The sequence below is a fragment of the Schistocerca nitens genome, chromosome 3 (genome assembly GCF_023898315.1).
Source record: "Schistocerca nitens isolate TAMUIC-IGC-003100 chromosome 3, iqSchNite1.1, whole genome shotgun sequence".
Taxonomy (NCBI): Eukaryota; Metazoa; Arthropoda; class Insecta; order Orthoptera; family Acrididae; genus Schistocerca; species Schistocerca nitens.
In genome coordinates, this window is record NC_064616.1 from 70,483,994 (window position 1) to 71,637,426 (window position 1,153,433).

Consider the following 1,153,433-nt stretch of genomic DNA (forward strand, 5'->3'; position numbering starts at 1 on the left):
AGCAGAACATCGCTAATTTCTGTGGTATACATGTGCATTGCTGACTGTGGTGAGGCACTACAATCTATGGACAATACCACAGTTGTGGAGGATAATATTTTAGTTACTTGGCACATAATAGCTAAACTACTAACACATTTATGTTGCTAACCTGGTAGTTATACTGACAACTTCTATCTTTGTGAAACTCCTTTAAGTGAGTCTGTGGTAGTCATTCAAATCATTATCTTGTAGCTCTGGAATCTCTGTCAGTCAGCAACAGATATACAAAAAGTGAACAAATCATTGTTGTTTATTTTGCTAATATCAAACAGTCACTGTAAATGAACTTAACTTCATGTTACATTTCCATCACAATTGGATAGTGAAATTTTACTTAAAATATGTTGCCACTGTCAAATCCTTCATCATGCAATGGAAGTGCTGTGATGAATATACTGTACAAATTATCGTATATAAACTGATCATTGTAATATTATGGGGTTTCAATAAATGTGAAAAGGTGTCAAGCTAACTACTGCAGTGTTGTATTCATCCTTTAAAAACTAGCCATTAAAACTAATTACAGCAAGACAGCAGAAAGCAGCAGTACTACCAATGAGGCAAATCCAGGTTAGTCACATTCAAAGTTGTCTCATATATTATTAGAGTCTCCATTTGATATGAGATTCATTAAATAATACTGTTTAAATGGCACTTCAGATTTTTTGATGAATAAGCAGCTACAGTCCACTTCCAGTTAATGTGCCACATTGCACATATATTACAAGTGACAAGTGCAATAGGAACATCAGCAGAATAATAGCAGACGAATGATCTGCTTGGGAAAACTGAATACCGACCAAAATGCATCACTGATCTACTGCCATACTGATTAATGCTCCAGCTACAAGAGTACAGCCTCTCCCAACACAACTCCAAGTATTGTTGCACATAAAATGGAATAAGAACATGGAAACTGCATTGTCCACAATAAGTAGCATTTGCCATTCACTGTAATTCCCTATGGATGTTTTTGTATTGAACTAATGAAAGAGAGTATAAAATCACAAAATTACACCTTGGGATACTCAAGTGACATTTACTTCCTCATCCTCGAACAGACCAGCACCTACCCTACCAATCATTCCTGTAAATCATGTTGCCAAGAAATTTCACTGTCTTTACAAGTATCAAAGTGAACACCAGTGCTAAGCACCAGCACGTCCTGGAACTTCAACATTTGTCCAATGCCCCACATGTTACAAACATATATAGCTAATACATTTTTGCATGAGGGGTGGCATTTTACCTCTTCTGTAATAATAATGAGCAGTTGTACTCCATATATATATATATATAGTGGACATAATAGTTGTCCCATTATGAATGAGTGTGAGTTGCAAAGTAATACACAAACTGTTTTCCCCACTATTATTACCACCAGGAAGGACTGAGTTGGCAAACAATCAACCCCAGTAACATATGACAGAACAAACCATTTCCTGGTGGCAGCACTGTGTAATAATGAGCAAAGATGGTACTTGTGGTACAGCCATCTATGTGTAAGAAGCAAAGATCTTAAGTTTCTTTTTTGTGGGTGAAAGGACTCAGTTCAGTTGGAATGTGTAGGATGTATGAGGAAAAATGCATGGGCCTTACCAAAGTTTCAAGCCAATGCCCATTCTTTGTTGTCAGTCATGTCAGGCTTGCTAATGCATCACATTACATGTGACCATTAATTGCAATATCATACAGCAGCCAAGACAGTAATCAGGCAATACTGAAGCCCACAAGATTCAATTACAAACCTTGAGAGGTAACCCACATTTTGTATGGTTGGTTGATTGGATGATTAAAGAGGCCAATCAGTCCCTTTTTCCTCGAATAGACAAGTCTATGTGACTGTGCATCAGAGATGGCCTACCATGCAGAACCCTGGGGAAGAAAACCCCCAAGGTCTATCAAAGGTCAACAAAGGCTAGATAAGGGACAAAAAAGAATAAAAGGAGACATAGGAAGAAAAGTGGGTGAGGTGTCCCATCTAGGGAGCAGCTGGAAATCCCTGAAGGCAGAGTGCAATGAGGGGCCATTTATCAACCACTGTCCGCCACTTGCCAGAGGCATCCCTCTCAGAAATTGCCTTGGTAAGATTAGCAACAAGGACAGGGCAAGAAAAGCACAGATAGACAAAAGATGAACAAGTTGAACAGACCATGGAGATGGGGAAGGAAGAGTAAAAGGACAGGTAGAGTGAGGGCTGGAGTGGACCACCAAGTCTCGACAGTTGCAGCCGAGTCTTGGCAGAGGAGACAACAGAGTGTTCTGCCAACCCTTCAATGGCCCAATAAGGTTAAGTGGCCCTCCCTTAAATACCATGGTACAAGCCCCCTTCATGAAGAAAATGTAAAACTAAGTCATCCACTGAGGCATCGTCTCCCAATATCAGGGGTAGTAAGTCAGGGAGAGTAAGAGTCTGCCACAGGGCAGCTAGATTGGGACAGTTCAGCACAATGTGGACCTCACATCAGAGGAGATGACCATGAGTCAGCCAAAAATGGCCAATGTGGAGCCAGCAAAGCATGGTACAGTCCTTGTGAGAGGCCCATATGGAGGGCCTCCATGGATTTACAGTCTCATTTATCACCCATAGTTTGTTTGGTGAAGTCAGAGTGAGCCATTCCATATTCCAGATCCCTAAAACTTGACACTGTAATGTGAATCATATACCAGACCCCCATAATCAAGACAGTATTATATCAGGGCTTTGTAAAGCTGCAGAAGGGTAGTGCGATCTGCACCCCAGCTGGTGTTACTCAGGCAGCGAAATGTATTAAGGTGCAGCCAGCACTTTCACTTAAGCAGATGGAGTTGGGAAATCCATGTCAACAAAAAATTAAAGACCAGTCCTGAAAATGGCGCATTGCGTATTTGGTTGTTAAGGTAAAGTTCTGGTTGTGGGTGAATGGTACGATGTTGACAGAAGTGCACAACATGAGTCTTGGTGGCTGAAACCTGAAAGCTGTGGGTGAGGACCTGTGATTGCACCTTTCATATGGCACCTGAGCAGTAGAAGAGGCAAATGTCATCAGCATACAAAGAGGGCAAGACTGAACTGAGGATCCCACTACTGCTGCTTGACCATTGATGGCTACTGGGAAGAGAGGGACCCTCAGTACAGAGCCCAGCATGATCCCATTCTCTTGGATACGGGGAGAGCTGTGGGAGTCACCAACTTGAATGAACACACACACACACACACACACACACACACACACACACACACACACACACACACACACAAAACAATGAGACAAGATGTTGCGGATAAAAAATTGATAGCAGACCCCAGAGATCTCACTCGTGAAAAACTGTTTGAATGGCAGACTCCAGGTAAACCAGATTATCAGTAATGGAACAGCCTTGGGATGGAGCCAGAAGACTGCAAGGCTCAAGAAGCAAATATAGCCACCAGCTCACCATGTCATCAAGTAACTTACAGAGAACATTGGTGAGAATAATTGAGTGATAACTGTCCATCTCTAGAGGGTGCTTACCCATTTTCAGTACTGGGATGATGATGCTTTCTTGCCACTGCAATGGGAACTCAGCCTCCCTCCAGATGTTCTTAAGGAAAGAACATGGTATGATGCTGACAGTTCACTGACAGGTGCTTAAGGATTTGGTTGTGGGTGCGGTCTGGCCCTGGGGCTGTATCGGGGCAGGGGCTATGACAGTGACAAATTCACAGTCAATGAACGGAGCATTATATGGCTCCAGGTGACATGTACTAGAAGATAATTGCTTTCACTCCACCTGCTGTTTTAGGACATGAAAGGCAGGTTGATAACGCTGCCACAGAGACTAGAGTATAATGCAGAGCAAAATGTTTGGTTTAGTGTCTGGGTCAGTGTAGACAGTGCCATTTGAGGTAATACCGGGTACACCTGCAGGTGTCTGGTACCCATACAGACATCTGATCATTGTCCAAGCTTGTGAAGGAGAGGTACATGGTCCAATGACTCAAACATACCATTCCCAGTACTCCTACTTCCATCATTTTATTAAGTGAGTTGCTTAAAGGCAATGAGGTGCTCCTTAGATGGGTGCTGCTTATAGCATAGGAGAGCCTGCCTATGATCTCTAATGGCCTCCGCGATTTCTGATGATCACAAAGGTACTGTCTTTCACTGGGGCAGTCCTGAGGAACAGGGGATCATTAAAGTAGCTGCTGAAAGAATGACTGTAGTTACATTCTTGACTACTTCATAGATGTCTCCGTGCAGGGGGGAGCCAAGGGTGACAGAGGAGGCAAAAGTACCCCAGTCAATTCTATTGAGAGTCCATCTGAGTTGGTGTCCATGGTTGTGATGCTGAGGGAGGAACAGGATGATTGGGAAGTGGCCACTAGTGCACAGGTCATCATGGGCTCTCCAGTGGATGGGTGAGGGAAGACAAGAGCTGCAGATGGAAAGGTCAGTGGCATAGAAAGTTTCGTGCACCACACTGAAGAGTGTGGGGGTACCAGTATTTAAGAAGCAAAGGTCAAGTTGTGCCGGTGAGTTTTTGTGGTCTTTACTGTGGCCAGTGATAATCGTTCCACCCCACAAAGGGTTATGGGCATTGCAATCAGCCACAATTAGGAAAGGTGGGGACAGCTGAGAAACCAATGCAAACAATATGTTCTGAGACACTTCACCATCATGAGGGAGGTAAACATTGCAGATGGTAATATCCTGAAATGCCCTTACCCAAGCCAGAGCCTTCAATGGGATATTAAGAGTCAAGAGTTTGCTATATAGAGTGTCTACAATGTATGTGAAAACTCCGCCTGACACTCTATCATTACAGAGTATCCATGAAGAGCTGGAGTCTGCTTTACTGGAAACTAAGTCTCCTGAGGGGTGGTGCAGAAGGCAGGGGAAGTGCTTCAAAGATATCATAGCTCAGCCGAGACATGGGGAAAACCACTACAAATCCACTGCAGAACAATTCTGTTGTTGAACTGAGAGACCACGAAGCAACCAATGAGGCAGGTTATTCTCTAGGGTCACCTGTTGCCACTGGTTGAGTGGATATCGTGTCAACACACATCAGTGCTAGGTTCAGTTGTGTGGTGCAATATGGGACCTCATAAACTGCTGGAATCTCTGCCTCAGCCCCAGGAGTGAAACAGGCAGGATCTGGTGACGTGGGGGCCAGTGGAATTTCCTTCTTCTTGGAGGACTTCTTCTTACGTTATCTCTTCTTAGAGGATTTGCATGATTGCAAGGGCTTCTCTGAATTAGTTTCAGGTAATGATGATGATCACAAAGGCCTGTGCCCAGCAGCCTGCAGCTCCTTCAGCCAGTGTCTGGTGTCTGGTTGTAGACTGGCAGAAACCTCAGAAGGAAATATCCCAAGGGACCCCTTCCTGGTGTGAGAAGCTGGAGGAAGGTGATTTGTCTCCAGCTGGGAGGTGGGAAACCAATTATCTCAAAGTAGGTATGGAGGAAGCAGCAAGAGGAGAGCCCCCAACTATCAAGGGGGCAGGCATGCTTGAGCAACCCTGAGGGCTCACTGTAGGAGACACAATGGGCAGGAGTACTGTTGCCAAAAGGGGCAACATCATTGTAGCTGTAGCATATGACACTGTTATACATGATGGGTGCAACTGCTCACAATTCTTCTTGGCCTCTTCATTAGTTAGTTTGTCCAGAGTCTTATATTCTTGCATTTTCTTCTCTCTCTGGAAAATGGTGCAATCTGGTAAGCAGGGAGCATGGTGATTTCCACAGTTGACACAGATTTGGGGGGGGGGGGGGGGGGGCACAAGAAACATTCGAATGCAGTGGTCATCCACAATCTCTACAAATGGGGCTAGCATTGCAATGTGAAGACATGTGCCCAAATTTCAAACACTTGAAGCACTGCATAGGGAAGCCAGTGGGTGGAGAACATGTGGTTTGACATCACATCAGTATACCATCACCTTGACCTTTTCAGGCAATGAATTGCCCTCAAAGGCCAAGATGAAGGCAGCAGTAGTAACCCTATTGTCCTATGGACACAACAAACAAAGTGTACACCCTGTCACTCCAAGTTGGTGCCTAGTTCATCATCAGATTGCAAGAGTAGGTCTCGGTGGAAAATTATGCCTTGAATCATATCCAGATTACAATAGGGAGTGACAGTCACCAGAAAGTCAGCCAGATTGTTGTAAGTGAGTAGTGAATGTGGATGGGCAAGGGATGCTGTTTTGATCAAAACTGACCCACTTTTTGCTTTAGAGATGGCTACCATTTCCTCAAACTTGTCTTCTGTGTTCCCCACAAAGAATAAGGGCTTTGTGACCAAGAAGGAATCCCCCAACAGTTCCTGTGCAAACTAATTATTGGGGGGGGGGGGGGGGGGAGTATTTTTCTTCTTGTCAATTAGCCCTACATTCCTCCCATGGGTGCCACCCAATTTCAGTAATGGCTACCTAGCCAATAATCCACTGCTCTGAGTCCCCATGCCCCACTCATGACTGGCACATACTTCTTGGCTTACATGGGGAGTTTCCAGCTCAGGCACCAACAGTGCAATCCCGGCACTACCACTGTGCAAGTACTTGACAACCCCCCCTCCCCAACAACAGGATGGCTACTGTGCTGGGTTTTTGAATACTACCTTATTAAAGAGAAGGGTACAAAGACAGAAAGGCACAAAGGTGGAGCATACACCGCACTGGGTGACCCTCCCTGCATGATCTGCACTTCTGGAAAATTTTGAAAATTGGTGGCAGGTCAAACCCAACAATGGGAACTATGTGTTTATTAAATAAAAAGTCGTAGAAAATGCCAGAAGCAGAAATTCAAGTCCCAAATCATAAAGCAGGTTCAAGCAGGCTGTACACAATGAAAACCATCTGATGGAGAGGCAGGGGGGGGGGAGGGGGTAAAGGGATAGTGGACGTATAAGACTGTAGCACAAAAAGGAAGTAAAGCTGAAAAAGCTTGAGCCCCATGGTAGTCAAGCACATCTTGTATGTACAGTGTTTTTTTAACAAAAAAGCTGTAGTTTTCAGTGCCTATGGCAAGCTAGAGTTATAGTATAGGAGAGAGAGGCAGGAAGAGGGGTTGGGGCTGGACGGCTAGTGGCTCAGAGGGAGGCAACCAGTTTGCCAGCTAGGAATGTTTGAGGGAGGATGGCAGGTGCACAGGCTAGGCATGTGATGCACGGGTGTCAGAGTTCGCACAGAATGGTGCCCACTGAATGTGATGTGGGGACATGAATTTGGAGGGTATACAGGATGGAGGACAGGGAAATTGTAGAGTGGAGGTGGTGGTGACAATGGGTTACCAGAAACTGAGGCCAGGACTGTCATGGGAATGAAGGAAGTGTTGCAAGGAAAACTCACAACTGTGTGGCTCAGGGAAGATGGTAGAGGAGGGAAGGATACAGATAGCCTGGACTGTGAAGCAGCCACTGAAATTTAGAATGTTATGCTTAGCTGCATGTTGCGCCACCAGGTGGTGAACTTTGTTCTTGGAAAGTTTGGTGATGGATCCTGGTGGATAGCTGTTTGGTAGTCATAAAATGGTTCAAATGGCTCTGAGCACTACGGGACTTAACATCTGAGGTCATCAGTCCCCTAGAACATAGAACTACTTAAACGTAACTAACCTAAAGACATCACACACATCCCTGCTCAAGGCAGGATTCAAACCTGCGACCGTAGCAGTCGCGCGGTTGTGACTGAAGCGCCTAGAGCTGCTAGGCCACAGCGGCCAGCTTGGTAGTCATACTGACATAACAAGCTGTGCAATGTTTGCAGCAGAGTTGACATATGAAATGGCTGATTTCACTGGTGGCTTGGCCTCTCATGAGGCAGAATAAGCCTGTGACAGGACTGGGTAGGTGGGTTGGGCAGGTCTTGCACATGGGTCTTCCACATGGTTATGATCCCTGTGGCAAAGGGTTGGTAATGGGAGCAGCACAGGGATGGACAAGGATGTGTTGCAGGTTAGGTGGGCAGTGGGAAACCACTTTAGGGGGATGGGAAGGATCTGGCATTTAGGCCTACTTTACTTTTTTTTCAACTCATAAATAACAAAAAATAGTGTAGTATAAAATGTGTTAAATGATTTAGCTATATTTTTAAGTGTTCTATCTGTGTTGCAATGAGTGATAGTGTGGATGTTGCTTTAGGGAGTTGTATGAAAAGATTGTGGGTTGGCTCACTGGGGCTCTCATCTGGAAATAATGGCTGTGCAAAAAAGATACAAGAATCACTGTACAGGAGGCAAAGATTTGTGCCCATCAGGCTGAATTAAATTATGCAAAATTTGAACTAGACCATGAGAACTGGGTAAAGGTAACAAGTAATTGGTGAAAGGAGAACAAATCTTCAACTACATTTCAGATAGCAGGATCCAATAAGTTTATCTTGTTACCTCAAGTTGGAGAGGAAGGGCCTCGTCTAGCTGTAGGTCACAGTAGGGTGCAGCAGACTTCTAGCAAAGAAGCAAAGTGTAGACTGATAACAAAAGAGATTAGGAAGATAAGATAAGTCTTGTTGTCAGGTTATAGCCATGATAGGAGTGTAGGCCAGACAGTACAGGATACCATGTCACAAGTACTGTGAAACCAAGTGCTAACCTTTGTCATGTTAGAGGACATAGGGATTTTGTGTCAGGATTCTGACAAACAGGATCAGGCTATCATAACAGGTGGAGCATGGCTGAAGACACAAATTACACAAGTTAAAAACCATGGAAACAAGTAGATTTTGTGGTGATCAGCTTGTAGAGTTGCGTGCTTGTGACCTGAGTGGAATACTAACAGCAACTTCACACACAAGTGTGAGTTTTGTGGAAGTCCTACAGCATCATGACAAGCCTGGGTCAACACCCCTGTGAGCCATGTGAATACAGAGTTGAGCAGACTGCTGTTTACTGAAATGAAATCTCATATAATTGCTGTGCCTTTTGCTTACAAATGCAAGATGAGGATATATTAGACAAGGCCTACAACTGAATAAGAAATGGAAATATGGGTTGGCTGAGTTTCTTGAAGAATATTTATGGGGGCCACTGTCACACAAAGTGTAATCCCTGTGGTTACTGGAGCCAGAGGGGTACCTATTATTAGGTTAGAATCAGGATTCAGGTACCCTATTGTGAGAGAAGTTAGAATGACAGAATGCTTAATAATGAACTGAAAAGTAAGGTTAGCTTATTTCATCAGAGTATTTGAGGACTGAGTAATATAGTAGAAGAGATTCTGGTCTGCAAAATTTAGAGGGCTCTGAATAGATAGATAGTCTGTGCCTATCTGAGCACCACATACACTCAGGGATAGAGAAGTAAAACATAAAAAAGTACACTCTAGTGTCTTACTCATGTATAACTAATATGGGGAAATTAGGAGTTGTTACATATATTAAAACAGAACACAAGCGAAAAATCATGTGAACAAATAGATTTTGTAGTGTTGTGTGCTTGGGAATAAACACTGGAAAGCAGTTCACTTTTAATCAAAAGCTGTATATAGATTCCCAATGGCAAATTTTGAACTGTTTATGAGGCATATGGATTCCTTACTATGATAACTGTTAGACAGCAGCAAGCAGTTAATACTCTGTGGTAATTTCATTGTAGATTTTCTGAAGAATTCTGATAGAAAAAATAATCTGGAAATCTTATATGGATCCCAATATTTGATCTCAGTAATTAAATTTCCAAAACAATTGGATAAAGACAGTAACACTGTAACTGATGATTATGTTTTCTTTGATAATGCTCAAAGCAAGCGAATATCTGTATGCCCAGTAACAAACACACACTCTGATTTTGTTTCACAGTTACTTAGGTACATAATATACTATCTTAAAGTATACATAATCCTTATTGTAAATCAGAATAAATAATGACTCCAGGACAAACATTTTTAAGAGTAGTTTACAAGAGATAACTTGGGATAAACCTTATAGTGAACCAAATGTTGACATAAAATTTAATATACTCCATGACAGGCGCAACTCGTAATTAAAGGCTCTGAGGCGGAGCCGACCCAAAATATATGTTAACGTAAATTTTGCAAGAACATATTACATAATTTAAATTATCAGGACGAATTTCGCATATTTCCCATTCTGATTAGAATAACGACGGTCAATGTTTTTGGAACTATTTATATTGATAGATGTTTTCTGAACGCTTAGTAGTGAAAATCTCATTCTGGAAACATCCCCTAGGCTGTGGCTAAGCCATGTCTCCGCAATATCCTTTCTTTCGGGAGTGCTAGTTCTGCAAGGTTCACAGGAGAGGTTCTGTAAAGTTTGGAAGGTAGGAGACGATGTACTGGCAGAAGTAAAGCTGTGAGGACAGGGCGTGAGTCATGCTTGGGTAGCTCAGTTGGTAGAGCATTTGCCCGCGAAAGGCATAGGTCCCGAGTTTGAGTCTCGGTCCGGCACACAGTTTTAAACTGCCAGGGAATTTCATGGAAAAAACATGTTTTGAATCTTCAGAAACAACTTAGTTCATTGTATTTGCATCATTAAATCATTACAAATCTTGGGGGGGGGGGGGGGAGACAATTTAGTTTGTTGTCATATTCAGCATATTTTCGTTATTATGGAACAATGTTCTGCAGTAACTCATCTTTAAGAAATAACATCTTCATTGCTAAAAATTGTGCCGTAAAAATTATATGTAGTGCTTACCCATGATCACTTTGTAGACATAAGTTGAAGCAGTTCAGACATTCAACTACTGCTTCACAGTAATTTATTCTCTCATGTAGTTTATTGAAAACAATCCACTGCAGTTAAAGAGGAACAATGATGTACATAATTACAATACTAGAATAAATTTTGATCACTTATGCAATGATACAAAATGTCTGCCAGACAGCAAAGTTGATTTTGAAAACAAACTCAGACTCCTTGATGACTCCTCCTATTCTGTACAAGAATTTCTATGTGAACAGAGTGTAAAAGGTGGTGGGTAGAGGCTATCAGCTCACATGTGTATCTTTTTAAATAAAATAAAATGAAACCTAACTAACTGTGCCCAGACAACAGAGTTCCACAACCAAAATATTTTGAAACTTTCGAATAGTGGCATGTTGCTCAAAGATTTTTTAAGTACTGGAACTCAGTAGATTGCCTTTGATAGAGGCAAGATGGTCCACAGCTGTTGCAACTGGTCTTCAATATCCTGGATACTAGCACTGGAACGGAGTTCACCTCAGTGTTGGTCCCATACATGTTCTATAGGAGACAGATTTGGGGATCTTGCTGATCAGCATAATGTTGACAGTTTGTAGACAGACGTGCCACATGTGGATGAGCATTGTCCAATTGAAAAATGGCAGCACAATACTGTGCTTGAGAACCCAATTTGGAACCAGCTCTGACCTGAAGTCATACCTCTGGCTCCACACACCATGACACCAGGAATAACACCACTGTACCTCTCAAAACTATTGGAAGAATGGGTCCTGTGCCCAGGTCACTACCATACTCACTGACTATGGTCATCCAGAGCAGTGCAGAACAGTGCTTCATTGCTGAGCACAATGTGATGTCAGTCATCAGCAATCTATGCTTACCAGACATAGCACGTCTCCTAATGCAGCTGATAGTGTTGTGGTGTTAATGACGGCCTATGCGTGGGGCAGTAATTCCTTAGTCCAGCTGTTGTCACTCTCCAACCACTGGGGTCGGATGATGTAGAATGTTGCAGGGAGTCCATAACTTGTGTTCAGATGGGAGGTGCAGATGTGAAGAAGTTATGAGGTGCTTGATGCCCAATATAGAGATCCTCTCTCTTTCGTAGTTGGCTGTAACCTTGATGATGAGTGTACCTACACTCTCATTCCCATGCAGTACAACATCAAGTCACTATCATACCTGAATGCCCCGCAGATCTGGATATTGCACAATTCGATAAGCTAGCCAAATGGAGACCCACAATAAGGTCTCATTCAAACACCATTGGGTGCTGATAATACGATCTCACATGAGTGTATGGCATCTCCATGTCCTTCACAGTGATCACTCAACATATGATGCCATGTATGCCTCTTGTGTACCCTACCAGAGATGGTAAAAATAGAGGTTGGTTGTTCATGAATGAATGGGCCAAAAGGAATAGTTCAGTAAAGTGAACAAAAAGACTAAGGAACAACTTCTAAGGAATGGTCATTTAAAATTCACTTTGACCGGTCTCATTCCCACCTTGGTCTAGTTCCTCCATTTCTCATTCCCAAATCAGTCTCACTCGGCCAGTTTCATTCTATTGTTGTGTAGACACCCACTTCAATTTTTTTATAATAATATACAAATTAAGTTTTATGCAATACATGTGTTTTTTTTTTCAGGCAACAAAAAGGTAAATCTGCTTATTTCTTCATTCTTTTGATCAACTGTAGACCACACACTTATCACAAGGCAAGTTGTTTCTTTGTTTGACTAAACAAGCAGCCATTGCTTTTTTTGGTTCATAGATTATGTTTTTACCTGCTCAATTTAATGACTAGTTTTTAGATAATTTTTACTATTTTTTTAAATTGAAGAGTAATAAAGTTTACACAAATGTTGCAATTTCCATATTTCTTCCAAAAATAAAACATGACACCTAGGGAGGCTCTTATTTTTCACATACTTTTTTTTTTCTTTGTGATACTTCTTAGTTTGGTTTCTTTGCAGAGAGAAAAAAAAGAGTTGTGCATGATTTCAGCAGAGTGGAGAAATGGAAAACTGTACATGTAAAAAAATTGTAGAATGGCATGAAATCATGTTTACTGTTCTTTATCTATTCTCCCAGTGTTATCCAGAGTATCTGAAAAAATACCTGCAGTCCAGATAACAAATTTTATCATGAAACATGATGTTATTCACAAAAACCAATATGGATTCCAAAAAGGGGAAATGCACCATGAGCATAATTAATGAATTCATTGCAAAAAATCAACTCATCACTGGTAAAAGCAATAAAGTGGCAGGTATTTTCTGTGACCTTACAAAGGCATTTGATTCAGTGAATCACTCCATACTGCTTCATAGTGTTACAGCACCAGACAAAATGTTTTGCAATGGCTCAGGTCTTGTCTGACAAACAGGAAGAAAAGAGTAATCAGATGCATCTCAGTGGGATACAATTTCACAAGGAGTCCCTCAAGGCTCAATCTTAAGGCCAATCTTGTTTCTCTTTTACGTAAATGATTTGTCTCTCAATATCAGTGCCCAAGCAGTCATGTTTGGCAATGACACTTGAGTACTTATTGAAACAGAAAATGTGAGGGAAATTCTGGATAGTGTAACAAAGACATTAAACTTCCTAGATACATCGCTTCAACAAAATGGTGTTCAACTTAACATTTCAAAAACTGTTTATACAATTTCAAATCAAAAATCAGTGCCACCACTATCATACATAAAAATCAAGTTATGGAAGAAGCTGAGGCCATCAAACTTTTACAAAAATCTAAGCTCGCAAGCACACACAGGTTATTTAGCTACTAAATTGAACAGCCTTACTGTTGTAGTGGACATGCTATCTGGTGTAAGAAACAAACAGCATGAAAGTGGAGTACCACAGTTACTTTGAATATATAATTAGATGGTTCAATTTTGTTGGGGGGGGGGATTTGTGTCACATGCCATGAATCCTACTACTTCCAAAACACTGCTTAAATGCTTAAAACTCTACCAACTGATACCCCAGTAAATGCAAACGAAAGTCTACTGTAAACCTAAGGATGGGGATGTACTGAGCATGAAGATAGGTTCACTGAAGATAAAATTACATGATCCAATGGTAAAAATCTATTATTCAGTTGAGGAATTTATGTATGGTGAGATGATCATTTGAACAGTGTTGTGTATAATGTATACAGTAATGTATGAAAAATTGAAACACTAAGTAATCTTACATCATAAGAAAAGCAATTCAATAATATTGTTGCATTCAACATAAACCTGTGTTAGTAAAAATAGTGTTTGAGAATTATGAAACTATACGTACTGTATGGCAAAAATTTACATGTCTCCTTACAATACAATCAGATTTTATGTAAAATACACTCCTGGAAATTGAAATAAGAACACCGTGAATTCATTGTCCCAGGAAGGGGAAACTTTATTGACACATTCCTGGGCTCAGATACATCACATGATCACACTGACAGAACCACAGGCACATAGACACAGGCAACAGAGCATGCACAATGTCGGCACTAGTACAGTGTATATCCACCTTTCGCAGCAATGCAGGCTGCTATTCTCCCATGGAGACGATCGTAGAGATGCTGGATGTAGTCCTGTGGAACGGCTTGCCATGCCATTTCCACCTGGCGCCTCAGTTGGACCAGCGTTCGTGCTGGACGTGCAGACCGCGTGAGACGACGCTTCATCCAGTCCCAAACATGCTCAATGGGGGACAGATCCGGAGATCTTGCTGGCCAGGGTAGTTGACTTACACCTTCTAGAGCACGTTGGGTGGCACGGGATACATGCGGACGTGCATTGTCCTGTTGGAACAGCAAGTTCCCTTGCCGGTCTAGGAATGGTAGAACGATGGGTTCGATGACGGTTTGGATGTACCGTGCACTATTCAGTGTCCCCTCGACGATCACCAGTGGTGTACGGCCAGTGTAGGAGATCACTCCCCACACCATGATGCCGGGTGTTGGCCCTGTGTGCCTCGGTCGTATGCAGTCCTGATTGTGGCGCTCACCTGCACGGCGCCAAACACGCATACGACCATCATTGGCACCAAGGCAGAAGCGACTCTCATCGCTGAAGACGACACGTCTCCATTCGTCCCTCCATTCACGCCTGTCGCGACACCACTGGAGGCGGGCTGCACGATGTTGGGGCGTGAGTGGAAGACGGCCTAACGGTGTGCGGGACCGTAGCCCAGCTTCATGGAGACGGTTGCGAATGGTCCTCGCCGATACCCCAGGAGCAACAGTGTCCCTAATTTGCTGGGAAGTGGCGATGCGGTCCCCTACGGCACTGCGTAGGATCCTACGGTCTTGGCGTGCATCCGTGCGTCGCTGCGGTCCGGTCCCAGGTCGACGGGCACGTGCACCTTCCGCCGACCACTGGCGACAACATCGATGTACTGTGGAGACCTCACGCCCCACGTGTTGAGCAATTCGGCGGTACGTCCACCCGGCCTCCCGCATGCCCACTATACGCCCTCGCTCAAAGTCCGTCAACTGCACATACAGTTCACGTCCACGCTGTCGCGGCATGCTACCAGTGTTAAAGACTGCGATGGAGCTCCGTATGCCACGGCAAACTGGCTGACACTGACGGTGGTGGTGCACAAATGCTGCGCAGCTAGCGCCATTCGACGGCCAACACCGCGGTTCCTGGTGTGTCCGCTGTGCCGTGCGTGTGATCATTGCTTGTACAGCCCTCTCGCAGTGTCCGGAGCAAGTATGGTGGGTCTGACACACCGGTGTCAATGTGTTCTTTTTTCCATTTCCAGGAGTGTATATGTTATGAGGTGAATAAAATACAAATATTTTTAATGCCAAAAATTACGTTCAGAGGTACCTTTTTAATAATTTTTTTTTACTTTAAACTTAATTATTAATACCATATCGCTGCATTAACTTTAATATTACACCCTATAAACCTAGTACTGTTTACTAACTGTATGAGGCAAATATGATGAGAAAAATCATATTTTACATTATGCATACTTATTCTTCAATAAAGGGTTTTTTATCAAGAAAATTTACAACCATTAGTCTAATAACTAGGTGCCAAGTGTTTAGAATATCTTCATTTTCATGCCACTGTGAAGAATCTCTCTTCAAGATCTGTTTAAAGATACTCTTATTTTACTACAAAGGAACTGTTCAGTCACATTAGTCATCTTTTGGAATTTGAACAATTCCTACTTGAATCCTTATATTTTTTGTCTGTTGGTTCCGCTTAATGATTCAGTGTAGTGACTTTTCATTTTTGGTTAAGAAGATTAATGTGAGAGAACAGAAGACCGAAACAAATGATTTTTCAGTTTTTGTAACTCCACATTGTTGGACAGATAAGGTAAAAAATGAGGTGCTTCTGAGCAGAATCAGAGAGGAAAATGATATGTGGAAGAGACTGACAAGGAGGAGGGACAGGATGATAGGACATCTGTTAAAAACTCCGGGAATGACTTCTATGGTACTAGAGAGAGATGTAGAGGGCTAAAACTGTAGATGAAGACAGAGAGTGGAATACATTCAGCAAGTAATTGAGGACATAGGTTGCAAGTGCTGGTAGCTTTAATGATGATCTGACATACACAGATAAAGTTTTGAAGGAATTCTGAAACCCAAATATGGTACTTTGGCGTCTGAGGTGGCACAAGTTGATGCTTTTACTTACATAATGGTAAGCAAAAGCATAAACAGAACAAACTATGCTCTCTTCTTGTGGTCATAGTTCAACTTCATCATGGAACAAATGTTTTCAGTACATATATTGGGTCTGCCATCCACCCTGCATGATGGATCCCCTTGGAGCACAGAAAGATAATGCACAAGACAGTTCTTCAAGAGGAGAGTTTGCAGCTAATTCATAACTATCAATATAATCTTCTCATACATCTTATACCTGCAAGGTATACCTTTTTCCAAGATGTTTTTCCATTGAAAACACATGCCACAAGCCATTCAACTTGAGTTTCAAGGACAACTTTTCCCTGCCTTTTCCATAGGAAGTTAAATGACCAGAACATGTGTAAAATTATCAGCATTGAACTAATAGTGAACTTTAATTTTGCTTTATTTTGAAATTCATTTTTGTGTAAAATACATATATCTTTTAAGTACATTAATAGGTACTGGTATTTAATGAATTGTTGAACTTCGTAGTCATTTCACTATCGTCTGTTAATGACTGCCTGTGGTTGCTCAGATGTTGTCTTTCTCATATAACTGATGATTGATTCCATGCAAGGAGCTTGGTGCCCCTTTTGACTGGTGACTGAACTAAAACTGGTTATCGTTTTTCACTGTAAAGATCTTTGAAGTAATAATGCTTGCTGTGCCATCTAGGGTTTAAAAAATGTTTCTATCCACTTAAGAAGTTTCAATGATCTCCGAGCATATTTATGTAATTGCTTCTGTTACTGAAACAAAACTACTAATTTGTCTTTACCTCTGTGTTGGGAGTCATGATTTTTCCACAGAAATCTTCACTTCCCCCTCTGGTAGTATGGCACTTTGATGTGTAATTAGTTTACACACCCACACATTGAAAAAAAGAAAACTGTTAATGTTGGACTGACAGATGACATTTACTATCTGTTATTTCACACTGGTAAAGCAGAGATGAGTATATACTATTTTCTGTAAATGAATGGAAAATAGAGACACTGTATGTGCTACGATTACGAGCTTGCCTCAAAAGTAAATGACGGCTGTGGTGGTGCATGCTGGGTCTCAAACAGGTTCCGTGATCTGTACTTCCATTCAGCCTGCTCTGTTCTCTCTACTTGGCTTGCAGTCACTGGCCTATGTTCAGCTACAATATTAGTGGTGTGCTGCTTGACACAGTTATTTCTAATAGATATCTAGCCATAACACTGCAAATTGACATGAAATGGAATGAGCACACAAGGTCAATTGTAGGGAGGGTAAATGGTTGACTTCATTTATTGGGAGAATTCTAGGAAAGTGTAGTTCAACTACAAAGGAGACTGTGCACAAAATACTTCTGTGACCCACTCTTGAGTACTGCTCAAATGTTTGGGATCCCCACCCAATTGGATCAAAGGAAGATACTGAAGCAATTCAGAGGATTGCTGCTAGATTTGTTACCAGTAGGTTTTATCAGCTTGCGAGTAATACGAAAATGCTCTGTGAAATCAAATAGGGATCTCTGGAGCGAAGAAGACATTCATTTTTTGAAACACTAATGAGAAAGTTTAGAGAACTGGCATTTGCGGAAGACTAGAGGACACTGTTATTTCCACCAAAATACATCCGTGTATGGACTCTCAGGATAAATCAGTATTCATACAGAAGCATACAGGCATTCCATTTGCAAATGGTACAGGAAAGTAAAAGAATGAAAGTGGCAGAGGGTACCCTCCACCATACACCATTTGGTGGTTTGCAGAATGTGTATGTAAATCTAGATGTAAAATTTGCGAAATATTGTGATAACCTACATCATCAGTCACTACAGTGTTACATGCACTATACAAATGGTAGGTAAACAACTTGTCATCTGCTTACGTCTTAACCTCAGCGTAGTCATAAACAACATTTCAGCAATCACATCATTTAGGGCAAACCTATAACTAGCTAGCAAAGTGATGAGTACATCAACACAAATATTAGTTGGTATAACAGATGCAGACACATAGGCCGATAGGTATACTACTCACCTTTGAATGCATTAGTTGAGGTATTGCAAGTGAAAGGATCTATTGCTGTGTTCTGATTTTACCATTCCAAGAGATCAGTCAGCATTAAAGCCATGAATATGCAAAAACTGTTGAAACTTTGGCATACAAATTAGTTTTGGCAACATATACTAACACAAACACAGTTTGATATTTTACTGAGCAAAGTGGCCTGAAAAGATAACTCCGCCCTGTAGTGGAAATGTTATCAATAAGTAGATGACTGCATAAACACACTCATGTGGTTCTCACATAACGTTGCAATGCCAAGTGATGGTGGTGGCGGTGTCGTCTTCAGTCCATAGACTAGTGTGATACAGCTCCCTATACCAGTATATCCTGAGCAAGCCTCTTCATCTCTCCATAACTATTGTAACCCACATCCAACTGAGCCCTTATTTTAGTCAAGTTCTGAAATAAATTTCTTCTCTCCTCAATCTAGTTCAGTATCTGCTTGTTAGTTATTTGATGTAACCATCTAATCTTCAGCATGTTCCTGTGGCACCATATTTCAAGAGCTTCCATTATCTTCTTGTCTGAACTGCTGTGGTTCTGCAGGTTTTTACCATGTCAAAAACCATTTGCATATAGTGTTGTGGTCCTCCTTTATTGTTGACACAGGGTCACTGCTTGAATGCTGCTATCTTATTGCAGTATGTCCAATTTGGCACACAGAGTAATAACTTCTGTGGCCTTTTACTGGAGACTGTTCTCTCTGGAAGATGAAAAAGATCAGGAAGTGGTCACTTGAGTGTAGACTCTGTTATACAGAGCCAGCAAGAGGTAAGGAACAGACTGAAAGTTCAGTAACAGAGAAAGATCCCATGTAGCGCTAATGTGTTTCACTCCCCTTCTATTAAGGAAGCATATATATTTTCACAGTAAGAGAGTAATATCTTTGTTACTGGGAAAGTAGAGTTTGAGACCCAAAATCGTTTCATCTTTTCACTTTCCTCACTCAGGTCATCCTTCCTGTGATCATCACAACCCATTAGCACAGGTACAATAAACAGTTAAAATGTGTCTCCTGATGATACAAGTTCAGTAGACTTGTCTTTTTTTATGTGTGTACTAAATCCATCAGTGTTGCATGTTGATGTATGGAAAGCATCTAATAGTAAGGTATGTCTTTGCCCTTTTCTCTCTGTCTCAGTAGTCTTAATGGAGTCAGTAGCACTTACTAATTACTGGTGCCACTTTGGCACTACCGAGAGAGATATTAGCAATTACGTTGTTGCAAACAGACTCTCAATTAAAATCTTTCATATTAGCATCATGACCTCACTCTGTGTTGAGATCATACCAGTAACCTAACACCCTGATCACTTGCTTTCTAAGCCAAACAGTAGGTTAAATATCTTAGACTGCATGGCTTTAAATGTTTCTTGGCTCTGAATAATAAACTCACCTCATAACTTTTATTTATTAGTTCTTTCCTTGTTCCACAAATACTAGGCAGACCCAACTGCAGAGCAGGTGGTTTTTGGGAATCCTGATGCCCATTTGCAATGGGGAAAAAGCAGATACTGAATCATGTGCAGCTTTTCTACATTTACCTTATATAATGTAAATTTTCCACAGAATATTTTTGTGCCAGTACTATGCATATCTGAAGTCCCAAATTCGATTAGATTCATAAAATTGCATTTTTAAGTGAATAAAATATGCTTGGGAACTGTGGGTTTGATGAAGGGAACTATTAATAATGGTTTTAACTTGGTCACTGCAAACCTTTACAAAAATATTGTAACACTATGAGAAATGCATGCTTTAATATAAATGCAGATGGCAGCCAAGCCTGCAGATGGTGGTGCTGCTGTATCTGAACATGAGTGGCACCTATACAATGCCCTCAATATGTTGCAAGTGTCAATCATGCTCACAATTGTTCTGTGTAGTTGTGAGTGCATTACGTTGGAGCTAAGTGAACCTGAATGTGGGCAAATTGTTAGTGATGCTTCTGTAACCAAAGTAGCTGAAGCGTTTGGTGTTTCAAGAGGAACCGAATCTATGATTTATGCCACATATAGGGAAAGCAGAAAATCATTATCCACTAAGCCGAATTGGAGATGAAAGTGTGTTTTAAGTAATCATGATAGATGGGCATTGAAAAGTATTGTGACAAAAAATAAGAGGACGACAAGCTGCAAAAGTTACTGCAGAACTGAATGTCACACTTGTGAATCCTGTCAGCACCAAAACAACGTGAAGGGAGCTCTGTACGATGAGAATCATAGCGAGAGCTGGAATTCCAAAATCACACATCAGTGATGCAAATACTGGTAACAATACCAGACAAGAAAAGTTGCTACTCACCATATAGCGGAGATGCTGAGTCACGATAGGCACATTAAAAAGAGTCACACAATAATAGCTTTTGGCCATTAAGGCCTTTGTCAGCAGTAGACGCGCGCGCGCGCCCACACGCGCGCGCGCGCCCACACACACACGCACACACACACACACACACACAAAAACGCAACTTGCACGCACGTCTGTGGTTTGAGTTCTCTGAGACTGCAGATGTGCATGCAAGTTGTGTTTGCATGAGTGTGTGTGTGCGCGTGTGTGTACGTGTGTCTACTGCTGAAAAAGGATTTAGTGGCCGAAAGGTATAATTGTGTGAATCTTTTTGTTGTGCCTATCGTGACTCGGCATCTCCACTATATGGTGAGTAGCAACTTTCCTTCTCTGGTATTGTTACATTCCATCCTGGATTTTCCATTGTCTGAAATACTGGTAACAAGGAAACATGGTGATGGAGCCATGAAACCTGGACTGTGGAGCAATGGAAGAAAGTCATATGGTCAGATAAGTCTTGTTTCACAATGTCTCCAGCTTCTGGCTGAGTTTACATCTGATGTACACTATCCCAAGCTTATGATTCAGACTGCTTGCTGCCAAGAAACATGTTGGGAATTTAGTGATTATTTGGGCAGCTACATAGCAGTATTCCATGGGCCCTGTGGTTACTCTGCAATATTGCATCACTGCCAAGGACTGTCTGACAATTTTGGCTGATCAGGTCCATACCATAGTACAATGCTCATTCCCCAATTGATGATGCTATGTTCCAAGACGACAGTGTGCCCATTCACACAACTCACATTATATAGGACTGGTTTAATGAGTAAACGATGAATTGTCTCATCTCACCTGGCCACTGCAGTCACCAGATCTCAATGTTACTGAGCCTTTCTGGTCTACTTTGAAGAGATGGGTGCACGATTGCCATCCACCTCCATCATTGTTACCTGAACTGTGCACTATTTTGCAGGAATAATGGTACGAAATTGCCCTGAAAACCACACAAGACATGTATTTATGAAGTCTGAGATGACTGAAAGCTGTTTGGAATGCCAATGGTTTTCTTACACTGTATTAGCTGTGGTACTGTGTTGTCTTTACTTTGTTTCCATATTTTTGTCCACTCCCTGTAGATCAGCACAACATACAAGTAATTGTTTTAAACGTAATTTTTGTCATTTTGCTTGAGATGATATCAGTGAATATTCAGATGTTTCTGATGTCTGGGCAAGTTGCACAGTCTCATAGGTCATTTTGTTATTCTTCTTCACCAATAAATAAGTTGTGGTTTAAATCTTTTAAATTCCTCAGTTATACACTTTGACAATTAAATAACTGAAATAAAACTGAGACTCACAGATTCTCTCACAGCAACAAAATATTTATTATGATGCTTTGTTCTGTGTCACTGAAGTACAATAAAAACAACAACACATAAATTCAATGTTAAATAAACAGTTAATGATGAGAAACATTTATTTCTCACAATGTAAGAACACAAATTCATATTACAGCTTTTATTTAATATACTATACACAAACAAATATAACAGACACATTGGCATACGCAACTGACATCAGGCATGTCCCTGAAGAAATACTGGTTCTTTTATCACAGGTATAATGTGATCTAGGCCATAGTTTTCTTTAGGAAATTTTTGTTCCTTTATCTTCATTTGTCATCTTAACGGAATTACTTATGGCATATGAAAATATCTTTTCAACTGTATAATGCATTATGGCAAGAAAAATTTCAAGTAGCATACTTATCTCACATACATCAATCAATCCTATTTCTAATCACACAATCCTTTTAACAAATTATTGTCAGTCAGATAATTGAATAAGCAACAGTTATAATTATTATTATGCAGAATATATGGGAAATAGACTACAAAGAAAGAAATCCAGTCTGAGCATTAGCATCACACAAAGACAAGCACTGTGATCACATGAAGATGATTGATATCCATCCACTTCTTGAGATTCATCTAACAGTTCTGTAAACTGAAAATAAATATAAGACTACTGACACAACTGCACCTAGGCAGTTCCCCTGACACACAAAAATTGCGAATGAAATACAGAAAGAGATAGAAAAACATAAATGTAATGACTTACACACAGTACATCAGATAACAAAAACAATAAAACACAAATTGAAACGACATGCAGAGCACATAAAGATTGTGCTCATAGCAGAATATTCAGAATCATCTTCTGATTAAGTAGATTCATCCAATTGTGAGTAGAGTAACTATGCATCTTGGCAGTTCTTGGATAATGAGAAATGTCTAAAAACATGTATGAGGTTAGATTAAAAAGAAGTTAAATAATGTCCACATATGTACTGCAACTCATCTTCAGCAGATGCATATCTACCTTGCTACATGAAAGCACTAAATGTATCCCGTATCCCCTGTTTTACCTGAACAAGACACAGCAACAACATTGGAACTCTGGACAAGTAAACTATTGAAGAGATGTGGGAAAATTATTTGATTGTTGTGGAAGAAAGGACCAAGCCACACAGAACATCCTTCAGGAATTAAAAAAATTGAAAGGTTACGCAAACTACTGCTTAAAAGCAATGCTGAGTGAGTTATGGGGCACCTGACATAAGTAATGAGCATATCTGTATATTGTACAAGCATTTAAATAGCACACCATTTTTAACAGATGGATTCCCTGGTTATACAGATGGAATACAAATATTGAAATGAGTAAAAGTAACAGCCCACCATTTAAATGAAGGATTGTGTGGTAGATATGCACATAAACGCAGAATATACATACTGGAAATATTGCTAAGCTTTCGACCATGTAGCTGTGTGTGTGTGTGTGTGTGTGTGTGTGTGTGTGTGTGTGTGTTTTTCTGGCTAGGGAAAAGGGGGGGGGGGGCAGTGTGAGCACATCTGCCTATCAACTTCTCAACTATATGGGGCATTGTACTCTTTACTCCTTCCATTACTTGCTCAGTCACGTGTCACACAAACAATGGAGCTAATGACCACACTGTGTGTGTGTGTGTGTGTGTGTGTGTGTGTGTGTGTGTGTGTGTGTGTGAGAGAGAGAGAGAGAGAGAGAGAGAGAGAGAGAGAGAGAGAGGGGGGGGGGTGGCTGTATGAAAAGTATGGAAGTACAAACACACAATTTTCTGACTTCTCGATGTAAGACTGAAGTAGATCATTTGTTGTTTAACAACGTAACTAGATACTTCAACTTGTGTGAAGAGTAACTATTTCACTGCAAGATAAAATGGAAGAATGATCATGAAATATTTTGTCAAAAATATTAAAAATTCTAAAACATTAACAATATTTAAATAAACAAAAACATTCTTTAAAACAATTTCTTCAAGACAATAAAGTGTTCAACAACTGGATCACAGCATTAAGCATGTAAAAAAAATTGGAATGTATATATCTTACCCAGTACAAAAACCAGTAATGACAAAATAGTTTTCATGTCTTTTGAGATCAAAAACCCCAGAGATTACATTTACTGAAGTTAGAAAGAAAATAGTGTTTTACTGGTTTGGTCAAGGTAATTGCACACATTTTTAGAAACATAAATTTGTCATCAACTACTGACTAGAAAGTTCTGAAGTAGTCTCATCTGATAATTTCCTCGTGTTCAACTCAGACTGGAAAGAATGTATCTTGAAATGAAGGCGTGACTCCAGAGAATACCCAGTATAGTTCTTCCTACAAACATTAGAAGTCATTAACAAGAGAGTGGGCCACTCAGACTCACTTTTTGTGAGTAAAAAAGAAATTCATACACTTTTACATTAACAACTTTTGAAATGCATCTGACATATTCTGTAACTTACTTTGCATCTTCCAATAATTGGGCTGCTCTAGAGAGATCATTTTGACTCCTGTATAGTAGTGCCAGTTCAACCATAGCATATGGTACAAGATAAAGATCTTCTTTTATTTTTTTCTCCAATGAAAGCACAATATTTAGGGATTCCTCTGCTTGAAGTGGGGTATTCATCAGTCGCAAACATGTTCCTTTCAACAATAAAACTAATGCTTTGTTGTCTGCATGATATTCGCCTTCTTCTGAAATTGAAAATGCCACACCAGTTAGCATCAGTATTTGTTCAATAGAGGCATCAGTATAAACACTGAAATCAGCTGTACAGGGTCGTCTTCATGAGCAACAAATAATACTCTACACGAACAATAAATTCAACTTTGTTTAATCACAGAGTACATTCAATGCAACAAAAACTGACGTTTACTGTTTTGTGACATATCAAAGCATAATTACAGTGAATACAAAAATAGGATACAGGATTACATTCTAAAAAAAAAAAAATCTTACAACCTTGTCACTTACAGAGTGAACATGAAATACTATTGACTGGAGGAGAGGATGGGTGGTGTAGTAGCAGGAGAAGGAAAAGGGGAGAGGGAGGAAAGGTAGTTATTGCAAAAGTATGGCCTCAATTATTGATCATATGGTATATGAGCAAATGCAATTACTTGTACTGAAAGTCAAAGGTGGCCTCACACTCAATCATATGGACATTGCCAAGAATGAAAGAATCTTGCATCGCCGTTCTGGCCGAGATTCTGACAGAATTTGTTTGGCATTATTTTCTTCTGAAATGTCAAGCATTTATCTTTAGTATGTATATTACAGTTATGAGTGAGTGTGCAGTGTAGTGTTGTACTTGTAATTTTACAGATTAGCATGGAATGGAAGAATGAGACAAGATTAAACCAACTGCTGACACAAACCCTATTCTTTATGGATAGCAGTAAATGGTCCATCAAGCATAACACTCTCATCCGAATGTGGCACACTGTCAATAATGTCATATGCTCTCACTGCATAAAATCTTCTGAGAGGTTTGGCACCTACACTACGATTTTGGTACACAGCCTTCTGATCACAAACTTTACACCTTCATTCCTAGTTAGGTTAAATATCAATGACAAAATTTACTCCCCCACCAGCATTTGAACTGGCTACCTCTGATTCAAATTCTGTGGCACTACAATGCATTAGTGACCACAGCTACTGATGTGCACGATTTTACTTAAAACAGCAGGTATATGCTTATATTTTTATATCATGCTGAGTACCAACATACATTACAGGTTTTGCTCAATGTGACACACATCTTCATTCACTAAAATGTGGCCTATGGGTTATGACTAGGGCTCAGTGCAACGAAAAGTGTGCTTCTGCATGTGAAATTGCATAAGAAAATTATTGTGTCAGAAATTCTTCTTTTAGTGCATCTGGACTGGATTATGACACCTGAATCATCGGCACAGAAAACTATTTCTCATGTGCCAGTGAAAGATGACAGCTTGTTTGCATATATCAGGAGCAGGAGCAGATTCAAGATCAGATTCTGTGGAATACCAGTATTTATTTGTTCCTATTTAGCATTAACACTGAGCTATCTATGAATAAAATATGTAGTGCAACAATTACTTTGAGAACTCTGACAGACATAAGTTCAATATTTTTCCAAGCAGATGCACAAATGAATGTGTGAGGATTTGCAGTCAAATGCTCTAGACAGATCACAGAAGTACCTGTAGGTGAAAATCTGTCATTTAAACATTTAATATGCATTGCCTGACACAAAAAGGAAATTCAGTCAATTGACAATCCCTTTTCATCATCCTTGAAGAACAAAGACTTTAAACAAAACCCCTAAATCTCATAAAATGCTTAACAAAACACCCAAAGTAAAATTAATGGGTGAAGTGTTAGAACCATTTCTGATCTAAACCAGTGTTCAGCAGGGTGACAATCCATGTCCTCTTCTCTCCTCTCCCCTTTAATCAGGTTTTGAACAAAGTCATCCAAGAGTGGGAAAAGAAAAACTATTGGACCCCTGTGTCACCTGGAAGATCTAAAAAAATACACCCAAATTTCTTTCCAATCTTTCACAGCTGATCTGGCAATACTAGCAGACTATGAGAAAACAGCAGTTAAAGAGATAGAAACTCTCATGTAATGTGTTGAAGGAAAGAGTTTGCCTTGAAATATCCTTCCAAAAAACGAAGTACATCTGCCTTCTCAAGACATTTCTACCATTGTGGCACCAGTTTCAATACACCCTGTTCATAGAGGTCCATTTGGTTGGAGTACAGCCATTTGCAGACTGTGGGTTTCACTTCCGCATCTGTCACAAAGTGTTTGGCCGGCCAGGAATTTCTTTATGGGACAATACTGATGAAAGTCCAATGGTTGCATGGTCTGGACCGTATGATGGATGCTGGAGCACCTCCCACCCAAATATGGAGATTTTCTCATGAATAAGACCAGCAACAAGGGGCAACTATTGCCATGAAGAAGTTTGACACAGTCAGAATTAATGTTGAGGCATTTGTCACAGAGGGCATGACAAAATTTAACCAAAGTTTTAATGTATGCTGCAGCATTCACAGTGGTCCCATGTTCAGCGCAGTCCAGAACACTGTCACAAGCACTTTCCTATCAGACTGAGTCATTTTGAATTTTTTTCATACTGAAGAATCAGCATATTTCCACTCCATAGAGGCCTGCTTGATTTTGGATGTGTAGCAGTAGGCCTGTGACTCATCACAAGTGGCGATTCCTTCCAGAAAGTCATGCCCTTCTGTGACATAATGCGTTAAGTGATCCAAGCTTGTCATCATTCGCTGGCCCTTATGGTTGCCTGTCAAGGTTTTAGGCACCAAGTGAGCACTAATTTTATGTAATTTCAATGTGACATGAACAATATCGTACACGTGATAAGGTTTGCAGTTGCCCACATCGGTCATTCAAAATTACTGACATTCTGTGAGGTTGCAGCTGTTAACTGCTGCCCAGAGTGTGGCAAATCACAAAGGGTCACACAAACCTCTTGGAAGAATGCACACAACCTGGAGACATTGCTACAGTCCACACAGTCATCCCCATACCTGCCATGCATGTTCCTATGAATTTCACTCAGTTTATGGCCTTTGGCCCACAAATGCTGAACAACACTTCATTGCTCTTCACAAGTCGATGACAGTAACATGCACTTCAAGTTTGTTTTTCGGTTCAGGCTTCTCTCGGTAGAGAAGCATGTGACAACAAAATACTATCTGTAGTGCAAACATGAAACTATCAAACAATATTGTCATGAAATTTCAACATTCTGGCTGCAATACCATGGGAAAAGCAAAATTGCTGTGCATTACTTTCCGATATTCCCTCATATGTATAAAAAGCTACAAATACAAAATCTTACAGTGTTATGTCTATATGATAGCTTTGATGCTACTGATGTTCAGAGATGGCATTCAAACTGCTCTGTGAGGAATACTGTTTTAGAGACATTGCTGCCCATTTACATTAATGCACAACTGGCACCTGTATGCTAATGACTGTCTAGCACACTCAAAACAAGCAGGTGTTTCACAAATAATGGCTGCAGCTCTAGCCATATAGGTAACCAGTGCTTCCAGAGTATCTGGGTCTTGTAACCAAATGCTTCATCCCCCCCCCCCCCAAATAAATAAATAAATAAATAAATAAATAAATAAATCTATGAGGCAGTATGCAACTTCTGCAAAAACAATGTTCATCACACAACAGTTTGTATGCCATCTCTGAACATCACTAGCAACAAAACCTTCTTGGACTCTTAGCATGAGAATGGTGCTTTTGTGACATTTTTATCAGATAAAAAGGAGTGTGCACTGAGAAAACAGTAAAGGAAACCAAAGAAAAATTTTGAACAGGAGATAAAGTTCAGGGAAAAGAAATAAAAAGTTTGAGGTTTGCCAATGACATTCTAATTCTGTCAGAGACAGCAAAGGACTTGGAAGGGCAGTTGATCAGAATGGCCAGTGTCTTGAAAGGAGGAAATAAGATGATGATCAACAAAAGCCACACAAAGATAATGGAAAGTAATCCAGTTAAATCAGGTGATGCTGAGGGAATTAGATTAGGAGATGAGACACTTGTAGTAGTAGTAGTAGCAGTAGTAGTAGTAGTAGTAGTTGTTGTTGTTGTTGCTGTTGTTATTCAGGCAACATAATAACTGATGATGACCAAAGTAGGGTGGATATAAAATGTAGACTTCCAATGGCAGGAAAGGATTTCTGAAGAAGAGAAATTTTTTAAAATTGAATACAGATGTAAGTGTTAGGAAGTCTTTTCGAAAAGTATTTGTATGGAGTGTATCCATGTACGGAAGTGAAACATGGATGATAAATAGTTAGGCAAGAAGAGAATAGAAGCTTTTGAAACGTGATGTCACAGAAGAATGCTGAAGATTAGATGGGTAGATCATGTGACTAATGAGGAGGTACTGAACAGAATTTGGGAGAAAAGAAATTTGTGGCAAAACCTGACAAGAAGAAGGGATTGGTTGATAGGACGCATTCCGAGACATCAAGGGATAACCACTTTAGTACTGTAGGGAAGTGTGTGTGTGGGAGGAGGGGGGGGGGGGGCTGCAAATCACAGAGGAAGACCAAGAGATGAATACAGTAAGCAGATTCAGACACATGTAGGTTGCAGAAGTTATTCACAGATGATGAGGCTTGCACAGCATGGAGTAGCATGGATAGATGCACCAAACCAGTCTTCACATTGAAGGCCACAAAAACTACACCTACAACAAAGAGAGAGTTTCTTTTTGTCTTCTCTAAAGCTCTAAAATATTGTATAAATAGTCATTTTTGCACCCTATACATCTTGGATACATAATAACATATATAAATACCCATTCTTAATTTACAGTAGTATAGTTACTCCAGTCCTCATGGGCCCTTTCAGATGAAGGGAATGGAACTGTCCACAACAGCATGGGGGCAAAACGTTTTTGATAAGCTGTTGTTGCTACCCTATTTCAACAGTGGCTGAAATAGTTGCTTTTGCAGCTGTTGGTGCTCTGGCTGCCTCTGTTAATATTCCAAATTTCAAAATGGACTGTTCCATAATGAAGGTGAATTCAACCTAATTTCAGTTTCACACAAATAACAATGCTGGTCAGTTCCCAAAACCTTATTGACAAACTGTTCTAAAATAAGAATCAGAAATTGGTTCTGTGAAATTTAAAATCAATGAATGCGGATGCTGTGAAACGACACAGTTCAGTTAGTTCCAGTATGACAATTGGCTTTGGCACTTTTGATGAGAAATGGCTCATACAAAGACTGAGTAGGAAATAGTTTCCACAAATACAAAGCATATATGTGTAACCTTCTTGTCCAGTGATCTTTTTTATTTCAAAGTCCACGAATACTATAATGACTGAATAATGAAATAGTTCCTGTTGAGGATAAACATTTGTGAGCAGATACAATTGTGTGCTGGACTGGGATTTGAGTCTAGGTCTGTACCTTTTGTGAGCAAAATACTACCCAGTGTACTTCCAAGCATGCCAGCTCAAAGATTCAACACTTGACTATCTAGTTCCATAATTGCCAAGATTCACACAGAATTTCCTGCTAGGCTAACAGAATAGTTCCTCCCAAAGAAAAGATACTGACAAGAGTCTAGAGGAATATACACATTCCCATCTCTGTAATCCAAAACACATCCAGAATGAGAAACTTGAGAGAAATTTAAACAACGGAAGGAATATTAGGGATTAATATGGTTCAAATGGCTCTGAGCACTATGGGACTTAACATCTATGGTCATCAGTCCCCTAGAACTTAGAACTACTTAAACCTGACTAACCTAAGGACATCATACACATCCATGCCCGAGGCAGGATTTGAACCTGCGACCGTAGCGGTCACGCGGTTCCAGACTGAAGCGCCTAGAACCGCACGGCCACACAAGCCGGCTAGGGATTAATATCCTGTTGATTATAATGTCATCAGGGATGGTGCACAAGTTCAGACTAGATAAGGATGGGGCAGGAAACTATGACTATGACTAAGAGTATGACTATTTCAAAAGGAACATCTGGCACCCATCTTATGTGATTTAATTATAAATAATTTAAATTTATAGAAACAAATGGAAATGGCAAACAGCTCATCCTGAAAAACAATCCCGTGCCATGACTGCCATCTCACTGTGTTTCAAAAACTGCCAACAGACCTGCTCAGTGTATAAAAAAACAGACTTAAAGAATTAATCTTGCTGAAAATGAATCTTTCATTCTGCAGCAGAATGTGCACCATTTTGAAACTTCCTCGTAAATTAAAATTTAATGCTGGACCAGGACGCAATACCAAACATCTTGTTTTTCATTAAGAATGATCTTACTGACAGTATCCAAGCACAATTCATAACCTGTCATTACAGATTTACTTCTGCCAGTATACAGCAGCTATTTCCCAAAGACTTGCTTGCTGAAAAACCTTATAAAACATAAGTAGCTTAAATCAATAACTATGCAACAGAAATTATAGTATAAAAATTAAATAATTTATTGCAAAATGTCTATGTCTTTATACATGTCACTATGGTAACATTTCTTCAGATAGAACATTTGGGATAAATGTAGTTGTGAGTCTTCTAATGTATGCAACTAGTAAACATGAAAACAGTCAAAAGGATATGCAAGGTGACAAAATTGTGAATGACATCAGTGGCAAGTATTTCAATAATACACTTACTTTGTTTTGCTGCATGCCTTATTCTAATACCTGGCCAACAGATCTTTATATCTTAAAATTACAAATAAATGTGGACCTAGCATTTACATACTAAAGCCATAAAATGCATTTGTAGAGATAAGGTTTAGATTTTGAATAATTTTATGAAGACTTTATAAAATTTTTGAACATGATACATACTGTTACAATTTTAATGGTTTGCCATTTTCAAGCATATATACTGAATGTCATGGCACACATTACCAACACTACAGGAGGACAGCAGAAACAATAATTATCAACGAAAGAAAATACACATTTTGATTAAAGGTGCAGGAACTGGAAGGAAAATAAACACATATTCAATGAAGGTTTGTAACTGCTAGTATGAGGAAGCTGTAAGCTATGGTATCTAAATCTGAAAACCTTCCAGAAGAAAGGAAAAGTCACATAAAATTTTAACAAATGTTATTAACTTACCACGTGTTGATTCCAACTTTCTGAGTACTTTTTCAACTCGTTTATACACTGAATCTAACATTTCCCATTTTTTCCCAATTTGTTTGAACAGGTTCCACACATACATTAGTTCATAACCTGGAAGAACCAAGCTTTTCCCTTGAGAAAAATAGCGTTCCGACTTTTTGACTGCAAACTTCTCCATTGGCAATGATTTTCCAGCTATCCTCTGCTTCCATTGAGGTGCATGCCTTTATTACAAATATAAAATGGCAGGTAGTGCTTTAGTTTATCAAATTTTATGGCTATTCGGTAGCTTTTCCAATTATCATCTTTCAAATACAAGCACTACGAGTTAGAAATAGAAGGCACCATTGACATTCTTACCTCATAAGATATTCAATTTCAGTCTGTTCATCATCAGTGAGGTCATCACCTAGCATACACAACATTGCAGCTTTTTGATAAGCATAAATAGTTTTTGACCATCTACTTTCTTCAAACAATCGTCCAGCAAAGTCGCTAGCTTCATGCCAGTTCTGTTTAACACTTAAAAAAATAAAAACACTGGTCATATATTTGAAAACTGAGAGGTTGCTAAAAATGTTGTGTTATCTAAATGAGGATTACATATGAAATACATATATTAGTGTCTATCGTAATCTTGAGCTCAAAAGTCTCACTTTTTGTACATACTAAAAAAACAATAAAAGTTAGTAAATTTAAGTTTGGGGTGTAAATTTCTATCATAAACTGAAACTTTTAGCACAGCAAACAGGGAAATATCTGTTTCATTATCTCTCTTTCCAGCATAACTAATTTGAGCTTTTCCCCTTATGTTCTGTAAATATGTACCTTAGTAGGTCTAAATTTTAATTGTATTGGTAAAGCAAATTTTCCCAAGTCCTACTTTGATTGTGTATAGCCATATGCTGAACAAATATTATGAAACAGTTTCTCTTGTTTAATAAATTTACCAAATATGAAAAGTGCTTCACTTGGCATAGAATATTTAGTTCCAGGCTTCTGAGTGATGGTGGCAGTTTTTTCCATTGGGGTGAAGATAGTGGCATGGTATAATGAAAACTAATCATTTACTTCAATGATTATGTAAACTACACAGTAGAGGTATGGAGACTGTGGAGCAGGATAGGAAGATCACTGCCCTTCAGGTTGAATTACATAAGGCAACCAAAGACCTGAACATGTTGTGGAGGAAGTTGTGTAAAGAAAGGTGTGAAATGGTAATGGGAAATTGAGAAAATAAGCAAAGAATTTTTCAGTTTTGACAGAAATGTCAAAAATAAATTTGAACTCTTGCTTCAATTTGGAAAGGATGAGCCTGAGTCCAATAGTGTAGACAGGATACAAAAAAACTTCGGTATAGATTTGAAAAGGAAGACTATAGGAAAGTCAATAAAGAGAAGAAGTTTTTTTCTTAGAAAGATCTCAAGTTGTACGTGTACAGCAACTATTTCAGAATGAACTATGCTCCAGATACCAGGACATAACTTTTTACAACCTATTGCCAGTGTGGGTCAGGTGAAAGAGCATATACAGTGATCAGGTAAAGATTTAATGAAGAAAGAAGCTATGATTGTAGTGGATGGGTTGGGCAACAGTACTGACATTGATCCTATACATTCTATAAGGTGTGATCTGGTAAACATTGTGTAAGCAGCCAGCTATTCTTATTGCATTAGAGTATTCAAGGACTGGAGAATAGATATAACTAACTACTTACAGTAAAACCCCATATTAAAGAACCCGATTTTAAGGAAATCCCGCTTTTAAGGAACACTTTTGTTTGTCCCAGCGATAACGCCATAAAAACAGTGTTCCTTAAATTCGGTTTTAACAAATCGTGCTTTCTTTTAAATCCCACTTTTAAGGAATATGTATGTTACAATTCACAAATTAAAATACGGTCTGCAGCTGCACTTCTTGTTTTTGGACATTAAATCGTAACGTTAGGCTTTGATCATTTGCATTCTTAGAATCGATGTCTGCGTCCACGTTCACATTCGCATTCAGATATTGGTCTCGTATCAATAGTTGTGAAGTTATCGAGATTAGTGAATGTTAAACTGATCATTTGAAAACACAATTCTTCCACACTACCACGCTTCAGCTGTCGTGTCTGACGCTATAAAGTGAAAGCGTTAAGTGTATACAGTAGCTGTGTAGTCTACTTACAATAGTGTTTTTGTACGTGTAATATGGCCAGCAAACAAAGAAAACTGATGATACAGCAGAAGCTAACAATTATTCGGGATTTTGAAGAGAATCGCAATACCTGTATGAAATTATACGACATTGCAAAGAAGTACAATTTGGCGCCATCATCTTTGTGTGGAATAATGAAAAATAAGGAGGCGTTATTAAATTTAGAAGCACTTGGTTCATGTTCATCAAAAAGGAAGAATATTCATGAATTGTCTTTCAAAGCCGTAGAAAACTGCTCTTTTAGACTGGTTTCAGGGAATAAGAGCTGCAAATATTCTCACAGGTGGCAATGTGTTGCGTGAGAAGGCGCGAGAATTGCACTGAGGATGGGATATGAGAACTTCATTGCATCTAATGGCTGGCTAGATCATTTTAAAAAATGTCACAATCTCTCAACCTAAAATTTAAGTGGAGAAAGTGCATCAGTGGACAATGAAAGTGTGGAAAAAGTTATACTTTGCCACGTCTGATTCAAGGGTATGATTCCAAAAATATTTTTAATGCCAATGAGACTGGTGTATTTTATAACCTCCTTCCATCTAATACACTTTCAATTAAGGGTGAAAAATGTCATGGTGGACAAAAAAGTAGAGAGAGAATGACAACATTATTGTGCGTGAACAATGACGGAAGTGAAAAGTTGCCACCTTTAATTATTGGTAAATTTAAAACTCTGAGGTGTTTTAAGAACATAGAGACACTTCTGTGCAAATATGAGTTTAACAAAAATGCCTGGATGACAACAGATATTTTTATTAGGTTTCTGAGGAGCTTGGACTCGAAGATGGGTACAGCAGGAAGAAAGATTGTACTTATCCTAGATAGATGCCTGCTCATCCCAAAAATACCTCATTTTCAAGAAATATAAATGTTGTGTACCTTCCTGCTAACTGCACAAGTCACTTGCAACCACTGGACTTAGACTGGACTTAAGCATAATCCATTCAGTTAAAGCTAAATATAGAATGGCTCTAGTGCAAAAATCAATTTCATTCTTGCAGAGGAAGCAAGCTATGAAATTGAATACTTTACAGGACATGAATATGTTTGTTGCCGCCTGGAATGCAGTCACACAGCAGACTGTCATAAACTGCTTTGGAAATGCTGGCTGTGGTGCAACATTGTCTGTGGAGGACAATATCGCTGAAGAAGATTGGAATGTTATAGATGTTCCTGAGACTGTGAAGTTCCAAGATTTTATTTCGTGTGATGATAATGTACTTACTTCTACACCCACTAGGGACATGAGTGAGCTATTTGCTACTGATATTGGTGAATAAACTGAAATTGGTGGTGACGAAGATGATGATGATGATGTGGACTCACCAACACCAAGTTTTTCTGCAGCTGTGGAAGGACTTTAGACTGTTAGAAGGTATTTTTCATCCTTCATTGTGGATGAGGCAGTTCTTAACAGTGTTAACCAGCTGGAACGACAACTTATAGGAGTACGCTGTGCTGGAAGGAAGCAGCAGACTACTCTTCTAGATTTTTTTTTTTTAGAAACAAAAGACAGTATAGCAGTTTTATTCATTATTGTGATATCTAATTCATTGAGTGTCATTAGCTAAATAAAATTTTCTCCTTTTGAATCAAGATACCAGTTGATGACTTTTGATGTGACCTAACATCCAAAATATATTGAAATTAAAAAATAAATAAATAATAAAAGTATTATAAATATATCGAATAGTTTTAAATTTGCCAAAAAAACATTTTCATGTTCACTGCATTTTTTTATGCAACTCAAGGTGAGTTTGTGATTATGGAGTATTTATATGGCCTAAATAGCTTACACTTCAGTTTTGATTCTGGAACACTTATTTAGTGCATTTTGACCTAAACCCTTATTTAAGGAAAACCCTCTTTTAAGGGACAAATTTTTTGGTCCCGTGAGATTCGTTAAGAGGTTTTACTGTACTTGCACTGATGAATTAGTAACTGAGCCCAGCTGACATATTTTGTCTCTCTGAACATAATTTGGCCACTATCAGGGAGCTATTAAGTATTACAGGGTTTTGAGCTAGGCAGATTTGGAGAAAGGAGGTGCCACATTCACCAGAAACCACCAATGTATTAAAAATGAATTCAAGAGTGTAGTTAATACACCAAAAATTGAGAATTTTAGCAAACTGTTCAAATACTGAAAGCCATTAACTGCACTTGACAAAAATGTAATGCATTGATTAATGTAGTTCTTGTCACATATTAAAACTGTGTTTTCTCCCCCAAAATTAGTCACATTAGATCAAAGTCTACCATAAAATCATGGCTTACTAACAGAATGATTTTTTTGAACAAGAAACAAAACTCAGTTCATTAATCAGGAATACATCTGCTGTTGATATTGTAGCTCATTACAACGTATTCTGGCAAATATTGAAGGATGTAACTGACACATTGAAGGAGATGCATTACGAGAAGAAAATAGCAACCTCAGACTACAAAATAAAGATAATATGGAATAGAAATGGTGGAGAAGACATGTCAAACCATAACTGAAGAGGAATAGATAGTTTTATGAACAAATGATACATTGATAACAAATATGCGTAGTGTGGCAAACACTTTGAAGAAGCACTTTATAAATGTTACTGATAAGACAGGGTTGTTAGGCTCAATAAATTCATACCTGGAATACTTGACACCAACCTTCACAAATAACTGAGATAACATCTATATTATCTCCATTATACCAGAAGAGATCTTGCTATTGCAAAATCTTTAAAATTTTCTGCTTGTTATCACAAACATCAACAAATAATAATAATAATAATAATAATAATAATAATAATAATAATAATATTTTTCTGAGTGTAGTTAACTCCAAAGTTATTTGTTCAACTAGTCACTTTCCACTGGGCTATTTCCTGATCAGAAAAAAAGGCATCAAACTTCTGAGTTCCACTTTAGCCAGAATTTTCAAATTTAAAAAATAATTGTGAAGGGTATTCAAACATACTGCAAGAATGTAATTATTTCATTACAATAAATTACAGGTCATGAGAATATTCTGTGATTTGTCAAGGAATTTTGAATGCGTAAGTCCCCTTTAGTTTTTACTGCGCATATTAAATGCATTATCATCATTAACAATAGCAGGTAATACAGATGATACTAACATTACAGTAAATAGCAAATCAAGTATAATTTTAGTTACAGTGGTTTATAAATCTGTCAAGACATCAGTAAATGATTTCTAGCCAATTTGTCATCATTAAACTTTGAAGATATATGCAGTTCAGAACCTGTAAGGGGATTTCTAACCAACATGCAAATAGGAGAGGTTGATAGTGTTAACTCATAATAATGTTTTAATCCCAAGAATTTAAGTTGGAAGGAGCATGAAACAGAACTAATAAAACATCTAAGCAAGGCTCTGTTTGTACTAGCCCCGTGTTGTCACACACAGGTTATTTAAAAATAAAAAGTTGGCATAATTAATTTTCTTTCATTCTATGTTGTCATACGGTAATAACATTTTTGTGTAACTCATCCAACCATGCTCAATTTATACAAGTCCAAAAGCATGTGATGTGGTGTGAATTCAAAAATGTTCTACAAAATCCTGTTTAAAGAAATCTGCACGCAAACTACTGCTTCTTGGAATAGTTATTCCTTAATGAAATTTATCATAAACAATATAGCTTTCAGACCATTTGCTCAATTCTCTGAGTCTATATTAGGGCAGAGAACAATCTACAATAAGACAGTAACTTACTTGAGTCTACAGGGTCTACAAAGGCGTAAAATATACAGGAATATAAGTTTTCAGTAACTTGCCAGTAACCAAAGTAAGCCTTCTTACCAATAATGTATAGTTTAAGAAGAGCTTACATGATTTATAGAAGCAATTACATATTATTAACAATATCACACAAAATTGTACCATGTAATATAGGCCTTCTGTGCATCTTCAGGCCAGTACTAAACTCTGTGTAAGGAACCACTGTACCTTTGTTTTTCTTTATTTTTATTATGCTTACTTACATCAAGTCTACGAATTATTTTTTTTTTTTGATACATTTTGTATTAGTTTGTAAATAATTATTACTTATTCCACACCCTTGGGGACCATTTCACTTAGGATCTATTCAAAGAATAATAATATGTATAAGTGTTTTTTTGTTAAAGTGCATTTTTTATATGTTCCACATGCTTGAGGATTTCCTTACTATGGGGAACTATGCAAGATTCATTGTAGTCACCCTAATAAGGAAACAGCCTCATGAATAGCATTAGTTTTATCAGTTACATTTTTCTCACTTCTCTTATAACTATAAGAAATCAGTACATACAGATAACTGTGTAATGGATGTAAAAGTAAATCTACTCTCAAAGAAGTTCAGTAGACAGTGATGTGTCTCAAATTCGTGAATGGGACAGTGCCACTTATGTCTGTTCAGTTTGTCAATATGCCTCGAAGGGTCATTTAAAGCCTATGTGGCAAGAAAGCTGTCAGCATGGGAAATTTTCTGCTGAATTAGTGTATATCACAGCAACTTAATTTGAACTACCAACACCTACAGTGAGACACAAAACACTGAAGATCTGTCTTGTAGTGTTTGTTCATGATCAACAACACTAGTTGTACCAACATATTATGGCTCGTAGATATACCGAGGAGAATGCAACAAAACTGTAATCTGTCCTTTGGATGTGTGTTGTCCCAGGAAGTATGCAAATGTTCCCACACAATTTATCTGACATGTACAGATCCATTACAGACAACACAACAAATATTCTAGCACCATTAAGTGTGAAGGCAAGAGAACACCTGTAATGAGACCTGGATCAATGGCATTGGGTTCTCTTCACTGATGAGTGCAAGACTGGTCTGGCACCGGAAGATTGTCACAAAAGAATGTCAAGGCAGACAGGTACCAGTATGTGCCTCTTGCATGCAGTTCCATGGGTTCAGCAGAGAGGTGACTTTGGGCCAGGATTATGTATTAATGTCTGACAACTCTCATCATTATAGAGGGCAATTGGAGCACTGTGCACTATCAATAAAGGATCCAGTGATACAGTCAATAGTTCAGCAATACTTCATCTTTGAGGATGATAATCCATTAGTACACTGCACTCATCATTTTAATCGCTTCCTCCAGGAGGCAGGAAACAGCTGAATGGATGATAGATATATGGTATCTGCTAAAATGAACCCAACTGAGCAAGCTTCAGATCAGTTGAAACTTGCAGTGTGTCGTAATTGGAGCCCTCACACAATGGATGACCTCAGGAAGGCTGCTTCCTCAGAGTAGCACATGCTTGAGCAGCAATGTGGACAGTGTGCCAAGGAGGATCAAAACATGTTACAAGATACCAGGAGGAGCAACAAGGTATTGAATGTTACCCAGCAGTACATTTTGATTTTACAGATGTGAAAAGTAGTCCACTTTTGAATAACCTTCTTTCATTTTAGTTATAGTTTTTCTGAAAGTGCAACCATTTTTAGCCTCACACCAGCCTCTTCTATCTCCTCTTCAAGAAGTTAAAATATCTAACTGCTCCATCACAACATGTATAGTGTGCCCCAGGACGAGTGCTCAACATCCAGGGATATGACAGGAGTGCTCATCTGAAGCAAAAAAAAAATTCATATGGACATATGTCCTATTCCAAATGGTTTCTGTGATAGAACACATTTAATGTAGATTTGTTTTTGACTAGTGATTAGCATTCATGTGTCCTATGTACCTAACCTCTTTGAAGTTTTATTCTAGCCCAATCTACCTTGTTGCTTTCAACCTCTTTGCTAGGGATGTCTTTCTTATAAACTAGCCCGTTGGACACACAGTTGTTCATTGTTGTGAGTAAAGAAATCTGAGTGACAGAGTGTATCACAGAAAAGCATCAGTTAGCTGTGTTTTTGCACATGCAAGCTAAAATGCCACACATCTACACTAATGAGGAGAGTATGAAGATCTGGTGTATGTTTATGGCTTCTTTGATATGAGTGCTCTTGCTGCTTTCGAAGAATACTGTCAACACTTTCTGACACATCAAGTTCCTGATCATAGAATGTTTACCAGATTTTTCAGCACAGTGCATGTAGTAACCAAAACCAACCGCGGGAACGCCTTGGGCTGTGGATTGGAGCCGCCAGGCGGGGAAGCCGCCGGTGGTGGAGCACGCACCACCGGGTAAACACAAGGACGAGTCGGACGACAGACCAACGACAACCGACAACGACCAACTATGACCGACACAACAAGGAAGAGATAAACAATAGAGGCTTGTAGAAACCACAACACCAAACACCAACAGTAAATCCAATCGGAACCAGAGCCAGGCAAATGTCAACAATGAGCAATGACCAGAACGCAGTACCGCTGAGATAGAGACGCAATCCAGAGCGAGTACCAGACTGACTTGACTAGGGCAGAGCGGGTCCCTATATACGAAACTGGAGGGAGCGGCTATTGGCCGCGGTCTGCACATGGTGTAGCGGTGGCGCCCTCGCTGCGTGAGAGCCGCTGCGCAGAAGAGCCGCCGCGGACGCGGAGCCCTCTATGGGCTGGCCACGTCCATTTGTTCTGGCGCGTGTTTGACTTCCGCAGCGGAAGGTACTAGAGTGCATGAAGCAGGTATTCTTCCAGAGTTCCCATTCCTCTTCTGAATGTGTAGTTCAACAATCTGTGCAGGAACAGCAACACATTGTTGAAATGGTGGAGTGGAGTCCTACCACCAGCACACGGACTTTCTGTGTTATTAACACCACACAAAGATGTGTAAAGCGAACACTACATGTGGAAAACTTTTACCCATTTCACATACACCGTGTCCATAATCTTCATATTGGCAACAATACGTCAAATTTTGAATCTTATCATTGGTTAAAAGAAAATAATCATTTTCTTCCATTAATACTATTTACAGGTGAAATCACATTTACACTGAATAAAATCAAGAATACACACAATAATCATCAATGGTCACAGAACAATCCACACCCAACAGAGGAAACCAATGTTGAAGTTCATTTTCTGATCAATGTTCGATAAGGCATTATCGGTAACATGTTGATAGGTCCAGTAATTTTAGAAGAGCAAATGGCAGAACAGAATTACTTGCATTATTTGAAAAATTTGTTTGGTGAACACCTTGTCGACATTCCTTTGGCCACGTGGACTGCAACATACTTCCTGTTTGATGGGGTTGCTCCACATTTCACCAGATGTGGGAGGGAACGTCTCAACTGCATTTACCCTCATCTATGGATTGGTCATTGTAGTGCAATGAACTGGCCACCAAGAGTGCAAGACCTTCCATCATTAGATTTTTGTTTATGGGGGCTGGATGCAGTCGGAGGTGGGCAAACAAAAGGTGAATATGCAAGAGGAACTGCTTGGTAACAGCATGGATGCTGCTGCCCTCATTAGGGAACACACAGAAGTGCTGAGACAAGCAACACATGTTCTGCCAAGAGTGCACAAGTGCAGTAAAGTTGATGGTGGGACATTTGAAAATTTATTGTGAATTGCACAACAGCTATAATGTGATGTGTATAATAATGCTTAGAGGAGAATCTGTTAAAAATCTGTGTTTTTCAATTGATACTTTGTAAAACAAATGTTGAAATGTTTATTAACTGTTGTACATGTGTAAACCTGACAATGTACTGAATAATACAGAAAATGAATAACAGTTATATTAAATATGTTCTATCTCTGAAACCATTTGCAATATGGCATATGTCCATATGAAGTTTTTTGCTTCTAATGATAATTCCTGTCATATTCCTGAATACTGACTATTCCTCCTAGGACATCCTATAAATTCCACTAATGAAATTCATCATAAACAACCCATCATAATTTGAAAGGAACAGTGATATCCACATCCACTACATGAAGAAAAAATGACCTTCATTTTCCATTATTAAAGCTGTCAGTGGCTCAGAAAGAAGTTCAATATCCAGCAACAAAAATTTTTCATTATTTGCCCATTGATGTAAAGTGGGTGACAAGCAGCAAAGGCAATTTTAAATCTAACCAAAATTACTTCTAGATTACTCTTCCTCTATGGACAAACTTCTGTTTAAAATCTGGTAGCTTATAATCTAAAAACACCTTTTTTCGTGTAGTTGCATGAATAGGAATGTTGAAACCAATAATGGGAAAAAAAACAACTGTGAAGTGTCTGGTTCCTCACTACTTTTATAAAACAATCATTCCAATCATATATGAAACATGTAGCTAACTAACCAAAAAAACTACCTACCTACCTACCTACCTAACTTACTAACTGACAAAGGCACCACCTCTTATCCAATGAATCACAGTAATTTCCTGGAAGGTCATCACCAATTGGCGACATCACTACCTACAACCTTGCTATGTGGATTTCATTTCAGAAAAGGTCCAAAAGCGCTTTCAGTGCCTGCTTAAATCAGTCACCTACCCTAGAAACAGTTACCTGACTGCATATCCTTCATCTACATCTACATCATTAATCTGCAGTTCACAATCCAGTTCCTGGCAGAGAATTTATTGTGCCACCTTCAAGCTATTTCTCTAACATTTCACACTCTGACAGTGCACAGGAAAAATTAACACTTAAATCTTTCCAGGGAGGCTCTGATTTCTCCAATTTTATGATGACCATCATTTCTCCTGCTGTAGGTGGCTGCCAAAATACTATTTTTGCATTCGGAGGAGAAAGTCATGGATCGAAATTTCACAAGGAGATCATGGGGCAATGAAAAACACATTTGTTTTAATGATTCCCACCCCAACCCTTCCTTACTCTTACAACCTCACACAACCTTCTTTTATATGGTTGGAAAATATGCAAACTCAACTAACCTGGACATTGTATCATTGCCCGTTCTACATAAACACTCCACAAGCCAGTACACGGTGCATGGAGTAGGGTACCTTACACCACTACTAGCTTTTTCCTTTGACTCACAAACAGAGTTAGGGAAAAATGACCATTTATATGCCTCTATACAAGTCAACCTCAAATGCCAGTTCTCTAAATTTTGTCAATAGTGCCTCACAAAAAGAATGTCATCTTCCCACCGGGGATTCCCATTTGAGTTCACAAAGTGTGAGGTCTCCCAGAGATCGATATCCAACGTCAAAGTAGGTACCAACCACAAGAAAGGATGAGCACTGCAACAAATGAGGGACGTTGGTGTACACACACCCTCCAGAAGTTTCATATGCCACCAATGCTGGAAGATTACCTATGTCAGAGTGCAGTGCCACTCAGCTGCTCCTACAACAGCAGCATCGTGTTACTTCAGATCTGGCTGCAACCTAACAAAACCATTAGTCAGAACTGTATGTCAAAGTTCGTAGTCAATTGTATACTGAGATGAGACCATCGTTCTGTATTGGTATCACATTGTAAGTGATAATGTTCTGTAAAAATAACAAATACATAGGGACTTCCCTGTGGACGTGGCCTGTTTCCAATTTAAGTATTTGATATTTTTCAAACTTTAGTAAAATGATCTAATATTCAGCTGCCTGCAGAAGTAAATCTAGGCTAGCTACACTGCCGACGAGGTGGTCTGAAGTGTATTTTTTTGCTTGTCACTATACAAAGCATCTTCATAATACTCGCGTCCTGACTGAACCTACCAGTAACAAACCATACAGCACACACTTGAACTGCTTTTATGTCTACTTGTAATATCTAGCCACTCACCTGGCAAATATCACCACGGAACACTCCACATTAGGTGTCCTGTGCTCAGCCAGACACATGCAGCAATCCCGGTTCCAATCATACACACCACGTGTTTACAAACAGTGACAGATAACGACAGCAACATGTCAGTCTGTGTACACACCAAACTCCAGCGAGTTCCACAAGAGGCAACCACATCACCCCAAAGCAGCACACACAACCACACTGTGAACACAGAACTGTGTTTTGTCCACATACCGTGTGACTCGTGTCCGCATGTTGGGTGACCCTCATGGAAATCCTACTATCAGATTATTTAAGATGCTGCACAACCACTAGCTGACAGCACTTGTGCTCCAGGTTCAATGCTGGCGGTTCCCTACACTCATCTGTTGGTAGGTCTTCTGCAGCTGTCTTCAGTGCCACCAAGACCACCAGTCCAGGGAGGCACAAGACTCCTGCCGAGACATTGACCAGCCTGCATCTGACTGAGCTAGACACCAGGCAGACCACCGTCTAGGATGTCAACTGAATACCAACCAGACACCAACCAAAGACACAGAGCTGGACAACAGTGTGACATTTTATCATTCTACCAGAAGTGGATATTATTTCTTGTTTCAGCTCTGAACTTTGAAATGTTCATTTGTATGTTTACTACTAAAGTGTTTTTTTCATTGCAAGCTGTGGACCAACATTATTGTGTTTGTCCCTGCCTCCTTGTAAGACCAAATGCATAAGAATGGTAGTGGTAATTGTTCGGCCTTACAGTGAATGCACCCCTCTGCTGGAACTCTCATTCCCGCAGCTTTGCTAATTATGGAGACAGCAGTTGCACCATTTAAACCAGGACACCACTCAGTATATTCAGCAGTGTTTGGTGACAATGCCCCCAACACGCAACACGCAGGATGGCACAGCTTCTGCAACACGAACAGCACTTGCTGTGCACCTCTGAGCTTCTTCGACGGGAACTCTGCCATCACTGTGCACTCCCTGCTCAGGACTCCACACCAGCAACTGGGTTTTATTTGTTTGATACATTTGACTATCTCCTTCCCTGTGTTTTTCACCTGGTTGCCTCTCATCCCTCTGCCTATGGCACCTGACTCCTCAGTCCCTGTTGGCCTCTCTCACTCTATTGCATCCTTGGACTCAGATGCTCTCTGCCTCTGATACCATCTCCAGTTCTGAGGCATCATCCAGCTCCACTGCCCTCTCTGGCCCTACTGTCACCTCTGGCTCTGCCACCTCCTCTGCACCGCCTACTCCTGCACTGCCCTCCATGCTAGCCCTGGCACCAGTGCCCTTGCCGCTGGCCCAGGTCTCTCTTCCATTTCCAGTGCTGCCTGCCACTTGACACTCCCCTAGGGCTTTTTGTGCCTTCACCTCCTGTTCTCTTTGTGACTACGCCTCCAGTCCAACAGTGGCATCACTGCTCACTTCCACCTGCGATAATCTGGGCCTGTCACCCTCTGACACCTCTCCCACTGTTCCACCTGTTGCCAAAGCTCCATGTCCACCTCCGGTTCCCTTCTTCCCCTTCCAGACCTCCTCTCTTCTCAGTAGGGATCTCACCTGTCTCGTGTTGCTGCCTTTTTCTCTGACAAGCACTCCTGTGTTAAACTGCCCAGTGCCACCCCAAGCTGATTGCTGCCATTTCCTATCTTTTATTGTGGTGATCAGATGCGGCCTCACAGGCTTTCCTGCAAGACCTGTCTGTGCCAGGATTCGCCACTCTCAGAAACAAGGTTGCCCTTTCCTGATGATGGCTCTGCCTGCTATTGCTTCCCAGGTCTGCATCTCAGCCTTTCTGTTCCACCGTTCTGCCTGGTGGCTGCCCTCCACCATCTGAGCCTGATGCTATTATGCTGCTTCATCCAGACGATGCAGCCAGGTTCAGCTCTCTTCTCGAGGGTGCGTCCCACTTGGATCTTCACTGCAGCCTCATGACGAGGTGTTGGTCAACATTTCCAGGGCACTCATTGCTGCAGCCCACCTCATCAGCCACCCGTTCTCCCTATCTCCCGTCGATCGTGAGCCTGACATAGCATCCGTCCTCCTCTCCCTTCACTGCGAGGATCCGGCCGTGGCTGACCTCACAAGAGTGGTGAACCATATCAGTGAGCACCACAGTCCTCACCTATGTTCCTTCTGCTGCACCCACTGCTGTTCCCATGCCCCAGCTTTGCCACGACGCCACAGCCGCAGCTGGCCCTCTACACACAGCACCACACCGGGGGCCTGCCGCACCCTCGCCACGGGACCGCACTGGGGGCCTGCCGTCCTCTTGCCACAGGACTGTGCAAGAGCCAAGAGGTAAGGCTTCCTCTAATCCAATCTGGTGGGGATACTACACACTCTAGCGGTAATCGAGAAGGGATGCACTAGTGTTCTATACCCTATCTCTTTTATACAATAGTTACACTTCTCCAAAATTCTCCCACTAAGGCGAAGTTGACCATCCACCTTCCCTACTATCATCCTTACACACTTGTTCTATTTCATAATGCTGTATTCGAACATTACTGGATTGTTTTTCCTACTCATCTGTATTAACTTACATGCTTCTACACATAGAGCAAGCTGCGATTCATTACAGCAACTAGAAATTTTGACTGTGTCATCGCCGGCCGCGGTGGCCATGCGGTTCTAGGCGCTCCAGTCCGGAGCCGCGCTGCTGCTACGGTCGCAGGTTCGAATCCTGCCTCGGGCATGGGTGTGTTTCATGTCCTTAGGTTAGTTAGGTTTAAGTAGTTCTAAGTTCTAGGGGACTAATGACCACAGCAGTTGAGTCCCATAGTGCTCAGAGCCATTTGAACCATTTTTGACTGTGTCATCCTATAACGTTCTACAGTCACTGAACAATCGTACCTTCCCATACACCACAGCATCAGTGGCAAACAGTCACTCAGTCTGTAAGATAATTTACGTATATAGAGAATTAGAATGGTCTTACCGCAGTTCTCGGGAGCGTACCTGATGATACCCTTGTCTCTGGCAAATAGGATTCTATTACTTGAGAAATTCTGGATTCTATTGCTTGAGAAATCTCAGAGCCGCTCACAGAATGGGTTATCTGGGAATATAGGATCTACCTGTTGTCCCTCATCCGAGGTTCACGGAAAGCGAGGACAAGGCAAGCTGAGGTTTGCGTGAGAGATGCTTTTTAATTTGGGGACAAAAGTGTTTTGGTCTCAAAGAAATTTATTATATTCAAATTCAGAAAATGTTCTAGGTTTCTGCAGCAAACCAATGTTAAGAATATTGGTCTGTAATTATATGGGTCCGCTCTCCTACACTTCTCACGAATGGGAGTCACCTGTGCTTTCTTTCAGTTGCCTGGGACTTTGCGCAGGGTGAGAAATTCGTGATATATGCAGGCTCAGTATGGGACGACTGTCGTAGTGCGCACTCTGTAAAACCAAACTCGTATTCCATCCAGGCCTGCTGACTTATTTGTTTGCAACTCTTTCAGTTGCTTCTCTAGGCCAGGGATGCCTATAACTACATTCTCCATACAGGAGTCTGTGTGATATGTTTGTACGATCCTCCTGCATGAATGATTTCTTAAACACAAAATTTAAAACTTTTATGTACAACCACAATTTTCTCAGGTTCTTGGAAAGATCTTTTCCTAAAGTACAAAGATGGAAGCAGTTGTATGCTACACACATAAATCTCGTTACAGACACACAAATTTCTATTAACTTTTGCCTGTCGATATTTGTGAATTCTTTTTTGAACCAAGAGTGCAACAGTGTCTGCTTCCTCAGCATTTTCCAAATTTTATTATTAATGTGCTTCCACAGAGATTATCTGACTTTTTCAGTTTGCACCTTCTGTCAGTTGCCCTAGCCTCCCATTCTAAAGACATAAGTGTGATACCTCCATAGACACTCACTTAACACGCGCATTTGCCACATTGTTGCTAGTGGAATCCTGATACGCAAATCATAAAGTCCTTGTTTAGTTCATATTCATGGGCAATAGTTTTATGGACCATGCTCAAGAAATGCTGTTTCTATTCCTCCACAACCCCAACACCAAACCCATCTGGCATTTTAGTTTCACAGGATTCTTTTAGCTCAATGAGACATTTCTGGAAGTCCTACTCCAGTTTTCAAATGGCTTATGAGAATGTGTGTTTTGCACTAAACAAAGACTTCTGATTGAATAGCTGCCACTCTTTCCAGATCAAATTTGCTTCATTCACTTTTAGCCTACTCAGTTTACTGAGTTTGCTAGTCCATCCTTACAGCACTCTTACTTTCAAATGGGCTACATCCACAAAAAAGAAAGAAGGATGATTAACAATGATGTGGTCATTAGGGACAGAGAACAGGCTCAGACTGGGGGAAGGAAACTGGATATGCCATTCCAAAGGAACCATCATGCCATTTGCAACATAAGCAATTTAGGTTTGTGCCACATCTGTGTGGAAGACTCAGCTGCAAGACCAGTTCTATACAGCATCCTCCTCTTGAAGCAGACATGTCATGTGAGCACAATCACCAATCAGTTGGCCATGTACATGAATGGCCCAGCTACAAAGGATGCTGCATGGCACAACATGGTCAACTGCAATTGCTGTGTAACAGTGTACATGACAACTCACTGTACAGCTTTAGTTCTCAAAATGTATGCATTGTATGTACTCACTACCTAAAAGAAGTAATGTGGCCTTCATATGCAGATACCAATGCTATTACTCACTGTTTAGTACAAAGTCAAAAAGGAGATAAAGTAAGAAATAACCAAAGGGCACTAATTCTAGGTAAAATACCAATCTCATGAGTGAAAAAAAGTAATGAATTACGTAAGTAAATATAAGAAATGTTTTGGTTTCGTAAGTGTCAGACATACTGCGTCTACAGCAGTAGGATTTACAACAGTTCTACTTGATACAGTGAACAAAGGGACAACATAACAACAGTGAAATTAACAGGAAATTTGTTATAGGGGACCAATGTTTTGCACACAGCTTACTAGGAACAGAATTAAATACATTATAATGATAATGATCTTTGTTTCACTGGATGAATAAATGAAATGAAATGAAATGAAACGAAATGATCAGAATGCATCAAATGTACTGTCCAGACACTGTCAGTATGAACAACTGTTTAAAGGGCTGTTTACAATAGTGTCTAGGCTGGGCACTGAGCGTTGTCCTTTTTATACACATCTGTGCACGACACATTTTCCTCAATGATAAGTTACTGCAGACGGTGATGTCATAAGAAATTAGTGAATGAAAATAGGAGAAGTAAGGCAACTTTTGACATTTGTATCTCTGAAATCTGATATCTGTGATGTGAAAGTTTTAAGTTAAGAAGATCTGAAACTTCACACAAGATATTATAAAAATACAAAAATTGATACCTGTTTGTCCACATCAGTTCCCAGAAACACATATGATGAAACTGCACCCATATATTTTGGGATTTCCATGAAGAAATGTACCATTTTATTGCATCATCAATATTTGCCTTCATAAACTCAAGTCGACCTTTGAAGAAGAGGAACCAAGCTCCTTCAGGATACATCTAAATCACAATACTGTTAATTACACAATGATGTCACTGTTAACACATGTAAGTGGGAATAACTGGGATGCAACCAACCTTGAGTTGTGTACTCAGAATCTCATCACAAAAATCGAGGTCTCCATCAGTATGGCTCAGTACATAGAGTACAATTAGGTGATATCCTAAGAGTGTCATGACACACAAAACTTGGCGAATACTGTTATGCAGCTGGTACCCAGCCTGCAGTTCCCTGAGGCCTACTTCCTGATAAATGAATCAAAAACATTAAAATATTACACCACTAATAATTCATCTTATAAATTTTTCATATATTTAATCATGCAAACAAGTTGCAGTATGCCTTGACACACATTATTACCCACAATGAATGGTAGAGATACTCACTAAACAACAAACAAGTAAACAACAATTAAAGAAATAACAAATAACAATAAAACATTAATTCTAATAAAGATGCAACAATTTTGCAATCAACAGTTATTAATGAAAATAATTGTGATATATTTCTCATCAGTGAAAAGATGACAAACATTTCAGATTGCACTTTAAAATTCCTCATATATGACAGTCTGTTCCTCTCATGGTAAAAATATTAGTGTTTCAATTCGGCAGTTATAATTATTTTTGTGTACTTATTGGTCCAATCTGATTAGCTGCATTTACTATATGTTTCACCCAAGCATCTCAGATGATGGCAATACTTCACAATAGATGACCCCCTTATAACTTCACCACACCTACACATATACTTCAAAAGTCACTCTAAACTATGTGATGAAGTGTACATGGTGTACTAACATCTCTGGACAATTCTTTGTAATGCTCAATGATTGTGTACAAGAGGATTGATCACCTTAATGATATGTCCTTATGCCACTATCATCTTAGATAACTTCTCAATGGATAATTCTGTTCTTGTTCCATCCCTATCGAGAATTCTTTTAAAAAAAAAAAAAAAAAAAAAAAAAAAAAAAAAAAAAAAAAAAAAAAAAAAAAAAAAAGAAAGAAAGAAAGAAAGAAAGAAAGAAAGAAAAGTGAATAATTACATTAATTAATACTTAACATTTCTTTAAATTTTGCTGCATTTCTATCCATTCAAAAATTGTTCAAATACACTATGTGATCAACAGTATATGGACATCCCAAAAACATATTTTTTTCATATTAGGTGCATTGTGCTACCACCTACTGCCAGGTACTCCACATCAGAAACCTCAGCAGTCATTAGACATCATGAGAGAGCAGAATGGGGCACTCCGCAGAACTCACAGACTTTGAACATGATCGGGTGATTGGGTGTCACTTGTGTTATACGTCTGTACGCAAGATTTCCACACTCCTAAACATCCCTAGGTCCACTGTTTCTGATGTGATAGTGAAGTAGAAACGTGAAGGAACATGTACAGCATGAAAGCACACAGGCCAACCTCATGTGTTGACTGACAGAGACTGACGACAGTTGAAGAGGGCGGTAACGTGTAATAGGCAGACATCTATCCAGACCATCACACAGGAACTCCAAACTGCATCTGCATCCACTACAAGTACTATGACAGTTAGGGAGGTAAGAAAACTTGTATTTCATGGTCGAGCAGCTGCTCATGAACCACACATTACGCCGGTAAATGCCAAATGACACCTCACTTGGTGTAAGGAGCGTAAACATTGGACGACTGAACAGCGGAAAAACATTGTGTGGAGTGACAAATCATGGTACACAACGTGGTAATCTGATGTCAGGGTGTGGGTATGGCAAATGCCTGGTGAACGTCATCTGCCAGTGTGTGTAGTGCCAACAGTAAAATTCAGAGGCAGTGGTGTTATGATGTGGTCATGTTTTTCATGGAGGGGGGCTTGCACCCCTTGTTGTTTTGTGCCACAAAATTGCAGAAAACTGATCTTTTAAGCGCCTTCTTGCTTCCCACTGTTGAAGAGCAAAATTCGGGGATAGCGATTGCATCTTTCAACACTATCAAGCACCTGTTCATAATGCATGGCCTGTGGTGGAGTGGTTACATGACAATAACATCCCTGTAATGGACTGGCCTGCACAGCGTCCTGACCTGAATCCTATAGAACACCTTTGGGATGCTGACTTAGTGCCAGGCCTTATCAACCAACAGTGATACCTCTCCTCAGTGCAGCACTCCATGAAGAATGGGTTGCCATTCCCCAAGAAACATTCTAGCACCTGACTGGACGTACGCCTGCGAGAGTGGAAGCTGTCATCAAGGCTAAGGGTGTGCCAACACCATATTGAATTCCAGCATTACCAATGGAGGGTGCCACGAACTTTTAAGTCATTTTCAGCCAAGTGTCAGGGATACTTTTGATCACATAGTCTAACTCATTGTGATCTGCTTGTCGACAGACACATTTCCTTCTGAACTCCATTGTTTACTACTTAAGGAATAAAAATTTCAGCCCTTTGTTTGTGCTGTTGGTACATTTTTAAGTTTTACCCATTGTGTGTCATTTTTCAGATGGATTTCTGAGAATGGTACATCATTTACTTTTGAACAACAGAATTTCCTGTCTCTCAAAACTGCCTGTACACTGTTTGAGCACCTCCTCTATTTGGTAATTAGTGTTTTATTCTCTTAATTTATTATCTTCTATCGTGGATTTTATACTATTCCATAAATTAGGAGAAGACATATTTCAATAGTTCTTAATTGCACAGTAAAACATAGACATTATAAAACACACAAATAGTGGGAAACACAACTACGATGATAATGAAATTGCAATAGAAGTACCTACCTTGTTACCTGAAAATCCGATGAACTCTAGGAGCTTAATTACACGAGCAGGCAGTAGAGATATCATCTGGAAAGACAGTAATATTCAATGAAACAGAGTCTGAATGCCAGCTGGTCTTTTAACACTTAACTGAAGTCACAGTAAAACCTCCTAACAATGATATTCAAAAAATTAAGTTTCATAGAAAAAGCCGCATGATTATGACTGTAGTTTTAATACTGAAAGAACAAGCAATAAGAAAGTTGACTTTTAGATCACTGTAAGGAAACAAATAAATCAATAACAGAGAGCTACATAAAACATATATCTGGACGCCTGGATGTGACTGAACCCTGGATCCACGTCAATTAACCTAAAACATTATGTAAGTCCTGAACAACTGCAATAAGTTCTCACCTTTTCATGTTCTGTTATCATTAAAAATAGAATCAAACAATTTGTAACTGCCTTGATTTGCAACACAGCAATGATAATTTATTTTATGACATTACAGTGACCATATTTACTACTTCATTGTCAAAATGCCACAGCACATTTCTTTTGACAATTCCTAGTTTTCATATCCTCAGTTCTGTAAATACATTTGACTTATGTAATTATGAATGTCTGATACTTACTCAGTTCTCTTTTCACACCTTTATCCTAAACTTTATCCCACTGCCTGTAAGACTCTGTAGTAGAAAACTTACTTCCTTGGTTTTGAATATCGAAAAGGTCATTTTGATGTTTTAAGAAATTCTTTTTCCACTCTATACAGAAGCTCTTTTGTAATGCTTATAGGGCACTGAAGGAGCTGGAAATCTGATGGCTTCTCAGTTGCTCCACTGCCTTTTGCAGTGTGCAGGGATATGGAGACACAATGAGAAACACACCATACATCACACTAAGCTGAAGCAGATATGTCTGCTGAGAACAGCCAAATGCAGTGAGTATGAAAGCTCATATCACAGGAGAGCGGAGCAATCCAAAGCCCCAGGCTCTGTTTAAAGCTGCAATGAACAGCAACAGAGAGGCTTGTGATGACAAAAATATATAGGATGGAATCTGTAAGCAGAAAATGTGTTTATAGCTGTCTACAATGCTATCAGAATAGGAACCATTGATGATGCACTTAAATTGGATCAACTGTTGACAAGGATGATGACAGATCTACAACAAGCAAGTATAACACATGCTGATACCAAGTTTCATATATTGATGTAAAAGGTGCTAGAGAATTAATACAGATATTATTAACACCACCATTCACAGAGATTTTAGCAAGTGAAGATCTGTGCTGAATTTTGCTGCACAGCTTTACTGATGAGCAAAGGCAACATGGATGAAAACTACTATAGATTTCACCAACATATTTGGCGGATGTGGAATTCAAGAATTCAATGTTTTTTCCTTGGTCTCTTTAACAATGTGCCCCACTTTTGCTCTCAAAATTCAAAGGGATGTAACATTTTCTGCTGATGGGCTACACATAAATTTGTATGTAACCAGATGCCTGTCTCTCAATACCCAGAAGCATTCTCAACTCCATTACAGGACAGTCTGTCTTCTAGTGTGATGACAAGATTTTCGTATGGCGTTTTTACAACTTTGGTAAATTATAATGCTAATTATAAAGCAAATCCTGGTCAGCACTTTGTTGCTCAAACGGAGCCATCAGGCTGTACAACGTCCTGAATGCCTGAGTAATTTCTGTTGCTGCCTTTTGATGATTACTCTGTTCTATGGATTGGTCCCAATGGAAAGAGGTCACTGAAATGGAAATCTATGACTACTTCCCATCAAACATTATCTGCAAGAACTAGAGGAGAGATGATGATGATGATGATGACGATTGGTTTGCACGGTGCTCAAAGCACGGTTATCAGTGCCCATACAAAGTGCCAATGTTTACACAGTCCAATCTTGCCACGTTCATGAATAATGATGATGAAATGATCAGGACATTACAAACACCCAGTCCGCAAGCAGAGAAAATCCCCAACCCGACCAGGATAGAGGAGATATAAGTAGCAGAGTATAGCTCTTGAGTGTCATCTGGTCAAAATCCTGTGAAGTCTCTTACAAGGAGAAAGGGGTGAAGATAGCCTTGAGAAGATCTTGCTGTACTTCTTTACATGGGGGATAATATGGAGGCAGGTATAAAAAACATATTGTTGTGTGAGAACTGTGATTACTGGGATCTCTGTGCCATGTGGTATTTGGCAAGAAGTATGTAGCAATGACAAACACAGCCACCCTCCCCAACTCTGACAACCTTTCCCGTCGATGGCCAACCATCATGTAGATGTTGTAGCACCTTTGCACAAGTATATCAATAGATACAACATCTTCACTGCAGACACAATTGTGTCCCGCAGAGGGATCATTATCATAAATTCCGAGGTTATGTACCCAGAACTGTTGCTTATAATAACCTACCCCTGTTGTTAACCCTGAGGCAGATAAACTTTTCTGCAAGTCAAACACAAATGCTTGCTCAATAAAGCTCCTGGACATCTCTTGGCCCTAGACTTTTCCCCCTCCTTTCTCCTCCTTGCTGCAAGCGGACACCACACTGCCTTTTCAATTCTTGTTTTATTCGTAACTTCTTGTGTTTGCAATGCAGTTCTACTGGCTCTTCGACAAGTATCTTCTGCCGAGTGATGGAAATGCAGATTAAACTTTGCATTACAAATGTGCTGGGATATATGCAAGTACACGGTCTGAATAGTTTTCTCGCCGGCTGCGGTGGCCAAGCGGTTCTAGGCGCTTCAGTCTGGAACTGCGCGAGTGCTACAGTCACAGGTTCGAATCCTGCCTTGGGCATGGATATGTGTGATGTCCTTAGGTTAAGTTAGGTTTAAGTAGTTCTAAGTTCTAGGGGACTGATGACCTCAGATCTTAAGTCCCATAGTGCTCAGAGCCATTTGAACGATTTTCTCACTTTTATACACAGATTCCTAAACATTTTATATGATTGGTCTGAGGTACTTTTCAGATGTATCTTTATGACAGTAGTGTGATTTGTATGTAGGGAATTACTTTATGAAATTACCAATTATATCTTCTTATTCTGTACTAGTCTTATAATGATGAAGGAGGAGGAGGGGGGGGGGGGGGCGACATTCAGATCTTTAGTCGACATGGTGATCACTTTCATCACATTTTTCATCTTAAAGCTATGGTTATAGCTCCACTCAGAATTTATAATGTGTTCTGAATGTATTTCTTACACACAGCATGGTCAGCCCCATTTTGTCATCTTGAAATAAGGAAGTTCTTGACATATTCGAATGAGATGGATTTTCTCTTAGTATAACATATTTCTGTCCGACTGTTTCATTTGATCAGTTACGAAGATCTTTTTCATTTTCCAAGCCATTTTGCAGAGATATGCTGAACACTACTTAGCTGGAATAAACTTATTAGTCACTCATATATACTTCTCATCTCTCGCACATTTCAATATCCCCACATACTTCACTGTTCTTTTGCATACTTTCTCTTCCTATAGAAGGAATTATTTCTTACTGTTTGAACTGCTGTCCTCTGATGATTCATAATCACTGCCTGCAACCACTACTGCTACCACTTGAGTTCATTTCTGAATCTGAAAATCCAACACACAACAGTAAACAAGACCGCACCACATATGCTTATCCCATATGTTAGTTTATTTGGTTACATGATAAACTGTTTGGGGCTAGCAAATCTACTTTTAAATATTCAACATTTTGTGAAGTTTGGACTTAGTTTCTCTCAAATTTCAACATGTCTTTCATAGAAAATCCAACTTCAGTCAGCATTCTCTTGCCTACTACCTGTCTGCTTCCACTGAGGGTTAAGGCCTTGACGTGTGCACAGGTATCTACATTACACTGAAAGTGCATATTTTGTAGTAGTTTCAGTACTACCTTATGGTGGCAGACCTATACAATACCATGTGCACATGGCAGAACAAATTCAAAATTTTTAATTTTGGACATTGGGCACTTACGGCTGTTATCCATCGAACTGTTCACACATAAACAAATGAAACGTAAGAGGTGGGGGACATTCGAGTATGTGCATGAACATTTTCCAGTCCATTGATATGCAAGCTGTTTGTCTGCAGAGCACATAACATAATGAATTACCAATCCAGTTATCAACTGCTGCAAAAAGCCACACAATTCTTTAACATCAATGCTGTATTAAATTTTGCTCAGGCATGGTGGCAACCTAGTGGAAATCATTCACAAAATTCAACAGACTTCCAGGGTTGCATTGATGAGCATATTACTGTAGTACTGATTCTTGAGAATCCAGAATCACAGTGCTATTGAACCAGTGTGAACTCTGATCAAACCAGACAGTCATACAACAACTTCTTGTATGTTCATCCTTATGATTGATGCTCTGCAGGACTTCAGCTGTTCACTTAAGTAAGAAAATGAAACAAACACCTGTAGCCATCATTTCAATATTATTTTATTATATTGCAACCAGTTCTGGTGACTCAATACACCATCTTCAGCCCTTAATTGGTGCTGAGGGGATGAACTCATACACTAGATCCCATCAGTGGCAAACAACTATGAACTAGCTGCCATAGAATACTGTGGAAGTGGTGATGTGTCTGTTGGTTGTAGGCACAACATTGCTTTTACTGTATTCTGGGGGAGCAATTTAATAGACATCGGCCACTGATGGGATCGTGTGTATGGTTGAAATGCTCCCCCTCAGTGTCATTTAAGGCATGAAGGTGGTGCATCGAGTCACCAAAGGTAGTTGCAATATAATAAAATAGCATCAACATGACTGCAGGTGTTTTAATTTTATTACATATAATACAACAGTCTTATAACTTGTGAACAAGGTGGGGGTAAGCAGTGAATTGGTTTCTTCAATTTTGGCTGAGCATATGCACTTGTGAAGAATGAATGTGAAATTTTTACCATGGCTGTCAACAATGGTGCAACCAAAACCAAACGTCCACCTGCAAACTGCTCGAGAGGACAAACACAGGCACCAAATACCTGATTCTGGTGTTGCAGCTGGACACTGATTTAGACAGTCTGGCTGTTAATACAGTGCTGCCACCAAGGTACAGTGGCATCTGGTGGGCCTTTCCACTCTCAGCTACGTACAAGGCATATGACCACAACACAACACTTCTCACGTGTTTATGCCTGAGTGCTTCACTTAACTTTCATACCTGTACTTTGCTGTAACAATTCTGATTAAATTTCTCAACTGTTTTATTCTTTCTGGACATTGTTCTGGTTGTGATCAACTCACTCACTGTAGACCTGTTTGTACAGTAAACATTTACTGGCTATGAGACACTTTACCTAACACTGTTACTAGCTATTGCTAGTTATATTGCTGTGTGTGCTGTTATCAACATTCAAAGTTACACTTTGTTCAGTAAAACTGTATTCATATAGGAACAAAAAAGTAGTAATGGAGACGTTTGTATTCCTTACATTGTAATAAATCAAGACTGATCAAGATGTACTAAACTTTTTTGAGGAGGAATTCCATTAATAAGAATTGCATTGCCAGTTACTGATGCAATTGAACCATACACAAACACCACAGCTACAGCAGGAGAACCTGCTGCTTCTACCAAGGTTTTCTTCATTTAATGAGACCAACAAAGTCTGAGACTTACAGACACTCTTTTTGATAGTATTTTGCAGTGTTCAAGTATTAAGTTCTGAGCTACCACATGCCTTTTTCTTGGCTGTGATTGACTCATGGAGCTATCACCTCTTAAGGATTTGTTTTTGCGATATAAACTGACACAATCAAGTCAGATAACTGTGATGAAGCAAGCATCATGTAGAAACCAAGACTGATGCCAAGTCGAGGGCCAAAAATGTAGTAGGAAGCAGATGTTATGACTGCAAGTAATGTGAACCAGTACTAATAGCATAGTGAGATTACCTGCTGTATTTGAGGGTCTGTGTAGACAGGCTTCAGTAACAAGATACAAACATCTGATCCACCTGCTGGGTCAGATAAGTATTTCCTGCACATATGCCAACAGGTGTCTCCATGTAACATGTTTGCTGCAATCCATGAAGCTGAATTAGCTAGTACACATACACTATTGCAATAACACACTGAGTAGGTTTCCTATAAAGCTGGAGGGGTGGGATATTCAATTTCTCCTACTCTGTTCAACCAGCCCATTTGGGTGATAGTGACTGGTGAGCACCAGGTCGGGGGGGGAGATAGGGACGGGACAGATGTGTATCTGTCCCAACAGCTGGTGGGGAATGGGGCATCAATCAGGGACTTTATTTCATGTAGTGATGGGATTTCCAAAGCTAGAGGCATCCATTTTGCCTTGTTATGTTCCATGTAGTGGTCTATGCATGGCAGGCATACTGTGGAGGTGCTCTTCTCTGGCCATGCTTCTCTAACTCCCCTTCCAACTCATGAACAGTGACAACCCCCTTGAGTCCACAGCCTGGACTACAGACACTGTACAGTTGTAAGGGCACGGCTACCATGATGGAGCTCACATGGTCGTGTAAAAAAGATCAAAATTGGCATGGTGCTTGTGCTCATGCTGCAGCTTGGTTGGACTTCTGCCATACATGAGGGTGGATTGACATGTATCAGGGTAGCATGTCAGGATTTCCTCAGAGGTCACAATTTTTATACTGTTCATTTGAGTTTTAAAAGTTCTGACCAACCTCTCTGCTTCTGACATAAATGCAGGGTGAAAGGAGCAGTGGTCAAATGTTTTATACTATTCTATTTGGAAAAAGGAGTGGAATTCAGTCTATGATATTATCAATGCCACTTTTTTTACATTTTGATGAAGAAGTGAGATATTAGATATGTCACTACTGGTAGAGCCTTAAGTTGTCATTCTAATTCTTTAGAAACCCATTAAACACAGAAATTTTGCTAAACGCTTTCTCCGAAAATTATTTTGAGCAGTTAGTTCAGGAGCCTACATCAAGTGTAAATGGTTGCAGTAACATACGAGACCTCTTGACAACAAACAATCCTGAACTAGTAGTGTGTGTCATGATGGATAAAAGGATTAGTGACAAAAAGGTCATTGTAGTGGGACTGAATACCACAACATCCATATCCATTAAAAATAATTGCGAAATGCTCCCTTTGTCAGAAAAGTTCCAGGATGGTTTTTTTATTTTTTTATTTCTGAGTATGCAAGACTAAAAAGGAATTTTTTTTTAATGTTACCAGGTATATGTGTGTCTTTGAAATGACCTTCGCCGTGCTTCCACACAAACTCACTAGGTGGCAGGGCTGGGCTTAACAATACACTTTTTTGGGTTCTTGGTGCATTACTTACAGTGACACGATGGATTGGATGATGATTGTGAGCAATGAGTGAACATAGAGTTTTGTATTAAGTTCAGGAAAACCCCTTGTGAAACATGGGCAATGACTAGGCAAGACTATGGGGGTGAGGCATTTTCAAGAGGTCATTTTTTTGAGTGGCACAAAAGATTTTGTGAATGCAGAAATTCAGTGCAAGAGGATCCCAGAGCTGGCCGCCCATCTACAGCACATACTGATGTGAATGTTGATTGTGTAAGGCACTTACAGCAAGAAGACGATCACGCAGCTGTGTGTGCAACATGGGAAGAACTTAATATGAATCATGATGTGTGTCATGAGATTTCATGCATAGATTTAGGGAAATGGAAACTTAATTCAAAACTCATCCTTCACACACTAACAGACAAACAGAACCACTGGATAGAGCCAGAAGTAATCACACATTTCAGTCAAAGATTATTGCTACAAGTATGGCCCTCACATGAGGCATCAAAGTGCTGAATGGCACAGCCCTGGATCACCAGTCTTGAAAAAAAGTCAGACGGCAATGTTCGAGAACAAGATGATTTGTGGCATTCTCAGGACTGGGACTTACTGCATGCCACTGCAAGACCCCATACTGCTTTATCTGTTATTGAGTATCTGGCCAGACATTTTGTTATTGCCATCCCACGCCCATCATATTCACCTGACCTCTCGCCTTGTGATTTTTTCTTGTTTCCATGAGTGAAAAGGCAACTGAAAGGAAAGCTTCATCAGGATATCACAGACATCCAACAGGCTGTGACAAATAATCTTATAAACATTGCAGCTGAAAATTTCTTTGCTTGTTTCCAATAACTTCAGAAACATTGGCAACTGTGTATAGATAGTCAAGGGGACTACTTTGATAGGAGCTAGGATCATTATTTGTGGTAAGTGCAACTTTCTATTTTTAAAAAACCTGTCCTGGAACTTTTCTGACAACTAGATTATATGTATTTAAAAAAAGCAGATAAAATTTATTTGACATCTTCCTAAGAGAGAGTCTTCATTATTTCCAAACTAACTATGTACGTTTAGATCAGACGTGGCTTAAATTCAAAGAATTAATATTGTTGGCAATTAAAGGATTCACAGCAAATAAATTAATAAGAAAAAGAACAGATCCTCTATAGCACACACACACACACACACACACACACACACACACACACACACACACACACACACACACACACACACACACACACAAAAAAACAGGTCAGGACGCTATTGCAGAAGCAACGAAAAAAGAATGCGAAATATCAATTAATGACATATCAATTGATGATGCTTTACAGAAGCTCAAAATTTACTAATGGACTTCAATGTATGATGTCTTTAATAGGGTCAATAATGAAACACTGCCAAAATCAGGTAGAAAATCCAAAGAGATTCTGATCATATGTAAAGTACACCAGTGACAAGTCACAATCAATACCTTGACTGCACAGCAGCAGTGGGAACTACAGAATCATTAAAGCAGTTTTTTTTTTTTTTTGGGGGGGGGGGGGGTTTAAGGGCGCTCAACTACTGAGGTCATTAGCGCCCAGTCACAATTGTTAGAGCACATAGAATCTAGTAAAACTCAAGGGGGGGGACACCAGAAAGTTCTTACAAAGATGCAGATAAAATAAGTGAAAGAGTTAGATGTCTTTGGACAATCCAGTCAAAGTAATGAAACGAAGAACACAAGCAGCTGTTTGAGCGTCATCCGCTAAAATATCCTGTAAAGTAGATGGCAGAGACAGGACAACACGAGATTGACTAAAACGGGGACACGACAATAAAACATGGTGCACTGTTAATGCATGACCACAAGGGCACTGCGGGGCTGGGTCACCAGAGAGCAGGTAGCGGTGGCTAAACCGGCAATGCCCAATCCGCAACCTGGTCAGAAGGACCTCTTCTCGCCGAGATGGTCGGGAGGAGGTTGTCCAAGCAGTTGGGAATGGTTTTACTGCCCGGAGCTTGTTTCCTTGAAGTGAGGACCAAGTATCCCACCACAAGGACACAAGCCTCTTACAAACAACCCCACTAACGTCAGATGACGGGACACAATGGGAGGCTGGCCGAGGCAGGAGGACTGCAGCCTTGGCTGCAGCATCAGCAGCCTCATTCCCAGGCACTCCTACATGGCCGGGAACCCACAGAAAGCTGACAGGAGAGCCACCCTCAGCGAAAGAATGGAGGGACTGCTGGATCCGTTGCACCAAGGGATGGACCGGATATGGAGCTCCAAGGCTCTGAAGAGCATTGAGTGAATCAGAGCAGAGTACATACGATGAATGGCGGTGGCGGCGGGCATACTGAACGGCCTGATGGAGAGCAAAAAGCTCGGCCATAAAGCTGGAACACTGGTCGAGGAGCCGGTATTTAAAGGTGACGGCCCCGACGACAAAAGCACAGCCGACACCATCGTCAGTTTTGGAGCCATCAGTGTAAATAAAGGTGTGACTGGCAAGACGCGCACGAAGTTCGACAAACCGTGAGCAATACACTGCAGCCGGAGTACCCTCCTTCGGGAGCGAGCTGAGGTCGAGATAAACATGAACCGGAGCCTGGAGCCAAGGTGGTGTTGGGCTCTCACCCTCTCTGAAGGTGGTAGGGAGGGCAAAATCCAATTGTCGAAGCAGGTGACAAAAGCGGACTCCAGGGGGCAGCAGGGCAGACACATACAACCCATACTGATGGTCGAGAGAATCGGCGAAGAAGGACTGATAAGAGGGGTGGTCGGGCATTGTCAACAGCCGGCAGGCGTACCGACAAAGCAGTACGTCGCGCCGGTAGGTCAATGGTAATTCGGCAGCTTCAGCATAAAGACTCTCGACGGGACTAGTGTAGAAAGCTCCGGTCGCAAGACGTAACCCCCTATGGTGGATGGAGTTGAGACGGCGTAAGAGGGATGGCCGAGCAGACGAGTAGACGAGGCTCCCATAATCCAGCTTTGATCGGACTATGGACCGATACAAGCGAAGCAGGACAGTGCGATCCGCTCCCCAAGATGAACCACTAAGAACTCTGAGGACATTAAGGGAACGTGTACAACGGGCAGCCAAATAAGAGACGTGCGGAGACCAACAAAGTTTTCTGTCCAGTGTGAGCCCTAGAAACTTAGTTGTTTCCACGAATGGGAGAACAATGGGACCGAGATGTAAGGATGACGGAAGGAACGCTTTATATCACCAAAAGTTGATGCAAACCGTCTTCTCTTCAGAGAACCGGAAGCCATTTACCACACTCCATGAGTATAGGCTGTCTAGACAACGCTGAAGGCAGCGCTCCAGGAGGCATGTTCGCTGGGCACTGCAGTAGATCGCGAAGTCATTGACAAAAAGAGAGCCTGAGACATTAGGTGGAATGCAATCCATAATTGGATTGATCGCTATGGCAAAAAGTGCTACACTCAAGATGGAGTTCTGAGGCACTCCATTCTCCTGGAGGAAGACGTCGGACAATACGGAACCCACACGTACCCTAAACTGTCGATCTGTTAAAAAGGAATCAATAAAAAGGGGCAGGCGACCGCGTAGACCCCACCTGTACATAGTGCGGAGGATACCTCCTCTCCAACAGGTATCATAAGCCTTTTCCAAATCGAAGAACACGGCGACCGTTAGGCGCTTTCGCAAAAAGTTGTTCATGATGAATGTCGACAAGGTCACAAGGTGGTCAACAGCGGAGCGGCGGCGATGAAAGCCGCATTGAACATTGGTAAGTAGCCGTCGAGATTCAAGAACCCAAACTAATCGAGCGTTAACCATGCGCTCCATCACCTTACAGACACAGCTTGTAAGAGAAATGGGGCGGTAACTAGAAGGAAGGTGTCTATCCTTCCCGGGTTTGGGTATAGGAACGACGACGGCATCACGCCAACGCATTGGGACTTGATCCTTCGGTCCAGACGCGATTGTAGGTACGAAGAAGGAAGCTTTTGCCTGCGGGAGAAAGGTGTGCCAGCATCTGAACGTGAATGGCATCTGGCCCCGGAGCAGAGGACCGGGACAGTGCAAGTGCACGTTCGAGTTCCCGCATAGTAAAGGGGGCATTATAATTTTCCAGATTCAGCGAGTGGAAAGAAGGTCGCCGAGCCTCTTCTGCCTCTTTCCTGGGAAGGAAGGCAGGGTGGTAATGGACGGAGCTTGAAACCTCCACGAAAAAGCGGCCGAAGGCGTTGGAGATATCCACAGGATCAACAAGGACCTCATCACCTGAAATCAGGCCAGGTACCGAGGAGTGGGCCTTAATGCCCGACAGCCGGCGAAGGCCACCCCAGACGACAGAAGAGGGAGTAAAACTGTTAAAGGAGCTGGTGAAAGAGGCCCAACAAGCTTTTTTGCTGTCTTTGATGACTCTACGGCATTGCGCTCGGAGTCGTTTGTATCCAATACAAGTCGCCAACGTAGGATGACGGCGAAAGGTGTGTAAAGCACGTCGTCGAGCACGGATAGCGTCTCGACAAGCCTCATTCCACCAGGGGACGGAAACGCGACGTGAAGAAGAGGCAGTAGGAGGAATGGAACGTTTGGCAGCATTGATGATAACAGCCGTGAGGTATTCGACCTGACTGTCACAACTGAGAAAATCGTGGTCCAGAAAGGTCGCCAGGGAGGAATAAAGTCCCCAGTCAGCTTTCGGTATGTTCCAGCTCGAAGGACGTGGGGATGGGGTGTGGTGCAGGAGACGAACGACACAGGGGAAGTGGTCGCTCGAATAGGTGTCAGAAAGGACATACCACTCAAACCGACGGGCAAGAGTGGTAGAATAGATCGAGAGGTCCAAGTGGGAGTAGGTATGAGTAGAGTCTGAGAGGAAAGTCGGGGCGCCAGTATTGAGGCAGACAAGATTGAGATGGTTGAAGACATCCGCCAAGAGGGAGCCTCTCTGACAGGATGCAGGAGAGCCCCAAAGGGGATGATGGGCATTGAAGTCGCCAAACAATAAAAACGGCGGAGGAAGCTGAACAATCAGGTGCATCATGTCAGCCCGACTAACTGCGGATGACGATGGAGTGTAGACGGTACAAACAGAAAAAGTAAAGGCAGAAAGAGTAATACAGACAGCTATTGCTTGGAGTGGGGTGGTCAATGGAAGGGGATGGTAATAGACATCATCCCGAACGAGCAACATGACCCCATCATGAGCTGGAATACCGTCCACAGGGGGGAGGTCAGACCGCTCCGAGGTATAGTGGGTAAAAGCAATACAGTCAGTTGGGCGCAACTTGGTTTCCTGGAGACCAAGGACGAGCGGACAGTGCAGGCGGAGGAGCAGTTGTAATTCCTCCCGATTAGATCGAATACCTCTTATGTTCCAATGTAACAAAGCCATCGCTAGTCAGAAAAGAGGGGGAACGAAACGGGTGAAGAGCTGGTCACCTCGACGGCTGCGGAGGGCCAGGTGTCGAGGGAACAATGCTACAACCGGCGGGAGGCTGATCCTGTTCCATCGAGTCATCGCCAGCGGCAGCCGCTTTCCCGGGTTGCTAGGAGGGGCAGCATCATTCGCCGACGAGAGGCCAGCTGAGCGCCGGCGAAACTGAGGACGGCCGGGAGCAGCGACTCACGGATGGAGCGTCAGACGAAACACGCCGGGGTGCAGAGGGGGATAAAGATTTCTTCTTGGAGGCCTTCTTGGAAGTCCGATGAGGTACGGGGATGGTGGGCTGGACCCGAAGAAGGTCCTCACGCGCGGGGTCTGTGTTGGAACACCGGACCTCGGAAGCCGGGGTCCGGAAGGTTTCCCCGATGGACGCCTGAGAAGAGGAACGCTTCTCAGGCGGCAGAGGGGGAGGAGGAGGAAGGGTGGACCCCAGGGCAGAGGGGGCAGGGGCCGCGAGGGAGGAGGATTTGGAAGGGAGGGATTTGGGAGGCAGAGGCATAGACCCCGGATGGGGTGAGGAGGTGGAGGGGGGACAGGAGAGGGGTGAGGATACTGTGGAAGGAGTGGACACAACCGAGGCAAACGAAGTTGTCAACGTCACGGGATGGAGGCGGTCATTCTTCTTCCTGGCCTCGGAATAAGAGAGATGATTCAAAGTTTTTAATTCTTGAATCTTCTTCTCCTTCTGATACGCGGGGCAGTCTAAAGATCTAGGCGAGTGGATGCCAGGACAATTGACGCACCGAGGTGGTGGGGTGCATGTGTGTTCCTCACGAAGAGGACGTCCGCAATCGCCACGAAGGGGCTCAGCCTCACACCGTGACGACATGTGCCCAAAGCGCAAACACCGAAAGCAGCGCATAGGAGGTGGGAAGTAAGGTCGCACGTCGCACCGGTAGCACATCACCTCTACCTTCTCCGGGAGAATGTCCCCCTCGAAGGCGAGGATAAAGGTTCCGGTGTCGATGCGACGGTCTTTGGGGCCGCGCTGAACTCGCTGGATGAAATGCACGCCTCGGCACTCCAGGTTGGCCCTGAGCTCCTCATCAGATTGCAGCAGGAGGTCCCGATGAAAAATAACCCCCTGCGTCCTATTCAGTGCCAGATGCGGGACAATAGACACTGGGATGTCCCCTAGTCGGTCGCACGCCTGGAGCGCCGCCGACTGTGTGGCGGAGGTGGTCTTTATAAGAACGGACCCCGAACGCATTTTACTGAGAGCCTCGATTTCCCCGAAGATGTCCTCGATGTGGTGGACAAAGAACATGGGCTTGGAGGTGGCGAACGTCCCCCCATCGGTCCGAGAACAGACTAAATAGCGGGGGAAGTACTTCGCCCCAAGCCGGCGGGCCTGTCCTTCCTCCCAGGGAGTGGCCAAGGGGGAAAGGGCAGGAGAACCAGAACCAGAGACAGTACCTTTCTTTTTAAAAGACTCGGCCGCAGAGCGACCTGATACATGTTGACGTTTCATCTATGAAACGTCCGCCCCGATACCACCCACTCCGACCAGGGGCTCTCCCCACGGGCGCCACCCAGCCTCAGCAAGGGCCACCTGGCAGGATGACCATTGCCGGGAGTCCCGATGCCCCAAGGAGACGGGCATCTACTCCTTGGTCGACGTGGGGAGGGTGCAGCTCAGGTATCGGCAGTACAATCCCTGTGTTGTCAGGGGGCTACAACCTAGAGGGTACATGATGACCCCACCACAACGGGCTGGCTACCGTGCTGGATTTCGGGTGCCATGGAAGGTCCATCATGATCGTAGGTGCAGATGGGGACACACTATGGGCATAACTTGTGCAACCCATCAGGCGTTTGACCCAATTTGAGGAATAGTGGGTGTGGTTACAACGCCGTGACAATGCTGAGTGCCAAGGTCTTAGTGCACTGAGGACCAGTGATACACCACGTAAGGCATCCTTCCCCAAAAGGCTCGTACTTCTGTAGAATTTTGAAAAATGGAGGTCAAACCCCAAGGGGGACCATCACATGGAAGGCCGAAACGGTTGAAACTCCTTTTAGTCGCCTCTTACGACAGGCAGGAATACCTCGGGCCTATTCTTACCCCGGACCCACAGGGGGGATTAAAGCAGTTACCAAACAAGATTTTCTGAAATTCTTTTATCAAAGATGATGCTGTAAATACTTCAGAATTCAAATCAAGAACAACAGTCAACACAAATAACTTGGATGTAGATACCCTTCGTGTAGCAAAACAACTGAAGTCAATAAAGGCAAGTCCTTTGGTCCAGACTGAATAATAATTAGGTTCCTTTCGAAGTATGCTGATGTAATAGTTCCATATTTAACTATCTTATCCAATCACCCGCTTGAGGAACGATCCATGCCTAAGGACTGGCAACATGTACGGATCACACCAAAGAGAAGTAATCCACTGAATTATAAATCCATATCACTGACATCAATTTGCAGTAAGATTTTGGGACATAAAAAATAATACAAAATAAAAAAAATTTTAAAAATCTTTTCACACGTAGTCTGCATGGATTCAGAAAAATATCATTCTTGTGGCAATAAAAGAAAGAAACTGGCCCTTTATTCACATAAAGTGATTGGTGCTATTGACAGAGGAACTCAAGTTGATTCCATATTTTTAGATTTCCAGAAGACTTTTGACATTGTTCGTCACAGTGAATTCTAGTCAAATTGTGCACTCATGAAGTATCATCTCAGTTGTGATACTGGATACATGATTTCCCATTAGAAAGGACATAATTCACAGCTATTGATGGGAAGTCACTGAGTAACACAGAAGTGATAACTGGCATTCTCAAGAAAGTGTTGTAGGTGCCCCTGCTGTTTCTAATCTACATAAACTATCCGGAAGACACTGTGAACAGTCCTCAGATTGTTTGAAAGTGATGCTGTTGTTTACCTCTAGCAAAGTCAGAATATCAGTAAGAAATACAAAATGATTTAGACAAGATATATGTACGGTATGTGAAGTGGCAGTTGATCCTAAACAATAAAAAGTGTTAAGTCCTCCACATGACTATTGAAAAGAATCTGTTAAATTTCAGTTACATGATAAATAGTACAAATTTAAATGTTGTTGAATCAACTAAATACCTAGGGATTACAATTATGAACAATTTAAATTGGAACTATCACAAAGAAAATGTTGCAGGGGAAGGCAAACCAAAGACTGTGTTTTACTGGCAGAACACTTGGAAGATGCAGCAGATCTACTAAAGTGACTGCCTACATTACATTTTTCCTTCCTCTTCAGGAGTATTGCTGCATGGTGAGTGTTGCTGCATGGTGTAGGATCCTTGCCACATAGGATTGACAGTGGACATCAAAAAAGTTCAATGAAGGGCAGCCCATTTTGTAACATTGTGAAATAGTGGAGAGGGTCATGGATACAATATGTGAGCTAGGGTTATTCATTGCAGCAAGATCTTTTCACAAAACTTAAATCACAAACTTTCTCCACCGAATGTGAAAATATTTTGTTGACTCCCACCTACATAAGAAAATGATCGTAATAAAATAAGAGAAATCTGAGCTCACAGAGAAAGATTTAGACATTCTTCTTTTCCCCCCATTTGCTATCTGAGAGTGGAATGGTTGAGAAATAGCCCGAAAGTGGTTCTGTAAACCCTCATGAAACACTTAGACGTGAATTGTAAAGCAACAATGTAGATTCTTTCATGCCCTGATCTCCAAAGGAGATTGTAAAAATGGAGCTCCACATGTTACACGTTCTAAGAGTGGTAGTACACATTCCATCGAATCAGAGAACAGCCCCAGTAACGTAAATAGAAAATGACACACCATGTGTGTGGCAATGTACATTCAACTGAATCCAAACCATCGCCATTTGTGACTTCAATGGCATCAAGTGAGAGCTCATTGGAGGGCTGGATGGAGGTCTGTTGTGTTTTCTGATGAAACTTGTCCTGCCTCGGTGCCAGTGATGGCAGTGTGTTGGTTAGGGGGAGGCCAATTTAGGGCTTGCAACCAACCTTCATGTGTGCTAAGTAAGACACACACTAGACCTATCCCTGGAGCTATGGTCTGGGGCACAATTTCTTATGAAAGCAGGAGCACTCTTGAGGTTATCCCAAGCACCCAGACTGCAAGTTTGTATGTCAATCTGGTGATTCAACCTGTTGTGCTAACATCCATCAACAGCATTCCAGGGGGTGCTTTCCAACAGGACAATGCTTACCCACATACTGCTGCTGTAAACTAACATGGCTCCACAGTGTGCCAACATGCTGCCTTGGCCTGCTTGATCACCAGATCTGTCTCCAGTTGAGCACATATGGGACATCATTGGACAACAACTCCAGCGTCATCCACAAATAGCATTAACCATCCCTGTATTGACCAAGTGCAACAAGCACGTTTACAATGGCCTATCTCGTGCTTACATTAACCTGTGATCTTGCAATGTTACTCACTTAAATATGTTACCTAGAGAGATGCAGTCCCAAAATTTTGTTTCTCTATGTTACTTATTTTTCCCCCCTAAGTGAACCTCAATAAAAAAGTTTTATCACTAAAAGAATCAAACAGAATATAAGGCATATGGAGTAAACATCAATTGGGACAAAAAAGTGAAGACTGATGGCTGGAAGGAAGATATGACAACAATATTTTCATTTGGCTTGAGTATTGGTATTAATTTAGGACATAAAACAAGACAGAGAAAACAAAAGGTTTAAAATACATCAGAATATGAATCCTGTGCTTGCCGCTATGCTTTCACTCAGTGAAAGCTGTAATTAATTTGACTGGAAAAACCAAGAGACTGCCAATGGCAACACTAAATGTCAATTATAACGGCAACACTGTCAATTACAATGAGAAAAATTCAGGAGTTGACAAAGCTCTATTCTTTGATATACACAGCTGTCTCTCAGTTTTAGAATAAGTTTGTTCTCAACCTGATGCAAAACTAGTCTTTCAGTTCTGTCCAGTTCTCCCCTGAAGGTAACCCTACATTTGATTTATATTACAAAATGAACTGTCAGTTGATTTAGTCATGGAAAACATCTTAAAACAATATTTGAGACATTCTTTAAATTTGAGTACAAACTAATGGCATATTTCCTGAATGCATATTTAATTTATGATGACAAACTTGATGCTATGTTGCTTGCTGTTATATCATGTTTCAGTTCAAAGAAGTTACAAATATAAAGCACAGTTTATGGTTAATGCACTATATCTCAAGGTTTTTGGAGGCTAAAAGTAATAATGTACCAGAAAGCTCTGGTTACATTCCCACAAAGTAGCAAAATGGAATTGTGTCCTGAAATAACTCATTTCCCAAGGAAAAGTGTCTAGATTCACCTATTTTATGCCACGCATTAAAATGTTCAGGTGGTCACTGTCTGAAGAAAATTGGAAATAGCGGATTACAAAATTTTTGGTTCAGAAGATTTTTTCCCTCTGCTTGGTGGGAGACTGCTCCCACAGCAAGTCGCTCAGTACAGGCCTAAATTGCTGCTTCTTCTTCTTCTTCTTCTTCTTCTTCTTCTCCTCCTCCTCCTCCTCCTCCTCTCTTCAGTAGCGCTACAGCCCTTGGTTATCCTTGGCTTCTTCAACCATCTTCCTAAACATTTATTGGTTATTTGCTGCTCTTTTCCACCCCGGACTCCCATACTGATGAGATCCACTATTATGTCATCAATCCATCTTCTTCTAAGTCTCCCTTTCTGTCTAGCTGAATGGATCCCACCTTTCATCATTTTCTTTGGAATTCTATCCTCTGCCATTCTTCTCATGAGTCTTAGCCATCATATTCGCCATTATTTCACAAATTTTATTATGTCTCTACCTTGTATTAACACTTGTAATTCGGCATTGTAGCATATTCTCCAGCCTTCTTCCTCCCTTATTGGACCATAGATTTTGCATAGTATTTTCCGCTCAAAGGTTCATAGTGCATTTTTATCGTGTTCTGTCACTGTCCGTTCTTCTAACCTGTATGTGACAGCTGGGTGGGCTAGGGAGTTACCTGCATACATCAGCAGTTTTGTTTTTCTTGTAACAAGGCTATTTCTGAACTGTTGCATATTCACAAAGCAAGCTCTGCTTCCTGCTTGTATTCTTCCCATTATAGCCTTTCCAATACTGTTGTCATTTGTTATTAGGTCTCTCAAGTAGTTAAAAGGGAACACTCCTTTGAAGCATTTCCCATTGATGTTTAGGTCTTTAGGGGTTCTTCTGGCCACAGATTGTGAGATTATCATATATTTTGTTTTGTTTTTATTTATTATGAGGTCAGTTTTTAAGGATTCTGTTTCCATTGCCAAGTATGTTTCTTTGAGTGTATTGATATTGCTTCCTACTATAGGAATGTCATCAGCGTATGCACGTATCAGGCTAGTTTACAAAAATAAGGTGCCTCTTTTGTTGATTTTATTTACTACACAATGCAAGGTTATACTGAATAGGACAATGGAGAGACTATGACCTTGCTTCAAGCCTTTATTACAGTCAAAGCTTTCACTTGCTCTTGTCTCTGTCATTGTCATTATGATTACTCTTGTTAGTTTAGCACATATACCAACTTCTTCCAGTACTCTGTATAGGCCTTGCCAGTTTATGCTGTCAAAGGCTTGTTTGAAGTCAATGAATAAGAAATGCAGATCTATATCATATTCATAGAACTTTTCCATCATTCGTCTTTTCACAAATATTTGATCAGCTACTCCTCTGTTTGGCCAAAAGCCACACTAGTGTTCCCCTAGCATGTCTTCTGCATACTTCTGTATCCTTTCACTTAATATAGCTATGAAGATCTTATAAGCTGTGCTTAGGAGTGTTATACTCTATAGTTTTCACATGCTGTTCTGTCCCGTCTTATAAATGGGGATTATTCCAGTTTTCTACTTATCTGGCATAGTTTCTGTTTCCCATATATCTTATATTAATGTGTGCAGTTTCTTTATTACAGCCCCACAGCCAATTTTTATTAATTCAGGGATTATGCTGTTTTCCCCAGGGGCTCGATTGTTTTTTGACTCATGCAAAGCCTGTGAGATCTCTTGTAGAGTTGGCTTTCTTGCCTCATTGGCATCATTGTCTACTTCCAGCTCCACTCTTTCCTCCTGTGCAGCTGTCTCTTCGTACTCTAGGTTGATGCTTATTGTATCTTTGAAATACTCTGCCCTTCTTCTCACTATCTGTTCTTCCTCTCTTATCATTTTCCCATCTTTACTGGTCTGGTACCACGTGCCAGGGAATTTGAATCCGCGCCAGACGTCACGGACGTCTAAGACCCGTAGAGGTATCTGCACCATCTGTAAGCTGTGGCGGCGCACGCCTCCTGGCCCGCTTTTAGTGTGAGGGCACCACAGTGGAACACGTGGTCCCGGCGGCCAATAGCGGCACCCCCGATAGCATACTTGAGCGCTGGCCTCGCGCTCAGCCAGCAGTCTGAGATTGCGTTGCATCTCGGGACATATAGTCTCAGATAGCGTATTGACTTCGTGTTTCTATTCCAGTGGACGTGGTTGTCTTGTTTGGTTCGTTACTCTGTCATCTGTTCTTGTTGTGTTGTAAGGTCCTCTGTTGGTCGTGTCCGTCCTCTCCTGTTGTGTTGTTGTTCGCGGGCCACTCCGCGGGTCCCGCCACATTTCTGTCACTACTACCTACTACCCCGCGACCCTTCCAGTCGCCGTTACAACAACTGGAATACGCCATTATTCTTGGCTAGAATCTATTCTTTATTTTGCCTACAGCATGATAGAACCATCTTATTTCACTTTCTTCCTTTAACTCTTCTTGAAATTTCTTCTTAGTGCACTCTCGTTTCTTTCTCTTGCACAGTCTGTTAGCTCTTCCCTTTAATTCTCTATATTGTTCCACATTATTTCTGGTTTCTCTCTGCAGCACTTTTGTTCTTGCCCTATTCTTTTCCTCTATTGCTGACTTGCAATATTTGTCAAACCATTCCTGGGTACTTCTGTTCCTTCTTATGCCTATTATTTCTTCTGCAGCATCTTTAATGGTTTTTTTTCAATCCTGCTCCAACTTCTGCCTACTCTTACTGTGGTCTCTTAATTGCTCAACTTTCTGCTTCATGTTACTTGGTATTTTTCAACTTCATCAGGGATTTTCAGTGTGTCAGTATTCCATTTCATCATCTTTCCTATTCTGTTGCCATTTGTTAGGCCTAAGTCGATGGCCTGGGAGATTTCCCACAGTGGAGAACTGCTGAGGAACAGGTGCCTAGCAAAGGTTCACCTACAGACCTCGACCAGTGGGAGTGTAGGAGGATGATCACTTGATGCCTCAGAGGATGGAAGTACTGTGACAGGCTGGGACAGAGTATCTCTCTCTCTCTCTCTCTCTCTCTCTCTCTCAGGCAAAGACAGAGAGAGGAATCATTGGTGGCTTGTTGAAGAGCCCATCTTGAGCTCCATCTTGAGCCATAGGGAGATTGATAAACAGCAGAAAACCCTCAATTTGAGACTAACCCCCATCAACCACTTGTCACCTCACACAGTAGGTTTCCAGAAGAGATAACTATTTGTAACTTTTGAAGTCAGCAATCAAATGCTGTGCATTGTATAGGAGGCACTGATGAGCAGATCAGTGGCATACACTGTTAATTTTAATGTTGTGCAGTACTTACCAAATTAAAGGCTCCAATTCCCATACGAACACCACTCTCAAAATGAACTTTATAGGATTCATTATTCCACTTTCTAGTATGCAGAATGTTTGCACACTCTCTGAAAACAAAGAAAGAATTTTAAAAAATTAAAATGTAATGACATAATAAATATAGAGAACGGATTATGGCAATTAGTAATTTCCTCATAAGCACATAAACTTTTTGGGCATGCTACAGAGAAATGTGACGGAACAATTACTGTTCATATTGTTCATTTAGGACCCAATGGAAAATAACTGTGTGATGATGCTGTTGAGCATGAGGAAGCAACAACCGAGAAACAGTTGTACAAATATAACATCAGATACATAATACACTGGCTCATTTTTCAAGACTGTAGGAAAGTGTTCGCGTAAAATTCTTGCATCATCAATACTGGAACTCTGTTCCAGAGTGTGGGGTTGCTTACCAGGTTGGTGTAACTAGAGACACTGTGTGTACATCAATAAGGGCAATGCACATGATCACAGGATTTTTTGGTTTATGGGAGTGTGTTTTCAAATTGACAAAAAATTTGAATTATTTGACACTCAAAGGCAGATACTAAGAAGCAGTTTAGCTGATACTATTACACTAGAATAGCTCACATGAAGATAAATAAACAGTCATTTCTCACACATACCATAAATGAATAAAACAGAAAGAAATCATGACATACACCAGGTGATCAAAAGTATCCGGACACATGGCTGAAAATAACTTACAAGTTCCTGGCACCCTCCATTGGTAATGCTGGAATTCAGTATGATGTCGGCCCATGCTTAGCCTTAATGACAGCTTCCACTCTCGCAGGCACACATTCAATCAGGTGCTGGAAGATTTCTTGGGGAATGGCAGCCCATTCTTCACGGAGTGCTGCACTGAGGAGAGGTATCAATGTTGGTTGGTGAGGCCTGGCATGAAGTCAGTGTTCCAAAACATCCCAAAGGTGTTCTATAGGATTCAGGTCAGGACTCTGTACAGGCCAGTCCATCACAGGGATGTTATTGTCACGTAACCACTCCGCCTCAAACCGTGTTTTGTGAACAGGTGCTCGATCATGTTGAAAGATGCAACTGCCATCCCCGAATTGCTCTTCAACAGTGGGAAGCAAGAAGGTGCTTAAAACATTGTGTAGGCCTGTGCTGTAATATTGCCACACAAAACAACAAGGGGTACAAGCCCCCTCCATGAAGAACATGACCACACCATAACACCACCTCCTCCGAATTTTTCTGTTGGCTCTACGCTCGCTGGCAGATGACGTTCACCGGGCATTCGCCATACCCACACCCTATCATCAGATCACCACATTGAGACTGGCCAATCATCCAATGTTTATGCTCCTTACACCAAGTGATGTGTGGTTTGGCATTTACCGGTTGTGTGACATATGAGTAGGCACTCAACCATGAAATACAAGTTTTCTCACCTCCTGACTGACTGTCATAGTACTTGCAGTGGATCCTGATGCAATTTGGAATGCCTATGTTATGGTCTGGATAGATGCCTGCCTATTACACATTACAACCCTCTTCAACTGTTGGCGGTCTCTGTCAGTCAACAGACGAGGTTGACCTGTATGCTTTTGTGCTGTACGTGTCCCTTCATGTTTCCACTTCACTATCACATCAGAAACAGTGGACCTAGGGATGTTTAGCAGTGTGGAAATCTTGTGTACATGTGTATGACACAAGTGACACCAAATCACCTGACCATGTTCGAAGTCCATGTCTTGGTACTTTTGATCACATAGTGTATATGATACATGCTGTGAACGAGTTAAAATTATTAATTATGAGTAAGAGGTTAGAATGTTCCAGTTACAGCCAGTTAACAGGTTCCAGAAACATTTAAAAGGTTCCACGTAGCCTGGAAGTATACTACCAGAATAATGTTTGCATTAGTGTAGTAGCATTTTGTCCGTGAACTGAGAAAATTGTTGTTGGATGGCTTTGCTCCAGATTTTTCTCAGGTTACACACAGTTGTTTCGCAATATAATGTTTCACCATAAATATTGCTCTGTTGATTCATGTTACTTTTACCTCGCACGGAAATATTTTGCCACATATAACTACATTTCTATCTTTTATTCATTGTTGAGAACCACACGTAACTACGTACTTAATACATCTTGAATGTACAATTTTTATGCTTCACTATCCTATATATCACGTTAGCGTTATGTGAGAGTACAACACTGCAGTGAAGGATGTACAACACACTTGGAGCTTTAAATGTCAAAGTTCCCACATTGGAAAGGTGTGGTACTGGTTGTGACGTAGAACAATTCTACACTCAGTATCCCCAATACCAACACCACCACCACCACATTAACGTTTCTCATTCTAGCCCCAAGTCACACCTTGCCTGGGTGGAGGTATTACCGAGTCATGGCTGCTGCACACAATGGCTGTAAAGGAATGTTCCAAAGGAATGAAGGCTTGCAGGTGCATGAAAAACATCTAGCCTGAGTTTTGTAACCCCACCTGAAGATGATAGCAATATGAGTAACAAAATTTATGTGAAGGTACAGATTCACTCTACACTCTACTGCCATATAACCTTCCCATGGGGCCATGTAATGCAGTTACTGAATCAGAAGTTCACCTAGGTTTTTTTCCTTTTTTCTTACGGTATGAGAACAACTGAGGTCATAAGTGCCCATGTCAGGACCTTACAACATTAATAAGAAAAAGAAGTTAAAAGTGACTATACATTAAGCCCAACTAATAGAAGGAAAGAAAGCTAAAAACAAGGACTTCCTCTCGGAGAAACGTCCACAAAAAAATGCCACACACACAACGGAGATTCCAAATCAAGGATTAAATGTTCTTCGCCATATTGCGACAATGGATAAAAAGTAAAACACGGTCAACAGCCAGCATGTTGTTTGTTCAAATGGCTGATAACTCAGACTGCAAACATACACTAGAACGTAAGCGGTTTAGAAAAGGGCATTCGGTCAGGAAATGGCAAACTGTTTAAGGTTCATGACAATGAGCACAAAGGGGTGGGGGATCACTGTTTCAAAAAAGGTGATGGCTAAAAGACAGTGCCCAGTACGCAACCCAACTAAAATGATCTCCTCGGGGCGAGGAGGCTGAGAGGAGGCTGGCCAAGGAACTGGGAGAGGTTTAATTTCCTGGAGCTTATTCCTGTGAAGATAAGACCTGTGGTGATTCCTAAGTGACACCATCTGCTGACAGAAGGCAACACAAACATCCAAAGGAATGGGAGAGCAGGCAGGCCAAGGTAGAAGGACTGCAGCCTTGGCAGCAGCTTCATTTACCGTCAGACTGATGTGACCAGGAATGTCAGAATGGTTCCCTCAACAGCAACCAAGTGGAAGCTTTTTGGACCCCTCGCATTAAGGAATGGACTGAGTACAGCACACTCAGGCTAAAAAGTGCACTGAGAAAACCAGAGCAAAGACAATTAAAAATCCTGTGCCACTGGATGGACTGTGTGGCCTGATGGAGGGCGAAGAGCTATGCTGTAAATACTGAGCAACGTTCTGGAAGCCAATATCAAAAATGCTCAGTGTCAATGACAAAGGCGAGCCCGACACCATCATCAGTATTAGAGCCATCAGAGTACATGGAGGTGCTATAGCTATGTTGTGTGTGAAGTTGAGAAACTTACAGAGATAAATTGAATCCAAAGAAGTTTCCTAGGGAAGAGAATGAAGGCCAAGATGAACACAGGCTGCTGCACGAAGCCAAAACAGTGAAGGGTTCACACCCATCAGGAACATGGCATGAAGCGTAAAGTTAAGCTGCCAGAGCACTAGCTGAAAGCGAACTCTTGGAGGTAACAGAGAAGAATGACACACCCCGTACTGGTGGTCAATGGAGTAATCAGAAAAGAAAGCACAGAATAGGTGGCTGGGCATGGCAGGCAAATGGAATATGTATCCACTGAGGAGAACATCGTGCTGGTATGACAGTGGTAGTTCGGCAGCTTCTGCAAAGAGACTCTCAACCTGGCTAGTTTAAACGCGGCCAGTGACCAAACATATTCCACAATGGTGGATTGTATTAAGATGGCGTGAGGTGGACGGATATGCAGATGAATAAAGGAAACACCCATAGTCTAGTTTCATGTAGACAATGGATTCATACATACAGAAGAGCACGATCTGATCCGCTTCCCACGAAGTACTGCTTAGGACACACAGGACAATGAGGGACCTGGTACAGCGTGTGGCCAGGTAAGACATGTAGGAGGGCCAAGAAAGTTTTCTATCAAGCATGAGCCCCAGAAGTTTTTCAGTTCCAGCAAATGGAAGAGCAACAGATCCTAGATGTAAAGACAGTGGAAGAAACCCACTGTGCTGCCAGAAATTCATACAAACAGTTTTGTCAGTGGAAAAGCGGAAGCCACTGTTGATGCCCCAGGAATAACAATTATCAAGACATCACTGAAGATGCCGCTAAAGGAGACAAGTCTGTGGAGAACTGCAACAGATCGCAAAGTTGTTGGTGAAAAGGGAGCCAGAGATGCCTAGTAGGAGACAGGCCATAATAGGGTTAATGGCTATAGCTAAGATGACACTCAGGATGGAGCCTTTAGGCACTCAATTCTCCTGGATACAGGTATCTGACAAGTCCGAACCCACACACACCGTGAAAACTCTGTCTTTTAAAAATTCCTGAAGGAAATGGGGCAGGTGGCATCGGAAGCCCCACATGTATAGACTACGGAGGATATCAGTCCTTCAGCATGTGCCATAGGCTTTCTCCAAATCAAAACACATGGCCACTGTCTGGTGTTTTGCAGAAAACTGTTCATGACATGGGTTGACAAAGAGATGAGATGATTAACTGCAGAGCGACATGTTCGAAATCCACACTGTGCAGTGGTCAGTAGACTGCGAGACTCAAGCCACCATACCAGCTGGCCGTGAATCATATGTTCCATCAACTCTCAAACACAGTTGGTGAGAGAAATGGGGCAGTAGCTAGAATGAAGGTGTTTGTCCTTACTGCGCTTAGGTGTGGGTATGACAGTGGCTTCACACCAGCATCTGAGATACATGCCATCTGCCCAAATGCAACTGTACATATGAAGGAAAGATTTGGTGGCTGTAGGAGTAGGAGACTGGGATGCTACTGTGATACTCGGCAATTTTACAACTGCAGCACTGAATTAGAGGTAACAAGTATGCATGGCCATGTCGTTCATGGAGCGAGGTGTAGCAAGAATGGTACTGTACATGCTGGATGGGAAAATGCAGGCTTTTCGACAAGCCGACAACTTGTGAGTGACACAGTGGGGTATTTTTTACTTGACCCGGATCTCCTGGATGGCCTGCTCACTGAGATACTTGGGACATTCATGACACGAGGTGGCACGGTCACCGTTACAATTGATACAGTGGGGAGGAGGTGGGAAATCGTCCTCACGAGCATCCCTACCACAAATAACACATTTGGCCATGTTTTGACAGGGCATGTGAGTGTGGCTGTAATGTTGGCACCAGTAAAAAATACATTGGGTTTGGAATATAAGGTCAGACCGTGATGACTTCGTGGCCTGTTTTGATTTTCAAGGAACACATTACTCAATCAAACATCAGAAAAAGAGCAGATGTAGGCACTGAGGTTGCATCAACCTCTTTCATTATCCTACAGACAGCAGTAATGCCCTAATCAGAGAGAGAGATAAGTTTGGATTTCTCCCTCGGTCAGACCATCAAGCAGCTGAGTGTAAATAACACCGTGCAGAGAATTCAGCATTCGATGGACATCGATACAGATAGGACAGCTGTGGAGGAGCGAAGCTGTAAGCAGTTGTTGGGCTTAAAAATCACAATTGGGCTTCAGAAGAAAAATCTTATTACGTAAGTGAGAGGAGGATTTCGCAGGGCCTGCAATTGTATCAACACCTTTCTGAATAATAAATGGATAACCGTAGCAAGGGATTGACGTCCTTCAGTATGAAATACCGTGAGGACCCAAGGTGCAGCTGGGAGAGTCTTTGAATCTTTCACCTCATTCTGTTTACATTTAGTAAACATGGGCTGAGATGGTGATTGGCTCATTGTGAAAAAGTCCATCACGATTGCCAGCATCTCTGATGGCATGCTCCTTCCAAGGGCCCCTCCCCCTTTCAGAGGGGACTCGCCCACCTTAGTTGTACACAACTCCTGACATGCAGACCAACCGGCAACTGGGAAGGTAATACCTCTGGCAGTCACCCCTCCCCGGGCCTGGCCCGAACCAGGGGGTATGTGCAAACCCTACCTGTTGACCTGGGGCTGGGAATTACATGTTACCCATTCACCTGTTATGTGTCAAATGAATGGGGTGGCCTTTGGGAGTGCACAGGAAGAAAGAAAAAACAAAGAGAAACCTCAAAAACTGAAGCAGACAAAGGGGAGGAGATGGAAGGTGAGGACAGAAGGGAAAACACGAGGGACTGTTCCGATGCTGGGCTATCGAAACTGCAACAGGCATTGCTGAAAATATCCAAGATATGTTATCCGAGGGAGGGGAAAAAGAATAGCAGGAGGATGGGCATGCAGAACTCACCACAGAGTGGTGAGGCCCCTGGAAGTGCTCACCTAGCTGATACCCTCTATTTGAGTATTTGTCATACACAATAGTCTGATGGTTATGGTTCTATACTGTTTTGGTCACACTTTGGACTGTTTATGCTTTGCACATGACAACTTTGGCTTTTGACTTTGGATTTGATTACACTCAAAACTTGTACAATGCACTTGCTTGCTCCCTCTATTAGATGCCCTATGGAATCTACACCACAAGCTACACATTATACTCTTATGTATTCAGCTGAACTCTGTTGTTTCTTTAATGTTGATTTAGAACAGTTGTAGATCCAAGTCCAGAAATTCTGTTTATAGCTAGCATCAGTACTTTACCTGATACTACAGATATTGGCTGGATATTTTGACTGCTTTACAATACCCCACCCTTCTGAATTACAATTTTCCCCACATTTCACCAATGTAATATCCAATAATTTGTTTGTTTAAATAAATAGGCTGGGACTGGTGTTGATAACAGTTTTTGACACAATGTGAAGACCAACAGTCTGTCTGTATAATAAGGACATCCATGCTAAAATGAACCACTCCTGAAAGATGTTACTAAAGAATCTTTTTCCATGGAAATAATCAACCTCTTTATTCATCTGTTAACAATATACACTGTATGGATGTAGTCAAGTACAATATAGTTTCTTATCTTTAATTTGTTTCAAAAACTTGGATAATAAATACAAATATTTTATATCATTATATATAAATAATATTACTTTTCCATATTCTGATATTCTTCAATGCTATAAATATGTGTTAGTAAAAATTGTTTAAGATCTACCTTGAATTTATGAAATTCTTTAATCTTCTTTATTGTAGAAGACAATGCACTAAAAAGTATTCTGGGCTGGTAGTTTACACTTTTTTGGTAGAGTGCTCCTTTGTGGGTGTGTCTGTGAAAATCATCCCTGTTCCTTGTTTCATGGTTATGAACGTGATTATTTAATGTTGAAAATTCCTGGTGAATTTTCAGAAAGCAAACACATTCATCGATGTATAAGCTAGGAAGAGTTATTATTTTAAATTCTTTAAATATTTCACTGCATGGCACTCTGCAGGGAAGCCCTTTCATTAGTCTAATAGCCCTTTTTTGAAGTTTGAAAGCTTGTTTTGCCGCACCTGTATTTCCCCAGAAGTTCACACCATATCTAAGCAAACTGTTCATGTAAGCATAATAGGCACACAGCAATGATTCAGTGTTGCAGTATTCCCAAAGTATTCTTAGCACATAGCAGCATTTACTTAATTTTTTTACTCAAAACTTCTAGATGCTTTTTCCATCTCAAGTGCTCATCCATCCATATACCGAGGAATTTTGTGTATGGAGCTTGTGCAATAACATAGTTCCCTAACTAAGCTTTTACTCTTCTTCTAGTGTCATCAGCGAACATCACCGTTTCTGCAACTGTCAGATGGTTTGGCAAATTGTTTATGTACACCAAGAACAACAAAGGGCCTAACACACAACCCTGGGGCACTCCATAGCTAGTTTTTTTATTTTTTTTATTTTTTTGAAATCTGAAAGATACTCTTTGCCTTCATGACATATTTGTACTTTATGTTGTCTATCAGAGAGATCAAACTTGAACCATTTGACGGCAAGTCCCCGGACCTCATAACATTCTAGTTTCATAAGCACTAAGTCATGGCTGATTAAATCAAATACTTTAGATAAATCTAAGAATATTCCACAGCTTAATTTGTTCTTGTCCAAGGCATTTAGAACTATTTTCACGAATTGGAAGACTGCCGTTTCTGTGGATCTGTTCTTTGTAAACCCATTTTGAGCATTAGTCAATATTTTACTTTAGAGAAACCTGACAATAAAGACACTGGCCTATAATTATTTATGTCAGCTATACTATCCTTTTTGTGAAATGGCTTTATTATGGAGAGTTTTAGTTTTGATGGGAACACCCCTGTCCTGAAAGAAGTATTAATAATGTCAGTTAGGTGAGTATCTATACTGGTAGAACTATGTTCGATTACCTTGTCTGGAATTCCGTCAATACCACAAGACATTTTATTTTTTAGTTTATTAATAGCATTTGTAACTTCACATTCTGTTACTGGGTACAGAAACATTGTCTTTTCACAAGTTGATACTTTTATGTTTTTATTTTTTGAATTGCACAGACGTTTAATTAGGTTCGGTGCTATGTTCACATAATGTTCATTGAATATATTGACTACCTGTTTAGCATCTTCTATCACTTTACCCTCACTTTTAATTTTGAAATTATGGGTCTTTGTTTTACATTTTCCTATGCTATTGTTTATAACCTTTCAAATCAATTTTGATTTATTGCTTCCATTATTAATGTATGGATCATTTTTGCCTTTTTGCTGCCTGTAAAACTTTCCTATAGACCCTTCTATATTTCCTATGGTACGGTTTTATTGTTGTATTTATTTTAGCACGTTTGTTTACGTTTCTAAGGGTGGTTGCTGAGTTTTTAATCCCTTGTGTTACCCATGTGTTTGTCTTCTCACTGACTTTAATTCTTTTTAACGCGAATGCTATATTGTAGCAATATTTATAATCAGTGAGAAAACTGTCATATTTTTTGTCTGCATCATCAGTTTGTTCTATGCCCCACTGCACTCTTTTTAGTGTACTATTAAATACCCTTATGTTGTTTGCATTAATAAGTCTTCTTTGTACATATTTTTCAGTGACTGTATTTCTTATTGTTCTAATTCCTTATCATCATTTTTAAAGCCATATGGTCAGAAAAGCCTGTATCTGTTGCTTCAACACTGTACTCACAGCTTTGTTTGTTGGTAAATATCTGATGAAGTGTTGTTTCAGACCCATCCCCATATCTGGTAATTTCCTGCACTGTAGGTTGCATGTTGTATGTGTTAAACAGATTTAATAATTGTACCTTGTTCTTATTACTTTTGTTAAAATTAATGTTAAAGTCACCAAGAACTAGTGTGCATTTTGACCTGCCTCTCAATTCATTTAAAAGATCATCTATATAATATAAGAATTGGGTAAAGTCACCTGATGGGGACCTATAGATGCAAGCACTGATAGTTTGACAGTCTGTACGTTCACAAATACAACATTCAAAATCTTTTTCTGTGCACTTCACCCTAAGTTTTACCTCCTTAGATTTAACATTACTTCTAACATAGATGCATACACCTCCACATTTATAAGTTTCCCTGCAAAAGCTACTTACTAAATCAAAATCTGGTATATTTTCTGCACAGATCTGAGTGTCCTGAAGCCAGTGCTCACTGATACACAGCACAGAAGCCTCCTTAAGGTTACAGTTTAAAATTAATTTGAGCTCACACATTTTGTTGCCTAGTCCTTGTACATTCTGATACAGCAAAGTCAAGCCACCTAGATTTGGTGCACAGCTCACTTTAGTGTTCCCTTCAGGTTTTGACCAAGTCTGACACATTTCAGGTTTGGTCAGCCTTATTTGTTTCCCTGAACTAGTTCTGGAATTTTGAGACATAAGTTCCAAATTGCTGATACAAGATAATTTGTTATTTACCATGCTAAGTATTTTCTGGGTCAGCAATGTCTTTCCTATTCCACTTAGGCCTTGACCATGTCTTGTATGACACGTTCTCGAGCAGTTACAATTGTCAGAGGGTTCATGGTTACAACTGATACATTCCTTAATATCTAAAAGCATTACATTTTTAAACTGTTTGCAAATTGTTTCAAAATATTTGTTAGCTTTGGTTATTTCTCTGTTTACACATGATGCTTCAATTAAATCGTAATGATGAGGTATTTTAAATAATATAACATTTGTGTTTGTTAACCTGCCCAGTGTAGTCTTCAGAGCTGTTGTTGCTGCAGCTGTTTTATTATGGGATACATAATTGGAACCACCTATAAGAACTGCAAAGTCACTCCTTGACAAATTACTGCAATCTTCAGTGTTGGTGAGGATCTGATTGAATCTTGCTCCAGGTTTCACCATGCCTTCAATTTTAATGTTTTTTGGGTTGTCAGGGTCTTCATTTTTGTAGCCATCCCTCTTCCGAAACCATCAGAGTAGATTCTGATGTGTGTTGTTTCTTCTCTTCGTATTTATTGACTCTGTGCTCCATCTTGTTCTTTGTATGTTGCATCTGATACATTGTTTGTTTTATTCAATTTCAAAACAGGTACCATCAAATCTGCATTGCTGCAAGATTTTTTGCTGTGTTTCTTTTTTGGCGATTTAAATACATCTGCGCTTTTTGTGCCACAGTCCATGTTTTTCTGCTTTGTGTGTTTGGCTTCAGATGTGATTTTGTGGACTTCATTATCTCCAGGTCCATTATAATCAGGTATGTTACATACTTCAGGCCTAATAGTTTTCAACCTACAATCATCAAAGGTCCAGTTTTTTATGATTACCTCCTGTCCCTTTAGTGAGGGATCTACTTTTCCACATCTAAAATGAAATATGTTTCCACATTCCGTGCATTCAACACCACTTCTCACAGTTTTCTGGCATTTTCGACAATGGTTACTGGTCCTGTCGCCTGTATTTTTACTAGTCAAATTTTCTGTTACCACATCACTGTACAATGGAGATTTGCACTGTTGTTTAAGTTCATCATTTTTTAGTTTTAACCCACGAATTTCATCTAATAGAAATGCAATAATATCGTCTTTAGTGTCTTTGCTGTTTACATTTTTATGCGTTTCGTCTTTGCAGCAATTCAAACCGTACTAAGTCTTTTGTTTTGAACTTACATTTGCACATTTATAGTGGTAAACTGTTTCACATTTTAGACACATTATTCCTTTGTTGGCGCGTTTTACACAATAGCAGTGGGAAGACGTCCCATTTTCTTGCAGATGTTCCGTGTTGGTCGTTCATCTTCGAATTTTCAGGTGTTCACGCTTCTTCTTTTGTTTAACTTTTTAAATAATATAGCACGCCAGACAAGTGTATGTAATGACTAAGGCAACTGACTTATTTTACATAAAAATAAGATTCCAAGAATGTAATTCATGTTATGTGCAACTACATAGTTAAGAAACATAGCAAAAGGCAGAAAGATCTTGGTTGCAATGTGGATGGTGAGGACTAAGGATTCTACAATGATTGTGACTTACTGGCACTAATCCTCGTGATGTGATTTTGCATAGTTAGTAGTACTATATATATATATATATATATATATATATATATATATATATATATTATTTTTTTTATTTATTTTTTTTTTTTTTGTGAAACCTAGAGTTAAAAACTAAGTAATTATAAGCTTCTTTATTGTGGAACCTGCAGCATATAATGTCACACTAGGACATTATGCAGAGAAATAGTGAACAGTATGCTACCTGATATTTTATTTTTGTATGTAAGCTTATTTTGGCTTTATTGCCTTCACCAGTACTTCTCCAAACAATCACATGGATTTATATTGTACATAATATATAATTTATAATTGTTTTTTACATTGGATGTTGAACCCACATCCTGACATTGTAAATGGACATATGTCAACTTTGAGTAAACTATTACTGCTGTCCGTAGCTGTTGGATGTAATATTTTTTCAGTAACATTTTGAATGAATATCCGATTATTTGATGTTGTATATATATACCTTATAATATGTTTTTTTATTACTTTGACAGTTGTAGAAATTCAAGTTTGTGATTAATTGTTTACTCAAAGATATTTATGTTGTTGCAAGTCATTTATCTATAGAACTGTTACTGATGTGTTTACATCTCTGGTGTTTTGGTTATCCGTTATCCCTACATAAAATTTCCATAAAAATTTTAAAAATTTTGAAATATACATAGACACTAAGCATTATCCTCATGACACACTAAGTGAACAAATCTATTTCAAGCACACACAATTTTTTACAAAATGATACTGAAATTTTATAGATGGATAATGGATAACCAAAATGCCAGAGATTACAAACACATCATACCAGTTGCATAGATACATGAACTGCAACAACATAAATATCTTTGAGTAAACAACTAACTGTCAAACTTGAATTTCTACAACTGTCAAAATAATAAACATATTATATGTACAACATCAAATCACTGGATAGCTTTACAACATTACTGAAAAATTACTACAGAGAACAATTATGGACAGCAGCAATAGTTTACTCAAAGCTGACTTAAGTCCACTTACGAAGTCAGGACATGATTATAGCATCCACGGTAAAAAAAAAAAAAAGAAAAAAAAAAGAAAAGAACATGATATATTATGTAAAATATAAATAAATGTGATTGTTTGCATAAGTACTGATGAAGGCAATAAAGACAAAATAAGCTTATATACAAAACTAAAACATCAAGCAGCATACTGTTCACTTATTCTCTGTGTAAGTACTTATAGTTTGAAAAACATCTATATTTTTTAATATATTGTTAAGTAATTTAAATGCCTTTTTGGTAAATTTAGCTACAGTTTTATGAAGACTACACACAGTAAGGCAAGTTGCCTGCCACTGAGAGTGAACACCTATGTCAGAATTTTTAAATATAAAGACTTTGTTCTAATTTAGTGCAGACTGTAAATATTGTATGAAGAAGTACAAGTAGCATTAGTCTGAAACAAAATATATAATCTTTGCAATCATTGTACTTAGTCTTTCATACTGGACAATAATTTCCATATTCCTAGTTTTTATTCTGAGAAGGGTATGAGCTACAACACAGAAGCATTTTATGAGTGTATGCATGCCAACAGAAACTTAAGAACATTTTTCAGGTGAGTTATGAATATAAAAAAAGAGGTAAGTGCATGAACAGCTGGATGCTAATGCTCAATGCAGATTGAAATAACCACAGAATACCACCCACGACTTATGACTGCAACACAGAACCAAGCCAAAAACATTGTTGAGGACCTTTGATTATTTCCATGCTATTAAAGTAATTTTAATTCTCCATGACACTGTTACTCTAGAAAACTAAAGAAGTTTGGCAGCTGGCACTTCAGTACCTTCATAAGTTTTGAAAACCCAAAGAAATATATTTTTGTAGAAATCCTTTGCAGTGGACAAGGACAGATCCAGTTGGGTAAAATGATGGTTCTGTCATAGACTTAAGGAATTTCCTGAAAAGAAGGCATTTTGTCCCTCCAGTAGTATAAATGCGTTGGAAGATTGGTGAAATAATAAATCTACAATAGAATTCTTAAATGACTGGTCACTTTCACCTAAGTGCACTTAATACATGCTAACGGTTTCTGCCATTTTTCAGATAATCACTGAAAATTTAGAATACAATAGCTTCTTTGCCACTTTATAACGGTAATCACTTTTTAGAACTGTTGGTATCTTCGACTAGCCACTTTTTATTTGGCCTGCTGATAAGTGTTAAGTAATTACGCTTTTCTGCAGTATGTACTATTTTATTACTGTAAAGTTGCATCACATAATGCCTGTACCACACGCACTTGTTCATTATAGCACATCGACACAAATCAAAACTTTAAACTTCCACCCACCAAGCACTCTTTTTAAATAAAAGTGAAAGCTCGTATCACAGTGATAGCTTCATTACCAGACGAAAGCTACGGAAATCATGATATATCACTCAATTGTAAATAAAGAAAGAAATAATATGTGCAGTCAACACCCACACATTTCTCGCAAGCATATTGCCATCTGCACAACACTGTTCAAGCTCGTATGCCCATGGTGGAGTGCACCCGGCACTACAGGTGGACAGGGGCAGACAACAACAGAGGCACGGGCAGTGAGGCAAGCGAGTCACAGCGTATTTAATCCTACTGCACTGGCCGAGTGCATCCAGACAAGCACACCCACACACCTCGTGCACGTGCAGAATGTGCACAACTGGGTTCACGTGGTGAGTAGCGTATACTAACGCCTGCTCTAGGGTGAACCGAGAGGTGCTCGAGAGTGCCTGTGCTCTGACCTACACAGAGAAGACTACGATTATGCAGTTCTCGCAATAAACTGAGGAAAGGATTGACATCAACATGTATTTCTTAACTGCACATTTCATCCACTGATAAGTAACTGGCATAATCTATAAAATCATAGTGTAACAACAGCACTTCTTGAGGCAGCACCAATAGATTTCCCCAGGATGTAGCCCAAATATTGAAAGACCAATACATTGAACTATAATCTTAGTCTGTGGACAATAAAATATGGCATTAAGTAAGTCTAGGGAGCAGAGGTAACACCTTTTTCAGAAGAATATGCTAGAAATGCTATTGCCCAGTGAGTTGGAGTACCATATGTGAAGAAGTAATTAATTGTTTAGTGTTTTCCTTTTGGGCAACACCTAGTGAGAGGCATTGATGATGAATGCTGAAGTGAGCTCCAAGCCACTGGCCATTCAAGTTAGGAATTTATCAATGAAGAATGGGTGAGGGTGCAGGAGGGGAGAGGGAGGAGATAAATTTTCAATTTCCGTGAGCACAAAAAATTAAATTTGTTTGTTTTTCTCTAATAATTCTGATAAATCCTGACAATGTATCTTATTGTTAATCAGATCTACCTTTTACTAGCCTCAAAGTCAGATAATGATCAACATTTATCTGTTACATTAATTCTGAAATGAATTTCTTCTGATGAGCAGAGGCTGCAAACATTCATTTCACTTTTGGACTAATTATATCCCTTCAGCATCTAGGCAAGTGATGGAAAGTTGGTATCATAGGTAGGTCCCTTAACTGCATAGACTCGGGCTGCATTTCATTTTGGCAGATATAGATCTTACTGTACGTGTCTGCTCCATATTGTGACATGACACTTACAGTTCATTCGTGAAGCATTGTATCAATGCCAAATTGTGAATAAGTTTAACCTTCTAAATGATGTACACTGTGTCATAGACAGAAGCACTATATTGGTTAAAAGGAAATCGCTATCATTCTATAACTGTGAGAGGGTATTTGGCTATACCACCAGTGATAATATATGCACTGCCTGACAAAAAGAGTGAAGCATCCAGAAGGGGAGGAAGAAATGAAATGAAACTTCACTCACTGAGAGAGTATGTGACATTATTTCAGTGCTCACAAAATCTGAGTCAAATTTAAAAAGAAAACGGCAGTATAAGCCCACTTATTAGTATGATGATGCACTCCCTCTTGTCTAGAGACATACACCGATTTGATTGAAAGAGTGTCACGAAGCTATAGCATCCCACAACTGTTGTACTGATCCTCAATATCCACAATACAGTGACTCTGGGATGGAGCTGACCTCCATGACGGTGCCACACACATTCTATGATGGTCCCACACATATTCTATCAGGCACAGATTTGTGGACCCTGCCGGTCACAGGACTACCTCGACATCAGGTGGCCAGTTCATAGACACATATGCCACGTGTGGATGAACACTGTCCTCTTGAAAAATGGCACCACAAAACCGTCACACAATAGGTAACACACGAGGATGCCGATTGTCCGTGACATACTGTTGTGCTGTCAGAGTTCCCTCAATCGTTACCACCCCTGACCTGAGGTCCTATCCCAGGGCTCCCCACACCATGACACCACGAATAACACAACTGTGCCTCACTAAAATATTGGAAGAAAGGGACCTCTCCTCAGGTTGTGGACATACTTACAGATGACGAGCATACAGGATAGTGCAGAGCTGTGTTTCATCGCTGAATACAATGTGACACCATTCCTCAGCAGTACATGCTTCCCATTACATTAACACTCCAAATGTAGCAATTTGTGTTGAGGTGTCAACAGCAGCCTTGGCATGGGTCAGTTATTCCCTAGTCCGATTGCTGTAATGCTGTAACGTTTGGATACAGTATTACTAGTGTCCTGCTTGACACAGTCATATCTGGGCGTAATGCTGCAAAGCAATATGAGGTGGAACAAGCATGTAAGAATTGCGGTCGGGAAGGCAAATGGCTGACTTCGGTTTACTGGGAGAATTTTAGGAAAGAATGATTCACCTGTAAAGGAGACTGCATATAGGACACTGCTGCGACCTATTCTTGAGTACTGCTCAAGTGTTTGGGATCCACACCAGACTGGACGGAGATGTTTTAGGAGCTCAAATTGGAATCCCTGGAGGGAAGGCAATGTTCTTCTCAATAAGGACTATTGAGAAAATTTAGAGAACCGGCATTTGAAGCTGGCTCCCGTAAAATTCTATTGCCACCAGCATACATTGTGCATAAGGATCACGAAGGCAAGATACAAGAAATTAGGGCTCTTACGGAGGTATATAGACAGTTGCTCTATTTGTGAGTGGAATGGGAAATAAAACGACAAGTAGTGGTACAGAGTACCCTCTGCCACACACCATACAGTGACTTGCAGAGTACTGATGTAGATATAGATGCTGCTTGTCTCTGACCAATGGTGCAGGATGACACAGAATGTTGCAGGGAGTCATTTACTTGTTCTTGGAGGGTAGGCATAGGCATGAAGGAGTTACAATATTCTTGGTGCACAATATAGTGTTGCCCTTATACTCACTGAAACAAATAAATGTGGATAAAATCTCTAAAATTGTTGCATACTCATACACTCAAACTGACCACTCAATCATTATCTTACATAAGCCAAAACAATGGGGCAAAAGTAAAAGTAGCTATACATGAGACTAAAACACAAGTAAAATAACAAAGGAGCTAAAAGAAATGCACAGGGAAGTTTCATTGGCTGGCCACTTGTAAAAAAAGGGTGAGCCAGTCACCCTGTTACTGAATTAAAACCATTTCCCTAAAATTCACAAAACTTTAAAACTTGAACCATATTCATTTTAACATTACCTAAAATAGAGGACAGATCAATCAGCAAATCCTCTGTGGCCCACTAGTCTGAAAATAAAACACAGTCCAATAAAACGTGGCGCACAGTGATCTGTACACTGAAAGCACCACTCATTGAAAGGTCCTCTCGGCAGAGAAAGAAAACACACATGGTAGGGCTGTGGTCTATGATAAGATGAGTAAGGATGACCTCATCCTGTCAATGTGACTAGAAGGAGGTATGCCGTGGCCATGTTGTGGGCTTTACTAGAAAGAGCTTATTGTCTGTCTCTTCCAGCCACCCATCCTCCCACCAATGCCTGCATCTCAACAGCAAGGCTATAGCATGCAGAGGGATAACACACTGAAATAACTGAGGATCACAACACACCACCTTGGCTGCTAGACCTGCCCTTTCATTCCCTGCAATACCCATGTGCCCTGGTACCCAGCAGAAAGATAGCCTCAGCACAGAGGCTGGGTATGGGCTGGTCCTGTAAACACCTACAGTTAGCCTAAGCCCCTCATGATGGATAGCATCAATAATCTTCAGGCAAGATGGCCTTGCTGACCCATACACTGTGCAGTCATAGTCTAGCAATAGATGCACAAAAGCCCTATAAAACTGGAGCAGACATGCCCTGTCTGCTCCCCAAGGCCTGTGGCTAAGGCACTTGACGTTATTCAGTGCCTTCAAGGTTCTAGCTAATGTCCAGCAGGTGGTAACCACAAGAGTTTGGAGTAGAATGGTGTCTCTCACATGCAACTCAGGTACATTAAAAATATGATGAGAATGATTAAAATGAAAACACACACACACACACACACACACACACACACACACACACACACACCTCTCTCTCTCTCTCTCTCTCTCTCTCTTTTTCTCTGCAGAAAACCGAAAACCTGTCTTTGTCTTTGCAGCCCACTCTGCCACATTGTAGGTTGCAACTGACAGGACACTGTTGCAGCACTGGAGGAGGAACAAGAAACAGCAAAATTGTCCACAATTAAAGAGCAATGTAGAGGACTCCTTACCATTGACATGGTAATGTTTATGGCTATGGAAAAGAGGGTAACACTTAAAACACCGCTCTGAGGTACATCATTCTCCCGCTCAAAATGATCTGACAGAGTGTCACCAACTCAGGTCCTACAAAATCACTGAGACAGGAAAGCAGATGGGGAGGTGGTCATGAAAGCCCCACTGATGGAGTTGCATGAGATTACTTTGTCTCAAAGTTGTGTTATATGCCTTGCTGATATCTAAGAATATGCCAATACAGTGATGTTTATGTAGGAAAGCCTGCTGAACAGCCAATTCTAGCAGGGTCTGATTGTTGACAGTGGAATGAAATCTCTGGAATCCACACTGAGACCGGCTAAGGAGATGCCTGGTCTCTAACAACCAGACCACATGACGGATAACCACTTACTTTACGGTCTTTCCTACACAACTCGTTAATGTGATACTCCAATAACTACTAGGACACATGCAGTCCTTTCCTAGTTTGAGAAGATGTATCAAAATTGCATCTCCACGAGTTGTGGAAGTGACCTTCCTGCCATGTCAAATTAAAACATTTGAGAAGAATTTCCTTTGACACTGTAGGCAAATGTCGAAGCACGAAGTGCCAGATAAAGTCGTGACTGAGTGCAGTGTCACGTGTCTCAGACAGGGCAGATTCCAGCTCCCACATGGAGAAACGGGAGTTGTAGAACTCAGAAGTGTTGGATCCCAATTCCAGCTTTTCCCTCTCTACAGTCACACGGTAGCAGCAAAATGTCAGTAGTTTTTGCAAAATACTCTGCCAGTGTCTCAGCGATGTCTCTGGGCATTGTTGGGAGACACCCTCGTTTCAGCACTGCTGCTATTGGTAAACAACTGTTTACCAGAAATCCTCTGGATGGCTTCCCATACATTTGCAGAACAGGTGGAACCATTGATACTGTCGAGGAACGCTTACCATGACCTTTTCTTGCTCTCCAAATTACACGTTGAGCCTCGGATCTCACGACTCGAAAGGCTATGAGGTTGTCTGCTGTTGGGCAGCATTTAAAACATCGAAGTGCCTGTCCCAGATTGCTGAATGGCAATCATATGTCCACCAAGGTACAGGTTGCCTCATAAGATGACCTGAGGACTTTGGGATGGAGAAGTCATGGGCATGATGGATCGCTTGTGTGATGTGGTCCACCCGTTCCTGGACACTTTCATGATGTTCAAACACAGCCAGCTGGCTGAACAGAGTCCATTTAGTACTGCTGACCGTCCATTTCGGTGGCTTCTGTTGAATCAATCCTCCATTAAGTAGGCAGATCCACAGTGGGAAGTTGTCACTGGAATGAAGGTCGTCAGTTGCTTCCCACTGTGCTGAGCCTGCAAGGGCTCGAGTGCAGAAAGAGAGGTCAATGCTGAGGATGACACAGTAGCAACTGAGAAATAAGTGGGACTGCCTGTGTTGAGGACGCACAGCTCCTGAGGCATCGTGAAGTTCTCCAAGACTCAACCCCACGGAAAAGTATAGTTTGACCCTCATAATACATTATGGAAATTGAAATCACCCAGTAGGAGAAATGGGCTGGGAAGTTGCTTAATAACGCCTCTGAAAGCCTCACAGTCTATCGCATCCTGTAGAGGTAAGTAAACTGAGCAGATAGTGATCTTCTGACCCACATGAACTGTGCAGCTATTGCTTGTAGTCCAGCAACCAAGGAACAGCAGAGGAGTGGTGTGTGTTATTGACAAGCATAGCAACTCCTCCCTTGGCTCTTTCCCCAGTCAAGTCATCCTTTCAGTGGAGGATATAGTCCCTTAGCACAGGGGCATCAGTCGCCTTGAAATGTGTTTCCTGTAAACACAAGCACAGGGGTTGTTCCTGTGCCAGAAGTTGCAGTTCCTCCACACGATTCCTGAAATCATTCATGTTCCACTGTAGTATGGGAGCCATTTATCACAGGGGTTGAACTTTCACCCTGTCCTTCCACCGCGGCAGTGACCCCACAGTGGGTGGAGTTTGAGGTTTGGGGCAAGATGGGTGCCCCAGGTAGACTTCGTAGTCCATTTGCTCTGAAGCACTGCAACAATAGTGGAGGCAGTGCTGGATTTTTTTACCAGGCTCTGCCTTTGGACATACTGAAAAGTCCACAGTGGTGGCAACTGTTGCTTTATCTGATATTCTCAGGAGAACTATGGGCTCTGAAACAACTGCAGCTTCACATGTGCACTGACAAACACAGTCATTAGTGAAGATACAAGCAACCTACATTTGCATAGGTGCACTGGCTGTTGAAAGATACTTTTTAAGGGCTGAAGCAAATGATGTAGTGAATGTGGGAGGCTGCATGGCCTTCTATTTCTTCTTGGCCTCACCATATGGGATGCATTTTAATGTCTTTATCTCCTGTATCTTTCTTTCTTCAAGGGAAACACTGCAATCCCTTCTCCAGACAGGGTGCTCCCCAGATCAATTTACACACTTCAGAGGGGAGAAGCAACTAATTCCATCACTGGCGGCCTTGCCACATTTCCCCACAAGTGGCTTCACCCTTACATTCTATGGGGGTGCACCCAAAGTGCTGGCATCGAAAACAGCACATTGGGTTGGGGAATATGGCCATACACTTAGACAAAGGAAATCTGCCTTGATATGCTCTGGGAGTTTCATGCTACTGATGGTACAGTTGAAGGAGTCATATTTTATGAGATCCCCATCCACACTTTTCAATATATTGTGTTGCACATAAACAATCCCTCCCTGAGCCCACTCATCCTTCAATTCATCCTTAGGAATGTTGACCAGATCTCTTATAGGTCACAACCCCTTTGCTATGTTTCAAGGTGATGTGGAGCTCTGTTCCTACAGCACACTCTCCAAAGCACTTAGCTTTCTGAAGGCTGGTGACTAGTTGGGAACTAGCAGTTTCAACCAGAAGTGTTCTCACTTAACTGATTTCAGAGTACCTGCAATGCTCTACAAACCTTCACAAATATAAAAAGGTAAAACCTTATCAAAGCTGCCCTCTTTTCACTTCACAATCAAAAACACATTCTGACCAGCAACATGCATTCTGTTACTGTGTACTGAAGAACTCTGTACAATCCCTGAATCAGGATGATTGGCTATATGAGTCCTCTCCTTAGACTGGGTGTTAGTACCTACCAGCAGCCCACCCTTTCTGCTCAGAGGAGAAGTAGTTAATTTCGAGGGTTCCATCTCAGTCCCACAAGCAGCTAGGGAAATGAGGGTCCATTCAGACAGAGCCTCATGTGCCTGTGTAAGGCTTATACAACTGAGGTGTGGCAATGTTCCCAGAGGTTGCCCACTATGACTGTTCCACCTCAACAGCCACGCATCTCATTGGTCCACAGCACAACTCAAGATTCAGGTTTTTTTTTAAGAGAGGTTTTTACCATTCTCGCGATCCAGGCGGTCAAGCCAAGATCCCCATCACCTGTGCCATACAACATTCCACTGATATGCTGCACAGTGGTCACTGAAGCAGGCCCAGAGCTTGTGGTGACAGTGGACTGGCGGCGCTTACCAGTCCTGAGCTCAGGAACCCGAGGGACATCGAGCCTGTATCCAGAAAATGAATGCCGAGTCCCTGAGGGACCTCGTGCGATTTTCAGACGTGGTTGATCACACATTGACAACAAGTATATTTGTCCTCAAGTCCCCATACAGTCCCACATGGGCAAATGGAGACCCATAATGAAGACCCTTTCGAACCCTGTCACTTGCTTATAATGCTGTCTCACATGTGTACGTGACATGTATGTCCTTCACGGTCATCACTCACCATCCGATGCCATTCGTGCCTTTACATATCCTGTCATACTTTTTAGCAACATGAAGGTAACATTGCCACTGTTCTATTTATCACACAGAATTTCAACTCTAATCATTTACATACACACCAATGGTGTGTTAGCATAAGAAGCTGCATTGAAATCTGACCATGTCTTCAGGGTGTTTCACTTTTTTTCCCAGGCAATGTGTTAAGTAACTGATGATGACTTGAATGAAAAAAAAATTAATAATTCATCTGTAAAACACTGTTATTTTGATATGTTAATATGATTTGAAAATATGATAATGTGGTGGGACATAACTGGTTAATTATGGCTTCTACTTTCTCTACACAGAGCAGATTCTAGTGCTATGTAAAACATATCCATTCAGCAAAATCAAGAACCATATTAAAAAGCTGTTATGTTACCAAAGATTAAGACTTACTTGTATGAGTTATAACAGGATCTTATTTTAATGCCTGCTTTGATAAAACTAACTAATGTTTCATCTTCTACAAATGTAAGCAATGACTTCAGCAGTAAAGCTTCTGCGTAACATAATTCAGCATGGACCTCTTCTGAAAATACCACAAAAGGCAGAAAATTAGTATTACAGTTTAAAATTATACACTAAAATCAAACAACACTGCTAAGAACTAATTTACTATATGAAAAATTAAGCAAAGACACACACCTGCTGTGTATAAATCATAATTAGGTTTCTTCACCATTTTACCAATTGATTCAGTTATAGTATTCTTCCTGCGATACCTATTACACACTGCCATACACTGTTTCAACGCTTCTGATGCTTTCTCAATGTGTTGCTAGAAACAGAAAACCAATATTATTTCCACAAATCATCTACATTAACATGCCAGGTGTTATGTTTGTGGACAAAAGTGAAGGGGAATAAACTGTTCAAGATGCTGTTTGTTGAACAGTGAATGAAAGGAAACTTATATTTAGCTAATAGAAGCGACAGTAATGGAGAAGTGACAGAAACAAGTAAATAAAAAAATTAATTAGCTATAAATACAGTCACAAAGACACCATTATACTACAGCACTCTCTAAATATTGTAGCGGAACATTCAGTTTTTCTAACTTTGGCTGAACAATCAAATTCATACTTTATTTTTTATCCATCACTAGTTTTATTTGGAGTAAAGCTATGCATGACATTGCCTGCATCCACACATGACAATGGGTCTGCTATTGCAAATGATGTTTATGAGGAGTAAGAATGGATGAAGAGTTACACTAACTTGGAGATATTGAAAATGTCTTTCATTATTTCTAAAATCTGGACATTACATAAGAAAATAAAAATGTTAGTACAGAATGAAATGTATAATTCAAAGGAAGAAAGAGCCATGTGGTATTATTGGCTGAGAGAACCTGAAGGGTTCTTCACCCACATAATTGAAAACTATTTTCTAGTTCTGCTCACAATGGTCTTGTTCCACATGGTGTATGAGAATTGTGTCTTAAATCTATATGATGAGGGTAGGTGACTAACTGGTGTGCGTGTATAGTGTGGTGGTGTGTTTGTTTCGTATGATAAGTGAAGAATTAAAGAGTGTGTGACACTGAATTTAATTCTCTGTAATTGACTTACATTCTAGTTTGTGGATGTTGTGCATCAGAAGCATAGTATCCTTCAATGGTCAGGATACAAATGGTTTTAATTTATAAGATTTGTTTATACAAATGATCAGTTTCAATACCATAGCCTATTGTAGTTTTAGTAGCCCCTTGAATGTACCAAGAATATTTGGTGACAGCTGGCAGGAAGCAGACATTGTTCACACTTTGTCAGTCTGGAGTATACAGTGGTTTTATCATGACATTCTGGGAAAAAAGTCAAGAAGTGCAATTTGTCACGAACAGGTTGTCCGAGTTAAGTGAGCTGTGGTAAAGAGCCAAGTAAAAAACTTCTGCAGACAACACAATTACACCTTAATTCCACATGGAAATTACAATTTTGAGGAGAAAGTGCACTTTCCATAAGCAATACTTTGCGTCACGCTATATTGCAACTCCATAAAAATTCTCAACATTTACTATTTTATTTTTAGTTCAGATGGAATAAATGTAATCCTAGCTACATCACTCATGCAAATTTTACCTATATGTAATACAAATGCAATAATTTCCTGAATAATCAGCCTTAGAAAGTAAGTTTTAAATAATGCTAATGGCTAATTGGTTTGCACCTACACTTCAAATTGATGACGTTCCTTACAAGATAACTCAGTTGTCCAAAAATGTCACTTGTTGCCTTGAATGCTGTAAATGACTGCTACAGTGCACTACATTTGTAGAAGTACCTCAGTGTACCACAAGATATCTGTCTTGCAATAGCATTAGTGGTTTCATGTGAAAGACATTGGTACTTCAAAATAAAATTAATAAAATGCTGATTCGAGGCAGAAACCACTGGTGCTCAAAAGATTAATTTGTATCAGCTGTCCACTGAATTCAGTCTAGTAAGCCCATATAAAATAATTGCATATATGTTATGAGAAGAATAAATTGTTACTCACCGTATTGCAGAGATGTTGAGAGTCACAGACAGGCACAACAAAAAGAGTACTAAACATGTAAGGTTTTTGCCAGAAGGCCTTCTTCTGACATAAACAACATTCTCTCTCTCTCTCTCTCTCTCTCTCTCTCTCTCTCTCTCTCTCTCTCTCTCTCACACACACACACACACACACACACACACACACACACACACACAGATATATAGTGCAGTTCACAAACTTGTGATCACTTTGTCTGGCTATCGAGACCAGACTGCGCAACTGTGAATGATGGGAGAAGCAATCTGGGTGGTGGGGGTTAAGAGGAGGCTGGAGAGCAGGGAACAGCTGGGAGATGGTAAAGTGCTGTATGCTGGGATGAAGTGGACAGAGGGTAGGGCAGTTAGGTGCAGATGAAGGGTGGAGGGAGAGGGGGTGGTTGTTCAGCAGAGTGTGGAGTGAAAAGTAGAGAAGTAAAAAGAAAGTGGGTGCACTTGTGGAAAAGAAGGGGATAGGTGGGTGAAGGACAATAACTAATGATGGTTGAGGCCAGGAGGGTTACAGGAACACAGAATATAATGCAGGGCAGGTTTCCACTTGTGCAATTCAGAAAAGCTGGTGTTGGTAGAAAGGATCCATATGGCACAGGCTGTGAAGCAGTCATTAAAATGAAGAATGTTGCATCGGACAGTATGGACAGCAACTCGGTGGTTCCGCTGTTTCTTGGCCACAGTTTCTGGGCGACCATTCATGTGGACAGACAGCTTACTGCTTGTCACCCCATGTAGAAAGAATCACAGTGGTTGCAGCTTAATTTGTAGATCACATGAATAGTTTCACACGTATCCCTGCCTTTGATGAGAGTTGTGACCAAACTAGAATAGGTATTGGTGGGAGGATCTATGGAGCAGTCTTGGATCTCTCTCTATTACAGGGATACGATCGATGAGGTAAGGAGCTGGGAAAGGGGGTTGTGTAGGGATGCACGAGGATATTGTGTAGGTTCAGTGGGAGGGGGGGGGGGTGGAATAACACTGTGGGAAGGTGGGGAGGGTAGTGGGGAGGACATTCTTCATTTCAGGGCAAAACAAGAGGTAGTCTAAACCCTGGCAGATAATGTGATCCAATTGCTCCAGTACTGGGTGGTATTCAGTGATGAGGGGAATGCTTCTCTGTGGCCATATGGTGGGACTTTGGGAGGTAGTGGGTGACTGGAAAGATAAGGCACAGGAAATCTGTTTCTGTACAAGCCTGGGAGGGTAATTACGATTTGTGACGGCCTCAGTGACACCCTTGATATATTTCGAGAGGGACTGCTCATCACTACATCTGCAACAGCCACAGGTGGCTAGGCTGTATGGAAGGGACTTCTTGGTATGAAATGGATGGCAGCAGTTGAAGTTGAGGTATTGTTGGTAGTTGTTTGGTTTTATATGGACAAAAGTACTGATGTGGCCATCTTTGAGGCGAAGATCATCATCGAGGAATGTGGTGAAGTGAATTGGGGAGAAGGTGTTGAGGTTCTGGAGGAAAGTGGATAGAGTGTCCTCACCTTCAATCCAGATCATGAAGATGTCACGAATGAATCTGAACCAGGTGAGAGATTTGGGATTCAGGGTGGTTAAGAAGGATTCCTCTAGATGGTCCATCAATAGCTTGACATAGGATGGTGCCATGCAGGTGCCCACTGCCGCACCCTGGATATGCGTGTAGGTGATGCCTTCACAGGTGAAGTAATTGAGATGAGGATGTTGCTGGTCATGGTGACCAAGAAGGAGGTTCTAGGTTCGGAATCAATCAGGCATTAGGAAAGGTAATGTTCAATAGTGGCTAGGCCATGGGCATTGGGGATGCTAGTGTAAAGGGAGGTGGCATCAACAGTGACAAGCAGGACACCACATGATAAAGAGACAGGAACTGTGGAGAGTCAGTGGTGAAAATGGATGGTATCTTTTACGTAGGAGGGCTGGGTGTGGGTAATAGGCTAAAGGTGTTGGTCTACAAGAGCAGAGATTCTTTCAGTGGGGGCACAGTAACTGGCCACAACAGGGTGTCCTGGGAGGTTGGGTTTATGGCCTTGAGGAAGCATGTAGAATGTAGGAACAAGGATAGAGATAGACTCTGTGGAGAAGTTTAGGGATGGGGTTAAGGATTTGAGGAGAGACTGGAGATCCTGCTGGATTTCTGGAATGGGTTTCTGGAAGGGTTTTAAGTGGATGAATCTGACAGCTGGTGAAGTCCTTCAGCCAGGCAATCCTTAAGGCTCAAAACCACAGTTGTGGAGCCTTTGTCAGCAGATAGGATAATAAGTTCAGGATCAGATTTTAGGTGGTGGAGTGCAGTCCTTTCAGCAGATGTAAGGTTAGCTTGCAGTTTGAGGGATTTGGGGAATAATGATTAAACAAGATTCAAGGTTAAGAAATTCTGGGAAGTTAAAAGGGGGTGATTTGGGGACAGTGGGGGGGGGGGGGGTGGATCACAGTTGACAGTTGGAAGGAGGAGTGCACTGAGTCAGGCAGGGTTCAACATTGGTCTTAGGTTGGGTCTATTTGGTAGGGTTGGTGGTTAAAAAGTTTTTGCACTCTAGGGACCAGGAAAAAGAGAGATGGCCTTTAATAAACCCACCACGACTGATTTTGGGAGTGGGGCAAAAGGTAAGGCCTTTGCAAAAGGACTTTTACTTCTGTGGGGTTAAGGCTTGGGCAAAAGGTTCACGATTGAGTTTCGGGTCTGTTTAGGTTCTGGTTTCTTTATGTTGGTGAGAGTTATGGACTGCCCGAATCTGAACAGGTGGAGGTCATTGTTGAAGGAGGGATTGCAGCCAGAGAGAGGTAATTTGGTGGCAAGGCCATTTGGGGCGACTATGAGCCAAACAACAACATAGGAACAGTATATGGAACTGAGTGCTGGCTAGGGATAAGAAAACTTTTCGGTATTTGTGCAAATGGAAGGAGCAAGGAGCCATGGTTGAGGACAAAAACGTGTAAAAATACATAAATAATGTAAAAATACATAAGGAAAAAATGTACAAAAATATGTGGGGAAAAAAAACGGCAGAACAGATGAAATATGGGGACACAAGATAAACCTGTGGGAGTAGAAGTATAGGGAAAGGCAAAAATGAACTGAAATCGACGTGATAACACAATGAGGTCAAAGACTAAATAAAAAGATTGTAATGTGGACTGCACGTATGTGGGTGGATATGAATGAAGAAGAGGGACAGCAGAAGTGTCTACATCAGGTTAGATTAACCCTCTATTGCACTGTGTATATTTAAATATACATATTTTCAGAACTCTGTACTGGCTCATGTGATGTAACTGTGCCACTGACGTGCACTGTATACTCAGATATGCTGCGAAAAAATTTATCAAAAATACCAATTGAAGAACACATTGCAGTGGACGAACAAACTGTGCCATTCAAAGGTCACAGTAGCTTCAAACAGTATAATCCCAAGAAACCAAAAAAGTGGGGCTACAAAATATATTGCATAGCAGGTGCCAGTGGTATTATTTATGATTTCGAAATCTATTCTGGACCCGTCAATCAACCCAGTCATCTTCCTAATGTAAACGCCAGTGGAAATGTAGTGCTCAGATTGGCTGAAAGAATACCAAAGTACAAAAATCATAAACTGTTCTATGATAACTGGTTCTGCAGTCCAGAGCTTCAAGTTGAGCTGGTAAAATGTGGTATTCACTGTCTGGGAACAGTACAGTTGAATAGAGTGAGAAACACTAAGATGCCATCTGATGCTGAAATGAAAAAGCAGGGAAGAGGCACATCTGTTGAATCCACTGCATCTGTTTCTGGATATGACCTGATTCTTGTGAAATGGCAAGACAACAGGTGTGTCAGCCTTCTGGGCACCTATTCAGGCACTCACCCAGAAAGCCAGGTTGCAAGATATGACAAAAAAACAAAGCAACATATCGAAATAAAATGCCCAAAGATTGTGAAGGAGTACAACAAGTTTATGGGAGGTGTTGACACTATTGACTCCTTATTAGCTCTGTACAGAACGAAAATCAGGTCAAAGAAATATTACATGAGACTGTTCTTCCATTTATTGGACATGAGTTGTGTTGTTGCTTGGCTACTTTACAAGAGAGCCTGTCATGAAAATAGTATTGAAGAGAAAACCCAGATGGCTTTGTTTGATTTCAAGCTTGATATTGCTGAATCCTTATGCTGGTCAGGAAAACCATCCAAGAGACAATCGCTGGATAGCTCACCAGGCAGTGGCACCAAAAAGAGAAGGCAGCCAAATACAGCAAATGCTGACATCAGGAAGGACAGAATCGATCACTGGCCTAACTACTGTGAAAAATCTGCCAGATGTAAATATAATAAATGTCAAAAAATAACAAAAGTAATGTGTACCAAATGTAACACCTATTTGTGTTTTGTACCAGATAGAAATTGTTTCTACAATATTCACAATGTATAAATTCCGGAAATATGTAACTGCATAGTAGTGACATTTTGCTAACTGATGTATACCCAACTTTTATAATGTTTTTAATTTTCGTTTTTTAAATAAAATTTAATTTAAAGTCTTAATTTGTCGATGTACCATAAATTTTGAACTCTGTTCTCCAAAAATGTAGTACCTTATACGAACTAATATGTACGTACTCATTACATCCGTATTTGCGCAGTGTATATTTGAACATACAGAGTGATATTTTCCAAAATATATATACTAGAAAGTTTATCATCATCTATTTTTCATTCATGGGCACTATGAAGTATAAATCCAAAGTTGTTATTGGAAAATTCTTAGTTTTACTGTTCTTGTGCAATAGAGGGTTAATGTGTTTGAACTGAAATAAAACAGGATGTAGAATGGTGGTGTGGGGAGGGGTTGGTAGCCATCTTCCTCAATGTTAACATCTACCTCAAAAATGGCAATATCAGTACCTTTGTCCATAAGAAACCTACAAAATACCAGCAATACCTCCACTCTGACAGCTGCCACCCATTCCATACCCAGACGTCCCTTCCATACAGCCTAGCCACCTATGGCATCACATCTGTAGTGATGAGCAGCCCCTCTCAAAATATACCAAGAGTCACATTGAGGCCTTTGCAGTCCATAATTACCCTCCCAGAAAGAGATCTCCCATGTCTTAACTCTCCAGCCACCCACCACCTCCCAAGGTCCCACCATCCAGCCACAGAGGAGCATTCCCCTCATGACTCAGTACCACCAAAGACAGAAGCAACTGAATCACATTCTCTGCCAGGCTTTTGACTACATTTCATCATACCCTGAAATGAGGAATGTCCTACACACTATCCTGCCCCCCCCCCCCCCCCTCCTACAGTGGTATTCTGCCACCCACCGAATCTATAAAATTCTCTCATCCATCCCTACACAACCCCTGCTCCCAACACCTTACCTCATGACTAATATCTCTGTAATAGACAAAGATGCAAGAGCTGTCCCATACATTCTCCCATGACCTCCTACTCCAGTCCAGTCACAATCATCACCTATCCCATCAAAGGCAGAGCTACCTGTGAAACCAGTCATGTGATCTACACTCATGCCCTGAAAGAAACAACACCTTGAATGACTAGAGAGAAGCTGTTCATATTTACGGGACATGTACATTAGTATGTTCTACAGAAATGATTAGCATTTCAGTCACCTTGATTCAGCATGTGTCCTGTTGCTGAGTACGCACTGGGTCCCCCATGGGCCCTGATAACTTGTTCTGTGCATGATGGCATTGACGAGTATAGGGTGTGAATGGCATCCTGTGGTATAGCCATCCATGCTGCATTACATGGTTACAAAGTTCATCTGTGGTGGTTGGCATTGGGTTACAGTGCTGCACTGATCATTTCACCATATCCCAAACATTTCTGATTCGTGACAAGTCTGGTGATCTGGCAGGCCAGGGCAAAAGGCTGACACCCTGTGACACCAAGAAGGCACGCGTTTGTGCACCAAATATGGCCATGCACTGTATTGTTGAAAAATTGTGTCTGTGGTGTTGTGCATAAATAGTCTGGCTAAGGGTTGCAAGATGTCATTCACTTAAACCATACTGGTCATAGTACCCTGGACATGCACCAACTGTGATTTGTGATTGTGCCCAACAGTACCCCACATCAAAAGGCCTTTAGTTGGCACTGTATGTCTTGTGTGAATGCAGTCACTATGATGCTGTTCCCTGTCTGTGGTGAACCAAAATGTGGCCATCAGTGGTGAACCAAAATGTGGCAATCATTTTCACACAAACATAACTTGGATTTCTCCTATTTGATGCCATTCCTGTGCCCAGCAATATCATTCCATCCACCACTGCTGTCTAGCACATTTCTCCATATTCGTCAAAGGTAGATGGAGAAGTGGAGAATGCGCATGTAACTCGTGCTATAATAGACGGCAACAGACTGTCACCCCAGATAGTGTATGATGTATTACACTGTTCCACTGTTACACCAGAGCTGGGGAGGATGCAGATCTGTCTTGCAATGCCATTCAGATGAGATGTTGATCTTGTCAGTGGGTGGTGCGACCTGACCCATCCCCGTCACGTTTTACAGTCTTCCGTCAGCCTCGAGCATGCGGCCCGATGCGGTTCAAATGCTAATCATTTCTGCAGAATATACTAATGTACATGACCTGTGAATACGAACATCCTATCTCTAGTCATTCAAGGTGTTCTGTTTTTTCTTAACTTAAGTGTACATGCTAAGCTGCAACCACTGTGCTTCGTTCTATGTGGGCATAACAACCAACAAACTGTCTGTCCCCATGAATGGCCACTGACAAACTGGCTACTAAACAGCAGGATCATTCAGTTGCTGGGCATACTGCCCAATACAATGTTCTTCATTTTAATGAATGCCGCACAGCCTGTGCCATACAGATTCTTTCTACCGATGCCAGTTCTTCTGAATTGTGCAATATATCCTATATTTCCATAACCCTCCTGGCCTCAACCTTCGTTAGTCATTGTCCTTCACCCACCTACCCCCTTCCCCATTCCCATTCCACAGCCTGCTATTCCATAAGTGCACCCACAATCCATTTACTTCTCTCATTTTCTACTCCCCCCAACACCCACTCTCCATCTAACCTACTGACTGCACCTAGCTGCCCTACCCTCTCTCCACCTCATCCCTGCATACAGCACTTTACTGTCCCCCACCCATACCCTGCTCTTCCTCTCCGTCCCCTCCCCCTTCCTGCCCCAACCTCCTCTTTACCCCCACCACCCATATTGATTCTCCCATAATGCGCAGTTGCTCGCAGTCTGCACTTGGCAGTCAGACACAGAGGTCATGTGTGTGAGAGCTGTGTTTGCATGAATGTGTGACTATACATTGTCTACTTCAGAAGAAGGCCTTCTGGCCGAAAGATAACATTTTTAGTACTCTTTTTGTTGTGCCCGTCTGTGACTCAACACCTTCGCTTTATGGCGAGTAGCAATCTATCATTTTCATACTATTGTCATTATTCCATCTTGTATTTTCTATTGTTGATTTTGCTTATATGTTATTAATAATAATAAGGGATCTTGTACCACGGCATTAAAACAAAGACTGTTTTATTTTAAATTTTGTGGTGTGGGTCCTTAGGCTGCAGCCTAGATAGCTCGCGCATGAATGTGGGCCTGGGTATCACCCTCGTGACTCATTTACCTTCTATATCTACATTTACATCTACAGCTATTTGGATCCTATACAAATCACACTTCAGTGGCTGGCAGAGGGTTCATCGAACCACCTTCACAATAATTATCTATTATTCCAATCTCAAACGGTGTGCAGAGAAAATTAACACCTATATATTTCTGTGCGAGCTCTGATTTACCTTATTTTGTTATGATCATCATTTCTCCTTATGTAGACCAGTATCAACAAAGTATTTTCGTATACAGAGCAGAAAGTTGGAGAGATTGAAATTTCACGAGAAGATTCCACCGCAACAAAAAACGCCTTTGTTTTAATGATCTCCACACAAATCCTGTATCATGTCCGTGACACTCTCTCCCCTATTTCTCAATAATACAAAATGTGCTGCTCTTCTTTGAACTTTCTCAAAGTATTCTGTTAATTCCATCTGGTAAGGACCCCACACCGCACAGTAGTACTCCAAAAAGAGGACAGACAAGTGTAGTGTAGGCAGTCTCTTTAGTAGATCTGTTGCACCTTTAAGTGTTCTGACAATAAAACACACTCTTTGGTTTGCCTTCCCCATAACATTTCCTGTGTGTTCTTTCCAATTTAAGTTGTTCGTAATTGTAATTCTGACATATTTAGCTGAACTTATGATCTATAGATATGACTGATTTTTCATGTAACTGTAGTTTAATGGATTCCTTTTAGCACCCATGTGGATGACCTCAGGCTTTTCATTATTTATGGTAAACTGCCAATTTTCGCACCATACACATACCTTTTCTAAATTGTTTTGCAATTTGTTTACATCCCGTAATGACTTTACAAGACGATTAATGACAGCAATACCTACAAACAACTTAAGACAGCTACTCAGATTGTTTCCTAAATCATTTATATAGATAAGGAACAGCAAAGGGCCTATAAGACTGCCTTGGGGAACACCAGAAATCACTTCTGTCTTACTCAATGACTTTCTGTCAGTTACTACGAACTGTGACCTCTCTGACAGGAAATCATGAATCCAGTCACATAACTGAGACAATATTCCATAAGCACGCAATTTTACTACAAGCCACTTGTGAGGTACAGTGCCAAAAACCTTCTGGAAATCTAGAAATATGGAATCAATTTGAAATTCCTTGTCAATAGTACTCAACACTCCATGTGAGTAAAGTGCTAGGTGTGTTCACAAGAACAATATTTTCTAAATCAGTGTTGACTGTGTGTCAATGGGCCATTCTCTTTGAGGTAATTCATACTCTTCGAACACAATATATGTTCCAGAATCCTGTTGCATATCAATGTTAATTATATGGACCTGTAATTTAGTGGATTACTCCTACTGCCTTTCTTGAATATTGGAGTGACCTGTGCACCTTTCCAGTCTTTGGGTACAGATCTTTTATCGAGCGTGCGGTTGTTAAGTATCGAGCTATTGCATCAACATACTCTGAAAGGAACCTGGTTGGTATACAGTCTGGACTGGAAGACTTGCTTTTATTAAGTGATTTAAGTTGTTTCACTACTCCGAGTATATTTACTTCTAAGTTGCTCATGTTGGCAGCTGTTCTTGATTTGAATTCTGGAATATTTACTTTGTCTTCTTTGGTGAAGGAATTTTGGAAGGCTGTCATTTAGTAACGCTGCTTTAACAACACTGTCATCAATAGTATTTCCATTGCTATCATACAGAGAAGGCATTGATTGTGTCTTGCCTCTATTATACTTTATGTATGAACAGAATCTCTCGGGATTTTCTGCCAGGTTTTTAGACAAAGTTTTGTTGTGCAAGCTATTATAAGCTTCTTGTATTGAAATCTGTGCTACATTCTGAGCTTCTGGGGAAGATCACCAATCATGGGCATTTTGTGTTCATTCAAACTTGGCATGCTTTTTTACTGTTTCTGCAACAGTGTTCTGACCCACTTTGTGTACTAAAAGGGATCAGCTCCACTGTTTGTTAATTCATTTGTTATTAATCTCTCAACTGCTGTTGATACTATTTCTTTGAATTCAAGCCACATTTGGTCTACACATACTGGTACATTGTTGATTTTGAAGAACTAGAGATTGTCCCTCAAGATGGCTCCAAGTGAATTTTTATCTGCTTTTTCTGAATAGGCATATTTTTCCTTTATTTTTGGAGGATTTGAGAGTTAAAATATTCAGTCTCGCTAAGGTAACCCTGTGTTCACTAATCCCTGTATCCATTTTGATGCTCGTTATTAGCTCAGGATTATTTGTTGCTAAGAGATCAAGTGTGTTTTCACAACCATTTACTATTCCGGTGGGTTCATGCAGTAACTGCTGGGAATAATTTTCAGGGAATGCATTTAGCACAATAATTTTCCAGATGGCAACTCTTGATACATATGCACAGAAAAGAAGATTATGCCCATTTCACTGAGTACTATGGCTATAGTAGTCTACTAAATCCTTTAACTAGGAAAGTACTTAGGTTAATCTGAGAACAAATTTGGAGATTTATAAAATAACTATGTCATCAATCTACAACAAGAGATGCATACATGGAAACTAAGATTTACTTAATTTATTGTATTACTATGGAAATTTGAGCATGCATTGCTCCAACTAATCAATGATTACTGAACTTAGCTTTAATAATTTCCACTCATTTAAAATTAAAAGCAGTTCTGACGATTGCAAAAAGAGCATATAAGCCAGTGTATTAAGGTTGTCATCAAATCTTTATTAATCCTGCAACACCCAGGAATTATAAATGAAATTAATCCAAACATGAATTATAAATCAAATTAATCCAAACATTAAGGACATTTAGAACAATATATCAGCAATAAGTTGGGTTGGGTTTTTTGGGGAAGGAGACCAGACAGCGAGGTCATCGGTCTCATCGGATTAGGGAAGGATGGGGAAGGGAGTCGGCCGTGCCCTTTCAGAGGAACCATCCCGGCATTTGCCTGGAGCGATTTAGGGAAATCACGGAAAACCTAAATCAGGATGGCCGGACGCGGGATTGAACCGTCGTCCTCCCGAATGCGAGTCCAGTGTCTAACCACTGTGCCACATCGCTCAGTGTCAGCAATAAGTGATTACGACCGTAAAGACAGAGCACTATGTGCAAGCCCAGCAGAACCTTTTACTAAAGTGTCCCTCAAGTAAGTGGAAATGTGAAAGCAACAGTCAGGATTCCTTATGATTGTGAAAAATTCAGATATCAGCAGGTGAGTAAGCTTGAATCAGGTAGAATATGTCTTCTAGGAAACAGGTTTGTCATACTGTGATATTTCAGTTTCTACAATGATGACCACACAAGTTACATGCACCAGTGGTGATCACAATCTGGCAACCTACAATGATGAGTAGTGTAACAGAAACACATCAAGTGTATTGATTTCAGGTATCACCAGATACAACAAATGGTATCAACACCAGTGTACTGAGGACAAGTTGAAAGCCGGCCGCAGTGGCCGTGCGGTTCTGGCGCTGCAGTCCGGAACCGCGGAACTGCTACGGTCGCAGGTTCGAATCCTGCCTCGGGCATGGGTGTGTGTGATGTCCTTAGTTAGGTTTAAGTAGTTCTAAGTTCTAGGGGACTTTTGACCTAAGATGTTAAGTCCCATAGTACTCAGAGCCATTTGAACCATTTGACAAGTTGAACAACAACCACTAAACAGGAAAGTTGTAGAGGCCAAGGTACTGTCCTGCTTAAGACAATACCACGCATCATATTTTATCATGACAAGCCAGGCTAATTGTGGTGAGACATGTCCAAGTCATCTTTGGAGAGTAAATGGTACCATCACTTCTCTGACATGCACTTTCACCTAAAACATTACACATCAATGATTCCTGGTTCATGGTTAGTCAGTAGCTTGTTTGTCACAATCTACCAGCAACCACTGTTGTCAATTTGAAGACTTTAATACCAAATGCATGTAAGGAGGTTTCCCAGGAACAAATCCAGGCCTTCTTTGATTCTGTAGCATGTCATTTAGAAGCTCTGATTGCAGCATGTAAGGGCTTCACACTACAATGAATTTGCAGAAGCAAAGATATGTATAGTACTGTAATCCTACACTTTTCTTCATGCACCTAATCTAGTACAAACTCCATTTCAGTTACATCAAGTTTTTTGGTGCTGCAGTTTTCATAAATGTTAAGTGCAGATACAATTGACTTACCTGATAAAGAAAAGTAACTGTTATGATCGGCTTGAACATTACATTAAAGGATATAGGTATCTGACAGCATCATTATAATCTTGTCACAGTTTGCCATTCTTTTTTTTTTTTTTTTAACCACATGCTTTAGAAGACAAAGACAATATTGCTGATTATCAAAGTTGATGCTTCTTGAGCCCTACTCCCTATGGTTCACATCTCTGCTGATGCTATAAATGTGAAATTTTTCCTATTTAAAACTGACAACTCACTCATACTATGCTGTTGATCATAAGTTTTCTTTTTTTACCCTCTAGTAATATGATGTTCACATCTGTCAGTGTGGGGAAAAGGGGGAAGGTAGAGTTTTCAAGCTACACCATGGATTATATTCCACATTAAACTCTAAATTCTCATATGACTAGTAAGATTGGCCATTTCCCAGACTGGAAGAAAGCACGACTATATCATCTTCAGAAACACCATGTACGATGAAGCACTGCTGTGTTCAAACCAGCCATCAGGTTGAGAACAGCTTTATGTTTATTTCCACCAGACCACTATCAACATCTTCCTTGCATACTGAAGAAATGCCTTTGTAAGAGGTCAATCGAAATGGTGTTGCACTTTCTGCTCTACATTATACATACATCAGATTAGAAAAGAAAATTTTCGAAGTCAGAAGTAATGACATTTCTAGCAGTTGCACAGTTAAGGTGTTTTACTGTTGTAACCTTTTGGCTTCTTCCCTTAGAAACAAATCTTTGTGTGTGTCATATATATGCTTTACGTTACAAGTGACTGTACATCTTAAGAAGACATTTAGACAATGATGACATGTAAGTGCATACAGAATTTATTGTTTGGAGTAAAATTTAGATCAAAAAAGTTACACTATGCTTTACAATATGAATCACAAAGAATATGGAGTACTAAAACCTTATGTAAAACAGTGTGACAGCAATGATCAGAGCATACTGTTTCAAGTAATCTGCAGGACAGTACTTGACAAAAAGTACAGATAAAATCTGGGCCCCAAGGAAATTTAATGAGCAGAAATAGAAAATATTTGTATTATAACAGAAGCAAATGCCAGAAAAGGAAATTCTGTTTTGCCTTTTCTTTCTAATTTATCAAATAGATGAGCAATAACATAGCCAAAAAGACAGATACCATGAGTCAAAATTAATGGTACCTAAATTTGATGTACATAATTTCTAGATTATATAGCAGTAGCTCAGAACCTTTGATCAAGGGACGCAGAGTAGGAAAGTATTAAGTTTCATCTCATCTTGTTCTGTTGTCTCCACTAATCCAGAGACGCATTTGATTTTCCAGTTTGATTTTGCATTATCTCATTTCTAACAAGTATCTTTTCTTTTTTACCTCCCATAATGATATACTTAGTTTCTAAACCTAACATTTAATGCTTTTTTAATTTTACCATAGTCTGCCGCTGCTGCTGCTTTATGAGCAGAAGCAATTTTTCTGTCTTTATTTGATTGTAGTTTTCAGTTTGAAAATTATTTCCCTCAAAGAATTATGTCAATATTGTAACCAAGAAGAAATGTCTCTGAAGACAACAGTTACAGAGAAGGTTAATGAGGACTTAACAGTATGTGACAGTAGGATGTTTAGTGAAGACCAGTTAAAGAAGAATATGTAAAAGAAATAACTGGACAGCTGCCCAAACATTAGCACTTTCAGTGACAATTGGGTGATGGCTTACTCGATCCCGCATCACCCATGCTACATTACTAAACCACAAATTTATTTTATTTAAGTATAGATATTTAACAGTGAAATTTTAACTCACGTGTTCAAAGGTCAGCATAGCCTCCAAAAATGTGAACACACTGTGCCCAACAGCATGATACATGCTGCTGTTTGCCCTGCACACATGAGCACAAATCTATTAGAAAAGATCATAACTGGCAGTTCATCAATGAATATTTTACTTTCTCTCTCTCTCTCTCTCTCTCTCTCTCTCTCTCTCTCTCTCTCTCTCTCTCTCTCACACACACACACACACACACACACAGGGTGTCTCTCCTAAGAATCACCAGGTGCAATTTCTTTGGTGTTTCAGCAGGTATTTGCAATTTTGTTGTGTAGCTGGAGTCAGCCCAAACAAACAGTGCTCATCGTATCTTTCAAGTGACATCCAGCGTCGACAGAAAACAAAGGTTTGTTTCTCGTTACAAACAAAATGATTTTTAAAGTGAAATTTTACCTGCCCATTGAATAGAGCACTACCAGATTAGTCTAGTGTGATATCTGTTTTATCAATATGTATTAACCAGTGGACAGGAATACACAATCCATAAATGTAAACAAACATCACTTTCGACACATAGTTATGTGTTTTTAAATGGCACATGTATGTTTTTTCTACTGAAATGAAAACTAGAGGCACAATTAGTGATGGCAGGATTTGTTTCACTGCTCTAAACCCCATACCTTCTGGAACACTTTTAGACTTCAAATAATGGAAATGGTGCCACAGTTTCTGCCGTAGCCTATAACACCTTAAGTCAGGTTGCCTGCACTGTCCTGAAGCCAGCTGTAGGCAACCCTTGCTCTGCACATTTTGGCAGAAACTGTGGTGCCATTGCCATCATTTAAAGTCTATGGATTTCAGAAGGTATGAGGTTTAGAATAGTGAAAACAAGTCGGCCATCACTAATTGTACCTCTAGTATTCACTTCAGTAGAAAAAACATATATCTGACATTAGTAGTTAACTTTGTGTTGAAAGTGATTTTTGTTTACATTTATAGAGTGTGCATTCCTGCCCACTGTGCAAGCCTCTGACATAGGCGCATACATGGTCAATTGCTTTTTTCACATTTTGTTTTGTTTTGTTTTGCAAATATATGTGAGGTGGCAGAGTTATGTAGGACACCCTGTATATATACACACATACAGGGTGAGCCAGGAGGAAAGGCGCATGCTTTGAGGGGTGATATTATTTGTGATTCTGAGCAAAAAATTGACTTATGAACTATTCCGAATGGTTTCGAGATGGAACACCTTTAATGTCAGTTTTGTATGTCTTTCTTGAATACTCAAAAATGGCAGCCCATAGTGAAAATGTGTTACAGTACAAAACTGAACTACATTAAATTTCCAATAAGCAACTTGCATGAAGATAGTGGGAGAATACTGAAAATCTTGCGCGATGTGCACGCACTGTAGCTCAGGTAGTGCTTGCAGGTCAATCTGAGGTAGATTCCGACTTGACAGACCACAATTGTCCTATATCAGATTGTTCATCTCAAAACCTTGAAAACTATGACAATGTAATGAATAATGTAGAAAATTAGTAATGATGTACAGTCTTAGACATAAAAACTGACCGCCGGCCGGCATAGGGACTAAGTCCGAATCGTTCTCTAAAGGTGGCCAATAAAACTGACCGCCAATGACAATGCTAAGTCTGCCCATCTGCACAATCTGCCAACACAGTAAGATGTGGAGGTGTCAGGAGGAAGTGTTCGCTACTTCCGAGATGTTGCCGTGTTGTTTGAGCCCGTGGTCTAGGGGTAATGCTCATGCATTCTAAACTTAAGAGTCGCGTGTTCGCACCCAAGTGTATTTGTTTTTTTAAACAACATTTTGGCCCTCGTCTAAAGTCCGATAGAACATCTAACATAATTCGCTTAACATTCTACGCACCAGTAATAACAAATACTTCCAGAAACAATTCCGCACGACAGCTCATGGCTGTGTCATGATCAGAACAGCTTACGCTCGAGCGTTTCCTCGCGGTGCACTGGCTACCGGTCACCGGCCAGCTGCCACACGACGCCTGAAATCGGGCGCCACCCAGGTGAACGCGGCGCAATGCTGTCAGTGTGTGTATCAGCTGTCATTTTAGAATTTGGTGTTCTAATTATCATCATGCAGTTACAGATAGGAGATCACATACTTTAAAACCATGAACTATGGTTAAGCGTTGTAAAAGAAAGGTGTAACACCTGCAAGATAATATTTACTTTTGGTATAATAGAAGGGTAAATGCAGAGGAGGCAGCTCGAAAGATTTGAACTGTGTGTAACGCAAGTGCTTTTGGGATAAAATACGCCAAGAAAAGATAGTCTTGTTTTAACAAATTAATAATTTTCCACATTAAGGAAGTCTCAACTACTGATATAAGTGATGGATTACCATTTAACTATCATGCGACATTTGCATTCAACACACAACTTTCAGAAGTCAGGTGTAGGAGTTCCGCACACTCTAATTCGAAACAACAAAAATCAAGAGTGATTATTATTGCTCATTGAGCATTCCTATGCAATACTGTTGCTGGTGCCGAGTTATGATGCCTTTATTGTTAATTTCCTAAGAAGAGCTACGGTCGCAGGTACGAATCCTGCCTCGCGCATCGATGTGTGTGATGTCCTTAGGTTAGTTAGGTTTAAGTAGTTTCAAGTTCTAGGGGACTGATGACCTCAGATGTTAAGTCCCATAGTGCTCAGAGCCATTAGAACCATTTTTTCCTAAGAAGAAATGATGGTCTGAGTGCTATCAACAGACTAAACTCCACCAAAGAGTAGTGTGAACATAATATTTTCCAACTGATAGCTCCAAAAGTGTGTTTTGCACTAAGAATCCTTCCCCAAGGATGTGTCCATCACAGCTGGAATTTGATGCCAACAATTGAGACACCTTTCGGGTGCAGTGCAAGAAAATCGACCGGCAAAACTACATCACGTGTGCTACTGCATGATAACGCAATCTGTTGATTTGAGAAACAAAAGTATCCAGAAGATTGATAGGGAAGTCATCTCTCAGGCATTTGTTCCTCATATCGTATACTCATAAAATTTTACCTTTCCTGCTACTGATCGATCAACCACCAAGGCAACTCATTTCTAGACGAAATTGCTCTTCAAACTACAGTGGTTTAATGAGATCGTTAGACCCAGTAGGTTTCTACAGGTGTAGAATTTGTAAACTACTTTAGCATTGTTAGATTGTTTTAGATATTGTGAAAGAATATACTGTTGCTGATCAATTTCTTTCTAATAATTACTATTGTATTCAATAAACTAATGGAAAATGCAATTAAAATATTCACTGCACTAATACAAATTAAATTCAATTTACTATAGAAACATTATGACGGCAGTCTATCTTAATAAAGCATTAAGTGTCTGTAAGACGATTGTGCCTATTTTAACACGAATTAGTAGGATTACTGGCTTCTGACTTCGAGAAGGTCTGTATTTACTTCATGTCCTGTATCACACTCAAGTATTATGAAAATGTAGCAGTTCATAGATAAAATTATGCATTCACAAGAATGAAAAATATGTCAGCAGAAAACAAAAGTGGCATTATGAATTTTGCAGTACCATTGGGTTTTTGTTCTGACATTATGGGGTACTGAAAGCAGCAAGACAAATTTTGCTCGAGCGTTGTCTTGCTATTCCCTTATTGAATGTTTATCTGCCTGCTTGTAGCTGTGCTACAAAAGAATTAAAAACCTGATGTTCAGCGAGTCTCGAATTGCGAATGGAAGCAGCTTGTAGCTGGTAGGCTGACACATTACCTCCGGGCTAGCGAAGAGGTGCAGGATATGGGGCTTACTTATTGACACAATGGCCAGTATGGCAGATAAATCGGCACATAAGAGACAAGTTGTATTTCCCGTGTCGGACGACTTTCGTGGATTCAAAAGCGTTAACTGATATCCTTATATCACATCTCGAGAGAAAATCCTCACATTATTCAATTGAAATAACGCAATATCATCAAGCGAATTTAGTAGTGAAATGATAATTAAATGGACACCCTAGCTGCAAACAGGCGTTGATGTACTTCATTGGGGACATGTTGAAAATGTGTGCCCCGACCGGGACTCGAACCCGGGATCTCCTGCTTACATGGCAGACGCTCTATCCATCTGAGCCACCGTGGGCACAGAGGATAGTGCGTCTGCAGGGACTTATCCCTTGCACGCTCCCCGTGAGATCTACATTCCCAACATGTCCACACCACTACATTCGTAGTGCGCCTAATAGATGTTTGCCCATCATACTCATTACTCGTGGCAGATTAATCTACCAAGTCCCGTACGAGTTTGGGCATAGCGTGTGCGTTCGCACAAGAAGGTCAATGGCCGGGAAGCCATATTTTAACTATATATGACGGTAGTATCTGTTCCCGAAAGAACAGTTACCGTTGATGACCATGCAGTTTTGCTAGAAATGAAATGATAATTAAATGGACACCCTAGCTGCAAACAGGCGTTGATGTACTTCATTGGGGACATGTTGAAAATGTGTGCCCTGACCTGCAGACGCACTATCCTCTGTGCCCACGGTGGCTCAGATGGATAGAGCGTCTGCCATGTAAGCAGGAGATCCCCTGCTGATTTGTTGCTGTTGTATTTTTGGAAGGCGAGTCAGCGATTGATGATAGCTTGATCATAGTTTGAGTCCCACCATGAGTGTTTTGCCTTTTTATAAGTGGGATTAATTCTTTGGCTTTTCTGGTAATTTTACTGTAGAAGTCAGTCCAGTTGTTCGTCGGTCCTTTTTCCCATTCTTCTGTGATATTGGTTTCTTCAATTTTAGATGTGTCGATTTTTTGGATGCTGAGATTTTTAGGTGAACTCTTTTCAGAGAGAATTTCACTTGAACTCGTGTGAGGTAGTGGTCTGAGTCAATGTTCGCACCTCGTCGGACTTCAGTATCGTGGATGACTCTGTAGTGGGCGTAGAAGATGGCAATGTGATGGATCTGGTATTCACCAAGACGCTGAATCGGGGATCGCCACGTTTTCTGTTTTTTTAAGTGGGTAGACACTGTTTTGAGATTGAATTGTTGGCAAATATCTATAAGACGTATGCCATTGGTGTTAGTGTTTTGGTGTGCTGAGTTTTTAGCGATGATTTTCCTACACTTTTTTTTCCTCAAATTGAGCGGTGAAGTATCCCATTGGGTTTTTCACGTCATCTTGGTGAATTTTATTCATGATTCTTTCGAGAGTGTTCCAGAATTTTTTGACATTTTCGGAGTTTTTCTTATTTTCGATGTTGGTGAGGGGAATGTGCATTGATGAGTGTATATTTTTTATTGGCGCTCTGAATGCTCATAGCCATAAGTCGATTGTTGATGGGTGTGATTTCTTTGACAGAGCTGATGATGGATCTGTGTACAAGACATGTCATGCTGAAGATTGGTGCGCCTTTCACTTCCTTTTGTTGTGTTTTGCTCTTTATGATTCAATAGTTTTCACAATGCAAGGATTCATTGTCAGTCATGTTTCTTGAAGAGCAAGGATGAGAATTTTTTGTCGGTCGATTTCTGATGTGAGATTATGTAGTTTTCCTGTTTGGATTAATGTACTGATATTTAGTGTTCCATTTAATGTTTTCTGCTTGTAGGGAAGTTTACCAGAGATCTCCTATATTCTCTGCTGTGCGAGCCTGGGCTCCCCAGAATCCAGAAGTCCAGTTGCCGTTTTCATGTTCACGCTCAATCTGAATCAATACTATTAACATTAGAGAGACATGCAACAATAAATATTGCATCAAATATAGTGTAACGTATTTTAATGCAATGGCTAGTTACTACAAACTGAATATTTACCCACCCCACGTCCTGCATATTGTGTTAAGTAAGTAAGATGATTAACTCCTTAATGTCATTAGCAGAGACAATGCGTTCTTGTTGTCGCGGCTTGCGACAAGTGCAGCAATTAGCTGTGACTATTGCCACCGCGGTTTGTTTATGTTGGCTGAGTGTGTACACTACAGCAGATGCTTTGCCATAAACAGGAAGAAATCACCTTGCCTCTGACTGCAGTGAGTGGACATTACTGCCTGCATGTTCTTGTAGTAACCAATGCCGGCCATGGTGGCCGACCAGTTCTAAGTGCTTCAGTCTGCAACCACGCGACCGCTACAGTTGCAGGTTCGAATCCTGCCTCGGGCATGGATGTGTGTCTGAAGTCCTTAGGTTAGTTAGGTTCAAGTAGTTCTAAGTTCTAGGGGACTGATGACCTCAGATGTTAAGTCCCATAGTGCTCAGAGCAATTTGTACCAATTTTGAGTAAGCAACGTGAGACTCAACTCATAGGTGCTATGGAGGAATTGGAACGAGTATCAGAATATTAACCAGTGATAAAATGTCCATTCCATTTGAATCCCAAGAAAACAGGAACCTTCTCACAAAGTAATGTGAAGTGATATCAAAATTTATCCAACACACAAAAATTAACTGCAAAGCTTCCATGCTCGTATTACTAGCACACAAGGAAATAATACATCTTGGAAGCGTGTACTTCATTTCCTCCTCTCATATCAACACCCTTGTTTTAGTATGAAGTGAGAAAATAAGCACAAAAAACTAAAGTTTCTAAGAAGCATATAAGTCATTTCCTCTTCTCATATCATAGCTTGTGTTTTAGTATGAAGTGAAAAAATAAACAGTTTAGAGTTATGAAGCATAATATGTCACCAGATTCTTATCGTAGGACCTATCGAAAACACAAAAACCAGGGAGCTCTCCATTCTTTTGTCCAACAGTCCGTTTCCTTTCATGCATTATTACCGCTTGCAGATTCTTATTTAAGGGCTTGCGGGCATCAAGTTCTTCAGCAGAATGAGCCTTATGTTATTGTGCTAATTACGGTATGGAAAAAATGGAACAAAGACGAGTTTCCCTACAGCAGTGAAGATATTTGCACATGTCTGTATTCAGCAATGGCTGCCAGCTGCCCTGACACTTTACGGAATTGATGCGGCAGGCAACACAACTGCGAGTGCACTTCAGACTTCATTCGGTAAGTCGTCAGGAGACGGACGGAAACATCAAATTAACGTCGCTTTCCGAGTCATATTCAATCCAAAATGAGGTGTTGTTAAAGTATCTGAGTGTTCTAGCAATTACACTTTGATAATTCCCATGTGAGTATTCCGATAGCCAAAAGAACCCATTAGTGTTAAATCATCGGAAACTACATTAATATTAAACTGAAAGAACTCTAGACAGTACATGGCCTCTTCCCTTCATTGGGTAACCTCTTACTGTTATTTAGGATTCTCTCTGTCCTAGGCGTAATGCAAACGGAACTTGACATTCATGAGGCGATTTACACTATTCTTGACAAACATCAGCAGCTTGTATTCACCGCGTGTATGATGATAATGGTACAGGTTGTCAGTGGATGTTGTGGTGTTATGCAGTCAAACTGCTTACAGTAACGGTAATGGTGGCGCACATAATCTAGCGTTGACTACCTAAGTAAAGATACTGTGGTGGCGTCGTCGCTTCTCTTTATTTGGCATCAGCTTCACTACTCTGAATTAATGAACATAGTATTCCATTCACGAGCTGCTAATGATACAGTATGACTACAGAGATAATCATGCGGGTATTAAATTAATTCTGCAGTGAACTGCTTGACAAATATTATTGTCAGCTACGCAGCTGAAATGACTCTCTACACAGGTACTCTACATTGCACTTGGTTAAGTGATCAGCTCGCTGCAATTCTGCTTCTACTGTTCGTAAATACTTGTATACTGACACTGACCATTCGTTATTTGAATAAATATGCTCTACAATCTGATATGCATGCATATGACAGGGGATAGCGCCATCACAAAAGAATGACTAAGGAATGGACGCCGTTGAAGCCCCGTTACGTTGATGGCAAGACAAATGTTCGCATATCACCTCTATTGCCTCAAAAAACAATTGTATCTTAAATAACAAAGGACAGATGTCCACACTGTCACAGGGTGTTGAAACACAGCAATGGCAGCACATTAAAATTTGAGCCTGACCAGGGTTCGAACCTGGACCTTCTCCTTACTCTCCTCGTCAGACGCAAATTCCCATGTTTGCCGCATACCACATACACTGTACTCCTCTGTCCATTATTCCACTCGCTCGCAGCCACACTGTATTCCCACGAGGGTTTGGACATGACGCGCATCTAGCACTAAAAAGTTTCGATGGCCCGTCAAGACCTGAATAATTACACACGATGTTTCAGGAGGAATAGTAAATGATGTAGGAGGTGGTAGTATAGACAAACTGCAGAAAAAATTCCATATAACATGTGTCCAATTTTTATTGAGTACATACAGCTGGGTTCAATGCATTTTCGTTTCGTTTGTTGGTCCTTACCAGACCCCATTGTCTACACTTCCCTGAAAATGAGCTTCCAGCATTATTGGATGAGGTTCCTTTGTCTACAAGAATGTGTATGCTCCTCCAGCATGATTGAGGCTCCTGCATATTCTAGCCATCAGGTGACACATCTTCCAAACATAACATTTCCCGGATGATGAATCAGTAGATATGGGCACTTTTCTTGGCTACCAAGGTCCCTCAACCTTATCCCTTTGGATTTTTGCCTGTGGAGATGGTTGAAAGACGAAGTCTACAAAGAAAAAATAAACCCAATGCCGATTTGATCGTTTGTATTACGAATAGTGCAGCAGTCATAAAAGAATTCAAAGACAACCTCAGAAGAGCTACACTTGGTGTTATCAAGAGAAGTCAAAAGTGCATTGAAGTTGGTGGGGGAATTTTTGAAAATCATCTTTGAACGTACTCATTTTCCTTAGCTTTGAGTTTGTTAGGGTTACGTACTGACAGCTGTATCTCTGTACTCAATAAAAAGTACACACACTTATATGCATTTTTTTAATGTAATTCGTCTATACTACCACCTGCAAAAATATCTACTGTTCCTCCTGAAACACCCTGTATATGCATATACAGCCTGGTTAGGCACAAGTTTTCTTCTGCCACCATAGCTAAGTTTTCTTCTGCCGCCATAGCTGTGTTTTAACGCCCTGTGACAGCCAGGACATCCGTCCTTTGATATTTAATTGATTAACAAGGCTCTCTGTTTCGAACCTTAGCGTCTGTTCTTTCCGACATGTCTGAAAGACCAGACACCGCCTGCGCGTTCTCTCTCTCTCTCTCTCTCTCTCTCTCTCTCTCTCACACACACACACACACACACACACACACACACACACTCACACACGAGATTCTACTTTAAGTCCTACTCGAAAAATGTTTGGCAGCTCAGTAATAGTGAAGGACTGAGCTGAATTAACCTACTCATTTCATAGTTGTAATTTTCTGAGCAATTCATGCTTAATTAGTCACAGCAATTTGGAAATTTTACGTTTTTGAGATGGTTACTTTAGGCGTTAATTACAGTGTATCTCATCGTTTACTTTGTGGGAAACCTGCTTCTTTGTGCCCTAGCCTATATTACAGGAATGAGTGAATGGTCACATTCTTGACAGCTCACTGGATGTGCTACTGCAACTGTAGCCAAAGATTCAAATCCGCTGGAAAATTATATTTCATGTCAGCTGGCTTTGCTCCTCCCCTACTGTCACTGAAAATGAACACAACGAAATTAAGTATAGGAATCCTACGAAACCCTTGAGTTCTTCATACTGTGGTGCAGCGCAGATAAAAAAACGTAGTTTTTAACAACTATCAGACGAGATATGGAGATTATCAATTTCTACTAATTATGACTGCATTATTAACTGTTGTGTCACATCAGCTTTTATGCTGTTTATTGTAACTAATTTTTGAATGTTGGACCGGGAACAATAGAAACATCAGATTTTTGCCATATGGAATATTTGAATTCACCGTAAGTCTTCACATTTCGAGCAACGGCAGAACAGACATCAGAAAAGCTGACAACAACAAGCCAGGTCATGCATCTTCTTGCAGATGTGACAATAACAGTGATCTCAGTAGCAATATTGTATAGCAAAGGTAAATTGCCAAATCACCCACCACTGGAGAAGCTCCAAAATTGTGAATCGCATCTGGTGAATACACTTTCAAGGTTTCAGTCCGATTAAGACAGTAAAACACAAATAATTGTCGCAGGTATTAATTTCTGATGTTTCGCTTGCACTCAGTACATCGATGTACTGCAAGTAATTACACTCTAGCCCTTCAACCTAGTTACAGATATCCGAATAAGACTCATTGACATGAGTGTGCGATTTGTGCTTTTACCAGTGGGGGGGATGTCGTAGGGGGTTAGTATAATTATATATGTTACTAGCTTGGACTGTGGGGCCTTACCCATGGTTAAACAGTTATTTATAAATAGATGTTAATGCCGAAACTCACTATTCACGCGTATGCGAGATTTTTTATTTCATCAGAAAATAAGTTTATCGGTTGCATCTGTAACCAATTTTGCACCGCAGCAATAACACCTTCATCACTTTCAAATCTTCTTCCCTGTAGTGCAGGGCTTCACAACATACGTGCTCGCGGAGCAAGCTGTGAGCAGCAAGGCACGAGCACGGAGCAGCGCGAGCACGCTACCCCCTCTACCGGACCAGAGCGGAGAGTGGGGAGAGTCACGTGGGGCACACAACAGCTGCCGCCAGTCAATGTAAATCCACGGCCACCTGCAGGGATATCACTCACGAATTATTACTGCGACAAATGAAACAAATAAAGGAGAATCTACAAGTGCCACATAATTTTATTAGCTTAGTGTATGCCTCTACCTTCTGTAGATACTGAAACTAAAGAATTCCACGACAATCCTATATTTTTAACACTTTCTTCAACACTACTTAAAATATCACCTCCGGTTGTAGTGTTCTTCATGGCTACTACATCGAGGAGCTCCTCCCTCACCTGAAGATCTCTATTAACACCTCTAATAAATATGGCAAGCTGCGCTGTTCCAGTGATATCAACACTTTCGTCCAGAGCTAGAGAATACGCCATAAAATCTTTACAGATATTTGCAAGCTGGCTCTGGACGTCGTCTGCCATGTCCTGTATGCGACGCATAATGGTCATGTTAGATAATGGCACAATCCGAAACTGTTCAACTTGAGATGGACACAAATGTTCCGCTGCAACTACCAAAAATTCCTTTATTAAATCGCCATCAGTTAAGGGGCGCAGGGATTTTGCTAAAAGCAAAGCAATTTTGTAACCCACTCTGAGAGCTGCCTCAGTTGATTTTTCTTCGTCGTCCAGATCTTCTTCGGATAGCTTCCTTTTAAGTTTAATAACTTCCTGTGCACGATCTGGTCAATCACATTTTCCATGTCCGTAGTCTTTCGCATGGTACGACATATAATGTCGCTGCAAATTAAATTTCGTAAAAGAATTCAGCGTTTTGTGACATACTAAACATTTTGCAACACCATCTTTTCCTGTAAACAGATACAATTCCCCCCAATGGGGGTTGAACTGCGAAAGCATGGTTGGGGTTACTCAAGGGCGACTTCTCATGATTCTTAACCAGCGAAGTGACTGTTAAGAGCTGATCGTAGTACTTTAAACGTTACACAGTCGGCGCAAATTCAATAGGCACGCTGCGGCCCTATTCAAACGTGCGCGCGCATTTCCCCTCCCTCCCTATTCCGCGACCTTGCAGCTGCTCGCGAGCACGTGCCTGAGCAGACGCGAGTACTCGCGCTCAAAACCGGCCAGTTGTTAAGCCCTGCTGTAGTGCTTCCGTTAAGGGCCCAAACATGTGAAAATCGCTTGGAGCCAGGTCTGAACTGTATGATGGATGTTCCAGAACCTCAAATCTCAACTCCTTTATTCCGTAGGTTGCCCGTTTGGAAGAATGTGGGCGAGCATTATCTTGTTGCAGGATGACACCTCTTCACAGTTTTCCACGACGTTTGGATCTGATTTCAGGTTTTAGTTTCGTACGCAACACATCACATCCACCATAAAATACAGACCTGGCTCTAAAGCCTCGTTTACGCTGGGTCGACGTCTTGCAACAATGTGGCATGCTACGGAAATGTGGCGTGCATCATCTTGTCATTTAGTTCTAAATGTTTTCAAATGCTTAACTACTACATAACACTTTTTCAAAATTAATAAGCAAACATATTAATCGTAAACTTTCAGTGTTCGGATCCACAAATTTAAATTATATGTAAAGTTTTACTCCAGTGCTTGGGAAATAAACATCCCAGGTTGGGATGCATAAACTAAAACCAGAGGAGGGGATGGTCTGATGCAGATGGGGGGAAATACCCCCCCCCCCCCATTCCCCCCTGCAAATCGCACACTGATTGACATATAATTAGGACATTCCAGCCCTTGCCACCCACAACTTTGAGATGAAGTTATAGTCACTTCCGAGGTCACTCACAGAACATATCAGCTACCAGCTAGTATCCTTCCTGGTAGTATAACTGAAACTTGGCAACAACGCAGAATATGTTTGGCAACTCTGTGACCAACGAGTTACTTCCTTGATGGCACAGAACTATCCTACTAAATTTGCTTGATATTATCGTGTTATTTCAATTGAATAATGTGAGGATTTTCTCTCGAGATGTGATATAAGGATATCAGTTAACGCTTTTGAATCTACGAAAGTCGTCCCACATGGGAAATACAACTTGTCTCTTATGTGGCGATGTATCTGCAGCTACAAGCAGGCAGATAAAATCTCAATAAGGGAATAGTAAGACAACGCTCGAGCAAAATTCGTCTTGCTGCTTTCAGTACCCCATAATGTCAGAACGAAAACCTAATGGTACTGCAAAATTAATAATGCCACTTTTGTTTTCTGCTGACACATTTTTCATTGTTGTGAATACATAATTTTATGTATGAACTGCCACATTTTCATAATACTTGATTAAATACAGACCTTCTCGAAGTCAGAAGTCGGTAATATCCTACTGTGTGTGTGTGTGGGTTGGGGTTTATGGGCGCTCAACATCAAGGTCATCAGCGCCCTGACACACATGAAAAGGAACGAATGTGGAGAGACCTAATAAAACTGAAAAAACACACTCAAAGAAGGCAGAAAAAGAGGGAAAAGACTACATAAGAATGTAAAACCAAAGGAAAGGGAAAACATAGCAACAAGAACGACACAGGAAATTGTCATTGGCTGGCCACTTACATAAAATATGGGCGAGCTTGTCACACAGTGAGCAAATTAAAATCCTCTCCCTAAAATCTTTGTAAAAACATTTGACATGGCACAGAACTTTAAAACTTGAACCACATTCGTCCGAGTGTTGCCTAAAAGAGTTGGCAGGTCCGCTGGCAAGTCAGCCGCGGCCCGCTGGTCAGAAAATAAAATGCAATCCAATAAAACGTGGCGCACAGTGACCTGGACGCCGCAAGCACCACACATTGGAGGGTCCTCTCGCCGGAGCAGGAAGCCGTGCGTCATAGGGCTGTGGCCTATTCGAAGCCGAGTGAGGAGAACCTCGTCCCGTCGATGGGGCTGAAAGGAAGTACACCACACACGCGTTGTGGGCTTGACTAGATGGAGCTTATTGTCAGTCACTTCCAGCCACTCGTCCTCCCACCGACACATGACTCGGGAGCTCAACAGCGAGGTGAGTGCGTGCACGGGGATAGCACACTGAGATACGTGTGGATCAAGACACGCCTCCTTGGCTGCGAGATCTGCCCTTTCATTCCCAGCAATGCCAACATGCCCCGGAACCCAGCAGAAAGCTACAACCTTCCCCAGTCGCTGTAGTCGGAGGAGGGCATCCTGGATGGTTTGGACTACTTTAACTGCCGGATACAAATGGTGCAATGATTGAAGGGCACTGAGGGAATCGGAACAGACAAGAAATTTAGGAGAGGAAGAACGTCTCATCTGCTCCAGCGCCCGCAAGATCGCAGACAATTCTGCATCAAAGACCGTAAAAGTCTGAGGCAGTCGGACCTTAAGGACACGATCCGGAAAAACAACTGAGCAACCAACGGAATCCCCTTGTTTCGACCCATCCGTAAAAACCGCTACATAGTCGTGGTGCTCAGATAAAACAGCAGAAAATGCTGCATGAAAAACGATGGCAGGAGTGCAACCTCTCTTGTACTGCAATAAATCTAAAATCACTCTGGGCCTCTTCAGTAACCAGGGTGGCAGGCGGTGAAAACCCTGGAGTTGGGGTTGTACAGACTCCACACCGAGCGACTCTAGAACACGTTGCACACGGATCCCAAATGGCAACGTAGCCCAGGGACGGTGGGAAAAAAGGCGGTCCAGAGGTGGATGGGCAACAAGGCGGTGAGCAGGCGAGCTGGGAGCCGCAAGAAACTTACATGCTTGGCGCACCAGCAGGAGCTGCCGCCGGATGGTAAGTGGCGGTTCACCAGCCTCAGCACAGAGGCTGGGTACGGGACTGGTCCGATAAGCACCCGTGGCCAGTCGAATCCCAGCATGGTGAACAGCGTCAAGGATCCGCAAATAAGACGGCCTCGCTGACCCATATACTGTGCACCCATAGTCCAGCCGTGAGTGCACGAAAGCTCGATAAAACTGAAGGAGACGCGCCCTGTCCGCTCCCCAAGACCTGTGGCTGAGGCACTTCAGGATGTTCAGTGCCTTCAGCATTCTGGCTTTCAAGTCGCGTAGGTGTGGCAACCATGACAACTTGGAGTCAAAAATGAGGCCCACAAACCGCACTGTGTCTCCAAAATGTAGGACAGTATCCCCCATATGCAAGGCAGGCAACGTAAAAAGACGACGAGAACGATTAAAGTGAACACAAACACACTTATCGGCAGAAAACCGAAAACCCGTCTTTGCAGCCCACTCCTCTAACCGCCGCACTGTTAGTTGCAATTGACGGCTCGCGGATGCAACACTAGAGGAGGAACAGAAAACAGCAAAGTCGTCCACAAACAAGGAGCACCGTACTGGACTCCTCACTGTAGACGTTATACTGTTGATTGCTATGGCAAAGAGAGTAACGCTTAAAACACTGCCCTGGGGGACACCGTTCTCTTGCTCAAAGCGGTCAGAGAGTGCGTTACCAACGCGGGTCCGAAAAAACCGCTGAGACAGGAAAGACCGAATGAAAATGGGGAGGCGGCCACGAAAGCCCCATTGATGCAGTTGTGCAAGAATACAGTGTCTCCAAGTAGTATCATATGCCTTACTGATATCGAAGAAGATACCGATACAGTGATGCTGACGGAGGAAAGCCTGCTGAATAGCCGCCTCGAGGAGGGTCAGGTTGTCGACTGTGGACCGAAATTTTCGGAATCCACACTGAAAGGGGCTAAGGAGCTGTCTGGTCTCTAGCAGCCAGACCAGACGACGGTTAACCATCCGTTCCAGGGTCTTTCCGACACAGCTTGTCAAGGCGATACTACGATAACTACTGGGACATGTGCGGTCCTTTCCTGGTTTGAGGAGAGGGATGAGGATTGCCTCCCTCCACGAGGTGGGGAACACTCCTGTCTGCCATATGAGATTAAAACATTCGAGGAGGATTTCCTTTGACACCGCTGGCAGATGGCGAAGCATGGAGTACCGGATGCGGTCGTAACCTGGTGCAGTGTCAGAAGTCGCAGTAAGTGCCGATTCAAGTTCCCACATGGAGAAAGGGGAGTTGTAGGCCTCAGAACTGTTCGACCGAAAGTCCAACTTCGCTCGTTCGACAGTCGCACGGTAGCGACGAAATGCTGGATCCTGGGTTGCAGTGGCAGTACTTTGTGCAAAACGCTCTGCCAGCGTCTGAGCAATGGCTCTGGGTGTTGTTTGGAGGCATCCCTGGTTCAGGACTGCAGCTATTGGTAGACGGCTGGGTTTACCGGAAATCCTCCGGATGGCTTCCCATACTTTTGTGGAACAAGTGGAACGGTTTATGGAGTCCAGGAACTCCTGCCATGACCTTTTCTTGCTCTCTTTAATGACACGGCGTGCCCTGGCTCTCGCGATGCGAAAGGCGGTAAGATTGACTGCTGTTGGGCGGCGTTTAAATCGGCGAAGAGCCGCACGCCTGTCCCGGATGGCTGAACGGCACTCTTCCATCCACCAAGGCACAAGGCGCCGCTGAGGAGGGCCAGAAGACTGTGGTATGGACAGGTCAGCAGCATGATGGATCACAAGTGTGATGTGATCCACCCATTCCTGTACGCTGTTGTGGCGTTCAAAGACAGCCAATCGAGTGAACAGAGGCCAGTTAGCCCTGCCAATCATCCACGATGGCGGCCTCTGCTCCAGCAATACAACATCCAGGAGATGAATGCGGATGGGGAAGTGATCGCTGGAATGAAGGTCGTCAATGACCTCCCAGTGAACAGAGTCGGTGAGGGCGGGAGAGCAGAAAGAGAGGTCAATGGCTGACAATGACCCAGTAGCGGTAGAGAAATGAGTTGGAGTACCTGTGTTGAGGATGCACAACACTTGAGAGGTTAGGAGGCTCTCCAAAATTCGACCTCGAGTGCAAAGAGAAGTGGAGCCCCACAGCACATGATGGGCATTGAAGTCTCCCAGGAGGAGAAAGGGGCGGGGGAGTTGGTCGATAAGATCTGTGAGAGCGTCTAAGGTCATTGCAGCCAGAGGGGGTAAATAAAGGGAGCAAACAGTAAGCCTTCGACGGGAATGAATTTCAACTGCAACTGCTTGCAGGTCAGTATCCAGGGGGAGAGCAGAGGAGTGGTGGTCATTATTGACAAACACGGCGACTCCGCCTTTGGCTCTGTCTCCAGTCAGGTCATCTTTGCGATACATCGTATAGCCCCTGAGTACAGGAGCATCAGATGGTTTTAGATGTGTTTCCTGTAAACACAAGCACAGGGGGCGTTGCCGTGCTAGGAGGTGCAGTTCCTCCACATGTGCCCGGAATCCATTCATGTTCCACTGTATAATGGGAGCCATTGATCAGGGTGGGAGTACCTTCATTCTCATTTTCTGTCGGGGAGGAGAGCCCACAACAGGTGGAGGCTCAGTTTTGGGGCGAGATGATTGCCCCAGTCTGACATCAACCTCCATCGCCTCTGAAGAGGAGTCGAGAGAGACGTCAGAAAGAATGATATCATCATCAGCAGACTGTAGAACTTCAGTCTCCTTTAGCGGTCGAGTCTTCACCTTTGGTTTGGGCTTCGATTTTCTGGCCTGAGGTGGCAGTGGAGCCAAAACCTCAGAAGCAGTAGGGGGTGTAGCAGCGCTGGGCATTGCACAAGACTGGACCTGGGAAGGGGCAGGAAGTTCCATGACGTCAGCTACCACAGCCTGGTCAGAAGGCCGGGGAGGAGCAGCAGGCTTCACAGGAACAGCAGCAGCACACGTACATTGACAAACGCAGGTGCTAGTGCTGACAGTAGCAACCTCCGTTTGTGTAGCGGCATCAGTTTTCAAGACTGGCTGTTTCAGAACGGAAGAAAAGGAAGCAGCGAACGTGGGCGGCTGCAGGGACTTGTAAATTTTCTTTGCCTCACCGTACGGGATGCGTTTGGTGGTTTTAAGTTCCTGGATCTTCCGTTCCTCAAGGAAAACTCTACATTCCCTACTCCACACAGGGTGATCCCCAGAGCAGTTGACACACTTGGGAGGAGAGGAGCAACCAACTCCCTCATGGGCGGCTGTACCACAGTTCCCGCAAGTGGCTTCGCCTTTACAGCCGAGAGTAGTGTGTCCAAAGCGTTAGCATTTAAAACACCGCATGGGGTTGGGGTAATAAGGCCGTACACTGAGACGGAGGAAACCTGCCTTCACATGCTCGGGCAATTTGGTGCTGTTAAACGTAAGGATGAACGAGTCAGATTTCAGGAGAGCACCATCCACCCGTTTCATAACGTGTTGCACGTCGACAATTCCTTCCCGCGACCATTCAGCCTTCAGTTCGTCGAGGGGAATATCAACGAGATCTCGGCAAGTCACAACACCCTTGCTGTAGTTCAAGGTGTTGTGAAATTCAGTCTCAATCGCAAACTCCCCAAGAAATTGTGCCTTCTGAAGGTTCTGGACTTGCTGGAAGCTAGATGTTTCAACCAGCAAGGTGCCATTGCGCAAGCGCTTTACAGACTTTAACGTGCCAGCAATACCCTCTAAGCCCTTCTGTATATAAAATGGCGAAACTTTTTCAAAACTCCCATCTTTTCTTTTAATTATGAGAAACACATTCTGGGAAGCAGCATGCGTTCTGTTACTAGTACCGAAATCAGGAGGACTGGCTACACGAGCCCTCTTGTTAGATTGGGTGTTAGAACCTACCAGCGGCCCACCCTTTCCGCTGGGAGGAGGAGAAGAAAACTTCGAGGGTTCCATCTCGATCCCACGAGCAGCTAGGGAACTACAAGTCCACCTAGACAGAGCCCCGCGTGCCTAGGTAAGCCTTATACAACTGAGGTGCGGCAGGTTCCCCAGAGGTTGCCCGCTAACGACTGTTCCACCTCAACAGCCATGCATCTCATCGGCGCGCAGCACACCTTGAGATTGAGGGTTTTTTTATAGAGGTTTATTCCATCCTCGCGATCCGGGCGGTCAAGCCAAGATCCCCATTCCCTGAGACACACAACGTTCCACCGCCGCGCCGCACGGTGGTCGCTGAAGGATGCTCAGAGCTTACGGTGACAGGGGACTGGCGGCGCTTACCAGTCCCCAGCTCAGGAACCCCGGGGTCGCCAAGCCCGTACCCAGCAAATGAATGCTGAGCCCCTGGGGGCGGTAATATCCTACTAATTCGTGTTAAAATAGGCACAATCATCTTACAGACACTTAGTGCTTTATTATGCTAGATTGCAGTTGTAATGCTTCTATAGTAAATTGAATTTAATTTGTATCAGTACAGTGAATATTTTAATTGCATCTTCCATTAGTTTATTGAATACAATAGTAATTATTAGAAAGAAATTAATCAGCTACAGTGTATTCTTTCACAATATCTAAAACAATCTGACAATGCTAAAAGTAGTTTACAAATGCCGGCCGGTGTGGCCGAGCTGTTCCAGGCACTTCTGTCTGGAACTGAGCAACCACTATGGTCGCAGGTTCGAATCCTGCCTCCGGCATGGATGTTTGTGGTGTCCTTATGTTGGTTAGGTTTAAGTAGTTATAAGTTCTAGGGGACTGATGACTTCAAATGTTGAGTCCCATAGTGCTCAGAGCCATTTTTAATTTACAAATTCTACGCCTGTAGAAACCTACAGGGTCAAACGATGTCATTAAACCAGTGTAATTTGAAGAGCATTTTCGTGTAGAAATGAATTGCCTTGGTGATTGATCGATCAGGAGCAGGAAAGGTAAAATTTTATGAGTATGCGTTCAGAGGAACAAATGCCTGAGAGATGACTTCCCTATCAATCTCCTGGATAGTTTTGTTTCTCAAATCAACAGAGTGCGTTATCATGCAGTAGCACACGTGATGAAGTTTTGTCAGTTAATTTTCTTGCGCTGCGACCAAACAGTGTCTAAGTTGTTGGAATTAAATTTCCAGATGTGAGGGACACATTCCTGGTGAAGAATTCTTAATGAAAAATATTGCAGCTATCAGATGGAAAATATTATGTTCACACTACTCTTTGCTCGCATTTACGTCTTTTTGTAGGACTCAGCCTTTCATTTCTTGTTAGGAAATTAACAATAAAGGCATCATAACTCGGCACCAGCAACAGTATTGCATAGGAATGCTCAATGAGCAATAATAATCACTCTGTTGATTTTTGTTGTTTCGAATTAGAGTGTGCGGTACTCCTACCCCTGACTTCTGAAAGTTGCGTGTTGAATGCAAATGTCGCATGATAGTTAAATGGTAATCCACCACTTATATCAGTAGTCGAGACTTCCTTAATGTGGAAAATCATTCATGACAGAACTATCTTTGTTAAAACAAGAATATCCTTTCTTGCCGTATTTTTCCCAAAAGTACTCGCGCTATACACATTCATATTTTGCGATCTGTCACCTCTGCATTTACCCCTCTATTATACCAAAAGCAAATATTGTGTTGCAGATGTTACACTTTTCTTCACTTGCGAGCCAATTTTAACACACTTAACCATAGTTCATGATTTTAAAGTATGTGATCTCCAATCTTTAACTGTGAGATGATAATTAGAAGTTCAAATTCGAAAATGACAGCTGATACACACACTGACAGCATCGCGCTGTGTTCACCTGGGCGGCACCAGATTTCAGGCGGTGGGTGGCGTCTGGCCAGTGCCCGGTAGCCGGTGCACCACGAGGAAACGCTCGAGTGTAAGCTGTTCTGATCATGATGCAGCCACGAGCTGTCCTGCGGAATTCTTTCTGGAAGTTTTTATTATTTCTGGTGCGTAGAATGTAAAGCACGAATTATGTTAGACATTCTATCGGACTTTAGACGAGGGCCGAAATGTGGTTAAAAAAAAAAACCACACTCGGATGCGAACACGCGACTCTTAAGTTTAGAATGCACGAGCATTGCCCCTAGACCACGGGCTCAAACAACACGGCAACATCTCGGAAGTAGCGAACACTTCCTCCTTACACCTCCCCACTTACCGTGTTGCCAGATTGTGCAGATGGGCGGACAGCATTGGCAGTGGCAGTCGGTTTTATTGGCCACCTTAAGAGAATGATTCGGACTTAGTCTCTGTGCCGGCCAGCAGTCAGTTTTTATGTCTAAGACTGTACATTAAGAATGTTATGCCTTGGAAAATCATTCAGAACAGGGCATATGTTGATACGAAGTTTTTTGTTCAGAATCACCAGTACTATCATCCTCCACAGTATATACTGTTAACTCATCCTGTATATGCTTAAAAAAAAAAGAAGAAGAAGAAGAAGAGATGCAAAGAATGGAAGACTAAGTCATGGCCTATGACATTACACACAAAGATACAAGCAAGTATGTGAGCCATAATCACATTCTCATATGGATAGAAACAGGAAATGCCGCTCACAGACATGGGGAAAGGACTTGTAATTTCTATTACAGCCCTGTTAACAATATCTGGATGCTAAGCAGAAAGAACAGAAAATTAATGTGAATACAATGAAACAATAATTTTAGGATTAAAAAGGCACGAGTTACACAGTTTGATTATAAAATCAGTTTTACCCATTATATACAATCATCATCAGATTACTGTTGCTCTAGTGGCAACAGTATAGGGCAGGCTGTTCCACCTAGAGTACCTGCCACAGACAAAGGTGGGCAGGTGGAAGACAAGGGGGTGGACAAACAGCTGACGCACGGACATCTTGCAGCAAGGCCGTAACCGAGGTGATTGTACTCCACTGGCCAAGTGCACGTCAGCAGGGATGGCCGAGAGGCCTGCATGTGCACAGAATTTGTGCAACATGACAGTCTGGCAGGTAGCCTATGCTACCTCTACCTGCCTGTGGCAGTGCTGAGTGGTGTCAGGTGGGTGCCCTTCCTTGATGGTATCACACTGGAACAGCCTGCTTTAAAGGGTTTAAAGTACCATTGGTCACCACAATGAAACAAAGTGGCATGTGTATGATCCAATGCACACAAACTGGGGTACATTGGATCCAACATGTGTCACTTTGTGCCTGACTGTGGAACTTATATTTTCAACCCCATCCTGTAACTCGTTGCCACTACTGAAATGATAACCTAATGATGATTGTGTCTGATGGGCAAAACCAGTTACAAAATCAAATTGATTGTGACTATTTTATCTGAATATTATTCACAATGGTCACTGTGTCCCCAGTAAGCCATGTCTGCATTTAGTTAACACGATAAGATTAAAAATTAGTCTTAAGACCTTGTACAAAAGTATGTTCCTACAGAAGAGAGGGGACTCCATTGCAGTGGTGGCAGCAGCAGCAGCAGCAGCAGGTCAAATAAAAACAGCAGCAGGTCAAATAAAAAAGATATTCAAATAAAAAAAAGGAAGTAAAGAAAAATGACAAAAGATTATAATATTGACAGATAATACTGAGCAGGCAGTGAGCTGAGTAAATTTGTGCAGTCTAGTACTTGATGTAGTAACAAAGTTATGAATTAAAAGTGATACAACAATAATGAAAATGTGAAGTTGCATGACAAGTATAATAAACAATGAGCAAGAGAAACCATCAAAACAAGACATGAAAGGAATGAGGGAGGCAAAAAAACATGGTTTAACAGTAGAGACAGAAGGGTGGCTAGAGAAACTGTCTGAGAAGGTAGGCAAAGTTAGCAATACATAAGAGGAGAAGGAAGTGGAGGTGTAGTAAGAGAGAGGTTGACGACAGAGTGGATGGGGAAACAATTAGTGAAGGTTGACATCTGGTGGGTTGAAGCAGGAAAACAATATTAACTGGTTCAAAATGGCTCTAAGCACTATTGGACTTAACATCTGAGGTCATCAGTCCCCTAGACTTACAACTACTTAAACCTAACTAACCTAACGACATCACACACATCTATGCCCGAGACAGGATTCGAACCTGTGACCGTAGCAGCTGCGTGGTTCCGGACTGAAGTGCCTAGAACAGCTCAGCCACAGCGGCCGGCTATTAACTGGTAAGTTCTACTTTTTTTTGTAGAGAAATGGGCTGGGATACAGCAGCAATGCTCTGATCACAGCAGATTTTCTACCACTAGTTTTCTGAGAATTATCCACATAGAGATTTTTCCTGTGGCCTAGCAATGAAGTGAACAATTATGCTGTGATCACCCATACAAAGAAAACTATACATTAATCACCTGTAAGTGAATTGCATTTATTATTTGCAGAAATATTTTTAGTTTTCTCCAGAAAGGTCAAGAATACCAGCAGGACAATTTTTGCATAATATATCAAGTACATTTCCTCTTCAGGATGTCACCAATGTGAACTGACAAAATGACATTGTGTTTTATTTCTGTCAGCATTGAACAGGATTTGAAGGCTGGCTGCTGTGATTTCAACCACCAATGTGTGTGTGTGTGTGTGTGTGTGTGTGTGTGTGTGTGTGTGTGTGGTTTTTTTTTTTTTTTTTTTTTTTTTTTCCTCCCAATACAGCAATCAATTACCCCTGTACTTTTTGACAGTGATATTAAAAGTTGCGTTTATATTGAGAGAGCAAATATCACTATCTTTTGACCCACATGGGTGCTGTCAGTTTTAATGTGTCCTTCAAATGTGTGTGAACAACATTTTGGAATTAGATAAAATCACCTTTGGTAACACTATAATAATTTGCTAAGACCAATTTGTAGATGTTCTCTCACTGCCTATTATTATTTACATTTAAAAATTAATTTTTTTGGCAGGGTTAACATTTTATCTATTATGTGCCATTCTTATATCAGTTTTTGCCAATGCCATCTATAAGGTGTCATAATATCTACATTGTCTAGCCCAAAGAAATTATTTCAGGACAGCAAACTGAAAAAAAAAAAAAAAAAAAAAAACTTTACAAATATTATGAATTTGTTTAATCAATTGTTAAGCATGATAACATTGCACTGTTTTCTGTTATTTATTTACACGTTTCTTAACATGTGGTTATCCCTTGATAAAGACACTGCACAACATACCAAGGTTCCAGAGTTCTTCGTGCCTCATCAAACTTGTTATTGAAAAAATAATTTACAGCTATTCTAGCTTCATTTAGGGCAGACTCCAAGTCCATGCTACTGGACCTAGAACAAAAATGAAACATGAGGCGCTGAATTGTAATTTCGTTTCAGTACTATGCTATAACTTATTGCTTATCATTGTATGCTAGAAAATTCAATAACTTTGTGATATATGTCAAAATAACAGTGGCAATACCTAGAGCTACAGTCTGAAGGCAATTTTCATGCAACATTTGACTATTGCTCAATCTCTTTGTGACTGCTTTAATTTTACAGATGAGTCCAGATAAATAGTTATTTAGTCATACAGCTATAACTCTAAAATAAGGAATCTTTTTTCAATTGAATATTGCCCAGTAACTCAAAAGCCATTTGGTCCCCTGTCAACAAATCTTGCTGTAAGATGTTAAGCAATAGCACAAAAATGTATGCCCAGTTACAAAGAGTGTAAAATATATCCTAATAACGAACCAGTTTGTGATAATGAGACTCCACTCTGTTGTGTCAAAAAATAAAGGCTTTAAGAATAAAATTCAGACCAGCTTATACAAATTCTTTGAACAAAGCTATCACAGCTATAGTTTAAAACTTATAAAAGTGTCTTTGACTGAAATTTTCTTTTAATTTTATGACTGGTTTTAAATGATATGATCATCAGAAATGTCTGTCATTCTAAACTATTACTTAAAACATAAAAAACTTGTAGCCAATATAGGTATCACAGAGAAATGTAAAGGCATAATAAAAGTCTGCTAGAACCCCCAATGCAGGTGTCGAGAGTGTCCAAGCTATTGTGGCGCATCCACTGAAGGTGCAACTACACCAGGATGTAACAAAGGGCTGCTAGGGCATGTTGAGTATGAAAAAACTTCTTTTAGTGTCTTGCTTTTGGACACACAGACACTAATGATAAACTGATGGTCTGCCACTGCAATACCAGGAAGCACTGCCCTCTGACCAAGACCTCAATCACTGTATGAAAGGGTCAACAAGTTCTTTACTAGACAATGCCAGGGCTCCGTATGCCGATTAGAAGTGACGCTTTATCAAATTCCGTATGTATTCTCCTCATGGTCTAGAAGTTGGCAAGGATGTTTGCTATTCAGGAGCAGCCAGATTTCATTGTTACAGTTAATAGGCCTTAACAACACATTCCAGAAATTTTAATTACTTTCCACATGGGAAGATCAAGGAGCTACCTGTTACATAATTCCATTCATAGTCCAATAATAGTGCAGAATGGACAATGGATTTTTCAAGTACCTCATGATCACAGCACAACGCCAGTCAACAGCAGCATCCCTGTAGAGCTCTTACATAACACCATATGACCTACACCTTCCACATCCAGAGGACCACCATCAGGCTGCTGCCTGAATACCTTTTTCTTTCTCTGGAAAGATGATGCTTCCATTTCAGCCAACATACAACTCTATCTGATATTCATTTATATCAATGAGATGCACATAAGATATCTTTTAGCAGTCAAAATTGCAATAAAGTGGCTACGAATTGTCGTATGGGTACCAAACGTTATAGGAATGATGTCAGACTGTGCACTGCAGGACTTGCATTTTTAGTGGTGTTAATATCATGACTTTCCATTAGGCACTGGTATCAGTATGGTGACATAGGTTTGAAACACGGGCAGCAGTGTGAATTACAGTCACAGTCAGTCAACATAAGTCTGGGCAACGTGCGCAGGGCTTTACTTGTAAAGCTGTTTTATCGGAACAACAGCAATAGTGCCATCGCTCTTTGCAAGGATTGACACATTAAAGGAACACAGAGAGAATTTCTTTCTGCACCAGGTTTGAAGAACATGACTCAGATGTTCCAATTAACAAGTGATTTGGGAATTCTCCTTGGAGAGACTGACAGCCAATTGCACCATAAATTGTTGAAGCTAATGTTGGCACGACTGAGAATGCTGGATGCATTGTGTGATCCTCAAGCAGTGGATGAGTTGTGTCACAACAGCTGAAAATTCCATGGTTCATCATTCAAAAAGTCCCATGAACAATCATGAAATAGTATCTCTGGTGCAGGTCCAGGTTGTCATGGACGCAGATGGTTCTTACACTGAGCAATTTTTGTAACCTGGAATGTAAGCATGGTGTGCAGTTAACAAGTATTACCCTCTCATGTGTAAACTAAAATATGTTCCTTTGAATGATTTAGTCATTATTTCTCTTCCGCACTTCCTTACAAATGTTCCCACAAATTTTCATTTTCCTATGATCACTCATTTTTCATGGGGTTCCTCTCAAGTAATGAAAGTTTAATTATAACCACCCTGAAATAATGCATGGCATGTCTTTATCAGCATACATTATTTCTTGTTTTAATCTTTATTAAATATGTATATGGCTTACATTTACTTAATATACCATATACTTCAAAAAGGATGGAAGGAAGGAGATATCAAAGTTTAACATACCCCTGATTACAGGATCACTAGAGACAGAGTACAAACTTGGATTAGAGATGGATCGAGAATGAATTGCGAGAAAATAAAACACCTACAGCCTACTCATGTTTTTACTTTATTTTATTTTATTTTGTTTTGCTTTCTTGGAACCAGTTTCGGTGCTTCAATGCGCCATCTTCAGATTGTAATTGATGCAAAATGGGCTGATACGATCCCTATATGTATTGCATCAGTTGCCAGCATAACTGGATATGCTGATAATCTGAAAAATTGTGTGTCAGCACTTCAACCATCGACAGGAATTGATGGAGTGCTGACACGTAAGTTTTCAGGTTATCTGCACATCCACTTATGTTGGCAAGTAATGCTATATATATATATAATCTTATCATGTTAACTAAATGCAGACATGGCTTACTGGGGACACAGTGACCATTGTGAATCATATATATATATATATATATATATATATATATATATATATATATATATATAGTTTGTATCAACCCGTTCCGCATCAATTACAACCTAAAGATGGTGCATTGAAGTGCCGAAACTGGTTCTAACAAAATAAAATAAAATTATAAGCACAGCTGTAGGTGCTTTATTTTCTCACAATAGTAAACAGCCATCATCCCAAAGACCTGCCAAAAGGATGGGCATACAGACACAAAAATGAATTGATCATGTCTTTTTTAAAGGAAACATCCCACCATTAGCTGTAGGTGATTTAGGGAAACCAAGTGCAACTTAAATCTGATGGCAAGTCAGGGATTTGAAATGCCTGAGTCCAATGCACCACTTTCATTTTGGAGATTCGGATGGAATATTGGGGTTTAAATTGTGTAAGACACCAGTTTAGTTGTGTGTATGCTCGTAAATGGTTTCCTCAATTGAACATTAGAAAATGCCAAAGGAAAAGATAGGAATTCCCAAAACGAAAGGTTTCCAAGTTTTTCAGTTCATAAAGTATGCATCTGTACTTAAATTTCACTGTGTGTTCCTTATTGAGTTTGATTGTGATCACCTGAGTGATGATGTCACTTTGAAAGCAATCACTTAGGGACTGATGACCTTAGCAGTTCAGTCCCATAAGATTTCACACACATTTGAACACAAAGCAATCACTGTCTTCGTAAAACAAAGAGTATGGGGGTAACCAAGAGTGTCTGAACTGAACATTGAACATGTAGGTGTCTTTTGTATATACTAATAATATATCTGTTTAAACAGATAACTGTCAATTAACAGTGTCAACGATTTATCGGTACTAAGTTTCAAGGAAATGCTAGTGACGTTGGTATCATTTAGAGTTGCTCCAAAGCCCACAGTCCCGGACTTGCACAAGAACAAAAACAAAATGTTGGTGCACAGAGGAAATTTCGTCATATTCAGTGATGAATCAGTGTTTTATAAAGATGGAAGATGAAAGATCTGAGGTCATAAAATCCACAACAAAATACTGTGTGCAATAGTGACTCTTCAAAATTCATTGTTTCTATACCCTATATGAAGGATAAACTTACGGTCTGTTGAAGTATCTGATCAGACTTGTTTATGCTGATATGCTACAGCTAAGGCTATTGTTGTTTTCTCAATTATAAGATCGATCAGAGAATTTAATTTGGCAATAAGGCAGAATACTTTCACACCAGCAGAACACTGCACATTGCCCACAACTGGATTGGTCTCTGGAGAATGAATGACAGGGTTGGTTTGTCATGACTTCCACATTCACCCAATCTGATACCATGTTGTTTCTTTCGTTTAGTGTTTGTTGAGGGTATTTGACTACTACCACCAGATGACATATTTAACTTGAGAAACTGAATGGAAGCATCTGTTTTATCAACTGCTCTAGACATACTGTTCTAGACATTCTGCTCAAGGTAAGGGAAAAAAAAAAAAACTCTCCCACAAACTGGATGTGCGCCATTTTCGAATGATAGTTACATTGCACACTTTTGGGGTAACATAGAAAAGCTTTAAAACCCTAGTTTCCTTTTTGAAAGAGACTGTAGTTTGCAAAAGTTCATCTCTGTTTTATGCAAGTTTTGTGATCTATGAACAGAAGTAGGCAAGAAAAACTTCTGTTACTAAATTATTTTACTGCCAAGTTATTTTTTCTGTCTATAATTTTGATGTTTGAATTCATGGAATAACAGTTTGAATGCACCATTGACTGAACTTCACAATTACATGTGACATGACTCTGCTTTGTATTAACGAACATATTTTACAATGCCCTCTTTCAGATCCCAATAATCTATCTAGCAATGCCTCTGATGTCATTAACATGTTTATAGTGAAATCTGCTGGAGAAAAGAAATGCTTGTCTTTTAAAACCACACTCATATTACATTTCTGAGTTACAAGGGAAACAGTAGACACCTAAATACACACAACACATTGATGCCACATCATCTTTTTAGTTTTTATTTAATGTTTCATTGGCTGATATCTCAAAGGAGTCAACATATCCTCCATCCTACTTGTTGCTGGTACATAGCAAGCAGTTAAACTATTTGTAGCACTAAAAAGAATTTTATGCTTACTACAGAATCCATGTATGTAACAATATTATTAACTTTACTTTTCAATGGCGAATCAACATTAAGATAATTGAAGTTGCGTGCCTGGTTAGAATATACTGAGACACTCATAGTATGTAGTTAAAAACAGTTCATTTTACCACCACACTTGGAATCATGCAGACTGAGTTGCAGCACTGGCAATTTCATCGAGTCTCTAGACTGGGTAATTATTACTTAGATTGAGAGGTACAATTACAATTAACAAAGCTCCCAAGCTGACTGCTAGTCCCAAGAATCAGCTTCTTGTTTCAACAACACGATACCTGTTGTTATTTTGTATCATTTTGCTCAAATAAAAATAAATACTTACCTTGATGCATTTGATTTCTCAAATGTAGGCAGTATGGAATATATCTTGTGTATTGTTGTCTCCAGTGCCATTTCCATTTTTCTCCGAGACAGCTGCAGACCTAATTAACTAACAGTCTCAACACTTATGATCTTTACAATTCCTAAACAGCTCAGTTTAAACAAGATATCAAAACAAAATAGTATATAATATAAGTAAGATGTGCTTCACTTCTGAATTTTGGAAAATTTAAAGTGTTCTGGACTGCAGTATTGTTGATACTGATTACCAACACATTTAAAGCTGATGTAGTGATGTTGCTTGATGTTCTAATATCACCAAAAACACAGCCTGTATCAATACTGCAACATCTGCTAACAGATTCGTTAATGTGATGTAAAATAAAATATGTAGCAGTGTTACTGAAACAACTGAACAGCAAACTAATATTGTAAAAACCAGTAAATTAATCCATGATCACCGAAGATCAATTAGCCACATTATAAATACAACACACACTAAGTTGAGGTAAATTTCCCTGACTGAATGCAGATAACTACAAACCACAATATGGTATCAATAACAGAAAAATCGCTAAACATGTGCTAAAACAGCTCGGAAAAAAATGGCACAGCATTGGTAAAAATATCAATGGGAGTATTAAGATTAGATTAGATTAGATTAGATTATTTTCTCCTAAGGTATGTACACGAATCTAAAACGTTCATACGCAGTTTGGCTTGGTGATAACAACTGAGATAAGATTATGTAACAACTTTTAAAGTTAACTAGGTTATTCCACTCTAAAACTGATAGCAGACCAATATATTTTATTCACCTGGTTTGTACATTACAGTTCATTAACAAGCACTGAAATGCACAAGAAGTTTCTGCTTGCACATAAACATAATTACAGAATTATTTTGTATTTCTAAATTCACAGATTTTGACAATCAAAATAGGCAGTATCTTGTTTGAATCCACTTACAAATCAATTTTGCAGTATTATATATTCTCTTTCTCAATCACACATCCATAATGGTGACATTCTTTTGCAGCATTTGCAGACATTCCAACATTTACAGCAATAGTTAGTTGGCTACATTCCACTCAGAGATGCAATGCTGTCAAATTATGTAGTTTCTGAAGTATCTTTGTAAATCATAACACAATATTTTATACTTAATATTAGAAGTATGTACTTTATTAAAACAGATCTAGGTGACCTAAAAATATACTATTCGACCAAAAGTGTCCAGACATCCCATCAAATATGTACATGTCGTTATGCATATCTTGGGTATATGACGACAAATGTTATACACTATCATTGTACATGTATTTTATATCAGACTATGACAATGTAAAGAACTGAATATGTTTCAATGGGGCATTGCTGTAGGGATCTATAAGTTTGTAGATTCTGACAGAATTTTCACATTTGCTGACAATGCTCCTGTAGTACTTTCTGGATGTTTCTTCTTCAAATCTAATTTATTTATTTATTTATTTATTGTATTTTTTTTTTTTTTTTTTTTTTTGCATGGAGACACCAACTGGTGTCTTTTGCAAACGTCATAGCATTTTTTTACAAGTTTAGTACAGTCATATATACATATGTGATTACATATACATGATACAAATGTACCATTGTACCTAATAAGGCACAACATTGGGTGTTACATCGTACCTATTACAAATATTCAGATTTTACACAACTATATATATATATATATATATATATATATATATATATATATATATATATATATATATATATATATATATGCCAGCACTTTCGATCGGTAAGTCACATCATCTTTGTTTTTAGATATATTTTTCCCACGTGGAATGTTTCCCTCTATAGAGGGAAACATTCCACGTGGGAAAAATATATCTAAAAACAAAGATGATGTGACTTACCGAACGAAAGTGCTGGCAGGTCGATAGACACACAAACAAACACAAACACACACACAAAATTCAAGCTTTCGCAACAAACTGTTGCCTCATCAGGAAAGAGGGAAGGAGAGGGAAAGACGAGAGGATGTGGCTTTTAAGGGAGAGGGTAAGGAGTCATTCCAATCCCGGGAGCGGAAAGACTTACCTTAGGGGGAAAAAAGGACGGGTATACACTCAGCACTTTCGTTCGGTAAGTCACATCATCTTTGTTTTTTAGTTTAATATTAATATTCACTTAAAGAATATAAACACTTGTCAACCAAGAAATATTTCAGTTTCACTTTGAATAAGTTCCCTTTGTGGCACCTTATAGAGCTCGGTAATCTGTTGTACCATATTTGACCACTAATGCATGGACTATGGTCTGTTGTTTTTAATTTTGTTCTTTGTCTGTAGTAGCAGTCTTTATTTCTTGTATTATAGGCATGCATATCAGAGCACTTTGTTGCTTTGTTTTGATGTGTCACAAAAAATATAATTAATTTGTAAAGATACAGTGAGTAGACTGTTGTTCTGGTAGTCACAAGAAATTTCCTCACAAGGACACCAAGACTAGAGCATAATGTTGGAATCTTTGAACATGTATCATTGTCAAGGACGTGGTCCAGTCACATTAATGGAACCACCACCTATGTTCGATGTCAATGTGCAATAACCACTCACAGTTGGCAAGTGGCAGCACTGCCACTGGACGGTACAATTTTGTGGAGTGAGGAGGTGGGGGGGGGGGGGGGGGGGAGAAGAAGTAATGTGGAAAACAGTGCAGTCATTGTCATAATGTGGAAATAAAGCAATTTATCTGATGCTCAAAAGGTTATGATCACTGGCTTTTGGGCGACTGCAAAGTTTGTAAACTGTGCTGCTGCAGTTAAAGTATACCATGCGTAGCAAAATGGTGCTACACTGGTCATAGGGTTGAATCACAGTTGCAGAGATGTCTATGGATGAGTATACATGCAACTGTTGAACAACGTATTGCCCAGATGAACAAGGTACTGCCAACAGTGTCTCCTCACCAACCGTTCAGCAAACATTGGTGCGTATGGGCCTCCACAGCAGGCACCTAGTTCATACACCGATGCTCACTGCCATTCAGTGGCGATGACGGCTGAAAACTGCAACCCAGTACTGAAATTGGTCATTGAAGTCATGACAGGTGGCCTTTTCGGATGGCGAATGGTCATTGGAGTGTACGACGTAGAACATCTGAAAGCAAACACACTGCAACAATTGCTGGAAAAGCTGAGGCCAGAGGAGGGAGCATAATTGCCTGGAAAATGTTTTCATGGCACTCCCTGGGCACTCACCATTCTCGAAGGCACACTGGATCAATAAGAGTACATGTCTATCCTCGGGGACCGTGTCCACCCCCACATGCAGTTCGTTTTTCTTCGGCACAGTGGCATCTACCAGCAGGACAATGCAATGTGTCACACAGCTCGCACTTCGTGTGCATGGTTCACAGAACACCAGTATAAGTTTACCAAACTCCCTCGGTCATCGGACTCACTGGATTTAAACCCAATCGAGAAACTGTGAGACCCCCCTCTATCGGGCTGTTTGCACCGTGGATCCTCAACTGAGAAACCTAGTGCAGCTGGCCACAGCAATGGAGTCAGCACGGCCCCACATTTCTGTCGGTACCTTCGAGGACCTCACTGACTCTCTTCCTGCATGTCTTGCAGCAGTACAGACTGCAAAATGTGGTTAGTCAGGCTTTTGATAGGTGATCACATTAATGTGACTGGACACTGTATTTCAAATGACAGCTGCCTCAGGTCAGTTACCGAAGTCAGTGGTGGAACAATCTCTTAATATAGCACTATACTTTCATGGTTGTCAAGCTGCCCAGCTGCATCACAAGAAAGAATTGTAAAATCACTTAAAATGGTGCAAAGTAATCATATTATTGAGCTGTGATGCAGTAGAAGTAGTTTTATGAAGTAGTGAGTTATAGTATGGGATTTAACATTAAGATGGACATGTTCAGACTTTGGACAAGCCTGGCTAGTGATATTTCCTTTTTTTAATAGTTTGGCTACTGAGCCTGGCATTTTATGTGTAAGCATGATAATATTTCTATTCACAAAGCAAGGAGAATTACATAATTGTTTGTAGGAAATTGGATTAGATTTGCTGGAATGACTTGTTCAAAGACTTTTTGTAGCAAAAGGACATAAGCTTATATATTATTGATTATACAGGTGGGTCTTTAAGAGGAACAGTAATAGGTGGCATCAACCTACTGATACTGTTTGTTGGTTTCATCCCACAACGTAATGACAACGTGATGTGTGACATCATATGAGTGAAAGCAGAAAGGGAACAATAACAGTAACAATATTTCTTTTGTCTGTATTATTTACTGGAATGTATGTTGTGGTGTCAGTCTGAGTGTAGTCCATCCCAATGTCTACGTTAGGTTAGGAGGGGACAGCCTGGCTCTGAGTTGCAAAGCCAACAAATGTGAACACAGAATCTTAATGTGGTGACATACTGATCTGTAGTGTGGCCCAAGGTCTATGTTAGGATGAACACTGCCAGTTAAGTTGTGAGTTGGTGAAGCAGTATTGAATGCTTCAGTTAATCCAAAAGGTGTGTGCAGAACTATGTCCAAATAGTGTACTTAAACATCACACAACACAATTCGTGCACTGTCTGTCACACACAAATGGTTTATGACATTCAAAATATTTTTCACTTAATGGCAAGTTCAGTGCAGATCAGTGTGAATGCAGCTACTTGGAGGAAAAAACAATGACTTGTCTAGTAACAATGACACACAAAAAGATTGAAAACACTGGCACGAGTTCCGCATAATTTTTTCTACATTGTAGTGCTAATTACACGATTTGCTGGATTAGTATCTTAAGTACTTTATCGGTGAGATACCAGAGTCAGAACTGAATCCTAGATTATCATTAGAATTTTATCCAGCTAGCTTTTCTGATGTTCATCTACCTTGTGTGAGAGATGTGTTATATGGCAGATGCTGCCTGTATTGTGAGAAAAAGCATTGGAAATTAAAATAAAGGGATGTTGAAGTTCATTGCTTCCAAAGCAATGAGTTATTTAAAACATGTATTTAATGGTACAACCTATACAGCTTGTGTCTACATTATTTGCATGCACTTCAAGCAACACTGTATGAGGAAACGAGTCACACTGTGCATCACATTCCACATTAAACTACAGGATGCATCATCACTGGCTGAAAAAGATGGTTTGAAGGCCAGAAGAAGAGCACAGCCTGACAATCACAGTATAAGCAAGTCTAATAAAGCATTTCTGTGTTCATAAAACTACAGTGGATTGATAACTGCTTGTTAACACTATGGTGTCAAAACAGACAGACTAAAAACACTATTTGCATACAATAATTATTCCACCTATATATGAAGACACAATGTGAATTAACTACTTTTGTAGGAACATATTCTCTCTCTCTCTCTCTCTCTCTCTCTCTCTCTCTCTCTCTCAGGACAGGACATCGTTTTTTCATAATATATACAACACCTCAAACTTAGCATGAATTTAATGCATTTTACAATAAATTTGGTCTTCTGTATATAAAATATTGCTTCTTTATAACCAATGCATTTTCTTAACCTGCAAAGTGATTGGGTCTCTGATGTAATATCAAATGAAAAAAAAGAAAAATGTTTTAAATAACTCATTGCTTTGGAAGCAATAAACTTCAACATCCCTTTATTTTAATTTGCAATGCTTTTTCTCACAATACAGGCAGCATCTGCCATATAACAAATCTCTCACACAAGGTAGATGAACATCAGAAAAGTAGTATAGCACTTTCTGCTAGCTACTTTAAACTAGATGACTGCTTAACTCCCACCGACTGTCTCGGTTGCTGTTTATGAGAAGTCTAGCATTCTCCTGTTATGTACATTTCCTACCACCTGTTATTCCTACATATGTTCAAAATACCAATTTGAACACACAGTATCTCTTCAGTAACAGTCCTTGTTTATCAAAAGTTAAGTTGTACATCCGTTTCTCATTAGAGTCCTCTTTTTGAAATGCTACAATCTTATTTATGTTCCCACCCATTATCTAATCACAGTTTTCAAATCAAAAGTGAAACATTTTGTTCATTCTCTCTGAAGGGCATTGTTTAAAGATGAGAGCTCAGTTAAAACATTCACATTAGTATTACTGAGTGGAGCTGACTTCTCCATTATCCTGTTTAACCACAAATGTCATCTGCACACCAATAAACTACAAAATTCACTATCTTGTAAAATATTCTATGTTACTATACTACCAGTTAAACTCAACTACAAGGAACAGTTACCCACAAACGCGGCTAGTGGCTCCGCCCCCACATCAACTGATAATGGTCACAGAAAAAAAAAAAAAGGTTCGCACACATTACATACATTTTTCAGAAATGTTAAAAAACAAAATGTAAACAAAGAACTAAAGCTCGCTACCACATTTATTTACATGTGTGTGTACAGCTGCTTACAACATTAAGCTATTGGGAAATGAAGGCTCTCAAGTTATCTTTTAGAGCAGGCTTCCTGTCACTTCGAATGTTTTCACTTAAATCTGTTGAGAATTATAGAAATTAAAACCACTATTCTAGAAAATTAGTAACCATTTACATGTATAAAGTACTGAAGACTGCGAACACCCAAGTTCTATGGATGCATCTCGGTAACACAATAAAAATGGCTTCAACTTTTTGAGTAGGGTGTTTTTATAGCAGTAAGTTTGAATTTTTAATCCATACCTTTCTGTATCTTTGGAAATTACACAGCAGAACTACTATTTGTGTACTCCTTAAAGACACCTGATGTGGTGGCTGATGGGGGCTAGCTCAACTGATACAAATCAAAGGTACTCATTTGGCACTGACAGCTTTCCCTCACTGTCAACCTAGCCTGACTGGTTAGCAGTGAGAGCTGAGTTGAGTATATTGTCTGCTTTTGTACACTGAAGTGAATATGACACATGGAAATAAAGACAAATAAAAAATGAGGCACCATGAAGACAACACAGAATGGTGACAATAATGCTAGTGTACACTGCATTGTACACTGGGCTAAGGCTGGTAGTGACCTGAAACAAGTGAACCATCAATTTATAAAAATGTAGGTAAGTCACCTCCTTCCTGTGTTTTCAAAAATTGTTGAAAAGGTAGCTTACAACTGAACACCAAACCACTTTTCTAAACACAACCTTTTAACAACCACTGAGTTCGGCTTCCTTCAAGGATTCTCTATGGACAGAGCAATATAACTTCACAAACTCAGTAATGGTAGAAAAAAATTAACCTGTTGGCATTTAATATGATCTTGCTAAAATTCTCATAACATTTTACTAGGAAAACTATAACATTATGGTGCTAAATGCTTTCCTCTTGTGTGGATGGAGTCATGGCCACAGAAAACAAAGGTTCATAGTTAAAACTGACAACTGGATAAAAATTAATTTTGCAGTAAGAGAAAACAAATACTGATAGAGAAAATAGAAAAGATACAAAGATGAGCAGTGTGTTTCATTACAGGTTCATTTTGTAATGGTGAAAGCATCATGCTCACTCCAGTGGCAAATGCTGTAAGACAAGTATTCTGTACGACGTTGTGGTTTATTGTTTAAGTTCCGAAAGAGTACATCCCTGGAAGTGTCAACCAACGTATTGCTCCCTCATACATGTATCTCATGAGTATTTGAGGACTTTTTCAAAAAAGTGTGATGTTTGGTAACTGTACACATTGAAAAAGTGCAGAAAAACATCCATACCAAACACAGTCAGAAAAATGGTGCAATAGGCTTATAACAGGTTCACTTCAAATAACTTGACTCACAGTCTTTTTTTAGAGAGAAAGGGGGGGGGGGGAGGGATGGAGAGAATTGTGCAAATCCAGAAAAAATAAAAATACCTTACATGTCCCAAAAGTAGATAATAGATGGGTGGTATTCCTAGGGATACAGAGGGATAAATTGAGTTAGCACTAGATGGATGCATTAATCAAAAGCTTTGTTCTGCATATTTAGTGTTTAAAAATCACTCTCATTGGACTGACCTAGAGATGGGATTACTAGTATACGTTCCCTTAAATCTGTCCTATGGTACAGTTTTCTGGGGAAATGTAGTTAAGATTAAAAGTTTTCCTTTTTAAAAAAATAAGAAAACATCGCAAAGCCAAGAAAATGAGTGCCAAACATCAAGGCTTCTGAAAAGAACTCTGCTTGAAGTTTATGAAGTGGAAATACTCTCAAGTCATGCTATTGTATATAGATGATTTATTTATTTTAATTTCATTACTTCTGAATTTATCAGACAAATATGTGTCAAAACATTCAAAATGTGTACGTATTCTGTATTTATACGAGTGGCTTTGTAGCTCTGTGTGTAAGTGTGAAACTATTACAAAATTATTTTTCTGTTCTCTCACAAATTTCATTGGTGGGAACAGTCAGTTTAGTTTTACTATGGTTCACATGACACATTAAACTGTAGGTTCCCCCAAATTGACTAAATGTGCTTGTTCACTGGATGAAGGTTTTAGTAAGGCATTGAAGTTCTAACCACACAGGAACTATGATATTTAAACCAATATTTGGCTATACTGTGTAAAGCATCCGGTCATCCACTAAGAGAGTCTTCCTCGTGCAAAGCTAGTTGAATACACAGAAACTTTCTTCTCATTGTTTGTTTCACTTTCTGTCTCCATCTGTTAAAATGTTTTGTCTTTAAGGTCTTTCCTCATTACTTGAAATGAGTTTTATGAGACTCATGGTTATGTTATGGTAATAGTTTATTTGCATGCCAATCGAGTTACTGTACAGGTTGTGTCGTTATCATCAAGTTCATATCTATATTAACCTTTCATGTCACTGACTAATTTTTTATCCAAAGTATCACTTAATTTTCCAGTCAACAGTTTGCTTTGATTAAAAACTGTGTCTCAGGTCCTCTCAACAAGCATACTGTGAAACATACTTAATTGATTTTATACTTATTAGTCAGTTAAGTGTTGACTCATGTTTTTAGACACATGTAAGAAAGGAAGTAATGTTATGCAATTTTGAAAATAAATAAACCTTTTTTAATGTTCTGTGTCATCACAAGCAGTTGAAAAGTCAGAGTAATGCTAATATAAATAATTTATAGCCTGAAGGAAAAAGAAAACATGTTTCAAAAGGAAAAAAAAGAGAGTTAACAATTTGAATGTCTGGCATTGACATGTGCATTCAGTAGTTTATTTTTCCTACACACTATAAATCCTCAGACTCAGTGGATCACAACTGTGCAGGGAACATTGAGTATATACTTATATGAAGGCAGAGGACTTTAACACAGGTTACTACAGATCTCAGAGTCTTAGTCAAATTATATTTTTAAATTAAAATGCTACTGGCAATTTTTTCCAAAGTACTTCAACACTTTCACTTTATTCAGAAGCAAAATGCACACGCACACACACAGATACATGTTATATATAAACAAAAGTACAACAAAACTTTGATTTATGTCTATAAAAATTAAATTTATTGTAAGGACGGACTATTATTTGTATGATTCAAGGAGCACAATAACGAAAAAAAATTAAATGAGCAAAAATATATCTATTAAAGAAATTATATATGTAGTACCAGTAAATACTTACATAGGTGGAGTTTCATAGGCATCTTGGAACTGAAACATAAAATTATTTTCTCCTCTTAGACAAATCTTGAGGTATTTTAAAATTATACAAAAACATTCAAAAATCATGAGCAAAGTATATAACTGTTTAAGATAATTGAACAAGGGGCAAGAGATACACACACATTGCAAGTTATATACTTTTCCCTTAGGTCCATAACAAATACCTGTATTTTAAAATGTAAACTTTCTATCCAATTGTTTTTCAGGATGATTGTTCTGGTAAATTGTTTTCTGATCAAGGTTCCCAGTGGAATTTAGTACTTGGGATGTCAAGCATGATAACTTACTTGAAATACTGTATTTCATGTGTGGTGTAAATCATACATGCCCAAAAGACCCATCTAAAAAACATTCCGTTGCTGCAAATTATGCACTGCGTGTGTTTCATACCATGCAACTTGAAAGAAAGAAGATTTACTTATATAAAATCACAAAAGGCACATATGGGCATTCATTTTATTTCTGTTTTAACATGACACACATTTCAACACAGAATATCACATGCCAAACTGGCCATAAATAAAATGAATTTGTAGTAATGGCTAGAAAAAGTATGAAGGCAACAAAGAAAATATTATATGGACACTTATTTACAGTATATTACTCAATAGAGCAGAAACATGGCACAGTGGCGGGGGAGTCTATGACGATTATCAACTATGGGAAATGATTTTATGAAGGGAAGTTTTAAAATATCTATGCTAAAACAGAAGATTAATGAAATTCTACTGGAGTAGATAACACCTCTAAATTTGTTGAGACAGTGCTGTGGTTCTATAACTGATGTACTCTGCCACATCTTGCAGTGCACAGAACTGTGCCCGACAGACTCAAATATGCTGTTGTGAATCCCCTCTTCAAGAGGGAGGGGGGGGGGGAGGGGGGAAGAACAGACGCTACACACTACAGGCCAGTTCATCTCCCGACTTTTTTTTTCCAAAGAAAGTAGAAAAGCTTGAGCAGACCAGAATTTCAGAACATCCTGATAGATTTAATATTCTCATAAAAAGACAGTTTGGTTTCCAAAAGTTTCAGTCAACTGGACAAGCATTCAATACTTTTACAAATAAAGCTCTAGAGTCTCTAAATGACAAAATGGTGAGAACATGATTATTCTGTGGTTTGTCAAAAGCCTATGAAACACTGTAAAATATCAAATATTATCACAGAAAGCTAACCTTTTAGGGATAAATGATATATCAAATAAGTGGTTACAGTAATGCCTCAAAGATAGGAAGCAGAAACTAGTGTTAGACAGTCTAGACTATTTTTGTGGTGGTCTGATTTCATCAAAAGGGAGAAACATCAAATGTGGAGTGGCACAAGAATCCATTCTTAGAACCTTTGCTGTCTCTGATATTTATAAATGACTTGCCACAATGTACAAAGCTACAGTGCCACTTTACTATTTTAACTAACTATATTCCATTCACAGCAACCGCCAAAACTAAGGAGGAACTAACTGTTAAGTATGCCACACAGACAATAGAAGAGTTGAAACGATGAAGTTCCTGGGTTGACTGCAGAGTAAACTGGTTCCATCATATAATAAACCTTGACAAGAGACTCAGCTCATTGATTTTTGCCATACTTATTACCTCTGAGTGTGGAGACTTAAACACTATGAAAGCAGCATACTCTGGATAGTCCCATTCTCTAATGTCATATGGAATTATATTTTGGGGAAATCAGTCACTGGCAAAGAAAATATCCTTGGTCCAAAAACATATTCTAAGAACAATGAGTGGTGTAGTCTGTAGATGTAGAAACCTATTCCGAACAGCAAAAATTCTTACTACTACTTCTCAATTTACAGTTTCACTTATGTGTTTCATCAGTAAAAATAATGGGTTGTATAAAAGAAATGGTGAATATCATGACTGCAAAACAAGGATAAGACACAATGATTGTAAATGTCTGACAATGATGGAGGAGGATGTGCAGTACACTGGCATAACTTTATAATGCTCTCCATCCACATATGAAATGTATGTCTGATAACAAATCCACATTTAGGGATCCTCTCACCCTGGAATGGTCACTTTACAGCTTGGATACATTTCCTAGTCACAGTGTAAAAACATCTGGAAACTATAAATATACATGCATGACATAATATAAATTAAGATTGAACAATTATGTAGATACCGATATTCTTTTTTCTTTTTTAATTTTTACCTTGCAGTGTGTAATTTATGTAGTAATACAAATGTGATCTAGTATTACTGTCATCTTTTTTGTACCATTACTACCTTTGTGTTGATTGTTTAGAAAGATCGCATAAATTCAGATTGAAAGAGTAAAAAACAAATAAAAAATAATAAATAAAAGAAATAAAAAACATAATAGTATTATAAAAAAAGATACCCTTGAAGCAACAGAGAAGTGTAGGTTGAAATGGCCGCATGGAAAAAATTGGCAAAGATTGATGGCCATGGAAAATATGGTTTGTTTGTTTGTTTTGTTATAGGGCGCAAAAACAATTGTGGTCATATGCGCCCGAGTCCACACCATAGAACACAAAGACAGAGGGGAGTTAAGAAAACGACTATACATCAATCCCAACTGACATAAGAGAAGACAGCTAAAAACAGGGACATGGAGAAAGGGCTACAAAAGACTCCATACAGAAACAGAGGTCCAAAACTAAATGGCCTATGCCATATTGCTTTGACAGACAAAAAGTAAAATGCGGTTGACAGCCCCCACGTAATTTGCTAAAACGGCCAATAACTCGTACGGTAAACCCAAGTGGGGACGTAAACAGTTAAAAAATGGACATTCTGTCAGGAAGTGATGGGCAGTAAAAACTCGGGAGCAATGTGTACGAAGTGGTGGAGGAAGCACCACTTATCAAATGACGATGGCTAAAAAGGCAGTATCCAATACGCAATCTAGTTAAAATTACCTCCACCCGGCAGGAGGGCCGAGAGGAGGTCATCCACGCCACTGGGAGAGGCTTAATAATCCGGAGCATATTCCCATGAAGGGAGGACCAATAGCAATGCCAAAGGGACACCACCTCCCGACAGACAGCAACACAGAGATTATCGGAGAGAATATAGGAACTAGCGGATTGAGGTACAAGGCCTGCAGCCATGGCAGCAGCGTCAGCAGCATCGTTTCCTGGCAGACCCACATGACCAGGAACCAACATAAACATCACAGTGGCTCCACCAAGAGTGAGCAATTGACAGTTTTCCTGGACCCGTTGCACTAAGGGATGGGCGGTGTACAGTGCACATAGACTTTGAAGGGCCCTGAGGGAGTCTCAGCAGAGGACACAACTGAAGAGTCTGTGTTGCCAGATATACTCTGCAGCCTGATACAGGGTGGAGAGCTCGGCTGTAAATACTGAACAGTGGGCCAGAAACCGATATCTAAAGACATGGGAGACAACGACGAAGGCACACCTGTCACCACAGTCGGTCCGAGAGCCATCAGTGTACACAAACATACTATCGCGAAGTTCTACGCGAAGGTTGTGAAACTGAAGGCGATAGAGCAAGGCTGGAGTAGTGTCCTTAGGAAGCAAATGAAGGCAAAGGTTAACACGGGCTGCTTCACGAAGCCAAGGCGGTGAAGGGTTCACACCCACCGGGAAAGTTGCAGGTAGTGTGAAGTTGAGCCGCCGGAGCAAGTGCCGAAAGTGGACTCCAGGAGGTAACAGATAAGAGGAATGCACCCAATACTAGTGATCAAAGGAATCATTGAAGAAGGAGGCATAGGATCGGTGGCCACACACGGCAGACAAACGCCATGCATACCTGCTGAGGAGAAAGTAACGGTAGTAGTTCAGCAACTTCAGCATCGGGCTAGTGTAGAAGGCACCAGTGGCCAAACGTATGCCACGATGGTGGATAGTGTTGAGATGGTGTAAGAGGGACAGACATTAAGATGCATAAACAAAGTACCCATAGTCTAGTTTCAAATGGACAAGGGACCGATACAAACAGAGGATGGTGGTTCAATGTGCACACCAGGAAGTACCATTGAGGACACATAGGACACTGAGGGACTGCATACAGTGGGCTGCCAGGTAAGACACATGAGAGGACCAAGAGCATTTCCTATCGAGCATGAGCCCCAGGAATTTCATAGTTTCAACAAATGGAAGAGCAACAAGCCCAAGATGTAAAGATGGTGGAAGAAACCAATTGCACCGTCAGAAATTCATACAGACTGTTTTGTCAGTGGAAAAATGAAAGCCATTGTCGATGCTCCAGGAGTAAAGACGATCAAGGCATCGCTGAAGATGGTTGGTGGTGCACACAGATGACACAGAGGCTGGACGGGTGACGGTATAATGTGGTGACACTGTCGAAGAGGATCTTCGAGTCCGCAAAGGAGAAGACCATTTGCCTTGGTTGGAATTCTTCGAGCCTATCCAGTTAGCAGAGGAAGACTTAGGTGTTGGTTGGCTGGAGGGACGTAGGAAATTTTCATGGGAGTATTTCTTCTGTCCTTTTCGGCATGTTGGTTTTGCAGCTGGTGACTTTGCGCCTTGAAGCAATAGTTTGATGATTTGTTCCACAGCTGGATGAAGGGACGATGATGTTACCATGACACTGGCCGGCTTCACAACCTCAGAGCTGAATTTGAGGTCGCATGTCTGCTTGGCCATGTCCTTCATGGAACGAGATGTAGCAAGAACAGAACTTTAGGTGCCAGATGGTAGAACACATGGTTTATGACTAGCCAATAACTTGCAAGTGACTGGGTAAGGCACTTTTTCATTTACCCAGATCTCCTGTACAGCCCACTCATCAAGACACGGGACAGTCCCGACAGGAGGCAGTGTGGCCGCCATTGCAGTTGATACAGCAGGGAGAAGGAGGCGGACAATCATTCTCATGCACATCCCTACCACAGGTTACACATTTGGATGGGTGTCGACAAGACATTCTAGTGTGGTTGAAACGATGACACTAACAGCAGAGCATTGGGTTTGGAACGTATGGTCAGACTGTGATAATTTCATAGCCTGCTTTGACCTTGAATGGAAGCACCACTCTATCAAAGGTCAGAAAAAGAGTGCGGGTGTGCAATCAGGAAGAATCTAGCTTTTCATCACCTGATGGATGGCAATGACACCCTGATCAGAGAGGTAAGATTGGATTTCTGCCTCAATCAGACTGTCGAGCAGCCTAGTGTAAATAACACCAAGGGAAGATGGTGGTGGTTAGTGTTTAACGTCCCGTCGACAACGAGGTCATTAGAGACGGAGCGCAAGCTCGGGTTAGGGAAGGATGGGGAAGGAAATCGGCCGTGCCCTTTCAAAGGAACCATCCCGGCATTTGCCTGAAACGATTTAGGGAAATCACGGAAAACCTAAATCAGGATGGCCGGAGACGGGATTGAACCACCAAGGGAAGAATTCAGAGTTCTACGGGCCTCAACACGAACAGGATACCTGTGGAGAAGCGAGGCAGCAAGCAGTTGCTGTGCTTGAGAATCAGAAGAAGTCTCCAAAAGCAAAGTGCCATCCCGTAAATGAGACCAGGATTTCACAGGGCCAGCAATGGCATCAACACCTTTCTGAATAATAAATGGATTTACCATTTCGAAGGACTGACCGTCTTCAGTATGTGAAACCATGAGGAACTGTGGTGCAGCTGGAAGAGTCTTTGAATCGTTAGCCTCATTCCGTTTACATTTTGTATATGTTGAGTGTGAAGGTGATTGGCTCACTGTGAGAAAATCCCCCACGATTGCCAGCATCTCCAATGGTGCACTCCTTCCAACCAGGGGCCCCATTCACAAGGGCGTGCACCCACCTTAGGTGATTGTCCACACCGTAAGTCACACCTCCTGAACACCTGACAGAGTGACCAGTCAGCAATTTCGGAAGGTAGCAGCTCAGGCAATCACCCCTCCCGGGATCTGGCCTGTACCTGGGGGTATGTGCGAGCCCTACCTGTCGACCCGGGGCTGGGAAGTATGCATTACCCAGTCAGATGTTACACGTCAGATGCACAAGCCATCAGGAGTGCACAGGGAGGAAGATGAAAAAGAGGAACCTCAAATGCTGAAGCAGAGGAATGAGAGGAGAAGGGAAACCACGAAAGGAAAAGGGAATGAAAAACAGTGGTGAGACTGTTCTTATGTCAGTGACAGACAATGCGGAACATTCCCAATAACACCCCTGACATGGTCCCCAAAGGAGGAGAAGAAAAATAGCAAGAGCACAGGCAAGCAGCACGGAATGGAAAAGGCTGGGGCCCTGTGGTAGCCAAGCACGAACCCGCCAAAGAGTGGCAACCCTCTGGGGTGATGGAAAATATGGTAAAAATAGGCACAGGAGACGAGGAGGAGACTAACAAGGAGACTAAGAGAGGATTGGAAAAAGCTAGTAATGGAAGGAAGAGAAATATGGGGAGATCTCTGGCAAAACAATGATGGCTGGAGAAAAAAAAGGAGGATGCAAGAAATGACCAATAAGTCTGTAACAAACTAAACCAACTTTCTATTTGAGAAATTTTAAAGCAAATACACATCACAAAAGAAAAATGATATTTTTTTAGCGTTGTAGACTACTAAAGTCTACAGTTCAATGGGCAGTTATTTATATGGGAAGTTAACATGAAATACTCTTGTACTAACATACACATTAGATATGGTGTTAGAGTGGACTTGTTTACAATAAATCTAATCATATCACAATGATTCAGAAGAGAGACCTTGATACTGGTTAACTTTACACCGATATGGGAGTCAGTTCCAGTGGGAATTGGAAAAGCAGTCACCTATGATCTACTCCAAGAAACAACTGCAGCATCCACCTCAAGTTATTTAAAGTAACCACTATAAACATGTAGCTTGATAACTGAACAGGGATTTGAACCATTCTCCCACGAGTTAATCAATATGACACACCACATGTAACTGTAAAACCAAACATATTATACAATAAAATATTTGTATTCACAGGTCAACGGATAGACACAACTGACTACACAACATCCGTCAGTCAATGAAGTACTTTTTCCATAAACCAGTAATTTTTGGGGAAACTGGTTTTTTGAAAAGCTTAAATTCCTATTTATATATTTTCGAAGTAAAGAAGCCCACTCACCAAATAGAAGACGTGTCGAGTAGTCATTAAGCACATAGAGGAGACTGTTGGGTAGAGGCTGGTGATGCAGGGGGTTAATGGAAATTGAAGCCAGGAGGATTACGGGGCAAAGGATATGCTGCAACAGTAACTCCCATCTGCGTAGCTCAGGAACTATTCCAGTCCTGTCACAAGTTTATCCTATCCCATCAGAAGCGGGGACACCTGTTTTTGGTTTGGTTTTGTTTAGCTTTAGGGCACAAGAAACAACTGGAGTCATATGCGCCCAAGTCAAAACTATACAACACGAAGACAGAGATGAGTTAAAAAACGACTATACGTCAGTCCCAACTGACATAAGAGATGACAGCTAAAAACATACATGTGGAGAAAGAGCTAAAAAAAGACACCATACAGAAACGGAGGTCCAAAACTAAAAATTAAATGGACTTCACCATATTGCTTTGGCAGATGAAAAGTAAAATGCGGTCGACAGCTCAAAAGTCATTTGCTAAAACGGCCAATAACTCAGATGGCAAACCCAAGCAGGAACGTAAACGGTTAAAAAATGGGCATTCCATCAGGAAGTGGTGGGCAGTTAGAACTTGGGCGCAATGTGTACAAAGTGATGGGGTTGCGCCACTTATCAAATGACAATGGCTAAAAAGGCAGTGCCCAATATACAGCCTAGTTAAAATGACCTCCTCCTAGTGGGAGGGCCGAGAGGTGGTTATCCGAGCCTCTGAGAGAGGCTTAATAAGCCAGAGTTTATTCCCGTGAAGGGAGGACCATTGGTGATGCCAAAGGGACTCCACTTCCCGACAGACGGCAACACAGAGATCATTGGTAGGAATATAGGAACAAGTGGGCTGAGGTACGAGAACTGCAGCCTTTGAAGCAGCGTCAGCAGCATCGTTTCCTGGCAGACCGATATGACCACAAACCCACATCACACCGGCTCCACCAAGAGTGAGCAAGTGAGTTTTCCTGGACCCACTGCACTCAAGGATGGGCAGAGTACAGTGCACAGAGACTTTGAAGTCACTGAGTGAGTCTGAGCAGAGGACACATTTGAAAAGGCTGTGTCGCTGGATATATTACGTGACCTGATACAGAGCGAAGATCTCAGCTTTAAATACTGAGCAGTGTGCTGGAAGCTAACATTGAAAGACTTGGCTGCCAATGATGAAAGCACACCTGACCCCAAAGTCAGTCCGAGAGCCATCAGTGTATACAGAGGTACTATCGCAAAGGTCGTGAAACTAAAGGCGAAAGAGTGAGGCTGGATTAGTGTCCTTAGGAAGCAAATGAAGGCCAAGGTTAACATGGGCCGCTTCATGAAGTCGAGGCAGTGAAGGGTTCACAGCCACTAGGAAAGTTGCAGGTAGTGTGAAGTTAAACCACCGTAGCAAGTGGTGAAAGTGGACTCCAGGAGGTAACAGAGAAGAAGGACACGTCCCATACTGGTGATGCTTCGAAGAAGGAGGCATAGGATTGGTGGCCACACATGGCAGGCAAATGACATGCATACATGCTGAGGAGAAAGTCACGGCAGTAGGACAGTGGTAGTTCAGCAGCTTCAGCACACAGACTCTCAACCAGGCCAGTGTAAAAGGTGCCAGTGGCTAAATGGATGCCACAATGGTGGATAGTGTTGAGATGGCATAAGAGGGATGAACATGCAGATGCATAAACAAAGCACCCACAGTCTAGATTCAAACTCACAAAGGACCGGTACAAATGGAACAGGGTGGTTAGATCTGCACCCCAGGAAGTACCACTGAGAACATGTAGTACATTGAGGGACCGCATAGAGTGGACTGCCAGGTAAGACACATGAGGGACCAAGAGCATTTCCTATTGAGCATGAGCCCCAGGAATTTTGTAGTTTAAACAAATAGAAGAGCAACATGCCCAAGATGTAAAGGTGTATTGTCAGTGGAAAAACGAAAGCCACTGTCGATGTTCGATGAGTATAAACGAGCGAGACATCGCTGAAGACGTCGCTCATTGAAACAGGTCCATGGTGAAATGCAATAGATGGCAAAATCGTCAACAAAAAGGGAGCTGGAGATGCCTGGTGAGAGACAGGCCATTATATGTTTAATTGCAATAGCAAAGAGGACGACGCTCGGGACGGAACCCTGAGGCACACCGTTTTCCTGAGTAAAGGTGTCCAACACGGCAGAACCCACATGCACCTTGAAAACTTGGTCTTTTAAAAATTCCTGAAAGAAACCGAGCAGGTGGCCACGGAAGCCCCACGTGTAAAGAGTACGGAGGATGCCCGCTCTCCAGCAGGTGTCGTGGGCCTTCTCCAAATCTGAAAACGCGGCCACTGTCTGGGATTTCTGCAGAAACCATTCATGATATGAGTGGACAAAGTAACGAGATGGTAAACTGCAGAACGCTACGTTTGAAATCCACACCGTGCACTCGTCAGTAAATTGTGAGATTTGAGCCACCATACCAGCCGTGCATTAATCATACGTTCCATCACCTTGAAAACGCAACCAGTAAGAGAGATGGGGCAATAGCTAGAAGGAAGGTTTCTATCCTCACCGGGCTTAGGTATGGGTATGACGGTGACTTCATGCCAACGTCAAGAAATGTGCCCTCTGCCCAGATGTGGTTGTACATATTAAGCAGAAAGTGCTCACCCGCAAGAGAAAGGTGCTGCAACATCTGAATGTGGATGGCGTCTGGCCCTGGAGCAGAGGATCAGGATGAACTGAGACCATAATCTAGCTCCTTCATAGTAAAGGCGGCAATGTAGCACTCACGATTTGGAGAAGAGAAGGGTATTGCCTGAGCCTCCTTCACTCGTTTCTGATGGAGGAAAGCAGGCTGATAGTGGGAAGAGCTCAAAATGTCCGAAAAGTGGCGGCCCGAGGTGTTGGAGATAGCAATAGGGTTCACGATAACATCGTCTGTTACTGTCAGGCTGGAAATTGGCAAATGGATCTTGATCCCAGAGAGCTGTCTGAAGTTGGTCCACACAACAGAGGAAGGTGTGGAACTGTTAAAAGAACTAGTGAATGAAATCCAGGTGGCTATTTTGCTATCCTGAAGAATGCAATGACACTTTGCATGCATCTGTTTATAACAAATGCAGTTTGCCATTGTAGAATGACAGTTAAAAACGTGGAGAGCACGTATCCCTGTGCAAATTGTGTTGCAGCATGCCTCAGTCCACCAAGGGACTGGGACACAATGTGGTAAAGAGTAAGTGTGAGGAATGGAATATTATGCAGCAGTAAGGATAACGTTTGTGAGATATTCCACCTGTTCATCACAACTGGGGAAATCTTGTTCTTTGAAGGTCGCCAGGAAGGAGGAAAGCTGCCAGTCGGCCTTAGTAAGCTGCCATTTGGGGATGAACACAAATGGGGTAGGAGTCAGCAAATGGATAGCACTTGGGTAATGGTCGCTCGAGCAGGTGTCAGAAAGACTGGACCACTCAAGACAATGGGCAGTTGTGCAGTGCAAAAGGATAGGTCCAAATGGGAACAGGTGTGTGCGGAGTTGGAAAGAAAAGTGGGTGCACCAGTGTTAAGGCAGAAGAGGTTAAGTTGGTTAAGAAGGTCAGCCAAGAGGCCACCTCTCTGACAAGTCCTGGGAGAACCCGAACGGGGATGATGCACATTGAAGTCACTGAGTAGCAGAAATGGGGGAGGTAGCTGCACAATTAGCTGAAGGAAGTCTGCCCTGGTGACACTGAATGATGGAGGGACATAAATGGTACAGAGGGAAAAAAATCAGGTGGGGAAGGAAAAGGTGAACTGCAACAGCTTAAGGGGGGTGGTCAGGGAGATGGGTTGACTATGAATGTCATCCCGTATGAGCAGTACGATGCTCTCATGAGATGGAAATTCTGACGTCAGGAGGAAGGTCAAAATGAATCGGTAAGAAATGAGTCAAAGCAGTCGAGGGCACAATTTCGTTTCCTGAAGGCAGAGTACAAGGGGACACTGCAATGCTAAAAGCAGCCATAAATCCTCATTGTGGGACCGAAGGCTGCGAACTTTCCATTGGAGGAGAGTCACGATGAGGAAGAGATGTTGGGGTATCACCTCGGCGGCTGCTGAGTGACAGCCTGAGAAGAGTCGCTACTACAGGGCACAGAAGCAGGAGGATCTTGGTCCATGGGGTCCACAGAAACATCGGCTTGCTTGTGCGGTCAGTCTGTGGGGTCCAATGTGGAAAAACGGTTGGTAGTGCGCACGGCGACACTGAGGCCGGCCAGGCTAATGTATCATGTGGCAACACCGTCGATGAGGATCTTTGAGTCACGAAGGAGAAGACCATTTCCCTTGGGGGGACTTCTTCAAGCCTTTCTGGTTAGAGAAACACTCGAATGTTGGCTGGCTGGAGGGATGCAAGAAGTGTTCACGGGAGTATTCCTTCTGTCCTTCCCGGCCAACAGGTTGCGTAGATGGTGGCTTCACCCCTGAGGCGAGAGTTTGATGGCTTGTTGCACAGCTGGACAGGGAGATGGAGATGCTAACTTGGCACTAGGTGACTTCACAACCTCAGAGCTAAACTGGAGGTCACACATCTGCATGGCCATGTCCTTCATAGAGCGAGGGAACACAGGAGAACACAGGGTTTGAGGCTAGCTAATAACTTGTGAGTGACTGGTAAGGTACTTTTTCCTTTACCTGGATCTCTTGGACAGCCTGCTCATCAAGATACATGGGACAATCCTGAGAGCAGGCAGCATGGCTGCCATTGCAGCTGATACAGTGGGGAGGAGGTGTTGGACAATTGCCCTTGTGCGCGTCCCTACCACAGGTGACACATTTGGCTTAATGATGACAAGATGTTCTAGTGTGGTTGAAATGATAACACTGGTAGCAGCACATCAGGTTTGGAATGTACAGCCAGACTGTGATAATTTCATAGCCTGCTTTGATCTTGGACGGAAGCACCACTCTATCAAAGGTCAGAAAAAGAGTGGACACTAATGAGGAATCTACCTTTTGCATTACACGATGGACAGCAATGCCACCCTGATCAGAGAGGTAAGATTGGATTTTGGCCTCAGTTAGACCGTCGAGCAGCCTAGTGTGAATGACACCACGGGAAGTATTCAAAGTTCTATGGGCCACAACACGAACAGGGTAGCTGCAGAGAAGCGAGGTGGCACGCAGTTGTGCTTGAGAATCAGAAGTAGTCTCCAAAAGCAAAGTGCCATTCTGTAAACGAGACCAGGATTTAACAGGGCCAGCAATCGCATCAACACATTTCAGAATAATAAATGGATTTACTGTGGTGAAAGACTGACCAGGGTCTTTGAATCATTAGCCTCATTATGTTTTCATTTTACAGACATTGATTGTGGGAAAATCCTGCATGATTGCCAGTGCCTGCAATGTCACACTCCTTACAACTGGGGCACGCGCCCACCTTAGGTGATTGTTCACACCTCAGGTCACACCTCCCGAACCATGATAGAGGGACCAATCAGCAATTTGGGAAGGTTGCAGTGGTCACTGCCACACTGTGGCCAAAGACAGAGAAAGAGTGTGTGTGTGTGTGTGTGTGTGTGTGTGTGTGTGTGTGTGTGTGTGTGTGTATGTATGTATGTATGTATGTGTGTGCGGGGGGGGGGGGGGGGGGGCTACGATATGGTGAGTGGTTAAACAATTTACATTGTGTCACAACTTTCCTTACTACATTAATTACAGTTTTTCTTCTCCCTGAATTTTAATTCCTTGTACAAATTTCTCCTTGATTTCTACGTGTTCTATGAACAGGCTGAATAACATCTGAAAGAAGCTACAACCCTACCACACTCCCTTCTCGGCCACTGCTTCCCTTTCACATCCTCTGATTCTTATAATTGCAATCTGGTTTCTGTACAAGTTGTAAATGACCTTTTGCTCCTGGTGTTTAATGCATGCTAGCTTCAGAATTTCAGAGGAAGTATTTCAAATGGCTCTGAGCACTATGCGACTTAACTTCTAAGGTCATCAGTCGCCTAGAACTTAGAACTACTTCTTAAACCTAACTAACTTAAGGACATCACACACTTCCATGCCCGAGGCAGGATTCGAACCTGCGACCGTAGTGGTCACACGGTTCCAGACTGAAGCGCCTAGAACCGCACGGCCACACCGGCCGGTGGAAGTATTCCAGTCAACACTGTCCAGACCTCTTTAAATCAAAAAATGCTGTGTATGTAAGAGATTGTGTTTCTTCAGTCCATCTTCTAAGATAAGTCATAGGGTCAATATTGCCTACATTTCTCCAGAACACATATTTCTCTTCCATGAGTTTGGTTTCTACCAGTTTTGCAATTCTTCTGTAGTGTTTTGTGTCAGTCTTTTGCAACCACGGATTTTTGAACTGACAGTTCAGTAATATTCAGACCTGTCAGCACATGGCCTCTTTGGAAATGAAATTATTACAGTCTTCTTGAAGACTGGGGGTATTTTGCCTGTCTCATATCTTGTGCACTAGGTGGAACAGTTTTGTCATGGGCAGCTTGCCCCTGAAGATCTCAGTAATTTTGAGGGAATACCGTCTTCTCCAGGGGCCTCGTTTTGACTTGTGTCTTTAAGTTCTCTGTCAAATTCTTCTCACAGTATCCTGTCTCCCATCTCACATCATTTACTTCCATCTTCATTTACTTCCTCTTCCCCTTCTATAACACCACCATGAAGTTAGTTTCCCTTTTGCATTTTCTGTCAATCTCATTTTTTAGACATTTTGCCTGCTTCATTAGCTACAGTTTTGTTTATTTTCTCCTTTTGTCAATTCAATTCAGTATCTCCTGTGTTATTCAAAGATTTGTACTTGGTCTTGCCTTTCACACATTTGATCCTCTGCTGCCTTTACTATTTCACCTCTTAAAGCTACCCGCTTGTCCTGTATTGCATCCCTTTCTGCTGTTTAAGTCAACTGTTGCCTAATGCTTACCGAGAGTGCATCTTCTACATTTCCTACCTTTCTGCCATATCTCAAGTTTTAATCTGCAATTCATAAACAATAAATTATGGCCAGAGTCCACATCTGCCACTTAAAGTTCAAAATCTGGTTTCAAAATCATTGTCTTATTATAATCATTATATTGGAAATCTTCCGACGTCTCCAGGTCTCTTCCATGTATACAGGAATCTTCTTACCTGGTTCACAAAACTAATATTAGGGATTAAATTACAATCACTACAAAATTCTACCATGTAAGTACCTCCTCTTCATTCCTTTCCGTCTGTCCATTTTCTCCTATTTTCCCTTCTCTTCCTTTTCCTCCTATTGAATTCCAGTCCACAATCACAATGACATTTTCCTCTGCCTTAACTATTAGAATAATTTCTCTTATCTTACCTACACTCTTCCAATCACATCATGATCTATGGAGCTAGTTGGCATATCAACTTTTAAAGCTGTGATGGGCATTGACTTCGCGTCTGTCTTGGCTATGATGAAGTGTTCATTATGGTATTCATATCAGCCTACTGGCATTCATATTTTCTCATTCATTATTAAACCTACTCCTGCATTATCCCTATTTGATTTTGTATTTATAATCCTGTTTTCACCTGATCAGTAGTTTTGTTTTTCCTACTATCGTACTTCACTAATTGCCACTACATCTAAATTTAACCTATTGGTTTTCCTTTTTAAATTACCTACCTTGCCTAAATCTCCCCCACACACCACCACCACCACCACCACCACCACCACCACAGGAAGCATGCAAGGGATAAGTCCCTGCAGTCATGCTATTCATCAGTGTCCTTGGTGGCTCAGATGGACAGTGTGTCTGCCATGTAAGCACGAGATCCTGGGTACGAGTCCCGTTCGGGGCACACATTTTCAGCTGTCACCATCAAGGTATATCAACAACACCTGTCAGCAGCTGAGGGTTTCATTAATTATCATTTATTCTAGAGAAGCTGCACGGTCATCAATGGTATCTGTTCGATCGAGAACAGTTACTATCTTCATATATAGTTAAATGGCTACCCGGCCATTGACCTTCATCTGTGCGAATGCACACAGGTTACTCAAACTCTTACAGGAATCGTCACCCTAGTGTGCGCGAGTAATGAGTGGATGGGCAAATATCTATTAGGTACATTACGTATGTAAATTGTGGACAGTTGGGAGTGTGGGTCTCACGGGAAGCGTGCAAGAGGTAAGTCCCTGCAGTCGCGCTATTCATCTGTGTCCTCAGTGGCTCAGATGGACAGAGTGTCTGCCATGTAAGCAGGAGATCCCGGGTTCGAGTCCCAGTCGGGGCACACATTTTCAGCTGCCCCATCGAGGTCCAGGATCTCTCTCTTCAGATGCACCTGAAGCTCCTTTTACACCTGAGGTTTTCTCTCCATTAAGAATTACATGCTGTGTTCTTAACAAATAGAACTTCTCCGTCTAATCACAAATCTGGTCTGATATTTTATATGCTCATTTTTGTCCATTAGCTGACAGTGCTGAACTGTACAGAACACCTTCTGGAAGTCCATAGACACAATATCAATCTATTCGCCATTATCTACTGGGTTATTCCATCCCAAAGTGATCATGGGCCTCTTGCTCATTGGGCTTCAATTTTCCAGAAGATTGCTGTGGGTGTAGACCTGTCCCAGAAATGAACCTGCGAAAATTTTTAAATCATGAGCTTAAGTGTATGAGAAACAGTGGTCATCTTTTAGGATGGCTTTTCAAGGAATGTGCATGAAAATAAACAAAACCCAATGTTTGAAGCTCTTGTATTACAAGACAAAAGCAAGCAGCAAACGCTTATTTTTAGGTCTTTCATAACTTTTAGCTGTGAATCAGAGAAATAAAGTGTGACAGAATGTTAAGCATTTTGTGAGCCAGTATTATGCATGAAAGTGGCTGAAAAAAACTGCAAAGAAAAAGGCACAGATTTTTTGACCCTTTTTGGGATCAGATATATCAGGAAGAAAAAATGGAAAGGAACTAGAACTTGGCACATTATTCTATTAGCATATCTTCCTGCTTAGCCAATTATTTTCGATTATACTCAATCACAAACACAGCACTGAATTTTAAATTACAATGAGGCAAGTCCATATTTAAATGTTGCAAAAGAGTCCTTTCAGAAATTTCCCTTTCCAGTGCCACTGGAAAGAGCACAATTTTCTGCACTGGAAGCATCCTGTTGGATCTTACAGTCAGCTCAGCAAAGGCGCCACATATGAGGTTGAACTTCAAGAAAAGTCATGTGTAATATGTTAAGATTGCAATACGGTACAGGTTTCTGAACCCATAACTTAAAGACACGCAAGAATGGCATCTGGTAGATTAATGCTGGTGTTACAACTAGCAAAGAAAACCATGGAAATTTGATAACTCAACCAGTTCAAAACCACTAGTTGAGTAAGTTTCTGCACCTATACTGGTAGTGACCATGTATGGTCGCAAAGGCAAGAGGGGTATTATGTTGTTATCAAACATTGCTTATTCTGTTACATGTAGATGGCAGTGTTTGTTGATTTCTTCATCAAGGTTCCAAAGTCTCAGTCAGGTTTTTTGCCATGGTTTCCAAGCTGATATGTGGGTCTCTTCATGTTGGTTCCCAAGCTGGTGCTGTTTAAAACTACTGCTTCATGGGATTAAATTTTTCTTCAGTATGGTGGCTATAATCTTAGCAAGGCTTGGGAACCAGCGATTGGGTTAATCAAGAGTAAATCGAGCAAATGTATAGTTGTGACGACCACGGCGGACAGACGGTTTAACCGTGACTGTGGCTACAATCTTAGCAAGGCTTGGGAACCAGCGATTGGGTTAATCAAGAGTAAATCGAGCAAATATATAGTTGTGAAAACCACGGCGGACAGAGCCATCACACCGACGTCATCTCAGACGCCGTCGCAATCTGTTCCACCGCGCGACCATGGCGCGGGCGCAGACGGCGGAGTGAGCGCAATGCGGGCGGAGGGTATTTAAATCGGCCACCGCCGCGACCGAACCCAGTTCCCCCTGAGCAGCCATAGTATACGGATCTCCATGCCGGCACGTTCACAGGAGCTCAGTCCGTCAGTTCACCTGATGATGGCGACATGTATGATTGCCGAAATATTGTGCCCGTTGGACACTGTAGACCGGCAGTACACCCGTGGATATTTTGATCATACTGAATGTGTTCCAGGTGCTCCAATGGTAATGCACCATTTTGGTTGCAACTCATAAAATTTAGAATACCCAATTTCTTGCTCTGTGTTGTCTTTTCAATATTGAATAAACAACTATTTCAAATGTACAAGCAATAGGAATTTCTGTTTTTGTTCCATTAGGACTTCTAATTAAGATAAAATCCTCCTTTCCTGGACAATATATACAGGGATCATATATGAATTTCACAGTATCAGATTAAACTATTGTCCAGTGGCTTCATAGAGGGACATCTTTCGATGAAAATTGTATAATTTGCCAATCAGCACTGTTGCTTGACCTGGCACTGTGCATTTAACAAGCTGTACCATCTTGCAATGGTAGCACACTGCGAGTGATTTTAGTTTTCAATCTTAATTATCTTCCATTTCGCTGAATCGACTCTGAGATACAGAAAAATGTTTCTAGCAGAGGAAAGTGTGCTCTTTCCATTAGTGCTTCAAAGGAGAATGTCTGAAGTGACACTTCTGCAATATTTGCACCTGGACTTGGCTCACTTTCTACAGTTTTATATTTGACACATTTTGGGGGTACTTTGATGCATTACAACACCGGCTCACAAAGTGTTTTCCACACTACTACATTGTGTTTTTCTGACTCAGGGACAAAAATTGTACAGGATCTGAAAATAAGAGGTTCCTAGTTGCTGTTCCCCTGTATTAAGAAAGGTTCAAACAATTGAGTTTGCCCACTTTCACCGCACCCTTATATATATATATGTCTGCTTGTGTCTGTATATGTGTGGATGGATATGTGTGTGTGTGCGCGAGTGTATACCCGTCCTTTTTTCCCCCTAAGGTAAGTCTTTCCGCTCCCGGGATTGGAATGACTCCTTACCCTCTCCCTTAAAACCCACATCCTTTCGTCTTTCCCTCTCCTTCCCTCTTTCCTGATGAGGCAACAGTTTGTTGCGAAAGCTTGAATTTTGTGTGTATGTTTGTGTTTGTTTGTGTGTCTGTCGACCTGCCAGCACTTTCATTTGGTAAGTCACATCATCTTTGTTTTTAGATATATTTTTCCTACGTGGAATGTTTCCCTCTATTATAACTACACTCCTGGAAATTGAAATAAGAACACCGTGAATTCATTGTCCCAGGAAGGGGAAACTTTAGTGACACATTCCTGGGGTCAGATACATCACATGATCACACTGACAGAACCACAGGCACATAGACACAGGCAACAGAGCATGCACAATGTCGGCACTAGTACAGTGTATATCCACCTTTCACAGCAATTCAGGCTGCTATTCTCCCATGGAGATGATCGTAGAGATGCTGGATGTAGTCCTGTGGAACGGCTTGCCATGCCATTTCCACCTGGCGCCTCAGTTGGACCAGCGTTCGTGCTGGATGTGCAGACCGCGTGAGACGACGCTTCATCCAGTCCCAAACATGCTCAATGGGGGACAGATCCGGAGATCTTGCTGGCCAGGGTAGTTGACTTACACCTTCTAGAGCACGTTGGGTGGCACGGGATACATGCGGACGTGCATTGTCCTGTTGGAACAGCAAGTTCCCTTGCCAGTCTAGGAATGGTAGAACGATGGGTTCGATGACGGTTTGGATGTACCGTGCACTATTCAGTGTCCCCTCGACGATCACCAGTGGTGTACGGCCAGTGTAGGAGATCGCTCCCCACACCATGATGCCGGGTGTTGGCCCTGTGTGCCTCGGTCGTATGCAGTCCTGATTGTGGCGCTCACCTGCACGGCGCCAAACACGCATACGACCATCATTGGCACCAAGGCAGAAGCGACTCTCATCGCTGAAGACGACACGTCTCCATTCGTCCCTCCATTCACGCCTGTCGCAACACCACTGGAGGCGGGCTGCACGATGTTGGGGCGTGAGCGGAAGACAGCCTAACGGTGTGCGGGACCGTAGCCCAGCTTCATGGAGACTGTTGCGAATGGTCCTCGCCGATACCCCAGGAGCAACAGTGTCCCTAATTTGCTGGGAAGTGGCAGTGCGGTCCCCTACGGCACTGCGTAGGATCCTACGGTCTTGGCGTGCATCCGTGCGTCGCTGCGGTCCGTTCCCAGGTCGACGGGCACGTGCACCTTCCGCCGACCACTGGCGACAACATCGATGTACTGTGGAGACCTCACGCCCCACGTGTTGAGCAATTCGGCGGTTCGTCCACCCGGCCTCCCGCATGCCCACTATACGCCCTCGCTCAAAGTCCGTCAACTGCACATACGGTTCACGTCCACGCTGTCGCGGCATGCTACCAGTGTTAAAGACTGCGATGGAGCTCCGTATGCCACGGCAAACTAGCTGACACTGACGGCGGCGGTGCACAAATGCTGCGCAGCTAGCGCCATTCGACGGCCAACACCGCGGTTCCTGGTGTGTCCGCTGTGCCATGCGTGTGATCATTGCTTGTACAGCCCTCTCGCAGTGTCCGGAGCAAGTATGGTGGGTCTGACACACCGGTGTCAATGTGTTCTTTTTTCCATTTCCAGGAGTATATATATATATATATATATATATATATATATATATATATATATATATATATATATATAAAAAGCACTCTGTCTTCAGGCCAGGAGTGGCCTAGCGGGACCATCTGACCGCCGTGTCATCCTCAGTGGAGGATGCGGATAGGAGGGGTGTGGGGTCAGCACACCGCTCTCCCTGTCGTTACGATGGTATTCTTGACCAAAGCTGCTATTATTCGGTTGAGTAGCTCCTCAATTGGTATCACGAGGCTGAGTGCACCCCGAAAAATGGCAACAGCGCATGGTGGCCTGGATGGTCACTCATCCAACTGCCGACCACGCCCGACAGCGCTTAACTTCGGTGATCTCATGGGAACCGGTGTATCCACTGTGGCAAGGCCGTTGCCAGGTTCTCAAATATAGGGCTAAATTTTCCAACATACTGGGTATTACAAGCTCAAATTTTGCACGAGTTAATTTCTATGGTATATCTGTACCCACGGTAAATTTGAACAAAATTTGAAATGGAAGAGTGGGAAACTTTTGAAAAATGTGATCATCTAGGTTGGAATGATCCTCCAGTCTTCTGGGTCTTGTGGGCAAACAAAGTAAGCCAAGTTTCAAAAGATCCATCATTTATGGAATCCACATTAATTTCTACAAAGGAGATTTTCAGTGTGCAGAAAGGTCATTATATGAGAGTAGAAAACATGTTCCAAAATTCTACAACTGAATGACGTTAACGATATAGGCCTAGAAGTGTATGCATCTGTTCGATGAACCCTTCTGAAAATGGGAATGACTTGCACATTTTTTCCAATAGCGGCACAATTATCCAGTGACCTATGACAAACTGCTAATAGAAGGGGAACAAGTTCTTTCACATATTCTATTAAACATCATACCAAAATTCAATCAGGTCCAGTTTCTTTTCTCTGTTGAGCAATATTAGTCGATTTTCTATCCTGTGGTCAATTATCTCGATATGTGATTGTGTGACTTACTCAGAGAAACAATTTTGGAAATATTTAATATATTATTTAAGGCTTTACTCTATCATCCGCTGTTTTGGTGGCAGGATGGTCACTGAGTGACTGTATAGATGGCTTTGATTAACTGACTGACTTAACAGAAGACCAATGTCTCAGGATTTTTTGTCAGATTGGTAGGTAAAATTTTACTTTTGAATCTGTTGAATGCATGTTTCTCCTTAAGATAATTTTGAATTCACTCAGATTTCAATTTCCAACAATGTTTTCGTTATGTTTAAATTTGTAGTGGAGCTCTTTTCATTTCCCAGGCATATTTGCCTGTTGAACCACAGTGAATCTTTCCCAACTTGACACAGAACCTGTATGTCTAACGCATTTTTTTTAACTCTTAGAATGAAGATTTGAGCACAAATAGACAAATGTTTGATATTGGCTGCTCAGATAATCTGAAATCTGTTTCCTGTCATATTTACTATGTGGAAATATCTTCACACCTTTCTTAAAATTCCTACTGACACAAATATTCAGTGTTGTTACAATGGTTTTAGAATCACCGATGTCCTGTTGTATGACAACAGAGTCAAAAAGTTTGGGGGCTGTTTGTAACAAGAAGATCTAAGATGTTAACCTAACTAGTCAGTTCGAGCCACATGTGCTTTCGATATATAATCGAAAGTACAGTTTAGCCTCGCTACCTGTAGCTAAGCAATGTATGGTTTAGTGTCCTGTCAGGAGGGGGTTGGGGGAGGGGCACACACAGTCTGCTGCATTGACTTAATGCCATCCCAGATCAGATCAGCCACAGTCAGTGCCGACCAATAACAGCAGGATGGCCATCCAATGGCAGCAGCTGGCCGTATGGTGGGACATTGGTGCTGCAAGCAACTGCCAGAATTGAAAGTCTGCACTGTCAGCCTGCCAATTTACATGCCTGAAAAACATGACACTCTACTCCGATAGGAGACAGCCTCCGTATTACATCTGCCATTTGGTATCTACAGAAATTGCAGGCAAGGTGGCATGGCTGAGCCACATGAACTTACTTGGTGAGAATCTTGTTATGTAGGCTATGCAAAAAGCTATTAGGAGTTACCTGCAGCGCTGTGGTGTTCTTATACTGTGTATTTTAGGCTTCAGTTAAACCCACTGTTGCCAAGAAGCATTTATCAGTAGTTACACTCATGAATTTTGTTTTAATTCATGTGTATTTCAGCCTTTTGCCTTTGTGATCTGGGGATAATTCGTGATTAGTATGAGTGGTGCCAGTAATGTGTACCAGCAATATATAGAGGCAATTGCAATTTTCCTGTCTTAACCGAAGCCACATGGGACGTTCTGGTTCAAATTATATTTGTACACATTTATTCAAATTTTAAAAAGCAAACTATGTTTGTCACTGAGGGTTTCTGTCTGTTTATGTTACAAATTTTCCAGTTTATTGGGTTTGAGCCCAATCTGTAATTGAGGAGTATTACTCAGGCTGGCTCGGCTTTCGAGCACAGCGTTAAATACATTACAATTAGTTAAAGCTAGCTGGGCATCACTTCTTAAATTTGTTTACACGTCTTTTATCATTGCTCATTTGTTATGTAGTTTTATTTAATAGTGGCTCATTGTCTGGTCTAAGCTGATAACTAAATGTCCACTCATATAGTTTATTGGTATGCAACTCTTCTAATGGAAATGATTTTCTCCCTGTTTTGGTTAGTACCGTGCTTGTTAATCTAAGTTGGAATAGAATCACCAGATCAGGGTGAAGCGTTTTGCTAGCTTCAGTTAAATTGCTCAATTCCAAATTCTAAAAGTTTACTGTTCATTTGTTTGCATTTGTTGAAATTTCTTAGGACTAATAAAGATGTGCTAAGAAATACATTAATATCTGTAGTACCATTTTTGATAAATAAATGGCCTTTTCTTGTGAAAATTTATTTATTTTTTTGGTAACCAGGCACCTTACCACTTTCAGCTCCTCACTAGCTACAGCATTTCATGATTCTCTGAGTAACTGTTCGGATAAGGCATTTAGAACAATAGCATGAATCCCTGTCCCTCCCACCTACCCTAATAACTTGACACTCCCAGTTTGACATGGTAAGATGAAATTTCTCACCAATACTATAATAAGCTTAGGAAGTTTACATGCAATCTACTCCAAATTTTCCCTGAAATGTTTTGCCACTATGGCTCCCTACACTGGGGATCTATAATAGCACCCAATTACTACATTTGATTGACCCTAACTCTTCTCTACAGCCAAATTATTTTGCATTTGTTAATGTTACTAACATCACTAGGTGTAATTATATTATTTGCTACTCTAAACATGTCTCCACCATGTTTGTTCAGCTTACCTTTGCAAAATAAATTATAATGAGCATTTAAAATTTCACTGCTATTCAACTTCTGGTTTCAGTCAGGTTTCCATTCCTAGCACTGTGAGAGATGATTAGCAACACTAGTTCAAATAACTAATAAAAAATCAACATTTTCTTTCTTCAGTCTGCTATGAAGACTGCTGCTCCTTGTGATTAATGGGGCTAATATTCTCCCCTCTCTGAAATCAGTATGCAATTTATTGGGCCTGTGGAAGCGTTTCGATATCCTTAGAATGCCATGTGTGCACATCACACATACCCTCTTAGTTTTAGTAGCTTACTGTGTGTAGTGCACACCTGGCCAATTAAAATTTGTTCTACAATTCTTAACACAGTACCAAACTTCAAGCAATCTGCATCCAAGATAGTTACAGAATTGTGTCAATGATTTAAAACCTCCATTTTGAAACAAACAATAGGATTCGTTTGGACATTTCAGCAAGATCAGCCTCAGCCCCCAATAGAAAAGGTATCCTATGCTGGCTCAGATATAGTCTCAGCAATGGACAAGATCTAAAATCTATTTCTAAGGTGTAAGAAGACAGCCATGAAGCCAATACCCACTTTTGCCTTACATTTAGAAATTGCAAATTTCACTACTGTTCACCATTAAACCTCAGATGAGTGTTAACCAACCAAGTCAGTTCTATCTAAAGGTTCTGCAACATCAATGTTCCCAGGCAATGTCACAGGCACCAGATGTGCTAAAGCTTGTAGCCCTGAGCAGGAGACTGATGCTGCCAACTGCATCCAGCACAGCTTACAACTGTCTCCATCAAGTGGCCAACTCCTCCTGCATTTATAAACAACAAGCACAGTCCCTATCCACCTTAACCTGCAGTCTGGTATAAAACATGAAATATACTAACAACCCAAGCATTCACAATTAGTAATGCTGCTATACTGCTATGAGCTACTGCTACACCACACAGTAACACTAATGTGAGCAAAATGTGTAAACATTTACTAAAAAATCACTCAACACTGATAAATACACACATCAAAAAAAGTTTTGCATCAGCCCGGTTCCCAGAACTCCTGAAGATAGATGTTGACTTTGGATATTGTATCACACACACAGTCCCTTTGACTGTTCAGAGATGTCACTGAACCCGGCCAAAGATGGAAACAACCATGCGTGAGCAGCACCTAATAGACGGAGGGGGTCTGACGGCCGATCAGTTCCAGTGATTCGATCAGGAAGGAGGTAGATGGCTCATGTTGTCTGTATTTCAACCACGGTTCGATCACATCTGCATTGTTACTTTGGGCCAGCAAGGGCTCTCAACAAGGGAAGCATCCAGCCATCTCAGAGTGAACCAAATTGATGTTGTTCAGACACGGAAGAGATACAGAGAGACAGCAACTGTCGATGACATGCCTCGCTCAGGCCCCCGAGGGCTACTACTGCAGTGGATGACCTCTACCTACGGATTATGGCTCGGAGGAATGCTGACAGCAAAGCCACCATGTTGAATAACACTTTTTACGCAGCCACAAGACGTCGTGTTACAACTCAAACTGTGCGCAACAGGCTACACGATGCGCAACTTCACTCCAGATATCCACGGTGAAGTCCGTCTTTGCAACCACGACATCATGCAGCACGGTACAGATGGGCCCACCAACATGCCAAAAGGACCGCTCAGGATTGGCATCACGTTTTCTTCACCGATGAGTGTCGCATATACCTTCAACCAGACAATCGTCAGAGATGTGTTTGGAGGCAACCCGGTCAGGCTGAGCACCTTGGACACACTGTCCAGTGAGTGCGGCAAGGTGGAGGTTCCCTGCTGTCTTGGGGTGGCATTATGTGGGGAAGACATACTCCGCTGGTGGTCATGAGAGGCGTCGTAATGGCTGTACAATACACGAATGTCATCCTCTGACTGATAGTGCAACCATATCGGCAGCATATTGGCAAGGCATTTGTCTTCATGGATGACAATTTGCACCCCCATCGTGCATATCTTGTTAAGGACTTCCTTCACGATAACGACATCACTCGAATAGAGTGGCCAGAATATTCTCCAGACATGAACCCTATCGAACATGCCTGGGATGGACTGAAAAGGGCTGTTTATGGATGAAGTGACTCTCTAAGGGATCTACGCCGAATCGTCGATTGAGATGTGGGAAAATCTGGACCAATAGTGCCTTGATGAACTTGTGGATAGTATGCCACGATGCATACAGGCAGGCATCAATGCAAGAGGTCGTGGGCATTAGAGGTATTGGTGTGTACAGTAATCTGGACCACCATCTCTGAAGGTCACCCAGTATGGTGGTACAACATGCAATGTGCAATTTTCATGAGCAATAAAAAGGGCAGAGATGATGTTTATGTTGGTCTCTATTTCTATTTTCTGTACAGGTTCCGGAACTCTCGGAACCAAGGTGATGCAAAACTTTTTTTGATATGTGTAGATACTTATTGTTCACATAATTTTATTTTTGTTTCAGCCCAACACTGAACATATGAAACTTAATTATAAATCATTTTCAACAAAATAAATAAACCGAATTCATAGCACCTGAAAGTAGAAATTAAATTGTTTGTTGTGAAAGTTCCAGGTTTGAGTGCACAGACAAATTCTCATTAGTTTCAGCTATCACAAAACATGTGATTTGCATTACACAAGGTTTCACATTAAATTTACTTAATTACTTTCTGTTCTGGTAGGTTACTACAACGAAATTTCATAATTTACTACTTGCCTCATCATCTCCATCAATATTTTCCATGTTGTCTTCACTGATGTTATTCAGCCTGTGATGGAAGAATTACACGTATCTACATGGAGAAGTAAACCTGAAACGGAAAAAAATATGATGATGACAAATTTGTAATACATAATATAAAACACCATGGACATTACTAAATTGGTTAATGAATTACTGCCATACATTCATCTGACCAATGAAGGACAGGAACATACATTCAAAACAAATTAATGATAATGCTGAATCGTATATTATGGAGAGATTCGCACAGAAAAAAATCAGTATCCCTCTCAATACTTTTGTCATACTTCAGGGAAAAGGGCCACACCACAACTTCTGGACAATACACAACAATAGCCAAACCTATCAACTATATTCATTATTTTGAGTCAAGTTATATATATCAATTTACGCCTCATTTCAAACATCAGTACTGGCACAATTGCCTTTATAATTAGCACATTTTCATCTCTTGCTCATTCAACAATTCTTGTTATCTTTCATAGGTTTTTCTTTTCATATTTTTTTTGTAGATGCAGACCTTTTGAAGATTTTGCTTGTAAGCAAAGCATGTATCAAACACAATAGTTATATTTGCTGAATTGAAAAACTAGTTTGGTTCTCAATCTTAAATAGCTTCTTTTCTATCTTAAAGAACTTCTCTTTAGCGGTATTGAGGCATTCATCTGGAGATCTCGCAGTGTTTAAGGTATTAGACATAATTTTAAAGAAAAAGAATTCCAATCCCTGCCTTGCCATTCCAATTATAGGTTTTCTGTAATTGTACTAAATCATTCAATGTTAACGTTAGCATCATTTCATCGATATACTAATGGCGAATTTCTGCCCGATTCCCCAGTGGGAGACCCAGCAGTCAGACAGAAGACCTTGCCCAGTATAAGAATGGTAAAAAAGTCACTTCATTATTGGAAACTATATGCAAGACATGCGCAAAATAAAGTTTGAAAGTAGCTCTCAAAAAATTATGATATCTGTCATTTCATTTTTGTGCTTATTTCTAGGGGGAAATGAGTTTTTCTCCATAGTGGGATTGCTGAGTTTATAATGAAAAATGGGCTTCTGACGTTCGGCACACGGCCTTACAAACAGTGTGTCATTCAAATTGAACGGAGCCAAATTAATCAAACAAATACTACCTACAAATGAAATCTGAACAGCATTTTAGGAACATAAAGGTGTGGTTTGATGAACTTCACGGAACAGGGAACACCAATGACATCTGATGTGTACTACTAAACACTTTCAGAAATGACTAATTAACTTTACTTTCCCTGTGGCTCACTGTCTACAGCGAGCTGTTTAGTAGTGTTTTATGGCATCACTCTGCAAGACACTGGAGAAGCTCGGAAATTCTTCCAGGCAGGAAGGAGGAGGATTAGGGTTCAACATCCTTTTGGCAACAAGACTGTTAGAGAAAGAACACGAGTGCAGATCGGGGTACGAGAGACAAGAACTTTGACTACGTTCTTTTCAGAGAAACCTTCCCGGTCTTCTTTTTCCTTACAGAATTTAGGGTAACCACGGAAAGCCAGAATCTTTATGACCAGATGGGGATTTGGATTGCTATTCTCCTGAAAGCACGTCCAGTAGCTTCACTCGATGCCGCTACACTTAGTAAGTTCATAAAACACATTGACACAAATGTCTGATAATCAAGAACTTGCACAAAGGTTCTAAATGGGTACCTCAGAGACGAGGTCCACCACACAAGAATGCAACTTGGGCTATGGAGGCAGATATTTTTGGATTGGAAAACTATGATCTGGAATGGCCTCAGTTCACAACAATGCAGACCTACACCCTGCACCTTACACTGTCCAGCGACTATCTAAGAAATTATTGAACCCACCACAATCCTTTTACTGTCACTATTATCTCACAAAATTACTTTTCTCTTGAGAGTATTTTGATAGTAGTGAAGTGCTGAAAACTTCCATTCTGGTACAGCTAAAACTCTATCCGAATTGTTTACGAGTTGTTTAGCACCGGAAGTGCTAAGGGAATAAAGGTGATCAGGTACCGAGCACCGTGGGTTTCGAATCCGTGCCAGACGACATGGACCACAATTTCGCTAGAGGTCTCTCCAGCCGTCGCGCTCCTGGCGGCCAATAGCGACGTACTCTATCATGTATTTAAGTGCCTGCCTCTCGCTCAGCTGGCAGCCTGACATTTGCGTTAGTGTATCGACATCTCGCCTACAGATAGCGTGTTTACATTACTTTGTTTCCGTGTACGAGCGGACATTGTGGATTCGTTTGGTTTCGCTTGTGACCACGTTGCTACTTGCGTGTTGTTGTTCGTTAGGTCTTGCTCGGTCGTCCGTTGTTCGCGTCTGTCCCTCCCCATTCATTCCGTTTGTTCACGGGCCGCTCCCATTGGGTCCCACTAGGCTTTCATTCTCGGCAACCCCGCGACCGTTTCAGTCGCGGTTACAATAGGTGATTAAGCAGAGAGAGCGAGAGAGAGAGGGAGGGAGAGAGGGAGGGAGAGAGAGAGAGAGAGACTGCACAATAAATTTGTGAGCTGAATACTTATAGAACTTTTCTGGCCAAGACAAGTCTCATAAGCAGATTTATGCTTATAAACAAAACAGCTCTGTACATAATCATGAAACAAGGAATTGCAATAATATTCACCTCTCTCATATCAGAACATCTGTCTCCCAGAAAAGTGTCCTACACAGTGCAACACAATCGTCTAATAACCTTCCATCCAGAATAAAAATGATAAGAACGGAAAGCCTGTTAAAAGAGGCCACCACCACCACCACCACCACCACCACCACCAACAACAACAACAACAACTAGAGCTACTTCTGATGAAACACAATTTCTACTCTTAATGCAGATACCACTTCTGTCTGAGGAACATAAAATTGCAAACAGGTGTAGTAAATGAATAAATGCGATCAAATCTATGCAGTGTCTCACTGTATTGTCTATAGGAATCATTTGTAGGATAACAACTACATATGTAGTAAATGTTACTAAGATTTAATGTGTAATTATGATTAATTTCTGTATATTCTTAATGCATAAATGTGTTCGTATGTATTATTATCTAACTGTATTGTCTCTAGGACTCATTTGTGGGATATCAATTATACATGTAGTAAATGTTATTTAGATTGAATGTGAAATTATGGTTAATTTTTGTATTGTCCTTATGTGAAAAATTTGTAATGTTTATCTCTGCATAACATTTTTACTTGTCCTATATCTACACAAGATGTCAAAGGACCAAATAAAAATAAATAAATAAATAAATTTAAATACACAGTTTGTCTCGATTGATTAGACAGTATCTCGAATTCGTTACATAGATGTTATGCAAAAATTGTACTTCTTGTGATAAAACGTTTCATTCCCTCCAAAAGACAGTTGGCTGGCTGTAAATGGAAGTATAAGCAGTACCAAACATGAACTCGGTGAGTATACGAGGGTGCGATTTGCACTATCATCGGTTTGCGCTGAGCTTCAGATGTCAGCAGACGACAGGAGCAAAAAAGCTGACTCGTCGATGCGTCAAACAACCAGCCACCCGCTGACGAGGAAATTCTGAAGGCCGCGCACAGTGTTATATATGTCAGTGTGGCGACGGCCGTTTGTTGACTAGTGGCATGACTTCCGCTGCAAACAGTGAGCGCGGCACGTTTCAGTCGGCTGGCTACAGCTCACAAAGAACAATTTAGACCTGTTCTGCTATGGAAACGATGGTGAAATGCTCGAGAACCGTATGTTGTACAGTAAAGGCATTCGGCTTATGTGATTAGTATAAGTTCTAAGAGGAAAAAAAAAGGGTCAGCCTAAGATGCATGTTTTATGACAATATATTTCAATGTATGTCATACTAATGACAAACGTAAGAACTCGGTGAAAATGAAAAATTAAGCCTGAAGCTAACTTGCAGCAAACGCACGTCGAAGAACTGACAGGAGAGATGTTCGAGGGCGAAATATAAAAATTCACCGGAAGTAAATGGCGAATCTTTTCGAACTGTTTGAGTGCCTTTAAGATTAAGGACAAAGGCTCTTTATACGTTCATAATATAAGTTTCGCAAACATGCGCGTAACGAACGGTGCTTTGATTTATAAAACTGAGTCGAGGGGTGCCACTGGTCTCAGTAGGCCACTCGAGTGACAATGGCGTCACACGGAGAGTCCCACTCTGTGACAAAGAGGCAGCTTCGTTACCTTTAACAATTCAGAAATAATCGTGGAGAAACTAAACTGTTTTGTGTACCTATTCGAAAGCACTCGGTATTACGTCGGCTATATATGATGTGAATTTGAAAAGATAATCTTTGAAATAACGATAATTATAAAATTATGTCAATAAGGAAGTTTTACTTTGTTTCTCGTAGTCAGATTTAACAGAAATCCTGTAAACGGCAACGGCACAAATTTAGAGACTTCTTCCGACATATATCGATCAGAGCTGGATGACAGCGCATTTGAAACATTACACAGATTGTTTCCTTATACTGATCATGAATTGACGGATATCACACCCTTTGCCTGCTGACAATGACATGTGGCAAGAGATTTACTATTACTGCAAGATTCTAGTCACATTCGAGGGAAGTCTTCTCACCTCATTATTTGCGATTGATAAACGCAAGAGAAATATTATACAGAAATAAGACGCACTATTGGTCACAGAAAGAGAGCAGGATGTGAACCAGACACTCCTCAGACAAGAATATGAATATATTGCCATCCTGCATCATAAAAATTGAATACACAGGCTGCAGCACATCGCGTCCCGACAAGAACAGTGACAAGTGAAAAAAAAATGCAATTTTTGGTTTTTATCACAAAACGTACGTGTGAAGTGCCCTAACGTGCAAGAAAAACGTCAGTCACATATCTATCTCGCAATTTGTCCACTTCAAAGCAGAAATGCCAGTCTTTTAGGCGACTTCACGATGCGCCACGGCAAGAACAATGTCATTTCAGCGTTACTACTGGCAGGTGTCACGAACAGCGGCACATTCTGAGTTGTGAAACTTTTCGTGTATAAGGTAATTTGAATGTACTTGTTAATTTAATTGATTATTGCAATGCCAGTGTTTATACAGTGTCTGTACATTACATTACAATGCTCTTCACAAGCCCGGCTGGTTGGCCGTGCGGCCTAACGCACGGCTGAAGGGCGGGAAGGAGCGCCTGGTCCCCGGCACGAATCCGCCCGGTGGATTTGTGTCGAGGTCCGGTGAACCGGCGGCCAGTCTGTGGATGGTTTTTAGGCGGTTTTCCATCTGCGTCGGCGAATGCTGGCTGGTTCCCCTTATTCCGCCTCAGATACACTATGTCGACGATTACTGCGCAAACAAGTACTCCACGTACACGTACACCACCATTACTCTACCACGCAAACATAGGTGTTACACTCGTCTGGGGTGAGACGTTCCCTGGGGGGGGGGGGGGGTCCACCGGGGGCCGAACCGCACAATAACCCTGGGTTCGGTGTGGGGCGGCGGAGGGGTGAAGTGGACTGCGGTAGTAGTCGTGGGGTTGTGGACCACTGGGGCTGCGGCGGGGACGGAGCCTCTCCGTCGTTTCTAGGTCCCCGGTTAACATACAATACAATACTCTTCACATATGCGTGCTGTCTGAAGGAACAGACACTGTTTTGACGATCACATCAGTTGTAAATCTTACGAAATTTCGTGCGTTGCAGCGCACAAGAGGGGGGAAAAAAAAGGACGCTTCTCCTTTTTCTCGGCATACAATATTTCTGCATTATATAAGTCCATTTATGGTTCTATGTTTTCGTAAATTGTGTTCTTTAAATTGTACCTAATTAATGTTCCTTATTAAGTTGTATTAATTTTCAGAAATTAAAATTTTGCATTTACTATTCTTTCTAATACTACAATTTCAACTTCTTTTTCATTTTTTATTTTAACTTAAGTACCCAGTCTTGCCTGATGGAGATTCGGATGCTATATTATAGAAAGTAATTATATATAAAGTAGAAAAGTGGCAAGTGTCATAACAAAAACAAAATAGTTTTTAGAAAATCAAGAGAAGTGGAACAACTCAAAAAAATCAATTAATAATTACCTGATAACACCTCACCCTACCCCCATGAACCATGGACCTTGCCGTTGGTGGGGAGGCTTGCGTACCTCAGCGATACAGATGGCAGTACCGTAGGTGCAACCACAACGGAGGGGTGTCTGTTGAGAGGCCAGACAAACGTGTGGTTCCTGAAGAGGGGCAGCAGCCTTTTCAGTAGTTGCAGGGGCAACAGTCTGGATGATTGACAAATTTGGCCTTCTAACACTAACCAAAACGGCCTTGCCGTGCTGGTACTGCGAACGGCTGAAACCAAGGGGAAACTACAGCCGTAATTTTTCCCGAGGCCATGCAGCTTTACTGTATGGTTAAATGATGATGGCGTCCTCTTGGGTAAAATATTCCGGAGGTAAAATAGTCCCCCCTTCGGATCTCCGGGCGGGGACTACTCAAGAGGACGTCGTTATCAGGAGAAAGAAAACTGGCGTTCTACGGATCGGAGCGTGGAATGTCAGATCCCTTAATCGGGCAGGTAGGTTAGAAAATTTAAAAAGGGAAATGGATACATTAAAGTTAGATATAGTGGGAATTAGTGAAGTCCGGTGGCAGGAGGAACAAGACTTTTGGTCAGGTGAATACAGGGTTATAAATACAAAATCAAATAGAAGTAATGCAGGTGTAGGTTTAATAATGAATAAAAAAATAGGAGTAGCTACTACAAACAGCATAGTGAACGCATTATTGTGGCCAAGATAGACACGAAGCCCACAACTACTACAGTAGTACAAGTTTATATGCCAATTAGCTCTGCAGATGACGAAGAAATTTATGAAATGTATCATGAGATAAAAGAAATTATTCAGGTAGTGAAGGGAGACGAAAATTTAATAGTCATGAATGACTGGAATTCGTCAGTAGGAAAAGGGAGAGAAGGAAACATAGTAGGTGAATATGGATTGGGGCTAAGAAATGAAAGAGGAAGCCGCCTGGTAGAATTTTGCGCAGAGCATAACTTCATCATAGCTAACACTTGGTTCAAGAATCATGAAAGACGGTTGTATACATGGAAGAATCCTGGAGACACTAGAAGGTATCAGGTAGATCATATAATGGTAAGACAGAGATTTAGGAACCAGGTTTTAAATTGTAAGACATTTCCAGGGGCAGATGTGGACTCTGACCACAATCTATTGGTTATGAACTGTAGATTAAAACTGAAGAAACTGCAAAAAAGGTGTGAATTTAAGGAGATGGGACCTGGATAAACTGACTAAACCAGTGGTTGTACAGAGTTTCAGGGAGAGCATAAGAAAACAATTGACAGGAATGGGGGAAAGAAATACAGTAGAAGAAGAATGGGTAGCTTTGATGGATGAAGTAGTGAAGGCAGCAGAGGATCTAGTAGGTAAAAAGACGAGGGCTAGTAGAAATCCTTGGGTAACAGAAGAAATATTGAATTTAATTGATGAAAGGAGAAAATATAAAAATGCAGTAAATGAAGCAGGCAAAAAGGAATACCAACGTCTCAAAAATGAGATCAACAGGAAGTGCAAAATGGCTAAGCAGGGATGGCTAGAGGATAAATGTAAGGATGTAGAGGCACTAGGGGTAAGATAGATACTGCCTACAGGAAAATTAAAGAGACCTTTGGAGAAAAGAGAACCACTTGTATGAATATCAAGAGCTCAGATGGAAACCCAGTTCTAAGCAAAGAAGGGAAGGCAGAAAGGTGGAAGGAGTATATAGAAGGTCTATACAAGGGCGATGTACTTGAGGACAATAGTATGGAAATGGAAGAGGATGTAGATGAAGATGAAATGGGAGATACGATACTGCGTGAAGAGTTTGACAGAGCACTGAAAGACCTGAGTCGAAACAAGGCCCCGGGAGTAGACAACATTCCATTGGAACTACTGACGGCCTTGGGAGAGCCAGTCCTGACAAAACTCTACCATCTGGTGAGCAAGATGTATGAGACAGGCGAAATACCCTCAGACTTCAAGAAGAATATAATAATTCCAATCCCAAAGAAAGCAGGTGTTGACAGATGTGAAAATTACCGAACTATCAGTTTAATAAGTCACAGCTGCAAAATACTAACGCGAATTCTTTACAGACGAATGGAAAAACTGGTAGAAGCCGACCTCGGCGAAGATCAGTTTGGATTCCGCAGAAATGTTGGAACACGTGAGGCAATACTGACCCCACGACTTATCTTAGAAAATAGATTAAGGAAAGGCAAACGTACATTTCTAGCATTTGTAGACTTAGAGAAAGCTTTTGACAATGTTGACTGGAATACTCTCTTTCAAATTCTAAAGGTGGCAGGGGTAAAATGCCGGGAGCGAAAGGCTATTTACAATATGTACAGAAACCAGATGGCAGTTATAAGAGTGGAGGGGCAAGAAAGGGAAGCAGCGGTTGGGAAGGGAGTGAGACAGGGTTGTAGCCTGTCCCCGATGTTATTTAATCTGTATATTGAGCAAGCAGTAAAGGAAACAAAAGAAAAATTCGGTGTAGGTATTAAAGTCCATGGAAAAGAAATAGAAACTTTGAGGTTCGCCGATGACATTGTAATTCTGTGAGAGACAGCAAAGGACTTGGAAGAGCAGTTGAACGGAATGGACAGTGTCTTGAAAGGAGGATATAAGATGAACATCAACAAAAGCAAAACGAAGATAAAGGAATAGTAAAAGAGTTTTGCTATTTGGGGAGTAAAATAACTGATGATGTCGAAGTAGAGAGGATATAAAATGTAGACTGGCAATGGCAAGGAAAGCGTTTCTGAAGAAGAGAAATTTGTTAACATCGAGTATTGATTTAAGTGTCAGGAAGTCGTTTCTGAAAATATTTGTATGGAGTGTAGCCATGTATGGAAGTGAAACATGGGGGATAAATAGTTTGGACAAGAATAGAATAGAAGCTTTCGAAATGTGGTGCTACAGAAGAATGAGGAGGTATTGAATAGAATTGGGGAGAAGAGGAGTTTGTGGCACAACTTGACAAGAAGAAGGGACCGGTTGGTAGGACATGTTCTGAGGCATCAAGGGATCACAAATTTAGCATTGGAGGGCAGCGTGGAGGGTAAAAATCGTAGAGGGAGACCAGAGATTCAGAGGGATGTAGGCTGCAGTAAGTACTGGGAGACGAAGAAGCTTGCACAGGATAGAGTAGGATGGAGAGCTGCATCAAACCAGTCTCAGGACTGAAGACAACAACAACAACAACAACAACACCTCACATTCGACGAAAACAGAACTGGACGTCCATACTACTGTTGTACAGACTGTAATGAAATTTACTGTACAAATTACTTACTTGACATTTAAAGGGCGCTTATACTATCTCAGTATATGTTTTATAGAATTATTTAAGTCGATTTATCTTAAGTAGTGCTTGAGTTGTCACCGTTCTTGCCGGGTTGCGTTATGACCACTGACACGTTCTGGGGACTAAGTAAACACCCACACCGCTTAAAAAAAAAAAAGGGAAGGGGGCGAAACTGATAAGAAGCGCCAGAAGTTCAAGCTATTCGACCAAAATTGTCTTGAGCTCCGTTATTTTAAAAGTGATGGCTGTAGGAATCGCCTCACACACCCGTGGGCGTGTATACGTATCACAGCCTCGGTGCGTATTCAACCTTGTATACGAAGAAGATCGTATTTTGAGGTACTTTAAATGCTTTTGATCTCTGGAGCCATCCCGCATCACAACAATAAATGGAAACGCAATAAAATGTAGTCCAAACTTTGAGGCATGCTCCAATTTGCGTTTTCCAACCTATACTAAAAATAAACTGTAAAACCGAGGTCCGTCCGTCTGAACGCGCTAATCTCCAAAACTAATACACGAATTTTCATGGTAACTTAAGCGTAGCTTGGGGCAACGTACAGGCTTTATTTCATCAAAATCTAATCACGAAAAAAATGATATTGCAATTTAAAGTTTAACACATACTAATACTATACATGCGAAAGTAACTCTGTTTAGTTTTCACGACTAAACCGCTGAACAAATTTCGATGAAATTTGCTATGGCGATAGCTGGAATCCTGTATACGAATACGGGCTACTTTAGGAAGTGTGTAGTACAAGATATTTATTGTTTCGAAGAAAATTACGCAAATTAGGGGAAAATATTTTCTTTTTAAAAAAGCTATTTACTCTTTGACTTTTAAACTTCTTCATATTTGTGAAAGTGCTTTTACTGGTTAATATGTGGTACGTGATATGATGCTTATATAATCTTCAATGTGTGTAATCCATACTTACATACTTATATTATTGAATGCGAATGTAACTCTATTATATTTTCACGGTTAAACCATGAACTGAATTCGATGAAATTTGGTAAGGCCATTTAAAAATCGACACCTAAGAGGGTGAAGTAGGGAATAGAACTTTTTTTACATCACTGAACATGAAACATGTTAAATAGTTATTAAACCCGTTGCGTGCTGTACACGTTGAACAATGTATAGCCACTCCAACGCACGATGGCTAGACGTGTCTTCGCGCACGGGTCAGCACAGACACTGCGCATGCCGCCGCATCGTACGTTGGGCCATCACAGCTATGCTTACCCTACCTACCATAACGAAACTACTGATACGCGAGCACTGCCGCGGGTAATAGCTAGTAGGTAATACAACTGTAGGTCGATATTTACTATTACAAAAATGTGGAAATATTGGTGATTCAAATTACATTTTGGTAGAAGATTTCTTGAAACGCTTATGTTTCTGACGTTAAATCACATGGTAAAAACGTCGTGTGTAAGTGGTACCACTCTAGAAACGTTTTTAAAAACCCACAAGAATTATTTAGCTATAAAATTAGTAATTACTGTACTAATAAGTTTGAGTAATATAAGAATGCAGCGATTTGACACTTCAGGAATTCTGTCACATGCGGCGGCAGCTATAGCGCTTTAAATTGTTTCATACCTTTGAAGACTAAAGAAGGCCATTACCCACGAAAGTTTTTAATTTGAGTAACAAACCTGTTTGAAGCATCTTTCTCTAAGCCTCCATCGCACTTTCGGGTAAATTCAATTCTAGAATTATTACTGTACTATAGTCATCAACGCAACAGAGATGATGATTATGATGATGATGATGATCATCATCATCATCATAATCATCATCGCTGGCCTCTGTTCTTTTGAACGAGTATGAAATATTTATAGTTGCTCCAAATTATCCCACTTTGGACATGGAATTATTAAAAAAAAAGAAATGTGAACAAGCCTGGTGCGATAACAACGAATTTTTATTGTGGCGTCATCAGCAATAAATCGGCTATGTTTAAGGTTTCATGAAATTGCCAGGAATTTCAAACGGTGGCTTGTAGAAAACACGTTTTCGAAGATAAATTTTCGGGTCTAAAATCGCCAACAACATAAACGATATGAGAGGATTGTAGCTTCATTCATTTACTTCAATTTCTTTATAAAACTACTGATCATCGTATGGCTGTCCAGAATCACACACCAAACCAACAATTATATTACGCGCACCATGATGCCAACATCAAAAACAAGATAACTGCAAATCGTTTCAAGCTACCCTGCTGTTCTATGTAACCCCATTTGACGGTATTGATTTTTACATCGTATTCAAAAGAAGAAAAAAACTATTACACGATTTGATCCTATTACAAAATCTAAAGTCAGTTGTGAATGATCTGCACACTTGCACACGTGACGTCATTGGCTATGCATGTTCACAGATGCAACTTTCACAGCAAATATGGAAAGCACCTAACGTGATTTTCTGAGACTGAGCCAAAGATCAAACACTGAAGAGTATGTATAATATGCAGAAATGTACTCGGGTCATGCAAACAATCGCCTAAAAGGACATTTCGGCGTTGCACCCGTTCTCAGATCTTTTCTTATAACACCTATTCATATTTTCTGAGCCTTCTGGGACAAAACAGTAACGTTAAGTAGCCCTAAAATAGCGCTGATTTTACCGCAATTCGTGAAACAATGCAAAATTTACTTTTGTGCAAAAAAATTGTTAGCTTTGTCGTTTTTCGAAACTATCTTATACCCAAATAATTTTCAACTTGGCCTCTCTTATCTCGTGCGTGCGCTTTTATCTGTACTAACTTTCATCTGCAATCACGCACACGTTTGGCCTGCACACTCTTTAGCACATACACGTTCTTTTTTCTGTCAGGATGTCGGTCGGTTCTGACAGACGATGGGGCGATGTGTTACCCTACGTGAACCGAAGGTTAATCATTTTACCGAAAAATCGCTAAAAAAATTCCTTGTAACTTTATAGTGCCCATTATCTTGGATCGAAACGGACGTCACCCTGGCATCTACAAATATGCCCTTGCTCATTCTTAGAGAAATACCGAGTAAAATATTTCATTCAGCACGAGTAGAAAGCTCATGTCCAAAGGTTACCTGTGTCATACGGGCAACAAGAAGCAGATACTGTAGAAGCAGTTCCAAGTGAATTGTGGGGACAAAGTATACACCGCTCTGCTTGCTTCCTTAAGTCAAGAGCCGGAAGTCACTCGCTTTTAAACAAAAACAGTCATCTGTAATTAAAATTTCACACGCCGTGACTGTGAGAAGCATCAGAATTCTGAGAGATACTGACAATTATCAAATCTATTTCCAGCCCGGAGGCCACCCCCAATTTACGTGTATAACAGTTCTGGCGTTCAGTCGGTCTTCTGCTAACTAACCTATGTGAAAGAGTGAAAAATTTTCGACTATTAAAAAAAGGGTACCTACGCTTACGAAGATACACAAACAGTTCCCTGAGTATGACTTGAATGTTGCAATAACAGTAAATCTCTTTTTACTGTCTGCAGGCAGAGGGTGTGACATCCGTAATTTCGTGACCAGTGTAAGGAAACAATGTGTATATTATTTTAAATGCCCTACCGTCCTGATTCTGTTCGGTAGATGTCGTTCACAGGTTTTCAGTTAAAACTTACTGCGAGAAACAATGCAGAATATAACATTTTCATAATTTTATAATTATCTTTTTTTTAAAACGATATTTTTTCATAATCACATCATATATAGCCTATTTAACAAGTGATTCTGAATGCCGGCCGCGGTGGTCTCGCGGTTCTAGGCGCGCAGTCCGGAACCGCGAGACCGCTACGGTCGCAGGTTCGAATCCTGCCTCGGGCATGGATGTGTGTGATGTCCTTAGGTTAGTTAGGTTTAACTAGTTCTAAGTTCTAGGGGACTGATGACCTAAGATGTTAAGTCCCATAGTGCTCAGAGCCATTTGAACCATTTTTTTGATTCTGAATGCACAAAACAGTTTGGTTTCTTGAGCATGTTATTTTAAACTGAGGACAACCATAGCCAAATTTCCACATTTGGAAAAATAATCCGCACTGGCCGCAGAATACTTTTCATGAAACGTCACGAGCAGTTTCACGTCACTAGAGCACGCATCCTCGGTATCGCCATGCCCTCTGCCGCTCAGCCACCTTCCTGCTTGTGGCACGGTTCTGCTACCCACTTCATTTTAAGCAAGGACTACCGCTTTTAGTGCACTATTTGTTTACAACTCGAGTGAATGGTGGCAAGTGGCTCTAAGGCAGTTACCTTATGGCGATGGCTTGTTAAAAAGAATCTTTATCACCTGAGGATGCGTCTTCTAGTGATGTGAAACCGGTCGGAATTTTAATAGAAAGTATTTTACAACCACTGCGGATTATTCCTTTCACATCAGTTTAATTTATCCACGACTGTTTCTGAATTATTAAATATAGTGAATTCACCTCCGTGACCGAGGTCGAGCATGAAGTGGAAATATATATAGACTATGTGATCAAAAGTACCCGGACACCCCCAAAACATACGTTTTTCGTATTAGGTGCATTGTGTTACCACCTACTGCCAGGTACTCCATATCGGCGACCTCAGTAGTCATCAGACATCGTGAGAGAGCAGAATGGGGCGCTCCGCGGAATTCACGGACTTCGAACGTGGTCAGGTGATTGGGCGTTACTTGTGTCATACGTCTGTACGCGAGATTTCCACACTCAAACATCCCTAGGTCCTCTGTTTCTGATGTGATAGTTAAGTGGAAACGTGAAGGGACACGTACAGCACAAAAGCGTACAGGCCGACCTCGTCTGTTGACTGACAGAGATCGCCGATAGTTGAAGAGGGCCGTAATGTGTAATAGGAAGACATCTATCCACATGATCACACAGGAATTCCAAACTGCATCAGGATACACTGCAAGTGCTCTGACACTTAGGCGGGAGGTGAGAAAACTTGGATTTCATAGTCGAGCGGCTACTCATAAGTTACACATCAAGCCGGTAAATGCCAAACGACGTCTCGCTTGGTGTAAGGAGCGTAAACGTTGGACGATTGAACAGTGGAAAAACGTTGTGTGGAGTGACGAATCGCGGTACACAATGTGGCGGTCCGATGGCAGGGTGTGGGTATGGCGAATGTCCAGTGAACGTCATCTGCCAGCGTGTCTAGTGCCAACAGTAAAATTCGAAGGCTGTGGTGTTACGGTGTGGTCGTGTTATTCATGGAGGGGTCTTGCGCCTGTTGTTATTTTGCGTGGCACTATCACAGTACAGGCCTACATTTATGTTTAATGCACCTTCTTGCTTCCCACTGTTGAAGAGCAATTCGAGGATGGCGATTGCATCTTTCAACACTATCGAGCATCTGCTCATAATGCACGGCCTGTGGCTGAGTGGTTACATGAAAAAAAAAAAAAAAAAGTTCATATGTGTGTGAAATCTTATGGGACTTAACCGCTAAGGTCATCAGTCCCTAAGCTTACACACTACTTAACCTAAATTATCCTAAGGACAAACACACACACCCATGCCCGAGGGAGGACTCGAACCTCCGCCGGGACCAGGGTTACATGACAATAACATCCCTGTAATGGACTGGCCTAATCAGACTCCTGACCTGAATCCTATATAACACCTTTAGGATGTTTTGGAACGCCGACTTCGTGCCAGGCCTCACCGACCGACATCGATACCTCTCCTCAGTGCAGTACTCCGTGTAGAACGGGCTGCCATTCCCCAAGAAAAGTTCCAGCACCTGACTGAACGTATGCCTGCGAGAGTGGAAGCTATCATCAATGCTAAGGGTGGGCCAACACCGTATTGAATTCCAGCATTATCGATGGAGGGCGTCACGAACTTGTAAGTCATTTTCAGCCAGGAGTCCGGATATTTTTGGTCACATAGTTCCTTGCGGGGTGGGGGAGTGGTCATGTACGTAAAAAACAGTTTTCCATTTGAGTCCATAGTTGTATCATGGCACTGCACTGAACAGGTATTTGAATGTAGTGCAGGGGCAGTTGAATTTAGTCAAACTGAACTCTTAATTATTCTTGTTTATAGGTCCCCTAACTCTGACTTCAGAGCATTTCTGCTCAAGCTAAAGTGTGTTCTTAATTAACTTTGTAGGAAGTACCAGAAATTAGTTATATGTGGTGACTTCAATATTAATTTTGTGTATGATGGTACAAGAAAAAGGATGTTGGTAGATCTCCTAAATTGATATGATCTGATGCAGACTATGTTTTTTCCAGATAGTATGCAGGGGGAAAGTAGCACATTCATAGACAATAGTTTTATTCATTCTTCATTACTAGATGGGCATTCTGATAGTAAAAGGGTGAATGGCCTTTCAGACCACGATGCACAAATTTTAACACTAAAAGGCTTTTGCACTCAAACAATGTCACATATAATTACAAACTATGTAGGTAAGTTAATCCAACATCAATAGAGTGTTTTTTAAACCCTGTCAAGGAAAAAGAGTGGCAGGATGTTTATAGTGCCGATAACATAGATGATAAATATAATGCTTTCCTTAACACATTCCTTATGCTCTTTGAGAGTTGTTTTCCATTAGAACCTTCTAAATGGAGTACTAGCAGTAATATGCAGTCTGTGTGGCTGACTAGCAGGATAAGGATATCATGTAGACCAAAGCGGGAATTATATAAAAATGTTAGAAGTAGTCACAATCAAGCTACAGTGGCCCATTACAAACAGTACTGTAAGGTGCTTATAATGTTATTAGGAGGGCAGAGAGTATGTGGTATGCAAATAAGAATAGCTAATTCACAAGATAAAATTAAAACCACATGGACAGTTGTGAAGGAAAGTGTTTGGTCAGCAACACAAGGTCGACGACATAAAGTCAGCTCGTACTGATAAATCACACGTATGTACAGTTTTTAACAATCATTTCCTGAGCATTGCTGTTGAATTAAATAAAAATTTAGTTTCTACAGCGAATCATATAACTTTCCTGGCAAATGCCTTTCCGAGATTGATGTCTGAAATACTCCGCTGTGATACAGACAAGGGGGAGATTGAGTCAATAATTAAATCACTGGTGACTAAGGACTCTCATGATTATGATGGAGCGCCTAGCAGAATATTAAAGTACTGTGATGCACGTGTTAGCCCTGCAATAGCAGCCCTTGGGCGGCCTGAGCGAAGCATGTCATCGACAGTTTCTGTCTCTCTGTATCTCCTCCATGTCCGAACAACATCGCTTTGGTTCACTCCGAGACTCCTGGACACTTCCCTTGTTGAGAGCCCTTCCTGGCACAAAGTAACAATGCAGACGCGATCGAACCGCGGTACTGACCGTCCAGGCATGGTTGAACTACAGGCAACACGAGCCGTGTACCTCCTTTCTGGTGGAATGACGAACTGATCGGCTGTCGGAACCCCTCCGTCTAATAGGCGCTGCTCATGCATGGTTGTTAACATCTTTGGCCGGGTTTAGTGACATCTCTGAACAGTCAATTGGACTGTGTCTGTGATACAATATCCACAGTCAGCATCTATCTTCAGGAGTTCTGGGAACCGGGGTGTTGCCAAACTTTTTTTGATGTGTGTATTTGCAGTAGATCCTGATGCAGTTTGGAATTTTTGTGTGATGGTCTGCATAGATGTTAGCCTATTACACATTGTGACCCTCTTCAACTGTCGGCGGTCTCTGCCAGTTAACAGACGAGGTCGACCTGTATGTTTTTGTGCTGTACGTGTCCCTTCTCGTTTCCACTTCACTACCACACCGGAAACAGCGGACCTAATGACGTTCAGGAGTGTGGAAATCTCGCGTACAGACGTATGACGCAAGTGACACCAAATCACCTGACAACGTTCGAAGTCCGTGAGTTCCGCGGAGCAAACCATTCTGCTCTCACGATGTCTAATGACTACTGACGTCGCTGATATGGAGTACCTAGCACCTAATATGAAAAACTATGTTTTTGGGGGTGTCCGGATACTTTTGATCACATAGTGTACCTCTGTCAGAGAGGAATCCTCACCAAAACACATGGAAAAGTCTCACATCAATTAGGTACAACTTAGCGGTAATATTTGTCCAATGATGGCGCCGAACCTCATTCCGTCTCCCCCATCAGCTGTGTCGAACAGGAGTTACTGTCTCTTTCTCCTGCCTAATATTGACTCTGTTCAAGATGATGATCGACGAGCAGTTACATCTGTTTACATGTATGCCAACTTTCGCAAGGTGTTAGCGTGAACTTGTACCAAAATTTTAACGTTCTTCATTACGGACATAAGAGGTTTCTGAGAGGGTTGTGGCTGTTATGATAAGCTACAATAACTTAAACCGTGAGTGGTGAATTAGTTCTGGGGGCGGTTCACTTGCAACTGGCCAGTGTTCCTCATTTCTTCAAACTGATTATGAATTTATACGTCTAACTGTGTGACGGGACATGGTACGAGAAGGGGGATACGCCCATGCACAGATGTTTTGCATTAACGCTCCGTAATTTGACAGCAGCGTCTAAACTCACTTGCTTCATGTTATGTAAGTTGAAGATGTTGGGTACTTTGACGCTGCAACAGACATATAAAATACTTTTCCACGGTCCAGTTACCACTACCGGTAACCTTAAGTTCTCAGCAAAATCAATATTGCAACGTCCCATAGCTCAAAGTAGCATACATTAATGCTTATGTAAGCATATGTACGAAATTTATTCACAATTACGAATTATTTTGAAATCAACTGTATTAGGTATGGAAATATTGCCTACTGATGACACACAAAATTTGTACCAGATCGGGATCGCAGTTACGAATAAATTTCGTAACAGTAATACAGCTGCAGATCGTCACTACTGTCTGTTCCTTCCTATGTGTGTCTACTCGTATGTCTGAAGGAACAGACAGTGTGAAATTAGTAAGCTATAACTACTTTTATTTGGACCTAATTATGTGTGTCGATCAAAAAGTTTCCGTTGGAAGTCGTTTCTGCAGCGTGTATGCAACGTAGAACGAATCCGACGCGGGTATACAAGCACTCACATGTACGCAAGGGATTAGTGTGCTTGCGGTAAATGCGGGAACGTCAACTATGGCGACGTTATTACCAAATGCGTCCAAACAGTACCGACGTGCAGTTATCCTTTTCTTGGCTGCCGAAGGACAAACAACGGAAATGAAAAATGTGTATGGGGCAGTGATGTCATCAATCATCCCCTCGTCCCAAGAAATTCAAGAGCAAGCCATCTGCTGGAAAGGTGATGCTTACACTGTTCACTGATCACCTCGGCTTATTGATTTTAAGAAACCTGGTGTCTCCATCACTGGGGGACGGTACCCATGCGATTATCACCCTTTCGGTCCCTTAAGAAAGGTTTGAAGTATCGACGATTCCTGTCGCACGAGCTTGTGCAGCAGGCAGTTACGGACTTATTCGCGTAGCAGGACACGGTGTTGCCAAAATGGTATATTCAACCTGGTGCGTCGGTGGGATGATTGCCTCAATGCTGACGGCGATTTTGCCTGATTGGCATACCGATTCTGGAGTGTGTGGTCTTCGAACATGAGCTTTTTGATCGCCCCTTATACCTAGCAATGCCGACATATTTCTTATTTCCCGTATCGCATTACCAAGGTGGGGGGGGGGGGGGGGGGTACTTTATGCCCACCCTAAAAAAAGATAAAAAACAAAGTTCGTCGATTGTTGTTGGCTTATATTACATAATTTCTGTAGAGGTGCTGATGTGTAAGTAGGATCCTCAACCCGAAAATACTGAATATGACATCCACAGTGGAAAGTGACATCACTATTGAATACTTCCATTTTTGGGTTAAGTTTAACTGAAAATTTTAAAACAGTAATGGAATCTGATAGAAGAATTCTTCAAAAACAAATATTATTCTTCAAAAACAAATATTTTTCTTCAAAATTTTAAGATATAAAATTACTGACTAAATTACAATATTTTCAAAAGGTGGGCATAAAGTACCCCCTCCCCCCTGGTACTGCGAGGGTTATACAATATTTTATACGTTTCCCACAGATTCAAAGCATCAAAGACTCTGAACCTAAACAAAATAACGCATGGTAGATGAAATTATCAAACATTATTGCAAAGCAAGACTACGCCAACTGATGGTAGTGGCGTTCTGTTGAACAGCGTCGAACTAATTAAATCAATAAATAGTTACAACTGGACTTGCATTCGGAAAGACGGCGGTTCAGATCCCCGTCCGGCCATCTAGATTTAGGTTTTCATAAATCGCTCAAGGCCAATGCCGTGATTGTTCCTTTGAAAATGGCACGGTCGATTTCCTTCCCCATTCTAACCTAGTCAGAGCTTGTGCTCCATCTCTAAAGACCTAGCTGTCGACGGGACGTTGAACACTAATCCTCTCCTCCCCCAAATAGTTACTGAAATATAGAAATGAGCTTAATTCACTGTACTCTTTCTAAAATGTTACAACAGCACCCAGTCAGTCCAAGACGACACCGAAATATGTCACGGAGAAGCTACACTCTATTACAGTGTGACACGCGGTCAGGGGTAAGCCACACAACAGCATACACATAGGCGCGCCGTCCTGACGTAAGAGATAAGCATGAGAGGGCAAAGGGTCATACGGAAGCATCCGAGAAAGAAGTTATCATGCCTCAATGGTAACTGGGAGCAGCTGCCCAAGGCCGAACACTCGCCTTCACTTGGCAGTTTATTCTGCTTCCTGCTGCATGCTACGCCAATCACCGACCACAGTAAAATTCCACAAAGAGAAGAGACATAATCGAGTCTACCTGCACGCTGCTGCACCCTTCAAGTTGCTTTTTCACGACATCCCACACGACTTCCCAGCGCACCCCGCCGCCTATATCATGTGTGTGTGTGTGTGTGTGTGTGTGTGTGTGTGTGTGTGTGTAGCTACTTTCAGGCATCACCTCTCACCACGGACAGCGCAATGGCTGGCAGCTTTTACTTAACGACAGAGATCAGCGGCGTTCGCGTAGAGTTGCCACTGCTAAAAGACAAGCAACACTGCGTGAAAAACCGCAGAATTCAATGTGGGACGTAAGACGAACGTATCCGTTACGCGAGTTTCTTTGCCAATAGCATGACATCGCCTGCAGCGCCTTTCCTGGGCTCGTGACCATATCGGTTGGACCTTAGACGACTGGTCAGAGTCCGCATTTCAATTGGTAAAAGCTGATGGTAGGGTTCGGGTGTGGTGCATGCCACTCAAGTTGTCAACAAGGCACTGTGCGGTGGGGGCTCGATAATGGTGTGGGCTATGTTTACATGGAATGGACTTGGTCCTCTGGTCCAACTGACACGATCATTGTCTGGAATCGGTTATCTTCGGCTACTTAGAGACCACTCGTAGCGATTCGTGTTCCAAAACAACGATCTCACGTCACTGGGCCACAATTTTTCGCGACTGGTTTGAAGAACATTCTGGAAAATCGAGCAAATGATTTGGTCACCCTGATCGCCCGACATAAATTCCACTGAACATTTATGGGACATAATCGAGAGGTCAGTTCGTGCACAAAATTCTGCACCGGCAACACTTTCGCAGTTATAGACGGCTATAGAGGCAGCATGGCCCAATATTTCTGCAAGGGGCTTTCAACGACTTGTTGAGTCCGTGCCACGTCGAGTTGCTGCACTATATCAGGAGGTATCCCATAACTTTGATATTTTGTTCCTTAAGTAGCTCGAGAAACTCGCCATGCACAAGCTTTAAGAAGTGTAAAACTCGCTTGCAGAAACATAATGCATCTGTCAACCGGTCTAGACTCGTCTTTGTGCACTAAAGAATATGAGCAGGCCTAAACGAAGACTGAAATAACTGTTAGTTATAAATACAGAAAGAAAAAAAAATCCAGTTTACCGCTCTCAATCCCGGGGCCCCCTCGTGCAAGTGATGAGAAAGGAGAAGGCAGAGGAGTAATAAGTGGGCCCCTTGCCGGGGGCCAACAGCGAAGAGCTCAACGGTAGGGAAGGCGGAGAGAATGAATTTCGGTACGGCGGAACAAGCGGAGGAAACATATAGGGTAGCGTTTAACAAAATCCTTTGCGTCATTATGGGAGGAAGGATAATTGGCCCCCATTTTATCGATGGCAATCTAAATGGTGCAATGTATGCTGATGCGTGCGGTATTGAGTAGCATATTTCATGACAGGTGGATTGGTCGTCGAAGCACGTTCACCGGATCTGACGTCTCCGGATTTCTTTCTGTGGGGAAAGTTGAAGGATATTTGCCATTAGTGATCCACCGACAACGCCTGACAACATGCGTCAGCGCATTGTCAATGCATGTGCGAACATTATGGAAGGCGAACTACTCGCTGTTGAGAGGAATGTCGTTACACGTATTGCCAAATGCATTGAGGTTGACGGACATCATTTTGAGCATTTATTGCATTAATGTGGTATTTACAGGTAATCACGCTGTAACAGCATGCGTTCTCAAAAATGATAAGTTCACAAAGGTACAAGTATCACAGTGGAACAACCGAAATAGAATGTTCAAACGTACCCACGTTCTGTGTTTTAATTTAAAAAACCTACCTGTTACCAACTGTTCGTCTAAAATTGTGAGCCATATGTTTGTGACTATTACAGCGCCATCTATCACACAGCGAAAAAAGTGGTCCAACTAAAACATTCATATTTCTTAACGTGCTAAACGAATATGTAGTAAAAACGGCGGTTCCTATTAAAAAAAAAACGCATTTGATATCCGTTTTATCTATGGCAGCGCCATCTAGCGGACCAACCATAGCGCCATCTGGGTTCCCCCTTCAAGCTAGACAAGTTTCGTTCTTCGTAGTTTTTTCGTTTGACGCTTATTTCGTGAGATATTTGGCCCGGTCACTATCAATGGACCATCCATAAAGGTATGACATTGTGAAACCCAGTTGTAATTTTCAATTAATATAACGACCTTGTAATTTGACAAGAAGAAGTAGCATAGTAATCTTCTACGGACATCGGTCGATAAACGAAAAAATAATAATAAATAAATAAAAACAATAATCAAGTTTTGAACACGGATCGCAAAAGTGCGAAGCCGCGACGCTACGCACTGTGCCACCGCCGCAGTTAACTTACTCCCTGCTCGAAGTAACATGAATTCGCTTATTTTGACTCCTCTTCCACACTGAGCGAAGCTTCTGGAAAGTCAGGAGATGGCACTAGCCGTGTTCTTCTCGTGAGTTTTATTTACAAACTCAATCCTGCATTTCCAAGTACAACAATGAAGGGTTTTAATAATCACAAAATTACCTCAGGAGCAACCAAATCCTCCGCCATGGTGGTGTGACTAGACCATCGGATTCTGGAGAGACTTGGTTGAGATGTTGAATCCTAAAATCAGAGGAAATCTGACTCATCTGGACACCTCAGGATCAAAATCAAAACTCTCTTTGGCACAATCAACATAAGTTCATTCCTAAGGCCAGAAGAGCTCTGTAAATTGGCAAAACGCTTCAAGACAAAAAATAAATTTTTAGCTATGCAAAAAACAGGACTGCCAGAAAGAACACCAAGGATTTTGGAAATTACAGACTGTTCTATAGGAAAACAGACAAAAGAATTATCAAAAATACAACATTCGCAGTATCATAAGACATGCTTAGTTCCCTAACAGCAGCAAAGCTGTGAGCAACACATTAATGACAATTTCATTGAAAATTGGAGATTATATTTACACAGTAATCAATGAACATCCGCCGATCAACTTCGGAAATAAAACAAACTAAGAATAAAGTAAGTACGTCATGGATGGTGATAGAAAATACGATCTCTAAAATTCCAAAAATCACTGAAATTTCTAATGGGTGATGTTAATGAACAAACAGGAAAAGACAGAATATTTAGGTAAACAACTACTGATTTCCCTGCACGCAAATGGACCAACTGAAATGGAAACAAACTGGTAAAGCTGTGTAGACATTTCAGTCTTAAAATTATGTCAAACCGTTTTAAGGAAAAAAGACGTGAAGGGGAAAAAATAGCGATAAACCAACAAGAATATAAATGAATACCATAACTAATTATCCACCAATCTCGTATCGACGTCACGGGCAGATTTATACACTACTGGCCATTAAAATTGCTGCACCAAGAAGAAATGCAGGTGATAAACGGGTATTCACTGGACAGATATACTAGAACTGACATGTGATTACATTTTCACGCAATTTGGGTGCATAGATCCTGAGAAATCAGTACCCAAAACAGCCACCTCTGGCCGTAATAACGGCCTTGATACGCCTGGCATTGAGTCAAACAGAGCTTGGTTGGCGTGTACAGGTACAGCTGCCCATGCAGCTTCAACACGATACCACAGTTCATCAAGAGTAGTGACTGGCGTATTGAGACGAGCCAGTTGCTCGGCCACCATTTACCAGACGTTTTCAATTGGTGAGAGATCTGGAAAAAATGCTGGCCAGGGCAGCAGTCGAACATTTTCTGTATCCAGAAAGGCCCGTACAGGACCTGCCACATGCGGTCGTGCATTATCTTGCTGAAATGTAGGGTTTCGCAGGAATCGAATGAAGGGTAGAGCCACGGGTCGTAACACATCTGAAATGTAACGCGCACTGTTCAAAGTGCCGTCAATGCGAACAAGAGGTGACCGAGACGTGTAACCAATGGCACCCCATACCATCACACTGGGTGATACGCCAGTATGGCGATGACGAATACACGCTTCCAATGTGCGTTCACCGCGATATCGCCAAACACGGATGCGACCATCATGATGCTGTAAACAGAACCTGGCTGGATTCATCCGAAAAAATTACGTTTTGACATTCGTGTACCCAGGTTCGTCGTTGAGTACACCATCGCAGGCGCTCCTGTCTGTGATGCAGCGTCAAGGATAACCGCAGCCATGGTTTCCGAGCTGATGGTCCACGCTGCTGTAAACGTCGTCGAACTGTTCGTGCAGATGGTTGTTGTCTTGCAAACGTCCCCATCTGTTGACTCAGGGATCGAGACGTGGCTGCATGATCCGTTACAGCTATGCGGGTAAGATGCCTGTCATCACGACTGCTAGTGATACGAGGCCGTTGGGATCCAGCACGACGTTCCGTATTACCCTCCTGAACCCACCGATTCCATATTCTGCTAACTGTCATTGGATCTCGACCAACGCGAGTAGCAATGTCACGATACGATAAACCGTAATCGCGATAGGCTACAATCCGACCTTTATCAAAGTCGGAAACGTGATGGTACGCATTTCTCCTCCTTACACGAGGCATCACAACAACGTTTCACCAGGCAACGCCGGTCGGCTGCTGTTTGTGTATGAGAAATCGGTTGGAAACTTCCCTGTCAGCACGTTGTAGGTGTCGCCACCGGCGCCAACCTTGTGTGAACACAGCATCTTCTTACTGTCGGTTAAATTTCGCGTCTGTAGCACGTCATATTCGTGGTGTAGCAATTTTAATGGCCAGTAGTGTATATGGATCGGAAGGATGTGATACCTCTACCATTTTAGTAACAGAGTGCAGTTTTCTTGTTTAGTAACAAACAAAAATACTTACAGAGACAGTAACATTTTTAAGACCTGCTTAATTTTAACTGACGTCGGTGAATTTGGCCGTGGGCTAACGAAGGTTGCCCGCTTACCTCGGGGCTGAGGGGAAACTAGCGCGGCTATTGCAGGGTTATTGTATGTGAGGGGGGAATGTTTTTGTTGTTCATCTTCCAGTACCGACAACTCACAGGCGTGTTTGCCTCGTTCCAATCAGCTGCCGTTCAGTATGAATGTAAATGCGCATTATAGTAACGGCCATCTTCAAATGTGGTAGATATTTATAGCAAGTAATATGAAATTACATTAATGGTGAAAATGACATTGAAAACATTTCGTAAACATTTATGAGGCTGTCTGGTATTGCATAAATGCAATTAAATGTAAGCACAAATACTGTTATTAATGAGTTAATCATCTACACACACACAGACAAAAACAACAACACTTCATGAAGCAATTACAGTGTCACAACTTTGGGACCGCCGAGGGTGGCAGCAATCAAACATAATACTAGGTCGAGGGAGGGGGGGGGGGGGGGAGGGCGAGGCGAACTTATCATGCTCTTACTATAGCAAGTCTATTGGGAGATCATAACATATTTTTTTGTAGGTTACCAAGTTATAATAAGATCAGTGCTGCCCCAAAATGTCAGTATTGTCTTTGTTTGGAATGAAAAGTTCGACGAACACTGCTCTACAGGAATCAACATCGACTGCACAAACACATTCAGTGTTACTCAGCTCGCTCTGTTGACATCACGAAATACGAAGAGCCTTGAACAGCGGCGCCCAGCTTACCACTGCGTTGTTTCACTCCCCGAAGGCATTCGAAACAGTTTCACACTCTCGCTTACTCAACAAAACACGATTTTTGCTAAATACATCCTGAGATCTACGTTACGGTTATTTAGAAAATTTATTATCGGTATGCCACGTTTACTTCAATGTCATGTTACTGGAGCAGAACAGTTGTGTTGTTTCAAGCGCGTTGGTACGAACACAGGACGTGGGCTGATCTGGAGGGTGGGTTAAACGAGTACGCAAAGAGATATGCTAAGTGTCATGCAGTAAGGACATCATCATAGAATAGAACCAGTCAATGGTTTGGATTTTTGTCGAGGAACTATCACAAAACACTACGTAACAACAGCCCATACAGCCCCTTACGAGGCAGTAATTGTAGAACATACGGATACATTTTGAATATGTATGTTGATAAGAGCTAGATTTGGAAATTTCATATTACAGGTTTTTTTTACGTGCTCAGGTGAGAAACAGAGCTCAATGTGACGTCGTCGGCGTGGTTACGAGACTTCCCATTCTATCTATCGCATAACAATGGTGGGAGCAAATTGGGCATCGCCTATTCAAAAATAATAATACTTTTATTTTCCTGGAGCGAGTATCTGCTTAAATGCTGTCACTTCCGACGCCATATCGGTAATAGGTGGTGCGTATATTGAATCTTTTGCACAGATTTATTGAACTAATTGGGCTTACCACCCGTGCATGCGTGAAAACGTTTAGGGAGTTCGTTGTTAGCAGTCATAATCTTATTTTTAAAGGACATCAACTCCAGTTTCGGCCTTTGGGCCATTTTCAAGTGGAACTACAAAAGAATTTGCTTCGGCACATGTCAAGACTTTAAAATCATCTATACGTATCGGACGATTTTTTACAGTCTGACATGTGATAAAGTAAAATCTTTTGCAGTACCACTTGGAAATGGTCCAAAGGCCGAAACTGTGATTGTGCAATAAATAATTTCTACAGTCAACGGCGAATATGATGTCCTTTAAAAGAATTCTACATGGCAGTGAATCCCAACCATGAGAAGGTAATCAGACATAATAATATTTTTTTTTTAATTGTGGTCACAAACTTAACACTAGGAGGGAAAACAACATTGGTTCAAATGGCTCTGAGCACTATGGGACTCAACTGCTGTGGTTATCAGTCCCCTAGAACTTAGAACTACTTAAACCTAACTAACCTAAGGACATCACACACATCCATGCCCGAGGCAGGATTCGAACCTGCGACCGCAGCAGTCCCACGGTTCCGGACTGCGCGCCTAGAACCGCGAGACCACCGCGGCCGGCGGAAAACAACATTCAGTGTTCATATTTAACGTGATTCTAATCTACGAAAGAGACAAAATACGGAGGCATGAAAATATTGTAGCCGACCACAGGGGCCGAGCGGTTCTAGGCGCTTCAGTCTAGCACCACGCGACCGCTACGGTCGCACGTTCGAATCCTGCCTCGGGCATGGATGTGCGTGTGATGTCCTTAGTTTAGTTAGGTTTAAGTAGTTCTAAGTTCTAGGGGACTGATGACCTCAGATGTTAAGTCCCATAGTGCTCAGAGCCATGTGAAGCATTTGAAAATATCGTACCATGTTGATTCTGAATAAAAGGTGCAGACTAATAATAAAAGCAATGTTAGAAACAGGTGTACAGTTTATTGATGACGTGTGAAAATTTGTGCTGGACTGGGACTCGAAGTCGGATTTCCCGCTTTAAGCGAGTGATTGTCTTAACTTCGGCTATCCGAGACCACCTCCCGGACCGACCGAAAATAAGATGTCAGCTGCTCGACGAGTGTCTTCGCAGACGGTCCAGTTGTAGTCATAAATGCCGTATTACTAGGAAGCTGCCACGAAGCGAAGAACACCTACATATTGTCGCCGCTTGGTACTATGACTGGCAGTTGGCCAATAAGAGGGAAGGAGAGTTGGGGGGAGATGAAGATACGCTAAAGATTAATAAAAAGAATAAATGCGTTGGTAACTCAGAAGACAGATGCATCTTTCGAAACTCTCCGTGAAAGACGTTTTGCACCAAGCAAAGATTTACTGTTTAAAATTCCGAGAGCATAAACCTACAGAAGATTCAATTTCTCGCAACAAAATCCAAGCGGTGTATGGACAGCCGTTCCTGCTGACCACAGGAGGCGAATGGAATATACAATCTGACTGTGCTGGAGGAATGCGTCATGCTCACCTGTTCCATTGGCGAATTGTGTGCGGGAACAAAGAGTGCCTCTAAGTTTCTACAAAGGCTCGAATTTCTCCAATTTCGTGAAATATGTGAAAGGAAATGTGTTGCTGTGATTCTTATTGGTAAACGCGCACACGAGATTTTAACAATCAGCAACGTCTCTCGAGTAGCGTTTGCTACTGGAGTTGGAGATCGCCTCAGTCAAACTTTACTGCTGGCTAAACGAACACATAACAAAACGCAGACCGAAGCACACAACTATATGAAAATCTCCTGAACGTGGGTTGTGTGAGTTACTTCCTTCGAGGACGGCTAACATTCCCACAGAATGTTGATGTTGAATCTTTCTGGTCATTATTGTTCCTAGACCTAGTTTTAGATGGCCTTTCCTGCACAAATCGCTCCAGACCCATACTCCTATATGTTAAAATGTTCAAATGTGTGTGAAATCATATGGGACTTAACTGCTAAGGTCATCAGTCCCTAAGCTTACACACTACTTAATCTAAATTATCCAAAGGACAAAGACACACACATCCATCCCCGCGGGAGGACTCGAACCTCCGCCGGGACCAGCCGCACAGTCCACTCCTGTATGTTCCATGAGTGTACACTGCTGTGGTTTGTCCATCTATTTACTGCAATATGTTACAGTATTATGTGGCAGGGGTAAACATGCCAGTCCTTGTACCAAGCGACAAACTTCTACAGGTCCTGCATTTTACTTCAGATTAATAGTGTTGCGTAACGTCGTTCACGAACAGCCTTGCTGAGTTCCCTACGTTATATATTATGTAACTGCTAAATACAACTGTCCTACAACAAACTGTATGATTTCAGGAAACCAAAGAACAGGGTGTCAACCTGTCACTGTTATTTAGTATTTGATGTAAATTGTGGACGAAGAGAGCGAGCTGAGTTTACGACTGCACCTTGTGGAATCCATGTTGATTTCAATTGAGATTTTCGGATTCCAGAAGAGCCATAACAGGAGGGCATAAAACATGTTATTCGACCACAGTTTACCTTCCCCTATACAGATCTGTAGTTATGTATGGATGTACGTGTGTTTGTATGACGACCCTTCTTAGAAACAGATGATCTTCGACATTTTTTTTTTTTCTAATCGCATGTTCGCTTCGTTGCCCATGCGACCTACAATTAGCTGCTGCTAGAAGATAATATGTGCGAATATAGAATCTGAAAGGTATACTCACCGTTCCACTCACACTTACCCTTTTGAGTGATTTTAGTTTATTTCTACTCCACGAACTTTTGTCACATTCTTTTGTGATTTCGGTGTTCAAGCAACTATTGAAAGGAAGAATTTTGGTAAGATCTTCTTCATTGAAATAATTAAAGACGGAATTAGTTACTCTCTTAGTCTTCATCCGTTTCGCTGGCAGTGCTTTTAGTGATTGGATAGGTGTCCTTGATAGTTTGCTGACTTCACATAATACCAAAACTTAGAGCGATATTTTGTCAGATCGTTGGCCATTTATTTTCGAATTAACTGAAAGCTTCTCGCAATGACCTCTTTGTGGCACAAATGTGGAATTACGATGGATCGTTTCCCACCATCTGAAACCTTGCTCGGGACCTACTTGTGAAAGCGTATTGTACCATATTTTTGAAATTTATACGTCGGTACTCGAAATTTTCAGCATCATAAATATATGTGTGATGTTTGTTACCATGTCATTAGCAGTCCGTTTCTTGCGGCACCTGCAACACAGAAATATTTTCATACCTTTCGTAACACCCTTCCATACACATACTTTCTTTGACGCTATAACAAACTTATAGTCACTGATTTCCTCGGTTATATTAACTGAATCGAAACGTTGGACTCTGACATCAGATCTAAGAAGTTACTCTCACAAGTCGGTTTCCCGACCAACAGCCTAAGAAAGTCTTCGGATTAGTAGTTTGTTACAATGTCCCAACCACCTGTTCTACGAACGAGAATCTCCCAATTTATACTTGGTGGGTTCTTGTTATCTTCTTATAACAATAGCATAAATTTTGGTGCGATTATCCATTCCCCCCCCCCCCCCTAATGTGTTGTACCACTGTAAGGCACTACAGCTGATAATCTATAAAAGCAGCAGACATCAATGTTTGACCCAAGTTCTCTTTCCTGCTATTCACATGCAAATTCAGTCAGCTTTCTGTACCTCCTGCTACTCTGGTATTATTAGCATCAAGAACTAAAATACAGTTTGGGATATTACTTTAGATGCTCCTTTAGTTTACTAATGCCAAACTAACATATACTTTATCTGATCTACAAGTACAAATGATATTCTCTACCAGCTCACCTCTTCCAGTAAGGCACATAATAGGTTATCGGGAATATGCAGTCTCCAATAACCCACATGTGCACGCAACACGTGCGCTGCTAGCTGAGTAGCCGCATTTTGATTTATTCAAAAGGGACCTACTTTTCCAAGCCGATAGCGGAGATAAAGAAATCCGCATATGCGGCTGCTGCAAAATCGCCAGAACCTCTGATTTAAATCCGACACGTGGCTCCAAGCCACAAAACCACGATTGGTTCTGGGACCGATGCTGCGAATAGTGAGATACGTGTCCAGCCCACGATCGAAACCAGCTGCCCTCGCCACTTCCGGCACTCGTCTGAAGGAAATGAGGCTGCAAGCTTGACTGGTTGTGCCACGAACCGCGACTTTTATATAGCCACGTCTTTTGCTTTTAATAACTGCCGGCATAGCCTCCCTCACATCTTGGCAGAGAACTCATCCCACCTACATCTACATACATACTCCGCAAGGCACCATACGATACAAGGTGGAGGGTCCCTTGTTTCACTGTTAGTCCTTCCGTTTCCTGTTCGACTTGCCGTGGAGTGAGGGGAAAAATAATTATCTGTATGCGCCCGTACGAGCCCTGATTCCTCTGATCCTGTCTTCGTGGTCCTTGCGTGAGATGTACTTTGTATGTTGGTGGCGGTAGGATCATTCTGCAGTCTGTCGCAAGCGCTGGTTCACTAAACTTTCTCAATAGTTTTTAGCGAAAAGAACGTCTTCTCCCTTCGCGAATTTCGATTTGAGTTCACAGAGAATTTCCGTAACATGTGTTGATCGAACCTAGCAGCAACGAATCTAACAGCACGCCTCTGAATTGCTTCGAGGTCTTCCTATAACCCGACCTAGTGGGGTTCTCAAACACTAGAGCAGACTCACGAATTGGTTGTACAAGTGTTCTGCACGCTATCGTCATTGTAGACGAGCTACACTTTGCTAAAATTCTTCCAATAAACCCAACTCTACCGTTCGCGTTCCCTATGACCGACCTTACGTGCTCGTTCCATTTCGTGTCGCTTTCCAACGTTACGTCTAAATATTTAATCGACTTGAATGTGTTAGCACATCAGTAATACTGTATTGGAACATTACAAGATTGTATAGGTTAATTGCTGTCTTTTGCAATTGTAATAAAAGTCTAGTAAGACCATACGGGTTTCAATTTATTTTAAAGCATCTTCGGTGGCCAGGTTTTTTTGTTGTTTACTGCATTCTTCTTCGTCTTTCACTTGCATTTGTTGCGTTTTTGCACACAGTACTTTCACTGCAGCTGAATATATTCGCATTTCTGTTTTGGAAAGTATCACTGTCCTCTTACCGTTTCGCGTGTTTTGCAATAGTAAAACAAGACACACCAAACTGCGAGAGAATAGCGACACTTCTCAACACAAAAATGTGAATATATTACGTGCAATGGAAGTGCTATGTGGAAAAACTCAACACACACACGTGGCAGACAAAGAATGCAGTAAACAACGAAAAACCTGACCACTGAAGATGCTTTAAAATAACGTGAAAAGCATCTTGTCTTAATAAGACTTATTACAGTTGTAAAAGACGGCAATAAACCTATACCACTCGTACATGTGCAACTGCGGAAAAAAAGGACGAAAAGCAAAGAAGAAAATCTGTATTACAAGACTGATTTTCCTATTTCTCTGCAGCAGCTTATTTTTTTCACATTAAAGGACAAGCTGCCAGTCATCACACCAAATAAAAGTTGCATCCAAGACATCTGGTATCATCCTACAGTCACTCAAAGACGACATTTTCCCGTACTATATAGCGTCATTTAGCAAACAGCCACAGACTGCTGCTCACCCGAACCGTCACATGGTCTGTATACAGAAAAACAGCTGTCCTATCACGCTTCCCTGGGACACTCCTGACGATTCCTTTGTCTCCGATGAACAACCACCGTCCGGGTAAAAATACTGGGTTATACTATCTAAAAATTTTGTAGCGACTCACATATTTGATAACCTATTCCGTATGGTCAGACCTTCGTTAACAATCTGCAAAGTGGTACTGTGTTAAAAGCTTTCCGGAAATCTAGGAATATGAAATTTGCCTGTTGCATTTCTTCCACAGTTCTAAGGATATCGTGGGAAACACTTAACACCCAGTTCAAAATAGACTTCCTACCCAACATAGCTGTTGTTTTTCTGGAAGGCTCCACAGTTCACCTAATGTAGGAGTTCTCAACAAGCAGCATCTTTACCATCTGAAATTAAGAAAATCTTTCACAGTTCCGACAGAGAAGACGTTCCGTCACAGTTCAGATATACTTGGCGCAACAGGCAACAACGCTCAACAGTTTTAAAGCGTACACAGAGAGCCGCGTGGCTCCACCAGCAGTTGCCATCTGTGGAGAGATCTGCGATTTTGCCGCTGTCCGACATCAATGCTACGATCAGGACGAATCTGTCACGTCAAGAGCATCGGGCGGTACAAGAGTGTAAGGAATCCCAGATGGCGCACTAGCAACCAATTACGACAGCCGCTCCTAGTGTCCCACATGCCCTATCTCCAATGCACACCAGAGCAATAGCCCGAAGCCTGGCGATTTTGACTGACGCAGTTTCCTGCTATTCGTGAACAGCGCCCAATTACCCCTGCATTCGCACACAACAAGCACAGTGCCAAGCATCTTTTAAGAAGCGAACAACTATACCGGGTTTATCATAATTAACAACGAAAATTGACACGGGTGAATGCATGCAACAATAGAAGCAAAAACATTACTATAAATTTGGATCCGCAAACGAGGCGTTTGCAAGATAAACGCGAATGTATGCTCAAGAGCAGTCAATGTCTTCAGTACCAATTGCTGTCCTACTTGGAATAATATACACTGATGGAAAAAATCACAACATCGAAACTGATTAAAGAAGAGTAATGAAATTTCGGTAATGCATTTGCCTAGGGCCGTCCGCTGTGCCAGAGCGGTTCTAGGGGCTTCAGTCAGGAAGGTTAATGCTGTTGTGGATGTTTCGTGCGATGATGTCCCATATGGGCTCGATTGGAGACAGATTTGGTTATCGGGCACGCCAAGGCAACATGTGGACACATTGTAGATCACATTGAGTTACAACAGCGGTATGTGGGTGAGCGTTATCCTGCTAGAAAACACCCCCGTTCCCCCGGAATTCTGCTCACGAATGCCAGAACAACAGGTCAAATCACCAGACTGACGTACAAATTTGCAGTCAGGGTGCGTGGGATAACCACGAAGGTGCTCCTCCTGCCATACGAAATAGCATGCCAAACCATAGCTGCAGGTGTAAGTGCAGTGCGCCCAGCACGCATACAGGTTGGTTGCACGCTTTCAACTGGCCTCCTCCTAATCAACACACGGCCAGCAATGACACCGAAGCAGCAGCAGCTTTCATCAGAAAACACAACAGACCTCCACCCTGACCTCGCTTGACGCCACTGAAGTCGCAAATGGCAGTGGAATGCACGCTACAGGGCTTCTGGCACCGAGCTGTACTTGCAGTAACCGATTTGAAACAGCTTGTTGTGTCACTGTGGTGCCAGCTGCTGCTGATGCAGTACAATGCACCAGAGCCATACGCCAACATCATCGCAGAAGGAACATCCAGCTTCTCCTAACCCTTTTACACGACATCGTTCAAATTCAGCGAGGTATCGATTATAGCGTCTTTGTAGCCTTGGAGGCATTCTTGACTAACATCAACTCACTACGTCCAATCTCAAAGGTAACTAACGTCCACGACCGTTATAGAATGCGTCAGTCAAACATTAAATCGTACCTAGTTACGCACATTGCAAATGTGTATTCGTCATCACCATACTGGCGTATCAACCGGCATGATGGTATGGAGTGCCATTGGTTACACGTCTCGGTCTCCTCTTGTTCGCACTGACGGCACTTTGAACAGTGGACGTTACATTTCAGATGTGTTACGACCCGTGGCTCTACCCTTCATTCGATCCCTGCGAAACCGTACATTTCAGCAGGATAATGCACGACCGCATGTTGCAGGTCCTGTACGGGCCTTTCTGGATACAGAAATGTTCGACTGCTGCCCTGGCCAGCATATTGTTCAGATCTCTCACCAACTGAAAACGTCTGTCAATGGTGGCCGAGCAACTGGCTCGTCACAATACGCCAGTCACTACTCCTCATGAGCTGTGGTATTGTGTTGAAGCTGCACGAGCAGCTGCACTTGTACATGCCATCCAAGCTCTGTTTGACTTAATGCCCAGGCGTATCAAGGCCGTTATTACGGCCAGAGGCGGTTGTTCTGGGTACTGATTTCTCAGAATCTATGCACCCGAATTGCGTGAAAATGTAATCACATGTCAGTTCCAGTATAATATATTTGTCTAATGAATACCCGTTTATCATCTGCATTTCTTCTTGGTGTAGCAATTTTAATGGCCAGTAGTGTATCTGTTTGTATTCCGATATGTGTAAAGGAAATGACTATGTCCAGTCATAAGGATGGTACAGATACTTCCATTTCCAGAGCCACAGCCTTCAACAGAGTGTATTTCCGATACCTCGCTCATTGTCGAATGTCGTTCAGCTGAGACCGCGATCGTAACATTTAGTTGAAAGTACAGGGATAAAATATACAGGGTGTCCCAGCTATCTTGTCCACCCAAAATATCTCTGGAACAGTAACAGCTATTGGAAAACGACTTTCACCGGTATCAATGTAGGGCTGAGGCCCATGAATGCACATATTTGGAAACATTCTAAAACGAAAGCATATGCGTTTTTTAACACAAACTTATGTTTCTTTAAATGCACTTCCTATATTTTTTTCTTCAGCAATCCATAGCATGACAAAGTACATACACAATGGCGTTGATTGCATCGCAATATTCCCATTACATCCCGAGATATTGAGACGGGAAGTTGACGCTTGAAACACCAGACATGCGCTGCTAGCGCACGTCCTGAGGCTCAGGCGTGAACCCCATGCTGCCCGCAATCGCGATGTGATTGACACGTGTAATCACACCTCCATACTTATCAAGAGGTCCGAAACGAATAATACGGTCTGCTGCCATCAACTCTCATGATCACATAATGGTTTCCCTCTTGCACGTTTTACGTATCTACGTACACAATATGAACCAGTACCGATCGGTGTACACCCGTCAGGTTGTCTTATTTATCTTGCACACCCAAAATAAGGTTTATCTAATGCGTTATATGACCCATTGTGCCTGTCGCGCAGGGCCTGGCTCTACCTAGTCAAGTGTCCAACGTAGTTCCCACTACTGCCACAGTTACCACTTCGCTTTGTTTATGATTTGCGGCCCATGCAAACTCCTGTACTCCACTACCCTCCGAGCATCCCATTTGTTGTTGCTTTGGCGTGCAGTACACCGCTTGCCAGTGTAGTCGTGTATCAGAGTAATCTAGTGACGGCCCGGAGGTAGTACATATTGTGAATAAACGTTGTTTTGTGGAACTTATACTGTACAGTATAATGTACACACATGAAGATATGGTAGAAATGCTGCTGATCTATGGAGAATGTACGTTGACGGGAAATACGTTATGAGATTGCTTGTTTGTTGATAGTACTGTTAGCGAACATTATGATTATTAAGTTAATATGTCTGTTTTCTACCCTACTCTACATACCTGTACTGTACCCTGTTGTAGGTGGACGAAATGCTGTTCAGGCAGAACGACTGTACAGAAGACGATTCCCTGACAAGCCATCGCCTTCGCGCCGGATGTTTGGTCGTCTCACATCTCGTCTACGTGAAACAGGAAGCTTAAATCCAAGACCTCGACATCGTCCTAGAACACGCACAGATGAACGTGCTGAAGTTGCTGTGCTCGCTACCATAGCTGTGAATCCTCAAATCAGCACACGTCAAATTGAACGTGAAGTTGGTGTGTCGAAATCAAGTGCACAGCGTATTCTTAAACGTCATAAATTTCATCCTTACCATGTTCATTTACACCAGGATCTTCATGGAAATGACTTCCGCAATAGGGTAACATTTTGTCGGTGGGCTCAGCAAAAACTTCTGACAAATCCAAATTTTTTTGCAGATGTTCTCTTTACCGACGAGGCATCATTCTCCAACAAAGGAATTGTCAATATGATGAATATGCATTATTGGTCCGCAGACAATCCAAAATGGCTCCGTCAGGTAGAGCATCAACGTCCGTGGAAAGTTAATGTTTGGTGTGGGATTATTGGAGATACAATTGTCGGACCTTTCTTTATAAATGGCATCCAAAATGACAGACAATACTCCAGATTTATACGACACAATCTTCCTGTTCTCTTGGACACCGTACCTCTGAACCGGAGAATGGTCATGTGGTATCAGCATGACGGATGCCCTGCACATAATGCCTTACGAGCACGACGACTTCTGAACCGTAAGTTCCCTGGTAGGTGGACTGGACGAGGTGGCCCAGTTAGGTGGCCTGCCCGATCTCCGGACCTTACACCGCTGGATTATTTTCTTTGGGGAGCAGTGAAGGATGCTGTTTACCAACATGAACCAACAACACCAGACAACATGAAGCAACGCATTATTGATGCTTGTACAGCCATCAAAGAGGAAACAGTAGCACGAAGTAGGGCATCCTTCATCCGCAGAGTGACCCTATGTATGCAAGCCAATGGTCATCACTTTGAGCATGAGATGTGAACGCTATGTTTAGTATGTAGTGCTGGTATCACAGTGGAAGTTTCTACAAAGGGCCATTTTACCCAGTGATGTTAAGAAACATTTGTTTGCAACAATTTGTCATTTAACGCATTAGATAAACATAACATTGATAATTATGTGATAATAAAACTAATTGGTTAAACATGTTTACATTCATCTTCTATGTCCTACCTCAACTTCCCAAATCAAAACATTTTTACCTAAACAACGGTAAAACTTTTAGTCCACTTCCTCGTTTCACTAACACCATCAACATGAATTTTACTATTACGAGTGAATGATCAACTGTCACTTGCGCTAGATCTACAGTAAAGTAAAGTTTTAACGTTGAACGGCATTACCTTTTTAGTGACGGATTAACGATAAGCGAAGTTAACTTTGTGACTAACGTTGCGGTACACAGATATGTTACAGAACCGCATCACTCCTAGCCTATGGGATAAATACCTGCTGGAATGTACGACGTTAATGCAGGATGGCAGCAGACCGTATTATTCGTTTCGGACCCCTTGATAAGTATGGAAGTGTGATTACGCATGTCAATCACATCGCGATTACGGGCAGCATGGGGTTCACGCCTGAGCCTCAGGACGTGCCCTAGCAGCGCATGTCGGGTTTTTCAGGCGTCAACTTCGCGTCTTAATGTCTCGGGATGTAATGGGAATATTGCGATGCAATCAACGCCATTGTGTATGTACTCTGTCATGCTATGGATTGCTGAAGAAAAAATATAGGAAGTCCATTTAAAAAAAACACAAGTTTGTTTTAAAAAACACATATGCTTTCGTTTTAGATTGTTTCCAAATATGTACATTCATGGGCCGCAGCCCTACATCGATACCGGTGAAAGTCGTTTTCCAGTAGCTGTTATTGTTCCAGAGATACTTTGGGTGGACAAGGTAGCTGGGACACCCTGTATATGTGACCGATTTCTTAGGATAAACCTTCTATCTGTACATGCGCCGATGATCTGTGCTGGGGTGATTCACATTTCCCGTTAACGGTAGCAGCTATCAGACTGGAGATGCCTGTTGGAGTGTAGGAATGTTCAGCTGACTGCTTCTGCACATTTCCCGATTTTATTTGGTTGAGAGAAGATCGATTGTGGTGTGTGCATGTAGCGTGTGGAAGACACGTTTGCCAGTTCTCTGGACATGAGAAACACTTTAGTTGACCTTGTAAATTATAGGGGTGATTTGGAATCTACTACATCACCGACATCGGTATTCGAGAGTGGAAATATCAGTTTCCTCTATTTGTTTCGAGCTGCTGAGTAAAGGTCTTCGCAGACGGAATAAGTTTAAAGTTACTCAGTGGTCCAGGGCACGCTCCACATAGTTAAAGTTTCGGGTTTGTAGAGAAACAATTCCCAGTCCGCATCTTCGGAATTATGTTGCCTGAGCGATCGGTAGGATACTGCTGTGCGCAAACCGAGCGAAAATATATTTGTTCTCGTAATCCCCAGAGTCTGGAGATGGGTGTAGGAAAAAGCAAGGAGGGAAGCAGGTCCGGACCAGAAACAGTAAAGCGTTTGTGTCTAGAGGGAAATAGGCCAGTCTTTGCACAACAGTTCTGAGAGTGACTTCGACCCACTGACAGCTTTCTGATGTAAAAGGGATGATTTTGTATGGTGGAGGATATGAATCGTATGTTTACTACATTGACAGGGTACACGGTGATATATTGCTGGGTCGTAGTTGTCGATGCGATATGGCGATCAATGTAAAATAGCTTTTTTTCCACTGAAAGTCACGTCTGTAGAAAGAAAGAAAAGGCGGATGGTGCTTACCTAGGACTGAGGGGAATCTGGACATATAACCGGAGTGAGTGTAGGCATACCATAATTTTTTCGGGTGCTGTGCAGATATAAAAGATAACTGCACTGTTTCTGTAAAATGTGTATATATTGCACTGTAAAGTAACTGTGGCTTGTGTTGTGCAAAATATGTATATATTGCATTGTAAGGTTACTGTGGTTTATGTTGTGGCATGACAAGAGAAGATGACTGTGTGTGCTATCGTGAGGGAAGTATAGATTCAGCACATCGATAACTGCGAGGATACGAGATTTTTTACGTGGAAAATTATATGCACTATAGATACTGAGATTCGTTCCAGAAGCACAGCCGCCAAAAGGAGATATTACCTGCACATCGATCCCTGTCAGACTGTAGCAGCAATCGTAATATTTAGTTGTAGTTACACTGGTAAATATGTTCCTGGCTTCCAATATTCTTCTGAGTCTCGTATGTATTTGATGATCTGTAGACAACTTTGTGGATTTAACTGTCAACGCAATTTAGCAATCTGGGCAAAATAATTTTACCGCTGAATGTCCCGTCTGCAGAAAGAAAGAAAAGGTGGATTGTGCTTCAATATCGACAGCATCAGTAATTCAGCGGATGAATGCGACAAGAGCCAATCGTAATGCTTGATTCATTCACTTCTTTTGTGCTGGGATTTGGAACCTCTACTTAGTGGTGGGAATGTTTGTGTGTGTTGGAAGCAGGAAGGGTTACACGTGATGGACTGGGTACCACGTTAGGTCCTCGAGAAAGACTGCATTCGACCTTATTGTGCGCTATTTTCGTAAACAGGTTGTGTTAGGGCAAGAATTTCCGTGCATACAAGCTGAGACTTCAAGAAAGCGAGCATTACCTATTTCTGGGACACTACAATTTCCGCGAGGTCGAATCGGTTATTATTTTAGATAGTCATGTGGCTTCAGTATAACATTGGGAATGTTGCGCTTGTGAGGGTATGTAGCTACGCTGGGCAGTTAAGTACAGTTACACCCTTCCCTCATGTCGCGCTAGGAACAATGCGCCCTGTGCTACTCTGTCATCAACGGTAAAGACACGTGCTGCCCGGAGGCATCTCGCATATTGGAGCTGCGTGAGCGCACCTTGGAATTCTGTGATGTCAGTATAACACTGACTGTATACCGGAAAACAGAGGCAGCTTTCACCTGCATCCGGTGGCGACTCGCGGTTATGACGGCGGACGCGCGCCCCCTGGAGCATCTGCGCTCCCGTCCAGACGCATCAGCAATGGTGTCTAAGTGAACACGTATTTCGAGAGGAATTTCTCAGGTGTCAAGTATGAAAGGGATGTCGCCGCCTCATGCTTGAAGGCACCTGTGTGTAGTTTGACAGCTGACGGCCTAGTACTTCGCTGGGGCCGCTGCTAACCTCCTGTGCGGTCCAGTGGACAGGGGGTGGCGGAAGGCGCTTGTGCGCGTTGATTGCGTGTCTGTTGTATTACTTTGCGAGGGGTTCGGTAGGCTCTACTATGTGATATTTGGACAGTTTTATACTTGATTTTGTGTCTGCACATCAGTGTACTGCATTATTTACAAGTTTGTATGTCTGTGCAGACATTATTTCGGTAAATTAGGAGTTGTTTTTGTGTCTGGAGAGTGTTATTTAGAAGTAGTTTACAGGTCTGCAGGCTGTGTATTGTGACCCCAAGCACACCAGGGCGAGTGTTTTGTGTCATTGTGATTAATATACTCCACCCCTAAATAAATTGTTCCTAAATAAATAAAGTACACCCCTTCCTCTCTCCAGCAGCCCAGAACAGGCCGAGTCCTTTCCCTGTCAATTACTAGGAAGTGGTGGAGTCAGATGACTTAGGTTAGTGGAAGTAGCCCAAGTTCAAATGGCTCTGAGCACTATGGGACTCAACATCTGTGGTCATAAGTCCCCTAGAACTTAGAACTACTTAAACTTAACTAACCTAAGGACATCACACACATCCATGCCCGAGGCAGGATTCGAACCTGCGACCGTGGCAGTCGGGCGGTTCCTGACTGAGCGCCTAGAACCGCTAGACCACCGCGGCTGGCAGGTAGCCCAAGTGACCTATATTCCTGCCAAAAGTCGAACTTCCCACCAAAATCCGCCATCTTGGATAACGTCATCAGATGTCGTCACAGCCGCATTCTTGGATGACGGTACTTTGGGTGACACGCTCCTAGTCCCACTACTCCCATATACGCTCAATAATGATCCTGGCTGGGGAGCCTGGCGGCCAGGGGATGTGTTTAACTCAGGAAAGTGTTCCTGGAGCCACTCTGTAGCAATTCTGGATGTGTGGGTTGTCGGACTGTCCTGCTGGATTGTCCAACTCCGTCGGAATGCACAATGGACATGAATGGATGCAGGCAATCAGACACGATGCTTACATATGTGTCACCTGTCAGAGTCATATGTAGATGTACCAGGGGTCCCATATTACTCCAACTGCTCAGACCCCACACCATTACAGAGCCTCCACCAGCTTGAATAGTCCTCTCTGCGGAGATGTAGGGTCCATGGATTTATGAGCAACATGTTTTCAGTCATCAACAGTTCAATGTCGGTGTTAACGGGCCCAGGCGAGGAGTAAAGCTTTGTGTCGTGCAGTCATCAAGGGTACACGAGTGGGCCTTTGGCTCCGAAAGCCCATATGGATGGTGTTTCGTCGAACGGTTCGCGCGCTGACACTTGTTGGTGGCCCAGCATTGAAATCTGCAGTAATTTGTGGAGCAGATGCAGTTCTGTCACGTTGAACGATTCTCTTCAGTCGTCATTGGTCCCGGATCTTTTTCCGGCCGCAGCGATGTCGGAGGTTTGATGTTTTACGGGATTCCTGATATCTACATCTACATCTACTTCCATACTCCGCAAGCCACCTGACGGTGTGTGGCGGAGGGTACCCTGAGTACCTCTATCGGTTCTCCCTTCTATTCCAGTCTCGTATTGTTCGTGGAAAGAAGGATTGTCGGTATGCTTCTGTGTGGGCTCTAATCTCTCTGATTTTATCCTCATGGTCTCTTCGCGAGATATACGTTGGAGGGAGCAATATACTGTTTGACTCTTCGGTGAAGGTATGTTCTCGAAACTTTAACAAAAGCCCGTACCGAGCTACTGAGCGTCTCTCCTGCACAGTCTTCCACTGGAGTTTATCTATCATCTCCGTAACGCTTTCGCGATTACTAAATGATCCTGTAACGAAGCGCGCTGCTCTCCGTTGGATCTTCTCTATCTCTTCTATCAACCCTATCTGGTACGGATCCCACACTGTTGAGCAGTATTCAAGCAGTGGGCGAACAAGCGTACTGTAACCTACTTCCTTTGTTTTCGGATTGTATTTCCTTAGGATTCTTCCAATGAATCTCAGTCTGGCATCTGCTTTACCGACGATCAACTTTATATGATCATTCCATTTTAAATCACTCCTAATGCGTACTCCCAGATAATTTATGGAATTAACTGCTACCAGTTGCTGACCTGCTATTTTGTAGCTAAATGATAAGGAAACTATCTTTCTATGTATTCGCAGCACATTACACTTGTCTACATTGAGATTCAATTGCCATTCCCTGCACCATGCGTCAATTCGCTGCAGATCCTCCTGCATTTCAGTACAATTTTCCATTGTTACAACCTCTCGATACACCACAGCATCATCTGCAAAAAGCCTCAGTGAACTTCCTATGTCATCCACAAGGTCATTTATGTATATTGTGAAGAGCAACGGTCCTATGACACTCCCCTGCGGTACACCTGAAATCACTCTTACTTCGGTAGACTTCTCTCCATTGAGAATAACATGCTGCGTTCTGTTATCCAGGAACTCTTTAATCCAATCACACAATTGGTCTGATAGTCCATATGCTCTTACTTTGTTCATTAAACGACTGTGGAGAACTGTATCGAACGCCTTGCGGAAGTCAAGAAACACGGCATCTACCTGTGAACCCTTGTCTATGGCTCTCTGAGTCTCGTGGACGAATAGCGCGAGCTGGGTTTCACACGACCGTCTTTTTCGAAACCCATGCTGATTCCTACAGAGTAGATTTCTAGTCTCCAGAAAAGTCATTATACTCGAACATAATACGTGTTCCAAAATTCTACAACTGATCGAATTTAGAGATATAGGTCTATAGTTCTGCAGATCTGTTCGACGTCCCTTCTTGAAAACGGGGATGACCTGTGCCCTTTTCCAATCCTTTGGAACGCTACGCTTTTCTAGAGACCTACGGTACACCGCTGCAAGAAGAGGGGCAAGTTCCTTCGCGTACTCTGTGTAAAATAGAACTGATATCCCATCAGGTCCAGCGGCCTTTCCTCTTTTGAGCGATTTTAATTGTTTCTCTATCCCTCCGTCGTCTATTTCGATATCTACCATTTTGTCATCTGTGCCACAATCTAGAGAAGGAACCACAGTGCAGTCTTCCTCTGTGAAACAGCTTTGGAAAAAAAACATTTAGTATTTCGGCCTTTAGTCTGTCATCCTCTGTTTCAGTACCATTTTGGTCACAGAGTGTCTGGACATTTTGTTTTGATCCACCTACCGCTTTGACATAAGACCAAAATTTCTTAGGATTTTCTGCCAAGTCAGTACGTAGAACTTTACTTTCGAATTCATTGAACGCCTTTCGCATAGCCCTCCTCACACTACATTTCGCTTCGCGTAATTTTTGTTTGTCTGGAAGGGTTTGGCTATGTTTATGTTTTGCTGTGAAGTTTCCTTTGCTTCCGCAGCAGTTTTCTAACTCGGTTGTTGTACCACGGTGGCTCTTTTCCATCTCTTACGATCTTGCTTGGCACATACTCATCTAACGCATGTTGTACGATGGTTTTGAACTTAGTCCACTGATACTCAACACTGTCTGTACTTGCGACAAAACTTTTGTGTTGAGCCGTCAGGTACTCTGAAATCTGCTTTTTGTCACTTTTGCTAAACAGAAAAATCTTCCTACCTTTTTTAATATTTCTATTTACGGCTGAAATCATCGATGCAGTAACCGCTTTATGATCGCTGATTCCCTGTTCTGCGTTAACTGTTTCAAATAGTTCGGGTCTGTTTGTCACCAGAAGGTCTAATATGTTTTCGCCACAAGTCGGTTCTCTGTTTAACTGCTCAAGATAGTTTTCAGATAAAGCACTTAAAAAAATTTCACTGGATTCTTTGTCCCTGCCACCCATTATGAACATTTGAATCTCCCAGTCTATATCCGGCAAATTAAAATCTCCACCCAGAACTATAACATGGTGGGGAAATCTACTCGAAATATTATCCAAATTATCCTTCAGGTGCTCAGCCACAACTGCTGCTGAGCCAGGGGGCCTATAGAGACATCCAACTGCCATGTCTGAGCCTGCTTTAACCGTGACCTTCACCCAAATTATTTCACATTTCGGATCTCCGTCAATTTCTTTCGATACTATTGCACTTCTTATCGCTATAAACACGCCTCCCCCTTCACTGTCCAGCCTCTCTCTGCGGTATACATTCCAATCTGAGTTTAGGATTTCATTACTGTTTACGTCTGGTTTCAGCCAATTTTCTGTCCCTAGTACTATGAGCGTTGAGACCGTTTATTAATGAGAGCAGTTCTGGGACCTTTCTATAGACGCTCCTGCAGTTTACTATTAGCACATTAATATTGTTATTCCCTGTTGCATTTTGCCTACTCCTACCTTGCCGCGTCTCAGGAGGCGTCTTGTCGGGCCTAGGGAGGGAATTCTCTAACCTAAAAAACCCACATGTCCACTCCACACGTACTCCGCTACCCTTGTAGCCACTTCCGGCGTGTAGTGCACACCTGACCTATTCAGGGGGACCCTACATTTCTGCACCCGATAGCGGGGTCGAGAAATTTGCACCCCAGATTTCCGCAGAATCGTCTGAGCCTCTGGTTTAAGCCTTCCACTCGGCTCCAAACCAGAGGACCGCGATCGGTTCTGAGAACGATACTACAAATAGTTACACTCGTGAAATGGTCGTACGGGAAAATCCCCACTTCATCGATACCTCGGAAATGCTGTCTCACATCGCTCTTGCATCGACTGTAACACCACGTTCAAACTCACTTAAATCTAGATAACCTGTCACTGTAGCAGCAGCAACCGATCTAGTAACTGCGCCAGGCACTTGTTGTCTTGTACAGGGCGTAAATTTTAAGTTGACAAATCAGAATAATTCGAGAAATAAGCTTTACATGAAAAAATGTGTAGAATCCAAAGTTGATTATTTTTAAGGGGGTCATCTGCTGGTGCTAAAATTAGCCTGCCACTCCAGGCCCTTGGGAGTGGGGCGGGAGGCAACTTTAAAATTTCAAATGGGAACCCTCATTTTTATTGCAGAATCAGATTCTACATAAAAAAACTACGTACATTTTGTCTTAAACATTTCTTTTGATTCTTGGTAGTTGGCGCTGTAATTGAAGAAAATCCATGTTCTCATTTTTGCGTGGAAAATGGTTACGGATAAATAAAAAATACTTATTCACTTCGTAAATTTTGATTCACTCTCCCTCTCTCCCCATAGGGTGGGGTTTGAGAGAGAGGAATTAGAGTTTTACAAATATTGACCCAAATATTAATTTTTTCCACATATACGGATAAGTTTTGTTTCTTTCGTGGTCATGAGGCCACACAACTTTTAATTATCAAACAAATCATCTGACTAGCTAACTAACTAACCGAACACCCTATTTATTAACGAGTGAACTTATTAAGTAAAAAACTGACTGACTCACGAACCTAATTTCTTATTAGATTCGGAGTAATCGCTCTTGTTTGTCAAGAAGTCTCACAACTGGGGTGCTTGCTTAATTTGAGTCGTTTAGTTTCGGGTGGAAAAAACGTAGAAAACGACACTGACTTAAATCACATTGTAAACACCTTTATTTTATTTAGGAATATCGCGGCTGTTACGTCGTTTACATTTTTAGAATTATGTACGATAATCGATGCTCTTAGCCAGCCCATGCTGATGAGCGGCGTAAAGTTTTCGAGTGCCGCTGACAGGTAGCGCAGGGACGAGAAATTCGTCCTTTCTCGTAATAAGACTGGGCTTTAGAAATTTTAAGTATTAATGTAATAAACGCACTATATCTTTTACCCGTCTGAGCATTCAGACAGCAAGACATCGTTTATAACGATTGTCTTTTGGGCGACTTATGTTTGATTACCTTGTGTGACTGCGTTCTCGGCTTTTGCTCGCTACCAGTCGCGTTTGACGCGGAGTTAGTATTGCTAGACGGAATTACGCCGAGCGGGCCGCTTCTCGCTCGTACAAATTCTGACCCTGCCTTTCTCGATGCCCCTTATCTTTCCTATCTTGAGATTAATAGGTGGCATATATCATTATGAATTATCTTTCTGTGGAAGAAAAAACTGAGATGGTGTACATTTATGGAGAAAGTGGGAGAAATTTTGACGATGCAGTCGCGCTAAAAGCGCAGCGTTTTCCTGGCCAAGTACGATCACGGTCATCTTTTGTGCGAGTTATTAAACAATTTACTGCGGAAGGTAGTGTGAACCAGAAAAAAGAACCCGTGTAGCTACTGCTTGTGGAGAAAACAACCAAGTGACAGTCCTAGCTGCTGTGGCTCATAACCCACATTCGAGCAGTAGAGAAATATCAATGTTGTTGTTGTTGTGGTCTTCAGTCCTGAGACTGGTTTGATGCAGCTCTCCATGCTACTCTATCCTGTGCAAGCTTCTTCATCTCCCAGTACCTACTGCAACCTACATCCTTCTGAATCTGCTTAGTGTATTGATCTCTTGGTCTCCCTCTACGATTTTTACCCTCCACGCTGCCCTCCAATGCTAAATTTGCGATCCCTTGATGCCTCAAAACATGTCCTACCAACCGATCCCTTCTTCTAGCCAAGTTGTGCCACAAACTTCTCTTCTCCCCAATCCTATTCAATACCTCCTCATTAGTTACTAGTTACGTGATCTACCCACCTTATCTTCAGCATTCTTCTGTACCACCACATTTCGAAAGCTTCTATTCTCTTCTTTTCCAAACTGGTTATCATCCATGTTTCACTTCCATACATGGCTACACTCCATACAAATACTTTCAGAAACGACTTCTTGACACTTAAATCTATACTCGATGTTAACAAATTTCTCTTCTTCAGAAACGATTTCCTTGCCATTGCCAGTCTACATTTTATATCCTCTCTACTTCGACCATCATCAGTTATTTTGCTCCCCAAATAGCAAAACTCCTTTACTACTTTAAGTGTCTCATTTCCTAATCTAATCCCCTCAGCATCACCCGATTTAATTTGACTACATTCCATTATCCTCGTTTTGCTTTTGTTGATGTTCATCTTATATCCTCCTTTCAAGACACTGTCCATTCCGTTCAACTGCTCTTCCAAGTCCTTTGCTGTCTCTGACAGAATTACAATGTCATCGGCGAACTTCAAAGTTTTTACTTCTTCTCCATGAATTTTAATACCTACTCCGAATTTTTCTTTTGTTTCCTTTACTGCTTGCTCAATATACAGATTGAATAACATCGGGGAGAGGCTACAACCCTGTCTCACTCCTTTCCCAACCACTGCTTCCCTTTCATGCCCCTCGACTCGGCAATCAAGAATTTCGCACATGAGTGTTTGGAAAATCCTGAAGCTCCACAAATTTCATCCATACCATGTTTCCATGCGTCAGGAACTACATGGCGATGACTTCCAAAACCGTCTAACGTTTTGTCACAGAGCAGTTCAGCGGATGCGGACAAACCAGAACTTTTTTGCCAGGATACATTTCTCCGATGCGGCAACATTCACAAAACACGGCGAAGTTAATCGCCGTAACATGCATTACTGGAGTGAACAGAACCCACACTGGATTCGAGAAGTCAACCATCAGCGACCTTGGTCAGCTAATGTTTGGTGTTGTATACTTGACGATAAACTGATCGATCCATATTTTGTCGACGGTAATTTGAATGGCAACAAATATCGAAATCTACTTGAAGACCTGAGCATCGAACTTCGACAAAACATGTGGTTTCAACATGATGGTTGTCCAGCGCTTTATTCATTAGTAACGCGCGATGTACGAGATCGACTTTACCATGGTCGCTGTATAGGCAGGGCAGGTCCTGTGAATTGGCCAGCCATATCACCTGACCTTACGTCACCAGATTTTTTTCTTATGGGGTCATATAAAAGATATCGTTTATCAGGAAACTCCTACCACTCGCGAAAACATAATCCAAAGAATAAGAGATGCCTGCGCTGCAATTACACCTGACATGTTATCAAGATGTGTGCAGGGATTTACAGCACGAGTCAATAAACGCATCGAAATTGGAGGTCATCACTTTGAACATTTGATTTCATAAAACGGTGAGATGCAAGGGATTTACGGACAACAAGCCGGCCGAGAGTGAGATTCGAGGGGACTCACTGGAAACAAGCACCCCGAAATTCATTTACTTGCAAGTATTTGCAAATAATCAACAATAAAACGAAATCAATCGTTCCTTTTCAGGACCACCAAATCTTAAACGGGAATACGTTCATCTTTAGTTAGCGAGTGGGTTAGTCTTTTCCTTAGTTAGTCTTTTACTTTGTTTACTCTGTGAGTTAATGAGTTCACTCGTTAGTAAGCAGGATGTTTGGTTAGTTAGTTAGCTAGTCAGATGATTTGTTTGATAAATAAAAGTTGTGTCGCCTCATGAGCACGAAACAAACAAAACTTATCCGAATCTGAGGAAAAAATTAATATTTGGGTCAACATTTGTGAAATTCTAATTCCTCTCTCTCAAACCCCACCCTATGGATTTTCTTCAATTATAGCGCGAACTACCAAGAATCAAAAGAAATGTTTAAGACAAAATGTACGTAGTTTTTTATGTAGAATCTGATTCTGCAATAAAAATGGGGGTTCCCATTTGAAATTTTAAAGTTGCTTCCCGCCCACCACCACGGGGTGGCGAGTTAATTTTAGCACCAGCAAATGTCCCCCTCGAAAATAATCAACTTGGCATTCTACACATTTTTCGTGTGAAGCTTATTTTTCGAGTTATTCTGATTTGTCAACTTAAAATTTACACCCTGTATAGGCGTTTCCGACTGCAGCGCAGTATTCTGCCTGTTTACATACCTCTGTATTTGAATACGCATGCATATACCAGTTTCTTTGGCGCTTCAGTGTAATTCAATTACTTTATTAGCTCGTTTGCCTGCATCGTAGCACTGCGATGTTCTAATCGCGCAACTATGGCGCTAAGGGCATCACATAGCCACATTACTAAAATGTCTGCAGAGAATGGAAACGATTTGTGGAGTCCATTATTCAGTAAAAAACACTAACAAAATCTGACAACGTTAAGTTACGTAAGAAATAATGTGAACTTAGCGCAACTGCAAGTACCCTGGAAACCGGAGGAGAGTAGAGAATACCAGAATGAAAAAATATCAGTGCAGACCCATACTAAAAGTGTACAGAGGAAATACAGGGTGCCCATTAAGGCCGTGCATCATTTAAAAAAAAAAAAAAAGCTGCTGGGAACTGTAGGGGCGATCAAAAAGTGTCCGTCTGAGGGCGTTGCTGCAACGTATATGCAAAGTAGCGAGACTCTGATGAGGGTATGTAAGCACCGACATGTACGAGGGCAGTTCAATAAGTAATGCAACACATTTTTTTTCTGAAACAGGGGTTGTTTTATTCAGCATTGAAATACACCAGGTTATTCCCCAATCTTTTAGCTACACAACACTATTTTTCAACGTAATCTCCATTCAGTGCTACGGCCTTACGCCACCTTGAAATGAGGACCTGTATTCCTGCACGGTACCATTCCACTGGTCGATGTCGGAGCCAACGTCGTACTGCATCAATAACTTCTTCATCATCCGCGTAGTGCCTCCCACGGATTGCATCCTTCATTGGGCCAAACATATGGAAATCCGACGGTGCGAGATCGGGGCTGTAGGGTGCATGAGGAAGAACAGCCCACTGAAGTTTTGTGAGCTCCTCTCGGGTGCGAAGACTTGTGTGAGGTCTTGAGTTGTCATGAAGAAGGAGAAGTTCGTTCAGATTTTTGTGCCTACGAACACGCTGAAGTCGTTTCTTCAATTTCTGAAGAGTAGCACAATACACTTCAGAGTTGATCGTTTGACCATGGGGAAGGACATCGAACAGAATAACCCCTTCAGCGTCCCAGAAGACTGTAACCATGACTTTACCGGCTGAGGGTATGGCTTTAAACTTTTTCTTGGTAGGGGAGTGGGTGTGGCGCCACTCCATTGATTGCCGTTTTGTTTCAGGTTCGAAGTGATGAACCCATGTTTCATCGCCTGTAACAATCTTTGACAAGAAATTGTCACCCTCAGCCACATGACGAGCAAGCAATTCCGCACAGATGGTTCTCCTTTGCTCTTTATGGTGTTCGGTTAGACAACGAGGGACCCAGCGGGAACAAACCTTTGAATATCCCAACTGGTGAACAATTGTGACAGCACTACCAGCAGAGATGTCAAGTCGAGCACTGAGTTGTTTGATGGTGATCCGTCGATCATCTCGAACGAGTGTGTTCGCACGCTTCGCCATTGCAGGAGTCACAGCTGTGCACGGCCGGCCCGCACGCGGGAGATCAGACAGTCTTGCTTGACCTTGCGGCGATGATGACACACGCTTTGCCCAACGACTCACCGTGCTTTTGTCCACTGCCAGATCACCGTAGACATTCTGCAAGCGCCTATGAATATCTGAGATGCCCTGGTTTTCCGCCAAAAGAAACTCGATCACTGCCCGTTGTTTGCAACGCACATCCGTTACAGACGCCATTTTAACAGCTCCGTGCAGCGCTGCCACCTGTCGGAAGTCAATGAAACTATACGAGACGAAGCGGGAATGTTTGAAAATATTCCACAAGAAATTTCCGGTTTTTTCAACCAAAATTGGCCGAGAAAAAAAATGTGTTGCATTACTTATTGAACTGCCCTCGTAGGTAAGGGACGAGTGTGGCACTGGTATCTTTTCGACGTGCTTGCGGTAAATGTGTGAACGTGAACTACGGCGACGTTATTACCAAATGCATCCAATCGGTACCAATGTACGTGTTTTCTTGGCCGCTGAAGGGCAAATACCGGCAGACACCCATCGGAGTATGAAGAATGTGCATGGGACAGCATATCTGGCGAAAACCACCGTTATGGAATGGTGGTGCTACTGCTGCTGCTTCATGACAACGCACGATCCCATTTAGCAAATGTAGTAACGCAGAAGTTACGCCAACTCAACTGGGAGACACTAACACCCGTCCTATAGCACTGACCTTCCTCATTAATTATTCGATTCACGTGTCTAGTTTTCAACATTCTTCAGTAGTTCGCAGTAGATACAGGTTGTACGGCGTTTCCATGAAGTCCCGCTATCATTCAAAAAATTATAACTTGTACACTTTGAGATAAAGCATCGCGTTTTGTTGTAAAACGTTTAGCACCTCTCACAGTTCTTTTTCTGTTGCATCAGAATTTTAATGTGTGCTGTTGATCGTTTCATTGATTCGTGCAGGAGTGGTAGCTATGTCACTGACTAATATAGCGTACACGTGATTCTTGACATAACCCACACAAAGAAGTAGAATGGCGCCACACCTGGAGAGCGCGGGGGCCTTGCGATGGAACCATCATGACCCGTCCACTTGTGAGGAAACTTCAGTCAGCACATCCCGTAGTTCAGACTCCAATGTGGGGTGCACCATCACGATGGACGCCTGCAGCTCTTCGATCTATAGTAACACAACTATTCGAGCATTTGCGGATAAACATACGTGTTATGGCCTTCTCTGAGAAGAAAAATGGGCCTATCAGTATATCGTGCGTTAGTCAAAACCAAAAATTAAGCTTCGGGTTATCACGGACGTATTCACGTATGTTGTGCGAGTTTTCGGAGTTCCAAATCATAATGTTGTCGTGATTCACAAATCCAGAAATATGGAACGTTGCTGCATATGAAAACAGGCACTTTGTCAGTATGTACGGATGCCAGCGCGAAATACGCGAATGCATACCGCAGAGGACGATTGTTTGGATACAATGCATGGGCCATTTGCAGTTTGTATGCAGAAAGGAGTAACCGCTTATTTAACAGTTTGTAGACAGTTGATCTTGCTTCCGGCAATTCACGTGATGCACGACGAATTGATTTCTGGGGGCTGCGCTGAAATGCGACTTGCACACTGTCGACACGTGCTTGAGATACTGCGGGAACTTAAACTCCGAGGAAGGTCTTTGGCACTGCATGTCTCTATAGTTTTTGACCCACCTCATTATCGTTGTTTCTGTCGGTGGTGTCCTCCCACACTGACGCAGGTAATTCCGCAATACCGTTGTCACAGATTTGGACTCCGCATAGCAGATGACAAATTGTACCTTCTGTCGCCATTTTGATGCACTCTAAGCCAAACCGGCAACAAAGGAAGACAAAAAAAAAATTCGAGAGGCCATTTTGATGCACTCTAAGCCAAACCGGCAACAAAGGAAGACAAAAAAAAAATTCGAGAGGTGCTAACGTTTGACAACAAACCACGTTTCTCTAATATAAGGGCCGATTGAAACGTTTCCGCCCGAAGACCGTACAGTCCAGATTCGGTATTTCAATCAGACAAAATCGCTGTGAGCATTGAAACAATCGTCTCACAGACGCACCAAGTCGAAGATACTCGTTTGGTAAAACACCGTGTCTTGCTGCGTGAAGGAGTCCGTAACTGTCCGCTGCACATCCTAGTCGGACAGGACTCGCCGATCCTTCGAGCCCTTTTTTAAGGGACCGAAAGGGCAACAATCGCATGGCAAGAGATCAGCACCATAGGACAGGTGCTTGAAGGCCTCCCACTAGAGTTGGCCTAACTTCTGCGTTATGAGGACGTGCATTATCAGAAAGCAACAGTACGATAACACAACGTTGGTTTTCAACAGACATGCTTCCCCCATACACATTCTTTATTCTCTGATCGGTGTCTACCGGTGTTGTCCTTCGGCCACCAAGGAAAGAAATTTGTGGCACAGTTTGACTAAAAGAAGGGATCGGTTAATAGGACACACCCACAGGCATCAAGGAAACTTCTGCTGGATAATGGAAGGAAGTGTAAGAGGTTTGGGTGGGGGGTTCTAATGGATGCAAGTTGCAGACGACGACGACGACGACTCCTATCAGAAGATAACGTCGCTTTTTGTTGGTGCTCTGAGCACACAGTTTAATAAATAATAATAATAATAATAAACCCCGTGGAGGCCCGGGAAAAGAATAGGCCTCCGGTATGTTCTGCCAGTCGTAAAAGGCGACGAAAAGAACAAACCACTAATAGGGCTAACCCCCCTTTTAGTGTGATTACTTGGTTCAGGACAGAACTAAAGAAGCCTCGGACAAGCGCCGTCATGGTCGGGGACGGCGCTTGAACCCTATGCCTGCCCACAATGGTAATGACACTGCTAGCCAACTGGAAAATGATTTAAATCCAAATAGAGGTGTTTTGCAGGATATGCTTCCTGCAACCACCCTAGAAGGAAAACAAAGACAGAGGATGAGATGGTCAGATGAAGTTAATCGACACCCCATGTTCTGTTATTACCAAGCAACAAACCTAGGAACCAACACAACTGGATACAGATCACAAGTATACACAACATTTATTATCAGATACCCAGAATTAAAATTTTTAACAGAACAACGTCTAGCTGATCAGATTCGTGTAATAATAAAAAATAACAGGATACCCCAGTCAGAATTAGAAAACATCAAACAACAAGTACAACAAATACTGGAACAAAATAATGTGCAATTAGAAGAAGAAGAAAATACAGTAATGGACTCAAACATCCCAGAGCAAACAAACAAAGAACAACACGCATCAATTAAACAATCAGAGGAAAATGAAATTTTAAGACAGCCACCAGCACAAGCACAAATAGAACACGAAGTGACACACATGTTAGATATAGAAGAAAAATTTCAGTTGACATATATAGAATACAAAGACACAAATACAGACATTAGACCGTTCTTGCATAGACCACCAAATAGCCCACAAGTCGAAACAACAATAAAAACTATCAACACAATCATACACAACAAAATAAATGAATACACAACTATGGAAGAGTTACAACTACTGGTTTATGTAGGAGCACTCACTACACTAAATATACACACTAGGCAGATATCAGAACCAACCAACACACAGAAGAAACCCACAAAACCAGCATGGCAACACAGGCTACAGATCAGAATAGAAAAACTGAGAAAAGACATCGGACAGTTAACACAATTTATAAGAAATGAAATATCAGACAAAAAACGAAAAAGGTTAGGTAAAATCTCACAACAAGAAGCAATAGAGCAATTAGATGAAAAGAAGCAAAAATTACAAGCTTTGGCGAAACGACTTAGAAGATACAAAAAAAGTGAAAATAGAAGGAAACAAAACCAAACATTCAACACAAACCAAAAGAAATTTTACCAAACAATAGATAACACACACATAAAAATAGACAATCCACCGAACATAAGAGACATGGAACACTTCTGGAGCAGCATATGGTCAAACCCGGTACAACATAACAGGCATGCACGGTGGATACAAGCAGAAACAGATTCACATCTAACTAAATTATTTAACAGTTACATTGCAGACCCATACATATTCCCTGATACACTTACACATGGAATAACTTATCTGAAACCTAAAGATCAAGCAGACACAGCAAACCCAGCTAAATATCGCCCCATAACATGCCTACCAACAATCTACAAAATATTAACTTCAGTCATTACACAGAAATTAATGACACATACAACACAGAACAAAATTATAAATGAAGAACAAAAAGGCTGCTGCAAAGGAGCGCGAGGATGTAAAGAGCAACTGACAATAGATGCAGAGGTGACATATCAAGCTAAAACTAAACAAAGGTCTCTACACTACGCATACATTGATTACCAAAAAGCTTTTGATAGTGTACCCCACTCATGGTTACTACAAATATTGGAAATATACAAAGTAGATCCTAAATTGATACAGTTCCTAAACATAGTAATGAAAAACTGGAAAACCACACTTAATATCCAAACAAATTCAGATAATATCACATCACAGCCAATACAGATTAAGCGTGGAATATACCAAGGAGACTCATTAAGTCCTTTCTGGTTCTGCCTTGCTCTGAACCCACTATCCAACATGCTAAATAATACAAATTATGGATACAATATTACTGGAACATACCCACACAAAATCACACATTTGCTATACATGGATGATCTAAAACTACTGGCAGCAACAAATCAACAACTCAACCAATTACTAAAGATAACAGAAGTATTCAGCAATGATATAAGTATGGCGTTTGGAACAGACAAATGTAAGAAAAATAGCATAGTCAAGGGAAAACACACTAAACAAGAAGATTACATATTGGATAACCACAGCGACTGCATAGAAGCGATGGAAAAAACGGATGCCTATAAATATCTAGGATACAGACAAAAAATAGGAATAGATAATACAAATATTAAAGAAGAACTAAAAGAAAAATATAGACAAAGACTAACAAAAATACTGAAAACAGAATTGACAGCAAGAAACAAGACCAAAGCTATAAATACTTATGCCATACCAATATTGACCTACTCATTTGGAGTAGTGAAATGGAGTAACACAGACCTAGAAGCACTCAATACACTTACATGATCACAATGCCATAAATATAGAATACATCACATACATTCAGCAACAGAAAGATTCACATTAAGCAGAAAGGAAGGAGGCAGGGGATTTATCGATATAAAAAACCTACATTATGGACAGGTAGACAATTTAAGAAAATTCTTTATAGAACGAGCAGAAACTAGCAAAATACACAAAGCAATCACTCATATAAATACATCGGCTACACCACTACAATTTCATAACCACCTCTACAACCCGTTAGACCACATAACATCAACAGATACGAAGAAAATAAATTGGAAAAAGAAAACACTTCATGGCAAGCACCCGTATCATCTAACACAGCCACACATCGATCAAGACGCATCCAACACATGGCTAAGAAAAGGCAATATATACAGTGAGACAGAAGGATTCATGATTGCAATACAGGATCAAACAATAAACACCAGGTATTACAGCAAGCATATTATTAAAGATCCCAATACCACAACAGATAAATGCAGACTTTGTAAACAACAAATAGAAACAGTAGATCACATCACAAGCGGATGTACAATACTAGCAAATACAGAATACCCCAGAAGACATGACAATGTCGCAAAAATAATACATCAACAGCTTGCCTTACAACATAAACCTTTAAAACAACAAGTTCCTGCATACAAGTATGCACCACAAAATGTACTGGAGAATGATGAATACAAATTATACTGGAACAGAACCATTATAACAGATAAAACAACGCCACATAACAAACCTGACATCATACTTACCAATAAAAAGAAGAAATTAACACAACTAATCGAAATATCCATACCCAATACAACAAATATACAAAAGAAAACAGGAGAAAAAATTGAAAAATACATCCAACTGGCTGAGAAAGTCAAAGACATGTGGCATCAGGATAAAGTTGACATCATACCAATTATACTATCAACTACAGGAGTCATACCACACAATTTCGTGGAACTGTTTCAGCGTCACGATCGGCCTCATCTTAATACAGCCGTCAGGCGTAATAACATGAGACTTGGGGGTGCGCTGATAACAGAAAGCATGGGTCACATTTCAGTGGTGTCGGTGGAGTCTATCAGCAGGACGGGTTTCACTAGACACGGCCTGCACCTCAACAGGTATGGGAAGGGGAGGTTGGCAAAGCTTATAGGTGACAGCATAGGTGGGGTTGGTGGGATCACTCATGGGAAAATTCCTGCAGTAGTGTGTGTTAGAGCTGCACCTTTTTTAGATTGAAGTCAGCTGATAGGTATTCCTGCTTAAGGGAAGTCTCTCTAACAAGGGAATCACTTTTGACAAAGCTTAGGTATCCGAGTAATGAGGGAATTAGTATATTTCATCAAAATATACAAGGTATTAGGGATAAAGTTAGTGAACTGCTTATAGATGTTGACTCTGAAATTATTGGTATATCTGAACACTTCTTAAATAAGGAGATAATTCAGAGGCTTCCTTTACCAGGATACAGGTTGGCTGGCTGCTTTTCGAGGAGCTCTTTGCGGTGTGGGGGAGTAGCCATGTATGTGAAAAACGGCATCGCATTTGAGTCAATTGATGTTTCAAAGTACTGCACTGAAAAGGTGTTTGAATGTTGTGCAGGTGTGGTTCAATTTAACGGAGTTAAACTTGTAACTGTTGTTATTTATAGATCCCCAGACTCCGATTTCACAGCATTTTTGCTAAAGCTAGAGGAGGTTCTTGGTTCACTTTATAGGAAATACAAAAAGTTAGTTATATGTGGTGACTTCAATATTAATTGTATAAGTGATTGTGCAAGGAAGAGGATGCTGGTAGACCTCTTTAATTCATATAATCTTATGCAAACCGTATTCTTTCCAACGAGAGTGCAAGGGAACAGTAGAACAACCATAGACAACATTTTTGTTCATTCCTCATTACTAGAAGGGCATTCTGTTAGAAAAAAGGTGAATGGCCTTTCAGATCATGATGCGCAAATTTTAACTTTAAAAGATTTTTATGCTGCAACTCGTGTTAAATATAGTCATCAGCTGTTCAGGAAAGCTGATCCGGTTGCTGTAGAGACCTTTGTAAACCTTATAAAGGAACAAGAGTGGCAAGATGTTTATAGCGCTGAGACAGTAAACGATAAATATAATGCTTTTCTAAAGACCTTTCTCATGCTCTTTGAAAGTTGCTTTCCGTTACAACGTTTAAAACAGGGTACTAGCACAAACAGGCAGCCTGGGTGGCTGACTAGAGGGATAAGAATATCTTGTAGAACAAAGTGGCAATTATATCAAAACGTTAGAAACAGTCAAAATCTAAATGCAGCAGCCCATTACAAACAGTATTGTAAGGTGCTTAAAAATGTTATTAGGAAGGCAAAAAGTATGTGGTATGCAGATAGAATAGCTAAGTCTCAGGATAAAATTAAAACCATATGGTCAGTCGTAAAGGAAGTTGCTGGTCTGCAGAGACAAGTCGAGGATATAGAATCAGTGCGTAGTGGGAATGTCCGTGTTACTGATAAGTCGCATATATGTACAGTATTTAATAATCACTTTCTGAATATAGCAGGTGAACTAAATAGAAACCTAATTCCAACAGGGAATCATATAGCGCTCTTAGAAAAAAGTGTTCCGAGACTGTTACCTGAAATGCTCCTCCATGATACTGACAAGAGGGAGATTGAGTTAATAATTAAATCACTAAAGACCAAGAACTCTCATGGATATGACGGGGTATCTAGCAGAATACTGAAGTATTGTTCTATGTATGTTAGCCCAGTACTTAGCCATATCTGTAACTTTTCCTTTAGGAGTGGTCGGTTTCCTGATCGATTAAAATACTCGGTAGTGAAGCCACTTTATAAAAAGGGAGACATTGATAATGTTGACAATTTTAGACCTATTTCTATGCCATCGGTGTTTGCTAAAGTTATCGAGAAGGTTGTATATACAAGGTTACTGGAGCATTTAAATTCACATAATTTGCTGTCAAATGTTCAGTTTGGTTTTAGAAATGGTTTAACAACTGAAAATGCTATATTCTCTTTTCTCTGTGAGGTTTTCGACGGATTAAATAAAAGGTTGCGAACGCTAGGTGTTTTCTTTGATTTAACGAAGGCTTTTGACAGTGTTGACCACAAAATATTACTGCAGAAGTTGGACCATTATGGAGTAAGGGGAGTAGCTTACAATTGGTTCGCCTCTTACTTTAAGAACAGAAAGCAGAGGGTAATTCTCCGCAATATTGAGAGTGGTAGTGATGTTCAGTCCCAATGGGGCACTGTTAAGTGGGGCGTTCCCCAAGGGTCGGTGCTGGGGCCACTGCTGTTTCTTATTTATATAAATGATATGCCTTCTAGTATTACAGGTGATTCAAAAATATTTCTGTTTGCTGATGACACCAGCTTGATAGTGAAGGATCTTGTGTGTAATATTGAAACAGTAACAAATAATTTAGTTCATGAAATAAGTTCGTGGCTTGTGGAAAATAATTTGATGCTAAATCACAGTAAGACTCAGTTTTTACAGTTTCTAACTCACAATTCAACAAGAACTGACATTTTAATCAGACAGAATGGGCATGTTATAAGCGAGACGGAACAGTTCAAGTTCCTAGGCGTACGGATAGATAGTAAGCTGTTGTGGAAAGCCCATGTTCAGGATCTTGTTCAGAAACTAAATGCTGCTTTATTTACCATTAGAACAGTATCTGAAATAAGTGACACTTCAACACGAAAAGTAGTCTACTTCGCATATTTTCATACGCTTATGTCGTATGGTATTATTTTTTGGGATAATTCTTCTGATTCAAAAAGGGTATTTTTGGCTCAAAAACGGGCTGTTCGAGCTATATGTGGTGTAAGTTCGAGAACCTCTTGTCGACCCCTATTCAAAAATCTGGGAATTCTGACATTGCCCTCACAGTATATATTTTCTTTAATGTCGTTTGTTGTTAGCAATATTAGCCTATTCCCAAGAGTTAGCAGCTTTCACTCAGTTAATACTAGGCAGAAATCAAATCTGCATGTAGAATGCAGTTCCTTGACTCTTGTGCAGAAAGGAGTGCAGTATTCCGCTGCATCCATTTTCAATAAGCTACCACAAGAACTCAAAAATCTTAGCAGTAGCCCAAACTCTTTTAAGTCTAAACTGAAGAGTTTCCTCATGGCTCACTCCTTCTATTCTGTCGAGGAGCTCCTGGAAGAGCTAAAAAATTAAGCAAATTCCAGTGTTACATTGCTGATTGTCTTCATTTAAACTTATGACTTGTCACCTGAATATGTTTTTTTTTTCTATATTTCATTTTATCTGTTTCTAATATCGTGTTATAATTTCATGTATTGACTCGTTCCATGACCATGGAGATTTCTCCTTAATTTGGTCCCACGGAACAATAAATAAATAAATAAATAAATAAAAATATCCACCAGTACATCAATGCAATAGAGCTACATCCAAACGTATATATACAACTACAGAAATCAGTAATTATTGATACATGTTCAATTACCCGAAAGTTCCTAAATGCAATATAACACATACCATACAGTTAAAAGGAAGTGACGCCTGATCAAGGTCCGCGTCACTTTTCATTTTTAACCAGACTTAACGTCTGAGAAAGTAAAGAATAATAATAATAATAATATCTGGGTAAGCTTTAAACATCGATAGTTTCTGGTGGAACAACAAACATGTGTCATTATACGACATGGTCCAATAATTTAAGGATTTCATATAGTTCATACGTTGGCGATTGTGGGCGGAATGTGAACTAGATGAAATCACGCTTGGACATCACTGTCAGCATGCCTCACCGGTGGCATTAATGTCTAACAAGGCAAATACAAGATGTTCAATCACAAGCAATCTTATGTCATCAGTACTATCATTATTTGTGTACATTCGATGTTACGTGTTAGCCCAAGAGCAAAGGGCAAATGAAAAATATTTAGGACATTGAGAAATTGTCGTAATTTGCGTGTGTTACTAAGGATAAGTAATCGATTACTTCTGCAGTATTACGAAAATCGCGTAAATCCAAGATACACCTTTTATCTTCGAAAATTACAGGCTTTCTTCCAGTAAAACCTCCAATCCCGAAACGAAATTTGTGAGAAGGAACAAATGGTTCAAATGGCTCTGAGCACTATGGGACTTAACATATGAGGTCATCAGTCCCCTAGAACTACTTAACCCTAACCAACCTAAGGACATCACACACATCCATGCCCGAGGCAGGATTCGAACCTGCGATCGTAACAGCCGTGCGGTTCCGGACTGAAGTGCCTAGAACCGCTCGCGAGAAGGAAAGGAATCCTTAAACAGGCAACACACTCGAATTGAAAAGTATATTAAACTACTGTTGTAACAGCAAGAACATTTCGTATCTGTGAGAGCATTTGCTGTATCTGCTGGTACAACTGCTGCCTCTTCGGCGGTGAACGTTGACCAGTACGTCAGCACGTTAGCAGCGCCAGATGGCCCCGTTGGGATGCTGGCTTTCCACGGTAGCCGAATCGCTAATGTCAGCGCAGACGTCGCACACCGTAAATTCCCACACTCACACTTGCGAGGACAAGCACGGCGAGAAAGCCCTTCTCCATTTCTTTATCTGACTTGTCTCGCACGCGAGGTCCGTAACCTAAAGATACTGCATTATCGCAATAAGTCTTGACATTGCAGAATGGAAAGTGTCTGTATGGACGTCACTATTAATACTGGAATTGACAACTTACGTAAAGCTCGTGAAGAAGCTATTGATATTATTTGTTTTTTCAGCTCAGACGTCAACTGTATCCCGTTCTCTGTTCAGAGACGCAATTATCACTTTAGATAACAGTGAAACATTCCTTTCGTCCTCGTGCCCTTGTACGGGTCCTAAATACGGGGCTGCTGCTCCTGCTCAATCATTCCTGCGATAAAAACAATGACAACCTTATGACCATCAGTACTACCATTATCTGTATGCGTTCGGTGTTGGCCCACGGTGTTTTAGATCCCACACAACAGGCCACTGTTCCAATTTAGATCGTATATTTGGTTCTTAGTAATCTCTTCGAAGTTGTGAGATCATTGAGAAAACCAGCCATGACAAAATTATTCCACTTGCTATGTACGATAAATGACAGGGTGGAAATACCCTCAGACTTCAGGAAGAATGCAATAATTACAATTCCAAAGAAGGCAGGAGAGACAGATGTGAATACTATCGAATCATTAGTGTAGTAAGTCACGGTTGAAAAATCACTGACACGAATTATTTACAAAAGAATGGAAAAACTGGTAGCGGCCTACCTCGGGGAAGATCAGTTTGGGTTTCAGAGAAATGTTGGAACATGCGAGGCAGTACTGACCCTACGACTTGCATTAGAAAATAGGCTGAAAAAGTCAAACCTCCATTTATGTCATCTGTAGATTTAGAGATAGCTTTTGACGATATTGACTGGACTACTCTCTCTGAAATTTTGAAGATAACAGGGATGCAATACAGGGAACGAAAGGTTACTAGCTATTTGTACAGAAACCATCTGCAGTTATAAAATTCGAACAACATGAAAGGGAAGCAGTGGCTGAGGAGAGAGAGAGAGAGAGAGAGAGAGAGAGAGAGAGAGAGAGAGAGAGAGAGAGAGAGACGACAGGGTTATAGCCTATCCCCGAAGTTACTCAGTCCGTACATTGAACAAGCTATGAGGGAAACAAAGAAGAAATTTGGAAATAGAATAAAGTTCATGGAGAAGGAATAAAAACTTCGCGGTTCGCAGATGATGATTTAATTTTGTCAGAGACGACTAATGACTTAGAAGAGCGTTTGGACGAAATGGATAGTGTATCGAAAAGAGATAACATTAACATCAGTTCCAGAGTTCAGAAAAGAACAGAATAAAAACTTTCGAAATGTGGTGTTATTGAAGAATGATGAAGATTAGATAGGTAGACTGAATAACAAATGATAATGCGCTGAATCTAATTGGGTAAAAAAGAAATTTACGACACAACTTGACTAAAACGAGGGGTCTATTGTTTGAACACATCCTGAGGCATCAAGGAACTGTTAATTTTGCACGTGAAAGAAGTGGAGAGGGGGTAGGTAGAAGCTGTAGGAGGGAGACCAAGACTTGAATACAATACGCAGGTTCAAATGGGTGTACGTTACGGTAGTTATGCAGCGATGAAGAGGCTTGCACGGACAAGTGCATAAAACCGGTCTTCGGACTGAAGACGACGACGACGAGACTGATGGTGTCGAACCACTGAAAATAAGTCTGGTACTTGCTTTACCCATGAGTGAAATAGCATGTTTACATGAAGCGTTACTTTCTGGTATTTGTATGATTTAACAGATTCCAGTTTTAATTCGGCGAGTGATGTTTCACAATAGCTAAAATATCCATTCGTATATATGAGGAGCAGACTGCAAATACTCGTTCAGCCGTCCTGGTTTCGCTACCTCGTGGTTTTCTTCCATTACTTGAGATGAATGCTAGGAAAGTTCCTACATACGCCGAAGTGACAAAAGTCTTGGGATACCTCCTGATATCGTGTCCGACCGCCTTTTGCCCGGCGTATTGCAGCAACTCGACGTGGCATCGACTCAACGAGTCGTTTGAAGTCCCCTGCAGACATACTGAGCCACGCTGCCTCTATAGCTGTCCATAACTGCGGAACAGTTGCCGGTGCAGGAGTTTGTGCACGAACTGATCTCTCGATTATGTCCAGTAAATTTTTGATAGGATTCAAGTCGGGCCATCGTTCGCTCGAATTGTACAGAATTTTCTCCAAGCCAATCGCGAACAATTGTGACCTGCTAACATGACGCATTGTTATCCATAAAAATTTTATGGTTGTTTGGGAACATGAAGTCCGTGAATGGCTGCAAATGGTCTCCATATAGCCGATCATAACCATATACAGTCAAACGGTACTAATGGCTCTGAGGACTATGGGATTTAACAGCTGAGGTCATCAATCCCCTAGAACTTAGAACTACTTAACCCTAACTAACCTAAGGACATCACACACATCCGTGCACCGTAGCGGTCGCGCGGTTCCAGACTGCAGCGCCTAGAACATTTACAGGCAATTATTGGTTCAGTTGTACCAGAGAGCCCAGTTCATTCCATTTAGACCATTACGGAGCCATCACCAGCTAGCACAGTGCCTCGTTGACAACTTGGGTCCACGGCTTCGTGGGGTCTGCGCCACAATCTAACCCTACCACCAACTCTTACCAACTCATCTGCCCAGATCACATTTTTCCAGTCGTCTAGGGTACAACCGATACAAACACGAGGTCAGGAGATGCGGTGCAGGCGATGTCGGGCTGTTAGGAGAGGCACTCGCGTCGGTCGTCTGCTGCCATAGCGCATTAACGCCAGCTTTCGCTGCACTGTCCTAACGGATACGTCCGTCGTACGTTTCACGTGGATTTCTGCAATTATTTTAAGTAGTATTGTTTGTCTGTTAGCACTGGCAACTTTATGCCAACGCCGCTGCTCTCGGTCGTTAAGCGAATGCCATCGGTCACTGCGTTGTCGGTGGCGAGAGGTAATGCTCAAAATGTGGTGTTCTCGGCACATTCTTGACACTGTGCTTGTAGGAATATTGAATTTCCTAATGATTTCTGAAATGGAATGTCCCATTTTTCTAGCTACAACTAGCATTCTGCGTTCCTCTGTCAATTCCCGACTTTTTAATATGAATCGTCTGAATACTAATGACAGCTCCGCCCTTTTCTACGTTGTGTATGCGAAGCTACCGCCATCTGTACATGTACATATCGCTGTCCCATGGCATGTCACCTCAGCCTTCCCTAATCCAGGCTTTAGTTGTCTCTAATAACACATCGACTCGCCGTTAAAACCTCATCTTTATTAGTTACTAATCTGTCTGTGGTAGTCAGAGTTTAGTCCGTTACTCTGTTTCCTTAAGCACACAATTTTACATTTCCTCGTATGTGCAGCTTGGCACCTATATTTGCACAATGTTGAAATATTAAAAATATCTGGACATTTATGTAACTGTTTCTTTTTTCGTTCGGAGATTCCTCAGCAATGTCTTTTCTTCCGAGAATGCTAATCCTGCATGGTATGTAGGAGAAATTCTGTTAAGTTTGGAAGAGGCCCTGGCGGAACTAAAACTGAGAAGGCGGAGCGTGAGTTGTGGGTGGATATTTCAGTCTGTGGACACTTTTCCGCGTAAGCCAAATGTCACAGGTTCGAGTTCCGGTCCGGCACACAGTTTTGATCTGCCAGGAAGTTTCGTATCAGCGCACACTCCGCTTTGGAGTTAAAATTAATTCTGGAAACACTTCAACAGTCATAACTGGATCACATATGAAAGATGTGAGACAACAGCAAGCATCGCCTGCCAACCCGTTAATATGTAATATGGACAACAGTAGCTCTATTAGATGTCCGAAGGTCTCCCTCTGCTTATTAAATTACTACGTAGCAACTAATGCAAGTTGCAATATCCATGTCGGATGACAATTATTTTGTCCACTCCTTGACCCCTCCCTATTCTAAACAGCACTGTGGAAGTTAACGAGTTTTACGTTGTGTCGTCACCCATGTCATTAGGGACAGGAGACAAGGTAGGTTACGATATACGATACTATACTGCAGCGTCTGTGTTATTCCGGTGATGAAATGTTCCTGCGGGCATGTAAGCATGTCCGAAGCAACACGGCACTGCAGTACCGTATTTAACCGCCGACAGAGGGCAAGCGACTTTCAAGTAAAATGTCTCTCCTGTACAAGAATATAGGTAATGGATGTACGAGTACGGGTTGTAGACACATGGTTGACGTCATATGGAAGTTTGGATGTAGCCGTGAGTCGTGCTCGGATAGCCAAATGGTAAGGCGACTGCTCGCGATAAGTGGGAAATCCGGGTTCGAGTTCCGGTCCGGTACAAATTTTCACTGTCGTCATTCCGTCACACAAATGATGATTGTCCATATTTGCAACTGCGAATATATTTCATGTACAAGGTAGGGTGGATAAAGATTGGGAACGATACGGAAGTCAGTACGGCAGGGAGGGGGGATTTGAACACTGCTCCTCCAGGACACGAGCTTCACGTCTCAACCACTACGTAACTAGACGCTTTCGAAGAACAACAAAAATAAAAAAAATTAAATGGGTACATGCCATGCAGGCTTTCTAAGAAGTGATATTTGTGCTCGCTGTGACCAACTCTAGCCGTTATGACGTATGACCTTACTACAGGTGGTTCATTTTTGATGCACGTTATTTCTCGCTGTGACAATTATTAGCCGTTTGTGAGAAGATCGTATAATAAAACAGGCTGGACAAATCAAGTGAAGAATGCGTTAACATATTGTAGTACATCTTGAGGACAATATATGCGTGGGACAACCTGTAGCGCAACCGGTCAGTAATAATACAGAAGGAGCACAAGCCGGTCCGCTCACCTTGACACGTGGGGCCTTGCTCAAGTGCTGGAGTTCCAGAAGCCTCGGTATTCCGTGTTAAACGTTCGTTTTTATACGATCAACTGTGGTGCAACGTAGCAGTAATAACGTGTACATGGCAACGGAGTGTTTCGAAGTGAAATTTAACGACAATGGACTCGCTTTTACACAGCTGGAGGCATCCGAAGATGATCAGGGCTAGGTCATTCACGAGCAGTTAAAGCTAGATATGATTGCTACTTTATGCTAACACTTCGTTGGAATAAGCAGCTGAATACAACTCGACTGTGAGAAGCCTTGTAAGCAGCAAAAAGGCGCAAATATCAACCCAGAGTTCTCTGGAGTAGTCTTCAGGAGAGCGGCCTTACGTGTGCGAAATCTGTCAATGCATGCGCATCTCTAAAAACATGATCATCCAAAGATAATGGGCAGCGGGTCGTCACGGATAGAGTTTTACACTGAATGAAGCGTCTGTTCCCATATGTCGAGCCACGATTTAGTGTCCAACCTGCCAATCGTCGTGCGAGACTTGGGAGACAGCGTGGAACGCGAAACAAGAAAGTAATTTGTGATACCTTCCACTAAGGTGATGACAAACTGGCAGTGTTGACGGTAACCCACACTCCTAAGCGTATGATCCTCCACATAGGGAACTGTTTCTTTAAACGGCTCGAATTTATAGGCCTTAGATCTCCCCGACATTTTACTCGATATTTTGTTGGTACTATTTGAGGTTCTTTGTTTCAATAGAAGGCAATGTTCATCCCCAAAAAGCTAATTTGCTAGGTGAAAAGTGTGGCTACCTGTCGAATGCAGGAGCTACCTCTCTCCCCGGTATAACTCTATCGAACAAATCTGCGACTCGTTTGGAAGATGTATGAGCGGCAAGTCTAACAAATTTATCGATACTCTCATTAAATCTATACAAATTAATAAATTGAAGGTCCCACCTCCCCCGCTACACCGTCTTTCTGCCTTTTTTTTGTTCCTTGGGGCCTGCAGTGCAAAAATATGCCTTGTGATGACACGATTACGATAATGATAAACCGGTTACACTGCTCTTCATGAGTTTTATTGCGTAAATCACAACGAGCTTATTTCGGCATATTACCATCGCCAGGTGTTCGTACGTGTAGTATCGATGCTGCCATATGCTGACTTTGTTGGAATTTGTATTTAGACGATACCTTGACGTTCGTTGAAGACGTATCGTTATATTTGATTTTTAGATATAGATCAGTCAGTTTTTGTGCGTTCAGAAAAAAAAATTGTCCTCTCGTGTCTTGAGTCGTCTAGGCGTTTACAGCAGCACAAGCTATTGAATTACGGTATATCTGGATATATACACTCCTACCTATCATGCTGCAGTAATAGTATGACCCGATAGCTTAAAATTATCACGCCACCTAATGGTTTGCAACATCATAATTGTACTTCCTGTTCTCCCTTTACTTGTTACTCAGGACTTTCCCGCAATTGAGATTTAATGTAAGTTACAGTACTGGAAGTGTGTAACATTTCTCATAGAGCATATCCATGTACTCAAACGCATAGGAAACGTCGGAAAAGAAGTTTTCTCGGTTAGGAGACACGGAAGTACTAAGAGGCAGATCAGTAGTTCTTTTGAACAAGAACATGAGAACAAATAGTATGTGGACTACTTGATAGAATCGTCCTGGCAGTCTTCCCAAGCGTTCGCTTATGACTGCAACTGAAAACCTGGGCCGCACCAGGATTAGAGCTAGGGTCTACAGCTTATCGCGTGTGGTCAGCTTAACGAATGAAACCACATGCATATATCTCCAGGACAAACATTTAACCTTTTGAATAACATTTCTTTAGAGTGAGAAGAGATTGGAGTACGGTTATTTTATGTAATGTCATCTTCAGGAGTAACAATATGAACAAATTATGTTTGTTCTTCCGGTATTTTGACGTAGAAGCTACAATGATCCAATGGTAATGAAATGAAAGATCAACGTGTATTTTCATTTCTGATTGAATACATATATCTCCAGAAAAGCACTTTGATCGTATTTATGCTTACAAAATTTCACCAGTGTCTCACGCGAGAATCACATCGATCCGCTTACCTGTGATACGGTGTGAAAGTTATTGAACAAAACAATTTGACAGATGGTACGGGGCAATAACATGCAGCAAATTCCCCCTGGTTCTCTGACAACCTATTGTAGGACACACACGTTCCAATGGTAGTAAAAGGGTTAAAGTTATTTATGTTTCCCTTCTCCTAATTTCGACATTTACAAATGGATGTTCTCTCACAGGACACGTAAGGGAAGCTGCAATGGTGAAAAGGAGGGTTGTTAACATCTGTGGGATCATCATCAAAATAAATAAAATTCGTTCACTAACGCAGTTACCGTGAAATTATCCATACAGTAAAAACTGAAAATTGATGAATCTGGTTCGAATATCAAAAGAGATGAAGCACAAGTTCGGATAGGAGGACAGAGAATGAAACATAGGCAATGTTCGTCTCAGAAGAAGCATTCTGACATTTGGGGTTTAGATTTCGAGAAACCGGCGGAAACCTTAAGCTAGAAGGGCGGACGGAAATTTGAACCACCGCCCTCTGAAATGCGAGTCGAGAGTCTTCACCACTAGAACACCTCTCTCGGTTGTTCCAAGACGGGTCTGGCAAAAACTTTCAAGAGTCACAATAGAAGAAGAATATCGCGGCGACTGAGTTAGGGAACTGGTTTTTTGGTTTCCTTCCGCCGAATGATTCCAAAGATCTTTTAAAGTGATTCAGAGAGTCCACGGAAAACCTTAATCAGTCCCACTCCTATCGAACCACATATTAACCATTGTGGTACCGCCGCGCGGGATTAGCCGAGCGGTCTCAGGAGCTGCAGTCATGGACTGTGCGGCTGATTCCGGCGGAGGTTCGAGTCCTCCCTCGGGCATGGGTGTGTGTGTGTGTGTGTTTGTCCTTAGGATAATTTAGGTTAAGTAGTGTGTAAGCTTAGGGACTGATGACCTTAGCAGTTAAGTCCCGTAAGATTTCACACACATTTGAACATCTGAACTGTGGTACCTCGCTCGGTCTCCGTTTTGGAAAATGAGATGACTGAATTAACAAGTAAAAATAAATATTTCGTGAGGAAATAATAAACAGTTAATCAGAGGCAAATTGCAAGGTTTAAATAAACCATTTGGCCATGGTTTCAGTGCTTAGAAAAACACCTTCTTCAGAAGGAAAGTAGTGACAACTGGATTACATGTTGTAGCAGAGGTACGTTAAAATATGGCCGAAAGGTGTCATAAAATATAGAATTTCACCTCCATAATATGAAAAACATACACAACATGGTGGTAGTCATCGAGTAGTACTTCACCAACTTACAGCTAATCAGTCACAACAGCTGTACGTTGGTAAAGTACTACTCAGTGACGTACACCATGTTAAAATATTTTAAGGTACCTCTGCTACAACATGTAACCCAGTTGTCACTGCTTTCCTTCTGAAGAAGTCGTTTTTCTAAACACTGAAACCATGGTCAAGGGGGTTAAATAAACCTATTCTGCAACCGACTGGCTATTTATTATTTCTTCATGGAGATTTTATCCTACGGTTGCTGATTCAACCATACACAAAATTTCATAATAAGTACATAAATAAACTGGCGTGAATACAGTGTAGACGGAGGATAATTTTCGAGGTACTCGACAACAAACTTACAAAGGATGGATGAAGTGTTGTACTAACGACCAGATATAGTCTGTCAACTCATCGGCCAATATGTAAAAATTTCAAAAGATTGTCAAGCTAAGTTTTGTAAAATTAATAATTTGAAGTTTTTAATTATTAGCAGTCACATGACAACAACGGCATAATTTTAATTTTGTAAAGGGCCTTAAATCACATCGTAGTTTCCTTCGTTGTAAAAGTTATTTGAAATGAGTCTTACCAACACGAAAGCTTCTACATCCTTTTGTGCAAACGATTAGTGGGCTATGGAGACAAGAATCACACCTCCGGCTCCTCAGGCTCGAAACTTCAGAGTACCATTACAACTTGTTTCAACATGCCAACTATCCAAGTACGAAGTTAATAGTTGAGTTGTTAACCTCGCACTTACCTTCAGCGAAGTACAGTACTGAGTAATTGAAGTATCTGGAAAAAGGCGCTTTCTCGCGGCCAGACGAACTCTGCACGCTCCCGTACCTTGACGTGTAGCAAGTGAAACGGCCTGGAACTCACCGTCTTCTTACTACGCGCGGCTGGGCATGGAAGGCACGCACACATTTTACGCGCAAGTCCGCTTGCTTCGCGGAAGGATACATTCGTCGCGCGATGATCAAAATACGTGCGTGTGCGCGCAGAGGCGCGTTTCACTGATGTGAGGAAGAGTGGGGGATGTGAGGGGACACGTCAGCCAGCCGGAATGTCTCTAATGGCGAGACTGTCTCCTCACGTCAAGTTCTTTCTAGTACTGGTGTAGTTTTGTCGCTGTCATGTGAGTGAGATTATTTTACACTCCTGTGAGAGTATTATACACTCCCATCATTTTCGCAATCTTTAGTATTCGTACATGCACATAGAATGAGGTGACAAAAGCCAGGGATAGAGATACGCAATATACAGACGGCGGTAGTATCACGTACACAAGGTATAAAAGGGCAGTGCATTGGCGGAGTTGTCATTTGCACTCAGGTGATTCATGTGAAAAGGTTTCCGACGTGGTTGTGACCACACGACGGGAATTAACAAATTCTGAACGCGGAATGGTAGAGCTAGAGGCATGGGACATTCCATTTCGGAAATAATTAGGAAATTCAATATTCCGAGACCCACAGCGTCAAGAGTGTGCCGAGAACACCACATTTCAGGCATTGTCTCTCACCGCGGACAAAGCGTGGACACCGGCCTTCATTTAACGACCGAGAGCAGCGGCGTTTGCATACAGTTGTCACTGCTAACAGACAAGCAACACTGCGTGAAATAATCGCAGGAGTCAGTGTGGGACGTACGGCGAAATCTGTTGTTAATGGGGTATGGCAGCAGACGACCGACGCGAATACCTTTCCTAACAGCACGAAATCGCCCGCAGCACCTCTCCTGTTCTTATGGCCATTTCTGTTTGACCCTAGACGACTAGAAAACCGTGGCCCGAACAGCTGATGCCAGATTTCAGTTAGAGCTGAGGGTAGGGGTCGAGTGTGGCGCAAACCCCACGAAGCCATGGACCCAAGTTGTCAACAAGGCACTGTGCAAACTGATGGTAGCTCCATAATAGTGTCGTCTGTGTATACATGGATCATTGCCTGGAAATGGGTATGTTCGGTTTATATTGAGACCATTTGCAGCCATTCAAAAATGGTTCAAATGGCTCTGAGCACTATGGGACTTAACATCTGAGGTCATCAGTCCCCTAGAACTTAGAACTACTTAAACCTAACTAACCTAAGGACATCACACACATCCATGCCCGAGGCAGGATTCGAACCTGCGACCGTAGCGGTCGCGCAGTTCCAGACTGAAGCGCCTAGAAACGCTCGTCCACACCTGCCGGCCATGCAGCCGTTCATGGACTTCATATTCCCAACGATGGAATTTTTATGGATGACAATGGGCCATGTCAACGGGCCACAATTGTTCCCAATTGGTTTGAAGAACATTTTGGACAATTTGAGCGAACGGTTTGGCCACCCAGATCGCCCGACATGAACCCCATCGAACATTTATGGGTCATAATCGAGAGGTCAGTTCGTACACAAAATCCTGTACCGGCAGCACATTCGCAATTATGGGCAGCATGGTTTAGTATTTCTGCAGGAAGTTTCCAACGTCTCGTTCACTTCAAGCCACGTCGAGTAGCTGTACTACACTGGGCAAAAGGAGATCCGGCACGATATTAGGAGGTATCCCATGAACCTTTCACCTCAGTTCACTTCTTAGCGTTAAATATTTATTGTGAGTGCTAACTAGGTAAAGAATGGGTAAAGAAACGTCCACGGAAGACCCTACCTGGAACGGTCTGGAGGCTTGAGACTTGAATCAAGGGGACTGTACCGCGCGAGCGTGCTGGGAGTCGTCCAAAACAGTTGGACGGAATAACAGCAACGTTAAACAGAAACTACTGGGCATACTCAAGAAGCTGCTGCCATAACTAACAGGGAAAAGGGTTATGGAAAAGCGCTGTAGCGTGCTTACCGCGTATCAGCGTTTCACATGTTAAACGAGCACGATCAAATGACAAGATCTGTGTACTTATATTCCTCAGGAAAGTCTAAATACTTCTCGTAATAGTTGGTTGACACGCAAAGCGTGCTGAAACTCAGAAGATTTAGTCGCTGTTGCTCAGACATCTCAACAGTGATTCCTGACAAAGATGGCAGCGGCAAAGCGGAAACATAAAGCGGACAAAACATTCCGATTTGGGGCGAAACGCTTCGAAAAGTGACAAACCGTTACACGACGATAAGGAATGTCTGCATTTAGAAGAGTCTGATGTTTCGTGTGCGCTATGTGCTAGTGGTCCCTGAACAGTTTCATCTGTTTCGATGCAATTTCATAGCACCTGCTTACGAGTATACAGCAATTTTAATCATAATCATAAATCAACTGACAGGCAAAGAACACACAATTTGCACCATGACCAGATATCTGACACCACATGGGGCCTATCAATTGGGAGAGTCTTTGACACGGTCCGATCGTATTAATGCGACCACCGCCACGTTCGACGTCACCGTGCAGTAAACACTCACAGACGCCAGGTGGCAGAACAAGCAGTGGAGGGTATATAAATCGTGTCGCGGGACGCAGAAAACAGTGCTTCACTATCGTAATGCGGGAACAGAGCGATTTATTTGACGTCCGAGAGGGCACGACCGTCGGCTTGCGGCCCAAGGGTTGAAGCATTTCCGAAACGGCTAAGTTTGTAAACTTTTCGCGTGACGCCGTGGTTAAAGTATACAGTACATGACAAGCTGGCGCTATCCAAAACCGGCGTGCCGGCCGCTGGTGGCCGAGCGGTTCTGGCGCTACACTCTGGAACCGCGCGACCGCTACGGTCGCAGGTTCGAATCCTGCCTCGGGCATGGATGTGTGTGATGTCCTTAGGTTAGTTAGGTTTAAGTAGTTCTAAGTTCTAGGGGACTTATGACCTCAGCAGTTGAGTCCCATAGTGCTCAGAGCCATTTGAACCATTTTGAACCAAAACCGGCGCCTTGGTCACTATTGTGCACCACGGGCCATAATTGGCAGGGTTTTATAAATTTTGTTTTATAATTGCAAAACCAACTAAGGTCAAATTCGCCCGTGTCAGAACCATAGAACACGAAAAATGAGTTAAAAGCGACTACACTAAGTCCAATCGAAGGAAGGAAAGAGAGCTAAGAACAAGGTCTTCCTCTTGGAGAAAGTTCCACAAAATAAGCCGTAGAGAGAACGGAAGCTACCAAACTAAAGATTAAAAGTCCTTCACTATACTGTCACGATGGGTAAAAAGTAAAACGCGGTCATAATTTAGAGGAGTGAACGACGGCTGCGGCAGCTGTTGAGCAAGAGGATGGCAACAGTGTCCCTCGACGACCGTTGCTATGTACGGGCCTCCGCAACAGGAGCCTGGTTCACGCACCCACCTGCTTTTCATCGGCGACGAAAGCTGGAATTTTCACGCCAGTACAGCACCCACACGTCCACTGATTGGCGACAAGTGGAATTTGCAGATGAATTACGTTTTATACTCCATCGGAAGAATCGAACACGCTGCAACAATCGTCGGAAGGGTCCAGGCTAGGGGAAGGAGCGTTTATGTTCTGTGTAATGTTTTCTGACAATCGCTGGGTGATCACGTCATTATTGAAGACACAGTGTATCAACACAAGACTGCATCTATCTTTAGGGACCACGTCCACCGCTACATGCAGTTTGTTTCTCCTAGGTACGCTGGCTTCTACCAGCAGGACAATGCAACGTGTCTCACAGCTCGTGGTCTACGTGCGTGGCTCGAAGAGCAGCGGTTTCACGTTACTGTACTAATAAACCTAATCGAGAATTAGTGGGACAACCTCGCTCGGGCTGTTCACTCCACATTCCTGCCGGTACCCTTTACAACCTCATTCACGTCTCTCAGTGGTCCGTGCTGCGTTTACATCTACATGGATGCTCTGCAAATCACATTTAAAGCCTGGCAGAGGGTTCATCGAACCACCTTAACAATCTACATCTACATCTACATTCATACTCCGCAAGCCACCCAACGGTGTGTGGCGGAGGGCACTTTACGTGCCACTGTCATTACCTCCCTTTCCTGTTCCAGTCGCGTATGGTTCGCGGGAAGAACGACTGTCTGAAAGCCTCCGTGCGCGCTCTAATCTCTCTAATTTTACATTCGTGATCTCCTCGGGAGGTATAAGTAGGGGGAAGCAATATACTCGATACCTCATCCAGAAACGCACCCTCTCGAAACCTGGCGAGCAAGCTACACCGCGATGCAGAGCGCCTCTCTTCCAGAGTCTGCCACTTGAGTTTGCTAAACATCTCCGTAACGCTATCACGGTTACCAAATAACCCTGTGACGAAACGCGCCGCTCTTCTTTGGATCTTCTCTATCTCCTCCGTCAACCCGATCTGGTACGGATCCCACACTGATGAGCAATACTCAAGTATAGGTCGAACGAGTGTTTTGTAAGCCACCTCCTTTGTTGATGGACTACATTTTCTAAGCACTCTCCCAATGAATCTCAACCTGGCACCCGCCTTACCAACAATTAATTTTATATGATCATTCCACTTCAAATCGTTCCGCACGCATACTCCCAGATATTTTACAGAAGTAACTGCTACCAGTGTTTGTTCCGCTATCATATAATCATACAATAAAGGATCCTTCTTTCTATGTATTCGCAATACATTACATTTGTCTATGTTAAGGGACAGTTGCCACTCCCTGCACCAAGTGCCTATCCGCTGCAGATCTTCCTGCATTTCGCTACAATTTTCTAATGCTGCAACTTCTCTGTATACTACAGCATCATCCGCGAAAAGCCGCATGGAACTTCCGACACTATCTACTAGGTCATTTATATATATTGTGAAAAGCAATGGTCCCATAACACTCCCCTGTGGCACGCCAGAGGTTATTTTCACGTCTGTAGATGTCTCTCCATTGATAACAACATGCTGTGTTCTGTTTGCTAAAAATTCCTCAATCCAGCCACACAGCTGGTCTGATATTCCGTAGGCTCTTACTTTGTTTATCAGGCGACAGTGCGGAACTGTATCGAACGCCTTCTGGAAGTCAAGAAAAATAGCATCTACCTGGGAGCCTGTATCTAATATTTTCTGGGCCTCATGAACAAATAACGCGAGTTGGGTCTCACACGATCGCTGTTTCCGGAATCCATGTTGATTCCTACATAGTAGATTCTGGGTTTCCAAAAACGACATGATACTAGAGCAAAAAACATGTTCTAAAATTCTACAACAGATCGACGTCAGAGATATAGGTCTATAGTTTTGCGCATCTGCTCGACGACCCTTCTTGAAGACTGGGACTACCTGTGCTCTTTTCCAATCATTTGGAACCCTCCGTTCCTCTAGAGACTTGCGGTACACGGCTGTTAGAAGGGGGGCAAGTTCTTTCGCGTACTCTGTGTAGAATCGAATTGGTATCCCGTCAGGTCCAGTGAACTTTCCTCTGTTGAGTGATTTCAGTTGCTTTTCTATTCCTTGGACACTTATTTCGATGTCAGCCATTTTTTCGTTTGTGCGAGGATTTAGAGAAGGAACTGCAGTGCGGTCTTCCTCTGTGAAACAGCTTTGGAAAAAGGTGTTTAGTATTTCAGCTTTACGCGTGTCGTCCTCTGTTTCAATGCCATCATCATCCCGGAGTGTCTGGATATGCTGTTTCGAGCCACTTACTGATTTAACGTAAGACCAGAACTTCCTAGGATTTTCTGTCAAGTCTGTACATAGAATTTTACTTTCGAATTCACTGAACGCTTCTCGCATAGCCCTCCTTACGCTAACTTTGACATCGCTTAGCTTCTGTTTGTCTGAGAGGTTTTGGCTGCGTTTAAACTTGGAGTGAAGCTCTCTTTGCTTTCGCAGTAGTTTCCTAACTTTGTTGTTATACCACGGTGGGTTTTTCCCGTCCCTCACAGTTTTACTCGGCACGTACCTGTCTAAAACGCATTTTACGATTGCCTTGAACTTTTTCCATAAACACTCAACATTGTCAGTGTCGGAACAGAAATTTTCGTTTTGATCTGTTAGGTAGTCTGAAATCTGCCTTCTATTACTCTTGCTAAACAGATAAACCTTCCTCCCTTTTTTTATATTCCTATTAACTTCCATATTCATGGATGCTACAACGGCCTTATGATCACTGATTCCCTGTTCTGCACTTACGGAGTCGAAAAGTTCGGGTCTATTTGTTATCAGTAGGTCCAAGATGTTATCTCCACGAGTCGGTTCTCTGTTTAATTGCTCGAGGTAATTTTCGGATAGTGCACTCAGTATAATGTCACTCGATGCTCTGTCCCTACCACCCGTCCTAAACATCTGAGTGTCCCAGTCTATATCTGGTAAATTGAAATCTCCACCTAAGACTATAACATGCTGAGGAAATTTATGTGAAATGTATTCCAAGTTTTCTCTCAGTTGTTCTGCCACTAACGCTGCTGAGTCGGGAGGTCGGTAAAAGGAGTCAATTATTAACCCAGCTCGGTTGTTGAGTGTAACCTCCACCCATAATAATTCACAGGAACTATCCACTTCTACTTCACTACAGGATAAACTACTACTAACAGCGACGAACACTCCACCGCCGGTTGCATGCAATCTATCCTTCCTAAACACCGTCTGTACCTTTGTAAAAATTTCGGCAGAATTTATCTCTGGCTTAAGCCAGCTCTCTGTACCTATAACGATTTCAGCTTCGCTGCTTTCTATCAGCGCTTGAAGTTCCGGTACTTTACCAACGCAACAATAATTCTGTATTATTCCAATCTCGTACAGCGCAATAAAAGAACGAACACCTATATCTTTCCGTGCGAGATCTGATTTCCCTTATTGTATTATGATGATCGTTTCTCCCTATGTAGGTCGGCGTCAACAAAATATTTTCGCATGCGGAGGAGAAAGTTGGTGACTGAAATTTCGTGAGAAGATTCCGCCATAACGAAAAAAGCCTTTGTTTTAATGGTGTCTACCCAGAATCGTGTATCATTTCAGTGATAGACACTTTCTCGATGTACTCCGTTAATCTTATCGAGTAAGGATCCGATATAGAGCACCAGTAATCTGAAATGAGGACGGACAAGTGTAGTGTAGGCAGTCTCTTTAGTAGATCTTTCTAAGTGTCCTGTCTATAAAACGCAGTCTTTGGTTAGCCTTCCCCGCAACATTTTCTATGTGTTTCTTCCAATTTAAGTTGTTCGTAATTGTAATTCCTAGGTAATTAGTTGTGTTTACAGCCTTGAGGTTCGACTGATTTATCGTGTAATCGAAGTTTCACAGAATCCTCTTAGCACTCATTTGGATGAGCTCACACTTTTCGTTATTTACGGTCAACTGCCAATTTTTGCAGCATACATATCTTTTCTAAATCGCTTTGATCTTCTGATGACTTGACTAGTCGATAAGCGATAGCACAATCTGCGTACAACCTAAGAAGGCTGCTCAGATAGTCTCATAAATCGTTTATATAGATATGGAACAGCAAAGGGCCTATAACACTACCTTGGGGATCGCCAGAAATCAGTTCTGTTTTACGCGATGACTTTCCGTCATTTAGTACGAAGTGTGATCTCTCTGACAGGAAATCATGAATCCAGTCACATAACTGAACGATATCCCATAAGCACTCAATTTCAGAATGGAGTTATTCAGGTTTCTAACAGGTGATCACAGTAATGTGACTGGACATATTTTTTCTGTAAATGCATGTGCTCATCATCCAATAACCTAGAACAACGTGTAACTGATACAGCGTTTTTAACACTATTGCCTTACAAAACTTAAGACATTTCGCACGACTAACTCGTTCTATTACAAATACTTAACAAACAAACCTAGAAATCTTACAAAACAACTAGTTGCAAGCTGTGGCGCATCAGTGCTGCGTAATGGTTAGCGTCGCTGGCCGGCGAGTTGCGGGTCGTCTGTTCAGACCTGACCACCAGCAATTATTTGTTATTTAGCATTTATCATTTGTGGACGTTTCCTGAAATATCTGATGTTTGTAACGATCTATATTCTGAAATATTCGGTGTTTTTATAAATAGCTGCACTTTCTGTCCAGGAGGCCAGTCTTGTTCTGTCTGTGCGATGGTGTTAGTAATAAACGTGCTTTCAGTTGTAAGTGTTGTACCTCATTGACAACCCTGGCTTCGGATTATGATTTGATTGTGGTATCGTGAGACATTGATGGACACGCCAGGTACCTCAAAACATTTACATCACCGTGGCTCCAATAAGGAAACGTAAAATCCGTCGCCTACATGGACACGAACTGGAATACAAGCAGCACATCGTTCCCTGATCTGTACGATCGGAACACGGATGCAGAAAGTCAGCTGCACATCAGGCATCAATCAGTGTTTTATGGAGATGCCGGTCAGGAACCGACGAAATGGCTCAAAGGATTCGACCGAGTCGCCAACTACAGCAAGTGGGATGAGATGTGTTTCGTAAATGTGTACTTTTACTTGGACAGCAATGGTTCTACAACTCGATAGCTGGAACAAATTCCAGGCAGAACTGAAGGAAGCATTTGGAAACAATCAACAGCAAGTCTGCTAGCAGAAGAACAACCGAAGAGCACGGCCTAACGTCACGGCGAAACAACATAGGTGTACGTACAGAATGTTTCGTGCCTTGGAACATTTCGAATTCGCATATGACTGAAGCCGAGAAATCTCACATTTGATGTAAGGAGTCGCCGAAGGCACGTACCAAACTTTTCTGGTAAAGGATGACGCAACAACAGAATGCCGGTGCATTGCGGAAATTCAATAGGAAAGAGTCGCACGTAAGAGGTACGATGGACTGCCGAATGTGGTCCCTACGGCAGCTGCAGTAATGGAAGAGGTACAGCAGTTTACGGCAGCCAGTAATTTCACGTAAGGATTACGGCTCATATGGAGGCATACAGTTAGTCGTTTTTCCTTCTCTCTATTTGCGAATATATCAGGAAAGGATATACTACTTTAAGAAATACAGCAACCAGCCATTTTTATGTATTTTTACTTAAGCTAACACGCGTTTCGGGCTTTCACCAATCTTTAGCCAACGTAATATGTATTGGAATTTTCAGTCAGTACATTGACAACATGTTGGCTGCTGCAGCTGCCCTATTGTACACGTGTACCATTCGCGAAGTGTAGTAGATAAATAAAATTGTTATATTGCACACGGTAGCTGTATCATGCAATTTTTTGTAGATGTTGTAATGGTGTACTGATTGAAGAGTCCAAAATGTATTACGCTAACTGAAGGTGGGCGAAAGCCTGAAAAGCGTATTAAAAAAAATACATAAAAACTGACTCGTTGCTGTATTTCTTAACTAATATAATCCACAGCCAAGGAGCTGTACAACCAGTAAAATGATAAATTATTCCCCATCCTCCGGAGGTTCGAGTCCTCCTTTGGGCACGGGTGTGTGTGTTGTTCTTAGCATAAGTTAGTTTCAGTAGTGTGTAAGTCTAGGGACCGATGACCTAAGCAGTTTGGTCCCTTAGGAAATGACACACATTTGAACATTTTTGTGATAAATTATTATTAGGAAATGAATTGAAAAGTGGTGGTACAGAGTACCATTCGCCACACGCTGTACAGCGGCTTGCGGAGCATCTATCTAGATGTACATCTTCCCAGGCGCCGGGTCGTAACAACCTGCTCTTTGTCAAAGTGGTTTACTTCAGTGGATTTCCCCATTTGCGGCAAGCATCGTCGCTAGAATGATTCCTCAAGCGTCCCTGTTCCGCTAATATATTTTATTTGCCGCGTCATATTTCGGCTACTCAGTTATTATGTCAGTAAGTATCGCCACGCAACGTAACTGGTTACTCTCATTACAATGTATTTAATACCACGTTTCATTCTTGCATAACATTACAATTAACATGTTATTTAAACGTTAACATAGATTGAGTACTACTTAAGTAAAAACTTTCTTTTCTGTATGCTCGATTACACCGGTCACGTAGTGTAACGCCTCCTTGACATCATTTGTGGTTGGAGCTAACAAGGAGAAAGAACGAAAACCGCATACGAACAGCATAGTCTTTGAAAGCCGGCAAGCAGTCTTCCAAATACATTGACAGAAAAAAATCGCAATATAAAAAAGTAAATAAGTTATACACAACTGCAACCAGTCACTTTTTTTCAATAATAATGCTTTATTACATGAACCGGTTTTCGAACCCTTTCAGGTTCATCTTCAGATGATTTCGGGAGGATCCGGGAAGTTACATCATTACTGTTCAAAACAGAGATATGGAGGCTTCAAAACGAGAGCGACGAGGTGTAGTGCGTCTTCTGCGGGAGACGGGAATTCATTAAGGAATGGCACGAGAGTACGAAGTACGCTGCACGTCCTTTGCAACGGTCGAGGCGTGGTACACGCGATTCGAGCAAAGACGGATGCCGTTGGCATACGACGCACGAACTGGAACGCCACACTGCATTACCAGTATCATTTCCCAGCAGGTAGATGCCCCCGTTATTGAAGACCGGTGAGTTGCAATGGCAGCCATTGCCCCGGAGGTCGGACTGAGCGTCGGAATTGCAACGGACAGTACTCTCTGTGCACTCGTGCCATTCTTCGATGAATAATCGTTTCCCGCACTCCTTCCACTGTAACGAAACGCACGTCTGTGTTCCCCGTGTCCCTCTAGCGGCGAGTTTGGAGCCTCAGCGTTCTTAAAGCGACATTGCAGCCCCTTCCGTCGGCAATACCGTACGACCCTTTCAGCGGTTTTCATTTTACAGCCTCCGGCTCGTTCCTTTTTGAATGACCCTAATATTTACGTTACCGAAGCACACCTAAAATTATGTGTGTCTGTTCAACGACCTTTCTTGCAAATGTGAATGGCTTCGCCTTTTTTTCCAATTTCTTGGAGCCCTTCACAGTTCCAGCGACTACGATAATTCACTGGTACAAGGAGAGTGGATATTTTCACATCTGTAAAGAATCATAAACGTATCTCATTAAGTCGCGTTGTTATTCGTCTGAGCGATTTTAGCTGATTTTCGATTAAATGATCATTTACCACAGTATCTGTCATTTCGATATTCGTGCAGTATTTCAGAGGAGCAATCATATTACGACCTTACATAGGGAAAATTTCGAAATACTGAATTCACTATTTCGGCCATCCGTCTGTAATCTTCCGTTAACTTCATTTACAACCAGGACGTTTGAGTGAACGTTTCTCGCACTGACCATTTTACTTTTGGCTTAAAGGCTTTTACTTTGCTGAAATGCGTCATTAAACTCTCGACGCTTTTGTAGGAACTTTGTAACAACTATTGAACCACGGCGGGTTGTTCCCATCCATCGTTGCTCGCACATGCATCTCTAAAGCATATTGCACACTATTTCTGATTTTATTCATTGATACTCCATGTCTTCGTCCTCAGAAATGAATGTATGACGTCGACTGCTCAGATAATGTGCAACCTGTTTCTTTTCGCACTTGCTAAACAATTGTTTTCCTGTCTTTCGTAAATTTCTTTTCAGCATCTGTTGTCGTTATTGCTGTATTAGCCTTATAACTGATTCCTTCTTCTATCCTAACTGATTTGAAGAGTTCCATCCTGATTCCCTCCTCTAAGTTAACTAATTCGAAAAGTTCGCACTTGTTGCGAAAAACTAAACCGACCACCAAAAAATATATTTTCTCTGTCTATCATTAAGTACAGTACAATATAGTTTAGATTTTAGCCTCTTCAAAGTATCCACCCTTTGCCTCAGAACAGTTGCACAAATTCTTGGCATTCTGGAAATAAGGTTTTGTTGTGTATTTGCAGATATTGCAGTCCAACAAATATGTAACTTATTCCGTAGATCTCAACATTAGATGACCTCAGTTTTCTTACATCCCTGTCAAGTTCATCCCGTAAGAGTTCAAGGGTATTAAAGCCAGGCGATTGACTTAGCCAGATCTTATTTTTCAGTGTCACATTTCTGTTTTGTACTGACATACCATCTGAACAATTTAGAAGCATGTTTGAGATCATTTTCCTGCTGAAGAGCAAAACCACGACCAATAGGTATGTTGCCAGATGGAACTGCACTGTTAATCAGTATCCTGTAATATCCTTCCTTCGTTAACGTTCCATTAATTCTCAATGGAATACCGACTTTATCACTCACAAAACATCCCCACATCATGACCGATCCTTCACTATGCTTCATCATTGACGTCACACACTGACACTTTATGCGTTCCACGTAGTCAACGAACAAAGGTTGGACCATGGCTTTCAATACTTCAAACTTCAATTCGCCCGTGAATAAAACCTTGGACCACTGCTTCACGCCCCAGGTCTTATGTTGCTGTGCCCACTGCAGTCATTTCACCGTATTTTGTTTTCGTAATAATGCATCTTCTTGGACCATTTTTTATGGAGACGGCGTTACATTGTTGACACAGAGATTGGAGCTGCTCGCATACTATTTACAACCTAGCACAGCTGACTACGTCACTGGAGTCTCGATGGCTCTGTATCTCTGTCGGCACCTTTCGGAACCTCATTGACAGTCTTTCTGAACGTCCTCGTCACAAAATGTGGTTATTCAGGCTGTTGACAGGTGGTCACGTTAATGTGACTGGACCGTGCAGTATCCTCATTCCGATAGACTAGAGAGTATGTGCGGTCAGTAGTGACTTACGCTTCTTTGCAACTCGAATGCTGCGCATAAGCGAGCGGGAATGCATTTGAACTATGAATTCAATATGCACCAGATGGTCAGTAATGTATTGAATTGTACTGGGGACCCAGAATCGACGGAGAGGTTTCGTCCCCGCCGTAGCCCTCAGTGGTTCACAACCCCACAACAGGCTACAGCAGTCCACTCACCCCACCACCGCCCCACACCGAACCCAGGGTTATTGTGCGGTTCGGCCCCCAGTAGTGTTTAAATCTATGCACTCCTTTAACTAGCAAAGCTGCTTGAAGATGCTGCGAGTGATATTAACAAGTTCTATCCCCAATATGAAACATTGTTGGAGGTTTCTGTAGTGCAGAATATATCGCTGTCAACAGCTTCGGGATGGAACCATATCGTGGGACTGGACACACTGGACAACGGCAAGTCGGTGTGCGCATCATGGAAATGGGCGGGATATGCTAGTTCTACCTACAGAACATATCCCTCCCCAGCATCCACAGACACATCATGGATCTTTTCCTTCCATCTGGTGATTTTCCCCTGCGGACATCCATCAGAGCCCTCCAAATGGTAGGCTTTGTTGCATGGCATACACTTAGAGAACGATTACATTCAGGTACAGGATATAACATATATGGTCAGATGGCCTGATTCCTCACTCGTTCAAGTGTTCTTGCACTTAGCGAACCTGTGCGCGCACTGGCAAAGTCCGAAGTCCGCCGCACATTCCGCGTTCGAAACAGAGCAGCATGTCAACATTGATCCGGAGCCTAGATGATAGGGATGAATATTGCTTTGCATCGTCACTCTGACTAGTAATAGAAATTACTCTACAAATGCACTGCTTCCGAGTACTTACAATAGATCTAATGTCTGCAGGAATTATAACTTCAAAGACATATTATTCCCTGTAAAACTCCAGCACCTACCAAAATTCGACAGGCAAAACCCTGATAACTCAGTTAACGTACACACCCTGAACGACGACAACGATGATGATGATGATGATAGCAAGTCAGAGGATGACCATGAGCACACTATGTAGAATAAAGAATCCAAATATCAAGTATAAAGTGGTTGGACCCTTGTACTTTTCAAAATTCGCCTGTCAGGGACCCAAACGCGAAGATTTGTTGCTGTTCTTCGAGGGCAAGAAACGACACTATGTGTGGATCAAAAAAATGGCCCACATACCACCCCCCCCCCCCAACACGAGTAAAAAGGCACTGTACAAGACATTTTTGCTTTACATGTCTCTACGTTTTTACCAAGAGAGAGTATTTTGAAGACACCTCATTGATTGCTTGAGCCAGGAACCAGTACTTGTAGAAACGTCTTCTGAGGATCCAAAGTTCTTAAAGTTTACGAACACTCACCACCAGGAACCATGACCCTTCATTGTATACTCTGGCTTTGAGTGCCTTATAGCTCCTATGGCTCATTGTGAAGATGACCCCACTGTCTCTCAGACTACCTTCACAGAACGACATGTGTTGCATGCGGCAGCGTATCAAATGGTATGCTCCTATCACTCCAGTTGCAACAATTTCGAGTTATACACTGGGGATAATCATGCGAGAGAGTTGTTCGCTAAGCTCTAATACCTTGAATGGGTAGTTGATGGGATTTATCGCAACAACTTTCCATGACTGACTTGCAACAGAATGATGTCTTGTACGTGCAGGCAGCTGATTGTCGTATTTCTAGGCTGCTGTTCGATAGTGAAACGGAAACTCCAAATAGATACCATTGGCATCTAACTCACAATGCATGCAACTTGAGGTAACAACTGCCACGGTACATACTCATCTTCTTTAACAATTTGAGCAGGTATGGTGGGCACTTTGTCATTCAGGTTTTGGACGATGCCAGTTTCAAGGGTGATTAGGTCAGTGCCATTTCTGATACCGCTGCAAAGTACATTTCGTTTTCCAAGAGATTCATGCCAAGAATATCGCCCCGCTTCCTGGATATGCTTTGCTTCATGTGCGCATCTCTTCATAAATTTGCCCCCAGACGATGTGTTAAGGGGATATGCATATCACTCGAGTCATATGTGGCGATGATGCAAGGTTTCAGCTTGAAGAAGGGCGTATTTCCTTATAAATACTCGGATTCGATGGCGAGACTCCATGAAACAACATTGCCCAGCGTAACTGCATCCTCCAGGAAACTAACAGGCTCTGCCATAAGGGATTCGCAGTATGAGCACGTAGTGAATGTTTGGCAGGAGTTTGTCATCGCTGATTTAGGAGAATATGCTAGATTATATGTGAACACCTATGTACACCTGTTTGCGGACATTTTCGAGAACTTGCAATACATGCTCGATCTTGCCTTTTACTTCACCATCCCAGAGTTTTCATGGGACGCAATGTTAAGGAGAAGCCATGTCAGCATTGTACTGCTGAGTGATGTTGACATGCTGCTCTTCTTCGAACGCGGGATTCGTGGGGGACTTTGCCAGTACGTGCACAGATATGCCAATGCAAATAACTCGCGAATGAGTAGTAGTAGTACCGGTCACATGACGCTAAAAGTTACAACCGATACCTGGGTGTAAACAGCCTCTACGGGTACACCTTGCAACAAAGCCTACCATTTGGAGGGTTCCAATGGAAATCGAAGAAGGAACACGCAAGACTGAAAGAAAATATCCATGATGTGGTTACGGATGCTGGTGAGGGATATGTTCGGGAGATATATCTGGCACATCCTGTCCATTTGCATGTTGTGAACAGTGACTTGCCGTTATTTCCGGAGCGCCTAGTCCTGCGAAATGATTGCATCCCGAAGCTGTTGAAAACGCTTCGAAACGAAGAGCGTTATGCAAGTCAAACGAAGAGCGTTATGCAAGTCAAACCAGAAACCACCAGCAATGTCTCAGGTAGGGGATGGAACTTGCTAGTATTACCTGAAGTATTTCCTTCAAGCAGCATGGCACAAGAACTTACATCGATAGGCCAAATTTCAAGCAGGCCACCATCTTCAATGGAGAACTAGCTGCTGTGGAGGTGGCCAAGGTTTCAGTGCAGTCCAGTTTGCGAAGCCAAACTTCGTCCATCCCAAGTGACTTTATATGGATACAGACAGCTTCATCTACTGGGTGAAAGGTCGCAATCCACATAAAGTCATTAAGTACAGTTACGAAGAATTCGACATGTCTGGATGTAAGGCCAATAATGTTTTGGAATAACGCCACAAGACAATAAGATTGTCAGCCTGATGAAAGACTATGAGAATAGTTTGGAGATTGTGGAGTTTCTAGGGTTCAGGGAAAAAAATGTGATCAGAAAGAAATAGTAAATACTGTATATAGAAACAAACTGGGAAACTTAGCATTTAAGTTCCATTAGCTTTAGCGTAATGTACCTGACAGTTTTAAGTCTAGAGAAAAATAAAAAATTACTTTGTAAAGAAACCCGGCTGTGTAAATACACTACAAATAAAATATTGTAAAAAATTATTGTATAAAAAACATTGTGGGTATGGCATCAGAAATAAATTATTTTGTGAACAAAAGAAAAAACTTAAGCAATCAAAACATTATTGTAAAAATATTCATCCCAAAAAAGAAATCGTTAATAATAGTAAACCATTGAATAATTTGTTATATCACTTATTATTTCCAGCCATTACAGAATTATTGTTCGTATTAATTTGTTATAAGAAACCTGAACCTCTCGCCATCATTAACAGATCTCGAAAGAAGAGGCCTACATGACTGATACTTATAAAGGGCCCAAGGGGGTGGAGGGGTTTCCCGCCATTTTAATGTGCTCCTCTTCGTGCAGGGGTTTCCCACCAATTTTATATCATGTGACTGGTGTCGAGTTACTAAGTCATGACCTCACACAACTGTCTAAGGTGCGTGGTTAGTGTGAATGTTCCCCTGGATGGCGTTGATCAGTTCTCTAGGGCGAGGGGAGTGGGATTGGGGGGGGGGGGGTGAAGGTACACTCACGGAAAAAAATCGTATGCCAAGAAGGAGTTGTGCGACACAAACGAAAGCTGGTAGGCGTGTTTCTACATCTGAAAGATGACGTCTATTCAAATTTCTTGCCAGTTGCAAAACAGCGGCAATAGTAGCACCGCTATGGGGCTGCAAATCAGGCTTACTTTAAATACACGCTGCAGAGATCGTGAGCGTTACGTACCTACGAGATTGGACTTGATGAGTTGTATTAGTCAAGAACGCCTTTAAGGCGACATAGACACCATTGTCAACACTGCACTAAGTTTGAACGAGGTCGTGTAATAGGGTTACATGAAGCTAGATGTCCCTTCTGGGATACCGCAGGAAGACTTGGCAGGAATATAGTCACTATACACGATTGCCGGCAGCAGTAGTCACGGGAATGTACGGTCGCAAGAAGACCGGGTTCCAAACGGGCACGTGTCACTACCGAGAGGAAAGACTATCGTGTTCGGCGAATGGCACTGGCGCATCGTACTGCATCTGCAGCATCAATCTGAGCAGCAGTTGGCACCACAGTGACGCAACGTACTGTTACAAATCGATTACTACAAGGACAGCTCAGAGACAGACGCCCTGTAGCGTGCATTCCACTGACACCAAACCACTGCCATTTGCGACTTCAGTGGTGTCAATCGAAAGCTCATTGGAGGGCAAGGTGGAGATCTGCTGTGTTTTCTGACGAAAGCTGGTTCTGCCACGGTACCAGTGATGACCGTGTGTTGCCTACTTGTCTGCGTGCTGGACACACTGCACCTATACTTGGAGCTATGCTCTGGGATGCGATTTCGTATGACAGCAAGAGTACTGTCATGGTTATCCCACGCACCCTGACTGCAAATTTGTATGTCAATCTGGTGATTCGACCGGTTCATGAACAGTATTCCAGGGGATGTTTATCAAAAGGACCGCTCTACAGAGTCTCGCCATGTTGCCTTGGCCTGCTCGATCACAGATCTGTCTCCAGTCGAGCACATATGACAACAACTCCAGTGTCATCCACAACCGACCAAGTGCAACAGGAATGGAACTAAACCCCACAAAATGACAATACAACACAATGCATGCACGTTTGCATGTTTGCATTCAATATTCGGGCAGTTAAACCGGTTATTAACGTACCAGCACTCCATGTCTGCAAGGGGTTATCTCATGCCTACATTAACCTGTGATCTTGGAATGTTCATCACTTAAATACGTTACCTAGACATGTGTATTCCTGAAATAACATTAATTTTTTTCGGTGTTGCAATTTTTTCCATCAGTGTATATAGCTCAATTGTATAAACTGACACCAGAAGCCCTTATCAGTGACCTTGAGGTAAGATCGTTATCTGGCTTGGTACTGGCACTGACAACCTACTGCTTATTACCAGAAGCCTTTCCCTTTAAATTTAGGTACCTGCCCTTTTCAATCCCGTTAAATCTAGAAAGAACCCTGATTGTTAAATCCCTGGACAATCTTACAATAGAACAACGACTTTGTGGCATGTACATCACCAGTACGGTAGGTCATGATTATAGCATGATCCGCTCATTTCTTGAAGCTGTTTTGGTGTTAGGGATCAGCCAACTCGTTGAGCAGCATCGTATTAACCATCATAGGTATGCGTTTCGGGGAGTTTTTCATTTAATACTAGCGAGAAAGTTGTTACTTCAATGGGTCTCTTTAATACTTTCCGTTGAGCAATGTTTGCAATGGCAGAACAGACTGCAATATCCATGGCGTATACGGATCTTGTTGCAGAAGGGGCCTACTGAAGTGCATGACAGTATCCACAATGAGAAAAACTAAGGCTTTGACAAACTTGACGCAAAGAGACGGCAGACTCGGAGGGCCGTAGTACGTCATGTGTGTTAAAACTCCAAGTCTGAATGGGTACGGCGGTTGTGATATTAGATCAGTGAGAACCTCTCTACAGAACTTTGTGAGATAGAAATCAAATGTTACACAGAGTTACTGGAAGAAACACAGAGACCAGTTACTCTTTATATAGCTTTATTATGACTAGACGTGTTTCGGGCTTTCACAATCTTCAGTTGGCGTAATACATTTATATCTTCGCCAATACATCGTTTTTATCGACTGAATTTTGCACAATGAGCTGCTGTTTCATTATATAACTTGCAGCCCCTTTTTCTGTCTTTATATGCATAGCTCAAATACTTAAATTCATTGATGCAGCATAGCAGTCGCTATGTGGCCGACCAATGCGACACACCCCAAATGGCAAATGCTGTGCTGCAAAAGTGAAACTAATCGTTTGTAACCTGCCACAAAAGCGGAAAAGGGGGCTACACATTACAAACCAAAGTGCACCTACCGATTAATTAAACGTAAATACCCACCTCAAGAAATGTGATAACGATATCTAGTAGAGCGCTGCTGCGGCGTTCAAATTGCAGTCGATAAAAACGTTACAATGACGATGATACAATTTATTACGCCAACTGAAGAAGGGTAAAAAGTTCAAAATCAATCATAAATAAAGCTACATAAAAAATGGCTGGTTGCTGTATTTCTTCAAGCAATCCCATGCACAGCCATGGACCTCAAACACCAATAACGCGAATGACCTAATGTTACAGCATAACACCCACCGCAGTTCTTATTTTTACAGCAGTTGCTAGAAGATCTGTTGTGGCCGGAGGTACGGACAGGCATGCGTCATTGAAACAGACGAGCGTTACTCTCATAGCCCTGTCCTGATGCTATCGTATGCGTAGCCAGTCGAACACAGAAGAATCAGCTTACTGGGCACACAACGCGTAAAGCTATTGCCTATGCTAGAGATTCAATTCGTTTCGTGTGTTGTAAATTTACTGACGTGGTACTGGCGCCATTCTGTCACTGCAATTAGAAGTTATCTTTTTCGTAAATGTTGGCACATTGTTTCCTAAAGGTGTTTCTCTCTTTCTCTGGGACGGTACCGTCAATTGTGAGAGCATAGATTCTCTACTATTTGATAGCTGATTTTATGTAGTAGGTTTGCCAGGGAGGGTAATGGTACAAGAATACTAGCATTGCAAGATTTTCTTAAAAAGAGTGTAAACATCCTGTCTATGTAGAGAGATGTTCGTTGTTTCAAGTGACGTCTTCAGAAGAAAAGGGGACGAAAATTACGGTTTAGTGTCCCGTCACCCCAAGTCTGATAGGGAAACAATGAAGATGGAAACGAAACGTCCATTTAAACGCAAGCAACGGACTTCGGGAAACCTAAGCGAGGGCATCTGGGCGGGGATTTCAGTCCTGTTCCTCCCGTACGAGAGTGCAAAGTGACAACCGCTGCATCATCTCGCTCAGCGTTTCTTCATATCTGACACGAGCAATGTCGATAATGTCTGAGGTTGTAGTGCCATTTCCGTGCCTCAACAGAAGATTTTTTGTTACATCCTTCAGCTCCTGGACCCTTTTTTTTTTGCTTCCAGGAATAAATAAAAAAACTTGCGAGATTTCCTAAACAATTCACGCAGCCATGAGGAAACGAGCATGATGTATCAGTGTGGTCATTTTTCCGTTCTCAAAAGTCGCTTGTCCTTTGAAGTATTATACAACAATTCTGGCATTTAAATGCCTCGTTGGATTCAGAATAAATGGTCGTGAATTTTGGTTGGCGAGTCGAGTTCTACCGTATGTATGAAACATACAACACTGAAGGTGGATCATCTCCCCTGGCGCGTGATTAACTGTCGTCGTGCTGCAGGGATTGGACAAACTAATAGGATGACCCACGTAATGCGGTGTAAGGACAACGTTGGCTTCCTCGATGCGAATAAATCCTGAATGTTAGTCATGTGATTTTATACCACTGCTCGCGAAAAATGTAATCCAATTCTTTAAGCGTTTCCTAAGTACGATAACTGACTCCTAATTATTTTCTTCTCTTAATGCAGACAAGAATAGCTCAATAATATTCTTACCCAGCGAAGGCGGAGGTCAACGAATACATTTTCTTTTATCGTCATGGTCACTAAACAGATACTTTGGAGACTGAATAAGAGTGAAAGATCACTTTAATAGCATTTTATTATTACGTGCAATCAACATTGCAATTTTACTGCATAACCTACAGAAAGAACTACTTTCAGTCAGTGTTGGACATCCAGCTTGATGTTGCCGTGTGCAATAGAGGTACCATATTCAGGTGTACTTCAGTATAACACCAAGTCGAATCTAACAATCGCCACGGGCCGAAACTAGATATTTGGGATAGTAATCGAACAATAATTGCGATCTCGACTGTGCATTATAATAAAACCGACAGTCTACGTTGAAATCCGAATGAATAGGCGCATTATGATCTTCGAAGCCAAAATCCCCTGCTGGAAACAATAGCTATGCTGCTGAATATACATGGGCATGGCCACTAAAATACACTCCTGGAAATGGAAAAAAGAACACATTGACACCGGTGTGTCAGACCCACCATACTTGCTCCGGACACTGCGAGAGGGCTGTACAAGCAATGATCACACGCACGGCACAGCGGACACACCAGGAACCGCGGTGTTGGCCGTCGAATGGCGCTAGCTGCGCAGCATTTGTGCACCGCCGCCGTCAGTGTCAGCCAGTTTGCCGTGGCATACGGAGCTCCATCGCAGTCTTTAACACTGGTAGCATGCCGCGACAGCGTGGACGTAAACCGTATGTGCAGTTGACGGACTTTGAGCGAGGGCGTATAGTGGGCATGCGGGAGGCCGGGTGGACGTACGTCCGAATTGCTCAACACGTGGGGCGTGAGGTCTCCACAGTACATCGATGTTGTCGCCAGTGGTCGGCGGAAGGTGCACGTGCCCGTCGACCTGGGACCGAACCGCAGCGACGCACGGATGCACGCCAAGACCGTAGGATCCTACGCAGTGCCGTAGGGGACCGCACCGCCACTTCCCAGCAAATTAGGGACACTGTTGCTCCTGGGGTATCGGCGAGGACCATTCGCAACCGTCTCCATGAAGCTGGGCTACGGTCCCGCACACCGTTAGACCGTCTTCCGCTCACGCCCCAACATCGTGCAGCCCGCCTCCAGTGGTGTCGCGACAGGCGTGAATGGAGGGACGAATGGAGACGTGTCGTCTTCAGCGATGAGAGTCGCTTCTGCCTTGGTGCCAATGATGGTCGTATGCGTGTTTGGCGCCGTGCAGGTGAGCGCCACAATCAGGACTGCATACGACCGAGGCACACAGGGCCAACACCCGGCATCATGGTGTGGGGAGCGATCTCCTACACTGGCCGTACACCACTGGTGATCACTGAATAGTGCACGGTACATCCAAACCGTCATCGAACCCATCGTTCTACCATTCCTAGATCGGCAAGGGAACTTGCTGTTCCAACAGGACAATGCACGTCCGCATGTATCCCGTGCCACCCAACGTGCTCTAGAAGGTGTAAGTCAACTACCCTGGCCAGCAAGATCTCCGGATCTGTCCCCCATTGAGCATGTTTGGGACTGGATGAAGCGTCGTCTCACGCGGTCTGCACGTCCAGCACGAACGCTGGTCCAGCTGAGGCGCCAGGTGGAAATGGCATGGCAAGCCGTTCCACAGGACTACATCCAGCATCTCTACGATCGTCTCCATGGGAGAATAGCAGCCTGCATTGCTGCGAAAGGTGGATATACACTGTACTAGTGCCGACATTGTGTATGCTTTGTTGCCTGTGTCTATTAGCCTGTGGTTCTGTCAGTGTGATCATGTGATGTATCTGACCCCAGGAATGTGTCAATAAAGTTTCCCCTTCCTGGGACAATGAATTCACGGTGTTCTTATTTCAATTTCCAGGAGTGTAGATTTGCAGATTAGAGACCAAACTAGCAACCACTCATTTCCGCGTGCCCACAGAACCTAGCGACAAATAAAATACAAGATACGACTCCTCAAAGTGTTAGAGAATTTACACCATGTTTCACATCACGGTGTTTCCATCGCTTTCGTTGGAAAGCTGTGTTTTATACGGAAATTAAGGCCAGCAGACGGTTTCAAGACAGTTTTCTTATAAAGGAATCCTACCCTCTTGTCTTCATCGACATGTTTATTCTTACATCAACTACTGTGGGCCGGCCGGAGTGGCCGAGCGGTTGTAGGCGCTACAGTCTGGAACCGCGCGACCGCTACGGTCGCAGGTTCGAATCCTGCCTCTGGCATGGATGTGTGTGATGACCTTAGGTTAGTTAGGTTTAAGTAGTTCTAAGTTCTAGGGGACTGATGACGTCAGATGTTGAGTCCCATAGTGCTCAGAGCCATTTGAACCAACTACTGTGGTTAATAGGTGAAATTTCACCTTTGATTTTGTATATAGCTTTGACACTAGATAACCGCATCATAACTGCTCCTCCCGTCGTTGCCCATTTAGATGGTGCATCTGTATTAATGGGTCTTCATTGGAAGTCAGTCTGGTACCACATCGGTGTGAATCAACAGTGTCACGTGTATAACAGACGTATTAGCGGACCACAGTACTTACGCGGGTTTTACACATAGAAAATGCTGTGGGAAAGGCGAAACAAAGACTGCGTTTTATTGGCAGAATACTTAGAAGATGCAACAGCTCTACTAAAGAGACTGCCTACACTATGCTTCTCCGTCCCCTTTTGGAGTAGAGCTGCGCGGTGTGGGTTCCTTACTAGGTAGGATTACCGGAGTACAAATAGAAAGTTCAAAGACAGGCAGTAAGTTCTGTATTATCGACAAATAGGGGAGGGTGTGTCACAGGATGGGCATCACTAAAACAAAGGCGTTTCTGTTGCAGCGGCATCTCTTCAAGAAATTCCAATCACCAACTTTCTCTTCCGAATGTGAAAATATTTTGCTGACGCCGATCTACATAGGGAAAAACTATCATCGTAATGAAATAAGGGAAGTCAGAGATTTTTGGAAATTTGTGGTAAGTTCCTATGGGACCAAACTGCAGAGGTCATCGGTCCCTAGGCTTACACACTACATAATCTAACTTAAACTAACTTACACTAAAGACAACACACAGACACACACCTATGCCCGAGGGAGGACTCGAATCTCCGACCGGGGGAGCCGCGCGAACCGTGGCAAAGCGCCCTAGACCGGGCGGCGGAAATCAGAGGTCGCACAAAAGATATCGGTGCTCTGTTTGAGAGAGGAATAAGAGAGAATTATTTTGAAGGTGGTTCGACGAACACTCTGCCAGGCCCTTGAGTGTGATTTGCAGAGTACCCATGTAGATGTAGAATGTAGGTCACGGAGGTCACGAGATAGCGGTATACACATATACAGATGGCGGTAGTATCGTGTGCAAAACGTACTGGCGAAGCTGCCATTTGTACTCATGCGATTCATGTGAAAATGTTTCCAAAGTGATTATGGCCGGACAATGGGAACTAACAGACTAAACGCGCAATTGCAGTTGGAGATAGCCGCATGGGACATTCCATTTCGGAAATTCAATATTCCGAGACCCACAGTATCAATCGTGTGCCGAGAATACCAAATTTAATGCATTACCTCTCACCACGGACAAGGCGGTGACCGACAGCGTTCACTTAACGACCGAGAGCGGCGGCGTTTGCGTAAAGTTCTCAGTGCTAACAAACAAACAACACCGCGTGAAATAACCGCAGAAATCAGTGTGGGACGTACAACGAACGTATCCGTTACGACAGTGCGGCGAAATTTGGTGTTGATGAGCTATGGCAGCAGACAACTGACTCGAGTGCCTTTGCTAACAACAAGACATCGGTTGCAGCGCCTCTCCTGGGTTCCTGACCATATTGATTCGAACCTAGACGATTGGAACACCGTGGCCTGGTCAGATGATTCCCGATTTCAGATGAAGAGACCTGATGGTAGGGTTCGAGTGTGGCAAAGACTCCACGAAGCCACGGGCCGAAGTTGTCAACCAGACACTGTGCATGCTGGTGCTGGCTTCATAATGGCGCGGGGAGTGTGTAGATGGAATAGACTGGGTCCTCTGGTCCAACCGAACCGATCACTGATGGGAAATGGTTATGTTTGGCTACCTGGAGACCATTTGCAGCCGTTCATCGACTTCATGTTCCCAAAGAACGATGGAAGTTTTATGAACGACAGTGCGCCATGGTACTGGGCCACAGTTGTTGGGGTTTGGTTTGAAGAACGTTCTAGAGAATTAGACGATTGGTCGGTTGGGGGGAGGGGACAAACAGCTAGGTCATCAGTCCCATCGGATTAGGGAAGGATGGGAAAGGAAGTTGGCCGTGCCCTTTCAAAGGACCATCCCGGCATTTGCCTCGAGCGACTTAGGAAAATGCGGAAAACCTAAATCAGGATGGCCGGACGCGGGTTTGAACCGTCGTCCTCCCGAATGCGAGTCCAGTGTGCTAACCACTACGCCACCTCGCTCAGTGGAGAATAGGAGCGAATGATTTGGCCACCCACTGAACATTTATGGAACGCAACTGAGAGGTTAGTTTGTGCACGAAATCCTGCACCGGCAACACTTTAGCAATTATGGACGGCTATAGAGGCAGCTTGGTTCAGTGTTTCTGAGGGGGACTACAACGACTTGTTAGTTCGATGCCACGCCGAGCTGCTGAACTACACCGGGTGGAAGGATATCTGACACATTACGAAGTATTCCATGACCTTTGTCACCTCAGCGTAATAGAGGGAATAATAAAGGATTGCTCCAATGCAGTAAAAATACATCTTAGAACACCCTGTCGGAATGTGATGTAAAAATATGGCATTCGTGTTATTTTGTCCATGTGCTCTATTTTGTCGACACCCTCAAATTCCCATTCTTTCTGTAGGTTTATTGTTGTGATGAGACCGTAAACTCACCGGAAAAAAAAATGTTAGTCACCCCTTAAAAGTCCAGATTAGTGACTTTCTATCACTGTAGATAGTGCAGAACTGGCACGAGGTGGTCATAGGACCTTAAACTGCTGACGCTAGTAATGACAGCGAAGTAGTGTACAACTGTCAGTCGGCTGTACGGCATCAGCGCATTAAGAAGGGCCGACGTAGGAAGGCAGAAACAAGCTATCATATACGGGCGTGCCCATTACACGCCGTGAATGAAGTTGTCCTATTTTTTGGTGAATCAACGCGGACTGTCCAACGTGTCTACAAGGAATGGTGCACCACCCGCAGCCATGTTAACATGGAGTAAGTCCGACGATTGCAAGAAGATCCTAACAGACAGATGCCGGAGACGAGTGTCGCGCCTTGTCAATTACAGTCTGTTTAAAACCCGATAGGAATGCTGTGATGTTTCGTGCGTATTTTTCTACCACGACATGGGTCCACTTATTCAGGTTACCGTGCACATGAAACAGGACATTTATTTTAAAATTCAAGGTGACCAATGTTGCCACGTCTTCGTGATTAGTATGCTGTGGACACTCCCTTCTTCCAAGGTGACGAATAGTTGTGTTCCCAGGGCTGCATGCACGGATATGTGAAAATCGCACCTAGCCGGGAGTTGTCATCCACTGGAAATTATTCCTGTGCGGCACGGCCTACTTGCACTCGGGAAGTCCTCGTCCACTCAAATGACTGACAGCTTGGCTGATCACTATCAGTGTGAGTCTAACCTTTTTATTTTCTCTCCGACGCAATCTCAAAATTTTCACATATGGCCTGTATCGGCCAACGTCCTCCATCTCAAAAAACAATGTAAACCATATACACTCCTGGAAATTGAAATAAGAACACCGTGAATTCATTGTCCCAGGAAGGGGAAACTTTATTGACACATTCCTGGGGTCAGATACATCACATGATCACACTGACAGAACCACAGGCACATAGACACAGGCAACAGAGCATGCTCAATGTCGGCACTAGTACAGTGTATATCCACCTTTCGCAGCAATGCAGGCTGCTATTCTCCCATGGAGACGATCGTAGAGATGCTGGATGTAGTCCTGTGGAACGGCTTGCCATGCCATTTCCACCTGGCGCCTCAGTTGGACCAGCGTTCGTGCTGGAAAAAAATGGTTCAAATGGCTCTGAGCACTATGGGACTCAACTGCTGTGGTCATTAGTCCCCTAGAACTTAGAACTACTTAAACCTAACTAACCTAAGGACATCACACACATCCATGCCCGAGGCAGGATTCGAACCTGCGACCTTAGCAGTCGCGCGGTCGTGCTGGACGTGTAGACCGCGTGAGACGACGCTTCATCCAGTCCCAAACATGCTCAATGGGGGACAGATCCGGAGATCTTGCTGGCCAGGGTAGTTGACTTACACCTTCTAGAGCACGTTGGGTGGCACGGGATACATGCGGACGTGCATTGTCCTGTTGGAACAGCAAGTTCCCTTGCCGGTCTAGGAATGGTAGAACGATGGGTTCGATGACGGTTTGGATGTACCGTGCACTATTCAGTGTCCCCTCGACGATCACCAGTGGTGTACGGCCAGTGTAGGAGATCGCTCCCCACACCATGATGCCGGGTGTTGGCCCTGTGTGCCTCGGTCGTATGCAGTCCTGATTGTGGCGCTCACCTGCACGGCGCCAAACACGCATACGACCATCATTGGCACCAAGGCAGAAGCGACTCTCATCGCTGAAGACGACACGTCTCCATTCGTCCCTCCATTCACGCCTGTCGCGACACCACTGGAGGCGGGCTGCACGATGTTGGGGCGTGAGCGGAAGACGGCCTAACGGTGTGCGGGACCGTAGCCCAGCTTCATGGAGACGGTTGCGAATGGTCCTCGCCGATACCCCAGGAGCAACAGTGTCCCTAATTTGCTGGGAAGTGGCGGTGCGGTCCCCTACGGCACTGCGTAGGATCCTACGGTCTTGGCGTGCATCCGTGCGTCGCTGCGGTCCGGTCCCAGGTCGACGGGCACGTGCACCTTCCGCCGACCACTGGCGACAACATCGATGTACTGTGGAGACCTCACGCCCCACGTGTTGAGCAATTCGGCGGTACGTCCACCCGGCCTCCCGCATGCCCACTATACGCCCTCGCTCAAAGTCCGTCAACTGCACATACGGTTCACGTCCACGCTGTCGCGGCATGCTACCAGTGTTAAAGACTGCGATGGAGCTCCGTATGCCACGGTAAACTGGCTGACACTGACGGCGGCGGTGCACAAATGCTGCGCAGCTAGCGCCATTCGACGGCCAACACCGCGGTTCCTGGTGTGTCCGCTGTGCCGTGCGTGTGATCATTGCTTGTACAGCCCTCTCGCAGTGTCCGGAGCAAGTATGGTGGGTCTGACACACCGGTGTCAATGTGTTCTTTTTTCCATTTCCAGGAGTGTATATATAAATTACAAAAATATAATTTTAAAATCGTATCTCTTCTACTTGTCAAAAGGATATTTTATAATAAACAAAGTATGGCTCATAACTACGGACGGCTGTGGACCATTTTTTACTTTATGTTTATTTTAAAGCATTCTTTGTGAATTAGAAGTGGTTATATGTTTAAATTTTCTGTTTGTAAATTGGTTTATCTGTTTTCGATTGTAGTCTCTGAAGATATAGTACTGAGAAAAAAAATCATCCAACAGGAAAAAATAATCACATCTCATAATAAGTAATGTAGCACTACGAGTCTTATTAGATCACTAGTCCCCTTCACCTGTACACCACGTAAAAGTACGTTTACACGGACTGCTAAAATTTACTGCTGATAATATAGGCCGGCAGTGTTGTCTGGCAATATCACGGCCACACGAATTAAAGCCAAATGTACGGCAACATTGCCGGTCACTGTTGCCCGGCAATGTTTGCGGCAAAACGTTTCCGGGCCAAATGTATTTACGTGAGCCACGCTACAGCCGCGTAATGAACAAAAGCAAGATAGTGGTTGTGAGTGGAGCTCTCCTACATTTGCATTCTACAAGGAAAAATATTGGCAAGAACAAATGAAATAGGGCATCATGGATGCGTTCTTTTTTAAAGCAGAGGAACGGCTTCCGAAACATTAGCTTGTTAACTGATACTGGGAACATACCTTTTCCACAATGCTGAAATCCGATTTCGAATATATCGTTTAAAAGTAATTCGTCCGAGAATTGGTAAAACCGATACCACTATTATCTACTATAGACGAGTTGCAACCGTTCAGTTTTAAGCTAGTGGGGGTTGATACAGAGGTCTGATATTCCTCTTTCAAGAGCTGAAAAAATACATTTTTAAAAGTTTACACCAGAGCTGCTAGTTATTTAGTGTTGGCTGACAAGTTTCGGACTTTGCCTATTTTCAGATGCCACCTGTTACAGAGAATAAAATTTGTAATGAGTCGACGCGTCTAATGTGGATAGTAAATGTAGCTAAATGGCTCTGAGCACTATGGGACTCAACTGCGGAGGTCATAAGTCCCCTAGAACTTAGAACTACTTAAACCTAACTAACCTAACGACATCACACACATCCATGCCCGAGGCAGGTTTCGAACCGGCGACCATAGCGGTGACGCGGTTCCAGACTGTAGCGCCTAGAACCGCTCGGCCACTCCTGCCGGCTTAAATGTAGCCTATCAGTAATAGTATGGTTCAGATGGTAACTACTTACGTATTTTGTATTTAGGATGTTTTTGGTGTGGAAAATTCTATTTATGTAATAACACTTACATGTATCTCAGATCTGCGTTAAAATATCTCTCAATTGTAGTTACATATTACTGTATTACGTTAACACATCTGCACAATACATATTTTCCGCCGCGCGGGATTAGTCGAGCGGTCTATGGCGCTGCAGTCATGGACTGTGCGGCGGGTTCCGGCGGAGGTTCCAGTCCTCCCTCGGGCATGGGTGTGTGTGTTTGTCCTTAGGATAATTTAGGTTAAGTAGTGCGTAAGCTTAGGGACTGATGACCTTAGCAGTTAAGTCCCATAAGATTTCACACACATTTGAACATTTATATTTTCCTTAATTGTTGTGCCTTCATTAGCCAGCATGATGTGATTCACGTGACAATGATATATAGAATGGAGAAGTTCCTCAATGAACTATACTGTGCGTCACGCTGGCTTATTTATCGTAAATACAGGGTGTTTCAAAATGAATATACGGTTTTTAAGGTTTTGTAGCATTTATTACATTCAACTTACAGTTATAAATAATACATCAAGTGAAAGATCAACTCGAACAGTTGTTCTTATGTGTTCAATCTGAGCACCATTCGTCACACATCGAGTTTTCAGGCGTGTTCTTCCCAAATGTTGATCAGTATCTGGAGCAACTATTGCAAGACTGATGTTTCTGAAGTCATGTAGCGGAGGCACATACTCGTACACATGATCCTTTACGACCACTAAAGGTAAATATCGCATGGCGTCAGATCGTGTATGAACGTGAAGAGTAAAAAGTCGTCAAACCAACTACGTGTTGAGGTCCATAAACTTTCCACTGGGATATGGCACAAAAACCATAGTGTAGGGGAGTCTCGTTGCAACTGTACCATCTCGTGAGGATATGCCGAACCCAAGATGCGCACATTATATCTATACCGCTTTCCACTTAGATGAAATGTCGACTAATCGCTGAAGACGACAAGATCCGGAAAATGTTCGTTGCTGTGCACCAACATTTCGTTGTCACGTAAACTGAAGTCTATAGGCTTTAGAGACTAGAACGATGCAGTTGTAAGCGCCTCTTTAAAAGTCTCCACACAGACGTCACTAGAATTGCTAATTAACGACTAGCGTTCCAAACTGATTTTGCGTGAAAACTCTGACTCATTCAACACGTTTTTCAGCCACTCCTGGTATTTCCATATTCTTTCTGTTGCGCACGGGTATACAAAGAAAACAGAGTTGCTCTTTCTGTTGGTGTATTACATATTACTGTAAAGTGAATGTAATAAATGCTACAAAGCCTTAAAACTCGTATATTCATTTTGAAACACCATGTATTATCACAATTTTGACAGATGTTGATGCAACGAATTTTATTATGTCTTATATAATCTTTGATGTATTCAGTTTACTTCGCGATTGTATTATGTTCAATGACTATATCCAGTGTAAGACAGTGTTCCATCACATCACAGTTGTACAATAAATATTTCATTTGTATTGCAATGAAATCTACATACAATAGTATCCTGCTGCTATAATTCTCACTGTATAGATTGCGATTCATTTGCTTGATTAAGGTACTTTTGAAGGTTTCCATGAATCGTTTGTAGTCTCGTATTTGATGATTAGTGCATGGTGGAGTGCGTTTCATGTGCTGATTAAGGTTCTATGGAAATTTTCTATGATTATTCTGCTGCGCGATTCTGCTTGTTTATTTAACATATGTTATGGGAGCTTAGTCTTGTGAATGTAGATTTGTACAGGTGTTTCTTGAAGCACGTCCATTAATTGGCCTCTGAAGACATCTCTAAAGTAGTTAAAATTCTCGCACATTTTCAATGGAATGTGTTTTATTCTGAGGTGCTTGCTGAAATTTGAAAGGCTATTTTCGCTTATGTATCCTGCATATCTCGTTTTAAGGGGACCTGGAGTGTTACTCATGATCAACAATGCGAAGGAAGTTGCGGTTTTGTATCAACACTGAATGACTTTAACTAAAGCTGTACAAGGAAATTTATTTAATTATCTGTTATAGTTTAAGAAACACGGCATTCTGTATAATAGACAATTCAATATTGAGGAATTTGGTGAACAGCTCAAATCATTGTTAAGGTACATGTACCTATTGTCTTGAAGACGTAGTTTCGAGAAAATGAGGAAAGATTGTTCTCAGTGTTTTTGAATCACCGTTCAGAGAATTCCAGCAGCATAATTCTTGCTGGCCAGCTGCTTATTCACCCTCCGTAGACTGTTTCAGGAATCTTTTCCTTACACTGGACCGTTAGTGCTGACATTCGTAACCCTTTCAGCTTCAACTACTTGCTGACAATCAGAGGCATTCAACACAGTTATCATAGTAGTTCCTGCTTGGATGCCTAATTTGTCCTTTAGTTTTGTCTTGCTAATCACACCACCACCATCCCGGTGTAAAGCGGAGTACAATAATTCGAACAAACACTGTTTTTGGTACTCTTTGCCACACGCAGCTGTTGAAACTCTCATTAGGGTTTGGTGTATGGCCATGTAGACATCTGCCAAGTAATTTTGTATCTGCAAGGCCCATGTATATTGGCTTTATTGTTCCCATAGCTGTTGCAGGCAAGAAATATTTATGTTGATATTCCTTGCCTGTCGGATGAGGGTGGCTAGTTCGCAGACATTTGTTCAAAGAGCGCTTAAGACCAAATCAAGAACTGAAAAGTACACACATGAAAAAAGTATTGCATAACCCCAGTCCCCAGAACTCCTGAAGATAGACCATGGATATCGTATCACAGACACAGTCTCTTTGACTGTTCAGAGATGTCACTAAACCTGGCCAAAGATGTTAACAACCATGCATGAGCAGCGCCTGTTAGACGGAGGGGTCCGACAGCCGGTGAGTTCCAGTCATTCCACCAGGAAGGTGGTTCACGGCTCGTGTTGCCTGTAGTTCAACCATGCCTAGACGGTCAGTACCGCGGTTCGTTCGCGTCCGCATTGTTACTTTGTGCCAGGAAGGGCTCTCAACAAGGGAAGTGTCTCGGAGTAAACCAAAGCGATGTTGTTCGGACATGGAGGAGATACAGAGAGACAGGAACTGTCGATGAAATGCCTATGCTCAGGCCGCCCAAGGGATACTACTGCAGTGGATGCCCGCCACCTACGGATTATGGCTCGGAAGAGCCGTGACACCAACGCCATCATGTTGAATAACGCTTTTCGTGTTGCAACTCAAACTGTGCGCAATGGGCTGCATGATGTGCAACTTCACTCCCGACGTCCTTGGCGAGGTCCATCTTTGCAACCACGACACCATGCACCGCGGTACAGACGGGCCCAACAACATGCCGAATGGACCGCTCAGGATTGGCATAACGTTCTCTTCACCGATGAGTGTCGCATGTGCCTTCAACCAGACAATCGTCGAAGACGTGTTTGGAGGCAACCCGGTCAGGCTGAACGCCTTAGGCACACTGTCCAGCTAGAGCAGCTAGGTGGAGGATCCCTGCCGGCTGATGTGGCCGAGCGGTTCTAGGCGCTTCAGTCTGGAACCGCGCGACCGCTCCGGTCGCTGGTTCGAATCCAGCCTCGGGCATGGATGTGTGTGATGTCCTTAGGTTAGTTAGGTTTAAGTAGTTCTAAGTTCTAGGGGACTGATGACGTCATATGTTAAGTCCCATAGTGCTCAGAGCCATTTTTGGAGGTTCCCTGCTGTTTTGGGGTGACATTATCTGCGGCCGACGTACTCCGCTGGTGGTCATGGAAGGCGCCTTAACGGCTGTACGATACGTGAATGCCATCCTCCGACCGATAGTGCCACCATATCGGCAGCATATTGGCAAGGCATTCGTCTTCACGGACGACAATTCGCGCCTCCATCGTGCACATCTTGTGAATGACTTCCTTCAGTATAACGACATCGCTCGACAAGAGTAGCCATTATGTTCTCCAGACATGAACCCCATCGAGCATGCCTGAGATAGATTGAAAAGGGCTATTTATGGACGACATGATCCACCAACCACCCTGAAGGATCTACGCCGAACCGCCGTTGAGGAGTGGGACAATCTGGAGCAACAGTGCCTTGATGAACTTGTGGATAGTATACCACGACGAATACAGGCATGCATCAATGCAAGAGGACGTGCTACTGGGTATCAGAGATACCGGTGTGCACAGCAATCTGGACCACCACCTCTGAAGGTCTCGCTGTATGGTGGTAAAACATGCAATGTGTGGTTTTAATGAGCAATAAAAAGGGCGGAAATGATGTTTATGTTGATCTCTATTCCAATTTTCTCTAAAGGTTGCGGAACTCTCGGAACCGAGGTGATGCAAAACTTTTTTTGATGCATGTAGATAAAAAATAGTTTTTGAAAGGAGAGAAATTTGTCTTTCAGGTGGTGACAAAAATATGTTTTCCAGTTATTTCACGTCCTGGTCCCCTTAAACGTCCGTCGGTCCAACGTAGCTTTTATTACATTCGTTGTATTCGTTTTTTAACTGCCAGAATAGTTATATAGTTATATGAACCGTATTATTTATGATACCTTTATTATCTACAATCAACGCACCCACTCGTAACAGATTTTGTTCTGTGTAAGAAGTGGCTTGTGAAAATGGACGAAGTCCGAAACTAGTCAACCAACACTAAATAATTAATTAGCCACTTTGATGTAAATGTTTTTTTCTACATTTCTGAGCTGCCAGACGCGACGCACTGAAACATTTTACATCTTTAAAGTTCATTTGTCATCCGTATGCTTCTTGGTAGCATGCATTTGCAATGCTTTCGTGGAACGACTCAAAGAATTTATTAAAGCAGTACAGCAGAGTTGAGCAGAATTATAGGGCGTGCAAAGTAATGTATACAATCATCGCAATAAAATAATAACAGTTGGCAAACTGATGCCCATTTAAAACGCGTGATAAAGCTTCAAAAACGTTCAGGCGTCTTAATAACCGATGTAGAATAAATTCCTGTTCAGTACTGCACATCATCTAAAACGATAGCAGTGAGAATGTCCTTTTTGAGAATTCGCTCTTTGTATACATTACTTTCTGCTTCTTTAGCACTAGTTGTATTTAGCACGTTCGTGGATTTCTCATTGGTTGTCTCATTTGCCCAATTTTACATACCTGTAGCTGCTTCTGTATTCTTGGAGCAGTGTTCGTGTAACTCATTAGACGAACCTAATCTCCAAAAACGAAACAATGCTGTTTCACGTGACTTGACACAGCAGCACTGTCGGCTGAGGACGAAGACGCTGAGTGAAAGGTAAACATATACAGACAAGAACTGAGACGGATATGGCCTGGGCATTGACGCGTTGCAGAAATGTTTCTGGCAACACCATTGCAGCCACACATTGTCATAAAATAAGGTCTTCGGCACACCTACCTGCCGAGCGGCGATTCTGCCTCTGGGCGGAGATCGGACGAAGAGCCTTGACCTTTTCTGCGTGCGAATTTCAGGACACCGCAGGCACACGATCCTGGTTTGACGGTCGCTCAGGTGCCCTATCACGCTAAATTAGCCATTCTTCATCCCATATCGTGGCCGAATATTAAACAACTGCCACAACAATTTATAGACCTAATGTAAATGAATTCTCAGCACCTCTAACAACTTTTTCTGCGAACAGTATTTAATGTGAACTGCATAAAACGTTAACGGGAGGCAATCTTCGCGATCGTGAATGTCTTAGCACAACGCAGATGGTGTCGAGAAAGTAAGGACTTAGATGAATGATTATTTAAAGTGAGAGATACTGTAAGATCAATGTTCGTTTTTTTTTTTCCGATACCATAATCTGGTATTTTCCTTAGTGAAATTACGAATTTCCATGATAAAATAAAACGACAAATAAAAGCAACTAGGGGTTTATATACAGAGGAGGCACAAATAACTGAGGACTGGGCTGCCAAACTCCTATCACTGAGTCACTGGTAATGCTATGTGATAGCATTTGGTTATGATATTACAATGCTTTCAATTTTACTCACTGTAGCCGTAACTTCAACTTCACTACAAACGGAACAATGCTAAATTGGGCTAGGATCAGGGGTGCGATAGACCGAAATTTTGGTGAACTATCCCTGTTTTCGGGGAAAATAGTTAATGGGAACCATATACAACGTAAATTAAGATATCCAGACTAAGAAGTACATTGTTTTAATTTCTGTGACAGCTCGCTCGCTGCGCACACTTATGTAAATACTTGAAGTCCGTAAGCAGGCACAATTTTAGGGACATTTTCCTTCTCAGTAAGGAGGGCATCTTTATTACAGCAATGCTCCATTTCACGCTGTTTAGACGCGGCTGGATGAACTTATGAAGCCAGTTTACCCAAGCACGTCTGAACATCGTGAAATGGGGTATTGCTGTAATAAAAAAAGCCATTCGTGATGAGGAAAAACGTACCTAAATTAATGTGTACTTACGGACTTAATGCATTTACATAAACGTCCGCAGCCGATAACTTCAACAGTATCTACCACGTGTGGCTACGTTTGCAGCGCAAAATCCGCAAGAGTGACTTGATGTTTAACGACAGGTACAAAGCCTCTAAATGACAACTGCTGAATTGTGTGCATAATTTCGGCGACGCGTCGAAGCTCTGCAATTAAACTGAGCATAGCTCTGTGCCGTATTATTGAGGTCCGTTCGTGTTTCCATCACTTTGATAACCGAGCCGTCAGAAGCCGCTTCAGTCGGACAGCAGATAGGACTGCTTTTAGTGGTACGTAGCAAGATTTTTCCCATATTCAGCAGCCTGAAGCCTAAGAAAGCAAAGGTGTCAGACCAAATTCTGGTATTTAGCAGAGGTGTAGTAATAATGAGCGCAGCTCTGGGAACGACAACGAATATGTGGAAAATCGTTTCCTAAATACGTCACAGAACTTGCCTGTTGTGCATAATAACGCTCACGAAGAAAGACTCCGGATGCATTCGCTTCAACTTTGCACAGACTGTCGAGGCTGCAACATTTCTACATTGTCTTCCAGTGTTCGCCAGATGAAATCATATTGCGGTGACACACTGTCCAATAACTATCAAAGAAACGGTGTACATAAAAACTTTTGTGAATGGTATTTCCGCAAAGACGTTTCACATTTTTAGGGATACTGAAGGAAAAAAGAACTACATCACCTGAATGTTTTTGCTATAAACTAAAACCGTCTTGGAATACCTATTGAAATAAGGAACCTTACCAAGATCCCAAGTTTTTTGGTAATAAATTTCATTCACGCTGTTAAGATTAAGCTAATAAAACGACTATACCTGCAGAACGACTTGCCTCCTCTTTTCACGCTAGAACGATGACGTTGGCGCCCGGGTTCCCGGGTTCGATTCCCGGCGGGGTCAGGGATTTTCTCTGCCTCGTGATGGCTGGGTGTTGTGTGCTGTCCTTAGGTTAGTTAGGTTTAAGTAGTTCTAAGTTCTAGGGGACTTATGACCACAGCAGTTGAGTCCCATAGTGCTCAGAGCCATTTGAACCATTTTTTTGATGACGTTGGTATATGATCGGTTACTTCCTGGCAAAAATCCCTCTAGCGAAATCACATACTGTTAAAATTCGTGCCAGAAAAGTTTCTTCATTGTTTACTATTCCCACAGAGCAGAATGTTTATGTTACGTAGCAAAAAATAAGACCCAGTTACTGGGTTAAATCTCACCATGTTCACAAGCAACGTACGTAGAATGAGACGGAGGCCAGTTAAAACTGAAGTTTACTGTGCGCAGCTCATGAAGTACATCACGTGATATTCACTAGCGACGTAGAGTTGTCCTCCCCCTCCTTTTCGTGCCCTTATTCTGTATGTAAGTCTGCGGGATTTCGTGGCCGTTGTCATTGAAGTTAAAATCTTCTGGGTTATTAGGACGCGTCATGTTTCTTCTAAAATGTTCGACGTTTCGACCCCTCTGCTGGGATCTTCCTCAGGATCTTTTGGTGTCCACTACTGCTAGAACATTGTCAGAGACGAGTGTCGCATCCACTTATAAATGGGGAGTTTTCTGGCGTTCGTGCTGGAGAAGTGATAGTATTGGTTAAAATTCATGTGGCTACCATTGGTGGGCCATAGTCATAGGCTAATATTCACGCTCTGATGCAGAAGAAGGGACGCTGGTAGCTCATCTCCTGTGGATACCGTTGGCGGTCTATCGTCATTGGATAGAAAGGCACTGTTCCACACTTATGCTGGAGAAGGGTTATTGGTTGAAATGCTTGCTACCGCTATTGGTTGGTCGTCATCAGTGGCTAGATTGAAAACGGGCAGAGAAGAGAGGGGGAATGTTTACCCAAAATATTATTGTAAGCCGAGGTGACTTGCAGCGCGTTGTTTCATGCCGCTCACACACCGCGGCCGCGTATTTACTTCCTTGATGGCGGGGAGCCACGATGCCGGAAGCCTATAGGATTGATGTGGGGGGGGGGGGGGGGAGGGGAGGAGACCAAACTGCGAGGTCATCGGTCTCATCAGATTAGGGAAGGATGGAGAAGAATGTCGGCCGTGCCCTTTCAAAAGAACCATTCCGGCATTTGCCTGGAGCGATTTAGGGAAATCACGGAAAACCTAAATCAGGATGCCCGGACGCGGGATTGAACTGTCGTCCTCCCGAATGCCGGAAGCCTATAGCCGTCCTCTCTATTGAAATTAAATGCATTCTTAGACATTTCAACCGCTTCTCGGACCTTTCTTCTATAACGCACGTTATTAAAATCGATGTGAGAGCCACAGTTCTCACAATGTTCCGTTACTGCAGATTTTGCACTTTGTTTTAGCCGCATGTGCCGTTCGTGTTCCTTAATGCGTTCTTTAACAGTTCTTCCCGTTTCGCCTATATACACTTTGCCGCAGCCACATGACACTTCATAGACGCCTGCATTGTGGAGGTAATCGGGTGCATCCGTTTTCCGTCGGAAAAAGTCTTATTTTGTTTTAAAGAAAGATGTCTTAATACCATTATTCTTTAAAATTCTGCTTATGCGGTCAGTGACCCTAAAAGATCCTGAGGAAGATCCCAGCAGAGGGGTCGAAACGTCGAACATTTGAGAAGAAACATGACGCGGCCTAATAACCCAGAAGATTTTAACTTCATATTCTGTATCTTTGCCCGCATCTCGTGGTCGTGCGGTAGCGTTCTCGCTTCCCACGCCCGGGTTCCCGGGTTCGATTCCCGGCGGGGTCAGGGATTTTCTCTGCCTCGTGATGGCTGGGTGTTGTGTGCTGTCCTTAGGTTAGTTAAGTTTAAGTAGTTCTAAGTTCTAGGGGACTGATGACCTTAGAAGTTAAGTCCCATAGTGCTCAGAGCCATTTGAACCATTTTTTCTGTATCTTTGTGAGACCGTTTTCGAAATGTTTGTGTAGGGTGTATCTGAGGCGGGACATGGGTTCCAGCCCGGTATTCACTAAGTCGTATGTAGGGAAACCGCTTAAAAACCACATCCAGGCTGGCCGGCACACCAGCCCATATTTAGTAGCGCGCGCTACTATCGGTGGGGGGGGGGGGGGGGTAGCGAAGAAGATATATGAGGGAGATGAAAGCTTATCTGTGCGCTGTGTTTGACAGCTGAAATGTATAAAGCAAGTGATTTATCTGGGTCACAAAACAGAGATTATCATAACTTCTGGACAAAGGAAAGAGCATTGCAAAACGGCAAGTGTCTGTGGCGAAAGCGTATCCTGAGTGTGGGAACGCCACCACTGTAAATAACCATAATGGAATTTGCTGAGCGTGATGTAGCATTTATGTTCAGTGTGAATGTAGACTATCATTGTCTCTAGCCGCAAAAGTACAAAGGATTAGGCCGTGTCCTACGTGAGCGACTTCTGGATACGCGACACTCCAGCGACAAGCAGCAGCATTGGGCGACCACGTCGCTTAGCCGACCATCTCTTTCTATAAAACGGCGTCCCTATACTGTAGCTGGAGAGTAAGGCTACAGAATTAGGTTTACTTAGGAAAATAAAGCGAAAAGAAATGCTGTGCATGGAATTTACAAAGGGAGGAATTTCCGTGGAGAATTTCATAAATATCATCAACTACGAAGATCACCAGACAAATTCTTTGAATACATGTGAATGAGCAGAGGAGCATTCGACTATCTCATCAATAAATTACATATGAATGTTTTTTGTTTTTACATGACCAAAAACTTTTAACAGCCAATACATGCAAAGGAATGACTATTACATGACTAACTACACTAAATAGTGATAAGACACAGATTGATGTCAGTTAACAAAGGCTTACTCTGGTGTAGGGGTAGCATATACAGTTTGTAATTATGTATTAGGTAAAGGTCCCGGATTCGATTCTGCGGTAGTGTTATGTTTTTACTTACTCCGTTACAATTCTGTATACCAAATTTTATGTATACTGTTTACACTGCATCACTAAGTATATTTATAAGGTCTTGCCAAAGAACTCGATCTTCACACCTATCCCAGTATATCACACACATTTAATTCCTAATAAATTAGAATGAACCACGAAATTTTACAGATATTTGATGTTGCGAACGGAATTCATCAGCAGTCAATGTTAAGGCCAAGCGTTCCAATTACTCTAAATAGTCTGTAAAAGTAAAGCTTACAAAATTTTTGAAAACAAAGTCAAACGTTTTGTGTAATGATTTGTCTAAAAGTATGAAATAAAAAAATATTTTTGGTACACCTCATTTTCTGTCCATGATTTCGAGCATCATTCAATGGCACATAAAACGTTTCTCTGATCTACTTATTTCTTTGACACAAATTATTTCATAAAATATTTGACGATTTCTTTCATTTTTTAGTTTCAAGTTTTATTCAGAAAGCATGATCTTACTGATTCCTCGTTTGCCTTCCTACCATACTTGATTCGAAGGAAGCCTTTTTGACATTTAAATACCGCACCATTGTATCTTGTTATGTGCAAAATAACTAGGTCTTGAACAGATGAAATTTTTGACACTTTATTTACATAGCTTGGAAGCAGCTTTTCGTGAAATATTTCAATTTTCCTCAACTTATTAATTAAGTTTTCGTTAATTACCCTGATTACTTTCAAGCAGTTAAATATTTTCATGCCAAACTAGACCCCATGCTGGTCACTTTGATACCCCGTTTACCTGTTTCTCTCCCTTTGGCTGTGAAAATTTGGACAAAACCTCATGGTGTAAGTTATAGGGAGTCTTGTTTTGGGTCTGCTCACGCGTTTACAAAAACGTATAGTGTGTTAATCATATGATAAAATAGCCCTTTCTGCGTGCTATCATTTCCAAAATTCATCGTTTCGATATCTTGAACCGTTTATGAGGTACGACGATTTTTACTACCACTTGATTCCCGAAGCGCAGGAAAGGTTCGGACGCGCCGCGAGCGACCCGTCCGCGGATATAACAACCAATATCTCAAGAATGAAAAGAGATATCATACCGGTCTCAACTTTACATACAATTTCGATATATTGGTTACATTTCATACGCAATAATGTATGGCCTCAAATGAGCTATACGGAAAGTCTACGCAATATGATTTTACCTCTGCAAATTCTTAAAAATTTCGTGCAGCCATGTACTCAATTTCGTGCAGCACAGTAACTGTGACGAATAACGAAAATAAATTCATACCTTTATCATTTACTTTAAACTAAGATGCGGAAGAATCAAAAATTTTTCACCAAATAGTTTCCTTAAAATAGGATGTTAAGTAATTCATAGCTGCCGTCGCGTCCGCTCCACTGCTTTGCTGAGAAGACACGTGGATGTCACACTCTGTCGCGCTTGCTGCAGCGAGAAAATTCAAACACGTTTGAATTCAAACGTCGCCAGTTGCAGCTGGAGACAGGCAGCGACAAAGATGTCGCTCACGTAGAACACTTCTGTAATTACACCTGCGGTTGTGTTTTGTCGCCTGAAGCTGTCACTCGGTTCTGTCGCTCACGTAGGACACGGCCTTACTGCCCAAAAAAACCACTGACAAAATAGACTATAGCTTAGGACAACAAAATGGCTCTGAGCACTATGGGACTTAACATCTATGGTCATCAGTCCCCTAGAACTTAGAACTACTTAAACCTAAGGACGTCACACAACACCCAGTCATCACGAGGCAGAGAAAATCCCTGACCCCGCCGGGAATCGAACCCGGGAACCCGGGCGTGGGAAGCGAGAACGCTACCGCACGACCACGAGCTGCGGACGCTTAGGACAACAGTTCAGCGAATCCGGCTCCGCACGACGCTACGTAGAAATCCGAGTATGGATCCACACTAACGGCGTTGTATTTGCAAAAAGACTTTGAAATTGTTTGAAAGTCTCTATAGTGGACTGCAGCAGGTTGGTTCTAGATTAGTCTTCTCCGACGGGTCACGGAGGACGGGTAAAGATCGGTTTAAGCAGTGAGAACTGACAAAATCCAACCATTGCCTGAGGAGCACAAGATGGTGGAGGTAGAGTTTTAGTCTGGGGAATGTTTTATTTCAAAGGACTGTCGACTCCCCGATTTAACATCTGCTGAACCTTCTCTATCGTGTTCGCTATACAGTTACTCCACATCTCCTTTGGACAGCTGTAGGAAACACTGCCGATGACATGACCTGGAGCCCTATAACGACCTCATACGACCCCCCCCCCCTGGTGTGTGTGTGTGTGTGTGTGTGTGTGTGTGTGTGTGTGTGTGTGTGTGTGTACAGTCTCTTATGACCTGTCACGGAAGGGGCTTGAAACCCTAAACTTTCTGCTTCGGCAGTATACAGTGGATTACTGGAATTAATATTACTACTTCAGATACGTTTGCATACGGCATTCGTTCCCTGAAACTTACTTGCTCTTTTATTCTTGAAAACATGTTAATATTCCCAAGGAAACACCACTCTTAACTCTTACTCCACAACTTTTTGTTGGGCTACACTCTTCAGACAGAGCAGTCATAAGAGTGAACTTTACTTTCTCTGTGCGTGATGCAGACAGTGGTGTGCAGGCCTTGTCAAAGGTTCAATGCCGATGCCCCTACCAACTGTCCTCCCCCGCAGTAATTAACTATTTGGATGTTAGGCTGTCAGACGCTTATCGGAGGTTTTCAGACGCCGCTGATTTCCTATCCATCACAAGTACTCATTAATCTTTATTTCTAGTGACATTAATACACAGTTCCAGTCAAAACATTGCCTAGACCAATATATTTCGAGTCTCCTCGATTCATTACGTAAACCCATGCAGATTAGATCGACTGCAACAACGGATTTATTAGCCTTAAAAATTATATATAGCACAAAAAAAAATACTTCGTGCCGCACCTTGAGCGAAATGTACCATCTGGCTCCGACAAGCAGTTCCTCTCATTGGCACGGAATGTTTTGAAATACCTGAATTACATACACTGAAGAGCCGAAACATTATGACCACCTGCTTAATAGCTTGTTTATCCGTATTTGAAACGAAATACATCACTCATTCGGCGTATCAGGGTCCTACAGTTTGTTGGTAGGTTTGTGGAAGTATGTGGCATTATATGTCTGCGAACAGGTCAATTCGCGTCAATAACGGGCCGCTGATTTGCGTACACAGCGATGGCGCCCGGGAGCGACCACAGGATGTACAACATGCGAATTTGGTCGCAGAAATCAGCGTGGTTTCACTCTAATGTTCCTCAAACCACTGCAGGGCGAATCTGGCTGCGAGAAACGGACGGGGAAGACATCGAGCATGAAGAGATGCAGGTGGTTCGCAGCAGTCAGCGTGTTTTCCATTACTGCCAAAGGTCCTAAGCACGCGCACAAGAATGTTTCCCATAGCAGAACGCCGCTGCACGTTTCGAGCCGCCGCCCACCTCGATGACGGCGTTTGTGAAGACGACCATCGACCTAGTGTAGCAAAAATGTGATTCACCCGAAGAGACGACACGTTTCCATCGATCGACGGTCGAATCCCGTGCCCACTGCAATCGTAATTGACGATGTCGTTGCGTCAACATGCGAACACGTACGGAGGTCTGTTGCGGGAGCTCCATATTCGACCATTTACGATGAACGGTGTGCTCTGCAACACTTTTGTGTGCACCTGCATTGTGCCCTTTCGGCAGAGATGCCACAGATCACCATCTATCCTATTTCCAGAGCAGATAAGCCTCCGAACCCCACGTGTTGTGAAGAGTCGTCGACATCCAACGATTTAGCGCCTTTACTGTCTTTCTACCTCTTTCTGTAGACGTTCACGACTGTAGCACGTGCACATTCGACCAGGTTCGCCGTTTTCGGGATACTCTTTCGCAGGCTCTGTGTAATAATAATCTGCCCTTTGCCAAAGTCACTTATCTCAATGGATTTCCCTATTTGCAGTCAATATCTTCGCTAGGGTGACCCACTGTCCGTGTCTGCTCCGCTTACATACTTTTGTTACCGCGTCGCGTGTCCGCAACGCCACCGAGCGGCATCCGACGTCGTCGTGGGCAGCGGTCATAGTGTAAATCTTAGCCGTTCTGGACCAAACAACTTCTGCACAAGTACTCAGAAAGCAACTGTACAGAGGATGCCACAATATAAAGTAATTAGCACCAATATTAGTGACTTAGATAACATCCGCGTATGGTGCAAGAAAAGTGTTTGTTGACTACTTACTGTTTTTCTTACGGTATTTTCACTCCCCCATCCATTTTCCCTCCTAACATTGCTACTTATCATCTTCGTCACACTTTTGGATGAGTTACACTGACCTACACCAATCCCAGCGGCGCGTCTTTGAATTAGTTCGATATTTGCTATTAAGTGTACTTTATATGAGCTCCAAATACTGGAGCAGTGTTCTAGAGTAAGTCTTCCACTCGATTTCCCAACTGATTACACGGGTTAGTTCAATTCCACATCACTTCATAGTATTACCACACTAGTTGCCATTCAAAATTCCAATCAGAAATTCACTGCAACAAGGAATGGCCATCAGTTGTGGGTTACTGTTTTCGATTACATTTCGCACAGATTGTCGGTGATGGGAAAAAATGTGGACTCCAATACCTGCTTTTATCGCGATTTTTAAGGAAATTGACACGGATATTTTCAGCGCCACTAAAGTACTACTATCTACAACCAGTTGGTGAGCTGTTCCGGAGGATCAAAGGTATAAACTTTTAAGTCCACATCTCGAATCTGACGGAACGATTTTTCCAATGTAAAATATAAACTAATGAGCCAAGACATTATGAGTGAATGTCGCTTGGTGGCGTTGTGGGTACGTGACGCGGCAAGGAAAATATATAATTGGAGCAGATACAAGTGGAGAGACAATGGGGAAATCCAATGACATAAACGACTTTGACAAACGGTAGATTATTATGACCTGGTGTTTGGGAGTCAGCGTATCACAACGGTGAAGCTGATCGGCTGCTCGCGTGCTATTGTCATGAACATCTACAGAAAGTCGTTGAAGGACGGTGAAACCACAAGTCGGTGACAAGGTGGTTGTACATAGAAACCACATCACAGAAAGAGCGTGTGTGTGTGTGTGTGTGTGTGTGTGTGTGTGTGTGGTGAGGGGGGGGGGGGGTCGGAAGTTTGCCTGCTCTGTAAAGCAGGAAATGCGGCTGTCTGTGTCAAATCTAAAAGAGGGCAATGCTGGCAGAGATGTTTAGGAAGGAAGGAAGCCGGCCGGAGTGGCCGAGCGGTTCTAGGCGCTACAGCCTGGAACCGCGCGACCGCTATGGTCGCAGGTTCGAATCCTGCCTCGGGCATGGATGTGTGTGATGTCCTTAGGTTAGTTAGGTTTAAGTAGTTCTAAGTTCTAGGGGACTTATGACCTCAGCAGTTGAGTCCCATAGTGCTCAGAGCCATTTGAACCATTTTCAAGGAAGGAAGATTAAGTTTCAACGTTCCGTAGACATCGAAGTCCTTACAGACGGAGCAAAAGTTGGAATGTTCCAAGGATGGAGAAGGAAATCGGCCGTACCCTTGCACGGAAACTATCCCAGCATATGCCTGGAGCGATTTAGTGAACTCAAGGAAAACCTAAATTTGAATGGCCGGACGCGGATTTGAACCGTCGTCCTCCCGAATGCAGCACTAGTCGTGTTTCGAAACACACCGCTCATCGCATTCTGTTCAACAGTATTCCGTTATGGGGAACATCCTTCTGGGCTTCCGTGGGACCAGTGGTAGTAATTGAAAGCATCATGGCAGCTATAGACTACGTGAACATTATTGCAAACGATCATCATCATCATCCCATGCTTGATGTGTCCCCGACGGCGGTGGTACCTTCCAGAAGGATAACTATCTGTGGCACAACGCCAGAATCGCGATACAGTGGTTTGAGAAGCTTGATCGTGAACTCACGTTGATGTGTTGGCCACAAAATTCGCCTGATCAGAATCCGGCGGAACACATCAGAACGCACTCGGGCGCCATCTTCTTGCCCACAAACAACCCTCGCGTAATTTGCGTAAACTGCGGGACCTGTGTGTAGACGTCTGGTCCAACATACCTCTGGAAACCTACCAAGGACTTGCCGAAACCATACAACGCACAATCGATGCTGTACTGCGTTCCAAATGTGGGCCAAATGACGTTAACAAGGCGGTCATAATATTTTAGCGTTTATGACGCGTCTCTCTCCCAAGAGCGGTTAGGCTGTTTCACCAGATATCTGCAATGTTGTTTTTGCAATGTGTATATGGGGTCAAGCCAAGATTAATACTGTTCATCACATGTTTCATGCTAGGTCCAGTGTTAATGCAGAACGTCGGTTTGTAACTCTTAAAAAAAAAAATGTACCTTCTTCTTCTTCTTTCTTTACTTTCTTTCTTTCTTTCTTCGTTTGGGTCATCTAAGGACCACGCACCAATTTCAATGCTTCCTTCTTTGTTGTTCTTTCTTTTTCCTCCAGTATTCTTTCATCTTTTCACTATGTATCTTTTCTCTCACCTCGGACCATTTTGACGCTGTCTTCTTCTCCCTCCTGCCTTGGAATTCGTCCATTTTTAACTTTCCTCTTCAAAATGTACTTTACTATTCAAAAAATTCCGGAATACTCCTAATTTCGCGCCATTGGTGCGTTGGAGCGAAATGCGGTTGGCATCCCTGCACACACCTGTCTTTAGTGTGTACTGCCGGAAGTTTCACTGTTTGCCTGTTAGTTATTCTTCAGCGCTGTATTGAGTAGAACGTCGTGTTGCACAGTTTACAAATTTCGAGATGACAGAGTTAGGGGAGCAACGCATCTGCATTAAATTGTGCGTGCAACTCAAGAAAACCTTTACACAGACACACCAAATGATGCAGGAGGCCTACGGTGATGAGCACTTAAGCCGTACTCGGTGTTATGAATGGTTCACACGGTTTAAAAATGGCCGGACCGAAGTTAAAGACGACTCTCATTCAGGACGTCTTTCGACGTCTACCGACGACGCTCCTGTCAGGAAAATCAACGAAATTCTGCGTGCCAATCGAATACAGACTGTGCGAGACATTGCAGAAGAATATAACATTTCAGTTGGATCGTGTCATGAAATCCTGACACACCATCTTGGAATGCATCGTGTTGCCGCCAAGTTCGTCCAACGGCTCATGAGTCAAGAGCAGAAGTACCTTCGCCGCACAACCTGAAGAGCTTTTGAATCACGCAAATGAGAACGATATGTTCCTTAAGAGAATCATAACTGGTGATGAGACATGGGTCTACAGTTGTGATGTGGAGACCAAGGTTCAGTCTTCATAATAGTTCGGGAAAGGTTCTCGAAGACAAAAATTAAAAGCTCGTCGTGTCAGGTCGAAGCCATGCTGATAGTTTTCTTTGACTTTGAAGGATTAGTTCACCAAGAATTCGTGCCACAGGTGAAACTGCTTATCGATGGTACTATCGGGTCGTGTTGCGACTCCTGCGAGAAAATGTGAGAAGGAACCGGCCTGAAACGTGGCGAGGCAATTAATGGCTCTTGCATCACGATAAAGTACCCGCACATTCATCGCTGTTGGGGCGTGGCTGTTGCACAAAAAATGATATCACTGCGCTGCCTCATCCTCTGTGTTCTCCAGAAATGGCCCCTGCGGACTTGTTTTTATTTCCAAACTTGAAAACCCCATTGAAAGGAGGAAGATTTGCAACGATAGACGAGATAAAAAGAATTCGCAGACGGCTCCTCGCGCGATCCAGCAAGAGGCGTACCAAGACTGCTTACTGAAGTCAAAACGGCGCTGGGAGCGGTGTATCAATTTTGGAGGAGAGTGTTACGAAGGTGACCATGCACAATAAGTATACGTTAAGGGTAGAAAATTTTTTGTGGACAAAGTTCCGGAATCATCTGAACAGACCTCGTAAGTGGTATTTTATGTCCCTGCTTGACAGAACAGTTCCAAATTGATCTTGTGCGATATTCTGTTTACCGATATGTATTAACAAAGGGAGCAAAATGCCAGGAATAAAGAGTACGCAGCGACCGCTACTGGATGGCAGTATCGGGGAGAGCGGCGTGGGACAGCCCATGAGCTGGTGCCATACAGCAGCGTTAGTGGGGGACTGGTTATTCTTGACGTTTTGCTATGCCTGGTAACACGTATCGTTCAAACTAAATGTCGCAATCGTTTGGGGCAGCTCTATCAAATAGCAACATAAAATTCCACTAATTTTGTTTTCCTTTCTTGTAACGTAAAACAAATCTATATTGCACTGGTCGTTACATAAAACAAGTAATTATTTGTTTGGACTAATTACATCCTACAATCTGAAAAACCAACATTGCAAATATCTGAACAAACACCAGACAAAATGCACTCGACTTGTGACAGTCGCCAGAATTTTTTAAAAGCAGTATCAGCATTTCAAAATTATATATTTTTTGTGCATTTGATGTGAAATACCTTCCGAATATTAACAAAATAACCCTTTTCATTGCCGTATTACCCTACAGCTTACTATGTAGTTCACCATTCGTTCACTTTACCTGCTCGTTCTATGTTCGTAGTAATTAGGTCTTGAGCGACAGAATTCTATACAGACTACCTCAAAAACTAGACATTGTCGAGCTGCAATGTGAGATGTGTTTCAATTTTTTATGCCGCACATCTCTGCTGGTTTCATCCGAACAGTGAACCGCAATTGCTTTAGGCCATTCGGAAGTTCTCTACAGCTATTCAACGACAGATTACAAGTAACAACGGCGTCGTCATACATGTAGTCTCATCTGTCAGTTTGAATTAAAAAAGGATATCAAATGTGTTGTGTCTAGACAAGACAGCCTAGACACAATGTGAGGAAGCCGAAAGGCACGCGCTTAAACTCACGCAGGCTGGCGTGAGGTCTGAAACAGGATACGTAATGAATGCTATAAAGAAAAGTACGTAGCTTCTGGAATACTTAACTTTAATCCACATTTGTAGAACATCGCCCTTGATGATACATTAATAGAATCTCAATATCAATTGAATACGGCGCCTTGCTAGGTCGTAGCAAATGTAGCTGGAGGCTATGCTAACTATCGTCTCGGCAAATGAGAGCGTATTTGTCAGTGAACCATTGCTATGAACGTCGGCTGTACAACTGCGGCGAGTGCTAGTACGTCTCTTTAGACCTGCCGTGTGGTGGCGCTCGGTCTGCTATCACTGACAGTGGCGACACGCGTGTCCGACGTATACTAACGGACCGCGGCCGATTTAAAGGCTACCACCTAGCAAGTGTGGTGTCTGGCGGTGACACCACAAAATGCGTGAAGACGAGGGAAGTACTTATGTTCACAAGATCGTTACTCTAGGAATTTGTACACGAATTTTGAACTATTTAGACAGGCCGACGCCCGAAAACTGAGTTGACACATCTCCTGGGAACTTGTTTGTGAAATTTCAAGAACCGATTTTGGGGGATTCCAACGATGCCACGAAATACCATACTTAAAGTTCAATTAGGGTGAATTGATATACGACCGCTTTTGTGAGGTCAAATTTTTTGTCCCGATACAGACAAGGGGTCTATATCAAAAACATTTTAAAAAATGTACATGTTGCGCAGTAGGCTGAGCCACACATCAAATTTATCTGCGGAACAGCTTTGTTCATACAGTTTATGAAAGTGCCGGAAGTCGTAACTGAGTGAAGTGGTGGAGGCGGGAGCGGGTGGAGGGGGAGGAGGGTGTTCAAATAGGCTGGAATACAGTATTATAAAAAAAAAATGGTTCTGTTTGGACTGAAGAAGCTGATAATTCTTGTGGACGGATGTGGTGGGGAGGGGGCCGAGGGGGGAAGGTGGTAAAAGCGTATTCAATGACGACACCGTCGAACTCGTAAAACGCACCTTATTCTGAAGGCGCCAGAAGCAAGTCTATCTCTACGCATCGAGCGAGTTGGCGCAGAGTTAACACATTAGAATCGTATTCGGGAGGACGGCAGTTCAAACGCCCGTCCCGTCATCCAGATAAAGGCAGTGATTTCTGTAAATCGTTTAGGGTGAACACTGGGATGATTTCTTTGAAAGGGCACAGCCGATATCCTTTCTCTTCTTTACCCAATAGGAACTTGATCCCCGTCTCCAAGATCATCGTTGCCGACAGGATGTTAAAACCCCTGCCTACCAAACTATCTGCCTTCCTTCCAACAGTACGACAGACACAACGTCGGTGATGCGTATACAAGGCATCCATAATCCGGCCGAGACAAAACTAGCGACCTATAACAGTGAGAAAGGATTGAGCACTCCGCTCCCATGCTCCGCCCCCCCCCCCCCCCCCTTCCACCATCATCCCTCTGCAGGAATGTCTAACGTGCATGACACGCAGTTTAGTGAGGGACAAGTGAAAGCTATGATAAGAATCCCACGATTTTGCTTTTCGGATGCCTCGCCGAAGTTTATGTTTAGTAGCCACCATGGAATTAGAGCTACAGTAAATATAAAAATTTCAGATGTACAGCCGTGCTCAAAAGTATCCGAACGACCTGACTGCATTTCGCCTGATTCGCATTCGACCCGCATAACGCATCTGTCTAGCAGGTCCGCTAATCGCTTCTCGGTACAGTCGTTTGACTATTGAAAATGGTTCCAACTAGTCTCTGTATTGTAATAACTCAAGATGTAAAGTAATACCACGATACTCCAAATATCAGGGAACACCTTATCATAGATAAGACTGTCCTTAAAAGTTTGTAAGCTCACATTTATTACAATAAATGACATACCTTAAATGTTACCACTCTCATTATTACGTCAGATAGGTAATGCAAGCAGTAAGTTCGTCGTATTCATGATTTTCTCTTCAAAGTAACATACCGTACTTATTATTTAACACAAAAAGACATTAAAAATTTAAGTTATTCACGAGCAGCTAGTTGAGAATATGTATGAACTGCAAATGACACGACGAACCGTCTCGTTCTGCATATGGATTCAAACCCACGTCATGCAGACTAAGTAAAGATTTCGTGACTGACGGAAACTAACAGTCATTCCTGACTAGGCATACAGAGAGTGATAAACCTCCATTTTAGACAGTATCAGTTAGCAAATATCAACTTTAAATTACATAACGTAAACGCTTTTAATGGACGCGAATTCCTACCCAGCATCTATTGTCCCTGTTAACGAATTACGAGAGATGTTACATATTGCTTCTTCACAAGTAACTTACTTGAAATGCCGTGGGGTAAAGCTTTGTGTTGGACAGGGATTCGAACCCAGAACCTAATCGGATTGTTATCGAAGCACAATCAACTGTGACATATCGGATTTTGTCGGCAGTAGCTAGATGTTTTAACTGAAATGACGAGACGAAACATTAATTTTTTTCCTTCCCAGGACTCCAACCCGGCACCTATCGCTGTTATATTCTAGAGAAAACGAACATTAAATATGGTTTTGTTACACCAGCAGCGACATGTGAGCATGTTTGAACTAGAAATAATACGACGAAGAGTTCAGTGCTGGCTGGGAATCGAACCCAACACATATCGTTGTTGACTACACACAAAGTGACGTCAGCTACCGAATTTTTCTGTACCAGCAACTCGGAATAACATCCTTGAACTTACAGTGATCTCGCAAATAGTTCTGTCTCACTGGGAGTCAAAAACGTCAGATATTGTTAGTGTTGACAACAAATGAAAATACATTAAAAATCAAAATTATTATCCACCAGCAGATAGGTGTTTTCATGCAAGAGCTTGATAATACATAATTAAAACTTGAGTCCCGGGGCAGGATTCGAACCCATTCATGCACAATATGTGGAGATGTTGAGGAATCTGCAGTTTTGAACAAACAACAAATTGTTGTCGAGCTGTATTGTCAAGAAGGGATCAAATTCCGCGTTGAGGGCGGTATGAGTTGCATTCCCAGTTCAGAACCAATTTTACGGGCATACGGAAGCTCAAATAAAAGACGGAATAAGTGTCCTGTGACCCTACATAGCGTTTGTTTCGTCACTAGAAATAAATAACTAGTATAAGAAAGGTTACTGGTGATACAGTTTCTACATGTCGCCACTCCTGAGTTTATTGTGGTTCAACCTAACGTCTGCTTGGTAGAGCAGGAATATTATGTTTAATGTGAATTTCAAAAAAATGGTTCAAATGGCTCTGAGCACTATGGGACTCAACTGCTGAGGTCATTAGTCCCCTAGAACTTAGAACTAGTTAAACCTAACTAACCTAAGGACATCACAAACATCCATGCCCGAGGCAGGATTCGAACCTGCGACCGTAGCGGTCTTGCGGTTCCAGACTGCAGCGCCTTTAACCGCACGGCCACTTCGGCCGGCTGTGAATTTCAGACCACAATGCCATTCTTCACTTGGCGTAGCCAGAAGAGAATAGAATCTGTCTCTCCCTATCAAAAATCATTGGCAGAAGTTGTAATCGAACCCAGACCATAAGCATATGAAGCTATCATCAATCCAAAAGACCACCAAACCCTCTTCTCTGTGACTCATTTTTCTATCGTAACGCCGTTGCGCCACACTGGATGAGAATTCTAACACACAGGCTCCCTGTAGTGGTTTGCAGCACGTTCAGTACATTCATTTACTTGGTTGATCGAATCGCCATGAACTAGCTGCCTCGGATACCCAGTGCATACGTTCAACTCTATTTTGTAATCACCGAAATAAAATCACGTAACTGCGTTCTACACAGAACTGCCAACAGTGTAGGATGCAGACGTTTAAATAGGAAGTGCTCCTTTCCACTTGAGCTACCTTATTGCGCTATCAGTTTGTTGAAAACGTCGTGCAGTGCAAAAGAAAAGCTGTAACTGTCTGTCTCTCAGAAGTCTAGATCCGGCCATATGCATTATCTCACAGCACTGTGGAATGCAGAAGTTCTGGAGGAATTATTATTGACTTCTGGAGCCGCTGCAGCTATGTGTGAGCTAGTAATGTAATGGTAAGCGTCGCACACCGTAGGTAAGATGGCGCGAGTTTGAATACATTCACTGCTACATTTTTTAAAACGCAATTCTGCTGTGTGCTGAAGTTATCAATCTAATGGAACTTGGAACATAATCCCCTTCACTTCTCGACCCAAAATTGTCGCATGTGGAAAAAGGGCTAACTACTGCGACATTTGTTCTTTTCAGGTTTAATACACGGCCAGGCAGCAGATGCATCTCGAAACTTTTGTATTATGTATGGGGAGAGCGCATCGTGCCAAAATACGTCAGAAAAGTATTTTCTACGTTAGCTGTCGTGTGGTGATGGCATTTTATTCTTCTTCAAACCTCGTTTGGCAGCTTTAACTCAGAACAAGTTTTCTGCATGCATGTAATCAATAAACTGCATGTGCATTGCCAGACTGTTATAGATAACATCAGAGAATTCGCATATATCGTTGATGATTAATTTCTCTCTTCATGTTTACTATTATTTTAACACCACTAATAGAAACCTTATGAAAATTGTGCACTGTATTATAAGAAATGAAATAAAACTAACCACGATAACCTTACGACGAAAGCCAGTTTTAATAAAACTGAGTATCTGTACGCAAGCGTGCCTCTATCGACACGAATTAGTAAAATACTACTCTTAGATTTCGCTTGGGCCTGTGTTTAATTGGTATGCTGTGTCATAATCAAGAGGTATGCAAATGTGGCATTTCATAAATAAAGTTACGTATTGCTAGAAACCCAAAATTTGCTTGTCAGCAGCGGAAAGAAGCGTTACCTGTTGTGCAGCATTGTAAGATTTTCACCACTGCACTATGAGCCGAAAGTATTTTCTTGCGATTACCTTATCGATGTTTAATCTGACTGCTGGTACAGAAAAATTCGGTAGCTGACGTCACTTTGTGTGTAGTCAACAACGATATGTGTGGGGTTCGATTCCCAGCCAGCACTGAACTCTTCGTCGTATTATTTCTAGTTCAAACATGCTCACATGTCGCTGCTGGTGTAACAAAACCATATTTAATGTTCGTTTTCTCTAGAATATAACAGCGATAGGTGCCGGGTTGGAGTCCTGGGAAGGAAAAAAATTAATGTTTCGTCTCGTCATTTCAGTTAAAACATCTAGCTACTGCCGACAAAATCCGATATGTCACAGTTGATTGTGCTTCGATAACAATCCGATTAGGTTCTGGGTTCGAATCCCTGTCCAACACAAAGCTTTACCCCACGGCATTTCAAGTAAGTTACTTGTGAAGAAGCAATATGTAACATCTCTCGTAATTCGTTAACAGGGACAATAGATGCTGGGTAGGAATTCGCGTCCATTAAAAGCGTTTACGTTATGTAATTTAAAGTTGATATTTGCTAACTGATACTGTCTAAAATGGAGGTTTATCACTCTCTGTATGCCTAGTCAGGAATGACCGTTAGTTTCCGTCAGTCACGAAATCTTTACTTAGTCTGCATGACGTGGGTTTGAATCCATATGCAGAACGAGACGGTTCGTCGTGTCATTTGCAGTTCATACATATTCTCAACTAGCTGCTCGTGAATAACTTAAATTTTTAATGTCTTTTTGTGTTAAATAATAAGTACGGTATGTTACTTTGAAGAGAAAATCATGAATACGACGAACTTACTGCTTGCATTACCTATCTGACGTAATAATGAGAGTGGTAACATTTAAGGTATGTCATTTATTGTAATAAATGTGAGCTTACAAACTTTTAAGGACAGTCTTATCTATGATAAGGTGTTCCCTGATATTTGTAGTATCGTGGTATTACTTTACATCTTGAGTTATTACGATACAGAGCTGTGTTTCCTAGTGGTGATTAGTTGGAACCATTTTCAATAGTCAAACGACTGTACCGAGGAGCGATTAGATGACCTGCTAGACAGATGCGTTATGCGGGACGCATGCGAATTAGGCGAAATGCAATTCAGGTCGTTCTGATACTTTTGAGCATGACTGTACGTGTAATGTGTACTCTTAGCTACAGGTTCCACAGAGTCTAGAGCATCATTAGTTGCGATAAGACACAAAGTCATGCTGACCATGAAGATTGTCATTCACTTAGTTATGTGGTGTGCTCAAGAAAGTACTGCCGCCGGCCGAAGTGGCCGGGCGGTGCCAGACGCTACAGTCTGGACCCGCGCGACTGCTACGGTCGCAGGTTCGAATCCTGCCTCGGGCATGGATGTGTGTGATGTCCTTAGGTTAGTTAGGTTTAAGTAGTTCTAAGTGACTGATGACCTCAGCAGTTAAGTCCCATAGTGCTCAGAGCCATTTGAACCATTTTTGATAGGAATGCCTCGATGTTCTGATGAAAATCGCCGGAGAGCCACGAAAACCACAGTTACGCATCGTAGTTAAAATTTGGTGGTGCCGATAAATGCCATATTGTTAGTATATATAGAAAGCGACAATAAGATGCTGATGCTTTGAGACAGACCTGCAGTAAAATCAGACGGTCAGTAGTGAACCGTCCCTCCTAAAGGCTGCTATGGTTTCTGACTAAAGATCTATTGAACAGAAGACCCAATACAGCTGGTGGTTCACCATTCTCTTGAGTAGCTTGCGCAACATGTTAATGAAATTGATCGGTCTTCAGCTATCAGCATGGATTGTGGACAGGGACGACAACGCTGTCCCTTCACTAATGGAGGGCGCAATAGCCCCAAGCTAAATGCAATTGGAAAATTGGGAGCGAGTGGTGTTCGTGAGCCTGATCTAAATGTTGAAGCATTTCACTGTAAATCGCGTATTGTCCTGGGGTCGTAAGACGGCGTAGTTCCTAATTAAAGGAAAAATGACCACATTCTGTCGTTTGTGCGTCCGAAAGGCGCACACGCACACACGCACGGGGAGGGGGAGGGAGGCAGGCGAGAGAGGGGGGGAGAGAGGGGGGGGGAGAGAGGGGGAGAGAGGGGGAGGGGGAGAGAGAGAGAGAGAGAGAGAGAGAGAGAGAGAGAGAGAGAGAGGTAAAATTCCGTGGTTGACATGTGACGTTTTCCTCAAAATTATTTCCTGTTTTGCATAATCAAGAAGCGAGTTCTAGCGTGAAGCTGTTTGAAGGCTAACAAGTTCGTCGCGGACAGGTACCAATTACCGCTGTTGGAGAGCTTTCCCGCTACACGGTACTGGCCGGATGAAAGAAGAACCGTCGTTTCGGCAGCGCGGGTGATCGCTTCACTGACACCCTATAGAGCGTCGTCTATGGACCGGGGTGAGGGCGTTAAATGCCAAATGTGCCCGCTGATATGGCTGTATGAGATCATTAAGAAGTGGTCACTGCGGCGTAAGTCTTCGTGATGTTCCTCATATCTGAGGAGATAGGCTGGTGGAGGATATCGTGTCTTTAACTGAACACGTCCAGTGTGTTGCAGGGGAGAAGGGTAGGTGTTTGATCGTCAAGAAAACAGATCCAATTCGAAGAGGAGGTGTTTTATTAAACTCTTTTCGATCGCTTAACACTTCCGTATTAGGGGCTGTGGGCGATGAGATTCCCCAGAAGGAGAAACGGTTGACATTCTGTTCCTTGTGCCAATGGCTTCCAATTCGATATGAAGAGAGTACTTCTGACGTCCTTTCGAGGTCAGAACGGAACTTTTGGTACCTCTATCTTTTCCTCCCTTCCCTGCTCCATTCGTGAATGGGAAGAATTAATGCCGGTAAACCTTCGTGTGTGCTCTAATTCTTTGGTTTCTGTCGCTGTGATAATACGGCGAGACGTATGCGGGAGGAGGTAACATGCTGCCCGACTCTTCCCGGAACGTACGCTCTCGGAATTTCGAGATTAAACCTCTTCGTGAGTCACGCATAATGCGTCTCTTGTAGCATCTGCCAAAGGAATTTTTATTTAACATCTCCGTTATGCCTTCGCGCTGGCTAAGGATCTCGCGGCGAAGCGTGTTGCTCTTTTCTATTTCTTCTATTAATCCGGCCTGGTAAAGATCGCAGACAGATGAGGAACAATCGAGAATTGGTCGAACGAGAGTTCTATAAGATTCTTTTTGTGGATAACTTATATATCATTACGATTCTTCTAGTGAATCTCAGCCGGACATCAGCTATTTCTACAGTCCACATTCTACATTCTACATTCCACTTCGCGTCGATCTGAATAATTACTCCTAGGTATTTTACGGTAGTTACAATTCCAGTGAATTGGCGTCAATAGTATAATCGAACAGTGGTGCATTTCTTTACCTATTTCTGCGCAATACAGTACATTTATTTATGTTCGGGGTCAACTGCACCACTCACTGATTCTCTGCAGGTCATCCTGTAAATCGGTAGCCTTCAGGCGCTGCTACATTCCTACAGACAACTTGCGTCGTTTGCGAACAGGTTCACGGAGCAGTATCGCACTTCCTTGAGGTATTCCTGACATTACCCCCACATTTGTGGATTTTGTTTGGTTAAAAACTACGTGTTAAAGTTGTGTCTGCAAGAAAATCCTGAATCCGATCACAATAAGTAAAATCCTATGGCATAAAGGGCTGGTAGACCTCAAAGGGCATGTTCAGTGGCCTAACTGGAAAAGTTTTCCCTATCCTTCGCATCCCCAAGTAACTTACCATCGCGAAGTGTAAGAAAGGTGTGCGCGCAAATGTATGTGTTAAGTGTAGGGGTGTGTGTGTGTGTGGGGGGGGGGGGGGAGTGGAGGAGAAGGGAGGGGATGAACGCCGGTGCCAATACACAGCCTACTCCTATTGAAGAGCACCAAGATTGACTGACTGATTTGATTGACTGAGGGGGGTGGGGTTCTGGGACTAAACAGCGAGATCATCAGTCTTGCAATTCAAATGTTGCATGCGGAAGAGAGAAGCGTCTGCATAAAGTGGGCGGATCGAGTCAGAGGGGTCAAACTATTGGGCAAGGAAGCTAAAAACACACACAGTAAAAGGAATAAAACCGTATATCAAGTCTAAAAACTGTAAAAACAGAAGAATAAAAAGGCGGTCTTAACATCGGGGAATGGTCATGGGTTCCAGACCCAGAAAACACGAAGAGATGCCACAACCCTGTCCCTGTTCCAGGAGGAAAGGAAAGCAAAGCCTTATCTATCCATCTATCAATCGCTTGAGCCTTGTCCCGCAGTGACGCAGGGTCAGCCATCATTAATCGGATCTGGCATGTTAATGTTTAAGGGGTGGCCGGATGTCCTTCCTGCCCGTACCCCCCGGGATGGAATTAGTGTACCCCAACTGTCTGCGTCGAGTGTAATCCCTGGAATAGTGCAAATGTGTTCAAATGTCTGCGAGCCGTGTAACTGAGGCGGTACATGAGGACCAGCCCGGTATTCACCTAGCGGGATGTGGAAAACCGCCTAAAAACCACATCCAGGCTGGCCGGCACATTGGCCTTCGTCGTGAATCCACCTGGCGGATTCGATCCGGGGCCGGCGTGCCTACACAAGAAGCAGCGTGTTACCACTCTTGGCTACCCTGGCGGGTGAAAGTAAAGCCTTATAACTGAAAGTAGAAACCAGTTTCCCGAAGGAAACTGAGAGTATTGGAACAACCTGCGTTCTACCCCAAAGTACCGATATCCAAGATGGCGGCCATGACGTTAATCAAGATGGAGGATTTTCGCGGGAAGTTTGAATTTTAGCGGGAAAGTGTCACGCCCCCCTCGCCCAGAAAAATGGCGCGAAGTACAAATTCCAACATGATATTACACAACACTTATCTCTACTAAGTAAAGAAAATGGCGGGAAAAAAGGATTTATCCTTATTATTTAACCAATTTCAAGCATGTGTGTTCTCCACTGGATCTGGACTCCAACTGGCTTAGTTCATATAGGTGCCCGACATCAGATCATGATGCAAGTACTGGTATTCAAGATGACTGCACCCAGTGTGTCCACCGCGAGCTCCAGAGGTCAACTGACTTATTTCATATCGTGGCCACCAGAGGACACTACCGTGATGTCGGTTGATGACACAAAATCGTCTGTACTCTCTCGCGCCGCGCCACCGGCCCGTGGGCGACCGACCGCTTATGTCACACACCCTCGGGCGCCACCTCCATACACGCGCCGTACATAGTCTTCTGTAAATATGCTAACTAAACTAACATCCACATCGCGCATCTAACCTATCAATTACCTAAGTACTTAATTCCATTCCACTTTTAATCATATTCAATAAGTCAATTTACAAGTTCAATACTCAATGATCAAATGAGAAGTTCCACATTTTCCCACTATCATCGCGTGTTCATTCATGACCTAGCACCCCCCACCCATAGAATGCTGCACTCCTATTGGCTACTGCATTAGTCACGTGATTCGACTTCATAGAACCCAGCACTTGGAATCAATTTTCACCAATGCCACACCCACGTGGACTTGGAATCAAATAGTTAAATTCTCAACGACGATCCTCAATGCAGCACCACGCCCCCGTACTGACCCATGTTGGTGGGCCAACGTGCACTAACCTGTTTTAACGTGCACAGCACATGACGTCATCCAAGATGGTGGGGCGAAATGAACGGGAAACCAGATCTGAACACAAGTCTTTATTTTGCAGGTGCTCCTCCACCACGAGATTTACTGTCCAACTGACATAGTACACATTACTGCCATCAGATCGAACTGTCATCCCTCCTATGACCTAATCGCAGATGGTGGTCTGTAGGGGCGAGAATTATGCTAAAATTACTCAGGCTGCGCTAGGCTGCTGGGGAAAGTAAGGAAGAAGTCCACTCTATTTACTTTCGAACATTTTATTTAGAGATCGAATATATTTATCACACTGAAGCATGAGCTCACAATACACAGTCTGCAGACAGGGAAACAACTCCTAATTTACGCAAATAATTTATTTACAGCCATTCATACTCCTACTAAATAATTCACCACAGGTATGTCCAAATAACTCTTAGCACAGTCTACACACCTCCTCGCAAAATAATTCAATCAACGGCCGCAAGCACCCTCAGCCATCCCATGTACAATAGAGCGCATAGACAAGCCCAACGACGTGGCTCGGCCGTCAGCTGTCTAACCACGCACACGCACCCGCAAGTGGCGACATCTCATTCATCATTTCTGAGAAGTTCCTATCCAAATACGTGTTTACCTACACGCCTATGATGAAGCGATCGGGCGGGAGCGAAGATATATGTACAGAGCGCAAACGTTAGAATCTAGATCTGTGCGCATTTGCAGTTGACACGGCCATCAGCTGTCAAAGCACACACAGACGTCCAGTTAGGGCCGTACAAAGTGAGGTGGCCGGAGCTCGGGTCCCACGCGCAGCGTCACAGTCCCCGCGCCGGTGTCGTCGAAAACCGGTGAAAGTTGCATGCCTCTATACTGTCACCGTTATACTGACACCATAGCATTCCAAAGCGCGTTCTCCCACAAAGAATAAAAAGAAACAATGGAGATACAAGAGACGACACAGGACAAGAAAGACACAGACAGAGACCAGAAAAAAGGAAATTAAATCACATCGAGTGTGACAGGGGTTAGCTGACCACAGAAACGAAAGAGGAGAAGCCTACCACCAAGAAATGCACTAAAAACCCCAGGTTAAAATTATCAGCCAAAGGTCAGACTAAACACAAAAAAGGACAAACACTTAGATCAAGCGATAAAAACCCCCTGCATGAATAAAACTCGAAACTAAATCTGCCATCGCAACATCATCTGATAGAAGTGCAGGAAGCGTATCGGGCAGTGGAAACGTCTGCCTGAGCGGAGTTAAAAGCAGACAGTCCAACAAGATGTGGACCACCGTCACAGCAGACCTGCAGGGACATATAGGTGGGTCCTCGCGGCACAATAAATAGCTGTGTATCATCCACGTGTGGTCAATGTGCAGCCGGCAGAGGACAACAGAGTCCTTGCGAGAGAACCGCAAGGAGGAGCGCCACACACTGGTAGCCTCCTTGATGGCCCTATGGAAGTGTGCACTATTCTTCACCCCAGGTGCGAAGTACCTTCTGCCACAAAACAGACCTGAGGTCACCTCCAAAAGGTTAATCTCCAAGGCTGGTGCACCGACAGCCTATTTGGCCAGCGTGTCAACACGTTCATTTCCCAGGATGCCGACATGACCCGAGATCCACACGAAGGCCACAGAGCTGCTGCAACGGGCAAGAGTATGGAGGGATTCCTGGATAGCCATCACCAGACGAGAGCGAGGGAAACACTGGTCGACAGCTCGTAAACCACTCGGGGAGTCACTACAGATAACGAAGGACTCACCTGAGCAGGAGCGGATATACTCTAGGGCGCAAGAGATGGCTACCAGCTCAGTAGTGGAAACACTGCAGCCAGCCGGCAAAATGAGTGTTGTTCATAATGATCCTCTAGATTAAGAGCATGACCGACACGACCAGCAACCATCGAATCGTCAGTATAGATAATGTCAGAGACTTGAAAAGCAGCCAGGATTGAAAGAAAGCGGCGGCAGAGGACCCCAGGACGGACTGAATCCTTCGGGCCCTGTGCCAAATGGAGCCGAAAGCGTGGGCGGGGCACACACCATGGGGGTATACGCAGAGGGGCATGGAAAAGAGGTGGAAGAGGGAGAACTTCAAGCACAGAGAGAAGAGCTTTGACGCAAACCGCGATCGTACACCCTGACCCGGGCAGCCATTCCGGAAGATGGACGACCGACTGAGGGAACAGGAGACGATAATTGGGATGCCTGGGCAAGCTACAAACATGTGTAGCATAAGCAGCCAGTAATCGTTGGCGCCGGAATCGCAATGGAGGGACACCTGCCTCCACAAGTATGCTGTTGACAGGGCTTGTCCGGAAAGCTCCAGTCGCGAGTCGGATCCCGCTGTGAAGGATGGGGTCCAGCAACTACAATGCAGCAGGCCCACATCTGGTGTAGCTCAAGCAACGAAGAGTAGTAAGATAGCCGCTAGCATGTCTGTTTAAGTTGTTGAATATGAGGGAGCCAAGTCAACCAATCCCAAAAACCGGTGCGTCTCCACCACAGCAAGAGGTTCACCGTGAAGATATAGCCGTGGCTTACGGTGACCAGTGCGTCGCTGGCAGAAATGCATAATGCAGGTCTTGGCAGCCGAAAACTGGAAGCCATGCGCTACAGCCCAAGACTGCACCTTGCGGACAGTGCCCTGCAGCTGCCGTTCAGCAGCTGCAATGCCAGTGGAGCTAAATTATAAGCAGAAGTTGTCAGCATACAAGGAAGCTGAGACAGACGTTCCCATCACCGCAGTGAGCCCATTAATTGCAGTTAAAAAGAGGCAGACACTTAAGACCGGTCCTTGAGGTACCCCATTCTCCTGAACTCGGGAGGAACTATGGGAGGTCGCAACTTGCACACGGAAGGAACGAAGTGACAGAAAATTTTGTATGAAAATCGCGAGCGGACCCCAAAGACTCCAAGCATGAAGCATAGAGAGGATGTGATGTCGACATGTCTTATCGTATGCCTTCCGCATATGAAAAAAAAGACGACGACCAGATGCTGACGGTGGGCAAAGGCCGTATGGATGGCAGACTCCAGGCACACCAGATTATCGGCGGCAGATCGGCCTTTACGGAACCCATGCTGAGACGGAGTCAGAAGGCCCTGAGACTCAAGTAGCCAACTCAACCTTCGGCTCACCATGCATTCGAGCAACTTGCAAGGAAAGTTAATGAGGCTAATGGGGTGGTAGCTGTCCACGTCCAGTGGGTTCTTGCCAGGTTTCAACACAGGGATTACAATGCTTTCCCACCATTGCGACGGGAACTCACCCTCACTCAGATATGACTGAAAAGGTCTAGGAGGCGTTGCTGCCAGTCCACCGAAAGGTGTTTGAGCATCTGACAGTGGATGCGATCTGGCCCAAAAGCCGTACCAGGGCGAGCGGCTAGAGCACTTTGGAATTCCCACTCACTGTGCGATTCAGGGTGGCACATGTGAAATGAAAGGCTCCGATGTTCCAAGCGCTCTTTCAGGGAGCGGAAGGCCAGTGGGTAATTCGCAGAAGTGGAAATCTGAGCAAAATGCTTCGCTAAGTGGTTTGCAATTTGTCGGAGTCAGTACAGACTGCTCCATTCAGTGAAAGCGCAGGTACACTGACGTGGGGTACGACAGCTCTAGAGTCGCCTAATCTTGGCCCAAACCTGTGATGGAGAGGTACATAGGCCAATGGTGGAGACACACCTTTCCCAGCACTCCTGCTTGCGTTGGCGAATGAGGCGGCAGGCTCGCACACGGAGCCGTTTAAAGGTGATGAGGTGCGCCAATGAGGGATGCCGCTTGTGACGCTACAGTGCCCACCTGCTATCTTTAATCGCCTCAGCGATCTCTGGCGACCACCAAGGCACACTCCTCCACCAAGGGGACGCAGAAGAACAGGGACTGGCAGATTCTGCAGCAGTAACGATGCCAGTGGTGACCGAGTACATCACAGCATCAATTGCGTCATTGGAAAGTGGCTCAATAGTGGCAATGGAGGTGAACAAGTCCCAGTCAGCCTTATTCATAGCCCATCTGCAGGGGCGCCCAGAAGAGTGACAGAAAGATCAGAAAGTGGTCACTACCGCACAAGTCGTCATGCACACTCCATTCGACAGATGGTAATAGGCTAGGGCTGCAGATCAAAAGATCGATGACCAAGTACATGCCATGCGCCACACTGAAATGTGTGAAGGCACCAGTATTTAAAATAGAAAGGTCGAGCTGTGCCAATACCTGCTCAACGATGCTGCCCCTGATACACCCCACAACGGGTTATGGGCGTTGAAGTCGGCCGCTAATAGAAAAGATGGAAGCAATTGGCCTATCAGCACGGCCAGGACATGCTGCGGGACATCACCATCTGGTGGAAGATAGAGACTGCAGACAGTAACAGCCTGAGGCGTCCACACCCAAACAGCGACAGTATCTAAAGGTGTTTGTAGATAGACAGACTCGCTGTAAAGAGAGTGAAGGACGTAGATGCAGATGCCACCAGATACCCTCTCATAAGCTGCCCGATAGCCACGGAGGGCAGGGGTTCGCATCACCGGAAACCAAGTTTCCTGAAGAGCAGTGCAGAGGAAAGGGTGAAGGCTGAGAAGTTGTCGGAGTTCAGCAAGATGGTGGAAAAACTGCTGCAGTTCCATTGGACAATGACATTGTCCTTGGCCGAGAAAGGCGTGAAGGGAACAAGGAGGCAGATTACGCCACTGGATCACCTGCTGCCACCGATTGAGTACCGATGGGAGTGACATCCATCATGTCTGAGGGACTAGCGAGATCTAGGTCCTCAGCGGACGCCAGAATCTCCACCGCATCCTCAGATGCAGAGCTTGTAGGTAGTGGTGGAGTGGGTGCCAACGCAATTTCCTTGGTCTTAAGGGTCTTTGATTTCGATTTCTCACGCTGTTCCTTTGGTTGCTCTTGCTGGGAGGGCTTCTTTGATTCAGTCTCCGGGACTGAAGAGGACCGCGAAGCCCTACGAACAGCTACTTGGGGCTTCTTCAGCGCCTGGTGGGTGTCTGCTTTGCCACTGGTAGGAACCTGGGAAGGGAGTGACCCAAGGGACCCCTTCCTAGCGAGAGAAGCCGAAGAAGACTTATGCTTCTCAAGCTTAGAAGTGGGGACTGGTGTTCCCGATGGGATGGCTGGGGGGGGGGGGGGGGTGCTCCCAATGTAAGTGGTGTGGGAGCAACAGGGGTGGAAGTGCCACCCATCATCAAGGGGGCAGGTGTGGTCCTTCGGCTCTGAGAGCTGTATGTGGTGCAACGGATGGAGCTGTAACAGGAGTGGCAGTGGCGGCATAAGATGACATCATGCACACGGGATGAAGACGTTCAAATTTCCGTTTAGTCTCAGTGTAGGTCAGTTGGTCCAGGGTCTTCCATTATGTTCCGTTCCTTCTGTAGTTCTGTAGAATCTTACAGTCCGGCGAGCAAGGGGGATGGCGCTCTTCGCAGTTCAAACAGATGGGAGGTGGGGTACATGGAGTATCGGGATGGGATGCACGACCATAATCGCGACATATGGCTCTGGAAGCACAGCGGGAAGACATATCGCCGCACTTCCAACACTTAAAGCACTGCATCGGGGGAGGGATATATGGCTTGACATCACAGCGTTAGACCATCACCTTCCCGGGTAATTTGTCACCCTCCAAGACCAAGATGAAGGCACCGGTGGCAACCTGATTATCCCTCAGACCCCGGTGGACGCGCTGGACGAAATGGACACCAAGTCGCTCTAAGTTGGCGCGCAGCTCGTCATCGGACTGTAAAAGAAGGTCCCTGTCGAAGATAATGCCCTGGACCATATTTAAGCTTTTATGTGGGTGTGATAGTAACAGAAACATACCCCAGCTCCTTACAAGCGAATAATGCTCGTCACTGGGCAGAGGATGCTGTTTTTATCAAGACTGACCTGGACCATATTTTTGACAAGCCCTCCACCTTCCCGAACTTGTCCTGTAAATGCTCTACAAAGAACTGAGTCTTCATGGACACAAACGATTCCCCATCAGCTCTCGTACAGACTAGATGCTGGGAAGAATATGTCTCGCTGACATTCATAGCCTTTCGTTCCTCCCATGGTGTGGCCAGGGAGGGCCATTGATGGGAGTCCCGATGCCCCATGGAGATAGGCATCTACTCCTTGGCATACGTGGGGAGTTAATGGCACAGCCATCAGCAGAGCGATCCCTTTGTTGTCAGGGGGCTACAACCAACAGGGTACATGGTGGCCCCACCACAATGGACTGGCTACTGTGCTAGATATTAGGTGGCAAGTAGTTCATTGTCGTCATCAGTGCACAAAGCCACAATGCAGAGCACATGGCGGAAATCGCACCCATGAATGTATCCTCGCCCAAGAGATGGAGAGCGAGCGGCACTGCAATGCAACAACGAATAAGCTGGCTAAGGGTCTCAATGCACGATGGACACAATGCACCAAGTAAGGCGCCCTTCCCCAACTGGCTAGCTCTTCCAAATAATTTTGAAATATGGTGGTCAAACCCAAGAGGGGACCTTCGCATAAGGGCTGAAATATTTGAGACTCCTTTTAGTCGCCTCTTACGAAGGCAGGAGTACCATGGGCCTATTCTTACCCCCGAACCCGCAAGGGGGCCACTTGTCTTTACCATTGAAAGCAGAATAGCACAGAGCATGTTGGCACACGCGTTCAGCCGCGCATACCCGCCCCCAGCTTGAATGATTCCGCGCCGTCTAAAACATTCTCATTCCTATTCTGATGTCACAATGCTCTTTGATTAAAAAAAAATCAACCTATTCCAGCTCTTCGTAATTTTATAGTGCCCCAGAAATAGTTAACGCTCGCTTTCTTGTTGTCTCAACTTGTATGCCCGAAAATTCCTACCCTAACACAACCTGTCTACGAAAATATCGCCTAATCCAGTCTTCCTCCCGGATATGACGTGATAGACTTCCTGCTCCCAATATATGCAGATGTTCTCACTGCTTCTACACTCCTGGAAATGGAAAAAAGAACACATTGACACCGGTGTGTCAGACCCACCATACTAGCTCCGGACACTGCGAGAGGGCTGTACAAGCAATGATCACACGCACGGCACAGCGGACACACCAGGAACCGCGGTGTTGGCCGTCGAATGGCGCTAGCTGCGCAGCATTTGTGCACCGCCGCCGTCAGTGTCAGCCAGTTTGCCGTGGCATACGGAGCTCCATCGCAGTCTTTAACACTGGTAGCATGCCGCGACAGCGTGGACGTGAACCGTATGTGCAGTTGACGGAATTTGAGCGAGGGCGTATAGTGGGCATGCGGGAGGCCAGGTGGACGTCCCGCCGAATTGCTCAACACGTGGGGCGTGAGGTCTCCACAGTACATCGATGTTGTCGCCAGTGGTCGGCGGAAGGTGAACGTGCCCGTCGACCTGGGACCGGACCGCAGCGACGCACGGATGCACGCCAAGACCGTAGGATCCTACGCAGTGCCGTAGGGGACCGCACCGCCACTTCCCAGCAAATTAGGGACACTGTTGCTCCTGGGGTATCGGCGAGGACCATTCGCAACCGTCTCCATGAAGCTGGGCTACGGTCCCGCACACCGTTAGGCCGTCTTCCGCTCACGCCCCAACATCGTGCAGCCCGCCTCCAGTGGTGTCGCGACAGGTGTGAACGGAGGGACGAATGGAGACGTGTCGTCTTCAGCGATGAGAGTCGCTTCTGCCTTGGTGTCAATGATGGTCGTATGCGTGTTTGGCGCCGTGCAGGTGAGCGCCACAATCAGGACTGCATACGACCGAGGCACACAGGGCCAACACCCGGCATCATGGTGTGGGGAGCGATCTCCTACACTGGCCGTACACCACTGGTGATCGTCGAGGGGACACTGAATAGTGCACGGTACATCCAAACCGTCATCGAACCCATCGTTCTACCATTCCTAGACCGGCAAGGGAACTTGCTGTTCCAACAGGACAATGCACGTCCGCATGTATCCCGTGCCACCCAACGTGCTCTAGAAGGTGTAAGTCAACTACCCTGGCCAGCAAGATCTCCGGATCTGTCCCCCATTGAGCATGTTTGGTACTGGATGAAGCGTCGTCTCACGCGGTCTGCACGTCCAGCACGAACGCTGGTCCAACTGAGGCGCCAGGTGGAAATGGCATGGCAAGCCGTTCCACAGGACTACATCCAGCATCTCTACGATCGTCTCCATGCATTGCTGCGAAAGGTGGATATACACTGTACTAGTGCCGACATTGTGCACGCTCTGTTGCCTGTGTCTATGTGCCTGTGGTTCTGTCAGCGTGATCATGTGATGCATCTGACCCCAGGAATGTGTCAATAAAGTTTCCCCTTCCTGGGACAATGAATTCACGGTGTTCTTATTTCAATTTCCAGGAGTGTATATCCCACCACAATCAATCTAGCATTCTGATTCGCTCTTATCGAATTTACCAGTCGATTTACTAACGCCGCCGGTATCAAAACACCATGCACCTTTTCTTTCTGGTGCTTTCTTGGTTATTTTCCACAGGTTGCTAAATTTCAGTGACAGTTCCCTCAATCTATACGCCCCCAACTGTTCTTTCTTTCTACAGACGCTACACTCAGCGGTAATAAACTGTGTTCCACTGATCACCATTTTGCACCGACAGTTAAACCAGCAAAGTTGTCCACAGATCATAAAATTCATGCTAGACTCCCAAGAATATTCGAAATCAGGAAGATGTTTACCAGAATAACTACAATTAAATATTACAATTGCTGCTACAGTCTGACACCGATAGGGAAGCATCGTCAGCCTTTTCTGTCATTCTACAGACACGACAAACAGCGGTAACAAACTATTTTACACTGATCACCATATTGCACCAACAACCATACCTCGCAAAGTTGTCTACACATCATCAAATACACACGAGACTCGCAAGGATATTGGACCGTGAAACCGATCTCCATCCCAGCAATATATCACCGAGTACCGTCTAGATCTAGTAAACATGCAATGCATATCCCCCACCATACAAAATCATCCCTTTTACATCAGCGAACCGAAGTCACTCTCAGAACTGATGTGCCAAGACAGGCTCCTTCCCCCATCGATACAAACGCCCTACTGTTTCTAGTCCGGACCTGTCTGCTTGCTTGCCTTTCTACACCCATCTCCAGACTAGTCAGTTACAAGAACACACTTATTTTCACGATAATATTATTTCATTATCGCAGTACTTCTCGATATCAAGCAGGTGCATGGTGTTTTGATACCGGCGGCGTTAGTAAATCGACTGGTAAATTCGATAAGAGCGAATCAGAATGCTAGATTGATTGTGGTGGGATATAGAAGCAGTGAGAACATCTGCATATATTGGGAGCAGGAAGTCTATCACGTCATATCCGGGAGGAAGACTGGATTAGGCGATATTTTCGTAGACAGGTTGTGTTAGGGTAGGAATTTTCGGGCATACAAGCTGAGACAACAAGAAAGCGAGCGTTAACTATTTCTGGGGCACTATAAAATTACGAATAGCTGGAATAGGTTGATTTTTTTAAAATCAAAAAGCATTGTGACATAGGAATAGGAGTGAGAATGTTTTAGATGGCGCGGAGTCATTCAAGCTGGGGGCGGGTATGCGCGGCGGAACGCGTGTGTCAACTCACTCTGTGCTATTCTGCCTTCAATGGTGAAGAGAAGTGGGGTCTGGAGATGCCTCAAATATAAGACTGGCGTGAACGTGCTTTGGAATGCTATGGTGTCAGTATAACGGTGACAGTATAGAGGCACGCAACTTTCACCGGTTTTTGACGACACCGGCTCGGGGACTGTGACGCTGCGCGTGGGACCCGAGCTCCGGCCACCTCACTTTGTGCGGCCCTAACTGGACGTCTGTGTGTGCTTTGACAGCTGATGGCCGTGTCAACTGCAAATGCGCACAGATCTAGATTCTAACGTTTGCGCTCTGTACATATATCTTCGCTCCCGCCCGATCGCTTCATCATAGGCGTGTAGGTAAACACGTATTTGGATAGGAACTTCTCAGAAATGATGAATGAGATGTCGCCACTTGCGGGTGCGGGTGCGTGTGCGTGGTTAGACAGCTGACGGCCGAGCCACGTCGTTGGGCTTGTCTATGCGCTCTATTGTACATGGGATGGCTGAGGGTGCTTGCGGCCGTTGATTGAATTATTTTGCGAGGAGGTGTGTAGACTGTGCTAAGAGTTATTTGGACATACCTGTGGTGAATTATTTAGTAGGAGTATGAATGGCTGTTAATAAATTATTTGCGTAAATTAGGAGTTGTTTCCCTGTCTGCAGACTGTGTATTGTGAGCTCATGCTTCAGTGTGATAAATATATTCGATCTCTAAATAAAATGTTCGAAAGTAAATAGAGTGGACTTCTTCCTTACTTTCCCCAGCAGCCTAGCGCAGCCTGAGTAATTTTAGCATAATTCTCGCCCCTACAGACCACCATCTGCGATTAGGTCATAGGAGGGATGACAGTTCGATCTGATGGCAGTAATGTGTACTATGTCAGTTGGACAGTAAATCTCGTGGTGGAGGAGCGCCTGCAAAATAAAGACTTGTGTTCAGATCTGGTTTCCCGTCATTTCGCCCCACCATCTTGGATGACGTCATGTGCTGTGCACGTTAAAACAGGTTAGTGCACGTTGGCCCACCAACATGGGTCAGTACGGGGGCGTGGTGCTGCATTGAGGATCGTCGTTGAGAATTTAACTATTTGATTCCAAGTCCACGTGGGTGTGGCATTGGTGAAAATTGATTCCAAGTGCTGGGTTCTATGAAGTCGAATCACGTGACTAATGCAGTAGCTAATAGGAGTGCAGCATTCTATGGGTGGGGGGTGCTAGGTCATGAATGAACACGCGATGATAGTGGGAAAATGTGGAACTTCTCATTTGATCATTGAGTATTGAACTTGTAAATTGACTTATTGAATATGATTAAAAGTGGAATGGAATTAAGTACTTAGGTAACTGATAGGTTAGATGCGCGATGTGGATGTTAGTTTAGTTAGCATATTTACAGAAGACTATGTACAGTGGATGTGTGGAGGTGGCAGCTGAGGGTATGTGACGTAAGCGGTCGGACGCCTGCAGGCCCGTGGCGCGGCGCGAGAGAGAACGGACGATCTCGTGTCATCATCTGACATCACGGTAGCGTTCTCTAGTGGTCACGATATGAAATAAGTCAGTTTGGCTCTGAAGCTCGCGGTGAACACACTGGGTGCAGTCATCTTGAATACCTGTTCTTCTGTCATGATCTGACGTCAGGAGAGCGCCCTCTGGTGGCACCGATATGAACTAAGTTGGAGTCTAGATCCAGTGGGGAACACACATGCTTGAAATTGGTTAAATATTAAAGATACGTCCTTTTTCCCGCAATTTTCTTTGCTTAGTACAGGCAGTTGTGGTGTGATGTATTATCATGTTGGAATTTGTACTTCGCGCCATTTTTCTGGGCGTGGGGGTCGTGGCACTTTCCCCCCAAAATGCAAACTTCCCGCCAAAATCCTAAATCTTGATTGACGTCACGGCCGCCATCTTGATTGACGTCACGACCGCCATCTTGGATGACGAGAACGCCGCCATCTTGGATGACTGTACTTTGGGGTAGAATGTAGGTTGTTCCAATACAACTGAGGACCAGGTCAATGATCCATGAATCGTCTGCTAATATTAAAGACCAGGAATTTGGAAGGCTATATTTAGTACGACTGGCCAACACAAGGTGACATTCCACCAATGTATGGGATTAAAAAAACGAGGGCCACCGAGCTTCACATTTCCATCTGATGGACGGATCCCCACCAACAGCGTAGCATGCCCTCACTTCATGAGACACTGCAGAGAGGTATGGAATTTAATCCAGGAAATTTGCGCCAAGACTGATGATCAGGGACTTTACGCCATCACTGTTCCTGTCCCCTCTGCCGTAAAGGCAAAGAGAAAGTTGTCAACAGCGCACAGTGTGCCCCAACCGTCACTCATCCAAAGTCTGGCCCAACGATGCTTTACCCTCGGTGATTGACGGAACCGGCGTATCCAATCTCAAATTTGGTCTGATAGTCGGTAAGCTCGTATTTTGGTCACCAAACGACAGTGCAGAAATGTACAGAATGCCTTTCTGACGTAAAAAAAAAAAAAAACTGCATAAGCCCGGGCGTCGTTGCCTATGTACATTTTTACAGAGACGGTTTTCGTTGTCCAGAAACGATATAATGCGTGATCATAAAACATGTTCCATAATTCTACATGAGACTGACAGGAGCGATAGAAACCTATAATTATGTACCTCTGTACTGCGAGGATTGTTGAAAATGGGAATGATATGCGCTTTTTCTGGGCCATAGTACCCCGTCGTTGATCCAGCGACCTACGATAAAACTACCGCTAGAAGGTGAGCAAGTTGTTTCATGTAATCTCTGTAGGATTTCACACGTATATCACGGGGGTGGGGGGGGGGGGGAGAGGGGGAGTGTGGAAGCAGGTGCCTGAAGGGGATGTGTCTTCGTTTTTTAACTTGCTACCGGCTGAGGAACGATGTCAACATGCCTAGGCTCGATATCAGTTGAGGGAGCGAGGATTTGGCAACTTCTGTCGGCGATACGCTCAGGCTGTAGCTGTTTTTTTGTGCCGGTACTGTATATTGTGAATCTTTATATTATTTGAGTTCTGGACCAGAGCACAACGACACTGAAGGGTATCAGCGGTGGCGTTATGAGCATTTGCCTTGGACACTAATTTGTAGGACACTTCTCAACAAAACATAGCTGATGTGTTAACCACTGCGCCACCACGCTACTGTAGGTATAATACGAGGGGACTTCGAAAAGTAAGTTACGCATGTTGTCCCGCGCTAAGACCGTTGCACAACAAGAGAGGAGGCGCATCGTCAGAAGATAGTAAATGCTCTGCGTTTCCTGCCGACAGTTCGGCTGCAGTATGGATAACAGGTGCGTCAAGTTATGGGAATCAACTGGTGCGGCATCTGGAAATACGCGGGACAGTACCATTGTTGTGGAAACGTCTAAATTTTACACAGATTCACTGTAAAATTATGGCGGGTATTGAAACAAATACAATATCGTACACTATGTGATCAAAAGTATCCGGACACCTGTCTGAAAATGACTTACAAGTTCGTGACGCCCTCCATCGGCAATGCCGTAATTCAATATGGTGTTGGCCAACTCTTAGCCCTGATGACAGCTTCCACTCTCGCAGGCATACGTTCAGTCAGGCGCTGGAAAGTTTCTTGGGGAATGGCAGCCCATTCTTCACAGAGTGCTCCACTGAGGAGAGGTCTCTATGTCGGTCGGTGAGGCCTGGCACGAAGTTGGCGTTCCAAAAGATCCTAAAGCTGTTCTATAGAATACAGGTCACGACTCTGTGCAGGCTAGTCCATTACAGGGATATTATTGTCGTGTAACCATTCCGCCAAAGGCAGTGCATTATAAATAGGTGCTCGATCGTATTGAAAGATGCAATCGCCATCCTCGAATTGCTCTTCAACAGTGGAAAGCAAGAAGGTGCTGTAAACATAAATGTAGGTCTGAGCTGTGATAGCGCCACGCAAAACAACAAGGGGTGCAAGCCCCCTCCATGAAAAACACGACCACACCATAACACCACCACCTCCGAAATTTTAATGTTGGCACTACACACACTGGCAGATGATTTTCAACGGGCATTCGCCAAATCCACACCCTGCCATCGGATCGCCAGATTGTGTACCGTGATACGTCATTCCACACAACGTTTTGCCACTGTTCAATCGTCCAATGTTTACGCTCCTTACACCAAGCGAGGCGACGTTTAGCATTTACCGGCGTGATGTGTGTCTTATGAGCAGCCACTCGACCATGAAATCAAAGTTTTCTCACCTCCCGCCTAACTGTCATAGTACTTGCAGTGGATCCTGATGCAGTCTGGAATTCCTGTGTGATGGTCTGGATAGATGTCTGCCTATTACACATTACGACCCTCTTCAACTGTCGGCGGTCTGTGTCAGTCAACAGACGAGGTCGGCCAGTGCGCTTTTGTGCTGTACATGTCCCTTCAGGTTTCCACTTCACTATCACATAGGAAACAGTGGACCGAGGGATGTTTAGGAGTGTGGAAATCTCGCGTACAGGCATATGACGCAAGTGACACCTAATCACCTGACCACCTTAGAAGTGCGTGAGTTCTGCGGAGTCTCCTACTCTGCCCTCTCGCGATGTCTAATGACTACTGAGGTCGTTGATATGGAGTACCTGGCATTAGGTGGCAGGCAGCACAATGCACCTAATATGAAAAACTTACGTTTTTGGGGGTGTCCGGATACTTATGATCACATAGTGTATGTAGCCATAGTGAAATGGTGCCAACTATGACCGAGGCCGCAAAGACGTGGGTGATGCTCGGCGGAAAGGCAGCCCATCGACACCGAACACGGACGACAATCTCCAGGCAATCGAGGAACTGATTCGCAGCAATTGCTGATTTTTCGACGACGAGGACCTTCAGACGGCGACTCTGGAATGACTCAGAGACCGGGAGGCGATTTCTATCGTAGACGAACTGAACGATTAGTAGGAAGTTCCCATCAGTGCTTACAGAGACTTGGTGCCTACGGTGAAAACAGTCTCACGTATCTGTGTCACTCTGAAGCGTATTGCAGTATTCAATTAATGTTACTTGGCCTGCCACAGTAATGCGTAACTTACTTTGTGAAGTCCCCTCGTACAGTGATAAGTGCACTCCGACACTCACTTGCACAGTGAGCTGTAGAGATCCGATGGAAGTGTAGAAGCTGACAGTGTGGCAGTCTCTGCACAACTCCATGTGGAGGTGGCGCGATTTGTTATATAAGTTATCCTTGTCGGACTGGGCGTGTGCCTCGTGAGCGAGCGAACCCAGCACGCAAGTGTATGCTGTAACAGCGGAGGTTGCCTGGCAGCTCCTTTTCCTACACGACCTTGTTCTCGTTCCAGAACGAATTTTCACTCCGCGGCGGAGTGTGACACTTTCTGGCAGATTAAAACTGTGTGCCAGGCACGAACTCTGGCTCGGAACATTTGCCTATCGCGGCCAAGTATTCCACCGACTGAGCTATCCGAGGACGACTTGCGATCCGCCATCACAAGTTTACTTTCGCCAGTATATCATCTCCTACCTTCAAAACTTCACAGAATTGTCGTTCATATCTTGCCGCTCTAACACTACTGGTAAAAAGGATATTGCGGAGACACTGCTTAGCCACAGCCTACAGGGTGAAAGACAAGGTCCCAGGTTAGAGCCCCCGTTTTAAGCTGCTAGGTAGTTTTCATTACTACTTCTGCTTCTGCTAATCAGCACCGGTAAAATACGTCGCAGTTGGCCCTGAGAACTGTCAAGATGACAGGGAACAAATTATCCCCGGAAGTGTAGCACGATCTGCTATGTAGTTCCCTTGTAGGATATGTAAATGATACACAAGAAAACATAATGTCGTCAAGTGGCAAGAGCATTCGTTGATTATGGACGGAATGTCAGGAAGCAGGCGGACGAGAGCTTTTCTGTCTGTCGCTGTCTGGAAATTCCATAGCTCCGACTGAAAAGGGGTTCGCTGCAAACTAACAGCACAAACTGAAGGCATTCCACCTTTCAGCACTGTACGTCTAGAAGAGATGGACAAAAGTATAGAATACTAAATAAACAGAACATGACCATGCCTAATACGGTGTAGATATACGGCTGGTATTCAAAACAGCTTCCAGTCGTCTCGGAATGGATAAGTACAGGTCCTGTATGATTTTCAGGGGAGTCTTATACCATTCTTCCTACAAAATAGTGATACTTTCAGGCAACGATGGGGATCAATGATCACGCACCCTTCTCTCCAAAGTAGACCACAGATACAGAGGTCTGATGACTGTGCTGGCTGGGGACATGCGACAATCCATCCTCATATTCACAAAACCAGTCCTGGACGATGTGAGCTGTGTAAACAGGGGTCCAGTCGTCTTGAAACACAGCATCACCGTTGGGGAAACAAACATTGTACCCTGGGATGGACGTGGTCAGCCAAACTGGTCACGTAATCCTTGGCAGTAATGCAACTTTGCAGAGCAGCCCTGGGGCCCATGGAATACTATTATATGACTGTCCAAATAACCACCGAACGCGGAACATGTTTCACTCTTGGGACGTAAACCAGGCTAGAAGCCAGAAACTGAAAAACAAGACTCGTGCAACTAAATGACATTCTTCTATTTCTTTACAGTCCAGGTTTTATTGTTTCGGCACCATGTTTTCCTGTTACAAGCATTTTCATCACTAATGTGTGGTTTTGAAATTACAATTCAAACTGAAATTCCCAGCTTATGGAGATCGCATCGTTTTGTTTTGGTGCTGGTAAGGTACAAGAGTACGACATTCAATTTTGCAGTGACTTCTACAGCTGTCGTCGTCTTACTTTTCGGCACAATCCTCTTCTACTTCTACATGGTTACTCTGCAATTCACACTTAAGTGCCTGGCACAGGGTTCATCGAACCGTTTTCATATTACTTCTCTACTATTCCACTCTCAAATGGCGCGTGGGAAAAAGGAAAACCTAAATCTTTCTGTTCGAGCTCTGATTTCTCTTATTTTATTATGATGATCATTTCTCCCTACGTAGGTGGGTGTCAACAAAATATTTTCGCATTCGGAAGAGAAAGTTGGTGATTGAAATTTCGTAAATAGCTCTCGCCGGAAAAGAAAACGCCTTTGTTTCAGTGACTGCTACCCCAACTCGCGTATCATATCAGTGACACTCTCACCCCCTATTGCTCGATAACACGAAACGAGCTGCCGTTCTTTGCACTTTTTCGATGTCCTCAGTCAATCCTACCTGGTAAGGATCCCACACCGCGCAGCAGCATTCCAACAGAAGACGGGCAATGCAATGTAGGCTGTCTCTTTAGTGGGTTTGTCGCATCATCTAAGTGTTCTGCCAACAAAGTGCAATTTTTGTTTCGCCTTCTGCACAATATTATCTATGTGGTCTCCCCAATTTAAGTTGCTCGTAATTGTGATTCCTAGGTATTTAGTGGAATTGAAAGTCCTTAGATTTGTGCGATTTATCGTATACCCAAAATTTATCGGGTTTCTTTTAGTACCTATGTACCTTTTTTTTGTTTAGCGCCAATTGCCACTTTTCGCACCATACAGAAATTCTCTCTAGGTCATTTTGTAATTGGAATTGATCGTCTGATGATTTTAGTAGACGGTAAATTACAGCGTCATCTACATCTACATGATTACTCTGTAATTCACATTTAAGTGCTTGGCAGAGGGTTCATCGAACCACAATCATACTATCTCTCTACCATTCCACTCCCGAACAGCGCGCGGGGAAAACGAACACCTAAACCTTTCTGTTCGAGCTCTGATTTCTCTTATTTTATTTTGATGATCATTCCTACCTATGTAGGTTGGGCTCAACAAAATATTTTCGCGTTCGGAAGAAAAAGTTGTGCCTGAAATTTCGGAGATAGATCTCGCCGCGACGAAAAACGCCTTTGCTTTAATGACTTCCATCCCAACTCGCGTATCATATTTGCCACACTCTCTCCCCTATTATGTGATAATACAAAACGAGCTGCCCATTTTTGCACCCTTTCGATGTCCTCCGTCAATCCCACCTGGTAAGGATCCCACATCGCGCAGCATATTCTAACAGAGGACGAACGAGTGTAGTGTAAGCTGCCTCTTTAGTGGACTTGTTGCATCTTCTAAGTGTCCTGCCAATGAAACGCAACCTTTGGCTCGCCTTCCCCACTATATTATCTATGTGGTCTTTCCAACTGAAGTTGTTCGTAATTTTAACACCCAGGTACTTAGTTGAATTGACAGCCTTGAGAATTTTACTATTTATCGAGTAATCGAATTCCAACGGATTTCTTTTGGAACTCATGTGGATCACCTCACACTTTTCGTTATTTAGCGTCAACTGCCACCTGCCACACCATACGGCAATTTTTTCTAAATCGCTTTGCAACTGATACTGGTCTTCGGATGACCTTACTAGACGGGAAATTACAGCATCATCTGCGAACAACCTAAGAGAACTGCTCAGATTGTCACCCAGGTCATTTATATAGATCAGGAACAGCAGAGGTCCCAGGACGCTTCCCTGGGGAACACCTGATATCACTTCAATCTGCAAACAATCTAAGGGGGCTGCTCAGATTACCACGTAGATCATTTATGTAAATCAGGAACAGCAGAGTGCCTATGACACTACCTTGCGGAACGCCAGATATCACTTCTGTTCTACTCGATGATTTACCGCCCATCACTACGAACTGTGACCTCTCTGAGAGGAAATCACGAATCCAGTCACACAACTGAGACGATACTCCATATGCACGCAATTTGATTAATAGTCGCTTGTGAGGAACGGTATCAAAAGCCTTCCGGAAATCTAGGAATATGGAATCGATCTGAGATCCCTTGTCGACAGCACTCATTACTTCATGGGAATAAAGAGCTAGCTGTGTTGCAAAACAACGATACTTTCTGAATCTGTGTTGGTTATGTATCAATAAATCATTTTCTTCAAGGTGATTCATAATGTTCGAGTACAGTATATGCTCCAAAATCCTACTGCAAATCGAGGTCAGTGATATGGGTCTGTAATTCAATGGGTTACTCCTATTTCCTTTCTTGAATATTGGTGTGACCTGTGCTACTTTCCAGTCTTTAGGAACACACCTTTCGTCAAGTGTGCGTACTCTGAAAGGAACCTGATTGGTATACCATCTGGACCGAAAGATTTGCCTTTCTTAAGCGACCGTCCGTCATTATCAGTCAACATACCCTTCCGTCCGCGTTGTGACTTAGCGGTTGTATTTTCCCGCTTTCCCTGTAGACGCTGTATAAATCTTCGACATGACGCCTAGTGAAACACCAGACACTGCGGCTACCTCGGTTACGGAAGCACCCACCACACGAGCACCAACTTAGTTCCGACACAATGCCCTCACAACTACACACAACACTGTTCTGATCACGACTGACGCTAGCAACATACTCGTATTAAGGACACACAACGTATGCTGTTCTTGGTGGTGAAATAAACAGCGCAACATGTAGGATTGGCTAGCATCTGCATTTATGTTCAAGCACACATTTCTCGCAGTGTTTCCATGTTTGTCTCCAACCCCTATACATCTGTGCGGTGTGTGACGGAGGATGCAGGATGTACCAAATAATTTACCTCTCCTCGCTCCATCCGTGGATGGTGCACGGTAGAAAAGACTGTCGGCACCTCTTTGTATAAACCCCAAGTTATCTAGTATTACGTTCGTGTTGATTACTTGACAAGCCTTGACATCGGCTCTCGGGGTTCTGAAAGTAATGCTGTGTCTGCAGCCCTAGGCAACTAATACACTTTCACTCTGTGCTCCTCTGCGTCGTCGTCCTCGTCGTACGACTTTCAGTTGCCCGAAGTCTCACACCTTCGCACCATCGATACCAACAATGTTGTACGCCTGCGGGCCTATACATCCGACGTGCAATCACATTCCATTATGTTGGAATCTTTAAGCGAAGTCGTACGACCCCTCAGTTACGTGCAATCGAGACGGAAAAGCCGTTTAGCTTCATTTACGAACACAAACTATTATGCCCAAAGTGATTCCAAATATCACTGCCCTGACCAGCAAAGAGCTGAATGGTTGGAAACTTCCTCAGAAATGAACTTGCTCTGTATGTGTTATGAACGTAGCCTCCAAGTAAACAGGAGTATTTTGAAAGTTGATTTTATTACATGGCATTAGACTTATGCTGATTTAGTAAGATGATTATATAAATTATTCGCAGTGTTTTTAGCGTCAACGACACGGAGTATTTACAGTGATAAATTTCAAAATTACATCGTTATTCATGTCACTTTCCGAAAAAGTCTAAAATAGCACTCTTAACAGTTTTGAATTCCAGCAATATGAAAAAAATATTTTAATTTTCTTTTTACAAAAGTAATCTCTAGTATCACAATAAGCAACGAATACAAGATGAAATTTGCAAAAAGTAAATAATCAACTGTTTTAAGGAGGTGGTTCCACTTTGGAACCACCGGGATATACACTTTCCACACGCCCATGATTTAATGTGATATATTTGAAAACAATCCCACATCTCGAAACTTCGATGAAATCATAGCGCCTAAAACAATTACAGGCCTAAATAACAAGTAAAAATTGGTCTAAAATTTAATAAATTTATATCAGAAGTAAATACTGACCCCATGGTTCCATTTCAAAACCAGTAGTAAAAACTCAAATTTATGTTACAACAACTTTAGATATCTATACGTTCACTGTCAGCGATCTCAGTATGATCAATATAAAAAATATGTCAAAATCTCCTACAATCATGTAGCACAATCTCCGCGCCGACCGTTGCCTTGAACACTGTAAATGACTTATAATGCATTACATTCGTAGAAGTACCTCAGTATGCAACTAGATGTCTGTATTGCAATAGCATCGTCAGTTTCCATGTGAAAGACACTGGTACTTCAAACAGAAGATTACTAAAATGGTGGTTTGAGGCAGAAACCAGTGGTACTCAAACCGTTAAATAAGAGACACTGCAACATATCTTCATCAAGACACTTCATCAGGGACTCTTTCACACTCTTGCACTGTTGTTGAACCGAATCAGTTCTCATGAACTACAGTTTTGAGTGTATCTCTCTTAACCTATATCCTAACACCTTGGTTTCCACGTGGGTTGCATAGCTGTCTGACAATAACTAAGGACCCAAACAGGCGGCTGTGTTGTTGTCTGCAAACCCTTCCTTATCAATTATTACGTTATACAGTAAACATATACATTTTATTCTAATATTCGCACGATAAGAGCTTTCTTCAAAAGCCTTCAATAACACCCGCAATTTGCTGGACATTACAGCAAACACATTCTCTTAAAATTTTTTAGCCTCTGACACATGCTTGTTGAACTTCCTAACTTGGAATTACATGCTTGTCAGAATGGAGTCACATTTTTCTATTTTTTTGTTCTAAAGCAGAAAGGGAGAAGAGTTTAACGTCCCGTCGACGACGAGGTCATTCGAGACGGAGCACAAGCCTGGATCGGGGAAGGGTGGGAAAAGAAACTGAACGTACCTTTTCCTAAAAGATAAGCGAATGAAAACGTAAACCTGAATAGCCGGACGGGAGTCTGAGCCAACTTCTTCCTGTATGCGAGTCCAGTGTCTTTCACCACTGCGCCACCTCGCTCGGTCAGTCAAGTTAACTGTAGAACCTATCACGACTGTTATTTACATAATCCCACGTATAGTGTCAATACAGTAAGTTGTCCTCTCCTTTTATGCAGCACATTCGTCCAATACTTCTTCCTTTTTCTGCGCCGCCTTAGTCTTCGTCTAAAAAAAGAGAATTGTAAAGGTAAGGGAACAGGTACAATATGTTGTTTGTCACACATGGGACAGTCTGACGAATACGTGAGAGTAAGTCGTACTACTACGGCCGTACGATATCATAGCTAGTTTACATTCAGCCTTAAAACAAAGACTTTTTCCAGCGATCCCTGTAGTAGTGGCCTCAAATGACTTATTGGGGGGGGGGGGGAGGGGGAGGGCGGAGAATCCCTTTTCGTCTTCGGTGCTTCTACAAGTCACGTTTAAACTCATTCACTCAAAAGTAATCTGCCTTAATTGTTTATGCAGAGTTTCCATGTACTTCATCAAATCTGACAAGCAATTAAGTCCTTAAAAATTAATTACACACATAAAAAAAAGTTTTGCATCACCTCGGTTTCGAGAGCTCCGGAACCTGAACGGACAATTGGATAGAGATCAACATAAACATCATTTCCGCCCTTTTTATTGCTCATGAAAGCCACACATTGCATGTTGTACCACCATATAGCGAGACCTTCAGAGGTGATGGTCCAGATTGCAGTGCACACCGATATCTCTAATACCCAGTAGCACGTCCGCTTGCATTGATGCATGCCTGTATTCGTCGTGGCATATTATCAACAAGTTCATCAAGGCACTGTTGCTCCACATTGTCACACTCCTCAACGGCGATTCGGCGTAGATCCTTCAGAGTGGTTGGTGGATCACGTCGTCCATAAATAGCCCTTTTCAATCTATGTCAGGCATGTTCGATGGGGTTCATGCCTGGAGAACATGCTGGCTATTCTAGTCGAGCGATGTCGTTATCCTGAAGGAAGTCATTCACAAGATGTGCACGATGGAGGCGCGAATTGTCGTCCAAGAAGACGAATGCCTCGCCAATATGCTGCCGATATGGTGGGCACTATCGGTCGGAGGATGGCATTCACGTATCGTACAGCCGTTACGGCGCCTTCCATAACCACCAGCGGCGTACGTCGGCCGCCGATAATGCCACCCCAAAACAGCAGGGAACCTTCACCTTGCTGCACTCGCTGGACAGTGTGTCTAAGGCGTTCAGCCTGACAGGGTTGCCTCCAAACATGTCTCCTGCGATTGTCTGCTTGAATGCATATGCGACACTCATTGGTGAAGAAAACGTTATGCCAATCCTGAGCGGTCAATTCGGCATGTTGTTGGGCCCATCTCTACCGCTCTGCATGGTGTCGTGGTTGCAAAGATGGACCTCGCCATTGACGTCGGGAGTAAAGTTGCGCATCATGCCACCTATTGCGAACAGTTTGAGTCGTAACACGACGTCCTGTGGCTGCACGAAAAGCATTATTCAATATGGTGGCGTTGCTGTCACGGTTCCTGTGAGCCATAATCCTTAGGTAGCGGTCATCCACTGCAGTAGTAGCCCTTGGACGGCCTGAGCTAGGCATGTCATCGGCAGTTCCTGTCTCTCTGTATATCCTCCATGTCGGAACAACATAGCTTTGGTTAACTTCGAGACGCTTGGACACTTCCCTTGTTGAGAGCCCTTCCTGGCACAAAGTAACAAGGTGGACGCGATCGAACCGCGGTACTGACCGTCTAGGCATGGTTGAACTACAGACAACACGAGCCGTTTACCTCCTTCCTGGTGGAACGACTGGAACTGATCGGTTGTCGGACCCCCCTCCATGTAATAGGTGCTGCTCATACATGGTTGTTTACATCTTTGGGCGGGTTTAGTGGCATCTCTGAAGAGTCAAAGGGACTGTGTTGTGATACTATATCCACAGTGAACGTCTATCTTCAGCAGTTCCGGGAACTGTGGTTATGCAAAACTTTTTTTGATGTGTGTACTTAACAGCACGAATCTTTATATACGGAGGGTGTCCCACAATTCATGTTACACACTTCTATAGCTGGCAGAGGGGACTTAGTAGTCGAAGTGTTACATGAGAACCCAAGTCTGGAAACTTCATCCAACGACGGTACAGATCGTCGAAGTTGTAGGTGCCAGCGCCTGTAAATGTATGTACATACAGGGTGATTCCATGATGATATTACAAATTGACAAAGATGATTGAAAGGATAAATGTATCATTTTGAGCTAAGGGTCCCTGTACCGGAAAGGAACGAGTTATAATCGCAACCAAACTGATACTTCTATCAGTGGAATACATGCACCGGTACTGTTTTTGCCAAGATTTTAGGGAAAGCAGCTTTCAGAGGTGACAGTTTGGGCCAAAACAAGGAAAAAACGTCAAATAAACATGGGCTCTAAAATGCTTAGCTGAGGAGCTGTGAGAACTTGCTCATGTTCGCTGGTGTGAAACACATCTCCTTATTAGACAAGTGCTCGTAGCTCATAAGGTGTGCATTTTACAGCCCATGTTTAATGCCTACTCTACAGTTTTATCAACAACAGAACCAGTATATGTATTCCAGTGTCAGAGGTATCAGAATGATTTTCGCCTGCAACTTTCGAATCGTTCGTTTCCGAATCAGGAACCCTCACCTCAAATTGATACATTGATCCTTTATATCCTTGAAAGTCTGTAGTAGTATCATCATCATCATCATCATCATCATTATCATTATTATAGAATCACCCTGTATATACATTTATAGGCGCAGTTTCCGGAAAAGTGTCCTGCGTAAAGCTTGAGCCATTAAGTCCCTTCTACAACCTCTACAAGAGTGTCACCCGAATTGTTAAACACCCTGTGTAATGTTCCGTAGCAGGTGTTATACTAGCCACTTCAGTTAGGAGTTCGCATTTATTTCTCACAACGTGACACATACAGTTCAAACTTCGTTTACGACGGTTAACTGAATCGTTCTTAGACCTATCAATGACAGCGTCTTACGACAAAATTCTCTGTCATTTTACAAACTTACCAAAATTTAACTGGTGCAGTAGTAATACACAGGGTGATTCTTATTAACGTTTAAAAACACCCGAATGAACATAGATGCCGCTGCGACAATTAAAGACACACGAGGCCGCAAATTTCGGGAAATACCTCACAAGTTCGTAACAAATCTTGAACATATGACGTCACTAGCGCTTCGGCTTGTCGATCCTACACGAGCCGGTAGGGGCAGCGCTACACATCGCTGCAAATTTTTGTGATCTGCTGTAAAAGTAGGAGTTACAAAATTATTGTTCTCGCTGTAGCCACGCAAAAGCTGTCCTCATTTTGTGTTTCTTTTCTTTTGTCCTTTTTGTTTACAGACATTTAGCAAAGAACACATAGATCATTTACTGGTGACGACGGAACTCGGAAACTTAAATTCGTTTACTTGTGACTCAACACATTAGGTTTTTGTTGTTCTGTACTTCACAACAAACTAGCGGAGACCCGTAAATAAAACAGGAAATCTTACCTCAATGTAGCCACATAACTGTCTAATGCAGAGAAGGAAAAAATACTGTCTTTCAGAAGCAAGGCTTGAAGCCTGAGCCCCACGCGCTGAAGTAGCGCACGCAGGCCCGGAGCCACACTGACGTGGTGTTGGGATGACCACGTGCGACAGACCGAGAGGCTCAACTGCTGCACTGCGCCGACGTCACATGTCAATCCCGACATTTGAGGCCCATTTTGTCTTAAATCATATGTCTCAGCCGTCCCTTCGGAGTTTTTTAAACGTGAATAAGAATCACCCTCTGTAGAATGCTATCTTAACGTAATTAAATACCGAGCGAAGTGGTGCAATAGTTAACATACTGGACTCGCATTCGGGAGGAAGACGCTCCAAATTCGCATCCGGATTTAGATTTTCCGTGATTTCCCTAAATCGCTTAACGCAAATGCTGGGATGGTTCCTTTGAAAGGGCACTGCCAACTTCCTTCCATCCTTCCCTAATCCAATGGGACCGGTGACCTTGCTGTTCGGTCCGCTCCCCTAGACCAACCAACTAACCAACGTAATTAATTGAAGCCAACTCATGTCACCTGAACTGGAACCGAAATAATAATACTGCATGTAGTGATGCCACAGTAAATGCGCTACATAAAACACGTGCGTGTATTTCACTGTCGACAGTACTCATTTCCGAGTCATACTGTCCATAAAGAATTAAAATCTGGGAGCAATTCCACGATGGATTTCTAGGTAAAACCACCAGTGTGCTGACAACAGGGTTCACTTTCTGCCTCCATTTAAAACGCGTAATCGTCCATAAAAATATGCCTTTGTCAATGTTGGCCACGCTATATAGTTACACTGGAATAAAATATAACTGTGATGTTGCACTGCCCCCCCCCCCCCCCCCCCCAAATGGTAGAAGAAACGAGGCTTCACAGGTTGATAGAGTATGTGATGTTATTCCAGTAATTACAAAATCAAGTGTAATGTCTACAACTTGGCAGTATGAGTTCATTTATCAGCATGACGTCGTACTCCCTCTGGTTCTAATACGTGCAACGATTCAGTTAGGAGAGTGACATAAAGCCGTTCTATTCTGAGGAAACTGGCCAACAACTGTTGTAACTCGTCCTTGATAGCCTATATAAAGGTACTAGGACGATGATATATCTGGAGATCTTGTTGACCATAGGAGCACCTCAACATCAAGCAGATAGTTTACAGACACACATGCCATGTGTGGACGAGTATTGTCCTATTTGTGTCGACCGTGTTCCCTCAATCACTACCAGTTGTGACCTGAAGTCATATCCGATGGCTCCTCCCACCATTGCACCAGGAGTAACACGGCTGTGCCTCTCCGAAACAGTTGAAAACTGGTAAAATAATAAACTCACTGAAAAGTAAAAGCTCTTACGTAATTGATGGCATTTCCAGCAAGGTACATAAATCTTGTTCCCCACAGATAAGTAGGATTCTCAGCCACGTATGTAATAGCTCTATAGAGCAGGGTGTTTTCCCCGATAGACCGAAATATGCCATTGTAAAACCATTGCATAAAAAGGGGGATACGTCGGATGTCAACAACTACCGCCCAATCTCTCTTCTGACAGCTCTATCAAAAATTTTTGAGAAAGTAATGTATTCAAGAGTAGCCTCCCGTATTTGTAAAAATAAAGTACTAACAAAATGTCAGTTTGGTTTTCAGAAAGGCTTTTCACCAGAAAATGCTATATACGCTTTCACCGATCAAATATTAAATGCTCTGAATAACCGGACATCACCCATTGGTATTTTTTGTGATCTCTCAAAGGCCTTTGATTGTGTAAATCATGGAATTCTTTTAGATAAGTTAAATCATTATGGTTTGAGTGGGGCAGTGCACAAATGGTTTAATTCATACTTAACTGGAAGAATGCAGAAAGTTGAAATAAGTGGTTCATGTAATGTTAAAACAAAAGCTGATTCCTCAAACTGGGGGGCTATCAAGTACGGGGTCCCACAGGGTTCGGTCTTAGGTCCTTTACTGTTCTTGATATACATTAATGACTTACCATTCCACATTGATGAAGATGCAAAGTTAGTTCTGTTTGCTGATGATACAAATATAGTAATAACATCCAAAAACTAAGAACTAAGTGATATCTAATTGTAAATGATGTTTTTCACAAAATTATTAAGTGGTTCTCAGCAAACGGACACTCTTTAAATTCTGATAAAACACAGTATATACAGTTCCCTACAGTAGATGGCACAACTCCAGTAATAAATATAGACTTTGAACAGAAGTCTGTAGCTAAGGTAGATTTTTCAAAATTTTTTGGGTGTGTCCATTGATGAGAGGTTAAACTGGAAGCAACACATTGATGGTCTGCTGAAACGTCCGAGTTCAGCTACGTATGCTATTAGGGTTATTGCAAATTTTGGTGATAAGATTGGTTGGTTGGTTGGTTTAGGGATGAAAGGGACCAAACTGCAGAGGTCATCGGTCCCTTGGTGATAAGAATCTTAGTAAATTAGCTTACTATGCCTTCTTTCATTCACTGCTTTCGTATGGCATATTCTGGGGTAATTCATCGTTGAGTAGAAAAGTATTCATTGCTCAAAAACGTGTAATCAGAATCATTGGTGGAGCCCACCCACGGTCATCCTGCAGACATCTATTTAAGGATCTAGGGATCCTCACAGTAACCTCACAGTATATATATTCACTTATGAAATTTGTTGTTAATAATCCAACCCAGTTCAAAAGTAATAGCAGTGTGCATAGCTATAACACCAGGAGAAAGGATGATCTTCACTATGCAGGGTTAAATCTGACTTTGGCACAGAAAGGGGTAAATTATGCTGCCACAAGAGTCTTTGGTCACCTACCAAACAGCATCAAAAGTCTGACAGATAGCCAACAAACATTTAAAAATAAATTAAAAGAATTTCTAGATGACAACTCCTCCTACTCATTGGCTGAATTTTTAGATATAAATTAAGGGAAAAAAACTGCTGCTAGTCTCCGATCAATGGTGCGGAATAACAAGGTTGCAAGTGGCCTATTTCTTGTACTCGGATAGCAGGCGCAGGTATGAGATGATGATGTGCGTGGTACTCAGTAATGCGATCCTCCCTTTTAGCGGTCAGACGTCATCGCCCGGAACACTGACGACATGCAGTCTAACATCGCGACACTATTACAAACGAATGTCCTACAAATCTGAATACTGCACGTTTCGACCAGCGGCCAAATGAGACCCACAATGGGGACACTTTCAAACTCTCGCTGGTACACGGCATCTCCGTGTCATTTATAGTGATCACTCAATATCTGACGCTGTTCAAATCACTTATACAAGGTCTGTTCAAAAAAAAAAAATCCCGAACTTTGTCCACAAAAAATTTTTCTACACTTACCTTTTACTTGTTTTGCATAATCGTCTTATAATTACTCTCCTCCACACCGCTCCCAACGCCGTTTTCACACCCGGAAGCAGTCTCTGTACGCCTTTTGCTGGATCGCGCGAAGCGCAGTTTGCGAATTTTCTTTTATCTCGTCTGTCGTTGCAAATCTTTGCCCTTTCAACGTATCAACATCATGACTGCAGACCCACGTCTCATCAACAGTTACGATTTTAAGAAATCTCTCTCTCATTCGCGTGATCCTAAAGCTGTTCACAGAACGCGAGGCGAAGGTCTTTCTGGTCTTGACTCGTGAGCTGTGGGACGAACTTGGCGGCAACACGATGCGTTAGATGACGTGTCAAGATTTCATGACATGATCCAACTGAAATGATACATTCTTTTGCAATCTCTCGGACAGGCAGCTTCGATTGGCACACACAATTTCATCGACGTTCCTGACATGAGCGTCGTCGGTAGACGTCAAAGGATGTCCTAAGAAATGGTCATCTTTAACTTCCTTCCGGCCATTTTAAAACCGTGCAAACCGTTCCTCACACCGAGTACGGCTTAAGCACTCATCTCCGTAGGCTTTCTGCAACATTTCGTGCGTCCCTGTAAAGGTTTTCTCGAGTTTCACGCAAAATTTAGTGCAGACGCGTTGTTCCACTGACTCTGACATCTCGAAACGCGCAAACTGTGCGATACAACGTCCTACTCAATACACCACTGAATAACAACTAACAGACATACAACAATGAAACTCCCGCCAGTTACAAATTGAAAGCAGGCGTGTGCAGGGATGCCAATCGCATTTCGCTCCAACATACCATGGGGCGAAATTAAGAACGTTCCGGAATTTTTGAATAAACCTCCTATACGAGGGCGTGCTGAAAAGCAGGGCCTCCGAATTTCTAAGTGAAATCAAACAAACGTTACTAGCATTCTACAGCTTTTTCTTCGTGTGTACACATTAGCAGCTCCATGCTGCTAGAAGGCTCCAAACTGTAGCTTGTGACATATCGGTGTGTAACGTAACGATGTTGGTAAGCGAGAAACAGCGCGCTGTAATCGAGTTTCCTATTGGAAGAGTTCGTCCACACATCACCTTCAGCATGACAATGCGAGACCACACACGATCGCTGCAACATATGTAACAATGCGACGTCTTGGGTTCACTGTTGTCGAGAATCCTGCATACAGTCTCTACGTGGCCGCATCTGATTTTCATCTGTTTCCAAAACTCAAAGAACGCCTCCGAGGACTTCACCTTGATAGTGATGAAGCGGTGCAAGCAGAGGTGAGGTTGTGGCTCCGTCAACAAAGTCAAACCTTCTACAGTGACAGTATCAACAAACTGGTCTCTCGTTGGGAGAAATGTGTTCGTCGCCAGGATGATTATGATGTGAAATATATATGAAGGCATGAAGAATAAAGGTTTTAATAGATTCCGTTTTATTTAAAAAGCTTTCAGAGTTTTCACAAACTCCGAGGCATTACTTTTCAGGACGCCCTCGTACCCTACCAAGTCTCGAAACAACATTAAATACAAACAACATTAACGTACCTTTGTAGCCTTTCTACCTGTCACAGAAAATTGCAGCTCAAATCATTTACATACCAGCCAAGGGTGTGCATGTGTACGCATTTACATTAACACCTGACCACGTCTTCCGGAAGCTTCATTCCCCCGCCCAGGCAGTGTACCTTTACTACTTACTACAGCATTTCACAGACTGTGGTGTAAGGTGTGTTAGCTTAAGCCTCAGTTGATAGGAAGACTCCCTACACTGGTGTAATGTAGGGACTGAAACCTGACCATCAAAATAAACAACTATATGCCCACTATGTATATGAAGACAGAAGGACCCCCTATATCTGTATTACATTATGGTGATCAAACACTGGAAAGTCACTACCGTTCAGTGTCTGAGTATGCATACCGTTCAGTGTCGATGAGTATGCATCCAGGAGGATCTGAATTGGAACTAGTTGTTGTAAAGGCACATGCCAAATGAAGCAGCTAATAGAAATGCCGATGCTGAAGTAGATTCACCAGAAAAAGGTTAAGGAAAGGTAATTCACATACGTCAGAGGCAGCTTACAAAAATCCTTGATTTATTTGTAATTAGCTCTTGTCAATCTGGGGCCCTTACTAGGTAGTGTTAATGGAAATGGTAGAAAAAGACTGAAAGAGGGGTAGCGCTTTAGTCCAGGGTCCACTTCGCACATGTGACACATATATGCTCATTCAAACTCCATTGACGGATGCTACTAGTATGGTGTTGTACATTCCAATACATAATGTTGCAATACGCCAAGCAACATAATACAGGTCACAAAATTATCACCAAGGAAAACTAAGAGACATGCAAACTCCCATGGAGACTTGCCTACAGTGATACTTCGTATGCATCATTTAGAAAGGGGGAAATATTGGGGTGCACGAAGCTTTTCACCCACTACCGTCCGATGTAGCCCGTGGGGTGAAAATGTAGATGGATATCTCAAGAATTGACGATGGAATTAAGTTTTGGTTTAAATCAAATAAAGGACTAAAAACAATGATTAAATACTATTTTCGAGAAAAAAAACTGACCCTGTTGCTAAGGAACAATAAAAATGTAGGGCATAGGAGCTTAAATTCAAAATGTCTTGGTATTACATTGTTGATGTGTCAGCTTTAGAAATGAAACATTTAGTATTCAATGCTACAGACTAATCATAATGTGATAGTAAAAGCATTAATTACAGATTTATAGAAACTGACATTCTGTACAAAAATACACTTAAAAAAAACTCACCCTCAAAGGTACTAAGGAGATATTTGATGTTACATCTTTTCTCCATGAAACTGATAGGATACGAAACACACAATACTCTGCACCAGTGACCCATATGGACATATTATACAAGCTGTACACTGTATATAATCACAAACAGATGATCATATACTAGTGGGTGGATTGTCTCCAACAACAATTTCAGTATCTTAAATAGGCTCTTTTCGCTACAAAGCAGTCTATCCTACATAGAGATAATAGTAGAGATCTTGGGTGTCTTCATGGAAGACAGTGTACCACTTGACTGCTACAAGCATGCATTTTCACGACTGCTACAGGTACGCATTTTCACAAGTGGTCAACATTTTTAGATGTTCCCAGAGATGCAGACCACACCAGATGCTGTTGTTGTTGTGGTCTTCAGTCCTGAGACTGGTTTGATGCAGCTCTCCATGCCACTCTATCCTGTGAAAGCCTCTTCATCTCCCAGTACCTACTGCAACCTACATCCTTCTGAATCTGCTTAGTGTATTGATCTCTTGGTCTCCCTCTACGATTTTTACCCTCCACGCTGCCCTCCAATGCTAAATTTGTGATCCCTTGATGCCTCAAAACATGTCCTACCAACCGATCCCTTCTTCTAGTCAAGTTGTGCCACAAACTTCTCTTCTCCCCAATCCTATTCAATACCTCCTCATTAGTTACGTGATCTACCCACCTTATCTTCAGCATTCTTCTGTAGCACCACATTTCGAAAGCTTCTATTCTCTTCTTGTCCAAACTATTTATCGTCCATGTTTCACTTCCATACATGGCTACACTCCATACAAACACTTTCAGAAAAGACTTCCTGACACTTAAATCTATACTCGATGTTAACAAATTTCTCTTCTTCAGAAACGATTTCCTTGCCATTGCCAGTCTACATTTTATATCCTCTCTACTTTGACCATCATCAGTTATTTTACTCCCTAAATAGCAAAACTCCTTTACTACTTTAAGTGTCTCATTTCCTAATCTAATCCCCTCAGCATCACCCGATTTAATTTGACTACATTCCATTATCCTCGTTTTGCTTTTGTTGATGTTCATCTTATATCCTCCTTTCAAGACACTGTCCATTCCGTTCAACTGCTCTTCCAAGTCCTTTGCTGTCTCTCACAGAATTACAATGTCATCAGCGAACCTCAAAGTTTTTACTTCTTCTCCATGAATTTTAATACCTACTCCGAATTTTTCTTTTGTTTCCTTTACTGCTTGCTCAATATACAGATTGAATAACATTGGGGAGAGGCTACAACCCTGTCTCACTCCTTTCCCAACCACTGCTTCCCTTTCATGCCCCTCGACTCTTATAACTGCCATCTGGTTTCTGTACAAATTGTAAATAGCCTTTCGCTCCTTGTATTTTACCCCTGCCACCGTCATAATTTGAAAGAGGGTATTCCAGTTAACGTTGTCAAAAGCTTCCTCTAAGTCTACAAATGCTAGAAACGTAGGTTTGCCTTTTCTTAATCTTTCTTCTAAGATAAGTCTTAAGGCTAGTATTGCCTCACGTGTTCCAACATTTCTACGGAATCCAAACTGATCTTCCCCGAGGTCCGCTTCTACCAGTTTTTCCATTCGGCTGTAAAGAATTCGCGTTAGTATTTTGCAGCTGTGACTTATTAAACTGATAGTTCGGTAATTTTCACATCTGTCAACACCTGCTTTCTTTGGGATTGGAATTATTATATTCTTCTTGAAGTCTGAGGGTATTTCACCTGTCTCATACATTTTGCTCACCAGATGGTAGAGTTTTGTCAGGACTGGCTCTCCCAAGGCCGTCAGTAGTTCTAATGGAATGTTGTCTACTCCCGGGGCCTTGTTTCGACTCAGGTCTTTCAGTGCTCTGTCAAACTCTTCACGCAGTATCTTATCTCCCATTTCATCTTCATCTACATCCTCTTCCATTTCCATAATATTGTCCTGAAGTGCATCGCCCTTGTATAAACCCTCTATATACTCCTTCCACCTTTCTGCCTTCCCTTCTTTGCTTAGAACTGGGTTGCCATCTGAGCTCTTGATATTCATACAAGTGGTTCTCTTCTCTCCAAAGGTCTCTTTAATTTTCCTGTAGGCAGTATCTATCTTACCCCTAGTGAGACAAGCCTCTACATCCTTACATTTGTCCTCTAGCCATCCCTGCTTAGCCATTTTGCACTTCCTGTTGATCTCATTTTTGAGACGTATGTATTCCTTTTTGCCTGCTTCATTTACTGCATTTTTATATTTTCTCCTTTCATCAATTAAATTCAATATTTCTTCTGTTACCCAAGGATTTCTATTAGCCCTCGTCTTTTTACCTACTTGATCCTCTGCTGCCTTCACTACTTCATCCCTCAGAGCTACCCATTCTTCTTCTACTGTATTTCTTTCCCCCATTCCTGTCAATTGTTCCCTTATGCTCTCCCTGAAACTCTCTACAACCTCTGGTTCTTTCAGTTTATCCAGGTCCCATCTCCTTAAATTCCCACCTTTTTGCAGTTTCTTCAGTTTCAATCTGCAGTTCATAACCAATAGATTGTGGTCAGAAACCACATCTGTCCCTGGAAATGTCTTACAATTTAAAACCTGGTTCCTAAATCTCTGTCTTACCATTATATAATCTATCTGATACCTTTTAGTATCTCCAGGATTCTTCCAGGTATACAACCTTCTTTTATGATTCTTGAACCAAGTGTTAGCTATGATTAAGTTATGCTCTGTGCAAAATTCTACAAGGCGGCTTCCTCTTTCATTTCTTCCCCCCAATCCATATTCACCTACTATGTTTCCTTCTCTCCCTTTTCCTACTGATGAATTCCAGTCACCCATGACTACTAAATTTTCGTCTCCCTTCACTACCTGAATAATTTCTTTTATCTCGTCATACATTTCATCAATTTCTTCATCATCTGCAGAGCTAGTTGGCATATAAACTTGTACTACTGTAGTAGGCATGGGCTTTGTGTCTATCTATGCTACACCATCATATTCTACATATGCTCATTTCAGGACAGACTTTACAAACATCTTTAAGAGCAAATTCGATAACAGAAAACATGTACAAACAGTATTGTTCTGCTGAAAGGGCACATAACACTCGTGCTGTAGAAATGGTAACAGAATGTGATAGACAATTCCCTGCATGAATCCTGCACGGCAGTTCTTCCTCGACAAAACACTAGGGCATTGGAAGGTCATTGTTGATTACAGATTCCTACATCACAAGGCTTAGAACTGGCACTGTGCATCACTGCCTAGTATACTCTGGTAGTGTACACAACATTGTATCATTCACTTTTTGCTATGAAACTGTACAGTAACATCGTCTGAGAGGAATCTTGATGAGTGACACCAGCCTAGCTTACAGCAAATAATTTGATGGGCCTAGGTGACACCAGGTGCAGATTTGGTCCCAATTCTTACTATTGTCATTATACTGCTACAAATGGCTGATGGGGTGATCTAGGATGGAATCTTTATGGTAATATGCTTCTGAAGGAAGATTATGAGCACGGACATCTTTCATGGATCACTGACACGAACACTATTCACTGCTGAAACATCCATTCCAATGTGTGTTACTATTGTTTACTACTATCCAGCATTCTTCACTCTTGCAATAAAATTTAACTGACAATCAACAGCCCAAATGATACTCATTGACAGCACCTTCCCACAAACCCAGTACAATGATTCATCAATGGAACATTCTTAGAGTAAGTGAAATACGTTTTTATGGACTCAATGTTTATATTTTTAGTATGTTGTCAACACTAGGTCCACAGCATGGTTGATACTGTATTTATAGTATTGTATCAGTGTCCTACACAAAAAGAATATGTGTGTGTGTGTGTGTGTGTGTGTGTGTGTGTGTGTGTGTGTGTGTGTGTGTGTGTGTGTGTGTGTGTGTGTGTGTGTGTGTCGCGCGCGCACACGAGTGTGTTTATTCACATTCTACTTGAGTAGGTAACAAAAATTTAATAAGTTGAGGGTGCAAGAGAAACCAGTGAGCCTAATAAATGTGACAGAGTCTCCAAGTGAAAAACAAGGGGGCAATGAGTTCATTAGAGATGGAGCTCATGATCAGACTGGGAAAGCATGTGGAAGGAAATTGGCTGTGCCCTTTTCAAATGAATCATCCCAACATTTGACTTAAGTTATTTAGAGAAAACATGGAGAAACTAAATCTGGATAGCCATAAGGAGATCTGAGTCGTCGTTGTCGTCGTCATCATCTTTAGAGTCCAATGTCTTACCACTGCAAAACTTCGCTTGGTTTTCCGTGTGCACCTTATAAATTTGATACAGAGTTTGTTTGACTTGAGGATTTCTGTTTTTATGAAATAGTTATCCATTCAGCTGCAGTACTCCCTGTTATTTGCTATTCATCACCTTCTCACTAATATCCATCTACCATTACTTTCCACTGATCTTTCTGGATGCCTTATGAAACCTCATCAATGTCTCTTACAATCCTCTTTGTGCATAAACTAAACATTCCTGTAATTGCAAGTGTCTGGAAAATGGGATTTTTGACACCTAATATCACTGCTACAGCCCTTATAGCTTTGGGAGAGAGATCACTTTAGCCCCCAATACTTTCTAGCTGATCACTCCTAACGCATGTCCACACAATATATTGTAAAAGAATCATATCATCAGGTGAAAAACACTGAAATCACTGTTCTATGTTTTCTGCAAGAGATTATCACCTATGACAGTTGTAATGATTTATTAATAAAATACATAATTACAATTCATCTTTTGTAACCATTTTCAGATGGAGTACAGAAGAAATTTTGTGATTTTGCACATGTCACAGATTATTTTTAAATATCCAACACATGCAGTCATTTAATGTTATTTATGTAAAAGATTTCAACAACATCAGATACTCATCTTAGGGATACCAATGGATACTTACACATACCAACAAAAGTGGAATAGTAAATTTTATGAATAAATAGTTTCAACAGCTTCAGAAAGTTTTATATTACTGTGAACCAGACATTAAAAATTACCTGCCCTATGGCTTAATGTTTCAGGTCAAAATCATTAATGCCTTGTCACTGCTGCATTAATATCTACCAAAAATCTTTAAAGAAATTGAAGATGTAAATCAGACAGCACATTTGTGTTCATCATAGAAAATATGTAAAAGTTTGATATACTATGTATATGTATTGTTACTCATGAATAGGGCATTGGTTGGTTGGTTGGTCTAAAAGAGGGGGAGAAGGGACGGAATTACAAGGTCATCAGTCCCTTGTTCTGAAGAAAACAATGCCACAAGTGTGAGAATGAGACTTACAACACAAAACAGAATGAGAGGAAAAAATCCCAAGAACGACTGAACGGTAACAAACAATTTAATGGACAAAAGGGGACAAGAAAACCACAAAGATGCAAGAAACAAGTAGAAAAGGTTAAAACAAGAAAGCAGGTTACCATGCCTGGCTGACCATGAGGATAAAAAGAAAAGCCAGCCAGTCTGCAACACATTAAAACCTCCACCCTGAAAGCACTAGGATGGAGGACACACAGAGACAAAGGACATGTGCTAAAACTTGGAGCAAATGGTAAAACTCACCCTCACAAATAAAACGTAAAACTTAAGCTGCTGCTGAGGCATTGTCGCCCAACACCGATGGTAGGGAGCTGGGAAAGTTAAAAAGTCTGCCGCAGAGCGGCTAAAAGTGGACAGTCCAGCAAGATATGGATGACCGTCAATCGTGAGCCACAACGACACTGAGGTTGGTCTTCGCGACGGAGGAGGAAACTATGCGTCAGCCGTGTATGGCCAATGTGGAGCCAACAGAGAACCACAGAGCCCCTGCAAGAGGCGCGCATGGAAGTCTTCCACACATTCGTAGTTTTCTTAATGGCACACAGCTTGTTGTGCGTACTGAGGTTATGCCATTCTGTCTCCCAAAGCCGCAAAACCTTGCAGTGTAATACTGAATGCAGGTCAGCTTCAGAGAAGCTGATTTCCGTAAGTGGTTTCCGCGTAGCCTGTCGGCAAGTTCGTTGCCTGGGATTCCTACATGACCTGACCACTGAATGACTGGACCATTCCAGGGCATAGATGGGCTCCTGGATGGTCGCTACCAAAGGATGACAAGGGTAGCACTGGTTGATAGCTTGTAGGCTGCTCAAGGAGTCATTACACAGGAGAAATGACTCGCCTGGACATGAGCGGATGTGCTCAAGAGAACGAGATATGGCCGCCAGCTTGGCATTTAAAACACTGCAGCCCTCTGGTAAGGAGTGCTGTTCCATATGTCCTCCATGAACGTAGGCAAAGCCAATGTGACCATCAGCCATCGGAAATCAAGAGGAAGTGACAGCACAGAGCTGCAGAGTTAACTGAGTCCTTAGGGTCATGTGAAAGGTCCAGGCAAAGCCGCGGCCTAGGTGTATACCATGGGGGTGTTCGTGAATGAACCTCAAGTATAGGTGGTAAAGGCAAGGATTCCAGTTCGGAGAGAAGTAAATGCAATTGTAAGCCCTGACCTGGGCCTCTGATGAGGGAGATGAACCACCGTGGGCGGGAAAAGGAGACTGTAATTCAGATGCGCAGGAGAACTAAAAATGTGTGCAACATAACTGGCTAGCAGTTGTGCACGCCTAACCTGCAATGGAGGCACTCCAGCTGACCCAAGGACGCTGGTCACCGGACTCGCCCTAAAAGCTCCTGTCGCTAGGCGAACGCCACAGTGGTGCACTGGGTTGAGTAAACGCAATGCTGAGGGTGCTGCCGAACCATAAACTACACTCCCATAGTCAATGTGGGATTGAACAAGGGTTCTGTAGAGCTGCAGCAGCGTAGAGCAATCTGCAACCCAGCTGGTGTTCCTCAGGCAGCAGAGGGTACTGAGGTGCTGCCAGCATTTCCGTTTAAGCCAATACAGGTGTGGAAGCCAAGTCAATTCGGCATCAAAAAGCAGTCCTAAGAATCGATATGTCTCCACTATGGTGAGTGGATCATCATTAAGGTAAAGTTCTGGTTCCGGATGAAAGGTACGATGCTGACAGAAGTTCATAATGCACGACTCTGCGTCTGAAAACTGGAAACCGTGGGCTGGAGTCCTTGACTGCGCCTTTGCATGGCTCCCTGTAGGTGCCACTCAGCAACTCCAGTGCTGTAGGAGCAGTACGAAATGCAGAAGTCATTTGCATACAGAGAAGGTGAGACGGACAGCCCTACAGCTGCTGCTAGACCATTAATGGCCACTAAAAATAGAGACAAACTCAATACAGAGCCCTGCAGGACCCCATTCTCCTGGATATGGGGGGAACTATGGGAGGCACCAACTTGGACATGGAAAGTACGAAGTTACAGGAAACTGTGATTAAAAATTGGGAGCGGGCCTTGGAGACCCCACTCGTATAATGTGGCAAGGATATGATGTCGCCAGGTCATGTCACATGCTTTTTGTAAATCAAAAAAGACTGCAGCCAGGTGTTGGCATATGGAAAAGGCTGTTTGGATGGCAGACTCAAGGGACACAAGATTATCAGGGGTAGAGTGACCTTGGCGGTAGCCGCCATGACATGGAACCAGTAGGCCACGTGACTCCAGGACCCAACCCAACAGCCGACACACCACACGTTCCAGCAGCTTACGAAGAACGTTGGTGAGGCTGATGGGCCGATAGTTATCCACATCAAGCGGGTTTTTCCCGGTTTAAGCACCGGAATGATGGTGCTCTCCCACCATTTCGATGGAAAGATGCCATCCCACCAGATCTGGTTGAAGATGATGAGGAGTCAGATGAGAGATGTTTAATCATCTGACCATGGATCCGATGTGGCCGAGGAGTTGTGTCAGGGTAATGTGCACGGGCACTGAGGAGCTCCCACTCTGTAAATGGGGCGTTATAGGGTTCACTATGGTGTGTAGCGAATGAGAGGACTTTCCTTTCCATCCGTCGTTTGAGGGTGCGAAAGGCTGGGGATAGTTACCCAATGCAGAGGCTCGAGCATAGTTCTCAGCAGTCGCGTTTGCATCAGTAGATAACACACCATTGATGTTAATGCCAGGGACACCTGTTGGGGTCTGGTACCCAAAAAAAAGTCTGATCTTCGTCCAGACTTGGGAAGGTGACGTATGGCACCCAATGGTCGAGATGTATCTATCCCAACACTCCTGCTTCCGTCTTTTGATAAGCTGGTGAAAGGGGGAATTGAGCCGCTTAAAGGTTATGTGGTGCTCCAGGGAAGTGTGCCACTTATGCCGCTGTAGAGCTTGCCAATGATCCTTACTTGCCTCGGTGACTTCTGGAGACCACCAAGGGACCACCTTTAGCCAGGGGTACCCTAAAGAGCGAGGGATCGCATTTTCCGCCACAATGACGACTGCTTTAGTCGCCTGCTCAACCATCACATCGATGTTACCATGTGGGGGAGATGCAACAGTGACAGCAGAGGTGAAAGTTTCCCAGTCTGTGTTGTTTAAACCCCACCTGGACAGACTTCCGTGTGCCTGACACCGGGGCAGTGACAGGAAGGTGGGGAAGTGGTCACTACCACACAGGTCGTCATGTGCCCTCCAGTGCATAGACGGGAGAAGTCCTGAGCTGCAAATTGATAAGTCAATGGCCGAGAAACTACCATGAGCCACACTGAAATGTGTGGCGGCCCCAGTATTTATGAGGCAGAGGTCGAACTGAGACAGTAAAGTTTCGACATCTCTGCCACGGCCAGTAAGCATGGTGCTACCCCACAAGGGGCTATGGGTATTAAACTCTCCCAAAAGTAGGAAAGGTTTAGGGAGTTGATCAATTAGTGCAGCTAATACATTCAGGCATACTGCACCATCTGGAGGAAGATATATATTGCAGACAGTTATTTCCTGTGTCGTCCTTCTTCTGACAGCCACAGCTTCAAGAGGGGTTTGAAGGGGCACAGGTTCTCTACATACTGAGTTCAGGACATAAACACAAACTCCAACTGACACACTATTATATTCGCTATTGTTCTTGTAATATCCCCTGTAGCTGCGAAAGGCAGGGGTCCGCATTGCCAGGAACCAGGTTTCCTGGAGGGCAATGCAGAAAGCAGTTGAAAAGCTTAATAGTTGCCATAGCTCAGCCACGTGGTGGAGAAAACTGCCGCAATTCCACTGGAGGATGACGTCATCGTGAGACTGGGAAGGCATGGAACATTCATTAAGGCAGTTTACGTCTCAGGGTCACCTGTTGCCACCGACTTATTGTCTGAGCAATCTATATTCATTGTGTCTGAGGGTCCAGCGAGATCTAGGTCCTCAGCGGATGCCAGAATCTACACATTATCCCCACGCAGAGCTTTTAGGTACGGGAGCAACTTGGGGGTACGTGCCCCCCACCATCAAGGAGAGCTGACTGGAATTCATGGAATTGATGGCGCTACAACTGTTCTCGTAGCGATGGCGTATGAGGAGGTCATAGCCACAGGATGTAGGCATTCATATTTTCTCTTAGTCTCAGTGTAGGTCAGTTGGTCAAGGGTCTTTTATTCCATGATTTTCCTCTCTTTCTGTAAAATGGTTCAAATGGCTCTGAGCACTATGGGACTTAACTTCTTAGGTCTTCAGTCCCCTAGAACTTAGAACTACTTAAACCTAACTAACCTAAGGGCATCACAAACATCCATGCCCGAGGCAGGATTCGAACCTGCGACCGTAGCGGTCGCGCGGTTCCAGACTGTAGCGCCTAGAACCGCTCGGCCACCCCGGCCGGCCTCTTTCTGTAAAATCCTGCAGTCTGGAAAGCAAGGTGAATGATGCTCTCTGCAGTTGAGACAGATGGGAGGCGAGGCACATGGATAATTGGGATGTGATGAACGTCCACAATCTCGACATGTGATGCTGGAAGTACAGCGAGAAGACATATTGACAAACTTTCAGCACTTAAAGCACTGCATTGAGGGAGGGATACATGGCTTGACATCACAGTGGTAGATCATCACCTTGACCACCTCAGGTAAGGTGTCATCCTCGAAGGCCAAGACGAAGGCACCACTGGAAACCAGATTATCCCTTGGGCCCCAATGGACGCGCTGCACAAAATGAACACCTCGCCACTCTACATTGGCATGCAGCTCGTCATCAGACTGCAAAAGAAGGTCCCTGTGGAAGATAATATCCTGGACCATATTTAATCTCTTATGTGGCGTGATGGTAACAGAAACGTACCGCAACTTGTTACAAGTGAGTAAAGTCCGTGACTGGGCAGAGAATGCTGTTTTGATCAAGACTGACCCAGATTGCATTTTGGACAAGCCCTCCACCTCCCCAAACTTGTCCTCTAAATGCTCTACAAAAAACTGTGGCTTCATCGAAACAAAGGAGTCCCCATCAGTTCTCGTACATACGAGGTACCGGGGTGAATAAGATTGGCTGCCATCCTTATCCTGGCATTCCTCCAATGGAGTGACCTGGGAGGGGGCCGATTTAGGGTTGTACTTTCTTGCATTGTACTGAGACTTGGAACGCTGAGAGACTGCTGGTGTGTGATCACCAGCAAGTGATGATGTGGTACGCTTCATCGCACGTCATCCAGCACGATGCCACCCACTCCGACCAGGGGCCCTCCAAACGGGCGGCACATAGCTGCAGCAAAGGTCACCTGGCAGAATGGCCATTGCCGGGAGTCCCGATGCCCCAGGATGACGAGCACCTACTCCTTGGCATACATGGGGAGTTAATGGGGCAGGCATTAGCAGAGTGATCCCTGTGTTGTCAGGGAGCTACAACCAACAGGGTACATGGTGGCTCAACCAACAGGGTACATGGTGGCTCAACCACAGCGGACTGACTACTGTGCTGGATATGAGGTGCAAAGAAGTCCATGGTCATCATCAGTGCAAAAAGCAACACTGCATAGTACATGGAGGAAAACGCACCCAGGAAGGCGTCCACGCCCAACAAATGGAGAATGAGCTGGACTGCAGTGTGACAATGAGAAAGTGGGCCAATGATCTCGAGGCACGATGGACACGATGCACCATGTAAGGCGCCCTTCCCCAATTGGCTCGCTCTTTGGGAAAATTTTGAAAAATGGAGTCCAAACAATACAGGGGAAAATCACATAAAGTCTGAAACGTGAGAGACTGCTTTTAGTCACCTCTTATGACAGGCAGAAATACCTCAGGCCTATTCCAATCCCCGGACCTGCAGGGGGAATAGGGCATTCTTTCTAAACAAATTCACAAACAATAAAATGTAATACGAGAGCTGTTCAGTAAAGAATGATCATAATTTTTTTTATAGTCATAATTTCTCACGCTAAAAGTTAATATTATGATATTCTGTTAGCTTAATGTGCTACAAACATGCTGTAGTAGTTTCCTTGTTGGACTCCTGGTTCCTGCCTGTGAGAGGCAGGTAAGGTCAGACACATTCAGTATCGCCTACCGCTGCAATGGAGGTAACATGCGAGGAACAATATGCGGCTTTGATATTCTGCTTTTGTTTCAACAAATCTTCAGCTGAGGCCTATACAATGTTACAGGAGGCCTATGGAGAGTCTGTTCTTCCCTACAGCACAGCCCAAAGGTGGTTTATAATGTTTAAAGAGGGAAGACAATCAACTTCAAAGCAAGGTGGATGCGGTGCTCCAGTTACTGCTCTTACAGAAGGAAACATCAACACTGCTGCTGTCACTGTGAGAGAGGATCAATGAATTACCTTAAGATCACTTTCTGAAATACTGAACATTTCATTGGGAGCCGCCTACACATTGGTGACAGAAAAATTACTCACAACACGTGTTTGTGCATGATGGATTCCAGGACTGTTAATTCCTTAACAAAAGGACATTCGCATGCAGTTCTGCATACAGTTAAAGTTGATGTTGGAGGAATATTCGGAGTGTCTTTCAAACGTAATCACTGCTGATGAAACTTGGTGACATCATTTTAATCCTGAGAGCAAACAGTAAAGCTCAGTGTGGGAATCTCCTTCATCACCAACCCACAAAAAAGCAGAACTGGTTGCTTCTACTGGGAAAGTTACAGTCATCTCATTCTTTGATCTCAATGGAATGGTTTATCAGCATGTTGTACCTGCACACACATCAGTAACTGGACAATACTACAGGGATGTCCCATAAACATTGCAAATACATATCAGGCACAAGAGACCACAGTTCCGTGAAGCAGGGTGGATGCTGCACCACGATAATGCACAGCCGCATATTGCCAATGTTGTTGTTGAATATCTTGCAGAAATCAACAAAGTGCATCCCTCACCCTCCCTATAGTCCAGATTTAGCCCCCCAGTGACTTTTCTATTCCTTAAAATGAAGAAAAGCCTTTGTGGGAGGCATTATCAATCATCAGGAGCAGTGGTGAAGGCTGTGGAGGAGATTTTGAAGAACCTCTCAAAAAATGGTTTCCAGCATGTATTTGAAGACTGGCAGAAACGATGGGACAAGTGCATCACATTCATGGGAAACTACTTTGAGAAAGAGCATCAAAATTATGAGGATGAGTAAAGGTATGTTGTCAAAAAACAAAAAAAATATGATCATTCTTTATTGAACAGCTCTCATAATTTGTTAAAGATCTTTAAGTGCCTAGATCAAGGGCGTATTAGCAAGAGATAGGGACAGCAGCTTCCTCCCCCTCCCCCAAACAATAATAGAAAAATTGTGAAATGCATCTGCAGAACTCACAGCATGCCTCTCCGCACAGGCAGATGCATCAATCGGTATATGTTTAAAGAGTCAGAATATATCATGGATACTGACCAGTAACAAGAGTGCCCAGTGCTATTTGTCATGAAACTTTAAAACTATTTTGCCATTCACCACTCACCTCTTTGCAACTGAAAATTGGGTCTGGTGGATTTGGATTCTAAAAGCTTCTAGTAGTATTGTATCCTCTCATAGCATTTTTCTCAAGTTACATACCAACATCAAAAAATACTAATTATGTCAATCTAGAAATCATTCACATCTATCTGAACATTACCTGTGCGAGACTAAAATAATACGCGTTAATATCAAATCTTATATAAAATATACAACAAATTTTTTAACTAATTTAACTGTTAGAAACTCTTTCTTGATGGTATTTGTCTGGAGTGCAGCCTTGTACAGAACTGACTTGCATGTGATAAACAATCTAGCAAAGAATAAAACAGAAGCTTTTGAAATTCGATGTTATACAAGAACAATGCTAAAGATTTGATGGGTAGAAAGGATAACTAGTGAAAAGGTACTGAATAGAATCAGGTGGAAGAGCAGTTTATGGAAAATTTAAATGAAGGAGACATCCTGAAGCATCATCAAGAAATAATCAGTTAGGCGACGGGGAACTGTACGAGGAAAAAGTTGTAGATGGTGACCAAACACTGACTACAGCAAACATGATTAAATGATTGAAAAAGTCATATAGAGCTGAAGGGACTCATACAGGAGGGACTAGTGTAAATAGCTGTATCAAATCATTCTTTGGACTGAAGACAACAACAACAACAACAACATAGATTTATTTTGTAGGAAATTGTTCTTATATTCCTCAAACCCTCCTTCTTTGACTAAACTAATATGTCATGTGGTATAACCAATGACCTCTCCCGATCAAACAAAAATGATACAAAATTATAATCACTGTAATCTTTCAAGAAAAATGTCAACTGAACTGCTTTTGACCACATGCTCAATTCTGAACTAATTCTGTCATCTTATTTCTATGCAGTTGTTATAAGTACACTAAGTTCTCTTTTGAAGAGTTTTCCAAAAACACTTTATTAACAGATTAGCTAATTCAGCTTCAAATTCAGTTCACACGAGTTTCTACAGCTTAATACTTTCGTATTTTTCTACTGTCTCCTCAACAATATGCCCAAACCTAAATCAGACTGTACATTCAACGACTCTCACTGAAGGAAAGTCGCTTTGTAGTATGATGCTTATTAGACACTGTGTAATCAGCTTTCAACAAAAGAAGAGCAACAGCATTCATGCAGTAGTTACTGATACTGACAGTGTCAGCAGGTTTTCATGTGTTTGAGCATTATACTTTTTAGCAGTGCTACATACCATGCTCGGGTGTGTTATTTTTGATGGGGCATTTTAAATCAAAGTCTCACAATTTACCTATATCACTGATTGACTTGCCATGGATTTTGTACTTTTCCACAGAGTTATATAAGTTGTTCATGAGTTTTCACTTTTTCAGTAGTGTTTTTATTTTAAAAATTTCTCGTTCACTGATTTATTTACTAAGCCTGTTGCACTCACAATGTATTTAGTGATTACTCTTCCTCTGCGACGTGGCTCCTCCAGTTTTAATGCCCTGGACTTGCATTCAGCAGGATCAGGGTGTATTCCCCATCTGGCTATCCTGACCCGAACTTTCTATGGTTTCCCCTTGCTGCTAATGTGGATGGTTCCTTTGACTAGGCCATGTTATGTTCCTGACATATCTAGAGGTAAGAACATTATTTATATACGAGGGTTGGAACCTAAATAGTGGCAACTATTTATTCACAACTCATACAAAAGAGTTACATGTTTGCACCTGTTACTGCCCTTCAAAGTGGTCATCAGTGTTGTGTAGAACCCATTGCCAGCAATGTGGAAGGTGTAGTATACTCTTAGCAGAGCCTATTTTGTTGATGGTGTGAATGGAGCGGTCTAAAGTTATGGTGATTCTCGTGTACGATTGTGACAGTGTTACCCTAACACATTATGTTCCTCCATGGCAAACTGTTGTTGAAGCATCACCTGTGACCAGCTTTGCGAAAGGGGCTGTGACACTTTCTGCACAACCCACCCATCACTTTGTTGTACAAAGTCGCGGGTGCATACAGCGCAAGCTGTGGCTGCTCTGTTCGGTTAATGGGACTGGGGGGTACTGTACCATCCACCATACTCCCCGGACTTAAGTCCCTGCGACTTTGATTTGATTCCGAAGATGAAGGAACCATTTTGTTGAAATCGCTTCCGAATTGTTCCAGAGATTCGACAGGCAGTAGACCGCTCCATTCGCGCCATCAACAAAACAGGCTCTGCTAACGGTATACTACGCTTTCCACATCGCTGGCAATGGGTTGTACACAACACTGGTGACTACTTTGAAGGACAGTAACAATGATTCCTCATCCTAAGAACCAAGGGCATTGTAGACATATGACAAGGTAAACGACTGTCTCTGTTATACACTTCACATATCTGAAATGTGCGATAAGCAATAACTTCTCAGCTGTTAAAAGTCTCCAGCCCTGATACAGTCTCCACTTTATGACCATTTACTAGAGCCACAGTAACCCAACCATTGCCATGTAGTAACCCAACCATTGCCATGTGCACTAGTGTCAGCATTAGTAAGTGTAAAATTCAGTACGCATCCACAGAACACTGAAGGGCCAAGCAGAAAAATTTGCGCACCTACTCCACTCTTCGTAGTAATAGCTATATTATCAATAGCTTTATACACTTACACTTGTTAATGTAGATGCTAGTGCACATGGTAATTGTTGGGTTACTATGGCTCTAGTTAGCAGTGGTAAAGTGGCGATTGTATCAGGGCTAGAGACTTTTACCAGCCGAGAAGTTATTGCTTACCGCACATTTCAGATATGTGAAGTGTATAACAGAGATTGTGGTACATCTTATTATATGTCTACAATGCCGTTGATTCTTAGGACGAGGAATTGTCATAAAGTAAATGAATCAGAGTCTGTGTCCGTATGGGTTAAAGATGCACTGAATTGTGCTAAGATAGAACTAGTTGTTGATGTCACACATTATTATAGGAACTGAAATGAAGTACTTCTCCTTTCCTTATCTCCCATCCAAATTTTTTTAAAAATTAATAAATAAAATAATAAACATTACACGACAGCAAAAGAGAAACCTATTGGATCATGGTAAATGACCCATCCCAAGTCATCCAGATACTGGTCACCAAGAACCACTCACACCTCAGAGGAAGGAACCAAGCCATTTGGGGGGGAGGAGGGGGGGGGGGAGGACATTACACTAGTGTACTATGCATGTGTTATGCAGCTGAGGTTTCGCGTGGTAGTCTAGTTTTACAAGCTTCGCAGAACACTAAAATTACTTCCGCTCATTGCACAAGGAGCCAACCTCCTTGGAGGTACGCTGAGCATATCTTTATTTTATATATTTTTATTTATCATTTATATATTCATCTGACATATCTGCCAAAATAGCCTACAGATGAGTAAATAAATAAATGGCTGATTAATAGGGCACTACTACTCTTTCTTTCTAACAAACCTTAGAACTCTGTTATTAAAAACCTATAAGCACTGATTTCCCATGAGAAATGATACAGTTTAAGGATTGTATGGCTCACATTTAGGTTAGATTACAATATCAAAATTGCACAATTATGGGATCATGGGGAAAACTATACCATAAGAAACGGTGGGGGAAGAACAGGCCCATCAAGGTTCCTTTCCCTCTTACAAACTACTAGTTCATCTGAGTATGTAATAATAAATTCAAAAGCTCAGCCTGTGTGTATATAATCTAAGTACACTTATTAAATGCACAAGAAATGTATTAAATGAGACAGCACAACGTGCAAACTGGTCACATATTGGCTCAGTTTCAATGGAACCCAACCTCCTCAACATCTCACAGTCTGTTATGCAGCCACTTTCTGCACTGTATCCTATACACTATGGCAGTATACAAAAGTTCAAAATGAACCAATAAATGACAATGACAAAATATAATCAATGAAACTTAAGTCATCAATTTCTAAGAACTGAAAAAGCAAGGGGCATGCTGTGTCACAAAGATGCTGAAACAACTGAACTGGCAGACACTTTAAGACAGATGAAAACTATCCCATGAAAACCAACTTAGAAAGCAACTTTAGGTGGTGATTCTAGGAATATATTACAACCCCCCCTCCCCCCACATATCACTCCCACAGGGATAGTGGAGACAAGATTAAACTAATTACAGCAAGCACACAGCCATTTAAGTAATCATTATTCCTACAGTGCATACATGAATTGAGTGGAAAAAAAGCTCTAATAGCTGGTACAATGGGATGGTCCTCCACCATGCAATTCACAGTGCACTGCAGAGTACAGGTGTTTATGTGAAACACACGATATTTATTTTGAAAACAGAAGTATCATGTACCATTACTACCCAGTTATGTCCTGAGGATCAAGAAAGTGATTTTTATCATTTAGGATACTTTCAGTTTTTAAGGTCGTATACGGTATACAAAATTTTGGTACCTCATCTGCAAATGAATGGCACTGCCACCATAAAACTGTGCAATTACAAGATTACATCCTCATCAATTCTGCAGTCAAAACTTATCACATTTTTACAGTTACTGGAAAGCAGATCACTACATTTATCTACATAAAGAGCTAGTTCCTAGTTCTTGTAAAAGGCCAAGGTCATGACATCTGACCAGTTTTTTAAAGGTAAAAATATAAGGAAATTGTGCTTCGTGGTATATTAGATATGTGGATACAATTTCACATACATGTTAAGTTTCTTTATTCTGCAGAATGTAATCACAATGTCTGGCTTGAGCACATTTATGAAGAGAGCTTTTTTCCAAGTAAATCACAAACTTATTAAAAGAAACACCTTACACTACGACAGAAAAATACAACATGCAACAAACAAAGACTGAAGAAATAAAAAATACTCTCAACTACCTTACAAATTTTATGCTTTCTAATCTGGACTACGTAGGCCTACAACAGTAACAGGGGTAGTTGATGGCTGTTGCTTTTAAATTACAGATGAAATAAGAAATTTAAGATTGAACATTCAGTTAATGAAAGTTGCTGTCTTCCCAACTCATATTACGATTCTAGGATAGGTGACAAATGTTTGCTCTTTCATGTGCAGATTTAATGGAAAGAACAGTTAGTTATATAACAACCTGAGTAACAATGTTCTTCAGTATACGGTGGCCGTTCTGTCACAGCATCAAGGGTATGACCACTTCATCCATAATCTAGGTATATTCAACAGAACACATATCTTCCTACTAATTATAAGAGTTGATGATGTGCGACATATTACGAGTGTCACCAGCGATCAACTTACAAAAAGGGGCAATTCAATTCTTTTGGAAAAACTGCCATGCAATCAATTTCTCCGCGAGGGGCTTCTAGCGGGCGAAATCAGCAGTAACACAGATCAGATAGCCACAGATGAAGTATAAAACTGAGCAAGGAGTGTGATTGCGATTTTGTCAAACGTTCCACAATGTGTACTATGGTCGTTAATGCGGCAATAAATTACTCCCATAAGAATTGAAGTCAGTCGTTGTTTACTATAAAAAGGTGCTGTAACAAAAAATCCCCAAATATAGCAAAAAGTATGAAGCATTTTGTCCTGCTGTTTTGCTAGTCGAACTAACAACTTATTGATACTTATAAGCACTAGTGATATAGTTCGTCACAACTATGCATGAGAAATAATAATAATAAAAAAAAAAAAACTGTTGGAAAGAAGATGAGCTTCATTTCTAAACCAACGTTCTAACACCCGAATTACACTGACTCTACGAATATAAATGAAAAATGAGAGAAAACCGTAAGAAAGCAAGCGCGCGCTCGCAAACACACAAATGTACTCCTGTAAGTTATCGTCACTCCTACAACACTTACGAGTGCCGAAAATGAAACTTGTCTGCTACGATGCTCACCTGTTACGGTTGAAGAACTGCTTAATAAAGCGTCCCTCTTCTTGCATACGCAGTAACTGAATAAACACTTACAGTTCAGGAGCTACAATTCCACCCCACTTCAGCAACTTGTACGTGTAGCAATAACATTAAACAGGTTATGAAAATTCAACCTTCACCTATTCCACACAGCAGAAAACATTGTTACGTAATTCCTCTGATCTTACCTATAGATGGCAGTATAAACAAACACAACCGTGCGTCGGTATAGGTCAACAGGGAAAAAGATGCAATTTGCGCGCGCACGCTGGCTAGTGGCTATTGTGTGTGAGTGAGTCGTTCAACATTTATGCGGATGTGTATCTAAGTGGGAGGGGTGGGGGGAGAAATGTCTGTAGCATATAACTGAAGATAACGCAACTATCTAAGGTTAAAACATTCTGTGACAACAGAAAATAGGCTGGGTTCATTGTGGGTAAATTACCCGAATTAATGACTGTTTGGAATTAAAATAATCCCACAGCCTTTGCAATTTAACTTCGAGGTGTGGACTACTGAAGAGCAGTATGTAACCTCTGAAATGTTTAGTAGGGATAGCGGTTACCGTGGTTTCGGCATGTGAAACGTGTGCTATCGGTACGTTTAAATGCCTGTGTTGATGATTGTATGTATTTTTCATTTATTTAAACTGAAAGAAAATATGCTGCGTTTAGCGTCTATGTCGCATAAATATGGATAAAGCCACTGAAGAACAAGAAAGCTGACATGAGACTAGCTGATTATTTCGGCTTTTGAAGATATAGATTTCAACAATTAAAGACTTAGAGGAGAGAGAGCGAATAGATACAGAAGAAGCAGTAAAGCGAGATGAGAGTATAACTTACTGTTTATAGTGAAGTGGAGTATTTGCAACAATTGTGTAGTGCTGTTTGAAATGAATGTAAACTGTGATTGAGTTCATTTACTGGAGGGTGTAAATGTCGCTAAACCATACCAAGAGACAGTTATGGAAAACAGTGCTACTGGAAGAACATGAAAATTTATAAAATAAACTGAGGAGTCCGGGTGTCGTATAAGAAACTCGAGGGGCCCTAGAAACCTCCAGTTTCCGTGCAGTACTGCTGCAATGACAGTAACCAGCCCTTAAAAGTAAGTGTGGATGATGAAGATGTGAATGGAATGGAAGACAGTTTCCTGTTTGTTGGTTTATAAAGACCATGTTTGCGTTGTTACCGCAAGATATCAAGCATGACAGTATTTTATGGTAATAGGAACAAAGTACAGTATTCTCTAAATATTATACTGAAATGTTACGTGACAGCTTGGATACTTTCTTGAATACGATTAAATTTCCCAAATCCTTGCATTAGAATATGTACGTTGGTAGTTTAAACTGTGTGATACAAACTCCCGTAATGTTTTGCAAACTTGAAGGAATGTGCATAAACGTAAAATTTCGTCAAACAGTTGTGATGTTAACTGAAACTGAGGTAATTGTGTATTTATGAAAACTGGAAGACAACACTTCCCAGAAGGCTTTTAGTGTATCATCGTCCAGTGTGAAAATAGTATTACTTGTTTTGAGAGTGACAGAGTCATAGTGCAACTTAGCTTTAAGCTATTCACATAACACTCAGCTGCGTTGCCTCCTTCTGACTCTTAATATGTAAAATCTTGCAGGAATCTGTCTCGTAAGATTTGGCACAAATAGATGTCATGGTGAAGACATTGATGAGGGTAATTGACAGTCATTGGAATAAATTCAAATTGTTGTTTATTTTTAAACAAGTTTGGCAAACTAACAGCCCACCATTTAAAAAAGAAATTTCCACCACATTGCTGTAACACAGTGGCATTGACCTCATACATGGGAGCAACAGAATTTATGTTACCAGAAACATGATGATTTAGATTTCCCATGATTTCACTAACCCCCCTCCCTCCCACCGAGTGCTGGGTAATTTCCTTGAGGGCAATTTTGTTTCCTCAACATTGTAATGCTGTTGACATATCCTTGTGACTTGGATGTTAGTGATACATTAAAATTTAAGTCCTTTCTTGATTTTGATCAACCAGAAGTTGTGGTTCCATCCATCTGCTTTTTGTTAAGCAGATCATAACTGCAACATTGGTTTTCCAGTAGGGCCCAACATACACTGCCTCAAATGATTTGTCATACATATTAACAATTCAAGGACTATTTAGCACATGATTATCAAACAGAAACAAGTTTTCTGTAGCTATAGTTTCTGATTTTTGTGTTTGTATTTTCAGTTTTTTCTTAAAGGGTTAAACCTAGTAGGCTGCAGATATTCTAGATGTTGAATTCGATAAGTAATTGTCTGATTAAACTGGTTATACTAACAAAGCAAACTTTTACTGATGATTGATTTTTGTTTGGTCCCATTTGATTGCATTTTGTACAAAGTGTGTACTTGAAGTATATAACAAGTCAACTGAAACCTATTTTCTTGCAATATTTAACCTATTTATTACAACTTATGTTGGTTTAGTGGTAAGGTCGGTTCCCAGGTGTTGCATATTAAAAAGAAAAGGCAGATGAGCAGAGGTTTCTGTTGACATATACATTCACATTACAAAATATCTACTATGTAACTTAATGTCTCAGAATTTAGTACCATGGTTCACACAGAGTTTTTGTAATCTTGCAGATATAAAATTTCAGTAGGCCTACTCTACACTGTGCTTGTACACAAGATGTGATTCTCACTATTTTACTTAAAGGATGTGGGGCCAAGATAGTATTGACAGTTTGAGGAGGGAGAGGGGATTGCACATGCTGTAGCTTCCGGGCTCATAACGAGGGACCCAGGAGTGGGGGGGGGGGAGGGGATGGTTGGTTGTGTTAGTCTGAAAAATGGTTATCGGAAGCACATTTCATCACAACTCGCAAAATATTTGATGATTGCCTGGTACTTTCGAGTAGTCCAGTAGGCGTGTACCAGATATTATTTTTTCCCTATCTTTGTTACAAAAATAAGGTACGATTTGTTAATTCAAATTAACAGATTTCTGGAATTACATTTTTACTGATTTCTTTGCAGCAATGTAAGTGAACAGGGAGTCGTGCTGCTCCAAAGGTCAGGACTGTAGTTAGTGTCCATCACTGTCCAATTTAGTGCCACATATGTAGTGACCATGCTGCGAATTGGGAACTTTATTCATACATATGACTAAGCATAGCATTAAGCCTGTTATAGAATAGCCATTAGATGTTTCAATATTCCAGTAGTGTGCAGAAATTAACTATATCAGTTAATTTGTACACACTACTGGAACATTGAAACATTGTACTGGTTAAAACACTCAATTCATCTTTGAGAGTAGCAGGTGTCGAATTCTAATCTGCCATCTGGATCTCCTGTCACTTCTTTAAATCACTTGCATTCTTTAAATCACTTATACCAAATTCCAGAGTGGTTCCTTAGAGTAAGCAATGGCCAATTTCCTTTCCACCCTTGTCCAATCTGAGCTTGTGCTTTGCCTGTAATGATCCCAACACTATCAAGACAGAGTAAAATTTTTCTTTTTCCATGTTGGTACAGTAACTATACGCATTCTTTTCCCAGAGTATGCATTAAACCAACAGTACACAATTCACCAATTCACAGTTATGAACTTACAGTGACTGCCCATAGAAATGTGTTTCCTTATATGTACTGTTAATGAGTGACGAAGCTAATACCATATTAAAGTTTATACACTAAGTGTCTTTAGAAGAACACGAAAGGTAATGTCTCAAATGAATTCAAACTTAAGGGACATGAAGAACATACCGTGTAAGTCTAGCAGCAGACACTTGTCTTATGCCAGTACCAGAAATTGGAGAGGCAACAAACAACCTGGCAATATGAAAGCAAGTACCAGCTTGTGTGGATGATGAATCAGGGGTAGAATAATTGGCTCCCAAGAACAGTCCTCCCCCCCCCCCCACTCCTCTGTTTCCTTTCTCCCGTTGATGTTTTCAGTTCAGATCATTAGATAGAAGAATGTAATGATGAATGGATATTGCACCATGTTTATTAGCCATTCAGCATGTGTACCACGCATACATTTCACACACACACACACACACACACACCTTTTTAGTAGTTAGTAATTTTTATATTTATTTTACATATATACATAAACTGGGTCGACAGAAGCGTCCGATCCCACGCGTCGGCTTTGACCCGTGACGTAAGGGTGTTGTCGTGTGTGACGTCATGACGGCGCGGAGTTTGGTTTGAGTGTGGCTGTCTCCAGTTCTGTTTTATCTTATTTTATTTACTTTTCTGATCTGTTCGTTCTATCTCGTGAGATTTTTTTTTTTTTTTTGTTAAATTTAAAAACACTTATTACTTATTTTAATTATCTGTTTCCTCCAATTTCTGTTTTAGTTTATTATATTTATCTTTCTGATCTGTTCGTTCTATCCCGTGAGATTTTTTTTTTTTTTTTTTTTTAAGACAAAAAACACTAATCAGCTACTGAAGCATCTTTATCTTCTATGGGTTGCAGGGGTTACAACCCCTGGGGAGGTTGGTGGGTATTCATGCATGGCTGTCTTCACTTACACGTTGTAGCTACGCAAGGCGTCTAAATTTGTTTATATTTAGTTTGCCCCCCACCCAAAACACCCCATTTCCCGCGCTTGTCCCGTTAGTGTCATTAGGCTTCTTGTGGAAAGTGTGTGTGTTTGTTTTTGTTTCCGCCATATTTGTGATGTCATGGGTCAAAGCAGACGGGCGGGATCGGACGCTTCCGTATTTCCCATAAACTTCTTACTAATCGGAAGATTTCAGTAATAATCATTATATAGTTTACATTCAAGAATTAATCATATTGTTTTACACATTTAGTTAATGATAGTTACACTAGTTCATTGTTCATTTCAATCAAGAATTAATTATACAGTTTTACACATTTAGTTAATGGTAATTATATTATTTCATTGTTTATACATTCCTTCCAAATTACTTCCAAGATATTCTTCAGTTGAGTATCGTGCTTTATTTTTAAACCATGTTTCTAGTACGTCCTCAAATTTAAAGTGCATGAGGGTTTTGACTGATTGTGGCAGTTTATTATATAACTTTAGACTTAGGTGTTTGTGACTGTTGTGTGTCAGTGACAGCCTAGAATACGGTATATCAAGCATGCAGTTATTTCTAGTGCTATGTAAATTCATTCTCTGTGTAAATTGTATATTTTCTTTTACGTATATTAAGCAGTTATACATGTAGAGACTTGGGAGGGTCGTTATGTTTAATAGGTTGAAGTGCTCCTTACGGATTTCTCTTGGACCCAATCCTTGTATACATCTAATTACTGTTTTTTTTCCCTCCATTTGAATACACAGTTTGTGCCTGTTGAAGTACCCCATGACAGAATCCCTTGTTGTAGCTGTGACTAAAAGAATGCATAGTAGCAAATTATCAATAAACTTTTACTGACAGAATATCTTAGTTTACACAGCAGAACGTCTTAGTTTATACAGCAGGAATATCAATCATGAAAATTCGCCTGTCAGGTAGCTTATATGGTCATCCTATGAGAGCCTTTGGTCTATTTTTAGCCCCAATAGTTTGACACTGTGATTCTCTTCTTTCCGTACCTTCAGATTAAAATAAATATCTTCTGTTTTTGTGTTGTTTGTACATAAACTATGTGATCAAAAGTATCTGGACACCCCCCAAAACACAAATTTTTCATATTAGATGCATTGTGCTGCCACCTATTGCCAGTTACTCCCTATCAGCGACCTCAGTAGTCATTAGACATCGCGAGAGAGCAGAGTAGGACACTCTGCAGAACTCGCGCACTTCTAACATGGTCAGGTGATTAGGTGTCACTTGCGTCATATGTCTGTACGCGAGATTTCTACACTCCTAAACATCCCTAGGTCCACTGTTTCCTATATGATAGTGAAGTGGAAACGAGAAGGGACATGTACAGTACGAAAGTGTACAGGCCGACCTCTTCTGTAGACTGACAGAGACCACCGACAGTTGAAGAGGGTCGAAATGTGTACTAGGCAGACATCTATCCAAACCATCACACAGGAATTCCAAACTGCATCAAGATCCACTGCAAGTATTATGACAGTTAGGCGGGAGGTGAGAGAACTTGGATTTCTTGGTCAAGTGGCTGCTCATAAGCCACACATCACGCCGGTAAATGCGAAAGGACGCCTCGCTTGGTGTAAGAAGTGTAAACATTGGGCAATTGAACAGTGGAAAAACGTTGTGTGGAATGACAAATCACAGTACACAATGTGGAGATCCAATGGCAGGGTGTGGGTATGACAGATGCCTGATGAATGTCATCTGCCAGCGTTTGTAGTGCCAACAGTAAAATTTGGAGCCAGTTGTATTATGGTTTGGTCGTGTTTTTCATGGAGGGGGGCTTGCACCCCTTGTTGTTTTGCATGGCAGTATCACAGCTCAGGCCTACATTTATGTTTACAGCACCTTCTTGCTTTCCAATGTTGAAGAGCAATTCGGGGATGGCGATTACCTCTTTCAACACGATCGAGCACGTGTTCATAATGCACTGCCTGTGGCGGAGTGGTACCACGACAATAACATCCCTGAAATGGACTAGCCTGCACAGAGTCGTGACCTGAATCCTTTAGAACACCCTTGTGATTTTTTGGAACGCTGACTTCGTGCCAGGCCTCACCGACCGACATCGATACCTCTCCTCAATGCAGCACTCTGTGAAGAATGGGCTGCCATTCCCCAAGCAACCTTCCAGCATCTGATTGTAACATTTGCCTGTGAGAGTGGAAGCTGTCATCAAAGCTAAGGGTGGGCCCACGCCATACAGAATTCCAGCATTACTGATGGATGGTGCCACGAACTTGTAAGTCATTTTCAGCCAGGTTTCCGGATACGTTTGATCACATAGTGTAACTGCTTAGCAATAAACCACACGCTACATTTTTCAAAAAGTTCATTATTTTTGTTTACCATCTCTTGCATACTCTCACCTGTGGAGATCATGGCCATATCATCAACATATAAGACACTTTTGCAGGCTATATAGTCTGAGAAGTCGTTAACATAGACAATAAAAAGGACGGCCTTAAGAACAGAGTCCTGTGGAATTCCTCTCTTAATTTTCATTAGTTCTGACCTTTCATTGTTCATATACACTGTCACCTGTTATTTAGGTATGATTTAATCAAATTAAGTGGTTTGTCAGTGGTACCATAATATCCAAATTTTTCTAACAATTATCTTGTGTGATACTGAATAAAATGCTTTGCTTAATTCTAAGAGTGTTGTACAGGTGGTCAGTTTCCTTTCAAATGCATTTTGGATTTCAGTTATCAAGCTTTCAATAGCTTTCATGGTTGATTGATTAGTTCTAAATCCAAACTGTCTGTCATTTAGAAATTTATTGCTCTCAAAATACATGTAAATCTGTGTGTGTGAACAACTCTCAATGATATTGGCCACTAAAGGGACAATTGATATTGGTCTATAGTTATCTGGTATTTATCTCTCACCCTTTTTGTATATGGGGAGTGTAACTGTAATTTTAAGACAATCAGGGAAAATGCCATCATCAAGGATTTTATTTGCAAGGTAGAGTAGAGGAGTTCTAATTTCATTAATTATGGCCTTTATTACAAAGTTACTGAATCCATAGTAGTCTTCTGTTCTAGAGTTGTTCAGCTTGTTTACAGAGTTACTTATGCCTGTAGCAGTTATTCTACTCCAGTTAAATCTTTTAGCTGTTTTATTCTGTGATCGCAAAAGAAGAGTTTCCGCATCAGTTAAATCGTCACTTTTTGGTACGTGGGCATTTACTGAGTTTATGAAGTGTTCATTGAATCTTACAATTAATTGGGTTACTGATTTCTTCCTTTCCCATGTTTGTCTCACTTTTAGCTATGTTCCGTGTAGCTTTAGTACAGTTGTTTTTAGAATTTAAAATATACTCTTCATTTGCTTTCATTTTTGCTGCTTTAATTTTGGATTTGTATATTGTTCTTAAGTTTATATATCTATTCTTGTTTTCTTGACCTCTCTTCAATTTTGTTCTTCATCATGAGTAAAAGGATTCTGATTTTATTGAGGTTTGGGGTGTACCACTTTTTTGTGTGTTGTGGTTTATGCATATTGCTGGGGTTATATCTCTTAGTAATGAGAGGGCAGTTTACTGTCTAATGTATTTTTTATATTGGATATGAATGCAGAAAAGATTTAATTTATATCTTTGTCAATGGTTAGTATTCTTGCCCATTCTATTCTACTCAGTTCATTTCTCATTATTTCAGTTTTCTCATCCTTGAGAGCTCTATATGTAGTTAGCATCATGGTATCATCAAGTGTCAGTTTTCCAGTTTTGAGCCATATTCCATCATGGTCAGATAGTCCTAATTGGATGGTCTCCCACTCTGCTCGATTCCTGCACACCTCGCTAATTATATTGTCAAGGCATGCCTCCATTCTGGTTGGTTTTTCATTTAAGCAGTATTAATTGATTGATCTTAAAATATTTAGGATGTGTACCACAGTTTTTCTCTTTACTCTTACATCTATATTAATGTCTCCTGTGATAAATGTTTTATATTGCTTATATTTGGCAGTGAGTTAGATTAATTCAGATACTTTTTCTGTGAATCTCTCCTCATCAGTAGCTGGTGGTCAGTAAACTGTTGCAATAATGAGTTTGAGTGTGTATAACCAAGGCAGATGCTTCAAAAAGTTCTTTAACAGACAGGCTTATGAGGTCTATGATTGAATATTTTAGATTCAAAATTTTGTTGATACAAATGGACACTCCACCATGGGCATTGTTTGGTCTACAGTAGCTTGTTGCCAGTGAGTAGCTAAATGGTACAAATAAGCTTATTTCTGCACTTTTAATCCAGTGTTCATTCACACAGAGAATGCCACACTTAATTTCTTCCAGGTAATGCTGTAGTTCACTGACTTCGTGTCTTAAGGATTGTACTTTTATTTGTAACAAAAGTAGTTCATTTTTGCTGCAAGGTGGTGCATTGCTTACATTGGGCTTAATTTGATTATTTACTTTAAGTGTGTTTTTTGTATTATGTTCTGAAGCTCTTTGTTTTGACCAAGTCTGACACATTTCAGGCTTGGTCAGCCTTATAAATTTCCTTGATCTGGTTCTGAGTTTTGAGACATGTCCTAAATTGCTGATACAGGATAATTTATTATTTACCACACTGAGTATTTTTTGGCCCAGCAGTGTCTTTACTAATCCACTTAGGCCTTGACCATGTCTTGTATGACAAGTTCTTTAGCAGTTACAATTGTCAGAGGGTTCATGGTTACAACTGATACATTCCTTAATATCTAAAAGCATTACATTTTTAAACTATTTGCAGATTGTTTCAAAATACTTGTTAGCTTTGGTTATTTCTCTGTTTACACATGATGATTCAGTTAAATTGTAGTGATGAGGTATTTTAAATAATATAACATTTGTGTTTGTTAACTTGCCCAAAGTTTTCCTCAAAGCTGTTGTTGCTGCAGCTGTTTCATCACGGTATACATCATTGGAACCACCTGTAAGAAATGCAAAGTCACTCTTTGACAGATTACTGCAATCTTCAGTGTTGTCGAAAAGGATTATGAAATTGCAGCTATAAAAATTACTCAGTTCAACCTGGTTATTGCTACAGTTTACCGATCACCATCTGGGAATTTTGAACTTTTCTTAAACAAAATGGAGTCATTGCTAAATAAAGTAAATAAAATGGATTGTGAATTGATAATCTGTGGTGACTTCAATATTGACTTCCTCACGAATAGTGGAAATAGGGAGACCATTTTGAACCTTGCAACGTCCTACAATTTAAAGGCTGAAGTAAAAGCAGCTACCCGAGTATCAGAAACTTGTCAAACAGCTCTTGATCAGTTTCTAGTAAAGAAGAGTTTACACAACACCTCACTAATAATTTTCAATGCAGGTTTTAGTGATCATCTTGCTCAAATATTAAGCATAAAAGTACAAGGCAGTATTATTAACAACATGTCTTTTAGAACAGCGTATCGAAGCTATAATCAGCATAATGTGAACTACTTCAACAACTTATTACAGAAAGAAAAATTGCTAGGAGTGTACAAAATGAACGATATAAATGAAAAATTCAACACTTTCATTGATACATTAACCCATTTCTTTGAACTTGCATTCCCACTGAAAACATTAACCATACGGGGAAACTCTAGAACAAACAGCTAGATCACAAAGGGAATAAGGGTTTCATGCCAGAAGAAAAGACTACTTCATGAAATATGTAACTCAAAAAATTCCTCATCTGTAGTACGCGCATACTATAAAAAATACTCCAAAATAGTAAGAAAAGTAATAAAAGCAGCAAAAATAATGCATAATGATGAAATCATTTATAATTCAGCTAATAAATCAAAGGCTATGTGGAGTGTTATAAAAAAAGAATGTGGAGAATACAGACAACCTTGGAAAAATATAACACTATCACATAAAAATAAAAAAGTAACAAACCCCTTAGAAGTAGCCAACACATTTAACAACTTTTTCACAGGTGTTGCTGAAAATATGTTACAATCAAACTTTAAGAGCATCCAGGCAAATGAATATAAAATAAGTGCTTGTAAAGGATCAATGTACATCAGTTCTGTTTCACAAGATGAAGTAGCTAAAGCAATAAAAGGACTAAAAAATTCCAACTCGGCAGGTATTGATGGTATACCTGCAACAATGTTAAAGAAGAGCGCATCAAACCTAATTGAAGTACTCACACATTTATGCGACTGCTCACTTCAGGCAGGCACGTTCCCCGATGTGTTGAAAACATCAAAAGTTATTCCTGTATATAAAAAAGGGGATAAAGACAATGTAAATAACTACAGACCTATCACAATTTCCTCCTGCATCTCTAAAGTACTGGAAAAAGTTATGTATGAGAAACTTATGAAATTTATAAATAAAAATAGCATCCTATGTAATGAACAACATGGATTCAGAAATAAGAGGTCAACGACAACTGCTGTCTATGAGTGCATCAATTCCATCCTAAACCTGATGGACAAAAAACAGGAAACAATAGGAGTCTTTATTGACTTGTCAAAAGCTTTTGACATGGTGGACCATAAAATTCTGCTATCAAAGCTAGAACTATATGGTATTCGAGGTCTGTCCAACAAGTGGATCAGTTCCTTCCTGACAAATCGTATGCAGGCAGTGTGCGTCAAGCACACAAATATTGAACTAAAAACTGTATCTAATCACTTATCTGACTGTAAACAAATAAAATGTGGTGTACCCCAAGGATCTGTATTGGGACCCCTTCTGTTTCTTCTGTACGTAAATGATCTAAGCTTAAATATTGATGCACACAAATCAATCATACTTGCAGATGACACCACGATTCTACTAAAAGGAGACGACGATGAACAGTTACAGCAGACAGTAAACACGGTCACGAAACAACTTAGCAGCTGGGCACAGAGTAATCAGCTTGTAATAAACAGTAAGAAAACCGTTGCTCTAAAATTCCACAATGTTCCTAACAAGGACATGTTTATCCCATCAGTCTCTATCAATGACGAACCAGTTGGTAACAGTACTGAAACCAAATTCTTAGGACTCTGGCTGCAGAGTAACATCAGATGGAATAAGCATATTGAATATCTCAATGCAGAACTGAGCAAAACATGTTATCTTCTTTGTTCATTAAAATCATGCTGTAGTGAGAAAACAGTATTGAATGCGTATCACGCGTACTTTCATTCTCGTCTTAGATATGGGGTCACCTTCTGGGGAAACTCTAAAATAGCTAATAGCACTTTTAAACTACAAAAAAGGGCCATTAGAATCTTGTTTGGGTGCAAGCCTAGAGACTCTTGTAAACCCCTGTTTAAGAAATCTGGTATTCCCCCATTACCGTGTGTATACATTATGGAAACCCTTTTGTTCTTTAAATTAAATGTAATAGGCAAGGACCAGAGACTACATAAAAACTGTGATATACATGAGCACTTTACCAGACAAAACAGAAACTTACATATGACTCAAATCAGCACAGCACTGTGCCAAAAAGGTACTTTTCACATGGGAGTTAAGCTTTATAACAAACTTCCTGAAAACATAAAAGCTATCACTGAGGTCAATACATTTGGAAAATCTCTTAAGTCATATTTACAGCATCACTGCTTTTACTCCATTGAAGAATATTTAAATTTATGAAATGTGTTATATAAATACTTACGTGTAAAGTGTATTATTGTAAGCTTAAATATGTATGCCTTGAAATTACTTTCAGCCTGTATATTTATAACTTGACTTGTCCAATGTCTTACGCATAAGCTTCTATGTAGACAACAGGACCAATAAAATACAATCTACAATCTGGTTGAATCTTGCTCCAGGTTTCGCTATGCCTTCAATTTTAATGTGTTTTTAATTGTCAGCGTCTTTGTTTTTGTAGCCATCCTTCTTCTATAACCATCAGAGTATATTCTGATGTGTGTTGTTTTTTCCCTTGGTAGTTCTTGACACTCTGTTCCATCTTGTACTTTATCTGTTGCATTTCGTACATTGTTTGTGTTGCCCAAATTCAAAATGGGCACCTTCAAATCTGGGTTGCTGCATGATTTTTTGCTATAGTTTTTATTAGATGATTTAAATACATATGCACTTTTTGTGCCACAATCCATGTTGTTCTGTTTCTTTTATTTGGCGTGATTATGTGAATTTCAATATCTTCAAGTCCTTTATAATTGGGTACATTACATATTTTTGGCCTAATAGTTTTCATCCTACATTCATCACAGTTCCAGTTTTTTATAGTTATCTGCTGTTTGTTTAGTGAGGGATGTACTTTCCCACATCAAAAATGGAATATGTTTCCACATTCCGAGCACTCAACACTGCTTTTCAGTTTTCTGGTATTTTCGACAATGTTGATTGGTCCTGTCGCCTGTATTTTTACTAGTCAAATTTTCTATTACCACATCACTGTACAATGGATATTCACACTGTTGTTTAAGTTCATCTTTTTTTAGCTTTAACCCACAAAGTCATGTAATAGAAACATGATAATATCGTCTTTAGTGTCTTTTCTGTTTACATTTTCATGCATTTTGTCTTTGCAACAATTGAAACAGTACCAAGTCTTTCGTTTTGGACTTACATTTGCATGCTTATAGTGCTAAACTGTTTCACATTTTAGACACGTTATTCCTTCGTCGGCACGTTTTATCATAATAGCAGTGGGAATACGTCCCATTTTCTTGCAAATATTCAGTGTTGGTCGTTGATACTGCACACACGTGTTCATCTTCGTATTTTTCAGTGTTTACACTTCTTCTTCTTCTTCTTCTTCTTCTTCTTCTTCTTCTTCTATTGCCTTTTTTAATAATATAACAAGCCAGACAAGTATTATCACAATAAGTACTGATTTTTTTCGCACAGTATGCACTTTTCATCATAATTTGTAATTTTCCTTACAAAGCTATTGCACTCGTCATTTTCATTCGGTGCCATCTTGAAGTTTGCCCAGTACACAGGTTTATAGTTGTTTTGTCCACATCCTTGTAAGATGCTATACAACTTCACCCACAGTGTTCGTACAATATTGTAGCTTTACAGTGGACACAGATCTGCAGGTATCAGCAGTTCAATGCAGTTTGTGTTGGATGGCCTGAGGACAGACATTGTAATGAACCTCAATTTATTTGTTCAAAAACCAAAAACACTTTTGTATCTTGAACTGCAGTGGGCATGTAGCAGCATGTGAAAGCAGTGTTGTGTTGATTGGCAAAATTCATTCCTCCTTTTGTTTACTCATTCAGGGATCATTTTAGAGTGATACTGGATTTGTCACATAATAGAATGAAAATAAATATCGCAAAAAATATACATAAACACAAAATAAATAAGTATGCATTTTGAGGGCAGGACAGGTGATCAGCTGGGCCTTTGAAGAAGAACCATCCCAACATTTGCCTGAAATAATTTAGGATAATCTAAATCAAGATGGCTGGACAGAGAAAAAACTCCATCTGCAGAATGTGAGGTAATATTTTCAGATGAAGCCCATTTCAACCTGATCTGCTGTGTTAAGTATTCCACATACTATATTTCATCAGTGCAAGGAGTGTGCCACCTTTCTCAAATAATGACAGTGTTATTGCTTTCGTGGAATGTAGCTTTGCCCGACATTTTGTCCATTGCACATATCTGGGGTATGATTGAAGTTGAAGTACACTTATATTGTCAGCAACTCTTCTGTTGCATTCTGCTGTTGGCAATTCGTTGTTGATGATTGTAACCAGTTGGATCATAGTACATGGTAGTCAGTAAGAATCACTGAATCTAATTATTTCTTTCTGCAGAAGTTACAAATTGGCTACATTTGTTTTTGATATGGAGAGCAGGAAGAAAACTAAATGTGCTGGCAGACTGACCTTTAATATAGCCTGAGGCATAGGTTTTATTGGAGTGTGACAGTTTGCTTGTGAGTTGGTGAAGCCAACAAATCTCCACATGAAAATACAATTTCTGTAATAGATTGATATGTAGCGCAAGTTCACCATTGCAATAACCAACTTATGTGTCTTATTTCCGATGTTGCAGAAAATTCTTATAATGTGGTAAATTTCTAACCCAATAGAACAAAATACCAGCTAACTTTATTTACTAACCATAGGAAATTATGTACACTGACAACTGCCTCATGAATCATCATATTCAATTTCAATCATTCATCACGTGAGTTGTTCCCAAAATCAGCACACAATGCAACATCCACAAACGTGATCTTCAAGCAACCACTGTTGATGCTATATGGGCTTCCATAGAAGCTGTGTATATGCTCCAAGAAGAATTCCATTCATTCCTTGGTTCAATCTTGTGTTGTTTTAGAGTTTTTGGTTGCAGCATATGGGTGCTTCCCACCATACTGAATCTTCAGTATCAGTCATCGTTGTAATGATTTATGTATTGCCATTTCTTCATGTATGGTTTAATGCTTGTTTCAATCTCATGTATCTATCTTAGTACAACAGTTTAATGTATATTGTTACATGTTGACCACATACTAATATGTAAGCGATTAGTTGCTTCTTTTCAAGAACTCATGTATAATATGGGAAATTGTATGGGAGAAACAATATTAATCTTCTTTTAGACACATTTTTACTGTTTGCTGGACTGTGCACTTCACTATGCTGCCTATTAAGGCTGTATACTTCATTACCGTCGGAGCCAAAGTTGGAGGTAGTAGAAGCTTATCTGTTTGTCAAGTGAAATATATTCTGCAATTTATATTTATTTTATATCTGACTCTAAATGATCCAAACTTCTTTTATATAATTTTGATTAGATTGCAGAAAACTTACTGCTTTTATCAGTTTCTCATCCTTCACTGCCACCACACTGTATGTAATATTCTATCCTCTTTGTCACTGTTTTGCTGTTTGTGTTAGGAATTTTGTTACTTTCCTCACCCTGCCATTACCTACCACCTATTCAATTCTTATGCTCCTGTCCTTCCACCATGTTAGTCTGCCCTGTCTTATTTTTTCTGTCATGATTCATAAATGGCACTTTACTGCTTTCCATGTTTCAGGCTTCTGCATCGGTGTCTGCTACTTTCCCTTTGAGTACACTTTAAAATATGTGTAAATAATTATTTAATGGAATCAAAAAGGGGTTATGTCAGTTATCCGTTGCTGACAGCTGAGTTCGTGGTTGGCAATCGCAAGATTGCCTGGTTTCCTACTACCTTTCTAATGATGCTGAGTTGAGTGGAATATGGAAGAAGACACAGATGCAAGATCTTTTTGGAAGAAAAATGCAAAAGCTGTTCCAGGAAGGTAAACTGTTCTAAGTGCAACATTATTGTTATCCATAAATTATATTGTTATTGCAAATGAAGCTTGTTTCAGTGTTTTCGTTGATTAAAAATCTAAGCTAGGTGACACTTAACTTATTTGCCTTAAATGAGAGGAAGAGCTTTTGATTTGTTTCTCTGTCCTTTCCAGACTTGAGCTAAATCCTGTCTCACATGGAGTAAGGTCCCTCTTAAGTTTCTGCCTCTACATATATACTCTGCAAGCCAGTGTACAGTGTGTGGCAGACGGTACCCTTAAGACTACTAATCAATTCAACTCCTCTTCCACTAGCAAATAGAGCAAGGGAAAAATGACTGTCTGTGGGCCTCCGTATGACTCATCATTTTTCATATTTCATCTTCATAGCCCTTATGAAAAATGTATGTTGGTGACAGTAGAATCATTTCTGTAGTCAGCTTCAGATGCTGGTTCTCTAAATTTTCTCAACAATAATGTACTTTGAAAAGAGCTTCACCTTGCCTCCAGTGATTCCCATCTCATTTCCTGAAGCACCTCTGTAACACTTGCATGTAATTCAAATGTACTAGTAACAAATCCAGCAACCGTCTTTGAATTGCTTTGATGTCTTCCTTTAATCCGACCTGGCATGGATCGTGGACACTAGAGTAGTACTCAAGAATAGGTCACACTAGCGTCCTGTATGCAGTCTCCTTTACAGGCGAACCCAAAATTCTCCCACTAAACAGAAGTAGACCCTACAACAATCCTCACATGTTCATTCCATTTCATATCACTCTGCAACGTTATGCCCAGATATTTAAACAACATGACTGTGTCAAGCAGGACATGACTAATGCTGTATCTGAACATTATGGATTTGTTTTTCCTACTTATCTGCATTAACGTAAATTATGTCCAAGTTATCTTCTGTTCTCCTGCAGTCACCCAACTTTGACACAATCCTGTACACTGCAGCATCATCAGCAAACAACCACAGATCACTGCTGACCCTGTCTGCCAGATCATTTATGTGTGTAAAAAAAATAATAGCATTCCAATCACACTTCCACGGGGCACTCCTGAGGATATGAACACTCACCATCGAGGACAACATACTGGGTTCTATTACTTAAAAAGTCTTCAAGCCATTCGTATTGGGGAACCAATTCCATATGTTTGTACCTTCATTCACAGTCTGCAGTTGGGCACCATGTCAAATACTTTCCAGAAATTTAGAAATATGTTGCTCTTCTCCGTAATTCGCTGTATATCGTGTGAGAAAAGGGCGAGCTGAGTTTCGCGTGAGTGATGTTTGCTAGAACAATGCTGATTTTGGACATAAGCTTCTTGGTCTTAAGAAAATTTGCTAGTTTGCTAGGTAGTATACTTGACTTTGCCTGCAGAGTGGGGAGAAAGCTAGGTCGCATGCCAAAGGTCTCACCTGGTGTAATACTTGATGTGGCAGGTAGCAGGCTTGCTAGACTGTGTCAACAGCAGTGCACAAAAGCCAACTCTCCAATGTTTCTCAAAATATTTTAAAGAAACTACTCAGTATTCAAGATGAACTGCCTATCTTTTTGTAAATTGTAATAGTTATTGTGATGTTTCAAAAGTAAGTAAACTACTGCAAGAAATTCAAATAGTTTGCAATGAAAAATTGGGGTTGCTATTAGTTGCACTTGGTACATGTTAGGTCATACATTGGTGCTTATAAAGTGTAGCTAACATTTTGAATTATTCTTTAAATTTTGGAACAAATCCATTTCTATCTCCAGTCAAAAGAAAATGGATTTTATGTAGCACCCTCGGTTCTGCTTACATGTGCCAACAATAAAGCCAGAAGTAATATCATAACAGTCCTCGTATCTCATAAATGGTATGAGATATCAAAACGAGGTTTTGTCAAATGGTTGCTCCCTATGAGGAGAGTATTTATTGCAGTATGCAAGTAACTACAAATGTACTAATGAAGTAATGGATTTCTTAAGAGCCATCAAAAGCTGGTGGAAATAAACTATTGACCTGTCTTGCTGTCAGTTGCTTGTTTAAAAATACACTGTTTGAGGATTATGTCACAATTTCAACTGCATTAGATAATAGTGAGATTAATCTTTGTAAACTCTTCTGTGTTTTTACAAAAGCAGCAAATTTTAACATGGCAACAAGTGAATTTATGTACCTTCCTGGATAGTTGTGCATGTTAAATTCCGCTTCCAGGATTTGGGAGGTGTGTTGAGTCCAGATCGAATGTGCCCTGCTGATTAATGACTAGGGTTGATGTACTTATCAGCATGGATGCAGTTTTTAGATGGTTTACTGCAACCGAATAGGTAAATACCAGGCTGATACCCATATCCTGGTACAGTTACACGATTTGCAAACGTTTTGAAAATGTTCACACACTTCGGCATGAGTTAACACTAGATGGAGACATGTGATACGCAAATTCCTGGGTTGTGACGGGGATGGCGTCCAGCCACCTTCTATGACTAATATTGCCGAATCCAGATGAACATGCTGACCCTTTGAAGTGACAGGATAAGGCCAGGAAATAGAACAAGAAGAAGAGAAGTTAGGGATTACTCAAAAACTCAGCACTGATGGTGATTTACTGAAGGAAAAAAAGCAAGGATTCTGCAAATTGAATTGTTTTTATATTTCTCAGTGACAGCACATGTAAGCCAGCTCTCTGCATTCTTTCTCAACTGATTTTAAAGAAACTGCCTGGTAGAAAACAACTGTTTCTCTCACATTCATTGAAAAGAGCTTCTGTGTTTAATAACTTAAACCCTTAAAAGTTGTAAGAGAAATTCAGAAATTCCAGGTCTACAGTAGAAAAGTGTGACACTTATTTTCAGTCATCTGTATACTTATAGCATACAGGCGACCCAACCCGGCTTTGCACGGGTAGCATTAAGTATCTGTGGCCAGACGACTTGACTTGCGTTGCATATTTTATTTGGGAGTCATGAACAAAATTCAGAGAACAATGTTAAGTCAGTGAATATCATCACTTTCATGTAACTTATGTGATGTAAGCAGCGCATGCCATGAAAGTTGTCTAGAGGAATGAATGTTGTGTGTTCCATATTTAATTTGCGTTCGGAGCAACATATGGCAATGGTGGGAGCATGTTGTGATGTAAGAAATATATTTACAACCAATGTAACTATTGTATGCGAATCATAGGTGTATGTGTATGTGATTGATGCCGGCCGAAGTGGCCGTGCGGTTAAAGGCGCTGCAGTCTGGAACCGCAAGACCGCTACGGTCGCAGGTTCGAATCCTGCCTCGGGCATGGATGTTTGTGATGTCCTTAGGTTAGTTAGGTTTAACTAGTTCTAAGTTCTAGGGGACTAATGACCTCAGCAGTTGAGTCCCATAGTGCTCAGAGCCATTTTTGTATGTGATTGATGCAGTACGTATTGGAGGCTGGCTGAGGGAGCACAAATAAAAGAAGAAATAAAAAGAAACATGCATGATCTACATATTTAGCCCATGTTACAGCACTCCTCATATGAAGCGTAGTACACGCTGTGATGCATTGTTGAGACACATGGCTGCATGTATTGGACGCTTTATGGCAGGTATATCCGCTGTGTGAAGCAAAGAATCATGTCCACCTGTAGATTTGATTCCAGGAAAGTTGAAAGCTGAGTCATCTGCTGCAGTGCTGCAAAAATTTCTTTACAGTAACTAAGTAAATATGCATCCCATGCTATGTTTTACTGTCTGCATAAATAATTGAAAACCACAGGTTTTGGAACCCCCCCCTCTCTCTCTCTCTCTCTCTCTCTCTCTCTCTCTCTCTCTCTCTATCTATCTATCTATCTATCTATCTAAGAGATGTGAACATGGTCATGCTTTCTGCTGTCTCAAGGCACAGCTGCTCTCTTGGATGATGGCGGCTCTTCTTTAGGTGCCAATAGCATCATTTTCACAGCTTAATATTAATTATGCTTCAGAAAATTTGTATTAAATGTTTTAATTTATATACAAAAACCTTCCTCATGAAGCAGTGTATACAAGAATATGCATCAAAATCAGCCTTGTCTTCATGTTATAGAGCACTTTCATTTTGACACTGTTTTGTTGTGTGACTTGTATATTGTTCCTCACACAGTAGTCAGAGGCATTACTTTTCCTGAATCTAAAACAAAAAGACATAAAAAAAATCTCCTGCAGAAATACTTTGGCCTAACATGGGAAGATCTTCAATCACTGCAGTTTTATAAAACGGTAACTTTGGCTTGTGAAACAGCTTACACTGGTGATGAGAATTCCAACACAATCCTCAAAATCTGCATCAGTGGTGCACATGAAATGCCTGATGCTATAACACAGATGAGAGCAAACTGAAAACTTAAAACCGCTATATTACTCAGTATATTTGAACAGTGTTTACTATAATGATTCTCTAAACATACTTGATTATTTGCAGATCATTTCCTTTTTATTGTGGTCAAGATCTAAGTGGACTACAAACTTTTGATGAGAGAAATCCTGTTATATTTTCTCCTCAGGTTTCTGATGTTGTTCTTGATAATATTATCACTCTATTTTCATTCCATTCCTTATGTCACAAGTTTTTAGAATTTAAAAATAGTCCAGTTTTATAAAAAAGAAAGACATTAAAATTATATAAATTTGTAACAAAACTTCAAATCCAGGCTTAAATTAACAGAAAAACAGGTTCATTATGAATCAGATTTCACAAAACAATAGAACTTTAATATTAAACCATGAAGAATGTAACTACGGAAGAAAAACGTTTGTGATCATTATTATTTTGTCTCTGGAAGTTTTTCATCCATATTGAGGAACATCCCTTCAGTCACTTGGCCAGTTTTGATATAGGCATCTCATATTTAGAGTTTACTAAAAATAAGTGAGTTTAAAAATCTTGCTGCCTGCCATCAGAAAAAAATTGTTATAAATGTAGTTCTATGTGCCATTCAGTCAGAGCCATGCACTGCAGACTGCTGGCCAGCCGGTGTGGCCGTGCGGTTCTCGGCGCTTCAGTCTGGAACCACTTGACCGCTTCAGTCGCAGGTTTGAATCCTGCCTCGGGCATGGATGTGTGTGATGTCCTTAGGTTAGTTAGGTTTAAGTAGTTCTAAGTTCTAGGGGACTGATGACCACAGATGTTAAGTCCCATAGTGCTCAGAGCCATTTGAACCATTTTGCAGACTGCTAGTGCTCCTCAACCTTCCACGGTAGGGTCACTGCGTACTAGCTCACCAGCCTGCCTCTGTCTGACCTTGACATTGAGCTGGGCCATCAGCCCATCTAGCTTGACTAGCCCGTAGCTCTCGACCAAGCCCAGTCTGCAATGCTCACACCGTGTGCCACATTTGTGTCTCCGCTGTAGCATTCATCTTATTTACATCTTGAAGGGTCATGAAGTTTGATGTAATCTATCCAAGTGTATAGGCTAACTAAAGCTTCAAGAGCTATTTGATTGCATTATAGGCAGTCACATGTTCTTTTACATTTCCATACAAGAGATTTAACAAAATATAATGAAAAGATATATCCATTCCAATTGCAGCTACCACAAAATATCTCATCTACGTAACAGTCTCAAGAAGCAGGAAGCTTTTGTCTAATATAAACTCTCTGCATCAAATTCAGACTGAAAATAAAAATAAAATAAAATTTATTCATCCTGGACTTACATGAAAGAAAACTGTGTAATTTTACAGTAGGTATTTTACAAAAACCTTACCAGTCTATTCTACTATATAAAGACAAGACATTGTTTTATGTTGTTATCAAAAATCTTGAAGTTCTTCACTGATTTACTTCTAATTTTTGCACGATGCTCTAATAGACACTTGGATGGACAGATATACAGGGTGAAAAGTATTTAAACCGACAAACTCTGGGAGGTTGTAGGGGATATCAAAACAAATATTTTTCCGTAATGTCATTTTTTCCTATGAGGATTATTTAAACCAGTGGAGGCCGTATTACGCCCTTCAGTTGTAGGCAACTGCTATCCACCAATGTCGTAGTGCATTTTCTCTGTTTACTAATGGAGCGATACACCTGGAGCGAGTACACTGATATGGTTGGTGCGTACTACATAGCGCACCACAACAGACAAGCTGCACTGCGGGTTTATCAACAACAATATCCTAATTGCCATATCCCGCATCGTACGACCATTGCTGCTGTGTACCAACATTTGCGTGAGACTAGGTCACTTAACAGATTACCTTGACTGGGACGCAGTCGCATGGTAAGAATGCTGCAATTTGAGGAAGTTGTCTTGCAGCATGTGGAGCGGGATCCTTCAATCGGCACTCGTGCAATTGCATGTAACATGGGGACGAATCAGACAGCTGTAAGAAAAGTCCTTCGAGAGCAATTGTCACGTCCATTTCACTTACGGCGTGTCCACAACCTGGAACCAGTTGATTATCCACCCAGAGCACAGTTTTCGCAGTGGTACCTGGAACATTGTGAAATGCATCCTACACTTCCATCCTCTGTGTTGTTTAGCGATGAAGCAATGTTTGGGCGTGATGGAGTCTTCAACATGTACAATTCGCATGTTTGGAGTGAGGATAACCCACATGCAACAGTTACTAGCGCTCATCAAGTGCGGTTCTTCGTTAATGTGTGGGTCGGTGTTGTTGGGGACTGTTTAATTGGGCTGTATCTGCTACCTAGGCCATTAAATGGCAGGCACTATTACAATTTTCTCGCCAGAGCTTTGCCAGAATTGCTGGAAGATGTCCCGCTCCCTACAAGACAATGCATGTGGTGCCAACATGACGGGGTGCCGGCACATTTCAGTCGTTGTGTGCGTCGATTCCTGGACTGACGGTTCCCAGAAATGTGGATTGGCAGAGGTGGTCCTGTACCGTGGCCTGCTCGATCCCCAGATATGTCCCCTCAGGACTTTTTTGTGTGGGGAGAGATGCGCAAACTTGTTTACACAACTCTTGTTGCTTCGGAAGAGGATCTGGTTGCCCGGATAGTAGCAGCAGCAGGAACAATTCAGGATTCTCCTGGGGTTTTTGCCCGTGTCAGACAGAACATGATCCAACGGTGTAACCTTTGTTTACGTGTCAATGGAGGCATTTGTGAAAATCTACTATAATTAAAATTGGGTTGTGTTGTCTCTTGGTCATTAAAAAAAATAATAAAGTGTTTGTTGGTTTAATTAATCTGCCGCCAGAGAAATCTGCCTCTACCGGTTTTAATACTCCTCATAGGAAAAAATGACATTAGGGAAAATTATTAGTTTTGATGTCCCCTACAACCTCCCAGAGTTTGTCAGTTTAAATACTTTTCACCCTGTATAAAAAGGAGAAATGTTACAAAATACCTTGAAACATTTTTGACTGATTTACCTCAGATTTTTACACAATGCTTCAGTTTTCTTTCTTGCAGTCAGTTTTAGCTACGAAAGCAGGGCATTTAAACCATTTGACAGATTGTTTTTCCCATGTATACCCTTTCAACTCATATATAATTTTAAATAAAATTTGGATACACAACAATGTGCTGTTTTGTTTTCTTCATCACAGTCAATTTTAACAGAAAACACCCATTCACAGATTAAAACTGTGTGAAATGCTGTCGTTGAAGCTACTATCCTCACAGATGCAGCAGCTGGAGAGGTCTCTCCCATAGCTTGTATACCAATGATTCCAACTGATTTACCAACTCATCTTAAGCGACTTCAGTTCCCAGTCAAGGTTTTGTTTGCAATAATAATAAACAAGACTCTAGGTCGGGGGGGGGGGCAGGAGGGGGGGGGGGAGAGAGAGAGAGACGGGGGGGGGGGTGCAGATTAGGACGTATTTTCAGTTCTAATACATATGTAGCAATTGCAAAGCATTGCCAGGTCCAGTAGTGATGTTTAAGAATTAAAACATCAAAGTTTAAGATTAGAATAAAATCTGTTGTGGAAATTTAACCAAGAACAGCATTCTGATATGTAGTTCCAATAAAGATTGTAGGTTGCCAATGCAACTATGTAGATCTGAAGATGATCCAGGGAGATTGAAACCAGTCATACTGTAAAAATGTGCGGCTGGGACTGAACAATAAATGATGCGTGTATATTTTTTCGTATTGATGCTGAATTCTCTCATGATGAATATGTAGGCTGTAGTTAACTGAGAACATATTGTCCAAAAATACTTCTCCCTCCTGATCTATTTCTTGCAAGTACTTTTTCTCTTCCTCTAATTAAAAGTTCACACATTGACACGTTTAGATAGTGTCTGTAGCTCTCTGTTGTTATGTCAGTAGGTAAAAAAAGTAAATGAGTTGTACTGTGTTTGAAAGACTTTAAGAATTGATGGGAACTGATGTAATTTGTCTGTCTGGATATGACACAGTTATATGGGTAGAATTTTTCTGTTGTAATACTGCACAATCACATGGATAGAGGATCCAAGTACAAATGCTTGTAAACAATACTTGTCTGTTAATGTTGTGAAATATGACACTTGTAATTGTATAAGTACCCAACTGGGAAATGGGTGGATTTTTTATGAATGGTTTTGACATTTTATTGTGTCATGTGAAATACAGAAATAAATGATTGTTGATTGGTGAAGATTTTAATAAAAATTTCGTAACACAGTCTTGTAGAAAAAAGTGATTTTGAGATGCTAGCTATTTACAATTTAGCATCATTGATAATTTTTTTGTCTGTAGGTGGAAACTAAAGAAACACATGACTATCCTGTGGTAAATGGCTTGCCAAATTGTGATGTACAATTAATTACTTTACATATCTTTGATACATGTGCATTTGAGGGAAACATTTTGCAGACAGTGAGTGTGAGTAATGGCTAAACTATAGATTTTGGAGAAATCTTAAAAATGTTGACCAGACTGAAGCTAAGTACCAGTCATAAATTTGAGATACTTCCTTGTAAATCAGTATTAGTTTTAGTAAACAGCTATGAAAGTTAAATTAAATGTTATCAGAGAAACCTTCAATTACTCCAGGTGTAACATACCGATTTTTCACACAACAGTAAATAATTTATACTTTGTTTGATGGCACAGAAGGTATTGTTGAACTGAAACACTATGTACATGCAATGAAGTAGCACTTCCTAATGCATGTTAAAGCATGAGTACTGTCAAAAGTTTGTACAGCATTAATAATACACTGACTGGAAAAAAATCTCAACACGAAGAATAATTTATGTAGAGTAATGAAATTTTGGGAATACATTTGTCTAGATAACATATTTAAGTGATTAACATTGCAAGCTCACAGGTTAATGTAAGTGCGAGATAAGCCATTGCAAATGTGAAATGTTGGTACATTAATAACCAGTGTAACTGCCAGAATGTGAATACAGACATGCATGTATTGTGTTGTACAGGTGCCTGATATAAGTTTGTGGGATGGAATGCCATGCATGTTGCACTTGGTCAGTCAATACAGGGATGGTTAATGCTGTTTGTGGAAGACACTGGAGTTGTCGCCTGATGATGTCCCATATGTGTTTGATTGGAGACAAGTCTGGGTCGTCTGATGATGTCCCATATGTGCTTGATTGGAGACAAGTCTGGTGGTGGAGCAGGCTAAGGCAACATGTTGGCACTCTGTATAGCAGGATGGGTTATAACAGCAATATGTGGGTGAGCATTATCCTGTTGGAAAACAGCTCCTGGAATGCTGTTCACAAATGGCAGCTCAGCAGGTCAAATCACCAGATTGACGTACAAATTTGCTGTCTGGGTGTGTGGGATAGCCACAAAAGTACTCTTGCTGTCTTAAGAAATTGCACTGTAGAGTATAACTCAAGGTGTAGGTCCATTGTATCTAGCATGCAGACAGGTTGGTTGCAAACCCTCAACTGACCTCTTCTATACCCAACATATGGTCATCACTGACACATAGGCAGAACAACCTCTCATTAGGAAATGCAACAGACCTCCAATGAGCTCTCACTTGACACCACTGAAGTCGCAAATGACAGTGGTTTGGGGTCAGTGGAATGCATGCTGCAGGGCATCTGGCTCAGAGCTGTCCTTTGAAGTAATCGATCTGTAACAATTCATTGCATCACTGTAGTGCCAGCTGCTGTGCACGTTGCTGCAGCAGATGCAGTATGATGTCCCAGAGCTATATCTCGAACATGATGGTCTTCCCTCTCGGTAGTGCTACGGGGCTGTCCGGAGTCCGATCTTCTTGCATCTGTACATTCTCATGACCACTGCTGCCAGCAATCGTGTGCAGTGGCTACATTTCTGCAATACTTACCACAGCATAGCCAAAGAAACATCCAGCTTCTTGCAGCTCATTTACACAACCTCATTCAAACTCTGTGAGGTGTTGATAATGCCATCTTTGTCACCTTAAAGGCATTTTTGACTACCATCAACTCGCCACCTCCAGTCTCTAAGGAAGTAACGCTCATGACCGTCACAGTATGTATTTAAAGCAAACCTAACTTGCATGCTCATAGTGACACTACTAGGACCACTTTCATGCAATTGGTGGTAATTTGAATAGCCATTATCTTTCAGATGTAGAAACATGCCTAACAACTTTTGTTTATGTTGCAGAGTTACTTCTTGGTGTGTGTGTGTGTGTGTGTGTGTGTGTGTGTGTGTGTGTGTGTGGGCGCGCGCGCGCGCATGTATGACAGTGTGTAGTTTTTGTACAACTGGTGTTTCCTCATTTCTTGTCCCTACAGCAAAGGGTATGCAAGAATGGTAAGTATGCTTCTTTAATAACACTGATTTTGTTATGCACAACTTATTTACAATTAAATCACAGAAAGTAATAGTTCCTGACTCTTTTGGAAATACACAAAATGAAAAACTTCTGGAGGTGGATACCTTGTGGCCAGTACAGGACCATCTAGGTTTGCTGAATAACTTTCACGTCAGTTCTGGAGAACACTGATTGTAGGTACGACTCGGGAACACTCGGGTATGAACCACACTCTCATTGTACCTATATGTTATCAGTTCGTTCACCAAAAACATAATGACTGGTGAAATGGTAAGAGAAGACAGTCCTACATAAGGCAGATCAGAATGCCAGCCGAAAGTCATCAGTAGGTAACAACAAAGTCCAAATCACAGTCCAGGAGAAAACTGTATAGCACTGGGTTGTCATAAATAGGTACCGGAGAGCTTCCTGTGAATATTGTCTGGTTGACATATGAGAGTCTGGTGGTATGTGGCAGACCTTACATCTGCTGGGGGGTGTTTTCCCTTGTAACTTGGCGCCAGTTGATGTATCCTTCCACATTGCACCCAAGGGCCTCATCAGATTTATGTATAATTATATCAGGTACTCCATTTATATTTCTGGCAGTATTACAAAAAGACAACTATTGGTAAGCATACATCTGTATCTGTACTCCGCAAACCACCTTACAGTGTGTGGGACAGAGTACTTTCTGTACTCCTATCACTCCCCCCTTTGATGTTCCTGTCTTACAGGGTGCATGAAAAGAACAAATGTTGGTAAGCCTCCTTATGAGCTTGAATCTCTTAGATTTTACCTTCATGGCTTTCTCATGAAAAGTACATAGGCGGATGCAGTGTGTTGGTTAACCCTTCCAGGAACATATGCTTTCAGATTTGTAACAGCAAATCGCACTGTAATGCAGAATGGTTGTCTTCTAGTGTCTGGTTTTAGATGAGCATCTCTCTCATGCTTTCGCTCTTACGGAATGAGCTTGGAGCAAAATGCACTATTCATCTTTGGATCTTTGCTCTGTCAGTCATACCTGGTAAGGGTCCCACACTGAGGAACAGTACTTAAATATCTGTTGAACAAGGGTTTTTTTAAGCTACTTCCTTCAGGGGTGGCCAACACTTCTTGAGGATTCTTCCAAAGAATCTGTCTGACTTCTGCTTCTTGTATGATTAGTTTTAGCTCGTTGTTCCACTAACATTGCTCCGTATTCATTTGCAATACATAATTAATGTAATTCTTATTTAAGAAACAGAACGCAGCGTGTTACTCTAGGCTGTTGAAGTAATCTGCAGTGAGATGTCACTTCATATGGCTAGGATTAGTTATGATGTGTGTTGCATAAAAATCGGTCATAGTTGTGTATTACTCATTTGTGGTGTACACAAAACTACGTTTATGTCCAAAGATTTCCCTCCATCTGTTGCTAGGAACTCTTCAATCCACTTTGGTAAATTTAAATTGTGTTTGTAATATCACAGTGCAGAATCGTATCAGATGCCCAGTGATAGTCAAGGAAGACAGCATCAACTTATGCTCTGGTATCTGCTGCCTTCTGGGCCTTGCTGCTGAATAGAGCAAGGTGGGTTTTATATGATTGTGTCTCCATGCTGATGCTTACAGAGGAGATTTTGGATCTTCAGAAAGGTCATAATGTTGGTGTTACAGTCTGCAGCCTAAAGATGTTAGTCTGTCCTGGGCAAGCTTCTTCATTTCTGCATAATTGCTGCAGCCTATGTCCATTTAAACCTGTTTGCTGTAGTCAAGCATTGGGCTCCATCTACAATCTCCCCCCCCCCCCCCCCCCCCTCTCTCTCTCTCTCTCTCTCTCTCTCTCTCTCTCTCTCTCTCTCTCTCTACACCCACCACTACCAGACTGACAATTCCTAGATGCCTCAGGATGCTTCCTATCAACCAATCCCTTCTTTTAGTCTAGTTGTTCTATAAATTTCTTGTCTCCCCGATTTGTTACAGTACCTACTTATTAGTTATCCAGTCCACCCATATAATCTTTAGCACTATCCTGCAGAACGTTTCAAAATATTCTGTTCTATTCTTGTCAGAATTGTTTGTTGTCCATGCTTCACTTCATAAGATCATAATTTGCAAGCATAAAATTTGATCCAGAATTCATGCAAGACACAGAAAAGTTGTGACTCTAAAATATGTAATGTCCGTTACCACACGAAACTTCCTGGCAGATTAAAACTATGTGCTGGACCCAGAATTGAACTTGGAAGCTTTGCCTTTCACGGGCAAGTGCTCTACCACGAAGTTTCTTATCAGTGCACACTCCACTGCAAAGTAAAAATTTCATTGTAAGCCATGTCTTTGCAATATCCTTTCTTCTGGGACTGCTATGCTTGTGAGGTTTGCAGGAGAACTTCTGTAAAGTTAGAAATGTAGGAGATGAGGTACTAATGGAAGTAAAGCTGTGAGGACAGGTTTTGAGATGTGCTTGGGTAGCTCAGTCAGTGAACCACTTGCCCGCAAAAGGCAAAGGTCCTGAGATTGAGTCTCGCTCCAGCACACAATTTTAATTTGCTAGGAAGTTTAATATCAGTGCACGCTCCACTGCAGAGTAAAAAGTTCATTCATTTGTCATATATTTAAAACCTAATAAATTATATGTGATTTCCCTGATAGATTAATGTGTGCTTTGGTTAGATGCCAATGCAAGAACAGGAATTCAGAAGAAGCCAATACCTACCATCCTTTGTCTCTCAGTATGTCATTTTCCCAAATTTTTTGTGAAAGGAATGTATGCAAAGGTTGTCGTTCACATTGCAATCATGGGGATAATATGGTAATTACAGTTTGAATGTCCAAAGACATATTCTACTTAGACAGCTATTTACTTATCTCTTCACCTAGCACATAACATTTTTGAATCATCAATTACCACCACGTAGCATCTTCTGAGACTTAAAGAGTTATTTAGTTGTTGCCCATAATGTTATATTAGATAAATTGTTATTTGAATACATGTCTTGGTACTCAGTCTGTGCTGCTCATATGCTTTCTTTTTCTTTTTTCTTTTCTTTGTTTTATTTTATTTTTACCTTCTTGAGATACAAATTCATCCACTCTTCTAGTTAAATTCATAGAAAATATTATAGTTTTTAGCAAAGTGACAAGCACGTGCCGAAGGATCATGTGCTTGATAACTATACTAATTGGATTGTGAGAAAATTGCTGTAGCGGTGATGACTTTCTTGGTTAACTAGTCAAAATGATACTTAAGTTACAAAAATTGTAAAATAAACGTAAAATAATATTAAGGAGTCTGACATTCATTTTCCGAGTTTTAAAAATTGCATTTAGCATTGTAGTATGATTAAATTTTTATGGTACTGTTGTGAAAATCTGGTTATGACATATTCCAGACCAAGCCCCAAAAGGGAGTCCAGACCACAGAGGCAGCGAGGTGCATCAAGCTCAACTTCTTTCCAAGATTTCCAAGAAAGCGTCAGTGATGCATGGGATATAGGTGATGATGAATTTTGTGTTATATCAGGTTTGTTGATTTTTTTTTTTTTTTTATACACCACAAACAAGTAAGAAGAGGCTGTATGCCTTGTTGCCAAGCCTTCCTCTTGGACAGCAGTTTGTCTGCTTGCATGTAAGTGACATTATTTATTGAAGAAGCTTTTCATTTGGCCTCATAACGATTATTGGATAATGTTCCTGATGCTTCTAAGATCCTTCTAAACAGAAAAATCTGTGGTGCTCCCCATAAATCAAATCTAGGACCTGTATGTTAAATGACATTTCCACCTGATTACTCATGTACAGGTATGCTGAATGACACCAATTTCATCCAAATTTATGATATATGCAAGGATTGGTAAAAAAAAAGTGACAGGAGCAGTAGTTCCATTTAGAAAAAAAAAAAACATTTTTGGCTCAGGGGAGGCATCGGCCATTTATGTTAGCGGTTGGCACAGGGAGGCATCAGCCATTTATGTTAGCGGTTGGCACAGCAGAAAGAGAGCAGAATGGTAATTCAAAGGTCATGGGATCTAGTCCCTATGCGGAAAATTTTATTTTCAATTTTTCCATTACTTACACTGCAAATAAACTGTAGTAGTTCTCAGGATATTGTATTTATTAATATTTTCATAAAAGGAAATGCAAAGGAAATTTTGGAATTGCAAGTAAATTTATAGTTAGGGATTGTGAGGCATACTCAAGAACTTCGTATATAAATATATTATTTTACAGTTGATGATTTATACATGCTGGGACAGTATTCATCGTAAAAATGATGCTAACATTATTCAAAAAGATTTCGTGCTTGCAGCCGATCGTCGTTAGCTTCCATCCACGATATTTCAACTGGACAACTGCCAGCCATCCTTAGGTGAGCCATCGAAGGCTGACGAAGACGCCCTCCGTTCCGCAATATATAGCGTGCAGCGAGTATTCTGCGCATGCGTCAAAACCATATTAACAGACAAACCACACCACCTGCTAGCAGCGCCCTCACTAGTGGAACTGCAGTTCCACCAGCGAAGGCGCTGCTGGTGGGCGGTGTGGTCGTCTGTTAATATGATTTTGACGCATGCGTGGAATATTCGCTGCACACTATATATTGCGGAACGGAGGGCGTCTTCGTCAGTCTTCGATGACTCACTTGAAGATGGCTGGCAGTTGTCCAGTCAAAATATCGTGGATGGAAGCTAACGACGACCGGCTGCAAGCCCGAAATCTTTTTGAATATTTAGTTCGCCGGGAAAATTTTAAATTTCACATCAGATGGTAACATTATTTTTCCCGCCATTTTGCATGTGTTGTATACATTGCATTTTTCATTTACATGATTGTTTTAAAAAGTTTCTATACAAAACAAACTGTTTGTATTCATAAAAGGTTCTCTCTTACTGCAGTTTCACAGCAAACCACACACAATGCATCATTTCGCGAAAAAAAGGCGAGGATATATGGTGATGTACAATGGAATAAACTTTGACACAGTCTTCTTGGGGTGCGATTTCTTTTTTCCTCTCGATGGAATAAGAGTAGTTTTGAAGCTTCTTGGTCAAATTCTTTAGCTGACAGTGAAATTGAACATCACAGTATTGTACTAGTGTAATGCTTTTTTTTTTTTTGGGGGGGGGGGGGGGGAGGAGAAGATCACTTTAATACTGCATGATGGCTATCCTTCATCATTTGGAAAAATCTTGTCATATAATTGTGGATTTGCTTGCCTGCCCCGTGAGTCAATTGACAGAAGAAAATTGTTCTCCTGCACATAGGGTTTCATCAAATAAAATTAGGCATTATCTTGGTTTATTTGCAGTGTAAGTAGCATAAAAGTTTCCGCTGAGGGACGCGATCTCATAACCCTCGGATTACCACCCTGTACTCTTACCGCTGCCTGGAAATTACGCTAACATAAATTGCTCATTCCTCACCTGACCTGCACCAGAAATACTATTTTCTTCTATATTATTGGCCATGTGGAACTTTCATTTCTGGCCAAGTCTTGCATATAACATAAATTTGGATGAAATCTGCAATGACGAATTGGCATGGTCCCCTTGTTAAGCAGAAATGTTCGTGTTTGCATATTTACACTCGAATGCAAGCTTAAACTACTTCGGTAGGATTGTGTGTAAACTGTGAAACCGTAAACGAGAACTTGTTTTATCTAGATAACTAGCTGACTACCCAAAATATGCCGAGTAGGTATCTATTTCCATCTTTTGTTAGCCTATCTCCTCCTCCCCTCACTCTCTGACTCCCTAAGGGGGCACACGGTTCTTTCGTGAGTTCGTGCGTGGCACACATGGGGCCCCGAGCTATTGCAGTCAATTCTTCCTTCAATGGCTGCATTTCCTTCACCCTGCTCTCCCTCCCTATCCTCGCTCCTTCGCCGTTTCCATCTCCTTCCCCTCTCTCGGTATTCTGATTTATGTCGACCTGGCTATCCACCTGGTTTCCTGTATTGGTTGCAGTTTTGTTCCTTTTGCCTGTTCTTTCATCCTTTTTGGCGTTTAGGTCCCAACTTGAGGTTTGACCTCCATTTCAAAATTTCCTGTTTTTAGTGTGAGCCAAATGGGGAAGAACTCCCTCCCTAGCATCTACGATGTGGATTCCTCTGCCCCCCTTTCCATCCCCTCTCCCTTTCCCACAGTAGCCCCCTTCCACTCTGCTAGGTCACCAGCACGTGTAGCCAGTCTATGTGGTGGGGTTATGTACCCATATGGCTGACCCCCCCTGACAACACAGGGATCACACTACTCATACCTGAGCTGTTCCCTCCACATGTATGCCAAGGAGTGGTTGCTTATCTTCTTGGAGCATCGGAACTCCCGGCAATGGCTGCCGTGCCAGATGGCCCTTGCTGTGGCTGGATGGTGCCCATGGGGAGAACTCCTAGTCGGAGTGGATGGTATCAGGGCAGATGCTTGGCACATGAAGCGTATCGAGCTGCAAAAATCTGTCCATTCTCAAATGGCCATCTCTTCGAATGGTGAAGGATCATTGAATGCTGCTTTGTATGACCCAGCAACCTTCCCTTCCCTGGCTACACCATGGGAGGAGGGCCAGGCTCGCCATCTTGGGATGAAACCCTTTCCCCATTACCTCGTCTGTACTAGGATGGATGGGACACATTCAGTGGCACAAAGCCATTGTTTTTCGTGGAAAATATCGAGGAAAATGTTGGTGAAGTGGAGTCTTAGTAAGATGTGGTTGCGCTCCCTGTTGATCAAAGCTTCTTCTGCCACCCAATCCGCAGCTGTTCATGCCTGTGATCATCTTAGCAGTGTCTCGGTGTCTATCACTCCTCACCAATCTCTGAATATGGACCAGGGAGTAATTTTTCATAGGGACCTCCTCTTGCAAACTAATCTGGAGCGGTGTGGCATTCATTTTGTTCAACGTGTGCAGAAGGGTCGCAAAGACAACCATACCGATACTGGTGCCTTCATTCTGGCTTTCGAGGGGATACCCTCCCAGAGAAGATCAAGGTTATGTGCTACAGATGTGACGTGAAGCCGTACGTCCCTCCACCTATGAGGTGCTTTTGGTGCTTACATTTTGGGCACGTCTTCCCACTGTACGGCGGGCCCTTTGTGTGGTGACTGTGGCCTCCCACTCCATGAGGGAAGCCTCTGTGTGCTGCCACCTGTGTGTGTCAATTGTGCTGACCGCCACTCCCCTCGCTTGCTGGATTGCTCGGCTTGCAAGAGAGACAAGAAGATTCAAGAATACAAGTCCCTGGATTGCCTGTCTTATGATGAGGCTCGCCAAAAGTATGAGAGACTCCATCCAGTGTCTCTATCTTCAACTTTTGCCTCTGTTACTCCATTTCTTCCTCCTCCCTCGTTCTAACCCCAGCCCTTGTCCTCCTCTCCTCTCCACCTCCCCTGCAGTTCCCACAACCTCCCGTCAGGGAGCCTCTCCCCCTCCCCGGCCAAAGAAGTGTCCCCTTTGTCACGAACCGGCTCTACTTCTCAGGAAAAGTTAACTCCATAAGGACACCGTTACGGTGTGGCTAATGGCTGTAAAGGAATTTAGTAGAGCTGGCCATGATGTCTCCTTTGTTGATGCTGCTGTGTCTGCGTTGTCCTTGTGGCTTCTTGCTGTCTAGGCGATGATTCCTTGGTTGCTTTGGGTCCAAGAAAAGGTGCTGGTTTTTTAATTATTACTGGACTATCGAAAAATGACGCAGTATTCCACGGTTTCTTTGTATCAAACACATTTATTGCAAGAACTATATGCACAACTACACTCAACCGCGGCCAACACACAAGTGGTCGAAGACCCGTAGTAGCCCAAAGATCCCGGTCATAAGCTACAAAGAACATACAATTCCAATATTGATTATTGATCGCAACACCTAACTTAGTATTATCTTAAGCAAAAGCTTTTATAACACGACTTTAGTGTATAATAAAATAAAATGATGTCTATTAGTGTATCATAAAATAAAATGACGTCTATTTGTCAGTTCCATTACAATAGCCCCCCAAGAATTTTGTAAGTATGAAAATGCGAACAAAATTCTGACAACAGAATAATGGAACTGCTAAGAATATGTTTTTAAATACATTAAAATTTTTAATAGGACTGTTTCCTTTGAGTTATGCTAACACTGAAATTGTTATACTTAGTAAAGGAAAACATACAATTTTTTAACCTTAGAGTAAATGAAATACGAAAGAAGATTCACAATTTTCACTTAGAAGTGTCCATAATGTTTTAGTACTTCACATGAAACCATTGAAAGACTGTAACTTTTAACTGCAGGCTTGTTTTATTTTCTTTAAGTGCCCACTTTTCACACTACTCACAGTCTGTCCAACATTGACCATCTGCACATAGGTGACGTCCGTTAAAAGGTCTGATTCCTGCTTGTCCTGCAGTGCATCTGTTTTCAAAGCTTAGCTGTTTGTATTGCTTTGTTGACTATAATGCCATGTTATCTAAAAATCATATACAGAGATCACCTTTTGGTTACATAATGTTTATATGTAAGTACATGGTTAGGATACATAGTTAACCTTCTGGTAATGTTTATCTAGTGGGAGAAGTTTACAGTATCTGTCTGAGTAATGCTACACAGATATGAACTGGTCAAAAAAGATTCTTTAAATACTAATAACTTCTATAAACATGTAATACAAATGCATTAACATATTGGGTGTAAAATATCTTATCACAGAGACATTACTCCAAGGATAAAAAAATTCAATTGTTTGTTACGAGGGTTCATATTTACAGTATAAGTGCAAAGGTAGAATCATGGATGAAAGTTTTGGATTGGTATGTATATATCAAAATTAAAAAATATTACTGCCTTTGCATTTGCAGTGGTTGAGTGAGAAATATACAGTAATTCATGTGGTTTACTGAAAATGATTATCTCCTTGTAGAGTTGGACATTTCAAGCACTTAAGTGTGTAGTAATTAGGACTCTGCCTTTAAGAGTAACAAATTTTAAAAAAACTTAATTGTTGCAAGACAGATTTAGTGCTGATTAGTGGCTTGCATTTTAAATGACATCTCAACAAGTGTGGTGTGAGAGTTACACAAACTAAAAGTACACAAATTATTAAACATCAATCAAATTGCATAAACATACAGAAATATCAAAAACTAACATGGCTAGCATATTACACAGAAAATTCATTGCGAACACTTCATACAGTGAATACATATTAAACAAATAATAAACATTTTCAAGGGCACAAAACTGTGTCAAAATCAGACAATTTTTTATATACAAAATTTCTAGTGAACAAATTTTGTTTGCATCACCTTTTACCTTTCTCAGACTAGTCTTATCCCTTTTGTTTATACAATTTCAACGAAACAATATTCCTCAGCCCGAGAACTTTCCTGGATATAGGATACACCAACCGGTATGCATTTGGGTGTGGATGTTCTACAATCTCGAATGGACCCATGTATATATCAAAGAGTTTCTTTATTTCAGAAGTTAGAATTTTTGATTTCTCATGTGATTTTACTAAAACATAATCTCCTACTTTAAACTTGGATGCTTTGATCTTACCATCATGTCGTCTTTTTCTAATTTCCCCCTGTTTTATCATTGTTTCTTTGACTATGGCTTCACGTTCATGCATAGTCATCATTGTGCATGGTGGAAATTCTACGAGTTCAGTGATAATGTTGTCTGGTTTTAGATGAAACATAATTTCATAATAAGGTGAAAAACCTGTGGAAGTGTGCTGCAAGCTGTTCATAACATCTTCAAAGTCTCGTACATGGTCGTACCATGTAGGATGTTTATGACTGCAATATGTACGACATAAGCGACCAGTCTCACGCATATACCTCTCAGCTGGGTTTGACGATGGGTTATATACAGATATTTGAACATGTTTGATTCTCGATTTATCAACAAAGGCTTTCCAAAGTTTTGACAAAAACTGAGAACCATTATCTGACAAGATTGCTTTTGGTTTCCCAACATTTAAGAAATAGTGTTTTTCAGCCTTTGTAACTATCTCTTTACCTGCGGCTTTTCTGACAGGATACAACTTGATTAGTTTAGAAAATACATCCACCATGACAAAAATGTAGCAGTGGCCACTCCTACTCCTTGGAAGTGGACCATAGAAATCAACAGCGACTAAGTCTAGAGGTTGTGCAGGAATAATGTTATGCATTTCACCTTGACATTTTCTGTTACTTACTTTGACTCGTTGGCACTTATCACAAGTTGACAATTCTTTTCTGACTTTCTTGGCCATATTGTAGAAGTATATGTTTTCTTGTAATTTCTGCATACACTTCTGTATGCCACAATGACCATAGCTCTCATGAGTATATCTAATTAACCTCTCAGCTTCCTCCTCAGGCCAGCATAGTTTCCAATTATCAGAGTCTTCATCAGTTCTCCTAAACAGGGTACCTTTAAACACCTTATAGTACTTATCTAATTTTTCATAGTTCTTTTTCCCTAAACAGCTCTTTACTAATTTCCAATTTGCATCACGGTTCTGGTTCCTCCTGATTTTATCACACAGTGATCTAACGACTTTTTCATCTGTGACCCCTTTAATATACCTCATTTTAAACTGTTTTTCTTCATTCTGATCAAAAATTTCTGTTTCCCCTCCTACTGGTAGCCTTGATAGAGAATCCGCAACTATGTTGTCACTGCCTTTGATATACTTAATTTCAAAGTTGAATTGTTGTAAATACAATGCCCATCTTGTAAGCCTATCATGATAGAGCTTGCATTCCTGTATATAGCTTAAGGCTTTATGATCAGAGTACACTATTACCTTATGTCCAAGTAAATAGGTCCTGAATTTTGAAAATGACCACTGTATGGCTAATAGCTCTTTTTCTGTTACTGTATAGTTCTTTTCATGCTTCAGTAACATTCTGCTTGCAAATGCAATTGTAGCATGAACTGTCTCCCCATTGACTTCTTTTGCTTGAAATAATTCAGCACCTAACCCATAATCACTGCTGTCAGTATGTAAACAGAAAGGCAAATTGAAATCTGGTCTATGTAACAGGTTCTGGTTATTCAGTTCCTTTTTTATTATGTCGAAAGCCTCTTGACAATCTTTACTCCATATCCAAACAGTGTCCTCCTTTAACAAGTTACTGAGACAGGGTGTGTTTAAGCTTTGTTTACTTACAAATTTTCTGTAGAAGCCACATAGCCCATAAAATGATTTCAGTTGTTTTCTGTTACGGGGTATAGGAAACTCTGCAATAGCTTTAATTTTGTCTGGATCAGCCAAAATTCCCTTTTCTGATATGACATGTCCCAAAAATTTTAACTCAGGTACTGCAAATTTGCACTTTTCTAGTTTTAGTGTCATTCCCCCTCTTCTAAGTTTCTCACATGCCTGTCTTAAAAGCCCAACATGCTCATTCCAATCTTGTCCAGTTACTAAAATGTCATCTACATAAATCACTAATTTGGATACAAGTTCCTGCCCAAGCACATGGTCTAAAGCTCTAATGAATTCTGCTACCGATGAGTTCAAGCCAAACGGGACTACACAATACTGATAGCAACGGCCATTGTAAAGAAAAGCAGTGTATTTCCTAGATTTGGGTGCCAGGGGTACTTGGTGAAAGCCTGAGGTTAAATCTAGACTTGACATTAATTTTATGTCCTTGAACTTGTGCAACAGCTCATCAATGTTTTCAGGGTGGTCTGTTTCCCTGTATAAGATCTTGTTTAAAGGCCTTGAGTCAAGAACTATTCTCACTCCCCCATCCCTTTTTGACACAACTACCAGTGGGTTATTATAAGCACTGATTCTCCTTTCAATAATGCCACACACTTCCATCTTATGTAATTCTTTCTCAACTGCTGTATGTTTTGCTATGGGCACACCATATGGTTTTATGAAAAATGGGTCATGTGGTCTTACTAGCAAAGTACATTCGTAACCCCTAACTTTCCCTGGAATGTTGCTAAAGACATCACTGTATTCCCATAACAAAGACTCTAGTTCCTGTTTTTGCTCATCATTTAGACCGCTAGCTTCTGAAATCTTAGTGTTTACCAGAGTGTTGAAATCTACTTCACTTAAATCTAGTTCCGTTATGTGTTTGTCAACATATCTTTTCTCCTTTACAAGATTTATAGTGTTAAATTTATCATTACACAAAACTGTATTTGATCTGACAAATTTGGTGGAGATACACCCCCCCCCCCCCCCCCATTTGGTGTTGTTATGATAAGTTTTTGTCCTCCCCAGTCAAATCTTGCATCTACACTCCGAATCCATGACATCCCGAGAATACAGTCCTCACCGAGGCCTGGTATAATTAGGCATCCATGTGTAAATGTGACTCCCTCAATTGTAAAAGATAACAAAGTTTGTCTTTTCACAGTTTTACTATGTTTTCCTGTAGCCCCTCTTATTTTCACCACAATGACTGGCATTTCAATGTAATCTTTCTCGCACTTCAGCTTTTTGCTTAGAATTTCAGATATTCCTGACACCTGACTCCCTGTGTCTATCAGGCACTTGCCTTCCCAGGTACAAACTTTTGCCCTAATGAACGGACTACCTATGTCACCACCTTTTTCAGGCTGAACATATTCATACAATAAATCATTTTGAATTTCACTGAAACAATGACTTTCTGACTTACAAGTACCTATATTACTGTCACCTTTATTATCTACGGTCATTACATTAACACACACATCATTAGCACTGTCACTTGCATTTATAATTTCCTCAATCCAAATATTTTCACCCATATAACATTGTTCACCACTAAGGTATTTATCCTTCAGTTGCTCAACAATAATATGTTTAGTGTTTTTCCACCAATCAGGATATAAAATTTGAGACATATTAAGAATCATTTTTCTAAAATTGCTATCATTTTTAATTGCATCACTATTTAGCCACATATTATAAAGAAATAATTCACCTTTGTTCATTGCAAATGGTAGCCTACTTGCACAGTCAGTTTCACTGTTCAGGGAATCTTTATCAACTGCCCAGGTTCCTTCATAAGATGTTGGATTACAGAGCCTATTGGTTGTGACACTGGCATTAACACCACTTAAACCGTTAATAACATCTTTGGGTACATCTACAACATGCATATCAGTATCTCCCACAACACCTAATGCCTCCATTTCCTCTTTCAAGCAAACAAAATATTTTTCACCATCATCATGTATCATTAAATCTTCATTTCCCCACATACTACAATCATCAACCTCTCTCTCCCGAAAACTTAAAACGTTGCTTTCACACCCAGGTGTTTTTAATTCTTTGCCCGTTAAATCAGTGTCGACAATTTGCTCACTTGGTTCCCTCATCAGTGCATCAATTCCTAGATTATTTAAATCGTTAATCTGCAGGTCCTCTGACAAACTACAAGCTTCTGCCCATTCATAAAACTCAACTAAGTTAATTATTTTCTCTGGCTCTTTATTACAATCAATGTTTTCATTCTTAACAGGTACTGTGTTTAGAGGGTAGTACACATTCATAAGATAACTACTCATTACTTGAGACGTATCTCTTGGTGCAATGTAGTCACTGTTATTGGTCCTTCTATTATCTATGCTTTTCGCCCCTACCTTGTGGACCGACAATGGAGCGCACACTAGTTTTTTGCTTCAGGATTTCCCATAGCATTTTGACCCCTGGTGTCACTATGTTCACGCCAATTCCTGTTTTCAGAATCCCTGTAATTACTTCTGTTCCAGTTGTTCCCAGATTGTCCGCTCGAATGGAAATTATAGTTTTCCCTTGAATGGAAATTGTTATTAATATTGTGACTATTTTGTTCCCTATGATGGAAACTATGGTTGTTGGGCCTACTGTTTTCCCTCCTGTTTGAGTTAGTGTTTCCCCAACTATGATCTCCACCTCTTTGTGTGTGATTGAAATAGTTTTTTGGTTTCCCCACTTTGTCTATGATCCTGTCAAGCTTGTCCACATAGTTTAGAAATTGACCAATGTTGTCATCTGGTCCATACACTAGGTCCCATTGCACATCTGTTGGCAACCTTCTCTTTAAAGCATCTATCTGTGTGAGCTCATCGAAGGATTTACTCAAATGTACAAGTTTCTTCAGTTGATTCTTACAAAACTGTTTCATAGTCCCCTGTGTTTCTCTATAATTTGGCCCATTTAGGAACTCGCTCTTTATCCTGGCTTGTTCAGTTTCAGACCAGAACCGTTTTAAGAACTCAATTTCAAATTCTGCATAAGACATGTCCATAGAAAAATTTTGATTGGCCCATGACAAAGATTCTCCCTCCAAAAATTTTTTAACAAACTTAATTTTGAAACTTTCACTCATATTGGGCAAAAAGTTGTCTCTACAACTCTGCAGAAAGTCAACAGGATGCAAACTACACTCATTAGAAAAGTTTTTAACTGGAATATTGGATAATAAGGTACATGTGTTCATAGAAAAATTTTTGCTAGCTACATCATTGCTAAATATTTCAAACTTTTGGTTTAACTCTGATACTGTACTTTTTAATTCACTAACATCTGTCTTAGTTTCAATCTCGTGGAGTTTTACTGTGTTACTGACTGTTTCCACTTTACCATTCACAACATTTAGTTTAGAGTCTACTCTACTTTCAAGATCTACTGCCATAGCTTTTACATTTACACAAACTGTATCTATTTGATTATTAACATTAACAAAACATTTTGCATTTTCCTCTCTGTCTGTGACCAGTTCATTTTTTACAGACTGAATTTTGTTACTCAGACTAGAATTTACTTCTCCCACTTTAGATTCTACCACCAAAATCTTTGTTTCTGCCTTGCTAAGTTTCTTGTCTATCTTTAAAATATCGTTGCGAAGTTTATTACCCCAAAGTAAGACATTATCAAATTTTTTGTTCATAGCTCCCTCTAGACGCGACACTTTCTGATTCATGCTTTGCAATTGTTTTTCATTAGCTTGTAAGCGGGCTGCAACAGTCTGATTCATGCTTTGCAATTGTTCTTCATTAGCTTGTAAGCGGGCTGCAACAGTCTGATTAAAAGCTAACGATTGATTCATCATTTGTAACAGTAATTTAATGTCCGACGTCTCATGTTATGAGGAATTAAGACTCTGATCCGTTTCTTTGACTAACTCATCGCCGGCCGAAGTGGCCGTGCGGTTAAAGGCGCTGCAGTCTGGAACCGCAAGACCGCTATGGTCGCAGGTTCGAATCCTGCCTCGGGCATGGATGTTTGTGATGTCCTTAGGTTAGTTAGGTTTAACTAGTTCTAAGTTCTAGGGGACTAATGACCTCAGCAGTTGAGTCCCGTAGTGCTCAAAGCCATTTGAATTTGAACTAACTCATCATCCGTTTTTATCGGTATGTCTACGTCCCCAAAGACTAACAAATTTTCACACTCCTGTTCAGATTCCGCACCACTTTTCTCTTTCACAATGGTCATCTTCGTGAAATTTCACACACACAAAATAATAAAAGGAAAAAAAACAGCACTAAGCAAATGTACTTATCTTTTCAGTCTTGGTCCTCACGCGTGTGGTCGGTCCACTTTACTGCTTCGTACCACGTGGTCATTAGACTTCTGCACAATAGATTTCATCAATCCAGTACATATAAATGTCTAGATCCCGGACAGGCCCCCAGTTGTCACAAACCGGCTCTACTTCTCAGGAAAAGTTAACTCCATAAGGACACCGTTACGGTGTGGCTAATGGCTGTAAAGGAATTTAGTAGAGCTGGCCATGATGTCTCCTTTGTTGATGTTGCTGTGTCTGCGTTGTCCTTGTGGCTTCTTGCTGTCTAGGCGATGATTCCTTGGTTGCTTTGGGTCCAAGAAAAGGTGCGGGTTTTTTTAATTATTACTGGACTATCGAAAAATGACGCAGTATTCCACGGTTTCTTTGTATCAAACACATTTATTGCAAGAACTATATGCACAACTACACTCAATCGCGGCCAACACACAAGTGGTCGAAGACCCGTAGTAGCCCAAAGATCACGGTCATAAGCTACAAAGAACATACAATTCCAATATCGATTATTGATCGCAACACCTAACTTAGTATTATCTTAAGCAAAAGCTTTTATAACATGACTTTAGTGTATAATAAAATAAAATGATGTCTATTAGTGTATCATAAAATAAAATGTCTATTTGTCAGTTCCATTACACCTTCTTCAGCATCTGACGGTGATTGGGCTCCCTCCTGGGATCTCTCCTTGGTGTGTCTCAGGCCAGAAGATTCTTACCTCCACTCGGCCATGAGGCGCACCATCTGTGCGCCCCCAGGTCACCCGCTCTGGTTCTAGATCTTGAAGAAGCCTGTATCCCCCTATGCCCTGCCCTGCTCCACCTCAGAAAGAGAAGAAGAAGAAACATAAATCCCAAGACAAGGTGCCCCCGGTGGTGCCATCTCCCCCCTCACAACCTGAGTCTAATATCTTATTTATTGATATCACCCCATCCTTGTCGGTGACGACTACTGATAGAGTGACCTGACCTCCTCCTTGGCTGCTTCTGTGTACTTTGGACTCTCTCCACATGATCACCCAGTGGAATTGCAACAGATACCATCGTCACCTACCAGAAATGCAAGGTCTTGTCTCCTCCTATTCTGTGTTCTGTCTTGTTCTTCAAGAAACTCATTTTCGTGATGACCACTTTCCAACATTTCATGGTTATCGGACATCCTGTCGGAAACATGCTGGCCCCGAAGTAGTATCTGGTGGGATCTGCGTTTTGGTTCGCTCCAATGTCATTAGTGTTTGGATCCCCGTACGTACCAGCTTGGAAGCGATAGTGGTTCGAGTGCAAAGTACTCTGGCTATCACCATTTTCAATGTGTACCTCCCTACAGGTAGGCCACTTCCTTACATTGCACTGTCTACCTTAATCCAGCAACTCCTGCCCTGTTTCTCCTCCTCGGTGACTTCAGTGCCTACCATCCACTGTGGGGGAGTGTCACTTCAACGTGTAGGGGTATCCTAATTGACCAATTTATCACGGACCTCGATTTGTCTCCCCTCAATGATGGTTCCCCTACCCACTTCAGTGCCACTCGTGGCATCTCCTCTGCTATCAGTCTCACGATCTCCTTCCCTGCTCTCGTGGCTTCCCTACATTGGTCATCCCCTGATGACCTTTGTGACAGTGACCACTTTCTATTGATTCTATCATTCCCCTGCTGCCGCCAGTCAGACAGGCCCCCACGTTGGGCATTCCGCCAGGCCAGTTGGCCTTTATATACGTCTGCTGTTAACTTTGACACCTCCCTCTCGAATTCTATTTCTGTAGGTGTACAAAGCATCTTTGCCACTATTCCTCATGCTGCTGGCACTGCTGTCCCTCTATTTACAGGTCCCCCTCTTCATTGACCGGTAGCGTGGTGGACTAAGGATGTCACAGTCACTGTCCACAACTGCCGATGGGCGCTGCATCGATTTAAACGACACTCTTCACAGGCAAATGTCCTCACTTTTAAGCATCTCCGTGCTAGGGCTCATTACCTTATTAGACGGAGTAAAAAGGAATGCTGGGAGTGCCATGTTTCTTCCCTAGGGATGTATGCCTCTTCATTGCAGGTTTGGTCCAAGCCCCGTAGCTCTCTGGGCCACCAGCTACAGTCAACTGTCCAGGGCCCGAACCTCCTAGGTGCTCTGTGCACTGATCCTTTGGTCCTCACAAAACACCTCGTGACACATTTTGCAATGGTATCGTTGTCCTCTTCCTACCCTACTTACCCTACTTACCCTACTTCCTTTCTCTGGCAGAAACACAGAGTAGAACAGACCCCCTTCTGTTTCGTCCTGCACTAAGTTGAGCTCTATAATGCGCCCTTCACTGAATGGAAATTGGTGCAAGCTCTTAGCTCTTCATGAGACACAGCCCCAGGCCCAGATTTCATCCACAACCAGATGATCCAACACTTGGATGTTCCCCAGAGGCAACAGCTCCTCAGGGTCTTCAGCCACATTTGGCTCACGAATGCTTTTCCGTCACAATGGTGAGACAGTATAGTTATCCCTGTCCTTAAGCCTGGGGAAAACCCAACGTCTCTAGACAGCTACCACCCAATTAGCCTGATGAATGTACTTTAACTGCTCGAAAGGATGGTCAGCTTCAGATTATGTTGGGTACTCGAATCTCGGGACCTTTTGTCCCCGTATCATTGTGGCTTCCAGGCAGTGCAATCTCCAACTGACCATTTACTCCGATTGGAATCAGCCATCTGGCAGGATTGTACTCACTGCCGGCACCTTGTCGTTATCTTCTTTGACCTACATAAGGCATAAGACATGGCTTGGCACCATCACATTTTAGTTACCCTCTATGACTGAGGGGTCTGTGGTCCCCTTCCAGTTTTTATCCATGAGTTTTTATCTCACCGGCTCTTCCATGTTTGGGTTCGAATTGGCACTCCACTCAGCTCCCCTCAGATTCAGGAGAATGGTATCCCACAGGGTTCTGCACTAAGGGTCACACTCTTCCTCCTTGCCATCAATGGGCTTGTGACCTCTGTTACCCCGGCATTGTATGTCGACGATTTTTGCACCTGGTGCAGCTACCACTCAGTAGCATCTACTGAGAACCAGCTCCAAGGCACCATCCGATGGTCCTCTGCGTGGGCCACTGCCCATGGCTTCCAGTTTTTTCCCTTCAAAATGTGGGTTATGCATTTTTGTCGTCAACCCACAGTACACCCTGATCCAGAACTTTATTTAGGCAACCAGCTCCTCGATGTTGTAGCACAGTCCCGCTTCTTGGGCCTTATTTTTGATAACAAGGTGACATGGATGCCCCAAATTTGCAACCTAAAGACTACATGTATGTGGAAGCGTAATTCTGTCTGCGTCCTGGCCCATACATCTTGGGGTGCAGACTGTTCCACGCTTCTTCATCTTTACCGTGCTCTGGTCTTGTCCAGTTTAGATTATGGTAGTCAGGTTTATAGCTTAGCAGCTCCTTCTACTATGAAACTCCTTGACCCTGTCCATCATTGTAGTGTGTGTGTGGCTATTGGTGCCTTTCGCACTAGTCTTATTGATAGTCTCCTCACAGAAGTGGGCATTCCCCCTCCACACCTCTGATGGAGCCAGCTCCTTGTTTCGTATGCAATCGCCAATTCCCTGACCATCCTGTGTACCATGTGCTCTTCGCCAATGAGGGATGTCTCTCTCTTATCACCCGCCCACTGGTGGGATTGCCGGTTGGCATGAGTCTCACTTCCCTCTGTTGGGATCTCCATCTCCACTTACTGGACTGCACCCTGTGTCTTTCCTCCAATAACCCCCCCCCCCCCTTTCGATGATGCTTAGACCACAGATTGGAGCAGATCTATTCCAGGGTCCTAAGGTCTCTCTCTGTCACTCCTGTGGTTTACCGGCGTCTTGTATGTGCCATCCTCGCAGAGTTCCAGGGTGCCACTATCTTTTACACTGATGGTTCTAAGACAATTGATAAGGTGGGATATGCTTTCAAGTTTCCTACTGGCTTTGAACACCATTTATTGCCGGCATCATGTAGTGTGTTCACAGCAGAGCTTCTAGCCATTCACAGGGCCCTCCTTGTTGATTCTCAGGCCTCCCCTCACAGTGTTTTAATTTGTTCAGACTCCATGAGCAGCCTGCAGGCTATCGACCAATGCTACTCTTGTCACCCTTTGGTATCTGCTATCCATGACCACCTCTCTGACCTTGCGCGTGCCGCCTGTTCAGTCATCTTTCTCTGGGTCCCAAGAGAATGAACTGGTTGACCGTTTGGCTAGAGAAGCAGTTACTTACCCCCTTTCTCTTTTGTGATTCCAGCTGTGGATATACAGATCTATGTCAAATGTCTGTTTGCCCAAAAGTGGAATGCTATCTGGAGTGCTGCTGCTCATAGTAATAAACTCTGCACAATCCAGGAGTCTACAGCAGTTTGGCGCTCTTCCTTCCGCTGCTCTCAGAAGGAGTCCACTGTTTTATGCCGTTAATGCATTGGTCATATGCAGCTCACCCATTGTTTCCTCCCACATTATGACCCATCGCCACATGTAGTTGTGGAGACAGACTGACGATATCTCACATATTGGTGGATTGTCCCTTTCTTTCAGCCCTTTGTGTTAAGTATAGTCTTCCCTATTCTGTAAATTTGATATTAGCAGACGATCCATGGATGGTGGAACTGGTCCTCAGTTTCCTGTGTGAAAGTGGTTTTTATTTCCAGATATAATTTCCAGATATAAAGTTCTACTTTAGTCTTGGAGCAGGGGTAGGTTGGTTGTGGTTTAGATTTGGTCCCACCTTTTATGCCTTTACTGTGTGTGTTTAATGATCACTATTTTATAATTTGACTCCTTTGACTGGATCCATCCACTTTTAGCAGACCCTCTTTCTTCTGTGACTCACTTTGGAATTGCAGGTTTGATGACCTCGCCGTATGGTCCCATAACCCCTCTCATTTAATCAGTCAGTCAATCAATCACTCAGTCTCAGACCATCTCCTCCTTTCTCCTCTCTTTCCATCTCCTCCTTCCACCTCTCTCTCCATCTGCTCTTCACCACCTCCTCTCACCATCATCAAGGTATCACCCCCACTCCAACACCAGGCTGGTGGCTCTTAAGCCCACAGCATTTCTTTCCAGATAAGAAGTAACATGTGTACCAAGTTTGGTTGAAATAGATCCGGATTTTTAAGAGGAGCTTTTTACATATGGCTTTGCCAGAATACATGCATGTCATATACATTTAACATGTTTCATGTACTAAAAGTAGTATGTACAATCTGCATATCATGTTTACTATAAAATTAATATTTAGTGCTGTGCTGTTTAGTGTTTAATTTGAAGGGCTATCGTTGAGGAATACAAGAATGCTGTAAACTTAACTGCTGTATGATATACACTCTTTTATTGCAGCTATGGGTTGGTTGTACCAATCAATATCAGACGACGATATCGATCCATTACATAATGACGACGACGACGACGTCGTGTGTGATGTCATAAATGTGCATTCAACATTGAATTTGTTTTTATACTATTTTTGGAATGTTGGTAATGATGACTGATCTGTAGTATAGTGTGATGTCTGTGTTAACAGTAGAAGGTGATAGTTTGGTCATAGAGTAGGTGAGCCCTACAAATGTGAATACAGAATCACATAGAGATTGGACAAAAATATTGAAGCGCTGAGAGAAATGCATGCTTGAACACAAATGCAGCTGCTAGCCAAGCCTGCAGGTGGCTTTATTGTATTTAACCACAAATGGCACCTGTGGCAATTCCATCAGTATGTTGCAAGTATCAGTTTTGGCCAGTGTCCTGTGTAGTTGCAATTTGTTCAGATAGTTGGTGCTCATGTGGTGGGTGCTTCTGTAACCAACCAACTGAAGTGTTTGGTGTTTTAAGAGATTTATACTGCATACAGGGAAAGTGGAAGAACATCATCCTCTAAGCCACAACACATACAAAATTGTGTGTTGAGTGACTGTAATGTACAGTCATTGAAGAGCATTGTGAAGAAAAGTAAGGTAGTGATAGCTGCAAAAGTTGCTGCAGAACTGAATGTTGCAGCCCAGAACCCTGTCAACACCAACACGAAGGGAGCTCCATAAGCTGCAAATTGCAAGACATGCTGGAATTCCAAAACCATACATCATTGATGCAAATGTGATGCCGAATTCATAAAACCTGTACTAAGGAGCAGTGGTAGAAAGTAATTTGGTTGGATGATTCTTGTTTCACAGTTTCCAACTTATGACCAAGTTGCATCTGGCATACCATCCCAAGCCAGTGATGCAGACTGCTTGCTTCCGAGAATGAAATATAGCAGGGATTCAGTGATGATTTGGGCAGCCTTATTATTGTATTCCATGGGCCCCATGGTTACTCTGCAAGGTTGCATTACTGCCAAAGATTGTATAACGATTTTGGCTGATCAGCTCCATCCCACATTACAGTATTTATTCCCCAGTTGTGAGGCTATGTTTCAAGGTGACAGGGGCCTGTTAATACAGCTTGCATTATCCAGGAGTGGCTTTGTGAGCACAAGGATGAATTTTTGCATCTCCCCTGGCCACCACAGCCATCAGATCTCAGTATTACTTAGGCTTTGTGGTCTACTTTGGAGAAAAGGGTGTGTGATCATTCACCTTCATCATTACCTGAACTTGGGCTCTGTCTTGCAGGAAGAATGGTTCACTGAAGTGCCGAAGAGACTGGTATAGGCATGCTTATTCAAATGCAGAGATACGTAAACAGGCAGAACATTGGCGCTGTGGTCGGCAGCGCCTATGTAAGACGACAAGTCTCTGGCGCAGTTGTTAGATCGGTTACTGCTGCCACAATGGCAGGTTATGAGAAAGTGAGTTTGAATGTGGTGTTATAGTTGGCCAATGAGCGATGGGACACAGCATCTCGAAGGTAGTGATGAAGTGGGGATTTTCCCATACGACCGTTTCACAAGTGTACCGTGAACACCAGCAATCCGGTAAAACATAAAATCTCCAACATCGCTGTGGCTAGAAAAAGATCCTGCAAGAATTGGACCAATGGTGACTGAAGAGAATCGTTCAATGTGACAGAAGTGCAACCCTTCCGCTAATTGCACAGATTTCAGTGCTGGGCCATCAGCAAGTGTCAATGTGTGAACCATCATCGATGTGGGCTTTCGGAGCCGAAGGCCCACTCCTGTAGCCTTGATGACTGCATGATACAAAGCTTTATGCCTTGCCTTGGCCCGTCAACACAGACATTGGACTGTTAATGACTGGAAACATGTTGCCTATACCAACGAGTCTCATTTTAAATTGTATTGAGTGGGTAGACGTGTACGGGTATGGAGACAGCCTCATGAATCCGTGGACTCTACGTCAGCAGGGGAGTGTTCAAGCTTGTCAAGGTCCTGTAATGGTGTGGGGTATGTGTAGTTGGAATGATATGAGACCCCTGATACCTCTAGATACAACTCTGACAAGTGACACGTACGTAAGCATCCTGTCTGGTCACCTGCATCCCTTCATCCGACAGACTTGGGCATTCCATCAGGACAATGCGACACCCTACACTTCCAGAATTGCAACAGAGTGGCTTCAGGAATGCTCTTCTGAGTTTAAACACTCCCACTGGCCACCAAACTCCCCAGACATGAACATTATTGAGCATATCTGGGATGCCTTGAAATGTGCTGTTCAGAAGGGATCTCCACCCCATCATACTCTTAGGGATTTATGTACAGCCGTGCAGGATTCATGGTGTCAGTTCCCTCCAACACTACTTCTGACATTAGTCGAGTCCATGCCACATAGTGTTGCGGCACTTCTGCTTTCTCTTGGGAGCCCTATATGATATTGGGCAGCTGTACCAGTTCCTTTGGCTCTTGAGTGTATAGGCCTGGTAATGTGTCGTATTTTTGGTGTTTTCATATTTTTGGTGCAGACATACTGACCTGTAGTGTAGCAGCAGGTCTATGTTAAGCTGAAAGATAACAATTTGTTTGCGAGTTGGCGAAGCCAACAAATCTGCAGTCATGAAAGTCACTATAATTTTTGTTATGGTGTTTAATTTATGCATATTGGATTTCTGTGGGTAACTTACATCTGCTGTTTTGATGACATACCAGGTGTACAAGTATGAAATGCCGATTTCAGACAACAGATGTCGCACCAATGCAGTTTGTGCAATATACATTTGACAGTGCACCATTTTGTTGTGTCATTAACAAGTGTCAGCTGTGCATGTGTGATAAATTGGAAAAGTGTGTGCATAGTATTGTGTTCAATATGTCGAAATTTATATGGAAGAAAGAGCATTCATGGACCGCATTAATTGTTTGTTTTGATTTGATGAAAACTGCCACTGGATGATACCGATTACCTCGAAAAGCGTATGGTGAGCATGCTCCATCGCAAGATACATATGAATGATGGGTCCGGTGTTTAAAAAAATGGTGACTTTGATGTTGCTGACAAGGAACATGGGAAACCACAAAAAATATGAAAATGTGACATTGGAAGCGTTGTTGAATGAAGCTGATTCTCAAACACAGAATCAACTCACTGAGTAATTGGGCATTAGTCAACAAAGTATTTTCAATTGGCTGCGAGAGATCGGAAAGATTCAGAAGACCGGTAGGTGGGTACCACATGAGTTGAATTACAGGCAAATGGAAAAGTGCAAAAACACATGTGGGATTTTGGTTGCTCGGTACAAAAGGAAGTCATTTTTGCACCACATAGTTACAGAGAATGAAAAGTGAATTCATTTTGAGAATCCCAAGTGCAATCAATCATGGGTAGACCAAGCCACACCATGTTGGAAGCACTCGGCTAAGAAGTTCTACCCCATGCGGCTTACTCACCAGACTTGGCTCCTTCCGATTACCACTTTTTTGCGTTGATGGATCATGCACTTGCTGAGCAGCGCTTTGATTTTTATGAAGGTGTGAAAAAATGGCTTTATGAATGGTTTGCAGCTAAAGTGGAAAATTTTTAGTGGTTACAAATTACCCAAAATATGGGGAAAATGTATAACAAATGATGGAGCATATTTTGAATGAAGCACTATTTATCATTTTTCTGAATTTAATATGTTTCTTGAGATAAAAAGTCCGCATTTCATACTAGTACAACTGGTAATAGCTCAAAGGAGATGGCTGGTATCAGTAGGTTGAGTATTTCCCCACCTAGTGCCAAGAAAGCTTGGAAATGGAATGTGCCATTAGTGCCGTCATTCCTCAACAATTGTGCCATTTGTTTGTAGACAAACAATGATATACCAGTGCTTAGAAGTGGAGACTTGTCAGATGAGTTATTAAATTTTGTCTGTTTTCTAGTCTTATGTAGATGATTTAATAAAGATATTTAACCAGTTATTTCTCAACATTGTCAGATGTTCTGACTGGATTGTGGTTGTTGGTTTGATGTTGCTGTCTGGTCTGCCAGATGCAATTGGTGTGACAACATCTCGTAGATCTAGCTACACATCTCAAAAAAAGGTTTGCATCACCTCGGTTCCGAGAGTTCCGGAACCTGTATAGAGAATTGGAATAGAGATCAACATAAACATCATTTTGCCCTTTTTATTGCTAATGAAAACCACACATTGCATGTTGTACCACCATACAGCGAGACCTTCAGAGGTGATGGTCCAGATGGCTTTCACACTGTTATCTCTAAGACCCAGTACCATATCGTCTTGCATTGATGCATGCCTGTATTCATCGAGGCATAGTATCTACAAGTTCATCAAGGCACTGTTGGTCCAGATTGTCCCACCCCTCAACGGCAGTTCGGCGTAGATCCCTCAGAATGGTTGGTGGGTCTCGTCGTCCGTAAACAGCCCATTTCTATCTGTCTCAGGCATGTTCGATAGGGTTGATGTCTGGAGAACATGCTGGCCACTCTATTCGAGCGATGTCGTTATTCTGAAGGAAGTTATTCACAAGATGTGCATGATGGGGTGCGAATTGTTGTCCTCAAAGATGAATATCTTGCCAATATGCTGCTGGTATGGTTGCACTATTAGTTGGAGGATGGCATTCACATATCGTACAGCCATTACGGCATCTTCCATGACCACCAGCGGCGTACTGTGGCCCCACATATGCCACCCCAAAACAGCAATGAACCTGCTGCACTCGCTGGATGTTGTGTCTAAGGAGTTCAGCCTGACTGGGTTGCCTCCAAACACGTCTCTGATGATTGTTTGGTTCAAGGCATATGCGACACTCATCGGTGAACAGAATGTGATGCCAATCCTGAGGGGTCCATTCGGCATGCTGTTGAGCCCATCTGTACTGCACTGCATGGTGATGTGGTTGCAAAGATGGACCTCGCCAAGCATGTCGCAAGTGAAGTTGCGCATCATTCAGCCTATTGCGCACAGTTTGAGTCATAACACGACGTCCTGTGGCTGCACGAAAAGTATTATTCAACATTGTGGCATTGCTGTCACGGTTCCTCCAAGCCATAATCCGTAGGTGGCGGGCATCCACTGCAGTACTAGCCCTTGGGCGGGCTGAGTAAGACATGTCTTCGACAGTTCCTGTCTCTCTGTATTGCCTCCATGTCCAACATCGCTTTGGTTCACTCTGAGACACCTGGACACTTCCCTTGTTGAGAGCCCTTCCTGGCACAAAGTAACAAGGTGGACGCGATCGAACCGCGGTACTGACCGTCTAGGCATGGTTGAACTACACACAACACGAGCTGTGTACCTCCTTCCTGGTGGGACAACTGGAACTGATCGGCTGTCGGACCCCCTCCGTGTAATAGACGCTGCTCATACATGTTTGTTTTCATCTTTGGATGGGTTTCGCGACATCTCTAAACAGTCAAAGGGACTGGGTCTGTGATACAATATCCACAGTCAACATCTATCTTCAGGAGTTCTGGGAACTGGGATGATGCAAAACTTTTTCTGATGTGTGTATTTTATTCTTTCAGTTTTATTCAACTGAACCAACTCTAACTTTGTGAGAACTTAGATATGCTTCATGGTACTTTTATTTTCCAGTGGCTGTCTCACAACTCATCCCTATCTCTCTTCATTTTGTGCTTGTGATGTCTGCATGTGCACTTGAACTACTGTTGCTTGTGTGCTTTCGATTCTGATAATATTCATCCTGTTACTGAACATTTGACAGGAACTTGCCCTTAGCCCCGCCTCCCTATTGGTAATGAATCCCACTCCTTACAATGTCCTCAGTGGCATTTTAGCGAGAAGGAAGTACTTCTCTGATCGATTTATCACTAACCTGGTGTCTTGCTGCTTCAGTAGTCCCTCGTTGCACAGTAGTAGTGCTCAGCCGCCAGGCTGCGATCCTACTGAAGTGAAGTGGAGTGTTTCGTGATGCCAATTGTTAAATGTCAACAACATTTTGTACTATACTCGTTTTAATAAAGAAAATACTTTGAAACACACTTCAAAGAATTTCCAATATGGTGTCTCTTGGCTACGCCGTTGTTCAACCCTTTACAACACATTAACACATTTCTCACTTTCCATACTCATGATACTGTAAGATCCTACTCCCGAATAGTCGGATCTTGTCCCTACTAAGATTGCACTACATTGCCTCCTATGATTTCATCACCAATGCTTCTTGCTGACACGTAATTGTCAAATGTACACACAGCCTGGCTGCTACTGAGCATTCCCGATCACATAAATGTGCTTAATACTTGGCTTAAACATGTGAAGGGAATGCATGTATGCATTACATCCTGTGGTACCATTTTCTGTTGCTGTTGATATTCTCTCTCCCGAATAGTCGGATCTTGTCCCTACTAAGATTGCACTACATTGCCTCCTATGATTTCATCACCAATGCTTCTTGCTGACACGTAATTGTCAAATGTACACACAGCCTGGCTGCTACTGAGCATTCCCGATCGCATAAATGTGCTTAATACTTGGCTTAAACATGTGAAGGGAATGCATGTATGCATTACATCCTGTGGTACCATTTTCTGTTGCTGTTGATATTCTCTCTCCATTTATCTTCAATGACTCCTATTGTATCTATACTGAGCCATTGCATTTCCATTTTCAGTTTTTTTTTTTCCCCCTACGTCATCGGACTTCTGACATCCCATACTCTGACTTGTAGTTCTTTTGTTGGTTTTTCAATATTATTCTCATGGTTACCTCTCTCTTGGCAGTCCCCTCGAGGAGATCTGAATGGGAGACCAGTGCAGAAATTATCATGACACTTCTTCAGTGCAGTTTGTTTTTCCTGTGGATTCACATTATTTTTCTTTAATACAGTGGTTTCCATTGCCTTCTGCATCCTCATGTCATAGAAAATTGCTGCTTCTTCTGCCTTTATGAGCAGTTTCACACCACAAGGGCAAAAGGCTGCCACGAACTCTATCTGCACCTCCACCTTCTTTAACAAGGCTGTTGGCAGAAATTTGGTGACTACTTGCACCAGAAGTCTTCAGCTGTTGCTGCTGATGATTGTTCTTCAAAATCTAAGCTGTGACTAGGATCAGAATTTTGACCCCAGGGCAGTGGTGTATTACTGCCATTTATAGCTTACAATAGTCCCATTAGAGGGCATGCAAAATTAAAAATCAGTTGATAAGGCAATATAATCTTTGTAACAAAAGATGAGAGATTTTTCAGTGGTCGTGGTTCATTTGAATCTAATTATTAATAATAATGTGCAGTGTGTATACGCTCCAAGACAACCGGGAAATCTGGAAAAACCCAGGGAGTTTTTTCATCTGGGAGAAAACTGGGACTTTTTTAGAATTCCGGGAATTTTTCATTGTTTTAGTTTTCAGTTAAATTTTTGTTGTTTGGACTGGTAAGAACTGATGCTCCAACAAAGAATTTTACTTTAGCCTGCTACTGCAAAATAATACTGCAGCAATAAAACATAAACGAGGAAAAAAAAAAACTTAAATTGCAGAGGAAATTTACAATTTACAACAACAAAATACAGTCTACACACAAACGTCTGCCAACAGCAAAATGTGTCAAAAGCTTTAGGATGAAGACGATGCAATACTTCATAACAACAAACTGCTTCTGATGGGCGTGATGTCACAACAGTTTATATTAGGTTCGTTTGAGCAGTTGCCAGCAGGTTTATGCACATGCACAGTTGAGTTGCATATGAGCAGTACCTTCTCCCAGTTCTGGCTACTTGAAGTGCCGCTGTAGCAACAAGCAGCCAAAAGCTACCCGAAAAATTTTTCTGGTGCGTTCAAGCTGCCAGATTCGTGCATGCACAGAGAAGCCTGAGTAGTTGTGGGATTAGGGGGCAGTCTCCACGTGAACTGTGTTTACGTTTAGTGGTTTTGCTGTTTCCTCTTGGTTTACAGCTCTCACATCAAATGAAAACAAAACGGATTTCTGTGGCCACGAGCTATAAAGTGAATTAAAATACATTCACATAATTATGGAAGGTTAAAATATGTTGTTAGTTTCGGTTTTCTGATTTTATTATATTTCCAGGTATTTCGTAGTTGCACATTATTTCCTTGCAGAACAATGAATTTATTTTTATCGGTTTGCTAAAAATATTTGCCTTCAATTAATCTTTTCTGCAGAGGCAGTCAATTTATTTGAAACACTATTACTAGTGTCAGCTGTTTGCAGAATTTCATCTACACTTTATCTTCTTGGACGTATGGCATTATGCCATAATAAAGAACTAAACATGAGATAATACAGTACAGATACTCCAAGAAAATTTGCATTCCCGAAAACCACACTGGAAAGTTTCATATAAGGTTGGAGCATACTTTTTTGTGAATCTGGAAATACAAATGTGCCCTTTAAGTCGAATTATGCCTTTTCGTATAGTTTACAAAATTCCGATGCTCTTGGAATATCCTCTGATGTCCTGTTTCAGTAATGACATAATGTAAGATCTCTTGATGCTATGTACATACGAATATGCGAAATCCCCAAGATTGTTGGTCTTTTGCAGAAGCTCAAATTTTAGTGCGGACTTCAATGTGAGATGCTTATAACACTTTCCACAATGAAACTTTGTCTCGAAACCTGGCAGAAAATCCAAAGAGATTCTGGTCATGTGTGAAGTATGTTAGAAGCAAGAAATAATAAATGCCTCGTCTGCGCGGTAGCAATGGAGTTACTATCAAAGACAGTGCTGCCAAAGCAGAGGTACTAAACACAGCCTTCCGAAATGCCTTCACGAAAGAAGACGAAGTAAATATTCCAGAGTTCGAATCAAGAACAGCTGCCAACATGAGTAACATAGAAGTAAATATCCTCGGAGTAGTAAAACAACTTAAATCACTTAATAAAAGCAAGTCTTCTGGTCCAGACTGTATACCACTTAGGTTCCTTTCAGAGTATGCTGATATGTTAGCTCCATACTTGACAATCATATACAACCATTTGCTCGACCAAAGATGCGTACACAAAGACTGGAAAGTTGCACAGGTCACACCAATATTCAAGACAGGTGGTAGGAGTAAGCCACTTAATTACAGGCTCATTTCATTAACATCGATATGCAGCAGGATTCTGGAACATATATAGTGTTCGAACATTATGAATTACCTCGAAGAGAACGGTCTATTGATACGCAGTCAGCATGGGTTTAGAAAACATTGTTCTCGTGAAACACAAATAACTCTTTATTCGCATGAAATGTTCAGTGCTATTGATAAGGGATTTCAGATAAATTCCGTATTTCTGGATTTCCAGAAGGCTTTTGACACGGTACCACACAAGTGGCTCGTAGTGAAATTGCGTGCTTATGGAATATCGTCTTAGTTATATGAGTGGATTTTTGACTTCCTGTCAGAGAGATCACAGTTCGTAGTAATTGACAGGAAGTCATCGAGTAAATCGGAAGTGATTTCTGGCGCTCCACAAGGTAGTGTTATAGGCCCTTTGTTGTTCCTTATCTATATAAACGATTTGGGAGACAATTTGAGCAGCCATCTTAGGTTGGTCGCAGATGACGCTGTCGTTTATCGACCAATAAAGTCATCAGAAGATCAAAACAAATTGCAAAACAATTTAGAAAAGATATCTGAATGGTGTGAAAATTGGCAGTTGACCCTAAATAACGAAAAGTGTGAGGTCATCCACATGAGTGCTAAAAGGAATCTGTTAAACTTCGGTTACACGATAAATCAGTCAAATATAAAAGCCGTAAATTCAACTAAATACCTAGGAATTACAATCACGGACAACTTAAATTGGAAGGAACACACAGAAAATGTTGTGGGGGAAGACTGTGTTTTATTGGCAGGACACTTATAAAATGTAACAGCTCTACTAAGGAGACTGCGTACACTACGCTTGTCCATCCTCTTTTGGAATACTACTGTGCGGTGTGGGATCCTTACCAGATAGGACTGATAGAGTACATCGAAAAAGTTCAAAGTAGGGCAGCACATTTTGTATTATCGCGAAATATGGGAGAGTGTGTCACTGAAATGATACAGAATTTGGGCTGAACATCATTAAAAGAAAGGCGTTTTTCATTGTTTTTCATTTTTCCAATCACCAACTTTCTCCTCCGAATGCAAAAATATTTTTTTTGACACTGACATACATAGGGAGAAACGATCACCACGATAAAATAAGGGAAATCAGAACTCGTACTGAAAGATGTAGGCGTTCGTTCTTTTCGCCTGCTATATGAGATTGGAATAATAGAAAATTGTGAAGGTGGTTCGATGAACCCTCTGCGAAGCACTTAAATGTGATTTTGCAGAGTATCCATGTACGTGTAGATGTAGATGATGTATGTGGGCTGCCTACGTCATTGTAGGTGTGCAGGCCCAGTAACGCCATTTTCTGGCTCTCTGACAACTGCTGAAACGAATTGTAATAGGTCACAGTAAAAATATTGCGGTTAGTGGTTTGAAAAGGGTTACTTTCAAAGTACATTTTATTTTATGCAATACAAGTTATGTTATGTGTGTGAACATGTTTTGAATTTCTTAAATCACAGAGCATTTGATTCTCATTTAAAGCTTAACACTTTGAGGGCCAGTAACTTACAAGGGAACCTCCCCATCGCACCCCCCTCAGATTTAGTTATAAGTTGGCACAGTGGATAGGCCTTGAAAAACTGAACACACATCAATCGAGAAAACAGGAAGAAGTTATGTGGAACTATGAAAAAATAAGCAAAATATACAAACTGAGTAGTGCATGTGCAAGATAGGCAACATCAAGGGTAATGTAAATAGAGGAGCGCTGTGGTCCCGTGGTTAGCATGAGCAGCTGCAGAACGAGAGGTCCTTGGTTCAAGTCTTCCCTCGAGTGAAAAATTTTTTTCTTTATTTTCGCAAAGTTATTATCTGTCCGTTCGTTCATTGACGTCTCTGTTCACTGTAATAAGTTTAGTGTCTTTGTTTTGTGACCGCACCGCAAAACCGTGTGATTAGTAGACGAAAGGACATGCCTCTCCAATGGGAACCGAAAACATTTGATCGCAAGGTCATAGGTCAACCGATTCCTCCGCAGGAAAACACTTCTGATATATTCTATACGACACTGGTGACGGCATGTGTGTCAAATGACAGGAGTATGTTGTCGACCACCTAACTTGTACACTTGGCGAATGGGTAAAAAGATTCTTCTACCTTGACCGATTTAGGTATTCTTGTGGATGTGATAATCACACCCAAAAAAGTGATGAAAACATAAAAGTTTGTCACATAAACTGCAACATATGAATGCAACAGTTTCACAGTCGCACAGTTTTCCCTGTGCTCTGTCAAAACATATGTTTTTAACGTTTTCAAATTTTTCCGTGTGTAGACCGTCAATTCCTGCATATGTCCAAGCAAATCTGAACATGTCCTGGAATTTTGGGGAGTGAAGTTGATTATGTGTGAGTGCCTGAACTTTGATAATTGACACACGATCCCATAAACAATACTGCTCTGTGTACCTGTGCAGCTTCGCAAAATCATAGAATCTTTTCACCAAGTATTTCACTTGCTGAAAACCAAACACATCTAACGGTTGCACAAGAGGTGTACAACCTGGAGGAATGGTAATCACGTCTACTCCCACACTAAAATTGTACAATGCCTGATCCTTCTGTCCTGTATAGCTGTCAATGAGTAAGGCAAAATCTTTGTCCGCGTAAGGAGCAATCACACGCTCATTAAAGTCTTTCACTAGTCTTTTCTCCATTTTTCCTGACGCACTGCAATTCACAATGACACTCAGCGTTTGCGTAACTACCCTATTCACCTGTTGCTGAACTTGCGGTCCAAATATACCATTCTTTTCCTGCAAACATAAGTAAAATGTAAGTAAAAGACATCCTGCTTTGTTCAGAGCATATTGTATGGTGTAACTATGTGAAGTGGCATGCAGCTGGTCTACAGTACATTCCGTGTCGCCTTCTCCAACTAACGATAACGTGCGGGTCGATTTCATTTCATAGTTAAAACCGGACTGATCTCTGTTGATAATATATGCGTCTTCATATTGTTGGAATCTCACATTAGTTTCTGTAACAAATGTCTTGGAACACTCTAAAAGTTCTTCCAGTTTATTCGCATAGTTGTTGCTTACATATTTCGTAATTTTCCTGCTCGTAATTTTGTACTTTCTTTTGAACGTGACAAGCCAATGAGATGAAGCCTTGAAGTCCAGGCCGATTTGTTTAGCGTAATTCAATCCCCAAATCTGTAGGTCTGTATCATGAACTGCACTTAATTCATTTCTGGCTTTAATAAATTGTCGGTATACATGGTTTTCTAGTTCACTGAACTTCTGTCTTCGGGTTCCACCTAGTTCCACGACTTCTTTGCAATATTTAATTGTGCTTTTTTCCTCCATCCCTTTAAATTTCTTAAATTTATTTGTTACTTCACTCCATAATCTATATTTGCGTATTTTAATTGGTTTGGACAGTAACCTGTATTGGAGCATTTCCTTCAAGTAACCCAAAGAAATAACATCAGATTGAAGTCGCAGTATGTCCTCTTCGTGTTCTTCGTACGGATCATCAACAATCTCATCATCTGGTACATACAGCCCCGCAGCAATCAGCAAGGTATCGCCATCACCACACTTACTGTTTATCAACAAATGTAGGAAATAATCATACAAATGTTCGACAATCGTTCGATCCCTTAAGGAACTTTCTGATTCCTTACAATTCGGAAAATATTCATTGACCTTGTTATTGAAGTCGCGAGCTATATTTGCTGGATTCGTATTGCCCACGGAATACAACTCACGTATTTAATGCACTCTCGTCCAAAGTAGCGAACAGTCAACTGCCAGCCAGGGAGCCTCATTAGCAGGAATACTCTCTCTTCCGTGCGCTGTAGTCGACTGACGTCGTGTGTTTCGATGTATGTTTAGGTGTAGCGTCCCCATACTACGGCGCAGTTACCTCGCATCGGACGGACGGACGGGCAGATAAGAATTGTCTGAAAATAAAAAGTTAAAATTTTTACTTGAGGTAAGACTTGAACCATGGACCTCTCGCTCCGCAGCTGCTCACGCTAACCACGGGACCACGGCGCTCCTCTGTTTACATTATCCTTGATGTTGCCTATCTTGCACATGGACTACTCAGTTTGTATATTTTGCTTATTTTTCATAGTTCCACATAACTTCTTCCTGTTTTCTCGATTGATCTATGTTCAGTTTTTCAAGGCCTATCCACTGTGCCAACTTATAACTAAATCTGAGGGGGGTGCGATGGGGAGGTTCCCTTGTTAGAAGAATTTCGAGCTGAGAAGACCAGACATTTACGCCATTACTTAAAATTTTACTGGCACATTTGTGTGATGTATCGACAAAAAGACAAATGTTATATGTGAAAGCTTAGTTTTTCTTGTAGTTACACTATGTACATTAATTGAAACCATTAACTTTTCCTATTTGTGTGTTCGCAGTACTTAACAGTGATGTTACTATAGGCTGAATAGGCCTACGTCATGTGTCCTACGCTCTGAATCACTACATTTACATGCGACACATCTTCGGAAGGACAAAAACAGTGTTTGGGAAATCTGTCATGTTTATATGTTAAGGTCTGAAGCGGATTTGCTAACCCAGTTAACTATGGCACCTGGAAAACAGTTGATATAGTTTATGATTTAGTCAGTACAATCGCAATTTCTCTTCAGTTAGACGAGATGTAAACAGCTTCAGTCTAATATTTCTACTTACCATTCACTATACAAAAAGCCGCTCCGTCAATATTAGGTGAAATTTTTAGAAAACAAGACTAAACCTGACAGTCCAAGCACATTTCTGTACTGGTTCCGTTTACATGGGAGCGGAAATCGATTGCGGACTTGGGAAACTGGCAACAGGAAGCGGATTTCCAGAATTGATTTTGCAGTGTTTACATGACCACCCAGAAGCTGTATTCGGTTTACGAAATCCACTTTTGGGAGCCCCATATAAACGCTGAAATATGCTCACTATTTTTTATTTACTTAAATTTGGCATATTTCGTGACAGTACCTTTTTCGTTAGATGTTTACAAGGCGATATTGGTCTTGGCTTCAGTTGTCTAGTGGAGGTATGATTCCACAATGCATCTCTGTCGGCTGCAGAAATGACCTGGTTCAATGTGTTTGCCTCATTTTTGGTGCTTCAAATACCATTTCTTCAAATGTGGTTTCTTCTTAAAGTTTATATAAAAAAATAGTAACATAATTAATTTTTTTTATGTTCACTAGCAAATTATTTATGACGGCGACCTGCTCATTGTTCTGCCATCAACACACACCAAGAGTTAACTGCCGACTGACTACAGTCAAAGACGACTCCAACGTCAAAGACATTTTACACAACACACAAGCTTCCACTTGTAATCAGTCTGTTTGATATTCTTCGTCACATCTACTAATAGTAATCAATATGCTGTCACTCTCAAAAATATAAGTAAATTAATGTAAGATAAGGCAAATTACAATAAAAAAAATTTGACAAAAATATAAGAAAACATTTACAATTTGGTATCGACAAATCCGGTAGAAAATAACACATCTCCCAGATCCATTACAACTGCTCCCCAGGGCTTTTGTTGTTATGAACTTATACAACAAAATCCCGACCACACTCAGTAATGGATCTGTATTACACAATTAGTACATTAATGATGCAGTCTGATAACCTCTTCCAAATTTGGACTCTTTGAATCTGTGGACTTGTTACTGGCTGTTGTTGCAATGATCCTCTCCATCAATCTCATACACAAAAAATTCAAGTAAAGAAATTATTTAACATGACAAATATACATGGCATAAAACATACATGAGAAATATTCCAAAATACAGCATACAGATTGAAAATAATAGTAAGGTAAAACTCATTTGCTAGAATAAGATATCTACAACCACTTCTTTGGTCGCACTGTGCCAACTGGCTCATGAATATATATATATATATATATATATATATATATATATATATATATATATATATATATAGAGGGAAACATTCCACATAGGAAAAATATATCTAAAAACAAAGATGATGTTACTTACCAAATGAAAGTGCTGGCAGGTCGACACAAACATACACACAAAATTCAAGCTTTCGCGACAAACTGTTGCCTCATCAGGAAAGAGGGAAGGAGAGGGTAAGACGAAAGGATGTGGGTTTTAAGGGAGAGGGTAAGGAGTCATTCCAATCCCGGGAGCGGAAAGACTTACCTTAGGGGGAAAAAAGGACGGGTATACACTCGCGCGCACACACACACACACACATATGGATATGGTACAGAAGCAAATAACCGGAGCCACTTCCTCATCCCCTCAAACCCAGAACCTCCCACAGAAGAACCATAAAAGTGCCCCACTTGTGACAGGATACTTTCCGGGACTGGACCAGACTCTGAATGTGGCTCTCCAGCAGGGATACGACTTCCTCAAATCCTGCCCTGAAATGAGATCCATCCTTCATGAAATCCTCCCCACTCCACCAAGAGTGTCTTTCCGCCGTCCACCTAACCTTCGTAACCTGTTAGTTCATCCCTATGAAATCCCCAAACCACCCTCCCTACCCTCTGGCTCCTATCCTTGTAACCGCCCCCGGTGTAAAACCTGTCCCATGCACCCTCCCACCACCACCTACTCCAGTCCTGTAACCCGGAACGTGTACAAGATCAAAGGCAGAGCCACATGTGAAAGCACCCATGTGATTTACCAACTGACCTGCCTACACTGTGATGCATTCTATGTGGGAATGACCAGCAACAAACTGTCCATTCGCATGAATGGACACAGGCAGACAGTGTTTGTTGGTAATGAGGATCACCCAGTGGCTAAACATGCCTTGGTGCACGGCCAGCACATCTTGGCACAGTGTTACACTGTCCGGGTTATCTGGATACTTCCCACCAACACCAACCTATCCGAACTCCGGAGATGGGAACTTGCTCTTCAATATATCCTCTCTTCCCGTTACCCACCAGGCCTCAATCTCTGCTAATTTCAAGTTGCCGCCACTCATACCTGTCATTCAACAACATCTTTGCCTCTGCACTTCCGCCTCGACTGACACCTCTGCCCAAACTCTTTGTCTTTAAATACGTCTGCTTGTGTCTGTGTATGTGTGGATGGATATGTGTGTGTGTGTGTGTGTGTGTGTGTGTGTGCGAGTGTATACCTGTCCTTTTTTCCCCCTAAGGTAAGTCTTTCCGCTCCCGGGATTGGAATGACTCCTTACCCTCTCCCTTAAAACCCACATCCTTTCGTCTTTCCCTCTCCTTCCCTCTTTCCTGATGAGGCAACAGTTTGTTGCGAAAGCTTGAATTTTGTGTGTATGTTTGTGTTTGTTTGTGTGTCTGTCGACCTGTCAGCACTTTCATTTGGTAAGTCACATCATCTTTGTATATATATAAACAAAGATGATGTGACTTACCAAAGTAAGTCACATCATCTTTATTTTTAGATATATTTTTCCTACGTGGAATGTTTCCCTCTACTATAACCATATCATTAATTTGAACTGCCCAAACTCTTTGTCTTTAAATGTGTCTGCTTGTGTCTGTATATGTGTGGATGAAATGTGTGTGTATGCGAGTGTATACCCGTCCTTTTTTCCCCCTATGGTAAGTCTTTCCGCTCCCGGGATTGGAATGACTCCTTACCCTCTCCCTTAAAACCCACATCCTTTCGTCTTTCCCTCTCCTTCCCCTCTTTCCTGATGGGGCAACAGTTTGTTGCGAAAGCTTGAATTTTGTGTGTGTGTTTGTGTTTGTTTGTGTGTCTATCGACCTACCAGCGTGTGTATAGGAAACATTCCACGTGGGATATATATATTTGCCTTTTATATATTCTTTTTTACTTCTGATTTTTTTTTAATTTTATATTTTTTTAGTCATGGTTTTTTCTTATTTTGTATATTTTTTGCTTATGATTTTATTTTTTTATTTTTTTTACTCATGGTTTTTTTTTTTTTTTTTTTGCTTATGATTTTCTTCTTTTAGTACAGCTAAAGATACATCAGTATTATCTAAATTTTTTGCAATTATTTATGTACAGTTGCCTATCTACTACAATATTACTACAAGTCACATTCTTGTGAAAAGTACTTTCGCTCCCCACAACATCAGTATAAAGAACAATAAATTGCTCATATATCATGAGGCTTTGTCTAAAATTGGTTTTGAAACTTATACCTTTGCATGCATGTCCTCACATGCATGCCTTCACACACAGGGAAGACTTAGCTTCCAAAAATTAAAAAAATTCGGAAATGCTCACTATGGATATTTTTTTTTTGTAAAAAAGTAAAAATAAATCTTTCTCTCATTGTTTGTTACAACAGTGTTTTTTCATCAGTTTCAATTAACATGTGACTTCAAATTATTAATTTATACATGGAAATATACATACTTGGTTGTACAGGTAGTTTTTTGTTCCAGCAAGCATATTCCAGTGGAGGACTTTTGTTTTAGATGAAAATAGGTTATTTAAATTTTGAAATTATGATTTCTGTTTATATAGTTTCAAAGAGACAACATTCCCGAGACCAAATAATTTCTTTGACTTAGGGTACACCAAACGGTAAGCATTAGGGTGTGGATTTTCTATGACTTCAAAAGGCCCAATATAGATATCAAAGAATTTTTTAATTTCTGAAGTTAACATTTTTGATTTTTCATGAGATTTGACCAGAACAAGATCCCCAATTTTGAAAGTGGTTAATTTTACCCTATTGTTATGTTTTTTATTCCTCTTTTCCACTTGTTTCCTCATAGTTTCCCTGACAATATCTTCTCTCGCTTCCATGGTTAAAGGTGTACATTTAGGAAATTCAATAAGTTCTGATATAAGATTTGGAGGTCTAATATTAAACATTATCTCATACGGTGAAAATCCTGTGGAACTATGTTGTAGGCTGTTCATAATATCCTCAAAATTTCGAATGTGCTCAAACCAGGTTGGATGTTTATGGCTACAATAGGTTCTACGAAGTCTCCCAATTTCCCTCATATATCTTTCTGCAAGATTGGTGGATGGAGAATAAACAGATATAAGTATATGCTTCAATTTTGATCTTTCAATAAACTTTTTCCAAATTTTAGAGGTGAACTGTGAACCATTATCCGATAATATAGCTTTTGACAAACTGCCTATTGGCTTCTGTCTCGGGTTCTTCGGCTGACGTTCATCTAATGATTTTTCTGACGTTTCGCCAGCACGAGTGGCTGGCATTGTCAAAGCTTCACCCTCCATTGCCGGTGGTGAAGCTTTGACAATGCCAGCCACTCGTGCTGGCGAAACGTCAGAAAAATCATTAGATGAACGTCGGCCGAAGAACCCGAGACAGAAGCCAATAGGCAGTTTGTCAACAAGGGGCCACGAAAGCCTTAACAATTTTGTAATATAGCTTTTGGTTTACCCACCTGTGTGAAATGATCTCTTTCAATTTTTATTATAATTTCATGGCTAGTAGGTTTTTTCACTGGATATAGTTTAATTAATTTTGAAAATACATCTACCATAACAAATATATAACAGTGACCACCTTTACTCTTTGGTAACATTCCATATAAGTCCACAGCGATAAGATCTAAAGGTTTTTCCGGAATAATGTTTTGCATCTCTCCACCACGTCTTTGATTGCTCACTTTAACTCTCTGACATTTGTCACAGGTTGCCAATTCTTTTCTTACCTTCTTTCCAATATTGTAAAAATAAACGTTTTCTTATATCTTTTGAATGCACTTCTGTATCCTTCAATGACCAAAACTTTCATGTATGTAAATGATCAGCTTTTCAGCATCTGCATCTGGCCAATAAAGTTTCCAATTATCAGAATCTACATCTGTTCTCCGAAATAAAATCCCCTTATGCAATTTGTAAAATTTATCAAGTGTCTCATACCCCTTCTTGCTTAGACATTCTTTGATTAATTTCCAACTTTGATCTAAATTTTGATTTTTTTCTAATTTTGTTACATATAGCTCTAATTGTTTTCTCATTTTCCACCCCTTTCAGGTATCTAATTTTGAATTGCTTTTCCTCCTCTTTTTCAAAAATCTCCTTTTCTCCCCCAATTGGTAACCTTGAATGTGAATCAGCTACTACATTCTCAGAACCTTTTATGTGCTTGATTTCAAAGTCAAACTGTTGCAGAAATATTGTCCATCTGGTCAGTCTACTGTGGTATAATTTGCACTCTTGTAAGTAACTCAATGCTTTGTGATCTGAAAATATTATGGTTTTATGTCCAATAAGGTAAATTCTAAATTTTGTAAAAGCCCAATGAATTGCCAAAAGTTCCTTCTCTGTGACTGTATAATTTTTCTCATGCTGGAGCAACATTCTGCTTGCAAATGCTATGGTACAATGTATCTTAACTCCATTCTCTACTCTTTCTTGAAATAACTCTGCTCCAAGCCCATAATTACTGCTATCAGTGTTCAAACAAAATGGTAAATTAAAATCAGGTCTGTGTAATAAGTGTTGCTTCCTCAACTCTTGCTTAATATTATCAAACTCTTCCTGACAACTTTTATCCCAAACCCAAACAGTGTTTTTCTTAAGTAACTGACTTATACATAGTGCATTCAGACTCTGATCACTTATATGTTTTCGGTAATAACCGCATAACCCAAAGAACGACTTTAATTGTTTTTTAGTCTTAGGAATAGGAATTTCTGAAATTGCTTTAATTTTTTCTGGATCTGCCAAAATTCCCTTGTCTGTGACAACATGACCCAAAAATTTTAATTCCGAAACTGCAAACTTACATTTCTCTAATTTCAATGTCATCCCCCCTTTTTTAAGTTTTTCACAAACTGACTTCAAAATCGAAAAATGTTCCTCCCAATTTTGCCCTGTAACCAAAATGTCATCTACATAAATTATCAGTTTAGATGCAAGTTCTTGCCCCAATACATGATCCAAAGCTCTTATAAATTCGGAAACAGAAGAATTTAACCCAAATGGCACAACACAATATTGGTAACTCTTACCATTGGTCAAGAAAGCAGTATATTTTCTAGAATTAGCCGAAAGTGGTACCTGATGAAAACCCGAAGTTAGATCCAAACTTGACATATATTTTATATCTGTAAATTTATAGAGTAACTCATCAATATTTTTGGGATGGTCTGTCTGTCTGAACAAAATTTTGTTAAGTGTCTAGAGTCCAAAACCAATCTTACTCCACCATCTTTTTTCGAAACAACTACTAAAGGATTATTATATGCACTGATACTCCTTTCTATTATATTACATCCTTCCATCTTTTTCAGCTCTTTCTCAGCAGCAGGTCTTTTTGATATTGCAATACTGTATGGTTTTATGAAAAATGGTTCATGAGGTTTTACCTGAAGCTCACACTGATAACCCTTTACCCTACCAGGTATGTCACTGAAAACATCATTGTATTCCCACAGCAGATTTTCTAACTGTTGTTTTTGCTCCCCAGATAAATTTTGTGTTTCTGAAATTTTCAAGTTTACTAAATTCCCAAATTCAACTTCATCAGTATCAAATCTATGAATTTCAATATTCTCCAATCTATTTTCTTTTAGTAAATTGATACCGTCAAAATTTCCATTACTCTGATCACCAAGTGAGTTCACAAAATTTGTCTGAATGTATTCCCTTTCACTAGTTTCTATCAAAAGTTTTCTTCCAACCCAATCAAATGCTGTATTCACTTTTACTATCCAATTCATACCCAAAAGAAAATCCTCATTAAATTCCTGAATTACAAGACATCCATGTGTGAACAACTTGCCTTCAATTAAAAATGTCACTAAAGCCTGGCTTTTTACCAGTTCACTGCTCTTCCCAGTAGCACCTTTTATCTTTACCCCAACAACTGGCATTTCAACGAAATCTTTCCCCGCTTTCAATTTCTTGCTTAACCTTTCGAGATATTCCCGAGACCTCACTTCCTGTATCAATTAAACATTTACCAATCCATGACCCAATTTCAACTTTTATGTAAGTACTGCAAAATTGATCACTTTTCTCAGAACCTGTATCCTCATGTAATAAATCACTTTCAATTTCCCCAAACCTATACTTATCAGAATCATATGGTATATCATTACATGTATTATTTGTCACAGTTATAAAATTTGCACAAGATACAAAATTGTCATTGGTACTCTCTATTATCTCAAATAGCCAAGAATTTTCATCCAAATCACATTGTATACTACTGAAGTACTTATCCTTCAGCTTTTCAAAAATAAAATATCTCATCTTTTTCCACCACTCAGGACATATAGTGTCACATACATTAATAAGCATCTTTCTAAAGTTCTTGTCAAAAGAAATAGTTTCACTGTTCAGCCATAGATTATTAAGAAATGTGTGTGTGTGTCATTAGTATCTGTAAAAGTTTCACTTAGGCTAGAAGTTATACATGTGTCATCATTATTTGTGTAGTCAGATTCTTTACCAACAACATCAAAATTCACACTTTCACATAGACCCTGCTTGTGAGCCTTATTCATCCTGGTAACATCCCTGGGAATTTCTATAATATTCTCACTATTTAATCCATTTTCAACTATGTGTATACCCAACTTCCTATTTAAACTAATGAAACACCTTTCCTCAACATCATCATCAATACCATTACCATCATTATCAACTTTATCATCAACATCATTATTATTATACATATTCAGGTCATACACATTCAAATTATCCCCCAAAATATAATTTCTCCTTTCTAAAGTTACCAGATCCCTTTCACCAATATTTTCATTCTCACAGCATGCCTTCTCTCTTTCATTCACACACGTCTCTGAACTACTACAAATTACATCATCTGACAAAGTGTTGTTCTTTACTGCCCAAATGTAAAACACTGTTAAATTAAATGAATCACAATTACTTTTATCTACTGTATGTTCTTGTGTACTGAAAATTTTATCTTTATCGATATCATCATTATTTTCCTCTTGAATTTTTTTCAGTAAGTAACAACTAATAACCTCATGTGATAGCTTAGGTTTGGAACTGTCATGTTTGGATTTATGATAGTCACATCCATTGGTCCTTTCATCATGCTCACTTTCTGCCTCAACCTTGCGGACCTTCAAGGGGACATCTACTCGTTTTTTATTTCCTGAATTACAACTGGTTCCTGTTTGAACTGCTGATTGTGGTTCTGCCAATGTCTCTGATCAACATTTCTGTTCCCATTCCTATGCCAAACATTACCTGATCGTTGGTAGTTTCTATTGTACTGATCTCTAGCAAAATTTCTGTGATTTTGATCCCTAAAGTGTTCTCTATTTTGTTGATTATTTCTGTGAAAATGTTGTTCTTGTTTTGGATGAAAATTATGGTCCTTCTTTTGAAAATTGTTATATCCCCCTGAATTTTGACTGACACCATGATAATTGTTTTGTTCCCTTTTTTGAAAGTTATCATTTCCCCAATTTTGATCATTACCTTTCTGAGTAAACCCACTGTGTGTTCTTGTTGTTACCCTATCCAACTTTTCAATATAATTGAGAAACTGCTCAACATTACTATCAGGACAATGAACTAAACTCAACTGCATTGCTGATGGTAATCTTCTCTTTAAGGTATCAATTTTGATCAAGTCATCCAAAGGTTTTGTTAAATGAATAAGTTTTTTGAAGTTCACTTTTGCAAAATTGTTTCATGCTCCCATCTGATTCTCTATAGTTTCTCCCATTCAAAAATTCACTTTTGATTCTAGTTTGTTTAAGATCATCTCAAAAATTTTCCAGAAATTTTGATTCAAATTCTGAAAAGGTCATCCCCAGTTACAATCTGGTTTGCCCAAGTCAAAGCTTCCCCTTCCAAGAATTTTTTCACAAATTTAATTTTCATTTCATGTGCTGAGTGAGGTAAAAAACAATCCTTACAATACTGTATAAAATCAACGGGATGTAAGGGTCCATGTACCGAAAAGTGCTTCACTGGAATATTAGATACAAGATTGCATGTGTTGACATTGTGATTTTTGCTTTGAAATTCAATGTCAAAACTTTCAAGTTTTTCTCTAAGTTCTTTGACAGATTTTTTGTTTTCTAAATCATTGCATTCTACTTTTTTTTCTAGAGTAACCAAAGGATTGTCAGTTTCTTGTTCTACAATTTTTACTAAAACTTTTGTGTTCTCATCCAAATTTTTAATTTCCCCTTTTATCTCATTAAAATCAATTAAATTTCTTTCCCTATCTGCCAGTAACTCATTTTTTACAGTATTAATTTCATCGCTCAATTTAGCATCAATTTCATTTACTTTTGCTTCCACAGATTCAATTTTTTCCTCAACACTGCCAACTCTGTTCGAAAGGTCACCCACTTGTGTATTGACTGCTTGGACTTGCAACAAAAGTTATCAATTTTTTCATCCCAGTAAGTCTTATTGTCGTCAACTGATTGTTTAATTTCTTTCGTGGAATTTACAAGAAAACTTTTTAAATCAAATTGATCGGTTCTTTCTGTTTCATTTGACCTGTCCTGATTTTCGAAGTCTATTAAATTACTGTTTTTTACTTTAGGCACAATACTCTCGAAAATCTCATAAGTCATTGTGAAGAAAAAAATTTATACACAACAATACAAAACAAGATAAAGATATTGTTCTAACAAAATACGAGGGTTTCTTGACTTGTCTGGAACACTCTTCTACTGTTACAAATCCACGTTTTCCATCCATGTGATTGTTGACCAAAATTCTTGAAATTACTTCTTCTGTCGAAAATTATATTTTTTCCAAAATATTTCTTCTCCAAAACTTTTACTTCCCGATGAACACAAATACTGTAACACACATTCTGAAAAAATCTGGTATTAACACACAAAAATTTTCTTCCTCGTAGCACTGTCGAAGATCACGTGAACACAATATCCCGGCTACAGTCCGCAGTTGAAATATGCTCACTATTTGTTATTTACTTAAATTTGGCATATTTCGTGACAGTACCTTTTTCGTTAGATGTTTACATGGCGATATTGGTCTTGGCTTCAGTTGTCTAGCGGAGGTATGATTCCACAATGCATCTTTGTCAGCTGCAGAAATGACCTGGTTCAATGCGTTTGCCTCATTTTTGGTGCTTCAAATACCATTTCTTCGAATGTGGTTTCTTCTTAAAGTTTATATAAAAAAATAGTAACATAATTAATTTTTTTTTCTGTTCACTAGCAAATTATTTATGACGGCGACCTGCTCATTGTTCTACCATCAACACACACCAAGAGTTAACTGCTGACTGACTACAGTCAAAGACGACTCCAGCGTCAAAGACATTTTACACAACACACAAGCTTCCACTTGTAATCAGTCTGTTTGATATTCTTCGTCACATCTACTAATAGTAATCAATATGCTGTCACACTCAAAAATATAAGTAAATTAACATAAGATAAGGCAAATTACAATAAAAAAATTTGACAAAAATATAAGAAAACATTTACAATTTGGTATCGACAAATCCGGTAGAAAGTAACACATCTCCCTGATCCATTACAACGCGATGAATATCTGCTGTCATTGGGTGATGAGATTTCGTGACTTGAGCTATAATTGACTTACAAAAGTGCATTGCAATCTCGGTTTCAGTGCTTCAGAAACTAACGTTCGGTGTTTGGTGGAATTCGACTATGTACTTTTGTAATATGAAAATATGCAGCATACGTGTTGCTACAAATCAAAGATTTTTCAAAAATGCATTTTTTTCTGGGGTTTGCTTCCTAAAGTGGCGGGAGGTTCTACACCGGTTTATAAAAACTTAACCATTCAAAGAATTGATAAGTTTTACAAATCTGAGGGAAAGTATACTGTCACTTAACATGGAAAAAGTATATTTTCACCTGGGAGAAAATGTATTTTTTAACCGGCAAATCTGAGAAAAATCCGGGAATTTTTTGCTTGTCCAAGTATACACCTTGATGTAGCTTCCTGCTTCCTAAGAATATACCTCAGAGTAAGTTGAATAAAGAGCAAGCTGCCGTATACTGGCATTTCTCTGGAGCATACTAGTGATTGGCTTATTAAAAATGAAAAATTCTTTATTTGCAAGACCAAAAGCATATTTTGAAGCTCCATGAGTTTTAAAATGCCTGTAGTTAAAAATAGCTTCCTCATTTCCATAAAATGAAACCATATGTACGTGTAAAACTAAAATAATGTTGTTACTGACAAAAACAAGGGTCATTATGTCTGGCAACTTCCAAGGAGAAAAGGAATTGTATCACCATTTCTGACTATTTTTTCCCAGTATTACTTTTGTTAAAAATTCAGTTGTCACCTTTATTTCCAGTATCTGTGTATAAACTGATAGTTTTATCGGTGATACATCTACAATAATTGAGAAAACTTCTTTTCAACAGATCTATAGGTCACCAGGGAAGAAAGATGTCCATACTCCATCACAGATTGGTCAGGACTCGTGCTAAGATACATCTTAAATAAACTGCTTGATAAAAATTACATCACAATGCAACTGCTGTGAATATGCCCTGAAGTAACTTTAGACATCAGCCACTTCATAAGAATTTTACATTTATGCTGTATTGTGACTGTGGTGGTGGTGGGCGGTAGTATTAGTAATTCTGTGTTCCATACCTTAGTAGTTCTGCATTTTATGGGTGTCTTAATATGAATTTGTTCTTCATTTTCCAGATGTAAAGATTTCTAAACGTGTGGCACAATCAGCTGCAATGACTGTGATTAACAGTCATCGCCATACTTCCTCCGAAGCAGCATTTGCTGATATTTCTCCACATACGCAGAATTTCAAATCTGAGGGAAATGTGCTTACCTTTTCTGCAAAAAGAGGTAAGATCTATATAAAAAAATCTCCAGTGTATCAAAGAAAAAGTCAGTCGAGAAAACCAATTTTATGAGACAGAATTGTTGGCCATCCATTACCTTCAATAGGCAAAATGTGTAGCACTACCCATCTCTGTATCCAAGATTGCTGACGCATGTGTGTGTGGTGGCATTTGACTCTGAGGTAACCTGGTCCGAATCCTGGTGGTGGATGAAATTTTCACAGCCAGTATGTGGTCAGGAAATGGGGGAGAGGTGGTAGTGTAAAGTTCCTGGTCACCAGTCTTTGCACCAATGTCCTGAATTAAATTCCAAACCCCTCTGCATTGTCTCATGAAGTGTTGATGGTTATCCTTCTGTCGGATGCAGATGTTAAGTTCGGCAGCCCCCTAGGTGTTATTAGAGAGGAGTAGGCTATGCGCTAGTGCTGAGTTTCACCACACTCTTCACTGATCACCATTGTACAACACAAACGAGACACTATACTACACACACATCCATGAAATTCACCTACACTCTACAAATGAATGCACAACACAACTCTCATATAACCACAAGGAAAGAGACCAGTGTGCGTGGAGGAAGAACACCCTTTCCTACAGATGGATGAACACACCTCGTGGGATATCCCAGCCAACAGTACCGAATGACGTTTACATTTGTGTGTTTAGTACTGCCGGTAGATGTATATGAAGTAAAAGTGAGAAATTTCCTAGCTTTGGGAACCATAGTTTCTTCCTCAGGGAGGAGAGATGGTTAGGTTGTCGAAAGTTAAAAAGGAAGGGCATGTCACTTAGGTCCCAGTATGAGAGGTGCCCATCTGTAGTGAGGGCAAGGATAGACAAAGATCGAGGGAGAAGCATCAGTGAGAGTAGGTCAGAGATGGTGCATTTGTAACTAAAGTGTGAACTTTAGTCCAGAGATAAGGTCAGAGTGAGAGGTAAAGGTAGACTAGGGGGAAAAGGGATGAATAGCGCAATCAATAATTAAGACAGGAAAAAAGTAGTCATAGAGGGTGGGATGTATTAATGGAAATTAAGTCCAAGAGGATGTAGAGGTATGGGGATGTGTTGGAGGGCAAATTCGCATCTCTGGAGTTCAGGAAAACTAGTATCAGGTGGGAGGATAGGAATCACTCAGGTCCCTTCAGTTATACTGTTGAGCATGTTTAGCAACTAGGTACTCGGTGTCCTCAAGGCAAACAGTTCTTCTTTGCCCATTCATACTCTTAGCCAATTTGACTCAACAGACCTGAGTGCTTGCTACACACCACATGGGCTATTTAGATCTGCCCACCTGATACTAGTTACCCTGAACTACGGAGACAGGAGCTTGCCCTCCAACATACCGTATTTACTCAAACCTAAGCCGCACATTTTTTCCGGTTTTTGTAATCCAAAAAACCGCCTGCGGCTTACAATCGAGAGCAAAGTAAGCGGAAGTTCTGAAAAATGTTGGTAGGCATTGCCGCAACTGACTTCTGCCGCCGAATACATGTAGCGCTACACAGTCATGCTTTGCAGGCACAAAGATAAATACTGGCGCCAAAACCTCTGCATCAGTAAATAAATTTTTTTAAAAAAAGGTAGAAGATGAGCTTTTTTCTCTGCCCCGAGTTTTGACCCCTGCATTGCATTGTAAGTAACCACTGCAGTAACAACAAATAGCAGTCTCTTGCCATTGTTTCGCCAATGAGACAATTCCTCCCTTTTTATTGTAAGCGGTGGTAGCGCGCACAAAAGCAAGCCATGCCGCGAGTGGCGACAGGTCGTAAACACTCATTATAATGAATGCGACAAACAATGCATGACACAGTTCAATAATGCATTTTCAGCTTAGAGTGACGTAAACACCTGTAACAAAGAGAATGGCACTTATTAGATCAAAGCAAAATAAGCAATCGATTCAAACCAGACGAAGCACGTGAAAAAGGAAGGGTACCCGTATAAATACAGACGGAGCGCCAGACTCATAGCATTGGCTACCTGGTAAAGCTTAACTGCTAAGCTTACGACTCAAACCAAACTACTATAGCTTTATCTTCATCCATTCGACCTAAATTGTGTCTCATGTTACAATGGACCAACTTTGTTTCGATTTGGAGGTGCGGTCTAAAACTTGTCTCTCCCCTTGAATTTCGAGTCTCAAGTTTTAGGTACAGCTTAGATTTGGGATAATTTTTTTTCCTTGATTTTGAGTCTCATTTTTCAGGTGCAGCGTAGATTCGAGTGCGGCTTAGATTCGAGTAAATACGGTATCTGTTCATCCTGACACATTCTTGTACTAAATCTTCTTTAACACACACACCCACTCAGTGTGAAAATTGTGAAGGTGTTTTATGATGAATGTGCAAATAATCACCCTCCTTTATATGTATAACATTACCCCGACCACTTCAGTTGCAGTCTGTCAGCGGTGGTGTAAACCTGTCTGCCCCACTGCTAGTTTTCACTGAGAAGTAACAACGAGCAGTGAGACTGCAATTCATCATAGATTTTCATCACAATACGGGGACAGTGTGTGTGTCACATAAAACTCTCTATTTGTCTGTTAAGTGGTTTGAAAGTGCCCAGACGAGTATGACATGTGAAGAGGAACAGGACGACTGTCAATGTCCACCATAGTCCAAAAGATTCAGTAAGCCCAAGAGATGATTTTAGTTGACATGCGAGTTACTATCAGTATAGTGGCGTCCTTTTGGACATCAGTCACGGTTCTTCCTAACACATCCTCCACGACCAGCTCCGCTTCTGTAAGGTTTCTGCACGACAGGTACCGAGATGACTTCCTAAAGAACTTGAGATCACATGTGTTGACTTCAGCTGATGCCTGCTTGAGCATTCCTACAGGGAAGGTGGTCCATTTTTGACTAGGATAGTTATCAGTGATGGAACATGAGTGCATGCTAGGATCAAACCACCAAAGTATGGATTGGAAAAAGAGAGGTTATACTATTTTTTTGGGATGCAGATGGGCATATGCTGCAAGAGTAGGGGAGAGTGTTGTGTCTTAGTACACTTTTCAGACTTTTGCCTCTAGTGAGCCCTGTACTAGAAGTTTAATATATTCCATTTGTAAATGATTGCACTCACTTATTAAGTACTGCAGTCTTTTTGTGAAATCACAAAAGTTACTCCAGAAAATTAAGGCTGTTCCAGATACAACAACATGTTCTGAAATTTAAAACTGTTGCAATCAAGGAACAAATATTCTGTTAAAATTTAAAAGCATTGCAATAAAAAAAAAAATCTTGTCAGTACTATATTTGTCTGTTTGTTACATTATTACTCTACTGCAAACCAATAATCAGTAAGTAAAATCAGTTTAAGCAGAAGCATTGTCAAAAACCAGTTACAAGTTAAATACATTTTGAGGTGGAAACTATTGAAATGTAACACACATTTCCATTTTCAAGACAGGTAAAATTGTTTGGACATTAAAGAAAGTCAGTTTGGAAGTATCATGTGTTCCATGGTAAAAGATGTTTTCATGTTTCAAGGTACAAGATGGTACATGATTTGCAGAGTTTGGGTTAACTGTCCACATGTTATATAAGTAGCTCTAAAAATACATATTATTTTACTCTCCATAAAATTCTGTGCCTAAAGAATTAACAGTACATTCCAAATAGTTTTAATGTACTATACAGTACTTAAATGTGTAGTATGCAGAACGTTTACAAATGCTGCACGAAACAAAACCTCATATCTAACAAAAATAAAATTTGTAGAAAATTGCAGAAACTGTTTAGACTGTACTACTGACCAGAAAACATCATGTCGGTCTAGGTACACTATCCTCTTTAAGTTCAACACTCTCCCCTACATAACAGAGGGAAAAGCCATCTACAAAGAGTTTTACAGTGAATTGTCAGAAAAGAGCTCAATCCTGCAATTAAAGCAAACAATGAGGTCTGTTCTCATAGAAAGTATTGCTGTTCTACAACAAACCCACATGCACAGGGCTCACTGCACTGTTGAAACCTTCAAGAAATCGGGTTTTGAACTGCTGGGACATCATCTTTACTGCCCAGATCTAGCATCCTCCAACTTTTGTCAAGTTGGGCCACTCAAGGATATGCTATGAGGTCATAGAGTTTCTTCAGATGTGGAAGTGCAGAAATCGGTGCAAAAATTACTTTGCTACCAATCGAAAACCTTCTCGGTGGGAATATGTTAGCTTTTGGACTGCTGGACACTGCATTGAAAAGAAAGGAGAATATGTTGAAAAATAATGTATATGTCAAACCACAATTTTTTTTGTAAATACATTGTAAAATGAAATTTGTAGGCAATTTTTGACTCACCATCATAATTCTTTATTGCATTATTTGTTTCTCTTAGCCCGAATCTTACTTCTCACTCGGTCCTAATCATCTCTGGACTGGAGCTGGCACCATACTTACTAATGTCCACCTCTGACCTATTCTCCCTAACATTTCCCCTGCGTCTTTGTTTATCCTTGTCTTCCCTATAGATGGGCCCCTCTCACTCTGGGGTGTGAGTAATCTGTCCTTCCTTTTAACGTTCACCAACCTATCCCTCTCTCCCCTCTGAGTGAAGAACTCGTAGTTCCAAAGTTTAGGATGTGTGTAACTTTCACTTTTATATGTCTGTCAGTAGTAATACAAATTTTGCCTCCTGAAGGTAAGCAGTGGCCAGAAAGAATTATCCTACTATCTTTGTTTTCTGTTATGTGTCTTGATCTACTATTGCATAAAATCTCTTATATAACATCTTATTGAGTTCTACAAGTGTAACTTAAACTGGACTGTGTACACCAAGGAGGGAATCTGCTAGAAATTCTTTAATTTCTAAAATGAAGTCTATTTTTAAATGTTGCTTTTTCAAAACATGAGACCACAGATATCATATTTGAATGACAAAATATCTTCAGTTCATGTTAAACAGATTGGGTTTGATACCCTTTATACTGTTGCATTCTACACTGCAGAGCCAAAGAAACTGGTAAACCCGCCTAATATCATGTAGGGCCCCTGCAAGCACGCTGAAGTGCCACAACATGATGTGGCATGCATCAGCTAATGTCTGAATTAGTGCTGGCTGGAACTGACACTATGAATCCTGCAGCACTGTCCATAAATCCTAAGAGTACGAGGGGGTGGAGATCTCTGAACAGCATGTTGCAAGGCATCCCAGATATGCTCAATAATGTTTATGTCTGAGGAGTTTGGTGGCCAGCGGAAGTGTTTACTCAGAAGAGTGTTCATGGAGCATCTCTGTAGCAAACCTCGACATGTGGGGTGTCACATTGTCCTGCTGGAATTGCCCAAGTCTGTCGGAATGTACAGTGTACATGAATGGATGCAGGTGATCAGACAGGATGCTTACGTACATGTCACCTGTCAGAGGCATATCTAGACGTATCAGGGGTCCCATATCACTCCAACTGTACACACCCCACACCATTACAGGGCCTCCACCGTCTTGAACACTCCCCTGCTGAGATGAAGGGTCCATGGCTTCATGTGGTTGTCTCCATATCCATACTCGTCCATCTGCTCAATACAATTTGAACCGAGACTCGTCCGACCAGACAACATGTTTCCAGTCATTAACAGTCCAATGTCAGCGTTGACAGGCCCAGGCGAGGTGTTGTGCAGTCATCAAGGGTACATGTTTTGTTGAATAGTTTGCACGCTGACACATGTTGAGGGCCCAGCATTGAAATCTACAGCAATTTGCGGAAGGGTTGCAATTCTTCTCTTCAGTCATCATTGGTCCTGTTCCTGCAGGATCCATTTCTGGGGTTCGCGGTTCTAGGCGCGCAGTCCGGAACCGTGGGACTGCTACGGTCGCAGGTTCGAATCCTGCCTCGGGCATGGATATGTGTGATGTCCTTAGGTTAGTTAGGTTTAAGTAGTTCTAAGTTCTAGGGGACTGATAACCACAGCAGTTGAGTCCCATAGTGCTCAGAGCCATTTGAACCATTTGAGCCATCCATTTCTGGGCGCAGTGATGTCGGAGATTTGATGTTGTACCGGATTCCTCATATTCACGGTACACTTGTGAAATGGTCGTACGGGAAAATCCCCACTTCATCGCTACCTCTGAGATGCTGTGTCCCATCGCTCGTGTGCCGACTATAACACCGCATTCAAACTCACTTAAATCTTGATAACCTGCCTTTGTAGCAGCAGTAACTGATCTAACAACTGCGCCAGACACTTGTTATCTTATGTAAGTGTTACTGACTGCAGTACTGTATATCTCTGTATTTGAATACGCATACCTATACCAATTTATTTGGTGCTTCAGTGTATTTGTTAATTTGACAAAATGACTGAAAAATAGGAAATATCTGCAGCTTATGTCTTCACAGGATAATGTGTGTGGTGTGAACTCTTATTTTTATGTGAAGTTTTCGTAAGTGTTAATCATACTGCTTCATTCAGCAAAACTTCTTGTGTACCACCAGAAAAATTATTTGGTCTCTGAAGGAGAAAAAAGCAATCTTCAAACTGCAATTAAACAGATAGTGCTCATTGTATTACTGTGACATCACCATGCTATACAGCTGGTGGCTGCAGGTGGTAAACAAACAGCCGATATGTTGTAATCTGGCAGTTTTCACTGTATTTCACAATTTTCAGTTTATTTCACCATGTAAGCCATAAATTTTTGCTATTTTCGAATTGAACATAAAAGGAAAGAACTCTCAAAACTGCATTTTTAAGGTATAATTTGTGGCCGTAGTGTGTTGGGAAATGGCTCTGTTACCTCAGATATCATTAGCAAAGTGACAGTCTTTTCAGTTATGTACCCCACAGTATTACTAATGGTCTATTATATGACATCAAATTTTGAAATTTCTTTCTTGTCAGTTTATGGGTCTGCGATTTGGTTATGGCAGTTGATGTTGTGAATGTTGGTAAAATTGCTACCTAGGAGGAGAAGAATGAAATTCTTGCTCTGACTTCAATTTATAGTTTCTGTGCCTGTTTATACTTAATAATCCTGTACCTTAGAAATTTTGAATGTTTCTTAGGCGAAGGTCTGTAAACTTGTTATGTAGTGAGCTAGACAAAGTGGCTTTGGCTGGTACAGAGTGGTGGTAGGGATAAGAACTTCCCCAGTTGACGTTACAAGCTAATTAGAAGGCGCCTCAGTGAATTTCTGTACACTGTGTAAAATGTAGACTTAAAAGAAAGCTCAGGTGCTACAGTTTTGCTTCATGGCTTCTATCACTGCCGCCAATCTTTACAATCTACAGTGTGTGGTGCAAAATATATATGTGAGTAGTGTATGTAGTTGCTGCAATTGTATTGTCAGATTTAAACACAAAAGTATTTAAAATGTGCTATCACAAAATCCTTGTTCTATTTCTGTGTGACATCTTTGCCATAGCATGTGATCTGTATGAAAAATATGTTTTCAACTCTTCACAAAATGCTTTCACTCCATCTGCACTTCCATCTTTGAATGGCCACTCGCCCTCTCCACACATCCAGCAGGTGAGCTGATTTTATGTGTGTTAGTGTGGTGTGGTTGCGCTGGCTGTTGGGTGATGTAACAAGTCGCTAGCTAATAAGAGCTCACTAGCCAGAAATGGCCGACGTTTTCTTGATTCTGATCAAGCATATTCTTCGAGACTGAGTGTCTGAATTGAAAAAGCTGATGATCAATATTGTCACCGAATACAGTACATCGGAAATACATGCAGAAAAATGAGACTTGGTTATAAGCGGCACAAGAAAAGGTGGTGGCTGGGCCCCTTCATCACATATTACCTCGATCCGGAACACTTCGCATTGTCTGTCCTGTTTTTCCATTGCTGCTGCAACGTAGCAGTAGTTGTATCATAACTGGGCAGTGAAGCCAAACGTTGCAGCATTTCCTCTCTCACTTCTCCCCTCTCCTCAATGGCCTAAAATATTCCTTTAACTACACCATCACCCACAGTGCAAACAGTCTATTTTGTGCCGCTTATAACTTGTTGAGTCATATCAAATGTCAATGAGAAGAAAATGGTATGGAGTCAAGCACGACGTCGAGTAAGAACGTAGAATTGAGGTAAACCTTACTAGGAAGAAATGTAAAATCGGGGAATTTTTAGCATTGATCTTATGGGTGTTTCACAGGGGCTACGAGTTTATGGCGCAGAATGACGAAAAACATAAAATCAGGGAACGAAAAATGGAAGTTCCACTGTATTAGAGAACAAGAATACTGTCTGGCGGCTGTTACCAAACTTATATTTTTGTGAAATATTCAGCCATAAATAGATTGAGGCTTTTATACTGTTGGAAAATTGAAAATGAACACATTTGAAAATATGATATAGAAAAATCATATTTGCATGGGGAACAGACATTTTGCAGGAAAAGCAATGATTCAGATTATCATTCTATGACTAGAGTAATGACCATACACTAAGCATGAAAATGCTAAGTTCATAGCAGCTTCATTTTACTTCTGGGGGAAAAAAAAACTTTTCTTTCATTTCTAGCAAGGTATTGGGTTACAGGATATCCTAGACAGGTGAGTAATTACAGTGTCCCAATACATGCAGTTAACTGTTATTCAGTGAGGTCATTTTGTGGCACTATGAGAGGCAGGATAATTCTTCTGAAAAATTGCCCACCATTTTGGGTTTGATAGGTAAGCTGTGTATAGGTGCAGGTGCAGGTGCAGCAGCAGCAGTAGCAGCAGGAGGAGAAGGAGCAGGAGGAGGAGGTGGTGGTGGTCGTGGTTCAAAGTAGACGCAGCAGCTCATTTAACTGGTACAGGGTGGTGATGGTATTCAGAGTTGATGGTATTCATATTTTTGGCAGGACTGTTCCATCATATCAGCAGAAACTACTACTGGCATGACAACATCAGCACAAGTCAGAGCCAATATTGCACCCAGAATTCCAGTTAGGACCACCAAGAATTGTTTGCTGGAAGTTGGCCTGTGAGCAAGGATTCCACCTGCCAGGAATGCCTTCACACCACATCACTGTGCAGCCCATCTGCGATAGTGCAGCAACAAATTCAGGGTGGAAGTCTCCTCGTGTGAGCTGGCTCACGCTCACACATCAGCAGTGAGCAGTTGGCCAGCTCTTGGCAAGTAGTGGAAGGGGAAAGGTGGGGGGGGGGGGGGGTGAGAGGTGATTGAAACAAGGCCACTCGGCACAAGAAACTGTTGTCAAGAAGTCTATTCTATGGCTGCTAATAGTTCTATGGAGATGTATTGCTTTATAGTGGCTAATTAATGCCCTCGTGGCACGTTTATTTCCTGAAACAGTTGCATTGATGAGAAATGACAATGATTCGATAGTTACATTTAATTTAATTGGTGAGGGAAATAATATGAGGTAGTGATATTTTTTTCTATGGATGCCACCTTATGATGATGAATGTCGTTTTCAGATAAAATTTAAATTGTCATCCACATGTATTTCACAGCTCTTTTGTTCACACATTAAACATGAAAAAACTGCATATGGATGAATACTACTAATTTTGCTTTTCACTAAAGTATCGGTGTCTGGGACCTCTTTCTGAGCAATCCAAATTCGAACATAGCTTTTAAATTGAAGTGTGTCAGTGAGTTTCTGTGCATAGTTTTCAATCTCTTCACTGCGGGAAAAAGTTTCTTGCACAGTTATGTAGGTCCAGTAGCTAAGAACTTGTGAAATTTTGGAAATTTGTCTTGAAACTTTTTGTACAAGTCTGTAAGACTTATCTTATTATAAAACTTAACACTCAACTGCCTGTCACATTGCAGATCTATAAGTTGTAATTGTAGCCAGGCACCCAGCACTGACATCTTGTAAATTGATATGGGTGTGTCTGCTCTTCACTTTGCACTTTCTAACCCAGCTGTAAGGCTGCTTTTTATTAATTTTAGAAGAGCTACTCTCACTTTTAAGCACTGCACCATTAAGTACGAGTATATATGCTTGTGTTTAAAACTACAGCGAAGTTAACATATTGTCATTCCTCTGAAGATAGAGCACAGTTTGCAGTTCCTCTGTGCTACATAGTGATATTTGACAGCCACATTTTCCTTCAAGTGCTCACTACCAAGGCAGCCAGTTAGCATGAGCACTCGTGTCCGCCTAACTGTCTCCGGAACAGACGTGCTATAGAATACGTTGCCTGTACACATCTGACATTTGTTGAACTTAGCCTTAACAATGCTGGATACATCCAGGGCATCTACTTTCTATTGTTATACCTGTGAAATTGGCAAGATGTGGACACGAAGCAGAGTAGTAGCAGTGCAAATATTATTTTTTGCAACATGCAACCCCAGCTGTTCATAAAGTCTCTGGGCTGGCACAAGCCTGAGACCTGTTTCTCATTGTACATGTCTGGGATATGATGAGTAGGTGTCAGATTCTGTTGGCATTGCTGTCAATTTGACCATTCGATGACAACAGGTGGACGTAGAATGGAACACTGTGTCCCGAGATGACATCCCAGAGCTTCATAATCGCACCTGTGTACCATTTTGGGACTGCGTTTTAGCTAGAGGAGACTATACAAGATAGTTACATTGTCCAATATGCATCCAAAGATGTCTGTGACAGTAAGTCATCAGGCTAGAAGTTGGGAGTCAAAGGAGTCATGAATTAAATGCTTGTAGGAATAAAGGTCATGCTGTTGCGTTTGTTGCTCTCTGAAGGAAACAAAGTTCTCCCAGATATCACATGCATTGCAATGGAAAAAAATAGAAAAGTGTCTTCAAACTATTATAATTATATGAACTTGTGCAGGTGGATATAACCAAGTTGATGTTGACACATTTCTGGAAAAGTCTTATTTATTCACAAAGTTGATTTTCATGTGATGGCTTTTCCAAGATACGTAATACTCAAATCTAATTGACAGATACTCCTCGTGATATAGAATGGAGCTGTCAATAGCAATCTTTCAGCAAATCTTTGGTTCCATATTAGTACATGCAAGTTTATTGAACTTCATGTGTCACAACCTCGGTATTCACATGAAACCATCTAGTCTTTTTAATGCAGAAGTTGCAAGAACTGTTGGAAGATGATGTGGGTTTGGTTACAGTATTGTTCTTTCTGGGACCACTTAAAACATGGGGTGCACAAGACAGAAATAGCAAAAACTGTTTAGTTACAATAAAGCACAAACCATGTGTGTACATCAGTTCATGAAGATACTGACATATTTTGGTGAGAGTGCATTTCTGTAGGATAAGTGGGAACATATCTACAGATTAGACAGAAACATTCCAAACTCCTTTTTGTGAATGTTTACTTTTCTGTCAGAGGATTGGTTTCATATATAGGTTCGTGTCTGTACTTTTGTTTCCTGTTTCTCACAATAGCAGCTGTTCCTCATTATATCACACATTTAAAAAATGTTGTGAAAAGAAGATAACTCCTAGTTAGTTTCCTTTAAATATTTTAATTTGAAAATGCAAAAAAGTCCACTATTTAATGTATTGTAATATAGTAATTATTGTCTTTCCTTACATTTTCTCTTAGAGTTGCAAATCTGCATTTACCACCTGCTTGTGCAGTGCTGTGTACTATATCAGTTGCCACATATCAGTAGCGATCAGGAAATTCAGCATTTGTACAAAATAGTATGATTCCGAAGCTCAGTCCTACAAACAAAATGTGGTGATATTAATTATTCATTTAGCTGTTGGAATAAGAAAAAATGTTGGGTGGATTCTCATCTGCAAATTCGCTCCTCATTACTCCAAGAAAGTTTTCTTGTGCATTACTATGCAGACTAATGTGCTGATGAGCCATTAAATTCTGACCACCAGATTAGTAGTGTATTGGTCCACCTTTGGAGTGCAATAGGGCTGCAGATCTGCAATAGGGCAGTCCTTCATAGGTTTCTGGAACTATGTTCACTGATAGTAAACTTCCTGGCAGATTAAAACTATGTGCCAGGCCGAAACTTGAACTCTGGACCTTTGCCTTGTGTGGGCAAGTGCTCTACTGACTGAGCTATCCAAGCACAACTCACAACCCATCCTCACAGCTTTACTTTTGCTAGTACCTCGCCTCGTTCCGGCACCCAGTTTTAATTTGTCAGGAAGTTTCATATCAGTGCACACTCTGCTCCAGAGTGAAAAATTTCACTCTGGAAACATCTCCCAATCTGTAGCTAAGCCATGTCTCCGCAATATCCTTCTTTCCAGGAGTGTTAGTCTTGCAAGGTTCGCAAGAGAGCTTCTGTGAAGTTTGGAAGGTAGGATATGAAGTACTGATATAAGTAAAGCTGTGAGGATGGGTTGTGAGTTGTGCTCAGGTAGTTCAGTCGGTAGAGCACTTGCCTGTGAAAGGCAAAGGTCCCGAGTTTGTCTCAGTCCGGCACACTGTTTTAATTTGCTAGGAAGTTTCACATAGAGAATTTTTTTTCCCTCCACACAAAAAGGCAATGGTCATCCCCAATTTTTGTCTTGGGTCAGTCCGAGTAACTGTCAGGCTTGTGATGACTCCATCAGTAATGGGATGAATTATCAAAAGACACATATGTAAACACAAAAAATTAAAATTTATGTACTACAAATTGAAACTAGTGAGTTGTGCTTTAAGCAAACATCAGCGCATCTGTGAGGTACGGAGAGATTTGTATGCATAAAGAGGGTAATAGTTTTGCATGAAAACCCTATTGCAGTTACAAAATACCTTGTGATAATAGGAAAAATAAGTTTATGTTTTAAATGTGTAAATTATTGTATTGTTTAGCATCCTCGCTGTCACCTGTGCGAAGTTCACAACAACAACAACAACAACAACAACAACAACAACAGAAGCAGCAGCAGCAGCAGCAACAACAACAACAACAACAAAGTTCTACGCTGCCACAACACTGTTCTCCAACAGTGTCTCGTAACTATCCTGGAAGACCACGACCCTTGCTTTCAAGTCAGGGTCGCTCAAAGATTTGTCTTTCCTCTAAGGAAGGTGTGTTCGTCAGCTTAAGTTCTTTTTAAACTTGGCAATATTGTAACTGTCCAGTTATTTATCATCTTTTTCCATTGCTTCAAGCAGTTGTTTGCAGTACTGTAGGACATGTCAGTGTACAATTTCCTTGTCAGGCTTGCATACATTTAGCGAGTTTGCCTTTGCACTGTCCTTGCTCCACACCCTGTTACCGTTGCCCTTTCCCTTACTTGGAGTATTCTGTTGTTACAATCTTAACATTTGTCTGGAGTGCTGTAATTGTCCAAATTACCTATACTAGTGAGTATAGCATTACTTGCATTTTTAAACTGTAATTTATTTTCCTATTTCATATGACTCCATACTGCAGTAATCATTTTCAGTTGTAATACAGGCTGTTTCTAAAAAAATTCACCCAATTTCACTAGACTGTGTCATGTAAGTGACTGAAGGTAGAAATTTTGGCTGAATTTTAATTTGTGCATAGGACTGCAAGGTCTTTGTTTTCAAAAGAATCAATTGATTTTACAAGGGTATATCTTTTACATGTTTGCGCATCTAGGAATACATTTTACATTTATGTTTAGGATTAAGGTTTTCAGTTACCTTTCACAAAAAGTTCACTGTCCCCTCCACTAGATGCAAATCAACATACAGATGATAGTCAAACTCTCACTATACTTTTGTGAACATTTCTAAAGTTACTGTGTTGACCACTATTGTTATGAGGTGTTGAGTTCATCAAAAGTTGTTGGAAAGGGAGGCACATAGGTGGAGTCTTTTAAAAATCCACACCAAAAATCGAGTACCATGAGAACAGGTGATGTTGGAAGCCAGTGGTGCAATATGAGAATTTTATGTCTCTTGCATTGTTCGCTCAGTGACACAGCTCATTTTTAAGAAATGCTCTGACATGCAGGTGTCACTGTGTTGGTACTCTCTCCTGTTGAAAAATGGAACTTTCAGCATGTTCTCGCAGTTTTAGAAACAGCCAGATCTCAAATATGTTCAGGTATGTGAGCTGTGTAACTGTATTTTCTGCAAAAATGAATGTATTGTTAGTCTTTCTTCAGGAAACAGCTATAAATTCTTGAAACTTCGTACGAGTCTTTTTTGTGCTCAAGTAAATGTGATAGCTGTGTTCTCCATATTCTTACATTGTGGTTGTTCCCTTCATCACTTAAAGGGAATGTACGCTCATCACTGTACACTAAACATGGAGGGAAATTGTTATTGCCCATCTCCATACCTAGAGTGTATTTACAAAACCATACACATAGTTGTCGATCATTGCCATGAAAGGGTTGCAGCAACTGAATACTGTAAGGCCCGAAACATAAGTGTCATTGCAGAACATGCCAGGCTGACACACAAGTAATGACCAATTCTAAAATCATGCAACACAGTTGTAACATAATTTCACCTGTTGCAACTGAGGACATAGAACACCTTTTGTTGCTGTGTTTCCACCATCTCGAACACATTGAGTAATGAAAAAGAGAGTGAACTAACTGCATCATGGACACCCTAGCAGCAACTGTATGAACCACAAACTTACAATTGGCACCAAGGTACACTTATAGTTTCTAGCTATTCAACAGTGCCTATCATCCTAAGGTTATGTGGCAATTTTTACTGGATTATACACCACCTCTAATGGCCATGTCGCCCAGATATGCAGGAATATAATGTTACATGCTTTCTTTTATAGTTTTAAGTATTTCATCAGTATTCTCTCAATGCAAGTAAAAAAATTGTTCCAGTTGTTGAATGATGTGATTATTATAGAATTGATATCCTTTCAATATTTCTGTCGTAAAACAATTTCCAGCATCTCATTTTGTAGTCCTCTTTCTGCTAGTCCTTCAGTCCTGCTTGACCTGAAGCTAATGGTCATGTGTAAATTTTTGTTATCTGATTTCTTGTGATTTTAGTCTCTCTTTGATCAGATGAAAGAGAATGTATGTATTGTGTTACAATGCCTCAGAACTCTTCAAAATAGGACCCACCTGCATCATTACATTTTTGCCAGCACGATTTCCAAGTGTTGTAGGCACCTTAGAAGGTCTGGGATGAATGTCCTTTGGGGCATGGGTAAGAGCAACTTTCACATTGTCATTGGTCTCGAAATGGTCCTTTCAAGGGTGTCCTGAGCCAAGGAAACATAGCTTTGCCAGAACAAGATCACAACTAGGGGGCTGGGGGAGCATTGCCACATTGTCTTTGATGAGATAATCCCTCATCAAGAAGGCTGGGTGTGACTGGGCACATTGTCTTGGTGGAGCTTCCAGGAACAGACTATGTAGGGTTTGATATGCAAATCTATCTTTCTTTCCAGCCGTTTGAGCTCTTCAACATACAAAGTAGCATTGACAGTGTGTCTGGCAGGTATAAACACATGGTGGACAAAATCACTAGCATATGAAGAGACAGTGAGCATTGCCTTCACTTTGGATCTGCTCATGCACAGAAATGTACCACTTGGAGCTATCTCTCTTCATTTAAGGGCCATATTTCTGCTCAGTTCATGAAGTTCTTCACAAGTAAGCACTCACTAGGACTTGTGGTAGTTGCTCAGAATTTTTGAGGCCAGTTTTGCATAAACTTTCTTCGTGTTCAATTGTTTGGTTACAGTCTCCCCAGAGTCTGATCTATTGGACAAACACTCATTCTACGACATGTATTAGAAAGTTCATGCACATGGGTTATACTGTCTTCACCTTTCAACACTGAAGAGAATCCAGAGCAACTTCCACTGTAGATGTTATCCTGGCATTCCAGAAACATGTTGTGCCACAGAAATATCTGCCATGTTGACAGACATTCATTTACAACTGCCTCTTCAGTTATTGGAAATGTTCAGCAGTAGACTTCCCAAGTTTCATGCTGAATTTGACTGCATGTAAGTGAACAAAGCAGATCACCTAACAGGTTTGCATTAGGGACATATCTTGACACTCTGGGAGCACAGAGTGGTGTTGGTTGAGTTGGGAAGCTAACAAACCCCGTCTACTAGTTGACGGATAGGCCATGATCTGACCAGTAGGAGTGTTAAAATAGAGCTGATGACATTGCTTTCCAGACAAACCTTTTACTTCCAAATGTGTGTGCATTTGAGAGCATCTGCAGTCATTTCTCCATAATCAACTGAGTGGGGCTCTGAACTCAATATACTATCGACCGGTTAGTGCAGCTTTCTTGTGTATTTCCCCCTGCAGGTTGGGGGGTAAGAATAGGCCCGCGGTATTCCTGCCTGTCGTAAGAGGCGACTAAAAGGAGTCTCAAACGTTTCGGCCTTATGTGATGGTCCCCTGTTGGGTTTGACCTCCATATCTCAAAATTTTTCTGAAGAGCGAGCCGATTGGGGAAGGGCGCCTTACTTGGTGCATTGTGTCAATCTTGCGTTGAGAACTTTTGCCAGCTTATTCGTCGTTGCACTGCAGTCCTGCCCGCTCTCCATCTCCTGGGCATGGATACGCTCCTGCGTGCACTTTCTGCCAAGCAATGTGCAGGGCCATTTTCTGCACTGACGGCGACCATGGACCACACATCACCTAACATCCAGCACGGTAGCCAGTCCGTTGTGGTGGGGCTGCCATGTACCCTCTTGGTTGTAGCCCCCTGACAACACAGGGATCGCTCTACTGATGCCTGTGACGTTAACTCCCCAAGTATGCTAAGGAGTAGATGCCCATCTCCCTGGGGCATTGGGACTCCCGGCAATGGCCATCCTGCCAGGTGGCCTTTGCTGTGGCTGGGTGGCGCCCGTGGGGAGGGCCCTTGGTCGGAGTAGGTGGCATCAGGGCGGATGACCCGCAATGAAGCGTGGTACATCATCTCTCGCTGGCGGCCAGCCGTCAGCAGTCTCTAAGCGTTCCAAAGCTCACTTTAAGGCTAATGTGTATGACCCCCAATCGTTCCCCTCCCTGGCCACACCATGGGAGGCACGAAAGGCTATGAATGAGAGCGACAGGTATTCGCCCTAGTATCTCATCTGTACCAGAGCTGACGGGGAATCGTTTGTGTCTGTGAAGCCTCAGTTCTTTGTAGAACATTTAGAGGACAAGTTCGGGGAGGTGGAGGGCTTGTCCAAAATGTGGTCAGGGTCAGTCTTTATAAAAACAGCATCCTCTGCCCAGTCAAGAGTCTTGCTCGCTTGTACGAAGCTGGGGGATGTTGCTGTTACTATCACCCCAGGTAAAAGCTTAAATATGGTCCAGGGAATTATTTTTCACGGCGATCTCCTTTTACAGTCCGATGACGAGCTGTGCGCCAACTTAGAGCGACGAGGGGTCCATTTCGTCTGGCGCGTCCACCGGGGTCCGAGGATCACCAAGTTGCCACCGGTGCCTTCATCTTGGCCTTCGAGGGTGACACGTTATCTGAGAAGGTCAAGGTGATGGTATACCGTTGTGATGTCAAGCCCTATATCCCTCCCCCGATGCGGTGCTTCAAGTGTTGGAAGTTCGGCCATATGTCTTCTCGCAGTTCTTCCAGCCTCATATGTCGCGATTGTGGTCGACCGTCCCATCCTGATACTCCATGTGCCCCGCCTCCCATCTGTGTCAACTGCGGGGAGCACCATCCCCCTTGCTCGCCGGAATGTAAGATTCTCCAGAAGGAGCGGAAAATAATGGAATACAAGACCCTGGATAGGCTGACCTACACTGACGCTAAGCGTAAGTTTGAACGACTGCATCCAGTACGAATGACGTCCACTTATGCCGCCACTGTCGCTCCTGTTACAGTTCCTATAGCTGCACCCCACAACGTTAGCTCTCGGAGCCAGAGAACCTCACCTGCCCCCTTGATGGTGGGGGGCACAACACTCCCTGTTGCTCCTGCTCCATCTACTTCAGGAGCAATGCCCCCCCAACCATCGGGGACATCAGTTCCCCCTTCCCAGCTGGAGAAGCGTAAGACTTCTTCGGCTCTTGTTGCCAGGAAGGGGTCCCTTGGGGACCTCCCTTCGCAAGTTCCGACCGGTACAAAAGCAGACAGCCGCAAGTGGCTCAAACAACAACCGGTCCCTGGTCGTAGGGCCTCACGGTCGTCGTCCGTCCCTGAGACTGACCCAGTGAAACCCTCCCAGCCTGAACCACCGAAGGCAGAGCAAAGTAAGCTAAAAAAGAAAAAGGTACCCAAGAATCCCGACATTGCGGTGGCACCCGTCCCACCGCTTCCAACAAGCTCAGCATCTGAGGACGAGGTCGCGATTCTGGCGTCTGCTGAAGACCTGGATCTCGCCGGTCCCTCAGACGCCATGGATGTCACTCGTGCGGGTTCTGAATCAGTGGCAGCGAGTGAACAAGCGGCGTAAATTGCCTTCCTAGTCCCTTCACGCCTTCTCAGCCATGGACAATTTCATACTCCAGTGGAACTGCAGCGGTTTCTTCCATCATCTAGCTAAGCTCCGGCAACTTATCAGCCTTCACCCTTTCTTCTGCATTGCTATTCAGGAAACTTGGTTTCCAGCAATGCGAACCCCCGCCCTCCGTGGCTATCGGGGTTATTACACTCCTGGAAATTGAAATAAGAACACCGTGAATTCATTGTCCCAGGAAGGGGAAACTTTATTGACACATTCCTGGGGTCAGATACATCACATGATCACACTGACAGAACCACAGGCACATAGACACAGGCAACAGAGCATGCACAATGTCGGCACTAGTACAGTGTATATCCACCTTTCACAGCAATGCAGGCTGCTATTCTCCCATGGAGACGATCGTAGAGATGCTGGATGTAGTCCTGTGGAACGGCTTGCCATGCCATTTCCACCTGGCGCCTCAGTTGGACCAGCGTTCGTGCTGGACGTGCAGACCGCGTGAGACGACGCTTCATCCAGTCCCAAACATGCTCAATGGGGGACAGATCCGGAGATCTTGCTGGCCAGGGTAGTTGACTTACACCTTCTAGAGCACGTTGGGTGGCACGGGATACATGCGGACGTGCATTGTCCTGTTGCAAGTTCCCTTGCCGGTCTAGGAATGGTAGAACGATGGGTTCGATGACAGTTTGGATGTACCGTGCAATATTCAGTGTCCCCTCGACGATCACCAGTGGTGTACGGCCAGTGTAGGAGATCGCTCCCCACACCATGATGCCGGGTGTTGGCCCTGTGTGCCTCGGTCGTATGCAGTCCTGATTGTGGCGCTCACCTGCACGGCGCCAAACACGCATACGACCATCATTGGCACCAAGGCAGAAGCGACTCTCATCGCTGAAGACGACACGTCTCCATTCGTCCTTCCATTCACGCCTGTCGCGACACCACTGGAGGCGGGCTGCACGATGTTGGGGCGTGAGCGGACGACGGCCTAACGGTGTGCGGGACCGTAGCCCAGCTTCATGGAGACGGTTGCGAATGGTCCTCGCCGATACCCCAGGAGCAACAGTGTCCCTAATTTGCTGGGAAGTGGCGGTGCGGTCCCCTACGGCACTGCGTAGGATCCTACGGTCTTGGCGTGCATCCGTGCGTCGCTGCGGTCCGGTCCCAGGTCGACGGGCACGTGCACCTTCCGCCGACCACTGGCGACAACATTGATGTACTGTGGAGACCTCACGCCCCACGTGTTGAGCAATTCGGCGGTACGTCCACCCGGCCTCCCGCATGCCCACTATACGCCCTCGCTCAAAGTCCGTCAACTGCACATACAGTTCACGTCCACACTGTCGCGGCATGCTACCAGTGTTAAAGACTGCGATGGAGCTCCGTATGCCACGGCAAACTGGCTGACACTGACGGCGGCGGTGCACAAATGCTGCGCAGCTAGCGCCATTCGACGGCCAACACCGCGGTTCCTGGTGTGTCCGTTGTGCCGTGCGTGTGAAAATTGCTTGTACAGCCCTCTCGCAGTGTCCGGAGCAAGTATGGTGGGTCTGACACACCGGTGTCAATGTGTTCTTTTTTCCATTTCCAGGAGTGTATAAGAACTGGGCAGCTTATGAAAGGGTGTATGGTGGCGTCTGCATATATATCCTTAACTCTCTTCACAGCGAGTCTCTACCTCTACAAACAGCTTTAGAGGCTGTCGCTGTTCGGGTGTGGACGCCACAGGCTGTTACCGTCTGCAGTCTTTACCTACCACCGGATGGTGATGTCCCACAGCATGTCCTGGCTGCTCTGATAGACCAATTGCCACTACCTTTCTTGTTACTGGGCGACTTCAACACCCATAACCCTCTGTGGGGTGGGTCAGTGGCGACAAGTCGAGGCGCCACCATTGAGCATTTATTGGCACAGCTTGATCTTTCGCTATTAAATGATGGTTCCTTCACACATTTCAGTGTGGCGCATGGCACGTACTCCGCCATCGACCTTTCCATCTGCAGCCCTAGCCTCTTACCGTCTGTCCAATGGAGAGTGCATGACGACCTGTGTGGTAGTGACCACTTTCCGATCTTTCTGTCACTGCCACAGCGTCAGTCTCTCTGCGCCCTTGCAGGTGGGCTACGAATAAGGCTGACTGGGACTTGTTTTCCTCCACTGCTGCTGTTGAACCTCTCTCTAGTGATGACATTGATGCAGTGGTTCAATCAGTCACCACCGGCATCGTTACTGCCGCCAAATCTGCCATTCCCCGTTCTTCTGGGTCCCCTCGGCGGCGGACTGTGCCTTGGTGGATGCCTGAGATCGCTGAAGTGATTAAAGATCGCCAGCGGGCGCTCCAGCGTCACAAGCGACATCCCTGCATTGAAAACCTCATCACGTTAAAACGGCTGCGTGCGCGAGCCCGCCGCCTCATCCGCCAAAGCAAGCAGGAGTGCTGGGAGCGGTATGTGTCCACCATTGGCCTCCATGTTTGTCCATCGCAGGTCTGGGCCAAGATCCAACCCCTCTATGCCTATCGGACCCCTGTCAGCGTCCCTGCGCTCTCACTGAATGGAGCAGTTTGTACAGACTCTGACGAAATTGCCAACAGCTTGGCAGAGCATTTTGCTCTTAGTTCTGCTTCTTCCAATTACCCACTGGCCTTCTGCTCCATTAAAGAGCGGATGGAACGTCGGCGCCTTTCATTTCGCACCCACCATTCTGAATCCTACAATGTTCCATTCAGTGAGTGGGAATTTCACAGTGCCCTTGCCGCTTGCCCTGATACCGCTCCCGGGCCAGATGACATCCACTGTCAGATGCTGAAACACCTTTCAGTGGACTGCAAGCGACGCCTCCTCGACCTTTACAACCGTATTTGGGTCGAGGGGGAGTTTCAGTCGCAATGGCGGGAAAGCATTGTCATCCCCGTTTTGAAACAAGGCAAGAGCCCTTTGGAGGTGGACAGCTACCGCCCCATTAGCCTCACCAACGTTCTGTGGAAGCTTCTCTAACGGATGGTGAGCCAGCGCTTGAATTGGGTACTGGAGTCTTGAGGCCTTCTGGCTCCATCTCAGGGTGGGTTCCGTAAAGGCCGCTCTGCCACCGTCAATCTGGTGAGTCTGGAGTCAGCCATCCGTACTGCCTTTGCCCACCGTCAGCACCTGGTCGCTGTGTTTTTCGACATGCGGAAGGCATACGATACGACATGGCGTCATCACATCCTTTCTACACTTCATGGATGGGGTCTTCGGGGCCCTCTGCCGATTTTTATCCGAAATTTTCTGTTGTATCGTACCTTCCGCGTGCAAGTCGCGGCCTCTCATAGTTCCTCCCGAGTCCAGGAGAACGGGGTACCCCAGGGCTCTGTCCTCAGTGTCTGCCTGTTTTTAATCGCAATAAACGGGCTCGCTGCAGCGGTGGGAAATTCTGTCTCCGCTTCCCTGTATGCCGACGACTTCTGCCTTTACTACAGCTCTACTGGCATTGCAGCTGTTGAACGTCAGCTACAGGGCGCTATCCGCAAGGCGCAGTCTTGGGCTGTAGCGCATGGTTTTCAGTTTTCGGCTGCCAAGACCCGCATTATGCATTTCTGCCGGCGCCGAACAGTCCATCCTGAGCCGCGGCTGTATCTTGCCGACGAACTCCTTGCTTTGGTGGAGACCCACAGGTTTTTGGGTGTAGTTTTTGATGCCCGGCTGACTTGGCTGCCTCACATTCGGCAGCTTAAACAGGCGTGTTGGCGGCATCTAAATGCTCTGAGATGCTTGAGCCACACCTGCTGGGGCGCCGACTGATCTACCCTGTTACGGCTCTACCAGGCATTAATCCAGTCTCGTCTTGATTATGGGAGCCTGGCTTACGGCTCAGCATCCCCATCTGCGCTGTGGGTACTGGACCCAATCCTACACAGCGGCATACTTGCGGAGGCGGGTGTCCCTCCATTGCGGTTCAGGCGCCAAAATTTATTGGCCGCTTATGCTGCCCATGTTTTTAGCTTGCCTGGGCATCCAAACTGTCGTCTCCTCTTCCCGCGATTGGTTGTCCATCTGCCAGAACGTTGGCCCCAGTCAGGTTGTAAGATTGCGGTCCGCGTCTGAGAGCTTCTGTACGGGCTTTGGGCTTTACCTCTTCCGCCTCCTTTCCAGGCACCTCTGCGTACACCCCCATGGTGCGTGCCTCGCCCTCGCCTTCAGCTGGAATTGGCACAGGGCCCAAAGGACTCAGTCCCTCCAGAGGCCTTCCGCCGCCGCTTTCTTTCCCTCCTTGCCATGTATCAGGGCTCTGACATTGCGTACACTGATGGCTTGATGGTTGCTGGTCGTGTCGGTTATGTGTTTACTCTAGGGGACCATTCCGAACAATGTTCATTGCCGGCTGGCTGCAGCGTTTACACTGCTGAGCTGGTCGCCATCTTTCGTACCCTAAAGTATATCCGCTCCTGCTCAGGTCAGTCCTTCGTGATCTGTAGCGATTCCCTGAGCGGTTTACGAGCTCTCGACCAGTGTTTCCCTCGTTCTCGTCTGGTGATGGCTATCCAGGAGTCCCTGCATACTCTTGCCCGTTGCGGCCGCTCTATGGTCTTTGTGTGGACCCCCGGGCATGTCGGTATCCCGGGCAATGAACATGTTGACCACCTGGCGAAAGAGGCCACGAGTAAACCATCTCTGGATGTTGGCCTCCCAGAGACTGATTTGCGGGCAGTCCTCCGCCGCAAAGTTTTTGCTCTTTGGGACGCTGAATTGCGCAATCGGATCACGCCCAATAAACTCCGTGCCATTAAGGAGACGACGACTGTGTGGCGGTCATCCGTGCGAGCCAACCGCAGGGACTCAGTCGTCCTTTGTCGACTCCGCATTGGCCACTCCCGGCTGACACACAGTTATTTTTTTCGCCGGGAGGACCCTCCTCTATGTCGCTGCTGGGCGGCTTTGACAGTGGTCCACATTTTGTTGGCCTGCCCCCTTTTAGCTGTGGTCAGGCGGACATTTGCACTGCCTGATACGCTCCCTGCCCTTTTATCTGATGACCCTGTTATGGCTAGCTTAGTTTTACGTTTTATTCGGGCAGGGGGTTTTTATCGTTTACTCCGAGTGTTTGTTATGTTCTTTTGTGTTGATTCTGTCCATTGGCCTACGACCTACCGTCGCACTGTGTGATTTTTGTTCGTCTTGTCTGGTCTCTGTCTAAGTCTCTCTTGTTCTGTGTTGTCTGTGCTCTATTCTGTTACCCGTTTTTATTCTCGGTGGGTGTTTTTAGTATTTGGAAAAAGGGACTGATGACCATCGCAGTCTGGTCCCTTTAATCCCACAAACCAACCAACCAATCTTGTGTATTACTGCCTGGGGCTTTAACTGGGACCATTGGGCTCAGTAACACTCGGAGGTGAACCACTTATTTTCGAAAACAAAGTTCTTTTCTTAATTTCCATTTGGAATTGCAAAGTTGGGTCATCTAAAATATCATTGGTATTATTCTGTTCAAGTATTTGTAATGTGTTGTAAATATAATCTTGATTGATTGTGTTTACTACTGCATTACTCTTCTCAGCTTTTCTGTCATAACGTGTGTGCTGTAGTTTCCTGTTGATGATAATAGAGCAGATTTAACTTTGCATTTGATTTTTGGCTTTATGGCAAAGTATCAACCTGCTCAGTGGAAGTGCTACACGAGTTGCAGTATACCGTATTTACTCGAATCTAAGCCGCACTTTTTTTCCGGTTTTTGTAATCCAAAAAGCCGCCTGCGGCTTAGAATCGAGTGCAAAGTAAGCGGAAGTTCTGTAAAATGTTGGTAGGTGCTGCCACAACTAACTTCTGCCGTCAAATATATGTAGTGCTACACAGGCATGCTTTACAGGCACAAAGATAAATACTGGCACCAAAACCTCTGCATCAGGAAATAAATTAAAAAAAAAAAAAAAAAGGTGGAAGACGACCTTTTTTCTCCGCCCCGAGTTTTGACCACTGCATTTTCATACATTATCCAACAAAGTAAATACAAATTCCATATTGTTCACCTTCTTGTCAATATGGCCAACTCAACATTCTGAATTTTGCCCTACCTGTGACAAGAGATGGTTGCTAATAGGAACTTTTATGAATTGTGAATCACATGCAGTATTCTTTTCACCATGAGAATAATACGAATATAAACATTTTGCCATGTATTCTTTCGTGTTTGCTGCCATCTCATTTAAATCCCGTCTGCCTAATAAACTACGAAATTAGAGAGAGACAACAGCAAACTTGGAAGAATGTACACCTCATGCCATGTTTATATTCGTATTACTCTTACGCCGAATAGTGATACAGTCAGAAATGAAGCACGACAACTTACTAGATTTTTAAATCTAAGATGACTGTAATTTCTGTGCAGAATGTAATGTACTAAAGAGGCGTCTGCAAAGATTTTCAATTGCAGAAAATTTTTCGCTAAACTCTGCTTCACAACGTTTTCTATCACACGCAGTCTATTATTTGGATTTGGTTCTTGTTGATCATTATCAAAGAAAGCAGCAGTGTAAGTAACAACAAATAGCAGTCTCTTGCCATTGTTTCGCTAATGAGACGATTCCTCTCTCTCTCTCTCTCTCTCTCTCTCTCTCTCTCTCTCTCTCTCTTTTAAATTGGAAGCGGCGGAGCGTGCACAAAAGCAAGCCATGTCACGAGTGGCGACAGGTCATAAACACTCATTATCAGTATGCAACAAACAATGCATGACACAGTACAATAATTCATTTTCAGCTTAGAGTGATGTAAACACCTATAACAAAGAGAACGGCACTTATCAGATCAAAGAAAAATAAGCAATCAGTTCAAACCAGATGAAGCACGTGAAAAAGGAAGGGTACCCGTATAAATACGGACGGAGCGCCTGACGCATAGCAATGGCTTCCTAGTAAAGCTTATCTGCTAAGCTTACGACTTGAACCAAACTACTGTAGCTGTATCATCATTCATTTGACCTAAATTGTGTCTCCTATTACAATGGGCCAACTTTGTTTCAATTTGGAGGTGCAGCCTAAAACTTTTCTCTCCCCTTGAATTTCGAGTCTCAAATTTCAGGTGCGGCTTAGATTTGGGATAATTCTTTTTCCTTGATATCGAGTCTCATTTTTCAGGTGCAGCTTAGATTCGAGTGCGGCTTAGATTCGAGTAAATACGGTAGAGGGAGCAAATTAAGTCTTTTGTTATTTACTCATTCCAGGTCAAGCTGAATACAGTTTTATTTGCTTGATGCTATTCATAATGCTTTCTGCACTTTCATGTCTAATGCTGATGTTTCAAAATGAACAATAATTTTTGTGTTAAATCTTATCTGTGACCGTAGTGGCAGAGTATACTAACTAGTTTTAAACATAAGGCATTGTATAATTTTAGGACACAGTACTTCTCATTGAGTGCAAACACAATGTGTTCAAGTGATGTAAAAGTTATATAACAGTGAGTAATAACAAAGAGAAAATTTTGGATATAAAATAAGAAGGTAAAAGAAGGAAAATAAGGTAGTACTTTCAGTCATACTAAAATACAGTTTCATCAGCAAACAAGAATTATGCAGTAATAATGTCGACAGTTTGAGATTATACTTACTCTGAATGTGTAAAACAGTGGTGTGAAAAAAGAATTCTGTAACCAGTCACAAATGATTTTATAAATATTGTGCTACTAGTTTCAAAATCTCGTTCATAACTTTCTGTTTGACACTTCTGTTCTGTATTTGCTGTAAGTCATATGGCTTGGTGTATTCTAGCAATGAAAAGTCATTGCTTCCTATTCTAACATCAGATGGATACAAAGCTAAATTTTGTTGAGAAAATGTAGACCAAATGTGTTACATGGTATTAATGAAATAATTCACAAGTGGTTACAGATTTCAGTGTTTTGTTTTTTTACACTTGCAATAATGCAGTAACAGGAACCAGTACAGGACAGGATAGAAAAATCAAGACTGCAGTGGTATGGACACATGAAGAGAATGGATGAGGGAAGAATTCCAAAGAGGATGTTTGATCTGCAACTGGAGGGGAAGAGGCCCAGAGGAAGACCAAGAGATAGATGGGTGAAGGGAGTGAAGGAATGTGTGACGAGAATAGGGGAGAACTGGACGAAGGTGGAAGAGGGGGAATGGTGGAAAGACAGAACACGATGGAGAGGCTTGTGTTCCCGACAGACCCAGCCAGTGGCTGGAAACTGTCCAAGATGATGATGATGATGATGATGATGATGATGATGATGAATAATGCAGTAACTTAGCGTACTTAATGGTACGCAAGCTCACTAGACAAAATAGTAGTAGTAACTCCCTTATAACAGCACAATGGTCACTTTAGAGTGCTGTAGATGGTGTAGAATGGGTATCAGGCTCTCGCGTGACCCACCACCACTGATTCAGTCTTTGTTGTGAAGTGCCGAGTATGTGTTAGCCAGTTGTATGGAATCAACAGAGTAAAATGGGTCAGTGTGCAAATGTGACAGAATGACAGAAAGTAGCTCACATGTTAGGACCACCCCACGACCACACGGTGTGTACTAATTTGCCCGATTTGTCAGTGTATCAATGTGAATTGTCGAACGTGTCGACGAGGAATGTCGTACCACTCACAGGTATGTAACATGGCGTAAGGAGAGTGATAAAAGGATCCCAACTGACGGGATCAGAGATAAGTGTCATGCTTTGTCAGTGACAGTCGGTTTCAAAGCTGACAGGAATTGTAGCTGTCAGTTAATGTAGGTTAGTGTCAGTTAATGTAGGTTAGTGTCAACCAGTTTGGTGTCAGGTACATTGCAAAAAGCCATAGCTTACAGTAGCACATGAAGCTGTGCGTCTTCAGTGGGCCAAAAAAGCCAAAAAACTGGGCAGTAACTGACTGGAGGTGCATAGTGTGTTCCTCTTTTAAAATTATGCGACATGTCAAGCTCACTAATAGCCCGCTGAGGCATTTAATGTGCAGTGTGTGAAGAGTGTAATTTTTGTCAGATATGGTTTTGTGCTGATTTTAGGCTGTTTGTTGTACCATGACTAAGTCTCACTCATTCAGGTTACTGTAAAAGTGAACTGGGATGTTTATTTTAACATTGTCAGTTACCAAATTCATGATGAATATGCTGTGGACACATTTGTTTTCCAAGGTTTCAACAGCCATATTCACAGGGTTGTACGCATACATTGATTTGATGAACATTAGGGCACCCTATCCTATCCCAGCTGGCCCTCAAATTCACTCAATTCTTAATACCATAGAAAATATCTGGGACTATTTGAAACATCAGTTGAAACAAAACAGTCAGAATTCTCTAAATTTGGTAACTTCACAGGATCTGTAAGGGACAGTCAAATGAAAATGAGACCGATGGGAAAGAAGTAAGTAAACTGTTTATTATTTCAAAAGTGAGTGCCATAACTGTGAATACATTTATCCCACTGTGAGATACGATGGTCAGTGCCTTCACGGAAAGAAGTTTGCATTTGTCTACAGAATGAAGTTGTACCCTGGTGTGCACCTCATCATCTGAAGCAGATCGATGGTCACATATTTCTTTTGTCAGAGCTCCAAAAATATTGAAATTGCATGAGAGGGGCATTGGAAAGGGGCATTGGGAATGTACAGAGGGTGTGTAAGGGCTTCCTAGCAAAACTTCTGCATTGTAATTGAAATAACAGGCATGCCAACTCCAGGAAACTTGATACCTTTTTCATTGACTGCAAGGGCCTGATGCTCATTGACTTTCTGGAATGCAGCACCACAACTAACACACAGTAGTACGTGAACATTTTGTAAAAATTGAAGCATGTCATCGAGTTCAAGCACCCAGAAAGAAGATATTCACCGCCTTCAATTTTGCCTCGGGCAGTGGTTGTTCTGTAAGAAACCATAAATACACTCTAAGGGAAAAAAAGATGCTCTACGAAGGAATTATACAAATGCAACAAAAATCAATAGATGTGATGCATGTGTACAGAAAAACAAATGATTACAATTTCAAAAAAATTCGATGATTTATTTGAGAGAAGAGCTTCACAATTTGAGTATGTCAATACAGCATTGGTCCACCTTTGGCCCTTAAGCAAATAGTTGTTCGGTTTGGCATTGATTGATAGAGTTGTTGGATGTCCTCCTGAGGCATAGTGTGATAGATTTTGTCCAGTTGGCACATTCGGCCTTCAAAATCCTGCGCATTGGTTGGAGGGCTCTGCCCATAATGCTGGAAATGATCTCAATTGGAGAGATGTGGTGATCTTGCTGGCTAAGGTAGGGCTTGGCAAGCATGAAGACAAGCAGTAGAAACTCTCGCCATCTACATCTACTTCTACATATATACTCTGCTAGCCACCAAGAGGTGTGTGGTGGAGGGCACAATTCGCACCAAAGTCATATTTCCCCCCATCTGTTCCACTCGCGGATCATGCGAGGGAAAAACGACTGTCTGAACACCTCAGTAAAAGCTCTAATTTCCCTTATCTTTGAATGGTGATCATTGCACGATTTGAAAGTTGGAGGTGGTAATATATGCTCTACATCCTCGGTGAAGATCAGATTTCAGAATTCAGTGAGCAACCCCTTTCGCTTAGTGTGCCGTCTATCTGCAAGTGTGTCCCACTTCAAACTTTCTTTGAGATTTGGAATTCTCTTGTGATGGCTAAATGTACCAGTCAGGAATCTTGCCACTCATCTTTGACCTTCTCTATCTCTTGAATCAGACCCAACTGGTAAAGGTCCCATACAGACAAACAATACTCTTAAGAATGGACGAACTAACGCATTGTAAGCTATTTCCTTTCTTGAAAGACCGCATCGCTTCAGGATTCTACCAATAAACCGCAATCTAGAGTTCACTTTGCTCATTACTTGTGTAATCTGATCATTCCATTTGAGATCATTTTGAATAGTCACACCCAGATACTTGACTGATGTTACCTCTTCAGGAGACTGGGCATTTATTTTGTACTTGTACATTAATGGGGATTTTCGCCTTGTTATACGCAGTAGGTTGTACTCACAAATATTGAGAGATAACTGCCAGTCATTACACCACTTATTTATTTTCTGCAAATCCTCATTGATTTGTTCACTACTTTTGTGTGATACTACATTCCTGTAGGCTACAGCATCATCGGCAAACAGTCTAATGCTGCTGTCAATACCATAACCAGATCATTTATGTAAATCATAAAAAGCAGTGGACCTATTACACTGCCCTGGGACACACCTGAAGTTACGCTTGTTTCTGTTGAAGTCACACTTGTTTCTGTTGAAGTCACCCTATTCATGACAACATACTGCTCTCTGTCTGTTAGAAAACTTTCTGTGTAACTGCATTTGTCATCAGATAGACCGTTAACACGCACTTTATGGAGCAAGCCACAGTGCGGAACTGAGTCGAATGCCTTTCGAAATATGGCATCAACCTGGGAGCCAGTATCTAGAGCCTGTTGTATATCATGCACAAAGAGGGCCAGCTGTGTCTCGCATGACCACTGTTTCCTAAAACCATGCTGGTTTCTGCAGATGAGCTTCTCAGAGTCGAGGAAGGTCATTATGTCTGAACACAAAATATGTTCCATGATTCTACAACAAATCGATGTCAGTGAAACTGGCCAGTAACTATGTGCATCCGATTTTCTAACCTTTTTGTAGATTGCTATGACCTGGGCCTTCTTCCAGTCCCGTGGAACTTTCCCTGTTCCAATGATCTCTTATAGATGATGGATAAGAATGGTGCTATATTTGTAGCGTAGTCAACATATAATCTTACCAGGATACCGTCTGGGCCAGATGCCTTCCTGACGTCTAAGGACCTTAACTGTTTTACAATCCCAGATACACTAAACACTATGTCAGCCATCCTTGCGTTTGTTCGATAATTGAAAGGGAGAATGGTGCTGCAGTTCTCTACCGTAAACGAGTTTTTGAAAGCGAAGTTTAGAAATTCGGCCTTCTGTTTATCATCGTCAGTTACGTTACCCGTACTGTCAGCAAGAGAAGGTATTGAATTATTTGTAGCGTTCATAGATTTTACGTACGACCAAAATTTTTTTGGGTTATTTTTAGAATCTGCAGATAAAATATTGCTTTCAAATTTGTTAAAAGAATCTCTCATTGACCTTTTGACAACTGCTTTCATTTCGTATAATTTCTGTTTGTCAGTGGGGCAGTGACTACGTTTAAAATGACTGTGCAAAATTCTCTGCTTTCTCAGCAACTTCCTAATTTGTTTGTTGTACCAAGGTGGATCGTTTCCCTCCCCTAAATTTCTGCCAGGCACATACTTCTCTAGCACGTGGTAGACAATACCTTTAAATTTCGACCAAAGATGCTCAATATCTTTGTGTCCTGCAGTGAATGATTGGAGCTGACAATGAAGATACTCATTAATGACACTTTTATTTGCTTTCCCAAACAAGGAAACTCTACGCTGTTTCTTTGTTGTTGTTGTTGTTGTTGTTGTTGTTGTTTTTTTTTTTTTTTTTTTTTTTTTTTTGCAACTGCCATTGACATAGAAGCCACAATGACATTATGGTCACTAATACCTTCTTCTAGGTTAACTTCCTCAAAAAGATCAAGTCTGTTTGTCACCAAGATATCTAATATGTTCCCATCTGGAGTTGGTTTTCCAACCAATCGCTCAAGGTTGTATGTTGAGAGCGCTCCTAGAATAAGTTCACACAAGTCTTTGCTTCTGCCCCATGTGATAAACATGTAATTTTCCCAGTCAATGGATGCCAGATTAAAGTATCTACCTATAACTAATGGATGCCATGTGCAGGTGGGCATTATTGGGCTGAATTGTAAGCCCAGGATTGCTTGCCATTAAGGGCAACAAAATGGGGCATAGAATGTCATTGACATACCGTAAGCACTCTGATAGGAAAAGAAATGGCACCCCAGAACATCACTCCTGGTTGTGAAGCCATATATTGGGTGATAGTCAGGTTGGTATCTCACCTCTGTCAAGGGCGACTAGAGACACATCGTAGCTGATCGTTGAAGCTCAGTTCAGAATGAGACTCATCACTGAAGACAACTCTACTCCAGTAAATGAGAAACCAAGCCCGAGACATTTCTGTAGATGCCTCAGTCAATGATGGGATACCGACCTGACTGTAGCCTGCCATATGGCCTGACATCCAGGAGTGATGGTCTGAGGTGCCATTTCTTTTCACAGCAGCACCCTTTTGGTTTTCATCTGCAACGCCCTTACAGCACACTGGTATGTAGATGATATTCTATACTACATTTTGTTGTCCCTGATGTCAAGCTATCTTGGGCATGCATTTCAGCAAGATAATGCGCCTGCCTGCACACGGCCAGAGTTTCTGCTGCTTGTCTTCATTCTTGCCAAACCCTACCTTGGCCGGAAAGGTTGCCAGATCTCTTCCCAATTCCCAGTTGAGAATTTTTGGAGCATTGTGTGCAGGGCCCTGGAACCATCTCAGGATTTTGATTTTCTAACACACCAGTTGGATAGAATTTGGCATGATATCACTCAGGAGGACTTCCAACAACTCTATCAGTCAATGCCAAACTGAATAACTGCTTACCAGAAGGCTAGAGGTGGGGACCAATGTATTACTGACGTGCTGAATGTGTGAAGTTCTTTCTCTTGAATAAACTATCCAGTTTTTCTGAAATCATGTGTTTGTCTGTACATGTACATTACATCTACCGATTTATGTCCCATTCGGATAATTCCTTCGTGGTGTCTCTTCTTCTTCTTCTTCTTCTTCTTCTTCTTCTTCTTCTTCTTCTTCTTCTTCTTCCCCCCCCCCTTTTTTTTTAAAAAAAAAAGGGGAGGCGGGGGTGAGTGTGTGTTTCCATGAAGGCATTGACCATCTTGTTTCACAGTGGGATAGATGTATTAAAAGTTATTGGGATTATTTCTGAAATAATCTGGTTTTTGCATGGCCATCCTTGTGACTGATGGTCTGGAGGACTATGGCAGTTCACCTATGTAAAAAAAAGAAACAGCTGCAGACATCAGTTTTATGTTATTTTATTATATGGCAACCAGTTTCAGTGACTCAGTACACTATCTTCAAGCATGTATGCATAAACAATAATGATAGCATCATCAACTTACCAACCATGCAAATACAAAGACTGTTTATAAACGCCGGCCGGTGTGGCTGTGCGGTTCTAGGTGCTTCAGTCTGGAACCGCATGACCGCTACGGTCGCAGGTTCGAATCCTGCCTCGGGCATGGATGTGTATGATGTCCTTAGGTTAGTTAGGTTTAAGTAGTTCTAAGTTCTAGGGGACTGATGACCACAGATGTTAAGTCCCATAGTGCTCAGAGCCATTTGAACTTTTTTTTTTTTTTTTTTTTAAATAGAATAGAAGTCAAGGATACTATGTTTGTGAATGTACAGTAATAATTTGATACAAACCAACACACACATCCATTGTCACGTACCTAAAATAGAATTATATGTAGTATACCATGATGAATTTCAACTCTATACATTGTACAAATGTACTATTTATTAATAAAATGACTAGTCAAATATTCCATGATTAAAAAGTGGTAAGTTAGGTGATACACTAAACTGCAAAATCATGAAGTAAACTACAAAAATAACTGTAAAAAATTATAGATGTATGAAAGAAACAACAACAACATCAGAAATAAATAAACCAAATAAATATTAATCTACGTGTGCAAGTAGTCTTTGCATGGACAGCATCAATGGTATCTGAGTGTCAGTGTAGGTAAATCTATAAAAATGACAGTATAAATATGTCTACATGTCACATTGAAATTATGAAATGCAGAGGTGAAAACTGTGTATGGGCATATTTTTGTCATATGCAAAAAATGAATGTCCAAGAACGTGTCAAAAAACCAAATAGAGAAAACCACCTATGTCATACCATACACAGAATGTACAAAACTCAAAATAATATTCAGAGCGAACAGCATATATACAGTTACATGCAAGTAGCATTTGCAAAAGGACAGTGTCAACAAAATCTAAGTCACTATAGGTATAACTATCAAAATGACAATATAAATATATTTATATGTCATGTCACAATTATAAAATATTGAGGTGGAAACCATAGTGGAGCAGTCTTAAATCATATGTATAAAATGAGTGTCCAAAACATGTCAAAAGACCAAATGTAGATAAGAACCTATGTCGTAACATCTATAGAATATATGAAAAATCCCCATAAGATACTATTCAAGGCGAAGAACATTATGTGTGAATACATCCATGTATCGTGTACTGCCATAAAACAAAAATCAAATGAGAAGTACCATCTAAATCATGTAGACGTCAGAAACTAATAATGTACGTTCACATAACATATAGTATCCATAAATCATATGATAAGTTACCATTAATATCAAAGGTGAAAAAACCCTATCCAGACAAAGCGGTCAACAACCACAAAACATAAAAATGTATGTGATCTATCCAGATACCCTATATCGAATGCAGTGTAATATGGTGTGGATATGTGAAGAAGATAATACTTATGTCATCAAACAAATCTTGGAATATGTATATGGGACCAACATGCACTGCTGGGTAATGTCACAAAAGATTTAATGGTGTAAGACAAACACTTACACCAACCTATGTACAACATGTGTAACCAGGTAAAAAACTAGTCAGTAAAATTATAGTATAAATTTTACATTTGCCTTGTGTTTATTTGACTGGCCCTTATAATAATCAATGAGTGGCTTCAGCTGGACATTACATACCTGGAAAAACTTGAGTCCTTGACCATGCTGAATTAAGGCAATTATCAAGGTTATAGATGGTTTTATAGGGTACTAGCATGATGTCTCCTGAGGTAACTAATTTTTTGTCGAATATGTTTACATATGAGCAAGATGTTTAAGAGGTGGTTGATGACAACCATGTAAATGTGTGCAGACTCAGTCTTGTTACAAGTAGCTTCACTTAAAAGAAGTACGTGATGATAAAGGAAATACCGTGTAACTGGTATTAACTGTAACTATAGTCTGTTTAAAATTACTTGATAGTTGACAACTGTCATTTGGCACTGCAGTGTTGCCACATCGGCTACCACTCAGTTAAAGGTGACATACCAAACCAGCAGATCACTTCACAGGTGCTGAAATGCTGTTCGTGTAACACAGAGCGATGTTGGAGGTTGCTGCCATCAGGTATGGTGGGAACATGAGATGCTCTATCCACAACTGATTTTAAATGTCCAATGGCTGAACTGTAGCAGAAAACACGTTTTGTAGCCCTGAACTTACACTCATTTACTAAGATAATCACAACTCCTTGATATGCAATGTATCTGAGAACATAATGGTCAGGATCCTGTGGAAGAACCATTAATGACTCTCACTTTGCACACAGCATTTAAAGCTGACATACATGAGCAAACTCAAGAAGACAAAAAAAAAAAATAATAATAATATTCAGTTTCAGCATGAAAAGCGAAGTGTAACATATTGCTTTTGCTGCACAAGTTGGTGCAATACCGAGCGATAAGCAGTCCTTGTTGGAAACCATTTGCAGATTATACTTGACACCGACAGATTCCAAATGAAAAGAAAAGCTAGAAAGAAAAATAACAGCAAATAAAAAAGTCAATACGATGATGAAAATGATGCAACAAAAGATTAAAGATAAAAAATACACTGAAACCATTTAATTGAAAATAATAATAGAGTATTCTTGATGAAGACTTAAAAATTTTTAAAAATTGTCACCAGAAGGGATTTGAACCCACCACATTTTGCTTCTCAAACTGTTACATTACAACTGTGCTACAGAAGACCTTTGGGTTATGTTGTTATAAGTGGTTATGTGTAGAACCAGTTGCAGTAATCATTTTCTGCCTTCAAAAAGTTCGGTTTACCTCATTTCGTATGAAGTTTACCTACTGTAAGCCAATCTCTGAGATGATGTGGAGCTGAATTGCATCGTGTGTGAAAGAATCCAGTAGTCTTTGCCTAGTGGTGTGTACGAAATGTGTATTATTTTGTCACTGTTGTTTTGTGTGTGTTTATTGTTTGTGATGAAATGTGAAACAAAAGAGAAGTACCCAGGATTTGGGATCCAAACACAACAAGAAGAAGAAAAAAGAAAAAACAGACAAGGGATTGGAAGTTTGCTGTGGCAGTTTGACAATGGTGAACAGTTCAGGCGTGACGTTGAGTACACTTTTTGGAAGAAGGTACCTCCAACATGCGAAGTGTCAACTATCAAGTAATTTTAGTCAGGCTATATTAATACATAGTGAAGTAAGTTTCCATTCCTTTTTCCCCCCATACAACTCTTTGCATTTATTTAATGATGTGTATTAATCATCTGTGGAGCAGTTACTTTCAATTATTGATGCATGGTGGGCTATTGTTGTGTGCCTTGCCCTGTGTCCATTTCCCTCTTTTTGGAAAACCAGCCACAGTGTGATAGTATATCATATTTTCACTGGATGTTTTTATACTACAATCAGATTTAAAGTCATATTATTGGCCTTCCTTATCCAATCGATTATGTATATCCTATAAGCAGAGTTTCTTGTTTCTATCTAAGTGTTACAGGAGGAAATAAAATGAATTTCGTATGTTTTTCGTCCCCCCACTGTGCCACTTCCCTAATTTTGGAACTGTCCGACCCATTATTTTGTGTCTCTTACTGAAGTTTGACTTATTATAATTTTCAGTCAGTTATCCCATTTTGGAACCATCAAACCCGTAATTTTGTATCTCTTATCAAAATGTGTTACTTGGTCCCTAATTAAAAATTGGAAAATTAAAAGTGTCACCTCCTGTATCCATCTCTGTCTGTCTCTCTTTGTCTGACACATGTTTGCTACTCCATCTGTCCATCTATTGCAGCTAAGTCTTTTTCTCAGTAGAAAGAACTAGAAGCAAATTAATAGCTGACTTGTAAATTGCAGGTCAGAGTGGAACTATAGTGTTCAAATGGAATAATAATTTGTTCAAAAAGTATCCTGTGTGTAAAATAATTTTTTCATGAAGAATATAGCATTGGTTCTAGTTATGCTTGTTGTGTACAGATACGTCACTAGACTGTAATTCAACCTTCACATAATTAAAGCTCTCCTGTAAAATTTGTGGATATTAATGCAAAAGTATTGACATACATAACATGCTTTTGGTGGTTGTGAAATATTGTGTGTTTTTAATTTTGTCCGTGGATAATGAGTGTGTGAAAGAAACTTTCTGAAGTTGTTTGTTCCAAAAGTAAGTGTTTTGAGATTGTAATATAATTTAAAAATAAATTTGGAGGTTGTTGATAGAAAGAAACAGCATAACTTATGAAACTAAAGGACTTGCAGCTGAAAATAAATTTGTGTCTTCTGTAGTAATTAAGAGTAACCAAATTTTAATTGGTGTTACAAAAAGTGTATGAAAACAATTTCTTTTTCAGTGCTACCTCTTCAACAGTTTGTTTTCTTTCTCAGTTTGTATTTGCCTTATTATTCGGTTGTTTTACAGGCTCAGATTCAGAAGGAAGTAAGTTAGAAAGGTTTCAACCATTACTGGAAAGTTCTCTTTTGAATTTAGAAGACCTCAGACACCTTAGTTGGTCTGGCATTCCAGTAAAAGTGAGACCAATCACATGGCGCCTCCTATCTGTAAGTACCATTTAAAGGATATAAACTACTGATAATATTACTTTGTTCAGTATTTTGAATGTTATTATTCCAGGACGTACTTATCTCAGATTAATAAAAATAAAATTACCTTAAAATGTTTTCCCTATTTTTCTAATATCCATTTATCATCATCATCATCATCATCTTGCAGGTTCCAGCCACTGGCAAGGTCTGCTTGGAACACAAGCCTCTCCATCTTCTCATGCCTTCCAACCACCTCTGTCATTGCTCTAGCGCAGTCTTCCTTTTTCTGAATGGTTTCTTCTTTCTCTTTTAACCATTTCTCTCTTGGTCTTTGCCTGGTCTATTGCCTTCCATGTCTGTCTTGTGTATCTTCCTATGCTTCCTCTGCCCTAAAATTATCTGCACATACCGATACTGTTTTCCTACAAACAGGTATTCATTGTGTATTATCCCTTTAACACTTTCATTTATCATCTTTTCCATTTTTTGTTATATGTACCTGTAGAGCAAGGAAAAAGTAATTTTATTTTATGACCAAATTCAGTACTATTTTTTAATCAATTTCGATGTTAATTCTTAGCAAATTTTGCTGTTATTTTTATGCAATTTCACTGTTTTTTTGCCAACTTAAGATGTCTTTTCCCCTCAGATTCATAACTTTTTTCATGGAAAAATGACAGGTTTCACAATATTTAAAAAAAATCACTGATTTCACAATATTTTGTAACACTTGTCAAATTCATGTGATATTACTAAAAACCAACAATTTCACACTCTTTTTCGCATTATCATTTTTGCAAAATTTTCCTCTCCCTTCCAATCAGTCACTATAGTTATTGATTGTGCATATGAAAGGCATCAAGGAACTAGGGAGACAGACATGCAAGTTGGTCCGCGGTATTTACTACTACACTCGCAACAGTGGACAGGTCCATGTGATATGTCTGTGGTTGTGGCGGAGTATAATGCCCGATACTCTGACCTGCTCTCCATATCCATACTCTGGTTGGCTGGCTGGCTGGGTAACCCAGATCACTGTCAGACACTACATTCTTGCAGATATCTCACTGCAAATACGAGTTCAACTATGGAATTCCCCCCCCCCCCCTCCCATCCCTGCTTGCACAGGATAGAGTAGGATGGAGAGCTGCATCAAACCAGTCTGGACTGAAGACCACAACAACAAGAAGTCACACTGTTTCTCTCTTAGTTGCTTCTCCACTATTCTCCAGATTCATCAGTCCAGTATTTTATTAAAAAAAATTTTTGAACAGTGGCATCTAAGGCTAATGTGTCTATAATTTTTTTATATACTTTTGGCTTCCGTTTTTGAAGACAGGTACGGTGTTATTCCCTTCTTCCACTTTTCTTGAGTTTTCATTTCCTTCCGACTCTCATAAGTCTACTAGGCCACCTCCTATGCTGCTCTCACAAGGGAACCTCCCCATCGCACCCCCCTCAGATTTAGTTATAAGTTGGCACAGTGGATAGGCCTTGAAAAACTGAACACAGATCAATTGAGAAAACAGGAAGAAGTTGTGTCGAACTGTGAAAAAATAAGCAAAATATACAAACTGAGTAGTTCATGGGAAGATATGCAACATCAAGGAGACTGGGAACGCTGGAGCGCTGTGGTCTCGTGGTAACGTGAGCAGCTGCGGAACGAAAGGTCCTTGGTTCAAATCTTCCATCGAGTGAAAAGTTTAATTTTTTTATTTTCAGTTTATGTGACAAACTCTTATGTTTTCATCATTTTTTTTTTGGAGTGATTATCACATCCACAAGAAAACCTAAATCGGGCAAGGTAGAAGAATCTTTTTACCCATTCGCCAGGTATACAAGTTAGGTGGGTCGACAACATATTCCTGTCATGTGACGCACATGCCGTCATCAGTGTCGTATAGAATATATCAGATCTGTTTTCCTGTGGAGGAATCGGTTGACCTATGACCTTGCGATCAAATGTTTTCGGTTCCCATTGAAGAGGCACGTCCTTTCGTCTACTAATCGCACGGTTTTGCGATGCGGTCGCAAAACACAGACACTAAACTTATTACAGTGAACAGAGATGTCAATGAACGAACGGACAGATAATAACTATGCAAAAATAAAGACAGTAAAATTTTCACTCCAGGGAAGACTTGAACCAAGGACCTCTCGTTCTGCAGCTGCTCACGCTACCACGGGACCACGGCGGTCCTGAGCCCACATTGTCCATGATGTTGCCTATGTGGCCCATGGACAACTCAGTTTGTATATTTTGCTTATTTTTTTACAGTTCCACACAACTTCTTCCTGTTTTCTCAATTGATCTGTGTTCAGTTTATCAAGGCCTATCCACTGTGCCAACTTATAACTAAATCTGAGGGGGGTGCGATGGGGAGGTTCCCTTGTCAGTATTTCGACATTTAGTTCATCCTTTCATGTTCTTCAGTGCCTCCTTTCATGTTCTTCAGTGCCTCCTCTACACATTAGATTATAGAAAAGACTTCCTGATAGATTCCTATTCGAAGTTAACAAATATGTTGGTTTTTCTTGCTATTACTCATCTGCATTTTGTATCCTCTGCAGTCGGACCGTCCTAATTATTTTACTGTTCAAATAGCAAAACTCCACTACTACTTTTAGTCTCTTATTTCCTAATCTAATTTCCCTAGCAGCACCTGATTTAATTTTACTACATTTCATTGTCTTCATTTTACTTTTGTTTGTGTTCATTTTATCTCTTTTCAAGATATCATCAATTCCATTCAACTGATGCCCCAAGCCATTAGCCATTTCCAACAGAAATACGATGTCACCGGCAAACCATAAAATTTTTATTTCTTTTCCCTTAACTTTAATTTCTTTTCAAAATTTTTTGTTATTTTCATCACTACTTGCTCAGGGTATATATTGAATAACATTGGGGATAGGCTACAACACTTTCTCACTCCCTTGTCAATCGCTGCTTCCCTATCACATCCTTTGGTCCTTACAACCGCAATCAGGTTTCTGAACAAGTTATAGATTTTATTCCTGTCACCTTTCATCAATAAAATTCAGTATGTTGTGTGTTATTCAAAGATTTCTACTGTGTCTTATTTTTCGTCTATTCAGTTCTTTGCTGCCTTCACTATTTAATGTCTCAAAGCTGCCCATTCATCTTATGCTGTATTCCTTTGCCTTGTTTTTGTCAGTAGTCACCTAATTCTCTCTTTGAAACTCTCAACAACCAGTAGTTTCTTCAATTAATCAAGGTCCCATCTCCTCAGTTTCCTGCTTTTCTGAAATTTCTGCCGTTCATACCCAAAAAATGAAGGTCAGAGTTCACCTGTGTAAGTGTTTAGCAGTTTAAAATCTAATTTTGAAATATCTGTCTTACCAGTATGTAATATATGTGCAAACCCTCCAGTACCTCCAGGTCTCTTCCACATATCAGAGTCTAGTGGAGAGGAATCTCTAGTAGCTGTAGATTTGCGAAGTATGCAGCAGACCTCTGCAGTTACGGTGGCTAGGACAGTTGCAAAGTCGAAGAGGAAGAAGAAGGTTCTGCTGTTAGGTAGTTCTCATGGCAGAGGTGTAGGCCAGCAGTTGCAGGAAGTGTTGGGGAGTGAGTACCAGGTCACCAGCATTGTGAAGCCTAATGCAGGATTGGCTCAGGTGACTGTTAACATAGGGGGGCTATGTAGGGATTTTACTAAAGAGGATCAGGTAGTGATTGTGGGTGGGGCTGGTAATAGTATTGATAGGGATGGGGAGTATGACATAGATGGTGACCTGGAAAAGATAGCCACTCAGACTGGCAACATGAATGTGCATTTCGTGGAACTGTTTCAGTGTCACGATCGGCCTCATCTTAATACAGCCGTCAGGCGTAATAACATGAGACTTGGGGGTGCGCTGATGACAGAAAGCATGGGTCACATTTCAGTGGTGTCTATCAGCAGGACAGGTTTCACTAGACATGGCCTGCACCTCAACAGGTATGGGAAGGGGAGGTTGGCAAAGCTTATAGGTGACAGCATAGGTGGAGGTGGTGGGATTAGTCATGGGAAAATTCCTGCAGTAGTGGGTTTTAGAGCTGCACCTTTTTTAGATTGAAGTCAGCTGATAGGTATTCCTGCTTAAGGGAGGTCTGTCTAACAAAGGAACCACTTTTGACAAAGCCTAGGTATCCGAGTAATGAGGGAATTAGTACATTTCATCAAAATATACAAGGTATTAGAGATAAAGTTAGTGAACTGCTTATAGATGTTGACTCTGAAATTTTTGGTATATCTAAACACTTCTTAAATAAGGAGACAATTCAGAGGTTTCCTTTACCAGGATACAGGTTGGCTGGCAGCTTTCCTAGGAGCTCTTTGCGGTGTGGGGGAGTAGCCATGTATGTGAAAAACGGCATCCCATTTGAGTCAATTGATGTTTCAATGTACTGCACTGAAAAGGTGTTTGAATGTTGTGCAGGTGTGGTTAAATTTAATGGAGCTAAACTTCTAACTGTTGTTATTTATAGATCCCCAGGCGCCGATTTCACAACATTTTTGCTAAAGCTAGAGGAGGTTCTTGGTTCACTTTATAGGAAATACAAAAAGTTAGTTATATGTGGCGACTTCAATATTAATTGTATAAGTGATTGTACAAGGAACTGGATGCTGGTAGACCTCCTTAATTCATATAATCTTATGCAAACCGTATTCTTTCCAACGAGAGTGGAATGGAACAGTAGAACAACCATAGACAACATTTTTGTTCATTACTCATTACTAGAAGGGCATTCTGTGAGCAAAAAGGTGAATGGCCTTTCAGATCATGATGCACAAATTTTAACTCTAAAAGATTTTTGTGCTGCAACACATGTTAAATATAGTTACCAACTTTTTAGGAAAGCTGATCCAGTTGCTGTAGAGACCTTTGTAACCATATCAAGGAACAAGAGTGGCAAGATGTTCATAGCGCTGATAACAGTAGACGATAAATATAATGCTTTTCTCAAGACTTTTCTCGTGCTCTTTGAAAGTTGCTTTCCGGTAGAACGTTCAAAACAGGGTACTAGCACAAACAGGCTGCCTGGGTGGCTGACTACAGGGATAAGAATATCTTGTAGAACAAAGAGGCAATTATATCAAAACGTTAGAAACAGTCAAAACCTAAATGCAGCAGCCCATTACAAACACGTGCTTAAAAATATTATTAGGAAGGCAAAAAGTAAGTGGTATGCAGATAGAATAGCTAAGTCTCAGGATAAAATTAAAACCATATGGTCAGTCGTAAAGGAAGTGGCTGGTCGGCAGAGACAGGTCGAGAATGTAGAATCAGTGCGTAGTGGGAATGTCCGTGTTACTGATAAGTCTCATATATGTACAGTATTTAATAATCACTTTCTGAATATAGCAGGTGAACTAAATAGAAACCTAGTCCCAACAGGTAATCGTATAGCACTCTTAGAAAAAAGTGTTCCGAGACTGTTACCTGAAATGCTCCTCCATGTTACTGACAAGAGGGAGATTGACTTAATAATTAAATCACTAAAGACCAAGAGCTCTCATGGATATGACGGGTATCTAGCAGAATACTGAAGTATTGTTCTGTGTATGTTAGCCCAGTACTTAGCCATATCTGTAACTTTTCCTTTAGGAGCGATAGGTTTCCTGACCGATTAAAGTACTCGGTAGTGAAGCCACTTTATAAAAAGGGAGACAGGGATAATGTTGGCAATTTTAGATCTATTTCCATGCCATCGGTGTTTGCTGAAGTTATCGAGAAGGTTGAATATACAAGGTTACTGGAGCATTTAAATTCACATAATTTGCTGTCAAATGTACAGTTTGGTTTTAGAAATGGTTTAACAACTGAAAATGCTATATTCTCTTTTCTCTGTGAGGTTTTGGACGGATTAAATAAAAGGTTGCGAACGCTAGGTGTTTTCTTTGATTTAACGAAGGCTTTTTACTGTGTTGACCACAAAATATTATTGCAGAAGTTGGACCATTATAAAGTAAGGGGAGTAGCTTACAATTGGTTGGCCTCTTTCTTTAAGAACAGAAAGCAGAAGGTAATTCTCCGCAATATTGAGAGTGGTAGTAATGTTCAGTCGCAATGGGGTACTGTTAAGTGGGACGTTCCCCAAGGGTCGGTGCTGGGGCCACTGCTGTTTCTTATTTATATAAATGATATGCCTTCTAGTATTACAGGTGATTCAAAAATATTTCTGTTTGCTGATGACACCAGCTTGGTAGTGAAGGATCTTGTGTGTAATATTGAAACAGTATCAAATAATGTAGTTCATGAAATAAGTTCGTGGCTTGTGGAAAACAATTTGATGCTAAATCACAGTAAGACTCATTTTGTACAGTTTCTAACCCACAATTCAACAAGAACCGATATTTTGATCAGACAGAATGGGCATATTATTAGTGAGACGGAACAGTTCAAGTTCCTAGGCGTTCGGATAGATAGTAAGCTGTTGTGGAAAGCCCATGTCCAGGATCTTTTTCAGAAACTAAATGCTGCTTTATTTACCATTAGAACAGTATATGAAATAAGTGACAGTTCAACACGAAAAGTAGTCTACTTCGCATATTTTCATACACTTATGTTGTATGGTATTATTTTTTGGGGTAATCCTTCTGATTCAAAAAGGGTATTTTTGGCTCAAAAATGGGCTGTTCGAGCTATATGTGGTGTAAGTTCGAGAACCTCTTGTCGACCCCTATTCAATAGTCTGGGAATTCTGACATTGCCCTCACAGTATATATTTTCTTTAATGTCGTTTGTTGTTAGCAATATTAGCCTATTCCCAAGAGTTAGCAGCTTTCACTCAGTTAATATTAGGTAGAAATCAAATCTGTATGTGGAATGCACTTCCTTGACTCTTGTGCAGAAAGGAGTGCATTATTTTGCTGCATCCATTTTGCAATAAGCTACCACAAGAACTGAAAAATCTTAGCAGTATGCCCCTGCGGGTTCGGGGGTTAGAATAGGCCCGCGGTATTCCTGCCTGTCGTAACAGGCGACTAAAAGGAGTCTCAAATGTTTCGGCCTTATGTGATGGTCCCCTGTTGGGTTTGACCTCCATATCTCAAAATTTTTCTGAAAAGCGAGCCAATTGGGGAAGGGCGCCTTACTTGGTGCATTGTGTCCATCTTGCGTTGAGGACTTTCGCCAGCTTATTCGTCGTTGCATTGCAGTCCTGCCCGCTCTCCATCTCTTGGGCATGGATCCGTTCCTGCGTGCACTTTCCGCCATGCGATGAGCGGTGCCAGTTCCTGCACAGATGAAAACCATGGACGACATGTCACCTAAAATCCAGCACGGTAGCCAGTCCGTTGTGGTGGGGCTGCCATGTACCCTCTTGGTTGTAGCCCCCTGACAACACAGGGATCGCTCTACTGATGCCTGCGCCGTTAACTCCCCACGTATGCCAAGGAGTAGATGCCCATCTCCCTGGGGCATCAGGACTCTCGGCAATGGCCATCCTGCCAGGTGGCCTTTGCTGTGGCTGGGTGGCACCCGTGGGGAGGGCCCTTGGTCGGAGTAGGTGGCATCAGGGCGGATGACCCGCAATGAAGCGTGGTACATCATCTCTTGCTGGCGGCTAGCCGTCAGCAGTCTCTAAGCGTTCCACAGCTCACTTTAAGGCTAATATGTATGACCCCCAATCGTTCCCCTCCCTGGCCACACCATGGGAGGAACGAAAGGCTGTGAATGAGAGCGAAAGGTATTCGCCCCGGCATCTCATCTGTACCAGAGCTGACGGGGAATCGTTTGTGTCTGTGAAGCCTCAGTTCTTTGTCGACCATTTAGAGGACAAGTTCGGGGAGGTGGAGGGCTTGTCCAAAATGCGGTCAGGGTCAGTCTTTTTATACGAGGGCGGTTCAGAAAGTAACCTCCGATTGGTCACAGTGCGGGTTGTGGGGGGAGTAGCGACGCCATCTGTGCGTTCACGCACTCAACAGGTCAGTCGGCATCAAGCCGTGGTCGAGTGAACGTCGTACCTGCGCTAGTTTAGTTTTTGTGGCAGTTTGAAATGTGTGCTGCAATAGAAAACCCCGCCAAATGTGAAGTGCGTGCTGTCATAAGGTTTTTTACAGCCAAAGGATATTCTGCAGCAGCTATTCATCGTGAGCTTTGTGCCGTGTACGGACCAAGAGTTATGAGTGAAGGAGTTGTCTGTGAATGGGTACGTTTATTTAAAAGTGGACGAGAAAACGTTCATGATGAAGAGAGGAGTGGTAGACCATCATTGGTGACTGACGAACTCGTTCAGACAGTTGATGCAAAAGTTCGTGAAAATCGACGTTTCTCAATGTCGGAGTTGTCTACTGGTTTTCCACAGATTTCCAAGACTCTCTTGTACGAGATAGTGACAGCAAGATTGGGTTACCGTAAGTTCTGTGCACGATGGGTGCCCAAAATTCTTACCGACCACCACAAAACTCAAAGAATGGCCTCTGCATTAGACTTTCTGTCACGTTATGAGGACGAAGGAGAACCATTGTTAAACAGAATCGTGACCGGTGACGAAACCTGGATTAAGTACGTGAACCCTGAGGCAAAAGAACAATCAAAGATGTGGGCACATTCAAATTCGCCTACCAAACCAAGAAAAGCCTCGCAAGATTTTTCTGCCAGAAAACTGATGGCAACAGTGTTTTGGGATGCCAAAGGGGTGTTGTTGGTTGAATTCATGGAACGTGGTACGACCATTAATCAAGACGTGTACTGTGAAACAATAAAAAAGCTACGACGGGCTATACAGAACAAACGCCGTGGTATGCTGACTTCCGGTATCGTTTTTTTGCACGATAACGCCCGTCCTCACACTGCTCGCAGAACAACGGCCCTTCTTGAGTCCTTCAAGTGGGACGTTATCAACCATCCACCTTACAGCCCAGACCTGGCGCCAAGTGATTATCACCTCTTCATGCATTTGAAGAAATGGCTCGGGTCACAGCGGTTTGATGACGACGAAGAGCTCAAAGATGCGGTCACAGGCTGGCTCCAGGCACAAGCGGGTGATTTTTATGCAGAAGGAATTTCAAAGCTTGTGAAGAGATACGATAAGTGCCTCAATCGCTATGGAGACTATGTAGAAAAATAGTGCAAAGATGTAGTTGTAAGATGTATATATTAAAATATTTTTATTTAACTTGGTGTATTTTTTTAAATCAACCGGAGGTTACTTTCTGAACGGCCCTCGTAAAAACAGCATCCTCTGCCCAGTCACGAGCCTTGCTCGCTTGTACGAAGCTGGGGGATGTTTTTGTTACTATCACCCCACATAAAAGCTTAAATATGGTCCAGGGAACTATTTTTCACAGAGATCTCCTTTTACAGTCCGATGACAAGCTGCGCGCCAACTTAAGGCCCGTCCACACGCAACAATCTGTCTGCGCAAATGTCTGCGCACATCACATCTGCACAGACAGATCGTTGTGTGTGGACAGGAGTTTTGCACCAACCTGAGGTGTGTGCAAACCTGGAAGGTGGAGTTGGAGGTTTGAGCGAAACCTCTCAAATCTGTGGGTTCAAACCACATCTGCGCAGACAAGTTGGAGCGTGTGGACAGCAGATCGCCGCAAATCTGGCGCGAAAGAGCTGTTTGCTCAGTCTAGTGTTTGTATTTGTGTGCACAGGGCATTAAAATGGCTGATACTCGTCAGTGTTCTCGAGAGTTTGTAAGTGAATTCATTGAAATATATAGACACCACTCATGTTTGTGGAAGATTAAAAGTAAAGAATATAGTGACGGAGACAAAAAGACAGCAGCATACAATGCTGTAATTGAAAAATTGCCGGCAGTTGACGCCTCGGCAAACAGAGAAAGAGTAATAAAAAAATTTGTTGCGAACTCTGTCTAGAATTCAGAGTGGAGTTTTGCACCCTGTAACAAAAGTTTGTAACAGGTTGCCTCTATACAGCAGCGAACTGAAAATGCCTACTCAGAAACAAAGTAAACCATAGCTCATTGGTCTTGTAGGTATATAATCTCTAATAATATAGGCCTACTGTGTTTCAAACACATCTACAACATCAAATATATTATCTGTAACTTGGCAGACTTAATTTACTTGACTTCCCTTCATGAACTCATCCTACAGGACAGCGTAAATAGCTTCACATGTGTTGGGTATTATATCACTCAATGCTTGTTTCGATATTGCAGTTGAAAATTCCAAATCCTTGTAGCTCCTTCCTGTTGCTAGAAATCTTAACATTACTCCCATCCATTCATGAGGAGAAATTGCCATTCTCATGAAGTATTTTTTGTCATAATATGAGGGGTTACAAGCTTTAAGAGATAATTATAACTTTCGACATCCATCCGCAAATAATTTCGACAGTCGTTAGGTTCACCCTGCAACTGTCGCAGTAAATTTACGTGAGAAAACTGCTTTCGCTTTAGCAGCCACTGTCTACACCATTTTGACCGCTTTCTCTGTTTCCTGCGGATGGTCTGAATGTTTTTTGCAACACAAGTTGCGAACACAGACCACAACAGAACTTCCTCCATTTCTATATTTCAAAATAACTGAATTAAATTTTTGACGTTTACGGAGAGCGTAGTCGCTTGCCACTGATATTTCTTTTCTACACCGACAGATGGTGTGCGAGTAGTAGATTGGGGTTTGTGCCGTGTGAACACACCACATTTGCAGCGATCTTGTGCATGTACAGACATCTGCGCCGATGTCTGCGCAGACAGATCGTTGTGTGTGGACCGGGCTTTAGAGCGACGAAGGGTCCATTTCGTCCGGCGTGTCCACCGGGGTCCGAGGGATCACCAAGTTGCCACCGGTGCCTTCATCTTGGCCTTCACCTTGGCCTTCGAGGGTGACACGTTACCTGAGAAGGTCAAGGTGATGGTATACCGTTGTGATGTCAAGCCCTATATCCCTCCCCCGATGCGGTGCTTCAAGTGTTGGAAGTTCGGCCATATGTCTTCTCGCTGTGCTTCCAGCCTCATATGTCACGATTGTGGTCGACCATCCCATCCTGATACTCCATGTGCCCCGCCTCCCATCTGTGTCAACTGCGGGGAGCACCATCCCCCTTGCTCGCCGGAATGTAAGATTCTCCAGAAGGAGCGGAAAATAATGGAATACAAGACCCTGGATAGGCTGACCTACACTGACGCTAAGCGTAAGTTTGAACGACTGCATCCAGTACGAATGACGTCCACTTACGCCGCCACTGTCGCTCCTGTTACAGTTCCTATAGCTGCACCACACAACGTTAGCTCTCAGAGCCAGAGAACCAAACCTGCCCCCTTGTTGGTGGGGGGGCACTACACTCCCTGTTGCTCCTGCTCCATCTACTTCAGGAGCAATGCCCCACCAACCATCGGGGACACCAGTTCCCCCTTCCCAGCCGGAGAAGTGTAAGACTTCTTCGGCTCCTGTTGCCAGGACGGGGTCCCTTGGGGACCTCCCTTCGTAAGTTCCGACCGGTACAAAAGCAGACAGCCGCAAGTGGCTCAAACAACAACCGGTCCCTGGTCGTAGGGCCTCACGGTCGTCGTCCGTCCCTGAGACTGACCCAGTGAAGCTCTCCCAGCCTGAACGACCGAAGGTAGAGCGAAGTAAGCTGAAAAAGAAAAAGGTTCCCAAGAATCCCGACATTGCGGTGGTACCCGTCCCACCGCTTCCAACAAGCTCAGCGTCTGAGGACGAGGACGAGATTCTGGCGTCTGCTGAAGACCTGGATCTCGCCGGTCCCTCAGATGCCATGGATGTCATTCGTACGGGTTCTGAATCGGTGGCAGCGAGTGAACAAGCAGCATAAATTGCCTTCCTAGTCCCTTCACGCCTTCTCAGCCATGGACAATTTCATACTCCAGTGGAACTGCAGCGGTTTCTTCCACCATCTAGCTGAGTTCCAGCAATTTATCAGCCTTCACCCTTTCTTCTGCATTGTTCTTCAGGAAACTTGGTTTCCAGCAATGCGAACCCCTGTCCTCCGTGGCTATCGGGGTTATTATAAGAACTGGGCAGCTTATGAAAGGGTGTCTAGTGGCGTCTGCATATATGTCCTTAACTCTCTTCACAGCGAGTCTGTCCCTCTACAAACACATTTAGAGGCTGTCGCTGTTCGGGTGTGGACGCCACAGGCTGTTACCGTCTGCAGTCTTTACCTTCCACCGGATGATGATGATGTTGCGCAACATGTCCTGGCTGCACTGATAGCCCAATTGCCGCCCCCTTTCCTGTTACTGGGCGACTTCAACGCCCATAACCCTCTGTGGGGTGGGTCGGTGGCGACAGGTCGAGGCGCCACCATTGAGCATTTATTGGCACAGCTCGATCTTTCGCTTTCGAATGATGGTTCTTCACACAATTCAGCATGGCACGTACTCTGCCATCGACCTTTCGATCTGCAGCCCTAGCCTCTTACCGTCTGTCCAATGGAGAGTGCATGACGACCTCTGTGGTAGTGACCACTTTCCGATCTTTCTGTCACTGCCACACCGTCACTCTTCTGGGCGGCCTTGCAGGTGGCCCATGAATAAGGCTGACTGGGAGTTGTTTTCCTCCACTGCCGCGATTGAGCCTCTCTCTAGTGATGACACTGATGTGGTGGTTCAATCGGTCACCACTGGCATCGTTACTGCAGCCGAATCTGCCATTCCCCGTTCTTCTGGGTCCCCTCGGCAGCGGACTGTGCCTTGGTGGTCGCCTGAGATCGCTGAAGCAATTAAAGATCGCCGGCGGGCGCTCCAGCGTCACAAGTGACATCCCTCCATCGAACACCTCATCACCTTCAAATGGCTGCATGCGCGGGCACGCCGCCTTATCCGCCAAAGCAAGCAGGAGTGTTGGGAGCGGTATGTGTCCACCATTGGCCTCCATGTCTCTCCATCGCAGGTCTGGGCCAAGATCCGACGCCTCTATGGCTATCGGACCCCTGTCAGCGTCCCTGCGCTCTCACTGAATGGAGCAGTTTGTACAGCCTCCGACGAAATTGCCAACACCTTGGCAGAGCATTTTGCTTTGAGTTCCGCATCTTCCAATTACCCACTGGCCTTCCGCTCCATTAAAGAGCGGATGGAACGTCGGCGCCTTTCTTTTCGCACCCACCATTCTGAATCCTACAATGCTCCATTCAGTGAGTGGGAATTTCACAGTGCCCTTGCCGCTTGTCCTGATACCACTCCTGGGCCAGATGGCATCCACTGTCAGATGCTGAAAACCTTTCAGTGGGCTGCCAGCGACGCCTCCTCGACCTTTACAACCGTATTTGGGTCGAGGGGGAGTTTCCGTCGCAATGGCGGGAAAGTATCGTTATCCCTGTTTTGAAACCTGGAAAGAACCCTCTGGAGGTTGGACAGCTACCGTCCCATTAGCCTCACCAACGTTCTTTGCAAGTTGCTTGAACGGATGGTGTGCTGGCGGTTGCATTGGGTACTGTAGTCTCAGGGTGGGTTCCGTAAAGGCCGCTCCACTGCCGACAATCTGGTGAGCCTGGAGTCGGCCATCCTGCCCGCCGTCAGCACCTGGTCGCTGTCTTTTTCGACATGCGGAAGGCGTACAATACGACATGGCGTCATCACATCCTTTCTACACTTCATGGATGGGGTCTTCGGGGCCCTCTGCCGATCTTTATCCGAAATTTTCTGTCATATCGTACCTTCCGCGTGCAAGTCGCGGCCTCTCATAGTTCCTCCCGAGTCCTGGAGAACGGGGTACCGCAGGGATCTGTCCTCAGTGTCTGCCCGTTTTTAATCGCAATAAACAGGCTCGCTGCAGCGGTGGGAAATTCTGTCTCCGCTTCCCTGTATGCTGACGACTTCTGCCTTTACTACAGCGCTACTGGCATTGCAACTGTTGAACAACAGCTACAGGGTGCTATCCGCAAGGCGCAGTCTTGGGCTGTAGCGCATGGTTTTCAGTTTTCAGCTGCCAAGACCCACATTATGCATTTCTGCCGGCACCGAACGGTCCATCCGGAGCAGCGGCTTTATCTTGCCGACGAACTCCTTGCTGTGGTGGAGACCCACAGGTTTTTGGGTGTAGTTTTTGATGCCCGGCTGACTTGGCTGTCTCATATTCGTCAGCTTAAACAGGCGTGTTGGCGGCATCTAAATATGCTCTGAGTTGCTTGAGCCACACCCGCTGGGGCGCCGACTGATCTACCCTGTTACGGCTCTACCAGGCGTTAATCCAGTCTCGTCTGGATTATGGGAGCCTGGCTTATGGCTCAGCATCCCCATCTGCGCTGCGGGTACTGGACTCAATCCTACACAGCGGAATACGCCTTGCCACTGGTGCTTTCCGGACCAGCCCAGTGGACAGCATACTTGCGGAGGCAGGTGTCCCTCCATTGCGGTTCAGGTGCCAAAATTTACTGGCTGCTTATGCTGCCCATGTTTTTAGCTTGCCCGGGCATCCAAACTATCGTCTCCTGTTCCCACGATTGGTTGTCCATCTGCCAGAACGTCGGCCCTGGTCAGGTTGTACGATCGCGGTCCGCGTCAAAGAGCTTCTCTCCGGGCTTAGGGTTTTCACTGTTCCACCTCCTTTTCGGGCCACTTTGCGTACACCTCCATGGTTTGTTCCTCGCCCTCACCTTCAGCTTTGAATTGGCACAGGGCCCGAAGGACTCAGTCCCTCCAGAGGCCTTCCGCCGCTGCTTTCTTTCCCTCCTTGCTATGTATCAGGGCTCTGGCATTGCGTACACTGACGGCTCGATGGTTGCTGGTCGTGTCGGTTATGCGTTTACTCTAGGGGACCATTCCGAACAATGTTCATTGCCGGCTGGCTGCAGCGTTTACACTGCTGAGCTGGTCGCCATCTTTCGTACCCTAAAGTATATCCGCTCCTGCTCAGGTCAGTCCTTCGTGATCTGTAGCGATTCCCTGAGCGGTTTACGAGCTCTCGACCAGTGTTTCCCTCGTTCTCGTCTGGTGATGGCTATCCAGGAGTCCCTGCATACTCTTGCCCGTTGCGGCCGCTCTGTGGTCTTTGTGTAGACCCCCGGTCATGTCGGTATCCCGGGCAATGAACATGTTGACCGCATGGCGAAAGAGGCCACCAGTCAACAATCTCTGGATGTTGGCCTCCCAGAGACTGATTTGAGGGCAGTCTTACGCCGCAAAGTTTTTGCGCTATGGGATGTTGAATGGCACGAGGTGACAATGCGTAATAAATTCCGTGCTGTCAAGGAGACGACAGCTGTGTGGTGGTCATCCCTGCGAGCCACTCACAGGGACTCAGTAGTCCTTTGCTGGCTCCGCATTGGCCACTCCCGGCTGACACACAGTTATTTACTCCGCCGTGAGGACCCTCCTCTATGTCGCTGTGGGGTGGCTTTGACGGTGGCCCACATTTTGTTGGCCTGCCCCCTTTTAGCTGTGGTCAGGCAGACATTTGCGCTGCCTCATACGCTCCCTGCCCTTTTATCTGATGACCCTGCTACTGCTGGCTTAGTTTTACGTTTTATTCGGGCAGGGGGTTTTTATCGTTTAATCTGAGTGTTTGTTATGTCCTTTTGTGTTGATTCTGGCCTTTGGCCTACGATTTTAGTCTGAGTTTTAATGTGTTTCTCGGTGGTTGGCTTTTCCTTTTTTGTTTCTATGGTCGGCCAACCACCGTCACACTCTGTGTTTTAGTTCGTCTTGTCTGGTCTTTGTGTAAGTTTCTCTTGTTCTGTGTCGTCTGTGCACTATTCTGTTAATCGCTTTTATTCTCTGTGGGTGTTTTTAGTATTTGGAAAACGGGACCGATGACCGTAGCAGTCTGGTCTCTTTAATCCCATAAACCAAACCAAACCATCTTAGCAGTAGCCCAAAGTCTTTTAAGTCTAAACTGAAGAGTTTCCTCATGGCTCACTCCTTCTATTCTGTCTAGGAGTTCCTGGAAGGGGTAAAAAATTAAGCAAATTCCAGTGTTACATTGTTGATTTTCTTTATTTAAACTTACGACTTGTTGCCTGAATATTTTTTTATATTTCATTTTATCTGTTTCTACTATCGTGTTATTATTTCATTTATTGACTCGTTCCATGACCATAGAGATTTCTCCTTAATTTGGTCCCATGGAACAATAAATAAATATTCACCCTTCTATAATAGTTCTTAAAATGGGTGTTAGCAATTATAAAATTGTGCTCTGGCCAGCTTCCCCTTTCATTCCTTTCCCAACAGCCTGTTAGTGTAATATTTTTCCTTCTCTATGTTGGCTAGCTCTAAATACAGAAACATGTAAGTTAATGCAGGTGAGTAGGAAAAAGACACCTATAACGTTAGCGTACAGCATTAGTAGTGTGCTGCTTGACACAGTCACATTGGTTAAATATCTAGGTGTAATGTTGCAAAGCAGTATGAAATGGAGTGAGCATATAAGGATTGTAGTAGACCACGTATAGGACACTCCTGTGACCCATTGTTGAGTATGTTTAGTGTGTTTGGTATCTGCACCACCTCAGTTTAAAGGAATGCATTGAAGCAATTCAGAGACGGGATGCCCTAATAAGGAGGCATATAGACAGTTGTTTTTTCTCTTGCTCTGTTAGTGAGTGCATATGGTGGCTTGCAGGGTATGTATGTAGATGTAGATCAGTCACGGGCAACCTTTGATGACCTGCGGGCTGGCTTCACATACATATTTTTGCTCGGGGCTGCCTTGTCACATGACGTGACAGCAGTGCTTGTAACACATAAAGTCAAAACTAATGGGTATGTGATGTTAATGTTAATAGGTTAACGGACTGATATGAATGACATCCCTTTCCCAACAAGCCAACCCAACAAATTATGACTCGAAAATAAGTAGGTTTATATTTGTCTAATCTTCATGTTTTCATTTATTTGCGTGTCGTAAACAATGTGTCTTTACCTATGACTTATTGCAATAGCTGGCATAAAACTTGAAAATTCTGCAACACCATTAGTAAAGAAACTATGCTCATGACATGTAAATAAATGAAATTATTTGAAGATGGGATGCCAGGCATCTTAAAATGTCGTCATGGAGAAATAAAGTAACTGGTTGCAGCTAATTTATTATAAATTACCCACAATTTCAACAGCTGCAGTGTTCTAACGTGTCCACAACAGACAAGAGAATTAGTTACTAATTGTTTATATGAGAAAGAACTGTAAGCTTTTGAACTGAATGTCAGTTTGTCAGATTGATAGTTGTCCTCACAAACTCGGTACACGTTGATAATACTGAATATTTTGGGTGACATCAGTACTGTTCCTCGATATTTCTAGCTTTAACAATAAAATAACACTCGCCCTCAGGCCGGCATTATATTGATGTATTGACAATAGTATTGAACGTGTGAGGGCCTCCTGACTTCGGTGTGAAATTTGTATCATTGCTAATGGTACGCACAAATTGTATGTTGTTTACACTGCACAAAAAGGACAAAACTGCTCACAGAAATGACAGCAGAGGCTTTAAGCCTGTACAGTCAATAAAACAAGAAAAAGACAGTACTCACGTGACGCGATAGCAGCACGTGTAATATACAAGTTCGAAGACATCTGGTGATATGCAGGTTTGCAGATAACATATTTGGACTCACCCCTAAGGTTTTCAAGAGAACATGCACATTATCATACAAAGTGAAATCCAAAAAACGGCCACACAGCCAAAAGGAAACTCACCTGGCTCGACAGCAGCTTGCCCAGAGAATAAGGTGGAATTTTGTCATCCATGACTGTGACAATACACGACACCCCATCTTCAGATGTTTGTATTTATTTTTGCACCATACTTTAACTCAGCATCTTGGTTCCTTACAATTCATCATAATAACTCATACCCCAAAATAAAACTTCTGAAGTTCATGTAATTGCACAGAAACCCATGAGAAACATGGCGACATTGTCAAAATCCAATTTGCTGATCACACAGATGTTGCTATCAGGCATTATGAAAGCTGAAAAGTTACACTTAATAAATGTATTTACAGTAGTTCATTGATTTAAAGAAATATTCAATGACAGAATAATGTGAGCTCTGAGTTTGAATTTTTAATACAAGATTGTTGATATCTTAGATTTATTTCACTGATACAGAGTCTTTAGGTATTTTCCAGGTTGTCGTCTGTTAACTTTGTACGTGTGTTGCATCATTTACTTGTCTTCATTACAGAAAAAGTTGTTCACACTTCTGTGCACTTCCAAAAGACAAATTTTCCTTCTTGCAAAGGATTGCTTCAGTCAAATAAGTTTTACAAAATTCAACTAGGTTTACTACTTCGAATTTAAAGACAGATCTTCCTGAAGTTAAATAAGTTCCATTTGAAAGATTTCAGGGGCCTTTTCTTCATCACATGTTATTGGGTTAGCAAATCTAGCAAACATGCTGTCTGCATTCCTGAAATCAGAAAACCGTGTGGTAAACTGAACTAATAATGATTTCAGCTCATCAGCATAAGTAACATAATCAATATTTTTGTGAGTTGACACTGTAGGAAAGCGGTAACATTTTCCAGCTCTCATTTGCATTTCCCACAAGTGCATCTTGTCTGAAAAGCTTTCAGATGGCTGTATAATTCATGAATTAAATGCCCTTGTTTCTGGAGTTTGTAATTTAAGTTTTTTAAATGAGCTGTGATGTCAACCAGAAATACTAAATCACAGCTCCATTGGGGATCATTTATTTCAGCCAGTGGTTTCCCTTTGATAGCCATAAAATCAGCTATTTCTTGTTGAAAATAATAAAAACGTTTTAGCGTTTTGCCCTTACTCAGCCATCTCGCTTCACAATGGTAAGCTAAATCTTCATGTTCGGAGCACAGGTTGTCCAAATACTGCTTGAATTGGTGGTGATTTAGTGCATGAGACTTAATGAAATTGATGCTGTGGTAACCACATCCATTACCTGTTACATTTTAATTGATTTAGCACACAAATTTTGTTGGTGAATAATGCAGTGAAGAATTGTTTAACTTTCTTTGTCAGTATTTAGTTCAGAAGATTTTTCATTTAATATGCCAATAAAACTTTTTGTGAACCGACCATTGCAAGTGCTTCATTAGAACAAACTCTAGTGAGTTGACTCCACTGCAGGTTGAAGGTTTCAATGAGTTTTTCAACTTCATGAAAAACATCTTCAACAGTAGTGGTTCCTTTTAATGGCTGTAATGCTAATAATTCTTTCATTATTTTGAAGTCCACATCTACACCACGAACAAAAATCGCAAATTGAGCCGTGTGTGACAAATCAGTGCTCTCGTCCAAAGCAATGGAAAATGCTTCGAATGTGGCAGCACCATCACACAAACTTTTTTACTGTCACCAACCATCATCTCAGTTCATTGAACCACTGCTCATTGTGACAAACGTATTTGTTCAAACACTTTTTCTTACCAGGACTTAGTACATCTGCAATCTGCATCATGAATTTGCCTTCAGAAAAGGCTTTATTGACTTCACAATGTTTCTGCTCACTATAAAACTAGAGTTAAACAAATTTTCGCACTGTGCCCTCAGTTTGGCAAACATTTGCTGTTGCTTGTCCAAATTGGAAATTAATAACTTAATTTTGTCTTTCCACAGTTACCCTGTAAGCTGTTGTTGAGCATTGTGTTTTGTAGAAAAGTGCCTTTTCATGTTATATTTTTTCACTACAGATAATGATTCACTACACTACGAGCAAACAGGTTGATTGATGTACATAGTGAAGAGTCCATTTTTGCTGGAATTGACGACATTCAGCATTTACTTTCCTCTTCTTAAAGCCAGACATTTTGTGAATAAACTCGACACTCGGAGACACTTGCATGAAATTAAGAAACAACTAACATAGAACTCCATGTACAAACTGACAACAGTGAACTTGTTTGTTCAGTTCAACGTGCTGCCGATGCTGAAGTCAACACATTTCGTGGGCAGTCGGTAGTTTTAGTGGCGTTGTTGTCTACTAAAAGTGTTTGCACTGGATCAATGTTTAGTGCAGACGTAGGCCGTAAATAATGTGCACATTTGACTGCTGTGCTGCAGCAGCATAGGAGGCTGCACTGTACCGTGCTACACATGCAAGGTGCTAATGAGGTATCAGCTGCTTCCACAGTGACAGCTGATGCAGCAACAGCCAGTCGCTGAGGCCAGCTCTTGCCTGTGTGGCATCCCTTGTCTTGTAAACACTGGCCATCTGCCATGGCCAGAGACGTGTCACCAGGCTGTGTTCCATTTGGCCAAGTCTTTAAGCAAGGCTTTCACTGGTGTGCATCGTGAGCGGCTCACCCGTGAAGTGGATATAGATGTAGAAGTCGTGGTCCAGCCTACAATTTTAATTTACCAGGAAGTTTCAAATCATGACTGTAGTTTCCCCTTGCTTCCAGCTGTCCGCATTACCAACATAGGAAGCCACTATTGCTTAATAGAGGCCAGATAAGTCAATCATCTGGATTAGGCACGGCTGATAATTACAGGCTCTAAGACTGAGCTGCCCCAAAATATATATTTAAATACATCCCTCAATAATGGATTATGAATTTAAATTATGAAGAAACTTTTGAATATCTCTCATGAATTTACCCAATTACATTCAACAGTTTTTGAAACTGTTGACATTGGCTGATATATTTCGAACACACATTAATTAAGGCTGTGCCTTTAAATGCTAGTCAAGCTGCATGTAGCAGAGCTTTGGGAGAATGGCTTCTACAAAGTACAGCTCTTATGGTCCTCTTGAAGGCTCAGTCGCTTCAGCTTAGCTGCCATTTGTCACATTTATGCCATGTAAATGTCACAAGCAGAACTAGGGAGACGCTTTATTACGCTTGGTTGAGGCCTGTATTTGGTGGGTTTTGTCCGTGGCTTTATATTATAACTTTTATGTCCTAGGAATAAATGTTGCTTCAAAGCTCTAGCATGTTGACGGTCTCCCAGAAAGGCATCATTATTGATACCATTTGTTGTAAGATGATGATGGGAAATGTCATATTAGTGCTCAAAGAATTTTTGTTGTTTTGATATTATGACTAGAGTGTTAGGGAAGTATTTCATTACAAGGTAATGCCACATTGAAGGTGTATCAAAAACGCTTTGTTCTTGGCATGATTAATTGTAAATAAATATCCGTTAGACACATCAGTAGCTAGGCCATTACGCAGTATAAGGCACTTAAACTTGCGAGAGCAAGGTAGTGTAGTGGATATAGTCGAGACCGTGGAGATACATAGTTAAAGTTCATGAGTTTGCCTACTACAGCCCTCCAATTTTTTTTATTCACCTCTATGTTTTATTTAATATAAGTATGTTTTGTGATATTAGACGTTATATACATATAAGAGTCCTCTTTCTCTTGAGAGAGCTTGTTCCATTGTGTGAATGTGCTGGAAAATATGGGCCCATGAAGATTTTTTCCTATGTCACTGCTTGATTCCATCATGATGCGTTATTTATTTATTCACCCAAAAATCACAATCGCAGCACAAGACTTGTGATCTCATGGAAACAACACTCTATTGTTGCGTGAACTCATATGTGTTACAGACTGAACACACACAAAACATTAAATGTTTCAGATTTGGAATTGAGAACACAAAAACGTTAGGTATGCAGCAAAGCTAACATACACAATATTAAATATCTCTCCAAAATGCATCTTTTAGTACAGTTTGTTGTGATAAAAGTGTTGGGAAATGTGATGGTGGATAAATATACTACTTATAGATTGTATCTTGAAGTTATCTTTTGGTGTTATTTAAGAGTTGGTTATAAAACAAAAAGAATTTTGGTGTTATTTAGTAGTTTACTGAAAGAGAAGCAAGATAAAATTGTAACCTTTTGGCTAGAGTGCAATATTGTGCCCCTACCCCCTACTCCCCCCTCCACCAACGAGGTGTAGTGTAGCCTAAGGTCTCGGTTAGTTCTGGTCGATAAATGTTTCAGCCTTCCTCGGTATGGAAACCACGAGCCGCGCCCGATTTAGACTTTTATCCCAGCAGCTAGTGGAGAGGCTGCTGCCTCTCATTAGGAACAGTATTTTAGTCTGGAGGGCTGTAGATGTCCGTCAAATCTGGTACGCTTATCTGTACCATTATTGCCATGTACACCATAATCTCTATTTTCTGTATTGTTCCCCAAAGTGTCAAACTTTTAGTGCATTACAGTAGAACCCCTCTAATCCATCGTCTTCGGGACCGGGACCATGGTCGGAAGGAAAAAATAAGTCGGATTATCCGAAAAATCTAATATTTATTGCAAAAAATATAAAAAGACATTAATTATAAAAAATTAAACGATTTTAGAACTAAAAGACGTCTACAGCAATATAAAAAGATGTTTTTTACACAGTGTTAAGCAACAAATTAACTAAAAAAGTCTGCACACTCTACAATATGTATTGGTCTGAAATGATTATACTGTATGCATTGTTTTTACAGTAAAAACGAAAACAGATTACTTGAAAAAAAAAAGGTCAGTGATACATTTTTGTTTAGCAGATGTTATTCTAGATTTAGCTGCAGTGTCCCTCCATTTTTTTATCCACAAAACGTCCATTGGAGCTGAAGTTGGATTCTGCTCGATGTATTGAAGGGCGATGTCAAAAGCGTTTTTTGCGTCATTGTGTGAAATCCGGGTAGGGGCTTCGTCTTCGCTGTCCGAGTCCTCATTCACAGTTTCCTGGCTAACAGCGGCAACAATCTGGTCCTCACTGAGCTCTTCACAAGTGTCACATTCTTTGTCACATTCGTTGATCCACTCTTCAACTTCATTGGCAGGGACGTTCGGCTCCAGAGTTTGTAGATCCTTAACCATTTCCGGTGCGTCGTTGTTTTGCTCATCTTCGGTATGCTCATTTTCAGTCATAACTTGTGGCCAAAGCTTACGCCACGATTTCCGCAGTGTGTCAGGTTTCAGTTCATCCCATGTTGCAGCGATTGTGTAGATAGCATCTTTGATGTTCAGGGATTTCATTGCCTCAAGTAAGTTATGACCTCCTTCAGATTTTTCCAAGATTTAGCTGATATACTTTCTGCGATATCGCCTTTTTAACCATTCGATAACGCCCTGATCCATTGTTTGGATGAGTAAGGTCACATTAGGAGGCAGAAAGAGATCTTTTATGTCCCCTTTCACTAAATCTTCCTCAGATGGATGTAATGGTCCAACAGTAGTAGAGCGTGAACAGGCAGATTTTTTTTTTTTTTTTTTTTTTTTTTTTCCCCCCTTCGACCGATGGCACACACTCGTCGAAAAACCAGGATTTAAAAAGGTTGCAGTCCATCCAAGCAGATTTTTGATTGCGGTAATAAACCGGCAAGGAAGATACGTTTATATTTTTGAATGCCCTTGGCTTCTTAGATTTGCCAATGACGAAGAAGGGCAGCTTGTGGGTACCATCTGCGTTGCTACAAGGAATGACTGTTATTCTGTCTTTTATAAGTTTCGTTTCTACCACGGATTCATTTGGAGTTGCGAGCATTTTTGTTGGCAACATTTTAAAGTTCAGCCCTTTCTCGTCGATGTTATACACTTGGCAGGGTAACAGTTCATTTTCTTCTACAATTTCTGAAACTTAACAGAAAAGTCCTTAGCAGCTGCGGCATCGGCAGATAGTTTTTCACCGGAAATAGAAACAAATCGGACACCATGACGAGTTTTCCAATGATCAATCCAGCCTTCACTAGCAGCAAATTTAATTTCGGCATCCAGTTTTTTGTGCAAAACTATCGCTTTTTCTTTGAGAATTGGCCCGGATATTGGAGTTCCTTTCCTTCTTCCTTGATAAAACCACATCCACAATGCGTTACCAAGCAAGTTCAATTTAGGCTTTTTTAATAATTTGCGATTCTTCAGAGTGTTTTCACCATAAATCGTATATGTATAGGATTCAATGTCTTTCCGATTCTTCTTCCAATCCTTAATTGTCGTAACACCTACATTCAATTCCTTTGCAATTTTTTGGAGCGATTCTCCTTCGTCCAGTCTTTGTAGAACTGCTAATTTTTCATTTAGTGAAAGAGTTACGTGTATACGTTTGAATCCAGACATGTTAAAAAACAGACAACTGTACACACAATGAATCTACTGTAATAAGTACTGTAAAGAACATGGAATAAAGCAAACGACGACGTTTTTTTAATCCCAACAAAGGATAAAACTGCACAATAACTTACAGTATAACAATATGCAGCCGGCCGGAGTGGCCGAGCGGTTAAAGGCGCTACAGTCTGGAACCGCACGACCGCTACGTCGCAGGTTCGAATCCTGCCTCGGGCATGGATGTGTGTGATGTCCTTAGGTTAGTTAGGTTTAAGTAGTTCTAAGTTCTAGGGGACTTATGACCACAGCAGTTGAGTCCCATAGTGCTCAGAGCCATTTGAACAATATGCACAGCAATAGACACCGCAACAATGGCCCGACAGGCGTCCAGTCAGTACAAGTCGGCACAGACTCGCGAGCCTGAGCGTGGTCGGACTAACCGGAGTGACGGACCATCCAAGGTCGGATGAGAGGGGTTCTACTGTACTTGAGTTCTTCCTTTTTTTTTGTGCATTAAAGTTAATATTATCAAAGTTAATGTCATACTTGTACACTCATGTTCAGAAAAAACGGAACACCTTGAATGACTATTCACAAGATGTGTTCATTAGTATGTTCTGTAGAAATTATTAGTATTTGAACCATGTCAGCCCTCGGGTTCAAGGTCAACATCGATATTGCGATGCAACATTACCTACCTATAAACTGTGCCTGCGGCTCTTGTTGTCACTATAAACTGAAAGTAATGCATCAGTGTGACTTGAGCAGACATGCAGGATATGTCACAGATGTATCTGTGGACCCTGCTGTCAAATCAGTGGGTTTGAAAGAGGACACATCATTAACATGAGAGAATGTGATGCATCCATCTCGGAAATTGCTGCTCGTGTGGGACCTAGTGTTTCAGCAGTGCAACGGGTGTATGCAGAATGTTTCACGGAAGACCATAGAACATGACAAGATGGGTCAAGTCCCACCACTCGACCAACCCTGAGAAGTTCGGCACCTCATCCGAATGGCATTGCAGGACATATCTGCTTCCTCCTTGCCTCTGACGCAACAGTGTAACACATCATACACTATCAGCGATGACAGTTTGTCACCATTTATTAAGGCATAGGTCACCTGCGCGTCGTCAATTTCTCTGCTTACCTTTGACGAATGTGCAGAAACATGCTAGATGGCAATGGTGTGTGGAATGACGTCACTGGCGACAGGAATGGCATAGGGTAGTGTTTTTGAATGAATCCAGGTTCTGTTTGTTTGAAAATGATGGCTGCATTTTGGTTCACTGCAGACAGGGAGAGCAGCATCACAGTGACTTCATTCACACAAGACATCGAGTGCCAACTCAAAGCCTTATGGTGTGAGATGCTGTTGAGAACAATCACAAATCACACCTGGTGTGTGTACAGGGCACTGTGACCAGTGTGACCTATATGAATGATATCCTGCAACCCATAGCCATGCCCTTTGTGCACAACACCCCATACATCATTTTCCCACAAGATTATGCATGACTACATGTTGCTGCACGAACATATGTGGTGTCACAGGATGTCGGCCTTTTCCTCTGACCCGCCAGGTCATCAGAGATTTCATCCTTATGGCAGTTTCCTTATATGTCCAGATTGTCTTGGCATCTTGGCTGGATGCTTTAAATACTTTAAACTATCAAATTATCCTGTTACAAAGAAAGGGTCAGATGAATTATTCTGCTGGATGCCAGTGCTTGCATCCTGTTATCTCAGTGCTGAAAGAATTTGAGTCACTATTGCTTTTATTTGTTTATTGCTGTATTTATTAAACCCGTTGTCTTGTTATCTAAAACGGGTTGCACTCTACACGTTTTCTTCGATAAATTCTTCTTTGGCAGTGTTGAATTCAAAATGGAGATGCTGTGGACCATGGCTGTTCCCAATTAACAGAGGAGTCCTGCCTTGATTCAGAGAGACATGCTGTAGCTTTAGCCCTTCCCAGATGTCTGGGAAGGTTTTGTAGAGTCAGTAACCCTTATCATATAAGTCACAATTGCTTTGGCAGGTATTCATCCACTAGTGCCTTAGCAGGACTTTCTTTGCAGATTCCGTTAGAGATTAACATCTGGATGTTGTCCAACTTGCCCTTCTTGAGAAAATATGAAGTAGATAAATACCTGGTAGTAATATTTATTGTATTTATTGGGAATGTGCCTAAAACTGCAAGCAGTGACTCTACTACAGTGCTTCCATATTGTACAGTGAACCTTATTAGGATGCCTGTCTGCACCTTCTACAACAGCGGTTCCCAGCCTTGGGTTAATTACCTCTAGAGGGGTAAAATGAAATTTTCTGAGGGTTAAAAATTAAAAGAAACAAAACTAAATTATTTTCAAAAGATCATTACTATTATCACAATTTTGTAAGACTCTAATATTGATTATATAAGTTATCAATGGTTACTTTTTCTCAATTAGTGGTATTAATTCAGAGGAGGTTACAGGTTCCTCACATAGTCCACCTACTACACACACATTGTGCTTTGTCCCGTATATCACTGATGGCAACACAGCAGTAACTACAGAAGGGCTACTATACTATTGTACACAATTTTATTGTTGTTATTATTATTATTATTATTACAGTGGTTAGACACAAAACATTAACAGCCCAAAGTTGTCAAATTTCTGCCAGTTCAGAAGTAAGGAGGGCAGTAGTGAAGTGATTTATGAACAGTAACTATAGTGGACACATCTGAATTTATTTGGTTTAAAAATGAGGTCTCAGTATGCAGGTCAAGCACCACATTGGGGAAAATTAGTGCAAAGGAAGCATGTTTTCTAACAAATGTTTAACCTCACTGTGGACTGTTAGCTTTCTTTTCTGAGGAGGAGTTGTGGGTAGCCCCCCCCCCCCCCCACACACACACACACTCTCTAAGTATCATTCATTTTTCATCATTTTAAAAATAAAAGTAACTTGGTGAAAATGTTGGGGAGGGGGGACAATAGATGGCAGGCGGGGGAGTGGGGAGGTACTAGCTGATGTATGATTGCACTCATGGGAATCACTGTTCTTCAAGATATTTCTACATCAAGCTTAACAGAACTGTTGTGCCCACACACTACCTATGAAACTGGGCATGGTCATCACTGTAAAAATAAGGACCAGGAGTTCAATAACAAATCATTGCCATCTATGAAACTGACCACCTTTTCACCTTAAGCTTTATTTGAGCCTGACAATGCCTGACCTTACCCTGTCTCTTGTGTATAGTTTTTTTTTTTCCAACAGTGCTTTATTTGGTGAGAAGACAGCAGCAGTCTCATTTTATCTAGCCATGGTTTGTCTTCTTTATGGTAGTAGAATGAACATAGTACATATTTAAAAATTTTGTGTGACACCAGAATTGCACTTACGATCAGCTGACATTATCATTTCTTTTGGGCCTTTGTCCCGCTTTAACGTGGGGTAGGCCGAGTTACTACGGATTTGGCAATGTTAGTGGCAGAGGATGGCTGGATGCCCTTCCTGTCACCACCCCGAACCCCCCGGTACAGAATTAGTGTACCCCAGCTGTCTTCATCTAGTGTAAGCCATGAAATAGTGCAAACATTTTCAAATTTGTGCGAGTCATGTAACTGTGGCGGAACGTGGGGCCAGCCCAGTATTCACCTAGCGGGATGTGGGAAACTGCCTAAAACCCACATCCAGGCTGGCTGGCATACCGGCCCTCGTCGTTAATCTGCCGGACGTATTCAATCCAGGGCTGGCGTGCCTACCAGAGTCGAGGAAGCGGCGCATTTGGCGTCTCGGCTACCCTGGCAGGTCTAGCTGTAGTAGTTTATGTAGTACAAATATTAGTAATTATGGGGATGTGAATAACACTATTACTGGGTGTCCTAATTATAAATTTCATTTTCATGTAGAAAGTGGTGGTGTTAGAAATACTGACTTCAACAAATGCTGATTTCTGCACTGAATTTTGCTTGTATAGCTCTAACAATTTCATAAATTATCTTGTGAGATATAGCTGCTTGTCCCACTTCTTGGGGCATTACATTGTTCATAGGTGGCAGTGTGCAAGCTGTAATCAGTGCTTTTTTTCTGACTATTAAAAATACACTGATCAAAAGTATGTGGACACTTGTTTGTAATGCAGTTCAGCTAGCTCAATGGCTGTGCGTATGGAGTTAAAAGGAATGGGGTACAATGGTTGAGCAGCTCCTGATAAGCCACATATTTCTGTAATTTATGCAAAGCAATCATGAGGTCGTGTAAGAAGTGATGCTACTGGACAGTGGATGACTGGAAATGAGTGATTGAAAGTGACGGAGTTTGGGTTTGGCATCTGCTTGAAGGATGTTACCAGCCATCTTGCGTAGTACCGACAGTAAAGTATGGAGGTGGTGGTGTTGCGGTGCAGGGATGTTTTTTGTAGTTATGCTGTGGTCACACTATTAATATTACGAAAATGCTAAATGTGGAAGAATATGAATGCATTTAATAACGTAGTGTACTGCGTACAGTAGAGGAACAGTTCAAAGATTACGGTTGTTTGTAACGAGATGATAATGCTACCTGTCATAAAGAAGCATCTGTGAGGCAATGACTTGTGGACAATAACATTCCTAAAAGGGACTGGCCTGCTCAGAGTCCCTACCTGAACCCAATGGAACACTGTTGGGATGAGTTAGAAGGTTTACTTCACTCCAGACCCCAGCTTCCAACATCACTACCTTCTCCTTATGGCTCTTCAGCAAGAATGGGCTGCCATCCCTATACAGACATTCAGACACCTTGTTGAAAGTGTCCCCAGCAGAGTTCAAGCTGGCATATAGGTGAAGGTGGACACACCGCATCTTAATGTTCAGTAATAGTTGGCTGCATACTTCTACTTCTACATCTACATCTACATCTACATCCACATCCATACTCCGCAAGCCACCTGACGGTGTGTGGCGGAGGGTACCCTGAGCACCTCTATCGGTTCTCCCTTCTATTCCAGTCTCGTATTGTTCGTGGAAAGAAGGATTGTCTGTATGCTTCTGTGTGGGCTCTAATCTCTCTGATTTTATCCTCATGGTCTCTTCGCGAGATATACGTTGGAGGGAGCAATATACTGCTTGACTCTTCGGTGAAGGTATGTTCTCGAAACTTTAACAAAAGCCCATACCGAGCTACTGAGCGTCTCTCCTGCAGAGTCTTCCACTGGAGTTTATCTATCATCTCCGTAACGCTTTCGCGATTACTAAATGATCCGGTAACGAAGCGCGCTGCTCTCCGTTGGATCTTCTCTATCTCTTCTATCAACCCTATCTGGTACGGATCCCACACTGCTGAGCAGTATTCAAGCAGTGGGTGAACAAGCGTACTGTAACCTACTTCCTTTGTTTTCGGATTGCATTTCCTTAGGATTCTTCCAATGAATCTCAGTCTGGCATCTGCCTTAACGACGATCAACTTTATATGATCATTCCATTTTAAATCACTCCTAATGCGTACTCCCAGATAATTTATGGAATTAACTGCTTCCAGTTGCTGACCTATTTTGTAGCTAAATGATAAGGGATCTATTTTTCTATGTATTCGCAGCACATTACACTTGTCTACATTGAGATTCAATTGCCATTCCCTGCACCATGCGTCAATTCGCTGCAGATCCTCCTGCATTTCAGTACAATTTTCCATTGTTACAACCACTCAATACACCACAGCATCATCTGCAAAAAGCCTCAGTGAACTTCTGATGTCATCCACCAGGTAATTTATGTATATTGTGAATAGCAACGGTCCTATGACACTCCCCTGCGGCACACCTGAAATCACTCTTACTTCGGAAGACTTCTCTCCATTGAGAATGACATGCTGCGTTCTGTTATCTAGGAACCCTCCTCAATCCAATCACACAATTGGTCTGATAGTCCACATGCTCTTACTTTTTTCATTAAACGACTGTGGGGAACTGTATCGAACGCCTTGCGGAAGTCAAGAAACACGGCATCTACCTGTGACCCTTGTCTATGGCTCTCTGAATCTCGTGGACGAATAGTGCAAGCTGGGTTTCACACGATCGTCTTTTTCGAAACCCATGCTGATTCCTACAGAGTAGATTTCTAGTCTCCAGAAAAGTCATTATACTCGAACATAATACATGTTCCAAAATTCTACAACTGATTGACGTTAGAGATAAAGGTCTGTAGTTCTGCACATCTGTTCGACGTCCCTTCTTGAAAACGGGAATGACCTGTGCCCTTTTCCAATCCTTTGGAACGCTACGCTCTTCTAGAGACCTACGGTACACCGCTGGAAGAAGGGGGTATGGCTGTGCATATGGAGTTAAAAGGAATGGGGTACAATGGTTGAGCAGCTCCTTCGCATACTCTGTGTAAAATCGAACTGGTATCCCATCAGGTCCAGTGGCCTTTCCTCTTTTGAGCGATTTTAATTGTTTCTCTATCTGTCTGTCGTCTATTTCGATATCTACCATTTTGTCATCTGTGCGACAATCTAGAGAAGGAACTACAGTGCAGTCTTCCTCTGTGAAACAGCTTTGGAAAAAGACATTTAGTATTTCGGCCTTTAGTCTGTCATCCTCTGTTTCAGTACCATTTTGGTCACAGAGTGTCTGGACATTTTGTTTTGATCCACCTACCGCTTTGACTTTGGATCAAGTAGTACAGTTTTGCCAACTATCTCCAGCTTGCATTCTAGATTGTCAGTCTTGCTTAGTTAATTTAAGAAAATTTTCTTCTGGTGGTGTGCATTCTTCTAATATAGGAAGGTTTGTGCTGAAATCATCTTCTGAAGTTCTCGGATTGCTTGTGTGTGTGTGTATGTTTTTTTTAAAAATACTTATTTCTGTGATTTCGCTATGTAATGTTGTTCCATAATATTCTGTGCTTGTATGTTAAGATTTTGTTGCTAACTTCTCCTTCTATTTACATATTCTTGTGCCTCAGTAGTCATATTGCAACTGTTTTAACAACTATTTCATACTTTGTAATTACGTTGACCACTCAGTGGCAGGCAGGAGTCCATAATTACATTTGTAAATAACACATTCAGTATTTGTCAGCAAAGGAGTAGCTATGATTTATGAGCCACAGTTATATATTGAGCATTTCTTAATTTCAGTTGTCTTAGACATTCTCATTTTGAAATTAATTATTCTCTGTTGCAGGGTTATTTACCAGCAAGCTTAGAACGAAGGCAGCAAGTGTTGGAACGCAAACGAATCGACTACTGGAATCTTGTGAAACAGTATTATAACACAGAGAGAGATGAAACTTACCAAGATACATACAGGCAGGTTGGGTACAATTGATTGTTTTTATTCAGTAGTAGTGTAGTTTTTTAGAGCTCATTGTGATGTCATTAGAATTAGCTGTTGTGCTGTAAGTGGCAAAAGAAATATGTATGTTTTGTTATGATGATACCGTGACAGATTTGAAAATTGTTTCATAATTTTTATTGAGCATTTGTTTGTGGGCTAGGTGGAATGAGTCTTGTGACCAGAAATCAGTATTAGTTGCTGTGGCACAAAAATTGCTGTCTATAAATATAGGGTGTGGGATTAGTAAAAATAAATGTTACTGCATACCTCCATTTCCTCTTAAATCTGTGAGGGACGAGTTTGTTTTCAAGGAATTGATTTGCCATGGTAAACAAGCTAGTCAACAGAAATTCTTGATTTTCCACCTTGACATTACTATTACTTTGCTATTATTGTTCTTCTTGCTCTTTAACAGTTTACCTCAGAATAATTACGTCATCAGCTTTAAGACTTTCAAGTGCTGGGACTCATATTTCACACAGTAACCTTATGTGCCCAGTTAAATTAGAGTTAGCATCTGTCTTGGGAAAACAAAGTGCTCCTGTCAACCTGGTGAGTGGAATGGTTTTCTATTTTCACATGATTGGGATGTTTTCTGAACTTGCATTTGCCTTCGGCATGACAGTTGAACACTTGGGAGGATGGCACTTCAAACCCTTGTCTGGTCATCCAAATATAGATTTTCCATAATTTCCTTAAGTCATTTAATAGAGAGGCCGTGATGGCTCCTTTGAAAGCAGACAGCAGATCTCTTTCCCTATCCTTTAATCCAAGCTTGTTCTGCCCCTAAAAACCTTGCTGTTGACAAGGAACTGAGCTGTGTATTTCTTCTTCCTGGTGTTGCCATAAATTGGTTAATGTTAAGTGCAAGTCTCAGTAGCAGATACTGTCATGAAGTCAGAATGTACAAGACTGTAAATAAAGATGTCGTATGACAATAGGATTTTGTAACAAGGTGTGGGTTACTCTAGCAGAACTGTGTCTGGTTCTGATTACCACATGAATCTAGTGTTTTAATATCTAAAAGAGTTTTTGGTGAACACAATACTAATTCACAACCAATTTCAGGCTAAGAAGTGCCCAAGTAGTGTCATGCTACGTGAATGCTTATTCTGTTCCTTTCACCAAATGGTTCCGGGTAACAATAGACAGAGTGTATACGCTCCGGGACAACCAGGAAATCTGGGAAAAACCCGTGAATTTTTTCATCCGGGAGAAAACCACGAAAAATTAGGAATTTTTAGAATTTTTCATTGTTTTAGTTTTCAGTTAAATTTTTGTAATATTGACTGGTAAAAACTGGTATGCTAACAAAGAATATTACTGTATCCCGCTACAGCAAAATAATACTGCAACAGTAAAACATAAATGAGACAAAAAAAAAAAAACTTTAGTTGCAAAAGAAATGTGCCCTTCACAACATCCCACCTTCCAACAGCAAAATGTGTCAAAGGCCTTACGACGAGGACTATGCAATATTTCTTAACAACAAATTACTTCTGATGAGTGTGAAATCAAAGCTGTTTACATTAGGTTCGTTGAAGCAATTGCCAGTGGGCTCATACGCATTCATCGTTCAGTCGCATATGAGCAGTACCTTCTCCTGCTTCTGGCTACTTGAAGGCAGATGCTAAGTGGAAAAATTTTTCTGGAGCGCCCAAACTGCCAGATTCGTGCATGTGCTGAGCAGTCTTAGTTGTAGTGACCTATGTTTACGTTTATTGATTTTGCTGTTTCCTCTTAGTTTACATCTCCCACATCAAATGAAAATAAAACAGATTTCTGTGGCTGGGAGATACGAAGTGAATGAAAATACATTTACATAATTAGGGAAAGCTGAAATCTATTATTAGTTTCATGTTTTCTGGTTTTATGTTATTTCTGTGTTTTTTGCAGTCAAGCAATGAAGTTATTTTCGTCGGTTTTCTAAAGAAATTTGGCTTTAATTAATATTTTCCACTGAGGTAGTCAATTTATTTGAAAGGAAGTGTTTCATTCCACAGTATGGCTAGTTCCAACTGTCTGCTGAATTTCAAGTGCACGTTTTCATCTTCTGGCAAGTACTTTTGGTTTACGAAATTCTGTTGCTTTTGAAGTATCCTCTGGTGTTCTATTTCTTTTATGACGTAATGTAAGATCTCGTAATGCTTTATATGTGCGAATTTATGGGCTTCCTATGTCATTGTAGCTCCGCACACGTGGTAATGCCTTCTTTCTGGCGCTCTCTGTCAACTACCGAAACAAACCGATTTCTAACAGGTTTTGGGGAAAATATTGCGGATGGTGGCTCGAAAAGCGTTACTTTCAAAGTAAATTTTCTTTTATGTATTATGAAATTTGTTACACATGAGAATGTGAAATGAATTTCATAAATCACAGAACATTTGACTCTCATTTAAAGCTTAACACTTTGAGGACCAGCCACTTAGAAGAATTTTGAGCCCAGAAGAGCAGACATTTATATCATTATTTTAAGTTTTACTGGCACATTTGTGTGGTGTATCTTAAAGTGTAACCCTCGCTAAAAAAAGACTAGTATTACATGCGAAAGCTTAACTTCTCTTGTAGCTTATTAATCTTCAAGATCAGTATTATATGTGAAACCTTAGCTTTTTTTTTAGCTACACTACATATGTTAATTTAGGCCATTAGCTTTTCCTATTTGTGTTTCCTATTTAGTGATGTTGCTACTGGCTGACAGTATCACATTATATACTCTGAATGTCTGTTGTCATCGGCTGAAGAGGTCACATGACATGAACAATGATTGGCTTACAAAAGGGCATCGCAGTCTCGATTTCAATGCTTTAGATACTAACTTGCTGTGCTTGGTGGAATTTGAATTTATAATTTCGTAATTACGAAAACATGAAGCATACATGTCGCTGCGGCTAAGCCATGTCTCCGCAGTATCCTTTCTTTCAGGAGTGCTAGTGCGGCAAGGTTCGCAGGAGAGCTTCTGTAAAGTTTGGAAGGTAGGAGACGAGGTACTGGCGGAAGTAAAGCTGTGAAAGTCAAAGGTCCTGAGTTCAAGTCTCGGTCCGGCACACAGTTTTAATCTCCCAGGAAGTTTCATATCAGTGCACACTCCGCTGCTGAGTGAAAATCTCACTCTAGAACCTGGATTCATCTGAAAAAATGATGGTTTGCCATTCGCGCACCCAGGTTCGTCATTGAGTACACCATCGCAGGCGCTCCTGTCTGTGATACAACGTCAAGGGTAACTGCAGCCATGGTCTCCATGCTGCTGCAAGCAGCGTCGAACTGTTCATGCAGATGGTTGTTGTCTTGCAAACGTCTCCATCTGTTGACTCAGGGATTGAGACGTGGCTCCGCGATCCGTTACAGCTATGCGGATAAGATGCATGTCATCTCGACTGCTAGTGATACAAGGCCGTTGGGATCCAGCACGGTGTTCCGTATTACCCTCCTGAACCCACCGATTCCATATTCTGCTAACAGTCATTGGATCTCGACCAACGCAAGCAGCAATGTTGCAATACGATAAACCGCAATCGCGATAGGCTACAATCTGACCTTTATCAAATTTGGAAACATGATGGTACGCATTTCTCCTCCTTACACGAGGCATCACAACAACGTTTCACCAGGCAACGCCGGTCAACTGCTGTTTGTGTATGAAAAATCGGTTGGAAACTTTCCTCATGTCAGCACATTGTAGGTGTCTCCACCGGTGCCAACCTTGCGAGAATGCTCTGAAAAGCTAATCATTTAAATATCACAGCATCTTCTTTCTGTCGGTTATATAGGTCAGGCATGTCGCACAGTACAAGAACATTGCGATGAACATCAGCGTTGTACACGCCTACGCCAACCGGAGAAGTTGGCAATTGCAGAACACTGTCTGAACACAGGACATCACATGATTTATGAAAAGACGGAAGTTTTATCCCCAGCATCCTCTTTCTGGGATTGCGTCATTAAGGAAGCAATACATATCCCTACAGCTAATAACCTTATCAACAGGGATGCGGGATTTCAATTGAGTACAGTCTGGAACCCTGCATTGGCTGCTGTTAAATCACGACGAGAAAGCAAAGAGCTTTCGATAATAGACCCCTCATAACTTTGGGAGCATGTTAGTAAACACAGCATCAGCTCATGTGCAGAACGGCCGCTCTGCGTTTCCCGGCAGAGGGCGTTTGAGTCTGGCGCCATCTATCTGCAAATTTTTGCGCATGCGTTGTTCCCGTGCCTGCGCAATCTTCACATGCGTGCTTTATATACAGTGGCATCGACATGCGGATATTGTCAGTCGTACCTAGCCACCAGTGAGGTTCAACCACTTGATGATGTCGGACAGTTGCTTCGAGGAAATATTGTGGGATTTGCACAACGTCATCCGGCGGCACACGCATGAAGACTATTTACATAATTATGTGTTATTTGGAATTCTTTCTCTATGTGTGAGAGCTTAACAAAATCACGGAGCACATTGAATTAACTTTGTAAGTCAACTAACACGGTTTTCCATTGTAGCTTATATCAGGTTACCATATGGTAAAACACAAAATGACCAGATTGCGCTGCCAGTTATGTTGTCGAACCAAATATGAAATGAGTCAAGTCATTGTGTTAAGTGTAGAGCTTTTATGAAATCCTTGGCTCATTTGAGAAACAGGCTTATTAGCTACTGAGAAACAGGCTCATTTGAGGAACAAACTTCAAAATACTGTCTGCTCTATCCCCTCCCCCAATTTTATTTAGCTTTATATACTGAGATTTCACCAAATCTTACTTGTATGAGATACATAGTGCCAAGCAGCATCTCTCTATCTTGCATAAGATTTGTCCAGCTCATCTTCCTAAAAACAGGACACATACAATGCCAGATAAAAAGTTCGTGAACAGTCAAAAGCAAGCACGAAACTAATGTGACTTTTTTGAAATCGGAATGAGCTCTGTGTTAGATGAGTTGAAAATAGTTCATTATTTTAATAATCATTGCAGGTATATAAATTAAGGACATCATTTATATAACTTTTATCAAAATATTTGTTTCCCATATTGTGAAAAACTTAAACAAGAATCCTGTGATTATATAAGACAACAAATTTTAACTTTTTGCTTTTGACAAAAGGCCAAAATAGTTGATTTACATGGATTTGAGTTTGTTAAAGTTGAAAATGACAATTAAAAATCAAGATCAGCTCAGGTTTGGAAGTTACTGAAACTTTTATGTTCTTTACATATTATAATGTGACATAGTCAATCAAGCCTAGCACTGGGCAACACACATTTACTTACAAATTATTTGACAGTGGTTTTGGTGTTAATTTGATGCACTCATCACAAATATGTCCATTTTTTCTAGAATGATTCTAGTCTTTTTAGATGCAGGGTGTTGATGCTCATATTTTTACTGAAATATTGATACATATATTTTTCAAATTTTGTTCAAAAATTTAATAATGATGAAAATATCTAAATGGATTTAAACAATTTAAGGGGTGCTGAATCCATATAACACATTATTTTTGTCAGATAGGCCCTAGTTTGTTTTAGATATTTGGTAGGCTATGTCACTGAAACATACGAGCAATGCAAAGTTGTAAAGTCTACCCTATTCACAAATCATGTTGAAAAATAAGTGCTTCAGACTAAGTACACGAAAAGCTACAGTCAGTTTAAGTCAGTTAAAGATACACTATTAACAGCTACCTTGTGTACAACACACACTTTCTCCTTACCTGTCGCTTACGGGGAAGATGTAGAGAAATATGCCAATACTGAAGCACTGAATCTTCCATGGTATCGATATTCCATTACAGAAACATGTTGGTAAAATCTATCGCCATGTTTATCACTAAACACGCTTCAGTCTTCAAGGAAAATGTTGATATGTGAGTGAATGAAGTGCACTTTGAGTGATACATAGCAGTGCAGTCTCTCATGGGCACATAACACGGTCATAGGCACATACAAGGGTGGTTTGAAATGTTGTCGGAATGGAATAGGAAAAAAGTACTTACATCACTGAAACTTTTTTTCTATTTTTCAATGTAATCTCCTTGTAGATTAATGCACTTGGTCCAACAGTGTCCCAGTGCCTTGATCCCATCTCGAAAAAAAGTTTCCTCCAGGCCTGCTAAATAGTTGTCAACTCTGGCTATCAGTTCTTCGTTTGAAGTGAATCTTCGTCCACCAGGAAAAATTTTCAGTTTTGGGAAGAGATGGAAATCTGACGGAGCCATTTCAGGTGAATAAGGCGGGTATGGCGACAATTCGTACCTCAGTTTGTGTAATTTTGCACGGCGACGGAACACGTGTGTGAGCACATGTCGAGAGTCGCGGCTCCTGTCTTGCAGATAATTTTTTCGTTTCTAATTCGTCCGTTAAAATGTGATATACCCTTTCAGATGGCATCTGGCAAGCACGAGCAATTTCACGCACTTTCAATCGACAATCCTCCGTCACCATTTTGTGCACTTTTACAATGGTTTCTCGAGTAGAGACACATCTCGGCTGATGACTGCATGGATCATCATCTAAGCTCTCCCGACCAAATTTAAATTCATTTGTCTACTTCGCAACAGTTGAATACGAAGGAACAGAGTCCCCCAGTGTATTCTGGAAATTGGCACGAATGTTCTTCACTTTCATACCTTTCTTTACGAAGTACTTAATTGCTGCTCGAATCTCGATTTCCCCCCCCCCCCCCCGTCCCCCCCCCCCCCGTCCCCCCTTTTTCTTTTCTTTTCTTTCTCTCCATCTTCGCAAATCACTACAGAGGAACAACAACAGAGCCACATCACCACCACAGCTCTCTTCCGAGAGCACTGACGTGGCACGTGTTTACAGGCAACAGTCCGATGAATATCACGTGAACAACTTGTGCTAGTGCTGACCTCTCGTGGTGATTCTGAGAACTTTTCAAACCACTCTCTTACGTGGTCAGTCACAAGTTCAATGTAATTTTCCGCCCTCCTATTGACCAGAAACAATGTCATACCTTTCTGAAACTATTGCCACATGTTTAGCACATAAAGACTTTTCGTCGTGGCCAGTCCTGTTTGTAACATAAGATTGTCCCACTCACAAATGTAGCAACAGTACTTAGTGTACCCACCGTGTAGGCCCACAAGCATACCAGTCACTTTTAAATCAGCGCATATGGCCACTGATGCTTATCAGAGTTAGTGTTGTGTAAAATATCTCTCAGCGTGATGTAACTTCCCTTTGCTGAGGCTGCATATTCCACTGGAATGGAAGGAAGCATGTTGCCATCATGTAACAGTGTGACTTTCAAACTAGTTTTTGAACCACTTATGAAAAGTCTTCTGTAGTCTTGTTTGTATAAGATACTGAATTCTTGTACCAGAGCTTCAATATATGTACACTACGTCATTATATTTGTTGTGTCGAAAAATCTTTCGAGTGGTTTTTGACATCGGCAAATAGTACGAGTGTGTGCTGAAAAGTAATGCCTCTGAATTTTTTATGTGAAAACTCTTAAAGCTTTATAAGTAGAACAAACATTACTAACAATCTACACCTTTTTCTCCGCGTTTGCGTATTTGCAGCCCTCTGCTGCTAGAGGGCTCCGAATTATAGCACGTAACGTGACGGTGTGTAACATAACTGTGTCGGTATATGGGAAATGACGTGCTGTAATAGACTTTCGAACTCGAAGGGTTCGTCCACACCCGAGTGCAGTGACATCTGCAGGAGTTCGACACCTCAGGTTCGCTGTCATTGATCGTTCTCCGTACAGTCTCGATTTGGCCCCATCCGATTTTCATCTGTTTCCAGAACTTAAAGAACACGTTTGAGGACTTCACTTTGATGGTGATGAAGTGGTACAAACAAAGGTGAGGTTAGGGCTGTGGCTCCATAAACAGTGACATCTACAGTGAGAATATCAACAAATGGGTGTCTCTTCAGGAGAAATGTGTCCGTTGCCAGGGTGACTGTCGTGAGAAGTAAATATGTAGACATGAAGAATAAAGATGTAGAATGTTAATAACATTTGTTTTATTTAAAAAGTTTTAAGAATTTTCACATTATAAATTCATACTTTTCAGCACTCACTTGTACATACTCAAGCTGTGTCTTCCACAAAATTCCACTCTCTGAAGCAAGAAGCTAATAGTTTGGCTTTATATTTTGGAAGGTTCAAGTCTCTAACAAGATCATTGAATTCAGCTTATGTGATTTTTTGCATTTCATGTTGGTTTAAAGGTGGAATTGTTAGATGTGGAACAATGACATGTATCTGACTGGTCTTCATTTCTTCACTGTCACTATAAAAGTTTATTGTTGTGGCTGCTGCAGGGTATAGAACTCGTAAGACCCACTCCATGAGACACTAGTCGCATTGCAATTGGTATATTAGGATACTGCATTATACTCTTTTTTATTAAAATCCTGTATTGAGTGGAGGCAATGAGCAGTAGTAGCCAGTTGTTACGTGGTTTGTAGGTTCGCACCTAATGGCTGGCACTGCAGAATTCATGAAAACTTTTTTCCTTTCATCCTTGCACTTAGACTTGATGAACATGACATATAACAAACATGAGGAGCCCATGTTTTTTATTAGTCTCCTACATGGCACCCAAAGTATAGGAAATAAGCTTCTTTCACTGCTTAAGCTGGCTGTGGTGGCCGAGCAGTACTAGGCGCTTCAGTCCGGAACCGCGCGACTGCTACGGTCGCAGGTTCGAATCCTGCCTCGGGCATGGCTGTGTGTGACGTTCTTAGGTTAGTTAGGTTTAAGTAGTTCTAAGTTCTAGGGGACTGATGACCTCAGATGTTAAGTCCCATAGTGCTCAGAGCCATCATTCACTGCTTCTGACAATGTTATCGTCCTTTGTCCAAAAAATTGCATCTCCACATGTGCAACAAAAATTGTTGGGGTTACTAACACACCTGTGGGGTATAACAGCAATTTTTATTCCACACAGTAACTCAGAAACTCACGTAAAAGTCACAATACATGCTGGAGCATTCCGGAAGGCAAGGAGTGTCATCAGACTGTTAGCTAGAAACAAAACACTGATGTAATATCAGATGGAGCATGTGTTCACCAGTCGATATATCTGAGGATGTGGTCAAGGTCATTGCCTCACATTACCATTTGCGTCTCTTATAGCTGCATGAAACACAGCATTCACATGTGATTTCAGTGGTGTTCTTGATATAACAAGAAAATGAAAGCTAAAAAACAGAAATAAGCATGTAACATACATCATATATCATGAAAATGGGAGCTAAAAAACAAAAATTGTCATTTTTTAATTCATCATACCAAAATCTATAAAGATTTGGTATTTTTCTTCATGTAAACATTTAATTGTTGAAGAATGTAATCCTTAAATAAGGTTGTTTCTGCTTAACTGTAACAAACTAGCATTGTCTATTCACTTTCAGTTATACACTAACATCTTTGAAAGCATCTGAACCATCAGAACATGTGTGATCATTGAGTATTGTGGTGATCCACAGTCTTGTCAGAGCTTACAGCTTCCTATGTGCGCAGAGTGTCATTGGTGCCTGAACTGAACCGGCACCGACAGCAGTTGTAAAACTATAGTGTATATCTAATATATGTACCACTATAACAGTATACAGATTTCATGGGAACGTAGTATACTAAACATAGTATTAGAAGAAAAATTTGTCTTCAGAATTGAAAAAAAAAAAAAAAAATGCATTAAACTCTCGGCTTTAATAAGGAAACAACTGTTTTGAAAGTGGTTGCTGAGCTATACATGAATCTATAAAATACAATGATAGTGAAAACAGTGTAGTAAAAATGGCACCAAGGGTTATTGATTGAACTGATCTTGCCAAACCTCTTATAAACGAAGTGATTACAAAGAAAAGGCTTCAGTGGTGTAAGGAGCTGAAAAATTGCACTTCCTACCACAAGCAACTTGTACTGCTTTTGTGCTTTTGACAAGTATGGGTGTTTTCTCCCCCACCCCCCCTCCCCCCTCCGAAGCACAAGACATATTTACGTATGTGTGGTACCATGGAAATGTACAATGTAGACTGCTTACATTCAGCTGCAATCCACATTGAAGGTACTTTTAAGTTCCGCATGTTTATAATGTGGTTTTAACTTGGTTTTGTGCTCATATCTTCACACACAATGCTAGTAATGCCCAAAATTAATTTGATGAGCATGAAATGAAACAACAGTTTTCTTTCTGCTCTGGGAAAACATGTAAGAACTTGTTGCCATGTCTCCAGAATAAGTGGGGAAAATTGGACCATTTTGGTGCGAAGAATGTTGTACTGTCATACAGTGTTTATATACACTGAGCTGCAGGAGAAGTTGTGCTGCTTTTTAGACCTAAAATGGCCTTCTCATATTAAAAGTACAATACAATTTTTACAACCCCTGTATACCCCGTATTGAGTTTATGTATATATGAAATAAAGTAAAAAGTTATTTCTTTGTGTGTCGTTCAAGCCTGAAAAAGTTTTATGTCCTGTTTATGATTAATTCATCTTCTGTATACATATCTTGTGAGTTTAACAGCTAAATGCCTGACTGCTATATATATATATATATATATATACAAAGATGATGTGACTTACCAAATGAAAGTGCTGGCAGGTCGACAGACAGTTTGTTGCGAAAGCTTGAATTTTGTGTGTATGTTTGTGTTTGTTTGTGTGTCTGTCGACCTGCCAGCACTTTCATTTGGTAAGTCACATCATCTTTGTTTTTAGATATATTTTTCCTACGTGGAATGTTTCCCCGAAACATTCCACGTAGGAAAAATATATCCAAAAACAAAGATGATGTGACTTACCAAATGAAAGTCCTGGCAGGTCGACAGACACACAAACATACACACAAAATTCAAGCTTTCGCAACAAACTGTTGCCTCATCAGGAAAGAGGGAAGGAGAGGGAAAGACGAAAGGATGTGGGTTTTAAGGGAGAGGGTAAGGAGTCATTCCAATCCCGGGAGCGGAAAGACTTACCTTAGGGGGAAAAAAGGACGGGTATACACTCGCGCACACACACACACATATCCATCCACACATATACAGACACAAGCAGACACATTTAAATGTGTCTGCTTGTGTCTGTATATGTGTGGATGGATATGTGTGTGTGTGCGAGTGTATACCCGTCCTTTTTTCCCCCTAAGGTAAGTCTTTCCGCTCCCGGGATTGGAATAACTCCTTACCCTCTCCCTTAAAACCCACATCCTTTCGTCTTTCCCTCTCCTTCCCTCTTTCCTGATGAGGCAACAGTTTGTTGCGAAAGCTTGAATTTTGTGTGTATGTTTGTGTGTCTGTCGACCTGCCAGGACTTTCATTTGGTAAGTCACATCATCTTTGTTTTATATATTTTTCTGTTTTTCAGTGATTTTTGTATGTTGTAAAAAGAAAGTCTTTCTGTGGTTCAGGTTCCATACCAGTCAGTAGGGTCTGATATAAATGGCTAAGTGAGGTCCAACAAAAGTCAGTAACACACAAAGGTGTAGAATCTCCAATGGACCCTTTAAAGCACTGTGATGTTCAAACCAAACTTTGGGTTTATGATTTTTTTACTTTTTAAAGGAAAATATCGTGGCTTCTTTTACAATGTATTGATGTTTTTACGTTAATGCTTCCAATCTTCCTGTTAACGAATCTGTTGTGTTACACCTTTCACAAATACACATTAGGGTTCTGATATTTGCCACAACAGTTAAACAGAAAAAAAGTAATTTAAACACATTTAATCAGCATTTACAGTATTTGGAAAATGAAAAGTGCTGTTTCAATTATCCAGCCTCCAAGGAAACTGTGTAATAGTGACTTACCAAGCAGACTTACAAAAAAGATAAATACATGTGTTTTACTTTAATGGTATGTATTAAAATCAATTCTTTTTGATGTGGTATTTCTACATTTTATCATCTTTCTAGATTCATATAGACATCCCTCGCATGAGCCCACTGATTGCCTTGTTTCAACAAAAGACTGTTCAAGAAATGTTTGAAAGAATATTGTTTATCTGGGCAATTCGACATCCAGCATCTGGTTATGTTCAGGGCATAAATGATTTAGTCACACCATTTTATGTAGTTTTCCTGCAAGAAGTGATACCAGAAGGTGAGAGAACTTTTTTGATGGTTGTATATATATATGTTCATTCACTGTTGCTTCAAGGGCTACACTTTAAGTTTTTAATAAGCATGAATTTGCATGTAGGGCTACCAAAATACATATGTTTCTGAATAGTATGTTCATGTTGTCCAAAACACTAAAAGCTTTGAGAGCATTATAAGAACTTATATAAAAAAAAAAAGTGTATTGCTAAGCTTGACCTCATAACTGCCTATAGTAGGGATGGTAGACTATGTAATGTCCATCGATCAGTCTGTAAAATAGAAACCTGACAAGTTACTTCCATGGTACATATGTTTCTGTTTTACTGAGTTTCACCTACTTCATGTATGTTACGTAAACCTGGGATTAACATTAATTTGGCAAGAATAAAAGTCGCATTATTCTCTTATTTTTCCAAAATACTGCACAACTATTTGTTATTTTACTAGTCACACCTGATTTTTGTGAACTTATCATTTCTCTTTTGCAAATCATTGCTTGCAGTGGAGAGAAAAGTTATCGGAGGCCTCTTCCAAATTTTTGCAGATATGTGGAGAATTTTTAGAGAAAGTATTTAACTTTTAATCTCTCATCATACTAAACTATCTTCATTGTTTTTTTGAAACCAGATAATTCTTGTTGTCAGTATTGAATAACATAACTAAGTTGAATGCGCTACGGTCGCAGGTTCGAATCCTGCCTCGGGCATGGATGTGTGTGATGTCTTTAGGTTAGTTAGGTTTAAGTAGTTCTAAGTTCTAGGGGACTGATGACCACAGATGTTAAGTCCCATAGTGCTCAGAGCCATTTGAACTAAGTTGAATGTAGGGCCTGTCAACTAATTAGCGATTCCTTTGAATCTGTGGATGTATTTAATTTGATAATATTAGGCATTGCTTTTAAAGCATGGTCACTTTGTTAGTTTAAATTGTTCTAGAGCTATTTACATAAATCATGTAAAACATAATCTTTTTGGCTTTGTGTTTAGTTTTTATCCTATACTGCTGGTACAAATAAAATCTGTCTATAATAAAGCTGATAGTCTGAATTGCATTACAAGAGGATGTCATGTTTATATAAATGACAAAAGATTCCTTTAATGACAAAAGATTCCTTTAAAAGAGAGTAAAATAATGTAGTGTGTAAAAAGTTATACTTTTGTTCCCATTTATTATTTTTATTTTTCATTTCCCATGAGTACGTGGACAGCTATAATTGTTCCCATGGAAAACAACCTTACACTGTACTGCTCTATTAGCTAAGTACACACTTCACTCAGTTGAGCTATAGCTACAACTTTTGATTTTCTGTAAATTTATTTGACAACCTGAAGTGTAATTGTTGTTCAATTTTTGTAGACAGTGATATTGACAACTATGATGTTGAAAGTTTGCCACAAGATCAGAGAGACATAATAGAAGCAGACTCATTTTGGTGCCTTTCAAAATTTCTGGATGGCATCCAGGATAATTACATTTTTGCACAACTTGGTATTCAGCATAAAGTCAATCAACTCAAGGAGCTTATTCAACGAATTGATGGTAAGTATAGAAGTATAATCAATGTTAGAAGTCACTGAATTCATAAACAATGCTTGTAGTTGTACAGATACCTCAGTTTGTCAGTTGCATATCTTTCCACTATCTAGAGGCGATATTTTATTTCCTACAATAATATTTTATTTGAAAAGGTAATTTATCATAATTCTTTTGGTGTCATTGTGTTTCGTGCTTAAGTGGTTTCTTTTAATCTTTCCTGTTGTGGGGTGTTGGATATGGTTGGAGCATATCTCTAGGATGCACATGATCTAATTCTCATGACCAACAGACTGAGGAACTATCCCAAATGATCTTACAAATTAATTAAAAATATCTGTGCAATAGAAAGTGTTTTATTTAAATGAATATTAATAGGGACGGACAAATTAACCATGAAACAAATGAGTCCCACACCACTCATATAGACATATATGAGGGAGCTTCTAGCTATGACTGGAAACAAATGGTCACTATAACAATTTGATTTATTATCTTTAAACATGAGAATTACCCACCGATGTTTATAAAGAACCGTTGACAAGTGGACAAGGGGTAATAACACTGAAGTGTAACCTTAGCGCAAGTGGGTGGAGAGAATAAAACTTGTGTTAATAATTCGTGGACACGATGAGTGACTGCATAAATTATTAGCTGAAAGTACATGGAAAGATTGGAGCAAACACCATAAGACTGCCAAAAATCTGCATTGAGAGCAACAAGCTGGATTTGTGACTTCAAGATCACAGAAGACAGCAAATTAACTTTGTGTCATAGCGACGACTGCACGTGTGACAATAGCCCATCTTAGCAAAGCATGCAGAACATGACTAAAGTAACTGCCGGCAAAAGCAGCTGGAGAAGATGATTTCTGCCCTCTCTTTGTATTTAGTACTTGAGTACGGACATCCTTCCAGAGGCAGCAAGGCTCGTTTCACCAGTCATCTCTCATGTCCTAACCTGAAGCTGTAACTCTAAAGTGTGCTCTTACAAATCCTACAGTGAAGTTACAACTTTACAAAGACCTGAAACAAAGTGTTTATTCTTCCAAATTTTAAAGCGAAGTGTTCTCCTTCTGGCTGCTCTGGAACTTTACTGTTTTTTGTCAGAGCAAGAACTCGCTGGCCAATGTTGGCAAAGTTTCAGACTGCTGACCAGTACAACTCAAGTGCGGGGGGGGGGGGGGGGGGGGGGAGAGAAATTTGTTTTTCAAGAAAATAGCATTCTCACTGGCAATCTCATTAAATGTTTTACAGCTTAATTAAAAAAGCTATCAGTACACGCTGAAAGCTTAAAGCAGAGTAATTTGCTGTTTCAAACTCCGATACTTCATTATTATCTTTTATTGTTGTGTAGTATTTTTGTTTTGAGCTACATACTATTGATAAAAATGGAATTTGACTATATTCTTATTATCCACCTTCAGTTATAAATAAATAACGAAGGAACTTCAACACCACAAAGAGAGGTCTTAAAACATTGATTGTACGATATATTGCAGTATGGTGGAAATCATCCCTATAACAGAAGTACAAGGAGCAGATATTCGAGCTCCGTGAGATGAATGAGAAGCTACAATTGTAGCCAGGAAACAGAGCTGAAGCAAAAGATATTGTAGCAGAGGATTTGATAAGTTAAGAGCAAGTTAAAAAAAATATTTTATCAGAGAAATGAAAAAGTCATTTATTTGTGCTGTCATATTTTTCAAGAAATTAAGAGTACGTCAGTAGCACGTAGAAACGAAACACTGTCATGAACTATAGCAAAAAAAGAAAGGAAAGAAAGAAAGAAAATACTAAGAGTTTAATTTGGTAGCATTACCAAGAGGTGATTGACCTTTTCCACTCTGTAATGCAGACAGAGGGCATGTACTCATATTTAAATCACTGCTGCCCAGGTGGCAAGTGCATCACAGAGAATTATGCAAGTCTTTGTGGAAACAATGAGAGGCCACTGACCAACAATTAGGATATACAGCAAAACAAAACATGTGCTTTCATTCAAATGCATTTACACAAGCATTACAAAACAAAAATTTTCAATGTGTGATATTATTTGAAACTCTTCAGAGTGGGCTGTTTCCATCATTTTGCTCAAATTGTATTGAAATGAATCTCTGTCACCATCAAAATCATTGTCATGAAACTCATTTTCACTCTCACTTTCATTTAGACATTCCTCTAAAAGCACTGCAATCTCTTTCTCTGAAAGGACTGTGCATGAAGAACTATCCATATCGTGCCTACTAACTTGAAACATAATAATTATAAACTCTCTCTCTCTCTCTCTCTCTCTCTCTCTCTCTCTCTCTCTCTCTCTCTCCCCTCTCTCTCTCAACACCACTGCTGCAGTTCGACACCGAGATAATGCAGGCTTCCCCAGGTAGCAGCACCATGCAGCATTGATACCTAGTACAGTCTGGTTTCCGACTGGAGCATGTAAGAGCTATGAAAAGTCATGTTGAATGAGGCTCAGCATCAGAGCGGAAACCGAAATTTGCAGTGTAGCGCACCACTCACGTTTGGAGTGGAAAGGGTTGATATTCAAATGATTGCATGTCAATGCAATAAAATTCTCCTGGCTTTTTGTGCCACTTTTCTAGCAGCAAGAAACCCAACAGGAGTTACTGCAATGACATGACAAAAAAAAACTTTCATTTGCACTAAAAGTATCATCCAGGGGAAACGACAGTGATGTGGTGAAGAACCAAAAATTATACTTTTACTAACTCATACCAACAATCAAAGGTTAAGAATTTGACTAGACTGTTTAGTGTAACTCTCAAACTCATTTGCTTCATGAAGTTGTGGTGAATTAACTTGCAATTAAGTAAGCAAATTTTTTTACCGTTAAGTCACAAGAGGATGTATTCAAGTTTCATAGAAAATCATAGTAGACCCAAATGCTTTTCTTGTTTCATCTGATGAAATTTTATGCTGGTAGACAGAGTTTGGTATGATTGAAGTCAATAGTGGACTAAAGGAGACTAGCTGTTTTTTCCACAACTAAATGAAGCTTCTGCTCAGAGATTTATGCAAGAAGACACTAGCGAAAGCTCATAAAATATTGTGTACATCTGCACTTCAGCAAAACGTTGTTGCGTTGATCTCATTTTGTAGTGGCAATTGGCTGTCACCATGCCCTGATTTCCTGTGGTGATAAAGTGACTGCAAACTCTGGCAATAATTTGGAAGTTATTGTAGTGGTGTTGGTAACTTAATGTACACTGCCCACTCACAGTAATGTGACCACCTGACCTGAATAACCACCTTTTGCAGCATGTAGCACTGCAAGATGTGCAGGAAGAGAGTCAGTAAGGTTCTGGAAGGTACTGACACGGATGAGAAGCTGTGCCGACTCCAGTGCCGTGACCACCTGTGGTAGATTTCTCGGTTGAGGATCCATATTACGAACAGCCCAATCAAGGTGGTCCCACAGATTCTCGATTAGGTTTAAATCAGAATTACGATGACAACTGCACTGTGTCCCTCGTCCCCCCGACATGCTTTATATACCCTCCACTTCTAGTATTGCCACCTGCTGTCGGTGATTGGTTATTGCATGTAGACGTCGAACATAGGTGGTGGTCACATTGATGCGACTGGACTGGGTACAAATGCTGAAAGTGTACTCAGTTTTTAATTTAAATAAAAGATGTGTACGATTTCTTGTGAGGAACTTAGTTGAAATAAAAATGCACAGTGGTTCTACAAACAAAAACAAAGATGTCCTTCCAGACATAATGGATAGCACAAAGCTTTCCCCTTGCTTCAAAATCATTTCATTGCATTAAACCTGGAACTGATGAAAGTACATTGAAACAAAACTGTTTCAGCTATTTTCCATCATTCTTCCATATCATGCAAAATATGTAAATGTTGTGTAATTATTTGTAATGTACTTAGTATAAAATTTAAAATAAGATTATAATTGAGTAATCTTTTGCAGCTGACCAGCATCTGTTCAGATGCGAAAAGTTATTGTAAGATGATGATCCAAAACAGATCAAGAGCCAAAATAGGGCTGACTGTCTGAACATGAAACTACTGTTGATTGCTGTAAAAGTTGTTTGTGATTAATTCTGAACACAAAATTATTATTTATGAATATATGTCATGCCTAATCAGCAGCAACAGAAGTTGAGAAAAATTAAGTTTGTAGTAAAATAATTTAAACAAAGGTGAAAACTGTCTGCATTTAGGAAATACCATAGCACTTGGTAAGATACATACCTGGAAAGAACTTATCAGTAGTCTTCACAGAAACAAAGTCTAGGAGTCTATGCATTTGACCTCTTATATGCAACCTAATTTCTGTAGAATAGCTCGTATTTATCTTATAGAACTGAGTGACAGAAGTTTTCAGATAGATGATGATTTGAGTCTGTTAGGAATTGAAACATTAGGACAAGCTGTAGGACACTTGCTGAAGGACACTTTAGGATTGCATTTTCACAGCATTTTCTTTTCTAAAGTGTGAAAAAGGAAAGAAGGAGTTAGTTTGTTTATTATGGTTTTCTATTAAGCTAGAAGTTGGGGAAACTTTGCTTCTGCTTTATTGATGATAAAGTAATTTTTAAAAAGTTATATCATCAGTATTAAAATTTTGTCTGTGTTGATAATCATTTTCACAAAATGTCTTCACTGTTGCCACTATTAAGCATTTATGTTTCTACAGACAGAGTAGTTTATTTTGGGTTTATACTCGTATTTAAATACTGTGCAGTTTTCGTTAAACAGCACACATTCCATAACTATAAACCAACAAATATTGATTTTTCAGGCCAGCTGCATAGGCATCTCCAGAATCATGGAGTGGATTATTTACAGTTTTCTTTCCGGTGGATGAACAATCTGTTGACCCGTGAACTGCCATTACACTGTACAATTCGCCTATGGGATACATATCTAGCAGAGTCTGATGGATTTGCCTCGTTCCAGTTATATGTGTGTGCTGCATTTCTCTTGCATTGGAGAAGAGAACTCTTGCTTGAAAGAGATTTCCAGGTATTATTATTACTAATACATCTGCTAAGTCAGTTTCTGTACATAATGTCCTATTATTGGCTTACAATTATTCTGTTTCATCTCTTACTGCCAGCAGGCAACAATACAGGAAATAATGTCTTGAACAAATACATAATTGTACTGCAGTGTTTACAGTGTACAGTCTTATTTAAATTAGCAGTTACCATAAATGATGCATATTTTTAAAAATAATAATTATATATTTATCCTGTGAAGATAAGGACCATTAGGTCCAGTCTTTCTTCTAACAAAGCATTGAACATATTTACCCTATGTCCATTACAACACACAAGTTATAAGAAAATAAGTCTTACATCCTATATGAGATATAACACTTAGAAATAACTATGACATAAGTAGTGGAAACAGTAGTTAGTAGCTATAGTAGAATAAACACCGTTATATTAGTTAACGACAAGTATAAGAATAGAGAGAAGAATAGTTAGATTTAACCTGAGAGCACTGGCAGGTATGGCCAGCAGAGAAGAGGGAGAGAAAGAGGAACATGATAGAACATAAATTATAAAGTGAGGGGAAAAGGAAATGGTGTGACAAGATTAAGAAACAAAAAGAGAACATAAGATCTTCTGCTTTACTCTTTAGCATAATATGTTAATTTTTGGGTAAAAAATTATAAGGTTGACAAAAGGAAATGCTTCAGCTTTTTCTTAATTGTGAAAGGGCATTACATTATTCATAGAATGCAGGATAATTAACAACAGAGGAGGACTTCGCAAATGTTTTTGTTTCATGAATGGCCACTGCTAGTAAACTTGATAAGTGTGATGCTTTGTGTTGCGATTATGATGATATGACAGGTACTTTGTTTCTGATGTGAAATACTAGGAATCTTGCACTCTAAGAAGCTGATGAAGTAGATATGATAACTTGTCTGGCTGCAATCATAGTAACAGGGTGGGTGAGGCACTGAGATGGTCAAATAAATGGACTTTGCAGAAGTAACACACACAGTCATTTATGGTTGGGGCTAAGCGTTTCCTTAGTTTTCACTATGCACGCCATGTTAGATTACAGTGTAGTAGTGGAGATTTGACGGAATGAGTCATTTCACAAGTTTACATTTCGTGTCCTGTGAAAATACTTCACAAAATTTCTGGACAGTGTAGAGGCAATGGGAAATCTTTGGGCATGTTACGATGATATTTTTTGCGCTCAGTTGAGGTACTCATCCAGTCATTTACCATTTTCTGATATTATTCGGAATTAATTAATTAATTAATTGCTGATGAGACTTACATTCAAGTCTGGCTCTTAAATGAAGGTGGAAGTCTTCAGCATAGAAATGGTGATGTTTACGGGTGGGCAGAATAGATCTACCATCTTCATTTACATGGCTGCTACGCAGATCACACTTAAGTGCCATGCAGAGGGTTCATTGAACCATCTTTACAATAATTCTCTATTGTTCCACTCTCGAACAGCACATGGAAAAAATGAACACCTATATCTTTCCGTGCGAGCACTGATTTTGTTTATTTTTTTTTTTTTATGATGGTTGTCTCTCCTATGTGAATCGGTGTCAATGTAGTAACACGGTTCACATTTTCCGTCGCACTTCTGAGTAGACCGGGAACTGTCTCATAGGCATGCCCAATGTGAACTGACTGGGCACGGCCCGTGCTGCCTGAGTTGTTGTTGTTGTTGTTGTTGTTGTTGTTGTTGTTGTTGTTCCGCTGGCAGAGGTCGCGGCCGAATTCTCGCGTGCCCTCTGGTGGACGGGACTCTATTTGCGGCAACTACCGTCCGTGATGCGCCGTGCCGATGTGCACCTCCCACGATCTTTCTGGTGGCTACTGCACTCCTCCTCCTTCGGGGGGTGAAGCCATTGTGATCCACTGCGTCGGAAGGTGGAGCGTGGTGCAAGAGTGACGACCTCCACGTCCATTGGAAGGCTGGAGTCGAGGGGATCAGCCAACCCTCGAGCCGGAACCGTCGAATACGACTGGAAGTGACCCACACGAAGAGGCCCCCATCGTCCCACCACCGGAACCCGGGGCAGAATGGGAGACAGGCCGTCGAACTCTGGATCCTGGTCCACCCAGGGAGGGGCAAGACCCAGTGGCGGGGACGATGGGGAAGGGACGACCCCAGGTGAACCAGCCTGCTGAGAAACCGGGCCTGCGATGGGGGCCGGCTCTCGCTGGGGGATCGCTAACGATTGCGATGCCGGTGCTGGAGCTACTGGAGGCTGCCAAGGCAGAGAGCCATCGCAGTGCAGCGGAGTCACATGGGGGAGGGGTGGTAGCGTCCCTTGAGAAACCAACACAGGTGCCGGCAATAGGGAAGCCGGTGCCCGAGGGGTTGGAGGGTGGGGGCCCAAATGTGGACGTAGCTGATTTTGGTGACAACGTACCTCCCGGTCCCCCATCTGCAAGGTATAGAGCCGGCGGTCATTTCGGCGCAGGACCATCGCCGGTATCCAACGTGGATTGCGTCCAAACCCATGTGCCCAGACCGACATACCCGGTAGAAAGCTGGGTACTCCGTTTTGCGAATACTGGCGAGGACCGGGCCGAAGGAGGTGCAGCAGAGTCCTAGGTTGGCGCCCGTGGAGGAGCTCTGCGGGGCTGCGTTCTCCCATAGGTGTGTTCCGGTATGCAGTCAGGAAAAACGTCAACGCCTCCTCCGCAGGAAATTCGTGCACATACTTTTTCATCTGTGTTTTAAACGTGCGTACCATGCGCTCGGCTTCCCCATTCGATTGTGGATGAAAGGGGAGAGAGCAAATGTGCCAAATACCGAAGCGCCTACAAAAATCCTGGAAGGTCTGTGACATAAACTGAGGTCCATTGTCCGAGACCAGGGTGACTGGCAGACCTTCCACAGAAAAGATTTTTGCTAGTGCCTGGATTACAACCTCTGAAGTGGTTGAGGAGCAGCGAACCACATATGGAAATCGGGAGTAAGCATAAATGACAATGAGCCAAAAGCCATTGAGAAACGGGCCCGCAAAATTGATGTGAATACGTTCCCATGCCTGGGTTGCAGGCGGTCTTGAAGAGAACGCTGACCTGGGAGATGCCTGTTGGTTCGCACACTGGGAACAGGCAGCCACCAAGTGCTCAATTTCTCTGTCAATACCGGGCCAGTACACATGTCTGCGAGCCAAGGTTTTAGTACGGGAAACACCCCAGTGCCCCTCATGTAATAACGTGAGGACTTCCCTTCGCAAACTTGCAGGAAAAACTTGCAGGAACAACCACGCTAGGAGCTGTACCATCGATAGCCAGAAGGAGAACTCCTTCCAAGACGGAGAGGCGGTCTCGTAGAACAAAATAACTATGAAGAGGGTCCGAGGCCCAGCCTGGTGGTCGGGATGACCACCCCTGCTGAATGAGGCGAACTACTTGCCGGAGAACCGGGTCAGCTGCCGTTTCCCTGGCGACTCTAGAACTAGTGATTGGGAAGCCATCAACCGCTTGGCGGGACGCCACATCCAAATGAAAACACATGATCTCCTCTCGATCGAACTTAGGATCCGGGCCCACCGGAAGACAGGAAAGAGCGTCTGCGTTGGCATGCTGTCCGGTAGGGTGAAAATGAATGTCATAATGGTACTTAGAGAGGAACAAGGCCCAGCGCTGTAGTCTGTGGCCGCCCTATCCGGAATCTGAGAGGTGGGGCCAAATAACGATATTAATGGCTTATGGTCAGTGATTAACTGAAACTTCGTGCCATACAAGAAAGGGTTAAACTTGGTAACAGCGTAGATAATGGCCAAAGCCACTTTTTCCACCTGGGAGTAATGGGCCTGTGCGGGACTAAGAGTTTTAGACGCAAACGCCAGTGGCTGCTCGGAACCATCTGCATTGCGATTGGCCAGGACCACTCCTACCCCATACTGCGAAGCATCTGTAGCCAGGACCAACGGCTTATGGAGGTCAAAAGTAGCCAAACACGGCGCTGACGTGAGGAGGCCTTTCAACGAGGTGAACGCTCGCTCGCATGCAGGCGGCCAATCAAGAGGGACACACTTGCGCAGAAGGCAGTACAGGGGGCGGGCGATGGTGGAAGCCCTGGGAATGAACCGGTGGTAATAGGCAATCTTGCCTATAAAAGCTTGTAACTCCTTCAGCGAAGCGGGCCGCGGAAGGTCGACGATACCTTGGACCAAACTTCCTAGCGGCTGGATGCCGTGCCGAGAGATTGTGTAGCCCACATACTCAATGGATGGTTGGAAGGAGTTTGACTTACGCAGGTTGCAACGCAAGCCCACGGACCTGAATTTGAGAAAGAGGGTGCGAAGGTTGTGCGAGTGTTCCTTCGTGCTGCGGCCTGTGACAATTATGTCGTCCAGGTAATTACTACAATGAGGGATTGTCGACGTGACATGCGCAAGATAACGCTGGAATATCGCCGGGGCACTGGATATTCTGAAGGCCAACTGCTGGTATTGGTAAAGGCCAAACGGGGTGTTGACAACCGCCAGCCGTTTGGAGTCCTAATCAAGAGGTATCTGATGATAAGCCTCCGAAAGATTGATTTTCGAAAAATATTGGCCTCCCGCTACGGCGGAGAACAATTCATCAGCACGAGGCAAAGGATAGGTGTCCACCACCAATTGGGAATTAATGGTGGCCTTGAAATCGCCACAAAGACGTAATTTTCCCGAGGGTTTCCTGACAATAACGAGGGGCGAAGCCCACTCACTAGAAGAAATGGGAAGAATGACCCCTAGGGCTGTCAGCCGGTCTAGCTCTTCTTTTTACCTGAGGGCAGAGCGCCAAGGGGATCTGCCTCGCGTGTAGAAAATGCGGGCGAGCCGACGCCTTCAACGTTAAGTGAGCTTCAAAGTCTGTAACACGCCCCAGGCCGTCCTCAAAGATATCCGGAAAGTCAGAGATCAAAGATTCTAATGATTGATAGGGAACGTCTTCGGAGACCAACTGTATGGTGTCAGTGATAGAAAACCCGATAGCTTGAAAGGCATCCAAGCCAAAAAGGTTAGCGGAGCTCGCATCACTGACAACAATAAAAGTAATAGGCCGAGTGACTGATTTGTAAGTTTTTTATTGTTAAAACCTGTTGTTTAATTTATTCTTTAGTTTAAAGTTGCGAAGCATCCTTATCTATCTCATGAGATGCTTTTTTTTAAAGTATTGGTCTACTTTTATTTAAAAGTCTTATCATTTAGATAAGTCACGTCGGTAGTGAATTGACCCAGTAGGGGAATGAACTGTTTACCATAACCACGTAGACGCCGTAAACTGGCACCAATGGGGGCGACCCAAGGTCAGAGTAAGTTTGTGCATTCAACAAAGAAACTGCCGCGCCCATATCTACTTGGGGTTGTAATCGGTGCGACCGGACCGACACCTCGATAAAGAGTTTGTGGGCCGATGCGTCGGGGGCCTGGCCCGATGAAACTTCCTGAATGTCAATGTCCATGTCCTCTGTAACTGCTTCCTTCGATTCTTTCGAGGCTGAGCGGCAAACTTTAGCAATGTGTCCTTTTTTATTACATTTGTGACAAATGGCCCAATGCTGGGGGCACTCCGACCGATCATGATGTATATAGCACAACGCACAGGTTGTTAACAGGGGCCGGCGGCTGGAACTCCGTTTACACGCCGTGCTGTAGCGGCCGTAACGGCAGGATTGTACCGATCGCACGTCGTCCACCCCGGACGCAGTGGACGCGGCCGTGCCGCCCTGAACCGCCGCGACGTCGCACCACGCTTCCAACTGTTGACCGGCGGCGTGAGAGACTTCATACGATTGAGCAATGGATAGGACTTCCTCGAGGGAAGGGTCTTCTAACTGCAGGGCCCGTTGCCAGGCCTCCCTATCAGGGGCCGAACAAACAATGACGTCGCGCACCATAACGTGGGCATACGACTCTCGCAACTGCTCCGTGACAAAATGACACTTGCGACTAAGACCGTGCAGGGTAGCGGCCCACGTCCGGTAAGACTGATGGGGCTGCTTCTTGCATTGATAGAACTCGACCCTAGCCGCCATAACATGCATGCGGCGGCGATAATATGAAGACAGTAATGAACACAGTGCGTCAAAAGACAAGGACGAGGGTTCCTGCAATGGTGCTAGCTGCGGCAAAACTTGATACAGCGAGGGAGATATCCGAGACAAGAAAAGAGCACGACATACCTCCGCATCGGCAACATGAAACGCCTGGAAATGCTGCCGAAGGCGATGTTAATACGCGTCCCAATCCTCCGCCGTCTCGTCATACGGGGGAAAGGGAGGAGGGAACGGTGCTGGAGCAGACGGCGTGGAGAGCAACGCCGGAAGCACTTGTTTCATGGTGGCCATGAGCTCCGTCTGCTGCTCAACCAAAACCCGCACTAAATCCTCCATGCCGCGGATAAGCTGCGAAACCGGAACGACGACGCAACACGCGACAGAACGACCCTACTCGTCGCCAATTGTCTAGTAACACGGTTCACGTTTTCCGTCGCACTTCCGAGTAGACCGGGAACTGTCTCATAGGCATGCCCGATGTGAACTGACTGGGCATGGCTACTGCTGCCTGAGTTGTTGTTGTTGTTGTTGTTGTTGTTGTTTTGTTGTTGTTCCGCTGGCAAAGGTTGCGGCCGAATTCTCGCATGCCCTCTGGTGGACGGGACTCTATTTGCGGCAACTACCGTCTGTGACGCGCCGTGCCGATGTGCGCCTCCCGCCATCTTTCTGGTGGCTACTGCAGTCAACAAAATGTTTTCGCATTCGAAGGAGAAAGTTTGTGATTGCAATTTCATAAGAAGATACCAGCCACAACGAGAAATGCCTTTGTTTTAATAATGTCCAACCCAAACTCTGATCCATGTCCATGAAACTCTATCTCCCCTATTTCTCAGTAATACAAAACATGCTGCCCTTCTTTGAAATTTCTTGATGTACTCCATTAATCCTATATGGTAAGGATCCCACACTGTGCGGCAGTACTCCGAAACAGGATGGATAAGTGGAGTATAGGCATTCTCTTTAGGATATTTGTTGCATCTTTTAAGTATTCTGCCAATAAATGCAGTCTTTGGCCTCCCCCACAACATTTTCTGCGTGTTCTTTCCAATTTAAGGTGTTCGTAATTGGAATTGCTAGGTATTTAGTGGAATTTACAGCCTTTACATTTGATTGATTTATTGTGTAACTGAAGTTTAACGGAGTCTTTTTAGAACTCATGTGATATACATCTACATCAGTACTCTGCAAGCCATCTACTGTGTGTGTGGAGAGTACTTCTGGTACCACTAACTGAAACCCCCTCCCCCCTCTCCTCCCTTCACTGTTCCACTAGTGTATGGCTCCTGGGAAGAATGTATTGGATCTAATTTCTTGAATTTTTTCATTGTGGTCATTTCATGATATGAGATATCATTGACATACTAGGAGAACAATAGTAGGTCCAAGACTGAGCCTTTTTGCTCACCCTGTGGCTAAACATGCCTTGGTGCACGGCCAGCACATCTTGGCACAGTGTTACACCGTCCGGGTTATCTGGATACTTCCCACTAACACCAACCTGTCAGAACTCCGGAGATGGGAACTTTCCCTTCAGTATATCCTCTCTTCTTGTTATCCGCCAGGCCTCAACCTCCGCTAATTTCAAGTTGCCGCCGCTTATACCTCACCTGGCTTTCAACGACATCTTTGCCTCTGTACTTCCACCTCGACTGACATCTCTGCCCAAACTCTTTGCCTTTACAAATGTCTGCTTGTGTCTGTGTATGTGCAGATGGATATGTGTGTGTGTGCGAGTGTATACCTGTCCTTTTTTCCCTCTAAGGTAAGTCTTTCCGCTCCCAGGATTGGAATGACTCCTTACCCTCTCCCTTAAAACCCACATCCTTTCATCTTTCCCTCTCCTTCCCTCTTTCCTGACGAAGCAACCATTGTTTGCGAAAGCTTGAATTTTGTGTGTATGTATGTGTTTGTTTGTGTATCTATCGACCTGCCAGCGCTTTCGTATGGTAAGTCACATCATCTTTGTTTTTTGATAATATAATATTGTATTTTAAAAGTTCAGTGACTTAGTCGGAGAGTATGGTGACATGTAAGTAGACTCTAGCACTTGGGTATAACTTTCTGAACTTTTAGTTTCCCTTAAAGGCCTTTGGCTCATACACTGTGCAACACGTCCAAAGGGAAGTGACGTTATGAATGTGTCACGTATGGAAACACTAAGCAAAGCAGGAAGCCAGTAAAACAGAACAATTATTTTACATTTGGGTGTAGCTTCAAACATGAAGAAATTTTTGTAACTTTCAGTTAAATCCAAGATGTCTAAATTAGGACCAAGCTAGGTGGCACAGTGGTTAACCACTGTTTCCAAGCAACTTAGAGTCCTGGTCTGGCATACTGCTTTTTAATGTGCCAGGTAGTTTCAAATTGGTGCTGCACACTCACTGCAAAGTGAAAATTCTTTGTTCAAACTTATTCAGAAGTAACCATTCTGTCATTTATTTTGTATTTATTATTCTGTTTCCATGGTACCATTGAAGTTTAAGATCAGTAATCATGGAATGAGTCTGTAGACAATACCGTGCATATAAAATTCACAGAATGAGCTTCATAATGAAGATACCATTATGTACACTTGGAAGCACAAAAATTAGTGGTGGGAAAAGCAGTCACAGTCAAAGTCCGATACAGGACTGATACGAATGAAAGGCAGTACACTATTTTTTTTAGATTACATTGAGACCATATGGAAGAAGAGTTAACTTGAAATATTATGCAAAAATGACTATGTCTGTATTCTAAACTTATTCAAAGAAGGCGCGAAGGCTTTTGAGTAAATAAAATATGCTGTTAAAAGTTATAGATACAGTAGGTATATTTGAAGCAGCTCACATTTATGTCGTAAGCTGCTTTTATTGTGGACAATTTTCCTTTGAACTTAGTGTTATTTGAGGCCATCTCTGCCAATACATTGTGAAAATCTATCCAGATGTAATGTCAGATGCAATATTTTTAAAAACTCCACAATATTTGAATGAGGCAGTTTTTCATCATAGATAAAGAGAGGTGATGCAGCTGCTGAGTTTTCCAAAATGAAGATTTATATAGTAACAAGTGTGAATTGCACAGACTTCGCCAGGGAGAGCTGACAGTTGACTGAAACATGTCAAAGAATTGTGCCCACAAGTTTTATTCAAGTGAATAAATACACTGCTTAACAGAAAAAAGTGAAGCACCCAAAATACGTGGTTGGACGTCGATGTAACTTTGTACACATACACACCACCAGCCAGTATGTAGATAATTGCAGTTGCATTTCTCTGTGATGGGTAGAACAGCCATCAGAGTGCATTAGTGTTGTTCCAGTGTAGTGTTATTACCAGGTCTGGTAGGCTACATAAGGGGCATGAACATCATCAGATGTTGAGTGGCCATGGTAAAGAACATGTAGATGCTGTGAACGCCTGTAAGACAGCGTTATCATTACCTGACAGAGTTTGAAAGGGCCACATTATTGGTGTCTTGGTCTCATTTTGCCTTCTGGTTGAATTGTACAATATCAAGATTTGTGACACATTTGAATGTGATAAGAGCCCAATGTTGGATTGCAAGGAAATGAGAAGGCTGTCATACTGGTCATCAAGGTTCTAGTTGACCATTTCTGACCACAATAAGGGAGGATCATTATATTGTGCACTAAGCACATCATAATCCCTTACACCTGTGCCTAACATCTGAAAACAAATACAGGACTGCCTGGCATTTTATGTGTCATCCCACGGTGTTGGATGGAGACTAGCAGTGGCCGAACTGGGATCTGTCTCATACATAGGCTGCCATTAACACCACAATACAAATGGCTGCATTTGTAGTGGTGCCATGACCGAGAAGCACTGACTGCTGACGAGTGGTGTTGTGTTGTGTTCAGTGATGAATCGCGTTTCTGCACAACACCAGATGACCGTCGTTGACGAGTATGGTGGTGACTTGGGAAGAGGTCCCATCTTTCAATTGCTTTGGAGAGGCACAGTGATATTACTCCTAGTGTCATGGTGTGAAGAGCCATTGGGTATGACATCTGTCGGACAGAACATTGGTATGACATGGACATCTTATGTCCTTGTGTGTTATATCTCATGTGACAGTACTGTGGTGCCATTTTAAACAGAACAATGCTCGTCCACACATGGCATGTGGCTCTATGAACTGCCTGTGTGATGCTGAAGTACTCTCATGACTAGCAAGATCTCCAGATCTGTCCATGTGTGGGATCAGCTTGGACTCAACTCAGTCCCAGTGCTCATATCCAGTATACCGAGGACCTTATTACAACAGTTGAGTTGTGGCTTGCCTCATGGCATCAGTGCATACATTCAGTCCAGAGGGAGTGCAACATCATACTGCCAAGTTCTTTGTAAATGTGTTTTCTTTAATAACATCACATACCTTTCTGACTTGGGAAGTTTCATTTTGTTTTCTCCTCCCCTTCTGGGTGCTTCAGTTTTTTTTGCGGTATAGCTGTTGGTCAGGCTGATAAAGTCTTCAGGTGTATATTGTGGCCATGATACTTCATACTCCATTGTTGTCATATCTTGTTTGTGTCAGTGACTGCAGTTCTAAGCTCCAAATTTTAAAAGTTTGTTAACTCAAGTATGTATGGATCAAATTATCAGAGATGCATATCATAACTGATTCTTTGCTTATGAAGTTCTTTTATGAAGCAGAAACTTAGAGAATCTTTTTATTTTTGTATTTCTTACTTTGCCTTATGTTAAGATCATCGTGAACAGTGGCAGACCTTTTCAAATTGTTCTGACCAAGCATAGCATTTGTGTTCTATGCACATTACTTTTACTTATGTTACTTATATTGGAATATGTGCAGGGTTGGGAGAGGGGGAAAGAGAAGCAGTGCTATACCTCCCAAGGGAAGATGCTTAATAAGCAATAGTAAGACACCACCTCGGTGGAGCGAACTGCTGACATGTTGGCTTGCACTGCCCTATGTAGCAGGGGTGAGGAGGAATTTGTGCCGATCCAGTTCCGCACATGTGACTCAGCAGAGGAAATAGATCCCTGGCACGGAGGACGTCTGGTGGCATTTGTCCTGCTGTCTGTTGTCCTTGTTGTGGTCGACGTAGTCTGGGGAGGCAATGCCGTCGGTATATGCAACCCCTTGATGCTTCAGTGTCTGAGGTGTTGCCAATCCCTTTGGGTGAATGTTGTGTACATGGCAAGCAGTGTCCTGTGTTAGTAGTACCAGTGTTCATTCATTAAATTGTGAAAATTGCAACACCACAGAGGATTCACGTGCCTGAAATGAATATTATACCACAGATTAGGTTTCTGAGAATGCAAATTAGAACACAGTTCATGACCTCTGACTCTGAAAATTCAATTTGCTGTGGGATCCCAATATGCTGAACCCAAGCATGTATAAATTGTTGTATGGAAATGGGAAGTGCCCGGGTATTTTACTGGAAAATCTTTTTCCGTGCTGTTTGAATGCAGTCCATAAAGTATGAACAGTGGTTGCCAGAGGACTTTGTCAAACAAGTTGCTGACCAACTTTATCCCAGACATGTTTAATGGAAAATATCCCAAATGAACTGACAGTCTAGAGAAATGGTACATCGGTTCTTTGAAGAAGGTTGGTACATAACTTGCCAGAATATGTCAAGTGTTGCTCTGGTAAAATAAAATATATTGAATTGCCGGAAGGTGTGGCATTACTTCAAGCTGTAAGACACCAGATGTCTAATATCAGTGGAGGAAATTTTATTTGCATGGCTGCATGCTCAAAATTTAATGGAATATTCATTACGCCGCGAGAAGTTGAAAATGACTTATATACTGTCTTACGGTTTGGGGCTGAGGCTTTAATCTTTCTGCAGATACACAAGAATGTTTCATTGTGTATGACACCCTAAAATACAGTAGAGATGTTATGAAGTTCAAACCTTATATTTTTGAAGAAAGTGGGAGAAACTCCAAAATCTTAATCTTATATTTCACTGAAGTTTGAGCGAAGCTAAATTTGTTGTTAGGTAACGAGAACAGCACAAACAGATCCAGTGTGAAAAACCAAACTAACAGCAAGTAGTTACATAGCAAACAGTGTAGGAAGCAAAATGTTAAGTGACATATATTGCAGCTGGAAGATAGCAGGCTAGATGGGAGGTTGAAAATATTAATGAATTACATCTTCTTAACATTGTAACTGGAAGGATGCATCCCTTTAAATGAAACCTAAATCTTAAGGGATTACACTTTATTTTGATAGTGTCCAATTCATTGGGTGCATAGGTGCAACACTATTAATCAGTCATGACAGCCTGTGTGCCAGTGACAATCTTGCAGTTTGTAGGACGCTGTGAGTATCTCGTCGATTCTGCACTCGGGGATAATTCTCCTCTTCTGCCCTTGTTATTACATGATTTGGTAATTTAGAACTAATCTTAATAAAATGAGGTGGCTTGGGAAGTTGGAAGTTGGCCACAAATAAAAAGATCAAACTTATAATGAACAACCAATTTTAATTAAGAGGCACACGTTTCTCTCTGAATATGCATCTCACATTAGCAAGTGCTTGATAATTACAGTTGTATTTCGTGATGAGAGCACACGAGAAACATCTGTATTTGGCAAACGCATTGACTCGTGCTCCTTTAAAGATACTTCAGTGATCCATGTTAATCATTATCTTTAGCACAGAATTGGTACTCACTACAGAAAAAAAGCTATGCATACCTGCATGTCTGAAAGAAAAGACATTACTGATGGTTGACAGCCATTCAAAATAAATTTGCTGAATGGGAATATCTTGGCATCTGAACACATGGCCCTTCAGCCATCTTTGTGACTGAATAATGAAGACAAAACATCAGAAATCCTCACAAATTCAAAGCCATGTGCTGGAATCACTTGCTCATTATGTTGAAGCAACATTTTGACTCGAGAATGTGGACCCACTGTCATTCTGAAGATCATCACAATCAAAAATTGTACTTGCAGACACAGTTAATAGTTGCTCCGTACCTGACAAATTACCTTCATGTAATTAGAGCAAAATAATGGCCTGCTGTTTCTAATACTTCGAGCAATGTCCGGAAAGCATTTGTAGTTTGAAAAATACAATCAATACTAACACAGAAATGAACATTTTTACTGGAGGGTTCACATATGTGATCTAGCTCCAAAGCTGTGTGAAAGCAAATTGTAGCTACGAGTGCGCCAACACTGGAGCTGGAACTCTTTCCCACAAGACATATGCTTCTGACCTGTGAGTTGTATTAGACGTACTCAGTTTCACAAATGAATGTATGTACACTCACGCTAACAGAGGAAACAAACCGATTACAGTCTGTCATCCATATGTTTGTAAAGCAAAAAGTTCACAAACTGAAGAGTTACAATGCATAGCAGATCAGCAAGGGGCATTGTCCTTCAACATAGTTGTTTCATGTGCCTTTTAGCTCACATAAGGCCTACCTATGTGAAGATTGTCCTAGAGCAATGTAGTTACTATCCGATTTCCCACGCAAATGACACGCCCATCCAACCAACACCCACATTAACTACAGAAGCTTTGCCACTAGATCGACAAGTGTCTTCTGTACATAACCTCTATGTAAATGACTGGCTGATCTTATTTCATGTGCTCTCTTTTACTTGAATTTAATTAAAACATAAATAGTTTATTCATGTCACCTCCTCGGTGGTTGAATTCTTATATTTCAATTTAGGTGAAGCATTTTACTTTATTATTATTATTATTATTATTATTATTATTATTAGCAAAATGTTACTTACGACTTTCATTTAAAGTAATTGGAAGTTAGAGGGGGAGTCATTTATACAATACTATGTAACATAGTTGCTATGTTATACAGCAAACTAACATGACTGTGATGAGGATCACACTTGAATAGTGAGTAGCACCATGCATTTCTCATGTGGATACTGCATAAACTGTTGGTGTAGCAGTATAATCTATGCTGGCCAGCACATTCATTGCCTTTTTTCTGTTGCTCTCCAGCAGGGACTCAGCAGAGCCACACTGTATAGAAATGTATATTGTTTTGTGACAACTAATAATTGTAATATCCATCCTGACAACTAAGTTCCTACCACAAGTATGCTTTCCAAGTGGTGAAGACATCTGCAGCTATGCACTTCACACTTCCTGCTACATGCTGATGAGTAATCGTAAGAAGAATGAAGGTAAAATATTGCAACTTGGTGCAAAGAACCCATGAGTGTGTTAATTGACGGTATGAACTGAAGTTGTGTAAGTAAGGATTATCACAACAGGAACAAACATCACACATCATTAAACAAAATCTGTTGTACATTAATAGTGTTGGCCACAAGTAACAGTGGAACAAATTAAAAGCAAATAAAATCTCTGCATTCATGGTACTGCTAAGAGAGACATGCAATTGAGACCGTGAAGAGAAGTAGTGCAGACAGTGATGATATTTATGTACCAGAAGTATAGTTTTTTGACAGTCTTTGATTCAACAGTAGCATGGAATGTTAGAGTAGCTAATAACTGCTTGGAAAAAGTAATTGGTTTTGCTGATGAGATCACAGCCAAAAGTCCAACACAGTTGACAGAAAAGGCAAATGCAGCCCTCAAAGATGTTCACAAGTGTTCACTGAAAAATAAAGTAACTTTAAACATAAAGAAAACTAATTGTATCTACTTCCAGTTGAATAAAAGACACAATAATGGTAAATTGACAATTAATGATGATGTAATAGAATGTGTGATGGATACCAAATTTTTAGGGTTGAAGGCAGATAGTCAGTTTAAATGGACAAAACATGTAAAAGCTTTAACAAAGAGACTATCCACAGCATGTTATGCTCTATGAATACTTGCACCAGTGTGAAATATTTCATGCCTTAAAATGACATATTGTGGAGACATACACTTAATCCTCAGTTATGGAATTATGTTTTGGGGAATAAGTGATGGGGATATTCAGTGTGCCTTCAAGATCTGGATAACAACAAATAGCAGCAGTAGGGCACATTGTACTGATTTATTCAAAAAAACTAGAAATTCTGACTGTCCCATGCGAATACATTTTCCAGACTGTAATGTATGCAAGGAAAAATTTTCATCTGTATGCTACAAACAGCTAAGTACATGACAGTGAAATTAGATCCAGCCAGTACTTATACCTAAACAGGAAAAATAAGTCCAAAACACAGAACAGTTTGCTATATAATGGCCTAAAACTGAAAACAGTCCGCCACAGGAAATAAAAGGTGTAAACGAACTTCATATCTTTAGCCAAAAGCTAAAAACATATTTATTAAGTAAAAGTTGTTACAAGGTAAATGAGTATTTAGAATAATTGTAGATAGCTATTTAGTAGACGCAGATACCACATGTTGTTTGTTGTGTTCTTCAGTCCTGAGACTGGTTTGATGCAGCCCTTCATGCTACTCTATCCTGTGCAAGCTTCTTCATCTCCCAGTACCTACTGCAACCTACATCCTTCTGAATCTGCTTAGTGTATTCATCTCTTGGTCTCCCTCTACGATTTTTACCCTCCACACTGCCCTCTAATACTAAACTGGTGATCCCTTGATGCCTCGGAACATGTCCTACCAACTGATCACTTCTTCTAGTCAGATTGTGCCACAAACTTCTCTTCTCTCCAATTCTATTCAATACCTCCTCATTAGTTATGTGATCTACCCATCTAATCTTCAGCATTCTTCTGTAGCACCACATTTCGAAAGCTTCTATTCTCTTCTTGTCTAAACTATTTATCATCCATGTTTCACTTCCATACATGGCTACACTCCATACAAATACTTTCAGAAACGACTTCCTGACACTTAAATCTATACTCAATGTTAACAAATTTCTCTTCTTCAGAAACGCTTTCCTTGCCATTGCCAGTCTACATTTTATATCCTCCCTACTTCGACCATCATCAGTTATTTTGCTCCCCAAATAGCAAAACTCCTTTACTACTTTAAGTGTCTCATTTCCTAATCTAATACCCTCAGCATCACCCGACTTAATTCGACTATATTCCATTATCCTCATTTTGCTTTTGTTGATGTTCATCTTATATCCTCCTTTCAAGACACTATCCATTCTGTTCAACTGCTCTTCCAAGTCCTTTGCTGTCTCTGACAGAATTACAATGTCATCAGTGAACCTCAAAGTTTTTATTTCTTCTCCATGGATTGTAATACCTACTCCGAATTTTTCTTTTGTTTCCTTTACTACTTGCTCAATATAGAGATTGAATAACATCAGGGAGAGGCTACAACCTTGTCTCACTCCCTTCCCAGCCACTGCTTCCCTTTGATGTCCCTCGACTCTTATAACTGCCATCTGGCTTCTGTACAAATTGTAAATAGCTTTTCGCTCCCTGTATTTTACCCCTGCCACCTTCAGAATTTGAAAGAGAGTATTCCAGTCAACATTGTCAAAAGCTTTCTCTAAGTCTACAAATGCTAGAAATGTAGGTTTGCCTTTCCTTAATCTAGCTTCTAAGATAAATCGTAGGGTCAGTATTGCTTCACGTGTTCCAATATTTCTACGGAATCTAAACTGATCTTCCCCGAGGTCGGCTTCTTCTAGTTTTTCCATTCGTCTGTAAAGAATCCGCGTTAGTATTTTGCAGCCGTGACTTATTAAACTGATAGTTCAGTAATTTTCACATCTGTCAACACCTGCTTTCTTTGGGATTGGAATTATTATATACTTCTTGAAGTCTGAGGGTATTTCGCCTGTCTCATACATCTTGCTCACCAGATGGTAGAGTTTTGTCCGGACTGGCTCTCCCAAGGCTGTCAGTAGTTCTAATGGCATGTTGTATACTCCCGGAGCTTTGTTTCGACTCAGGTCTTTCAGTGCTCTGTCAAACTCTTCACGCAGTATCATATCTCCCACTTCATCTTCATCTACATCCTCTTCAATTTCCATAATATTGTTCTCAAGTACATCGCCCTTGTATAGACCCTCTATATACTCCTTCCACCTTTCTGCTTTCCCTTCTTCGCTTAGAACTGGGTTTCCATCTGAGCTCTTGATATTCATACAAGTGGTTCTCTTTTCTCCAAAGGTCTCTTTAATTTTCCTGTAGGCAGTATCTATCTTACCCCTAGTGAGATACGCCTCTACATCCTTACATTTATCCTCTAGCCATCCCTGCTTAGCCATTTTGCACTTCCTGTTGATCTCATTTTTGAGACGTTTGTATTCCTTTTTGCCTGCTTCATTTACTGCATTTTTATATTTTCTCCTTTCATCAATTAAATTCAATATTTCTTCTGTTACCCAAGGATTTCTACTAGCATTTGTCTTTTTACCTACTTGATCCTCTGCTGCCTTCACTAATTCATCCCTCAAAGCTACCCATTCTTCTTCTACTGTATTTCTTTCCCCCATTCTTGTCAATTGTTCCCTTATGCTCTTCCTGAAACTCGTTACAACCTCTGGTTTAGTCAGTTTATCCAGGTCCCATCTCCTTAAATTCCCACCTTTTTGCAGTTTCTTCAGTTTTAATCTACAGTTCATAACCAATAGATTGTGGTCAGAGTCCACATCTGCCCCTGGAAATGTCTTACAATTTAAAACCTGGTTCCTAAATCTGTGTCTTATCATTATATAATCTATCTGAAACCTGTCAGTATCTCCAGGCTTCTTCCATGTAAACAGTCTTCTTTTATGATTCTTGAACCAAGTGTTAGCTATGATTAAGTTGCGCTCTGTGCAAAATTCTATCAGGCGGCTTCCTCTTTCGTTTCTTAGTCCCAATCCATATTCACCTACTACGTTTCCTTCTCTCCCTTTTCCTACTGATGAATTACAGTCACCCATGACTATTAAATTTTCATCTCCCTTCACTATTTGAATAATTTCTTTTTTTTTTTTTTTTCATCATACATTTCTTCAATTTCTTCATCATCTGCAGAGCTTGTTGGCATATAAACTTGTACTACTGTAGTAGGCGTGGGCTTCGTATCTATCATGGTCACAATAATACGTTCACTATGCTGTTTGTAGTAGCTTACCCGCATTCCTATTTTCGTATTCATTATTAAACCTACTCTTGCATTACCTCTATTTGATTTTGTGTTTATAACCCTGTAGTCACCTGACCAGAAGTCTTGTTCCTCCTGCCATCGAACTTCACTAGTTCCCACTATATCTAACTTTAACCTATCCATATCCCTTTTTAAATTTTCTAACCTACCTGCCCGATTAAGGGATCTGACATTCCACGCTCCGATCCATAGAACACCAGTTTTCTTTCTCCTGATAACGATGTCCTCTTGAGTAGTCCCTGCCCGTAGATCCGAATGGGGGACGATTTTACCTCCGGAATGTTTTCCCCAAGAGGATGCCATCATCATTTAACCATACAGTAAAGCTGCTTGACCTCGGGAAAAATTACGGCTGTAGTTTCCCCTTGCTTTCAGCCGTTCGCAGTACCAGCACAGCAAGGCCGTTTTGGTTAGTGTTACAAGGCCAGATCAGTCAATCATCCAGACTGTTGCCCCTGCAACTACTGAAAAGGCAGCTGCCTGCCCCTCTTCAGGAACCACACATTTGTCTGGCCTCTCAACAGATACCGCTCCGTTGTGGTTGCACCTACGGTATGGCTATCTGTATCACTGAGGCACGCAAGCCTCCCCATCAACAGCAAGGTCCATGGTTCATAGGCCTATATAAAGTGACTGTCTATGGCATAATTATAAATGCTGGAAGAATTGACCTGCAAAAATTGTAAGAATTGAATTGTAAACATTGTAAGAACCCACGTAGTTTTAGTTCATAAGACAGAGTTGACGACATCCATACAATTTGTATTGTTATACGGATGAATAAACCAATCAATCAATCAATCAATCTTTCCTCATCACAGTGTCCTGCTCCATTAATTTCTATTGCACAATGTCCAGTAGGAATCAATAATTATCCTCGCTCATCTTCAGTTAATTTCAAAATGAGTATTCATCATCTAAAAGAAGTTATTTTCGAAGAAATGTCGAGCTTCTCCTTTCCTTCTATCTGCTCATCCCGTTTTCACCCATAGTTACAGTGTTGTTCTTTTGATGTGCACTGCTGTGCAATATAATGCAGCAACCATGGAAAAAGTAAGAATTACTGATATCCTTGCAGCACCCGACACTGTGACAGCTTGCTCTGTGCGTGCAGTAGAGTTTACTGGCATGAGATTTGTGGCAAATCTAACAACATGTGACTTCCCTTGCGCTTTATCATGTGCCTTGGTTCACACTTTAACAGATATGTAATGGCCACTAAAGGATTTATATTGCGTGATAAATTTGGAAAAAACACCATTTTGTGTATTAAATATTGCAGTATCATGGTGACAACTGAGAATAAATAGGAAAAAGCATGGGAAGATATAAATACCGATATTTACCCAAAATAGTTCTTTAATGATGGCTCCAAGGGATGGGGTTCAGATCCTGTGCCGTATTCTTGTGCTGTCTGCTGGTGGCATTGATGATTTTTTTCTTATAGGTTAAAGGGGTTGTCCTCATTTTGTGAATGGCATGCTGCAAGACAAAGGTATCACTCAAATGACGTTGCCAGAGTGCTCCCCAATCATAAACATGCATTTACCTGTAGTGTGTGGTGTGTGTGGAAAGGGGGAGGGGGAGGATGGACTTGTATGCTCTCACTTGTTTATGGGTATTTCTGCACACAAAGATCAGTGTCACAGCCATCATTTAGTCATGGTTACTCGTTGTTGCATTTTAATTGTTGTAGACTAGTTATTTTTCATTTTTAGATGCAATCATTCAATGCCACTGAACATAAAATACGATATTTTTAATCCTATATGGTCATTGTTTATTGCCATATTTATCTCCATTCTAGGGCCTTATGTTGATGCTGCAGAATTTGCCTACACAGAATTGGACCCATGCTGAAATAGGAATGCTAGTGGCAGAAGCATACCGACTGAAATTTACCTTTGCAGATGCACCAAATCATCTTCAAAGTGGCGAAAGATGACACCCGGATCCTGTGAACTTGCATCGTGTCAATTATGTTTTATATTATTTGTAGGGATGAAAGAAGGTTGCTGGAGAAATATTTTATTTAGTTTGGCTTTTATATTGCACTGCTTTGTATATTCTTGTTGATAATCGGCTGTTATGGTATTTTGCCAAAATATGTTTATAGATTTAGTTGCAGTCAGTATGTGGAACATATTCACCAGGAGTCCTCGAGAGCAAAGTACTCTATGTGTGTGTGGGGGGGTGGGCATGCAAGGTTTTTTTCCCCCCTCCCAAGCTCTTGTTAGCCCCTTGTTTAATGAGTATTAATTGGGAAAATTCTTGAGTTGCCTGTTTTTAGATCCAGTTTCCCCAACGTATGGGTCTGATTACGCTTTATTGTTTTAATTATCTGCAGTTTCATACTGTTAATGATGCAGTCATTCACTAAAACATCACATGTGAATTAGGCTAAGGATAAAAATTGTGTACTGAGTTGTATTTTGTGAACAAGAAATACCTGACATTTATTCTTTCACGATAAAATTAGATGAGTATTTATCAATTCTTTCAAACTGATATGATATTAGATGGGTATTTTCATTGTTCTCACAGAAGAAAGAGTAAATGATTCTGTTCACACTTTCAGAAAATGAAACTGATGGATGTTTAATACAAGGTGCTTGTTCTCTGTTTTGTGTTAAAGGCAGAGGGAAATTGAACTCAAATTTAAACAAGATATATGTTCCAGAACAAGCAATGTAAGTATCAAATCATATAGTTATTTAAAAAATGTTTCATATAATCTTGAAATTTGTGGTTTTTTCCCAGAGTAATGATTCATAAATATTTCACTGTCCCTTGTTTTTCGAGTTACTTATTTTATAATTTTTTTGATGAAGGACTAGTGTTCTGTTTTGAAATAATGTGAAACTTACATGAACTGAAATAAGTATTTCTTTTAATATGACTTGAAAAGACTCTGTGTTTTAAATATGCTTATGGAAGACACTTGGTGTCCGGAATACAGTTCCATTTCCATGTATTTTATGTACAAGTTCTTTGGAAGACTTTTTAAGTATTTCAGATCATGAGATTAGTGGATTGAGTTTAGGTGGCTCAAGTACCTGTCTTTTTTTAATCTTCATATTTATGTTTTCATGTGAACTTATATCCAGCGTAGTTCTTCATATACTACATATACATAGTAGTATACTTCATGATACTACATATAAACCTTTTTATTTATGTATCAAGAATTTGTCAAAAAGCTTAATTGTTTTTAGTGCATAATGACTTTCACTCCACTGCTGTAGTTACATTGAAAAAGTGTGGTGTACCAGCAAAAGCAGTGTGTTGTTTTGTTAATAAATCTGCATGTTTTAACAGTGATCAAGTAGTTGATCAGATGAGTACTCTTTTTATATTCTTAAGGAATTAAGTGGGTCTGAAATTTTTTGCTTGTATCAACATATTGATCCGTACAAAAGATTTGTCGTCAAGCTGATGTATATCAACTGTAAGAAACTAAATATCATTGGGATACATTATATAATATTAGTAAATGAAATTACCCATAATTTACAAAGATGATGATGAATAAGAAGTCAGTTACACTGTAATTTTAGCAAAGTAATTAAGATATATTTGAGTTTCCTAAATGAGTTATTTAAGAGGAGCAAATAGAAAGACAGTGTCATAAAGAAGGAAAACACACTTGAGTTTTGGAACATTCATTTTCATCATGTCTTAAATAGATAATGAGAGAAGAGAGAACCATCAAAAAGTTTTTAATAAAACTTTCTTCATAAGCCATAACAAACTCCTCAAGTATGATGGGAATATTCATTTCCTAGTATTCTTTTGAATCTTCTGCCATGAAGATATTGTGTAGATAATGATCTGAGAAAATTTGCGTGTTCTCATAATATTTGTAATAGATAGGCATTCATAAGGAATCTGATTATGTTATCTTGTCTTACATGTTATTTTCCAGTTTCAGAAAGAAGGTAAAACTGCTTGAAATTACTTTATATGTTATGTTTCCATGTTATTGAATCAACAGGCATGACAAACATCTACTAGGGTAGCATTTTCAGCCAGTCAGTGTGGTTTTTCAAGACTCCTGCATACTCAATAGCTTTTTTGCTAAGAATGTGGTATCTAAAAGAAGGAATGGGGGAGCAGTAACATACCATAACAGTCAGTCTTTGACCTGTTGACAGATTTGTCTTTGGGACTATTGGGAGCTCAGTGTTATCATGTCACACTACTTCACCACTGCTGTAGTAACATCAACTTAGGCTTGCAAGTGCTGCACTCGTTTTCCCTTTACACACACACACACACACACACACACACACACACACACACACACACACAAGCTGTAGGCTGAGCTGCAATGTTGATGGTCTCCTTTTTTATGTATGTACCAACTGCTCAGTGCTTGCCTTATATGTCGTTTTTTTATCCCAGTTCATTCTACCAGTTCTTCTTCTTCTCTCTCTCTCTCTCTCTTTATTTTTTTATTTATTTTTATTTATTTTTTACTCAGGACTAATAATTACCATATTCAGTGAAACTAAATATGAAAAGTGTAAAGTATATGTACTTTTACTGAAGAATGTTGTAGAGGGGAGACTTAATTTAAATCAGACTTAAGCAAACTTCTTATTGTGTGTGTTGACAATGTGAAGGTGTACTGGCTGAGTTGTAGTATAGGTGGAAAGTAACATAGCAAAACTTTGGTGTTTCATACAGCTTTCCAACATCTGGATAAAACATTGAGCATTTGATCTGCTACATTACTTGTTTCCTGCACATCTTTCTGTCTTTAGCTGAGATTTTAATGGAGCCTCATTTCCGTTTGATCCACTGTTGGCTTTATATTTAAAACTGTACACAAAGAACTCTTCATTTTATATATTTTCTGTATGGCAATTAATTTTAGTTTTTTTCCCCTATTTCTCTTTTTCAAGATAAGTTCGCAGAAGACATTAGTTCAGTAAGAAAATGCTGCTTTGTAATAGGTGGTAGATAGGGCTCTGAAAAAGTAAGCGATGTGAGATCTGGTGTTATTGTGCACAATACCTGTAATCACAACTACAGAAGTAATTTAGTGTTATACTAGACATAAAATAATTGCTTTGCTATTTAACTATCAAACACTTGAATTCTGATGAAGGAGCTATACTGCTATACAGGATCCTGTCAGAAGTGCTTTAATAGCTATCCACAGAAATGAACAGTTAATTTCACATCAGCAGCTTTATTGTGACAGAAAGCTGCTATGTTAGAGCAGCAGACATGTGGTTGAAGATTTAAGAACAATATAATTAGACTTAAATAATTGGTACTACATGGTTACTGGCAGTGGGCCACTGCTATCGAGTACGTGATGAGTATTAGTGACATGCAATATATTTTTGTCAGTCGTGTGGATGTCAGTACATGGAAACCGAATAAATGCCCATTCAGTCATGGCAGTCAACTGTTGTAACTTCATTTGCTACAGTTTTCTTTAAACATCACTGATACTTCAGCTTGCCTTAATGGTTAAGTTGGCCCTACCCCAAAATTCACAGACTAAAGAAGTTAAGAGGACCGCTATTCACTTTGTCTTTTAAGACTATAGTGAATAATAATAACCACTAAATCATGAAATTCATCAGTAACAGGAGCAACAGCTGCAGTCAGTAACAGTACTACAGGCATTGGTGATAAAGTTAAGGAAAAATGGAAATAAAGGACAAAATACAGTATATTTAAATGTATTACATTGTGACAAAGAACAAATGTTTCAATGTACATACGAATGACTGCAAGAGAATAAACCAAATATAAATAGGTGCTAGAAATGGCTGCAGGTGAAATTATAGCTGTGCATCAAATTTCTACATATAACCAACCATCGAATCACTTAAAACTACTACATACTGGAAGGTAATAGAGCTGGGTATGGTGCACAGTAGTTGGTGGCTTTGTAAATTGGTTACACTTGAAAGAATGCTGTTGCTGCTGCTCATATGAACCGTAAACATTAATCCTGTTAGGACATCATGGACATGTCTTTAGGAATTAGCTTTGCAAAAGCCACATGAAAACTACAGAATAGTGCTAGTGACATTAGTGTCGTCACTGCAGCAGAGCAAAGTTTTCTATCTAACAAAGAACCTTGAAAGAAATAACTTTACAGCTTTCAAAGGTACCTGCTATTCTATTAAATGTGACCTCAGCACATGGATGTCAGAATACTGTCAATAAAATGAAGATTTTTCCTAATGATCATACTTTTGAACAGATTTCATCACATGCATATCTCCCCCCCCCCCCCCCACTCTCTCTCTCTCTCTCTCTCTCTCTCTCTCTCTCTCTCTCTCTGATTCACACACACACACACACACACTGTGTGTGTGTGTGTGGGGGGGGGGGGTTCCTGTGTGGGAGTATGCTTACCTCCTTACAATACAATAAAATAAATCTCATTGTTACAAATATAATTTATTGCAAATTAGTGTCTACATGCTCTGTCAGCAGCAAAGTAAAAAATACAGATGGTTACTGGGGGAAGCAACATAAGGAATGAGTGGCATATGGGTTGGTTACTAATAATGTGATGTTCAGTGTTAAGTGATAAGAGCATTCCACAACAAGAGAGTCGTTTAAAAATTTGTATGTATTGACTAGTGAATGAATATGTAGGAAAAAACCATGTATGGAACAGAGCTAACCTGTCAGGTGTCAACTTTATGTTCTGTGATAGAATTATTAACAATAAACACTCACTGTGACTCATTGCAGGCAAATCTAGAACAGCTTTGATGTCCATTAATAACATATTTATAGCTGTCAAGCAGCTTAGCTGATATTAATGAAATAACCCATGAACAAGATAACATGAATCCACAATATAAATTATGTCGCTGGCCATGATGGCATAAAACCTGTGAAACTGTATGCTATAAAATAGAGGTGTATGTTATGAAATATCAAAATATGGCCATTCTCAAGATGCATTGTAGGAGTAGGAACTAAGGCAAAAATCTCATGAGAGAAAAGAAATGCACATATTTTGGAAGGGACTTTATTATTAAAAATGCTGGAAATGTCATGTGTCCACAATACCCTGTCAGAATAGGAAATCATAAGAGGAAACATGTTAATATGTTGGATCATGGGATATGGGAGGCACGGTTGAGGACCTAAGGTTTTAGCACCTCATTTATTGTATACTCATGTGTCAATATTGTATTTGTAAATGTTTTAAGCCACTGTTTGTCATTATAATACCTGTAAGAAAAACTTATTTCTTACATTACTTGTACTGGGAGTGTGTGTGAGGCAAACTGCAGGAATTTTATGCAGGAGTAACTGTTACATGAAATGTTTTGAGCAAAACAAATCTGCCATCATAAACTTGGTCTTTTAACTATATGTTAAAATTTAAATAATATTTATTATATGGAATTAGCACCTGTGTATTAATGGAAATGTATTCCAGACAGTATAATCACAATTTTGTTATTTTTCACTTGTTGAAACGTGCAAATAGTATTATATGAATTTGTATTTCATGTGGTGAGTGTAAAAAGTTGTTGACTGCCATTATCTGTTAAACATTAAATGTCAGTTGTTGTGCTTATGTATGCTCTACCATGGACAATTAAAATAATTTAGAACATACAATGTAGTGTTGTTATAACTGCACATCTTTTTTGCTACCTCTTGTGTGATATACTTACAGTTTTAAGTTTAAAATCCTTCATTCATTACAAGTATGAACAAATGGATGCCAAACAATAACGTATTAAACAAGGTGACGACATTAATTTTGATATAAAAGTAGCTTCTTCTGATATCTGGGAAGTCACTTATCAGGATATATACAAGTCATTATTCTAATCATTTTCTGTTGGTAGTGACTGGTGGCTTACATGATACAGTAGCTGAATGTACACTTGACAGCACAAAATTTGACCGGCAGAAATGACAGCCAGAGTTAGTCCAGTACAGCACCAATGCGAATGAGATGCAACGTGCCATGTTTTTCTATTTACCGTTGGAAAGTGTAGAGGAGGAAATATTACGTTAAAAATTATGGGAAACTGATCTTGTCAGTGTTCCAGATCTGTTTCAAGAAGGAACAAAAGCTTTTCTGCAAATGGACTGTGTTGGTATTGTTTATAGATAGAGTGCAGGTTAACTGAATAGATAGAAGTTCCTAAATTGTCACTGTAGCTGAATAAATATAATGTATTCTTTATATGTACAGCCTTTCATTTTTGAATCCATGGTGTTCCTTCCCCCTGATGTAAGAGGCATGTCCTTCTGGTTCAACTGTTTGTTGTCTATGAAGCCCTATACTGTATTATATGAAACACACTTTGATGATGCCACAGAAGATGCAACGGAATTTTTGCTATCAGAGTCACTTCTAGTGGAGAATGACATTCCTGGTACTGAACAGTTACATTTACAGCTATGTGACTCAAATAGGCGAGAATCATTCACACAGTTCCATTGATATTACACATCAATAGATTGACAGTTTATTGTGGCAAGTTAGGTCTACAAGTGTATGATTGGTTCTATAATTGCCAATGACAGCGCACGAGCAAAGTAAAATACCTGCTTCATGTCACCTTCAGTCGACCCACATTATTCGTGTGCCATGCCTCATTATCAAAAGGCTATTCATGACTGTGTCATTGCTCTTGTGGAGAAAGGGGCACATACACTATGTGATCAACAGTATCCGGACACCCCCAAAAACATATGTTTTTCATATTAGGTGCATTGTGCTGCCACCTACTGCCAGGTACTCTGTTATCAGTGACCTCGCTAGTTATTAGACATTGTGAGAGAGCAGAATGGGACACTCTGCAGAACTCACAGACTTCGAGCGTGGTCAGGTGATTGGGTGTCACTTTTGTCATATGTCTGTACGCAAGATTTCCACTCTCCTAAATATTCCTAGGTCCACAGTTTCCAATGTGATAGTGAAGTGGAAATGTGAAGGGACACATACAGCACAAAAGTGTACAGGCTGACCTCGTCTGTTGAGTGACAGAAACCGCCGACAGGAGGGTCGTAATGTGTAATAGGCAGACATCTATCTAGACCATCACACAGGAATTCCAAACTGCATTAGGATCCACTGCAAGTACTATGACAGTTAGGCGGGAGATGAGAAAACATGGATTTCATGGTCAAGTAGCTACTCATAAGCCATACATCACGCCGGTAAATGCCAAACGACGCCTTGTGTGGTATAAGGAGCATAAACATTGGATGATTGAACAGTGGAAAAATGTTGTGTGAAGTGACAAATCATGGTACACGATGTGGTGATTTGATGGCAGGGTGTAGGTATGGCAAGTAGCCGGTGAGCGTCATTTGCCAGTGTGTGTAGTGCCAACAGTAAAATTCGGAGGTGGTGGTGTTATGGTGTGGTTGTGTTTCTCGTGGAGGGGGCTTGCACACCCTTGTTGTTTTGCGTGGCACTGTCACAACACAGGCCTACATTGATGTTTTAAGCATCTTCTTGCTTCACACTGTTGAAGAGCAAAATTTGGGGATGGCTATTGCATCTTTCAATACGATTGAGCACTTGTTCATAATGCACGGCCTATGGTGGAATGGTTACATGACAATAACATCTCTGTAATGGACTGACCTGCACAGTGTCCTGACCTGAATCCTATAGAACACCTTTGGGATGTTTTGGAATGCCAACTTTGTGCCAGGCCTCACGTCCGACATTGATAGCTCTCCTCAGTGCAGCACTCCATGAAGAATGGGCTGTCATTCCCCAAGAAACCTTCTATAACCTGATTGAATGTATGCATGTGAGAGTGGAAGCTGTCATCAAGGCTAAGGGTGGGCCAACACCATATTGAATTCCAGCATTACTGATGGAGGGCGCCAGAAACTTGTAAGTCATTTTCAGCCAGGTGTACGGATACTTTTGATCATATAGTGTATGGCAGCCCAGAGGGCACTGCATGATGACAGATAAAATGTTATTGAGATATTGAAGAATTCAGTAGATGTTTGAGAACACCTGTCCAGGATAATGGACTTGTCAACACCTTATGGCAAAATCCTTTTTTAGACACCGTGCTGTTGAAACATACTACTCAGTTTCCCAGGTTGGTGGATATGGTTTGGCACCAGCTTAGGGGGACCAGACTACTTAGCAAATCTGCACAGCTATCGAAGAGATGCTCTGTGATGATAATGTACTCCGCTGATTAGCATTTGCTAAGAACTGTGTCAATTGTGACTGGCAGAAAATGATATTTTTTGACAAATCAACACTGTTCTCGAGGAATGATGTTCCAGTACTAGTATAAAGTCTGCAAGATGCCCATTTCGACCACAGCTACATCCATGAATCATCTCGCAGTGGTAATGTGTTTGTATCAGTTTTGTACCAGATGTGTTTCTGTGGAACTGAAATGTTTTACAGGATAAATGGTCAACTTGTTGCCGTCCAGTGTACCCTTATTATGGCCCCATCAGTGCGACAACTATATCTTGAGGGAGAAATCTGCTTCCAGCAGGACCAGTCTTCTATACATGTCACTGATGATGCAGGAGTGGTTTGCAACACAGAATGAGATTTCTTGTCTAAGTTGACTTCCTCCTGCATCGACATGCAAACCACTATGAAGTGCACGGCAGAATGTACGTCTCATTCTGTTGATTATTAGGGTTTCTTCCTGTTCCATTCACATATGGAGCAGGGGAAGAATGATTGTTTAAATACTTCTTTGGATGCTGTAATCAAGCTTATCTTGTACTCACACTCCTTACGGGAGCAATATGTAGGGGCTTGTACCACATTCCTAACATCATCATTTAAAGCCGGTTGTTGAAAATTTGTAAGTAGGCTTTCGTGATATAGTTTATATCTATCTTCAAGAGTCTGTCACTACAGTTCCTTCTTCATTTCAGTAAAACACTCCCATAGATGAAACAAATCTGTGACAATTCAAGCTGCCCTTATTTGTATATGTCCAATATCACCTGTCTGTCCCATTTGGTATGGGTCCTGCACGCTTAAGCAACATTGTAAGATGGGTTGCACGAGTGATTTGTGAGCAATCTCCTTTGGAGATTGATTGCATTTCCCCAGTATTCTACCAATAACCAAAGTCTGCACTTGCTTTACAGATGACTGATCCTATATGATCATTCCATTTCAACACTCTTGTTTTGTGACATGCACATTTTACATTTCCGAGCATTTAAAGCAAGTTACCCATCTTTGCACCACTTTCTGAAATCTTGTGAAGATCTGAGTGAATGTTTATGCAGCTTGTTTCAGACAGTACTTCATTATAGATAACTGCATCATCTGCGAAGAGTCTGAGGTTACTATCAATATTGTCTGCAAGGTCATTAATATACAACATGAGCAGTAAGTGTCCCAAGACATCTCCCTGAGGTACACCTGAAGTTACTTCTACATTTGTCAATTACTCGTCATCAAAGATAACTTCCTGTGACCTCCCAACCAAAAAATCCTCAATCCAGTCACAAAATTTGCATGATACCTCATACTATCAGACTGTTGATAATCAGCACAGATGTGATACTGAGTCAAATACTTTTCAGATATCGAGAAATAAAGCTTTTACGTGACTACCTCAATCCAAGTCAGTAATGTGAGAAAAGTGTGAGTTGTGTTTTCAGAACACATGCTGGTTAACACAGAGGTCATTCTCTTCGAGATTCTGCTTTATGGTTGAGCTCAGAATATGTTCAAAGATTGTACAACAAATTGATGTCAAGGAGATTGGGCAACAGTTTTGTGGGCCTTCTTGTAGGAGGGTGTGACCTGTGCTTTCTTGCATCTACTGGGCACAGTTTTTTGTTTGAGATATCTACAGCAGATTGTAGTTAAAAGGAGGCTAACTTAGCCACAAATTCAATATAAAATTCGATAGGGATTCCATCAGGCTCATGAGTTTCATTAAGTTTTAATAATTTCAGCTGTTTCTCAGTGCCACTCACACTAATATCTATTTCACTCATCTTTTCAGTGATACGAGAATTAAATTAGGACAACACTTCTAAGTTTTTCTTTGTAAAGAAACATTTCAAAACAAAAACAAATATTTCTGCACGAGACCTATACCCTATCGAAAACATGCGTAGAGATCAAACAGACCATGCGAGAAAACTGGTCGGACATTTTGCCAAGAACCTGTGATGATCTCTGGAATGTCACCTTAGCTGCCTGGGAGGTGGTGGCAGAAAATGAGAGATTCGTTACTCATCTCAAAGACTCCTTTCCTTGAAGATTTCAGTCAGTCATTGAAGTTCATGGCTTCAGTACTGGATATTAAGTGATAAAGAAGCCACCTGCTGTATTCTTTTGAGAACTGAAAATATCTTAATAAGAACCATGAACTGTTCATTCTATTAATTTTGTGATGTCTATTGATTAATGCGTTGATGGCTATGAGGCTTCCACCCGGGCTGATGGTGAAACAACCATCTCTATGCTTATGGCAGTCAATGTGTTAAACAAATTAACTGAATAAGGCAAAAGGTGTTAATTCTTCTACTGTGCTCACAATTAGAAATGTTCTTGTATGGGCAGATCTGTACACCTACCACGTGACTGGCTCCCGTGTAATTTGATGGGAAATTCAAATTTTAGCCATGACCATTTTTTGTGCTATAAGGTACCATTTTTAATATCTGTAGATACCAACTGAGAGATAAGGTCAGAAATAATTTCAAATTTGAATTAAATGATGTGACAGCACCAAGAAGAAAAAAATTCTGCTGTGGAATGTGGCATGCAATTTCAACATGTCTTTCCTTCAACTTAACAGATCTAGAAAATTAGAAGCTAAAGTTAGTTTCATTGGATTACGTAGATTGCTTTGAGTCCCAAAAATTCTATCAGAATGAACAGTTGCACAATACTGGATAACTATTTACATTTCTTAGAAATTAGATAGTTCTGGAGATAAATGTAAGACATGATCTTATTAGTGTGTAATGCTCTTGGTGAACGCATATTAGTCCAGGAATATATATATATATATATATATATATATATATATATATAGAGAGAGAGAGAGAGAGAGAGAGAGAGAGAGGGAGGGAGGGAGTGTGTGTGTGTGTGTGTGTGTGTGTGTGTGTGTGTGTGTTTCGGCATAATGCAAACCTGAATGTAATATGCGATTCAAGAACAATCTTTAGTATTTTGGATGTGTACCTGATGGCATAATGCAAACCTGAATGTAATACGTGATTCAAGAACAGTCTTTAGTATTTTGGATGTGTACCTGGTCACTGCCATTCAGTTTATCTCTTGGAGTATATCTTTGAAAGTCACTAGTGATTTTATGCATTATTAATCAGACTGTACATGACTTGTGTCCAGTGATCTGTATTTACAAATCTGACTTAGCATTTTGTAATTGTTTGCAGCCGTTTAAGTTAAAGAGAAATTCTATAGATATTTTGTTTATTAAATAATAGAAGCTTCGTGGGTGGGATATGAAGAATGGTACGAGTAGAGGCAATCGGTGGATCCAGGAAGCAATGAACAGTAGATAGGCACGTATATAAGAAGTTGAACATTATAGATCAGCTTTCAGGCTCGAATTTGTCTTGTTTCGAGTGTGTGCATGTGCAACTGAATGCTAAATATATTCTGATTTACTGCTGAATGTTTTCTCTCAAAAGTGAGACTTTAGTCTCCACTTGCACCATTTGTGTTCAAAAAATATTTTAGAGATGGTTCTCATCTGGCAGACAACTTCAATGCTGCTTGAGGGCTGTTTATTTAATTCCATACAGTTTTGAGGAAACACCAAGTGTTACCTTATGTATTCTGTTGACAGAAATGGAAACATTGACATGGCAACAAGTCTTGCTAATTTCATGAGCAAATGACACCACAATTACTCTCCTGAATAACAAATGTGGTCAATGAGATGCTAAATGGAAGATGGTGCAAATTAACATGAGCCATCTGCTTACATGCCAATCACCAAATCCAAGCAGATACAGCAGTTAAGGCACTGGACTCACATTTGGGGGTAGTATGGATCATGTTCCCTTATGGGCACCCAGATGTAGGTTCCCCTAAATTGGTTAAGGTGAGTTCTGGGGGTTGTATTCTTTGAAGGAGAGTCAGCAGATTTCCTCGTCCATTGTACAATGCCAGTTAGTGGTCCATCTCCCCCAGTGAACTTGTCACTTATGACATGTTAAACCTTATCCTTTTTTTTCCAAACATCAAGGTACTATGGTCCCGCACATTAAACCACAGTGTACGCTATTCTACAGTAAATTGTGGAATATACTACCTTGAAGCCAATGCGTTCACATTCTTTAGGAAAATTATAATCGTGCATACAAAACTGCCTCGAGAAGAGACCAAACAAAGCCAGCGAGATGCCGAAGTTAATCGTGGAAACGGAAGCGACGAATTCAGGTACCTGGAAAGGACCGAACTTCCAGCTTCGTGACCTGTACACACATTTTGCTGCCCACAGTTTCCATGAGAAGATATGGCAAAATGTATCATATTGTGACCCCAGGCAGGACTGCATCTGTCAACTATGCACCAAGCCATGCCCAAAACACCTTTCGTATAGTGTGGAAGCAGAATTTCACAACAAAGCACATCGGCAAAAGACTGGTCAAAATGTAGCTGAAATAAAACCGTGTGTACACATTGTGTTTAATATACTTATTAATTATAATCACACATACTTTTAATCTCCCAGTGTTTTCTAGGAAATTGCGTACAACCTTTTTGAACGGGATTATCCCGAATTTGCCTCTCGTGCTACAGTGTAGTCCACTATCTCATTTGTTTTCCTGAGCGAGGTGGCACAGTGGTTAGCACACTGGACTTGCATTTAGGAGAACAGTGGATGAAACCCACGTCCGACCATCCCGATTTAGGTTGTCTGTGATTTCCCTAAATCGCTTCAGGTAGAAAACGGGGCGGTTCCTTCGAAAGGGCAAGGCCGATTTCCTTCCCCGTTCTTCCTCAGTCCGATCTCGTGCTCTGTCTCTAATGACCTTGTTGTCAATGGGATGTTAAACACAAATCTCTTCCTCTTCTTCTCATTTGTTCAGGTATGTGTATTTATATTGTGGAGACGGCTGTTCCACTAGAGGTCTTTGAGCCTGGTAGATTAGTTTTGTGTCCACAGAATGAATAAGCTACATAGTGGGTTGGAAATTTTGTACCCTAAATTCCAATAAAGACCTCTATATTAGTCATGCAATTGTAGAATTATGAGTGCACGGATATAGGTTGTTTTTATTTGGCCAAACAGAGCTGTGTACCCCATGTATTATAGCCACCTGTATAATAAAAGTGACATCAAAACTGTACATTTGTGATTGCCACCAAGAATTTTGTAACACAATGTAAAGTAGGCAGAGATATTTCATATGAGTTAGTAGTGATTACAAGAGAATAATATTGTCTAATGAGTCATCATTCACTTTATTTCCAGTAACAAGTGTGGTTTATGTGGAGTGAACATCCAAGCAATGAAATGTGCTCAACTGTGTATTTGCTACTGTTTCATGGAGTTTGTTTGAAAATATTGCAGTTGACCAGTTGATACACTCCAGGGAAATATTGTGAATAAAGGTTATGTAGCAATTTAAATGACCAAGTGTATCCTATGATACAGTGTTGTTGCCTTGTGAGATGGAATGCCCCAATTACACTGATAGTTTACATATATTAAAGAGCAATTTTTGTCTCTTTCAGAGTAGAGATGACTGCAGATTTCCTCTTGTATCATTGCTAATGAAGCTGAGGGATGTAAAATGTGACCAAACTTGTCTGAAATAATTCATTGCATTGAATCACAGCTGGATGACGGATAAATATGCTGTACTGCTGCATTATATTTGTTCTTTTATGTATTTCCTCGATTTTGACATGTTCATATGTGTTCCATATGCACACCACATAGAATTTTCATTAGCTCCAATACGTATTACAAATAAAAAAAAATGTATCAAATGGCACTTTATGAGTCATCTTAGAGTCTGCTTTTCTTTCACTTCATAAACAGATTGCTGCCTCTGTCATGTGACAACTGTTAACCACCATTCATTCAGTTTGAATATACACTGTGTGACAAAGAAAGTGAAGCACCTAGAAGACATGGTCAGATGTCAGTGTGACTTAGTACCCGTACGTCATTGGCAGGTATGTAAATTATTAGAGTTACAGTTTTCTGTGATAGGTAGAATGGTCACCAGAATGCATTAGTGTTCTTCACGTTTGGTTTTGTTACCAGGTCCAATAGGGTATATAAGGGGCAGGCACAGCACAGATGCTGAGTAATAACTGTGAAAGACACAGAGATGCCGTGTAGTTGCGTAAGAAGGCGTTATCGACATCGGGCCGAATTTGGAAGGGACCTCGTAGTGGGTCTCCATTTGACTGGCTAGTTGAATTGTGCAGTATTCAGACTTGTGGGGCATTTGGATGTGACAGTGGCCCGAAGATGGACCGCATTGGAATGTGAGGGCAGGCATTCTCATCGTCAAGGTTCCAGTTCACCGTATCTGACCACCGTAAGGGAGGACAACTGTATTTCGCAGCAAACATTTCGTAACATCTGTCATCTGAGAACAAATAATGGACTACTTGCAACATTCTGTGTCTTTCTGCACCACGGTTTGAAGACTAGCAGCAGCCAGACTGGAAATTACTATTGCACACACAAGCTGCCACTAACACCACAACGCAAATGGTTGTGCTCGGAGTAGTGCTGTCACTGGGAAGCACGGACTGCTGAAAATGGTGTCATAATATTTTCAACGACGAACCACAATTCTGCACTATCCCGGATGAGCACGGTCGGGAAGTATGGCGGTAACCGAGGGGCAGTTCCCATTCTTCCGATGTTCTGGAGAGCCACATTGGTGGTACGTGTAGTGTCGTAGTGTTGGGAGCCATCGGGGCATGACTTCAGGTCGGGGCTGGTAGTGACCGAGGGAACTGTGTAGGCACAAAGGTACAGTACAAACACCCTGCAACCTCACTTGTTACCTCTCATGTGACATATTGTGGTACTGTTTTTCGACAAGATAATGCTTGTTCGCACGTGGCATTGTCTCTATGAACTGTCTGTGTGATGTTGAAGTACTCGTGTGGCCAGCAAAATCCCAATATCTGCTCCTGATAGAACGTGTTTGGAACCATCCGGCATTCAGGTTATCGAGCTGCATTTACAATAGTTGTGGGCCAGCTTGCCTCAGGAAAAAATACATTGGCTTTTTGACACCCTCTCCAAGCAAATCAATGTATGAATTTAGGCCAGAGGACATGCAACGACATACTGAAAAGGGACTCATACTACCAAGTTTTTTTTTTATAAATTTGACCCGATTTCACTTTTTTATCAGCCAGTGTACACTTTTGATGGGCTGAGGATGCTGGAATGGACCAGTAATAATATCATTCTGTGCTGTGGAAATTTAGTTACTGTGACTTATAATATTCCACCACAATGTAACTGAAAAAAATTGTTACTACTGACAAAGTCTCACATTGCCGGAACATGTTGAGGTACATGAACAATATTTCTCTTCACATTTCCCCTTTAGCTGCTTGGTCATTAATATACCATCAATAGAGCTGAGAAATAACTTCTTGCAAGGACGTGAGTCATTGTATTACTTGATAACGTGCTCTTCATATTTAGAGCAGACAATTGCTGAGTGAGGATTTAGCACAGTGGTGTGTAAAGGCACAATCCTGAACCTATTTGTGGATAGCGTATATAACTGACCTCAATGCAGATCGTTTTTCTGCCAAATATGTCCTCCAGTTATTTATCATGCTAACTGCAGACATGTAGTCTGCACAAAGGTATGTAACTGATGTTTTGCAGCCCTTTTGCTGGTATATGACTCACACCTGCAAACAGCTCCTGTCATATAACAATGTCAGCGAGATGGTGATTCCGTGTATAGTCAGAGCTCCACCAAATTTGCCACTTTATAAGCATATTTGCGATTGTAAAAATGTATTTTCTTCTTTCACCCAGACACTCAGACACTAGAAGACCTGCCTACAGCTGCTGGAAGAAATATGTAATGACTATTGAAAAAGCTGTGTATGAAACCAACTGTCAAACTGTTTTTTGGTGGCTTTGCAATTGACAGCATGAGGGCTGTCGTCTACTGCTGTGTGTGGTTTGTATGTGTTATACACACCTTTACTATTCCATGACACTTTGACAGTGAAAAAACACAACAAAAGTGGCTGTCCAGACTCTATAACCAAAAGAAGAATCAAGATACGTCGACACGTTTACAGTGTGAAATTTATTTTATTTGCTCTTCACTGTGGATACACTATTGCAGATAACTGAAATTATGTATGTTGTGCCTCCAGGTTCACTTTTGGGTCCATTGTTATTTATTCAAACGATAAATGATTTCCCATTTTATATAAATACTCTGTCCATTCTCTAAACTGATGATACCACTTTTTTAAATGTCAGGTTAGACTTTGATGCTCTTCAAACCATAACTAAAGACACTCTATCACAAATATCAGTCTGGTTTAGAGCTAATGGATTCTTACACAATGAGAGCAGAACTCAAAAAATTGTATTTAGCTTAAGAGATTTGCTTGTGGAAGATGTTTAGGTAGTGTAAGTTTTTAGGTATTGTCATTGATAGTAAGTTGTCTTGGAATCCACACATTAAGTATGTTAGTGCAAGGTTGTCTAGAGTGGTATACTTCTTAAAAAGTTAAAAAATCATGTACCTTTGGCTTATGTAAGATCAAACTATTTTGCTTCTTTCACAGCTTTATATCGTATGAGCTTTTATTTTGGGGCAATAGCATACATGTTCAGGTTATTTTGGTACTTCAAAAGGAAGTTATTAGAATACTACAAACTCAGAAAAAATTGCCCACTGCAGACTTTTTTTTATTAACCTGAAGATATTAATTGTAAAACCTTGTACACTTACTCTGTTCTCTAGTACACAAAGAATAATGCATCAGAATACCAGCTTAGACAGGATTAACACTGTCATGGCACTAGAAATAATAGGCATATTGACATACTTACTGTAGACTATCTAAATCACAGAACAACTGGCCGGCCGCGGTGGTCTCGCGGTTCTAGGCGCTCAGTCCGGAACCGCGAGACTGCTACGGTCGCAGGTTCGAATCCTGCCTCGGGCATGGGTGTGTGTGATGTCCTTAGGTTAGTTAGGTTTAAGTAGTTCTAAGTTCTAGGGGACTAATGACCACAGCAGTTGAGTCCCATAGTGCTCAGAGCCATTTCACAGAACAACTACGAAATGGTGGGCATGAGAATTTTCAACAAACTGCCTCTTAGAAAAGGCAGAAGCTATGTTTGACTCATTATGCACAGATTGTACAGTTGGTTATCCATTAATCCTTTCTACTCAGTTAATGAATTTTATGAAAAAAAATGTGACAGCATAGTGGTAATTCTTTGGAGAGTGTACCACAATTTCTTTAACATTGTCAGTGCAACTTGCTTTTTTCAGATTGTTTTAACCTAAATATTGTACTTTATTGGAAATTTATTTAATTTATTGTCGTTACAGTTTTTATAAACTAATCTGTATATTTAATATTTCCGCCCTTTTTATTGCTCATGAAAACCACACATTGCATGTTGTACCACCATACAGCGAGACCTTCAGAGATGGTGGTCCACATTGCTGTACACACCGGTACCTCTAATACCCAGTAGCATGTCCTATTGCATTGATGCATGCCTGTATTCGTCGTGGCATACTATCCACAAGAACATCATGGCACTGTTGGTCCAGATTGTCCCACTCGGCGTAGATCCTTCAGAGTGGTCCATAAACAGTGCATTTCGATTTATCTCAGTCATGTTCGATAGGGTTGATGTCTGGAGAACATGATGGCCACTCTAGGCGATCAATGTCGTTATACTGAAGGAAGTCATTCACAAGATGTGCACGATGCCTCGCCAATATGCTGCCGATGTGGTAGCACTGTTAGTCAGGGGATGGCATTCACGTATCTACAGCCATTACGGCGCCTCGCATGACCACCAGCGGCGTACGTCAGCCCCATATAATGCCACCCCAAAACAGCAGGGAACCTCCACCTTGCTGCACTCGCTGGACAGTGTATGTAAGATGTTCAGCCTGTCCAGGATGCCTCCAAACACTTCTCTGACGATTATCTGGTTGAAGGCATATGCGACACTCATCAGTGAAGAGAACGTGATGCCAATCCTGAGCAGTCCATTCGGCATGTTGTTGGGCCCATCTGTACCACACTGCCTGATGTCATGGTTGCAAACATGGACCTTGCCATGGACGTCGGGAGTGAAGTTGCGCATCATGCAGCCGATTGCATACAGTTTGAATTGTAACACGACGTCCTATGGCTGCACGAAAAGCATTATTCAACATGGTGGCGTTGTTGTCAAGGTTCCTCCGAGCCATAATCCGTAGGTAGGTAGCGGTCATCCACTGCAGTAATAGCTCTTGGGCGGCCTGAGCGAGGCATGTCATCGACAGTTCCTGTCTCTCTGTATCTCCTCCATGACTGAACAACACCACTTTGATTCACTCCGAGACGCCTGTACACTTCCCTTGTTGAGGGCCCTTGCAGGCACAAAGTGTTGTGGACTGACAAGAGCAGCCAGTCCACAATGAAGTAGCCGATAGGGCACGCGTCAACTCACGCCGTCTGAAACAGGATATGTTGTAAAAGCTATAAGGAAAAGAACGGAGCTTCTCATATACTTATCTTTAATTGCTTCTTGTACATCTCTATGGTGAACACAAGTGAGACTCTCTCCAGATATGGATAACTGCGCCTTGCTAGGTCGTCCGTACTACTGGGGCCGAGTTCTAGTCAGTCTCTCGAGACCTGCCATGTGGTGGCGCTCGGTCTGCGATAACACAGTGGCGACACGCGGGTCCGACATGTACTAGAGGACCGCGGCCGATTTAAGCTACCACCTAGCAAGTGTGGTGTCTGACGGTGACACCACCCAAAGTAACAATGCGGATGCGATTGAACCGCGGTATTGACCGTCTAGGCATGGTTGAACTACAGACAACACGAGCCGTGTACCTCCTTCCTGGTAGAATTACTGGAACGGATCGGCTGTCGGACCTCCTCCGTCTAATAGGCGCTGCTCATACATGGTTGCCGGCTGGTGTGGCCGTGCGGTTCTGGGCGCTTCAGTCTGGAACCGCGTGACCGCTACGGTCGCAGGTTCGAATCCTGCCTCGGGCATGTGATGTCCTTAGGTTAGTTAGGTTTAAGTAGTTCTAAGTTCTAGGGGACTGATGACCACCGATGTTAAGTCCCATAGTGCTCAGAGCCATTTGAACCTCATACATGGTTGTTTACATCTTTGGAAGGGTTTAGTGAAATCTCTGAACAGTCAAGGCGACTGTGTCTGAGATACAATATCCACAGTCAACGTCTATCTTCAGGGGTTCTGGGAACTGGGGTGATGCAAAACTTTTATTGATGTGTGTACGTTTGTAACTTGACATTATCTATTGCTGTAATAGTTGAATGACAGTAAAATACTATTTATTTATTTTATTTAGCCATAAACAATTATAATTTTTAGCTATCAACATTTACAAGATACAATCCTCAGTAAATTCAAAAACAAACATTTTTTTTAAACATTTGAATGTAAAAGTTAGCTACTGTTAAAATGTATGAAAGAGTATTTCTTCATTATTAGCAAAAAAGGAAATGTTTCTTAATTTACCAATATGGAAGTAATAATTCAATTTTTCTCTGCAAGCCGTGCGGGATTAGCCAAGCGGTCTGAGGCGCTGCAGTCATGGACTGTGCTGCTGATCCCAGCGGAGGTTCGAGTCCTCCCTTGGGCATGGCTGTGTGTGTTTGTCCTTAGGATAATTTAGGTTAAGTAGTATGTAAGCCTAGGGATTAATGACCTTAGCAATTAAGTCCCATAAGATTTCACACACATTTGAACTTTTTTTTTCTTTGCAAAAATGGCTTACAGCCAGGTTATTATAGTCATAACTCTTTGATATTCAAACAGTTATATAAATTCTAATACATAAAATTCAAATGAATGTAACTGAAGAAGTTTTAAATTAGTCACTAAAATCACGCTGACAGTTCATAGAAACATGTATCGTATGTGGATAAGTATTGTCCTGTTGAAAAATGGCACCACGATACTATCGCATGAGAGACAAGAATGACGATGCAATAGATCCGTGACATATGGTTGTACCATCACAGAGTTCCCTTGATCACTACCGGCTGTGACCTGGAGTCATTCCCGACGTTGTGCCACATCGTGACGCCAGAAGTAGCGCTGCCGTGCTTCTCCAAAACGTTGGAAGAATGTGGCTTCTTCCCATGTCATTGTCATATCCGTCGGTGATGGCGTATTGCAGGAACTGCGAATCACTCTGAACAATGGGAACATTCACCAGAGCAGGGCTTAGTGCAGATTCTTGATTCATGGCTGAGCTCAATATGGCACCGTTCATCAGCAGTCCATGCTTCCACTCACGGTTCCACTCCAAATGTAGCAGTCTGTGTTGAGATATCAGTGGCAGCATACGCATGGAGCAATAATTCTCTGCCGGCCGAAGTGGCCGAGCGGTTCTAGGCGCTTCAGTTTGGAACCGCGCGACCGCTACGGTCGCAGGTTCGAATCCTGCCTCGGGCATGGATGTGTGTGATGTCCGTAGGTTAGTTAGGTTTAAGTAGTTCTACGTTCTAGGGGACTGATGACCTCAGTAGTTAAGACCCATAGTGCTCAGAGCCATTTGAACCAATATTTATCTGGCCTGTTTGCTGCTAGTGTCAGACCAACGGTGTGGGACGACACAGAGCGTAGCAGGAAATCTATCACTTGTTCTTGGATGACAGGTGCAGATGTGAAGGGCTTGTAATGTGCTTGGTGCACAAAAGAGCAATTCTCCTTTGTGGTGATCACATGTGGCCAGTCAGAACTTTGACGGCGAGTATACCTGCCTTCACGTTGCAATGCAAACCAGCATCGAGCCACTGTCACATCCGAATGTCCCACAAATCTCGATATTACACGATTCGACCAGCTGTCCCAAATGGAGACCAACAGTGAGGCCCTTTTCAAATTGTTCCAGGTGCTGATAACGCTGTCTAACGCGAGTTTCTCTGTGTCCTTCACAGTGACCACTCAAGATCTGACGCTGCTCACTCGCCTTACATATCTTATCAGGCCTGGCAACAACACTAAGCACGATCAACACTATTGCAGGCTGAACGTTCTGTAAGTCGCTGAGAATTGCAACTCTTATTGTTTACATGCCCGCTGGTTGTGTGCATGTGTACAAAGTTACATTTTAATCTGAACATACCGGTATCTTCTGGATGCTTCACTTTTTTTGTCAGACAATGTAGATTACGACAGAAAATCGTTAATATTGTTACGAGGTACCCATCACCATGCACTGCACCACGACGTACAGAGTATATGTGTTCATATAGATCGAGGCAACTGCTCAACAGCCATTCTGACCAGTCGATTCACGGTACCTCCACACGTGCCTCGAATCTGATTCCTGGCAGCTGGACTGGAATCCATGATCCAGGCAGGAAACCGATCCCTCTGCAGCCTAACAAAACTCCTTTGGTCCAAATATCTCTCGAGACGGTTGAAGATTCGCATATATAAAACCACGATCCAACTTGTGGTACTATATGGCTGTGAAACGTGGAGTAGCAGGACTTTCATAAACTTCTCGTACTTGAGAGAAAAGTTCTGCGCACTATCTTCAGTCTGATGTTGAACTCAAACGCGAGTAATTGGAGACTCCGACAAACCACGAGCTACATGAAGTGCAAGGAGATGCTAATATCGCAGGAATCATCACAAGCAAGAGTCTAAAGTGGGATGGACACATGGCTTGCATGCCAATCAGACCGTTGCGCAGGAAAATTCAAGTGGCCCACCATAAACGGTGTCGCTAAATGTGTTCTTTGTTTGGTCTCCTAAAACCGAACAAGAGAGCAATACAGAAATTATGCATGAGACGGTATTGAGGATCGAACCTGAGTCAAAGACTCAGTCTCGTGCCGTATCGTTTACGCAGTGAGAACAACTGACAATAATTGTAACTGGCGGGACGCTTGAATTTGCACGCGCAACGGCCTTATTGGTCAACTGCAGACCTAATTAACTCGGAAACGATGTAACGTATCGATTTTTTTTTTTAGCGGTTGTTTCTTAGCACCATCTACCCTGCAACATCCTTATAAGTTTTTCAGACTGTTGCTGACCACTCTATATAACAGTATTTAAAGCCTAAATAAAGCCATTCAATGGATCTCTACACGTGAAATATTTGAACAAAAGAAAACCTGTATGTATTAGAATGTGCTGGGAAAAGCTCACTCAAAGGGAATGTGATGAATTCAAAAGTCCTAGTATTCTAATGCATTAATTTAACTCGAGTCTGTACCTTGCTTCGAAGCAACCACGAATGTACCGTTTCAAAACAGAAAGTGCTCTCTAAAGTTCTGTACGTAAATGCGAAAATACCACCACGCCACGCCATTCAACATGAGCCAGAAAATAGGCTCACATTTATAGCACAATGTTTGCGGGTGTACGACAGGCTCTGACTTTAATTCTACATAAATCGTGCTCAAATATAACAGTGTTTACCGCACCTGCACCTGTCAAGCATCTGCCACCAACTGGGCCGTTTTGTGCATTCAAACCAAACATTCTCGATTGAGTTACACACCTCGCTCGCCCTGATTTCCTCGTGGAGTTTTCTCGTAAGAGTTCCCTCATGGCATTCTGCAGAGCGTATTACAGATAGCCATGCTTTCCAAACTGGATCCTCGGTAGAGAATATACCTTTGCAGAGTGTCTGCACTACTGGATGTAGAAAATCTGATAGACAACTTTCAAGGAGAAGTTTCTACTGGTATCATAAATGTTCAGTTAGGTTCAGATCAGTAGCTAGCGGAGGTCATTTCATTCAGTTGATTCCTTTCTCTTGGAGAAGGCTCTGCACGAGATTAGCGCGGTGCGCTTGTGTATTAACATCTTGAAAGTTGAAGCCATTACCGGAATTAAGGACGTAGCCAGGGGAGGGGGGGGGGGGTACGGACCCCCCTATCACCTAAATGAAATTACATATGGCCTAGTTTGCATGTAGTGAAACTGAAAGACATTTTGATTTTCAGTTATACGACTTAAACAGGATATGCACTATCGGTACTCAACAAGGCTGTCAATAGCCAAGCTCAGCTACTATACATTGTTGGCTTTACTTGAGCTCAGTTGTTGTTTTGTAAATCAGCCCAGTTCTTACTTGCAGTTAAATTTAATTTAAGCACTGCCGTTTATTGTTTTTTGCTTTGTGCTGTTGTGATAGTTTCTAATTATGGAAGAGCCTGAAACAAGAAAGAAGAGGAAAACCTATTTCGATTCGTGCACTGCTATTATGGTACGTTAAAAATATGTACGCACTACTATAATAGCGTAATGACCTATTTATAGCGGTTTAATATTAGCAGTGCAGTCGTTACTTGGAGACTGGTAGAACTTTGGGGTTTCAGTAGTTCAGTATTTTACAAGGCATCAAAGCGGTAAACATCTTTACAAATAACATTAAATTTAAAATCAGAGCATAAAAATATACTTGGACTTGCCTGTTTCGCCCAAAAATAGCGTTGCTCAACAAAAATATCGCCCAAACGATGATGGTAACATTTCTTTAAAAGAAATTTTTCAGTTCTATCAATATTAGCCCAAATGGCAAAATATCGCCAAGTCTGGTCACCCAACGGTACTCAGTTATAGAAAGCAGTTGCGCTACCGAACGATGGGAGGGGGTTTGCGGAGAGCGGAAGGTTGGTTGGTTGTATAAAGGGACCAAACTACAGGGTCATCAGTCCGTTTTTCCTGACGCAAGCAAGTCTCAAGGTACAAAAACACCCGACACCACACCTAAAAGGAAAACTAATGGAACGAACAAAAAACGGGGAAAGAATACGCCCAAAGAAAAGTAGAAGAAGGTATTAAAACCATAGAGCAGATGGTCTGGGCTGGCTGATCACAACAACAAAAGAGGATGAGCCAGCCACTCTGTAACACATTAAAATGTCCACCCCAAAAAGACAAGGTGAGATGAACACATGCAGGGAAAAGACGACCACCAAGACAAACAAATGCAAAGAAAGTGCGACAGAGTTAAAATGGAGGGAGGGTGGTGACCTCAGAGAGAAGGCTTGCCCACCCTTAGATGGTACAATAAAAAAAAACCTCACAAATAAAACGTAAAACTAAATCTGCTGTTGAGGCATTGTCGCCCAATACCGAAGGTAGGGTGCTGGGAAAGTTAAAAGTCCGCCGCAGAGTGGCTAAAAGTGGGCAGAGCAGCAAGATGTGGAAGACAGTCATACACGAGCCACAGTGGCACCGAGGTGGGTGCTTGCGACGGAGGAGGTAGCCATGTGTTAGCCACGTATGGCCAATGCAGAGCTGGAAGAGAAGCACAGAGTCCCTGCGAGAGGCCCGCATGGAGGTCTTGCACACATTCGTAGTCTCCTTAAGAGCACGCAGTTTGTTGTGTGTACTGAGATTATGACATTCCATCTCCCAAAGCTGAAAAACCTTGGGGCGTAATAATGATCGCAGGTCAGTTACAGGGATGCCGATCTCCACGGTTTCCGTATAGCCTGTTTGGCCAGCCTGTCGGCAAGTTCATTTCCTGGGATTCTGACATGGCCTGGGGTCCACATAAACACCACGGAATGACTGGACCGTTCCGTAGATGGACTCCTGGATGGTCGCTACCAAAGGATGGCGGGGGTAGCACTGTCCGATAGCTTGAAGGCTGCTCAAGGAGTCAGTACAGAGAAGAAACAACTCGCCAGGGCATGAGTGGATGCGCTCAAGAGCACTAGAAATGACCGCGAGCTCTGCAGTGAAAACACTGCAGCCATCTGGCAAGAAGTGCTGTTCAATATGTCTTCCATGAAAATATGCGAAGCCAACGTAACCATAAGCCATCGAGCTGTCAGTGTAAACCACTTCATGGTCACAGTACATGTCAAGAATTGAGAGGAAGTGACAGCGGAGAGTTGCGGTGTTAACTGAGTTCTTAGGACATTGTGAAAGGTCCTGGCGAAGCTTCGGCCTAGGTGTACACCATGGACCTCGAGGATAGGTGGTAAAGGCAAGGACTCCACTTCAGACAGAAGAGATCGGACATGAACTCTAATCGTTAGCCCTGAGCTGTGCCTCTGATGCGGGAGATGAACCGCCGTAGATGGGAAAAGGAGACAGTAATTCGGATGCTCAAGAGAACTACTAATGTGTGAAATCTAACTGACAAGCAGTTGTGAACGCCTAACCTTCAATGGAGGGGCTCTGACTGACACAAGGACGCTGGTCATCAGACTCGTCCTAAAAGCCCCTGTTGGCAGCCGAACTCCACAGTGGGACACTGGGTCGAGTAAACGCAACGCTGAGGGCGCTGCGGAACCATAAACCGGACTCCCATAGTCGAGGCGGGATTCAACGAGGGCTCTGTAGAGTTGCAGCAGCGTAGAGCGATCAGCACCCCGGTTGGTGTTGCTCAGGCAGTGGAGGGCATTGAGGTGCTGCCAGCACTTCCGCTTCAGCTGACGAAGATGAGGAAGCCACGTCAATCGGGCGTAGAAAAGCAGTACTGAGAATTGATATGTCTCCACTACAGTAAGTGGATCGTCATTAAGGTAAAGTTTTGGTTCCGGATGAACGGAACGAAGCCGACAGAAGTGCATAACACACGACTTCGCGGCTGAAAACTGGAAGCCGTGGGCTAGAGCCAATGACTGCACCTTGTGGGTGGCTCCCTGTAGGCGCCGCCCAGCAACACCAGTACTGGAGGAGCAGTACCAAATGCATGTGGTATGACTGCATACAGAGAAGGTGAGACCGACGGCCTGACAGCTGCTGCTAGACCGTTAATGGCCACTAAAAGTACCGATACGCTCAATACAGAGCCCTGCGGCACCCCATTCTTCTGTATATTGGGGGGGGGGGGGCTACAGGAGGCACCAACTTGGACATGGAAAGTAGAGAGCTATAGGAAATTTTGGATAAAAATCGGGAGCAGGCCTCGGAGACCCCACTCATATAATGTGGCAAGGATATGATGTCACCAGGTCGTGTCGTAAGCTTTTCGTAAATTATAAAAGACGGCAACCAGGTGTTGTCGTCTGGAAAAGGCTGTTCACGTGGCAGACTCGAGGGAAACTATATTCTCAATGGTAGAGGGACCCTGGCGGAAACCGCCCTGGCAGGAGCCATAAGCCACGTGACTCCAGGACCCAACACAACCGCCAACTTACCATACGTTCTAACTGCTTACAAAGAATGATGTTGAGGCTCATGGGCCGATAGCTATCCACATCAAGCGGGTTTTTACCGGGTTTGAGCACTGGAATGAGGGTGCTCTCCCGCCATTGCGATGGAAAGACGCCATGGCACCAGATTCGGTTGAAGATGACGAAGAGATGTTGCTTGTAATCGGACGAGAGATGTTTAATCATCTGACTGTGGATCCGATCTGGCCAGGAGCTGTGTTGGGGCAATGTACAAGGACGCTCAGGAGCTCCCACTCTGTAAATGGAGCATTATAGGGTTCCCTGTGATGTTCAGTGAACTAGAGGGTTTTCCTTTTCATCTGCTGTTTGAGGGTGCCAAATGCTGGGGGATAATTCTCTGACGCAGAGGCTGGAGCATAGTGCTCAGCAAAGTGCTCGGCAATTGCGTTTGCGTCGGTAGATAACACGCCATTGATGTTAATGCCAGTAACACCTGTCGGGGTCTCGTACCCACAGACATGTCTGATCTTCGTCCAGACTAGGGAAGGTAACGTGTGGCACCAAATGGTGCACACGTACCTCTCCCAAACACTCCTGTTTCCGTTTTTTATAAGCTGGCGAACGCGGGCACGGAACCGTTTAAAAGCAATTATGTGCTCTAAGGAAGGGTGCCGCTTATGACGTTTTAGAGCTCGCCGACGCTCTTTAATCGCCTCAGCGATTTCCGGCGACCACCAAGGTACTAACTTTCGCCAGGGGTACCCTAAAGGACAAGGGATCGTGTTTTCCACCTCAGAAACGGTCGTTCTAATGACCTGCTCAACTACCAAATCGCCGGCCGCGGTGGTCTAGCGGTTCTAGGCGCTCAGTCCGGAACCGCGCGACTGTTACGGTTGCAGGTTCGAATCCTGCCTCGGGCATGGATGTGTGTGATGTCCTTAGGTTAGTTAGGTTTAAGTAGTTCTAAGTTCTAGGGGACTGATTACCACAGATGTTAAGTCCCATAGTGCTCAGAGCCATTTGAACCATTTTTTGAACTACCAAGTCGATGGTACCATGTGGGGGAGATTCATTGGTGACAGCAGACGTGAAAGCTTCCCAGTCTGCCTTGTTTAAAGCCCATCTTGGTAGACGTCCAGCGAATGGCGTTGGGGAGTGATAGGAAGATGGGAAAGTGGTCACTACCCCGCAATTTATCGTGGGATCTCCAGTTGACTGATGGGAGAAGTCCTGGGCCCCAGAGGGATAAATCAGCGGCAGAGTAAGTGCCATGAGACACACTGAAATGTGTGGGGGCTCCAGTATTTAAAAGGCAGAGGTCGATTTGAGACAGTAAAGTTTCACATCTCTACCTCAGCCAGTAAGCACAGTGCCACCCCACAAGGGGTTATGTGCATTAAAATCTCCCAAAAGTAGGAAAGGTTTAGGGCGTTGATGAAGCAGTGCAGCCAACGCGTTCATCTGTACTGAACCATCTGGAGAAAGATATACGTTGCAGACAGCTATTTCCTGCATCATCCTTTCCCTGACAGCCACAGCTTGAACAGGGGTTTGAAGGGACACAGGTTCATTGCATACTGAGCTCAGGACATAGACACAAACTCCAACTAACACGCTATTATAGTCGCTACGGTTCTTGTAATATCTCCTATAGCTGTGAAGGGCAGGGGTCTGCATTGCTGGGAACCAGGTTTCCTGGAGGGCTTTGCATAAAGCAGGTGTAAAGCTTAACAGTTGCCATAGCTCAGCCAGGTGGTGGATAAATCGCAGCAATTCCACTGGAGGATGACGTTATCGTGGCCTGGGAAGGCATGAAGCATGCAAGGAGGCAGGTTACCCCTCAGGGTCACCTGCTGCGACCGATTGAGTATTTGTATCCATTCCTATTGTGGGTGAGGCATCAGTGAGATCTAGCTCCTCAAGGGATGCTGAAATCTCCACCTCATCCGCAGGTAGGTAGAATTGGTAGGGAGTGATGGTGTTGGGGCCACCGGAGGGTCATTTTTCTTAGCAGACGTCTTTGTTTGCTTGCTCTCTCGCTTCTCTTTAGGGGCTTGCTGGGAGGACTTCTCTTAAGTAGCTTCAGGCACAGAAGAAGACCATGAAGCTCTTTGTCCAGCAGCTTTTGGCTCCTTTAGCCACTGGCGAGTGTCCGCTGTGGCACCACATGAGAGGAGCCGGAGGAGACTGTTGCTTCTCCGGCTGGGGGGGGGGGGGGGGGGGGGACCGATGTCCACTACACTTGGAGGGCCTTACTCCCGAAGTAGGTACTTTGGGAGCAATGGAACGAGATTTTTTCCCGTATCAACAAGGGGGGGTGGATGTACTCTGGAGGGCCCACTGTTCATGGCACAGAGTGTGGTATGACTGGTACCTGTGATGGCGATGGTAATGCAGATGCAGCGTATGTGGATGTCAACCAAATGGGGTGTAATCGTTCAAATTTACGTTTACCCTGTTGGTAAGTCAACTGGTCCAGGGTCTTGTACTCCATGATTTTCTGCTCCTTTTAGAGTACTGTGCAGTCTGGCGAGCAGGGGGAGTGCTGCTCTTCGCAGTTAATACCAGTGGGAGGAGGCGCACAGGGAGTATCTGGATGTAGTGGATGTCCGCAGTCTCGACATGTGGCGTTGGAAGTGCAGCGGGAAGACGTGCCCGAATTTCCAGCTCTTAAAGTACGTTATAGGGAGAGGGACGTATGGTTTAACGTCACAGCGGTAAACCATCAACTTGACCTTTTCAGTCAATGAATCACCTTCAAACGCCAAGATGAAGGCACCAGTAGCAACCCTGTTGTATAATTTCTAAGACTTTCCAGGTGATTTGTTGTCATCTCGTAGAATCGGGTGTACTGCCGGTGGTCCGCGTCTTCCCAACACGATATTTCGACGTCGTAACTCGGCGTCTTTATCAGATGTTCCCTGAGACTGGTAGACGAGCTGCCCTTGTCCAATATTTATGCCTGGGAGGGTGTGTGGCGCTCCCTATGCCGTCTGTGCCCACTGTGGCCATTCCTGGCGGTGGTATCAGTCTCTAGGCGCTCCATCTTCGGTACGCGCCCGTTGCGGCTGTCTTCTGAGGCAGCGGACATCCCAAGGCGTTCCGTATTGGGTACGCGCCCGATAGGCGCGATCCTAGCACTAACATGGCTCTATTGAAGTTCCTTATGCCGTCCGCGACCGCGGTGAGTTTCTCTCGTGGCCGAGCCATTCTCCTGGCCTTCTGAACCCGGTATGCGCCTGTGAGGTGCGCTTCCTGCGGCATCCGGTTGCTGTTGGAGCTGCATATTATGATGGCCATCCTCCAAGGAGCTTGCTGCCGCCTGGTATCGCGTATCCCGTTCTGTTCCGTTACTTACGCCCTTGGACGCCTGTAGTTCATTCCTGGAGGAGGGAACTTTCTTCCGTTGTTTCTGTAGTAGTTCCGAAGCAGGATTCCACGCAGTACTAAGCTGATATCCTGCTTCCCGGTTGATCAAGTTCTCCGTCATCTTGATTTCAATCGATTCATTAATGACACTCGCCCAGAATCGGGGGGTCTGAGCCAGGATCCTGGTTTTGTCATAATCCATGGTGTGTTCAAGGTCCAGGCAATGTTCTGCTATTGCAGATTTAGTTACCTGTCGTAGCCTGGTATGTCTCGGATTATGTTCTTATTTCAACTGTTCTGGTAGTTTGACCGATGTAAGACATCCCACATTCACGCCTTGGGATGTCCGCTACCTCAGAAGAGAGCCGCAACGGGCGCGGACTGAAAATGGAGCGCCTAGAGACTGATACCACCGCCAGAAATGGCCACAGTGGGCGCGGACAGCATAGAGAGCGCCACACACCCTCCCAGGCATAAATATGGGACAAGGTCAGTTCGTCAACCAGTCTCTAGGAACACCTGATGAAGACGCCGAGTTACGACGTCGAAATATCGTGTTGGGAAGACGCCGACCACCGTCAGTACACCCGATTCTACGAGATGACAACTCTGTTGTCTTTGAGTCCCCTGTAAACTCACCGGATGAAGTGAGCACCCCGCCATTCTAGATTGGCGTGGAGCTCGTCGTCACACTGCAAGAGGATGTCGCGATGGAAAATAATCCCCTGGACTATATTGAGGCTTTTATGAGGAGTGACGGAAACAGGAATATCACCCAGCCAGTCACACGCGAGTAACGCCCGGGATTGGGCTGGGGATGCTATCCGAATGAAGACTGCACCGCTTCTCATCTTGGACAGTGCTGTCACTTCCCCATACTTATTCTCAAGATGTCCAATGAAAAATTGAGGCTTCATAGTTAGAATTGAGTCCCCTTCCATCCTGCTACAGACTAAATACCGAGGCGAATATGGCTCTCTTCTTTCTGTAGCCCTACGTTCCTCCCATGGTATAGTGAGGGAGGGAAAAAATTTAGGGTCATATGTGGCAGCATTGTACTCGATCTTGCCTTCTTAGAGACTGCTGGCGCCGTACAGTCACCAGCAAGAGATGACTTAGTCTGCTTCATTGTGGGTCATCCGCCCTGATGCCTCCCACTCTGACCAGGGGCTCTCCCTACAGGCGCCACACAGCACCAGCAAAGGCCACCTGGCATGATGCCTGTTGGCGGGAGTCCTGATGCCCCAGGAAGACAGGCATCTACTCCTTGGCATATTTGGGGAGTTTACAGCTCAGGCATGAGCAGTGTAATTCCTGTGTTGTCAGTGGGCTACCACCAAATGGGTACATGACGGCCCCACCACAGCGGACTGGCTACTGTGCACAGAGAAATCCAATACTGCTGTGGGGGCGAAAGAGGACAGGAGACAACGGAAGAAGATGACATACCCCGGAAAGTGTCCTCGCCCAAATAGTTGAATTGCAGGTGGAGATGCAATGCCATGACAAGAGGTTCAGGAGATCAAATGTTAGAGCACTAGGGATAACTTATGCACCACGTAAGGCGTCCTTCTCCATATGGCCCACACTTCTGTAGAATTTGGAAAGTGGAAGGTCAAACCATAAAATGGGACCTGAACTTAAAGGGCCGAAAAGTGAGAGACTCCTTTTAGTCGCCTCTTACCACAGGCAAGCCTACCTCGGGCCCATTCTAACCCCCTCTAACCCCCGGACCTGCAGGGGGGAGAGTGGAAGGGGTATGTGATGACAACACATTGTATAGTGCGTCCGTTTCTAAAAGATTTTTTTCAGCGGGTTACTTGAATTTGTCAGAGCCGAGTGCGCCCTGTACCCCCCCCCCCCCCCCCCTTTCTCGCCCTCCACCTCTTTCGTCCAAAACCCATTTACTCTCATGTAATACTATAATAACTTAAATTCTTGATCATGCAAGGAAATCGAAGATTTTAACCAAATGAAAGATAATTTAACAAAAATTGAGACTGAGCTGAGGAACTTGGGATGCTTTTATGTGCTGAAGGACTTCTGACTTGGTTTCCGATAACCCGTAAATTTAGATACAAGATTATACTAGGAGAAGGTAATTGTTCTCAAAAGAGACATGAACTCGCTCAACTTCATAAGTAATTCAGCCCAGCATCAAGATTTTCCTGCTCTATGATACTGAACCTGATAACAGAAGACTTAGCTGTTTTTTATTAGCAGAGGCAATGAACTGCATTAGAATTTTGTGGCAGACGAAGCTGCATAGCACAGTCCCTGTGCTGTAGTGGTTCTGATTCTAGACTGTCGCATGGAGGGTTGTGAGTTCAAACCTCCCCAGAACTGTGAAATTTTAATTTCTATATTTGGTTCGAGTACATTCTAGAAGTATCCACAAATGTCAAGAATCATTGTACTGGAATGTTCTGTAATTGTATAAATACAGTATGTGAGCTCTTGTATGTGCAAGTGCTGCATAAACCTTCGTTAACTGAAGTTAGTGGGCCGGCCGCGGTGGTCTCGCGGTTCTAGGCGCGCAGTCCGGAACCGCGCGACTGCTACGGTCGCAGGTTCGAATCCTGCCTCGGGCATAGATGTGTGTGATGACCTTAGGTTAGTTAGGTTTAAGTAGTTCTAAGTTCTAGGGGACTGATGACCACAGCTGTTAAGTCCCATAGTGCTCAGAGCCATTTGAACCATTTATTTGAAGTTAGTGTTCGTCATTCGTCTAATTACACCTTCTTCTACGTGACATTATTCTGGTGGAGGCGCCGGGTATTAGAACTTGTGATAGCACACATTAGCGACGACACAGCGGCTCCCATCATGCCACGACAGAGCCGCCGTTTACGTGGCGAGAAAAACGAGTTCGAGCCATATTCAACAGATGACAATCTATCGGAGACAGAAGAAGAAGAGGACGTTACGATGACTGCAACTGTGTGCCACCATATGAGACATCCTTCCGGGTTGTCTGGTGACGATGGCCAAGATCCAAACAAGTGGCTCAAGGTATATCAGCGTATAGCCAAATTTAACAAATGGGATGACACCGTGTGTTTGGCTAACGTATTTTTCTACTCGGAAAGGTATGAGAACAACGAGGAGAAGTTCACAAGCTGGGAAGTATTCCAGGCGGAACTGCCCAAGTATTTCGGCGACACAACGACAGAAGTGAAATTCTGAAGATAAATTAAAGTGCAGGTCACTGCGTCCAGGAAAAACAGCATCATACAGTAAAGACGTCTTGGAGCTGTGTAAAATAGTGGATCCTAGAATGAAGGGCCGGCCGAGGTGGCCGAGCGGTTCTAGGCGCTACAGTCTCGAACCGCGGGACCGCTACGGTCGCAGGTTCGAATCCTGCCTCGGGTATGGATGTGTGTGATGTCCTTAGGTTAGTTAGGTTTAAGTAGTTCTAAGTTCTAGGGGACTGATGACCTCAGAAGTTAAGTCCCATAGTGCTCAGAGCCATTTGAACCGTTTTAGAATGAAGGAGGAAGATAAGGTTGCACATCTCATGAAGGGTGTTGCTGAGTACATGTATCAAGCCCTACTCCTGAAGGAGGTTTCGACAGTAGACGACTTCATAAAATGGTGCCAGTATATTGAGGCAATGCATCAAAAAAGAATTACACACAAGAGGTCTGAACGGCTTCCAAACGTCGTATCGATGTCTGTGATGTAAGAAGCAGCTGATTTCACAAGTGCTCTTCGTCAGATAGTGACAGAGGAAGTTCAGAAGGCACTTGGATTGCACGGCGAGCAAAAAACCGAGACGCTTCAAGAGGTCATAAGGGAGGAAGTGGAACAGACATTGAACCGAATCTCTCGTCCTTCATTTCCCTTTAAAACGGTGAAAAAGTCGAGACCCAGGCGAAGTTACGTTCCTACAATGCCGTATGAGGAACCTGTTTTGGCACCAAGCAAGACCGACGTCTGGAGGACCCAGCATAACCAACCTGTATGTTTCCTCTGTGGACGACCAGGACACGTGGTGCGCTATTGTCGAGAAATGCGGCGGATATTTGATGACGCCCGCGCCAGAAGACAGCAGACCGATCTTAGCCGACGCCAACTCCGGGACGGCGAGGATAAACAAGAAGATTTGGGTACAGGACGACGTAGGTCACCATCGCCGCAAGCTAGCCGCTGGAGAGGACGCTCCCCGACATGCCGATCAAGGTCTCCATCACCGTTTAGAAGCTCCAGCCGATCACCAAGCCGCCGCAACCTGGAAAAGTAAACGGTGCAACCTCCCTTGGAGGTCAGGACGCCGAAGAGAAAAATCCTTCGCTGTCGATCACTACAAAAATGATAGGAAACTACGTCGATATCCTCATGGATATCCGACCAGCCCAAGCTCTTGTGGACTCTGGAGCAACATATTCATTTCGGAGAAGTGCCGTCGCCAGTTGCAGAAAACCGTGTTCGTCGACAACAAAACATCTCTGCTGAAGGTGGCTAATGGGAAATATGTAAAATCTACAGGAAGCTGTACCATTCGTGTGGGTATAAGTGGCCATACACAGCCCTTAGAATTCATCGTCCTACAATAGTGTAGTCATTACGTCATTCTCGGATGTGACTTTTTGAAAGCTTCTCAGGCAATTATAGAATGTGGTCGCTCGAAGATTATGCTAGACGAGGTGAGATACTGCGGACAGGAAAATGCGCAGTCGAGGGTGTGGAGACTATGTGTGCTGGATGAAGTGATAATTCCTACAGTCAGCGCTATATAGGTAACTGTCACGTGTCTTGCCATGAATCAACCCATGGATCTTGTAGTGGAATGTAAGAGAAGCACACCACTGAAGAATAACTTGATCACCCCATCGTCTGTCGTCTCGTTTAAGAACGGATTCGGTGAACTGTAGATAGTTAACTGTCGCCGAGATCCGCAGATCCTTCGAAGACGCACGTGCGTATCAAACACTGAGCCATTAATTGCAGAACACCTGAGGGTCATAGAAACCACCCATGCCGAGTCTGTGGGCGAAATTGGCGCTACCACTACGAGACAAGATCTTCTAGCTCGACTATCACCAGATTTCACTAAGGAACAACGGAAAAAGCTAGTTGCCATTCTTAAAGAGTTCTCTGAATGCTTCAATCCACAGGTGAAGAGAAAATTAGACAAATCGACGGTGAAGCACCGCTTTAGCACTGGAGACCATCAACTAATAAGCCAGAGAGCTTACCGTGTGTCAGCAACGGAACGTCGAATAATTCGCGACGAGGTAGAGAAAATGATGATGAATGGCATCATTCAACTTTCGCAGAGTCCATGGTCGTCAACAGTGGTCCTCGTCAGGAGGAAGGATGTCAGTTAGCGCTTTTGTGTTGATTACAGGAAGGTTAATAATATAACTAAAATGGACGTTCACCCTCTTTCAAGAATTGACGATACACTAGATTGTCTGAAGGAGGTTATATTTTTCTTAACCATGGACATGTACTCTGGATACTGGCAAATCGAAGTAGATGAGGCCGATCGTGACAAAACTGCATTCATCAGCCCTGAGGGCTTGTACGAGTTTAAGGTAATGCAGTTTGGTTTGTGTAATCACCAGCAACTTTTGAACCGATGATGGATAATCTTCTAAGGCATCTGAATTGTACGACGTGTCTATGTTATTTCGATGACATTATAGTGTTCTCAGAGACATTTGATGAACACGTAAAAAGATTGAGGGTCGTTCTTAAGTGTCTCCAACAAGGCGGAGTGAAACTTAATCCAAGAAAATGTCTCTTTGGAGCAAAAGAAATCAAAATACTTGGACACCTTGTGTCAAACAAAGGTGTGCGGACAGACCCAGAAAAGGTGAGATCTATAACGGAATTTCCTATTCCTAAAAGTATTAGAGATGTGAGAACTTCCTCGGATTATGTTCTTATTACCGTCGTTTTATCAAAGACTTTTGTATCAAAGCCAGGCCACTCCAAGAGTTGTTAATAGCTAATGCTAAATTTATCTGTGGTGGTGCTCAATAATATTCTTTCGATGTTCTGCGAAAAGCTCTGACGACTCACCTTGTACTTGGTCTGTATGATGAGAGAGCACTTACAGAACTACACACAGATGCCAGCGGGTATGGGATTGGTGCTGTTCTGGTGCAAATTTCGGATGGAAAAGTGAAGGTTATAGCCTATTCTTCTATGACACTTACAAAAGCCGAGAGAAACTACTCAACTACAGAAAGAGAATGTCTTGCTGTGATGTGGTCCATGTGCAAATTCCTGCCGTATCTCTATGGAAGGCCATTCACAGTTCTTACAGACCATCGTTCACTTTATTGGTTGACAAAAAATGGTTCAAATGGCTCTGAGCACTATGGGACTTAACATCTGAGGTCATCAGTCCCCTAGAACTTAGAACTACTTAAACCTAACTAGCCTAAGGACATCACACACATCCATGCCCAACGCAGGATTCGAACCTGCGACCGTAGCGGTCGGCGGTTCCAGACTGAAGCGCGTAGAACCGCTCGGCCACAGCGACCGGCTAATGGTTGACAGGTCTTAAGGATCCAACAGGATGACTCGCCAGGCTGGCACTACGTCTCCAAGAGTATGACATTACCGTAGTGTACAAAAGTGGAAGAAAACACCAAGATGCCCACTGACTCTCAAGGAACCCTGTGCAAGACCATCAAGACTATGATGAAGATAGTGACTGTCTCGCTGCACTCCAGGACCTCTCTGCTGAGCAGAAGAAGGACGCCAAGATATCTGAAATTATGGTTGCCTTAAATCGGTCAGAGGATGTGAACGGATAATTTAAGGTAGTTAATGGATTAATTTGCAAGAAAAACTTTGATCCGTTTGGAATGAGGTGGCTACCAGTGATTCCTAACCACATGCGCTTAGATGTTCTACATAAATTCCATGACACTCCTGAGGCTGTACATTTAGGATTTATTAAGAGATACGATAGAATCCGCAAGAGATTTTTCTGGACAGGTTTATTTAGGAGTGTTCGTCACTATGTGTCGCACTGTCGAGAGTGCCAGAGGAGAAAGACGGTTCCTCAGAAACCACCTGGCAGACTCATACCAATTCCACCAACCGAAGCGCCTTTCCACCATGATGGGATTGACCTCCTCGGACGATTCCCAATTTGCTAGTGGCAATAGCTGGATTATTGTTTGCACTGGTTATATGACACGCTATGCTATTAAAAAAGCCGTGAAACAGCCGAAGCATCCGAAGTAGCCAAATTCATCGTGGAAGACATTGTTTTAAAACGCGGTACCCCAAGGTCGTTAATTACGAATCGAGGGAAAGTTTTTCAATCGAATCTTGTGACAGAGATAAACCGTCGGTGCAATGTTACTCATCACATGACGACTGCCTACCATCCGCAAACTAATGGGCTTACTGAAAGGCTTAATAAGACTTTGGCCGACATGCTATCAATGTTCGTCAATGTTGAGCAGAAGAACTGGGATGACGTGCTACCTTTCGTGACGTTTGCCTACAACACCACCAATCAAGACACCACAGGATTTACGCCTTTTTCCTGGTGCAATGGGGGTGAGGCGACTACGACGATGGACACTGTGTTTCCTTTACCTCCTGATGACGTGGTCGACGACTACATTGGGCAGTTGTTAACCAGAGCTGAGGAAGCTCGGCAGTTAGCTCGACTCTGCACGCTGCAGGCTCAAGAAAACGATCGCCGAAGGTATGACTCGAGCCACCGCCCTGTTGTCTACCAGCCTGTTGACCTCGTCTGGATCTTCACTCCTGTTGGGAAGGTCGGTCTCTCTGAGAAGCTCCTCAGGCGCTACTTTGGACATTATAAGGTTGTAAGACTGTTGTCTGATGTTACTTATGAAGTTGAAGATTTCGATCCCGACACAAGATGACGAAAGATCAGAGATACGGTTCCGGTCCACGTCCTCGCACTGTAGGGCGCTCTCTTCTATCCGCGCTCTCTTGCGCCGCGCATTGCACATCGCTCAGGTAGGTCGTAGGGACTCCCCTCTTCCGTAGGGACACGATACACTGCACTTCCGCTGAAAAAAGCAAAAACTGTCGTACACCCTTCCCTATCCGAATAAAATTCCTCCAAGCAGCAAAGATGTCTGATCTTTCCTGTGCTTCCCCACCACTTACCCGCAGCAAAGCTGCAGCCCAAGAGGCGGGAATGCCGGCTATTCCCGCCAGCATTTCCGTCCCACTGTCCACCTTCCGAGAGCAGGTCGCCTCGAAGGACAAGCAGATTGCAGATCAGCAACAGCTGATCGCACTGCTGACGGGCAGTGAACACTCGCAAAAAGCGACAGCCACACCACCCCCCACACAAGCGCCTGCTGGAATCTGGCAAGATATGCCCCATCTTTCACCTCCGGCGGCCCAGGCACCGACGGAACTGGAGGACACAACTAACACTGAAGACGGTCCGTGGCAGCAGGTCGGTCCGAGACGCAAACAGCCGCCAAACACGCAAACGAGTGGGCCCACAAACTGACGAGGCAACCGCCGAGTGGTGCTGCCAACTCCAACAACACCGCAAATTAACAACGACGGCAACACAGGGACCAACACGAACAACCCTGCCACTGCAGCACCCACAAACTCACAAGCAGCTACGTAGAAACCAAACAAAACCGCTACTGGCTTCCCACCAGTCATCATACACAACTATGGAGACCTTAGTCTCCTAAACAAAGAATTTAGTAAGAAACACAACCCCACAGCATACTACGCAAAACTCACCGGGGAACTGTACGTGGCAAACAAAACAGACGACCCGAATCTGCTGGACTTTCTTAAAGAAAGGAAGGTAGAGCATTTCACATACAGAACAGTCCTCGGAAAGACACAGCAGTACGTGATCGAGGGGATAGTTTGACGAGCCCCAACCGAAACAGTACACGAACAACTCACTGCATTCCGGTAAACCAAATGGCAGAGTTCGGCACAGCAAGACCATCGCACAACTACATGGCGGAATTGACTGACACGACCAAGTCCCGCGACCTGTTCAAGTTAAAATTGTTTCTTCATATGGTCGTCAATGTCGAGATTTACAACACGCCGCGCACCCCCCGACAATGCCACAGCTGCCAGCGCTTTGCGCACGCGGGTATCCGATGCGTTCTCGCTCCTGCTGTCGCATTTGCGCTGGCGGTCAGACGACCCGACAGTGAAAACTCCCCAACACAGCACCTCGCAAGTGCGCCAACTGCGGTGCTGCCCATCCGGCAAACTACAGGGGGTGCATTGCGTACAAAGCAGCTCTGAGGCGCAAAATAGCTAAACACACTAAACCTACCGCCATCACAGTCCCGAAACCGCCCCCGCACCCAGTAAGAAGTGGAATATCCTTCGCTGGAGTGGTCGCTGGCAGCCCCAGCAGCGTGCCACACCAGCACCGGGTACACCACACGACACCAGTAGCAACACCACCCTATCCCCTGAGATCGCGGACTGCATCCCACCACAGACTACAGAAGACGCACCAATACAGGGACGACCACAGCGTCAGAGGAGGAGAAGGAGAAACAACCGAAACAGGAGGAACACGACCACACCTCGACAAGTACACAGGCAACAGGACACCAGTACTCACGAACACAATCCGGACACCAACTCGACAACTCACACAACACACGCACACTCACCACAGTGAATACACAGGCGCCAACAACCGTCACACGAACTGCTGACACACAAGCCAGCCCTCACCAGACGCCAACACAGGAACAAGCGGTCGCTAACACCACCGACAACACACAGGCCGACACGCCCAACATTACGTCAACATTCCAGAAGATAATAGAAACATTATTCCCCGGTCTCTCGACCACCGAAATAGTCGCGAAGATTATGGGGTGCGTCTCACAACTCTTCATGCAGTTCATGTCGAGCACGCTCAACTGGACTAGCTTCCAAGCCACTGTCACACCACTTTTTACACTACTACATGGATAATACGCCACACCAGCCCCTGTACTTGGTCTATATGATGAGAGAGCACTTACAGAACTACACACAGATGTCAGCGGGTATGGGATTGGTGCTGTTCTGGTGCAAATTTCGGATGGAAAAGAGAAAGTTATAGCCTATTCTTCTAGGACACTTACAAAACCCGAGAGAAACTACTCAACTACAGAAAGAGAATGTCTTACTGTGATGTGATCCATGTGCAAATTCCGGCCGTATCTCTATGGAAGGCCATTCACAGCTGTTACGCTAACACAAACTCACAGATCCTGTTTTGGAATGTCAACGGGATTGCAAACAAAAAAGCCGAAATGGCCGCGTTCATGGAGCGGAAGGGTATCCGAATCGCTCTTGTGAACGAAACACTGCTTACGCTTCGCAAACAGCTGAACATCCCAGGGTATTGCGTCTATCGTACCGACCGAGCGGATGGCAGGAGGGGAGGCGGCACGGCAATCGTCATACACAGAGACATAGAACACACGAACATCGAGCTCCCTGCGCTTGAAAGACTAGAGGCCACGGCCGTCAGGGTCAAGTTCAACGGAGCCAACACCGCACTGGTATCGCTGTACAATCCTCCTAAAAACATAGTAACACGTGATATCAGCACAGTACTCAACATAGCACCGCGGGTAATCGCCGCTGGAGACCTAAACGCAAAACACCCCGACTGGAACTCACGAATACGAACCTCCAACGGCAAGAAACTATACGAACACACACTAGGCCGAAACTACATTTTACTTGGCCCGGACTTTCCCACGTTCGTGCCTACACAGCGCCGACAGAGGCCAGACGTGTTAGACATCGCCCTCATAAAGAGCATCACATGCACACTCAACCTTACGGTTGAAAGCGATCTGGACTCAGACCACATGCCTGTAATACTGCACACGGAAGAAACACTGCAGGACATCGAACCACGCAGGATACTTAACTACAAGCGCGCGAATTGGACTCTGTTCAAGGAAACGCTTGATAGTCGTAATCCTGACACCCACGAAATTAACAACACGCAGCAAATCGATGAGGCTGTGGAGGCTCTCACAGCTGCCGTCCAGGACGCAATGACTGACGCCATTCCATTTACAACACCAAGACAACACTCGACGGCCCTGCCCCAGGATATCCTGGGCCTTATCTCAATGAGGAACCGCCTCAGGAGATACTGGCAGCGTACCAGGCGCCCGTTCTATAAACTGCACGTCAACAGACTCCAGGGCATAATACGGAATAAAATACAAACATTCAGAAACGAGCAATGGGGACAGAAACTCGCTGGGCTGGATACCACACGCCCTGGCGTGTGGCAGCTGGCCAGACACTTCACCAGGGAGAAACATTACATTCCCACGTTACAAGGACCAGACGGCCCAGCCTACTCCGCGACGGAGAAGGCAGAGCTTATGGCCACAACACTTACAGCGTCTTTAATGACGAATCTGGTTCCCTCAGACCCAGTATTCACACTTGAAACGGACCAGGAGGTTTCACGACTTGTAGCCCAGCCCTCGCGCAACGAAATTAGACGCACTAGCACAAATGAAATGACATGGGCTATCAAGCACACCAACGCTAGGAAAGCCTCTGAGCCTGATGGCATTCAAAACCGTGTCCTCCAGGAGTTCACGGATAAAGCCGTAGAATACCTTACACACTTAACGAATGCCATCCTGAAACACCAACACTTCCCTGACTTTTGGAAGGCGGCCCTGATGTTCAGGAAGCCAGGAGAAGACCACTCCCTCCCACAAAATTACCGACCCATCAGTCTGCTGTTCGCTCAGCAAGATTGTTGAGAAGGTAATATTAAAACGTATCACTGGGCATTGCATCGCCAATGACACCCTAAGACCGGAGCAATTCGGCTTTAGGAATCACCACTCGCCAACACAACAACTCCTCCACGTAGTCGAACATATAACACACGGCTACAACATGAACAAAGCCACAGGGGCCGTGATCCTGGACATCGAAAAGGCTTTCGACCGTCTCTGGCACAACGGACTCGTACGCAAACTAAGCGAAGCTGGTTTCCCGGACGGACTCGTACGTCTCATACACTCATATCTCACGAACAGGTGTTTCATCACTAACGTGCAGGATAAACAACCAACACAACACGGCATACAAGCTGGAGTACCCCAAGGAAGCATCCTAGGGCCCATCTTGTTTAACCTGTACATTAACGACTTCCCAGCAACACAAAACACGACGTTAGCCATCTACGCGGATGACACCGCCATCCTTACGCAAGATTGGAAACCGTCGAACATCAATTCACGAATACAGACAGCACTCAGAACAGCTGAGACTTGGTTGGAGCGATGGCGTATTAAGGTAAACGTCGACAAGTGCGAAGCAATTCTGTTCGCATGTAGACCGAAGCTACTGCGCAAACATCAACACTGTAGACCGATAACACTACATACACACCCAATACGTTTCCGAGAGAAAGTCAGATACCTAGGTGTCTGGCTGGACCGGAAACTTACATGGGGGGACCACATCAAGTACGTTGTCAACCGAGCGCACGCGAGGCTCAAACAGCTCTACCCAATGCTCAACAGGGAAAGCACATTGAATAGGAGGGTGTCGAGGTCCATATACATGACACTGATTAGACCTCTGATGACGTACACAGCTCTCGTCTGGGGATATGCAGCTCCTACACGACTGCGCCGCCTGCAGATCATACAGAACAAAGTGCTACGAATCATTAAGAACGCTCCACGCTACACACGCACCGTGGATCTTCACCATGAATACCGCCTTGATACCCTCAAGGAAGTATTCAAAAAACACGCCACACGACTATACAGGAACTCGAGACACTCGAACAATCCTTTCATCCTCACTCTGGGAAACTACAAGCACAAGCGGCCAAAGACACTACTAGCTAGGGCATAGCCACCTATGGTAACATACACATACACAAACAAGCGACAAACGTCGGCAAGCCATTGCATATCAGCAACACTATCTGGTAATTACCAGCTGCTATTAAAGCCGACCAACAGGCCACAGCAAGGACACCGACGAGCTCGCCCACTGACGCACAAACAAACCGCCCACATTACCTTACACTGTGCATCCGATATATGACCTATCGGACACGAAAACGATAATAAACCTAACTGCTGCAGGTTGCTGACGCTGAACGAGAGCTCTACGCTGGCACCCAGCGCCAGCCTCCGAGCAACACAACCGCACAACGTCAAAGGTATCGACATGCATGACACCCACTATCAACAAAGCCTACCCTTGCACGACTTATCGCAGACAGCAAGACATCCACTACTGCTCTTACCACCCGACCTAACTATCGCAGAGGTTTTTTTCCCTTGGCTCTTGCCTTGGCACTTTTTTTCCTCTGCCTTTCGAACCGCTACCCTTTGTTCGACTTCGACCTAATCTATCTCCAGATGAGCGCCTATTAATGGTTAACCTTAACCAGACGGACGCAAACTTCGCTGTACCCACATCCTGCGACACCTCACTTTAGTGAATACTAACCCTTATGCAGAGATGGCAGTAGACCTATTGAGTTGGCCATCATGCCGGTGTGGGCGTGGAGGGCCTCCACCTCTTATTAAAAAACGTCCTTCAAATGAAGCCCCATAAGGATCCTGCAACGCAGGGTAAATTCTAAGCTCCAGCGACAGGCAACAAACGGAAAGGTGACGAAAAGCGTTGTGGCAAGGGAAGTTCTAAGAAGATCACCGCCAGGGCGAACATCAGTCATCAGCAGTCGGATTATGCAGGACCAATGACCCGTTACCGGACTAGGACGTAACACCGAGACGCTGTTCTCTCAAGGAGGGAGCAATGGCATACCACAAGCTGAGTAGAACAGTGGTGTAGTGGTTATGATATTAGACTGTTGCACAGAGAGTTGTGAGTTCAATCCTCATTTAAACTGTAAAATTTTAATTTCTATATTCGGTTCGAGTTCATTCTAGAAGTATCCACAAATGTCAAGAATCATTGTACTGGAATGTTCTGTAACTGTATATATACTGTATGTGTTCTGGCCGGAAGCAGTTCACTCCGCGCTCTTGTATGTGCAAGTGGTGAATAAACCTTCGTTAAGTGAAGTTAGTGTTAGCCATTCATCCACTTACACCTTCTTCTGATCTCAAACAGCTACAGAGGGATCTCACTCCTAGATGTAACGTACAAAATATTCTGTAAAGTCCTACTAAACAGGACAGAGCCCCAATTAGACCATCAACTTGGAGAATACCAAGCGGGTTTCAGGAAAGGAAGATCCTGCCCAGAACAAATCCTAAACCTCAAAAACCTTATGTCCTATCAAAAATCAAGAGCAAACTCATATAACTCAGTAGACCGGAAAGCCCTCGTCTCTGCACTAAAAGAATTATACCTAGACAGCAAAACCACAAACCTAATCACAGAGGCCCCTACGAACACATATGTCAAAGGCAAATTCATGGGAAAACTCTCCGACCCTCTTGAGATAAAAGATGGCGTATGGCAAGGAGATGGTCTCTATCCCCACTGCTATTTAACTGCACCATAGAAAAAGAAGTCAGAGAGTGGACCACGAAGATCCATAGCGAAATCCGACTGAGAAAGAAAAACAAAGGCATCAAAGTCATTTGTCGAGCCTTTGAAGCTGATATGGCCCTACTACCTGAGACGTGGGAAGAATCCAAAGAGCAGATTGCAGACTACAAAAAGAAGCTGACAAGATATATCTCATAATCTCCTTTTAAAAGACAAATATAAAAAACACCAAAACATATCAAAGAAGGAGGAAAAAATAGAGATCGTCAAAGGATTCAAATATATTGGAGAATGGATCAGTTGGAATGCCATCGAGAACAAAGCAATGGGATCTAGAAGAAGTAATAGCAAAAATTCCCTTTATAGAATGCAAAAATAAGACATTACAATATAGCAATCCGACCGAAAGTCCTACGAGACGTTGCCCACCGCCAACCATGGCCCAGTTGAAAGCCTGGAGATCAAAGAAAGGAAAATATTAAGAAAAATTCTTGGTCCCAGCTTCCACAACAAAAAAACTAATTCACATCAGAAATGAAACCTTTGACCAAACTACTGAAAAGCTCTCAGACGCAATGACGGAAAGAAGATCTGATTTTTATGGACACGTCCTCAAAATAAACCCAAATAGATAAAAAAAATTGACTACTTCTGCAACAAAAAAAGAAACAAACTGGTTTCAGTAAACGGAAAAGGACTTAAGAGAACTCGAAATCAAAGAAAATATGTTCATAGATGAAACTGCAAAAAGAAACCAAAGGCGAGAAAGAGAGGTTCCAAATCAAAATAAAAATCAAACGAACAATTCAAATCTCTGAAGAAGAAAGGAAAGCAAGGTAACTAAGAATGAAACAATACTGGGCTAATAGAAAGACACAGAACATTAAAAATTGTTTGATTTAACGTACCCGAAAGTAGTGTGAAACAAAAGAACTGCCGCTCTTAGCAACTACGCAAGGTGAAAGTCATCACTTCGAAGGATACTTAGTGAGAAGTCTCTTCCAACACCATCATTCAAATTCTAGTGTCCCAACAATTCTTCCTCAAGAACCCTGGCCTGCTCTCTGTGGCTTTAACGATTTTCTTATCAGAAGTTTTGTAACTCCCACCACCCTCTTACCTACATCTGTCAGTAGTGGAAGTTTACGACTATCGGACGAGTGAAACGTGTTCGTTACATTACATACGCAGACGGCTATCAAATTGAACCACATAGCTAAACAAACCTGCGCACTCTATCCTATAAGAGGCAATGAAATGAAAACCGAACATCCACCACAATGAGACAATGGTGTGGTTCCATTCACAAGTAATCACCACACTCACTAAGACATTTATCCCATTGGGATACGAAATGATCAATTCCTGTTTCGCAGAGTGCAGTCGGCCGCTGAGGGATTCAGTACATCTACATCTACTTGAATACTCTGCTATTCACAATAAAGTGGCAGGCAGAGGGTTCAATGAACCACCTTCAAGCTGTCTCTCTACCGTTCCAACAGGTGGGTGCCAACAGAATGTTTTCGCAAATCGGAGGAGAAAACTGGTGATTGATATTTCATGAGAAGACCCCGTCGCAACGAAAAACGCCTTTGTTTTAATGATTGCCACTCCAATTCACGTATTATGTCTGTGGCACTATCTCCCCTACTTCGCGATAATACAAAACGAGCTGCCCTTCTTTGTACTTTTTCGATGTCATCCGTCAGTCCCATCTGATGCGGATCCCACACCGCACAGCAATACTCCAGAATAGGGCGGACAAGTGTGGTGTCAGCAGTATTCGACAGTATTTCTGAGCGATTTGACTTTATGGCGCGTCGCAGTTTCTGCAAAGTGTCTCCCTAGCTCTGCGCACTGCTTTTGGTTCTGAGCTCGAGGAACTCGACGAGCAGAGGGTTCCTTCAAGGTCATCGTGACCTTCCTGTAAACTGTGTGAACGGCTTCAGATGTGCGATGTTTCCACTACTGGCTTTGAGGCTGTCAGACGGCAAGATAAAGCCCACCCCCACACTGCCAATCAGACGAAGGCTACGCTTTAGCGATTTGCTTGAGAAAGACCACAACATCGCATATTGCATGCGGTGATTGTTCTGGAATGAGGATAGCCATTCGGATTAACCACTATTTATTTTTTGGATTATAGCAAGTTTACGGTGCCTCATCAGTCTCTCTCAATTCAGTATCACTCAACCTGCTTAGCTATATAAGGCACTTTCAACTATTTTACTGTACGATTATTTCAATTATTTAGTTATTTCATCTGAAATTGTTTAAGACTTATTTCGATATTCAGCTTTTATACACAGTCGCCTAAGAAATCAGGTAACGATGTGCTTATAACGACTGTCGTATACCATCATTGTACGATTTTCAAACTGTTCGAAACTCACGATTCTACACGATTTTGCTTCACAATATTACTTCCCACGAATATTCGGTGACGAACACTACTCAATTACTTCTCCTAATCACTTGCAAACTGATTACGGTTCAAAATTAAACTTTTGTTCGCGCTTGAGGGCCGCAGCCCAACGGTCATCCGTGACAACTAGCCACAGACTGACATTTTGTCTCGAAAGGGGAAGCAGTCTATTTGGATTCCCCGACCGTTGGCGCGTACTGTAACTTCCAGATCCTCCGAGAACACGAGCAGAATTGCAGTCATCGGAAATTAACTGTTACCATCGATCTTTAGTCAGGGTATTTATAATGGCATCCTCACTGTTTCTATCCACGGTGATTTATTCCACTCAGTTAGGATGGCACCTGTTGGGAAACTTTCCTCTGAACGTTAATTCGGTTATCCAGGCGCTACATCTCGCTGCACCATACATTAAATGCGTGTCTGCAAGTTAATGTAACGAGTAATCCTCCATCTTTGACAATTAGTCAAATAAAAACAGCGGTTATCCCACTGTGAACACATTACAGGTCATTTAGTATTGTTTTCGCATTATAAAGGGTGTGGATGTGCTCTGGTGGAATTCGGTGGGTCCAGGTGAGTGAAAAGCCGCTCAGCGACGGCAGAATCCCTTTATTAATTTTCAACAGTTCGTATTAGTAGCTGATTCCCACATGCGACGGGCGCTGACCCACGGCCTCAGCGGCGAGGTGTTAATTTTAATGACGCAGGCCCAGAGCAGCCCCGGGTAAACATTCGCGGCTGGCGGTTGAGCTCATCAGGAGCTGATGCGGCACGCCGCGGCTCAGTGCCTGCCACAGCCGTGGCGGGTGACGTCCGGGGAACGAACCCCGGTCCCGCGGATGCTCAGTGGATCGGCGGCTAGGTAACTCTCAGTGTGACTCTCAGCCCATCAGTGCCTCAGCTGGTCCCTCTTTCAGGTGGTCCTTTCAGGATGACGGTGAGCAGTAGCGGCCTCACGATGGAAGTCGACGCTGTGGCGAATGAGCAGTATTTACATTCGCCGAAGCGGGTTTACTGTGGTGTTACTGAGGCAAATGCCGAAGCGTCCCGGTTTCAGTAACTGACCGGTAGGCCAGGAGGGTGCTGTGGCGTAATATTGCGCGAGTGTACTGCTGCGGCTGTCTGCTGTACGACATCGCGACCTCTTGTACACGCTCACGCTGTTACACGAATTAGCAACACTAATATCAGAGTGGCAGACAGCTGTTCGTTACGAGAAATAAGTAGTTTAGAAACACCTGACTCACAGGCATTGGCTTAAATGACTCTGAGCACTATGGGACTTAACATCTGAGGTCATGAGTCCCCTAGAACTTAGAACTACTTAAATCTAACTAACCTAGATGCCCGAAGCACGATTCGAACCTGCGACCGTAGCGGTCGCGCGGTTCCAGCCTGAAGCGCCAAGAACCGCTCGGCCACAGTGGCCGATTCACAGGCATTGCTCATTCGAAAACTCACACCGACGAAAATATTCATTCCTTACCTGTTGTTGTTGCTGTGGTCTTCAGTCCTGAGACTGGTTTGATACAGCTCTCCATGCTACTCTATCCTGTGCAAGCTTCTTCATCTCCCAGTACGTACTGCAACCTACATCCTTCTGAATCTGCTTGGTGTATTCATTTCTTGGTCTCCCTCTACGATTTTTACCCTCCACGCTGCCCTCCAATACTAAATTGGTGGTCCCTTGATGCCTCAGAACGTGTCCTACCAACCGATCCCTTCTTCTAGTCAGATTGTGCCACAAACTTCTCTCCAATTCTATTCAATACCTCCTCATTAGTTATGTGATCTACCCATCTAATCTTCAGCATTCTTCTGTAGCACCACATTTCGAAAGCTTCTATTCTCTTCTTGTCTGAACTATTTATCATCCATGTTTCACTTCCATACATGACTACACTCCATACAAATACTTTCAGAAACGACTTCCTGACACTTAAATCTATACTCGATGTTAACAAATTTCTCTTCTTCAGAAACGCTTTCCTTCCCATTGCCAGTCTACATTTTATATCCTCTCCACTTCGACCATCATCAGTTATTTTTCTCCCCAAATAGCAAAACTCCTTTACTACTTTAAGTGTCTCATTTCCTAATCTAATACCCTCAGCATCACCAGACTTAATTCGACTACATTCCATTATCCTCATTTTGCTTTTGTTGATGTTCATCTTATATCCTCCTTTGAAGACACTATCCATTCTGTTCAACTGCTCTTCCAAGTCCTTTGCTGTCTCTGACAGAATTACAATGTCATCGGCGAACCTCAAAGTTTTTATTTCTTCTCCATGAATTTTAATACCTACTCCGAATTTTTCTTTTGTTTCCTTCACAGCTTGCTCAATATACAGATTGAATAACATCTGGGAGAGGCTACAAACCTGTCTCACTCCCTTCCCAACCACTGCTTCCCTTTCATGCCCCTCAACTCTTATAACTGTCATTTGGTTTCTATACAAATTGTCAATAGCCTTTCGGTCTCTATATTTTACTCCTGCCACCTTCAGAATTTGAAATAGAGTATTCCAGTCAACATTGTCAAAAGCTTTCTCTAAATCTACAAATGCTAGAAACGTAGGTTTGCCTTTCCTTAATCTAGCTTCTAAGATAAGTCGTAGGTTCAGTATTGCCTCACGTGTTCCAATATTTCTACGGAATCCAAACTGATCTTCCCCGAGGTCGGCTTCTACTAGTTTTTCCATTCGTCTGTAAAGAATTCGCGTTAGTATTTTGCAGCCGTGACTTATTAAACTGATAGTTCGGTAATTTTCACATCTGTCAACACCTGCTTTCTTTGGGATTGGAGTCTGAGGGTATTTCGCCTGTCTCATATATCTTGCTCACCAGATGGTAGAGTTTTGTCAGGACTGGCTCTCCCAAGGCCGTCAGTAGTTCTAATGGAATGTTGTCTACTCCCGGGGCCTTGTTTCGACTCAGGTCTTTCAGTGCTCTGTCAAACTCTTCATGCAGTATCATATCTCCCACTTCATCTTCATCTACATCCTCTTCCATTTGGCCGGCTGTAGTGGCCATGCGGTTCTAGGCGCTGCAGTCTGGAACCGCGAGACCGCTACGGTCGCAGATTCGAATCCTGCCTCGGACATGGATGTGTGATGTCCTTAGGTTAGTTAGGTTTAACTAGTTCTAAGTTCTAGGGGACTAATGACCTCAGAAGTTGAGTCCCATAGTGCTCAGAGCCATTTGAACCTCTTCCATTTCCATGATATTGTCCTCAAGTACATCGCCCTTGTATAGACCCTCTATATACTCCTTCCACCTTTCTGCTTTCCCTTCTTTGCTTAGAACTGGGTTTCCATCTGAGCTCTTGATATTCATACAAGTGGTTCTCTTTTCTCCAAAGGTCTCTTTAATTTTCCTGTAGGCAGTATCTATCTTACCCCTAGTGAGATACGCCTCTACATCCTTACATTTATCCTCTAGCCATCCCTGCTTAGCCATTTTGCACTTCCTGTCAATCTCATTTTTGAGACGTTGGTATTCCTTTTTGCCTGCTTCATTTACTGCATTTTTATATTTTCTCCTTTCATCAATTAAATTCAATATTTCTTCTGTTACCCAAGGATTTCTACTAGCCCTCGTCTTTTTACCTACTAGATCCTCTGCTGCCTTCACTACTTCATCCCTCAAAGCTACCCATTCTTCTTCTACTGTATTTCTTTCCCCCATTCCTACCATTTGTTCCCTTACGCTCTCCCTGAAACTCTGTACAACCTCTGGTTTAGTCAGTTTATCCAGGTCCCATCTCCTTGAATTCCCACCTTTTTGCAGTTTCTTCAGTTTTAATCTACAGTTCATAACCAATAGATTGTGGTCAGAGTCCACATCTGCCCCTGGAAATGTCTTACAATTTAAAACCTGGTTCCTAAATCTGTGTCTTATCATTATATAATCTATCTGAAACCTGTCAGTATCTCCAGGCTTCTTCCATGTGCACAACATTCCTTACCTAAAAGTAATCATTTTATGACCGTCTGTCGTCTATATAAATTTGACCCTAAAATGTGGGACACCCTGTAAATAACATTTTGCACATCTACCACTTTACAACCAAATTCAGCTTCAGTCTAAGGGAACACTGAAGTGTTGTTACACACTATATTTAAGTGTGGATTCTCTGCAGAAGGCACGAAATGCGAGGAGCATATGCCTGGTTAGTAACATTAAACATTCCTATGATAATGATGTAGGCTGAAACAATGGTAAAAGTGAGACTCAATATGTGTCAGGAACATAATCTGTATATGATTAATTACACAGTGCAATGGAGGCGACATCTGGAGAACATACTGGCCAGGGCAACATCCTCTGTACAGAGTTAGGTTAGCATAACACAGGTAACATGCGGTGTTACGTTACGGTGTTTAAAGATAATGTCACGGTGACATAGAAGATAAGGCATATCAGCTGGCCTTAACATCAGAAATTTAACGTCTGCTATTCAAATTACCGGTTAAGCTAACCGTATTTGTTCGCGTTGTGTATCCAATTGGGTCCATTCCATTGAGCCAGGCGCGCACGACGCTGGAGAATGCATTCTGTCAATGTTTATTCTGCTCGGTGCTTCTACAGGTCTATGTCTACATTGTGATGCTGTGTGCAGAGGTGTGATGACTCGTCTGGAAGGACGTGGTACCATTCGTGTGTCCAGTGTTGTTGCTGGTCACATCGAGGGAAGCCGCAACAGTGACTGCCGTGCTGACTGTCCGTGGTGCTGTAGACGTTATCGCACTTTCCGTGTTGATACTTGCCTTACTGAAAACAATCCCACGGTCTGACTCTTGGTAAGGGATCCTGCACAGTTGAGTGAACAATATGTCTGTCCCCTCACAGGCTAGTCATGTGGTGCCTCTGAGATCTACAGCTACATCTTCACGTTTCTCCCATAACTCACACTTATGTGTGCAGCAGAGGGTTCGTAGCTCGATTTTCAGATTATTTTTCTACCGTTCCACTCTCGAACACAATGTGGGGAAAACAAACGCCTAAGTATTTCTAAGCCCTGATTCCTCTTATTTTATAAAAAAAAAAATGTTCAAATGTGTGTGAAATCTTATGGGACTTAACTGCTAAGGTCACCAGCCCCTAAGCTTACACACTACTTAAGCAAAATTATCCTAAGGACAAACACACACACCCATGCCCGAGGGAGGACTCGAACCTCCGCCGGGACCAGCCGCACAGTCCATGACTGCTGCGCTCAAGACCGCTCGGCTAATCCCGCGCGGTTCTTATTTTATCATTGTAGTCATTTCTTGCTCCTAAGGTGTACACGAACAAAACGTTTCGGCATAAAATTTGTGACTATAGCTTCGTATAAAGATCTCGCCGCAACGAAAAACGCCCGAATAGCGTTGAGTATGACTCTCCTGAACCCATAGATCCCATATGTGCATGGCACTCGTGGGATCCTGACCAACGCGAACAGCGTGCCAGTGTGACGTATGTTGCAGGCTACTTTCATGGTGCTGCAGCTATAATGAGCGGTAGTGCGCATGGCGTAATGATGCTTAACTAGGACGGACATTCATCGAATTTAATCAGCAAACATTTCATTTCCTAGATTTATTCTTCCTGTCTAATTTTTTTTTACCATGTTCCAATTAATTTTTACCTTGTTTCTGGAGGAGCTTATTTCATCTTGTAAGTACATATATTACCTCTGCCACCGTACCTGAGCGGTCAGCGTGTCTGGCTGTTATATGTGGGACGTCGGTTCGCTTCCCGGTGCTGGGAGGGATTTTTCCATGGTGGGAGGACTGGAACGGTGTGCACTCAGCCCGGTGAGGCCAGTAGAGGAAACACTTGAATGAGAAGTAGCGGCTCCGAAGTGAGAAAGCCGACAACGGTGGGGAGAGCAGTGTGCCGGCCCTTCCCCTCCGTACTGCATCCGAATGACATACGGCGATACGGCGGTGGGTTGGTTCCGACTCAATCCACAGTACCTTTGTTTCATTATGACATGTTGACTATGAGTGTTTTTTTTCACGACGGTTTCGATGTGTAATTAGAACAGTGAAGCATTTTCCATCAGTTGTGATAGTGTGTACTGTCTTCTATTACCTGGGCTGAAGGGTGATTGTTGCCCAGGTGCCTGTAGCGAACTCTGACATCAGAAACTGATAAAGTCCTCTGCTGTATGCTTACAGGTAATACACTTATTAAAATCCTTTCTGTCCAAACCGGCGTCTCATCAGTTGAACGCAATTCCCATAAATAAATAAATAAATAAATACCTCCCACCCCAGCTTGTCTCCTGCCTGTTTGTAGAAGAAGGGTAGAGTTTAAGTACACTACTGGCCATTAAAATTGCTACACCACGAAGATGACGTGCTACAGACGCGAAATTTAACCGACAGGAAGAAGATGCTGTGATATGCAAATTATTAGCTTTTCAGAGCATTCACACAAGGCTGGCGCCGGTGGCGACACCTACAACGTGCTGACATGAGGAAAGTTTCCAACCGATTTCTCGTACACAAACAGCAGTCGACCGGCGTTGCCTGGTGAAACGTTGTTGTGATGCCTCGTGTATGGAGGAGAAATGTGTACCATCACGTTTCCGACTTTGATAAAGGTCGGATTGTAGCCTATCGCGATTGCGGTTTATTGTATCGTGACATTTCTTCTCCCGTTGGTCGAGATCCAACGACTGTTAGCAGAATATGGAATCGGTGGGTTCAGGAGGGTAATACGGAGCGCTGTCCTGGATCCCAACGGCCTCGTATCACTAGCAGTCGAGATGACAGGCATCTTATCCGTATGGCTGAAACGGATCTTGTAGCCACGTCTCGATCCCTGAGTCAACAGATGGGGACGTTTGCAAGACAACAACCATCTGCACGAACAGTTCGACGACGTTTGCAGCAGCATGGACTATCAGCTCGGAGACCATGGCTGCGGTTACTCTTGACGCTGCATCACAGACAGGAGCGCCTGCGATGGTGTACTCAACGACGAACCTGGGTGCACGAATGGCAAAACGTCATTTTTTCGGATGAATCCAGGTTTTGTTCACAGCACCATGATGGTCACATCCGTGTTTGGCGACATCGCGGTGAACGCACATTAGAAGTGTGTATTCGTCATTACCATACTGGTGTATCACCCGGGTATAGGGTGCCATTGGTTACAGGTCTCGGTCACCTCTTGTTCGCATTGACAGAACTTTGAACAGTGGACGTTACATTTCAGATGTGTGACAACCCGTGGCTCTACCCTTCATTCGAACCCTCCGAAACCCTACATTTCAGTAGGATAATGCACGACCGCTCGTTGCAGGTCCTGTACGGGCCTTTCTGGATACAGAAAATGTTCGACTGCTGTCCTGGCTAGCATATTCTCCAGATCCCTCACCTACTGAAAACATCTGGTGAATGGTGGTCGAGCAGCTGTCTCGTCACAATACGCCAGTCACTATTCTTGATGAACTGTGGTATCGTGTTGAAGCTGCATGGGCAGCTGTACCTGTACACGCCATGCAAGCTCTGTTTGACTCAATGCCTGGGCGTCTCAAGGCCGTTATTACGGCCAGAGGTGGTTGATCTTGGTACTGATTTCTCAGGATCTATGCCCCCAAATTGCGTGAAAATGTAATCACATGTCAGTTCTAGTGTAATATATTTGTCCAATGAATACCCGTTTATGTAGCAATTTTAATGGCCAGTAGCGTACGTCTGCCACTAGTTTCCAGTCGTATTGTGACATTTTTTTTCCCAGCAGGATGACATCAGTTGTATAGCATCGTCAATTATTGAGTTGTTTTGCGATTTTAGACAACACTTTTTAGCACTATGCATATGGTTGTGTAACTGAGGCAAATCTTTATGATTAATTACGTAATTATGACCGTTCACTTCAGCTTCCCAACCAAAATAAATGAAGTGCACCAAGCTAACCTCCCTCTCCTGGATCTTGGCAGGTTCCGTTTGTTGGCGGGTGCACTTTGGCTTTCTGTCCAGAAGGACCAGAGTTCGACTCCCAGAAAAAGCACCCCCATTTTTAATTTCCCGCCAGTTCCTGGGTGGGGTGGAACATGAGCACAGCCCTGGGACAAAGAAATTCCCACGAAAATTCGAAATTCCCACCAATAGGGTAGGAGGGGGAGGGGGCAGAGACCCACGTGCCAGCTGAGGAAGACACATGAAGTCACCTAGGGGCGTGTCAGAGGGTGGGGGTGGGGGTGCTTAATTGATCAGTGTAATTAATTTACGTATCAGTTGGACACCCATTTGATATCAAAATTGCGCTTGTGCCGCCCTTACCCTACTACTTACGGCCTTCGAATGGAAACTATTTGATCGCCATTTATAAAATATGAAATTAAATAAAAAAGGCAGAACCTATTTAGAATTTCTAAAGGACTAAAAATCAGAATTCTGAGCAAGGGAATAAATAATGCTGCTTCCCAACACAACATAAAACAGGTTGAACCCGCATTCGAACGACAAAATTTAGGAGTTGTTTCAGGGATATTTTGTGAGTATTCCGGTATAAGACACACGTGAATTTTTGTGGTTCGTTACAGAGTAATTGCATTTCATATGACTTCTTACCCCCATTCATCCGTGTATATACACTACACTGAAAATATCTGCACAACAGTGCAAATGTCGACAGTGTGCAGAATGTGCATTTTATGGAAACAAACTTGTTCCATTCACTAGCGAAACTTGCTGTTGACAAGTGTAATGCCCACTTTATACATCGCCCACAAGTTGTATTGCATTCTGCCTCGGGTTTGTCTGTCCCGCAGTTTTGATTGCTTCTTTGACAATCACTGTCTACTCTGTCATGATCATGGTGGTCGACATTTTGAACAATACCTGTAAGGAAATAATCCTGCATTTGTTACGTACGGAAATGGATACTGACAGAACAGAGTAAACGACACTGTGATAAAAGTGTACTTACTTAAAAAAAAAAGTTCAAATGGCTGTGAGCACTGTGGGACTTAACATCTATGGTCATCAGTCCCCTAGAACTTAGAACTACTTAAACCTAACTAACCTAAGGACATCACACAACACCCAGTCATCACGAGGCAGAGAACGTACTTATTTCATCCCAGGGTTCTTACAGTATTCTGCATTTGTATAGTGCGCTTTGGTGAGTGCGCATTACAGGCTTTTTCTCTGTCACGAAGCTATTTTCACAGTAACAAAGGTAATTGAGATAACAAACCGAATAAATCGCAATTACATTATTGTTCTGTAAAGAACCACCGGAGACAACGCGTCCCTTATACCAAAATACTTAGAAAATATCTTCGAAAAACCTCCGAAAATTTTTCGGTTATCTTCGTAGTCACTATGTATAGATAAGGATTAAGAAATAGGGTTTTTTTCTTTTAGTGTGTACACCATATTCATATTTCAATATGTGCGCTTTTAGAAACCGTTTGCATGTGCTAGTCACACAAAGGATACACGAGAAGGGCCACTCGTGCGGGCGACATTTAGTTACCTAGGCAAAATGCATATTTTAAACCTGTGGTGTTTATAAAGCATGTCATGTTAATTTATGAACAACAATACAGCATTTTTTTACAAATTATTACAGGAAGTCTAAATACAAGAAAAAATATTTTTGATTTGAAATTTCAGCTTTTACAGTTACAAGAAGCTACCTTTCCCATGCTAGTCCCCATGAATATTACGACATTTTATGACCACCTTAAAACGTGGTGTTAGTTTCGTTTAGCTGAAGCTTCAACCGCAGACTAAAAAATGCTCTAATACTTCATTCTTTCGTCTTTGTATCACCGGACTGTGTGGTAGTTGTGTGACAAATTTAACTTCTGATTATTCCTTGCTACAGTTTCTTCGACTTGATGTATATACGCCTCGTCTTGCAGTCTTTCCTAGGAACACTACGCCAAACCTTTAAACATGGGCATTTAGAGTACTTTTAATTATAATGTCCGTATTCTTTAAGTTTTTCTTTTCCCCCACCGGCCAAGAAAGAATAGATGGTCGTCGACAGAAATCCGCCACGCGCGGCAACTGACATCAAAAGCAGAGTCTATTGTGCGTTAATCAGGGGCGGCGATCAGCCATGCAGTGGTGGTAGGGGATCTTAAAGCAAGCTTTTATCACGGGCCGCTTTTCCGACGCAGCCGCCTGAGATGCTCATCTTCCTGCGCATTCTTCATTCGCTTCGGTGGGCCGTGCAGGATTCCAGCTGATAACTCCACTCTGAAGAAACGGAAAAATATTCGGAACGTGTCGTTGTACTGGCAAAAACACAGAACACCCCGTACTAATCAAAACATAAACTTCAGAAATTTAAGAAATGTGCTAGTGGAGGGCCTTCTTTGACAACCGCACTTACTTGTTCTATTCCTCAACATGTTTCAACGTAGTTACAATATCCTCAGTGGATATTCTTTATTTGTTCTTTCTTTAACGTGTTTCGTGTTTCCAGAAATCTCTTGTTTGTCAGATACGTAGGTTAACTACAACAGTGAAGTGGCAAAAAACAACAAAAGTTGCCGAGTTGCTCCAGTGTTATAAAGCACAACAAGTAAAGAAACGCACAAAATCAAAATAAACACGAAAGGACCGAATTGATCATTCGAAGGATCGAATACTGATGTGTACTACTTCGAAAGCGACCATCAATAACCCAAGACACGAATCTATATACTTACGAATTACGAGCTCTGTCTAAAAAAAAGAAAAAAAAACCGGAAATTTGTCCACAAAATTTTTCTGCGTTTACCTTTTATTTATTGTGCACGGTCTCCTTCAAAATATTCTCTTCCACAATTTTCACGCTCTCGGCCCAGTTTCCACTTCCGGAAGCAGTCTTGGTGCGCTTCTTGTTGGATCGCGCGGAGCGCCGTCTGCCAATTTTCTTTTATCTCGTCTATCGTTGCAAATCTTCGTCCTTTCAACGGGAGTTTCAACTTTGGAAATAAAAAAAATCCGTAGGGGCCAGGTCTGGAGAGTACGGAGGCTGAGGCAGCACAGTGATTTCGTTTTCTGTGCAGTAGTCACGCACCGACAGGGATGAATGTGCCGGTGCGTTATCGTGTTTCAAGGCCCACGAATTGTCTCGTCAAAGAAAACTATCAGCTTGCGTTTGACATTTGATCTGACCTGACCAACGAGCTTTTTTTGGTATTGGAAAACCTATCCCGACCTGAACCTAGGTCTCAACAACATAACCGTAGACCCACATCTCATCACCAGTTATGATTCACTTAAGGAACTTCTCGTTCTCATTTGCATGATCCAAAAGCTCTTCACAGATTGCGAGGCGCAGGTCTTACCTGTCTTGACAGACGAGCCGTGGGAAGGACTCGGCGGCAACAAGATGCATTCCAAGATGCGGTGTTAGGATTTATTTATTTATTTACAGATTGAGGAGCAAATTTGCAAGGTCATGGAACGTTTCAGTACATGAAGTTACAACATATAACTAATAACAGATAAAATAAAATGTTTATGAACCCAAAAAAGTTAAGCCATAAGTTTAAGTAAGCGCAGTCAACAATATACCATAAGAATCAGCTTATTTTTCAACAAACTCCTCAACAGAATAGAAGGAGTGACCCATGAGGAAACTCTTCAGTTTCGGTTTGAAAGCGCGTGGATTACTGCTAAGATTTCTGAATTCTTGTGGTAGCTTACTGAAAATGGATGCAGCAGCATACTGCACACCTTTCTGAGATCTGAATGCAGATTGAATTTCTGCCCAGTATTAACTGAGTGAAAGCTGCAAATTCTTGCGAATAAGCTGATATTGTCAAAAAGAAACGACAGTTCAAATGGTTCAAATGGCTCTGAGCACTATGGGACTTAACTTCTGAGGTCATCAGTCCCCTAGAACTTAGAACTACTTAAACCTGACTAACCTAAGGACATCACACGCATACATGCCCGTGGCAGGATTCGAACCTGCGACCGTAGCGGTCTCGCGGTTCCAGACTGTAGCGCCTAGAATCGCTCGGCCACTCCGGCCGGCAGAAACGACAGTAAAGAATATATAGAAATTCGAACTGTTCAGATCATATGTCTATTCTGTGAATTAAAATGTCTGGTTCTGTTGAATTGTTTGTTAGAAACTGAAAAGACTGACTCTTACTGTGATTTAGCCTTAGTTTATTTTCTACAGGCCATATATACTGAGAGGCCAATGTCAAAATACTCAGACTAGTGAACAGGGATCGACACGAGGTTCGCGAACTTACACAACGTATTGCTCGAACTGCCCGTTTCTGATCCAAAAATATCCTTTTAGTATGCAAAGGGTTACCCCAAAATTCACACATCAAAAAAAGTTTTGCATGACCCCAGTTCAAAGAACTCCTGAGGTCAGACGTTGATTGTGGATATTTTATCACAGACACAGTCCCTTTGACTCTTCAGAGACGTCACTAAACCCACCCAAAGATGTAAACAACCATGCGAGCAGCGCCTATTAGACGGAGGGGGTCCGACAGCCGATCAGTTCCAGTCATTCCACCAGGAAGGAGGTACACAGCTTGTGTAGTCTATAGTTAACCATGCCTAGACGGTCAATACCTCTGTTTGATCGCGTCCACATTGTTACTTTGTGCCTGGAAGAGCTCTCAACAAGGGAAGTGTCCACGCGTCTCGGAGTGAACCAAAGCTACGTTCTTCAGTCATGGAGGAGATACAGAGAGACAGGAACTGTCGATGACATGCCTCGCTCATGCCGCCCAAGAGCTACTACTGCAGTGGATGACCGTTACCTACGGATTATGGCTCGGAGAAACCCTGACAGCAACGCCGCCATGTTGAATAATGCTTTTCGTGCAGCCATAGGACGTCGTGTTACAATTCAAACTGTATGCAATTGGCTGCATGATGTGCAGCTTCACTCCCGACGTCCATAGCGAGATATATCTTTGCAATTACGACACCATATAGATGGGCCCAACAACATGCCGAATTGACCGCTCAAGATTGGCATCACGTTCTCTTCACTGATGAGTGTCGCATATGCTTTCAACCAGACAATCGTCGGAGACGTGTTTGGAGGCAACCTGGTCAGGCTGAACGCCTTAGACACACTGTCCAGCGAGTGCAGCAAGGTGTAAGTTCCCTACTGTTTTGGCGTGGCATTATGCGGGGCCAAAGTACGCCGCTGGTGGTCATGGAAGGCGCCGTAACGTCTGTACGATACGTGAATGCCATCTTCCGACCGATAGTGCTACCATATCGGCAGCATATTGGCGAGGCATTCGTCTTCATGCACGACAGTTCGCGCCCCCATCGTGCACATCTTGTGAATGACTTCTTTCAGTATAACGACATTGCTCGCCTAGAGTGGCTAGCATGTTCTCCAGACATCAACCCTATCGAACATGCCTGAGATAGATTGAAAAGAGCTGTTTATGGACGACGTGACCCACCAAACATTTTGAGGGATCTACGCCGAATCGCCGATGAGGAGTGGGACAATCTGGATCAACAGGGTCTTGATGAACTTGTGGATAGTATGACGAATACAGACATGCATTAACCGAGCGAGGTGGCGCAGTGGTTAGCACACTGGACTCGCATTCGGGAGGACGACGGTTCAATCCCGTCTCCGGCCATCCTGATTTAGGTTTTCCGTGATTTTCCTAAATCGTTTCAGGCAAATGTCGGGATGGTTCCTTTGAAAGGGCACGGCCGATTTCCTTCCCCATCCCTCCCTAACCTGAGCTTGCGCTCCGTCTCTAATGACCTCGTTGTCGACGGGACGTTAAACACCACTAACCTAACCTAACAGACATGCATTAATGCAAGAGGACGTGGTACTGGGTATTAGAGGAACCGGTGTGTACAGCAATCTGGACTACCACCTCTGAAGGTCTCGCTGTATGGTGGTACAACATGCAATGTATGGTTTTCAAGAGCAATAAGAAGCGTTGAAATGATGTTTATGTTGATCTCTATTCCAATTTTCTGTACAGGTTCCGGAACTCTCGGAACCGAAGTGACGCAAAACTTTTTTTGGTGTGTGTGTATAATACCATACAACATAAGCGAATGAAAATAAGCAAAGTAGATTAACTTTCCTGTCGAACGATCACTTACTTCAGATAGCGTTCGAACAGTAAAAATGGAAGCATTAAATCTTCGAACAAGTTTCTGAACGTGGGCTTTTCACGACAGTTTACTATCTATCTGAACACCTAGAAATTTGAACTGTTCAGATCATATGCCTATTCTGTGAATTAAAACGTTTGGTTCTGTTGAATTGTGTGTTAGAAACTGAAAAGACTGAGTCTTACTGTGATTTAGCGTTAGTTTATTTTCTACAAACCATGAAATTATGTCATGAACCGCATTATTTGAAATAGAGCCATTGTTGCACACTACATCATTTACTGCCAAGCTAGTGTCATCAGCAAACAGATATATTTTAGAATTACCCGTAATACTAGAGGGCATATCATTTATATGAATAAGGAACAGGAGTGGCCCCAACACTGATCCTTAGGTCACCCCCCATTTGACCGTACCCCACTCAGACCCCATATCATAGTCATTCTCAACACTGTGGATAATGACCTTTTGCTGTCTGTCGTTAAGGTAAGAGGTGAGCGAATTGTGAGCTACTCCCAGTATTCCATAACGGTCCAATTTCTGGAGCAATATTTTGTGATGAACACAATCAAATGCCTTAGTTAAATCAAAGGAGCGTTAGAAACCTTTTGTTTAATCCATTCAGTACCTCACAGAGAAAAGAGAATACAGCATTTTCAGTTGTTAAACGACTTCTTAAGCGGAACTGGTCATTTGATAGCAAATTATGTGATATAAAATGATCAAATATCCTTATATACACAGCGTTTTCAGTAACTTTAGCAAACACTGATGGCATAGAAATAAGTTTAAAATTGTCTACATTATCCCTTTCTCCCTCTTTATAAAGTGGCTTTACTACTGAGTAGTCCGCCCCAATAGCTGAACGGTCAGCGTATTGGAATGCCATGCACGGGGGCCCAGGTTCGGTTCCCGGTTGGCGCGGGAGATTTTCCCCCTCAGGGATTGGGTGTTTGCTGTCCTCATCATCATTTGATCCCCACTGTCGACGCGCAAGTCGCCCAATGCGGCGTCGCACTCAATAAGACTTGCAGTTGGCGGCCGAACTTCCCACCTGGGAATTCCCGGCCACTGACGCCAAACGATCATTTCCATTTCCACTACTGAGTACCTTAATCGTTCAGGAAACTGACCATTCTTAAAGGAAAAGATACGAATATAGCTAAGTCATGACTAACACAGTACTTTAATTTTCTACTAGGCACTCCATCATATACATCCGTGAGAGTCCTTCGTATTCAGTGATTTAATTATTAACTCAGTCTCCCCCTTGTCAGTATCACAGTGGAGTATTTCAGACATCAGTCTCGGAAAGACATTTTCCAAGAGTGTGGTATGATTCGCTGTGGAAACTAAGTTTTTATTTAATACATCAGCAATATTCAGAAAATGATTGGTAAATACTGTACTGTCATGCGCAAAAGTATCCGAACGACCAGAATTGTGATCCGCCTGATTTCCATGCAACCAACATAACGTAGCTGTCTAGCGGGGCCTATAATCGCTTTGCGGTACAGTCGTTCGACTTGCAAAATGGATACCGCGAGACACCACTAGACAACACTGTTCTTTAACGCAATTAGTGCGATGTAACATTACACCATGATATTGCAAAAACTAGAAAACCATGTAATTAGAGATGAGTTAGTCCGTAACGCTTGTACAGGTTACCACGATTTTCAAAAGCTTTATCATCTCATTGCAATCTGAAACAACTTACTGTGTCACATACTCTATGTAGCAATCGTTAAACAAAGTAAATGTTTGCATTAACAAGATATTCTGAGACAATTTCTGGACTAATAAATGTCTATGACAGTTCGAAGTTTTTGTCCTCTGTATAAGGTTTTCCCGCACCTGCTAAATGTCCCAGTGACGACTGGTTTTTGAATTAAATTGGTCGTTAAAGGATCTAGTTAAAGGAAACGCGATAAACAGCGGTAAACGCTCTATAGAAACCGCAGTATTAATGGAGTATAATCAGTAACGTCACTGTACTAATTATTCATGAAGAATTGTTTGTCCACATGTTTGAACTATAAATGACATGACGAAATTTTTTGTTCTGGATCTGGACAGAAACCCAGCAGACGTAGCCACTACTAACTAAAATACACTGTCCCACCTACCCGGGACTTGGTCAAGGCAACGATAATCAATGCTGACTAGCCGTAAAGAGACGTGAAATATAAAGGTTTTCACCAGTATTAGTTAACACATCTGAACTTGAAACGAAATGACGAAATTATTTCTACTACATCTAAACCATTATCGCCCTGTTAACTAACCACGAAAGACGTTTAATAATTTGCATATTGAATGTCTGTTCATGAATAGTCAACAATAATGCTAGGTACCGTTACTTCTAGTAAAACGTGCGAGCATTTCACTACTGGTGAGCAAGCACTTGATACTTAACGTCTATTTATGAATGGGAAACAGCGACAGTACGCGCCAGGTTCGATTCCCGGGCAAGCAAAACAAATTGTACCCTCATCTCGTATTGATACAGCTCGCTGCTGGTAAATAAATTCTATTTCCAACATCTGATTTTACTTGGTTAACAATCCTATAACGTGCTGGGTAGAAAATCTCGTCACAACATTTTAAATCATAGCATTCCAGTTTTCAGCACATGCATACTTGGTCACTTCTGAAGGAGAGTTTATTAAACGTCTTTCGTGGTAAGTTAACAGGGCGATAATGGTTTAGATGTAGTAGAAATAATTTCGTCATTTCGTTTCAAGTTCAAATGTGTTAACTAATACTGGTGAAAACCTTTATATTTCACGTCTCTTTACGGCTAGTCAGCATTGATTATCGTTGCCTTGACCAAATCCCGGGCAGGTGGGAAAGTGTATTTTAGTTAGTAGTGGCTACGTCTGCTGGGTTTCTGTCCAGACCCAGAACAAAAAATTTCGTCATGTCATTTATAGTTCAGACATGTGGACAAACAATTCTTCATGAATAATTAGTACAGTGACGTTACTGATTATACTCCATTAATACTGCGGTTCCTATAGAGCGTTTACCGCTGTTAATCGCGTTTCCTTTAACTAGATGCTTTAACGAACATTTTATGCAAAAACCAGTCGTCACTGGGACATTTAGCAGGCGCGGGAAAACCTTATACAGAGGAAAAGTACTTCGAACTGCCATAGACCTTTATTAGTCCAGAAATTGTCTCAGAATATCTTGTTCATGCAAACATTTGCTTTGTTTAACGATTGCTACATAGAGTATGTGACATAGTTAGTTGTTTCAGATTGTAATGAGATGATAAAGCATTTGAAAAACATTGTAACCTGTACAAGCGTTACGGACTAACTCATCTCTAATTACTTGTTTTTCTAGTTTTTGCAGTACCATGGTGTGATGTTACATCGCACTGATTGCGTTAAAGAACAGTGTTGTCTTGTGGTGTCTCGCGGTATCCATTTTGCAAGCCGAACGACTGTACCGCAAAGCGATTATAGGCCCCGCTAGACAGCTCCGTTATGTTGGTTGCATGGAAATCAGGCGAATTACAACCCAGGTCGTTCGTATACTTTTGCGCACGATAGTACAGTACATTGAGTTTAACATACAAATGTAACACACTCAGGCAGTCTGATCCGTTGACCCACTATGTCCCGTCACATCGAATTACAAGACTGCAATAAAATTATACCTCACCAAAAATAGCTAAACAGAAGTTGCACACCACCTTCATAAATGCACCGAAGAGCCAAAGCAACTGGTACGCCTGCTTAATATCGATTAGGGCCCCCGCAAGCACAGAGAAATGCCGCAACACGACGTTGTAAGGACTCGACTAATGTCTGAAGTAGTGCTGGAAGGAAATGACATCATGAATCCTGCAGGGCTGTATATAAATCCGTAAGGGTAAGAGGGGCTGGAGATATCTTCTGTACAGCACGTTGCAAGGAATTCCAGATACGTTCAATAATATTCATGTCTGGGTAGTTAGCTGGCCAGCGAAAGTGCTAAAATTCAGAAGAGTGTTTCTAGAGCCACTCTGTAGCAATGTGGAACTGTGGGGTGTCCCACTGTCCTGCTGGAATTGGACACGTCCGTCGGAATGCACAATGGGCATGAATGGATGCGGGTTCAAATGGTTCATATGATTCAAAGGGCTCTGAGCACTATGGGACTTAACATCTGAGGTCATCTGTCCCCTACTTAAACCTAACTAACCTAAGGACATCACACACATCCATGCTCGAGGCAGGATTCGAACCTGTGACCGTAGCAGTTGGGCGGTTCCTGACTGAAGCGCCTAGAATCGCTCGGCCACCGTGGCCGGCTGTATGCCTGTGGTCATTCAGGATGCTTTCGTACGTGTCACCTATCAGAGTCCCACCTAGACGTATCAGGGGTCCCATATTACTCCCACTGCACACGCTCCACACCATTACAGAGCCTCCACCAGCTTGAACCCTGCTAAAAATTAGGGTCCATGGATTCATAAGGTTTTCTCCATACCCGTACACGTCCATCCGCTCGATGCAATTTGAAAGGAGACTCGTCCGACCAGGCAGCACGTTTCCAGTCATCAACAGCGCAATGTCGGTGTTGACGGGCCCAAGCGAGGCGTAAAACTTTGTTTCATGCTGTCATGAAGGGTACACGAGTGGACCTTCGGCTCCTAAAGCCCATATCGATGATGTTTCATTGAATGGTTCGCACGCTGACACTTGCTGAGGGCCCAGCATTGAAATCTGCAGCAATTTGCGGCAGGGTTGCACGTCTTTCACGTTGAGTGATTCTCTTCAGTCGACGTTGGTCCCGTTCTCGCAGGATCTCCTTCCAGCCGCAGCGATGTCGAAGATTTGATGTTTTACCGGACTCCTGATATTTACTGTACACTCTTGAAATGGTCGTTCGATAAAATCCCCACTTCATCGCTACCTCGGAGATGCTGTGTCCCATCGCTCGTGCGCCGACAATAACGCTACGTTCAAACTCACTTGATTCTTGATAATCTGTCATTGTAGCAGCAGTAACCGATCTAACAAATGCGCCAGACTGCTGGATCCGTAAGAGAACAGCGTCTCGGTGTTACGTCGTCCTAGTCCGGGAACGAGTCATCGGGCATGCATACCCCGACTGCCGATGACTGATGCTCACCATGGCGGTGATCTTCTTAGAACTTCCCTTGCCACTACGCTCTTCATCACCTTTCCGCTTGTTGCCTGTCGCTGGAACTTCGAATTTACCCTGGGTTACAGGATCCTTATAGGGCTTCATTTGAAGGACATGGACCGTATCTCTGATCTTTCGTCGTCTCGTGTCGGGGTCGAAATCTTCAACTTCATAAGTAACATCAGACAACGGTCTTACAATCTTACAAGGACCAAAGTAGAGCCTGAGGAGGTTCCCAGGGAGACCAACCTTCCCAACAGGAGTGAAGATCCAAACGAGGTCACCAGGCTTGTACACAATAGGACGGTGACTTGCGTCGTACCTTCGGCGATCGTTTTCTTGAGCCTGCAGCGTGCGGAGTCGAGCTAACTGCCGAGCTTCCTCAGTTCTGGTTAACACCTGGCCGATGTAGTCGTCGACCACGTCGTTCAGAAGTAACGGAAACACAGTGTCTATCGTCGTAGTCGCCTCACCCCCATGCACCAGGAAAAATGGCGTAATCCTGTGGTGCCTTGTTTGGCGGTGTTGTAGGCAAACGTCCCGAAAGGTAGCACCTCATCCCAGTTCTTCTGCTCAATATTGACGAACATTGATAGCATGTCGGCCAAGGTCTTATTAAGGCGTTCAGTAAGCCCGTTAGTATGCGGATGGTAGGTCGTCGTCATGTGATGAGTAATGTTGCACCGACGGTTTATCTCTGTCACAAGATTCGATTGAAAACTTTCCCTCGATCCGTAATTAACGACCTTGGGGCACCATGTTTTAATACAGTCTCTTCCACGATGAATTTGGCTATCTCGAATGCTTCGGCTTTTGTAATGACGCAGCGTGTCAGGTAATCAGTGCAAACAATAATCCATCTATTGCCACTAGCAGGCGTTGGAAATCGTCCGAGGAGATCAATCCTAACACTCTGGAAAGGCGTTTCGGCTGGTGGAATTGCTATGAGTCGGCCAGGTGGTATCTGAGGTACTGTCTTTCTCCTTTGGCAATCTCGACAGTGCGACACATAGTGACGAACACTCCTAAATAAACCTGGCCAGAAAAATCTCTTTCTGTAGAACATCTAAGCTCATGTGTTTAGGACTCACAGGTAGCCACCTATTTCCAAACGGATCAAAGTTTTTCTTGCAAATTAATCCATTAACTACCTTAAATTATCCTTTCACATCCTCTGACCAATTTAAGGCAACCATAATTTCAGATATCTTGGCGTCCTTCTTCTGCTCAGCAGAGAGATCCTGGAGCGCAGCGAGACAATGACTATCTTCATCAAAGACTTGATGGTCTTTCACAGGGTTCCTTGAGAGACAGTCGGCATCTTGGTGTTTCCTTCCACTTTTGTACACTATGGTAATGTCATACTCTTGAAGACGTAATGTCAACCTGGCGAGTCGTCCTGCTGGATCCTTAAGACCTGTCAACGAATAAAGTGAATGATGGCCTGTAACAACTGTGAATGGCCTTCCATAGAGGTACAGTCGGAATTTGCACATGGCCCACATCACAGCAAGATATTCTCTTTCTGTAGTTGAGTAGTTTCTCTCGGCTTTTGTAAGTGTCATAGAAGAATAGGCTATAACCTTCACTTTTCCATCCGAAATTTGCACCAGAACAGCACCAATCCCATACGCGCTGGCATCTGTGTGTAGTTCTGTAAGTGCTCTCTCATCATACAGACCAAGTACAAGGTGAGTCGTCAGAGCTTTTCGCAGAACATCGAAAGAATATTATTGAGCACCACCACAGATAAATTTAGCATTAGCTATTAACAACTCTTGGAGTGGCCTGGCTTTGATACAAAAGTCTTTGATAAAATGACGGTAATAAGAAAATAATCCGAGGAAGCTTCTCACATCTCTAATACTTTTAGGAATAGGAAATTCCGTTATAGATCTCACCTGATTTGGGTCTGGCGGTACACCGTTTGACACAAGGTGTCCAAGTATTTTGATTTCTTTTGCTCCAAAGAGACATTTTCTTGGATTAAGTTTCAGTCCGCCTTGTTGGAGACACTTAAGAGCGGCCCTCAGTCTTTTTACGTGTTCATCAAATGTCTCTGAGATCACTATAATGTCATCTAAACAACAAAGACACAGCGTCCACTTCAGGTGACTTAGAAGATTATCCATCATCGGTTCAAAAGTTGCTGGTGCAAAACACAAACCGAACGGCGTTACCTTAAAGTTATACAGGCCCTCAGAGGTGATGAATGCAGTTTTCTCGCGATCAGCCTCATCTACTTCGATTTGCCAGTATCCAGAGTACATGTCCACGGTTGAGAAAAACTTAGCCCCCTTCAGACAATCTAGTGTATCGTCAATTCGTGAAAGAGGGTGAACGTCCATTTTAGTTATCTTATTAACCTTCCTGCAATCAACTCAAAAGCGCTGAATGATGTCATTCTTCATCATTTTCTCTACCTCGTCGCGAATTATTCGACATTTCGTTGCTGACACACGGTATGCTCTCTGGCTTATTGGTTGATGGTCTCCAGTGCTAAAGCGGTGCTTCACCGTCGATTTGTCTAATTTTCTCTTCACCTGTGGATTGAAGCATTCAGAGAACTCTTTAAGAATGGCAACTAGCTTTTTCCGTTGTTCCTTAGTGAGATCTGGTGATAGTCGAGCTAGATGATCTTGTCTCGTAGTGGTAGCGCCAATTTCGTCCACAGACTCGGCATGGGTGGTTTCTATGACGCTCAGGTGTTCGGCAATTAATGGCTCAGCGTTTGCTATGCACTTACGTCTTGGAATGATCTGCGTTTTTCGGCGACAGTTAGCTATCCACAAATCACCGAATCCGTTCCTAAACGAGATGTCTGAGGCTGGGATGACCAAGTTATTCTTCAGTGGTATGCTTCTCTTACATTCCTCTACAAGATCCATGGGTTGATGCATGGCATGACACCTGACAGTTACCTTTGTAGGGCTGACTGTAGGAATGATTACTTCATCCAGCACACATAGTCTCCACACACTCGATTTCGCATCTTCTTGTCCGCAGTATCTTACCTCGTCTAGCATAATTTTCGAGCGACCACATTCAACAATTGCCTGAGAAGCTATCAAAAAGTCACATCCGAGAATGACGGAATGACTACATTCTTGTAAGACGATGAATTCTAAGGGCTGTGTATGGACACTTATACCCACACGAATGGTACAACGTCCTGTTGGTTTTACATATTTCCCATTACCCACCTTCACCAGAGATGTTTTGCTGTCGACGAACACGGTTTTCTGCAATTGGCAACGGCATTTCTCCGAAATGAATATGATACTCCGGAGTCCACAAGAGCTTGGGCTGGTCGGCCATCCATGAGGGTATCGACGTAGTTTCCTATCATTTTTGTAGTGATCGACGGCGGAGGATTTTTCTCTTCGGCGCCCTCGCCTCTAAGGAAGGTTGCACCCTTTAGTTTTCCAGGTTGCGGCGACTTGGTGATCGGCTGGAGCTTCTAAACGGTGATGGAGACCTTGATCAGCATGTCGGGGAGCGTCCTCTCCAGCGGCTAGCTTGCGGCGATGGTGACCTACGTCGTCCTGTACCCAAATCTTCTTGTTTATCCTCGTCGTCCCGGAGTTGGCGTCGGCTAAGATCGGTCTGCTGTCTTCTGGCGCGGGCGTCATCAAATATCCGCCGTATTTCTCGACAATAGCGCACCACATTTCCTGGTCGTCCACAGTGGAAACATACTGGTTGGCTATGCTGAGTCCTCCAGACCTCAGACTTCCTTGGTGCCCAAACAGGTTCCTCATGCGGCATTGTAGGAACGTAACTTCGCCTGGGTCTCGACTTTTTCACCGTTTTAAAGGGAAATGAAGGACGAGAGATTGGGTTCAATGTCTGTTCCACTTCCTCCCTTATGACCTCTTGAAGCGTCTCGGTTTTTTGCTCCCCGTGCAGCCCAAGTGCCTTCTGAACTTCCACTCCCACTATCTGACGAAGGACACTTGTGAAATCGGTTGGTTCCTCCATCACAGACATCGATACGACGTTTGGAAGCCGTTCAAACCTCTTGCCTGTAATTCTTTTTTGATGCATTGCCTCGATATACTAGCACCATTTTACGAAGTCGTCTGCTGTCGAAACCTCCTTGTGGAGTAGGGCTTGATACATGTCCTCAGCAACACCCTTCATGAGATGTGCAACCTTATCTTCCTCCTTCATTCTAGGATCCACTATTTTACACAGCTCCAAGAAATCTTGACTGTATGATGCTGTTGTTTTTCCTGGACGCTGTGACCTGTTCTTTAATTTATATTCAGCCTTGCAAATCTGTCGTTGTGTGTCGCCGAAATACTTGCGCAGTTCCGCCTGGAATACTTCCCAGCTTGTCAACTTCTCCTCGTTGTTCTCATACCTTTCCGATTAGAAAAATACGTTAGCCAAACACACGGTGTCATCCCATTTGTTAAATTTGGCTATACGCTGATATACCTACAGCCACTTGTTTGGATCTTGGCCATCGTCACCAGACAACCCGGAAGGATGTCTCATATGGTGGCACACAGTTGCAGTCATTGTAACGTCCTCTTCTTCTTCTGTCTCCGATAGATTGCCATCTGTTGAATATGGCTCGAACTCGTGTTTCTCGCCACGTAAACGGCGGCTCTGTCGTGGCATGATGGGAGCCACTGTGTCGTCGCCAATGTGTGCTATCACAAGTTCCAATACCTGGCACCTTCACCAGAATAATGTCACCTAGATGGAGGTGTAATTAGACGAATGACGAACACTAATTTCACTAAACGAAGGTTTAATCAGCACTTGCACATACAAGAGCGCGGTGTGAACTGCCTGGGGCCAGAACACATACAGTATATATACAGCTACAATAATACAGTACAGTGATTCTTGACATTTGTGTGCCGGCCGGAATGGCCGTGCGGTTCTAGGCGCTACAGTCTGGAACCGCGTGACCGCTACGGTCGCAGGTTCGAATCCTGCCTCGGGCATGGACGTGTGGGATGTCCTTAGGTTAGCTGGTTTAAGCTGTTCTAAGTTCTAGGGGACTGATGACCCCAGCAGTTAAGTCCCATAGTGCTCAGAGCCATTTGAACCATTTGACATTTGTGGATACTTCTAAATGCACGCGATCGAATGTAAAAATTAAAATTGTATTGTCTAGATCAGTTTTGAACTCACGACTCTCCATGCAACAGTTTTTTATGATAACCACTACACCCACGGTGCGACTCAGTTTCTTCTGCAATAACATCCATTTCCTGTATATGTAGAATTTTGACGGTAATTGTTTGAGATCCTCTATATCGCCACAAAGTAAACACCATTCATGAGAAAAATAATAACGTGGAATTGGAGATGTTCGGCAATCGAGGTTATCGCATTTGGGTTTTATTTAACCTTGGCAGTTGGTGAAATAGTTACAGTATATCGTGGGAGTCAGCAAAATGGTTCAAATGGCTCTGAGCACTATGGGACTCAACTGCTGAGGTCATTAGTCCCCTAGAACTTAGAACTAGTTAAACCTAACTAACCTAAGGACATCACAAACATCCATGCCCGAGGCAGGATTCGAACTTGCGACCGTAGCGGTCTTGCGGTTCCAGACTGCAGCGCCTTTAACCGCACGGCCACTTCGGCCGGCGTGGGAGTCAGCAAATTGAGAGCTAGGCGACAGGGAGACCAAATACGCAGGGAGTGCACACCCAGTTTCATTGATTAAAGTAGTTACATTTGTCATATTGAAAATCACAAGCAATCCATTATTGTGAATGTTAATTGTTGTTTTCCAAAGAAACCGTGTACCTCATGTTCATCTATATGCTTTTCATTGTGCAAATTTCCTTCACCGTTTTGTAAGTCTGAAAACTACCTTCCAGTAGAAAACCATTCCGACTGCCCACAGTACTTGCCGCACCGCTTTCTCGACATCCTCCACCGTTTCGTAACGCTGGCCTCGCAGAGCTTCTTTCACAGAACTGAGAAGGTGGCAGTCCAAGGGTACAAAGTTGGGACGAAGGAGGGCACAGAAGAATCTATCACCGAAATGTCCTACCATTAACCAGTGTGAGGCTATCCGTTACCGTTCTTCAACATTTTCTTCTTCAAACTTCGCGGTATTCCGTCCAGGCTCGTCTCGAACGCTCGTGTTCCCATCTCGGAAGCGTTTCACCCATATGCTACCACTGCTCGCACCCACGCACAAACAGGGTTTGGAAAAAAATATGGAAACACTGAGCGAAATGCATCCTCGAACTGAAATTCAGACGATAGCCAAACCTGCAGATTGCGGTGTCGTGTTTGAGCACGTGCAGAAAATGGCCTCATTACGTTGCACGTGCCAGTCGTAGCCAGAACTGTGCTGTGTTTAGTTGCGAGTGCATTATATCGGATCTGAGTGTATTCGAACGCGGGTAAATTGTCGTTGCTCGTACAGTGGGAACTTCCGTACCCGAGGTAGACGAAGTATATGGTGTTTCGAGAGGCTCCGTATCAAAATACCGCACACACGGAAAGCGGAAAAACATCATCAGTTAAGCGGAAGAAAGTGCGTTTCGAATGATCGTGACAGATGGTCGTCGAAGACGATTGTGATTTAGAACAAGAGGACGACAGCTGCAAAAGTCACTGCAGAACTGAATGTCGCACTCGCGAACCGTGTCAGCATCAAAACAACACGAAGAGAGCTTCATAAGCAGAGAATTGCAGGGCGAACTGGAAATCCAAAACCACGTCAGTGATGTGAATGCCCGTGACACTTTGCCTGTAGAGCAATGGAAGTAAGTCAATTGGTCGGATGAGTCTTGTTTCAGACTGTTTCCAGCTTCTGGCTGAGTTTACGTCGAAAGAGTGAACAGCAAGGTCGTATTACTGCGAAGAATTATATGACCATATAAGCTAATCGAGTTGTTCCCACGGTAAAATGTTTGTTTCCCAGTGGTTATGCTATGTTCCAAGACGACAGGGCCCCTGTTCACACAGCTCACATCGTTCAGGACTGCTCGTGTGAGCACGATGATCAACTGCTGCATCTCTCTTGGCCACCGAAGCCACTAGAACTCCGACATTATTGAGCCTTTCTTGTCTACTTTGGAGGAAGGGTGCGTGATTGCTATCCACGTCCGTCATTGTTACCTGAACTTGCCACACTTTTGCAGGAAGAATGGTATAAGATTCCCTCGGAAACGCTTTAGAACTTGTAATTATCCATTCTGAGACCACCTGAAGGTTTTTTGGTGTTCCCGTGTTTTTGTCCACCGCTTATATCTCCTTGTCCTCTCTGAAGTCTGAGATGAATTGCAGTATCAGCTTTTTCCTCTCGAACAAAGCATTCGATGACAGCATACTGTTCGAACGAAAAATCGTTGTCGGCCATTTTGTAAATATAGCCTGCGCCCAGGAGATAAGAATTAATCGGGACATAATGTGCCAGCACAGGATGCCAAGTCTGTCCATTACGATAACGTAGTAGTTTTTATTACAAAGTTGGAATTGAAGTTGTAACAAAGGGTTGTTCTCGAGTTTCAGTATGACCCTCGTATCCAGGCGTGTTGGAGAAATATCTAAAAACTCCGGTAATACCAGTTGTCAACAGATGGGCGCACCGAGCGAGGAGGTGCAGTGGTTAGCACACTGGACGCTCATTCGGGATGACGACGGTTCAAACCCGTGTCCGACCATCCCGATTTAGGTTTTCCGTGATTTCCCTAAATTACTTCAGGTAAATGTTGGGGTGGTTCCCACGAAAGGGCACGGCCGACTTCCTTCCCCATCCTTCCCTAATCTGATGGGACCGATGACCTCGCTGTTTGGTCCCCTCCCCCAAATCGACCAACCGACCAGATGGGCGATCCGAAAGTGTCCCTGATCTTGTGTTAGACGTGTCAAGTTTTCAGACACTGTGTTTGTAACTCTCAGTGGCTCGAAAAAGCTGTACTACGACCGCACGTCTGAAATCACCCAGCCGTCGGGGCGATCAGCTGTGTACGTACTCGAGGAGAAATTTTTAGCCGCGGTAGGAGAACTGTCAGGTTGCGAGGGGTGAGTGCGCGCGTCTCCTGCTCACAAGAGGTGTGCGTTAAATCCCAGACCTCTCCCCTGCGCGCATCAAGTGAGGGCATATGGCACAATTGACGATGATTCGTCGGCCAGTCCCCTTGGCGCGGGCACCCTCTCGGCCTCTCCCTCGGGCTGCTGGAAACAATACGCTCCGCACACTTGCCGCGCTCCGTCTGCTCTGCACAGAGAGGCAGCGCACTGGAGTTCCACCAGTTCTGCTTTAGCTTTTCACAGATTTCCCGGAATCACGTAGGTCGGATGCCACGATAGTTCTTTAAAGAAGGTCGGGTCCCATTACCTTTGCTGTACCACGTACGGATCCAGCTTTGCGATCACCCCTCAAAGAAATTAGAAAAGGGCTGCACTGATCACTTCTCTAATCAAATTATTTTGATTATATGAGAACATTTTATATATTTTATTGTTGTTATTAAAATCTTACGAATTTATGGCGTGTTAAATCTGGAGGTGACAGCAAATTATACCTTGGGGGGGGGGGGGGGGGGGAGGGCTAGGGGTGTCTTGGGGAGGAGAGGGAGGGAGGGAGGGAGGGAGGGAGGGAGAAGCGAACCCTGGGTCTGCGACTCTACATCTACATCTACATCTACATTCATACTCCGCAAGCCACCCAACGGTGTGTGGCGGAGGGCACTTTACGTGCCACTGTCATTACCTCCCTTTCCTGTTCCAGTCGCGTATGGTTCGCGGGAAGAACGACTGTCTGAAAGCCTCCGTGCGCGCTCTAATCTCTCTAATTTTACATTCGTGATCTCCTCGGGAGGTATAAGTAGGGGGAAGCAATATACTCGATACCTCATCCAGAAACGCACCCTCTCGAAACCTGGCGAGCAAGCTACACCGCGATGCAGAGCGCCTCTCTTGCAGAGTCTGCCACTTGAGTTTATTAAACATCTCCGTAACGCTATCACGGTTACCAAATAACCCTGTGACGAAACGCGCCGCTCTTCTTTGGATCTTCTCTATCTCCTCCGTCAACCCGATCTGGTACGGATCCCACACTGATGAGCAATACTCAAGTATAGGTCGAACGAGTGTTTTGTAAGCCACCTCCTTTGTTGGTGGACTACATTTTCTAAGCACTCTCCCAATGAATCTCAACCTGGTACCCGCCTTACCAACAATTAATTTTATATGATCATTCCACTTCAAATCGTTCCGCACGCATACTCCCAGATATTTTACAGAAGTAACTGCTACCAGTGTTTGTTCCGCTATCATATAATCATACAATAAAGGATCCTTCCTTCTATGTATTCGCAATACATTACATTTGTCTATGTTAAGGGACAGTTGCCACTCCCTGCACCAAGTGCCTATCCGCTGCAGATCTTCCTGCATTTCGCTACAATTTTCTAATGCTGCAACTTCTCTGTATACTACAGCATCATCCGCGAAAAGCCGCATGGAACATCCGACACTATCTACTAGGTCATTTATATATATTGTGAAAAGCAATGGTCCCATAACACTTCCCTGTGGCACGCCAGAGGTTACCTTAACGTCTGTAGACGTCTCTCCATTGATAACAACATGCTGTGTTCTGTTTGCTAAAAAATCTTCAATCCAGCCACACAGCTGGTCTGATATTCCGTAGGCTCTTACTTTGTTTATCAGGCGACAGTGCGGAACTGTATCGAACGCCTTCCGGAAGTCAAGAAAAATAGCATCTACCTGGGAGCCTGTATCTAATATTTTCTGGGTCTCATGAACAAATAACGCGAGTTGGGTCTCACACGATCGCTGTTTCCGGAATCCATGTTGATTCCTACATAGTAGATTCTGGGTTTCCAAAAACGACTGGCTGTTCCTACAGCAGTAAATAAGCACTTTTACAGCTACAGTATCGGCTAGTTATGAAACACTAACATTACTTAAAACATTGCATCCTTCTATGTAGGAAATGGTTATGAAGTTCACAAGATAAACGAAGTAGAGGGTGGACAGAGCAAAACCAGTCGCGAAAATACACTGACGGAAAAAAAATCGCACCATAAAGAAAGAGTTGTGCGACACAAACGAACGTTAGTAAGTGTGTTTCTACATCCGAAAGATGATATCTATTCAGATAAGAGTGGCTGTAGTGGAGTCACTATGAGGATAGGTGCAAATTATTTTTGCTTGAAATGCACACTGGCTCGGTGTCAGTGACGGGCCTATGTTGCTTAGGAGGAGGCCCGCTGAGGGTCTGCAACCGACCTAGTGCTAGACACTCTGTAGTTATGGTGCCGGATGCTGTTTTGATAACAGCAGGAACACTCTCGGGGTTATCCCACCCGCCACGGCTACATAACACTGTTCTAACCCAACACGATCTACGGAGCGTTGACATGTTGCCGTAGCATCCTCGATCACTAGATCTGTCTCCAGTGGAGCACGTATGGGACATCATCGGACGATAACTCCAGTGTAGTGACTAAGTTCGACAGGCACGGAACTCCATCCAGCAAGCTGACATTAGAAACGTGTACAGCGCACTGCATTCACGGTTGCACGCTTGCAGCCGAGATTCTCGCGGTTACACCGGTTATTAATCTACCAGCATTTCACATTTGCAATGACTTATATCGCGCCGATATTAACCTGTGACCTTGCAATGTTAATCACTTAAATATGTTATCTAGACAAATGTATTCCCGAAACTTCATTACTGTGCAGTATATATTTTTTCGTGTTGTGGTTCTTTCTGTCAGTGTATTTAATGAACTTTAAGATATGCAACCTAACTTACACGATCTACTCCCGGGGAGGATGATGTAACTTGGGTTGTCTATCTTAAGAAGCACAGAATATTTTGCTGGCCAGTGTTGTGACAGTCATATGAAAACGAGACAGATGGAAAAAAAGTAAGCAAACTTTTTGTTATTTGAAAAGTAGTCACCGTAAAGGTTAATACATGTTTGCACGAAGGCATTCACCGTCTTGCCTCACAGTGCGACAAACGTATCGACAGCTATGGCGATTATTTTTGAAATAATAAACAGCTGACTTACCTTTCTTTCATATGTCCCGTTTTCATTTAACTGCGTCTTATATTTTTCCCACCCTTTAGACGGAACTGATACACGAAGTTCAGCATCTATCAATCTAGCAAGTTCAGAGTGTTCCACACAACATACGGCAGCACAGATATTCAGAAGAAATATTTCCAAGTCAACTGCTACTTAACACAAAGTCCCGTATCGATACAGCCGCGCGAGACGACGGATTCGGTCGAGTCCAGTTGAACGGAACGATGTTGTTCTCAGACTCCAGGGGCATATGTGGCGAGAAGACGGTTGCTTAGCGTAACTGGCAATGATATGCTCGAGGCGGCTGACTGAAGGGAACTGACTTCTGACGTTACTGCGGCTGATTATATTGCTACACGAGCTTTTTACACGCGGCTTCGCCCACGTTCGCATATTGCACACATGTACACGATCCAGTCACATTAATGTGACCACCTTCAAAAGCCTGTATAACCACCTTTTGCAGCACGGTCGTGCAGGAAGAGAGTCAGAGAGGTTCTGGAAGCTACCGCGAGGGGTGTAGAGCCGTGTCGACTCCAGTGCCGTAGACAGGTGCTCCGAGTTACTCTGTTTAGAAAACGTGGCGCGTAGAATCTTATCGAGAGAGTCCCACAGATTCTCGATTGGATTTAAATCCGGGAAGTTTGGGAGCCAGAGGAATACAGCAAACACATTTTGGTCGTGTCCGAACCAGGCACATACACTGCTAGCTGTGTGGCATGTTGCATCGTCCTGGTGCTAGATGCAATCGTACTGTGTACAAACAAGCTGCATGCTGGGGTGGACACGGTCAACAAGGAAAGATGCAATCTCGTGTTGATCCATTGTGCAGAATGAGGAGATCACCCAGGGAATGCCACAGAACATTTCCCAGACCATAACGCTCCCTCCTCCGGCTCGAGCCCATCTGGCGATTGTTGCAGGGCTGTATCTGTCCAATGCAGCGTAAAACGTGGTGGATCTGAGAAGGCAGGCTGACGCCACTGGTGGATGTGAAGCTGCGGTACCGGCGTGCAGATTCCACCCTTCGTTGCCGCTGAACAGCAGTCAGACACGTCTGTACACATCTCCGCTCCGTTGTTCGCCCACTCATCTATCGCTCGAGGTGCACCACAGTTGGCTCGCCGCCGGTTTCGGATAGTACCCATTTGCCGTGTATGGTATACTTTAACCGTGGCACAAGTGAACAGTTTAAAAATTTAGCCGTGTCGGAAATGCTTCCACCCTTGGCCCGAAAGCCAATGATCGTGCCCTTCTGAACGTCAGATAAATCTGCCCGTTTCCCTACCACTACGACTGCACTGTTTTCAGCGTCCTCCCGGCACACTTTGTATACCCTGCACTGCTAGTGCTACCACCTGTCGTCAGTCAGTGGTTATCGCACGTTGACATCGAACGTAGGCAGTGGTCACATTAATGTGAATGGACCGTGTATATCTTATTCTCTCCTCTTTTAAACCGTGAGACTCGAGAAAGAATGTCAAATTTATCTGTGATTTTCAGCGGTGGGCACGATCGTAGGTCTCGAAACATGTTGACAATTTTATTGGGTCACTGCCATCCTCTCGACCTGGTTGACACGTTTAAAGCATTCCACGTCAACTAAATACAGGAAATAAATATCAACAGGTCGTTTTACATCATTTTTTTCCTATCACATCCTCCTCATTCTCATTTCCGTCGCTAGAGGTAATTAAGATATTTTCCTCCCACAGTATTTTTACACAGATATGAGTCGTGTGCATACCAAATTGGGTTGACGTTGTCCCATGCGTCCCCGAGTTATTCTTCTGTATCACCGCTTTTTACCACCATCATAAAACGTAGGGGTACTAGGCGGTTTACTGCCACAGTAATTTTTCCAGTCTGCATGTGATACGTCTACCCAGTTTGGTACTAACTGCTGGAAGCATTACAGAGTATGGACTGATATGTAACTGTCTGTACCCTCTTGCCCCCCCCCCCCCCCCCCCGCCCATAAACACACATACACACATTTAGGGGCGAAACGTCAGCAGGACTGCCACCAGTTTCGATCTGATACTAATATTGGTCATTATCGAATACAGTAAGGCAGTGTGTGAATTTTACAGAGTTCGTATAGTTCGATGCAATGGTCCTTCAGACATGCACGCATGTCCGATGGAACAGACACCATTGACAATTGACAGCCGTGTTAAATTATTAAATCTATTCGCAAATTGTGAATACTGTTTTATAATGGCTATACGATTTACTGGTAAAATATAAAAAAATTGTGCTGGACCCTGACTCGATTGTGAATACTATTGTACAACGGCTATATGATTTACTAGTAACATATGATAATTTGTGCTGGACTAAGACTCGAACCCAGATTTTCCACTTTACTTGAGCGATCGTTTTAACAGCCTTGGACATCCGAGCACGATCCAGGACGAGCCAAACTTCCATACTTTCTAGTGGCTATATCCTGTAGTGCTCGCATACAAACAGTACGATTTCCGCACAGGGAGAGACATTGTTTTGCTCGTCAGACTGCCTTGCTTTGGCATGCAATACAGTAGGGCAGTGTCTGTATTCTAAGGTGCCTGTATAGTTCGATGCAATGTTCCTTCGAAATTGCATGCATGTTGGTTCCAACAGTTTCCTTCCTTCAGTCAGTGTTTTATCTGTCATCAGTGACATCAGTGCCATTACTGGAGAGCATAGTACACCTAATGAAGAAAATCCAGATGCAGGGCTGAAGTATGTGAGTCGGCTCTGAAGATGTCAGTGGAATGCACCCACATGGATCCCTGAGCCATGGAGACAGACAACGTGGATGAACTGTGCCTTGATATAGGATGTATTCAGTTAATGTTGCCACACTGTACATAAAATCTCTCGTTAACTGTCAAAATAAATACTGTTATTATCTCCTTGCAGATAGATAGTCATCCGCCATGACCATTATCGATTCAGAATCATTTTATAGCATCCTGTCGCCTCCCCTCCAGCCCCTTCATACCCTGATGTGAAGTTATAGCAATGACTTTATAAAAATTAAAGGACAATTCATAGCCAAAGTACGGCATCGGTCACACGACATCGTGGCCTGGATTTTGGTGGTGGATACCTGGAGTACTTTCAGTCTCTTAGGCACGGATATTTTTAATGCACTTGGGTTAGAAATTCACGACTCTGCCCCCACAGTCAACTCATTGTGTACGACCACATACCTCAAATCCTTTTTTAAAAAAAAAATTCAAGTTAACACCTGACTTTGAAACCCAAATGGCCCTTCTTTTATGGCTATAAATGTTCTTTTTGCGTTCAGGGATAACCTGCATGGGGAATCTCCTTTCCTGCCTACCCTGGAACTCATTGTTCGACAAGGATCCTTAAAATGTGTTTCCACCTGGACATCTGTGTAGAAGAAGCTATGGTAAACCTCCCACTGGCCTCAAAGCTCATCGCATGTCACACCACAGACAACCCCGCCCTCAGCTAGATCCTCCACCTGGTATGTAATGGTTGGCCACCAGACTGCAAACAGATCCAGCAGCCGGAGGTCCAGGCCTGTTGGCAACATTGGAATGAGCTCTCAACACTGAAACTCATGCTGCTGCTCCAAGGAAAAAGATGTTCAAATGTTCAAATGTGAAATCTAATGGGATTTAACTGCTAAGGTTATCAATCCCTAAGCTTACACACTACTTAACCTAAATTATCCTAAGGGCAAACAAACACACCCATGCCCGAGGGAGGACTCGAACCTCCGCCGGGACCAGCCGCACAGTTCATGACTGCAGCGCCTCAGACCGCTCGGCTAATCCCGCGCGGAATAAGATGGCCACAGTTGGGGGGTTTCCCCTGCATCTGTTCAGAAACACATTTTGTAGCCTCTCTACGATGAGCACTGAGGTGTGGTCTCACTAAATGTCTGGCTCTCCATCACGTCTATAGATGTGGCACGGACACTGCTATTACTCAGATGGTATCCTCCTGCACCACCTGCCTGAGCAAGTAGGCCTCCCTCAAGCTGCAGACTCTTCCAGTCCTTGAGCCAGGCTTCATTTGGATTTCATAGGACGTTCCTTAGGCCACACTTGGCTCTTTGCAATAAACTCAAACAATGGCCTCCCATATGTTTCCCACGTGTCTGCCACATCAGCTAATCAAACTATTCAAACATTATCTCTAACTTTTTCGATTGAAGGACTTCTTCACTTTCTGTGATAAAAATGGCATCACACTAGTACACACAGTACCCTCCACCCTGCCTCAAATAGACTAACAGAACTCTTCATCCACACTTTTAGAACTCAAATGTCTAAACTTCACCATGACCATCCTCTGGATGAGGCTCTCACCATTTCTTTGTCATCCTACAGGTCAGCTCCACATGACTGCTCCTCTCCTGCTCAGCAACTTCATGACCTATCTCATCAGTCCAAATTTCCTATCCTTCACCCCACAGTTCACAGCCACTCTACTGCTGCCACCATTTCTCACTTAAAGAACTAGTGTGGGCCCTTGTTTTTACTAAGGAACGCCCACATCGGTTTCTGGCAGTAATTCACAAATTAATAGGAAGATCAATGGCCAACATGACCCTTCAGGATGGCACACTATGCCCCAACCATGTTAACCAATTGTAACTTCACTGTGGTCCTTCTCCTGACGCTGAGAATCAACCACATCCCTTTTTTCAGAGACAGGGCCACTTGTTGTCTCCACCCTGGACATGCTGAACCATCTCAAGCCCTGCCAGCGACCAGCTCACTGAATGGGCTTTCAACATCTACACACATCGCGTCAGGACCGATACCAGTGGATGTGGACATCATCAGCCTGGCCACCAGCATGGAACCAGCCTTATTGAGGGACATCGACATGAACTTCACTATCTTCTTTGCTCTGCAGGGGTGAGGTGGAGGGAGAGGCAGGGATGGTGTACTAAGTCTTAATATCTGCAGTGTCAGCAACAAACATCACAACAGTGCTTTGAAGATGCCTAACAAACAGGGGAAAATTTTCCAGAAGACAGACAGCTATGCTCCGACCAACCATCATGAGGCTACTTAAGTGCCACTAGAGGTCATGGTCCAATATGATCCTATTCTCTTCCGTAAGGCATGTGACAGAAAATAGGCCCAGCTGTACTCTAGTGCCAAATGGTATTTAGGGCAGTGCTTGGGCCAATTTCACTCGGAATGAGTTCCGTGGGCTAGGCGCCAATTCTGCAATGATTCCATCACTCAGGATTATCACTCAAGAGACGCATCCACGACGTTCTTGCCATTCACATCTCATTTCATGATCCCAGAAACTGCCAGCTGTGGACTTAGAGTGTTTGTGGCCTCCCCGCCGAAAAATATGGTGACTCTGTCATCACAGCAGACTTGTGAATTTCTGAATTTATTCCTGTTCAGATTTCAAATGGCTACATACTGGACTTAGACAGTTTTGCTCCCTACAGTACTTTTTTCCTCCAGTTTGTACTTTAACACTGAGCATACTGGGACGTCGGCTTTTATAAGTGTGTTTTTAATGAAATTAGACTCAGTGGCAATCAGACTGGCTTTCAGCTGCCAGAAGAATCGTTGTTCTATTTCAGGAAGTGTATTATTTTGCATTTTGTTTCAATTCACAACGGATTAGATGTACTATTAATCGTTTATAAATAAACACGTTCAGTAATTGCTAACTGGATATCTTTTATGCTGGATATACATTCAGACATATACACATGCAACTCTTTTCATATCCACCTTCTCCCACCCTTCTCTTTGTCTTCATCTCATGCCTGTCCCCTCTCTGTCTCTCTATTCTCTCCTCCCTCATTCCCGTTGTCCACCTCATCATCGCACATGTATCTGTCCATCTCCTCTTCCCCATTCCTTCTGTCATCCCTCTCTCTCTCTTTCCATCTCCATCTCCCACTCTTTCTTTCCTACTGCCAACACTCCCTCTACACATTCCACCTGCCTCATACATCTTCTCTTCTTCCCCTCTCTCTATCCTTTTCCTCTGACCACTCACTCTGTCCAGCCCCTCTATCATCTCAACCTGTCCCTATCCAAGCTCATCGGTACATGCAGTACCTGCAATACGGTTCAATAAAACAGGCTGATACTACTCTTGCAGCACACCTGTCATGCAGGGCAGCCCACTTGTCAGGCCCATGGAAACTGTTTCTTGTCCCTGATGAGTAGACTGCCTTGCAAAACAGGTTGATTTGGCAGGCCAATACCGTTCCCACACAACATCTCTGTTGTGCAGGGCAGCTTGTAACACTTAAATCGATTAGAAGTAGGTTTATATTATGTAACTCTGTATCTGCAATTATGAAGAATGTATTATTTGTTATTTAAAGTCATTGATTTGTAACAGGAAATGTAGAGTTTTGTACTATATATACACTCCTGGAAATGGAAAAAAGAACACATTGACACCGGTCTGTCAGACCCACCATACTTGCTCCGGACACTGCGAGAGGGCTGTACAAGCAATGATCACACGCACGGCACAGCGGACACACCAGGAACCGCGGTGTTGGCCGTCGAATGGCGCTAGCTGCGCAGCATTTGTGCACCGCCGCCGTCAGCGTCAGCCAGTTTGCCGTGGCATACGGAGCTCCATCGCAGTCTTTAACACTGGTAGCATGCCGCGACAGCGTGGACGTGAACCGTATGTGCAGTTGACGGACTTTGAGCGAGGGCGTATAGTGGGCATGCGGGAGGCCGGGTGGACGTACCGCCGAATTGCTCAACACGTGGGGCGTGAGGTCTCCACAGTACATCGATGTTGTCGCCAGTGGTCGGCGGAAGGTGCACGTGCCCGTCGACCTGGGACCGGACCGCAGCGACGCACGGAAGCACGCCAAGACCGTAGGATCCTACGCAGTGCCGTAGGGGACCGCACCGCCACTTCCCAGCAAATTAGGGACACTGTTGCTCCTGGGGTATCGGCGAGGACCATTCGCAACCGTCTCCATGAAGCTGGGCTACGGTCCCGCACACCGTTAGGCCGTCTTCCGCTCACGCCCCAACATCGTGCAGCCCGCCTCCAGTGGTGTCGCGACAGGCGTGAATGGAGGGACGAATGGAGACGTGTCGTCTTCAGCGATGAGAGTCGCTTCTGCCTTGGTGCCAATGATGGTCGTATGCGTGTTTGGCGCCGTGCAGGTGAGCGCCACAATCAGGACTGCATACGACCGAGGCACACAGGGCCAACACCCGGCATCATGGTGTGGGGAGCGATCTCCTACACTGGCCGTACACCACTGGTGATCGTCGAGGGGACACTGAATAGTGCACGGTACATCCAAACCGTCATCGAACCCATCGTTCTATATATATATATATATATATATATATATATATATATATATATATATATATATATATATACACTCCTGGAAATTGAAATAAGAACACCGTGAATTCATTGTCCCAGGAAGGGGAAACTTTATTGACACATTCCTGGGGTCAGATACATCGCATGATCACACTGACAGAACCACAGGCACATAGACACAGGCAACAGAGCATGCACAATGTCGGCACTAGTACAGTGTATATGCACCTTTCGCAGCAATGCAGGCTGCTATTCTCCCATGGAGACGATCGTAGAGATGCTGGATGTAGTCCTGTGGAACGGCTTGCCATGCCATTTCCACCTGGCGCCTCAGTTGGACCAGCGTTCGTGCTGGACGTGCAGACCGCGTGAGACGACGCTTCATCCAGTCCCAAACATGCTCAATGGGGGACAGATCCGGAGATCTTGCTGGCCAGGGTAGTTGACTTACACCTTCTAGAGCACGTTGGGTGGCACGGGATACATGCGGGCGTGCATTGTCCTGTTGGAACAGCAAGTTCCCTTGCCGGTCTAGGAATGGTAGAACGATGGGTTCGATGACGGTTTGGATGTACCGTGCACTATTCAGTGTCCCCTCGACGATCACCAGTGGTGTACGGCCAGTGTAGGAGATCGCTCCCCACACCATGATGCCGGGTGTTGGCCCTGTGTGCCTCGGTCGTATGCAGTCCTGATTGTGGCGCTCACCTGCACGGCGCCAAACACGCATACGACCATCATTGGCACCAAGGCAGAAGCGACTCTCATCGCTGAAGACGACACGTCTCCATTCGTCCCTCCATTCACGCCTGTCGCGACACCACTGGAGGCGGGCTGCACGATGTTGGGGCGTGAGCGGAAGACGGCCTAACGGTGTGCGGGACCGTAGCCCAGCTTCATGGAGACGGTTGCGAATGGTCCTCGCCGATACCCCAGGAGCAACAGTGTCCCTAATTTGCTGGGAAGTGGCGGTGCGGTCCCCTACGGCACTGCGTAGGATCCTACGGTCTTGGCGTGCTTCCGTGCGTCGCTGCGGTCCGGTCCCAGGTCGACGGGCACGTGCACCTTCCGCCGACCACTGGCGACAACATCGATGTACTGTGGAGACCTCACGCCCCACGTGTTGAGCAATTCGGCGGTACGTCCACCCGGCCTCCCGCATGCCCACTATACGCCCTCGCTCAAAGTCCGTCAACTGCACATACGGTTCACGTCCACGCTGTCGCGGCATGCTACCGGTGTTAAAGACTGCGATGGAGCTCCGTATGCCACGGCAAACTGGCTGACACTGACGGCGGCGGTGCACAAATGCTGCGCAGCTAGCGCCATTCGACGGCCAACACCGCGGTTCCTGGTGTGTCCGCTGTGCCGTGCGTGTGATCATTGCTTGTACAGCCCTCTCGCAGTGTCCGGAGCAAGTATGGTGGGTCTGACACACCGGTGTCAATGTGTTCTTTTTTCCATTTCCAGGAAAAATCAAAATGATTTGTTACAATAATGAAATTTTATAATATGGGTATGTTTATAAAAAAGACAATGTTCATTGGAAGCTGGTTCATACTTATGGCACTTGTATTGTAAAACGTAAAAGATATAGTGAAGTCCCTCCACAACAGAAGTGGCATGGTGCGATGTAAAAGGTGGTTTTGACGGTCGAACTGGGCGTTTCCTTGGTGGGAACGGTACGCAGTAAGTGGCTAGCCGTAGCACGGTACACTTCGAAGGTGCTAAGAGAGGAAACTGGAAGCTGCTGTGCAAGGAATTTAGCCTCTGGTGTGGATCTGGTTATTGGTTGGTATTCTCGGCAAAAAGGAATAACTCTAATATGTTGAAAATCCGACCCCAAGAAGAGATTTTATAGAGCGTTCGAACCTCAAGAGCCATGACGCTTGCCACCAAAACTTCGCCACTACTTCACTAACCTCATACATCCAGATATGTATATAGGCATGAGTGGTTTTAATAATAATCCAAATGCTATAAATCTGTGTTCAGAACCATATCTTCTATCCTGATCATGAAACTATGCAGGGTCCTCTCCTACGTGCTATTAAAACCGGGTATCCTTTTTTAAATGAACAATTATTGCTTTCAAGTGATTCAAAGTGGTTACTTTTTGCTTATCAAATGTGAAAGGAGTAGCAAAAGTTAAAGCTAAAACCCCAGAAGTGAAGTCATGTAGGATTTTGCTAAAGTATTCTCAGTTTATTGCAAAGTATAGTTTTGCAAGAATACAGTGCCAGATTGTGTAAATGTTATTGTCTAAAATACCTGCTTCACACGTGATAAAAAAGGTAAATAAGTTAAGCTCATTTGAAACATAATGTATTCTTGATTCTTATCACGAATGATTCCTTTTTTTGAAGTTAATTGAGCTCAGTGTTGAATATTTTCCCTTGCAAAGTAAAAGTGAAGTTAAGGGGCTCCGGAACGCCCTATACTTGCAATGTTAAAATAACGCTTATAAATTACATCTTTCCTCACAAAGTATTTGAGGTAGGAAGTTGAACTTTTTACAGATTATTTATTGGAATATGGGCTACAACTTAACACAGGGATTTTACAAAATTTTAGTTCAGTTATTAAAGATGATTTTTTTTCAATTGTAATGAAAATTCACAACATTTTTTGCAATTTTTTATTTATATATTCAAAAATATACAGTTTTTTGGAAAAAGGCTGTGTTAAATTATGCAGAAGGTACTGTGTAACATTTACTGAAAGTTTGAAACAAATATGTTTGGAAGATCCTTAGAAAACATGTAATTAGTATGAGAAAATAAAAGTTTTGGGAATCGAGCGACAAAGATTGGATTAACTTTTTAGTGCATTCCAGGTCCATAGGATGGATTATCTTCATCCTCTGCAAACTCCTCCTCCAGCTTCCTCTTGTTCCTCCTCCTGTTTACTCTTGCTTGTATTTCTAGACTCTTTACAGTCCTGTCTGCAGCCCGAAGGCGTTCCTTGTCTAAAGCAAGCATCGCTCGTACCATGTTAGAACCTATCTTCATTCCCATATTTCTAAATACCTTGCACCTTACAATGTTGCCATCATTGAAAGTCGCAACAGCATCATACACACCAAAGTGAAGTGTTTCTATTCCAACAAATACAGTCTTGGGGATTCTCGACCATATAACACTATTTACACTTTCATTGGGGTTTTGAGTTTTTCCGTGAATACACTTTTTCAACAGTTCAGGTGCTGCTAAGTCTCTGAAAATAGGTTTTATCACCTCCATTATTGCATGAGGCAGACTATGCTTATGAGTGTACACTTCACCAGTTAGCAATCCTTTGTTATATTTACACCAACTGTCTTCTTCTTTGGGACACAAGCTATGTTGGGGATTTTCAGCGTCTTTATTGTTTACAGTAATAACACATACCTTTGGCTTTCCAACATTTCTCCTTTTCTTAAAAGCCTTCAGAGGATTTCTAATAACTTTACTTTTACTCATTATTATACTTCAACAAAACAGAGACTCAAGAAACAGAATTAATTACGAATATTTTCGAGATAACGACAGAGTAAATAAACATGAAACAATCGACAATCACACCAGCGATATATATTGAACCATCACAGGTTAGCCACAACACATACTTTATCTCACATCACTAAAATGTACCTGATGAACACGGACGTTAATAATAACACCATTTGACAGCAGTTTAACAGCGCCACAGTGGGTCACGCCCATGTAGAACACATTTAAAAAAAATTTAAAAATAGTTGTAGTCTTCGGAATTGAATAAATTATATATCTATTAAAAGGTAATAGTCTGCAGATTCAGAAAACGCAAAAAAGTAAAAATTGAACTTTTCATGATTTTGAGCCTTTCCGGAGCCCCTTAAGGATTAGCTTCGTTTGTATTAGTCTTTTGTAATGAAATAATCATAGAATTGAATGTGACACAATACTAGTTTATGGGTCCCCATCATATTCTTCACATGTTAGAAAGATAATTGGACTATTACTGCTGCTAAGGAAATCTGATGTATATATATGGGAGTATAAATAGAGTAATTATGATATTATTTATGTTTATTTGTGTTTTTAGCTATCAGTTAAGATAGAAGCCCATCATGTCCAAATTTAGTTCTGCATTTCATGCAGTAACATTTCAGTATTGGTTTAAGTAAAGATCTTGAGTGTAGCTGTTATTAGTATGAGTTTAGTGCAAATTTGCTTTCCATAATTACTGGAGTGTGTGTTATTCATAACTGCTGCTCCACATAGCTCAGAGTACCCATGGCAGTTTGTATCCTGTTCGCTATTCAAAAATAAATGTTAAAGAAAGTAACTTTAATAACCATTATCCAGTTTTCTTAAACATATATTTCCAAATTAATGTACCCAATTGGGCTGGTGACCGTTCATTTTTTCATTCACATATGAATTTCATCACTTTCATTAAGTCCCAAGGTTAAAGTCTGTTTAGTTTTTTCCTGTTAGTCTGGTACCTTTATGCATTAGACACACGCGCGGTCAAAATTCAAAATCCTCTCAGAGGGTAACATTAGCTTGTTTCACGGCAGGCTAGTGTTATACGTGGTGCTGCGTGACAGGACGTTCGTCAGTTTTACTCACCAAAATACAGTTCATAACGTAAATATTAGGCATAAAAATTATAAGAGGAGTACTGAATGTCCAGCGTCGCGAACTTGCAATAGATCAGACAAAATAATTAACAGAAAACTTCACATATGTTTAAAAGATAAAATATAAAGTATTAACAAAATTAACATGGTTACGAAGACGACTGTGGGTCAGAAGGGCGAGACGAAAAAGTACCTGGTGTACTAAGTGGCAGTAGTTCACTAGACGAGAACACAGATGATGCAACGGGATGGCAACTGGATTACGCGGAGTACCATACGCACTTTAACGATCAAATCCGGATAATGAGCTTGTCACAAATAAAACAAGGTGGGAAAGACGATACGACCGAAGACAGTGGTTATGTTAATGACTCGATGGATATGTTCAGTTCATCGAAAGTCGAAAGCGAACCGAGCGAAATGCGAGGAGTAGAACCTGAATATGACACCTTAGAACAAGAAAGCGAAAAACCACTGAATATGACTGATTTGTAAAAAATGTTGTCTGCACTAATTGCAGCACAAGGTAGTTATATTAACAACCAGCTTAAAAAACTTGAGAAAGCACAAGGTCATCAAATTAAAGCACAAGGTCATCAAATTGAAATGTAAGGTGCTAAAATCAGTAAACAGATCGAAGAAGCAGACTCAAAAGTAAGTGTCGTGGGTAATGCGATCAGGGACTTAAAAACTGAGATAGATACTATCAACAACGTCGCCACTATGCAGGGACAGATTAATGACATCAACGATAGGTTCGATACCGAAATAATGAAAATTCAAGACACTGTAGAACCTTTGGTTGTAACAAAAGTTGATGAAAAAGTTTTACGGACTTAAAGCTAAATTAGTTAACAGATGTAGAACCGAAATTTCTCAATTGAGACAAAAGGTGAATGATTCCGAAAAGGAACTGAGTGAACAAGTGGCAACATACGAAAAGAAGTGTGAACAGAACACTTCCCAAATTGAAGGTAAAGTGAGCGACCTTGAACGGAAAATAAGAGAAAAACCGAATTATGCCACCGACAGAATAATTTATAGTAAATTGCTGGAGGGCGAAGAACGATTCGATCCAGTAGAAAGACATAATAGATGGCACCCATTAGATTTTTTGAAAAACTGTGAAAGGAATTTTCCTGATTACGTAACAGATCAGGGAAAGATCAATGTGGTTATTAGCGCCTTAGCTGGCGATGCGAAAAGATGGGGACTAAATTTGGTTACAGAACAAATGTCATTTGGGGAATTTAAACGAAGATTTATAGAGGAATACTGGTCGGAACAAAAACAGGGCTGCCTATGGCGGGAATTTATCATGGCTAGGTTGTATGACAACAGAGGCAGAAACTCAATGAAAGAGTTTTGCGAGATTTGGTATCGAAAATTGACACACGTGAGAAATAGACGAATGGAATCCGAAATAGTGTGGGAACTACGGGAAAAGCTCCCGGAGGATTCAAAATGCTACGTGGGAAGTAATCACAAAAGCTTCTCGAGTAGGGATAATCACAAGAATAATGGAAAAAATGAGAACGAACATTACCATGTAAATATGATGCAAAGCGGTAGAGGCAGAGGTCACGGTAACGTGTCATTTCGCGGTAGAGGATTCACACCGCGAAACTATCAAAATCGAAATGACGCACAAAACTAAGGCCTCCATGTCCTACGGGCCAGATTTGCGTGGACAAATATTATGGGCCCAAACTAAAGAAACCATAACCACCTAAATCAAAGTGCATTTAAGACACAAGCAGACAGCAGAGCTGTGTATCGAGGCGGTGCGCGCAGAACAACAGGGGCGGGCACCAATGAGTCACGTACGGGAAGCTATGCTGCAGGCGGTAGCGTGCGAACTAAGCCACAGCGTACATTGAACTTGGTGGAGCGATTAGCTGTCCATCGTGCGGCTGCAGTAACGGCAGTAGGAAGAGATGACGTCGCAAGGGGATTCAGAGGACCTGTTTAGGTGGGGAATATCACTGAAATAAGAAAGTAATCGTATACCCTATGAAGTAAAAGCAAAAAGACAATTTGTGCGAAAAGGAGTCTTCAGGGATCGCAGAATGGCATGATGATTTGTTTTACAGTTTAAAGCAATATGAGCAGGAAAACTTTGAAAAGGGTTATATGGCCAGATTGAATAAAAGGGAGAAAAGAAAGTGGAAACGCTGGAGAAAGGGCGTTGTCCGAAAATGAAAAGGAGGTGGAAGTAGCTAGCGCCGCGCAAGGTGCGCGAGCAGAAATTTTAGAGGAAGGGGTTGGTAAGAGAAAGGATGGCGCCGCGCAAAGCACGCGAGCTGCCGATGTTAGAGAAATTGGTGCTAGGAACAGAAAAATGGTCGGTATAAATAGGAATCTGGAGGAGGATGAAATCCTCGATAATGTGGATGAGGCGATCCTGGCTGAGAAAAAACTCGTACAATTAAATATTCCTGATGGTCGTGAGAATATAGATTCAGATGCGAACCACTGAAATCCAAGACGATTATACTAGATACGAAATTAAAGCCGACGTCACCAAAAGTGATAGTGAAGAAACGACTGTGACTAAAAAGAAATAGAAATTTTAGGAAAGTATCGGAAATTTGAAAATGAGAAAACTAATGAAAGGTCAAAAGGAGAGCTTGCTCGTTGTCTAAGAAAAGCATTCATGCTAGAATCTGACAGTGAATATGAAATAAGTGGTAGTTTAGACGAAAAAAACATAGAAATAGAGGAAAGGGAACCTAGGTTAATGGAAGATGTATATGAAAAGCAAAATGAAGTCTTTTCCAAACAAAATCCGGCAGTAAAGACCAAACCGAAAAAGAAAGAGCCACCTGACAATACAATTCCGGGGCAAGAGGTGATTAGAATCATGAAAAAAGTAGAAATCAGAAAATCGAAAGAGCCCCCAGATATTTGTGATTTGCCAGTAAATAACATATCTTGGAGCGATGTGATGGTCGAACAAGATTTTTTACGGGAAGAACAAGAAAATTCAGAAAGTAGAACAATCAAACAAACTATCATCTCAGTCGAAATTCTCAGTATTAAATTGCAAGTACTTTTGGACACTGGATCCAAAATTAGTGCTATTTCTGTTTCTTTCTTTGAACACATTTCCAGTGAACCTGGGTTAATTATGATGTCAGTAAATGATGTGAACATCGCAGGAGCAACCGGCAAATCCAGCAAGCCTATTCGAAGGCAAGTGCTGGCGGAGCTTGAAATTAATGGACGAAAATTTGAAAACGACTTCCTGGTCTTGCCTGAAATGAATATTTAAATGATTTTACGTAACGATTCGTTAGATAAGGAAAAGGTATCCACTGATTGCGGTAGCAGGATTGTCAAAATTAATAATAAATCTGGTATTTTGAAAGTTAGATTTGAGGAAAACGAAATTTCACAGGACACAAAAGTTGATTCATTGATATTAGAATTAGCCCCTGGAAATGATGGTTTGTCCAACTTGTATGAAATATACCATGTAAAGAACGTAATGACTGATGACCCAAAAGTACAAAATTTTAAAGAAATTATGAAAGAGATACAAGAACTTACGTCGGAACAGAAAGCCGCTCTGTTTAACATTCTGACTGATAATCAGGAAGTGTTTTCAGATAAACTGGGAATAGTAAAGAATTCTGAATACCGTATTGAAGCAATAGAACATGAACCAATTTTCGCGAGACCTTATCCAGTACCTCTAGCTAAGAGAGAAGCCGTACAGGCGGAACTCGACAAAATGATTGAATGGGGAATTATCGAAAGGAGCAATAGTAAGTATAATAGCCCTTTCATTATTGTAAACAAGAAAGATTGCGGTGTGCGAATTGTAATCTATGCACGAACAGTAAACAAGGTTGTAAAACGAGAAGCAGATCGTCCAGAAAATTTAGACGATCTGTTGCAAAAGTTCCATAATGTGCGATATTTGACTAGCTTAGGCCTCACGACGAAGTATTGGCAAATCCCATTGCATAAAGCGTCTCGAAAGTAGACTGCATTTCTATTTGCGGGAAAATGTTACCAATATAAAGTTGTCCCTTTTGGCCTTAATACATCCGTCTTTAGATTCCGTGTTAGGAAGGGAACTAAGTGCCAGATTGACCATATACGTGGACGATTTGTTAATCGCAACGGCAAATTGGAAAGAACACTACGAGTTATTAGACAATACCCTTTCTGCTCTTCAAGCAGGAGGAATGATACTAAAACTGAAGAAGGGCGAGTTAGTGAAACAGGAAATGAAATTCTTGTCACGTATTATTACCAATTTTGGGATTGTAAAGGACACAGAGAATTTAAATGCCATTGAAAAATGTCCACCACGTAAGAACCGAAAACAATTAAAAACTTATCTCGGTCTCTGCGGATTTTACCGCAAATTTGCGAAGGAGCAAGCATTTAATAGTCCTCATTTAAATGGGTTGCTTAAGAAAAATAGTGCATTCATTTGGACAGAGGAACGCCAACAAGATTTCGAAAATTTTAAAAATGAATTAATAAGGAACAATATTCTGCATCACCCAATTTAGAGTGCACCATTTTATATGAGTACTGCATGTGGAATCGGCATACAAATTTTCCCAGAGAACATAGACACAGTGGAATCAAAACGTAGGACAACAGCTTTCGCTAGTCGAACCATGACTAAGTACGAAAGAAATTACACCATTTCAGAAAAGGAAGCTCTAGCTATCATATGGGGTTTGAAAAAGTTTCGAAATTATTTGTGGGGGCATAAAACAATTATACATGCTGATCACAAAGCGTTGACGGTTCTTAAAGACTGCCGCTTATTTACCGGCAGATTAAGCCGTTGGGCATTGTACCTCCAAAAGTTTCACTACGAAATTTTCTACGTTAAAGGAAGCGACTATCATGTAGCAGATGCTGTATCCAGAATACCGGAAGGGATGGATAGTGTGCCAAAGGAAAATAACGAAGATTCAATGCAGAGGTTCAGGGAAAAAGAAAATCGAACAAATTTGCAAAAATATGTGGTACTACCAAAATGAAGATGAAGTTTAGAAATCAGTTAAAGTAAATTTTAATAATACCAAGTATCTTAAATTAGTAGGTATTATAAGATCTTTAAAGATATTTTATATAAAACAAAAGATGTGGATATAGAGGAGTGGAAAGTGTGTTGGCCATGTCAATTTGAGACAGAAGTAATCGATTATTTTCACCTCGCATTAGGACACTGTGCTCCGAAAAAGTGTATTGTGTTGGGTTGGGTTGGACTGATTTGGTGGAGGAGACCAAACATCAAGGTCATGGGTCTCATCGGATTGGGGAAGGATGGGGAAGGAAGTCGGCGGTGCCCTTTCAAAGGAACCATCCCGTCATTTTCCTGAACCGATTTAGGGAAATCACGGAAAACCTAAATGAGGATTGAACCGTCGTCCTCCCGAATGCGAGTCCAGCGTGCTAACCACTGCGCCACTTCGCTCGATAAAAGTGTATTGAAAAACTTTCTGATGTAATAGTAATAAGTATCAGTGCATCAAAGAAAGTAACAGATCGAATTGAATCATCTGATATTTGCCAGAGGGCAAAGGTTACAAATCGAACCAACCAAGGTTATATGCAGAACAATGTACCGGAAAATACTCTTGACTTATTGTCAGATTTGTATGGGCCTCTCCCGAAAACATCCGGAAATTGTACCTACATTGTAGTGATAATGGAAGTATTTTCAAAATCTATCAAACTCTTTCCCATTAGGAGAGCTACTGCAAAAGCAATATTTAAAAAAATGACTGAATATTTCAATGTTTGTTGTTGTGGTCTTCAGTCCAGAGAGTAATTACTTCTGATAACGACGTCCTCCTGAGTAGTCCCCGTTCGGAGATCCGAATGGGGGACCATTTTACCTCCGGAATATTTTACCCAAGAAGACGCCATCATCATTTAACCATACAGTAAAGTTGAATGCCCTTGGGAAAAATTACAGCTGTAGTTGTCCTTTGCTTTCAGCCGTTCACAGTACCAGCACAGCAAGGCCGTTTTGGTTAGTGTTTCCAAGGTCAGATCAGTCAATCATCCAGACTACTGCCCCTCTTCAGGAACCACACGTTTGTCTGGCCTCTCAACAGACACCCATCCGTTGTGGTTGCACCTACGGTACGGCTATCTGTATCGTTGAGGCACGGAAGCCTCCCCACCAACGGCAAGGTCCATGGTTCATGGGGGTGTATTTCAATATGATAGGAAAACCAAAGGCACTACTATCAGATAATGGGCCTCAGTTTATTTCAAAAATATGGAAGGAAGGGATGGAACAGAATGGCATTCAAGTTAGATATATTTCGGCCTACCATCCTGCAGTTAATCCAGTGGAGCGTTTTATGTTTGAAATAGGTAGATTGTGTCGAACTTATTGCCACCACAATCATAAGGCATGGGGCAGGTTTATTGCGGACTTTTGAGAGTGTAATGAATACCCTTCACCATGAAACTACAGGATTCACACCCGAGGAAATTCTACTTAATCGTAATAGCAAAAGTATAGTTGAAGCATCGTTACAATTTCCGCCGTATGTAGAATTGGATCTGTAAGAGAAAAAAGACTTAGTAAGAAAAAGAATGAAAGAAAAAGCGGAAGCCAGATATAAAGTGCACAATAATGGCCTAAAGTGACCAAATTCAAAACTGGTGATTTTGTTCTTGCAAAAACTCACGAAAAATCTAGTGAAACAAACCAGGAAACTTCTAAGTTCAATTATATTTATAATGATCCCTTTGTAGTCCAAGGAACTCCGCACACTAAAGCCTATTATCTTGTTTACCCTAAGTCAAAGAAACCTTTTGGTGTGTGTAACATTGTAGATTTAAAACCTTATGTCCACAGAAATGACTAATAAGGGGCAAAATGAAAAAGTGTATATGTATTTAATGAAATAGCATTTTACTATATATGTTCTTGTTCTTGAGGTATTGCTAAGCGTTGTTATATTGGAAAAACTTTTCTGTTATAGGACTACTGATACCTGTCTATAAGTTTCAGATTCAGTATAACATAATTGGATATACATTACACGTAAACTCCAGGCTATGACTTACATAAGGACTGCATCAATTGAATACTGCAGCATGATGAGAAAGACAGCCAAATGTGTCAATAGGTAGACAAGTGTTGATGTTGAAATAACGAAGGGCTGCCAGATGTGTCAATAGGCAGACAAAGGGTGAAAAGTTTACATAGAGTACAGAGTATTGTGTTTTCTAAATGAACTGCATAAATGTTTTATAACAGACAAAACATAGTTTCTTAATAATAATAATACAGTGACAAATAGGTTTAGATTAACCATATGTACTGAAAACTGTGTATGTAAGCAATATATAAAATCACACACACACACATATATATAAGATGGACTCATGTATAGAAACTATATATTTTGTGAATGCAACAGACTTTCATTTTTTTGCTTTCATACTTGATGAAACAGTGTTTACATGAACAGTCATGTGAACTGTTTGTGTGTAATGTAGTTGCAAATTTTTTTTATCGCCCAACACTGTTTTGAAGTGTTATTGATGTTTTATTGATGTATTCCTGTAGGAAAACCTCAATGAAACATGCAGCATGTGTAACAATTATATCGATTAGAAGTAGGTTTATATTATGTAACTGTGTATCTGCAATTATGGAGTATGTATTCTTTGTTATTTAAAGTAATTGATTTGTAACAGGAAATTTAGAGTTTTGTAATATATATATGAAAAAAGCAAAATGATTTGTTAAAATAATGAAATTTTATAATAGGGGTATTTTATAAGAAAGACAATGTTCATTGGAAGCTGGTTCATGCTTAGGGTACTTGTATTGTAAAATGTTATAGATGTAGTGAAGTCCCTTCGCAACAGATATGGCATGGCGCGATGTAAAACGTAGTTTTGACGGTCGAACTGGGCGGCTCCTTGGTGGGAATGGTACGCAGTAAGTGGCTAGTCATAGCACGATACACTTTGACGGTGCCAAGGAATTTTTCGTCGGATGTGGATCTGGCTATTACTTGGTATTCCCGGCAAAAAGGAATGGCTCTAATGTGTTGAAAATCCTACTCCAAGAAGAGATTTTATAGAGCATTCGAACCTCAAGAACCATGTCGCTTGCCGCCAAAACTTCGCCACCGCTTCACTAACCTCATACATCCACATATGTATATGAGCATGGACCAGTTAACTTGTGTGAGTGGTTTTAATAATAATCCAAATGCTATAAATCGGTGTTCAGAATCATATCTTCTATCCTGATCACGAGCCTATGCAGGGTCCTCTCCTAAGTGCTACTAAAACCGAGTATCCTTTTTTTAAATGAACAATTATTGCTTTCAAGTGATTCAAAATGGTTTCTTTTTGTTTATCAAATGTGAAAGGAGTAGCAAAAGTTAAAGCTAAAAGCACAGAAGTTAAGTCTGGAAGGATTTTGCTAAAGTACTCTCAGTTTATTGCAAAGCATAGTTTTGCAAGAATACACTCATGGACTTGTTCCTTTTTTTTTTAACTTATTTGAGCTCAGTGTTGAATATTTTCCCATGCAAAGTAAAATATAAACTACGCTACTGGCCATTAAAATTGCTACACCAAGAAGAAATCAGATGATAAACAGGTATTCATTGGACAAATATATTATACTAGAATTGACATGTGATTACATTTTCACGCAATTTGGGTGCATAGATCCTGAGAAATCAGTACCAAGAACAACCACCTCTGGCCGTAATAACGGCCTTGGTACGCCCGGGCATTGAGTCAAACAGAGCTTGGATGGCGTGTACAGGTACAGCTGCCCATGCAGCTTCAACACGATACCACAGTTCATCAAGAGAAGTGACTGGCGTATTGTGACGAGCCAGTTGTTCGGCCACCATTGACCACACGTTTTCAGTTGGTGTGGGATCTGGAGAATGTGCTGGCCAGGGCAGCAGTCGAACATTTTCTGTATCCAGAAAGGCCCGTATAGGACCTGCAACATGCGGTCGTGCATTATCCTACTGAAATGTAGGGTTTCGCAGGAATCGAATGAAGGGTAGAGCCACGGGACGTAACACATCTGAAATATAACGTCCACTGTTCAGAGTGTTGTCAATGCGAACAAGAGGTGACCGAGACGTGTAACCAATGGCACCCCATACCATCACGCCGGGTGATACGCCAGTATGGCAATGACGAATACACGCTTTGAATGTGCGTTCAGCGCGATGTCGCCAAACACGGATGCGACCATCATGATGCTGTAAACAGAACCTGGATTCATCCGAAAAAAGGACGTTTTGCCATTCGTGCACCCAGGTTCGTCGTTGAGTACGCCATCACAGGTGCTCCTGTCTGTGATGCAGCGTCAAGGGTAACGGTAGCCATCGTCTCCGAGCTGATAGTCAATGCTGCTGCAAACGTCCTTGAACTGTTCGTGCAGATGGTTGTTGTCTTGCAATCGTCCCCATCTGTTGACTCAGGGATCGAGACGTGGCTGCACGATCCGTTACAGCCATGCGGATAAGATGCCTCTCATCTCGACTGCTAGTGATGCGTGGCCGTTCGGATCCAGCACGGCGTTCCGTATTACCCTCCTGAACCCACCGATTCCATATTCTGCTAACAGTCATTGGATCTCGACCAACGCGAGAAGCACTGTCGCGATACGATAAATCGCAATCGCGATAGGCTACAATCCGACCTTTATCAAAGCCGGAAACGTGATGGTACGCATTTCTCCTCCTTACACGAAGCGTCACAACAACGTTTCACCAGGCAACGCCGGTCAACTGCTGTTTGTGTATGAGAAATCGGTTGGGAACTTTTCTCATGTCAGCACGTTGTAGGTGTCGCCACCGGCGCCAGCCTTGTGTGAAGTCTCTGAAAAGCTAATCATTTGCATATCACACCATATTCTTGCTGTCGGTTAAATTTCGCGTCTGTAGCACGTCGTCATCGTGGTGTAGCAATTTAATCAATTTAATGGCCATGTAAATAGTGTAATTATGATATTATTTATCTTTATTTGTGTTTTTAGCTATCAGTTAAAATAGAAGCCCCACATGTCCAAATTTAGTTCTGAATTTCATGCAGTAACATTTCGGTTTAAGTAAAGATCTTGAGTGTAGCTGTTATTAGTATGAGTTTAGTGCAAATTGGCTTTCCATAATTACTGGAGTGTGCGTTATTGATAACTGCTGCATATAGCTCAGAGTACCCTATGTCAGTTTGTATCCTGTGCGCTTTTCAAAGGGAAATGTTAATGAAAGCAACTTTAATAACCATTATCCAATTTTCTTAAACATATATTTCCAAATTAATGTGCCCAATTGGGTTGGTGACCGTTCATTTTTTCATTCAGATATGAATTTTGTCACTTTCATTAACTCCCAAGGTTAAAGTCTGTTGTTTCTTCCTGTTAATTTCACCATATTCAAAATTATAATCCGATACCTTTATCCATTAGAGACATGTGCGCTGTCAAAATTCAAAGTCCTCTCAGAGGGTAACATCAGCTTGTTTCACGGCAGGCTAGTGTTATAAGCTGCCTTATGAAGCATGTCGATTTGTCAGGCCGGTACTGTTCCCACACAACAAACCTGTCATGCAGGGTAGCTTATATGCCAGATATAGGAAAAAACACGTTTTTGCCTTTATCTCTGCTCCTAATGAAGCTAGGATGTTATAAACACCACACTGCTGTTATACACGAGGTCTGTTGTTTCTGCTCCAAGTTCAGCTGAAATCGATCCCGGGGTTCGGGAGGAGATCCCGGACATACACATATACACTCTACTTTATATATGTAACAGATAAGGACTAGAAACCGAGTGTTGCCCAGGTATTTACTTATTCTGGGCTTCTATTAGTGCAACTCCTCCTGCTTTCTCCTTGTCCATCTCCTCCTACCCACTCTCTCTGTGCATCTCCTTCTACCCCCTCTCTATCCATCCCCCCTTCCTCTGTCCATCTCCTTTACCCCCTATCCATCTATCTCCTCCTCCTGCACCTCTCTGTCCATCTTCTCCTTCCCCTCTTTGTTCCATCTCCGCCTTCCACCTCTCTATTTGTCCACCACATCCCCCCTTCTATGTATGTCCATCTCCTCATGCCCCTCTCTCAGTCCACCTTCTCCTCTCACACTTCTCTGCCAACCATTCTGTTACCACCCCCACCTTCATTCCAGTAGTGGGTTACCGTTTTTTACCTCCCACAGTATTTCTTTCCAGGTAGTAAGTAACTATGTGTAACAAGTTGGGTTGAAATCGAGCTAGGGGCGTAGGAGGAGGTGTTGAACATACTCGTATGTGACGTATACACTGAGGTGACTAAAGTCATGGGATACCTTCTAATATCGTGTCGGACCTTCTTTTCGCCAGCATAGTGCAACAACTCAATGCGGCATGGGAGCCCCTGCAGAAATATTGAGCCATGCTGCCTCTATAGCCGTCCATAATAGCGTAAGTGTTGCCAGTACAGGATTTTGTGCATGAACTGATCTCTCAATTATGTCCCATAAATGGTCATTGGGATTCATGTTGGATCGATCTGGCTGGCCAAATCATTGACTGGAACTGTCCAGAATGTTCTTCAAACCAGTCACGAACAATTGCGGCCCAGTGACTGGCACAAGTCTTATTTATACAGTGCCTTGTTGACAACTTGAGTTCATGGCTTCATGGGGTCTGCGCCACATTCGAACCATATCATCAGCTCTTACCAACTGAAATCGGGACTCATATGATGAGGTCACGATTTTCCAGTCGTCTAGGATCCAACCGATATGGACACTAGGCCCAGGAGAGGTGCTGCAGAAGAAGTCGTGCTGTTACCAGAGGCACTCGCGTCGTTCGTCTGCTGCCATAGCCCATTAACGCACTGTCCTAACCGATACATTCGTCGTACGTTCCATGTTGATTTCTGCCGTTATTTCACACAGTGTTGCCTGTCTGTTTACTCTGACAATTCTACAAACGCCGCTGCTCTCGGTCGTTAAGTGAAGTTCGTCGGCCACTGCGTTGTCCGTGGTGAGAGGTAATGCCTGAATTTGGTATTCTCCGCACAATGTTGACACTGGGGAACTCGGAATATTGAATTTCCTAACGATTTCCGAAACAGAATGTCCCGTGCGTCTAGCTCCAACTAAATTGCGCGTTCAATGTGTGTTACTTCCCGTCGTCCGCCCACAATCACTTCGGAAACCTTTTCACACGAATCTTCTGAGTACAAATGAAAGGTCTGTCCTTTTATATCTGGCGCACGCAATACTACCACCATCTGTATGTGCATATCACTATCTCATAATTTTTGTCACCTCAGTGTGTTGTACACACATTAGTCTTATTCTATGTTGTTTTACGCCATACGACTGCAGAGTGGATGCTAAATTTGTCTCTGCTATTCAGCTGTTTGGTTGATCTTAGTTTCCGAAACAAGTTGACAAAGTTGTTGACGCATTCTCGTGACGTAGATGACACACTGGACAGCTCAAATGAAAGACAAATAGCACTTCATACTTTTAAAGTATTCCAAATCAACAAATACATGAAATAAATATCTACAGGCTGTTTTCGAACAGTTTTACGTCACCACTTCTTATAGAAACCCCACTCCTAGTGGTGGTGGGGAAACCTACTCCCACAATATTTTTATGCAAATAATGAGTCATGTACGTAACAGACCTAGTTGAAATTGCACCAGATGTTCCTGAGATATGCTTTAATATCACCCCTTTTCATTCACACCCCATTGTGATATAGGTGGTTATTTACTTCACAGTGCTTCATTTCAGATCGTAAGTAAATAACGAACTACCTATTCCTTAAAGAATCGAACTCGCCTTTACGAAAAATTTCAAACTTCTGGTTACTTTACGAAAGAGGTCACGTGTTAAATATTTGCCATTAAGACATGGGCTCGAGAAAAAAATGTAGAGAAGGGTTATTATTATGTTCAACGTTTGTTGGCAGTTGCCAAGTTCTTTCACTATCAAACACTGGCTGAATATATTCTGGGTAATTTGAGCTCTGTTCTAAGAAGAAACAGTTTTTCAGAACATCATATCTACTCTGAACTGTGTTTCGTTCGATGATCTAACATTGGAGACACATTCTGTAGTATATATGGATACTATCAGAGAAATATGTTGCGAACAGAGTTAGTAGTAAAGAAAAAATAAATTGAAAGGTTGTGCCTGATGCGGCAGGTTTACTATATGAATTGCGAAAATGTAGTAAGCGATAAATTTACCCTCCTTTCGTCATTTTGTGAAGGGTGTCAGCGGGAGAAAGTTCCGTAAAGTTTGAAATTATATATGTTTCAAGTTCCTAAGTGCTCTCATTCTCAAACAATGGGCGTAGAAAGTGTCGGTATTTGGCGCGATATGTTACGCTTTGTTTTCACCACCACTCCCACACGATTGAGAGGTAGGTGGTTCTTAATCCAACACCCTTTCTTTCCAGATAGCAAATGATATGTGTATTATGATCAGTTGAAATCGATCCAGTAGTTTAAGAGATGCTGAATGAACATACATACGTCCTCTTTTATAATATATAGATACATACAGGGTAGTAAGAACACTGTGATAAACTGGTAAGGGTGTTGCCGCGCTGTTCCTGAGTTAATTAGCATTGAAATTAGACAATAAGGCTGTTTTGCGCGCAAATTCAAGCAATCCACACGATACAATTAGTGTCATCTGTTCTCACAGAGTGTATGATAGCACACGAGACTGCTCAGCCTTTGGCTCGGGTTCAATCATTGTTACAGTCCCATGGCTAATTCTTGTATCGTTTTCTTGTTCGGTTTTAGGAAATCAAACAAAGCACACGTTTGGTGACACCGTCTCTGGCGGACTATTTGAATTTGTGCTTGCAAGGGTCTAGTTGGCTAAAATAAATGCTAATTAACTCAGAAATGGCACAACGTATCGAGTTTTTTCTTAACAATTATTTCTCGGCACAACCTGATCTGCAAAAGCCTTACAATCTTTCCAGACTGTTTCTGATTACCCTGAACGGAGATGTAGCTTCGTAGTTCTCCAGGCGGCCGACTCGCGCAGTCAGTGCCGCTAGTGGGGGGAGCCGCTAAACTGAACGATGTCCCCGGTTGCTGCCATCGATGTATCTTCATTTGTCGACACCAATGATATAAGCCCCACATATTACCAAAACGCTATCCTGGAACCCGGAATACGGAACTAGAAACGCAGTACCACTTGCAACATAGGGGGGAAAAATCGATTTTGAATATTTCACTAATTATTGGGCAAGTTATAAAATTAAAAATGCTGTCGTAATCCACTCATTAAGATGTATACTGTTATGTTAATAGTTTTACACAATAAGAGAAGTGTTACAGTTAGAAACAGTGTGTTTGTTCTGAAACAGTGTAACTGGTAGCGCGCAAATACACGAACTGATACTGAAATCTGACTTCACGAACAGTGAAGCTGTATTAAGCAGTGGCCGGCCGCTGCTGGCCGAGCGGTTCTAGGCGCTTCAGTCTGGAACCGCACGACCGCTACGGTCGCAGGTTGGAATCCTGCCTCGGGCATGGATGTGTGTGTGATGTCTTTAGTTTAGTTAGGTTTAAGTGGTTCTAAGTTCTAGGGGACTGATGACCTGAGATGTTAAGTCCCATAGTGCTCAGAGCCATTTGAAGTAGCCATATTAAGCAGTGGAGGCTCGTGCAAACATATACCAATGTGCTACATTGTGGTGACCTATAGCCTTTTGACTTACAATGCTAGTAATCGTAACTAAATCGAATATAGCAATTTCATGTATATAAACAGCACTGTTATTTTAAAATTTTATACACTCCTGGAAATGGAAAAAAAGAACACATTGACACCGGTGTGTCAGACCCACCATACTTGCTCCGGACACTGCGAGAGGGCTGTACAAGCAATGATCACACGCACGGCACAGCGGACACACCAGGAACCGCGGTGTTGGCCGCCGAATGGCGCTAGCTGCGCAGCATTTGTGCACCGCCGCCGTCAGTGTCAGCCAGTTTGCCGTGGCATACGGAGCTCCATCGCAGTCTTTAACACTGGTAGCATGCCGCGACAGCGTGGACGTGAACCGTATGTGCAGTTGACGGACTTTGAGCGAGGGCGTATAGTGGGCATGCGGGAGGCCGGGTGGACGTACCGCCGAATTGCTCAACACGTGGGGCGTGAGGTCTCCACAGTACATCGATGTTGTCGCCAGTGGTCGGCCGAAGGTGCACGTGCCCGTCGACCTGGGACCGGACCGCAGCGACGCACGGAAGCACGCCAAGACCGTAGGATCCTACGCAGTGCCGTAGGGGACCGCACCGCCACTTCCCAGCAAATTAGGGACACTGTTGCTCCTGGGGTATCGGCGACGACCATTCGCAACCGTCTCCATGAAGCTGGGCTACGGTCCCGCACACCGTTAGGCCAGCTTCCGCTCACGCCCCAACATCGTGTAGCCCGCCTCCAGTGGTGTCGCGACAGGCGTGAATGGAGGGACGAATGGAGACGTGTCGTCTTCAGCGATGAGAGTCGCTTCTGCCTTGGTGCCAATGATGGTCGTATGCGTGTTTGGCGCCGTGCAGGTGAGCGCCACAATCAGGACTGCATACGACCGAGGCACACAGGGCCAACACCCGGCATCATGGTGTGGTGAGCGATCTCCTACACTGGCCGTACACCACTGGTGATCGTCGAGGGGACACTGAATAGTGCACGGTACATCCAAACCGTCATCGAACCCATCGTTCTACCATTCCTAGACCGGCAAGGGAACTTGCTGTTCCAACAGGACAATGCACGTCCGCATGTATCCCGTGCCACCCAACGTGCTCTAGAAGGTGTAAGTCAACTACCCTGGCCAGCAAGATCTCCGGATCTGTCCCCCATTGAGCATGTTTGGGACTGGATGAAGCGTCGTCTCACGCGGTCTGCACGTCCAGCACGAACGCTGGTCCAACTGAGGCGCCAGGTGGAAATGGCATGGCAAGCCGTTCCACAGGACTACATCCAGCATCTCTACGATCGTCTCCATGGGAGAATAGCAGCCTGCATTGCTGCGAAAGGTGGATATACACTGTACTAGTGCCGACATTGTGCATGCTCTGTTGCCTGTGTCTATGTGCCTGTGGTTCTGTCAGTGTGATCATGTGATGTATCTGACCCCAGGAATGTGTCAATAAAGTTTCCCCTTCCTGGGACGATGAATTCACGGTGTTCTTATTTCAATTTCCAGGAGTGTATATCGGCGACAAGACGCTACCAGCCCCTTCACTACGTGTGCGTGTGTGTGTGTGTGTTGGGGCTTATGGGCGCTCAACGTCTAAGTCATCAGCGCCCTAACACACATTAAAAGGAACGAATGTGGACAGACTTAGCAAAATCGAAGCACACATGCAACGAAAGCAGGAAAAGAAGGAAAATGCTACATAAGAAAGTAAAACGGAAGGAAAGCGAAAACGTACCAGCAAGAATGCCACAGGTAATTGTCATTGGCTGGCCACTTACGTGAAATATGGGCGAGCTTGTCACACAGTGAGCAAATTAAGACCCTCTCCCTAAAATCTTTATAAAAACATTTGACAAGGCACAGAACTTTAAAACTTTAACCACATTCGTTCGAGTGTTTCCTAAAAGAGATGGCAGGTCCGCTGGCAAGTCAGCCGCGGTCCGCTGGTCAGAAAATAAAACGCAATCCAATAAATCGTGGCGCACAGTGACCTGGACGCCACAAGCACCACACATTGGAGGGTCCTCTCGCCGGAGCAGGAAGCCGTGCGTCATAGGACTGTGGCCTATCCGAAGCCGAGTGAGGAGAACCTCATCCCGTCGACGGGGCTGGAAGGAAGTACACCACACACGTGGTGTGGGCTTGAATCAACGGAGCTTATTGTCAGTCATTTCCAGCCAATCATCCTCCGCAAATGCCCCTGCAAAGCTTATCACTCTCGTCCTTTCCGATGCCACCTATGTTATGTAATATAACATCAGCTGAGGAGATCCATTGCCCAAATATACATTTCTGACCTCCGTCTCGCGTTCTCAATTTCTTTTCAAAAAATGTTCACGTCTTCAGCTGAATGTCTCCGCTATGATGCTAACAATACCTCCAAGTTTTTTTTTTGTTTTTTTTTTTTTTGCCACTAAACGACATGATGTAATCAAAGGACTTGACTCGTATTCAGGGGGAAATGGGTTCATCTTTCGTTTCAGGTATATGCGGGACGACGGGTGATTTTTAGCGTATACAAGGTGACTCAAAATCCTTTAACATTTTAAAATTCAAACTTGACGGAATAACGTAGGAGGAGTGGTAAAAATTGACACACATGCTTGAAATGACATGGGTTTTTATTGAAACCAAACAGATGTGCACAAGATGTCCAACATATGGCGCTTCACAGGAAACAAAATCAATAATTAGCATAACTGAGTTTTAGTAAAGACGATGTTCCTTAGAAAAACGCTCAACATGTCGGCTGCCATTCATCAACAATACCTGTAATTGAGGGGCAATCCTGTGAACAGCATTGTACAGCATATCAGTAGGTATGATGAGAAACTGCTGCTGGATGTTGTCTTTTAGCATCCCTAACAAGGTCGGACAATCGTGGTAGACTTGCGCCCTCAGGTAACCCCACAGTCACTAGCCTGGGAGCCTGGGAGGCCACGCACGATGGACGTGGTGGCTCAGCACGCGATCTTCCAGACGTGTAGCAATATGGGGTGGAGCGGCATCCTGCATAAAATTCCCACCTTCCGTAGGTGTTTATCAGCGAGTATTATACAAGTTCCTCACGTGGCGTCACTGACGTTTTGCTGTCCAGCGCCATCTGTTGGCCAGTTTTTGCACTCATTTTCGTTTTCAATAAAACCCCATGTCATTTCAGCCATGTGTGTGAATATTTACCTCTCCACCTACATTATTCCATGAATTGATGAATCTTCAAATGTTTACGGACTATTGGGTCACACTGTACACTACCTGATCAAAAGTATCTGGACAACCGTATGTAACGCGGAACTGACCAGTAGTTGTGACGACAGGCGCACCAGTCAGTACAAAAGGAAGCGGGGAGCATTGTGTTGCCTGTAGAGAAGTAAAGACAGCAAAATGGGTCGGTCCGGAGAGCACACTGACTTTGCACGTGGTCTAGTCACTGGATGACACCTGAGTAACACATTTCAGCTCTTCTACAGCGGCCAAGTCGACTATGGGTGACACGATTGTGAAGTAGAAACGTGAAGGAACAACCACAGTTAAAACAGTTGTAAGCGGACCTCAAGTAGTGGTGGACAAGGTTGTAAAAAATCGGATGAAATCAGCTGATTTCCAAAGTGCTGTCAGAATCGAATTAGCACAGTGACTGTTTGTGGGGAGTTAAAAAAGAATGGACTGCAATGGTCGAACTGCTCTCCACAACCCACATAGAGAACATAGAAAAAGGAAAAGCAGACGAGCTCGTTAAGTTAGTGATCGTGCTGACAAGGCTGAATCTGTTGAGAAGTGTACGTAGAGGTTCGAAATGTAACAGCAGCACAAGCCCTGGGTCGCCGCCTAGCAGAGCAAGCTGACGACGCGTGCTGCGAGCTGTCTACAATGCAGCTGCAGTCTGACGTGCGCGACTGGCGTAACGCAGGTGATGGGTACGAGGCAAACCCGAGAATAAACTTTCCCCCCGAGCAGCATGAAAAAATTAACTTTCGGCTACGCGCAGTGGAACGTTAAGAAACAAAATTCCACCTCGGTAAAACAGTGACCAGTGGCCAGTGAAATACTGGTGCAAGGTTCGTCTATGTTAAGGTACAAATAAATTAAACTGCGAACAAAACTCCCGAGGCTTAATTTGTGTGATACAGTGTCATTACGCACCAGGAAGTTGCTTCGGGGGAGTAGGGGTACCAGAAAGCCGATCATTTCGAAAGGCATTCAGTCTGTGATTAGCACTACAGCGAGAGAGATAAGCAGAACAACCTCTCGATGTGTTGATAGTGACAGTACGATAGGCGATTCACGTGTGAGGATAGGTTCGGGAATATGTTTTCTAGGAAAGCATAGGGGGAACTATTGTCGCAGGGACAAATTTCCGAATGAAGTTCCAAAACAATAGGTAAAAAAGAAACACTGGATAAACAAAAGAAATGCCGAGCATAAAAGATTAATGGAGCCAGGCCATGTGCTGTTGAAGGGGATTTATTGAGACTGGAAGAAACTTCTAGGACAATTCTTAGTATGTAAGTCCAAAGTAAAACATCACTGTTATGTGTGTGAGCATTACGACGTGAATAGTGATACGTAATGTTTCCTAGTATGTAAGAATTCGTAAAACACTAATGAGCGGGGCATGGAGCACTTAAGAGATGTCGTTAGGCGTCAAGCAACACATGGAAAGTTGTCATGGTGACCTGCTTAGCGTAAGGTGACGATAGCTGTCGTGAGTAGTGTTGTAGGGTTTTACGAGGACTGTTTGTCTGTTAAAAGTGAGAGCGGAAGATGTATCCCACTAGTTGTAAGGGGAGGCTTGGGAGAACCTGCAGCCAGAGACCTAAAAGCTATAAAGTAAATTTGCAGTCTCTGAAACTCGTGGTTCGCGCCACCTAGTATTGAAGAAGAAAAATAGTATATATTTCACATTGTTGTCCGAGTATGCTGAGTTTTGTTGCAGACCAGTCCAGGTCTGGAGGTATCGTAGCGCCGCCACTGTTTTTTGGGCATTACTGTGGAAACTATCAGCTCAACTCCAACAGTTGAAGAATAAGTAGCCGGGAGACACTGAGGCGTCACCATGCCGTTTGCAGTAACGGTGTTGTTTATACAGTACCAGGTGGTTATAATAAAAGTGCAGCTACTCAGAGAGGTCCAGTGTGGGCTGTAATTATCACATGGCAAGGAAACAGGGCAGATACTCTAATGCGTTAATGCGAAACCGATTTACGGTGTAAAAAATTAGTTCCAGTTTTGGCCACCAGGTGCCAATCTGGCTCTGTGAATGCAAGAAAGAATCTCCGCAACGTGTTACTGTTTACTGGACTTCGTATCAGGTAGAGAATCAAGGCGTCCCTGATAAACGCCACATTTTAAATATCCTGAGAGCCAAAAGTCTCATAGATTCAGATCAGGTGATCTTGCAGGCCATGCATCTGGAAAGCCTCTGGAGATAACACGTTCGTGGAAAGTTGCATTAGGGAGATCTTTCGCTGGGCGAGCAACACGAAGGTTTGCCCCATCTTGGATGGAAACAGTGGTTTCCACAGAATTGCGCACTTCCAAAGCAGGAATCGCATGCTGTATGAGGAGGTCCCTATAATGTGCAGACGTCACGGAACACCTGACAGGCCCTCTCTTCAAAGAAGAACGGACTTAGAATAAAGGTGCTTGTGAATCCACACCACGCAGTCGCATACGACGAGTACAATGGCTCTTCGAGCACAACACGTGGTTTAAGAGTACCCCGAGTTCGGCAATTCTGTGTATTTACTGCACACCGCAGTATAAAATGTGCCTCGTCACTCCATAGAATATTACCCTACCACATGTCATCAACTTCGATGTGTGCCGGATGCCGAAGAGAAAATTCGGAACGTTGCTGCGGATCATAAGGTTTCAGTTGCTGCACTGTCTGGATCTTGTATGGGTACCAATGTAAAACAGACCGCAAATTTTCCATGCTGTTGACCACCGGACAGTCAATTCTCGTGATACGAGCACTAGCACTACCTGGGCCACGTGCTGCATAGTCAGCTACAGCAACAGCAACCTCGTCAATACATTCCACGGCGATAGCACACCTTCCTCTTCCAGGTGACACATCGAGCTGACCCATGTTTTCGAATTTCATTTTCATCTTATTTTAACCATTTAATGACATCGGCGATACTTTCTTAATACAGCACTGTTACTGGTGCCTCTCACATAAAACAGTTTCACTAACAGTACACGGTCTCTCTTCCCGATAGCCATACCTTTCAGTCGCGTTACGGCTTTTCAAATGACGGTGTGAATGTAACACCGGCATAGAAACAGCGTACAGTGTCAGATTTGCACCTGGTGACGACAACTGGAACTAATTTGTTTTCTAGCATAAATCGGTTCCGCATTAACGCATTAGCATACCTACCGAGTTTCGGTGCCACACAATAATTACAGTGCACACGGGACCACCGTGATTTGCTGCACTTTAATTATCACCACACAGTTGACTGCGAGACGGATTAGGCCAACCACCACAATCCTGCCAGTGCAGTGGTAAGAAAGGGCTCTCGCCAGTCGGTTTCTACATCGCCGGGCCAGTGATCTGTTGTCCCGACTGAGCTGCAAGCAGCGCGTCGGCACAAGAAATGGCCCGCTAATTTGTATAAATAACCATCGATTTCAGCAGAGGCATTAGCAGTCCGTCGGCGCCTACCACACTGAGAGGTCAATGCCAGGTACCGGAACGATATGGAACAGTAACCAGCCACCACGTGTTCGGACCTCCACCGCCTTTTAGCAGCAAGTCCTCCTTCCTGGACTCGGTACTAATCCACTGGCTCATTCCAGCAGCCGCCAGACCCCTCCCTCGGAGGGCACCATAGCCGGGGCAGTATAGCCGTTCACCCTTTGGCTCTGGTACAGGCACCCTGGCACCACGCGCAGGGGCGAGATCGATCGCTGAAGGCTGTCATCCCCAGCAAGTATTCCGTGGCACAGTCACCACCCGCCTGACTTGTGCGTGCACCGCTGGTGTCAGCTTTCCTGGGAACAGACGGCGCGAACCCCAGTTAGCCGCTGGCGCCGTCAGCACCACGTGTTGGGAGGAGGCGTGGCCACTGCGCGGTCACGTGTGAGTGTAGTCGCACGAGTTTCAATAAAATATTTTACTTTTCATGTTGTTTGTATGAGCTGCGACCCACTGCCGCAACCCGACCGTACACGGCAGTGGCCCTTCACACTGTGTCCTCTTCAGTGTCGTGGCGTGGAGGATTTTTGTGATTATGGCGTGCTCCCCATGTTGTGCTTAATAAAACGCTAAATGAGGAAGGATATAGACACATTTTACAGCATTGTGTACTGTGTACAGTAGAGAAACAGTTCGGAGACAATGTATCAGCATGACAATATACTGTGTCACAAAGCAGCATCAGTCGAGAATTGTTTCTTGAAGAATAACATCGCCGAAACGTTCAGTGCTGCCCAGAGTCCCGACCTGAAAGCTGTAGACCATCTTCAGTATGAGTTAAAACGTCAACTTCACTCCAGTCTCCAGCGTCCAACATAACTACCATATCTGGTTTCGGCGTTTCTGGAAGAGTGGGCTGCTATTCCTCTAGATATTCAGACATTTCATTGAAAGTGTTCCCAGCAGAGCTCAAGCCGTCAAAAAGGTGAAGGCTGGACACACCTCATATTAATGTTTACAAATAGATGTCTAGACACTTTTGATCGGATAGCTTGCTTATTCAGCGTAAAACACGAATTTACCAGTAATAAGAACCAGAATTACAGTTTGTCTACATTTCTTAGGAACTGTCGTTGCCCATCTTTCGCATGGATTTATTTTGGCATTTACTGTTGCATTAGAGCTCCGATTTATCATTTCGTATGCCTTTCCCAACACATCTTCTTTTACTCAAAGAAAAAAGCCGAGTTCAGATTTCGTATATGTGAACACTGAAATAAGTAATACAACGGAAGATGTTGACTGAGGAAATTGAGATCCAAAGAAGAGCAGCACGTTTCGTTACAGGTCCATTTAGTAAGCTCGAAAGCACCGTGGACATGCTCAGCGAAATCCAATGGCAGATACTACAACAGACGCGTTGTGTATTACGGTGTGGTTTACAGTTAAAATTCAGAGAGCTTACGTCCTTAGAAAATTCGAACAATATATTGCTACGTATATCTCGTGAAAAGACCATTAAGATAAAATTAGAGAGATTCGAGCTCATACAGAGGCTTACCAACTATGTTTCTTGCCGCGCTCCGTTGGTGTCTGGAACAGAACAGCGGCGTACAAAGTACCCTACGCCACATATTACAAGGTGGCGTGCAGATTATAGATGTAGATGGAGATGCCTGTTTCTGAGTGTTCATCCTAGCTGATGTTTTTATATCTATGTACAATGTTTCAATGTTCGACTCATTTTCTTTAGGATGGTTGGAATACAGACAGAGATCACATATAGGATCATCACTCACAGAGCTTAGAGAATACAACCGAGTCGGTTTTCGAAAAATTGTGCAGAAGTATTTTCTCATAAACTCTAATGGACCCTAGAAAACAATTGGTCCGTCAATCACGCCGAGAGAAAGTCACAATACCTCAAAAGTCGAAGACGCACTAACTAAAAGTAGATAAATCATTTACTGCTGTTCACGAAAGTTTTATATGGTTTTTGTTTTTACCTGCTACACGACAACACTGGTGTTAACTTGATACGCAGTATAGTTTTTTTATACTGATTCTTAAAGTATTATCGCTGTGTGTGTCTCCTTCAAATCGATATACTGGAATACGGTGCAGAACCACTTTCTTTTGTTTTGTTTGGGACGGTTTATCAGCAACGCCATTTTTTCCAAAGTTGATGAAGGTTTATAAGGAGCCTACTGCATCGTTTTCAACAGCTGAGAAATGTGCAGCTGGTTTCAAGTGTAGTCGCAGATCTTTTGAAAATGATAAGGTGATCTCCTCGAAGGACCTCCCAGAACCGCAAGCACAGATTTTAACGCCATGTAAGTGCACAATACGATACAGACGATCGGAATAGCCGGTGCCGTAGAGTCTAGGCATATTAGGTGAATGGTGAATGTTGACAAAAGAAAATGCAAAATCAGTCTTTTAAAAAGAATCCAACCGACTTTTGCGTCGATATGATACTGCAAATGAGATGTGGACCCACCCCTCCGCGTCAGATTCTAAGCTGCAATCAAAGTACTGGTTGGAGGTCTTGCCCTAAAAACAGAGAATTCGATTTTATCTTCTGAAAATGTTAAAAAATGGTCGGTACTTTCTGGAGTGAGAAGGGATTATTCTTATTAATTATCTTGCAGAAGTGGGATCAAGAAAGAAAATACAAGAACTTCTTTCATCATAACAAGACACTAGCCCTCAATCGTAATGGGAAAACTGGGGGATTTAAAGTAAACATTGTTGGAGCATCTTTAAGTCACTCACTGTCAGGGCGACGAACTTTTTCCTTGCTCTAGTGCGATAAGCTACGGATCACTGTTATACAACGTTCATAAATATTAACCCGTAGTTCTTGGGAGGATAAAAAGTGACGTGAGAAAAACATGTGTGTTCCACAGATAGATTAGTTTTACTTTCTCGTCATTGTCTTAGATCCTAGCTGCCCGTGTACTTGTTAGAATGAAGGAACATTCTCGTTATTCGCCCATTAGCAAGCATTGAATACTTTGGTCTTTACATTCCATTATTAATTATGCTGCGCCTTGCGGAACGTTGCATTGATCAACTCACTGCAGTTATGTTTATGTAGCACAACTTATTACCTCAACAAATTGAACACATAACTCAGGTGATTTAATAGGCAGTTTTTACCTAGTATAAGTCACAGGAAAGAATTAACTTTACATTTATCCGTCTTGACGACGAATCCTAAACATACCTATCTTAAAATGTTCAGCTTAAGTAGTTACAATGAGTTCACTTAATCAGTCTCTGCGACATCTAGAGAAAAATATGCCAGCTCTAGAGGATAAGCTAAATGCGCAAACTTTAGCATATTATTCACTGATGACTGAAGTTATATTGAATGTAACTCCACAGCAGAGTATTACCTATAGATTATTATCTTGCAAATTTTGGCCAATTCGACTGACACATGATTATATTACAAATTTTGACCAATTCGACATCTCATGCCTTGCTCTGCCCTTTATATCTAGATTTTGTTTCCTGTAGCCTGTAAAATTTTAACGATTGATTAAATGATTTGTGATTATCTAACGTCAGCTGTTGTGTGAACCACGACCCAAAATCTTTGCCCTTTACGAGTATTAGGAAAAGAAGTACAGTACCTCTTAGTGGTCGGTAGCAGTAAAATAGCGGTAAATAAGAGGATGTAAAGGAAACGAGGTAGGAAACGCTGTGGCAGGTTCACTATTGGTCGGCTGCTTTGTTGTGCGAGTGCAACCGACAGCAGGCGACGCGCCGGGTTCTGGTAATCCGCTCGCGCCTCAGTGGACGCGACCGCCTTTTGTGGACCTCTTCACCTTGCCCGTGGGAACCCAGCCTTTCGAGCTCTGCACAAAACATTGATAATCGCAGGCGGACGGTTCCCTGTTCAAAGGCAGCTGCTCGTTCCCGGTAAACAAAGAATCCAGTTTAACTCTTTCTTTAGCGACTTTCTTCCTTCTTTCTGCTAATGGCATGGAACCAAAGATAAAATTTTCCCGTTGCCCTTAATACCAGCTTCGATCCGTACGTTTTAATTTGCTCTTCAGACTATCTGACGATGTTTTGTTTTCTTTTATTCGTGTTTTGTTTTCTGTTATTAGTCGCTTCATCCCGCTTTGTACAGTCGCATTTCACTTGCAGATCTGGTGCTTTATTTTAATGGCCTGATGTCATTCTTAACAAAATGGCTCAAATGACTCTAAGCACTACGGGACTTAAGATCTGAGGTCATCAGTCCCGTAGACTTAGAAATACTTAAACCTAACTAACCTAAGGACAGCACACACGTCTATGCCCGAGGCAGGATTCGAACCTGCGACCGTAGCAGCAGCGCGGTTTTGGACCATTCTTAACATCATAGCGTCAACTCTAATCTAAATCAAAGGGGAAGAATTTAGAATTCGTCATCTGTCAATGGGTCCAGTGAGTTGAACAAAAATATGGAAACACTGCACGAAATGCATGTTTGAGCATAAAATGCAGATCCTAGCCAAGCTTTCGTGTTTTGTGTAGTTTTGGGTGCTTTGCGTCACAGCTAGGAGAATTCGAATGTGTGCAAATTGTTGGTGCTCCTATGGTGTGGGAGCTTCCGTAACCGAGGTAGCCGAAGTCTTTGGCATCGTATCGAAAATTTATATCGCATACAGGGAAAGCGGAAGTACATCATCCGCTAAATCATAACGCGGATGAAAATATGTGTTGAGCGATAGCGACAAGGGTCATTCGAGAGAATTGTGACGGAAAATAAGATTACAACAGTTAAAAAATTACTGAATGTGCATTCGCGTACACTGTCGGCAACCAAACAACACGAAGGGAGGTCCATAAGCAACGAATTGCAGGGCTATCTGAAATTCCAAAAGCACTCATCAGTTATGCAAATGCCCGTAACAAGAAATCGTGGTGCCGAATTCGCAAAACCTGGACTACGGAACCGCGGAAGAGCCTTGTTTCACATTGTTTCCAATTCCTGGCAGAGTTTACGTGTGGCATACGCCGTCGCAAACCTACGTTGCAGGTTGCTTGCTGTCAAGAGTGAAACATGATGGGGGTTCGCTGATGATTTGGCCAACAACATCGTGATATTTTTTGGGCCCCACAGTTACACAACAAGGTCGCATTACTGCCAGGAAATATGTGACTATTTTGGCTGATCAGGTCCTTCCCAAGGTGAAATGGTTAGGCTGTGTTCCACGACGACAGGGCCCCTTTTCACACAGGTCTTGTTTTATGAGCCCCTGGCCACCAGAGGCACCACTTCTCAATATTATTGAAGCTCTGGGGTGCGCTTCGGAGACAAGTGTGCACGATCGGTATCCACATGCTCCATCGTTACCTGAATTAACCGCTATTTTGTAGGACGAATGGTATAAGATTCCCTTAAAAACCATGCGCCACCTGTATTTATCCATTCCGAGACGACTGGAAGCTGTTTTGAATGCCAACGGTTTCCTTACACCGTATAAGGAATGGTAATGTGTTGGGTTTTTGGTGTTTCCATATTTTTACCCACTTCCTATTTTTTTAACCTTCATATTACTGTTGTTCTATCAGTGATGGTACGTGACAGAATAAATTCAATTGTAGGTAAAGAACTTGAAAGACTTCGGTTCATTAGTTTGATGAAAAGAAAATGCAGTTAGTTTACAAAGGGGATTGTTTACAAAACATTCGTGTGGTCCCTCTTAGAATATTAGTCAACTGTGTGTATCCCATACCAGGAGTAACAGAGGATTTCGAACGTGTACGAGGACGGACAGCACGAATAGTCATAGTTTTGCTGAACTGACGATAGGGCGTCAGGGAAATTCAGAAAAACCTCAACTGGTAGACGTCAACTACCACAAGAAAGCCTACATATATGGTTTCAAGAACCAGTCATTAGCAAGGAAACGAGGAATGGCCTACAACTTGTCGTTCTCATAAGGACAGCGAAGACAAAATAAATGAATTGCAGAGCTCACAGAAGCATTTAAACAGTCATTCTTCCCTCGCTCTACAAACAAATGGAACGTAAAGAAACTTTAAGGTGTGGCACCACGGAAAGTACTCTCGGCAATGCCTTTCGCCGCGCTTTGTACGGTACGGTTGTGTGTGCAGGTGGCTGCAAGGTCTGTTCAAATATGGCTGAACATTAGTTTAATAAAAATCTGATTCAACTTACAAATGTGTAATTCAAAGCGTTCCCCTCCTCCATTCACACATTCGTCCGAGAACTGTTACCGCTTTGCCGTGCAGTCCTGGTAAGTTTCTTTTGGAATGTCTGTCGGTGGCCGTGGCGAATTCTTCTTAATGCAATCGACGTTGTTGAAACGGAGTCCTTTCAATATTAATTTTGACTTTTATAAATTAACACAAAAATCTGGATGTTAGCCAGTATTAATTTATTTAGTTAACCGGATTGATTTTAGAAACAAGAAAAAGTCACACGGAGTGGGGTTAGGACAGATGATGGCCTGGGAGTCAACCATTTTTGGCACGAAATTCGCGAAGTGGCAAATCTAATAAGGAAACATCACCAACCTGACCTCATATTTTAAGAAGAAAAAGGGGCACATGTAACATAAGCTCCAGCACTCGACACAGTGCGAAAATTCTGGCAGTACGCAGTTATGAGCTTCTGAATGTACCGGATTCAAACTTTCGCTCGTACCGGTTGTTTGTCACTCCCTCCACTCCACAGCATCCGCTCAGTTCCCGAGTGCGAATTACTGTATAGTGGGGTAAGTAACAGCTGTGTGAAATACTATTTTGACGTTGCATGTAAATTGAATGTGGAGAGGGGAAAAAGGACAGGAAGGTGAGGGGAGGGGATGACGGGATCAGCGGCGACGAGCGCCTTTCCAACCCGGGATCGCCTGCTTACTAGGCAGGTGCGTCAACCACTGCGCACCAGTGTGGACTATCTCCTCCGATCGAGCGCCACCTATCCGGAGCCCCTCTTCATTTCGGACGTATTTGTGCTACAGATGGGCAAATTAGTTCATCCTTGGGAACTAGTTCACTGGAGATCGCTCTTTTTTGGGAACCGTTCATTTTTACTCGTTCACCGTTCATTTGTTGGGTGGTTGGTTGGTTGTTTGGGGGAAGAGACCAAACAGCGAGGTTATCGGTCTCATAGGGTTAGGGAAGGATGGGGAAGGAAGTCGGCCGTGCCCTTTCAAAGGAACCATCCCGGCATTTGCCTGGAGCGATTTAGGGAAATCACGGAAAACCTAAATCAGGATGGCGGGACGCGGGATTGAACCGTCGTCCTTCCGAATGCGAGTCCAGTGTGCTAACCACTGCGCCACCTCGCTCGGTACCGTTCATTTGTGTTCGGTATACGGTTCTTATGAAAAATTGAAAATTAGTAGCATAGGTAACTAAAGATGGAAGGCGCCAAGAGGGGGCACTTGCCTCCCCTCTGGAGTACAGACTTTTTATTTGTAACAGAATTCTTACACACTTGTAATTTTCCTGATTCTGCAAAATCTCTCGTTTAGCCAACTGTAGCGTTATGTAGCTGATCGCAGTGAAATAATATAAGGCGACCCACGAAAAATCGGCCCACGATTTGTTGATCGCTACGAGCAGAATGGCTAAACATCTAATAATTAGGCAGTGAAGAAATGACAAATAAGCTAATGCAAACAACAACTTCAAAACAATAGACGACGATTGGCGGGCGACAATGTGCAGTCTACTACTCGGGCACGATTTTTCGTGCCCCACCCTGTGCCACTGAAACAATATTGTAGAAGTTATCATATTCTCTTTGCAAAATATCAGACCGGACACTCGGTTATGGAGCCCGGGCTTCATTCGGTTGTAAGTAGGTCTGCCTTCCGTGACAATGAACGTGCCCTTTTACCTTGGATCAAAAAAGACGGAAAATGGCCACTCGTGTGTGCCGTGCCGACTTCCTTTACATGTGTAATAACAAAAAAATCTTGCTTTTGTACAAGTATTTCTTCTGCTGGTTGTTGAAATAGTCAACAACCTGAGATGTCGTTTTGTTACCTGAAAAGATTTGTGTATTATATACCACGTAATTTTTATGTAATTTACAAAATAAATTTTAATTACCGGTCTTGGACGCTTAATAGAATACGAAAAGAACCAGAAGTTCAGAGTTCAAAAAAGGTTTGAAACAGATCCAGAATAGGCGTGCCAACGAACGAAACGAACAACAACTCGATACTGAACTACGAGCATTCGGCAGTGGTACTGTGACAAGTGGCAACGCGAAGAAGGACTACTATGAACAATCGTCATTTTCCCACTACTGTTACATTTCTTTATTTATTTTTTTGTCGTTGATCATGTTTTTGTAATAAAAACAATGGGGACTTGCTCTCTCCGAATTAAACAATATTTTGTTCTTGGCTCCTCGTTACACTCACTTAAGGATTGTGATAAAGGCAAGTACGCCACTTCCGTCTCAATTTGCTTCCATGTATTTTCGCGTTTCAGCATTTTGCACTGATTTGTTTACGAGTATGACATCGAAAAATAACTCGACCTTTGCCTAAACGGGTATTGAAGCTATCTGCAAACCACTCTCTAGCTTCTCTTGGAGAGAAAACGACGTTTTCTTTATTTCCTATACGAAATTACAGAGGTAAAATAGAGAGGAGTTTCCATTCGATTATTAAGGTTGGTTGGTTGATTCGGTGAAGGGCCAAACAGCGAGATCACCGGTCCCATATGGTTAGGGAGATGTGAAGAACGAAGTCGGCCGTGCCCTTTCAAATGAACCAGCCCGGCATTTGCCTGAAGCGATCACGGAAAACCTAAATCAGAATGGCTGGAGGCGGGTTTGAACCGTCGTCCTAGCGAATGCGAATCCTTGATTATTAGGAAAACGCTAATACGTGTATGAGCATATTCCAAAAAAATGTTCAGATGTGTGTGAAATCTTATGGGACTTAACTGCTAAGGTCATCAGTCCCTAAGCTTACACACTACTTAACCTAAATTATCCTAAGGACAAACACACACACCCATGCCCGAGGGAGGACTGGAACCTCCGCCGGGACCAGCCGCACAGTCCATGACTGCAGCGCCTCAGACCGCTCGGCTAATCCCACGCGGCAGTATATTACCAATTACATGTTAAAGCGAAAACCTTAAACTGCTTCTGAACATAAGCTCCAAGAGCATTAGGGCACTCAGTATTGTGGCGAAGTAGCTTCTGTATAGTCTTGTGGAAAAACTCACCTTCAACGACCTAAGACGTCACTGGACGGTGTCTTGAAGTTCCCCACAGTGTATAAAACTCTGTGACGATATTCAGTTTTTATTTTTGGGGAAGAGGTGCTACTCGGAGGATGATCAAACAACGTCTGTTTGAAACTTGTCAATAGCTATCGAAGTTTTGTTGCAGTGAGTAGACGAGCTTTCCACAACTAAACTACGCTAGAAATCAAAATGCCACATTGTATGTTCTGAAATGTTCTTCGTCGCTTTTTAATGTTTCCATGCGCACGTTTGAAATTATTGTTATGCCGCGTTACATAAACTACACCGACAATACGCAGTGTCTCATCACTTGTAACAAAGTCAACGAGAAAACGATGACCTTCGCCAGCCTACCGCAGTAGAAATGTAAGACATGAATCCATTCTGAGGACGTTATGGTCATCAGAGAGTAATTTGGGAGTTGCCACAGAATAATTTTTTGCTATGCCGTACAAAGTTGTTCGTGAATTATGAGGAACGTTCGTAATTGTGAATCGTCGATTTTCTCCAAACGCTTCATCCATTGCGTGCATAAATTCATTGGAAGCTACAGACGGTCGTCCACTCAGTAACTCGAGTACACGTACAGTCTGTCTAGAAACTGATGAGCAAGCAGACAAGCCCCGCTCTAGTTACGTCACAAGGAGCTCCAACAGGCTCTTGCTCGATCTTATACCACCATTCCGCAGCGCGCCTTTTGAATCAGTGGCCACACCGTGCGCAGAAACGTCCGGGAAGTGTTTATTTTCCCCTAAATTCATTAAAACAGGGAGCGTTATAAAACCATTACTGTATGCAACGTGGTATACTGGGCTTCCGAGGGGAAATGGTCAATATTCAGGAATATGACAGAAACGGTGATGCGAAGCAAAAAGTGTAGTAAGTATGGACTCTAAAACTCACACCTTAAGAGCTATGAGCACGTCTTCATCTTCACTCTGTGAAACACACCTCTTTTACTGAAAAAAAAAATGCTCATATCTCTTAAGGTATGCATTTTAGAGCTCATGTTTGCTGGACAATATTTTCACGGTTTGATCAGTCTACCAAAATACGGAAAGCAAAGAGCTTGCAGGAGAAGTGATTTATTTCACAGTATCGAAGATGAAGAAGTGCTCATAGCTCTTAAGCTATGTATTTTAAAACTCATGTCTACTAGACGTTCATGTTCGGTGATCCTGTCATATATCCCCGACTATTGACCATTCTTCCTGGGACACCTTGTATACAGGGTGAATCAGGAGGAAAGGTGTATACTTTGAGATTTGATAATATAAGTGATTCTGAACAAAAAACTTCATATGGACGTGTGCCTTATTCCGAATGGTTTCCGAGATAGAACACATTTAATATCACTTTTGTACGTTTTCCTTGAATAACTCGAAAACTGCACCCTCCAGCGAAAACGTGAAGCAATAAAAAATTAAATTACATTAAATTTCCTACGGAAAAGGTCCTATTCATATTTTTCCCTAGTACTAACGGTTTGTGCGAAGAGAGCGCGAGAATGTTGAAAAACTCGCGCGAAGCGCATGCGCTGTAGCTTACGTAGTTTTTGTAGGCTAGTTTGAGGTAGTTTCCCCACTTGATAGGCCACAAGTCTGGAACTGCGAGACCGCTACGGTCGCAGGTTCGAATCCTGCCTCGGGCATGGATGTGTGTGATGTCCTTAGGTTAGTTAGGTTTAAGTAGTTCTGAGTTCTGGGGGACTGATGACCTCAGAAGTTAAGTCCAATAGTGCCCACAGCCATTTGAACCATTTTTGCCACAAGTCTCCCGTATCACACTGTTCGTCTCAACTTGCTCTACACTACTGTGATACGCTGTAAATAGTGACACTGTCTGATAGTATAGAAAATAAATAACAATGAAATTACATGTGTTCTATCTCGGAAACCATATGAAATTTTTTATTCATTGTTACTAATACTATCACCCCTCGAAGTATTTACCCTGCATAAATTATCTCGTGAATAACGTCGGAAGCTTTATGAGGCGTTCTGCAGACGATGCTGTTCTCCATAGAAAAGTTGCAACGCCAGATGAGATAGCGAAATTCTGGGTGACCTGCGGAGGATCGATAACTGAACATATTTAACCGTAACATATTGCGCATAAATAGGCGACAAAGCTGTTGGTGCAAAAGCAGTTGAAACGATAATAACCATAAAATACTTAGGAATAACCGTCCAGAGCGACGTAAAGTAAAATGAACACACAAAACTAGTTGTAGGAAATGCAGATGTCAGGCTGAGATTCATTGGCAGAATCTTCCTGAAACATAACTCGTCCACAGAATAAGAGGCTTACAAAATACTTGTTCGACCGACTGTTGTGTACTGTTAATCAGTATGGGACCCTTACCAAGTAGAATTAACGGAAGAGAGTGAGAAGATCCAACGAAGAGCCGCATGTTTCGTGACAGGACCGTTTCGTAAGCGAGAGAGAAACGGAGCAACTCAACAACTTCCAGTGACTGTCATTACAATAGGCGTCTTGTGTATCACGAAGAAGTTGACTGTTCAAATTCCGAGAGCGTGTGTTCGAAGAAGAGTTGGGCCTTCAATTCCTGTCACATATGTCTCGCGAAACGCCCACGATGAAGAACTCAGAGAAGTGAAAGCTCATACGGAAGTCGTTATTCCCAGGCAGAGAAGGAGGAAGTGGTGGTGGTGCCGGAGGGACTGTCCACCACCCAAGTGACGTGGCTTGCGGGCTCTACAAGTAGATGTAGAACACTATTCGTGGTCAGAAATCGGCGACTAATATAACTAACGCAAGAGATGCACACGAGCGGAATGCAACGTATGTCACAGCACGCCGCACTGCACTGACAGACGGGATATTCATTCTTGGTCATCCTGTACGGCAATTATTGCGTTCTTCCCGGGAAGGGTGCTTCCCCAAACACAATCACTTCTCCGTCTTCATATTGTAATGAAGGGTCAAAGAAACTGGTATAGGCATGCTTATTCAAATACAGAGTTATGTAAACAGGCAGAATACGGCGCTGCGGCCGGCAACGCCTATATAAGACAACTAGTGTCTGGCACAGTTGTTAGATCGGTTACTGCTGCTATAATGACAGATTATCAAGCTTTAAGTGAGTTTGAACGTGGTGTTATAGTCGGCGCACGAGCGATGGGACACAGTATCTCCGAGGTAGCGATGAAGTAGGAATTTTCCCGTACAACTGTGGACGAGTGTACCGTGAATATCAGGAATCCGGTAAAACGTCAAATCTCCGACATCGCTGCGGCCAGAAAAAGCCCCTGCCAGAACGGAACCAATGACGGCTGAAGAGAATCGTTCAACGTGACAGTAGTGCAACCCTTCCGCAAATTTCTGTGCCATCCACAAGTGTCAGCCTGCGAACCATTCAACGAAACATCATCGATACGGGCTTTCGGAGCCGAAGGCACATTGGTGTACCCTTGATGACGACACAAAGCTTTACGCCTCGCCTGGACCCGTCAAAACCGACATTGGACTGTTTATGAATGGAAGTATGTTGCCTGGTCGGACGAGTCTCTACATCTACATCTACATCTACATCCATACTCCGCAAGCCACCTGACGGTGTGTGGCGGAGGGTACATTGAGTACCTCTATCGGTTCTCCTTTCTATTCCAGTCTCGTATTGTTCGTGGAAAGAAGGATTTTCGGTATGCCTCTGTGTGGGCTCTAATCTCTCTGATTTTATCCTCATGGTCTCTTCGCGAGATATACGTAGGAGGGAGAAATATACTGCTTGACTCCTCGGTGAAGGGATGTTCTCGAAACTTCAACAAAAGCCCGTACCGAGCTACTGAGCGTCTCCCCTGCAGAGTCTTCCACTGGAGTTTATCTATCATCTCCGTAACGCTTTCGCGATTACTAAATGATCCTGTAACGAAGCGCGCTGCTCTCCGTTGAATCTTCTCTATCTCTTCTATCAACCCTATCTGGTAGGGATCCCACACTGCTGAGTAGTATTCAAGCAGTGGGCGAACAAGCATACTGTAACCCACTTCCTTTGTTTTCGGATTGCATTTCCATAGGATTCTTCCAATGAATCTCAGTCTGGCATTTGCTTTACCGACGATCAACTTTATATGATCATTCCATTTTAAATCACTCCTAATGCGTACTCCCAGATAATTCATGGAATTGACTGCTTCCAGTTGCTTACCTGCTATATTGTAGCTAAATGATAAGGGATCTTTCTTTCTCTGTATTCGCAGCACAATACAATCGTCTACATTGAGATTCAATTGCCACTCCCTGAACCATGCGCCAATTCGCTTCAGATCCTCCTGCATTTCAGTACAATTTTCCATTGTTACAACCTCTCGATATACCACAACATCATCCGCAAAAAGCCTCAGTGAACTTCCGATGTCATCCACAAGGTCATTTATGTATACTGTGAATAGCAACGGTCCAACGACACTCCCCTGCGGCACACCTGAAATCACTCTTACTTCGGAAGACTTCTCTCCATTGAGAATGACATGCTGCGTTCTATTATCTAGGAACTCTTCAATCCAATCACACAATTGGTCTGATAGTCCATATGCTCTTACTTTGTTCATTAAACGACTGTGGGGAACTGTATCGAACGCCTTGCGGAAGTCAAGAAAAACGGCATCTACCTGGGAACCTGTGTCTATGGCCCTCTGAGTCTCGTGGACGAATAGCGCGAGCTGGGTTTCACACGATCGTCTTTTTCGAAACCCCTGCTGATTCCTACAGAGTAGATTTCTATTCTCCAGAAAAGTCATTATACTCGAACATAATACGTGTTCCAAAATTCTACAACTGATCGACGTTAGAGATATAGGTCTATAGTTCTGCACATATGTTCGACGCCCCTTCTTGAAAACGGGGATGACCTGTGCTCTTTTCCAATCCTTTGGAACGCTACGCTCTTCTAGAGACCTACGGTACACCGCTGCAAGAAAAGGGGTAGGTTCCTTCGCGTACTCCGTGTAAAATCGAACTGGTATCCCATCAGGTCCAGCTGCCTTTCCTCTTTTGAGCGATTTTAATTGTTTCTTTATCGCAATGTCGTCTGTTTCGATATCTACCATTTTGTCATCTGTGCGACAATCTAGAGAAGGAATTATGGTGCAGTCTTTCTCTCCGAAACAGCTTTGGAAAAAGACATTTAGTATTTCGGCCTTTAGTCTGTCATCCTCTGTTTCAGTACCATTTTGGTCACTGAGTGTCTGGACATTTTGTTTTGATCCACCTACAGCTTTGACATAAGACCAAAATTTCTTAGGATTTTCTGCCAAGTCAGTACATAGAACTTTACTTTCGAATTCATTGAACGCCTCTCGCATAGCCCTCCTCACACTACATTTCGCTTCGCGTAATTTTTATTTGTCTGCAAGGCTTTGGCTATGTTTATGTTTGCTGTGAAGTTCCCTTTGCTTCCGAAGCAGTATTCTAACTCGGTTGTTGTACCACGGTGGCTCTTTTCCATCTCTTACGATCTTGCTTGGCACATGCTCATCTAACGCATATTGTACGATGGTTTTGAACTTCGTCCACTGATCCTCAACACTACCTGCACTTGAGACAAAAGTTTTGTGTTGAGCCATTAGGTACTCTGAAATCTGCTTTTTGTCACTTTTGCTAAACAGAAAAATCTTCCTACCTTTTTTAATATTTCTATTTACGGCTGTAATCATCGATGCAGCAGCCGCTTTATGATCGCTGATTCCCTGTTCTGCGTTAACTGTTTGAAATAGTTCGGGTCTGTTTGTCACCAGAAGGTCTAATATTTTGTCGCCACGAGTCGGTTCTCTGTTTAACTGCTCGTTTCAAATTGTATCGAGCGGATGGACGTGTACGGGTATGGAGACAACCCTAAGAATGCATGGATCCTGCATGTCAGGAGAGGACTGTTGAAGCTGATGGAGGCTCTGTAATGGTGTGCGGCGTGTGCAGTTGGAGTGATATGGGACCTAGATAGTCTGACAGGTGACACGTACGTAAGCATCCTGTCTGATCACCTGCATCGATTCATGCCCATTGTGCATTCCGACGGACGTGGGCAATTCCAGTAGGACAGTGCGACACCCCACACGTCCAGAATTGCTACAGAGTGGCTCCAGGAACACTCTTCTGAGTTTAAACACTTCCACTGGCCACTAAGTCCCCAGACATGAACATTATTGAGCATATCTGGGATGCCTTGCATCGTGCTGTTCAGAAGAAATCTCCATCCACTTGTACTCTTACGGGTTTATTGAAAGTCCTGCAGGATTCGTGGTGTCAGTTCCCTTCAGCACTACTTCAGACATTAGTCGAGTCCATGCCACGTCGTGTTGCTGCTGTTCTACGTGCTCGCGGGGGCCCTACACGCTATTAGGAAGGTGTACCAGTCTTTTTGCTCCTCAGTGTAAGATCCTTTTGCGAGAGCGTTTTTCGTGTCTCAGCCAACTACTCTGGGTAAGTAAGTCTACCGCAGTGCCCCTAGTGTTTTATTCCTGTACTGAATTTCGTCTGTCACCAGCTGTCATTTTCGTTTACAGTGCAGCGCCAAAACTGGGTGTGTCGAAGAGCTGTCTGCCGTGCTGTTTGGCACCTGAACGGTGGAAGTAAGATTTTGAGGGACTTTTCATTTTTACGAAAACATCGATACATTTGAAAAAAATAGGAAAAAGAATGATGACAGGGTATACTAATGACAAAAACAAAATTCAAAATGGATATTCTTGAGAAAAGTCGTATAGTAAATTCTCCACACTCCTGACAACTGAAAAAGCAGAGAAAGTGTGGCCCAAACATTTCAGACCATTTAAATTTATTTGCTTGAGAAAATATATAATTACAAACACATCAGACAATATTTAGAAGGCAGAAAATAGCACTTGTTTTAGTTTATCTTTCGTATCCTTTGTCTGAGTCTCAAATAACACTGAAAATTATTTTCCTTTTTAAATTAAGGTGGTGGATAAAAATACGGAAATACCAAAAGCACAACACATCACCATGCATAACATGGAGTAGGAAAACCGTTGGAATTTAAAACACTTTCCAGTCGTCTGGGAGTGGATGAACACAGGTCCTGTAACGTTTACAAGGGAATTTTATACCAATCAATAAGTTGGAAACAGTGTGCAACGAGACTCATCCGACCAAATGACTTTCTTCCATTGTTTCATGGTCCTGATTTTATGACTTTGGCGTCGGCAACATGTTTTACTGATGCGGGGATTCGCATCCTTATGGAGCTCCTTTCGTGTCGTTTTGTTGCTGACAGTGTCCGCGAGTGCGTCATTAAATTCTGCAGTGATTTTTGCAGCTACCATTCTCTTGTTTTTCGTCATAATCCTATTCAGTGATCATCTGTCACGATCACTCAGTACACACTTTCATCCGCATTGTGACTTAGCGCATGTTGTTTTTAAGCTTTCCCTGTATGTGGTATAAATTTTGGACAGGGTGCCTCTTGAAACACCATACACAACAGCTACGTTAGTTGCGGGGGCACTCAAGATACGTGCACCAGCAACTTGCCCGCTTTCGAATTGACGTAGCTCCAACATAATGCACTCACAACTATTCTGCCCACGACTGACCACTATTGAGAACATTACACATGTGCCATTCGTGGTCAAATACAACAGTGCCACCAGCCAACTTTCCTAGCATCTGCATTTATGTTCAAGTATCCGTTTCTCACGGTGTTTCCATATTTTCGCCCAATCCCAACAGAGCTGTATTTTTTACTGTTAAAACAACTTTCATTAAAATGATTATCTATGTACGTTCTTATTTACGCAGCATTGTAAAACGTATATACCGTTTTGCGCTGCGCATTCTTAACTGAGTGGTCAGCGAATTTGACTTCCATACAACGGGCCCGGGTTAGTTTCACGGCTCGATCGAAGGTTTCCTCCGCTCGGGGACTGGACGTTGTGTTGTCCTCATCATTTCATCACCACCGACACACAAGTCCTCCAGTGTGGCGTCACTTGAAAAGACATGCAGCTCGGCGGCGGAATTTCCCCAGGTGGGGAGTCCCGGCCATTAATGCCATATTATCATTCCATTTCACTTTTCTGCTTTCAGATATTTCGCCTCTGTTTTACCCTAGTACGCTCTTAGGAAGATACTAGGCTATCGAGCAACGTTCGCAATGTGTCAGGAAAACTAAAAAATAGTTTAATAAAGAGTAACAAGGCACAAAATCCATTACTATGACAGGAGTGAGCTCGGTGGGAACAGATTTTGTAGCTCCACACTTCGGCACGCTCAACGGATCATTGACATCACTGATTCACTCGCGATGTTTGTGGCGGCCGATTTACACGCAAGCACATGACGCGCATTCACCGAGCTAGGTGGCGCAGAGGTTAGCACACTGGACGGTTTAAACCAGCGTCTGGCCATCCTGATTTAGATTTTCCGTGATTTCTCGAAATCACTTCAGGCAAATGCCGGGATGGTTGCTTTCAAAGGGCACGGCCGACTTCCTTCCCCATCCTTCCCTAATCCGTTGTTTGGTCCCCTCCCCCGAATCAACCAACCACATCGAGTAGTCGATTTTGGCCACTCGGGTAAAACGGGCGGTACAGACAAACAGCGATACTGAGGCACAGCTGCGCTACTGTCTCTTCATAAACTGCACAAAGCTCACTGCGAATGTCACTGTTTTTTTCTCTTCTTTTTCGTCCACCACAGAAAACCAGACGTTGCGCTGCTTCACTGTCGGTACTATTGGGCTGGCGCATAAGGTCGTAGCGTTATACAGATACACATAACAGAGACTTAAGTCATCAATAATATATTCTACTTCACTCTTTACAACAATCTGCCAACGCTGGAGTAGCTCTTTGATCCTGCGACTGTAGAAATCACGTGGTTTTGAGGCGAAGAACTCATCGAGCAATGTTCGGACCACATTTTCATCCAGAAAGAAAGTTATTTGAAGGTTCTTCGATAGAGAGCAGAAAATGTGAAAATCAGAGGGCGCAAGATGAGGTGAATAAGATGGTACGGAATGACTTTCACGAACAACTCCTATATAGTGAGCCGGTCGGAGTGGCCGTGCGGTTCTAGCCGCTACAGTCTGGAACCGAGCGGCAGCTACGGTCGCAGGTTCGAATCCTGCCTCGGGCATGGATGTGTGTGATGTCCTTAGGTTAGTTAGGTTTAATTAGTTCTAAGTTCTAGGCGACTGATGACCTCAGAAGTTAAGTCGCATAGTGCTCAGAGCCATTTGAACCTATATAGTGTTTTTTGTCAGTCTAAGCGAGCGATATCGTGGAGTAGCGTCACTTCACGCGGTCTTCCTGGTCGTCGTTCTCGGATTGCGTCTGCGAGACGTCTCAGTTTCTGACAGTCAATGTCACCAGTGACGGTTACACCTCGGGGAAGCAATTCGCAGTACACTACATCGTTCCTGTACCACAACATTATCTTTTGTGGATGCGCACAGGTCGTCCTTTTCTTTTTTTTCCCTTATGTTAGCATAGCGATACAGGAATGGATGATCGGTGTTGACGTGCCAATTGATAGTGAGAAAGCAGAGATGCATATATGACCACACACTGAATTTTGTGATTTTGGGTCAGACATGCGGTACCGATCGCCCGATTTTAGAACCTTCCGCACTGTATGCAAATGTCACACGATGGTGGAATGATAACAGCTTATCACATTGCACTGACGTGCATCATTGTGGATTAATGCGTTTAAACGACCTTCATCAAACCCGAAGGTCTTCCTGAACGTGAAGTATCATTAACGTCAAAACGACCCTCCTTAAAACGAGAGAACCATTTTCTTGGCGTGCTCTGTCCAGTGGAATTATCCCCGTACACGATGCAAATGTGCTAGCTGCTTCCGCTGCTGTCACCTCTCTATCGAACTCAAATGGAAGAACATGTCGGAAATGTTCCGATTTCTCCACTCAGTACTCCATTTTCTAGCATCCACAGCTCCACTCACTATCTCCATATGATAAAATGACAATACGTAAACTCAAATAGCGACAGTGAACAAGAAATAAAAAATGACTGTCGATCTACACACCCAGTAACCGGAATACACAACATGTAAAACAAAAAAAGTTGCGAAATTATGCACCCCCCCAACCACCCTTATCTTTACGATTACAGTGGTCGTTCCAAACCTGAGACAGGCGAGACTCGACCTGAATGCAAACAGAAGTTACTTTCCGAATTGCCCTCGTACGTGACGCGCCGTAGCGATCCACGACATTCCGACAGCTGCTTATCGGACGGAATCTCGAAGGTAACAGAGGCTGGGTCAATGACACTGATCCCGGTGGAAGCAGCGCCAAATATTAGGACAGCGCCTTTCCTTTGCGGCGAGACGGGCGCGGCCATTGGGGGCAGCGGAGCGGCCCGCGGCTGCGGCGCCTACAAAGGAACCGCGTAGCGCTACAAACACTCCACGCAGACCGCAGCCCTTGTGAACGCTCCGCTCCGCTGTGAATCGGCCCCTCTATTTGGTCTCCTGTCAGGGGAGATTACGCGGCCGCTCAATTCTTCGGTCACATTCAATTGCTCCGGGACCAAATAAATCTGTTGATTACTTCCCAGTCCTTTGTGCATCGTGTTTTCATTCTGCACTTCCGTGTGTTCTGCAATAGCTCCACAATTCTGCGTTAACGCTTGTTTCTTCCTGGTAGAGATGATACCACTGTATTCTTAATATTGGGACACGCATTAATAAGCATTAGTTGAGGTTGCCACCGCGTTTAACGTTCCTACTTTGTTAGGGAAGTGACAGTGTGACATAAAAAATCGTGTTCCGTGTTAGTGTGACTATCGTTTTATTTACAGAATTGAAAACTATCGCAGATTACCATAAACTTCCATAACTAAGCGTAGACTATGGTATTTTTCGTCAGTAGCTTTGGTCAGTTGAGGTCGTACTGGCTTTACCTGAAAGTTGGGTGTATTGCATACCTGTCGATCGTCACCTCATATCGATCCCTTTGTTTACATATGCGATCAGTGTTTTACTAGACTACCATAAAAATCGGAAGCGACGAACCGCCTAGAAACTGAGCGAGGATATCCAAAGGGCCAGGTAACCTACGGAACGTTTTTGTTCTACATAGTTAGCCTCCTGTCTGTGCTTAAGAATAAAAAGTATTTATAACAATACTGAACTGTCAATGATTAATTCATATTTTATTCGAAAACTGTTGATTTTTAAAGTGAAAGACAGGGCTATTGTAGTAAGAAACTATATATTTATCATACCAGCGCCAGAAAACGCAATTTTCTCGACAGAATGATAAAGCAAAAATATATATCAAACATCGCTTCAATACTTCTTCAATCTCATAGAAAACATGTTTCTGTTCATTCATAAACAACTTTCCACATATAAATAATAACAGAAAACTCTTGCTTTTGATAATGATAATGAGCGTTCGGTTGAGTGCAAAATAACAGCTCTCTCTCTATCTATCTCTTTCTATATATGTGTGTGTGTGTGTGTGTGTGTGTGTGCAGGTGCATGTAAACTGTATTTGCATCAAAAGTGATTGCCTTGCTTATACAAAAGCGCAGAAGTAACGCATCACTTAATTTTTATTACTTACGAAATGCAATTTATATTCTATAATGATATAAAATACACAATGGACCAACAGAGAATTGTGTGCGGTTTTAATTATGGGGAAAGCAAACAACCAAACGAACAAAAAGACAAAGAAAACTCGTCGCTCCCAGTTTCTCTCTTGCACACTCATTTATGTCTCTTTCCCTAACAACACCACGGGTAATCCTGCCATTTACTATGCCTTTTAGGTAGTGTACATAAACTACCGAACCGTATATTCTGTGGAGCGCAACTCTATTATATTATACACCATGGTTAGTACTGGGTAATAATCACTCAACTTTTGATAGCTGAGACATGCATTGATATAGAAGTTTGTCCAGCAGCTGTCCCAGTGTGTGAAATTGGTGTGTTGTTAGTAATCTGAACGATTGTGTGTAAGAAAAAAGCACGTTAAATGGGAGTAGGACTCGCGCACTGAGGTTTAACTATGTATACAGATCAACCACCCCGGGAATCGAGAATTTAGACGAATTTTGACAGTTATGGGTATCGATTCTGGCAAGATATCAAAATATGTGTCATAACTGGCCGTATCTTTTGACTGCATTGATGTAGAAGCTTGAATTTTTTACACGGTCTAGGGACCGTAGACTTGATACGTGTACCTGCTCCTGAGAAGTAGGTGTCTTAACGGATGGACAGACAGTCGGATAACATACAACAAAACATAATCATTTTTCCGTGTGATATAATTACAAGTCAAAAATTTTAGGGTTTATTCCTTGCTTGTACTGTAGAACCTTGCTTCTTACAACGGGAAGTACCTTTTAGGTTTAGGTCACAGTTCAGATTTAATCCTAAATGACCAGACACAGCTCAACACTTCCCCTCTCCTAAACTTCATATAATCATCTCTGTTGTTCATTACCTCCCACACTTTCTCTTCCTATATATTCCCATTTTCCTGTATTCATTAAGTTATTTTGTTTTGTTGAAGTTGTCTTTGTATTCCATATAGACTGTAGTTTCAATAGTTAAGGCTTTCTTTTAACTGGTACTTGTATTACTGTCCATGTTTAACACCCCTTGTAGTTGTCTCATCAAATATTGTCCATATTTTACTTTGTTCATTTATTTAATGCAAACTGTTACACTGCCACTGTTTTGATTATAATGTTAATGTCAAAATGCAGTACCACTACACCCTCAAAGATTGCATTTACTGTAGGTTCCCTCAAACGCCTCCATTTACCTGCATTTATTTATTTCAATTTATCTTATTGATATTGCTTAAGTTCCTTATGTATTCTGTAGTTACATTGAAAATTGTCTCTACTTATGATTGGTTTGTTTATCACTCTCCATGTTTCATACCTCTGGATGTAGCCTTTTCTAGTACTAATTTTATTTTATTAGTTTTGTTTATTAATAGAAACTGTTATGTGGGCATGCTATTCCTATTTTGTGTTAAAGGTTTTCCTGTTTGCTCTATTGTTATTTATGTACTGTTCTATTTTTACTTTTTCATTACATTATCACCACACTGTCAAAGATGTTATTACTGTATGTTTCTACTTCAGTGTGGACGTGTTGCTTCTCTTCCTATGTTGTTTGCAAACATTGTAACTTCTTTGGTGATAATACTCAGCAAATGTCTGAAGATGGCCTTGTAAGTTGAAAACCGGTTAACAATAAAAGTAATATTGTAGAACAAAAGCAAACTGGTGCTTTTCATTTGTTTGATGAGTGAGTTTGCGAGTATCAAAATATGTGTCGTAAATGGCCATTTCACTGACTTAGGTTGGTTGGTTGGTTTTGAGGAAGGAGACCAGACAGCGAGGTCATCGGTCTCATCGGGTTAGGGAAGGACGGGGAAGGAAGTCGGCCGTGCCCTTTTTGAAAGGAACCATCCCGGCATTTGCCTGGAGCGATTTAGGGAAATCACGGAAAACCTAAATCAGGATGGCCGGACGCGGGATTGAACCGTCGTCCTCCCGAATGCGAGTCCACTGACTTAGGAGTTTAAATACTTTACACCGCAAGGTGACCGTAGACCTCCGTATGTGACATAAATTTCAACTTTATACGTCTACCCGTTCCTGAGTAAAAGGATTCTTAACTGTCGGACAGACAGACAGACGGACAAATAAGTAATGCTAGAAGAGTTTTGTTTTTACCGACTGAGGTACGGAACCCAAACAAGGTGTAAACATGTACGCCGCGGAAAATTTGCATGTTGTTGTTTGACGAACTGTGCAGGTAAGTGATGTAACCTTGAATTTACAAGAAATGTATCTCCAATAATACTGAAAAAGGAAGTACCAAAAAAATGTTCAAATGTGTGTGAGTTCCTAAGGGATCAAACTGCTAAGGTCATCGGTCCCTAGACTTACACACTACTTAAACTAACTTATTCTAAGAACAACACACACACACCTATGCCCGAGGAAGGACTCGAACCTCAGAACCTCCGGCGGGAGGGGCCGAGGAAGTATCCCAGCTTGTTTTAAAATACGGGATGTATGTACTCTACCACACTGATCTGTAAAAAACCTCAATTTTTCACAACCTATGTTTGAAGGTAAACATATCTTATGGTTATAGAAGCGTAAGTCGCTGAAGAAACAATACTGCGTAACAGACAATAATAACTAGGAGATTTACAAGTCACAAATAATGTATTATTTGGCAAAAAGCTAAACATTTGTTCCGGACAAAACACACGGCCCAATCACATCAATACGACTATTTGTTATGCTCTAAGCCAACGTGCAATAACCACTCACGGTCGGCAGGCGACAACACTGGCAGTGGAGGGTATATAAAGCGTGTCGGGAGGACGCAAGAAATAGTGCATCTATTGTCGTATTGCGTATATGGAGTGATTTATCTGACGTCCAAATGAGCATAAGGCGGCCGCTGTGACCGAGCGGTTCTAGGGGCTTCAGTCAGGAACTGCGCTGCTGCTACGGTCGCAGGTTCGAGTCCTGCCTCGGGCACGGATGTGTGTGATGTCCATAGGTTAGTTAGGTTTAAGTAGTTCTAAGTCTAGGGGACTGATAACCTCAGATGCTAGCCGGCCGGAGTGGTCGAGCGGTTCTAGGCGCTACAGTCTGGAACCGCGCGACCGCTACGGTCGCAGGTTCGAATCCTGCCTCGGGCACGGATGTGTGTGATGTCCTTAGGTTAGTTAGGTTTAAGTAGTTCTAAGTTCTAGGGGACTGATGACCTCAGCAGTTAAGTGCCATAGTGCTCAGAGCCATTTGAACTATTTGAACCTCAGATGTTAAGTCCCATAGTGCTCAGAGCCATTTGAACCATCCAAATGAGCACGATCACTGGCTTTCGGGCCAAGTGTGGAATCATTTCCGGAACGGCAAAGTGTGTAAACTGTTAGCGTACAGCCGTGGTGTACCGTGCACGGCAAAATGGTGCTGTCCAAAACCGGTGGTGCAGCACGGGCTATAGATGAGAGGAGTGCACAAGAGCTGCGGAGATGTGTACGGGTGAACAGACGTGCACCTCTCGAGCAACGGACCGCGCACACGAAGCAAGGAGCTACGAACAGTGTCTCCTCAGTAACAGTTCAGCGAACGATCCTGTGTATGGGCCGCCACAGCAGGCGCGTGGTCCGTTCACCCACGCTGACTACTGTTCATCGACGACCAAGTCTGGAATTCGTAAGCCATTACCGCAACTGTACGCCCACTGAGTGGCGACAGGTGTGCTTTTCAGATGAATCGTGTTTTATGTTCCATCGGACTGAAGGTTAACACCCTGCAGCAATCATTGGAAGGTTTTAGGCCGGAAGAGGGATGATGATGATGATGATGTTTGGTTTGTGGGGTGCTCAACTGCGCAATTATCAGCGCCCATAATAATTCCCAATCTTTACTCAGTCCAATCTCGCCACTTTCACGAATGATGATGAAATTATGAGTTTAACACAAACACTCAGTCCCCGAGCGGAGAAAATTCCTAACCCGGCCGGGAATCGAACCTGGGACCCCGTGACCCAGAGGCAGCAAAGCTAGCTACTAGACCACGAGCTGCGGACCCGGGTGAGGGAGCGTTATGCTACGTTTTCTAATCCCTAGTCGATCTGGAAGGCACAATGGATCAACACAAGTAGGCATCTATCCTTGGAACCGTATCCACCCCTACGTGCGGTTTGTTTTTCCTCGGAACGATGGCATCTACCAGCAAGACAATGCAACGCGTCACATTATTCGCTGTGCAAGTGCGTAGTTCGAAGAGCGCCAGGATGAGTCTAGTGTACTCCCCTGGCCACCAAGCTCTCCGGATTTAAACCCAGTCGAGAATCTGTGGGATCACCTGGATCGGGTTGTTGGCAACGCGGAGAAACCTAGCGCAGCTGGCCACGGCGTGACCCCGCGTCCCTATCGCTACCTTCCACAATCTCATTGACTCCCTTCCTGCTCTTTCACGCTGCAAAAGGTGGTTATTCAGGCTTTTCGTAGGTGGTCACATTAATACGACTAGGCAGTGTATCCACTACTTACAGGGCTTTACTTCTCTAATCAGAAGTTGCTGTGTAATAGTACAGAACACAGCGGAGTGGATCGCTATTCATAATTTAAAAGGGCACCGTTCAAACGAGCTACATAATATTTGGTGTATCCACGCTGAAGTAGAGCTTTTGTCACTGCAGTAGCCTTTTGAGGCACAGCGGTCACATTCTGAATTGATGCGAGAGAAATATCAACTTTTTAGCCCTATTTTAACACCGTCACTGAAGTTTGGGCATTAGTGAACTAAAAATAACTCGATTGCAGCCGTTTGTGAGGCAAGCTGGCAGGCACAGAGGCGATGCAGCCAGGCCGATCCGCGGAATCGTTAAAAAGCCTGTGCAACCGTGAGCTGGCCTGCCAAGTATTTTCACACCGTGAATACGCAGGGGTGTCCTGGAAGCAATATATGGCTGTTAACCACTATAAATACCCTCTGTTTCTAGCACAGTAACGTGCAGTTTGGGAGGACCCTCCGTGACATCGGGTCCACAGAGGTCTCCGTCACCCTACGGGCCGGCCCACAGCTGGCGCCGGTCTGGGTACCGAGTTCCACCAGACCAGCTTACGGTTGTAAGACTGCACCTGTGGACTAAGAAAGTCACAACGGATGAGCCGTCCCCCAGGCCCCACGGTAGCACCGAATTTCTGCCTCGGAGGGCAGCAGTTCGTAGCAACGGAGGTACTGCCACCGTATTTCCACACGGGGGCGAGATTCTAACCAGGTGGCAGTGGACGCCTACGAGAATTCAGCGAACGTACGCGTCGCTGGCACTGCTCACCCAGGGCCACATAGCGCTGAGTGGGGTAAACAATATCAGCAAAGCAGGACACGGGCGTCAAAACGGCCGTCCCGTCATCGCGACCTTCCGACGTCATCGGGACCGCCGGTGGACCGAGCGTCTCCACAGAGGATAGAAGTAAATGGAGTGGCCATCTGGGTACCCAACAGTCACTGACGCGCTGGTCGCTCCATGCAAAACGTATCGCAACGTACGTGAGGACTGAAATTTCATTTCATCAGATTTGCCTTTAAACATTGTTTTACGTAGATGAAGCAAAGCTACATCTGTATCTATAGTTAGTTTCTCAGTAAAATTTCAGTTTTCACTTAAAAAATAAAAACCACTGTTTTGGGATGCGCACGTGTTCTTCGCTACGCAGTCTTTCTCATCCGATGTTGAGGAAACTACTCTGTACAAAAATTATTATTTTTCCGCATCTTGCATCCACATATTGCAGCTCGATAATGAACTTTATTTTCGTTATACCTCATACTTATTGTGGTTCTTTGAAGTTAAGTACAATACCACGCATATTTTGAAAAGTTTGCAATGAAAAATGTAGTCGTTGGCCAGTTTACATTTGGTAGGTTTTAGGACACGGGTTGCTGCGTACGAAATGTAGCTAACATATCGGAATTGTTTTTAACGGTGGAAAGAGTGTCATGTCTGTTTCCATCCTCAAGAAAGTACGTGAGATATCTCGGAAATTCTCCGCGACACGTCACATGAGCGGCTGTTGCCGTCTACTATGACGTTCTATGCGGAGTACGAAGCTGCCACGTATTTCTTCGTATGCTGTCGAACCAAACCGAAGATATAAGTGAAAGAAAAACTTAATGACATGAAAAGACACCGGGTGTCATCAGCTCATGACGCCAATTGTATGTTTTCCAAGCCTATGCTGCCTGGTTTCAGGAAACAATGTTACTTGTATTGTTGAATTTGCCTGGCTCTGAGCACTATGCGACTTAACTTCTGAGGTCATCAGTCGCCTATAACTTAGAACTAATTAAACCTAACTAACCTAAGGACATCACACACATCCGTGCCCGAGGCAGGATTCGAACCTGCGACCGTAGCGGTCACGCGCTTCCAAACTAAAGCGCCTAGAACCATGTCAAGGAACCACGTCCGCGTTCATCTGATGTGATGTTCTGAAACAACGGTGACTCCTGACTTCGTGTTGGTGAGCAGCTAGTAGGAAATATACACGTCTGAAAAGTAATTTTTGATATACAGAGGACCAGCTGATATATATTTCGAGTTTCGTTCTAGGAAGAGCGTCCATGAAGTAGTCCCTTAATGGATTATTTGCCGTATGATACCAGTTAAGCGGTGTCCTTCATCTACAAAGTTGTGAAGCAGTTCAAATGGTGAATTCATGCAAGTAATATACACTCCTGCAAATGGAAATAAGAACACCGTGAATTCATTGTCCCAGGAAGGGGAAACTTTATTGACACATTCCTGGGGTCAGATACATCACATGATCACACTGACAGAACCACAGGCACATACACACAGGCAACAGAGCATGCACAATGTCGGCACTAGTACAGTGTATATACACCTTTCGCAGCAATGCAGGCTGCTATTCTCCCATGGAGACGATCGTAGAGATGCTGGATGTAGTCCTGTGGAACGGCTTGCCATGCCATTTCCACCTGGCGCCTCAGTTGGACCAGCGTTCGTGCTGGACGTGCAGACCGCGTGCGACGACGCTTCATCCAGTCCCAAACATGCTCAATGGGGGACAGATCCGGAGATCTTGCTGGCCAGGGTAGTTGACTTACACCTTCTAGAGCACGTTGGGTGGCACGGGATACATGCGGACGTGCATTGTCCTGTTGGAACAGCAAGTTCCCTTGCCGGTCTAGGAATGGTAGAACGATGGGTTCGATGACGGTTTGGATGTACCGTGCACTATTCAGTGATCACCAGTGGTGTACGGCCAGTGTAGGAGATCGCTCCCCACACCATGATGCCGGGTGTTGGCCCTGTGTGCCTCGGTCGTATGCAGTCCTGATTGTGGCGCTCACCTGCACGGCGCCAAACACGCATACGACCATCATTGGCACCAAGGCAGAAGCGACTCTCATCGCTGAAGACGACACGTCTCCATTCGTCCCTCCATTCACGCCTGCCGCGACACCACTGGAGGCGGGCTGCACGATGTTGGGGCGTGAGCGGAAGACGGCCTAACGGTGTGCGGGACCGTAGCCCAGCTTCATGGAGACGGTTGCGAATGGTCCTCGCCGATACCCCAGGAGCAACAGTGTCCCTAATTTGCTGGGAAGTGGCGGTGCGGTCCCCTACGGCACTGCGTAGGATCCTACGGTCTTGGCGTGCATCCGTGCGTCGCTGCGGTCCGGTCCCAGGTCGACGGGCACGTGCACCTTCCGCCGACCACTGGCGACAACATCGACGTACTGTGGAGACCTCACTCCCCACGTGTTTAGCAATTCGGCGGTACGTCCACCCGGCCTCCCGCATGCCCACTATACGCCCTCGCTCAAAGTCCGTCAACTGCACATACGGTTCACGTCCACGCTGTCGCGGCATGCTACCAGTGTTAAAGACTGCGATGGAGCTCCGTATGCCACGGCAAACTGGCTGACACTGACGGCGGCGGTGCACAAATGCTGCGCAGCTAGCGCCATTCGACGGCCAACACCGCGGTTCCTGGTGTGTCCGCTGTGCCGTGCGTGTGATCATTGCTTGTACAGCCCTCTCGCAGTGTCCGGAGCAAGTATGGTGGGTCTGACACACCGGTGTCAATGTGTTCTTTTTTCCATTTCCAGGAGTGTATATGTGAATCACTCCGATCGAGCAAGATTGTAGCACAACAGTAATAACACTACAGATGCTGAACACGAGATTCGTCTCTTGTGCTGCATAAAAAGTATTCTGAACAGAAACGGGTAATGAGTCACTTGGTGGTCCACTAGATGCGGCAAATTTTTCAAGCAATTAGAAACTTAGATTCAGCTCGATTTTTTTTAAAGAAAGGTGCGCAAGTAAGGCACGTCGTATATGTCCAGTTTCTCTCAACGACAGTACTCCCTGAACGGCAATACTAAAAGTTTGTGCTTACTGTTTTCATGAAGTCGTTTTGGCCTACCTACCTAATAGCAGTTAAGATTTTTCTATGTGCTTTAATGTTATGGGGAAAAGGTTTGGAATTCTTATGAATGACCTTGATTATATAAGTAAGTAGAAAAAAATGATACTCTACGTGGATAGAAGCTTACCTGAAGAACTTAGAAGTACAACCTTCCTTTTAGGGTTGCAACACTAAACATTCTGCGTGTTTATAGGTGCATACACGTGCGAATATAGTTTCTAAACAGTTATGGCACCAATTTTTCATTCACAATAAACATGAATCGATGCAGGTGATCAGACAGGATACTTACGTACGTGTCACCTGACCGACTCGTATCTAGAAGTATCAGGGATCCCATATCACTCCAACTGCACACGCTCCACACCATTAAAGAGCCTCCATCAGCTTCTACAGTCCCCTGCTGACACGCAGGATCCATGGATTCATAAGGTTGTCTCCATACCCGTACACGTCCATCCGCTCGATACAATTTGAAACGAGACTCTTCCGACCAGGCAACATATTTCCAGTCATCAACAATCCAATGTCGGTTTTGACGGGCGTCGGTCGGAGTGGCCGTGCGGTTCTAGGCGCTACAGTCTGGAACCGCGCGACCGCTACGGTCGCAGGTTCGAATCCTGCCTCGGGCATGGATGTGTGTGATGTCCTTAGGTTAGTTAGGTTTAAGTAGTTCTAAGTTCTAGGGGACTGATGACCACAGCAGTTAAGTCACATAGTGCTCAGAGCCATTTGAACCATTTTGAACGTAATACGCCCATGAACATTGTCGAACATGATCGTTTTGGTGGTCCTGGTCTTTTGGTGCTGAGAGGCATGGGGTTATTGACCTCCAGTTTTTGAACACGGTACAGCGTTTTAGTGACAGTGTACTCCTTTCCCGTGTGTTTCTTTTCAGGGGTACATTCAGCTCTGATTTAACGTTTATGGATGAAAATGCACGACGTCATCCATGAGCTCTTAGAATGAGGGATAGACTGGGCTGTCAGTTCCCCTGACATCGACCGCCTGGGGAGACGTACACATGCACCAAGCAGTTGTGGAGGAATGGAACGCCCTGTCTCAATAACTCCTTGTGGTCAGCATAGGAGCATGCATCGCCATCCGTGCTGATCACACACCTATCAACAATCACGTCCTGCCTTTTTTAATGTCGAAGGGACCACCACAAATCGCGGTGATTTTAATGTAATTATTGTGGTTAAAGAAAAGTGTCATTTATTTTCGGCTCGTAGCTTATTGCTTTCACTTACCTTCTGCACTGTACTGTCCTGTAGCATGCTGTAACAGTTGTTTCTAAGTACGATCCGAATTTCATCGACCTGTGTTATTTGGTAGTGATACATCGTGCGAAAATTAGTTTCGTCGTTAAGTTTTGCACACAAGTGTATTTTATCTTGCGAGTGGAATTTTGCGTGTGCAGATCTTTTATTGTGTGTTTAGGATTTGTTTTTTCTTGATAAATTTTTTTCTGTAGCGACACTTAGCAGTATTTGAGATTTAATTTTTCTTTACATGTAAAGCAGAGGACTAACCCGCCGGGCTAATTGTGCGTGTTAAAGCAGCATTTCTGGGCCGCAGAGGCGCGCTGGCTCTGGATCGAATCCACCCAACGGACTAACGACGATGGTCGGCATGCCGGCCAGCCTGGATGTGGTTTTTAGGCCGATTATCTACACCCCACTAAGTGAATACCGACCTCTGATTTCAGTGTAATTATTGTGAATGAACAAAGGTGTCATTTCTGTTCCCCTCATTGCGTATTTATTTCACTTACCTCCTGTACTATACTGTAGTAGTTGTTATGTATGGTCCAAGTTTCATCAAGTAGTTCGTTGGCAGTAACATATAATACACAAATGTCTTTCGACTGTAAGTTTCCACACTAGTGTACACTAATTATTCCCCCAAAATACACAAATACAGAAAATGTAAGAAGCGAAATCAAACACAATATACAAAATGCTAGCAATGACTGCGCTGTAGACACGGTAAATGGGCAAGCAAATTGAAAAAAGAAATGGTCACTGCAACAGCTGTTCCTTAAGATGCGTTTCAGTGTGATGCTCTGACTCTTGGACACAAAGGAGGCGAAAGGAAAGTATCCTGGAGACAGTATCGCCATGAAACTAATCTGCATTAGTAACTGTTCGAGCTCCGAATTAGAAACCTGCGAGCAATACCCACTCGTCACCACAATAAACAGCTTTCCATGTTATGAAGAATTCCGATCATAATTTGGCCACTACACACAGTGGAATACACCATCGCAATGAAACAACACCTTAGTGTATTTCTAATTAAATTTATTAAATTAGGATTACCTAATTATGGAAGCATTGTAGGAAGTAGGGTTCATAAATAAAAGTCGATATCGCAATTACTTCGACTCGAATTAAAAACTAACGTGGAACCTTATTGCAATGCGACTAAATAGAACTGGGAACACAGAGAACAACCATGAAACACTGAAGTTAATTATGTGGGACTTTGGCGACATCGTTAAGAAGACTGAAACAAGAACAAAGAAAAAGACAGAAAAAAGAAAGGAATTTTGTCTGCCCTCACAGTCTCTGTTGCATACGGATCCCTTTGTGCACACCACAACTCGTCTTTACTGCAAAATGGAAAGATGTTCCAATAAGCACATTTGCACTTGAATACACTTTTATCGAACCAGCTGGTAATCCTGTCAAAAAATTTGGTTATGTTTGATTCTAAACAATAAAAAAGTGTCTGTAAACGTGAAATTTTAAATTAGACTTGCAATGGTTAACCCCACACTTGACTTATTTAATGCAAACAGAAAAATGGCATCAGCACAGTTTACACATTTAAGTGTTACTTTGTAGGAAAAAATAGAATATTTCATTACACTTTTATGCTGTTTGTAGTGCTATCCCCAAGAAGATGCGTAAATGATATTTTTATCCTTGGCACTCTTTTATTTGTTTGACTTGGTAATCATTTTAGTGAGACATGTGATCTTTGCAGATAGTTTGTATTGGATGACGGAAGTGCAAAAACAAATTGTTCGTGCTGACAATAGCAACAGTTCTTAATGCCACGGAGAAAAACATTTTCCCAAACAAGAATAAAAAATCAAGACCGCCAAGTGCTCCCTTGACAGACTGATCCTGATAAAAGCTGTCACGACATTTCCTAACACAAATTAAAATCAATATCGCCCAATGCTACCTTGGCAAACTGCTGTTTCATAAAACTCTCATAAACTATCTCACTACTTCTGGCGTATTATATACGCTACTGGCGGTATGCCATATTCATAAAAATAGCGTATGTGTTGTGTCTTACTGAGCACTCGAATCGTCTAAAAAATATCTATAAATATTCCACATGCCATACACTCCAAATTTACAGCACATACATCAATGAATTCAGCCTCACTCTTCAAAACTATACTGCTGGAAAAAAAATTAGTACACATTTCTGAGGTACTGTTGCAACAGTACATATAGAGTACATAAAATTATTACATGTTCAGATCAATAGTACAAGCGGTTATGAGGTACCAGGTATCGACCGATACTGAAACACCCATGTCAGTACACGGTATTTGCCTCCACAAACGGCAATGCAGGCACAGAATCTGGCATCCGATGGATCATAAAGATGGCGAATACGGTCCTGGGATACGTTATGCCATGCCTGCTCGACCTTTTCGTGTAGTTCTATAAAAGCTGTTGGTTCATGAGTCGCACTAGTTACTTCTCGTTATCATATCCCACGCGCTCGATTGGAGACAAGTCTAGAATTCGTACCGGCCTAGTAGCTTGCTGCACGTCTTGCAAAGCACGTTCAGTATCACGGGCAGTGCGTGGAAGAGCATTATCCTGTTGGAACAATGCATCACCTTCCTGCTGAAATAACGGAAAAAGAACAGGTCTGACAACATTCTGCACATACCGAGCACTAGTTAGCGTCCCCTCCAGAAACACCAAAGGGAACGAGAGTTGTAGATTATCGTATAAGACCTGGGCTGGGGCCAGTGTGTCTTGGGTGAATGCACTCTCCGAGATGGCGCTCACCAGGTCTACGTCGTACGCACAAATGGCGATCACTTGCGTGCAGGCAGAATCTGCTTTGATCGCTCAAGACCATGGTGCGCCATTCAATCTTCCAAATGATCCTACGGCAGCACCAGTAGAGCCGCGCACGCCGATGCTATGGCATGAGCGGAAGATGGACTAGAGGTATGCGTGCCCATAATCCCCCTGCTAATAACTGGTTAGCAAACAGTTCGTGTTGACAAGTCTGGGCTCACAAACACTCTTATCTGTGCTGTGATAGCTGTATGATCTGCCACTGCTGCCCTCACACTACGACCAAACTGGCGGGCGCCTGTCCTGTATGGACGTCCAGTACCTCGTCAGTAGTGGAACAAACTTCGTACGAGCCATTTCCTTAGTGCGGGTTGCCTATATCAGGGGCAGGTATGCACTCAGGGGCAGACCTATTGATCTCCTTTGATTGATAGGTACTTAACCTAGTATTCTCCTTTTGATTGACAGGCACTTAACCTATTGTTCCCCCATCCCCTCCCACTCCCCTCCCCCTCAGGAAAACTCTTACCTACCCCCTCTCCCTCGCTGCTACAGGTTCACTTTCAGGTCTGAGTTGTTGGAATAGCCCCTATCACTCTTACAGTTTGATTGGCTACTTAATTAAATTGATCAATTAATTAACCTCTCCCCCTCTGGTAAATCTCCTCCGCCTCCCCCTCCCCACCCTTCCCCAAGAAAATGGCGGGAAGTTCAAATTTCATCAGGACAATGCAACATACCACAGCTACCTCCACTAATGTAAGAAAATGGCGGGATAAAAGGGCACTTGGGCTACCTCCATTAACCTGTCACCTGACCGCCAATTCTTCCTAGGAACTGGCGAGAAAGGGACCTGCCCTCTGCTGGATGTAAGTCTTTTATTTTCAGTCTTTATTTAAAAAATTAGAGCGCACCATTGCTGGTGCGATGACGCACAACTGCGCTGTGGGTCCAGCAGGGAGGGAGATGTTGCAATGCTTCCCAGAATAGCACATGGTGCATTATTTCTAGCAATCCTAACAGAATAGCCCGTCCATCACTGAATTTACCTGTCAAACTGCTGCTACTGCCGGTGTGGGAGCACTGTCTGCTCTTTTTTTTCTGCAGATGAGACTTTCAGCGGCAAAACTATTTTGTGTGCATCGCAATATTGCACTGGCAGTTAAACTCCACAAAAGTTGTCTACAGATCATGAAATACATACAAGACTCTCAAGAATATGTGGAACCGGGAACATATTTACCAATGTAACTACAATTAAATACTACGATTGCTGCTGCATTCTGATACTGATCGATGTACTGGTAATGTCTCCTCTTGACAGCTGTGGTTCTGGAACGAATCTCAGTATCTATAGCTCACATAGTTTTCCTTGTAAAAATCTCTCTCATACCCTCATGGTTATCAATGCGCTGAATCTATACTTCCCTCACGATAGGACACACCATTACACTGCAATATATATACATTTTACACGAACAGTGCAGTTATCTTTTATATCTATACAGCGCCCGAAAAAATTATGGTATGCCTACACTCACACTGGCTATATGTCTCGATTCTCCTCAGTCCTAGGAAATTATCTGACAAAGTCTTCGAATCAGCGCTTCTGGAACGTGCTGCATTCTGCCAAGATTCTCTCAAACAAGTGTTATGAAGGACAGGCATCCGGCAGTATGTGAAAATGAATACCGCACCAGCAGACGTAATGCTTGGAAAGACATCACAGACACGTGTTGGTGTACTGTAATGAACACCACTACCGATAGTATTGCCCATCCTGTTTGTACACTATTGCAGCTCCAGTTGAACACTTGCATTGCTATACTGTGCAGCTGTTCACGAAATGAATCTATCACTACTTATGTTCGGATATACTGCTCAGTGCATTGAAATCACAATTCACCTTGTCCAATCTATCTTTCCATTACGACTAGACATATATATTTTTTTGTTTTTTACGTGAATAGTAGTTTGAGTACTTCCCACAAATGTTTATCGGAACGTAAGCCATGGCACCTTTACATTCAAGCAGCAGCATGTTCACCGACAGTTAAAACTTGCAAAGTGGCCTATAGATCGTCAAATACGGAAAGACTCTTACTCAGTTACACTGCTCTGCCAGTGAGAACAGGAGCTTCAATGTTAGAGAATGAAACCGATCTAAAACCCAGCAATATATCACCGCGAAACATGTCGATGTAGTAAACATACAATTAGTATCCTTTTACATCATTCGTACATATACTGCGAAGACAGACAGCATAAGCACATGTGCAGTAGGTATACTTGCGGCACTAGACGTGGTCGGGACGTCACCCACTCCCGACGAGTGACCAGAGTGCAATAAGTGGATCGAAATCACACTCAGAACTGTTGTGCAAAGACGGGCTCATTTCTCCCTTGGCACAAATGCGTTACTGTTTCTGGTCTGGACCTGCTTGCTTGCATGCTTTTCTACACACATCTCCAGACTCTGGGATTACAAGAACATATGTAATTTGGCATGGTTTGTCATAATATTATACCATTTTCGTGGTACTTCTCGATATCAAGCACATAGCAATATCCCTTGGATAGTAGTATCGCTGACGCAACATAATTCCGATGATATAGACTGGAAATTATATCTCTACAAACCCGAAACTTTAGCGAGGTGGAGCGTATTGTAAACCACTGAGTAACTAGTGACTTATCCGGTCCGCGAAGATCTTTCTGTGAGAACTCCAAAACAAATAGAGGAAACTTATATTTCCACTCGCAAAAACCGATGTCGATGGTGGAAAAGATTTCAAATCATCCCTATAATTTACAAAGTCAACTAAGATGTTTCTCATGTCTAGAGAACCAGCAAACGTCTCTTCCATCTGCTAGATGCACACACTACAATCGATGTTCCCTCAACTAAATAAAGGCGCGAAATGTGCAGAAGCAGTCAACCGAACAATTTACATGGATGGGACTAACGGTCAAGCGCAAACACACGTCCATACTGAATCTGACCAATTTTCCACGCAATCACGAAAGCTATCCAACACTTACTAAGTATCAGTTCGCTATTCGCCCGTCTAGAGGACAACACGGTTCAGTCAGTTACATTCCTACACTCCAACAGGCCGCTCCATTCGGACGGCTCCTACCATTAACGGGAAACGTGAATCATTCACGCCACAGGTCACCGGCACTGCACGCCAAGCACCCACAGACAGAATCGTCCTGCCGGCCGCGGTGGTCTCGCGGTTCTAGGCGCTCAGTCCGGAACCGCGCGACTGCTACTGTCGCAGGTTCGAATCCTGCCTCGGGCATGGATGTGTGTGATGTCCTTAGGTTAGTTGGGTTTAAATAGTTCTATGTTCTAGGGGACTGATGACCACAGCTGTTAAGTCCCATAGTGCTCAGAGCCATTTGAACCATTTTGAACAGAATCGTCCTAGGAAGTATGTTGTAGTTGTTTTTGTCTTCAGTCCTGAGACTGGTTTGATGCAGCTCTCCATGCTACTCTATCCCGTGCAAGCTCCTTCATCTCCCAGTACTTACCGCAACCTACATCCTTCTGAATCTGCTTAGTGTATTCATGTCTTGGTCTCCCTCTACGATTTTTACCCTCCACGCTGCCCTCCAATGCTAAATTTGTGATCCCTTGATGCCTCAGAACATGTCCTACCAACCGGTCCCTTCTTCTTGTCAAGTTGTGCCACAAACTCCTCTTCTCCCCAATTCTATTCAATACCTCCTCATTAGTTATGTGATCTACCCATCTAATCTTCAGCATTCTTTTATAGCACCACATTTCGAAAACTTCTATTCTCTTCTTGTCCAAACTATTTATCGTCCATGTTTCACTTCCATACATGGCTACACTCCATACAAATACTTTCAGAAACGACTTCCTGACACTTAAATCTATACTCGATGTTAACAAATTTCTCTTCTTCAGAAACGCTTTCCCTGCCATTGCCAGTCTACAGTTTATATCCTCTCTACTTCGACCATCATCAGTTATTTTGCTCCCCAAATAGCAAAACTGCTTTACTACTTTAAGTGTCTCATTTCCTAATCTAATTCCCTCAGCATCACCCGACTTAATTCGACTACATTCCATGATCCTCGTTTTGCTTTTGTTGATGTTCATCTTATATCCTCCTTTCAAGACACTGTCCATTCCGTTCAACTGCTCTTCCAAGTCCTTTGCTGTCTCTAACAGAATTACAATGTCATCAGCGAACCTCAATGTTTTTATTTCTTCTCCATGGACTTTAATACCTACTCCGATTTTTTCTCTTGTTTCCTTTACTGCTTGCTCAATGTACAGATTGAATAACATCGGGGAGAGGCTACAACCCTGTCTCACTCCCTTCCCAACCGCTGCTTCCCTTTCATGCCCCTCGACTCTTATAACTGCCATCTCGTTTCTGTACAAATTGTAAATAGCCTTTCGCTACCTGTGTTTTACCCCTGTCACCTTTAGAATTTGCAAGAGAGTATTCCAGTCAACATTGTCAAAAGCTTTCTCTAAGTCTACAAATGCTAGAAATGTAGGTTTGCCTTTCCTTAATCTATTTTCTAACATAAGTCGTAGGGTCAGTATTGCCTCACGTGTTCCAACATTTCTGCGGAATATTGTCTACTCCCGGGGCCTTGTTTCGGCTCAGGTCTTTCAGTGCTCTGTCAAACTCTTCACGCAGTATCTTATCTCCCATTTCGTCTTCATCTACATCCTCTTCCATTTCCATAATATTGTCCTCAAGTACATCGCCCTTGTACAAACCCTCTATATACTCCTTCCACCTTTCTGCCTTCCCTTCTTTGCTTAGAACTGCGTTGCCATCTGAGCTCTTGATATTCATACAAGTGGATCTCTTCTCTCCTAAGGTCTCTTTAATTTTCCTGTAGGCAGTATCTATCTTACCCCTAGTGAGATACGCCTCTACATCCTTACATTTGTCCTCTAGCTATCCCTGCTTAACCATTTTGCACTTCCTGTCGATCTCATTTTTGGGACGTTTGTATTCCTTTTTGCCTGCTTCATTTACTGCGCTTTTATATTTTCCCCTTTCATCAATTAAATTCAATATTTCTTCTGTTACTCAAGGATTTCTACTAGCCCTCGTCTTTTTACCTACTTGATCCTCTGCTGCCTTCACTACTTCATCCCTCAGAGCTACCCATTCTTATTTTACTGTATTTATTTCCCCCATTCCTGTCAATTGTTCCCTTATGCTCTCCCTGAAACTCGTTACAACCTCTGGTTTAGTCAGTTTATTCAGGTCCCATCTCCATAAATTCCCACCTTTTTGGAGTCTTCAGTTTTAATCTACAGTTCATAACCAATAGATTGTGGTCAGAGTCCACATCTGCCCCTGGAAATGTCTTACAATTTATAAACCTGGTTCCTAAATCTCTGTCTTACCATTATATAATCTATCTGAAACCTGTCAGTATCTCCAGGCTTCTTCCAGGTATACAGTCTTCTTTTATGATTCTTGAACCAAGTGTTAGCTATGATTAAGTTGCGCTCTGTGCAAAATTCCACCAGACGGCTTCCTCTTTCATTTCTCTCCCCCAATCCATATTCACCCACTATGTTTCCTTCTCTCCCTTTTCCTACTCTCGAATCCCAATCACCCATGACTATTAAATTTTCGTCTCCCTTCACTACCTGAATAATTTCTTTTATCTCATCATACATTTCATCAATTTCTTCATCATCTGCAGAGCTAGTTGGCATATAAACTTGAACTACTGTAGTAGGCATGGGCTTCGTGTCTATCTTGGCCACAATAATTCGTTCACTATGCTGTTGGTAGTAGCTTACCCGCACTCCTATTTTTTTTATTCATTATTAAACCTACTCCTGCATTACCCCTATTTGATTTTGTATTTATAACCCTTTATTCACCTGACCAAAAGTCTTGTTCCTCCTGCCACCGAACGTCATTAATTCCCACTATATCTAACTTCAACCTATCCATTTCCCTTTTTAAATTTTCTAACCTACCTGCCCGATTAAGGGATCTGACATTCCACGCTCCGATCCGTAGAACGCCAGTTTTCTTTCTCCTGATAACGACGTCCTCTTGAGTAGTCCCCGCCCGGAGGTCCGAATGGGGGACTATTTTACCTCCGGATTATTTTACCCAAGAGGACGCCATCATCATTTAACCATACAGTAAAGCTGCATGCCCTCGGGAAAAATTACGGCTGTATTTTCCCCTTGCTTTCAGCCGTTCGCAGTACCAGCACAGCAAGGCCGTTTTGGTTAGTGTTGCAAGGCCAGATCAGTCAATCATCCAGACTGTTGCCCCGGCAACTACTGAAAAGGCTGCTGCCCCTCTTCAGGAACCACACGTTTGTCTGGACTCTCAACAGATACCCCTCGGTTGTGGTTGCACCTACGGTACGGCCATCTGTATCGCTGAGGCACGCAAGCCTCCCCACCAACGGCAAGGTTCATGGGGGGAGGCTAGGATGTATACCAGCCTCATATTCATTTTATCGTTGTACTTACAACTAAATGTTACGATTGCTGTCTCAGTTGAATGACATTTGACAATGAGCGAAGTATCGGAAATGCACCCTGCTGACAGCTGTGGCTCTGAAAATAGAAATATCGGTACCATTTTTATGACTTGACATACTCTTCCCTTTGCTATCACACTACTCCACGTCACATCCATACCTTCCTTACGACTGGACATAATCATTTCTTTTGCACATGTCGGAACACAAACACATACTTTATAAGCCTGATGTTAAAGGCGAGCCTATCACCCACCCCCTAATACTAAGTATAATACTTCATCAATAACTGATTGCTCGAGATACGATGGGTGGATATGATTCATAGGTTTTTCTTGTGAGTGCTACCACCATGTCTAAGAAAGAGAGGCGTCATCGTCTTACAAACCGCTATATGTTAAAAAAAAAAAAACAATAAAAACACAACCATATTACCATCACAAGCGATCTTGCTTCTACAGGTGCATAAAGTATACATGTTAAATGCTATACCGGTTTTATAAATCCACGTATTGCATTACCTACGAATGATGTGGTTTTTCCAGACAAATACCGTGACACTGAATATAGATGGCGATCGCCGGAGTGTGTATTATCAGACCAGCAGTGCGGTTACACAATGCTGACGGTGCACCACCGTAATAAAATTACAGAATATTGAAAGTGATTCGGCTAAGGAGCATGGTATGAAAGCGATATTTGCAACTCCCTCACACCGCCGCCACTAGCTATTTCTTCAGCATTTGTAATGCATTCCTTCTCGATGCCATGCCAGAGGTTCTGCGAGATATCCACTGAGTTATAGGCGAAGATTGACTGAGAAGGATCAGAAACAGTAGTACATGGTGTGATGATTGAGGTCTTAAGGAATTTACACTAGCTTTTCAGATCTCTAGTGCTACGATTTCGGTAGAAATGATGTCTATGATTTGGAATCAAGTCTCTCCATTGAACCACATACTTGCGTTGGAATCTATGGAGAAGTCCTTTAATGATTACACCCACTAGTGAATCATATTTCTGGCACTCTCATATCTCGAAACGAGCCACCTTTCTCGAATCCATCTGCTACAGTAAAATTCCAACATGGTTTTAGGTAGCCCCTATGCATCTTACAACTACCCCTTAGATTCTGCGCTACCGTCCCTGCAGCTTTGCGCATGTGATCTTTCCAATGTAAGTTGGAACTGACCAGAAGTCGGAGAAAGCTATATCTACCACCTCCTACAACCTATGTAGAAACAGGTGAAGCTGAATTACTGTGATAGGACTAAGTTTTGACCATTTGACGAAAACGAAGCCTGCCCCTGCAACACGAGGTAGTATAAAAGTCAGTACGGGAACTGGGGGAAGGACGTGGATTTTGCTACCGAATTCTGGTGCTTCTCCAAACTACAAGCAGGTGCTACAGATCCACGTCCCTCAGGGCCCATTCACCTCTATCGCCCCAACCTTCTTTCATCGTTGTTCTGTCCCATCCACCAGAGAAAAATTACGAACTATAAAAGCTCCACTCACTTTAGGCTACAGTCACAGGTTTGAATCGTGCCTCGGGCATGGATGTGCGTGCTGTGCTTAGGTTAGTTAGGTTTAAGTAGTTCTAAGTTCTAGGGGACTGATGACCTCAGATGTTAAGTCTCATAGTGCTCAGAGCCATTTGCACCACTAACTTCATCCGATAGAGAACTCGAGAAGATTTTTACCACATCTCTTTCCTTCCATATATCGAAAACAAATACTGCATGCATGCCAGCATCGAGCACATGTGACGATCCTGTTAAATACAGGGAACAGAACAGACACTCTGCAAATGAGGAATATGTGGTGTGGATGCGACTGATACAATCAAGTACACTGCTATACCATACCTCGCTATGAGTGCATTTGCGCTAGGTGATGGCAGCTGTACTACATTTAAAAGCAATTTTAGAACACGGAACGAGACGTTACGTCATCATCGCATGCGTAGAACTGACTTAAAAAGTCGATAGAATTGCGGGAAATACGTATATATTGATGGAGTATACACCGAAATGCGGGGGAATTGAGGAAGTACTTGCATGTCTTCTGCTTGGTGCATAATAATTTGTACATGGGAACAACCATGCGACAGCAAAAGGTATCCAAGAAAACATCGACAAGGAAGCGAAGGGAACCAGGGAAACAGTTACTTTTTTCCGTCAAGGCAACATTCTACTACATGTCTATTGAGGTAACAGTGATCCACGCGAGTTGACTACTGTATTTGACGCTTTTCAGGAAGACAGAGAACCATCTCCCTCTAAACGTACTTGAATCTGCGTTAAAGGATGACATTGAGTGGATGGATTGGCCGGTTGAGATGGAGTTGTAACGAGGTACGATTTAATGGTAGACTGATGATGCATTCTAGAGAGAGAGAGAGGGGGGGGGGGGAGAAGTTGCTGCACGTCATTTGACCATTTTTTTCCTGATGATCCGTCGGGATGCATCAGTTTTTGACATAGCCTGCATTCGACTCGTATACAATCGCTTGTTCTGTGTGGGTTTTAGAGCAGTGTCTTCTTGTGATCGCGCTAACAGTAAACCTCTCTGTCATCGGAGGAATTCCAACTCACATGTGATGAAACGTGCCACATTCCTCTAAATGAATGAAGATTTATGCGATGTACTCCATTCCCCTGTCGCATCTTAAGTGCAAAATCGATACTTCAGTTTCATAACTAAGTTAGCGATAGGTGTTTGTGAGACACTGCAATCCCCTGTGTACCCATCTGCTTGACAGATGTGCTGTTTACAGTGTTAGTGGCGGCATGACTTGTAGTTTCACATGTCGGACGCCGCTGTTGTGCGTTTATCTGATTGCTTGTAAGCGGTATTATCCGTTACTAACGATCATTTTATATAGGACAGATGTGGGCATAGTACACTTTCTGAACCGTGACTGGGTGTGGACATTGGACGCTATACATCTCTGGAAAGCTATATTGTGCATGCATCACACAAAACCACTGTTTTAAGGGAGTAGTTTTCTCGTTTTACAGTTCGATATCATAGTTTATCGTAGAGAAATATGCAAGAAGGCTGTATCTCATGCGCTGGAAATATATTTCTTACATTGGAATATTAACAGCACTGCATTCCACATGAGTGATAGGTCGAAAACTCAAGCGATCTAACATAATAGCCTGTTTTAAGTGCGGAATGTTGTAGCCTTAGGAGTGCATGTATTTATGTTATCGCTTATCAGTACCTTCCGGGTAGTTATCCTAGACTCTAGAACAATACTTTAGAGTTTATAGCACAGTAGATTTACGTAAAATGCTTCGAACTCCATTCGTCTGGAGCTCCATCATGCATAAAAATCACCTGTTTCTTGATCTTCTTAACTGTCTACTATTGCAACACAACACTTTCAAATCTGTTACTCCTCGAAATGGGAGCATCTGGAAAAATCTTGTGAACTTGGATGGGTGAGGACTCGGCTAGCTCCATTCGTTTACTAGACATGGAATGTAGCAGTCTACGTCTGGTGAGCTGCAGATTAAATTGATAACGGTGCTGCAGGGCGGGCTGGTCAAAGACAGTGCGGGGGGCATTTCAGTCTCTAATTTTATCCTAAGACTACGAGAATGATCTCTGACTCCCATCCTCATAGAGATAGATCGTAAATTATGAACTATTCTCGAGGTGCTAGAAATATGTAGAGTGCTGTCTGGTACACTTTGATGATGTATGTGTTTGACAATTAACAATAAATGGATGTACTGCACAGTCATCTATCTACATTCGCAATGATACTCACAAAGTGGAGAGGGGTCGGTTTAGCTATGATACTGAAATTGGGGAAACATGCTGTCACATCATTGGTCAGCGTTGAAGTTACTGTAAAATTGTTAAAATTGTTCACACAATCAACTGTGATGCTTATTATTAGAGTACGTCGATGGTTTCTTTTCTACCACATCCGTCCACTGATACGCTGTTGGTTACCATATAGTAGTTGACTGACGTCGCTTGGTGAGTTGGAGAAAGAGTTTAGGTTGAGGGACAACACCTTCTGGGGATGGATAGCACCAAAACAGTGATCGTATACATGACTGCAATATGAGGAATCAGTCGAAACAAAACGCAGAGCCATCAGCTATTCCATCACTGTGATAGATGAGTTTAAATGTAGAGGTCGTCAATCACTTTCGGGCAGCAGTTTGGGAACTCTCTCTGGTACCAAGCGCCGCAGGTTTTGAATTCACGCCAGACAGTAGAGGTATCTACAGCCATCGCGCTGTAAGCCAAGGCTGCACACATGCCTGGCTCACGTATAGCGTGAGGGCGCCACAATGGAGCACGTGGTCCCAGCAGCCAATAGCAATGTGCCATATACTGTATATAAGCAGCTGTCTCTCGCTCAACTTGGTCTCCCGCATGCCACGTATCCAATTTGGCCAACGTGCCACTCTCACCCCCTACAACACGCCATCATCTCCCCGTCAGCCTCAACCCCCACGACGTCCGCTGACCTTCACTGCCGTGATCACGAAGCTTAGCCCCGTGGTCACGGAGGCTGAGGTGTTGGCGGAACTCAGTTCCGTGCCCAACATCGACATCTGCTCTACCTGTCGCATCTTTAATGATGCCGGGCCGACTTATCTAATGCGGATATTCACCGAATCCTCCTCCTCCATTGATCGACGCTTTACCGAGGGAGCCCCCATATACAATCGCTGTCACAAAGTGGACCCTTCCGGTTCCCCAGTCCAATCCTACCGCTGCCAACGCTGCCTCACTTACAATGACCATGTTACCTCTGCCTGCAAGGACCCACCTACCTGTCCCCACTGCAAAGCTTCCCACTTCCTAAAGAACTGCCCCAACCTCACCTCTCCCCCCTCTTGCAACACCTGTAATGAATTACATCCTACCTACTCCTCAAAGTGTAAAGCAAAACCCCCTCCAGTCACACCTGAGCTCACTGTCCCTGTCCGTCCTGTTGATGACCCCATCCACCCCAACAACTCGCTCCGCCCTCCACCTACTGCAGAGGACATCATCCGTTTCATCACCATTGTGCTCCAAAATATGCACCCCTTCCAGTGCTCCCACAGCCTTTCCCAAATCGCCCTTGCTGCCCATTCCATCTTGCACCTTACCACCTATGCCACCTACTCCCACAACCAAGCCCACTTCACTTTCACTCCCCTCACCGCCCTTGTGTAACTCTCCCCTCCCACGGTACAACAAAACTACATCATCCTGTACCACAATATTCGCTCCCTGCCCATCCACAAACTCCTCTTCCTCCACACCCTCCATCAGCACTGCGTGGATGCCTTCATCCTAAATGAAACCTTCCTTCAACCCCGTATCTCCACCTCCACAGCTCCTTACACCCTTCACCACACCGATAACCCGTACCCTCTGGCTCGTGGCGGAGTTGCTATAGGCCACCTCGAGCACCTCCTTGTTCGGCCCCAACCTCTTCTTAACAATCCTGCCGAGCATCTCACCCTAAGCCTCTTTTTCTCCGCCCTTACCATCACCTGTGCCACCATTTATGTCTGCCCTCGCACCCCCATCCCATACGACTTCCTGGTCCCCATTGGCCGCACCTTCTCCACCTTCGTGATTGCCGCCGACCTCAATATCCACAGCCATGCTCCCTCCGACCTCCAGCAGTGGCACTGGTTTATCACCATCCTCCAGGGACACCTGGTTCCCCTCCCCAGCACACCCGACCCGAATCCGACACCACTCCCGATGTGATCCTTGCCTCTCCCAACCTCCTTGGGCGCATCACCGCAGATGTCCTCGATCTCACTGGCAGTGACCATGCTCCTGTTCTCCTCACTATCTCTAATGGTCGCCATCTCCGCCCCACTCCTCGCCCTGACATCCCTCCTAGACTTGTCCATGATTACTCCCATGCCTACTGGGATGCCTACCAGGACTCCATTCATACCCTGGTTGAAGGCCATGACCTTACCCTCCACTCTCCTGATGACATCTCCCGCACTGCTGCCTTCCTGCACCAGACCTTGTCTGATGCCGTCGCCACCCATATCCCCACCAAAGCCATCCAACCTCACTGCCCAGCCCTGCCCCCACAGGCCTCCTTCGAGAATCCCGCCGCCTCTACCGCTCTTTTCTCCTCACTCATGAGTGGGACACACTTATCTGCCACCGGCAATTACAACGACACATCCGCAACCTGCTTACTGCGAAGAAACGCCGTGCATCTACATCTACATCTACACCCATACCCCGCAAGCCACCCAACGTTGTGTTGCGGAAGGTACCTTGAGTACCCCTATCGGTTCTCCTTTCTATTCCAGTCTCGTATTGTTCGTGGAAAGAAGGATTGTCGGTATGCCTCTGTGTGGACTCTATCTCCGATTTTATCCTCATGGTCTCTTCGCGAGATACACGTAGGAGGGAGAAATATACTGCTTGACCCCTCGGTGAAGGTATGTTCTCGAAACTTCAACAAAAAGCCGAACCGAGCTACTGAGCGTCTCTCCTGCAGAGTCTTCCACTGGAGTTTATCTATCATCTCCTTAACGCTTTCGCGATTACTAAATGATCCTGTAACAGAGCGCGCTGCTCTCTGTTGGATCTTCTCTATCTCTTCTATCAACCCTATCTGGTACGGATCCCACACTGCTGAGCAGTATTCAAGCAGTGGGCGAACAAGCGTACTGTATGTAACCCACTTCCTTTGTTTTCAGATTGCATTTCCTTAGCATTCTTCCAATGAATCTCAGTCTGGCATCTGCTTTATCGACGATCAACTTTATATGATCATTCCATTTTAAATCACTCCTAATGCGTACTCCCAGATAATTTATGGAATTAACTGCTTCCAGTTGCTGACCTGCTATATTGTAGCTAAATGATAAGGGATCTTTCTTTCTCTGTATTCGCAGCACAATACACTCGTCTACATTGAGATTCAATTGCCATTCCCTGCACCATGCGTCAATTCGCTGCAGATCCTCCTGCATTTCAGTAAATTTTCTATTGTTACAACCTATCGATATACCACAGCATCATCCGCAAAAAGCCTCAGTGAACTTCCGATGTCATCTACAAGGTCATTTATGTATACTGTGAATAGCAACGGTCCTTCTACACTCCCCTGCGGCACACCTGAAATCACTCTTACTTCGGAAGACTTCTCTCCATTGAGAATGACATGCTGCGTTCTGTTATCTAGGAACTCTTCAATCCAATCACACAATTGGTCTGATAGTCCATATGCTCTTACTTTGTTTATTAAACAACTGTGGGGAACTGTATCGAACGCCTTGCGGAAGTCAAGAAACACGGCATCTACCTGTGAACCCGTGTCCACGGCCCTCTGAGTCTCGTGGACGAATAGCGCGAGCTGGGTTTCACACGATCGTCTTTTTCGAAACCCCTGCTGATTCCTACAGAGTAGATTTCTAGTCTCCAGAAAAGTCATTATACTCGAACATACGTGTTCCAAAATTCTACAACTGATCGACGTTAGAGATATAGGTCTATAGCTCTGAACATATGTTCGACGTCCCTTCTTGAAAACGGGGATGACCTGTGCCCTTTTCCAATCCTTTGGAACGCTACGCTCTTCTAGAGACCTACGGTACACCGCTGCAAGAAGAGGGGCAAGTTCCTTCGCGTACTCTGTGTAAAATCGAACTGGTATCCCATCAGGTCCAGCTGCCTTTCCTCTTTTGAGCGATTTTAATTGTTTCTTTATCGCTCTGTCGTCTGTTTCGATATCTACCATTTTGTCATCTGTGCGACAATCTAGAGAAGGAACTACAGTGCAGTCTTCCTCTGTGAAACAGCTTTGGAAAAAAACATTTAGTATTTCGGCCTTTAGTCTGTCATCCTCTGTTTCAATACCATTTTGGTCACAGAGTCTCTGGGCATTTTGTTTTGATCCACCTACCGCTATGACATAAGACCAAAATTTCTTAGGATTCTCTGCCAAGTCAGTACATAGAACTTTACTTTCGAATTCACTGAACGCCTGTAGCATAGCCCTCCTCACACTACATTTCGCTTCGCGTAATTTTTGTTTGTCTGCAAGGCTTTGGCTATGTTTATGTTTGCTGTGAAGTTCCCTTTGCTTCCGCAGCAGTATTCTAACTCGGTTGTTGTACCACGGTGGCTCTTTTCCATCTCTTACGATCTTGCTTGGCACATGCTGATCTAACGCATATTGTGCGATGGTTTTGAACTTCGTCTACTGATCCTCAACACTATCTGTATTTGAGACAGTCCGCAGCTCGTGGTCGTGCGGTAGCGTTCTCGCTTCCCACGCCCGGGTTCGATTCCCGGCGGGGTCAGGGATTTTCTCTGCCTCGTGATGACTGGGTGTTGTGTGCTGTCCTTAGGTTAGTTAGGTTTAAGTAGTTCTAAGTTCTAGGGGACTGATGACCATAGCTGTTAAGTCCCATAGTGCTCAGAGCCATTTGAACAAATTTTTTTGTACTTGAGAAAAACTTTTGTGTTGAGCCGTCAGGTACTCTGAAATCTGCTTTTTGTCACTTTTGCTAAACAGAAAAATCTTCCTACCTTTTTTAATATTTCTATTTACGGCTGAAATCATCGATGCAGTAACCGCTTGATGATCGCTGATTCCCTGTTCTTCGTTGTTTCAAATATTTCGGTTCTGTTTGTTACCAGAAGGTCTAATATGCTATCGCCGCGAGTCCGTTCTCTGCTTAACTGCTCAAGGTAGTTTTCAGATAAAGCACTTTAAAAAATTTCTCTGGATTCTTTGTGCCTGCCACCCGTTATGAACGTTTGCGTCCCCAAGTCTATATCCGGCAAATTAAAATCTCCACCCAGAAGTATAACATGGTGGGGAAATCTACTCGAAGTATTTTCCAAATTATCCTTCAGGTGCTCAGCCACAACAGCTGCTGAGCCAGGGTGGGGAAATCTACTCGAAGTATTTTCCAAATTATCCTTCAGGTGCCCAGCCACAACAACTGCTGAGCCAGGGGGCCTATAGAGGCATCCAATTACCGTGTCTGAGCCTGCTTTAACCGTGACCTTCACCCAAATTATTTCACATTTCGGGTCTCCGTCAATTTCCTTCGATACTGTTGCACTTCTTATCGCTATAAACACGCCTCCCCCTTCACTGTCCAGCCTATCTCTGCGGTGTACATTCCAATCTGAGTTTAGAATTTGATTAGTGTTTACATCTGGTTTCAGCCAACTTTCTGTCCCTGGTACTATGTGGGCACTGTGACCGTTTATTAATGAGAGCAGTTGTGGGACCTTTCTATAGACACTCCTGAAGTTTACTATTAGCACATTAATATTGAAATTCCCTGTTGCATTTTGCCTACTCCTACCTTGCCGCGTCTCAGGAGGCGTCTTGTGGGGCCTAGGGAGGGAATTCTCTAACCTAAAAAACCCACATGTGCAATCCACACGTACTCCGCTACCGTTGTAGCCGTTTCCTGCGTGTAGTGCACGCCTGACCTATTCAGGGGGACCCTACATTTCTCCACCCGATAGCGGAGGTCGAGAAATTTGCACCCCAGATCTCCGTAGAATCATCTGAGCCTCCGGTTTAAGCCTTCCACTCGGTTCAAAAACCAGAGGACAACGATCGGTTCTGGGAACGAAACTACAAATAGTTAGCTCAGATTCCACCCCGCGAGCGAGGCTTTCCGCCTTCACCAACTCCACCAGCCGCCTGTATGAACTGAGGATGACCTCTGAACCCAGACGGCAGGAGTCATGGTGCCGACATGAGCAACAATTTGCAGTCGGGTACACCCAGTGCTCTCTATCGCCGCCGGCAGGGCCTCCTCCACATCTCGGATGAGACCCCCTGGCAAGCAGACAGAGTGAACACTGGCCTTCTTCCCCGACCTTTCCGCTATTTCCCTAAGGGGCTCCATCACCCGCCTAACGTTGGAGCTCCCAATCACTAATAAACCCCTCCCCCCGTGTGCCTGCTCGGACCTCGCGGCCACATGTCCACTCACAGGCAGAGCGGGAGATGCCATACGGCCAGCCTCCACATTGACCCTCCGCCTCGTGCGCTGCGAACGCCTCTGAACCCGCCACTCCCCTTGGGGAGAGGGTGGCCCAACCACGCCCGGTACCCGCGAAGATGTCTCGACAGCAGGGAGAATGGGTGAAGCATGTAACACCTGGGGTGTACCATGCGACGCAGCAGACTCCCCACTGCCGCTACACTCCGAGGCAGCAGCCTGAAGACGGCTGCCCGCGGCCATCAACACGTTCAGATATTCGCGAACGGTGGCCAGCTCCTCCTGCGTCCGTTCACAGCACTCACACATCCTATCCATCCTAAGAAATCAATTTACTGTAGAGTCTTTTAACTAGACTGCTAATTCACTAAAGGTGGCTGACAGTTGACTAAACTGTGGTTACTAGGCGCTTCTTGTAGAAAACAATGAAAATAGCACTACCTGTCTCTGGACTGTATTACGAAACAAACCCTAGCACTACTGGCACTATGGCTGACTAAAGGGACTCTCTCTGACTGTATTCAAAACAAACACAAAATTTATGGAACACTATTACTAGCACTCGACAATTAAAGCTTCCTAAAAGCAAAAACACACGGAAGAAGAAGTGACAAGTAAGAAAAATACAGTTAAAACTTAAATTAACGTAGCTCGCTGCACAGCAGACTTGACACAGACGGCAGTTACGACGACACTGGCGCCAGACAACGTCCCCAACAAACTCTTCCAAGCATTGGTCTGCTTTCCACCGCCTTACTGGGAACCGCCCAACCCCCCAGTACCCTCTCCTCCTTGATGACCATCCCTTTCCTGAAAACCTCAGTAATGCCAACCACTTTTCCATCCCAGATGATCCCCAATTTGATTATTCCCTCATCCCTGACGTCATCGACCGTAAAACTACCTCTGTTCCTCCCCTTGCTCCTAGCTTCCAGTACTTGGGCCACACACCACCATCTGAAATTAACACTCCCATGGTTCAAAATGGCTCTGAGCACTATGCAACAACTTCTGAGGTCATCAGTCGCCTAGAACTTAGAACTAATTAAACCTAACTAACCTAAGGACATCACACACATCCATGCCCGAGGCAGGATTCGAACCTGCGACCGTAGTGGTCACTTGGCTCCAGACTATAGCGCCAAGAACCGCACGGCCACTCCGGCCGGCAACACTCCCATCAGTACACAGGACACAAGCCTCGCACTCCCCACTAAATGCAACACTGGTCCTGGCCACGACTGCATTACCTACCGCCACCTCAAACACTGCCCTCCCTCCTTCCTTGCAATCCTTGCCACCCTATACAACGTCATCCTCACCACTGGCTTCTACCCCGACCTGTGGAAAACCTCCCATATCCTGATGTTCCCCAACAAGCCTCCATCTGATGCCTCTTCCTATCGTCCTATATGTCTCACCTCAGTGTTCAGCAAGGTCTTGGAATCCATTCTTATCCGGCACATCCATCACTACCTCCGCCAAAACCACCTCCTCCCCAACACCCAATGTGGCTTTCGACCTTCCCTCTCTGCCGATGACCAACTCCTACACCTCACTCATCTCCTCTTCCTCCAGCTTAACTCCCGTCGCTCTGCCATTTTTGTCTCCCTCGACCTCGAAAAGGCCTACAACCGTGTCTGGCATCCCAGTCTCCTGTTTAAACTCCAAACCTGCGACTTTCCTGTCAGCTACATCTGTCTGATGGCCTCCTTCCTCTCCCACTGCCCCTCCTATGTTATCATCGATAATGCCGATTCCCACACTTCTACCCCACTACAGGTGTGCCCCAGGGCTCTCCCCTCTCCCCTCTCCTCTACCTCCTGTACACGGCAGATATGCCCCAACCCTCCCCCCCCCCCCCCTCCAGTATCCTGCAGTATGCCAATGACACCAAATTCTTTGCCCTCGTTCCTACCCTCCAATGGTCCCAACGCCTTCTCCAGAATCACCTTGACCTTTTTGCCGCATGGTGTAACCAGTGGCTCCTGAAAATCAATCCTTCCAAGACCCAGGCAATCATCATAGGTTATATCTCTCGCTCCTTCCGGCTCCTGGATTTCTCCCTTATCATCTGCGCCCATCCTGTCCGCGTCTCCACCACCCTCACCCACCTTGGCCTTACCATTGACCGTCACCTCACCTGGATCCCTCCAATCTAAAGCCCACAACCGCCTCCGACTCCTCAAACTCCTCTCTGGCCGGACACGGGGGTTGCACCCCTCTGCCGTCCTCCACACCTACAAATCCCTAATCTGTCCCATCCTCTGTTATGCCAGTCCCAACTGGATATCCCCCCCCCCCCCCCCAAATTCTATAAGTCCCTCCAGATCCTCGAGTGCCATGCACTTCACCTTCTTTCCCTACATGGCTCCCATTCCCCACGCAGCTCCTCTATGACTTCATTCCTTTCCCCCATCTGCTCCTATTCCTCAAACATATCCACATACTCTACACCTCCTGTCGCCTTGATCCCCCTCACCCCCTGATTGCTCCTCTCCTCTCTGATCCCCACCCTCTGCCATGTCTTCACTGTTGTGTCCCCCCTACCCTCCATCTCTACACCCTTCATCCCCTTTCCCAAGGTGGCTTCCGTCAAGTCCCCCTCCCGGATGATGCCCTCTCTCCCTCCATTTATCCCTCCTATCAACCCTGATCCTCATCCCCCCTCCTTTCCTGTCCTTTCCCTGGGCTTCCTCTTCCCCCCTTCCATCCTGCTTTCTCCCCAACTAACCTCTCCCTGCCTCCCTTCTCCCTCCTCCCTGAGTCCTTTTGCATTCCCTCCTCTGCCTTTCCCCCCCTCCCATCTGCCCTCAGCTGTGGTATATCATATTTGTGAAAATTTTTTAGTGCAGTGTTCAAGTGAATGTTCAGTGTTGTTCGTCTTTCCAAAGTTTTGCGAACAGAAACCATGCTGTCGCTGGGTGTAAATTTTATATCTCTTGCGAACAGAAACCAGACTGTCAGCGTGTTTTTACAGTTGTAGTCTATTCTTTTACCGGTCTGCTTCTTATGTGTTTTATTGGCATCATCAACCCTTTGTTTTATGTTTTAAGTTCCACGATTTTCCGCCATTTTATCATTTAAGTCACCAATTTTATCGCCTGTTTTTATTATTTATTATCTTCATCTTTTTTAAACAAATTCTGTAGGGTGAAGAGCGGCGTACTAAGCTGCTGCCAACTCAATAAAGGAAAAAAATCTCAACTAGGCAGTCTGAAATTCGTGGAGTCTATCAACATCTCGGCAACAGACAGTGCGTTTACAGTACTTTGTTTTCCTTACAAGTGGACGTTGAGGATTCGTTTGGTTGTCACTTGTCACCCCGTTTCGTCTTGTGTGTTGTCATCGTAAGGTCTCGCTTGGTCGTCCGTCGTTGTTCATGTCCGTTCTTTCCCGTTCGTTTGTTTGTTCGTGGGCCACTCCCGTTTGGTCCCGCCACGCTTCATTCTCGGCAAACCAGCAACCGGAATGGTCGCGGTTACAACACTCTCCACAACACTGCTAAGCTCTTCCAGTTTCTTTATGTTGTAACTGTCTTTTATTTAAAATCATCCAGTGTGTGTGGCGTGTTATGGTAGCCACAGTAACAACATGATTTACACCGTGTGATGTCTAGTTTTCTGTGAGAGGCAATGGATCAGAACGTGTTAATGTCAGTTTAGAACCTGACACAGACCTCAAAGTCGTGGCTGAAAAACAAAATGTATGGCAGTGTGCGAAGCGTGTTACAGCAGAAAAAAACAATGTTTCAAACAACGACACAGGGTCACAGGGAGTGTCTCTTGCGACTTACAGTATAGTCTGTGGGATACGGTCATCCTCCTACAGTAAAGGTGATAAAACTTTTGTGCAATGGATCATTACCCATATATTTAATAGGATCGACACTTGTGCTCGAGGTCAGCATGCATACGGTATTTGTTTTCGATATATGGAAGGAGAGAGATGCGGTAAAAATCTTATCGAGTTCTCTATCGGATGAAGTTAGTGGAGCTTTTATAGTTTGTAATTTTGCTCCAGTGGATGGGACAGAATTCCGATGCAAGGATGTTGGGGCATGTGTTACAAATGCTGAAGAAATATCTAGTGGCGGCAGTGTGTGGGAGTTGCAAATACCGGTTTCATACCTTGCTCCTTAGCCGAATCACTTTTGAAATTCGGTAATTTAATTACGAGGGTACACCGTTGGCATTCTGTAACCGCACTACTGGTCTGATAATACATATTCCAGCGATCAACCGCCTATATTCAGTGTCACGGTATTTGTCTGGAAAAACCACATCATTCGTAGGTAATGCCATATGTGGATTTATAAAGCCAGTATTGCATTTAACATGGATATTTGCATGCACCTGTAGAATCAAGACCGCTTGTGATGGTAATATGGTTGTGTATTTTTTAACATATAGCGGTTTGTAAGACGATGACGCCTCTCTTTCTTAGACATGGTGGTAGCACTCACAAGGAAAACCTATGAATCATGTCCACCCATCGTATCTCGAGCAATCAGTTATTGATGAAGTATTATACTTAGTATTAGGGGGTGGGTGATAGGCTCGCCTTTAACATCAGGCTTATAAAGTATGTGTTTGTGTTCCGACATGTGCAAAAGAAATGATTATGTCCAGTCGTAAGGAAGGTATGGATTTGACGTGGAGTAGTGTGATAGCAAAGGGAAGAGTATGTCAAGTCATAAAAATGGTACAGATATTTATACACTCCTGGAAATGGAAAAAAAAAACACATTGACACCGGTGTGTCAGACCAACCATACATGCTCCGGACACTGCGAGAGGGCTGTACAAGCAATGATCACACGCACGGCACAGCGGACACACCAGGAACCGCGGTGTTGGCCGTCGAATGGCGCTAGCTGCGCAGCATTTGTGCACCGCCGCCGTCAGTGTCAGCCAGTTTGCCGTGGCATACGGAGCTCCATCGCAGTCTTTAACACTGGTAGCATGCCGCGACAGCGTGGACGTGAACCGTATGTGCAGTTGACGGACTTTGAGCGAGGGCGTATAGTGGGCATGCGGGAGGCCGGGTGGACGTACCGCCGAATTGCTAAACACGTGGGGAGTGAGGTCTCCACAGTACGTCGATGTTGTCGCCAGTGGTCGGCGGAAGGTGCACGTGCCCGTCGACCTGGGACCGGACCGCAGCGACGCACGGATGCACGCCAAGACCGTAGGATCCTACGCAGTGCCGTAGGGGACCGCACCGCCACTTCCCAGCAAATTAGGGACACTGTTGCTCCTGGGGTATCGGCGAGGACCATTCGCAACCGTCTCCATGAAGCTGGGCTACGGTCCCGCACACCGTTAGGCCGTCTTCCGCTCACGCCCCAACATCGTGCAGCCCGCCTCCAGTGGTGTCGCGACAGGCGTGAATGGAGGGACGAATGGAGACGTGTCGTCTTCAGCGATGAGAGTCGCTTCTGCCTTGGTGCCAATGATGGTCGTATGCGTGTTTGGCGCCGTGCAGGTGAGCGCCACAATCAGGACTGCATACGACCGAGGCACACAGGGCCAACACCCGGCATCATGGTGTGGGGAGCGATCTCCTACACTGGCCGTACACCACTGGTGATCGTCGAGGGGACACTGAATAGTGCACGGTACATCCAAACCGTCATCGAACCCATCGTTCTACCATTCCTAGACTGGCAAGGGAACTTGCTGTTCCAACAGGACAATGCACGTCCGCATGTATCCCGTGCCACCCAACGTGCTCTAGAAGGTGTAAGTCAACTACCCTGGCCAGCAAGATCTCCGGATCGGTCCCCCATTGAGCATGTTTGGGACTGGATGAAGCGTCGTCTCACGCGGTCTGCACGTCCAGCGCGAACGCTGGTCCAACTGAGGCGCCAGGTGGAAATGGCATGGCAAGCCGTTCCACAGGACTACATCCAGCATCTCTACGATCGTCTCCATGGGAGAATAGCAGCCTGCATTGCTGCGAAAGGTGTATATACACTGTACTAGTGCCGACATTGTGCATGCTCTGTTGCCTGTGTGTATGTGCCTGTGGTTCTGTCAGTGTGATCATGTGATGTATCTGACCCCAGGAATGTGTCAATAAAGTTTCCCCTTCCTGGGACAATGAATTCACGGTGTTCTTATTTCAATTTCCAGGAGTGTATTTTCAGAGCCACAGCGGTCAGCAGGGTGTATTGCCGATACTTCGCTCATTGTCGAATGTCGTTCAACTGAGTCCACAATCGTAACGTTTAGTTGTAAGTAGAGGGATAAAATATATATCATGCCGGTATTCTTCCTAGGATGATTCTGTCTATGGGTGCTTGGTGTGCAGCGCTGGTGACCTGTGGCGGGAACAATTCACGTTTCCCGTTAACGGTAGGAACCGTCCGATTGGTGCGACCTCTTGGAGTGTAGGAATGTAGCTGACTGAACCGTGTTGTCCTTCGGCTGCCTAGTACTGAATGTATACTTAGTATGTGTTGGATAGCTTTCGTGATTGCGTGGAAAATTGGTAAGATTCAGTATGGACGTGTGTTTGCGCTTGACCGTTAGTCCCATCCGTGTAAATTGTTCGGTTGACTGCTTCTGCACATTTCGCGCCTTTATATAGTTGAGGGAACATCGACTGTAGTGTGTGCATCTAGCAGGTGAAACACCGATGGAAGACACGTTTGCTGGTCCTCTATACATGAGAAATGCCTTAGTTGACTTTGTAAATTATAGAGATAATTTGAAATCTGTTACACCACCGACAACGGTATTTGCGAGTGGAAATATCAGTTTATTTCTTGGAGTTCTCACATAAAGGTCTTTGCAAACGGGATAATTTTCTAGTTACTCTGTGATTTACAGCACGTTCCATCTTGCTAAGGTTCAAAATGGCTCTGAGCACTATGGGACTTCTGAGGTCATTAGTCCCCTAGAACTTAGAACTAGTTAAACCTAACTAACCTAAGGGCAGCACACACGTCCATGCCCGAGGCAGGATTCGAACCTGCGACCGTAGCGGTCTCGCGGTTTTAGACTGCAGCTCCTAGAACCACATGGCCCATCTTGCTAAGGTTTCGAGTTTGTAGAGAAATAATTTCCAGTCTATATCATCGGAATTATGTTGCGTGAGCGATACTACTATCCAAGCAATATTTCTGTGTGCTTGGTATCGAGAAGTATCACGAAAATGGCATAATATTATGGCAAACCATGCAAAATGACATATGTTCTTGTAATTCCAGAGTCTGGAGATGTGTATAGAAAATGAAGTAAGATGGTCGAGAACAGAAACAGTAACGCATTTGTGCTGAGGGAAAAACGAGCCTGTCTTTGCACAAGAGTTCTGAGAGTGACTTTGATCCACAGAGGGCGCTCTCGTCATGCGTTGGGAGTAGATGACTGCCCGACCTCGCAGGTAAATGTCTAGTGCCACAAGTTTACCTACAGTGTATGTGATTATGCTGTCTGTCTTTGCGATATGTGTACAAATGACGTAAAAGGGGTGATTTTGTATGGTGCAGGATGCGAATTGTATGTTTACTACATCGACACAGTATGCAGTGATATATTGCTGTGTTGTAGATCGGTTTCATGGTCTAATATTCAAGCTCCTGTCATCAGTGTCAGAGCAGTATAATTGAGTAAGAGTCTTTCCGTATTTGACGATCTGTAGGCCACTTTGCAATGTTTAATTGTCAGTGCACATGCTGCTGCTTGAACATAAAGGTACCATGGCTTATGTTCCGACATAGGTTTGTGGGAAGTACTCAAACTACTATTCATGTAAGAAACAAAATAAAAAAAATAGAATTATGTATGTCTAGTCATAATGGAAGGATAGACTGGACATTGTGAAGTCTGATTTCAATGCACTGAGGAGTATATCTGAACGTAAGTGGTGATAGATTCATTTCGTGGACAGCTGCACAATACAGGGTTATTACAAATGATTGAAGCGATTTCACAGCTCTACAATAACTTTATTATTTGAGATATTTTCACAATGCTTTGCACACACATACAAAAACTCAAAAAGTTTTTTTAGGCATTCACAAATGTTCCATATGTGCCCCTTTAGTGATTCGGCAGACATTAAGCCGATAATTAGGTTCCTCCCACACTCGGCGCAGCATGTCCCCATCAATGAGTTCGAAAGCATCGTTGATGCGAGCTCGCAGTTCTGGCACGTTTCTTTGTAGAGGAAGTTTAAACACTGAATCTTTCACATAACCCCACAGAAAGAAATCGCATGGGGTTAAGTCGGGAGAGCGTGGAGACCATGACATGAATTGCTGATCATCATCTCCACCACGACCGATCCATCGGTTTTCGGGTTTCAGGGCTTGTAGCAATTGTAAACGGTAAAGCTTCTGCTTTAGCCTTTTCCGTAAGATTTTCAAACCGTCGGCTGTGGTACGTTTAGCTCCGTGCTTGCTTTATTCGTCGACTTCCGCGGGCTACGCGTGAAACTTGCCCGCACGCGTTCAACCGTTTCTTCGCTCACTGCAGGCCGACCCGTTGATTTCCCTTACAGAGGCATCCAGAAGCTTTAAACTGCGCATACCATCGCCGAATGGAGTTAGCAGTTGGTGGATCTTAGTTGAACTTCGTCCCGAAGTGTCGTTGCACTGTTATGACTGACTGATGTGAGTGCATTTCAAGCACGATATACGCTTTCTCGGCTCCTGTCGCCATTTTGTCTCACTGCGCTCTCGAGCGCTCTGGCGTCAGAAACCTGAAGTGCGGCTTCAGCCGAACAAAACTTTATGAGTTTTTCTACGTATCTGTAGTGTGTCGTGACCATATGTCAATGAATGGAGCTACAGTGAATTTATGAAATCGCTTCAATCATTTGTAATAGCCCTGTATATCAATGCAAGTGTTCAACGAGACCTGTTACAGTGTACAAACAGGATGGGCAATATGGCTGTAACAATACGTCCCCTCATCGGCACCTCTAAGCGTACCCTCGCAGTTTCCTTGTTGTTCTATCACCAGTGATGTTGATTACAGTACACTGACACGTGTCCCTGATGTCTTTCCAGGCATTACGTCCCCGGTTGTGGAATTCATTATCACATAGTGCCAGACGCTTGTCCTTCGTAACACTTTTTTGAGAGAATCTTGTCAGGATACAACACCTTCCACAAGTGCTGATTTCAAGACTTTGTCAGATAATTTCGTAGGACTGAGCAGAATCGAGACACATAGCCAGTGTGAGTGTAGGCATGCCATAATTTTTTCGGGCACTATACAGATATAAAAGATAACTGCACTGTTTATGTAAAAATTATATATATTGCACTGTAATGTTACTGCGGCTTATGTTGTGGCATGCCCAGAGGAAATGAGGGTGTGTCCTATTGTGAGGAATGTATAGATTCAGTGCATCAATAACTGCTAGTGTATGAGAAAGATTTTTATGTGGCACATTAATTGCGCTATAGATACTGAGATTCGTTCCAGAACCACAGCTGTCAAAAGACATTGCCTGTACATCGATTGGTATCAGACTGCAACAGCAATGGTAATATTTAATTGTAGTTACACTGGTAAATATGTTCCTGGGTCCCAATATTCTTTAGGCTCTTGTATGTATTTGATGATCTGTAGACAACTTTTGCGGGGTTTAACTGCCAGTGCAATATGGCGATGTGCACAAAACAGTTTTGCCACTGAAAGTCTCATCTGCAGAAAGAAAAGGAGCGGACAACGCTCCTACACTGGCAGCAACAGCAGTTTGATTGCTAAATTCAGTGATGGACGGGCTGTTCCATTAGGACTGCTAGGAAGAATGCGCCCTGTGCTATTTTGTTAAGCATTGCAACATCTCTCTCACTGCTGGACCCACACCTGCAGCTGTGTGTCATCATGCCAGCAATGGTGCCTAGGTGAACATGTGTTTCCACAGGTATTTCTTGGGTGTCATGTATGAAAGAGATGCCGCCGCCACATCCTTGCTGAATGCAAACTGACACCTAAATGTGGTTTGGCAGCTGACGAGTGCATCGTCAATTCGTGGGGACCGCCCATGCACCCCGACTCCTGGGGACGTGTGCGGAGTTGAGGCGTCAGCGTCGTTCGTTGAGTGGCAGGATGTGTTTTTTACTAGCGATCTTTTGTTTAAACTATATTCCATCGATTTCACTGACCAAGAGGATGCTGTGAATTAAAAAAATTACTCCCTACATGTGAAGAATATCAATTTAATTAATTTGCATAAATTTTTTTATGTCAACGTGGTGTTAGCGGTACAGTAGTTAAGGGGGGGATGTGCGTGAGTAGGTGACATGGAGCAGAACTGCAGGTTAAGTGCAGGACACTACGCAGTACAGTAGTTTAAGGGGGTGGGTAACGAAGAGGAATGTGCCAGAAATGGCGTTCAAAAGCATGTGACATTCCTCAAGCGTACCAGAATATGGTGGGAGGACATAAGTAATTACTTAATTTGGTATCAAAGTACAATAGTTTAAGGAAATGTCGGTGACATGGAAAACCACCTAACAGAACAATAGGTTAACTGCCGACAAAGAGCCAAACATTACGTTAAGACAATCAGAGTACAGTGCTGAAAATTAGGTTATGCAACATGTTTGCCCCATGTAATTACTTCTTACAAGACCTACATGTTTCCAAACAGCAGAGAATGATTTGCAAGACAAATCCAACCCCCACAAACATAATTTCTTATAAATTAACAATATACCCTTGAATTTCCTGTTATGAGATCATTCCTCTTCACCACCAGGCCGCCATTTTGGATTATGTCACGAAAGGGACAACAGTACTCTCTGGTGGCAGTACTGTCCAGGTCATTTGGACTCCTGACCCCATGGTGAACACACCTGATGGTAGTATTGGCTGTAATTGTTTAAATGGAAAATGGAAATGAGCGTTTGGCGTCATTGACTGGGAGGCCCCTTACAGGATAGGTCTGGTCGCCTTGGTGCAGGTCTTATTACATTCGATGCCACATTGGGCGACCTGCATGCCGGATGGGGATGAAATGCTGATGAAGACAAAACAACACCCAGTCTCTGAGCGGAAAAAATCCCCATCCCAGCCGGGCTCATAGGATGGCAATGCGTCACGCTGACCACTCAGCTATAGCGGTGGACAATTCTTTAAATAAAGACTGAGAATAAAGACTTATGTCTAGCACAGGCCGAATCCCTTTCCAGCCAGTTCCTAGGAAGAGGTGGCGGTCGTGTGACTTTTTTCCCGCCATTTTCTTAGGTTAGTAGAGGTAGCTCTGGTATGTTGTATTATCCTGATGGAATTTGAACTTCCCACCATTTTTGGGGGAGGGGAGCGGAGGGGACTTACCAGAGGGGGAGAGGTTAATTAACTGATCAATTTAATTAAGTAGTCAATGAAGCTGATAATAGTGAGAGGGGCTATTCCAATAACTCAGACCTGAAAGTGTACCTGTATCAGCGAGGGGGAGGGGGTGGGTTGGAGGTTTCCTGAGGTGGGAGGGGAGTGAGTGGGGATGGGGGAACAATAGGTTAAGTGCCTGTCAATCAAAAGGAAGGGTCCTTTTAGCAGAACAATAGGTTAAGTACCTGTCAATCAAAGGAGAGCAATAGGTTAAGTACTTGTCAATCAAAGGAGAGCAATAGGTTAAGTACCTGTCAATCAAAGGAGAACAATAGGTCTGCCCCTGAGTGCATACCTGCCCCTGATGTAGGCAACCCACAATAACAAAATGTGCTCGTACGAAGTTTGCTCCACTACTATTGTCTACTGGTGTGAGAATGTTTACGTGGCCATTAATAATAGAACCATTGCTCAACTGACACAGCGCTTCCAACCTGCGTGGCAGTCCTCCGAAAGAACCATCCTGCCATTTGGAAAGCCACTATTCGACCCCTTTCATACTCACCCCCTTGGCTGTATGAAGCACGAGTGCCTCTTTGTGGCATGGTTGCCTGCACACACGTCTGCTCCACACTGAGTCTAGTAGTTGGGAGCATTCCCCATTAAAAGGTACCTGTGCCACAACGCTATCTCTTGGCGGACGACGTTAAAATCATTATCAGTACATGTACTACTCATCAGGTGGAACATGCCGTCATCGGATCAAAACCAACGTGGTCTTTCCAGGTGTACCGGCAGTGTGCATACCAACAGAGGATCTATACAAAAATTTTAGTATTTTGCAAGATACAGTATGTTTACTGAAATGGGACGCTACACAAATGAAATGTGACAGCGTATCTACAATTTCAAAATTGAAAGGAACGATACTTGACATTTTCGTTACCCTTAGCATCGCATTGTGACAGGGCTGAAAGGAAAAAAAAGAAAAAAAAACATGTACACAGACTTGCATCGCTGACATCTCTCGTTGACCATCGCTGTAGCACGTTATCTAGAACATTTGATAATACAGGTATTATATTTTTGCGCCACAGGATTGGCTCTGAGCACTATGGGACTTAACTTCTGAGGTCATCAGTCCCCTAGAACTTAGAACTACTTAAACCTAACTAACCTAAGGACATCACACACATCCATGCCCCAGGCAGCATTCGAACCTGTGGCCATAGTGGCCACGCGGTTCCAGACTGAAGCGCCCAGAACCGCTCGGCCACCCCGGCCGGCGCACCACAGGATTACCAAGCCATGTGCTTACGGGTTGACAAAACAAAATAAGGGGACTGCTGAGAGCCGCAACGACGAAATTCATTCTGAGAAAAACACGGTTGTCTCGATCTTACGTCTTACTTTGTAGAAATGCGAGGTGCATCTGATTGCGACTCCCTAGATAGGTTTGGAAAATTAAAATTACCAATATGATTCCGTATTGTATTCTTTTTCTGGAAATTCCATTTTTCATGATTATTTCTTTTTCATGAGCAGTTTCTGTATTCACCAGAGCCCATGTTTCATGTTTCTTTAATGATTATTTCTCTTCATTTACTACCTTCATCCAGATTTATTTACGCCTTGTCCTTTCGTTTTCTCTTTTTCGTCTTATTATTGATGGGCAAACTCAGTATCTCTTGCTTGAGAAAATTTTTCTTTAGGATGCCATATGACATAGCCATTGTCCGTATATCCTAAAACAACATCCTTTTTTCAATACCCAAGTTGTTTTGTAAATAACACAGATACAGAATTACTTAATCTTGACAAATTTGGTCTTCTTCCACACCACATTTGAGCTAGAGTCTCATCAGCAGCTGTAGTATGACTTCTTTTCCTTAGATAAGCTGCAGTCAGAACTGCATAGCCCCACATTTTGTTTCCAACTGGTTCTAGGCGCGCAGTCCGGAACCGCGCGACTGCTACGGTCGCAGGTTCGAATCCTGCCTCGGGCATGGATGTGTGTGATGTCCTTAGGTTAGTTAGGTTTAAGTAGTTCTAAGTTCTAGGGGACTGATGACCACGGCTGTTAAGTCCCATAGTGCTCAGAGCCATTTGAACCATATGTTTCCAACTTTTGAATCAAACAACTTGGCCCTTACTTTGTTCAAGATAGCAAGATTTAATATTCCTGCCTTATCATTCATTTGTGCAGATTCTTTAATTGTGTAGTCAATCACTATACCATTATTTTTACGCTATTCCTTAAAGTCAGTACTTGTCTACTCTCATTGTCTGTCACATCTTATTTTTTATGTCTTCAGATTGAAACGAGTTTCACTATCACTTACAATTTTGTTTATATTGTCTTCTGTTTCACCTTATGAGTGTAAAAGATACACTTTTAAGAAATCTATGTAATCGTCAAGACAGGTTAAAAATATTCTTCATTGAGATAAGTTAGTGGCCTTACCTTACCACACACATCAATGTGAATAATCTCAAGAGGTCTCGTTGCTCTGCACCACACGGTGTTGAATAGTTTTCTTACTTGCTCTAGCACGATAGATGTTTCACAACAAGGTACGTCCTCTTTTGACATAATTTTGTCCACAGCATCAACATTTCCGGTATTTTCTTCAGATAATTGAAATTCAGATGCCCTAGTTCTTTGTGACACTGAATGGTTTTCTTTTTTGTCATTAGTGCTTCCTTTTTACAGTCAATTTTGATGCCAATGTTGTTAAGTCCATTTTCTGATGATATTAATGTCTGGTCTCCAGCCGAAACGTATCGTCATCTATTACTAAGGCTGAAAAATTTACAGATCCATTTTCCAATTTGTTGCCTTACAAAATAACATTTCCATCTTTCACAATCTTCACCTTTTTCTTGTCAAATATTACCAATCCACCTTTTTCAGTAATGACGTTTACGGGCAGTAAATGCGATCATTTCCACAATCTTCACCTTTTTCTTGCCGAATATTACCACTCCACCTTTTTCCATAATGACGTTTACGTACAGTAAATGCGACATATTTGTCAACAACACCTGTTGTGGTTCAACTTCACCAAGATAAGAAGACATGAAATTTACGTTTTCAATCTTAAGTTGTGTGCCTTCACGGCGCTTCATATTTGCCACAATTTTCCCTTCATGTGTCTTGTGCTCATTACTACCACTGTCTGCAACAAACTTGTATCTATTTTATCAGTCTTCTTTTCTTGCTTTTCTATCACAAGTACTTCCGACTAAAAACTGCCTTTGGTGCTCTCTTCATCTTCTCGTGGTCCCTGATTTAGTCTGCAGAGTGATTCTCAATGGATTTGCATCTGGAGAGAACGTGGAACACGATTTCGGGACCCAAATATTGTGGGAAGAGACCGATATCGAGGAGGATCCCTAATGGTGTGGGCAGGGACTATGTTTACCACTAGAACCGCTCTTCATGAAATTGTACGGGTGAATCGACAAGGTTTAACTGGTGTCAGGTATCGTGACGAGACCTTGGAACCTCATATGCGGTTGTTGGGAGGTGCTGTGGGACCAGATTTCGTATTGATGGACGATAATGCTCGACTTCGTAGAACACGGATGCTTGATGTTTTCTTGGAAACGGAAGATACTGCGAACGTGGCATGGCCTGCTCGCTCTCCCTATAGAGCATATGTACAAGAGAGACGGGTTGCATCACGTCTGCATCCACCAACCACTCTCCAAGACTGCGAGCAGCTCTGCAGGAAGAATGGGCACTGTTGCGTCAGCATGAGACCGATGACATCATTCACAGCGTGACCTGTCGTTGTCAGGCCTGTATTGCTGCCAGAGGTGGTCACACACATTACTGAGGACATTAACCAGTTGCCGGAATGTGGGTACCAATGCATTAAGTTGGAAAAAACGAAAAACATTATTGTCTACCGTTATGCACGATGCAGTTGTTTACGTTCTGTATTCTTTACATTGATTCTACTTTCCTATCATCTGTTTATACTGTTTTGTGGCAAAATAAACGCAACCTTGCAAAATATCCGTTTGTTGCATTAATTTTGGACACAAGCGCACTTTCACTAGTGAAGCTAGATTCATCAGTCCATATCATACTACTCATAAAATATTAGTTATCTTCCACTTAGTACAAAAACGATTCACAAAACTCTACTCGTCGAATGGGCTCTTCTGGCCGCTGGTATTGAGTTAACGTGTATGATACGATGTAATTCTTCATGATTGTTGTTGTGGTCTTCAGTCCTGAGACTGGTTTGATGCAGCTCTCCATGCTACTCTATCCTGTGCAAGCTTCTTCATCTCCCAGTACCTACTGCAACCTACATCCTTCTGAATCTGCTTAGTGTATTGATCTCTTGGTCTCCCTCTACGATTTTTACCCTCCACGCTGCCCTCCAATACTAAACTGGTGATCCCTTGATGCCTCAGAACATGTCCTACCAACCGATCCCTTCTTCTAGCCAAGTTGTGCCACAAACTTCTCTTCTCCCCAATCCTATTCAATACCTCCTCATTAGTTACGTGATCTACCCACCTTATCTTCAGCATTCTTCTGTAGCACCACATTTCGAAAGCTTCTATTCTCTTCTTGTCCAAACTAGTTATCGTCCATGTTTCACTTCCATACATGGCTACACTCCATACAAATACTTTCAGAAACGACTTCCTGACACTTAAATCTATACTCAAATGGTTCAAATGGCTCTGAGCACTATGGGACTCAACATCTTAGGTCACAAGTCCCCTAGAACTTAGAACTACTTAAACCTAACTAACCTAAGGACATCACACACACCCATGCCCGAGGCAGGATTCGAACCTGCGACCGTAGCAGTCCCGCGGTTCCGGACTGCAGCGCCAGAACCGCTAGACCACCGCGGCCGGCAATCTATACTCGATGTTAACAAATTTTTCTTCTTCAGAAACACTTTCCTTGCCATTGCCAGTCTACATTTTATATCCTCTCTACTTCGACCATCATCAGTTATTTTGCTCCCCAAATAGCAAAATTCCTTTACTACTTTAAGTGTCTCATTTCCTAATCTAATTCCCTCAGCATCACCCGATTTAATTTGACTACATTCCATTATCCTCGTTTTGCTTTTGTTTATGTTCATCTTACATCCTCCTTTCAAGACACTGTCCATTCCGTTCAACTGCTCTTCCAAGTCCTTCGCTGTCTCTGACAGAATTACAATGTCATCGGCGAACCTCAAAGTTTTTACTTCTTCTCCATGAATTTTAATACCTACTCCGAATTTTTCTTTTGTTTCCTTTACTGCTTGCTCAATATACAGATTGAATAACATCGGGGAGAGGCTGCAACCCTGTTTCACTCCTTTCCCAACCACTGCTTCCCTTTCATGCCCCTCGACTCTTATAACTGCCATCTGGTTTCTGTACAAATTGTAAATAGCCTTTCCCTCCCTGTATTTTACCCCTGCCACCTTCAGAATTTGAAAGAGAGTATTCAAGTTAACATTGTCAAAAGCTTTGTCTAAGTCTACAAATGCTAGAAACGTAGGTTTGCCTTTTCTTAATCTTTCTTCTAAGATAAGTCGTAAGGTTAGTATTGCCTCACGTGTTCCAACATTTCTACGGAATCCAAACTGATCTTCCCCGGGGTCCGCTTCTACCAGCTTTTCCATTCGTCTATAAAGAATTCGCGTTAGTATTTTGCAGCTGTGACTTATTAAACTGATAGTTCGGTAATTTTCACATGTGTCAGCACCTGCTTTCTTTGGGATTGGAATTATTATATTCTTCTTGAAGTCTGAGGGTATTTCGCCTGTCTCATACATCTTGCTCACCAGATGGTAGAGATTTGTCATGACTGGCTCTCCCAAGGCCATCAGTAGTTCTAATGGAATATTGTCTACTCCCGGGGCCTTGTTTCGGCTCAGGTCTTTCAGTGCTCTGTCAAACTCTTCACGCAGTATCTTATCTCCCACTTCGTCTTCATCTACATCCTCTTCCATTTCCATAATATTGTCCTCAAGTACATCGCCCTTGTATAAACCCTCTATATACTCCTTCCACCTTTCTGCCTTCCCTTCTTTGCTTAGAACTGCGTTGCCATCTGAGCTCTTGATATTCATACAAGTGGTTCTCTTCTCTCCAAAGGTCTCTTTAATTTTCCTGTAGGCAGTATCTATCTTACCCCTAGTGAGATACGCCTCTACATCCTTACATTTGTTTTCTAGCCATCCCTGCTTAACCATTTTGCACTTCCTGTCGATCTCATTTTTGAGACGTTTGTATTCCTTTTTGCCTGCTTCATTTACTGCATTTTTATATTTTCTCCTTTCATCAATTAAATTCAATATTTCTTCTGTTACCCAAGGATTTCTATTAGCCCTCGTCTTTTTACCTACTTGATCCTCTGCTGCCTCACTACTTCATCCCTCAGAGCTACCCATTCTTCTTCTACTGTATTTCTTTCCCCCATTACTGTCAATTGTTCCCTTATGCTCTGTGGTGTCACAGCCAGACACCACACGTGCTAGGTGGTAGCTTAAATCGGCCGCGGTCCTGTAGTACATGTCGGACCCGCGTGTCGCCACTGTGTGATTGCAAACCTAGCGCCACCACAAGGCAGGTCTCGAGAGACTGACTCGAACTCAGCCCAGTTGTACGGACGACAGAGCTAGCGACTAGACGTACGAAGCCTTTCTCTCTCATTAGCCGAGAGACAGAATAGCCTTCAGCTAAGTTAATGGCTACGAACTAGCCAGGCGCCATTAGCCTTACAGTGATTGTAATTAAAGTCTCCTTTGTGCGATGTACCACAATGATTGACTAAAGATAAGTATTATACCAGCTACGTACTTTTCTTCATAGCATTAATTACGTATCCTGTTCCAGTACTTCACGCCCGTCTGCGTTAGTCTAGCGTGCCTTTTAAGCCATCTCTATCTACAAGGTGTTGGCCCAGCTGCCGACACATCACACGGCGACGAGTCTACAAAGGATCTTGTGTTTTACTTTGCCCTAATTTCTTTGTGTCATGGCTTCGCCACAATCTCCAGATGTACTGTCCGAATTTTATCGCTTGCATAACCAGCAGACGCAGGCGTTATTGGATGCTCTTGGACAGCTCGTCCAGGGTCAACGTGCGCTGCGCACCGATGCGGCCGCCGCCGCTTCATCGCTACCGCAGCCACAACATGCTGTTGCACCTCAATTCAGACCCTTTGATGCAACCCACGAGTCCTGGCAAGAGTGGTCCCGTCAATTCGCCTTCCACCTCGCCGCCTACAGAATTCAAGGTAATGAGCGGCAGCCGTTTTTGCTTTCTTGTGTCGGTGTGTCCACCTACCATGTGATAGTGAAGTTGTTTCCCCGGCGCGACGTAGCAACTCTGTCCTACGAAGAACTTTTGTCTGCTTTAGATGCCTATTTCAAGGAAACAGTCAATGTCGTTGCAAAAAGGTATACGTTCTTTCGTACAAAACGTACGGCCGGTCAGACTAATAGGGAGTGGGTTGCAACATTGCAAGGACTTACTAGGGAGTGTGCGTTTGAATGCGAATGTGGACTTCCTTATTCAGATACTATGGTGCGTGATGCAATAGCACAGAACGTTTCTGATGTTCGCATACGGGAACAGATTTTGAAACTCGTTAATCCCTCCCTTCAACAAGTGATAGACATATTGGATAGGCAAGACACACTTGACTTTGCTAAGGACTCATTTGCAACTTCGCCGGCAGTGTGTCACATTAACCGGCCCGCCGGGCCCGCTGCACGGGACGCTCAGCGGCCCTCGCGCCCGTCAGCGCAGCGGCAGCCTAGCTCGCAAACACGTGCGCCGCGTAAGCAAGCTAATGCAGTGAAATCATGCCCGCGGTGTGCAACTCGACATTCGCGTGAAAATTGCCCGTCACGCCAAGCTATTTGCTTTTACTGTCATAAGAAAGGACATGTCCAAAGTGTTTGCCAGAAAAAGCTCAGATCAGACACTCACACCAATTCCAGGCCCTTTGCTTCGCGCTGGAATCGAACAAAGGAAACTCAGGCTCGTGAACCTTCGCCCATGGATATTCATGTAGTTCATTCCACCCCGTCCGGTGACAGTGTTCATTCCACAAAAAGTGTGCGTCGACGTCGACGGACGTCCCGTCACGTCGCACGTGATTCTGTCCCAGTGTCTGTTCCAGTTGCACAACACAGTCGCTTTTGTCGTCAGCAGGACAATAAACTTTTTGTCGACTTAGACTTTGCAGGCAAAGTGATACCATTCCAGCTCGATACCGGAGCTGCAGTTTCATTGCTCAATCACGACCGTTCGCCGATTTGCGGGGGAGGAATGTGGTGTCACAGCCAGACACCACACGTGCTAGGTGGTAGCTTAAATCGGCCGCGGTCCTGTAGTACATGTCGGACCCGCGTGTCGCCACTGTGTGATCGCAAACCTAGCGCCATCACAAGGCAGGTCTCGAGAGACTGACTCGAACTCAGCCCAGTTGTACGGACGACAGAGCTAGCGACTAGACATACGAAGCCTTTCTCTCTCATTAGCCGAGAGACAGAATAGCCTTCAGCTAAGTTAATGGCTACGAACTAGCCAGGCGCCATTAGCCTTACAGTGATTGTAATTAAAGTCTCCTTTGTGCGATGTACCACAATGATTGATTAAAGATAAGTATTATACCAGCTACGTACTTTTCTTCATAGCATTAATTACGTATCCTGTTCCAGTACTTCACGCCCGTCTGCGTTAGTCTAGCGTGCCTTTTAAGCCACCTCTATCTACAAGGTGTTGGCCCAGCTGCCGACACATCATGCTCTCCCTGAAACTCTCTACAACCTTTGGTTTAGTCAGTTTATCCAGGTCCCATCTCCTTAAATTCCCACCTTTTTGCAGTTTCTTCAGTTTCAATCTGCAGTTCATAACCAATAGATTGTGGTCAGAGTCCACATCTGCCCCTGGAAATGTCTTACAATTTAAAACCTGGTTCCTAAATCTCTGTCTTACCATTATATAGTCTATCTGATACCTTTTAGTATCTCCAGGATTCTTCCAGGTATACAACCTTCTTTTATGATTCTTGAACCAAGTGTTAGCTATGATACTTGTGGACAAAGATTACCGGTTTCCCGAAGGCGTTGCTCCAAGCAACGAGAAAGATTCTAATCAGGATGGTGCTTTTGAGGGTACCGTGCAATATACGCGCGACCAGCAGCAGCAGCAGTTTGATTGTCGGATGCACCCAGAGCAAAAAGCATATCGACGTATTCATCATCTGTGTATCTCATCGGGAAGCCGCCATACATGAACTAGACAGGACCGGTTATTGCTGTGGACAGCGCATGCAGTTTATTGGATCCCACTGTCATATGATAGGCTATTGTCAAGTGACGAAATAATGTTCTACTTATAAATGACGGGGACTAGGGAACGGACATCAGTTTTCGTTTGTATTGCATAGGGCAGCCAGCCATTTGACCAAAACGCTGAACTAGCGCACCAGCTGCCAGTAAGCTACGACGGCTGGTACGGATGTGCGGGGTGATACACGTTCCTCTGTACATTCCCATGCGCTGCACGATGTGACAGTGCTGTCAACTCCACGTTTTCACACGAGTGTTTTCTAAACGCACCCGATCTGCTTTTGTTAAATTTGGAAATTTTATGGGACCAAACTGCTGAGGACATCGGTCCCTAAGCTTACGCACTACTTAATATAACTTAAACTAACTTACACTAAGGACAACACACACACCCATGCCCGAGGGAGGACTCGAACCTCCGACGTGAGAGCCGCGCGGCCCGTGACTAGACGCCCTAGACCGCTCGGCTACCCCGAGCGGCTGCTTTTGTCAGATAACTTTTGCTTTGAATCTGAATGAGGAATCGCATACCAACCTTCAGCTGCACCATCTTTTCTACACACTGTATGGTATTTTGCATGTGCGTCTGCTTGTCCACAGTCGGATTTTTTTTTTCCTTTTTAGGTTTTTATCATAATGCAGGTAACGTACCCGCCGTGAACATCACATTTATTTCCAAATCCCATAGCCCAAAACCTGCTCACTTTTGATGATGAAGCAATATTTCGACACAAGATTGCGCAAATCTCCCTACAGGGAAAGCACGGGCTTTTTGCACTCGCAGTCTTTCACATACTGTACTTCCACAGGCATCCGGCCTAAGCCAAAAACCCTATCAAGATATCCCGTTGTAAAATCTGGGAACTGTCTTTACTGTTAGAGACACTACATGGGATGTTTTTGTTGACGAATACACTGAAGCACACAGCTACAAACAAAGGCTGGCTTAATTTTGTTCAAACGCCAACCGACTCGTGCCTCCAACTTATTAGAGAAACAATGTACTGATACCAGCTGTGACCTTACATTAACAGGCACTACTTTGTTTTCTACGATCTTTTTAAATCTCAACAGGCCAGACCCCTGGGAGGACAGGGTGTCGTAGTGGGCGGCAGGGGGCTGAAATTGTGTGAAGTCGCAATCGGCTGCGGCGGCGACACCTATCATATCATCTAAGCGCCATAGCCGGAGTGGCTGACACAGGACGTTCGTTTGAGCATTTGCCAGAGATTGCCGGGAAACGCGTTACTGCGCATGCGCAGCTACTGTGACATAGGAAGATAGTTCTTGATGTTTCCTCACATCGTACGCCTTTCGTCGCAATTCAGTTTGGAATTACCCGCATACTCTGGCATCACGCGACCATTTGCAGCACTGCGGCACATTGATTGGAGGCGACATGCTAAGTTATTGTACTCAGGGCAATTTTTTATCATATCCTACCCAAATAAGGTATGTAAAATAAGAAAGCAGTCCTTGGCATAATATTCATTTCAAAAATAGATTCTACACATCAGAGGTCCCTAATTTTTTGCTGTTGGTGAGTTCAACATAGATTCCTTTTTTAACCGTATCCTGAAATACTGTTACGTACCATTTGCAATCAGGTTTACATCCACGCAGAACTGCAAAAAGCTAGTAAGAAGGAATACAAATTTGTTGTAAAGATAAAATAACAACAAAAAACAGTTGTTTGTATACACCAGAACTGAGGAAAGAAGTTAACAACAAGTTTTTCATGACTGCTTGACACTGTATAAAAAACGAACAATATTATCTCTGAAGCCAAGAAACTGTACAACTGGCAGTTTATATTCTACTCCAGGAATAAGTGTAAAGCTGTGTCGGGAGTTACAATGATAAAATACAGTGTGCTGCCAGTCCACAATTTACGGAAGAATGGCATTCTGAAAATTTAAGATGTAAACGACACAAATGGAGAAATAACTTCAAGCATGGAGTAGTTACCAGACAAGTGTTGAAATATGTCTTGTGATCGAAAAACATTGTGTTCCACGGAAGGCAGGTTCGTGAAATTCTGCTAAAGCCGTCAGTATATATGAAACAAAACATTTTATTCAGTACTACTGACCATATTAGCTGCTTGGCCATCTTCGAGTGAACATTCACATACGTTCGTGCTCTAAATAATAAAAAGTGTAAAGTCATCCACATGACTACTATAAGATATCCGATAAATTTCAGTTACACAATAAATCAGACAGATCTAAAGGTTGTAAATTCTACTAAATACTTAGGAATTACAATTACGAGTAACTTGAACTCGAACGATCTCCTAGACAATGTTATGGGTCGCCTACACCATTCTTGTGCACCCTCTTCTGGAGTATTGCTGTGCGGCGTGGGATCTTCATCAGATGGGACTGACGGAGGACATCGAAAAAGTTCAAAGACTGGCAACTCGTTTTGTATTATCGCGAAATAGGGGGGAGAGTGCCACATACATGATGCATGAATTGGATGGCAATCATTAAAACAAAGGCTTCTCTCGTTGCTGCGGGATCTTCTCGTGAAATCTGACTCACCAACTTTCTCCTCCGATTGTGAAAATATTCTTTTGGTGCCCACATACATAGGAACAAATGATTATCATGATGAAATAAGAGAAATCAGAGCTCGCACAGAAAGATTTAAGTGCTCGTTTTTCCTGCGCCCCGTTCGAGGGAGGAACGGTAGAGAAAAAGATTGTAGATGTTTCGATGAACCTTCTGCCAGGTATTTAATTGTGAATTGCAGACTAATCATGTACTCGTATGTATAGATGTATATAGCATTAAGGGATGTTATATTAGGTCGTAAAAAAACCAGGACATAAGAGAATATTCCAAGAGCATCGGAATTTCGTAAACCATACTAAAAGGCATAATTCGGCTTAAAGTGCACCTTCGCATGTCCACATTCACACTGAAGTAGGGTCCTATCTGGTATTAAGCTTTTCAGTGTGGTTTCCGGGTTGCCAATTTTCTTGGCAGTACTGTATCATCTCATGTTCGGTTTTTTATAATGCCATAATGCCATACGTGCCAGCAGATGAAAACGTGCACTTGAAATTCAGCGAATAGCTGAAATTAACCAATAGTGTCGAACGAAACATTTCGCTCCAGATAAACTGACTGCCTCTGAAAAAAAAAAAAAGTAATAAGAGCCAAATTTCTTTAACAAACTGAATACTTTCATTGTTCTGCAAGAAGATTAATGCTTGATTCTTAACAACATCGAAATAAAATCAAATCAGAAGACTGAAACTAATAACATATTTTAGCGTTCTGTAATTATGTGAATGTACTTTAATTTACTTGATAGCTCCTAGCCACAGAAATATGTATTGTTTTCAGTTGACGTGAGAGTTGTAAACGAAGAGAAAACGGCAGTCACGAAACGTAAACATAGGCGACGTGGAGAGTACCCCTCCCCCCCCCCCCCTCCCCCAGGACAACTCAGACTTCTCTGCGCACGCGCGAATCTTGCAGCTTGGGCAGACCAGAAACAATTTTCCGGATGGCATCTGGCTGCATGCTGCTGCTCATCCAGATAGCAGCCACTTCAAGTAGTCATAACCGTGACAAGGCGCTGCTCACAGGCGAATTCAGCTCTGCGCATGCGCGTGAGACCGCTGGCAACTGCTCAAACGAATCAAGGGTCACCACAGCCACCAGCAGTCTCCGGCCCTTCTCTCAGGCTGTCGGCACAGGCCGAAGCAACCACTGTTGCCCCTTCATGCACACTGATAGGACATCCGTCCACACCGTCATACTTAGGACACAACTCGTACACGGATGTGGAACAGCTGCCACTGCCCGCTCTCCAGAGACAGGACCGCGCTCCACTACACTCACATGGGGCAGGCAGAACACCCCGTCCTCCCCGATGCCGAGATGTCGCCACTGCACCCAGTAGAGGGGCCATCTCAGCACCCCATCCCTCCTGCTGCTGATTGGCTGTGTCACCGGTCAGTTCTACCCCTACCCCTAGAAATCCTAGGCACCGATTAAAGGAAGGACGGATCTTGTATAGCTGCCGCGCGCGATAACCTCTAAGAGGTACAGCGATGTAGGGTTGATGTCCATTCCGCAAGGAAGCGCAAGAAGCGGTCGATTAGCGACGCCCTCTGCATAGACAAGGATATAAAACCGGTTGCACGGCGCGCTGAGGTCAGTACAATCTGTACGAAGCTAATGTTTACACCCTATATCTGACCTATTACATAAACGCCGCCATTCTCTGTGTTTTTCTTGTTGTTTACTACTGGAACTCTGTGTCTGCCATGCGACGACTATGGCTCCACTTACTGATTCTCCATACGCTGCTTTGGTCATCTGATGCATATCACCTGCGAGACAACTATTTAATTCATAGTGTTCGCAGTTACGCTGCTCAATCTCCTGAGTCATAACTTTTAAGTTCTAGTACACTAAGAAACTATTCACCTTGGCCTATGTTTGCCCAATTTGAATGAAAAAAAAAAAGACTCACAGTTTACAGCTCACAGATAACTCCAGTATAATAACTGAAAAAAAAACAAAAAAAAAACTAAAGATTATTCTCCGCTTTGAGTCAGAAGATCAGCAATGCAATATATCCGCACAAGTTATGCGGTCGAAGAGAAGGAATATATCGAACGAGGGATAAAAAAGAGGGATAATTGACTTAAGTGTGCATACTGCACTCGCAAAGAACACTGTACCACAGATGACAAAATATGAAGAGTTTATGGAAAATAATTTGAGATAGTGAAATATGAAACTGCCATGTCTCATAATGAATAAATGTTTGTCTAGTACATTAGTACTGGATAACAGTGGAACTAAATAACATAACTCTAGCTGCCAAGAAATGTTAAGAAGATGAACGTTGACGGAGATCACTCACTGAATATAAGAAGTTAATTACAGGTAACGAAGGAGGGAAAGGAGAAAGACGACCAGTGGCAGCAAAGAGAATGAAATCGATATTGTTCAGAGAGTAAAAACATCGAAGGGCTAAGAAGTCGGAAAAATCAGGACAAAGCGCATCGGAACGAATGATTATCCAATCCATTTCTAAGTAGCGTAGAATACCATAAAATGACATGACAGTAGCACTATAGACATTCATGTAATCAAAATAACTGATATTCTAAAGCAATCAAATTTCTCATTCAAACTATGTCTCTGAAGAATGCTTGCGAAGAGAGTAAGAGCACTTTCGGATGTTCCATAGATTTTATTTTTGAAGTAACCAAAATAATTAACCCTTGAGTTTCGTCAGCAAATATTATGAAAGTATGCGATTCGGTTCAAACACAGAGTGAGCAAAATAAAACTGGGGCGTAAAATATTTCATGTACTTCCAGACAGGCAACACAACTTACACTGATCAGTCAGAACACTATGACCACCTACCTAGTAGCCGGTGTGTCCACCTCTGGCCAGATAACAGCAGCGACGCGTCGTGCCATGGAAGCAATGGCGCTGGACGGAGTTGGCACAAAATCTGCGCACAACTCGGGGGAGGGGGCGATGGGCCCTGATGACACGTTCAATCACATCCCAGATGTGTTCCATCGGGTTCAAATTTGGTGAGTTGGGGGGGGGGGGCAGCACATCAATTGGAGCTCGCCACTGTGTTTCTCGAATACACTCCTGGCCTTGTGACACGGTGCATTGTCTTGCTGAAAAATGCCACAAGAAACATGATGGCCATGAAGGGGTGAACGTGGTCTGCAACCAGTGTACGACACTCCTTGACCTTCACGGTGCCTTGCACGAGCCCCACCGGACCCACTGATCCTCACGCGAATGTTCTGCAGAGCATAATGGAGCCGCCACCAGCTTGAGCTCGTCTCCGTCCCCCAGTACAGCTGTCGAGGAACTGTTCACCTGGAAGACGACGGATTCGCGCACTCCCATCGTCATGCTGAAGAGGTATCGGAATTCATCAGACCGTGCAACGCTCTGCCACTGCACCAACGTCCAGTACCGATGGTGATGTGCCCATTCCAGTCGTATTTGCCAATACCGTGGTGTTAACATTGGCACATGCACGACTCGTCGGCTGCGGAGGCCCATCGCTTGGAGTGTTCGGTGGACTGTGGGTTCAGGAACAGTTTTACTCTGCCCAGCATTAAAGTCTCGTGTCAGTTCGACAGCATTTCGCTGCCCGTCCTGTTTTAATGCTCGTGCCGAGCCTCCGGGCCATCACAGTTAGCCTTCGGTCAAACTCAGAAAGCTCGCGCGTCTTCCCCGTTCTACACACGGACAGCACGCTCACTGATACTAAATGCACCGCGCGTGTGTCTGACTAGCAGTCATTCCTCGCCAAGTGACGCTGCTATCGCCTGGGCGGGTTTATATCGGTGGTCATAATGTCCTGGCTGATGAGTGTTTATCATCCGCATATGCGGCAGTTGATTTACTCGTGACGTATCTGAAGGTGCACGAAATGCGCTAGTGCGCAAAACTTAAGGACTAAAGTAACTTTCGTATGATGTGTTACTGCCAAGTAATATAACTCAATGAAGGTTGTATTATACATAGAAAGTACTGCTACAGTATAGTATAGAAGGTAACTGTAAGAAATTCGCAATGAGGCGAACAGAACTTATACTTTTATTCAAAGACATTGAAGTTACCGCGATTGTCTGCACATTACAAAAGGCAGGACACGGTTCGTAATAAGGTGTGTGATCACCATGGGCGACAGTGCACGCTCTGCAACGTACTCTCGTTGGTTGGTAGGGAGTTCTTGTGGTAGGCCGATTCATTCCTCCACCAGTGCAGTTGGCAACTGCAGGATGGTCGCTGGTGCATGAGGACGTGCTGCAATACGTCTTCCAATGCATCGCACATGTGCTCCATAGGACTGAAGTCGGGGCAACGGCCACGGCCGGCCGCTGTGGCCGAGCGGTCCTAGCCGCTTCAGTCCAGAACCGCGCTGCTGCTGCGGTCGCAGGTTCGAATCCTGCCTCGGATATGGATGTGTGTGATGTCCTTAGGTTAGTTAGGTTTAAGTAGTTCTAACTCTAGGGGACTGATGACCTCAGATGTTAAGTCCCATAGTGCTTGGAGCCATTTGATCCATTTTTGAGCGGCCAAGCCAGTCCATTGCCCGAATATCCTCTCGTCCCAAGACCTACTCCACCTGCGCTGTTCGATGCGAGCCCCCGTTGTCGTACATAAAAATCGAGCCACGGCCGAATGTCCCTGAAAAGACGCACGTGGAAAAAGGAGTACTGTGCTGCAATAACGTTGACTGCTGATGTTCGAAAATGTTATTGGGTGTATTTCGTGTTCCCACCTCTCGCCATATAAGGGTACTCCAGCACCGATATAATAAATCCTGACCGTTGTGTTGTAGTCAACAGCTTCAGTTGTGAACACGAGCCAGAGCGTTCAGTGTGTGGGCCATATGCCCTATACAAAGTGTTAAACAAAAACTCTCGCATATTCCTGCAGGAGGTAGTATTAGTCATAACTAGAAGAAATATTCGTGTAAAGATATGTCTGTAAACCAGCACGGGCTAATCTCTCGTCTCACTTCGATATATCTGTTATGTTGTAGCAGACGCTATAGTCACTACTGCATATGGTTACCGCACAACCTGATACATCCTTAATTTTATCCACAGTGAATCAAGCATTCTTTCAAATACACCTGGCTCCATTCGAATTTCGTCACATGCATTGCTCACACACTCCTTTAAAGCTGCAAATTGTCGATGGGTTGAACATACAGCAGTACCTTTAAATGTCCCCACGGATTCAGGCCATACTACCGGACCTCTCAACCAATCCATCGCCCACGGTACTCTCACATGATTAGTAGCAAATGGGTGCATAAACAGCAGCCGTTGTTTTTCTGCAAGAGTAACGTTCCACAATAGCGCTGGTAGTTCGTTGCACAGATACACAGAAATTGTTAACCTATTTGGTCAAATGTAATACGCTATCAGTGTTCAGTCATGATGCCTCAGCTCCATGACTGGTCGAGGATTTGCGTCTGTCACATGTGCGTACCGTGCCAGTATACTATGTTCTCTCTTGCTTATCCTACACCATCGAATACTATTCGTTACTCGTCACAAGTAAAACTAAATAGATATTGGTTTCTGAACATATAATTAATGAAAACACTCTTCTAGTTTTGACCAATATTACCCCCTGTAGGTATATGTGACACGCTTTTTAAACACCGTGTGGCCGGCCGTTGTGGCCGTGCGGCTCTAGGCGCTTCAGTCTGGAACCGCGTGACCGCTACGGTCGCAGGTTCGAATCCTACCTCGGGCATGGATGTGTGTGATGTCCTTAGGCTAGTTAGGTTTAATTAGTTCTAAGTTCTAGGCGACTGATGACCTCAGAAGTTAAGTCGCATAGTGCTCAGAGCCATTTTAAGCATTTTTTAAACACCGTGTAGATTGTAATTCACGAGTGGCGTGGTCTATTTGACTTACTTTAGCCAGAACGATTAGTGTAAACGTTGACAGCAGTGCCACATGCGTCAGAGTTGATTCTATCCACTCCTCCCTTGTTATCATCCTCTGAAGTCAGCGGTATAGCGTACACTGTAATCAATATTTCTAAGTATTGTTATGTCTCAGTTGATCAGGCTGAAATAGTGCTTGATCGTATTTATGAACATTGTTTTGTTTAATAAAATAATCAAAATGTTAATATTGGGAATTCGGTAGATTTCATATATCGATTAGATGGATTCAGTCTGACCGACTCTTATTTTTAGGAAGTTTCTCTCTCTCTCTCTCTCTCTCTCTCTCTCTTCACTCGCGTTCCTCTGCCGGATTCGTTAAGGTTAATTGAGGTTAGGTTTGTTTTTGAATTAACTAAGCTATTTCGACACGTGACATGCGAAATATGAATTCCAGTAACTAATCTTCCATTACTGTATGTTTGGCATTCGCACTGGGCGCATAGAACTGACGCATTTCATGCTTACAGTAGCACTACTGATTTTCATTGTTTTGGGCTACTTTACGGAGGACTATTTTAATGTTTCAGTTTTGTTGGACTGCCACAAGCACGTCAGAGGATAAAATTTTGTGAGTTCTGAATCTAACGTGTGAAATAAATACTATTAATGAAACAGCTGGATGGGTTTTCCAATAACAATATGTTAGTGAAATAAATCTGTACGCCCCTAAGATTTTGGCCATGAAGATTATCTCTTCGGTCCGAAGACTGGTTTGAAGCAGCTCCCCGTGCTAGTATATCCCGTGGTTTCCATCTCTGCTCCAGGAACATTCTTCTGAGTTTAAACACTTCTGCTGGTGACCAAACTCCCCAGACATGAACATTATTGAACATATCTGGAATGCCTGACAATGTGCTGTTCAGAAGAGATCGCCACCCCCTCGAACTCATACGAATTTAGGGAGTCAATTCCCTCCGGCACTGCTTCAGACATTAGTCGAGTCTATGGCTCTGAGCACTATGGGACTTAACATCGGAGGTCATCAGTCCCCTAGAACTTAGAACTACTTAAACCTAACTAACCTAAGGACATCACACACATCCATGCCCGAGGCAGGATTCGAACCTGCGACCGTAGCGGTCGCGCGGTTCCAGACTGAAGCGCCTAGAACCGCTCGGCCATTCCGGCCGGCAGTCGAGTCTATGCCATGTCGTCACTTCTGCGTGCTCGCTGGGGCCGTATACGATATTAGGCAGGTGTATCAGTTTCTTTGGCTCTTCGGTGTACATTATTTCTGTCCTTTCTTCAGCTGCGGAAATAGTTGACATATAAACTGGTAATACAGTGGTATGTTTTGGTTTTGAGTCTATGTTGGCTTGGACTAATGCATTCGCTCTGCTGTTCATTGTAGCCTACCCACATTTCCAATTTCTCAGTCATTATTAGGCGTTCTTCTGCATTACGGCTATTTATTTTGTGTTGACAACCATGTAATCAACTGACCAGAGGTCCTGTTCGTCCTGCAAATTTACTTCCCTAATTCCCACTACATCTAACCTCAACATATCCATTTCCCTTTTTAAATTCTCTAATCTTCCCACCCGATAAATGAGTCTAACATTTCCCTCTCCGACCCGTAGAACACCAACTTCGTTTTTCCTGATGTTGATTTCCCCACCCGGAAACCCGAATGAGAGCCTGTTTTATCTTCGAAATATTTTACCCAAGGGGATACCTTCATCATTAAGTCAGAGTAGAGCTGCTAGCATCGGGAAAAAAAGAACTGTTTTAGTTTCCCCTCGATTTCGGACGTTCACAGTACCAACACAGCAAGGCCATTCTGGCCTCTCTTACACGGCCGTATCAGTCAATCATACAAAGCCTTCTGCCCAGCTTAAGAACCACGGGTTAGTCTGACCTCTCCACCGTTACCACTGCGCTGTCGTTGCATCTACGATACAGCTATATTTATCGTTATCGCACGCAAGCCGCCGACGTTGGCAAAATCCACGATTCGTGGGAGGCACCCTTCAGGATAGATCACACCAAAATTAAGTCCATACAGCCTTTTAAGCCGATGTTGCCCTCTGCTGAAGGCGAGAACGGAAGATAGAAAAGGAGAGGGAGTAAGATAAACGTTCGTCAGCACTGTATCTCGTGGCCAGGAATTGTACGACGCGGCTCTTTTTCTCTTACCGACGTAGTTCAGAAAAGAAAATTCTTCCGCGACCGAGAATCGAACCAGATGTTTCCAGGTCAAACACATTAACAACACCGGAAGCCAGCGAATACAGAAGGAGTTACCTGCGCGCCCAATGGCTCGGTTGTCAAAGAGCGACATCCGACGTGGAGAATGAGATGTTATACGAAGTACAAACATACAAACACTGCTGTCGGAAGTTGAGCGCGGAGATTTTCATCTCGGACCGAGGTCACTGCCGGTTCGTGTACTCGGCCGCGAACCGCGTGCCCTTTTCGCGAGCAGTACTGTGGCGCAGATTTCTGGCGGAAGCTGATAACCGCGGTTCATCGCATCGCGGCGTAAGCCACGTGTGAGAAGCGGCTGTTTGTGCCCGCTGTCGCACCTGGAGAGCGCGCACGCCTCATCGAGCAAACCGAAGGGCGCGCTCGGGATTTGGCCGCCGGCGGCCGCTACGAGAGGCAAATTGGGACGCCCGGTATCGGCTTACTAGCAAAACTTGCGACCCCAGTGCCACAAACGCCCCGCCAGATAAATGTCCACCCTCGTTACCGCCCACCGCGGGACGTGGCCATAAAGGAATTAAACGTCCGCTGCAGAGGTGTAAGGGGTTTAGCGGCCTTTTGTGCGCGCGACTGAAAGACGGCCCCGGCCGCATGACGTGGCGGCCGCGTTTACCGTTTACTGCTCGTTCGCCCAAGAAGCGCTGCTAAGCTCGCGATTTCTGCATGCCACGTCGGCCACAATCACGATTTACGCCTCCCTGCGGGTTTGGAGCTCTTTCATCCTGCTCTGAGGGACGCTTAAGGACGAGAACTGCTGTCGAACCTAATTGAGACGTCCGTTCCTAAGACACACCGTTACTCGCACGGGGATGCTGGTTGTGAAGAGCGGCGACGTGCGCGGAAGAGACGTTCGTGCCATTTAAAGCCTGCTTTCCGGTCCCTGCCGATATACAAATCGGCAGTCGCGAGAAAAGGAAAGTGAGTGAAATGCGCCATCTATGCTGAGACCTCTGGGAACGGAGCCCAAGGCGGGTATGGGCATGCACGGGTCGTAATGTTTCGTGTGTTTTCTGCCGTTGTAAATAATTCACCTTTACTGTTCTCGGACAAATATGAATGTGCGAGCGGCACGAGTAGTGAACAAGATTCTTCACTCTGTGTTTATCTGTGGTTTGCTTGCTCGCCTGTCAGTTGGGCAGCGCTACGGCATTCTTATTTGAGGCGTAATAGCGAGTAATTGAGTCTTTAGGGAACAAAATTTGATATCTGTGAATATGGGATATATTATTTGGAATACTTTATTATGCAGATGAAAACTTGTTTTTAAACAAATGTTATTGATTCTATTGATGGAGAAGATGTTTTGGAAGAACTATGAAAACCGAGCGAGGTGGCGCAGTGGTTAGCACACTGGACTCGCATTCGGGAGGACGACGGTTCAATCCCATCTCCGGCCATCCTGATTTAGGTTTTCCGTGATTTCCCTAAATCGTTTCAGGCAAATGCCGGGATGGTTCCTTTGAAAGGGCACGGCCGATTTCCTTCCCAATCCTTCCCTAACCCGAGCTTGCGCTCCGTCTCTAATGACCTCGTTGTCGACGGGACGTTAAACACTAACCACCACCACCACCACCAAGAACTATGAAATGTTTGCCGGACAGTCCACGGGTGTACTGCCGGTTCATAATGTCTAACGGCCCGTTTTTTTTTTTTTTTTTGTTTTGGTTTTGGGGCGCAAAACTTCTATGGTCATTAGCGCCCGGTCCGTGACTTAGGAAACAGTATAAAACCGAAAATGGAAACCAGCAGCAATGGAAACGAAAGTCATAAAATTGAAGAAACTAAAAGCAGAAGGGAGGCTTAAAAATTCACTACAGAAAGGGGTTGGTTGTCCCCAAAAAAAGCTTCAAATGACTGACGTCATTTCACTGGCACTAATAAACTTGAGTACGCGGTCGTCTGAGCGCGTGTCATCTGCTAAAATCGACGATATATCAGGCGATAGCTGTCGAACGGGAGCGTAACGGATTAAAATAGGGGCACTCAATTAAAAGGTATCTTACCGTCCACAGCTGAGAGCAGTGGGGACAGAGTGGGGGAGGATCGCCGCTTAAAAGATGTCGATGGCTAAAAAGGCAGTGCCCTATCCGGAGTCTACTTAAAATTACCTCCTCCCGACGACGCGGTCGGGAGGAAGAGGTCCAAGCACAAGGAAGAGCTTTCATGTCCCGCAATTTATTATGGGTAAGTGTCGACCAATGCGTGTGCCATAAATGGACAACACGTCGACAGAGAACGCTCCGTAGATCGGCGAAAGGAAGCGATTGAATAGCTGGCCGAGGAAGTGAGACTGCAGCCTTGGCTGCAATATCGGCCGCCTCATTTCCACAGATACCAACGTGTCCCGGGAGCCAGAGGAACGCCACCGAGACGCCCCCCAGGTGGAGCAAGCGCAGACAGTCCTGAATCCGGTGGACCAGAGGGTGCACAGGGTAAAGAGCTTGGAGACTGAGGAGAGAGCTGAGAGAATCTGAGCAGATAACGTACTGAATCCGCTGATGGCGGCGGATGTAGTGGACAGCCTGGAGAACAGCGTAGAGCTCCGCAGTATAAACCGAACACTGGTCGGGAAGCCGAAATTGATTTGGGGTGTCGCCAACAATATAGGCACTCCCTACACCTAACGATGTTTTCGAGCCGTCGGTGTAAATAAATGTGTCGTCCATCATTTGTGCACATAGAGCAGCAAATGCCCGACGATAAACAAGTGAAGGGGTACCATCCTTGGGAAATCGACAAAGGTCACGGAGCAGGCAGATCCGGGGACGGAGCCAAGGCGGTGCTGTACCCCAAGTTGTCAAGAAGGTTTGAGGAAAGCGGAAGGAAAGAGAATGGAGTAGTTGACGGAAGCGGACTCCCGGTGGTAGTAGGGAGGAGGGGCGGCCTGCATACCCTACATCAAAGGAGGCGTCGAAAAAAAGGTCATGGGCTGGATTAGCAGGCATGGAAGACAGATGGCTAGCAAAACGACTCAGAAGGACTACTCGCCGATTGGACAGCGGAGGTTCAGCAGTCTCAGCATAAAGGCTTTCCACAGGGCTGGTGTAAAAAGCTCCAGACACTAAACGTAATCCACGGTGGTGAATAGAGTCGAGACGCCGAAGAATAGACGGCCGAGCAGAGGAGTAGACTATGCTTCCATAGCCCAATTTCGAGCGCACTAAGGCGCGATAGAGGCGGAGAAGGACCACTCGGTCCGCTCCCCAGGAGGTACCATTCAGGACACGGAGGGTGTTGAGGGATCGCAGACAGCGAGCCGAACGATAGGAAACGTGGGAGGACCAGCACAGTTTTCTGTCAAACATAAGACCCAAGAATTTAGTGACGTTGGAAAACGGAAGGTTGACAGGACCTAGATGGAAGGAGGGCGGAAGAAACTCCTTACGTCACCAAAAATTAACACAAACGGTCTTACTGGGAGAAAAACGGAAGCCGGTTTCGATGCTCCAAGAGTGGAGGCGATCGAGACATCCTTGAAGACGTCGTTCAAGAAGGCTGGTCCGTTGAGAGCTGTAGATCGCAAAATCGTCCACAAAGAGGGAGCCCGAGACATCAGGAAGGAGACAATCCATAATTGGATTGATGGCAATGGCAAACAGTACAACACTCAGCACGGAGCCCTGGGGTACCCCGTTTTCTTGGGAGAAAGTACGGGAGAGAGTAGTGTTCACCCGCACCCTAAATGTGCGCTCTGCCATAAATTCGCGAAGAAAAAGGGGCAGCCGACCTCGAAAGCCCCAAGAGAACAGTGTGCGGAGGATGCCTGTCCTCCAACAGGTATCGTATGCTCTCTCCAGATCAAAAAATATTGCTACTGTTTGGCGTTTCCGGAGAAAATTGTTCATGATATAAGTGGAGAGAGCAACAAGATGGTCAACTGCAGAACGATGCTTTCGGAATCCGCATTGGGCAGGTGTTAAAGACTGCGGGATTCCAGCCACCACGCTAAACGGTAAGTCACCATACGCTCCAAAACCTTACAGACACTACTCGTGAGAGAAATGGGGCGATAGCTAGAGGGGAGATGTTTGTCCTTTCCAGGTTTCGGAACAGGAACGACGATAGCTTCCCGCCATCGTCTGGGAAAAGTACTGTCGGTCCAAATTCGATTATAAAGGCGAAGGAGGTAACGCAGACTATGGGTTGATAAATGCAGCAACATTTGGACGTGGATACCATCCGGTCCTGGGGCGGAGGAGCGAGAAGAAGAGAGTGCATGTTGGAGTTCCCGCAAGGAGAAAACAGTATTGTAGCTTTCGCGATTTTGAGAGGAGAAAGCAAGAGGTCGCACTTCCGCTGCACGTTTCTTCGGGAGAAACGCTGGCGGGTAATTTGAAGAGCTCGAAATCTCAGCAAAGTGCTGACCCAACGAGTTAGAAATTGCGACGGGGTCCACTAATGTGTCATGCGCGACAGTGAGCCCAGAGACCGGGGAGAAACTAGGCGCGCCTGAGAACCGTCGAAGCCGACTCCAAACTTCCGAGGAGGGGGTGAAGGTGTTAAATGAGCTAATAAAGAATTTCCAGCTTGCCTTCTTGCTATCGCGGATGACACGACCGCATCGCGCTCGGAGCTGCTTATAGCGGATACAGTTGGCCAAAGTAGGATGGTGGAGGAAAACGCGGAGAGCACGTCGCCGCTCACGTAGTGCATCACGGCATGCCTCGTTCCACCAAGGAACTGGGGGGCGCCGGGGAAATTCGGAGGTGCGTGGTATTGAATGTTCCGCAGCTGTAAGAATAACGTCGGTAACATGTGTGACCTCATCGTCGACGCTGGGAAAGTGACGGTCATCGAATGTCGCTAGAGACGAAAAAAGTGTCCAATCGGCTTGGGCAAACTTCCAGCGTCGCGGGCGCATGTAGGGCAGTTGAGGCTGCAGTCTAAGGACACATGGAAAGTGGTCACTCGAGTGTGTATCATCAAGGGCGAACCATTCGAAGCGCCGAGCTAGCGGAACAGTACCGACCGCAAGGTCCAAATGAGATAAATTTGTCGTGGAGGCAGACAAAAATGTAGGGACCCCAGTGTTGAGGCAAACTAGATCTGCTTGGTGGAAGACGTCTAGCAATAGTGAGCCATGCAGACAACGATGTGGAGATCCCCAAAGCGGGTGGGGGGCATTGAAGTCCCCAACCAGCAAATATGGGGGTGGAAGCTGACCAAGAAGATGAAGGAGATCAGCTCGTGCCATTGGTGTGGACGATGGAATGTATACAGTACAAAGAGAGAACGTGTATCCGGAAAGGGAAAGACGGACGGCGACAGCTTGGAAGGAAGTGTTTAAATGGATTGGGTGATAATGGAGAGTTTCATGGAGAAGAATCATGAGTCCTCCATGTGCTGGAGTTCCTTCAACAGAGGGGAGATCATATCGGACGGACTGAAAATGAGGGAGAACAAAGCGGTCGTGGGGACGCAGCTTTGTTTCCTGAAGACAGAAGATGACCAGCGAGTAGGATCGTAAGAGATTCGACAATTCATCCCGATTGGCTCGAATACCGCGGATATTCCAGTGGATAATGGACATAGGGTGAACAGAAAATGGAGGAATGTGACCAAGGTCGCTGTCAACTCAACGACTGCTCTGAGCTTGCGACCGACAGCATGGAATGGCATTCAGCCGAAGGCAGAAGATCCTGATCCATAGGTTGGTCAGGAGTAGCTCCTGCCACCAGCGACCGGCCGGTAGATCGGCCGCCAGCAGTGCGCCTCGGCGACACAGAAGACGGCCGAGGGCGATTTCCGCCAGGTGGTGTTGTAGATGGGACACGCCTTGGCGGAGAAGGAGAGGAACTGGGTTTATTTGTAGCCTTCTTGGAAGTATGATGTTTAGAGGAAGGAGGAACCGATGGTTGGGAAGTTGCCGTACGTAAAAACTCTTCACGAGTATGCTCTGTTTTCGAAGTCTTGGTGTCTGACTTTTGGGCTCGAGATTTAGCAGAACTCGACGAAGGGTGAGCCAGAGAGTGGGCAGGCGAAAGTGGTGAGGTTGAACGGGCGATCTTTGCGCTGGCCGATCTGACGACTGTGGCACTAAAGGTGAGGTCGCAAGTCTGCGTGGCCGCCTCCTTTGTTGGCCGAGGAGAAGCAAGGACAGTGCTGTATTTTCCTTTCTGAGGCACGGTGGGCTGTCGACTGGCGAATAATTTTCGAGCAGCAAAGGTCGACACCTTTTCCTTTACTCTAATTTCCTGGATGAGCTTTTCGTCCTTAAAAACGGGACAATCTCGAGAGGAAACAGCGTGGTCACCCATACAGTTGATGCAGCGAGGGGATGGAGGTGGACAAGCACCCTCATGGGCATCCCTGCCACACGTAACACATTTGGCCGGATTGGAACAGGACTGGCTGGTGTGATTGAACCGCTGACACCGATAGCAACGCGTAGGGTTTGGGACGTAAGGGCGAACGGAAATTATCTCATAGCCTGCTTTGATTTTCGATGGGAGTTGAACTTTGTCAAATGTCAAGAAGAGAGTGCGGGTTGGAATGATGTTCGTGTCAACCCTTTTCATAACCCTATGAACAGCCGTTACGCCCTGGTCAGACAGGTAGTGCTGAATTTCTTCGTCAGACAGTCCATCGAGTGAGCGTGTATAAACGACTCCACGCGAGGAATTTAAGGTACGGTGCGGTTCCCCCCGGACAGGGAAAGTGTGTAGTAGTGAGGTACGCAGCAATTTTTGTGCCTGGAGGGCACTGACTGTTTCTAACAACAGGGTGCCATTCCGTAATCTGGAACAAGACTTTACAGGACCTGCAATTGAGTCGACACCTTTCTGAATAATGAAAGGGTTGACCGTGGAGAAGTCGTGACCTTCGTCAGACCGAGAAACAACAAGGACCTGTGGCAACGATGGAAGAACTGACTGTGGCTGAGACTCAGTGAACTTACGTTTGTGAGCAGACATAGTGGAAGGTGAGGAAACCATTGCGGAAGAATCCCCCATGATTACCGGTGTCTCTGATGGCGCGCTCCTCCCTTGTGGGGGCCCTCTCTGAGGGCACTCCTGCCTTAGGTGATTGTTCACATCTCAGGTCACACCTCCCGACAAACGGATGGAGGGACCAATCGGCACTTTCGGAAGGTATCACCTCGGGTAATCACCCCTCCCTGGGCCTGGCCGTTACCAGGGGGTACGTACGTGTCCTACCTGTCTACCCGGGGCGGGGAATTACGCGTTACCCCATCGCCGGCTACGCATGGAAGTGCGTGGGTCGGCCTTCAGACACGCACAGGGAGGAAGAAAGAGAAAGGGAAAGGAAAGAACAGAGGTCTCAAACGCCGCAGCGGAGAGAAGGGTAGAGAGAAGTGGTAAGGAAAAGAGAAGGACAAAGGAAGGATGAAGACTTACAAGCAAGGAAGGCGAAGAATGTGGTACATTTACAAGCGTCCGTCTCCGGACGTAGGCACAAACCATACCCCCCAGAGGGGGAGAAAGGGAAGGAAAGAGCCAGAGGTGAGGGGGGGGGGCGAAGATGGGGGATGGGGAAGGATGCGGAAAGGGAAGGTATGCAGCCCGGAAAGGAAGGAAGGCCACATCAGCTCGGGGTCCCGTGCTCGCTACGTACGTATCCACAAAAGAGTTGTGGATTCCCTGGGGGGTAACGGCCCGTTGAACACTATAATCCGGCAGTACACCCGTGGACTGTTCAGTCAACAAATACGCCAGGAGAAACTGAAGAATCACAACAATTAAATATTTGTTTGTCAGAACTATTAATTAAGGGAAATATTAGTCCATCAGATAACTAATAACATTCACGATTAGTGTTAATTTGAACACTTTGTTTTCATCATGTCACAAACAACGCAATTGGTTGGAATGTCTGTAATTTTTGTATTGAGCGAATTTCATAATTGTTAGGGTCTTCTTATGCTGGACGGTCTTTTTTGACAATAATCAGAGTTTAATTTTTCAGGAAAGGCTTTCTTTAAACCCTCCTCCTTTATTATTAGAAGCCACAGATTATTTCTGAGGAAAAAAGTAGTCAGTAGCTTTTCTTTAGCTACTCCATCTGCCGATTTCCATTTGCTTTCGAGTATGTCAGTACACAAGACACAAAACTGCATGCTGAGCATTTCAGGGCAGATCTCACTTGGCATTCTTATGAGGAAACAGTTCGTAGTCAGAACAGCGAACAGTTTAGGTATTCTCAAACCGTTATTTTTCTTCTGAGCAGAACAGTATATTATTTTTGTGGAATTGCACTTCATATCACTCACCATTTAAATGTACTTCGGTACCGAGTTTCAATTAAATAGTTTTTCTGAGTACACTGTTAGCTACTTTTGGCATTTAATTAGTTTTCATTATTTCAAATTCAGTATTTCACTAAGTTTAAAGTTTGTTTCACGACATTGTTCAACACGCAATTCAGGGACAACCAGCAGTCAGTATCGTCCAGCAGTTGAAAGTGATATCTAAACCATACGTTACACGAGGGGAAAGTTTTTGAAAAAAGAATATTCAGTATTTTCATTTATAGATAAATTTTTATAGGGAGCTTACAGGATGAAAGAAGGTAGCTGCGACCTTCTTTATCATCCAGACGTTCATCTCAAGTGGTTTTCTCGTAATAATGGGAGACCTTCCTTAGGAGGGACGGAGGAGATTTTGGACTGAATTCCTCACGAATAACAGCATAGTCATTAAGTTTTAAATTATCACCTCGCAAAAAAAATATCGTAACTAATTTTATTTGTTTGTTTATTTTGCAGATACATGCCCGTAGTCCTGGAACACAAGGAAGTCGTCTCTCCGCAGTACCGTCGCACGCCACTTCAGGAAACTAAATTAAACTCCTTGCCAGGCCACTTCAGGAGCCGAAACAAAATGGCGCACGACGTTGAAAAATTGAATACCTGTGCGGTAATTCATTTCCGGCAGCAGCGGGAATGTCGCACCTGTATCTGGCCAATCCAGACGACTAGAGAAGCAGTGTGGATTGGTCTGACACAGCTGCAACTTGTCCGGTGCCCGCGACAACAAATTATTACGCGATATTCCAATTGATCAATGGGTTACGATCTTTTGTTTTGGCTCGCCTATTGGTATGCGGAGAGATGATTTAGTTGTGTACCAGGACTACAGACATATATCTGAAAAAAAATGTTACATAATTTTATTTTTGTGAGGTGATAGTTAAATCTTTATGAAGAAAGCGGTTGGAATACCGTCGTAAGCTGCATTAGGAAGCCGGCCGGTGTGGCCGTGCGGTTCTAGGCGCTACAGTCTGGAACCGAGCGACCGCTACGGTCGCAGGTTCCAATCCTGCCTCGGGCATGGATGTGTGTGATGTCCTTAGGTTAGTTAGGTTTAATTAGTTCTAAGTTCTAGGCGACTGATGACCTCAGAAGTTAAGTCGCATAGTGCTCAGAGCCATTTGAACCATTTTGCAATAGGAAGTCTCCTTCATTTACTGACTACCTTAGCGCCCGCTGCTTCGCTCGCGTCTGCGTAGTAATTACATCAAAAATAATTTTATGAACATGCATTAGGCATACTGAAAAATTAATGTATTAATGAGTCGTTTCTTTTTCTATGAAATTCTGACAGTCAGTTTGTCGTCGTGACAGTTAAACAGCGTTCTTTGATTTATTTCTAAAATTAAAATATCTTCTAAACCTTTCCTGCTAATTAAGGCTTCTAAAGCGCGGCGTTTTCCGAATGTGCTTGTGACCAAAAAGCGGTTCTGGTAGCTGGAGTCCACGATTTTTGTTAATCATGCCGTTTGCGTTCTTGTGGTGCTATTTCTATAGAATTTTTCATGCCATAACACATACTTATTTATATCTAACCGAGAAGTGAGATAACAATTTTCATGGTCTTCGCTTTGTGTTGCTGTAACGAAATACACTCCTGGAAATGGAAAAAAGAACACATTGACACCGGTGTGTCAGACCCACCATACTTGCTCCGGACACTGCGAGAGGGCTGTACAAGCAATGATCACACGCACGGCACAGCGGACACACCAGGAACCGCGGTGTTGGCCGTCGAATGGCGCTAGCTGCGCAGCATTTGTGCACCGCCGCCGTCAGTGTCAGCCAGTTTGCCGTGGCATACGGAGCTCCATCGCAGTCTTTAACACTGGTAGCATGCCGCGACAGCGTGGACGTGAACCGTATGTGCAGTTGACGGACTTTGAGCGAGGGCGTATAGTGGGCATGCGGGAGGCCGGGTGGACGTACCGCCGAATTGCTCAACACGTGGGGCGTGAGGTCTCCACAGTACATCGATGTTGTCGCCAGCGGTCGGCCGAAGGTGCACGTGCCCGTCGACCTGGGACCGGACCGCAGCGACGCACGGATGCACGCCAAGACCGTAGGATCCTACTCAGTGCCGTAGGGGACCGCACCGCCACTTCCCAGCAAATTAGGGACACTGTTGCTCCTGGGGTATCGGCGAGGACCATTCGCAACCGTCTCCATGAAGCTGGGCTACGGTCCCGCACACCATTAGGCCGTCTTCCGCTCACGCCCCAACATCGTGCAGCCCGCCTCCAGTGGTGTCGCGACAGGCGTGAATGGAGGGACGAATGGAGACGTGTCGTCTTCAGCGATGAGAGTCGCTTCTGCCTTGGTGCCAATGATGGTCGTATGCGTGTTTGGCGCCGTGCAGGTGAGCGCCACAATCAGGACTGCATACGACCGAGGCACACAGGGCCAACACCCGGCATCATGGTGTGGGGAGCGATCTCCTACACTGGCCGTACACCACTGGTGATCGTCGAGGGGACACTGAATAGTGCACGGTACATCCAAACCGTCATCGAACCCATCGTTCTACCATTCCTAGACCGGCAAGGGAACTTGCTGTTCCAACAGGACAATGCACGTCCGCATGTATCCCGTGCCACCCAACGTGCTCTAGAAGGTGTAAGTCAACTACCCTGGCCAGCAAGATCTCCGGATCTGTCCCCCATTGAGGATGTTTGGGACTGGATGAAGCGTCGTCTCACGCGGTCTGCACGTCCAGCACGAACGCTGGTCCAACTGAGGCGCCAGGTGGAAATGGCATGGCAAGCCGTTCCACAGGACTACATCCAGCATCTCTACGATCGTCTCCATGGGAGAATAGCAGCCTGCATTGCTGCGAAAGGTGGATATACACTGTACTAGTGCCGACATTGTGCATGCTCTGTTGCCTGTGTCTATGTGCCTGTGGTTCTGTCAGTGTGATCATGTGATGTATCTGACCCCAGGAATGTGTCAATAAAGTTTCCCCTTCCTGGGACAATGAATTCACGGTGTTCTTATTTCAATTTCCAGGAGTGTATTTTCTTAAATATTTTCATCCCCTATGTCACCCTCCTACGGGTTGAATTTCGAAAAACACTGAAATACGTACTTCGCTCTGAGCACTATATGACTTAACATCAATGGTCATCAGTCCCCTAGAACTTAGAACTACTTAAACCTAACTAACCTAAGGACATCACACAACACCCAGTCGAAATACGTACTATTTTATTTATAACAGAGAAGTCCAATATCAATTTTCACACATGTAGCTTTAAAATGTTTTAGTAGTTTCTTAATAATGATTAAGAAAAAAAGCTTTCACCTACTATTTTACCCTCTTAGTGGTTGAATTTCCAAAAGTGCTGAAACACATATTTTTTTTATTTCTAACCGAGGAATCAAATGCTACTTTTCATAGATGTAGCTTTAAAACTACTTTGATAGTTCTTTAACTTAGCCCGCCTCTAGCTAACGCCTGCATCTGTGAGGTATACACACATTTCTGATCTCAGCCCCACAAACTCGACAATCTGCAAACCATTCGCCTTGTCCATCACGAAGCCCACAACCTTCTTGTTTTGTGATATTATCCCAAAATGATTATCGGCCGCATATTCAGATGTGTCGATTTCTGTTTGGATACACCTAATTACTTCATTTGGATTGCAGACTTTCACCCAGTAGATGAACCCCTTTGTATCCGTATAAAGTAACCTGAAATCGGTGGAGCTTGGCTTCCGAAACACATAGTGGAATCGGTACATGTGGAGTTTGGACAGATCAAGCACACATATACCGATATAGACAGACTTCGTAAACTGCATTGAAACCTTGGCCACCTCCTCAGCGAATAGTCCTTCATTGAAGATGGTGATCAACTTGAAATATGGTCTGGTGACGTAATGGCTTACGCCATAACAACCCCTCCACCTCACCCCTTACCTCCGCCCCCACCGGCAAACTAAATAAATTTGGGGTTATTCTCTAACATTTTCCATTGTTTTTTCGGAAGCTGAAATATTCATTCACTTGTAAAAGTGTTTTTAAAGTCACACATCACGAGATCCCTGTGTTCGGTGTTTACATCAATGTACTCCTTCAAACAGTAATGCTATTGGAGGTTTTTCAGTTGACACTAACAAGTTCCATCCCCAACCTGAGACATTGCTGGAGATTTCTGTAGTGCAGAATGTATCGCTGCTTATTCCCTAGGGTTGTCAACAATTTTGGGATGGAACCATTTTGCGAGACGAAGCACACCGGACACAATGGGAAACCATTGTACCTGTCATGTAAAGGAGCTGGGCATGCCAGTTCTACCTCCAGAACATATCCTTCACTGACATCCGCAGCCACATCATGGCCTTTTCCGTCATTCTGTTGATTTCTCCTTTGGATATCTATCGGAACTCTCCAAACTGTAGAATTTATTATATGGCTAGCCCTTTGAGATTGTTCACCTCTTACTAAAGGATGTAACTTAAATCGTCAAATAGCCTGTAATTCTCTTCACTCATTATGGGTTGTTCGTCTTTGCGTACCTGTGCACCCACTGGCAAAGTCCCTCAGGAATCCCACGTTCGAAAAAGATCAGCACGTCAGCATGGTCAACAGTTCGATGCTGAGACTTATTCTTCTTAATACTGCGTCCCGCGAGAGCCCTTATACAGTGTAATAGAAGGTCAGATCCAGAGAGTATATGTCCAGGTATAAACTCCGCAATTTCCCAAAAATGTCTGCGAGCAGTTTTAAATTGATGTTCGTGTATAACCTAGCGTATTCTCCTAAGTCATGGATTCCGAAATACTGCCATACATTCACTACATGCTGATACTCTGCATACGTTAGGGCAGTGCCATTTAGTTTACTGGAGAATGCGGCAGTATCGGACAATGTGATTTCGTGGAGTCTTTCCATCTTCCTGTATTTATAACAGAAAAACGCTAGCACTCTATTCCGACAGCAATCCATGTAGGAGTGTGTGTTCTAGTGTTAGCTTTGGCACTTAGCGTTATGTACGTTGACATTTGGAAGAAGTATAATTTGTGTATACCCTGGTTTACGTTGGAACTCTGTATGACACTTGGATGGTAAAAAAAAAGCAGCTGGTAATGTAAGCAATAAGAACTTGTATTCTTACATGGGTAAATATGGAAAAATCGGAAAAATGATAAAATATGGAAAATCGCTAAAAAATTTCAAAAATAACTTCAGATCCGGATCGACATGGTCATACAGGATATCTGTATTTTATGTGACATAAGCACTAGATTAAAGTGTCTGGAGATATCTTGGATACTACTCTAGGAAGTTACAGGTTTGTACTACGGCTAAACAATATTAGATTCACAGCACCATCTGCTCCAAAACTTACTGATAGATCAACAGTAATAGTAGAGAGATCCTGTATACTCCTTGGAAATTGGAAATATAAATATACAGGGTGTCCCAAAAAAAATGCAGACAAATTTTAAGTACAGGTTTCATATACATATATAAGTAAAAAAGTCTAGTAAACGTGGGTTCTAAAATAATACGTGAAGAGGTATGACCACTTGTTTATCTTCGATACTGCGAAACAGATCTCTTCTACTGCAAGGTCTTTGCGTCCCACCGAGCGAGGTGGCGCAGTGGTAGCACACTGGACTCGCATTCGGGAGGACGACGGTTCAATCCCGCGTCCGACCATCCTGATTTAGGTTTTCCATGATTTCCCTAAATCGCTCCAGCCAAATGCTGGGATGGTTCCTTTGAAAGGGCACGGCCGACTTCCTTCCCCATCCTTCCCTAATCCGATGAGACCGATGACCTCGCTGTTTGGTCTCTTCCCCCAAACAACCCCAACCCAATTTGCGTTCCATATTTTGGGACGAGCAATTACTGAGCAAAGCAAGAAAAAATGTGCAGGAAACATGTGGTCGAATATACATACTTTAAGAGCTATGAACTCTTGTTGATCTTCCCTAGTGTGAAAGACATCTCTTCCACTGAACAAGTGTTCAATGCTCTTAAGGTGTGCATTTTAGAACCCGTGTTTAGTAGGCATTTTTTTCTTGTTTTGGTCCATACTACCTATTCCCAAAATATGAAAATCAAAGAGCTCGCAGTAGAATAGATGTGTTTCATAGTATCGAAGATGAACAAGTGCTCATATCTCTTCAGTTATGCAGTTTAGAACCCTTGTTTACTAAACATTTTTTTCTTTTTTTGATGTAAGTAACCTGTTGTTAAAGTTCGTCGGTGTTTTTTTTTTTTTTTTTTTGGGACGCCCTATATACCAGGAGGCCCACTCAAGCCGTCCTCTGTAGTTTTGTTTCCCGCAAGACGGGCAACCTCATCACTGCTGTCCACAGGGGAAGAGCACACACAAGCGAACCTCGCCGAGCTGTGCCATCTGCGTGCGTTTTCCTCCTGGTTCCGCTCTGATATGGTCGCGTGACCGTGCGCTTGTAATTCGAGTCGGGTCTTACAGTCAAACAGGTAACAACTGCAATGTACCGAACGAAGGCTACACTGATATGATACTGCTCTGTGGGGAGGCGCACCGCAATGCAGCTGAGGCCCGAACTCCGTATTCACGTTTTCCAACGCGACGTCTGCCTTCTGTGAATGATTTTAGACGTACATAGATGCTTTTAAGAAGCGAGAGAGCTTCCCAGGTTCAATGTGTAGTGGAAAGACCAATCCGCGACGCATGCGATGTTGCCCGGAATGTAATTGAGTATTCTGGAGCACGTCCTACGCATGGTAAGCGTAGCTTAAAGAATGTACGAGGGGCGTTCAGAAAGTAAGCTCCGATTGGTCGCGAAATGGAAACGACTATGAAAATCTGATAAAGCTTTGCACAGATGTGTTGGGTAGTGTCTCTAGTATAACCCCAGTTAGCATCACGTCGCTCTTCTCATTTCTGAGCTCGCAGTGAGTGCGTAAAGATGTCTAGAAAATAGTGTCTGCCGCCAAGTACGAGGGCTTGGTGAGACATTTCGCCTGAAGCTATGCAGCTAACATTACATAACTGTCGTGCTGTTTCTTCTTCAAGACAATTCTCAGCCGCATTCTGCAGGGGCAATGAAGATGCTCCTGCATCGTTTTCAAATGGAAATGTGAGATTACCCACAATACAGTCCGCAATTGTCTCCCCCTGAGTTTCATCTCTGGTCACATGAACCGCTGTCTTTGAAGACAACATTTTGACACAGACAACGAGGTGTAGGCCAGTGTGGAGAATTGGCGGAAAGCACTGGCGGCTGCCTTCTACAATGAGGCTATTGAAAAGTTGGCACAACGCTATGACAAAAGTCTAAGTCAGAACGGCGACTACGTAGAGAAGTAGCTGAAAGGTGTAGCTAATTGTTACAAGTAAAACATTTCTGATGTTCACTGTGGTTTCAATTTGGCAATCAATCGGAGCTTACTTTCTGAACAGGCCTCGTAGTATAAACAAAAGTGCTAGCGTGCAGCTGCATTTAGGTTACAGTATTATTTGTACCTATAATAACAGAAGTAATAATAATAACAATACTTATACAGGGTGTTACAAAAAGGTACGGCCAAACTTTCAGGAAAAATTCCTCACACACAAATAAAGAAAAGATTTTATGTGGACATGTGTCCGGAAACGCTTAATTTCCATGTTAGAGCTCATTTTAGTTTCGTCAGTATGTACTGTACTTCCTCGATTCACCGCCAGTTGGCCCAATTGAAGGAAGGTAATGTTGACTTCGGTGCTTGTGTTGAATTGCGACTCATTGCTCTACAGTACTATCATCAAGCACATCAGTACGTAGCATCAACAGGTTAGTGTTCATCACGAACGTGGTTTTGCAGTCAGTGCAATGTTTACAAATGCGGAGTTGGCAGATGCCCATTTGATGTATGGATTAGCACGGGGCAATAGCCGTGGCGCGGTACGTTTGTATCGAGACAGATTTCCAGAACGATGGTGTCCCGACAGAAAGACGTTCGAAGCAATTGATCGGCGTCTTAGGGAGCACGGAACATTCCAGCCTATGACTCGCGACTGAGGAAGACCTAGAACGACGAGGACACCTGCAATGGACGAGGCAATTCTTCGTGCAGCTGACGATAACCCTAATGTCAGCGTCAGAGAAGTTGCTGCTGTACAAGGTAACGTTGACCACGTCACTGTATGGAGAGTGCTACGGGAGAACCAGTTGTTTCCGCACCCTGCCGGCCGGAGTGGCCGTGCGGTCCTAGGCGCTACAGTCTGGAGCCGAGCGACCGCTACGGTCGCAGGTTCGAATCCTGCCTCGGGCATGGATGTGTGTGATGTCCTTAGGTTAGTTAGGTTTAATTAGTTCTAAGTTCTAGGCGACTGATGCCCTCAGAAGTTGAGTCGCATAGTGCTCAGAGCCATTTGAACCATTTTCCGTACCATGTACAGCATGCGCAGGCACTATCAGCAGCTGATTGGCCTCCACGGGTGTGATGTCCTTAGGTTAGTTAGGTTTAATTAGTTCTAAGTTCTAGGCGACTGATGCCCTCAGAAGTTGAGTCGCATAGTGCTCAGAGCCATTTGAACCATTTTCCGTACCATGTACAGCATGCGCAGGCACTATCAGCAGCTGATTGGCCTCCACGGGTACACTTCTGCGAATGGTTCATCCAACAATGTGTCAATCCTCATTTCAGTGCAAATGTTCTCTTTACGGATGAGGATTCATTCCAACGTGATAAAATTGTAAATTTTCACAATCAACATGTGTTGGCTCACGAGAATCCGCACGCAATTGTGCAATCACGTCATCAACACAGATTTTCTGTGAACGTTTGGGCAGGCATTGTTGGTGATGTCTTGATTGGGCCCCATGTTCTTCCACCTACGCTCAATGGAGCAAGTTATCATGATTTCATACGGGATTACCTGTGCTGCTAGAACATGTGCCTTTACAAGTACGACACAACATGTGGTTCATGCACGATGGACCTCCTGCACATTTCAGTTGAAGTGTTCGTACGCTTCTCAACAACAGATTCGGTGACCGATGGATTGGTTGAGGCGGACCAATTCCATGGCCTCCACACTCTCCTGACTTCAACCCTCTTGACTTTCATTTATGGGGGCATTTGAAAGCTCTTGTCTACGCAACCCCGGTACCAAATGTAGAGGCTCTTCGTGCTCGTATTGTGGACGGCTGTGATACAATACGCCATTCTCCAGGGCTGCATCAGCGCATCAGGGATTCCATGCGGTTCTAGGCGCTTCAGTCTGGAACCGCGCGACTGCTAAGGTCGCAGGTTCGAATCCTGCCTCGGGCGTGGATGTGTGTGACGTCTTTAGGTTAGTTAGGTTTAAGTAGTTCTAAGTTCTAGGGGACTGATGACCTCAGATGTTAAGTCCCATAGAGCTCAGAGCCATTTGAACCATTTCTTTTTTGATTCCATGCGACGGAAGGTGGATGCATGTATCCTCGCTAACGGAGGACATTTTGAACATTTCCTGTAACAAAGTGTTTGAAGTCACACTGGTACGTTCTGTTGCTGTGTGTTTCCATTCCATGATTAATGCGATTTGAAGAGAAGTAATAAAATGAGCTCTAACATGAAAAGTAAGCGTTTCCGGACACATGTCCACATAACATATTTTCTTTCTTTGTGTGTGAGGAATGTTTCCTGAAAGTTTGGCCGTACTTTTTTGTAACACCCTGTATACTATACTACAGATACTTGGAGAAGCTGCTCAACTGCCCACCTCCAATCACCAAACTGGAACTTCTGGCTCCTCCTGAGAACCTAGAAGATGATATGCCACCAACAAAAGAAAGCCCTAAGAAGTCTCAAAAACAACAAGACTAGCGGTGAAGAGTCGGTATCAGCAGAAATGCTGAAATGGGCAGAACCGGATATCCTAGACGACCTACACCGAATCTCCCAGCAAATGTGGGAGACAGAAAAACTGCCAGATGAAAGGAAAACGGCACTGATACACCCACTCTATAAAAACGACAACAAACAAGACTTAACTACAGAGGCGTGTCACTACCCCCAGTCACCTACAAAATCCTCTCAAAGGCTGAAGGAATCCTAGATAAACAACTTGGAGAATACCAGGGTGGGTTCCGGAAAGGCCGCTCCTGTGCCGAACAAATTTTTAATTTGGAATCAATAATCCGAAATAGAACTCTGAATGACAAAAATATAGTGGTTTCTTTCATTGACTCCAAAAAAGCCTTTGACTCGGTGGATAGAGAGACCCCAGATAGGATCATCAGACAATTGGCGTCAGAAACAAGCTGGCAAACATTATCAGAGAAACCTAGAAAGAAGAGTATTACGGAAAATCACTGGTCCAACCCAGACTAAAGTGGCTGCTAACTTCGGAGCAACAACGAAATCTACAAAAAGGTGGACAAAATCTCGGAGACCGTGAAAAAGAGGAGGTTATAATTTGTAGGACACCTGTACAGAATGGACAAAACCAGGCTGACCAAAAGGATATTCGACTACCCGTGGAAAAGGAAGACAACAACGCCATGGATTAAGGAAGCTCGTAAAAATCTGGAAAGGTTCAACATTCAGGAACTTCAGATGTTAAATAGGGATAAATTTCGGAACATGATTGAAAATTTGGAAGGATTTGAAGTCGAAAGAACTAAGAAGACTGGAAGAGCATGGACGGATGAACAAAAGCAACAGCACAGCGTGTATATGAAGCAGTTCTGGAGAAAGAGGAAACTTCAGACAAAGAAGAAATGGAATTGTAGCGTGATCCGAAGTGGTCAATTCGCAAATTAATATTATTATTAATATTATGAAAGTCATTAGATTTTGCCCAGTAATATCTATTTCTCATCGTAATTAGGACAAAGAAGAAGTGCAGCTGACCTGGGGATATCGAAGTCTTCGGTACAAAGGATTCAGGAGGAATAAAAATGGCATACCTTTAAGCTGTACCTACACCAACAGCTATATTGAAACGATTTTCAAAATCGTGTATTGTTTTGCATACGTCTCGTAAATAAACTAGCCGTAAATCCGGATTTCATCAGGGAGATTTTTTGGGCAGATGAATGTTATGTCGCCAATGAGGCCACTGTCAACAGACACAATCTCCATTACTGGGCTCCTGCAAATCCTCACTAGTTACGACCACATCACATGCAAGCACACAGGTGTGTTGACGTATGGTGCGACACTCTGGGACACCACATCATTGAACCAGTTTATTTGCCTTCCAGACTAACTGGTCGGCTGTATTTGCAATTCCTACAGAATGAGCTGAATCTTGGGTATCTCCTAGAAGACTTCCCACTTCAGATAGCTGTGAGGCACTGGTTTCAGCACGATGGTGCACCACCCCATTATTGTGCAGGTGTCAGGGCATATCTAAACAACAGTGGATAGATCGTGTGGTGGTATTCGATGGTCACCGAGATCGCCTGATTTAACGCCCTTGGATTTTTTCTTATGGGGTTATATCAAAGTCAGGATTTAGGGAAGGGAAACGAAAAATCCAGATGCGTTAAAATAACGAATAAGTCATGCCTGCGCTTCAGTATCGGCAGAAATGTTAAGAGGTGTACATGCTAATACCGAAAGGTGCTAACATCAATGTATCCAACAAGACGGACATGTAACTGAATATTTGTATTATGAATAATGCAATTATAAAGTCAGTCTATAACATAGGTTTAAAGGAACATCATTAATGATATTTATCATATTCATTTTTCTTCACTGCAGTCAAATATATTATAGCATTAAGTAAAACTGCCAATTGTGAAGCACGAATTGGTGTATTATGTGTTGTTAATAAATTAGCTGTCATATATTGATATACCTTGAATCAACTAACTAATATGCCTTGGCCCTTGTGCGTATTGTTTTGGTCAGGGACAATCATTCTTCTACACAGGCACCTTTCTGAAGCCCAGGAATCGAGCCCAGTACCTCTCATACAACAAGCAAGTTTTCTAGCGACGAGCTATAGGATCAGTTATAGCTGTAAAGTGTTTATTTTCAGAAGCTGGTGTTTTTTTTATACAGAAGGGAGGCGAAGGAGAGTCTTGATATCACACACACGCTTAGAAATAAAAAAGCATTATACAGATGGATTAATCGGTTGAAAGGAGCTCGGACGACTACATATAAGAGAGGGAACGATACCACATATGCTTTATTAGCGGAGGGACGGTGCATTCTAGAGAGAGACATGGTGACGAGACGAAATTTTTATACTCCAACCAATTCTCTGTGAGCGAGGAAATGTTAATGTTATTAATTGAATTTTGAGTGCTGTGGTGTTCTACCCCAATACATGAGAGTTGGAAGTCATGTGTATTTGCAGACGTTAAAAAATTTGGATGCAATGTAAAGTGGTACGATTCCAGAACAATCATGGATTGCATATTGACGTCACCATAGAAAAAGTTACGAGAAGTTTGCTGATCACTGGTAGCATACATTTTATCTACATGACTTTACATGACTTAGATTGGCACCTCGGCGTTTGTCTACTTTTCAAAACCCTTTATCTTGCATTTAACCATTGTTTTCTATTGTTCTCTCCAGCTGTACCAGCAGTGGGAAATTTACTGCTTTCGACACATGTAAAATTTAGTGTTTTTGAGGAGAATGAATACATGTTGGAGAGAGACGGTCGAAGATGCAGTCTGCGCAGGTACTGCTCATATCTCATCGTCACTGTGTCAAAGGTTATCCCTGGCATGCCTGATTCGTCATGGTCGTTCGATAACTTTATCAGCCAGCCTGCAAGTTCCTGTTGCCATCCTATTGTTTTAATGTTTAACTTTTCACTGTCAGACAGCATCTGTTCAAATAAGCAATTATACTCTTGATATAATGTGGACCTGGGTGATATTAGAGTGAAGCTCCTCGATTAGAATCCATTTTGATGTGTTGAGTAACATCATACATACAGGAAAAAATCACGTCACCCTACCCCTGGCCCTGAGGTATCTACGTGGCAGCTCATACATACGAATTAGTGTGTAATTACATCCACGCTTGGTGGTATGACCGAAAATGCTGCAATCTTGAGTCTTTACCCAGATGTTTTTGTTACAGATACGTCATTGACTCAGCTGTGTTTTAAATGTGTGGTCGCTAACGCAAAGAACTATTTACTCATCTATAATTTTAAGTATTTAATGTGGGAGTCTATTACGCAAACTCATGCTGTTGTTGTGCTCGTCTAAAATACTACAGAACGGTTTATAACTGCTTCTCAAAGAACGCTATTGGACAAAAAATTAGGTTTTTATCATAAAACATACACGTCAGAGGTTAGTAACGTCTCGATAGAGCCACATAGCTTCTCTCCAGATATTGATCACAGGAGAGTGGTAGCGGCTGTCCAGTGCTACTGGACGTTGTAGAAATCTCCTGTGAGCCCTCGCTGGCCTGGTACAAATTATTCTCACTATTTTCTGTTACTATTATTGTGGAAGCGGTTTGTAGTGTGACAGCTACCAGACCATGAGCAACGCCTGATGCTTACAGCAATAGCTTCTGCGCTAATGAACGCCTGTAAAAGGCACGTTACTAAAATATGTGTGGTATTCACTGACAGCGGTGTCTGATGCATGGGTAGTACTCTTCAGATATCAACTGTGGTGGTGCGCTGCAAGTCTCAAAGCATCGGTAAATTATTCTTCTCTTTCAACAGCAGCCACGTGATGGACCAGCGCATAAGTGGTATAAGATAGTGTCACCTTCACATAGCTACGAGCAGGCGCTATTTTGCCTGATACCATGTAAGTAGAGATTAGGATACTAGATTCCTATTGGTTGAAATAAGCAAAGGAATAAGCTTTTCGGCTATAGCACGAGTCGTTTCGGTGCGAGAAGTCAACCCATCTGATACCTGTTAGCAGCAACATGAACAGCGTTGACAGAATCGGCAGAGATGAAACGCCATAATGGAAGTGATGGTTCATCAGCGGTTAATAAGCACCCTGATTTGACTCCAGTGATCCTACATATATGTAATTTTTCCCATGTTTCTGTGTGCTCATTGTAGCAGCATTCTGATGACTAATTTATTCTTCTTCTTCCATTGTAAATGTGATGACACCAGCTCGTTTGACGACGCAGCAATGCCCTGGATCATCTCACAATCGTCATGGACTTTCATGGCATCAGAAATGGCTTCGACGTCACTCTGGGCTAGCAGCAGCAGCATCCTGCCCGATCACTAAGTAAGTCCTGCAGCCGCATTTGACTACTCTGTGGTTGCTTGCATTTTTGGGACAGGATCTCACAAGCCCATATTGACAACATGCATGCGTTCTACCAAGATCCTGCCACTTGCCTTAATGCTTGTGAAGCCATTTGGGACAAGATGCTCCCCGAAATATTCAGCGTTCTGTAGTATGCTGCCATTGAGTGTAACACAACTCTATACTGTGAGACCAAGATCCGCCTCCCCCCCCCCACCCCCTCCCCGCCCCGAAAGAGGGCAATGATGCTGGTGAGTAGAAGAGCATCGCGCAAATTTGGTAGGGAACTAGTATGATTTCCTGCTGTGATTCAATGACAGAATGGTGTGGAGTTTTGATCAAGAGTGTCATACTTGGCCATTTTTCTGAAATGTAGGAAAGAGGATCGGGTAAGGCTCTCAGTCGTGTTCTCCACCTTGATATATACTTGCATGTCTCCTATCCACTTAATGGGGGGTCCAATTTCATCCCTCTTTCTATTGATATTGCTGCTAAAAAAACATCCATTAATTTCCAGAATGTAGATGACGGGGATGAATATTGCTTTGTATGGTCACTTGAGGCTGTCGATAGAAATGACCCTAAAAATACAGCACTTACATTACACCTAATGTCAACAGTCATAATTTACAAAGCATCTCATTCCCAGCAAAGCTCCAGGACCTACCAGTATTCGAGAGGCTGAACTCTGATTATTCATCCGGCGTGCTGAAGACGGCAAACTAGAAAATGGAGAAGGTGACCATGAGCACACCGTTCAGAAGAAAGAAGTCAAACAGAAAGTAGTTGGACCGCTCTACTTTTCAAAATTAGCCGGTCAGCGCCCAAAACATATACACTCCTGGAAATGGAACAAAGAACACATTGACACCGGTGTGTCAGACCCACCATACTTGCTCCGGACACTGCGAGAGGGCTGTACAAGCAATGATCACACGCACGGCACAGCGGACACACCAGGAACCGCGGTGTTGGCCGTCGAATGGCGCTAGCTGCGCAGCATTTGTGCACCGCCGCCGTCAGTGTCAGCCAGTTTGCCGTGGCATACGGAGCTCCATCGCAGTCTTTAACACTGGTAGCATGCCGCGACAGCGTGGACGTGAACCGTATGTGCAGTTGACGGACTTTGAACGAGGGCGTATAGTGGGCATGCGGGAGGCCGGGTGGACGTACCGCCGAATTGCTCAACACGTGGGGCGTGAGGTCTCCACAGTACATCGATGTTGTCGCCAGTGGTCGGCGGAAGGTGCACGTGCCCGTCGACCTGGGACCGGACCGCAGCGACGCACGGATGCACGCCAAGACCGTAGGATCCTACGCAGTGCCGTAGGGGACCGCACCGCCACTTCCCAGCAAATTAGGGACACTGTTGCTCCTGGGGTATCGGCGAGGACCATTCGCAACCGTCTCCATGAAGCTGGGCTACGGTCCCGCACACCGTTAGGCCGTCTTCCGCTCACGCCCCAACATCGTGCAGCCCGCCTCCAGTGGTGTCGCGACAGGCGTGAATGGAGGGACGAATGGAGACGTGTCGTCTTCAGCGATGAGAGTCGCTTCTGCCTTGGTGCCAATGATGGTCGTATGCGTGTTTGGCGCCGTGCAGGTGAGCGCCACAATCAGGACTGCATACGACCGAGGCACACAGGGCCAACACCCGGCATCATGGTGTGGGGAGCGATCTCCTACACTGGCCGTACACCACTGGTGATCGTCGAGGGGACACTGAATAGTGCACGGTACATCCAAACCGTCATCGAACCCATCGTTCTACCATTCCTAGACCGGCAAGGGAACGTGCTGTTCCAACAGGACAATGCACGTCCGCATGTATCCCGTGCCACCCAACGTGCTCTAGAAGGTGTAAGTCAACTACCCTGGCCAGCAAGATCTCCGGATCTGTCCCCCATTGAGGATGTTTGGGACTGGATGAAGCGTCGTCTCACGCGGTCTGCACGTCTAGCACGAACGCTGGTCCAACTGAGGCGCCAGGTGGAAATGGCATGGCAAGCCGTTCCACAGGACTACATCCAGCATCTCTACGATCGTCTCCATGGGAGAATAGCAGCCTGCATTGCTGCGAAAGGTGGATATACACTGTACTAGTGCCGACATTGTGCATGCTCTGTTGCCTGTGTCTATGTGCCTGTGGTTCTGTCAGTGTGATCATGTGATGTATCTGACCCCAGGAATGTGTCAACAAAGTTTCCCCTTCCTGGGACAATGAATTCACGGTGTTCTTATTTCAATTTCCAGGAGTGTAGATTTGTTGCTATTCTGACAGGGAGAGAAGCAGAACTACGCGTGGATCAAACGCATGTCCTGCCTACTTTCCACACAATTGAGTAAAAAAAGTGCACGTCTCAACTTGTTTACCAAGAGAGAGTATCCAGGAAGACACCTCACTGACTGCTTGAGCCAGTAGCCAATATGTGTGGAAATGCCTGCCAAGGACAAAAAGTTCTTAAAGATCGTCATATATGCCGAATTCGAATGCCTTGTAGCTCCTGTGTTGCCTTGTGAAGACGACCCCACTGCCTCCCATACAATTTTCACGGAAAAACATGTACTGTATGTACCAGGATATCTACTTGTATATGGTACATTGTATATGGTATATGGTACATTGGGGATTTTCCTGCGAGGTGGTTGCTCGATAAGCTCAACAGAATTGTGTGGGAAGTTGATGGGATTTATCGCAACAACATTCCCATAACTGAGTCGACGGAGAATGATGCCTTGTAAGAGCAGGCAGTTGATTGCCATATCTGTGGGCTGCCATTGGATAGGGAAGTGGAAACTCCAGATAGAGACCATTGTCATCTAATGGGGAAGTTCCGTGGCATAGCTCACAAAGCATGCAACTTGATACTCCAAATGCCACTCAACATAGACGTCTTCATTCACGTTTTGAGACGGTTTGATGCCTAGTTTCTCCTTCAACATTTGAGTCATTTTGGTTTTGAAGGATGAAAGAGTCAGTGTCATTCCTGATATCACTGGAAAATAAATTTCTGTTTCCTAGAGAATCACGGCATGAGTATTGCTCTGCCTCCTGGATTTGCTTCACTTCATGCTCATGTCTCTTGAGAAATTTGCTGAGACACTGCACCAGAGGGATATGGGTGTCACTAGAACCACATACGCTGATGTACGACAGTTTCAGTTTCTGACGAAGAAGGAGGTCTTTCCATTCAAATACATGGATTCACTGGAAAGACTCCATGAAACCACAATGCCCGACATAACAACGTTCTCCAGCAAATTAACAGGCACTACCGTAACGGATGCAGATTATGAGCATGTGGTGAATGTTTAGCAGGAGTTCGGAATCCCTGATTTATGAGTATACGATAGGTTATACATGAACACCAGTGTATGACTGCTCTCAGACATTTTCCAGAAATGCTGGAGTGTATATCTGGGCATACACTCTTTGGATCTGGTCTCTTATTGCACTGCGCAAGGGCTCTCGTGGCACGCAATATTAAGAAGAACACGTGTCAGCATCGAACTGTTGACCAGTGTTGACATCCTGTAATTCTTCGAACGCGGTATTTGTAGGGGACTTTGCCAGTGTGTACACAGGTACACAAAGACGGGTAATCCGCGAATGAGGGAGGAGGCGTACAGACCCAATGACGATGTAAGTCACATCCTTTATTTCGAGGCAAACAACCTCTACGGGCAAGCCATGCAGCAAAGTCTACGGTTTGGAGGGTTCCAATAGATGCTGCATAAAATGTTTTCTGTTTAGCAAGTAATGCATATTCAAGTGCAAGAAAGGTAACAACTGACAACTGTAAAAAGTTCACTTAGCTTTTTAAGATGGCGTCAGTGTCCAGAGGAGTTGAAATGTTGCGTAATATCTTACTAGAGTCCAGAGCGTTAAATGACACAGCGTGGAGTTAAAAGTCATTCTATCAGAAAATGTGGTTTACTTATCATTCCGCATAAAATTTCACGTATAGTTTCACATTTCCACATGAAAATCTCAACACATAAAACATAGAGCTGTTTTAATTTTCTTTCTCCCGAATAGATTACAAAGAGGTTAACACGTGTTAACTTCATCTGAGTAAAAAGAAAAAAGAAAAAAGAAAAAAAGATCCCACGCAGTTAGTGTCTGCAACGATAATACATCATAAGTTCTTTTCTCTCGAAGTTTCTAGAACTTCCAATTAGTCAACACTACGGTAGTGTGATTTCCGTTGTTAAAATATTTGTAAAATTTAGTTTATTGAACGTTTCATAAGGACATGTATTTACGTGATGATTTTTAGTAATAACAGGAGATAAAAAAGGTTACAACATCGATTGCATATAGATATACCAAATACATACATGTAAACAGTGACATGTTTTATCTGCAGGTGAAATAGTCTGTTAAAATTATTAATAAATACTGCAGTTTTGTTTGAACAGGATTTGCTGTTGAATTTTTATAACCGATTCTCCACTTTGTATAAAGTGAACATATTGCTACATAAACAAAAATTATACACTACAAGATAAAAAAAAAAGATGCACCAGAAAGGAAATATCCGAATGGGAGGGAAACAACTCTATCAATCAACGCCAAGCCGAATAATTACTTGTATAAGGGCCTGAGGTACACCAATGCTTTATTCACTTATTCAGTTTGTAAAGCTTTTCCGCTTAAATAAATCATTCATCTTTTTCTGGAATTATAATAATACGTTTGTTTGTGCATGTACATAACATCTACTGATTTCCGCCCTATTCAGATAAATACTTCATGGTGCATACTTTTTTTATCTTAGAGTGTATTTACGGCAAAATTTAAGCTCGAATGTTAGAAACGTTCGCAAAAATTCACAGTAATGGATTATGTACTTTATCAACGAAAACAAGACCAAATCTGGCCAGAATTTAGGTACTACCTTACACTTCACTTGTAAGAAAAAGGTTCAATCAGACAATATTACAATGTCCCCTCACACAATGTCAGACACACAATTTGTGTCACTTTAGCTATCACATTAGAAGATTAGTTTCCCTAAGGTAAGTTTAATCGCAGTTTGAATGTTGTGAAAGCTTCCAAATGTGGAAAATTTTTATTATAGCGCCAATGATATGCAACTTAGATATACATAATGCAAATTTATCAAAATCTCTAAGATAAACCTGTAAGGAACTTTACAGTAAATCTGTAATATCACTTGCAACCACAGTTTAAGACAACTTTATATATATAAAGTACATAGTATTAAGATTTACGAAGACTATAACATGTGAAATATATTAGATGTATATCAAAAATATTGTTAAATATCGAAGAAAATATTATCAGTTCGCCAATATTTCATTCATAAGAAGTATAAGTTTACTTGACAATTTCGTTTTTTTCTGAGATAAAAGCTTTTAGCAAAAAATAAATTTTAAGGATGCAGGAAAAGTTATAAAGTCTTGTTTGTTTTATATGTTATACAGTGGAACTAACGTGTTAAAGGTACAATTTATTCGCGTTCAATGTTAACTGTGTTAACATCACATGTGTGATATTTCATGTAAGTACCATTAATATAATGTAATTTTGATACACATTACTAGATGAGTCCGTTTTTTTCTCATCATGTGGAACGTCTTTTTACCCATCTGGTGTTTTCCTTATCTGAAAAAGGTTTGTCTAATTAGAGAGGAGGTGTCGCTTCACTATCCATTTATAGTAAGTCTTCATATTTTTCTTATAAAAATATGGATCATTAACTTGAAATCAAAAAAATTTGCTTGTAGATATTATAGGAAAAGTGTCATAATACAATACACAACACATGGTTACATTGAAAATGAACTAAATATTAGAAGAAAAGATTTTCTGTTATGTTTACATCAGTAACTTTTTCGTTTGATTTGAACATTGACGAATAGTGCAAATGAAACTAAAAAGCATGTAAGTAAGGATTTCAATTGAATTCAACGATAATTGGGTAACTGTGAGATTTAGATTGATCCCTCATTTTACCTAAGATAAAAATGCTATCAAAGAGCAGTACAAGAAAACTTAAGTTTGTAAGTAACACTATATGATGTGTCTATTCGGATCAATTTAGAAGGTAATATACTTCTGTCTTCTCCTTCGTGGAGAGATGCTTTCTGCCTTGTACAATATACTGTCGTCTAAAAAAGGACCATTTTTGGAGCCTTTGTGATGTCACTATATGACATTGGCACGTATATAATTTGATGTATTTGATTCCACCAAGCACACATAAATTATTTCAAGCAAAGACATAATAAAATATGATCAGGTTTTAGCGATGTGGTCCTTGATCACATGTAAAGATAGAAGAAAACATTTTAACCTGATAGCTTCAATTTTAGCAAAATATATTTATGTTGATTTTCATATGTTATAAGGCCAGGAAAGCTAGAAAAGTGTGTTTTAATGAGATGAAGTATAAAATCACCCAGCTGGGGTATAAATAGTGAAATCACCAAACCATAGTGATTCTCCTACCTATGTCAAAACAAATTTCTGAAATTTCCTGTTCCCTTACAAATGGAATAAGTATTTTCTTATAAAACGGAAAAAAGCTGCATTCTAGACAGTACTGATAACGAAAAAATGTAGATCTTATGGAAGAATAATGAACAAATTATCCGCAAAAACATGACAAATATTTATATATACTGTGAAATGGTCTAGTTAGTTATTTTTTATGCTCTTAGTACGAACTTCATGTTTTCGCCGCGTAGAATGTTCCATAAAATTTCGGGCGAGCAGCGGCATAAATTCAGCTTCTTCTTCTAATATTTCGGCTGAATGCCGTCCAGCCATCTTCAGAGTGAACCGAGGTGACTAACGCTCCAGCACTTGCTCCGCCCTTTTTCACCCGAGGATCGAGCCACTGCGTATGCGGCCAAAGATACACAAGGCGCTAGAGACGTTGATAGGCGGCAAAGAGGTGCAACATATGCATGGGAATTAAATCTATGGCTGCGCAGTAGTTCCACACGGTGATATCGATGTATCACGGAGAGCTGCACCGACACGACGTCTTTGTGATTTCATTATAAATCACTTTGAATTTCTGTTCTGATTTTCAGATCTATGGTTCTCATAACCTCTTCTTCCATAGTTTCCCCTACCAAAACCAGAATTCCCAATGATAATTATGTTCTTTGTTAAAGTTTTGCCCAAAATTTCTATCCAGAACTCTGTCCAACTTAGTAACATATTTCAAAAATAATTCAAGTGAGTCACCTGGCCCTTGAATCAGCTTCCCTTGTAACCTTGAAGGTAATCTTCTCTTAAGTGCATCAGTTTGTGTCATCTCATCAAAGGCTTTTTCTAAGTAAACTAATTTCTTTAATTAGCCCCTGCAGTAATCTTTCATAGAGCCACTCATTTCTCAGTAAATAGGACCATTTAATAATCCTCTCTTAAGTTTAGCCTGTTCTGATTCTGACCAAAATTTTGTTAGGGAATTTTTTTCAAAACCTGGAAATGATGTCAACTGTACCAAATAAAGGTTTGCCCATGACAATGCTTCTCCTTCAAGAAATTTTGAGACAAATTTAATGTTTAAATTATCTGTCGTACCAGACGCAAAGTTGTCTCCACAATAGTGCAAAAAATCAGTGGGGTGAAAATTGTCACTGGGAAAACTTTTTACTGGTAAGTTGGACCACATAATGACACTGCTTACACATTCGTTTTTGGTAAAAAAATTTCTTAGATCTCTCGTAGCTTTTTATATAATTTATTTACATCATACTTTACATTATTACTTATATATTCTAAATTTTTATTTAATTTAGATATTTGTCCCACTGTTCCAATACTTAAATGACTAACGTCATATTCTACAGTTTTTTATACTATCCGCAGTTTTCCAGTAGCCTGTGTCTGAGTAGAAGTTTCGCGAATTAATGCATTTCATAATACTACTACTTTAATTTGAACAGCATCTACACTTACAACCATATTTTTTAACCCTGACACCATCCCTTTATTAACTTCTATAATTTGGTTTGATAAATCTGTTTTTAAAGAGTCATTTTTTCAATAGAAGATTCCAGCTCCTCTATTAAAGAGTTACTAATCGATTTAACTGATGATTCCATTACCCCTCTCTTGAACTTAAATGTTCACTGTTAGACTTCACTGAAGTCTTCAGTCCTCCCAGTTTCCATAATATTATATGGTACCTAAACTGTTATTTTATCTGGTCTTTTGTCCATTTATATCGTAAAAAATATCGTGGCTTGGATCTGCCAACCCCCCCCCCCCCCATCTGCACCATTTTTCTCTTTGACATCATCATTCGTCTTAGTCTTTTAAGTCAAAACTTCACCCCAAAGTGTTACGGTTTTAATAATTCTTGAAGACTTAGCTTGTTGTTTCTTGAATAACCTCGTGCGAAGATCGTAAGACTGATTTTGTTTTCTTTCATGTACTTGGGATCCCTGAAAGCATAAAACTCCTTTGCAGCTTCCAAATCCAATTCACTGTTCCTTCGGCGTCCAGATTCCATACTTCTTCTCAGCATATTACACACATAACATTCCTCAATGTAAGTTTGGTTTTTTGTGGCCCTTATCTGTAATAGAAAAATTTTTAATGCTTCAGCCAAAGCTGTCTGTAATCCTGGTGGTGGCCTCTAGGTATGAAGCCCCTCTCTTGCTTTAACAGTACCAAAATTGTGTTGATAGGTCACGTTACATGCCGTAAGAAACATTTACTATTTAGCAGGCAATGTATACTCGAGTACAAGGAAGGTGACATAAAACAATTTTAAAAAGCAAATTTACTTTCTTAACATGGCATCAGTGCCCAAAGAACTTGAAATGTTGCCTAACATCTTACTGGAAGTCCAGGGTGCTAAATGACAGAGTGTAGAATTAACCTATATGCTATTAGAAAATGTAGTTTATTTATTATTCTACATCAAAGTTCGCACGTTATTTCACATTTCCACATGGAAATCACAGCACATAAAACGTAAATCTTTCATTTTTCTATCTGCTGAACACATTGCAAAGAGCTTAAGACGTGGTAATTTCATCTGCGTCAAAAACGGTATTACACAGCGTCGGCGAACAGTAATATATAAGCTGTTTTCTCTCGAAGTTTCCAGAACTGCCTACCAGTCAGCATTATGTTAGTGTGATTTACATCTTCAGATTATTCATCAAATTTAGTGTATTGAACGTTTCGTGAGGACATGTATTTATGTGATGATTTTTAGTATAACAGCTGATAAAATATGTTAAAACATTTGCAAATGATAAAAATAGGAAACTTCCTGTTAATTTACAACATCGATTACATATCTACATAACAAACATACAAACATAAAGAGTGACATACGTTTTTCTGCAATTTAAATAATGGATTAAAATTGTCAATTAGCAATGTAGTTTTGTTTACACAGGATTAGCTGTTGAATTTTTGTGGACTAATCTTTAAAATGCATCTTTACATAAAGTGAACATATCGATGCGTAAACAGAAATGTATTCACTACACAACGTACGCTCAAGAGATAGAGACATTCGTAAACATCCACAGAATGGATTATGTACTTCATAAACGAAAACCAGATCAAATGTGGCCGGAATTTAGATGGTACCACACACTTCAATAGTTGGGAAAAAAGGTTCCGTCAGATCTGGACCCTGTCTTATCACGAAGTCGAATGCGGAAATGGCCAGATGCAGGAAATGATCCATGCCGTGGCTGCGGATGCTGGTGAAAGATATGTCCTTGATGTAGAACTGACATGTCCAAGCCATTTGCACGACAGGCATACCGACTTGCCATTGTGTCCGGAGCGCCTAGTCCGACAAATTTATTCCGTTCTAAAGCTGTTGACAACGCTAGGGAACAAGCAGCGATATATTCTGCACCACAGAAACCTCCAGCCTTATCTTAAATTGGGGATGGGATTTGTTAGTGTCAACCGCGACATCTCCTTCAAGCAGTGTTTCTGTTTGAATGAGTACATTGACGTAAACGCTGAAGAGAGGACTCTCACAAAGTGAGACTTTGGAAAACATTTTTACAAGTTAACGAATAACTGAATTTTCAAAAAAAAATAACGGTAAGTATTTGTAAATATCGAGAAGTTCATTTAGTTTACAAGTGGGGCTGGGGGTGTCGTTATGGGCAAGCCATTACATTGCCACACCAAATGTCATGTGGGTGACTATCTTCAATGAATGACTACTTACTGTGGAGCTGGGCAAGGTTTCAGTGCAGTTTACGGAGCCTGTCGACGTCAGAACGTTTGTTATGAACCTCTCCAAACTCCACATGTACCGATTCCACTATGACTTTGCGAAGCCAAACTTCGTCAGTCCCAAGTTATTTTATACGAATAGAGACAGTGTCCTCTACTGGGTGCAAGACTGCAATCAAAATAAGCAATTAGGTACAACCACAAAGAATTCGACACCTCTCGATATGTGGCTGATAATCCTTTTGGTAGAATGCTACAAAACAGGAAGGTTATCTGCTTCGTGATAGACATGGCGAATGGTTTTTAGATTGTGGAGCTTGTAGGACTGAGATCTGAAATGTATGCATACCTCATAGATAGAGATGCCAGCCAGATGTGGGCTAAGGGTGCACGTCGTGCGACCTTAAGGGCTATCTCGATAGATAATTTCTAGAGGTGCTTGTTCGCAGGCATTGGTGTTACTCCATATATGGTGCACGAAGGAGTGTTTCTATTTAGAGACAATGAGGTCCATAGTGCAACGCAGCTGAAAGTAGGACTGTCGTGTCATGACGACAAATGGTTCATCTGTAGGAATGTGATCGAGACTCTCCCGTATTCAAACTATACATTGAGTGATAGTGTGGCAGAGAAATTTATTTGTAAATAGTGGGTGTGTGTGCGGAACAGATATATGAACCACTTGCCATGGTTGTGTGTGTGTGTGTGTGTGTGTGTGTGTGTGTGTGTGTGTGTGTGTGTGTGTGTGTGTGTGTGTGCAGGTCTGACTGTACGCTATAGGTGTACATACACTACTGGCCACTAAAATTGCTACACCACGAAGATGACGTGCTACAGACGCGAAATTTAACCGACAGGAAGAAGATGCTGTGATATGCAAATGATTAGCTTTTCAGAGCATTCACACAAAGCTGGCGCCGGTGGCGACACTACAACGTGCTGACATGAGGAAAGTTTCCAACCGATTTCTCATACACAAACAGCAGTTGACCGGCGTTGCCTGGTGAAACGTTGTTGTGATGCCTCGTGTATGGAGGATAAATGCGTACCATCACGTTTCCGACTTTGATAAAGGTCGGATTGTAGCCTATCGCGATTGCGGTTTAGCGTATCGAGACATTGCTGCTCGCGTTGGTCGAGGTCCAATGACTGTTAGCAGAATATGGAATCGGTGGGTTCAGGAGGGTAATACGGAACGCCGTGCTGGATCCCAACGGCCTCGTATGACTAGCAGTCGAGATGACAGGCATCTTATCCGCATGCCTGTAACGGATCGTGCAGCCACGTCTCGATTCCTGAGTCAACAGATGGGGACGTTTGCAAGACAAGAACCATCTGCACGAACAGTTCGACTACGTTTGCAGCAGCATGGACTATCAGCTCGGAGACCATGGCTGCGGATACCCTTGACGCTGCATCACAAACAGGAGCGCCTGTGATGGTGTACTCAACGACGAACCTGGGTTCACGAATGGCAAAACGTCATTTTTTCAGATGAATCCAGGTTCTGTTTACAGCATCATGATGGTCGCATCCGTGTTTGGCGACATCGTGGTGAACGCACATTGGAAGCGTGTATTCGTCATCGTCATACTGGCGTATCACCCGGCCTGATGGTATGGGGTGCCATTGGTTACACGTCTCTGTCACCTCTTGTTCGCATTGACGGCACTTTGAACAGTGGACGTTACATTTCAGATGTGTTACGACCCGTGGCTCTATCCTTCATTCGATCCCTGCGAAACCCTACATTTCATCAGGATAATGCACGACCGCATGTTGAAGGTCCTGTACGGGCCTTTTTGGATACAGAAAATGTTCGACTGCTGTCCTGGCCAGCGCATTCTCCAGATCTCTCACCAATTGAAAACGTCTGGTCAATGGTGGCCGAGCAACTGGCTCGTCACAATACGCCAGTCACTACTCTTGATGAACTGTGGTATCGTGTTGAAGCTGCATGGGCAGCTGTACCTGTACACGCCATCCAAGCTCTGTTTGACTCAATGTCCAGGCGTATCAAGGCCGTTATTACGGCCAGAGGGTGTTGTTCTTGGTACTGATTTCTCAGGATCTATGCACCCAAATTGCGTGTAAATATAGTCACGTGTCAGTTCTAGTATAATATATTTGTCCAATGAATACCCGTTTATCATCTGCATTTCTTCTTGGTGTAGCAATTTTAATGGCCAGTAGTGTATATTGTGTGCAACTATGTATACATGTAAATATCATACATATTTGTGTTTTATGCGTGTGTGTGGGTTTTCTTCACCTGCTGCTGCCAGTCCTCGTTCCCCGTACATATAGTATATAGAAAAAAATTTATCAGAAAGATATGATTTAAATGTAAATGTTGTATACAGAATGATCACAAGATAATGTAAATATTGGGGGTACTGTATCAAAAAATAACATATAAAATTGGGAAACGTATTACTTCAGATCTTCTAGTTTTGGTGTAATGTACCTGACAGTCATGAGTTTTCAGAAAAATAATAACGTTGTAACTAAAACCAATGTACATACATTTAAAAAATCATGGCTGTGGAAATACACCAACAAAAAATTGTAAGAAATTAGCTTTTCAGAATACTGTACATAACAAAAAACATAGCTCTGTAAATAAAACAAAAATTGCTAGAAAGCAACAAAAAAATTAATATAAAAATTAGTATGAATAAGAAATATTTACTAGTGATAAACCATAAGTTAATTTATCATTCTTATGTCCAACCCTTGTCACTATAGAATTTTGTTTATAGCAAACCTGAACCTCTTCTCATGGTGCAGAGTCCTCGAATGAAGAAGCCTACGCATTTAAACTAGTTATAAAGGATGAGCAGGGTGTAGGGGAGCTCGAATCCTTCTGCTTCAGGAAGACGGGTTTCTCACCATTTTTTTGTGTTCCCATTGGTCTAAGGATTTCCTCCTACTTTATATCACGTGACCGGTATCGAGTTACGCCATGAGCAAGTCGACTGCCCTAAGGTGCGTGGGTAGGACCACATACACGTGCCGGTCGTTTCCTGGAGGGAGGGCAGTGGTCCGTAGCCATGCATATAACTAGCCCAAGCGTGTACCCTGACCCTGAGATAAGACCGTTACCTGCACTTCACGGTCCACTGAGTAAATGCCCCTTTAAATCGCATGCCTTTAAATCACGTCCCTTTAAATCGTGTCTGTTTCAATTCCGTTATCTTGAGATATGTGTCCGTCTTAATCTTCAATCGACCCTGCTATCCTACTGTAGTTTACCAGAGGAATTTCACTAGTAACCCTCTAAAATTGTTGTCCCATATATACGAACATGTCACAAAACGAACAGCTAGTCCTTCGAGCAATTAAAGAGATAAACAGGATTCAAAATACGACGCGCCCGGATAGCAGCGCTCGTTAGCGCATTGCATCTAGTTTCTGGGGCGGCTGCTGGGCCCAGATCGAATCCGTCCGGCGGATTAATGGCGAAGGCCGGTGAGCCAGCCAGCCAGAAAACGTTTGCAGACTTTCACGTGGGATAACACTAGACACGGAGAGCTGAGGTTCACAAAGTCCGTCTTGGGATGAGGTTACGGGTGGAACAAGTGCAGATGTCTGCCGGCCACCATCTACGACTAACATTGCCAAATCCAATAAGTAGCATGCCAGATCCGTGAATACATGAGATAAAATCAAGTAAAAAGAAGAAGGTGTTACAAATTTTGTAAGGATTCTGCGAGCCAACAAATACTCAATAACGAACGAGGGTGAGCGACTTCCTTGGGGGTGACTTATACCGTCTTATGTCTCTTCCGATAGACCTCTTTGGTATCTACTGTTCCCAGTGTCCGATTTATGTAGCTGTTCCGCATAAAATCTTTCTTAGTTGCTTAACGTTTGTGTCTGATTTCAGTAACTGATCACTGACCCTGTAGTTAACTGATATTGTGTATTTTAGTGTACTGACGTTCATTTCATTACATTACAATAGTTTAAGATGTCAGCTGTAAATATCTGCATAAAGCGCTGATCTTTTCGCTCGTTTCGTAACTATTTTCTAACTGACTCCCTAGAAACGTTTGCTTCGCAATCCTACCAGTAGCTCGTCATCAAAGTGAAGAGGTCCACTACACGCTAGTAAGTAAGTGTCTAATTCAAGCGTTCGTGAGAGTAAAATTTGCGGGCACTCCATTACGTCCAACGACCTTTCCCCTGCCAAGACTTTTCAGTTGTATTTCAATGCTGTGCCAATTAAGCCTTTCTAAGAAACGAAATTAACGAAAGTTGCTCAGAAAGTAATTCAACGCAATTTTTTCTTCAACAATTTCCATATTGAACATAATGAGAATTATACACTCGAAAGAATGATATTTTATCTACACACCCTATTTTTCCACGTAATCCCCATCCCGTTCTATGGCCTTCCTCCAGCGCAAAACAAGGACGTGTATGCCCTGTCGATACCAATCCTTGTCCTGGTGGCAGAGCCAGTGCATCACGGTGTGAATCATCTCCTCATCGTCCTCAAAAAGTCTTCCACGAATGGCATCCTTTAATGCGTCTGTCCTCGCAACTGGCAACATCAGCTAGCTGTAAGAGCTCGCATGTGAGAGCCGTGGGTGCTCTCCCCGACCGCTGCAAATCGTGGAGATCCGTCGAACCGTCTTCTGATGACCTCACCCTCCGTGCCCAGCGACTAACTGTACTTCTGTCGACAGCAGATGCTACATAGACTTTGCACAAGTGTTCGTGAATATTCCCCACAGTTTCTTTATCTGCAGTGAGAAATTCAATGACGGCACGTTGCTTGTAACATGCATCACCTACAAACGCCATTTTGAAACTGTCCTTCAGCTACGCTATATGTCGAAAGTGACGGAAACTTGGCATGCTCATTCAGGAGACTTCAGATAATACATCCGTAGCGTTTCGTATTCGTAGCATTGTTTTCGGCTGACAAAAAAAAGAAAAAGATGTGGTGCATTACTTTCTAGGCAACCCTTGTAGTACTTCAACCATCGTTTTACTAGCTTCCACTTCAATAACGCCATGATTCCCGAGTGCCTTGACAAATGACTAATCTATTGACTGGTTTTATGTTGAAGATAAACTTCATGGCGCTTTTTGGGAAGTCGATAGGTAAGTTCGTATTTGGGAATGCATTTATCGGTCGTTGTATAACTACCCATTAGCTTCTCTTGGCCGTATTCAATTTTTGGGTTTTCATTAATATTGTGTTTCGCAAAAACAGTCAGGAAATGTGCTGTATTTGACACTCAAAAGTATCGACAATACGCTGTTTCACCTCCTTTGATACGTAAACATGTGGTAACGGGTCAGATTGCTTGCAGTCATCAGCCTAACAAAACTTTAAAGGAAGATTGATCCACAATAAGCGTCTTTTCTCCAATGCGAATACATGAAAACACCTGCGAGACGTTTCCAATTGAAAAAACAAATAATAATCATTCCGAGTTCGTGCGACTCTCGGGTGAATATTTTCCAAGGTGTAACTGATTAAGCGGTGACTACATAAAGTAAAGCGACCGGTCGATTTTTCAACTCCGCGCCCCCCAACGGAAGTGCAACGTGTTATTCACGTCGGTATCTAAACTGTTAGACTCACCAATCGTTGATTGTTCTTGTCGAAGGCAGCAATGTGAACTGCTTCTTTACGTCCATTATGAACTCTCATTTCCATTTCTTGCCTAAGGTAAGGTGTAAAAGGAACAGAGTGATTGTAGACATTCTAGTCAGAAAAAACACTAAAAGATCTTTTAGAAGTAATGACGTTGATAGAAGCTTGAACGAAGATGAGTGGTAAATACTGAACACATTGTTCCCAGTAGAGTTATAGGAGATGGAGAGCTAAGTGGAAGGACTAAGTATGGTTTGATGTCAGTGCCTCGTAATGTGGAAAATAAATATCACAAAATTTGATAAAATGATTACATATTTATTTCACGGAATACGTCAATGATGCATGATGACCGTATTAAAGAATGACTGAGCCTTCTAAACGAGCTATGGGGGCAGCGGTAACACACTGGACTTGCTTTGCGAAGCGTCAGGATCAATTCGACGTCTGCTCATCCATATGTAGGTGTCTGTGATTTATGTAAATCGCTTAAGGAACATGTAGTTACTTTTTTCATTATCCTCTACAATCTGAGCTGATGCTTCATGTCTTATAACCTCCTCGTCGACAGGATGTTTTCTCTAATGACCTCTAAAATTATGGATGCAGCAATAATATGATTATTTTTCGATTATTTTTACCTGTAACTCCGATCACATCGCTCACCACCTACAACATGGTAAGGAGTGTCCTATGCCATCATTACTCTTTTTTTTATACTTATGAGGCGTGCAAATGTACAAAACATCTGAACTTTCTTCTCAAGCCCAGGGTATTAAACAGACATTCTATATAAATATGAACGTGGCCCTCTAAGGCAGTTAATATTAGGTGCAATTAGAAATGCTGCTGTCATGTAACTAGGATGCATAAATTAATAAAAGTGAAAGTTTGGATCTATTCTAAAAAGACAAAACAGCTATTCCCTGTTTCATTCTACATATGAAGGGCTTATTTCAATACTGGTACAAGTCCACTTTTGCTCATTCTGAAATGCATATTCCTAAAGTTAAATGAGCGCTGAAAAATCTGCAGTTGAGATACCAGAAATATTCAAGCATATGGCTTCTTGCTAGAGATGGACCTTTCTTTCTGTTTTTTTGGACCATTAATGTCAGAAGCATTATAGACAGAAAAGTGGAGGTAATGGACTTGTACCACTATTGAAATAAGCCCTTCATATAATTTTTCAACTGTGTTTTCAGGGTCATGTGGTACACAACAATCATATTCAATTACTTCCAACACTCAGTAATAAAATATAAAATATTTAACTCTTGGACATATTGAATTGGCAATTATTAAATTTGTTATCCCTACTTACCTTGGGTCCTGGCCGTATTTGCGTTAAAAGGAACAATGTATTGTTCTGGTCTTATCCTTTTCTGCATTGAAGCTCGCTGTTCTCTTGTGAAGTGGGGTTTTCCAATGCCATTAACTACCTGTTTGGGTCATCTCCTAAGTAGTTTCGCTTTAACCTACTTATGCATGCCCCTGTCCTTATATTGGTAGATATTGTTTTGTTAGTTTTCAGTACATGAGATTAATGCAGTTGCTTTTTGTTGATATAATTATTATTTTCTGAGGATGCCTTACATACAGCAAGTCATTTATGTATCAAATTTGGTTGAAATTTCTCCATGTGTTCCAGAGATACACTGGGACATACACTCTTATGCATACACACTTATACATACACACGCACACACACACACACATACACACACACACACACACACACACACACACACACACACACACACACACACACACACACACACACACAGAAATATACAGTCTCAAGGAAATAATCTACACACCATGAAGGAATTATACGAATGAGATGGAAATCGGTAATGTGTGTGTACAGCCAAACAAATGATTATAATTCCTGAAAATTGGATGATTTACTCAACAGAAACAGCTTCACAAACTGAGCAAGTCAATACTGCGTTGGTCCGTCTCTGGCCCTTATGCAAGCAGTTATTTAGCTTGGCGCTGATTGATAGAGTTGTTGGGTGTCCTCCTGAGGGATATCGAGCCAAATTCTGGCCAATTGTTTCAAATTCCGAGCTGGCTGGAGGGCCGTGCAGTATCTCTCGCTGTGTGTGGGTGGCTGCAATGTAAGCCCAGGAAGGCTTTCCACGAATAGCACGGACCACTGAGCTGTGAGGATGCCACGGATGACAACCAAAGGGATCCTGCTATGAAAAGCAATGGCACACCAGACCATCATTCCAGCCGAATGTCGGCTGGCACCCCACAGTTGTACGGAGCATCTCCAGACACGTCTTCTCTGGTCATCAGAGCTCAGTTCGAATTGTGACTCCAGTGATAACTTCTCTACACCAGTCAAATAGATTCCAGGCCGAATGTTCCTGACACCACTGCAAACAGGCTAATTGGTGTACAGAGGCCAATGGTAGTCGGTGCCGTGAGCTGAGCCACGATTCTGTAAGGCGCCTATTGATGGTCGTTGTAGTCACTGAAGCACGGCAGGTCGATGAGTAACGCTCCAACTGTTCTCGTTCTGTCCTCTCTGTAGTTCGACCGATTCCCTCTTGACGCTGTGTTCAGTCGTTGTTCACCCATTCCTGCCAACAGTGAGATCATCGGTCCCATCGGATTAGGGAAGGACGGGGTAGGAAATCGGCAGTGCCCTTTCAAAAGGAACCATCCCGGCATCTGCATGAAGCGCTTTAGGGAAGTCACGGAAAACCTATATCAGGATGGTCGGACGCGGATGTGAACCGTCGTCCTCCCGAATGCGAGTAAAGTGTGCTAACCACTGCGCCACCTCGCTCGGTCGTCGAACAGGGGCATCGCTCTTATTCAAATGTTGAGGGATTCGACGATTACTCCAACCGGCTCGTTTGAGCACAACTACATGCCCTTTCTCAAATGCTGGCATTTGCGTATATTGTTCACGCGCCCGTCAAGGAGGCATAATTACTCTCCAAGTGCGTACGTGGAATGAAATTCGCAAAGGTTTTATGCCCTGGTATCGACATGTCCCTCGTTTACTATCATTGTCAGTTGTGCGGTCAAATTGCGCTGCAGCGTGACACGTTCTTCCATAGACCGCCGAAGTTCATGGTTTTGCATTTTCCGTCGATACCTGTATGAGTATTTCTGTGGTGTTTCGGCAGATATTCTCAATGTAGTTTTTGCAATGTGTAGCTGGAGTGACCCCAAAATGCTGATCGTCACGTCTTGCATTTGACTCCCACTATCAAAAGAAATGGTTGATTTATTTAATGTTGCGAGTAAAATGATTTTTAAAGCGGAATTTTATGTGACCATTTGACAGAGCTATTCCAAATTAGTAAATTATTTTTATGGACTTGTATTAAGCACTCCGTCTTCTGGCCACAAGCGGCCCATCGGGACCATCCGATCGCCATGTCATCCTCAGATGAGTATGCGGATAGGAGGGGCATGTGGTCAGCACACCGCTCTCGCCGGCCGGTGTGGCCGAGCGGTTCTAGGCGCTTCAGTCTGGAACCGCGCGACCGCTACGGTCGCAGGTTCGAATCCTGCCTCAGGCATGGATGTATGTGATGTCCTTAGGTTAGTTAGGTTTACGTAGTTCTACGTTCTAGGGGACTGATGACCTCAGATGTTAAGTCCCATAGTGCTCAAAGCCATTTGAACCAGCCATTTGAAGACCGCTCTCCCGGTCGTTGTGATGGTTTTCGTTGACCGGAGCCGCTACTATTCAGTCGAGTACCTCCTCAATTGGCATCAAGAGGCTGAGTGCACCACGAAAAATGGCAACACTGCATGGCGGCCAGGATGGTCACCCATCCAAGTGCCGGCCACACCCGACAGCGCTTAACTTCGGTGATTTGACGGGAACCGGTGTATCCACTGCGCCAAGGCCGTTGCCACGGATTTGTATTAACAAGGACATTAAAAACACCAGGAATAACCAGTACGCCAGCAACGGGTGAGTAACGTTGCTCTATGGCGGCAGCAGTCAGCGTGGACCAGGGCGTTGCTCAGTTGCTGCTGGAGTACTGTTTTTTACCTGTTTTAATGTTATTATCAATAAATATCCACAAACAGAATATCGCACTACAATAATCTGAGACCGCTCTATGAAATGGGCCGTAAAATTCCACTTTAATAATCATTTTGTTTGTAACGGGAAACAAACCGACATTCGACGTCTCGTGAAAGACGTGACGAGCAGTATTTGCGTGTACTGATTCCAGCGACACATAAGAAAGATAAAATTCTGACTGCCGGAGTCCCAGAGAAACTCGGCCTGATGACTCTTAGGACGGACTAATGACGGAAAAAAATTAGTACACCTGAAGAGACAACGTCGATTTTGATCCCGATGACGGCATACGCCATCTGGGTGATCGTAGATGTACTGGTAATAGCGTAGTGGCATAGTTACCAGAGTGTCATCTGTGTCTACCCTTTAATAGGGAATACTCACAGCCAGAGGGTGTGGTGCAAACGCGTGTTGCAAGTAGACAATCGTGCCATGCACACGTAGCCGTGCTTCCTACAGCCAACCGAGCGTGTGTGAAAGAGGAAAATTGTGGCCTTCCGAGTGGAGGGATCTTCCTTTCGGAGAATTTCCATACAAATTGGACGTGATGCGTCAATTTTGCAAACTATGTTGGTGTCAGTGATTACGTCGCCATTCTCACACCCGTAGACGAGGTTGTGGACGTCCACGCTGCACAGACGAGCACAGACGTGTCAACACGAACTGTTGCGAATCGCTTATAAAGAGTGGGCTCGAACAACTCTAGCCCGTGTTCCAATCACGCCAAAGCCTCGGCGTGCACGGCTCGACTGCTGGTGTCATAGGATCATTTGGAAGATGGAATGGCGCACCGTGGTCTTCAGCGATGGTCGTTTGCACGTACGACGAAGACGTGGTGAGCGCTGTTCCGTAGAGTGAATTCGTCCAAGACACACTGGCCACGGTCCACGCCTTATGGTCTGGGGTGCGGTGTTTCTGGAGGGGACGTTAACCAGCGCTCGGTACGTGCAGAATATTGTTAGACCCGTTCTTTTGCCGTCCTTGAAATAGGAAGGTGATGTGTTGTAGCCGCGCAGAGTGGCCACGCGGTTTAAGGCACCGTGTCACGGACTGCGCGGCCCCTCCCACCGGAGGTTCGAGTCCTCCCTCTGGCATGGGTGTGTGTGTGTCGTTCTTAGTATAAGTTGGTTTAAGTGGTGTGTAAGTCTAGGAACCGATGACCTCAGCAGTTTGGTCCCTTAGGAATTCACACACATTTGAACATTTGACGTGTTGTTCCAATAGAATAACGCTCGCCCACACACCGCCCGAGAAAATCAACATTCCCAGCAAGTCGTGCAGCATCTTCCCTGGGCAGCAAGATCTCCGGAGCATTTGTGGGACTGATGGGACGAGAAGTGACTCGAGCGACTCGTAAACCAACAACTCCTACAGAACTATGTCGAGCAGGTATCCCATGACAGAATTCGCCATCCGGATGCCAGAGTCAGCCAGCATTGCCGCCCTCGGAAGATACATCACGTACTAATATGGGTATTTCCAAGTGGGCCGATACTTGGTACCTCACAACTGCTTGTGCTACTGATCAGTAAAGGTAATCATTTCATCTACTCAATATGCTCTGTTACAACGATAAATCTTGAATGAACCGGAAGCCTCTAAAAGGGTGTGCGAATTTTTTTGGCAGTATATAGATATGTTCCAACTTATCCCTGGAACGGCTGCAGAAATTTTAACCAACCCTGACACATAACTGAAAAAAGTAGTGATGGCAAAAGGCATGACTCACCATCTTATAGGTGGGGTGCAGGTGTGAACGGAGTTGCGTGTAAAAATAATCTAAAACTAGCGATATTAGTGTTTCGTCCATACTCCTCGTGGTCGCTAGACTGATTAGTCTGGACGACATTTCACCTCCAGCGCTTCAGGTGGCGGCAGGAAGAGTTGGCATTTAAATTGTAGCTCTGGAGCGCATCGGTCAGTTCCAACCAAACTTGGTTCACGTACGACTTTCCACCTTCAAATAAATACTGTCGGCTAAGATATTTCTGCCTCTCTTAGAGCAACGCCTTGTAATCAGCTAGCAAGTGAATGAAATATGTAGTTGATAATATTGAAATATGTACATGTTATTTAACTTAGTACCCAAAAATGCAAATTTCGTGAAAGAAAGAAGTCTTCTTACTGAACTGGCCTGAAAATAATGATTTTTTGAAGGAATTATTGCGGTATTTATTTGAATTAATTTAACGGTGTCTACCGACATATAAAGTCTATTGACGGATAGAATTTTGAACTCCGCAACTCTCCAACAGGAGTGCAATATCTTATCCACGTCGATATCTAGAATTTTACACTGACCAGTCGTCCGATATCCTTGACGATGAATGTGGCACTGTCCCACTTTACACTCCAGAACGAGGAAGGAAGGAATGTTAGGGTTTCTCTCACTCGAACAAAGAAGTCTTGAGGGAAATTATGTTCCTGTGTGTACTGTTTTATTTTGAAATAGTCACTTCATTCCACGATTTGGCTATTAGCTAATTTCAACCGCCTACCCCACTTGGGTATTTTTCAGCTACCTTTGTTACTTGCTAATAGCTAAATCATGAAATAAAATGATTATTTTAAGATAAAACACCATAGACAGAAAATGCCTCGCCTCAAGGAAATCACAGAGGCTGTGGACCCACATATACAAAAGACTGTTTAAAAAAGAAGGGCAACGTTGCACAAAGGAATCGACCGTCTCCTCTGCAAATCAACAATTCCGGGAATCAACAGGAGACGTAAATCTGAAAGCCAGATGGGAATCTGAGGTGCGCTCCTCCTGAATGCCTTCACGAGGTCGAGTGAATCCAATTGAAAACCTGCACAACACAGAAAGGTGGTCAACGAGAGTCTAAGCTGCGACTTTCTGCTGAGTAGCAACGACCTAAGCTGTAGATGACAAATGCAGTCTGCACTGTAAGAAATCCACAACTTTCCGCGACGATGTCGTATCCTTCTACAGTGAACATCTGTTTAGAACGAAGACCATTTCGCTAGCTGTAGAGGTAAATAAAGTTATTTAAAAAGTGTATCTACTTTTTGTTATCGTCAGCGCATCAATGATATTTATGAAATTTTCACTTTTTCACCTCGTAACTTTCGTACTGGTAGTTTCCGGACCATGGTTCACTATTTCCAACTGTTAACTTAGCCTATATCCATCACCCTTTAAAGTTTATTCCACCATCACAGACATTCCTTGTGTAAGGACATTTTCCCCATAAGATTTTGGTAATAGGTCTATGTACAAAGATCTTCGTAATCAACCTAATGCAAAGACTAAGGACTAGCTTTTAATGTTGACAAGTGTGAAGTTGTTCATTGAGCAAGAAGTAAAAATGTAGTTTATCTACGATACTTAATGAACTTCGTAAAGTACTAATGGTATGTGTGGGCTCTCCAGATTTATGAAAAGCTGTTCAAAATGTATTGAAACAGAACTTTTAATAAACTTTACTTTTTTAATTACTTTATTTAGTGTTTCTATGAGTTGTGTATTTATGTAGAACTGAACAGGTATCACAAGTAGCGAGTAAACTTCGTTGACATTGTGGTGATGAGCTAAGACTGACACAAACCGAAAAGCATCATTCTGAAGGCTGCGAAAATCGGACTGAAGATCACTGAAAATAATACCGAAAACATGCCTTCTTTGGTAAAGGAGAACTTGTTATGCACCATGAGCTGCACTTCAAATGTATTATTTCTACAATTTTGCTTCCACCGTTTTTCTGGAAGGTCGAGGTTTTTTTGTGGAAAACTTACAAAATGTTTACGATTCAAAGTATTTGCCACCGCTGGCCAATAGTTCCCCTATCTTTCGGGCTTCATGCAGATTCCACGGCAGAAGGACTGGCCGTCTTTTGAGGACGTGAGGAATCGATTCAATTTTTCGCTTGTTAGTATGACCGGCAATGCTGGACAGCTAGGTTGTGTGACACTGATCGAAAAACGTGGTAGTCACAAGGAGCAAAAGACGGCAGGCGGGGTACGACTTCCCACTTCGTTTCCAAGTACGTATAGAGGTGCTTTGCGTTATGGAATCGAGCACTGCCGTGCTGCAAAATCACCTTTCCGTTTCTATAGTTGTATTATGGCCGTTCGTCTTTCAGTGCTCGCTCAAACATATCAACTGCGTTGGATAATGATCTCTTTTCATTGTTACCTTCGGTTTCAGTAGCTTCGAAAACCTTCTCTCTTCCACCGTCATGCCGATTTCGACGTCAAAATCACCGTTCTTGAAGCATTGAAACCATTCTCTGCACGTTCTTTCACTAATAGATGCCTCACAATAGTCTTCACCCAGCATTTCTTGAGCCTCAGCCCCAGATTTCTTCATGTTAAAGAAGAAAATTAAACCTTTTCGCAAATGACGAGAACTAGGCTCGTAAGTTGACATATTCAATCGAGAATAACTTTACGATGCAATGACAAATCAACTAACATTTTGATGGCGTTACGTTTACAAATGTCTAAGCTTACTGTATAACTATTACGACCTACCACCTGCACCACCATTTTCCGCTACTACCATCTATGGCATAACGACGGAAGCAAGATTATAGACATATCTTCTGGTAAACCCTCCGGGATGTAAGGTCGTGGTCCATGAAACTCTTCGGCTCCTAACGTTTCGTCCAGAGCTGCGCTGGACATCTTCAGAGGGGTGTTTCTCCTCCTCTGAAGATGTCCAGCGCAGCTCTGGACGAAACGTTAGGAGCCGAAGAGTTTCATGGACCACGACGTTACATCCCGGAAGGTTTACCAGAAGATATGTCATCCGGTCGTGAAAGCCTTCATACTATGACAAGATTATAGAGATAATATTTAGTTGTTAGACCGATATTCGGGCATGGAGCCCGTCATCAGTGGATTATGCTAGGTTCGTCTACATCAAAAGACGTGTTTGTCAAATGCAAAATATTTATGTTGTAGGGTACAGCAGGGCTATTCCGCTCACGGGGTTAATCCGAATGAAATAAGAAATGTTACAACAATGCACTAGTTACTCACAGAGCCAAGGTCGTTTTGCTTTCAGTGTGTCTGTGTTGCCGCATGTGGCGGTAGTAGGGGCGTTTTCCGTTACGTTATTGACAGGGCAGAAGAACAAACTGTAGAGATAAGCGAATTGTGATGGATCTTTGCCACAGTTACAGAATACAACCTAGCAAATTAAGGTATACATTGCACAATAATGTGAAAATTTAAACCCCCATTGTTACTTTTATAAGAACACAGGTTACGCAGTACGTGTATCAACAAATATTGCTGGATTTTTCCACAAAGGTCTGATTTGCCACGTCTTTGGAAATGTCTGACCATGGGGCTGTTTCGCCACGTACACGTGGAGCTTTTTTCACACAGTCAAATTATTAGTTTAATTGACGTTTTACTTCGAAATTCTAGAGAACACGCTTTCTTCGTTTCTTTTCAAATGATCCGTACATACAAACAGAAAAATCTAGTTGCTTCAGAGTCTGAGGAAGATATGAGACAAGCAGTAACAAGTGTTACAGGCAGTTCTCTGGATAACGGTTTCACGAAGTGTGTGTGGATGCAAAGGGACGAAAAATATTTACTTGTGGCAAATGGTCCTGATATGGACACTGACATACACTGGGCAGAATAACTTTAAATGGTTCAAATGCCTCTGAGGACTATGGGGCTTAACATCTGAGGTCATCAGTCCCCTAGAACTTAGAAGTACTTAAACCTAGCCGGCCGCGGTGGTCTAGCGGTTCTAGGCGCTCAGTCAGGAACCGCGCGACTGCTACGGTCGCAGGTTCGAATCCTGCCTCGGGCATGGATGTGTGATGTCCTTAGGTTAGTTAGGTGTAAGTAGTTCTAAGTTCTAGGGGACTTACGACCACAGATGTTGAGTCCCATAGTGCTCAGAGCCATTTTGAACTTAAACCTAACTAACCTACGGACTTCACACACCACCATGCTCGAGGCAGGATTCGAACCTGCGACCGTAGGAGTCGCGCGGTTCCGGACTGAAGCGCCCAGAACAGCTCGGCCACAGCGGCCGGCAGAATAGTTTCTTGACTGGGTGGCATAGTGGAAGAGTCCCACCATTTTTATATAAACTGAAGCGGTATATGCATGCGTATTCAAGTAGAGAGGTATGTAAACAGGCAGAATACGGCGCTGCGGTCGGCAATGCCTATGTAAGACAAGTGCCTCGTGCAGTTGTTAGATCGGTTACTGCTGCTACAATGGCAGGTCATCAAGACATGAGTGAGTCTGAACGTGGTGTTATAGTCGGCGCACAAGCGATGTGACACAGCATCTACGAGGTAGCGATGAAGTGGGGTTTTTCCCGTACGATAGTTTCACGAGTGTACCGTGAATGTCAGAAATCCGGTAAAACATCAAATATCTGACAACGCTGCGGCCGGAAAAGGTCCTGCTGGAACGGGACCAACGACGTCTGAAGAGAATCGTTAAACGTGACAGAAGTGCAATCCTTCCGCAAATTGCTGCAGATTTCAAAAATGGTTCAAATGGCTCTGAGCACTATGCGACTCAACTGCTGAGGTCATCAGTCGCCTAGAACTTAGAACTAATTAAACCTAACTAACCTAAGGACATCACACACATCGATGCCCGAGGCAGGATTCGAACCTGCGATCGTAGTGGTCTTTAACCGCACGGCCACTCCGGCCGGCGCTGCAGATTTCACTGCTGGGACATTAACAAGTGTCAGCGTGCCAACCATTCGACGAAACATCATCGATATGGGCTTTCGGAGCTGAAGGCCCAATCGTGTACCCTTGATGACAGCACAACACCAAGCTCTACGCCTCAGTTCAGACCGTCAACAAGACATTGGACTGTTGATGATAGGAAATGGACTGTTGATTTTAAACATGTTGCCTGGTCGGATCAGTCTCGTTTCAAATTCTATTGAGCGGAGGGACGTGTACGGATATGGAGACAACCACATTAATCCATGACCCTGCGTGTCAGCAGGGGACTGTTCAAGCTGGTGGAGGCTCTGTAATGGTGTGGGGCGTGTGCAGTTGGAATGATATGGACCCCTGATACGTCTAGATACTACTCTGACAGGTGACACGTACGTAAGCATCCTGTCTGATCACCTGCATCCATTCATGTCCATTGAGCATCCCAACGGACTTGGGCAATTCCAGCAGGACAATATGACACCCCACACGTCCAGAATCGCTACATTGTGGCTCCGGGAACACTCCACTGCGTTTAAGAACTTCCGCTGGCCACCAGGCTCCCCAGACATGAGCATTATTGTGCATATCTGATATGCCTTGCATCGTGCTGTTCGTAAGAGATTTCCACCCCCTTGTACTCTTACGGATTTATGGACAGCTCTGCAGGATTCATGGTGTAAATCCCCTCAAAGACTACTTCTGATATTATTTGAGCCCATGCCACGTCGTGTTGCGGCAATTCAGCGTGCTCGCGGGGGCCTTACATGATATTAGACAGGTGTTCAAATGGTTGAAATGGCTCTGAGCACTTTGGTACTTAACAGCTGAGGTCATCAGTCCCGTAGAACTTAGAACTACTTAAACCTAACTAACCTAAGGACATCACACACATCCATGCCCGAGGCACTATTCGAACCTGCGACTGTAGTGGACGCGCGGTTCCAGACTGAAGCACCTAGAACCGCTCGGCCACTCCAGCCGGCTAGATAGGTGTACCAGTTTCTTTGGCTCTTCAGTGTATTACATAGTTTTAAAATCCTTTCTGTCTGAAGGGACGCTACCAGCATATGGCAGTTAAGAAACTCATCTCCATAGGCTTGTACTGATCCCAGCGAAGATCCAAACTCAAAAGTACAATGAATATGTTTGTCAGCGTAACCAATGTAGCTTAAGTTATCCTAGATGGCGTAAGCGCTCCTAGATCTTCAGGATACCCGTGCATGGGTACGGTGGATGACAGCTAATCGCGTTGTGAGAAGGCACAGGACCCAATGCCATATACCAAGGATATCTAAAAAAAAAAAAAAAAAAAAAAAAAAAGAAAAGGAGCATTTCTAGACCTAGGATAGAGCGAAAGGAGGAACTTTCAGAAGACTGGAACAAGGATGCACTAGTCCGAATGAGATTATTTAAGGTAGCGCGTGATATCCAGTGCATGTAATGGCTGGAGAATGAAGATGGTGTTGACGATGACGGTTATAGCCTCATGGATAATCAAAAGGCTTCACTCTTAAACTGCTGTGGTTGATACCTTGATACTACCTCCAGACACATCCTAGTCTCCAGGAAGTAACTTACTATCGAAGTCTGATAATTCACCATATAACATATCAATAAAGAATTGGGAAGATCGATCGAGTTTTTGTTTAGCCTTGTTTCAGTTGTTGGAAAAACAAAGACACTCCGCAATCTCGACAGTTGACTGTATGGCACGATGATCGTTCATACATTGCCCTGAGATCTTCCAGTTCGTGTAACCTACACCCAGTGAATATCTCGAGGCTTCGTTCTTGCATTTTCATCTGCAATTTTTGATAACTAGATAAGACGCGAAATATGTTCCAGCGCACAGAATTTAGAACCAGGTCTATTCGGCGCGTTCTTTAGAAAGTAGGCACAATGTAGTGCAATTTGACTTTTTATTCGCTACTACACCATAAACAGCTGATTCGCTATGAAGCTTATCTGTATGCTGACATAACACAGACAACATTTACATACACTGATGAGTCAGAACATTATGATCACCTGCTTAATGGCACGTTAGTCAGCCTTTGGAACGTAATACGGCAACGACTGTGTGTGGCATGCATTCGAAAAGTCCGGCACCAGATGCCTACGCAGTTCCCGTAAATTAAGAGCGGTCGGAGACCTGGCGCCCTATAGCGTCTAACGTGTGTTCCGTCGGGTTCAGATCAAGCGAAGTTGTTGGCCGAGTCACCAAAGACAGTTCACTGTCATGAATCTCAAACCGATGTAGCACGACTGTGGCCTTGTGAAACGAGCAGTTATCCAAATGAATGATGCCATCGCCATCGTGGAAGGCATCAAGCATGAAGGGATACAGGTGCTCCCCAAGAAGGTTGATGTAACCCACAGCTGGGATGGGGCCTTCGATTACTACCAATGGTCCCCTTCAGACCCAGATGAACCTGCTCCACTGTCTCCACCAGCCTTTGTCCGTGGTGCGGTGCGTTTGGAGCAGCCGCTCTCCTGGAGACGACCATCGACCTGGTGTAACAAGAGACGTGATTCATTCGACCAGATACACGTTTCCATCGATCCACGGTACAGTCCCGATCATCCTGTGCCCACTGCAGTCGTAACTGAGATGTCCTTGCGTCAATATGGAAACGAGTAGGATTAATTTGCTGCAGAGCCCCACGTGCAATAATGTGCGAGGAACAGTGTGTTCTGGAACATGTGTACCTGCTCCACCAAGGTACTCTGTCGTCGAATCTCCCACAGATAGCCGCCTATCGTTTTTTATGGCATAGGCAAGCCTCCGGCCTGCACATTCTGTGACGAAGCGTGGATGCCCGACACACTGTCACCTATTTGTGGTCTCACAGTCTTTCAACCACTGTCCGTAGACGCTCAGGAGAGCAGCACACGAACAGCCTACCAGTATCGCCTTTTTGAGGTTCTCGTTCTCAGTGATAGTTAAGGCAATAACGAAGATGAGAACGATAGCGGCTGTCGATCATGTACAAATGTACACATTTGTTTCAAAAGTTCGTTAAATATTTCGTTGCTAAAAATGGATGGTTCCAGTCATCTTCCTTATAATCAAGTTTTCTGAGCAACCACACCTTGGCAACATACTGAACGGTACATATCCTTCACTGAATTAACCTCCCAGATAAACTAACATATTTCTGTCCCTTCCTATTGGTTTAAAATGTTAATTTCCTGTTGAAATGCCGACATTTATAAAAAGGTAAAGTAGAAGAAAAGCTATGTTTTAACGAACCCTGGATATCCAAGTCACATATCTGCCACAGTTTGACAAGAAGAAGAGCTTTTACCTCGTTGAAATAAGTATCCCTTCACTCGTCTGAAGTAATTTAGGGAACCATTGGGACCCATGTGAGACTGAGCGGATGGTGATATTTACCTTTGCCGGATACGAAACCAGTCTCTTAACTACTGCACCGTCCTGCTCGTTAAGAATATTGTGTTTATACACTGAAGCGCCAAAGACGTATTCAAATACAGAGACATGTAAACGTGCAGAATACGGCGTTGCGGTCAGCAACGCCTATATAAGACAAGAGTCTGGTGTAGTTGTCAGATCGGTTACTGTTGCTACAATGGCCGGTTATCAAGATTTACGTGAGTCTGAACGTGGTGCTATAGTCGGCACACGAGAGATGGGACACAGCATCTAAGAGGTAGCGATGAAGTGGGGATTTTCCTGTACGACCATTTCACGAGTGTACCGTGAATATTAGGAATCCGGTAAAACAACAAATCTCCGACATCTTTGCGGCCGGAGAAAGATGCTGCAAGAACGGGACCAACGACGACTGAAGAGAATCGTTAAACTTGACGGAAGTGCAACCCTTCCGCAAATTGCTGCAGATTCAGTGCTGGGCCATCAACAAATGTGAGCGGGCGAACCATTCAACGAAACATCATCGATATGGGCTTTCGGAGCTGAAGGCCCACTCGTGCACCCTTGATGACTGCACTCCGGCCAGAGTGGCTGAGCGATTCTAGGCGCTACAGTCTGGAACCGCGCGACCGCTACGGTCGCAGGTCCGAATCCTACCTCGGGCATGGATGTGTGTGATGTCCTTAGGTTAGTTAGGTTTAAGTAATTCTAAGTTCTAGGGGACTGATGACCTCAGAAGTTAAGTCCTATAGTGCTTAGAGCAATTTTTTCTTTTATGACTGCACAACACCAAGCTCTACGCTTCAGTTCAGACCGTCAACATGACATTGCACTGTTGATGATAGGAAATGGACTGTTGATTCGAAACATGTTGCCTAGTCGGATGAGTCTCGTTACAAATTCTATCGAGCGGAGGGACGTGTACGGGTATGGAGACAACCCCATGAATCCATGAACCCCGCATGTCAACAGGGGACTATTCAAGCTGGTGGAGGCTCTGTAATGGTGTGGGGCGTGTGCAGTTGGAGTGATATGGACCCCCATGATACGTCTAGATACGACTCTGACAGGTGACACGTACGTAAGCATCCTGTCTGATCACCTGCATCCATTCATGTCCACTGTGCATTCCGACGGACGTGGGCAATTCCAGCAGTACAATACGAGCCCCCACACGTCCAGAATCGCTACAGAGTGGCTCCGGGAACACTCTTCTGAGTTTTAACGCTTCAGCGGGCCACCAAACTACCCAGACATGAACATTATTGAGCATATCTGGGATGCCTTGCAACGTTCTGCTCAGACGAGATCTCCACCCTCTCGTACTCTTACGGATTTACAGACAGCTTTGCAGGATTCATGGTGTAAATCCCCTCCAGGACTACTTCAGACGTTAATGGAGCCCATGCCACGTCGTGTTGCGGCACTTCTGCGTACTTGCGTGGACCGTGCACGATATTAGCAAGCATGCCAGTTTCTTTGACGCTTCAGTGTATAAGCCCACATGATTCCGTCACCAGAGTCTGTTTCAGTAGAATCCTATTGTCCATTAAGCTATGTCATTTTGTATAATTAACAGGAACAACGAAACGTGGGAACTGGTTTTAAAGCTCCTATTAATTTTTGCTGACAGACATGGCCTAGTGCCCAAAATGATTTTATTTTGACTGAACCCTTTGAGTTGTTAGCCTGATTACTAAGCATGAAACTATGCCAAACGATAGAAAACAGTTACCTGTCTACTAAACTACACGTTTCGGATGCTCCAAAAATCACGCATATGGAAGTATTACGCAGTAGGAACGCTACATTTTTAGAACCATGAGAAACAACACCAAATGCGTTAGGTGTAGCACAAACTGAGGCAAAAGAGTGTGCTATACACCATAGAGAATGGTTCCTTAGACAGGGTAAATGAGCGAATTAGACCATATACTGAGTACGTCCAACACAATGACCCGAAATTAGACTTACTAGAACTTCAAGAAACTTAAAAAAAATGTTGAGTGATTTCACAGTTTAGGAAAATGTGTAATAGTGCAAAGGCTGTTAACCAGAAGTGGAGGATATTGCAGTTAGCGCTGATTGTTGATCATTTGAGACCGGCTGCGACTCTAAAATGTCTTATGCTTTTCTCCCAGCTTCCAAATTGAAGGAGGAGGGAACTGAAGAACAATATGTCAAGTAAGAGAATACGCGAAAAAGGTGAACTGAACATCAGAGAGGACCATAAGCTGCATTGATGAATTAGTGAAAGGTCCTCCAGATATTAGTACTTTGTTCCTGTTTGGTAAAACTATTCGGTTACAGCATTCTTTGATACTTCATGAGACCAAGCTCCCTTAACATGTCGCTTACATCTGCGAAGACAAACAGCTAACTTACAGCATAGAAAATTTAATCAACGCCTTTTTAATTAATGCACATGCACTGCCTTTCACCAGCAGGTTCGGGACAAAAACTACGAGGGCGCGTCAGGAGGGAATTTCTGCGCGTCCCTCTTCGTCGGGAAAAAGATGCGTGCGTTTCTTTGTGATGAAGCTAGCTGAAAATTACTGTCATTAAAACATTGTTGCATACGAGATTTCGAGCTAGCTCTCGCGGCGGAATTTTCTAATTACGCCACAGGTGAAGTTAATATGGAAGGCCTGTGTAGATGTGAGAGCACATCTGTGAAGTCCAGGGTGCTGGGTGAGGGTGAGGGGGAGAGGTGTGTGTCACAAAATCGGAAGTAGCCAGTGCTTGATTCAGCCAGAAAGGAACAGGTTATAGGGAGTCGTAGTTCCAGCAAAATAAAATTTGAAAATAAACTGAAAAAGTTTCTCCTCGATAACTTCTATCCAGTAGAAGAATTTGTGTTACTACAATGTGTAAAAGGTGGTGGGTAGGAATAAGTAACTGACAGCTGTATATTTGAAGAAAATGAAACCACCTTATAAATACGACATAGCAGCGCCGGTTTTGTTCAGAGGTATGATGCGATGTTCCTTCAAGAACTGCGCCGACTACAGCCACTATAAAATACATCAAATACACTCCTGGAAATTGAAATAAGAACACCGTGAATTCATTGTCCCAGGAAGGGGAAACTTTATTGACACATTCCTGGGGTCAGATACATCACATGATCACACTGACAGAACCACAGGCACATAGACACAGGCAACGGAGCACGCACAATGTCGGCACTAGTACAGTGTACATCCACCTTTCGCAGCAATGCAGGCTGCTATTCTCCCATGGAGACGATCGTAGAGATGCTGGATGTAGTCCTGTGGAACGGCTTGCCATGCCATTTCCACCTGACGCCTCAGTTGGACCAGCGTTCGTGCTGGACGTGCAGACCGCGTGAGACGACGCTTCATCCAGTCCTAAACATGCTCAATGGGGGACAGATCCGGAGATCTTGCTGGCCAGGGTAGTTGACTTACACCTTCTAGAGCACGTTGGGTGGCACGGGATACATGCGGACGTGCATTGTCCTGTTGGAACAGCAAGTTCCCTTGCCGGTCTAGGAATGGTAGAACGATGGGTTCGATGACGGTTTGGATGTACCGTGCACTATTCAGTGTCCCCTCGACGATCACCAGTGGTGTACGGCCAGTGTAGGAGATCGCTCCCCACACCATGATGCCGGGTGTTGGCCCTGTGTGCCTCGGTCGTATGCAGTCCTGATTGTGGCGCTCACCTGCACGGCGCCAAACACTCATACGACCATCATTGGCACCAAGGCAGAAGCGACTCTCATCGCTGAAGACGACACGTCTCCATTCGTCCCTCCATTCACGCCTGTCGCGACACCACTGGAGGCGGGCTGCACGATGTTGGGGCGTGAGCGGAAGACGGCCTAACGGTGTGCGGGACCGTAGCCCAGCTTCATGGAGACGGTTGCGAATGGTCCTCGCCGATACCCCAGGAGCAACAGGTCCCTAATTTGCTGGGATGTGGCGGTGCGGTCCCCTACGGCACTGCGTAGGATCCTACGGTCTTGGCGTGCATCCGTGCGTCGCTGCGGTCCGGTCCCAGGTCGACGGGCACGTGCACCTTCCGCCGACCACTGGCGACAACATCGATGTACTGTGGAGACCTCACGCCCCACGTGTTGAGCAATTCGGCGGTACGTCCACCCGGCCTCCCGCATGCCCACTATACGCCCTCGCTCAAAGTCCGTCAACTGCACATACGGTTCACGTCCACGCTGTCGCGGCATGCTACCAGTGTTAAAGACTGCGATGGAGCTCCGTATGCCACGGCAAACTGGCTGACACTGACGGCGGCGGTGCACAAATGCTGCGCAGCTAGCGCCATTCGACGGCCAACACCGCGGTTCCTGGTGTGTCCGCTGTGCCGTGCGTGTGATCATTGCTTGTACAGCCCTCTCGCAGTGTCCGGAGCAAGTATGGTGGGTCTGACACACCGGTGTCAATGTGTTCTTTTTTCCATTTCCAGGAGTGTATATTTGCAGTTGCGAATATGGACAACCATCACTTGTACAATGGAATGATGACAATGAAAATTTGTGCTGGACCAGTACTCGAACCCGGATTCCCCGCTTATCGCAAGAGGTGGCCTTACCTTTTTTTTGTCTCATTTTGTTCGTTATTTTTCGTTCGGGGCGGACGTCCCATGATGCTTGTTCAAGTTCATCGTTGATCCGTTAACTCGGTTTTTTTATTACAGAGAGCAAAAAACCCTCTGACCGAACACGCTGAGCTACCGTGCCGGCGCCATTAGGCTATCCAAGTATGCTTCACGGCCACACCCAACCTTCCATATGTTGTCAACCACATGCGCAGAACCTACACTCGTTCATCCATTACGTATATTCCCATACAGAAGAGACATTTTAATTGAAAGTCACTTGCCTGGTGTCGGCGGATAAATACGATATTGCAGTGCCTGTTTTGTTCCGAAGTACGATGGTAATACTACATGTTGTAGACGCATGGTTGACGACATATGGAAGTTTGCATCTGACCGTGAAGCTTGCTCGTCCAAATTATAATGGTGAAATCTTACAGGAAGAAAACTCTTAAGTTCACCTTTTGGAATAACTTTATTTTAAGGTCCGTCTTGATCACATACTATGTACCTACATGTTTAGTTTGACGTTGATACTACATCAGAATATTTTATGATCTGAAGATGGCAGCAGCCGAAACCGGTCATAGTGAAATGTAAAAAAAAAAAAAATATGTGATCAAAACGGATCTGTAAAATAAAGTGCCAAAGATATGATCAGGGATTCATTTTCAGACTTTATGTCTTCAACTGATAACTTTTGGAATACATACGCACGACCCAAAGCACTGGCAATCGAGCGCCGGCCGCGGTGGGCTGGCGGTTCTAGGCGCTCAGTCAGGAACCGCGCGACTGCTACGGTCGCAGGTTCGAATTCTGCCTTGGGCATGGATGTGTGTGATGTCCTTAGGTTAGTTAGGTTTAAGTAGTTCTAAGTTGTAGGGCACTTATGACCACAGCTGTTTAGTCCCATAGTGCTCAGAGCCATTTTTTTGGCAATCGAGCGCTTGCTATGTGAAAATGTGAAGATCCCGCGTGATTTCCTCATCGGCACACACCTATCGATCATTAGCAGCGTCATTTATGTTAAGATGGCTTCCAGTGCTGCCTGCGGCGAGATTATCCAACGGACGCGACATGGACTAAAATTTTGACATCCCAACGGCAACGTCTGGCCTGTGGATGTGGATCACGCAGGATTTGGCCTTCGAACGATCCGTGTTTTCGAACTGCCTTTCGAGGTGCATGAAGACTAAGTCATCGCTGCGCTAAGCCCGTACGGAAAAATCCACAGTTATGCAGCCGAAATATGGGCACAATGTACAACGTATCCGGTGTTTAATAGCATGAGACAAGTCCGAATAGATCTCAAACCGCACGTCCCATCGTACACTTCTACAAGCGGCTACCGAGTAGTGGTGACTTACGACGGACATCCTCGAGCATGTTCCGATGGTGGCAAAGAAGGACACGTCCGTAGTGAATGCCCGCACAGCTACGGCACGACGACACGAAGACTGACCGAGTCACAACCACCTTTCCAATTACCTATGTGGCGACACTAGTTCGTGCGCATGTCTCAGAACCGATACACCCGGAGGCGTTCCAGGACCTTGCCACCGGCAGTGCTCCCGCGAATATGATTTACAACCGGACGACACACCCAGGCTCGAAGTTCACAAGGGTACCCGTGTCGTATGGAAATTGAAGACCGCATCATAGGACCCGCGCCTTTTGTACCGGAATGACGCGTATCTCTTCCTTCCTCAGACACGGATACACATTGCCGGAAGCAAAAGTCGAATGAACGCTGAAAAAAAAAAAAAAAAAAAAAGAAAGAAATGCCGCAGGACATCAGTATCGGCCAATGAGCCACCGTCCCAGGACGAGGAGGTGGCGCATAAATCTGATGGCATACACGATAAATCTTTTTCCGCTGCCACGGAGACGCGTCCTCTACAAGACGGTGAGCCGTCTAACAGACCCTGTTAGCAAGAACCATGAAACGTCTCACCAATATTGAAACGAACCGCTTCAATGGGCGTATGACGGGGATTTACCAGCTCCACCCGATGCCGAAATGAGATGTATTCCTCCGTTGGACCAATACTAAAATGGGGGATGTTCTTCCAGCGACTACTATTGGTTTCCACAATCCTCCACGACAGTCTTCACCAGCTATGGGCAAATCGACAGTACGGATTCCACAGCAAGCGTACCGAATAACTACCATCGACACCAATAATATCAGCTCCCACGTTAAACTTCAACTGCTCCGCGACACGCTAAGGGAAGCGGACATCGATATTTCCCTATTACAAGAACTGAGGACAGCAACTTGGTCGGGGTCTTACGGATACGAGACAAACTCCGCCCCGACGGATATGGAACACACAGGGCAACCATTCTCCTCCGAGAAGGGATTGCAGTTTCAGACGTCGCATATCTCCCAACGGCGTGAGGGGTGGCCTTAACAGTTGAGGGAATCAGAATCATAAATCTCTACGCCCCATCGGACACAGATAAACGGAGGGATCGCTCCCAGATACAATCACCTCATCATGGCGGAGATTTAAACTGTGTTCTCGAGCATACAGATCAATACCCACATTTCACCACATTTCCCGAACTTCGCTTCCTCGTCCGCCGCCTTCGTCTCGGTCGACAGTAGGAGAAAGGTACACGGTAACCGCCCAGGGAATTCACACATCACGAGCTAAACCGCTAGCCAACTTGATAGAATATATATCACTGACGCTCTAACACCCGATTCTCCCGACGCGGAACGTTGGCCGTCTCCCTATTCGGATCGTGCCGTGTACGTCTGCACCATCAGCCTTTGCAGACAATCTGTATGGCCCGGAGTAGGACCTCGGAAACTCAACGTCACGCTACTGCGGGATCCCAAATGTCGGCAACAGGTCACCGAAACGTGGCACGCTTGCTCGAGTCGCATCACGCGTTACGAGACCACCTCGTAATGGTAGATCCTGTGCGCCAAACCGGCCATCCGCCTCACCTTGACACAATATGGTAAAGCCAAAGCCAGGTCGAACCACCACAGCCCGCATCTCGTGGTCGTGCGGTAGCGTTCTCGCTTCCCACGCCCGGGTTCCCGGGTTCGATTCCCGGCGGGGTCAGGGATTTTCTCTGCCTCGTGATGGCTGGGTGTTGTGTGCTGTCCTTAGGTTAGTTAGGTTTAAGTAGTTCTAAGTTCTAGGGGACTTATGACCACAGCAGTTGAGTCCCATAGTGCTCAGAGCCATTTGAACCATTTTTGAACCACCACACAACAGATTCCTACTGAAGCCTCTACGCGGCTTCGTGGACCATCCCCCGTCCCCGGGCCGTCAAAAAGAAACTCAACGCGTCGAGGCAAAAATTTTAACCTCGACCAGATGCCGTCTGGAAGAAGCCATTATACGATGACGCCGCCACGACAGGATTAACGCTGAAGAACCTTCTGTGCATCATATCGTTCAAAACGTTCGCCGACGTCGACAGGGCTGAATGTAAACTTTACACCTAACTCACAGACGACGGCTGACATTGCAATCTTCTATCGCCGATGCCTGTACAACGCTCGACAAACGTCTCTAGCAAGAAGTATCGGCGGTGCAGAGGCTCCCCAGGAGATCCATCGCACCTAGACGCTGCAGCTGCAACCCTCCTTACTGCAGAAGTGACCACCGACGATGTCCTTGGAGCTGTGGCCAAAGGATCACTGAATCGGTCTCCCGGCCCGGATGGTTTACCAATCGAGTTTTACAGAAGCTTCCAAGATTTTATATTGGCACGATGGAGAGACATGTGCTGGAAAATTTTTTCCTGCAGCCCATTCTTCACGGAGTGCTGCACTGAGGAGAGGTATCGATGTCGGTCGGTGAGGCCTAGCGCGAAGTCGCCGTTCCAAAACATTCCAAAAGTGTTCTATAGGATTCAGGTCAGTGCAGGCCAGTCCATTATAGGGATGTTATTGTCGTGTAACCACTCCGCCACAGACCGTACATTATGAGCAGGTGCTCGATCGTGTTGAAAGATGCAATCGTCATCCCCGAATAGCTCTCCAACAGTGGGAAGCAAAAAGGTGCGTAAAACATCAATGTAGGCCTGTACTGTGATAGTGCGACGCAAAACAACAAGGGGTGCAAGCCCCCTCCTTGAAAACACGACCACACTATAACACCACCGCCTCCTCATTCGCCATACCCACATCATACCATCGGATTGCAACATCGTGCACCGTGATTCGTCACTTTACACAATGTTTTTCCACTGTTCACTCGTCCAACGTTTAAGCTCCATACACCAAGCGAGGTGTCGTTTGGCATTTACCAGCGTGATTTTTGTCTTATGAGCAGCTGCTCGACCATGAAATACAAGTATTTTTCCTCTCGCCTAACTGTGATAGTACTTGCAGTGGATCCCGAAGCAATTTGGAATTCCTGTGTGATGGTCTGGATAGACGTCTGCCTATTACACATTACGACCCTCTTCAACTGTCGGCGGTCTCTGTCAGTCAACAGACGAGGCGGGCCTGTACGCTTTTGTGCTGTACGTGTCCCTTCACGTTTCCACTTCGTTATCACATCGGAAACAGTAGACGTAGGGATATTAGGAGTGTGGAAATATCGCGTACAGACGTATGACACAAGTGACACCCAATCACCTGACCACGTTCGAAGTCCGTGGGTTCCGCGGAGCGCCCCATCATTCTGCTCTCGTACGATGAGTAATGACTACTGAGGTCGCTGATATGGAGTACCTGGCAGTACACAATGCACCTAATATGTAAAACGTATGTTTTTGGAGGGGTTCGTATGCTTTTGATCACATAGTGTATCCCAGCTCTGGTGTCACACATCAGCCAGTTCTTCTCGAAATGCAGCTACAGATGCACCGAGCTAACCAGGACCAGGAAGACGACCTCCCGCGACATCTACCGCCTTCTCCAGCCGCATCCATCCAGAAACCCCGCTGAAGCACGTCACCCCTAGGTTTCATGGCCCAGAGTTTGGAAAGCGATCCATCAACCATACCACACCACTCACACCACCGCGACGTGGTACCTTCTCGTCAACGACGAATATACTACAAGACAGAAACTGCAATGCATCGCGCTGGTGGACTCGCCCCTGTGCCTCAAGTGCAATGTTGAAGATACGGATTACACCGTTTCGAGTGTGGGCCAGCAGCAGCTGTCTGGACCCTTGTATAGAAGACCGTAGCTTTCTACCTCAGAGTACCCCCACATCACGTCTCTCCTACCACGGTCATATACCCTGACGCTACATATTTTCTGTTGTGGACTGGCAAGACAGCCAATCCACAATGGACGGGAGACTGAAAGGCACGGATTAAGCTCACGCAGGCTGGCGTGAGGTCTGGAACAGGACACGGAATGAATACTAGCAAATAAAGTACGTAGCTTCTGGAATACTTAACTTTAATCCATAATTGGTGAACATCGCTCTTGACGGTACATGCATCACAAGATAAATAGCAAATGATAATGGCGCCTTGCTAGGTCGTAGCAAATGACGTAGCTGAAGGCTATGCTAACTATCGTCTCGGCAAATGAGAGCGTAATTTGTCAGTGAACCATTGCTAGCAAAGTCGGCTGTACAACTGGGGCGAGTGCTAGGAAGTCTCTCTAGACCTGCCGTGTGGCGGCGCTCGGTCTGCAATCACTGACAGTGGCGACACGCGGGTCCGACGTATACTACCGGACCGTGGCCGATTTAAAGGCTACCACCTAGCAAGTGTGGTGTCTGGCGGTGACACCACATTCCTCCCCCGCAAATCGGCGGACGGTTGTGTTATAAGGCTTCCGCCCGCCGTGGGGAGGACCCCATGTTGACGTATGCGACGAGGTGGGGAGCCTAACAACAGGCGAGGCTGTGCCACCCGCACCCTGCCATTCCGTCCGAGGGGAGCTAGGAAACGCCTGAAAACCTAGTCCAGGGTGCACGCCAACATGCGGTGTATGCGCCCGTATAGAGACAGGAGGGGCCGAAGGGTCGACCTCCATCGGGTCGGGGCACCCGACGGGCGAAGACGCCATGTGGTCCGGAGCGGGCAAGAGGTCCATGGCGGAGGACAACTGGTCACGGGAAGCGATCGGCGGCGCGTGACCCAGGGAGGCGCCCGGCGGTTGCAGCGACGTGTCCACTTCGGGCGTCGCCGGCGGGAGAAGAGGCGGCGGCGGCGGCGGCGGCGCGACGCCATGGGGCAAAATGGAAGGCAGCGTCGGTAGCACCTGGGGCTGAGGCGAGCCGGTAGATGGGTCCCCAGGGCGCTGACCGGACGGCACCGTCGCTTAAAGCAGACGGGGAGCGGCAGAACCCGTGCGACGACATAGGCGCAGCTAATTGAGATGCCGACGCACCTCACCAGAGGCCCCCAAAACCAGATACATAGTGCGGCCGAGGCAGCGAAGAATGCGCCCTGCGAGCCAACGCTGTGAACCTCGATAGTTGCGATAGTATACAACGTCGCCTGGGGCAAAAGCAGGTGTCTGCCGCTGCACAGGAACCTGATGCGGCGGATGTAGCAAAGACATCAAGGTTCGATGAGGGCGACCGTGAAGCAACTCAGCCGGCGAGCGACCATCTCGAGGCTGAGAGCGATACGAGGACAAAAAGAGCAATAACGCGTCCTCCCGAGAATGTGACTCTTTCAACTTCAACAGCTGTGACGTGAAAGTCCGGACCAATCGTTCAGCGGCATCGTTTGACTGTGGTGAAAACGGCGCAGACGTCAGATGTTGAATACCAGTGGCCTTGCAGAATGACTGAAATTCTGCGGACATGAATTGTGGGCCATTGTCGGAAACAATAGTCTGTGGAAGACCTTCAATGCAAAAGATAGCCGATAACGCTTGGATGGTGGCAGAAGACGTCGTAGAAGACATCCGGACAACAGCCCGCATCTCGTGGTCGTGCGGTAGCGTTCTCGCTTCCCGCGCCCGGGTTCCCGGGTTCGATTCCCGGCGGGGTCAGGGATTTTCTCTGCCTCGTGATGGCTGGGTGTTGTGTTCTGTCCTTAGGTTAGTTAGGTTTAAGTAGTTCTAAGTTCTAGGGGACTTATGACCACAGCAGTTGAGTCCCATAGTGCTCAGAGCCATTTCAACCATTTGAACCATCCGGACAACAAAAGGGAAATTACTGAATGAATCGACAACAACTAACCATCGAGCATTCCAGAAGACCAGCAAAATCGATGTGTAAGCGTTGCCAAGGGGAAGTGGCTTTTGGCCATGCAAAGAATTTCCGCGGTGGTGCGGATTGTTGTTCGGCACACGCCATGCAAGAAGAGCACATATGCGTAATCGCAGCATCGATTCCGAACCAAGTACAGTGCTGACGAGCAAGTTGTTTCGTTCGCACTATACCCCAATGTCCTTGGTGGAGAAGCTGTAAGACAGAGGACTGTAACGAACGTGGGACCACGACCCTGGACTGATCATTATCAGAACGCAACAGCAAAACACCACGTCATACAAAAAGTCTCTCCTTGTGAGCAAAAAATCGGCGAACCAACAGATCCCCGATCCGTGACTTTGACAAGGGCCATTGCGTAGCAACAAAACGCAAAACGGTAGCAAGGACAGGATCAGCAGCTGTGGCTGTAGCTACACGACGAAAATCAATCAGAAACGATTCTACCACGTCATCGGTTTCCGAATCAATGAACATGCAAGCAAGTTCGGAAGAATCGAATGCTCTATCCTCAGCAACAGGCAAACGGGACAACGCATCGGCGTTTCCGTGCTTAGCAGTGGGCCGATACAAGATATCGTAGCGGTACTGCGAGAGGAAAATAGACCAGCGATTGAATTTCTGCGCTGTACGTGGAGGTACAGGCTTGTTCGGATGAAAAAGCGATGTCAAAGGTTTGTGGTCTGTGATGATGGTAAAGTGACGACCATACAAGAAATCATGAAACTTCGTACCACCAAATACGAGAGCCAAAGCTTCTTTCTCGATCTGTGAATAATTTCTTCGTGCAGACGAGAGCAATTTGGATGCAAAGGCAATAGGGCGATCGTGCGAACCATCTTTGTGCGCAAGCACAGCACCGATCCTGAAATCCGATGCATCCACCATCAACAAAAGGGGCTTCTGGGGATCGAATGGCGTTCAAATAGTTCAAATGGCTCTGAGCACTATGGGACTTAACATCTGTGGTCATCAGTCCCCTAGAACTTAGAACTACTTAAGCCTAACTAACCTAAGGACATCACACACATCCATGCCCGAGGCAGGATTCAAACCTGCGACCGTAGCAGTCGCGCGGTTCCGGACTGAGCGCCTAGAACCGCTAGACCACCGCGGCCGGCCTCGAATGGCGTAAGACAAGTATTGGTGGAAAGCAACGCCGATTTCAACTGGCGATAGGCGTGTTCGCATTCCGTCGTCCAGACGAACGGAACACCTTTACGGCGTAAGCGATGAAGCGGAGCTGAAATGGAAGAGGCGTGGCGCACATAGCGATGATAATAATTTATTTTACCCAGCACACTCTGTAGCCGCTTCAAATTCTGCGGCGAAGGCAAGTCTTGTATGGCACGGAGGTGCTCTGGACTGGGATGTATGCCTTGGGCACTGATTACATGGCCCAGATAGGGTAAGCCCCGAGCAAAAAACACACATTTGTCCTTCCGCAAGCGAAGACCATTTTGTCGCAAGACCTGAAATAATGTTCTGAGAATGGCTAAATGTTCTTCTTCCGTCTGTCCGGAGATCACAATATCGTCCAGATAGTTTGCTGCAGTAGGGACCGACGCACAAACAGTTTGTAGATATTGCTGAAACAATGCAGGGGCGGATGCACACCCGAATGGCAGTCGTTTGAATCGGTACAAACCAAGATGCGTGGTAACCACCAAAACGCGCTGGGATTCTTTGTCAACCGGTATTTGCAAGTACGCATCTGCTAGGTCCAACTTCGAAAAATATTTACCCGAGCACAGTTTGTCAAAAAGATCTTCCGGGCGCGGTAAAGGAAAAGTTGCAGTCACTAGTTGGGGATTCACTGTTTCCTTGAAGTCCACGCAAAGTCTCAAATTTCCGGAAGGCTTTTGCAAAATTACTAATGGTGATGCCCAGAGAGAAGCCTGCACACGTTCAGTTACACCTTGTGATTCCAAATCGTTTAATGTTCTTGCGACCTCATCACGCAATGCGTGGGGAACATTGCGCGCTCTGAAAAATTTCGGTTTCGCGTTTACTTTCAGTTCCAAATGTGCTTTATAGTTCTGAGCGCAACCAAGGCCCGATGCAAAAATGTCGACAAATTCGTCACATAGACGAGAAACACTGGCTGAAGGCACAGTCTGGTTCACTGATAGGACCTGATTTACTATAGACAAGTTAAACAACTGAAACAAATCTAAAACAAACAAGTTCGCAGTAGAAGAAGAATGAAGGACGTAAAATGACACAAGTTTTGTTTGTCCCTTGTATGTTGCAAGAAGGCTGCACTGTCCTAACACAAGGATTGCTTGTCCTGAATAACTACTGAGCTTAACATTTGTGGCACGCAACGGAGGTGTGCCCAGCTGTTTGTACGTGTCGTGATTGATCAGTGAAACTGCAGCTCCGGTATCGAGCTGGAATGGGTTCACTTTGCCGTTAATGTCCAAATCGACAAAAAGTTTATTGTCCTGCTGACGACAAGAGCGACTGTCTCGTGCAACGTGAACTGACACTGTTACAGAATCACTTGTGACTTGACGGGATTTCCGGCGGTGTCGACGCACACTATTTGTGGGACGAACACAGTCACTGGTAGAGAGAGTGGCACTGGGCGGAGTGGAATGAACTACATGAATTTCCATGGGTGAAGGTTCACTAGCCTGAGTATTCTTGGTTCGATTCCGGCGCGAAGCAAAGGGCCTGGAATGGTTGTGAGTGTCCAATCTGAGCTTTTTCTGGCAAACACTCTGAACATGTCCTTTTTTATTACAGAAAAAGCAAATAGCTTGGCGTGATGGGCAATTCTCACGCGAATGTCTAGTAGCACACCGCGGGCATGATTTTATCACTGCATTTGCTTGCTTGCGCGGCACACGTGGCGGATAGCTTGGCGGCAGCTGCGCGGACGGGCGCGAGGGCTGTTTACTGTTCTGTGTAGCTCGCCCGGCAGGCCGGTTAATGTGACACACGGCTGGTGAAGTTTCAAATGATACCTGAGCAAAGTCAAGTGTGTCTTGCCGATCCAATATGTCCATCACTTGTTGAAGGGAGGGATTGACTAGTTTCAAAATCTGTTCCCTTATACGAACATCAGAAACGTTCTGTGCAATTGCATAACGCACCATAGTATCTGAATAAGGGAGTCCACATTCACACTCAAAAGCACAATCCCTAGTAAGGCCTTGCAAAGTTGCAGCCCACTCCCGATTAGTCTGACCGGCCATACGTTTTGTACGAAAGAAGGTATACCTTTTTGCAACGACATTGACTGATTCTTTGAAATATGCATCTAATGCAGACAAAATTTCGTCGTAGGACAGAGTTGCTACGTCGCGTCGGGGAAATAATTTCACTATCACACGGTACGTCTGGACGCCTACGGTGGAAAGGAGAAATGGCTGCCACTCATTACCTTGAATTCTGTAGGCGGCAAGATGGAATCCAAATTGGCGTGACCACTCCGTCCAGCTTTCCAGTGCAGCATCAAAAGGAAGAAAAGGTGGTGCAACTGCGTGTTGTGGCTGCGTGAGCGGTGGAGCGGCGGCCGCCGCATCGTTTTGCATTGGACGCTTACCCTGGACGAGCTGTCCAAGGGCATCCAATAAGGCCTGCGTCTGCTGATTCTGCAAGCGATAAAATTCGGACAGTACATCTGGAGATTGTGGCGAAGCCATGACACAAGTAAAATAGGGGCCAGATCAATACGAACGCAAAATCCTCGGCGCCATCTGTTGGCAAGACAGCCAATCCACAATGGACGGGAGATTGGTGAACATCGCTCTTGACGGTACATGCATCACAAGATAAATAGCAAATGATAATGGCGCCTTGCTAGGTCGTAGCAAATGACGTAGCTGAAGGCTATGCTAACTATCGTCTCGGCAAATAAGAGCGTAATTTGTCAGTGAACCATTGCTAGCAAAGTCGGCTGTACAACTGGGACGAGTGCTAGGAAGTCTCTCTAGACCTGCCGTGTGGCGGCGCTCGGTCTGCAATCACTGACAGTGGCGACACGCGGGTCCGACGTATACTACCGGACCGTGGCCGATTTAAAGGCTACCACCTAGCAAGTGTGGTGTCTGGCGTTGACACCACACTTTCCATCATCTACGTGGCACACCATCACATGAATCTGTAGTGTCTCGGAAGCCTGCATACTCGGTTCGCTAGACAAACAATCAAACTAGTCGTATTAATGAGTTTTATTACAATAAGAAAAGATACAATACTTAACTTTAGCAATTAGACAGATGTGGCGCAAGCAAAGGGCGACATACGAAACAATCAGTCTTCTTCAGGATAGACAATCCCAAGTTCGTGCTACCTAGAGAGTACAAGAGAACTGACTAGCGTTGACGCTGCTAATCTTGAAGCTGCTATTGAACTGGGGCGTCACCAGCCGGTCGCGGCTCTTATGTCCTCTTCACATTGGGACCGCCGCTGTCGCGTTGTCATCCTGGAGGGAGGTGCGGTCAGCGTGCGATTGGCTGACTTCTTCTCTCAGCCTTCCCTTCCCTGGCGTGCCGGCTCTCGACTTCAAGCCGTAACAGAATCAGTGACATGGCTATCAACTACCTCTTCCGGGACGATATTGTCGATCTGGTGGACTTTTGGAACACGTTTCTAAGTACAACACTACACCAACGCCTTAACCAAGACAGGACGACCCCACGTCCACCTTCCATCGATAGAACGGACGTTGTTCTGACGGCGCAACAATGTGGAACGTGCCGCACCAAATCTTACTAATTTCTTTAAATTCTATTTTCTCTTCATCTTCGAAATATATTTACTTACACATGTTTATTCACGGATGGCTCTGCATCTGCAGCCTTATTTGTTTTCCTTTTTCATGTGCTCAGGTACTGTGTCATTTGATAATCACGTTAAAATAAAATAAACAAAAAGAAAGAAATCACGTACTCTGTGTACCTGTCTCCTAATGCTTAAGTTTTTTGTTTGTTTGTTTCTAAAAGATGAGACTGCATAAGACTGTGACAGCCGGAAAAAAAGTCGGTTAACACAAAAAAATTATAACCCGTGAAGCCTATTGCCCTGGGAGATTTTTTGGGAATAGTTAGGGGCACCAGCTAAAGAGAGATACTTCATTTCTTTAATGCTAGGATTAAATTGGCGGTGCAAGTAGAGGTAAATTTGATAAAAAAAGAAAAAAAATAAAAAAAAATTGGTAAGATGACCACTCGCGACAAGCGGAAATACGGGCTCAAATCCTAGTCAGGCACAAATTTTCGCTGTCGTCATTCCATTATACAGCTGATTGTTGTCCATATTCACGACTGCGAATACATTTCATGCACCTTAAAATGTTCAGCATGTAGCTATATTTACAAATTAATTTGCGATGTGAATGTAGAGTGACTCGCTCCACATCGTGAAACATGAAACTAACAGCGGGTATGTTATGATCGTAAAAGTGATTCGAGGCAGAGTGAGAGACTTGTGCGTCGAGAACTATGTTATGTACCAGGTGTTCTTCATTCTGTTAAGACGGCCACAATCTCAAAAGAGGCAAACCTTCCACGTCAAATACGGAGCCACATTGCATACTCGTCAATGACTTGCTATTCGGTCTCTGCCTCAGAATAGTCTTTTCCGCATGATGTTTTTTCCATCTGGTAACAGTTACCAGCTTTCGAAGCCAGTTTCCAAGGCGTACATCCTAACTTTCTCCAAGGCATTCCGAGGATCACGTTGAAGTTAATATCTTTCGTGAGTGATGTTGCTAACACATGTTTGAGTGGTGGTGCTCGACTCTGTAGTTACTGGGAATCCTCTATCTTCTTTTTTTTTTCTTCCTGTATATGGTCGGCAAGGAGGAGAGAGGTGGTGACTGCATCGTGAATACCAGACTTCGCGACGAAGTCTTGAATAATATTCCAAATATCCCCGCAATGTCTCTAGTGTGAGGGCATGTGACAGTCCTCCCTTTCCGTCTCTGACCCCACAATGTGCGCTGCCTCTTCTTCTGCTGGCACTGCTATGTAGCAGATATTCCAAGTATGCAAACTGATTGCACAAGCAGTATGATGACTGAAACAACAGTAGTAATGACGGTGATCTGTCCACACGACCGAGCGAGCTGCCGCAGTGATTAGCACTCCGGACTCACACTCTAGAGAACAACAGTTGAAATCGGCGTCCGACCATTCAGAATTAGGTTTTCCGTGATTTCCCTAATCGCTCCAGGCAAATGCCGGGATGGTTCCTCTGAAAGGATGCGGCCGATTTCCTTCTCCGTCCTTCAAACATTCCCTATTTGTGCTCTGTCTCTAATGACCTTGATGTCGACCGGACATTAAACCATAATCTTCTTTTCTTCTTCATTGCGTCCTTACAGTGGGGATATTAAGATCAGTGACCCCATTGGTGTTCTCCCAGAGAAGTAGACCATTGGCTGCAACCAGATTCCACAACTGTTTCCTTCCGTCCCATACTCGTTTAGAATTTCATAATCTGGCTGTTTGCAGTTTCTTGCCAGAGAAGCACAGGCTCAACAAATTGAAAGGAAGATGTATGTAAATACATCTGCACAGAATAGCTGAAAGACATAAAGACTTTACTAGGAAAAACTGGCCCAGTTTCAACCAAAGGCCAGTATCAAGTGCACAGATGGATGTGTGCACAAACTGATAACATTTTACAATGATGCGATTGAAACTAGCTATTGGTGCTGGACAAAGTAGCTGAATAGTCTGCATGGAAACAGTTGTGACCTTCTGACATTTGAAACTGTTGGAAGCAAATTATCCAAAAACTGCAGGCTATATGGACGAAATGACTATTAGTGTACATTCAGTTGAAGGTACTACACCAATATGGATTATAGAACATGCCTCTGCTTTCACTGGACCAAATACAGCGTAACTGAATGTGTGAGACTTAATAGAAATTTCCAGTGACATCTGATAAATATCCTAGCATGTAAACTGTACGCAAATTAAAATGTGCTAAGCTTCCGTTTCTTAAAAGAAGCAGTAAACGTGTCATTCTTTTTCTTAATGAAATTTTTTAATAAAGCGTTGGTGGATACTTTGACTAACAAGTTCAGTATTTTGTCTTCCGAATGACCATTAATGCAAACAAAGTCTGTTATGAAGAAACTTTTCTTCTGAACAACATTTATGGTTACATTTTGAACAAGCACCCTTTGACTGTTGGATGACAATTTTTTTTTTCATGAGGGGCAGATATTAATTTCTGTACAGTAATGTAAATGTAAATAACAACATTGACAACATCGGGCTGAGGGAAAAACAGACCACCCCTGTCCAAATTTTTGATTAAACCAAGATGTTCACCATGCAGGCACATTTCTTTGTCTAAGAGAAGGTATTTGCTGCACACCTCACACTGCTGTTTCTTCAGTACACTGCGAACACAATACCCTGCTAAATATGTTAATATTGGAAGGTATGTTTCTGCCTGCCTGAAATCTCCCTCCAAATACATAACGTCAAACATTAACTCAGAGTCAGTTTGTATAGTCTCTTTTGTGTCATCACTACAATTAAAGGTGAACCCTTCAGCAACAGGCAGTTTACCAAAAGTACTTGAATTCATCGTGAGTGGTAACATGTTCTGCATCCTCATCTTGGCTTTTACTTCAAAAATCTGTCTCACAGATATGAGATATTGAGAGCCAGCCATTGGTCGGTAACTGATAAACCTTGCTTCCAGAGAATCAGTTTGAATTTTTCCAGGCAAAAAATAAGTGAAACCAAGCTCTTTAGTACAGTACCTTGAGATCTCAATGAAACCATAGGTTGTGTGTGTCAGAGCTATATGGGTTTCCTTTGAAGGGGTATTATTTTTCAGGCCTAAGTCCTTCCACTTATCGAGCCACACAAGAAACTTTTCCACAAAAACTAATTTTTCATCATTATTACTTGAGGACAGAGGCCACTGGAAGAGATCATTTAGTCGAACACCTTTGTGAACTGTCTTAACATTTACAATTTTCCACCATGTAAGTATAATTTTAATAAATTCTGCAGGTTTGTCTGGTAATGTAATAAGTTTTTCTGTTCCCCTACAGTTGAAACGGCTTCAGCTGTATATTCATTGAATACCTGCAAAACAAGGCTCACATTCTGTTTCTCAAGTGTAGATGGATAAAGAGACTTCAAAGGCCGCCCTCGGTGGCCGAGCGGTTCTAGGCGCTTCAGTCCGGAACCGCGCTGCTGCTACGGTCGTAGGTTCGAATCCTGCCTCGGGCATGGATGTGTGTAATGTCCTTAGGTTAGTTAGGCTTAAGTAGTTCTAAGTTCTAGGGGACTGATGACCTCAGATGTTAAATCCCATAGTGCTCAGAGCCATTTGAGCCATTTTTTTTTTTTTGAGACTTCAAAGTAAGACCATAAGAGTGCTTAAGTAGACCATTACATTCAATCTTATGAAGCTGCCTCAATGCTTCAAAAGATGCCATTAACACCTGACAATCATCACTGCTTCCATCAAATTGTGGATATTTGAACAAAACTTGAGAGTCCTTTTGATTAACCCAGTTATTACGTAAACACCTAAGGATGTGGGTAGAATCAATTATAAAAAATAGTGGCTGAGTTGGATTAGCTGGATGTGGGTAAACTATACTGAAACTTCCTGGCAGATTAAAACTGTGTGCCCGACCGAGACTCGAACTCGGGACCTTTGCCTTTCGCAGGAGAGCTTCTGTAAAGTTTGGAAGGTAGGAGACGAGATACTGGCAGAAGTAGAACTGTGAGTACCGGGCGTGAGTCGTGCTTCGGTAGCTCAGATGGTAGAGCACTTGCCCGCGAAAGGCAAAGGTCCCGAGTTCGAGTCTCGGTCGGGCACACAGTTTTAATCTGCCAGGAAGTTTCATATCAGCGCACACTCCGCTGCAGAGTGAAAATCTCATTCTGGAAACTATACTGAGTTTTGGAGGTGAGCTAAAAAGTGCCATAGATTTCCTATTTATATCACTGTTGTCACTAACTACGTAAATAACTTTGGAACCAATGTCATAAAGGCCACATAATATTTTCTTCACACACAAAAATAACTGTTCAGCTACAAGGTTTCTCACTGGAAGGACATGCACTACTTCTTTAAAAGAAGACAGCAATGATTGTATCATAAAGACATATGCTTTAGTAGCAGCCTTATCACTATCAAATGTTGGCCCCACAATGTTTCCTCTCTTGTAATCAAAATAAGGCTTAATATGAATTTCATCCATCATTAAAGAAATTGTACAATCACTTTCCTGGAAAGAGTTAAATCTTTCCTTAATATACAGGAGAATAGCACCTTCATTTTGTTCATTATGAGGACCATTACTATATGAGGAACATATTTTCTGTAAAGTTCTTGGATGAGGAAGAATAAGATTGCCAGACAACCTCAAAAACTTATAGGCATGAGGGGACATAGAATGCAGGATATAACAAAATACAGAAAAGTGAGGATTAAACCTATAGTTTTCCTCACTGCTCCATAGCAACTTAACTTGCTCACTTAAGAATTGAATTTGTTTCTGTTTTTCTTCATCTACAGAACTGCACATATCATTTAAAATGTTCTGTATAAGAAGGAACTGGTTTTTAATTAATTTTCTTTTGTACTGACTAATTCTTTCACTTTGTCTAATACTGTAAACAAATCATTCATATTTGAAAGTTTGTCTGATATTTTGCTACTGCCTATCTTTATTATCTCAGTGTTACTTCGATTGGCCGACAAATGCAAATCATTTGTCACTACAACGGATACAGACAGAGATGGAGCGGGCAATACAGTAAGCAATAGAAATAGGACACAGTCACTTCTCGTAACAATGATCCACTCGCTGGGAATGATTTCTCTTTCTAAGCACTGCAGAAATGATTCAAAAGTAGAAAATAACTTCCTCGAATCATACTCTGTTTTGGTTAATATACTGTCTTTAATTGCTTGTAGAGGATGTTCATTGTCGAATCTAGCTCGCCTTTCCTCTGCACTTTCTCGAGAGCTGGTGGATGGAGTAGACAAATAGCTTGGGCAGCCTGGTAACACTGATGGGACAGCACCATCTCTAAGTCTTGGTCTTGAAAGCTTGACAGTAAGCTTTGTGCCTTTCACTTCATCATAACATTTCGTATGCCGGCAGATGTCAGATTCGATGAAGTGAAGTTCACAAACCTACAACAAAGCAGTGTGAGTCAGTACAGTATACAGCATTATCTAGAGATGTGTATCTGTATGTGAAAGTAAGAAAACACTGGACACTGATTCATTTTCCACCAATATCAACTTGACAGCACACAAATCATTGAGGCCTAACAGTAATATACCATGTTCTACAACAACATGCATATTCCGTTGTAATATTGTTTTATTAATTAGAACTATAAGCACTAGGAGCGTACATCAACAGGCATCAGTATATGATGAATACACCTGTGAACAGCTTGTGTTACAGCAGTACTGTGATATTTATGGAACTATAAGAGTGAAGATCCTATTAAGGATTAAGTGGCACCAAATTTCAGTGATCTGTTGCATTCTGCACGTTAACATAGCAATTATTTTGTAATTTTGACTTTACAGTTTCTTCATTGTCATGGTATATGAGATATCAACAGCTGCAGAACAATATCTCACTGTGGGTGTTTTTATGCCAGCACATATTAAAACTGTGTCATTGCAGGTAACACTGAATGAGGGTCTTGATACAGCACAAATTTCATGTTTGGATAGAAGAACAACTACAAAGCAAACGCATGCCAAACACAAAATAAAGTTGAACAGATGACAACATAAATGACACACCTCAGTAAGACAGTCATGACCATCCAACTGGAAGTATGTTAAGAAGATATCAACTAAACATTCCGTACCAAGCTGTGCTGTATGAACTAAAGGACACTTGCCATGTCATTTAACCGTCTGGGACATTTAAGATACCGGACAGATTAAGTAACTGGATGCGTTATTAACGAGAATATCGTTATATGAGGCGACTCAAGTGATACAGGACGCCACTGAAATCTGTTTGTGATGACACCTGTTCTGCAGTGTCACCTGTAGTGTAGGTTAGGATGAAATATGATTAAACAACACTCATTCACAAATAGAGAATAAAACGTATCAGTAATGCGTAACAAAATACAAACTGCAGATAAATTTAAACACGAATAAAATATTTCGTTTTCAAAATCAAAATAAAGCCACTTGAAAACGAATACTATTTACTGCGAACTTTTGCTCACAATTTTAGTCAAATGTATCCAAAATTCAAGATATTCCACTAGCAAAACAATAATAATTGTACTAGGTATATAGTTTTTACATACCTTCGTGTGCTCAGTGGGTTGGAAATTGTCCCGATGAATGGCTGAAAGCCATTTCCGACGCAGATTCGCATCTTTCGTAAAGGAAACCAACATTACTTTCTGTCCAGTTCCGCAATTCACACGACACCTTGGCACACAACATTTGTAAAGAATATTCACAGTAGATTCACTACACGTAAACACTGTAATCGCTAGCTTTAAGCACGGATGTAGCGCTCGATCCAACAAACGTGTAGATAAACAAACGCTTCGAAACACAACACGGTGGCCCGCTTGGAGTGACGTCACGACGTGCTACGAATTTGGCGCCTAGGCCTCGTGTGGCGCACAGGTACTCTCGCTCTTCGGAAGACTGACAGTGGAAGGCCCCGCAGAGTTCGCGCTCCTGACGTGGAGGAGCGTGTGATACATTTGGGACTAGTGTGCGACGAGCAGCAGCAGCAGAAGGCGTGTCTCATTCTCTTATCTTCACGAACAATTGCTACACCCATATCATCTCCAGCGCGTTCGGTCCCTAATGCGACGGGATCGTCGTGGCAGACGGCGGTTCAGTCAATAACTGTTGCAGAAGTGAGCAGCAACTCCTCTGTTCACACCCGAGATTTAATTTAACCAACATGTATGGGCAAATATAAATCCCGAAGCAATTCAGGAAAGAGGGCATCAACATCATTTCTCAGTCAACGTATTCTCAGGTGTACTTGGTGATAGATTAATAGGGCCATACGTGCTACCGCAAAGGCTAACTGTGGCGCATTATCTGGACTTACTCGTTAATGAATTTTCTACCTCGCTGGAGGCTGTGCTATTCCAGCAGCGAATATAAATGTGGTTCGTGCATAATGACAAACCGGCACACTTTCGCAGCAATGTGCGCGAACATCTGACGCAGACATTTCAGGACCGCTGGATTGGTCGGGAAGGGGTAGGGGGGGGGGGCGTCCCACCCCTGGGCCTGGTCGTTCCCCAGACCTCAATCCCCTAGACTTTTGGCTGTGGGGACACTTGAAGGAATTGGTCTACGCCACGCCAATCAACGATGTGCAGACACTACAGGGTCGCGCCTTCAATGCGTGCCAGCAGATACAACAACAACCGGGTGTGCTTCGAAGGGTGCGTTATTCCTTACGCCGGAGGGCAGATGGGTGCATTGTCACGAATGGACGTCACGTTGAACACCTATCTAAGAAAGTATGCATTCCCGGATCCATGTTTGCTGGACTTATTTTTCTTGGTTCTATGAGTAGTGCCACCCCTCAAGGTATTCGATACTCTTTTTGAACACCCTGTAAATGCAAGGGCAGCCGAGAGAGGATAAATCGGCAATGATGATACGTAGATGTAGAGATACTTTTCCCTGATTTTTGCGAGCCGAACCGAGATGGCGATTTCCGTTAAAACCAAGTCTCTGTAGGAAACTGAACGTAATCGTGCACAGTTATGAACCTGCAAGGTCAGGCTGGCCACCGGGAAGAGACCAGTGCGCAGTAACTTACCTGCCGGGAGTGGTCCTTCAAAACTGTTGCAAACGACATAGTTGGCTTTAAAAACTAAGGCCACTTTGGTCTCTTGGCTGTTTTATTTGGAAGCCAAGGTTTCAGTTAGCCCCCAAAACAAGACGTGGCCTATCTTGCTTACGTTTCTTGGGCCGCCGTAAAGAAGTCAACATGACCTTTCATGACTTTTACAGTCAGTCTCCCGGATATATAAACCAAACAGTTTGCACGCCAAATTGCAGTAGTTTTTCTGACACCGGAAGCTTCAGAACTGTATGGTGCCTGCCAGTTTTTAACGAGCAAACTGTTTAAGCATCTTGTTGCTCACTCATGATGACAGCCTGATTAATAAACGTTACGCTTCGTGTTCCGTCGTACTTCATACGCCTAAATGGAATATGATACATGTCAATTACGAGTTGCTACTGCGGTAATGCGTAATTCGTGCTACAGGCGCAGACCTCTGTGTAGTTTCGAAAAAAGTATATTAATTAGTTCGCGGGTTATATCTTGATGGTCGATCGTCGGAGGCTTAAGCTTTTTATCATTATAGCAGCTGTAATATTTGAGATTTGAAAATTCCCTTATCACGGTCTTTTCTGTTTCGTTGACACAGTAACTAACAGATAATAACTTCTTGCGATCCTTGGTTCCTCAGTATTCAATTTGGAAATAATATTTAATTAATTCACTAGGTATAAACTCAGTTCATCTGCGCTATCAGTTTTGAGGAATGCTTTGGATTTAAGATACCGAGCGAGGTGGCGCAGTGGTTAGCACACTGGACTCTAATTCTGGAGGACGACGGTTCAAACCCGCGTCCAGCCTTTCAGATTTAGGTTTTCCTTGATTTCCCTAAATCGCTTCAGCAAATGCCTGGATGGTTCCTTTGAAAGGGCACGACCAATTTCCTTCCCCATCCTTCCCTAATCCGAGCTTGTGCTCCGTCTCTGACCTCGTAGTCGACGGGACGTTAAACGCTGATCTCCTCCTCCTTTAAGATATTATTTATCATATTTCTTTCATGAGTAGATGACAAACTACATTAATATTGTATTTGTCGTAATATATAGTAGTATTAGTGGTGCTTGAGCTTCGCTTCTGTCGAAAATATTATCTCAGTCTAGTTATCTACGAACTGTCACTTGAAAACTTGTTGCACCATTAACTTCATAGTTCATCCGAGGAGGGATATAAAGCTCGTTTAACCTCGAAAAAATTTCCGAAATCTCACTGCCACCCATATATCTTAAAGTACAGTCATCTCAAACTTGGCAACCTAATTGTATTAATCCAGACATCTTATTATTTCATATCACTTCTGGCGGTATGTGTATTAAAAGATACTACAACTCCGAAAAAAATCACTTCATCTAGAAGAACTTTTCTCCATATCAATAATCCATAAAATTATTCTTCCAATAGAATTCCAAATCTTCAAAATATTTTGTTAACTTTTTTGAAACTTTATTACAGAAATACTACAAGTATTGGTAATAGAGCTACGTCTCAAACATCAACAACATGTTAAGGTTGGTCGTGGCCAAATCAGCCCTCTCATGATGGCAGGAAAATGTAATTCCATCAAGTCAATACATTGCCTATGCCTGAGGTACAGGCAGAATTTACATACAAAAGCTGGGGTGCTAGTCCAGTATCGGAGAGCCTCTGCAATACTGACCATTAAAGAAGGGGAAAATGAAGATGGGCTGAGGTGTGAATACAGGTTTGTGATAGGGAGGGCATTGGATTGGGGTAGTCCGTGCAGCTGTGTTGGTCAGAATGCCAGGGTGGTGTTCAGATGGTTCAAATGGCTCTAAGCACTATGGGACTTAACATCTGAGGTCATCAGTGCCCTAGACTTAGAACTACTTAAACCTAACTAACCTAAGGACATCACACACATCCATGCCCGAGGCAGGATTCGATCCTGCAACCGTAGCAGCAGCGCGGTTCCGGACTGAAGCGCCTAGAATCGCTCGTCCACAACGCAGAGTGGTGCAGTGGACAGCATTTCTGCCTAGTAAGCAGGCCTTAGTACAAATTTTAATTCATTACTTCAGCTTCTATTCTTATCGAAGATAAAGTTGAGACTCAATATGTCTCCAGGAAAATGTAATTCCATGAGAGTCATAGGAAACATTCGTGATAGTGGTGCAACCGTCAAACCTCCTGTAAACTAGGCGAATGCAAAAAGAAGCTTCAGTGGTAAGTAAACGAAGACCGGAACTACCGACCAGTAGCAATGTGGGCCTCCAAATCTAGTCTTACACCAGTGCCAATTAAAGGGGCTATTTACGTGTGGAGAATACCAGGGGTCGAGCACAATTCAGTGTTTTTTCATTTGCGAAGTATTGTGGGCCTTCTGTAATGGTTTGGGCGGACACACAGTTAGCCGTCATTACGTCATAAGGTTGCATTGAAAGGGGACGCAGTGTTGAAGTCTCTGAAACCATTTGAAGTGACAAAAATGTACCGAAAATATGGACTCTTAAAATGCATACCGCTACCTTAAGAGCTATCAGCTCTTGTTCATCTTCGCTACTGCGAAACACATCTCTCTTACTGTACAAGTGCCCATAGCTCTTATGGTACACATTTTTGAGCCCATATATACTGGACTTCTCTCTTTTTTTATCCATACTACCTCCTCCAATAATATGGAAACCAAAGAGCTTGCAGCAGTAGAGATGCGCATGGCCCTATTGAAGATGAACAAGTGCTCATCGATCTTAAGATACGAAATTAAGAGCCCGTGTTTACCAGATATTTTTTTCTTGGTTTGGTCCATACTACCACCTCTGAAAGTTGGCACCCTACAGTCTTAGCAACAACAGTACCTGTAAATGTATTCCACTGTCACATGTATCAGAATAATTTTCCCTTATAACTTACGACTAGATTATTTCCGGACCAGGGTAATTTACCTTCATTCTTCTCCATCATCTCTGAAAGTTTGTATCATCATCACCGAATCACTCTGTATATAAAGTCCGTATGCATGGTAAATATGATCATGATTGACAACACGAATCGTGGCAATGGTTAAAATCTGAATTGCCTACTATGTTTTGCCTTGGAGAAAAGAGAACCACTTATATGAATATCAAGAGCTCCGATGCAAAACCAGTCCTAAGCGAAGGAGGGGAAGCAGAAAGGTGGAAAGAGTATATAGAGGGTTTATGCAAGGGCTATGTACTGGAGGGCAGTATTATGGAAATGGAAGGGGACGTAGATGAAGATGAAATGGGAGATATGATACTGCGTGAAGAATGTCAGAGCACCAACAGACCTAAGCCAAAGAAAGGCCCCGTGGTAGACAATTTTCCATTAGAACTACTGATAGCCTTGCGAGAGCCAGGCATGACAGAACTCTACCATCTGGTGAGCAAGGTGTATGAGACAGGCGAAATACCCTCAGACTCCAATCCCAAGGAAAGCAGGTGTCGACAGGTGTGAAAATTACCGAACTATTAGTTTAGTAAGTCATGGCTTAAGTAGTAGATGAGTTTTGCTGTTTGGGGAGCAAAATAATGATGATGGTCGGGTATAGATTTAAGTGTCAGGAAGTCTTTTCCGAAAGTATTTGTATGGAGTGTAGCCATGTATATATGTGAAACATGGACGATAAATAGTTTAGACAAGAAGAGAATAGAAGCTTTCGAAATGTGGTGCTACAGAATAATGCTGAAGATTATATGGGTAGATCACGTAAATAATGAGGAGGTACTGAACAGAATGGGAGAGAAGAGGAATTTCTGGCACAACTTGAGTAGAAGAAGCGATCGGTTGATAGGACACGTTCCGAGGCATCAAGGTATCACCAATTTAGTATTGGAGAGAAACGTGGAGGGTAAAAATCGTAGAGTGAGACCAAGAGATGAATACACTAAGCGGATTGAGAAGGATGTAGGTTGCAGTAGTTAGTTGGAGATGAAGAAGCTTGCACAGGATAGAGTAGCATGGAGAGCTGCATCAAACCAGTCTCCGGACTGAAGACCACAACAACAGCAACTATGTTATGCAGGAGCCAATCAGTTTACTGAGATTACAGTAGTGCTCATAAAAGTAATTGACACTTGTAAGTGTCCAGTTTCGAAGTGTGTGTATTTTTGTGTGTATGTAGTACTGTGTGTACAACTTCAAAGATGATTGCATTTCTGTAGGAGCAGATACCGCACATGCTCTACAACTGTACGAAATAGCAGATATGTATTAACAAATTGCGAATACGATTAGACATAATCTGTGCAGTTTATTAGTGACACATGAAAACTTGCGCCGGTCCGGGACTCGAGCTTAACGCGAGCAGACGCCATAACAACTTCGGCTGTCGGATCACACCTCCCGTCCGATCCAAATCTTCACATGTGATGTGTGTCCTCGCCCTGCATTCACACACCTTCTGTCACCCCCGTACAGGGAGAGACTGTATTATCATGCATATGCATCATATGCATGCATGTCTGAAGGACATTGCATAGTATTATACAGACACTGCAGAGCTGTATTACATGGTTAGACAGGCCGCTACAGTAATAATGTCTCTCACTGTGCAGGAATAACATAAAGTGAGCGAGTACAGGACGAGGGCACATGTGACAAATCGGGTGAGATGTGCACGGATAGCCGAAGTGGTTAAAACGACTGCTCGCGCTGAGCGCGAAACCCGGGTTCGACTCCTGGTCCGGCACGAATTTTCATGTCTCACTAATGAACTGTACAGCTGATGTCTAGTATTCCCAATTTGTGAGTGAATCCCTTTTACTTGTGAGTGTAATTTAGGGAAATACACTTTATTAACAATCAGCACGTAGCACGCACCCGCTAAAAACACGTAAGAGAATCTGATACGAGTCATCCCTAGGATTTCAGCCGTGGTAAAGACACCTGAAGTTGTGACGTGGAATCAAAGGCACAACCACAATAAGATATAGCTGAATATCATGGTGCGTGTTACAGTGATTTCGTAGAGCAATGGCGTAGTTTACAAACTGATAAGTAACTCTCCTATGGACGGTTCTTCTTTTTTTTTTTTTTTTACTGCGTCAATTTGGTTAATAAATAGAAAACCGAAATTAACAGGACGAACTGTTCACGAATCTCAATTAGATTTTTTAGGCACAAAAGGGCACAGCAAGTTATTTCTCTACCTCTTAACGTCCAGTACAAAGATCTTCCACTTCAATGATCCTGCGAGGAAGGGAGTCTCATTTTCTACCAGATACCTAGGGCAACGTTCAAGTGCCTTTTTTATTTTATTTATTTATCTGCGCTGGCTCGAGCCAGTTTTATCGCATGGCCCGTTGCAGTTCTGTCTATATGTTATCAATGGGGCTGAGATCTTGTGCAGGAGGAGGCTGGCCGAGAAGAGAAATCTCGTTATGTTCTGTAAACGTCTCCTGTACCATAAGTGACGCGCATATAGGAGACTGATCCTCCTGTAGAGTAATCCCTCACGATGTACTTGGGATCATAACATTACCGAAAGTGTGAGTATACTGGCAAGCATCAAGTGGGTCATCCAGAACACTCAAAGTCCATGGAACACATCCAGCCTCATACTGCCACAGACGCATGGTCATTGCGAAATGACTCGAGGATCTACACTGTATTCTACACTATCTGATCAATTATATCCAGACACCTGTTAGTGGACCATCACATTGTAACACTATATCTTCCTTACTTCACTGTTGGAATTAAAAAGATAGCAGACAATTTTTTTCCAAGCTTTTGTCAATCTCAAACCACTCCTCAGACTGACAGCGTGTAGCGTGATCCATCGCTCATTATCACTCGTTTTCAGTCATCCACTGTCCAGTGGCATCGCTATTTACACCACCTCAAGTGTCGGTTAGCGTCAACTACAAAACTGTGTGCATTATGAGAAGCTGCTCCAGCATTCTACCCCATTCTTTTTAACTCCATACGCATAGACGTTGTTCTAGCTGGACTGCTGGTAGCACGTTGGAACCCACGAGTGGTTCTTGCAGGTGATTTGATGTAATTTTTTACAACCACTCTCAACAATGATGGACAGTCCCCGTCCGTCAGCGCACGATGTCTGCCTAGCATTGGTTTAAATATGGTCGTTCCTTCGCGTCTCTAGTTCGTAATCTCATCACCAACAGTCGGCTTGGGCAGCTTTAGAAGGTTCGAAATGTCCCTGTTTGATTTGTTACTCAGGTGACGTCCAATGACTAGCCACATTCGAAATCGTTAAGCTCTCCTGCTGTTACTGACTCTCTGCTGACAACACTTAACTCCCCGGCTACTCTCGTACTGGCGGATCCGCCTCTCGTAACATCTAGTGATCAGCCCCACATCACATACGGATCTAAAAATGTTCAAATGGCTCTGAGCACTATGGGACTTAACATTTGAGGTCATCAGTCCCCTAGAACTTAGAACTACTTAAACCTAACTAACCTGAGGACATCACACACATCCATGCCTGAGGCAGGATTCGAACCTGCGACCGTAGCAGTCGCGCGGTTCCGGACGAAAGCGCCTAGAACCGCTCGGCCACACCGGCAACCCATAGGGATATCCGGATACTTTTGTTCAGATAGTGTATTTGAGGTCGAAAGCCGCCCGAGTGGCCGTGCGGTTCTAGGCGCTACAGTCTGCAGCCGAGCGACCGCTACGGTCGCAGGTTCGAATCCTGCCTCGGGCATGGATGTGTGTGATGTCCTTAGGTTAGTTAGGTTTAATTAGTTCTAAGTTCTAGGCGACTGATGACCTCAGAAGTTTAGTCGCATAGTGCTCAGAGCCATTTTTTTAGGTCGAAATGGACATTTTTGAGACCTATATGACCGTAATGGACTATCATTCGCTGGGGAAAATACTGATTCGTTGGAACGTATTACATTCCGCTAGCAAACATTAATCCTTAGAGTCGACATCACTGTGCTTATCACAGACAGCATTAAGTCTGGTTTATGGTCCAGTCTCCCAAAGCCGGCACCAAACCGTATCAGCTGTCCTGGCAAACACCGCTTTATGTTTCAACTGCAGCTCGCTTAAGAAACAATTTTGCTGAGATATGCTTGCTAGTTCAATATCATGAAGTGCTTTTGCTAAGACACAATGTGCAGTTCCCTCACTCCTACTGCAATTTCCAGTATCATAATATCGCTTTACATCTCGTTGTGCAGTGTCCCCGCGAACGCCATACAGTGCAACATCCTATGACGAGAAAATGCCTTCATCCACATGAGCAATGATGAGGTCACGCCTAGTCTGAGGTGTGGCCTATGAATAAAACGGTTGGAGTCGAAGTGAGGTGATTCAGATACTTGTCTATTGTTGTAGGATTAAAAGAAAGTGGCGTTAGTTCCATCTGATACAATAATTGTAGGTTAATACAACTGTGCTACGTAAGCTGTCGTCAGCACAACAGCTGTCAAAGATGTAGCGAAAAGATTGATAGCAGGCGCTGGATCAAGTGCACCTACCAGGAGAGAGGCCAAAGACAGACTCGCAAGCAACACGCTGCCAATACCCTCTCGACCGCAAGTATTTAGATCGCTGCCACTAATCGGAGGGCTCAGCACTCAGTCTCAGTCACTAGCTCAGTCACTACTCTAGTTGGCGTCTGTCAACTGAGCTGACCGGCTACGAGAGTGCATAGCGACTGGAGTGTGTTTATAGCGGGACTTGTACTTCACCAGCAGCGAGGGTAACGTGGACTATTATTTGAAGAGCTTGTACCACAACACATGGACTCCCTTAAAGATAAATAGCTTCCTGTTTATGTAAATAAAGAACTCTGTTAATACATGTGTGCAGTTGTGTTGTAGAAAGAGGACACTGGCCACCAAACAACATCCTCTCCCTTGGTTTCTATGGTGCAAGACTTAAAAACAATATTATAGGTAAGAATAATACAATATGCAGTTATAGATAAACATAGCGCCTAGCGCTTCGTATTATTGTATAGATATCCTCTTTCCATTACGTATTTTTAAGTGCCAGGGCAACACATTGCCTCCACGTCCTTATTGACGAGTGCAAGAAAAAACAGAAAAAAGCGCAACGTGTTGTGGATGGCTGTTCCCACCGCATACAGGTGCAGCGGCTCGATTGCGGCCGTCTCGTGTTACCGGGAACGGCCATTGTGCCCTCTGGCGCAACTGCGGACAGGTAGCTCGCGATCCGGCGCAGTAGCAAAGTTGAAGTGGACGCGCAGTCTATTATCTGGGAGATTTTGGGCAGCGGAATGCTCGTGGCGGGACGTCGCACAAAGCGCAGCCACGGCAAACACGCGCCTTTGTCCGGCGTAACGCGAACTGACGGCGCGCACCTTCATAGCCTCGCCTGTTAGGAAGCGCTCGCGGGCACACACTGCCAAATCGCCGCTGTCACGGGCGTCTTCCGACACTATGGAAACTTCTGCTCTTCTCGCTTCTTTTCGATGCTTCCGCATTTCCGACGATATAATCGGGTAACTGGATGCGAGACGGGTCCATAAACTTCGTGTAACTACACTGACGGAAAAAAAATCTCAACACCGAGAAGGAGTTGTGCGGTATAAACGTGTTTCTACGTCCGAAAGATACCTATTCAACTTCCGTGCCAATCGCGTAATAGTCGTGCTAGAAGCGCCACCGAGAGGATGCAAATGGTTCAAATGGCTCTGAGCACTATGGGACTCAACTGCTGAGGTCATTAGTCCCCTAGAACTTAGAACTAGTTAAACCTAACTAACCTAACGACATCACAAACATCCATGCCCGAGGCAGGAGTCGAACCTGCGACCGGGGCGGTCTTGCGGTTCCAGACTGCAGCGCCTTTAACCGCACGGCCACTTCGGCCGGCCCGAGAGGATGCAAATCAGGTTTGCTTTACATACACGCTGCAACGGTCTCGAGCGTTAGTTACCTTTGAGAGTGGAGCTGGTGATTCGATGTTAGGCAAGAATGCCTTTAAGGCGAAAAGATGCCAGTATCAACTCCTCGGCGAGTTTGAATCAGGTCGCGTAATAGGGCTACGAGAAGCTGGATATTCCTCATGCGATATTGCAGAAAGACCTGCCAGGAATGTAGCCACTGTACACGATTGGTGGCAGCTGCGGTCACGAGAATGTACGCTAGCAAGAAGATCGCATTCTGGACGGCCCCGTGGCACTATCGAGAGACAGTCGTATTCGGCGTATGGCTCTGGCGCATTGTACTGCATCTGAGCAGCAGCTGGCACCACGGTGACACAACCAACTGTAACAAATCGGTTACTTCACGGACAACTCCGAGCCAGACGCCCTGTAGCGTGCGTGCATTCCACTGACACCGAACCTCATCCATTTGCTACTTCAGTGTGTGACAAAGCAGGTTTGGCCCCCGCCATCCGAATTTGTCTTTTACACTCCTTATTACAATAGCCAGGATCTATACTAGCTTTTTTTCTTTTCTTGTTGTTCTTCTTCCCAAAACTTTTCGCGATAGAATCCGTTATCTGAGCACATATTACAAGAATTTACAAACTAATGTAAACTAATTTCATCTGCGATTCACTGTTCGAAACCTATCGTATTAATTAGTTTTGCTGGGAATGATGTATTAGAAAAGTTATTGTATTTCAAAGTTTTCGATCCAGAAGCCATCCATAAAATTTAGTGAGCGAATAAATAAAGTCAGAAAAGTTGATAATCTCTAAACTGTGGACTAATTATTGCTCATTACCAAAACATGTTTATTTTAGCTCAGACATATTTAATTCAGGAGATACAATAAATTAACTGTTTCAACCAGCCGAAACTTTCTGCTTATATTGTGACCAAGCCACTATAAATTTCTGGTATCTGTTAACATACTATTGATGGGCTAAATTTGCTGAACCCAACGATGCCAATATCAAATATGTAATAGCCATAATTAAGAATTGCGAAATTTTTAATATCGAAATTTTAATAATCAGTATGGATGCCATACCTAAAAGTCAGGAATTCCCATTGTGTAAGTATAAATTGGTTCAATATTTTTAATAGCTACTGCTCATATCGGTACTTTGACAAAAAAAACGTCTGACAGTCATTATTCCATCTATTTAAAAAGGAATAATTTGTCCTGGGAAACTTTCAAATAATAATCAAATAACATAATACTCTAGCGCGCGTCTGTATAAGGACGAAGCACCCGGAGTTCCGTAACTATGCTTCTCGTTTTTGTTGGATTTAAGTCTCGGTCAGTATGAAACCTGCTCTGAGATTTCAGTGTTCTCTCCACTGTGTGCTCTAGTGTTGTCGTATGAACTAGCTTCGGGATTATTCGAGGAAATGAGCAGTGATTATTAGAATCAGCGATAGACTTAACAAGTAACATTCGTAAGCATGCCACTGTACCTTAACGAACTTATCATTCTGTGTGCCTTGTAGACAGTTTGTTAATCTGCTATAGGAAAATTAATTTGTGTGCCAGTTAATTCATGATTCCAATCCTTTTGGCGAAATACAATTCCAAGTTATCAATGTGAGTACAAGGAGATGTGCTTAAACAGTTTTGTTCTGTAATGGGACCTGGTCATTAGCGATAGGATTCAAACTCCTTAAATAATTATTAGAAGTGGTTGTGCCAACAGACTACTGGACTTTCCTTTTTATTTGTGAAGAGATCCAATCATATCACGAACATTTTCAGCTAATGTAACAGTGGTGCAGCTACTCACTGGCTGGCTGGTTTTGGGAATAAACGGAACAAACTACAGGGTAATCAGTCGCGCTGATGCAACATTAATCTACAGGTAGGTCCCCCTCGTATCCTTACAAGTGGTGTCACGCAAAAGCTGATTGGAGGGAAGGGTGGAAGTTTGCGGTGTTTTCTGATGAAAACCGGTTCTGATTTGGTGTCAGTGATGACTTTGTATTGGTTAGAAGGGAGCCAGTGTGAGGGCCTGTATGCTAGACGCGCTGGACCTACACCTGGACTTTCGGTATCGTATTACAGCAGGAGAACTCTCGTGGTTATTGCTCGCAACCTGACTGCAATGGTTCAAATGGTTCACATGGCTCTGAGCGCTATGGGACTTAACATCTGTGGTCATCAGTCCCCTAGAACTTAGAACTACTTAAACCTAAGGACATCACACACATCCATGCCCGAGGCAGGATTCGACCTGCGACCGTAGCAGTCGCGCGGTTCCGGACTGAGCGCCTTAACCGCGAGACCACCGCGGCCGGCCTGACTGCAAACTTGTACGTCAATCTGGTAATTCGAACTGTTGTACTGTTATTCATGAACAGCTTTCCAGGGGGTATTTTCTAACAGGATAACGGTCGATCACATACCGTTGTTGTAACCCAGCGTGCTCTACAGAATGTCGACATGTTGCCTTCGCCTGCTCGATCACCAGATCAACTGAGTACAGCCTGGAACCCTGAATTGGCTGCTATTAAATCGTGACGCGAAAATCAAGATTCTTCGACAACAGGCCCTTCATAACACTGGCCTAGTACGGCCGTTGGTGAGTAACGTCTGGCCGCACTGTTGACAAACGCAGCGTACAGCGCACGTGCGGGAGAGCCACTCTGCGATTTTCGACAAACCCGTGAAGACTATTTACAACACATCCGACGGGAAAGCTTGAAGAGTCACACATTTAATATTACTATTTTAAGTTTTTCTTGAATAACTCTAAAACCACTTACTCCAGTGAAAACGTATCGTAGTAAAAAGTAAACTAAATTTCCTACAAAAAGGTCATATTCCTTGTTTTTCTCTGAGTAATAATTTGCGGAAAGAGAGCGCGAGAATACTGAAATCTCGCGCGGCGCTCATGCGATGTAGCTTGCGTAGTTTTTGTTGTCCAATTTGAGGTAGTTTCCTTACTTGACAGACCGCAAGTATCCGGTATGAAATTGTTCGTCTCAGTTTTCTCTACTCTACAATGGTTCATTGGAAACAATGACAATGTTTGAATAATGCAGAAAATATACGGGGTGTTTCCGTAAGAGCCTTTAAAAATTTAACGGGACGTAGAGGATGCGCCACTGAACAATTTGAGGTAGGGAACCTGCGGTCCGAAAAGCCAGCTTAAGGATATAATAGGAATAAAATCATATTACAGTGTACTTTTTTACTTAGGTTAGTTACAGTCAGCAAATACCATAACTGACACAATGAACGTACCATTTATACTACACGTTACAAAATGTGCTGAAACTGACGACCATCAATCTTAATGCAAGCATGACATCGGCAAAAAAGATTCTGACGTACCCTGACAAATACCCCTGGTGTGTTTCGAATCACATCACGGGCAGCTATAATTCTGGCAACTAACTCCTCCTCCGTATCCAGTGGGTCTCATACAGAAGTGACCTGAGATATCCCCATAGGTAATAATCAAGGGGATTCAGGTCAGGTGACCTCGTAGACCATGGAATAGGACGTCCGCTTCAACCCAGCGACCGGGAAATACAGCATTGAGATGGTTGCGGACATCCACACTGAAGTGAGGCGGTGTACCGTCATTTTGTAACCACATCCTCTCACGGAAAGTGAACGGTACGTTCTCCAGCAACTCAGGCAGAACGCTTTGCACGAACCTCAAGTACAGGTGGCCATTCAGACGGCCAGGTAGAAGGTATATGGTCCAATGAGTTTGGCTCAAATGGCTCTGAGCACTATGGGACTTAACATCTGAGGTCATCAGTCTGCTAGAACTTAGAACTACTTAAACCTAACTAACCTAAGGACATCACACACATCCATGCCCGAGGCAGGATTCGAACCTGCGACCGAAACGGTTGCGCGGTTCCAGACTGAAGCGCCTAGAACCGCTCGGCTACACCGGCCGGCTCCAATGAGTTTATCGTCTATTATTCCAGCCCAGATATCCACAGCAAAACGTACTTTCTGGTGTGACTCTAATACAGCCTGAGGGTTTTCCTCATCTCACACTCTGCTATTACCGCTGTTCGAAATACCATCACGATCAAATGAGGCCACGTCGGTAAACAACACGATCTGGAGGAAATCTGGTCGATCAATCCTTCGTTGGAGCAACCACTGATGCAATGCGGAACTTGGTGCAAAGTCAGTCCAAGTACTGCATAGACTCATTGTGGGTAATATGGGTGTAATTGTTGTTCTTGGAGTACTCGCGACACGCTAGTACGTGCAGCGCCCATTTCACGCGCAATAAGACGAGTTCTTGTAGTGGGTTCCGCTGCAACACGTTCCAGCACCTGCTCTTCAAAATCGGATGTGCGAGTATTTTTATGTTACCAGGTCCCTCGTTTCTTCTTTTCAGTGAACCAGTCCCCCGCATTCGTCGATCGAGAGAAATAAACACTCGTCGTGACGGACGATGTCTGTTAGGAAATGGTTCCCTGTATAGCCTTTCAGCAGCGAGAGCGGTGCAACGTACTTCCCCATAGCCGGCCGGGGTGGCCGAGCGGTTGTAGGCGCTTCAGTCTGGAACCGCGCGACCGCAACGGTCGCAGGTTCGAATCCTGCCTCGGGCATGGATGTGTGTGATGTCCTTAGGTAAGTTAGATTTAAGTAGTTCTAAGTTCTAGGGGACTGATGACCTCAGAAGTTAAGTCCCATAGTGCTCAGAGCCATTTGAACCAGTAATGCTAGACAAAGCGGTAGACAAGTTTACTTCCATATCTCGTGAAGCTGGCTTCTCCGACACCATTTTCCCTACCTCAAATTGCCCTGTTACATTTTTGCATGCTCTTACGGAATCACCTTGTATAACAGTTTGCATTAAATGTGTTTCATCTAGGAAGCCCATTCGGAATAGGGCACATGTTCATTTGAAGCTTTTTGTTCGTAATCTCTAATCCTATCACCCCTCAAAACATGTACCTTGCTGTTGTGTTCTGAGATACCACACAAGAAGAATTTGCGACAGTTGCTACCAGAAGTACTGTGGACGTCCGTCCGCAGCAGGAACATCACCAGCAAGAGAGACTCGCACTGAAGTAACCTTGCACTACCAGAAATTGTCAGTTGCAAGTTAGTCCGAGTCTTGCTGCAGAATGTTCGTCGTGTGTTCCAATCTTCAGTCGTCGAGTGACATAGAAACAGCGGCCGACAGATAGTCTTCAGTAGAAACAGAACAGAGAACAGAACTGTCGTGTATGGACAGAGATCGCTCGCATAGAGATTAAACTGAGTTCTCTTAGTCTGGAACATCAAGACTGAAGATTAATTTTCTTGTAACCCTAATTCAGAGACTTTCCGTCTTGTCCTCTTCCAGACCTGTTTTTGTGTGCATTCGTCCTCTGCGAGCTTGACCCATTTAGCAGTCAGTCACCACTTGACACGGTGTAACGTATATGCAACCAATTCCGCAGCAACAGCGGGTAATCTAACCCGCGTAACTGTTTGTGTGTGTGTTGTTTGAGTGTCAGTTTCACTGTCATTTAAGCCCTCAACCGATCGTTACACGAAAAACTTAAAACTAACGTTTCGATAAGCTATCTGACTGCGTATTTGAATGTGAATTTACAAGTGATACAGAATTTGACTTTTGCAACGGAATTTACTGGACTGGAGTACATGACTTGTTGTGGTGTTTCAGTGTCTGTTTTGGCCCTAAAGTTTGAAAGTTTACCGTCATACCTCCTTGCCTAGGGACGCCAGATGAAAGTTGATGTCGTCAAGCTCTGAATGAAAATCGCGCAACGGATAACTGGGGAGGGGAGCTTGAGAGCGCTGCCTAGAGAGCGTGTCCTTTCTGCACACAAAAACAGGTCTGGAAGAGGACAAGACGGAAAGTCTCTGAATTAGGGTTACAAGAAAATTAATCTTCAGTCTTGATGTTCCAGACTAAGAGAACTCAGTTTAATCTCTATGCGATACTAGGCAAGGGGCTGGAGGGCTCACACGCTGATGTGTGGGTCCCTGCATTCTATAGCTTTTATTTTAAATAAATTCCTTTAACTTGACTTCTTTGTGATTTTTAAGGTATGTTAAAGATTGATGACAGTTGATTTCCTATTTATTTTAAACATTATCACTCGACTTTACAGCGATTTCAGCAATTGTTTCAGTTTACAGATATTACAATTTTATAACTTATAGCTCGTGTATATTATATACTAATCTGCACGCACATTTCTACGGGCAAGACGGAATTGCGTTGGCCAAATGTATACCACCAAAGTCTCCCAATATTTTACATAGGACATCCACTATGTGACGAGGATAACGGGCAAATTGGGGACCAGATACATTAACACAGGCGGTCAAATTTCCTAAATTAACGAGATCATTCATTTCCTTACACCATCCGAAGCTGGAAATAAAAGAACGAGTACAAATATTCAAATACCTCTCTTCCATGCGTGAACATTGAGACAGACGCACTGAGGGCACGTCTGCTCACTTACCCGTCTTCTGTAACACTCCCAGAATATGGCGGGCACCCGGAGGTCTTCCTGGGCCCCGGTGGAGGGGGTGGTCGAACCACTTGGCCGTGACCAACCTCTCCACCCCAAATCTTGTGACACTGGAAAGTCTTTGACTTTTACCTGCCTATGCTGTCTCTCTGATCCCCTAGCCAGGAGTAAGGTTGGCACTACTGTACTACAGAACTACTTCCCAACAAAGATTTGGCCACGCTTTACGGAAAGGTGTGAGGAGGATTAGGAAAGCTCATGTGCAGATTCACATTCACGTACAAGAAATGCATAATACACGACACATATAAATACGTATTATGAAGCCTGACACATTTCTTTCCACCGGTCCACATGGGTTCTGTTGCACCCGCGGCCGGCAGCGTCGTGTAATAAAATTGGCTGCGGATCCGCCTCTGTTTCTATTTCCCGGTGCGAGCGAGCAGCGAAACCTGCTGCTTATAGAGCGGAAACTACTGTTCAAATGGCTCTGAGCACTATGGGACTTAACATCTGAGGTCATCATTCCCCTAGAACTTAGAACTACTTAAACCTAACTAACCTAAGGACATCACACACATCCATGCGCGAAGCAGGATTCGAACCTGCGACCGCAGCGGTCGGCGGTTCCAGACTGAAGCGCCTAGAGGAAACTACTGTACCGTTTCAAGTTTGCAGTCACCTCTTTAGATGACTGCCTTTTTCCATGTGGTTTACAGCAATTCGCAGCAGCATGCAGCAGCAGCGGCTAAAGCTTATTGTTACTAAGAATGAATTTAATGAATGGGAGTTTGTTTGGGTCATGTTAACTACTAAATAACTTTTGAGAAGGGATTTCATAAATTAAGTCTATTTAAAACTTCAGAAATCATCATGACCGATAACAGACAATGACAATTACATAAGTATCAATAATGGCTGAGTGCCAGATTAACAAATTATTTCAATTCCAAAATTGCAATAACATTTAGTATGTTATTTAGATGTTACTTAGATGTGGAGAATAATTATTATTATTTGTAGGATAAGGAAGGAGGCTTCTTTCACAGACAAGCAAAACATGGAATTATTGCAAACTCGGACTAACAATCACAAGCCTAACCCTGGAATTACTTTTGCGCTATGCTTGCGAATTTTACCTCGAATCCATCTTGGAGCGTAGTTAAGGCATCTAGATCTCTCCTGGCCTCTAGTGTGGTAAGATCTGCCATGGCCGAGGTAAGGGCAGCGTGGCACGTCTTGTGTCTCCGACGCTACTCTTCCACTCTCGCAGACAGACCTCGTCTCAGAACAGACCTCGTCTCTTCGCTTAGAAATACGCCGCGCTGGCCGCGCATCTAATGAGCCGGACTATTACCACACTTTGCGCCAATAACCTGTACGAAATTCCAAACCTCTCTGCAGTGTCTCGTGAAGTGCAGGCTCGTGATCGTTCCGACGGTTGGGGACGTTAAGCTTCGAGGCCCCCTTTGTGCTATTCGAGAGGTGTAGGCTGTGTGCTGGCACCTGGTTTCACCTTCTCCCTTCTCTTATCGTCACAAACAACAGAAATAAATACCACACGCGTCCATTACACTCACCTACATTCCACAGCACACATAAGGCACAGCTCTCACATATCCGCAAGGAAAAAACCATTCCGTCGAGGTGAGCCGCGCGGTTAGAGGCGCCATGTCACTGACTGCGTGAGTCCTCCCTCGGGCATGGCTGTGTGCGTTGTAGTTTAAGTAGTGTGTAAGCCTAGGGACCGATAACTTTTGCAGTTTGGTCCCTTAGGAACTCACACACATTACAACATTAGAACGACTAGCTGACTGTAACTACCCCTTGGAGTCTCCCAGCCCACAATGTCATACGATTTCACATTTCTTTGCTTTATCTTGATTTACGACTTTTCCATGTATCTTTTGACTTGGACATCGTTCGTACAACAGATCGAGATGTCGCAGTGGTTAGCACCCTGGCCTCGCATTCGGGAGGACGCCAGTTCAAATCCGCGTCCGACCATCCAGATTTAGGTTTTCCTTTATTTCCCTAAATCGCTCCACGCAAATTACGGGATGGTTCCCTTGAAACGCCATGCCGATTTCCATCTCCATCCTGGAAACAATCCGAGCTTATGCTCAGTCTCCAATGACGTCGTTGTCGGCCGGACGTTATTTTATTTTATTTATTTATTTATTTACTTAAGTTCCGTAGGACCAAATTGAGGAGCAAATCTTCAAGGTCGTGGAACGTGTCAGTACATGAAATTACAACATGAAAGTAATAACAGATAAAAATAAATGTTTATGAACTCGAAAAGACTCAGTCAATAGATTTAAGTAAATGCAATCAACAATACAACAAGAATAAGCTTTATTTCTTAAGGAACTCCTCGACAGAACAGAAGGAGTGACCCATGAGGAAACTCTTCAGTTTCGATTTGAAAGCGCATGGATTACTGCTAAGATTTTTGAATTCGAGTGGTAGTTTATTGAAATGGATGCAGCAGTATACTGCACACCTTTCTCGACAAGAATTAAGGAAGTCGATCCAAATGCAGTTTGGCTTTCTACCCAGTATAAACTGGGTGAAAGCTTCTTATTCTTGGGAATAAGCTAATATTGTTAACAAGAAATGACAGCAAGGAATATATATATTGAGAGGCTAAATTCAAAATACCCAGACTCGCGAACATGGGTCGACAAGAGGTTTGTGAACATACACCATTTAGAGCCCGAACCGCCAGTTTCCGAGCGAAAAATATCCATTTAGAATGGGAAGAGTTACCCCAAAATATAATACCATACGACATAAGCGAATGAAAATAAGGAAAGTAGACTAATTTTCGTGTCGAACGATCACTCATTCCAGATAGCTTTCGAATAGTAAAAATGGCAGCATTAAGACTTTGAACAAGATCCTGAACGTGGGCTTTCCACGACAGTTTACTACCTATCTGAACACTTAGAAATTTGAACTGTTCAGTTTCATTAATCATATGCCCATTCTGTGAAATTAAAACGTCAGGTTTTGTTGAATCGTGTGTCAGAAATTGTGAAAACTGAGTCTTACTGTGATTTAGCGTTGTATTGTGTTGTTTGTTAACTGAAGACCTAGAAACGACGGAGAGGCTCCGTCCCCGCTGCAGCCGCAATGGTCGACAACCCCACGAGGACTACCGCAGTCCACTTCACCCCTCCACCGCCCCACACCGAACCCAGGGTTATTGTGCGGTTCGGCCCCCGGTGGACCCCCCAGGGAACGTCTCACACCAGACGAGTGTAACACCTATGTTTGAGTGGTAGAGTAATGGTGGTGTACGCGTACGTGGAGAACTTGTTTGCGCAGCAATCGCCGACATAGTGTAACTGAGGCGGAATAAGGGGAACCAGCCCGCATTCGCCGAGGCAGATGGAAAACCGCCTAAAAAGCATCCACAGACTGGCCGGTTCACTGGACCTCGACACAAATCCGACGGGCGGATTCGTGCCGGAAACCAGGCGCTCCTTCCCACCCGGAAAGCCTCGGTTAGACCGCACGGCCAATCGGGCGGGCTAATTTAGCGAAAGTTTATTTTCTACAAGCCATGAACTTAGGTCATGAACTGCACTATTTGAAACCGAGCCAATGTTGCACAAAACATCCTTTACTACCAAGCTAGTGTATTTTAGAGTTACCCGTAATACTAGGGGAATATCATTTATATAAATAAAGAACAGGAGTGACCCCAACACTGATCCCTGCCCCCCCCCCCCCCCCCCCTTGACCGAGTCCCACTCAGACCCCACATTACAGCCATTCTGAACATTGTGAATAATGACCTTCTGATGTCTGTTGCTAAAGTAAGAGGTGAACCAGTTGTGAGCTACTCCCTGTATTCCGTAATGGTCCAACTTCTGGAGCAATATTTTGTGATCAACACAATCAAACGCCTTAGTTAAATCAAAAAATATGCCTAGCGTTCGAAACCTTTTGTTTAACCCATGCATTACCTCACAGAGAAAAGAGAATATAGCATTTTCAGTTGATAAACGACTTCTAAAGACGAAACTGTACATTTGATAGCAAATCGTGTGATATAAAATGATCACTTATTCTTACATACACAGCCTTTTCAATAACTTTAGCAAACACTGATGGCATAGAAATAGGTCTAAAATTATCTACATTATCCCTTTCTCCATTTTTATAAAGCGGCTTTACTACTGAGTACCTTAATCGCTCGCGAAAATGACCATTCCTAAAGGAAAAATTACAAATATGGCTAAATAAGGGCTAACATGTGCAGCACAGTACTTTAATATTCTGATAGGCATTCCATCATAACCATGAGAGTCCTTAGTCTTCAGTGATTTAATTATTGACTCAATCTCCCTCTTGTTTGTATCACAGAGGAGTATTTCAGACATCAATTTCGGAAAGGCATTTACCAAGAAAGTTGTATGATTCCCTGTAGAAACTAAGAGCGAACGTTTCCAAAAGTTTATTAAATCGTTATTTCATCACAAACAGCAAGAAACACCGCTGAAAACTATTAAATTTAATAACTGTGTAACAGTGCACAAATAATTTTGTCAGTACTTAGCTTTATAACTGCTACAGCTGCACTGAGCGGCGCAAAATGTAAACACACTACTGAGGCGTGAGGCTTAGACGAACGACGTAAGCACAGTCGCGAATAACAGACCACTCGAGTCAATAACACAGGAAGAAAGACTGACATTAATGAAAATCCACTAATAAGTTACTTTTACAGCAAACATTAACACAAATAAACTTTAAAATAAGATCAAAAATGGTTCAAATGGCTCTGAGCACTATGGGACTTAACATCTGAGGTCATCAGTCCCCTAGACCTTAGAACTACTTAAACCTAACTAACCTAAGGACATCACACACATCCAAGCCTGAGGCAGGATTCGAACCTGCGACCGTAGCGGTCCCTCGACTCCAGACTGTAGCGCCTAGAACCGCACGGCCACTTCGGCCGGCAAATGACTAGGAATAATATAATTAATTTCTGGTGTCTGTAGCTCTTTTGAATTCCGTGTTTCCAAGAAAAGAAATAGCACCGAAATTCCACCTTTTGCAAGACAGACGTACTTGTTTCCTCTTCACTTTTGTACTGGGTGAATCATCTACAGCTTGCACTCCTTTGGGTTGATGAAGCGTTCAAGATATCTTTATGTGGTAATACGGAGAGATTACGTAATTTTGTTCCATGTTTCATCCACTTAACTCCTGTATCAACTGAAGTAAGTAGTTTTTTAAATGAAAGGAACAATATACTTTTTAACGACATTATAAAGCTCCTGAAAAGGCGAGGACAGTGGTATACATTGACTTTAATGTTGGTGTTGAAACATTTTGCAAAAATCTCCAAGAAATGACATAAAATTGAAAGGCAAGCGGTCAGAATCAGGAGCTGCTGTGTAAACTGCTCCAGGTGGAAGCCTAATACCTGTCTCTGCCTTTATATCAAGCCTTTCGATTGTTTACTCTTTTCCACAAAAGCTTTTCATTTAAATATGATTACGTACACAATCTCAAATGGTTTTCCTAAGCTTCTTCTGATACGTTTGAAGTTAACACAGACTTTCAGTTCAACAATCGTATCTGCTCCTGAATCTTTGTCGTATAAAGTAGAAGACATACATAATCTTAGCATAGGCCTACCTTCGTTTTGCAGACAACGACGGAGCGTCGTACGAAAGCCACGCTTGGCGGTGCTTACATCGCAACAGCCGAACCCGGCAGTCTAGCATTTCAGTTTCAGCCCATTTCTTGCATATGTTTGCGAAATTCTCCAACAACAACACTAAAAATCGTTATACCACTGTACTCGTCATTTCAAGATCATTCAAACGACATTAAGAGGCACGTCGCTCATTTTTAAAATACTTACTTTAATACCTTAGTTGGTACAACCTTTAAGTCTATTAAACATGCAACAAAATTGTGTGACCATCTGGATACATTCATATGCAGCACAATTGTTTTGATATCTTCAACGATTCACGAGATAAAGGAGATGCAAGATTTTAGTTGATTGACTATGTATATTTCAGCAGTTTTTGTAGCAACTTCTGCCAAAGAAAGTCTCCGTTCCATCAAATGGTGTGATGTGGCTAAACGTCGTGTCAAAGGGAGCCTTCTTGACGCACGCTAAGAGAAAACGTGTGCGACTAGGACTAGCACTCTTAGACCAAGTGTGTGTGTAAGTGTTTGTGTGTGTGTGTGTGTGTGTGAGATAGAGAGAGAGAGAGAGAGAGAGAGAGAGAGAGAGGGAGAAAAGCTGCAATCTACTTGGAGGAGCACAAACGACTAGGATATCGAAAGAAACGCTAAGGAATGGATGGACCGCAATTCCCTTGTACAAAATTGAGCGGAATGGAAACGATTTATAGTTGTACTCTGTTCCAGTGCATTATTATTTATTGCTGAGAACTTGTCAAAGTGTAGTAGAGTCTGAGAATGTTTACAAAAGTGAGGATAACGTCTACGGTGGACGTGTTGGTGCACTGGAATCACATGTTTCATGTTTAAGAATTTTATATTTCTTAAAGTAGTTTCCTATTCCTGATTTTCGTGAACATGGAAAAAAAAGACGCTTACATTACATAGGATAGATCAACGACATTTATCACTAGGTATGTGAGTGTGTGAGTGTGTGTGCGTGCGTGTGTGTGTGTGTGTGTGTGTGTGTGTGTGTGTGTGTGTGTGTGTGGGAGAGAGAGGGGGAGGGAGTGAGTGAGTGAGAGAGAGAGAGAGAGAGAGAGAGAGAGAGAAATGCCGCAAACTGTTCAGAATAGAATCGGCCGGCAGCTGTGACCGAGCGGTTCTAGGCGCTTCAGTCCGGAACCGCGCTGCTGCTGCGGTCACAGGTTCGAATCCTGACTCGGGCATGGATGTGTGTGCTGTCCTTAGGTTAGTTAGGTTTAAGTAGATCTAAGTCTAGGGGACTGATGACCTCAGATGTTAAGTCCCATAGTGCTTAGAGCCATTTGAACCATTTAGAACAGAATCAGATGGCTGCTTTATGTGGAAGTTTGTGACTTCACCCCCAAATAAAGAAATACTTTATGTCGTGTTAGAGAAAATGCAGTGTGCACAGCTGAGATACAGGCATGAAAAGAACACTGAAGAAATGTACCTTCATGTTACGCCTGTGTAGTTCATGTGTATCGAGGGCTAAGAAAATGGATATTCTACTTCTTTACGTAGGGTGCAGAAGGAACGAGATAATTGAACAGCCGAGTATTACGCACAAATTTATTCTGACAGATGGTGTGCAACAAGAATAAAAGTTCAATAATTTTGAAAATGAACATTAATCATAGGAGTGTTGAAATGCTACAGAAGTGAAAGTGCAAGTGTGCAATGATTGGAGCAAACTAAATAGATTATTATTATTATTATTATTTTCGTATCCAGGACATTAGAGTACAGTTATTTACAAATTGAAAACAGAACTGCAATGTATACACAAGATGTTCTGGAAGCTGTTCTTAACAGTCCACATGTTAACTGCAGAGAGACAGAGTACCTATGGAGTAACGCTATCTAAATTTGTCCGCATTTTCGGTGCAAACATCTATCATTATATCAACAGATTAACCAGTGGTGTTGAAAAAGACACGTGAAATTATTCTGATGAGGTATCAGGACAATAGGATCTTCTCTTTAGAGATGTAACAATTATTGAAAGTTGAATGTAATAGTAGGTATTATTGGGCCTGTGATCATCCGCAGTGGCTGAGGCAGTTTGAATATGAGAGACCGTTTAGTGTGAACATTTGGTGTGCAGTAATTGGTCTTTACTGAAGATAACAGACACGGATAATTTCTTACCGTAGTGCTAAGAGACTGTGAGGTACCCCTTCTGTTCAAGCCACATTTTGTTTCTTTGCTTTCCTGTTGTACAATTTTGTATCACGTCTGCAGTGAGTAGACCGGTACTGCAGAAAGCACACAGTCGAAAGAAAATTTCAGGGACCATATGGCGTTCCCGGTTGCGATGGTGTGAGGAGCTGTGTCTGGACATGAGAATGGCCGTTGAGTCAGCAGCGAGGTATGTAGGAAAGCAGAGTTACTCTGGTGATAGGCAAATAATCTTCCTTAATAAATATTTGCTGATAAAAGTCTCATTTTCCGATTCAGATGTTAGGAGAAGCCTACAGGTCATACGTACTTGCTTACAATAATATTACAACGCCAGAAATCGATCATCTTAATAAGGAATAATGTTTAAGCTAACGAAAATGTACGAACACCTACAAAATATGACGAGGTTAAGTACGAGGTACAGGCTGCACGCCAGAGTCGCCAATCGACGATAGTATGCCTTCCGATCTAGTTCTGATGTAAGATCATGCTCTCAGGAAATTGTTAGTTTTCAGTTAATCAATATTAACCAGGACGACGCTGCTACTGCTTCTGTGAGCGACATAAACTTCGATGCTTCTCGGCAAAGCAAGTAGAAAGAATCCTACACGACGACGCACTAGGATAATCGAATTATGGGTTATCTGAATCTCCCCAAAACGCGGATGGAAAAGCACAATCATACTGTACGCATCTTGTACCATCCTCTACGGACTCACTAGCTAAACTGAGACATTTCTGGAGATTAAGTAGAAATAGGGGGTTCTTGCAAGATTTATGTTGTACCAGAACCATGTGTGCCCAGCCGGCCGCTGTGGCCGAGCGGTTCTAGGCGCTCCAGTCAAGAATCGCGCGCCTGCTACGGTCACAGGTTCGAATCCTGCCTCGGTCATGGATGTGTGTGATGTCCTTAGGTTAATTAGGTTTAAGTAGTTCTAAGTCTAGGGGACTGATGACCTCAGATGTTCCACCAACCGGAAACGAAGAGAGCCAGCAAGGAATGGCGCCATTTCTCATCACCAAAACCAAAGAGTTTTCGAACAGAACCGTCACCAGGGAAGGTTATGCTGACTCTTTTGGGACGAAAAATGCGTCATTTTGGAGCATTACATGCCTAGAGGGGCCACTGTCACCAGTGCATCCTACACAGATCTCCTAAAAAATCATCTGCGGCCTGCAATCAAATCAAAGCGACGTGGATTGCTGTCAGTAGGTGTCCTTTTGCAACATGACAATGCAAGGCCCCATTCTGCCTGTACAACAGTTGCAACAATCACAGACCTGCATTTTGAGTGTCTTCCTCATCCACCATATGTTCCGTTCTGATGAAGAGGTACGCCACGCGGTGCATGAGTGGTTGCGCGGACTACCAAAAGAATTTTTTTCTAAAGGAATTTATGCACTTTGTAAGCGCTGGAGGACTTGCATATAGCGTGGGGGAGATTATGTTGAAAAGTGATACAGCTTTGTACCACTTATGCACAATAAATAATATTTAAAAAATATTTAAGGTTTTCATTTGACTCACCCTCATAAGTCCCATAGTGCTTAGAGCCATTTGAACCATTTTTGAAGTGTGCCCGCCTGTGGCTATTGGTCTAACATATTATCGACAGAAAAGCAAAATTTAACATGCAAGGACTGAAATGGTTTCAGCGTCAGAGTAACCCGGTGAGGATCTCGCTTTTGAGCTGTAGTGGCTAGAAATGGGCGCTAAAAAGCTGCTTGCATGGCACGGAAGTGAACGAAAGACATTCGAAATATCCTGCGGATGAAGCACGTCTTCTTAAACGCAAAAGAAGCCACCACCACTGTACGGTGTTCTCAGCGGCTATTGGTACAACACATTTTGAAAGAAGGACACAAGATTAGAGTTTTCGTCCTTGGCCACTCTAATATTTTGTTCCGCCTATAATAAGCTAGCAGTCGACAGGACGTTAAATTCTAATCTTGCTTCCTTCTTCCAAAACATGTTGTACCAACAAATCCCGCATGCTGATGGCTTCTCTCTTGCTAGAGGACGTGTCCAGTCTGTAGAATATTTAGAGGGGTTTGATTTGGGGGAGGAGACTAAACTGCGAGGTCGTCGGTCTCTTCGGATTAGGGAAGGAAGTCGGCCGTGCCCTTTCAAAGGAACCATCCCGGCATTTGCCTGAAGCGATTTAGAGAAATCATGGAAAACTTAAATCAGGATGGCTGGACGCAGGATTGAGCCGTGGTCCTCCCGAATGCGAGTCTAGTGTGCTAACCACTGCTCCATCTCGCTCGGTGACATTTAAATATGAGTCATTTCCAGTTTAGGGAAACATCCAGGCATTCTCCTTTAGTAAGTACGTTTTGGAAGAATGCTCACAAATTGATAATGAGAGGGTAGTTATTTATTTGATAGGGGGTTTGCCCGTTATTTTTGATGGTGACATGCAGTGTCACGTAGTTGGAAAACTTTGGTTCTTCTTCACAGATTTTATACAGTGCTAGATTTAAAGGAAGCTTTTGACGTGCTGACTGGAATAGAATCTTTGAAGTTGTGAAGGTAGCAGGGATAAAAATAGAGCGAAAATTTTCCTACAACTTGTACGTAAATCTGATTGCATTTGTATGTGAAAGGGAAGCAGTACTCGAGAAGGGAGTCAGAGGGTTGCAGGTAGTCTCTCTCTCCAGTGTTATTCTAGTGATCCATGGTTTTTTACATGGCTGTATAATGTCCATTTTGATTAGCTTATGCGGAAAGCTATTTTCAAATACTGATATGAATTTATCATGGAATAGATTAAATTTTATATTTGCATTTGGGGTTTTTATAAACTTCATCCCAGGTTGTTTCTTGTAAACTACTCTTAAAAACATTTGCCCTGTAGTCATTAGTGATTCTAAGTGACTTCCACTGAGGTGTATCCACACTGTATGGCAAAATGTCATTTATCCTGACTAACTGTTCATCATGATCAGAGAGAGCATTTGTTCCTGGGTAAAGAGTTATTTCTTGCTTTGTGCCTCATCAAAGAAAACATTATCAATTAGGGACCTACTGTCTTTATCCACCAGTGTTGGAAAATTAAATACTGAGAGCAAATTGTAGGATCGAAGTAAGGTTTCCAGATAATTTTTCCTATCAGAATCCTTTAGAAAATTGTAAGTAGACTGTTTAGGTTTTTATGTTGGTAATGCCATGTAGCGCTCTGTATGAAAATCACTGACTGTGCTGTGTGCAGTCTGTGGCTGGTTGGCATTGTTGGAATATTCGCTATTGTAGTGTTGGGCAGTTTGATGTGAACATCGCGTAGCGTTGGGCAGTTGGAGGTGAGCCGCCAGCAGTGGTGGATGTGGAGAGAGAGAGATGCCAGAGTTTTGAGAGATTACTATAAGCGGACGATCTGGACGTATGTCCTCCAGAAAAAGGAATTTTGTAAAGATGGATGTCATGAATTGATAGATATATATATGATGGCTTTTGAACATTATTAAGGTAAACACATTGTTTGTTCCCTATCGAAACTTTCATTTGCTAACTATGCCTATCAGTAGTTAGTGCCTTCAGTAGTTAGAATCTTTTATTTAGCTGACAGTATTGGCGCTCGCTGTATCGCAGTAGTTCGAGTAACGAAGATTTTTGTGAGGTAAGTGATTCATGAAAGGTATAGGTTATTGTTAGTCAAGGCCATTCTTTTGTAGGGATTATTGAAGGTCAGATTGCGTTGCCATAATAAAATATTGTGTGTCGGTTTAGTGATGATCAGAATAAGTAAAGAGAGAAATGTCTGAGTACGTTCAGTTTTGCTCAGCTGTTTGAAAATCAAATAACGTAAGAGTTTTTCCAGCACTGTCATTCTTAATTTTCAAAGGGGACGTTTCAAAATCTACATTGAAGTCACCACAGACTATTAACTGCTTGTTGATCTTGACAGACAGCACAATAAGGAATCCAGGTTCCTCATAAATAATTCAAAATTTCCCAGTGGGGATCTACACTCTGTTACAATTAAAAGCACACGTTTCTATATGCTGATCACTACAAAATCTACTTGTGTCAACGTTTTTGAACTTGTGTTCTGTCTTAATATATGCAACTACTCTTTTTACCATATTAGTTCTGCACGAGTCAGCTGCTAGACTGTAATCTTTTATATGTAACTTAGTCCGCAGCTCGTGGTCGTGCGGTAGCGTTCCCGCGCCCGGGTTCCCGGGTTTGATTCCCGGCGGGGTCAGGGATTTTCTCTGCCTCGTGATGACTGGGTGTTGTGAGATGTCCTTACGTTAGTTAGGTTTAAGTAGTTCTAAGTTCTAGGCCACTGATGACCATAGCTGTTAAGTCCCATAGTGCTCAGAGCCATTAGAACCATTTTTTATGTAACTTATCTAACCCTGTGGTTATGTGGTGCTCAGACTGGCATAGGGTGTCTATCTTTTCCTCTAAATTTTGCAAGCAGGCAGGAAGCTCTCCTTCCTTATTACTCAATCCTCTAATATTTTGGTGGAATAAGCTAACCTTACTTTTCTGTGCATTCCTGTGGGGCTCTTCTGTTATAGTGATTTCTTTCAAAACAGGGTGCCTGAAACTTGATTCTGATCTAAAAAAAGGTGCCCCTCTGACATCAGTGTGCTTATAAATTGAAAAAAGGCGGTCTCTCGAGTAGGAAGGCGCGGAAACTGACGTAAAGGCTGGTCCTCTAGATGACGCGCACTGTGGTGAATGTCAACAGTTCGCTACAGTTAACAGTTTGCAGGTGTGTCTGCTAACGTCGTACTGCAAATGTGAATTGTGATAACGCCGCATGGGAAGCCTCTATCGGGTGAAGAGCAAGCAAGTATTAAGGCGTACAAAGAAATGGTCCTGTTGAACTGCCAGATTGTGGTATTGATAATTTTGTCAGAATGAGTGCACAGAATGGCAAAAAAGGGAAATATGAGCGGACACGAAAACTGTCAGTACCAGATACGCGTTTGATTCCGCGTAAAGCAAAAGTCAGCAGTTACGTTCCTCTCAAATCGTGGCTGATTTGCGGTTATCAGTCACTTCCAGGCGCATTAGACAAATCGTGGGTCAAGACGCGAATCTGGCATTCAAGGAACGGCTCCATAAGCCAGCTTTAAACAATGCGCATAAGGAGGCTCGACTGAAGTTTGTGGAAGGACGTATGTCGTGGACCGCAGACTGGAACAAAGTAATTTTCAGTGATGGGAAGAAGTTTGATTTGGATGGGTCTGATGGCTTTCAGTAGTACTGGCACGATCACCGCACAGAAAAATGCGTTCGGATGAGTAGTAACTTGGCAGCGTTATGATGTGGGCAAATTTTGTGTTAAAGGCACGTCCAACATAGCGTGCCTGCACACGAAAATGAAATCCGATGATTATACAGGAATGCTGGAAATTGAACTGGTTAATTTTCTGTATATGAGGAATTTGACGATGATAATTTACTATTACAGCACGATAACGCTGGGATTCACTGGTCTGCCAAGACAAAATGGTGGTTTCTAGATAAAGGAATTCCACTTCTGAGTTGGCCGTCGGCAATTTCGGGCTTAAATCCCATGGAGAATCTACGGGGGATCCAAGTACGACGTGTTTATCGGAATGGACGACAGTGAGACTGCGGTCGAGCTGAAAACTGCAATTCGAATGGAGTGGACCTCAGCACGGAAGAAGAGATGACTACCCTTATACAATCAATGTCTAAGAGGATTTTCACAGTTATTAAGAACAATGGAGGTTCGACTAAGTACTAGGTAATAGTTGTGAACTACACTCCTGGAAATTGAAATAAGAACACCGTGAATTCATTGTCCCAGGAAGGGGAAACTTTATTGACACATTCCTGGGGTCAGATACATCACATGATCACACTGACAGAACCACAGGCACATAGACACAGGCAACAGAGCATGCACAATGTCGGCACTAGTATAGTGTATATCCACCTTTCGCAGCAATGCAGGCTTCTATTCTCCCATGGAGACGATCGTAGAGATGCTGGATGTAGTCCTGTGGAACGGCTTGCCATGCCATTTCCACCTGGCGCCTCAGTTGGACCAGCGTTCGTGCTGGACGTGCAGACCGCGTGAGACGACGCTTCATCCAGTCCCAAACATGCTCAATGGGGGACAGATCCGGAGATCTTGCTGGCCAGGGTAGTTGACTTACACCTTCTAGAGCACGTTGGGTGGCACGGGATACATGCGGACGTGCATTGTCCTGTTGGAACAGCAAGTTCCCTTGCCGGTCTAGGAATGGTAGAACAATGGGTTCGATGACGGTTTGGATGTACCGTGCACTATTCAGTGTCCCCTCGACGATCACCAGTGGTGTACGGCCAGTGTAGGAGATCGCTCCCCACACCATGATGCCGGGTGTTGGCCCTGTGTGCCTCGGTCGTATGCAGTCCTGATTGTGGCGCTCACCTGCACGGCGCCAAACACGCATACGACCATCATTGGCACCAAGGCAGAAGCGACTCTCATCGCTGAAGACGACACGTCTCCATTCGTCCCTCCATTCACGCCTGTCGCGACACCACTGGAGGCGGGCTGCACGATGTTGGGGCGTGAGCGGAAGACGGCCTAACGGTGTGCGGGACCGTAGCCCAGCTTCATGGAGACGGTTGCGAATGGTCCTCGCCGTTACCCCAGGAGCAACAGTGTCCCTAATTTGCTGGGAAGTGGCGGTGCGGTCCCCTACGGCACTGCGTAGGATCCTACGGTCTTGGCGTGCATCCGTGCGTCGCTGCGGTCCGGTCCCAGGTCGACGGGCACGTGCACCTTCCGCCGACCACTGGCGACAATATCGATGTACTGTGGAGACCTCACGCCCCACGTGTTGAGCAATTCGGCGGTACGTCCACCCGGCCTCCCGCATGCCCACTATACGCCCTCGCTCAAAGTCCGTCAACTGCACATACGGTTCACGTCCACGCTGTCGCGGCATGCTACCAGTGTTAAAGACTGCGATGGAGCTCCGTATGCCACGGCAAACTGGCTGACACTGACGGCGGCGGTGCACAAATGCTGCGCAGCTAGCGCCATTCGACGGCCAACACCGCGGGTCCTGGTGTGTCCGCTGTGCCGTGCGTGTGATCATTGCTTGTACAGCCCTCTCGCAGTGTCCGGAGCAAGTATGGTGGGTCTGACACACCGGTGTCAATGTGTTCTTTTTTCCATTTCCAGGAGTGTATTTACTGTACACTTTAGGTTATTCTGACAATTCATAAGTGCCTTTATATCAGTTTCCTCCTTTAAGATTGTGTTGTTTCTTTAAATTTCTTAAACACCAACGATAATTGTAAAATGAGAATGTATTTTGTATTGCTTTGTTGTAAACTGTGTGCAATATCAAATACTTAGAGAAACATGTTTTTTTTTCTATAGATAACCAAGTGCCTCTATATCAGTTTCCACCACTGTGTAGAAATGCTGAAGATAAGATGGGTAAGTCGAATAACTAAGGAGGAAAGACTGAATCGAAATGGGAAAAAAAGAAAGGTAGCGTACAGTTTGACTAAAAGAAGAGATCGGTTGATAGGACGCTTCCTGAAGCATGAAAGAATCGTCACTTTGGTAATGCAGAAACGTGCTGGGGAAAAAATTGGAGAGTGAGACTAGGTTGCAGTAGTTACGCGAAGATGAAGACATTGCACACGATAGACTAGCGTCGAGAATGTCATCAAACCAGTCTTCGGACTCAAGACCGCAACAACAATAACACGAAGGAAAACATACGTACATCATTACACTGATTTCGATCTGGATATCTTCAGACTATTGTTACTTATTTTTGTTTACTTTTATTTTTTCACATTTTTGTAATTGTGCGAAAGGCATTCAACAAGTAATGCAATATTGTTTTCTCGGCCAATTTCGTTTGGAAAAATACGGAATTTGTTATGAGATATAGTCCCGCTTCAGCCTCTGTAGTTTCATGGCGGCTCTATATGCAGCCGCCAAAATGGCTTCTATCGCGAAGGTGCGTTACAAGAAGAGAACCGTCATTGCATTTGTTTTGGCGGAAATCAGAGCATCGCAGATGTTCATAGGCGCCTGCAGAATGTCTACGGACCTTCCAGTGAATAAATGAAGACGAGTCATTGGGCGAGGCGTCTGTCATCATCGCAACGAGGTTGCACAAAACTGTCCGATCTTCCACGTGTCGACTGGCCGTCTACAGCTGTTACTCCTGCAATGTTGAAAAGTGCGAACACCCTCATTCGAGATGATCCACAGATCACAGTCGAATATCTCACCTCGCCGCCTAACACAAGACTATAAAGAACAACGAAGGACCATCTGCGCGCTACGAAACTGATAGTGACAATTTTTTATCTAACATCGTCGCAGGCGACGGAACGTGGGTTCATCACTTTGAACAGGGAACAAAGCGACAATCCGTGGAGTGGCACCACACAAACTCTCATCCGAAGAAAAAGTTCAGAAGTGCTCTTTCAGCCGGTAAAGTCATGGCGACGATCTTCTGGGACTTCGAAGGGGCTATTCTGTTTGAAGTCCTCCTTGATCGTGCAACGATCAGTTCTGAAGCGTATTGTGCTACCTTCAGCAAATTGAAAAAACGTCTTGAGCGTGTTCGTCGCCAGAAAAATGCAAAAGGACTCCTCATACTCCTCGACAACGCAAGGCCTCGCACAAGTCTGCGCGCCCGAGAGGAGCTCAAAACCCTTTGTTGAACATTTCTTCCTCATCCTTCCTACAGCCCGGATCGTGCACCTTCCGACTTCATTCTGTTTGGCCCAATGAAGGATACGTAGATGATGTGGAGGTTATTGATGCAGCAAGACGTTGGCTCCGACGACGATCGGTAGAGCTGTACCATACGGATATACAGGCCCTCCCAGTAAGGTGGCGTAAGGCCGTCGCACTGAACGGAAATTCTGTTCAAAAATAGGGCTTCGTAGCCAAAAGGGTTGACAATATGGTGTTTTGGAATCCTGAATAAAACCAACCTACTTTCAGAAAAAAATATGTGTTACATTACTTATTGAAAGCCCCTCGTAATTTAATGTGGTGATTTACAATGAAGACCCATCAAAAAGGTACACCTGCACCCGCCAGCACCCAGAAGCGCCACGACACCACTTGGCATGGGCTCTACTAATGTTTGAAGTAGTGCTAGAGGTAACTGACACCATGAATCCTGCAGGGCTGTTCATGAATCCCTAACAGTACGTCAGGGTGGAGATCTCTTCTGAACAGCACGTTGCAAGGCATCCCAGGTATACTCAATAATGTCCATGTCTGGGGAGTTTGGGGCCAGTGGAAGTGTTTAACCTCAAAAGAGCGTTCTTGGAGCCACTCTGTAGCAATTCCGGACGAATGGGGTGTCTTATTGTCCTGATGGAATTGCCCAAGTCCGTCGAAATACACAATGGACACGAATGGATGCAGGTGACAGGATGCTTACGTTCGTGTTGCCTGTCAGAGTCGTATCTAGACGTATCAGGGATCCCATGTCACTCCAACTGTACACGCCCACACCATTAGAGGACCTCCACTAGCTTGAAGAGTCCCCTGCTGACATGCAGGGTCCACGGATTCGTGAGGTTGTCTCCACACCCATACACGACCATCCGCTCGATACAATCTGAAATGAGACTCGTCTGATCAGGCAACATGTTTCCAGTCATCGACGTTGCAGTGTCGGTGTTGACGGGGTCCAGGCGAGGCGTAAAGCTTTGTGTCGTGCAGTCATCGAGGGTATACGAGTGGGCCTTCGATGATGTTTCGCCGAATGCTTTGCACGCTGACACTCGTTAGTGGCTCAGCATTGAAATGTGCAGCAATTTGCGGAAGTGTTGCAGTTCTGTCTCGGTGAACGATTCTCTTCAGTCGTCGTCGGTCCCGTTCTTGCAGATTCTTTTTCCGGTCGCAACGATGTCGAATATTTGATGTTTTACCGTATTCCTGATATTCACGGTACACTCTCGAAATGGTGGTGCGGGAAAATTCCCACTTCATCGCTACATCGGAGATGCTGTGTCCCATCGCTCGTGTGTCGACTGTAACAAAGTGTTCAAACTCACTTAAATCTCGATCAGCTGCCATTGTAGCAGCAGTAACTGATGTAACAACTGCGCCAGACACTTGTCGTCTTATATAGGCGTTGCCGACCGCAGCGCCGTACTCTGCCTGTTTACATATCTCTGTATTTGAATACGCATGCCTATACCAGTTTCTTTTGCCTTCAGAGTATTAATTTAGTTTGGAAATTCGTAAGCGCAGTGGTCGCATACCCCAATATGAGACAAGAACAACAAAGACCTAACCTCTAAGGAGAAATCCACCTAAAAGCGACAGTGAAGCCGCTGGGAACGGCGCGTACGGTGTCCGTCAGAGGGATCTGCACTCTGGCACCCTCAGCGTGGAACGCCGTGCGCTACTGCACACCACCGATTCTGCCGGGTCAATGGAAACTCGAGCGAGAAGCGGAGCGTGTCGGAGGAAGAGGCGTAATCCGCAGACACAGTTTTTAATGGAGGAAGCGGGGCGGACGGGGGTGTGGCGGCTGCAGGTGACAGGTCCGATTCGGAGCGGCGCGCGTCCATCGGAAGAAATCCGCGGCAAGACAATGGCGGCCGAGCGCCGAGGGTCGCCGGCTAATCCGGACGGGTTGGAGGGGAGCGGCTGACATGCCGATTTGGCAGCAATCTTAGTAAAAGGGAGGACAGACATCAATAGCTCGTCGCGCGGGGGATAAATGGTGTGTAGGTGCGTGTGCCCTCCAACCGCCGGCACAAAGCCCGCTCCACTTTTTGTCGTCCTAATTGGCTCACTTGCTCACTCGCTCTCCATTATCGGGCGCGTCTTTCAGAGGTGTCACGGCGCGTAATCGCCCCAGACACCGATAATTAAACGTCGGCGGCGCACCTCGTTACCGGGCCTTGTCACATGCATCCGCAGCCCGGTCGATGCGCCCCCGGCTGCCACCCCGCGCGCCGCTCTCTCCGCCTTCTTTGCCCCGCTCCGCCACCCACCTCGCCAATTTCCGACCCAAAAAATTCACGCTCGTTCCTGCTGGCGATCCGTGACTCTCTCGTCTCCACAGTTTCATTCCTTTCGCCAGAATGCGAAAAGGAGCGCAATTTCTTTTGTAACTGTTGCAATTTTAATAGCCTCTCTTAAAAAAAAAAAAAAAAGTTTCAAATGGCTCTGAGCACTATGGGACTTAACTTCTAAGGTCATCAGTCCCCTAGAACTTAGAACTGCTTAAACCTAACTAACCTAAGGACATCACACACATCCATGCCCGAGATAGGATTCGAACCTGCGACCGTATCGGTCGCCCGGTTCCAGACTGTAGCGCCTAGAACCGCTCGTCCACCCCGGCCGGCATCCTCTCTTCGACCGCCTTTCATCACCGTTTGTTTTTCTGAACTGCCGTCTGTAACCGATGTACAGTGTGCAAACTACTGCTTGAAAAACGACGAATGGTCGCAATAGCAAATACGATAAATGAACATTCTGACAGCCGTAAGCGGTAATCGCGATACACCGGCTAACGGGAAGTATCCGGACACCTTTATGTAATGCGGAATGGGCAGCTAGATGTCACGAGAGGCGGATCTGGTAGTGTAAAATGGGCGAGGAGCTTTGTGTTGTCAGTAGGCAGGCAGTAACAGAGCACTGGATCTCTGAGGATGGGACTTGGAACTTGTCTAGTTGTTGGCCGTCACCTGAGTGACAAACCCATCAGGGACATGTCAGCCCTCCTAAAACTGCCCGAGGCGATCGTCGCTGATGTGTCTGCGAAGTGTAAACGCGAAGTAACAACCACAGTTACACCGAAACCAATCACACCTCATGTATTGACGGACACGGACCTCGAGCTATCGCTGAAACAACAGGTTTTCGGTCATATCGTTTTTTCTTTTTCAACGCCAGATTACCCATACTGTTATAACTGCTAAAATAACCGGTTTCTGCAACAACCGATTTTCGGTTGTTTATTCCTGCTATTTCCTGTAATAAATCGAATGAAGATTGACAAAGTTCGACTCCCTCGGTTTCGGGATTTATAGAATCAAAATTTGACTACTCCAAAAAATTACATTATTCTCAATTTGTTCTAATTTTTTGAAATTCTGCTGAAAAATGGTGTTGTAATCCAGGATCAAACCACTATATGGACATTACCAATAGTCAGTGGTAAAGGGTGGAAACTATTTTTCACGTTAATTTGTCCGTTTTCAAGGGCTACATGCAGATAAAGGCATGTTATGTAGACACAGGCAGCAGATTAATTGCTTTCTATTTTTATTGTAAACTATAAATGAACTGTTAATTTTTGAGTTTTCTCCTTCTTCTCGCAACTTTGTTTTGAATCCTCGCGTTTTAATCTTTTAAATCAAATGGAGCATTACACTTGGTTGTTACTGCAATTAGTAAAATACTTCCTGACTAGGGATCGTTTCATTCTGTAATACAACCGATGTGGGTCAGCGACAATGAGAAATTACCATACAGACCGGTTGGGGCAAGTCTCTTACACTGCGTGTACACGTGAACCATCTAATAGCCCACACCACATGGTAACAGCCACATTGTTGTCTCACAGTTCTTCATATGTTTGTTGCTCACTTCTGTCGGCATTGTTACTAAAATAGGTCTGATCGCTTTTACCATTTTCTATAACAACGCAATATTTCAAAGCAATGCAAATTTCACGAATAAAAATTACTCTTCCTTTAAAAAAAATTATTTGAAAGAGAAAAAATTAGGACTGCTGCTATGGTTAATTGGTATTTTGGTTTTCTTACGAAGTTATCAGTAAAAAATAGAAACACTTGTTTTAACCGAGGCCAAATAACTACCGAAAAATACCAGTTATTCACAACTAATATACTGGTATCAGTTTTTCCCATTATTACATCCACCATTGCGGTGGGTGATTGTAAAAAATCCCACGAAATCAGAGGAAGGAATGACTCGTGAGTTTCAAAGTGCTACCAGCACAATGATTGTGCGCAGGGATTTAAAAAGAATGGGGTGCAATGGTGAAGCAGTCAGCGCCAAGCGACGCCAGTGGACAGTGGATGACTGCGAACGAGTGATGAATCACGCAATCCGATGGAGGGAATAAGGTTTGACTAATGCCTGGAGAACGTTACCTGCCAACAGCCAAGTACGGAGGAGGTGGTGTTGAGGTATGGGAGTGTTTTCTGTGGTCCGTGTGTGGAGCCTGTATTGCACTTAAGAAAAAGCTAAATGTGAAAACAGATGAACACATTTTACAGAATTTTGTACTGTGTACAGTAGAGGAACAGCTCGGAGACGAGGATTGTGTGTATTAGCTTGACAATGCACTCGGTCCTGTAGCATCATCTTTGATGCAAAGGTTTGTGGACAGTAACATTCCTACAGTGGCCTGACATGCCCAGAGGCACGACCTGAAACCAACGGAACTTCTTTCGGATGAGTTAGAACCTCAGCTTTGCTCCAGAGTCCAGCATCCAAATCACTACCTTCTCTGGTTTCGGCTCTTGAGCAGGAGTGGACAGCCATTCCTCCATTCATACAACTCACTGGAAGTGTCCAAAACGGAATTCAAGCCGGCATAAGGCGAAGCGAAGGGTGGACATATCACATACTTATGTACACTAATAAGTGCCCAGGTACTTTCGATTATATCGTGTATTTAACAACTGCATGAAGGCTGTTGAAAAGTCTCGCACCAAACTAAGGTAACGAAGGTAAGCCAGTCATCAATCCGACGTTGGTTCTAACGCCACTTGGCTAGCCATAGCTCTATTGGAGGTGGTATGTCATTCGTCTCCTCTGACCTTTGAATTGACTTATACAGTTACAATGGGACTCTCAACCACGATGCGATATCGCATTTTTCACTTTAACAAACATATCCGCATCAAAAAGAAGTCGTAAGTGACGATAAAAACCTGGGACTGGTTCAAATGGCTCAGAGCACCATGGGACTTAACAAAAAAATGGTTCAAATGGCTCTGAGCACTATGGGACTCAACTGCTGAGGTCATAAGTCCCCAAGAACTTAGAACTACTTAAGCCTAACTAACCTAAGGACAACACACACATCCATGCCCGAGGCAGGATTCGAACCTGCGACCGTAGCAGCCGCGCGGTTCCGGACTGACGCGCCTAGAACCGCTCGGCCACCGCCGCCGGCAATCCTGGGGCTGACCACTGTTCGAATCACAGACCTCTGAATTCACAGTCCAACTCTTAGCCACTTTTTTATTTTCTTTTATTTAAGGGCCTCCTTCCGTCTAGTCCCACCTTATGCGAGACGCAATCGCATTTTTCGGAACCAGTCTGAAATAAAGGAACACTATTTTCTAGAATTACTGTCCTCGTGGAATAAAAATACTTCAGTCAAAATGGTCGTCTTGGACCTTACGGACAAATCAGTGTCATGTACTAAGGTGATGAAAGAACTGTAGATAAGAAATTTGCAGTAGTGATGGAAATAACGAAGTAACATATAGAATAGGCTTTCATAAAACAATCCTTTTCTGTATATAGCTATAAACAAATTAGTGAAATTAATAGTGTTGAAGGAACAGGTTCAACGGTTAATCCACAAAGTGTGTAACAACAAAAAGAACCTTATGTTTTCCTTTGTTATTTTGGCTAACATCGAATTCAGAGTAACGTTCAGAGTCCTTGTAGTTATTTTTTTTATTTGGTTATCTAAGTGATCGCGATACCATGGACTGCCGAAGTCCCTGCTTCTTGTTCCAACGCTGTGTCTCTAGTAATAACCACTGAGCCACGGAACCACACTTGGAAAACTACCAGTAATGAAATAGGCACTGAAATCAAACATGGCCGCACTTGCCCAGAATTTGTTTCAAGTGAAGATTGTCCCAAAACTGCAGCCACAGATGAAAACTTGGAGAATATGCTCAAATGGTAGTTGATGAGAGACGGCGAACTTTCTAAAAAATGGCAGACGCGGAAGTCGTGCCACAAGGAAGAGAACGATCCAGTTGTCCCAAAACTGCAACCACAGATGAAAACTTGGGGACTATGCTCAATGTGGTAGTTGATGAGAGACGGCGAACTTTCTTAGAAATAGCAGACGCGGAAATGGTACCACAAAGAAGAGAACGATCAAGTTTACTGTACACATTCATCTAAAATTGTTGCATTATTCTAGTGTATGTTGATCATATTGGTAATATTAGCTCCACATTTTTTCGTGTATCGTTCTCAATATTTCGCAAAACTACACCGTCAGTTTTTTTCGTAAAACTTTAATCACCAAGGTTCGTGCCCCAGTCTGTGGTTGAAGTTTTGGGACGTCCTTCACGTGGATGATTTTCAGAAGAAGCACTACCGTGTTTGAAACAGCCGACTAATTTTTAACTTCTGAAAATGGTGGCCAAGCCATTTGTGAAAGTTTAGGTGAATTAACATTGGTGACGGAACTTCAATAATTCCAGTTCATTCGTCTGAATAAAACAGAAGTGAAAAAACACCGCAGGTGCAGTTGGTACTTGACCAAAATAACTGCAGAACATGTGTCAACATAACAGAGATAAAACTGCCTTGATACGTACGTCGTGCAGAGAATGAGAGGGGCAGCATCACAGGTGAGATGTGGGCCGACCGACGTGGTGAGCCCCTGATTGCTCACCCATCCGAAGGGCGGGACCCCACTGCACACTCTGATGAGAACGACCCTCCTGGGTACAAGATGAGGTGTCGCGATTAGTAATCCAGGCTTCAAGCGTCGACACTGCAACTTCCCCCTCTTTACAGCTCACCGCGAGTCAATAACTGTTAGTGACGTAGGATTGTTCAGAGTTCGCTGGAAATCAATCGCAAGAGGTTTCAGTGTTTTGATGTGGAAATCTCTGTGTTAGAAACTGTCTTAGTAGAAATCAAGCTCTGAAAGTCGCTAATTGTGCTTTGCACGATTTCTCAATTAGCTGTATGTTATACGGTAAGTATTAAAATATCTAGGCAAACGTGGGGCAAGATCTTCACACCAAAGGAAGAAGAAAGTCAGCTTAAGTGTACGCCCGCAAATACTTCCATTTTAATTATGATTAAAAGAACTTTTTAAACAGTCTTATTGGCATAAATCGGTTTGGTTCGCTTCCAAACCCTGTATTGTGTGTCCTTAAAAAAACATTGTATGTACTCGTGTAGAAGCATGACGAGAACATTTTGAAAATTTTCAGTGAAAATGTGACATAGTGAACAATTCTTATAAGATATGAGCAGCAGGAAGATAATGTACGGTTCTACAATGTTCAACTATGGTTCAAATGGCTCTAAGCACTATGGGGCTTAAACATCTGAGGTCATCAGTCCCCTGGACTTACAACTACTTAAACCTAACTAACCTAAGGACATCACACACATCCATGCCCGAGGCAGGACTCGAACCTGTGACCGTAGCAGGCGCGCGGTTGCGGACTAAAGCGCCTAGAACCGCTTGGCCACAGCGGCCGATGATGAACTATGAAACGGAACGTTTCATGATGGGCTTATCTCAGCACAATACCGCGCAATTTGCTATAGCTATTTATGATGCCCTCTGTACGGACACATTAAAGTCTGAAGCCCCCCACCGCTCCCCCCCCCCCCCCCCCCCCCCCCCATTCTTGCCGAGAGAGAGACGACGGCCAGGGTGTTGTACGTTTACTACGTCAGAACATTGCGTCATAGAAGGAATCTTGAGGCTTATTACTCTGTTTACAACATTTTCTACAGACTTTCCATTCTGAAAAATATATTGACAGTAACTGTCTTCAACATCACTGTGAAAATGTTACTCATAACCTATCACAACAACTAAAAGGTTTTCACACCAATGAAATTGCTTCCAGTTGTTGAAAAAGTTGTCGAGAATATTGTAACCACAAGGCTACTCAAATCTGGGAAAACGTCAAGTTAGCTGCAACACAGCAAAGAACAGGGTGACTTCAGAAACAACCACAATACTGTCGTCGCACAATTGAGTTTCATAAGCAATGTTACCTCAGCAAACAACTTGACGGTTGCCACTTCTCAAAATTTTCAGCAGATGCATCTTTCGTCTACAATCCCTTCTGTCACGGTATGTCCTGTTAGACAGAGCAGTTTATTAAGAATATCATCCAGATGCGCAAAGAACAAGTTCAAATAGGAAAGACACTATCAACCCTTTTCTCGACTAAATCAGGACTGACATGAGGAGATTGCCATGTCACTCTTGCTACGCAGCTTATACACGGTCCTTCCAGAAGGAAGTAAACATTTTTGGAGATGGTATTATGCACTAATTCAAATAAAGCATTTTACCTAATACGTGTCCAGATTTTACTGATCACAGAGATACAGCTGTTACAATGTAACTCAAACAAATACTCAGACAGTGTTTAGCAAAGGAAAATGATTAAGTTCGGATTCTGAGGGCATTTTCGTTCCGTCGCTACAACTACAAGAACATGTGTGTTTTTCTCACCAGACGCGTTTTCCCGTATTGAGGTAAAAAGCATCATCAGTGGTCTGTAATTAAAGTTATTTACAATTTGATTTGTTTTTAAGATCGAAAAACAGTTCGTTAATAGGTTGTTGGTTTTTAATTACGGTAATTTGTGCTTGCACCACGTACAAATCTATTTGTACATGTCTTTCATTACAGACCGCTGATAATGTTTAACTCAATAAAGCGAAACGCGTCTGGTGAGAAAAACACACTTTTTTCTGTAATTGGAACGTGGAGAGAAAATATCTTCACGAATGACATCTTGGGTTGTCGGGTGTTCTGGCGGACATCAGCGTCGTACTTGCTCGATATTTCGGTCACGTAGCTCGTAACCTTCATCAGGTGCGACCTGAGACTACTCCTCGAGTGGACCTGGTCCAGTATTTATGCCTATGGCCTTCCCCCTCCACCAACGGCTGCAGGTGCTTCCTCTGTGGACCGCGCCCATTCCCTGCGAACTGCTGGAGCGTTGCCGGCCGAAGTGGCCGTGCGGTTAAAGGCGCTGCAGTCTGGAACCGCAAGACCGCTACGGTCGCAGGTTCGAATCCTGCCTCGGGCATGGATGTTTGTGATGTCCTTAGGTTAGTTAGGTTTAACTAGTTCTAAGTTCTAGGGGACTAATGACCTCATCAGTTGAGTCCCATAGTGCTCAGAGCCATTTGAACCATTTTTGCTGGAGCGTTGCTGCTCCGTTTTCCGTCCGCTGCGGTTCTAGGTGTTCCCTCTGCCGTCCGCGCCCACCAAACCCGCTCCTGGGGGTTTCATCTACAGTCTTGGGTACCAAGCGTTCCCCCTGCGGTCCGCGCCCGCTCACCACGACCTGTTGGAGCGTTGCCGCTCCGTAGCGGAGCGGGTTTGGTGGGCGCGGACCGCAGAGGGAGCACCTAGAACCGCAGCGGACGGAAAACGGAGCAGCGACGCTCCAGCAGGTCGTTTCCGTGGAAGAGGTCGATGCCCCGCCGCCAGCTGCGACTTTACAATACCGACCTCCCACGGCAGGTGACGGTGAAATACCTTGGCGTCCTCCTGGACAAGAAGCTGACTTGGAGGCTCCATATTGAAGACGTCCGGGCTAAAATCAACTGCCGCCTGGGTGCTCTCTACCCTGTGTTAAATGAGCATTCCGCCTTATCTGTAGCGAATGGTCTCCTTATCTTCCAGCTCTACCTTCGCCCGATTTTCGACTACGCCTGTGAGGTCTGGGGCGGTGCAGCCCCCACCTATCTTCACCGGCTGCAGACGCTGCAAAACAAGATCCTGCGTCGGATTTATCATGTTCCTGCACGTTTCCCGCATCGCTACCTACATGACGCCGCCGACGATCTGGAGGTCGTGCAGCGCCATCAAGTCATCGCCCGTCGATTTCATGCTAAGCTGGAGTCTTCGATTAACCCCCTCATCGGGCGACTGGGAGAACCAAACCCACAGCGCGGGCCGCATAGGCGTCCCTTCGCACTGCTCGACCTTTAGCGATGCCGGGGCAACGCCCCCCTCCGTTCATCTCTGGAAATTAGAAGTTCCCACCTACTGTCCCACACACACCTCTGATACACACCAAAATACAGAAGAACAGTGCCTACCGTCCTTGCTGACCCCACGATGAAGAAAATGCTACATAGTAAACCCTTCGTTTCATAGCTGCCAGGAGAAGCCAGCAGAATGTGGGCTGGAGCTCCAGCAGGTCGCAGGGAATGGGCACGGACCACAGAGGAAGCGCCTGCAGCCATTGGTGGAGGGGGAAGGCCATAGGCATAAATACTGGACCAGGTCCACTCGAGGAGCAGTCTCAGGTCGCACCTGATGAAGGTTACGAGCTACGTGACCGAAAAATCGTGCAAGTACGACGCTGATATCAGGCAGAACACCCGATAACCCAAGATGTCATTAGATCGCCGGGAAAGCCTGAAGAGTTACATCTTCACGAATTGTAAAACGACTACGACAAAATGACCATACAAATAAAGAATTAAAGTCCAAAGTTGAATTTCATAAATTCCATTTCTGACTTCAGCGCACTTTCGAATTCCCGTGACAACATCATGTGTAGCTCTTCTGAGGCCTTAGTGTGGGCAGCACCCCTTCGTTTTACACGGCCCCTTTGTTGAAAACGAGCTTCCAGCATTACTGGAAGAGGCTGCTCTGGCTACGACGGTGGGTATGTTCTTCCAGCACGATGAGGCCTCTGCACATTCTAGTCGTCAGAGGACACACCCATCTAAACCTAAAATTTCTCGGAAAATGAGTCGACACAAATGGTCACATTTCTGATGCTAAGACGTCACCAGTGCTACAGCACTAAAGTCAGAGATTGAATTTATGAGAATCAACATGAACACGATTTGTCTTTATTTAACACCAGTGAGTATTTGTTTGGGTTATGTAGTATCCTCGTCGTTACTCTAGCGTCGTGTTCTTTTTTTTGTTATGGTTTTAGGGCGCAAAACTGCTACGGTCATTAGCGCCCGGTCTGTGACTTAGGAAGAGGTAAAAAAACGAAACTGGAAACCAGAAGCAATGGGAGCTAAACTCAAAAAAGTGGGGAAACTAAAAACAGAAGGAAAGCTTAAAAAACCACTGTAGAAGGGGGTTTGTTTGTCCCCAACGTCATCTCACTGGCACTAATAAACTCGAGAGCGCGATCGGCTGAGCGCGTGTCATCTGCTAAAATGGAAGATATATCAGGTGACAGCTGTAGACGGGCGCGTAACGGAGTTAAGTAGGGGCACTCAAGTAAAAGGTGTCTCACCGTCCACAGTTGAGAGCAGTGGGGACAGAGTGGGGGAGGATCGACACTTAAAAGATGTCGATGGCTAAAAAGGCAGTGCCCTATCCGGAGTCTACTTAAAATTACCTCCTCTCGACGACGAGTTCGGGAGGAAGAGGACCAAGCACAGGGAAGAGCTTTCACGTCCCGCAATTTATTATTGGGAAGTGTCGACCAATGTGCGTGCCATAAAAGAGCAACACGACGACATAAAACACTCCATATATCGGCGAAGGGAATCATGCGAATAGCAGGCTGAAGAAGAGAGATTGCAGCCTTGGCCGCTATATCGGCCGCCTCATTTCCACAGATACCAACATGTCCTGGGATCCAGAGGAACGCCACAGAGACGCCCCCCAAGTGGAGCATGTGGAGGCAGTCCTGAATCCGGTGGACCAGAGGGTGGATAGGGTAGAGAGCTTGGAGACTGAGGAGAGAGCTGAGCGAATCTGAGCAGATAACAGACTGTATCCGCTGATGGCGACGGATGTATTGGACAGCCTGTAGAACAGCGTAAAGCTCCGCAGTAAAAACCGAACACTGGTCGGGAAGCTGAAATCGATTTGGGGTGTCGCCAACAATATAGGCACTCCCAACACCAAACGATGTTTTTGATCCATCAGTGTAAATAAATGTTGTTGTTGTTGTTGTGGTCTTCAGTCCTGAGACTGGTTTGATGCAGCTCTCCATGTTACTCTATCCTGTGCAAGCTTCTTCATCTCCCAGTACCTACTGCAACCTACATCCTTCTGAATCTGCTTAGTGTATTGATCTCTTGGTCTCCCTCTACGATTTTTACCCTCCACGCTGCCCTCCAGTGCTAAATTTGTGATCCCTTGATGCCTTAAAACATGTCCTACCAACCGATCCCTTCTTCTAGTCAAGTTGTGCCACAAACTTCTCTTCTCCCCAATCCTATTCAATACCTCCTCATTAGTTACGTGATCTACCCACCTTATCTTCAGCATTCTTCTGTAGCACCACATTTCGAAAGCTTCTATTCTCTTCTTGTCCAAACTGGTTATCGTCCATGTTTCACTTCCATACATGGCTACACTCCATACAAATATTTTTAGAAAAGACTTCCTGACACTTAAATCAATACTCGATGTTAACAAATTTCTCTTCTTCAGAAACGATTTCCTTGCCATTGCCAGTCTACATTTTATATCCTCTCTACTTCGACCATCATCAGTTATTTTACTCCCTAAATAGCAAAACTCCTTTACTACTTTAAGTGTCTCACTTCCTAATCTAATCCCCTCAGCGTCACCCGATTTAATTAGACTACATTCCATTATCCTCGTTTTGCTTTTGTTGATGTTCATCTTATATCCTCCTTTCAAGACACTGTCCATTCCGTTCAACTGCTCTTCCAAGTCCTTTGCTGTCTCTGACAGAATTACAATGTCATCGGCGAACCTCAAAGTTTTTACTTTTTCTCCATGAATTTTAATACCTACTCCGAATTTTTCTTTTGTTTCCTTTATTGCTTGCTCAATACACAGACTGAATAACATCGGGGATAGGCTACAACCCTGTCTCACTCCCTTCCCAACCACTGCTTCCCTTTCATACCCATCGACTCTTATAGCTGCCATCTGGTTTCTGTACAAATTGTAAATAGCCTTTCGCTCCCTGTATTTTACCCCTGCCACCTTCAGAATTTGAAAGAGAGTATTCCAGTTAACGTTGTCAAAAGCTTTCTCTAAGTCTACAAATGCTAGAAATGTAGGTTTGCCTTTTCTTAATCTTTCTTCTAAGCTAAGTCGTAAGGTTAGTATTGCCTCTCGTGTTCCAACATTTCTACGGAATCCAAACTGATCTTCCCCGAGGTCCGCTTCTACCAGTTTTTCCATTCGTCTGTAAAGAATTCGCGTTAGTATTTTGCAGCTGTGACTTATTAAACTGATAGTTCGGTAATTTTCACATCTGTCAACACCTGCCTTCTTTGGGATTGGAATTATTATATTCTTCTTGAAGTCTGTGGGTATTTCGCCTGTCTCATACATCTTGCTCACCAGATGGTAGAGTTTTGTCATGACTGGCTCTCCCAAGGCCATCAGTAGTTCTAATGGAATGTTGTCTACTCCCGGGGCCTTGTTTCGACTCAGGTCTTTCAGTGCTCTGTCAAACTCTTCACGCAGTATCTTATCTCCCATTTCATCTTCATCTACATCCTCTTCCATTTCCATAATATTGTCCTCAAGTACATCACCCTTGTATAAACCCTCTATATACTCCTTCCACCTTTCTGCCTTCCCTTCTTTGCTTAGAACTGGGTTGCCATCTGAGCTCTTGATATTCATACAAGTGGTTCTCTTCTCTCCAAAGGTCTCTTTAATTTTCCTGTAGGCAGTATCTATCTTACCCCTAGTGAGACAAGCCTCTACATCCTTACATTTGTCCTCTAGCCATCCCTGCTTAGCCATTTTGCACTTTCTGTCGATCTCATTTTTGAGACGTTTGTATTCCCTTTTGCCTGCTTCATTTACTGCATTTTTGTATTTTCTCCTTTCATCAATTAAATGCAATATTTCTTCTGTTACCCAAGGATTTCTATTAGCCCTCGTCTTTTTACCTACTTGATCCTCTGCTGCCTTCACTACTTCATCCCTCAGAGCTACCCATTGTTCTTCTACTGTATTTCTTTCCCCCATTCCTGTCAATTGTTCCCTTATGCTCTCCCTGAAACTCTCTACAACCTCTGGTTCTTTCAGTTTATACAGGTCCCATCTCCTTAAATTCCCACCTTTTTGCAGTTTCTTCAGTTTCAATCTGCAGTTCATAACCAATAGATTGTGGTCAGAATCCACATCTGCCCCTGGAAATGTCTTACAATTTAAAACCTGGTTCCTAAATCTCTGTCTTACCATTATATAATCTATCTGATACCTATTAGTATCTCCAGGATTCTTCCAGGTATACAACCTTCTTTTATGATTCTTGAACCAAGTGTTAGCTATGATTAAGTTATGCTCTGTGCAAAATTCTACAAGGCGGCTTCCTCTTTCATTTCTTCCCCCCAATCCATATTCACCTACTACGTTTCCTTCTCTCCCTTTTCCTACTGACGAATTCCAGTCACCCATGACTATTAAATTTTCGTCTCCCTTCACTACCTGAATAATTTCTTTTATCTCGTCATACATTTCATCAATTTCTTCATCATCTGCGGAGCTAGTTGGCATATAAACTTGTACTACTGTAGTAGGCATGGGCTTTGTGTCTATCTTGGCCACAATAATGCGTTCACTATGCTGTTTGTAGTAGCTAACCCGCACTCCTATTTTTTTATTCATTATTAAACCTACTCCTGCATTACCTCTATTTGATTTTGTATTTATAACCCTGTAATCACCTTACCAAAAGTCTTGTTCCTCCTGCCACCAAACTTCACTAATTCCCACTATATCTAACTTTAACCTATCCATTTCCCTTTTTAAATTTTCTAACCTACCTGCCCGATTAAGGGATCTGACATTCCACGCTCCGATCCGTAGATTGCCAGTTTTCTTTCTCCTGATAACGACGTCCTCTTGAGTAGTCCCCGCCCGGAGGTCCGAATGGGGGACTATTTTACCTCCGGAATATTTTACCCAAGAGGACGCCATCATCTTTTAATCATACAGTAAAGCTGCATGTAAAGCTGCATGTCCTCGGGAAAAATTACGGCTGTAGTTTCCCCTTGCTTTCAGCCGTTCGCAGTACCAGCACAGCAAGGCCGTTTTGGTTAATGTTACAAGGCCAGATCAGTCAATCATCCAGACTGTTGCCCCTGCAACTACTGAAAAGGCTGCTGCCCCTCTTCAGGAACCACATGTTTGTCTGGCCTCTCAACAGATACCCCTCCGTTGTGGTTGCACCTACGGTACGGCCATCTGTATCGCTGAGGCACGCAAGCCTCCCCACCAACGGCAAGGTCCATGGTTCATGGGGGAAGAAAAAAATGTAGCATCCTTCATTTGCGCGCATAGAGCAGCAAATGCCCGACGATAAACAAGACGAAGGTCACGGAGCAGGCAGGTCCTGGGCCGGAGCCAAGGCGGTGCTGTACCCCAAGTTGTCAAGAAAGTCTTAGGAAAGTGGAAGGAAAGAGAATGTAGCAGTTGACGGAAGCGGACTCCCGGTGGTGGTAGGGAGGAAGGGCGGCCCGCATACCCTAAATCCAAGGAGGCGTCGAAAAAAATGTCATGGGCCGGATTAGCAGGCATGGAAGATGGATAGCATAACGACTCAGAAGAACAGATCGCCGATTGGACAGCGGAGGTTCAGCAGTCTCAGCATAAAGGCTTTCCACAGGGCTGGTGTGAAAAGCTCCAGACACTAAACGTAATCCACGGTGATGGACAGAACGGAGACGCCGACGAATAGACGGCCGAGCAGAGGAGTAAACTATGCTTCCATAGTCCAATTTCGAGCGCACTAAGGCGCGATAGAGGCGGAGAAGGACCACTCGGTCCGCTCCCCAGGAGGTACCATTCAGGACACGGAGGGTGTTGAGGGATCGCAGACAGCGAGCCGAACGATAGGAAACGTGGGAGGACCAGCACAGTTTTCTGTCAAACATAAGACCCAAGAATTTAGCGACGTCCGCGAACGGAAGGTTGACAGGGCCTAGATGTAAGGAAGGTGGAAGAAACTCCGAACGACGCCAAAAATTAACAAAAACGGTCTTATTGGGACAAAATCGGAAGCCTGTTTCGATGCCCCAAGAGTGGAGGCGATCGGGACAGCCTTGAAGACGTCATTCAAGAAGGCTGGTCCGTTGAGAGCTGTAGTAGATCGCAAAATCGTCCACAAAGAGGGAGGCCGAGACATCAGGAAGGAGACAATCCGTAATTGGATTTATGGCAATGGCAAACAGTACAACACTTAGCACGGAGCCCTGGGGTACCCCGTTTTCTTGGGAGAAAGTACAGGAGATAGTAGTGTTCACCCGCACTTTAAATGTGCGCTCTGCCATAAATTCACGAAGAAAAAGGGGCAGCCGACATCGAAAGCCCCAAGAGAACAGTGTGCGGAGGATGCCTGTCCTCCAACAGGTATCGTATGCTCTCTCCAGATCAAAAAATATTGCTACTGTTTGGCGTTTCCGGAGAAAATTGTTCATGATATAAGTGGAGAGAGCAACAAGATGGTCAACTGCAGAACGATGCTTTCGGAATCCGCATTGGGCAGGTGTTAAAAGACTGCGGGACTCCAGCCACCAACCTAAACGGCAATTCACCATACACTCCAAAACCTTACATACACTACTCGTGAGAGAAATGGGGCGATAGCTAGAGGGGAGATGTTTGTCCTTTCCAGCTTTCGCAACAGGAACGACGATAGCTTCCCGCCATCTTCTGGGAAAAGTACTGTCGGTCCAAATTCGATTATAAAGGCGAAGGAGGTAACGCAGACTATGGGTTGATAAATGCAGCAACATTTGGATGTGGATACCATCCGGTCCTGGTGCAGAAGAGTGAGAGTAAGAGTGCATGTTGGAGTTCCCGCATGGAGAAAACAGTATTATAGCTTTCGCAATTTTGAGAGGAGAAAGCAGGAGGTTGCACTTCCGCTGCACGTTTCTTCGGGAGAAACGCTGGCGGGTAATTTGAAGAGCTCGAAATCTCAGCAAAGTGTTGACCCAATGAGTTAGAAATTGCGACGGAGTCCACTAATGTATCATGCGCGACAGTGAGCCCAGAGACTGGGGAGACACTAGGCGCGCCAGATAACCCTCGAATCCGACTCCAAACTTCCGAGGAAGGAGTGAAGGTGTTAAATGAGCTAGTAAAGAAGTCCCAGCTTGCCTTCTTGCTATCGCGGATGACGCGACGGCATTGCGCACGGAACTGCTTATAGCGGATACAGTTGGCCAAAGTAGGATGGTGCCGGAAAACGCGAAGAGCACGTCGTCGCTCACGTATTGCGTCATGGCATGCCTCGTTCCACCAAGGAACTGGGGGGCGACGGGACAAATCGGAGGTGCGAGGTATTGAACGTTCCGCAGCTGTAAGAATAACTTCTGTAATATGAGTGACCTCATCGTCGACGCTAGAGACGAAAAAAGTGTCCAATCGGCTTGGGCAAACTTCCAGCGTCTCGGGCACAAATAGGGCAGTTGTGGCTGCAATATAAGGACACATGGAAAGTGATCACTCGAGTGTGTATCAGCAAGAGCGAACCATTCGAAGCGCCGAGCTAGCGGAACAGTACCGACCGAAAGGTCCAAATGAGAGAAATTTGTCGTGGAAGCAGACAAAAATGTAGGGTCCCCAGTGTTGAGCCAAACAAGATCCGCTTGGTGGAAGACGTCTGTCAATAGTGAGCCGTGCGGACAAGGACGTGGAGATCCCCAAAGTGGGTGGTGTGCATTGAAGTCCCCAACCAGCAAATAGGGGGGCGGAAGCTGACCAAGAAGATGAAGGAGATCAGCTCTTGTCATTGGTGTGGACGATGGAATGTATACAGTAAAAAGAGAGAAGGTGTATCCAGAAAGGGAAAGATGGACAGCGACAGCTTGGAAGGAAGTGTTTAAGGGGACTGGGTGAAAATGAAGAGTATCATGGAGAAGAATCATGAGTCCTCCATGTGCTGGAGTGCCTTCAACAGAGGGGAGATCAAATCGGACTGACTGAAAATGGGGGAAAACAAAGCGATCGTGGGGATGAAGCTTCGTTTCCTGAAGACAGAAGATGACCAGCGAGTAGGATCGTAAGAGGATGGACAATTCATCCCGATTGGCTCGAATGCCGCGGATATTCCAATGGATAATGGACATAGGGTGGACAGAAAAGGGAAGAATGTGACCAAGGTTGCCCTCAACTCAATGACTGCTCAGAGCAGGCGACCGACAGCGTGGAGCGGCATTCAGACGAAGGCAGAAGATCCTGATCCATAGGTTGTTCGGGAGCAGCTCCTGCCACCAGCAATCGGCCGGCTGATCGGCCGCCAGCAGTGCGCCTCGTCGACACAGAAGAATCTGAGGGCGGTTACCGCCAGGTGGTGCTGTAGATGAGACATGCTGTGGCAGAGAAGGAGAAGAACTGGGTGTCTTATTAGCCTTCTTGGAAACAGGACGTTGAGATGAAGGAGGAATCGATGGTTGTGAAGTCGGGGTACGTAAAAAATCTTCACGAGTAGGCTCTTTTTTGGAAGTCCAGGTGTCTGATTTTGGGGATCAGGATTTAGCAGAATCCGATGAAGGGTGAGCTGTAAAGTGAGCAGGTGAGAGTGGGGAGGTTGAACGGGCGATCTTTGCGCTGGCCGATCTGACGACTGTGGTACTAAAGGTGAGATCACAAGTCTGCGTGGCTGCCTCCTTTGTTGGCCGAGGAGAGGCAAGGACAGTGTTGTATTTACCTGTGTGAGGCACAGTGGGCTTTCGACTAGCGAATAACTTTCGAGCAGCGAAGGTCGACACCTTTTCCTTCACTTTGATTTCCTGAATGAACCGTTCGTCTTTAAAAATGGGGCAATCTCTAGAGGAAGCAGCGTGGTCACCCATACAGTTGATGCAATGAGGGGATTGAGGAGGAGAAGCACCCTCATGGGCATCCTTGCCACACGTAACGCATTTGACCGGATTGGAACATGACTGGCTGGTATGATTGAACCGCTAACACCGATAGCAACGCGTAGGGTTTGGGATGTAAGGGCCAACGGAAATTATCTCATAGCCCGCTTTTATGTTCGATGGAAGTTGAACTCTGTCAAATGTCAAAAAGACAGTACAGGTTGGAACGATGTTCTTGGCAACCCTTTTCATGAGTCGATGAACAGCCATTACGCCCTGGTCAGACAGGTAGTTTTGAATTTCATTGTCGGATAATCCATCGAGGGAGCGTGTGTAAACGAGCCCACGTGATGAATTTAAAGTGCGGTGCGCTTCTACCCGGACAGGGAAGGTGTGTAGCAGTGAAGTACGCAGAAATTTTTGCGCCTGGAGGGCACTGTTTCTAACAACAAGGTGCCATTTCGAAATCGGGAAAAAGATTTTACAGGACCTGCAAGTGCGTCGATACCTTTCTGAATAATGAAAGGGTTGACTGTGGAGAAGTCTTGACCTTCGTCCGACCGAGAAACAAGGAACTGTGGCAACGATGGAAGAACTGTCCGTGGCTGAGACTCATTTAACTTTCGCTTGTGAGCAGACATAGTAGATGATAAGGAAACCATTGCGGAAGTATCTCCCATGATTACCGGCGTCTCCGATGGCGCGCTCCTTCCTTGTGGGGGCCCTCTCTGAGGGCACTCCCGCCCTAGGCGATTGTTCACACCACTGGTCACACCTCCCGAGAAACAGACGGAGGGACCAATCGGCACTTTCGGAAGGTATCAGATTGGGTAATCACCCCTCCATGGGCCTGGCCGTTACCAGGGGTACGTACGTGTCCTACCTGTCCACCCAGGGCGGGGAATTACGCGTTACCCAGTCACCGACTACGTGTGGGAATGCGTGGGTCGGCCTTCAGACACTCACAGGGAGGAAAAAAGAGAAAGGGAGGAACAAAGAAAAGGAAAGGAAAGGACAGAAGAGAGGTCTCAAACGCCGCAGCTGAGAAAATGGTAAAGAGAAGAGGTAAGGAAAAGAGAAGGACAAAGGAAGGACAAAGACTTGCCAGCAGAGAAAGCGAAGAAGGGAGACTGTTTTACAGTTTCGAGCGTCCGTCTCTGGATGTAGGCACTAGACATACTCCCAGAGGGGGAGAAAGGGAAGGGAAGAGGCGGAGGTGGGGTGTGGGGGGAAGATGGGGGATTGGGAAGGATGTGGAAGGTATGCAAGGAAGGAGCGCCACACTAGCTCGGGGACCTGTGCTCGCTACGCACGTATCCACAAAAGAGATGTGGAGCCCCTGGGGGAGAGCATCGTGTTCTGCAAGGAAGCAAGGAAAGGGATGTTGTTACGGCTGGCCGGTATTCTCTTTCTATAACACAAATGCACACGTGGATTAACATGGTTCTGTATTTACGTGAAGCTGCTACTTAACTTGAATAGAGCCCAGGTTTGTGGTACAAGCTCATCAGTAATAGTACTTTTGCAGACAATATCGGTAATCAGGCTACTACAAACTTTAGTCTCGCTATAATCACTAATCTGGTCGCTATGTACTGTCATAGCCTGCAATGCGAATTGAGCCCACCCTGTGATGAACTGACAGATGCCAAACTGGAAGAACGAGTCAGTGCAGCCCTCCGGTCAGCAGTGGCGGCCTAAATACTCGCTGTCGAGAGGGCGTTGGCGGCCTTTTGCTTGTCGGTGTGTCTCTGGCTTCTCTCACGATAGGCGCTCTCGATCCAGTGCCTACTATTGCGTCTCTCAGTGTGTGGGTGTTTTCAGCTCATTACTAAATGCAAATAAGTAGGAGGCCGAGTTGATAGGAGCTGAAGGAGTCCAGGTCGCAATAATACGGGGTACGGCACACTGTTAGAGAGAAGGATTATTATTCGAGAAACACATAGTACGCTGGCCGCGGTGGCCATGCGGTTCTGAGCGCTTCAGTCCGGAACCGCGCGACTGCTACGGTCGCAGGTTCGAATCCTGCTTTGGGCGTGGATGTGTGTGATGTCCTTAGGTTAGTTAGATTTAACTAGTTCTAAGTTCTAGGGGACTGATGACCTAAGATGTTAAGTCCCATGGTGCTCAGAGCCATTTGAACCATTTGAACACATAGTACGATGAAAATTACTTCTTTAGTAGTTTTTAGGACTGTAGCTACAGCTATAACTAACACAACATATTCTCAGGGACTAAGCCCGATGGGCCCTCCTCAGAGAATCAATGCAAACAGGACTGGCTGAGGGCCGATTATGAAAGTGCTTCTGCCTAGGTCGAAATATAGCTAAGAAGTGAACGAGGCACACTCCAGTTCCGTCGAGCTGCACAGTCCGCTAGAGTGCGCCGTGCTCGGCAGACGACGGGCTGCCAACTTTGCGTCGGCGCGGCGTTGTAATAGTATCTGTGGCAATGATACTACACCCCTCCCACCCAAAACGTCGCGGTGTCGGGAGGAGGGACCCGGGGGCGGCAGAACTGACGGGGCGGAGTGAGGGACTGCCCGGGAGGACTGCCCGCCCGCGCTCCCGCATTCACGGGAGGGAGCGAGGGAGAAACCTGGTACAAAAACCTCCTCAGACCACACACCACCCCAGGTAGGCCCAAAGGGGACGGGGAGAGCTCGACGTCCACGGGCGTCGGGGGCGACGCCGCGGCGGCAGCGGGCGGCGGAAGCCTCAGCCGGCGGCGGACCCAGCGCTGCTGACAGAGGCGGCGAGGGCGGCGTCGGGGGCGGCTTCCGGCGGTCGGCCGGCGTGGAGGCGGCGTCGGCGGCGGCGGCTCCTGGCAGCGACGGCGGCTGAGGCGCACGCGCAGGAGGGGCGCGCCGGCCACGCGCCGAGAGTGACGCCGCATGCGCAGTGGGCGCGCCACGGGCGCGGGCTCCGAGGGAGACTGCGAGATGTCAGCACCTGCCGACAAAGAGGGGGCGGCAGAAACCGGAAGGCGGCACAACCATAGCTGGTTCCTGTGCCGCTTGACCCTGCCGGACGGACCACAAATGAGGTACAGAGCGCGGCCGAGCGAGCAAACGATGCGCTCCTGCTTCCAACGCCGCCTGCCCCTAAAAACTCTCTAGAAGACCGTAGCTTGCGGCACGAGGCCGGAAGGAGGCGATGCAGCGGAAGCGAGTGGCGAAGGAGGCCGCAGTAACTGCAAAAGCGACCTGTGGGCGCGACCGTGAAGCAATTCAGCCGGGAGTGAGTACCAGGCGGCTGGGATCGTTACGACGACAAAAAGGTCCGAAGAGCACGCTCGTGAGAATGCATAGCTCGCAACTTAGTCATTTGTGACTCGAACGTTGGGACGAACCGTTCAGCCTCGCCGTTCGACTGCTGGTGGAACGGGGCGGTAGTCAGATGGCGAATGCCATTGGCGGCACAAAATGTTTCAAATTCCTCAGAGACAAACTGGGGGCCGTTGTGGGAGACGAGCACTTCCGGCAGACCCTCCAGACAGAAAATCGACGTCAGCGTCCGAATGGTACTCGCCGAGGTAGTGGAAACCGGGGACGACGAAGGGGAAGTTGCTGTAAGCGTCGATAACAATCAACCAGCGGGCGTCCCAGAACGGACCCGCGACATCAGCACGGAGACGCTGCCGAGGCGCTTTAGGAGTCAGCCACGCAAAGAACTGTTGGCGGGGAGAAGATCGATGCTCCGTGCAAGACTGACAAGTTGCGAGCAAATCTTCGATGTCGCGATCAATACCAATCCAGGTGCAATGACGTCGAGCGAGCTGTTTCGTCCGCACATTACCCCAGTGACGAACATGGAGAAGACGAAGAATTTCCGACCGCAAAGAACGAGGTACCACGACACGGGATTGATCATTTTCCGTTCGGAGTAATAGAACACCGTTGTGAACTGACAAACTATGGCGTTGTGCAAAATAACACCGAACCAGGGGGTCAGGAATTTGTGAAGCAGACGTACGGATGTACTGCAAAACTACGCATAGAGAAGCGTCGGTGGCCGTCGCGGAAGCAATACGACGGAAGTCGACGGGAAAACTATCGGCAAACTCTGCGTCTTGCGACTGAGCGTAGAAACACGACACTTCGGGGGAGTCGAAGGCGTCGTCCGGACCAATAGGAAGACGAGACAACGCGTCAACATTGCCATGTTGAGCCATAGGCTGGTACAAAATTTCATAATTGTAGTCGGACAGAAACACAGCCCAACGTTGCAATATCTGCGCCGTACGGGCTGTAACGGGCTTGGACGGGTGGTACAACGACGAACTTTTGCAGACAATATCGGTAATCTGGCTACTACAAACTTTAGTCTCGCTATAATCACTAATCTGGTCGCTATGTACTGTCATAGCCTGCAATGCGAACTGAGCCCGCCCTGCGATGAACTGACAGATGCCAAACTGGAAGAATGAGTCAGTGCAGCCCTCCGGTCAGCAGTCGCGGCCTAAATATTCGCTGTCGAGAGGGCGTTGGCGGCCTTTTGCTTGTCGGTGTGTCTCTGGCCTCTCTCACGATAGGCGCTCTCGATCCAGTGCCTACTATTGTGTCTCTCAGTGTGTGGGTGTTTTCAGCTCATTACTAAATGCAAATAAGTAGGAGGCCGAGTTGATAGGAGCTGAAGGAGTCCAGGTTACAATAATATGCGGTACGGCACACTGTTAGAGAGAAGGATTATTATTCGAGAAACACATAGTACAATGAAAATTACTTCTCTTCAGTAGTTTGTAGGACTGTAGCTACGGCTATAACTAACACAACATATTCTCAGGGACTAAGCCTGCTGGACTCTCCTCAGAGAATCAATGCAAACAGGAGTGGCTGAGGGCCGATTATGAAAGTGCGTCTGCCTAGGTTGAAATCTAGCTGAGAAGTGAATGAGGCACAATCCAGTTCCGTCGAGCTGCACAGCCCACTAGAGTGCTTTGTGCTCGTCAGACGACGCGGCGTTTCCGTAGTATCTGTGCCAATGATACTACACCTACTAATCCATCTTTGCTTCATATTTGACGACCGGTGTGCTGGCGATAGCTTACGTTACATTGTAACAGCCATATCTCTGTAAACAATGAAAATGGGAAGGAAGTTGTTATATGGAGTGCTTTATTCGAATTAGTCTGTACTTATTAACTTTTCCTTCTGAAACACCCTGTATACTATATAAATATCAAAAAAGCAAATATTGAAAGGAAAATATTGCACTGTATGCAGGCGAAACAGCTTAAAGACGTGTCGCACATACTTGGTCATAAATTATCTGATCAAATTTATCCGGATACTCCAATGCAGGGTGGAATTAACCAGTAGATGTCATTAGAGGTGGACGAATCAGTATAAAAGAGGGCTGGGGGTATTTTATTGTCAGGAGAGAAGCAGTAACAGAAGCAGTAACAGTAGGATGGGTTGTTCAGGATAGATCAACGCCTTCAAACTTGGACTAGTCATTGAATATCAACCGAGTAACAAAGCCATCAGGGAAATTTCAACCCTTCTAAAGGTGCTCAAGTGGAGTGTTAGTAATGTGATTGTGAAGAGTAAACGTGAAGGAACAACTACAACTAAACCAAGTGCAGACACAGCTCAGGTAGTGACGGACAGAGGCCGTAGAGAATGTAGGAGGTTGGTAGTAAAACATCACATTAAATCAGCACAAGGAGTCGCTCTTGAGTTCCAGTTAGCACAATGACTGTGTGTAGGGAGTTGGGTGAAACGTGTGACCAGCTCCTAATAGGCCACACATTTCTGTAGTCATGGATGAGGTGGTGTAAAGAGCGACGTCACTGAACGTTTGATGACTAGAAACGAGCGATACACATTTCGTAGAAGTAGTGAACAAATTGAAAGAGATTTTTGTTTGGAAATCATAACAATAGTTGACATAAAAATGTGACTATATTTATATACTAAAGTGGATAAATGAATAATTATAATTTGATAATCAAGCATCGACAACAACAAAAATTTCCAGTATTTACTTACATCAATTTTATTACTTCACTTAAGATGTGTAGAAATCGAAAGTCACACATAACTCAGATTATGTGGCCTTGTTGGTAATTTAGTGCTACTAAGAAATTTGTTAGTGGAAGAAAAGAATCTAAATGCTCCAGTGTGCACTGGCTTTACTAGGACCTGAATTTGTTAAGCTCGCTACTACTAAGTAATTGAATATTAGCAGGCAAGCACGGCGTTGCCCGGACATTTATTTATACCTGTGCCCGAGAATTCGTAAGCCTGGAATTTATTTTTGACTTAAGCTTCACTGTATACAACGTTAGAAGCAGTACGATTGGGGACATGAACGAAGAACTTGTTTGCTTCACTAAGGCCAGGATCTCATTCTAATGAGCAAAAAAAAAAAAAAGGCAAAGTTTGGATTTTTTTTTGAGACAATGAAAAGACGTACAAAGGATCTGTGTGGGGATTATGATAGATCATACTATGAACTTTATTTTAGATTATCAGTACAAAAACAAAAATCAAATCGACACCCGTAATTATTGTTTGAACAAGGGTTCAAATGTTCAAATGTGTGTGAATTCCTAAGGTACCAAACAGCTGAGGTCATGCCCGAGGGAGGACTCGAACCACCGGTGCAAGGGGTCGATCGAGGGTCTACGTGTCTGAAGTACCTAGACTGTGTGCAGCGTAGCTCCTCGGGAGTTATCTGAAATCAAAAATGGATAACATCAGTCACTACTATATTAAATTTATGGGAGCTTATACCTAACCACAATGAAATAACCTTAAATTTAACGATATAGTGCTAACTCGAATTTTGTGTTCGATTTTTGGGGTTTTCTTTCACTCCTTATGGCTCCACAAAACACAGTTAACATTAACAGAAACTTCCTGGCAGATTAAAACTGTGTGCCCGACCGAGACTCGAACTCGGGACCTTTGCCTTTCGCGGGCAAGTGCTCTATCAACATTTTTTTAAAAGGAACAGGGATGTTGTTTTTATTTATTTATTTATTTTCCATAAGATCAATCTGTTAAAAGGAACATGTAGATCATTTCATGGTATAGTATGTGCATTACATATTGAGCGGTGTGAGAAGCGTGAGGTTCATTATCAGCTGTCAAATGTGCACACCGACTGCACCCGGTACATCCCAACTGCGTGGGGGGTCGTGGAAGACTGCCTGAAGATAGTTGGCAAAGGTTTTCCGATAGTGTGACCATTTATGAACCTCATTGTGGGCTTGCTGCAAGAAATACCAAAAGTCAAGTCGCGACGTGGCAGCATCCCCATAGAGGTACGCGATCGTCCAACCTTTGACCCAGATGATCGACTGTGATTTAGTCGCCGGAAAGTAGTCACTCTCCGGATGTAAGAAGGAAGCAGGTGTAATATGTTGCGGGGTGACACGGAGGTAGCAAGCCACCATCTGTCTTCCTAGGAGCCATACGTCCTCCACCGCGGTGCAAGTTAAGCGGTGATGGTCGTCATCCACTTGGCGACATTTCGGGCATAATGGAGTGTCCACTAGTCCAATTGCATGGAGCCGTTGGTTGGTGTTGAACTTGCCACAGGCGACAGAGAACCACAGTGCCCGAACGAAGGTAGGAAGGAATTTTTGGTGCACATGTCTCCAAATCTTCGGCCAATGCAACTTGGGGTGTTTGAGTTCAATGACATTACGACTTATCCGTTGTAGCAGCCAAACATAAAAATCCTTCGCGCATGGCGGTCTCGTGCGCGGAAGCTCGTCTCTGATATAACTAAGTTCCACGATAAATGTTGATACATGCGCAAAATGTGGCGTAATGTTGCCCACCGCCACCGGAGGTGTAAGGGACGCTGGAACTAGGAGATCCAGTAGGCGGGATGTAAGGGAATCACGCCCGCTACGCCATTGCTTGTACATCGTGGCTAGAAGGAGCGCCGTCGCTCGGCAGTGAACATTCGTAAGTCCGAGTCCCCCCTTGTCCGTAGGGAGCGTGAGCGTTGCGTGTCGCACCTTGAGGGGCGACCCAATCATCACAAAACAGCCTAGTGCTGATTGAAGTCGACGTCCGAGCGTGAGTGGTAGGGCCAGGATCTGCGAAATATGCACCATTCGAGAAACCACATAAGTGTTCAGATATTCGACTCGCTGCAAAGGATCAAGGCGCCGCAGGAGATGTTGTCGGACCATGGTACGTACTACTAAGGATGGGGCCCCTCCACGCCCGCACCAACATGGTGACCAAACCAAAAGTTCTACTGTCACCTCCGTAAACATGTTAGTTTTTGAATCAGGCATCACAGGATGCAGGCTGTGATGTTATCCATGCGTCTGGGTAAGATTACTCATTAACATGGTCCATCAGGAGATAGAAGTGGTCGAAAACGATTGAAGGGTAGCGGTTGTAAGGGCAGAGGAAAAAAAGTGCCAAGGCCAGCGCCAAGGGAAAAAAACCTCTGCGACAGTAGGACGGGTAGTAAGGGCAGTAGCGGCTTGCTAGCTGCGACAGAGCATGCAAGGTGAGGGAAGGTTAGCGTGAGGTATCGTGCATCGTTACCTACGTGCTGCGTGGTCGTTAGCTGGGTCTGTCCGTGTGCTGCGGCTGGGCTCGCTTGTAGTCTCCTGGGCCGGCCGCAGTGGCTTCCTCCCTGTAACATAAGAGTTCGGCGCGGCAACGCATGCGTTGCTGTTAGGCCCTCTGCTGCGCCTTGTCGTCGGTGACTTGGTGCAGCTTCATCAGGCTGGTGCAGAACGGCGGCGATCGGCTACCGTTCAGCGTCCTCCTCTACTTCACGGCGCAGGACTTCTGCATTGCAGCTTCGAGCAGCTCCGCTTGTTCAGTGAGCTGCGCCGCTTCAGCGTCGGAGAAATGTATGCCGTTCGCTCTCGCTGTCGCGATGATGGTCGCTCCCGCAGCGGTCGGCGTCGCCATCGGTTCCGCTGGGGCGGCGGTTGTCTTCTTTGCGCCTCTCACCTGCGGTGCTGCTGGGACAACCGCTGGGATAGGCGCGCGAACGTCCTTCTGCGAGGTCGCAGGAGTGTTCGCAGGTACTACTGCGCTGAGGCCTCTGGCGAGGACTGCACGCAGTTGCCTCGAGGCCTCTTCCTTCTCTGCAGCCACGGCGGCTGGGAAGGCAGTCCTCTCCGCCGCCATGACGGCTTTGAGGGCTGCTGTGGCCTCCTTCGCGGCGGTGCCGAGTTCGAGGTCACATCTCTTCACGGGAGAGCGAGCTGCGTCCTGGCTGCCCGTTTCCGAGCGGCCGTCCTCGCCCCTGGCAGGTGGATCTGCTGCTGCGCCGTCCCTCAGCTGCGCCGGGCTGTTCTGAGCCCTACGCCGTTTCCGACGTCGTCTTCTCTTCTGCTGCTGCGTCGGTGCGGCCGCGGTCGCTTCGCCGCCCCCGGCACGGTTGCGGCTCGAGAAAGCTGCACAACCGCGCCAACTGGCGACGTGCGGGCCGCCACACCGGACACAAGTCGGCAGAGCGTTGCTGCCGCGGTCGCAGGCGCGGCTGTCGTGCTCGCCTGAGCACTTGACGCACCGCGCCGCGTTGCGGCAATACTTCGCAACATGGCCCTCGCCCTGGCACCTGAAGCACTGGGGCTGAGGGTCCGTGGCAGTCGGGAGAGCCTCTGTCGTAACCGGGAAGCCCAGCAACTTCCGCAAGTCGAAGATGTCGCTCCCGCCGTCGACCGTTTGCACGGTCACGGCATAGAGCGGCGCCCTCTTCCTGTCGGTCCGGTTGTGCAACCTTGCGGCTGCATTACCAAACCCGGCTCGCAGCAGCCCTTCCCGGACCGCTGCCTCATCACAGCACCGAGGTAGCCCCCTGAGGAGTGCCTCGGTCGTCTTCGTCCTTCCTACGGAAGGTGCCTTCTCACGCGCCGGCGGCGTGTCGACGATGTGGTCGGCCACTGCGACCTCGATCGCCCTGTGGTCGGCCACGTTTGCGGCTCGAACGCAGATCAGCGAGTCTGTATCGACAGACTCGTAGACCACCTCGTTCCGAGCGCAATTCGTCACGGTGTCGAACAGCGCTGTCCACCCGCCTTTGCACTCGACGTACAAAGGGGGGACAGGCCGCGACTCGTCTTCTCGGGAGTTCCTCGCACGGTCGGCAGACTCAGTGAGTTGCACAACCGAAGGACCCTTCGTAGCGGCAGGTTTCCTCTGCGCACCCTTCTTTCCCATGCTGCGAGGCGCGGAACACGACAATTTGTACGCGTTGTGACAACAACGCACGACAATTTGCTCTCCGCGGCGCCCACAGCACAGAAAACCTCTTCACGAGCTCTCAACGGCCGAGTAAGCGAAGCGCGCAACGGCAGCGATGCGCTCGCCTCGCCAGCTCAGGCCGCTCTACCATGGTACGTGTTGTCTGTAAAATACGTCGGTAGTTAACTGCCGCAGTATGTTTTACAGATGAGGTAAAGTCTATGCCGAGATAGCGGAATCGTTGCACATAAGGAAACGGACTGATTTCTTCCGGCGTAAAGCCCCTTCCAACCGGCATTGATGCCGATTTGTTCATGTTCACTGCACTACCCGCCGTCACACTGTGGTCCAACAACAGTTCAAGGACCGTCTTCACCTCTTCCTCAGAACAAAAGAGCAGCAGGAGGTCGTCCGCATAGGCACGACATTTGAAGGTGTAGCCCCGCAGTTCCATCCCAGAAAGAGAATTTGTTAGCCTCCCAATTAATGGTTCCAACGCTATCGCGAACAGTAGCATCGAAAGAGGGCAGCCCTGGCGAATGGATCGTCGAATTTGAATGGGCCCTGCTAAACGCCCATTAACCTGTGCCAAGGATTGTGCGCCCCCATAAATCCTTCTAATGACATCAGTAAAACGGTCTGGAAATCCCATTTGTTCCAGTACAGCGTACAGATAATTGTGGCGCACCTTATCAAAAGCACTGTCAAAATCAACCGCCACCATCGCCGCTTTAAGCCGGCACTCCTCCGCCAGCGCTATCACATCACGGCATTCGCCAGTAGCTGTTTGCAGATTCACCGATCCACCCGGTGTCGTCTGTTCGGGAGAGAGAACGCTACGAATTAACATACGACATCGGGACGCTAGCAACCGTGCAAAGATCTTATAGTCGGCATTAAGCAGGGTGATGGGGCGATAATGTGTGACCGTAATTCCTAGCTTCGGTTTATGTACTGGCACCAAGAGGCCTTCCATAAAAGCCGGTGGAATAGGCGCATCGGAATTTAACATCTCGTTGTACATTTCCGTCCATCGCGGTGCCATTTCGTTGCGAAATTCTCGATAAAATTCAGCAGGAAGTCCATCAATGCCTGGGGACCGATTCAACGCACCCTTTGCGATCGCATCATGTACTTCCTCACAGTTAATGGCTTCCATTAAGGTTCCCGCGGCTTCCACCGTCAGTGTAAGGGAGACGTACATGGCTATACGTTCGAGGTCATCGACAGGGGCTGTTTCTTCCCGATAGATGTGTTGGTAATGGTCGACGAATGCAGAGACAATGTCCGCTTGACGCGTCACTCTTCGGTCTTCGCGGGTAATTAATTCCCGTACCAAAACGCGACGTCGGTGCTTTCGTTCATTCACGACGTGGTGCATGGAAGGAATCTCGTGCATTATCGTATCGTGACATCTGGCGCGCACCATGGTTCCCTGAAGATGTTTCCGAGCTAAAGCCACTAGTTTAGCTTTTATCCTTTTGCGTTCGATCCAGATGTCCTGTCCCGGCGGACCATCATCCAGGTCGCGCAGCGCTGCAAAATAAAAGTCGGTCGTACGGCGGCGCCATTCTGCCATCTCCCTGCTATACGAGATGAATGTACGGCGAAGCGCCGGTTTAGCATAAGTCAGCCACCAATCAAGCTTCGTCGCATACCTTCCAACCCTTCGCTCATTCAGGATCTTGTAGATGTTGAATGTTTAATTTCCACGGGGTCTTACTGTTCCACACCTCTCTACGGGGAAGAAGCATCGTACATATGTAAGCGCTGTGATCGGAAAATGCCAATGGCCAGCGTTCCGCGTCCTGGACATCATTTGCATGAGCCCGTGAGATATATATACGATCCATCCTGCTCGCCGAATGACTTGTCACATAGGTGTATCCCGGTGCATCTCCATGTCGTAATTCCCACGTGTCACTAAGTACAAGGTCGTTGACTACGATTCGCAACTCCTGGCTGATGTTTGCTTGCGGCCATTGGTCTTTCTGGCTGAGGACACAGTTGAAATCTCCACCAATTATTACACATTCATAACGTCCATGGAATAGTGGGGAAATGTCTTCTGCATAAAATCGCGCCCTTTCCCGCCGCCGATTGTTTCCCGCCGGTGCATAAAGATTGATGATGCGTGTCCCAAACGTCGTGAAAGCCATTCCCCTGGCCGACGGAAGATAACACACGTTTTCCACTGGGAAGCCATCTCGCACGTAAACTGCCACCCCACTCCCATTGTGATCTCCATGTGACGAATAGGATTGGTAGCCTGCGATGTATGGGAGTGCAGCTATGTGGACTTCCTGCAGCAAAGCAATATCCACATCAGATGCCCAAATCGTTTCCTTCAGTAGGTGTATTTTGGCCGGTGAACGCACGTCATTTATATTTAATGTCGCAATACGGTTAGCATGGCGTTGAATCCCACTCTGTCGAGGCGCAACAACATCTCCCTGCATCGGCGCTGGGGGCTGAGTTAGAAGATGTTCTCTCGCCCCTCTCCCTTCACCTTCAGCAATTATTAGGCCGTCTTCGTGAGTGCCGGCTGCCTCTGTATGACGTCCGGCGCCTCCTCAATATCCTCATACCACATCTTTGCAGGCAGTGATACATTCGTGTCCATAGCCACAGCATCTGCGTCTGGAGAGCCAACTGGGTGTGATTCCTCTTCAGCATCACCACGTCCCGGTACCGTCAATGTGACAGACCGCTGCGGGTCCGATCGAACAGTTTCCACTACCTCATCCTGTTTCGTAGAGGCTGTTGTGTCGTCTTGGTCCACAGGCACATCGTCGTCGGGGCAAGGGGAGTCATCCCTAGGAGATGTCGTGCGACGACGCCGTTTCCTCCTTTTCGGGGAACGTTGTTTGCGTGATCTTCCTTCCGTGTCCTCAGATTGTAGGGAATCACGGCTGCCCGACAGAAAAGCATCTGTAGGAACTGGAAGTGTTTCGAGTCCCATCGTTGTACTTGGCGGGAGTTCGGTCGAAACTGATGTTGTCGTCACAGAGTGCGTTCCAGACGGAACAGCATCCGTAGTGGCTGGAACTGCTTCGTGTACTATCGGTGTGCTTCCACATCTGATGTTGTCGCCGTAGATTGTATGCTCGATGGAGCAGCATCCTCTGTCATCCCGACGTCTGCTACAAGGTTTTGGAGAGTGCCATCTTGATCTTCCACCGGGGCTGTGTCATTTCAGTCATCAGCGGACGCAGTGAGGGCTTTGGCATAGGTGATCGGTAGTACTGTCATCGCCGGCGACGGCTCCCGCACATCTGAAGGCAGTTGCGTAATCCGACGTTGCATAGAGTTTGCGAATACATAGAAAGAAGGATCCTTTATTGTATGATTATATGATAGCGGAACAAACACTGGTAGTAGTTACTTCTGTAAAATATCTGGGAGTATGAGTGCGGAACGATTTGAAGTGGAAAGATCATATAAAATTAATTGTTGGTAAGGCGGGTATCAGGTTGAGATTCATTGGGAGAGTGCTTAGAAAATGTAGTCCATCAACAAAGGAGGTGGCTTACAAAACACTCGTTCGACCTATACTTGAGTATTGCTCATCAGTGTAGGATCCGTACCAGATCGGGTTGACGGAGGAGGTAGAGAAGATCCAAAGAAGAGCGGCGCGTTTCGTCCCAGGGTTATTTGGTAACCGTGATAGCGTTACGGAGATGTTTAATAAACTCAAGTGGCAGACTCTGCAAGAGAGGCGCTCTGCATCGCGGTGTAGCTTGCTCGCCAGGTTTCGAGAGGGTGCGTTTCTGGATGAGGTATCGAATATATTGCTTCCCCCTACTTATACCTCTCGAGGAGATCACGAATGTAAAATTAGAGAGATTAGAGCGCGCACGGAGGCTTTCAGACAGTCGTTCTTCCCGCGAACCATACGCGACTGGAACAGGAAAGGGAGGTAATGACAGTGGCACGTAAAGTGCCCTCCGGCACACACCGTTGGGTGGCTTGCGGAGTATAAATGTAGATGTAGATGTAGACCTGAGGTGTCCCTCCTGGCCACATCCAGAACATGTACGTTGTTGACCATCGTAAATCACCACCGCCCGACAACCACCAATTGTCAGATAGGACGGTACATGCTTCTGAAGATCAATAGTGATCTGTCGCACTCCGTTAAGAACGGGGTACGTGGCGAATTGTGTCCAGCGTTCTGCTGTGTGACCATGTACCGTGCCGTATGGCTTAAAAGCCTCGATAACTTCGTCAGCCGGGAGCTCAAATGGCAGCTCAAAAACACGTATTGTCCGTACACCCAGACCAGCATGTTCTACAGTTACCGTGCCGACATTCCGGTCACTATGGCAAAATCGGAGACCTGCTTGTGTCGCCTGTAGAATTCTCTCACACGCCGCGTCATTTACCATCTTAACATACACCGTGGGACTAACGATGGACAGGTGAATTCCGACAATATCGTTTGGCGGTATCTTGACGTCCTCTCAAATGAATCGTTCCACAGCTAAAGCCTTTGGTCGTTCGTAGTCTTTGCAGAAATTGAATCGTAATGTAGTTTTCCTGTACTTGTTCGCCATGCTCGTTGTTACTAGCCCGCGCGCAGACTAAGTGCACAAGTAAACAAACACTCGCACACGCCGCACAGGCGGAAGTATCGGACCTCCGCTTCGCACGGCCGCTAGCGCCGAACTGCCAACTGAGTTACCGAAGCACGACTCACGCCCGGTCCTCACAGCTTTACTTCTGCCAGTATCCTTTCTTTCAGGAGTGCTAGTTCTGCAAGTTTCGCAGGAGAACTTCTGTAAAGTTTGGAAGGTAGGAGACGAGATACTGGCAGAAGTAAAGCTGTGAGGACCGGGCGTGAGTCGTGCTTCGGTAGCTCAGTTGGTTTAGCCGGCACGGTAGCTCAGCGTGTTCGGTCAGAGAGTTATGTGCTCTCTGTAATAAAAAAACTGAGTCAATCGATCAACAACGAACATAAATGGATGCCTTACGACGTCCGCCCCGAGCAGATGCAACGAACAATAGCGAACAAAATGAAATTAAAAAAAAAAAAAAGTTGGTTGAGCACTTGCCCGCGAAAGGCAAAGGTCCCGAGTTCGAGTCTCGGTCGGACACACAGTTTTAATCTGCCAGGAAGTTTCATATCAGCGCACACTCCGCTGCAGAGTGAAAATCTCATTCTGGAAACATTAACAGACTTCATATATTATAAGCATAAACTCGCCAGAGAAGTGTTTAATTTTCGGGGTCAAAGGTAAAAATTTTTATTTCTGCTGTACGCAGTTTTGAAAAATCGTTTCTCAAGAAAAAAACCAGTTTAAAGTTTAGGGATAACTTTTATCCATGTTATTAATTCAATTTGTATAAAAACTACATGTTATTATATATTTTGATGTTGCTGAATACGAATTTGAAGTTAGATTTTCAAAATTCAAAATGGCTAATCCAATATGGTGAACCAAAAATTATGTTTTGACCAGTTTTGATAAAAATTTGTCAAAAAAGTGTTTTCGTTACTTACGATTAGTCTGAAATTCCAGGACCATATGTGAACCCTTCCTCTAACTCTATTTGTTCCTGGAGAGCAATTCACTCTTTCTTCTTGGCGAGAAAAGCCGATCCTGCTGAGTTGGGTATGCTGTGTTTGGCAGGCTGCAGATGTTCATCAGCTTATGTGGCAAATACGCTTGCATGCATACTGCACTATAAATCATTTTATGAACGTGCATCACGGCACAACAAGTTTTCTACCAGCATCGGGCATAGCCAGTTGAGAGCTTTCCTTTGGCCGTGACACTGCTACGAAGAATGCGCTATAGAAACTTTTATAATGCATGGCTTAAAAAACCTTTTCCTCCCAACATTCTAGACACATACACTCTCGATAAATGCAGTTAAAAATTGAATTTTCGACCATTTTGAATGAGAACCTGGCCTAACACGGGAGAAAGCCACGTAGGGCTAGCCATGTCAAAAGCAGCTGACATTGATGTCCACTCCAACAAAATGCAGCATCTGGCGTTGTGCTTTATTTATGGTCATAGCAGAACAAACGTTCACTGGAAATTGCATGCATTTATAGCGAAATGGTAAACAGTTAGAAATTAGCAGGAGTATTGGGACAACCTGCATTCTGGCACACTCTGCATTGCTGCCAGATGTATCCAACATGGCGGCGATGACGTCATCCAAGAAGGCGGCATGTAGACTTGGCAACAGCGCATGACATCATCCAAGATGGCGGCCATGCCATCATTCAAGATGGCTGATTTTGGTGGGAAGTTTGAATTTTGGTGGGAAGATAGATCAGTTGGGCTCTCTCCACGAACCTAAGCCCCCTCCCCTCCCCAACAGAAATGGCGATAAGTTCAAATTCCAACAGGTTCAAATGGTTCAAATGGCTCTGAGCACTATGGGACTCAACTGCTGTGGTCATAAGTCCCCTAGAACTTAGAACTACTTAAACCTAACTAACCTAAGGACAGCACACAACACCCAGCCATCACGAGGCAGAGAAAATCCCTGACCCCGCCGGGAATCGAACCCGGGAACCCGGGCGTGGGAAGCGAGAACGCTACTGCACGACCACGAGATGCGGGCAAATTCCAACAGGATAATGGCTAAATGGCTCAAATGGCTCTGAGCACTATGGGACTCAACTGCTGAGGTCATTAGTCCCCTAGAACTTAGAACTAGTTAAACCTAACTAACCTAAGGACATCACAAACATCCATGCCCGAGGCAGGATTCGAACCTGCGACCGTAGCGGTCTTGCGGTTCCAGACTGCAGCACCTTTAACCGCACGGCCACTTCAGCCGGCTAACAGGATAATGCATCACACCACTGTTATCTCTACTAAGCTTAGAAAATCACAGGAAGATAGGACACTTGGGCTAACCTAAGTCACCCGACTGCCACTTCTTCCTATGAACTGGCGCCAAGTTTGAATTTTGGTGGTAAACCAAAGGTCAATTTGCAGATGTGTACTAAGCTAAGAAAATGGCGCAAGAAAAAGGACACTTGTACTAACCTCAGTCACCCGACTGCCACCTATTCCTAAGGAGTCGTGGGAAAAGGACTTGGATATAAGACTTGACTTAAACAATTTCAAGCAGTATGGCCATCCGCTAAGTTCACCTCGAGGTCCGGACTCCAACTAACTTGGTACACATCGCCACCACAAGAGGGTGCTCTCATCTGTGATGTAATCCAATATAGTGGCAACCAGTGTGTTCACCATGAGGTCCAGACTCCAACTGACTTAATACACAGCGACGTCACCAGAAGGCGCTGTCGTCCAAGATGGCGGTCTTGACGTCAGGTGATGATGCAAGTACCATTATCCAATATGGCGGCAAACACTGTGTTCACCATGTAGCCTAGTACCCACTACCAGCACCAGAGGGCGCTACTGTGATGTAAGCTGATGATGTGAGTACCGTTATACAAGATGGCGGCAAACATTTTGTTTGCGATTTGGTCTAGGACACAGCCAGAGCATGATCCCATTACGTAATCCATGATCGTCGCTCGCAGTATGTTAAACAGTCGGCAACGCTCTACTCAGGTGCTGCGAGAAAGAAATGCTGCAATGCTTTCTCTCTCACGCATTTATAACAGGACATGCGCCGCGTGTGCCACGAGTGCGTGAATGCTGATGTCATAGCCTCTAGCCCGCACGTTCATACTGGCGCCATAGATCCTCTTCTGCAAAGATTTATAAGTGAACACATGTGGCACCCACATCGCGCATATAATGTATGAAATACCTAAGTACTTAATTCGAATCCAATTTTAACCATATTCCATAACTGAATGTACCACTTTGATATTCAATGATCAAATGAGAAGTTCGAGGTTTTCTCACTAGGAGCACAGTGATCATACATTCATCGTGTGGCACCCCACACTCCTAGAATGCTGCACTCCTATTAGCTACTGCATTAGTGACGTGATTCGACGTCATAGAACCTATATAAACCAAACCACAACCGAACTCGTCCTCAGTCTGCTTCTGTATTGGTTCAGTGTTCAATAGCTGTACTTTCGACTGCATAATGAAGCGTACAGGCAGCACCAACAGCGGCAGCAGCGGAAGCGGCAAGCGCCGCCGAGTAGATGAAGATCAATTACCTGGTAAGTACTTTTTCAGTGTTCAAATATCGGTTTGAGCCACAGTCCATAGACTGCTGCGTCCTTTAACTGATTTTGTGTGTGTGCCTTATATCTCTTTTGGCCAGCATTCTACACAGATTGCTGCGACCTTTAACGGATTTCGTGTGTATGTTATATCTGTTTTGGGCCGCATTCTACACAGACTGCTGCGCCCTTTAACAGATTCTATGCCTGTGTTATGTGTTTGTTTGTAAAATATCTGTTTGGGCCATATCTGTTTTTGACCGCACTCTACACATAATGCTGCGTCCTTAAACGGTTTTTGTGTGTGCTATATTTGTTTTTTAACCGCAGACTGCTGCACCGTTTAACTGATTGTGTGTGTGTGTGTGGTTGAAAATGGCTCTGAGCACTATGGGACTCAACTGCTGAGGTCATTAGACCCCTAGAACTTAGAACTAGTTAAACCTAACTAACCTAAGGACATCACAAACATCCATGCCCGAGGCAGGATTCGAACCTGCGACCGTAGCGGCCTTGCGGTTCCAGACTGCAGTGCCTTTAACTGCACGGCCACTTCGGCCGGCTTGTGTGTGTGTGTGTGTGTGTGTGTGTGTGTGTGTGTGTGTGTGTGTGTGTGTGCTACAGAGATTTTTTTCCATACTCAGTCTTTTCCATCTTTCTAGCACCAGCATTGTGAAGCCTAACGCAGGGTTGGCTCAGGTGACTGTTAACATAGGGGGGTTATGTAGGGATTTTACTAAAGAGGATCAGGTAGTGATTGTGGGTGGGGCTGGTAATAGTATTGGTAGGGATGGGGAGTATAACATAGATGGTGACCTGGAAAAGATAGCCACTCAGACTGGCAACACGAATGTGCATTTCGTGGAACTGTTTCAGCGTCACGATCGGCCTCATCTTAATACAGCCGTCAGGCGTAATAACATGAGGCTTGGGGGTGCGCTGATGACAGAAAGCATGGGTCACATTTCAGTGGTGTCGGTGGAGTCTATCAGCAGGACGGGTTTCACTAGACACGGCCTGCACCTCAACAGGTATGGGAAGGGGAGGTTGGCAAAGCTTATAGGTGACAGCATAGGTGGGGTTGGTGGGATCACTCATGGGAAAATTCCTGCAGTAGTGTGTGTTAGAGCTGCACCTTTTTTAGATTGAAGTCAGCTGATAGGTATTCCTGCTTAAGGGAAGTCTCTCTAACAAGGGAATCACTTTTGACAAAGCTTAGGTATCCGAGTAATGAGGGAATTAGTATATTTCATCAAAATATACAAGGTATTAGGGATAAAGTTAGTGAACTGCTTATAGATGTTGACTCTGAAATTATTGGTATATCTGAACACTTCTTAAATAAGGAGATAATTCAGAGGCTTCCTTTACCAGGATACAGGTTGGCTGGCTGCTTTTCGAGGAGCTCTTTGCGGTGTGGGGGAGTAGCCATGTATGTGAAAAACGGCATCGCATTTGAGTCAATTGATGTTTCAAAGTACTGCACTGAAAAGGTGTTTGAATGTTGTGCAGGTGTGGTTAAATTTAACGGAGTTAAACTTGTAACTGTTGTTATTTATAGATCCCCAGACTCCGATTTCACAGCATTTTTGCTAAAGCTAGAGGAGGTTCTTGGTTCACTTTATAGGAAATACAAAAAGTTAGTTATATGTGGTGACTTCAATATTAATTGTATAAGTGATTGTGCAAGGAAGAGGATGCTGGTAGACCTCTTTAATTCATATAATCTTATGCAAACCGTATTCTTTCCAACGAGAGTGCAAGGGAACAGTAGAACAACCATAGACAACATTTTTGTTCATTCCTCATTACTAGAAGGGCATTCTGTTAGCAAAAAGGTGAATGGCCTTTCAGATCATGATGCGCAAATTTTAACTTTAAAAGATTTTTATGCTGCAACTCGTGTTAAATATAGTCATCAGCTGTTCAGGAAAGCTGATCCGGTGGCTGTAGAGACCTTTGTAAACCTTATAAAGGAACAAGAGTGGCAAGATGTTTATAGCGCTGAGACAGTAAACGATAAATATAATGCTTTTCTAAAGACCTTCCTCATGCTCTTTGAAAGTTGCTTTCCGTTACAACGTTTAAAACAGGGTACTAGCACAAACAGGCAGCCTGGGTGGCTGACTAGAGGGATAAGAATATCTTGTAGAACAAAGTGGCAATTATATCAAAACGTTAGAAACAGTCAAAATCTAAATGCAGCAGCCCATTACAAACAGTATTGTAAGGTGCTTAAAAATGTTATTAGGAAGGCAAAAAGTATGTGGTATGCAGATAGAATAGCTAAGTCTCAGGATAAAATTAAAACCATATGGTCAGTCGTAAAGGAAGTTGCTGGTCTGCAGAGACAGGTCGAGGATATAGAATCAGTGCGTAGTGGGAATGTCCGTGTTACTGATAAGTCGCATATATGTACAGTATTTAATAATCACTTTCTGAATATAGCAGGTGAACTAAATAGAAACCTAATTCCAACAGGGAATCATATAGCGCTCTTAGAAAAAAGTGTTCCGAGACTGTTACCTGAAATGCTCCTCCATGATACTGACAAGAGGGAGATTGAGTTAATAATTAAATCACTAAAGACCAAGAACTCTCATGGATATGACGGGGTATCTAGCAGAATACTGAAGTATTGTTCTATGTATGTTAGCCCAGTACTTAGCCATATCTGTAACTTTTCCTTTAGGAGTGGTCGGTTTCCTGATCGATTAAAATACTCGGTAGTGAAGCCACTTTATAAAAAGGGAGACATTGATAATGTTGACAATTTTAGACCTATTTCTATGCCATCGGTGTTTGCTAAAGTTATCGAGAAGGTTGTATATACAAGGTTACTGGAGCATTTAAATTCACATAATTTGCTGTCAAATGTTCAGTTTGGTTTTAGAAATGGTTTAACAACTGAAAATGCTATATTCTCTTTTCTCTGTGAGGTTTTCGACGGATTAAATAAAAGGTTGCGAACGCTAGGTGTTTTCTTTGATTTAACGAAGGCTTTTGACTGTGTTGACCACAAAATATTACTGCAGAAGTTGGACCATTATGGAGTAAGGGGAGTAGCTTACAATTGGTTCGCCTCTTACTTTAAGAACAGAAAGCAGAGGGTAATTCTCCGCAATATTGAGAGTGGTAGTGATGTTCAGTCCCAATGGGGCACTGTTAAGTGGGGCGTTCCCCAAGGGTCGGTGCTGGGGCCACTGCTGTTTCTTATTTATATAAATGATATGCCTTCTAGTATTACAGGTGATTCAAAAATATTTCTGTTTGCTGATGACACCAGCTTGATAGTGAAGGATCTTGTGTGTAATATTGAAACAGTAACAAATAATTTAGTTCATGAAATAAGTTCGTGGCTTGTGGAAAATAATTTGATGCTAAATCACAGTAAGACTCAGTTTTTACAGTTTCTAACTCACAATTCAACAAGAACTGACATTTTAATCAGACAGAATGGGCATGTTATAAGCGAGACGGAACAAAAAAAATGGTTCAAATGGCTCTGAGCACTATGGGACTCAACTGCTGTGGTCATAAGTCCCCTAGAACTTAGAACTACTTAAACCTAACTAACCTAAGGACATCACACACATCCATGCCCGAGGCAGGATTCGAACCTGCGACCGTAGTGGTCTTGCGGTTCCAGACTGTAGCGAGACGGAACAGTTCAAGTTCCTAGGCGTACGGATAGATAGTAAGCTGTTGTGGAAGGCCCATGTTCAGGATCTTGTTCAGAAACTAAATGCTGCTTTATTTACCATTAGAACAGTATCTGAAATAAGTGACACTTCAACACGAAAAGTAGTCTACTTCGCATATTTTCATACGCTAATGTCATATGGTATTATTTTTTGGGGTAATTCTTCTGATTCAAAAAGGGTATTTTTGGCTAAAAAACGGGCTGTTCGAGCTATGTATGGTGTAAGTTCGAAAACCTCTTGTCGACCCCTATTCAATAGTCTGGGAATGTTGACATTGCCCTCACAGTATGTATTTTCTTTAATGTCGTTTGTTGTTAGCAATATTAGCCTATTCCCAAGAGTTAGCAGCTTTCACTCAGTTAATACTAGGCAGAAATCAAATCTGCATGTAGAATGCAGTTCCTTGACTCTTGTGCAGAAAGGAGTGCAGTATTCTGCTGCATCCATTTTCAATAAGCTACCACAAGAACTCAAAAATCTTAGCAGTAGCCCAAACTCTTTTAAGTCTAAACCGAAGAGTTTCCTCATGGCTCACTCCTTCTATTCTGTCGAGGAGCTCCTGGAAGAGCTAAAAAATTAAGCAAATTCCAGTGTTACATTGTTGATTGTCTTCATTTAAACTTATGACTTGTCACCTGAATATGTTTTTTTTTCTATATTTCATTTTATCTGTTTCTAATATCGTGTTATAATTTCATGTATTGACTCGTTCCATGACCATGGAGATTTCTCCTTAATTTGGTCCCACGGAACAATAAATAAATAAATAAATAAATAGAATTCATCCCATGCATGTTGGCCAAGCTAGAACATCACCTGGAGGTCGAGAGGGCTGAAGCACAGCGCTGATGTAAGTACATTCGAAAAAAAATTTAAAAAAAATCGTGTAATATATATTGGTTTTCCAAGTGTCTAGATTGAGCTTTCTTAGACATATTCTTTTCTTTTCTTTCTAGATCATTCTATGCGTAGGGAAGGGGATGCCGAGGATATCGTGCAAGGCGTGGGTGAAATCCCCAATTGGGTCCACGATATGGCGGCCGCTGTGGATCAGAATGAACAAGAAGAAGCAGAAAGGCGCAAGATTATGGCCCTTTTAGATGAGGAGGTGAAAATTCCTGAGTGGATGGGAGACCTCAGTGAATGTGCTGATGAGTTGCTCAAGCCATGGAGTCAGAGTGGAGAAGGTGGATATTTTTGAACTTTATCATTACAGTAAATAATTACCATTATTTAGTTTTACTATTATTTGTTTGCTTAAATCTAGAACATTAAACCTATTTTTTCTTATTTATGTTACAGGTGTAGTAACCAAAACCAACTGCAGGAACGCCTTGGGCTGTGGATCGGAGCAGCCAGGCGGGGAAGCCACCGGCGGTGGAGAACGCACCACCGGGTAAACACAGGACGAGTCGGACGACAGACCAACGACAACTGACAACAACCGACCACAACCGACTATGACCGACACAACGAGGAAGAGATAAACGACGGAGGCTTGTGGAAACCACAGCACCAAACACCAACAGTAAATCCACTCATAAGGGAACCTCCCCATTGCACCCCCCTCAGATTTAGTTATACGTTTGTACAGGGATAGGCCTTGAAAAACTGAACACAGATCAATCGAAAAAACAGGAAGAAGTTGTGTGGAACTATGAAAAAAATAAGCAAAATATACAAACTGAGTAGTCCATGCGCAAGGTAGGCAACATCAAGGAGAGTGTCGGCTTACGAGCGCCGTGGTCCCGTGGTTAGCGTGAGCAGCTACGGAACGAGAGGCAAGTCTGCTTTCGGCCGGTGAGTGTCGAGGACGTCTTGTTTACGTCCCGTCCGCAGAGTCGCGAGCGCGCGTAGTTTGTTTACTTCCTCGCCGCAGCTAATACTCGCGTCCGTTTACACTGAGTCGCCATGGCTCATTCGTACAGAAAAGCTACCATCAAGATCAGCTTCCTGCCCGACTACGCACGACCACGAGCCTTTGAAGTCGAACGATTCATCCGTGACGAAGTTCAAATAACAACACAGCACATCCTCGGTATCCACCTATCCATCACAAGTAGCGTCGTTTACGTCAAGATGATCGATGACGAGTTATGTCACGCAGTTGTGAACAGATGCGCGAACACTCTCAAGTTCAAACACTCCGATGGTCACATCGGAGAGGTTACTGTTGACCATGCTGGACTAGGATTACGCACACTAAGAGTCTTCGAACTCCCTTTCGAAGTACCACCGGACGTCGTTACCTCAGCTTTCCGCCCTTATGGGACGGTAATTAGCCACGTGGCCGAAAAATGGAACACCTTCGAGACGTACCAGGTCCTCAACGGCGTCCGACAAGTGAAAATTGAATTAAAGAAACATGTGCCGTCCTACTTAGTCATAGGTGGCTGTCGAGCAATAGTAATGTACGACGGACAACCTCGTACTTGTTCTGGTTGCGGCCAGGAGGGTCATGTGCGCTCGGCGTGTATTCAACGTCGGGTTACACAACTTCCATTGCATCACACGACACCACCTCCTACGCTCACGCCCTCCCCCTCAATTACGCAGAGGTGACACGATCGACCGTAATGACAGACGACAACCTCCCCGGAAGACAGAAAGCGTTAGAATGCGCACCTGTCGCCGGTCCTGGGTTGACCAACCCCATTATGGTGTCTGCAGAGGTTGAAGAACGCCGCCCATCGACTCCACATGAAGATTCGGACGAGAGAATGGAACTCGACGCTAGGGTTGTACCGACCTCTGCCTTTATACCTGAGGGGGATGCTATACGGGAACCACAAACTCTTTCGGACACAGAAACCCACGTCCGCAAACAAAGGTCACCGAGAAAACATAAAAAGCGACGTCGCACACCCTCAGACGATTGCCTCCAACGGACGTCTTCTCCAGTTGACGACCGGACGGCCGACGAAACGACGAGGAAAATGGATGACACGAGATCGCCCTCACCTGTCACTTCGTCTGATTTTGACAAACCCGATTCCGCTCTCTCGGACAAACGGATGGCCAGCACAGCGCCCGCCGTTGGTACACAACCGGAAACAACTGCGGATTCACCCTTAGTCACTCAGCTCACAAGTGTTCTACCGCAGCCACCGTTAACTTACGGACCTTGGGCGGATGACATTTAAGACGATTCTACGCCCCTGTGGTGGACGAGGAGAGAGTTCTCTCCTCCCACACCTCGGCCCCTCCCGAGTAGCAACAGATGATGGCGCGGACGCGGCCAGCAGATCACAGGCCCCACCTTTTACGGCGACACTGACGGCGGCCCCCACAGCAGGAGACGATCTACAGACCTATCGCTTAACGACCATCAACATTAACTCCATTCGGACACGTACGAAGTTGTCGCTGCTCCAAGACATGCTCAATGCAGCAGACGTTGACATTGTCTTTCTCCAAGAAGTCTTCGTCGCCGATTTCCCGGGTATGTATGGTTATACGGCTCATGTGTCCCACGCCTCGCCAACTAACAGTGGAGTCGCAATTCTCCTCAGAGAGGGCCTCGAGGCGGACGAAGTCCGATATCTCCCCGACGCTAGAGGAATGGCCGTAACGGTGCAAGGCGTCCGGTTTATCAATGTGTACGCCCCTTCCGGAACGAATCGCCGTCGTGACCGATCGCTCTTCTTCGCAGAAGGAATAGCACCGCTTTTTCAGGGCAGGCACGATGACTTGATATTAGGCGGCGATTTCAATTGCACCCAAGCACCTAAAGATCAGCTGCCACACCATTCACCGTGCCCCGAACTTGGGACACTCATCGGCGATCTCCAGCTGGTAGATACATGGGAACATGTCCGAGGCAATAGACCGGGATACACCCATTTCACGAGTCACTCGTCTAGTCGCATCGATAGGATTTACGTCTCCCGTTCTCTCGCGGCAACGGTGAGTGACGCGGAGGTGTGGCCAGTAGCCTTCTCTGATCACGAGGCCTATATACACTCCTGGAAATTGAAATAAGAACACCGTGAATTCATTGTCCCAGGAAGGGGAAACTTTATTGACACATTCCTGGGGTCAGATACGTCACATGATCACACTGACAGAACCACAGGCACATAGACACAGGCAACAGAGCATGCACAATGTCGGCACTAGTACAGTGTATATGCACCTTTCGCAGCAATGCAGGCTGCTATTCTCCCATGGAGACGATCGTAGAGATGCTGGATGTAGTCCTGTGGAACGGCTTGCCATGCCATTTCCACCTGGCGCCTCAGTTGGACCAGCGTTCGTGCTGGACGTGCAGACCGCGTGAGACGACGCTTCATCCAGTCCCAAACATGCTCAATGGGGGACAGATCCGGAGATCTTGCTGGCCAGGGTAGTTGACGTACACCTTCTAGAGCACGTTGGGTGGCACGGGATACATGCGGACGTGCATTGTCCTGTTGGAACAGCAAGTTCCCTTGCCGGTCTAGGAATGGTAGAACGATGGGTTCGATGACGGTTTGGATGTACCGTGCACTATTCAGTGTCCCCCCGACGATCACCAGTGGTGTACGGCCAGTGTAGGAGATCGCTCCCCACACCATGATGCCGGGTGTTGGCCCTGTGTGCCTCGGTCGTATGCAGTCCTGATTGTGGCGCTCACCTGCACGGCGCCAAACACGCATACGACCATCATTGGCACCAAGGCAGAAGCGACTCTCATCGCTGAAGACGACACGTCTCCATTCGTTCCTCCATTCACGCCTGTAGCGACACCACTGGAGGCGGGCTGCACGATGTTGGGGCGTGAGCGGAAGACGGCCAAACGGTGTGCGGGACCGTAGCCCAGCTTCATGGAGACGGTTGCGAATGGTCCTCTCCGATACCCCAGGAGCAACAGTGTCCCTAATTTGCTGGGAAGTGGCGGTGCGGTCCCCTACGGCACTGCGTAGGATCCTACGGTCTTGGCGAGCATCCGTGCGTCGCTGCGGTCCGGTCCCAGGTCGACGGGCACGTGCACCTTCCGCCGACCACTGGCGACAACATCGATGTACTGTGGAGACCTCACGCCCCACGTGTTGAGCAATTCGGCGGTACGTCCACCCGGCCTCCCGCATGCCCACTATACGCCCTCGCTCAAAGTCCGTCAACTGCACATACGGTTCACGTCCACGCTGTCGCGGCATGCTACCAGTGTTAAAGACTGCGATGGAGCTCCGTATGCCACGGCAAACTGGCTGACACTGACGGCGGCGGTGCACAAATGCTGCGCAGCTAGCGCCATTCGACGGCCAACACCGCGGTTCCTGGTGTGTCCGCTGTGCCGTGCGTGTGATCATTGCTTGTACAGCCCTCTCGCAGTGTCCGGAGCAAGTATGGTGGGTCTGACACACCGGTGTCAATGTGTTCTTTTTTCCATTTCCCGGAGTGTATGTGCCGTCACCCTTCGTCGTCAACGGGTGTGGCGCAGCCGACATCTCTGGAAGTTAAACCTTGCTCATCTCGCTTCTCCGGATTGTCGACGCGTCATCGAAGACACGTGGAGTTTGTGCGTCCGCCGCCTCCCAACGTATCCTACGTCGATTAGTTGGTGGTTAACCTGCACCAAGCCGGCCCTACGGCGAACCTTTATTACGTATGGTCGTGAGACTGCTGCTTGGAAGCGGCAGACCCTTGATTTTTATTTCACCGCCCTTCGCGAATGCGCCTCCTTGCCACCCACACCGGAACGACAGTTGACAGTTCAGCGTGCGAAAGCACAGATCGTAGCCCATATGCGCCGACACCTCGAAGGGACGATCGTCCGAGCGCGAACAGAAGACAGACTCGCAACGGAACGACCCACCATGTACCACGTCATCCGAGAACGTACACTGCGAAGACGGGCGCTGATACATGCCGTCACCACTGAGGACGGCCGTCATCACACCACACAACGCGATATTGCTGCAGCCTTCTTCGACCATTACGCACGACTTTATTCTGCTCAATGTTCCGACCCGACGACGGTGATAGCAGTCTCACAACTGGTTTACGGCATTGTCCCACAGTCTCCTGGCCCCGACGGGCTCCCTGTGGAGTTTTATAGAACTTTCCAGTATTTACTGGCTCCCAAGTTAACAGACATCTGTCGGGAGCTTATGTCCCCCGCGGTGCCGCTCCCAGCGACCTTCATAGAAGGAATAATTATACCGGTTCACAAACCTAAAGGTGGGGCTCGAATATAAGATTACCGCGCGCTAACACTCGTCAACTGCGACATGAAGATATTCACCAGACTATTAGCAAACCGTCTACGACCGACCCTACCTTACGTCATCTCGCCAGATCAGACTTCCCTAGGGGGTATCAACAACATCCACACAGCACTGTGTCGATACCGTGACTTAATAGCCCTAGCCAGGGCACGCCGCATCCCGGGAGCGCTGGCATCACTAGATTTTAGCCAAACTTTTGATCGAGTGGATCACGCGTACCTAACGTCCGTTCTCCAGCACATGCAGTACCCACAGCGATTCACAGACGTCGTGATGCGCCTCCTCCGAGGGGCGACTTCCAAAGTGCTCGTTAACGGGCGTCTCTCGCAGTCCCGATCTTCCGCTCCGTGCGTCAAGGCTGCCCCTTGTCGACGTTACTATATGCTCTGGCACTGGAACCGCTCCTCTGTGGCCTCCGTCAACGCCTCACCGGTCTTACCCTACGTGACGTCACATTTCGCTGTACAGCATATGCAGACGACCTGGTTCTCGTGTTCCGCAATCGCGACGATGTCAACAGAGCACTAGAATGGGTTACCACGTACGGTGTGGCTTCCGGCAGCTGTCTCAACGTCGCCAAATCGGTCGCCATGGCCATAGGAGACGGGTTGACCCCAGCGTGTGTCGAACCCCTACAGCTTCGTGGCACTATCAAATGTCTCGGAATAGAGTTTCACGACGACATACGGCACACTGCGGCTCTTAAATACCGCCGCTTATTACAACAAATTCGGGTCCAGATCTTCAACCTTCGTCTGCGGACCCTCGACATTCTACAAAGGACACACTTCGTCAATGTTTACCTCGCCTCGCGCCTTCCACACATACCGTTACTGATGGCTCGACGTCTATTAGCGGCATTCGGAGCCTACGTCAGTACAGGCATGCTCTTCAAAGTCAGTTATGAGTCACTGCCCCTTCCCCCAGAAAGGGGAGGTCTTGGTCTAGTCCATGTCCACGACAGAGCTGTGGCCCTGTATGTCAGCTCACACATCAAGCTGTGGCGCCACCACCCGGAAAGTTTGACAGGTTTGCTGTTGGAGTCCTTAGCTCCGCCCTCCCTTATGCCCCCACTGACGACGCAAGACATACCCACACCCTTCTACTACTTCGGGAACTTTTACATTGAACACAGCTATGTGCGTATCGCAGTACCACCGACGAAACAGGCGTCGGCGCGGGATGTATATGAATCATGTCCTATAGCAGAGGCGCCCACCAAACATCGTGGAGACCAAAAGCCCTCAGGTTAATTGGAAGGTGTGTGGAAGACGATTCACACGGTTCCACTGGACACTGCCGTCCGCTCCACATGGTACATCACAGTCAATGGTAAACAGATCACCCGATCACGCCTCCACAAGATAAACATGGCGGAATCGCCTCTCTGCGTAGACTGCGGGATACCAGACACGGACGAACACCGTCTCACATGTGGCGCGGCAGCAGACGTATGGCGCTTGGTGCGACAAATTTTGTCGTATTTTCTACGAGTGACTCCGGAACACATGACACCTCGGATTATACTATTTCTGGATCAACAGTATTTCCCGCGTGCCAAGACCAACGCTGTCACGAGGATCCGTGCGCATGCGGTACACTACTTATTTCACGATGGACCTAAAGATGTATTCGAGTTTTGGAACTACCTACAAGAACGTCATTGCAAGATCGTACGGAACCCAAAATACAGACAGTATTTTTCTAATTACTTAGGGAGTGCCCTACGCGAACCTCCACGCAGCTGGATCATCAACAGGTAGGAGAAGACACTCATTGAGTGAGCTGACAAGACTAAGTTCGATTCTCGGTGGAATAACATGATATACGTGAAGACGTACCTGGATGATGAAGCGTAAGGAGAGTAGCGACACACCCTTCTGCATCCTGTATGAAGCACTTTTTTTTTCGTTTTCCCCATATACATTACCTCGGTATATGAACGTGCCGAGGTATTGTTTTCTTTTTCTCAGAGCACGATGCGGTGCTAGATACATTTAGTTTTGTTGTGGTATAAAGTAAAACCACATTAAGAATGTATTAAAAACAGTAAATAAAAATAAATAAATAAATAAATAATAATTCCCACAAAAGATTTCCCCTTCCCATCCCTGATTCCTTGATTCCTTGACGGACACGGGGGACACTGTGACGAGGCCTCGGGTTACGACCCCTGATCGCTCTGCCTTCCCCGCCCTCCCTCACCTTCTATAAAAAAAAAAAAAAAAAAAAAAAAAAACGCTCGGCCGGTCGCCATAAACCGGTGGACTCAGTGCCAGCGAGCGGCGCTTCGTCACACTCCTTGAGATCAGAGGCATCCGCTTCACATAAAAAAAGAGGTCCTTGGTTCAAATCTTCTCTCGAGTGAAAATTTTAATTTTTTTTATTTTCAGGTAATTATCAAAGTTCAGGCACTCACACATAATCAACTTCGCTCTCCCAAATTCCAGGACATGTTCAGATTTGCTTTGACATATGCAGGATTTGACGGTCTACGCACGGAAACATTTGAAAACGTAAAAAACATATGTTTTGACAGAGCACAGGGAAAACTGTGCGACTGTGAAACTGTTGCATTCATTTGTTGCAGTTTATTTGACAAACTCTTATGTTTTCATCACTTTTTTGGGAGTGATTATCACATCCTCAAGAAAACCTAAATCGGGCAAGGTAGAAGAATCTTTTTACCCATTCGCCAAGTGTGCAAGTTAGATGGGTCGACAACATATTCCTGTCATGTGACGCACATGCCGTCACCAGTGTCGTAAGTAATATATCAGACGTGTTTTCCTGGGGAGGAATCGGTTGACCTATGACCTTGCGATCAAATGTTTTCGGTTCCCATTGGAGAGGCACGTCCTTTCGTCTACGAATCGCACGTGAACAGAGACGTCAATGAATGAACGGACAGATCGTAACTTTGCGAAAATAAAGGAAGTAAAATTTTCACTCGAGGGAGGATTCGAACCAAGGACCTCTCGTTCCGCTGTTGCTCACTCTAACCACGGGACCAAGGCGCTCCTCAGCTTAAGTTGTCGTTGATGTTGCCTATCTTGCACATGGACTACTCAGTTTGTATATTTTGCTTATTTTTTCATAGTTCCACACAACTTCTTCCTGTTTTCTCGATTGATCTGTGCTTACTTTTTCAAGGCCTATCCACTGTGTCAATTTATAACTAAATCTGAGGGGGGTGCGATGGGGTGGTTCCCTTGTCAGAACCAGAGCCAGGCAAATGTCAACAACGAGCAACGACCAGAACGCAGTACCGCCGAGGTGCCGCAACGGTAGCTCAGCGTGTTCGGTCAGAGGGTTAGCTGCCCTCTGTAATAAAAAAAACTGAGTTAATCGATCAACAACGAACTTAAACGGATGTCTTACGACGTCCGCCCCGAGCAGATGCAACGAACGAAACCGAACAAAATGAGATTAAAAAAAAAAAGGTAGAAACGAAATGCAGAGCGAGTACCAGACTGGCTGGACTAGGGCAGAGCGGGTCCCTATATACGAAACCAGAGGGAGCGGCTATTGGCCGCTGTCTGCACGTGGCGTCGCGGTGCCGCCCTCGTTGCGCGAGAGCCGCTGCGCGGAATAGCCACCGCGGAGGCGGAACCCTCTATGGGCTGACCACGTCCATTTGTTCTGGCGTGTGTTCGACTTCCGCGGCAGAAGGTACTAGAACAGGCATAACACACGAAGTACACCGTGTGGTTATGTGGGCAGGAATAGGTCGCACACCGCAGCAGTGGCACGCTGCGCCAATCACGGCTGTACGAGAGGCGGCAGCAGCACCACCGCAATCCCTCTGTCTCCCATGGGCAACTCAGCTGGTGGAAGAAGAACAGGTGCATCTGTCTCTCACCCCACCAGTCGGTAATGGGAACATCAGGGACCAGGGGCCATCGCTGCAGCCCGGTTGTTCCAGGCAAGCGTCACCACCTCCACCACCTCCTCAGACAGCTCAACTCCGCCGTCAATGAAAGGTGCGTGTGCCTAAGTTAAGTGCAGTGTAGTACTATGCTGTGAATTGAATCACCCACCTAAACATCCAGGTGATGCAGAGACTACAACTCGGAGCACATCCATTGCTGAGTGGTATCGTGAATCCACCTCCAGCGCTATTATGGCCCGATTTTCCGGGATGTAAGTACGTGGGTCCGCTAAAGCGCTCAGCTGTATACCACACCTCGACATCCATATACATATCTATGATCCGGTAAATGGAGGGTCCAGTTATATTAAGCTCACTGAGGATGCAGCTATCAAAAAGACATGCATTAATGTCGAAAATAGAAAGGATCAAACTTGTTTTGCATGGTCAGTCCTGACTTGTGAGAGGAATTACAAGACAAATCCACAGCATCCGAGCAGTTACAAAGTCAGTGATATTAAGACATATTATAACTTTGATGGTATAGAGTTCCCTGTAAAGATCCAGGACATACCTAAGTTTGGGGCGCAGAATACCGGAATATCGGTTCACGTTTATGGCCTGGAGAAGAAGAATAACGACAAGTGAGATGAGCAAGACAAGCACACCGTAGTCGGCCCCCTCCATTTCTCAAAATTTGCAGGTGAGCGAGAGCTGCATGTAAACATGCTGCTCTTCTCTGAAGGTGATAATTATCACTATGTCTGAATCAAAGACATTTCCCCACTCCTTTCCTCCCTATCACTCTAAAAGGCATATTATTTTTCATCAGAAGAGTTATTAGCGATACATCTATTAGATTAAGCTTCCAAGAACCCTGTATGTGTCATTATGCCTACTGAGGAAAATAACTTCATTAAATTTCAAAATGCTCACCACCAGCAGCGGTGTCCTTTTGTAGTGTACGCCGACTTGGAATGTCTGCTGTCTCCTATTACTCGTTGTGAAGGGAACCCCTTAGCCTCACATAGAACCTTCCCACAAAAACACGTACCTTATGTGGCAGCGTTCCAAGTTTTATGTGGATATGATTCTAAACTTAACTGTCAAGAGAAAGATGATGCATAGATGTCCACAGAGGTGTGTATTAAACTCCTGATAGCGTCGAGAATTGTAGAGCACATGTCTTCTGTGAGTGAAGTATTGTTGTAATTCTTCTGGTGGTTGAAGGTCAAGAAATGAGTCGAAATAGTTGACGGTATCCGCATTTTTCATAACATACGACACCCAGTGGGTGCCGGGGCCTCCAGCAACATCTAAATTCACGATACTGCATTCACCAGTTTTCCACATAGTCTTCGGTAATGTATCCTGCATAAACACACCACGGAATGTTGGTATCTTGAATTTGTCTCTAACAAACATAAGAAGATCTGTATTTGTGAGGGGTCGATCTGGTAGGACCGTTCGTGGGCTCTTTTTTTTTATTTATGAATAGAACAAGCCCTTTCCTATACGGCTTCAAGTATAGTCCTTCTCCGATGGCTGCGGCTTCCATCATGTGGTTATGTCTTCTTGCCTCTTCTAACTGTGCTTGGGAGTTTTGCGCGTTCTTGACCGTTCGAGCAGTAGCTGCAGCACCACCAGCGAGGGAACCTACCGCCGAGAGCGCGGAGATGGCCGAGATGAGAAATGGGATAAAACTGCCAGATGTCTTGGGTATTGGTAGAACTCGAGGTGCTTTAACAGATACTCTTCTTTTCCTTCCCGCATCTTTCTGCTTAAGTGCGTTTATAGCTGCATATCGCTGTCAGGATACAGTTCTTCAAACAGCCCTTCTTGTTCTTGTTCTTCTTCTTGTTTAGTGCACAAAGTGCAACATTCATAGCTCGCTTGAAATTCATCACTCCTAAACCCAACTTGATTTTTCTACGCATGGTTCTATCAACTGCAAATGGTGCGATGCGTTGACCTATACCAATATCCTTTCTTCTCCGTATCGACTTAGCCTCATCAGCTAAAATCCTATGTGCTATGTGACGACTTGATAGATCTTTATTTGCTGTGTATGCAATTTCGTGTTCCATACAGGCTTCGTCGAGCAGATTAACTCCCTTATCACCTCGCGCCAAACATTTCTGAAGCTTTGTGCCAGGTCCACTGTAGTTATACCCAGGGATGTGTAATTCCACTGGCAGTTTGTCTAGAATACCACCACCTCCTCTAATGCGTCACCTAGCACGCATGTTGTGCTACTGTGGCGGTTGTGGACAAAGCACGCCCATTATATAGCAACTCGCCAGCATCAATCCAACTGTTGACTAGTGCTTTATTTCCCCGACGTCTTATGACTCTCTCCACGAGAAAAATATCCGGTTCTGAGCTTTTCTGCATCTCCTCAGTGTAGAGCAGCCTGCAGTTTCTTCACCTTCACTATCCTTCAATATATAAGTTTTAGGATTCGTTCGTTGCACCTTTGAAACTGTAAATACCTCAGTTGACCAGTTCGGTAGGTATGATTTCTCAAATGTCGTCTTGTGTTTTGACGCACGCACCAAATCACCTACATTAGATTTCTGCTTGCGTGGATCCAGCATCTCAATGCGGTAGTACATCGTATCCATGAGTCCATTATCACGAACATCGATTGGTCTCATTTTTATTGTGCTAAGTTTGGTTCGATTGTACTGAGAAATAATTGCTGGGAGGATATCTGTCCATTTGTATGAGCCGCGAAGGTTAAAACGCATCCACATTCGATCATTTATTGTCTTGTTCATTCGCTCCACGATACTTGCCTTCAGGTGAGTTAATGTTGAGTAGTGATGTATTCCGTACCGCTGAATCACTGTCTTGAAATACCTATTGTAGAACTCTCCACCGTGAACGATTTGGAGGTTGTCTGGGTATCGATTCGTCCCTCCCTACAGCAAACGCTCAAAAACATGGGCGACATTTCGACCCGTTTTTGTTTTGACAGGTAATGCCCAGAAAATTTGGAGTATGTATCAATAACCATTAAAATATAGTTGAATCCATTATTCTCATGTGAATATTCCCTCATATCTACAAGATCAGTTTGCCACAAGCCATCCAACCCTTTAATCATAACATGCCTGCAAGGATATGTTTTGCATGCTGGTTTGTGCAGTTATCAAATTACTGTCTCCATACTTATTCGATGATACCTCTCTCTCTAAGCTCTGAGATTACTGAAACAGCCTTATTTGAATGAGCTGTATTACCTGCAGCAGCTGATGCTACGAGCAGCCGTAGTCGATCTATTACACTACTGGAAATTAAAATTGCTACACCACGAAGATGACGTGCTACAGACGCGAAATTTAGTCGACAGGAAGAAAATATTGTGATATGGAAATGATTAGCTTTTTAGAGCATTCACACAAGATTGGCGCCGGTGCCGACACCTACAACGTGCTGACATGAGGAAAGTTTCCAACCGATTTCTCATACACAAACAGCAGTTGACCGGCGTTGCCTAATGAAACGTTGTTGTGATGCCTCACGTAAGGAGGACAAATGCGTACCATCACGTTTCCGACTTTGATAAAGGTCGGATTGTAGCCTATCGCTATTGCGGTTTATCGTATCGCGACATTGGTGCTCACGTTGGTCGAGATCCAATGACTGTTAGCAGAATATGGAATCGGTGGGTTCAGGAGGGTAATACGGAATGCCGTGCTGGATCCCAACGGCCTCGTATCACCAGAATTCGAGATGACAGGCATCTTATCCGCATGGCTGTAACGGATCGTGCAGCCACGTCTCGATCCCTGAGTCAACAGATGGGGACGTGTGCAAGACAACAACCATCTGCATGAACAGTTCGACGAAGTTTGCAGCAGCATGGACAATCAGCTCGGAGACCATGGCTGCGGTTACCCTTGACGCTGCATCACAGACAGGAGCTTCTGCGATGGTGTAGTCAACGACGAACCTGGGTGCACGAATGGCAAAACGTCATTTTTTCGGATGAACCCAAGTTCTGTTTACAGCATCTGATGGTCGCATCGGTGTTTGGCGATATCGCGGTGAACGCACATTGGAATCGTGTATTCGTCATTGCCATACTGGCGTATCACGCGGCGTGGTGGTATGGGGTGCCACTGGTTACACGTCTCGGTCACCTCTTGTTCGCATTGACGGAACTTTGAACAGTGGACGTTACCTTTCAGATGTGTTAAGACCCGTGACTCTACCCTTCATTCGATCCTTTCGAAACCCTACATTGCAGCAGGATAACGCACGACCGCATGTTGCAGATCCTGTACGGGCCTTTCTGGATACAGAAAATGTTCGATTGCTGCCCTGGCTAGCACATTCTCCAGATCTACCACCAATTGAAAACGTGTGGTCAATGGTGGCCGAGCAACTGGCTCGTCACAATACGCTAGGCACTACTCTTGATGAACTGTGGTATCGTCTTGAAGCTGCATGGGCAGCTGTACCTGTACACGCCATCCAAGCTCTGTCTGACTCAATGCCCAGGCGTATGAAGGCCATTATTACGGCCAGAGGTGTTTCTTATGGGTAATGACTTCTCAAGATCTATGCACCCAAAATGCGTGAAAATGAAATGATGTGTCAGTTCTAGTGTAATATATTTGTCCAATGAATACCCGTTTATCACCTGTATTTCTTCTTGGTGTAGCAATTTTAATGGCCAGTCGTAATATATATACTGAGGGATTCGATTGTTGACTGCTTTATGCTCAGTGTAAATACCATCACCTCTCCTGCTGTCGTGGCTTTCGCTTTCAAGTATTGGTTTTATATTTCTTGTCGCTCAGGCTTTTCGTGATCTTGTGTACATCAGTGCAGTATTTCGCGGTACGTTTCCCTATCATTAACTGAATAATTTATAGGTTTTTTGGGAGGTCTTAGAAAAATACCATTCATTAAGCCGGGTGTTTCCTCAAACCGTCTATCACCAATCTGTATTGTGTCTTCAGTTACAGTTATAGGATGCGTACCAAACATGTACGGTCTTCCCCTGCTAACGACGAATGTTTGCTGGCGATCCATATGCCCTAACCTCAGCAGCTGCTTTCTGCTTCGTCGACATCTCGGTGTATACTAATCAGACATCTCCACAACATGAGGCTTTATATATCCGGTCATTTTCTTCCTCCTCTTACTATGATCCTGATCGCCCTTCTCAACAACAAGGAAGTCTACATCTGTTTTCCCCTGAATAGCATCGACCTTTTCAGTCAAGTCGGTTACTTTCTTACTGACTTGATTAACTAGCTCATTTAACGCATTCACCATTCTCTGAAGAGTCTGGTAATACTAGTTCCCTGTGCATACCTGCAACTTTATGCGCCATAGCCTGAATTTTCGAATTCATGTACAGGCAAATGTTCTGTGTGTGTACACCTATCCTCTCGGGTTAAGAGGTAGACAAACGCGCGAATTTGTCCATGGTGTAGCGTAGACTGATGCACTAACCTCTCTTGTCATGATATTTATGCAATAACTCTTGACAGTTTCGCCTGTACCTACCAGCACTCAGTTTTCTTGTTTTATCACTAACGAGAAACTCATACTGTGAATGAGTCCAGCAATCTGCTCATATCTTTACAGAATCATTGAACGACATGTCCGTTCAGACATGTTCCTGGTAAATGTGTTTTAAATTCAGGTTGTCTTGTTTGAAGACTATAATGAGATTTGCGTTATCCCTGACCAACTGTTTGGGGATTCTGGAATATGTTTGACTTAGAGAAAATACATCACCACCCATTTGACGGCCGAAACAGAAATATTTTGGAGATTCGTCTTGGTTTTCCACAGCAGCATCAACAAATATGAAGACAGTATTTGGCTTTGCTTTTTCAGGTGGAGGGATATCACTGCTTTCACTGAATGTCGTGTGTGTAACACCATATACACCGAGCCATATCTCCTGCAATAGCTGATACATGGGTTGAAACAGTGTTTTTGAGAGTAAACAAACATATTCAAATCGGACCCCATCTACATGTGTTAGCAGAGTCATGAGGACATTAGTCTTCCCACAACTGGATGGACTTACAATAATCGCTCGTATATTATCAGGAAGGAGAATTCCGTACTTCTTGTTCTTCTTCAAGTCTTCATTTGCATCTTCACAGGACCAGTCACCGACAACAAAGTCTTTGTGGCGAGGGTGCTTCACCCAGCCCGCCATGATACTAACTGCGTCAGGTACAGACAAGTAGTTGACATATATAGAAAAAAAAACACTTGAAAGGATAATTGTAGTATGTGTAGCCACTATAGTTCAATCACTTAACCGACTGAGCTACATTGACTACAGAGAGAAAACAGTTATATATTTTATCCATGAAGAGTAAATTGATCAATTATCATCTCAGCATTGAAAAAAAATTAATAATTGTGATAGTTTGATTATAATGAGAGAGGTATGAAATGAAAGACAAACGCGGTTTGCGATTATACATAATTATTTCTTTAAAAATCATACATGGGGTGTAGTATTCCAGGAATATCATTACAATCTGTATGTATCTTCTTCTTCGAACCTGTACAGTATTTACCAAATAAAGCTTTTTGACAAGCAATAAATTCAGTGCGTATCTCACTCAAGTCAATAGATGACTCACAGTACTCAGGTTTTTCACATGCACATTTAATTTGTTTCTCTTTAGGTTTAGCGTTCATATGCGAACAAAGGTGTTGCTTAAGATCGTCAACATGTATACTCTGCCCATGTAGGGAGTTTACACCACTGTATGCAGAGTCTATGCTAGGCAACCATCGATTCAGTCAGTCCAGTGCAAGATGTATGGCAGTATCCAGATCGTATAACTTCATAACTGAGGCTTGTCTTAGATAAACACTGTTGTCACCCAATTTCACACATAATGCACAGTCATCATACACTGTTATAATAGAAAGTGTCACACCAGTAAGGCGAATGTCTGGCGGAAATGAGTTGGTTAATACTCTTTAGTCATCTGCTGACTGATGTAGCGCTCTGCACGACATATTTCATCCCAGTCGAAATCGGGAATTGGCACTTTAACACATTTGGATACATTTTCAGTCTCCATTATCGTATGCAACCCCCAGGCATCATGCGCTTCTATAGCAATGTTCACTCGTTTCGATCCACTGGGAGTTAAATTGTATGTTGAGGTGAAAAGCGTAGGTGCACTCGACGCCTTATTATCCACAGTATCTGCAATCTGTGGGTGCGCTATCACAAGAATGCTCTGCTAGGATGGGTCATATGTAGGCTACCAGTACTGCCCTCCATCTTGTTGTTTAACACTGCCAGCGTCAGCATTCGATGTGTCGGGGGCAGATCGCGTGTCCTCATCACATAAATCGATGAGTGGGATGGACAACAGCAACTCCTTGTCTTGATCCAACAAGTGGGCTATGTGCGCTACCGGATCCCACGTGGCCGCTACTGATTCAGACGCACTGGAGGCTGTTGCTGTCGGTCTCGACAAGATGGCAGGTGAGGTTGCTACAGGTCCAGATGTGTCAGCAGAGCTAGGCATGTTGGCGCTCGACCCTGCTGAACCAAGACTATAAAGCATTAAATATACACCAAGACGTGAAAACTTTGAATAATAATGGTAATAAGGCTAACAAGAGAATAATGTGATATGGGATGCTTACTTTTCTGTTTAATTGTGTTCTGCATGACTGTGCTGGAGTGTGACTGCCATTGATGGTTCATGGCTCTTCTTCTTCTGATGATTGACTGAACAAGACTGAGGCCCCAGAGCTGCTGAGCCTCATCTCTATCTCCTACAATGACGTCGTCAGATACTTCCACATCATCCAAGATGGCGGCCATGACGTCATTCAAGATGACTGATTTTGGCGGGAAGATAGGTCAATTGGGCTACCTCCCCCTGAAAAATGGCGGTAAGTTCAGATTCCAACAGTGAAGTTGAACACATGACTGGATTAATGGTTCCCATTGGTTCCCATGGATAACGGTACTTGTGTCATAATCTGACATCCTGACAGCGACCTCTGGTGTCAATAATGGGTACTAGGCCTCGTGTTGAGCACACTGTTTGCCTCCATCTTAGATAACAGTACTTGCGTCATCACCAGACGTCATGACTGCCATCTTGGACGACAGAGCCCTCTGCTGGTGGCACTGTGTATTAAGTCACTTGGAGTCCGGACCTCGTGGTGAACACACTGGTATCTGCTGTATTGGATTACATCACCGATGAGAGTGCCCTCTGGTGGTGGCGATGTGTACTAAGTCAGTTGGAGTCCAGACCTCGTGGTGAACACACCAGATGGCCGTACTACTTGAAATTGTTTAAATAAAGACATATGTCCAAGTCCTTTCCCCTGAATCCTTAGGAGAAGGTGGCAGATGGGTGACTGAGGTTAGTACAAGTGTCCTTTCTTTTTCGCCATTTTATTAGCTTAGTACAGATCCGCGAATTGACCTTTGTTTACCGCCAAAATTCAAACTTGGCCACAGTTCATAGGGAGAAGTGGCGGTCAGGTGACTTAGGTTAGCCCAAGTGTCCTATCTTCCCATTATTTTCTTAGCTTAATGAAGGTAACAGTGGTGTGATGCATTATCCTGTTGGAATCTGAACTTACCGCCATTTTTCAGGGGGAGGTAGCCCAATTGACCTATCTTCCCGCCAAAATCAGTCATCTTGAATGACGTCATGGCCGCCATCTTGGATGATGTCATGCGCTGTTGCCAAGTCTACATGCCACCATCTTGGGTGGCGTCATCGCCGCCATCTTGGATACATCTGGCAACAATGCAGAGTGTGCCAAAACGCAGGTTGCCCCAATACTAGCAGGATACAGCTTATAAAATTTCGCTCACCTACACCATTTCCGGTCAAAGGTTATGCATCTATGATGTTACGTTAGAGAGGAGTAACTTTGAGTCTCGTTTCATTAAACAATTTCGGTGGGCTTAAATTCTGTTACTGATGTAAACTTTCATAAATACATCCATCATTGAGTTAAAAAAATTAACAGCGACATCTACTGGTTCTTTGGTGTACTACAAAACTGACAGTGACATCTATTGATGCTTTGGTGTACTCCGTCATGATGATCGTGTCACTGACGTAAACATCCGAACTACTAGCTTGAGCAGACTGTTTTAGATGAAATTTTAAATTACGGTTTCATTTTTTCCGTGTCCCGATTTTGATAAAATGAAGCCTATATGTTGGCCCTAGCTACACTCAAGTAACATGAAATTTCGTCTGGTAGTTTTGGAGATCAGCGCGTTCAAGCAGGCAGACAGACAGACACGACTGTTTTATAGATAGTATAGATGTGTTTTCCTGGCAATGGGACACAATACTACACCAAAATAACCGCCTTGAACTTTTTATTTAGATTTTAAGCACATCTAGATTTGTTATGGGAACCGAGCTTTTGGCAAAAGCGACATGTTTTTAATAACAGATGTCATTAACGAATAGAAGAAGAGAAACAGTGCTAGCAATAGTGTGTAGTAGCTAGTTCAGGATATTATTAGAACAAGTATCTGTACGATGGTTTTGAATTCACACCACAAATAATCCATATTACACACTTTTGATAGAGCAAATGTTTAAGTTGGCTAATGGAATTGCTCCATAAAGCGATGCCATATGACATTATGGGAAGAAAGTAACCAAAGCATTCTGTTTAACACTTATTACTAAGCTGCATTCACATTGAAAATACATGATTGTACGGAAGTACCAGCAGCTTGGTGGCGTGGTTTTCCGTATTGATTTTTTTAATTATCTAGTTCTATTCCCAAGTTTATCCATTTGAACGTACAGATATCATGTACACAAATACGGGGTGGATACATGTATCCAGTTCTTTGGGTATTGTGGCTCTTTCAAAGTTTAATAATAGTGAATAATGTGCTACAAATCTTTTATACGTGACAGTGAAAATTTCGTTAACAGGTCTTTCTAAAACTGTATTCGATTTGCTATTTATCAAAAGATATACATCATCTTCAAAAAAGACAAACTCATGTGCCAACGTTATTGATTACAGATCATTAGCATACACAAGAAAAAACAAGGGGCAAAAGATGGAATTTTGGAGAGAACACAAGATGCTGACCGTTTGATTCATGAGTTTACCCATTTTAGACCATTTGTTTCCTGTTAAAAAGCACCTACTCGACCACTTTCTAATACACTGTCATTTATATTCTAACACTCTCCAGATTTCTATCAATACTATCTTTGCGTTCCTTCCGAAACACCCAAGCCCACACTGAAGAAGCAGTGTATTAAACGCCCTCCTTTGCCGCGATACATTTTGTCCCGAGACCGCAGTTTCCGCGAGCAAACGTCTTTCAGTTTCTTTCTTTGTTACATCACCTTGGAAGCGAGAAGAGCGAGTGCTAGATTTCTCACGGCGAATGGACCGTGACCCCAGCGTTTTAGCAGCAAGTTCTCCGCGGGGAGCGAGCGCACCAAGACAAAGTGCGATTAACACGGGGGCCCTTCTTCGTGGCACCGAGCATTGTCGCGCCTGGCCCTGCTCTTAGCTTTATTACTCCGCACCTCCCGGCCCGATATTGCAATAGCGCCGAGCTCTGCTGGATTCCTTCTCGAATATCAACGGCCGGCATTCTGAAGCGGCGTGAATATAACTCCCTTCGCGCACATTCCTAACGACGCTCCTGGGAGTGATTGCTGTCCATCGTTACGAGAAGCCAGAGTCTTATTCCTCTTTTTTTAATTGTCACCTTCACTGCACCGACTAGAGCAGTTTCATGCACAATATGCCTCGCTTGAGATTATCACGAGACGATGCGGGCGTACGCTTTGCAAGGACGTTAAGTGCTCTCTTCGCCGTAGATATTCTTTATATCGCTTCGACAGTTTCATAACAAATGGCAGCGTGGAATGTTATATTAAAAGCAGCTACGTCATTTAATGCATCCGCCCATGGAACAGGGTGAGTGCCATCACTGTAAGAAGAGACCCTAAATTTACTCATGACAGTTGAATATTGTACACTTCACTTGTTCCCTACTATTGCACGTTGTAACAACGATCATTAATTTGTTGCAAATGTAATGTTACAACATGCACAGAAAATTACTATAGTCCTTTTATTCAGTAGGCGTGAGAGAGCGAAATACATCTTTTTTTCATGTTTGTTCTAATAGAAAGAACACAGTTCATTTGTATGGAATCGCGCGACCGCTTCGGTGGCAGGTTCGAATACTGCCTCGGGCATGGGTGTGTGTGATGTCCTTAGGTTAGTTAGGTTTAAGTAGTTCTAAGTTCTAGGGGACTGACGACCTCAGAAGTTAAGTCCCACAGTGCTCAGAGCTATTTTTGAACACAATTCATTTCTCAGTTTAGTTCCTATTCAGAATGATACCTATTCAATTACTAGCCGTTAAAGTGTGTAATAGTACATAATAACAGCCATGTATAGTAGTTGACTATGCAAATACCGTCGGTAGTCCTCTTGGTTTTTTTTTACCGGTTGTGTAGGTTGTGGTGGTATGTATAGGGCGTTCAACAGCGAGGTCGGCAGCGCCCCTACAAAACTGACTGGAATCGACTATGGTTAGATTCTTAAAATTATGTACCAAATGTATGAAAGCTGTGTGTTTGTTCCTTTGGTAGGCAGTGCACCCTTGACCTACGTCATGACATCGCATTGCAATAAAAATGTTGTTGCTGATTCCGTCTGCAAATTGCAAGGTCGTTAACCAAATCATCATTAAACAACACATAGCAACGTTAATATCCTAGAGGAAATCGACACAAGTCTACCTCGTTAATAAACAAATGTACACTCTGTCAATAAAATTCTTCTGGGTTGTTGACAGCATCTGTCAATATATAAAATTAACCGACGTTTCGGCCACTATTACACTGTGTCTCAGAACAAATCCCTGAGGAAGGCCACTTGCAATAGTGGCCGAAACATCGGATTGTTTTACATGTTGACAATGCGGTCAACATCCCAAAAGAATTTTACTGACAGTGACAACGGCCATGGAAGCCTACGCTTACAAATCTACAACGCTGTGACCAAAGGTCGTAGTACAGCGATACAAGGCGCTAGTATCGCATACACCAGATGTAAAAGGACGGTGCTTTGGAGGCACTGTCATTTGTACTCAGGTGAGTCGTGTGAAAAGCTTTCCGAGGTGATTTTGGCCGCACGCCGGGCATTAACAGGCCTTGAACGCGAAATACTAGTTGAGCTAGATGCGTGGGACATTCCAGTTTGGAAATCCTTAGGTAATTCAGTATTCCGATAGGACAGTGAGGCGAAATTTGGTTGGTTGGTTGGTTTGGGGAAGGAGACCAGACAGCGAGGTCGTCGGTCTCATCGGATTAGGGAAGGACGGGGAAGGAAGTCGGCCGTGCCCCTTTCAAAGGAACCATCCCGGCAATTGCCTGGAGCGATTGAGGGAAATCACGGAAAACCTAAATCAGGATGGCCGGACGCGGGATTGAACCGTCGTCCTCCCGAATGCGAGTCCAGTGTCTAACCACTGCGCCACCTCGCTCGGTGGGCGAAATTTGGCGTTAGTGGGCTATGGCAGCAGACGATCGACGCGAATACCTTTACTAACAACATAACTTCGCCTGCAACGCCTCTCCTGGGCTCGCTGAAACGTCCCCTTAGAAGAATTATACAAGACTCTGCTTAAACTGACAAACAATATTTTTAGCGCAACGCAATCTGACAGAAACTAATGCTTTCCAAAGCATAACAAAAACTTGTTTCACACAACATATGAAGGGCTTATTGCAATAGTGGTACAAGTCCCGATTTCAGTTGGTGAGAGCTAATGGTAAGGTTCTAGTGTGATGCAGACCCCACGAAGCCATGGACCCTAGTTGTCAACAAGGCACTGTGCGAGCTGATGGTGGCTCCATAATGGTGTGGGCTGTGTTGACATAGAATGGTCTGGGTCCTGTGGTCAGGATGTACTGATTATTGACTGGAAATGGTTTTGTTCGGCTACAAGGAGATCATCTGCAGCCATTCATGGACTTCATGTTCCCAAACAAAGATGGCCTTTTTATGGATGACAATACGCCATGTGACTGGGCTACAATTGTTCGCGATTGTTCTGAACAACATTCTGGACTATTCGGGCGAATGATTTGGCCAACCAGATGACCAGCACGAATCCCATCGAACCTTTATGCGACATAATCGAGAGGTCAGTTCGTGCACAACATCCTGCACCGGCAACAGTTGCGCAATTATGGACGACTATAGAGGCAGCGTGGCTCAATATTTCTGCAGGAGACTCCCAACGACTTGATGAGTCCATTGCCAAGTCGAGTTGCTGCACTATGCCAGGCAAAATGAGGTCGGACACGATATTAGGAGGCATGCCGACTTTCGTCCCATCAATGTACAATCATACAAGGTGAGCGGGTGCAATGCTTATTACCTTCACTGAATTATAAGTAACTGCTCGTTGATTTTGGTCACTGTGCACAACGTTGCCATTGTACAATGTTGACAACAAATTTAGGTGTGCAAAATGTTATATTTGTCATTAGTGGGTCACATAACCATGGAAAAGTTGTAGAACAATTAAATAATCTTGAAATTTAATCAAGCCTGCTTATAAAAGATTTTTATTTGCTTCAATTGATAGACACAATTTACAAGAAGTTTACAGAGAGCAAAGTTCATTATAATCACAATTGAATCCATACAAAATTGACGCTAACATTTGGGAAGGAACCACATGGACAAAACGCAACAAAGTGTCCTTATGTGAGCACCTTCCAACTTCAGAGTTAAAGAGACAAAGTCACAAATTAACAGTCAAGTCAGCCGCTGAAGTTGTGTATCAGAACAACTAAGCAGCGAGCTGCTCAGAATGTGGATCATACTACAGCAGATTGTGAAACTTACACTTCCACAAAATCAGAAAACTGTGCGTCGATAAGCACCACACAGTGGCTAGAAGTTTAATAGCCACCAATCTTAGTTCTTTCTCCTCTACCTTGCAAAACTCTTTACACACAGGGAATCACTCAATGCTGTTACCAACGTCATGGACGAGAATATTATTTATTTTACAAAAAAACTTGAGGATGTAGCGAAAACTCCCCACTCTTCATGCACAAAATGGACATTAACAAACACAAGGTTGGTACCGACCTGAAGTAGTATCTTCTTGATTGGTCTGCTTCTACACACCTAGCATGGGGGCAGGGCGACACATTCGATTGGATACATAAAAATTATTTTAGAGCAAAAGTAACTGATTTCTCATGTTGACCAAGCGGCGCCGCGGCTCTTAGCGATAATTTCATACTCAATTATTCCCTGGGTATGGCAGTGGCGGCACTGTGTCCTATGCCTTTAGCGAGCACAGGCGCCGCTGCCCACAAAAGTACTAAGCAGGCCGCAGCTCCACTTGTCCGAAAACTGCCCAACTCCATGGGGAGCCTAATGAGATTTACCGCCTTCAGCCAACGTACAGGAACCTGAGACCTCACAAGAAATGCGTCTTTCCAAGGAAAACAGCTCAACACTTTCTTCCCTAGCAAATATGTTCAGTAATCACAATAAAATAACCACAAAATTTTCAGAAAAATGCAACATAATCGCTAAGAGATGTGTGACAGTAACATCTGCCATGTGGTTAAATGACAAAATAAATTAATATCAAAAATTATTTACTGTTCTTGTGTTTCCTAAGTTTTCAGAAATAAAAACAAAAAGGTTTTGGATCCGTCAGCTGCTGACCGCATTCTGCTAAACAAGAATTGATCGTATTATCTCCCAGAGGGATAAATGCCTTATGCACATGGTGATTACTTTTGAATGGAACTCTTCCATGGTCCTGTTGTGGCGCGTGTTCAGTTTTTATTTGACTGTTCCTGATATATCAAATTGTTCTTCACAAACATGGATTGTTTTTACGCGAGTCTAATACGCAGATTAATAGTGAAAACTTTTTTCTCTGACACACAACACAGTTACATCATATTTTTGCGAATAGCTATGCTCCTTTGAAAGGATGGTCACTTCTGTGGTTTAAACATCACTGAGCCCTAGCGTCTGTCGGCACTTCTAATGTGTTGGCTGACATGGTGTGAACAACAGGTGCGTAGGATTAGGATTGGTATCTTTGCGGCGTAGCACGTGTGGCGGTCTCTTCTTGCATTTGCCAGCTTCACATCTATTTCTGTAACACACACAAGATTCAGTTTCGCAACTGTACACAGTCTTAGATACAGCAAATGAGAAACATGACTTGAAGTTTTGCCATTGTCAACATTAGAAGTATGTGTTGTGTAACGGTGAAGAATCTAATAAAAGAAACTTTAACTTGATGCCAGTCATTAGTGTACGTCATTACAAATTAAAGCAAGTCAAAACACGGTTGCCACAGCAACATGTAAGTGCAACTCCTGACTCATAGAATCTCGTTAATCTCGTTGTGTAAGAAACAAATCTCGTTACCCACAAAAATCTTAAGTTTAACAATTTACTGGTTCTCTGCCATGTGGATCTGCTCATGTGGTGGTCAAAGTGTGATGAATACTACGCATAGCAAGTTCAGAGAATGTGGATCTTAAGTTTAACAATGTACCGTTGCTCTACCACAGGTCTGCTCATGTGATGGCCAAAGGGAGATGTTCACTAAGCAGCACACCTGTGTGTGGCCTGATGAGGATTTCCAGAGGTTTATATTCTGTGTATCCATAGAATGATCTGCAAACGTTATTATGAGTTTTTGGCCTACCGCCAGCTGCAGATTATGGCCTGGGGTAATTGCCGAGACGTTTAGATCATTTTCCTTATGCCAGCTTTTTCCAACAGAGCACCGAGCAATCTTAACCAATTTTGTGTTACATACTGCGCCTTCCTCTGTGCCTTTTTTTACGTTCACCAGCCTGTGTGACTAGAACATGTTTCTAATTTGGATTATGCCACATTCTCTAAACTTGATATGCTTAGTGCACGTCTCCCTTTGACCATCACATGAGCAGACCTGTGCTAGAGCAATGGTACTTTGTTAAACTTAAGATCCACATTCTCTGAAATTGCTACGCTTAGTAAACATCTCCCTTTGGCCATCACATGAACAGACCTGTGGTAGAGCAACGGTACATTGTTAAACTTAAGATCCACATTCTCTGAACTTGCTATGCGTAATATACATCACACTTTGACCACCACATGAGCAGACCTGTGGCAGAGAACCAGTAAATTGTTAAACTTAAGAATTTTGTGGGTAACGAGATTTGTTTCTTACACAACGAGATTAACGAGATTGTATGCGTCAGGAGTTGCACTTACATGTTGCTGTGGTAACCGTGTTTTGACTTGCTGTAATTTGTAATGACATACACTAATGACTGGCATCACGTTAAAGTTTCTTTTATTAGATCCTTCACCGTTACACAACACATACTTCTAATGTTGACCATGGCAAAACTTCAAGTCATGTTTCTCATGTGCTCTATCTAAGACTGTGTACAGTTGCAAAACTGAATCTTGGGAGTGTTACAGAAATAGATGTGCAGCTGACAGATGCAAGAAGAGACCACCACACGTGCTACGCCGCAAAGATACCAATCCTAATCCTACGCACCTGTTGTTCACACCATGTCAGCCTACACATTATAAGTGCCGACAGACGCTAGGGTTCAGTGATGTTTAAGCCACAGTACGAGAAGCCGCACCATTCAAAACTCGAAAACGGGTGACAGAAACTAATGATTTCCAAAGCATAACAAAAACTTGTTTCACACAACATATGAAGGGCTTATTGCAATAGTGGTACAAGTCCGTTTTTGTTCATTCTGAGGTACAGAGTCCTAAAGTTAAATGAGCGCTGAAAAATCCGTAATTGAGATACCAGAAATATTCAAGTATATACAGTACTGGCCATTAAAATTGCTACACCACGAAGATGACGTGCTACAGATACGAAATTTAACCGACAGGAAGAAGATGCTGTGATATGCAAATGATTAGCTTTTCAGAGCATTCACACAAGGTTGGCGCCGGTAGCGACACCTACAACGTGCTGACATGAGGAAAGTGTCCAACCGATTTCTCATACACAAACAGCAGCTGACCGGCGTTGTCTGGTGAAACACTGCTCTGATGCCTCGTGTAAGGAGGAGAAATGCGTACCATCACGTTTCCAACTTTGATAAAGGTCGGACTGTAGCCTATCGCGATTGCGGTTTATCGTATCGCGACACTGGTGCTCACGTTGGTCGATTTCCAATGACTGTTAGCAGAATATGGAATCGGTGGGTTCGGGAGGGTAATACGGAACGCCGTGCTGGATCCCAACGGCCTCGTATCACCAGCAGTTGAGATGACACGCATCTTATCCGCACTGCTGTAACGGATCGTGCAGCCACATCTCGATCACTGAGTCAAGCAATTGGGATGTTTGTAAGACAACAACCATCTGCACCAACAGTTCGACGACGTTTGCAGCAGCATGGACTATCAGCTCGGAGACCATGGCTGCGGTTGCCCTTGACGTTGAACTACAGACAGGAGCGCCTGCGATGGTGCACTCAACGACGAACCTGGGTGCACGAATGGGAAAACGTCATTTTTTCGGATGAACCCAAGTTCTGTTTACAGCATCTGATGGTCGCATCGGTGTTTGGCGATATCGCGGTGAACGCACATTGGAATCGTGTATTCGTCATCGCCATACTGGCGTATCATCCGGCGTGGTGGTATGGGGTGCCACTGGTTACACGTCTCGGTCACCTCTTGTTCGCATTGACGGAACTTTGAACAGTGGACGTTACCTTTCAGATGTGTTAAGACCCGTGGCTCTACCCTTCATTCGATCCCTTCGAAACCCTACATTGCAGCAGGATAATGCACGACCGCATGTTGCAGATACTGTACGGGCCTTTCTGGATACAGAAAATGTTCGATTGCTGCCCTGGCCAGCACATTCTCCAGATCTCTCACCAATTCAAAACGTGTGGTCAATGGTGGCCGAGCAAGTGGCTCGTCACAATACGCTAGGCACTACTCTTGATGAACTGTGGTATCGTGTTGAAGCTGCATAGGCAGCTGTAACTGTACACGCCGTCCAAGCTCTGTTTGACTCAATGCCCAGGTGTATCAAGGCCGTTATTACGGACAGAGGTGGTTGTTCTGGGTACTTATTTCTCCGGATCTATGCACCTAAATTACGTGAAAATGTAATCACATGTCAGTTGTAGTATAATATATTTGTCCAATGAATACCCGTTTATCATCTGCATTTCTTCTTGGTGTAGCAATTTTAATGGCCAGTAGTGTATATGCAGATTTTTCAGCCCTCATTTAACTTTTTGGACTCTGTATTTCAGAATGAACAAAAACGGACTATTGAAATAAGCCCTTCATATGGACCAAACATCAACAGAAAATTACGTGAGTCACGTAAAAGAAACGACAATTTTAGACATTATGTTTAGTTACCGTCCACGTCCTTGACGTTTGTGAAGGAGAACAAAAACACGCTTCATCATGATCCACCGATGATCCTCACGGACTGTGGCTGCACTTCATTACCCCAAAAAATTTCTAGAAAGCAGGGACAATGGCTAAAGCCTCCAAGTATGTGGAGGAAGAGTTATGTTCACTCTTGCTTAGCACACAGCTGCCAAATGTTATTGTTTTGTGCTTCTTTACTCCATTCACATCCACCTCTTACAACACCTCCATCACAGTTCCGGTTTTGTTGTTATCTCAGGCACCACCAAGTGAAAGTCTCAGATCGATATGGGTCAGAATGGGCACATTTGCTAAAGATCGCTTCAGCTCAATGAATTCTCTACTTGCATTCTCATCCCAGTTCCAGGGCGTGATTTTTCCTGTAAAGGCACAAAGCCTGATGACGTATAGATCTCGTTCCCCAGAAATCTGCGGTAGAAATTTCTTAACACAAGGAAGATCCTCAGTGTCTTCCTGGTCACTGGGGGTTGGGATTGCCATACTGCTTTCAATTTTTAGCTGTCAGGACGGATTCCGGTACAAGGAATCAAGTGTTTCAGAAACACAATCTCCTTGTTTCCGAAACTCACTTCTGTAAATTTACAGTGAGTCCAGCCACCTGCAACGCCTGTAGCAACTTCTTTTCACAGTAGTTATGCTCGTCCCACGACTCCTTGAAAACTTATCATGGCTATACTTACTGACGAAATTTTCAACTACTCTGTTATGTGTTGTGTTGTGGGCACAAGCAAACATGCTTGAAGATGTTGACAAATATTTAAATTGATAACATTTACCATTGCATAAAAACACATTATATTGCCAGCAACTTGGGAATAGTTGTAACTGCCAAAATCTTTCCCACAAATCGACCGCTGAAAACATACTTTTCCCGTGGAATTTTTTGCAACGCTTCTAGTCTCGGGCACAATTATAGTGCTTATTTGGTGGGAGTCGAGCGCCAATCTGATCCTGCCATTCTTCTTTGGCACTAAGATCAGAGGACTGTTGCAGCTGTTGCTTGACCTTTCAGTAACCCTTTGTTCCAACATCACTTTGATCTTTTTTCTGCCTGGTGTTTATACACTGAAGAGCCGAAGAAACTGGTACACCTGCCTAATATCGTGTAGAGCCCCTGCTCCTCAACGGCGACTCGGCATACATCCCTCAGAGTGGTTGGTGGGCCACGTCGTCCATGAACAGCCCTTTTCAATCTATCCCAGGTATGTTCGATAGGGTTCATGTCTGGAGAACATGCTGGCCACTCTAATCGAGCGATGTCGTTATCCTGAAGGAACTCATTCACAAGATGTGCACGATGAGGCAGCGAATTGTCGTCCATGAAGACGAATGCCTCGCCAATATCCTGCCGGTATGGCTGCCCTGTAGGTCGGAGGATGACATTCACGTATCGTACAGCCAATGCCACCCCATAACAGCAGGGAACCTCCACCTTGCTGCACTCGCTGGACAGTGTTTAAGGCGTTCAGCCTGACCAGGTTGCCTCCAAACTCGTCTCCGACGATTGTCTGGTTGAAGGCATATGCGACACTCATCGGTGAAGAGAACGTGATGCCAGTCCTGAACGGTCCATTCGGCATGTTGTTGGGCCCATCTGTACCGCTCTGCATGGTGTCGTGGTTGAAAAGATGGACCTCGCCATGGACGCCGGGAGTGAAGTTGCGCATCATGCAGCCTATTGCGCACAGTTTGAGTCGTCAAACGACGTCCTGTGGCTGCACGAAAAGCATTATTCAACACGGTGGCGTTGCTGTCAGGGTTCCTCCGAGCCATAATCCGTAGGTAGCGGTCATCCACAGCAGTAGTAGCCCTTGGACTGTCTGAGCGAGGCATGTCATCGACAGTTCCTGTCTCTCTGTATCACCTCCATGTCTAAACAACATCGCTTTGGTTCACTCCGACACGCCTGGAGACTTCCCTTGTTGAGAGCCCTTCCTGGCACGAAGTAACAATGCGGACGCGATCGAACCGCGGTATTGACCGTCTAGGCATCGTTGAACTACAGACAACACAAGCCGTTCACCTTCTTCCTGGTGGAATGACTGGAACTTATCGGCTGTCGGATCCCCTTCATCTAATAGGCGCTGCTCATTCATGGTTTTTACATCTTTGAGTGGGTTTAGTGACATCTCTGAATAGTCAAAGGGACTGTGTCTATGATACAATATCCACAGTCAACGTCTATCTTCAGGAGTTCTGAGAAGCGGGGTGATGCAAAACTTTTTCTGCTGTGTGTATATACGTCGTCAACTGTGGAGCTAAGATGGCTACCATCTACACTCCGATTCCTCCAGTGAGTTTCGGTACTGATATTTTCCCGTGGCAGAGCTCACGCTCCTACCACCCCTCACATATACAGCCCGATCTGTTAAAATTAATTAAAATGTCTCCAGATCACCCTTTTCAACACAGAGCAGGGTTCTCTTACATTTTGTTGGCACCATGTTAATGAAATGTTGAATCAGTTCATCATTACTGGATGTGTGGTCGATGTGTTGATTTCATTTTAGGATCTCGTCAAAACACTTTTTGTAAGACTGAAAGGATGTTACTGCCAGTGGTGGAGCTTTTATGATGCTTAGGCACACCCTATTTTGTTCCGCAGCACATCAGTATAGCTTCAATTTCGGAGTCAAATACTGCGAAGGATGTACAGTGTCTTGTAACTGGTAAGAATTTCCCGGTCATGTGGCTACTCACGAACTCCAACATTATTTGAATTAGCCAGGAGTTCGGCACGCTGTCCTTAAACTACCCAATACACGTCTTAATATGCAGGTCTCTGCTTGAAATGTAGGTGAAGAATACCCGCAGTGAGGAGAAATGCTTGTCGTCAAAATTCTGCCTGTTGATGTACACAGAACCTGACGGCGCGCATAATTCCCTTTCAATGACCCGATCATGTGTCACTGATATCGTGACACTAGACTCCGTACTATCACAGATAAGTCGCGCATTATTGACTCTGACAGGGGCATTAATGGCTCCGCGACCCGCAGTCACCCAATCTCTTTACCTTTTCTACATCATGCCTGAAGGAGGCAAATTCATCAGTATCTACGAACTGAGCCGGTTCTGTAGTCTTATGTTCAATTCGCTCCTCCAGAGCCTGCACTCTTTCAGATATTGAAGTGTTTGTTTCCTTTACAGTCTGCTTTCTTTGAAAAAGTGGGGTGTTTATTCCCTACACTTTTTTCAAATTAGACTCAGCATTTCCCAACCTGGTGACACTGCTTTCTACCGTTTTTGTAACCTCCTATCTCTCTTCTCTAGTTGTTTCCCAACTCCTTCTGCTTTCTCTCGGATATGTTTGCCCCAGAATGGAATTTCCCCCATGATTCTGAAATTTGAGCTGCTCTATACCACGATCGACTGTATTTCTCAAGTCGTGATAAATGACTCTGTCTGGTTATCGGTGCGCTTTTCTGGGTTTAAGGCAATTTAGCTGCTGCTGACACCTGTCAAAAAATTTCGATACGACTTCCCCGATTCTACTGAATTCTCCTGGCTAAAAATTTTCCTTGCCTCTCTATATTGCGCTCTACTAGCCCTATCCATGTACGCGGGGCGTTCAGTAAGTAATACAGCACATTTTTTTCTACTTCAGTTTCGGCTGAAAAATGAGAAATTTATCATTGGACAACGTGTAATATTAAAACTTCGGTCTCTATATTTTCATGAAATTCCGACAGGTGGCGTTACTATACATAGCCTTCAAAATGGCGTCAGTAACGTAGGTGCATTCCAAGCAGAGAGCTGTCATTGAGTTTCTTTTGGCGGAAAACCAGAATATAAATGTTCAAATGTGTGTGAATTCCTAAGGGACCAAACTGCTGAGGTCATCGGTCCCTAGACTTACACAATACTTAAAGTAACTTTTGCTAAGTACAACACATACACTCATGCCCGAGGGAGGACTCGAACCTCAGGCGGGGGGGGGGGGGGCGCAGTACGTGACGTGGCACCCCAGACCGCGCGGCCACTCCGTGCAGCACCAGAACATAGATATGCTTGCAGAATATCTACGGAGATATGGGAGTGAACAAAAGCATTGTGAGACGTTGGGTGAGGAGCCTGTAATTATTGCAACAAGGTCGTCAAACTTGTCCCATCTCCGCGTGCTGGCCGGCCACATGCAGTCGTGACTATGACAGTTTTGGTTCGTGCGGACGCTCTCACCCGAGGTGATCGAGGGATACATATGAGCTTCGTCTTTTCCATAATAACGCAAATCTTCACACAAGTCTGAGCACCCGAGAGGAGCTCACAAAACTTTGTTGGAGTGTTCTTCCTCATCCACCTCACAGCCCAGGTCTCCCACCTTCTGACGGCCCAATGAAGGATGCACTCCACGGGAAGCAGTACGTGGATAGTTGGGTGATTGTTAATGCAGCAAGACGTTGGCTCCGACGTTGAACAGTAGAATGGTATCATGCAGGCGTACAGGGTCTCGCAGTAAGGTGGTGCAATGCCGTCGCATAGAACGGAGATTATGTTGAAAAACAGGATTTTGTAGCTAAAAGTGTGGGGAATAATATGGTATGGTGGAATCCTGAGTCCGCAGCTCGTGGTCGTGCGGTAGCGTTCTCGCTTCCCGCGCCCGGGTTCCCGGGTTCGATTCCCGGCGGGCTCAGGGATTTTCTCTGCCTCGTGATGACTGGGTGTTGTGTGATGTCCTTAGGTTAGTTACGTTTAAGTAGTTCTAAGTTCTAGGGGACTGATGACCATAGATGTTAAGTCCCATAGTGCTCAGAGCCATTTGAACCATTTTTTTTTTGGAATCCTGAATAAAACCAACCTTCTTTCTGAAAAGAAATGTGTTGTATTACTTACTGCGAGATTCTCATATAAAAGAAATGCAAACAGAATCCGCCATACAATGAACTATCACTATTATAAATTTAACCAGAATGAATGACCCTACGTACTAAAAAATCTTCACACATACAAATTTTCCCCAAAATCTCCCAAAATACACATACATATAAAGAAATAAATTATGGCATGCGCCATGCTATGTTATGCTTCAGTTGCAGATTAATGCAGAAGAAAGTACGAAATGGGACAATAAAATGGTTGCTATCCATTTTCACCCCAAGATGTGTCTTATTGTGCCGTATTAACTGCAGGATATCAAAAGAAACAAAAAGTAAGATCCTGGATAAGAGTTGACATGAAAATTTCGCGTCTGATTCTCTGCTTGCGAGGCCTGTGTGCCCTTGAACTGCGTTATTATATGATGTTGCTATAAACATTTTGGTGCATATTACATCCGACTACTGTAACATCGTTAACCAAATTATCATGGAACAACACACAACAGTGTTAAAATGCTAGAGGAAATCGACACAACCCTCCCTTGTTACGAAACAAACCTACAGAATGTTTCCGTAACAGCGTGCAGAAATTTAACAGGTGGTAGATGATGCTCCACTGAGCAATTTGGGGTAGGGAACCTGGGGTCGGAGAAGCCAGCGTAAGGAAATAATAGGAATAAAATCACGTTACAGTGTACTTTTTTATTTACATAGTTATTTAACAGCAAATACCGTAACTGACACAATGAAAGTACCATGTATCTTACAAAATGTGCTGAAATTGACGGCCAGCGATCTCAATTCAAGCAAGACATCGGCGAACAAGAGTCTGACGCACCATTGCATATATACCTGTTGTGTTTCGAATCACATCACAGACAGCTACAATTCTCCTTATGGACAAGTAAAGTAAACAAAATCTGCATCATGACTTTCTAGTAATTAGGCACGTCCTCCTTATTTCCATGCAGGAAATAAAGAATGTACATATAAATAAACAGCACAGTGCCCGTAAACTTGTACCCATATTAGCTGTAAATAGGCAACAAAACAGTAATGCTAGACAAAGCGGTAGACATGTTTACTTCCATATCTCCGGAAGCTGGCTTCTCCGACCCCAGATTCCCCACCCCAAATTGTTCAGTGGAGCATTCTCTATGTCTTTTTACATATTTGCACGCTCTTACGGAAACACCGTGTATAGTCATACAACATTAGTGAGTGCAGTCCTCCATACCTTCACTGAATAGTAAATGAATGATCGCTGTGTTTGGCTACTGTGCACAACGATAACACCCTCACTAATGTAGGTGTATAACAGGTTATTTTTGTTTGTAAGTAGGTCATCTAACCATGGAAAAGTTGTACTATAATCAAAGGATCTTGAAATATGAGCGTGCTTATAACAGATTTTTATTTGCTCTAACTGATGGAAACAGTCCACAAGAAGTTGACAGAGAGCGAAGTTCTCTAAAACTGCTGTTGAATTCACACAAAATGATACCACCACTGTGAGGAGGAACGAAATTATATGGAAGACTGCATGGAGAAAAGCAACAAGGTATCCCCACCTGGGAAGTTCGCCAATTCAAAGTCAACGAGGGAAATCGGAAATGAAAAGTCAAGTTGGAAACTCAAGTTGCATACCAGAACAACTAAGTAGCAAACTGCTCAAAATATAGATTGCACTACCATGGATTGCGACACTTACACTTCCCCAAAATCAGCACCGACCGGTGGCCAGAAGACGAATAGTCACAAATCTCATTTCTCCCTCCTCAACTATCTACCTTCCAAAAAGACTTTGCAAAGAGGGGTAACTCAATGTTGTTGGCAATGTGATGGATAAGAATACCATTTATTGCACGAAAAAATAGGGGAACACAGTATAAACTTCCCACACTTTGCGTACAAAACACACAATAACAACATGAGGTCGGTACCAACCCGGAGCCGTGTCTCCTAGATTGGCAAACTTTTTCGTGCCAAGCATGGGGACAGGGGCGACACATACGACTGGGTACACAAAATCATTTTTGGAGCAAAATCCAACTGACTCTCTCACACTGGTTGGGCCTCACCATCTTGTCCTTTGTTGTTTATGCAGAAAAGCTAAAAATATCGTGCTCAGTTATTCCCTGGGGTTGGTAGTGGTGACGCGGCATCCTTCGCCGTCATTGACGGCAGGTGCTGGTTCCGCCCCACAAAAGCACGGGACAAGCCATAGACCTACTTCTATGAAAACTGTTTCTCTCCCTAGAGGGGCTCACCTCTCCTAATGGGATACACTGACTGCCTTCTGCCAATAAACAGGCACCTGAGACCATACCAGGATCACAACTTTCGAGTAAGAAAAACGCAGTGCTTTTCTCCCTAGCAAATATGTCCTGCACTCACAATAAAATAATCGCGAAATTGTGGCAGGAAAATGAAACAATATTGCTTTGTATAAGTGACAGTAAGGTCACAAGTAAAACAGCAAATATATATCTCTGCCACCCTGTTCCACTCTCACTCACTCACACTCACACTTTAAGAGGAACAAAATATCTAAACACTCAAGTCTTTCGTAAAATCGAAGTGTTTTTACTGATGAAATTGTTGTGTATTGAGAGATGGCATCAGTGGATACTTGTTTTGGAGTTCAGTTAGACTTGATAGTTATGAATGTTGGTGCAGACTAATTATCCTGTTTTCGAGTGAGAAAATAAGATACAGTATGTGGAAATAGGCGAAAAGATCCTACCATTTTTAATACGTCATTGGTGATAAGTATATCAAAAGGTTTAAGGGTTGCAGCTGTAATAACGTCGTCGTCTTTCTACATTTTTTGGCCATCAACAGGGCAACCGTTTTACTGAGTGCAAACCTCATCTGATGATGGCTGCCTTTTTGTCAGCCGAAACATCGTAGCACGCTGAGGACGACATCTGCAATATCGAAACCTGATAGAATAATTACGCTGAGAAAACTTCAAGAATAATAAGTAACAGACTCTCACATCACTAAAATATTCTGAGGCTATCAAGAGTAGGGACTCAGTGTGGAATGTCAGCATAAGAGGGGTTGTCGGAAAACATGAGTAATCTTCAAATCGAAGCCTAACATTATGGAACAGCTGGATATCATCATCCGCAGAGGCTGCATGCAGTCTTCATTGTGCTTCTCCTTGGCTTGTGGAATGAACATGCACTGAGACACACCAGAATTGGTGCCCTCGCACACATAGAAATCTGTTTCCCGGGTGGATACACCTCTGACCTATTTCCATGCTCCTACAGCCAGTAAAGTTCTTGAGTCACTGGATATCTCCTACCCTTACAGTGAGCAGACCCTTCAGAAGCTCATAACTGCCACGTATAGGTAGACCTAGGAACTGTAGAGGCACCTTAGATTGTGGGGTCACATCGACATATCATCTAGGATAGCAACACATCGTCTACAATACAGCGGTCTTCTTGGCACATGTCGCCTCACCTGGCCAGCAGCAGTGGTTCACCAACTTCAACCACTTCTTGTCCAGAAGTGGCTACACTGCTTGCTTCCAGGCCTCCACCAGTGCCTTGAATCGGATGTCAGATGAAGAGTGAGACGCATTGTTTTCAAGATTACCAACCACATTGTTCATAGTTGGTTCGACAGCTGCGACACCCATATCAAGTGACATGACACAGTCGTTTCTTATGTGATATGTGGTCTGTCACAGAAGGGGTTCTGCGCTTTTGTCGAGCCTCACATCCATACACTTGATGACGTATGGAGACCAGAAGTTGTGACAATCAAAGAAGATCGTGCACGTGTCGTCGGTGCACAGCTCGATTGTGACTATCTGCATCTCGACCGAAGAAGATCAACAAAGATGACAGCAACAATATCCCAGAGTCTCTCCACAACTGTCGCCTTACATTGAGGAGGTGATAATGAAGTTGGTAACACTCAAATGGAAAGAGATGTGGGCACCACATTCTGCCGCAGACATCCTCCAACTCGGTTTGAAGCAGAGGAACCAATGTAGTGGCAACAAGAACGTTAATGGGTGCAATATACGGTTTCAGAATCTTCGAATGTTTGATGACGAAATCTGGACGTCTAGTGCCTGCGTTGTCTAAAGTAGCGGAATTTTGCTACCCCGAGGCTTTAATTGCCAAAAAGGCATATGATACTTTAATGTTTCGAATTTCCTAGCACTGGTACTTAATTCTTGGTGTAACATGATTTGTATGTATTGTATCTCTATAAATGGAATATACTGAAGAGGCAAACCTACACTGATGAGGCAAAACATTATGACCATCTGCTTAATAGCTTGCTTGTCCGTCTTTGGAACGAAATACATCACTGATTCTGCGTATCAGGGATCCGACAGTTTGTTGGTAGGTTTGTGGGAGTATGTGACATTAGAAGTCTTACACAGACAAATTCATGTAAATAAAGGGCCATTGATTTACGTAAGCAGTTATGACACCCGATAGCGACCCAAATTGGTTCCATAGGATTTGCATCAGGCGAGTTTGTGCGCCGAGACATCAATGTGAGTTCACTATGATGCTTCTCAAACCACTGTAGCACGGTTCTGGCTTCGAGTCGCGGACAGTTGTATTGCTGAAAGATGGCATGAAGGGATGCAGGTGGTTCGCAGCTGTCAGTGTGTCTTCGATTCCTACCACAGGTCCCATGCAAGCGCAAGAGACTGACACGTTTCCATCGATCGAAGGTCGAATCCTGACGGTCCCATGCCCACTGAAATCGTAACTGACTATGTCGTTGGGTCAACATCTGGACACATAGGTATGGTCTGCTGCGGAGCTTCATGTTCAACAATGCACGACGAAATGTGTGCTCTGACACACTTGGGTGTGCACCAGAATCGTGCTCTTTCGGCAGAGATGCCACAGATAACCATATATCCCATTTTACAGAGCCGACAAACCTCCGGTCCCCACGTTCTGTGAAGAGTCGTGGAGTCCAACCATTGAGCGCTTAGTGGTAGTTTCACTGTCCTGTCTCTTTGCGTTGGTGCTAACGACAGTAGCACATGAACATTCGACCAGCTTTGCCGTTTTCGGGATAGTCGTCCACAGGCTCTGCGTAAAAATAATCCGTCCTTTGTCAAAGATGCTTATCTAAATGGATTTCCCTATTTCTTCGCTAGGGTGATCCTCCGTCCATGTCTGCTCCCCTTAGACATTTTTATTACGGCGTCACATGCCCGCAACGCAACCAGGTGGCATCCATCGTCTTAATGTTTTGGCTTATCAGTGTATACAGGGTGCCAATTATTGAACTATATAAGATAAAATCGTAGTAAGTTCTGAACGGTTTGCGTTCGGAAGTTCAAACCGCATAGTTGCTCGCGGCGCATGATGGGAATTAGTATGTGTTTGCTAACGCGCCTTCTTGTTGCCGGCCATAGGCACGTAAAAATGTCACAGTACAGCGTGCCTGAGCGTATAGCGCCTGTGAAGGCATACTATGCGAGCAATAATAACCCAACTGCGGCTCGAAGGAAGTCTGTGACGGAGTTCAAGCTGAAGACAACCGGTCCAAGTGTGCTAACAGTTAAGAATATGATTCGCAAGCTGGAGAGAACGGTTAGTGTTAGTGATGACAGTGTTTTCAATGTTGGTCGTCCGAAAATGGTGAAAACGCCTGAAAACATCGAGAAAACACGCGCTGTGTTTCAAACCAGCTCCAAGAAATGGATCAGATGAGCTGCACAGCAGGTGGGAATCAACCAGGAGACACTCAACAAGTTGTTGTGAAGACCTGCACCTCTTCCCATAAAAAATTCAAACCCTTCAACTATTAAGCCCCAAGGTCATGGAACAGTGGTTGTGTTTCGCCAACGCTATTTTCGACAGAATTGTGAACAGGACTTTGGTGTGAATATGGTTTGGTTTATCGACGAAGTCCACTTTCATTTGGATGGGTTCGTCAATAAGCAAAATTGGAGCATTTGGGGGACTGAGAATCCGCATTTCGCGATCGAGAAGTCTCTTCACCTCGGCGGGCGACTGTGTGGTGTGCAGTGTCCAGTCACAGAGTAATCGGTGCGATATTTTTGATGGCACGGTGACTACCGATCTGTAAGTGAAGGTTTTGGGAGATGATTTTGTTGTGGCGTAACAAGATAGCCACGCCACTCGGAAGTAGCCGAAAGGCACGCGTTAACTCACGCAGGCTAGTAGATAGGTCTGAAACAGGATACGTAATGAATGCTATAAAGAAAAGTACGTAGCTCCTGGAATACTTAACTTTAATCCATCCTTGTGGTACATCGCTCTTGACGATACAAGTGAGACTCTTTAAATACAAGCTATGTAATGCTAATGGCGCCTTGTTAGGTCGTAGCCATTGACTTAGCTGAAGGCTGTTCTAACTATCGGCTCTGCAAATGAGCGAGGCTTCGTCAGTGTGCATCGCTAGCTACGTCAAAAAATGGTTCAAATGGCTCTGAGCACTATGGGACTCAACTGCTGAGGTCATTAGTCCCCTAGAACTTAGAACTAGTTAAACCTAACTAACCTAAGGACATCACAAACATCCATGCCCGAGGCAGGATTCGAACCTGCGACCGTAGCGGTCTTGCGGTTCGAGACGGCAGCGCCTTTAACCGCACGGCTACTTCGGCCGGCTAGCTACGTCGTCCGTACAACTGGGGCGAGTGCTAGTAAGTCTCTCGAGACCTGCCGTGTGGTGGCGCTCGGTCTGCGATCACTGTCAGTGGCGACACGCGGGTCCGACATGTACTAATGGACCGCGGCCGATTTAAAGCTACCACCTAGCAAGTGTGGTGTCTGGCGGTGACACCACAGATTTCATTCCCATTATCCAAAGTGACCCTGATTTCGACAATTTGCGGTTAATGCAAGACGTAGCTCTACCCAATCGAAGCAGGAGACTGTTTGATGTCCTGAAGGTGCACTTTTGGGACTGCATTCTGACTCTGGGATACCCAGAAGCCACTGGCATGGGTCTCGATAGGCCGTCATATTCTCCGGATCCCAAATCATGCGACTCCTTTTTGTGAGGCTGTATTAAAGACAAGTAATACACCAACAACCCCAAAACCATTGCTGAACTGAAACCAGCCATTCAGGAGGTCATCGACAGCATCGATGTTCCGACACTTCAGCAGGTCATGCAGAATTTCGCTATTCGTCTGCGCCATATCATCGCCAATGATGGCAGGCATATCGAACATGTCATACCCTAAATCCGAATATCTGTAGTGTCTTTTACATGTTGAATAAAGTGTCTGCACCCCGTAGTTTGTAACTAATTTACGTTTTTCCATATACTTCTGTAACTGTCACCCCGTATGATCACCTGTTTAGTAGCGTGTTAGTCCGCGTTTGGAATGGAATACAGCAGCGATTCTGCACGGCATAGATTCAAGTCCTCGGTAGGTACTGGAGGTGTTGTAAAGGCCCATGTTGGACGGCCTCTGCAGTGGCACGGTTGAGGCATGTACATTTTGTTGAAGAGCAAAATACAACGCTCGTATCAGCACTCTTTGGTGGCGACGTCCTCCAGACAGTTAGTGGGAAGGCACCTATGCAGCAGGCGGACGTAGCCAACTGCGACGCCAGCAGCTCAGCAGCAACGTTGACGCTCGGAGTATGTGGTACCGCATGTGCCTTCTGGGCACAGATGTGCAGCGCAGGGCAGGACGCACTGGAATAGCGGTATCTACCACGATCCACTTAGAAGACAGCCCTCAGCCCATGTGAGTGGGGATGTACAGCAAGAGTACCCCCACACAAATGTAGGTGGTTAAGCGACTGCACCACCCTAGTCATTTAGGCTGTCTGCAACTGAATTGAGCTCGGAGGAGCGCAGTGTTTGCAAGATGCTAAGTCAACAGCATTGGACTTAGAGCAAACTGTAGGCCTGCAGTTAGTGGAGGACAAGTCTCATGACGCTTCCTGTAGGACCACGTCGCTTTGTAGACTTCTGCATAGCACACCTCTCCTCGTAGATGGTGGCTGGCAGACTACAATACCTTTGACTAACATGATGAGACCTATACCGGCTTAGTGCATACTTGTTTTGCAAACAGAAATATTTTAGAGTTACTCGTAATACTAGAGGGCATAACATTTATATAAATAAGGAACAGGAGCGGCCCCAACACTGATCCCTGGGACACTCCCCACTTGACCGTACTCTACTCAGATCCCACATCACAGCCATTCTCGACATTGTGAATTACTGTCTGTTGCTAAGTAAGAGGTGAACCAATCGTGAGCCACTCCCTGTAATCCGTAATTGTCCAACTTCTGGAGCAATATTTTGTGATCAACACAATCAAACGCCTTATTTAAATCAAAAAATATGCCTATCGTTCAAAAACCTTTTGTTTAACCCATCCAGTACCTCACAGAGAAAAGAGAATATAGCATTTTCAGTTATTAAACGACTTCTAAAGCCGAACTGTACATTTGATACCAAATCGTGTGATTCAAAATGATCAATTATACTTACATACACAGCGTTTTAAATAACACTGATTGCATAGAAATAGGTCTAAAATTATCTACGTTATCCCTTTCTCCATTTTTTGAAGCCACTTTACTACTGAGTACTTTAATCGCTCGGGAAACTGACCATTCCTAAAGGAAAATTTACAAATATGGCTAAATACAGGGCTAACATGTGCAGCAAAGTACTTTAATATTCTGATATTCTCATAACCATGAGAGTCCTTAGTCTTCAGTGATTTAATTGACTCAATGTCCCCCTTGTTTGTATTACAGAGGAGTATTTCAGACATCAATCTCGGAAAGGCATTTGCCAAGAAAGTTATATGATTCCCTGCAGAAATTATATTTTGATCTGCGGTTTTCTCAGAATGGATTGGTAGTCAGGGGCTCGTATTGTTAGTCAATAACTAGATTGTAATAATACTTAGAAGCTATATTTTTGTGCCAACATACACTTCTGCAACAATGCCTACAGACTAAAAGTAGGGTAAATTAGAATGCCAGTGGTGTTTGTTGCAGGATTATAGTGCGAGACGTTTACGAGCTATCGTATTTTGAAAAGTTCCCACACCGACGTTTTTACAATTGCTTTGGAAGCACACACTAAAGAACAACACAAGTATACTAGATATGCGGATTCTGAGCAGTAACGAGACAACTGACCGTAACAGGTAGTGTTCAAAATGACCACCGGCACGGCAATACACGCTTCAGTCTGGTATGGAACGACTGCTGCACACGTGCTAGCATTTCAGCGAAGATGCCCAAGCAGGTTGCACGTCGTTGTATATCACCGGGTGTAGTTGGTATGTCTTTGTAGACAGCGTCTTTCAGCTTTCCCCTCAGATAAAAGCCTACAGGTATCAAACAGGCGGAACGCGCCGGTCAAAGTATAGGTCCTCCGCGTCCAATCCAACCATTTGGAAATAATTCGTGAAGACATGCTGTAGTAATTCGTACACTGTGGGCTGGATAGCCATCATGTTAGTACCGCAGGTTCCTCCTAGTCTACAGAGGAACGTTTCAGCAATTTACCTGGTCATAATTGGTAAATGTTGCTTCACCACTAGATAAGATACATGATACATCCGGAGTATTCTCCCTTAACGCCCATGTACAGAAGTTAACACGATCTTCATAATCCTCTTGATGGAGAGAGATGTTATGGACCCTCCTATGTCGATGGTGAATGCGTAGGACACTTGCGTGACTCATGCCACTTCTTCGTGCGATAGTGCGGGAGCTAACTTGCGGATCAACTGCAACAACATTAACTTCCCCTCTTCTGTCGTCATTTGTTTCCTTCTTTTACGTTGTTTAGATGTTAGTCTGCTACTTTCACGTAACTGGTTGAAGTGGTTGATGTATAATTGCCGAGACGGTTGTCGTCTACTGGGTTATCTTGCGTGTACACCGTACAAGAACGAACTGCATTCTCCCTACACTTTCCATACGTGACGAGCATGTCGGCTTTTTCTGCATTGGTAAATCCCATCGTTCACTCACGATCAAATGCTTGGACTGTCACACACTGAGTAACTTGCAAGTCGACATGTACTCAAGGAACACCGTGAGTAAACATAATAACATCGAGGAGGTTGAATGGCACAAACACGTGTCAGTATCGAAACGATTCAAAATACAATATCTCGTAAACGACTCGCACTAGAACCCAGCAACAAACACACTCACATTCTAATTTACGCTACTTTAGTTTGTTAATGTCAGTAGGCTTTGCCCCATTAAAAAAGGTATATGTTTGCACAAAAATACGCTTTCTAGGTATTATTACAATCTACTGATTGGCTAACAATACGAGTCCCTGAGTACCAATCCATTCTGTGAAAACCGCCCATCAATAGCACTTTCCATTTCCTCAATATTTGCAGAGCAAGTTTTGGGTGATTCACCCTGTATGTGACTGCCAAACAATTTAAGTCAAATGGAGAGGTCATGAAAGCTGTATGTGAGTGTTTTGGTTGTATATTTAACAGACTTTCCAGAGTTGCACTTTAGTCGTAGAACTTAAACACTGTAAACATTTTATTCAGCCCATCTGGAAGGTATTTACGGCAAAAATGTGTGAACTCTTCACATAAAGAATACTTATGTATTGTCTGGCCGAAAACTTTTCACCTTATCCTCGTTTTCTGAAACGCAGATGAATTTTGTTTGGTCCTCTGCTCATTCAGCTGACTACGCCCAGCATTGACAATTATGGAACGTGCTGCTATGTGTCTGACACCCTCCAAGGAGCACGGGCGATGCTAACGAGGTCGACACACCTGCCCCGCCATGAAATCCATGCAGCGAGGGAGCGAGTCATTCAGCTGTACACATTCGCCTACCCTCATCCCTAGATGACTGCCAACTGCAACCTTATATCTGCGGGGTACTAGTTCTGCAGAGGAAAGTGTGATGTCATCAGTCATAAGACCACACCGCCGCCTGAGAGATCCATCCGCCGGATGCGATTCTCTCGAGAAACAGAACAGAAGAACGGCTGTACTAGCCAAAGAGTACACAGCCAGACGCAGTACTTAAGCCTAGTTTACACGACGACATAGGGTTGCGCCACTCGTTGCGTGGAATGAGTTGCACGCAAGTGGTTTCATATATGACTGTAGACACGGTGGCACCAGTATGCACTTCAGTTTCGTCGTTTTGTGTGTCCCTGAGTCGTGTCTGAAATGAAAGTTTTGGCAGCTGCACGTCGAACGAGTTGTGATGCAGTTAAAGCTTGTTGCGTGGAACTGCTGCATAAGAAAAAAAACAAGAAAAGTGTTTCGATTCGTGTCTGGATGAAGAAAAGACGTCAGCTCGGTTGCTCAGCATCCTTGCTGAAATAATTTATAACGGGAGATCCAAGAAGTTCTTTTAATTAGAATGTCACCGGAACTGTTCACATTTCTTCTAAATAGAGTTAATTATGCGATAAGGAATAAAGGTATTGTAATGCATGAAGCACCGTCCCCAGAACTGACATTACATATCATATTGCGTGCATTACAATCGAGAACACTCGGCGTGCTATAAGATTTTGCAAACTACTCTCTTGAAGACAGATCTGTACAGTGGCAATATTTCAAAATTCTAACATTTGTGTATGGCGTGCACTGCAGCGACGTTTTAAATAGATGAATATTGAATAAAGAAGGCAGTTTCTTCAATTTGTATAGCCTTCTCTCCTGTCAACAATATTCCTTATCAAAGAGTTGGCCAACTCGAACGATGGGATTTTAGTCTGGTAGACGAGAGCGTTGTCACAGTTAGAATTACACTTGCTTGTATTCTTCTTAATTCAGTTGTATATGTGCTCATAACTCAACAAATTTTGCCCTGCAGCTCACATATTTTCAAACCATCTATGTTATGATCGCACATGACGGTCTCAGCGGCAGCAGTACATTGCTTATTTTTATAATCAGCATCACTGAAATCCCACAAACACTTATGCAAAGCATAGATATCCAAAAAGCGAACATTATTCTCCATTCCCCACTTCATATTTCAGTTCGTCTACACTCTATGAACACGCATAACCTCAAAACTCACGCAACTAGTGTCGTCATAGTTGTAACACGCCGAAAGCGTTTAGTTTCACCAACGAGTTGCGCAAACGCGCGGCGCGCATGCGCAGTTGCCGGTAGCGCAGTTGCCTGCAACCTAGTGACGTCGTGTAAACTAGGCTTTATGCTCGCCGCGAGGCCACTTCATGCGTAGCAGGAGTGTAGTGCAGTTGTGCCAGTACAGTTCGTAGCCGCGCTCAATGGTCAGCCAGTGCCGATGTTAGTCAGTCATCGTCTGCAGCTCAGTCATTGCTGCCATCAAGTCTGTCTAACCCAGTTTCAAGTTAGTCTTCGAATTCACCAGATTCGACATTAAAGATTATGAGAGATTAATCCGTCACTGCAAGATTTGTGACTTGTAAATGATGTCATTCTACAGACGCTTAGTCAAGTCGCGTCTTTTATAATTGTCATCCAACAGATCATGGACTTCAACAAAGTAATAAATACTTTCTTATTTTGTACTGCTGATAATTAATTGTGTTTTCCTGTTGTAGCTACCAAGCAGTCTTGGCATAGTAGAACCCACGTTTCCACCTCCCTGGCTACCTCATATTTGCTACCTCATGTTGATGGACTCGGTTATGGTGGAAGATCGAGAGCCATCAGAAAGGTGGTCTACGTTCGTCGTACTAAGGTACACTAGTAAAGGAAAATGATGACTTGTTATTTAAAGACTCTCATTTCAGGTAAAGATTCTACAACAAAGTAGCATAAAGAGCATAAAGCAGATTAAGAAGTGTCAGTCAACAGAATGTTATCTCTGGCAGGAAATAAAGACTTCTGAAAAAAAAAAGAAAACCAGATAAAAGCGACTGATACTTTCAAACATTTATCAACGGACTCGCTGACCAGGCGAACTCCGTTCCGCCTTAAAGCTAATAAATAATCAGATTTTGGATGTTAAGTTCAATTTTTTATTAGTAAATACAAATAAAAAATTAAATATTTTAATGATTCTTTATTCTTTATGTTTTTTGGTGCACAGCTTCCACTTTTCAATTAAGTACCTTGTGATACACGACATTTTTTGTTTTATTATCGGGCGCAAGAACAAACAACGCAGATGGTCTTCCGACCCGTGAACATGCCACATATAACTGACCATGTGAAAAACATGGATATTCCAGATTTAAACCACAAACTTACAAAGATTGGCCTTGTGATTTGTTAATGGTCATGGTGAATGCAAGACGGATCGGAAATCGAAATCTTTTAAACTCAAACGGCATATCGGTTGGGATCATCGGGATCCTCGGAATGAGAACTTCCTCACCTTCGAATTTTCCTTTGAGTATCGTCGCGTAAATAACATTGTTCATCAATTTACTTACCACCAAACGCGTACCGTTGCACAGTTTTGGTTGGTTTATGTTTCGAAGCATGATTACTACGGAGTCAACTTTTAGGCGTAAATTGTGCGGTGGTAACCCAGGCACATCCAAGGAGTTTAAAAATTCAATTGGATAGTTGATGGCTTCATCTTAATTTGTTACACAGTCAGTAGATTTGAATAAATGCATTTCACCAATGATCTCATTCTGAATTATGTCGTTTAGGTCATCTACATCTTTTTCTTAGCCGCTAAAATTGCTCGCTCACTCAACCATTCATTACTTTTGTAGTTAGTAATGATGTTTGGGAATACTTTGGTGATAAGTTCGTCTTTCGAAGAGACAAAGTTACAGAAATTATGAGGAAATGAAATCAATCCGCTCGATTCTTCGACAGGTACTCGACCATTACCGATAGTCAGCAACTGTTCAGAGAAATCTTCAGCAGATGTATCATTAAGCAATGCAACTCACATGTTTGTTGCCAACTAAAGTTTCTTCACATAGCGTCATAGATTCGATGATTTGAGGCAAGCATTTATTTCGTCTGCAGCCGTTGATCTTGGAAGTACTGGCAGTGTTTGCCAGAAATCGCCAGACAGTAAAATCATTGCTCCTCCAAAACATCTCGAGTCATTGCATCCTCGTTCTTCGATACTGTCTGCCCCAAATGAGATCATTTGGAAACAACTATTGTATTTTTGGGTGTTTGCAAGAAAATGACATGATTCGGGTGTTTCGCCACAGAGCAATAAATGCCATGGCTCAGGTGGCGGAGTCAATAATGGCAATTTCACTTTCCCACTAAGGCAGCACAATCGGTGCGTTTCTCCGGAAAACTTCAATGCGCCACAATACTCGCAAACAACGTCCATGGGCCTAATGCAAACGCAAGGATGCAAGCAGTATCTAATCGCTGCTCGATTCAAATCATCACGTGATAAATCTCTTATTGTGCGTCGAAAATTACGTACATGTTGATCTCTGTTGTTCGCTCGACGATTTCGCACTGCCAACCGAGCCGTTTCACGGGCTGCCTCACTTTGCTCTTGTGATTGAGAAGCACGAAGTCGAGTCATACTAACGCGGCGCTCTTCACGGGCAATTTGTTGTTCTTCTTCAGTCCTTTCATCCGCAATGTTTTGTATCCTTCTTGCAATACGGCTTTGTCAAGAAATATTCGATCGTCTTGGTTGCGGCATTGTTAATGATGATTCAAAGAAAATGCTGATTATTTCTTTAAATTTTTAATTAATGATGTATACTTATGTTTAACCATAGACGTTTAGCTGACATTTGCGTTTTGTTATTCCATTCAGATGCGTTTTTGTTATACCACGTTTTTTAGTGACGATTAGCTGATATTTGCGTTTTGTTATTCCATGACAGATGCGTTTTTGTTATACCACGTTTTATAGCGGTCGAACGGGATAAAATGTATCCTATGTCCGTCTCCTGGTTTTAAGCTACCTCTCCACCAATTTTCAGCCAAATCGGTCCAGCCGTTCTTGAGTTATAAATAGTGTAACTAACACGAGTTTCTTTTATATATATAGATTATTATGTAAAAAGAGTCGTTCGTCTTAGCAAGCAAACAAGTTGCGAACATTAAGATAACACAGAATTTTCCAACATAAATTACCTCGGGTTCATTTCCCAGAAAATTAGAACCATATTACAAAAAACCACAGACGTACAGATTTCTACACCACTGACAAACTATAACAACATTTATCATGCAACATAACATAGCATATAGACAACGAAGGCAACAACAAGATGTATAAGGTGTTCTGCATAATACACTCGTGTCCAAAATTAAATTAGCAAACTACTATTTCCCCATCCTGTGTATAATTCACGATATAATCATATAAACTGTCAACAGATATCCGCACGATTGTGTCCTGCATTCTGTTCAACGAGCAGCCATTCCAACGATGACGTCAGGGCACCTATCAAACGGGATGGTGTTTGCCGGGTAGTCCCACAGCCACACTCGCTTTTTACACAGTAACAGATGGTGCAGTATGGCAGAATGGAAGCAGGACAGTCGCAAACTCATGTGGGGCGATAGCTTAATGTGAATCGTTCAGTTGTTTTTCGGATGTGGCGACAGTTCATAGAGATGGAAACTGTATCCGAAGACCAGGGTGGCCCAGCGGTTCTAGGCGCTACAGTCTGGAACTTCGCGACCGCTACGGTCGCAGGCTCCAATCCTGTCTCGGGAATGGATGTGTGTGATGTCCTTAGATTAGTTAGGTTTAAGTAGTTCTAAGTCTAGGGGACTGATGACCTCAGCAGTTAAGTCCCAGTGCTCAGAGCCATTTGAACCATTTTTTTGAAGGGCAGGGCGGGTTGCAAGGTGTTGTGGGCCCAGACTTCGTATTGCTGGACGACAGTGCTCGACATCATAGAGCACGCGTGGTTGATGTTTTCTTGGAAACAGAAAATATTACACTCGTGACATGGCCTGGTCGCTCTGCCGATTTGAATCCCAAAGAGCACGTCTGGGATGCAACTAAGGACACAGGTTGCATCACGTCAGCACCCACCAATCACTCTCCAAGACTTGCGAACAGCGCCGCAGGAAGAATGGGCATTATTGCCTCAACATGAGATTGGTGGTATCTTTGACACCATGCCCCGTCCTTTGTCAGGCCTGTATTGCTGCTAGAGGTGGTCACACCCCATTCTCAGCGCATTACCCAGTTGTCGGAATGTGTGTCTAAATCTGTTAAGTTGGAAAAAAAAAACGAAGCACATTTTTGTCTACCGTTATGCTTCTTGCAGTGGTTTACGTTATGTGTTCTTTATATTATTTCTACTTTACTATCACCTGATTATGCTGTTTTGTGGCAAAGAAAACGTAACCTTGAAAAATTTATGTTTTTTGCTTAAATTTTGGACACCAGTTTACATCGCCCACTAGAAGAAGTTTTAAATAACGCTGTCAAGAACACATTGCTTAATTTTAACTGAAATACATTGAAAGATCATCGACAGTCAAAAATGTGCATCACAAAAGACGTGTTACACAAAGTTGAAATACCTCACAAACATACTGAACGAGAAAAGGGAGCTACGGATTTTTCAGTAATCTTGTTGAGATATGTAGGTTAAATTGTTAACCATTTTGGAAAAAAAGCTCAAGAATGCCGGTTAGCTAATACATTTATATTCTCTAAAACTAACAGATATTTATATATCTAATTTGTGACACTTTAGATTCTTCTAGAAAACTAATACATTTAAATGTAGGAAACATAGGCCCTGTAACATTTCTGTGTATGAATCTCTAATGTTTATATCCAGTTGGTTATTTAGAATAAAAGTTGTGATTTATATCAATGTCTACTGTATTTTATTAAGCATAAGACTCACCATTACATCAAGATCTGCGATATTTGTGCCCCCCCCCCTTTCTGCAAGGAATTATTCTTTTTTCAACTCTTGTCTAAGTCTGATTTCTTTCAAGATCCCAGAAATTGCATAAAATACGCGTATATATGCTGCAGAAACCAGAGTACCCGAAGATAAGTCCACGGGGTTATGCCCGTACCATTGTACATGATTACAATTGAAGTTTTTTTTAATGGATACTGCACCTATACGTACATTCATATAATTCTGATATATGCAGATTATTCAAACAAAACGGATAAAATTAAATGTTGTATTGCTGTCAGGAAAATAATGGACACATGGCTGTGACAAATGATAAAAAAAACTCGGCTTCGTTTGCCTAAACGACGAAATCTCAGTCTTGTAGTTTCACAAAGTTCTGGAATATCGTGAACAAATGATAAAATCTCCTTAGAAGTAAACGTTATCGATATACCGATGTCTCCCTGTTTAGGTTTTTTCACATTTGTGACAATCAGGTACGTTGTATCCCAATATTAGACCGACTCACATTCAGTTCTGTTGTCAGGAAATGTTGCACTCCTGGAGGAGTTGGAACCATATTAATTACGAAATTTTTGGAAAATGATTTCGTTTCTAATACTAGATTGTTTACATCAGATTCTGGTGTTGAATTTGTTCAGTTTCAAACAGATTTAATCACTTCATACGTCATTAGATCGGGAAAGATGAAGAGGTCAAAATTGCGAATATCGGTTTTCGTAAACAAACTTCATTCCTTGGATGGGCACTCACGCACGTATCTCTTGACATTTTAATCAACAAAATGCTATATTGATAATATTCAGAGTTGAAGAGGAATGTGTTGAAAATTGTCAGAGGCTATGCAAATGCTTTCGCATGAGTAACCTAAGAATTAACGAGAACAATGAAACTGTTCTAGGACGAGACTGTTACTGTGTAATATCTTTTTTCTTTAAATCATCTAATCAATATCTCGACAGTTATGAATCACGGAAACAAAGACGTAACGTACGCTGTACGGGCACGCTTGTAAATATAAAAATCCGGTCACCCTAAAAAAAAGTACAGCCTACCAGTACCTAATACAATATATTGCTAAATCCTATGTATTATAACCAAACGGATTATACGTTCACTGTTCACAAAGTATTAAAGAAAATTATTAGTACTGTTAACCGTCATTAAAAGTAAACTCATTGTAGTGATTAACACTCAATATCTGTTGTTTGATGTACTTGTACTTATAAAAGTTTACTGTAGTTGCCTTGATTTGTAGTGGAACTGGATCATGTGGTGTACTTTCTATGACATATGTAGGTATTGATAATTTCACTGTCATCAATGTTTTTTTATACTTTTTAGCTTCGAAAAGTAGCGCTCTGTAGGGTTGGGATATCCGACAGCGATATATCGAAATATCGCCATGAGTAATGCGATATTTTTTATCGATAATTGTTCCGACGACGTGTCGGTAAGATCGATATGTTGTGCCGACATAAGAGGATAACGCTATTATCATCATCTAACTCATAATAGAGGTCACAATTCTACTTTATTTTTAATACTGAAATATTTTCAACATAAGAATGGCAATTACATTTTTTTGCTTTGAAGTTCTTAGAGAAATTTTGACTGTCGTCAATTGTGTGTTGTCGTAACCTCCTATTACTCGAAAGAAATATTTGAAACCTAAAAGCTGATAACAGAGAATAACTCTAAATATAGAAGACACTTCTCCTTCATTATCAGTATATTAGTGAATGTCACCCCGAGGGCGACTAGAAGATAACCCACTCACAATTTGCAGGGAAATGTCTCAACCTATTTGTAGTCTGTATCTTATACTGTAAGTAGGCTGTTTAGGTTTTTATGTTGGTAACGCCACGTAGCGCTCTATATGAAAATCACTGACGGTGCTGTGTGAAGGCTGTGGTTGGTTTGCATTGTTGGAGCATATGCTATTGTAGTGTTGGGCAGTTGGCTGTTAACAGCGCGTAGCGTTGCGCAGTTAGAGGTGAGCCGCCAGCAGTAGTAGATGTGGGGAGAGAGATGGCGGAATTTTGAGAGCGGACGATCTGGACGTGTGTCCATCAGAAAGAGTAAATTTGTAATATTGGATACCATGGACTGATATATACATTATGACTTTTGAACACGATTAGGGTAAATACATTGTTTGTTCTCTATCAAAATCTTTCATTTGCTAACTATGCCTATCAGTAGTTAGTGCCTTCAGTAGTTTGAATCTTTTATTTAGCTGGCAGTATTGCGCTCGCTGTATTGCAGTAGTTCGAGTAACGAAGATTTTTGTGAGGTAAGTGATTTGTGAAACGTATAGGTTAATGTTAGTCATGGCCATTCTCTTGTAGGGATTATTGAAAGTCAGATTGCGTTACGCTAAAAATATTGGCTGTCAGTTTAGTGTTGATCAGAATAGGTAAAGAGCGAAATGTCTGAGTACGTTCAGCTCTGCTCAGCTGTTTGAAAATCAAATAATGTAAGAGGTTTATCAGCACAGTAATTCATTAATTTTTCTAAGGGGACTCTTCAATACTTGATAAATATGTATTTTTGTAGGGACTTAAGTTCCGGTAGAAAGGCTATTTTCAAAAGCTCGTCAATTTATGTCTGCTGAAAGAAGTAAATTAAAAGCGAAACATGCCAATAAATTACTTTATTTACTTCTTTAGAAAATAAGTTTTGAATCTGATAATTTTTGTTTTTATATCATCTGTATTTTGAGTGAATTTTTGTGTCTGTTATTTCATATGCTGTAGTATAACCTTTTCTCTGTTTATATGTAAAATAATGTATAATTAAATTTGGTTTTCCTTACTTTTTTATTGATTCTTAAAACCCAGTCCTCTCAGTTTTAAATAACACGTGCAGTCGTAATTTACAATCTGAAATTTAATACTAAATTTTTAACGCCAGTGGACCGAAATATCCACACCTTAATTTCGATTAATTTATATTTAGTAAGGTGACATTCGAATACATCGTTACACATTTATCTTTCGAAGTTAGATCCCTAGCGTTCAGCGGGAAAAAAATCGTAACATGAATAGTTAGAGAAGGTGTGCTGTGCATAAATCTGGAAAGCTAGCAGCTACGACTGAATACCTTATTACTAACAGTTTTGTCAACTACAGAGGTTAATGAGGTTATTCCTTTTTTCAGAGCGTTCTTGAAACTTATCACCTGGTCTGGGAAATCGCTGGACAAATCCTCCTCATATTCTTTTTGAGTAATTACTGCTGCATCGTGAATCTCTTCGTCGGAAGAAAAATTTGGAAACGTTAGGAAAGTAATTTTGAAGACGTTGTTAACGTTATGTATATCCTCAAATCAACTTGTTAACTGCGTTACAATAATATGGAAACAGCCACTAAAACAGTGATTCTGGAATACATATTTTAATGCAGTAGCCGGTCTTCCTGATACATTTGATCAAAACATTTTCAATTTTTGAATTTTTCTTCTCAACTTTTGGTCAATTATCCCATTTATTTGCAAGTATGTAGCTGATGTCATTCCATTTTCAGAATTTTTCCAGTAGCAAGATAAATTATTAGCTGCATTCTAAACACGAGAACACGCTTTATCATGCTCTACATTTCCCGATTGCATAATTTGAGATGCTAAACTAGTACTTCTAGAATATTTGAATGCAGCGCTATTTGAAAATTTGTCTAATCCTTTAATCAAAACAGCAGCTTGTGCTTTTTCTTTCCTTTTTTTCGATATCAATATTGGTTTCACCAGAGCCTTAAGCTGCATCGACATAAACTTAATGAAGGGCTTTAACAGACTGATGTTTCAAAGACCACCGTGTTGGACAAAGCTTTTTTAAGGTACAAGAACATACCCAAAGTTCATATCTTTTAATGCTATGAATGAAGAAAATATACGTTTCTAATGCGCCATAAAAGGACCTGACTTCTTGAATTCTACAACCAGCGTCGCTCGGTACAAGAGTTAAATTATGGGCTGCACATTGCACAATTTTGAAATTCCCTGTCTTTGCTGTATTCTCGTTGTGGCACCTCTACACACGCAAGACATATTTTCAAAACCGTCATAACACTGACCACGACATTTAGTGAACAATAGTTCCTTTTCGTCTACTGCACTTGGTATTTCTTTTTCCACTCCTAACGCCCTTCGGTATTTTATTTCACATAAACCTAAAAGGCTTCGTTTATCTTCACGACACAAGGCTTTCCAGTGACATCATTTGAAACTGTTCAAATGGCTCTGAGCACTATGGGACTTAACATGTGAGGTCATCAGTCCCCTAGACTTAGAACTACTTAAACATAACTAACATAGGGACATGACACACGTCCATGCCCGAGGCAGGATTCGACCTGTGACCGTAGCGGTCTCGCGGTTCCAGACTGAAACGCCTAGAACCGCTTGGCCACACCGGCCGGCTGTGAAACTGTAACATAGCTCAATATCTGAATTAATTGAGTTCTTTTGGTAATATCCTGTGATGTATCTGCAATAACAGGAAAGCATGGGGCAACTTTAATGCCATTAATAATTTTTTACTGCGCGGGGTTCAACTTTTATTAACCCATTTTGAACTGAAGACCTAAGGCACTTTTGCGTATAATTTGGTTTTCTTACTAGCCATGTCTCCGAAACGCTATATTATTGGATGCCAGTTTTAACGTCACATTAGCAATACACTCACGGACCTGTTTCCAGGCGTTCTCATTTTTCTTGGTTTGTGAAACCATACTTGCATTAATCGTGTTTTTCTTCTGTCACGAACTGAAAACAACGCATGGGTTCAAATGTGATTGCTAGTTTCGTGTCGCACAACACGTTTGCTTAGCCACTTCTAAGTTCAAACCCCTACCCTGCAAACCGACGATGATCTCCGTCCTCCAAAAAGCCAGCACGGTTTAATGTAAACAGAGACATTTTTAGGTTAATAACACAACCATTCGCTCTAAATTCTTCGTCTGTTAATGTGAAATTTTCGTAAGACTTAGTGGAGAAGGACCTCTTTACCTGGTTAGCGTCTTTGGGGAATGGACCTTCTGGGTGATAAGGATTTTGTCTAACAAAGAACTTTTTCAATAAACACTTCCGGGCTAAGTTGCCGTGGTCGATCTGTAGAACTTCTTCTCCCTGACGTTTCGTTCTCAACTACGGAGAACATCTTCCGAGGTGAGTCGTTGACTTACCTCGGAAGATGTTCTCCGTAGTTGAGAACGAAACGTCAGGGAGAAGAAGTTCTACACATCGACCACGTCAACTTAGCCCGGAAGTGTTTATTGATGAAGACGCCGGTCGTGAAAGCCTACATGGAATGAAAGAAGTTTTTGCTTGTATCAGCTACACGGAACTGATAATCAGTACGATCATTTGAACAGTTTGCGAAATTAATACGTCTAATTTTATTTATGGAGATTTTGTTGCAATCTTGTTTTTTGCTTTTCCGATTACTGTGATCGCTTGTGACGCTGCAAACTTGTGTTATCGTTGCCAAGGGCACTACCACTAGGGAGAGGAAAAAGTTACTGATCTTCACCAATTTGTTTCTTTTTCTTATTCTCGCTTCTTCTTTCTTTTTGAGCACCACTTACGTGTTCGTACTTAACTTTAAAATGCTAAATGTTACACAGTTCAAGTCAAGTTTGAAAAATATAACAACTATTATTAACTTCCATCGAAGAAAGCTCGTATGAAAATTGGTTGGTTGTTGAGTGGTCGTTATTACACCATAACATCTTCTTGGATAACTGACGTTTTTGTTGAGTAGATATGTCACAAAAGTTATATGTTTAGAGGAAAATGTGCATAATAGAATCTCAGGTACACTAACACCAAGAAAGAATAATCTTCTACTTAAATGTGAAATTTGGTACTCATTTTCACTGTTGTCATTGTTTCGTAATATGACCGCTCTTTTGTGACTACCGAGGAACGTGTTGCACACCAAGTGTTACGAGTGATGGCAACGATCAACACTGTTTACAGTTACCGACTCTTACAGCTGTGTTCAACACAACTCAACGTTGACCGATTCTATGAAATTGTTTTGATCTGACCATTTCTGCGCAGACTGGCATTTGACTTGACTATTTATCTTATACATATTTCCGTGTCTATATTTGTATATATATTTTAATTTTTTGTATTCATTTTTAATACCAATAATAATAACAATAATAATTTATTTGCTTTTGTGTGGGCCCCTAAAAAAGCAGCCCCTAACGTTACGCCCCTCCACGGAACATCGATATGTCGTGGGCTACGGTGTACGTGGTGACAGTCCTAATGGCAGATCTATACAAGACTGGTGTATTAAGCCGCTAATTGGATCCGAAAAGGAAAAGACATTCGCAATTGGCCCATTAATTTGTTAATCTATTTCTAAACAGTAATTAGAAATGACATACAACGTAGACCAAATGGTGCTTCATCGAGTCGTGCGGTTGATAGCACATAAATCAAGATGGTTTGGATACAAAACGGAAAGGTATTGTGATAAGCTGTGCTCCACAGCTGTGATATATTGCTGGAATGACAACGTGACTAACACCTTCAGCTGCTAAATTAAACAATTACATTCACTATCTATATGGAGATGGTGGTCTCGTAGCTCTCGGAGAATGAAAAGACAATGAAGTCCAGACCTTTAGCTGCTTACAGACGTTGATAAATATCAACGGGGACAGTTGAAAATGCATGTCCCCACCGTGACTCGAACCGGGGATTTCCTGCTTACGGGGTAGATGCTCTATCCGTCTGAGCCACCGACGACAGACAGGACAGTGCGACTCAGGGACTTATCTCTTGCACGCTCCCCGTGAGACCCACAGTCCCAACTTACTGTCCACACACTACATTTGTAGTGCCCCTGCCCACTATACTCATTCCTCGCGGCAGTAAATCTAACGATTCTCATGAGAGTTAGGGCAATGTGAGTGTATCTGCACTGAATAAGATCATTGGCCGGTAAACCTTATCTATATGTGTTCGTACTTAACTTTAAAATGCTAAACGTTACACAGTTCAAGTCAAGTTTGAAAAATATCTGGTATCTGTTCTTTCGGACATGTCCGAAAGAACAGGTAACATCTTCATATAGATAAGGCTTACCGGCCAATGATCTTCTGCAGTGCGGATGCACTCATATTGCCAGAACTCTTACGGAAGTCGGTAGACTGCCGCGAGTAATGAATATAGTGGGCAGGGGCGCTACAAATGTGGACAGGAAGTTGGAAATGTGGGTCGCATGGGGGGAGGGGGGGGGTGGGGGGGCGTGCCAGAGATAAGTCCCTGCAGTCGCGCCATTCTCTCTGTCTTGCGTGGCTCAGACGGATAGAGCGTCTGCCATATAAGCAGCAGAGCCCGGGTTCGAGTCTAGGGCGAGGCAAAAATTTTCAACTGTCCCTGTTGATATTTATCAACGCTTATAAGCAGCTAAAGGTCTGGATTTCATTGTAATTACATTCACTATCGGTTTCAGTCCACACGCCCATCTTCAGGTACCTGGTCATGTAGAGTGAAGCCGACATTTAATATAATTATTTACTTCAGCAGCCGAAGGTGTCAATCACGATGTGATTCCTGCCAAGAAAACCACTTCCTTTTTAGATAAGAACGACGTCTGAGTAACGATTATGATCCATAATAATCAAATAGAACCGAAAAATTGAAATTAAGGAACAAAGAATTCCCGCTGTTTATGGGTTGCTTATATTAGTAAATTCATCGAACATCCTTGAACAATTGCTTTGCTTCAAACATTTGTAGGTATAAATAAAATTAGATTTTTGCATATCTGTAAATAGAAAATAGTATCGATGTTTCAGTTTGCAAACAACGGCTGTTTACTCTCTCTTGACCAGTGTACAAAATTCGAACAGAAAGTGTTCTGGCAGTTCGGTACTTTCATCATTATTGTAGGCACTTTCATAATGCAATAGTTTCGTAGAGTAGGAAAATATTTCATATATAATACGGCCTTATTACCCCCGGGTGGCAGAACGCCTGGTTTACACTAATATTGCACCCATGCGGTGTGCAGCGCGTCCAAAAACCTAAAGTCGCAGCATCTTACATAGTTCTGTGGTAACTTACCTGTTCCAAGCGCTTACCAAATTGGTGTCTCCAATCTAGAGCCCTTTGATGTTTATTTCGCGTTACTCTCTTAGTGTAATGCGTTAGATTGTTGGTATTTTATTGTGTTAGTATCTTCAAGAGCTATGTTATTTGTTACGAGTTATCCAAACTTTCTATATGACTTTACCGTAACAATAAACAGTGACTACATAGGGCGTTCCAGACTACGTTTCATCCGTAAGTGGACTATTCCGTTACAGTAACAAGGAACAGTTAGCCTAAGCCAATTTATTGGTTCTTATTAATACTTAACTCCATCCTAACAGGTCTAACGTTACTGACCGACTGCCGTGTCATTCTCGGCCTACAGGTCTCACTGGATGCGGATATGGAGGGGCGTGTGGTCAGCACACCGCTCTCCCGTCCAGGGACTGGGGCCGCTACTTCTCAAGCAAGTTGCTCCTCAATTTGCCTCTCAAAGGCTGACTGCACTCCGCTTGCCAACAGGTCTCGGCAGACCGGACAGCGCTTAACGCTTGTGATCTGACGGGAACAGGTGTTACAAATGCGACAAGGCCGTTGGCCGCTTCTCATTTATAGCTTAACCCAAATTACACTCACACGCAGAAGTAATACACGAGTCTATCTTCATATTGCGCACGCAGTTTTTGTATTCCGTGCACTGTATTCCATGTGTACTGAATAGAGCCTGGAATGTTGTGTCTGCTGCCTCAATCCATTCTACCCAATCGTCTGTGTCTCAGTTTGTTAGTTGCAGGTCGACATTTCTTAATCACGCCTCTTCTCTCTTTGTACTACCTAGAGAATAGAACTGTTTGTGCTGAACAAGACAATTCTCCACAGGTGCACGAAACATCCTGACTGAGGTGAGGACGTATAAGGTGAGCGGCATACGATAAATGCATCACTCTCCGTAGGAGCCGTTGCTAGGTGTTTTGCCGCCCTTGGCTATAATAGAAAAATAATGTCCCCTCATATTTACTACCGTCGGTCTCCCAGATATCCCCTCACCCACCACCACCATCCTATTATCCTTTTAATCGTTAATCTAAGGTGACCAGACCTTTTCATTTTCTGGCGACAGTCCTCAGTTTTAATGATTTGTCCTCAATTCATTTAAAACTGATTCAGGATAACAAATACCCACAATTTTTTATTTTTCTCCTCAGTTTTTCAGATTTCCCAAAATAATTGAAATAAGAAGGATGTGGTGAATATTTCAAACTAGAACTCAACTGAATATACCAGAGCAACCAAATTTGGCATCAATTGCTTATTTTATTTAATTGCAAGGAAACTGACTAATAAGGTGTGGAACTATTTTATGGTGCAAATGAATCTTTCATTGAATTTAGAACTTATGTTATACAAATGGGAGACATACCGAGCATCAAACTACGTAATTTGGATAAGGTGTTGTTATTTTGTTTCTGTTTTAACTGGCATAATTGTAGATTGAGAAATTTACATCTACATGTACGTGATTACTCTGCTATTCACAATAAAGTGCCTGGCAGAGGGTTCAATGAACCACCTTCAAGCTGTCTCTCTGCCGTTCCACTCTCGAACGGGGGCGGGAAAAACGAGCACTTAAATTTTTCTGTGCGAGCCCTGATTTCTCTTATTTTATTGTAATGATCATTTCTCCCTATGTAGGTGGGTACCAACCGAATGTTTTCGTAATAAGAGGAGAAAACTGGTGACTGAGATTTCATGAGAAGATCCCGTCGCAACGAAAAACGCCTTTGTTTTAATGACTGCCATTCCAATTCACGTATCGTGTCTGTGGCACTATCTCCCCTACGTCGCGATAATACAAAACGAGTTGCCCTTCTTTGTATTTTTTCGATGTCATCCGTCAGTCGCACCTGATGCGGATCCCACACTGCACAGCAACACTCCAGAATAGGGCGGACAAGCGTGGTGTAAGCAGTCGCTTTAGTACACCTGTTGAACCTTCTAAGTGGTCTTCCAATGAATCGCAGTCTTTGATTGGCTCTACCCACAACATTATCTATGTGATCGTTGCAATTTAGGATATTTGTAATTGCAATCCCTAAGTATTTAGTAGAATTTACAGCCTTCAGCTTTGTGCGACTTACCGCGTAATCGAAATTTAGCGGATTTCTTTTAGTACTCATGTGAATAACTTCACACTTCTCTTTATTCAGGGTCAATTGCCACTTTTCGCACCATACACATATCTTATCTAAATCATTTTACAATTCTTTTTGGTCATCTGATGACTTTACAAGACGGTAAATGACAGCATCATCTGCAAATAATCTAAGACGCCTACTGAGATTGTCTCCTATATCGTAACATAGATCAGGAACAATAGAGGGCGTATAACATTTCCTTGGGGAACACCGGACATTATTTCTGTTTTACTGGATGAGTTTCCTTCTATTACTACGAACTGTGACCTTTCTGACAGGAAATCACGAATCCTGTCGCACAACTGAGGTGATATTCCATAGGCACGCAGTTTGGTTAGAAGACGCTTGTGAGGAACGGTGTCGAAAGGCTTCTGGAAATCTAAAAATTTGGAATCAATTTGACATGCCCTGTCGATAGCATTCATTATTTCATGAGTATAAAGGGCTAGTTGTGTTTCGCAAGAACGATATTCTCTGAATCCGTACTGACTACGTGTCAATAAATCGTTTCCTTCGAGGTACTTCATAATGTTAGAATACAGTATATGTTCCAAAACCCAACTGCAAATTGATGTTACTGATATGGGCCTATAATTGAAAGGATTACTCCTACTTCCCTTTTTGGGTATTGGTGTGACTTGAGCAATTTTCCAGTCTTTAGGTACGGGTCTTTATGTGAGCGAGCGGTTGTATATAATTGCTAAATATGGAGCTATTTTATCAGCATACTCTGAAAGGAACCTGGCTGGTATACAATCTGGACCGGAACCCTTCCTTTTATTAAGTGATTTAAGCTGCTTTGCGACACCTGGGATATCTATTTCTATGTTTCTCATCTTGGCAGTTGTTCTTGATTGGAATTCAGGAATATTTACTTCGTCTTCTTTGGTGAAGGAGTTTCGGAAAATCGTGTTTAATAACTCTGCTTTAGTGGTACAGTCATCAATGACTTCACCGTTGTTATCGCGCAGTGATTGCGTCTTGCCACTGGTATGTTTTATGTATGACCAGAATCTCTATGGGTTTTCTGCCAGATTTCGAGACAGAGTTTCGTTGTGGAAATTATTGAGAGCATCTCGCATTGAAGTAAGTGCTGTATTTTGACTTTCTGCAAAACTTTGCCAGTCTTCGTGATTTTGCGTTCTTTTAAATTTGGCATGCTATTTTTTGCTGCTTCTGCAACAGCGATCTGACCCGTTTTGTATACCATGGGGGATCAGTACGATCACTTATTAATTTATGTGGTATATGTCTCTCAATTGCTGTCAATATTATTTCTCTATAAATCTAGCCTTTTGCGCCATAGAGTTTCTTGTGATTAAATAAATAAATGACGCCTTTTTTGCATTTTCTGATGAGAGTTCTACAACTTTTATTAACCACTCCGGCGTCGCATTGGTCTTAGCGATTTCCATTTCGTACTCTCTAGAGACTGCTTCAGTTTTGAGACAGGTAGAGGCAATGTGTTTATTTTCCTCCAAGTAAGTAAAGACTTATTATGTAACCGTTCCGTATGTTTTTGAAAACAGTTCGTTGTTTTAATTTTTCCTCCTTTCTATTTATTTGCCCAAATTTTAGCTGTATGTTTTGGAATTAACTTTCTCCGCTCTTTGCCGCCCCTAAAATTTTGCCTCCATGGGCGGCGGCCTAGCCTTGCCTAATGGTGGAAACGGGCCTGACCTCCGGCTGTAGTCAACTTTAAGTTCATTCGAAGTTGAAACCTGTAATCGGTGAAGAAACAGTATACATAGTGTCCCTCGTCGTTTATACCACAAAAACAGCAATATCTCGGGAAAATTTTAAGCAAATTGTCTTGCAAGTCGAGTGTTTTTACCACAATAGTTCATCTCCATACTGTTATGTGCACACTAGGCGTTTACACTTCGCTAGCGCGTTTGTAAACATTAACTTCCTCAGTCCTGATGTAGCTTATATATTACGCCTAACTTATATTTTTCTAGCATAAAGAATTAACTAAACTTCCTGTGCCTGAATGTAGCATATACTTTACACCATGTGCTTTGTTTGTATCACTTGTCTCTGCATAAAAGTGGCAACAATTGCTTGAAAAAAGCTCTTTATCATATTGTCAGCACATCTTCAAGAAGTAAAGGTAATTTCTGCTTGTTTGTAGTAATTTGGGGCTACAGTGCATTCAAAATATGCTGTAACATGATAATATACCCTACACCATCGAATAATATATTGTTTATTTAACCACAACAATACAGTGACATATTTTTTTGCAAGTAGCACAGCGTCCAATTTCACCAACGAACTATACTTCCACATTACAGTGTCACTTTTTTCACACTTTTTAGGTGTGTAATATTGAGTTAATATTGCACATAAGAATCTGAACATGATCCAAAATCTTAATGACTCACACAAGTTTTTAAATCTAGTATTTTAGTCTTATTTTATACCAGGACGAAGCACTGACCAGGACTGAGGAGGCTACAGAACTGCATGTTCGGGAGCAGGATTCCATCGTTAAGAATCAGTGAAAGGCGAGTAATGGTTATGACTTATTTCCTGCACTGCAGTCAGAGATACAGGACGACTGCCCAACTCCAACTTCCATAGACGGTATGTCTGAAATTATTGATTTAATTAAGGTGCTATGCATACAGGATGGTCATCAACCGCTTACCACTCGTCACAGGAGGGTGCGATTGCAGAGGTCTCGACAACATCTAACATGGACAGTATGTCAACAGTGAGTTGTAGCTTTATGAATTAGTCCTAATTTAGATGGCACGCTTCTCTGATTCCTGAAACACAACAATTGCATGTTTCATATTTGTGTGTGTGTGTGTATGTGTGTGTGTGTGTGTGTGTGTGTGTGTCGGAGGGGGGGGGGGGGAGGTGTTGGTCCGTTCTTTCGGACATGTCAGAAAAAAGAGACGCGACACACACACACATATGTAGTGATGACGGCCAGTGATCCCTTCAGTGCAGATTCACACCAAACTCTAACTCTTACGGGAATTGCCACATGCCGCCACTTATGAGGCTAATGAGCATGGGGCACTACGTCAATAGTGTGTGGGTAAGTTGAGAAGCGTGCAAGGGCAGCTCGTGGTGATCACTGTGTCCGGATGGCGTGGTGGTCAGCGCATCTGCCTAGTAAGCTGTAAACCCGGGTTCGAATCACGGACCGGTACAAATTTTCAACTTGCTCCATTAATATAAATCAATACCATTGGAAACTAATGTCTTTAATTCCTTTGTGTCTCGATTTGCATGCTTTGCCGTCCAGTCGTCCTTCGGTACGATTGGTTTTCACTTGTGGATATCCGTGAGTATAAGTTGCAGTTAGAGCTGAAGTCCTGTCGTGGTGAGGCTGTGCTGCATTTTCTGGCTCAGCAACCGGATCTGCCTGTTATGCGACCGTCTCGTCTCCTCGTAGACGGAGCTGCCAGTTACCCGAAAACCGTCTCATACACGTGGGCCTTGTGCCATGTAGTGGAGCGGACCCGTCGGAAAATATCGCGGTAAGTGTACAAACAAACGGAGCGCTCGGTTCTGCACCGTCTGGAGCGACCTCAAATGCGTGTCTGCCACCTGATCCCAGGTTGGAGCAGCGCTTTATACAACGTGATACCCAGCTGAGGCAGGAGGGTAGAAGCAGGGTTCGGCGAGAGGGACAACTTGCGGAGATTCTTGACTTTATGATGCACGTCCTGGACGTGGCTCAGAGCCATTTGAGCCATTTGGGCATTACGAACAGTCGGCGGTAACTGAGGTTAATTCGTCAGTTTTAAGGGCTACAAGCAGATAAAGGCATATTATGTAGACACAGGCAGCAGGTCAGCTACTTTCTATTGCTATTGTATACTACGAATGAATTGTGGCTAAGTTTTTAATTTATTACTGTTATTATAATTTCCTTCCTCTTTTATTACATTATAGAAATGTTAGACAAATCATTAATCTTTTAAAACAAATTAAGCAATTTTCTTCGTTGCTACGTCACTTCCAAAAAATATTTACAGCCTAGGGTTGGTGTCATTCTGTAATACAACGGATGCCCGGCGACGATAGAGAGAAACTGCCGTATAGACCAGGTGCACAAAGTCTTGCACACTAAACACACACACGTGTATCTTAAGCCACGACACACGACAGCAGGGACGTTATTGTGCCAGCAATACCGCACCAATTGTTATACCACGTGTTTGTTGCTCGTTTCTATCGGCAGTGTCGCAATGCTGTTAAAACAGCTTTGATCGGTTTTCCCATTTCCTATAAGAGCGTAATATTTCAAGGTAATGCAAATTTGACGAATAAAAATTACTTCTCTTTTAAAGAAGGTTTATTTAAAAATGAAAAATTTTAGCACTGCTGTTATGGCTAATTGATATTTCTATTGGTCGAGCGGTTCTAGGCGCTACAGTCTGGAACCGCGCGACCGCTACGGTCGCAGGTTCGAATCCTGCTTCGGGCATGGATGTTTGTGATGCCCTTACGTTAGTTAGGTTTAAGTAGTTCTAAGTTCTAGGGGACTGATGACCTTAGATGTTAAGTCCCATAGTGCTCAGAGCCATTTGAACCATTTGGTATTTCTATGTTTTTACTCTTTTATTTGTGAAAGGTAAGAAAAACACAAACAAATATCGAAAAATACCTGTTGTTCAGAACAAGAACACCGGTATCAGCTATAACCGGTCGGTTTTTCTCGTCCCTATGACGTGGGCTGCGTCCACTGGGTCACTATGGGACCTATCCCGCGAGTATCCCAAAGTATTTACTGCCGGAAGACTTGTCACTAATACATTTTATAGGCAAAGCTACCTCGTGAATCAGTCTATTAGTGAAAACCGCATCAGAACCACTACTGCAGTTCCTGAGCATAGCCTCCACATATTCAAAGGAAAACACGACAGGGTACCTGAAATTATACAGTATGAATCAGAACTCCACCGAAAAACTTTCAAAGGTTGTTTAGGGTTACCTTCTGATTATTTTGAGATAATGTACGCATAGTCTCCGGTGGCTTGTTACAGAGTAATAACGTACTTATTCAGTTTGCTAACGTTGTTTCTAAGAAAAACCTTCACAACAGCGAAAAAAACCTGCAATATGTACCGGCAAAACGTACAACACAAAACACAGCATTTGGTTTCTTGTCGGCGACTACGTATAGCTGACGTGGTTGCCGTTGCTACGGAGACAGCTCAACTTTTCCCATCCGTTGGACACAGTGAACCCATACACGAGGTGCATACTGGCTAACTCGTCATCAACAAAACTATGCACAGTGCTGCTGTGTGTCACGGTTAACGCCGAATCGAGAATGCCTTGAAACAAAAACCTAGGCACAGTCGAGCAGTGCTGAATGCGAACGTGAGGGCATTATTGTTATCATGAGCAGGTACCGTGAGCGAATGGAAACTGGCCACATAGTACATATTGTCGAGATTTGCATTTTGCCCCTTTATTGTTACTTCATCCCCCTCGCCCCATATGGGTGCGGAGTGGGCTGTCAGCACCACAATATTCCGCTCTTCTGCCAAGCGAATTAAAAAAAAAAAAATGTATAATGAGAATCAGAAACAAGTATTAGGGCTGTTTTATACGTTAATTTAAAAATCGAAGATGGTCAGCTAAAAAACGAAAATACATGCATTTTAAGAACACATCGCATCTGCTGGTAAAAAACACTGAAGCATTGCGCAGTCACTTAAAATCCGAAGGACCTCCACTGGGTGAAAAGTATTGTGGTAGGAGAGGATATATTCTATTTCGTTCAGGGGTGTGGGTGAAAAGATAGATGGGGGTGTAAAAGGATGGCCGGCCGAAGTGGCCGTGCGGTTAAAGGCGCTGCAGTCTGGAACCGCAAGACCGCTACGGTCGTAGGTTCGAATCCTGCCTCGGGCATGGATGTTTGTTATGTCCTTAGGTTAGTTAGGTTTAACTAGTTCTAAGTTCTAGGGGACTAATGACCTCAGCAGTTGAGTCCCATAGTGCTCAGAGCCATTTGAACCATTTGTAAAAGGATAGGGGTGAGATTTGAACTCTTGTGCACTATTTTCATTACAGTACAAATGCAAAGCCACTGGGGGCAAGACTCCAAACGAAATGCAGGAACTCTGTAATAGGCAGCCGGAAATCCTAGATTACATATACGAAAATACTCAAAAGGTGTACCTGAACAACCAATAGAAGTTCGTCGGTGGAGTTTTGGTTCAGCCTGTATATTCGTATAGACTGAAGTATGTATAGATTCTGGTCAAGCATGCCTGCCCTATGGAGCTGTGGTAGTTGTTTGCTTTAGTGCTTTCTCCGCCAGATGAAACTTCTTCTGCAGCTGCCGTCATTGCCACGAGATAACAATCCAAATGCCAATTAAGTATGGAAGAGGTAACAGTACATACGTTACACACTCATCATTGCTATAATAATAAATTATATATGTACAAACCTTCCTCGTGAATCAGTCTACCAAAATCCTTACCGTAGTTCCTGGTATTAGCCTTCACATACAGACAGAAAAAAGGGTGGGGGTCTTAAATTTATAATATGTATACATGCAGTAACTTCAAGAAAGTGGTGCGACAGACGATGACTCCGACCTCCAAGACGTCAACTGTAAACTACACGGGGCTTATCTAGTAGTCGAATTTCAACAACTAAATACCAAGAAGCTGCAGGAACAAATTCGATTTCCCTGCATGAAATCCTTAATGTTTGTTTAGGACGATCCCGGAAAGAATGTTACCTTAATTTGCGTTAGCAAACTCCTACCACACTGACTGCAGCTCTGCGGGAAAAAATGCATTCAGTTCCGACGGAAGCGATAAGTACCACCATTAATTGTAGCAGGTTTGTAGAAGGTTTGTACATAATTGTAGCAGTCGTTCTTCCCACGCACAATTCGTGAATGGAACAGGGAAGGGGGGATCAGATAGTGGTACAATAAGTACCCTCCGCCACACACCGTAAGGTGTCTCGCGGAGTATAGATGTAGATGTAGATGTAGATATCGTTTTACGTACTGTAGGGCCACATAAGGTGATTAGACATAGACATGACGTTACTTGTGCAGTATCAAACTGGCCTGTGTACTTTCAGACCGAGCGAGTGGCGCAATGGTAAAACTCAGCAGTCGCATTTGGGAAGGGGCTGTTCCAGTCGTCTGATCATAAAGATTTGGGTTTTGGTTTCCCTAAATCGCTAAGGGCAGATGCCGGGATGGGTGCTCTGAAAAGGACTCGGCTGATTTCCTTCCCTATACTTTCTCAATTCGAACTTGTGCTCCGTCTCTGATATGCATGTACGGTGGTGAACAAAAATATTAGAACACCAAGAACACAACACATTACCGTGCGTAATACGTTGTAGAAAAGTCGAGCGGCTTCCAGTTGTTTTGGAATGGATGAATACGGGGTCTGTATGGTTTTGTACCTGCAAAATAGTGGCACGTTCAGGTAACGATGACGGAGACGGAGAGCACCTTTCTTTCCTAAGTAGACCATCAAAGGCTCAATAATATTGAGATCTGTAACTGTGGTGGGCAGGGGAGATGCGAAAATTCATCCTCGTGCTCACAAAACGAGGTCTGTACGATGCGAGCTGCGTGAACAGGGTCCCTGCCTTCCTTTAACACAGCATCACAATTCTGGAATAGACACAGTACTATGGAATGGACTTAATCGGCCAAAATGGTCACACAATCCTCGGTAGTAATGCGACCTTTCAGAATAACCGTGGGGCGCACGAAAAACCACGATATGGCTGTACAAAACACCAGAATTTGGAAACAGTGTGAAACAAGACTCATCCGACCAAACGACGTTCTTCCGTTGGTCCACAATCCACGTTTCATGGTTTCGGCACCACGTTGTCTTTGTACGGGCATTTCCAACACTGATGGATGGCTTTGGAATTCCTGGTCGCTCTGCAGTTCCTTCGCGAGTGCGACATTCAGTTCTGCGGTGACTTTTGCAGTTGTCATCCTCCTATTTTTCGTCACAATGATCGTCTGTCACGTCGTGACTTGTGCGATAGTGTTTTTTGCTTACCCTGTATGCGGTATAAATCTTCGACACGGTGCCTCTCGAAACGCCGAACACTTGGGGTACCTCGGTTACGGAAGCACCCACGTTCGAATTCTCTTAGCTCTGACATAATCCACTCACAACACACACAACACTGTTCAGATAACGACATACACTTGCAACGCACTGAGGACATTATAATACTGCCGTTCGTGGTCAGATACAACAGCACAGCCTACTGGCTTGGCTATGATCAGCATTTATGTTCAAGCATGTATTTCTCGCGGTCTTTCAATATTTTGATCCAAGTTTTTATCCGAGCCCTTTAAATACATCCTGTGCAAGCCACCGTAAGGTGTATGGCGGAGCGTACCTTGTACCACTGTTAATCATTCCCTTCCCTGTTACATTCACAAATGGAGCGAGAGATAACCATTTGTCTATATGCTTACGTATGAGCCCTGACTTCCCTTATCTTATTGTCGCTGTCATTACGTGACATATATGTCGGTGGCAGGAGGACAGGCCTGTAGTCGGTCGCAAATGCTGGTTATCTAAACTTTCTCAGTAGTCTTTCGGGGAAACAATGTCTTTTTCTCTCGAAGGATTCCTTTTCACGTTCACGGAGCATTTCCGTAACACTCGTATATTGATCGAACCTGTCGGTATCAAATATAACAGCAAGTCTCCGAATTGATTTGATATCTTCGTTTAATCCGATCTGGTAGGGATCATAAATACTCGAACAGCACTCAGTAATGGGCTGTACAAGTGTTGTGTACGCGGCCTCTTTTATAGATGAGTTGGAATTATCCGAATAAACCGAAGTTGACCATTCGCCTTCCCTACAATCGACCTTACACGTCCGTCGCTCTGCAACGTTACGGCTAGACGTGACTGTGTCAAGCAGCACACTACTAATACACGATTATTTGCTTACTCATCTGCTTTAACTTACATTTTTCACGTTTAGGGCAAGCTTCCATACGTTACAGCAAACAGAAATTCTATCCAAGTCGTCCTGTATCCTCCTACAGTCACTCAAAGAGAACACCCTCCTGAGCGCTACAGTTGCAGACTGCTGTCCATCCGTGAGATCGTGTATGTACAAGGGCTGTTCGGAAGTAAGGTCAGATCAATCGCGAAATGGAAACCGCGGTGAAAATCCGATGAAGCTTTGCATAGATGGGTTGGACAATATCTCTAGTATGTCCGTCGATCGTGTCAAGTCATTATTTTCAGTTCTGAGCGCACAGAGAGCGCGTAAAGATGCCTAGAAAATTGTGTCTCCCGCCAGGTATGAGTGCCTGTGAGAGATTTCGCCCGATTTCATGCAGACCAAACAACGTAACTGTTATGCATTTCCGTCTTCACAATAATCCTCGACCGCACAGTGTAGAGGCAATGACGACGCTCCTGCAGCTTTTCCGATGGAAAGTATTTGGTCGCCCACCATGCAGCCTCGACTCGGCTCACTCTGATTTTCGTTTCTGCTCGTGTGAACCCCTGGCTATGTAACCAGTATTTTGTCACAAACAGCGAATTGCAGACCAGGGTAGAGAATTGGTGGAAAGCACAGACAGCTGTCTCGAATGACGGGAGTATCGGAAAGTTGGTACAACGGTACGACAAAAGTCTAGGTCTGAGTGGCGACTACGTAGAGAACTTTTTTTAGTTTTCACTGTGGTTTCCACTTTGCGACCGATCAGATCTTACTTGCCGAATAGGAAAACACACTGAATTGTGTTACTCAAACTATCTTCGAGCCACTAACATATCTGAGAAGCTATTCCGTGAGCTCAGACCATTTTTAGCAGTCTGCACTATGGCACTGTGTCAAAGTTTTCCCTGAAACCTGCAAATATAGGATCTGCCTGTTGGCCTTAATCCACAGTTCGTGCGGTAAAGTTACAAGCTGAGTTTATCACGAGCGACGCTTTTTAAATCGGCGTTAATTTGTGAACAGAATCTTATCTCTCGAGGAAATTTATGTATTCGAGTTTAGAATGTGATCAAGAATTATCAGTATTTTCAAAACATACCGGCCCGGTACATATATTCTCTGCCTGGAACTGTAACTACATATTTCCTTTATGACGTGTCATTTGTTATACGCTTTGTCTGAGCTCCGTCTCGTTCGACTCGTAACGTTTGGACTTACCTTTATTTTGCGGCATTTCTTTGCTCGGAGCGACTGCTAGCACCGCGTAAAGAGGTTAACCCTTTCTTTGGGCAGAGTTGGAGGTACCGTTGGAGGCGAGGCCGTTAGAGGCATTTCGCCTTCGGAGAAAGCTGGCGGCATTTTGGCGAAGTGATCTGTGCCGCGGGGAGGCGGGGGCGGAGGGCGCGACAGCTGCCGGCCGAGCCGCGAGCCCCGGGCCGCTCGGGCGACGAGCGCCGCGCGCCGGAACGAATAATTCACAGGCGACTGGCTCGCTGCGATCCCCATCTGTCTGTATTTGCCCGGGCGCCGCTACCGCTGGGGGCTGCAGCGATTTTTGCCCTGCCCCGGGAAGCGGGGGCGGCGCGTCTCCATGGCAACGCGCGACCTGCGCAGCCCGGCGCACGTCGCAGGTGGTCGCTCGCTCCGACGCCTCGACGCCTCGCCCCGAGCGCTTCCGCAAATACCGCTCGTAATTAACACTTATATTGGAGCTCCCTCCCCACCGGACGGCCCCCGGGCCAATCGGCGGCAGAGGTGCGCGCGCATCCGCGCGCCCGCGGGCCGCCGGCCGCCGATCAATATGCAAAGTGACGCCGACGCTTCTGTCAGCCGCTGACCCCGCGACACCGGCCGGGGCCCGGCTCGCACGCGAGTTTTTCCGCCGCTGCTACCTGCCGCCTGCCGCTGCTCCACCCGCAACTCCTGCTCTACGGCCGCCCTGCGAACGGCACACGTGTACGAGAATCGTCGGTCCCCGATTCTGTTATATTCGCAGATGGTACTTTGTTAGTAGCACTCTGTATAATTCCGATTCCTCCTATTTCTTCGTCGTGAAAATTTCTTTGAAAAAGTAATAAACTTACCGAACCTAAAAAGTCAACCCTAGGAGATATCACACTATTACCGTGTAACACCACTCTCGATACTCGCATCGAGTCCACTAGTACGCCATTCTAAATACTCCCAAACATTTTTATGAGCTTACGAGTGGGTGATTTATCGCACCATTCGAGGTTCCGTAGGATGCTAGAATGTTGCTCTGTATCTTAAGCACTTACTGACCACTTCATGTTACATTAATGTAACAGTATCAACTCAAAAAATCAATGGCTCTGCACTAGTGTGAAAGGCATTTCAGTTGCGTAGGTGAATATATGATCCTTTCCAAACATAGGAAATCTTCAAATGTTACGATATATCATAGCATCTTTGATACTCGTATGTTTTTAAGCTCTTTGTATGTATCACAACATGTGGTGCGTGGTAGAAATCTTCTCAGTGACAAATCTAAAGTGTTCAGTGAGAAAAATTTACGTGTGCAACAATAAGAATGCAGTGGTAATGTATTCACATCTGTTGGACGAATGTTATGAAAACTAACACGGTACCCTTTGAATAAAGGAACTGAAAGTAAATTTGTGGCAGGTTGCTGTCCCAACACCATCAACATTTGTCTTCATATAACAGCCACGGTCTCCATCGTGTCATCATATGACAAAATTCAATTTCTGCGGTTATTTCACGCGGTGTTGCTCGACTGTTAGCAATGACAGCTCCACGCAAAAGCCGTTGCTCTCGATTATTAAGCGAAGGCCGTCGGCCAGTTCGTTGTCCGCGGTGAGAGGTAATGCGTCAGAATTGGTGTTCTCGGCACTCTCTTGACACTGTGGATCTCGGAATATTGAGTTTCCTAAAGATTTCCGAAATGGAATGTCCCATGCGTCTAGCTCCAACTACCATTCCGCGTTCAAGGTCCATCAGATTCCGTCGCGCGGCCATAATATCGTCGGAAACCTTTTCACATGGATGACCTGAGTACAAATAGCAGTTCCGCCAATACACTCCCCTTTCAAACCTAGTGTACGCGATACTACCACCATCTGTGTATTTGCATATCTCCTCAGTGTACAGATATAATGTACAAGTACGTACACACAAGGTAGGTATCTAAAGAACGAAGAATAATAAAATTATAAATATGCTCACAATTAAACGCGACTGATGATTATCACCGGCGTGGCACGAAAAAAAAGTAAGTATTAGACAGTGATATTAAATTGTAAGCAAATGTAGAAATATAGGACTGCACTCGCTGCCGTGTCGAGTAGATGAAAAATAAAACCTGATATAGATGTATAATCACTCCATGTGAGGACGAGAGCCTAGATGTATTATTGGCTTCCTCGCCCTTGTAAGGCGAGTAGTAGTTAGTCGGGCGGTTGTTGCCTAGGGGCGAGAGGCTCACTGTGTTTTTGCGTTACTCCCTCCTTGACAGCATAGGTGGTGGCAATTTGTAAATCTAAACTCTTTCTCATATTTCTGTCTCCCTGTCTTCTTAACACATCAGTTGTTAATTTTAAGGATTTCGGTTTCCTGATTAGCCCTAAGTTTTCGAGTATATAATTCTGCAACTTTGTTAAAAGTCAATAATACTTCGAGGCTCTAGCCCTCAGATGCAGTGATTCCACATCTATATTAGGTTGTATTTTTCATCTACTCTACACGTCAGCAAGTGCTGTCCTCCATTTCTATATTTGCTTACAATTTAATATTACTGTCTTATACACACTTGGTGATAACCATCAGTCACGTTTGATTGTGATCTTATTTATAATTTTATTGTCCTAGGTTCTTTAGGTACCTACCTAGTGTGTAGGAAACCAAATACTCTTCATTTTATGTAAATGTAAAGCTTAATATCGTGTGAACACGACCTGCCTTTGTCACTATGTGGCAGGCTAAATGTAAATGGTAGCAAATAAAATAAAATAAAAATAGTTCCTCAAACCATGAACGACGTATGCTCGTAGCCCTTTAAGTACGGCAGTTGCCACCTCGGAAGACCAGAGTGTCCACGACATACTTTTGATGATAATGTAAAGGCAATACTTGATCACCTAAAATGTTGAAAACAACATCGTGGTTCATGTTCACGGTGACCTGAATGAGTGGAACCAAGGTACGGTATGAAAAATACTCCCAAACCACACTACGTGTCTCCAGTCAACAGCTCTCCCGTTTCTGTGTTGTTTGGCGCACAGAAGACGCCAAGCTCTTGTGCCGCTGTGAGCAACGGCCTTTTACGATCTATCCGATTCCAATTTTCTGTTGCACGCAGTTCCATTCGGAATGTTCCTTGTGAAACTGTTTGAGGTGGACCTGCATCACTGATATCAGCAATTCCTGTCGGTTTTGAAACCAGTTGTGTTTAGCAAAGTGTGACAGTTGTGCCCGGTTCCTATCGATTAGAATTTTTATACGACCACTCTTCGTACAACCTGTTGTTACATTGCGAGCGGTACACCGTATCTTGTAGACACGTATGACAGTCCGTATTATACAACAGTAAATTGGGCGACTTCGGCACGGTGTTTTCCTGGGCACGTCCAAACATATCATCTCCTTTTGCCATTCACTTTTCCACGTAGGCGTATCTTCCTATGCTGATTCCATGCAACCGGCTGGCACACACGCGTTATTTTTCTGCCACGGGACCAACTAGATGTATAGGCACTGCAACGAACTTGTGACGTCACACTAGTAAACTTGCCCGCTACACTTCTGGAACGTTCGGCTCTGTGCAGGGATAACGGGAAATTAATGTTCAATTGAAAAGGTTGAAAGGTGGCTACACTGAGCCACAGCGCCAGAGATCGCGCTAGAGAGTATTGTTCCGCCGCCTCCACTGGCAGTGATTATTGAGATGTCGTAGTGGGCAGTGCTTGGGGAGAGCTCGTGGTAGTCAGTGCTTGTTAAGAACTCGTAGCAGAGAGTGTTTGTTGAGATGTGCTAGTAGGGAGTGCTTGCTGAGATGTGATACTGAAAAGTTCTTGTTGAGATGTGGTAATAGCGAGTCGGTGTGGAGATATATTGTAATGATTAGAGTGATTTTGGTCAATATATGAAGGTAACGAAACTTGATTTATTTTTCATTATTTAATGTCGTAAATAATGCTTCATTACAGGTTCAGTCAACAAAGCATCTGGCTTGTGTTCTGGGATTAGAGCGTAATTCTGGTTTTCTTGAGTAATTATGGTATTTCTATTTCCTTTAATTAATTCAGTATAAATGAGTAACCGTGCCAGATGCGTACGTTGAGTCATACTTCCACACACAGAACAGTTACACTTGTGCCTTGGTTTCGTAGGTTTTATAGTTGCTGGGGACTTAATTAATTAATTGTGTTAATGAAAATTTCCATTTCATTCTTTGTTGTTGTTCTATGCAGTCAGATAGCGTAATAATACTAGTCAGGGCCAACCGTTACGAGACTTCGTAACCGGACAGACAGCTACTAAATCACAAAAAATTAAAATTATTTGCATTTTATTTTAATTAAGCCCCCATGCACGTGGCGACTCTGCCAGGATCGTCCCTTGGAATCTTCTGATTGTAAAAATAGTAGACAGTAGCATTGTTGTAGTAATTTGTAGTTTATATTGCATGTGTAGATTTGGTAATTGTCATTCTTATAATGGTATTTTTTTCTCAGAATTTGATTTGTTGTCTTGTATACGCGTTTGACAATTTAGTGCAATTATTTCAATTGTTCGAATCGTGTTTGAAGGAAACATTTCGTGTGAATGGTATTGTTGGAGATAAAGAGTCATTGTGTGTAATTTCCGTACAGTGACGAGTTTTGTATATTTTGTAAATGATTACGCGATCAATGAAAAAGGCGAAAATGATGAATAGTGAGAATAACGAAATTGTTAACATGGCGAACTCGCCAACACAGGAGAAAAGGATGATGAATAATGGAGTTGACAACAATTTAATAAGGCGGGAAAATAGTCCGGAAACAGTTCAAAATTTTTCACAATCGAAAAATTCTCAGATTGCGTGGTTAACGGCAGAAGAAACGCAGCAGTTGATGAGTGCAATATTAAATTTGGGATCACAGATACGATCTGAATTAAAAACACGGTTAGACTCACAAATAGGAACAATTAAAACAGAGATGGGAACTTTGGCAACACGCTTAGACTCACAAATGGGAACAATGGAAACTCGGTTAGGATCTGAATTTAAAACAGAGATTGGAACAATTAAAACAGAGATGGGAACTTTGGAAACACGGTTAGGTTCACGAATAGGGACATGTTTCAAAAATATGAAAGATGAGTTAAAGAAAGAAATCAGAGAAGAAGTACAACCGATTTTGAATTCTCACAGTAATAGATTAATTGCGGTAGAGATTAGACAAAGGGAACAAGATAGAGAACAGGAAGAAAGAGATCGCGTGATAGTACAAAAATTTTCAGTGTTAAATTTACAACGTGCACATGATAAGGAAGAAATATTTGAGAGAATCGAGGAATCCGTACCAAATGACAGAATAAATAATCTAACACAACAATATGAACAGTTAACTACCAAATGTGTCAATACTGAAACCCGAGTCGCGACACTTACGGAAGACGTAAGTAAACAGAAAGAAAAAATAGGTGACTTATCGGAAAGAATTGAGGAGATTTCAGATAAATTGACAAATCTTAGTTTACATGGGGACAGAGATTCGGATGATACAGCTCCATTACCATTTGCAGAAACCGAAGAGTACCAGAACATAAATAAGCATGTTGAAAATCAGGGAAAATTTAATGAACGCGTTAAAAGGGAAGTTGAGGCATTACGAAAGCAAGTCAAACAAATCGAAGGCGAAATTGTTGGAAAAGACAGCATAAGAAATTTGGAATCACAGATAGCAGAGGGGTTTGAAGAAAGTAATTTGTCTCATTTACGGGATACAACAAGAGAGCGCCAGGCGCGCGAACTTGACAATAATCGACATTGGGACTGGGACAGACGCAGTAGGCCTTTGTCGCCACGAGGCGAAAACTTTGACTATAAACATTTTTTGACTGTTCGGAAATTTAAAATCTTCCGTAATTCTAAGAATGAGATACATCCATGTTCACGGTTAGATCAATTTACGTACGCACTTACGCCAAATTTGCCACTAAGTCACAAACTAAAATTTATGTGCAGCTATTAATGTCCTCAGGGGATTCACTACACTAAGTGAATATGTGCCGTAGTGTTCACAGGGCCCCGAGCTGTAGTGGTGCTATTTCCCTTTTAGTTTTCTGCACCGCTGCCTACTCTTTCACTATTCTTTGTATCTATAAAAACAATTCTTCTACTATCCGTCTATCTAGGCAGTAGGTAAAGAATAACCGGATTTGACTGTTTTACCCAAAAGTGACTTCGGAAATTACCGTTTGGACTTACTATATTTTCTGCAGCATTTATTCGTAGCTTAAATGAAATGTTACCTGATTATCTTCGTGACAATATTACTTCATATGTTGACGACATTCTTATTGCCAAACGTTCCTGGAGTGAGCACAACAAAATTTTGGATTCATTATTACGTATTTTTGCAAGAGTTGGCATTACAGTGAACTTGGAAAAATCTGAATTTGGTCGTTCTCAGGTGAAATTTCTCGGTCACATTATTTCTACAGAAGGTATTCTTCTTGATACAGAGAAATTAGACGCTATTCGTAATTATGCTGTTCCTACCACAAAACGTGATGTTCGTAGTTTCCTTGGTGTCTGTAATTTTCTTAGACGCTTTGTTAGATTGGATGATTTGGCCACACCTCGTTTACACATTTCAGTTATGCGCACTTTGGTCCCAGAAAATGCTTTCATAAATTACGAGAAAATTGCTACTTCAATAATATGGAAAAACGCATTCGATCTGTTCTTGCCAAATGCAAGTTATGTCAAAAGGCTAAGCCGCCAACTGTTTCTCACAGTGTACCGTTGTTTTCTATCATTCCAGCGAAATTAAAGGACATGGCTGCAGTCGATTTGTTCGGTCCAGTGGTTCGTTCTACTAATGGTTTTGCGTACATTTTGGTAGCAGTGGAATTGAAATCAAAATATGTGTGTTTTACACCTTTACGCAAAGCAACAGCTCGTTCAGTATCTAATGCTTTCATCAAACATTTTCTTAAAGAAGTGGGTCATGTTGATAAGGTTATATCAGATAATGGATCACAGTTTCGCTCTAAAATTTGGCTTTGTACTCTACGGCGTCGTAAGATTAAACCAATTTTTATTTCACTTTTTCACCCTCAATCTAATGCTTCAGAGAGATGGATGAAGGAAATCAATAAATTGTGCCGTCTTTATTGTCATCAGAATCACAGAACTTGGGATCAGTATCTTCATATTTTTCAAAACATTCTGAATGAACTTCCTAATGACTCAACTTCTTTACCGCCTCTATTGATATTAAAAAATAAAGTACCAAGAAATCGCATTTCTGAAATCGTTCCTTTTCCGCCTTCACGGAAACTGCGGCATTCTGAAGTTGTCAACCTGGCTCTACAAAATATTGCATCTGCGGCTGCTAGAAGAGAGAAATCAGCGAAACGTCCTGGTCGTTTAAAAATTTTGTCAGTTGGTCAAAAGGTGTTAATTAAGTCTCACCGCTTGTCTCATAAAGGAAAAGGCTTATGTCGCAAATTTTTTCTGCTTTATAACGGTCCATATAGAATTCGCAAAATTATTCATGATAACACTATTGAAGTAGAAACTCTTAAATCTCGACGCTCTAAGGGAATACATCATATATCGAACGTAAAAAATTTTGTGGAATGACATACTTTTGAGACATCAACAGTTGTACGTAAACACACGGAGAATACAAGGATACCGCGCTGTGTTCTGGTGGCGGCGCGTACTCAAAGCAACAGTGAAGCCTGCGCGCCGCACAAGGCTGTCGTTGACCGCAAACAATCACTTTCTACGTCACGCGTCTACAGCTGATCGAGCGCTCAGTGCGAATGCACTGACAGACGTAAACAAATACACAGTCTAATTTCTCGGATTAAATTCAGTATAAAGCTATGGTGACTTTATAAATTATGTTATTAACGTTCAGTATTTTTCAGGATACGGTTGTATAAAATATTTAAGACCTTCAGGTAAATTCTGTGCGTGTCCGACGTTAAGACGACTTGCTATGGAGAAAATTTCAGGAAGAATGTAATTTCGAAGAAAAAAGTAATAAACTAAAAAGGGTAACTATTAATTGAGTTTATTTTTCAGGTAACATAATTCCACTTAGGTACGTATTTTAGATGTAATTTGCTGCTCGCGATTACGTGATTCATACTTTGTGCTAATTTCATGTTCTATGAATTTACTTGTGAAGCGACGTGCTTGTGTACATTTGCTGATTTTGACAATTATTGATTAATGAACAGTGTTATTACTTATGTATATTATGCATCGCTTGGCTGCTATGCTTTTTCACTGATGTCATATTTTTTTATTATGTGCCTGCAGTGCTTATTTATTTACATTTTAATTGTCACCTGATTAATTGTGCTGATATGGTTACGTATGTAAGTTATACTTTGTGATTTATCTGCTTGCGCCTTCATGTTTACTTATTAAGATTACGTATGAACATTTATTTGCTTATGCTGATATGATGATAATGACCTGTTTATTAGGTAAGATGTATATTTGCTGCTTTGCGTATGGATTGCATATTAACACATTTCCTTTTGTTGTCATAACCGCCGGCCGAAGTGGCCGTGCGGTTAAAGGCGCTGCAGTCCGGAGCCGCAAGACCGCTAAGGTCGCAGGTTCGAATCCTGCCTCGGGCATGGATGTTTGTGATGTCCTTAGGTTAGTTAGGTTTAACTAGTTCTAAGTTCTAGGGGACTAATGACCTCAGCAGTTGAGTCCCATAGTGCTCATAGCCATTTGAACCATTTTTTGTCATAACTATTCTTTAATTTGCTATATATAGAAATGCTGATATGAGGTGTACGTACATGGAGTTTAGGCCACAGTATGGTATTAATTATAGATTGTTCGCTTGACGGAGACTCGTTATAGGGATTGTGCTGCATCCACTTGTTGACATTCTGTTCTCTACTGGTATATTTACTCGCTATTGCATGTTTTGCTTACGCTCAGTGCCTTATATTTTTAAGATAAGAAAATGAACTGCTATAATTCGACGAACGACATTAGTACAAGAAACTTCATAGAAGTCACATGAGCTGGAGGTTTTATGGAAGCTGTATAAATTTATGCTAATAGGAAGGAAGCTAACGACATGACATACCAACACTAGGTTTAGACCATTGACAGTTATTACACTGCATTCTTCGTGAGCAATTGAAATAGGAAGTGACACTCGACACAAATAATACTCCACATGTTTGTTTCTGCCATGATTTTTGAAGTGCTGTACACACTGAAATATCACCATCATTAACACTTCGTAATCGTACTTACTTACTGAAAGTTATTCAAACTAAAGTCTGTTAGAGGTCATGTATGCATTTCTTTTATTTAGCGATGGACGAGGAACCAAAATGTATCTTATAATTTATAATGAGTAGAAGATTTGGGTCAGATGGATTATACAGAGGTTGTGTGTGGACACTGTGTCTTCGGATTGTATGGGATGCTGAATTGAAGTTGCACTAGGATTTTGTCTGTACTTGTTCGAGGAGACTGACTAGAGGAAAGAGTTGTTATGGAAGTGAAATGATATTGGTGCTGAGGTTTATATGTATCGACGTATTATCGAGGTATTGAGATTATGTGAAGTTGATGATTATTGGAGTTTCGTGGACAAGAGGTAAGGTAAATGAGGTATTATTGAAGTATTGAGATTATGTAATGCTGATGATTATTGGAGTTTGGTGGATAAGAGGTGAAGTAAGTGAGGAGCATATTTTTTTTGTTGGTCTATATGGAACAAGGAGGATGAAGATGGCAGACTAGAACACTCAAGTACAAAGAAGATTGTCTACACACACACTTTGTTAAATCAATAAGCAGTATATACTTTTTTTTTTGGAGAGAGGAAGCATTTGCATATCTTGGCTCACTGACAGTTGTTCAGCAACCGTACATTTTGATCTGGCTTGGCAAACATTGGTCTTGACATGATGACTATGACGTTGACTAACTATTATTGACTGTTATACATTGCTGCCACTACTACTTGATACACATGATGAACATAAAATTTTGACAGAATTGCATTTACACAGTTAACACTATTCAACTACACAGTAGCACTAAATGTGGATGAAAGATGAGTGAGTGTGTTTTGTGTGTTTTCCTTTTATAATCCCAGAGAAGTGATCCCAACCTATCTCCTAAATATTACTTTACTTGTTGTTGTGGCTTGCACTGACACCCATAAATATTATAGGTTTACTGGTATTTGTGTATTGTAATAGTTAATAGGACAATTATCTGATATCATTTGTGTGTTTGTTATGATTTGTATGTTTAGTGTAAAAGCATTGTATGTGTATTCAAACTATTGTTCATGCCTGAACTGTCTGATTAGTGATGGTGCTGCACTTTTCAACATGGTGGATGCCACCTGGACATGTTTAATTTCTGCTGATGAACTGTGTGATTAGTGATAGGGAATAGTATGGACTGTTATTTGCACTTTTTCTACATGATTGGTGCCACTAGGACATGTTTAATTTCTGCTGATGAACAGTGTGATTAGTGATAGTGAATTTTATGGACTGCGGTCAGCACCTGGTCAACATTACTGGGTGCCACTGATGGACTGCTTCTACCGAAATGATGTCACTTGTTGGTGTCGGCACCTGCTCAACATTGCTGGGTGCCACTGATGGACTGCTTCTACTGAAAAGATGTCACCTGTTGATATCTGCACCTGTTCAACATTGCTGGCGCCACTAATGGAACTGCTTATACTGAAATGGTGTTACTTGTTGGTGTCTGCACCTGTTCAACATTGCTGGTGCCACTAATGGAACTGCTTATACTGAAATGGTGTTACTTGTTGGTGTCTGCACCTATTCAACATTGCTGGGTGCCACTGATGGACTGCTTCTACCGAAATGATGTCACTTGTTGGTGTCGGCACCTGCTCAACATTGCTGCGTGCCACTGATGGACTGCTTCTACTGAAAAGATGTCACCTGTTGCTGTGTGCACCTGCTCAACATTGCTGGTGCCACTAATGGAACTGCTTATACTGAAATGGTGTTACTTGTTGGTGTCTGCACCTATTCAACATTGCTGGGTGCCACTGATGGACTGCTTCTATTGAAATAATGTTACTTGTTGGTTTTTGCACCTGTTGACCATTGCTGGGTGCTACTGCTGGAACTGTCAACTGCATATTCTTGAGCTATGGAAAGCGTTTATGTGAATATTTGTATAAACTGATTTTTTGTGTATTACTGTTTGTGAAAAGTTATGAGACTCTTACCTGCACATTTTCGTCATTGCTGACGCTATTGATTGAACTGTTTAACCACATAATACTTGTGTAAACTATTATGTAAAGTCACATGTATGAAAGAATTTGTATTGCTTACTGTATTTTATATATTAGGTTATTGAAAGGTCAGTGCAAAGTCAAAATTTTATCTAGTTATATGATATTTACGCATTAATATTATCTTTTATTTTTGTCTGTATTTTTTTTTGACGAATTTGGTGGTATTTTCACCACCAATGCTGGCAAAAATACCATCAAATTCTAGCCTGTGGAGGAAGGGCATATGAAAGGTGGCTACACTGAGCCACAGCGCCAGAGATCGCGCTAGAGAGTATTGTTCCGCCGCCTCCACTGGCAGTGATTATTGAGATGTCGTAGTGGGCAGTGCTTGGGGAGAGCTCGTGGTAGTCAGTGCTTGTTAAGAACTCGTAGCAGAGAGTGTTTGTTGAGATGTGCTAGTAGGGAGTGCTTGCTGAGATGTGATACTGAAAAGTTCTTGTTGAGATGTGGTAATAGCGAGTCGGTGTGGAGATATATTGTAATGATTAGAGTGATTTTGGTCAATATATGAAGGTAACGAAACTTGATTTATTTTTCATTATTTAATGTCGTAAATAATGCTTCATTACAGGTTCAGTCAACAAAGCATCTGGCTTGTGTTCTGGGATTAGAGCGTAATTCTGGTTTTCTTGAGTAATTATGGTATTTCTATTTCCTTTAATTAATTCAGTATAAATGAGTAACCGTGCCAGATGCGTACGTTGAGTCATACTTCCACACACAGAACAGTTACACTTGTGCCTTGGTTTCGTAGGTTTTATAGTTGCTGGGGACTTAATTAATTAATTGTGTTAATGAAAATTTCCATTTCATTCTTTGTTGTTGTTCTATGCAGTCAGATAGCGTAATAATACTAGTCAGGGCCAACCGTTACGAGACTTCGTAACCGGACAGACAGCTACTAAATCACAAAAAATTAAAATTATTTGCATTTTATTTTAATTAAGCCCCCATGCAAGGTATCCACTAAAGGTCTTAATTTTATCGTGTGCTATCGAGAACTTGCATACATTTAAACACGCACTCAAGAATTATTAAGCTCTTCTGAAATAGTTACTCGCTCCCCGCCGAGAAAGTTGCTGGCAGTCGTAAGACTGTGTGACGTACGCGCCACGGCCTGTCTTTATCGTGGGCCTCGCTCAGCCATTGCTTACGTTTCGGGGCTGTTACCCGTTCTACATCATCCACAGCGCTTCAGAGTAACCAGTTTGCTCTTTTAAAAGGATGGCTGATGTTTTATCCGGTGATGGAACATGGTTTTCAGGCTTTTGACAGCAAGGTTCTTCACGATGCGAAACATATTTCTTGCAGCGACACCCATTCGAGTTTACGCGTCTTTTTTATGAAAATCTTCCGGCGACTAAGGAAACCAGCGACGAATGGCTCAGCTAGTCCCTGAATCTTCTCTGTTTCTTCCGCAACTTTGTAAAGCTTTCAAACGTATAAACAGTACTAGAATATTTACCAAATAAAGGTTCTATAAGCGACTCCTTTCGTTGAAGAATTGCGCTTTCTTAAGATTCTGCTGATATCACTCTGATATTTCCAATACGCACAGCTAGAATCCTGTGACTGTTCAAAATTAAATGGCTATGCAATATCTCAAATGCTTCACTGTTGGAAGTGTTTACAGAAAATTATCTGTGATCTTGTGGGCAAAAGTGAACTGATCCTTTGTGTATTTATGCACATTGTATTGCATTTATTCTTGTTACGGGCGAAGTCTCCGTCTTTGCAGCAAGTGATCTCCATCGCAAGTTTCCTCCACAACGGTTTTCCAATCTCCTGCATACAGGTAAGTGGTGTTAGACTCAGAGAGCTACAAATGCTAGTCGTTCCAAAGGGAACTTTTATATCTGTGTAAAGTCAAACAACGTACAGAAAATGCTGAACGGAATCAAAACTTATGTACCATTTTTGACGCAAGCGAATATCTATTGAGGTCTTGCTATTGTTCTGTAGTTCACAAGCGAGAAGTAAGACGAATATAATCCTAACTAATTCATACGTAAAATGACCTCATAATAAAGATTTAATTTTGCTGGAAGGTTTCAAATGATTATGTAATGGTAAAACAAATTTCGAAACCAGATATTAAACAGTAAGACATTTCCAGGATCAGATGTGAACTCTGGCGATACTTTATTCTTTATGAACTGCAGATTAAAACTGAAGAAATTGTAAAACGTTAGAAAATTAAAGAGATGGGACCTGGGTAAATTGAAAGAACCAGAGGTTTTTGAGAGTTTCAGAAGAAGCAAGAGGCAGCTATTAACTGCAACAGGGGAAAACAAACACAATACAAGATTAACGAGCTGCCTTGCGAGATGGAATAGTGAAGGCAGAAGAGGATAAAATAGGGAAAAAATAAGACCTAGTAGGCATCCTTGGATAACACAAAATATATTGAATTTAGTTGACGGAAGGAGAAAAAGTAAAAATGCAGCAAATGAAGCACGTGAAAGGGAATACAGGCATCTAAAAATGAGACTGATGGAAAATGAAAATTGGCTAAGAGGGAATGGTGAGAGAAGAAGTACAAAGCTGTAGAAGCATTCATAACTAGAGGAAAGAGATATGGCGCCTATAGGGAGCTTACAGAGATTTCCAAAGAAATGGGAAACAGCTGTATGAATACCAAGAGACAAAAAAGAAAGAGAAAGCTGAAAGGTGGAACGAATTTGTAGAAAGACAGTGCAAGAGAAATGAATCTGAAGGGAATATTTACAGAAAGGGCAGAAGAAATAGACGAGGATGAGATGGACGATATGTTACTGCAAGCAGCACACTGAAAGACCAAAGCCGAAACAAGGTCCCTAGAATAGGGGACATTCCCTCATAATTAATGACACCCTTTGGAGGGCCAATCGTGACAAAACTATTGCATATATAACACAGGGGAAGTAACCCCCGACTCCAGGAAAAATGTAATAATTCGAATTACAAAGGAGGCAGGTGCTTAAAGGTCGGAACGTTAAGGAACTCTCAGCATAATAAGTCACGATTGCAAAATACTGACATGAGTTATTTACCAAACAATAAAAAGTGGTAGAACCCGACATCAGTGGAAATGAGTTTGGCTTCCGGAGATATGTAGGAACATACGAGGCTATATGGACTCCATGATTTACCTTAGAAGATAGTTTAAAGAAAGGCAAACCTGCGTTTACAGCATTTATAGATTTGGAGAACATTTGACAATGTTGATTGGAATACATTCTTTGAAATTTAGCTGGGATCAGGAGTAAAACATAGGGAGCGAAAGGAGATGAAGAATACCGAAGGTTTGAGGGGTAGATCGGGTAACTAATGAGAAGGGGCTGACTCGAACTGGAGAAAAAGAAATTTATGGGACAACGTGACTACAGGAAGGGCTCGGTTGATAGAGCAAATCTTGAGGTATCAAGGAATCGTCGAATTGGTAAAAGAGGGAAGAGGGGGGAGGGGGGAGGGAATTGCGGTGGGAGGCTGAGCGATGAATACAATAAGCCAGTAAGCAGGTTCAAATGGATGTAAGTTATAGTTGTTATTAGGAGATGTAGAGACGTGCACAGGATAGACTATTGTGGGAACTGCATCAAACTAGTATCTGGACTGACGACGACGACCACCACCACCACAACTACAACAACAACAATGTAACTGCAGCGTCTAAAAAAAGTACATCGATTTACTAAATAGTAGCTTTACCAAAAAGTGTCAGGCACCTGTTTAATAATCCAATACGCAGATCTGACTAGCAAATTAAATGGAATCACTAATGCTGCACGAAAACTGCAAGTAATGATATAGCAACTTCCTGTAATTTCAATTCCGATTAACTCTATCACTTTCCTTTGGTACGGTAAAGCAGTCTTGTAATTACAGCAATTTGAAGTTTTTAGCCTGTTGGCGAAAGGTAAGAGTCACTAGGGGGGACCGCAAAAGTTGGAAAGGTATTTCTGCCGAAAGCCAGAGTCTCATGCAGATAAATGCATTGGAGAGTAGAGCAGGAGCGAATAGCGAGGGTGGCCAGCCCGTCATAAAGTCTCATTGTGCACAAGCAAAAAGAATCCCTTTCACTAAAGATAAAGATCTGAAGGACAGGAGACAACGTGATGTTATGAGTGTGGGACCAGCCGTTAGGCCCGGAGGAAGCCTGTTGGCATGTCTTTTTAAAATTCCGTGATTGGCTCATAGCAATTATTTTGGTAGCAGGGTGAAGTTCCTGGGCATGTGTATGTGGATGGTTTCTTACTGGCCATAACTAGAAACCTGTTACATGGTGGGGACATTTTCTGCCTTCTCCCCCGCACCAATGGGGAAAATGATAAACTTCATTGGTTAACCGAAGGAAAATCTGTAAGAGTAAGGAATTTGTTACTATGTTTATTAAATTATCATCGGTCACAACTCGCAAGGTATGATGCAATTAGCTGGTGAGATTCCGACGCTGACAGAACCAAGTAAGTTTTGTAAAATTCAAAGATTCAAATGGATCTGAGCACTATGGGACTTAACAGCTGAGGTCATCAGTCCCCTAGAACTGAGAACTACTTAAACCTAACTAACCTAAGGACAGCACATGCATCCATGCCCGAGGCAGTATTCGAACCTGCGGCCATAGCTGTCGTGCGGTTCCAGACTGAAGCGCTTAGAACCGCTCGGCCACACTGGCCGGCTAAGTTTTGTAGAGGAGGGTAAGAACTCACTTGCCCTAGAGACGCTTGCTCCAGAGACATCATAGAAGACATCCCTCCAAAGCACTTGGGGCAGTACGCTTGGTCTTAAAGGTGCAGAGCGAGATGTCTCCAACTTAGAGCAGAACTCAGGTTCCAGGGCTGAACTTTGAATTCTCAGTCACTGCCGCAGTCTTGTATGTCACTGGAGGGTAAGCATGGGGCATATTTGCATCCACAGAGACGAATTCATTTATCTTGAATCTGGGTCTCATTTTGCTGATCTGATTTTTACAGCCAGCTTGCTGCACCTTCCGTGCACTTAGGCGAGAGTACTTGTGGGACTTCGAGCTTTTCTGGGTGCTTTCTGGTTGCTTTGTGACCAACAATTTTCACAGTCGTTAGTCACATTCGTGGCACAGTTTACATCGTTTCTATCACATATCCACCCACCCCTTCTAAGGCTATCGTACATGTTTTCCATACCTTTTTCGCTTAGTAATTGATTGTACCCTTGTGCAGTGGATAAAACATTTTTGGTGTCTTTTAGCAATAAGTCAGATTGTTATGGTGACCCTTAGTTTCCTTTCATAGTTTGAAGGATCCCTTTATCAATAGGTCAGTGTGAGATGTGGTACCCATACTTTAATGTTTAATTTGGGTACCTCTATTAATTTCATACAATAAGCCATTATCCGTTGCGTGACTTCATTTTCTTTTAATTTGCATCATCTTATGGGACGTTTTCTATCACTGTTGGCCACCAGGGATAGAATCTGTAACATCTCTGGGGTATGCCAAATTGCTCTACTGACACCTCAGAGATTGCAAAATGCATGAAAAGATTCAGTTGTGAAACATGCAAAAAATGGTCGTAACGTTTGAAAATATCGTATTTCCTCCAGTTTGGGGCAACAGCCATGTATTTGACATTGTACAATGTGGGGCAAATAAAACTGTCGTGGAAAATATTTCGTGTACAGGGTCTGGCAAAAAGACCTCCCGTATTTGGAGAGGCCTCTGTGCGAGCTGTGGTGGAGGGGGTGTCAATCGATAGCTGTGTATATGCCATTTTCAGTAGGTGAACATCGTGCTTTATTCTGCCAACACACTGTTCCCGAAGATCGTGCCTACAAAAAAGATCGTTAATTATGGACTTAGTAAAAACAAAGTGATGTTTCCACACACATTACAGTCAACCTGTACAAGTCGTAAAGAGTAACGAATCTCTCACACTTACCTGTGGTATGCCAAACGCTAAAAAACACTTCTCACCAGAATGAAATTTTCACTCTGCAGCGGTGTGTGCGCTGATACGAAACTTTCTGGCAGATTAAAACTCTGTGCTGGACCGAGACTCGAACTCGGGACCTTTGCCTTTCGCGGGCAGGTGCCCAGCACACAGTTTTAATCTGCCAGGAAGTTTCAACATCTTTCACACTTGCTTGTGGTATGCCAGCTGCTAAACAACACCTGAACCGTGTCTTAATTAATAACAACATATTGATTTAGTGTATACGCCCCCAATCTAACCCACTACTCGTGAAGACGGCACCAGCTCAAAGCCCGGAATAATCGGGACTAGCTCACGGCTGTCAGATCAACGGATTCCCCTAGATGATGATGCTGCTCGATGAGGCTGTGGGTTCTTGACCACTCATTCGACCGAAGGCTTTCGAGGAGCCTTCGCCAGACTAATGCAAGGCAGTAACGGAATAAAGATGCCGCCAGAGCTGGAGGCATATATACACGAACGGAAAAAATCGCACCACTAAGAAAGAGTTTCATGATGTAAACTGAAGTTGTTAGGCGCGTTACTATATCTGAAATATGATGTCTATATAAAGTCCGCGCCAGTCACATAGGAGTGGTCGTAGTAGAGCCACTATGGGGATGAAAATCAGGTTTGCTTTAAATATACGCTGTAACGGTCGTGAGCGTTAGTTACCTTTGAGACTGGGCGTGCTGAACTGATGATATAGTCCGATCCACGAACGATGGAGGTCGCACCGATCGAGGCAAGGGCGGGGATTACAATGCTGCCGTTCCAAGCGACAGTTGCGGTAGCGCATACACGTGCTTTGCGCTTGATGAAGGCGTGTCCTACTAATTATGTCTCTCTCTTGCTTTTGTAGAATTTGTCGCTCACCACCATCAGCCATGACAGCTCGCAACAAATGGAATAAAAATTCACTTAATAAGTAGTACGATAGCTTATAATGCTGGCATTGCATGCATCATTGACAGCAGAGCGCTCAGAACACTACTGAACGCTCTTCGGCTGTCAGAGAACGCGTGACGTAGGTGCACAGAACAAGCCTAAGGTCGACCGCCATCGTTTGTGACTCCAACTACAGTCGAGCATGCCTTCAAGGCGACAAAGACGCCCTTATCAGCACTTCAATAAGTTTGAACATTGTCGTGTAAATGGGCTACGAGAAGTTGAACGTTACTTCTGCGACAACACAGATAGGCTCGACAGGAATGTAGCCACTGTATACGATTGCTTTCAGCGGTGGTCATGAGAATGTACGGGCCAAGAAGACTGGCCTGTGGATGGCCACGTGACACAGCAGAGAGGGTAGATCACAGTGTTCAGCGAATGGCTCTCACGCATCGTACTGCAAAGTGGTTCAAATGGCTCTGAGCACTATGGGACTCAACTTCTGAGGTCATTAGTGCCCTAGAACTTAGAACTAGTTAAACCTAACTAACCTAAGGACACCACACACATCCATGCCCGAGGCAGGATTCGAACCTGCGACCGTAGCGGTCTCGCGGTTCCAGACTGCAGCGCCTAGAACCGCACGGCCACTTCGGCCGACCATCGTACTGCATCTGCAGCAGTTTGAGTAGCATTTGGCACCAGAGTGACACAGCGAACTCTTACAAATCGGTTACTTCAAGGATAGCGCCGAGTCACACACCCTGCAGTGTGCTTTCCACTGACCCCAAACCGCCGCCATTTGCGACTTCACTGGTGTCAAGCGAGAGTCACTAGAGAGCAGGGTGGAGATTGTTGTGTTTTCTGATGAAAGCTGGTCCTGCCTCAGTGTCAGTGATGGCCATATGTTGGTTAGAAGGGGACCAATTAGGAGCCTGTTACCAGCCTGTCTGTGTGCTAGATACACTGGACCTACACCACGAGTTATGGTCTGGGTTGTGATTTCGTGCGACAGCAGGAACACTCTTGTGGTTATCCCACACACTCTGACTGCAAATCTGTACGTCAATCTGGTAATTCGACCTGTTCTACTGCCATTCGTGAATAGCATTCCAGGGGGTTTCCCTACAGAATAACGCTCGCCCATGTTTCGCCGTTGTCACCCAACATTTCCTGTAGAGTGTCGACGTGTTGCCTTTGCCAGCTCGATCACCAGATCTGTCTCCAATCGAGCACATATGGGACATCATCGGATGACAACCCAGCGTCATCCACAACTAGTATTAACCGTTTCTGTATTGACTCACCAACTGTCACAGGCATGGAACTGCATCCCACAAACTGACATCAGGCAGCTGTACAACACAATGCATGCATGTTTGCATCCTTGCATTCAACGTGCTGCCGGTAACACTGCACACTAATAGCAATATTTCGCATTTGCAATGGCTTATGTCGCGCTTGCATTAAGTTGTGATCTCGCAGTATTAATCTTTTAAAATATACCTCGACTATGTACTCCCGAAAGTTCATTACTCTGCTTTATTCATTTTCTGAAGTTGTAAGTTTTTTCCGTCAGTGTACTTCACCTGGTCGGGTGTTGTGACAGGAGCACGGTTACCTTCACGTATTTTATGTGCACTGAACTGGGCACTAGAGTGCAAAACTTAAGGACGAAAGTAACTTTCGCATGATATGTCATGGCCAAGTAACGTAGCTCGATGAAACTCGGACCGTACATAGAAAGAACTGCTACGGTATAGTACGGAACGTAACTGTAAGAAATACGCATTGAGACAAACAGAAAAGACATATTATTCGACGATAGTAATTACATTGAAGTACTCCGGACATTACCTTGTTTCTTAATAGCGTGTGCGATCACCACGGTCGGTAAGACAGGCTCCCATTGCGGTCACAATAAGGCTTTCTTGTGGTAGGGGATGGCATTCCTCCAACAGAGTGTTTGACACCTCTGGATTATTGTCGGTGCTTGCGGATGTGCTGCAATACGTCTTCTCAATGCATTCCACACGTACTCGGGGGAACGGACAGGCTAGTCCATTCATCAAATATACTCTCGTTGCCAGAGCTCCTGCACCATGCGGTCGCGCATTGCCATCTATAAAAATGAAGTCAGAGGCCAAATGCACCTCGAAAAGACGCACACGAGGAAGGCGTACAGTGTCACAATAACGCTGATCAATGAGTGCACCGTGTTCAAACATTTGCAGGTGAGTATGCTTATGCGACAGTAAGCTTCCCCACACCGTAACATCTGGACTGTCGTAGCGGTTCTTTATCAGTTAGACGGCTCGCACGATAGACAAGCAAGGTGGGCTGCTGACCTCCCTTCAAGAGCTCAGATCGAAACATCGTCAGTGGATGTAAACATCAACAGACTTTCCACACAAACACGGTTGTTCCTCGTGAAAAACCATTTGACAGAGATCCACCAATTGGAACTAATGTGACTACATGTAGCACTCCGCCGAATCGGTGATAGAAGCATGCCAGTAGAGTCGACAGGCAGTGTTTACCTACAGCTAGGACAGCTCCGGCCCATACCTACGCTGGCTCCAGCATAGTAGACACTCTTCGTAGCCTTCAGTAGAAAGTTGTATCTTGTTGGGCGTAACGCCACTTCGTAATTTCGTAGCGTAGTATTTTGGTTAGTTCTTTTCATTCTCTTGTACTCTTATTAGGCTTTTGCCACCACAAGAATTGTTGTGTTTTTGTTTGTTCTTGCGTTTGGAAATTAATGCGTGGCAAGAAGGTGTTTTAGTTAAATAATGTTTGTTCAGACTTGACGGTTAGTTCTTTCTTGCCGACTGGACCAGCAAAACGACAATGTTCGAAAATGTTCCCCGTTGAAATACGTGTTCCCACGTCTCTCCATATGCGAGTCACTGCTCAGATTGAATCTCCTCTGATCCGAGAAGAGCTAGCGATCCCACTCCTGGTTGGTCCAGGCCCTCTGCTCTTTGCACCATCGCAAACGGTGTGCGGGTGATAACGAAACACAACGTACTGGTCATCGGGGAAGGAGACAATGACTATGCAGTCGCCGTGTCAGAGAGGAGCGTCACACTGCGTACTATGCAGTCCTGTTAAATGTGATTGTTGTTTGACGTTGATCTCTTCTTGCCGGTTGCACAATGTAGCATCTTGGCTGCTGTAGTTGACCATCGTCGACCACCTCCTCTCCTTTGGGCAGCAGTGTCTGTCGTTCAAAATGCTCCCATACATATGAAACAATGCTGTGAGCAGATACTAAAGTTCTGGGTTACACTCGTCATACGAGGGCAGTTCAATAAGTAATGCAACACATTTTTTTTCTGAAACAGGGGTTGTTTTATTCAGCATTGAAATACACCAGGTTATTCCCCAATCTTTTAGCTACACAACACTATTTTTCAACGTAATCTCCATTCAATGCTACGGCCTTACGCCACCTTGAAATGAGGGCCTGTATGCCTGCACGGTACCATTCCACTGGTCGATGTCGGAGCCAACGTCGTACTGCATCAATAACTTCTTCATCATCCGCGTAGTGCCTCCCACGGATTGCGTCCTTCATTGGGCCAAACATATGGAAATCCGACGGTGCGAGATCGGGGCTGTAGGGTGCATGAGGAAGAACAGTCCACTGAAGTTTTGTGAGCTCCTCTCGGGTGCGAACACTTGTGTGAGGTCTTGCGTTGTCATGAAGAAGGAGAAGTTCGTTCTGATTTTTGTGCTTACGAACACGCTGAAGTCGTTTCTTCAATTTCTGAAGAGTAGCACAATACACTTCAGAGTTGATCGTTTGACCTTGGGGAAGGACATCGAACAGAATAACCCCTTCAGCGTCCCAGAAGACTGTAACCATGACTTTACCGGCTGAGGGTATGGCTTTAAACTTTTTCTTGGTAGGGGAGTGGGTGTGGCGCCACTCCATTGATTGCCGTTTTGTTTCAGGTTCGAAGTGATGAACCCATGTTTCATCACCTGTAACAATCTTTGACAAGAAATTGTCACCCTCAGCCACATGACGAGCAAGCAATTCTGCACAGATGGTTCTCCTTTGCTCTTTATGGTGTTCGGTTAGACAACGAGGGACCCAGCGGAACAAACCTTTGAATATCCCAACTGGTGAACAATTGTGACAGCACTACCAACAGAGATGTCAAGTTGAGCACTGAGTTGTTTGATGGTGATCCGTCGATCATCTCGAACGAGTGTGTTCGCACGCTCCGCCATTGCAGGAGTCACAGCTGTGCACGGCCGGCCCGCACGCGGGAGATCAGACAGTCTTGCTTGACCTTGAGGCGATGATGACACACGCTTTGCCCAACGACTCACCGTGCTTTTGTCCACTGCCAGATCACCGTAGACATTCTGCAAGCGCCTATGAATATCTGAGATGCCCTGGTTTTCCGCCAAAAGAAACTCGATCACTGCCCGTTGTTTGCAACCCATATCCGTTACAGACGCCATTTTAACAGCTCCGTACAGCGCTGCCACCTGTCGGAAGTCAGGTTTGTTTGAAAATATTCCACAAGAAATTTCCGGTTTTTTCAACCAAAATTGGCCGAGAAAAAAAATGTGTTGCATTACTTATTGAACTGCCCTCGTACTTAGATTATTTCTATTCAAGAATTCCTCTGTAGTACGCAAGGGATTGTTAAGAATAAACACCTTTGATCTACATTTGAAAACACTTCTTCTATCTGTCAGACCTTTCGTTTCCTCGTGAAGATTGTCAAAGACTTTTATACTTTCATATTTTGCTCTTTCTGTCCTAAGTTACATTCATTAAAAGGTAATGCAGACAATTTTTCCTTTTAGTGTTGTACTTGTGAATGTTTCTGTTGTTCTCAAACTCAGATGGACTGCGATCACAAACCTTATAAATGAATAAATTTACTGTCAGGCTGTGGCTACCTACCTAGTTACTTGAACAGATGTCTCCAAGACCTGCGAGTGTTAACCACACACACAATTCTAATTACTTTTGCCTAAACGAGGAGTTACCCCAGAATATTGTCTCTCAGAACATCAATGAATGAAAATATGCAAAATATGTTAGCTTACAGACTTCTATGTCCTCAAAGCTGACAGTTATTCTTATTGCAAAAACAACTGAACCTAAACGTTTTACCAGGTCTAGTATAATTATGGTTTCTCCATTTTGAATTTTCATAAGTATGCAGACCTAAGAACTTAGTACTTTCTACCTTGTTTATTCTTTCTTGTTTGAATACTAGATTAATAGGAGGTAGGATATTTCCAACCGTTCAAAACTGAATGTTCTTTGTATTTTTTTAAAAAAAAAGTTTAAAGCAAGATCTTTTGTACAAAATCAGCCAGTAACTTTTGCAAAAAGCATCATTTCCTATTATCGTTGTTGATGCTTATTTGCACGACTTCATAACAATGTTAGTGTCATCTGCAAACAAGACAAATTCTGCCTATTGATTCAAAAAATTAATACATCATTAACACGGATGAAATGATCTCTGGGACTAGAGCTACGGGTTTCTCGAGTCGTATTCATTAGACATAGACTGCCTGACAGAAAAAAAGTACCAAGAAGGAGAGGAGGGCATTAAATGAAGCCTCATAGGTTGAGAGGGGAAAGTGATATTTCAGTGATTGCAGTATAGAGTTAAATTACAAAGAACTTGCCTGTACGAACTCACTTTGCTTCTCCTCTGGTCTAGATGCAACTGCCGATTCGGTTGGGAAGTACTGCGTTCCACTTCGTACAGAGAGATGGGCTACAGAGTGGTGCGGCAACTGTCGTTGTAGCAAAACTGGACAGTAGCACGGATGATTAGCGAACACGTGAACACAGAAGAATTACCTAATTGTATTTCTCCAAGCATACAAAGATTCATTATAAATAATGCTGCAAGGGTCCAGCTCTCAGTGTCAACAAGGAAGAGACTCTGTACTAAAGTACGAACGTTGGTGTCGAATCTGCACAGCTTCACGTAGCGAAGAGGTGGAGCGACTGGCTGCCGCTGGCCGTCCCACATTGCGGCGACAGACAGCGCTCGTAGTCCAGGCGACCGGTATCGGCGTCTGACGGAAACTTGCAGTTCAGTTGACAGCTTAAGGACGCGCGTGATACCAAAGGAAGGATGTCATAAAGCTGTTGTTTCACGAGGTAAGGAAGTCCTCAATAGTTTTAACTGGTGTTCGATACTGGCACCGTGACAGATTTGAAGTCCAAGCTGGTCCCACACACATCCTATTGAAGTAAGATGTACAAATTTTGCTGACCGTGGGACTACAACATATCACAGACAGTTCATAGACAAAGGTAAATGTGTGCACAAGGACTGTCCTGCAGAAACGCAACACCACGGCACTGTCCCACTAGTGGTAACAGATGAGGAATTATGATGTCTGTGACATACTATCGTGACATCAATCATTGTAAGCGTTGACCAGAAGTCAAAGCGATGCCTTGACGCCAGCAGTAACACCAGTGTGGCTCTCAGAAACCTCTCCCCAGGTCGCCGCCATACTCTCTACACGAATACTCTACAATTCACACTTAAGTGCCTGGCAAAGGGCTCATCGAAACACTTTCACGCTATTTCTCTACCGTCCACTCTCGAGAAGCGCACGGAAAAAAACGAACACTTACATCTCTCCGTGCGGGCTCTGATGACTTATTCTATTAGGATGATCATTTTTCCCTCTGTACGAGGACGTCAACAAAATATTTTCGCATTCGGAGGAGGAAGCCAAAGATTCAAATTTTGTGAAAATATCTCGCCGCATTGAAAAACGCCTTTGTTTTAATCATTGCCACCCCAACTCTCGTCCCTGTTTCGCGGCAGTACAAAACGAGCTGCCCTTCTTTGAACTTTTTCGATTTCCTCCGTCAATCCTACGTTGCGATGTACTCGGTGCGCAATACAGAGATCATTCCTGGTTGTGATTAGACGTGATCGACCGGAACCCTGACAACGAGTATGCCTGCCATCACGTTCCCGTGAGGCGATTGTCCCAGAAATTCGGATATTGCAAGGGTCTACCAGCCGGCCAAACTCTGTCAGCTGCCGATAATGCTGTATGACACGAGTATGCGGCATCCCCGTGTCTTTCAATGGTCACTCAATGTTTGACGGTTTTTACGACCCTCATCTATCCTACCAGACCCGGTAACAGCACTAAACACGAACTACACTTATGCACTGCGACGGCCGTTCCACCTCTCACAGAGAACTGCAGCTCTAGTCATTTACATATGTGTGTATGTGTACGAAGTCACATTGACATCCAACTATGTCTTCTGGGTGCTTCAGTTTTTGTCAGGCAGTTTATGTGTAGCTAACCCTCTCAGGGTAAGCTCACTGCTCATTGCGCTCACTGTTGTTCTCGTCTTCTAAAAATTTCTTTGCAGCTGCGTTATGCTAATTATGCACGAGGCGAGAAGAAATCTACAGCAGAGCAGAAGCTTTGACCAATCACACACACACACACACACACACACACTCTGTGCTCCACAGGTTGGCAGCAGGTAAATTCAGTACAAGTATAAATGTACAAGCAGTGTATAATCGTATACAGTTTATTGCAGATGTAAGCAGTATAATGCTCAGATGGCCCGAAACGCGTCGCATGAATACTTGCTATGTACTAGAAGTTTCAAAATATAATTGCACGCTAGTCATACCATGTGTTTCGCCTAAGATTGGTCAACACCATTTTCTCTGATGTTTCGACACACATTTGTAATTTCGTTTCACTGTGTGTAAATAGGGTCAGCGCAAATATATAGTGGCTATCACCTCTTTTACGAGATACCTTGTGTCAACAAAATTTGTTTCTTGATTTAACACAACATGTTTGATATTCTGTTCATCGATATGCCTTCAGAAAATTCAAAATTACACTCAATTTCGACACACATTAAGGATTTCTATGTAGTACCCAAAATGTAGCTATTTAATCATCACAGTGATGCTGGTACTGTTTTCTGATGTCTTTCAGTGTTACCTGCAGCAAAAAAGTTATTTTACTTCATACTCTATAGCACAACTACCTCCCTACGGGACAGCAGTCATGCAAAACATGAGTACTACACTCAGAAAATCTGACCTTTCTCTGGTGCCACACCATCTCCACCCAAAAGAAATTCTGTTGTGACTATTTCACATAACACTTGAAATTCTGAAACAAGTTAGTAAAGCCCCACGATGACAATTTCAAGTGCGTGACAAATAGGTTTCTGCGGGTGAAATAAGGGGTTATCGTCAACCATGACATTCGGAAACTAACGAAAGACGAAGACGAAATATTTGAAGATAAAATAAAATACACTCAGAAAAAGGAAGAAAAAGATAAAGATTTAAAGTCCCATCGACGTCGAGGTCATTAGAGACAGAGCACGCTCTCGGAATTGTTAAAGGGGTCTTGAAGGAAATTGGCCTTGCCCTTTCAAAAGAACCATTCCGACATTTGCCTGGAACAGTATAGAGATATCACGGAAAAGCCAAACAAGGATGGCCGGATGCGGATTTAAACCGTCGTCGTCACGAATGTGAGCGCAGTGTGGTAACCACTACGCCACCTCACTCGGTCTAAAGACATTGAGAGATCAGCTTGGATATCTTTTAAAACAGTTATCAGCTTGTTTTTTAGCTACTATAAACACCTTGATTATATGAGTATAGTAAGAAACGTGCTATGTGGTTTCAAAGTGCCTTAGTGAGTTTGTATCTCCACTTACTGGACTCTCACGTCAGCTATTCTCCAGAAAATTTAGGTGCTGTCAATGAGAAATAGAAAGGTTTCGTCAAGAGATTAAAGAAACGGAATGGAGGTATAACGGAAAAGAAGAGATATTAAGTTTTATGCCTTTGGGCTCGTAGTGAACACCATAAAACTTCAGTGCAATGTTTGGAGTGTTTTATTTTAGCATGCTTTTCTTAATAAAACTTTTTCTGAATGCATGTTATTAGTATAAATTTTCTGAATTTTTGTCGTTACTTTGTGAACAAAAAGAGCTTCACGTGATAGAGAGGAACCCTTGGCATTTCTGAACTTAGCACATCAAAAGACATTAGGAGCACCTAAAATAATTTTTGAAAAATTTGCAAACAGTAATTTTATATACCTGTGTAACAAGTGCTCCAGCAGTGACTGACCGATGCAGCAGAATTCCCGTCGACGACGAGGTCAATGGAGACGGTACATAAGCTCGAATTGAGGAAGGATGACTTTAGAAGCTTACCGCGTCCTGTTCGATGAAACTGTCTCGGCATTTGTTGTAAGCGAACTATCAAAACAGCCAAAAACTTCTGTAAAGCCAGATGTGGATCCGAACCGAGTTCCTCTTGTAGCCGAGCCCATTGTCTGACCACACATCCATGTCACTCAGTTCACTCCCTCGAGCAGCGGCTAGATGCACCAGCTGGCAAGGCGCAATTCTCAGATTCCAGTCCAGCTTCCTGCCACTACTTCTCTTTCGCTATATAAGACTAATGAAAATTCTTGCTAATAAAATGCTTGGATAGTTCCAGAAACTTTAATATCATGCGAAAATGCTACCGGCATGCGGTCAGGAGCCGGCCGGTGTGGCCAAGCGGTTAAAGGCGCTACAGTCTGGAACCGCGTGACCGCTACGGTCGCAGGTTCGAATCCTGCCTCGGGCATGGATGTGTGTGATGTCCTTAGGTTAGTTAGGTTTAAGTAGTTCTAAGTTCTAGGGGACTGATGACCTTAGAAGTTAAGTCCCATAGTGCTCAGAGCCATTTTGCGGTCAGGAGTTTCTTCAGCTCTCTCTGTTTATGAGTAACGTTTATGTAACTCATAAAACTTCTTTTAATAATAAATGATTTTCACTGACGACCCTGCTCTTGCGTCCAGTGCACGATTCTGCTGACTGTGTAATAATATGACTGAATGTTAAGATCGTCCATCGCTAACAGCTGAAATTTTTCGTAATGTTTTTGCTTTCATCTTGAGTATTAATAATCGCTTCAGCTGTATTTAGTCCTTTATTACTGGATCATTAACGGTGTCGTGGCACTAAAAGCCACATCTTCAGGCGAACATCTGTATAACAATAAATCCAGAAGGAATAACAACACTGAGATGTACACTGGTATTGTAAATTTTAAGATTTTAAAAATGTTTTAAAAACATTAGAAACTTTTACATGATAATATCGAAATGTTAGTACTTACATACTGAAACAGTAGAGCGGAAAAGCTCGGAATCTTTTTATCCAACATTCGTTGTCCGTCAGAACAAAACACAGCTAAAAGGTGGTATGCCACAGAATAAAACAGACTGATTCCAATATAGTGGATGGGTCCTAAAATATCATACCATAGTGATCCATTGGTAAGGAGAAAATAAATAGAAACTATGAAGATATAATTTTGGGCCATAATGAAAACCAAGAAGTGTTTGCCACAATATGAATGGACGTTCTGCATAGACAATGTCATCAAATAAATAGCTATTGGCGGAAAAGCTGAACCAGAAAAGCGCACATATGACATCTCCGTTCTATACGGAATCGCGTATAGGGGACGCGGCCGCATGCTCTGTCAACAAAATAAACAGCTTGCCTGTGGACAGCTGGCGCATGCGCTAATGACGCGTGGGCTCGACCGAATGATTGCTGGTCTTTTGGGGATTACGCGAATAGTGAATAAGAACAAGGAATATTCGGATAAAAAGGACAAAAAGTTTTGGAAAAACAATCTGTAGAATATCAATGACAGCTGACATTTTTCGTTAATAATGCCCGTAAGATATACTAAAACTAGAGTGTAAAAGAGGAACATCATATGTGTACATGGTGGCAGCCAGTCAAGGAATATTTTAGGGAATTGGTTAAAAAAATTTATTTCAAAGACCAAGTCAAATCTTTACAAGTGTTCTCCCTGAGTAACTTAACGCCATGCCTACGTGACACAAGTCGCTTGTCTTTCAAAACCGAGGCCTGTCGAGTTAAAGCTGCTGACAAGAGACGCCTTGAGCCCTCTCCTGAAACTGCTACCAAATTCATGCCATTGGTTTTAGCCAATAGCGTGCGAGGGATACCGATCACGTGTGTGGACGCTGTAGTGTTCTGTGGTGTGCTTCTCTCTCTTGTAATCCAGACTTCGAGCATACCAGACGTCTTCTAGGGAGGCATAGCCTCTGGCTCTGCTTTTCACGACCGGCCACCAACGAAAGTTAACATGAACCGCTTCTCCTTCCGTTGCCCATTTCAATTAATTGTTCGACCTCCTAGACTGGCTTAAACCTGGTAACCTCCGAGCCTAGGCGCGCCCCTTGAACACCGTACAGTGAAATACATCCTCTTTATTGTAGCTAATTTCCTGGTTTGTCATTTAACGGCAGCCCTGGACGCCCACTCTCTAATCCTGACCGCTCGACCTCCTGCACCCTGTCGGCACGAGGCATATGTAACAACCGCCTCCCCTCCTTTCCCAAACCCTGTATACATTTACAATTGGTGACCAGAAGTGGGGTCATATACCTTTACATATGCATATATTACGGCAACGACACAGATCTCCCGGCAATGTCCAATCAATAAACCTTAAAACTTTAAAAAACCTATTTAAATTTTAAAAATAAAGGACTAAATACTGCTGAAGCACTTATTAATACCCAAGATGGCTACTCATAGCTGTGGTTGCCCCATCTACATGGTTGTCTGCAGTTTTTGCTTTCATTCGTGCAACATTGGATAGCAGTGAAAATAAATGTCATCCGCGTATGAATCTCTTATTTTGGAGCGATGCAGGGAATTTTTCCCTATTCCATAACTGGTGATAGAGCAAGTACTTTTTTACATTAATATAGACCCTAAACAGCGATTCATGCAACGTCATCTGTTGTCGTAGATGAACAGAAGAAGTTCAGTCACAATTTGCACCGAAAATAGTGGCTATTTAGTTTTGGGACAATAAGGTGTGTGTTCTTGGCCATTTTTGTCGATGCGAGAACATCAATAACATCTAAGATGTACTTTCAAATACCTTCGAAACTTGACTGAATTAGAATAATACTTAAATATCGGGACAAAAAGACGACTGATAGTGCTGCACAGTCGTGCAAGTGCGAGCTATGATTTGAAAGAGATGTCTGTAGTTAACAGTCTAGGGGAGATTGGGTAAAGTGAACGATATTAGCGGTTAACCATATGAAACAAATTCATTTTTGGTCGCGGTATTTTTCCCTACATGTGTCAAGAGAGCAGACTTCAAAATTATTTTGCCAATTTTAAAAGATAATACAAAAGACATATTATACTGTCTAAGGTAATCCAATGTAGAAAAAAATAACCAAATATATTACCTGTTATTTTACCACAAGAGGTTACGTTGAATGTCTTCAGACTTATAACACATCAAACAATGTACGTGACAGTTATCTTACACACAGAGGATTCACTGTGCGAATTTTCTGTATCTCACCTTGTGCAGTGTTATTTGTACTCGTATAATGATGCTACCTATAAGTATGGATTTAAACTGAATGATTAGTCACTTTACCCTGCTCGTCAACTCGGCCAGGTCTCCCCTACATGTTAATTGTAGTTACACATTACTGAAGTCCCTCTTGCCTCTAGACTGCGAAAAGAAAAAATTAAGGAACTAAGGAAGAAACACTGGTTTGGTATGAACACCAGAATTTCATATCAGGCATGGCCATACTGGAAATCGCACGCCTTTTCCTTCATTTGATGAATGTAACGTCTATCAGAGCGTGTTAAATAAAAGTCTGCGGGTTAATGTCAAAAGCCAATCATAGCGTAGCACAGAATTTTTCTCGGGCATGCAAGATTTCTGAAACGAAATTCACTTAGAGATCCAGAAAAAATTCTAAAACGAATCTATGTTGAAATCTCAGACATTTGCCACCTGTCCTGATACTCAGACGTGAGTCATCATGACAGACGTTCAACATCATATGGCATCAAAAACGACATTCATAAATGCTATTGAATATCAAGGCCAGACGTTGAAATTGTGTGTCATAATCTGTCCATGTGAGAAAGATAAACCTGTGTAGTTTTCACCACATATGAAGGGTATCTCATTCCAGCTGATGTTTCGACAACATCTAGTTGATGTTTAGATTAGATGTTTCCAAGCAACGATGTCTAGTTTAGTAAAAGACGAAGTCAATAATTCGAAATGTATTTAAAACGCAATATGTTTGGCAGTCTCAGCAGACATCCTTAGAAACGAAAGGTTAGGTGAAATAGTAACAGCTGAAATCTGCACTTCGATTATCACCATTTACACTCGCCAGACTTGGCTACGTTTGCAGTAACTACAACATAACACATTTGTTGTTACCGATTTGTTAGTCGTACTTTAGCCTTAACTTTATGGCTTCACCAATTCTTTGTAACGTCACAACACAACTCCAGGCACTTGTTCACTTCCTTAAGTCCCTGTGTTTGCTACTTCAAAATGTAGCTGCACATTCTATAGTTTCCTGAATGAGAAAAAAGCTGACAAAAGTAAATTCACCAATTTCAGCAAACCGCAATTTCTAAAATAATTACGCAGATGACAAGTAACCCTCAGGAAGTTTCAACCCTCAGGATCTTCGTTCAGTGAACCCTAGAAAATACTTGATAAGCAGACTTTGTTTTCAGATTCAGTGAAAATAAAAAGATCAGTCGATGATGCGATCACTAGAGACGTCACGGTAGCTCTGATAAAAAGTGTAGGGAGAAACATCGGCCTTGACATTGTTAAAGAAACAATCCTGGCATTCGCCTGAAGTGACGTCCATTGTGCTTCACTTCCGCGCTGAATTACTTTTCCGTATGGTATTTTTGGATATTTTTGACTGTCGAAATTCGGAATTATGATATTCTTCTGCGAAGCAACTATTGAAGATAAAACCTAAAGTAACTAGAACTTGGGAATACGTATTATTTCCGGATTGTATGCGTCTCTATTTTTTCCATTACAGAATGACTGCCCTGCAGGATATTATATTATTAATATCAACGTGAATCTACGAAAAATACTTCGTTATATTGTTATCCTAAAGATAATTGTCTCATCGAAGTGAAGGACGGTCGTTTTTTTCAGGCCGTTGTCCTTATTTGAATAGGGTAGAACGAATCCAGTTGCTGGAGAAATTATGGGAGTAACTGTGTGGGTAGCTTTGGCTCCACTTTTGGTTTCTGGAACAGCAAGTGGAGCTGAGAAAGTAATGCATTGTAGATGTTTTCTTGTTACGAAATTCACAGCCTCACTTGTAGTTGACGTATGTACTTGTACACTTGTATGTGTCGTATGGCTCCGGTGAATATCGACTCTTCTTAATACGTTGGGCCTCAAAACGTAAGGCACACAGTGTTATGATAGTCCAAGGAATTTTTATTGAATGCTGTACCTCACTTCAACGTGACTCAGATATATGACACTATCTTTGAGCATAGTCACCTACTCTGTAAAGAACGGCCCGAAAGTTGTATCAGTCGTTCAATTCCTCGACGATGGATATTCGCTTCTTGATCACGTAGCCATTTGAGAACCCTTGTGTGAATGTCCTAGTCGTTGGAAAATCTCTTTCTCCAGATGTTCTTTCAACTTGCCGAAAAGATGGTAATCGCATGGTGCATTATCACCCTTCACCATCATATCCTCATCACTGGCAAATCCGCTATTGCTGCGAATAATTTCCTCGATTGCCTGGGCTATGTCGTTTGTGGTCGATATCGATGGCCTTCCTTTCCGATCAGCATCATCCACATCTCTACGGCCTTTGTCAAATTGTTGGCAATATTTCACTACAGCTGGACGCGACATTGTGTTGGATCTATACAGCGCCAGAATTTCAAGGTGGATCTGTGAGCGATTTAAACGTTTTGTCCACAAGAATCGTACTGTCTCGTATTTCAACTTCGGCGTACGTTTCCATTTCGCTCCCACTATACCGCAGCAGAACTGTACAGTATTTAACAATCACTTTCTGATCATAGCTGAAGAATTAAATAAAAACTTAGTTTCTACAGAGAAACATGCAACTCTCATGGGAAATGGCTTTCCGAGGCCTGATATTTGAAATATTCCTACGGGATACTGACAAAGGGGAGACTGTGTCAATAATTAAATCACAAAAGACTATGGATTCTCATGGATATGATGGAGTATCTAGCAGAATACTAAAGCACTGTGCTGCACATATTAGCCCTGTACTTAGCCATATTTGTAATTTTTCCTTTAGGTTAGTCAGTTTCCTGAACGATTAATGTACTCAGTACAGTACTAAGTACAGTACTCAGTACAGTACTAAGTTTTCGCAATCGCAGGAGAAAACTGGTGATTGAAATTTCACGAGAAGACCCCGTCGCAACGAAAAACGACTTTGTTTTAATGATTGCCACTCCAATTCACGTATCGTGTCTGTGGCACTATCTCCCCTACTTCGCTATAATACAAAACGAGTTGCCCTTCTTTGTACTTTCTCGATGTCATCCGTCAGTCCCATCTGATGCGGATCCCACACCGCACAGCAATATTCGAGAATAGGGAGGACAAGCGTGGTGTAAGAAGTCTCTTCAGTAGGCCTGTTCCTCCTTCTAAGTGTTCCTCCAATGAATCGCAGTCTTTGGTTGGCATTATCTATGTGATCGTTGCAATTTAGGGTATTTGTAATTGTAATCCCTAAGTATTTAGTAGAATTTACAGCCTTCAGATTTGTGTGACTTATCGCTTAATCGAAATTTAGCGGATTTCTTTTAGTACTCATGTGAATAACTTCACACTTCTCTTTATTCAGGGTCAATTGCCACTTTTCGCACCATACAGATATCTTATCTAAATTATTTTACAATTCTTTTTGGTCATCTGATGACTTTACAAGACGGTAAATGACAGCATCATCTGCAAATAATCTAGGACGCCTACTGAGATTGTCTCCTATGTCGTTAACATAGATCAGGAACAATGGAGGGCGTATAACATTTCCTTGGGGAACACCGGACATTATTTCTCTTTTACTCGATGACTTTCCTTCTATTACTACGAACTGTGACCTTTCTGACAGGAAATCACGAATCCTGTTTCACAACTGAGGCGATATTCCATAGGCACGCAGTTTGGTTTGAAGACGCTTGTGAGGAACGGTGTCGAAAGGCTTCTGGAAATCTGAAAATATGGAATCAATTTGACATCCCCTGTCGATAGCACTCATTATATCATGAGTATAAAGAGCTAGTTGTGTTTCGCAAGAACGATATTCTCTGAATCCGTACTGACTACGTGTCAATAAATCGTTTTCTTCGAGGTGCTTCATAATGTTCGAATACAGTATATGTTCCCAAACCCTACTGCAGATTGACGTTACTGATATTGGCCTGTAATTCAACGGATTACTCCTACTTCCCTTTTTGGGTATTGGTGTGACTTGAGCAATTTTACAGTGTTGAGGTACGGACCTTTTTGTGAGGGAGCGGTTGTATACAGGGTGTTACAAAAAGGTACGGCCAAACTTTCAGGAAACATTCCTCACACACAAATAAAGAAAAGATGTTATGTGGACATGTGTCCGGAAACGCTTAATTTCCATGTTATAGCTCATTTTAATTTAGTCATTCCAACGTGATCAAATTGCAAAATTTCACAGTCAACATGTGTGGGCTAACGAGAATCTGCGCGCAATTGTGCAAGCACGTCATCAATATAGATTTTCTGTGCACGTTTGGGCAGGCATTGTTGGTGATGTCTTGATTGGGCCCCATGTTCTTCCACCTACGCTCAATGGAGCACGTTATCATGAATTCATACGGGATACTCTACCTGTGCTGCTAGAACATGTGCCTTTACAAGTACGACACAACATGTGGTTCATGCACGATGGAGCTCCTGCACATTTCAGTCGAAGTGTTCGTACGCTTCTCAACAACAGATTCGATGACCGATGGATTCCATGGCCTCCACGCTCTCCTGACCTCAACACTCTTGACTTTCATTTATGGGGGCATTTGAAAGCTCTTGTCTACGCAACCCCGGTACCAAATGTAGAGACTCTTAGTGCTCGTATTGTGGACGGCTGTGATACAATACTCCATTCTCCAGGGCTGCATCAGCGCATCAGGGATTCCATACGGCGGAGGGTGGATGCATGTATCCTCGCTAACAGAGGACATTTTGAACATCTCCTGTAACAAAGTGTTTGAAGTCACGCTGGTACGTTCTGTTGCTGTGTGTTTCCATTCCATGATTAATGTGATTTGAAGAGAAGTAATAAAATGAGCTCTAACATGGAAAGTAAGCGTTTCCGGACACATGTCCACGTAACATATTTTCTTTCTTTGTGTGTGAGGAATGTTTCTTGAAAGTTTGGCCGTACCTTTTTGTAACACCCTGTATAATTGCTAATTGGAATTCAGGAATATTTACTTCGTCTTCTTTGGTGAAAAATCGTGTTTAATAACTCTGCTTTCGTGGCACTGTCATCAGTGACTTCACCGTTGTTATCGCGCAGTGAAGGTATTGATTGCGTCTTGCCACTGGTGTGCTTTATGTATGACCAGAATCTCTTTGGGTTTTCTGCCAGAATTTGAGTTTCGTTGTGGAAATTATTGAAAGCATCTCGCATTAAAGTACGGGCTATATATCTCGAACTTCTGCAAAACTTTGCGTCTTGGTGATTTTGCGTTCTTTTAAATTTGGCATACTTTTTTCGCTGCTTCAGTAACAGCAATCTGACCTGTTTTGTGTACCATGGAGGATCAGTACCATCACATATTAATTTATGTGGTATACATCACTCAATTGCAGTCAGTACTATCTCTTTGAAATCATTCCACAACTTTCTACGCTTACATAATCAGATCGGAAGGAGTGCAGACTCTCTCTTAAAAAGGCCTTAAGAGCATTTTATCAGCTTTTTTAAATAGACATACTTCGCGTTTCTTTTTGATGGTTGTAGGAGTTATGGTATTCAGCGTAGCAGCTACTGCCTTGTGGTCGATAATCCCTGTATTCGTCTCGGTACTCACTATTTCTCCAGGATTATTTGTTGCTAATAGGTCAAGTATGCTTTCGCAGAGATTTTCGCTTCGAGTGGGCTCATGAACTAATCGTTCAAAATAATTTTCTGAGAAAGCATTCAGTACAATTTCGGATAACGTTTTATGCCTGCCGCCGGCTATAAATGTATAATTTTTCCAGCATATCGAGAGTAGATTAAAGTCACTACCGACTATAATTGTATGAGTGGGGTACCTAAGTAGTTCCATTATGTAGGTTCTAGCTCACTTTTCTCGTTTTACTCGCAATTTCGTTATTTTCTACGAAATTTCCAAAACTTATCTAGAACCTACATAATGGAACTACTATCCCCCACCTAAAAATCACTTGTTTTACACACATTTCCCATAGGTGAACGTAAGAAATTAAAAAAAATGAGTAACTCATTTTCCCAGGTGAACATAAGAAATTAAATTTAATGAACTTGGTGAATGACTCATTTCCCTAGGTGAACGTAAGAAATTATAAAGTGAATGTATAAACTTATTCCATTTCTGCTTTAGCAGCCATAAGATTATTATGAGCTGTTGTTTGTAAATGTTTTTTGAGATAAGACTTATTTACAGGTCTACCACATTCACAAGTAACATTAGTCTTCTGACATTCTTTCCAGCATTCTTTACATACATAACAATGCCCACCTGTCTGATATTTATCCTTATAAAATTGATTTATAATCTTTTTCTCTACACATTCACTACACTGCCTTAACTGTGGTTTGGTGTTGTCCATTTAAAGAATATAAAATTAAATAGGAAAAAATAAAATGGAAATTATTCACTTTCTGCTTTAGGAGCCATAAGCTTCTTATGAATTAATGTTTTCTGAGTGCACATTTCGCTACAATTCTACCACACTCACAAGTAACTTTAATTTGCTCGTAATTATATATACAATCTTTACATACAATTCGATGTCCCGATCCTGTTTGTATCCATTCTTCATGGCAGTCATTAATATATTTTTCAATTAGACATTGTCTACACACTTGGGTGTCCATTTAAGAATACGAAATGTAATGGGAAAATGATAATTCACATCGTGAACTCTGTATCATGAAATTCATTATTTATAATTATATTTCTTCATTCCCTTGTACTTCAGTTTTACGTTTCCTTCTTTAAAATAATTAAAATCTGTCTGGTAAAGTAATCTTGAAATCATTATTGAGCTCTAGACAAGGTTTCTCTCCATATCTAGCGTTTAAAAATTCACAGTAACATAATATAAAACGTTTATCTCTAGCTCACTTATTTTTTAATCTCTTTTGAGACACTTACATTGTTGAGCTTCTTGATTAGAGTCTCCATTTATACAGAAAACTTTTCTATTATATTTTTAATAACTTGTAATGTCCATATGGTAATGCATCTATTCAATTTTTCAAAACATATCTGTTGTTGTCATGTGTACTCAAAGCTTTCTTGTCTACCTCAACTGTGTAGATTACATGTTTCTCACTTTGAATCATATTAATTCTTCTGTACTGTTCTCTATTGTTAAACAAACAATCTTTGTAATCTTCCAAACTTATTCTGTTTTTAACAACACATTTCCTAACTGCTTTAGAGTTTTTCTCTATTTTATCACCTGCTCTATAAGCATACATTTTTGCTCTCAAACCACAAAATTCTTCCATTACTTTTCGATTGTATTCATCCTTCATTTTGCCTAAGACTTTCTTGTTACTTGTGGAGTTCTATAAATATTATCTTTCCGATAATCACTTGTATCAAAGTAATCAATCATCGATTTCATGTCTTTGTAGAAGTCTTCAGTCTGAATGTTGTAGGTATAACTATCTGTATCTTGATAACACAGTTCAATATTATCTCCATACTTTGGCTTCATTGTCCTGAAGTGAAAATCGTATATCAATTCTTTAGACAGATCATGTATACTCATTCCTACATAGATGGGCTTATTAAATGTGGTTTTTGTTTTGTTCCTCTGAATGCCCACAAGATTTTCATTAAATATGGTTCTTCCTCAAAAAAATTGGCTTAGCTAAAAGTTTATCATACTTCTTTCTATTTGAAACTAATTTTAGATGCACTCTGTTTCTTATATTTTCTATCATTTCACCAAACACAGAATTGTTCATTAATTTGTAGAAATCTTTCTCAAAATAATTTGAAGCCTTGTTCCTCATCTGTGTGTTCAGATCTATATATTTATTTATCCAATCAGATTGTTTAAATTTTAAAAATCTATGTGTTTTTGTGAGTTTCGTTCCAAGAGACTGATACTGTTTGAGGTTTCTATAATGAATTACATAATTATGCTTGTGAAGTGGAGTAGTTACCAATTTGCTTTCATTTGTCCCTGGCACATTTTTCCGTTCAGGAGCTAATGGCAAATTTTTATGTAAATCATTAATTCTTTTGGGTATTCAAGATCTACTTCGAATTTGTATACCTCTTGAGAAGTGTTTCACATTTCGCTTACTTTAGTACAATCATAAGTAATTTTTTCATCCCATCCAAATCCACCATATGGTAAAAATTGACTCATAGCATAACAATATATATTGTTTGCATCTAAGTAAGTTAAGTAATTTGATGTCTTCAGAATGAGATTTTCACTCTGCAGCGGAGTGTGCGCTGATATGAAACTTCCTGGCAGATTAAAACTGTGTGCCCAACCGAGACTCGAACTCGGGACCTTCGCCTTTCGTGGGCAAGTGCTCTACCAACTGAGCTACCAAAGCACGACTCACGCCCGGTACTCACAGCTTTACTTCTGCCAGTACCTCGTCTCCTACCTTCCAAACTTTACAGAAGCTCTCCTGCGAGACGAGGTACTGGCAGAAGTAAAGCTGTGAGTACCGGGCGTGAGTCGTGCTTCGGTAGCTCAGTTGGTAGAGCACTTGCCCGCGAAAGGCAAGGATCCCGAGTTCGAGTCTCGGTCGGGCGCACAGTTTTAATCGGCCAGGAAGTTTCAATTTGATGTCTTAGTCATATCATAATCACTCAGATATTTGTTCTTTGCCTCTACATATCTCTTGCAACGTTGTGATATTCCTCCTCTTATTCCTTTTCAACCATCAAAATCATATCATAATCATATAGTAACTCAAGTGGTTGTTTAGTCATTTTCAACATTGCATCCCAAGATAAACCAGGTGCTCTAAAATAGCAAGATGGATCGAAATGATAAGCTTTAATACAAGTTTTTCTAAAGTTTTCAAACACATCAGACAATAACAAAACATCGGTTTTCAGATAAAGATCATGATATTCACAAAGATTCTTCATATTAAATTGTTTCCACACCAGTTGTACATGATTGTAGTCTTCATCACTTATTTCACAGTCATTCAATTTGTTGCAAATTCTTCTTTTAGTGGTAATTGTGTTTCTTCAAGTTTCTTCCAAGAATCCATGAAATCATATGGATATACACCTTTTCTGATCACTAGATTAAGTATGAGGGCAGTTCAATAAGTAATGCAACACATATTTTTTCTCGGCCAATTTTGGTTGAAAAAACCGGAAATTTCTTGTGGTATATTTTCAAACATTCCCGCTTCGTCTCGTATAGTTTCATTGACTTCCGACAGGTGGCAGCGCTGTACGGAGCTGTTAAAATGGCGTCTGTAACGGATATGGGTTGCAAACAACGGGCAGTGATCGAGTTTCTTTTGGCGGAAAACCAGGGCATCTCAGATATTCATAGGCGCTTGCAGAATGTCTACGGTGATCTGGCAGTGGACAAAAGCACGGTGAGTCGTTGGGCAAAGCGTGTGTCCTCATCGCCGCAAGGTCAAGCAAGACTGTCTGATCTCCCGCATGTGGGCCGGCCGTGCACAGCTGTGACTCCTGCAATGGCGGAGCGTGCGAACACACTCGTTCGAGATGATCGACGGATCACCATCAAACAACTCAGTGCTCAACTTGACATCTCTGTTGGTAGTGCTGTCACAATTGTTCACCAGTTGGGATATTCAAAGGTTTGTTCCCGCTGGGTCCCTCGTTGTCTAACCGAACACCATAAAGAGCAAAGGAGAACCATCTGTGCGGAATTGCTTGCTCGTCATGTGGCTGAGGGTGACAATTTCTTGTCAAAGATTGTTACAGGCGATGAAACATGGGTTCATCACTTCGAACCTGAAACAAAACGGCAATCAATGGAGTGGCGCCACACCCACTCCCCTACCAAGAAAAAGTTTAAAGCCATACCCTCAGCCGGTAAAGTCATGGTTACAGTCTTCTGGGACGCTGAAGGGGTTATTCTGTTCGATGTCCTTCCCCATGGTCAAACGATCAACTCTGAAGTGTATTGTGTTACTCTTCAGAAATTGAAGAAACGACTTCAGCGTGTTCGTAGGCACAAAAATCAGAACGAACTCCTTCTTCATGACAACGCAAGACCTCACACAAGTGTTCGCACCCGAGAGGAGCTCACAAAACTTCAGTGGACTGTTCTTCCTCATGCACCCTACAGCCCCGATCTCGCACCGTCGGATTTCCATATGTTTGGCCCAATGAAGGACGCAATCCGTGGGAGGCACTACGCGGATGATGAAGAAGTTATTGATGCAGTACGACGTTGGCTCCGACATCGACCAGTGGAATGGTACTGTGCAGGCATACAGGCCCTCATTTCAAGGTGGCGTAAAGCCGTAGCTTTGAATGGAGATTACGTTGAAAAATAGTGTTGTGTAGCTAAAGGATTGGGGAATAACCTGGTGTATTTCAATGCTGAATAAAACAACCCCTGTTTCAGAAAAAAAATGTGTTGCATTACTTATTGAACTGCCCTCGTATTTATGATGTGAAAAACTTTTTAGTATTTTTCATTTGAGCTCTCTTCAAATTTGATGAAAGTTTGTCAAGTGACAAAGCCATAAATTTAAATGTGTGAATAAATCTCATTTTCAAACGTTTTGTACTCTTCTCAAAACTGATCTACTTTCATTGTGTGGGATTATGTTCAAAATGTTGAAATGTCTGTGAAATCTTATGGATCTTAACTGCTAAGGTCATCAGTCCCTAAGCTTACACACTACTTATCCTAAATGATCCTAAGGACAAACACACATACCCATGCCCGAGAGAGGACCCAAACCTCCGCCGGGAGCAGCAGCACAGTCCATGACTGCAGCACCTTAGACCACTCAGCTAATCGTGCGCGACTGGGATATCATCATAACCAAGTTCTTTCACAAAGAGGTGAGAATCATATCCAGATAAATTATGTAAATAAATAGGAATAAAGCCAGGTTGCTTTAGTTTCAAATTACAAGTATAGCGCAATGGAACAATGTATTTACCAGTGAGATGATCGTGATGACGAACCTTTCTATTATTTCTTGTATAATGACATTTACACTGTGTACAGACTTTACATTTGTTATGTCGTGATTGTTCTTCAGGTGTAAGTGGATTCATTTCTTCAGTTTCAGAATAAATTCTCCCAATCTATATAACCTCTCACTTCATGCATTCCATGAATTTTTTATGGCAATTTAGTCCTCTATAAACAACAGGATCTTTGTAATGTCCATTCACATATTTGATATAGTAGCAGAATCCCCTCAGTTCGTTCTTCTGATATTTCATCATATACGAGCTTTCAGGATGTGGCTGACAGTTGTCCATCTTCAAAAGTAAACTTTCAAAATCAGCATAAATAACACATGGAACTTTCTTTGTGTGTTGATAATGTTTAAAATGTACATATGTTCCTTCCTCTGGCATTTCTCGTTTTAATGCTTTTTAGTCAAACAATTTGATGTATGATTATCTAATTTTTCTTTACTGTTGAAATGGAGTGAACATAAATCAAAAATAAATTTTGCTTCTTCATGGTTATTGATTTGACTCGAGACAAGTAGAGATAAATTTTTTATGTAACAATAGTGTGAATTACCATCTTTCTTGAAGTAAAGAAGTTTTACATCTTTTTCTCTCTTACTTTTCGTAATTTTTAATGGATACACTTAACATTCTCCATCAAATGAATGAACATTGATAGACACATTAATTCTATTTAAAATTTTTGGAATATGATCAACCACTACAGGAAACTCTAAATTTTCAAGTTCCTGATCAAGATCAAGACCAAAATTTTTCTATTTTGTTGCTCCTTCAGTATTTTCATCTACAGGATACAAAGCTGATTTTATAGACCACTGAAAACACTTTTGATCATTATTTTTCACATTAACACATGCTTTCTAATTTTTAATTTTAACTGGTAATTCAATGTAAGATGATCCTCTTAGTGGAACATATTAGTTAATTGCTAGCTGTGAACCAATAATTCTATTTAATGTCCATCCCAATCCTTGTGCTTGAAAATCAGATATTTTCGCTAAAATGTCTCGCTTCCCACACTCGAAATTTCTTACTAAAATCCTTCTCTATCATAATACGAGTAGTATAGTTTTGTGCTTGTGGTCCTAATTCCTGAATTTTAATTTGTACTCACAAAATAAATCTTCAAACCACAATGTACTCTCAAATTGTACTTGCATATTTCCTTGCCAGTATTAATATCGAATTTGACTCTGTGTTTGTAATACATTCTTTTCTGGAGATCACTTATTTGACTTAGAAATGGCATTAAATCTGCCTCTGAAAAATAATCTTAAAAGCTTTTTCTACTTCCTTTTTTGTAAAGAAATTCTTTATAGTATTGTATTTATCTTAATGAATCTGATTAATTTTTTCATTGAGTTTTGTATTGGTGACATAGTTATTGAACTGTGTTAAAATACTTGTATATTCAGATTTTGTAACATATTCATCTCTAAGTATTGTTTAGTAACAGCATCATAATTTACTGGATCTTTTATGTCTACTAATTGTCTGGCTCTAAAATCAATAAAAGTTTTACTTATTTTAAAAATGCCACATAATTCTTTCTGGAATTGTTTGATTAAATTCCCTAAATGTTTTTTAATTTTTGATTCCAATGAGCTTAAATGATATGATGATTCATCAGTTTTGATCTTATTTCCAAAAATGTCCATTTATTAGATTCAAAATATCATTAAACTTATAATTCTCACATAACAATTTTAATACAAATAGACACAAATGACACAAATTACTTCATCGAAATTTTGTATTCTCTCAGTATTATAACACAGATCAGTTTTTCTTAAATAGTTAACTATCTGTTTTGGTATATTACCCCCAAGTGAATTAAAAACAAATTTTTTGCCATTACTTTTATAGTAACAAATCCACTGAGTACCAGGATGATCAGATGTATCTAAATTTACTATTCCACGTTCTAAATTTTTTGCTTTATTTGGTAGTTCGTCAATCATGTATACACCACGAGTGTTTAATCGTCATTTGTTTAGTAAATTTTTCTATGTCAAAATTAGATAAAGGACTGTTAAATTTTTCAATCAACTCTTCAATTTTTTTTTTTTGCTTTCTCTCCTCCAGTGCCAGCTGAAGCAGGCTTTGGACTGCATCCAACCCCTTTCTTTCCCGTCGCTAAGTTATATCTTTACTGTTCTTCTAATTCATTGTCAGCTTTCTTCTTGTTTATTACTGTATTTGCGATTGCTCCAGATCCTCCACCTAGTGAACCAATTATTGCTAGATATGGTAATGTAGCTAATAATAATGGAAGAAATCCATCCTCATGTTGTGTTAGTCCTTTACCATCTTTCTTTTTTGTTAGATATTCAATATTTTTTTTCACAACAGGAATAGCTAATGTAACAAGTATATTTCCACCAACATTCTTTTCTTTCTTTCCCTTCTGAACACCAGTCAAATTTTAATTTAATTGATTTTGGTTTAGTCTTGCCACAAGGTAACAAAGTATAATCGATCATAAACTTATTCAGTTAAAGATTAAAAAATTTTAGGTAGCAGTTAAATGGCGCTACCAATATTTTTATAAACCCAAACCAAGCGACAGCTGAAGCAGTTCGGCTGTGCCCATTCCTAATTTTCGTTTTCCATACATTATTCCTTGAACTGCTGTTGCTGCAACTTTTTTACTTAATGAAGGATCACTTGCATACACTCTTTCTTTTGCAGCTAATTGAAGTTCTTTATCAGCTTGATGTCTAGATTCTAAATCTTTGTGATCTCTGTATGCAATGTCATGTTCTTTACAAGCTTCATCTAATGGATTTATTCCTACATCTCCTCTAGCTAATCTTTGTTCTAATTTCGTTCCTGGACCTCAAAATCGATAATCATGAAGATGCATTTCGAATGGTAATTTATTAATCGAAGTGTTTACTAAACCTTTTCCATGTTTATCACTTTTCCAAAATCTGTGAGGAAGACTATTCAAAAGTCTAATCAGATATGGAATTCCTTTTGGATTATCGATTATGAAATCACTAAATTTAATTGTCAAAATATAAGCTATGCTAATTTTTTCATTGTGAAAGTTTTTATTCCGTGCTAGTTCTTCACCATGGATCACTGCTACTCTATCGATTAATTGTCAAACATCATTCATCCAAACATATTCAACTGGGTTTTCTGCATACTTTTTGATTAAACCATGTCCAATGGCTACATCTGCTTCATCTGATGAAGAATCTGATGGTAGTCGATATCCTCTTGGAAAATAGACATTAACAATTTCTTTTATCAGTGAATTGTTTTTTTACCTCTACCTGATTTTATTTTATTTGGATTTCTTTCAGAATATAGTGCTCCTGAACAGTACAATATATTTGCATAATTTTACAAATCAACTGAATCAAATTTTTCACCCATATCATCTATAGTAATTTATCTTTTAGTTAAAAGATTCATTAGCCGATCCGTACCTTTATAATCTTTTGCACCAAGTTTTAGTCTACCGCCTTCAAATTTTACAGGCAGTTTACCAACAAATGTAAATGCTCCAACAGGTTTTAATCCAAAAGTTGGATCTTCACTATGATTAATATACTTTCACATTCTTTCACTTAAATTTATTAACATTTTTTACCAACATCTGTTGTTGCATCATTATCAGACTGCACCTCTTTAGATTTTGTAGCATTATCATCAGGTTGCATCTCTTCTATTGTTTTCTGTATCCCCCTTAATTTTTTGGATTCCGTTTTCTCTTCTTCATATTCATTCAGTGCATCTTGAATTTCTGATTCACTTAATGTGTAGTTATACTTGCCAGGAATATCGTCATAACAATCCTTTAATGGTTTAATTGGCCATAAATCTCCAAAAACTTAAATATGATGATAATGTGGAATCATCTGTTTTTCAGCTTCCCTATTTTCTTCAATCGCTTTCAAAACATTATCATCTAAACCTTCTTTCCTTGTTTTACTTTTTCAATAGCATTTATAACAGTTTGATCTCCTTTTTTTATATTTTTCATACTCTGTTCTTGGTTGTTTTTTCCAAAGCTTGAATTGTTCTTTCAGTTCTTCAGCTTTCTTTCTATTTCGTTTTGCTTTTTTAAAAACTTCTTCTTCGTACTTTGCAAACATTTATTAAGGAAGAAAAACATTAATTAAACATTTCTAACGTTTGTGTTGAGTGATTATGTTTATATTTGATGTTTACATTTATGTTTGATATTTAAATTTGTTTTTATGTTTAATGTTTACGTTTAATGTTGTTAAGAAATGTTGTATTTTATTTCTGAACTTACCTTCATTCAGTTTCCTAATCATGTCTAATGTGAAAAATACAAACTGTTCATTCCAACATTTGCTACACATTTCTTTAAAATCGTCAAACTTTATTTCGCCTCCAACAAACTCATGGTAAATATGATTTAAATTTGTGTCATCTTGTCTAAAGCTGTTTAAAAAATTTAGATTGTCTATGACTAATTGTTTCAGTATTTTTGTGTACGTTTGAGCTAAGTAAAAACAATCTATTCCCTTGTGTTTACCTCTAGTATAATATTCTCTAACGAGATATTGGTTCTCAAGAATGAAGTCAACAAATACAACAACTGAATTTTCTTAACATTCATCTAATGGAATGATTTATTCATTATTTTCAATAAAACTAACTCTCTTTCATTAATTTTATCTTCAATTTTTTCACAACTTTTTATAAATTCTTGATATTTTGGTTGATCAAAATTTTTTGGATAAACATACAGATGATTAATTTTATTCCAGCTCAGCCATCTTGGAGCTAGAATATAACTGTCAATCAATAATGTAGTTTTCCCACAGCCCCTTGGCCCTATTATTGCACATCGAATAGAATTTGGTGAAAGTTTACTGTGTTGGTTTTCTTACTTCTTCTCTGGAATTCTTTTTGTTGGTTCCCAATCTGTCATTTATTTAATAAATTTTCATTAGTATAAATGGGGAGATTATTTCAATTGAGTGGTAAGTCATCTGTTCTCAAAAAGAGAGTAACTGTTCCAATATGAGATACTTATACAAATGTTCCAAACAAACTTCAAAAAATAATCGATCATATAGTGATGGAGAAATGATAGAAATTTCTGTAGGACTGTATACTTTGAAAAATTTAGAAAAATTTATTCATTCGAAAATGCCCAATATTCACATTAAAGCAGATGAAATTTCAAACAGAGTTACTATTAAAAGTGATATAAAATTGTATATGGATAAAGTAGATACAATTGGAAGTATGCTTGGTTCTAGTAATCAAGTTGTTGAGGCCAAAGAAAAAACTATTGCTAGTGATGTTCCTAAAATTATTCCATTTGAACTGATCAATATAAATTTCAGTCTCGCTGATGGAATGTTTGTAAAGCATACCGATCATTTTCACAGAGAAACCAATATTATTGCATCATTCAAGCTTAATGCATAATTTGGTGGACCAATAACTCATGAGCCACATTATCCTATAAATATTCCTATTTTTGATCCTATTCAAGACTTAGAAATTACTGTAACTGATGAAAACGATAATTTAATTGACTTTAATGGTGCTACTGTAACAGTTGTATTAGAAATGTCTTAATAAATTTCTTCCTTAATAAATATGCGACAGCTAAACAGCCTTTGTTTGTTACATGAATAAAATTGAGAGTTATCAGTTTTACTCATTCCCTGTGAATGTGAAAACTAAAAATAATTTACATGCTCCTAACAAGGATACAGAAATTGAAATCAATATAGGAGACGGATGGCTTCATCCTAACCATGCTCAACTGTACATGAACTTCAGTATTATTGGAAATTATTATCCAACTTATGATGGAAAATCAAACAAGAAGTTAATCCATAATTATGTACCAAAATTGTTTGACTTAATAACGATAGAGAAAGGAAATAATATTTTATATAGAATTGAACATCCTTTTACTTCCTCTTCAGTTTTACTACATCTAACTTCGTCTGTTGCTGACAAAATAAGTTTAGATGGACATATTCTTAACACAGGAAAAATAAATAGTAAAAGAAATGAAGTACTTTATCCATTGTCAATGCTTGGTGGATTTTTTAAAGATTACAAAGAAATGATGTGGGAAGGAGATTTAACTAATTTTTACACAAGTTCTGGAGATGCAATTCTTTGATGCTGGAGTTGAAATTATAGGTACACTTCCTAAGGGAGGAAAAATCGTCAAAGAATCGATGGAAATTCGTGTACCAATTGTAAAATACGAACCAAATTACGAGCTTGAACAACGAGAAAAGATTCTGAAAAATCCGAAAATTCCGATATCTTTTTATGAGCTTCAAACTGTACTAGTTGCAGGATTAAGTGGTAAGAAATATTTTGAACTAGATATCACGAATTACTACAACTCAGTGGAATCTGATACGCCTTATTTCATTTTTTTTGTTCAGACAAATCGTAAAAACAATCAATTAGTTGATTCTTCATTATTCGATCACGTTAAACTACAGAATATATGTCTGAAAACCTGTATTTTTTCCTCAAAAAATGTGGAATATTAATCCTTCAAGTATCTTCCGCAAAGCATACGATGCATTTCTCGATTTAAAAACGAATTACTCTACTGAAAGTAGACACCGATATTAGCGTATTTACTTTCATAACGAATTATCCGATCTATGTAATCAATATCACTCGTAGAAAGAGTGTTGAACCACACAGAAAACGACTATGAAACTTTGTGCAACTTTTAACGATAACCTTACAAATGACACACTTGCTTATATAGTTATGTATGGTAAGAAGAATCTTATGTATGATGCACAGCATAGAATACTTACTGAAAATTTTTAATGGTTAGGGAAATATGCAAGATTAAAAATTTTAACTATATAAATGAATGAAAAATTGGAAAAGTTATAGAAGTGTTATGTGCATGTTATCATTTCCTTCTAAAGAATTTTCAAAAAGATGGAGAAAATAAAAACTAAAAATTATACTATGTCAATTAGAAGAAATGATCTAATTTTTTCATTATATTTTTTCTGGACAGCTCTTTTAATGTATTTATGTTAGCATTTAGAATTCTTGAAATCGGTTCATATTTGGCTGAGAAATCGTCACTAAGTCATGAAAATAAACTTTTTTGTTTATGAACTTATTTTGGTAAAATTCGGTATATGGGCTACTGTGGTTGCGGTTCGGATGTATTTGATGAAAAAATTCGGTTTGTTAAGTTTTATAAAAAAATTGGGTTTGTTGCATTTTATATGTTTCAAACTATCCACTTGTTGCATTTTATGTTTCAAGCTGTACTTTCAGAACTAACTATATTCGAATATCTCTCTCTAGATGGCACTGATGTTTGTTTCATTTGAATCAATAGGGGAACCTTCCTGATTATAAATGTGAATAACTTTTTTCTGTTGTTAATTTGATTTACATTAGCATAATGTAATTTACAATTCGTCTTTTCAAACCAGAATAATCTCAATAAAATCACAGATTTACTCCCAAAATAAACTGATGAAAGTGCTGCTTTTTATAATGAAGCTTTTCACTCAAATACATGTATGTCTGTGACATAATTTAATCTTGACATCAAAGACTTGTACATTTGAGAGATTGGCTATGCATCTCTGTCTTGTTGCACCATTTCCTTTGGTTATGTTTCATCTCTGTCTTGTTCCACCACAGTCTTCGGTCATGCTGTAGGTTAACATTGTGAGTTAGGAAGTTCTCATCAGCTGTGTTTGGTAAATGTTGGTGTTATTTTTGAAGGTCGTTTAGTACATAAGTTCAAGTAGGTCTAATTAATACACAAATAAAGAGCAATATTAGCCCATTAAGAATATAGATTATATTTTGCTACTGAGAACATGGTGCATTATCTTTTTCCTTCCTACTGTTTGGCCACGATAACTTACCGATTGCGCTAGTGCTGCCAGAAGCGGAGAAAATTGGCACCACTTGCAAGATATTCGTTTTTCTCCGAGCGCTGCCAACGTCAAGGTGCCCCTAGATGCGAAGCATTACGAAGGCTTGTGTTGACTAGCAAGTAACTTTTGTAAGCACTTGCTGATGTGTTTACATTAGAACAAAATCTTACTAAAGTTTACTTGGTCAGGTTACTGGGGCATGTTTATTGCAGGAACTCACCAAGAGACTGCCTTTTAATCACTCTTCGATTTGTGGAAGCAGTATATACTAATTTTATAATAAATAAAGTGCATTTATATTTATAGTAACATTAAAAAAATCAGCTAAAATTTAAAGATGACTATACTGCGATACTGCTTTCGCTTCCGGTAAAACAAACTAAGTGTTAAACACATTTCACATTTCCTTGACTGGTGGTGCCAGTTGTATGTGTTTAGGGGTTCTTTGTGCCATTCTCATTTTCGACACTGACTTTTCGCATCGGTACTGAACACACACATATTCTGTAAGTTTGAGGAAAACTTCCACAAAATGACAAATTCGGCAAGTACTTGTAGCAAGATACAATAAACTAGAACGAATTTTCACCCTGCAACGGGGTGTGTGCCGATTTTAAACTTCCTGACAAAACTGTGGGACTCGAACCTGTATCGTGGTTCCTATATTCCGCCAAACTCTGCGATTGTATGGATAATGACCCATACCACCGCAGGAAGTACTACAGAATACCTAATAAATATTATATCAGGATTACGATGTTAGAGTGGTTGCGAGACAGGCAAATAAACTGCAACGACTCAATGAGGAAGACTGAACTGTTGTCTAAAAAGGAGAGCAAACCAGCCGTGAAAGTGTACGTCGTGGATAAAATCGCAGAGAGCAGAGGCCACAAAAAGTCCATTTACGGCCTTACAACTGCTATCTAAATCCGACAGAACTGGCACGGGCCAGAATAAAACACAATTTCAGGGAGAACAACGTCACTGGTGACATGTCGAAGGAAAGACTTCAGAACCTCGTTAATGCTGCTTTCCTTTCAGTTACTGCACAGGATTGGCACGGTTACTGCTGGAAAGTGCAGCAGCTAGAGCAAGAGTACTGAACATCAGATGGAATAATGGAAACGTTCATCGACGAAGTTATCATCTTTGCCAGACACTCAAACTATGGTGACGATGATCTCGAATCAAACAGAAATGGTAGAAATATTTAGTGGACATCATTTTGACAATTCTTTCAGGCACAGTTAATCACACTTTGTAAACATTTCTGCTCTGCTGTGTTTAATAAATGCAATGTGCAAAGAGAGTTCAAAAATCGTTTTTTGTCTCTCGATTCATAGTGTCGTAAGTTATACATTCATCTAGTTGCAGGTAAAACTCTCGAGCACGAATATGTCAGAAAATCAGATGATTTTCGATCCGAAGGAAGTGTCATTTAAGCGAGCAATATTTCCGCGAGCGCCGCCTCCGATTTCGCGTCAAGCACAGAACGCGGGTAGAGGTGCCGGCATCGCTGCAAACAGCCAACGCTACCTTCCTCTCGCCTCTACTCTCCCCTCCGCAGCTGTAACGCGGATACACAGCCGTTCCCGACAACTTATCGTGAAGAAACAGTAAAATGGTGCTTGCTAAGGTGAAGCATTACTGAAAAACTTGTGAAAACGTCAGATGATATCAGTTCGTTCTATCAACGTTCACACGTACTCAGATCGCAATTCCAACAACCTTTACTTATTTTAAGCACGGAGATACCTTTTTAGCACTTGGCATAGCACTGTGCGGCTTGTTGACATATGGCTTGCCATGGTGTGGTATGAACATTGACATAAACAACGTGTTGTTGGCATAATTTTGCAGACTTTTAGTCGTTGAGTAACTATGTGACCCTTGACAAACATTATATGATAATTTAGATGTGGAAATAGTTTATTTGAGGGTTCACTATGTCTTATACCGAGTGCAGGCCTAAAAATGGAACTAACCGCATTCTTCCAGTAGCTGAAAGCAGTAGTTTGGAATGCCTATTTCTTTGTATGCTTGCCTGCTTATTATAGTATTTTAGCCAACAAGTGTGTTCTGCAGTTATAAGATTGGTCAGGTTAGTTTTGCTACACCACCTCATTTAAACCTTAACATGAGGTGTCAGCGATGTGTTAAGCATATTATTTTTTAGCCGCATGTGTTTAGGCATGCAGTACTTAATTTGAGAGCTGAAAATCACGTATTAGACACAAATTTTTCTGATGTGTGTGTGTGTGTGTGTGTGTGTGTGTGTGTGCGCTATATACACCTCGAACTTCGAAATTTCTGGAGTGACCCAGTATTATACGCAACTGAGTACCAACTAGGGGAATTACACAAAAACATAGTGAACAAATAAAAAACATGCAATGGATGCAAGAAGTACTTATAATCCAAAGTGCATATATATATTAGTTTATGCAGTAATATTAGAAACAAAGATTCCTTCACTTAAGTTGGTGAATGAAAGAACCCCAAAATGAACTCCCATTAAGAAAATAGGTTCAGCCACGAAGCCTCAACGCAGCAATTCGCTTACTCTGTGAAAAGGCCTCATAACAAATAATACGATAAGGCAGTGCGGAAGGCGAAGATGAAGCACACCAGTGTGCTTTGGCGAGTTCAAAGAAGCCAACTGAATAAATATTCCATAAATGAGAAATGCTTCTGAAAATAGGTAAATGGCCACTCAGGATACCAGCTCGAAAACCATCAGTAGCTCCTTATTATATTTACTGGCAACATAGTTACAGGATTATCAGGTCGTTATGTACTCGATACCACACAGCCTAATTACTGCTTGTTCCGATCAACGCGCCCGGCACCCAGCAACTGACACTAATATACACCTAACATGCCGCTATACGTACGTAGTATTGGCCACTCTATCGTGTTTACCACTACAGACCCGCCGATACCACTGCACCTACAAAACAACCTGTTATCTTCACTTAGCGATGAAGCCCGTATTGATCACCACTCACCTCCCAAACGCCTCACTGCTCAGAAGCTTAATCTTAATCTTGCAGTGTGTACGCCACAGTACCCACGGCGATTGCATAGAGGAAAAACTCGAAAAACATCGTCTTTCACATACCGACAAACGTAACAAACTATTGATCGTCACGGAGCAAGGATTACTGGCACACGCCAAAAATCAGACGCCATACAACTAAATGGAAAGGTAGCTGAAACAGCAGGCACCCTTCAATTTTAGGTAAGCAAATAGTGTAAGTTACACCCTTCGTTAAGTTTTTACAAAATTCAAGGGAAGCATGTGTTTTGTTTTTTAACATGGCGCCATTTCACGCATTTGAAGTGAAGGTTACATATTTTTTCGATTTGGAAATACTGAATGTCTTTGAACATGGTGGCTATATACTGCTCGAACTGTTTCGTTTTAATAGGCACTAAAACACTGCATTGTGATTGGCTGTTTCATGGTAGAACATTGCGCTGTGTTCGAGGAGAGGCGCATGATTCACCGCCATCTTTGTCTCTGGCATCATAGATAAGGGGATGTCGCTTGTCGCGTGATAGATAAGGGGGCGTGCCATCTTGGGTTTTTGTAATTTCCCGCCACTGACAATGATTTCAGGGCTGTGACTGCAGTGCTGACTAGCAGCAGAAACTTGAAAGAGTATCTTACTGTACTATTGACAGATGCATTCTGTGTTCTGCCAAGCTCTGCTGCAGCATGCTGTTATGGTCTGAACTGTCTTGTTTGTGGAGTCACGTGGACTACAGGCATCACGAGCGCGCTGTTTGTACTTGTAAGATGATTTCTACAATGTTACATTTTGACGGTCATTCCCTTGCTATAAGACATTGGAATTTATAATGAAACTGTAGCTTGCCGTAATAGTTCGTCGCGGTGTTTTCTTTTTTATCCAAGGTTAAGATCCGTTGTTCAGAGAATAAGGTTTGTTTCCATGATCAAGGTTCAATATCGATATTTCATTAATTACTATGTGAACGTTGACCATGGTGCAAATTAACCTCCCTCTTACTGAACATTATTACGAGAATTACTGCTTGTATGGGTTTCCATTTCGCACACATTTTCATGTTTTGTGTAATTGCACTCCACATGGTCCATTGACGAGTGACCGTAATAGTGATATTCCAGTTTCTTTTTGGATTATTGGTTAATAACACGAAGTCATTGTAATGTTGTCTTGAATAATTTCCATCCCAAATCGCTTACGAAATTTACAACGCTTTATGGTTTGTTCCGATGTGTTCCTTTATACACTACTTAAATCTGCAGTTAATGCGAGCACAAACTATTAAATGCTTTTTGCCTTCAGCAGAATCGTCATTCAAACAAGCTGCTATCATCATCTTTGCATGTACCAAGTAACTAAGTGTTCCAAAGAACATCGATAATTCATGCTGATCCTGAATGTGTTTGGAGTGACTACTGTATTTCAGGTTCATTTCTGAACAGATATTAGGCTCTACAAAGCGAGGTGTTACATCCTCATGACACGTGTTCTTATTGTAAGGGATGACACAAAAAGATTTGTAGATTTTGCTAGGAAATTAACTGTGATTATAATGTTGCATTCAGTTAAAATGTGTTGCAAGCCCGTTTTATATTCTTCGTTGCTCCATGAAAGCTCAAAATGCTTCAGATGGCTCTAAGCACTATGAGACTTAACATCTGAGGTCATCATCCCCCTAGGCTTAGAACCACTTAAACCCAACTAACCTAAGGACATCACACACATCCATGCCCGAGGCAGGATTCGAACCTGCGACCGTAGCAGCAACGCGATTCCAGACTGAAGCGCCTAGAACCGCTCGGCCACAACCATGAAAGCTCTCCCTACTTCTGAACATATCAATCAAATCTAAGTCAGATCGGGTTAATATTCACTCTTGTTTCAAAATTTGGCACAAATAGGGGCATATTTTCAGGGCAGTTTCACTGAAGTCATATCAGTTATCCACTCCTTTTGGTTAAAAGAAGAAATAACAGGCTTTCAAGTGTTATGGAAACACAAGGGTATGAAAGGAAAGAGTGTTGCCAAACGAGTACAATCGAGCACACGTGCAAGAACCGCCAAGCTGTAAGCATGTCTTTGCAGATCGAGCACCATTGGTACTAAAAGCAGTGGAAAAGGAATCGGATACTGAATAGTTTGTGTCTTTGAAGATGAAAAATGTAACGTGAACTCCATGGAGTATAGCAAATAATGAGAAGAGTCATGTGTGAACTTCTCTGATACCGGAAATATGCACATGGTACGGCCGACGATAACTACGAACCGCCTCTTCACTTCGTCTCTTCCAGGTAAAGTAATGACTTAGTGCTATAATACAGGGCACACTCTTTAAACGTGTTTTTGTATTCAGTTTATTGCGTTAATTTAAACGTTTTGTGAACAATGAATTACCTAGGGCATACTACGTGGGATAGGTTCCTTTTCTGAGTCCTTCACTCAAATTTAGTGCCATATCGTTGAGTACCATTTGAATCTCATTTCTACAGCCTCTTTAATAACAGAATTCCAGTATGCAGCTGCTGGTGGCAAAATTTTTGTCTCATCAAAAAATATTTTGTTTTTATTTGTGTAGCTGTGCTCAGGAATTGCAAATTTCTCAAGTTCAGGATTTTTCATGTGCCGTTGATGTTCTCCAGAGCGATTGGAAACGGTACAGATGGACTGAAGGATGCAGTTGCTTCTGTACTCACAAGGGATATTATAAATCCCAGGGACCTGAGCCCGCAACTGTCCTTAATAGTCACAGCAATTCCTTTACCTTCTTAGGAGGTCGGATAATAGCTCTTATTCCTCGTCTTCCCATGGCTCTTACCTATTTTGCTACGTGCAGCACCGATGAAAGAAAGGAGCCCAATCGGTGGCCCATCGCGTGAATGTTCAATATTTTCACGTTTCCATTTCTTGCAGAGCGCCGACTTTATGTCACGTGAACTAGAGCCGTTCATTCGGGATACGTATTCAGATGATTAATTTCGGAATCCAAGTGGTGCTCACCAGAAATAGCTGTAGCTCCGTTTACCGGTGTATTTAAAACGACTCTCCTCTGGACTGGATGGTGGAAAATCTGCATGAGGTGATATAAATCAGTGTGCGTCGGTTTTCGATACACGGAATGGCGAAGTCCATCCGACTTTCGTTGTATCAAAACTTCTGAAACTGGCGCATCCGTCCTCTCTGTGTGTCAGCAGTGAAATGGATGTTTGGGTACATTTTGTTCACGAGTTCAGGGAAGCGCTCAAGAGGTTGGAACCTGCGTGGCCAGATCATAAACGTGTCGTCAACATAACGATAAAATGAAGACAGGAGAAATACAGACAAATTTACAACGCCTTACTCGAAATTTTCCCTAACACTGGTGGAGACGACAGAGAGCCCCTAGCTATTCAGTAAGTCATTTCATAAAATTTACCTCCATACAAGAAGTAGGTGGTATTCAAAGCACGTGGAAACAACTTCATTGTTCCAGGAGAAAAGTGCCCTGCCATCACTTCCCTTGTGTCTTGTACTGGAACATTTGTAAAGACCGAGAAGACATCCAGGCTGACTAGAATATAATTTGGGCCAACCCCACATTTTCTTAATGAACATGTGAGAATTTTTAATTTGATGTTCACCGCACCTAACTAACGGAGTAATTACTTGGCTAGATATTTGGCTAGCCTATAGGAGGGAGAATCATATGCACTAACGACAGGTCTCAGTAGCACGCCTACTTGGTGGATATTAATCCGTACAGCCTGGGAGATCTAGGAGATAGACATCTGAAAATTTTCACAATGTCCTCTAGTAGAGCTCCACCGTTTTTCAATTGCATGTCAGAATACGGTTCCGTTTTAGTCTTTATTCATACATTATACTTTATTATGAGATGATGATTCCTTTAGTTTCATTTCGTTGTTAAAACAAAGAAAACTACCTAATCAGAGTGGCAAGGTGTTTTATAATAGAAAATTTTCTTGGGAGTCTTTATTACAAAGTTTTAAAAAAGCAGTTTATCCAAAATTATCGTTTGCATAGTAATCATATTGTTCAAAACAGTATACGCCTGTTTCGGACTGACGACCGTAATTTTAATTGCCATACTTTGTTTTGCTCTTCCACGTAAAATTTACAAAATAATCTTCATCTGAAGCTTGTTTGTTTTGCGTTTCGCATTCCATTTCAAAATTATTTCCACGAAGTCCGATTGATTTCAGAAATATAGGGTTACACGATCAAAGTCAAAATGTGTGTTTTCTGTGATACGTTTTTAAGAAATGTCAAATCTTTCACAGATGGGTTTAATTTTGCATTATTTCTCCATATTAGCTTGGCTGCAGAAAACAAATTTCAGAGGAATTACAGGTGTATGTGATGCAATCATCAATTGCAGAACATTCATTTCACACGCTGAGACATTCTAAATGGCCCACAAAATTAAGATTCGTTCTGCACACACACTTACAATTCACTCTATGTACAGTCTAATAATATAAAAACTGTATTTTGTTTCTCTCCACTGAAAATTTGATATTTTAAGGAAATTTATTCATTTACAAAGCTATGAAAGCTGTTGACTGTAAATTTATTTGATGAATCCATATTTCAATACAAGGTGTTCGAATGTTATATACGAAAACGAAAAGGGTGAGTAGAAATAATAGAAACAAGAAATAATCTTAATAAACATAGGTCTAGAAACCAATGGTTCCCCAATACGATGTTTCTGGAAATGCCAATGTCACAATACAGTTAACGTATAATCACAGCAATGAAATTAACGTACTCAACTAACTGACAGCGATGTGTGCAGCGAATCTGCAGCATAAACGTTGGATATTCTGTACTTACTCAGGCTCACGAAATAACCAGTGGCCACGAAAAACTATACAGCGTGTGATTTTATTTTTAAGTGTGTGCCTACATTCCTCACCACCGTCCGAATTTAAATATTTTTTATATTACTTTTGCTTCGTTAATATAATATATAATGAACTTCTTTAAAAGTTCAGAAATGTATCTCAAAATACAGAAAAGTACACTACTGGCCTTTAAAATTGCTACACCAAGAACAAATGCAGATGATAAACGGGTATTCATTGGACAAATATATTGTACTAGAACTGACATGTGATTACATTTTCACGCAATTTAGGTGCATAGATCCGGAGCAATCAGTACCCAGAACAACCACCTCTGGCCGTAATAACGGCCTTGATACGCCTGGGAATTGAGTCAAACTGAGCTTCGATGGCGTGTACAGGTACAGCTGCCCATGCAGCTTCAACACGATACCATAGTTCATCAAGAGTAGTGACTGGCGTATTGTGACGAGCCAGTTGCTCTGCCACCATTGACCAGACGTTTACAGTTGGTGAGTGATCTGGAGAATGTGCTGGCCAGGGCAGCAGTCGAACATTTTCTGTATCCAGAAAGGCCCGTACAGGACCTGCAACATGTGGTCGTACATTATCCTGCTGAAATGTAGGGTTTCGCAGGGATCGAATGAAGGATAGAGCCACGGGTCGTAACACATCTGAAATGTAACGTCCACTGTTCAAAGTGCCGTCAATGCGAACAAGAGGTGACCATCACGCCGGGTGATACGCCAGTATGGCGATGACGAATACACGCTTCCAATGTGCGTACACCGCGATGTCGCCAAACACGGATGCGACCATCATGATGCTGTAAACAGAACCGGGATTCATCCGAAAAAATGACTTTTGCCATTCGTGCACCCAGGTTCGTCGTTGAGTACACCATCGCAGGCGCTCCTGTCTGTGATGCAGCGTCAAGGGTAACCGCAGCCATGGTCTCCGAGCTGATAGTCCATGCTGCTGCAAACGTCGTCGAACTGTTCGTGCAGATGGTTGTTGTCTTGCAAACGGCCCCATCTGTTGACTCAGGGATCGAGACGTGGCTGCACGATCCGTTACAGCCATGCGGATAAGATGCCTGTCATCTCGACTGCTAGTGATATGAGGCCGTTGGGATCCAGCACGGCGTTCCGTATTACCCTCCTGAACCCACCGATTCCATATTCTGCTAACAGTCATTGGATCTCGACCTACACGAGAAGCAATGTCGCGATATGCTAAACCGCAATCGCGATAGGCTACAATCCGACCTTTATCAAAGTCGGAAACGTGATGGTACGCATTTCTCCTCCTTACACGAGGCATCAGAGCAGTGTTTCACCAGACAACGCCGGTCAGCTGCTGTTTGTGTATGAGAAATCGGTTGGAAACTTTCCTCGTGTCAGCACGTTGTAGGTGTCGCCACAGTTGCCAACCTTGTTTGAATGCTCTGAAAAGATAATCATTTGCATATCACAGCATCTTCTTCCTGTCGGTTAAATTTCGCGTCTGTAGCACGTCATCTTCGTGGTGTAGCAATTTTAATGGCCAGTAGTGTAGTATCCTATGATAACACTATGGATCTCAGATGGAATCACTCAACTCATACAAACAGCTGGGTGCAACACTATGGAGATATGAAATGTAATGATCACATAGACTTAGTCGTAGGTAAAAGAGGTGGCAGATTTTGGTTCATTGGTCTAATACTGGGAATATGCAGTCAGCCTATACTGAAGAAAATTTACAAAACAATCGCACGACATATTATGGACTATTTCTGGAGAATGTGGAACTGACAACCAAGCGGAACTGACAGGGGATATTGAATGTATATGAGAAGGGCATGGCAAATGGTCACAGCTTTTTTGACCCGCAGCAGAGCGTCACAGGTATGCTGAAAACTTGAACTGGCACACTCTTGAAGACAGACGCAATAACGACACGAAAACCTACTTACGAAATTCCAAGAACCAGTATTAAGTGAAGAATACAGAGATATTTTTCTGCCCTATACGTATCAGTACCACAGGTGCTGCGAGAACAAGATTAGTCTGCACAGGAAGGCGTTTGTTCTTCCCGCACATTGTTCGAGAGTGGGATGGCAGAGAAATTGCTTGATGATGGTTCGACGAACCCTCTACGTGACAATTAATTGTGAGTTGCAGAGTAGTCATGTAGATGAAGATATAGCTGTAGTTGACCAAATGATTTCTGCCTGATTTAATTACCATAATTTGTTTCTCGATATGACTGTACCCAATTACAAGCGGTGCTCTTATGTTTATGGAAGTCTAATCTTAATTACCATAATTTATGTCCCAAAAAATAGCAGCCCCTATTCCTTAGCCTGGAGATGTTAATCTATTAGAGAGGTAATTGATCCCCATCTCCAACCCCTCCCTCCTTCCCCCCCCCCCCTGCACCGATCAGGGTAGCCCTTATGATCAGATAGACTCATGATGTGTGTTCTCATTCAGGAGACTAACTCTGACAAATTCAAGCGATATTAGCAATTTCATTTTTGCAATTTGCAGCAGAGTATTGTGGGCATTTCTGCAAGCACTCCAACGTGTGACCACCTCTGATCGCTATTTACACTTTAGGGGAATTTGTTATAGTTTTGGGGGAATTTGTTTGAATTTTGATCGACTGTTCCCAGTATTCCAAATACCCACTTTTCGACTTCATCCAAACGCACGTGCAGATTATCATAAGCACAAGATATAAATTTTGAACAGTTAGCACCGTACATTATTTAAATAAATACACTCTTATCCAAATAGTTTAATGCGTAACAATTACCACAGTGCATTATTGAAACAAAAATTCTCTTCCTACATATCAGGTCTCCATTTCACAGTTAGGTACTTGTCCTTGTATTATTTGTGTGTCATAAGCTATGATGTACTTACTGTGACGCCACTATTAGGTCATCTAAGAGAAGTCAAACATCAGTGACATTATTGTCGATGTGTGTAAGTAGTGGCGAAAAAAAAAAATCCGCGTAGGAACGTTTCTATTGGCATTTATTTATACACACAAGACGTCGTTAAACTACACTAATATCCAGCACCTATGTTTCTGCCACCAGTAGGATAGGAATGGTAGAAGTATGTACCTTATTTCAAACTAACATAACACATCTTATGTGAAGGGCTACTTGAATATTTCTGGTATCTCAACTGCAGATTTTTCAGCGCTCATTTAACTTTAGGACTCTGTTTCTCAGAATGAACAAAAATGGACTTGTACCACTATAGAAATAAGCCCTTCCTGTGATCAACTCCATAAGTGCGTGCGACCTCTGCACTGTCCGTCCGGAAATGCCGCCACTCGCAGCTATAGCCCAACGTGACGCCTCCACAGCCACTGCCGCTCTAACGTCACACTGCCGCCTCCTCAGATCAAATGTACGAGTGTCCAGCGTCAGCATCATACGAGTGTGGGGGAATAGCCAAAGGCTTCCACCGTACATGTCCGTAGCAAGCAGTGATTGGAACTGACAGCCCTCTGTTCTAATCCTAACCGTTAAATAAAATCTAATACTCGAAGAAAACGATATATATAAAACTTAACAAAACATACGGGAAACTATTTCCATCTCAGCAATCTGTAGTCCACATTCTGCGTACACTACCTGAGTAGAAGTCACCGGACATATTAATATGAGACGTGTACACTGAGGTGACAAGAGTCATGGGTTAGAGATATGCACACATACAGATGGCGACAGCATCTCGTACACAAGGTATAAAAGGGCAATGTATTAGCGCAGCTGTCATTTGTACAACGCGACTCATGTAACAAGGTTCCCGACGTGATTATGGTCGCACGACGGGAACTAATAGACTTTGAATGTGGAGTGGTTGCTGGAGCTAGACACATGGGACATTCCGATTCGGAAATCGTTAGGGAGTTCAGGCATTACCTCTCACCACGGACAACGCAGTGGCCGACTGCCTTCACTTAACGACCGAGAGCAGCGACGTTTCCCTACAGTTATCAGTGCTAACAGACAAGTAACATTGCGTGTAATAACCGCAGAAATGAATGAGGGACGTACGACGAATGTATCTGTTAGGACAGTGCCGCGAAAATGGTATCATGTGCTATGGCAGCAAACGACCGACACGAGTTCCTTTGCTAAGAGCTCGACATCGTCTACAGCGCCTCTCCTGGGCTCGTGACGATATTGGTTGGACCATAGAGGACTGGGAAACCATGGCCTGGTCAGATGAATCCCGATTTCAGTTGTTGTGAACTGATGGTGGGTTCGAGTGTGGTGCAGGCCCCACGAAGCCTTGATCCAATATGTCAACAAGGCACTGTTCAATCTGGTGGTGGCTGCATAGTGGTGTGGCTGTGTTTACGTGGAATGGACTGGATTCTCTGAGCCAAGTGAACCGATCGTTCACTGGAAATGGTTATGTTTAGCTACTAGGACACCATTCAAGAACTTCATGTTCACAAAAATACGACGGGATTGTCACTGGGCCACAGTTCTTTGCGATTAGTTTGAACAACATTCTGGACAGTTCGAAGGAATGATTTGGCAATCCTCATCACCCAACACGAATCGCATGAAGATTTATAGAACATAATCGAGAGCTCAGTTCGTGCACAATATCCTGCACCGGCAACACTTTCGCAATTATAAACGGCTATAGAGGCAGCATGGCTCAATATCTCTGCAGGAGACTTCCGAAGACTTGTTGAATCTATGAGACTTGGAGTTACAGCACTACACATGGCAAAAGAAGGTCCGACACGGTATTAGGAGATATCCCATGACTTTTGTCACCTCAGTATATATCGCCAATGCACTTCGAAGATGTGGCAAATCTACACTAAGAAGAGAGGTTACTCTTCCTATCTACTGCTGTGTGGTACCGAATCATTACCAGATATGACTGTCTAATGACATCCAAAAAAATTCAAAGAAGGGAGGCTCATTTATGCATATCACGAAATGCATGATAGAGTGCTGGGGTTGACAATCTTAAGCCACATACGCCTGCACGCCATTCAGCAGATTATTTGCTTGACTGCACTGATTCGTTTCAGCGCGTAAAAATATGAGTTTCGGGTCAGATTTTGGAATGGCTTTAGCAATTTCGTAGCAGGTGGAATTCAAATACACAGACGAAATCGACGGGTGCGTCCATAATATTATCTGCTCAAAAGTATCCATACACCGATTCGTGGATACTGATCTTGTCTGCACCTTTTATTAATCTGGCCTGGTAAGGCTCCCATGCTGACGAGTAATACTTAAAAATCGGTCCGTCAAGTTATTGTAAGCCATCTCCTTCGTGGATGCATTACATTTCCTTAAGCTTTCTCCACTAAACCTCAATATGGAATCTGATTTTTCTACTATTTACTTTGTGTAGTCATCCCATTTCAGATCGCTGCAGATGGTTACTTCCAGATACTTTACGATTGCTATGTAGCAAAATAATGCAGTACGTATTTCTTTGTTTGTGCCCAATTTCACTTTTATGGAGTAATAAACGCCCCGAAAGGTAATTTGGCACATTGGATTTGGAAGGAATATCTTTCAAGTGATGATACATAAAAAAGTTTCCTCATATAAACGTTGATATATAATTTATCTTCTTGAAAACAGTATAACTGAATTTTGTAATAATTTTCATTATACCCCACCACCATTAGTTAAGTCTGAAAAATGATAACATTTGCTAGAACATATTCTGAGGTGTGGGGTTGATCTGTTATTCTGTTATTCTGCACAACGGATTAATCTGAGATGTACCCTTTACCCTGTGGCTCCTGCAAGATGCAATTTCCACCCCCACACTACTACAGGAGTCAGACAGACGCTCCTAACGTTCTAAAGAGAAATGCCTGAAATACATTCAGCAATAAATATCTTCTGGAGTCGTCCGCTGTAAGGAAATGACACAAAAATTCACAAAATTTCTTACGTAACTAGTGGGACACTTGGGTACTGGAGTAGAGCTAGTTAGTGCAAGAAAAACACGAAACTAACGAAATTTATTATTTATTTTGCAAAAATTCTGAGAAATCACAATGCCACTTTTAGTTATGAACTGAACAAGTTATATCCTGGTTCTTTTCAGAATGTGAAGTTGCCTCTCAAGGATAGGATTCGGTAATGAAATTTCTATACAAAGTTTAAGATGGTTGTTGACTTGGCAGAATGGCTGAGAGGCGCGCCTACTCAACTTGAATAATTATCCTTTAGAATGTTGCTAGTTACGGTCGAGGCTGTCACGTGTGAAATGCAGTGAAGTGTTCTGTTGTGGAGGAAATATGGGGCTCACAATAGCTGTAGTGCACAATACCGTAAGCTGCGATGACTGCTGTCTGCGCCGCTCGCTACTGACAAATAAGATAACTCTCGTTCTATCTGGACTGACCTTCGCCAATCAAACTCTCCCTATGCCTTGATGAAGTCAAGGATTCCTATTTGCCCCTAGTCTAACTATTGGCGTGGTACACCGGTCAGATAACCAGCCCACCGCGATGCCACTAAAAATTCGCTGGCAGGCGTTTAACTATAACTCTGTCCACTCACATCGCCCAATAAGTGTGTCAGCCAACACAGTGAACAATGCTTAATCGCAAGGACTCAATATAGAGTAGCACTTTGATTCGCTCTCGACAGAGGTGCTCTCCCAGTGAAGTACTGAGGAGAGACTTGTTCCTTGCTCCAAGAGCGACAACAGAACGGCGCCTCTCCACGCCAGACGTGAAGGGGTATATCTTTCGGTCTCTTCCATTATTGCTTCAGCTAAAGGCATCAGAAATATCGTCTGCCAACCAGCATTGCTCTTCTAAAATGGGAGAACGACGTTTCGTTTAAAACGACCAATCTGGAAACCTGTAGCATTGGCGTTTGGCGTTTGCTGTCTCCCTGTGAAAATCTCTGAAACTGCGTGCTATGTGTAAAGAATGCGTAGTCTGGCCGCTCCCACACAATGTACCGGAATTTGCTTTTAAGCCAAACACTGGGTTTTTCCCCCCTTTCACTCGCGCCCACACTGTCCGCTACAGGGGCGGTCACCGGCCGACATAGGCTGGGTCGTCCTCTGAAGTGACCGGAGTCTCGTTGTGCAGTTTCTCTCCCGAACTAAAAGCTTCTGTGACCGTCGTGTCTGGACTGTATGTGTGTACGCCAACCTCAACCTCGAGTATTTCAACGACGGTGCGCTTACTTGTTAATTGCATATCGTTTACATGAATTCATGCAACATTGACTTTATCTTATCGAGTTTGGGTTCGAATGAAGTGTCTTGATGTGTGGAATATGATTGTGAGGGCAGAATACGTAAGCAATGAAGGTCAGGAACCACGACGTCTTACAATGTATTAGTGAATCCTTCAAGGTACAGTCGTGCTCAAATGTATCCGAACGACTTGAATTGCATTTCGCCTGATTCGCATGCAACCCACATAACGCAGCTGTATAGCAGGTCCTCTAATCACTCCTCGCTACAGTCGTTTGACTATTGAAAATGGTTCCAAAAAGTCAGCACTAGAAAACACTGCTCTGTATCGCAATAACTCAAGGTGTAAAGTAATACCAAGGTTCTACAAATATCAGGGAACCCCTTATCACAGATAACACTGTCCTTAAGGCTTATAAGCTCACATTTATTACAATAAATGACATACCTGAAATGTTACCTACCGGCCGGAGTGGCCAAACGGTTCTAGGCGCTTCAGTCTCGAACCGCGGGACGGCTACGGTCGCAGGTTCGAATCCTGCCTCGGGCATGGATGTGTGTGATGTCCTTAGGTTAGTTAGGTTTAAGTAGTTCTAAGTTCTAGGGTACTGATGACCTCAGCGGTTAAGTCCCATAGTGTTCAGAGCCATTCTGAACCATTTGAAATGTTACCAATCTCATTATTACGTCAGATAGGTAATGCACGTAGTAAGTTCGTAGTATTCATAATTTCCTCTTTAAAGTAACATACCATACTTACTGTTTAACACAAATGACATTAAAAATTTAAGTTGTTACCGAGCAGCTAGTTGAGAATATGTATGAACTTCAAATGGCATGGCGAACCGTCTCTTTCTGCATATGGATTCAAACCCAGGTTCTGTAGACTAAGCAAAGACTTCGTGACTGACGGAAACTAACAGTCACTCCTGACTAGGCATACAGAGAGTGATATACCGCCATTTTAGACAGTATCAGTTAGCAAATATCAATTTTAAATTACATAACGTAAACATTTTTAACGGACGCGAATTCCTACCCAGCATCCATTGTCCTTGTTAACGAACTACGAGAGATGATAAATATTGCTTCTTCACAAGTAACTTACTTGCAATGCCATGAGAATAAAGCTTTGTGTTGGACAGGGTTCGAACCCAGAACCTAATCGGATTGTTATCGAAACACAATCAACTGTAACATATCGCATTTTCTCGGCAGTTGCTAGATGTTTCAATTGAAATGCCGAGACGAAACATTAATTTTTCCCTTCCCAGGATTCCAACCTGGAACCTATCGCTGTTATATTCTAGAGAAAACGAACGTTAAATATGGGTTTGTTACCCCAGTAGTGACATGTGTGCATGTTTGAGCCAGAAACAATATGACGAAGAGTTCAGCGCTGACTGGGAATCGAACGCCACACATATCGTTGTTGATTGCACACAAAGAGACGTCAGCTACCAAATTTTTCTCCACCAGCAGCTCGGAATAACAATCTTGAACTTACAGTGATCTCGCAAATAGTTCTGTGTCTCACTGGGCGTCAAAAACGTCAGATATCGTTAGTGTTGACAACGAATGAAAATACATTAAAAACCTAAATTATTATCCACCAGCAGAAAGGTGTTCTCATGCTAGAGCTTGATAATACATAATGGAAACTGTAGCGCCAGGCTAGGATTCGGACCCGTTCACGCGCAATATGTGGAGATGTTGAGGAATCTGCAGTTTTGAACAAACACGAAATTGTAGTCGAGCTGTATTGTCAAGAATGGGTCAAATTTATCGTTAAGGGCGTTCTGAGTTGCATTCCCAGTTCAGAACCAATTTTATCGACATACAGGAGCTCAAATAAAAGATGGAATAAGTGTCCTGTGACCGTACATAGAGTTTGTTTCGTCACTAGAAATAAATAACTAGTATAAGGAAGGTTACTGCTGATAGAGTTTGTACGTGACACGACTTCTGACTTTATTGGTTCAAAACTGGTTCAAATGGCTCTGAGCACTATGGGACTTAACATCTGTGGTCATCAGTCCCATAGAACGTACAACTACTTAAACCTAACTAACCTAAGGACATCACACACATCCTTGCCCGAGGCAGTATTCGAACCTGCGACCGTAGCGGTCACGCGGTTCCAGACTGAAGCGCCTATAACGGCACGGCCACACCGGACGGCCCTGACTTTATTGTGGTTCAACCTAACGTCTACTTCGTAGAGAAGGAATATCATGTTTAACGTGAATTTCAGACCACAATGCTATTATACCTTCTTCACTTGGCGTAGCCAGATGAGAATAGAATCTGTCTCTCCTTATCAAAAAATATCAGCAGAAGTTGGAATCGAACCCAGACCATGAGTAGGTGAACCAATCATCAATTCAATAGACCACCAAATCACACAGAACTGCCAACAGTGTAGGATGCAGAAATTGAAATAGGAAGTGTTCCTTTCCACTTGAGCTACTCTATTCCGGTGTCTGTTTGTTGAAAACGTCGTGCAGTGCAGAAGAAAAGCTGTAACTGTCTGTCTTTCAGAAGTTATCAGTCTAATGGAAGTTTGAACATAATTCTATTCACTTCTCCACCCAAAATAGTCGCATGTGGAAAAAGGGCTAACTTCTGCGACATTTTGTTCTTTTCAGGTTTAATACATGGCCAGGCAGTAGATGCATCTCCAAAGTTTTGTATTATCTATGGGGAGAGCGCATCGTGCCCAAATACGTCAGAAAAGTATTTTCTACATTAACTGTCGTGTGGTAGTGGCATTTTGTTCTTCATCAAACTTTGTTTGACAACTTTAATTCAGAACAAGTTTTCTACTTGCATGTAATCAATCATTGTCAGACTGTTATAGATAACATCAGAAAATTCGCATGTATCGTACGTTTTTCACCATTGCACTATGAGCCGAAAGTATTTTCTTGCGATTTCCTTGTCGATGTTTGATCTGACTGCTTGTAGCTCTTTCACAGAAGGGATAAAAATGTTGCAGTTAGGGAGACGGGAAACACAAACCTACACAGACGTATTTTACATGTGAGCGCCATACCACAGAGCTAGGGAAGATGCATAAGTCGGTAACACCTTTTATAAGGTCAATAAGGACTAGAACTCGTAAACCGCTATTTAAAGGACGAGATTAGCTGCGATTTTCACGTGCAACGACTTTCCTGGGCTGAAAACGATAAATTTACAATCTTTTGTTACACCTCAAGCGATAATAACTCAGATTATTCAATGGAAATGACAGGAAAAATCAACTGAACTTTGAGGCTAAATCCCTTGCACACCAGGAAGTAACTCGTCGATCACAGAATTGCCTTGTTGCCAAATCTCAATTACGTTATCAGCAGGAAGAAGACGAACCGATGTGATCCTACAGCGGACTGGGAAGTGACCATAGCTGGCGGCTCAAAGACGCGGCTGCTACGACCAGGATAACGTAATCCGTCTGATTCACATTTCTGTAACTAGGTTTAGTGATCGGAGCGTAGTTACTAATAATACTCAGAACTGACTGAAAACTAAGCATCATAAATCAGTAACTCTCATAGTTGTTTTTATATTTCTTTCGTAAGTGTACTCAAAACTAAGAAACTCATTGACAGACGTTTTCGTGCCTCGCCGATAGTCGAGCACAACAAACAAATAAAAATGAAACAAGAATGTGTGTGTGTGTGTGTGAGAGAGAGAGAGAGAGAGAGAGAGAGAGAGAGAGAGAGAGAGAGGAAGAGAGAGAGGAGAGAGAAAAGAGAAGAGAGAGAGAGATAAAAATAAAAAAGAATGAGATAGAAAGTAAAAAATTGTTGTAAAGAAATTGAATCATGGTATGTAAAGAAATCTTTCATTAAAATGACACGTTCCACATCATTAAGAAATGTCGTATTCATAATCTATGGAACATGTACTGATCTAATCATATCATACTGCTGACTATCCATGAAGAGGCATGAATTACCGAAATTTTCGCCAATATCAGTAACGTAATCTAAACTTCAAAATAAAAGACGACTGTTTTTGTAATTAACCGGGACTCCTATTAAGACCCTTTCGTCCCTACGAAAGATGTCTGATATGCCTCCGTTCAGAAGTACCAAAGTGTGCATGCATTTAAAGGTGAAGCGCATGATGTGAAGTTCTCTGACGGAGATACGAACCCAAAACGTAATCGGATTGTTAACTAAGTAAAATCAAATGTTGCATATCGGTTTTTCTTACCAGCTGCTACGTCTTTCAATCCAAAATAACGATACAAGTTTTTGTCCCGAGTGACAATCGAACCGCACACATGCCGTCCTTCTTTATCATCCACGAATGCAGCTTAAGTATCAATTGCTTACTCACCAAGAGTAAGATGTGTGCGTGTTTGACCAGAAATAACGACACCTGATTGCGACTGTTGGCAACACATGAACAGACATTAGAAATGCATGTTAATTTTCACTAGCAGGCCGGTGTGCACGTGATTGGGCTTGAAATGAAATTATGAATACTTTTGCACTGGGTCCGGATTCGGACCTTTATACTTACGTTTGGAGTAAACCTAGAGAATATTGCAGTCTTGGGAAAAGGAACGAAATGATTGAACTATGCCGTTCCGAGAGATTCAGATCCTCGAAAGAGGAGATACGAACTAGAATCAGAGTCCTGCACCAAATTTTTCAACCTCTGTAGTTCAATCAAGTACCAGCAAAATAAGAGCTCTGTTCCATTAAATGGCTATCGGTTCATCAAATAAATAAAATTTTTGACTCAAATAAGTTTACTGGCGACAGTATGACTGTTTACCATGACTTCCGCCTGTGCCATTTCCCAACGAAAACCGGCTCTGCCCAGTTGGTAATGAAGAAACGTGATGTTTAATGCGGATTCTGGACTATAACATCTTTCTCTTGAGGTTACCAGAGGTAAAGGAAATCTATTAGTGCCTCTTAAAAGTAAATGCCTGAACCCACGCGTTGCACCTGTGATAGTTCGTTCCACCAGACCACTGTAGCCTCATTTCCCAGCAACAGGGGTGCGCCGTAACGGACGATGTGCTTAGCTTACATAGCCTCGATGTGAAGCCATTTTGAAATTTTCACTAATTCAGCAAATTTCTTAGTTCGAGAAAATCCACTGTGAAGTGTGAATTTACTGGATAATTCGATTATTACCGTCATTATTACTTTCATTTTCATCATACCTCCGCTGGAACGCATGTGCTTGAAGATTATTTAATGCCTTTTGGTCGTTATCGAAGTAGTTGCCCAAGAAGAGGTTCTTTCGCTTTTCATGTAAATATCAAACATCAGCAATTACTCATAGATTACATTAAAACTAAAGTAATTGATGAAGACGTTATTTGATAACAAAAACGAGCTGCCTTTCTTCATTTACTTGCGCCTAGAAATGGCTGTCGAATACTGACAAACTAAAAGCCAAGGGATCTTACTGCCTTCCGATATACGTCGCTGTCAGTTCTTCCATATGATTTGGTCGACGTGACCTGTTTCAAGTTGTGTATGGCAGAGAATGTTTTAGAAAATCAGTTGTTTTCTTTTGCAATAAACAGAAAAATTTTCATTCTAAGCTACCGAAGCTGAAAATTTTCGCAATATTAGTTCAAATGTAATATTTGCTTCTATAACGTAGGAAAGTATTTCACAGTTTCTAAATCCCGCATCCGACTCATTGACGTTACAATTAATCGCTGACCATAAATTATTGCTCAGAGTGACACCAATTTAAGTAACCTAATGTAGCGAAGACTGTTTGCCAGTGCTCTTTCTCACCGGAAAATATGCAATTCACTCATTGGGCTCCAATAGTACACTGTAACAGTAATTTCTGTGTGTATGCAATGCATACGGATTGTAGAATTTAGTGGTGCTCTCTCTTCACTTCTGTACACAATATGCCTGACGTAACGGGCGCCGGCCGCGGTGGTCTAGCGGTTCTAGGTGCTCAGTCCGGAACCGCGCGACTGCTACGGTCGCAGGTTCGAATCCTGCCTCGGGCATGGATGTGTGTGATGTCCTTAGGTTAGTTAGGTTTAAGTAGTTCTAAGTTCTAGGGGACTGATGACCACAGATGTTAATTCCCATAGTGCTCAGAGGCATTTGAACGTAACGGGCTCTTTATCATCACAGGACCTGGGCAGTGCAACATCATACTGACAACAGTAGTGTACTTATACTGACAACCTCACTGTTCGTTTCAGCTGATTTTGTAATCATTTAAATAAAACAACCTTCCAGTGGGAGACATTTCGTCCCCCTTTTCCTTCTGTGAAATTTGTCTGTAAGCTTTTTGTCTTCCATCCAGCGAAATGCGGCAGAGTACGGCCAGTAAACGATTCACAAACCACGATTTAGTGCCATTAAGACGATTTCTTTAAACATTGTCGTAGCTGAAGGAATTTAGTTTCTTCTTAAACCTTCTTATGCAGCAACGTTCACAGATATCTAAAATAGGAAAAGCTCTTTGTCCAGGTACGAAGCTTCTAAAACAAACTTCCCACAGTTTGTGTCAGGTTGATCTTTTCGTCCGATAGCACCGGTATCTACTACCTTTGTGTGTTATTGCTCGGAGTTCAAAAAGCAAAATATTTATGCGTGCTCCCACGAGGTATTAGTTCGAGGTCGCTAGAAGGCTAACGAATTGTAATCAAAGTACACTGAGACGCCAATTTGTCTGTGGTCATGGTGTTAAGTAGACAGAAATAGTTGGGTGTTATTGCCTGCATCACCGGCATCCCATTGTTGTCTTCTCTTACTGAGATTTTCATATTACTCTGGACACAAGACACCGAGATAAATGTGTATATTCTCCGTGACGAAACATCCCACATTCCAGTCATCCTGATCCATTCGTTACGCGTATCGGCAGCAGTGAGTGATAGAAAATCTGTTGTGTGGTGGCGAATAACAATAACAATGGTAGTAATAACAAATCAGTAATGTAGGATGTTTACTGCATTACAGACAATTGTTAACGATTAACAAAGTAACCAAGAAAGGCTGAGTATTTAATTGTCGCACTGCATAGGTGTTCTTACCACTTTGTTACTGAATTCTGTTCTGGTTGTTTGCAGAGAGAAAAGAAAGAACCCTGTATCCATACATGTCGCTAGTACGAGATACTACCTATCAACTATCCTTGCTTTACATCACGAGACGAACATGGCGTCACCGAGCTGATATTTGAAATACATTTATGTTTTCTCTCTCTGTCTCTCTCCCTCTCTTTTTATTTTTATTTTTATTTTCTGATGAAAGCATCGAGAAGTGCGAGTAATAAGAAGTAGGTATATAATCTATTTACAGTTATTTTCATCGGGATACATAATGCAAAAATACACCGTTTAAGTTATTACTGCGTAATTCCAATTATTGACAGTCTATTCGTGAACTTGCTCGGATTCAGTGGGGTGAAACCTATCACAGAAGCAAGCAAAACACAAATATTTCTTGCACCATGCGCAACACACAAACGAAATCTCGCTGCACTGACGTGTTGTCCAATATATTGCTCGGAAAACATATCTGATTCATTTTGCTAAATACAGCTCTATCAGATATCAATTTGGATGCGTACCAAGTGTATAAAAGTGTATCTTGAAATATGCACAAAGGCACATTGAGGTATTCGACTGAAACATAGCCATGACCAAGATTGTAACTGGGGTCGACAGCATCGTCGTCTACCACCTTGACAACTCGAACGGTGATAGTGCTCGGCCGGTTACTTACGTTTACTGCTGTCAAAGCTACAGCATGAAAACACAAAAATGTTAATAACCCGAAGATCACTAACATTCGAACACATAGTAAAGTAATGCAGTCATCAGTCGGAAAAGTGTTTTGAACACCACAGAGCTTTAATAGGCACGGTCTTGTTGGAGATAGTATGCCGTTGCTTTCTTTCGACCTTTGAGTTGACTTACCTAGCCAGTTAATAGGGTAACCTACACTTTAACGTGGCTTTCGGACCACTGTGCAACTTGGCATTTCTCACATCAACAAACACTGCTGCCGTTGCACGTAATGAATGGACCAGGATGACTGGAATGTGGAATGTTTCGTCACGGAGAATATACACATTTATCTCGGCGTCTTGTGTTCAGGGTAATATGAAAATCTCAGTAAGAGAAGACGATAACGGGATGCCAGTGATGCAGGCAATAATATCCAACTATTTCTGCCGACTTAACACCATGACGACAGACAAATTGGCGTCTCGACCTCGTTCTAATACCTCGTGGGAGCAGGCATAATATTATGGTTTTTGAACACCGAGCAATAACACACAAAGATAGTAGATGGAAGGATACAAAGAAACAATCAGACTCATGGGTGTGGATCCAGTTCATCATTAGAAGACGAAACAGGAGGGAAACATTACGAAAGCAATGAATACGCTGGTTAGTATACATTATTTGTGTAGATCTGAACATGAAAAAGCGCAGATCTGCACAATGTCCGCATCTGAAACACTTTAGTTTCTGTCTTAATGGGCATGATCTTTAGTTTCTTCTCTTCTGAATTTTCAAATAAATTTATTATTACGTGGCACAGAATAATTACTTAACTGTGTTTCTTATAGTTTCCATTCGCACCAACATTTTTCTGCATTCTCGTGCAATTAATGAAATTCTACTTGTATGATCACAAGACTGCACATAGATGCAATCGATTTCGAGGTGTAAAGTGTTTGTTATCTTACTTTTCGTGACAGGTTGGCAAAGTTGATTTCCAAAGAATTTTTATTTTACTGAAATAACTTTTTGTCACAAAGTAACAAGGTGTTTTATTCGTATATATTTTGTGGGAAACTGTAATCGTGATGGAAGATTATACACCTGAATGTTTCACATAACTGGTAGAAGAAAATGCTGCATATTAACCAAACCCCATGCCTCCTCTCCATATCCTCCTATGACACGTGCATGGGATTCTCCTCGCATACCGCTACAGAGCTGTTCCTAGCACAGCTGAGAATTGGCAACATCGTCACAAACTTTTGGCAACACTGTGACGGTGCAATCACTTCTACGTATGGTACTGAATTGACTCTTTGAATGCTCCCTTTCCATTTGAATGACTCGTGCTATATAATACTCATGTAAACTAAGACATTGAGACTGAATATTCAATTTTTTGGCTAAAGAAATGCTATTCTTCACATAAGTGACAACTTTTATTATCTTTCATGATGCGTTATGAGTCTGAGCGACCAATACCATGATGAGAATGGCGTGCTGGCAGCAGTGTGTCCGTAGCCCTGTGGTACCGCCCGTGTCTCTTGTCGCAATGGCTCAATGAGTCGTCAGTTCTAACCGTGGTAGGGGAGAGCGTGTGTGAGCTTTCTTCTGATTTATTTTATGGAACTACAAATTTCCAGAAAAAATGCCGTAACGAAATCGGAAGAAAACCTTTACACATCAAGTCCTCTTGGTAGCTTGACTAAGTAAGTTGTGTTAATGGTCATAGATCTCGGGTTTTTGACTGCCAAGCTGCTTCACAATACAAGCGTCTCAGAAGAAATTCTAATCGACCATCAACGATACGAATTTCAATATTGTTCTTCACTTAAGACTCACATGCCAGGGTGATAAGTGTGAAGGAAATGAAGCTCTTGATTACTATAGGGCCTCTATGCTAAATTTCCACAGTAGCAATTAGGAACTCTCTGCAGACATTTGCTAACTGTGGCTCTAACAACTTGCTTCTTCTCTGGGTAGCTTCGAATATGGGCAATTTTGTCGCCTTAAATCCAACTGAATATTTTAAATATCACTTCTGAACAGCGTTTACTTCTCCATTAATTAATGTATGGTCCTCAAAACAAGCAATTTGCCTGAGTAGCTATAGAGCAGGTTATGAAAGGTATTGACATAATGTTTTGCATCCATTTACCATAGGGAATAAAAGAAAGAAACCAAACACATTACATTGCATTTATTCTCTGTGCCTTGACTAACATATATGAATCCATGACAAAAATAAATTATTTGAATAATCTCCTGTGAAAGGAAAAAGAACAGGATATGACACTTTAATTATAGCGCACTCGATCAGACACAATGAAATTAATTCTGTGCCACACTGATGTATTGCGTACTAGTGTAATAAAATACTCACCAAATAAAAACGGTTTTGTGCCTCCGTTGCTATCGAGTGTGAAACAGAAATCGTAGACAGATATTATGGGTCACCACTCAACAACATAAAAGCATTTTACACCGTGGAGAGTGAGGAGTGGAGAAGATGTTGTTGGCAGAAGGCGAGGCAGCGCAGTGCCTCAGCTCCTGCCGGTAGGCAGTAAACGGGTCCCAAGAACTCCGACGCACGTGGTGTTCAGAGGCAGATGGTCGGCCAAGAAAGCTCTCGCTAAAATATTGTTGAACCGAACTGTTATTACCAATGTGACAGAAAGCGAAATATTTTGTAGATTCGCATGAAATACACTCAGAGCTTCAGCACCGAGAGGAAAGAGGCGATAAAAATTTTGTCAACGTGTGCTTTCGGTTGCTAGACGTCGTATTAGCTACTCTCGCGTTTTACCTCAAGACTATGGTCGTATTCAAGAGTGATGGACTCAGGCTGGAGTCAAGACTTTCTCCGGGAAGTGCCGCAGTCTACAATGCTCCCAGATGGAGCATATTGCCGGACATAGAATTCTTAGGGAAGCACGACTCTATTGTCCACTTACGTGAACGACCCGGCGGTCAATTTTTTTGTCTAAGACTGTATCTACAAGACATATTGCACGCTGAAGACCCAGAAGAATTAACAAAACAAAATTAGTTTATGAGAGCAACGTTAGCTACAGCGTTCGAAGTATTCATAGTATTGTATACGTGTGTAAATGTCTTCCAATGCCCACTCAAGGAAGACAAGGATACACAGTCTAGCTTCAATATTATAAATAAGCCTCAGTTTGTGGATGAACTCAGCTGATAATCATTTTGAATATTTAGCAGTATTGTGCCCATTGGCGTTAAACTAGTTTTCAACCAATGATTCCCACAGCTACAGGAACACTACTTGTGATATCTCTTAGATATAATACTTACACAGTGCTATCAGACGAAAAGATCAACCTGACATAAACTGTGGGAAGATTGTTTTTCAACCTTTGTACCTGGGTAATGAGCTTTTCCTATTTTAGATATTTGTGAACGTTGCTGCATAAGACGATTTAAGAAGAAACTAAATTCCTTCAGCTACAACAACGTTTAAAGAAATCGTCTTAACGGCACCAAATCGTAGTTTTTGAATCATTTACTGGCCGTACTCTGCCGCATTTCGCTGGTTGGAAGGCAAAAAGCTTACAGACAAATTTCACAGAAGGAAAAGGGAGACGAAATGTCACCCACTGGAAGGTCATGTTATTTTACTTAAATAATTACAGATCCAGCTAAAACGAACAGTGAGGTTGTCTGTATAAGCACATTACTGTTGGCGGTATGATGTTGCACTGCCCAGGTCCTGTGATGATAAAGTGCCCGTTACGTCAGGCATATTGTATACAGAAGTGAAGAGAGAGCACCACTAAATTCTACAATCCGTATGCATTGCATACTATTACAGAGTAATAATGGAGCCCAATGAGTGAATTGCACATTTTCCGGTGAGGAAGAGCACTGGCAAAAAGTCTTCACCACATTAGGTTACTTATACTGGGGCGGCCGGTGTGGCCGAGAGGTTCTAGGCGCTTCAGTCTGGAACCGCGCGACCGCTACGGTCGCAGGTTCGAATCATGCCTCGGGCATGGATGTGTGTGATGTCCTTAGGTTAGTTAGGTATAGGTAGTTCGAAGTTCTAGGGGATTGATGACCTCAGATGTTAAGTACCATAGTTCTCAGAGCCATTTGATCCATTTGAACTTAAACTGGTGTCGCTCTGAGCTAGAATTTATGGTTAGCGACTAAGTGTAATGTTAACGAGTCGGATGCGGGTTTTGCAACTGTGAAATACTTTCCTACATTATGGAAGCGAATATTACATTTGAACTAATATTGCAAAAATTTTCAATGTGGATAGCTCAGAATGAAAATCTTTCTGTTTATTGCAAAGAAAAGCAATTCATTTTCTAAAACATTCTCTGCCATACACAACTTCAAACAAGTCACGTCGACCAAATCATATGGAGGAACTGACAGCGACGTATATCGGAAAGCAGTAAGATCCCTTGGCTTTTGGTTGTCAGTATTCGACAGCCATTTCTAGGCGCAAGTAAATGAAGAAAGGCAGCTCGTTTTTGTTATCAAGTAACGTCTTCATCAATTACTTTAGTTTGAATGTGATCTACGAGCAATTTCTGATGTTGGACATGAACATGAAAAGGATTCTGTAGACAGGGAAAGAACCTGTTCTTGGGCAACTACCTCTATAATGACAAAAAGGCTTTAAATGATCTTCAAGTACATGTGTTCCAGCAGCGGTATGAAGAAAATGAAAGTAATAATGACGGTAATAATCGAATTATCCAGTAAATTCACACTTCACAGTGGATTTTCTCGAACTAAGAAATTTGCTGAATTAGTGAAAATTTCAAAAGGGCTTCACATCGAGGCTATGTAAGCTAAGCACATCGTCCGTTACGGCACACCCCTGTTGCTGGGAAATGAGGCTACAGTGGTCTGGTGGAACGAACTATCACAGGTGCAACGCGTGGGTTCAGGCATTTACTTTTAAGAGGCACTAATAGATTTCCTTTACCTCTGGTAACCTCAAGAGAAAGATGTTATAGTCCAGAATCCGCATTAAACATCACGTTTTTTCATTACCAACTGGGCAGAGCCGGTTTTCGTTGGGAAATGGCACAGGCGGAAGTCATGGTAAACAGAAATACTGTCGCCAGTAAACTTATTTGAGTCAAAAATTTTATTTATTTGATGAACCGATAGCCATTTAATGGAACAGAGCTCTTATTTCGCTGGTACTTGATTGAACTACAGAGGTTGAAAAATTTGGTGCAGGACTCTGATTCTAGTTCGTATCTCCTCTTTCGAGGATCTGAATCTCTCGGAACGGCATAGTTCAATCATTTCGTTCCTTTTCCCAAGACTGCAATATTCTCTAGGTCTACTCCAAACGTAAGTATGTGGGCCCGAATCCAGATCCAGTGCAAAAGAAAAACCGATATGTAACATTTGATTTTACGTAGTTAACAATCCGATAACGTGTTGGGTTCATATCTCCGTCAGAGAACTTCACATCATGCGCTTCACAGTTAAATGTATGCACATTTTGTTAATTCTGAATGGAGTCATATCAGACATCTTTCGTGGTTAGTTAACAGGGACGAAAGGGTCTTAATAGGAGTCCCGGATAATTACAAAAACTGTCGTCTTTTATTTTCAAGTTTAGATTTCGTTACTGATATTGGCGAAAATTTCGGTAATTCTTCATGGTTAGTCAGCAATATGATATGATTAGATCAGTACTTGTTCCATAGATTATGAATACGACATTTCTTAATGATGTGGAACGTGTCGTTTTAATGAAAGATTTCTTTACATACCACGATTCAATTTCTTTACAACAATTTTTTACTCTCTATCTCATTCTTTTTATTTTTATCTCTCTCTCTCTTCTCTTTTCTCCCTCCTCTCTCTCTCTCTCTCTTCCTGTCTCTCTCTCTCTCTCTCTCTCTCACACACACACACACACACACACATTCATTTTTATTTGTTTGTTGTGCCCGACTATCGGCGAGGCACGAAAACGTCTGTCAATGAGTTTCTTAGTTTTGAGTACACTTACGAAAGAAATATAAAAACAACTATGAGAGTTACTGATTTATGATGCTTAGTTTTCAGTCAGTTCTGAGTATTATTAGTAACTACGCTCCGATCACTAAACCTAGTTACAGAAATGTGAATCAGACGGATTACGTTATCCTGGCCGTAGCAGCCGCGTCTTTGAGTCGCCAGCTATGGTCACTTCCCAGTCCGCTGCAGGATCACATCGGTTCGTCTTCTTCCTGCTGGTAATGTAACTGAGATTTGGAAACAAGACAAGGTATGTTTTGCAACTCTCTGATCGACGAGTTACTTCCTGGTGTAAACGGAATTAAGCCTCAAAGATCAATTGATTTTTCCTGTCATTTCCATTGAATAATCGGAGTTATTATTGCTTGAGGTGCAACAAAGGATTGTAAATTTATCGTTTTCAGCCCAGGAAAGTCGTTGCACGTGAAAATCGCAACTAATCTCGTACTTTAAATAACGGTTTACGAGTTCTAGTCACTATTGGCCTTGTAAAAGGTGTCGTAGACATATACATCTTCCCTAGCTCTCTGTTAACGGGCTGACCTGTATGAAGCGTCTGTGAGGGTTTGTGGTTCCAGTCTTCCTAACTGCAACGTTTTTATCCCTTCTGTGAAAGAGCTACAAGCAGTCTGGTCAAACATCGATAAGGAAATCGCAAGAAAATACTTTCGGCTCATAGTGCAATGGCGAAAAACTTACAATGCTGCACAACAGGTAACGCCTCTTTCCGCTGCTGACATGCAAATTTTGGGTTTCTAGGTTTTTTTTGTGTTGTTAAAACAATAGTAAACATGAGAGAGAAATTAATCATCAACGATATATGCGAATTCTCTGATGTTATCTATAACAGTCTGACAATGATTGATTACATGCGTGTAGAAAACTTGTTCTGAATTAAAGTTGTCAAACAAGGTTTGATGAAGAACAAAATGCCACTACCACACGACAGTTAATGTAGAAAATACTTTTCTGACGTATTTGGGCACGATGCGCTCTCCCCATAGATAATACAAAACTTTGGAGATGCATCTACTGCCTGGCCATGTGTTAAACCTGAAAAGAACAAAATGTCGCAGAAGTTAACCCTTTCTCCACATGCGACTATTTTGGGTGGAGAAGTGAAGAGAATTATGTTCAAACTTCCATTAGACCGATAACTTCTGAAAGACAGACAGTTACAGCTTTTCTTCTGCACTGCACGACGTTATCAACAAACAGACACCGGAATAGAGTAGCTCAAGTGGAAACGAACACTTCCTATTTCAATTTCTGCATCCTATACTGTTGGCAGTTCTGTGTGATTTGGTGGTCTATTGAATTGATGATTGGTTCACCTACTCATGGTCTGGGTTCGATTCCAACTTCTGCTGATATTTTTTGATAAGGAGAGACAGATTCTATTCTCTTCTGGCTACGCCAAGTGAAGAAGGTATAATAGCATTGTAGTCCGAAATTCACGTTAAACATGATATTCCTTCTCTACCAAGTAGACGTTAGGTTGAACCACAATAAAGTCAGGAGTCGTGTCACGTAGAAACTCTATCAGCAGTAATCTTTCTTATACTAGTTATTTATCTCTAGTGGCGTAACAAACGCTAAGTAGGGTCACAGGACACTTATTCCATCTTTTATTTGAGCTTCTGTATGTCGATCAAATTGGCTCTGAATTGGGAATGCAACTCAGACCTCCCTTAACGCTGAATTTGATCCATTCGTGAAAATACAGCTCGACTACAATTTGTTGTTTGTTCAAAACTGCAGATTCCTCAACATCTCCTCATATTGCGCGTGAATGGAATCGAATCCTTGCCTGGCACTAAGGTTTTCATTATGTATTATGAAGCTCTAGCATGAGAACACCTATCTGCTGGTGGATAATAATTTTGATGTTTAATGTATTTTCATTCGTTGTCAACACTAACGATATCTGACGTTGTTGACGCCCAGTGAGACACAGAACTATTTGCGAGATCACTGTAAGTTCAAGGTTGTTATTCCGAGCTGCTGGTGGAGAAAAATTTGGTAGCTGACGTCTCTTTGTGTGCTGTCAACAATATATATGTGGGGTTCGGTTCCCAGTCAGCACTGAACTCTTCGTCTTATTATTTCTGGCTCAAACATGCTCACATGTCGCTGCTGGTGTGACAAACCCATATTTAACATTCGTTTTCTCTAGAATATAACAGCGATAGGTTGCTGGTTGGAGTCCTGGGAAGGGAAGAATTAATGTTTCGTCTCGTCATTTCAGTTAAAACATCTAGCTACTGCCGAGAAAATGCGATATGTCACAGTTTATTGTGCTTCGATAACAATCCGATTAGGTTCTGGGTTCGAATCCCTGTCCAACACAAAGCTTTATTCTCACGGCATTTCAAGTAAGTTACTTGTGAAGAAACAGTATTTAACATCTCTCGTAGTTCGTTAACAAGGACAATAGATGCAGGGTAGGAATTCGCGTCCGTTAAAAATGTTTACGTTATGTAATTTAAAGTTGATATTTGCTAACGGATACTGTCTAAAATGGAGGTGTATCACTCTCTGTATGCCTAGTCAGGAATGACTGTTAGTTTCCGTCAGTCTCGAAGTCTTTGCTTAGTCTGCATGACCTGGGTTTGAATCCATATGCAGAACGAGACGGTTCGCCATGCCATTTGAAGTTCATACATATTCTCAACTAGCTGTTCGGGAATAACTTAAATTTATAATGTCATTATGTGTTAAACAGTAAATACGGTATGTTACTTTGAAGAGAAAATCATGAATACGACGAACTTACTACGTGCATTACCTGTCTGACGTAATAATGAGAGTGGTAACATTTCAGGTATGTCATTTATTGTAATAAATGTGAGCTTACAAGCCTTAAGGACAGTGTTATCTGTGATAAGGGGTTCCCTGATATTTGTAGTACCTTGGTATTACTTTACACCTTGAGTTATTGCGATACAGAGCAGTGTTTTCTAGTGGTGACTTGTTGGAACCATTTTCAATAGTCAAACGACTGTAGCGAGGAGTGATTAGAGGACCTGCTATACAGCTGCGTTATGTGAGTTGCATGCGAATCAGGAGAAATGCAATTCAGGTCGTTCGGATACTTTTGAGCACGACTGTACATAAATTCATGTGTAATAAAGCTCGTCCCTGAAATTCCGTTTTGGAAAATAAGTTGTACACAATATTCTCTCAGAGTATTTTCAACATACCAAATTAAAGTATCTAAAGATTCATTATTAGTCTAGACTTTTATTTTACTTATATTTGTTTTATGTTTTAAACTGTTATTTTACGTTTTATATTACGCTTTTGTGTTTTAGTTTACCGTTTTACATCCTTGTATTTTGTTAATTGAAAATAATATGTAACTCATTATTATGGTGCAAAATCATTTCAATAATGTCCGCCCCCGGTAGCTGAGTGGTCAGCGCGACGGAATGTCAATCGTAAGGGCCCGGGTTCGATTCCCGGATGGGTCGAAGATTTTCTCCTCTTAGGGACTGGTGATGTCCTAGTCATCATCATTTCATCCCCATCGACGGGCAAGTCGCCGAAGTGGCGTCAAATCGAAAGACTTGCACCCGGCGAACAGTCTACCCGACGGGAGGCCCTAGTCACTCGACATTTACATTTATATATAACAATAATGGTAATCTGTGAAAGATCGCTTAAAACATAACGTTTTCTTAGACCTAGTGGCCGTGTGGTTCTAGGCGCTGCAGTCTGGAACCGCGTGACCTCTACGGTCGCAGGTTCGACTCCTGCCTCGGACATGGATGTGTGTGATGTCCCTAGGTTCGTTAGATTTAAGTAGTTCTAAGTTCTAGGGGACTGATGACCTCAGCAGTTATGTCCCATAGTGCTCAGAGCCATTTGAACCATCTTACACAGTGCATATAAAATAAACCAAATTTCTTAAAATAGTGCACTCGACAGCGATCATAACATAAACAAAAATTCAGCAGGATTTCAAATTGTCGCTGGTGGCTCTTGACTCTCTAAATATCCTGATTTGTATCAGGGGTATTTCAGTACACTGGTAAGCATTGCGAAGAGAGTTGATTGTGAACTAGTGACTGCAGCTTGACTATATTGTTTCTCAATGGGAGATTGACATCATTATCATACAGCAGACCTAGATCTGAAAACCTTGTCACAAAGTTCTTCAAACGTCGATAGCCCTATACATCTTACAACTGTACCTGTGCTGTCGAGGCCTTTCGGATCTCCAGATGAACAATTTCCTTCTGCTCGGGTATAATGATCAAAACTATTTTTTTTTTTGCACTGACCACTAGCCTTTCCATACCTTTAAACGAAATTAATAGTGAGTTTGGACCGAGAGCTCGAGAATCTCTCTTTGAAGCCTCAAATGCCCTTGTGGAAGCATGAAAATCTGGCAAATAAACGTCTAACCAGGTCGAAAGGTATTTGAAGGATGTTTTCTTTTCCAGTGAGGGAGAAAAATCTGTATTATTGTTCGATTCTTGGGGCTGTCAATGTGAAACAACCATATAGAGCATCGTACTTGAGAACGAAGAACTTGTCCATCAGATGCATACGTGAGATGCATACGGCTTTTGATGTTGGAAAAGCTTTGTGAGAAGTTTTTCAGGTTGAGTTATGTTGAATGCTTATGATGAAAATCTCCACTTTAGAAACCACATTATCCAGCTGCAGTCAGAAATACATAATCAATTCTCTTCGCCAAGGCTTAACAATGTACTGAAGTATATCTGATACAATTCAGGATTTTATAGGGTCGCCTGCTGAATTTTGTTGTATATTGTGATATCTGCGATGTATATTACGTGAAAAAAATTCGTTTATTTTATGTGCATGGTGTAAGAAAAAGTTACGTTTAAGCCTTTTTTTACAGATTATCATTACTGTAATGATTTTGTATCATAATAATGAGTCATTTATTACTATCAGTTATCAAAATACCCGAATGTGAAACACTAAACTAAAAAACGTAAAGTAATAATTTAAAACATAAAAAATATAAGTAAAATACATCACTAGATTAATAATGAATGTTTATATATTTTAATTAGGTATGTTAAAATACTGTGAGAGCATACAGTGTACAGCTTATTTTCCAAAAATGATCTTTCAGAAGCGAGCTTTATTACAAGTAAATTTATGTAACCTGAAAGATCCTTTATATTATAGCAAAAGTTTTCATTTTTCAAACCTATTTAATGGTGGCGGGGTATTATCAGAATTTCAAATTATTAAAAAATTCGATTATAGAGTGTTCGAGAACATTGATTAGATATCAACTTTTATATGAGAAACATTTTTTATATATCATCGTTTCGAAGATATTCCTTCCAAACCTAATATGTCAAATTGCCTTTCTAGGCGTGAAATTGGACACAACAAAAAGTACGTATTTTTCCCCCTCTACAACCCGTTAAGTTTCATTTAGATCGTTTATTGACACTTGAAAATGTTCCCTCGTGAGTGCTACTAAGAGACATGTATGTGTGATATTCAAGTCAGTCATCGAAAACTATAAATCTGTTGACTATATGAATGTTCTGTAATAGTGTATTAGCGCGTATAGGCGGCTGGGATGTCTGTCCCTAAAAGCCATCTCCTCGAGTCACGTGTTGCGTTCTCCCTGAGAAGCTGGATTCCGTGAGCGATGAACGTGGTCAACATTTCCATCAGAGTCGGAGGAGTGCAGCAACGTTGTCTGCTGACGCTACACTCTGTAGTGAGACATAACTTCCACACAAACGTCACTTTACAGCCAAAAAATTGAAATCAAACACACATTACTTTAAGGACGTAAGTTCCATACGAGTAATTATATATTTTCTACACGTATTATACCCAAAACTATGTTCACCACTACTCACACAGTAATACGAATGCTCTAGTGAATCTACTCCCTGTATAGCATTTACCTTGACACAGTGTTAAACATATACACTACTGGCGATTAAAACAGAAACGCCATGAGGATGGCATGCAATAGATGTCAAAGTGGCATGACGTGTACTACATGCTTCGATATGCAAATTATTGGCATTTTGGAGCATCCGCACAATGACAGTAGCAGCGACGCTATCAGCATTCCGTATACGAGGGCTATTCGGAAAGTAAGTTCCGATTGATCGTGAAATGGAAACCACTGTGAAAATTCGATAAAGCTTGTCACAGATGGGCAGTGTCTCTAGTATGCCAGTGGATCGCGTCACGTCGCTCTTTTCAGTTCTGACTGCGCATTGAGCACGTTAAGATGCCTAGGAAATTGCGCCTCCCGCCATGTGTGAGGGGCTGCTGAGGGATTCCGCCTAGCCGGCCGAAGTGGCCGAGCGGTTCTAGGCGCTACAATCTGGAGCCGCGAGACCGCTACGGTCGCAGGTTCGAATCCTGTCTCGGGCATGGATGTGTGTGATGTCCTTAGGTTAGTTAGGTTTAAGTAGTTCTAAGTTCTAGGGGACTGATGACCTCAGAAGTTAAGTCCCATAGTACTCAGAGCCATTACATAATACAACTGTAATGTGGTTCCTTTTTCATGACAACTCTCGGCCTCACTCTACAGGGAAATGAGAATGCTCCTGCAGCGTTTTCGATGGGAAGTCTTTTATCACCCACAACACAGCCCGCAGCTGGATGCCCTTGAGTTTCATCTCGGCTCACACGAACCGCTGGCTTTGAAGACAGCATTTTGGCACAGTCAACGAGCTGTAGACCAGCGTAGAGTATTGGCGGAAAGGATAGGCAGCTGCTTTCTGTCACGAGAGTATTGGAAACTTGGCACAACGCTACGACAAATGTCTAAGTCGGAGCGGCGACTATGTAGAAATGTAGCTGGAAGATGTTGCTACGTGTTGCAAATAAAACATTTTTGATTTTCACAGTGGTTTCTATTTCGTGATCGATCGGAACTTCCTTTCCGAATAGCCCTCATACAAGAAAATGTTACGTACCAGATTTCTGACTCCATAATGACATTTAAATACTGGCTGTTTGTGAGAAGTTCGTATAATGCCTCGTGTAAGAGGAGAAACGTCTATAAGCATGTGGTGGAATTCTGCAACGGCAGGATCGTGGTCCATCGATCCTGCTGTTTATCGTTCCTCTATATTGCTGTTCACGTTGGTTGGGGTCACAAAACTTCCTTACCAATATCAAATCGACGGGATCAGGACAGTCACACTAGAGGTCACGCTGAATCTCAGCGCCCCCTTATGACTAGCACCCGAGAGATAGTCCCGTGCAGGATCGTACAACCAGTCTACATCTACATACATACTTGGCAAGCCACGCACGGTGCGTGGGGGAGGTTAACCTGTATCACTACATTTCATCTCCTTTACTGTTTCACTCGCAAATAGAGCGAGAAAAAGGCGACGATCTGTGTGCCTCCGTACGAGCTCTAATTTCTCCTATCTTAATTTCGTCGTCCTTACGCGAAATGTACTTTGGCGGCAATGGAATCGCTGTGCAGTCAGCGTCAAATGCCGGTTCTCTTAATTTTCTCAATAGTGCTCCTCGAAAAGAACTTCACCTTCTCTCTAGCGTGTCCCATTTGTGTTCTCCGTAATACTTGTGTGTTGTTCGGACGTACCGGTAACAAATCTAGCAGCCCAACTCTGCACTGCTTCTATGACGCCCTTTAATTCGACCCGATGCGGGTCCCAAACATTCGATCAGTGCTCAGGTATAGGTCGCACTAGTGTCTCTTTTACAGATGAACCACACTTTCATAAACTTCTCCTAATGAACCAAGGTCGACTATTCGCCTTCCTCACTACAGTACCTACATGTTCCTTCCATTTCATATCGCTCTGCAATCTTACACCTAGACATTTAATCGACCTGATTGTGTCAAGCAGTACACTTCTAACGCTGTATTCGAACATTACGGACTTGTTTTTAATACTCATCTGCATTAACTTACAGTTTTATTCATTTAGGGCTAGCTGCCATTCGTCATAAGAAATATAAATCTTGTCTAAGTCATCTTGTAGCCTCGAACAGTGACTCGACGACGACACCTTCCCGTGCACCACAACATCATCAACGAACAGCCGTAGGTTGCTGCTCAAACTGTCCGCCAGATCTTTTATGTATATAGGAAGTAACAGCGGTTATATCAAACTTCTCTGAGGAACTCATGACGATGCCCTTGTCCCTGATGAACACTCTCGGTATAAGACAACGTTCTTCGTTTTGTTACTTTAGATGTCTTCGAGTCACTCACGTATCTGTGAACCTAGTAACTATGCTCGTACCTACGCTGTCTGCAGTACGGCACCGTGTCAAGTAATTTCCAGAAATCTGCGAATACAGAATCTGACCTTTGTCCTTCATTCATAGTTCGCAGGACACTATGCGAGAAAAGGGCAAGCGATATTTACTGAAACTGTGCAGATTCGTGGACAGGAGCGTTTTCAGTGAGGAAGTGGGCTCGTTCGCAGCGAGACAAGAATCCACACGACGTCGCGAGCAGCACGGAGTGTGAGCACGACGACCTTTGTCGTGTCAGCCCTTGACGCAGCAGCACGTATCTGTGTGGCGACGACAACAATGGACACGATGTTGTCTTTTCACGAGGGTCACGGTTCTGGGTTGAGCACCACGAGGGTCGTATAAGTGGAGAAGGACCATTCGCATATTAGAATCGTCATCATCACACGGGCGCCGCACCCCAACTCTGTCGTGTTAAAGCCACGGCTGTGTCCTATTCTTATGGTTTACCTGACGTATCTTTCAATAATGTAACGCAACATTGCATGTTTCCCGTGCTATCCTGACCAATTTGGATACAGAGAGTGTTAGACTGTTGCTTTGGTCAGCACGTTCCCCACATCACTCACCCACTGAAGACTGTATTGCCAGAGGCGTCAGCTCAGCGTTTTAAATTGCACTCTCTGTGCATCCCGAAATTACTTACCAGTTTAATCGTTTGTTCTTCCTACTTTACTGTATACGCACAATGAGTAAAAATTCATTATTAGCTATCTTTCTTGGTATTGCACTTTTAATGGCCAGCAGTGGACAAATGATTGATATTCCATATCTCAAGGACGGTGGATAATTCAAACAAAATGCTTTGCCTCTTATGAACCATCATGATTCTATTGTCTTAGAGTACTGGATACCAAGATGTGTACCTAAAAGTTTTGTTTGTTGTTATTGTTATTTTGTTTATCAGTCTTACCTGTCTGACCCCTTATAATTGAGCTAATGCTTCATTAATTATCATTCCAGCAACGGTATGTTAACTCCTTATCTCTGTGAAGTTATTGACCCCGTATAGCATGTTGATAAACACCACATAAACGACCAATCTCAGCATCCAGGTGCTGGCTTTCGTGCATATGCAACATGGAAGGAAGCGCGAAGCACTTAGCACTTCGATTTCAGCTACTGTCCTGCTCTCATAATAGCTTTTCTCCACATGCATTAGAGACTGCGGTCGCCCGAACGTACCTTTGTTTGCGTAAGAACATCTGTTAAGAACACCTATAATGTGAGGTATTATTTGATCACGCGCATTCAGTTTTATACCAAAGAAACCTTGTATCCCCTTCAAAGTCATAAACATACATCTAAAGGTTTGAACTTTGGGTACCGTGTTGGTCGGAGAATAATGGCAAAGACAGATGTGTAATATCGTTAGCTTGTGTCCCGCTTTGGGGAAGCGTGCTAAATTTAATTTGAGTTTCCTTCGTCTGTGTGATTTTCGACGTTGTTTTTTTTTAGCGGCTGGAGTGGCTCGAAGGTTAATGTATTGAGTACCACTGAAAACAATATAAAAGAGGGTGGTGGTAAGTTCCGATGGGACCAAACAGCGGAAGTCATTGATCCCTAGGCCTACACACTACTTAATCTAACTGAAACTAACTTCCTCTAAGGACAACACACATACCCGTGCTAGAGGGAGTTCTGGAATCTCCGACGGGGGGATCCGCGCCAACCGTGGCAAGGCTAAATACGTTTTTTAAGCAGCTTTTCCAGTGACCGCTACGTCACAATTTTATGTCAGTTTGCTTAAATTATTTAATTATATTCGTGATATAGCCTCATTAGAGCAAAAATGGCAATACAAAAACATTTAACACAAAGACACTTAGATCTAAAAGTAGATTTCATCCCGTCTTTGCATGCACTATTGCCTGCCTGTGGAAAAACATAAGAATAACACGTATGAGAGATCCTTTACTTCGGTTGCTGGTCTGTTGTTAAAACGCAATCACTCACTTTGTTCATCTGAAATGGCTGTCTTCTTCTGATGTGTTCACTTACATCTTGTCATGTAGCTAATCGATCTTCTTGTCCATTGTTTACAAACTCCTATACGATCTTTATACCACGCTGTAGTGTCGATCGTAATAAACAATGCAGGGCAAGTGTTGTTTACAAGTTTGTGAACAGTGGGCAAAAAGATTCAGCCAGCAACAGTAATGGATGACAGTGAACACGCAACAAAAAGGTAGCCATTTTGAAATACAAACTGTACCGGAAAAACTGCAAAACGGTATGACAAGATAACGCCAAACAATAATAATAATACAACATGTTTCCGTGTGTTAAAATATTTAGTGTTTAAATCAGTGATATGTTAGTGCCACGTATTAATGTTCAATACAATCACAACGATGGTGACGATGATGATGATGGTTGTGATGATTTCAATGTAGTAAAACATTATACAAGTTAATAACGAAAGTACCTAGAAAATACTGTAATTCTTCTTCAGTCTGTTATAATCATAACAATTTCTCTCTATGCGGAATTTTTCCCAATATCAATAGGATGTTTACACCACGCCTGGGGGAAAGATCAGTTTTCTTTACTTGCAACATTTTGTTAAATATGACTTTAATACATCACACACGAAATCTTGGTTTGATGGTATCGTGTAATATATAATTCTAGGTGTATTGTTTACAGTTTTCATTGTCATGTAACCCCCCACCCCCCGCCTATCCCATTGCTTTAAACTGACATTAAATTTCATTGTTTCAGTCAGTATTACCATTTCTTACTTGTCTGTTCTAAAGAGCAGTCTGCTTAGAGTCCGCAGCTGGTGGTAGGCCTACCTCCTGCCGCCAACGTGCAGACATTGAACAGGGTGTTGGGCAGCTCGGTCGAGCCGCAGCCCCACCACTCGTAATGAATGGGGGAGGAGGAGGAGAGGGGCTGGGGCTTTATCCCGTAACTGGGCGCTGGCGCTATCCCATCTGTCATCAGCACTGCTGAGCCGCGCAGTCGCCGGGCGTATATCCAGCAGAATTCTCGCCACCTCTGTGCTTACTGCGCGTACAAATATACTGTCCCTTCATATTTCACCAAACGGCCACAGACTGATTATTTAACTCGCCTCGCTTTCTGAGGATCAATGGTACCAAGCTTCGCAGTATTCGCGGCGGCAGTTCGTAAAGCTTCTAATGCGAGAAATATTCACAGTAGAAGAGAGTATTTTACTTAAAAGTTTGGCAGCAGACGAGAGTAAACTGTCTGCGTCACCATTTTGCCTTATAACATATAACGTCCTAAGAGTAGAACTGTCAAACTATTGTCAAACCACAGTTAACATATTACTTTCAATATATGTAAGTCATTTATCATCTAATCGACACACTGACAGTTATAAGACACTCATCGATGTCACATCATTCTACACGTGAGTACGATATAGTTACTTTAATATAAATGACATTCACATTTATACACGGCCTCGCCAAAATTGTATTCGCAGGTACCTGACAATGGCGATAAATGCCGAAACAGTCTCTCGTTAATAAAGATTAATTATTATAAGCAGCTATTCTGTTGCATATTTCTAATAATCTGAGGTACTGCGTAACAGAGCACTCGTAAAATTATTCAGGCAAAGAATAACATAAAAGAAAGAACAGACTTTGTGCGCGAAACCGTGCTACTTCCATACCTTCGGAAAAGAAGCTACTACCCTGTGGGTCGTATCGAAAACTAAGTTACGCATGTCGTCCCACGTTAAGACCAGAGAGGAGCATTGTCAGAAGAGACAGTTAATTTATTTCTAATTTACACGTCTAGTTCCGTTGGAACTAATTGACGAGCAAACCTCTGTGGTCATGGTAACAGTCAGTACATAAACAACAACAAAAAGTAATACAAAATGTTTATGAATTCTAAAAAGACGACAAGCTATAAGCTTATGTAAACGCAGTGAACAACGTTTCAGAGGATTTAGCTTAATTTTTCAAGGAACTGAAAATAGATGCAGCAGAGAACTGCACACCTTTCTGCACAAGAGTCAAGGAGGTACGATCAAAATGCAGACTGGATTTTTCCCAAGTATTATATATATATATATATATATATATATATATATATATATATATATATATATATATATATTGAGAGGTCAATGTCAGAATACCCAGACTAATGAACAGGGGTCGACAACACGTTCACAAACTTATACCACTTATTGCTCGAACTGCACGTTCCTGAGGCAAAAATACCACTTCAGAATGGGAAGAGTTACTGCGAAATATAATGCCATGTATTATAAACGAACGAAAATAAGCAAAGTAAACTACTTTTCGCGTCGAACTAGCACTTACTTCAGATACTGTTCTAATAGGACAAATGGCAGCATTAAGTCTTTGAACAAGATCCTGAATATGGCCCTTCCACGACAGTTTACTATCTATCTGAACACCTAGAAATTTGAACTGTCCAGTTTCACTAATCATATGCCCTATCAGTGAAATCAAAACGTTGTGTTTTGTTGAATTGTGTGTTAGAAACTGTAAAAACAAAGTCTTACTTGTGATTTAGCGTTAGTTTATTTTCTACAGTATATGAACTTATATCTTAAACTGCACTGTTTGGAACACTGCCAGTGTCGTACACAACCTCCTTTACAACCAAGCGAGTGTCATCAATATTTGAAAATCGCCTGTAATAATAGAAGGCGTATCATTCATATAAATAAGGAACAGGAGTAGCCCCAGCACTGGTCCCTGGGGCTGATGCAGTCGTCCACCCTGTTCCAGAGGAAGCTTCTCGGCCCGCAAGCTCTGGGCATTCACAGAGGGTGGGTTTGCTGGTAGTTGGGAGCTCCAACGTTAGGCGCGTAAAGGGGCCCCTTAGTAACATGGCTGAAAAGGAGGGGAAGGAAGCCAGTGTGCACTCCGTGTGCATTCCGGGGGGAGTCATTCCGGATGTGGAAAGGCTGCTTCCGGATGCCATGAAGAGTACAGGGTGCGGCCAACTGGAGGTGGTGGCTCATGTCGGTACCAATGACGTATGTCGCTTTGGATTGGAGGAGATTATCTCTGGTTTTGGGCGGCTAGCAGAAATGGTAAAGACTACCACTCTTGCTTGCGACATTAAGGCGGAGCTCACCATCTGCAGCATCGTCGATAGAACCGACTGAGGTCCTTTGGTGCAGAGCCGAGTGGAGGGTCTGAATCAGAGGCTCATGCGGTTCTGTGACAGTGTAGACTGCCGATTCCTTGACTTGCGCCATCGGGTGGTGGGTTTGCGGGTTCCGCTTAATAGGTCAGAAGTCCACTACACACAGGAAGCGGATACACCGGTAGCGGGGGCCGTGTGGTAGGGGCTGGGAGTTTTTTTTTAGGTTAGAGGGCCTCAGGGAACCACAGAAAGTGCGGGTAAAACACAGCAATTTAGTTGCAGAAACGACATGTATTGTAGTTGTACGTTGTGGTAGCTGTTTAGGGAAAGAACAGATCTCCAAGCCCTGATAGTACTGAAGCTAAAATAGTTATAGGTACAGAAAGCAGACTAACGCAAGAAGTAAGCTCAGCAGAAATTTTTCTAACAATCTAACAGTGTTCAGAAAGGATAGATTAAATACAATTGGTAGTGGAGTATTTATTGCTGTCAGAAGTAGTCTGCCTTATACTGAAATTGAAGTAGATAGTTCCTGAGAAATAGTATGGGTAGAGGTTATACTTGACGCCGGCCGGAGAGGCTGTGCGGTTCTACGCGCTACAGTCTGGAACCGAGCGACCGCTACGGTCGCAGGTTTGAATCCTGCCTGGGGCATGGATGTGTGTGATGTCCTTAGGTTAGTTAGGTTTAATTAGTTCTAAGTTCTAGGGGACTGATGACCTCAGAAGTTAAGTCGCATAGTGCTCAGAGCCATTTATACTTGACAATCGTACTAAACTATTAATTGGGTCGTTTTACCGAACCCCCGACTCAGAAAACTTGAGTCTCATTTCAAATAGGTAAGTAGTTCCATTATGTAGGTTCTAGCTCACTTTTCTCATTGCCTAAAAAATAACAAAATCGCTCGTTTTACTCGCAATTTTATTATTTCCTACGAAATTTCGAAAAAGAACCTAAATAATGGAACTACTATCCCCCTCCTAAAAATCACTTATTTTACACACATTTTCCACAAGTGAACGTAAGAAATTAAAAAATGAATAACTCATTTTCCTAGGTAAACGTAAGAAATTAAATTTAATGAACTTGGTGAATGACTCATTTCCCTTGGTGAACGTAAGAAATATAAAGTGAAAGTATAAAATTATTCACTTTCTGCTTTAGCAGCCATAAGATTCTTATGAATTAATGTTCTTTCATGTTTTCTGAGTGCACATTTCGCTACGATTGTACCACAAGTAACTTTAATCTGCTGGTAATTATAAACACAATCTTTACATATAGTTCGATGTTACCATTTTAGAGCACTCTTTCAGTGTAATTTTTCATTTTCAAAAGTGCAAAACATCCACCACAATATCCTACACACATCTTCTGCGTTTCTGAATCCTCTGACCCTATGTACACAGCGCTACACGAAGACTAACTTCTGAATTGCTTCATTAAGTCGGGCTGTTATTAAGTACATAGGCGAGGGTGTTGGATATTTTAGCCAAATGGCTAGCTCTCTTCACACATAACGTTTTATTGACCTCCGGTATGGCCACTCCCTTTGGTCAACGAATGTGTGAAGTTTGGCTGAAGTACAGAAGCTTCGAATTTGCATACAGGGTGGTCCATTGATCGTGATCGGGCCAAATATCTCACGAAGTAAGCGTCAAACGAAAAAACTACGAAGAACGAAACTTGTCCAGCTTGAAGGGGGAAACCAGATGGCGCTATGGTTAGCCTGCTAGATGGCACTGCCATAAGTCAAACGGATATCAACTGCATTTTTTAAAAATAGGAACCCCCATTTTTTAATACATATTCGTATAGTACGTAAAGAAATATGAATGTTTTAGTTGGACCACTTTTTTCGCTTTTTGATAGATGGCGCTGTAATAGTCACAAACATATGGCTCACAATTTTAGACGAACAGTTGGTAACAGGTAGGTTTTTTAAATTAAAATACAGAACGTAGGTACGTTTGAACATTTTATTTCGATCGTTCCAATGTGATGCATGTACCTTTGTAAACTTATCATTTCTGAGAACGCATGGTGTTACAGCATGATTACCTGTAAATACTACGTTAATGCAATAAATGCTCAAAATGATGTCCGTCAACCTCAATGCATTTGGCAATACGTGTAACGACGTTCCTCTCAACATCGAGTAGTTCGCCTTCCGTAATGTTCGCACATGCATTGACAATGCGCTGACACATGTTGTCAGGCGTTGTCGGTGGATCACTATAGCAAATATCCTTCACCTTCCCCCACAGAAGGAAATCCGGGGACGTCAGATCCGGTGAACGTGCGGGCCATGGTATGGTGCTTCGACGACCAATCCACTTGTCATGAAATATGCTATTCAATACCGCTTCAACCGCACGCGAGCTATGTGCCGGACATCCATCATGTTAGAAGTACATCGCCATTCTGTCATGCAGTGAAACACCTTGTAGCAACATCGGTGGACCATTACGTAGGAAATCAGCATACATTGCGCCATTTAGATTGCCATCGATAAAATGGGGCCAATTATCGTTCCTCCCATAATGCCGCACCATACGTTAACCCGCCAAGATCGCTGATGTTCCACATGCCGCAGCCATCGTGGATTTTCCGTTGCCCAATAGTGCATACTATGCCGGTTTACGTTACCCCTGTTGGTGAATGACGCTTCGTTGCTAAATAGAACGCGTGCAAAAAATCTGTCATCGTCCCGTAATTTCTCTTGTGCCCAGTGGCAGAACTGCACACGACGGGCCGGCCGCGGTGGTCTAGCGGTTCTAGGCGCTCAGTCCGGAACCGCGCGACCGCTACGGTCGCAGGTTCGAATCCTGCCTCGGGCATGGATGTGTGTGATGTCCTTAGGTTAGTTAGCTTTAAGTAGTTCTAAGTTCTAGGGAACTGATGACCACAGATGTTAAGCCCCATAGTGCTCAGAGCCATTTGAACCATTTTTTTGCACACGACGTTCAAAGTCGTCGCCATGCAATTCCTGGTACATGGAAATATGGTACGGGTGCAATCGATGTTGATATAGTATTCTCAACAACGACGTTTTTGAGATTCCCAATTCTCGCACAATTTGACTGCTAGTGATGTGCGGATTAGCCGCGACAGGAGCTAAAACACCTACTTGGGCATCATCATTTGTTGCAATTCGTGGTTGACGTTTCACATGTGGCTGAACACTTCCTGTCTCCTTAAATAACGTAACTATCCGGCGAACGGTCTGGAGACTTGGATGATGTCGTCCAGGCTACCGAGCAGCATACATAGCACACGCCCGTTGGGTATTTTGATCACAATAGCCATACATCAACACAATATCGACCTTTTCCGCAGTTGGTAAACAGTCCATTTTAACACGGATAATGTATCACGAAGCAAATACCGTCCGCACTGGCGGAATGTTAGTGATACCACGTACTTATACGTTTGTGACTATTACAGCGCCATCTATCACAAAGGGAAAAAAGTGGTCCAACTAAAACATTCATATTTCTTTACATACTACACGAATATGTAATTAAAATGGGGGTTTCTATTTAAAAACGCAGTTGATATCCGTTTGACCTATGGCAGCGCCATCTAGCGGGCCAACCATAGCGCCATCTGGTTTCCCCCTTCAAGCTAGACGAGTTTCGTTCTTTGTAGTTTTTTCGTTTGATGCTTATTTCGTGAGATATTTGACCCGGTCACTATCAGTGGACCACCCCGTATATATACTTTTGCTAATCACAGTATGGAAGTACAATTACAGATCTCTGACTCGAACCCTACGCCAAAATAAAATTGTATTGTTTCTCAAAATATGTAATAATTAGAGTGCAAAACACCACCAGCCCTACCATCACAACTTAACTATTCTGTAACACTAAAATAAATAAACATGGCCTACATATTGACACTGCTGATTTAATTTGTAGGTTAAGCCACACCTGGAAGTGTTCATTGTATGATCCTTGTACCGCACTTTGCAAACACAGGGAATATTCAAGTTACGTACAGAGTTATTCAAAACGATCTAGACACAGTCAAGGGACGGGAAAAACTTCAGTATTGCGGTAAAATGTTACAGGTTATCTACACTCCTGGAAATTGAAATAAGAACACCGTGAATTCATTGTCCCAGGAAGGGGAAACTTTATTGACACATTCCTGGGGTCAGATACATCACATGATCACACTGACAGAACCACAGGCACTTAGACACAGGCAACAGAGCATGCACAATGTCGGCACTAGTACAGTGTATATCCACCTTTCGCAGCAATGCAGGCTGCTATTCTCCCATGGAGACGATCGTAGAGATGCTGGATGTAGTCCTGTGGAACGGCTTGCCATGCCATTTCCACCTGGCGCCTCAGTTGGACCAGCGTTCGTGCTGGACGTGCAGACCGCGTGAGACGACGCTTCATCCAGTCCCAAACATGCTCAATGGGGGACAGATCCGGAGATCTTGCTGGCCAGGGTAGTTGACTTACACCTTCTAGAGCACGTTGGGTGGCACGGGATACATGCGGACGTGCATTGTCCTGTTGGAACAGCAAGTTCCCTTGCCGGTCTAGGAATGGTAGAACGATGGGTTCGATGACGGTTTGGCTGTACCGTGCACTATTCAATGTCCCCTCGACGATCACCAGTGGTGTACGGCCAGTGTAGGAGATCGCTCCCCACACCATGATGCCGGGTGTTGGCCCTGTGTGCCTCGGTCGTATGCAGTCCTGATTGTGGCGCTCACCTGCACGGCGCCAAACACGCATACGACCATCATTGGCACCAAGGCAGAAGCGACTCTCATCGCTAAAGACGACACGTCTCCATTCGTCCCTCCATTCACGCCTGTCGCGACACCACTGGAGGCGGGCTGCACGATGTTGGGGCGTGAGCGGAAGACGGCCTAACGGTGTGCGGGACCGTAGCCCAGCTTCATGGAGACGGTTGCGAATGGTCCTCACCGATACCCCAGGAGCAACAGTGTCCCTAATTTGCTGGGAAGTGGCGGTGCGGTCCCCTACGGCACTGCGTAGGATCCTACGGTCTTGGCGTGCATCCGTGCGTCGCTGCGGTCTGGTCCCAGGTCGACGGGCACGTGCACCTTTCGCCGACCACTGACGACAACATCGATGTACTGTGGAGACCTCACGCCCCACGTGTTGAGCAATTCGGCGGTACGTCCACCCGGCCTCCCGCATGCCCACTATACGCCCTCGCTCAAAGTCCGTCAACTGCACATACGGTTCACGTCCACGCTGTCGCCGCATGCTACCAGTGTTAAAGACTGCGATGGAGCTCCATATGCCACGGCAAACTGGCTGACACTGACGGCGGCGGTGCACAAATGCTGCGCAGCTAGCGCCATTCGACGGCGAACACCGCGGTTCCTGGTGTATCCGCTGTGCCGTGCGTGTGATCATTGCTTGTACAGCCCTCTCGCAGTGTCCGGAGCAAGTATGGTGGGTCTGACACACCGGTGTCAATGTGTTCTTTTTTCCATTTCCAGGAGTGTATATGGATACAGGAACTCAAGAATTTTTTTTTTTTGTTACAATGACTTCCATCAACATGGCTGCCAGACCAATGGTGAAGGCATTTTGCGTGATGGAGATTCGCAAGAGTGAGTCTACCATTACAGTGGGTCGGAAATTCTGGCCCGTATTTAACAAGTTACACCTACCAGAAAGTCTATTTACAGGTGAGAACAGACGTTTAGGAAAACATGAAATGGTTCAAATGGCTCAGAGCACTATGGGACTAAACATCTGAGGTCATCAGTCCCCTAGAATTTAGAACTACTTAAACCTAAGTAACCTAAGGACATAACACACATCCATGCCCAAGGCAGGATTCGAACCTGCGACCGTAGCGGCCGCGCGGTTCCAGACTGTAGCGCCTAGAACCTCTCGGCCACAACGGCCGGCGAAAACATGAAATCTTTGTAAAGACAAAAGCAGAGGGCATCAATCAACATTTAAGAAACTGTTCGCACGGATCAAGGAAGTGTTTCTCAGAAGTTCTCAAAATTCGACGTCTCATGCCAGTCATGACCTAAGAATTTCATAGTAAACTGTCTGAATAGTGCTGAGAAAATGCCCGCAAATAAAACTATATCGGATTCAGCGCCTTCAGCGCCAGCAAGTCATGGATTCCAACATCTTGGATTGAAATATCGTATGGACAAGGTTAATGACCTTCCGGTTGGTTGTCATGATCGTGTCATAGACAACGGGGTGTGGATGTGATGTCATGGATAGATAGTGACTTCTGCATGTGAAATCTCAAATCTAAGCATTTTGTTTGTTGGAACAAAGCTTTACTTGCTAGCATCACTAAGTCTCAGCTTGCTAACTGTTCACTTTTGCTTGTTGGAACTATTCACGTTTTGACAGAACAAATCTCAACCTGCGTCAGAACCTTATCAATTGACAATGATTTGCCTTGTCCCAGTATCCATGTTTACATCGAAAAACTGTTACACGGAGGAACTGTTACACTGGCAAACGGTTACAGTTTTGCTGTAACATGGAGGGCAACTCGTCACAGTTTTGCTGTGGCGTGGGGCAACTTGTTACAAATTAATTTTGTAATGAAGGGTAAATTGTTACACTTTTATTGTAACATAGAATACAGCTTGTCACAGTTTTGTTATAATATGGGGCAACTTGTTACAGTTTGGTTGTAACTTGTAGAGCAACTTGTTACAGTGTTGCTGTAACATGGAGGGTAGCTTATTACAGTTTCACAGCAACAAGAGCAGTTTTCTATAGGTTTACTTTAATGGAGGACAACCCCAGTAGCTGACACCGCAACAGTAGCTGACACCACAGCAGTGGCTGATACCACACCAGTAGCTGATACTAAACCAGTAGTTGACACTCCCCCCCCCCCCCCTAGCTGACTGCCAAAATAGCTGACACTCCTCCAGTAGGTAACTCCCTAAGTGACTAACTCCCCGAGTAGCTAACTCCCCCAGCAGCTGACTTCCCATTAGCTGATTCCCCAGTAGCTGGCTCCCCAATAGCTGACTCGCCCCATAGCTGAAGCCCCCCCCCCCCCCCTCCGTAGCTGACACGCTTTACACTGGATGAACATTAATAAAACCTACAAACTAAAAGGACGGATTCCTGACTGGATGCCGGCTGGTGTGGCCGAGCGGTTCTAGGCGCTACAGTCTGGAACCACCCGACCGCTACGGTTGCAGGTTCGAATCCTGCCTTGGGCATGGATGTGTGTGATGTTCTTAGGTTACTTAGGTTTAAGTAGTTCTAAGTTCTAGGGGACTGATGACCTCAAATGTTAAGTACCATAGTGCTCAGAGCAATTTGAACCATTTTGAACCTGACTGGAACTGGAGGAAGAAGGTCCCATGAACATTTATCTGGAAATGCATCATTGCAACTGTAGTTGTCGTTGACGAACGGTAGCTCCTCTGACCACGTATCGTGTCTGTTGCCCTCAAGATGACTATTATGCAGATTGATGATGCTAATTCTAGTAAAAGTTGCTTCGTTGGTAAAGAGAGGATTTCTGTCATCCCATGATTGTGATGGTCTGGTGAAAAAACCACCGACAAAATCCTTCGCATAAAGGGAAATCTACTGCTGGTAAACCTTGCAAGTTTGCAACTAATAGGAATAGTAGCGGTTGTCATACAGGAAACACATAATCGTACTTTGGCTTACATTATGTTGGTGGGACATATGCCTAGAGCTTGTACTAGGGTTCGTCTCAATATTCTGTACAATCCGGTCCTCAAATATGGTGTAAGCACAGTTCGCCACCTCCCTGCACGTTCATCTGTCCGAAAAAACCCATGATCACACAAACGCCCAAAAAGAGCTTGAAATGTAGTGTGATGGGCTTGGTGTATGTGAGGGTACTTGTTTTGGTATAGCAGTGCTGCCTCTCGAGCCTTTCCATACAAACACCATCTCGGCTTCTTGCCGACATGAATACCGGATTATTCTGTTGCTTATAGTACGCTGCGTCAATCACACAGCCTGCAGCACACAAGGAACACACGGCACGTGGTCAGAGGAACTTTCATTCATCAACGCCATCTACTGTGGCAACGATGCTTTTCTGGAAACGTGTTATGGGAACTATTTTCATCCATTTCCAGTCAGGAATCCGTCCCTGCAGTTTGTCGGTTTTATACACTTTTAACATCCAGCAGCTGACACCTACTGTCGATTTATGGCACATATACTATCATGTTATGGGACATACACTGGCAGATTCGGGATTTAGAATTCAATTGCAATTCTGATTGCCTACTGGTTTGTGTCAAATATCAATGTCTCGCTTGCTTAGCATTGGGGTTTCCACAGTGTGACTGCATAAGGTAGAATTATCAGCATAAGATGACAGACATTTAGTACTGCAAGCGCAAGTTTTTACCCTAGAAAGAGGCGCTATAATGTTTAGTTGACTGTGAAAGTAGGTAGCTGGAAGCAAATCAATTAACATTTCTTACCTGTACAAATGTGTATTGCTACTGTTCAGTAACTGTTTGATAAAAGTGTCTTGTAGTTTCTGTTGTGTGACTTTATGCTTTAGCATTGTCAGCAGAAGATGAAAAACAGTTGCAAGACAAGATGAAGGTAACATGATGTCACTGACTGATGTGACTGAAAGTTGGGTAATTGAAAACATAGCAACCCTCATTGCTCACCTACACGAATCTGTATTACTACTGTTCAGAAAGCTATTCTGCTGAAATCGTACTTAGATAAAAGAAGCGCTTAGATAAATGATGATGAGCTTACTTCATCGAACGAGATCCTTAGTAAGTTGCGGACTGAACAAAGACTCAGTAAGATGATGATAATAGAAAACATGTTTCAACTACGCCACACTCTCAGAAGTTTTTCTTATTGGTCTGGCCAATCATCATTTGATGTGTCAAGAAAAAGCATTTGCTGGTGGTAGGTATTCTGGTCATATTCCTATGCTCAACGCATTTCAAGCAAGGGAAGATGTTCTGATGAATGATAAATTAGCTGAAAGTGTTTTTTTTGTGAGCATAACATGTTGACATTGCCAATGTGGTGGGAAAAGTACAGTTTACTTTGGTATTCTCATCGACAAGCGCACTTTAATCTATGAATTACTTCATCAATAGTGCTCATGTGTATTTTGGAATCGTATAACACTATTTTTATGTATTTTAATGAGTCTAATGTGTGGTACAAAGATCAAACTACGCTCATAGTTTCACCTATGATTTGTTATAGTGGCGTCAGTATTTAATCTGTACGCATTTTAAAAAACAGTGCAGGCAATTTACATGTGGAGATATTTAGTTTGAGCATTGATTGTCCTTGTGAAATGTGGTACATACTAAGATATTAAATCAGTAGTAACAATATTCAAGTCATGTGTTTTATTTTAAAATGTACAGAACGATGAACCTAAGGCAGTAGTGCAATGTGTGTTTTGTCGTTGAAAACTTACATAATATGAGAAATAATACAATTTAATTTTGGTTAAAATTTCATTCGTGGTCAGAGATCTGCAATTGTACTCACATATTACGATATGGAACCTGTGTGTGTGTGTGTGTGTGTGTGTGTGTGTGTGTGTATGTGTGTGTGTGTGTGTATGTGTGTGCATGTGTTTGTACCCGAACTCAATACTTACTTTGATATATAATTCTATTTTTGTGACAAACATTTTTACTTTTGAGATACCTACCTTTCATCTCTATCTTGTTGCACCATTGTCTTAGTCTATTTTACAAATGGCTCTGAGCACTATGGGACTTAACATCTGTGATCATCAGTCTCCTAGAACTTAGAACTACTTAAACCTAACTAACCTAAGGACATCACACACATCCATGCCCGAGGCAGGATTCGAACCTGCGATCGTAGCAGTCGCGCGGTTCTGGACTGAAGCGCCTAGAACCGCTCGGCCACCGCGGCCGACAGACTATTTTACAACTCTGTCTAGTTCCACCACTGTCTTTGGTCATGTTCTATGTAAATGTTCAGTATTATCTTGCCAAAACACCGTCTACCTTCCTACCAAAAATCAGAGAGCTTGACATTATATTTCTGGTTGTTAAAAATTGCAGGTCCTCGAAAATTCGTTTTGTATATAACCTCAAGCAGATATAGTTCAAATGCAAATAAAGAGCAGTGTTAGACCGTTAACAATATTGATTATATTTTTCTAGTGAGAACATGATAGTGAAATAGTGCGCCCTAAGGTGAAGAATCAATGAAAAACTTGGAAAAACATCAGGTGATGTCATTTAGTTCTATGAACCACACATTCTCAGAACGAAATGCCAACAACTTATTTCAGACGTAGAGATACCAGTGTAACACGTGGAATAGCACTGTGTGAGTTGCTGACGTTTTGTTTACCTGTATGTGGAACGAACATTGACATAAGCGAAGTGTTTCCGGCGCGTTTTGCACACATTATAGTCGTTGGATAATCATGTGAACGCTTGACAAGCATCGTAGAACAGTTTAGATGTGGAAATATCTAATTTGAAGATTCATTGTGCCTTATACGCAGTGTAGATCTGAAATGAATTCATTCAGTAGCTGGCATTAATTCAGCCTGCCTATTTGTTTGTGTTCTTGCCTGATTATCATAGTGTTATCGCCAATAAGTGTGTTCTGCAGCAGCAGTTTTGATGGATATGTGAATGTATGTGGAGAATAAAGTTTGTCACTCTTGTTAAATACATTGCATTCTTTGCGCTGACTTACTTTGCAGACATTTTAGACATTGACTCAAAATTGCGACACTAGAGTTGTATCATAGAACAATTTAAATGTACAAAGTATTTAATTTGATGGTCCGTTGTACCTTACACCGACTATTATGTAATAATCGACCCTCCAGACACGTCTTAATCTGCAAGGTCAGGGCAGAAACATTGGTTCTGCGTGCGCGCGCGGTTGTGTGTGTGTGTGTGTGTGTGTGTGTGTGTGTGTGTGTGTGTGTGCTGCTGAGGTATCTTGGATGAGGAAATACTGCATGTTACACTCATAGGTGTTTCTTATACAGTTCACGTGAAGTTTGTGTAATTTGTATCTTGCTAGGGATATCTAATTCACGTCAAAATAAATGATTTCAGAAACATAGTTTAATGCATGGCTTTCGCACTGAGGATATTTTCTCCATCTTTTCCGCGTCTATTCTAACATTTCTGCTTATCGATTCTTATACATGGATAAGCAACATACAGTTTACATAATAAATTTACACAATACTTATATATAAATTCCATAAAATACAAAACGATATAATTCTTTCACAGAAGTCATCAGAATGAAAGATTATAGGCATAAATGGATAAAAATATAACTTACACACGAGTGTATGTAACGTATGACGTTATGAGTTAGAGTTATTCACTGAGTGAAAGAAAAATGTAATAACATCTTATAATTATAGGGAAGTAGCAAGTATTTACGCCGTTCCATTAGACAAGTAAATTATGGTTATTTGAAGCTAGTTTGACATTTTGAAATTCGTAATTTGACAATTAAATTTCATTTAAGTGTTATGATTGGTCAGTTAGGGATTTTTTTAGTTACATGAAAACAGGTACAACTCGGCTGAGTACCAGGGAGTCGTAATGTAGGCACCAGTGCGTAAGGCTGTATATCCACTGTCTCTGATGATTATGTAAAAGTGTTGTGAAAGTTGCGTTTTGAAGAGAGTCACAAGAGGATACGTACACTAATATTCGGTTTGGATGACAGTTCCGAATTTATTTTCATGAAGTAAGAAATGCATTTCTTACGACATATCTTAACTGCGCAAGGCATGTTATGCAAAAGTCGCTTAGAGAGTAACGGACTGTGTAGTATTTTTGCGATCATAACAACATATTGAATATCGACTGAAAGGTTGACTGCTTATAAAATGACAACATCGGGATTTAGTAACAGAGTGTCGTGAGTATGGTGTAACGAGTGACTGGTAGTGTGAATTTCGCATGTAAAACTACAACTGAACCTCCTTAAGAAATTCTTGAGCAGGCAGCAGACATGTAGTAGCGACTAGAATATGTGCTTAGAAACAGTTTTGTGATTTGGCTATTTTGAGAACATACATTTATTCGATCAAGTAGTTATTTCAAGTATTCGAGAACGTAATCCCGAAAAGCATAATGACCTTTCGCTATTTCATAATAAATAAGACGCAGTCTAGGGATAGTGCTATCGTAGTTTTCCGCAGTTTCTTCTTGGTTTAGTAATTGACGTATCCTACAAGTATATGGTACATAGCCATACACAACAAGGCCACCTCCCCAGATAGATTCAACATCGTTATGGTCAGTGTGGTGTCACCGCCAGACACCACACTTGCTAGGTGGTAGCTTAAATCGGCCGCGGTCCATTAGTACATGTCGGACCCGCGTGTCGCCACTGTCAGGATCGCAGACCGAGCGCCACCACAAGGCAGGTCTCGAGAGACGTACTAGCACTCGCCCCAGTTGTACGACGACGTTGCTAGCGACTACACTGACGAAGCCTTTCTCTCATTTGCCGAGAGACAGTTAGAATAGCCTTCAGCTAAGTTAATGGCTACGACCTAGCAAGGCGCCATTAACCATTTGTAACGTTGCATGTACCTCAAGATAGAGTCTCACTTGTATCATCCAGAATGCTGTATACCAAAGGACAATATAAAAGTTAAGTGTTCTAGTAGCTACGATCTTTTCTTTATCACATTCATTATGAATCCTGTTCCAGACTTAACGCCAGACGGCGTGAGTTGACGCGTGCCCTTTCGGCTACTTCACTGTGGACTGGCTGCCTTAACAGTCCACTACAGTCAGACACCAGACAGGGCGCGAACACCATGGATTATGTTATGCTTCGGCCTTACGTCACACAAATAATTCCTAAGAGGACATTCCTCCTTCAAACCCGTATATAAGCAGATGCATGGTTCCACCCAAGCAATTACTTTTTTATTTCAGACTGAAAGTCTTGATATTAGTAGGCAAACATTACAAATATAGTAAAAATGGCTCTAAAAATGCTTGTTGGTTGCTGAATAAATCTCGTAGCTGTTTTTGGAGATTTTTTTTATTTCCACATTCATAACGGGTTTCGGGCCCACCCCATCGTCTGCTGGCCTGTCAGAAATTAAAATTTGGAGTTACAATCTCTTCTCATAATACAAATGCAAGTGTACACAATTGCAAGGTTTTGAAGGTATAAAAACAATAAAAAATGGATGTCACAATAGGCAAAAATGTACGTACCACATGCAATTGCATAAACTCAGGAGGCAGTTGTAAATGCCGTACATCAAGAAATGCATACGAGGGTGTATCAGGTGCAATAACTATCCACTCACACAGGCAGAAATCGGATGTACCAGAGCCAGATCTGCAGTTAACGCGCACGGTTGCCGATAGAGGGCATCTGGGCTAGTACAATGCCATGTGGCAGAGCGGCCAGTATCGTAAGGAAATTTAAGTTGTATATCCAGTTTATTAACAGTGACAAAAGTAAAGCTAAAAGGTATAAAATCGTGTAAAATATCGCAGTAAATAATAAACATGTGAAAATTACAACACATAAAAATAAACTCAAAACCGCTGGAACCTTCGGCGTACATTTGGTGCTATAAACAGTGGCCGCAAAGGACGCACGATTACTTCCAATGGCAATTGAAGACATTATCAAAAATATGAAAAACTAATCTCTTGTTCCACTGATCTACTCATTAAGCGGAGCCGGAATGATCCATCTTGTCCATGTTAATTTTAGCAAATAGAAGGAACGTTTTTTCTAAAACCATTAAACATATCGCTCTGAAATTTGGACTACATGTTCAGTGAATATTTATCTACAAAGTTATAATGCCATGTTAAGAAATATTTATCTGTTTCTGTTTTACAATTTTTTTAAACAGATGCTTATTTTTTTCTCTAAAATTTTGCACTTTTTCATCTATAACTCTTGAATTATGCAATATTTTTTACAATTTGTTATAAAAATAAAGGAAAAGAAGTAAACAACATTGTGCATAAATTTCATTGATATACTGTTGGCAGTTTTTGAGAAAATGTTCGTCAAAGATGAAAGTTTTAAAGTTACGGGAAATGGCTTCCAAAGTTTTTTAATACATTCCTGCCGCATATGATGGATTATCAGCATCCTCTTCTTTTTCCAGTGTTAGTTTCCTTTTAACTGGTCTTTTCTTCCCTTTTGCTGCATGTTGCAGGCTTTTGTCTCTTCTTACTGCACCTCTTAGTCTTTCCTCATCAATTAGGGGCATTGGGGAAATGTTGTTGAGTCCTGGTTGGAAACCTAAACGTTTCAGCGCATCACATTCGACAATGTTTCCTTCCTTGTATGTTGCACCTGCATCATACACTCCAAAATGCAATGTTTTTATCTGTACAAACACATTTTTGGGAATCCTAATCCAAATTAAATTATTTGCACTATCATTTGGATTTTGTGTTTTCTCATGTAAACACTTTTCCAGTAAACTTGGCTACGATAAACCTCTGAATATGGGCTTAATTACATCAATTACAGCATTTGGCAAACTGTTTTTATGGGCATATTCCATTCCTGATTGGTACTTACACCATCACCTGTGGGGCACAGTGCATGTTGTGGGTGCTCATTTGTTGATGCAGTATGAAAAAATAATGCCCATACTGCTCTCCTCATATGCTCAATGCTTCTTGTATTTTGCGTAATTGCACACCCATAAAACCTTTGGAATCTATCAATTGCTTCATCTGTCAATCTTCCTCTTCCTCCAAGTGTCTTACCATCACTAAGCTTCTGGAATCCTAATGTCTGCTTTAGTTTGCGCAAGCGAGCCCCCACTCGCTTCTGCACATGTCCAATGCACTCCTGTTTTTCATGTGAATTTCATTGCCATAAGGTTTGAGTTCCTCTACAGCTTTATATCACTTAGAATCATCTCCTAGATAGTTAGTGTATCATACATTGTACCACTCCTGTGATCTGGAAAAAATTGCTTTCAGTCCCTCTACTTCCATCGCTCCACTCGTGCCATGAAAATTTGCTTCACAACTTTCACTATGCTCGTCCTTGGTATTGCCCTTACATCTACAATGTTTTGAGAGAATAGCAACATCAGTTACTTTGCTACTGTCTCCACTGGTGGCTGTCACAACTCGATTTAGGTATTTATGACCTCTACGTTGCCATGATTTATCTAAAGCAACAGTTAAATCTCTACAATTCCCATTATCTGTCACAGCTTCTTCAACTGCTTTCTTCATTGTTGCTTGAGCAAAAGATCTTACCAATTCATTATAAAATCCAAACTTGGTTGGTGGTTTTGGCAAGTTCATAATTGCACATAACATTGTCCCTGCAGCACTGCCCTTGCCAATGCAACGCAAGCCATACACTAGCCTAACATTTATATCATACACCTTCTTTCCACTATCATCACTACTAGGAATACTGTTAGAATTAGAAAACGACACTTCTGCAGCACATTTGTTACACTTCATTAACATTTTACATGCCAAACCAATGTGTGGTTATTTTCTATTCCAGTCCTCTTTCTTTGCAAACTTGGCATAATACGTTATGTTTCAAAATATTAGAGAGCAAGGAAATGGTTCAAATGGCTCTGAGCACTATGGGACTTAACTGCTGAGGTCATCAGTCCCCTAGAACTTAGAACTACTTAAACCTAACTAACCTAAGGACATCACACACATCCATGCCCGAGGCAGGATTCGAACCTGCGACCGTAGCGGTCGCGCGGTTCCAGACGAGCAAGGAAATGTTAATTATTTCATTCACATCATTACTGTCACTTTCATAGTTTTCAAATTTTTCTTTGCTGTCACAAAGTTTCTTGCTAGAAGAAGTTCTATTACATTCATTTGGAGTAGTCGGTGAAGCAGTCTGAGCAGCATCTCCCTTCGAAACAACAAAAGATTTCTTCTTCCACTCATTGTGCCTTTTCTTAAACACTCGATTGCTGAAACTGGGCGTATTGATATCCACAAACCAAATACGTAAAACAGGTACGAGCAAAATTCGTCAAATACGCAAAATTGAACAGCTAAACAACACAAATCAAACTCCACAAGTCATCACACATGGTATAGCGTTTATATTTACCGATATTAACAGTCACTGGTCACAGAGATAAAGCCATACAACGCTGGAAAAGAAAACACTGTCTAATTCCGCAAAGATACCTTGCTTGCAGCCAGCGAGCGCCGCCGTCAGAGGTGACACACCAAGTCGCTACAACCGTTTACGCGGAGCGTCAACTTTGCAGCGATAAAAAAAAAAAAACACGCTTAGAATTCACTTACAAGGGTGTAACTTGATTTGTTTTATTCAGAAAACTCCAAACAATTTTATAATAAAAAAACAAAAAACATTAGTTTTGTCATTTTCGTCGTTCCGGCTCCGCTTAAGTAATCTATCTACGTACAAAAATTTCTAGGTCTTCCAAGATATCCAAATAAACACCTCTATTTTCGTAATGAAGACTCTGTAAACTGTTTTCGATGTCACGATGCTGATGACTGCACTGACGTAAATGAGCTCCTAGTGCACTACTGCAGCTGCATAGTGCGGGACAATAAGTTGCGAATGTGGGTCTCACGGGAGGCGTGCCAGAGATAAGTCCCTGCAGTCGCACTATTCCTCTGTGTCCACGGTGGCTCAGATGGATAGAGCGTCTGCCATGTAAGCAGGGGCATAAACAACAACTGCTTTAACAAACGACATATTTGACAATAAAACAGTTACATCAATTACAACATATGCAGATGTCTGAAATTAAAATTCAGTCGTAACATAATATTTTTCTAACCGATACATGGCATAAGTAGACGTACTGTCATTGGCAGATTTCCATCATGAAGTGACACATCATAGGTCAACACTACAACAAGACAACACGAAGTGGCACCACAGTGCTATAAGCGCCCTCTATGTAAAATACAAAAGTAATGTAAAACACAAGCAATAAGAAATATATCACGTTACAAAAAAAATATATACAGTGATGGTAATTGATAATACCAATTTAAATAATTACAACAAGTGAAAATGTTTGAACATTGTTTGTCAGACGACAATAACAAATTAAATATATACGTCAAAACTACGATCGTAAAAATTGTAAGAAGAAATAAACTCGCTAAAAATATGATTCCATTCACACAAATTTAGGAAATGAAACTTATTTGTCATAATGACGAAACCGAATAGTGGTATCAATGGCCATCTGTCGTTCTACATCGTTTGTTAAAGCACTTGTTGTTTATGCCCTGTCTCTTGTATTTGTTTTATCAACGATGATGACTGATATCAGTCGAAATCGATTTGCAACAAGATAAATAAATTATGTTTCCGCGACTGGTTGCTACATTCTTTATAATCTTATATTCCACGGTCGCTGCACAGAAAGGGAACCTTATGGAGCCCAACATTCAAAACTTTTATGTCCGACAGTCGACCAGCAACTTGCCGCAAATAAGACAACAACCGGCGGCGTGAGCCGTCCACTGGCCACCACTGCTCTCGTACGACTTAGAAAGAGCGACACGTGCAACAGCGCTAAAGACAAAAATCGCCAACAGGTGATCGAGATATGCGTGACTTAAGTGATAAAATGCGTTAGAAAAATCAAAGGAGGCAAAAGCACAATGAATAGATGAAACAGCCGCCACGAGGAACCACATTCTTGTATTCTGCCACCGGAGTCAAAATTGTACGACCAGGGCGGCAACATTTATGTTTACCAATCAAACAACCAATCAATAAGGATAATAATCTGCTGTTCACAGCCCGTGCAACAGTTTTGCAGTAAAAAACGAGTAGCGTCAGTGGACGAAAATCAGCCACTGTTAAATGGCCATGGTGCTCCGGAATGAGGAGAATTTCCGCCCGTCTTTACGTTCGCAGGCACAGCTCTCCTCAGTAAAATCTCATTTAAAATGGAAGTAGAGCCCAAGAGACGCCAAAAATGTAAATAAAATTCTTTCGGAACGACGTCTGAACCAGGTGATTAAGACAGCGGGAATTAGCAATGAAATAAGACTTCATCCTCCCGAAAATCTGCTAAAAACTCAACATTTTGGATTGGCGTAATCATCTCATCGATGGTCTCAAAACTAGCATTGGAAGGGGGGCGCACGGTGTCATCCGATGTATACAAATGTGCATATAATTGATGTCACCTTTAGTAGTCAGTTGATGGCCATCACGTGTGGTGAGGGACGTAATAAGAGAGCGACGATGACGAGTGTGATACAAGGATTTCAGTTTCCTGATAAAGAGAACGTGATTTAGATTTCATCCTCAACGCTCCAGTCTGTCACTTCTTAATCAGCACCAACTTCGCCTACATCCGCCGTGAGAGGGGCATCACCTGCTCGTGCACAACGGTGTAATAAAACACGTATGTGCTCCCAAAGTCTCTCGCCGTTGCAGCACAATCACATATTAGGGTTTTTCGGATTCGCGGCTTTTCGTACTCAGACTTCCATCCCAGCAATAAGGGGTAACGCTCTATAGAGCGGAGACAAAACTCCGACTCAGCACCAGTCACGGCATCTACGGGCCCATCAGCAAAACGGGAGAAGTCGAGCGTCCACTGAGCACGACAGTATTTCGTGGGTTGTCGGGCGAGGTTGACAGTCGCTACAACGGCGCAGCGACCAAAGAGAGGCCAAGGAATGACTTCGACTGCAAGAATGGGGTGACACTAAACGTCGGACAAATAAAACCTGTCAAGTCTGCTGCCAGACATCGCAGTAAAAAACGTGAATTTCACCAATATCGCAAATTTATGTTTCCAAACATCCTTCAAACGCATCGTACGAACCAGTTCACGGAGATCATGACTAAAATTAAAATGAGGGGACTGCTCAACGGGAGGCAACATACAGTTGAAGTCACCACCCACTAGAAGGTTCCAGGGATTCTTACACAAAAGATAAGAGACCGCCTCTCTGTAAAATTTTGAGCGTGTCATCGTTCGACCAGTGTCAGACGGTGCATAAAGCACAACGTCAAAAAGGCCGGCCGCTGTGGCCGAGCGGTTCTAGACGCTTCAATCCGGAACTGCGCTGCTGCTACGGTCGCAGGTTCATATCCTGCCTCGGGCATGGATGTGTGTGATGTCCTTAGGTTAGCTAGGTTCAAGTAGTTGTAAGTTCTAGGGGACTGATGACCTCAGAAGTCCCATAGTGCTCAGAGCCATTTGAACCAACGTCAAAAAGACAACCCATCTCGCTGTCAGAATCGAGAACAATGTTAGAATACTTTCACGATAAAACAGAGCAGTACCCGTCGAATCATAAGGCGCTACATTAAAAAGGGTTTGAAACCTGGGGAGAGAGAAAGTGGTAAACAACACTCCTTCAAGAATATAACGTCTGCACTAGAATCATAAGTAAACTGACGGAGGGTAGCGAGACGTAACTCAGATTCTATGTGACTGACATTCAAAGTAACAAGGCCGTATGCCTGAGTCATCTATCAAATTGGAACAAAAGTAAAGTCCACGTATGCCACATTCCGACATCAATCCACTGCCGAGTTCATAGGAGGGATGGAGGATAGTCCCACGCTCTGCAGAATGGTGGTGTTTCCTTGCGCGAGATAGGAAGATCAGGTTGGACACGCTGTGTATCCCGGCCCTGAAGCAAAATTTCCACAGCATCCGGAAGAGAGGGAGACGAAGCACAAGATCTGAACCTGCCTGCGCTGACCAGGAAAAATAACCTGCTCCGTATGGGTGATCATCCGGCATGACAGACAGCGACGGAACAACGGGCTCAGTAGCCGACAAGGTTGAAACAAGCTGGGGCGACTCGTGCTCTACAAGATTCGAGCTTCAAACGTTGCGTAAGCGAAGCATCGTTGATGACGGTCGAAACACTGAGATAGGGATGCGTAGCTGTTTGTCAGTTGGACATCTGGGGAAGGGTTGGGGAAGGGGGTGAGAGGGGGGCGACGAGGGGGCGGATCAGACATTTCCTGTAAGATCCACGCCAGAGGCCGAACGAACGCACAAACCTGCCGCTCCCACAGCCTCCACAGGAGTACGGGAGGCCTGTATCACGAACAGAAGCGGGGGTATAACGGAGGATTCCACAGCTGAAACACATGCATCCCGAGTACAACGTTGCAGCTGAGCTTCGGCACGGCTAGTAGACGGCGCAGAAACCATCTTCGGTTTTAAGGGAGGAAAACTGCCCGCGGATAAACTCAAATCGATCTCTGGATTGCCACTAGAATCAGCACCACGCGGAATGAGGTTTTTACTCTAAATTTATGTTGTTGTTCAAGAAAAATTTTGACAGCAAAAACCCGCTTCGGTCAACTAAGATATTCGTGAAATGTATACGCAGTTGCGAATTCTAGCAACCATCATCTGTGTAAGGGAATGACAACAACGAAAATTTGTGCACACTGGGGCTCGAACCAAGATTTCCCGCTTTACGCGAGCGGTCCTCTTAACCACTTTGGCTATCCGTGCGCGACTCACAGCCAGGCGCAAACTTCCATATCTCGTCGTCACAAGCTGTACTCGTACACACATTATGTAATTCCCGTGCAGGAGGGGGACATGTTAATGGAAATTCCCTGCCTGGTATCGGCGGATAAATACGATATTTCAGTGCCTTTGTTGTTAATAAGAGTAATGCAGCCGCGCGGGATTAGCCGAGCGGTCTGAAGCGCTGCAGCCACGGACTGTGAAGCTGGTCCCGGCGGAGGTTCGAGTCCTCCCTCTGGCACGGGTGTGTGTGTTTGTCTTTAGGATAATTTAGGTTAAGTAGTGTGTAAGCTTAGGAACTGATGACCTTAGCAGTTAAGTCCCGTAAGATTTCACACACATTTGAACATTTTGAGAGTAATGCAATGTACTTTCGGACAGGTAGACATTTCCGGAGGAGCAGGCACTGCGGCGACTACAGCCGTTACGAAATCGTGAAATGTATACACAGTTGCGAATACGAACAAACGTCAGCTGCACAGCGGAATGACGATAATGATGTCCCACTTTACGCGGTCGGTCGATAAACTGCTTTCGCTATCCATACATGACTCACGATCAGACCCAAACTTCCACATGTCGCCGTCCCTGGGTCATAAGCTGTACTCGTACACACATTATGTAATTCCCGTACAGTGGAGGACGTTTTAATTGACCGTCGCTACCCGGTAAGGAACACTGTATCGTTCTTCTTAACAACACACCTACTGCAGTATCGTATTTTTCCGCCGATACCAGGTAGCGGCCTTCCATTAAAATGTCCTCTTCTGTATGGGAATTACATAATGTGTGTCGAGAACAGGTTGTGACGCAGGAAAGACGACACATGAAAGTTTGGGCCTGGCTGTGACTCGTGCACTGAAAGGCAAAGTGGTTAAGGCGACTGCACGAGTAAAGTGAGCCATCCGGATTTGAGTCCCAGTTCGGCACAAATTTTCATTGTCGTCATTCCCTTATGCAACTGATGGTTGTTCGTATTCGCAACTGCGAATAGATTTCATGTGTTTCAGAAAGGTTAACAACACAGCCAATACCGCAACTAAGACGTCGGTGACCACCCTCATTACATAAAAAGCATGACCCCACCTGATCAGCATAAGTAACACGGACCCAGTAACCACAAATCTCAACATGTGACTGAATGTTCTTTTGAAGTGCATCTCGACGGAACGTATACCACTTTAGCACTGAAGGCGGGGTTGACTCGACCAGCGTCCCCAGCGAATGCCTGTAACTTCACTACATTTAAGCAACACATCTTTGAGATATTGACCATCTCCTTCCTGCAACAAATTGAAAACCAGCACATTGGTATATTAAACAAGGATAACACTGACCCATCCCTATGGCGGAAGGGAATATGATTGTCGTGTTAAGTAACAATCTGTCTACTTGTATGAGGTTCATCAATTTACGAAGTAGACATAAAGATAACTGTCAAAATATGTGGTGTGAACCTGATCGCCGGTCGATATGGCCGAGCGGTTCTAGGCGCTTCAGTCTGGGACCGCGCGACCACTACGGTCGCTGGTTCGAATCCTGCCTCGGACATGGATGTGTGTTATGTCCTTATGTTAGTTAGGTTTAAGTATTTCTAAGTTGTAGGGGACTGATGACCTCCGATGTTAAGTCCCATAGTGGTCAGAGCCATTTTTTTTAAGCTGATCTGAGGTGAGGTCAAACGTTTCCGCTAACCAGTCATGACTTCCGAGGGAAATTGGCTGCACGTTGCTGCACTTGTCAAAAGCAAAACTATCAGCACCTTTGCGTTGGATTATGTTGGACGACATGTTCACAACGAAGCGGTCTAAACCGCTACAGAAAACACACTTAAATTAACACAAAAGAAGATTCAACGACGAGCAACTACTCACAAAAGTCAGAACACGCTACGTAAACAACAGAGTGCTACTAACAGAAACACTGCGATGGAGCAGAAGAGTAAACTCGCCCTACCTGCACGGCGTCGCAAGCGGAATGATCGTATTGTGAAGCAAGTACTGTACGTCTCATGTTATACTTAGGATGACAACTGACTTTAAATGAGTAAACATTTTGATGAATGTCGCCAAGTCGCCATTTCCCATTAGTAACTTCTTTTCTTGGATTACAACCTCATAGCGGGAGGACTGCGTCGAAGTCTGCCACTCAGTGTTGTCCACTTGTTATAGTGTGTTGCCAATCGACTCCTTGTTTGTCCGTCCGTGTAGTCCGTGAGCTCGGTGTAGTGAGAGGGTTAAAGCAGTTTCACCGGCAATGTATTCTTCATTGGTCTACCTCCGACTTCCCAGTTAATTATTTGTCTCAAAATGTGTACAATTTACATCATTGCACATGTGCCACCGATATAGCTCTCTTCTATTAGCATATCATATACGCTGCGAAGGTGTTTTCGTCTGAGGCTAGCAATGTCTCGCCAATGAGTACAATGTAATATCGTTACTTTGCGTCAGGTTTATTAGGATTATTCCATTGCTTCTTATTGATCTAGCGTTCTGATGCAATATGTCATTGTGTATTTTGTTGCAGCTGCAGGTTTCTTTGTTCCTCGAGTAGCACACGGATGTTTTGTATCGATGCGATCTCGTACTTCTGTCGCTATGCTATCAAAGTTATACATTTCCTAGTTCCTCTACAAAGTTATTTACACTATCGTAGCTATCTCTTGTTCCGTGCAGCGACTAGTACATGTTGGTTCCAAGCGCTCTTTGGAGCAGCTCCTTGGGATCATTCCCCCCGTCGGAGGTTCGAGTCCTCCCTCGGGCATGGGTGTGTGTGTTGTCCTTAGCGTAAGTTAGTTTAAATTAGATTAAGTAGTGCGTAAGCTTAGCGAGCGATAACGTCAGCAGTTTGGTCCCATAAGACCTTACCACAAATTTCCAATTTCCTTGGTATCATTCACATATTCGTCTTTAGTGTTACAATCCAATAATTTCTGACAAAGCGTAGATTTATGTTCATAATGCTGGCAGAGTACTATGAAGAACTTTCTGTTTATGTGAATGGGGCGATGCGCCACTTGCCACCATACCTAGTTCAAATGGCTCTGAGCACTACGGGACTTAACCATACCTAGTTCACAGTGTTCCGTGTGTAACATGATTTTCTCTGGGCAGGCAACGAAAAATAATTTTAGTATAGTTACATCTGGGACTATAAACAATCGGTTTGTCGATGTGTTTGCGTAGTTCTGTTGACGTGCAAATTTCTCAGCGCCATTTGATAGACTTTGGGATCGCTCTGTCTGTTGCGTGATGTGGTAATCTCTATTTGGCGCAATTCACTCCAACCGATTCGCTCACTGGTCGCATCGGTGTTTACTATGGCATTGTATTCCAAAATGACCAAATGTGGACAACAGTATATATGCACAGGCATAGTGTAAAGGTTCACTGCACACAGCGTACTGTAAATATGCACATACTGCGGTATTATCTGATTCAAAATGGTTCAAATGGCTCTGAGCACTATGGGACTTAACATCTGAGGTCATCAGTCCCCTAGAACTTAGAACTACTTAAACCTAACTAACCTAAGGACATTACACACATCCATGCCCGAGGCAGGATTCGAACCTGCGACCGTAGCGGTCGCGCGGTTCCAGACTGCAGCGCCTAGAACCGCTCGGCCATTCCGGCCGGCTGGTATTATCTGACTAGCTAAAGTCACATTATTAATAATAAAGCGATTGATTCACAATTCACTTCCTACCATCTTCATCGAATTAAGTTTACAGATGTCTCACAAGAAAGAGTATGGAATATCGGAGGTATACTTTTTTTTTTTTTGCAGATAGTACAATACTCACTAATGATAACTATAAAACCTATTATTAAGTTTGGTGTATGGGCAGTAAGGGCATTGTTAAATAAATATATATATTAGTAATCGGCTCTGGCCACATTAAGTAATCAAGATCACATTCACCAGCAGCCTCATGCGTAAAGATCGCAAAAACTAAAAGAAGAAGAAAGCCCAAACCTGGTTAAAAGCACGATTATCCCAAATAAAAGCCCAGAGTGTTTGAGGCGGGGATCCTTGCCAAATAAAAAATGAGAATATTTTCTTGTGCAATATTAGTACGTTCAGCAAATGAAAATGGCTCCAGAGTAATTTCTAGATTGTTTGGTGTTAATAAACGCAGACATTCAATAATTCCGCTTCGTTCAAATGTGTGTGAATTCCTAAGGGACCAAACTGCTGAGGTCATCGGTCCCTAGACTTACACACTACTTAAACTAACTTACGCTAAGAATAACACACACACCAAAACTCGAGGGAGGACTCGAACCTCCGGGGAGGGGGAGGGGGGGGGGGCTCAATCGGTGACATGGCACCTCAATCTGGCCGGAGGTAGTTCGCTCTGTGGTCTTGTATGTGCAAGTGCTGAATAAACCTTCGTTAAGTGAAGTTAGTGTTCGTCATTCAGCTAATTACACCTTATTCTACGTGACATTATTCTGGTGGAGGCGCCGGGTATGGAACTTGTGATAGCGCACATTAGCGACGACACAGTGGCTCCCGTCAGGCCACGACAGAGCCACCGTTTACGTGGCGAGAAACCCGAGTTCGAGCCATATTCAGCAGATCGCAATTATAGGAGACACAAGAAGAATAGGACGCTACGATGACAGGAACTGTGTGCCACCACGTGAGACATCCTTCCGGGTTCTCTGGTGACGATGGCCAAGATCCAAACAAGTGATTGAAGGTATCTGAGCGTATAGCCAAATTTAACAAATGGGATGAGATCGTGTGTTTCGCTAACGGATTTTTCTACTTGGAGGGCACTGCCAAGCAATGCTATGAGAACAACGAGGAGAAGTTCACAAGCTGGGAAGTATTCCAGGCGGAATTGCACAAGTATCATGGCGACCCACAACGACAGAAGTGCAAGGCTCAAGATAAATTAAAGGGTAGGGCACAGCGTCCAGGAGAAACTAAGCATCCTACTTTCAAGTCGTCTTGGAGCTGTGTATGACAGTGGATCCTAGAATGAAGGAGGAATATAAGGTTGCACATCTCATGAAAGGCGTTGCTGAGGACATGAAGGAGGTTCCGACAGCAGACGACTTCATAAAATGGTGCCAGTATATCGAAACAATGCATCAAAAAAGAGTTACAAGCAAGAAGTTTGAACGGCTTCCAAAAGTTGTGTCGATGTCTGTGATGGAGGAATCAACTGATTTCACAAGTGTTCTTCGTTAGATAGTGAGACAGGAAGTTTAGCAGGCACTTGGATTGTACGGCGATCAAAAAACCGAGACGCTTAGGAGGTCATAAGGTAGGAAGTGGAACAGACATTGAACCCAATCTCTCGTCCTTCATTTCCCTTTAAAACGGTGAAAAAGTCGAGACCGAGGAGGAGCTACTTTCCTACAATGCCGCATGAGGAACCTGTTTGGGCACCAAGGAAGAGTGACGTCTGGAGGACCCAGGATAACCAACCAATATGTTTCCACTGCGGATGACCGGGACATGTGGTGCGTTATTGTCGAGAAAGGCGGCGGATATTTGATGACGTCCGCGCCAGAAGACAGCAGACCGATCACAGACGCCGCCAACTCCGGGAGGACGAAGATCGAAGATGAACAAGAAATTGTGGATGCAGGACGACGTAGGTCACCATCGCCGCAAGCTAGCCGCTGGAGAGGACGCTCCCCAACACGCCGATCAAGGTCTCCATCGCCGTTCCGAAGCTCCAGGCGATCACCTAGCCGCCGCAACCTGGAAAACTAAATGGTGAGACCTTCCTTGGAGGTGAGGCCGCCGAAGAGCAAAATCCTCCGCCCTCGATCACTACAAAAATGATAGGAAACTACGACGATATCCTCATGGATGGCCGACTAGCTCAAGCTCTTGTGGACTCTGGAGCATCATATTCAGTCATTTCGGAGAAGTACCGTCGCCAATTGCAGAAAAACATATTCGTCGACAGCAAAACATGTCTCCTGAAGGTGGCTATGCAAACCCTGCAGGAAGATGCCCTTAGAATTCATCGTCTTACAAGAGTGTAGTCATGACGTTATTCCGGGATGTCACTTTTTGAAAGCTTCTCAGGCAAGTATATATTGTGGTCGCTCGAAGATTATGCTAGACGAGATGAGATACTGTGGACAGGAAGATACGTATCCGAGTGTGGGGAGGCTATGTGTGCTGGATGAAGTGATCATTCCTGCAGTCAGCGCTACAAAGGTAACTGTCAGGTGTCATGCCATGCATCAACCCATGGATCTTGTAGAGGAATGTAAGAAAAGCTTACCACTAAAGAATAACTTGGTCATCCCAGGCTCTGTCGTCTCGTTTAAGAACAGATTCGGCGAATTGTTGATAGATAACTGTCGCCGAGAACCGCAGATCCTTCCAAGACGCATGTGCATACCAAACTCTGAACCAGTCATTGAAGAACAGCTGAGCATCATAGAAAACTCCTATGCCGAGTCTGTGGGGGAAATTAGCGCTACCACTACGAGACAAGATCTTCTAGCTCGACTATCAGCAGATTTCACTAAGGAGCAACAGAAGAAGCTACTTGCCATTCTAAAAGAGTTCTCTAAATGCATTAATCCACAGGTGAAGAGCAAATTAGACCAATCGATGGTGAAGGACCAGATTAGCAGTGGAGTCCATCAACCCATAAGCCAGAGAGCACACCGTGTGCCAGCAACGGAACGTCGAATAATTCGCGACTAGGTAGAGAAAATGATGAAGAATGACATCATTCAGCCTTCGCACAGCTGAATGTCGTCACCACTGATTCTCGTCAGTAGGAAGGATGGCAGTTGGCGCTTTTGTGTTGAATACAGGAAGCTTATTAAGATAACTAAAAAGGACGTTTACCCTCTTCCACAAATTGACGATACACTAGTCTGTCTGAAGGGAGCTAAGTTTTTCTCTACCATAGTCATGCACTCGGGATACTGGCCAATCGATGTAGATGAGGCTGATCGTGAGAAAACTGCACTCATCTCCCCTGAGGGCCTGTATGAGTGCAGTTTTGAATGGATGATGTTCTAAGTCACCTGAAGTAGACGATGTGTCTTTGTTATTTAGATGACTTTATAGTGTTTTCAGAGACATTTGATTAACACATAAAAAGGCTGATCACCATTCTTAAGTGTCTCTAACAAGGCGGACTGAAACTTAATCCAAGAAAGTGTCTCCTTGAACCAAAAGAAATGAAAATACTTGGGCACCTTGTGTCAAACGAAGGTGTGCTCCAGACCTAGAAAAGGAGAGATCTTTAACGGTATTTCCTATTCTTAAAAGTATTAGAGATAGGAGAAGCTTCCTCGGATTATGTTCTTATTACCGTCCTTTTATCAAAGACTTTTGTATCAAAGCCAGGTCACTCCAAGAGTTGTTAAAAGCTGATGCTTAATTTATCTGGGGTGGTGCTCAACAAGATTATTTCGATGGGCTTCGAAAAGCTGTGACGACTGACCGTGTACTTGGTCTGTATGTGAGAGAGCACCTACAGAACTACACACAGATGCCAGTGGGTATCGGATCGGTGCTGTTCTGGTGCAAATTTCGGTTGGAAAAGAGACGGTTGTAGCCTATGCTTCTAGGACACTTACAAAAGCCGAGAGAACCTACTCAACTACAAAAATCGAATGTCTTGCTGTGATCTGGGCTATGTGCAAATTCCGACCGTATCTCTATGGAAGGCCATTCACAGTTGTTACAGACCATCATTCACTTTATTGTTTGACAGGTCTTGAGGATCCAACAGGATGACTCACCAGGTGGGCACTACATCTTCAAGAGTATGACATTACCATAGTGTACAAAAATGGAAAAAAGCACCAAGACGCCGACTGTCTCTCAAGAAACCCTCTGCAAGATCATCAAGACTTTGATGAAGATAGTGACTGTCTCACTGCACCCCAGGATCTCTCTGCTGAGCAGAAGAAGGACGCCAAGATATCTCAAATTATGCTTGCCTTAAATCGGTCAGATGATGTGAAAGGAAAATTTAAGGTAGTTAATTGATTACTTTGCAAGAAAAACTTTTATCCGTTTGGAAAGAGGTGACTACGAGTGATTCCTAAACACATGCGCTTAGATGTCCTACAGAAATTCCATGACACACCTGAGGCCGGAGATTTAGGATTCATTAAGACATACGATAGGATCCGCAAGAGATTTTTCTGGCCAGGTTTATTTGGGAGTGTCCGTCACTATGTGTCGCACTGTCGAGTGTGCCAGAGGAGGAAGGCAGTTCCTCAGAAACCATCTGGCCGACTCATACCAATTCCACCAGCCGAAACGCCTTTCCAACGAGTTGGGATTGACCTCCTCGCACGATTTCCAACGTTTGCTACTGGCAATAGATGGATTATTGTTTGCACTGATTATCTGACACGCTATAGCACGTATAGCAAGTGGTGAAGACAGCTGCAGCATTCGAGGTAGCTAAATTCACTGTCGAAGACATTGTATTAAAACACAGTGTCCCAAGGTCGTTAATTACGGATCGAAAGAAAGTTTTTCAATCTAATCTTGTGACAGTAATAAACCGTCGGTGCTACATTACTCATCACATGACGACTACCTACAATCCGCAAACTAACAGGCTTACTGAACGCCTTAATAAGACCTTGGCCGACATGCTATCAATGTTCGTCGATGTTGAGCAGAAGAACTGGGATGAGGTGCTACCTTGCGTGACGTTTGCCTACAACACCGCCAAACAAGGCACCACAAGATTAAAAATGGTTCAAATGGTTCTGAGCACTATGGGACTTAACATCTATGGTCATCAGTCCCCTAGAACTTAGAACTACTTAAACCTAACTAACCTAAGGACAGCACACAACACCCAGCCATCACGAGGCAGAGAAAATCCCTGACCCCGCCGGGAATCGAATCCGGGAACCCGGGCGTGGGAAGCGAGAACGCTACCGCACGACCACGAGATGCGGGCACCACAAGATTACACCATTTTCCCTGGGGCATGGGGGTGAGGCTACTACGGCGATGGACACTGTGTTTCCGTTTCATCCTGACGACGTGGACGACGACTACATCGGCCAGGTGTTAACCAGAGCTGAGGAAGCTCGGCAGTTAGCTCGACTCCGCACGCTGCAGGCTCAAGAAAACGATCGCCGAAGGTATGACGCGAGCCACCGCCCTGTTGTCCACCAGCCTGGTGAACTCGTCTGGATCTTCACTCCTGTTTGGAAGACTGCTCTCTCTGAGAAGCTCCTCAGGCGCTACTTTGGACCTTATAAGGTTGTAAGACAGTTGTCTGATGTTACTTATGAAGTTAAAGATTTCGACCCCGACACAAGACGACGAAAGATCGGAGATACGGTCCACGTCCTTCGAATGAAGCCCTATAAGAGTCCCGCAACCCAGGGTAAATTCTAAGCTCCAGCGACAGGCAACAAACGGAAAGGTGCCGAAGAGCGTAGTGGCAAGGGAAGTTTGAAGATCACCGCCAGGGCAAATATCAGTCATCGGGAGTCGGAGTATGCAGGATCGATGACTCATTTCCGGACTAGGACGACGTAACGCCGAGACACTGTTCCCTTAAGGAGGGAGCAATGTCGCAATACAAGCTGAGTAGCTGGTTCAAATGGCTCTGAGCACTATGGGACTCAACTGCTGAGGTCATTAGTCCCCTAGAACTTAGAACTAGTTAAACCTAACTAACCTAAGGACATCCCAAACATCCATGCCCGAGGCAGGATTCGAACCTGCGACCGTAGCGGTCTTGCGGTTCCAGACTGCAGCGCCTTTAACCGCACGGCCACTTCGGCCGGCAGCTGAGTAGCACTGTGGTGTAGTGGTTATGATACCAGACTGCGGCATGGAGTGTTGTGAATTCACAACTGCTTTATGCTGTAAAATTTTAATTTCTATATTCGATTCGAGTACATTTTAGAAGTATCCACAAATGTCAAGAATCATTATACAGGAATGTTCTGTAACTGTATATACACCGTATGTTTTCTGGCCGGAGGCAGTTCGCTCTGTGCTCTTGTATGTGCAAGTGGTGAATAAACCTTCGTTAAGTGAAGTTAGTGTTCGTCATTCATCTAATTATACTTTCTTCTACGTGACATTATTTCTGCATTATTATCGAGTAACTCTAAAACCGTGGCCTACAACGAAAACTTATCCCAGTACAAAAATTAGCTAAGTTAAATACCTTACAAAAAGGTCCAGCTTATTTTTCTGTAAGAGTAATAGTTTGCTCTATCGAGCGAGAGAATATGAAAATCTCGCGCAAGGTTTATGAAGACCAGCTTGGGAATTTCATAAAAGGAGGTGGGTAGAGAAAGCTGAATCATCCTATTTATAGTGAGGATAGCGTTCTTGACAGAAAACTATTGTCTCGAATGCTGATGCCATCACATAAGTTCCGCGCGAAGTGGCCGCGTGGCTCGAGGTGCCATGTCACGGATTGCGCGGCCCCTCCCGCCGGAGTTTCGAGTCCTCCCTCGGGCACGGGTGTATGTGTTGTTCTTAGCATAAGTTAGTTTAAGTAGTGCGTAAGTCTAGGGATCGATGACCTCACCCGTTTGGTCCCTTAGGAATTCACACACACACATGACGTAAGTTTCTGAATTGTCGTTACTTTTAGTAGCGTTGTGCTACGTCGATGTAATTTTTCTCACTGCAGTCTTCTCTACAAGGGTTGAAAAAAGTCTGTGTATGCACTGAGTCTGGAGACGAAGCTCTGAAAGTAGTCTCTTAAAAAGCCGCGTCAGCCAATTAGGGTGGCAGCTGGGTTTAAGAGAAAGACAGGCACGTTGCGTACGCCACAGCACGTGACACTGCAGGCCTTAGGAATGCCAGCAGCCGTCTCCGGTGGGGAGCGAGTAACTATTTCAGACGAATTTAGTAATTTCGACTGTGTTTAAATGCTTGGAAGTTCTCGAAAGCACACAACAAAATTAAGACCTTTATTCGGTAACTCTCCAATTAAATATTAATTTCTCGTGGGTCTCATATGGATCCCAGCGTTCAAGAACTGTGGCGGACAAGCCGACTAGTGCGACATGACAAGTTCGTTGCAGGGCCCGTATATGTCGGTGGCAGATAGTAAGATCATATGAATTTAGTGTCCGGTGGTGGCGTGGGGAGCCATGCTCAACCAACTGCGTGATGGTAGGACGTTCAAATGTGCCGTCTGCCGTGCAGCTGCGAATGAAGTGCGGTTGACGAAGACACCCACGACCCCACTCATTGTCGCCACACAGGTTTGTGTCGGTGTGGGTGACAACGAAGGGGAGTGAGAGTGGTGCAATGGCAGCTGGCGCCACCAAATCGTATCCCGACACTCGCCATCAGAACCATTGGGAACATCTGCCGAAAAACCGGAGGTAGGACTTCCGTCCAACGGCACAGGTGGGTGCAGCATTGTCGCTGCTGAGGGCGCAGAAGACTGTACAGTTGATGAAGGCTCAATGTCTGTAACGGTGACGGGTGCAGCGACTGCGGAGGTACCAGAGGCTGCGAAGGCGGGCAGGAGTCGACTTCTGTGCCGGAGTTGTCAAAAGATCCGTATGCCCCGACATCAGGCACCGGCAAGGGATGCTTGAGGGCAGCAGGCTGGGTTACAGGCAGCGTGTCTGAAAAATGAAAAGCTGTATCAGGACCGTTATAATCACAGAAGAAAAGTTGGTTCTGGTGCTGTCGATTGGTGCCCGATGCGCCACGAACAGTGTAGTGAACACGGCCAGAAGTCTCAGTGGCGACACGTTAATCCCAGTTGTGAGTCTTGTATAGACACGATAGAAAAGCTTGTCCTTCGTACGGAACTTTGCTACGAAGTCAGCGATGGAAACAGTAGTGAGGATGAAAGTGATGCAGCAGAATACGTTGGTAGAAACCACGTAAGAGTTCTGCAGGGGAAGAGTAGTGAGCAAGTATACTGCGATAGGTACACAGAAACGGGATGAATCATTTTTACTCAAGTGTGAAGCACGAAGTTCGGATACCTGAGCTCTGAAAGAGCGAACGAAACGTTCAGCTTCTCCGTTCGATTGTGGAGAGACTGGTTCCGTTCGGATTTGTGGAACTTCATATTGTTGGTAAAATTCTGCCGAAGAAAATTGAAGACTAGTGTACGAAAAATTGTTTGACAGAAACCTACTAAGCAAAACACAGAAATTACTGAAAAACAGAAACGACTGCTTTGTTAATTCTAGCGTTAGCAGTCCAATGCTCTTGAATGGAAAAATGCGGACGAATAGCAAAAAGAGACCCGTGATATTGTGATACAGAACTAGTAGTGTCGTGGTTGACACAGTCACATCGTTTAAATACCTGGGAGTAACGTTGAAAAGTGATATGAAATAGAACGAGCATGTGAGGATTGTGACAAGGAAGGCGAACAGTTTATCAGGAGAATTTTAGACAAGTGTGGTTCATCTGTAAAGGAGGCCACATCTAGTAGACTAGTATGACCCATTCTTGACTAATGATCGAGTGTTTGGGATAAGCACCAGGGCGAATTAAAGGAAGACATCGCAACAATTAAGAGTACGGCTGTTAGATTAATTACCGGTAAGTTCGAACAATACGCAAGCATCACGATGATGCTTCGGGAACTCAAATGGTCATCCCTGGAGGCAGGATGATGCTCTTTTCGAGGAAATCTACTGAGAAAATTTGGAGAACCGTCATTTGAATCTGACTGCAGAACGACCCTACTTCCGCAAACATACATTTCGCACAAGGGCCACGAAGATAAGATACGAGAAATCAAGGCTCACACGGGGGCATATAGAGTCGTGTTTCCCCAGCTCTATTTGCGAGTGGAACAAGTAAGGAAATGTTTAGTCGTAGTATGTGGTACCCTCCACCACTCACCGTGCTATTGCTTGCGGAGTATGTATGTATATGTAGAAATGGATATATGCTGTACTCATCCACGATAATGGACCATCTTGTAAGGATATCCACGAACAATACGAGACTGGAATAGAAGGGAGAACCGAATGAGGTACTCAAGGTACCCTCCGCCACACACCGTCAGGTGGCTTGCGGAGTATGGATGTAGATGTACACTGTCAGGTCGAAGCCAAATGAAAACTTCTTGCCCCGGTGCTGCCTGATTTTCCGCACATGCGTGGCAGCGGACTGTCATATCTGTTTATCAAGCGTGATGCTGGTACGCTAGCGGCTCTGTTGTAATGATGTATGTATGTAAAAAATAGTTTTCCATTTGTGTCCATAGACGTATCATGGCACTGCACTGAGGACATATTTGAATGTTGTGCAGAGGCAGCTGAATTTAGTGAAACTAAACTTCTAATTGTTACTGTTTATAGGTCCCCTAACTATGTCTTCATAGCATTTCTGCTCAAGCTAGAGAGGGATCTTGATTCACTTTGTAGGAAGTACCAGAAATTAGTTATATGTGATGACTTCAATAAAAATGTTGTATATGATGGTGCAAGAAAAAGGATGTTGGTAGATCTCATAAATCCATATGATCTGATTCAGACTGCGTTTTTTCCAACTAGGGAGCAGGGGTACAGAAGCACAGCCATAGACAATATTTTTATTCATTCTTCGTTACTAGGTGGGAATTCTGTTAGTAAAAGGGTGAATGGTCTTTCAGACCATGATGCACAAATTTTGACAGTAAAAGGCTTTAGTACTCAAACAAATCTCATATTCATTTAGGCGAAACGGTTGTAAATATGTTGACATGAAGAATAAAGATACAGAAGGTTAAAAACGTTCGTTGTGTTTAAAAACCATTTAAGAGTTTTCATTAAAAAAATCGGACCCATTGCTTTTCAGCATGCACTCGTAGTACGGTACTTGAGCAATCGTTGTGATTAACGTTATTCAGTAGCCTGCAGTGCTTGCAAATCAGAATGATCAATTTGAAGAGAAGAAACTTTTTATATGTCGAAATCCGGATCGTTTCCCATAGGTAAGAGAGACAGTGTGCCTGCGTTTGAATGCTGTGCCGTAGTGCGATAACGAGTTTCATGTTGCCGTCGGTTACAGCTTCTGTGTTGTATGATCAGGTTCATCTTCCGCGCAGTCAGAGGTTAGTGATCAGTCACAAGAAAAATTTTTCTACCATGCCGATATTGATGAAAGCTTGGGACACCGGTAGTTATTGGAAAATCTTCCTTTTCCAACTGACTATATTTGACTTGGCCCCTGCTCAGCGTCTTCGACGTGAATGGCACGGGGCGTTCCGCATTACCAACCTTGTGAGATAAAACTGCCCCTAATCCATGTGATGATGCGTCAAATGCAGTCAATGTTGCATGTTTCAATTTCTGAAAAGACTATTCACATTATTCAGTCCATAAAAGGAACATTTTTACGCCTGAGGCTATGTAGAGGAGCGACTATTTTTGCTGCATTCTGAATGAACGTGACGTAGTAATTCAGTTTGCCGAGAACAGCTTCGAGTTCTCGTACATTTGTAGGAGAAGGCAATCTCCGTATCGTCTCTAGACGCGTCGTCGAATGGCGAGCACCGTGGACATCAATAACGTGTCCCAAATAATCGATTTCAGTATTGAAAAATAAAAAGTTTTGTGAATTACACCTGAGTCTTGCATTAATTAAAACTTTAAAAAGATACTCAAACCTATTGAGACGCTGTTCCGGTGTTTTTCCGGATACAACGATGTAATCAAAAAATTTGAACAGGACGGAATTTTCGATGTCACTTGCTGAAGAAAGCGTTGAAATAACGCAGGAGCAGAGGCACTTTCGAAGGAAAGGCACTGGTACTGATACAAGCCGATGTGCGTATTAGCCACCATAATTTTTTTTTGTTTCCTTATCCATGGGAAGTTGAAGATAAGCATCAAATAAATCAGTTTTTGAAAGGAATTATCCTCCTGCTACGCTGTCCATAAGCTCGTCAATATGTGGAAATAGGAAGGAATCAATCACTGTTCGAGAGTTGACTGTAACGTTAAAATGGGCAGAAAGCCCAATCGTCTTGTTCGCTTTTTTGTAATCAGAACAGGAGGTCCTTATTGACTTGCAGAGATCGGTTTCAGAACTATTTGTTCTAATCTGTTGAATTTAGAAGCAACACTTTTGCGAATGGCGTGGGGGACCGGATGGGAGTGGTAAAACGTAGATTTTGCGTTGTCCTGGAGCGTAATGTGTGCGTGAAAATTCTCACCGTGTCCCAGTGTGCCGTCGAACAAATGCCCTTAGTTTTCACACAACTGATGGATATTGACATGGGAAAGTTGCATATCAGTAGCGTGCACGTTGTCCTGAAAATCCAAATCACAGAAATCAAAAGCATCCATGTCAAAAATCAGTCTGGAACCGCGCGACCGCTACGGTCGCAGGTTCGAATCCTGCCTCGGGCATGGATGTGTGTGATGTCTTTAGGTTAGTTAAATATAAGTAGTTCTAAGTCTAGGGGACTGATGACCTCAGATGTTGAGTCCCATAGTGCTCAGAGCCATTTGAACCATTTGAACCATGTCAAAAATATTTGAACTAGAACGTGACTGAACCACAGTGAATGGTAATGATGTAGTCTTATTTCTATATTTTTCTTCCAAAGCGAGCATTCCAAGAACAGATATACTTTCGCCATCGTAGAGGTGTAAATGTGATTCTTGTAGGTGAGCGTGTCCCAATTGCTCGCAATTATTTTGATTAATCAGTCGGACTGAAATGGTACAGATTGATTGAAAACCTACAGAGAGATGAAAGACTTTCGGCTTGTCCTCTGAATGTGACTGCCTGTTTGAATAGTGATTGAGAATGGGCTTAGCTGTAAATCTGTTAGAGGTAGCTGGTAAGAATGAGGCAAGTTTCGCACTATGCGTTCCGTTGTGCGATTCCGTTGTTTCCGTCCACACTTCCAGGAGGAGTGGGAACAGATTCATAATGAGAGATCATATTTATTTCCTTTTACTCAAGTCGAGATTTGTGTGGAACAGAATTTTCTGTGCGTTTCTTTTGCATCAACACTGGCTCTGAGCACTATGGGACTTAACATCTGAGGTCATCAGTCCCCTAGAACTTAGAACTACTTAAACCTAACTAACCTAAGGACATCACACACATCCATGCCCGAGGCAGGATTCGAACCTGCGACCGTAGCGGTCGCGCAGCTCCAGACTGTAGCGCCTAGAACCGCTCGGCCACACCGGCCGGCGCATCAACACACTCGGTTTGTGTTTCCTGATTTATGGCAGTGTTGGCATTTCGTGCGGCGGAGAAAGCAGTTTTGCAATAATGCGTTACATAACATTTGACACAAGAATTTGGAAGATTTAAACTAGCTGAAGAAGCGTCTGGATGCTTGGAACTGTGTTTATGCTGTCGCCTGTGGCCGCGGTTGTCCCGCGCCCTCCGAAACTGCGCCCGCTTGCCAGCTCTCCACTGCACTTACAGGCACATGAAAGTGAAGTTCATCAAAGTGCTGCACTTCCTTCCTGAGGCGAGGGTTACGATGCGTTGGGATCTCTGCTCGTACTCTATTTGACAGCAAGATTTTGAATGACGGCATCACGACGCATTTCATCTTGAAATGAGGCACCACTAGAGCAGTTAAATTTCTGGTCCCTAGTCATGCCCTTGAGTTCAGCAACCCATTTCTTGTAAGAATGATTATTAAGTCAATGCGTACGAAAAAGATAACACATTAATAAGTTTATTAACAGTACGTATACTTAATAATAGAGATTCACTTAGCTTTGAAGTGCTGTAGGTCTTGTGCCACTGAGTTGTATACAATGAGAGTAATATTCTTGCTAGAAACAAATAGTTTTGAATACTGATACGATCAAATACGAGAGGGGGGGGGGGGGATCGAAAAGTTTCTAGCCTAACAAATAAAGAATGACAGAAATTTCATAATACCAATTTCTTTTTCAATATAATACCCGTGTACACTAATACACTTGCGGGCACTCTCAGATAACTTCTGCAAACCATTCAAATAAAAGATCTTTAATTTCGAGTCCAACCAAGCATTCACAGCACCAATCATTGCATTATCACTGTTAAATCGTCATCCTTTGAGGTCTCTTTTTAGGTTTGGGAAAAGGAAAAGTCTGAGGGAGCCCGATCTGGTGAATATGGCGGACGACGTAACAATTCGAACCCGCGGTCTCCCTTTTGCAAGTAATCCATCATAATTACCCCTTCTGCAGCCTAGAAGACCGATGCCATCACCTTACCGGCTGATTTTTGTACCCGGAATTTTTTTGGGGTAGGTGATAAAGGATGTTTCCATTGTTGTGACTGTTGTTTTGTCCCAAGATCAAAGTGGTGAACCCACGTTTCGTCCGTTGACACATACCTTGCAAGAAAGCCGTCTTCATCCGCTTCAAATTGGCCGACCATTTCTTAACAACACTTCACACGCTCCTGTCTCTGATCTGCACTCAAGTCTATCGGGACCCACCGAAATGAAACTTTCAGCATTCCCAAAATATCCACAATAATGTCAAGAGCACGCCCATCGGAGATTCCAAATGTGGTTTCAATGTGCTGCAACGTTGTTCGAAGCTGCTGCAAAATCTTATCGTGAATTGCAGTCACTGTCTCATCAGTGGTAATGATGACAGGCCTTCCGCTCATTGGCGCATCTTCCACACTCGTTCTTCCACGTTTGAAGTTGGACACACAGTTTTTCACCGTTGCATAAGACGGAGCACTGTCCTTAAGGGTGTTCCGCATGTCCTCCGCAATTTCCTTGGTCATCATTCCTTCAAATGAAGATATTCAGTCTCAGCACGGTTCTCGATTCTCTCGATATTCGTCATTTTGCTTACACTACGGTATACAACGTACCCTAGCGGTAAAACTAGCGAAGCTGGAGCCATGAAATTTGGCTTGCATACCCACAAAATGTCATCATGAAAGTAGCTGCTGTTTTTTGTGCGAGAGAGTACGGGAACTACACTACTGACCATTAAAATTGCTACACCAAGAAGAAATGCAGATGATAAACGGCTATTCATTGGACAAATATATTATACTAGAACTGACATGTGATTACATTTTCACGCAGTTTGGCTGCATAGATCCCGAGAAATCAGTACCCTGAACAACCACCTCTGGCCGTAATAATGGCCTTGATCAACATCGACTCAAAGGAAGGCCTCGGCGCTTGTTCGTGACGTCACGTCAGCTAGGCACGGTGAACGCCAAGTCTGTTGCAGGCATAAAAATGGTTCAAATGGCTCTGAGCACTATGGGACTCAAGTGCTGAGGTCATTAGTCCCCTAGAACTTAGAACTAGTTAAACCTAACTAACCTAAGGACATCACAAACATCCATGCCCGAGGCAGGATTCGAACCTGCGACCGTAGCGGTCTTGCGGTTCCAGACTGCAGCGCCTTTAACCGCACGGCCACTTCGGCCGGCTGTTGCAAGCATACTCATAATGGTGGTGTCTCCCTCTCCGACACAGGAAAATGTGAAGCTATTGGCGGTAGTTGACCAACCCGCATTGTTCTGAAAGATTTCTGCAATCAATTAATTGTGAAATTCATAATACTTCTTAACAAATAGTGTACTCCTGAACTTAAATTTACACCTGTTTTAAGGATGGACATACAAAAACAACTTCATGGCGAAGCAGCAACAGAATTCTTGCTTCTTTACCTTATTTGTAAATCTGAGGAAGTTACGTTTGTACTGGGTTGCTTTTACAACAAACTGTGAACATATTGGTGCTCTTCTTTAGGTATCTTGGTTGACTATGGGGTGAGGAGCACTAAATGTTAATGAAATATCTTGCGATTGTACACGTTGTGGGAGGGGGTGGGGGACAAAAGAAGAGACAAAAGAGAGATACTTGTTTTATCAAATAATTTTTTTATCTTATAAAGTTTCTCCTTTCAGTTGCAAGAGAGGAATATTTATCTTTTCTAATGTGCATGTTAAAGTTTAACCTCAGCAGTATTTTCGATGTATGAAGCTATTTTGTTTCCTGTTTAGAATTCCTTTCGTTGAAAACGACTGTAATCTAATGACTGGCAACAGTTGGACATTTACACATGTAAATTAGTTCACATTTCCAGTGACGATATCAAACGAAAATAAATAAATAAATAAAAGAAACGAGTTAATTGTAAGGGGGTTGGGGTAAGTTTCGATAGCAAAATTGATCAAGTAAATATAGTTACTTGAATGTAAAATTTCCGAAGCTTTCAATGGGGCAAAGCATCTTTTTATATTGATCTACGTTTGTTTCGACAGGATTCAGTAATACAGAACTATGATCTTCATTTCTGGCTTTACAATAGTAAGAAAATCTTTCATCTAAATACAACTGCAGAATCCAAAACAATACCAAACATTTTGTCCAAAAATAAGAGATTTATAGTGATAAGCAAGCCCAGGCGTTTCTGCCTGCAGCAGACCTGGCGTTCGCCGTGCCTAGCTGACGTGACGTCACCAACAAGCGCCGAGGCCTTCCTTTGAGTCGGTGTTGGCTTGATACGCCTGGCCATTGAGTCAAACGGAGCTTGGATGGTGTGTACTGCTACAGCTGCCTACGCAGCTTCAACACGATACCACAGTTCATCGAGAGTAGTGACTGGCGTATTATGACGAGCCAGTTGCTCGGACACCATTGACAAGACGTTTTCAATTGGTCGTGGTAAGCAGGACAGCAGTCGAACATTTTATGTATCCAGAAAGGCCCATACAGGACCTGCAACATGCGTTCGTGTATTATCCTGCTGAAATTAGGGTTTCGCAGGGGTCGAATGAAGGGTAGAGCCACGGGTCGTAACACACCTGAAATGTAACGTCCACTGTTCAAAGTGCCGTCAGTGCGAACAAGAGGTGACCGAGACGTGTAACCACATACCATCACGCCGGGTGGTACGCCAGTATGGCGATGACGAATACACGCTTCCAATGTGCGTTCACCGCGATGTCGCCAAACACGGATGCGACCATCATGATGCTGTAAAGAGAACCTGGATTCATCCGAAAAAATGACGTTTTGCCACTCGTGCACCCAGTTTCGTCGTTGAGTACACCATCACAGGCGCTCCTGTCTGTGATGCAGCGTCAAGGGTAACCGCAGCGATGGTCTCCGAGCTGATAGTCCATGCTGCTGCAAACGTCGTCGAACTGTTCGTGCAGATGGTTGTTGCCTTGCGAACGTCCCCATCTGTTGACTCAGGGATCGAGACGTGGCTGCACGATCCGTTACAGCCATGCGGATAAGATGCCTGTCATCTCGACTGCTGTTGATACGAGGCCGTTGGGATCCAGCACGGCATTCCGTATTACCCTCCTGAACCCACCGATTCCATATTCTGCTAACAGTCATTGGATCTCGACCAACGCGAGCAGCAATGTCGCGATACGATAAACTGCAATCGCGATAGGTTATAATCCGACCTTTATCATCGTCGGAAGCCTGATGGTACGCATTTCTCCTCCTTACACGAGGCATCAGAACAACGTTTCGCCAGCCAACGCTAGTCAACTGCTGTTTGTGTATGAGAAATCGATTGGAAACTTTCCTCATGTCAGCACGTTCTAGGTGTCGCCACCGGCGCCACCCTTGTGTGAATGCTCTGAAAAGCTAATCATTTGCATATCACAGCATCTTCTTCCTGTAGGTTAAATTTCGCGTCTGTAGCACGTCATCTTCGTGGTGTAGGAATTTTAATGGCCAGTAGTGTATCTCGGGCTAGAAACTTTTCTACCGTCCCTGGTGAATTTCTGAATAATAGTGAAGCTTACTGGCGTCACACTATATCAATAAAATTTTTCTCACAGTAGTCTTCCGTACTAAGTCTGTAGATTCACTGAATCTGAGAGCGAAGCTTTAAGTGGCTGCTTAAAAAGATGCTCCGCCCAGTTAGAGTGGCAGGAAGAGAAGTCATACGAATTTAGCATCCTCCAGTGGCATCCCGCATCGGAGACATCTAACGATAGAAGAGCGAACTCACCCGGCAGTGCGCTGGTGCGTGGTTCAAATGTATGAATGCGTGGTGTCTGTTCTTTCGGGCACGTCCGGAAGAACGGACACCGCGCAGAATTCACAGCTGCGATTCATTGTATGAAAATTGAAGGTGGAAGGGAGGAAAAGGATGTCAGCTGCATCGGGAAATTGCGCAAGAAGAGCGACGAGAGATGATGCGTGCCGGACCGGGATTAAAAGCCGGGACCTACTGCTAATCCGGGATACAGCGCACGAGGTATGGCGGCACGCAGTCCCATCAAGCGCCACCTATCCGCAGTCCCCGTCCATTTCCTCCGTATTCGCTACTCTGAGAGTCCCGCAGGAGATACGAAGATGGATCCATTTCCCATACAGGCGACATGTCCAAAATATTGAGCCATGCTGCTTATACAGCCGTCCACAATTGCGAAAGTGATGCCAGCGCAGGAATTTGTGCACGAACGGCCCTCTAGATTGTGTCACATAAATGTTCGATGGGTGATCAAATCATTTGCTCGAATTGGCCAGACTGCTTATCAAACCAGTTGCCAAGTATTGTGGGCTGGTACGTGGTGCGCTGTCATCCATAAAAATTGCATCGTTACTTGGTACAGTGGAGTCCACGAATGGCTGTATATGGTCAATGATCGGTTCAGCTGGACCATGGGACCTAGTCCATTCAGTGTAAACACAGCCCACACCACCAGCTTGTACAGTGTCTTGTTGGCAACTTGGGTCCACAGTTTTGTGTGGTATGTGCCACACTCGGACCCTATCAACAGCTCTCTCCAACTAATATCGGGACTTACCTGACCTGGCCACGGTTTTGCAGTCGTCTAGGGTCCCACCGATGTTGTCACGAGCCCAGATGAGGCGTTGCAGGCGATGCGCTGTTACCAAAGGCACTCGTGTCGGTCGTTAGCTGCCGTAGCCCACTAACGCAATTTCCGCCGTACTATCCCAACGGATACGTTCGTTGTACGTCCCACATTGATTTCCGTGATTATTTGAAGCAGTGTTGCTTGTCTGTTAGCTCTGAAATTTCTACGCAAATGTCGCTGCTCTCGGTCGTTAAGTGAATGCCGTCGGCCACTGTATTGTCGGTAGTGAGAGGTAATGCCTGAAATCTGTTATTCTCGGCACACTCTTCACACTGTGGATATCTGAATGTTTAATTCTCTACCAATTTCCGAAATGGAATGTCGCTTGCGTCTAGCTCCAACTAACATTCCGCGTTCAAAGATTTCCGTCGACCGGCCGTAATCACATCGGAAACCTTTCCACACGAATGACCTGAGTACAAAAGACAGCTCCACCAACGCACTGCCCTTTTATACCTTGTCTACGCAATACTTCCGCCATCTGCATATGTGCATATTGTTATCCTGCGACTTTTGTCACCGCAGTGTACAAGCCACAGTCCATATTAAATTACGACTCTTTACATTTTGGGAGAAATTTGGCAACTGTGTTTTGTAGTCAAATCTGACACCTGTTAAATGTCGATGCTCCAGTAAGAACAGTTTTTCTAAGAATTTCTTTTCTAGTGCTCAAGTCTGGTTCTCAGCAAATAAAAGTAAAGAAAATTTCGTAGCATTATCCGGCGCCGTAGCTGAGTCGTCAGCCTGGCTAACTGCCATGCAGAGGACCCGAGTTCAGTTTCCTCCTTGATAGGAGGACTCGAATGAGTTGCACTCAGCTTTCTGATGCCAAATGTAGAGCTACTCCACCATATAGTATCGGTTCCATGGTCAAAAAACTGGATGCCCTTCCATGCCGCATCCGATAACGTCACTGGCTTAGGATGAACAGCAGTCGGTGGCATCAAATTAGCCCATCTACGGCCAGAATGGGGAAGTTTACTTTCCCTTGCCTTCACAACATTAGTATTACTTTACTTTCTTCATCGATCTATTGATATATGATATATATGGGTATCAATAGGTATCAATAGTGAGATGATGGGGCTCTAAGCGCAATTTTAATATCGAAGTGATATCAAATTAATTAAATTGATCAATTAACTACTCCCAACCGCCAACTCCCAGACCCACCCCCTGATGACGTCATGTGATTTCCCCAGCTGTCATTGGATCCACGCCCCATCCTCCCTCCCCACATCTCCCCCTCCCCACCTCCCCATATGGCGAGAATTTCGAATTTTGCCAGGAATTTCGAATTTCGAATTAAAAAATGGTGGGATTTTCAAAAATGGTGGGAATTTCTTAGTTCCAAGACTATGCATCTGTCCCTCCGCCCCCTCCCCATTGTCATGGGTGGGAAATTAAAAATTGGTGGTGCCCCTTACAGGACTCGAACCCAGTACCTCAGGATGGGAAGCCCAAGTGCACCCGCCAACACGTGGGAACTGTCCAGATGCAGAAGAGAAAGGTTAGCTTAGTGTACTTTATTTATTTTTCGTGGGGAAACTGAAGCAAAGATTGGTCCTAATTACATAACTAATCACTAAGATTGGTCCTTATTACACAACTATATGCATAATGCTACACGAGGAGCACCTAAAAGCGAGATAATGCTCAAAACTTGACGATGTCATACAACTGACGTTATCCTGCAGGGAAAAATTTCACAGCACCACTTGAAACTAGTGGCAGACATACCCGAACACTACATAAGATGATCCCTTCACTTACCAGCTGGGGGAAAAAGCCTGAAGTGCAAGGTACTATCTTTATTTTTAGCAGGAATTCTGTTCCACTGACGAAATGCCGGTATTGGACAGATAGGAGTTCAACGACTGTATTACCGGTAAGCATACAGCAGAGGACTGTGTCTATCGCTGTTAGACCATCATTGAGAGAACACTGCGATTTCCTACTGCTAATAAGGCGAGTACACTGTTCGTTTATTACATATTTTTACGAGCTTCAAACAGCAGCGACTTTAGAAATGGATAGGAACTGTGATTGCCTTGTACATATGCGAGCTGAGTTGTTGACCCTTCGCTCACATCTCCAGGCAGTGTTGGCTTCCGTCACATAGCCTGAGGCTGCTGCCAAGGGCATCACTGTGGGAGGTCGGACACTGGTATGCGAGGGACGTCGAGCACGTCCCACATGTCCCCCGATCTGCCCACTGCTGCGGCCGCCCCTGGTGCTGCCTTCACTGAAGTTGCCCCTCACCCGTGGTCGAGTGAAAGGGCCGATTATAGTGCCTCCCTGGTTCGTTTGACGAACAGGTTTTAGGCTGCCAAGGAGGGGAAGGAAGCTAGTGTGCACTCCATGTGCATACCAGGGGGAGTCATTCCGGATGTACAAAGGGTGCTTCCGGATGCCAAGAAGAGTTCAGAGTGCAGCCATCTGCAGGTGGTGGTCCATGTCAGTACCAATGACGTGTGTCTCTTTGGATCGGAGGAGATTCTCTCTGGTTTTGGGCGGCTAGCGGAAATGGTAAAGACAACCAGTCTTGCTTGTGAGATTAAGGCAGAACTTACCATCTGCAGCATCGTCAACAGAAACTACTGTGGCCGTTTGGTGCAGAGCCGAGTGGGGGGGGCGTCTGAATCAGAGCCTCAGGCGGGTGCATGACCGTGTAGGCTGCAGATTCCTTGACTTGTGCCATTGGGTTGGGGGTTTCGGGGTTCCACTTAATAGGTCAGGAGTCCACTACACACAGAAAGCGGCTACACAGGTAGCGGGGGCTGTGTGGAAGGGAATAGGTGTTTTTTTAGGTTAGTGGGTCTGAGGAAACCATAGAAAGGGCGTCCGTCTAAAAGGTGGCAGGTAAAACACAGTAAGGTAGTTGTAGAAACGATCGATATTGTAGTAAATTGCTGTAGCTGTGTTGGGAATGAACCAGAGCTCCAAGTCCTAATAGAAAGCACTGAACCTCAAATAGTTATAGGTATGGAAAGCCGGCTAAAGCAGGAAATAAGTTCAGCCGAAATTTTTTCAAACGATTTAACAGTTTTCATAAAGGATAGATTAAATACGATTGGTGGTGGAGTATTTATTGCTGTCAGAAGCAGTTTACTTGTAGTGAAATTTAAGTAGATAGTTCTTGCGCAATGGTATGGGTGGAGGTTATACTTAACAATCTGACTAAATTGACCCCCCGACTCAAAAGATATAGTTGGTGAACAGTTCAAAGAAAACCTGAGTCTCATTTGAAATAGATACCCCACTCATACAAATACAATCGCCGGTGTCTTAAATCTACCCTCGATATGCTGGAAAGCTGACGGCAGGCATAAAACGTCATCCGAAATTGAACTGTATGCTTTCCAAAAGTGTTTTTAGTACCTGGAGGAAATGCAGCTGAAAGTGTTGCCCTTGCCAGGGAATAGCCCTGATATGAAACCCAATTGAAAATTTGTGGGCTGTTGTGAAACAGAGGATAAAGAAATTTACAATAACCACCGAACAAGATCTCATGGAGAAAGTAGAGGAAATCTGGTACCATAAATATGATATTAAAATATCATGGGAAAAGTTAATAAAAACCATGCCAAACAGCACAAAAATGTTGATTAAGAACAAAGGCATTCATACAAAGTATTGAATGTACAAATATAATCTTTATGTGGATGTAAATGTGTAATAAATGTAAAGTTTTGGAAAAAATGTTTCTAGTCTACTAATTTGAACACGTCTGTACATACCCATCCTGCATAAAATTGGAGTAAAGAGTTCCACTATTTTTCTGCGAAAACTACAGATCACTGCAGAATGTACTCGTCATTTCTAAACTTTCATTGGAGTAAAGAAAAAAACGAGAATTTGAACTCTGAAGAAAAAACGCTATATTAAAAGATTTCTTTAAGTTTGATGGACAAAATTGCATGGTTTCAGAGCATTCCACACGTCCAAACCAGTTTATATACATAAACTGTCATGCACGTGTGTATTACAAACATTTCAGACACGTGAAATTACTTATCAGGAAAGGACAATCATTTTAAGTTCGACGACAGCAATCTATAATTCAAGAGGATGTTGTTATTTTGTTCACTGTGGCAGGTTCTATTTTACCAATGCTACGCAATATCACACTGCGTTTACGAAACATGAAAAGAACATGAGAGCATGTCTTGTAATAGAATCTCCTAACGTCATCTAGTAGAGAACTCTGTAAGTTTCCTCCGGTACACTGAAAACAAATACCATCTGTGTGCTGACATCTAAAATTTTTTCTCCATTACTCCTCTCTACTGACCTGCGTGTAAAGTTTCTGCCACCCATACTTGAAGAAAAAGTCAAAATCCAGCACACTATCACTCAGAATAGCAGCAGATTCTTGCGTTGTAGTTTCGTAAGCAATTTGATCATCATAGAACATAGTGTTTCACGCAATGTACCCACATTTCAGGAAAAACACTATTATTTATAGGTTCAACAACGAACTGCAGTTCAAGTGCTGTCTGCTTTATAATTAGAGGTTATGAAGTATGAAATAACACAGGACTTGCGGTAATACATATTTTTAAATACACAGTCATGACAATAATAATAAAAACAGTCATGATTCCACGAGAAGAGATACAGTCGATTTCTACTGGTTTGATAAGTGAAATCGATGTAGTTTGAGAGCATTCCGTTAATTCAAATTACAAATTGTAATGCTCGAGGACATTACATTAGTTTCAGACGTATGAAATACCGATACAGATCATCATCTATAAAGTCATTTATTATGTTCGAGAGCATTCTTCATCGTTATTTTGAAACATCTCGAGTAGGTGAAACACTATGAACTATCTGCTTCCAGGCTTTAATAAGTCACACCATTCCCTGTAATAGTACATCGGATAACATTTTACTGCGTCTCTCTCCCGAAATATAGAAAAACAAATACCATCTACATGTTGGCATCGAGCATACTACATATACACAATGGCGCATGTGGCCACTGATCAAAGTCGCTTGCACAGACCCGTATAGAGTTTTGTCGCCTGTAGTGGACGAAGTCCATATCCCACGCCGATCATAGTGCAAAATTTACGATTACGACTGGCCATCTTTCCTTGTGTGATTAGGAGTTACAGAGTATTCTCGGATTCGTAGCATAAAATCGAAGATCGACAGATCCCCCCGCTTTGCCCTTCACCAACCCTCCCAGCAACACGGGCGCTTATTGACTCATCTACTGACCAGAAATAGGAGGGTACTATAAGCGATACATTCCATGCCTCGCGAAGGAACAGAGCGAGCTGTGTTCGTAACTACTGTTCAGCGAATACTGTTCCACACCAGTCATATTCATGATCCCACTGAAGTGCACAAAGATCTCTCCAGATGCATGCATGTTGAGGAGGTTAGCACCCTTTATCGATGTATAGCAGACAGGATAGTGTTTTGGTGATGTAACAGATGGTTAAGAAGAATCATGTGGTTTATACGTGATGGAGCTCCAGGCGGATGGAGTTTGAAATATTTTACGTAAATCTACTGTGCTATCAATTCTGGAGTATTATTCCAGTGTCTGGAGTCAGTACCAAGAAGGTACTGGCACGAGAGAAATGATCGTCGAACATAAACACACACTCCTATGACTACTCAGCTCTGCACCCAAAAACACAATATTGTTAGAGCCATATGTTTTCCGAAGTATTAGTCGTGCGGAATGCAAGGCTCTTAATGCTCAGTGCAGGACCGATGTGTCCAACACCTGACATTAAACGACCCAGCAAGTTTTCTACCCCAATCACTACGGTGACAAATTTCAAGATGATAAAACTATTCCTCCTACAATATTCTGGTGTCCTAGGAAGTTACTGAGCTGCTTCTCACTACTAAAGTATCGTCAGTTTATATCCGCCGCTCGACCTGCATTTAAATCAACTAAAACAAAGTCGGGGAATGCAGTACTGTTAACCTTCTAATGCATAGCTGACATACAACACCCTGCAGGTTTTCTGCCCCAATCACTACGGTGACAAATGATAAAACTACTTCCTTCTGCACTATTCTGATGTCCTAGGAAGTGACCGAGTTGTCCCTCATTACGAAGGTATCGTTGCTGCATATCCGCAGCTCGAGCTGCTTATAAACCAACTAGAACGAAGTTGGGAGACTGTTGTTCTGCCTCTTAGGAAATTGATGGGATTTTATACGTCTTTTTTAGTCGAAAATGCACGAATCCTCAGTCACATTCCCCACATCAGTCGTACTTACTAGTAGCAGTAGCGGTTTTAACGAATGCGGCTATGTCTCACTAGGAAATAGAGTGACGAAACACGATATGAATATTTTCGATAGTTGATACGTTGAGTTACCACCCACGTCCTGCTGCACGAAAATGCACACGAACAAATGGCGACTTCTTACAACAGAGTAACCACTATAGCCAAAGGAGATGTAACAGTGTTATCGCTGTTTACAATAGCATCGCCACGGCCCCAGTAGCATTCCTCTTGCACACAGAAGTCATTGTCTGATGTTATGTTGCTCATGTGTAAGATATAGCAATTTCTTCCTAATACCACGTGTCTAGAGTACACCGTCCGCACACTATAAAGGCTGATATATGCGACATCAATCCACTCCCCTACAGAGCACGCTAGGGAATGGCTGATAAACACATTGATCCTTCTCCTTAATACTCATGGAATAACACTTCTTGTGAGAAGCGGCAGTAATTCGGTAATATCTATATCCGACTGCATGTGTGAGAACACAGTTCCAGATTGGGATACAAATGTTTCAAAAAAAAAAAAAAGTGTATGAAATCTTAAGGGACTTAACTGCTAAGGTCATCAGTCCCTAAGCTTGCACACTACTTAACCTAAATTATCCTAAGGACAAACACACACACCCATGCCCGAGGGAGGACTCGAACCTCCGCCGGGACCAGCCGCACAGTCCATGACTGCAGCGCCCCTGACCGCTCGGCTAATCCCGCGCGGCACAAATGTTTCACTTGCTTTAATACAGCGCTTCTGTTTAAGGGGCTCCGGAATGCCCTATACTTGCAATGTTAAAATAACGCTTATAAATTACATCTTTCCTCACAAAGTATTTGAGGTAGGAAGTTGAACTTTTTACAGATTATTTATTGGAATATGGGCTACAACTTAACACAGGGATTTTACAAAATTTTAGTTCAGTTATTAAAGATGATTTTTTTCAATTGTAATGAAAATTCACAACATTTTTTTGCAATTTTTTATTTATATATTCAAAAATATACAGTTTTTTGGAAAAAGGCTGTGTTAAATTATGCAGAAGGTACTGTGTAACATTTACTGAAAGTTTGAAACAAATATGTTTGGAAGATCCTTAGAAAACATGTAATTAGTATGAGAAAATAAAAGTTTTGGGAATCGAGCGACAAAGATTGGATTAACTTTTTAGTGCATTCCAGGTCCATAGGATGGATTATCTTCATCCTCTGCAAACTCCTCCTCCAGCTTCCTCTTGTTCCTCCTCCTGTTTACTCTTGCTTGTATTTCTAGACTCTTTACAGCCCTGTCTGCAGCCCGAAGGCGTTCCTTGTCTAAAGCAAGCATCGCTCGTACCATGTTAGAACCTATCTTCATTCCCATATTTCTAAATACCTTGCACCTTACAGTGTTGCCATCATTGAAAGTCGCAACAGCATCATACACACCCAAGTGAAGTGTTTCTATTCCAACAAATACAGTCTTGGGGATTCTCGACCATATAACACTATTTACACTTTCATTGGGGTTTTGAGTTTTTCCGTGAATACACTTTTTCAACAGTTCAGGTGCTGCTAAGTCTCTGAAAATAGGTTTTATCACGTCCATTATTGCATGAGGCAGACTATGCTTCTGAGTGTACACTTCACCAGTTAGCAATCCTTTGTTATATTTACACCAACTGTCTTCTTCTTTGGGACACAAGCTATGTTGGGGATTTTCATCGTCTTTATTGTTTACAGTAATAACACATACCTTTGGCTTTCCAACATTTCTCCTTTTCTTAAAAGCCTTCAGAGGATTTCTAATAACTTTACTTTTACTCATTATTATACTTCAACAAAACAGAGACTCAAGAAACAGAATTAATTACGAATATTTTCGAGGTAACGACAGAGTAAGTAAACATGAAACAATCGACAATCACACCAACGATATTTATTGAACCATCACAGGTTAGCCACAACACATACTTTATCTCACATCACTAAAATGTACCTGATGAACACGGACGTTAATAATAACACCATTTGACAGCAGTTTAACAGCGCCACAGTAGGTCACGCCCATGTAGAACACATTTCAAAAAAAATTTAAAAATAGTTGTAGTCTTCGGAATTGAATAAATTATATATCTATTAAAAGGTAATAGTCTGCAGATTCAGAAAACGCAAAAAAGTAAAAATTGAACTTTTCATGATTTTGAGCCTTTCCGGAGCCCCTTAATACTTACATCGCCTCTTTTGAAGTATGTGTTACGGAAACCCATGTAGCTTACAGGGGTAGGGAAGGATTAAAACTGAATGTCGCCAGAGCATAATCTTTAACCTTTTGTTGGTACTGTGTGGCCGGTTACCCCCAAACCACCTCAGTTCCCCACATTTCATGGTATTTTTCCTCTAATTTTATGTATTCTCAGCCAATTTACCTAATTTTGCAAGTTTTTTTCGCGATTTTACATATGACGGGGTTAAAGCCGAAGTGGTGTAAGTCACGTTTTTAAAATTATTGACTTAAGCGCTGCAGTACAATTTTGAAATATAGGTCTGTTAAATGGAAGAATGGTGTAACTCACAGTTTTGTTCTTATCCCCATAGATGACGTTAGCAGTTTCACTTGTGAATGAAACGACCGCTTTGTTTACAAGCATTGCGGTGCAAGTCTGACTTACGCCATTATTCCTCTAAGTGCTTCTAAGGTGTGCTTTCGTACTGTGTAGTTTACGTGTTTCGGTGAAGATGGATCCTCAATTTGATGAAGACACAAGTAGTGAACCCAGTATGTTGCAAAATGTAGGATCTACTGATGATTATGATCCTTCAGAGAATGAAATGTTTGGTTCTTCAGGTAAGTTTAACTCACGTAGTCTATCATTTGGCCAATTACATTAATCTGTCTTTGAAGTTTAACAATGATTGGCCTATAAAAGTAATTTCACTGAAAATAATAGCAAACGTGGTGCGCGAGCTAAACGATGTAGCATAATTTCTGCACAACAATTTGAAAAAATAGTAACAGTATTGATACACAACCTCAAAACGTCGTAGCATAACATTCGGAAAATAATTATGCGTGTTTGTTTGGTTGCAGAGGAAGAAGTGGAAATAACACAACAAGAATTACCAAATCGAAGTAGAAAAAGTCAAAAAAGAGGGAGTACGAAGCAGGAAAGAAGGAAAAAAAGAAATTTGGGTCAGGCTTATGAAACTAAGGAAGGGGGAAAGATTCCTGAAAAGACGTTCTCAAACATAAAGTGTAACTGCAGATTAAAATGTATAGATAAGATATCAAAAGTGGCACCAGAAGTTCATTAGAAACATTTTGGAATTTAGGTTCTTTTTCCTGTCAGAATGCTTTTCTATGTGGGTTAATTAAGCAAATAAGTCCTCAACACAGGCGTCCTAGAGATGGGTCAAGACAAACGAGGAAGTGGGATACCCGTGAACAAAATCTCTGATGAAAGAATGGATATTGTCCAGAAGCATATTTCATCATTCCCCTCATACCAGTCTCATTACACAAGAGCTCAAAATCCAAACAGAAAATATTTGTCCCCTGACCTTAATGTACGTCTTATGTATAACTTCTACAGAGAATACTGCAAAGAGAAAAAAAATTACCTGTTAAAGAGCCCATTTATCGCAGATGTTTCAGTCATAACTTCAACTTGCACTTTCATGCTCCACGTAACGATACCTGTGTGAAGTGTGACAAGTACAAAATACAGATGTCCACTTTAGAAGATGCAATAGAAGGAAAGAACGAGGAAGTACAACACGAACTTCATCTTCGAAAGGCGGAGGCTGCTAGAACATCCATGAAATTAGATAAAGAAAAGTCACAGAAAGATAAATTGTATTATGCCTTCACTTTTGACTTGCAGAAAGCTCTACCATTCCCCAGACTGACCACTTCTGTGGCCTATTATAAAAGAAATATGTACTTATACAATCTTGGCTGTCATGAGCTGTCAACTGATGTTGGCTTTATGTACACATAGGATGAGACAATGGCCACACGTGGGTCACAAGAAATAGGTTCTTGTGTTACAAAACTTATTACTACAAGAGCTTCAGCTTCAAAACATGTTGTCATGTATAGTGACACTTGTACGAGGCAAAATAGGAATTTGAAATTTGTATTGTGTCTCATGAAATTGCTTCACACCAGTGTTAACATCGACATTATGGACCATAAATTTATGGTTAGTGGCCACTCCTATCTCCCTAATGATTCAGATTTTGGATCTATAGAATCCTATGCAAGAGGTAAAACAGTTTATGTTCCTGCTGATTGGTGCTCCATAATCGCAAAATCAAGAAGAAACAAAGCTTTTATTGTTACGCAAATGTCAGGTGAAGACTTCAAGTCTACGAAGAATCTTGAACAAGCTATTACAAGAAGAAAACAAAATGTCGCTAAAAAAACAGTGTCGTGGCTTAATATGCAGTGGATTCGTTTACTGAAGAACGAACATTTTATGCTCTATTACAAGGGGACTCTTAATGAGGATTTTCCATTCTCCGCTCAAAAAGCCAGCCAAACCAGGAAGGCCAGTTTCACTTGGACGTATTGCTATGGAAAATCTATACCATGGACCAAGACCTGTTACCAAGGAAAAGAAAAGGGACATGCTAGATCTTCTACCATACATTCCACCCATCAACCATGCTTACTTCCAGGGACGTACAACGGCTGAAGCAACAGTAGATGATGCAGGCCCGCTGGATGTTGTTGATACTGAAAGTGACTGAACATTGTCATAGCTAAGAAAGGATATTTCATTGTACTGCTCTTAGTTATTTCTTAAATATATCATTTGTCATTAAAAATACCTTTTGGTTTTATTTAAATTTACTGCAAATACAAGATTGGTTAAAGGCAAAATGTTGTAAGTCATTTGGGCCCTTCAAAAGACACATGATTTTATCTTAAACCGTTTTCAATTATGAACAAATTGAAACAATGACACCTTCCTGTGATGTAAAACACAAAAAAGTGGTATTGATTTCTTGTGGAATTTATTATAATGCTTCTCACAAAACCTTCTGTTTCTCAAAATGCATGAAACATCACTTACACCACTTTGGCTTTAACCCCCTCATATATCGTCGTATTTCTCTCCATTTTATGTATTTCCCGTCAATTTGTCGTAATTATACCAGGTTTTCCTCGTTTTTTCCCATCTCATGTCATTTTTCATATTTTTTCGATATATATGGTTACATTGCTGGCATACCCATGCGTTGTTTGATTTTATAAGAGGATGTTTGCGTGTCTTATTCACCAGCCTACTAAAAATCGTAAGGATTCCCCCCTTGCCCAATGATGTATATGCATGCATTTTGGATAGAACGATCATGCAAAGTATAGTAAAACTCGCTTCGTACCTAGATGAGGCTCAACGAGCAACGAGTAGTGCAGATTGGAAACTCGAAGTCTGGAAACAATTCTATGTACTGCTGCGACACATTAGAGAGCTTATCTGCAGACTCATGTAGCGATGCACTTGATGGAAACTCAAAGCCTGGCACAGCTCTACATGTTCATTTGACTTCCACCATACCGTGCAGAAATCTGCAACACTGAGCTGACATATGCGCTGAGTTGATTTCTGCTGCTTCTCTGATATTTTTCCCATAAGTATATGCTTTTATTGCTTGACATCTACAAATTGTAGATTTCGGGTAATTTTTTAGTAATAAGTTGTCATTAATTGACAGTGTGTCGACTTCATTTAGCATCCTGGACGTAAGAGTTTCCCTTCCCCCTACCTATAGAGTACGTCTCCCTGGCAGCGTAATTTATAGATGAACAACTAGCATTTTACGAATTCGAACCACAACTGTCCGCCACTGAAAATTCTACACACATACGTACAGAGACTATCCATGCGTATTACCAATCTCGAAGCTTCGATTTCAAGTTCTACGTTATTTTCGATTGTGTGGAGCCCTGCAGACAGCGAAAAATTCTTCTCAAAGTTATTCTACAGGGAATGTAAGCACATTAGAATACCTCCTGCCAAAGAGCATAACATATTTGATGAAACTTATATTACCGATATTTCGTAACAATATTGTCTATATTGTGCAGTGGTAAACAACAAACCGAGGCAAACTGTTGCGCCTACCACACCTTCTATTATACTCTTAAAAACCCACGACGACGGCACATTGTCATCCCAGTTCCGCTATTTTGTGTGCTAGATATCTGTTGGATGATGAGAGGCGATCCTTCGTGAGTATTATTTTTATACACAACACAGAACTGTACATCAGTCTGAGGTGCAGTATAGCACTGTACTCGAATGCCCCCAGTCATTCACAACCATATATTGTACACAGATGCAGTGCATTTGCTGTATTTTCTGTGTGTCTTTGTCTATGCGAATGACGAGGATGGCCCCCTTAAACCTGAGCCAGTACTCTCGGTGGTATGTCCATGTTTGAACCCTATCCCAGACGTACTGCACTGCGGATCATTCACTAGACACCATTATCGATATGATGCGTGATGGGCCCACCTTCGAACCATGTCCCGGACCTATCGCAGACACCATTCCGGATATAATGCGCGGTGGATCCACATTGGAAGACTAACTCAGGCCTACCCTGGGTCCTGGGATCCATCTGCAACACACTCATAGACATAGGCATACAGAAAATAGAGCAAATTCTCTGCATCTGTAAAATATATGGCTGTGAGTGACTAGGCGCATTCGAGTGTAGTGCTCTACTATACCATCCGACTAATGTGCTGCTCTAACTTGTACATAACAATAATACCAACGAATGATCCCTCCATCCAAAGGACATCAAGCACAAAATAGCGTAGTTGTGATGATCATGTGCCGTTTCGCGGATCTTTAAGAGTATAATTGTAGGTGTGAGAGGCGCGGCAGGATTCCTTGGGTTGTTGTTATTACTGGAGAATCTAGACAATTTTTTACGAAATATCGGTAATATAATTTGCATCGAAGACGTTACGCTCTTTATCAGGAGGAAACTACATGTGCTTATATCCCCTACAGAACAACTATGCGAAGAATATTTCACTGTTTTCAGGGCTGTAGCGCTGTCGAAAGTAACGTACAAGTGGTGAAAATTGAGACTTAGAGATTAGTAATGTGCATGCATACACTCTGTACGTAGCGGAGGACAGCTGCGGTTCGAATGCATAACTTGCTAATCGTTCGTCTCTAAATTACGCTGCCGGGGACACCCACACTATAGGTATGGAGAAGGCAAACTCTTACGGTTCAGGATACTAACTGCAATCGACATACTGTCAACTAATTATAACTTATTAGTAGGGTAAAAAAATGTCCGAAATCTACAGTTCGTAGATGTTCTGACAGGATTGTGTGAACGTATCGAAGTTGTAGGGTATAAACTTATGGGAAAAATATAAGGTGAGCAACAGAAATCAACTCTGCACACATGTTAACTCTCTGTTGCAGGTCTGTGCACGGTAGAGTGGAAGTGAAATGAACATGTAAAACTGTGCCAGACTTTGATTTACCATCAGGTGCATCGCTACATGAGTCGACAGGTAAGCTCTCTAATTGTTTCCAGACTTAGAGTTTCCAATCTGCACCATTTGCGGAGCCTCATCTAGGTCCAAAGCGAGTGTTATTATGTTTTATATGACCATCCTGTCCAAAATGCATGCATGTAGATCATTGGCAAGAGGGGAACTTTTTAAATTTTTTAGTAGCCTGGTGTAAGAGGCACAGAAATATTCTTGTATAAAGTGAAACAACGCATGGGTATGCCAACAATATAACCATATACATATGGGAAGCCATCGTTAAAAATTCGTAAAATGACATGAAACTGGAAACAAATCGAGCAAATCCTGGTATAATTACGACAAATTTACGCGAAATTCGTAAAATGGAGAGAAATACGACGATATACGTAAAATCGAGAAAGTAATTGCAAAATTTCGTAAATTGGCTGAAAATACATAAAATTAGAGAAAAGTACCATAAAATGCGGGGTACTGAGGTAGGTTAGGGGTACCCGGACACTCAAGACCGAGCAGAGCTTAAAAACTATGCTCTGGCGACATTCGGTTTTAACCTTCCCCTGCAAACTACATAGGTTTCCTGATTTGGTATATTATAAATGGTTTTTGAAAGCCTGCGACTGTAGAAACAATAGGTTTGTTTATTAATAAATAAATCTTCTGCTACCAGTCACGATTTTTCTTTATTTTACTTTTCGCACGACGCGTTTCGAGAAATAATTCCTATTTTCAAGTGCGTTTTTTTGTGTGTATTAAGTCATACCTTTTGACGTTGTTAGTGTGTCTGAGTCTGCTTCATTTCGTTGACTTTTACTGCAATATATAAGAAACACGCGAATTTTTATTTGGGTATCAATTCTTTTTGTGAAGTTAGTGGCGAAATTTAGAAAAATTTGTACTTCTAGTTTTATAATGGTCCATTTGTGCAGAGTCTCACACACACTAAACATCACACACAACTTGTTGTACACTTTACACATCGAAAATATCTTATGTAAACAAAACAGTTACAAAGATCTTCTTACAGGTAGTCTACAGAGATAACATTATAGGTCTTCCACAGATTATATGTTTTTGTACAGAGTTTATTTATCTTAACAATTTGGCTCATAAATTACTTATATTTATTTTACAATTGTGCTTATTTCTATGTTTTACTATTTTTATTTAAGTACCTTATCGAAACATCTGAAGAAATTCACTGATTCACTCTCCAGTTTTTCATTTAATATTTTATCTTCACATTTTCTCTAATGTGATTATATCTCCAGTTCTTCAAGTAAATCCATTTTGTGTCCTTTATTTAGTCGGTGGAGTACTTCGACATTTTGCTCTATTTTTCCAAATGGGTATCCTGTATTATGTATGCGTGTTGCTATTGCTGATGTAGTGTGTTTGTTGTGTGTGTATTCTCTAATGTGCTCTGTGTACCTTGTGTTGAAATTTCGGCCAGTTTGTCCTATGTAGAACTTGGAGCACTCCTGGCATGTTACCTTGTATATTCCAGAGTCTGAATATGGATCATGACTACACTTCATATTATGTATCAGTTTTTGTTGTAGTTTATTAGATGTAGAAAACCCAATTTTTACTCTGTGATTTTTGAAAACATTTGCAATCTTCTGTCATACATTGCCTATGTATGGGATACTAGATATACATTTGTTTTTCTCTTTTTCTTTTGTGGTGCAGTTTGTACCTGGGTTTACTTCACTTTGTCTAAGATTGTGTCAACTATGGAAGCATTGTAATCATTGGCAACTGCAATCTTTTTCACTGTGTTTATTTCTTGTTGCATATTTTCTTGGTTCAATGGTATTTTTGTTGCCCTATGCAGCATTGACATGTATGCTGCCTGTTTATGGATATTTGGGTGACATGAGGTTGCAGGGATTGTGGTGTGAGTCATTGTGTTTTTCCCATAAATTTTGAATGTGAACGCGTTGTTGTATCTTGTAATATTTAGGTCTAGAAAGTTCATACTTTTATTTTGCTCATGTTCCACTGTAAATTTGATTTTCTCACTTAGATTATTGAAATGATATAGAGTGTCTGTGATGTCTTTGGTATCCCATTTCACTAACAGTAGTGTCTCTTCTACATATCTCCTATAAAATTCTATTTTCTTTAGGCAAGGTTTTTGGCTGTCAAATAATTTTTGTTCTAAGTGATTTATGTATATGTCAGCTATGGTACCGGATATACATGATCCCATTGCTAGGCCATCTGGTTGTTTATGAATGTTGTCATTAAAGGTAAAGTAGTTGTACCTTAGGGTTAGCTGAAGGAGTCCCATTCTTGTGTTGCATAAGGTTCTTTTGTATTACTGTTAGAGCTTCTTGTATGGGTATGTTTGAATAAAGATTGGTGATGTCAAGTGATGTAAACTGTGCATCTTGGTGGAGTTTCCTGGTTTGTAGTTCTTTAGCTAGAATCATGCTGTTTTTTATGGAATATGTTGTTTCATATGTATAATTTTTCATCAGTATGTTATTCAGTTTTTGTGACAGTTTGTATGCTGGGCTATTTATAGAGTTGACCACGGGACGTATCGGGTTTCCATTTGGTGTACTCTTAGGCGTGGTGCTTTTAGATTCATACATGTAAGATATTTCTTTTCAGTTTCTGTCAACAGGAAATGTGTGTTCTTTAATTGTTCCTTAATTTTACTTTGAAATTGTTTAGTTGTGTCTTTTTCAATATGCTGAATATTATTAGCAGCAAAAAATTCATTTGTTTTGTCTATGTATTCTTTTTCTTTCATCACAACTAATGTATTACTTTTGTCTGACTTTAAAACTATGGACTGGTTGTTTTTCAGTTTATTATTTATAGATTTTAAAGTTTTTGTATCATTTATTGTCTATTTAGATCTAAACTTATCATTATTATTTCTTTCTCAAGAAGATTGCTTACTTTGTGACCTATTTCTGCTTCTGTATTTGAATTTAATTTTGCAGCATCTGCTGCACTTTTAGTTGCAGCTATAACATGTTTCAGTGTATGGTTGTTGAGGTTAGGTTTTATATTGTATTTTAGAAGATCTCTGTAAGTGTTTTGTTTACATAAGATATTTTCGATGTGTAAAGTGTACAACAAGTTGTGTGTGATGTTTAGTGTGTATGAGACTCTGCACAAATGGACCATTAGTAAACTTTAAGTACAAATTCTTCTAAATTTCTCCAACTAAAAATTCGCGTGTTTCTTATATATTGCACTAAAAGTTAACGAAATGAAGCAGACTCACACAAACTGACAACATCAAAAGAAATGGCTTAATACACACAAAAAAAAGCACTTGAAAATGGGAATTATTTCTCGAAACGCGTCGTGATAACCATTAAAATAAAGAAAAATCATGACTGGTAGCAGAAGATTTATTTATTAACAAACAAACCTATTATTACATAGGTTTTCGTAACACATACTTAAACAAAGGCGATATAAATCTTACATAGATCGCTATATTAAAGTAGGTAAAACAAATATATCCCAATCCAGGAATGTGTTGTCACTCACGCAATTAAATACAGATATTACCGATTACAGTTGGTTCTCACAAGTAATTTTATTCCATGAGTGTTAAGGAGAAGAATCAATGTCTTTATCAAACGCAAGCCATTCCCTAGTGTGTTCTGCAGTAGAGTGGACTGATGCAACACATATTAGCCTTTATAGTGCGAGGAGGGTGTACCATAGTGACATTTTGTTAGGAGCAAATTGCTTAATCATCCTACATATGAGCAAAATTACGTAACATCAGACTGTGTCTTCTGTTTGCAAGAGGAATGCTGCTGGTGCCGTGGCGATGCTATTGTAAACAGCGATAACACTGTTACATCTCCTTAGACTATAGCAGTTACTCTGTCGTAAGAAGTCGCCCACTTCCACTATGTACTATCCATCGGAGCAGTATTTGCAATTATAGGAAGTGTTATTCAATGACAACCATTCTTTACAGGATTAACAATGAACAATACAGAATTAAAAATTCAATTTACAATTATATTGTTGCAGAAGAAACTGAGTAGCACCGTGGTGTAGTGCTTATGATACTAAACTGTTACATGGAGGGTCGTGAGTTCAAAATTCACCTGGACTGTACAATTTTAGTTTCTATATTCTGTTCGAGTACATTCTAGAAGTATCCAAAAACGTCAAGACTCACTGTACCGAAATGTTCTGTAGCTGTATATATACTGTATGAGTTCTGGCCGGAGGCAGTTCCCTCCGCGCTCTTGAACGTGCAAGTGCTGAATAAACCTTCGTTAAGTGAAGTTAGTGTTCGTCATTCATATAATTACACTTCCTTCTACGTGACATTATTCTGGTGGAGGCGCCGGGAATTGGAACTTGTGATAGCGCACATTATCGACGACACAGTGGCTCTCATCAGGCCAAGACAGAGCTCCCGTTTACGTGGCGAGAAACCCGAGTTCGAGCCATATTCAACAGATGGCAATTATAGGAGACAGAAGAAGAAGAGGACGTTACGATGACAGCAACTGTGTGCCACCACATGAAACATACTTGCGGGTTCTCTGGTGACGATGGCCAAGATCCAATCAAATGGCTGAAGGTATATGAGCGTATAGCCAAATTTAACAACACCGTGTGTTTGGCTAACGTATTTTTCTACTTGTAGTGCACTGCCATGAAATGCTATGAGAACAACGAGGAGAAGTTCACAAGCTGGGAAGTATTCCAGGCGGAGATGCGAAAGTATTTCGGCGACACACAACGACATAAATGCAAGGCTGAAGATAAAGTGCCCGGCACAGCATTAAAAAATGGCTCTGAGCACTATGGGACTCAACTGCTGAGGTCATTAGTCCCGTAGAACTTAGAACTAGTTAAACCTAACTAACATAAGGACATCACAAACATCCATGCCCGAGGCAGGATTCGAACCTGCGACCGTAGCGGTCTTGCGGTTCCAGACTGCAGCGCCTTTAACCGCACGGCCACTTCGGCCGGCGGCACAGCATTCAGGAGAAACTACAGCACCTTACATTCAAGACGTCTTGGAGCTGTATAAAATAGTAGACCCTAGAATGAAGGAGGAAGATAAGGTTGCACATCTCATGAAGGGTGTTGATCAGGACATGTATCAAGCCCTACACCTGAAAGAGGGTTCGACAGCAGACGACTTCATAAAATGGTGCCAGTATATCGAGACAATGCACCAAAAAAGAATTACACGCAAGAAGTTTGAACGGCTTCCAAACGTCGTATCGATGTCTGTGATGGAGGAAGTAACTGATTTCATAAGTGTTCTTCGTCAGATAGTCAGAGAGGAAGTTCAGAAGGCACTTGGATTGTACGGCGATAAAAAAACCGAGACTCTTGAAGAGGTCTTAGGGCGAGCAGGGGAACAGACATTGAACCCAATCTCTCGTCCTTCATTTCCCTTTAAAACGGTGAAAAAGTCGAGATCCAGGAGGAGTTACTTTCCTACAATGCCGCATGAGGAACCTGTTTGGGCACCAAGGAAGAGTGACGTCTGGAGGACCCAGGATAACCAACCAATATGTTTCCACTGCGGATGACCGGGACATGTGGTGCGTTATTGTCGAGAAAGGCGGCGGATATTTGATGACGTCCGCGCCAGAAGACAGCAGACCGATCACAGACGCCGCCAACTCCGGGAGGACGAAGATCGAAGATGAACAAGAAGATGTGGATGCAGGACGACGTAGGTCCCCATCGCCGCAAGCTAGCCGCTGGAGAGGAGGCTCCCCAACACGCCGATCAAGGTCTCCATCGCCGTTCCGAAGCTCCAGGCGATCACCTAGCCGCCGCAACCTGGAAAACTAAATGGTGAGACCTTCCTTGGAGGTGAGGCCGCCGAAGAGCAAAATCCTCCGCCCTCGATCACTACAAAAATGATAGGAAACTACTACTATACCCTCATGGATGGCCGACCAGCTCAAGCTCATGTGGACTCTGGAGCATCATATTCAGTCATTTAGGAGAAGTACCGTCGCCAGTTGCAGAAAACCGTATTCGTCGACAACAAAACATTTCTGCTGAAGGTGGATAATTGGAAATATGTAAAACCTACAGGAAGATGTCTCATTCGTGTGGGTGTAAGTGGCCATACATAGCCGTTAGAATTCATCGTCTTACAAGACTGTAGTCATGACGTCATTCTCAGATGTGACTTTTTGAAAGCTTCTCAGGCTATTATAGATTGTAGTCGCTCGAAGATTATGCTAGACGAGATGACATACAATGGACAGGAAGATGCGCATTCGAGTGTGTGGAGACTATGTGTGCTGGATGAAGTGATCATTCCTGCAGTCAGCGCTACAAAGTTAACTGTCAGGTGTCATGCCATGCATCAACCCATAGATCTTGTAGAGGAATGTAAAAGAAGCATACCACTATAGAATAACTTGATCATCCCAGGTTCTGTCGTCTCGTTTAAGAACGGATTCGGTGAATTGTGGATAGTTAATTGTCGCCGAGAACCGCAGATCCTTCCAAGACGTATGTGCATAGGAAAACCCTGCGCCAGTAATTGACGAACAGCTGAACGTCATAGAAACTTCCCATGCCGAGTCTGTGGGGGAAATTAGCGCTACCACTTCGACACAAGATCTTCTAGCTCGACTATCACCAGATTTCGCTAAGGAACAACAGAAGAAGCTACTTGCCATTCTTCAAGAGTTCTCTGAATGCATCAGTCCACAGGTGAAGAGCAAATTAGACAAATCGATGGTGAAGCTCCGTATTAGCACTGGAGACCATCAACCCATAAGCCAGAGAGCATACCGTGTGCCAGCAACGGAACGTCGAATAATTCGCGACTAGGTAGAGAAAATGATGAAGAATGACATCATTCAGCCTTCGGAGAGCCCATGGTCGTCACCACTGATTCTCGTCAGTAGGAAGGATGGCAGTTGGCGCCTTTGAGTTGATTACAGGAAGCTTAATAAGATAATTAAAAGGACATTTACCCTTTTCCACGAATTGACGATACAGTAGATTGTCTGAAGGGGGCTAAGTTTTTATCAGCCATTGACAATTATGTTCATATTACCGTCCTTGCCCCCCCCCCCCCCCCCCCGTCACCCATGAACCATAGACCTTGCCGTTGGTGGGGAGGCTTGCGTGCCTCTGCGGTACAGATAGCAGTACCGTAGGTGCAACCACAACGGAGGGGTATCTGTTGAGAGGCCAGATAGACGTGTGGTTCCTGAAGAGGGGCAGCAGCCTTTTCAGTAGTTGCAGGGGCAACAGTCTGGATGATTGACTGATCTGGCTGCCCTTGTAACACTAACGAAAACGCCCTTGCTGTGCTGGTACTGCGAACGGCTGAAAGCAAGGGGAAACTACAGCTGTAATTTTTCCCGAGGGCATGGAGCTTTACTGTATGGTTAAATGATGATGGCGTCCTCTTGGGTAAAATATTCCGGAGGTAAAATAGTCCCCCATTCGGATCTCCGGGCGGGTACTACTCAAGAGGACGTCGTTATCAGGAGAAAGAAAACTGGCGTTCTACGGATCGGAGCGCGGAATGTCAGATCCCGTAATCGGGCTGGTAGGTTAAAAAATTTAAAAAGGGAAATGGATAAGTTAAAGTTAGATATAGTGGGAATTAGTGAAGTTCGGTGGCAGGAGGAACAAGACTTTTAGTCAGGTGAATACAGGGCTATAAATACAAAATCAAATAGGGGTAATGCAGGAGTAGGTTTAATAATGAATTAAAAAATAGGAGTGCTGGTAAGCTACTATAGACAGCATAGTGAACGCATTATTGTGGCCAAGATAGACACGAAGCCCACGCCCACTACAGTAGCACAAGTTTATATGCCAACTAGCTCTGCAGATGACGAAGAAATTGAAGAAATGTATGATGGGATAAAATAAGTTATTCAGATAGTGAAGGGAGACGAAAATTTAATAGTCATAGGTGACTGGAATTCGATAGTAGGAAAAGGAAGAGAAGGAAACGTAGTAGGTGAATATGGGTTGGGGGGAAGAAACGAAAGAGGAATCCACCTGGTAGAATTTTGCACAGAGCATAACTTAATGATAGCTGACACTTGGTTCAAGAATCATAAAAGAAGATTGTATACATGGAAGAAGCCTGGAGATACTGACAGGTTTCTGATAGATTATATACTGGTAAGACAGAGATTTAGGAATCATGTTTTAGATTGTAAGACATTTCCTGGAGCAGATGTGGACTCTGACCACAATCTATTGGTTATGAACTGTAGATTAAAACTGAAGAAACTGCAAAAAGGTGGGAATTTAAAGAGGTGGGACATGGATAAACTGACTAAACCAGAGGTTGTACAGAATGTCAGGGAGAGAATAAGGGAACAATTGACAAGAACGGGGGAAAGAAATACAGTAGAAGAAGAATGGGTAGCTTTGAGGGATGAAGTAGTGGAGGCAGCAGAGGATCAAGTAGGTAAAAAGACAAGTGCTAGTAGAAATCCTTTGGAGACATAAGAGATATTGAATTTAATTGATGAAAGAAGAAAATATAAAAATGCAGTAAATGAAACAGGCAAAAAGGAATACAAACGTCTCAAAAATGAGATCGACAGAATGGCTAGAGGACAAATGTAAGGACGTAGAGGCTAATCTCACTGGGGGTAAGATAGATACTGCCTACAGGAAAATTAAATAGACCTTTGGAGAAAATAGAACCATTTGTATGAATATCAAGAGCTCAGATGGAAACCCTGTTCTAAGCACATAAGGGAAAGCAGAAAGGTGGAAGGAGTATATAGAGTGTCTATACAACGGCGACGTAGTACAGGGCAATATTATGGAAATGGAAGATGAAATGGGAGATATGATACTGCGTGAAGAGTTTGACAGAGTATTGAAAGACCTAAGCCGAAACAAGGCCCCGGGTGTAGACAACATTCCATTTGAACTACTGACAGCCTTGGGAGAGCCAGTTCTGACAAAACTCTACCATCTGGTGAGCAAAATGTATGAGACAGGCGAAATACCCTCAGACTTCAAAAAGAATATACTAATTCCAATCCCAAAGAACGCAGGGTTTGACAGATGTGGAAATTACCGAACTGTCAGTTTAATAAGTCACGGCTGCAAAATACTAACGCGAAGTCTCTACAGACGAATGGAAAAACTGGTAAAAGCCGATCTCAGGGAAGATCAGTTTGGATTTCGTAGAAATATTGGAACACGTGAGGCAATACTGCCCCTACGACTTACCTTAGAAGCTAGATTAAGAAAAGGCAAACCTACGTTTATAGCGTTTGTAGACTTAGAGAAAGCTTTAGACAATGTTAACTGGAATACTCTCTTTCAAATTCTGAAGGTGGCAGGGGTAAAATAAAGGGAGCGAAAGGCTATTTACAATATATACAGAAACCAGATGGCAGTTATAAGAGTCGAGGGGCACGAAAGGGAAGCAGCGGTTGGGAAGGGAGTGAGACAGGTTTGTAGCCGCCCCCCAATGTTATTCAATCTGTATATTGACCAAGCACTAAAGGAAACAAAAGAAAAATTCGGAGTAGGTATTAAAAACCACGGAGAAGAAATAAAAACTTTGAGGTTCGCCGATGACATTGTAATTCTGTCAGAGACAGCAAAGGACTTGAAAGAGCAGTTAAACGGAATGGACAGTGTCTTGAAAGGAGGGTGTAAGATGAACATCAACAAAAGAGAAACGAAGATAATGGAATGTAGTCGAATTAAATCGGGTGATGCTGAGGGAATTAGATTAGGAAATGGGACTTAAAGTAGTAAAGGAGTTTTGCTATTTCGGGAGCAAAATGACTGATGCTGGTCGAAGTAGAGAGGATATAAAATGTAGACTGGCAATAGCAAGGAAAGCGTTTCTGAAGAAGAGAAATTTGTTAACATCGAGTATAGATTTAAGTGACAGGAAGTCGTTTCTGAAAGTATTTGTATGGAGTGTAGCCATGTATGGAAGTCAAACATGGACGATAAATAGCTTGGACAAGAAGAGAATAGAAGCTTTCGAAATGTGATGTTACAGAAGAATGCTGAAGATTAAATGGGTAGATCACATAACTAATGAGAAAGTATTGAATAGAATTGGGGAGAAGAGGAGTTTGTGGCACAACTCGACTAGAAGAAGGGATCGATTGGTAGGACATGTTCTGAAGCATCAAGTTTAGTATTGGAGGGCAGCGTGGAGGGTAAAAATCGTAGAGGGAGACCAAGAGATGAATACACTAAGCAGATTGAGAAGGATGTAGGCTGCAGTACGTACTGGGAGATAATGCAGCTTGCACAGGATAGAGTAGCATGGAGAGCTGCATCAAACCAGTCTCAGGACTGAAGACCACAACAACAACAACCGTCCTTTTATCAAAGACTTTTGTATCAAAGCCAGGTCACTCCAAGAGTTGTTAAAAGCCGGTGCTTAATTTATCTGGGGTGGTGCTCAACAAGATTCTTTAGATGGGCTGCGAAAAGCTGTGACGACTGACCGTGTACTTGGTCTGTATGTGAGAGAGCACCTACAGAACTACAGACAGATGCCAGTGGATATGGGATCGGTGCTGTTCTGGTGCAAATTTCAGATGGAAAAGAGAAGGTTATATAGCCTATGCTTCTAGGACACTTACAAAAACCGATAGAACCTACTCAACTACAGAAAGAGAATGTCTTGCAGTGATCTGGGCCATGTGCAAATTTCGACAGTAATGCTACGGAAGGCCATTCACTGTTGTTACAGATCATAATTCACTTTGTTGGTTGACAGGTCTTAAAGATCGAACAGGACTGTCTCACTGCACCTCAGGATCTCTCTGCTGAGCAGAAGAAGGACGCCAAGATATCTCAAATTATGCTTGCTTTAAAACGGCCAGATGATGTGAAAGAAAAATTTAAGGTAGTCAATGGATTAGTTTGCAAGAAAAACTTTGATTCGTATGGAAAGGGGTGGCTACCAATGACTCCTAAACCCTTGCGCTTAGACGTTCTACAGAAATTCCATGACATATCTGAGGCTGGACATTTAGGGTTTATTAAGACATAGAATCCGCAACAAAAAATTTTCTGGCCAGGCAGATTTAGGAGTGTCCATCACTATGTTTCGCACTGTCGAGAGTGCCAGAAGAGAAAGGCAGTTCCTCATAAATCACCTGGCCAACTCATTCCAATTCCACCAGCCGAAACGCCTTTTCAGCGTGTTGGGATTGACCTCCTCGGACGATGATCAAAATCTCCTAGTGGCAATAGGTGGATTATTGTTTGCACTGATTATCTGACACGCTAAGCCATCACAAAAGCCGTGAAAACAGCTGAAGCATCCAAGTTAGCAAAAATCATCGTAGAAGACATTGTATTAAAACACGGTGCCCCAAGGTAGTTAATTACGGATCGAAAGAAAGTTTTTCAATCGAATCTTATGACAGAAATAAACCGTCGGTGCAACATTACTCATCACATGCCGACTGCCTACCATCCGCAAACTCCTGCTCTAGTGTAAGTCCTAGTCGAGGTAAAGGGAAATTTTATCAAAATTCAACGAAGGCGCAGTTGGGCGATGAATTCTTGGGCCGCTGGCAGAGTGTGGTAACAGCCGACAGCCAGCGGGCCAGACAAGGTAAACGTGGCACTCGCCGGAGCGGAGCTGCGAAGGCGGTATTACACGCACAGTTTGTTATGAGTGGAGCAACAACGAGGCAGGAAACTGCAGCGTTGCTTTAAGTTATTGCGATGTAGGGCCAAGAGTGTCGATTTGTAAGTGGCTGGCGTGTGGGAATTTATACCTGCCATAGTTTGTGTCTCACTTGACACTACTTCAGAAGTGAGGGATAAACCAATACTTGTTGGGCTATATTCCGCTTCCGGGACAGGACGGAACGGCAGCCTGGAATTTGGCGATCGCAAGATCTGACTGAAGGAGGGTAGTGACAGCAGGTCCAGGAGGGGCTCGGTTCCACTCGAGTCTACGGGCCACGTTCAATTCCCTCCTGGTGTACCAGGGCCTGTGCGAGGCATACAATGTGAGAGGCGACAGCACCAGAGCCGGTGGCATGTGTTGCCATCCGGCAAGCACCACTAGCGCACTAGCGGCAAGTTGCAGCACAGCATCCAGGAGGGCGCGGGTTCGAGCCTGGGAGCAGCGGCGGGCTACTGGTGACCAGTACACCCACCTTTGTCCCGTGGTCGGATAGAGCAGGCCAAACGGGGCAGAGGGCGGTGAGGTGGAGGGACTGTAGCAGTCCCACAATACGCGGGTAGCGGAGCGGTGCCAGTCGCAACGCCCCGGAGGGTGGCAACCGGCTGAGTGCGGCCGACTCGCATCGACGGGCGACCTCGATGGCGGCAGCAGCGGCGCCGGCATACCAGGAGATGCTGAGTTACCTGGACTCGTGGCACACTTCACCCATCGAGTACTGTAAATTAGCTGTATAAAAGAATGTTACTGAATACCGCCGTATCACTCTGCACTGCCCCTCGACGCTCACGAACTTGCTCGGCCTCCTGACAAAATACAGCGTCGTAGGCCCCGGGTTCAGCTCTGCCAACTGGAGTCTCGTGTTCGACCCTCTGACCCTGCAACAGTGGTGTCAGAAGTGGTGCCGGTTACAACGCTGGTACCGGATTTCCACTCCCACATCTTACGTTGAGCAAGTAGTGTTGAGGTGTGCCTGTGTAGAGGGGTAGTTGAGGTTTTTGGTTGTGTCGGTGATGGGTGGTCGTGCACTTCTTGTTATGTCTTGTCGTTCGGGATGTGTTCATCCGTACCATTGTAGGGAGGAAAGTAGGACTGTTCACCTGCACACAAGCGTGGTGTGGAGGGGTGCATGACGTTTGATTTATGGTTTATGTGTCATTCCTTTGTTAATTAGAATGGACTTTTTAAAAGTTTCTTTTGTAAGGCTGGAGGGGCCTGTAGATTTATATGGATTCAGGGGAAATTGGGGACATGATAACATAGCGCCTAAGCAATGTAATTTTTGTAACCTATCAGGCCACGGATTACCGTGTACAAGGTAGGGTGCCGAAAAATTGTTTTATTTGTAAGAGATTTGGTCATTTGGCATGCAATTGTTCAGAATGTAGTTGGGCGATGATTCGCCGCAAAAACTAAGTTTAGGGAGTAGCAGAGTGAAATTAATGGCAACAGTGGAGCTATAAGCAAGAATGGTGGAAACACGGCAAGCAGCGGAGGCTGCGGCAGTGACTACAGAGGAAGCTGTAGCCGCTCTAACAGAGCGAATTCGGGTATTGTCAGAGGCGAGGATAAGTGACAAAGAAAAATATGAAGAATCAGCAGGGAGATTTGAGGCATTGCCAATAGGGGAAGGGACGTCAGTTGAAAGTAAATTACAGGTCGTGGAGTGCCATAGACCATTTGACCTGGCAATCGTGGCACTGATTAATCCCTTTTCGGGTAAAGCAACGGAGGGTGTGTCGGTATTCCTTAATGACACTATCACAATTGCTGAGGCCAATGGGTGGTCGGATGTTGTAATGTTGTCAAAGTTACGCTTAATAGGGGAGGCCAAGTCGTACATATTGTACCATGAAACGTTGAACAATGTAGGGACGTTTTCAGAGCTCGAGGCTGGGTTACGCCAGAGGTATCAAAAACAGAATAGTACCACGTTTTTTCGTGAAAAATTAAGTGTGTTAGTTGTGAGGAGAAATGAGACTGTGGAGGTTTACTCAGACAAGATTCGAAAACTGAATGTACAAACGTTCGAACTGTCACAGAATGGGGAGACTAATAAAGTGCTGTTACGAGAAGCCGAGAACAGGGCGTTGGATGTGTTTTTCCGGGGAGTACCGCCGGAGATGTCACGTCGGGTGAGAATGGAGAATCCCAGTGATCTTGCGGCGGCTCTAAGGAGTGCCACATACTTAGAGGAGGTAGATTATGCGACGAAGCAAAGGGTGGAGCATGAAGTTCTGGCAGCGGAAATTAAGTGTTTTGGTTGGGCCAGGTAGGGCATATTAGCATCAGTTGTGGTGTTACTCATGTGGGAAAATGGGTCACCGGGCAGTGAACTGCAGGAGTAAAAGTAGGGGGAACCTGGGCGACAGCAGCCGTTAAACGAGAACGGGATTGCTTCAATCGTCGGAGGGCGGTCCCAGTGAAATTATGTAATACGCTTGTAGGTGCACAGACGGAATGCTGCTTATTAGGCTTGGTGAACGGGAGGGAACAAAAGTTTCTGGTTGACACGGGAGCACAACTGTCTGTTATTAGTCTATATCTGGTTAGCGCGAGAAGGCTTGATCTATCACGTTATAGGTTACGTATTGTGGGAGATAAGAAAGTGGAGTCATTGGGTACGACGGTACTTCAATGCCACTCTTGAGTAATGTGGAGTTGGACAATATGCACCGTTTTGTGCGGAGGAGTTTAGCTCACGCAAGTTATGTGGAAGGAGGTTATAGGGTTCCTGTAAGTATAGATAACTTCAGCCGAGCGGATTTTAGATTGTCGAAAGGGTTGTTATTGGCCACGTCGGGGGTTTTTGATGGTGACCTCGATAGGGAGGATTTAGAGGCGATCCATAAGCAAAACGTTGATGCAGCGCAATTAAGGGGAAAATTACAGCATTTGCAGGGAGACGACTGAGTCGTGTTGGAGGAATTGTTATTGGCATTTAGCGGTTTATTCGGAATGGAGGGTACGTTACCGGCAACACTGATTGCGAAGCATCACATACCAATGAAGGATAATACACCAGCGTTTAGGAAACCATATAGGGTAGCACGTCATATGCAACCGCTACTAGAGGAGTTTATAGAACAACAACTATGAGATGGAATCATAGAGCATAGTGATAGTTCATATTCAAGCAATGTAGTTCTCGTACCTAAGAAGTCGGTGGATGGTACAAGGAAATATAAATTTTGTTGTGATTATAGGTTTCTGAATGCGAAAACCATTTCGGATGCATATCCTATTCCGAATATCACGGACACATTGGACAATCTGGGACAATGTAGGTATTTTACGACGATGGATTTACGAAGTGGGTACAATCAGTTGGAAGTAGCGCCAGAGGATAGGGCAAAGACAGCTTTCACTGTTCCTGGGGGACACGATCAGTATATACGTATGCCATTCGGGTTGAAGAATGCACCTACAACTTTTCAGCGGTTATTAGATGGGATTTTCAGGGGATTGAAACCAAAGACATGTATGGTTTACCTAGATGACATTATAGTATTTTCGAAGGGTATACGAGAGCATGTATCGCGTTGAGGAGAATTTAGAAGATTGCGGTCGGCACGGTTAACATTAAGTTTAGAAAAATGTAATTTTGGGCAGATGCAGATCAAATATTTAGGTCATGTAATTAGTGAACAGGGGGTTCAAACCAATCCTCGGTTAACAGAGGCAGCTCACGGGTTAGCGTAAATTTGTAAAAGATTTTGCTAAAATAGCCGAGCCCTTAACAAAGTTTTTAAAGAAAGGGGTTAAATTTCAATGGACAGAGGAATATCAGGAAGCTTTCGATGAATTAAGGATGAGATTAGTTTCCCGTCCACTGTTAGTGTTTCCGAATTTTGAAGAAGACTTCATCTTATCACGTGACGCTTCAAATGGCGCTGTAGGATGTGTTTTGGGGAAAATGGCGTATGGACAGGAGCATCCGGTGACGTATGCTTCTAGACAGTTAAACAGCGCAGAGCGGAACTATTCCACATCGGAAAACGAGATGTTGGCTTTAATATATGGAGTAACGTATTTTCGTTGTTACTTTTATGGTAGGAAGTTTAAGGTCGTAACCGATAATGTAGCGTTGATATCGTTACTGGGAGTCAAGGATCCTTCTAATCGATTAACACGGTGGCTCTAAAATTAAGTGAATTTGACTTTGAATTAATTCATAAGACAGGGAAGAAACGTGGGAATGCAGATGCATTAAGTCGCAAGTTAGACGCATTAGAAGTAATGGGTAAAAGTGTCGCGGAATGGCAGAGGGCACAAGCAGAGGATGAGGACTGCAGGGTTTTAGAACTCAAACCAAATTTCATTGTGGAGGGAAATTTGTTGTGTAGAGTTACCAGTTGCGGACCAAGGTTAGTGGTACCAAAGAGTTTGAGAGAGGAAGTCTTAAAGCCGGCCCATGATCATTTGCTCTTGGGGCATGGTGGTTGTCGAGCAACAGGAAGACGAGTATCAGAACGATTGTCGTTGCGCACTGGGAAAAGGGATGTGGAACAATACGTAGCAAATTGTGTGCCGTGTGCGCAGCGAGCGGATGTGACGCACACAAGAATTCCATTGCAACGGTTACCAGAGGCTTCGAAACCATTCGAGTTTATCGGGATAGATATTTGCGGGCCGTACAACAAAACACCGCCAGGGAATCGTTACGTTTTAACTATAATTGATAACTTTTCGCGTTTTCTAGCCATGGTCGCAATACCAGACCAACAGGCAAGTACGACAGCACAAGCTTCAGTCAATAACTGGTTACTGAAGGTTGGGGTGCCTGATACCATAATTACGAATCAGGGAACGAACTTCATGTCCGAATTAATGACACAGTTGTGTCGGTTACTGAGGATTTAAAAATTGCGGACCAGTCCATTTCATCCGTAGGTGAATTGGAGAACGGACATAAGACAATTTCAGAAATGCTAAGTTATTATGTGAATGGTAACCATGATAACTGGGACGTTTATCTAAGGTACGTGGTATCGAGTTATAATACCAAAATACATTCGGGGGTCGGAATGCCACCGTTCGAGGTGCTCTATGGAAGAAAGATGCCATCACCGTTTGACGTTCTCTGTTCAAAATCGGGAGCTAAAGGGGACGCAGTGAGGAAATTTGCACGGAGAGTACAGGAAGTCTGGAAGAGGGTACAGAAGGCCAATACGAAAGCGTTAGAGATGCAGGAAGGACAAAATAAGCGGTTGGGACCTTTACCACAGTACAGGGTAGGACAATGGGTATTAATCACGAATCCATATACACCTAAGAGAAAGAGGAAAAAATTCTTGACGAAGTACCACCATACCAGGTCGTGGAGATGACTTCGCCAGTGAATGTTAAAGTGCAGCTGCCAACAAAAACGTCCATTATCCACATGAGTAGAGTAAAGCCTTTTAAGGTAATGGTGGACAGATTGCAGAGGCTAGACAAAGCAAACGGAAGAAGAAGGTCTCGGGGGAAGGACAATAGCGGATGCATAACGTTCCGCATGCATTACGGGCATGAAGGGAGTATATTATTATATGTGTAATATTGTATGGCATCTTTACATTTTGTGTTTTTGTATCAAAGGATAATTTGCGTTTTGTTGTGTGTATGTGTGTGAGCGTGTGTGTGTGTGTGTGTGTGTGTGTGTGTGTGTGTTTTTCTCTCTTATTGTTGCGTTTTGGTGGGTACAATAATAGTTGCGTTTTTCTTGTTTGTTGTTTTACTTTTGTCATTGTATGGGGGACAGAATTCGATAGGGGCAGATTGAACTGTCGGGAATTTTTTAGGATGTCGTACGATGTTGTAGTAACTTGTAGTGGGAAAGAGGTGGTACACGCATGTTTCGTTCCTTTTCTTCGCAGGGTCAGAAGATATGTGGACGTGTTGGATGATAGCCATGGGGATGCTGATCTGTGGTCACAGCAGAGGAGCCGGGAATCAACGGGTAACTATCCAGACCTTGCAGTCTCGGGTACTGTATTCAAAGCAGCCAGATATATTAGTAACAAGTCATAAGTGGTCGCTACGAACAACAATAGAGGTGTGGAAGATCAGGAATGAAGTACGAAAATTACAGAAATCATTTTAAGAATTGTATAAGGAGGGGGAAAGGAACCACATGTTAAAAGGAGTACAAGGGGAGTATCAAGAATTACAGTTGTCTTATAGTAAACTTAGGGAGCAATTGACTCGTTTAGTGGAGAGTGTGTCACAGGTGGTAACTAGGCGCAAGAGAGGATGGATTAATGCAGGGGGAAAGATATTGAAAACGGTATTCAGTACAGCGGATGACGATAATGTCCGAGCATTGAATCAATTGGTAATGCAGGTGGAGCAAGCGGTCAGTGAGGTTAGAGGAACCCTAGAGTGGCAGGCAACACGCTTGTCAAGCCTGGAAACGAGGGTCTTGTATAACACCAAGCTCATACGAACCTTAGCGGAGGAGTTGACTCGATACGCGGGAGAGGCACGGGAAATTATAAATAGCGATTTAGAGATGCTGCAGAAACGATTAAACATATTGGATGGTAAGTTGGCTATTGCTAGGTTGCTCATGGCATTAGCACACCGATTAAGTGATGCACGTACAGAAGTTAAGATGTTACAGGAAGCAGTATCTCATGCGGTAAACGGGCATCTTAGTCCAGTGTAAATCTCACCAGATGATGTTTTCAGAGGATTACAATTTCCGCCAGACATAGAACATGTAGTGGAAATAACACGGGCCGCTATACCAATATTCTCTCATGTATCGTTGGTACAGGCGAGGACGGATGGGACAGCTGTTTACATCGATGTCATTTTCCAGTAGTCGGAGTAGACTCACGTTATGAGTATTACACTATTCATCCATGCACAGTGAAATGGAAGGAGTTCGGTAAATGGGTGCAAATTAGGATGAGAGAAGTACTTTTTATTTCGGCGAACAGAGAAGCTCACGGAGTACTACCATTTTCAGAGTTGGAGCATTGTACGCAAGGCAGAGTGACGATTCTCTCTAATCGACCAGTTTTTTCGGATAGTAGTACATGCGAAGTTGGATTCTTCCTGGGGATTACGAATGGCTCTGATTGTAAGAAAGAGGAAGACGTGTTATCGACACATTCCTACTTCCTATCTAACATTCTGCGTGGTGTCTGTTTGTTCTTGTATATCGTGTCTCCCTACCACTTTCGCGCAACGACGCTCTGAGCGTGTTTTTTAGGGAATTGACTAGTTTGAACCTGGGACCTGTTGCTGGTAAGGAGACGCCAGACCACACATGACATGTAGAGTTTAGAAGAGTTCAGTGAGACTAGCGATGATATAACCAAATACTTAATGATTTCAGCGTCAGCTCCACTGCACTCCCTGTAAAAGAATCTTAATACTAACTAAATTTAGTGGAAGGGGTTCAAGGCTTTCCTATTTTTAGTTAGCTGGTAAAATAACGTCGAAGAAGCAGTTAAGTTTACCATTGGAAATTTTATTCTACTCACAAAACATTGTTTATAAATTGCACTATTGATAAAAGGAAATGTTTTAATACAGGATGATAAAAACCAACTGCGTTCAACAAAAATGTGAACGAATATTCCCTGAATGGGTTTCCAAGTTCTACAATGGATTGAAGGATGACCTATGCCATATCACATCTATAATGTAGGTTTAAATTAAGTTTCACAAAAGAGAAAACTATCAAAATGGTCTACAGTGACCCTTAATTATCTTTAATTACTTATCTAACTTGTCGTAAATTACAGTGGCTGATGTGGCTTCTCAATAACAACATAACAGAAAAATCATCGCGTTTCGGATTTTTACTTCAAGTGGCAAATGTGAACACCATGAGCTTTAATTGACGATCAACACTAGTATTACGCAAAAAAGGGGGTTTAACAGATGAGACTTCTGCAGTTCTGAGTGAAGCTTTATGCGCTGTTATGAGGCATCGCGTGCATTCATTACCTTGTCGGTGTTCGTCAGGGGGCGGCGGGCAGCACAGCTCCACTCACCTCGCCGTCTCGGAAGCAACTGTCTCCTAACTTCTCCTTAGTACAATTTACCGAAGTTGGTTTAAAAAAAACTATCTGGCTGTGTTTTCATCTGACCAATCAGGGTCTCAATGTTAACCTTAAGCTCCGCCTACAAAAATTCTGTCCATCCAATGAGAAACATTAAACGTTTCGTGGTGGGGCAACGTTTTTAAAGTTTGCAACGTAACAGAGACGCGAAAAAGTCTCACACTAAAACTTGCAGTTGGTGTGGCCCTTTTAGTGTTATCGTAAGATCTATACTGTTCTTCTGGAGGGCTCTATCTTTTAACATGGGCTGGGGGTGGTCCTGACGTAACAGAGATGCGAAAAAGTCTCACGCTAAAACTTGCAGCTGGTGTGGTCCTTTTAGTATTATCGTAAGATCTATACTGTCCTTCTGGAGGGCTCTAACTTTTAACATGGGCTGGGGGTGGTCCTAGCGGTTAGCTGGCGACGTGGGCGTCCATCCCGTCCCTTATCGTTGGGCCTTCTAGCTTAACACGGTTCTGCTCTCGGTTTCTATTCTCGTTTCTCCCCTCAGAACTGCATCTGTCTCACGGTGGGAAGGTATGACATGCATTTAGGCATTCTTGTGTTAGTCTGTGGTATTCCCATTTGCTCACTCGTTACTCGTATTACTTTGGTTAATTTAATGTCACGATTTATTCGGAGCTATGTGACATACTACTGGATTTGCTTATCATGTCAGGGTTTTCATGGAAGGTGTTGGATTTGCCTGACACCTTACATATCACCACCCTTTGAACTTAATTTCTGCACTGAAGTTAGGCAATGATTGAATCGTTGTCTAAGTCAGTAAAAAATTATTCCGTTATCTAAATTTTGTTGCCTACTGCTCAGCCACGTTATTCTGTTCTATGCTAGTCTGTATTACTAATTTATATTTTTATATTCTTCCACATTAGTATCAAAAATATGTTTATATTGACAAGGGAGGAATATTTTTATTCTATTATAATTATTATTTTTTAGTTATTTTCTTTCTTTATTTAATTGTGAAGTTTGTTCTTCAGGTAGTTTGTTATCGAAAGTGAGGAGTCTTTCACATCGATTTTCTTAGAAATATTGTTTTTATAAATGCAGTAATTAAGTAAAATCTATTCCTAACACATTTTCTAAATATCATGTACAAGTAAAATGTTTTTGTTTCTAGACACTCATTTCAACATTGTTACACTAACAAATAAGAATTATTTCCAAGAATTGCTTTGACAAAGAAATATACATACACAAGTATTGAGATATTATCCTAACAAATGGTACAAATGTTAAAAAAAAGGGAAAATATCTAACAAGATAATTTTTTATTCTTTGTTTTTATAAGGAGAAAATAAGTAAAATACAGTTATTCTTTTATTTTTATGAGGAGAAAATAAGTGGCATATAGTTTTAGTGTTTATTATGCCTTACTGTTGTTCTTTATATACTGTCCATTTCAGAACTAATGACTTATTTTTTATCGATAGTCTATTTTTTACTTAAGTCCATAGTCAATGACTTATTTTGTAGTTTATTAGCTGTCTGGTGTGCTTAACTTATTTAGTTTTTCACACCTTTCTTTTGCATAATTCCTACATCACATAATTTGATTTCACACATTCACACAATCCTATGAATGTTTAAGCATGAGGTTGGCGAATGTTTTTGCACGATGGTGATGGACTTGAGCGAGATAGATGTGGGCAAGTATTTGATGTACAGCTTTGTTTGTCGTTCCTTGTTGGCTTTGCAATTGTGTGTTGCTGTTGTGGAGGTCCCATAATGGAATCGAGCTGTGAGTGCAGAATCTCGTGGTTTACTGGCTTTGTATGCGTGAAAGTCATCGTTGTGTGTCGCTGAAAGCGGTCGTTTTTCGTTGTAATACTTTGCAGACGACTAGTTTACAATAGGATATTCTTCACCCATCTTCTTTCTTGGTCTCAATCTTGCGAATCTGCAACTTTGGTTCTTCCTGCTTTTTCTCTGCTTCTTACTTGCTTCTTGGTTCTTCTCTGGGCAGGATATGGAAATATTTATTGATAACTAGTCGCTTTGAAGCTCTGCTCTTAGTAACAGTTTGATAAATTGTTTGGGCGTGTCATTTTTACTTTGTGGAAGTTTTCTTCAGTTTCGTGCATCAGCGTGCTGTTTAATAGCAGTAGTGTGACTTTTACACATATTTTTCTGCCAGTGGTGGCTTGCCCAAGTGGTCTTCTCGTTGGGCCGTTTTTTGCTCGCTCTGCTGAGTGGGGGCATCCCGTGGTTTACGAGCGGTGAAAGTCCGGTGTTTGCTTGTCAGTCCCTGCACCGGTCGCTGTCCTTTCCCTTCTCTCGATGCTTCTGCCTTGTAGGAATCGTGTCTTGCTAATTATGTCCTTTCCTTTCTTGATACTTCTCGCATTGCAACTTGTGGGTCGTTGCATCTGGTCTTTGTTGGAGTTTTTACAATGATTCATACAAAAAGTTTTACTTCTAATCATCTAACATATGTCTAGTACCTACATTGTTTTACGCCTTCTTAAAGAGCTTTACAAATTTCGGCGCCCTTACCATGTTACAATTCTAAGATATTTTGTGTCCTAACTTCTACAAAAATCCTCAAATTGGTTTTTTTATTTTTTGTGTAGTGTCGTGGTGTATAGCATTTTAATATTTCATGCTGTTAGACTATCTACGCTTTATCCCTTCACCTTAATCTATGGTACTATTGGTGTTCTTTTTGTTTATGTTTTTATTGAAACTACTTTCTTTTTCCCACCTTCCTCTATCTTCATTCTTCTTTCTCCTGACGATCTTATCTGGAACATAATCTTGAAATATTGTGCTGATTATTTACCAGTAATAAAATTAATCTTCAAACTTTTTGATATGGCTCACTTGGTGAAGTCCTAAGGTTTTGCCTGTTTTTGGGTTCATTAGTTCCACAGCATTATCATGAGCAATTCGGCTAATTATGACAGGTCCTTTGTATGCAGCATAAAACTTATGTATTTTGTGTTTCTGTTTGCTGGAGAGATGGTGTGTTTTTACAAATACTTTCTGGCCTACTGAGAATGTTCTTTTAATTGCTGTTCTATCTCCTCTTTCTTTTCTTTTAATGGCTGCCTTTCTGATGTTAGAGAGTGCTGTTGCTATGACTTGTTTGTGCTGTCTACGTGGTACAATAGGAAATCTAACATTTTCTCTGGTTATGTTTGGGGGTTCAATATTTTTAAGTACAGTAACTGGAGGTAGTAGTGTAGTGCTATGTGGCATTTCATTTATTACTTCTTGAAAATCTTTAAGGTATATATCCCAAGTGTTGTGTCTTTTGCCTGCATATAATCGGCATAAAGTGCCTATGTCCTTCATAGATCGTGCTGCTGGATTTACGCTAGGTTTGTACTTAGATATGTAGATGGGTTTTATTTTGTGTTGTTTTAACGTGTTCTGCCATTGCACTGATTTGTATTGTGGGCCATATCCGAAATTGTTTGTTCCACTCGACCTACTTGTCTTAGAAAATCTTGTCTAAATGCTTTACTTATAGTAAGACCTGTTGCCCGTTTTAATGGTGTCAAGGTAACATATTTAGAAGTAAGTTCCAAAACGACAAATATGAAAATATATCCATTTTTTGTGCGTGGGAGGGGCCCCATCAAATCTGTTGCAGCTATTTGTTTTAATCTTTTAGGGATTATTGCAAAAATAGGTGGCTTGGTTTGGAAAGTGACGTGTTTAGCCCTCATACATTTTTTGCATTTGAATAATACTGTTCTAATTCGTCTTTCCATATTAGGAAAATGGCTTGTTTATTTTATTTTTAAAAAGTATTTCTTTGGTCCAAAGTGACCATTACTTAAATGTGTATACCATATGTACTTATTAATTAGTTCATCTGGGATATAAATTAACCATTTATTCGTTGCAACATTTCGTCTAAAAAATAAAACATTGTTTTTTACGAGATAGTGCTGTCAAATGTCTGGAAAATCCTTACTTCTCCACTTGTGTTTGATTCCTAGTATTTCGGGATCCTTGTCCTGTTCTTTGCCTATGTTTTTCAATGCTGTCGTAATGTAGTTTTCGAAAGGTACTTGTTTCATCTAGTACAATGTAAACTGGTCTTCTGCTGCTTCCAAACCTATGTTATTGGATGCACCCTGTGGACATCGTGATAAAAGCATCTGCTAATACATTCACTGGTCCTGGTATGTGTGTAATAGTGAAGTCAAATTCTTGTAGTATTAACATCAATCTTGCTAACCTCCCATGAGTCAGTTTGGCGGATAACAGAAATTCTAACGCTTTGTGGTCAGTGTATACTTTCGTTTTTCTTCCGAATAGGAAGTATTGAAAACGTTGGAAGCCCCATACAATGGCCAATGCTTCCAGCTCCGTGACTGAATAGTTTTTCTCGCTTTTTGTGAGTACCCGACTGGCAAATGCAATTGTTCTATATGATCTTAGCCCTGCTCTGTTCGTATTCTTGGAATAAAACAACTCCTAAACCTGTTTTCACGCTATCAGTGGCCATACAAAAATTTTGTGTTAGATCAGAATGTGCTAAAATCGGCGCTGTTGTTAGTGCGTTTTTCACTTTTAAGACTTTTTCATTGGCTTGTTGATCCCATACCCATGGCGTGTTTTCTCCAGTCAATGCACATAGGCGTGGTGTTGCGAGAGAGTCCATCCAAATAAATTTTTTATAGAATCCGGTGAGACCTATAAATCCTCTGAGAGTTTTCTTATTATATGGAGTACAGAATTCTTTGATTGCCGTTAGTTTTTCTGGGTTGGGCATTACCCCTTTCTCGGAAATTATGTGTCCTAGAAATTTGACCTCTCGCCTTCCAAATTTGGATTTTGTTATATTTACTGTGACCCCATGCTCTTTCATGATCTGTAAAAACTGATTTAATGTGTCGTTGTGATGTTCCCAAGAGGGTTCTGCTATAATCACATCATCAACATGGCAAGTAATTTTTTTGTAAAATTTCAGGACTGAGTATAGTATTAAATCCCCTAATAAACGCTGCTGATGATATGTTTAAACCAAATGGCAGTCGTTGAAACTGGTAACATCTACCGAATACGATAAATGCTGTAAATTTTCTACATTCTGTGGCGAATTCTATTTGCCAGAAACTACTCCGTAAATCAATTGAAGAAAATATCTTATCACCATGGAAGTTTTGTATCAATTCCTCTAATTTTTCTGGGTGATTTGTCTCAGTGATTATGATTGTTTTGATCTGTCAGGAATCAAGCACTAACCTAATGCTCCCATCTCGTTTTTGTACAATATGGAGCGGGCTGTTATATGTGGAGGTAGCTGGTTCAATAATATCATCTAATATTTTAGATATGTCCTGGAATACTTTATTCCTGTAGCTAAATGGGATTGTATAGGGTCGCACTCTAAATGGTTTGTGGTGTTTTACTTCAAACTTGTACTGAAAATGTTTAATACTGCCAGTCGTAGGTAAAAATACCTCTACTTTATCTCGTAAAACACCCTCTAATTCTCTTTTACTGTGTTCCAAAAAAACCTTGAACTTCTTGCAATTTTTCGTCGATTTCTTTATGGACTTCTAACATGAGTTGAGGCGATTCCCCCTTTTGTGCATACCATTCTAATTCTTCATCCTCTTTATCTCGCGTCATTCTTAATTGTTTGTTTATAACTGATATTTCTTCTAATTTTAGCTTTTGCTCAAAGAGAAGTGTGACATTCCCGAATGTTACGCTACCTTTCCCCATATCTATTATCGCTCGGCTCTCATTTAAAAAATCTGCACCTATAATCAAATCTACAGTTAGTTTAGGTATAATCACGAAGTTGGCTTCGATCTTTTGACCTTGACACGAAAGAGTTAACCTTGTTTGCCTCGTAACTTCCGCAGCATTGTTCTTAATAGGACCTCTTACTTTAATCTTACGTGTTTTCAGAACTGGCAATTCCTCATTGGCATTACACTGCATGAATAAATTTTCTGAGATCGCAGTCAGTTCACTTCCGCTATCAATTACAATATTGACTGGGATATGCTTTACCATGGCCTTCACAATTGGTTGAATTTGAAAGGGTTGGTTCTGTTCTTCTTCTTCTTGCATCAACGAATCCTCCACTGAATCATACACGAGTCTTTTTAGGAATTTCCCTTGTGAATTCGAACTTTCTGTAGGATAATCTTCGACTGCTACTTCTCTCTCTTTTATTTCCTCTTCTCTATTTCTTCCTTCATTCACGCTATCTTCAACATCCTCTACTTTTTCCTCATCCTCGTCTATCTTCTCCTTCTTCGTCGCTACTTCCACATAATCGCATCCAAACTCTCTAATTATCGCTTCATAACTTACTTCATTATATACGTTGGGTTGTGTGCCCACTCGTAACTTATTTTCAGCTTCTGTCGACTGCGCATTATCCTCACTGAATTCGCTTTCCCTGGTTTCCATCTCAAATACACTCCTGGAAATTGAAATAAGAACACCGTGAATTCATTGTCCCAGGAAGGGGAAACTTTATTGACACATTCCTGGGGTCAGATACATCGCATGATCACACTGACAGAACCACAGGCACATAGACACAGGCAACAGAGCATGCACAATGTCGGCACTAGTACAGTGTATATCCACCTTTCGCAGCAATGCAGGCTGCAATTCTCCCATGGAGACGATCGTAGAGATGCTGGATGTAGTCCTGTGGAACGGCTTGCCATGCCATTTCCACCTGGCGCCTCAGTTGGACCAGCGTTCGTGCTGGACGTGCAGACCGCGTGAGACGACGCTTCATCCAGTCCCAAACATGCTCAATGGGGGACAGATCCGGAGATCTTGCTGGCCAGGGTAGTTGACTTACACCTTCTAGAGCACGTTGGGTGGCACGGGATACATGCGGACGTGCATTGTCCTGTTGGAACAGCAAGTTCCCTTGCCGGTCTAGGAATGGTAGAACGATGGGTTCGATGACGGTTTGGATGTACCGTGCACTATTCAGTGTCCCCTCGACGATCACCAGTGGTGTACGGCCAGTGTAGGAGATCGCTCCCCACACCATGATGCCGGGTGTTGGCCCTGTGTGCCTCGGTCGTATGCAGTCCTGATTGTGGCGCTCACCTGCACGGCGCCAAACACGCATACGACCATCATTGGCACCAAGGCAGAAGCGACTCTCATCGCTGAAGACGACACGTCTCCATTCGTCCCTCCATTCAGGCCTGTCGCGACACCACTGGAGGCGGGCTGCACGATGTTGGGGCGTGAGCGGAAGACGGCCCAACGGTGTGCGGGACCGTAGCCCAGCTTCATGGAGACGGTTGCGAATGGTCCTCGCCGATACCCCAGGAGCAACAGTGTCCCTAATTTGCTGGGAAGTGGCGGTGCGGTCCCCTACGGCACTGCGTAGGATCCTACGGTTTTGGCGTGCATCCGTGCGTCGCTGCGGTCCGGTCCCAGATCGACGGGCACGTGCACCTTCCGCCGACCACTGGCGACAACATCGATGTACTGTGGAGACCTCACGCCCCACGTGTTGAGCAATTCGGCGGTACGTCCACCCGGCCTCCCGCATGCCCACTATACGCCCTCGCTCGAAGTCCGTCAACTGCACATACGGTTCACGTCCACGCTGTCGCGGCATGCTACCAGTGTTAGACTGCGATGGAGCTCCGTATGCCACGGCAAACTGGCTGACACTGACGGCGGCGGTGCACAAATGCTGCGCAGCTAGCGCCATTCGACGGCCAACACCGCGGTTCCTGGTGTGTCCGCTGTGCCGTGCGTGTGATCATTGCTTGTACAGCCCTCTCGCAGTGTCCGGAGCAAGTATGGTGGGTCTGACACACCGGTGTCAATGTGTTCTTTTTTCCATTTCCAGGAGTGTAGCTCTGCAATACTCATTACTTTGTCCTTTCGTCCTACATTCGTTGTGCATGCCTCTGGTGATTCATCTTCCACGTCAGTATTCTCCCAATTAATTTCGTCCCAACACGATATTGTTATTTTCTTGTCTTCGTTTTAATCTGGTCCCTGCGGATTTGTTTCTTCCTTCTTCTCTTCTCGTGATAAGGTATTTACTTCTCTGTTCAAGGTGCTGCAATTGTCCTGGGTCGGTGCGTCATTCTCTTTGGCATGGGCGCTTAGCTGTCATTTCGAACGTTTATCGGTGTTTGGTGGTCTTACCTCCACCTCTTCTATCTGTATTCTCCTTTCTTGTTCAGCTTGTTGATAGTGGTTTCTTTGTTGATAATTTGTCGGTCTATTGGTTCTCCAATACCCGTTCCGGTTGTCGTTATTCCCTCTGTAATAGTTGTTGCCGTTCCTGGGTGAATTGTAGTTATTGCCATATTCTCTTCTAAATCCATAACCGGTTCTTTGTTGAAATCTATTGTCGTTTCTTGGTGCGAAGTTATCACATGGTTCGTAATTATTGTTTCTTCGTACTGTGTCTTGTGGATTGCACTGCTTTTGGCTTTCGTTTTCACGTGCGCTTCGTCTTTTTCTTGCGTCATCTTCCGAAAATATGAACTCTAGTTCCCTTAGAATACCTTTAAATGCTTCGACGTCATTGCCTCCGCGACCTACTAATGATTGCTGGTATTTCAATGGTAGCTTCATCGCGCATAATTTAATCAACACTCCGTCAGTGTATGGTACATCTAAGCATTGATTTTTCTTTGCCATTAATTCGAAAAATTTCACGGGACTCTTCTCTCCTGAATTTGCAAAATATATGTTCTGTAATAATTCGTACTTCACTCTGTTCTGTGCTTCGCTGGACCAATATCGTGAGAGAAACTTCTCTCTGAAATCTTCGTACGATCGGCATGTCGCTGCAACATTCTGCATGGTTTCTGCGACTGTTCCTGACATGTGTGCACATATAAAGTCTAATTTGTGTGCTAGCGTCCAGTGTTCTGGTAATCCTACTCGGAATTGATCAATAAAAGTTCGTGGATGTAATGAGTTTCCTTCTCGAAAGTGTTAAAATTTTCTGACTGTGAGGAAATGATCGTTGTCGTACTTCGTCATAGTTCCATATGAAATTCGCGATTCTTCGCTACTTTTGTTTCTGATCATTTCTCCCGTCGTTCTTTCCGGTTGTGGTAGATCCATTGGATATTGTCCACTGTAACTTTCGCCTACCCTTGCGTAGTATCGTTGGAGTGGTACGCAATAATTTTCTTCCATCAGTTGTGAACGTGTAGCTGAATGCATTGCACTGTACTCTTCGCGACCTGGCTTTCCATTGTCACGTATTGGTTGGGTATCTTGTCTGGCTAACCTTACTGCTTCATTGCACGATCCAAACTGTCTTGAAACATACATTTGTGGTTCTGCATGTGTTTGTGGTGCCGTTTGTTCATCAAGAATTTCGAAACGTGTTTGTTGCTGTGCAGGCTGTCTGATTTCACGTATGTTATTTTCCGCCTGTGATTGGAATCGAAAATGCATGATATCTTCGTTAATTGCTTGTTTTTCCGGTGCTGTTACAGATACGGATGTGGTTGCAGACTCAATGCTTGTTCGATCCTGTTCACTACGCTCTTCAATGGTTTGCAACAACTCTGTTCGCAATTTCTGAAATTGTCGCTTCGTTTGCGCTTCTGTTTTGACTATGCGGTTATCATATCTTTTCAGCGCTGCTTTTGTGATACGTTTGTGTAACATACTGTTTTGAACAATTTCACGCGCTGTACCTGCTGCTTGTCTAGTAATTTCGTTTATCTGTTTCTCTAGTCTCTTGACTTCTCCCTGGGTGTCATTACGCAATGTTTGTACGTCCGCTTGTACCTTGTCAATGTCTGTTCTCAATTGATTGTGACCTGTTATTAAGTTTCCTATCACTTCTCGAGATTCTTTTGCCTCGTCTTCAATATGACTTAGGTGTAACTGAATTTTTTCGTTTTGTTCTTTAATCTCACGCATTTGTCTCGTGGTTTCTGCATTCTGAATTTTAATTTGGTTCGCTATGTCTTTATTTTGCCTTGTCATGGTTTCCGTAATTTGTTGTAATAATTCTGCCAGACTGGTGGGTCCTATTGCGTTTTCTTGCGACGTCCTACGCTCTGTGTTTTCGCCCAAGTATTGGTTCGCAACCCATTGCATTGAACTGTGCTGCGACACGTTTCTGCTCGCATTCCGTGTACTCTGTGGTGAGGGAGCTCTGATTACTTGTACTATGGGTTCTACGTATTCAAGTCGCAAGTTAGAATCCTTATCGACTGTCTCTCTACTTTCCTGCTCCTCTGTCGCATGCTGACTTACGTTTTCTATGCCTTGGCGTACATTATCTTCGTTATGGTGCGTTATATGTCCTATTTCTCGCGATACTGCATCGTCTGTTGTACTGTCCTCCTATCTCTGTCCATTTTCATGCTGGGTCTCTACCTCAATTCGGTCAAGGTCTCGATCTGCCATTGCTAATCTTTCCGAATCCCTTATTTTCTGTTTTAAAAGCAATTCACGCGCCCTACTTCGCGTCAATATGCGCTCATACGATCTCACGCGTTTCATAAACTTTTTGCACACACGACTTGACAATGAATTCACTTACTTGTTGGGTCAGAACCAACTTGTCAACGATGTATCCGCCACCTGTGCGCTTGCATTGAGGAGAAAACTTAATTCTAACAATTTTTAAAATTCATAACTTAATTATGCTATTGTCTCTGCTAGAATGTCGCACTTTTTATTGAATACTTTATTACTATCTATCTCTGCAGCTACTGTTTTCGACTATGTACAACTTAAGAAAAAAAAATTTGCTACGAAAATTTTTCAACAGGATATTTTTCTGACCTAGTTAGGCATGTGGTCGACCTTCAATCATGGTATTTTACCATCCTGGCGGGATCGCCATTTTCTAACATTGTGCGTGGTATCTGTTTGTTCTATATCGTGTCTCCCTACCACTTTCGCGCAACGACGCTCTGAGTGTGTTTTTTAGGGAATTGACTAGTTTGAACCTGGGACCTGTTGCTGGTAAGGAGACGCCAGACCACACATGACATGTAGAGTTCAGAAGAGTTCAGTGAGACTAGCGATTATATAACCAAATACTTAATGATTTCAGCGTCAGCTCCACTGCACTCCCTGTAAAAGAATCTTAATACTAACTAAATTTAGTGGAAGGGGTTCAAGGCTTTCCTATTTTTAGCTAGCTGGTAAAATAACGTCGAAGAAGCAGTTAAGTTTACCATTGGAAATTTTATTCTACTCACAAAACATTGTTTATAAATTGCACTATTGATAAAAGGAAATGTTTTAATACAGGATGATAAAAACCAACTGCGTTCAACAAAAATGTGAACGAATATTCCCTGAATGGGTTTCCAAGTTCTACAATGGATCGAAGGATGACCTATGCCATACCACATCCATAATGTAGGTTTAAATTAAGTTTCACAAAAGAGAAAACTATCAAAATGGTCTACAGTGACCCTCAATTGTCTTTAATTACTTATCTAACTTGTCGTAAATTACAGTGGCTGATGTGGCTTCTTAATAACTATATAACAGAAAAATTATCGCGTTTCAGATTTTTACTTCAAGTGGCAAATGTGAACACCATGAGCTTTAATTGACGATCAACACTAGTATTACGCAAAAAAGGGGGTTTAACAGATGAGACTTCTGCAGTTCTGAGTGAAGTTTTATGCGGTATTATGCGGCATCGCGTGCGTTCATTACCTTGTCGGTGTTCGTCAAGGGGCGGCGGACAGCACAGCTCCTCTCACCTCGCCGTCTCGGAAGCAACTGTCTCCTAACTTCTCCTTAGTACAATTTACCGAAGTTGGTTTAAAAAAACTATCTGGCTGTATTTTCATCTGACCAATCAGGGTCTCAATGTTAACCTTAAGCTCCGCCTACAAAAATTCTGTCCATCCAATGAGAAACGTTAAACTTTTCGTGGTGGGGCAACTTTTTTTAAAGTTTGCAACATAACAGAGACGCGAAAAAGTCTCACGTTAAAACTTGCAGCTGGTGTGGTCCTTTTAGTGTTACCGTAAGATCTATAATGTTCTTCTGGAGGGCTCTAGCTATTAACATGTGCTGGGCGGTGGTCCTGACGTAACAGAGACGCGAAAAAGTCTAACGCTAAAACTTGCGTTTGGGGTGGCCCTTTTAGTGTTATCGTAAGATCTATACTGTTCTTCTGGAGGGCTGTAGCTTTTAACATGGGCTGGCTTCAAATGGCTCTGAGCACTATGGGACTCAACTGCTGAGGTCATTAGTCCCCTAGAACTTAGAACTAGTTAAACCTAACTAACCTAAGGACATCACAAACATCCATGCCCGAGGCAGGATTCGAACCTGCGACCGTAGCGGTCTTGCGGTTCCAGGCTGCAGCGCCTTTAACCACACGGCCACTTCGGCCGGCACATGGGCTGGGGGGTGGTCCTAGCGGTTATCTGGCGACGTGGGTGTCCGTCCCTTATCGTAGGGCCTTCTAGCTTAACACGGTTCTGCACTCGGCTTCTGTTCTCGTCTCTCCCCTCGGAACTGCGTCTGTCTCACGGTGGGAAGGTATGACATGCATTTAGGCATTCTTGTGTTAGTCTGTGGTATTCCATTTGCTCACTCGCTACTCGTATTACTTTGGTTAACTTAATGTCACGATTTATTCGGAGCTATGTGATATACTACTGGATTTGCTTATCATGTCAGGGTTTTCATGGAAGGTGTTGGATTTGCCTGACACCTTACACCTACTTGGATTTCTCTTCGGTATGTACGCCGATATGGGTGATGGTCACTTGTTATACCAATCAGAGATTGGATAAAATAAGGAGGTTGCAACCACGGGAGAATTGAATAATTATATGTGGTACGGTTTGTAAGATTGTGGGGGAGGATTTCCGTCTTCCAGCATCACGTACAGTTGAAACAGCTTTAACTTTGTCACAGGGAACGTTGTTATCCGGAAGGGGTTCTGGAGATATTACCAGTGTAGAATCTGACATGCTGGAACTGCACGTAAAATAAAGAATTTTTGGAAATGTTGCATTCCTTTATTAATGCACAGAAAGGATCTATCACGGTTAATGTATTGGAACACGTTCGAACGCTACAACAGCATCGGAGTAGCATGATAATGACAGTGAGCGTTTCAACCACAGGGTGAGCCGATTTTCTATTTTTCCTTGAGTATAACTTTGTGGAGAATGTGGAAACGTGCAGTAGTGGTGATGGCAACAAATCAGTTGCCTACGGCATGGGAAACCAGTGTAAACAGTATATAGCTGTAGAGTTACTGTTTTGATGTTCTCGTTAGTTTTGGTCTATAGAATGTAAGTTTTGTGAACAAAGTATGTTTACGCAGCCACAGGCCACGTCTGTTTTATCTCGATTTGGGACGAATCTTGTTGAAAGGAGGGAGGTGTGCTGCGCTAGTATTAGTCTTAGTTGTAGGAAAGGGGAATTTTGTTAAAACTCAGTGAAGGCGTGGTTCGGCGATGAAGTCTGGGGCCGCTGGCAGGGTGTGGTAGCAGTCGACAACCAGCGAGCCAGGCAAGGTAAATGTAGCACTCACGGGCGCGGAGCTGCGACGGCGGTATTGCACGCACAATTTGTTTTGAGTGGAGCAACAACGAGGCAGGAAACTGCAACGTTGCTTTAAGTTATTGCGATGAATGAGGGAGACACTAGGCCAGAGCCAAGAGTGGCGATTTGTAAGTGGCTGACGTGTGGGAATTTACCCCTGCCATAGTTTCTGCCTCTCTCTGACACTACGTCAGTAGCGAGGGAGAAACCAATATAAATAGATGGTCAATTTTAGCTTGGCACAGAGGGTGCCAGGTCAGTCGAGCGTCGGGACTGACCTGTGCTGGTCTACGCTTCTAGGGACCAGTCTCGCAGCAATGTTATCATTTTCTAATACTAAGCGACTGTAGTCATTTTTCTATTACGCCATCGATTATCTCTGTATCTGCCATTTCGATATTCGTACGACTATTGAAAGGAGAGACCGTGTTCGGATCTCCTGCGGTGAAACATTTTCTGAAGACTGAATTCAGTATTTCGACCTTCTGTACTTTGTTTCTATGTACTCGTTCGGGCTATATTCCGCCTGCCCCGACACAACGACGTGTACCTGGCGTACTGGGGCCGGCCGAGGCATACGCTGTGGGAGGTGCAGCAGTACTGCGACAGCGCCAGAGATGTCAGCGGGTGTCGCCATCCGGCAAGCACCACTAGCGGCAAGTTGTGGCACTGCGTCCAGGCGGACGCGGGTTCGAGTCCGGTTCTGTCCTGGGAGCAGCGGCGGACCGAGGGCGACGGGTGACCAGTGCTCCCATCTTCGTCCCACGGTCGGACAGAGCAGGCCAAAGGGGTCAGAGGGCGGTGAGGTGGAGGGACTGTAACAGTTTCCGGAATTGTGGGCAGCGGAGCGGCGACCGAGAGAGCGCAGCCGACTTCCTTCGGTGGGCGACCTCGATGACGGCAGTAGCAGCGTCGGCATACCACGAGTTTACTGAGCTAGTTGGACTCGTGGGACAGCGCGCGGTCGCGTGCCGACATCATGCTTCACCCATTCAGTACTGTAAATTAGCTGAATAAGCGAATGTTACCGAATACCGCTGTATCGCTCTGCACTGCCTCTCGACGCTCTTGAAATTGCTCGGCCTCCTGACAAAATACGGCGTGGTGGGCCCCGGCTTCATCTCTACCAACTGGAGTCTCAGGTTCCGCAACAAAACTAATGGGCTTACTGAACGCCTTAATAAGGCCTTGGCCGACATGCTATCAGTGTTCGTCAATGTTGAGCAGAGCAACTGGGATGAGGTGCTACCTTTTGTAACATTTGCTTACAACGCCGCCAATCAAGACAATACAGATTTACGCCATTTCCCGATGCATGAGCGTGAGACGACTGCGACGGTGGACACTGTGTTTCCGTTACATCCTGATGACGTGGGCGATGACTACATCGGCCAGGTGTTAACTAGAGCTGAGGAATCTCGGCAATTAGCTCGACTCCGCACGCTGCAGGTTCAAGGAAACGGTCGCCGAAGGTATGACGCTAGCCACTGCCCTGTTGCCTACCAGCCTGGTGACCTCGTCTGGATCTTCACTCCTGTTCGAAGGTTGGTCTCTCTGAGACGCTCCTCAGGCGCTACTTTGGACCTTATAAGGTTGTAAGGCAATTGTTTGATTTTACTTATGAAGTTGAAGTTTCCGACCCCGACACGAGATGACGAAAGATCAGAGATACGATCCACATCCTTCGAATGAATCCCTATAAGGATCCTGCAACCCAGGGTAAATTCGAAGCTCCAGCGATAATCAGCAAGCGGAAAGGTGACGAGAGCATTCATCTTTATTTCAATTTTCACTATAATATTACGCAATAATTTCATAGGACTATTCCCTTATATCTTCACTTGAACTAGACACCTTGCACTAATATTCGCAATCACCGTCCATATATGATTGAGATTTCTATTTTTGGATGAATTAATCACACTAATCATATGGTTACCTTGTACCTCAAGGTACACCACCTGCACTTATATCATATATAGTACTAAGTGAAACAATTAGAAATGTTATTCGACCAACAGGGCCATCTATAGCAATGAATTTAATTAAATTATTAATAATTGGACAAATACTACTATTAATTCTAGAATCAGCAGTAGCCATAATCCAGGTGTACGTTTCCTTAATTTTAAGAACTTTATATTCTAGAGAACTATACTAAACTTATGTTAACAACTTAATCAAACCTCCCATTCCACTTAGTTGATTATAGACCATGACCATTAACAGGAGCAACTGGAGCAATAGTTCCAGTATCAGGATTAGCAAAATGATTTTACCTATTCAGTATTAACCTCTTCATAATTGGGTTTGGAATTAATTTATTGACAATAACTCAATGATGATTAGATGTAGTTTGTGAAAGAACATATCAAGGATTACATATGGGATTATGATGAATAATTTTATTTATTGCATAAGAAGTTGTATTCCTTGTTTCATTCTTCTGAGCCTTCTGCAGCAGAAGACTAGCACTAACGATTGAATTACGAATATTATGACCACCAGTAGGAATTCAACCTTTCAACCCCATACATATTCCACTACTTAATTCAGCAATTTTTCTAGTTTCAAAAGTAACTGTAATATGAGCACACCATGGACTTATAGAATCTAATCATACCCAAGCACTACAATGACTGTTCTTTACAGTATTACTAGGAGTATATTTCAGAATACTTCAAGCATAAGAGTATTGAGAAGCACCTTTCACTACTGCCAATGCAGTATATGGATCAACATTCTCTGTTGCAACTGGGTTCCATGGAATTCATGTAATTAATGGAACAATCTTCTTAACAACATGTTTACTTCGACATTCAATAAATCAGTTCTCACCAAGACACCACTTTGGAAGCAGCAGCATTATATTGGCCATTAATGGGTGTAGTATGAATATTGCTATATATCTCAATTTATTGATGAGGTAGATAATTGTTCTTCTAGTATAAATAGTACATTTGACTTCCAATCAGGAAGACTAATATAAATCAAAAAAGCAATCCTAGTATTATTTACATTTTTATTAGATTTATTATCCAAATAATTGTTATAAACCGCACAACAACACTATCAAAAAAATTAAGAAGAAAGATCGCGATTTGAAAGCGGATTCGATCCAAAAAGATTGGCATGAATACCATTTTCCCTCCAATTCTTTCTAATTGCTGCAATTTTTCTAATCTTTGATCTAGAAATTCTACCAATTGTAATTATTATTAAAACATTACCTATTACAATCTGAACGGTATCAACAACATTCTTAAGTTTAGTCCTATTAGGAGGACTATATCATGAATGAAATCAAGGAGCCCCGCAATGAGCAGAATCGACAGGTTATAATGAAATATAACATTTGTGTTGCATTCAAAAAGTACTGATATACTCAATTACCCTTAAACAGAATAAGAAGCAAAATATTGCAGTCAATTTCTACCTGGAAAGTTAGTAAATAATCACTCTTATTCTTCATTAACTGAAGCCAAAAAGAGGTATATTACTGTTAATAATATAATTGAACTATAAAGGTACAATTAAGGAAATGTAAAGCCAGTATTAAAGCTGCTAACTTTTTATATGTGCGGTTACATTCTGTTAAAATTTAGAACATTTACATAGTTTAAATAAAACATTACATTTTCATTGTAAATGTAATATAAATTACACTTATAAATAATTAAAAATAAAAATATCTCATTGACATCTCCAGTGTCACGCTCTAATTATAAGCTATTTAGGTATAAGAGCAATTATATCACTAAAATAAATATTCAAAAATAAAAGTTAAAAGATTAATATTAAAATTTAAGCCATACCAACCTCGAATATAATTAATTAAATAAATAAGCAAGCTATATAAACTTTGACCACCTAATTATAAATAACCAAAATTAAGAAAAAACTTAATGAACAAGCAGAAAACAAATACACGGCCTAAGATGAAAAACTTCATATCACTGATACTTTTAATTAAAATACTTACACAATTTAAACAAATAAGCATTCATCCTTTAAACAAAGAATATATAAAGGTATCAATGTAAAAGATGATACTCCCAAAAATAACCAAGAGAACAAGTATAAACCACAGAATAATAATTACCATACTGAGAATAAGAATATATATATATATATATATATATATATATATATATATATATATATATATATATATATATATGTATATATATATATGTATATATATATATATATATATATATATATATAGTATAAACAGCACTAAAGAAAGATAAAAAATAAGGACCAAAAATCTAAAAGAAGATCAAGACATAATTATATTTAATAATCTCAACTCACCTACCAAATTCAATGACGGAGGAGCAGCCATATTTGATAATCTCAAACGGAATGACCACACAGTCATTCTAGGTATTGAAATAATTATACCCTTGTTAACTAATAGTCTTCCTCTACCTAAATGCTCATAAATGGTATTAGATAAGCAAAACAAACCAGAGGAATGTAAACCATGACCAACCATTAAAGAAAGTGAACCTATAAAACCTCATCAATTCAATGTTATTAAACCACCAATAACTATTCTCATATGAGCAACAAAAGAATAAGGAATCAAAGACCTTAAATCAACATGATGAAAACAAATGAATCTAACAATAACACCACCAGATAATCCTAAAGATAACCAGAAATAATTACACGTTAAAACAAAATAAGAAATAACCTTTAAACACAAAAATTACAGTAACTACCTAACTTCAACAAATCATCTGCAAGAAATAGGGACCTGTACATGAGCCGGAGGAAGTCATAGATGAACCAAAAATATAGGTGTCTTAACGAAAAATGCCAAAATCATAAAAACATAAAATAATAAGAACCACAATCAAATAATAAAGGAAAATATAAAGTATTAACATAATCATAAATGTTATATAAAACTATCAAAAAAGGCAATCTGCAACCAAAGTATAAAAAACCAACCTGTAAATGCTCAGTCTGATATCTATACCTAAATTTAAAAGTAAAGTGGGATCAATCTAGCCTCAAAAAATATATAAAAAGGAAGAAGACTCAATGTAGAAAATGAACAATAAAGTGTAATTATTAAATCAAAACCATAAAAATAAATAATTAGAATGATATGAAGTTAAATAACCTGAAACTCTAGCAGAAATTATTAATGACCAAATCTAAAAATTCTATAAAATTAAACTAAAAGAAAATTTATCAACAGCAAAATAATATCTAATTACATTGAAATCAGCATATGAATATACACTAATCATAAAAACAAAACTTGAATGAAACATCAAAAAATGAACCAACCATCAACAATTATTCAATAAACAAAGAGGGATCAAAAGACACTCATAAATAAATATTTTAACACAAAGACAAACCAAAAGAATCAAAAACATCAGTACCATGAGACTGAATCATTAAGACCGCAATAGGAAGACCCAAAGCTCCCTCAAAACTGCTATACTATTAATAAGCACGATAGACACAGGAAATGTGCTTGAGGGTACATACGTTTCAGACTTCAAAAGAGGTATAAAATCCATCCATTTCCTTAAGAGACAGAACAGCAGTCTCCCAGCTTCTTTCTAGTTGGTTTATAAGCAGCTCAAGTGGTGGTTATACACTGGCGATATCTTCAGTGTAAGAAACAACTTGATCACTTCCTAGTACACAAGAATAGTGTAGAGAAAGGTGTCAGATGTTGGACATGTATTTCCTTCACTAGAGTATTAAGAGTCTTGCATTCCACACGACTAATACTTCAGAAACCATATGGCATTAACAATATTGCGTTTTTTGGTGAAGAACCATGTAGTCATAGGAATGTGTGTTCATGCTCAATGATCATTTTTCTCATGCCAGTATCTTCTTGATACTGACTACAGACACTGGAGTAATACTCCACAAGTGATAGCACAGTTGGTTTACGTAAAGTGTTTCAAAATTCATCCATTTGGAGCTCCATAATGTATAAACCATATGTTATATCATAACAAAACTCGCATGTCTACTATACACCGATAATGGGTGATAACATCCTCGACATGTATGCATCTGGAGAGACCTTTGTGCATTTTGATGGGTGCTGTGATAGAGACTGGTGCAGAACAGTCTTTGCAGAGCAGCAGTTACGACCACAGATCGCACTTTACCTTCACGAGACATGAAATGTAGCGGGTATATTACCCCTCTACGTCTGGTCAGTTGCAGATTAAATCGGCGTCTGTGTTGCAGGGATGGCTGGTCAAGGATAATGTTGGGGGGTTCTGTCAATCTCTGACTTTATCCTGTAAATCCAAGAATACTCTGTGACTCCCATTCATACAGATAAAGAAGGCGAGCCATAATGTAAATTCGGCATTATGATCGATTTGCTAGAAATGTGTACATAACCGAACTGCATCGGTATAGGACGCTGTCTGATATACTTTGGTGTATATGACCAAATGGGCATACTGGACAATCATCTAACTAACTCGCCCTATAGTATATGGTAGTTGCAAAGTAGTGGATGCGTGGATTAACGATAATTCAGAAATTGTGAAGCATTCTACCGTGTCATTGGGTGGCATTGAAATTATGGAACAAGTGGTAAAATTTCTGAAGTTGCACTATCAACTGTAGTGCTTACTACAGTACATCGTCCCATTTCGTCGTACACTGGTGATTTCCATATAATGATTGACTGACACCACTTGTTTGAGATGGAGAGAGCCTTGGCGGAACACTGAACATCCGCTACTTGTGACTGTGGAACATGGGATTAAATGTAGGGGCCATCACCTTCAGACAGTTGTTTGGCGACATTCCTCAATGCTGCAGACTCGTCCTATTTCCATATGCTGTGATGTCCTCCACATTTTTTTCACCAATGAGGTAAGAGTACTTATTTATACTAACCCACATGTGTTGTGAACAGCACCTTCCGGCGATGGTCAACACAGGAACATTGAACACGTACATGACTGCAAAATGAGGGAACAATGCTCTTGGTCTCTTCAATATGGAACACCAAGGCATCTGCTTACCTGTCACTGTGGTAGATGAGATTAACTGTCTGAATTGCTTACGAAACTACAATGCAAGAATCTACTACTATTGCGAATGATAGTCTGCTGTATTTCGGCTTCTTCTTCAAGTACACGTGGCAGAAACTTTACATGCAGATCGGTAGAGGGGAGCTATGGACCAAAAATGTGAGATGTCAGGAAACAGATGGTATATTTTTTTTCAGTGTATTGGAGGAATCTTATAGAGTTCTCTACTAGGTGACATTACAAGGTTCTATTACAAGAAATGCGCTCATCATTTTTTTTATGTTTCATAAACGCAGTGTGATACAGCATAACATAGGTAAAACAGAACCTGCTGTAGTGTACAAAACAACAACATCTTCTGTTGTCGTCGGAAGTAAACTGATTGTGTTTTTTCCGACATGTGATCAAATGTCGTGAAAGGCTGTATTCTGTAATGTTATTTTATGTGTCCAAAAATTTGTAATACACACGTGCATGACTGTTTATTTATAGACACTGGTTTGGACGTGTGGGATGCTCTACAACCATGCAATTTTGTCCATCAAACTGAAAGATATAGTTTAACTTTGATATCTTTTCTTCAGAGTTTAAATTCTCGCTTTTTCTTTACCCTGGTGAAAGTTTAGAAATAATGAGGACATTCTGCAGTGATCGGTAACTCTCGCAGCAAAATGTTGCAACTTTTTTCTTCAATTTTATGCAGGGTGGAAATGTATAGGAGATGTGAGATAAGTTAATACATCTATGAGATGTATAGCACTATCCTCTACAGTTGGGCATCTGTAACGGGCGGCAGTGCTGTAGTTTTTAGTTTTCCACTTTTTTGGATGTTGCAAGATAACTGGACCCAGGGGTGGGGAGAGGGTGAGGGGGGGGGGGGGTGAGAGATACGAACTGTACCCTGCAGTCGTACGTAAAGCTATACTCATTTTGCTCATACAACTAAAACAAAATGGACTGAACCTATTTTCGTGGAAACTGGACATTTATTATCGTCATGATTGTGTTTTCCTTTTTTTTAACAGGTGCACGCTTGTAGGAGGAGCGTTGACGTTGAACAGAGTAGTTACACTGAAATCTTTTCACCTCACAATGGTGGACACTTGCGGGGAAGGTATGCTGGCAGCATGGGGTACAGTGGGGTATAGCTGCAGTTTAGACAGACAAGTCGCTGTCGGGGTAACTGTCATTTATCTCGCTTTGAACTGTAACCCGCCGGTGTTGCGCTCTATTGTGTATGTCTTCATCGTTAACGCTAACCGACTGCCTGTACCAACTTTACCTCCAGCCACACCTGCTAGGTAGGGGGTGGGCTGTATGCCAGCGAGCGTCCTGTCCGTGTGTATAATAAGGAAGGCGCGGATCCATGTGAATCTGACCGAAGGCAGATTGTGTTGGCCTGGAGAGTGTCCTGTCCGTATGTACAGGTAGAATAAGGAAGGCGCGGGTCTATCTGAATCTGACCGAAGGCAAGTTGTAATGGCTTGGAGGCTCGACACAAGCATTTCGGAAACGGCACGACTTGTCAAGTGTTCTAGGAGTGCTGTGGTGAATGTCTTCAACACGTGAGGAATCGAAACGACGTCCAGACGTCGTGGGTTTGGGCAGCCAACCCTTACTACAGATGTCGGAAGTCGTAGGCTGGGCAGACTGGTAAAATAGGACAGGTGCCGAACTGTAGGGGAACTATCATCTGACTTTAATGCTGGGAAGAGTAAAAGTGTGTCTGAACACACAGTGCACTGAACACTCCCAACGATGGCCTTCGCAGCTGACGACCCATGCATGTGCCAATGTTAACAACACGACATCGGCAACTACGACTAAAATGGGAATGTGACTGTTGGCGACGGACGTCGTTGTAGAGGCAGAGAGTTGCATGGTCTGAAGAATCCTGATACCTTCTCCATCATGCTGATGGGAGGTAGCGAATCCGTCATCTTCCTGCAGAACAGGTCCTTGACACCTGGACCACGAGATGGGGACAAACTGGTGGCTGCTCCATTATGCTCTGGTGGATATTCACGTGGGCCTCCGCGCGTCCAGTAGAGCTCATGTAAGGCACCATGACGGCTAAGGAGTACCGGAATGTGGTTGCAGTCTACGTGTTGCAGTCCACGTGTTGCAGTCCACTTTATGGCGATCACGTTTCCTCACGGCAGAGGCAGTTTTCATCGGGATAATGCGCCATGTCACACGGCCAGGAGTGTGATGGAGTGGTTCGAGGAACGTAGTGGCGAGTTCCAGTTGATGTGCTTGCCCCCCTCCCCCCAACTCGCCAGATCTGAACCCGATCGAACACATCTGGGATGTGACTGAACGTGACATCAGAGGTTATGGCCCCCCTCCCCGGAGTTTACGGGAATTAGGTGACTTGTGTGTGCAGATGTGGTACCAGCTACCTCCAGGTACCTCATTACTTCCATGACACAACGCGTCGCTGCTGTTATTTGTGCGAAAGGTGGACATACCGACTATTAGGTAGGTGGTCATGATTTGCTGGCCGATAAGTGTATGTAAGATATTAACACTGGTGTGTAAAACTTTAGGACGAAAGTAACATTCGCATAATGTGTTACTGCCAAGTAACACAGATCGACAACACTTGTATACGTAACTATAACTGCTGCAGTATAGTACAGTAGATAACTGAAAGAAATACGCAATGAGACGAGTATAGGGGCGTACTACAGTACGTCCCCACAACGCATCCCACACGACCTCGATGGGATTTAAGTAGGGAGAATGGGCAGGTCAGTCCATTCGCCGAATATGTTCCCGTCCCAAGAGCTCTTGCACCTACGGTGTGCTGATTGTACCACGTTCAAAGATTTGGAGGTAGTACGCCCATGCAGCAATATGCCTCCCCACACTGTAACACCTGGACCAGCGAAACGACTATGTTCGACATTGTTTCTAGGTGAGTGACGTTCTGTCATATGGCGAGAGGTGGCAATACTTAGTGCAGGAACATCGTCGAACATGACCGTTTTGGTGGTCAGTTGTTATGGAGTGGGGAGGCACGATTCTGCGTGGGCATACGGACTTCCAGATATTTGAACACTATGCACTCACCGTTCAACGTTGTTGTGACACTGTACTGTTTCGCACAGTGCGTCTCTTCAGGGCCCTGATTTCATTTTCATGGATGACAATGCGCGACTGCATCTAACAGCGAAGGTGGAGAACCTCTAGGTAGGAGAAGATGGACTGACTTGCACATTCGTCTGACTGAAATAAAAAAAAAAAAAAAATGTTCAAATGGCTCTGAGCACTATGGGACTTAACATCTGTGGTCATCAGTCCCCTAGAACTTAGAACTACTTAAACCTAACTAACCTAAGGACATCACACACATCCATGCCCGAGGCAGGATTCGAACCTGCGACCGTAGCGGTCACGCGGTTCCAGACTGAAGCGCCTAGAACCGCACGGCCACACCGTCCGGCGACTGAAATCACATCGAGTGCGTGTGGGAGACATGTTGCAGTACGTCCATAAGCAGTTGTCAACTGCGCTGGTGGAGAAATGGTAGCCCACCAGAAGATCTTAGCAACCTTGTGGCCGGCATGGGAGTACATTGCAGAGCATGCATTGCTGTCCGTCGTTATCACATTTCCTATTAAGAACCAGTGCCGACTTTTGGAATGGCCAGTGGACCATTATGATTCGCGCGATTTGAGTATAATTATTGTCTTTGTAAAAAAGTGTCATTTCTGTTCGTTTCATTGCGTATTTCTTTCAGTTACTTTGGGTAGCAGTTCTTTCTATACATGGTCAAAGTTTTATCGAGCTATGTTACTAGGCAGTAACACGTCATGCGAAAGTTACTTTCGTTCTTATGTTTTGCACACCAATATATAATAGATTCACCTTTTGACGTATCGTAACAGAATGCTTGTAAATAAAAAGGTTATATATTTTCGACACGCTGGTAACGATCGAGATAAGGGCATGGTGTAGGTTTTCTCAGAATGAATTTTTTGATTATTGCGGATTGAGCAGCAGTTCTGCATAAGACGACTTCAGTGACGCACCTGTTGTTGTTCTGACAACAAATTATAAAGTATAACTGTATTCAGGATTGGATTTCGTCGGTTGAGTTTAAATGAAGTTCGCGAACAACAGAGAGTAAATGAATTTCAACACGACAAATGGTTCAAATCGCTCTGAGCACTATGGGACTCAACTGCTGAGGTCATTAGTCCCCTAGAACTTAGAACTAGTTAAACCTAACTAACCTAAGGACATCACAAACATCCATGCCCGAGGCAGGATTCGAACCTGCGACCGTAGCGGTCTTGCGGTTCCAGACTGCAGCGCCTTTAACCGCACGGCCATCAACACGACACATAACAAACTTGGTTACGTGGTCACTGATTCCAAAATACAGGGCAATATACAATGTCTGATCTCGGCATCTTATATATCCCTTCACAGCGCTATTTATAGACTGTAACAAAAATGTATGCCCAGACTTTCAGGGCACATTCCTTATACGTATTGTTGTTATTATCAAACTGATTTCACAATACTTTAGCAGGTTGATCTACCTCGGCATTTAATTTCTCAGTTCCTCGGAGGTCCTTGAGGGTTTTCTGTTAATACTTGGTGGATTTTCCTTTTCTCCGAAATTCGAGGTGCGTAGCTAATCCAGCGAAGTCTCCTAGTTTTAATTTAGGATAGGATGTATGACACTTCATATAAATTGTAGACTACTGTGTTTGTAAGTTTTCTTTATTCTGCTATGGATATAACTTGGATTAATCGAAATATCATTCTCAAAATTTTTTATAAAATTTTCGGTTTCACCTCTCCATAAATTCTTAAAACAATGTTAGATATTATACGAGTTTCATATTTGTGTATCTTCGAATTTTTCGACATAAATTTGCTTTTAATTATGTCTATCAGTGCAAAATAACACCTATGTACTTGTATTTTACTATTTATTTCTTCATTGTCATTCTCGGCTGTGGTTAATAAGGATGTGACAAATTTTTTCAATTTTTTGTAACAATATTTAAGACGTGTACTACATTAGTTTTCTGTGAGACGGCAAAGTATTTGCTTTTATCGGTATTTATTTCCAATCCTGTCTCGAAACGAAAAAATGTTATACGGGTGTGGACTCGGAAACCCTTTACGTTCATGATGGAACTCTTAACAGTAGACATACATAAATTCTACATCTACATCTACATGGATACTCTGCAAATCACACTTAAGTGTCTGGCAGAGGGTTCATCGAACCACCTTCACAATAATTCTCTATCATTCCCGTCTCGAAGAGCGCGCGAAAACAGCGAACACCTAAATCTTTCTGTGTGAGGTCTGAGTTGCCTTATTTTATTATGATGATAGTTTCTCCCTATACCCGCCAGGTTAGCCGAGGGCCCTAATACGCTGCTTCCTGGACTCGGGTAGGCCCCGGATCGAATCCGCCCGGCAGATTACCGATGAGGGCCGGTGTGCTGGCCAGCCTTGATATGGTTTTAGGCGGTTTTCCACATCCTCCTAGGTGAATACCAGGCTGGTCCCCGCGTCTGCCTCAGTTACACGACTCGCAGACACTTGAAAACGTTCGAAATCTTTCATGAGTTAGACTAGACGCAGAGAGCTGGGGTACAGGAGGTTCAGGATGGCGACAGGAAGGGCATCCGGCCACCCTAGGACACTAACATAGCCAAATCCATAGTTCGAGGCCGACCCCGCGTTCAAGCGCGACAAAGAGCGAAAGAAAATGAAGATGATCGTCTCCCCCATGTAAGTAGGCGTCAACAAAATATTTTCGCATTCGGCGGAGAAAGTTAGTGATTGAATTTCGTTGAGAATATTCCGCCACAACGAGAAAGACCTTTGTTTTAGTGATGTCCACTCCAAATCCTGTATCATCTCAGTGACATTCTCTTCTGTTATGGCGGCAGCACGCCAGTCGCGAACGACAGAGAAGAGACGGCAGTGACTAGAGGTCAGCCAATCGCACACTGACCGACCTCGCTCCAGGACGACAGCGCAACAGCATCAGTCACTAGGTGAAGACGACATAAGCGCCATGTCCGACTGGTGGCAGCCCACTTCGATAGCAGCTTCGACGTTAGCCTCTACGTTAGCCAACGCATCGTAGCCTCTTCATTAGCAATCTCTACGTAGCTCAGTTAGAGATCAGCGGTCACTGTAGTTCAGTTGATAAACTCTTGTTAGAAGCGGTCGCTAGGACGAGAAGTGTCACTTGTGTTTGTCTGTTCTGAAGCAGACTGATTTTTTTTTTTGTATGTCGCCCTTTGCTTGCGACAGATCTGTGTAATTGCACTTTTGGATGATCATGTATAAAGGACTACAAGAATTCTCAGATCAAAGCTAAGTATTTGTACTTGTCTTGTTGCAATAAAACTCATTAATTCGAGTTGTTTGATTGTTTGTCCAGCGAACCGAGTATGCAGAATTCCTAGCCACAACATCTTCCCTATTTCGCGATAGTACAAAACGTGCTGCCCTTCTTTGAACTTTCTCTGTCCACTTCCTTAATCCTATATGGTGAGAGTTCCACATCGCACAGCAGTACTCCAAAAGAGGACGGACAAGCGTAGTTAGGCAGTCTCTTTGGTAGACCTGTTACATTTTCTAAGCGTTCTGCCAATAAAACGCATCCTTTGGTTCCTCTTCCCCACAACATTTTCTATGCGTTCTTTCGAATTTGAGTTGTTCTTAATTGTAATTCCTACGTATTTAGTTGAATTTACAGCCTTCAGATTTGACTTCCTTTTGGCACTCATGTGGATGACCTCACACTTTTCATAATTTGGGGCTATTTGCCAGTTATCGCACCACACAGGTATTTTTTATAAATCGTTTTGCAATTTGTTCTGATCTTCTGATGACTTTCCTAGACGATAGACGACAGACAAAGAAAAGGTACCAGAACACCAAATGGAACTCGACTTTACATTAAATGTTGAAAATGCCCTCTTTTATCGTTTAAACGTGCATCAAGCCGCCGTCGAATTGAAGCCTTGATGTGCTGCTGTATCTCTGAAATAGTGTGTATCGTTTCGCAGTCTTCCAAAGTACGGGCACAATTACTCTCTACTTCGATACACAAGAGATTGAAAATGATTCCAGGAATGAAATTTAACGTTCATCGGCTACTAAATTGCAGATTCCATTACAGATGGATAGGAAGAGGGGCATCGATCCTCAGGATTATCTTTTGGTTTTATTAGTGGGGGAACTACCGAATTCTGGTAGAAGATACAATTAGTATTCTCAAACCATATCTAATACTCCAGCGCAACTGCGATGCTAACAGAGGGATTTTGGATAGTTTCATGTAATGAAGAGTTTCATGTGATTTACTTGAACATTATGTTCGACGTTTTTCGCAAGATCAATGTACTCTGGGAGTTATAGAAGGTGACTTACTTGCCCATGTCCATATAACGTATTTTCTTATTCTATGTGTGAATAATATGTCCTAAAAAGTTGTTCCCACCTTACTGTTACACCATGTAGCGCGCTATTCAGTGCACAAAAAATTCAAGTTTGAACCGTACTTTGAAAGTGTCATACTTCCTATTCAAATTTAAACTGAGCAAACAACTGGCATAACACCAGTATTTATGCCCTAAAAATATTCCTTTTCGTGGACATAAGCTTCACCCATGGATGAACAACAATGCGGTCTGAGTTGTGTTGCTCAAAATATTCTGTTGTAAATAAGATTTTCATGGGTCGGTGGAAAGTAGGAGTCTATTCAAAAAAATTCCGGAACATTCGTAATTTCACGCCAATGGTGTATTGGAGCGAAATTCAGTTGGCATCCCTGCACACCCATGTGTTTAATGTGTAGCTGCCGGAAGTTTAATTGTTGTATGTCTGTTAGTGCTGTATTGAGTAGAACGTTGTGTTGCACATTTTGCGAACTTCGAGATAGCAACGTGTCTGTATTAAATTTTGCGTGAATCTCAAGTAAACCTTTACAGAGACACACCAAATGATGCAGGATGCCTGCGCTGAAGAGTGCTTAAGCCGTACGCGGTGTTACGAATGGTTCACACACGTAAAAAATGGCCGGACGGAAGTTAAAGGTGACCCTCGTTCAGGACGCCCTTCGACATTTACCGACGCTCGTGTCAGGAACGTCAACGAAATTGTGCGTGCCAGTCGAAGGCTGACTGTCCGAGAGATTGCAGAAGAATGTAACATTTCAGTTGGATCGTGTCACGAAATCCTGTCATAGCATCTTCGAATGGATCGCGTTGCTGCAAGTTTGTTCTACGGCTCATGAATCAAGACCAGAAAGACCATCGCCTCGTAATCTATGAAGAGCTTTGGGATCACGCAAATCGGAACGAGATCTTCCTTAAGAGACTCTTAACACATGAGTATACGGTTATGTGTTGAGACCAAGTTTCAGTCTTCACAATGGGTCGGGAAAGGTTCCTCAAGAACATAAATAGCTCGCCAGGTCAGGTCAAATGTCAAAGTCATGATGATAGTTTTCTTTGACTTTGAAGGATTAGTTCATATGAATTCGTGCCACAGGGACAAACGGTTAATCGATTGTACTATCGGGAGGTATTGCGGTGCATGCGAGAAAATGTGAGTAGGAACCGGCCTGAAATGCGGCCAGACATCACGATAACGCACCCGCACATTCATTCCTGTTGGTGCGTGACTGTTGCACAAAAAACGAAATCACTGTGCTGCCTCATCCTTCGTACTCTCCAGACCTGGTCCCTACGGACTTTTTTTCCAAGTTGAACCCCCCCCCCCCCCCGAAAGGACGAATATTTGCAACTACAGACGAGAAAAAAGAGAATTATTCACAGACAGCGTTTCGCGCGATCCAGTAAAAGGCGTAAAAAGGCTGCTGTAAATATTTGCTCCCTTACAGAGCCGCGCGTAGTGGCCGCGAGATTTGAGGTGCCATATCACGGATTGCGCAGCCCCTCCTGCCGGAGGTTCGAGTCCTCCCTCGGGCATGGGTGTGTGTGTTGTTCTCAGTAGTAGGTTTAAGTGGTGCGTAAGTCTAGGGACCGATGACCTCAGCTGTTTGGTCCCTTAGGAATTCACACACATTCGAACACTTATTCCCTTACAAAGAGAACGCGTGCCATATAGACGTAGACTGCACTTTGTACGGTCCGTAAAAAGCATGAATCACAAGAGCCACTCTCAACATTAATTTTGTTAACAAAGAAAATACATCTGTAAAGCTAAAAATCATGTAACAGAATATTGCACCAAAGCAAGTTAGCGAGAACGCTCTCACCATGTAGTCTTCAATGATGAAGCTTAGAAACGACCACCTTGGCGCTATACAACACAAAGGCGTCAGTACTTAACTAAATGGACAATGTTGGCTGCACGCTGCGTGCATACGAAGACAAATATACTACCAGGCCCAAAGATTAGCGGAAGAGGAGCGGTACACTGTCTGACTGACCATATGGCTCAGCTAATTCAAATCTTAACCGTCCAGTCACCGGACTGGTCAGTAGGGCTGCGTCTCAAACGACGGTGGAACTACACTACACCAGATGTGACTTCACTAGCCGACAAGAACAATGCAACTTGTTAGTGACTTACAACTCATGTAGTGATATTTAGTACGAAAGATGATTTCTAGCAAACAGCATTGAACTTTCACGCTACAGTTCTTTGTCAGGTGTACGAAATATTTATAGCCACGAATTTTTGTCATCGATGACTGCCGTTCTGGAGGAAAAAACTAACTAACTACACTTGAAAGAATGTACATCTTCCTGTTGGTGTCCAGTAAAGAAAGAAAGACTCTTTGGCCATTGTTTATGAGAAACATGGTACTATTCCTCTCGCTGAATGACCAGTACAGTTAAGATGTAAAAAAATATGTAAGGTTATATAATAATGTGCTTGTATATGTGCGTGCAAAGAAAGTGTATTGGAGGTATTTTGGGAAAAAGACTGGCATCCTTGTTAGTGAAACACACAGGACGGACCAATACATTAAAATATGTTTTAATGTAACGTGCACAAGCGTTAGTGAAGACTGTCTCACCGGGAACGAATGGCTTTACAAAACCCAGACCTAGAAGTTGAGTAGAACATCAATATTAGCAATCAGTGATAAAGAGCGATGAATTCCAGTACAGACTTATGTGACTGGAAATATCGGTGTTACGCCAACATCAGACAATGTCGAGACGTCCAACGTAGTGAAGTGAAAGAAGTTGCAAACGTGTCTCGTCAACATCAACTGCCCAATATCAGTAAAACACTGAGTTCAAACGGGATTGAGTAACACGTCTCCGTGAAATGAGTTTTTTACATCGTGATATTTCAGCTCATACTGAGCATATATTTGCCTGAGCTCTGTAAGTCCGACTGGTCTGATCACAGAGTATTGTCCGAGTTGCAAACACATGTGAAGGGTGGGTAGCTGAGGACCGAAGAGATTGTTCGAATGAGTAAGTGGTAAATTACTTAACTTAAATGGAATCAGTTTTGTAATTTCACTTGTGGTATTTGCAATTTTAAACGTACACCGTATCATTTATATACATATATGACCAGAAAAGTGCACATTCCACTACTGCATCTATCTAAACGTTCGAAGCGAGTTGGTAGTTGACAACTTGCTTCGTATAGGGTTTACTGTACTCTGACGTTGCATTTTATTTCGAAAGCTCTAATTCTGGTGGGTGAGTTTTCACGGTTGTAATTTAATCTCACTGCACAAAATATTTGTCAGAAATTTAAAACAGCTTACCGGTCAATTTGGAGCGCCGATCTCAACTGCAAAGCGCTAACGGCTGCAGGCGAAAACAGTCATTATCTACAGAGCTGTGACAACACTAAGGTGTCGTCACAGAGAAGTTTACAAAACCGCACACGCTCTTGGCTGGGGTAGGTCTGTAAAGCTCCCACTGCAACTGCCATGAATCAACTATAGGCGGCCATGTGATGTAATCCATGGCAGTAAAGTGGCGTGTGCACGCGCCGTGTCGGCCCGTTCACATTATTGTGACCAGACGAAACTACAACCGTCTGGCCACAACTACGGCTTCTTTTAGTGCTCTGGGAGGTGGCTCATTTTTAACTTCAACAGACTTTATTACCTAAATGAATAAAAGATTTACTTTGTCACACTTCTTTGGCGCAGGAGTACTGGATAATTTACAGCTGTCGTTGAATCTGAAAGCGTCGCTTGATGCACACAGCCACAAACCGTTCTCTGGAAGGACAATGTTCAACTTTAGTTAAAGTGCGCATTCATCAGAAACTTCACGACTAATTTTCCATCACGATGTTCTTGACTCCTGAAGCTGAGGTCACAAACTGGGCGTAACTCTTGCGTGCTCGACGCTATATCGACCTCAGTGCGAGGGCACTGCAGTGCTAGGGGAGAGGCGTGGTCTTCAGGAGCGCATCAAATACGCCGTTGTGGATTTCAGCCAGCCCTCTATAATGTGTACGCTATCGACATGCGTTGCCGACTTCAGTGTGGCACTGCGATCTCTGGACGATACCACAAACATGGTCGACGTGGAGACGTGACGAAAGGAGTTGTCTTGTTTGGATGTCCCCAAGACCACACCGTGAACGAAAGACCCCGATCTGTTGAAGTATCGACACGAAGTGTCCAACGTGACTACAGGGGATATTGTACCTATAACAGTCATCTAACACAGGATGAGAACAGTGGTCGTAAAGAAATCCTGACAGGGACCGGAGACTACTGTCAGGTTTTGTCAGTGTCAATCGATTTCGAACACGACAGTAGCTGCTGCTGACAGTGAATACAGGTACATCTCAACCAGTTTTTGAGAGAACTCTGCAAAGGCGACATCTGAACACGGGAATCTCGCTAAAGACCATTGCCCTCGGTGGTACACAAAAGCTGCTCTTCTCCCGTGCAGAAACTGGACAGTATCTCACTGGAAGCCGTGTAACGCAGTCGATGAGTTACGATTTTACTGTATAGAGGGTGTAGTTCAGACCAGAAACGGAGATGTGATATTTCAGGGATTTGTTTTCGTATTATGGCTTGGGGTCACTCATTCAGCGTACCATGAACATCAACCAGTACGTTTATTTCAGCATTTTTTGTGACCAAGTGTTGTCCTTTCTTCTACATTTTCGTGCTGAGTCTGCTCTCGATACTCCCGTCTTCCGAGATGACAGTGGTCCCAGATTTGATACTAAGGCACCCTGTCGCACTTAGAATGGTCCGTTTGATCATCCGATCTTAATCCCATAAAAAAATTCTAAGACTACTTTGAATAGCTGGTGACACATTGCAGGCAACTCCTCGTAATTCGGGAGGACTACGGATGTAGTGAGGCAACGAGGACACCACCCGAGTGGGGATACGACCCCAAAGAACCGTTATACAATATTGCAGCCGTGACGTTAGCTAATGATTATTATGCAAGACCGGTTACGAAAAATGGCGGATTTGGCGGGACGATAGGTAAATTGGGCTACTAACCTAAGAAAGGACACTTGGCCTATCTCTACTAACCTAACTCACCTCTTCCTACGAACTGGACATAAGTCTTTATTTAAACAATTAGAGCCACTACCACCATCAATTGTCTTTGCCATCGTCTTGGAAAATGTGCTCGAATTTTGCTGTAAGAGCTTACTCCTGCAGCTGAGGGGAGTTTGTATGGTGTCGCCCCCACTAGAGGCTCCTCATTCATATAGGCAAGAAAAGGTTTTCGCTATTCTTTCAGATATCTAGTTTCAACTACTTTTCAAGGTCATCCAACCACATTTCCTACATACATCGAATTACGGATGTCACCTAGTTTTTTTATTAATTACACTAATAGGAAACATTCACGATGCCAGCGGTCTGGAGAGAGAAATTGATGTAAAAAAAAGGAATCAGCCTGTTCTGGGCTGCTGAAGAGAGGAACGAGTGTACTTTATCTATTCTTTTGAACAATTTATTTAGCCACGGATTTTTCCTAATTTATTTATTATGCTGATGCCAAACACTCACCCTTATGTGCTTTGAGTCACAATATACAGTTTACAGACCTACAAACTACTCGTAAATAACGCATTGCGCTGATGTGTAGAGACTCAGTCCAGTACACACCATACTGACGTGCATACCAGTCCCAGACCATCGAAATAATGCATGCTAACACCCGAAAATAATTCAGTCCACAAACACTCAGTGCACATAAAAAACCCAACTTATCAGCGAGTCGAACCCTGATTCTACTGGATGGAAAGCCTAAATGTACCCCCCTAACACAGGACACAGCCTCCCTACAGGTGGATCCACCTCGGAACATCGGTCCAGATATATATAGTGCACAGCAGATCCACGCTCGAATGCTAACTCAAATGTTGCATATTGTGGATCTGCCATGCACTATACTCTGGACTGATGTTCAGAGGAGGATCCACACTCGAAAGCTAACTCAGGTGCTGGGAGCCGTCTGCAACACATGTATATACACAGACATCCAGAATACAGCGCAGACGCTCTCCAAATGTGGAGGTGACTGGTAAGAACCGAGTACAGTGCTATAATATGCCTCTCAATCAATGAATTTGGACTAGATGTTGCGAGCTATACTACATTTAAAAGTAATTTTAGAACTCAGAACGAGAGGTTATGTCATGATCACATGGACAGAACTGAGAGAATTGTGAAAAATGATATGGGAATAGGTATAAATTGATCAAATATACACCAAAATGCAGAGAAATTGAGCAAGTACTTGAACCGTGATCGGATGTGAACAGTGGACGCTATACGTCTCTGGAAAGGTATATTGTGCTTGTATGACACAGAGCCAATGTTTTAAGAAACTAGTTTTTTTTCGTTTTACGGTTTGATAACATAGTTTATCGTAGAGAAACCGGGAACAAGGATGTATGTCATGCACTTGAAATATATTTCTTACATTGGAATATTAACAGCACTACATTCCATATGAGTGATAGGTCGGATACGTAAGTTCCCACGCCCGGGTTCCCGGGTTCGATTCCCGGCGGGGTCAGGGATTTTCTCTGCCTCGTGATGACTGGGTGTTTTGTGCTGTCCTTAGGTTAGTTAGGTTTAAATAGTTCTAAGTTCTAGGGGACAAGACCATAGATGTTAAGTCCCATAGTGCTCAGAGCCATTTCAACCATTTGATACGTAAGTGATCTAACATTATAGCTCGTTTTTGGTGCAGAGCGTTGTAGCCTTAGGAGTGCGTATATTTATGTTCTATCTTAGCAATACCTTCTAACTACTGATCCTCGACTCTGGAATAATAGTTTAAAATTGATTACTTGGTTGATTTACGTAAAAATGCTTCAAACTCCATCTATCAGGAGCTCCACTGTGCATAAAAATCACCCTTTTCTTGTTCTTCGTTCTGCTATTACATGACAACACTTTCAAGTCTGTTACTACACATCGACAAGGAGTATTAACCTCCTCGACATGGGCACATCTCGAGAAATCTTGGGCACTTGGATGGGCGAGGACTTAGCAAGCTCTATCCATTCACGAGACGTGAAATGTAGTTGTCTACTTCTGGTTGGTTGCAGGTTAAATAGGTAACGGTGCTATAGGATGGCTTGGTCAATGACAGTGTGAGGGGGTCTTTCAGTCTCTAATTTTACCCTAAGACTGCGAGAATGCTCTGTGACTCCCATCAGCATAGAGATAGATCGTAAATTAAGCACTATGCTCCAGGTGTTAGAAATATGTATAACATTGTCTGATATACTTTGATGATGTATATGTTCGAGAATTAACAATGAATGGACGTACTGCACAGTCATCTACGCACATTCGCAAAGTGGAGAAGCAGTGTTTTTAGCTATGAAATTGGGGAACATGCTGTCACATCATTGGTCGGTGTTGAAATTAATGTAAAATTGGTAAAATTGTTCAAACTATCAACTGTGATGCTTATTATTTCAGCACATCTATGGTGTCTTTTTCTGTCCACTGAAAATGCTTGTTTGAGTTGGAGAAAGAGTTTTGTGGAGGGATGACACATTCTGGGGGTGACTAGCATGGAAACAGTGACCATGTACATGACTGCAGTGTGAGGAATCAGCCAAAACGGAACACAGAGCCATCTGTATTTGTGACAACTCAGTTTAAATGTAGATCTCGTGAATCACATTCGGACTGTAATTTGGAAGCCCACACCAACGTGGCAAAACTCATCCAATATCCTTATGTTGTAACTCACTTTTATTTAAAATCATCTAGTGTGTTATGGTAACAGTAGTAACAACATGATTTACACTGTACGACGTCTAGAGGTAGCCCAACTGACCTATCTTCCCTCCAAAGTCCAAACTTCCCACCAGGGGGGCTTCGCAGGGAGGCGTGGGACTCTCCCGTGATCTTGGGTAGCGGCAGTCGTGTCATCAGCTGACGTGATGGCAGCCATTTCGAATTACGTCAATCGCATCACCGTGCGATGTCTAGTTTTCTGCAAGAGGCCATGTATCAAAGCGTGTTAATCTCAGTTTAGAACCTGACACAGACCTTGAAGTCGTGGCAGAAAAACAAAACGTTTGGCAATGTACAAAGCATGTTATAGCAGAAAAAACAATGTTTGAAACAATGAGACAGGGTCACAGGGAGCGTCTATTGTGACCTGCAGTATAGTTCGCGGGATATGATCATCCTCTTACAGTACAGGTGATGAAACTTTAAACTGGTCTCTGCAGCTGATCAATAGCTGTATATTTAATAGGACCGTCACATGTGCTCGATACCTGCATGCATGCGATATTTTTTTGGATATATGGGAGGAGATAGATGCAGTAAAAATCTTATCGAGTTCTCTATCGGATGAAGTTAGTGGAGCTTTTATAGTTCGTAATTTTTCTCTGTTGGATGGTACAGAATAACGAAAATAGCATGTTGGGAAGATAGATGTGAATGGACGTAGATCTGTAGTACTTGTATGTAGTTTTGGGGAGTACCACAGCGTGCAAGCAAAAATCGCTGTCCTTCTCGTAGTTACCGTTTCGATTGAATGGTCAAAACACGGCCCTGTAACAGTAATGCAGCTTAGCCTGCTTCTACATGGGTTGCAGAACGTGGTAGATATGTTTTCCCTCGACTCCCACTCAGTTCCGACTTAAATAGCAACGATCACATGTGTAAGGCTCGAGAAATGGCAGCAGTTGCAAGATGCATGGGGGCTACCTAACACGAGGTTCGAATTTTACTGAAGCAGATAGGTTCGAGAAAGGTGACTAGTTTCGAGATCTGAGAGTGCTAGAAATATGATTCACTAGTGTAACGAATAAAGGACTTCTCCGTAGGATCCTTCGCAGGTATGTGCTTGAATGGGAGGACTTGATTCCAAATCCCAGACAGCATTTCTAGTGGACAGCATAGCACTAGAGATTTGAAAAGCTAGTGTAAATTTCTTACGACCTAAATCAACACATCATACACTGTTTGTGATCCTTCTGAATCAAGCATCGCCTATAGCCCAGTTGATATATCACCGAACCTTTGACATGGTATCGAAACAGAATGCTTTACAATTACTGAACGAATATCTAGCGGCGGTGGCTTGAGGGGATTGAAAATACCCACTTCATACCACGTTCCTTAGCCGAATCATTTTCTAAATTGGGTAACCACGATGCTGGACGGTATTTGTCTGGACAAACAGCCACCTCATTCAGAGGTAATTCCGTACCTCGATTTGTAAAGCATGTATAGCTTTTAACATGGATAGTTGTATGCACCTGTAGAACGAAGACCTCCTGTGATGGTTGTGTTTCTTAACATCTTGCTGTTTGTAAGACGATTAGGTCTCCCTTTCTAGGACACAGCGGTACCACTAGCAAGATAACTTATTAGACATGTCCACCCATGGTTGATTTTCGGTCAGTATTATTTCGTATTGCTGGCAATCTGTTATTGACAAAGTATTATACTTAGTAGTAGGGGATGTGTGATTGGTTCACCTTAGCATAATGTGTTTGTGTTCCAACATGTGAAAAGGAAATGACTACGTCCAGTCATAAGGAAGGTATGGATTTAATGTTCAATACAGTGATGGCGTACGTCAAATACACCCTGCTGACGGCTGTTGCTCTGGTAATAGAAATATCTTTACCATTCTCATATTTCTATTTCCAGAGCAACAGCTGTCAGCAGGGTGTATTTCCGATACTTCGATCATTGTTGAATGTCATACAGCTGAAACCGCAATTGTAACAATTAATTGTAAGTAGAGCGATCAAATATATATGTGGCCAATTTCGTAGGATGATTCTGTCTATGAGTGGCTAGTGGTGGGAATGATTGACGGTTTCCTGATAACGGCGGGGGCCGTCCAAATGTAGTTCAGATAACCGTGTCGTCCTCTGGACGGCCGAGTAGCGAACAAATACTTCGTATGTATGTTGGACAGCTTTCATGATCAAGTGGAAATTTGAGAAGATTGAATATAGATGTGTGCCTGCACTGGGTCATTATTCCCTCCCATGTACCTTGTTCTGTTGACTGCTGCTTCGAATTTGACGTCTTCATTTAGTTGGGAGAGAAGATCGATTGTGGTGTGCACATCTAGCAGGTGGAAGACACGTTTGCCGGTTCTCTAGATATGAGAAAGACCTTATTTCACTTTGTAAATTATAGGGGTGATTTGAAATCTGCTACATCACCAACATCGGTATTCGGCAGTAGAATTATCGGTTTCCATCGGTGTCTTCGCAGACGTGACACGTTTCTCAGTCAAACGTAAAAAGCTATACCGATTTTGCACATGAAACTGGTCTTTGTCTATTTTTGTGGAAAGAGGACATTTATTATGGTCGGAAATGTTTATTTAATATTTGATTTATTATAGGACTAAAGTTTATGTCAAATAAATAATAATTGAGCGCAGAACGGCGGACGAGGCCGCCTGCTGGTGTGTCCTATGTGACGTCAAAGAAAGTCTGAGAATGATAGGCATGGGTGGCTTGTACCCATTAGGGCCAGATGCGCAAGTAGAGCAAACGCGTTTGGGGAGAAAGCTTTGGTGTTATTGTATTTGTGAAGTGCATAATCGATTCAGGTGGTGGCCGGTCTGCACAGTCCGCTGGGGCTTTCACTCACTGGCCCACATGAGACCGTGAGCCTGTGGTGTAATGGCTCGATGACCTAGTTTGTGATTGTACAGGGGTGGAAATGCAGTCTTTTATGACGAGGATTCCCCCAGTACTGTGATGCATTTTTTTCCAACAACTGCGATAGAGTGTATTGGTTAGGTTCGGGTGATCTTTAATACATGTGTGTAGTGAAGCCTGACGTCAAACGGGGATAGATGCTAACCTTGCAGGTAATATAATTTTTTTTAAACTCGTCTCTGTCCAACACGAGGTCAGTTGAACGTCCCCCCCCCCTCTCCCAGCTTGTAGGTGTAGGATTTTTAGTGTTTCTATCGCTGGTTTAGAGTGCTATAATTTTATTCCAAGCAGGATAACATGAGTCGTCAGTTTTTGCGGAGTATTGCCATCCTTGTGAAGAGCTATGCATATAGTTGTGTAATTAGGTAGGATCTTTGTGATTAAATAGGTTCGGTATTTGTGTAAGTTTGGAGTGGTATTGGGAATTTTTTTCCTCCAGCAGGATAACACGAGTGGTATGGTATAGTTAATTTTTGTGATTTTAAGCCGTCCTTGTGCAGCGCTATGCATATAGTTGTGTAATTGGGACCGATCTTTGTGATTAATTAAGTAATTAGGCGCGATAATTGAGTCTGTTTACCGAGCAAAAATAAATAAATTACACTAACCTAACATTCCTCTCAAACACGTGGACAGTTTCCATGTGTTAGGGTGGTGCACTTAGGCTTCCCATCCAGTAGAATCAGAGTTCGATTCGCTAATAAGTTGGGTTTTTTACATGCACTGAGTGTTTGTGGGTTGAATTATTTTAGGGTGTTTGCATGCATTATTTCGATGATCTAGGAGTAATATGCGCGTCTGTATGGTGTGTAATGGATTATTTTGGTAGTTTACGAGTTGTTTGCGTCTCTACACATCAGCGTAATGTGTTATTTACGAGTAGTTTGTAGGTCTATAAACTGTATATTGTGACTCAAAGCACGTAAGGGTGAGTGTTTGGCATCAGCATAATAAATAAATTAGGTAAAATCCGTGGCTAAATAAATTGTTCAAAAAAAAAAAAAGTACTCTCCTTCCTCTCTCCAGCAGCACAGAACAGGCTGTTTCCCTCTCCAGACCGCTGGCAGCGTGAGTGTTTTGTATCAGTGTAATAAATAAAAAAACTAGGTGACATCCGTAATTCGATGTATGTAGGAAATGTGGTTGGATGACCTTGAAAAATAGTTGAAACTAGATATCTGAAAGCGTAGCGAACACCTTTTATTGCCTATATGAATGAGGAGCCTGTAGTGGGGGCGACACCATACAAACTCCCTCAGCTGCAGGATTAAGCTCTTAGAGCAAAATTCGTGCACATTTTCCAAGAGGATGGCAGACACAGTTGATCGTGGTAGTGGCTCTAACTGTTTAAATAATTCGATAAAGAATGAGAGCTGAATGAGTGCATGTAATACAGCTATTAAAACACTGAGAAACTGATATCTAAGCCTCTTGTGGCCTTAACACAACACTAATGCTGTAGGTAGATAATATATTTATACAAATTTATAGAAATTTAAATAAATTTATAGAAATTATATTAGAATTGAATGAGCAGCCTGTAGAGGGGACGAAACCATACTAGCTAGAGGAGTAAGCTCTTAGAGCAATATTTTCCAAGACGATGGCGAAGACAGTTGATGGTGGTAGTGGCTCTAATCGTTTAAATAAGGACTTATGTCCAGTTCATACGAAG

General features: G+C 42.8%; 2 protein-coding genes, 1 non-coding gene and 1 pseudogene across 11 annotated transcripts; 1 reads left to right on the forward strand and 3 right to left on the reverse strand.

Annotated features, from left to right (window-relative positions):
- Nucleotides 1-22,032: 22,032 nt before the first annotated feature.
- LOC126248031 (tetratricopeptide repeat protein 39B-like) lies at nt 22,033-354,407 on the reverse strand. Of its 5 annotated transcripts, none has more exons than XM_049948636.1 (15): nt 354,275-354,407; nt 175,552-175,645; nt 149,777-149,805; nt 134,822-134,926; nt 111,408-111,483; nt 95,967-96,099; nt 95,718-95,850; nt 73,177-73,276; nt 51,867-51,932; nt 49,179-49,346; nt 48,937-49,100; nt 32,068-32,229; nt 31,702-31,931; nt 24,507-24,741; nt 22,033-24,378 (listed from the first exon to the last, which is right to left on the reverse strand). In XM_049948636.1, exons 2-15 carry the CDS (start codon nt 175,576-175,578, stop codon nt 24,258-24,260), a joined length of 1,749 nt encoding a protein of 582 aa, XP_049804593.1. In that variant the 5' UTR covers nt 175,579-175,645; nt 354,275-354,407; the 3' UTR covers nt 22,033-24,257. The 5 variants fall into 5 exon arrangements, with proteins under 5 accessions (XP_049804593.1, XP_049804591.1, XP_049804594.1 ...); XM_049948634.1 differs by lacking the exon at nt 354,275-354,407 and adding an exon at nt 354,069-354,258; XM_049948637.1 differs by lacking the exon at nt 354,275-354,407 and adding an exon at nt 319,186-319,290.
- On the reverse strand, nt 115,446-115,520 carry Trnat-ugu (transfer RNA threonine (anticodon UGU)). The gene has a single exon. It is a non-coding gene; the product is annotated as a tRNA-Thr (tRNA).
- On the reverse strand, nt 169,756-169,873 carry LOC126250386 (5S ribosomal RNA; annotated as a pseudogene).
- On the forward strand, nt 354,367-615,644 carry LOC126248032 (TBC1 domain family member 22B). 5 transcript variants are annotated; one of them, XR_007545404.1, is made up of 13 exons: nt 354,367-355,196; nt 369,646-369,892; nt 383,957-384,060; nt 427,073-427,228; nt 439,911-440,129; nt 463,887-464,026; nt 495,102-495,230; nt 507,148-507,334; nt 508,690-508,872; nt 513,649-513,872; nt 533,724-534,606; nt 547,924-548,060; nt 548,152-550,401. XR_007545404.1 is itself a non-coding variant. In XM_049948639.1 (11 exons), the coding sequence occupies exons 2-11, from the start codon at nt 369,831-369,833 to the stop codon at nt 533,859-533,861; spliced, it is 1,569 nt and encodes a 522-aa protein (XP_049804596.1). In that variant the 5' UTR covers nt 354,369-355,196; nt 369,646-369,830; the 3' UTR covers nt 533,862-539,531. The 5 variants fall into 5 exon arrangements, 1 of the variants encoding a protein (XP_049804596.1); XR_007545403.1 differs by lacking the exon at nt 548,152-550,401 and adding an exon at nt 615,463-615,644 and having other exon boundaries at nt 354,369-355,196; nt 383,957-384,087; XR_007545402.1 differs by having other exon boundaries at nt 354,369-355,196; nt 383,957-384,087; nt 548,152-550,400.
- Nucleotides 615,645-1,153,433: the final 537,789 nt, after the last annotated feature.

Coding starts and splice junctions, on each gene's coding strand:
- LOC126248032 (XM_049948639.1), top strand. CDS start 369,831: ATGGAAGAAGACACAGATGCAAGATCTTTTTGGAAGAAAAATGCAAAA. Junction 464,027..495,101: donor TCACATGGCGCCTCCTATCT/GTAAGTACCATT, acceptor TCTCTGTTGCAG/GGTTATTTACCAGCAAGCTT. Junction 495,231..507,147: donor ACCAAGATACATACAGGCAG/GTTGGGTACAAT, acceptor TCATCTTTCTAG/ATTCATATAGACATCCCTCG.
- LOC126248031 (XM_049948633.1), bottom strand. CDS start 140,275: ATGGAAATGGCACTGGAGACAACAATACACAAGATATATTCCATACTG. Junction 49,101..49,178: donor TTCTGAGTACACAACTCAAG/GTTGGTTGCATC, acceptor ATTGTGATTTAG/ATGTATCCTGAAGGAGCTTG. Junction 31,932..32,067: donor GAAATTGAATATCTTATGAG/GTAAGAATGTCA, acceptor TTTGTAATAAAG/GCATGCACCTCAATGGAAGC.